The sequence below is a fragment of the Ischnura elegans genome, chromosome 12, assembly GCF_921293095.1.
Source record: "Ischnura elegans chromosome 12, ioIscEleg1.1, whole genome shotgun sequence".
In the NCBI taxonomy this organism is placed as follows: domain Eukaryota; kingdom Metazoa; phylum Arthropoda; class Insecta; order Odonata; family Coenagrionidae; genus Ischnura; species Ischnura elegans.
In genome coordinates this window covers 93,248,775-94,379,361 of record NC_060257.1, presented here as the reverse complement: position 1 = coordinate 94,379,361, position 1,130,587 = coordinate 93,248,775, and the positions used below count along the sequence as shown (strand labels likewise).

General features: G+C 39.6%; 8 protein-coding genes and 11 long non-coding RNA genes across 25 annotated transcripts; 11 read left to right on the top strand and 8 right to left on the bottom strand.

The window, feature by feature from the left end:
* Positions 1-31,704: 31,704 nt before the first annotated feature.
* Positions 31,705-285,286, bottom strand: LOC124169056 (alanine--tRNA ligase, cytoplasmic). 2 transcript variants are annotated; one of them, XM_046547527.1, is made up of 22 exons: positions 285,178-285,286; positions 284,787-284,948; positions 284,519-284,707; positions 281,749-281,894; positions 274,535-274,726; positions 262,252-262,396; positions 242,855-243,000; positions 227,311-227,437; positions 218,401-218,542; positions 196,548-196,672; positions 189,521-189,674; positions 161,349-161,518; positions 137,600-137,860; positions 137,221-137,474; positions 128,630-128,738; positions 123,922-124,080; positions 122,853-123,023; positions 107,510-107,623; positions 74,351-74,543; positions 44,469-44,614; positions 38,348-38,607; positions 31,705-32,202 (listed from the first exon to the last, which is right to left on the bottom strand). In XM_046547527.1, the coding sequence occupies exons 2-22, from the start codon at positions 284,928-284,930 to the stop codon at positions 32,019-32,021; spliced, it is 3,531 nt and encodes a 1,176-aa protein (XP_046403483.1). In that variant the 5' UTR covers positions 284,931-284,948; positions 285,178-285,286; the 3' UTR covers positions 31,705-32,018. The 2 variants fall into 2 exon arrangements, with proteins under 2 accessions (XP_046403483.1, XP_046403482.1); XM_046547526.1 differs by having other exon boundaries at positions 285,171-285,281.
* LOC124169057 lies at positions 63,896-64,693 on the top strand. The gene is made up of 2 exons (XR_006867024.1): positions 63,896-64,411; positions 64,495-64,693. It is a non-coding gene; the product is annotated as an uncharacterized LOC124169057 (long non-coding RNA).
* Positions 285,287-307,437: 22,151 nt separating the features above from the next.
* LOC124169321 lies at positions 307,438-308,737 on the bottom strand. Its single transcript, XR_006867088.1, has 2 exons — positions 308,616-308,737; positions 307,438-307,745 (listed from the first exon to the last, which is right to left on the bottom strand). It is a non-coding gene; the product is annotated as an uncharacterized LOC124169321 (long non-coding RNA).
* A 21,283-nt stretch (positions 308,738-330,020) lies between these two features.
* On the top strand, positions 330,021-345,096 carry LOC124168979. The gene is made up of 4 exons (XM_046547403.1): positions 330,021-330,588; positions 332,545-332,916; positions 338,218-338,651; positions 343,943-345,096. The coding sequence occupies exons 1-4, from the start codon at positions 330,448-330,450 to the stop codon at positions 344,397-344,399; spliced, it is 1,404 nt and encodes a 467-aa protein (XP_046403359.1). The 5' UTR covers positions 330,021-330,447; the 3' UTR covers positions 344,400-345,096.
* Positions 345,097-359,212: 14,116 nt separating this feature from the next.
* On the top strand, positions 359,213-815,423 carry LOC124168753 (inactive dipeptidyl peptidase 10). The gene is made up of 19 exons (XM_046547022.1): positions 359,213-359,912; positions 559,580-559,612; positions 636,249-636,360; positions 747,297-747,455; positions 753,312-753,497; positions 754,114-754,188; positions 755,772-755,824; positions 766,276-766,487; positions 768,285-768,571; positions 771,217-771,320; positions 774,727-774,856; positions 775,983-776,120; positions 776,360-776,532; positions 776,918-777,180; positions 782,510-782,789; positions 793,884-794,078; positions 797,398-797,555; positions 799,095-799,300; positions 808,580-815,423. Exons 3-19 carry the CDS (start codon positions 636,271-636,273, stop codon positions 808,688-808,690), a joined length of 2,820 nt encoding a protein of 939 aa, XP_046402978.1. The 5' UTR covers positions 359,213-359,912; positions 559,580-559,612; positions 636,249-636,270; the 3' UTR covers positions 808,691-815,423.
* An 11,122-nt stretch (positions 815,424-826,545) lies between these two features.
* LOC124168923 (DEAD-box ATP-dependent RNA helicase 42-like) lies at positions 826,546-831,562 on the top strand. 2 transcript variants are annotated; one of them, XM_046547319.1, is made up of 2 exons: positions 826,546-827,039; positions 830,351-831,562. In XM_046547319.1, the coding sequence occupies exon 2, from the start codon at positions 830,356-830,358 to the stop codon at positions 831,472-831,474; it is 1,119 nt and encodes a 372-aa protein (XP_046403275.1). In that variant the 5' UTR covers positions 826,546-827,039; positions 830,351-830,355; the 3' UTR covers positions 831,475-831,562. The 2 variants fall into 2 exon arrangements, with proteins under 2 accessions (XP_046403275.1, XP_046403274.1); XM_046547318.1 differs by having other exon boundaries at positions 830,347-831,562.
* Positions 829,119-960,622, bottom strand: LOC124168921 (meiotic recombination protein SPO11). 5 transcript variants are annotated; one of them, XM_046547314.1, is made up of 8 exons: positions 960,151-960,620; positions 959,915-960,040; positions 959,611-959,748; positions 955,295-955,530; positions 951,159-951,319; positions 920,046-920,183; positions 892,835-893,023; positions 829,119-829,249 (listed from the first exon to the last, which is right to left on the bottom strand). In XM_046547314.1, exons 1-8 carry the CDS (start codon positions 960,288-960,290, stop codon positions 829,190-829,192), a joined length of 1,188 nt encoding a protein of 395 aa, XP_046403270.1. In that variant the 5' UTR covers positions 960,291-960,620; the 3' UTR covers positions 829,119-829,189. The 5 variants fall into 5 exon arrangements, with proteins under 5 accessions (XP_046403270.1, XP_046403273.1, XP_046403269.1 ...); XM_046547313.1 differs by lacking the exon at positions 829,119-829,249 and adding an exon at positions 831,689-832,036 and having other exon boundaries at positions 960,151-960,609; XM_046547315.1 differs by lacking the exon at positions 829,119-829,249 and adding an exon at positions 865,810-866,263 and having other exon boundaries at positions 960,151-960,619.
* LOC124168925 lies at positions 853,572-858,785 on the top strand. Its single transcript, XR_006867013.1, has 2 exons — positions 853,572-853,648; positions 858,455-858,785. It is a non-coding gene; the product is annotated as an uncharacterized LOC124168925 (long non-coding RNA).
* On the top strand, positions 864,014-864,928 carry LOC124168924. The gene is made up of 3 exons (XR_006867012.1): positions 864,014-864,321; positions 864,395-864,621; positions 864,765-864,928. It is a non-coding gene; the product is annotated as an uncharacterized LOC124168924 (long non-coding RNA).
* A 3,253-nt stretch (positions 960,623-963,875) lies between the features above and the next one.
* Positions 963,876-967,039, bottom strand: LOC124169423. The gene is made up of 5 exons (XR_006867126.1): positions 966,926-967,039; positions 966,458-966,658; positions 965,942-966,371; positions 965,491-965,687; positions 963,876-965,351 (listed from the first exon to the last, which is right to left on the bottom strand). It is a non-coding gene; the product is annotated as an uncharacterized LOC124169423 (long non-coding RNA).
* A 2-nt stretch (positions 967,040-967,041) lies between these two features.
* LOC124169424 lies at positions 967,042-968,077 on the bottom strand. Its single transcript, XR_006867127.1, has 3 exons — positions 967,593-968,077; positions 967,385-967,493; positions 967,042-967,143 (listed from the first exon to the last, which is right to left on the bottom strand). It is a non-coding gene; the product is annotated as an uncharacterized LOC124169424 (long non-coding RNA).
* Positions 968,078-995,732: 27,655 nt separating this feature from the next.
* LOC124168752 lies at positions 995,733-998,793 on the bottom strand. The gene is made up of 6 exons (XM_046547021.1): positions 998,766-998,793; positions 997,629-997,790; positions 996,488-997,209; positions 996,168-996,328; positions 995,920-996,020; positions 995,733-995,827 (listed from the first exon to the last, which is right to left on the bottom strand). Exons 1-6 carry the CDS (start codon positions 998,791-998,793, stop codon positions 995,733-995,735), a joined length of 1,269 nt encoding a protein of 422 aa, XP_046402977.1.
* Positions 998,794-999,974: 1,181 nt separating this feature from the next.
* LOC124169518 lies at positions 999,975-1,003,142 on the top strand. Its single transcript, XR_006867146.1, has 2 exons — positions 999,975-1,000,177; positions 1,002,914-1,003,142. It is a non-coding gene; the product is annotated as an uncharacterized LOC124169518 (long non-coding RNA).
* Positions 1,003,143-1,028,484: 25,342 nt separating this feature from the next.
* LOC124169129 lies at positions 1,028,485-1,031,034 on the top strand. The gene is made up of 4 exons (XR_006867034.1): positions 1,028,485-1,029,138; positions 1,029,615-1,029,850; positions 1,030,607-1,030,768; positions 1,030,898-1,031,034. It is a non-coding gene; the product is annotated as an uncharacterized LOC124169129 (long non-coding RNA).
* Positions 1,031,035-1,045,345: 14,311 nt separating this feature from the next.
* On the bottom strand, positions 1,045,346-1,046,810 carry LOC124169152. Its single transcript, XR_006867038.1, has 2 exons — positions 1,046,524-1,046,810; positions 1,045,346-1,045,653 (listed from the first exon to the last, which is right to left on the bottom strand). It is a non-coding gene; the product is annotated as an uncharacterized LOC124169152 (long non-coding RNA).
* A 9,894-nt stretch (positions 1,046,811-1,056,704) lies between these two features.
* Positions 1,056,705-1,057,341, top strand: LOC124169771. Its single transcript, XR_006867231.1, has 3 exons — positions 1,056,705-1,056,803; positions 1,056,912-1,057,008; positions 1,057,301-1,057,341. It is a non-coding gene; the product is annotated as an uncharacterized LOC124169771 (long non-coding RNA).
* A 21,925-nt stretch (positions 1,057,342-1,079,266) lies between these two features.
* On the bottom strand, positions 1,079,267-1,079,593 carry LOC124168751. The gene has a single exon (XM_046547019.1). It carries the CDS (start codon positions 1,079,591-1,079,593, stop codon positions 1,079,267-1,079,269), a length of 327 nt encoding a protein of 108 aa, XP_046402975.1.
* Positions 1,079,594-1,105,031: 25,438 nt separating this feature from the next.
* LOC124169454 lies at positions 1,105,032-1,106,014 on the top strand. Its single transcript, XR_006867135.1, has 2 exons — positions 1,105,032-1,105,450; positions 1,105,906-1,106,014. It is a non-coding gene; the product is annotated as an uncharacterized LOC124169454 (long non-coding RNA).
* Positions 1,106,015-1,120,229: 14,215 nt separating this feature from the next.
* Positions 1,120,230-1,121,905, top strand: LOC124168750 (piggyBac transposable element-derived protein 4-like). The gene is made up of 3 exons (XM_046547018.1): positions 1,120,230-1,120,392; positions 1,120,552-1,121,487; positions 1,121,853-1,121,905. Exons 1-3 carry the CDS (start codon positions 1,120,254-1,120,256, stop codon positions 1,121,903-1,121,905), a joined length of 1,128 nt encoding a protein of 375 aa, XP_046402974.1. The 5' UTR covers positions 1,120,230-1,120,253.
* Positions 1,121,906-1,130,587: the final 8,682 nt, after the last annotated feature.

Genomic DNA, 1,130,587 nt, shown 5'->3' with positions numbered 1-1,130,587 from the left:
TACCCTTCTAAATGAAATTCACTACCCTACAATCCGAAGGAGATAGGTACTCTAGAGCTTACTTACCTTTAACATATTCACTCATTATGGCTAACGACAATTATAAAACATTTATCCATTCCAATTATTTGTATATCCCATTTTTCCTCACATTTTAATTTATGGCATGAGTTGATGTGTCAAAGGATGTTCTTAAAATCGTTTCTTAGATTGCATGCTCCTTTGAAAAACTTTATTGCCGCTTTCTGAACATAAACGCTGCTTCCGGACACATTTGAGCTCCTTTTGGAGGAGATAAAGGCTTCAGGCAAGGAAATTCCAATAGCCACGACAGATCAGTATTATTGCAAGACAATTTATAGGTACCTAAGAGCAGTGGCGCAGCGAGGGGGGTGGGGTTCTTGGGGGGGATGAGCTCAGAGAAATTTTTAAGTTTAAACCATTTTACTTATTTGATTGATTTTAGAATTTACCAATAGAACAGAGTAAGGATGAATAAAATATTCCCCAGAAAGCCGTAAAACTCACCTCTTTGAGCCATTTATTTTAAAAATTCCGCAATTTATTAATCTCGCACCTACCGCTTATCCTGGTGGGTATTCCATACCCCACACACCCCGGTATTAGTTGCACCTAAACCCCCCCCCCCCTTCCCCAGCCTTAATTCTTAGCTGCGCCCCTGCCTAAGAGTCTTTTCACACATCTTACGATTGTCTTCAAAATAACTCACACTTTTAGTTTTGAATTTAAAATAATGCAGAATAGCTTGGACTTTTTCGTCAGGTCCACACGTGGTGTAGAATGATTTAGAGGGAAATAGCGCAGATATAAACTTTTTTTCGTGGTGAAAGTTAACTACGCTCGTTGTCTACCAAGCCGATGATATACACGAGGCACAAAGACGAAAATTGCCATTTTGGCTGTGCATTCTCGCGGAATAATTTTTGTTTTTGGGGTTTATTTTTAGAAATAAACCCCAAATTTTAAATTTTATTTTAAGAGGAACAATATGAAAACTTCGTAAATATTTTTTCCATAAAAAATACGTAACTTCGACATTCATGTTCTTTTCTACGCCTCGGAAATTGAAACCTTTCGGCTGTTTTAAAAAAAATGAAAAACTAGGTACAATTTAATTTAAATAAACTATTTTTACGTTCAATGGTGTCAGGCTCAACTTTGTGGAAGTTGAAGTTCACAAATGAAAAAACGACTTCGTTTTCTTCCACTAATTTATTTTCACGGTACGACATGTTTCGACCTTGAGCGACTCGTAAATGACCGCTCAAGGTCGAAACATGTCGTACCGTGAAAATAAATTAGTGGAAGAAAACGAAGTCGTTTTTTCATTTGTAAACTATTTTTAATGCAAAGATGTTGTCCTCTCTATAAAACAAACAATGAAGTACTCCAATCAAATATTTTCCCCGTGTCGAGATGAAGAAGATGACCTACTCTCCACGATAGTCAATGTGCTTTTGCATTCGATGGAACCAGTCGTTACAACATTTATTCCATTCCGAAGGAGGGGTAGTCAAAATGGCTGTTTTGTAGGCATCAACCGCTTCTTCAGACGTCTGGAAGTGCTTCCCTCGTAGCATATTCTTCATTCTTGGGAATGTGAAAAAATCATTGAGGCTTAAGAATTTCGACGTTTTGCTGTTCCAAAAACGACTTTGTGATTCGAGCTAGCATTGTCATGATGGAGCGTAATGCGTCCATTTGGGCTATCTTTCCGATGCTCGGCGGTCACTTCCAGCAAGCAAATGGTCGTATACCATGCAATCGTCGCTACATGACCTGATTTGGCTACGAACGATGCGACAATTTTCTGGAAACGCTGCGAGAGTGAACAACTTTTGTCGGTTTCAGATCCCTTTGGAAGACCCATACTGAAGATTGGCGTTTTGATTCAGGCTCGTAGCTATAGACCCATGATTCATCGCCACTTAAGATGCTGTGAACGTGCTTTGATGCTCCTGAGTTGAATCGTTGTAGAGTATTCCGACAACATTTGACTCGAGCTGCTTTCTGTTATTCTGTGAGGAGGTGCGGTATCCAGCAGGAAACCAACTTTTGAACACCTAACTCTTCGTTTAAGATCTTATGAACTGAGATCCCTGAGATGTCCAATGATGCCTGAATCTCACGGAATGTAACATGACGATCTTCCATAACCATGTTACGTAGAGCATCCACGTTTACTTGAGTGACAGCAGTTTTTGGTCGCCCTTCACGCGGTTCGTCACTGAGGCTAGAGCGTCCTCGCTGAAACTCTGAAGACTAGTGATAAATGGTTGTCTTTCATGGTGATTCTCCGCCAAAAACGACAAAAGGTTCAGTAACGCATTCTTGCTGAGTGAGGCTACGTCGAAAGTTATAGATAATTACGGTGCAGTACTGTTCATGACTTAATTTCATCTCGTATAGCGACTTGGGAACTTTGACACGCCACCATTTTAAATCTATCAGGCCGATCTAAATGAAACTTTGCATGGGCATTAACTAGTAATGGGTCAATCATGAACGATTCGGTCAAAAAGATTGAATCACTAGGTGAATCAAATGACTCATGATTCATTTCGTTAAACAAGTCGATCATCAATCATCAATCACTCCGACTTCCGGTTTCATATCAATCATCCCGGTTTCCGGTTTATTTCAAACTTTGGACTGATCGATGCTTGATCTCTTTTCGTCAGGGCAGAAATGGTAGTGAGAAAATTAAATACTATGTTATAGAGAACTGTATACTTGTGTAATCTTTTGCTTATATGTTTTCCAGCAGCTATTAGTATTAATAATACAACTACACGTAAAAGAAAAATATTAAGATGACTCTTGTTTGCAACACGATAATTTTATGAACGGCACAATAAAATTCTAACAGCTGCATTTTAAAAACGTTGACGTGGTAATACTGGCTCATCAAATTGGCGGGTGAAATTAAATGCTTAGTTTCCCACACCCATCAATCGCCCAATGTCAGATGCTTCATTTCAGTCCGGGAGTAATACACTGATTCTTTCCAGCAGATGTCCGCACTTGCACACTGGATCCATACATTGGCTACTCTATACTGTAATGGAGTGGAGTTAGGTAATTCGTGCTCAGTTGAAAGCTTCTTATTGATTGAAATTCCTTACGGCAGATCAGATTCATGCATAGTGTGTGGTGCATTTAGTGTAGTTTGAGATATATAGTTTGAAATTATTCTATTAGTGTTAAGAAACTGTGGCAGTTTTGCCTTCCCAGATATTTTCATGACACTACTTTCTTTAGTTTAGCAACCTCTTTACTCTATACTCATCTAGGAATTCACAATCAAAATAGTATATGAAATGATAATATGGATAGCAATCAGCGTTAGCAATGCTCTTCGCAGATGCGGCAGTATTTATTCGATTATTCAAAGTGATTTATTATATCCATTGATTGAGTCTTTCAATCATGATTCCTTTTAGTCTTTTCGATCTTGATTCATTTGAGTCTTTTCGATCATAATGTTTGAATCAATTGATTGAATCATTTTTGTGTCTCGAGTCAAAATGATTGAATCACTAAAATGATAGACTTTGCCCATCACTAGAGATGGGCAAAAATAATCGATTATACGTAATAATCGATTATTTGCTTTCGATTATTGCGATTATTGAATCGATTATGGACATCCGATTATTTTGCATAATCGATTATTTGAATATAATCGGCGGGAATAAGAAGCGTTCTCACTCGCGAGAAACGAGAGCGAGCATAAAAAAATATGGCCGCGTTGAGTAACTACATGATCATATGGAATACAGGGCCTAATTAGTCAGGGGCGAACAATTTTTTTTCACCGCCAATAAGTAATACAGCTAATTGGGCAACTCTTACATAATAATCAATCGTAAATAAATGTATAACACCTCGTAAGTGGAAGAGCCCAGACACCTCATCTGAAGCCGATTCACCCATAAGTCACTAAAATCCTTTGTTCGGTGTAAGCTCAGAAACGAAAGTGATAGGGCACCAGTAAAGAGTCACTTGTGGAAGTACTTCCACAAAAATTTGAGTGAGAGTAAAGAAAAACAATCTCCTAGTCATGTACTATAATGGCATGAAAAACCTATTGACGATATCACCGTCAAGAACAAGACAAAAACTTAGCTACTTTATTACTACCACCTTCTTAAGCTTAAGAAGGCATTGCTACCACTCATCATCCGGATCTAAGATTGTCAGGGATAAAATAACTTAATATTACAAGTTAAAAAACGAACTAAATTATATGACACGCATCATGACACCCACCTTCAAAATACCACCATTACAGCATCCGCACAATCTCAAAATACGACAATAAAACCGATTCTTTGCATTTTATTTTTCACTCAATACAAATGAGACGGTGCGCGCCGATATCTTTAGGTCTTTAGCGTTCCTACGAGACGATTATTCTACCACGCCACAAAAAGAATCGATTCACACTCAAATAATCGGTAGCGCACGGTAGCGATTCAGGACGGAATAACAATCTTCCTAGCTTACGCAGAGAATCGGTGAATAATCGAATACTTAGCCAGCGCACGATTCTTGAGACGATTATGCACCGATTATCATCATACGATTATGGGGCGATTCTTTGGGCAAAATAATCGTGTGCTGAAGGTTAGGCGCTCCCGATTCTTTTGTCCATTATTGCGATTCTGTGGGTGGGTGGGTTCTCCTCACCCACAGAATCGCAGCGTCATTGTTGACGATAATGGACAAAAGAATCGGGAGCGCCTAACCTTCAGCACACGATTATTTTGCCCAAAGAATCGCCCCATAATCGTATGATGATAATCGGTGCATAATCATCTCAAGAATCGTGCGCTGGCTAAGTATTCGATTATTCACCGATTCTCTGCGTAATCGATTATTTCGGCCCGATTTTTTCCCTGAATCGATTATGCTTGAATTTTATCATATGATACGATTAATCGATTACGGAAAGTTTTTCCCCATCACTAACATTAAACAACTCAAAAAGTTGTTTATAAACACCATTTATAGTTGCTAGGTGAAAATGAACATTCTATTCCCGACACTTCAAAGGCTTCCCTCGTAGAAGCTAAACGCTTACGTTAAAACACTGTTTAATGATTCATTGTTGTAGTCGAATAAACAATCAGTAAAACGATTTGCTCACGATTCTATGGAGCTTCGGCAGGATTTTATACAAATGCTTTACGTTCAGAGTTATACCTTTCTGCGTCGATGGCATCGTGCTTGACGTTTAAATTGTGGCTGTTATTATTAAACTTGTTTATTCTATTAACTTAATGAAAATTTGCAACCATAGTTCTTATTTTTCCCTCCTATCAGATATTACTATCCAATTTTCAAGGGAGTCTTACTCTTCGAAAGAGTCGAAGAAATAAGCCCTCGTAAGAAATGAGCACCCCATCGTCTGCGACTTAATAAACTTGGACCAAGAACGAAGGCACCCTTGAAAAAAACATCTCTCCAATTTCTAAGTCCCTCCCTTCGGCTGATCCTTAAAAAAAGGCCTCTTCGTTCCCCCGGAAGCCGATTCAGAGCATTCTCAAACGCGGAGAGGAGCATCGCAGTAGCTATTCGATGCCTTTTAACGAGTAGCGAGCCTCGGGAAAGAACAAATTAAAGCGATCGAATGTCTTTCTCGTGTGCGAATATTACTAATGGGGATCTTCAAATCTGCCCGCAGATAAGCTGTCACCCATCGCGCATTTAAAAAAGGATGACAAAAGTCGCCTTAGGCAGAGGGATCTGATCAGTGGCGTAGCCAGGAGGGGTTCCGGACCCCCCCCCCACCCAGAAATTCACGTACACAATTATTTTCCTACATAATAGAAAACAAAATATTGAAAAATAATGTATTTACTAAATATTTTTTTAAAAAATGAAGTTTTTTCGATTATAAAAAAGTGTTAAAATTAGTTTAAAACCCTTTACAGTATTAGTAGCCTGTTTTTCAAAAATTTTTCCCCTGGTTTTGGACCCCCCCTGGCTACGCCGTTGGATCTGATTTTACAGGCAAATAAGCTAATGGACTGCCAACCGAAATTTATGTTCGGAATGTTCTGATATATTAAATTCTTAACTTTTTAATTCTGTACCTTTCCAATGCAAACACTATACTGCTAAATGTTGGGAAAACGTGGGCTCTTCAGGACGCTGGGGGCATTTTTGAAAACCGATTAACGAGCGATCGAAGCGGCAACATGAATCAATCATCTCTTCTTCTTCTAATGGGTCTCTTGCGCGCGTCCCCTCGCCGCGCCGCCGTTCGCCGCGCACAGAGGCGAATTTTCCGATATTCCTGGCCACAACCCCAAGAGTGAAGAGTGTTTTTAACGTTTTTTAGTTATTGAAACCTAAAGCTGGGTATACAGAGATTGGTTTATTGTGGTTTTCACGTCTATTTATGGTTTCACTGAGTACAGACAGCAACTGCTTTTGAAGAGATTTGACGGCAACGAGTGCTTTGGCAAAAAGCAGAACAAAAAGTTATAGCGATTAACTTTATGGGAAATTGGACACTAAATGAATGTAATCACTATGAATTAAAGTGAATGAAGTTCAGTATTCAATCGTAGAAATGCCCGAAGGGAAGGCGAGGAGACGAAGAAAGGGCCGTCAGAAACCCAAGCACAACGCCAGCGCAGAGTCCAATAGGCACAAACATACATACATCTGGGCAGTCCGGAATGCCGAATCGAGGCACGGAGAGACTCACGCAACGTATTCCACATCTTCATGCTTCTGTCAGTTGTTGCCAGCCAATGGTTGTCGACTGCTTGTTTCAGGTTTCATTTCTAAGTGTGAGTGATGGCATATCCTAGAGTGACCACGGAGAGATGGATTCAGAGGGGTGTCTTTGTCTTTCGGACGCAGCAGGTGCAAACATTTCAAAGGGCTTCCACCACCCCAAGAGAAGCGCTTCTCCTCTCCTTTGCAAAAGATAGAAAATAAACCAAGGCAGTGTGGGCTCTGGGCAAGGTTGTTTTCTCTATGGCCAACACTTCTACCTTGGAGCGACGCACAGTGGGCTTAAATCGAAAACAGCTGGACAAAACCTCCAAAATGTTTTTTTTTTTTGAGGTTGGAATTCGAAACTTTGCACAGATATTGACAACACATTAGAGCATGTTTTGACGCAAACCGTTTTTCATAGGTTACTTTTTTAAACAAATTAAATGGTCTCAAAGTTGAACAAATTTCGCAAAATTGCGCGTATTTAATTTACTTTTTTCGAATTTCAGCATGTTAAATCTAATGCCACATTTTTTATAACTATACAATAGCAACAAACTTTTTTAACATTAAGCGTTTTTTTTATTTTAATATTATTTAGCTTTCAAGACGTAGTTGCAGTACTGATGGATGATAAGATACAAAATGGCGGACCTTGTTTTTCCTCGAAATGTTGTGTTAATTACGTATAAAAAAGTGATCACCGAGTTACCTCGACATATTTACACCACATGTGCAACAAAGCCTGTCGAGTGTGATACAGAATCGTATTCCGCGTGTGTCAGGAGCATGGAAAAATGGCTTTTTCGGCAGAAGTAGTATTCGCTCTCAGGCTGACAATAATTTTTTAGCTACAATGACATCGGAGTATCTTATTTCTATAAAACCGAGTTGAAAACTGCTAATCGCCGAATTTTACCAATGTTAAATTTTTGAATTCGCTCCCAATTTTCCGTTATAATTCCCATTGTCCTAAAAGATTTGGAGTTCAATTCGGTCCCAGACGGCACAGAACCCTCCGTATCTAATTCGTATGTACATAGTACCCATTGACCACGGGGATACTGTGCCGCTCCGTCGCTTTTCGTCAATGGATAATTTCCATTCGCGGCCTGTCGACGAAGCGCGTACGCAGCATGTGAATTTCCGCTACGAAGCACGTACGATTGGATACGAAGCGCGCAGGAACACGGCACTCAGGCTAATCTCAATCGATTAGGTCGAAATTAGATATATCGTAACTCGCACGATCGAAAAATGTATCGAACTCAACACAATCGATAGCTACCGACCGTAGCGAGAACCTTGATACGAATCATTATGAATTGTAAGTTCTCAATAGGTAAATAACACCATATCATGAATTCTAATTACCATGAAAGACTCACGACCGACAAAGTTTTTGTCGGTTGTGAGTTTTTCATGGTAATTAGAATTCATGATATAGTATTATTTACCCATTGAGAACTTACAAAACTTATTCGGCCACTTAAATAACTGCGAAAAATGAGAATCTCAAGGCTAATTCACGCATCCCCAGCATCCAGCATTCTTAAGTGGCTCGTACTTACTTGGAAACCTTGAGATGTTAATAAGAGTAAATTCTTATTAATTTTGACACTAAATAAGACATCACATAGCCCACGAGCATTAAAAAGCTTACCCTAAAGCCTGACGAAATAAAATTTTTAAATAAAAATTGCCGATGAAACAGGATTGCTGACACATCTGCTATTAGTATGATCGAATTCATCAAAATGCAAGCAAAAATTAACGTGTAGTTCAGTCTCAGCTATACTAAAACTTACCCATATCAGGCGCTAAAGTATTTGAAAATTATTTGGGATGAGTAAAAGTCTCTAGGTCACTGCAGTAAATGTATCAGCTTATTAAAAATATGAAAGTCCTGCCAAATCACCAGCATAAACACTTGTAAAATAAAACATGGTATCTCTTAGATCACACCTCCGATTTTATACTTACTTTGCATGAAGTCACCACCACAAGAAATTTTAAAGAGGCAGGAAAGAAAAAACCCACAGAAATACAATACATATATTATGTATTTTCTATTGTCAACCACAATAATATTTCCAATTTTCTCTTCTATCCCACATCTAATTTAGCGAAACATTTACTCGACTTATTCTCTTTCGAATAGAAAATTATTTAAAAGAGGACTGGTCGATACATAAAAACTATCTTCAATACTTTCTCCGATGAACGTCCACTATCACAGCATCAACTTGCACAAATCAAATCCACATCCACAAATATGTCACTTCTGCCACAATGTCTGTCTTCTTGGCGACAGGTAACAGTGAAGCAATGGTACCTTCCTCCAATCTGGGCACCTTCAATTCAGCAAGAGTTCAGAAGAAAGAAGACGGCACAGGAAGTTTTCGTACCTGAATACGAGGGTGGACCATCAAGATACAAAAATCGCGCTTAGGAAGTTACTAAAAAGATTTTGTTTCTTTATTTCCTTTAATGACGAAAAAAGATGCAAGAGGACTGGAAAATTCATATGCATCGATAAAATTGTATCCCATCGATAAAACTGTATTCGGTCTGGGACTATATTTTCTTTCGCGGGTGGTGACATCGTGCCATATCCTCCTAGAAAGATCACATGCCTTCACAAGCCGTTGGAGATCGCATCGTTTACGTCACGTCTCACCACATTTCAGGGATTTTTGTGGTTAAGTTCGTGAAAAATAGAGTGTCTGGTAATGGTGAAGTTTCCCTTATTCTTTAATTTCATTCACTGGGCTTCAGAAACGTGTTTGTGAGATATTTTTGTTAAAAATGCCTTTCGTGTGTGTATTGTCGGGATGTAATGGAAACTCCGGGACATGGTTCAAGTTTTTAGCTTTCCAAAAGATCCTGAGTTGAAGAAGAAGTGCATTTGGGCGATAAGAAGAAAACATTTCACCCCTACGAAAAACTGTGAGGTATGTACTCTTTCTCGCTGTAATTATTTGGATGTAATTTTAAGTTAGAAGTGGCTTCGGGATGTTGATGCATCCCGAACATCAACATCCCGAACTATTCAGTACTGAAGTACTATAGTACTATTCAGTACTAAAAATGGTGATTCAAAATATTGTAGCAGCAATTCTTTTGAAAATTCTTGCATTTCAGTTGTCTTTTTTGTATTAATTCATTCGGTAAACGTAGAGGAGAAACTAGGAATAAGCTGCCAAGTTTATAGGATCGAATATTGTGTCTTAGCGCCCAAATTTTCGGGATGTTGATGTTCGGGATGCATCAACATCCCGAAGCCACTTCTAACTTAAAATTACATCCAAATAATTACAGCGAGAAAGAGTACATACCTCACAGTTTTTCGTAGGGGTGAAATGTTTTCTTCTTATCGCCCAAATGCACTTCTTCTTCAACTCAGGATCTTTTGGAAAGCTAAAAACTTGAACCATGTCCCGGAGTTTCCATTACATCCCGACAATACACACACGAAAGGCATTTTTAACAAAAATATCTCACAAACACGTTTCTGAAGCCCAGTGAATGAAATTAAAGAATAAGGGAAACTTCACCATTACCAGACACTCTATTTTTCACGAACTTAACCACAAAAATCCCTGAAATGTGGTGAGACGTGACGTAAACGATGCGATCTCCAACGGCTTGTGAAGGCATGTGATCTTTCTAGGAGGATATGGCACGATGTCACCACCCGCGAAAGAAAATATAGTCCCAGACCGAATACAGTTTTATCGATGGGATACAATTTTATCGATGCATATGAATTTTCCAGTCCTCTTGCATCTTTTTTCGTCATTAAAGGAAATAAAGAAACAAAATCTTTTTAGTAACTTCCTAAGCGCGATTTTTGTATCTTGATGGTCCACCCTCGTATTCAGGTACGAAAACTTCCTGTGCCGTCTTCTTTCTTCTGAACTCTTGCTGAATTGAAGGTGCCCAGATTGGAGGAAGGTACCATTGCTTCACTGTTACCTGTCGCCAAGAAGACAGACATTGTGGCAGAAGTGACATATTTGTGGATGTGGATTTGATTTGTGCAAGTTGATGCTGTGATAGTGGACGTTCATCGGAGAAAGTATTGAAGATAGTTTTTATGTATCGACCAGTCCTCTTTTAAATAATTTTCTATTCGAAAGAGAATAAGTCGAGTAAATGTTTCGCTAAATTAGATGTGGGATAGAAGAGAAAATTGGAAATATTATTGTGGTCCCCTATGAAAAAATTGTATAAAACCGTATAAAATTTCTATACAGTTTATACAGGTTGTATACAATTTGTATACATTGTATACAAATTGTATAAACTGTATTAATTCACATGCTGTATACAGCATATACAATTTGTATAGAATGTATACAATTTGAATACAATGTATACAATTTGTACACAATGTATACAATTTGTATAATAGTAATTCAAAGTAGGCCTCAAAAACTGAAGTCCAAAAATGAACTTAGTAGGGGACCAAAATAATGTTCCTAATTCAAGAGTTCAATTGCTTCTAAAGATCATGAAACGCGTTTTAAACAAGATTCTTGGAGACCCATCAATGTTAGCCATTCAATGCCACTTGGAAAATTTTCAACCGAGGCGTCAAAATTTTAAGTCCAAAAATCAACTTAGTAGGGGACCAAAATAATGTTCCAAATTCAAGAGTTCAATTGCTTCTAAAAATCATGAAACGCGTTTTAAACAAGATTCTCGGAGATGCATCAACGCTAGTCATTCAATGCCACTTGGAAAATTTTCAACCGAGGCGTCAAAAATATAAGTCCAAAAATCAACTTAGTAGGGGACCAAAATAATGTTCCTAATTCAAGAGTTCAATTGCTTCCAAAGATCATGAAACGCGTTTTAAACAAGATTCTTGGAGACCCATCAATGTTAGCCATTCAATGCCACTTGGAAAATTTTCAACCGAGGCGACACAAATTGAAGTCCAAAAATCAACTTAGAAGGGGACCAAAATAATGTTCCTAATTCAAGAGTTCAATTGCTTCTAAAGATCATGAAACGCGTTTTAAACAAGATTCTTGGAGACCCATCAATGTTAGCCATTCAATGCCACTTGGAAAATTTTCAACCGAGGCGACACAAATTGAAGTCCAAAAATCAACTTAGTAGGGGACCAAAATAATGTTCCAAATTCAAGAGTTCAATTGCTTCTAAAGATCATGAAACGCGTTTTAAACAAGATTCTCGGAGATGCATCAACGCTAGTCATTCAATGCCACTTGGAAAATTTCCCATACCCATAGCTTCCATAGTGTCCCCTTGTCACGTTTGTAGGAAGCGGTACGATGGTTTTACACAGTACACTGGCAAATTCATATGCAGCGATAAAATTGTATCACATACGCCCAAATTTCCTAAAAACTCGTGATTTAATATATGACACAGTAGTCATTTTGTTTCTGGATACTCTGGATAAAAAAAAATCATATCCGTTGTGGGACTATTTTCTTTTGCGGATGGGGCCATAGCCACCGAGAAAGAGAGCCCGCGGAAGGATCGCCCAGGATCGCCGTTGGAGATTACGTGGTTTACGTTGTTTCACCATATTCCTTAGATTTTTGTGGTTAAGTTGGTGAAAATTAGAGTTTTTGTGAATAGTGAAGTTTCCGTTATTCTTTAATTTCATTCGGTGGGCTTCAGAAACTTGTTTGTGAGGCATTTTTGTTAAATATGCCTTTCTCGTGTGTGGTGCCGGTATGCGAAGGAAACACCCAAAGTTCAAGTTTTTACCTTTCCTATAGATCTTCATGGATTGAAGAAGAAGTGTATTTTGGCGATAAGAAGAGACAATTTCACCCCTACGGAAAACATTAAGGTATGTACCCTTTCTCCCTGAAATTCTTTGGACGTAATTTCTAGTTAAAAGTGGCTTCATGATGTTGATGTACAGGACTGAAAGTGGTGATTTAAAATATTGTAGCAGCAATTCATTTGGAAATTCTTGCATTTTAGTTGTGTTCGTTGTATTCGGATCTGTCGTGCAACAATTGCTCTATGAAAAATGTTCTTAATTATAATATATGCATTACTAGTATATTTTATAACTTTCATTTATAAATATATGTCTTAATATTTTTACTTAAAATCTTTTCTTTTTTAAGAAGAAGAAAAATCCAAAGAAAAGTTTCTAAAATGTTTACGGCCTAAAATGGACAGGTTTCCTAATTTTGAAACCTTAAGAATGTTAAACACGAGACTAATAAGACTGTAGTTTCCTGTCTTATGTAATCTGCTTGATACCTACAAGAGACAATTTCTTGCTACAATGAAATTTTTATATACTTCATTACTACAGTAGCAGTGCAGGAGAGCATGTCAGTCCCTGAAAAAGATGTGGAGGTGGCTATCAGAAACTCACTAAGGCACGCCAAGTGACAGCAACAACACGGTTGCAGGGGGAGAAGAAAATTAAGTGCACAAGACTTATGTAGTTTCTTGTGTTGTATTATTTCACCAAAGAAGCCCAATAAATATTGTGTATGGAATTGAAGCCTAATTTATTTAAATTATTGTCTGGACCTATTATTTAGATACTAGTATCGAACGAAATTCAGTCCTAACCTGAACGTGTGTGCTGTGTGGGAAGTACTTTGTAGACGTTTATTTTTTTATGAGTAAGTGATGTTTTACTTTGAATTAATTACATGCTATTCTTAATTTCCACTGCTTAACTTGAGAATCCCCTATTTATCATTTAAAAATCTGGTATTGAATGGTTGGTTAGTTTTCAGTTTAACAATGTTTAAAGGATTATAATGTTATATTTTGGACAGCATTCACTCCATTTTTATCTATGCCTTTGTATGCATGTGGGTTCCTAGAGGAAGTGTGGTAAGGGAAATGGTCTGTTGGAATAATTTTTATGAGTGTTTCTTTATGACCTGAGATGAAATGAGGAAGAAAATGGGTAGTATTACTCCACCTATTTTGGATGAGGTATTCCTAGGTCTTCTTTCATACAGTTCGTTTACAATTCTTATTCAGCCCATATACAGCCCATGTAAAATTCTTATGCTGCCCATGTTTAATTCTTATACAGCCCATGCACAATTCTATTACAGCGTGTATGTAATTTGTGTAAAAATGCATATTTTTATACAAATTGTATATGTACACTCATTTTTGTTTATAACTTGTATACAGACTGTATAACATCTGTATAGAGATTTTATACAATTTTATACAGGTTTTATACAATTTTTTCATAGGGTAGGTCTTCTTTCACACAATCCGTATGCAATTCTTATTCAGCCCGTATAAAATTGTATACAACCCATATACAATTCTTATACAGCCTGTATATAATTTGTATAAAAATGTATATTTTTATACAAATTGTATACACTCATTTTTGTATATAACGTATACAGACTGTATAAAATCTGTATAGAGATTTTATACAATCTGTATAGAGACTGTATACAACTTGTATATAATTCTATACAGAATGTATACAAAATTTTTATACAATTTTATACAGGTTTTATACAATTTTTTCATAGGGGGTTGACAATAGAAAATACATAATATATGTATTGTATTTCTGTGGGTTTTTTCTTTCCTGCCTCTTTAAAATTTCTTGTGGTGGTGACTTCATGCAAAGTAAGTATAAAATCGGAGGTGTGATCTAAGAGATACCATGTTTTATTTTACAAGTGTTTATGCTGGTGATTTGGCAGGACTTTCATATTTTTAATAAGCTGATACATTTACTGCAGTGACCTAGAGACTTTTACTCATCCCAAATAATTTTCAAATACTTTAGCGCCTGATATGGGTAAGTTTTAGTATAGCTGAGACTGAACTACACGTTAATTTTTGCTTGCATTTTGATGAATTCGATCATACTAATAGCAGATGTGTCAGCAATCCTGTTTCATCGGCAATTTTTATTTAAAAATTTTATTTCGTCAGGCTTTAGGGTAAGCTTTTTAATGCTCGTGGGCTATGTGATGTCTTATTTAGTGTCAAAATTAATAAGAATTTACTCTTATTAACATCTCAAGGTTTCCAAGTAAGTACGAGCCACTTAAGAATGCTGGATGCTGGGGATGCGTGAATTAGCCTTGAGATTCTCATTTTTCGCAGTTATTTAAGTGGCCGAATAAGTTTTGTAAGTTCTCAATGGGTAAATAATACTATATCATGAATTCTAATTACCATGAAAAACTCACAACCGACAAAAACCATGTCGGTCGTGAGTCTTTCATGGTAATTAGAATAGACCTCTGGACAAAATTTTAATTTGCCTTCAAATATGTTCTAAAAAATCAATAAGGATAAATATATACGTAAAACGTTTATTATATGTAATAATTTTCCATGGAATGTTTTTTAATCGCAAGAAAAGGAAGCTTTTCTCATCAGCAGACACTCCCACCTCAATACGTATTTCCATTGGCTGACGGAAATATGACGTCAGCTCATGCAACCATGCGGCGGTCCCATGAAATTCATGGGGGTTCGGCGGATTTGCAAGGAGATCTTCATCACGGATCGGCACTTCGTTAGCGTTTCACTTTGAGAAGTGAACATAATATCGCCGTGACGTGCTTTTCCGAAGAGTGAAAAAGTTACTGGGGATATTATTTTGCTTCCGTGGGCATCATGGATCCTGCGTTTTGATAAGGGAGACGCGAGAAACTTGCCTAAATTTTCAACTGCCTCAATGTTTACATTCATAGGTATAAATAGTAACTACTGAATTAATAGTAACTACTGAATTAATAGTAACTACATAAATTCTGAGACCCGGGGAGTGAAGATGGCTAGTTGAGTATATCACCACGAGTGGAAATTGATTTTCTTAGGGTATTAGTTGATGTTAACGTTTCTAAATCCTTTTATTCACATAGAGTCAGACGAGAAGAATACGGCGATGATGCTATAAAGTTTTGTGGTTAAGCGTGATAAAAATGAATGCATCGTCCGTGATCGTATTCGTAGGTTCGGCGTAGAAAAACTATGTTTTTGAAGCCCGTCTTTTGGAGGAGAGCGGCGAAAGCGAAGTTGTGACTCTTTCGTGTAAGGATTGCATAGCCAGTTTGGGTACGTAAGACTTTACTCTAAGTGGTATTGTATCTTTTTTATTTGGCATTTTAAGGAAAACTAAATTTCCCGTTATTTATTGGTGTAGAACAACCTGATGAAATTTTTAAGTGGTGAAATCTCCGATTTAATAGACATAATAATTAGTATTTCCTGAAGTGTGGAAAATATAATATGGAACTTCTTCGAAGTAGCCCACTTGCTCAAAATTTCACTTTTAAGTAGGTAACTTAATGGAATAAAAAATTCCCCTTTTTCTGTTGCTGTTCCTTACATTCTTTACCTACAGCAAAAATATAGGAGATAAAACTATCCGCTTATTATCATTACATTTGTTACCTATCAATGAGCTGTAGGGTTCTACGGTAGTTATTCATTTGGTTTTGTAAGCATATATTCGAGTTACTCTAACATTGTCCAGTCTTTCCCTAGTTTCAAGAAAGAATTACTTCAGTTAATTATATTAGAGTTTTCGTAGTAAGTACCAATAAATCAAGATACTGAAATTCGTCGGCACTTTTTCATCCGAACAGTTCGTCGTTCACCGTCTTGGGGGACCGTGTGAAAATACTTATTTGAGGCATTTCCACTAGTATTACTGCACATAGGCACAATGCAGTACTTATAGCTGCGCTTCGACAAATCGACGAAATACGTACGACAACAGAAACGGCGTAATATCCACAAAATCACTAATTCTTTACCTCCTCTACAGTAGTGCGCACGGACGCGAACAACACTATTGCATGAGCTGACGTCATTCAAGATGGCAGTGGTGCGAATTACGTTCTTCTTGCATGGCAAGTAACAGCTAGGTATTTAAAATGCTCGAAATAAAAAAATGCAAGATTATACGGCCAAAGTGTTACGCCACTTAGATTAATATTTACACGTACTTTTCAGAAAGGTCTTTACCTTGATAGGTGTCCAGAGGTCTATTCATGATATGGTGTTATTTACCTATTGAGAACTTACAATTCATAATGATTCGTATCAAGGTTCTCGCTACGGTCGGTAGCTATCGATTGTGTTGAGTTCGATACATTTTTCGATCGTGCGAGTTACGATATATCTAATTTCGACCTAATCGATTGAGATTAGCCTGAGTGCCGTGTTCCTGCGCGCTTCGTATCCAATCGTACGTGCTTCGTAGCGGAAATTCACATGCTGCGTACGCGCTTCGTCGACAGGCCGCGAATGGAAATTATCCATTGACGAAAAGCGACGGAGCGGCATAGTATCCCCTTAGTCAATGGGTACTATGTACATACGAATTAGATACGGAGGGTTCTGTTCCGTCTGGGATAGTAATTCAGTACTGAATAGTTCGGGATGTTGATGCATCAACATCCCGAAGCCACTTCTAACTTAAAATTACATCCAAATAATTACAGCGAGAAAGAGTACATACCTCACAGTTTTTCGTAGGGGTGAAATGTTTTCTTCTTATCGCCCAAATTCACTTCTTCTTTAACTCAGGATCTTTTGGAAAGCTAAAAACTTGAACCATGTCCCGGAGTTTCCATTACATCCCGACAACCCTGTCGATTTCTGTAACAATAAAGTCTGTTCATTGTCTGTCAGTTGGCTGTTCGCTCCCTGTTCCCTGACCAAGAGAGAACAGGCAGGCGACTGTTCGTAGAATGTAAATTGGAACGCCTTGTCTGTTCCTTGTCTGTGAGGAAAGGGTTACTTGTCTGTTCCCTCCCTGTTAAGAAAGCGGCATTCTCTGTTCCTTACCTGTTGGACCACAGACAATGAACAGGCAGGGGACTGTGCGCTGTCAGTTCATTGCCTGTTTTCTTCGGCTGTTAGTTCCCTGTACCTTGACCAAGAGAGAACAGGCAGGCGACTGTTCGTAGAATGTAAATTGGAACGCCTTGTCTGTTCCTTGTCTGTGAGAAGACTGTTATTTGTCTGTTCTCTCCCTATGCGCATACTTTGTTCCTTAACTGTTCGCTGTTGCTAAGTTGGGCATAATAGACAAGAGATAATTTATGTTAAAATAGAATTAAAAGTTGAAATTCATTTGAATGATTGTAAGAAAAACTTTTATTGTGCTTTTCCACATATTCCATTATAGTTATAAACATCTTGAATAGTTGTAGAAAAGCAAGCTTTGTCATCATTAACAGAACAACCACTACACCAACAAAATATTTCACATGCCTTCATCAAAGAAATATGTACTTCCTTAAATTAATACAACTCGGATTCTGCACTATGTCAACATAATACGTGTGATTTTAAAAGAGAAACACGCCTTTAAAGAATATTTTTGAACACGATGATTTCACTTCTCACAAACAAACCTACAAGAAAGACAGTCCTCTGACAATGTTTGTCGGTTCTTATTGGCGACGTAACGCACATACGCATAATACAAATACAATACAAATCTCAGTACTTGCTCAAAAACTTAAGAGACACAATAAATTATTAAATAAACACACTCAAGAACAAATATCACTTCACGACTTTCACTATCACTGAATGGATGCCCGAATTACTTAATTCGTCACTGCGGGCATTTAGCACAGGTTAAATAATACTCAAATAAATAACTGTTTTCTCCGCAACCAACAACTTCACCACTACACAGTCGACCATGTGCTCGTAAACTGTCCGGATAACGGTATCGGTTATTGGCGTCATTGTTTGCGTTTGCTATCTTCTATAGGTAGGTAGCAGCACCACGCTATCTTTCCGTCCTTGTTGAGAACCTGTTCACTAGCTGTTCACTGTTTTCTGTTCGTACCCTGTACCCCTGTACCGTGAAACGGACAATGAACCGGCCCTTGCCTGTTGACTGTCCGTTCACTGTTGTCTGTTCGTTCCCAGTCCGCTGAAACCACAGAGTACATACTCTTTGGCTGAAACATACGGCCCCTGCCTGTAATTGGCGAAGTAAAGTATTTAACGTGCGTAAGCCGAGCGGATAGGTAATATAATTTGCGTGCTCACTTCAATAACCGTCATCCGTGGTTGATGGTAATCGTGATAATGAATTCAACCGTGTATAATTACTGTTTAAGTAGATATGATATTTTCTTTGGATTCAATCAAACTTCCTTGTACTCAATTAAATTTGGATTAATCCAAATTGTTGTCCAAATTCCGAAACTTGAAACAATTGTTCGTACGTTGTTCATAATCTGTTCTCAAAATCTCCAAAAGGTTCCAAACGACAGCGATCAGGCATTATTTTTACGTAAATCGATAGGGTGTTTAGTGTTTGTTCACTGCAGTTGCAGACAACATGTTGTCTGTTCATTCCCTGTTCGGTGAAACATACTACCAACCGGCCCCTGCCTGTTAAAAGCTTGTTCACTATTGTTCCCGAAATGCTTGTTTCCTGCCTGTTAAGGAACAAGCTGCAAACAGAGTACAAACTGTTGGTAGGCTGTTCGTAAGTTGTTCCTACTTGTGAGTGACCCGAGATTGTTCGTTGGCTGTTTATACCCTGTTCACTAATCTCGAACAGGCTATCAACAGACTTCAAACGGACAGCGAACAGGCATTGTTGTTTCAGAAATCGACAGGGAATACACACACGAAAGGCATTTTTAACAAAAATATCTCACAAACACGTTTCTGAAGCCCAGTGAATGAAATTAAAGAATAAGGGAAACTTCACCATTACCAGACACTCTATTTTTCACAAACTTAACCACAAAAATCCCTGAAATGTGGTGAGACGTGACGTAAACGATGCGATCTCCAACGGCTTGTGAAGGCATGTGATCTTTCTAGGAGGATATGGCACGATGTCACCACCCGCGAAAGAAAATATAGTCCCAGACCGAATACAGTTTTATCGATGAGATACAATTTTATCGATGCATATGAATTTGCCAGTCCTCTTGCATCTTTTTTCGTCATTAAAGGAAATAAAGAAACAAAACCTTTTTAGTAACTTCCTAAGCGCGATTTTTGTATCTTGATGGTCCACCCTCGTATTCAGGTACGAAAACTTCCTGTGCCGTCTGGGGTACGGGTTAGCAGCATCTAAATTAGAAGAATATTTGTTTTTCAGTTTAAATTGCCCAATGAAAAAGTGAGCTGGATTTCAACACATAAATGAGCGCATAAGAATTCAGTAGCCATGCAACATCCTCTGGACCTCGTGCTAGGTTTTGCGAAATTGTAAAGATTAGAAAGAAACGTCGCTATCTACATCTACGTCTGCTTACTACCCCACAAGCCGCTTAAAAAGGCGTGTCGCAGGGGGTGTTAGGACACCTGTCATCTAAATATAAAAAGCAGATACTCAAACAAAATTACGAATAGCATTTATTAAAGTCGTTTATGGTTCGGGGGAAAAACAAATTCCCATATCTATCTGTTCGGAAGAATAATATCTCTCTTAATTTATCGCTTCTGTTGGACCTGGTAATATCGTGGGGCTCTAATATTATGCTCTCCTTGTCACTGCCTAAGATATCTTTCTCAATAGTACAAGCAATCTAAGCCTATGTAAGAGGCGGCCGAAATATTCTCTCTTCATCTCACACAAGCTTAGCGTTTCCTCCTTTCCTATCGTTCCCCACCTCTTCGGCCTCAGGAAGTACTACATGGCCGATAAGACGTGACGTGGAGGGGATCCTGCATCCGAGCCAATAATTGAGGCACAGTCGAGATCAGGGAAACGACGCGGTGCTCAGTCGGCGTGGGTATGCGAAAGGAGTGAAGCGTGCGGCCTAAGTTCTTCCTTTTTTCTGCGCAATTTTTTCTATCGGCGGACGAGAGACGACGATGAGAGATCCACGGCGACTTACACGCACTGCGCAGCCTCCAAGTCTCCAGCGGCTCCCAGTCTAAATCGCTTAACATCTGGGTAACGCTGTGTGTAAGCCCGTAGCACTTTTCAACGAACCGCGCAGCTTTCCTTTGTATTTTATCCAGTTCACGGATTAAGTCTTTCTGAACCGGATCCCATATGTGGATGAAAGCTTCTCGGGTTTCCAACCGGGTCAGGGTCTGCATGTTGTAGGCCGACGTTTCGTTGGGAGACTTTCCCAACATCCTCAGGGCTGATGATGCCGTTGTCGCGGTGTTTCGATATATATACCCTCCTCCTTCACCTAGGTGGTCACTGATTGGTCCGGGATTTTTCCTCCTTCCTCGTCCTATTTAATGCCAGGTTCCAAGCGCTAATAAAAAAATATCTGTGCTGCGACTACTAAAGCTGCACTGTGACTGTGCTAAAGGGACTGTACTGTGACTCTAATTAGACTGCACTTAAATTGAAACGTCACAGTACAGTTATAGCACAGCCACAGTGCAGTCAGTGGCGCCGACTCCATGGGGCCTGAGGGGGCCCGAGCCCCCTTAAAGATTCGTTAGGGGGGGCTGAGCCCCCTCAATAATTCAGGAAAATAATTAAGTTATATTATGCTTTGGAAAACATCACAAAAATATATCGGTATTTTCCCATGTTTGACGATAGATACCTTTTAAAATGCATTCAATAATGTGTTAAAACAAATTATTTTGAGGTAGTAAGCAGGTTAACTGAAAAAAGTGGTATGAATTATGGTAGTGTTACGGCGCAGAGACACACTTTGAATTTAACCTCTTCCCGGGGTAAGACCCCCGATATGGGCCCCCCCAATATTTTTTATAAGTCGGCGCCCCTGAGTGCAGTTGCCATAGCACAGTTACAGTGCAGTTGCCATAGCACGGCCACAGTGCAGCTGCCATAGCAGAGTCGCGGTGAAGTTGCCATAGCACAGTTTTTACTGTAATACTCTTTCCTTGAATCAATAATTGACAACCTAGATGTGGCTATTGTATTCCCTGTAGATCTTATTGAAAACAAGAAGCAGAATTAAATCAAGATAGGCCAATTAGCAAAGATACATAGTTCCCTTTTTGGGTGTTTGTGAAGATATTAGTTGACTGCAGGGGCGTAGCCAGGAATTAAGGCTGGGGGGGGGGGGGGGGGGGGTTAGGTGCAACTAATAGGTGTGTGGTGGTTTGGAATGCCCACCAGGATAAGCGGTGGGTGCGAGATTAATAAATTGCCGAATTTTAAAATAAACGATTGAAAAATTGTGAGTTTTACAGATTTCTGAGGGATATTTTATTAATCCTTACACCATTCTATTAGCAATATCAATCCTATTAAGTAAAATGAATTAAATTTAAATATTTCTCTGAGCTCTGGGGGGGATTTTAACCCCCAAAACCCCCCCTCACTGCGCCAATGGTTGACTGATCCAACCTGAAAACAACATAGATCGAGATATAACTGTGGCCAAAACGACTACACTCATTCGAATGTTGAAAAGTCAAAGAAAAGATAAACAATACTCCTAACACACACTTTCTTAATTTGTTACGTTCCATTTCCTTAATAAAAACAAAGTTGATAATGCTCAAAACATTGATATCAAAGCACTTAGATTCTATGAGAAAAATTGACAAATACTATTCTGCATATCAACTGGCAATTCACATAAAAACCACCAAATTTTACTTTAGTACTATTTGTCAAGTTACCACACATATGCCCACCTCGATAGTTTTTGTTGATGAAGTTTAAGTTCTAACTCCGTGGAGCACAATAAATGACAATTTAAATTTAGATAAAACTTATACGATGTGGAAAGAAATTTAAAAATACAAATATACTCAGGATTACAAACATAAAAATGACTGGAAACTCTTGGTAAGGCATTGCCGCTCAATTCATTTGCCTCTTTTTGGCTTCCTTTCTGAAATGACAAGGAACATACACATTACATACTAACAAAGCTAATACAGTGCACAACCAAAATCTGACTGTTTAAATTTGTGAGATTTATTTTTTGAGAAGTTGAGTACTTACTAAGCAACTGCACACCATCCCAGGTGATAATTCATGTTCAGCATATGCTCCTCACCCCATTTGAGGTCAGTTTTAATAGAATTCCGAAGATCTTTAGATATCGCCGTACTCTTAATAGAGTAAAAATAAAGATATGCCCTTTTTCAACCATCATGTGTTTTGCAAGGAGTACATTACAAGTCGTCGGAATCAATCGTGGAGAGTTGATTCATTGCAAACCACATGGTTTTCAGCAAAATGGACAATATCACTTCACCCACTAGAAAAACTCCCGGCTAAGTAGCTGATTTCGATGTAATTGATGTAACATTCACCTCTTCAGGTTCTTAGCGTCAATCTTATATCGACGTATCCATCATATAGCGTAGAATTCAGAGGATGAGAGCACGTAAACAAGTAATGGAACAACACCAATGCTGTGCAGCGAAGATGACGGAGTATCGGCGAAAGTTGTTCTTTTGACCATAGTTTACCAAAATAATAAGCAAGCTGGGGCTATGCATTGCCGAGGTAATTTCATCATATTTTAAAAATATATTTAATGCATTCATTTTCTCATGGAAATGATAATTGATTGTATTAAGAAGTAATATAGCAAATATTTTCTCCCATCAATGACTAGTGAAAGTTCAGCCCTATCACAATGCAGCATGAACCATAGTACTCCGACAATACTGCAAACTGTTGTGAACAAGGATGGGAGTAGCCTCTGCTTTCCCCTCTTGGCCATGCCATCGTCCTTTGGGGCACAACCACCTAGTTGGGCCTCAGGTCATCCCGCAACCTGAGGATTACACCGTCTTCTCTAGGGACACAGCATCTGTTTATGCCCCAAGCATACCCGGACACCACCTTGGTGCTGACCATAGAGGTTCTGGAGAGGGAATAAGCTATACCTCCCTGCGCTGGCAAGAGAAGCCATGAGGGCGTGGCATTTTATCCCGCCTATGGTTATGGAACCACTATGGTGCTTTGCGGGGTCTTTGAAGAGAGGCTACGACCCCAAGACCTTGGGAGCTCCCCACAACCCATTACCCGAGTGTGTGTCTCCGCAACCAACTTCTCCAGCTCCGTGATGCGTGCCTTGCTCTTGACGTTAGCTATAGAGGGACAGCCAGCCTTTCAATATACACTAAGTCGATAAGCAGGATACAAAGTTTGCGTATGAAGTAGGTAGTTTTTAACAAGTTAGTTAACATGGTTAATAATAATAAAGAAGCTATGGGTCAGTGATGTATTGTGTGTGAAGGGACGAATCATCCATCGCTGAGATTTGATCGATGGAATCTCTGATTCATTATATGATTCTTTGCCCACTACACCCACAACTAGTTCCTGAAGTGGCCACTTTCAGACGCCAATGAGCTTTGCATTTATATTTTCTGCCACTGTACTTCATGAGTTGAAGTGTTTCATTTATCAGTAGCAAAAGGATCGTGTTGTGTGCACTTTGAGTGCTTGAAATCATTGGATTGCAGGTCACAATGAATCATCATCTACGGATTGCACACCAAACAGGAAAGAAATGGACTCTTGATTGATGATTGACAATCAAGACATCTAAAGTACTTTGAAAGAAAATAAATTCCACGAGGTAAGTGAGAGTGAGCCTGATTCTCCTAATTTTATATTTTTGTCCATTTCTTTTGTGTGAATGGGTCACTGGCATAAGCGGAAACTTCATAAACCTGGATGTGTGATTGAGACCTAGGTACCTGAAATTTGTTCCTTAGAGCATATCTGCTAAGTGAGTGAGTGAGCTGTGCGATTGCTTGTTTCATAGGGTTTTAGCTTAATTTTCGTGTATCACCCCACTGTCAGCGTTGTAACTTCCCGTCCCCCCCCAGTTTTTGCCCAGCAAAGAGTACGGTCTTGGGGAATTCGTTCTCTTTCAACTGTTCAACAGCCGTAGATTATTCAATCACCTATATCTGAAGTGCCTGTATCTCCTACAGCAAATCAAAATAAGAGTTCACTTCTCCAAATTTTGTTTTATGGTCAGCTGGGAAAACCATCATCATAAGAGGAAACTGCATCTTAACCTGTCTGAGGATTGCACTGGAGTGCCAGTGGCGATTTCCTCTTAGGTATGGACATCACATTTGGACAGGTTAACCCATTTATGCCTAGTGTTCCATTTTTGGAACACCTGACGCAACTTTCTAATTTAACACCTTGAGTGCGGCATGACGTGATATCACGTCATGGTGCGCTATCCTCTGGTGCTGATGACGTGATATCACGTCATGCATACCCCGAGGGTTCCGGCCCTCTGTAAGAGCTCGGTTCAGTTCTATTATGACATTTTTCGCCTCTAAGTTGAACAAGTAAAGAGAGATGTGAAAGAGAAGAAATACATAGGAGTGAAAAGATTAGCTGATAGGAGAACTGAGTGGAGAGCTGCGTCAAACCAATCCTAGGATTGTTGACCAGTGATGATGATGATGAAGTTGTTCAGCAGGGATCTAGCAGCGCATTTGTGAACGCCGTTTCAAGCAACCTTTCCTAGGAGGATCGGGAGAAATTTTTTCTTTTATCTTAAAGTAAGCCAATTTCCATTCATATTCCCCCTGTATTTTATGCTATTATTTTTATTTATTTCTATTAATGCGTGAATATGACAAATTTTATTTGAGTTTTATTTTACACATAATATGTATTTACCATCTGGAACTTAATTATGTGTGTTTATTAATTGTTTATTACGTTTTTATAATATTTAGCGAAAATATAGATATTTTTTTCCATCCTTCCTTTTTTTAGCTCTCTGCCTTCTCTAGGCGAATGTACACGAAGAAGGAATAGCGGGAGCTCCTGGAAGAGATGGGGATCAGGCATTCTCTGAAGACTCCGAGCTAGAAGTTTAGAGAGGAGGAGGGTGGAGAGGAGGTTGAACCCTCACAGTCAGATACTCCGTTGCCTCCTTCTACGCCCGATCCCTTTATGTCAATCCCTGGCCCATCCCCTTTGTCCTATTCTTTCCCTGAACCCTCTAACAATACCGTCAGTCCTTCTCCATCCCAACGTCCTTTGCGGTGGACCCGTAGTTCAGTGACCCCTCAAAATATCACTTTCATAGAAAACCCAGCTCTCACCATTCCACCCCCTTCCAACGACCCAAGTGTTTTTGCGTCTCCTTTTCCCAGACACCCTCTTTCGTATACATACATACTTTCTAGTAATCTCCGAAAGAATAGGTTAGGAATTGGAAACAATGACCTATGAAGAGATTTACCTTCATAGGCCTAATATTTCACTAGGTAGATATTCATATAACCAATATATCCGACTAATGGAGCATTGCTATCTTGTTTGACCTGGTTTGCTTTCATGAGTCATGATTGATTCTTCAGCATTCTTCAAGCACTTCATTTTTCACCGAACACCGGCCAAAACGATTCAGAGCCTGAGTGTTTCCTCTAAAAAAAAAACTGTCCATTTGGAATCATTTCACTCCTCCATTGATTCCCTAATACTTCCTTCCCGAAACTATGCATGCTTTTTCATGTATCGTGAACCCGCCGGAAATATTTCCCTTTATAAATTCCTGGGAGTCATTAGATCCTTTATTCTTCCATCCTACATTCCTTATCCCAAGCCACTTTTACCATCATTATCTCAATCCCACTTCCCTGAACTCATCCAAGAGGAAGGTGGCAGAAAGAAGTATCGGTGGTGCAAGTATTGCACTATTGCGGTGCAAGCACTCTCGGGCGTAGGAAAGAAACCGCAGATATCTACACTGGCTGCAAGAATTCTCCTCTACTCTGTCCCAAGTTTTTTTCTTTCTTTCATAAGAAGGCATAAATAGTATTATATATTTTTGTATCATATACTGCAAATAGCATTATAGATTAAATATATTGTTATAAAATTTGTGAGAGAGGTATTTCCTTCATTGGTAAAACATACATTACTGTACGTAGTTGTATATAATATATAATTTGAAAATGGTCATCATTTCGATTGTATTGAATTTGTTTTGGGTAAATATAATATTTTTTTCATGTCATGTGATTCCTTTTTTGATAAACTAGGGCTCTTACATAAATAAGAAGTAACTAGAGATTTCCAAGCACGATGGAATTAGTCTTTCCCTCGTGTAATTAGAAGAAAACGCCATCATTGCTTTCGGTAATCGGGTAAGTAATAAGGGGCATAGATGCTGCAAATCTATTCCTAGCAAAACGTATCATTGAATGGTTTACTCGAATTGATATTACTATGCACAAAATGAAAAAATATTATAGCTGTAAAAATTTACATCATTTTCAGATTTTCGCAGAATATTCGTAGTTAGAACCGCGATACGTGGCCTAAATGAAGATTACTTGTAAGATATTTGCTTGCAAATACTAAGAGTTCCAGTTTTTATGTATTAACTTTGAACTCGGTCACATCATGTTGCATAAATATGCTTTTTGCTTGAGTTCAGAAAATAGTAATGAGGAAGTTATGGGTTGATTATTTCTGTTTCCACATCCATTATTATTTCGGCACCGGAATCTCCACCCCAACGATCCAAAAAGGACACGTGTCAGCAAAATCTTTCCTCATACCTTCCTCATTTTTTTGATGTGCTGATGGCACTCCCAAAAAAGCTATTCCTAGTTCTTACAAGCGGACCGACTAAATTTTACTATCACCCCTCGCTTCATCTCCATACCCCCTCCAACCTTAGAACAGCCAGCAGGAGTGGTGCACGTCAAGAGACACCCTAATACACCGATGGAAAATAATCTCGAAAGCGGAGTGCCAACCATCTCAAGCACCTGCAGTGAAGGGACTACATAATGGTATGTGAAAACCATTTTTGTAAAATATCTGATGCTTACCGGTAGTCGTATGTGAAGAAAGGAATTGGAGCTGAAAAGAAGAAACGAGTAAAGGAATTTGTGACGAGAATAGTGGCTTCAGAAGAAAATGTAGAAATTATTCAATATTATAGAACCCTACTCAGATACTTAGGATTACTAGCACAAGAAATACGCCGAAATATCTTGCCCAGAATTACCATCACAATCAAACAGCTGTTCATGGCGACTCCTTGTACTTATAACTTGCAATACATTCATCTAAGCCAAAAATTTCCCTAAGGCAGTGGCAAAATAACAATGGCGATACCAGTAGAACATTACACATTCATTTTCCTCGTATTTTTTTGGATACATAGCGCAGAAAAAAAATTGAAAGAAAACGGTGGCGCGGGGAAGAAGCCGACAGTATGCAACCCGCATCACGTTAATATCCCGCTGTGCTGGTGACGTGATATCACGTCATAAATAAAAAAATTCATAGCTAACAAATTAGGGCCAAGAAAATTTTTTCATTATTTTTCCCAGCTCTTTTGGCACCCATGCATGCGTTTTGCATTAAAAAACGACAGCCGCACCGGGGGTCGATTTTGAGTTTTACATGGTCAGCATTGAAAGTGTTAATGACTACGACTCATTACACACCAATATGCCATGGTTTTTCTTTCTATACCTTTTTGTAAAGGTATATTGTACTACGGGTCGCAAAGAATTAGTCAGTTTTGCCAACCCATCGCATCCAGTGTGTTGAAAAATGTCGGTCTTTTTGTTCAAGGCAGTTTTTCCGAAACCACCTCAAATGTTATATGTATTTACCATTACGCCCGAATGTTGTAAATCTTTCCCTGCATGTTCAGTAATAGTAAATCTATTGTGCTTTAAGAAGACAATTTTGAAAAAATGTATTTTGTTTTAGTTATAAGGGTTTAACAGTTTTCCATTTTTGGAACATTAGGCAAATCCACTACTATTATGCATGCATTCAGGCACTCCGAAATGTTCACTTTAATTTTGAATCAAGTAAGCCATTACATTTGGAACAGCTAATAATCTTCCCGGTTGATTGCTGCATGCTCCTGCTCATCTCATTCATGGTTCTTATGATGATAACTTTGACTATGCTGACCTTTTGCTGATACCAGATGGTGATACTACTGAAAATGACCTTGTATCGGCTTCTGATTCGCCGGAGCCTCTTCTTGCTCAAAGAAAATAGGTAACCAAAGTTGTGCGCAACAGGCATGCAGCTAGGAATAAAGGTTAGGGGGGGGTTAAGGTGCAACTAATTCTGGGGGTATGGAATACGGGAGGTTCGGGTGGCCTCCCCGAGAAAATTTTTATGATAAACGGTTCAAAATTGTGAGTTTTACAGCTTTTGAGGGATATTTTATTAATCCTTGCACTATTGTAGAAGTAATATTTATCCAATGAAGTAAAATGGATTGAATTAAAAAATTTATCTGAGTTTTGGGGGGGTTTTATCCCCCAAAATCCCCCCCTCGCTGCGCCAACGGTGCGCAAATGGAAGAAAGCCAATCCGACTGCTGAGCCAGTAGGATAAGGGCGTAAACCTTGAACTGACTGTCGGTGAGTGTCGTTGTTTTTTGGGAATAATTTTCCTGAGTGGGTATAAATTCTGGTGTGGTGGAGTCTCTGTTCCGTGATGGCATATGTTTTGGGAGTAAAGACCAGATTCCTATAATTCTTTAGTTAGTGGTGCAATGACACGTGATCGATTGGAGACAACATTTTCAAATTTGCATGCTGAAGACAATTCTAGCTTGAACCGCATAGACAAGTTTTCCAAGCTGCGACCTCTCATTGAGCAACTGAATGACATCTGTATGAAATTTGTACCAAATGAAATATAATTCAGCTTTGATTAGGCCATGATTCCTTATTTTGGTCGTCACGGGTGCAAACTGTTCATTTGGGGTAAGCCTATTCGGTTTGGATATATATTCTGGTGTATTCTGGTGTGGTCCAATGCGTCTAGGCTACGTTTCAGCCTTATCAAGGAAAAAACCCGAACACTCAATACCAATAATATGGTGTGGGTGCTTCATTTGTTTTGCAATTTACTGAGGCACTCACAATGCAACATCCTGGTAAATACCATTTTGTGTTTGACAACTTTTTCACAAGTATTTCACTCCCTGATAAACTTCATTCAATGGGCCACCAAGCAACAGGCACAGCGAGAAAAGATCGCGTAGACAAATAGATGGAATGATAACTGTGTTGAGACAGTTGCATCTTCTGGTGTCAGTGTCAATCCTTTGCAACAGGTCAGTTATTTTTCTCAAAAGCAGAAAAAAAGATACAATTTACTCAGCCAAATTTAATCAAGGTCTATAATCAGTATATGGGAGGATTGGACCGAGCTGATGAAAATATTGTCAACTATCAAGCATCAATCCACGGAAAGAAATGGTACTCAAGCCTTCCGTTATTCTGCTTTGAGCTGGTTTTACAAAATCCTTGGCAATTTCTTAAAATAAACGATGTGAAGCCAATTCTTTTTTAATTACGTCGCCGTGTGGTCTGTCACTATATAGAGACATATGGTAATACTACTGAGCCTGGTGGGAAAGGGAGACCATCTATGAATCATAAACTTGACTCATATCATGACGGTATGAATCATACAATTGTAAAGCAAGGAAAGCAAACTCGCTGTGTCCAATGTCAAAAAAAAAAAAACAATTTTCAATGTAAACATGCAATTTATCATTCCATGTTAATTGTTCACCTGGATAGTTAACTCACAGACAGTTATTAACTCACTGGTTAACTGTGAGTTAATTACTGTCTGAAACTAATGTTTTGCTAGTTACCATTGAGTTCCTTATGGTAGTGGATTTGCCTAGTGTTCCATTTTTGGAACACCTCATAATTAATAATTGGCAAAATATACAATATTTTTTCTTTCGGATATTGTTTTCATACATATTTTTATCTACAATACGTAAAAATCAGGGTAAAATTTGCAAATTTCAAACCTTCGGCATAAATGGATTAAGATGCATTCTCCTCCCACATACTGATGGTTACCAAATCAACCAAAAATCCTGTTTTGGAGATATTAATGCCTATTATAATTGGCTAAACTTCTAAATTTCAACTGAGCCAAATTTGCTTTATGTTTGGTAGCCCTCCAAAAGGAAATAATTATGTTCATCTTGACACCATTGATTCCTTGATGGTGACGTTGAGGTAGTCTAATTATAGTCACTAAATTCAAGTGTGGACCCTCAATAGGATAGTTTCCTTCATCAAAGGAAACGAAATGCATTGATTGCGATTCGTTACCCACCATTAGTGTATTCATAATATACATATTATTTGGTTTTAGAAATACCGGTTTGACGAATGGCAATGGTAAATTTTTATCCTCATTTGGAAAAGGCCAGATTGGCACCCATGCGATTCCACTCCACGTGACGTCACAGGGACCCAATTTCTATACGAATAGATAGGAGTTTTACATCGTCTGAGATTACCAATGCATGCACGAGGCGCAGAGCTCAGGGGAACATCTCTTAATTATCACTAATTAAAATTGTCTAAGGTCGGAAAGTTTCCTTCGTTTGAAAAGGTAGTAATAATCCATATTTAAGCCAAGCGCTACCTGCTAGCAGGGTACTTTGCCACATGCTAGCAGCCTGCGTCGTATCAGTGCTCAAGCCTCGCCTCAAGGTCACCTCATAGAGCGGCAATGGGAACCAGAAATACGTCACATGGACTTTTCCCATCATTCCTCGCGTTTTCGCGCTCTTGAAAATTTTCACTGTTCATTTAATCGCGAAAAATAGATATCATAATTCGAAAATCTAAGAGCATGAAATGCGTACTCCAGGAGTAACAATCTTTCGATTTAGGCAATAAAAAAATAATAGGAAACCACCCTATTACATTTCTCTCAGGGATTATGGGCATAGAAGGGGAACTATATTAGGTGAAATGTTATTGAAAAGTATTGAAACTTTTATAGCACACACTTCTTCTCAACATAAGAAATGGCTTAGCTAAATCATAGAAACTGCTTTTGCTCAAAGCATTAAAGTTTTTCAGAAGTAATTTTCTTATGATGAGGGGGGAATTGGCCCGTATTTTGGATAAATGTACATAACAATAAACTTACTCCCAAGGCTTTGTTGAAGAAAATTGACAAGCAATCATGATTGGAATTGATTTGACACATGGCTGATAAGATACTAGAAGGAAAACTGCATTCACAAAAATATTTATTGCAAATCAAACTGAGACACAGATCCCTAAGAACTTACACATACATATTGCTTAAGATCTTAGTCAAACTTTTGCTGCAAGCAGCCAACATTTATTTGTGAAGTCCAAAGAGATATTTTTTCAACTCTCAAGTTTTCCAACTTCACACTGTATAAAATAAAAAGTGGAAACTTCAAGTCAAGAATAAAAACACAACTTTTCATATTTTCCAGCAAACAAGAATGTACAGCCAAACAGAGGAATTCTATGCAATGGTAGCAATTGCATAAGGTATCCAAGGAACAATTCTCCAGTTACAACAACTGGATGACTCTGGCCGTTAGCCTCATATTTCGTATGAGACTAAACCATTTCATCATATTTTTGTAGGGGACAAATTCTGAGACATGCTGCAGATCTGGTGATTTAGCTATGGGAATGATGGCGCTGAAAATGGCCAAATCCGCAAGTGAAACACGGCCACCACAAAAGTACATCCTGCAAAGTAAGAGAGAAATGCATCTTTTATGAGCACTCAATGCTAGACGGGAAAATAGAGGCAGAAAAGACATCCAAAGATGCAGATAGAACAAGCAATACATGATTGTAGCAGCACAATAGGTGAAAATAGATGAGCCTAACTATGAGAATAATTCAATGGTTGAGAAAAAGATTTAAGTAATATGCATCTTTTTAGGAAAAAGATGAATTAACAAGTATACATTCAAACACAATGTGTGTCTCTTTGCAGGAAGAATTTTCAAGTCAGTTGCAGCATCATTCAAAAAAAGTCTCTGATATTAGAGATAGTAATTCATTCTATATGCATATTCATGCTACAGAAAAACTTCGATTTTACGCACTTTGATTTTACATAAAGTCTTATTTTTACGCAGTGACACTCAAGTCCGGCCGGAAAACATAGGAAATTGAAATGGTGAAACTTCGATTTTACGGCTTTTCTTGATTTTACGCAGTTTTTTGATTTTGTGCAGCGTAACCCCAGCCACAAGAGGCTGCTAATTTTGATATTATGCAGTCGTCTTTTGACTTTGGGCAGAACAACCTCAGTATTGAAGATAATTCTGATCTCAAATTCATCTACTTACAGTCTAGTTTCTCAAATAACAAAGCCTGCCTACAATAAAGTTCAATAGACAGAATCAAAAAATAGGTATCGCATTACAATGAGCATTGAACAAAGCTAGACTGATAACAGCGACGGAGCTTAACATTTACAAACCATGTTGCTCCAAATCATGTCCCCACGTAATTACTTCACATGTTCCGTACGGTAATCACGTATGATTGCGTAGCCCCAACGTCATTGGAGCCTCGCGATGATTCATTCGCCGTCCGCTAAATGGTAATGACGTAAGAAGCTTTCGAGGCAATCGAAGGTCAAATTTCGTCCTTGCTGGGAGCGCCTAGGAAAGAATGCGGCTACATATCGTGTTCATTTTCAGCTTTGGAGAATCCCTACTGGAGTAATACGAAGTTACGTTTTTCATTTATCTCAATGAGTTGCAAAAATGAATACAGGAACGGTTGACATGACATCGACTTGCTGTTCTAATTTGATAACAGTGAAGTGTCAACTTGGGCAATCTCCTTAGATCTTTCCGACCATTATCCAATTGTTGTTACTTTGCAATTGAATTTGAACTCCCCTGTTGAGTGTAAGACTTGGTGCTTTCCTGACTCACAATGTGGATGAAGTCTTCACGGGGTTCCCACCAGGTGAGCTGTTCTGTCAGAGCCAACGTTTCAATGGCTCTTACTCTGCCATCATCCTCACTCAACACCCCGATGGCAATGGCAGAGTTTCCCATTGAACGTCGGCTCTGACAGAACAGCTAACCTGGTGGGAATCCCGTGAAGAATTCATCCATCTACTGTTGAGGGTAATGGATCACGATCTTTTATATTAATTTAATATTAATTATTTCATGAATCTCTTTTTAATAGTGTGTCCAAAATTGACAGTTAAGAAATGCTTTCTTATATTCATTGTTTGAATATTTTGTGCCTGCTAAGAGAGCAGTCAATTGTTTCAGTTTTGGAAAGAATTTTTTTTGTCACGTATGAATGATGCAATGAGAGTTGTGTAGTACTGTTGTAGCCTTTATGAAGTATGGAGTAATAAAGGAGAGTAGTTTTCCACTGAAGAGGTCAACGTCATTGTCATTGTGAAAGAACAGGCTGAAAGAAAAAAATATCAACAGGTAATGGGTACAGAAGCACAGTTATTGGAGTATTTTTCTTTAGAGTTAAAGAATGCATGATCGAAAAATATGTCACATTACATCAGTCAGCCACTGGCTCTTTCTCAAGGTTTTTATTTAATAAATTCAACATTTTTACCCTATCTGGGTCTAATCTATTCTTTTTTTGGCAGAAATATTGCCAGGAACAGGCATTCACTGAAAACAGTAGTGATCGATGTTGATTTTGAAGGGTCGCTCTAATGGATCAATAGTGAAACTCCCCCCACATATGACGACATCATCCGTTTATTTGTTGTAATTTGTGAGTAAAAATGCATTACGTATTCTGCGATGTAACTTACATTGTTACTTTAATTGACAACTTATTCGTATGCTTCACTGTCACAGTTCTTATATCCTCAACAATAAACTTCTCAAAATGCTGGTACAGTGACACCATGGACAAACTGAGCGGCTGAGAGCTAACAAAAAAATTATAATGTTGTGCTGCATTCGGTAGGATAACAACACTTTTCGATGACTTGCATAGGTTTATCAACTTACAAACAAGTTCTCGGAATGTATCTTGCTCGTATGGCAAAGAATTACTGTATATGTACATGAGTCAATCGTAAGACCACTTTCATACAAAATGATTTTCCGCCAGCCACCGTTCACGGCACGGCACACGCCGTTGCAGAGTCGTCTCATCTGAAAGCCACCTGAATTTCTCGTGAATGGCAGCCGGCGAAATGTCATTCCATCTGAAAGTGGTATCAATGCAGTATTGAATGTATTTTATGCTGTCGCCGGGCCGGATTGAAATGGCTGCCGTGCTGTCAACAACGCGATTCAACTGGTTTGAAGAGATCCATTGAGATCAATGATAAATTAAAAGAGTGGCGCCGTGCCATGGACGGTGGCAGATGAAAAGTCGGCTCGTTTGGAAGCGGCCGTGGCTACGGAAATGTTGGCGAGGGTGACAAACTGACAAACCATTAAATGCGCATGTTAGCCAGGAACTCTCAAAAGAAAAAAACGTGGACAAAATGCAATCGGAAAGTAATACATGCGTTTTTTAATCTTTCTTCACTGCCTTGAATATGCTGCAGACCATTTTGGCTTTGGGTGCCAAATTCAAATCCTCGCCATCATTCCAAGTCGGTTCCAAAGAACCGACTTTAAGCGACTGGTTCTTGATACTGGTCCCACAGGCCAAGAACCGGCAGTACAAAGAACCAGAACCGACCCGTCTCTAGTAGGAAGTATTGATAATACAAAGGAGATATGGGTTACCTCGGAGGAGATGTGTACTCCGTTTAAAACGCTACACAGCATCATCGTTCTGAAAGTAATTTTAAGAGTCGTAAAAACTGATGACATGACAATGACTTAATATTAAGCCAAAATTTAGAAAGCTAACAGAAACTAGCCTAAGGAGGAATACAGTTTGACGATACTGCAATCGCAATGTTCATTTTGACGGGACTTCCTGTAAACAAATATGAGGGACTCATTAGGTTGGTAGAGAATCAAAACGTAACAACTAAACAAGTGAAGGAGTTCCTTCTCATGGAAGAAAAGAGACAGAAAAGGAATGACGAAATGAAGTTGAAGTGAGGGAGGGATTGGCAGTTATGAGGGGCCAGAATGTCTGAGATTCTAAAAGGAAAGATCTAACAGAAGAAAGAAGGAATGACATGATGACTGGAATAACAAGAAATTAGGACCATTGCTGGAAGGTACACCACAGTCAGAATCAAAGACATTAAAAGTTTGGTAATACAGAAAGTTTGGGCATATTCAGGGCCGGAGCCAGGAGTTTGGTCAGGAGGGGCAAAGATGAGTTTGCCATCCCTCCTCGCTCCCTCCCTTCCCCACCACTAAAATATGATACATACGTAATACTATTTTTTTGATACTATTTTTTTAGATCTGGTGATTGATATTACACACTGTATGTTTGCTAGCTTGCGGCTGAGCTTAAAGCCACAGGGTGCATCCACCAGGTTGCAGATGGTGGGTCGAACTTTAGATATAGAGATCAGCTGCGAGATAGGTGAATTCATTCATCCAATAAGTATTCACTGACAAAAGGCAATGGTGTTCTGAGGGCGTATTGGTCTATCCTTGAATAATGCAGGCCATTTAAGTGATACTGAAACCTGTGAAGACTTAGAGACTGGAGGCCCTCAACAATTGTGCCTCTCATCACAATGGGAGCAGGTGGCTGCTTTTCATCATGGGGGAGACCATCGTGGATGGTCTCCCCCAATAAGCTACCTCCCATTTGAGCTTTGGAGTCACATTAATATGGCTTCATTTAAGAGTAATCCACTCAGGTATTCGAAATCAAAATTTTTTTAACCAATTGCTGAATACCGTATAAGCGCGTGTAAGAGGCGCACCTTTTTTTCCCAGAAATTGCAGCCGAAAATGGGGGTGCGCCTCTTACACAAACGTCTTATCTCCCCCTCCCTTCACTTCCCCGGTCGCAAGTCCAAGGGGAACTGAGTGGCCTTGGTTTTAAGCGTGAGTCAGTCATATGAAACCCTGGGTTAAAAACAAGCGGCAGGCAGGGGAGTTTCTCCCTTGGTGACGTATTTTTAAAATGCTCCTGTTTGAATTTCTTGTAAGCATTACGCCGTCACGTCGGTACCCCAGAGGTGAACACGGAAAAGATCGCGCGGGGTTTTTTGCTCTGGAGGGCGTGCTAAATTTACTGCCACGAGTGGGCATCCCGCGGCATTTATACTGCATTTAGTAATCGGTTATCAAACGTAGAAAAACGCGTAGTTTTGAAGGACATACCTGGTCAATAGTCAACATCTGTCTTGCCGAGCAATTTCCATTACGCTGACGACCTGATTTTTCAAAAATCATCTTCATACGCTAATATGAGGATTTTTGCAACTGAAAATTATTTTGGTATCAAAACCTGCGGTTTAAAAAATTCGAACGAGTGTTTTCATTGTTGGACTAAATTGTGGATATAAGAAATCGGAAATACTTATAAGTGAAGGGCGCTGAAGGAGTGGTCGAGGGGAAGGAGCGAGCTCCCTCCCCTCCGTATTTTAGGCTACGAGGCTATGAGCGAAGGAGCAAGGGAAGAACACGTCCGATCTTGCATGTGACGTCGTTGCCTTCAAAGTGAAGGGGCGACGGCGCAGCAATGTGATATATGCAGTTTGCATCACCTGAAGTTCTCAGTCCGTCTCGTCTTGTTTGAATGCACTAATGCTACGCTTGTTTCTTCCGAAATTGTGCTGTTTGGACTATGTTGAATATTAGCAGTCTTGTTTTAACTATAAATCTCTGTGTCATTCAATTAGAGCAAAAAAAAACTTAAATGATGTCAGATATATGTCGCGTTAGGTCTCATTCTTTTTAGAACCTTGTGCGTGTTATACAATTGTTGAAAGATATCTAGATATCTTCGAGCTCAGCGGGTGACTCACCTAGCATTTGGCCTCCAAAAACTAGGAGAATTGAACCTGAGACCGAAAAAGGTAGGTTGGTGAGATGGGGTAGGGATGAAACACGTTTCTATTGTTCCCCTGTAACTTGATATTTTCCTATTTTCGTGTGGGGTCTCGGAAAGGGAAAAAAACGGCAGAGGCATTGACTTATGGAGGGCCGAGAGTGGTTCCGTTAAATGTACGACGTGGTTATTATCCTACGGCGCTGAGATTGCCCCGATTGTTGTCCAATCTCTTGGGAAGGTTCATGCTATGTGCCTGTCGTGTTTTGCCTTAAAATTTTCCAAGGCTACAATTCTATTGCAATAATCCTGCGAGAGCATTTAAACAAAATTCTTCGTGAATAGGACAAGCATCGTGGAGCAACGGCGTATGCGAAGAGAGGATCGGAACTCTTTCTACTCCCTCTTATGCCGCTATTACCGCCGCAGTTATCAAAATTTCCTTTTTCAATTAATATTGAAAGAGGAAATTTCGATAACTGTCAAAATTCCAGGCATACATCTGCAACTCCATGCGATAGTATAAAAAATATGCCGCAAAATTTTTTTCTTCATAGCTTCGATGCTCAAAATAGGGGTGCGCCTCTTACACGTGTGCGCCTCTTACACACGCTTATACGGTATTTCAATGATGGCTGATATGTTTAACATATGTCTTGTATCCATTGTTTGCATTTTATGATTGTATTTTCTTTCTTTATTCTTGTATTTTTGTATCCTGGCATGTCCTACAGGTTTATCAAGTGTTTACGTGTTATAGCATAATCATATGACAAATAAAATATTATTGTCATTATTACTAGCAGAAAATGAGTAATTGCTTGGCAGGAACTTGCTGATTACATAAATGGCATGAACTCCATTTTCCAGTGAAAAGGAAAAAATCTTTGTGCACTTGGAACATCAGAAAATACAGAAACAATGAACTGATGTGCAATTGTAGGCACCCACCCACCTCCTGTCGAGGGCTTTGGAAAGGCACAGAATGGATTTGTTGAGCGCCTGCTGTGCTCCTTCCTGATGAACTTTGTGGACGATGCACGTGACGTATGGCCTGAGGTGATTGTCAGCAAAGAACACCCATTGGAGGATTTCAGCGTTGACAGGACCAAGTGCTTCACCCAGCAAATAAACAGAGATAGCCACTGAACCACTGAGCAGGGCCACTCCACCCTTCTCCAAAGTAACACTTGGGATCATCCGGCTCTCACTCAACTGAAAATGATGAAAACAGTGACGGGGTGATGATGTTGTGACAAGAGAAGCAAAATCATTAATCAGGGCCCAAAAAATATATCTGCAGAGGCAATCTCCAACAAACACCACGGCCATTAGACATGTCTAGTTCATAGAATTATCATTTTGTCACATTATAATAGGCAGAATACACAGTATAAACTTCTTCAAACATTGATAGAATATGTTCATCATAAATATTCAGCATCTTCGAAATATTTAAATCAAGCATGGTTGTATTTTAAGTAATGAGAATAAATATAGAATAAATAATTTTTTTAGAGGTATCACTACACAATGAAAAAAATGAAAGTTTCCCATGCTTCCTATGCTCCCTTGAAGTGCACAAGCAAAACATTAATTCGAGAATGTGCGCAACCCACCTAGACAGCATCCAGGGTTTATGATTACTACTGAGTACCTGGCCAAAAATGGCATCATAACAATTCCCCAGCAGACACTTTTTTCTCCTTTCCCAAAGTGAAAATCTCCCTCAAAGTCAGAATCAAAGGACGTGGGTTACTGTTAAAGCGGGTTGCAAATGTGCTCTGAAGGATGTTTCCGTTGTCCCGTTGGAGATATGTAGCGTACAAAGCATGGGAAAGTCACCTGCAGAATGGTGTATGAGGCATACTTTGGAGACTATTCATTTACGTAATTTTTTTCACAAACAGCCCACAAATGGCCCTTACAGTGAGGGGAAAACATTCAATTGGCAGACAGATGGGACAAAGCTTGTGTGGTGAATATCTTGCATGGCAGGTAAAAAGGATGGATGCAAGGAGGGAGCGAATTTAGAAGGGAGGAGAGGCAATATAAAGGTGAGCACTTGGTCAGGGATATTCTGGGAATAACACGCAGGCGGAGTGGGGAGGGTGAGAGGGTGCAATTAAGGGATTTGAGGTTAGTTGGGCTGACATGGATGGGCAGATTGGAGAGTAATATAAAACTATGGGAAGGAAAACAGCTGAGAAAAAGGAGTGGAGTGCAGTGGGGTCTTTAATTTCCGTGAAGCGGTAAAGATGGCCCAACAAAAACAGGGCTTTCTTTTTCATGACTTCCAGACCTTGCAGTGATATCTCTCCCAAATTTCTTCAAATGAATTTATTCTCTTCACTATTACACACATCCTGTGATTTACAAGTTCGTGAGAAGAATGCCTTCAATGGTAATGAATTCTGTCGGCTTCCTTGAAACTTATATTTTCAGCTACATAATCACAGAAAAATTAGTGAAAAAAATTTTTGTTTTGCAATAATGAATTATACAATAACAAATTCTCTACTTTTAAAGTTCCTTGGATTTCATTATATTAAGCTACTGAGCGTACCAAATATTTAAAATAAATTTAAAATGCTGAAAATTACTTTGTCTATGATGAGAAAATTGGAGAGTGTAGTACAGTAAAACCTCTATACATCATAATGGAGGGGACCAAAATTTGGGCAATTTGATTATGGAGGCTCACTATAGAGAGGTTTCAGTGATAGGTACCATTTTTTCATATCCTTCGGAAATGAAGGACACTACTGTCTTTTATACAATTGTATTTATGTGTTTCAACAAGAGATGGGTCGAATAGCAGATTTCTTGAATTCAAATATTGAATTCGAATATTAAATTATAGCTCAAATACATATTCGAATATGTATGTGGAATTTCAAATACTAGAATTGTGCAATGTTATTCTTCTATTTCACTTGATGAATGTACAAATAAAAAAGTATACATTAAATACATTTAAAAAATCAACTTTTTTATTTAATAAATATTTAATATAAATATTTATTATTTAATAAATTCCCCACATTGATTGTTGTTGCTTTACATCAGATATTTTCGGTTGAACTTTTCCTAAGGTATCGGTTTTTGTCGGGTGACTTCGTTTAGACAGACTTGTCATCACCAAAGCCAGTTTATTTTTTATCATCTCAACTTTATTTGAATTTTGGAAATCACTGATTTTGAGTCGTACATCAAGATTTGTGGCAAAAGCGAATAATTGTTCTTTTTCCAGATATTCATATAAACTTTCCATGGAAAACAGCAAATCATCGACAAAATCTTGTATGACTATGCGAAAGCTTATTAGTTTCTCGGAAATTAATAATGCTATTCTCAAGGGAGATAGCATAAGAAACTGTGACTGCCCTTCCACTGGCAAGAAATATAGCTCCTTCAAAAACATACAGAACATCAATCAATTACCGCATTTCCCGGCCGATAAGACGCACTTTTTTTCTCCTAAATGTGCTGTAAAATTTGCCTGCGTCTTATGCGCTGATGGTATACAGATATCACGGGTATAACTTCGTCCTATAATAAGCAACCGTTTTGACAGGATAAATAATTACCATTAAGTATTTTTTAGTGTATCAGGCATTGAAAATAGTTCAATTCATTAAAAATTTTGATAATAGCACTCTTTTGAGCAGGTTGTTAGAAATAAAGTTTTAATACGTCGATGTCTAACTCCCTTAAAAAAAATTCCCGGATAAATCAGAAATGCATACAATGTAGCATGTTTAGTTTAATCTTGCAATGGGTGCTGCTGCAAAACTTACATACATTGAGCCAAAGGAGATGTCATCTATATGCTAATACATTGTATCTCTCACGATAAACTCACGAGTCTACCGGCACCACCGGCACTCAACCTTAGGTAACAATGTATGAGCTCGGTGTTCAGTCAGTTCAGGCGTAATACGTATCTTTCTATTTAGTCTGCACATGTGCTTCTAAGCACAGAAACTTGGTAATTTCTGTATAAAAAGTCAAAATTGGAGTAACCTAATGGGATCTAAAGAGAGAAGATTGTCGTACAGTATTGCGTTTAAACTTGAAGTCGTGAAATATGCTTCGGAACACGGCAACCGGGCAGCTGCAAGGCGTTTCGGCCCACCTCCAACCGAGAAGATGATACGAGAATGGCGGAAGCAGAAGGTAGATTTAATGAATGCAAATAAGAGTAAGAACACTTTACGTTCATGTTCTCTGAAATGGCCAAAGCTTGAGGAGCACGTTAAGACCTGGATAATAAATCACAGGAAGAACGGGATCACTGTTTCAACAAAAATGATTTTAATAGAAGCGAGAAAGTTGGCGATAGATATGTCTATTGCTGATTTTTCTGGGACAACGTCGTGGTGTGAAAGATTTATGAAGAGAAATGGTCTGTGCATGCGTACTAAAACCACAATAGCACAAAAACTGCCACCCAAATACGAAAGAAAAATTATCGAATTCCATAAATACGTACTTAACCTGAGAAAAATGAAGTGTTTTGAAATAGGACAGATAGGAAATATGGATGAGGTTCCCTTGACATTTGATGTGCCATCAAATAGAACTGTGGACGTTAAAGGTGCAAAGACAGTTACGATAAAGACTTCCGGCAACGAAAAAACACGCTATACTGTTGTCCTTGCGTGTTGCGCTGATGGTTCAAAACTCCCTCCTTTGTTGATCTTTAAACTAAAAACGCTGCCTAAGTGTACAATTCCACATGGAATTTATATCCATGTTCATCCTAAGGGATGGATGGATGGAGAGGGTATGAAACTGAGGTTGCAGAGGGTGTGGTCCCGGCGTCCAGGTGGACTTCTGAAGAAATCGTCTTTGTTAGTGTGCGATCAGTTTAAGGCCCATATAACGGAGTCCGCAAAAATCCTTGCTACAGAACTGAAGACGCATCTTGCTGTGATTCCTGGTGGATTGACTTCTCAACTGCAGCCTTTGGATGTTTCAATCAATAAACCATTCAAGGGATTTATGCGTGAAGAATGGATAAAGTGGATTGAGGCACCAACTCACGATTTCACACCGACCGGAAGAATGAAACGGCCGTCAATTTCTACCGTTTGTGAGTGGGTGAAAAAGTCCTGGCAGAAAGTAAAAACTGAGACTATCATAAAGTCTTTCAAAAAGTGTGGAATCAGCAATGCGCTAGATGGAAGTGAAGATGACATTTTGTATGAGGAAAGTGACGACTCCCGAGAAAATATCCACGCGAATGATTTTAGCAGCAGTGATGAGGAATTTCTGGGGTTCTATGATGAATAAACTCTGATATATTTGCTCATTAATAATTTTAAAATTTTTTAATATAAGAAGTTCCGTTTTTATGTAAAATGTTATCATTAAAATTCTTTTTTGTATTATCCAAGTATATTAGTTTTTTTCGTAAATTCTAACCTGAAAAGTCCAGGTGCGTCTTATGCGCCGGTGCGTCTTATAGGCTGGGAAATACGGTACTTGATAGCATCGCACTGTGGTGGAGTTATGTCCACATTAAAGCCCAAGTTAGAGGCAGCTAATGTTATTGCTTGCTTCTGTTGCAGAAGACACCTCATCATTTAAAAAAGGGAGTTCCATCTTGTGGGTTCATCTTGGATGAGCTTAGAATGAGAAGTGGTGAAAATATTTTTTTGAATATTGGTGTATTAATGCATTCAGCCAGGGGCCCGCACAAATGCCGAGGGAAGGTAGGTTCAACAAAATCGCTTAGTTTCTTATTACAGCTGTTGGCAATTGGTCAACAAAGGCCATGAAAGAAGGACACATAACTAAACGCAATCGGATTCAAATAAATGAACCAGGGGTGTATTGAAATTATTTTTTTTTCCCATTGAAGCTCAATGGAGCACCGAATATCCGAAGATCCGTCCGCTAATAATTAGCACCCCCTCTCCTTCTATCCTTTCTGTTCCTTCCTTCACTTCCCCCAACTGCTAGCACTTCTTGCTTTCAGGTTACAATGGGTCTTTATGGAAGTCTTCAAACGAGACGAATCAATTTTTGCTCTAGTCTTCCTCACAAAGACAATTAATCAAGTGAAGTGTTCAGGGTGCACCTTTTCTAGCCTGCTCTATGATATTAACGCTTGAACCATTGATATATGTACCTTGAACCATTTACTCTATTTGGTTTTATCAGAAATTTTGTACTGCTGAAATTGTATTTAATGTTATGTACAATGAAAATACAAAAGTATAAGCAATCGTGTAATGTGCACCAAAAAATAATAAAAGACCCAGTAATGTGCAAAATTTTGACATTATAATATCATCACCAAGACACCGAAATACCACACTATATATCCGAACTATATATTTCTGTAACACTGAAATTAAATAGTTTTAAAACGAATTTTAGCAAAAAATAAAACCACTTTCATGGATCTCAACTTAATTGCATTTCCAGTATTTTTTTCAACCAAACATTGTATTTGATTTTCAATAATTTACTCTTCTAAAAGAATTACTAACATTTTTTAAAGCATTGTGGAATTTTAAATGGGTTTCTAGAGTAAATAACAAGAAAGTTAGTAAATACAAGGTAATAATAAGGCTATAAGTCCGGGAGTCTGTTATTTTTAATGCTAAAACTTTGTTTAAAAATTGCTTATGCACTGAACAAAACAAAGAATTCATTCCATAGTAAAAAAAATTTTAGTATGCAACAAAATATATCATTGAAAAAACCTATTGACAATATAACCACTTCGAAACGGATTCCTGTGGTGAGGATGGTCGTAAATGAGTGGGAGGGTCGGGCTTAATTGCTGAGGAGTGGCCCTAAGGTGGCCGGGCCTGAATGCATCCGACAATTGCTACCTCAGTGGTCACTTCCCTTTCCTCGCATTAGCCAGAGCCAACATCCAGTCACTTGCGATGAGAAATCTGTGACAGCTATACCCAACGTGAGGTCTTCTGTGCAATGAAAATGTCCGTTGGCTCCAGCCGACGTCCAGTGCAAAAGGGTTAATAAGTTCTGGAGGAACATTTGTAAACTACATAATACTTATGTAAAATTGCGTGAAAGCCTCAGGCAGCAACTACCTCAAGAGATTTTTCTGAGAAGGATGCTGTGAGCAGAGGCAATAGAGTTTGTGCGCTGAGGTTCTTGGGGAAACGGAGCACCAAAGATGTCAATGGTGGTGTCAACTCTTTAGCAGGAGATGGCAGCTGGGAGATCTGGTCCACAGCTGAAAGAAGAAAAACAAACAATAGAGTCAATTGAAACCATATTTTAAAATGCTGGATGACAATGCAGTGTTCTTACACTTTTACTGCGATCAGAACAGCATCTTGAGTAATATTCAAAAGCAAAAATTAAATATGGAGATCAGTTCCAAAAATGCCATTGCAATAGAGGCACAGCAATCATTACAGGCATAATGAAGTCTGTAAGTCAGGACACGTACGTATGTCTGCCACAGCCCAGTTGTTGCACTGGGTGACCCCTGAGTGACGCACGCTCTCCTGCACCCATTTCTTCCATCATATTTTTGTTGTTACTATTCCTTTGTATGATTTGTCCTGAGAATTGTACGTTGCTCCGTGGAATTTTCAAGCATAACTTCAGCCCTCTCCCTATTAATATCTCTGCAATTGGATGCTTCATTCTATCACCAAAGTTCTACTGTTTATGCTACTTTATACTAACACTTCTTCCCAACTTGAGGAACTTTTCCATCACTCCCCAATGGACTCTTTGTCGATGCCCCCCATATGCTATATTTTTGCAATCATAAGTTGTTGCAGAAAAATGTACCCATGCCAACGAAAAAAATATGTAACAAGGGTTTTCTCATGCAATAAAAAGAAAAAAATACCAAGTTTAATGCATTAAAAAAGAGAAAAGACCTAGACAATGAGAGACAATAGAGACAATGAAGGGCTATTATAATTTTCTTAACATTTTGGTTTCATTCACCTTTTCCATGCTAAAATGTTACAACTTAAATGGCCATGGCTTGCCCCCCCCCCCCCAGTTTTGATCCTGGGTACACCTTTGATCACATGTATAACACTATGATGTTGCAGAGGGGGTACATATTTGTGCCATTGCAGACAGTGTCTCTGAGAGTACATACATAAACACTTGGGCGGGCAAACCAATCGAACCCAATTTGTTTTGGACGTATTTGTCAGGACCTACTTATTGTATCTTAACAACAAATACCCTGCCACACTCAAGAGTACACCAATTTTATTTTCCCCTTCGTCTTTTGGACAAGCTTCTCGCCCATATTGAAACACATCTAAAATTCATCCAAATTTAACAAATGTGTTATATTAACTGAAGTTAGTTATGAATTTGTAATTAATGAGAAATTTTAACAAATAAAAGTTAACTCTTGTACAAAGTAATGATCGAATTAAATAGTTAAGTACATTTATAGCGATTAATTCCAATTGTTTATCTTTTTTAATCGGTAATACCAACCGATGGTGAGTACCCCCACTCCATAGTACGTATTGATTTACTTACAGTATCAGATTGAGTAATCTGGGTACACAGGGTCATGGGGTGGGGGGAGAAGTTTGGTGGGATGGAGGGGCTAGAGGTTCGTTTAGGGGGGCCTGTCTTGTTCTGGGGCCTCCAAATACGGCACTGATCACCAACCACCAAGAGGGACGTGACTTAATAAGCTCACTGCACACTCTCTCACACAATCAACGTGACACGAGCCAATACGTATTATGTAGTCTTTTGAGAGGAACAAGATAAATCATTTAACAGTAAGCAATTAAGATTTATTTGTACAGTAAAATAAAAAAACAGCATATAGCCATGCCAAAAAATGACATCACAGAAATTTTTTAAGCAGTTTCATTCGATTGAAATGCAAGAGGTATTTGTCACAAGTACTACTCCAGTGAAGTAGATGGCACTCAGAGGCTTATTACTACCCTACTACTCCACCAGTGAGTGCAGTCATCTCTCCCACTGAGGAATGGCGGAGCCCCCATTGTTAACACCCCTTAGGCTTATGGAGAAATGGACGTACATATATGTATAACAATCTTGTAAGGTCAATTGAACATGTAGAGATCCTCGGGCATTTATGAAAAATTGAGATGTCTTCTGGAGCCTTTGTGAACCAAACCACATTTAAATTTAAACAAACTTCAATTAGAGTGTGGAAAGAATGGGAATGTTGGATATTAATTAAGACTCTGAAAAATATTTATGGAGTTGGGAATCTTTTTTGCTGAAAAATTGTCCATTTATCTTTAATTTTCAATTGGTAAATTGAAGGTAAACTCCACTCCTCTCAATGCCTGTGATTCAACACAGTCTGCCACCACCCAGATGGCACAAAGGAAGAGAGTTATTCATTCCTTATGGTCTTCTTATGGGAAAACCTGCTAAGCAGCTTATCGTAAGGTAAGGGATTTTTATAAGGCAAGGAAAGGATTTCAGGGAAGAATAGGAAAGGAAAGCCATCAAATATCCTCAGATTAACAAAAGACGCTTCTGTTGGATGAGTGACAAAGGCGGCAGAATTGTGTACTACACATTATAGGGTGGGCGGAAAAAAGGTTTTTTTCCTGATCAAATTTGCCTTGTGTGGGAAAGTTGCGAAATGATATAATGATCTCGCACACAAAATTTTTTTCAAATCAGATGATATTTACCACTGCCGCCTGGGCTCTAAAGTTCATCATTTAATCATCAAATTAAAATCAATCATAGCATCATCATGGTAGACACTTCCTCGTGGTGAGTTCTCGGTAGTTTCTTCACGAAACTAGCAGAGAGCTACTTATTGAAATGATTGGTGTTCAGGTTCTGTTCTTTCTCAGCCTTGGCTGAATTTCTTGTTGAAAATAGCTCCACAGGTATGTTATTCGTCTTTATGATTGATGTTAATTTAAAATAAATTACCTTATTATAACTTTTTGTGGGATTATTTACTTGCTATATGATAAAATATGATGATTTATTTGCTAAAAACTTAAATTCAATCGATATAAATATTATTTTACCTGTGATTTAGCCCCCAAAATGGAATTTTAGAAACGTAGGCAAAAAATCAGTTGTTTTGTGCGGGTGGTCTATACTCTAATTTTGTTGTTAGTTCATTGACATTGTTTGAACCATAGATTTTGTCAAATATACTTCAAATTTCATTTTATAAACTATATACATACCTCCACTCTTTAATACTATCCATTATCCCATATTTTCATAACATTCGTCTTCATATAGCTGTTTGATTCTGAAATCAGCCTGATTTTTCGCAAAATTTAAAACTTTAGAGCCCGGGCGGCAGTGGTTAATATCATCTGATTTGAAAAAAAATTTGAGTATGAGATCCTTATATCATTTTGCAACTTTCCTGCAAAGGGAAAATTTTATCAGGAAAAAGAAACCTTTTTTCGGCCCATCCTACAATGCATGCTATGCTGATAAGAACTCTGTCCGGCATGAATATAAAGCTTGCCAGTGTTAATGTATTCAACGAGTCTTTATAAGAGCTGAAGAACTGGTAACAGATAGGGATGGTCGGATCGGATACCTCGGATCCAAATATCCGCGGATATCCCTATTGGAAATTTCTTATAAGTCTTACAGAATTCTGATAGGATTCTATAAGTCTTACAGAATTCTTATAGGATTCTATAAGTCTTACAGAAATTCTTATAGGATTCTATAAGTCTTACAGAAATTCTTATAAGAACTTTGCATTTCTTATAGCATTCTATAAGAATGTTGCGCAGGTCACATAACTTTCAGGTTTTTATCCGGCATGCATTTAAGTCACCATAACTTATGTTGGCAATTTATAATTATTTAAGAAATTCTTATAAGATTTTTTGGAAATAATGTATAACTCTTTGTTAAGTAATGTTCTGCTAATTTATTGGCGTTTTCAGCATGATATTTGACATAAATGGTTCCAAGAAGTTCCCTATTGGAAATTTCTTATAAGAAAATTTCTTATCAGATATTGGACATATTTCTTATAAGAAAATTTCTTATAAGAATTTTTCTATAAGAAAATTTCTTATCAGAAATTGGGCATATTTCTTATAAGAATTTTTCTATAAGAAAATTTCTTATCAGAAATTGGGCATATTTCTTATAAGAAAATTTCTTATAAGAAAATTTCTTATAAGAAAATTTCTTATAAGAATTTTTCTTATAAGAAAATTTCTTCTAACTATCAGTTACAAAATGTTATTTATAACAAATTTTCTGATGGAAATATTTATTATAAATATCATATCAACATGCTTAAAACACTTGCGCAAACTTCTATAAAAAGCTACATAAGATTTACATCCCTACTGAGAGTACAAAGTTAGCATTATACCTAATTCAATCCATATGTAGACGCCTATATCTTATACAGCAAACCTAATGATTTCCCATGAACCAAATGTAGATGTCTATCATCAGTGTACATCAAAAAGGACATTGAAGCTCTGTAAAGTTCACCTGGCTGGCCAGACAAGGCGAGATACCATAGAAGTCTTTCAGGGCATGGGTTCTGTATAGGGTTAATGTCCCCACATGCTAAAAGAAACTAAAATCAATGAAACCAACGATAGCCTAGAATGATGGAATGATAATTGAATACAACTTTGGCAATCATTACGCAATGAAAGATACAGGAATTGCAATATGGAATATGATTTAACCTGGAAAATTGAAGAAGAAAATGTAATAATTAAATTCAAGTTCCACTGGAGATAGGTACTTTAAGAAATTATATGGGAAGGAAGAGTAAAATTTGATAAATAAAATGCATATGAGCAATGTTTATTTAAGATGCCAGAGAGAATGAGACCTCTACATACAGATTTGGATAGATAATGAAAGAAATAAGCAAAGCAAAATGGAATTTGATGCCATTTTGGAGAAAAGGATACGTAGAATATGGCTAACAATAAGTGCAAGATTTAGGGAAATTAATAGGAATCACAGAAACACTGATTGAGAATAATAGTTGATGTATTTTCCATAAAATAATAACTGTGCAGATGTTGGCATACTCATACAAATTCATTCTCATTCTCTTCAGAGAAGACTAAATCACTCACTTTGTCCATTAAAACACTGTTTTCATTAAAACTTCCTCTTATGTTAGATATGCCACAATCTGAAAAATATACATGTCTATCTAAATTAATGATGAAAAGTTTAAAATTCAACGAAACTATCTGTTTAAGGTAACATAATTTTAGGAATGCCAGTTTTTTAATACTTGCCAAATGAGGTCAATGCCTTATTTTGGTTAGAAGCACACGACTTATTTTATTAAACTGCTATCACAAAGACATAGTGAATGATTAACATATAAAAGCAATCCCTAGCAACCTAACAACCAAACAAGTTTTGGTTGTTAGGTTGCTAGGGAATCATGTGAACAGTATCCTGCAACGTATGCAATCGTAGTATACATCGTGGTTATTCATGGCCCATATCGAACTTCCATCGGTCAAGTAATCTGTAGACTCGAAACAGAGAGATCTTATAAGTCTACAATTTTTCATGTGCTCTCAGCTATATATACTAGCAAGTCGCATTAAAGAAGCCTCCGCTTCTTGGAACCATTTATGTCAAATACCATGCTGAAAAAAACCAGGAAATTAGCAGAACATTACTTAAAAAAGAGTTATATGTACATAATTTCAAAAAATTATCTTATGTAGAATTCCTTAAATAATTATCAATTGCCAACATAAGTTATGGTGACACGCCTGCTGGATAAAAACCTAAAAGGTATGCGACCCGCGCAGCATTATTGTAGAATTCTATAAGAAATGCAGATTTCTTATAAGAATTTTTGTAAGACTTATAAAATCCTATAAGAATTTCCATAAGACTTATAGAATCCTATAAGAAATCTGTAAGACTTATAGAATCCTATAAGAATTTCTATAAGACTTATAGAATCCTATAAGAAATATGTAAGACTTAAAGAATCCTATAAGAATTCTGTAAGACTTATAGAATCCTATAAGTCTTACAGAATTCTTATAAGAATTTCTGTAAGACTTATAAGAAATTTTCAATAGGGTTGAGGCTTCTTCTTATGAGACTTGTTAAAATATATCCCTAAGAGCACACGAAAAATTGTACACTTATAAAATCTGTCTGTTTCGAGTCTATAGATAACTTAACCGATGGAAGTTTGATATGGGCCATCAATAAGCACGATGTATACTACGATTGCATACGGTGCAGGATACGGTTGCCATGGAAACCTTGTTTGGTTGTTAGGTTGCTAGGTATTGCTTTTATATGTTAATCTAGGCATGGGCGGTACTTGAAAAAGTACCGGTATTTTTGTGATGAGTATTAAAAAGCAATAATAGTACTCTCCCGGTAGTACCGGCGAAAAAGTACCGGTATACTGGTACTTTCATAATTGATAAAATATGTTAATAATTCATGATTTATCTCTTGTATTGCCCTAATTATCCGGTATTTCGTCAAATTAGCGTAACATACAGCAAGAATACACTAAACCAATCATTAACTGGATTTTTTTTTCGAAAATTTATCGGAAAAATACATGGAGGATAGATTCTATAATAGTGAGAAGGGTGATAGCGATGAAGTTTTTAAAGGCAATGATTTTGGTGCATACCATTAAATTTTGGTGTTTTCCTGGCATATACGAAGTGTAAAGTTCTCTTGGGAACTCCATCAGATGACTTGTTTTCCTAAAGCCAACGGCTTTTTCGGACTCGAGACCAACATTAGAACGTCTTCTGCCGAGAACTTATAATGAAAAGTCTTCTTATTCACAGAGCTTACGTTTCAGTCTGAGATTACCTATAAAAAGCCCCTATAATGTTAAGACATTTAGTTTTATGATTTTACACTACAAGAATTGGTGTTAGTTATGGCTAAAATACTGCGATCGAATAAAATTTGACGTGTAGGTCGCTGTTCCATTTATTTCAGATAAAGAAATACATATGTGGAGTTCGATATAACTTTGACTTTTCTTATCTTATTTGAGTAAAATGAATACCTTCTATATCAATAATCAGGGGTGGATCCAGGATTTTTTTCTGGGTGGGGCACAAGCAAGGCCGTATCCAGGATTTTGTTCTGGGTGGGGCACAAGGATACCTCGTAATACAAAACGAACGCAATGATAATGGGACCGTATTAATAATCATGCATATTTTTGAGGGTCTGGGGGGGGCACGTGCCCCCGTGCCCCTCCCCCCCCCCTGGATCCGCCTATGTCAATATAATGATAACACTTGTCTCGAACTCACAGTTTTGTAAAAGTACCGTTAAATGACGAGAAAAGAATAAATAAGCTAAGGAAGGAGGACACATCTTCATAATTAAGGAGCATAATTAATTTGGTCTTCTTTTGGTGGTGCACTGGATTGGTTGTATGTAAAAAAAAACGAGAAACGGATGAACATTTTTAATACATTAAAAAAGTTGATGACTATTGTTAATAATCTTAGCCAATATCATGATAGCATCACTATTTTTCAGTCTCTTCCTACGTTGGTTAACTGTATCAGTGCTTATAACATCAGTTTAAATTAAAATAAACGGATGGTATTACTTTTAGTGAGCTTATAATCAAGATGTGCACTTATGGCATAAGTGTGCATCTACATTTTCTTGTCTCTTGTTATAATTTCTTGGGAAATATCCTTGACATTAATTACATAAACACTTCTTGCTCAAATTCATTGTGAATTGGTGTTTATTTCTTGGAAATGGCCTTCTTCGCTTGATATATTATCAGCACTCGATTATTTAAGTAGCTGGGTAGGTAGTTCATTGATAATACATAAGATGGCAGCGCCGTCGAAGTACCGGTATTTCTAGTACCGATACTTCGGTAGTACCGCTAAAAAAATACTGGCCGGTACTACCGAAGTAGAAAAAAAATAATACTCGGTACTACCGAATACCGGTATTTTTTGCCCATGCCTATGTTAATCATTCACCATGTTTTTGTGTGACCTGTTTAATGAAATAAGTCGTGTGTTTCTAACAAAAATAAGGCATTGACCTCATTTGGTAAGTCTTACAAAACTGGCATTCCTAAAATCATGTCACCTTAAACAAACAGTTTCGTGGAATTTTAAACTTTTCATCATTAATTTAGATAGACTTGTATATTTTTCAGATTGTGACATATCTAATATAAGTGGAAGTTTTAATGAAAACAGTGTTTCAATGGACAAAGTGAGTGATTTAGTCGTCTCTGGAGAGAATGAATTTGTATGAGTAAACCTAAATAACATCTGCACAATTATTATTTTATGGAAAATACATCAACTATTATTCTCAATCAGTGTTTCTGGGATTCCTATTAATTTCCTTAAATCTTGCACTAATTGTTAGCCATATTCTACCTATCCTTTTCTCCAAATGGCATCAAATTCCATTTTACTTTATTTATTTCTTTCATTATCTATCCAAATCTGCATGTAGAGGTCATTCTCTCTGGTATCTTAAATAAATATTTCTCCTATATATTCGATTTATCAATTTTTCCTTTTCCTTCCCAAATAATTTCTTGAAGTATCCCAAGTCGAACTTGAATTTTATTTCATTTGCTTCTTCAATTTTCCAGGTTAAATCATTCCATATTGCAATTCCTTTATATTTCATTGCGTAGTGATTGCCAAAGCCATATTCTATTATCAGTCCATCATTCCAAGGATATCGTTGGTTTCATTGCTTTTAGTTTTTTAGTTTTAAAATGTGGGGGGCGTTAACCCTATGCAGAACCCATGACCTGAAGGACCTCTATGGTATCTCGCATTGTCTGGCCAGTCAGGTGAACTTTACAGAACTTGAATGTCCTTGCTTGATGCACACTAAAGATAGACATTACATTTGGTACATGGGCAATCATTAGGTTTGCTGTGTACCAGATATAGGCACCTTCATTTGGAAAAAATTAGGTATAATGCTAACTTTGTACTCTTAGGAGGGATGTAAATCTCATGTAGCTTTTTATAGAAGTTTGCACAAGTGTTTTAAGCATGATGATATGATATTTATAATAAATATTTCCATGAGAAAATTTCTAATAAATAACATTTTGTAATTGATACTTTTGATAAGAAATTTCCTTATAAGAAAAATTCTTATAAGAAATTTTCTTATAAGAAAAATGCCCAATTTCTGATAGGAAATTTCCATTAGGGATTGCCCTACATCTGTTACATTGGATCCAAACTCGCGGAAGACATTGGATCTGGATCCGAAATTTTGAATAATAGCTTCAGTGAATGCGACGCCCCATAATGGTGGAAAGAGTTCCAATTCTCCCTGCAAATGCGCCGTCGGATGTGATTCTTGCGTCCTACTCATGAACCATTTTGTTTGAAAGCTCTTGCAGAGGTTACGTAGGAGAATTTCAGCCGTGGAAAATAAAAAAGGCAAATTACGACTGGCACATAGTGTGACTCTTCCCAAGAGATTGAACGATCATCGCATCGAATCTCAGCGTCAGGAACTTGAAAATGAATTTAGATCCGAAAATATCCGATCCGAAAGATCGGGCTCCGAAAACCAAGGATCCGAACCGAATCCAGATCCGAAAAAAATCCTGGATCCGTCCATCCCTAATAACAGATTTTACTGTAAATAGAAACAAAATTAACAGCTGCAAGGGACTTGCTGGTGAAGATGCAAAGCATGATATACATACGTACTTTTTCCTTATGGTAGAAAGAAAAAAAATTACCAAGAAGAATCAAACTTCCCCTATGAAAAAATTGTATAAAACTGTTTCAAATTTTTATACATTGCCATGGCAATGTATAAGAATGTATAAAAATTCGAAACAGTTTTATACAATTTTTTCATAGGGGTTGTTACCAGTCTCATCAGCTGGGCAGGCTAACCACTGTATTACGTAAGGATATAAGGTGTAGGTATCAATTTAAAATGTAATTATGCACCTATATAGAAAAACTTGGATGCTGTGTGCATGAAGCAAACTGAATTTATTCGAGGTCCACTCAATCTGACATTTTTGAATTTTCATTTTTGTTCAGATGACCTGATTAAAAAAATTATTGATATATATTAGAGTTTTCTTTCCGAAATTTTTATATCCCACGTAGCTATTCATGTACAAACATGTTTCTTTCTTACTACCGTGGTTTCACCATTATATCATAAAAGTGAATGATTTTCAAATTATGGCCGTATGATGCTATTTCTCCTCATTACACAGAAGCACCACGAATGGAAACAATCTTATACATAAATGTCTTAACAAATATGTACTCTAATACGATGGAATAATAACTAAATATAGGGAAAAGCTGAAAGTTAGGCCTCAATTTTGTCATTATTCTGGATGTTTGTGGGCCTGGCTGTAAGAAACCCATAAGAAAGGCCAATCAGCTTACTTTTAAGTGCCTTAAGTGTTTTCATATCGCCAAAACTTATTATGTGCTGGCTGGGTGGTCCCTATTGGAAATTTCTTATAAGAAAATTTCTTATCAGAAATTGGACATATTTCTTATAAGAATATTTCTTATAAGAATTTTTCTAAAAGAAAATTTCTTATCAGAAATTGGGCATATTTCTTATAAGAAAATTTCTTATAAGAATTTTTCTATAAGAAAATTGCTTATCAGAAATTGGGCATATTTCTTATAAGAAAATTTTTTATAAGAACTTTTCTATAAGAAAATTTCTTATCAGAAAATGGGCATATTTCTTATAAGAATTTTTCAATAAGAAAATTTCTTCTAACTATCAGTTACAAAATGTTATTTATAACAAATTTTCTGATGGAAATATTTATTATAAATATCATATCAACATGCTTAAAACACTTGCACAAACTTCTATAAAAAGCTACATAAGATTTACATCCCTACTGAGAGTACAAAGTTAGCATTATACCTAATTCAATCCAAATGTAGACGCCTATATCTGGTATACAGCAAACCTAATGATTTCCCATGAACCAAATGTAGATGTCTATCATCAGTGTACATCAAAAAGGACATTGAAGCTCTGTTAAGTTCACCTGGCTGGCCAGAAAAGGCGAGATACCATAGAGGTCTTTTAAGGCATGGGTTCTGTATAGGGTTAATGTCCCCACATGCTAAAAGAAACTAAAATCAATGAAACCAACCATAGCCTAGAATGATGGACTGATAATTGAATACAACTTTGGCAATCATTACGCAATGAAAGATACAGGAATTGCAATATGGAATATGATTTAACCTTGAAAATTGAAGAAGCAAATGAAATAAAATTCAATTTCCACTGGGGATAGGTACTTCAAGAAATTATATGGGAAGGAAGAGTAAAATTTGATAAATAAAATTCATATGAACAATGTTTATTTAAGATACCAGAGAGAATGAGACCTCTACATGCAGATTTGGATAGATAATGAAAGAAATAAGCAAAGCAAAATGGAATTTGATGCCATTTTAGAGAAAAGGATACGTAGAATATGGCTAACAATAAGTGCAAGATTTAGGGAAATTAATAGGAATCACAGAAACACTGATTGATAATAATAGTTGATATATTTTCCATAAAATAATAACTGTGCAGATGTTGGCATACTCATACAAATTCATTCTCATTCTCTTCAGAGACGACTAAATCACTCTCTTTGTCCATTAAAACACGGTTTTCATTAAAACTTCCTCTTATGTTAGATATGCCACAATCTGAAAAATATACATTTCTATCTAAATTAATGATGAAAAGTTTAAAATTCAACGAAACTATCTGTTTAAGGTAACATAATACTAGGAATGCCAGTTTTTTAATACTTACCGAATGAGGTCAATGCCTTATTTTGGTTAGAAGCACACGACTTATTTTATTAAACTGCTATCACAAAGACATAGTGAATGATTAACATATAAAAGCAATCCCTAGCAACCTAACAACCAAACAAGTTTTGGTTGTTAGGTTGCTAGGGAACCATGTGAACAGTATCCTGCAACGTATGCAATCGTAGTATACATCGTGGTTATTCATGGCCCATATCGAACTTCCATCGGTCAAGTAATCTGTAGACTCGAAAGAGACAGATCTTATAAGTCTAAAATTTTTCATGTGCCCTCAGCTATACCTAACAAGTAGCATTAAAGAAGCCTCCGCTTCTTGGAACCATTTATGTCAAATACCATGCTGAAAAAAACCAGGAAATTAGCAGAACATTACTTAAAAAGAGTTATACATAATTTCCAAAAATTATCATATGTAGAATTCCTTAAATAATTATCAATTGCCAACATAAGTTATGGTGACACGCCTGCTGGATGAAAACATAAAAGGTATGCGACCTGCGCAGCATTATTGTAGAATTCTATAAGAAATGCAGATTTCTTATAAGAATTTTTGTAAGACTTATAGAATCCTATAAGAATTTCTATAAGACTTATAGACTCCTATAAGAAATATGTAAGACTTATAGAATCCTAAAAGAATTTCTATAAGACTTATAGAATCCTATAAGAATTCTGTAAGACTTATAGAATCCTACAAGTCTTACAGAATTCTTATAAGAATTTCTGTAAGACTTATAAGAAATTTTCAATAGGGGTGATGTGCCAAACAATGTGTTAAGATTTCTATCAAATGTATATTTCGTATATTCGTGGACAATGCCGTTTTTTTATCAACAGAAAATAGTATCTATGTACTTTTTTGTAGTCAAGGGTTTGTTGTGTTACTTTGTTGTGACTTTTTAAAAATGGTTGAAGAATAAAACTTGAAGTAGATAGTGGATCCTGTTTTTTCTCCGGACTAACTGTCGAAGCTTTCATAGTGGCACGAAGATTTCGTCCACTGGTTACCGAAACAAATATTTTTTATCAGGTTATGGGCCCAGCAGGCATAAGTGCGGAGAATTAAACGTGTTGGTGAAGAGGACTATCGCTTGAGTAAACGGTGATAAACTTCGAGTACAAATCAACCAGAGTCTGGCTTGTAATAACTCGTCGAACTCGTAACAAGAAAAAAAAAGAGGAACGATGTCCGGACGGCGGCAAAATCAAATGATGGATAGCGAGTCAGCCCAAAGGCAGTTACCTGTGGCGGATAAACTTGAGGGGCCGAACTATTACGAGTGGACACTAAGAATGAAGGGGTTATTCTTAAAAGCTCAATGTATTGAAGCTATCAAAGGTTTTGAAGAGTGGACGATAGAAGAGAACGGTGTGTTAGTCGCGGCAGATCCGCCGGATTATGAGGTGAAACGGAGGAAAAGGCTGGATAACACATGTCTGGGACTCATCTATCGTAACGTTCAGAAGACTTTTCTGGAGCATGTGGACGCCTGCGATAATGCTAAGGCAGCGTGGGAAGCGTTGGAGACCATGTGCACGAGTTACGGCCGCTCTGAGCTATGCAGCTTCAATCGAGCTATGTGGAACACACAGAAGACTAAGGAGATGAGTATTTATCAATATGTTGCCATAATAAACGATTATCGCAGGAAAATCAAGAAATGTGGTATGGAAATTGATGATGATATGCTAGCTAATGTATATCTAAACGGCCTTCCATCTGACTGGAAGTTTTTTGTCCAGAGTTATCGGAAAGGGAAATTAGTCTCAAGAGAAGTATTGGGTGACATGCTTGTGGAAGAGCAGAAGATGCTATGCATGTCAAGAGAAAAGAAAGAGCTCAAATCTGAAGATAATAGCGATGCACATCAAGTTTACAAGGTCACAAAGGAATCAGAGTTTTCTGAGCATGGAGTGAATAGATTTAAAGGGAAAGGAAAGAACAAAGGTAAAGGTGGAAGAAAAAGCCATCCTCCCATCTGTTATGTATGTGGAACAGAGGGACATCTATCTTTCCAGTGCCCCGACAAGAAACAAAATTCTATTGAGAAGAATCAGAATTTTGAATCTGTGAAGAAGGGGCGAGCTTCTGTCATCACAAGAGGATATAAAGCATTGTGTACTCACCAAGAGAAAAGTATAGGAGGTGGGGGATTATGGATACTGGACGGTGGAGCATCAGACCACATGACCAATAGAAAAGATTTATTCATAAATCTTTGTCCCATAACTGGTCAAGTTGTTGTGGGTGATGGATATGCTTTGGAAGTCAAAGGAATTGGCACCATAAAATTGGAGATCTCCACTGAATGTGGTGGATTTACAATAGACTTCTCAGATGTACTGTACATCCCTGATTTGAAAGATAATTTGTTATCACAAGGAGTGTTGGACAAGAAGGGAATGAAGTTCTCATGTTATCAAGGGGTGAACGAGATATCAGATGAAGGAGAAGTTTTCTTAAAGGCATTTCTCGTAAATAATTTATATTACATCACTACAGTGGGAGGAGTCAGCATTGAAGATGTCAAGATTATTTCTGAGACTAAGAAAGCATCCATAGTATCTACCATAATATGGCATGATAGACTGGGGCATCTAAATGAAGATGATATGAAGAGAATTCCTTTGGATAAAAAATGTGGAATTAACAATTTTGATTGTGACACTTGTAATGCTGGGAAAATGAAAAGGTTAAAATTTCCTAACATAGGTGGAGAAGATACATGCAAGGTCTTGGATAGAATCCATTCTGATGTGGCAGGTCAATTTACACCCAAGACTTTCAATGGAGCTAAGTACTTTGTCACATTTATTGATGATTTAACAAGGTATTCTATGGTCTACTTATTGAAAAAGAAGTCAGAAGTATTTGAAAATTTCAAGAAATTTCAACGTAGAGTGGAGTGCCTGCATGATAGGAAAATTAAGGAATTCCAGAGTGACAATGGTGGAGAATACACAGATAAAAAATTCTCAGTACACCTGGAAGAATGTGGAATCTTACATCGTTTCTCAGTGGCATATACTCCACAGCAAAATGGGGTATCTGAGAGGTACAACGAAACTATTCTGAATACAACGAGATGTTTACTGATAAAATCTGGTCTTCATAAAAGATTTTGGGGAGAAGCTCTCATGACTGCTGTACATCTCAGAAATTTGTCTCCTACTTCTGCACGGAATAGCAATATTCCAATGAGTTTGTGGAAAGGACGGGAACTAAAAGAGATAGATTATAACTATCTAAGAGTTTTTGGATGCCAGGCATGGGCATGGCAGACAAGAGAGACAAGGGATGGAAAATTGAGTCCAAGAGGAGAAGAAAGCATCATGTTAGGATATGAAGAGGGCATCAAAGGATATCGACTTTGGAGTCTGAAAAAGAAGAAAGTAATAATCAGCCGAGATGTCAGGTTCAATGAATCAAAAATTTCCTTTCAAGATGAGCCGAGATGATATCAAGATTCCCGATCTAGACAGCGATGGCAAACCTGATCCAGGAGAAGACATTGTGGAACAAGGCTATGTTTTCACAGGCGATGGAAAAGCTGAGGAGACTAAATCAAACCAAATTTCATCACACCTGGAGGTGATCCCAGGTCTGACTCCAGTGGTCCCAGATTCAGTTTCAGGGGGAGCAGTGCCTGAGATACCGGAAGAGACAGCGCCTCGTGTTGCAGTTTTAGAGGATGATGTTGAACAGCCTGTCTTGATTGTCTACCCCACAGTTACTAATTTAGAGGTACCAGTGACAAACCTTGACCCTGGTGAGGTCGCAGGTGAGATACCAAGCCAGTCCATTCCAAGGAGGTCAAAGCGTGTTAGGAAGCCAACATCTTGTCAAAGCTGCAACTATGCTCATGCAAGTATTGAGTGTACTTCCATTCCAGGGACAGTAACAGAGGCTTTAAATAGTAAAGATTCTGAGTTTTGGAAACAGGCAATGCAAGAAGAAGTAAAAGTTTTGTCAGACCAAGGGACATGGGAAATAGTGCCAAGACCAGAGGGATTAAATATTGTAGGTTCAAAATGGGTGTTTGCTTTGAAACGTAATGATAAAGGGGAAATTATAAAGTTCAAGGCAAGATTAGTTGCTCAGGGATATGGTCAAATTCATGGAGTTGATTACCATGACACATTTAGTCCTGTTATTCAAAAGAAAAGTCTGAGGCTTCTGATAGCTATTGCTGTTGAGACAGATTTAGAAATGGATCAGTTGGATATTGTAGGGGCATATTTAAACAGTAAATTAGAAGAGGATGTGTACATGGAGATACCAAAATATCTCGGAGAGAATATAACGGTTGATAGAAAGTTTTATGTATGTAAGTTAAACAAGAGTATATACGGTTTAAAGCAATCAGGTAGAAATTGGTATTTGCATCTAAGCTCAATTTTGTCTGTGTATGGATTAAAACAGTGTTTAAGTGATCCATGTATTTTTAGCATGTCTGAAGTAGGGGTTTATGTTGATGATATGTTGCTTGTCGGAACGAAGGACAAGATCTCACAGTTTAAGAGTTATCTAGGTAAGCATGTAGGAGTCAAGGATCTTGGTTCAGCCCATAATATTTTGTCCATAAGAATACAGAGACCTGGAAGAAGTGTGGTATATATTGATCAAGAGAATTATATAAAATATATGTTGGAAGAATTTGAGATGCAAGATTGTCATGAGGTGAATACTCCTTTACCAGTAGATTTTCAAGAGAGAGATGTTGAGAACCAAATAAGCAATTATTTGTATCGAAAAGCCATAGGTTGTTTGTTGCATTTTTCTGGAAATATAAGAACAGACATTTCCTATGCAGTGTGTATTTTAAGTCAGTATATGGAGGAGCCATGTCAAACTGATTGGAAAAATGTCAAGCATATGTTTAGATTTTTGTCTAAGACTAGAGGTTATGCTTTATGTTATCAAAAATGTCTTGTGTTGTTAGGTTCTCATTCAGAGATTGAAGGTGAAATGATTATTGCATTTTCAAAACAGGTATTGTCCGAGGGGGAGTGTTAAGATTTCTATGAAATGTATATTTCGTATATTCGCGGACAATGCCGTTTTTTTATCAACAGAAAATAGTATCTATGTACTTTTTTGTAGTCAAGGGTTTGTTGTGTTACTTTGTTGTGACTCTTTAAAAATGGTTGAAGAATAAAACTTGAAGTAGATAGTTGATCCTGTTTTTTCTCCGGACTAACTGTCGAAGCTTTCATAGTGGCACGAAGATTTCGTCCACTGGTTACCGAAACAAATATTTTTTATCACAATGGTAGGCTGTGGTCTTTCCACTTTGTCGTTATTATGAGGCAATCTTGATGACTCGGTATGTCTCTTGTGGGGGCAGTGCATGATGGCCCCTAAGAATCTCTGATCCCATGGCACTTCAAAGGCCAAGCAATGATTTTAGTACAGCCCTTCTTGCTTTTGAAAAGTACTTCAATTAATATAAATAGCTGGAATTATTTTTAACCACAGGCTTAACAAGACATTTATAATTTTTTTAACCATATTTCTCTTAGACTTAAAATTTTTCTGTAAAAACACATTTTTAGCAAAACAATTCACAACTTTCTATATCACTAGCAAAATGATATTTCCATAACAACCATAAATAATAACAGTATCTAATTTATTTAGATCATTTTCATGACTGAATGGGTGGAGCTAGGTAGAGGGTTTAGGCAATGATGTTGTTTGTCACCAACTCTGTTCAATATGTATGTTGAAGGCATGATAATTGTGACAGTGGATGAAAGAGAAGAGGGAATAAGAATTGGTGGAGTAAAAATAAGATGCATTAGATTTGCTGATGATATGGTGGTTTTAGCCGAGGACGCAGAGTCATTGCAGATATTGGTAACTGCAATGACTCTGTGTCCTCGGCTAAAACCACCACTGCGTTGGAGGAAGGAATGGAAACATATGCCCTAGGAGGAAGAAAAGTCAAAATGACATCACTTTGACCTCAAAATGACCCACAAAAAGTCACTATTCAGTCAGGACTGTGAAGGTGACTTTTTGAGGGCCATTCTGATGTCAAAGTGACATCATTTTGACTTTGAATTCATTTGTACAAGTTTTCACTAAAAGTGAGAATCTATAAAAAAAAAAAATTGTCAAATATTCTCTACGATACTCACTCTCCCCGCATTCCAACCTGAAGGTTGGTTTGGAAAGGTGAGGGTAGAGCTCACCCCTGACACTTAATCACACAACCACGCATGCGAATACCACACCTTAAGGAGGGGAGCCAGTTCCTTTCCCTGGGCTAGTTCTACAGATAATTATTAATTTTGGGGAGCCCAAAGTTTCCCCCCAGGTTTGAACTCCTGGGACCCATCTGCCAATAGTCAGTGGCTACATCCAATAGGTCACTCAGTGGCATAGCCAGGTTTTAGGCCTAAATTTAAAAGGTGGCGCCCCTTAAGGCGCCTCCCCTCCTTCTCTTCCCCTATTGGTACCCCAAGATGTGACTGCACCACTTGCCCTGGGCGATATATATCGTGAAATATCGCGATAATTAATTGTATTGGGAATACTAATTTGAGTTCTGTACATTATCGATAAATGATTGTCCAATAAATAGGGCCCAATAAAAGTATCGGGACCGATAGAATATTGGAACCGATAAAATAACACGATATATCGTCCAATAAAAATATCTGGTGCGATAAATTAACTGAGCCAATAAAAATATCGGAATCGTTAAAAATAGTCTCCCGATAAAATACTACGGAACGACTATTATGAGGTAGAAATATCCTTTCGATAAAATATAAAGATATATCATCCGATAACAAATATTAGGTCTGATAAAAATCACCGTTTGACTACGCTTGAATATCCGATAAAAAAATCGGCACTGCTAAAATATCACGAAATATCATCCAATAAAAATTGCTGCTTGAATAAAATATCACGATTTATTGTCTCACAAAAGCCGCAGCTGCCATAAAACATCGTGATTTATCAAGGTTCTTAGACTGTGATTTATCACCCGATCGTGTCGTTATGCACGATAAATTATCATGTTTTGGCATCGGGAAATTAGTTTGGGAAAATGTTTAAGGCTGGAATATGTATAGGGTTGGCCTTCGTTTATGCTAGACCATAAATTGGTGCGTTAAAAACTTACTAATGTATGGTACATCGCAATATTAAATAGGAGGTATTTTTTCATCGAATTATATAACGTGATATATTTTATCTGAAGGCAAATTTTTATCGGGCTGGAGATTTTTTTATGAAATGATACATCGTGGTATTTTATCGGTAGGCGATTTTTATGGGCCCCGATATTTGTATCGGATGATATATATCGTGATATTTTAATGGATATCGGATGATATTTATTTTGATTTTTTTGTTCTCGATATTTTTATCGATTTTCGTCCGAGATTTAATGACGTTATATGATCATTGTTCCTTTAAAATGGTCTATTATTCGCTTTTACTGGAAGAAAGTCCCCGGGAACGAACATATTATGCCAAAATATTTCGAAGGAAATCCGTGACGCGCCATATCTAAACTAGAATGCGCCGCGGTTTTTTTAAATAACTCATCATCGCTGATTGCTGCATTTGCGTAAGAAATAATTAAGCCTCTCCTGGTTTTCAATAATATTTCCAGTGAGAGCTCGTACGTGCGTTACCACGGAAATAATAGCCAATAATAAAATTGGTCTTCATTTGAAATCAACAATGGAGCGTTTGTTTCACTGTAATGTGCCATTTCTCGGATTATTTACGCTTGTTTTTACAAACGAGACAAGAGATTGCAACCATACAGGAGAGGAAAAGGGAATGAAAATTTGCTTTATATTGCTCCAGAAGATGAGATGCTTGAAGCAGCTAATATGCCAAAACTTCTCTGGATGACGAGAAGGATTTAAACAACTTTGAAGAGCTCCTATAAACCTCATCTCTCTTCAAATCATTTGTGAGTAAATTGACTGGTATCCGCTCTACATCATCCATCAAATTATCACTTCTATTTTCCCTTCTTGTGCCATATGTTAAACTTAAAATTTATTTTGGTTTCCTTTCTCACAGGTTTAACATCGTAGACAAATTGCAGTTGATCATACTGATGGAGTTTTCAGCCCATGTGACCAGAAATATGAATTTGCTCGCTGCATCAATTGGGATGGAGAGCTTGGAAAAATTATGTTCAACAAACCCTACATCAATAAGGCTATTTGCAGTTAGTATCAATTTTTCTATTTTATGTATCATCAAAATTAGAAACTTTCAGCTTCTTGATGTTATTTTTTCCTTTGTTTGCAGTCCCACGATGGAAGAATTTCCCTCAGGGTAAAGTAATTAAGAAGAAGGCAAAGATCAACAAAATTGCTTAAGCAACTAGAGGCAACTGAAGGGAAAGGAAATGCTACAGAATCAACTGTAATGGCCAATGTAGATAATTTTTCTCGATTTGTATTTGAAGAGGGAGAAAAGGAACATTAAAAGGAAAATTAAAAACAAATCCTGAGGATTTTCTTCTTGTAAAATCTATCTGTTTTTTGTTGCAATAAATCCTAATAAAGGCTGAGTTTCATATCTGAAGTGTTTAATTTATCCCTAAATGACAATCTAAATACAGAAATTATAGTAAGAATTGTCATTAGAAGAACAAATAGGTTTGGTCACAAATAGTCAAAGTGAGGTCAAAATGATAGGTAGTCATTTAAAGTCATATTGACATCATCATGAGTCACGAAGGATGTCATTTCAAGGAAGTCATTTTGAGGTCACCGTGACTACCAAGCCATGACTTGAAAATGACATCAAGATGATGTCATAATGACTTTTCATTCCTTCTTGGGTGGAAAGAAAATAAACGTTAAGAAGACTAAAGTGATAAAAGTAAGAAATGTACATGGTATGAGGGTGAAGACAAAAGAAGGTGAAGTACAGAATATGAGAAGCTACAGCTACTTGGGAACTTTGTTAACTGAAGACTAGAAAAGTATAGGAGAAATAAAAAGAAGGATAGGGATGGCGAAAGAAGTTTTCAAGAAGAAGAAGAAAAGAGCCTTGTGTAACAAGGCACTGTAATTGAAATTGAGGAAGAGATTGGTGAAATGCTATTTGTGGAGTGTGTTTATGTATGGATGTGAGACTTGGACGATGGGGAAGAGAGACAGGGACAGGATTGGGGCGTTGGAGATGTGGGTTTGGAGGAAGATGGAGGGTATACGGCGGACGGATCGAGTTAGGAATGAGCAAGTGTTAAATAGGATAGGTGAGAAGAGAACGTTGATGGACAAAATAAATAAAAGGAAGGGTAACTGGCTGGGACATTTGATGAGAGGGAATGGAATTTTGAAAGTAGCTTTGGAGGGATCGGTGGAAGGGGTCAGAAGGAGGGAAGGGGTCATAAGGGGAAGGAGAAGGCTGAAGTTCATTGAAAACATAAAAATTGGAAGATATGGAGACTTGAAGGAGATGGCCGGAGACAGGAGGGAATGGAGACAGCATTGGCCGCATTGGGGGACCTGCCGGCGGGCAGAACACCACAAGATGATGATGATTTTCATTTGAATTGGTACCGAGTACCAAATGCCTGTAGGAAAAACTTTTCTTATATATGTAATTCTTTTTTTTTAATAAATGCTGAGGTAAAGACATTCATAAATTCAGGCAGATCAAAGTGTGCCAGATGTTGCTTGTTTGAAACAATTTAAAAGTAAAATAAATTGATTTGGGAAAATACATAGATCTCCATGATTTGATAATCATTTAAATAAAGTTTCTCGATCAGCACAAACCGATAATGGAATTATTTTAGCATAATAATGACAGTGTTAAAGTGATCAGATTAATTAAATTAATTTTTTTTTCAAAGCAAGGTTTAGAACAATAAACTTCTTTAAAACGATAACGCAATCATCACTGGGCAAACAAGGGATTTGGTGTAGCTACTTGCATTGATGCACAATATGTTGTTTGGTGTACGAGTGTTCTGTCCATAGAGACGTTATTTTTTGCGTCTACATACTCTTGCCCTGCTCCGCTCTCCACTGAGCAATGACAGTCTCTCATGAAGCGGCCAGGTACTTGAGCACATTGCCAATGACATACATATTCCCCATCATTCCCCACACAAAGCATTTTCATTTTACCTCCAAACTTAATCGAAATCATCTGTTCTTAATGTTTCAATTAATCAGACAAGTCTACATTGTATGTACAAAGTTTAACAACCAGTGCTTTCATCTTTGAAATTCACAAAACATGCACTTGGCAGTCCCATTTGCCTCCAACTGAGTGAGGCATCAGAAGAGATGTTTTCACCCACATTGCTATCTCCTACACATTTCATTTAAAAGGCAGATCATGTGCTTTCCCGAGATCCTCAAAAATCATTGACACTGACTCCCCATATTGTCTACTCATTATTGTTTAGTGATTGGCTACTGAAGCACATTAAATATATTAAAATAGGTCAGATTCCTTTCCGAGAATAACTGGAGTGATTTGTCGGTCCTCTCTTCTTGCACATATGTATATCAAGTGTTGGTATGGTATATGGAGGAGGCAATCGACAGCTGAGGTCATTTGCGCCATGAGGGATTGGTGGGTGAGGAAGGGTGGAGGGAAACCCGGCGTCGGCATTAGCCTGCTCTTAATGAAAGGCACCAAGGGGACCACGGGTTAACGTCCCATGCGACGGACGGAGTGTTGCGCTTGGAATGTCCTCCACACAATATTCAAGCAGGGATCGGGCAGTCTCTGAAAATTCTCTGCTGCTGCCGGGATTTGAACCCGGGCCCACCGGGTGGGAAGCCAACACTCTAGCCACCACACCAACCCAATCCCCTGTATATCAAGTGTTCAGAATTCCCTTTGGATAAGGGGTGCACGTGACATCATGTGCTGGTGAGTTCACAATGAGCAAGAGTTGCCCTCATCCAGTAGAAAGCATGGTTGTGCACATAACACTAAGCTATCCTCCCACTCATGTACAGTAAAAGTTCGATTTTACGCACTTTGATTTTACATCAAGTCTCGTTTTTACGCAGCGGCACTCAAGTCCGGCCGGAAAGCATAGGGAATTGCAATGGTGAAACTTCGAGTTTACATCTTTTCTTGATTTTACGCAGTTTTTCGATTTTGCGCAGCATAACCCCAGCCCCAAAGAGGCCGCTAATCTTGATTTTACGCAGTTGTCCTTCGACTTGTTTTGAAAATCCCGACTGGAGCAATATGAAGTTAGGTTATTTATTCGTCTCAATGAGTTGCAAAAATGAATACAGGAACGGTTGAAATGACGTCACGCTGTTGAGCGTGAAACTAAAAACATCGCGAATCTTATTATTGCTGGGGCCCCTACGCCCTCTCAGTAGTATTTCAGGCTCCTTTACGAATGCGAATATTGCTCTAAGTTCAAATTTGCCGAAGGAGGAAATGTCGAAACTTAAAACATACGGCAATCGCCGTGTATGCGTAGCTACTTTTGATTAAGACAGATGATCGCCGGAGATATTAACATTATCACATTTCGTTTATTATTCGACTTATTGATCGACGCTGTTTATAACATCTTTATTGTAATTACAGTAGATGGTCGTTGATACGGAATTATGTACAACGGAATATCTATCTCTAACGGAAGGTTTTCTAGAATTTTGCCAACGCTACGCTTTTCGTCGCCCCAGCGAAATATAACGGCGAAATGAGCCGTTAAAAATCCTTCCGTGCCAAAATTTTGGCTTCCAAGGGGAATCAAAAAAGATAGTCGTACTTCTAGTATGGACGTAAGTCGATGGTAATTCAACACGATGGTAAAAGCAGTGTTTTCTCATTCCGCGGGCTAACCCCGCATCTAGGGGACGAATGGAGGCGAGGGAAAGTTGCTTGCGCGGCGCGCTTATCAGAACCGACTCAACTTGTATCTCATTGTCAGTGGGTTTTTAAATGAAACATGGTTGGAACTTGAATAGCTATAAGCTAAACTCCGCTAGGAGACAAGCGTTTATTTTTAACGGATCGGGAGTTAATGCCCTCGGAGAATAACTCGCGTCGTCAATCGTCACGTAATCATTGAAGTCAAATTCAAGACGTGAGTGATAAGGCAGTCCCTTTAAACTCAAGAATGGCTTAACACCATTAAATTGAAATACAAGAAGTGTCCGGTGTTGTTATCAGATATGGGGAAGCAAAATATTACGTGAAGATGAGTCACACGGCTTTTGAGTCAAAGGTCCCGGCGCTGAATTCGCGGAAGAATGCCGACAGAGAAGCTATACCCGGTAGATTAAATCTACTAATGCTAAAATTTCGCGGGAAAATGCTTTTTTAATGCGTAAAAATTATAAAGTGGGAAAATTGTTCCGGACTATTAATAATTTTTTTACTCATCACTGGCGGCATGACGTAGTTGCGCGGTTATTTAAATAGCTCACTTAAAAAAAAGTGATCTAAACACCGGAAAAATCTGAATTTCCGAATATCCCGGGTCCTGTGTGCTCCGTATTATCTATGGTATGCTATTTGGAAGGAGGTGACCGACAGCTGGGGTCATTAGCGCCATGAAGTAAGGGCTGGGGGGATAGGAACCCTATGTTGGCATTAGCCAGGTTGTAATGACAGACTCCAAAGGGACCAGGACTTAACGTCCCATCTGCTGGACAGAGTGGTGCACTGGAAGTGCCCTCCACATTACACTCAAGTATGGATAGGGCCATCTCTGATAAGTTTCTGCTACTGCCAGGACTTGAACCTAGGCCCACAGGGTGTAAAGCTTTTGTGATGTATTAGCGAAATTTTGCTCCCTGTTAATGGAGTTAATTTGGATGACTATCCTCAGATATCTCATTTCTTCAATCTCCAATCTTTGTTTGTCTGCAGGTGGTTAAACGGATTTCCTGTAAACTGCTTTTAATGAGAATATTTTCCAAAATTAGCTACTCTGCGAGCATTTAGTAACACCATTCTGGAATTTCTCCTGGGTAAAAGAAGTAATCTTAGCACCAGAAATGCTAGCAATTCAACCATGTTGTTCAACCACGGGAAAAATTGTTCAGGAATGCAACGTTGTTTCTCTAAAGGTAACATGTCATCTGTGGTGTTGCTTGTGAGTAAATAAGATTATTAGGCTTCATTTTCTTGCCTCCAAATGAGTAATAAAATCCGGGAAACGTATTTGACGCAATTGAAAAGGATTTCATTCTCTTTTACCGTAAAACCTCACATATGAGACTTTTTCTGGTTCCGGTTCTGGCTTAAATCAGACCTATACAAAGTGTATGACTGAGTGTTCTAAAAATAATGAGCAAATGTTATCCTGAAATCTATACTCCTCCTCAATACCAACTCTTGATTTTACACACTTTGATTTTACACAGTGCCCATATTTCGGTCCCTCCAACTGCGTAAAATCAAAGTTTTACTGTATATAAAAGATGGTTGATACCACCTTTCTCCACTTCATCAACCTGAAGAAGCCAGTAGGAGCAATGTCGGCAAAACTGTTGCCCACAAAGATGGAAACGCCCCGCACCGCATATCCTGTAAACCTTGTCAGCTCAATCCTCACCACACATCCAGTGCCTACACAAGGACACACTGCATAACCCACATAATGTCCTCAGGCATATTGCTTTAAAAACTATTGCTGTGCTGCACATAACATAACAATGCTTAAGTTTTTGTTTCGTAGTTTACAAAATTGTTTCAGTTTGTAACTTGGTTAGCATTTGCCAAATGATAAAAGCATATTTTTGGAGGGGAATGTAGAGAAGCAAAGCTTGACCGCACCATGGTGCATGGACAGTTAATCACTGGCCACTACACAGTGAGGTAACATCTTCAAAAGTCATAGACATGCATGAGGGCAGTTCAGACTAGCAGGGTACTGTGCTGCAGCTCGCCTGTGTACCCATGCCCCGATAATGCTGTACTTTCATTTTGTTTTGTGTTACAGAGTATGAAGATGAGGAGAGTATTTCATACAGTAATTGCTGCATGTACAGTTGAGGACCTCAAATCCGGAATCCAGAAACCCAGAAATCTGGTTCCTCTGCGTAGTGTATCGACTAGCCACCCGGTGGCACCACTCTCCGAGCATTCCTTGTTTTGGGACGAGTAGGAAGTTAGCACACGCTAAGAACGTACACTAACAATTCCTAGGCAGGGACACGCAGGGATCTCAAATATGGAGCACAAGAGCCTGAGCGCATTTATAAATTAATTAATTAACAAAAAACAGAAGCATTTGCACACATTTACTGTCCGACTATGGAAGGTAACGATATATATCGCAACGTCTGCCGGCGAATGCTATCAACAAAAGCTATTGAGCATGAAGAAAAAGATGTATTTATTGCCTCTTTTCATCCAGTATAAAGCACATATAGTTTATGCAACGGAAGCTACGGTCGTGATTTGACGACTTCTTTGGCAAGTTTTTTGCCTCCTTCAATGCAGCGAACTTAGGCGATGAATGTTCTTCTAAGGGTTGTCTGACAGACAGCTTAATTAGCAAAACTAAAGTTGGGGAAGTAGAGCCAGAGGGGTCTGGAGGCTAATACATAGCGAGGGAAGCAGGTTAGGAGGAGGAAGGGGGTGGGACAAGCACAACAGAGAAACACAAAGCAAAGCTAAGGTAAGGGAGAACAGCAATGTACACCATGTGAGACGTGGGGAAGCAATTTAGTACAAAAGTGGAGGTTACTCGCATATTATGGTGGCATTTTGGAAAAGATCAGGAAACTTTTCCTCAAGGACAAATACTGTGGCCTTCTACAATAAAAGAGGCAATGTGAAAAACCAATTATGTAAAACAAAAATCAGACCCTCAGATAGAAGTGTGTGGATTGGTTCAAGTGTCGTGATTGTGGGACAACATTGGAAGGTGTTTCGAAGTTCAGACTGAAGAACTTAAAAGTTGATATGTCACCCGTAACATATCAGGGTCTCTGTTTGGCAAAAATCTAAGATGGAAAAAGATCAAATGAGTGATTTTGTGCCAACTATTCTCCACCTCAAACCCAAAGGATGCAATATGAAATAAAATAGTAACTGCTAAATGGTCATCTTGCAAATGAAAGCCTCAATCCTCTCCTAGACATCCGCCACGCCTCCTCAGCCACATGAACGCCAAACAATACTACATATGTATGTAGTTGTCGCCTTGTGTTTCTGTCAGCCACCGACCCTCCAACTCCTCCCCTACCCACCATCTCAACCAACCACACTGTAGAAAATTGCTCATCCTGTCCAAGCAGACTGTTAGAGAAAACCATGATCATCAAAATAAATACTCTAGTGGAAATTAAAAAGTGTTGGTGCAGGTTCAACAAGAATTACAGATTCCACAAAGTAATGCCAGATACCATCGTATCATGTATCTATGATTTTGGATTACATACACTAGTGCCTTTTCCGCCAAAATTAGTAAGCTTGATTGAGAATTAACCGCTCTTATTATTATGTATTTCATTAGGTTAATGTAATAGCCTTCCAAGACACCACAAAAGCTTTCCACAGCCATGCTTCTTTCCAGAAAAAATAATATTATTTCTTTGCAATTACATCAAGAACTTAACAGAAAAAAAACTAAGAAAGAAATGTGCTAATAACACAAAAAATATAACACCATTATACATCAAAATTATGAAAGCATAAAAGGAAAAAATAATAAACCAAGCACCCTAAAGGCACAACATTGGTCAAAATGTTTTATTACAACTTAATCAAGGTGTGAACAATTGTTTTGAGCACCTATTCCAGAAACAGACACTATTTGAAATGGATTCACATTTCTCAACACAAAAACATAGATATGCTGTTGTGAAAGACACAGCCCATGGTTTCAGTGATGCTCACATACAGTTGGATTTGGATGGAATGACACAAAGAAGGCAATTAGAGTACAGATTTATACTAGCCGGTAGTAGTATAATGGTAATAGTAGATGATGGAATTATACTAGCTCCTTTGAGCTACACTAGTTCTGGTAATTAGATCCAACAACAACGTTTGTAAGGCATTGGCAGACCCTTCTTTTGGATAAAAACCAGATCTAATACAGTAATAGATTGATAATCCAGAAACTGAAATAACGTTGGCACTGAAGAAAACCGATTGTTTTCCAGAATTTTACTAAGAGTTCATTTTTAAAATTTGAACCCCTGAAAAAAACAGCTAAAAATTAAATAGGAGATTGTCATAGCTAGTTTGTCAGTCAAATTTGAGGCGGCGACACATTTGCCTTTTTCATCTTATTTCTTAGGTTTTATTTCCTGACTTGGAAGATCTGCAATACTAAGAGCACTCAAGGGATGTGCCTTTGCAACTCACGGCCACCCTCTCTCCGCATGCCAATTGCTATTGAAATCACAACGGAACAACTGAAATTTTTCCAAAAGCAAGTTTAGTGAGTATAGACAAGGGTGGCTGCAGAAGTTTAAGTATCACAATGGTTCTCAGTATCACAAAGTAACCAGAGAAAAATTGCCACCAGATCATGATACTGCCAAGAGTAAATCAACAAGATGGGAAAGGTGATATAGAGACATGAGATGAAGAGATAAAAAATTGTTCATTCAAGTATTCATTCATGTACCGTAGTTTTTAATAATAGTTGTATTACCCAAGCCCTTAGGAATCACTTCAAGAATTTTTAAGAATTAAAACTGACATTATTCACAAGTTCTAAGTGGGATTACTAATAATAAAAATCTCACATATGTTTATGCTCATAGACATAAGAATAACGTAAAATTTATTATTGCAACACATTAACAAATATGACCTCGTGAAAATTTGATCTTCCACTTGGCTTGTGAGATAAGGCTCCATCCATTTTGCTTGAATTTAAAAGTGGCCTAGTCTAGATAACCTCCACAAATTCAGGCCACTTAAGAAGAAAGAATTTAATCTAAAGTCTGCCATCATTTATGTCAAGAAAATATTCTTCTTTTTCTCTTTTCTAACCTCCTCACTGATTTTTGCATCACATCTGATGAATCCCTATTCCCATAAAATAAAATTCTGAGTTGCCCCACCATACAGAAACTGAAATGTTAACACTGACAATATCATTTTTCCAGAATGTTGGTCCCAAATATTCCAGAATAACAATCATATACTGTATTACGAATTAATGCCTCCAATATTTTCCAGTGTTGCACAGGATATTTAGAAGAATTTGCTGGAGAAGGAATGAATTCCAGGAATATGAAAAAATCTCTGGCCTTGTGAGCGCTGGTGTGGTAAAGGCTAACTAACTGAAGATCATATCGTAGGTTCAAGTCCATCCTGTGTCAGCTTAAGTGACAGTAAAGAGTTCCCTCACAGACCACTGTTACCTTATTCTCCTGACGTAAAAGGCCGGTTACGGTTGATCTTGGGGCATGTGTAAGCATAAAAGTAGATAAATATGGGCAAAAATGTCATGGATAAAGTGGAATATTTGTCGAACACATAACAATCTATTGGGAATTGACAAATGCATAAGATCTTAAGTCTTATGAAATGAATGGTTCCAGGGAAGATGCAGAGGAAACCACGCATCACGAACTTAGAAAACTACTTTTGCATGCATGCACTAGCTAAGACAAATTATGCATTCAAAAGTTTGTGCTCTTCTACCATCATGATTGAAAAATTCCACCCGAACCTATTGTTTATAAAAATTAACCCAATGAATTTCAATGATGTAAAAATTAGAGTGGGAAGCATAGAACCTCACAGATTCCTGCATGCCAAAATATCTTCATAAGTCAAGTAAAGCAAAATTTTTCACAAGCAGCATAAACCCTATCACGAGGGAGAAACAATGTCAAAAGGAGTTGCAAACAGACTGGATGGGAGGAAGGCTTTTGGGATTTCACCTCTCTCCTACAGGCAAATTGATCCAAAATCAATGCTCCACTGTTCTTCATCAGGCTACGGTGAAATCAACCTGAAGAATAAAACTGCCAAAACAAGTCACTGATTGTGACAGAGAAGTCAGAATACCAGCCGTCTCCCATCCCTTCAGACCAGAACAAAAAAGATATGTCCATTTCTTTGAGTTGATTAAGTGAGCAATAATTAAGTCATAAATACATCATCACAATCAATTAGCGTGCATCCAATGGATCAACGCATTTCTGTTCACAAAGAAAAAGAAGGCATGCATCACGTCTCTAACATGCTTTCTCCGCCTGTGAGCTGGAAGTGTGAGATTTGGCAAACGAGAGGGCCGTTTCCATGGCTTTGGCGAGGGCGTCAACGTTTGGCCCAGACGCCTGCGCAGACTCGGCCTTCCCTCCTCCCCTGCCGCCCAGCAAAGGCGTCACCGAGCCAACCCATTCCGTCGCCTTGAGCCCATTCTTTACCGCACTCTGCAAGCAAAAGAAACACTGCTATTAATAATCCCCTTCCAACAGTCACATTATCTTGAGTTCAGGTACAAAACTATATCTATAAAACCTTGCCAAATTTCACAGATTAATAATAATAATAATAATCTTTATTGGTCAATAGTATTCATTAGATACACAGACCTCGTCACAGATGAAATTCCTGAACATCATTCTTCATGCTTAAATAAAGGATACAAAACTAGGAATATTAACATTACAATCAAAGAAGAAGTCAATATGCAATAACTACTAGATATAGACAGATTCTGGATTTTTTTGGTACTGCGTCTGTTGCAGATATTTTTTAAATGTGCACCCTTGCGGGCTTTTTAGTTCCTGCTCTCGCCGCTAGGGGAACACTACGGCGCAGCCTGTCCGCGCACCTGCTGTAGATGCGGTGAAGGCCTGTTCGCCTGCTCTCTCTCTAGCTCTCTCTCCTGAACCGTAGAGCAGAACAGAACACTTCTCTCCCTAACTTTACTTTGTTCACCGCGATGTCTCGTCCGCCTTACTTTACTATTTGCAGTATTAAATCTGTCTTAGAAGGAGCTAACGTGCCTTTATTTTTTGTAATACGCAACAGCATCCTTAATTTTAGCTGCTGTATCATTGGATATTGGATCCAATAGAACAGGTGGCGGAGTTTTTATAGCACTTAAATCACATTTACACAGCATCGCCCACGAAATAATTGACAATGAAATAGAAAGCGTATGGTGTACAATTAAACAACGAAACAAAAGGAGTATTCATGTTTGCTCTTTTTATAGACCGCCGAACTCCGAAGTCGATATTATGTACCTTCTAGAAAATCAAATAGCCGCATTTACTCAGAGAGACAGTAAAAGTGTAATAGTAATCGGGGGAGAGTTTAATATTCCATGCATAAACTGGGATACTTACACTGTAAAACCTAATTCAAGTAATAGAGAAATCAGCAAAGTATAACTCAACATACTTGTAAATCACTCTCTCACCCAAGTAGTTGACAAGCCTACGAGAGGAAATAAGATATTAGACCTTTTAGCTGTAAGGCATGCTAAGTTGATTAAACAACTCGATATTATTGACGGTATACGCAATCACAGAGTAATCTTTGCAACGTTAAAAATTGATGTAGCGTCAGTCGTAAAACCAAAACGCAATATTTACTTATTTGATAAATACAACTTCACTAAATTTGGCGAGATGCTTAATGACCCCTACAAAAAATTCGTAGTTACATCAAAGGACCAAAGCACAGACGTAACATGGAAACACTTTTTAGAAATTCTGCGCCAAGGAATCAACGAACATATTCCGCAAAAACTGAAATGTGATGATAAGGAACCTCGATGGTACAACAACGACGTAAGAAGGGAACTAAGAAACAGAGAAAACCATACAACTTGTACAGAAAGTCCATTACGATGCGTAATAAATTGAAGGAACTTGGAGCTAAAGAAAATTACGCTGCACAACGCTCAATAACCTAGAAATCAATGCGAAAGTTTAAGAAAAAAGTACTCGGAGAATTATTCGAAGAAAATCCTAAATAATTTTGGTCGTAGGCGAGAGAGCTTCAGGGAAAACATTCAACCGTAGATTCGTTATTTGATAAAGATGGTAAACTTGTCACCGAAAATATTGACAAAGCTAACACTTTAAATTCCCACTTTGAGAGTGTATACACCACTGACGATACTCAATTCAATTTAGACATCCCATATACTGAGGAATTGATGGAAGAAATATCTATAAAACATGATAGGATAACTAAACAACTAGTACACGCACTATTTCTAGATTTTAAGAAAGCTTTCGACACTACCTCACAACAAACCTTTATACAAATTAATGTCATGCGGAATGAACGAAACAGTTGTAAACTGGATACGCGACTTTCTCAGAGATCATAAACAAAAAGTAGTTCTTGACGGAATTAGCTCTGATGTTGTAAAAGTTACATCAGATGTTCCACAAGGAAGCGTAATTGGCCCCCTGTTGCTCGATATATACATTAATGATATCTGCTCCCGCATTAGCAGTAAAATATGCATACACCCATGTCTCGTATAGCGCAAGGGATGCGTTCCTTGGGGTCTTTGCGCTATACGAATTTGCGTTATACGAGAGCGTTTTAACATTGGGAAGATAGGGATGCGTTCCTGGTAGCATAGGTCTTGGGTATTGAATTTCCTCTAAAACATATACATATATTCCCATAAATAGCCTTAGAAAACATTATTTGTATAAATGTTTATAGTTTAAAACATCTTTAAAGATAGTATTCACGCATTCAAAGACTTTTATTCACGTTAAAAAAAATTCTTACGTGCTTTTTAAATTCCCTCCTGTCGTGCGGGTGGGCTAACATCTGCTATCTCAGGGGATCGTAATGCGTTGCCGGCAGTTGACGATTTTTCAAACTTGTCTAAAAACAACTATTATGTCACCCAGGCCCTTTTGTCGCTCATCGAAATGACAGGAAAATGCTACTTTGAATGCCATTTCATAGCTAGCGGAGTTAAAGAATGATAAATCATTTTAATTTGAAGTCCTCCGAGTCATTATAGCAGCTAAGTGAAACAGTCTTTAAATGCCTTGAAACCTAACCCAGGTTTTCCTTCCCTGAAAATGAATGAACGAGATTGCATTCTTTTCCAAAACAACATCGTCTCGTCAACACTAAAAACTGGTTGAGCGGGAAAGGAGCCACTTTCAATCACAGCTTGGAGTTCATCAGAAAATGTTGCGGTGACTGCAGTATCAACACTTGCAGATTCACCTGATATCGCCGCACTGAAAATACCTGCTTGCCGTTTAAATTCTGGAACCAACCGGAGCTTTCACTAAATGTCTCGGAGCGATTACCACTCTCGTCTTTTTGTACTGATTCACTATGAACTTTCCGTATGTGTAGACCGCTTGGCTGAAGTTGGTGCGGCTGAGGTCACTGATGTTTTAACTTCGTCTTTATTCAGAATAAGGCATCGTGCGTTTAAACTTCCGAGCAATATCGCTTTGACGTTCTCCATTTTCAAAGCAATTGACCTCTCTCAAGTCCTCTTCTAGGTTTATGGTTTTTCTTGATAAATTCTTGATTTTTCTACACGCATTCCTATTTTTTGCCATATTCTCTTGGTTTTTACTCTGTATGGCTCTATCTAAATCACCTTCTTCTGCTGAACTGTATTCCTGAGACATAGAAGGCATACGACTGCGGGGAGGGAACAAAGCCGTTGTGTTTGAGACTCTATAGCGGAACCTTTTATGTGTTGATGCTATTCATGCGCCACTCGGCCACCGCTCCATTTCTCCCCCGTGAATACCGATGACCTTGAAGGCTTTAGCGTAGACTCTCTACCTGGAAGTCAATCGCCCGATTACCTATGACGTCTCAAATAATGACGTCTCACGTCTCAAAAATACGTCTCAAACCGTATTGCTGAAAAAAACTCATTTCTACTAGCCCCACGCTTAATTAACGATCTAAATTATTTATTATTATTCTGTTAAGGAGACGAGATAAATTACTTCGGTAGGCCGGCTATCTTGACCCAATGACGAGTAATACCGATACCGAGTTTTAAACCGATGCTTTTCCCTTGGCATTTTTCCACCACAATGGAAAACTGCTAATGTTATCCCCATTCATAAATCCGGGCCAAAAAATGTTGCATCAAACTATTGACCCAGCTCCTTACTTCCAGTTCTCTCTTCTGTTTGTGAAAGAATAATCTTAAATCGACTATACTACTTCACCTCCCCTCATCTCTCTGATAATCAACATGGTTTTCTTCCGGGTCGCTCATGCATGACCAACTTATCCGTCTTTCAGCATAATGCCATTAACTCCATTAATAATAAATCACAGTTAGACACCATTTTCCTGGATTTTTCCAAAGCTTTTGACTCTATCAATCATAGCCTCCTCCTCCACAAATTAGGTGAACGATTTAATATTTCTGGTAATTTCAAAAGTCTCCTAACTAGCTTCCTCAACAATCGAACTCAAAGGGTTGTTCTTTCTGGCTCATCTTCTCCTTGGCCTCCTCTGACATCTGGGGTTCCTCAGGGGAGTGTCCTTGGTCCTTATCTGTTTAACTTGTATATTGATGATCTTGCCTCTTTGCTACCTTCTTCCCAAGCTCAAACTCTCCTTTATGCTGACGATTGTAAATTGTTCAAGGAAATTCAAAAACCATCTGATTGCAAAGACCTACAAGATGCCTTACATCAGACATCGAATTGGTGTAATGTCTGGAATCTTGCATTAAACCCAGATAAATGTAGTGTGATGTCCATTTCCCTAAAGAAGATAACTCATCAATTTGACTACAGTATTTTTAATCACTCGCTGAAACGTGTATCAACATCTAAGAACCTAGGCATTATCACTGATGATAAATTAAATTTTTCTCCACACATACAATCCATCAAGTCTAAAGCAATGTCCCTCTTAGGACTCCTGTTCCGTTTCACTGAAATTAAAGACCCCCAGGCACTTCGAACTTTTTTTTCATCTATCATTCTTCCAATTCTTACCTACTCTTGTCCCATCTGGTCTATCTCTTCACAAACCAACCTCTCATCCCTGGACTGTGTCAGCAATTTCTTTGCCAATATAGTAAAAAATAGAATACAGCATTTACGCAACATGTCCACTAATGCTATTCTCTCCTCTCTCTTCATCCCTAATCTCACTACCCATAGGCTCACAGCAGATTTAAAACTTATTTATAAGATTCTCAATTCCACCATCGACTGCCCTGCATTGCTCTCTTTTATCAATTTTAAAGTTCCACCCCGCCCTACCCGTTCTCATCCCCTAATCCACATGCCCATTCCTAGACTTTCACTCACTAAACGTTCGTTTTTCTACCGCATTACTTCTGTGTTGAACTCACTCCCTCCACACATCGACCCCTTTGCACTTCCATTGAAATCCTTCATAAGCCTTTCCCTATCCTATCTGTCACCGAAGTAGTCTGTCACTGCAGTTTCTTGTTGTCCTTTTGTTTTTGTAAATGTAATTATTGTTTTCTACATGTTATATTGCGTCTTCGTCCTCTAATTTATGTATTGTTACCTGGCCACTATAAAATGGCATATGCTGTATGTGGTTATATTTCTTTAAAATAAAATAAAAAAATAAAATAAAATACTTTTGGCCATTGCACAGCAATGGATTTCGAATAATATATAAACAAAAAAGAAGATTTGAGGCAAGCAATAATATGAATATGCGTAAAATGATAGAAATTTCGTGTATACTTAGTGCAAGTTCACGTTTTATCACGAGAGCGTTTAAGATTTTTGATTAGGCTACACTGCGTTGCAATGTTTCCCCGAGGAACGAATTTGCGCTATATCGAAATTGCGCTAATCGAAATTGCGCTATACGAGACATGGGTGTATTTGCTGATGACGCTGTCATCTATCGCGAAATTAGTGATCACTCTGACTATGAAATTCTATCATCTGACTTAAAAAACGTTCATTTGTGGAGCCAAGAGTGGGGACTCGAACTTAGTATGAGCAAATGCATGTTGGTACTTTTCTTGTGGAATTCGTCCAGCTTTAATCATGCTTATTCTGTGGATGGTATTAACATAAAGGCACCAGACGAAGTGAAGTACCTGGGAGTTACGATAACCTCGAACCTCAAGTGGGGAACACATATAAAGAATACCGTATAAGCGTGCGTAAGAGGCGCACCCCTATTTTGAGCATCGGAGCTATGAAGAAAAACATTTTGCGGCATTTTTTTTTTTTTTTAATACTATCGCGCGGTGTTGCAGACGTACGCCTGGAATTTCGACAGTAATCGAACTTTCCTCTTTCAATTAAAATTGAAAGAGGAAAATTTGATAACTGCAGCGGTAATAGCGGCATAAGAGGGAGTAGAAAGAGTTCCGATCCTCTCTTCGCATACGCCGTTGCTCTACGATGCTTGTCCGATTCACGAAGAATTTTGTTGAAATGCTCTCGCAGGAGTATTGCAATAGAATTGCAGCCGTGGAAAATTTTAAGGCAAAACACGACAGGCATATAGCATGAACCTTCCCAAGAGCTTGGACAACAATCGGTCAATCTCAGCGCCGTAGGATAATAACCACGTCGTAGATTTAACGGAACCAAACTCGGCCCTCCATCAGCCAATGCCTCTGCCATTTTTTTTCCTTTCCGAGACCCCACAGGAAAATAGGAATACATCAAGTTACAGGGGAACAATGGAAACGTGTTTCATCCCTACCCCATCTCACCAACTGACCATGATCGATCTCCCAGTTTATGGAGGCCAAATGCTAGGTGAGTCATCTACTGAGCCCGAAGATATCTCGACAGCTTTCAATAATTGTATGACACGCACGAGGTTAAAAAAAAGAAAGAGATCTAAGGTGACACATATCTGACAGAATTTAAGTTTTTTCAGCTCTAATTGTTTGACACAAAGATTTATAGTTACAAAAAGGCTACTAATATTCAAAATAGTCCAAACAGGACAATTTCGGAAGAAACAAGCGTAGCATAAGCGCATTCAAACAAGACGAGACGGACCGGAAACTTTAGGCAACGCAAACTGGGTATATCACATTGCTGCGCCTTCGCCCCTTCGCTTTGAAGGTAACAACGTTACATGCAAGATCGGACGTGTTCTTCCCGTGCTCCTTCGCTCATAGCCTCGTAGCTTGAAATACGGAGGGGAGGGAGCGTGCTCCTTCCCCTCCGTATTTCGTTGCTTGCTTCGAAGATGGAGGGATCGCGCTCCTTCCCCTGGACCTCTCCTTCCGCACCCTTCACTTCTAAGCATTTCTGATTTCTTCCATCCACAATTTAGTTCAACAATGAACACACTCATTCGAATTTTTAAAGAGCAAGTTTTGATACCAACATAATTTTCAGCTGCAATAATCCTCATATTAGCGTCTGAAGATGATTTTTGGAAAATCAGGTCCTCAGCGTAATGGAAATTACTCTGCAAGACAGATATTGACTATTGACCAGGTATATCATTCAAAACTACGCGTTTCTCTACTTTTGATAACCGATTACTATATGCAGTATAAATGCCGCGGGATGCCCACTCGTGGCAGTAAATTTAGCGTGCCCTCCGGAGCGAAAAACCCCTGCGCGATCTTTTCCACGTTCACTTCTGGGGTACTGACGTGACGGCGCGATGCTTACAAGAAAAGCAAACAGGAGCATTTTAAAAATACGTCACTAAGGGAGAAACTCCCCTGCCTGCCGCTTGTTTTTGACCTAGGATTACAGATGACTGACTCACACTGAAAACCAAGGCCACTCAGTTCCCCTTAGACTTGCGACCGGTGAAGGGGAGGGGGGAAGATGAGAAGTTTGTGTAAGAGGCGCACCCTCATTTTTGGCTGCAATTTCTGGGAAAAAGTTGCGCCTCTTACACACGCTTATACGGTATTTGCGGCATAGCCCTGAAGAACTCGCGGCTGAGCTTTCCGGGTTGCGGATGGTGGGTCGACCTTTAGATATAGAGGTTAGCTGCGAGATAAGCGAGTTCTCTCGTCGAATAAGCAGTCGTGGACAAAAAGCAGTGGTGGTGGGTGGGAGGGCGGGCCAGACAGCCTCTCATGCAGGAGCCATTACACCCCACAAATCGAGAAAGGCCAAGCGAATTTCATTCGCTTCTCTTCGACCTCACCACCTCACCTCAAAACGATAGGTAATCAGATACTTGCTTCGTCTCGGCGCGTCGGCGATACGGGCGGGCGCGAGGTATCACTCCCCATTCCACTTTCTGCGACGTTGCCGTTGTTGGGAGGGCGGAGCGGGGCGAGGGGAGGTAAGAAATTCGAATTGGCCCGAATCACGTCCTTCGTCACCATTTTGGGCCTGCAGTACTCCACGGTGTACCCATTTTAGGCCACGCGAATTGACATAGAACTGTGGGTCTCAAGGTGATTGTGGAAGAAAGGTGCAGCCACAGAATACTCGTTTTAGAAATTTCATGTTTTAGCTTGGAGTCCAGTTATAATTAGCCAAAGTCCAACTTGATTTTCTCGATCACCTGAGGACATATTACTATTTATTTCCTCCCTATATGTGAATACACGTCTCCTAAATACAATAAAGAAAACAGCAAGTCTCTATATCTTCTAGTTTTTCCGCAATTGAGTGGTATGTGAACTCCGGCAGAGGAAAAAACGATCGGCATCGGTCGCCCAGAGCGGCTCCCAGCCGTCACTACCATAACGCCTTAAGTCACGCGGGCGACATATGAATTTCTGTATTTTTGTACGTTATCCTGAGACAAAATACACGACGAAGGATATTATGATAGGGATGACATGTGAGAAAATGCATGGTGGTGCATTCTGTGCTTAGGATGTCCAACTATCCCCAGTTTATGCTATGGATGGTGCTAATCTCTCGCGGCTGAGCTTAAAGCCACCGAGTGCGTCCACCGGGTTGCGGATGGTGGGTCGACCTTTAGATATAAGAGGTTAGCTGCGAGATAAGCGAGTTCTCTCGTCGAATAAGCAGTCGTGGACAAAAAGCGGCGGTATTCTGAGGGGGTATTGGGCTACCCTTGGGTAAGGTAGACCATTTAAAGATACCGAAACCTGTGAAGATACCGTGACTTGGCGACTGGGGGCCGCCAACAATTATGCCTCTCATCACCCGGGGGAGAGGGCAGCAGCTCTTCTTCACATGTGCGAAGGTGGAGACCATACTGGTCGGTACAGCGACACACATTCCACTACGGGCGTGGTAACATTTACTTTAACGGCTGTAGTACTGCGATGTGGAAGGCAAGGGGAAACCACCACATTATCATCCCGAGGAGTCACAGCTACTCCACTCAATTTATATAATGACATGATGGAATTCTCTCGGGTAAAATATTCCGGAGGTAAACTAGTCCCCCATTCGGATCTCCGGGCGGGGACTACTCGAGAGGGTACATCGGTCAAACGAGATAGAATGTTACGGATAGGAACATGGAACGTCAGATCACTTCGTGCCTGCGGTAAGCTAGAGAACTTGAAGGTGGAGATGCGAAGAATGAACCTCGATGTATTAGGCATCAGCGAGATGAAGTGGCCCCAGGAAGGAGACTTTTGGAGTGGAAGCTACAGAATGATACACACGGGATCGCTAAATGGTAATGCTGGAGTAGGCATAATGCTTAGAAAGAGCGCCGGGATGCGTGTTAAAAGCTACCTGCAGTTTAATGAAAGGATAGTAATGGTGAAGATAGATACTAAACCCGTAGCTACTGTAGTGGTACAGGTTTACATGCCTACGTCAGATTATGAAGACGAAGAAGTAGAAGATGTCTACCAAGATATAGCGGAAGTTATCAAGCAGGTAAGAGGGGAAGAAAATCTTATTATTTTAGGTGACTGGAACGCCGTCGTCGGAGAAGGTCAAGGCGGAATAATAACTGGGAAATATGGGTTGGGTAACCGAAATGAAAGAGGAGAAAGGCTACTTGAATTCTGCACGGAGCACAGGCTAGTGGTTGCCAACACTTTATTCAAAAAATCCCCTGCGAAGAAGATACTCGTGGAAGATGCCAGGAGATCGTAGAAGATTCCAAATCGACTACATTCTAGTGAAACAAAGATTCAGGAACCAGGTGAAGGACTGCAAAAGTTATCCAGGGGCAGATATCGATAGTGACCATAATTTAGTTATGATGAAATGCCACCTTAAATTTAAAAAGTTGAAGAAAGCCGTGAAAAACATATGGCAGGTTGAAAAATTGAGGGAGGTTCAGCATCAACTGGCTTTTAAAGAGGCTGTAGAAAATAAAATAGGGGAGGATACGACCAACGAACCAATGGAAGAGAGTTGGAAAACTATTAGAAGTGGTCTGCAGGCGGCCGCTGAGGAAGTTCTTGGTAAAAGAAGAGTCGTTATGAAAAAACCATGGATCACGCAGGAAGTATTAGATCTCATTGAAGAAAGAAGAAAATACAAGGCTGCGAAAACAGAGGAAGGACAGAATCGTTACAAGAGAATAAGGAACGAAATATGTCGTAAAGCGCGGAAGGCTAGAGAAACATGGATAAAAAGCATTTGCGAAGACGTGCAAAACAATCTTAAACATGGAAAAGTAGAGGCCGCTTATAGGATTGTGAGGAACCACTTTAAGGAAAGGGGCGTAAGATGTAATACCCTAAGGGACAAAAACGGAGAACTATTGATTGAAAACGAAGAAAAAGGGAAGATATGGAAGGAATATCTGGAAGATTTGTACAAAGGAAGTCGCCTCAGAACGAATGCTATCGAAAACGAGAGGGAAGTGGATACCGATGACATGGGAGCCCCGATTTTAAGACCGGAATTTGATGCGGCTGTAAGAGACCTCAGGATAAATAAAGCGTCTGGCATTGATGACATTCCTGCAGAGCTAATTAAAAATTCAGGAGAGAAGACGTTGAACCAGCTATACAAAATCATTAGTTAAATGTATACGACAGGTGAGATACCAAAGGACTTCTAGAGGAATATTATAATCCCTATTCCTAAGAAGAAAAGAGCGGAGAAGTGCGAAGATTTTAGGACCATAAGCCTTACTACACATGCATCAAAGATACTGACAAGGATCATCTATAGAAGAATAGAACGAAAAGCAGAAGAGTACTTGGATGAGGACCAATTTGGATTCAGAAAAAACAAAGGCACAAGGGAAGCAATATTGGCCCTAAGACTGCTCATAGAGAAGAGAATGGAAAAGAACAAGCCAACATTCGTTGCGTTTGTGGACTTAGAGAAAGCATTTGACAACGTGGATTGGAGCACAATGCTTGGAATCCTAAAGGAAATTGGGGTTCTTTATAATGACAGAAGAATCATCCACAGTTTATACAAAAACCAAGTAGCCGTGATAAAATCAGGACCCAGCTGTGAAGAAGCAAGAATTAAGAAAGGAGTGCGACAAGGCTGCACATTGTCACCCCTAATTTTCAACGTTTACATTGAGAAAGCCATTAATGAAATCAAAGAAAAGGAATTGGGAGTGAATATCCATGGAGAAAAAATTAGCATGCTAAGATTTGCAGATGACATAGCCGTTATAGCAGAAACAGAGAAGGATTTGAAAAATATTCTGGCTAATATGGGTAGGGTAATGAGTAGATATCAACTGAAAATAAGCATGAAGAAAACCAAGATCTTAGTATGCAGCAGAAGAGAAGAAGTCAAGACCAACATTAAAATAGGGAGGCAAAAACTGATAGAGGTGGATGAATTCTGTTATTTGGGAAGCAAGATAACTAGTGACCGGAGAAGCAAGAAAGAAATTATCAGCAGAATAGCCCAGGCGAAGAGAGCATTCCACCAAAAGAGAGACCTGCTTAACCCTTTCACTCCCAAGCATTTTTCAATATCCATACCCAAAATTCCCAGGGGTTTTTTTATGAAATTATTAGTACTTTTTGTAAAAATTCTTATGGATTTATATTAGGCTTTATAGACATGAAAAAAATCACACATATGTAGCAATAAATGATGTGTTCAGAAATGTTAATTATCATTATATATAATTTTCAGTTTTGCAATAATAAATTTATAAACTTAATACTTTTAAAAATGTTTGCGAAAAGCACAATTTTATGGCTTATTTATTCATAGTATTGTTTTTATTTTGCAATTATTGAAAATTGTATTCTATTAAGAATTTAGTTTTTGACAGATCTACCTAATTTTTTATGTATAAACAGAAAAAATGTTGCCATAAAAATTTAATTGTTTAAATCTGTCTCAATCACTTTTGACCAGTGCCTAAGCCAGTCTTCTGTAAAAAACAATGATATATGTATATACTTATATATCTAGGCCTTAAATAATACAAATTATTGTTAGTTTAAATTATAGCTCAAGGAATTGTTTAAATGTTAACATTGCATTTATTTATACATATGAATTACTTATACTATATGCAACGCTTTTTCTATAAAAACGAAGGCTAACATATATGATGAAAATTGTTTCACGGAGGATTTTTCATTATTTTTTCAAGTTTTTTATGTAATAAGTACATAGGTACACTTTTGATTAGTTTATAAAAATATCACGTAGGAATAAATTTTTCCTTTTGTTCACAGTCACTCTTTCAGCACTTATGCTTATGCAAACGCTCCCCATGCAAACCCCTGTTGCATCTGACGCACACTGTTCTGGATCTTCTTCTTTGTTCCTTTGTGCTGAAGATACAGCATCTGTATTCTAATCTCCCACCCAGTTTCCTTATTCCTTTCATCTAAATATACATAGAGCATCAAGCCTGAAGAGTCTACACCTCCCTGTCTACACCTACTTGTTGTATTCCAAAATTACTTCTGGTTTCACAGTTTTTTTCTCGCAGCCTTGTCTCAATTTTGTCACTTCACTATGCTTTGTAGTCGCCTTGCTTGAAAGAAGGATCGCAGGTCCTCATTGAGAATTTTTTCCCTAAATGCACTGGCTAGAATACACCCGGAACGGCAAAACATTTTTTCCCCGATGGTGAACTTCTTTTTGAAAAATACGGGCAGAAATTTTCGGTTTATAGTGATAGTTCCTGCAATATATGTTCCCATTTGGTAAAGTTTGTTCACGAAGGGAACTGACATTAAAAAATTGTCCACAAAAACATGGTAGCCTTAGTATAAATAATTGTTCATCTGGAGGAGTTTCAATACCACTGTATACCCCAGCCCATGTTCCAGCCATTATGGGTGATATTTTCGGGAAAAATATCACACACCACCCAAGAAAGGCGCTAGACTTTTATGTGCAGATTTCGCAGCAATGATGAACTTTGACGAAAATTCAAATGACTCAATGCACAGAAAACACAACGCGAAGAAACGTATCCGAACCTCTGATATGCGCGAGCTGATGCAAACATAAGCCGTCGGGACTCTGCACGCAAACCATTAGATTAGTAACGCATGACGTTAGATGACGCATTCTCAGGAGTTGCCCACAAAGTAGGTGTTAGCAAAGCAGTGATACAATGAATCACTTACGTAGATAAGGAAGATTAGGATAAAAAACTGTGAAGCCATCACTTTCACGGCGACTATTCGGCGACGTTATCGGCCACTTGCTGAGGTTCGCTGAAAACATTTTATTCCCGCGCTACACACAATAATCTTACTCTTAGTGTACTCTTCCTGTAAACAAGAAGTATTGTTTCTGTGTGAATAAAATTTAGTAATTTGATTCGGATAAGAAGATTCCTTTGAAATGTATGTCGATACCGAAGAAGGATTTGATTGTAATGAGGAGACGCCAAAATATAATTGCAGCGGGGGAGAGACTAGAGGTTGGATAAAATGTTACGTCGTGGAGAGTACGAAGTCATAGGTACCAATGTATTACATGAATAAAGAAGCACGTGATGTAGTCAAGTGAATACAATAAATCACTCGTAAACGCGTGCATAAGCTTGTTGAGAATATCATAAGGTCATAAGTCAGCCACTGCGGCAATTTACGAGAGGAAAAAAAGAAGTTCAATAAGCTGTCAGTGTACATAAAAAATTATAGTCAAACAACATTTAAATTAGAAAATTATTAATATTTATACTCTATATCACTTTTAAACGAAAATTAGCAACAACGACCGACAAATTTTCTAATTTCGCTTAGTTATAAAGTGGCGTAAGAATTTCGAAATATGAGTTAAATTTTACAAAGAGTTGCCGAAATAACGTCCATTAAAATGTTAAAAGTATAAATTAAATTATATAAAAAATACCTAAGGATAGCAAAATATGTATACATTCATTATAAAAATATATTAAATAATTAAACATTATAGTTTATGTGAAATATTGTTCTAAGCAAGCGGCCGATATATCGGCCGCTTGGGCGTATTGGGTAGGAAGGCCGCGGCCGATATATCGACCGCTTGGGAGTGAAAGGGTTAAGAGAAGTCCTAAGAAGGGTAGGAGAGAAGAGAAGCCTCATGAAAACCTTAATAAGAAGAATGAACAACCTTATAGGCCACATCTTGAGACATGATGGCCTGATGAAGACAATCGTCGAAGGGCAAGTGGAAGGCAAGAATGGAAAAGGAAGACCTCGGACAAAATATATGGAACAAGTAAAGAGAGATGTGAAAGAGAAGAATTACGTAGGTGTGAAAAGATAAGCTGATAGGAGAACTGAGTGGAGAGCTGCGTCAAACCAATCCTAGGATTGTTGACCAGTGATGATGAGCCCTGAAGAAATTAGGATTCGTCAAGAGTATTGTGGGAAGATTTTCGGATGAGAAAGTAAAAGAAAGGTGCTATTTCGCTCTCGTCCAACCGCACCTTGAATATGCAGTGAGCATATGGGATAATTCTTCATTTTTTTTTTTTTGCTATAAACGGCTGGTGTCCTAACACCCCCTGCCACACGCCTTTTAGGCGGCTTGCGTGGTATTATGTAGATGTAGATATTTTTGGACACCAGTCAGTGTTTTGTTGCATGCTAGAAAAATAAGGAAAACCACAAGAAGTGAATGAAAAGAATTTCATTAAGGTGCAAATTAGCAGAAAGCTCGGTGAAAAAATCTTAAGATTGTCTCCATAATTTTATTTGCCAAGGAAAAAAATTTAAATAACACGTTGCATAGAAATCCCAGTTTAGAAGAATGTCAATGGTCAATTTTAACATCATTTGAAAAAGGCCAGATTGGTGCCCATGCAATTCCACTCCACGTGACATCACAGGGACCTAGATGCTATACGAATAGCTAGGAGTTTTCCATCGTCTGAGATTACCAATGCATGCATGAGGCACAGAGCTCAGGGAAACATTTCTTAATAATCACCTACTAAAATTGTCTATTGTCGGAAAGTTTCCTTCATTTGATAGGGTATTAATAGAGGTCTGTGAAAGTGGTTTTATTTTTGCTAAAATTCGTTTTAAAACCATGTGATAGAAAATCTTGGCGGCGTTATTTTAATGCAACAATTTTCCCATGTCCCCCTCGCTGGTATCTCTATTGTGTCATGATGAGGGGGCTTGCGTGCCTAAGTGAACCTGAGAGCTATGCCGGCGGGAGTGAAAGCTCGTGGTAGGGCCACCCAAGCCGGACAGGTCAAAGGGGATAGGCCCGACAAAAAGAGATACCCTGGTCCTCCAGGTTGGGGGTTGGGCGTGGGGCTAACAATCCCACACCGTAAAAAATATTCTGTTACGAAACCCATAAAGAAGCCTCGGAATACGGACGGATTTAAGGATAATGACACTGGCAAACGATCAGGAACTCGAAAACGGAATACAACATTGACCTTAGCTACACGGAATGTAAGGACCATGTTGAAGGCTGGAAAAATGGCAGAGATCGCTGAAGAAGTATTGAAATATGGGATAGATGTAGTGGCGTTACAAGAAATAAGATGGAACGGAAATGGAAGAGTGGATAAAAAGGACTACTCAATGTTCTATAGTGGGCCTAAACTGAGAACTGGACAATGTGGAACAGGGTTTATCCTTAATAACAAAATGAAGCAAAGCTGCTAAGGGTATGAACCTCTGAGGGGTAGAATGTGTAAAATAAGGCTCAAAGGACGTTTTAGAAACTTATCTATCATCTCAGCTTATGCACCCACAGAAGATGCTAATGATGATGAGAAGAATGCCTTCTATGATCAACTGGATAGAGAATGCAGCAAGATACCTAAATATGATATGTTGATTCTCCTAGGAGATTTCAATGCAAAAATAGGAAGAGAGGACTTCTTGCAGCATGTGGCTGGAAAACACTCTTTACATACTAAAACAAATGGAAACGGAATGATGCTAAGCCAGCTGGCAGAAGCTAAAGGGCTAATAATCAAAATTATCTGTTTTGCTCACAAAGATATAAGGGAAGATGGAAAATGGCAGGTACAGGAGTGGTCAACCAAATTGATCACGTTCTGGTATCCAGAAGACATGCATCTTCAGTCATTGACATAAGGTCTGCAAGAGGCCCAAACTGTGATTCAGACCATTATTTGGTTAAGGCCAAGCTCAGGGAAAGAATTGTGAATGTGGGACGTATTAAAGGACCCAAGAGGATACAGTGGAGAGTGGAAAAGTTCAGACAACCAGCAGCTGTAGCCCAATACCAGGAAATCCTGGGTAAGAAACTAGAAGAAGGAGCAGAGAACCTGAGTGTAAATGACTCGGTAGAGAGAAAATGGCTTAATATAAAGAAGGCTATGGAAGAGGCTGCAAAGGAGACCATAGGAGGAAGAAAGAGAACAAGGAATGAATAATGGTTTGATAATGAGTGCAGAAAAGCTATATTAAGGAAGAATATAGATCGAAGGAACACCATCCAGAAAGAGACAAGAAAAGAAAGCAGAAGACAAGCAAATAAAATACTACGAAAAAAGAAAAAACAGTACTTGTAAGGGTATGTGGAAAAGATTGAGGAACTGAACACACAAAATGAAAGTAGAAAGTTATACCAGGCAATCAAACGGATGACGAATAAATTTCAACCAAGAACAAACGCATGTAAGGATAAGAATGGGAGGTTGGTTGGAACAGAGGAAGAAGTAATGGGAAGATGGGCCGAGTACTTTAAGAAATTGCTGAATGTCAATGAGATAGATGAGGAAGATGAGGAGGATGGAGAAATGTTGGACATGAGGGTGGACACCAATATTAGCAGGCCATCAATTGAGGAGGTGGAGGAGTCGTTAAAACGGCAGCGGAATGGGAGAGCTCCAGGGGAAGATCAAATTGTACCGGAGTTAATCAAGTATGGAGGAAAAAATTTAACAAAGAACCTACATAGACTGATATGTGAAATATGGGAGAAAGAAGAGATGCCTGAGAAATGGAAGATTGGTTTAATTTTCCCTATATTCAAGAAGGGAGATAAATTGCAATGCAGCAACTATAGGGGAATCACATTACTAAATGTCACTTATAAGATACTTTCTTGTATACTGCAGAGGAGACTTAACATGTATGCTGAAGTAATCCTTGGTGCATACCAATGTGGCTTCAGGCCGGGAAGAGGAACAACCGACCAAATCTTTGTAATTAGACAATGCATGGAGAAATGTTATGAGTACAACATTGACCTACATATGCTTTTCATTGATTTCCAGCAAGCTTTTGATAGTGTCAATAGAAGAAAAATGTTGAAGGCATTGGAGGGATTTGGAATACCAAAAAAACTAATTAAGTTGGTAAATATGACTATGGAAGGATCTCAAGTCAAGGCCTATATCGGGGGCAAGACTAGTGAAGCCTTTAAGATAACAACTGGAGTAAGACAAGGAGATTCTCTATCAGCAGTACTATTTAATCTGTGTCTACATGAAGCCATGAAAGAACTGGGGTTAGAGGGGACAATTGTGCATAAATCTACTCAGGCATGTGCCTATGCCGACGATATAGTTCTAATGGCATGGAATATGGATTCTCTGAAATATTCAAAATCTTAGAACAGAAGAGTAAGAATATAGGGCTCAGAATCAATGAGAGAAAAACGAAATACATGAGAATGTCAACCACGGAAGACTCAAAGCGTTACATTTGGGCAGTACAACTTTGAAAATGTAAAATATTTCAGCTACCTCGGTACTAATTTAAACTGTAAGAACTCAATGACAGAAGAGATCAACAAGAGGATAATGGCTGGAAATAGGGCTTACTTTGCTAATGTTAAGCTCCTGAAGTCAACTCTTCTATCTAAGGAGATGAAATTCAAGATAAGACACTTATCAGACTATAAGACACTTATCAGACCAGTCATGACATATGGAGCAGAAACGTGGAGCATCTCCACTGGAAACGAGCAAGCTCTGCGGATATTTGAACGGAAGGTGATTTTGTGAAAGATATATGGTCCCATGACAGATGGGGTAACTTGGAGGATAAGAACAAACAAGGAAATAGAAAATATTATCCGAGGCGAAGACATAGTGAGGATTGTGAAGACCCAATGGCTAGCTTGGTTAGGTCATGTAAAAAGAATGAGTGAAGAAAGGATTCCTAAGAAGATTATACATGGAAATATGGATGGAAAGAGAAAAAGAGGAAGACCGAGGAAAAGATGGATGCAGGATGTGGAAGAAGACATAAAGGCTATGAGGATTGTCAGATGGTGGGAGAAAGTGCAGAAAAGGAGAGAATGGACAGGCGTCTTGAGGGAGGCCAAAGCCCATACCGGGCTGTAGTGCCAAGGAAGAAGAAGAAGAAGAATTTTCTCATGTTTATAGGCGTTTTATTATTTTAAGCTACACGATTCATGAATACTTATGGCTACTTTTATTAAGCATTTTACATAACTTTTAACACAATTTCGACTGTACAAAATTTCTAACAAAACTAAATGAAAGAAATGGCTCAACTTATATTGGTTGAAGGTATATTAATGGTTCAAGTATGTAGTCTTGGTGAATACGATCGGAAAACAGCAAATTCCCACTACCTTATATACCTTTCTTTCGCACATATATGTGTATCACTACTGATGTGCTTTAACAAAGTGTCACATCTTTCAAATTCAAATCTTTTATTGTAAACTTCTATTTTATTTTATTTATTTTTTTATTTTAATAAAGTGATACACATACAGCAATACTGCCAATTTAAAGTGCACTTATAACAACACATATTAAATAATTAAATAATAATGATTTGATTACAAATTTAAATAGAATAAAAAGAAAAACATTTATCCGGCTATCTAGTCATTTATGTGATAAATATGTTAACGCCCGATGAGTAAAATTTTTAAGTGTCAGACCAAACGGATCAATATCACTGGGCAGAGTATTTATTAAAAGGGAAAGCCTATGGAAAAGAGAGCGCTTAATTACAGATAGCCTGGGTGTAGGAATGTGGAGTAAAGAAGTAGATCGGGTGTGGCGGGAAGGTACTCTAATGTTGAGGAAGGAAACAATGTCAGGACTGTCGAAGTGGGAGTTAAGGGTATTATAAATGAATTTGATGTCTGATTGAAGTCGGAGAAGGGATAAACTAGGGACGGATAAAGAGGATAAAACTGCACTAGTAGGTGACTCGCGGAGATTTGGGTTTCTAAATTTTACAATTTTTGCAAAAAAAGTTGTAACACTGTTAAGGGTGGCAAGATTAGTGGGGGCAGACATTGACCAAATTGGGGAGCAATAGTTGATCACCGGAAGAACTATGGTTGAGAAGTAGGATTGGAGGGCCTTAGTACTGGAGATATCCGTGAACCCGTAGAGTAGTCCTAAGAGTGACATGGCTTTAGATTTGATCGCATGAATGTGTTCAGAGAACAGAAGTTTTTGGTCCACAATAATTCCAAGATCTTTCATGGATGACACACGATTAAGAGGCAAGGAGTTAATTGCATAATCAAAAAGGATAGGATTTTTCTTCGCAGATATTGTCATTGTGGTGCACTTTTTAAAGTTCAATTGCAGCCTCCAGAGAATGCACCACTCTGTGGTCTTTTTTACGGCATCCTGTAGCATATTACAGTCTGCGAGATTATTTATCTTTTTAAATAGTTTGCAGTCATCAGCATAGAGTAATGTATTGACTTGGGAAGAACGGACAATGGGGGCAAGGTCATCAATAAATAGGTTGAAGAGGTAAGGTCCAAGAACGCTACCTTGAGGCACTCCGGAGGTAACGTTAGACCAGGAAGATGAGATACCAGCGAGTATTACTCTTTGGGATCTGTCACGGAGGAAACTGGACAAGAGACTGAGGAAGTTGCCATGGATATTAAAGCGGGAGGCGAGTTTATGCAGGAGAAGTTTATGGTTAAGGGTGTCGAAGGCTTTGGAAAAGTCAAGAAAGATGGCGTCAAGTTGGGACTTTTCGGCCATCGATTGTACGGCATGTTGCTGAAATATGGATAGGTTTGTAAGACAAGAGCGACCCGGAAGAAAGCCGTGCTGATCAGGGGAGAGAAAGGGAGAAGTAGAGTAGTAAAGTCGGTTAAGGATGATCCTTTCACAGACAGAGGAAAGAACGGGAAGTATTGAGATGGGCCGATAATTAGAGACGTCATTTCTAGGGCCAGTTTTATGGATAGGAATAACATTTGCTATTTTCTAGAGATGTGCGAATAGTATCCGCGAATACTCGAATACCTCGAATATTAGAAAGTATTCGATATTCGAGGTTTCGAATAGTTATGCGAAAAGTACCGCCTCGAATACCTCGAATACTTTGAATTTCGCGTCATACACTGTCGCACGCACGTCGTTGGTAGTTGACTCGGAAAAATGTAGAGAACTGTAGTCATTTAGTGCTCGCAGCGCCGTTTTACGCAAGTTGACGAATTACATCAAATTCGTGGATTTTAGCGGTGAAAAGAGTTCGACGAGGGGAACCGAAAATGATCGGGTGAAAAAATCCTAAAATCCCCGATTCCCCCCACCAGGAGAACCTCAGTGCCGTGGGATAGTAACCTTAGGGCATTTCCCACGATCCGCTATCCCCCTCCATTCAGCACTTGCCTCACCCACTCTGAAGCTTTCCTCTTCTCAGAAATCAAACAAAATGTCCCAGATCGCGCAGGGATCGCATTACGAAGACCCCTGCTTCGAAAAAAATATCGAGTTACGAGAACAATAAAAACGTGTTTCACGCCCTCCCCCCTTTTCTCACCCACTGACCTTTTTCTGGCTACCTGCTTCGAAGTTCCCCATTTCTGGAGGTCAACAGCTGTGTGAGTACCGTGGGATACTTACATTAGCGCATTTCCCAAGATCCGATATCCCTCTCCATTCAGCACTAGCCCCCCTCTGAGGCTTTCCTCTTCTTCGAAATAAAAAAAAGGTCACAGCTCGCGCAGGGATCATATTACGAAGACCTTAGCTTCGAAAAAATACCAAGTTACACGAGAACAATAGAAACGTGTTTCGGGCCCTCCCTTTTCTCCCCCACTGACCTTTTTTTTCCTGCCAGCTTCGAAGTTCCCCATTTCTGTGGAGGTCAACTGCTGCATGAGTCATCTATTAACACAAAAGGTGTCTAAGAATGACTTCCGTCAATTGATGTTACACCTTTATTGAATTGAAATATTAGTAATGTGCGCGTAATTTCAAAAAGAATAAGACCAAACACGACGTATTTCTGAGTTTATTTAAGCATTTTACGCAAAGAAATAAATGTCAAAATACGACGGAGACTTAGCATTCTGGCGAAACTCGATATGAGCAGCAGAGCTTCTCGGAAGTTGATGCGGTATTTTTTTCCGAAAACATATATCAAGTTACAATTTATGAGTGGTGCTATAAATCTTTATTGTTACAGTCCCAGACAAAGGGATATTTTCTCCGAATATTTGGTTTCTCCCTGATAGCAATTCCAATTCATCTTCTTATCTCGTGAGAACTCCCAAAGATGGACTGAAAATAATTGAAGAAAATCCGGTGGAAAAGAGCTTGTATTTTGCAAAATGCCTCAGATTGTCAGCTAGCACTTGGCAGCAGGAGTGAGGGTAAAGCGATGTTAGTTGAATTAATTATATGCCCAATTGTTTCCATAAAATTAAAATATTCATTAATCAGCTAAATTCCTGTTCGAATCATTTAAAGGAAATCAAAATTACTCCCCAAAATCTTGTGTTGCCTGCTGCATAGGCAACCGAGTCAAACATACCAGCATTCATCATTTATAGTATTCGAGGTATTCGAAATTCGAGGTATTCGAATATTCGAGCAATGATTTAATATTCGAATTCGATATTCGAATTCGAGAAATCTGCTATTCGACCCATCTCTACTATTTTCCATTGTGAGGGAAATATGCCATAGTGGAAGCAGCGATTTAAAAGGAGGGCAATGGGAATTGAGAGAGTCAGAGCACAGTTGCGAACGAATATAGGACTGAGACCATCAGGGCCAGGTGAGCGGCAGAGGGGAATCTTAGATAGATATTTTGCAACTTCCTTGGGATCTGTCCGAATTTCTGAGAGGCAGTGGCTGTTGACAGGGGAGAGGGAAAAGTCGTCTGTAAGTGTGAAATTTGACGTCGGTGCTTGACTTCCGGTGAAATATTCAAGGAAGAAGTTTGGTCTGTCTGTTCCTACGGCACAGGAATTTTTGAGTGACACAGCATCGGGAATTTGAGGGATATTACGGCGTTTATTGAGAAGGGTCCAGAATTTTTTGGATCTGAGGTTATGGAGGAAGACAGTTAAGAGATATTCTCCTTATAGTCACGGCATATTAGGGATTTAGACAGGCGACGAAGGTCCGAGAACACTTAACACTTTGTAGGTGTTTTCACTGGGGTAGTCTCTATATAGATACCAAGCTCGATTTTTGTTCCCAAGGGTATGAATTGTGTCGGGCTTGAACCACGAAGGGAATCTTTTAGTCCTTGGGGTCACAAAAGGAACAAAGTCTTTTATGGCACTGTCGATAACGGAGTAGAAGAAGTCCACTGCTTCGTCCGGAGACAATGAGCTGAGGATAGACCAAGGGATTAACTCGAGTGCGCGGTTGAGGTCGTTCCAGGAAACCTTCGACCAAGCAGGGAAGGGTTTGTGGGGTCTGGAGGGCGCCCCACGGCGATTCCGAGGGCCTTGGAAGCAAAACGTAGCGTCGAGGGACTCGTGGTCGGAGTCGAAAATGTTTCGGCCAGGGGTGATAGAGATGGGGGGGACTGAGGAAATGAGGAAATCCAATGTTGCCAGGTTTCTGGTGGCATGAAGATTAAACTGCGATAAGCGGAGTGCATTAATGAAGTGATTAATGAAGTAATCATCATGGGAATTGAGCGGAGAGCCTGAGGTGGGTGAGTCCCAGCGAATAGACAAGTTAAAATCACCAATCAGAATCACGTTGCCTATGTTAACAGCTTTTAGCACAGAGTCAAAACACTTTTCTAAAACAATTGAGTCACTTGCTGGAGGGCGATAAAAACAACCAATGAGTGTTTTACTCGACTTACTCTTGGGATATTTATGAGAACAGAGAGACAATTCACTCCAAACTATTTCACATCCTGTCTCTAAATCTCTCCGTCGCTTGGACTGATAAGCTGAATTAATTGCGAGAAGGACTCCTCCCCCTCTCGATGGTCTGTCTCGGCGATATACGGTATGGGTGCTAGAAAAGGACAATTCACTGTCACTAATGGATGAATTTAGCCATGTCTCGGAGAGGGCAATGACATCGAAGGACGACAACTCATGAGCATGTGAATCACACGAGGACAACTTGTTCCTTAGGCTTCTCACATTTTGATAGTAAAAGCTCACTGATGATGCTCTGGTAGGGCCAGGGTTGATGTTTATGTCTCCCGAAAGCAGAGCTAATAAGAGGATAGATAGTCCAGTCCAGGACCGATGTCTCCGCGTCAGGTATGCCCTGGAGGGGCGAAGGACCTGCGGGGAGCGTTGGGAGGGACAGCTCGGGAAGTGGAGGCAACCAAGGGAGAAGTCACAGGAAGCGAAGGCGGAGAAAAAATACCTCCTATAACTGTATCTATGTTGAAGAAAATCCTGGACAATTGGTGAGGAGATCACTGTTGAGTTCACACACACTCTAGTAGCAGGACACACCGAAATGACACAAAACACTGCTAAAAAAACGAAAACCATTGGAGCGCGAGAAACACACGTTCTTTCACTGGCGGCCATATTGATGTTCGCACTGGCGGCCATACTTCGCACAGTAATACTCTGTCTTTCACATAAAATCCTTCCGAGCTGAATTCACTTGCCCTGGTATGAACAGTATCAGCTAGCTTTTGGCATTTTAAATTCCTATCCTTCGTTCGATATTTAAAGATGGAACTACGATAAAAAAAACAGTGCAACCGCAAAACAGAACCTATCACGATGGTGTTTTCAAACTGAGAGCTGGGTAGCTACGGTGTAACCACAATAATGTATAACTTACAAATTGGCAAAAATGTTTCATGTCATGGGTTCCCTTTCGCAGGGTTCCCACTCTACCTGAATAATGAAATTCACGGCTTTTTCCAGGTTTTCACGGTTATTTTTCACGTTTTCACGGTTTTTTCAGGTTTTCACGGTCACAATTTCGCTAATTTCACGGTCCGTTAATAAGCCAACAATAAGAAAATCACTGGCCGTATATCAACAGAAAATTAACGTACGCGGCAAACGCTGTGAATGTTAACGCCGCAATGAAAAGTGATATCTGTTATTACGTGATCTATCGTTTGCAAAATTCAGGGCCGACTAGGGTACCAGCCCAACCGCGCTCTTGCCCAGACGCCGAATACCCTTCGGACCTTCTTCCGTCCGGACACCCGAGGTCCTTTTTCAATTCCTCGCCGAGAGATTGTTTTTTGAGCACGTTGCACAGTAACCGAATTTCCCCCACCCCAATCATTCTATTTAACGGAAAATATTTTATTTAAATTGTTTATAGAATATAATAAATCGAAAATTTTCATACACCGTATTAGCACAAATCTAAGACGAACACGATTCTAAGACTACCCTCCTTTTTTGGAACTCCACTAGGGAAAAATTTTTTTTCCTAATAACGTTACGATTATATAATGAATGCGGAAAAAAGATAAATGCTTTATTTTTTGCTTGGTTGCCTATGTCTCAGGAAACGCAAGATTTTGGCGAGTAATTAAAGGTTTCAAACAATATTTTAGATAATAACAGGAATAGTAGTACTTTATCAAGACACATAGGTCATATTGTTGATTTGACCCATATCTCTTTCAAAATTCTGAAGGAAAACGCCACCTCACTAAAAAAATGTTTGCTCTCCACTCGGAATTTACACTGCTATCATGGATTTCAGTCTGATGTAAAAATTCTTATCCATCAAACACCATTTCCAGTACACGTATTCACGAGAGCAATGTGCATGTTGTGTCTAAAACAACCGCATTCGCCGGCACAGTGACTGGTTGTGAGATGGATGACGAAGGCCAAAAATAGTCTATTACTTGAATTGTTCCTGTCTTATGAATATATTTTTAATATAATTGAGGTAGTGTGTAAAGCGTGAACAATGTTGCGTTAATCGTCAGTGGCACGTTCATCTGGATCTTCGCCTTCATATCTCTACTTGTTTTCTCCAGGTAGCTCACTCTACCCCCACCCCTACCCTCATGTGCTAGCGGACAACCCAAGGCGCTCTGCAATATTCACGCGCATCTAGCCCGGATTCTTTTCTTCGTGTTCAATTATTTTCAGTCCATCTCTTAAAGTTCTCAATAGTTTCTTCGGAGTGGCCAAGGTCCGAAGACGAATAAAATTAAACTAGTGAAAATGAAATCTGACTTTATTAAACCCACATGGAAAACACTCGGTGGTTCGAAGTCCAGCCACCCTGGAAAGTAGGGAACCACTCGTACGAGGTGAAGTTCGGAACTGATGCTATCGCGTACGGGGGTACGCAGAGCATACTGCAGAGGGCGAAGCGTGACCATATGACTGCGCCATCAAATTTTTTACCCTAAAGATACCCATTCTTTTCTAACTATCGTAGCGCCAGATGAGCAGATGAATTCGGATTGTTAGTAGGGAGAAACAAAAATCCTGAGAAGATATCCCTTCGTCAGTAACTCTGACAAGTGAGACTTATAGTATAGCTCGTAAATTGATAACTGATAACAACCTGATATCATGTTTCCGGGACAAAATGCCGAATTAACTGTCGAGAAGCTCAGCTACGAGGATATCGCGTTTCGCCAAAATTCACCATCGTATTTTTTCATCTATTTCCTTGCTTAAAATACATCGCGTTTATTCTCGTTTTTTTTTAATTACGTGCAAATTACTAACATTTTAATCTAATAAAAGCATAATAGCAATTGCTGAATATCATTGTTAGATACCTTTTGGGCTAATAGGGGACTCATGCAGCAGTTGACCTCCAGGAACTGGGAACTTTGAAGGATTTAGGCTGAAAAGGGTCAGTGGGTGAGAAGAGGGGGGAGCGCGAAACACGTTTCTATTGTTCTCGTGTAACTCGATATTTTTTTCGAAGCTAAGGTCTTCGTAATACAATCCCTGCGCGAGCTGGGGCCTTTTTTTATTTTGAAGAAGAGGAAAGCGTCAGAAGGGGGGAGGCGAATGCTGAATGGAGGGGGATAACTGATCTTGGGAAATGCGCTAATGTTACTTTCCCACGGCACTGAGCTTCTCCCAATGGTCTCTTGGGGAAGATTCTAACTATGTGCTATTCGTTATTAGCCAAAAATTACACATTGTATTTATTTCGTCTCATTTTCGTCTAACGATGGATGCGGGAAAATTATGCGTCGGAACCACGATCTTCAAACGATCAATGCGAGAAACGATACTTCGGGGAACGATAGATGCGGGAAAAAATTACATTGTCTATAAGGAACTTTATTTGGGATCAGAAACGGCGAACGATCAATGCGGGAACGATAGATCGAGGTTCCACGGTATAACTTTTCTTTTGAAAGCGGCAGTGTAATGACTTCTCAGCTACCGTAATACTCTGAAACCAAAACTGAATCGATCTCTCCAATCAGAGGCAAATCATGTTCCCTTCATACTGTTGTTCTGGGAAAAATGGAACGACTTTGTAGCAGTTTATATCGCGACGGCATTGAGGCTTTAACGTTACGATCCTAGGCGGATCTAGGGAGGGGCACGGGGGCATATACCCCCCAGACACTTAAAAAATATGCAGGATTTTGAATACGGTCACATTATCATTGCGCTCGTTTTGTATCATGAGGTATCCTTGTGCCCCCCCCCCCCCAGAACAAAATCCTGGATACGGCTTTGCTTGTGCTCCCCACTCCCCAGAAAGAAATCCTGGATCCGCCTCTGGTTAAAATTTAGGTAAATTGTAATCAATCACACAAAAATTTTGTAAGTTGATCAAGCTCTAACTTGAATGGAGCCGAACCCAGGGGGAAAGCAGGCGATCTCGCGGACATGGCAGAAGTGCACCCGGCGATTGATTTGCACGCACGCTTTACCTGCTGCCTAAAATGGCAATAGTTTTTCACTTAAACACAAAATTAAATAAGCTAAATTACTGTTCAGGTATTTTTGACGTTGATTTTTCGTTGTATAGCTATATATATTACGTTGCAACCTCAGGTATCCATCATTTTTTCCGACGAAAATTATGCAACCCGATTGACGTCGAGAATTTTGCATTCGATTGTAAGACGTCTCTTGGATTGGAAGACCCTCTTTTCTGCAGGAGTTAGGAGGAAAAAAAAACTTGTCTTAGATAGGTGCAAATAGGTACATTATAATTCACTTGGTTTGAAATATATATATAAAGACATAATAAATACCTGCTGAAACATGTTATTTTCACTTTCACTTTACTTTATCACTCGTCAAATATTTCCACACAAACTTTCCGGCTGCGACGTAAAACTGGCAAGTCCCAGGTCGACGCATGCGAAGATAGTATAATGCTGTGTTGCCATAACTGGAAATCTTCTCTCGTTTTCAGGCCGCAACGCGCGAGAATTAGTAACGTCGCGTCGAAAGCTCGCTGTCGCCCGGTTCAAACGCAAGGAGCGTAGTGTCCACAGCGCATAGCAGGTTGTCCAGGTTAGCGGTCTTCCAATCACAGGTTTGAGGGTGTTGAATAAACGTTCAAATTTTTCGAAACAAATGCCATCTAGATTTAGTTTTGAAAGTGGTCGCTGCAGCCAGTGGGAAGCCTAATTGGGTGGAAGGGGACTAAGCAGTGACCGAGGGAGGGGAAACCAAGCCAGTCGAGGAAAGTAAACAAGCTGATGAGAAGTGGAGTCATATTTCAGGAGGGGGGAGAGAAAAGGCCTGCGCTGGGAAAAGATGTTTTCTTTTTCTTCAGGCAAAATTCGTTACCACGCTTTTCTGACCCATGCGACGATGCTCGCCACAATGAATAGAAGGGCGCTCGCCACAAACGAAGTTGAAAATTTCTGGGAAGGTATTATTATCAAGATTGAGAGATTTTTAAGGTTTAAGGACGAAATTCACGGCTTTTTCCAGGTTTTTTCACGGTAGACGAAATTCACGGGTAATTCACGGTTTTAAGGTTTTCACGGTTGAGTGGGAACCCTGCTTTCGATACCCCTCACCCAGGTGTTGAGGGAAGGTAGGGCAGCAGCCAGATACAACAAAATTTCTTAGTTTTGATAACAGCTGTTGCCAATCGGTCAGGAAAGGCAGTGAAAGAAGCACACATAACAAAACATAATCGGATTCAAAGAAACATGAAAAATTATTTCCCATTAATCGATCCTGCAACATCTAGAATGAGACGCTTTCTCACCTGAAGAATTAGATATTAGATTTGGCCAATGTCGAAATGATTTTTATTTGCATTTTAGCTCAGTGGAGAGACGAATATTCGACGATCCGTCTGCTAATAAGGAGAACCCCTTCTCCTCCTATCCTTTCTGTTCCTTCCTTCCCTTCCCCAAACTGCTAGCGCTTCATGCTTTCAAATAACCATAAGTGTCTATGGATGTCTTTAAACAAACTGAATCGGGGAGTTGACGGCACAGCGCAGTTGACGGCCGCCATGGTCACCACGGCGCCCATTTCAATCCGGCCCGGCACGGCGTTGCACCGTCTAAGGCGTGAAATACAGTCAGTGCTACATTGCGGCCGCTTTCTGACGAAACGACTTTTTTAGCCGCCCGCCGTTCACGTCACAACGCCGTGAAATTCAGGCCGCTTTCAGTTGAGAGGACTCTCTGCCACTCTGTGGGCCATTCCATGAACGGCGGCCTGGTCCTAGCCAGCGACCGTGTGTAAGTCAACGAAATTGTTACATTAGACCCACACTCAAGGTTTTCCTGCAACAAGTTATCCAATAGCGCTGTCTAATGCATCGCGGTGAGTCACCCGAATTGCTGCTCGGCATTGATGTGTACCGGGCGCGTGAGCTTGTATTTCCGCTCTTCCGCGGCGGCGTACCGTATAAGCGTGTGTAAGAGGCGCACCCCTATTTTGAGCATCGGAGCTATGAAGAAAAAAATTTTGCCGCATATTTTTTATACTATCGCGCGGAGTTGCAGACGTACGCCTGGAATTTCGACAGTTATCGAAATTTCCTCTTTCAATTAATATTGAAAGAGGAAATTTTGATAACTGCAGCGGTAATAGCGGCATAAGAGGGAGTAGAAAGAGTTCCGATCCTCTCTTCACATACGCCGTTGCTCTACGATGCTTGTCCTATTCACGAAGAATTTTGTTTAAATGCTCTCGCAGGAGTATTGCAATAGAATTGTAGCCTTGGAAAATTTTAAGGCAAAACACGACAGGCACATAGCATGAACCTTCCCAAGAGATTGGACAACAATCGGGGCAATCTCAGCGCCGTAGGATAATAACCACATCATAGATTTAACGGATCCACACTCGGCCCTCCATCAGCCAATACCTCTGCCGTTTTTTTCCCTTTCCGAGACCCCACAGGGAAATAGGAAAACAACAAGTTACAGGGGAACAATGGAAACGTGTTTCATCCCTACCCCGTCTCACCAACTGACCTTGATCGATCTCCCAGTTTATGGAGGCCAAATGCTAGGTGAGTCATCTAATGAGCCCAAAGATATCTCGATAGCTTTCAATAATTGTATGACGCGCACGAGGTTCAAAAAAAGAGAGAGATCTAACGCGACGCTTATCTGACAGAATTTAAGTTTTTTCAGCTCTAATTGTTTGACACAAAGATTTATAGTTACAACAAGGCTACTAATATCCAAAAGAGTCCAAACAGGACAATTTCAAAAGAAACAAGTGTAGCATAAGCGCATTCAAATAAGACGAGACGGACTGGAAACTTTAGGCAACGCAAACTGCGTATATCACATTGCTGCGCCTTCGCCCCTTCGCTTTGAAGGCAACGACGTCAAATGCAAGATCGGATGTGTTCTTCCCGTGCTCCTTCGCTCATAGCCTCGTAGCTTGAAATAGCTTCGTAGCTTTCGTTGCTTGCTTCGAAGACGGAGGGATCGCGCTCCTTCTCCTGGACCTCTCCTTCCGCGCCCTTTACTTATAAGCGTTTCTGATTTCTTCCATCCACAATTTAGTCCAACAATGAACACACTCGTTCGAATTTTTTAAAGCGCAGGTTTTGATACCAACATAATTTTCAGCTGCAATAATCCTCATATTAGCGTCTGAAGATGATTTTTGGAAAATCAGGTCCTCAGCGTAATGGAAATTACTCGGCAAGACAGATATTGACTATTGACCAGGTATATCATTCAAAACTACGCGTTTCTCTACGTTTGATAACCGATTAGTATATGCAGTATAAATGCCGCGGGATGCCCACTCGTGGCAGTAAATTTAGCGTGCCCGCCGGAGTGAAAAACCCCCACGCGATCTTTTCCATGTTCACCTTTGGGGTACCGACGTGACGGCGCGATGCTTACAAGAAAAGCAAACAGGAGCATTTTAAAAATACGTCACTAAGGGAGAAACTCCCCTGCCTGCCGCTTGTTTTTGACCTAGGATTACAGATGACTGACTCACACTGTAAACCAAGGCCACTCAGTTCACCTTAGACTTGCGACCGGTGAAGGGGAGGGGGGAAGATAAGAAGTTTGTGTAAGAGGCGCACCCCCATTTTCGGCTGCAATTACTGGGAAAAAAGGTGCGCCTCTTACACGCGCTTATACGGTAAATTTCTTTCCGCACATTTTTAATTCATAATATCTAATTCTTCAGGTGAGAAAGCGCCTCATCCAAAATATTTCAGGATTGATAAATGGGAATCATAGAGAGAGGCTGTGATAAATTTAACCGAAAATTCTGGCAGAGAAATCAGTACAGTGCACGATATTACGCGTATGCCTTATGCGCGAGACTAAATGATCCAATTGACCTTGGAATCCTAATGAGATAGAGCAAATGAACGTCGGCAGCATTAAACAATGGATTATGACTCCTTAGATGTGATTTTTTCGCTAATCCACCAAAAATCGCATATAACACGAAATTTTGTTTTTATTTATCGATTTCACGTTAGTTCATGTTAATTCGCGTTATTTCGCAATATTGCGTCTCATGAAATTCACGGACCTCTAGGTATTAATAATCATTATTTTAGCCAAGCACTACCTGCTAGCAGGGTACTCTACACTAGCATCATGCTCGGCAGAAAGAAGCCTGCATTGCAACTGCATTCAAAGCCTCGCGCTCAGGTGGCCTCACACAGCAGCAGCCAGACATCATATGGGCTTTTCCCAGCATTCATACTTAGCCATCATGGTTTCGTGCGCTTGAAAAATTTCATTTCATTTAATCACGGAAAATAGATATCGTCATTTAAAAAATCTAAAAGCATGAAATATGTACTCCATGAGTAATAATCTTTCGATTAAAGGAATAAAAAAATACAGTAGACTCTCGTTATTACGAAGTTCGCGGGACCGAAAATCTGGAAGTTCGTAATAACGAAGTTCGTATCAACGTTTCTTTTAGGAATCATCGGAAAAAAACCGTATTTAATAAACACGATTAAATTACGCGGAAATTTATTTAAACAGGAAAATTCATTCCAGTTTCTCAGCAGAGGAATGCGGCACGACGCAATCCAGGGTTGATATTTTCCCGAATACAGTAAGCCCGATATACGCACTGGTTGCGTTCCAAGACCTTGTTCCTAAGTTGATAAACCAACAGCACGGCCCCTGTGAGATGTCCGATGACACAGAATGGTCTAGGTTGGGGTAGGGGCAAGGTTTCCAGCTAAGAAAGGGAAACGCCTACAAAGGGTTCCACGAAGAAAGGGTGCGGATGGGACGCCGCGCCTGATGGACCGAAAGAGGAAGAATCACTTGTTTTGGTGATTCGAAGAAAGGTTTCTTTTGATTATCAGCCATATTTTGGTGCGCCTTATGCAGTTGACAACGTTGAGAGACAAGGCGAGGGTGCGTTTGGAGGACAGCGATTGACTGTAAACCGTGCTGGCGTAGGGTTATCTGCACCTCCTATTGTGCCGTCATCGGGCTACTGTCGCCGGCCGGACTGTATGAAATTACATCATGAGAAATACGGTCCTACAAAATGCAACACTGAATCACAATCGTGCTCTAGCTCACGATATTACGAACGATCTAGCTGGGCGTGCGACGCAGCTGGAGCCGAAAAAAATCACTACTTGCAGAAAGGATGAACGGGCGAAACGCTGAACAGTTCCTAAATTCACACCGGATTCAATGATACTTTGTTCAGATTGTGCCCAAAGTGAGAGTTCCTCTACGCCAAGCCAAACCGCGAAGCATCGGCCAAATCGAAAGGTGCCAAATTCGAAATTTGAAAATTTTTGAATGCTCGTATCTCTGAAAATTCGTAAATCCAATGAGCGTAGGAAGAATCGGCACTTACTGTATGTCCAATTTACGAGCGGTTACGAGTGGGTCACCATGGCTCCACAGGAATGAAACTTATTACATGATGTTGCGTGTACTCTGAAGAAAGAGCCATAATTGACGCTCTTGGGCACAGTTCACGAGAAGAACTTAAACGTGGCACGATGATTATAGCTCAGCGTAGTGAATATGCACCTAAATACCGTTGCTTATGCGGGGAACTTCGTAATAAAGTTCATTTTATAGCCACCGGGACCGGGACTGAAGTTCGTAATTTTGTAAAAACGAAAATTTCGCAATAAAGTTTCTTTTACTATGGCTAGCATATGCCTTTTCGTTGGGACCAACGATTTGCTTCGTAATAACGAGAACTTCGTAATAACGTTGTTCGTATTAAGGAGAGTCTACTGTAATAAGAAACCACCCTATTACGATAGTGACCAACAATCAGCCATTCCCAATTGACTCAATTAAGTGAGTGGTGATTGACCACAATGGACTTAACTGAAACCAACTTGGCTCATCGCTCCTTGCAACACAAAAACTCGAATCAATAAGATTAGACTAAAAAATGACACAGTGAATGTATTTTCACAATCTATTGCATCCTTGAATCAGGAAATAATTATTAAATCCAATATGTAACCATAACAGGAGTTGCCTTAAATATTGAACCTTTGGTCATGGAGGCAGTATATGTACAAGCATAGGGAAAGAAAAACATACCTTGGGGACGGCACTAAGGCACATAATTTTTTTAGCATCATGGTCCACAGAGAAGAATAAGGCAGCAGTTTCAGGAGACACAGCTTTCACTTGTTTTAGAGCACCATCGAGAGCCTAGACAAAAAGAAGAGAACTTTATTGCCCGTATGCAAACAAAACATATTTGCATGGAGCCTTCATTTTTAAATAAGTTAAATAACTAGTAACTACACATACACAATGTAGTCATAAAGTAAGCAATGGGGTGGAGGAAACATGGAAATGAATACAACATTTAAGCACTAAAATAAGTACGTCCCTACTTCAAATGCACTCGCCAAAAATTTTGTGGAAGAATAATGTTTTTTAACCGAGATGTGACTTAAGAAATTTTTCTTCATTGGCTGTTTGAAAAGAAGATATCATCGGAGCACCCGCTCGTGACTTCACGGCCTGAATGTACGTATAATGACAGAGCAAGGAAGTGGATGCATAATTGGTCGATGCTGGGGCTCAAATGCAAATTTTAGATTGGGACATCCTTATTACCAGGGATGCCGACTTTCAAAAAATATTGGCGGGGCCCAAACCGGGGATTTTGCCCCGGGAAATTTTATAAGTAGTGAGTTTAAAGTTTTTCAAGCATTTTGAAGAGACATATGATCAACATTAAAACCTAATAACTCAAATCTTGATATCTGGACACTCCGGGGAAAATCGACAAGCCTGTCACATTTTTCCTCATGCATATAGCGAATTTTTGAGGGGGCTCGGGCCCCCTCAGGCCCCATGGAGTCGGCGCCACTGCTTATTACGGCTATATAATTACCATCCGCAATATGCAGCCATATGTAATTTTGTACCTTCAATTTCAATGATACTTTCAGTTATGTAAACATAACATTCACATGCAACAAACTTTGAGATTATTTCCAAGTAGGCTTCCGCGGAGATTATGATGAATTCTGCTGGTTTTTCCGGGTATTCTTCCGCGTTTATCCATTTTGAAGGACGATATTTCGCCAACGTTCCAGTTGGCTCCCTCAGGTCCACTGAAGTGTTGATGCAGAAATTTGTTCATCTTATATACACCCCGTTTGCCGCCTTTTTTCTCGAGGTGTGCCCTGATTGGTCAGGATCTTTGAAGACCCTTTTCCACGCGCTGGCGAGATTGTAGCCGTCTTCACGGTTGAAGTTCTTTGTCGTTTTGGCGATTTCAATTGCCTCCCTGATTATTCTCGGGTAGTAGCTGCCTTCTTTGTTCAGAAGAGAGGCGTTGTCAAAATCAATATTGTGTGTCGGTCCACTCCATTGGTGTTCCGCCACCGCTGACTGGGTGAAATGTCTATTTTTTACTGCCCTTCTGTGCTCTTGGACTCGGCATTTCAGTGCTCGTGATGTTTGGCCGATGTAGGACTCACCGCAGCTGCATTTAATTTGATATACTCCTCCACAGATGTCATTAGGGTGGTGGTCTTTCGTGTTGACGAGGATATTCGACATCTTGGTGACGCATTTGAATCTGGTCATGATGTTGTGTTTCTGGAGAGCTCTCGCGATCTTTTCCGTGGTACCGGCGACGTAAGGTAGGATAGCGTGTGCCCTCGCCTTTTCTGTAGTAGGGCTCTCTTCATTGGTCCTTTTTGGGGCCATCCGCGACTGCTTACGTTCCATTTTGTGGAAAATCTTCAAGATGTTTTCTCGCCGGAAGCCGTTCATCTGGAAAGTTTCCATTAAATGCCGTTTTTCTTTTTCGATGGAGGCAGCGTCTGAGATGGAGCATGCTCGGTGGAATAATGTTTTAATTACTCCGAATTTCTGTTGTGGGTGGTGATGGGAGTCTGCATGGAGATATCGGTCCGTGTGGGTATTTTTACGAAAAACGGAGTGTCCCAAAGTCCCATCTCCTTTCTTCTCGACCAGTACGTCTAGAAAAGGTAGGCGATTGTCCGTTTCCATCTCCATGGTAAATGTTATGGCAGCATTTTGTACGTTCAGGTGGTGCAAGAACTTCTGGAGTTCATCTTTTCCGTGGGGCCATATCACAAATGTGTCATCCACATACCTCACAAAGAGTTTTGGCTTTTTGTTGAAGGACTGCAGGGCTTTCCGTTCAAAATCTTCCATGAAAAGATTGGCGATTACCGGGGAGAGTGGGGACCCCATTGCAGCACCATTTGTTTGCCTGTAGAATTTTCCGTTCCACGTGAAGTAGGAGTTTCTCAGGCAAAATTCCACCATCTTTGGGATGTCTTCTGGGAGGCCGTCACTTGTGAATGTCTTGATAATCTCTACGGCTTCACCAATTGGGATGTTTGTGAAGAGAGACACTACATCGAAACTCACTAAAATATCATCCTTGCTTATTTTGGCCTCTTTTATAATCTCAATGAAGTGAGCGAAAGTGAAATTGGCGAAATATCGTCCTACAAATGGATAAACGCGGAAGAATACCCGGAAAAACCAGCAGAATTCATTTGAGATCATTTCTTTGATTACACCCACATAATAATGAATTATACAAGTTGATTTTGTGGTTCAAAATGCGATGAAAATGGAAACTGATTCATAACACCAAACAAAGTAAACAAAGACTCAAAAGAATAAAGAGTTATGCTACTTTTTCACACAATTTCTTTAAGTTTTAAATAAATTGTGGTAAAAAGTACCATAACTTTTTATTTTTTACAATGGATTTTCACACAGTTAAGCCTGAAACAATCGAGATTAAATACACTAAAGAATACCAGAATGGTATTTGTGTACATGAGCATTTTTCCAGATAGTTATCATTCTTTTGAAAATCAATTGATTTTCTAAATTGCTGGTATTATGGGATGGAGCTTAAAACTATGTAGGCAAGTGGTGAAAAAAGTGATTATCTGCAATTATTCGGATGATCACATCAACAAAACATAAAAGCATAATAGCAGACATATTCACACCAAAAGTAAATACAGCATACTTCCGATTACACTGGTCGGCGTCAAAATCCTCCCACGAGGGTGAAAGGCTGTACCGGATAGATTTCGAGATGTTGACTATGAATATCTCATTGAAAAAGTTCCAGCACGTAAGGTTTTTTTTTGGCAGGGTGCTGTTTCCATAGTTGATTGAAAAATTTTTGACAGACGTATTTTTCGTATTTAATACGTGTTTTCCGTGTTTGTAGTGCATATTTCTGAATTTTTATCTTAATCCAAGAACTCTTAGTAGGCTACATCCCAGGAACATTCTTTTCTCTGGCCCAAGACCCCCGGAAACGTACCCCCTCCCCTTGGGTTGCCAATATTTACTGTCGTACAACACTGCATACACTAAAACCTAGGCGTTATTGACGGATAAAGGTTTCGTAATCCAATTGCAACCATTCGTCGGCTCCCTTTTGCCTAGATCACAGACAAATAAAAAAAGACGCCAAGGCATACACCACATTGTTGCGTGAAACAAATACAGTGGAACTTGTTTAGTACGTTTCTGAAGGGACCACAAAAAATGAACGTACTAACCAGGAAAACGTGCTAACGAGGAAAGTAAAAAATAGCAGTCGGGGTAATTGCAATCTGTGGAAAAGTCGTCATAATAACAATTACTATAGGTAGTTCTCGTAGGATCGCCTTCCTGAACTCTTTTCACCTTTAAAATAAAGAAAATGGGCACTACATTGAAAAACAATACCATGTGAATAAAAATCACAATGTTTTATAGATTTCCTGAAGACAATTACATGAAAACGGCCTCTTTCTCTCGTGATTTATCCTATGTGTATTCATAGAAAGAGGACAAGTAAAGCTAAGTCATTTCTTTTTTGTCACAGCATACTCGGAGAATATAAAAACAACCCTGAGTATGTCAACGTGTTGTTTTTAAACATCATAAAAATTGGACAAAATTATATTAACCTTAAATTACGGCAACAGCCCTACACATTCGCTTCTGGAATAAAGCCATATCGATTGTTATATCGATCGATATCTCGAATAATAACACGCAAGATTATTAGATTACGACGTAATTACAAGAAGATTTTATATTATAGTTGAAATTTACTTTAAAAATTTGTTCAATGTCGTCTGCTTTTGTGCCAAGATCAAGTATTTTTAAGCTAAGCTTCGCGTGGAGATCCAGAGCATCATCTGCTCCTGCAGCAGTAGTCAAATACGCACGTACTCCGTTGCATTGACGTCGTGCAGTACTGCTTTAGATAAAGTGGGAATTGGATAAGACTCATTTCTTCATCATGATAACTCGTGCAATAGCAACAATTGCCCACTCGTGAAATTTGTGCATAGTGGGCACTCCAGAGGCAACAGAAGGTGAGAAGCTCGGGGTGGGGAAAATTGGGGCTTCTCATTCGCTGCAGTTTCGCATAGTCATACATTCCTGATAAATGGCCATACAGTAAAACTTCGATTTTACGCACTTTGATTTTACATCAAGTCTCGTTTTTACGCAGCGACACTCAAGTCCGGCCGGAAAGCATAGGGAATTCCAATGGTGAAACTTCGATTTTACATCTTTTCTTGATTTTACGCAGTTTTTTCGATTTTGCGCAGCATAACCCCAGCCCCAAAGAGGCCGCTAATCTTGATTTTATGCAGTTGTCTTTCGACTTGTTTTGAAAATCCCGACTGGAGCAATATGAAGTTAGGTTATTTATTCGTCTAAATGAGTTACAAAAATTAATACAAGAATGGTTGAAATGACGTCGTGCTGTTGAGCGTGAAACTAAAAACATCGCGAATCTAATTATTGCTTCCCCCTACGACCTCTCAGTAATATTTCAGGCTCCTTCACGAACACGAATATCGCTCTTAGTTAATATTTGCCGTAGAAGGATATCGAAGCCTAAAATATACGGCAATCGCCGTGCATGCGTGATTAAGACAAATGATCGCCGGAGATATTAACATTATCACCTTTCGTTTATTATTCGACTTATTGATCGACGCTATTTATAACATATATATTGTAATTACAGTAGATGGTCGTTAATCCGGAATTATGAACTACGGAATATCTATCCCTAACGGAAGGTTTTCTAGAATTTTGCGAACGCTATGTTTTCCTTCGCCCCAGCGAAATATAACGGTTAAATTAGCTGTTAAAAATCCTCCCGTGCCAACATTTTGGCTTCCATGGTGATCCAAAAAAGATAGTCGTACTTCTAGTATGGACGTAAGTCGATGGTGATTCAACACGATGGTAAAAGCATATGTTGTCTCATTCCGCGGGCTAACCCCACATCTGCGGGACGAATGGAGGCGAGAGAAAGTTGATTGCGCGGCGCGCTTATTAGAGCTGATTCAACTTGTATCTCATTTTCAGTGGGTTTAAATGAAACATGGTTGGAACTTCAATAGCTATTAGCTTAACTCCGCTAGGTGGCAAGCGTTTATTTTTAACGGAACGGGAGTTAATGCCCTCGGAGAATAACTCGCGTCTTCAATCGTCATGCAATCATTGAAGTCAAATCAAGACGTGAGGGATAAGGCAGTCCCTTTAAACTCAGGAATGGCTTAGTGCCATTAAATCGAAACACAAAAAGTGTCCGGTGTTGTTATGAGACATGGGGAAGCAAAATATTACGTTAAGATGAGTCACACGGCTTGTGAGCCGAAGGTCCCGGCGCTGAATTTGCGGAAGAATGACGACAGAGAAGCTATACCCTATATGGTAAATTTTCATGGGAAAATGGTTTTTTAATACGTAAAAATTATAAATAAGGAAGATTGTTCTGACCATTAATAATTTTTGACGGTAGTTGCGCGGTTATTTAAATAGCTCACTTTAAAAAAGTGATCTAAACACCGGAAAAATCTGATTTTCCTATTATCCCGGGTCGTATGTGCTCCGTATTATCTTTGGTATGCTATTTGGAAGGAGGATACTGATAGCTGGGGTCATTAGTGCCATGAAGTAAGGGCTGGGGGGATAGGAACCCTATATTGGCATTAGCCAGGTTGTAATGATAGGCCTTAAAGGGCTTAACGTCCCATCTGCTGGACAGAGTGGTGCACTGGAAGTGTCCTCCACATTACTCTCAAGTAGGGATAGGGCCATCTCTGATAACAATTTCTCCATGTTTCCGGTGCAACCGCGTAGTTTTGTTGGTGATGACAACAGTTTCGCTGGCACTGCTGCCAGTGTCTTCAGGTCAAAGATGAAGATGCCATCTCTGATAAGTTTCTGCTACTGCCAGGACTTGAACCCAGGCCCACAGGGTGTAAAGCCTTTGTGATGTATTAGCAAAATTTTGCTCCCTGTTAATGGGGTTAATTTGGATGACTATCCTCAGATATCTAATTTCTTCAATCTCCAATCTTTGTTTGTCTGCAGGAGGTTAAACGGATTTCCTGAAAACTGCTTTTAATGAGAATATTTTCGAAAATTAGCTCCTCTGCGAGCATTTAGTATCACCATTGCGACATTTCTCCTGGGTAACAGAAGTAATCTTAGTGCCAGAAATGCTAGCAATTCTACCATGTTATTCAACCATGGGAAACATTGTTCAGGAATGCAACGTTGTTTTTCTCAAGGTAACATGTCATCTGTGGTGTTGCTTGTGAGTAAATAAGATTATTAGGCTTCATTTTCTTGCCCCCAAATGAGTAATTGAATCCAGGAAACATATATCTGATACGACTGAAAAGGATTTCATGCTCTTTTACCGTAAAGGCACACATATGAGACTTTTTCTGGATCCGGTTCTGGCTCAAATCAGAACTTTACAAAAGTGTATGACTAAGGGTTCTAAAAATAATGAGCATGAGTTATCCTGAAAACTATACTTCTCCTCAATACCAACTCTTGATTTTACACACTTTAATTTTACACAGTACCCATATTTCGGTCCCTCCAACTGCGTAAAATCAAAGTTTTACTGTATTTTATTATTCATCACGTCATAAGAATTGAGAAATGCATTTGAATAAATCACGGTCGAAGAAAGATATGTGGAATGAATGCAAGAATGTTAATGGCTAGTAATAATAAATTAATTCATGAATTCGGAGCTTTAAAACCCTTAAGAAGATACTGGAGAACGAATTGCGCGTTGCGTCACGGCTAGCAATTGAGCGTACTAACCAGGAAAGCACAATTTTTCAAACGCACTAACCAAATACTTTTGTATGTATTTTGTTCCGATGGTACCGGGACCGAGAGAAATCGTCGTACTAAGGAGGAAAACGTACTAAGGAGGAACGTACTAACCAAGTTCCACTGTATTTCAGTTTCGAGTTTATCATGTGTTAGAATGTGGTGTTACGCTGTGTCATTGTATATTGTGTGAAATGAACATGCCGAGAACTTGCAAAAATTCGATAGATTCATTCTGCTACATATGTGGGGAATTTATTTTCAATGGACAAAGCAGGCCATTGTCACCGTTCCTGAAGACAGCCTACCATCTGTACTTCGGGTGTAAAATTGGCGACCAGGATCATGTTTGGGCTCCGAAACTAAGTTTTACCTCTTGTGCATGTTCTCTCACAGTATGGTTGAAAGGTACACATAAATCGATGCCGTTCGCCGTACCTATGATTTGGCGTGAGCCCCATGATCATGTTTCAGACTGTTACTTCTACCTGACTGATATAAAAGGTTTCTCAAAAAACATGAATCATAAAATACAGTATCCTAACTTGGATTCCGCGAGGAGACCTGTGAAACATGATTTTTGTCAGCCTGTAGTCGTACCACCAGACTCATACACCCTGCGAAGAGTTTCATCCGATAAAGAACCTGCTGCTTGTGAGGATGTCACACAATCTTCGAATGCACAGTCAGACCCCAATTACGCTCCAGTGCCTGACATCAATGAACCACATGTGATAAGACAGGAAGAGCTGAATGATCTGATCAGAGACTTAAGGCCTGGTTACACGGTACATGAGAATGTACAAGAAAATGTGAGAATGTCTGAATCTCAGAATGAACGCGAAAATGCACCGTGTAACCACGCAAAATGTAAGAATGTATGAATTTCTGAACGCCTGCTCTAATTTCATTCAGACAATCATACAATTTGAACTCAGAGTCACCTAGTGGCAGACTACGAAAACGACACATTCATTTCATCTGGCTTGTATAGGCGACTTCTTTGTTTACGTACGGCCCCGATAGTTATTTGGATTTGATATGATCTTGCTTGACTTGGATATCTCACTGATTGGATATGGGTAGCGAAAGAATGGAACACAAGAAAAGGGGATGGGTAAAAGGAAGGATCAGATGGAAAGGTGCTTAATGTATGAACCGCGAGAATTGTCCAAGAATGAGATCCAAATGATCGTTAAAAGGTCATAAAAAAGCATGTGATAGGCAAAGAAATAAGTTTCAAGTACTATTTACGCTGTATTTACTCGAGTTCCTGTTTTTGAATCAAGACCGACTGCAAAACGAGTCGAAATTTTAGGAGTTGCGTTGACATGCAGCGAACGCTATGGGCATCGCAGTAATAAATATTGGATTTACCTAGCCAAAAGCCTCATATTTCTAGTATATTCCTGTAGCGTGCGACCATTCACAGGAGAAGGATGGAGGGAAATCATGACACACTCGCTTTCAAGACTAAAATTCAACTGCCTTTATTATGTCCTGTTTTTTATATCACAAGGCTTAAGGGCATGAGAAAATTTTAAAATATGCTTTTATTATGGAACACTACTATACAACAAAATTTGAACGATATCGGCGAAAGACACTTCATGAACATTCCTTGTTAGGGGCTCCTTCGACGAGAGGCCGGCCGCCCCTTACATTCCTTATTTTTCTCCGTGGTTTAATCGTAATCAGTATTTATTCTCGTAAACAGCCACTTTCCTTATAATTTGATCCTACAATGGGTAGAATGAAAGGAACTCATTTATAGAGTTGTTCACAAAGTGAAATAAGTAACTTGATAAAATCCTGCGGTAACCATGATTTAAGAGTGTACTTACGTTGAGGATATCCCGTTGACAATATAAATAATGTATTTGACTCCATTCTGTGAATCATTAACCACTTATTCCTCTTATTTTTGTCCTTTCGAACACAAGCAAAAAACTTCTCTGGCGAGTAAATAGAGGTACTAGACGACAGAGCACTTAATATGGTTTTATGGGATACACGATTTATATGGTTGTCACACGTTTTTCTATTGAAGGTCCATGCTGCAATACACTTACTGCATTAAGCAAATGATGTAGGTGTATAACGTAGATCACAATCAGCAATCAACTTATTTGAATTTAATCTTTCCAAAGCTCCCCAAACAATCGCCTTTATTTATTTCAACAATGCCTTGGCAACCCAAAATATTCACAATCCGAAGTTTGACATTAAAACAGCAATTATATTCGCCAAATATGCGTTTGAGGCTCCACATATACAGTTTTTCTATCCACTTCCTAGGCCTGTCATCAGTGGATACCGTGCCGTGATGTAATGTGCGCACGCTCCGTCACGTGTTTTCAAACAGTCGATGAAAATTATTTTTAATGACTCATATCTCAGCTATAAAACATTATTCATCCGCGAAATTTTCGGCAAGTACATTTGAGGTAAGTATCTTATTATTCTAGTACTTTAAAAAAAGTTTGCACGTTCCCCATTGGTTTATATTTGAAGTTGAAATAATTTGTTGCGCATTTAAAATGTACGAAAAAATGTCTGAAAAAATGTACCATGTAACCACCTACTCGTGGATCTTGTCCATGAGAATGTACAAGAATCTGTTCAGAAAACCATTCAGAAAAATGTACAGAATCTTGTACATTCTAATGTACCGTGTAACCTTCTCTAGTCTGAGGCTCTGTTGCTTGCATCAGGACTTCAACAATGGAATCTACTAAATCAAAATGTCCATATATCGATGTACAGGAAAAGAGAGGTGAGCCTAGTTCCTAATTTTACAAAGAATGTACTGCAGGAACAAGTGACTTTGTTCGCAGTCACGTGCATGGGTGCAAAGTTAAATACACTAACGGATGAAGTTCGCCAGGACCTAAGTCCATTATTTTTTCATGGCGAACTTCATGCGTTGGTGTATTTACAAAGGATGGTGATTTGGAGTATTGCAGTGACATTCCATCGCTTATGGGACAACTGAAGTTAAACTACAACAATGAAGATTGGAGGCTATTTGTAGATTCCTCTAGGATAAGTCTCAAAGCAGTGTACCTACACAATGGCAATAAAAAGCCATCCATCCCTATCGCTCATGCTGTACATATGAAAGAAACATACAAGAAAATGCGAAACCTATTGCAGGCAATAAAGTACGAACATTCCAGTGGTCTGTATGCGCTGACCTTAAGGTTATTGCCATCCTCATTGGTTTACAAGGAGGTTACACAAAGCGCTGCTGTTTCCTGTGTCACTAGGATAGACAAGCCAAAGATCAGTACACCATCACAAAATGGCCGCCAAGGAAGCAACTGATCCCAGAGGAGATGAACATGGCTGATGAACGTACTTCGGACCTAGAGAAAATATTCTTACCACCCCTTCATATCAAATTAGGGCTCATGAAGGTCTTTGTTAACCCCTTTAATGGGGACCAATTTTTTAGTAGTCACCTACCTGGTGGGGGTTATTTACCTTTCGATAGAAATATTTGAAATTTTCTACAATAATACCTTTTTGCATTTAGAGTACAAATATTGAAAAAAAAAATTGTTTTCAACAACAACAAAAAAGTTTAAACAATTTTTTTGTTTATAACAAATTCCTTTTTTTCATGCAATTTTTTATATAAAAAAAATCACTTACCGACCAGGATGCTTCATTTTTTTACACATTCACACTGGTTTTTAGTTTTACTATTTACACTATATATATATATATACACATTATTTTTTCACTCAATACTCCTTTTTCGTGTGGTACGTTTGGAAACACGGCGCGGCACAGAGAGGTACATTGCAGTCCTTGCAGCTGTATATTGTTTCCCTTCTCTGCTTGTGTGACAAACACACCACACATCTCTTATGGGCATGCTTTTTCGTTGCTGTTGGGGAATTTAGGTGAGGGAAATGCCTTCCTGATAACCGTAAGGGTGGGTCAATTTTTGAGCGGCTTCCAGACGCCTTTGATGTTGCTCCTCCGTATTTGTGTAAAATCTTATGAATAAGATCTAATCTGAATTGGAGATGAGTTTCTTTTCCTCCATTCTTCCTGTATATTACATAAGAGTTGAAGACGCATAAATCAAGAAGATGTCTGAATATCTTTTGACAATATTTCTTCATTCTTTTCCGCGCTGTACTATAGTTGACCATATACTGATCTGAGAGATCAACTCCTCCCATTGACTCATTGTAACCAATAACAGCGAGAGGTTACTGTTTTGAGTTTCCTTTCCTGTCTCCCACAGTCTTTGTACTTGCGTCGTGAACACTGCTCAATATACATACATCTCTCTTATCTTTCCACTTCAGTGCCATCAACTTATTTCTAAAAGCAGCGGCAATTTCACCCGATTTCAATTTTTTATTCATTACCGTTTTTGGCAAGTCCTTTCTATTTACTCTCACGGTTCCTACTGCGTCAGTTCCCAGCGAATTCAAAAAATCAAAGAGCTCAGGACTGCTATAATAATTGTCAAGCCCTAAGAGATAACCCTGGTTCAGTAGTCTCTCTGCAAGGGTTAGAACTACCCGTGATGGTTTCATAAAACTACTCACATCAACTCCTCCGACATCCTTCACAAGTTCTGTGTCCTTTCCAGTGTACATCATCATGTTCCACACATACCCACTTTTTGCCTCACAAAGTTTATAGGATTCCATCCCAAAACGTGACCTTTTTTTTGGAATATATACCTTCCATCCTAGACGGCCTTTCCACAGCAGTAAACTTTCATCAATCGACAGTTCTCCCTCTGGAATATAACTTTCAGCAAATTTCCTGATGCAATGGTCAAAAAAAGGCTTGATTTTGTAGAGTTTAGGAGAAACTCGTTCGGCGTCACTGTATAGCTCATTATCTGCAAAATGCAGAAATCTCAAAAGGAGAAAAAATCTCTTCTCACTCATTATCTCATAAAAGATGGGGGTTGCTAAAAGTCTGTTGCGGGAGTAATAACTTGATAGTGTGGGCTTCTGGATAACTCCCTGCAAAAGCTACACTCCAAGAAACAACTTTATTTCCTCCTTATTGGTATCAACCCAATCCTTATCACGGCTTCTCCTTTTCATTTTCTTATGCAGAACTTTCTCATTTATCATTTGCAGGGCATACAAATTTGTCTGCTCTGCTATATAATTGCAGATCTCTTCATCAATAAAATGTTCGAAAATTTCGAGAGAGTCATCCTTGCCAATCAAGTTTCCTTTTACACCAGCCTCAAATCTAGCCGGGAACCTAGGCCGAGGAAGTCCGCTTTCAACCCACACACTAGAATGTAGCGGAAAATTTTGGTCTTCCTCATCACCTTCTTCAGCTTCACTATCTATTTCACTATCAGAATCAACATGCAGTTCTTGGATTCTGTGAGGAAACCCTGTAGATGTGCCACTAGTGCCAGCGGTCGTTCCCACTGACACATTTGAATATTCTTCCTCCGCGCTACTGTCACTCGTACTCTCTTCTTCTTCACTAAGCTCCAACATTTCATTTATGATATCTTCAGGCAGAGTAGGTGGTCTCTTAGCCATTATGGCAATAACTAAGGCAAATTACCAAAACGATTATAAACTAGACACTGATGAAATATTATATAAAAATGCCAAAAAACAAACACCGAGAATGGGAGCACACGCAAGATGAAAAATTCCTGAGGAGGAAAGTACTCGATGGGATTGTCAAATAATAGATAAAACACGTTTGAAAGCTGTGCAAAAGAAAGAAAACTGAATATAGAAACTTATGAAGCACCAAAAACACTGTAGCAAATTGTAACTGAATTACCACTCACAAAACAAGCGATATTCAAAGAAATTTCAAATGTTCGAAATTTCCTCGTAACTGCGCACGACAAAAATAAAAAAAAAACACTTCTAAATGAAACACGTCTATCCACAAAAACATGCGTGCTAAAACTAAACTTCTCTGTAAGAAATGTGACAAGGGGTAAGTGCAATAAAAAGAACCGTTAGGGGTTCTTTGGACCCAAAAATACCATAAAACCTTTACCCAAATAAAGCATGTTTGTGCCCCTGCAGATATGAACACCGAGTTAAAAAAAATCACGCTAGATGTCAGACCCATGCAGAGTATAGAGGAGAAAGAATTGCGTTTCTAGACGCTCTGCCCAGTGAAGGAAAATTCTTTTTCTATAGCGCGTCTCTAGACGCGCTCCCCGTTTCATGAACGTCCTCGGTGCGCGTCTAGAGACGCGCTCCCCAGTAAAGGGGTTAAAGCCCTGGACCAGAATGGTGAAGCATTTAATCATCTCAGAAAACTATTCCCAAGACTCAGCGAGACCAAGGAGAAAGAAGGTGTTTTTACGGGACCTCAATTCAGAGACGTGTTTAAGGATACCACATTTGCTTCTAAGCTTAATGAAGTGGAAAGTGAGGCTTGGGAGGCCTTTCGAGAAGTGTGCAGTTACTTTCTAGGGAATCATAAGTCACCTGATTACAAAAACATTGTGGACAGGTTAATTACTTCATTTTGTCATATAGGATGTATTATGTCCCTAAAGTTATACTTCTTGCATTGCCACCTGGGCTTCTTCCCTGAAATGTACAGCTTGGGGGAGGACTCTGACGAACACGGAGAAAGGTTTCACCAGCAAATAGCTACCATGGAGAGGTACTACAGTGGTAAATGGAGTGTGAATATGTTGGCTGACTTCTGTTGGAATGTGACATGTGAGACATCCTGTAGTAATTGCAAGGGGAGTAGGAACACCAAGTGACACATAAGTTTTAAACTTCAACTTTTTATGTAATTTTATTTGCACTATTTATATTGATTTTTAATGATAATGTGAAAATTATAATGGATGGAGAATAGCATCTTTGGGCCGATATTGAAACACCCCCCTACCTTCCTCCCTGCAAACTGGTACGTCCTGGAGAAAAACGTGTTACGGATTCGAACTCAGAACTTCAAAACCCATAGGAATCACCTATTTTTGTTCGCGGGAGTGAATAAAAGTTCCATTTTGCCGACCGGTGTTATCCAATGAGAGAGGTGGCAAGAATAATCAGAGAACACCAATAACCGAACTTTCACTTAAATTTGGTGTAATTTTCATAATTCATCTAAATCAAACAATTCATTATTACTCATGCATATTTACTTATGTTATTTTAAGTTGCTCTCCGAAATCATTCACAGCTATCTTTCCCCATTAGCGGTGATATTTGTGATTGCACTCGCATTCCTACTGCCCCATGTCTTGTTTCTAAGAACTGTACACCCATGTCAGCAAGAACGAGGATTCAGAAATTATAGGCTTGCACAAATGCTTAAAAACTGCTGCACAACATTGGAAACTACACTGTCAGGCACCACGCCACCTAGTCGTGCCTCAAGCAAGTTGCAATGGTACGAAACTACTGTGGCACGCAGTTCCGTGATCCCTCAACATGATCTGCACTGTGATGTTTAGATAGCATGAACATGGAGCTTCCGTGAAGGTAATGGGCTCGCGATCACCCCATCCTGCAGATGCAGTCATAGGAAACCAGGATTTTTGGCAATTTGTCTTTGCAGGTGAGTGCCTGTCTACTTCCACTTCCCCTGCTTCCCCTTCTTCACTTCCCTTTCTATTCCCTTCATCTCCAGTTTGACCTCGACTAGTCACGCCTTAAACGTGTCCGAGTGTGACGAAATCTCCTGCTCGTTTGGGCCGTATTCAACCGAATGCGAGGCCACGGTCATAATTGCACACTTGCGATATGACATCTCTAATAGAATCATAGATTTTAGACAACATTCCTCTTAATTTGTGATTGGTTTACCATTGAAAAACCTTCTAAAATTAATTAATCAAGAGTTTTTTTTACTGCCGCTGATAGTCGTCTGCAAGCTAGAGCACACGCCCAAGTAAACTTGAAACATTCCTTGTCAAAAAGTAAATAAAATAATTCCCTTTTACAAAGAGTGTTTTAATGGAAATAATAAGTCCGGTATAGCCTTGCATCAAAATGCAAATATCCTGGTCATTTTGCGTCCAATTAATTTTTTAATAAATCTCGCAGAAAGCATCGAAGAAGAACTCATGACCAGATAATCCACAACACGGATAAACCGCAGCCGGATAATCAGGAGTCTGCAGTAGTCAGAATTGATCAGTGATTAAGCAGGAAGTCTAGCTGATTGATGATCGCCTTTATTTTGCACAATGAATCATGAGTCAGTTGGTGTTTCAATCATTTTGAATGAATTGATCACGAACGATGCATCACTAATGCACACAACCAACCTTTCCGGATGACTTGGCTGGCAACTCTGCCACCAAGAATGGGGCTCCCTTAGCGGACTCTGCAAGCTCTTTGGCCATTGCAGCAACCTTGGAGGCCATTGCAGCCATCGCTGACCTCTCTTGCTCATCCAGCTTACGCTTCAAGTCACCAAGGGCAGTACGCAACTTGTGCTACAAAGAAGAAAAATTATGCAACAGGATCAATAAGTAACACATTAAAATTTATCAACACTTCGATGTATTAAAAGCACTGAGAGTTGAAGAGCTTGATCTTTAGCTAGCAATGGAGCATTGCCTACAGATTGCAAGAATATTTGACTCTTTGGATGGATATCACGACCATACGCTATGGAAAGGGCAACAGAATGGTAGCACTACCAAAGAGTCTGATCTGGAGTTTATATCACAATACGTAGCAGAAATGTGGCCGTTGAGGAAGGAGAACAAGAAGAGACTGGCAGACTTCCAGGTATGGGTGAGGAGGAAAATGGACATGTTGAAGAGGACAAGAGAATTTTTTTTTTATTTGAGAAATTTTAGAGAAAATAAAGGGTGGCCTTTTTTAGTAATAAATTGTTAAATATTGACTAATTTTTATTGTTTAAACAAGTCCTATTTGTTTATTATTGCTTCAAATGACTTTCAAGTTATGCCATAATGTGCATAAATGAATTATCTTCAAAATGAAACAATAACCACTGCATTGCAGACCATGGTTCCTTAGTAATCAGCATTTATGTGAGTTTTCATTTTTTACTCGGAGGCCTGACACTGCAATGTTCAAAGGACGGTAACTCTAAGACGGTTCAGTTCTGAGATGAAATAAAGTCATCATTATTCATCATAAGGATACTGCTTTCACATATATAAATTTCGGAGAAATCGGTGATGGTCACCTGACACCCCTCTGCCTGATTTGAGATGAAATCCCCCGCCTATCACTAAAACCTCTCTAAAGTGAACCCCCATACATCAAATTGCCCAAATTTAGGTCCCCTCCATTTCCATGTAAAGAGGTTTTACTGTAATGATCAAAATGAAAGAGCCACCAGATGAAGAGAGAGCTAACCTTGTCCCAGTGTGGAATGGGAGCCCGGGACACATCTTCATTGAGGTCCACAATGCTCCTCACAATGCTGCCTTCGCCACGACCTCCTTGAGCAATCTCCTCGGCCCTTGCCTCCAACTCCTTCACGGCCACCTCCAGCTGACTGCTCTTCCTCAGCGCCTGAAATGCCACCCAACAAGTACACTCACTCACTACAGTTGCTGGATCATTTTAATGCATCTTGAGGCAATAGAAACTTATCTACAAATGCTACCCTGATTAGATGAGGCTCAGTAAACCATCTTTAACATCTATGAAACTGGTATAGTATGGTATTCAAAGAAGGTGACAGACAGCTAAGGTCACTTGTGCCATGATAGCAAAGGGATAGCAAATGAAGGGTGGAGAGAAACCTGGCATTAGTACATATTAACCTGCTCTTAAGGAAAAGCACCAAGGGGACCATGACTAAACGTCCCATCCAACAGATTAAGCACTGAAGATATGCTACCTTGATGCTAAATGAACGCTAACTTCTTCAGGGCTCTCAACAAATATTTTTATTGGGTGCGCAACTAAGTTCCCGCTGTTTGCTATTACATAGATGGCTCTACCAGTGATTGCAGGTCGATTTCGACTTATTGGAAACATCATGAACCAAGCTTATTGTTAGAGATCTGGTAAACAAACAGCTTCATGACAATGGTGAGTTCCATGGCATCAAATCCTTATTGTTGCATGAAAATGTCAGAGTTAAGTAACCCTCATTTGTGGGAAGAGTTGATTTTCTTCTTTAATTCTAATAAAACGGCGGTCAATGTGCATCAAGGGGATCCAAAAAGTTTTTTGGAGATGCTGCTACAAGTTAAACAACGTGCTGTGATTGGATCCGTCGCTTCAAAGACGGTCATTTCAACGTTGACAACTGTCCGCGTGAAGGAAGACCAAAAACCTTGGAAGACACTGAAATGGAGGCATTGCTCTGTGAAGATCCATGCCAAACTCAAGAAGAGCTTGCTTCAGCATTGGGAGTTACTCGCCCAGCCATTTCCAAGTGGTTGCATGTGATAGGAATGATTCAAAAGTAAGGTACTTGGGTTTCTTGTGATTTGAAGCCAAGGGACATTGAGCAACGTTTTGTCACCTATGAAAAACAGCTCCACCATCAAGGTTTTCTTCATTGCATCATGACTAATGATGAAAAATGGATTTGTTACAGAAACTTAAAGAGAAGAAAGACTCCAGGACTGTGTAGTCATAGCTCTATGTTGACGGCTCGGCCAATATTCACGCTGCAATGGTTATGTTGGGTGTTTAGTGGGATCAGGTCGGTATTATTTACTATGAACTGTCGAAACGAAACAAAACCATTACTGGGGTAAGGTATGGCTTCATGTGCCAACCTTCCAAGTTTTCACCGACCTGGTCCTATCAGTTAAGCGGGTCTCTTGAGCGTCTACATATTATTGAAAATGATATAATATTCGGGTAATACGAAAAAGGACTTGATTGAGCAGAATACCTGCCTGAAATATTTTCCATATTATTTGTGCATTGAGATTTTGGTAAAAATGAATAATGATATCTGTGGAAAACAAAAAATGAATTTTTACCATTAATAATAATAATAATAATTTTATTGGTCCCAGGACTTTACATTGTAAAATATAGGACATGTCATACACAAAAATAAATACATACACAATCAAAGTCAGAATCAGACACTTCTGTGGTAGGCAGATTCCTCTAGAAACTGAGCTGTGCTATAATAGCCTTTGTTGACTAGAAAGAGTTTAAGATTAGATTTGAAAATTGCCCTTGTAGAAGCTTTTTTTATGGTTGACGGCAGAGCATTATAAACCTTGATAGCCATGTGAAAAGGGCTCTTATTGTACATTGCCGTGGCGTGGCAGTACATATGTACATCTCCACTATGGCGAGTGGAGTGTCCGTGCACTTGAGCATTGGTAGTGAGATCTTTTATATTATCTTTGACATGCATACACAAGTGGTATATATACATAGATGGTAACGTTAGGAGTTTTAATTCCCTGAAATAGGGTTTGCAAGATTTCCACGGGGGTATCTTTGCTATATACCTTATACTTTTTCTTTGTGTTGCGAAAACTCTACGAAATCCAGGCGACGATCCCCAGAAAATAATTCCATAGGACAAATGGGATTCAAAATAACCATAATATACCATTTTTAGAACATTTAAATCAACAATATCTACCAGATTTCTCAGAACATATCCACTTTTAGCCAGGGTTGAGCATAGGGCATTGGTATGGGTCTCCCAATTTAGGGAATCATCAATAGCTAGACCTAGAAACTTGGTGCTATTTACCCTCTCTATGGGCTGACCATTTAAGAATACCTCTAACTGAGGCACTTCCCTCTTTTTTTTAAATTGAATGTAATTCGTTTTCTTAACATTTACAGAAAGTTTATTAAGGTTGAACCACTTTTCTAGGAGTAGTAGTGAACTCTCCAGCTTCGTTTGCAGCAGCTTAGGATTCCTGTGGCTCATTGCTAGAGATGTATCATCAGCATATAACACTATATCATTGTTTTTAATAAACCTCGGCAAATCATTGATGTATAGTAAGAATAAGAGGGGCCCCAAAATACTGCCCTGTGGTACCCCTACATTTATTATTTCTATGGGAGATAAGTAGTTTGTAACAATGTTGTTGATGCCTGTACCCTCAACCTCTACCATCTGTTGCCTATCCTCTAGATATGATTGCAACCATTTATGAACGATTCCCCTGATCCCATAGTGCTCACATTTAATGAGAAAGATTTTGTGATCTACTGTGTCAAATGCACGAGAAAGGTCATTGAATATACCCACCGAGAATTCATTCCTGTCCCATGAGGTCATGATTTTTTTCAGAAAGCATGCAATCGCAGCATTGGTGCTTCTCCCCTTTTGGAATCCAAACTGTTCCATGTTTAATAATTTGGATTGGACGACAAAGTTCATAATCCTGTCTCTCATCATTAGCTCAAAAATTTTAGATATATTAGTCAGCAAGGATACTGGCCGGTAATTTCCTATGTTGTCCACATCACCTTTTTTGTGGATCAGTTTTATTTTAGCTATTTTTAAATAGTTTGGAAACTCACCCTTATTAAAGGACTCATTTATTATGAAAGCTAAGGGCTTAATTATAGCTTTAGAGCATTTTTTTAGGATGAAGGAAGGAATATCGTCTATCCCAACTGATGGTTTGTCTTTCAGGCTATTTATGCACTTCAATACCTCATTTTCTGTTACCGGAAAGAGGACCATAGAGGAGCACATGTGTTGACAGTGCCCCGTACTGAATCTGTCACTACTTATTATCGAGCTATGTAATTGTAGGGGTACAGTTGCGAGGTACTTATTGGCAAAAACTGCCACTTGCATAGGATCGGCCAAGTTTATCCCTTCCCCATTTTTTATTGTTAAATTTCCACTCCTGTTTACCTTAGAGTTTGTTGCCTTTCTTACTATTTGCCATGATGTTTTGGCCAAATTTTCAGCTTGACTGATAAGTCTGCTGTAGTAAGCTTTCTTGGTTTGAACTATAAGGTCCCTGTATGCTTTTTTGTAACTCTGAAAGTAGTTACTATTGAGGTCGTAGCCCTTCTGCCCTTTTCTTAATTGACATAATTCCCTAAAATTAACGCTAGCAGCCCTTATTTCATCTGTCACCCAACCCTTGTTACTCTCATGACACTTCATTGGCACTAATTTTCTGGGAAAGAATTCCTCAAAGATGAGCTTTACATTACTTATGAAATACATGTACATGTCCTGTATACACTTCATGTTGAGTAATTTGTCCCAGGAAGTTTCACATAATTTATCACAGAATGCATTTACTCTATCTTTTGGGTAGAACCTTTTGTACCTCTTGTAGATTACATCCTTTTCCTTGGGGATACATATCATTTGAGCATAATGGTCTGAAATTCCTAGATTTATAACCTTTGAGTGTTCATTTTCTGTCAGTTGCAAATTGGTGATAACCAGATCGATATTTTTTGATGTAGTGGCTGTTTCTCTGGTCGGTGAGTTTATCAGAGAATTTAACCCATAAAGACCCATAACTTCTCTGAGTTTGGTGGAATTGGCATTGTGTGAGGACATTTCAATATTAAAATCACCACAAATTAACACTTAATTAACACATTGAAAATTTTATAACAATAGCAGTGTTTAATTAAGTTAATATGCAATGAAGTGCATAAAATATATGTTACTGCCATACTATGTAACTGAAAAAAAAGTCCGGAGAGGTTCGAAGCACCAAATTCGGATTGCTGCCATGGTAACTCTTCTCCTTTACCACAAAAACATCCCACTCATCGACTCCAAAGGCGATTCATTATGAGCTTTGTCATGCAAGGGAATGAACCAGTCTTCTAGTGTCACTAAATCAAACTGCTTTTCCACTATCCATTAGCAAGGAAAATTGGGAGTTGACTGCAGTACAGTAATTTTGTCTACCTAATATCTCACACATTTCTGATCTAAACAAATCACAAACAATCCATACTCTTCGCTAACTCCCCCAAAATGAGTTTGCTTTAAGCGTTCTCAACAAAACAGTTAATGAAACACTACGAAATACCCTGATAGAAACAGCACTCAACCAACTACATATATTGAAATTGACAAATATTGAGTTACCACAGAAAATAAGGAGAAACATTCACAATTCTCACAACTTACCTTGGAGGCCTCCGGTCCCGTGAGAGCCACAATACGACGAATCCCTTTGGCAATGGCCTCTTCGCTCACAATGGCAAAGTCCCCAATGTGGCCCGTGCGGTGGACATGCCTGAAATCAGGCACAACATCAACGATGATGAAGCATCTCCAGCTTTGACAAGTGAATGATGACTTTCCATTTTTTCCAACTACGCCGCATCTAATATTGCTGTTGAATACAGTTTTGCAAGTGATCCTTCTGACCTTCAAGTCAAAATTACTGCTCTGCATTTCTCTTGCACTGATGCAGCCCTACTTAAACACATTATTTGTTTGTCCAATTGCAGCTTGGTTGCCTCGAGCTAGCTAGCTAAACATGAAAGGTGGTAAGGAAAGACTGCATAAGACCAAGTAAAACCAAAGAGCAGCACTTTTGGCCCAAAGATACAAGGAGGATCACGGGCAAAACTGCAGTCAATGACAATACTAGACACGATGTGACCAAAAAAATGGAAAATCATCAACAATTGTGCAATCAGACAATAACAGGCAAGCAAAAGATGGAACAAACACAGAGAGAGAGACTAAAAAACTCCAATGAACGTGGAATAAGGCCAAGCATAGGCTGAAAATCAACAAGAAGAAAAATGAATCGTTAGGCTGCTGCAGAGACAAGTCCATGGATAGCGTTAAACTAAGAAACAAAAAACTTAAATAAGTGAGGGATTTCTACTGCCTGGATAGCACACAGAGACGAAGTAAAATGGAAAGAAGAGAATAGCAAAGAGGGCTTCCAAAAATCAGGGATCCCACTCTATCTAAATTATAAAATTCACCGTTTACTCCAGGTTTTCACAGTCAAAATGCCGTCAAATTCACGGTTTAAAGGTAAGGTTCCATTTTAGGCAGAAATATTGATCGCGTAACGATCATCGGCCGCACGTTAACTAAAAATTAAAAAAACGCGACAGATGCCGTGGATGCAAACGCAGCAGCAATGAAAGTGCTCTCTCTCTCTCTCTCTCTCTCCTCACGTCACATATCGTTTGCAAAATTCAGCTCCGGCTAAAGGTTGTGAGCGGGAAAATGGAGGGACCAGGGTGCCAGGGAAGTTAACAAGTGTCTGAGTTTTTGCAAGTGTTCACGAACACTTTGGTTGCCAGTCTTCTGGCTTTGGTACAGGCTTAAGGCCAATGTGTCATCACGGCATATGGACCAATAATTGCACTTCGATAATACGTGTGCGGATAAATCCGTGGCCATGTCTGCGCGTGACTGACCTTGAAATGTGAGCCAAATATCCATTTTTTTTAAATCTGTCAATCGTAGTTCTACGACCTTAAAATCAAAATTAAAAGATTTTAAAGGTTTTATGACAAAATTCACGGCTATTTCCAGGTTTTTTCATGGTATACGAAATTCACGGCTTATTCACGGTTTTAAGGTTTTCAAGGTGGAGTGGGAGGGCTGAAAAAGAACAGAGGGTTCCTTTCCCAGCTGGGAGTGCAAGCACTGAATAAGGAAGCAATTCATTAGGAATTAAATTTGAAGCAAGCTTATTTGACACACTTAATTCTACTTTAAGCTCAGACTTATAACATAATATTATTTGTCTATTTTAATCTCTATAAGCTGCCTGTACATTGTTTTCAGATGAAAAAATACTGCAAAATATATATAGCACATAGAATTAATTGAGCTAAGGTCTCTAGCCAGCTCTTTGTCCTTACGTAGACATTAAGCCAGAGATTCTGTGTAGTCTGACAGTGGGTAGAGGCTGGATTCTCCAAACTTGGATGGGTAGTTCTCAGGAATATCTAATGCCACTAATCCCGTTGGAAGCTGAGTTGGAAGTTTTCAGCCTATGATATTCCTCACAGAAACTTGCCATGTAAACATCTTACTTTTTCTGTGAATTTCTAGCATTAAAAAGACTGTGAGAAGAATATGCCCACTTTTCTGATATCATTCATCGCCAAAAAAAGTTACAGCTGGTCATTGTCTAACTCACGGTCAACAAATTATATGGAATTATAGCTTTGAAATCATAACTAAGGAAACACTACCTTATTGTAGTTACTTATTCACATAATTACAGTAATTCATACCACAGAATTAGCAGGGTTCCCACTCTACCTGAATAATGAAATTCACGGCTTTTTCCAGGTTTTCACGGTTATTTTTCACGTTTTCACGGTCACAATTTCGCTAAATTCACGGTCCGTTAATAAGCCAACAATAAGAAAATCACTGGCCGTATATCAACAGAAAATAAACGTACGCGGCAAACGCCGAGAATGCTAACGTCGCAATGAAAAGTGATATCTGTTATTACGTGATCTATCGTTTGCAAAATTCAGGGCCGACTAAAGGACCAGCCCAACCGCGCTCTTGCCTGGACGCCGAATATCCTTCGGACCTTCTTCCGTCCGGACACCCGAGGTCCTTTTTTAATTCCTCGCCGAGAGACTGTTTTTTGCGCACGTTGTTATTACTGCACAGTAACCGAATTACCCCCACCCCAATCTTTCTTATTTAACGGAAAATATTATATTTAAATTGTTTACAGAATATAATAAATTGATTCTCTCTTATTTAACGGGAAATATTTTATGAAAATTGTTTATAGAACATAATAAATCGAAAAACAATTTCATACAACGTATTAGCACAAATCTAAGACGAACACGATTCTAAGTCTACCATCCTTTTTTGGAACTCCACTAGGAGAAAAATGTTTTTCCTAATAATGATATGATTATAAAATGAATGCGGAAAAACGATCAATGCTTTATTTTTTGCTAGATTGCCTATGTCCCAGGAAACGCAGGATTTTGGCGAGTAATTCAGATATTCATTAAAGGTTTCACACAATATTTTAGATAATAACAGGAATAGTAGTACTTTATCAAGACACATAGGTCATATTGTTGATTTGACCCATATCTCTTTCAAAATTCTGAAGGAAAACGCCACCTCACTAAAAAAATGTTTGGTCTCCACTCGGCATTTACACTGCTATTATGGATTTCAGTCTGATGTAAAAATTCTTATCCATCAAACACAATTTCCAGTACACGTATTCACGAGAGCAATGTGCATGTTGTGCCTAAAACAACCGCATTCGCCGGCACAGTGACTGGTTGTGAGATGGATGACGAACGCCAAAAATAGTCTATTACTTGAATTGTTCCTTTCCAATGAATATATTTTTAATATAATTGAGGTAGTGTGTAAAGCGTGAACAATGTTGCGTTAATCGTCAGTGGCACGCCCATCTGGATCTTCGCCTTCATATCTCTACTTGTTTTCTCCAGGTAGCTCACACTACCCCCACCCCCACCGTCATGTGCTAGCGGACAACCCCAGGCGCTCCGCAATATTCACGCGCATCTAGCCCTGATTCTTTTTTCGTGTTCAATTATTTTCAGTCCATCTCTTAAAGTTCTCAATAGTTTCTTCGGAGGGGCCATGGTCCGAAGACGAATAAAATTAAACTAGTGAAAATGAAACCAGACTTTATTAAACCCACATGGAAAACACTCGGTGGTTCGAAGTCCAGCCACCCAGGAAAGTAGGGAACCACTCGTACGAGGTGAAGTTCGGAACTGATGCTATCGCGTACGGGGGTACGCAGAGCATACTGCAGAGGTCGAAGCGTGACCATATGACTCCGCCATGAAATTTTTTACCCTTAAGATACCCATTCTTTTCTAACTATCGCAGCGCTAGATGAGCAGATGAATTCGAATTGTTAGTAGGGAGAAACAAAAATCCTGAGAAGATATCCCTTCGTCAGTAACTCTGACAAGTGAGACTTATAGTATAGCTCGTAAATTGATAACTGATAACAACCTGATATCATGTTTTCGGAACAAAATGCCGAATTAACTGCCGAGAAGCTCAGCTACGAGGACATCGAATTTCGCCAGAAATCACCATTGTATTTGTCCAACTATTTCCTTTCTTAAAATGCTTAAATAGCGTTAGAAATACGTCGTGTTTGGTCTCATTCTTTTCTTAATTACGTGCAAATTACTAACATTTCAATCTAATACAAGCATAATAGCAATTGCTGAATATCATTGTTAGATACCTTTTGGGCTAACAGGTGACTCATGCAGCAGTTGATCTCCAGGAACTGGGAACTTTGAAGGAGTTTGGCTGAAAATGGTCAGTGGGTGAAAAGAGGGTGGAGCGCGAAACACGTTTCTATTGTTCTCGTGTAACTCGATATTTTTTTCGAAGCTAAGGTCTACGTAATACAATCCCTGCGCGAGCTGGGACTTTTTTTATTTTGAAGAAGAGGAGATCGTCAGAAGGGGGGAGGCGAATGCTGAATGGAGGGGGATAACGGATCTTGGAAAATGCGCTAATGTTACTTTCCCACGGCACTGAGCTTCTCCCAATGGTAGTTCCATCCCTTGGGAAGATTCTAACTATGTGCTTGTCGTTATTAGCCATAAATGACACATTGTATTTATTTCGTCTCATTTTCGTCAAACGATGGATGCGGGAAAATTATGCGTCGGAACCGCAATCTTCAAACGATCAATGCGAGAAACTATACTTCGGGGAACGATAGATGCGGGAATAAATAACATTGTCTATGAGGAACTTTATTTGGGACCAGAAACGGCGAACGATCAATGCGGGAACGATAGATCGAGGTTACACCGTATAACTTTTCTTTTGAAAGCGGCAGTGTAATGACTTCTTTTCTCTGCTATCGTAATACTCTGAAACCAAAACTGAATCGATTTCTCTAATCAGAGGCAAATCATGTTCCCTTCATACTTTTGCTCTGGAAAAAATGGAATGACTTTTGTAGCAGTTTATATCGCGACGGCATTGAGGCTTTAACGTTACAATCATAGGCGGATCTAGGGAGGGGCACATACCCCCCAGACACTTAAAAAATATGCAAGATTTTGAATACGGTCACATTATCATTGCGCTCGTTTTGTATCATGAGGTATCCTAGTGCCCCCCCCCCCCCAGAACAAAATCCTGGATACGGCTTTGCTTGTGCTCCCCCACTCCCCAGAAAGAAATCCTGGATCCGCCTCTGGTTAAAATTTAGGTAAATTGTAATCAATCACACAAAAATTTTGTAAGTTGATCAAGCTCTAACTTGAATGGAGCCGAATTCAGGGTAAAGCAGGCGATCTCGCGGACACGGCAGAAGTGCACCCGGCGATTGATTGGCACGCACGCTTTACCTGCTGCCTAAAATAGCAATAGTTTTTCACTAAAACACAAAATTAAATAAGCTAAATTACTGTTCAGGTATTTTTGACGTTGATTTTTCGTTGTATAGCTATATATATTAGGTGACAAACTCTGGTATCCATAATTTTTTCTGACGAAAATTATGCAACCCGATTGACGTCGAGAATTTTGCATTCGATTGTAAGTTCTCTTTTCTGCAGGAGTTAGGAGGAAAAAAAACCTTGTCTTAGATAGGTGCAAATAGGTAAATTATAATTCACTTGGTTTGAAATATACAAAGACATAATAAATACCTGCTGAAACATGTTATTTTCACTTTCACTTTATTTTATCACTCGTCAAATATTTCCACACTAACTTTCCGGTTGCGACGTAAAACTGGCAAGTCCCAGGTCGACGCATGCGAAAATCGTGTAATGCTGTGTTGCCATAACTGGAAATCTTCTCTCGTTTTCAGGCCGCAACGCGCGAGAATTAGTAACGTCGCGTCGAAAGCTCGCTGTCGCCCGGTTCAAACTCAGGGAGCGTAGTGTCCACAGCGCATAGCAGGTTGTCAAGGTTAGCGGTCTTCCAATCACAGGATTGAGGGTGTTGAATAAACGTTCAAATTTTTCGACACAAATTCCATCTAGATTTAGTTTCGTAAGTGGTCGCTGCAGCCAGTGGGAAGCCTAATTGGATGGAAGGGGGACTAACCAGTGACCGAGGGAGGGGAAACCAAGCCAGTCGAGGAAAGTAAACAAGCTGATGAGAAGTGGTGTCATATTTCAGGAGGGAGGGAGAGAAAAGGCCTGCCCTGGGGAAAGATGTTTTTTTTTTTCTTCAGGCAACATTCGTTCCCACGCTTTTCTGACCCATGCGACGATGCTCGCCACAATGAATAGAAGTGCGCTCGCCACAAACGAAGTTGAAAATTTCTGGGAAGGTATTATTATCAAGATTGAGAGATTTTTAAGGTTTAAGGACGAAATTCACGGCTTTTTCCAGGTTTTTTCACGGTAGACGAAATTCACGGCTAATTCACGGTTTTAAGGTTTTCACGGTTGAGTGGGAACCCTGATTAGAGACAAATACATCAAAATGCTAAAAAATACAGAAAATACATGAACATTTCCAATTTTCAAGGCTATCAGTAAAGTGATAACACTTAGCTTTAGGAAAAAAGGGTACTTATTCTCCTCTCATTTCAAAAGTATACCAAAGAAAAGAACTGTAAGTTATTCATTAAACAAAAGCTCAACCTTAGCAGAGTGAAGAAATCATTTTGAATTAATTTTATGAAACAAAATTTATTTTAAAGCATCAATTCACTCAAAATAAGACCGTAAACTTTCCAAGTGAGTTGAAGGAATTCTTCTTGGGTTCCCCACCAGTTGAGATTCTCCATGGCGATCTGACGTTTCAATTCATCACTCACGCATTGTCCTAAGGGCAGATGAGTGTTGAGCCGAGGATTAAGGTCGCATTATACATTCTTCAGGCACTATGTGATTGGTTACCACAGTGGACTGCCTTCTTGACAGCCAATTCAGTGAAAGGGGTGATCCTTTAAGTTTTTTAATTTTTTAAAACGTGTTTCCAAGTACACATTGTTAATGGCAAAGCCTGTGTCACGATTGAAATTTCAACCATCCAATTTAATTTCTATGGCTTCTATCATTGAAATGGATGGAGTGGTCATGTTGGATGCTATGTTCAGCAATGGCCGATATAATAAAAGTATCACGGCTGTATCAAGTATATTAGTTAGAGATGGGTCGAATAGCAGATTTTTCAAACTCGAATATCGAATTTGAATATTAAATCATAGCTCGAATATTCGACTACCTCGAATTTTGAATACCTCAAATACTAGAACTGCGCAAAGCATATTAAACGTACGTTTCTTCCTCTATTTCACTTGATGAATGTTTTTTAAGGAAAAAGGTATGCAGTGGAACCTTGATCTATCGTTTTTCAAGGGGATAGATGGGGAAAAAAAAAAAAAAAACACTATGAACGCGGGAATGTTTGACTAGGTTGCCTATGCAGCAGGAAACATAAGATTTTGGCGAGTAATTGTGATTTCCTCTGAAGGATTCAAACAGCTGATTAATGGAATATTTTAAGTTTATGGAAACATTTTGTATGACGGTGGGCACAATATGGTGGAAGTTCTTAATATTATTAAAATATGACAATGCAATATTTCCACTGAGTTTTATTAGTACACTACGCATTTCGTTGTTACAAACAACATTATCAAGTGTAACTGATAATGTTGTTTGTAATGATGAAACACGTAGTGTAATAATAAAACTCAGTGGAAATATTGCAATGTCTTATTGTAATAAAATTATGGAAACAATTTGGGCATATAGTTGATTCAACTAACATCTCTTTGAAATATCCTAAGGTGACACACTGCCTCGCGAAAAAATGATTGCATGCCGTCTCGGTATTTACACTGCTACGATGGATTTCTGTCTGATGTATACATTCTTATCTACCAAACGCCATTTCAGCGGCATGCCCATCTGATACTCGGCTTCATCCAACTTCTTATTTTCAACAGGTAGCTCGCTTTACCCCCACTCCTACTGTCAAGTGCTAGAGGACAATCCGAGGCATTTTGCAAAATACACGTGCTTCTCCGCCGGATATTCTTCTTCTTTAATTATTTTCAGTCCATCTTTGGAAGTTCTCACGAGATAAGCAGATAAATTCGAATTGCTAGCAGGGAGAAACCAAATATTCTGAGAAAATATCCCTTCGTCGGTGACTGTGACAATAGAGATTGATGGAACTCATAAATTTTAACTTGATATATGCTTTTGGAAAATAATTCCGCATCAACTTCCGAGAAGCTCAGCTGCGAGGATATCGAGTTTTGCCAGAATGCTAATTGTAAGTCTCCGTCGTATTTTGACAATAATTTCCTTGCGTAAAATGCTCAAATGAAGTCAGATATATGTCGCGTTTGGTCTTATTCTTTTTTGAATTACGTGCACATCACTAATGTTTCAATCCAATAAAGGTGTAATACCAATTGCTCTAAGTCATTGTTAGATGCCTTTTGGGCTAAAAGATGACTCATGCAGCAGTTGACCTCCAGAAATGGGGAATTTCGAAGCAGGTAGGCAGAAAAAGGTCAGTGGGAAGGGTGAAACAGGATTCTATTATTCTCATGTAACTTGATATTTTCTTTTGAAGCTTTTGATTTATGGTCTTCCTAATACAAATCTCTCGCAATGGCAGGGGCCTACTCCAAAAGGACCACTCATATTAACCGCATGTTTTCATTTGCTGGTCATGGGTATTTAGACGGTGCCTGTCACGCTAGTGGAGGTCTCGTAACAGTCCATACTCATGCACACAGGTGAAGTTCCACCGTAACTCACGTCCCACCACAGAACTCCACCGACGAGTCCTTGGCAGCAGGATTTGAAGGATCTGCAATGAGTCTCTCGACAGGCACGCCAACTGAGACGACTCGCACTGGGTCAGGGTAGGTCTCCCCAAACACAGCACGCAGGCCCTGAACTTCCTTTGCCTTGTACAATGGCGCCTCTCCAAAGTAGACCTCATCATCCGAGGAGATGTCCTTGACACAGCGCGTCTCCACCGCACTCACTTGCTCCGGAGTCATTGCACCCTGAAATTCACCAAGTCAAAATGAAATCAACAAAGAGTGATTACAATAACTTAAATGCAAGAAAACATCAAGGCACAAACAACAATAAACAGGCCACATAGACAAATTATCTACACAATACTCACGGCATTGGAGAAATCAAAGCGCAGCCTGTCAGGGGCCACGAGCGATCCTTTCTGGTCGGCAACCGTGCCGAGGACAGAGCGAAGGGCACAGTTGAGCAGGTGGGTGGCTGTGTGGTTGGACATGATCAGGCGCCTCCTAGCACCATCCACACTTGCCACCACCCGCTCACCAACAGCCAGGGTGCCTTCCGTCGAGATGCAGCCACCGTGAACCACAAAACCACCACGGATCTGCACTCCCCTCACACAGAATTCCACCCCCTGCACCGATTGAATTAATTACATTGAAGGAATTCACTTCATCAACTCACTAATAATAATAATAATAATTATTATTATTATTGTTTTTTACTGGTCAAGCAATCAACATCAATATTGGACAAGTCAAAAAATTAAAATTACACTTTGCACATAACAACCACAAAACACACTTTAAAGCTGTTAAATTCTGCCATTAATAAAATCAGCAACATTATAATACATTTTAAGAAGTGAGAATTAAAGGGGAAATGGGTAGCGACCGCCGCATCCGTCTTTACCGCAACACTACTCAGAACGGCTTGTCTATTTCTCAAATCTCTGTCCCGAAAGTCCACAGGCAATAATTGTACATTTTAAACATGAAAAATGCATTTAATGATCGTAGATACAATTTTCTTAATTTGTGATTGGTCATCCATTAAAGAAATCTTCTTAAATTAATTAAGATTTTTTTTCCACCAATAGGGTAGTTTCCTTCATCAAAGAAAAAGAAATCCATTGATTGTCATTCCTTACCCACCATTAGTGTATTCATAATATACAAATTATTTGGTTTTAGAAATCCCAGTTTAGACAAATGGAAATGGTCAATTTTAACCTCGTTTGAAAAAGGCCAGATTGGTGCCCATGCAATTCCACTCCACATGACATCACAGGGACCTAGATGCTATACGAGTAGATAGGAGTTTTACATCATCTGAGATTACCAATGCATGCATGAGGCACAGAGCTAAGGGAAACATATCTTAATAATCACCTATTAAAACTGCCTAAGGTCGGAAAGTTTCCTTTGTTTGATAGGGTATTAATAATCCTTATTTAAGCAAAGAGCTACCTGCTAGCAGGGTACTCAGCTACCTGCTAGCAGCCTGCGTCATATCAGTGCTCAAGCCTCGCCCCAAGGTCACCTCACATGCCGACAGCTGGAACCAGAAATACGTCACACGGACTTTTCCCATCATTCCTACTTAGCCATCGCGTTTTCGGGCCCTTGAAATTTTTCACTTTTCGTTTAACCGTGAAAAATAGATATCGTCATTCGAAAATCTAAGAGCATGAAATGCGCACTCCAGAAGTAATAATCTTTTGATTCAGGCAATAAAAAGATAATAGAAAACCACCCTATTATCATCTTCTGCTATACTATACCAGTCATCCATGTAAACTTGACACATTCATTGTCAACAAGTAAAGAAATTAATGATGTTTTACAAAGAGAATTCTAAAGAAAATACCATATAAACTCATGTAAGAGACACACCCACTTTCCCTGCAACTGCAGCCGAAAATGGGGGTGCACCTATAACACGGATTTCTTACCTGCCGGCTGGTTGCAAGGAGAACTGAGTGGCCTTGGTTTTCAGCCAAACAGTCTTCTAAAACTCTGGGTCAAAGACAAGCGGGAGTTTCTCCTTTTGTGTTGTATTTTTACAATGCTCCTGTTTGCATTTATTGCTAGTATGCACAGTGCAACCATGTCAATACCTCAGAGGTGAACATGGAAAAGATCACACAGGGTTTTTCACCCCTCTGGTGGACGTGCTAACTTTGCTGCCTTGAGTAGGCATCCCACAGCATTTATACCGCATATAATAATTGCATATCAACGTAGTTCTGAAGAACAATAGCTGGTTAATAGTCAACATAGCTGTGTAATTTCCATTATGCTACGTGCCTGATTTTTCAAAAATCATCTTCAGATGCTATTATGAGGATAATTGAAAATGAAAATTATATTTGTGTTAAAACCTGCAGTTTAAAAAATTCAAATGAGTGAGTACAGTAGAAGCCCGGTTTTACGAGTGCTCATAATTCCTCGGAAATCACTCGTAAAAATGAGAGTTCGTTGCATCCGAAGGTGTTGAATTAACCCACTAAAGTCCCATAATCATAAAAGTATTTACTGTTTTTATTTTGTTTCCATGGCATTTAATGAAGTTAAACAGGTAAAGAGTCATTATCAGGCACATTCTGGTTGAGTTTCAACATATATAAAGAAAGAAACTGGGAATTTTCAATCATATAAAATATTAATTCCTCCTGTTTTCCAGATTTTATTCCCGTTCTTATTTTTTTGATCACCAAATAAATCTGTTGAAACAGCGCAACTAGTCGGAATCAATATATTTGGTATGTGGTGGAAGTTTTTGGGTAATTTTGGGAATATGTTAAGACGGTAATATTAGTTTTGTCCAGTTTTTGAATGTTAAGCAATAAATCCGTCAGTTGGGAAAATTTACCAAAACGTTCTCTGAAATATGGCATGATGCTGTAGTTGAAGATATTTCTTGCAAAGGCACCTATTCCTAGCAATTTCTATTACTCAAATTCAATAACCTACCGCAAAGTAGTGCCGTTAAGTATTCATTTACACAAGTAAATCCCTCAGTGGATTGGGGTGCCTTCACAGCTCTGCGTTGAGTTGATGCCTCCCGCCCCGCCAACAAATTTTGCCCCTTCACAGCTCTGCGTTGCGAAAACAAATGAAAGGCTAACAGCATCAGCTCCTACAAATCAGCCCGGGAGCATATCATCTTATGATTTTGAGCCAAACGCACAATACATATGTTGTTTTGTGCATTTTCACGCAATTTCATTTCTTAAAATATTCTTCTTCACCATTAATAGCTTTGGAAGTTAATTTGGCAACCATAAAAACGCGAATCATGTATGCAGTGATGGCCTGTGCCTTTGAATTATTATGACCTTTAAGTTTTATTTCCTATCTTGGAATATACGAAAAATATCAAATGAAATACGCTCAGTGAACATGACTTATGTGAAAAGTTATCAGGAATATTTATTAATGATAACTGTTGTTCAAACAGACTGTCCCAGGCATGTTATCTAAATAGCTTCAGCTGAGCACATCATGAGGGCAAAATTATAAAAAATAAATTGGAATTTAAACAACCGTAGTAACCAGCAAGGAGCTCTCACACTGTATTTAGCTTCTGATACCATTGACAGGTATGTGTTATGCTAATCTAAGCACCTCAGTGATTGTAACCCAATCTAGGATTAACATTTGTCTTATGTTTCAGAAAGATACGAAATATCTATGCTTAAAACTTCAAAATAATAGTGAATAATGGAAATTAATTGCATTTGTCACACCCTTTAGAGCCATACCCTTGTACACCTAAGTTTCCCATAAAAAAAACACCAATTCGAAGTCCCAGGCATACTGCTGCCTTCACTCAGACACACGGCCAGATTTTTCCGCGACGGCTCAGCGAGGTGGCAACATGACAACATCAATTGTCGAAGACGGGCTCTGATTGACTCACTAGCCATAGCATCAACACAGCCCCGAACTGTGAAGGCATCCTGGGCACCATGACATTTTTCGTGCTATGCTAAAGTACTGCCATCTCCAGGGCCCACATGATATGAATAGCGACAATTACCTGTGAAATTAGGAATCACCAAAGAAAACAAAAACATGGTGAAAGGGATGAATTTTAATTATTAGAGCAGCATAAGGCTTTGTTTTATTTTATACAATGACAAATATATTCAAGCATTAACACACCTCCCTCTGCCACTGTTATCTTCCTCCCATTCCAATCCCATTGATAAAGGCACCCAACAAAAGAAGAACGTAAAATAGGAGTGTGGGGAGCATACTCAAGGCCGTTAATCATATAAATGCTCGAACATAACTGGCTTTAGGTGTTGTAGATCTGACACACATCTTGAATTTTCTGTTTAGTAAACAGATAATACAAAGCATAATGGGTAACGCTGGCTCAGTGGTGTATTGCCCTCGAGAAATATCTGTCGTAAAACTGAGCATACCCAGGGGAAGGAATTTTTTGATCTCGCAAAATCCGGATTTTTTACATGTAAAACACAGGCCATTTGGTGGTACAAAGACTATTACTCACCAAAATGGGATTCTCGTAAAAAGACATACTCGCAAACCTGGCTTTCCACTATACATTGTTGGACAAATTGGAGGATAGAAGAAATCAGATGTGCTTATAATTGAAGAGCGCTTGCAAATTTTCAAATCCAGTGAATAAAACACCAAACCAACAGCAAAGAAACTGAACTTTGAGGCAATTTGCCATGGGCGCTCCGACTACATCACTTCACCCACGCTTCCACTTCCACAGGTGAGGTAGAGGGGAAGGAGAGCGCTCCCACCACCACCACAAGCAACAAGGGATCGAGAGATAGGCGCGTCAAATCTTGCATGTGACGTCGTCGACCTTCCAAGCGAAGGCAGCCGAGTTATGTGATGCACGCAGTTTGCACTGCCAGCAGTGTCCAGTCCGTCTCATCTTGTTTGATCATGCACTCATGCTACGCCTGTTTCTTCCGAAATTGTGCTGTTTGGGCTACGTTGTAGCCTTGTTGTTACTAGAAAGCTTTGTGTCAATCAATTGGAGCTTAAGAAACTTAAATACAGTAAGAAATGAGTCGCATTTAGTATTATTCTTTTTTGGACCTCGTGCGTGTTGTCCAACCGTTGAAAGCTATCGAGACATATCCTGGCCCAGTAGGTGACTCACCTAGCATTTGGACTCCAGAAACTGGGAGATTGAACCTGGAGGACCGAAAAAGATTAGATGGTGAGCTGGGGTAGGGATGAAAAACATTTCCATTGTTCCTACACCATTTGATATTTTCCTTTGAAGCTAATGATTTATGGTCTGTATGGTCTAGTTACCGTACAAGCCCGTGTAAGAGACGCACCCATACTTTGAGCATCAGAGCCAAAGAAAAAAAATTTTGCAGCATTTTTTCTGTCCTATTGTGCAGTGTTGCAGAGGAATGGCTGGACTTTTGACAGTTATCAAAATTTCCACTTTCAATACTAATAATTCACGTGACATTTTTCAGCTAAATTTACACGATGTATATGGTGCTCGTAGATAAGTAGGTATTCACTTGTAGTCTTAAACTTATGATGCTTACTAGAGATGGTCGCATTGGATACCACAGATCCAAATATTCATGGATGATACCCTTAAACTTATACTCCAGATCCAAATTCGTCTAAGAAATTGAATCTGAATCCGAAATTTTAAATCAATGCTTTCGTGAATGCAACGTCCCATAAGATGGAGTAGAAAGAGTTCTGATCCTCTCTTCAGAAATGCCGTTGCACTGCGATGCTTGTTCTACTCATGAACAATTTTGTTTAAAAGCTCTCGTAGGAGTATTTCAGCTATAGAATTTCAGCTGTGGAAAATTTAAAGGCAAATCACGACAGGCACGTAGCGTGAATCTTCCCAAGAGATTGAACAACAAGCGGGGGAATCTCGCACCAAAGGTAATACATAACTGCGTATATTTCATAAAACCACCCTCAGCCCACCATCAACCCTCTTAAGGTTTTTTTCCTTTCCGAGACCACACAGACAAATGAATACTATCTTCTAAGGAAGATATAAAGTTACATGGGAACAATGGAAACGTGTTTCATCCCAACCCCAACTCATCAACTGTCCTTTTTCGGTCTACCAGCTTCAATTCTCCCAGTTTCTGGAGGCCAAATGCTATGTGAGTCACCTACTGAGACCGAAGGTATCTCGATTGCTTTCAGCAATTGTATGACGTGCACGAGGTTCAAAATAGAATGACATCTAACGTGATGCATACCTGACAGCATTTAAGTTTTTTAAGCTCTAATTGATTGACACACAGCTTTATAGTTACAACAAGGCTACTAGTATTCAACATAGTCCAAACAACAAAATTTTGGATCACACAAGTGTAGCATGAGCGCATTCAAACAAGACAAGACAGGCTGGAAACTTCAGGCTACGCTAACTGCGTAATCACAGTGCTGTGCCTTTGTCCTTTCGCTTTGAAGGCCACCACGTCACATGCAAGATTGGACATGTCTTCCCTTGCTCCTTTGCTCATAGCCTCATTGCTTGAAAAATGGAGGGACCATGCTCCTTCCCCTCTACCTCTCCTTCTGCTCTCTTCACTTACAAGCATTTCCGATTTCTTCTATCCACTATTTAGTCCAAAAATGTACACACTCGTTTAGAATTTTTTACACTGCAGGTTTTAACACCAATATAATTATCAATAGCAATAATCCTCATATAGTATCTGAAGATGATTTTAGAAAAATCAGGCCCTTGGCTGATTAAATGGAAATTACTTGAAAAGACAGATGTTGACTATTAACCAGGTATTGTCCTTCAAAACTAGGCCTTTTTCTAAGTGTGATAAGCAATTACTATTTGGGGTATAAATACCGGGATATGCCAACTCATAGCAGTAATCTTAGCTTGCCCTCTGGAGTGAAAAACCCCACGCAATCTTTTCCATGTTCACCACTGAGGTACTAATGCAACCGTGTGATGTTTATGAGTAAGAAACACAAACAGGAGCATAGTAAAAATAAGTAGCTAAGGGAGAAACTCCCCTGCCTGCCACTTGTTTTTGACCTTGGTTTTTAGATGACTGACTAACGCAGAAAACCAAGGCCACTCAGTTCCTCTTGGCCTTGCGACCGGGGGAAGGGAGGAGGGGAAGATAAGAAGTTTGTGTAAGAGGCGCACCCCCATTTTCGGCTGCAACTCCTAGGGAAAAAGGTACATCTCTTACATGTGTATATACAGTACCTTCGAGCAGCATTCATGCCATGTAAAGTTTGATGAAAAATGCTACCCAACTTTTTCATACTGAAAGTAGAACATTGATAATTGTCAAAAGTCCAGGCATACCTCTGCAACACCTCACAATGGGAGAAAGCCAATGCCGCAATTTTCTTTTTATTTTGGCACTCATGTTCAAACTAGGGGTATGTCTCTTACACAAGTTTTTATGGTAATAAGTAGAGGCCCATGAATTTCACGAGATGCCATATCGTGAAATAACATGAAATAACGCGAAATCTGTAAATAAAAATGAAATTTCGCGTTTACTGCGATTTAAGGAGGATTAGCCAAAAACTCAGATCTAATGAGTTATAATCTATTAAAGCCTAAGCCTTTGTTGTTTAACGCTGCCAATGTTCATTTGCTCTATCTCATTACGATTCCAAGGTCAATTGGCTCGTTTAGTCTCGCGCATAACGCATCCGCGTAATATCGCGCACTGTATTGATTTCTCCGCCAGAATTTGCCATTAAATTTATCACAGCCTCTCTCTTCGATTCCCATGCATCAATCCTGAAATATTTAGTATGAGGCACTTTCTCACCTGAAGAATTAGATACTATGAATTTAAATGTCCGGAAAGAAATTTAACGCCGCCGCGGAAGAGCGGAAATACAAGCTCACACGCCCGGTACGCGTCGATGCCGAGCAGTAATTCCGGTGACTCACTGCGATGCATTAGACAGCGCTATTGGATAACTTGTTGCAGGAAAACCTTGAGTGTGGGTCTAATGTAACAATTTCGTTGACTTAAACACGGTCGCTGGCTAGGACCAGGCCGCTGTTCACGGAACGGCCCACAGAGTGGCAGAGAGTCCTCTCAACTGAAAGCGGCCTGAATTTCACGGCGTTGTGACGTGAACGGCGGACGGCTAAAAAAGTCGTTTCGTCAGAAAGCGGCCGCAATGTAGCACTGACTGTATTTCACGCCGTAGATGGCACAACGCCGCGCCAGGCCGGATTGAAATGGGCGCCGTGGTGACCATGGCAGCCGTCAACTGCCCGATTCGATTCGTTTAAAGACATCCATAGACACTTACGGTTATTTGAAAGCATGAAGCCCTAGCATTTTGGGGAAGGGAAGGAAGGAACAGAAAGGATAGGAGGAGAAGGGGTTCTCCTTATTAGCAGACGGATCGTCGAATATTCATCGTCGTCGAAAACAAAAATGGAGAAAACATTTCAAAACTATAATAAATGTCATTTTCAGTTTGGATATCCTAATTGGGTCAATGGAAACAATTTTCTAAATGGGGAATACAAATGAGCACAACGAAAACTTGCCGAATCTCAAATATAATTTCAAACTATTTTCAATATAATCCCTCATTTACATTATTTTCAATATATGTATTCACTTATTTTCTTTGACAATGTCAACGGAGAATTTTGTTGAAACCATCCAAGCACATTGTAGGGTGTCTATCACATTCCTCACAAAATGTGTTCACTTTTTTTTGCCCTCTTGCTTGCCTCTTTCGTTCCCTTTTCTTTACGTATTCTCTCGTAACAATTGAGGCATCTCTTCATACTTATCCTTGCAGTACCTTCGTATTTACTTAGGCTGTGCAAGGACTTCCTCTTCGAAGCTGGAACACTTCCCCCAGTCACATCGCTAAAGATGAAATCTTCTTTCGATAATCCATCAATAACTTTCTCTCGAAAATTCAGCATTTCCCTTTTTTTATTTTGGCCATAATTATTATATAAAACCCATGAAGTCACCATGCATGTCCCAAGAAGCAGTTCTAATGCCAGTTTCTTATACTACTTGAGAGATCGTCTGATGCAACTATAATAAGCAGACATTTGGTCGGAAATGTCTACCCCCTTTTTCGCACTATTGTAAGCTATGATGGCTTTTGGTTTCATTATTACCCCTCCCTTAGATTTCGACGTGGTTTGTTGCAAAATCTCACCAAGGTCGGGATTAGAGGATATCATCATAAGTGGTCTTTTGTCCTGCCATTTCATCATTCTAACACCTTTTCCATTTTGCCTTGCAATAAATTCCCCCTTTTCAACTTTTTTTGGCGAACCTCTGGTGGATTAGGTACCTTTCCGATTCGCCCGCATTGTGCCACAAACATAGGTATCCCTACCCAAAAGGTCTTCAGCTAGGCCCACACTTGTATAAAAATTATCAATGTACAATGTCCGCCCAGCATCAAAAAGTCCCTCCACCAGTTGCAGTACAACTTTGTGTCCATGTCCAACCTTCTCCCTCGTCGTGTTGAATTGAAACTTTTGGGCTATATCGCCGCGTCAGATTTTGGGTGGCCCCAACGTTTCCTGACCGATGCTGGTCGCTTTCTCAAGGGAATCTGAAGAGGTGGGATTTAAAATTGGTATAGATAGGTATACGTGTCAGGTGGTGGGGGGAGGGGAGTGAGAGGTTGGAGGAGTAGGTTGTCGATTGTTTTTGCCGATTACGGGTTGCCAAGTACGGCTGATCCTCTTTAGATATTTCTATTGCTTCTCTTACGAGTCTCTGTTTAAAGCCTTTCACTCTCGCAACAATTTTTGCTTCCTTAAGGTCGATTGTGTGGCCCGAACGAAGAACTTCTCCCTCGTGTTTGGCACTTCACTTTTGCCAGAGTACACTTGAAAATTATGCATGAAGGAGTCAGGGCTACACAGTTTGTAGCATTTTATTCCATATTTATGAGCCTTTCCAGGCAGGTACTGCCTAAAATGTAATCGATCTCTCCAAGGTACCATCTGTACCATTTGTGCAGTCTCCCCATTCATCGGAGCTTGATAACGCTACATGCTCTTCCTTTTCAGGTGAATCTTCTCCAATTTCGTCCTCTGAATATGAAGATTCACTGTCTTCTTCGAAATCGGATGGAATGTATGAATCATCGGAGTCAGAACTAAATTGAGATGCATCTGAGTCAGCCATCTCCTCTAATTTTTCTTTGCCACTAATAACACAAAAATCACTGCTCCACAAAAACAAGGAAATTAGACTCGTATATCTAGTGGCACTCGTTTATTAGCCAAGACTGAAAGTTCTTCTCTCACTGCAAGGAAAATTTTGTCACCATTGTACATGTAAGGCCCTCCGCTCAGCTCAACTAATTTGAAACTCGACATGTGGATTGCATTGTTGCGACAAGGCCACTATGTGAGAAGCGATGCCGCACAAGTTTAGTCAAAAATGAAACTGTCGGGGGATTAGCCTCCTAAGGGTTACCTGCAACACCCAATTGTGGGTAAGATTACGATAATAACTGCACCCACGAGTGGGTCTGCCTGCAATAAAACTGAAAGCAAAGCTTCTACTATGCCAATAATAATTTGGTTTCTTATCCGCAGACTATGGAAATAATAGATTCAAAGGTTCCGCCCCAACCACCACCCCTCTCCTAGGAGGCATGAGGGTGGGTGTGGAATATCCTCAGCCCTAGCCTCTTCTAAGCGCCGGACAAGTGCGGTTAGGCCCGTCTTGAGTCTCTACAAAATCCCATGGAACGTCCACCCCGAAAGGCGAGAGAAGGGGAAAGCTATTGTTTCGTATAGGGTGCTACTGACTAGCGGTCGGTCGCCAGCGTCACAAAGGTAGAGGTTTTCCCGGTTCCTTTTGGGATAATCATTTTCGCGACTTTCAGAAAGTGTAGAACCTCTAACAATGACAGTAGGAACGAGATGTATGATTTCCTCCCGATGTATTTTGTTCCTAAAGCAATAAAACCGAAGCAAGGAATAATAGCGAAATAGAAAGAGTGTAATGAAGGCTCAGAAGTTAAATTCGAAACTGTTGCAAAAGAACTATGAAATATCAAATTTTTTCCGATACTTGTAACTAAATGCTTTCATTCTGGGCTTATAAGAAGAGTAAATAAATTATTTCATCGTTTTCATATCTAAAAGCACGACTTATTTGTACATTTTGAAGGTATTTACGTGACAGTAAATAAATATCGAAGAAAATAAAACGTGTAATATGTTGTTGCATATGCAAAAGGGAATTAATTAATAGCTAAATATTGCATTCTGGGCTTATAATAAGAGTAAGTGGATAAATTATTTCATCGTTTCCATTTTGTACATTTTGAAAGTGTTTTAGGTGACAATAAATAAATACAGAAGAGAATTAAACGTGTAATGCATGGTTGCATACGCAAAAGGGGATTAATTAATTAGTAAATAACGGTGCATAGGTTTTCCAAAATTTATTGCAATTCATCATTTTCAACTATACCAAAGAAGTGTGCATTAATTTTAACATGATTGGATCGATTAAATTTTATGAAAATTGACGCCCACGGGGAAGAAATGGCAAATTTCACGATAGCTGCGAACGTGTTAAATGTTATGTAAAATGCTTAATAAAAGTTTAAGTATTCATAAATTGTGTACCATAAAATAATAAAACGCCTATAAACATGGGAAAATTTTAGCGTCATAATAACACTGCCGAGATTTTCTATAACACCAAAATCACATGGTTTTAAAACGAATTTTAGCAAAAAATAAAACCACTTTCACGGACCTCTAGTAATAAGCCTTGTGTATCCTTAAAATAAAATACAACAATCCAGGTATTCTGTATTGGATTTTATTTCTTTTATATATCACGGAAAACATTGAAAGAGAGTGAAACCCGAATGCACGACGAAGTGCACAGATAATCTGCAACATGGTTATTCCGCGCATAGGTGATCAGAAGTTTACCCTACTCTCTAGCCAACCTAATGAGACATTACTTTTCACCCATCAAGTCTTCTGACAGCTCTTGGGATTTTTGTCCCAAGATGCACAGCAAGCGCCTCCATAAACAAATTCTTGTTTTATGAAATTTCTCTATTCTCACTTGCCATCTGCTCTGCTTTGCTCTCACTATACTCTGCAACTTGGCATCCTTCACTTTTACATACTTTAGCCAATGCCACCTAGGAATAAGGCCTCTTCACTGTCTCTGGAATCGCTCGTGACGTAAGCACTAGGAGTCATAACAATGCGAGTCAAGTACATTGTTGTTTGTTGGTACTTCTGTGTAGTCGTTAGAAGATTGTGATCTGAAATACGCGGAATAAATACGAATCGTTGTTGTTAATACCACTTTAACATTTAAATATGCCACGAAGATGCTGTATGCCTGCTTGTAGAGGCAATTATACTTCTCAAGAAAGAATCAGTACATTCCATTTCCCTCGTGATGAGAACGCAAGAAGGGAATGGATAAGAGCTGTTCATCGAGATAAATTTTCGCCTACAGAACACTCTGTGGTAAGTAAATAAATATTTTATTTAATATTTCTTATTATTTACTCCAGTAAATAAACCTATTAATTATTTTTATTTGGTTTGTGTGGTAATTATAGTTCATAAACGTATCCTGTAACGATACGAAGACAAACTGTTTTGTTGAACTAAACAAATCCATTATTTTCAATAGGTTTGTGAACTGCATTTTCATGCCCATGACATAGAAAGAACAACATCAGCATATGATAGTAAGACTGGAAAATTAATTACAGCACCTCTTGACCGTCCACGCCTAAGGAAAGGTTGGTTGGTTAATTACTGACTTTGAGTGGGGTGATAAAATTATTGAACAAATAAATATACTAATAATATGTAAAAATAATTTACTATTCCATGCTTATTGTAAATCATCAACAATATTTTGAAACAAACTCTTTCAATGGTCTATACATAGAGAACGGTCGTATCATAATAAAGAACAGCACTTCTTGATATGTTGGATATTTACATGAAAGATGTACATGGTCCTCAGACAACTTCTAAACAATACAAAGAGGTTTAGTCCTGTCACCAGACAAAATCATAGCGATATCGCCAGTTCAAAAATTTATATTAATTTCTAAATTATGCACATTAGCAAATCTTTTAGCCTTATGACTTATATTGTAAGGTATTGGGAATTAATTTTTATTATAGGTGCAGTACCATCACTATTGCCTGGATGTCCTGGATATTTATCTAGACCGTCAACATCAAGAGAACATCCTGAGGATCGGAGGCAACGTTTGGAAAATGCTTATGTCAGTTCTGCCCTGAAAGAAAGTTTGAGCAGCCATGAAGAACATATGAAGTCAATATCATTCTCTTCACTGAAGGAATTGTGTGATAAAATCAAAAGTTGTGATTTGAAAGAGTGGACCTTTGTGAGAAAGGAGAATAATGTTTATTTCCTTTTGATTAGTGAAGTGCCATTTCTGAAAGTTCTGTGTTATGTTACAATTGGTGCGAATTTAAGTCTCGGCGTCCATGTTAATGATCTACAGATTGGCCAAATAGGGAACTTGAAGTTTCCAGTAATGGTAAGTAATGTAAAACAGTTAACTAATGTGCTTAATGCTGTCAATTTGAAATTTAGCAAAAGAGAAGATGAGAGTCCCGATGAGAGTATTGATTTGGCACTTACTGCTCTGAACAATTTAGTTGAAAAGTGTCCAGATAAAAATGATGTGATTAAATTTACGATTGAACAGGTTTCATTGCTAAAATTTAAGAAGAATAGAGCTAGATATTCATGGGATAATTTAGTTGTATGGTCATTAGTTCATTCCATTTCTCCTCACTGCTATAAGTTCCTAAGAAGCAGTGGAATTGTAATTATGCCTAGCCCTGCTACTCTGGGTAGAATATGTGGGAGATTTTCTACCAATCCTGTTCTTGAACAAATTCCTGCGCATTTTCTAGGATACATAGCGAAAAAAGTGTCATTTTTAACGGAACAAGACCGAACAGTTCTCCTCTTGATGGACGAAATCCACTTAAAGTCGCAAATGGATTACAAAGGGGGAAACATAGTGGGTCAGGCCTATGACAGTACTGAATGCGCATCTGCAGCCTATGTATTCATGGTTCGTAGTTTGGATACATAATACACTGATGTAGCTCATATTCTGCCTATTAAAGTCATGCAGGCCCCAGCTCTTTTCAAATTCCTTAAAGAAATTGTATTGAAATTGGAGAGCATAGGGTTTGAAGTTGTAGGTATTGTATCCGATAATAATGCCATCAATAAGAAAGCTGTATCCTACTTCAGTGATCCACCGGAACTTAAAATTAAGTACCTGCACCCTTCTCCAGGTGCTGGATGTAGGCCTTTATATTTTCTATTTGACAGTGTGCACCTATTGAAATGTGTACGTAACAACTGGCTTAATCAGAAAGAAGAGGTTATACAATTTCCAGATTTTAGTAATGAGGTAGATGGTGGTTTGGCATGTTTCAAAAGTTTGAAATCTCTGCATTTGCTTGAAAAGGCAAATTAATTGAAATTTGCCAACAAACTGTGTCTTAAATCACTGTATCCATCAACCATAGAAAGGCAGAATGTAAAACTTGCTCTTCATGTTTTTGACCATACAACTGCTATTGCTCTCAAGGAATTTGGTTCTAAACATAATATTGAATACTGGAATGATACTTCACATTTCATTGAGATAATCTGCAAATGGTGGGATTCAGTTAATGTCAAAACGTTGTTAAAAGGTCAAAGATTGTTGAATAGGTTTCAAGAACCAATAACCAGGAACTCTGAACACATACTGGAGTTTATAAATCAGTTTGCAAACTGGTTAATGAAGGAAAATTCTGAGGGAGTTATCGGTCTTAGCAAACAGACTTATTTAGCTCTTAGGCATACCACTCTTGCATTGGTGGATGTAGGTGGATACTGGCTCACTGAGAAAAAGAGGAAGTACTTTCTGACCGGCAAGGTTCAAACAGATGACCTGGAAAGCAGGTTTGGGAAGTATCGTCAGATGAGTGGTGGTAATTACCACGTCTCAATTAGACAGATTTTTGAGACAGAAAGTAAACTGAGGGTACAGAGCTATGTGTCATTAATATTAAAGTCACAAAAATTTGGTGATGTTATAGTTTCCAAGGACGATATTATATTAAATGAATCAGAAGTAAATGACCTTTCAAAAGTTGTATACATGGATGAGTTGAATATAGTTGTGGATGATGTTGATTTGCAGGAGTTAGATGGGGACGTGAGGCCTTTACTTCACTACATAAGTGGTTACTGCTCATATAAATCCATCAAGAAACGTAAATGTGGCTATTGTAAATTGTATCTGACAGGAGATGATGAGGTTGCAAAAGACGATAGAAATCACTTAACAGCTGTTTCCAGTAGAGGTGGACTGTGTTATCCCAGTCAGGATGTTGTAACATGTGTAGCATATGTATATGTTACTGCACAGAAATTGCTGAGTGATAAAGAAGACTTGTTTCTTCGAGAAAGATGCCAAAGAAATGTATTGTTTTGTGTATCATGTAGCAATTTGCCAGACGATATATTTGTTGGGTTTTGTTGTACTGCAAATCACACTGTGTCTGAAATCATTGACAGTATACTTGGTGCTGCAGTCAATATTCTTTTGAATAATTATACTAAGAGAATCAATGACGGAGTAAATACGAAGAATATAACAGCACTAAAAAGAAAAAGATAGATAAAAATGTCGTTCTGTTAAATTTTTCTTGTATTTCTGGGCAAAATAAAAAATAAATATGGCTACAGTGTAAATATAAATACTATTTTGTTTTTACTGAATCGCAGAATCTTACCTTGATTCCTGATATAATTATGTATTTTTTAAATTAAATTATAGTATAATTATCGGTATTGTACATAGTTTATTCCAAATAGTTATTTGTTCAGATAATTCACGATTTCACTTGACTTCAATTTAAGTTTCAAGATGATTTAACGAAAAAAATAGAAGTGTATGATAAAGATATGCGAGGAATAATTCATTATTTAAACCTAAAGAACTTCCTTTTTCTTTTATAAAAGGTAAGTATTAATAATCTCAAAGGTCAATAAAGTGATGCAACTGAAATCGTCTCGAAATTGGTATAGTATTATGACTATGACCCCTACCGCTGACGTCACGCAAGCAGTGCAGCGGCCTTATTCCTAGGTGGCTTTGCTTTACTAGCCATTGATACTACACAAACAACACTCTTTCCACATTAACTGCACTTTTTTCCAGCTCCAGATTTTTCCTTATCATTGGTAATGATAACTAGTGATGGGTCGATTCCAAAATTTTATCAATTCCGATCCCGATTCCGATTCTGACATTTCGATTCCGATTCTACCGATACCGATTCCATCGATTCTGATGCCATAGGCTCCAAGAAAAATATCACTTAATTCCAGGCAACAAGAAAACCACTTAAAAAATATTACTCTGTGAAAGAGTCAGTCAAACAAAAGCATCTTTCATATCATCACTATGTAATCAAAATATAATAGCTAAATTTCAAAACAGAACATTCCTGAAAAGTGATGTTACATGATAGGTATTACTTTAGAAAATTAACACTCATGTTTAAATTTAAAATAAAAGTACAGTAAAACCTCTTTACATCGTAATGGAGGGGACCAAAATTTGGGCATTTTGATGTATGGAGGTTCACTATAGAGAGGTTTTAGTGATAGGCACCATTTTATTGATAAACCATAATATTAATATTTTTAAACATACACGCATGCATTAGTGAACATATATTTACAATTTAATGATTACACAAAGGTAAAAGTAACTTGTTCAAGAGAGCTTTTTAGGAAAGAAATTAGTTATTGGGTTTGCTTTAACCTTTTTAAAACTCTTTCGATATAATGTTTTTAATTCTATTGAATACAATCATATTATGATCGCATTCCTCCATGCTTAATAAAAACAATTTAATTATGTTCAATAATTCCTCAACCTCTGTTTTGGTGGGAACTGAAACTGATTCCTCATTACTAACATCTTCCTCTAAATTCATCTCTTACTGTATCCTGCAAGATATATACATCTCCTTCACCACTATCTTCCAACTCATGTGAGGAACAAATGAATAAATCATTATCAACATTTACAAAGTCTTCAAATGTTGAATTTGTGTCAACTATTTTGTTGATTTTATCGTACTCTGTAGGTTCATTCTCAAATATCTCACTTTCCTCCTGTTTGCTACCACCCATAATCCCAGCCTTGATGAAGCATTTCTCAAAAATTGAGGAAAGGCACAGCCTGTGCATGGACTGAAGGATGTTCCATGAGCACTTTTAATGTCGTTTTCACTATTCACTCTCCATTAAAAATAAATCACTAGCTGTTTTCGATAATGCCTTTTGACCAAAGAAATAATTCCCTGGTCTAAGGGTCGTAATTTACTAGTAGTGTTTGGAGGGAAGTACACAACTTTTATATTTCTTAACATAATTCCTTCATACTCTTATTTTACTGCCCGCGTTTTTTATTTGCTCAGCCTAGATATACAGTTTCTTCTGTTTTTCCTCGGTTGTTTAAAATAGATGGTATTCCAAAGGTCACTGCTACATCTTTCTTCTGCCTGCCCTCGTCGATGGCTTGGAAAAATCCTCGGAATGCGGTAATGTCAAGCAGCCGCCTTGCTTTATTTGTTGAATCCATCATCAACTTATAATTAATTAAGTAATTTTCGTATGTTTTCATATTTTATGGCAAATAATTGAAAATACTCCTTAAAATATATTTTAGAAAATTGATTTATCATTCTTACAACGTATGACATGTTTAAGATTATAAAAAATAAATAAACACGTGACTATTGCAAAAAATAAACAAGAAATTGAGCATTATTTTGAAAATTTTGTTGAATTCCCTCTCTCCAAAATACAATGCACGTAGCGTTCCGAAGAAAAACTCTGTCGAGGGCACACAGTAACGCTAGGTCTGCGAAAGGACGTGATTTCCCGGTGAGAATGCTGGGCGTACTACTGCAGAATGCAGCGGCGACGGTAAAAAATGTCATTACTCTACCGCGTGTCAACTAATTAGCTGTCTCCTTCACCTAACATTGTCGCGCATGGAGTGATGTTCGTCAGTATTGCTAGAAATTGATGTCCCGGACTCCTGATGGAAGAGTCAGATTTCGCGGCATAAATACGCACGCAAGACAGATGACTTTCGCTAAGCGCAATAAATTGTAAACTACGATCGTTCACGAAAGCATCGAAAAATTACCAAGGCGGCAGTGAGAAAGTGCTACACCGGGAAATATGGGAATAAAATAATTGCAAAATTGTATTTGATTTATTTCGAGTCGCAGTAAATTCATGAAATATTTTCATTTTAGAAACGGAAGTAGCAATGCGGTTGAGTAATTCTGTCTCCATAAATGGGAGTGAAGTTAGTTGAAATATTTCCGCCGGCAAGGGATTATAGGCTGCACTGGTCGCCTCTTTTATTAACTGAACATAGTATGTAAGCACTTACAGGAAAATAAAGCCATAAGTAATAGAAAGCGAGTGCTATCGCGCAATTTTTACCATGATTCGAGAGAAAACGATGCGTTCTGTCTTCATTTACTGTCACTTAAAATGATTAGGATAGTTCGTTGCCTTTTTCTTATTTACCGTTAGGTATGCTATCGTATGGGACAAAATGGCCCTAGGTAATGGTTAACATGAAAATTGCAGTAAAGTATAGGTGTAAAAGAGAAGAATAAGCGTGAAACATTTATCGCTGAAAATGTCATTCCATGTTCGTTATCGCGGAGCTGCATTAATGGTCTCTAGTTGTCTCGGTACGAAATGCAGAGGTAGTTAGGCCGTCTCGGGGGTCCCTCGTTGCTATGATATATAGAGGTTTTACGATATAAAGAGGTTCACTATAGAGAGGTTTGCCTATAAATTTACATGTAAATCTGACGGGACCAGAGGGTTGGTACGATGTATAGAGGTTTACGATGTAAAGAGGTTCACTACATAGAGGTTTTACTGTATCTCCTTTAATATCTATCTTTTATTGATAATATCTTATCATTATCAATAATGTCTCACAAATTTAGTCTCCTTTTACAGACTTTAAATTTTTGCTCAGATATAAAAGCATCTTCACTCTGTCAGCTGACAGAGTGAAGATGCTTTGCTTTCTAGGATAGCTTAGGATATCCTAGGATAAAGCCTGTTGCATTTTACATCACATATTTTTCCTGCAGAAATAAATGTCTTTCCCTGAACAGAGTGGATGGCGGTATGGCAAGAAACCTCTTCGCTAACACTTTCAGCCTTGGGTAGGAGATACAAGTCTTTCAGTATTTCCCAGGGAAGGAATTTGGTGGGGCATTCATCTATGATAAATAAGCTCCACTTCAGCTTCAACAGTGTTTGCTATGGTGACTTTGGGTACTTTTCCAAATGCATCACTGTATCTTGACTATATACCTGTCACAGGCTCCCTATTCTGCATTTGCTCCTTTGGAATATAAAAGGGATTTCCAAGTAGCACTTTTTGATCTCGAGTCGAGTTGAAAATTACTCGCAAGTATCGAGTCAAGTATGATAATTTCTGAACCAGGCAATACAGCAATGCATACTACAATATATTCTACTCCAATTTTCTATGATGAATGTTTAGCCTAATGTAAGAAGGAAAATATAATGAGTATTGTGCCCTATAATGAGCCCTGAGTATAGTAATTTTCACAGCTATAATAAAGATTACATACTAAGTATATGAATCATGTAATATTTGGCCCTTTCAAATTCTCAAGCAGAAAATCCAATTATTCTACATGCTCAGCCAGCAGGTTTTGACATCTTCATGTTACAGTATTACTGCCTGCAGAAAATTGGCTTTTGCTACACACTTGTGTGACTGGGCAAATACTTTCCTACCAAAATTGCAAGATTTTGGAGACTTTGGAATTTTTATTAAAAATAATATCAACGATTTATTTGGACCTTGAATCTTCATGGAATTCAAATGGACGAAGCGAACGAACTACAGGCATCCCCCGAGTTACGTAAGAGATGCGTGCCGGCAGACTCTGCGTAAGTCGAAATTTACGTAAGTCGAACCTTTGCGTTAGTGCTTCAGAGATTGCGATCGGCGCGGTGAAATTCTCAGCGGAGAAATGCGCGGTAAATTCTCGGTGAAGTTTCATTCAATTCACTGCGATATTCATGAACTGTACCGCGTATTCTTACGTTATTAGATACAAAATCGATAAACATTAATATAGTCTGGGAGTTGCATCTCGAGCATTGTCAATCAAAATGCGTAATATTATTCCCAGAGTTGACCGATCGCGTGGATTTGGGAAAGTACGGTATCTCAACGCTACATTACTAAACTGAATACTTAAATTGATTCATAATGTTATACTGCGATCTAAGGGCCCAAAGAATGCATCGTCTACCTACCTATAATCACTTTATCTTCTGCCTTTTATATATTACGTTGATCGATGAATCTGGTGGTTTCACTGTCACAGTTAATACACGTAGAAGGGGTGTCGAGGATTACGAGCAAATAACACACAAAAAATACCAGTAACTTACTTTATTCTTAGATACATTCACACGCACATACACTCAATCTTTCACGCACGGAAACATACTTTCATTCTCTCATATCTCAATAAAATAACGTGAAAATATCACCATATGAATATTTACTTCGCTGGAAACATCGAAGAGTATTTCCAAAGCACGAAGCTAATTAAAAGTGAGCTTTTATTCAGCCAACTCCGTCATTAACGTGCAACAAAGTTAGTGGGGAAAAGCTTTCAATGACGCAATATTCATTTACAGTTGCAGACAATACGAGAGAACGAGAAAATGCAGCTTAATAAAATTTTCCGCCAGAAACATGTAAACAATTACGCAATTAATATCGTGTGTCAACTTTTTCTTAACTTTTTCGCGGCGTTCATTGCCAACACTCAAAATTTCAATGCCGTTACGTGGGTAATAAACAATTATTTTCCGCAATAAAGATTTCTGCTTGAACTTTATTTTATTTTAACTCCACAGATGGAAATGTCCAAACTTAAGGATACAATTTTTAAATAGTTGAAAGTCGGAGTTCGGGTGTGCATGCTGTATAACAAGTTGTATCATACAGGAACGAGCGCAGCCACTTCCATCGCTAGAACTGCAAATTTTTACGTTGATTGCTGACTTGGGATTTATAAGCGATTTTTCTACAGAAATTAATGAAAATTCCTTCGAGGAATGACAAAAATGGGTCACTTTGTTATTTTTAACACGTAAAAAACTCGATAATTATTCGATATTTTTTCTATTATAGGTTGTACCAGGTTGTACGAGCGAATATCTGCTTCTTCGCGGTCGCATTCGAAAATTAACGTAATCATTTGAAATACGGTTATCGCTTACGTAAGTACGGATTTACGTAAGTCGAGACATACGTAACTCGGGGGATGCCTGTATATAGAACTAAACTTGAGTTTTGTAGAGCCAAAAAAATTCTATACTTCGCACGTCATTTAATCAGGGTTAAAGTCTCTTGCTTTTTTAAGTTCAAGAAAGAATTGTGCGAAAAATCCACAGAGAAAAAATCATTCGCCTTGACCGGGATTCGAACCCGGATCCCTCGATTTCCGGCCGAGTGCTTTAGCCAGTTAAGCTACCGAGGCGTCATTCTCCCCTGTGGAAATTTGTGGACTATACCGGACAAGGTGGTATGGACTGCTGAGCATATTATGCGACGAGCAGTCCAAATCGTGTGCACGGTGCCACAGCCGGAGAGTAAGAACCCGGGATCCGGGTTCGAATCCCGGTCAAGGCGAATGATTTTTTCTCTGTGGATTTTTCGCACAATTGTGCATTGCGGGTGACTCCCGTAAAAGTTATCACCGTGGCTAGTCCCGGTATACTTAAATTCGTTCAAGAAAGAAACTAAACGCTACAAATGAATATCACATCGGACGGATGCAGTAAAAAAAAAAAGGCTAAAAGATGCCAATTGTGATATGAAAACTCCCACTTCCGCGCGACTCACCTCGGCGATTGTGGAAAGGGAAAAAGGGTATCAGTTGTTGCCTTTCGTGGAAACAGTCATTTTTCTCTCTCTTAAGCATGCTGACTTAATTTCTTCATTTTACTTCAATACCCTAGCCATATTTCTTATGCGTGGGATGGTTCCGCAAAATATCCAGTCCTTAGTATTTTCTTTCGAGTAATGCGATAAATGGCCTATTCGATCTATACATAATCCTTTTTAACATCCTCAGTTTAGTGTTTTCAGTCAATTAAGACGATTATCCATGCTTTACATGACGATTTTCAAGACTAATGTTTCAAAAAACTTGTAAAATCGGCCTCAGTTACAGAGCCTCAGAGGTCCGCGGCGCGTAGGTCAGCCTTGACGCGCGATTAAAAAATCGCTATAATTTCCTTCGTCGCAAACTTTTTTCCAAGATTTCTACTTAGTAATCTTTAGAAATCTCTACTTTATATTGTGGTTCAAATTTTCCGAGTTATATGTTTTGTAAACGAAAGATAATATCTACTTTATGTCAAATTTCACGTGAAAAACAGGTCGGCCATTTTGCGTTGTAAAACCAGACAGATGAGAGCCAAAATCTTCAAAAGTCATTGAAAATATAGGGAAAGCACCAGGTTAAAGGAATATTGCGTTTCTTTATTCCATTAAACTCATACCAACGCAAAACCACCTGGATAAATTCAAAGATTTTTTGAGGAAGAACGATATCTCGCGTGGCATTGAAAAATTGGTCATGTTTGGACTACTGTATCTCAAAAAAGGGTCGTATTTATGTAAAACGGCATATAAATCTATATCTGGTAATAATTTATGAGTATTTACGCTAAGTTTCAAGTCTCTATCCCCAAAAAGGTCATTTTGGACCTCATTCCAGCTTTTTCCGATTTCAGACCAGTGCGCGCCGGGTAGGAAGACGATCAGCCGCCGCGGCTGCCGTAAAGGTATTCGGCGCCCATGTCGACAACTATAGTGTATTCGGCAAGCTGAAACTACCAGGCCAAGGAATTAGGATGACTTATCGGCTTTAAAAACTGCATTATAACACGAGTTTCATGATAGCGCTTCCTGTCGGCAGATCGCTGGACCTACTATACTCGAAAGCTCTATAACCTTAACTACTCGACTCGACATTCGTAATGCTACTCAAAACGCTCGAGTCGAGTACCAACTACTCGACTCGACTTGAATTTTTGAGTACTCGCACATCCCAGAAAGATATGTGTTTTGTTATCACGATTACGAGGCGCGAAAATTCAAATGACTTTTGGGAACGCGGTCGTATATTTTGTGGTTTGAAGTACTACTGGAATCGGAATCGATTTTTCACCTTGGCAAGTACTCGTTTTCGATTCCGGTTCTTGGCCGAGAATCGAGGAATCGAAGAATCGAACCGACCCATCACTAATGATAACCATTACATACCATATTTCTCCGAATATAGTCCCCCTCTGAATTTTGAGGCTTCAGTTTCGGGAATAGTTAAAATAATGCGTTTGAATATTGTCCCCCCCCCCTTTACTTTTACCACGGGCATTTTTAGAAAAAAAAGGGGGGACTATATTCAGACATATACGGTAAATATGAAAAATCATGAGTTTACCTACCATGGTAAATAGGTTTTTCTGATTTATTTTTTCCAACCATTTTCAGCAAATAATGAATTACATCCTTTGGAAGGATTTGGTTGACACCAACCATCCAGGTGACTGTTCCATCACTGTCCCCTTTTACCCACCGTAGGAATTGGAGCCGACGCTTAGGTGCTAAAGACACTCATTTCCCCAACGGTGGCAAGCTGGGGATGACCAGGGGCATAACACTCCTTACCCTGAGAAGGGCGTTTGGGGGACTCAACCAAGGGAGAACTGCAGCCAATGCAGCAACAAATGGAAGCCACCGGTCGCCCCACTCACAAAGCTAGCGAGTCACACATAATCAGTGATTTGTAAATGATGAACACAAAGGAAAACACCACAATTCAATTGACAATTATTCCTTAAATAGCCAATTAGGATGAAGTCGCAGGTTGACAGCCAAGCCAAAGCAACAAAAGAGGGAAGATGTGCTCACCTCGTTGCCTTCCTTCACGAGAAAGCCTTCGTCGTAAATCTGCCCGCCCTGCTCCGCATAGAAGCAAGTCCTGTCGAGGATGACTCCGCACTCCTCGCCAGGGCCCACGCTCTCCAAAAACTTCCCCCCCCTCCAGATTGCGACCACTCGGCCCGTGCACTCCTCAAACACTGAAAAACAAGAGAGCAATAACAACACTGCCAACCGCAGCACTGGACTCATAGCATGCACGTAAACAGGTGCCTCACATAACGCACTCTTCCTTGTTCAGTGGGTGAGTGTAGTGGGGGCAGCTGATGTGCTTTGTGTTTCCTCTTGCATGACATAGCCCCATCAATATGTTTCACTAGACTTAAATTTTAAAATAATATGTAGTACATTATATTTTTCCAATTACAAATTTAAATTAACCAACTTTCAGAGAAAAATACTTTAAGACCTTCAACAGACTTTTTAAAAATAATTACTACTTCAGAGGCAACATTTTTTTAGGCAAAATTAAGGATTTTTTCCAAACTTTACCAATTACATATTCTTCCAAAGAAGTCCATCTGAGGAACATTAAACAGTAGAGGTGAGTTCGTTCTGGTACCCAGTTCTCGGTAATGCCGGGTCTTGTCCGTTAGAATCAGTATCAGGAAACAATCGCATTAAGTCGGTACTTAGGAAACCGTACAGAGCAGTGTTGGCGATTTGAATTTTGAGTCCAAAACCAAAATGCACTCCATAGTGTTCAAGGTCACAGCCAGACTCTTGCATTTTTTAAAAATGTTTCATTCATAACTTAAAATAGCGCATAGTGAAAGGTCATTAGAGACAATTCTTTAAACCTACTTTTAAATCTACTTTTTGTTGTTGCAATCGTTGAAATTCAACAATGTCATCAGATGGCAAAGAAGGCTTCCTCACACCTGAGCAGCTGCGGTATATGGCCAAACATTTGTGTAGCGTTTGGTGAGTCCACATGCACGAGAGCGGCCTTTAAACAAACAAAACCTGGAGAGGCACCAGTGGCTGACTCACACAATGTGGCATATTCGCCAATCATGCATTCTTTAAGAACATGTTAGTTTGACTGTTTATACTTGGCGAATAAAATTATGCAGACTATTTTTACAGAGCTTTCCTGCTTATTTTCCCCATTAGTGAAATTATTTGCATTCAGTTCTTGCAGTTTTTTTCGCTATTTAAAATCGCCATTCATTCAGAAAATAATAATTGATTGTTGGAACTGAGTATCGAGAACCGGGAACCGATATGGAGAACCGGTAAAATTTAAGAGCTGACTCATCCTTATTTAATAATACAGTAAACTCTCGTTAATACGAACAACGTTATTACAAAGTTCTCGTTTTTACGAAGCAAATCGTTGGTCCCGAGGAAAAGGCCCATCTAAGCTATAGGAAAATAAACGTTGTTACGAAATTTTCGTTTTTATGAAATTACGAACCTCAGTCCCGGTCCCGGCGGTGACATAATGAACTTTATTACGAAGTTCCACGCATAAGCAATGGTTTTCAGGTGGATATTCACTGTGCTCAGTTTTGATAATCGTGCCATGTTCACGTCCTCTTCGTGTACTGTGATCAAGAGCGTAAATTATGGTTCTTTCTTCACCATACACGCAACGTCATGCAATAAGCTTTATTCCTGAGGAACCATGGTGACCGACTCATTACAGCTCGTAAATTTGATGTACAGTTAGTCCTCTTCCTATGCACATTTGATTTACGAACTTTCAGAGATAACAGCATTCAAAAGTGTCAAAATTTGAATTTGGCACCTTTTCATTTGGCCGTTCGTCCGCGGTGTGGCGTAGAGGAACTCGCACTCTGGATTTAATCTGAACCATTGAATCCGGTGTGAAGTTAGAAACTGTTCAGCGTTTCGCCTTTCGTTCTTCCTTGCCGAAGAGTGATTTTTCCGGCTCTGGCTCCGTTGCACTCCAAGCTAGATTAGCTCGTCACAATCGTGAGTTTGCGCACGATGGTTATGCAGTGTTGCATTCTGCAGGATAACCGACTCCTTGATGCCTTGCATACAGTCCGGCCGGCGAGAGTTGCTCGATGACGGCATAATAGGAGAGCGGATAACCCTGCGCCTGTTTATGGCCAATTGTTGTCCCCCAAACGCCCCTCACACCATGACCTAATCACACAATGTTGTCAAACGCATAAAGACCAACGAAATAAGCCTAATCCACAGAACATGCCCTTTCTTCGAATCACCAAAAGAAGAGGTTCTTTCTTCCTCTGGGTCCTTCACGCTCGTCTTTCCTTCCGGCTCCTTTCTTCACTGAACTCTTCGTGGGCGTTTCCCTTTCTTACCTGGCAACCTTGCCCCCTTCCCGGCCTAGACCATTCTGCCTGACATCGGACAACTCTCGGTGGCCGGACCGAAGGTTTATAAACTTATGAACAAGGTATTGGAACGCACTAACAAGGGGAATACACGACCTTCAGGTCGCCGATCGAGCTCAAATTTTGCGATTCCGTAGTTTATGGGTACAAATGTAATATGCCGAAGCGAGACGATGCACTTCTCGTAAAATTCCGAGAAAAAAGCAATTAAAAATCGTAAAAAATGAAGCTACGCTATATAATCCGTTTTGAACGCTAATGTTAATTAAGTGGTCGACAGCCCAGTGGTTACGGCATCCGACTGTGGATGTGAAGGTAGCGAGTTCGATGCTTCCTCACAGAACTTTTTTTGTGTTAATTTTTACGATTTTTATTGTTTAAATTTTTAAAGTTCGTATTCTTATCTTTGTTACTACTATGGAATATATGTTTTTAAGAGTTTTATTTTAAATATTTAAATCAGGAATGGATCAGTTTGGGATTAGGAACTGAGGATGAAGGGTGTATAGAAACCCGGTGTCAGTATTAGCCTGCTCTTAATGAAAGGCGCCAAGGGGACCACGGCTTAACGTCCCATCCGACGGACGGTGTACTGCACAACTATTGTAATCCACATTACACGCAGGGATTGAATTTAGGAATGTCCCTTAATTCTTTACCGAGATTGGATGTGGAAGGCCAGTACACTGCCTCACCACTCCAGTTAATCCTTTATTTGCAATTTTCAGGATGGAACTCATCATAAAGACAAGCAAGGCAAAGTGATTTGCGGCACCACAAACAAGCAGAAAAGGCTTTTTTTCCACAATCGCAACGACTGTCCATAATTTTTGAAGGAAAACACACATCATTCACATTTACGAAAAATTGTCTAATGGCAATGGCAATGGCAATGAGCAGGCTAATGCTGACACCGGGTTTCTATACACCCTTCATCCTCAGTTCCTAATCCCAAACTGATCCATTCCTGATTTAAATATTTAAAATAAAACTCTTAAAAACATATATTCCATAGTAGTAACAAAGATAAGAATACGAACTTTAAAAATTTAAACAATAAAAATCGTAAAAATTAACACAAAAAAAGTTCTGTGAGCAAGCATCGAACTCGCTACCTTCACATCCACAGTCGGATGCTGTAACCACTGGGCTGTCGACCACTTAATTATCATTAGCGTTCAAAACGGATTATATAGCGTAGCTTCATTTTTTACGATTTTTAATTGCTTTTTTCTCGGAATTTTACGAGAAGTGCGTCGTCTCGCTTCGGCATATTACATTTGTACCCATAAACTACCGAATCGCAAAATTTGAGCTCGATCGGCGACCCGAAGGTCGTGTATTCCCCTTGTAAGTTCATATATCGGACTTACTGTATTCGGGAAGGTATCAACCCTCAAGCACGTCATACTACATTTTTTCTGTTGAGACAAGGAAACGAATTTTCCTGCTTATAAATATTTCCGAGTAATTCAATCGCGTTTATCATATATGGTTTATTTTCGACGATTTCTAAAAGAAACGTTCATACGAACTTCGTTATTACGAACCTCCGCTTTTATGGTCCTGTGAACTTCGTAATAACAAGAGTCCACTGTAATAAAAAATTCTTAATGTTCGCCTTCTTTACAAGGGGCATAAGTGCTTCTCTTGAGATATGATACCTAATGGAATCAATATTGTTTTCATTTGATCAGAAAGTGTGACAGAGGGGGGGTGATATATCTGCTAATTGCCATAGTGGGCAAGGAGTCCATAGGACAGAGCACTAATGTCCTGTATGCTATATGCTGCCAACTACATAATACCGTATTTGCACGAATCTAAGACGAGGTTTTTTTCCCTCGCAACTCCTGCAGAAAATAGGGTTAGTCATACAATCGGATGCAAAATTCTCGACGTCAATCGGGTTGCATAATTTACTTCGGAAAAAATTATGGATACCTGAGTTTGCCACCTGAAAGCTATACAACGAAAAATCAACGTCCAAAATTGCTGAACAGTAATTCAGCTTATTTAATTTTGCGATTAAGTAAAAAAAAAAACATTTTCCATTTTTAGGCAGCAAGCAAAGATTCGGTGCGTGCCGATCAGTCCCCGGGTGCACTTCTGCCGGGTCCGCAAGATTGCCTGCTTTACCCTGGGTTTGTCTCCATTCAAGTTAAAGCTTGATCAACTCACAAACTGTTCATGTGATTGGTTACAATTTGCCTAAATTGTAAGTTTAAAGCCTAAATGCCATCGCGGAATAAACTGCTACAAAGTCGTTGCATTTTTCTCAGAGCAAGGGTAAGAAGGCAACATGATTTGCCTCTGTGTAGATAGATCGATTCAGTTGTGATTCCGTGCCTTTCAGAGTATTACGATGGCAGAAAAAGAAGTTATTACACTGCCGCTTTCAAAAGAAAAGTTATCCAGTGGAACCCAGATCTATTGTTCCCGCATTCATAGTTCACCGTTTCTGGTCCCAAATAAAGTTCCATATAGACAATGTAATTTTTTCCTGCATCTATTGTTCCCCGAATTATCGTTTTCCCGCATTGATCGTTTGAAGATCGCGGTCCCGTCGTATAATTTTCCCCCATCCATCGTTTGACGAAAATGAGACGTGCTTACAACGAGTTATTTATGGCTAATAACGACAGCCATTTGAATCTTCCCCAGGAGATTGAAATACAATTGGGAGAAGCTGAGTGCTGAGGGATAGTTACATTAGTGCATTTCCCAAGATCCACTATCCCCCTTCATTCAGCACTCGTCTACCCCAGTCTAAAGCTTTCCTCTTCTCCGAAATAAAAAAAAGGTCCCAGCTCGAGCAGGGATAATATTACGAAGACCTTAGCTCTGAAAGAAAATATCAAGTTACTCGAGGACAAAAGAAAACTTTTTCACGCCTCCCCCTTACTTGACCTCTGACTTTTTTAGCAGACTCGCTTCAAAGATCCCCACTTCTGGAGGTCAACTGCTGCATGAATCACCAATTAGCCCAAAAGGTGTCTAAAAATGAATTTCGGCAATTGGTTTAAGTAGATTGAGATATTAGTGATGTGCACTTCATTCAAAAAAGAATAAGACCAAACGCGACATATTTCTGACTTCATTTGAGCATTTTACGCAAGGAAATTAATGTCAAAATACGACGGAGACTTACAATTAGCATTCTGGCAAAACTCGATATTCTTGCAGCTGAGCTTCTTGGAAGTTGATGTGTTATTTTTTTCCGAAAACATATATTGCAAGGGTTCAGACACCATTACGAGGTGCCATTCAATTCGGCGCATTCATTTCCCTACCCGCTCCGTTCCGCTAAACTTCCCTCCCCCCCCCCAGACCACGGCCCGTGGAGGAAAGTGTGTATGTGTAAGTGGGGATGAATGTCGATTATGTAAGATTATGAGTGTTGTGTGAGTGCGTTTGGGATAGGGGTCGACGGGGCCCCGAAATTTTCGGGTCGGGTCGGGTCATCGTCCTGACCCGACCTTCGGGTCGGGCCGTTTCAAATCTCGGGTCAAAATCGGGTCGGGTCGAAAATCGCGAGAATTTTATCCATCGCGAAAAATATTTCACTTTTCTTTTTTATAACTTCTATTGTCCCCAGCAACATTTTAAATTGATTATGGCCATCATTTGTGACAGCGCTCTCAAAATATAACACATTTCATACATTTTATGGCATAAAAAGTCGTAAAATACAAGCCAGCGAATATTTCCTATGTAAATGGCGATCTTAAGAAAACCTAAGTAACGTAAAAGTTAGACATTATTTTATATTAGAATGCAATAATCAGAACTAGCTGACATTAGAAGGCTAGCATCAATTAAGGGCGCTAAAGGCAGAAAGTAGTTTCTAATATCTACGCAGTAGTGAGGAGTGGCGACAGGCAGTCGTGACGACTGCCGGCCCAATTACGTTTCAGTCTGACTCCGTCACTGAACTATGAAATAGTAGGGACTATAAAGAAATATTCACGGGTGATTGGTATTGACTTCCATATTTTCAGCTGAACATTATATATGCGTTATTGGGCTGAAATATTATTTCTTTCCGATCGATAATAACTTGACAAATGGGATACGGCATATATTCCATTTCTTATCCATTTTAGCACCTGCGGTAACGAATAAAACTTCTCGGCTAGGCACCAGGTTAGGCTGAAAAGTTTTTAAAGCCTAACCTCATTAAGGTTTGTGAAGGTAAATGATGATATTTATATCATTCTTTTAGTTTACGGAGACATAGATGAAGGAGACTCCCGACCTGTTCTTAAAAGACCGTTGCAGATGCCAATGCTGTTGTCAATGCGACTACGACTTTATCTCAGCAGCTGTTATCTTAGAAATGTTTAACATTGCTTTAAAAGGATTGTTTTTGGCTGGAGTGGAATCAATATTAACAGCTTTATTTTTAAGTTCATTAAAATTATATATGTGAGGATAAGTTTATAAAAATAGCCATGCTTTCCATTTTTGCCTATTTTAAGCGGCTATCTGCGAAGTCTAGAATACGGAACGAGTATTTTCCTTCCATCTACCCGTTCATATAACAACTCTTGATGTTACCCCTGCCCAAACGCGTTCCACTCCCCTTGTTTACAAAACTCCAGAAGGGTTCGGTGTATTTAATTTTCCATACGGAAAGCATAAAAAACGAAACCAAATTACTGTCGACACGTCGACTTACTGGAAGATTATTTAACCCATTACTTCAATCAGCCAATCATGATCACTGCTAAAATTACTTAAATAAACCCACGTTTATCAATCTTCCAGTTTTTAATTGTCTCGGCCGGTTTTAACGTCATAGTCCAGTCGTTTTAACAGGTCTGGAAAGAAACCTGATGTGCTGCAGTTGTAAATGAAAGGATTTCTTTGAATTAATGGAGAGAACGCTCTGTGGGGTTCTTGGTGCAATTGGAGTGCCCTGGGTGAACAAACTGGAAGAGAAAGGAGAGAGCAAGGAATATTTGCAAGGTTACGGTGCGGGGAATAGAGCGGAAATGGGTGGAGTAGTGTGTGTGGCAGTTAAGATTGGCCTTTACAGAGATTTATGGCCATAAAACCAATCGGAACCATGCGGTGTACATTGGGGTACAGACTTTTTTTTAGCAAATAGGAACCATATTCCTGAATATCCGACTTTCTTTGCCCTTTCTTCCAGTTTACTCTCCCAACGAATCCCAAGTGCACCCTGAACACTTCTAGAACGTTCTCCTTCCCATGTCCCCGCACCCTCAAGAGAATTGTATAGTTAAGACCTTGCTTTACAATTTTTATTGCCAGACGTCCTTAGAATGACGTGAGTGTGGCATCGAAACGGGTTGAGGTTAAGTATATGTATACAGTAAATAAAATAATTAAAATGTGCATTTACAGAACGGTTGTATGAAAATATTTCATGTTGAAATATATGTTAGCAACAATGACACAATATCTATGCTATTACATGAAATTAGTTTTCACTGACCTCAGTACATGCATTCATTTTTATTTGAATCATGCTGAAAAATCCAACGGCAAGCGAAAAATCACGTAATGAATATGAAAGATTAGTACTAGCAACAACACAAAAATTAAGCTCCTTCCATTCTAAGTTTAGATATGTTTCTTAGTGACCATTAGTGTTCTTACACCAAAATTTAAAAAGTTTGGATGCATAATAAACTTTTAGAAGACAGGAATGCTGTTGTTTTTGAAGTGTTAAAACTCAAATTTTTATTTCCGGATTATATTTACACGAAGGACTACTTCATTTGTTCATGTTACTTTCATCCTTTGTATTATTAGTGTAAAAAAATAGGTTAAATATTTTTCACTTCTGGCAAAAAACTAATAATTTATAGATTGTGTAATTAATAGTAAATAACTAGACATAAGTCATTATTATAAGGCAAATATTAATGGATGGTGATAATTGTTATTAGCTTTCATCAGTTATCATTCTATTTTTTAAGAAGGAGTTTTTGGTTTCTTTAACCTTTTGTAATTAAAGAGTAACACATTTATGGAAACAAAATATTTCTTGTGTATATTTGTCATTGATTTTAAACATTTGTAATATGGGCCATTGAGTTTAATAATAGCCTATCTGAAATTGAGTGCACTGGAAGAATTGACTTTGGGATATACAGTAAACTCTTGATTTTACGAAGTCAGTGGGACCGGAAAATTGGCACTTCGTAAAATCGAGTTTCGTAAATTCAAATCTTTTTCATAAGTCACGAAAAAAATGTTCGCTTTTGTTTCTTCCGCCCTATTTTGTCTTTAGTGGTCTTATTTAAATGTTTTCGGTGGTTATTCTCGGTATTATTCTCGGTATGATTCACAGAAAAGGCTTTTTGTTATAGATTTATGCTGTGAAAGATCGTTAAATAATTATACCACCATAAAATTCCCATTTCTCGTTCATACTTCAACATCAACGATCGCTTAAGAAATTCCCGACCATTTTAGAAAACGTAATCAAATAATGAATTGCAAAGTTTATTATAAGAATTTAATGTTATAAATATGTGGTTAGGAGCGAATAACAACTATTAAGTCCGCGTAAGATATATATTTGTTTCCAGCACCCACGGAATTTTAGCGGCAGCCGGCCTAACCGCCATTTATGTCGCCCTCTATCGCTCAGTGACAAGAAAAAAAGAAAAACAAGGGTCTTAGCCCGTTTCCAAAATAACCTTCGTAAGTTAATATTTCGAGTTACTTCGTATTTTCAGCAGAATGTGCTCTATTTTCACTGAGATTCAATTACGATCATAAATAACGTAGGATGTGATTATCTTCTGGCGAATATTTGAAGTAAATTCTGTTTGAGTTCTCCGTCCGACTACTGTGTTCCATCATCTTCGCAGACGTTGCCATAAAAGACTTAATTCTTCATCAGGACTGTATTCTTCATACCGGGTGTGAGGTGATCTGTTCATATAGTATGTTTCTCTCCTTTTATGCCGACAGGAGCAAGGTTCCAACCGGAAAACGACAGGAGAAACATCTTACAGTATCGGAGAAATATAGATAGAAACGTTATTATCCACATTGATTGTTTTCCTACAAGAGACGTTTTATCATTTCTCAACGTGGTTAAGTATTGGTTCACTAGCGTGAATTCCCAAAAAATGACACGCAAAAACCTGTACCGTCACCTCATTTAGTTTTTGTGTTCCTTTCTCCGCCGTATTGAAAGTTATGCAAAGGATCATTGACATAGAGAAAAGATTTTCTTAGTTTTAGCACTAAAAAATAGTCGCGCCATAATCGTAAATAAATATAGTGTGGAAAGAGCAAAGAAAATAATTTCAATTGAAAAGTCAGCTGAGAAGAAGAGAGACAATTATAAGCGCGGCACCATTTTCCCAATAGTGGAAGATACTTCTTCCGCCTCTCTCCGGTGAATAACTTCCCCCCGTTGCAGGTAAAGATGAACCATGCCCTTCTCCACAATCGGGGAACGTTCCCAGTGGGTGGGGTGAATAAGAGTGGGATGGGAATTGCCTGAGGGAAGAAGTGTGGTCATCACAAGGACTGGTGAAGGGGGCAGGACAAAGAAGGGTGGGGAAATGGCCTTCAGCTCTGCCTCAGTCTACTTTTGGGGGCCGTATTTTTTTGCAACGCACACAAGCTCAGTCACCTTAGGGAGGGAGTGAATGGGAAATGCTGGGGAAGGAGGGGTTTGCGATGCGTAAGGTGGGTGTTAGCAAGATCAGCCAAAGGCGGCAGGAGGGAAGGGACAAAGGCTTTTGAAAGACAGAACTCCAGCATGGGAGAACGGGGAAGCGCGTGAGAAGAAAGTTCATGGTTAGACTAGGAAGTGCATCTTCATTACGAGAAGCCTGAAATATAAATTGGCGGTAAATAGAGCCCAATACTTAAGATATTTAAGTTGTTCATTCACAAAGGCCAATATATACACGAAAAGATATTATGGCGCGGATTGCATGTATCAACGTCCATTTCGGGATGTTATTAATTTCTGTTCCCATTTATAAAAGTAGCAAATAGATTTGAAAGAATGATAATCATGAATAAAAATACCTAAATCGATATCCAAACGCACATGAGCAATATAGATGAATGTATACATACCGATCCATCGCAAGTAATACCGCTCAAGCTTCTTCCGGTACAGGACTTTAAAATCTTGGATAATGCCTTGGTCCAAGGGCTGGGACTTGCTAGTCGAGTTCGGGGGTAAAAAGAGGACTCGAACATTAGCCAATTTTAGATCTTCCACGTATTTATGAACGGTGGCATTATCCATTATTAAAACAATTTTGCTGTTCTCTCCAGCAATTTTTCTCTGTAGACGTATAACCGTTTGCTGGAAAATTTCTCGGGTCATCCAGCTGTTTTTATTTGCATGGTAAAAAACGGGGAGGGCTTCCAATTTTACATGTTTTAAGCACCGTGGCCTTTCAAATTTCCCAATGACAACGGGCTTATTTTGTCCGTGCCCGTTTGGTTGACGCACAGCCTCACAGTAACACGCACTTTACTCTTTTTCCCCCCATGGCACCTTTGCCCTTTGAAACCCAGGGTTGCGTCAGGTAATGCATTAAAAAATAGCCCAGTTTCAGGGGCCAGCGAGGGTGAGCTCGTCGAGGAAAGGGTCCCGGATTAGGGATATATATATAGCAATAAATAATATATATATAATATATAATAATATAATAATATATAGCAAAATAAAATATATATTGCTATATATATAGCAATATATATTTTATTTTGTGAAACAGCTAAGTGTTTTCTTAACCTTTGTGCATCATGAAGGAGTTTCACCATGTTACGCCAACCACCATCGCATTTGCCATGTATTTAGCATAGGCTTTTCACCAGGACCGCAATATCACTTCGTATAATCGAAAACTTCGTAAAATCCTGCTTCGTAAAATCAAGAGTTTACTGTATTTACAGGAAATACAGGAAGATGTTTGTTTTACCTTGACCTCATTATCCAACTTAGTATTGTATTTATTTGTGTTATTTTTGTAGTAGTCTGTTTCAGATATGCATTTGCATTTCTGTTTTGAGTGAATACACTTAAACTAATCTACCATTTAGGTATAGATTGTTTATTTTTATTTCCTTTTATTGGCCTTCATAAACATATTTTTTGACATTTCTGCTTCAAGAAAAAAATTATGATCAAATTAATGGATACGACCCGACCCGAGACCCGACCCGACCCGAGGGTCAAAAAAAATACCCGACCCGACCCGAACCTTAAAATTTTGACCCGTCCACCCCTAGTTTGGGAGGACGGGAACTCGGGTTTTTCCTGTGAATAACGTGTTCCTCCTCCCTTTCTTGTGCGTTACTCCACCCCCAGGATGGGGATTATAATAAGGTTGTGTGCGTGAAAGAAAAGAACAATTTTGAAGTGAGTGTCGGGCGGAGCCCATGCCCGAATTTGGGTGCGACACGGCAGAGAAGACGAGGGGCCCACCAAATTACGCAACTGATTGGTTCCAGAAGAACACGGTCTGAAATAAGAGACCCCCCTGTCCGAAGGAGCAAGGACCAGCTAAAGAGGACGCATTCCCTCCGTTCCGAATGCAGCTTCCTCCAACAAGGGAGAAAGAGGAGTGTGCAGTAAAGGGAACGAGAGTTTGCTGGATCCAACCTGGTCTAACCACGGACAACAGTCAAGTAAGATCGCAACTATTCCCCCCAAAAGCCCCCTCTTGTCTTCTGCTCAGTTTCAAGACAGACAGTCACCAAATGCACCCGTTACCCAGTGAAAGTGAAATTAATCACCAAAGTAAAAATAACACTCATTGAGATTGACTTTCATTAACCTCCCCTTTCAAGAAATAATTAAAAAGTGTATCATTATTTACGTGTTCACAACCGAACTATATTTAATAATGATAATAATAATAATTTATTTCACCGATTGGCAAGAGTACAATTGCATGGCTACGTCATAAAAAAGCTAATACAAATATCAAATAAAAATACAATGATGATGTGTCATCAAGATTTACAATTTACATGGAAACAATGAAAATAATTTTTCTAAATACATAAGAATTGATGAAATAAATAAGTACAATACAATAGTATGGACAAAATAAGATGTCACAACTAGCATCATGGAGATTATCATAATTACAAATAATCTTCCATATATTCGGAAATGCTGTAATAGCACTTTTTAGAGAGAAGGAGTTTCAGCTTGTTCTTAAATACATAAATTGAGGTGCATTCTTTTATTTCATCAGGGATTTTGTTAAATATAGCAGTGGCTGAATGCCTGGGACCCTTTAAACAGAGGGAGCTGGAGTACTGCTTATATGGTGTATATGATTACTTGATCTTGTGTGGTGATGGTGGAAGGTGGCATTAGAAGGAAATTTATCAAGGTTTGCTTTAATAAAGTTGGCACATGTCAGGATATAGAGAGAAGGGAGTGTTAGGATTTTTGATGCAGCAAAGAGGGGCTTGCCAGGGGTGCGGATAGGAACTTGATGCATAGTCTTAATTGCCTTTTTCTGAGCAGAAAAGGCTTTTTTGGCAGCAGTTGAATTTCCCCAAAGCAATATTCCATAGGAAATATGAGCATGTACTTTGGCATAATAAACCATTTTCAGGGTTTCAAATGACACAATAGGAGATAATTTCCTGATCATTTAAGTACCCACAGAAATTTTACTGATTATGGCCTGAATATGAGGATACCAATCGAGGCCATCTGAGATTAGGAACCCCAGGAACTTTGTTGAAGTTACATTTGTGGAGTGATTAATATTATTAATATGAGGGAGAAGAACTCTCTTGTTAGAGCTTTAAATGAGGAATTGTATGAAGAGTTTTATCTTCATTAATAATGAGGTTGTTGTTTTTACACCACTGATGCATTTCCTTAATGGTCAAATTAGTGACGTCCACCAAATGTTGAGCACTTTTGGCTGTGACAATGGTGGAGGTGTCATCTGCATAAAGAATGGTTCTACCATGTGACAAGTGATTCGGAAGGTCATTAATAAAAAGTAAAAAAAGCAGTGGACCAAGGAGAGATCCTTGAGGTACACCTCTGGTTAGTTTCAAGGGACCAGATTTTATAGTTGAGGATCCATATGGATAACAAACAACTTGTTGTCTGTCACTTAAGTAGGACATAATCAGGGTTCCCACTCTACCTGAATAATGAAATTCACGGCTTTTTCCAGGTTTTCACGGTTATTTTTCACGTTTTCACGGTTTTCTTTCAGGTTTTCACGGTCACAATTTCGCTAAATTCACGGTCCGTTAATAAGCCAACAATAAGAAAATCACTGGCCGTACATCAACAGAAAATAAACGTACGCGGCAAACGCTGTGAATTGTTAACGCCGCAATGAAAAGTGATATCTGTTATGACGTGATCTATCGTTTGCAAAATTCAGGGCCGACTAAAGGACCAGCCCAACCGCGCTCTTGCCTCGACGCCGAATACCCTTCGGACCTTCTTCCGTCCGGACACCCGAGGTCCTTTTCAATTCCTCGCCGAGAGATTGTTTTTTGCGCACGTTGTTATAACTGCACAGTAACCGAATTTCCCCCACCCCAATCATTCTTATTTAACGGAAAATATTTTATTTAAATTGTTTATAGAATAAAATAAATCGAAAAACAATTTCATACACCGTATTAGCACAAATCTAAGACAAACACGATTCTAAGACTACCCTCCTTTTTTGGAACTCCACTAGGGGAAAATTTTTTTTCCTAATAACGTTACGATTATAAAATGAATGCGGAAAAAAGATCGATGCTATATTTTTTGCTAGGTTGCCTATGTCCCAGGAAACGCAAGATTTTGGCGAGTAATTAAAGGTTTCAAACAATATTTTAGATAATAACAGGAATAGTAGTACTTTATCAAGACACATAGGTCATATTGTTGATTCGACCCATATCTCTTTCAAAATTCTGAAGGAAAACGCCACCTCACTAAAAAAATGTTTGCTCTCCACTCGGAATTTACACTGCTATCATGGATTTCAGTCTGATGTAAAAATTCTTATCCATCAAACACCATTTCCAGTACACGTATTCACGAGAGCAATGTGCATGTTGTGCCTAAAACAACCGCATTCGCCGGCACAGTGACTGGTTGTGAGATGGATGACGAAGGCTAAAAATAGTCTATTACTTGAATTGTTCCTGTCAAATTCTGTATTTTTAATATAATTGAGTAGTGTGTAAAGCGTGAACGATGTTGCGTTAATCGTCAGTGGCACGCTCATCTGGATCTTCGCCTTCATATCTCTACTTGCTTTCTCCAGGTAGCTCACTCTACCCCCACCCCTACCCTCATGTGCTAGCGGACAACCCAAGGCGCTCTGCAATATTCACGCGCATCTACCCCGGATTCCTTTCTTCGTGTTCAATTATTTTCAGTCCATCTCTTAAAGTTCTCAATAGTTTCTTTGGAGTGGCAAAGGTCCGAAGACGAATAAAATTAAACTAGTGAAAATGAAACCTGACTTTATTAAACCCACATGGAAAACACTCGGTGGTTCGAATTCCAGCCACCCTGGAAAGTAGGGTACCACTCGTACGAGGTGAAGATCGGAACTGATGCTATCGCATACGGGGGTACGCAGAGCACACTGCAGAGGGCGAAGCGTGACCATATGACTGCGCCATCAAATTTTTTACCCTAAAGATACCCATTCTTTTCTAACTATCGTAGTGCCAGATGAGCAGATGAATTTGGATTGTTAGTAGGGAGAAACAAAAATCCTGAGAAGATATCCCTTCGTCAGTAACTCTGACAAGTGAGACTTATAGTATAGCTCGTAAATTGATAACTGATAACAACCTGATATCATGTTTCCGGGACAAAATGCCGAATTAACTGCCGAGAAGCTCAGCTACGAGGATATCGCGTTTCGCCAAAAATCACCATCGTATTTTTTCATCTATTTCCTTGCTTAAAATACGTCGCGTTTGGTCTCGTTTTTTTTAATTGCGTGCAAATTACTAACATTTCAATCTAATAAAAGCATAATAGCAATTGCTGAATATCATTGTTAGATACCTTTTGGGCTAATAGGGGACTCATGCAGCAGTTGACCTCCAGGAACTGGGAACTTTGAAGGAGTTAGGCTGAAAAAGGTCATTGGGTGAGAAGAGGGGGGAGCACGAAACACGTTTCTGTTGTCCTCGTGTAACTCGATAATTTTTTCGAAGCTAAGGTCTTCGTAATACAATCCCTGCGCGAGCTGGGGCTTTTTTATTTTGAAGAAGAGGAAAGCGTCAGAAGGGGGGAGGCGAATGCTGAATGGAGGGGGATAACGGATCTTGGGAAATGCGCTAATGTTACTTTCCCACGGCACTGAGCTTCTCCCAATGGTAGTTCCACCTCTTGGGGAAGATTCCAACTATGTGCTATTCGTTATTAGCCAAAAATTACACATTGTATTTATTTCGTCTCATTTTCGTCTAACGATGGATGCGGGAAAATTATGCGTCGGAACCACGATCTTCAAACGATCAATGCGAGAAACGATACTTCGGGGAACGATAGATGCGGGAAAAAATTACATTGTCTATAAGGAACTTTATTTGGGATTAGAAACGGCGAACGATCAATGCGGGAACGATAGATCGAGGTTACACCGTATAACTTTTCTTTTGAAAGCGGCAGTGTAATGACTTCTCTGCTACCGTAATACTCTGAAACCAAAACTGAATCGATCTCTCTAATCAGAGGCAAATCATGTTCCCTTCATACTGTTGTTCTGGGAAAAATGGAACGACTTTGTAGCAGTTTATATCGCGACGGCATTGAGGCTTTAACGTTACGATCCTAGGCGGATCTAGGGAGGGGCACGGGGGCACATACCCCCCAGACACTTAAAAAATATGCAAGATTTTGAATACGGTCACATTATCATTGCGCTCGTTTTCTATCATGAGGTATCCTTGTGCCCCCCCCCCCCCCCCCCAGAACAAAATCCTGGATACGGCTTTGCTTGTGCTCCCCACTCCCCAGAAAGAAATCCTGGATCCGCCTCTGGTTAAAATTTAGGTAAATTGTAATCAATCACAAAAAAATTTTGTAAGTTGATCAAGCTCTAACTTGAATGGAGCCGAACCCAGGGAGAAAGCAGGAGATCTCGCGGACACGGCAGAAGTGCACCAGGCGATTGATTGGCACGCACGCTTTACCTGCTGCCTAAAATGGCAATAGTTTTTCACTTAAACACAAAATTAAATAAGCTAAATTACTGTTCAGGTATTTTTGACGTTGATTTTTCGTTGTATAGCTATATATATTAGGTTGCAACCTCAGGTATCCATAATTTTTTCCGACGAAAATTATGCAACCCGATTGACGTCGAGAATTTTGCATTCGATTGTAAGACGAACCCTCTTTTCTGCAGGAGTCAGGAGGAAAAAAAAACTTGTCTTAGATAGGTGCAAATAGGTGCATTATAATTCACTTGGTTTGAAATACATATATAAAGACATAATAAATACCTGCTGAAACATGGTATTTTCACTTTCACTTTACTTTATCACTCGTCAAATATTTCCACACAAACTTTCCGGTTGCGACATAAAACTGGCAAGGCCCAGGTCGACGCATGCGAAGATCGTGTAATGCTGTGTTGCCATAAGCGGAAATCTTCTCTAGTTTTCAGGCCGCAACGCGCGAGAATTAGTAACCTCGCGCCGAAAGCTCGCTGTCGCCCGGTTCAAACGCAAGGAGCGTAGTGTCCACAGCGCATAGCAGGTTGTCCAGGTTAGCGATCTTCCAATCACAGGTTTGAGGGTGTTGAATAAACGTACAAATTTTTCAAAACAAATGCCATCTAGATTTAGTTTTGAAAGTGGTCGCTGCAGCCAGTGGGAAGCCTAATTGGGTGGAAGGGGACTAAGCAGTGACCGAGGGAGGGGAAACCAAGCCGGTCGAGGAAAGTAAACAAGCTGATGAGAAGTGGTGTCATATTTCAGGAGGGGGGAGAGAAAAGGCCTGCGCTGGGAAAAGATGTTTTTTTTTCAGGCAACATTCGTTCCCACGCTTTTCTGACCCATGAGACGATGCTCGTCACAATGAATAGAAGTGCGCTCGCTACGAACGACGTTGAAAATTTTTGGGAAGGTATCATTATCAAGATTGAGAGATTTTTAAGGTTTAAGGACGAAATTCACGGCTATTTCCAGGTTTTTTCACGGTAGACGAAATTCACGGCTAATTCACGGTTTTAAGGTTTTCACGGTTGAGTGGGAACCCTGATAATCCATTTTAGGGCAGGACCAGTGATGCCAAGAGTGATGAGCTTGTTTTTTAGGATACTATGATCAATTAGGTCAAAGGCCTTAGTTAAGTCAAAGAAAATTCCTACAGTTAGGAGTTTGTCATTTAGGCCAAGTAAGATGTTATCAACTAGCTCAAAAGAGGCAGAGATAGTGGATTTGCCAGGTCTAAAACCATGCTGGTTGTCACAGAGTGAGTTGCAAGATAGTAAATAGCCCAGCAGTCGTGTATAAAATAATTTTTCAAATAGCTTGGAGAAAACTGTCAAAATAGATATTGGTCTGTAGTTATCAGCTTCACTACGAGAGCCTTTTTTGTGAACAGGGAGCACACGAGAACATTTTAGAGCTGATGGGAACTGACCTGAAGAGAAGGATGAGTTGACAATATCAGCCAAGGGCATAGAAATGAGATTGGAGGCAGTTTTTAATACAGGCATAGGGATTTCATCAAGCCCAGCAGAAAATTTATTGTCGAAAGAATTTATTGTTTTTATAATCTCAGAGGAATCAGTTGGATAGAGAAACATTGCATGGAGTGAATGACTTTGGCTAGTGCTGGGTGATGGTATGTTAGCTGTAAGCTGAGAAGCAATATTGCAAAAATAAGTGTTGAACATGTCAGCAATACTCATAGGCTCTGTGGCATTGAAGCCATTGAATTTCATAGAGGTCGGGTGACTTTCCTGAGAGGAAGCTCTTGTCAGATTCCCAAAGACATCCCACGTTGATTTTATTACATTACTAGAGTTCTTTATGTAATTATCTATTAGAGATTTTCTGGTAGCATAGAGTAGGGTCTTGAATTCCTTTCTTGCTTTTAGATATGTTTGATGTGAGGCTGGATCATTCAATTTCCTATGAGAGTGAAGCGTACAAACATGATTGGACATAGCTATGAGCTCTGGAGAGTAAATTTTTAGAGTACAGTCTGTTTTCCTTTGCTTAGTCTTTCTGGGTGGAAATGCATAATAGGGTAGTTTCCATCATCAAAGAAAACGATAGGCATTGATTGCGATTCGTTACCCACCATTAGTGTATTCATAATACACAAATTATTTGGTTTTTGAAATACCGGTTTACGCGAATGGCAAGGGTCAAATTTTATCCTCATTTGAAAAAGGCCAGATTGGCGCCCATGCGATTCCACTCCGCGTGACGTCACAGGGACCTAGTTTCTACACGAGAGGATAGGAGTTATACATCGTCTGAGGTTACCAATGCATGCATGAGGCACAGAGCTCAGGGAAACATGTCTTAATAATCACCTATTAAAACTGGCTAAGGTCGGAAAGTTTTCTTCGTTTGATAAGGTATTAATAAACCTTTTTTAAGCCATGCGCTACCATTCAGCAAGGTACTCAGCTATCCGCTAGCATCCTGCGTCCTATCAGCGCTCAGAGCCTCGATCAAGGTCACTTCACAAGGAGAGAGGGGGAACCAGAAATGCGTCGCCCGGACTTTCTTACTTACGCGTCGCGTTTTTGCGCGCTTGAAATTTTTCACTTTTCATTTAATCGCGAAAAATAGATATCGTCATTTAAAAATCTAAAAGTGCGAAATACGTACTCCAGGAGTAATAATCTTTCGATTTAGGCAATAAAAAAATAATAGGAAACCACCCTATTGAAGTACATTACAAAAACATTATAGAAAGCATTAAATTTACTATCACCATCAGAAGCATCATAAACATTATCCCAGGATTCCTGTGCCAGGTGGACTGTGAATTCAGTCTGTGAGTCATAATGAAAATGTCTTTTAGTTAAATATGTTGGGGAGGGTTTGCATGTGGCTTTACCAAAATCAATATATACATTAAGGCCTAAGTGATCTGAGAGGCCAGTATTAAGAGTCTTACACACCAGCTTGGTTTTGTTGTTATCATTTGCTATTTCAATTATTTCATCTTGAAAATCAAGTTATATTGTTGTGTTTTTTATCATTGATGTGTCATAAATTGTTTTCACCAACTCATACATCACTAGTTTATAAGAGGGTTTCTTTTTTGTTTTGTTAATGCAGTTTTATTGTCTGAATTATATTTTGTTTTGCTGAAAGTGTTGAGTAAGTGTTTTTGTTTTAACTCCTTCACGGGTCATCTTAAGGTAAAATATCCCTCGCCACTCCTTTCCCCCTGGTCATTTTTCTTTCCGTGAATGCGTTGTGGAAGAGTGCATAAGCGTCCGAACGTTACTCATTAGGTCAAATGGGGAACCCCCCAACCCACATTTATTTCCAAAGAAGGGGAATATTTTAAATTTCTGTAAATTGTACGAAGAGAGTGACATAGGTTTGTCCCGTAGGTTCCATACGGGAGGGATCCACGCGGATTTATATATTTTCTTTTGTTTTTGTGAGACATCTCCTCCCGGTTCTATTTTGGTATCCAGGCGAGCCAGGGGTGGGATGCTACAATATCAAGTTACAATTTCTGAGTTATGCTATAAATCTCTATTGTCACAGATGAAGGGTTACTTTCTCAGGATATTTGGTTTCTCCTTGCAAGCAATTCAAATCCATTTGCCCTTCAGGTACTACGCTAACTAGAAAAGAATGGGTATCTTTACGACAACATATTTCATGGTGCAGTCATATGGTCATGCTTCACACTCTGCAGTATCCTCTGCATACGCCATACGTGATAGCATCAGTTCCGAACTTCACCTCGTATGAGTGGTTCCCTACTTTCCAGGGTGGCTTGACTTCAATCCAGGGAGTGTTTTTGGCGTAAGGTTAATAAAGTCAGCTTTCTTTTTATCTAGTTTAATTTTATTTGTCTTCGGAACATGGCCCCTCCAAAGAAACTATTGAGAACTTTAAGTTTTTATTTCAGAGAAGAGGAGAGCTTCAGAGGGGGGAGGCAAGTTCTGAGGGGAGGGGGATAGCGGATCTTGGGAAATGCGCTAATGTTACTATCCCACGGCACTCAGCTTCTCCCCATAGTAATTCAATCTCCTGGGGTGTCTGTCTTTATTAGCCACAAACCACACTTTGTAAACACTTCGTCTCATTTTCGTCAAACGATGGATGCGGGAAAATTAAGCCGATGTCCCACCGTCAAATTTGCATCAAAATTTGATGCAACTGACGCGCACCCTGTCCCACGGTCAAAATTTTAGCCAACTGGCTTTTGGTCCTATCGTTTGCATTAATGGATAGGACAGGTTCTAAATTTTCATCCAATCGGATGAAACCAACCAATCACAGGGCCTCTGACAAAAAAGCATCGTCAAGCGCTGACACACAGGCCACATAGGTTAAACTTATTTATCGTCTGCATGAGTATTTTAATTAATAAATATATATATATTATGGACACAAAAATAAACTTTGTTGTATTCCACACAGTATGCATTAAAAACCCAACCGGTTTCCACCTTTTCAGGTCGTTATCTTAATCATAAACCTCTACGTAAGGACCTGAAAAGATCGAAACCGGTTGAGTTTTTTCATTAGTACTGTATGGAATACTAAAAGGTTTAGTTTTAAATTTATAATATCACCATAACACGTTCGTGATCGTCTATTTCATCGCCTGGTGTGATACTAAAAGTAAATATGAGCAAAAATTGGTCTTGATAGGCGATGGAAGCTCTCAACTAGGAAATCCGTAATAATTAGTTGATCTTTAACCCATTAATCCCCAGCGTTGCGTAAACGCAACATTATAGAATCGTAATTATTAGAAAAAACCTTTGCGTCAGGATATTTTTTTCTCTGGTTTTCTGAATTCCTGAAATACCTTTTGTTCTAATTCAGTTATTTTTGGAAAAATTTTCATTAAAATAATAATTTTTATTTTACTTCGAAATTTGCCTATTTCGAAGAGTTGAAGTACTACATATTGTAAATCATTTTTTACAAAGATTTATTGAGTAATCTTACCATAGGTAATGTTTTCTCTTAGTTCGAAGTTTCTTTATTCATCATGTTTATATTTGTCACAAAATTCCGTCGTTACTGGTTTAAATATGGTTGTTGTAAATAATGTTGCGTTTACGCAACGATGGGAATTCTCTAGTAGACCAGAGGGCTTTTCTCAAAGCATAACGAAACTCGTCAGTATGGCTTTTAATCAACAACTTAGTCTTCTGGAGGTAGTTTAGCTGCATTTTTGGCACTCAAAGGTTGTGAGTTTGCAAACCAAAAGGTGAATGGCATCTTGAATTCCAAAATGGCCATCGGTACGAATTTTACATTGAACACTGGTACTTCGTGGGGTCAAACTTGCGCGCACATGTGGAACCGATACAGGGCAATGTCACTCCCATGTCGTTGAGTGGAAGGATTACTTAGTAGACGTTAAATTCAGCTTCAGATGCATTTAGTTTCGGAGATGGTAGAATGAGAGGGTGAGAAACGTATTAGTTGAAGCAGGATTGTGATGGAAGGTGGAGTGTTCCTCTATTCACTCATCGTAATTTTCTCCATGCAATCCTGAGTTACCTACTTTTTCTTTTATCGCTTAGGTGATGTAAGGCTAATAATCTAGCTTCAGTTGGATTCGTATCAGTTAGATAGTCCTCAGAAATGCATCTTTATCTCTCAACCAGTAATCATACCAATAATACCGCAGTAGTTTTTGCTCGGCGTTTTGCAAAATGATTCATCCAGGTGTTTCATTCAGATTTTAATGTGAAGAAAATGTTACCCGTTATTTCTACGCCTCAGAAGTATACTTTAGAAGAACCGTCAAGAAGGTACCTGAAGAATATAAATTAACAGGAGAGGTGAGGTATAATATTTTCTAAACTTTGGAACTACAATGGGGATTAAATCTTCTCAGTATTTCAAATATGGATGGTTGCAGTAGGCAATTCAAGGCAAATCACAGTTTACTCAAGTAGTATCTAAAGAAAAATTGTCCAGTTAACGCGCACGCCCAGGCAAAAGATGCAGAGAACAAAAGGTTCATCTAAATTTGAAAAAATAGAATCTACATCCGTAGTAGTCCCGAATTTCTGCGTGAAAAAAGTAATAGAAACACTTATTACTAAGTATGGAGGCCACTCACCAATCTGTCACTTATTTCTCAGTCGAAAATTACTTGAAATAATTTTGAGCTACTCAAATAACTACGATGAGGAGATAAATAACCATGCATTTACTCAGAGTAAGGCAAATTAAAAAAATATAATTGGAATCCTAATGTTGTCGGGGTATCATATATTACTGCGCACTAAGTTGTACTGGACAAACTAAGAGGAGACGTCTGTCGCAATTGTGAGGCAATGTATGACGCGGATTCGGTTTGATGAATTACCTAAATAAATATCGACAGCTCTCCGATAATTCTCAACTACACAAAGTGATAAATTTTTGAAAGTCGGATCTATTCTCAACAGACTAAACGAAAATTCCATTCAGTTACGGAATTTTCCTAACAAATGGTTCCATATTTCAGGTGGCACACAGCTAAAATGTTATTCGTTGGGAACAATTCAGAGTAGGTTATACATTGTAGTGTCTGGTCTCTTCTACAGGCTATTTTTATCAATATTTGCCAAATGGAGAGGTGGAACTTGAAAGTGTTATTTCGTGAAAGGTGTTCACGAAGATTCCCGAGGAAAATCGAAATACAGTAAATTCCGGTTATTACGCGCCTCACTTTACCGCGGTTTCGGATATACCGCGGGTCTCACCATGTCCCCCGAGATGATTACATTGACCTTTTTTTTTTGAGGTAGGTAACTTTGTGGCGAATTCTATCTCGGCGTGACTACCGACGCGTCGCAACTTCAAGCGACTGTATTAACGCGGTTGGCGACGTATTCCATACATTGTTTCGTAGCCATAAAAAAAAACTCGGTAATGCCTGATCGGTCATTGTGTCTTGTGAACTCGAGCTGAAAAGTGTGTTGCACGGCTATAATAATTTTCGAGATTCTGGGAGATTGAGATAATTCTCATTCGTACGTTCGCACCGCGGCGCCCAAACCAAGGTAGGTACTCAATGCCCACAGGCTTCGAGTATTTAACAATGAATGGGCTGTTTTACCTTTGTCTTAATATGAATATGAAAATTACTTTTTTACGAAAATTTTCATTGATTTTAGGGTTAAAACGATGTCTGCCAAAAGGAAAACTTACACAATAAAAGAAAAGTTGGGCATAATCGACAGAGTGAAACGCGGTGATTCAAAATCAACTTTATTCAGGGAGTTTGGTGTTCCTGAAGGAACTATTCGTGGTTGGATGAAAGAAGAAGATAAATTACGATCATTTGTTGATCAAGTGGATGACGAAATAGGACTTGATAGAAAAAAGGCTAGATTGAGTGCTGCTGGTGATGTGGATGAATGTTTGTTTACGTGGTTTGTTCAGAAGCGCAGTGAAGGTGTTCCATTATCCGGTCCACTTTTACAAGCACAGGCAATGAAATTAAATAAACAAATTGGTGGTGCTCATGATTTTGTTGCTTCTGCTGGCTGGCTATCGAGGTGGAAAATTCGCCACGGGATAGCGCAAGTTAACATGCAAGGAGAATCTCGTTCCAGTGACAGTGAAGCCGCTAGAGAATTCTGTGGGACTTTACGCAAGATGATTGATGAGGGTGAGTACACTGAAGAGCAATTGTATAACTGCGATGAAACCGCTCTCTTCTACAGATTGCTTCCAACAAAATCACTTGATATTAAGAAGTCGGCAAATAAATCCGGAATAAAAATGAGCAAAGAAAGATCAGTGACTTTATTACTGTGCGCGAACAAATCAGGAAGTCACAAGTTAAAACCCCTGTGTATTGGTAAAAATCGAAGTCCTCGGTGCTTCAAGCACGTTAATATGACAGCACTACCCATAAATTACAAAAACAGTCAGAATGCCTGGATGACTCGAGACATTTTTTTATCTTGGTTCAATGAAGATTTTGTTCCATCGGTTAAGAGCCACTTAAGATCAAAAAAGTTAGAAGAGAAGGCTCTACTTCTGTTAGATAACTGTCCGGCCCATCCGTCTTCTGAGCTCTTGATATCGAGGGATGGCAAAATAGTGGCTTCGTTTTTACCAAAAAATACGACAGCTCTTATTCAGCCCATGGATCAAGGGATAATTAGAGCATTTAAAGCCCATTATCGGCGGGAATTGCTCACTAGTGTAATAAATTCAGAACTGCAGGTACAAGAATATCTGAAAACAGTCACCCTGAAGAATATGGCTTATAATATTGGATTGGCATGGAAGAAAATAACTTCAGCTACAATCCTAAATTGCTGGTCAAAGTGCGAGTATACAGCGGGCGATAGCATGGAAGACGAAGACGAGTTTTTGGGTTTCACGGAAGAGGACGCACGTGAAGCTTCAGATGTTCTTTCTAATAAACTATTTGTGAGTGATCTCGAGGCCTGGGTTCGCGAAGACGAGGAAACTCCTGTATCGTCTTATAAGAGTGACGAAGAAATTGTGGCTGCAGTCCAGAGCCGCGCAAAAACAGCTGCATCATCGGAAGATGAGAGCGAGAATGAAGAAGACGAATGTGAGGTCGAGATGCCAAAAACTGGCCATTTATTACATAATATAAGTGAATTGATGAATTGGTTGGAGGGACAAAGTGATTGCGATAGTATTCATTTGTTGCACTTGCAAAGCATAAAAAATTACGTGACAAAGAAACGCCATCAACTACCGCGACAAAAGAAAATATCAGAGTATTTTAGTAACTCCCGTTAAAGTAGAGCGTCTAAATCATAAAATAAATATTTTAATAATGTATTACGCAAATAAATTGGCTATAAAAATTACCTTTAAGGGTTTTTTATTGCTTCCCACGTATTTTCCCGTTATAACGCGGTTGTCCGTTAACGCGGGTGTAAGCTATGTCCCCCTAGACCCGCGTTATAACCGAATTTTACTGTATCATCAACGATTATAATCAGGGAATGGGAGAGGTAGATTTACTCAATAATTATGTTGCATGTTACCATATCCAAATTTAGGGCAAAAAACCTCTATTCCGAAAAGGGGTTGATAGTCCAAAGTTGATTCCGTGGTGATTTTACGCCAAAGTCACGGGCAAAGAAATTCCTTTGCTAGAATTTCGGTCTGAGATCGTAAAATTTTACTGAGGCAAGTAATCGTTTCCAATACAATGCTGATGAATATGCCGACTTGGCATAAAAATCGGTGCCCGCTGGCGGGACACCTTAGGAAAAATGACATACCAAGAGATGCCCGTGAAGGGAGAATTGGGCATTTCATCCGCAAGCATACTTATAACTCCCGGCAAAGATGTCGAGTGTACAAATCAAAGATAAGTTATGTTGTGAAAAGTGCTACGTTTAATTCCACGCTGAATATTATTGAACATTACATCAGAAAAGACGATAAAAATAAAATACGCAACCTAAGTTTTAAAAAGTTATTTTTTGATTTTATTTACCGGGGTTTTCCCAGCGTTGCGTAAACGCAACATTATGTAAATCATATATTACGATGAATATAATATTTTTTTCTAAAAATTAATCTTAATTAGGCCATAATAAACCATAAAATACGAAATAACCTAAGGTAAAAGCCCTATATGCAGGCTGGGGAATAATGGGTTAATAAGAAGGATGCGATCTTTCGAATCGCAATACAAGGAGGGATGTTTTGGAGAGAAAGCAAAAATTGGTCTTGATAGGTGATGGAAACTCTCAACTAGGAAATCCGTAATAATTAATTGATCTTTAATAAGAAGGATGCGATCTTTCAAATCGCAATACAAGGAGGGATGTTTTAGAAAGAATAAAAGATTTACTTAAGGTAATGAGGCCGAATTCTACAGGTTAGCTTTGTGGAGGGCATACAATGCGATCGAGCAGCTGGAGAAATGACTAATATGAACTGACGATTGTACCTGTGAAACACTACAGCTGCCTGTTTCTATTACTATGATTATAGGATGAGGACCTTATTTTAGCAACTGCTAGATTAGGTGAGAAAATGTGATTTAAATGCACGCTTACAGCACTATTCATAACATCTCCTCAACCACAATGTCCATCATTTATTAATAACATTTTCCTCGCGGGAATAAACTGCCTTAGGTTTGTATCCTGGCGTTTTATTCTGTCCTCAACCTTGCTGATAAGGACATGAAAATATCCTCACTTATCGTCAATTATTATCGATAATATATGGGAACATCGGGGACCAACTCCTTCTCCAACATCTTTAGCATGCTTATTCCAACGCTTTCATACCCCCTTTCCAGCCAAGGCAAAGTTCAGCATTCCTTCTGTTTTCTTTTTTTCGCCTCTTTAATGTTCAAGAGGCTTGTTCAGACAATTTTGCCTGCTAAAAAAGACCGAATCCTTCACCTCCACAAGTTTCCAAATTTGTTTACATAAATATCATCTTTCGTTTGTTTTTTATCAAAATGAGATGCATCGTGGGACACCCCCGTCCAGTTGCTTCAAAATATTTGGACAAAAATTTTGATGCAAATATTTTAAATAGTTTTAGTTGGTCAAATTTTTTATAGTAAATTTGACCCTGGGACACCGGTTTATACGACAGGACCGCAATCTTCAAACGATCCAAATGAGGTGAGCGTAGTCTTTTGAAAGCTATTGCCATAAATCGAAAGCCTATTTGCCGTAGAAATGTTTCCTTTAGTAAAATTCCAATGGCAAACTCATATTTCTAAGCATATGGCATGTGCCCTAATTTCATGTGGGAACCAAACTTCGAGTTACAAATCAGATAATTTTTGTAAACGGTTCATTCTGGGTCCATTAGAAATGCAAGTTATTTCATTCGTCCTTTTTCGAATACAAGTCCATTCCAAGCTATCACTGAAATTGAAACGCTTAGACAAATTAACAGACTTCCGCCATTAAAATGGAAAATATTGGCCATGTGTCGTCATATAGTATGGACCAATTACTACACTTCGAATATTCTTGTGTAGAGAAATGCATAGACTAAGAGTCTGCGAGTGCCTGACCATGAAACATGATTAACATATCGAATTTGATCAGTAAATCGTAGTATTATTATCAAGATTGAGATATTTTAAAGGTTTCATGGCAAAATTCACGGCTTTTTCCTGGTTTTTTCACGGTGGACGAAATTCACGGCTTATTCACGGTTTTAAGGTTTTCACGGTTGAGTGGGGACCCTGTTATCATTCATAAACTCCGCTAGCTATGAAATGGCATTCAAAGTACTCTAATGCCATTCACTGATGGTTCCGTCACAATGTATCTGTCAGAGGGAGTCGAAACTACCAAAGTGCTTTGCTATCCACCCAAACCATCACCAGCACCTCATCTCCTTCCCAAGTATCTTAAATTTTGGCTCTTCTAGACGCACTAACTCATTACTTGATATTTGTACATTGAATTGGGATTTTGAATGGAATAAACTTTGGGTAAAGCCTTTAAATATTCATATGTGATTCTTTGCTTCCTGACACCAAAGGCTAGAAGCCACTTTAACATATGACCCACACTGGGCTGGGAACGTTACAAGTCCTTTTCAGGTATCTTTCATCCATTCCAGTAAAACAATAAAAATGATGAATAACCCAGTAAATACGAGTGTAGAGCAGAGAACAGATTTCTTCTCACTCACCATATTCTGCGTCCTGACCCTTCCCAGTGGCCTTGTAGCTGTACTTGACAGAGTCATCGGTCGGAGGGAGTCCTCTATTTTTCAGCTCCGTGATGGCATGCACGTCCAGGGAGACCACATCCTCCACTCCATAGCCCTTGGCCTGTGACGCCAGCTGCACCATAGAGGGGACACCATCAACAACACACTCATCAACATCTTAAATCTACAATCGAGACTTCCCACAAAATGTATAGAATTTCATTTCAAGAATTGTGAGAGGAAGTATTCCAGATTGATGCAACATGGCTGTTTTGCAGGCAGAAGTCCAATACAATTGAGAACTGAACTTATATAAATACCGATCCATCTGCTTAACCCTTTGAGTGCGGATGGCATAGCATTGATACACTCGTGGTGACTATTCCTCCTTTCGTGTTTCAGTGGACTCTGAAAGTCAAAATATCTTAATGGACCCTGCTTTTTGGCCCAAGAATGTCATGGTTAAGCGTTATTTTTTTCGGAGGGTTCATGTGAACCTGCCGCAGGGATAAAAAAGGTTACCTCATTAAATGCCAAGGCTCTTGCTGTGCTTCATGCCAATGTACAGTGCATTAGCAACAAATTGGGTGAGCTTGAAGTTCTTCTAGCTGAAATGGACCCAACTATTGTGTGTTTATGTGAGCACTGGCTCAAGGAGGATGAGTTAGCCTCTATTGTTGTACCTGGGTACAAAGTTATTGATTCCTTTTGTCGATCATCATTTAAAAACGGTGGTGTCATGATTCTGGGTAAAAATGATCTTGAAGTGGCTGCCTCAAATACTTCCTACAAATATCTATTGATAGAACGGTCATTTGAATTCTCTATGGCCGATGTTATCTTTGGGACCTATTCTATTTGTGTATTGACACTGTATAGGTCTCCTATTGGCTGTTTTCAACTCTTTTTGGAGAAATTTCACTGTTTGTTGGATGAAATAACCCTTACCAGACCTGATCAACTGTTGATTATCTCTGGGGACTTTAATGTAGATATGTCAAAGGACAGCAAGGACCAGCAAGACTTTCTTTGCCTCCTAAAGTCTTTTAATCTTTTTCTTCTCATTGATCAACCTACCCGTGTGACAGACCAATCCTCTACTTTGCTTGACAACATCATTTCTAACTTTGACCCTACATCTACTGTCTCAAAGGTTCTCAAGTGTGACCTGTCTGATCACTATCCTATTGTAGCTTCCTTTGCAATCACAACTGCAGCCCCCATCAAATTTCGTATGGGTCGCTCTTGGTCCCAATCCAATATAGAAACTTTCCTAAGCTTATTGGATAATGAGTCATGGGATGAGGTCTACTCCTCAGTTGATTTTAACACTAGTTTCAATTCATTTTACTATAAATATTTAGCCTTCTTTGAATTTTCATTTCCTGTGACCAAAATTAAGGCTAAACCTTCTCCTTGTAATCCTTGGATCACAGATGACATACGTCACCTTTCTCACATCCTGAAAGACCTTGCATATGCTTGTCACCAGGCTAATAATCCTGAACTTAAGTCTCGACACAAAGAGCTGAAAAAGAAATATAGAAAAATGATCTCTGAAGCTAAACATAACTATAATAACATTCAAATTGCATCTGCTGATAATAAGTCCAAGGCCATTTGGAAGATTATAAATAGTTCAAAACTGAATGTAAATCCTACTCACCTTCAGCTCAAGGATAGCTTTGGCAATTTCATCACTGATTCTCTTCAACTAGCATCTGCCTTCAATGATCACTTCTCTTGCCCCTCTGGCTTATCCCCCCCTCCTGATTTCCTCCCCCTCCAACCTCATCCCTCACCTACCTCCTTCTTCCTTCATCCTTGCTCTGAACGTGAATTGACCTCTATCATCTTCAAGTCTAGCCCTAAGTATTGTGCTGGTCCTGATGATGTCCCCCATTTTCTAATATGTTTATCATATGAATACATTAAATCTCCTCTTCTACTACTCATTAACAACTCTCTCCAGCTAGGAATTTTCCCAGATTCTCTAAAGAGTTCTAAAGTTATCCCACTTTACAAGAAAAAGGGTTCTGCTCATGATTTTAACTCCTTTAGACCAATTTCAATTATCAATCAGCTTGGCAAGGTTTTCGAGCAAATTTTCTACAACAGATTGACCTCTTACCTGGAATCAAATAACTATCTTTCTCCCCATCAATATGGTTTTCGAAAGAAAAGATCAACTTCCCAAGCTATTTCTCAGGCAGTCAATATAATTCTGAATGCTCTAGATAACAAAGCTGAAGTACTTGGCTTGTTCTATGACTTATCTAAGGCCTTTGATAGTGTCAACCATAAAATTCTTATGAATAAGATATCCTATTTTGGTATTAGAGGTATTCCATTTCTCTGGTTGGAATCATACCTCGCCAACAGATCACAGACTGTTGCTGTAGTGTCCAATGGTGTGAAATTTATTTCCCCACCAAAAGTTATTTCCCAAGGTGTCCCCCAAGGATCTGTTCTTGGCCCTATCTTGTTTTTAGTATATGTGAATGATCTCACTAACTTTGTCTCTCGATCCTCTGATATCACCCCAGTGTTATATGCTGATGATGCCAATTTTGTGGTTACTTCATCTCAAGTGAATAGCTTATGTACCTCTGCTAACTCTGTATCCCAGCAGTTGTATAAATGGTGTGTTAAAAATTGTTTGAAGCCTAATGTTTGTAAATCTCAACTTATCTACTTCACAAATATTGGAAAAAATAATAGGCAGATCACTGTGGACCTTAACGGTGCATGTATACCACAAGTTGAGAGTACAAAGTTTTTGGGTGTGACTATTGATTCTAATCTTTCCTGGGCAATGCATATCAGCGAATTGGCACGTAAGCTCAGTTCTGTGTGTTATCTAATCAGGTATATACGCTCCACTGTGTCACTAGATGTTCTGCTACTCTTGTATTATGGTGAATTCCACTCTCATGTTCTGTACAGCATTCTGCATTGGGGTTCATCTCCACATGCCGTTACCATATTCAAAATTCAAAAAAGAGTGGTACGCTTATTGTCCAACAAACCCTATCGGACACCCTGTCGGCCATTGTTTAAAGATCTACGAATATTACCTGTGCCCTGTCTTTATATATTCACCATACTTCTCAAAGTAAAGACTAACTTCCAAGACTTTGTCCCAAACGCCAGCATTCACACTCATTATACGAGGCAGCACAAAGATTTGCATGTCCCCTATGTACGGACTAAAAGTGCTGCCTGTGGTGAACAATTTATGAGTCTACTTTTGTACAATAAGCTCCCTATGGAGCTAAAAGATCCCATGAGTCAAGGGGTATTTAAAAACAAGCTGAAAGACTTTTTACTTTCAGGCTGCTTTTACTCTATATCAGAGTACCTGTCACAGTAATATTATATATGCTCACCTCACTTTGCTGTTTGTGCCTTATATCTTTTATTTGTACCCAACCTGTGTTTTTGATGTGCCTTATACAATTTATGTATTGCATATAATTGTCTTTCCGGCAAATAAAGATTATTATTATTATTATTATTATTGATGCCCAGCGTAGGACCTGCCAACGGGTGGGTGGCATCACATTGATGCCACGCCGGCCTATGTCCTTCAATCGCTCCCCACGCTCCTCTGCTCTGTTCTGTCTACTCTCATGATGGTTTCCCGCACACACACTGGATTAGGCTACCTGGATATGCCTTCCGTTTTTGAAAAAGTTTATATTTTTTGTGAACTTTCTTTTACATTTATGGAGTACTTTTTAATTTGTAAGATTTTTTCCATTACAATAAAATTTAAATGTGATATTTTCTTTACTGTTCTGAATATTTGTACTAAATGTTGCCACATTTGAAATTTGTTATTATCGTTTTAGTCCTATTAAAATTTTTGTGAACAATATTTAGTCATCATCTTTCTTCCATCTCATCGACGAAAAATATTTTCGTATTTCAAAATACGGTCACTATACACACGCTAAACACAGTTGAATAATCTGTTGCTGTTTTTATTATTTTTTAAACTTAATATTTACATTATGCCGTTTTAACTCATAACATTCTTCCATAATATATTTGCAACTCATTTTCTGAATGATCCTTTCAATAGGGGTTTGATTATATTGGTTACGGAAAAAGAAATAGATTTTTTTGAGTTTTTCTCATTTATTTCGTACGAGTTTTTTAAAGTTACTAGGTGGGAATAATTACGACCACCAATTCCTTATTCACGGGAAATAATGAAGGTTCTAGGAAAACTTTTATATTTTTTTCATTTTGAATGAGAAATCATAATTGGGGAAATCCTTGGGGAAAAAATGATTGAATTTCGGGGCTCAAATAAAAGTCGCTTTACGTCACCACGGAATAGACTACAAGTTGCTCTGTGTCGCCTGTTTTCCTATTTTTAGAATTATTTTTGCCATTCTTATTAGAAATGCATGCAAGTATTCTGTTGTGTGCATGTCGTGGAGAAGGTCAGCTCTTCCTTCTCAGTTTTTGCGACTCGCCATTAGTATAATAAATAAATAAACTTTATTGGGTCTAGGATTCCTTTCCTTTGGAGCCGAAATAAATAAATAATCATAAACACTCAGGCTGAGAAGGTTAACATAAAAAAAGAAGAAATCATGAAACACTCAACCAACCAACTCAAACAACCACCTTTATACAGATTTCCAAAAACATGAAACAAAATCAAAAACCTTACAAAAAACATACAAACCCATAAATTGCAAGTTGCGGATGCTTATATAATTCAGGTATCATAAAAAAAAAAGAAAACAAAGACTTTTTGAAATTATTGAATGTTGGGATATTTTTTAACTCTTGAGGAATCGAATTCCATATAGCATGAATTAATATAAAATGAATTTTGGTACATGGTTGTTTTATGAATAGGTACAATTAATTTATTTTTATTTCTTGTAAATCTTGTTTTTTTTTTCATTAGGTTATCTATGTAAGGCTGGAAAATGTAACAAGGAGTTTCAATTTTTAAAAGTTTATACATAAAGAGACCCATTTGAAATTTTCTTCTTTTTTAAATTTTTAAAATTTTTAATTCCTTATAATATGGAGTGAAATGCTCATAATATGCAATGCATAATATGCAACACACATAACGAACACAAGATACAATTTTGTATTTTCTGTAATTTAGATATCTGACATTTATTAATGTTCGACATCACCACAGAACAGTAATCAATATGACGTATCAACAAAGCATTCGCTAGTTTGAGTCTCAATGGTATTGGCATTAGGTTACGGAAGCATTTTAGCTGGTGCAAAGATTTAATTACCTTATTAGAGATGCATACTATGTGTTCGTCCCAAGTTAGTGTTTTATTTAGAATAACGCCTAAATTTTTAACCTTTTCAGAATAATCTATTTCTACGTCATTAGCTTGAATTTTGGGCAGTGAGCCGATGTTTGGAAGACAAGACCATGGCACTGCCTATTATAATGCTCTTTGTTTTCTGTGAGTTTAGTTTCAGACAATTTTTAGACGCCCATTCACATATCATTGAGATATCTTCATTAACTTGAGCAATGGCGCTAGAGATCGCATTGCAATCGCAGTCAATATAGATCTGCAAGTCGTCAGCGTATAGATGGTACTTACAATGATGTATCTTATTTGGGAGGTCCTGAATGTAAATGACAAAGAGCAATGGCCCCAGTATTGACCCTTGGGGGACCCCATGTTCGACAGGTAGTAATTCAGAATGTATATTGTTTTTCCGATCATTCACCCACCTGGAAACGTTGACTCAAGTAAGAACGGAACCATTGTAAAACAGAAGTAGATATTTTCAAATTAGATAGTCTTTTTAAAAGTATACTATGGTTAACACAATCAAAAGCTTTACTAAAGTCGAAGAGTACCAATATTATTTTCTGCTTATCCATTGAAAGTCCTATGTCATCTGTTATTTTAATCAATGCTGTTTGAGGAAAAATGCAGGCATGTGTACATCTACAAATTGCCACTTAAATGGCAGAAAAGAAGTTGGGCATTGGAGTAATTTGACTATTGAGTCCCACCAAGCATTTATTTAACCCCTAATTACTAAATGTTGCTTCTCAACAAAATCAAAAATATACATATTTTCACCTCTATTTAAGAAAGATTTAAACAATATGTTTTTTTGCAGGAAAGTTTAATGATGAAATATGTAGCTTATGTAATAATTGTGATTGAGTTGAAAATTTTCACATTTTTAAAACAAAAATTCTTGAAATTTAATTCCTCCAAGAAGCAGCTCTGAAATAGAAAGGGTAAATCCTAGTTGTTTTGGGGGAGAAGGGGATTCCTATAGCCGTCCATTCAGCAAAATATCCCTCCCATTCCATCATCTCTGTCAGACTTAGAAGCATAACAAAGGCCCAAACATGATGATCTCAGTGTAGCTCTGAAATTTATCTATGTACTCTTATCTCTCAGTCAATGAAAGCTTAGCACGTAACCTCCAAGTCTCTAGTGGCTCCTGGCCTAATCTCCCAGCAGCTTCTGAAGAACCGTGTGACTTTCCTTTGTATTCTAAATTAAGTTCATGAATTAAGTCTCTCTGAGCCGGAGAAAAAAAGTATCCTGAGGAATAGAGTCAAGTACATAGCACCAAGTCAGCACAAACCCATGCCGCCCAGCCACGACCACCACAAAATATTCACCTTTCTGCTCTAAAGCAACAATACTGTCCATATTCCACCATTATTTTTGACTTCTATGAGCCCTGTCCAGCATTATGCTAAATAACCACAATTAAACTTAGGGTTAAAAAAATTCTGGAAAAGCAATAAAAACTAGAGATACATTTGGTAAGATCCATCCAAGATGCATTTCCTCCTTATCTTCCATTAGTCCACCTTGAGTTTTTCAGAATGAAAACACAATGAATTTCCTATGAACGTCTCACACAACAACATACTCATTTTTTCACGACGGAAGAATGATTATTTCAGTGCAACTACCACTATCATGCAAAAAAAAGATATTGGTGTCAATAAAACATTTGCCAGTACCTGGGCTCTCTTCTTGGCTTCTTCATATGCCTCCAAATCTACCCTGAGACCCTTTTCCTCAGCCATCAGCTGCGTCAGATCAACAGGAAACCCATAGGTGTCATACAAACGCCATGCAACGTCACCTAATAGAAAAATGTAAAATTAATGATAAAAATAATGCAGGTTAACCCTCTCCAGTCTAGTATTCTATGATCCGGCAACTATACTATTCAGCACATATGCATTTCTTTGTTCATGGTTTACCACAATGAGGCACTGTTATAAGTTTGACTAGTGAAGGGAAACTGCATCAAAATCATCAAAGCTCAAACCGACTAGCACTTACTCACGCCAACCTTGCAATCGGGTTTTTGTAATTGAGGTTTATCTGCTACTTTACTCGATAATCCCAAATTTTTCAAGATTCCATTGGGATTCCAAACTAAAAAGTGCAAATGTAAATCTATGTCCATAATGGAAAGGTAGCATGAAAAAATTGCATTGGGGAACTTCAATGGGAGCTTTGTGCAAAAGTTATGGGTTTCAGTCTTTGACTTAGCCAAACATGCAGCGCTGGGCCACACAATTGATCTTAAAGAAGCAAAAATTGTAGCCAAAGTGAAAGGTATCAAACAGAGACTCGTCAGAGAAGCCATCAAAATAACAAAAGAGGAGAAGAACAATTTTAACAGGGACACCAGCATAAGTACGTCGTATTTGGCAACCTGTAATCCAAAAAAAAAACACTTAACAACCCACTCCTAAAACCTCCCACTCCCACTCCCTGGCACGGATATCTACATATATGAATAGAAATTCCCACTTCATTAGAATCCCTTGAAAAAGCAATCAGATTTGGTCGGGACACCAAAAATTGATGCAGCAACATAGCTCAAAAGTTTTCATTTAACATGACGAGTACCCGCCAAAGTTTTAACAAAGCGAAATATACATACAACTGAGGAACTCAAATCCAGTAAACCAGAATGTTTGAAAATTCCTCTGCGTAGTGCATCGACTAGCCACCCCATGGCACCACTCTTCGAGCATTCCTTGTTTTGGGACGAGTAGGAAGTTAGCACACACTAAGAACGTACACTAACAATTCCTAGGCAGGGACACGCAGGGATCTCAAATATGGAGCACAAGAGCCTGAGCGCATTTATAAATTAATTAATTAACAAAAAACAGAAGCATTTGCACACATTTACTGTCCGACTATGGAAGGTAACGATAGATATCACAACGTCTGCCGGCGAATGCTATCAACAAAAGCTATTGAGCATGAAGAAAAAGATGTATTTATTGCCTCTTTTCATCCAGTATAAAGCACATATAGTTTATGCAACGGAAGCTACAGTCGTGATTTGACGACTTCTTTGGCAAGTTTTTTTTGCCTCCTTCAATGCAGTGAACTTGAATCCATCTAAGGTGATGAATGTTCTTCTAGGGATTGTGGTGCGTATGGGTTTCCGGGTGCTCCAGCCGCATTCGTCGGTTTTGGGTGACGACGGTTTCGAGAGCCATCCTGCTCCCGTCTTCAGGTCGAAGTGGAGAAGCTTAATTTTCCGCCGAGTTATATAGGCAGGCCCCTGGGCGCTGATTGGCCAGGACCCTCTTCCATGTCTTATCGATCGGGTAGCCGTGGTCTCTATTGAAGTTCTTCGTTTTGTATATCTCCAGGGCTTCTCTTATTTGCTGTGGGTAGTAACGGCTCTCCTTTACCAGTATTCTTGCCTTGTCGAACTCAATGGTATGTCCCGGCTCACTCCATGCGTGTTCTGCGATGGCCGACAAGTTGAACTGCTTCTGTCTCATGGCTCGGGCGTGTTCCTTCATCCTTGTGGCCATCCCTCGACACGTCTCTCCTACATATGATTTCCCACATGAGCAGGGCACTTGGTAGACACCCTCGTATAGCTCCTGTGGGATTTGGTCTTTCGGCCCGGGCACAGCGTCATGGATCTTGGTCACACAGTTGAATCGGGTGACCACGTCATGTTATTTGAGAATTCTGGCGATCCTAAGAGGCGATTAGGAGAGGATCGCCAGAATTCTCAAAAAACATGACGTGGTCACCCGATTCAACCGTGTGACCAAGATCCATGACGCTGTGCCCGGGCCGAAAGACCAAATCCCACAGGAGCTATACGAGGGTGTCTACCAAGTGCCCTGCTCATGTGGGAAATCATATGTAGGAGAGACGTGTCGAGGGATGGCCACAAGGATGAAGGAACACGCCCGAGCCATGAGACAGAAGCAGTTCAACTTGTCGGCCATCGCAGAACACGCATGGAGTGAGCCGGGACATACCATTGAGTTCGACAAGGCAAGAATACTGGTAAAGGAGAGCCGTTACTACCCACAGCAAATAAGAGAAGCCCTGGAGATATACAAAACGAAGAACTTCAATAGAGACCACGGCTACCCGATCGATAAGACATGGAAGAGGGTCCTGGCCAATCAGCGCCCAGGGGCCTGCCTATATAACTCGGCGGAAAATTAAGCTTCTCCACTTCGACCTGAAGACGGGAGCAGGATGGCTCTCGAAACCGTCGTCACCCAAAACCGACGAATGCGGCTGGAGCACCCGGAAACCCATACGCACCATGATCATCGCCGCGGAAACCTACGCAGGAATTTCTTCTAGGGATTGTTCGACAGACCATCCACACATTCACATGTAGCTAGACCTCTGCTCCTTTTACACAGCTGAGAGGATTGAGACTGTATATTTGCTCTCCATCGGCTGCATACTTTAGTTGCGAGGTGTAGAGTAGATATTTGACATGCGGCAGCATCCACATGTCTGAATGACAAGACATGCACTGCAATGCCAATCAATGGTTGATTGCCATTCGTTGAATGACGCATGTTTGGTGCTGGCTTACGAGTGTTGGTTCATTCAAGCATTGGCTCCATTGTCTTAAGCTATGACTGTACATTCTGGCATCAATCAGTGAAGGAATACAGAAGTAAAAAGAATGCTGAGTCTGTGAGCTCAGAGCTTACTATGCTACGTAGATGAGTGACCGCTCACACACATCCATTCACTAAAAATGAAAAATGCAATTGATGAAACAAGTCATCAGCTTCACTCTCCTCGATTGTATGACTGATGAGAAATGGAGAATTCACCCGTCCCACTCTAAATCAAAGAGGAGTTGATAAAAATGGGAAGGCCCTCAAGACCAGAAATCCAGAAAAAACGGAAATCCAGAAACTCTTTGTTCCCAAGCTTTCTGGATTTGAGATCCTCCACTGTGTATGTATGTAAATTCATATGGAACCAATTAGTTGAAAACGTATGCAAGAGGAAATCGAATCTTATGCCATATCAGATTTAGATATGTACTTTGATACCATTATACATATTCTGACTATTTATTTCTGTAAATTTAGAAATGAATTCAATTAGCAGACTGGAAGACTTCAAATCACTAAATTGGAAAAATCAATAAAGGTATTGCTAGTGGACATGATTGAAAAGGTTGTTAAAAACAATTCGTAGTCATTTTTCCAGTATAAAAATACTGAATTAATAATTTGCTGGGAAGCATTTTTAATTACCCAACATGGATAATTAAGTGAGAAAATCGGTTAATATCTGCCGACAAAGACAAATGATAGTGAAGGAGGGAGCATAGATGACAACAGAAGTGATGTAGTGAAAGCTCTCCCCCAGGCAAGGACAATTGTTTTACTGGATAAATCGCTATAAGCGGTCATCAAGAGAGTCAAAGTGGAAAACTTGTACATCCTTTCATTACATCATTACTTAGAAACCTGGTTTGAAGGATTGCATAATATCACTAGGTAAAGATGTTGCGCTTTTTCATTATTGGGCTCAGATTTTTGATTTGCAAATACATTGCAATTGATTTTGCACTAAACAAGCACGGAGCTTCAAGCAATAAGAGAACTATAAAAGGGATAGCAAGCCAGAGCAACAAAGGCTGAAGGCCATTTACCCACCCCTCTTCCTATCCCCAACCGCTGCACCTCTCAATTATCCTGCCCCCACTTCCTCAACCAGGCACCACCCACCCCACCCCACTCTTATTCACCCCACCCCCTTGGAATGCTCTCTCACTGTGGAAGTGCATGGTTCATCTCTATCGGCAGCGGGGGTAAGTTTCTAACTGGAGAGGGGCAGGAGAAGTATTTTTCTTTTTGGGGAAATGAAGAGGAAAACTTTGTTACCCGCATTCATTTTGTTGGCTACGACACGTGTTTTGTCATTTTTTGACATATTTTTAGTCTGATCTTGCTCTCGTGAGACTAGGCGGATTATCATCATAATAATAATAATAATAATAATAATAATAATAATTTTTATTCACCGAACTGGCAATATACATTGCATGGTTTCGTCACAAAAATCACTATGATACAAATTACATAAATAATAATACAAATTACATAGAATCATTTAAATAATCGCTAATATCATAATAGGCTTTACCTGCTAAAAAATTACATAATTTAACTTTGAATAGGGAAGGGGGACAGCTTTTCAGTTCAGATGGAAGTTTATTAAAAATGATGGATGGAGTGTGATGAGGTCCCTTGAGAGCTAGAGATAGATGGTGACTTTTGAGGTGAACGTCACATTTTGAGCGAGTGTGGTAGTCATGCCATTCATGATTCCTAGGAAAATGCTCAGGATGCATTTTAACAAAAGTGGCACAATTCAAGATAAAAATGGAGGGAAGTGTTAATATTTTTAGGTCCAAAAAGATCGGTTTACCAGGAGTCCTCTTAGGCACTCGAACCATAGCTTTCAATGCTTGCTTCTGAAGAGAAAATAATTTTTTTGCATGGTGTGAAATTCCCCAGAACATAATTCCATAAGATATATGAGCATGAACATTAGCATGGTAGATAAGTTTGAGGGTAGAAAGAGATAGAAATGGGGCCAGCCTTCTAAGCATAAAAATACCAGTGCTAACTCGATTCATAATGGCTTCAATGTGTGGTGACCATTTTAGGTCGTCTGAAACCAGAAGACCTAAGAATTTAACACAGTTACTTTGGGTAATGGGCTCATTCATCAGATTAAATTGGTGATTATTTATAGGTGTGACACTCTTAGGGTGGAAATCCAAGAAAACAGTTTTGTTAATGTTAATTGATAAATGGTTGGTATTGCACCACTCAGCCATCCTAGAAATTGAAGTATTGACAAAATTTACCAGATCAGAAATATTTCTAGAATGTGACAGACATGAAGTATCATCAGCATATAACACAACATCCTGTTGAGGAAACAGGTTTGGTAGGTCATTAACAAAAATAATAAATAGGAGGGGGCCAAGTATGGAACCTTGGGGAACCCCAGTATTAATATCTAAAGGAGAAGAGAATGAGACATCATTACTATACTGTGACCGGCACGTATATTTCACAATTTGTTTCCTACCAGTTAAATATGATCTTATCCAGTCCAAGGTTTTTCCTCTTATTCCAATGTTGGCCAGCAGAAACATCATGCCCTACCACTCCGTTCATGCTGTAAGTCCCCATGTCAGCATTCATGTCTCGTCACCTCCCTCCCTTCTTGCCCCACCCACCTTTTTCCTTTCCTCACACTAGAGGAATGTGCTACGAAGTCTGATTGCCAACTTGCAGCAACGGCTCCCCCTCCCTCGCACAGACGCCCCCTCCCCACCCTTTGTGCCATCCACCTTTCCCGGAGGAATGCGAATTACGACAACGGCTGACTGGGGATAAAAGCAAGGTGAAGGAGAAGCAGGGAGAACTCGGGTGGGCGGTCACGATGAAAGTACAGTTTAACAAGGAATAAACTACTTTGCCACCATCTCTGGACCTTCCTTTCTCAAATCCCTGCCAAATTTGCCCGATCGAGCCCGAGGGGGGCTAACAATTGGTGTCTGGAAGTGGGATTTGGCATATTTGGGGAAGTGAATCGAGTTCCAGGATGGCCGGAAGAGTGAGCATTGGAGGGAAGGAGATGGACCTGCAACAGGCCTTAGAACAAATGCACAACAAACTCCGGGAGCTGAGTGAGGAGAACGAGAAGCTCCGGGCTGACAACGGTGCAGCCGCCGCAGATAGAGGACCGACTAAAAATTTTGGTGTTCTTGGATCCGTAGAGGGGTTCTCTGGGAAACCAGGGGAGTCGGTGACTCTCTTCTTTGATAAATTGGAAAGGGCAGCCGAGTTGGGAGGGTTGTCAGATTCAGAGAAGCTACACGTCGCCGTGCTACGGCTAAGCGGGGAAGCCGCCGAGTATTTCCGCAGCAGGGAGGAATGTATACATGCAGCCAACTACGAAGAACTGAAAGAGCTACTCCTCCAGCGATACCGCAGTAAAAGAAGCGCAAGGTTTTACCGGGAAATGCTCATCAACATACGCATGTCACCCGGCGAAGATATCGAGACCTTCGCGGACCGCATCCGAAAAATTAATTCACAAACGTACGAAATAGACGGAGCGGCCGAGCACGTCGCCGCAACACGTTTCGAGGCAGACCAACGTGCTCTCGATACGTTTCTCCGCGGCCTTCCGGGTGAATTGGGGAGGCAGTGCCGCCTGACGGCGCCGAAAATTTTCGACGAAGCGGTCCAAGCGGCGATGCGAATCCAAGAGGTGGAGGGATGCTTCAAGGAGCGGCCACAACCGACCAGACACATCTTCCGCGCACCGAGGGAGATGGCGTGCTTCAATTGCGGGGAAGAGGGCCACTTCGCGAGGGAGTGCAAGACAAGGAGACGCTGTCATTCCTGCGGGAGAGAGGGCCACGTCGCGCGGGTATGCCGGAACCGCCGCCGAGGGGAGGGCAACGGGAATTTAAACGCTGCTGGGGCCGACGTCGCCGCCAACCGCGGCCCCTGGTAAGTGTCCTTCTTCCGAGGGTGGATATGGGGGGAAGGGCACACGATTTAGTGGCGGAAGTTTATATTAAAGAACGCCCGTGTCGGGTACTGATTGACACAGGAGCTCAAATATCATTGGTGACGAGTGCAGCGTGTGGGCTGGGGGGTGTGAAGAATTCTCCTTACAGAGTAAAGGGAATTACGGGAGACGTGATGTGGGTCCACGGAGAAAAACTTATATGCATTTCTGTGGGAAAGGAGCGGTATGACCATGTGATGCAGGTCGTGGACAATTTAGGTGGTTTTGACGGGATTTTGGGACTAGACTTTTTGCAGAAATATAAGGGTGTTATAGATGCTAGCAGAGGGCGCATTACGATAAACGGCCAGGTTTGGGCCTCACAAGACGGCCGTATTGCCAATGCTGGTGAAAGAGAGATGTCGAAAAAGGTCGATGATGAAGCAAAACTATGGGAAAGAAATGTTATTGCGCGACTCGAGAGATCCGAAGTTTTGCCCCCACGTAGTGAAAGAATATTTGAGGTGGCATTGCAAGGAGGGCGGGGGTGGGTTGGTAGCGAAGTCATAGCCGAACCGGCGTTGGAATGTATTGAAGGGTGCTATGTAGCGAGGGCAGTGTGCCGCGTAAGCGAAGATGAACGAATAATACTTCAGGTGGCCAATTTCAACAACGGAGAATTAACGCTGAATAAGGGAACGGTGCTGGCTAGCGTCGCACAGGTCGACATGAGTGGGGAAAAAAGCAAAGGCGGAGGAATGGAGGGGAAGGTGAGAGTTGCGAGACCGGTGGTTGATGAGTTAGATTTCTCCGAAAAGCTGAGTCACTTGAAAGAGTCCGAGAGGAATGTCCTCTTGCCTGTATTCGAAGAGTTCCGAGATTTATTTTCGGAGGACGGAATGCCACCACCAACTGATATAACCGCCCACCACATACCGACGGGAATTCACCCCCCAATTTACAGAAAACCTTATAGAAGCCCCTTCCATCAGAAGGCCATTATCGAAAAATTAGTGCGGGAGCAACTCGACGCAGGGATAATCGTTCCAAGTGAGAGCCCGTGGGCGTCCCCTGTGGTGATCGTGCCGAAAAAATCGCGGGATGGAGAGCAAAAATTTAGATTTTGTGTTGATTTTCGGGCTCTAAATGCCATCACCACGCCAGACGTCTACCCAATACCCAATATTGTAGAGACCCTCGATTACCTAGGGGGCTGTAATTACTTCACAACTTTAGATCTGACAGCTGGCTACCACCAAATTCAGATGCACCCAGATTCGTCAGCTAAGACAGGATTTATCGTCGACAGTGGCCATTATGAGTATAAGAGGATGCCATTCGGCCTCCGAAACGCCCCCGCGACGTTTCAGAGAATGATGGATGGGGTTTTACGAGGATTAAAACCGACCCAGGCCCTCGTTTATCTCGATGATGTAATCATATTCAGTTCCGGTATTGACGAGCATGCAATAAGAGTGAGGAAAGTGTTGGAGAAGTTGAGGTCAGCCAAACTCACACTCAAATTCGAAAAATGTATGATCGCGCAGAGCGAAGTTAAATATCTGGGACACATAATCGGGGAGAGTGGAGTTCGCCCGGACCCCGAGAAAATAGAGGCGGTTAGGAATTTCCCTACGCCCACGAAAACTAAGGAATTGCAGTCCTTTTTGGGGTTGGCCAATTATTATCGGAGATTCGTTGAGAATTATGCGGTGACGGCCAAACCCCTCACACGTCTACTGAAAAAAGGGGCCGCGTTTGTTTGGACCCCAGAGTGCGATATGGCTATGGAGTCCTTGAAAACGGCACTCACGCAAAGTCCAGTTTTAGTGTATCCCGATTTCCATAAGCCTTTTATACTCTCCACCGACGCCAGTAACTTTGCTTTAGGCGCGGTATTGGCCCAAGAAGTTGATGGGAATGAACATCCTATCGCCTATGCGTCCCGGCAGCTTCATACTTCCGAAATAAATTACAGCGCCACGGAAAAGGAATTGGCGGCCCTAGTGTGGGGGGTGAATCATTTCCGATGTTACCTCTATGGCAGGAAATTTCGGGTAGTCACAGATCACGCGGCGCTGAAGTGGCTATTTAGCGTGAAAGACCCCTGCAGCCGGCTGATGCGATGGACCCTTAAACTAAGTGAATACGATTATGACGTTGTCCATAAATCGGGAAAATTACACCTAAACGCGGATGGGCTAAGTCGAAAGGTAGGGCGGGTGGAGGTCTTCCCGATAGAGGATTGGCCGGCGGCGCAAGAGGGGGATGCGGAGTGCGACTTTTGGGGAAAGCGAGCGGGATTTGTAAAGGTGAACGGAATTCTGCTTAAAAGTACTAAAGATGGGGAGAGAGTGGTTGTGCCTAAGAGTTTAAGGGGTGGAGTAATACAGAAATTCCACGATCATCCCTTGTCGGGCCACCTGGGAGTCCGGTCTACCATCCGGCGAATTAGAAATTCTTATTGGTGGCCTGGAATGTTGAAAGACGTAGAAACGGCCGTTAAGGGGTGCATCTCCTGCCAGCAGAGGAGTCCGTACGGGAAAAGTAGAGCCCCCCTCCAAACCCTCCCCGCCACGGACCGCCCTTTCGATTTCATTGCCTTAGATATTGTTGGACCCCTCCCTAAGACCAGTTTGGGAAATCGATACGTGTTGTCCATATTGGACCATTTCTCTAGGTACATAATGTTATTGCCTATCGAGGATCAAACCGCAGAAACAGTTGCGTCGACACTGGTAAAGGAATGGATTCTCAAGTTCGGTGTCCCTCAAAAGTTGTTAACAGATCAGGGGAGTAATTTCACGTCGGAACTATTCCTTCAGGTGGCCAAACTATTGAAAATCGAAAAACTCCGAACATCTCCTTTCCATCCACAATGTAACGGTAGAGTGGACAGGGTTCATAGGACAATCGCGCAAATGTTAAGTCATTATGTAAACAGTGCAAACAATAATTGGGACTTAATCCTACCGTACGTCACGGCAGGGTACAATATGAAAATTCATAGGAGTACAAAGTGTGCTCCACACGAAGTTGTGTTTGGTTACGCAATGAATTCACCTTTCGAATGTATGGAGAGGAAAATAAAAGGGCTGGATGGGACATATGTGTCTACCTTGAGGCGTCGACTTAAAATGATATGGGACAAATGTAGGAAAAATAATAAAAAAGCAGCGGAAAACCAAGTGCGAGCATCTTTAGCGAGGTCAACGAGTCGGCGCTCATACTCAGAGGGCGATTTAGTATACTTGAACGACTTAAGTTTGCGGCCGGGACAAGTGAAAAAATTCCACAAGCCGTGGAAGGGGCCGTTCCGCGTTGTCAGTGTTATTCCACCTTGCAACCTTAAATTGCAACTCGCGCACCGCACGGTCATTGTGCACGAAAACCGAGTGAAACCTCATCACTTCTCCTCCGCCTCCCCTCCCCCCTCCCCCCCAGCCGGCGCAAAAAGAGGGAGGCCAAAAAAAGTGACATCGGCACCCCTAATAAAAGAGGTGGCAGTCGAGTGGGAAATACACGGCAATCGCAGTGCTTCACTCAACGGAGATAGTCGCGAAGAATCCACATCTCCCCTGGAGGAACGGCCATCCCTCAACGACGCGCAACCCCCGGCGGATAACGCACCAGACGGCTTGGCGACGCCAGAGAAAGATAAAGAAGAGGAGGAGTGTCCACCTGCCCCGCCGCAGCCCCCCCTCGCCGGCCCAACGTATGCTCTGCGATCCCTTGGACCACCGCCGACGCTGAGTGAGTCCCCCTGCCTCTCAAGTGAAGAATCCCCTCCCATCCAAGGCAGTGCAAGCCCCCCCCTCACGTGTGGAAACGGTAGCGTAGCCCAGACGCACCAATACAACCTCCGTCCTAGACCAAGGTCGAAAAATGGAGGTAATTAATCTGTGGTGGTGTCTGATACTACTGCTTGTACTGCCGAAGAGCGGTGAGCCAGTGAGAGTGACCCCTCTGATGAATGGGGTGATTTTCGAGAAGCAAAGGGATGTGGTATTCTCAGAGCACACCTGGTCTGTGGTGATGAATTATGACTTATTAGTGCTAAAAAATGAATATAAACAACTGGGGGAGGCAATTGAAAGTGTTTCCGAGAGTGCTAACTTGAAGGGAAAACCCATGAATGAGGGCTATTCAATAGCGATGAATAAGATGCTCATGGAATTTCATGGCATCAGAGATGAACTAGGAATATTTATTGGTTTATTGGGGAATGAGAGATCAAAACGGGGTTGGGTTAACGCTGGGGGAGCCATTTTGAAAACGGTTTTTGGGACCCTTGATTCAGGAGACTTAATTAACATAAATCAACGCATTGCCAATGTTGAAAGAGCCGGGGAAAATACTGACGTAGAGATAAGAAACCAATTGCTTTTTGTAAGGGATTTGGAGGGGAGAATCTCCAATAATACCCGATTCATCCGAAGTATGATCAGCGAAATAACTAAATTTGTGAACGGGTCTAGGGAAGTCAATAAGTGGGGAATGGAATTCAGTCAAAAGCTAAGAGAAGAGGACCGCTTGAGGCAGGTTGGTCATGCATTGGTAAATGCACGAGTGGATTTAATTAATTTCCGACAATCGGTAGAAAGTAGCGTGCATGGCTCCCTTAGCAGTTTACTGGTAACACCATCGGTTCTACTCGAAGTGTTGTTACACATTCAGAGGAGTGTTCGGCTACCATTGTATATGGTATCTCCCGTCGAACCGAGGTGGTTACATGTTTACTATGGGTTGGCTAAGACGGCAGCGGTTGTTATTGGTAGCAAACTGCGGGTAATAGTGACCTTTCCGTTGGGAAATAAAGACAGTGTTCTAGAACATTACCTAGTACATACTTTCCCTATCTTAAACAAAGACATGGGTGTTCACCTTGAATGGAAGCTATCTCATTCCCTCTTAGTTAGTTTCGATAGAAATCATTATGCCATACTAGAAAAGGGTGACTTGGATAAATGCAATAAGGGGCCACTGGTCCTGTGTCACGCCGATTTTGTGTTATTTCACGCTAATGTGGACTCCTGTGAATATAACATGTTTATGGCTCATAACAATAATTGTTTTTCAAACTGTCGGAAAGATGTGTTTAAACTTAAACGCCCCTTTTGGAAAAAAATTGATCAGGGGTGGCTGTTTTCCATTTCTAGTCCCTCTCAAATTACCTTGCTATGCCGCAACGGCACTTCAGTAGAGCGACCAGTCACATTGGAAATTAGTGGGAGTGGTATGTTGTTCAATGTGAGCCATTGCGATATCGCGGCACGGGGATTTCAGTTATTTTCCTCGGTCCATGGGAAATCCGTTGTAAACGGGACACTTCCCAAAATGTTGATACCACAATTCGATTTGTTGACTGGAGAGGGAAACTCCCTCTTGCGAAATGTTTACGGCTTGAATGGAAGTAGCTTGGAGTTGCTGAGGGATGAAGTGGAAAAGAGCCTCTCCGAGGGCGGAGGGAGGAAAGATTTCGAAAGCCTGTTATTGGGAGTCGTAAGTGCACGCACAAATTCTGCGGTCCATACCTATTATGTTGGAGGAGGAACTATATTGGTTATGTTTGTATTATGTATTATTATTTCTCTTTATTATGTAAAAAAGAAAAACTTGATTCCTTGCTGTGGAAGTAAGAGGAAAGAGCCACAGACTCCAATTATTGACGCGACTCATGTGCGCGTCGCTCTTCCCTGCGAAATTCTGGAAACAGAAAATGTGTGATGAAAAAAAAAATATGTGTCTTTATGTTTTAGGGATTAGGATTGTATTCATTACTTGTCAATTGTCTGTTTTAAAGTGACATCTAATTTTGATTTTGTAGTTTAAAAAAAAAATACATGTATATTATTTTTTTTTTCTGTTGAGCGAGGGTGATTGTAAGTCCCCATGTCAGCATTCATGTCTCGTCACCTCCCTCCCTTCTTGCCCCACCCACCTTTTTCCTTTCCTCACACTAGAGGAATGTGCTACGAAGTCTGATTGCCAACTTGCAGCAACGGCTCCCCCTCCCTCGCACAGACGCCCCCTCCCCACCCTTTGTGCCATCCACCTTTCCCGGAGGAATGCGAATTACGACAACGGCTGACTGGGGATAAAAGCAAGGTGAAGGAGAAGCAGGGAGAACTCGGGTGGGCGGTCACGATGAAAGTACAGTTTAACAAGGAATAAACTACTTTGCCACCATCTCTGGACCTTCCTTTCTCAAATCCCTGCCAAATTTGCCCGATCGAGCCCGAGGGGGGCTAACAATGCAAAGATACAGCTGCGCTACCTGCCTTGCCAATTCCATAATTGACCCTAATCATTTTAGCCAAGTTAGGAAGAATCGCGCATAGGGGAAAACTAAATGAAACATCAACTTTTTAAATCCATCATTTTATGTCCATTGAATTAAAAAATTACCAAATCTGCTAAATATTTGAAAAGATTACACCAAAACCTGACGTAAGTCTGAAATTATGAGCTTATATTTTGGTTTTGCTAACCCACAATAAACATGGTCAACAAACTTAAATGACACGTCACGAAATACGTCATGTTTTAGGCTGATTATGTTTCTGAATATTTTAAAGATTTAAAATTTTGCAATGTTGGTTTAGTTTCGTGAACTCTTCAAAATTAAACCCCAATATCTTGCTCTTCTTTAGCTTTCAGGTTTAATTCTTCACCCTTTTTAACACTAGAAGGACAGCAAGGGTCATTTGACCCATTTTCAGAATTCAAATTTATTTTTCTCTGATTAAAATGTTTTTTTTTAATTTGAAACTTTGTCACTTTGTTCATTTTGGTCTATATTTTGATAAATTAGTGAAAATTCAACTATAATATTTTGTTTTAAATTTTTATGACATGTTATACCTAGAAGGACGGCTGGGGGTCATTTGACCCACAACTTGTTTTCGTGCTATTTTCTACTTTTTTCTTGCCCATGGGCTCTTTTGTGCTATTTATAGCATATAATCAGTAAAAGGCTAGTGTGGTAGATGATTTGCTTCATTTTGAACCAGCAAGTACCCGGTTCAATGCCAGTTTCGTTGTAAGGGCTCCTATCTGTATTCCAAAACCTAGGCATAGTGACTTGCTGTGCTCAATCTTTCGATATTTTACGGGCAGCAAAAAAGGATCTCAATCCTTGATTTGCGTGAAATTCATGCAATTATTATATTTTAATTTTGTATTTCTTTAATTGTTCAATGGTCACTGTATTACCCACACTGGAAAATCATCATGCATTCCATGACTGTTTTTTGTCGGCCAAGATTCAGAGCTCTGAGAAACATTTTTCACCATCGCCTCATCAGGTTTACGAATAACTGTTTCATTTTTCTGGCCTGATGGCACTATCACTCGGCCTTGCCCCTTTGCGTGAGCCCAGCCTTAGTGCCGTCGAAGTTTGGGGTAGGTGGACTGCATGCTGCGCCCTGAGGAAAAATCTCCTGTCTCCTTTTGAGAGAGCGGAGGCATTGGGTGGACCCTAAAATTCTACTGTATATCCTACCCTTGGAATATGCACGTAGGATGGAGAAGAAACATTACAGCAAGTTCTTGGAATATACGAATCAGGATACGGTTGGCGTTTAAGTCCCTGTCTTTCAAATGGAAATTATCGTTACTTCTGAAAATTTTGTCCTTTTATATGAATTTCTAATGCTCTCCAGCTCTTTATACCTCCAATGCAACTGGATAAGATTCTTCCATTTTGTGCTTTCGTTTGAAGATTTTTTCGCATACATATCATTAGCGAGTTGAGGAAGAAAGTAAGAAGTCGAGAAATTTATCAAGAGAAGAGAACCGTCACCATTCAAACAGCTGAAGGCAGGGTTCCCACTCTACCTGAACAATGAAATTCACGGCTTTTTCCAGGTTTTCACGGTTATTTTTCACGTTTTCACGGTTTTTTTAAGGTTTTCACGGTCTCAATTTTGCTAAATTCACGGTCCGTTAATAAGCCAACAATAAGAAAATCACTGGCCGTATATCAACAGAAAATTAACGTACGCGAAAAACGCCGTGAATGTTAACGCCGCAATGAAAAGTGATATCTGTTATGACGTGATCTATCGTTTGCAAAATTCAGGGCCGACTAAAGGACCAGCCCAACCGCGCTCTTGCCCAGACGCCGAATACCCTTCGGACCTTCTTCCGTCCGGACACTCGAGGTCCTTTTTTAATTCCTCGCTGAGAGATTGTTTTTTGCGCACGTTGTTCTTACTGCACAGTAACCGAATTTCCCCCACCCCAATATTTCTTATTTAACGGAAAATATTTTATTTAAATTGTTTATAGAATATAATAAATTGATTCTTTCTTATTCAGTGGAAAATATTTTATGAAAATTGTTAATAGAACATAATAAATCGAAAAACAATTTCATACACCGTATTAGCACGAATCTAAGACGAACACGATTCTAAGACTACCCTCCTTTTTTGGAACTCCAATAGGGGACAATTTTTCTTTATTAATAACGATACGATTATAAAATGAATGCGGAAAAACGATCAATTCTTAATTTTTTTGCTAGATTGCCTATGTCCCAGGAAACGCAGGATTTTGGCGTGTAATTAAGAAATTCATTAAAGGTTTCAAAACAATATTTTAGATAATAACAGGAATAGTAGTACTTTATCAAGACACATAGGTCATATTGTTGATTCGACCCATATCTCTTTCAAAATTCTGAAGGAAAACGCCACCTCACTAAAAAAATGTTTGCTCTCCACTCGGAATTTACACTGCTATTATGGATTTCAGTCTGATGTAAAAATTCTTATCCATCAAACACCATTTCCAGTACACGTATTCACGAGAGCAATGTGCATGTTGTGCCTAAAACAACCGCATTCGCCGGTGCAGTGACTGGTTGTGAGATGGATCACGAAGGCCAAAAATAGTCAATTACTTGAATTGTTCCTGTCTAATGAATATATTTTTAATACAATTGAGGTAGTGTGTAAAGCGTGAACAATGTTGCGTTAATCGTCAGCGGCACGCCCACCTGGATCTTCGCCTTCATATCTCTACTTGTTTTCTCCAGGTAGCTCACTCTACCCCCACCCCTACCGTCATGTGCTAGCGGACAACCCAAGGCGCTCTGCAATATTCACGCGCATCTAGCCCGGATTCTTTTCTTCATGTTCAATTATTTTCAGTCCATCTCTTAAAGTTCTCAATAGTTTCTTCGGAGGGGCCATGGTCGGAAGACGACTAAAATTAAACTAGTGAAAATGACTTTATTAAACCGACATGGAAAACACTCGGTGGTTCGAAGTCCAGCCACCCTGGAAAGTAGGGAACCACTCGTACGAGGTGAAGTTCGGAACTGATGCTATCGCGTACGGGGGTACGCAGAGCACACTGCAGAGGGCGAAGCGTGACCATAGGACTGCGCCATGAAATTTTTTACCCTAAAGATGCCCATTCTTTTCTAATTAGCGTAGAGCAAGATGATCAGATGAATTCGGATTGTTAGTAGGGAGAAACAAAAATCCTGAGAAGATATCCCTTCGTCAGTAACTCTGACAAGTGAGACTACTAGTAGTAGTATAGCTCGTAAATTGATAACTGATAACAACCTGGTATCATGTTTTCGGAACAAAATGCCTAATTAACTGCCGTAAGCTCAGCTACGAGGATATCGCGTTTCGCCAAAAACCACCATCGTATTTTTCCATCTATTTCCTTGCTTAAAATACGTCATGTGTGGTCTCGTTTTTTTTAACGTGCAAATTACTAACATTTCAATCTAATAAAAGCATTATAGCAATTACTGAATACCATTGTTAGATACCTTTTGGGCTAATAGGTGATTCATGCAGCAGTTGACCTCCATAAACTGAGAACTTCGAAGCAGTTAGGCTGAAAAAGGTCAGTTGGTGAGAAGAGGGGGGAGCGCGAAACACGTTTCTATTGTTCTCGTGTAACTCGATATTTTTTTCGAAGCTAAGGTCTTCGTAATAAGATCCCTGCGCGAGCTGGGACCTGTTTTTATTTTGAAGAAGAGGAAAGCGTCAGAAGGGGGGAGGCGAATGGTGAATGGAGGGGGATAAGGGTTCTTGGGAAATGCACTAATGTTACTTTCCCACGGCACTGAGCTTCTCCCAATGGTAGTTCCATCTCTTGGAGAGGATTCCAACTACGTGCTTGTCGTTATTAGCCATAAATGACACATTGTATTTATTTCGTCTCATTTTCGTCAAACAATGGATGCGGGAAAATTCTGCGTCGGAACCGCGATCTTCAAACGATCAATGCGAGAAACGATACTTCGGGGAACGATAGATGCGGTAAAAAATTAAATTGTCTATAAGGAACTTTATTTGGGACCAGAAACGGCGAACGATCAATGCGGGAACGATAGATCGAGGTTCCACCGTATAACTTTCTTTTGAAAGCGGCAGTGTAATGACTTCTTTTCTCTGCTATTGTAATACACTGAAACCAAAACTGAATCGATCTCTCTAATCAGAGGCAAATCATGTTCCCTTCTTACCGTTGCTCTGGGAAAAATGGAACGACTATGTAGCATAATTAATCGTAGAGGGCGTAACTTGGTGGAAATCCATAATATCACGAATACAAGGATCAAGGAAATAGCAAAGTTCTTGATCCTTGTATTCGTGAGACTATGTAGCAGTTTATATCGCAACGGCATTGAGGCTTTAACGACACAAACAAACAGCATTACCTTAGATAGCACAAATCGGAGGAACTGGATCACCACCGACAGTAAATAACTCCACACAAACTTTCCGGTTGCGACGTAAAACTGGCAAGTTCCAGGTCGACGCATGCGACAATCGTGTAATGCTGTGTTGCCATAAGCGGAAATCTTCTCTCGTTTTCAGGGCCGCAATGCGCGAGAATTAGTAACGTCACGCCGAAAGCTCGCTGTCTCCCGGTTCAAACGCAGGGAGCGTAGTGTCCACAGCGCATGGCAGGTTGTCAAGGCTAGCGGTCTTCCAGTCATAGGATTGAGGGTGTTGAATAAACGTTCAAATTTTTCGACACAATGACCATCTAGATTTAGTTTCGAAAGTGGTCGCTGCAGCCAGTGGGAAGGCTAATTGGGTGGAAGGGGGACTAAGCAGTGACCGAGGGAGGGGAAACCAAGCCATTTGAGGAAAGTAAGCAAGCTGATGAGAAGTGGTGTCATATTTCAGGAGGGGGAGAGAAAAGGCCTGCGCTGGGGAAAGATGTTTTTTTCTTCAGGCAACATTCGTTCCCACGCTTTTCTGACCCATACGACCGCATGCGACGATGCTCGCCACAATGAATAGAAGTGCGCTAGCTACGAACGAAGATGAAAATTTCTGGGAAGGTATTAAAATCAAGATTGAGATATTTTTCAGGTTTTAAGACGAAATTCACGGCTATTTCCCGGTTTTTTCACGGTAGAGGAAATTCACGGCTAATTCACGGTTTTAAGGTTTTCACGGTTGAGTGGGAACCCTGTGAAGGGAATATAGAAGATCAGTCTGTAAGTGAATCGGAAACATCAGTTCAAGGACATTCTGACCAATCCATCATCATCTGCGTGTGATGGAAGCGACGAAGTCCAAGATATTGAATCCGATGGCGACTTTGGCATAACAGCAAATTCACAGCTCTATCCAATGAAGAGCAGCTGGCCTTTTATAAGGTATATTCCAAATAAACCAGAGAAATTTGGAATCGAGTACTGGGTTTTGACAGATGTGAAATAAAAATAGAGCCTAAATGAATTTCCATGTTTTGGCAAAGATGAAGATTGGCCATTCAATCAAGCGCTGGGGAAATAAATAGTTACTAAATTGACTGTAGCATACAAGAATACAGGAATAAATGTAACTTGTAACTATTATTTTCCATCCATCCAGCTAGCATAAAAATAGAAAAAAAAATGGAAAACTTCTCTTGCAGGGACGACCTGAAAAAAACAGGCATAACGCACGAATATCCATGACCCCTAAAATATCCATGTAATCCATTCAACGAGAGTGCTCAAAAATACCTTAGGCCATACTCTTATGTGGAATCGGGCAAACTAGCACAATAATGTAGGTACTTTTACTCAGCAACATGGTCTCAGACGACACTATTTCTGAAATGAATAAAAGAATACCAGAGACCATACTATTTCATAATAAAAACAAAGTGGGAGTAGATATGATGGATAGCATGTATCAATTTATTTACATGTCTCCAAATCCCACAGCCATATCTCCACGGGCACAAAGAAGAAAAAGGCACCCAATATCACCAAATTGCACCAATTTCCTTTCCATTTTCCAAATTCCTTTTCATGTGCAAATGACTGCAAATGACATGACACGTGTCCTACCACCCCCTGCCACACGCCTTTCAGGCGGCTTGCAGGGTGGCATGTCGATTTAGATGTAGATGACAAAATTGTCCAATGTACGCATTCAGTGCAAAAAAATATTTTGTGGAAACAGCGCTGAAAAAATACTGCCCGAGATTTACAACAAAGTCATAATTTAAAAAAAATTTAATGCAAAATTTGCAAACCTAGTGTGCCTATTGTTTAAAAATAAAACAAAAATTTTGTATTGAGTGCATGTATTTTAATGATCAGATTTGCAATCGACTTCTAAATATGGTTTAATTCCTGATTTTTTAAAATAATTGTTATTAACTTTTGACAATGAAAATAATATTAAATAATGTTAAATATTGTTTTTAATGAACTGATTCAACAACTAATACGATTAAACTGAATAATGGATGATAATGGGGCATTTTATTCCAAAATACATTTTAGGTGTCAAATGACCCCTTGCCGTCCTTCAGGGTAGCGTGGAACTCCCGTCGTCCTAGTGTTAAAATGATGCAAAAAAACGTTTTTCCTTCTAGCGCTAGAAAAGGCATGCCATAAATGGAAATAAATATTAGCGTCAAAGGAAGAAAGAAAAAACTAAATGCTGATCGAATAAAATTCTTCTTGGGTGTCTGAGTGGGCAAGGCGCTCCATCTACCTCTAAGCCGATGATTCAATCGAGATCCTTTGTCTTCAATGCCATTGATACTTGCCAGGTGTGAGGTGCTGCTATTACTATAAAATTGTCTCTCTTCTTCTCTGCAGACTTTCAACAGAGATTAGTTATTTGCTTTGTCCTTTCCACACTACTACTTATTTTACAATAATGGCACAACTTACTTTTAGTGCCAATATAAAAAAATTAGAGAAGTGCAAATAGTATCTGCGAATACTCAAATACCTCAAATACTAGAAAGTATTGGATATTCGAGGTCTCGAATAGTTATGCGAAAAGTACCGCCTCGAATACTTTGAATTTCGCATCGTACACTGTCGCACGCACGTCGTTGGTAGTTGACTCGGAAAAATATAGAGAGCTCTAGTCTTTTAGTGCATGCAGTGCTGTTTTAGGCAAGTTGATGAACTACATCAAATTCGCGGGTTAGAGAGGTGAAAAGAGTTCGTCGTGGGGAACCTAAATTGATCCGGGTGAAAAAATCCGAAAATCCCCGGTTTCCCCCACCAGGAGAATCTCAGTGCCGTGGGATAGTAACTACGTAGCACAGTTCCCAAAATCCGCTCCCCCCTCCATCCATCAGCCCTCGGCCTCTCCTCCGACGCTTTCCTCCTCTTCAAAATCAAACAAAAGGCCCCAGCTCGTGCAGGTTTCGTATAAATGAGACGAAGTGTTTACCATGTGTCATTTATGGCTAATAAAGACAGGCACTTAGTTTGAATCTTTTCCAGGAGATGAAACTACCATAGGGAGAAACTCAGTGCCGTGAGATAGTAACATTTGCGAATTTCCCATGATCTGCTATACCCCTCCATTCAGCACTTGCCTCACCCACTCTGACGCTTTCCTCTTGAATTAATTATACGCCCAATTGTTTCCATAAAATTAAAATATTCCATTAATCAGCTAAATTCCTGTTCGAACCCTTTAAAGGAAATCAAAATTACTCCCCAAAATCCGATGTTGCCTGGTGCATAGGCAACCGAGTCAAACATTCCAGCATTCATCGTTTAGTATTCAAGGTATTCGAAATTCGAATATTTGAGCAATGATTTAATATTCGAGTTCGAGAAATCCGCTATTCGACCCATCTCCAAAAAAAATCTTTTCTCTATATTAAAGATACTTTGCATAGTTTTCAAAACGATGGAGAAAGACAGATGAAAACTAATTGAGGTTAAAGTACACGTTTTGGGGTATCATTTTTGGGAATTCAAGCAAGTGAGCCAATACTTCACCTAAATATGCTGAGAAATGATAAAACGTGTGTTGTATGAAATAAATGAATGTGGATAATAATGTTTCTCTCTTTATTCCCCCCATAATGGAAGATTGTTCTCCAGCTTTTCTCCAGTAGAAACCTTACTCCTGTTGGCATAAAAAAAGAAAGACTTATTATATAATCGTGGCACCTCACTCCTGGCATCAATGGTCTTGATGACGAATAAAAACTATTCCATTTTCACGTCAGCAAAGAAAAACTGAAGAGGGCACACAGAAGCGCTGGGTCTGTGAAATGACACGGTAAGAATGCAGGGCAAACTGCGACGGAATGGGGTGGAGACGGTAAAAGATTCATTGCCCTTCCACGTATCAGCTACTTAGTTGTCTCCCACGCCTAACATTGTTGTGCGTGGATTGATACTCAGTACTCATATTGATACTCATACATTGACTTCCCAGACTCCCAAGGGAAGAGTCAGATTTTGCAGCATGAATACTAGGGATGGTCGGATCGGATACCTCGGATCCAAATATCCGTGGATATTGCCCTTCATCGGACACATCGGATCCAAAGTCAGGGAAGACATCGGATCTGGATCCGAAATTTTAAATACATAGTCATGCAACATCCTCTGGATCTTGTGATAAGTTTTCAAGGTTTTAAGGTCAGAAAAATGTCCGTAGTGTGTGTTGTGTGCAGCATCAAATCACCCATCACTGAGTATTTACTGCAATACTTTAAAATCCAACTGTACATAATAAGCCAATTTACAGCGGGGACACTCACCTGGGAGAACGGATCCACTTGTGGCCCCCGTCAGTTTCTCCACCGTGCGGTTGAGGAGATTTCGACCACGAGAGAGCGTCTTCAAAAACTGCTCCTCTTCCTCGTTGATTATGTCAATGATGCCACTCACGTCTTTCCTCAACTGAAACAGCCAATGCACATTCATCAGAGAACATAGCACGATGTTGCGCTGCCTATTCAGCATGACATGCCAGGAAAACAATCTACACTACTACATAACACTGGAAATAGAATGCCAGAACATTTAAGTACCTATATTGGATGAAACACAAAGCAATGTCTTTAGTAAAACAAATGCAAACACTTCCTGAGAAACGAATGATCCGGCCTCTTCGAAATCACTCAAATTAAATGATGCTTTTCAGAATTTCTATTTATCATGTAATATTCACATGACAATTCTTCTCATCAACTGAATCTGGACAAGTCTTCCCTAAGCTGAAACAATGAACACCCTTGGAATCATGAGAGAAGATATTGAGCCGTCAAGGGAATTTGTTCAGGTTTTAAACCCAGCTGCATCTTAGATCTCTGCGGACTTTTTGATATTTGTGTCATCCATCAGAGCGTGTTGTGATGGTCTGAACTAGTGCACACACACACACACACGCAACGGAGATTCACCCTTTTCCCAAGTTAGGCATTACGTCTCAAGCTAGCAGACAAATAAGAGGGTACACCTATAAGTGTCCCCTAATGTCTAACATCAACTACTGCAAACAGGGTCATTCATCAACATTCACTGAATGACAAACAAGGTACTATAACTATAAGTGGATTTTCAAAAATTTCACTGTGCTTTTTATTAAATATGAGTCTGTTCTTAAATTTTTTCGGTTCTTGGTACCGATCCGGTTCTCCCCAATCTGTTCTCGGTTCTCGATACTTGGTTCCAAGGATGAACTCTTATTATCTGAATTAATGTCAAATTTAAATGAACAACCACAAGAAGTGAAAAAAAATAATTTCACTATAGATGTAAATCAGCAAGAAAACTCAGACAAAAAAACTTAAGATCATATTCATAATTTTATTTGCCAAGTAAAAAAGTTTAAACAACAATTCGTTAAAAAATGCATGATCGAGCAGCATGTCACATTACATCAGGCAGCCACTGGCTCTTTCACAAGGTTTAGATTTTAAAAATTCAACATTTTTACCCTAGCTGAGGCTTATCTACATTGGAACCCCGATCTATCGTTCCCGCATTGATCGTTTTCCCGCATTGATCGTTTGCCATTCCTGGACCCAAATAAAGTTCCATAAAAACAATGTAATTTTTACCCGCATCCATCGCTCCCTGGAGTATCGTTTTTCCGCATTGATTGTTTGAAGATCGCGGTCCCGACGCAAAATTTTCCCGCATCCATCGTTTGACGAAAATGAGACGAAGTGTTTACAATGTGTTATTTGTGGCTAATAACAACAGACACACCAAGGAGATTGAATTACTATAGGGAGAAGCTGAGTATTGTGGGATAGTTACATTAGCGCATTTCCCAAGATCCACTATCCCCCTCCATTCAGGACTAGCCTCCCCCCTCTGAGACTTTCCTCTTCTCCGAAAAAAAAAAATTGTCCCAGCTTGTGCAGGGATCGTATTATGAAGACCTTAGCTTCGAAAAAAATATCGAGTTACCCAAGAACAATAGAAACGTGTTTCGCGCCCCCCCCCCCCCTTTTCTCAACCACTGAACTTTTTCAGCCTGCCTGCTTCAAAGTTGCCAGTTTCTGAAAGTCAACTGCTGCTTGAATCAACTATTAGCTGAAAAGGTGTCTAACAATGAATTTCGACAATTGGCGTTATACTTTTATTATTTTGAAATATTTGTCAAGTTCACATAATTAAAAAAAGAATGAGACCAAAGACGACGCATTTATAACGTATTTCAGAATTTAAAACAAGGAAATAGTTGGAAAAATACAATGGTGATTTCTGGCTAAACTCAATATCCTCGCAGCTTAGCTTCTCGGCAGTTTATGTGGCATTTTTCTGCAAATAGGATATCAGTTTATTATCAGTTGTCAATTTACGAGTTATCCAAAATAAAAAATCCTGCGTTTCCTGGGACATAGGCAACCTAACCAAACATCCCCGCATTGAACGTTTTCCCCTAGAAATTTTTTTTTCCCATAGTGGAGTTCCAAAAAAGGGGGTTCAGGTTATTATCAGTTATCAATCTACTAGTAATACTCTAAGTCTCACTTGTAAGAGTTACTGAGGAAGGCATATCTTCTCAGGATATTTTGTTTCTCCTTACTAACAATCTGAATTCATCCACTCATTTGGCGATACGCCAATTAGAAAAGAATGTGTTAGTTGCCTTCACTTTAGGACAAAAAATTTTATGGCGCAATCATATGTTTATGCTTCACCCTCTGCAGTATGTTCTGTGTAAGACGTACGCAATAGCATCAGTTCCGAACTTCACCTCGCACGAGTGGTTCCGTACTTTCTAGGGTGGGTTGACTTCAAACTAACAAGTGTTTTTCGTGTGGGTTTAATAAAGTAAGGTTTCATTTTTATTAGTTTTATTTTTATCCGTCTTCGGACCATCGCCCTTTCGAAGAAACAAGTGAGTACTTTAAAAGATGGACTGAATATAATTGAATATGAAGAAAAGCATCCGGGATAGAAGCGCGTGAATATTGGAGAATGCCTCGGGCTCTCCGCTAGCACACAACGGTAGGGGTGGGGTAGAGCGAGCTACCTGGTGAGAACAAGAAGTGGGATGAAGCCAAGGCTCAGGCGGCCGTGCCGCTGACGATTAATGCAACATTGTTCACGCTTTACACATTGCATAAGTTACATGAACAATATATTCTTTAGATAGGAACATTACAAATGATTGACTATATTTGGCCTATAAAATCCATCTCACAACCAATCACTGCGCCGGCGAAAGCGGTTGTTTTAGGCATAACATGCACATTGCTCTCATGAATACATGTACTGGAAATGGCGTTTCATGGATTTTTACATCAGAGAGAAATCCATAGTTGCAGGGTTAATACCGAGTGGAGAGCAAACATTTTTAGTGAGGTGGCATGTTCCTTTAGGATATTTGAAAGATATATTATTCGAATCAACAATATGACCTAAGTGTCTCAATAAAGTACTAGTATTCCTGTAATTGGCTAAAATCTTCTTTGAATCCTTTAACAAATATCATAATTACACGCCAAAATCCAACGTTTCCTGGGACATAGGAAGCACAGCCAAACATTCCAGCATCAATCGTTTTCCCGCATTCATCGTTTTTTTTTCGTCCATCCCCCTGAAAAACGACAGATCGAGGTTCCAATGTATTCTTTTTTTCGGCAGAAATATTGCCTGCAGTACTGAGCAGGCATTCACCGAAAACAGTAGTGGTCGATGCTGATTTTGAAGGGCTGCACGAAAGATGCTTGGAGCGAAGTTTACATACTGCATAGCATCAGGATCAATAGTGAAACTTCCCCAACTTCTGTCGACATTATCCGTTAATTTGTTGTAACTTGTGAGTCAGTTCAAAATATATTCTGCATTCTGCGATGTAGCTTAAATTCTTACTTTGATTGACAACTTATTCGCATGCTTCACTGTCACAGCTCTAATAACCTCAATGATAAGCAGCTCAACATGCCGGTACAGCGACACCATGGATAAACTGAGGGGCCGTGAGCGAACGCAAACTTGTAGTGTTGCATTCTGCAGGATAACAACACCTTTCGATGGCTTGCATAGATTAATGAACTTACAAACAAGCTCTTGGAACATATCTTGATCGTATGTCGAAGAATTACTGTATATATTAGGGATGGGTCGAATAGTAGATTACTCGAATTCGAATATCGAATTCGAATATCAAATCATTGCTCGAATATTCGAATACCTCGAATTTCGAATACCTCGAATACTAAACGATGCATGTGAAAATGTTTGACTAGGTCGCCTATGCAGCAGGAAACCCGAGATTTTGGCGAGTAATTGTGATTGCCTTTAAAGGATTCAAAAAGGAATTTAGCTGATTAATGGAATATTTTAATTTTATGTAAACAATAGGGTAGTTTCCTTCATTAAAGAAAACGAAAGGCATTGATTGTGATTCATTAACCACCATTGGTGTATTCATAATATACATATTATTTGGTTCTAGAAATACTGGTTTAGATCAATGGCAATGGTCAATTTTATCCTCATTTGAAAAAGGCCAGATTGGCGCCCATGCGATGCCACTCGTGACATCACAGGGACCTTGTTTTTACACGAGAGGATAAGAGTTTTACATTGTCTGAGGTTACCAATGCATGCATGAGGCACAGAGCTAAGGGAAACATGTCTTAATAATCACTTATTAAAACTGACTAAGTTCGGAAAGTTTTCTTCGTTTGATAAGGTATTAATAATCCTTATTTAAGCCAAGCGCTACCTGCTAGCATGGTACTCGGCTACCTGCTAGCATCCTGCGTCGTATTAGCGCTCATAACCTCGCCCCAAGGTCACCTCACTCGCGGCATCGGGAAGCAGAACGACGTCACGCGGAGTTTTTCCCGGCAATCATACTTACCCGCACGCTTGAAAATTTTCACTTTTAATTTAATCGCGAAAAATAGATATCGTCTTATAAAAATCTAAAAGCGTTAAATACGTACTCCAGGAGTATTAATATTTCGATTTAGCCAATAAAAAATAATAGGAAAGCGCCCTATTTGAGCATTACGCCAAAATGCTAAGCCTCCGTCGTATTTCTTCGTCTTGCCGGCATTTATTTTCTTGCGTAAAATGCTTAAATAAAGTCAGAAATACGTCGTGTTTGGTCTTATTCTTTTTTAAATTACGCGCACATTACTAATATTTCAATCCAATGAAGGTGTAATAATAATTGCCGAAAGTCATTGTTAGACACCTTTCGGGCTAGTAGATGACTCATGCAGCAGTTGACCTCCAGAAACGGGGAAATTCGAAGCAGGTAGGTAGAAAAAGGTCAGTGGATGAGAAAAGGGGGTGGGCGCGAGACCAATTTTATTTTTCTCGCGTAACTTGATATTATTTTCGAAGCTAAGGTCTTCGTAATACTATCCCTGCGCGAGCCGGGACCTTTTGTTTGATTTCGGAGAAGAGGAAATCGTCGGAGGGAGTGGGGCGAACGCTGAATGGAGGGGGATAGCGGATCGTGGGAAATGCGCCGATGTCACTATCCCACGGCACTGAGTTTCTCCCTATGGTGGTTTCATCTCCTGGGGAAGATTCAAAAGTGCCTGTAGGTATTAGCCACAAAGGACACATGGTAAACACCTCGTCTTATTTTTATCAAAAGATGTATGCGGGAAAATGGTCAGTGGGGCAGAAAGAGTGAAGGGTGAAACGCGATTCTATTATTTTCCGGTAACTTGATATTTGTTCGAAGCTAAGGTCTTCGTAATACGATCCCTGCACGAGCTGGGACCTTTTTTTTATTTCGGAGAAGCGGAAATCGTGAGAGTGGCTGAGGCGAATGCTGAATGCAGGGGGATAGCGGATCGTGGGAAATACGCCAATGTTGCTATCCCACGGCACTGTGGTTCTCCTGATGGGGGACAACTGGGATTTTCGGATTTTTTTACCCGATCAATTTCGGTACCCCGCGTCGAAATCTTTTCGCCGCTCTAACCCGCAAATTTGATGTAGATCGTCAACTTGCCTACAACGGCGCTGCATGCACTAAAAGAATAGTGTTCTCTCCATTTTTCCGAGTCAACTACCAACGACGTGCGAGCGACAATGTATGACGCGAAATTCAAAGTATTCGAGGTATTCGAGACGGCACCTTTGGCATAACTATTCGAGATCTCGAATATCGAATACTTTCTAGTATTCGAGGTATTCGAGTATTCGCGGATACTATTCGCACATCTCTAGTATATATACATTAATAAATCGTTTTTTTTCAACCAATCGACCAATTTCAGATGAAACAATTTACCGCCGGCTGCCGTTCACGGCCTTGCAGAGTCGTCTCATCTGAAAGCCGCCTGAATTTCACGAAAACGGCAGCTGCCGAAAAGTCTTTTCATCTGAAATTGGCCTCAATGTAGTATTTTGTGTATTTCATGCCGTAGACGGTGCATTGCCGGGTTGGATTGAAATGGGCGCCATGACATCAACGGCATGATTCAACTTGTTTGAGGATATCCATAGAGACCTTTGGTAAGATGAAAGAATGGCACCATGCCGTGGACAGTGGCAGGCGAAAAGTCAGCTCGTTTTAAAGTGGCCATTTGTAAAGTCATGGCTACGGAAATGTTACAATGCTGGCGAGAGTAAAAAATTGACGAACCTTTAAATGTGCGTGTTAGCTAGCAACTCTCAAAAGAAAAAAACGTGGATGCCATGCAATCGAAAAGTACTACGTGCATTTTTTAACCTTTTATTTTCATTGTCTTGAACACACTGCAGACAATTTCTGCTTTGGGCACCAAATTCAAATCCTTGCCACCGTTTCAAGCCGGTTCCAAAGTACCGACTTTATGCGATCGGTAGAGATCCGTGAATTTCGTGAATCCGCAAAATAATGTGAGATAACACGAAATCGGTAAATAAAAACGAAATTTTGCATTTTTAGGTGGATTAGTGAAAAAATCACATCTAATGAGTCATAATCTATTAATGACTAAGCCTTCATTGTTTTACGCTGCCAACGTTCATTTGCTCTATCTCATTACGATTCCAAGGTCAATTGGCTCGTTTAGTCTCGTGCATAACGCATCCGCGTAATATCGCGCGCTGTAGTGATTTCTCCACCATAATTTGCCGTTAAATTTATCACAGCCTCTCTCTTCGATTCCCATGTATCAATCCTGAAATATTTAGAATGAGGCACTTTTCCACCTGAAGACCTAGATACTATGAATTGAAAATGTGCGGAAAGAAATTTAACGTGACCGTGGAAGAGTGGAAATACTAGCTCACGTGCCCGGTACGCGTCAATGCCGAGCAGTAATTCCTGTGACTCACCACGACGCATTAGACAGCGTTATTGGATAACTTGTTGCAGGAAAACCTTGAGTGTGGGTCTAATGTAACAATTTTGTTGACTTACCAAGGCCACTGGCTGGGACTGGGCCGCCGTTCACGGCACGGCCCACAGCGTGGCAGAGAGTCGTCTCGTCTGAAAGCGGACTGAATTTCACGGCGTCGTGACGTGAACGGCAAAATGTAGCACTACCTGTATTTCATGCCGTAGACGGCGCACCTCCGGGACAGATTGAAATGGGTGCCGTGGTGACCACAGCAGCCGTCAATAGCACCGTACCGTCAACTGCGTGATTCGATTTGTTTAAAGACATCCATAGACACTTATGGTTATTTGAAAGCATGAAGCGCTAGCAGTTTGGGGAAGGGAAGGAAGGAACAGAAAGGATAGGAGGAGAAGGGGTTCTCCTTATTAGCAGACGGATCGTCGAATATTCGTCTCTCCACTGAGCTAAAATGCAAATAAAAATCATTTCGACATTGGCCAAATCTAATATCTAATTCTTCAGGTGAGAAAGCGTCTCATTCTAGATGTTGCAGGATCGATTAATGGGAAATAATTTTTCATGTTTCTTTGAATCCGATTATGTTTTATTAAGTGTGCTTCTTTCACTACATTTCCTGACCAATTGGCAACAGCTGTAATCAAAACTAAGCGATTTTGTAGTATCTAGTTGCCTCCCTCTAGTCTACCTTCTAGTCTACCCTCCCTCAACACCTGGGTGAGGGTTATCGAAAGGGAACCCACAACATTAAACATTTCAGCCAATTTGTAAGTTATACAGTACTATGGTTATACCATAGCTACCCAGCACTTAGTTTGAAAACACCATTGTGATAGGTTGTGTTTTGCGGTTGGACTGTTTTTTATTGTAGTTCCAGCTTTAAATATCGAACAAAGGATAGGAATTTTAAAATGCCAAAAGGTAGTGATACTGTTCATACCAGGGCAAGTGAATTCAGCTGAGAAAGATTTTATATGAACACAGTATTACTGTACAAAGTTTGGGATAAAATATTTTAATTTGAAAGATGTGACACTTTGTTAAAGCGCATCAGTAGTGATACACATAAACGTGCGAAAGAAAGGGGACCCCCAAAACGACAGCTATCATTTGAACACGCAGTCATTCAGTCAAAGAAAGCAAAGGAGGAGCTTGTTGTTGCTACTACAGAAGCATTTTTAAAGGCTTTATTTAGTGTAGAGAAACTTGACAATCCAAAAATTCTGGAATGGCTCCCGAAGTAAACACATGAGGTGGTGGGACTTTGCTCTTAGCTGATCGTATTCGGAAAATTGTTGCATTATAATAACACCGCCAAGATTTATAACACCAAAATCGAATGGTTTTGAAACGAATTTTAGCAAAAAAATAAAACCACTTTCACGGACCTCTAGCGATCGGTTCTCGATACCAGTTCCACAGGCCAAGAACTACCAATACTGAGAACAGGGTACTGGAATCTACCATCTCAACTTTTTATACAGATTAGCATTGGATAGATAATGACGAAGGTTTAATTCCTCAAAAATGGCTACTAAGACATAAAATAGAGTGAGTTTAGTTCCAAACGACTGTAACTTTTCATTTTAGCCATAGAAATGATCCTACTTGGTCTCTTGGAGAAAATTACTCGTTATTGCAGTATTTTTTCAGCAACATCTAAATGTTAAACAATCAACCTGATTTTTTTAGCTATCGATTCTTCTCCCAATAGCATATTATAGAGCATAAGCTACACCCCACAATGTAAAATGAGGTAAAAATGCAGCATCCATTGAAACTGCTACATGGAAGCATATTGGTCAAGTCAAATATTCCAAGGCAAGTCTACAAGAACCTTGTGTACACCAGATGTAAAATAACTAATAAAAATACCACACACAGACTCACCTCAGGGAATGTGTCTCCAAGCAATTCCACTACAGTGTGAACCAGGGTTCCGAAAAACTTTGGCTTGGCATTGAGTTTCTCTGTGGCATATCGAATACCACGCCGCAAAATACGACGCAGAACATACCTAGAGGAAACAAAAATTAATCATCCAATGAAAATAAGAAAGAATTAAGATGAATTGAACAGCTCTGTTGTCTTCCAAATGAAGAAATCATTTTAAACCAAGGACCAGGGATCACCAAGGCACCTCAATGCGAAGGCAATATTTTCTCTGCGATTGTTCTTGTTCTTTTCGCCCCGTCTATCGCTTCAGTTCGGGTAACTTTGTTCTCTTGGCAAAATATTGTGACCTAAGCAATGACGAATTACCCATAAGTCAATTTGCATAGGATAATTTCAGCAATCAACACACTGCCTCCGCCATAGAGGTTCCTGGAGAGGTGAAGCCAGGCCTAACGGTACTCTTTGCGCATTTATCCATCATGCCAGGCCCAGCTTCGTCAATTTGACATAGGGCTATGTGTTAAGAGAATATTAAGTTTTTCTGAAACCAGTGGCTTCAGAGATCATATAAAGGTAAGTAAATACCTCTTAGTGTGAGCATTTTTCTGGAAATTATTATCTATATCTAGAAACATTCCGTTAGGCAGATATATGCTATGTTAAATTTGCATTCACAAACATTTGCTGCTCTGCTAACGGGTGCAGTAATCACACAGATAGAAGGATAACAGGTCTTACCTTCCACTGGTGAGTTAAAAAATGGAATAAAATAGTCAAACCAATGCAATATTGCATGAAATGATAAATATTTCACTACACCTGATAAATATTGAATTTGTTACCTATGACTAGGGACATGCAAAAGGTGGGGTTATTTTTCTACAAAAGCGATGTTATTTTGCCCTGAAATTGGTGTTATTTTAACGGCAAAATAATTGATGTTGATTGAGAGCCATCCTTCCAGTGGCCCACCCATTGCCCTAAATTTAGGATATTATTGACCGGGAATAATTTAAGCAATAATATACATGGAGTATTGACTGAATTCACCTATTTTACATAGGTATTTATCCTTCGCGTATACATATATCTAGCTTACATAGAGAGAAGTTACTTTTAAATGTCTGTAATTTCAAATGAAATATTGCTTTTGTGATCAAGTTTTCATCTTTTACATTTGCTCTCTTATCTGTTAACACAGTGCTATAGCAGGAAAGAAATCTTTCTCAGTCCATGTTTGCTGAAGGGATCCAAATTGCTTAAAGGCACTTAGATGCAAACGATGTCGCAGACATTTGAGCTCCTGGATTGCTTTAATTACATCCACTGATCCCCGGGACTTTAGCTTTTGTAGTAATTTCTGTAATTCTCCCAACCCCAACATCAACTTCTCTGTCTCCATTGATTCCAGGCCATGAATTTTTTGTTTTTAAGTCAGGGTTCATGTCTCTAGATGGAACTTCTTGGGGATCAAAAACTGAGATCTTTTCAAATACCTATTTTTCTGCTTAGGTTTTCTACCATAAGAGAACTAAGTTTGGTTGATGCCTTTTCAGCCATCTGCTTAGGTATTGACTTTATAGCAGCTGCTTAAGAGGTTTTCATGTTTTGCAGATGTAATAAGTGGTTTTATCGAAAAAAGTACTCTTATGAGTATTTTCGAGGCTCATTTTTAACTTCCTTAACCCTTTCAAAAAGGTGGAGTTCTCTCCTTAACATGAAAGCAGGACTGTGCTCCATGAGACTCTTCGGTCCCCTCTGTATGGAGCATTTATGTTGGACATCTGTTAAGAAAGGTCTTGCAGATAATCAAACACTCTCAACACCAACCTTTTCTGATACTTCCTAGTGGGCATTTTGCATTATCTCGGACTCTGAGGGTAGTTGGTCTCCCTCCTTTTGTGGTTTATAACCCTACCAACGGCATTGGTTCGCTGTCAACTCATGCTTTGTTTATGTGAATTAGCTATATGGATGATTGTTGCTTGCACGTAAATTGCAGACTTCCAATTGAATTCCTCGATTTATTCTGAGAATTTTAAAATTTTGAATGAAGATCTACCATCAGCATTAACGGATTTAATGCATTAACAATTTCCAAGTTGATTTTATACTTAAATCGAGATATAAGTTAATATTTATGGTAGAATTTCGTTTAAAAAATTGTAAACGCTGCCAAAAGACAAAGAATTCAATTCTTAGTTTATATTTTTTGAGAAAGAACCATATATTTATTTCGTAAACTAACTGAATGAACAATTGTATGGCTGCAGTCCCTTGCCACAAGGAGGGGTAATAAGAGACGAGGGTCTAGGCTCATGCTTCCGGATATCGGCAGTTACAGATTTTGCCAGTCCATGGTGTTGGCCTGTGTTGGGTCCCGAAACTAAGACTTTGCGAACCCACGAATGTCATAAAAGGAGGAGAGCAAGGAAACATATATTCGGCATTAGGCCTGCGTAAGAAAATCTCAGACGAAAATTTTCGCTTTTCGTCTCCCGGGTCAAGAAACCACCTGCCGCATATTTCCGTCATTAGCAGTGAAAGGGTTAACTCTAAAGAATGTGAGCATTTGGATAGTTTGAACCCTCCAGTAATTTTATTAAGTCAACCATCAGATTCCAATGGCATTTTGACTACTTTGTAGACATCGTGAATGTGGTTTAGACATCCTCCGGACAAACAAATTGCCTTATTTCCTCGAGTGTGCTTATTTGTGGAAATAATGAATTTTCTCCAATTCACCAACTCAGATTTTCACGAACTCAGACGCGATTTTCATCATTTTTTTCCTTCTGCTCGGCTTGAAATTGTTTTTCGAGGCGTATATTTAAGCCGTAATTATTTCACGGCATTGGCCGCTCACCGACGTGACGAATTTCCGCGGCCCGCCGTTCCCGCCACAGCGCCGTGAAATCCAGTCGTCTTGTCGGAAAGTGGCCTGAATTTTACGGCACTGTGCCGGGAACGGCAGCCGGCGATAAATCGTTTCGGCTGAAAGCTGCCACAATGTAGCTCCATGTGTATTTCCCGGAATAGACGGCGCACAGCCACTTTTTGCCGCTTTCAGACTTTTGCTTTGCTCTGGCCGTCGTCAACGGCACTGCACTGTGCTTTTAAATATCCATTGGTCTCAATGCATGTCTTCAAGCGAGTCGAATCGCGTTGACAGTTGATGTCGCGGAGTTGTTGACGGTCAGCAAGGCAAGGTTCAATCCGGCCCGGCGGTGCGCCGTTTATGGCGTGAAATACATACCGTGCTACCTTGAGGCTACTTTCAAACGTGACGACTTTTCGCTGGCAGCCGTTCACGGCACGGTTCCGTGAAATTCAGGCCACTTTAAAACGAGACATCTCTCTCACTTTCAAACGAGACATCTCAAGGCGCTGAGCCGTGAACGGCGGCCCATGGAAATTCGTCGCGTCGGAAGGCGGCCAATGCAGTGAAAAAATTACGGCTTAAATGTACGCCTCGAAAAACAATTTCGTGGGAGAAGCATGAGCAGAAGAAAAATATGGCGAAAATCGTGTCTGAGTTAGTGAAAATTGCCCATGAATTGGAGAAAATCGCGAATAACACAAAATTCGCGTATTCGCGGGAAAACCCCGGAAATCGCGTATTTCGCGGGAAACCCCAGAATTCGCGTTAAAATTCGCATTATCGCATTTGCAACTTTTGCATGTCCCTACCTATGACATTACACTTGTTTCGGGTGCTTAAAGTTAGTAGTTGCAAATGAATTATGTTATAGTGAAATGAATACATATATGAAATATGTTATTAGTCAACTGCTGTAATTATGTATTTTTTTAAAGTAAATACAGTAAAACCTCTTTACATCGTAATGGAGGGGACCAAAATTTGGGCAATTTGATGTATGGAGGTTCACTATAGAGAGGTTTTAGTGGTAGGCACCATTTTTTCATATCCTTGGGAAATGAAAGGTGCTACTGTCTTTTAAGCCATTATATTAATATATTTAAATATATAGGTATGCATAAGTGAACATATATTTACAATTTAATGGTTACACAAAGGTAAAAGTAAATTGTTCAAGAGGCCTTATTAGAAAATAAATTTGTTAATGGGTTTGCTTTAATTTTTTTTCAAACTCTTTCGAAATAATGTTTTCAATTCCACGAGCACTTTTTAATGCCATTTTCACTGTAAATAAATCACTGGCTGTTTTCGTTAATGCCTTTTGACCTAAGAAATAATTCCCTGGTCTAAGGGTTGTAATTTATTAATAGTGTTCGGAGGAAAGAACAATAGTTTTATATTTCTAAACATAATTTCTTCATCCTCGTATTTAACTGCCTGAGTTTTTTTATTTGCGCAGCCTAGCCAGTTTCTTCTGTTTTTCCTCGGCTGTTTAAAATAGATGTGAGGGTGAATGATGGTATTCCAAAGGTCACTGCCTTCTGATGTCCTCGTTGATGGCTAGGAAAATTGCTAATTATGTGGTAATGTCATGCAGTCGCCTTCTTTTATTTCTCGAATCCATCATCAGCCTATGATTAATTAATTAATTTTCATATTTTTTCATATTTATGGCAAATAATTGAAAATACTCATTATATCTTTTAGAATTGATTTATCATTCTTATAACATGTGACTTGTTAAAGATAAAAAAAATAAATAAACACGTGACTACCGCAAAAAAATAGACAAAAAATTGAGCGTAATTTTGAAAATTTTGTTGAATTCCCTCTCTCCAAAATACAATGCATGTAGCGTTCCGAAGAAAAACTCTGTCGAGGGCACACAGAAACGCTAGGTCTGCGAAAGGACGTGATTTCCCGGTGAGAATGCTGGGCGAACTACTTCAGAATGCGGCGGCGACGGTAAAAAATTTCATTGCCCTACCGCCTATCAGCTGCCTCCTTCACCTAAAACTGCCGCGCATGGATTGATGTTCGTTCAGTATTGCTAGAAATTGACGTCCCGGACTTCCGATGGAATAGTCAGATTTCGCGGCATAAATACGCAGGCTAGACATATGACTGTCGCTAAGCGCAATGAATTTTAAACTACGACCGTCCACGAAAGCATGGAAAAAATTACCAAGGCGGTAGTAAGAAAGTGCTACACCGGGAAATATGGGAATAAAATAATTGCGAAACTGTATTTGATTTATTTCAAGTCGCGGAAAATTCTCGAAATATTTTAATTTTAGAAGCGGAAGTAGCAATGCGGTCGAGTAATTCAGTCTCCATGGATGGGAGTGTAGTTAGTTGAAATATTTCCGTCAGCTAGTGATTATAGGCTGCGCTGGTCGCCTCTTTTATTAACTGAACATATTATGTAGGCACTTACAAGAAAATAAAGCCATCAGTAAAAGAAAGCGAGTGTTATCGCGCGATTTTGACCGTGATTCGAGAGAAAACGATGTGTTCTGTCTTCATTTACGTCACCTAATATGATTAGGATAGTTGGATGCCCTAACTAATGGTTAACGTGAAAATTATTTAAGGTGTATAAGAAAAAAATAAGCGTGAAACATTTATCGCTGAAAATGTCATTCCATGTAGGTATTCGCGGCTGCATTAATGGTCTCTAGTTGTCTCGGTACGATTTGCGGAGGTAGTTAGGCCGTCTCGGGGCTGCCTTGTTGGTACGATGTATGGAGGTTTTACGAGATAAAGAGGTTCACTATATAGAGGTTTTCCTATAAATTTACATGTAAATCTGACGGGACCAGAGGGTTGGTACGAAGTATGGAGGTTTACGATGTAAAGAGGTTCACTATATAGAGGTTTTACTGTATCATGTTAACTACCTTTTTCTCTGAGTATAATATTACCAATTGAAAATAATGCGACTAAAACGTGTCACCTACCACAAACCTTTTGGATGGCTTGCAGGGTATTATGCGGAATAAACCGTGCTGTTCCGCAATTTCACAGTTATAATCTTAAAGAAGGTATAGCAGTTATAATTACTTGGAAGTGTGTAATATTATTTATTTCAATGATGGAAAGATCTTGGGAATATGTGGCCTTCACATGCTTTATGCTACGGTATCATCGGTACTTTATGCTTCAAACGTAGAGATGGAAACTTTGACATCAAGGTTACTAAGTTTGTGAATCACGTTCTTGGTACAGAAATATTTGCAGGGAAGTGTGATTATTCAGCAACATAGAATTTCAACTGTAGCTGGTCATTTAATCTTTACCGACCATTACAAATAGTTATGATTAATATATATATATACAGGGTGGTGCGAAAAATCCACAGAGAAAAAATCATTCGCCTTGACCGGGATTCGGACGCGGATCCCTCGATTTGCCGAGTGCTTTAGCCAGTTAAGCTACCGAGGCGTCATTCATCCCTGTGGAAAATTGTGGACTATACCGGACAAGGTGGTATGGACTGCTGAGCATATTATGCGACGAGCAGTCCAAATCGTGCGCACGGCTTTACGGCGAAATGTGCGAAAATGATTTTTTCTCTGTGGATTTTTCGCACAATTGTGCATTGCGGGTGACTCCCGTAAAAGTTATGCGCACGCCGTGCCGTAAGCCGTAAAGCCGTGTGCACGATTTGGGACTGCTCGTCGCATAATATGCTCAGCAGTTCATACCACCTTGTCCGGTATAGTCCACAAATTTCCACAGGGATGAATGACGCCTCGGTAGCTAAACTGGCTAAAGCACTCGGCCGGAAATCGAGGGATCCGGGTTCGAATCCCGGTCAAGGCGAATGATTTTTTCTCTGTGGATTTTTCGCACAATTGTGCATTGCGGGTGACTCCCGTAAAAGTTATCACCGTGGCTAGTCCCGGTATACTTAAATTCGTATATACAGGGTGTTTCAAAAAGGACTTTACAACTTTGAAAATTCATATAAATTTTATTAAACAAGGTAAAGAGCTGATTTTGGTGTTAGTTTAAAGGAAAAAACTTCAAGTTTTTTTACTTTAAACTAAAGATGTTCTATGTGGCTTTCGTTGGTTATTCTGCAGACATCCCATCGGTAGTCGATTTCTTCCCAGACTCTCACTAACATTTCCAGCTCGTGTAACTTGCTCAGCAGCAGCGTATTCTTGCTCTAAGTTCACCTAGAGTGGCCGGCAAAGGAGGTACGTACACCATGTCTTTATTGAAACCCCAGAAGAAAAAATCGAGTGGTACCAGGTCTAGGGAACGGGGGGGGCATGCAATTGGCGCATCACGGCCAATCCATTGACCTGGGAAGCGGTCATTTAGAAAATCCCGGACACTAGCGATTAGGCACTAGCGGACTACGTGAGTCAAAACTTGAACTACAGTAAAACCTCTTTACATCGTAATGGAGGGGACCAAAATTTGGGCAATTTGATGTATGGAGGTTCACTATAGAGAGGTTTTAGTGATAGGCACAATTTTATTAATAAATCATAATGTTAATATATTTAAACATACATGCATGCATTAGTTAACATATATTTACAATTTAATGATTACACAAAGGTAAAAGTAACTTGTTCAAGAGGACTTTTTAGGAAAGAAATTAGTTATTGGGTTTGCTTAAACCTTTTCTAAAACTCTTTCGATATAATGTTTTCAAATCTATTGAATACAATCATATTATGATCGCATTCCTCCATGCTAAATAAAAACCATTCAATTACGTTCAATGAATCCTCAACCTCTTTTTTGGATGGAACTGTAACTGATTCCTCATTACCAACATCTTCCTCTAAATCCATCTCTTCCTGTATCCTGCAATATATAAACATCTCCTTCACCACTATCTTCCAGCTCATGTGAGGAACATATGAATAAATCATTATCAACATTTACAAAGTCTTCAAATGTTGAATTTGTGTCAACTATTTTGTTGATTTTATTGTGCTCTGTAGGTTCATTCTCAAATATCTCACTTTCCTCCTGTTTGCTACCACCCGTAATCCCAGCCTTGATGAAGCATTTCTCAAAAATTGAGGATATTAATTCCTTTCACAGAAGGGACAGCCTGTGCATGGTCTGAAGGATGATCCATAAGCACATTTAATGTCGTTTTCACTGTTCACTCTCCATAAAAAATAAATCACTAGCTGTTTTCGATAATGCCTTTTGACCAAAGAAATAATTCCCTGGTCTAAGGGTTGTAATTTACTATAGTAGTGTTTGGAGGGAAGTACACAAGTGTTATATTTCTTAACATAACTCCTTCATCCTCTTATTTCACTGCCCGCTTTTTTTATTTGTGCAGCCTAGATATACAGTTTCTTCTGTTTCTCCTCGGTTGTTTAAAATAGATGTCAGGGTGAATGATGGTATTCCAAAGGTCAGTGCTACATCTTTCTTCTGCCTGCCCTCGTCGATGCCTCGGAAAATTCCTCAGAATGTGGTAATGTCAAGCAGCCGCCTTGTTTTATTTGTCGAATCCATCATCAGCTTATAATTAATTACGTAATTTTCGTATGTTTTCATATTTTAAGGCAAATAATTGAAAATACTCCTTCTAATATATTTTAGAAAATTCATTTATCATTCTCATTACGATTGACTTGTTAAAGATTATAAAAAAATAAATAAACACGTGACTATTGCGAGAAATAAACAAGAAATTGAGCGTAATTTTGAAAATTTGAGCCCTTTCTCTAAAATACAATGCTCATAGAGTTCCGTAGAAAAACTATGTCGAGGGCACAAAGAAACGCTAGGTCTGCGAAACGACGTGATTTCCCAGTGAGAATGCTGGGCGAACTACTTCAGAATGCCGCGTATCAGCTAATTAGCTGTCTCCTTCACCTAACATTGCCGCGCATGGAGTGATGTTTGTTCAGTATTGCTAGAAATTGACGTCCCGGACTCCCGATGGAAGAGTCCGATTTCGCGGCAAAAATACGCACGCAAGACATATGACTGTCGCTAAGCGCAATAAATTGTAAACTACGATCGTTCACGAAAGCATCGAAAAAAATTATCAAGGCGGTAGTAAGAAAGTGCTACACTGGGAAATATGAGAATAAAATAACTGCAAAACTGTATTTGATTTATTTCGAGTGACAGTAAATTCATGAAATATTTTCATTTTAGAAACGGAAGTAGCAATGCGGTTGAGTAATTCTGTCTCCATGAATGGGAGTGAAGTTAGTTGAAATATTTCCGCCGGCAAGGGATTATAGGCTGCGCTGGTCGCCTCTTTTATTAACTGAACACAGTATGTAAGCACTTACATGAAAATAAAGCCATAAGTAACAGAAAGCGAGTGCTATCGCGCAATTTTTACCATGATTCAAGAGAAAACGATGCGTTCTGTCTTCATTTACTGTCACTTAAAATGATTAGGATAGTTCGTTGCCTTTTTCTTATTTACTGTTAGGTATGCTCTCATTTGGAACAAAATGGCCCTAGCTAATTGTTCGTTATCGCGGCTGCATTAATGGTCTCTAGTTGTCTCGGTACGAAATGCGGAGGTAGTTAGGCCGTCTCGGGGGTGTCTCGTTGCTATGATATATAGAGGATTTACGATGTAAAGAGGTTCACTATAGAGAGGTTTGCCTATAAATTTACATGTAAATCTGACGGGACCAGAGGGTTTGTACGATGTATAGAGGTTTACGATGTAAAGAGGTTCACTACATAGAGGTTTTACTGTATTTTCCTTTAAAACAACACCACAACCAGTGCTGTACCTTGTTTAATAAAATTTATATAAATTTTCAAAGTTGTAAAGTCCTTTTTGAAACACCCTGTATATATATATACACTTTGAAATGTTCCTCGGTGAGGTAAATAACGTAAAAAACCCTAGGATGGGCAGTATCACAGAACACACAAGATTAAGATTAAAAACTCACATTAATAACTTAATTTTCGGTGGCATTACCACCTTCCTCGGAGTTAGGTAAAAGACTGTAGGTAAAGGGTAAAGGATAGCTGAGGGAAGGGGATATAGAGGGGAGGTAGGGTCCAAAGAGGGGGGGAAAAGAGTGAGCAGAGGCAATTAAGGGATTATCGGTGGATGTTTAAGCCGGGAGGAAGAAATGCTTTGAATAGGCATATGTAACTTAATTCAATAGAATTAAGTTTGAGTGGGTGGTCTGTGGGGGGAAGGGAGGCTAAAACTGAAACATTGTAGCAATCATTGAATTGACGCTGATGAGTGGCCGCATGTTTCGCCACCGGGAAGAATGCAAAGTCAGAGGAAGAGCAAGATGCTCTGTGGTTATTGATTCTAAGGTTAAGGGGAGTTGAGGATTTGCCTATATAAAAGGAGGGACAGTGTTTGCATTGAATTAGGTAAACTACATTTTTTTAAGTACAGGAGGCCGCAGGAGGTGGTGGTAGATAGGAGACGAGATGACTAGGGATAGAAGGAGGGGTAAAAATTGGGCAGGTCTTACATCTAGGACGACCACAGGAGCCATGAGGTTGAGTGTCAAAATGAAAACATCCCAGTGATTAATCTATCATCTGCCTCCTTAAACAAAGAAGAACTTTCCCTCCTCAGCAAAGGCCTTTCCTTCTCTCCCACCCCTAAAGTGCGCCATGTCCCCTTAGTCACGGATATTATGCAATTTTGCAGAAATCTAAGGTGGAAAGCCTTTTGGGATACACAGAAAGAACTAAATACTCCAATTCCTCCCCATAGTGCCCTTTCCAGGTTTCGACCATCCTAGGACCATGAACCTAAACCTCTCCCAACCGGCCACCCAATTGAAATTTTTATAGATCTGCTGCTTTCAAAAGTCTGCAACCGTTCTTTCTTAAAATCTCTTCAGCCCAAACCCAACCTTTCTCAATCGGAGAACATTGTCCTCCGAAAACTCATCCACAACCCTGATATAGTCATAACCTCAGCTGACAAAGGATCCACAGTAGTTCTCCTGAACACTTCTGATTACATTAAGGAAGCTGAAAGACAACTGACTGATACCTCCTCATACACACTTATGCCTCATGACCCTAACCCCACCTTCCAGGAAAATATCAAGTCTTTTCTCAAGGAACATGCCCCACTGGAAGGCCTCTCTTCGTCTGACATCTCCATCCTTTCCCCCCCAAACCCACGTCCTCCACATTTTTACATTTTGCCAAAAATACATAAACCCAACCACCCTGGCCGTCCTATTGTCTCATTTTGCCACTCACCCACGGAAAGAATATCCGCATTCATTGACTATTACCTCCAACCACTAGTTTTGTCTCTACCATCCCATATCAAAGATACATATAACTTCCTAGACCGTCTCCAATCCACCCAAATTCCTCCTGACACCCAAATTGCCATGGCCACCATAGATGTCACTCCTCTCTACACATCAATTCCTCATTCTGAAGGTCTTTCCTCCCTCCGCCACTTCCTTTCCCAACGCCCAACTCCTCATACCCCTAGCACCGACTTCCTCTTAGACCTAACTAATATCGTCCTAACGCACAATTCGTTCTCATTTAATAATAAGCATTATTTACAGATCAAAGGTTGCTCAATGGGTAGTAGATTCAGTCCCTCCTACGCAAACCTCTACCTAGGCCACTTTGAACAAATTTTCCTTTCCCAATATCCATTGAAACCCCTCCTTTGGCTCAGATTTATTGATGACATATTCCTCCTATGGCCACATGGTAATGATTCCCTCGAAAATTTTATTGCTACTCTCAATTCCTCATCCTCTCTTTCTTTCACCTCAACCATTTCTAATTCCCAGATTACCTTCCTTGATGTCAATATCTCTCTTGTCAACAACAAATTTCTCACCTCTGTCCATGTAAAACCCAGGAATAAGCAGCAGTACCTTCATTTTAGCAGTTGTCATCCATCCCACACTAAACGCTCCCTTCCCTATTCCCTTTCCATTCGAGGCCACAGTATCTGTAATAATCATGATGCCTTAAATAATTTTCTTCACAACCTTCACCGTTCCCTCCTCCAGAGAGGCTACCCAGAGTCCCTCCTACGTAAAAAAATTCTCAAACACAAATGCCCCCCAGAACCGTGCAATAGAAACAAACCACGAGATCTTTCCCTCTGCACCACTTACTTTCCTGGAATACAATCCCTGCAATCTATCCTTAAAGACCTCTTCCCTATTATAAAAAACCATAAGTCGACAGCCAATCTTTTTGCAAAACCCCCTACTGTCACATTCAGACGACCTGCAAACCTTTCAAATTTATTCCGCTCAACTAACCCCTTACAGAAGTCACCTACTACTCCCAGTAGCACACCTTCGCCCTGCGGTCGTCCTAGATGTAAGACCTGCCCAATTTTTACCCCTCCTTCTATCCCTAGTCATCTCGTCTCCTATCTACCACCACCTCCTGCGGCCTCCTGTACTTAAAAAAATGTAGTTTACCTAATTCAATGCAAACACTGTCCCTCCTTTTATATAGGCAAATCCTCAACTCCCCTTAACCTTAGAATCAATAACCACAGAGCATCTTGCTCTTCCTCTGACTTTGCATTCTTCCCGGTGGCGAAACATGCGGCCACTCATCAGCGTCAATTCAATGATTGCTACAATGTTTCAGTTTTAGCCTCCCTTCCCCCCACAGACCACCCACTCAAACTTAATTCTATTGAATTAAGTTACATATGCCTATTCAAAGCATTTCTTCCTCCCGGCTTAAACATCCACCGATAATCCCTTAATTGCCTCTGCTCACTCTTTTCCCCCCCTCTTTGGACCCTACCTCCCCTCTATATCCCCTTCCCTCAGCTATCCTTTACCCTTTACCTACAGTCTTTTACCTAACTCCGAGGAAGGTGGTAATGCCACCGAAAATTAAGTTATTAATGTGAGTTTTTAATCTTAATCTTGTGTGTTCTGTGATACTGCCCATCCTAGGGTTTTTTAACTTATACAGTAGAACCTCACTTATGAAACTTTCAGCGGAAAACCAAAAAAAGTTTCATAAGTGAGGAAGTTTCATATGTGAGGTTTTTCGGTATTTAGCATGAAATCCTTTCCTATAGGGGCTGGTTTGTTTCCAGGATGCAATTACTCATTTGGAGGCAAGAAATTGAAGCCTAATGATCTTATTTTCTCAAAAGTAACACACCAGATGATATGTTACTTTAAGAGAAATATAATTTTACATTCCTGAAAAACTTAACCGAGGGATGAACGACTAGCATTTCTGGTACTGATCTGCAAGGCTATCACCCTGGAGAGATTTCGGAATGATGACACAAAATGTTCACAGAGAAGCCAATTTTTTAAAAAAAAGTTGACTCATTAAAAGCGGTTTTCAGGAAATTCATTTTATCACCTATAAGCAAACCCCAGATTGGAGATTGAAGAAATGAAATACCTGAGGAAAGTCATTCAAATTAACCCCGTAATTATACCATTTTTCTGAACTGACGGCGGCTGACCTTGAGCGTGCTTGAAACCCACCCACTCTTCTAGCCAATCACAGAAGAGCGACAGGAGAAAGTGAGGATGAGCCCGCAGTCTCTCTCCGAACTCTGAGCAGTGCACATCGCTCTCCAGCTAGCAGTGTTGCCAAGCCGAATCTTTGGAGATCGCACAGCACTCATTCTGCCGCCCCCAAAAGTACCGTTATTCCCAAGGATGGCAACGCCGGTCAGCTGGATGGAGGGGAGCGAAGGGGTGGAAGGAGCAGCGCTTCTCATTGGCTAGTTTCTATTTTCCACCCAGCCGCCGTCAGTTCGGAAAAATGGTATAGGGAGCAAAATTTCACTAATGCATCACGAAGGCTTCACACCCTATGGACCCGGGTTAATAGCAGAGGCAGAAAGTTTTCAGAGATGGCTCTATCCCTGCTTGAGAGTAGTGTGGACGGAACTTCCAGTGCAACACACTGTCCGGCAGATGGGACATTAAGCCCTGGTTAAGCCTATCGTTACAACCTGGCTAATTCCAACACAGGGTTTCTATACTCCCTCTCTTACCTCATGGCGCAAATGACCCCAGCTGTCAGTTTTCTCCCTCTAAATACCATGCCATAGATAATATGGAGCACCTGGCAGTGGCGTAATTATGGTTGAGGGATGAGGGGATAGATCTCTCTCCAAAGCCTCAGAGAAATTTAAAAAAAATTTAAACACAAGTCTAGCTTTGATAAACAGCAACTGCATCTACTTAAAGTTAAATTTTCTGTGCCAAAATGATGTAGAATATATTTACAGGCATGCCATTTTTTTAAATTTTACGGGAATCCCCATTGCCTCGGAGGGGTGGGGGGTGAAGCTGCCCCCCAAGTACTACCGTCACCCCCAAAGCGTATTCCTAGTTACGCCACTGGTACCCCGGATATTCCATGACTAAGTTCACTTTTCTGGTGCTTAGAAAACTTTTAAGTGAGCATTTGAAATAATCGCGCAACTGCTGTCAGTGATGAATGGACAAAAGTAGATTAAGAGCCGGAAAAATCTCCCCTCTCAATTATGTTTACGCACTAAAAAAGAATTTTCCCATGACATTTTAGTAATAATAGAATGAATCTACCGGGTATAGCTTCTCTGCCGGCATTCTTCCGCGAATTCAGCGCCGGGAACTTCGACTCACAAGCCGTGTGACTCATGTTCACGTAATATTTTGCTTCCCCATATCTGAAAACAACACCAGACTGTTTTTGTACTTCGATATAATGGTTATAAGTCATTCCTGAGTCGAAAGGAACTGCCTTATCTCTCGCGTTTTGAATTTGACTTTAATGATTACGTTACCACTGACAACGCGAGTTATTCTCCGAGGGCATTCGTACTAACTCTCGTTCAGTTAAAAAATAAACGCTTGCCACCAGGCAGTCAAGGTCAAACTATATTTCATTTAAACCCGCAGATACAAGTTGGGTCAGTTTTGATCTGCGCGCCGCGTAAGCAACTTTCCTCCGGCTCAATTCGTCCCGCGGATGAGGGATTAGCCCGTGGAAAGAGTCCACGCATGCTGTTTTTGCCATCGTGTTGAATCACCAACGGCTTACGTCTATACTACAAATACGATAATCTTTTTTGGATGACCTTGGAAGCCAAAATTTTGGTACGCGAGGATTTTTAACGGCTCATTTAGGTGTTATTTCGCTGGGCGACGGGAAGCATAACCTTGGAAAATTCTAGACAATCTTCCGTTAGAGATAGATATTCCGGATTAACGATCATCTACTGCAGTTAAAATTAATATCTAATAAACAGCATCGCTCATTATTAAAACTTATTATTCTTCATTGACATATCTATGTAATGAGCGCATACTACCCCCGCTCCTGTGACTAAAATCGGCGCGCCTACCGCAATCTTCTCGTAGATCAGTTCTCTGACAAGTCGTACAAGAGAGGTATTTTATCACATTGGACTGGAAAAATACGTTTCATAACCGAGGTCGTCGTATAGGTGAAGAGTTTCATAACTGAGGTTGGAAAAACATGGGTTCATATGGGGTTATTCACCGGACCAAAAAAAATCGGCGTATAAGTGAGGTCATCGTATAAGTGAGGGTCGTATAACCGAGGTTCTACTGTATATATATATATGTGTGTGTGTGTGTGTGTGCGTGTGTGTGTGTGTGTGTATTTTCCACAACCACCAACAGTCTAATACAGTACAAAAAGTGAGTACGAAATTGCTCCGCTCACCCCCTGCCAGTGTTGTCAGGGCGTCCACCATCCGCAAGGGCAATTGTTAGGGTACGAGCGTGATCTGCAAGAACTCGGTAAGCCATGTCCTTGCCATCCACATCATCTGCTCCAACTCTGCCTGTGTAAGGAGCAGCGTTTGTTCCCTACATATGAGAAAGAGATTGCACACAAATTAACATTAATTACATACTATTATCAACCTACTATTTGATGAAGAATGATCTGCAAGTTCTGCAAAGCTGGGATGAGCCAAAGAGAAAATATTTTATCAACAAGATAAAAAAACAAAAAGGATATCATTAATGTAAACAAGATCGTTAAAAGGGGAGATGGATATTTCTTCCAAATGAAGAAATAAAGAAATCATGATCAACCAGGGACCTGGAGTCCTCTCAGGAGATCTCAGGATCGACATAGTTTTAGTTCTTATAACTAGAGGCAAAGATTATCGGTAAATAAAAACTGTGAATTTCGTCATAAAAATCTGTCAATTTCGGTTTAAAATTTCTTCATAAAATTTCAATTTCGTCACAAAAAATACAGTTTCATCATAAAAATTCACTCATCATAAATATTCCTTTTTTGTCCCCAGAACAATAATTTCAAAAATTAAAATGCTTATTATCATATAAATATATTTTTAATGGTAAAAACCTTGATAAAGAAGGGTCAAAGCAAATGCTAAAGGAATAAGTTAAGCATTTGTTAGATACACATACCATAACACTCTTTATATGTACTATCATTTGCAAAAGTCTTGCAACAAATCGAGCGGTGCCACTTTCGCTCCACAAAGATTGTGCCCGGAAATTGTATGGTTTTCGGGTGCATGCAACAATCCAATACTAGTCTTCATGGTTCAATGCATGGAGAACGGGTCATTGGGTGGGTGAGGTATTTTGTCATCCTTTTCAGTCTCGGGATTTGACCGCTTCCATTTAAGTGAAATTAATGTTCATGATATTCCCCCAAACACGTTGTAGCATTTAATGCAGTAGGAAAGATCGAAGGTAATTCCTCGGAGAGATTTTAAAAAGTTGGTAGCTTGGCTCTTTTTGAGTGATCTCAGCTCTTTTCAGAGAGCTGGAAATCACGAGTCGTTCACTGTGAACATGGCAGACTTGTTTACATCTATCGACTCGGGTTGATGTTTTAATACAATATCTACGACACATGATACGAGGCAGCTTTGAAATTCCCAGTGTTTCATCATATAAATATCTGAGCAAACACGTAAAATATGAATTAGTTAAGCTGATCGGCATTAATCGTTGCATAACTAATAACAGAGTTCTCCGACGTCCGTCAATCGGTAAAGATGTATTCCTTTCCACTTATTCAAAGTATGACGAGGAAAACTTAATTCCAGCTAAAAGTCCCATTTTAAATGATTGTCTGATTTCAACAGGTATTGTTTGATAATATGTTCTACTGCTGAATAAGTGTGAATGCGAATAATAACTCTAAGCTGTTATGTCGTTGATGATTAAGTTATCTTATTTAGATGCAATCATTTACATATACACTGATGAATTCGGAATAATGTAGGATACTTACTTAGCAGTATTAATTGAATTATCTACTTGCATTGAGTAGGTTACATTGTATTAGGAAATGTGTTTGTTGGCAATACGTTTTATGTTTAAGGCATCAGTGGAACTGCAGCTCATTTCATAAAACCTTTCAAGTCGAGTAAGAAGGACGTAAGCAAATCCTAACAGAATTTCTGTTTGTAATGAATGTATACGCTTGCTTCATTAGAAATGCAAATACCGAGCGTGAAACATAATAACAAATAATAATAACTTAAAAAGACGATACCATACCGAAGTCGCAGGCGACAACATCATTATATTCCTATTGTATATACTAACCAGTCGTGTTTTTTTCCAGAAAATTGCCAGTTAATTTTTTTTTATTTATTAATTCTTCTATATCGAACAAATATTTCAACAACTTAATATTAAGTCTCCTGAACGACGCTGAATCCCTAAAAAAAAAGGTTACGAGCGAGTTGATTTCCGTGTTCCTAATGGCAAAATCGTGCCCCCTGCCGGCCTAATGGGGTTTACCATTGGAAGCCAGGGATCATAAGTTCCCGCTCTTTTAACGGGTAAATATTTTCAATTATCTACTCCAGCCAACTACGGGTACAAAAATAATCTCAAACGCCGCGACGACTTAACAACATCTACGCTCGTTTACTCAACTGAACATCGTAATGACTTCCTACGTTTCACTCCCGTGTCACGATGACCCGTTCGTGAGTCGTTCCCGAGCTACCATGAAGATTCATACCTAGATAGTGATCATTCAAACTTAATGGTGGCCAGAAATCGACAATGGAGCGAAAGTGGCGCCGCTGGATTTGTTGCAAGACTTTTGCAAATGATGGTACATATTTCAACCTCATAACACAAGGGAAAGTGGGAGTTGTACAGATGGGGAATATTTTTGATTGGTCTAAATTTCACTGTCTCGATGGCCTGCATGATGTAAAAAACATAGTTTTCACGTAACACATTGATAACAAAAGTCTTTAAGGTATTACACAAAAATTTAATATCAACACTCGCAAATACAGTAGAACCACATATTTGCGTTATCGGAATTTACGTTTTCCCGCAAATTGCAAGTTTTTTTCTGGGTCCCGTCATATTTCCTATCTCTCCAATGTAAATAGAACCCTGTATTTACGCCGTGTTTTTTTCGTTTTCCCGCCATGTGCATTACGACGTGCCGACTAAAAAAAATTATTTGCCTACTAAAACAATAAATCGTGCATATCAGCCCTTAAAAACTATCTTTTGGCTTCCTTTCGCGCATTTGTATTTAAAAATCCAAGAGAAAGAGACGCAATGAGAAGTATTTTCGGGAAGAATTTGAATGTGGCGGGACAGAACGCTCCTAACGTCGGAAAGTTGAACTACGTCATCTCGTTTTCTGTCAGCGGCGGAAAGATTCACGATATGAAAGTAGGTGTTTTGAGCAATCGAGCTATGTAATAATTATAATGCAAGAACTCCTGAAGCAATGTTGACAATAATCATGTAGCCTATAATTTGATACGAGAGTTTGAAAGAAAACCAGACGTGCTGAAACGTGATAAATGCCGGAACTATAAAACTTGTCATCATTTGCGCTGACTTCATTCAACAGTTGCGTAGCGTAGATGGGTTAATTAAATATTTAAAAAAAACTTATTTAAACTTGAATTATCCCATTCACATAGCAGCGTATCGCAAACAACTGTAACTTTAAAAAATTATGAAGTGGCACGACAGTTTGTACTACGCACTTGATCGCCGAGGAGTAGGTCAGACACTCGTGTGTTGGCAAGTTATCCTCAATTAGTACGGGAAATAGAATTTATCCTGCTTGAAAATGGAAATTCGAGGTGAAAAACGGACATTTTTAACTGATGAGAAAATGAAAATTTTAGAGTTAGTTGATTCCCACACCGGAACCCGCATCGATTCAAACAAATTCGTGGTGAAAAATCACGATGCCATTGTAAAATATGCAAACCAGTGCGGACATTTATCAAAAAAGAATATATGTGAAGAATTCCAGGTAAGAAGAAATAGAACGAATTCTAAAAGAGTAGTTTTTAGGTGCAAGATCATCAAATGTTCCTGCAAATGGTGTCATCTAAAGGCCTGTTTACATAGTAAATTAACCCATACAAGTTAACCCATTAAATCCCAAGCATGTTAATAACTTAAAAATTCCAAATATTTTGATGAATTAGCAATAAAATAGACTCAAATAAGGAAAATTATCGATTTTTATATTTTTATTGTTTTTAGTTTGCGGTTGGTGAAACGTTGCGTATACGCAACGTTGGGAGTTCCCCGGGTCAAATAAGCCGCTTTGCTTTTTTTTCGGAACTCTTTTATTTTTGCAAATAATTCGCTTTTATTGTAACCCAAATATATAATTAACCCAAAATATTGCTTAAACTTGGTATTGTTCATGAAATTTAGAGGACCAATCAGGATGTAAATGAATTAGTGATGGGTCGGTTCGATTCCTCGATTCTCGACCAAGAACCGGAATCGAAAACGAGTACTTGCCGAGGTGAAAAATCGATTCTGATTCCAGTAGTAATTCAAACAACAAAATATACGACCGCTTTTCCAACAGTCATTTGAATTTTCGCGCCACGTAATCGTAATGACAAAACAAATCTTCTTGGGATGTGCGAGTACTCGAAAATTCAAGTCGATCGAGTAGTTGGTACTCGACTCGAGCGTTTCGAGTAGCATTACGAATGTCGAGTCGAGTAGTTAAGGTTACAGAGCTTTCGAGGCTAGTAGGTCCAGCAATCTGCCGAAAGGAAGCGCTATCATGAAACTCATGTAATAATGCAGTTTTAAAGCCGATAGGTCATTCTAATGCCTTGGCCAGGTAGTTTCAGCTTGCTGAATACACTATAGTTGTCGACGTGGGCGCCGAATACCTTTACGCGTTTACGCCAGCCGCGGCGGCCGATCGTCTTCCTACCCGGCGCACACTGGTCCGAAATCGGAAAAAGCTGGAATAAAGTTCAAAATGACCTTTTGGGGATAGAGACTTGAAACTTGGCGTAAATAATCATAAATCATTACCAGATATAGATTTATATGCCATTTTACATATATACGAACCTTTAGTGAGATACTGAGGCCCAAACATGACCAATTTTTCGATGCCACGCGAGATATCGTTTTTCCTCAAAAAATCTTTGAATTTATCCAATTGGTTTTGCGTTGGTATGAGTTTTATGGAATAAAAAACGCAATATTCCTTTGATCTGGTTCTTTGCCTATACTTTCAATGACTTTTGAAGATTTTGGCTCTCATCTGTCTGGTTTTACGACGCAAAATGGCCGACCCGTTTTTCACGTGAAATTTGACATAAAGTAGACATTATCTTTCGTTTACGAAAAATATAACTCGGAAAATTTGAACCACAATATAGAGTAGAGATTTCTAAAGAGTACTAATTAGAAATCTAGGAAAAAAAAGTCTGCGACGAAGGAAATAAGAGCGATTTTTCAATCGCGTGTCAAGGCTCAGCTACACGCCGCGGAACTCTAAGGCTCGGTAACTGAGGCCGATTTTTCAAGTTTTTTAAAACATTAGTCTTGAAAATCGTCATTTTAAGCATGGATAATCGTCTTCATTGACTTAAAACACTAAACTGAGGATGTTAAAAAGAATTATGTATAGATCGACTAGAACATTTAGCGCATTACTCAAGTGAAAATACTAAGGATTGGATATTTTTCGAAACTATCCCACGCATAAGAAATATGCCCTGGGTATTGAAGTAAAGTGAAGAGATTAAGTCAGCATGCTTAAGAGAGAGAAAAATGAACTGTTTCGATGAAAGGCAACAACCGATACCCTTTTTCCCTTTCCACCTTCGCCGAGGTGAGTCGTGCGGAAGGGGAAGTTTTGACACCACAAGGCTCTTTTAGCCATTTTTATTACTGCGTCCGTCCGATGTGATATTCATTTGTAGCGTTTAGTTTCTTTCTTGAACTTAAAAAAACAAGAGTTTTTAAGGTTGATTAAACGACGTGAGAAGTATAGATTTTTTGGCTCTACAAAACTAAAGCTAAGTTCTTTAGTCCATTCGCTTAGTCACTTGAGTTCGATGAGGACTCAAGATCCATAAAGATGGATGATATAGTTTTTAATAAAAATTCCAGTTTCCGAAATCTTGCAATTTTGGTAGGAAAGGACTTGCCCAGTCACACAAGTGTGTATCAAAAGGCAATATTCTGCAGGCAGTAATACTGTAACATGGAGACATCAAAACCTGCTGGCTGAGCATGAGCATGCTGGTTTTTCTGCTTGAGAATTTGAAAGGGCCAAATATTACATGATTCATCTACATAGTATTTAATCTTTATTACAGCTATGAAAATTTCTGTACTCAGGGCTCTCCCTTGTAGTTTGGATACATATATATGGTCGACATATTATGAGTGCAATATTTTAAAGTAATACCTATCATGTAATACCACTTTTCAGGTATTTTCTGTTTTGAAATTTAGCTATTATATTTCAATTACATAGTGATGATATGAAAGATGCTTTTGTCAACTGACTCTTTTACAGAGTAATATTTTTTAAAGTGGTTTTCTTGTTTCCTGGAATTTAGTCATATTTTTCTTAGAACCTATGGCATCAGAATCGATGGAATCGGTATCGGTAGAATCGGAATCGAAATGTCAGAATCGGAATCGGGATCGGAATCGATAAAATTTTGGAATCGACCCATCACTAAAATGAATATTGCACTTTTGGTAATCACTTAACATCTGGCTGCTACCAACTCGGCATCTTCGTCGTGAATTTTTTCGTCACGAACAATATTGTGGCCAACCTTGTATTTTCTTACTTAATTTCGCAAACTATTTATTCCGTTATTTCTTATACTATGGCAAGTTTAGTTACAAAAAGTGTAGTTGCTCAATTCGAAACTTGAAGCTTGTACTTGGTAGAAGGTCCATATTATCAATAACAGACACTTTGTGACTTCCACAAAATATTTATAGAAATGTATACTATTTCGCTATTGGGCCATTCCATGAAAATAGGTAACTTTTGGAAATAAAATTATTTTTTTATATTTAACTTATTGTGTCATGATTGTCTTCTCATAAGGTTATATTATGAGTATTTACTAGGAATTTTAGTCAAATATATTTAAATATGTAGGTAACCTAGGTTCAAAGTCGTCTCTTCATCAGCTGTTCAAAAGTTGCCATTTTAATAGGTTGTGTTGCCATTTCAATGCTTGACTAAATGCTATTTTTATGTGTCTTGGTAATTATAATATCAAAATATAGTACAGTATAAGAGTTTCTATCACAAAATTATATTAATTTTGCGATAGTATAATGGTAAAATACAGTGTTTAAAAGTAGATTGTTTCTTTGTCCCGTACGTAACATAAAATATATAAATTTATTTTTTCACAAAGTTTCTTGACAAACAGCTACTCAAAATACAATTTTATAAACTGGTTTTGTGTCAAACTAAATGATTATGATGTTGTGAAAAAATAATAAAATTTAAACATACCCTAATGTTCAATTTCTTTCTGTCCCGTACGGGACACTTCACAACATAATATGCAATATACATAAAAATGAATTCACTATGTCATATCATTACTAAATTTTAATAATATTTAATTCTAAAACATAAAATGAAGCGTTATTTACATTTAGGCCAGAAAAGTCTAGGCCTACAGTAATTTAAATTTAAAATTGTGCTCTGGGCATTCAGGGTTGGGGAGTTTGGCATCGGTTAATAGAAGGGCCAGGTATTAAGTTTATGTCATGAAATGACAAAGTGGCAGAGGAGTAGGTGCTGTGGTTGAAAGTATGCATTGTAGTAAACAGAAGAACAAGTAAAATTTTAGGTGCATAGAGGGCGGGTAGAAAAGGTTAGAAAAAGTAAGGTGAATGAAATGGTAAATCATGACTGTTTAATTCCTGCGTTTCATTTGATTTTGTCACCTCAATAATCTCCAGTTCTTCATGACAAAAAGTGGGGACTTAATTTCTTTTGTCTCAGTGTGTGGTAGATCTCAGATGTGAAATCACTGGGATAGTTGTTCTCGATTAGATGTTTGGTGATACTAGAATTTACAGTCGCCTTTAGCCAACACGTAATACATGTTTCAGTGCGTGAGTGATTATAGCATATGTTATTTTTGTGACTGATTACTAGGAGGGAATCAAGGTCAGAAAATAAACAATGTGGACTACATGAAGTATTTTTATTTAAGTAAGTTTACATAAGCACCACTGAGTAATGCCTGAAACTTTGAAGATAAGAAATTTAATGCTTTTTCAGAATTTAAATGGTGGTGGAAAAACCTTAGGCAACTGCTGTTGCTAGAGTAAAGAAAATGCGAAGTAAACTAAATGCAAGTGATCATGATGGGTTCTTAAAAAGAAGTAAGAGGATAAATTAATTAAGAAAAAAGCGGAGAGAAAATATTACCGACAAAGAAAAAGTATGAAAGGAAAAAATGACAGTGAATAGCAGACAAACTTAAGCTAAAAAATCAAGCTCACATCAGTTCTCCTGAATGCAATTTTAGAGAACTGACTGAATGTTAAGAGTAGTGAGGATGAAAATGATGCTCTATTCAATCTGCCAAGGATTTTGCATCAGAATCTTCAGTAGTTTGTTCAAAGACAAGTTTTATTGTATTGTTGTTCAATATTTGTTTGTTCAAGGCATATTATGCTGGAGAAGATTATATAAATGATACCATCATCAAAGTAAAGCATTGAGACAATGTTCAAGCAGCACCAGATATCCTTAGCTTTCACGTGATATGCAATACAAATGAAAGTTTTTCAGGAGAGAAACATTTTAAAGATATCAACTTGAATTTAGACCTGTTTGTTGAAGTGAAGACAGAATTCAGAGGTCAGTGGGTTCTAGTGCAATATAATGGCAATTTATTTTGAGGCAAAATCACAGAAATTGTCTCACAGAAGCAACTGTAAGTTACAGTCATGGTACCTAATGGTGCAGCGAGGGGGGGGGGGAGGTTTTTGGGGCATAATCACCCCCCAAATCTAAATTAGTTAATTGGATTAATATTACTTATAGAAAAGTTTAAGGATTAATAAAATATCCCTCAGAAAGCTGTAAAACTCCCCATTTTGAACCATTTATCTTAAAAAATTTCTGGGGGAGGGTCCCCGTACCTCCTGCTTGCCCTGGCAGGTATTCCATACCCCCCAGATCCCCACTATTAGTCGCCCCTAAAACCTCCTCTAGCCTTAATTCCTAGCTGTACCCCTGATGGTACCCACCAGTCCCCAGAACATTATAAATGGCCAACGCTGCCCGATTGTATTGTATACAATAGAGAGACAGAGGTGATTAAAGCTATTTCTCCTCCTATAGTGTTGAACAAAAAAAGACGATGGAAAATTTAACCGTAAAGATCTTAAATTATGAACTCTGGTATCTTTCTCCTTGTTTTTTTTTTAATAATACCATGGTAACAAGATTAAAGTAGCTGTATAATTTTTTTATACCTTAATTGTATTATAATTAAGCTAAGCAAATACAAGTTAATTGATCAAGAAAATAATGCTTATAAACATACGATCTTCTTATATTGTAATTGGCTTAACAACCTTTTCTGATAAATGTGTTTTTGACCATGTTAACTCTGCCTGCTTTCAATAACTTTTAGCCTGAAGTGTACAATGTCCCGTACGTAACAAAAGGTGAAAAAATTGCAACTTAGTTGAAAAAAATTTGTTAATAATGTTAAGTATATGTGCTTGAAGCATACTTTTTAAGCTATATGAAAAAAAATACCACAGCATTATGAAAATTCTAATTGAGCTGAAATATCATTTTTCATAACATGAGCCAAACAAGTGGTTGACTCAGCTTGTCCCGTACGTAACAGGCACTTATTTTTTCTTGCAACAGTTACAACAAAGTGCTAAAGCCAAAACTGTTGCTTGAAAAATAGCTTAGGTCTACACCTAACAATTTATAGCTGTTTCAATGAAACACAAAAAATATTAGGAGCAGAAATAATATTTTAAAGCTGTAAAAATTAGTACAAATGTCCCGTACGTAACGGTGGAATGGCCCTATTGCACCATTATAAAGCACAGAAAATTTAAAAAACCGGTGAAATAATTGGAATTTTTATATCGTGGAAGTAAAAAAGTGTCTGCTATTGATAATAAGTAATTGCTCCTTCACTTTTGCCAAAATATGGCATCATCTTCTCGTCAAAAGATAATTTATGAGAAATTGTATCAAACTGTAGAAATATTTGGTTGAGCTCGCAAAGTATGGACGTATCTTAGAAAACGTATCCCCCTGGTCCAAACTTCTGTTACCAGTCAGGCGTAAGAACATTTTAGGTTCAACAAAACACTTCCGGGACATCGTTTGATGCACATTAGGAACGCGTCCTTACTCCAGTAATATTTTTTGCTAAGATGTAATAACCACTAAACATCAGAACGGAAGAAATACCACGCTATTGGAATATTTTCTGAGAATTTCACGCACTATGATCACTGGCGATAGTGAACAACTTAGGCTGCAAATGTGAGTTCAGGTTATTTGGAGGGAACGATTGTTCAACAGACAACCACAGATATAGTAAAAGCAGATGGAACGGAACATCGCCCTTTCTATATACCGTAATACCCAGAAAGCCCTTTACCTGAGTCAGTATACCAAGAAATGTTTTTCTTGGAATCCCTGTGCATTCATAGTCACTCATAGTTCTCAAAAAATTTCTTTCGAAATGACCTGTACCCTCATTTGGAGCCTTACCAGCTCATTATCGTCAGAGGCCAGTGGGCATGAATTTCTCAGAAAATACTGCGATAATGTGATCCCTCTTATCTCTCCATTCATTTTGCTCACTTGCCAACCCCCGCTGTGCACGGAGACCCATTGGTGCCGGGATATCCCCGCCCAGCCTACCTATGCTTTTTACCCTCCCACTACCTTCCCTTTGGATCCTAGTCAACAACACCATGTAAATACGAATTTACGATCTATTTGCTAACCCTCACATACTCACTCGCTTTTTGCATACTTGTCAACTTTGGTAAGCAGATCGTTCTTACCTTAGGATGCCAGTATATCTTGAAATTGCAGATGCCTACAGAAATCATTATATTTTCTGGACAACTCTATAGCAAAGTTTTTATGCATCCTTTGTTTAGGTCACAGTAAGTTTCCACTATAGCACAAGTAAACGCTGATTTAATCTTGCTAGGTACGTGAAGTTAAAAATATCAAACAGTCACAACTCGGTGAAAACTCACCACCTGCCAAACATCCTAGTAAAGACCCTTCAACACTTATGTAGATGTATATTTAGGACTAAAATACTGTACAATTGCCTGAAAATAAAGTGTCACCATAAAAAGGTAACATATTCTTGATAAGCTTTTCATTTTTCAGTCCAAAAAGAAACGCTCTACACGACTACCGCCACGGCGCGCTGTTTCCCTAGATTACCGGGGTCCTCCCAACGTTGCGTGAACGCAACACTTGCTTTATTCTTAAATAATTTGAAAACCACTTACTCAAATTCACCCAATTTGTTGCAATAGCCTGGAGTACAAATGCATCATTGTATTTGCAGAGAGATATAATCATCGAGTGCCTCAGATTTAACACAATATGTAAACTTAGAAGATGACCTAAAATAACGACTTACATATAAATGAAAAGGCCATTGTAAAAACAAAAGTTATTAAATTTCATCCGTGAAAAAATTCACAACATCTTAAAAAGCTTTGAACTACCTATGTTAAAAATATTAACTACTTATCAATGACAAATACGGAGAAAAAAATCGCAAAGTTTGCGTTGCGTTCACGCAACGTTGGGAAGAAATGGGTTAATGTCTAAATTATGAACATGAAAATGCACCGTGTATTCACCCAACTTGTGCCTATGCATGAACAGAAAATAGAACCTGTTAAAATTGGTTCATGCATTCATAGCCGTATTTAGGGGGATGTGCCCCACCCAGATGCTTAAAAAATAGACAAAATTTGAATACGGTTATCACAGGAGGATCTATGGGGGGGCATGTGCCCCCCCAGACACTTAAAAAATATGCAAGATTTTTAATACGGTCCAGTTATCATTGCGTTTGTTTTGTATAACGTGGTATCATTGTGCCCCCCTCCAGAACAAAATCCTGGATATAGCCTTGCTTGTGCCCCCCAGAAAGAAATCCTGGATCCGTCCCTGATGGTCATCATTACGCTCGCTTTATTTTGTGTAATACTCAAGGAGGCTAAATCATTTAATTCAATAAGAATAACTTTGATATAAAAAGAAAGAGAATTTAGTAAAGTCATTGTTATATGTTATATCTTGTTTTTAATCTCACTTAAGACAAGATCTTTTGCCTGTCAGAACCTCTGTGCCCATCCCAGAAAGAAAAATCCTGGATCTGCCCCTGCCTACATTCGTACATTTCCTGTCCCGTTCCGGTCCACAAAAATCATTCATGCAAGCAGACATTAATGTATCGTGTAAACAGGCCCAAAGGCCCTTGAGAAAAAGTTTTTCCCCAGAAGATTGGGAATCGAAGATTCCACGGCATCTATAATGGTTGGTTGGATAGATTCAAAAATAGGTACAGTCTTGTATACAAGATGGTGAGTGGTGAAAGCAAAGATGTTAACATAGAGACAGCAACTCAGTGGAAAGAATCTGAATATATTATACTTCTGGAAGGTTACAGCCCAAAAGATGTTTTTAATGCAGACAAAACAGGATTATTTTTTAATTTTTTTGCCAGCTGTGCTTCAGAGGGAAGCAATGTTATGGAATAATGCTTAGTGAACAATTCAAAAATTAACATTTCCAAAGCCAGTATGTGAATAAAAGAGAAAATTCTCTATTTCCCACAATTTGCATTTTCCCGCAACTTACACTTTTTTTCTTGGGTCCCTAGAAAAGTGTAAATAAGGGGTTTTACTGTATGTATTTATCAACTAATAGGTTGCTTCTATCTATAAAAGCTTTTTTTGGAATATGACATCTGAAATTATTCACACTCTGGAATTTAAAATTGGCTGAATCCTTCTTTTACTGGAATTGAGAACCAATGGTCAAACTTGACTTTAATTCTGCATTTTTTGGAAGTTCAGTGGTTCTTTTATTCATATGTCCGTACATGGAAAAACCTCTTTCTGCATCTACATTTGCCACAGGTATCCACAGGGTTTTCACGCAATTTTCTACAAAATGGGGAAAATCATTTTAAAGAGCAAGAATTAGTGGTCCTGAAAATTCTTTTCCTTCTTCCTGAAATTATCTAACAGAATCCTTCAAAGCAGAATAGCCAAGAAATTCTTGAGTTTCTGTTAATGATAATATGAGGACATTAGCAACAATTGTGCTGAAGTCCTTCACATCAGTTGTCAATGTACACCTTGTGTTGAATATATTTCCCATGGCTGATATAATGTTCCTCCCTGGGTCACTGTGTACAAGGAATGATAACTTCACATTTGTCTTTCCACCTACAGTAAAACTTTGATTTTACGCAGTTGGAGGGACCGAAATATGGGCACTGTGTAAAATCAAAGTGTGTAAAATCAAGAGTTGGTATTGAGGAGAAGTATAGTTTTCAGGATAACTCTTGCTCATTATTTTTAGAACCCTTAGTCATACACTTTTGTATAGTTCTGATTTGAGCCAGAACCGGATCCAGACAATCAAAAAGTCTCATATGTGTGCCTTTACGGTAAAAGGGCATGAAATTCTTTTCAGTCGTATCAGATATATGTTTCCTGGATTCAATTACTCATTTGGGGGCAAGAAAATGATCCCTAATAATCTTATTTACTCACAAGCAACACCACAGATGACGTGTTACCTTGAGAAAAACAACGTTGCATTCCTGAACAATGTTTCCCATGGATGAATAACATGGTAGAATTGCTAGCATTTCTGGCACTAAGATTACTTCTGTTACCCAGGAGAAATGTCGCAATAGTGATACTAAATGCTCGCGGAGCAGAGGAGCTAATTTTCGAAAATATTCTCATTAAAAGCAGTTTTCAGGAAATCCGTTTAACCACCTGCAGACAAACAAAGATTGGAGATTGAAGAAATGAGATATTTGAGGATAGTCATCCAAATTAACCCCATTCACAGGGAGCAAAATTTTGCTAATACATCACAAAGGCTTTACACCCTGTGGGCCTGGGTTCAAGTCCTGACAGTAGCAGAAACTTATCAGAGATGGCACCTTCATCTTCGACCTGAAGACGCTGGCAGCAGTGCCAGCGAAACTATTGTCATCACCAACAAACCTATGCGGTTGCACCGGAAACATGGAGAAATTGTTATCAGAGATGGCCCTATCCCTACTTGAGAGTAATGTGGAGGACACTTCCAGTGCACCAGCAGATGGGACGTTAAGCCCTTTAAGGCCTATCATTACAACCTGGCTAATGCCAATATAGGGTTCCTATCCCCCCAGCCCTTACTTCATGGCACTAATGACCCCAGCTATCAGTATCCTCCTTCCAAATAGCATACCAAAGATAATACGGAGCACATAGGACCCGGGATATTCGGAAAATCAGATTTTTCCGGTGTTTAGATCACTTTTTTAAAGTGAGCTATTTAAATAACCGCGCAACTACCGTTAAAAATTATTAATAGTCGGAACAATCTTTCTTGTTTATAATTTTCACGTATTAAAAAACCATTTTCCCATGAAAATTTAGCATATAGGGTATAGCTTCTCTGTCGGCATTCTTCCGCGAATTCAGCGCCGGGACCTTCGGCTCACAAGCCGTGTGACTAATCTTAACGTAATATTTTGCTTCCCCATGTCTGATAACAACACCGGACACTTTTTGTATTTCGATTTAATTGCACTAAGCCATTCCTGAGTTTAAAGGGACTGCCTTATCACTCACATCTTGATTTGACTTCAATGATTGCATGACGATTGAAGACGCGAGTTATTCTCCGAGGGCATTAACTCCCGTTCCGTTAAAAATAAACGCTTGCCACCTAGCGGAGTTAAGCTAATAGCTATTGAAGTTCCAACCATGTTTCACTTAAACCCACTGAAAATGAGATACAAGTTGAATCAGCTCTAATAAGCGCGCCGCGCAATCAACTTTCCCTCGCCTCCATTCGTCCCGCAGATGTGGGGTTAGCCCGCGGAATGAGACAACATATGCTTTTACCATCGTGTTGAATCACCATCGACTTACGTCCATACTAGAAGTACGACTATCTTTTTTGGATCACCATGGAAGCCAAAATGTTGGCACGGGAGGATTTTTAACGGCTAATTTCGCCGTTATATTTCGCTGGGGCGAAGGAAAACATAGCGTTCGCAAAATTCTAGAAAACCTTCCGTTAGGGATAGATATTCCATAGTTCATAATTCCAGATTAACGACCATCTACTGTAATTACAATATATATAAATAGCGTCGATCAATAAGTCGAATAATAAACGAAAGGTGATAATGTTAATATCTCCGGGGATCATTTGTCTTAATCACGCATGCACGGCGATTGCCGTATATTTTAGGTTTCGATATCCTTTTACGGCAAATATTAACTAAGAGCGATATTCGCGTTCGTAAAGGAGCCTGAAATATTACTGAGAGGTCGTAGGGGGAAGCAATAATTAGATTCGCGATGTTTTTAGTTTCACGCTCAACAGCGCGACGTCATTTCAACCGTTCTTGTATTCATTTTTGTAACTCATTTAGACGAATAAATAACCTAACTTCATATTGCTCCAGTCGGGATTTTCAAAACAAGTCGAAAGACAATTGCGTAAAATCAAGATTAGCGGCCTCTTTGGGGCTGGGGTTATGCTGCGCAAAATCGAAAAAACTGCGTAAAATCAAGAAAAGATGTAAAATCGAAGTTTCACCATTGCAATTCCCTATGCTTTCCGGCCGGACTTGAGTGTCGCTGCGTAAAAACGAGACTTGATGTAAAATCAAAGTGCGTAAAATCGAAGTTTTACTGTATATGTTTCAGGACCTCACACATGGAAAGTCGAGCAGATTTTTTGAGACTATTAAGAGAAGATTCATTTTCTTTTCCAAACTGTGCATTGCTGACTGGGGTAAAGGAATTCAATAAATTAAGGTTGAGTCGGTTCTTAAATTCTTTTGGCTCTCAATAGATACCGGTCTGGTTCTCCCCCACCGGTTCTCAATACTCATTGTCAGTTCCAAGGATGAACTCTAATTATCTGGCAAATTTAAATGAACAACCACAGGAAGTGAATGAAAATAATTTCATGAAAGATGTTAATCAGCAGGAAAGCTCTGTAAAAAAATGTCTCCATAATTTTATTTGCCAAGTAAAAAAGTTAATTAACACGTTGTTAAGAATGCATGATCGACCAATATGTCTCATTACATCAAGCAGCCACTGGTTCTTTCACCAGGTTTTTTGTTGTAACTTGTAAGTCAGATCAACAAACATTCTGTGATGCAGCTAGCTTAAATTGCTGCTTTAATTGACAACTCATTTGCATGCTTCACTGTCACAGTTCTTACAACCTCAACAATAAAGTGCTCACCATGCCGGTGCAGCGACACTGGATAAACTGAGCGGCCACGAATTAACGCAAAATGTAATGCGGTGTTGCATTTTGCAGGATTACCACCCTTCTCCACGCCTTGCATAGATTTATCAAATTACGAATAGGCTCTCGAAACGCATTTTGCTCATATGTCAAAGAATTACTGTTTACACATGAATCAATCTTAAGACCACTCTAGGACGAAACGATTTTCCACGGGCGCCGTCCACGGCACGGCACACGGCATTGCAGAGAATCGTCTTGTCAGAAAGCCACCTGAATTTCACGTGAACGGCGGCCAGCGAAAGGTTGTTTCATCTGAAAGCGGCCTCAATCTAGCATAGTCTATATTGCATTCAACGGACCGCACCCCCCATAGACAGCGTATCACCGAGCCGGATTGAAATGGGCGCCGTTCCGTCAACGGCGCGATTCGACTCGTTTGAAGATATCCATAGAGACCTACACGTATACTACTAGACCTACTCGTAAAGCGCAAGGGATGCGTTCCTTGGGGTCTTTGCGCTATACGAATTTGTGTTATACGAGAGCGTTTTAACATAGGGAAGATAGGGATGCGTTCCTGGTAGCATAGGTCTTTGGTATTGAATTTCCTCTAAAACATCTATATTCCCATAAAAAGCCTTAGAAAACATTATTTCTATAAATATTTATAGTTTAAAACATCTTTAAAGATAGTATTCACGCATTCAAAGACTTTTATTCACGTTAAAAAAAATTCTTACGTGCTTATTCGAAAGTCCATCCTGTAGTGCGGGTGGGCTAACATCTGCTATCTCAGGGGATCGTAATGCGTTGCCGGCAGTTGACGATTTTTCAAACTAGTCTAAAAACAACTGTTGTGTCACCCAGGCCCTTTTGTAGCTCATCGAAATGACAGGAAAATGCTACTTTAAATGCCATTTCATAGCTAGCGGAGTTAATGAATGATAAATCATTTCAATTTGAAGTCCTCCAAGTCATTAGCAGCTACGTGAAACAGTCTTTAAATGCCTTGAAACCTGACCCAGGTTTTCCTTCCCTGAAAATGAATGAACGAGAATGCATTCTTTTCCAAAAGAATATCGTCTCGTCAACACTAGATCTAGTTGAGGGGGAAAGGAGCCACTTTCAATAACAGCTTGGAGTTCATCAGAAAATGTTGTGGTGGCTGCGCTATCAACACTTGCAGATTCACCTGATATCGCCGCACTGAAAATACCTGCTTGCCGTTTAAATTCTGGTACCAACCGCTTTCACTAAATGTCTCGGAGCAATTACCACTCTCGTCTTTTTGTACTGATTCACCATGAACTCTCCGTATGTGTAGACCGCTTGGTTGAAGTTGGTGCGGCTGAGGTCACTGATATTTTAGCTTTGTCTTTATTCAGAATAAGGCATCGTGAGTTTAAACTTCCACGCAATATCGCTTTGACGCTCTCCATTTTCAAATCAATTGACCTCTCTCAAGTCCTCTTCTAGGTTTATGGTTTTTCTTGATAAATTCTTGATTTTTCTACACGCATTCCTATTTTTTGCCATATTCTCTTGGTTTTTACTCTGTATGGCTCTATCTAAATCAGCTTCTTCTGCTGAATTGTATTCTTGAGACGCAGAGGGCCTACGACTGCGGGGAGGGAACGAAGCTATTGTGTTTGAGACTCTGTAGCGGACCCTTTTATGTGCTGATTCTATTCATACGCAACTCGGCCACCGCTCCATTTCTCCCCCGTGAATACCGATGACCTTGAAGGCTTTAGGGTAGACCCTCAACCTGGAAGTCAATCGCCCGCTAACCTACGACGGCAAAAATACGTCTCAAACCGTATTGCTGAAAAAAAACTCATTTCCACGAGCCCCATGCTTAATTAACGATCTAAATTATTTATTATCATTCTGTTAAGGAGACGAGATAAATCTTCGGTAGGCCGGCTATCTGGACCCAATGACGAGTAATACTTTTGGCAATTGCACAGCAATGAATTTCGATTAATATATAAACATAAAAGAAGAATTGAGGCAAGAAATAATATTAATATGCGTAAATTGATAGAAATTACGTGTGTACTTAGCGCAAGTTCACGTTTTATCACGAGAGCGTTTAAAATTTTTGATTAGGCTACACTGCGTTGCAATGTTTCCCCGAGGAACGAATATGCGCTATATCGAAATTGTGCTAATCGAAATTGCGCTATACGAGACATGGGTGTATAGTCAATTGAGAGAACGTCACCGTGATGTGGATGGTGGCAGACAAAAAGTCAGCTTGTTTGAAAGTGGCCTACGTGGCTGCGGCCATGGAAGGAGGAGATAATATCCTCCTCCTTCTTCCATGGCCGCGGCTACAGAATGTTACAATGTCGGCGAGAGCGACAAACTGACGAACCCTTAAATGCACGGTTTTAGCAAGCAGCTCTCAAAAGAAAAAAAACATGGACGCCATGCAATCGGAAAGTAATATATGCGTTTTTTTACTTTTTTTCACTTTTTGGCCATGAATACACAGCAGACCAATCCAGCTTTGGGCGCCAAATTCAAATCCTCGCCACAGTTCCCAGCCGGTTGCAAAGCACAGACTTTAAGCGATCGGTAATTGATACCGGTTTTTAAATAGACCTTGAAGTGACGGGGTATTTTTTATCGGCAATGGTAGAAAATATAGCACCAAATTCGCAGAAAAAGTGCTTAAATGCGAAATTTCGCGGAACCAAGTGAATTTCGCGCAGCCTTGGAAATTTTGTGTTATAATTCGTGTTTCGTGGTTCGCGAAAATTTGGTGCCCCTACTTATATTATAACTAACACCCTTTACAATTGATTTTCCAAAAATATGATCAAACTTGACATACATTTACATAATTAGACAGTCTTCAAATAGTTATGCATGCAGGTAATAGAAAATTGACTTGAGAAGAATAGATTTTTTGGTGGTTCACTTGGATCTGGACACACCCAAGTCTGCCTGTTACAGTCATTTTGAGAGGAGTTAAGACTCCATCAAAACCCTTCCAATGGCCTTGAATGCAAACTATGAACCCTGATTCTGTATAAAGGAAATCGCATGATTCGTATACACTTTGATTGCTTCACCATTTTACCAAAAAGTGGTTTTAATCAAATGATTCCTAAAATCTCTGCTTCATCCTCTCCATAGCACCAAATCAGCTGGTGTACCAATGGTGCTGACACCATGCATGTGCATTGGATATTTGACTACTTTCACCACAACATTTAACTATGACAAGTGAATAAGAATAGAAGAGTGAGAATCAACAAACAAACCTTTTGTATGGCATGAAAAATGGGCATGAAGAGGTCAGTGTCGTAGTTGGACCTCTTGTTCTGAATGACCGAGACCAGCCTCTCCAGTCCCAGCCCACAATCAATGTGTTTGTGAGGCAGCAATTTAAGGCTCCCATCAGACTCCCTGAAAAGAGACAGCCACTCCCAATCAATTTCTTTTGTTTTTTTTTTCATTTACTTAATGATACAAAAACAATCAATATGCCTTTCCATTGAGTATAAAACATAAAATCTTAGTCAGTGAAAATGACGCCACTAATGATTCGCAGGGTGTTCGGGCAAGTTCACAACCTTGAACACACTTTTTATGAAGGCTGAAATGAAGGCAATTTCATATGCAAACTTATTTTCACAGCAATCAATGCATTCAAACATCAGAATCAGAAATTCAATAGTTTTAATTATGGAAAGTACCCAATTGATGTTCAAAAAGATTTTTTTAATTACTCAGTTGCGAATTAAGATATCAAAATAATTTAAAATCATAAAGAAACATTCTTAATATATAACTTTGGCACCCTTCAAAACCTATCGTTTGACACGTTGGTTGTCATGATTGCCCGAGGTTTAACCCTATGACCTTTGACCCCCATTGTGACCCTCGGAGGTCTAAAAATCAACACTACGGATCTATGAACTGCCTAACCGACTATGGCACCCTTCAAAACCTATGGTTTGACACGCTGGTTGTCATGATTTCCCGACGTTTAACCCGATGACCTTTGACCCCCATTGTGACCCTCAGAGGTAAAAAAATCAACATTACGGATCTATGAACTGCCTAACCGACTTTGGCACCCTTCAAAACCCATGGTTTGACACGTTGGTTGTCATGATGGCTCGACGTTTAACTCTATGACCTTTGACCCCCATTGTGACCCTCGGAGGTCAATTAGTGAATAATAAGGGTTTTTGGACTTTACCAATGACTTGGGCACCCTATAAAACCCATGGAACGACACCTTTGTTGGTATACTATTCTTTTTGCCACCTTTATGACCTTGACAGTGACCTAACTGTCACAAAAGTTGAATTTTCGTGAATAAAAGTATTATTTTCGGGTTTCTCGTGTCCGAAAACCTAAGAATAGTCATCTTGGTCAATGAAATTCAGACTTTTTTCTATCTCGATTTTTTAAACATTGAAACCCCATAAGGCAAATTGAAATTTTTGGTTTGGACCCACATTGTGAGGTCAAAAGGTCAAAATTGTAACATTTTTCTTACACTCAACAAAACTTAGGACCTTTTCCCATAAGTACATATGCCAATTTTCATTAACATTGCTTGATGCAAAGTTACTAAATTTACAGGTCAAAAATGACACACGACCCTTGGGACAGTCTGTATTTTCAAAGCCCGGCAAAGAATGAAAACGAGCATAATTTCTATTTAAAAAGTTGCAGAACTGTAATTTTTTGAAGCAACTAATTTGGTTTTTGCGTATTTTCCTCCCAGCCACATTAATCTAAGTTTAAATTATATTGCGGAAGTAGCAAGGAAAACAGTGTTTTGAGAGTTACAGGAAGGAAGTGTGGACACGGAATCAACTCGCACACCTTCCCATTTCATCACTTCATCAGGAAATTATGGCGTCTGAATACACGAATTTATCTTTTTTTAAATCTTATCATCATTATTTTCATAAATCGGCCTTCAATTTCAAATTCGGCTAATAGTGTTCGATAGAGGGTAAATTCAAGAACTCGCTGCGGTAAGCAGTTAGGCCCGTGGAAAAGCTAGAATTTGAAATGGTGCTGGAAGTTGGGTCTACAGTGACGTCAAGCCAATGGGAGCCCGAGTCGCGAATGAGGCAACCTTTACTCTAGGAACCTTGGTAATAGCTTATCAAACGTAAATAAACATGTAGTTTTGAAGGACATACCTGGTTAATAGTCAACATCCATCTTGCCGAGCAATTTCCATTACACTGAGGACCTGATTTAAAAAAAAATCATCTTCAGACGCTAATATGAGGATTTTTGCGACTGAAAATTATATTGGTGTCAAAACCTGCTGTTTAAAAAATTCGTACGAGTGTGTTCATTGTTGGACTACATGGTGGACAGAAGAAATCGGAAATGCTTATAAGTGAAGAGCGCTGAAGGAGTGGTTGAGGAGAAGGAGTGCACTCCCTCCCCTCCGTATTTCAAGCTACGAGGCTATGAGCGAAGAAGCAAGGGAAGAACACGTCCGATCTTGCATGTGACGTCGTTGCCTTCAAAGTGAAGGAGCAAAGGCGCAGCAATGTGATACACGCAGTTTTCGTTGCCTGAAGTTTCCAGTCCGTGTCGTCTTGTTTGAATGCGCTTATGTTACGCTTGTTTCTTCCGAAATTATGCTGTTTGGACTATGTTGAGTATTAGTGGCCTTGTTTTAACGATAAATCTTTGTGTCAATCAATTAGAGCTTAAAAAACTTAAATGCTGTCAGATATACGTCGCATTAGGTCTCATTCTTTTTGGAATCTCGTGCGTGTCATACAATTGCTGAAAGATATTGAGATATCTTCGAGCTCAGTAGGTGACTCATCTAGCATTTGGCCTCCAGAAACTGGGAGAATTGAACCTGTTAGACCGAAAAAGGTCAGTTGGTGAGATGGGGTAGGGATGAAACAAGTTTCCATTGTTCCCCTGTAACTTGATATTTTCCTGTGGGGTCTCGGAAAGGAAAAAAATGGCAGAGGCATTGGCTGAGGGAGGGCCGAGGGTGGTTCCGTTAAATCTACGACGTGGTTATTATCCTACTACGGCCCTGAAATTGCCCCAATTGTGGTCCTATCTCTTGGAAAGGTTCATGCTATGTGCCTGTCGTGTTTTGCCTTAAAATTTTCCACAGCTGCAATTCTATTGTAATACTCCTGCGAGAGCTTTTAAACAAAATTGTTCGTAAGTAGGACTAGCATCGTAGAGCAACGGCGTGTGTGAAGAGAGGATCGGAACTCTTTCTACTCCCTCTTATGCCACTATTACCGCTGCAGTCATCAAAATTTCCTCTTTCAAGTAGGAGGAAGATTTCCTCTTTCAAAGAGGAGATTTCGATAACTGTCGAAATTCCAGGCATACGTCTGCGACACAGCATGATAGGATAAAAAAATGCAGCATATTTCTTTTTTCTTTATAGCTTCGATGCTCAAAATAGAGGTGTGCCTCTAACACACGCTTACACGGTATATTGTAGTTAGAGAACACTGCTGGCTGCCTAACTTGTACAATTTTTGAGGTACCACGTGGGAATCCCATGACCTTTGTGTGCGGGTGTACACCATGGCAAGATGACCAGACATTCACCACCGAATAGTCATTCCATCTAACAACAACAACATTCACGTTTTTCTCCCGTGCGAAAGCATAGGAGCAGCAGGGATGCTAAGCTAGCTAGTTTTTGCTGTCTGCAGACAGCAATAAACACTCACAATAGAAATTAGAATCAGAAACTAAAACTAATGGAGCTTGTAATGGTTGCTTGTTTACTTTCTCCTTGCAACTTACGACCAGGGATTGGACTTGGTTGGAAAATTTGGCCACGAGTTCAATGTGGTCGATGTGATCAAGGTTCGATGTGGTAATTTTGGAGGAGGACCAGTTTTTACTGTATTACTATAGTTTTCATTCACTACTATGACAGCTTGAAGGTATTAGAGTAGTTGTTTAATGTAGAGATGAGTCGATTCCACTTTTTTTCGATTCCGATTCCAATTCCGATTCCTACAAATCGATTCCCGATTCCGATTCCATCGATTCTTATTCCTTCCAACAGGTGGGATTTTAATTTATCTGTAGCATTGCTATCATTACAATTTAAGAATTGAATGGAATAAAATACCGTATAAGCGTGTGTAAGAGGCGCACCCCTATTTTGAGCATTTCTATGAAGAAAAACATTTTTCGGCATTTTTTTAATACTATCGCGCGGTGTTGCAGACGTACGCCTGGAATTTCTACAGTTATCGAACTTTCCTCTTTCAATATTAATTGAAAGAGGAAATTTTGATAACTGCGGCGGTTATAGCAGCATAAGAGGGAGTAGAAAGAGTTCCGATCCTCTCTTCGCATACGCTGTTGCTCTACGATGCTTGTCCTATTCACGAAGAATTTTGTTTAAATGCTCTCGCAGGAGTATTGCAATAGAATTGCAGCCGTGGAAAATTTTAAGGCAAAACACGACCAGCACATAGCATGAACCTTCCCAAGAGCTTGGACAACAATTGGGGCAATCTCAGCGCCGTAGGATAATAACCACGCGTAGATTTAACGGAACCACACTCGGTCCTCCATCAGCCAATGCCTCTGCCGTTTTTTTTCCTTTCTGAGACCCCACAGGAAAATAGGAAAACATCAAATTACAGGGGAACAATGGAAACGTGTTTCATCCCTACCCCGTCTCACCAACTGACCTTGATCAATCTCCCAGTTTCTGGAGGCCAAATGCTAGGTGAGTCATCAACTGAGCCCGAAGATACCTCGATAGCTTTCAATAATTGCATGACACGCACGAGGTTCAAAAAAAAGAAAGAGATCTAACGCGACGCATATCTGAGAGAATTTAAGTTTTTTAAGCTCTAATTGTTTGACACAAAGATTTATAATTACAACAAGGCTACTAATATTCAAAATAGTCCAAACAGGACAATTTCGGAAGAAACAAGCGTAGCATAAGCGCATTCAAACAAGACGAGACGGACTGGAAACTTTAGGCAACGCAAACTGCGTATATCACATTGCTGCGCCTTCGCCCCTTCGCTTTGAAGGCAGCGACGTCACATGCAAGATCGGACGTGTTCTTCCCGTGCTCCTTCGCTCATAGCCTCGTAGCTTGAAATACGGAGGGGAGGGAGCGCGCTCCTTCCCCTCCGTATTTCGTTGCTTGCTTCGAAGACGGAGGGATCGCACTCCTTCCCCTGGACCTCTCCTTCCGCGCTCTTCACTTATAAGCATTTCTGATTTCATCCATCCACAATTTAGTCCAACAGTGAACACACTCGTTCGAATTTTTTAAAGCGCAGGTTTTGATACCAACATAATTTTCAGCTGCAATAATCCTCATATTAGCGTCTGAAGATGATTTTTGGAAAATCAGGTCCTCAGCGTAATGGAAATTACTCGGCAAGACAGATATTGACTATTGACCAGGTATATCATTCAAAAATACGCGTTTCTCTACGTTTGATAACCGATTAGTATATGCAGTATAAATGCCGCGGGATGCCCACTCGCGGCAGTAAATTTAGCGTGCCCTCCGGAGCGAAAAACCCCCGCGCGATCTTTTCCATGTTCACCTCTGGGGTACCGACGTGACGGCGCGATGCTTACAAGAAAAGCAAACAGGAGCATTTTAAAAATATGCCACTAAGGGAGAAATTCCCCTGCCTGCTGCTTATTTTTGACCTAGGATTACAGATGACTGACTCAAACTGAAAACCAAGGCCACTCAGTTCCCCTTAGACTTGCGACCGGTGAAGGGGAGGGGGGGAAGATAAGAAGTTTGTGTAAGAGGCGCACCCTCATTTTCGGCTGCAATTTCTGGGAAAAAAACGCCTCTTACATGCGCTTATACGGTAACTAGGGATGGACGGATCCAGGATTTTTGGAGCCAGATCTTTCGAATCGGATATTTTCGAATCCAAAGGCATTTTCAAATTCCTGTCATTAAACAAAGTCATTATTCAAGTTTATTCTGGGTACATACAATCAATGGAATGATTTTTAGATTTTCATACATATTTTTATATTTTTATAAATTAAAAATAATTTTATGGGCTTTCAAGTTGTTTTTTAAAATCATCTTTACATACTCAGGGCCTAAACTGTTCCACTTGGGTTTGGAAATGAAAATAGGAAAAATCTTAGGATGAACCACTGACCAGTGGCGTAGCGAGAGGATCCCCCAAAATGTAAAAACACAATTACTTTCCTTCATAAAAGGAAAAAAATAATATTTAAAAATCATGAATTTACTAAAACGGAAAATGAAAGAAAAATGTGTCTTTGCAAAATGAATTTTTTTCTTTTATGAAGGGTGTTAAAATTAGTTTGAAACCCTCTCCTTTGTACCCTGTTGTTTAAAAATTTTCCCCCCTGGTTTTGGACCCCCCCTTAAAATTCCTGGCTACCCCCCTGCCATCGACTGAATTCAAATTTTCCTCACGCACGTTTCCCCCGAATTTTACTTTCTCATCGCATACGGACTTGTGTTTCACCCGAAAATGCTTCAGTATGGTGAGGTGGATTTAGCACATCTTCGCAATAATTTACGCCACAGTGCACACACACAGTTCGGTTCGGAGTCAGATTTTGCTTCAGTGACATCATTGCCTTCACAGCTAAGCCGGGCGCACTACGTGATATATGTAGTTGGCGTTTCCAATCCGTCTCTAGTTGTTTGAGGGGTTAATGTTGCGCTTGTTTCTTTGAAAATTGTGCTGTTTGGACAATGCTGCATATCAGTCAAGTCTAATTGTAGATTGTAGATAGAAAACTGAGTGGCATTCAATTAGAGCTGAAAAATAAACAGAAATATCGTCAGGAATGCGTCTCGTTTGGTCTAATTCTTTTTTAAATCTCGTGTATGTCATCTTATTGTCGAAGCTATCAAGATATCTTCGGGCCCAGAAGTCACTCTCCTAGCATTTTTCGTCTAGAAACAGAGAATTGAAGCATGTAGGCCAAAAAAGGTCAGTTGGTAAGACGAGGTAGGGATGAAACACGCTTCAATTGTTTTGGTGTGATTTGATATTTTCCTTAGAAGACAATGATTTATGATCCGTTTGATTTCGGATACGAAAAAACAACAATAGAGGCACGGGCTGTTGGACGGCCGAAGGTGGTTTTCTGAAATCCGCGACTTAGTTACTTTTGACGTGGTTATTATCCTATGGCGCTGAGATTCCCCCGATGATAGTTCAATCTCTTGGGAAGAGTCACACTATGTGCCAGTCGTATTTTGCCTTTTTTATTTTCTGGCTGAAAATCCTGGCCACGGCTGAAATTCTACTTGTAACCTCTGCGACAGCTTTCAAACAAAACGGTTCATGAGTAGGACAAGAATCGCATGCGACGGTGGCTAAACAATAATGTGGCATTCATTGAGTCCATACGTACCAGAGCAGCCTGGCGGGTGTGCGGTGGCGGCCGAAGGCAACCTGTCGAGTCCGCCCGGAGGCCAAGCAAGTATCAACTTTCTCAAGGGTTGCATTGATGAAACTGGGCTATACAAACGCGAATGTGTCTAAATTTTTTATTATTGACGCAGACGCGTGTTAGCCTAAAAAAAGTTACATTTATAAAAAACCCGCTCTCAGCGCGTATTTATAAGAAACTTTTTTCACAGGAAAACTCGCTCTCTGCACGTTTTTATTATCATCAGACTTCCAATACCATTCGAAATTAAAAAAAAAAAAATATTTCGATCTATTATACTTTGAAATTGGTGGTCCAGATGAATTCTCTGAATGTGATTCATAATGCCACTCTTGCCGACATTTTCATGTTTCCGAGGCCTCTTAGGCATGTTCGTCGCAGCACCCGCGTACCGGGCGTATCCTCCGCGCGGGCAAGGCTGACACCGCGGCCGCTTAGGTGTGTGGCAGCCTTTATGCTCCAAACTTATAGTCTATGCTCAAAACATTTATCTTCCTGGAATCGATGGAATCGGAATCGACTTTAGGTGATCGATTCTCGAATCTGATTCTGTTCCCGAGAATAGGTGGAATCGAGAATCGACATTTGGAATCGACTCATCCCTAGTTTAATGTTTGTGGCCGAGGACCACATAAAATATTTTTGAGCCAAATTCTGATTACAATCATTTTTCATACTCCATCGATTAAATTAGGTAGAAAATTTAACAAAAGATATTAATTGAAAAAGAAATATTATCGTCACAATATCTTTGATTCTTTCAGGCTTCAATATGTTGCAGTAGCAAATAGTGTGGAACCCCGATCTATCGTTCCCGCATTGATCGTTTTCCCGCATTCATCGTTCGCCGCTCCTGGTCCTAAATTAAGTTCCATAAAGACAATGTAATTTTTTCCCGCATCTATCGTTCCCCGAAGTATCATTTTCCCGCATTGATCATTTGAAGATCACGGTCCCATCATATAATTTTTCCACATCCATCGTTTGACGAAAATGGGATGAAGTGTTTACAACGTGTTATTTATGGCTAATAATGACAGATACATAGTTTGAATCTTCCCCAGGAGATTGAAATATGATAGGGAGAAGCTGAGTGCCGTGGGATAGTTACATTAGTACATTTCCCAAGATCCGGTATCCCCCTCCATTCAGCACTCGTCTCCCCCTGGTTGAAGCTTTCCTCTTCTCCGAAATAAAAAAAAGGTCCCAGCTTGAGCAGGGATCATATTATGAAGACCTTAGCTTCGAAAGAAAATATCAAGTTACTCGAGGACAAAAGAAACCTTTTTCACGCCTCCCCCTTTCCTGACCACTGACTTTTTTAGCGGACTCGCTTCAAAGATCCCCACTTCTGGGAGTCAACTGCTGCATGAATCACCAACTAGCCCGAAAGGTGTCTAAAAATGAATTTCGGCAATTGGTATTATACTTTAGTTAGATTGAGATATTAGTGATGTGCACATAATTAAAAAAAGAATGATACCAAACACCACGTATTTCTAAAGTTATTTAAGCATTTTAAGCACGGAAATAGTTTGGATTATACGATGGTGATTTCTGGCGAATATCGATATCCTCGCAGCTGATAGTGAGCTTCACGGCAGTTGATGCGGATTTTTTTTCGAAAACAGGGCGTCTGGTTACAATTTACGAGTTATGCTACAAGTCTCACTTGTCTGAGTTGCCAATGAAGCAATGTCTTCTCAGGATATTTTGTTTCTCCCTACTAGCAATCTGAATTCATCTGCTCATCTAGAGCTACGCTACTTATTGTTAGAAATGAGAGGGTGAGTTGCCTTCTCTATAGGATAAAAAATTTCATTGCGCAGTCATATGCTCATGCTTCACCCTCTGCAGTAACCTCTGCTTACGCCGTACGCGATAGCATTAGTGCCAAACTTCACCTCGTACGAGTGGTTCCGTACTTTCCAGGGTGGGTTGACTTAAAACCAGCGAGTGTTTTCTGTATGGGTTCTATAGAGTCCGGTTTCATTTTTATTAGTTTTATTCTTATTCGTCTTCGGACCATGGCCCTTTGGAAGACACAAGTGAGAACTTTAAAAGATGGACTGAAAATAATTGAAGATGAAGAAAAGAATCCGGGCTAGAAATGCGCGAATATTGCAGAACGCCTCGGTATGTCCGCTAGCACATGACGGCAGGGGTGGAGGTAGAGCGAGATCCCTGGTGAAAACGAGAAATGGGATGAAGCCGAGGATCAGGTGGGCATGCCACTGACGATTAACGCCACATTGCCTCAATCATATTAAAAATTTAAATGCTAGAAAGGAACATTTCAAATAATAAACTATTTTTGGCCTTCTTGATCCATCTCATAACCAATCACTGCGACGGCAAAATCAGTTGTTTGAGGCATAATACGCACATTTCTCTCGTAAATACGTGTACCTGAAATGGCATTTGATGGATAAGAATTTTTACAGTGATATAGCAGTGAAAATTCCGTGTGGAGTGCAAACATTGTTTAGCAAGGCCATCCATCAAAACTGGAAAAAATCTACCAAACCTAAGACCTCTCCTCCGCCACTCATCAATTAACTTTCAACTAACCCCGCCTTTCTCTGGTGCAAAGAAATAAAATCTCAGAGCTTGTACAATGGTAAAGAAATAGATGCAAGAAGCACCTTCACTGACTATTCAGGGGGTTAGCTCTCAGAAATGATACTCCGCATTTAGACAGAAGTACTTAGACATAAGATTTAGATATTGAGAATAAACAACTGCTACTAAGCCCATTTTGGTAATAAACAGTGATAAAATAACATTTAAGGTTATATTTACGAAGTTTAAACTTTATCTAAAGAATTTCATGCTTTATGACGAGTGAGAATGATCAACAAAAATTGAGAGTATGCAACCCGCGTGCCACCCAAAGCGTCTGACTGCAGGGGTGGCGCGCATTAACTCTCGGCGCGATATCTCGGAAACCTATGAACAAAAATGAAAGAAATTTGAGGTGATACTCTGCAATTGTCTAACAAGTCGTTGTAGAGGACATAAATGTGATAGAATAATCCGAGAGTGACATCATCTTCACTTATGTCCGCAAAACACCCGAAAATACCAAAATTTCAAAACTTTAAGTGCGATGCGGCACATTTTACCGACATCCGATTGCAAAAAAAATTTTCAAGATTCATTTTCTCACCAAATGGAACAAAAGTGGGGGGCGTCCCAAAAGGAATTCAAAAATAAGGACCACCCTAATGAACGAACATCTCACCAAATGGAACAAAAGTGGGGGGCGTCCCAAAAGGAATTCAAAAATAAGGACCACCCTAATGAACGAACATCTGCCAAAACAGACACCCCCAGCTACCGGCTTGCGTGCCCATACGGGATCACCTAAAAATGAATTCAAATTCCTTGTCTTATGCGAAAGATATCACAATGCTGGCAAAAGAAACCAAAGTTAACAACATTCATTACGAGGATGAGATTAAATACTTAGCGGAGTACCAAAAATAAGAAGGAAAAAAATTGCATTTACTGAAGACACTTTGCCATTTTCCCTCTTTCACCGCCTCAAACCGAGTGAGTAAGAATACCCATTGTGCCACTGTCAACTGCTGAAATAAATGCTGGCCGTAAACACACCAACTGAATTAAGTGATACATATAATTATTTCTGGCGCAGACAGCATGGTCTACAATGTTTGGGTCGGAATTTAAACGTGATTCTTTAAACCATTGCAGCCGTGCCCATATGGGCATGCCGTTTAAGGGTTAACATCTATCGATACATAGTGTATACTCGTCAAGAAAATAGAAATTTCAATGGGATTCTAACCATGCATTTCATTTTGATGATACAAAGTCTGAATGGCATTATATACTCTTTCAAGCAAAACTTCAATGCAAAACTGTCAATCTATATAGACTTAAATTAATGCACTCCATGAATAATATTGATCAGACACTCAGCAAAATTATGGAGCACTTCAATAATTGAAATCCTCAGATATAAATTTTAGTGCACCTTTAATTTTAGAACAAAAGTAGGTAATGCGGCATAGAGCAGAATGGATGAGAAAAGTAATAATTTCAACAGAAAAACACAGATTGAAAGGCATGTGGTGATAGCCACGTTATTAGATGGTATGTAATAAAAATTTTTTATCGTCACTACATGAAAGTTTTTAAGGTGAATTAAGCAAGATTGAGAAATTTACTCAACTTGCACCGTCAAGCACGTGGAACACTCGGATTCCCCTGTCAAGACGCAGCCCCCACATCGCCTCCACACAATGAAACCCCTGCAGCAAAGTCATGGATTTTCCAGTCTCAACAAATTCGTTTTACAGAGGTTTTAGTGTAGTAACAAGCAGTGATGGAGTTTACGAAAAATCTTTGACAATACTTTCTCAGACGGAGAATATATTGCTATACATGACCAAAAGAATAGAATTATAGGGGTGACCTGTAAACTCGAGTGGGGCTATCATGGCCACTGAGGCAAGCCGAGCATTCCATGAGTCGCTACAAAAATATCTGCCACCAAGACAATGGTGATTGAGTAAGTGCCCCGCCAGTAAGTCTCCTGGGTAACGCCAGAGTTTAAACGCACCATAACTTTGGGTAAGAAGATGAATGGAAGGTGTGCACAGGGCTGACTGATGCCTCACTGATGTGAAAACAGAAATTAACGGTGTTGCAATGTTCGGCACCATGACAAGGCATTTCAACGGGTCCACCTCAAACTTGGATGAGTATTTCGAATATCATATCATGAAGTTTGAACATAGATGGGACAGAAGACATTGGAGTCACCCAGACAGTATGTTCTGTGTACTCCATTCTGGTTAGTCACGAGCTGGAATTGGAGTTATTCTTTCTCCCAATAAATTCAATAAGGAAACAATGTCAGCAGAAACAAACCGCAAGAGAAATTTCCAGTTATCAAATTTCAAGTATGATTCCTATGTTTAACATTTTTCAAGGTTCAGTGGACACGCTAATTAATGAAATTGATTTTTTATTCATTCTCCATTAGTCTGACATCACATGTGGGATGAATATTTCTGTCTGCTGCATCGAATGATCTAACAATGAATTCCTGATTGGCTCAAAGACAGAAAATCAAAATGAATAAAAAATCATTACCTGTTAAACTGGATGAAGACCAGATTCCAGATTTCCAGGACATCAGGGTCATCCATGTTGACGAGATGAGCAGCGTCCCTCCCTCCGATGCGGTCGAAATGCAGCTCGGAGCAAGGGCCACACGGCCCTGTCTCGCCCATCTCCCAGAAGTTGTCCTTCATGCTCCCAGGCAGAATATGGGCCTCTGGGATTCTAACAATAAGACCATAGGATTGAAAACAAGGTCACATTTTGCACTAAGCTCTGAGGCCACACCACAAGTTGAATGAAATGAAGAGAATTGGGTGGAGTTGCTCGTTGGCTGAAATGACATTTAGGAATGTATACCCTAAAGCCAATAGTAATAGGAATTAGGCCCATATTCTTAGTCGACTGTGTAGGGCCAACCAACCCTGGATACATCATCAGCCCCTACATAAACCAATTGCGCCCTACATATGCCACATCAAGCCCTACATATGGCCGATTTTGGTACCAAACAGGCCCTACTTGATGTAGGGTACCCGAACCAGCCCTACACCCTGAAAAAACATGGCAGCCAAATACTGCCTGCTGATCACTTTAATTAAAGAATCTACGTTACAATGGATATGAAGGGAGACGAGCTCACACAAACCATTTTAAAATACACAGTAACACAGCGGAAAGGTAATAATACTACCACATTATAGCCACCAAGTCAAATACATAAATTATAAAATTAATTGAACTAATAAGAACAATATAGCGGTATACATGCACAATGTTTCTACGAATATATGATAATATTTTTCACATTTGCCACTTCATATACTTTTCAGAAACCAATACTTCGTTTACGTTAACCATAGGAAACGTTTTTCATGCCACTATTTGCCACATAATAAACTTAACTACGGAAGGTGAAAGCGAATAACGAAATCTTGATGATGCAACGAAGTTCCCATGTCAATGATCATATTTGCTCCGCAATTATTATTACCTTGTACAGACCGCTTTTGAAGTAATTTAAAGACAATAAGGTTCTACTTTTGGCTCATTATGAGAGTATTTGTAGCGATAATTAAGTTACCGACACGACCTGGTGGACGACGCCGATTGTTTATTTATCTTGAGCTGTTTTCCTAACTATAAGCCGAAAATTATCGGATGTCTTTTCTTCGTTTTATAGTTAGTTCCCAATATGCCACCAGAATGGAAAATTGGCGCTGCGCCATCATATACGTCATCTCGGAAAACTTAACGATGGAATCACCCCCCACCACAAACGTAGGGTCAACTGAGAAATGCATGTAGGGGCCTTTTGTTATGTAGGGACGGATATATAGGGTCGACTAAGAATATGGCCCTTAATATCTCCAAAACTGGTTTTTCGGTTGGCTAGTCAACCATCACCAGGGTGGAGAATGTATTGTTTTCTAAACCTGACCACGTACTTGGTAAGAGTGAGAAGTCAAATGAGTGAAAGACTGGTTTTGGATATATTAATGCATATTTTAATTGGCTTCAGGAGATACACTTCTACATTTCATGGAATGAACATTCATTCACACCTAAACTCACAACTCACTATAATAATTCAGTAGATCACACAGACTTTCCAGTTTCAATTTCCCCTAATTTTCCAATCCAAATTTTTAACTTTCCCTTACTGATCTAAATGGCAAAGCACTATTATAAAGGGATTCTATGGAAAAATGCAGTAAAATATACCAAGAAATTCAAGCAGTATTAGTTATAGTAGTAGTAGCCAAAGGAATAAATTCAAGTACATATGTAGTGCCAAGAAGGCACTGTTCCTCCCAGGCAACAAAATGCCCAACAGCTCACAGCTCTTACCTCGCACCAACTCTCAGCATGCATTCAACCACAATATTTGTCTTTTCGCTTCACCTCAAGTGTTTTTCCCTGAATTTTCCATAACATGGTTCACACCAACTTTCCATTGCTAACATCCCTGACTTTAACCTAATTCCCAATCTATTTTTTAATTTCCCTGAATTTAAGCACTTGTAAATAGGGATTTTGCAGAAAAGTGTAACATGACATATGATTCATCAAAAATCAAAACCAAAACAATATGGAGATTTTAGAAACCATTATTGGTCTTAAGGGCTCTTAACTAAGTTCTAACCTCGTCTTTCCCTTCCACCTTCTGAATGGAAACAAAATGCCTCTCACATGCAGCTATTCTCCAACCTCTCAACTACTACTTTCACCTTTATGCAGCTACGTTACCCTGACCCGATTATATTTTCCCTGACATTTCCCCAACTGACATGAACTCCGTACATGGAAGGGAATGATAAGTCACAAAAAAATATTTTCCCGTATCAGCCATCCAACTAACATAAGCCCTGAGTTACTTGTACTAGACTTCATGTAAAATTTTTAGTTGAGGATATGAAAATTTTAACTTTAAATAAATAAGTTCATGATGCATCATTCTGACATATTCATAGTGGCAAACCCTCTTGTGGGTCGGTGCACAAATGTGGATACATTTAATGAGCTGGAATGGAATTTAGAGAGGATATGGTAGCAGCAGTGAGGAGATATTACATTGAATTACCTAAATTCAATGCATCGTTCTGAACTTGATATTAATTTTACCATTAACTATAAAGTATCTCCTTATGTTTTGCTCAAAGCGTTACTCTTCCCAAGCTCCCCAACTCCTGGCATTCTTGAGTAGCATGCACATGACCGGTATGGCCCACGCCGGAGTACATATTTGCAACCACACTGAATAGCAGTGAGCAGTATTGATATATACGTAGTCAATGTTTATCATGACATTATAAAGATTGCTGAGGCTTGGCAGGAGATGACCCAAAGCAGTTTGAGCGGAGTCTGGAAGAAAATTTGCCCTCAGTTTGCACTGGTTTTAAAGGTTTCTAGGAAACCAAAATAAACGAAGTGGTATAAGATAAAATTGAGAAGCTTGCTGCAAAGTTGCACCTGGAACTTAACCACTCAGATGTAGAAGAGTTAATTAGATCCCAATTATTGAATGAAGATTTGACAGAATTAGAAGAACAAATTATGTCAAGGAAAATGCCACAGACATTTCAGGGGAAATAATAAAAGAAGAAAGACAGGGATTCAAGGCAAAAGACCATGTTTTACTTCAATCAATTTTTTATCAAAGAAATACTAAACACGTTTTTAGAAGAAATTTTCATGAACAATCTAGAACAAAAACTTAACAACCGAAGAATCCTCGGCTCAATAATATATGTTATTGGCATTGTAATGTTGATGTTGTTACATGTACAAGGGGGGCCCAAAAATAAATGGACACAATGGACCAAATGAGTTGAAAACATTAGTCACTTTCGAAGTTCCATTTACCCTGATAAATTGGTTAAAATGTTTTTTTTCCATGGAGCGAAACACCTTTGGTACTCATCGTTTCCGATGCCTTAAGATGCTGCCTTTGATTTTCTTTTCACCTTCGTAATGTGACATTATGACAAAATATTTCCCTTTCATCAGCATTTTCATTCGGAGAAACAATAGGAAATCACAGGGTGAGAGATCTGGTGAGTAGGGTGGGTGAGGTAGAAGTGTCATGCAAATTTTTACAAAATACTCAAGCCGTGGTAAGCAGTAACCGCTTTTTCAACCAAGCACGGGATGAATTTTGCCGCGATTTGTTTCATTTCGCGATTTATCTTCAGCTAAAATTCGCAGCAATGAACTCCACGAAAGACTAGATTGTTCAGCAAGTTCGCCAATAATTCGCTACAATCATCTAAAAGCCTTTCGCAGAAAAAGTTCATTTTTCTCTCTCTAAAGCTTTCTGACTTGATCTCTTCACTCTAATTCAATAACAGAGCCATATTTCTCATGCGTGGGATGGTTCCGAAAAATATCCAAATCTTGGTATTTTCACTTGAGTAATGCATTACATGGTCAAGTCGATCTATACTTAACCCTTTTTAACCTCCTCAGTTTAGTGTTTCAGGTCAATGAAGACAGTATTCCAGGCTTTAAGTGATGATTTTCAAGAATTAAGTTTTTAAAAAATTGAAAAATAAGCCTCAGTTACCGAGCCTCAGGGTCCCCCGGGGTGTAGCTCAGCCTTGACGCACAATTGAAAAATCGATTCCTTCCTCCTCTCGCTACGCCACTGGTCAGTGGTTTATCCAAAGATTTTTCCTATTTTCCAAATTTCCAAACCCAAGCGTAACAGTTTAGGTCCTGAGCATGTAAAGATGTTTTTAAAAAACAACTTGAAAGCTATAAAAATGATTTTTAATTTATAAAAATATTACAATGTGTACGAAAATCTAAAAAGCATTCCTTTGATTTTATGTACCCAAAATAAACTTGAGTACACCCATGTCTCGTATAGCGCAATTTCGATATAGCGCAAATTCGTTCCTCGGGGAAACATTGCAACACAGTGTAGCCTAATCAAAAATCTTAAACGCTCTCGCGATAAAACGTGAACTTGCGCTAAGTACACACGAAATTTCTATCATTTTACGCATATTGATATTATTTCTTGCCTCAAATCTTCTTTTTAGTTTATATATTAATCGAATTCCATGCTGTAGTATTACTCGTCGTTGGGTTCAGATAGCCGGCCTACCGAAGTAATTTATCTCGTCTCCTAAACAGAATGAGTTAATTTAGATCATTAATTAAGCGTGGGGCTAGTGGGAATGAGTTTTTTTAAGCAATACTGGTTGAGACGTAATTTTTGCCGTCATAGGTTTTCGGGCGATTGACTTCCAGGTAGAGGGTCTACGCTTAAGCCTTCAAGGTCATCGGTATTCACGGGGGAGAAATGGACGGTGGCCGAGTTGCGTATGAATAGAATCAGCACATAAAAGGGTCCGCTACAGAGTCTCAAACACAATAGCTTCGTTCCCTCCCCGCAGTCGTAGGCCCTCTGCGTCTCAAGAATACAGTTCAGCAGTAGAAAGTGATTTCGATAGAGCCATGCAGAGTAAAAACCAAGAGAAAATGGCAAAAGATAGGAATGCGAGTAGAAAAATCAAGAATTTATCAAGAAAAACCATAAACCTAGAAGAGAAATATAGGTCAATTGCTTTGAAAATGGAGAACATCAAAGCGATATTGCGCGGAAGTTTAAACGCACGATGCCTTATTCTGAATAAAGACGAAGTTAAAACATCAGTGACCTCAGCCGCACCAGCTTCAACCAAGCGGTCTACACATACGGAAAGTTCATAGTGAATCAGTACAAAAAGACGAGAGTGGTAATTGCTCCGAGACATTTAGTGAAAGCTCCGGTTGGTTCCAGAATTTAAACGGCAAGCAGGTATTTTCAGTGCGGCGATATCAGGTGAATCTGCAAGTGTTGATAGCGCAGTCACCACAACATTTTCTGATGAACTCCAAGCTGTGATTGAAAGTGGATCCTTTCCCCCTCAATCAGTTTTTAGTGTTGACGAGACGGTATTCTTTTGGAAAAGAATGCATTCTCGTTCATTCATTTTCAGGGAAGGAAAACCTGGGTCAGGTTTCAAGGCGTTTAAAGACTGTTTCACGTAGCTGCTAATGACTCAGAGGACTTCAAATTAAAATGATTTATCATTCATAAACTCCGCTAGCTATGAAATGGCATTCAAAGTAGCATTTGCCTGTCATTTCGATGAGTGACAAAAGGGCCTGGGTGACCCAATAGTTGTTTTTAGACTGGTTTGAAAAATCGTCAACTGCCGGCAATGCATTAAGAACCCCTGAGATAGCAGATGTTAGCCTACCCGCACGACAGGAGGGAATTTCAAAAGCTCGTAAGAATTTTTTTTAACGTGAATAAGTCTTCAAATGCATGCATACTATCTTTAAATATGTTTTAAACTATAAAAAATTACATAAATAATGTTTTCTAAGGCTATTTATGGGAATATATATGTTTTAGAGGAAATTCAATACCCAAGACCTATGCTACCAGGAACGCATCCTTATCTTCCCAATGTTAAAACGCTCTCGTATAACGCAAATTCGTATAGCGCAAAGACCCCAAGGAACGCATCCCTTGCGCTATACGAGACATGGGTGTAAATACTTCGTTTAATAGGAATTTGAAAATGCATTTGGATCCGAAAACATCCAATCTGAAAGATCCGGCTCCAAAAATCAAGGATCCGATCCAAAAAAAATCCTAGATCCATCCATCCCTATTCTTTATGGTAAGAAGACATGGATGATTACAGCATAAAAGAAATTAAGAATGGAAGCTGAAAATGCTTCACGGAATTTCATCAGCATAATCTCCTCAGTCCTAGTCGCTGCCAATGTTTTGAGGAGGAGATTACCCAGAGGAAATTCCGAGAAGAATTTATAGTCACCATTCCCCGAAAAAAGTGAAGTCCTACATAAGATTGGAAGCTTTCAAAATATGGTGTGAGTTAAGAATGATGAAGATCAAATGAATAGATCAAGTAAGTAATTCAGAAGTTCAAAATGGAGTAGGATCCAAGAGAATGTTTTGAAATCATTGGGCAGAGAAAATTCTATCGGCCACATCTTGAGACACAACAGAATCATGAAAATAGCTGAAGGAAAGCTGGCACGGAAGAATGGGAGTCAGACCTCAGATAAGGTGCACAGAGCTGGATGTGAAGGAATGTAAAGCAGAAGAATTGTGCACAGTAAACTCCCGCTTATCAACGAGTGGATTATTCATGATGCAGTTATCTGCATGACAAATTATTGGTGCATCCGGTTGATCCAAACAGTTTAGTAGTAGACTAGTTTACCTTCATAATATTTCAATCATGGGAATAACATCATGTCTTTTATAGAATAATTATTGGAGTACCTAGCTATGACTCCTCAGGATAGTGATGTGGTGGTTTCCCTTGTCTTTCACATAGAAGTTCTACAGCCTTTAAAGTAAATGTTAACATGCCTCAAAATGAGAGTTACCATACTGACCTGCGTAGACCCCACTTTCACATGAGGAAGAGCTGCTCCCCCTCCCCTGAGTGAATGAGAAGAGTAATTGTTGGCGGTCTCCAATTACCAAGTCATATCACCTTGGAATCTAACCCATGGATACACCCATACTCCCTCACATAGCTATTGCTTGCCCACCTTTTTTTGCTTGACAAGCAAAGTCCCTTATACTACAACCTCATTATCTACAGGTACAACCACCATCTGCAAACTGGTGGATGCTCTTGGTGGCTTTAAGTTTAGTTAGGCCACCAGAACCATTGCAGCAGTCCAAGTGAAACACATTCAGAAATTACCCAAGGTTCTTCCAAATGAGACGACACTCATCATCAGGTTCCAGGCCAGACTTTGCATCACCACCAAAGTACGTGACATACAATCGATCAGCAGGCAGGTGAAGCCTCTCCGTGAGCAATTCCCATGCCCACGAACATATTTCTTTCTGCCAAAGAAGAAGATGAATATGATAAACAAATAGTGCAGAGGATTCTCATAGAGGTCAATTCAATAATAATGCAAGCTTTCCCCTAAATAATGGAAATATGAAATTTAAAAAACTTCATTTTTAATGCCACCTTGCATTACACATATTGCTATTTAAAAAACTTCATTTTTAATGCCACCTTGCATTACACATATTGCTTTCTTAAGTAAGTTCCATTAGTCTAGGTTAAAAGAAGAATAAACTTTGGTTTTAAAAAAATTCTGCTCTAACATATACCATCTATTGATGAGAATGAGAAAAATTAACACATACATACGTAATTTATATACTAATTAATTATAAATATAATATTTTCACCATGTAAATAAGTCTTGCTTTCAAAGAAGGCATACTGATAGGAGTCCCGCTTTTATTATATCACATTGGTCAGTATGGAGGTTGATAAAGGAAGAAGAAAGTGTTGTGATTACATACAAACTTGGAAATTTTCATGGGCACACACATGATAAAATGAATTAGATTAATGTTGCAATAAAGTATGTACCAGATTTCACTCCATACCTAATGAAGAAAAAAAAATTAAAAAAATTGAAAATCTTTAAGAAAATGTCACATACAGAGCTCATTGAAAAAAAATCTCCTGCTCTTCACATGTGGATATCGACAATACTGTGTATAACTGGTTTCCAGCAAAAGAAAACACCGAAATCCCCTTCCCAATCAGCTTTGTGTCGCTTATCCCAAAATCCAAAGAAGGGCTGACTCCTCCATTCAGCCCACTTCTTTCCCCTCCTTGCATAAGTAATTCCCTCCATTTTGTTTATCACACATTCATCATTACTTTAATACATTTAGAATTTAACTCGTACAGGCTAATGTACCACGTAAACAGGCCTTTAGATATGAACAAAAATAGATTATAACATATTAACAAAACAAAAATATGCAGAAACAGTGATCACCCAGCAGCTTAAACATTTAGCTGTGAATTAATTCAACTGTAAAAGGGGAAAAGTGATTGAGATAATTTTCTCGACTCATTAAGCTAATCACCAATTGTTGTTGCCAGTTGATCATCTTACCTGATCTCATGACATGGTGAGCGTATTAATACTCATCTTAAATCAGCCTAAGTTCAGTCATTTTAACCTTTATGCTTATACATGCAATCGATCACTTACTAAGGCAACTTGGTCATCGACACGCATCCACACATTCTCATCACTTGAGTTCAAGCACATTTCCCCATAGTTGAGCGGAAACAGTGAGTGAGTGAGTCTCCTTCCCTTCATATGTGAGGTATCTCGACCAATGCAACCTTAGAGGAGTCCCATCAACTCTTACAATTTGAGTGTGTGTTTCATAAGGGTGATGGGGCAGTGGTTGGTCACTGCTGTGAATTATCCCACCAACCAACACACTCAATTTGTCTGTACTTTTGATGAGGTGAGCTTTTAATCATTCTGGACATTACTTATATTTGCATGAATTGATTTAATGAGCATTTCTTTTCCTAGTACAACCAAAAAATTGGAAATGAGTTTGAAAAATATGATTACAATGAAGTGACAAATAAGGTCAAAAGACATAATTTTTGGTTTTTTCCTGGCTAACAATTGCAGTGAAGTTTTCTCGGGTTTCACACCGGGTCAGGTCCTCCATTTTGCACATTTCCATATCCACACTATTGAGACAAGATTGAATGAACATCGTAGACACCTAGATTAAGACAAATGGAAAAATCGGCAGTGGCTGAGCACAGCATCCTGGAGAATCATATGATTCACTGGGAAGAAGCAATGCTGCTCCATCGATCTCATGGATACTGGGACCGCATAGTGAAAGAATCCATTCAGATTCAAAAAAACAGCAATAACATCAACAGAGACTGCAGCTATAATTTAAGCCATGTATGGGGCTACCTCTTAAGAATACGAGGGGACTGGCAGCCAATCAGGAGACACTGAACCGCCCTCACCCACAGAATTCTCCATGTATACCCTGAGACTTTGAGGAATTGGTATTGGATTCCTGAATCCCTGAAGACGATGGGCGAGTTGTTCATCGAAACGTTGGAAGGAGAAATGGAGGACCTGACCCAGTGTGAAACCCGAGAAAACTTCACTGCAAGGTCAAAAGACATTTTTTCCCAGCAGAATTCATAAAACTGCTGCTATATGCATCCTCTAATTGCTTTAACTTCAATTAGACAACCAAGTTTTAATTTTAGAATTCCAATTAAAAATTGCATGAATACAGAATATGAAAAACAGGGCTGTTTCTCGTTTACACTTTATTGATGATGCATGCATATCACTTCGTACAAACACTGTTACTAATACTATTAGTTTATAACGAATTAATTCTGTTAGAGGTATGGAATTAAAGTGAGACTCCAAAGACAGGGGCTGACATCTCGATAACGTTGGTCTCGACGGTTCGTCAAACTCCATTGCTTGGGCGGTTCCAAACCCCACTTCCCTTAAAGCGAACGTTCGTTTCTATGCAAAGAAACAACTGCGTCGGCTAAAGCCGATGTTAGTCGCGTAAGGTTAATGGTCGATGTGAGCGGACCAATAAACTTTCATACAATTATTGGGGTAAATATGACTAAAATATACCTTGAAGTAGTCCCCAAAGGACCAATTTCCCAGCATTTCAAAAAAAGTGTGATGATAAACATCTTTCCCAACATCGTCCAAATCGTTATGCTTTCCTCCGGCTCTAATACATTTCTGAGTGTTTGTAGTTCTCTTCCAACGTGACATGTCACTTCCTGGATCCACTGTCCCCAGAAAAATTGGCTTGAACTGAAAGAATCGTTTGATGATGAAATACACTAGCTCGACAAATGACTAGGCCACAATTATATGAACTGCAATTACTCACTTGGTTCATCCCAGCATTGGCAAAGAGTAATGTTGGGTCATCATGAGGAATTGTTGACGAGGAATGGACATAAAGATGATCCTTCTCTTCAAAGAAATCTATGAAAGCCTTTCGGATTTCCTTGGCTGTCATTGAGGTATTCATCGTGAGACTTGGGCAATGCTGATAAATAAGCACATGGATTATAGGGTCAATAAGCGTGGTCAATAGGAGAGAAATAAATACACAGAGCATCTTGCAAATCACAATGATGCAAGTTCAAACACAATTTCAGAAACCGTCATCATATGGTTCATTAGACGTGCGAAAATAATGAGGTAAAAACAAATATTTTAGCTAAAATATGAAAAACTACTTGAAGGCAGGTCTCCGTCGAGTCTTTACCACTTACTTCACAAACCCTGCAGAAATATAAAAGTCAACAAATGTCTCTTAAACACACACGTCGACCCTCGTGGAGTGGAGTGGGTGAAGAATTTCGTAATTGTTTTGTTTGTGCATAGAACGTTCTAGCAAAGACATTGGTTGAAAATTGCACGAACTCACCATGAAACAGTTACGTCTGTTTTTTGTTCGAAAAATAATCACTTAAATATAATTTGAGATGCATTAGTTCATAACATACTGTCCCAAACACTCTTTTCCTTTCTATTAACGGCAAACGCTGCAAGCTAAGATATAGAGAAGAAGTGCTATTTACCCTTCGACGCATTCGTTACTAAAGCGACATCTAACAAATCTCGACCCTACTATCTCATTGCTTAGCGCGCGCAATCTCCGAGCGGTTTTAAGTTTAATAATAACATCCTTTATTCCGTAGAGGTCGTTTATACATTGGAATGTATCAATTAAAAAACACAAAAATTTACGGAGCGTGTTGTATAATACCATAAGCGCGAACATACTAAAATATAAATTCATAAAGAGGAGAAGAAAGGGACAGGAACGCATAACAGAAAAAAAACGAGGACAACGGTGATGAGGTAGATGGAAAAAGCCGGAAACCAGTAAAAATGCGACGTTGCTGGAACTCGAACTCAGAATCTCTAAATTTCCGGTCGAGTGCTCTACCAGGTTGTTTACAATTACACGGTATGATTTCGTCGGGGGTTCACACAAATAAAACCCCCTACGGTTTTGCCCAGTGGTCGAGTAAGTGGGGCAGCTTACTACTCACCAGTAGAAGAAAGTGAGACTTTTGAAGCCTTAAGATATGAAGTAAAAATATTCGTTCATGTATAATTTTATGAAAAACTTCCGGTCTAAATAAATGACTTAGAAAATCAATAATTTATAGGTACCTACGTCGATTGTCTTATCCGTGACAGCTCGTAACCCTGCCGGGTCATTACTCTTATATTGGCCCATAGAGAATACATTACAATAGTATGTAAATGTATTTATCACGGATTGGCCATGATCAGTTATATCCGCCTATCTTCCTCCAGTCTCGTCAGTTGCATGTGTATAAGCTCCTCTTTCCCCCCTTCCCTTAATCCTCCCTCCCTTCTCCCTACCCTCTCCTTCACTTTAACCCTCCCCCCCCTCCTCCTTTACCCCAGTACGCCACTAGCCAATCACTTCACTCCCCTCCCCCGTCCCCCCTCGGACCCCCTTTTTTGCCATAGGTTCCCATCTTCCGTTTAACACCCAATACTGTTTTCATCCTCCCCCCTAGCCCTCCATCTTCAACCCTCCCCCCTTCTTATTCTTAGTTATATTTTTTTGTTGTCCTCCCGTCCCCTTCACTTTCAGCCTCGTGTTGTAAGTGAATTTGGTTCTACCTTCAGCACGCTGAAAAGGGCTACTTTGTAGCCGAAATACGTATACGTGTGTTTTCCTCGTCCCCTTGCCGAACCCCCCGACGACGCTCTTTTGGAGCAAACCTTTTTTCTCCCGGAACATTGAAGCCATCTACAGGTGAGTGATTGCTTATTGAGTGAAAGTGTCTCTACGGATCACTGGCTGTCTTTAAGAGGCCCATCCTGGGAAGATTCCCGGTTTTCTGTGGAGCAAGAATCCTTAGCGGAGGTCCCTACAGCCCCACAAAGGTTCTTGTTGTGTATGTTTGTGTGAGTGATTGTGTGAGTGTGTGTATTTTTTGGGCTTTCCGGGTGAGAGGCTGATGTTTGGTCCCTGCGGGGAAGTTCTCCCCCTTCCCGCACACCAACGCAGTAAAATTTTTCAACTTGTAAGGTGGACGAGCAGGGAGAATTATACGGCCAATTGAGAAAAACCTTTTCTTCTTTAATTTGACAACGTGAGAGATCGAAGGCTTTCGTGACGAATACTTTTCAAGATCTTCACGGGTTCCGCACTGGGTTACCCAGTGAGAAATGGTTCATCGAATCTACGTCGAATCTTCGTCGATTCGACGACTATAGATCGATATGTGGTCGACGTCGATTTTATTTGTTCAATCGACGATTTTTCGACGTGTTATTCTCATTGGTCAGCGGGGCCAGCGTGTTGATTGGCTGAGTGATGTTGTGACAAAGTCTTAAATTTAACCTGTGAGACTATTAAAACATATGTGACACAAATCATAAAGCTAAAATTAAATAATTATTTTATTAATTCATACACATTAGTCTTAATCTCGGAGAACAATCTTTGATTCCTTTTCATTCTGCAACTTCACCGGAAGCGCATGTCGTTGAAGCTTGAAGGCAGTCTCCAACAGACTCTACCGGTCCCTACTAATCTTTGGACCATGGAGAATACATTATGTAATGTATTATGTAATGTATTTGTTGTATTTGTGCTGGAAATAAATGAGGCTCGATTGGCTCGACCGGCACGCCGCCTACCCCGGCTTCTCAGCTGCAGTTGTTAGCTCGAGGCCAGTTGCTACCCTACCTGCCGCCGAGCCAGTCGGACTCGCTGAACTGTCAATCACGTGTGTTAAATCATTGAGCCCGGTACACCACAAATGGCGACGAGGATAAACTGTGTGGAAACTAGCGTTATGTAACAGATCGATAACGGCTAGGATAAAGGAAGTAATTCTGTGTGATCCAGTAATTCTGAAATGGCTGGAGTAATAGGATCGGTTGGCGAGTTTGATAGTACGATAGACACGTGGTCGTCGTATGTCGAACGATTTGAATAGGGTTGTTCAAGCCTATCAGAACGGTCTAAAAAAACGAATGTATATCACTTCTGATGTAATTTCATTTCGATTGGGATGAATGACAGATGCGTTGAAAAAGTAATGATGGAATTATTAGCAATCAAAATTCGAACAATTTTAAACGCCGCCAAAAACGGTCGGCCATCTTGAAATAGAGGTGATGACGAAACAAGCCTGTACGGCTGGCCTGTACCCTCGATCGCTCGATGCTAAGCTGAGCACTCTGTGACTACGTAGATTTCCGCGGTGTTCAGGTTCCAGTTTCTCCATATTTCCGGTGCAATCGCGTCGGTTTGTTGGTGATGACAACAGTTTCGCTGGCACTGCTGCCAGCGTCTTCAGGTCGAAGATGATGCCGGTCCACGATTTTCGTCCTCCTTATATAGGGGGTCAGTCCCGCCAGTTGTGGCTGCCGCTCTCTTATTGGTCCGCCTAATGAGCCTCCTCCAATGGGCATCCAGATGGTAGCCGTCGTCTCTGTTAAGGTGTTTACAAGGTCCCTTGCTCGTGTGGAAAGGCATACATCGGTGAGACTTGCCGTATGACATTAAGTTTGACGACGCCAAGGTAATAGTGAAAGAAGGCAGATATTTTCCCAGACTCATCCGCGAATCCATTGAGATAGCCCGGACGGACAATTTTAAGAGCTATTTTCAAGATTTGGACTACCTGTTTCCTTACATTCCGATAATGGTCCACCTTTCACTTCATTAGAATTTAGAAATTTTATGGTATCAAATGGTGTGAAGCAGTCATTTTCGCCGCCATACCACCCTCGATCTAATGGCCAGGCGGAGAGTTCTGTTAAGTATGCTAAGCATAAGTTAAGTTGCGCTTTTGTAGAAAATGCAGATGTAAATATTGCCCTGAGTAATATATTGTTTAGTTACAGAAACTCTATTCATAGTACTACGAATGAAACCCCTGCTAAACTAATGTTTGGCAGACCTTTAAGATCCAGACTAGATCTATTGAGGCCTAATGTGGTCAAGAGAGTGGGACTTAAGCAAGAAAAACAAAAAGAGTATTTTGGTGTTAAGAAAACAAGGATTTTGTTTGAAAATCAACCTGTTCTAATTAGGGATTATCGCTGTAAAGACAAATGGGTTGAAGGGATCGTATTAAAACAATTAAGTGGTGTAATATATTCTGTAATGTTCAAGTCTGGTTTTGTTTGTAACAGACATATTGATCAGCTCATTGGGATGAATTCCAGCTCAGTGTATGCCAATTCTGATAATGTTAAAACGGGTGATTTCAATGTCAATAACGACGCAGTAGCGGAGAGGTTCCCAAACAAAAACAACCTTTCCCCTCACTCCTCACCCACCTCTAGCATTCCCAGTACGCCACGTTTGCCTCACCCATCCCCATCGCTGCAATCCCCGGTTCCTTCTCACTCTGACGCTCAGTCAAATGCAAGTGTTCCATCTCCAAACGAGGGATCAGCTGTTGATAAAAGATACCCTCAGCGCATTAGGAAGCCGGTTGATAGATTTCAATCGCAATGATCTTGTTTATTTAGTTATATTTGAGAGTTTAGTTGGTGTTTATATTAGTTTTTATAGTTTATGCATTGTTACACTGCTATTGTTATTGCTTTATATTTCCAAATATGTGTTTCCAAGAATTGTTAAATTTTTGTTTATTGAAACAAATTTATTTTTTTTGTTATTAACTTTTGTCCTATGATGCAACCATTTTTGAAAGGGAGGAATTGTTGTATTTGTGCTGGAAATAAATGAGGCTCGATTGGCTCGACTGGCACGCCGCCTACCCCGGCTTCTCAGCTGCAGTTGTTAGCTCGAGGCCAGTTGCTACCCTACCTGCCGCCGAGCCAGTCGGACTCGCTGAACTGTCAATCACGTGTGTTAAATCATTGAGCCCGGTAAACCACAGTATTAATCATGCTTTGGACTCTGTCGATCTGATAAACCGGTTGAACCGTGGGAAACCAGTGTCGGTTGCTGTCTGTGTTTCGTTTCGTGTCATTTCGATACCTTTAGCCTCGTGTCATAGATATCAACATCTCACATTTTTTCTCAAGGGTTTCTGATTATTATTAAAGATAAATACGATGGACTTGAGGTTACAATTCACCATAATAAATTTGAAACAGACTAATTATTTCACCCGTCATTTGTTTAGACAATGCGTGCTCGAGTGAAATCCGTCGTTGGGGCAGCAATAGATGCTCCTTATTAGCCGAAAAGATCTATATTTCCGTAATTATTATTAGTAATCGCAGGTAAGAAGACGGTACCACGTCGACATAGAAAACACGTCGATTTTCGGACCATATAGACATCAATCGATGTGTTGCCATCGACGTTTTATCGATGACTACTTCGACGTCGAATCGACGGCGATTCGATGACTCATTTCTCACTGGGTTAGGTTGCGTAAGGCCTTACCCGAAAAAGATTTTATCAATGAATCAAGTAATGATGGCCAACAATTCTTCCTGACGACGTAAACAATGGGAGTCATAAATGTCCACAGAAATCTCGAAAGGATATCCAATGGATGCCTAATGTATATTTATGGTATGTCCAGATAGAGGACATTTGGATATATAATGGATGCCTTGGATATCCAATGGATATCTTTGTGCTGTGTGGGTACATGCTCAAAATGTATTCAACACTTTTGGAAGAAATATATTCTCAAATTATAAAATATAAAATATTTTCTCAAATTATACTCAACATACATATGTTTTTAGCATACGCTCATTATTCTCCAAAAATATGTTCAGCATAGGCTGTGTCCACTCGGGAAAAAAATTTACTTTCCAACTGATTTGGAACCCTTTTGAAAGTCCAAAATCTGTCATGGAACTGCTGTGCATAGGAGCCACCATTCCATGACATTCATTTCCACTCGTACCAAAAATTGGAAGCATGAAGAAATTTGTAACTTATTTGAAATCACCTTTTGAACTCTTTTGTGCAGAGTGTGTTCGTGTGGAACTGCTTTCTACACATTTGGAACTCCATTTGAACGATTCGCCAGCATTTCCAGACGTCATCATGCGTATCGTACCGCTGTGTACAATACGTAGTGCGTAATGAGAAGATTCATGTGCAACTGCTGTGTACTGACAATGAGCAGATTCATGTATAACTGTTTTCCATACTTATGCAATTCCTGTTGCACGACTCCATGCGATTTATAGACGTCATCATTTGTTTTGGAACTGTTTTGTACGCGCCGGCATAACATGGCCAAGTTCTGTCTGATTCGTTTGCACAAGAAAACAAAAATTCTCTAATATATACCATAGAAATGTAAGTGGTTTAAGAAAAAATAGTAAGTCAGTTAATGGAAACGGAACCCACGTTACGGAAGCTGCTGCACTACGGAAGTATTCTTCGCACAGTTGCCGCGTCAAGTGTGATTTATGATTTGTGCCACGCGCGCGAGTATCTTTTTTATTGTGCGCAATAACAAATCTTACTTTAATAACCAAACGGACCTTGGTCCAAAGAAGATGACTGCCCTACCAGTCCTCCTTCCTCTCCCGAGTCAAACCTGCCTTTCTCGCCTGAATCTCCGCCTGCCAGCCCATCCGAACCCATAGCAACCAACCCCGTTCCTGTCAACCCTGTTCCTGCCGCGGTGAGTCCGGGAATTGCACCTTCCTCAAACCTTCCTATTCCTAGCATAGTCCCAGTAATTGAGTCGAATTCAAATATCAATTCAGTAAATTCAGTTAATTCAGTAAATTCAGTTGTTCAACTCACTCTTCCAGTGGCTAAATTGCATGATCCTGCTGTCAGAACATTATTAGGCCTTCCGCTGCTTAAATCTTCCGATGCTCCTGTTGCCCAGGAGCCATTTGTCGAACCGAGAAAACGTAGGCGTCTATTTACCTCGCCACCGCAGTCACCTCAGCCTGTAGCGACTCGCAATATTTAGTTCGCTAACAGTAGACTCTGAAAATGGCCCTATTAAGTCCCCTTCTGTAGAAACTTCTCCGCAATCGTCTGAAAATGTGCATAATTCCCCATCTTCTCCAATGCTTTCCCCCCAAAGTAGCCCTTTTAACCACAGCTCCACTAGTCCCCCGAGTGCCCCTCAGGCGACACGAAAATACAAAATTCCGCCAATTTTTTTGAAAGATCAATCTGATTGGTCAACTAAAACCTGTACTATCATCACCGCCACCAGCCGCCCGCCTGTCTGCAATACTACCGGTTCTCAGATACGCATCCAGTGCCATTCGTCTGACGACTTTCGTCACTTAGTCAAATTATTTACTGAGAAAAAGTGGGACAAAGCCTTGAAGTCGACGACATCGTTCAGATACGCACCACAAGGCCATTGAAATCAGAACGAAACCGCCGCGAGCGTATTCTGCGCGACAATCCTGCTGCTACTTTGCCGCCATTTCCAACCAGGCTCCTACCTTTATTTCAATTGAAGCTCAAATCAACCGCCGACCAAGAAAAAAATCCGCAGAATCTCACACCTCTGTGGATTAGCAGTAAAACTAGAGACCTTCCGACCTTCACCCAGCCCTCCGCAGTGTACCAAATGCCATGGTAGTGTACCAAATAGGCATACCTATAAGTCTTGCGGCATGCAAACTCGCTGCGTTTGTTGCGGGGAAAATCATTCGCACACGGAATGTACTCTTGTTAAACCGAACCCTGAAAAGTGTGCAAATTGCGGCGGTGCTCATCCGGCGAACTACAAGCAATGTCCGCATTACATCTCATTTGCTGAAAAAGTACGCAACAGCCGTCGTCCTCCTGCCAATAAGCCTAACTTTCATGCCGATTCTTTTCCTGCATTGCTGAAATCAACAATTCCCGATCTGCCAATCACAGAAACTCTCAGTCCTCAGCAATCCGACGCTTCTGACTTCAACTTACAATCATTCATCATGTCCTTTTTAACTCCAAACATGAAACAAAAATCTCTTCATGGCTTACCGGCGTAATTAAAAAACTTTAAACGCCATCTGACAAGCTGAAATCCGAAATCATCATAAACGAAGTAAATCAAATTGCCATGTCCTTGCTCAGCGATGTATAAGCGCCCGGCGACTCAATTACATATTTTGCATTTGAATATTGGCGGATTGTATGAGAAACACGAAGAACTTCTGGAATTACAATTAATAGACGATGCTTGTATACAAGAAACCTGGTTGGTTCCGTCAAAATCAATATTTTTCCCGGATTTACGCAGTTTCGTCTGGTCCGCGTCAACGCGAAAGGCGGCTGCGTACTTTTACTCATTAAATCATCCATTACATCGCAGCAACTGCCAATCCCATAGTCAAATTCATCAATAGGGTGGCTTCCTATTATTATTTTTATGCCTAAATCGAAAGATTATTACTACTGGAGTACGTATTTCACGCTTTTAGATTTTTAAATGACGATATCTATTTTTCGCGATTAAATGAAAAGTGAAAATTTTCAATCGCGCGAAAACGCGACGCGTAAGTATGAATGCCGGGAAATCTCTCCGTGAGACGTATTTCTGGTTCCCGCTGCCGCCTTGTGAGGTGACCTTGGGGCGAGGCTTAGCGCTAATACGACGCAGGCTGCTAGCGGGTAGCTGAGTACCCTGATGTCTGGTAGCGCTAGGCTTAAATAAGGATTATTAATACCTTATCAAACGAAGAAAACTTTCCGACCTTAGCCAGTAGTAATAGGTGATTATTAAGACATGTTTCCCTAAGCTCTGTGCTTCATGCGTACATTGGTAATCTCAGACGATGCAAAACTCCTATCTACACGTATAGAAACTAGGTCCCTGTGACGTCACGTGGAGTGGCATCGCATGGGCGCCAATCTGGCCCTTTTCAAATAAGGATAAAAATGGACCATTGCCTTTCGTCTAAACCGGTATTTCTAAAACGAAATAATTTGTCTATTATGAATACACTAGTGGTGGGTAACGAATCGCAATCAATGCCTTTCGTTTTCTTTGATGAAGGAAACTACCCTATTGAAGCCGTCGGCGCCAAGATTCGAACGAGCCTTGGCGACATTCATCTCTGGTCCGCATAGCGACCGCCTAAAACGGCGAAAAAAGAAGACACCGAATTTTTTCAACTCCATCCTGAGAGCCCGGAGCATCATTGCAGGCAACCTGAACGCAAAGTACATGAGCGGGGGATGCAATAAAAATAACAAAGCCGGAAATATGATTCTCCATTTACAGCGGCGTCGCAACCTAGAAACCACTGCCCCGTATTCCCCGTCGCATTTTTCGAATCGAAGTTCTTCCGATATCTTAGATATCGCGCTATCTTCAAACGTTCCTCTGACCGGCCATTCGTCCACAAAAGATTCTTCCCTCTCCGACCATCTTCCGGTGAAATTCTCCATAAACTGCCTACCAGACAGGAAGTCCGTTGTCAGACGCGGAATTAATTACAACAAATTCTCTCGTTTAGTTGGCGACAACTGCTACCTACTCCAATCTGCTCCCGTCATCATCCGGAAAGATGCCGACCAATTCGTCCAACTTCTTACCGCTATTACACAAGACGCTGCGAACGACGCAACTTATGAATTACCTGAAAAATCATTCCCTGACGCTCTTCCGGCCGAAATCATCCAGCTGATCCAGCGACGGAATTCTGCGAGAAAACATTGGTAACATTCCCGGATCGCGAAGACCGCCAGCAGTATAATTCTTTACACAACCGCGTCCAGCGTGCCATTAAAAAACACCGAAGCGACAAATGGATCGAAAAAAATTGAAGCTCTGCGCAGCGCTGATGGCACAATTTGGCCGATCGCTGGAGCATTAAAGAAACCCCGTCGTCAGATGCCTGCCCTGTCATCATCTTCCGGCCGAGCAGTCACCGACGCAGACAAAGCCAACCTTTTTGCGGATTTGTTAGAACACCGTTTCTGCAACGATCTGCCGTCATCGCTGGAAGCAGAATGCACCGCAACTCGGATGAATCTACGCTACCGTTCGATTTCAGCGCCTGAATTTACCAAAGCGGCAGAAATCATTGCCGTCGTCAAGCATCTGAAGAAGAAATCTGCGCCCGGCCCTGACGACATCAACAATCGTCTCCTTCGCAATTTGCCAAACCAAATGTTCAAACTTTTAAGCCGGCTTTCCACAATATTTTTCAAATCTCATATTTTCCGACTGCGTGGAAGTTAGCCAAAGTCATCATGCTTCCAAAACCCAACAAACCTGCGTCCGATCCCAAGTCATACCGTCCAATTAGTTTGCGCAATGTCTTATCTAAACTTTTCAAATCCGTTATTCACGTCAGACTCCGTACATTCCTTCAAGACAACGAAATCATCCGGCCAGAACAAACAGGTTTTCGGCAGCACGCCGCCACCACTCATCAGATACTCCGGCTGGTCGAGGACATAACGAACGGATTCAACAGCAAGCTGATTTCGCACTGCATTTTTCTGGATCTGGAAGCTGCTTTTGTCAGAGTCTGGACCCTAGGCCTAATCCACAAGTTAAATTCCCTTATGCCTTGTAAAATTAATCCTTTTCCTCAGACGGAACCTTTTACGTCCACATTAATTCCTCTGCTTCCCATTTCCATTCCATTCCCTCTGGCGTGCCGCAAGGCGCAATCCTTTCTCCTACCTTATTCAACCTTTTCGTGAACGATACCCCAACCCATCCGCAAACACACCTTTATCAATATGCCGGCGACACCACCATTTTGACCCAGGGTTTAGACCCGCACCGAACCGCCGACATCATACAAGACCACCTTGATGCATACGAAGACTGGGCAGACGACTGAAAACTCAGCGTTAATTCAGGAAAATGCACCCATTTCGTATTCTCCAGACGCCCGAAAGCCGGAGAAGGCCACCAGCTATTTGATGGCAACGTGCGAATCCCAAAATGCCAGACTGCAAAATACTTAGGCGTCATATTGGACAAAAGGTTGACTTGGGCAAGCCACATTAAGTCGCAAACGGAAAAATCTCTTGAAATACACGCAGCGCTATTTCGGCTGATGAAATCAACTTCCCCGTAAGAACTCTAGACCAAATTGCTACTTTACAACACGTCAATCATACCTCTGCTTTCTTACGCCTCACCTGTGTGGCTTCATGCAAGCGCTACACATCTTAAAAAGATTCAGGCCTGCGAAAACAAGATTGTCCGCAAAATTCTAGGCGCCCCCTGGTTTGTTAGTAACAGGCAAATTCGCAACGATCTTCATTCTACTCCGATTTTATTAACTTTGACATCCGCTCTGACAAAATTACAGCATTCTTTTCAGAAAAAATTGATAAGTTATTAACTTATCTTTGGGAATATGCTATTCCTAATACATGTACCCACAGAACCCCTAAATGTGCCCTAAACACTTCACATATTCCCTCACCCACCTACACCCCCGCAATGCCCGGCTTGAAACGTCATGAGAAACTTCATCTATATAGTATTTGAACCAACCCAGATGCAGAAATCCAGAGGAGACAGCTGGTTGGCTGGGAGCTCGGAAGAACAGTATAAAACAAAAATCCGCTTGGCTTGGAAATGGAACTTCAAAATATTGACTCGAATGAGTTTATATAATATTTATTATTGTCAATTTATAGTTTCTATCTTCCTTGTTGCTTAAATAGTATTTTTGGGGCCGTTTTGAAATGCGACATGGCTATCTTCACAACTTACCGAGGATCTTAGTTGCGTAATATAATTGGTATTCAATCGTAACTTCATGACAAACGTCGTTAATAATGGCGTCGTCGTTTTTGGAGTTTCCAAGTAGATTACAATCGTAAAAACTTCAATGTCCATGGTTTCAAAGTATGTTTCGCACATAAATGTTGAATTTAACGGTATTTTTTGCAAAAATTTTTCAACGCTTTTGTACTTTAATATTTTCAGAAAAATAGTATTTTGCACCGATTTCTATGCATAAAATATACCGGTCGATGTATTGTCTTCCCAATACCAGGGAAATGGTTTATGTCCATTTTCATTTCTGTATTTTTGGATTTTTTCCGCCAAAAATGAATCCCTCTTCGAAAATCTGTTTCAATGTCGCGGTATTGAGACAAGTTTAGGTACCCGGGAAGGCCTTTTCTCGTATTTTGCATCAAATTTTCGTCTATTCAACATGACGGTTTTCAAGGAAAAATATCCAGAAACGAAGGCATTTCACTCACAATCAGAAATGGACACTGAATGATCGACTAACGACGAAAGTGGAGTGAAGAAAGAAAAAGGAGTTTCTTTCTTTCCCCCTCCCCTCACGAAATTTCGGCGTTACCAATTACTTAGGTGCAATTGGCGTAAATTTGATCACTTTTCGTCAAATCCTTATTTCTCATCGTAGAACCTCGGTCAAAAGACGCTTTTAATCGCTCAACCGCGAGGAATATGATTAGTGTATTTATTTGCCTCTAAGTATTGAAATTAGCAAAGTAAAAGAATATACTACGAAAGGTGATATCGGTAGGGGTGGGCTCCTGCTGTGACGGTCGTCTCCCGAGGACCCGGAACATCTCGGGGAAGGGTTTGGAAAAGGGTCGCGCTCGAGCATTGCTTGAGTCCAATGGCTGCATCTTGGCTCCACCAACTGCCACTAACCGAGAAATGATCTACTTTTCCCTCGTTAGACCACATTTAGAATACGCTGCCAGTGTTTGGGACCCTCATGTAAAAGGCTAAATAACATTGTTAGGACGCGTGCAAAGAAGAGCTGCCAGGTATGTGAAAGGTCGTTAAAATAGTCTTGTTAGTGTAACTGACCTCTTGGATAAACTCGGATGGGAATCTCTGTCTGAGCGTAGATTGAAAAATGGACTAAACCTTTTAGATAAATTCAAGAACAGTGTCTTTTCTAACCAAGTTATCCATATCTTACGGACGCCAACATACTATGGAAGACCAGATCATGTAAACAAAATACGAGTGATAGACTGTAGAACAGACGGATTCAGAATGTCTTTTTTCCACGATCAATAAGAGATTATAACGGCAGCGTCAGAACTCATAAATAGGCTAGATGACTTGTAGCCTACTAAGTTATGTAAAACTTAATGCACGTTTCTCATTAAAATTATTACTTCTAACAACATATGGTATTACAATGTTTTAGTACGCCAGACGTTTTTTGGACTGTGTGGTGTGCATGTGGGAGTCCAATTGCATGCTGCATGCTGGTGATTGATCGGCCCCTGCCAAACACCCTATGGGAGGCTCGCAGGGTATTATGCAGATGTAGATCATTGATAACTCACGCTCTTTTCCTATCTCCTGTTTCTCCGATAGAGATGGAGAACCCATAATATTTGTTATCACTTTCTCAAGGGCCAAAATACCATATTGCGCGATGCATATCCCGGTGCATTTCATGATGCAACAGAGAGGTTATGATTGAAGGTTTTTGAGTAATCATGTAGCAGCATTTTTACTTTGAGGTCGAGTTTGAAGATAGGAGTATGATGATATGAAAACATCTGGATGTGAACGACTACCCAGCCAGCACAGCCCATAGTGCATCTATACGTGATGTGGATGCAATGAGGATGCAATGAGTGACAGGATGCGCTGGGTACCATATATCCTTTTGCAATCATTTGCTAGCTGCGCCTATGCCATCTTTTTCATGATGTAGTTTAATACTTAAAAGCTGAAACTACCAGATCAGATCTACGGATACTTAAAAGATGAAACTAAAACCAGTATAAAGTTATTTATGACATATTGGTATATGAATTAAAAGAGCTACATAATTGGAAACTGTGGCGCCCCTGTGCCAGTCACCAGCAGACGATTTAAGGGCTCGCCAATAGAGGGACGAGGAGCACCACGTAAGAGGCGCGAAAAAAGACAATTAGTTTTCTGCTCGAGGACTGGCAACAAGTGCCGTGAGTGCGTGCCGCATGCGTGATTATTGGCGGTGTTACGTTGTGCTATGTACATGTTTTTTTTTTCGGAGTCACAATAAGCTCCCATTAAATTACACCGGCGTTTGGAGTCTTGATGTTGCTTAATCACCCGTGCTTCGAGTCTTACAGTGGTGATTCCGACGCGAAGTGATCCCCGATAGAGTTAACGACCACGTGGGCCGTCTTCCTCCCCCTAGTGACCGTGTACGCAGTTTGTGTATGTGTTTGTGTGACCTTTGTTTTCCTCAGTATTTTTGATTTCCCCTTGCAAAAATGGTGGGAGGTTCAGCCGCGTGCGTCGACCGAATCAGCATTCCTGTGCCCCTATTCTGGCCTGAGGACCCCGCTGTATGGTTCGCGCAGGTGGAGGGGCGGTTCCACCTTAACGGAATCGCCAAGGATGCCATAAAATTCTATTACGTTATGTCCCTGTTGGACCAAAAAATGTGCCGCGGAAGTGAGTGACATTATTACTTCTCCACCCGCCCAAGACAAATGCGTCCACCTGAAAGAGGAGCTCATTAGGCTCTTGACGGCATCGCAGGAGCAGCACATCCGACTGCTCCTGGAGCATGAAGAGATGGGAGATCGAAAGCCGTCTCAATTTTTGCACCAACTGCGTAATCTTGCAGGCTGCATCGTTCCGGACGCTTTCCTTCGGACCCTTTGCGTCAATTGCCTTCCCGCCCACATGCACGCCATTTTGTCCGTACAGAGCGGAGCCGTCCTAGACGCGCATTCCGCCTCGACGGATAAGGTCCACCCCCCACCCCCAAGTCGCCAGCGCATCCGTACCCGCCGATAACGACGCCTTCCTCCAGCGGGTAGAGGAACTAACCCGCCAAGTCGCTGCCCTGATGACGCAGATGACGAACATGGCCACCGCCGTCACAGCGCAAATCTCCGGTCCGATGGAAAATCTGTCTCGCCCATGGTCCCGCAGCCGTTCCCGGGGCAACCCTCGCCGCCGCTCCCGTCATATGGAGTCGGACGAAATATGCTGGTACCACTACACATTCGGAGAGAAGGCTCACCGCTGCAAATCCCCATGTTCTTATGCGGCGGCGGGAAACCAACAGGGCCGTCAGTGAACGCGGCCACCAACTACCGCCAGAATGTTAATAACCTCCTTGTCACAGACGCGACCACTAAGCGCCAATTCCTTGTAGACACGGGTTCGGACCTCTGTGTGTACCCTCGCGCACTAGTGAGAGGCCCCCATACGAAGTCCGCTTTTGAACTTTTCGCCGCGAACGAAAAGGTCATCCCGACGTATGGAGCGCTGGAATTATGTCTAAACCTTAGCCTCCGGTGGGACTTCAATTGGCATTTTGAGGTGGCGGACGTGTCCAAACCCATCATCGGTGCGGATTTCCTCCGTTTTTACGGATTAAGAGTGGATATGAGGAACCAACGCCGCATCGACGGCACCGCCCAACTTAAAGCGAGCGGTAAAGCCGTACGGTGACCGTTCCCCCACATAAAAGCGGTAAGCAGTGACAGCAAATTTCACCGTATTCTCGCGTGTTTACCGGATATTACGCGCCCAACTGGCGCCCATAGGGAAACCCTTCATTCCACCGTGCATTACATTCGCACCACCCCGGACCACCCACTTCTCGTCGACCGCGACGACTAGCACCGGATCATCAGCGCGTCGCTAAGCGGGAGCTTGAGGACATGATACGCGCTGGTACGGCGCGTCGACGGCTTAACACCCGGCCTCAAATGGTTTCGTGGAACGCCTTCATCGGCAGCTGAAAGCCGCCATCCGCAGCCATGAGACTGAGGGTTGGGTGGATATTCTTCCGACCATCCTCCTCGGCCTCCGCTCCGCCTGGAAGGAGGACCTGCAGACCACATCAGCAGAGTTGGTATATGGAGATCCGCTTCGCCTACCAGGAGATTTCCTCCCCCCCCCTCGAGAACCACACCATGGATGACCAAACCAACTATGTGGTCCAACTGTGGCAGCATATGCAAAGCCTTAGTCCCCAACCTGCTTCGCACCATGGTGCGCCATCAACAGTTATATTTAAATCTTTGTTTTCTTCTCCTTTTGATTTAGTTAGGTGTGATCTGAACCGCGGAGCCTTAGAGTGGACGTATAAGGGTCCCTTTGAAGTCCTTCGGAGGCATTAAAAATTTTTCATCATGAGGATCCGTGGACGAGAGGCCAATGTTTAAATTGGCCGCCTTAAGCCGGCCTTCATCGCCTCCGATGACCCACAATAGGTCACACGAGCTGCAACCGCAAGTACCATCCTGCGGCCACTACGGCCTAGGCCACCACTGGTACCTCCACAGGGGGTCATAGCGTCAGAGAGACCACAGAGAGAACCCTTCAGAGTGCCCACGGCACCCGAGAAGGAAGAGCAGACGACCCGATCGGGAAGAAGAGTGCGCTTTCCTGAGCACTCATCCCGACAGACGGCATGCATCGAGGCTTTTCTTCTAATTTCCTCCCTGGGAATGCAGACAAAATTTTTTTCTGGGGTGTTATTGCACAGAGGAACAATGCACCACCTGTAATTTTTCCTTATTTCAGCCATGTTCTCCTTTAAACGCAACGTGGCTCTTCCAAACCTGCAGCTACGACGTTACTGGGCTTGGATCTTGGACTCCCACTGAATTATGACGTCACGGCGTGAGATTAGTGGGGGCGGTATTTTTTAGCCCGCGAAACTCGGGAGACTTTAGGGAGTAATTTTCTAGTGTATAAACTGAATTTTGAGCGGAAAAAAGTATATTGCGGTACTAGGTGTTTACTGTAGTATATCAGCATACCGCCTATAAAAAGTATGCAATTTCCCTATTATTATTGCTGAAGTATCATGCTACCGATTGCTAAGGTGGGTTTGCATGGAATATTTACGAAGTATTCCGGCTGTCATTTCATGGCTCCCTACATGTACTTTCCTCTTCAATTCACAGTTAGTCATACTCCCTAGCATTCCACCGAACAATATCATTCGCTTCCTTCCCCTCCCTCGCTTACCCTTATCTGTGTCCACTGTTTTCAACATCCCCTCCCCGTAGAGGTTTGCAATGTGACTACATAGATTTCTGCGGTTTCGAGGATCCAAAATCTCCATTATTACGGAGCTACCGCGTCGGCTGTTTCTTGATCACAACAGTTTCGACCTGAAGACGCTGGCAGCAGCGCCAGCGAAACCGTTGTCAACAAGAAACAGCCGAGGCGGTAGCACCGCAATAATGGAGATTCTGGATCCCCTCCCCGATCAGCACACGCTCCATCCAAACCCTCCGTGAGCTGCCTCTCCTCACCCACCATTTCCAGCCCTCCGTTGTTCCTTTCAGGGATTGCAAAACTAAGATCCGATTGTGAGAGTATACAGTGCTGATAAGGAGATTATTCTTTTCGACAGACCAAGTGCTTAGGCCTGGATTTGTTTCCGTTGCTTGAGGCGCAAATGTGTAGTGGTTGACGACAACATCCCCAGCACCAAAAATCCATCTTGATCGCTTTTGGTCGACATATTATAAGGCTCAAAAACAGTGGTTTTAGGGGAATTCTTTGGTAAAAAGGGCTCTGATGTGCACATGTAGTAGACCATTTTGTAAGTGAAAGGTTTATCGTTCGGAAAAGGGTCGCGCTCGAGCTGTGGCTGGGTTCGGTTTATCACCGAAGTGGCTAGTTCCGGTATACTTAAAACTAGCCAATGATGTAGTTAATGGCTGACTTCTTTTCCTTGTTTCCTGCGATAATATTGATGGAAAAATTTTCCAGCAAAAAGTTGACTACTTTCTGAAGTGTAAATTTTCAGCGCTTTCTTCTGCTATAAAAATGTCTTGGATTACACTCACATATTTGTAAAGTGTTTCCCAGTGGCCCTTGCCATCCTGATTATAGTTTGCATGCTAGCAGTAAACGATGGCTACGTTTCGAATCGCGCAGAGCACATCACTTCTGCGGAAAGACGAATGATAATAGAGTATGTGCGCATTTTTGGGAAGTGATCTTAAAAAAGAATTTACACCTCAATTAGGCTAAATTCCGAGTCTGAGAATAGAGAGGTACTTTTTAAGCGAGATATTAATTATTAAAATTAGCAAAATTAATGATGCGCTGAAACACCAGTCGGCCATATTCTCAAGGCTGTGACGTAATTTTGTTCGACGTGTTCTCAGGCATTCCTTGTTCTTTAGGGTGAGCCCCTCTACAGCGTATACTGAGTTTGGAAAGAAGCCATGGAATGCCTTATGAACTAGATTTAAAGTGTGTACATGCCATCATCTACATCTTTTAGTTAATTTGTTTCTCGGTTACGCTGACGACAAGACTCTATCAACTTCTCTACCTCGAACTACCTAATCGTATTTCTTACTCCTCGGTTCTCGAATTTGCGTTCGTTTGCAGATTTATAGTGACATTAAAATTAAGAGAAACTTAAACAGTGATGATCCTTGAAAATAGTACGACTTAATTCGTGAAAACTAAGTCACTAATTAGTAACTAACTTAGTAACTGTACCCGTACTACTAACTAAAAAACGGAAAATTAATTTTCGATTAAAAGTAATAGTTTGGGTATTCAAAATGTTTGTAATTTAATTCCAAACACAGTGATGCTAATATTTTCCAAATCGGATGTGAAATAAGCTAATTATTACGTATCACAAGTCGGGACTACTTTTTGGAAATGCACCGCGCGCAGGGATTCCTCGATTAATGGATAGTCATAACCGGTCATAACAAGACACTTGTACCTTGAAAACCAATAAACTAATGCTGTGAAGAAATATAAAATGAACCTATTATCAGCTGCACCTATTTTGCTGCACAGTCATGGTTGAGCTTCCACGCGAGACAGACGTGGGCTGGTGCTTCGCTCGAGACAGGCAGGTGCCTTAGTGATGTGTTCAGTTGCGTCCAGAGTATAAGTGCATTCAATTACGAGGATAACTTCCTACTCAATTTAGAAGCTCGAGTTACTAATATTAAGTGGAAACCGCAGTTTAAAATGGCTAATTGCAGTGTATGTAATGTGAATGTTCTTAAGCGCCAGCTAAGGATTACCTGCAGTGAATGTCAAACTCAGTGTCACGCTACTTGTGTTCACTTGTCCAAAGAGGATATCGAGTATATTGGCGCTGAAAAGCAAAGTTGGCGTTGTCCTACCTGTGCTGCGGAAAAACGTAAGAGCATGTCAGTAGTTCCACTGGCGGATACGGACACTGCTAGTATCTCTCATATTATAAACCTTCTAGAAGAAGCTAAAGAGGACAGGAAACGCATGGAATTGGACTTGAACAAGGCTATTGAGTTTGTGCACAATAGATTAGATGAAAATACTAAAGTGCTTCAAGAAAACTCAACGCAGATTGCTGAATATTTAGCGACAATAGACTTACTTAGGCAAGAAAATGTTGGCTTAAAATCTCGAGTGAGTGAATTAGAAAAGAGGTTAGACGACCAAGAGCAATATTCTCGCGTTAATGACCTTGAAATACACGGCATTCCCCAGCAACCAAATGAAAATACCTTAGAAATCGTGAAAAGTGTGGGGTTAAAATAACCGACGATATGGTGAACACATGCCACCGATTGGGAAAGAAGGGACACGAAGGCGGAACGAGAGGTATCATAGTCAAATTCGTCCGTAGGTATACAAAAGAAGAAATTCTTCAAAAGAGGCGAGTGAAAAGGACCTTCTCCACACGGCACCTGGGCTTGGCGACCGATACTCCGGTGTACATAAACGAGAGCCTGAGTCCAGGTCGGAGGAGACTCTTCGCTGCTGCGCGTCTTGCGAAGAAAGAAAAGGGATACAAATATTTATGGCTAAGGCATGGGACAATACTCATGAGGAAGAAGGAGAATGATCAAGTAATCACTCTGAAATCCTCTGATGACCTGGAGAAACTGTAAGCATTCTGTGAGTGAGTTATGTATGTCTTCAACCTATCTTTACTAACAAAATGCAGAGTACTGTTAATGATAGTGAATTTAATGGTGGCAGGTTCCTTGTCTTGCATCAAAATATAAGAAGTCTAAGAGCTAATTTTGATAAATTTGTATTTCAACTAATTAATCTCGATATAAAACCCGCTGTAATTGTTTTGACAGAAATTTGGGTCAATGACACTGAAGTATCTATGTATCAAATAACTGGCTATCGGAGTTTTGATGTGTGTAACAATAACTATAGGGCTGGAGGAGTTATTGCATATGTAGCAGATACTTATGAGTGTTCTTCTATTGATCTGGGTGAATTAAAAACTGCTGATATGGTTAAAATATCAGTAGGGATAAATGATTCTTCTTGGATAAGCATTATTGGTGTATATAGACTTAATTTTAATCCTGTTGAACATTTTTTGAGTGAATTGGAGAATGTATTAACCATCTCTAGTGAGAGGAATTTAATTGTAATTGGTGATATTAATTTATGTATATTACAACCCAACGATATTTCCTTTGAATATCAAACCCTTATGGCTAGTCATGGACTGGACCAGCTCATTCGAGTACCAACTAGAATTAGCAAAACGGGTAGTACATGTATAGATCACATTTTTTGCAGAAGTAGAGATAACTATAAGTATGAGGGAAGAGCGGACGATTGGGGTTTAACAGACCATCATGCTGTATCATGTTCTTTAAACATTAATGTACCCATTAATATATACGAACGAGTTTATCGAAGCCATTGCCGGATAAACTTTAACCATCTAAATAATAGTTTGCTAAGATGTGACTGGAATGATGTTTATTCACAACAAAATGTCAATGAAGCCTATGAAATATTTATAAATAAATTGAAATGCTGCATTGAAAAAGCTGAATACGTGTCAGACAGTAACAGATCGGGAGGAATGAAGAGGCCATGGATGACTTACGCTTTGTGCGGGAGAATTTCTAGGCGAAATTTTCTGTATAAAAAAATGAGGAAACACCCTGAAAATGAAAAGCTAAATAGGTACTACGCATCGTACACGCAAAGATTAGAATATGATATTAAAAAGCGCAAAGAAAAGTATTATAGGGACCTATTTGATAGTAATGTCAATAATACCGCTGCTCAATGGCGCATTTTAGATTCACTCACGGGAGGAAAGCAAGGAAATGAGAATTGTGTAAAAATTAGAACTAGTAATGGTATCGTTGTCACTAAGTGCCAGGACATTGTAAACGAATTTAGTTCACATTATGGTAAAGTAATTCAAGAATTGACCCAGAACAATTATTTTGAAAGTAATACGAATAAATACAAAGAAATATTCCCAACCTCCAATTCAATTGACTCACTATTTTTTGTTCCTACTGATGCGAAAGAAATTAGCAGCATTATTAAGGAATTAAAGTCTAAAAAATCTAAAGGTGTTGATAATATTTCCACACAAGTTATAAAAGAAGTAAATGCAAATATTTCGGAGGTCCTTGCCCATATTGCTAATCTAAGTATGTATACTGGAATATTTCCTAAACAATTAAAAACTGCAACCCTGTTAAAAATTCCCCATTGAAAATACCCATTAAAATTCCTTATAGGGAATTGGCAATGGGGACTACCATTCCCTATAGGGACACCCATTCCCTATAGGGACAGTTATTCCCTATAGGGACTGTAATTCCCCATTGAAAATACCCATTAAAATTCCTTATAGGGAATTGGCAATGGGGACTACCATTTCCTATAGGGACACCCATTCCCTATAGGGACACCCATTCCCTATAGGGACACCCATTCCCTATAGGGACACCCATTCCCTATAGGGACACCTATTCCCTATAGGGATAGATATTCCCTATAGGGACTGTAATTCCCTAATAAAACAGAATGAATAAAAACAATTGTTCCATTGATATGAATTTAATGCTAAATTAAACATTTTTACATTGTATAACATAAATTTGTTGACAGGCTTGCTACTCTTTAACAATACAAAAGGTTAAAGAGGGCAAGATTTGGGGTGAAACTGTACAAATTATGCAATTCCAGCTATGGTTATACACATAACTTTAAAATGTATGTTGGAAATGATGAAGTAAACAATATTCCTGTTAATACAAAGGTAGTATTGGATTTGATGGCCGCGTATAATCTTATAAACAAAGGATATTAATTGTATGTTGATAATTGGTATAATTCGCCAGATTTGTTTCACAAGTTACACACCTTAGGAACTAATGTACTGTACTTTGTGATCTAAATGCAAAAATACGCCTAAAGATAGAGACGAATTAAAACTCCAAAAAGGTGAAGCCATATCATATTGCAGTAATAACATTACTGCAAATGGAAGGACAAGAAGGATATGTTACAATAATGAACACCAGGCATCCCTTGGAGTGTACAGATACCAAAAAAGTAAAGGTAAAAGGATGGCAAAACGTGTAGTGTGCTTGGAGAAAAAGATAAGAAGAGAATCCACATGGTAGTATGATGTGTGCAAAAAGCCACTATGTTTGGAACATTTCAAGCCCTAAAGAATTATCTCCAATTATGTAAAGTATTTAATTTGATTTTGAATGCTTTTATTTTTGCACACAGTAAACCATAGTTGGTAGCATATACTTCAAGCAAATGAAAGAGCAAGTAACTATTAACAAAATATCAAAATTTGGACCGAATTGGTTAACAAATACCACTTCAAATGTCTCATACAAACCAATATTACAATTGTGTTCAAATTCTTTCAAAGTTCGTGGTGTTTGGGGTCGATCAGGGGATTGATGTGAATGGTATGCGAGTATTACAAAGGCTGACAGGGAATGAACAATCAATATCTTAGCTGGTAGCATTTGCATCCATCATCAGTCTGGATAGACATGTGAAGTATTATTTGCTACTTTTCAGTAGCTTCTTCCTTTGGTATTTAACCATGTCACAACTTTTGGTGGCAAATGCCTTTGTGATAACTTGCTTTAGTCTAGTTGGTATATCCCTTTTCAGGTTGTCATCCTGACTCCAGACTCTCTCCATTGTCCCTGCAAATAAATATAGAATATTAGTAATAAAAACAAGGTTATATCATTTGCTATGAACCTATCCTGCAGGAAATCTACCTATTTATTACATTTACACATGGCATCTTGCAAGCATATTTATGCACTCCCACTCTAACGCATTCATATTTATGTTCATGCATCAACGTGGCGAACAAAATGCTAGGCTCAACTTCCTAACAAGTATCTATTCTGTGCTCAACAAACAGGTTATTTTTTTATAAATATTTATATATACCCGTTAACTGCGTAAGGAACACCGGGGTAAGTGGAACCCCTAACATAAATAGTTGACATTTCAATAGAATTGAATTGACATTCAATTTTAGTAACATTCTATAGCAATTGATAATAATATAACTCTTTTAGACTTTCATTGCAATTTAGGCATTTGTGAAAAATGAACTCAAGTACAAATCAATACCTAAATGATAATGATCGGAGAGATTTAAATTGCCATGGCAATGTTTTGAACAGCTTATTAATTACTATAATTCTTCGACATAATATCTTCCCGATGGTTATTCATTTTTCAAGAAAATACCCTTCGTATACGAGCTAATTGTGATTGATAATTTAATGCCATAACGAACTGGATGCCATAATGGACTGCTAACAAAGTGGATTCTTCTGCGAGAACCCTGATATTTCAACTTAATCGGTCTTAATGGATTGTATTTTTACTTTGGCCGAGAAAGGAAAGATCATGCTAAATTGTAATTACACTGTGAACATAGTAATTAATAATCTTAAATACTTATTGAAATGAAATTAGCGGTCCATTAATCGTATCAATACATACAAATGTTCGGTGATTTACTAACGAATAGAAAAAATGTTTCATTTACTTACATGGTCAGCTCAGCGGAGATGTGTTGATGCCTTTTTGCCAGTCTTCACTGCGAAACACGGATTATTTTCCTCTTCCATTGCGTACTTCAACGTAAATTTGCTTGTAAAAGAGGATTCTACAGCACAACTGAATTCGCAAAGTCACAAAACGGTAACAAAATACAGTAACTACGAATGTAAACAATTCATTTGCAATGGCTCTTGAGTCACTGGTATGCAAGATGGCCGCCGGTCGTTGTGGCGCTAGTTTCCATATACGATATTTAATCCGTTATATTAAAAAATAATTTCGTAATATAATGGGCAAAATATGTAACTAAGGTATTTTAAACGCCAAATATATATTTCCCATAGTTACTAAAAGTTGTGAAAATACTTGGCATTCCCCATTGAAAAAACATGAGAGATTTTCATTCCCCATTGAAAACCCATAAGAGATATTCATTCCCCATTGAGTACCCATAGGGACAATATATTCCCCATTGAGTACCCATAGGGACAATATATTCCCCATTGAGTACCCATAGGGACAATATATTCCCCATTGAGTACCCATAGGGACAATATATTCCCCATTGAGTACCCATAGGGACAATATATTCCCCATTGAAATTTAATGGGGAATATCATTCCCTATAGGTTTTTTCAATGGGGACTAATGGGTAATTTTTAACAGGGAATAGTGATACCAATTTTTAAAAAAGGTGATAAAATGAACGTAAATAATTACAGACCAATATCCCTATTATCTGTATTTGCTAAAATAATAGAAAAAGTTGTTAAAGTCAGACTTCTTAAATTTCTAAATCAGCATAGTTTTTTCAATAAAAACCAATTTGGATTTATGAGTGGTAAGAGTACAGAGGATGCATTATTAAAATTCTGTTCAGAGCTGAACGACGGACTGAATAAGAACTGTAGAGTTGCTGGCTTATTTGTAGACATTACCAAAGCCTTCGACTCCATTAATCATAACATACTAATGAATCGATTATGGGAAGCGGGTATACGTGGAACCGCATATGATTGGTTTCAAAGTTATCTTTGTGATCGAGATCAATGTGTGCGTCTCAAAAATTGCTACAGTGAAAAGATTCGACTCACCTGTGGTGTCCCACAGGGTTCTGTGTTGGGACCCATACTGTTTTTAATATATGTAAACAATTTATGTGCTGGCAGGTTTAAAGGTCAATTAACGTCATTCGCAGATGACACTGCACTAAGTTACTCTGTTAATAGTGTTGATGATCTATATGAACACATACAAAGTGATCTATTAACACTCAATATGTGGTTTTCGGCTAATTATATGTTTTTAAGTGAAAAAACGAAATATATTATGTTTAGCATGAGTAAATCTACCTCAAACAAAAGTAAACTATACTATCAATGTGCAAATTGTATAAAAGATAATGTTACTTCCTGTGATAAATGTATTTTGATCGAACAGGTTAGTCACATAAAATATTTAGGTATATATTTTGACCAAAATTGTAAATGGAAGTCTCACATAAATAAATTAAAATCAGAAATGATTACTATTGTAAGAAAATTCTACTTCCTCAGATACATATGCCCTGAATTTATTTAGGTATATATTTTGACCAAAATTGTAAATGGAAGTCTCACATAAATAAATTAAAATCAGAAATGATTACTATTGTAAGAAAATTCTACTTCCTCAGATACATATGCCCTGAATCAGTGTTAAAAATGGTATATTATGCTCTCGTTAATTCAAGATTGCAATACGGAATAGCCTGCTGGGGTGGAGCATATTTTATCAACATTAAACCATTGATAGTGGCGCAAAAAAGGGTTATCAGGGTTATAACACGATCGTATAGGAAAAGCCACTCATTTCCTCTATTCAAAAAATTAGATGTCCTCCCACTAAGGCATTTATTCATTTATAAAGTCCTTAGAATATTCTACAACCGTAGTGGTGAAAAGGCCCGACCACAAAACTATGACATTAGAGCTTGGAGAAACTTCCATATACCTAGGCCGACGACCGAAATTTATCGACAGTCATACAATTACTTAGGGTGCGATTCATAGACGACACTGAAATTGCTCACTTTACAAAGTCTCTCTTTACGGTAAAGTGAGACTTTAGCTAAATTTCGTTTCAGAGTCGTCCCAAGGATCTCACTTTATAAAGTGGAACTTTAGCTCCTAAAGTCTCGATCATGCATTGAAATTTTTGAGTGTTGGCAATGAACGCTGCGAAAAAGTGAAGAAAAAGATGACACACGATATTAAATGCGTACTTGTTTACATGTTTCTGGCGACTGGGTTTTTGTGTTGTGTATTGCTAAGATTTATTAAGCTGTATTTTCTCGTTTTCTCATATTATGAGCAAATGTAAATGAATACTGCGTCATTGAAAGCTTTTCCCCACTAGCTTTTTTGTACGTTAATGACTGAGTTGGCTGAATAAAAGCTCACTTTTAATTAGCTTCGTGTATTGGTAATGCCCTTCGATGTTCCCAGCGAAGTAAATATTCAAATGCTGATATTTTCACGTCATTTTATGATCATTTTCTATGATTAACTGCATACGGTTGTTTGGACTACATGTTAGTCGAAGTTTGATGGTGTACGTTCATTGAAGGTGGGTGAAATTCTCTCGCGTTAACTTGAAACTACTAATTAATTTGAAGATTTACCGATCAGTGGTTGTCTCAGTTGGACGCATATTTTGAATGAGGTGTGGGTGTTTGTTGAATTCTTTTGTGCTTACCAATATTTTAATTCTTGGAATGTTGACCTAAGGGGTTTTATATTCTAGAGAAATGGACGAGAATGTACAGTCAAGAATATCTATATCATCAAAACCAATGAATGAATGGCCACGCAATGAAACATGTTGAATGTGAGAATGGACTTATATCAATAAATATATATTTGTCTACTTTAAAAGATGCCTCGACATATGTGAATACCTAACCCGAGTATCCATTCACGAATTTTGCAGTAGAAAATGTCAGTGAAGTCTGTGATGCTGTGTAAATAACATTTCATAACAATCCTACATCCTCGCGGAAACATTGCTTTGCTGCTGATAATATGGCTATGAAGGAAAGTACGTTTTACTTTTTATTGCTGCCTTTCATGACGAGATCTTATATCATCATTGTAAACATGCATATGCATAGTCGAAAAACGAAACAGAAACTCGACTCTAGTTTCACAATCACAGAAACATGTTAAGCGTGATATGGAGGCATACGGAAAGAGTACATTAAGCAAATATTGAATGAAAACGCTTAAAATGCAATACAAGGTGTAGAAACTAGTATTTGGCTGGCCAAACGATATGAAAATCAAGTCTTTGTTTACGAAGGCCATTGACACCAATATATAAACAGAATTTTGCTATCATATTCAAGTATCTTTAAGGAAAATTCTAGAATATGAACGTATAAGTAACCTAAGAACTAACAATTAACTTGTATATAAAATCAACATAAATTATGCCAACCTGTTCAACCACTTACTGTGTTGTAATTATCACACGACCGATAGAGTTAAACTTCAAAATATAAGAATTGGGTCATCTCCATCAATACCGACTCGATATATATTCAGGGAAAAGACATATATTACTTGTCTGGTTATTTCTTGAAACGCGCCATTTGCTGCTGTGTTCTCACCAAAAAATTAGTTCATATTCATTTCCGTAACCCAAATATCTTCATATTTCAACTTCAATAACAGCCGGTGCAGCCATATTTATTCATCCGTAAAGGACACTTTAGCCCTAAAGTGAGCTCCAGTTGGGCACTTTACGGTAAAGTGACGATTCGGCCATTTTTCCTCTAAAGTGACGTTTATGAAACGGAAAAAGCAGACTTTAGCCCGGCTAAAGTATACTTTAGCCTAAAGTGCCGTCTATGAATCGCACCCTTAGGGCCTAAATTGTTTAGCATGTTGCCGAGTAATGTAGCAAACTCGGAAAAAAGATGGGGATTTAAATCCGCAGTTAAAAAATGGCTTATGATGTGTGAGGAAGTAGAGTTTCTACTAAGAAAGGTGGGTTAAAAAGTTTACAATAAAAGGTATATTGTATATTCTATGTATGTAATTATGCGTTTATATAAGAAAAATAAGAAAAATAGTTATCCTTGTCCAAATATTTGAAATACGTTTTGTAATAATGAATGCAATCGGCAATAGAACAAATAACTGAATACAAAGAAATTTTACTTCTCATGTGTGCTAGCACCAGACCTATGTAAAAAGTTTATGATGGTAGCCCCAAAACTACTAAAAGGGGTACCTATATATTCCAAAATATTTAAGTATGTTCTAAAATGTAATATTTGATTGTAAATGGAATAAATTATATATTATTATATTATTATTATATATTATTAAATTGTGCTAACAAATGCTTCGAGAAGCATATTTAAACCGAATGAATGAAAAGTAATCGTCTGATCTAACTATCAAACATTTGATTTCCAGCCCGAGAGATTTCCGTCATTCATCCGGACCAAGTTTTCAATAACCAATTTTTAGATATACCTCACAAATGCTATTCATAAACCTCAACCAAGCAAATGTACATCTGACTGACATATCTATGTTAGCGAACTGAAAATAACTTGTAGGAACATTGAGATAATCAGAACTCTGCTTTTGAATACATTAATTCTACGAAAGAACAAATACGTCGACTAAAAGTGCGTTTTTTTTAGAAATTAAGATCAGATTACTGCTTAAACTGGACCAAAATGTAACTTCAGTTATTTGTGCTTACGTTTAAAACCTTAAATAGCCCAGAAGAAGAAGAAGAAGAAGAACCCAGCTCAGTAGCGGCAATTTAATAATTAACTGTGGATATTCATCCAGTCACCACGGGCCATAACTGAATATGAAAAATTATTTTTCGCGAGTCAGTAGGTTAAATAATAATAGAATAGAAAATAGTTAAATAGATAAATTAAATTATGATCGGTATTTGAAATAACAATAATACAAATATCGATAGTTATCTACCTACCGGCACTTTTACTTCCGTAAACCTTCGAATCGTGCTAACAAACTTTTGGCCAATTACCTACTGTAAACAATCTTACTTAATTCACTTATGTTAGACCTAATTTCCGATGAGGTTTCCCGTCCATTTCTCTTTATTATGAATGAGACAAGACAACAAAAAAGCTCCAGTTCAACATTAAAACCTCGTGCCGAGGCATGTAGGTATAGTCCAACATAATCAGCACGGTCAATCATTGAAGCATCCACCTTCGGGATATTATTTGAAGAAACCCTCACGAAACCTGATTCCATGATAAGCACTTAAACGTATTTCCCTTTACACAGATCAGATCCACCAACTTTTTCCAATGCACACGTAGTTTATTGAATCATAAACACGATCATAACACGATAAACACCTTGCACGCTGATGAGATAGACCAGAATGACGTCACATACCGAGGAGCCAATAGATGAGCGTTTTCGTCTGCCTAATATCGTTGCGAAAACAATGCATATTAAATAGTAATTATTAAACAAACTAAGCAACAATGAATACTGTTAATCGAAAGTAATGATATTTACGATACACTTTATCGAATAAACTGCATTTCAATCGTATTCCTCCCGAGTGCACATACTCTATTGAAACAACTATGTACTTTGTACTCTCTTCCTGCATCTTCCGAGGTTAGTGGGGATATTTAGCGTAATTCCTCTAAATTATGTTGAGGATGTTAAAATAAAAAAGGATAACTACTATTGGGTTTCCTTTGACTTTAATTTCTTTCATTTGCCTTTAATTTCTTGGCCAAAAATACATTTAATTAAAACATCCATTACGTGATCATCTGACCGGGAATTATTCATCATCCACTTATTTAAACTCTATTCATCATATTTTCTCCATAAACACCTGATCACTATGCCGCTATCTGATCGCCGGGAGGATGTACGAATGTGCTGCCATCTAACGGCCGAAAACTGAACTTGGTGGAAAAATATTTCTATATCACTTTTTTGGTTCTCTTTATCTCATGTTTGTTTAAAACAACTCAGGATTAATCAGAGCACGTTTTAATTCAAATGAATAACTTTAATGACTCAGCATAAAATAAGAGGCAGGGGAACACTGGACTACATATGAGAAATACAGGCGTAGACAAGACAACATATGAGAACTTCAGTACAACATTGCTATCCATGAGCTAAGCAGATACATGATGCCTTCCTCCCACCCCTCCCTGCATCCAGTGAGGAAGAGCTGGGAACTGCAAGCTGGCCGATGCGCCGGTGGGAAGAAGACACGACGTTGGGAGTTGGTTTGTAGACGACTTGCGGAATGGTTTTATCTGAACGCGAATAAAGAGGAGTTATGGAAAGACCGGGAATTGGTTATTAATTCCTTAATGCCCTTCCTCGCGTTCCCTCTGCGGCCTCCGGAGGACCCGAGAGACTTTACAGAACTTCATAAAACCAATCTTCGGTTACGTTACTTCCTTCTATGCCGGCATTATTTCAATTTGGCTCACTAAGATTTTCAAACCTGATTTTTGTTGCATATCACCTTTCCTGATCTGAAGGGCCCAGGGCGGTGACGAAAATTTTCTCCGTGATTATTCTCGTTCTTTTCGCCCCGCCTATCGCTTTAGTTCGGGTACCAAAGTTCTCGTGGCGAAATAATGTGACGTAAGCTATGACGAATTACCCATAAGTCAATGGGCACGAGATAATTATAGCGATCAACAGACTGCCTTCGCAGTCCGAAACAATTGAACAGCGCGAGGCACGTTGGTAAGTTCAAATCATAGATCTAAAATATACTTTGCCATGTTTTGTTTATTGCGTGAAACTATCAAATTGCTACACTCAGTATTGTCGTAGAGTATAACTAATTCATTAGTCGTTTTCCGTTGTTGAAGATAATACCGTTCTCTTTTTTTCATCTTTTACGTAGATGTAAACGACGAGTCCAAAGGTCACTCCAGTGAAACTTATGAGTTGGTATTTCCAATTTCAACCTAACCCAGATGGCACAAAATAATAGAGTTATCCGTTTCTTATGGTTTTATGACGGAAGAAAATGATAAACCAACTTATCGTACGCTAAGGAACTTACGTAAGGCAAGGATAAGATTTTAGGGAAGAATGGGTTAGGAGTGCAGTCAAATATTCTCCTATTAACACCATTTGCTTCTGTTGATGAACACCAAAGGCGACAATACTGGGTACTACACATCCTACGCTGCCTAGAGCTCTGCCGAAAATTAATTTAAAGCCTAATAGTGAAATTCAGTGAGTCTTATTAGGAGCTGAACAACTGATAAGAGATTTTCCTGTAAATAGAAAATATTTGGATAACTTCAAGCGACTTGCTAGTGAAGATGAAAATCATAGTATATTCTTGTGCTGGAGAGAAATAAAGTGACTAAGGGAGGAATCGACCTTAAAACCTTTGAAGTATCAGAAAGCTATGCTGTCCACTACACCACCACATCAAGTCGCATGGAACGCTCTTATATGGCATAACTCCCGTCAGTCTCTTTCTTATTGTTTCCGATGAAACGTTCACGAGCATAAGAACCGAAACAACAAGTATTCTCAAGCAATTAAACACATTTATATGCTCATAATAATAACAGCTCTCCCACGAAAACAATACGCTTATGCAACAAAATTTTCGCGGTTCATTAAAATGCAAACCCACTTTTAATCCCATTTATTTAATTACGCAGAACGACAAGACGACTAAAACAACACACAGGTTGTATGCCACGCATCTTAATAACAATTTAACTCATTGGGATCAGAAATAAAATATAATAATGATGTAAAGCGGTAGTAAAATCACGAGTCTGTATCTCGTCAATCCTTTCGCTAAGCCGCTGGAGCGATTTCATTGTCGTCGCTAGCGAAATTCGCTCTTGGCGAATGTATACGTTCGCTATATGCTCGCCAGACAGAATGAGAATAAGTTTTTCTTCGCCAGAGGGACGAAGCGAAGCATTCCTGGTAAGGGCGCACTCAGGATCAAAAGTGGGGGTGAGGTGTAGGCAAGCCATGGTAGTTTAAGTCTTAACATATATGCATGGAAAAGGTGAATTAAACCAACATTTTAAGAAAATTATGACTGCGCTTAATTTATAAAATTATTTGCTTGAAAAAATATTTTAGTTACGTGTCTTAATCTGACATCATTTTTCATGGCTTAAAAGAAAATTGTTGAAAAATTTCGTTTCAATCCAGTTCTGATTTTCGTTGAAGATGTCTGCAATTATTTCTTCTACGGGGGTAGCTGCCCCATTCTTCCCCCCGCTGGGTACGCCCATGGTTCCTGGTGAAATAGCTTGCGAATTAAAATGAGAATACGAATCCATACACCGTTCGCCAATATTTTCGACAAATCGCGTTGGCTGTAGCCAGAAAGAACCAGAATCAGGCCCAGTTGTAGGATCTGGGCGGGATTTATCTCTAATCGCCTCTCCGGTAGTGTTCATTAAAGTTCGACATGTTTCGTCCATTTCTCTTCCCCTTCAACGTCATCTAAAATATTAAAAGCTGGGATTAAAAGTTAAAAATAAGTTTATTGTGGTTTCAAATGTTATATTAAAAGTTCAAGTATGGAGTTTTAATTTTAGCTTACTTGCTTTCATCACAGTTAAAGTATTGCATTTAAAATCAATTAACAAATACCTTTTCTCTGGCAAAGGAAAACTCGCTTTGAACTGGATACCAGGGGTAAAAAAACCTTTTTGGTTCATTGAAACTGACAAAAGAATTATTTCCTCTGGAGCAGCCAATATAGCATTTTGCTTGAATTTTCATTTTAGATGCGGTAGCTTGACAGATTATTCTAAACTTATTCCTTAAACCACATTTTTTGTGGTATTCTCCCATACGTGAGTTTGCAATTAATTTATTACAGTGTCTATTATATTATCTATTATTATAATTCTGTTAATTTGAAATAAAATTTGTAGGATAAAAGGAATATTATTTATTTTAAAGCAGTTTACCACACAATGATGAGTTAAATATGAATGTTTTAAAAATAGTTCAAAAATAAAAATCAATCACTCAGGCACTGCTTCAACAGTAGGCCGCTTTCAAACGAAACGACTTTCACGGCACAGCACCGTGAAATCCAGAGAACGCGAGCCTCACGAGCAGTGAACCAGTGATCCCTGCTCACCAGATCTCGAGTCGTCAGCATGGGCAGGCGCGAGTAATTATTACATTTGAATTGCCTGTATCTAAAGAAAAAAATGTTTGCGTGTCAGGAAGTGGGTTCATCCTTAAACTATGCAGAGACCATCTAGCGGTTATCTCATTACTTTGCATCAAGAATTGAGGAATGGCGAAGGGAAATATTTTCAACTACATCAGGAAGTCGATCGCCATTTTGGATGAGCTCCTCAATCGGCTGAGTCTTTCACTCCTCAAGCAGAATAGCAAGATGGAAGATGCCATTTCACCAACGGAAAGGCTTGAGGTAAGGTCTTCCATTATCTCAGTATCTACTTGACTTGCTCCTTGAAATTTTGCATGAAACGATAGATTTAAAAATGTTGAAAATCAAATTCTTAATTATTTTTTATGTATATTTAATATATAGGCATTATATTTAATTAATAAAATTCTTGTAAAATGTTTATCTATGCTGCTGATACCTTAGCTTAATTTGAGGACTGTAGCTACTAATATGAATTTTGTAGCTAACCACTAATTGACTCATTTAGTAGGGTATTTTTTTTAGAATTCCTGTTTTACAAATACTTGTCCTTACTAATTATCTTTAGTTAATTGTTAGACGTCAGGAAACATAAAAAATGATTAGTAGAGAACAAAAATTTAATCAATCTTACCACTTTCATGATCATTTCATTCAGACAGAGTTTAGAATTATTTATAATTTACTTATCAAAACATGAATTACCCGCCATTCTTTACAATCTTTTTTAAAAATCAAGTAGCTGCATTAGATACGTATTAATAAAAATCCGGCAGAAATTTAACAAATACAGAATGCACTCAATATTGATAACGTTTTTGAAACCTTCCGCTATATTAGTTGAAGTCAATTATTTCAAGAAACGCAATTGCATTACTGCGTACAAACTTTAGGATAAATCCCAAAAGGTTTGGAAATCATCTCTAGTCACACTTATTAAACAAGTAAAAAACCTATCACTCCTCGGGATTACCGCCAAATCTTTAATCTGTGAACCTTCTCAAAATTCCTTGAAATAATTGTCTCCAAACAGGTCACCAAATACTTAAACCGAAATAACTTGTATGACCCTTACAAATCTGCCTTTCAGAAAAATTTCTCCGCGCAGTCGGCGCTACTAAAAGCCACGGACGACATCTGTCATGCAATTGATCAACAAATGATCACTATCCTTGTCCTATTTGACTTTAAAAATTCTTTCGGTGTTGTGAATCATGCCCGACTTCTCCACAAGAAGAAAAACTTGAATTTTGTCCTGCTTCTCACTGAATTGGTTTCATTTATACCCAACGGTTGAAAACAAACAGTCAAGGAAACTATTGGTAATACATCGAACTAGGCTAGTTTTCACTGTGGAGTGCCTCAGGGATCAGTTCTTGGCCCTCTTTTATTTCCTCTCTACATACGTGGCCTCCCGAGCTGTATTAGACACCGTAAATACATGCTATATACTGATGATTTGCATGTCTACTATCATTTCGTAAGGATGAGTTGATTGATGCAACCACGAAAGTTAATAAAAATGTTAAAGCCATCAGCTCATGGGCTGATGGTAACGACTTTGTTCTAAACTGCAACAAAAAAAATCAATTGTACTTGGTGCCTCAAATTTACTCAGAAAAGTGAATTTAAATGCTATACCAAATATAACAGTTCGTGACACCGATATAAAATCAACAATCATCACTATAAAAGATCTTAGTGCGTCTACTGCGATTGAAAATATTTGCTCAATTAACATGCACATGATTGCTACAAATTTAAATTACGACGTACGATTTTCCGGGATAACTTCTATAGATGGAATAAAATAAAACATTTCATTTTTCTATAGCTAGCAGCCAAAACCAATAAACTTATATTTTATGCAATTTGATAGCTACTTCCTTTCCTTATAAATTGTTTTGAAAACAAATTTCGTTAAATGAGTATTGTAAATTATATAATGCATACTTATAATTGTGAAATTGTATTTAAATCGGTTAAGGGTAAAATGAAATAGCTAACTTGATGTAGAAAAAAATCAATGGCCGAAAAAAATATACTAACAACAAACTCACACTTCACCTCGGTAAATATTTAGTGTCACCTCCATAACAATCAATTACTCTTTGAAGCCTTTGACCCTATTAAGTTTTGAAATATTAATGAGCGTGTACCCAAATATTCCCATATTTCTCGAACGTGAAGTCCCGAAGTCTCTTTGCTCATTTCGCCGGTATTCTCTCATTCCCTGACCATCAGGCCCCAAATATCTCTATAGGGTTGAGGTCCGGAGAATTACATGGCCGGGGTGAGACGTTGATGTGCCGGCGCGATTCAAAAGATTGCACCGTAGCGTGCGCATTGTGCATGGGACAATTTTTCTGCACAAACACAATTTCTTCACTCTCAGGCACTGCCTCCTTCACGTATGGAAGCCAGGAAGATTGCAGAATTTGCACATAATCGCCTGATGCCATGTCCACTTTCATCACTTCTGAATTTCTTTTCGTCACTGAAGATGATGAGATCCCAAAATGTAGGATCCATATACACACGGGCGAACTCCAATCTTGACACCTTCTCCGCTCCACTCATTTTCTTGTTGGCTGGCAATTTCTTAAACCGGCTTCAAGGAGACGGTTTCTCACAGCTCGTACCTTAGACCATATAAGCTAAGTAGCTTATATTGTCTAAAGTTCGTACGCTGCAGTTTAGGTTTAACTGACTCAGTATTGCAGCCGCACCGCCAATGCTTATGGGGTTATCAGTAGCACTCTGATGTCCCCACATCACCATCAACATCCTCCGTCGTACACCTAGGTCTCCCTCCCTCCTCTTTCCTGATTATTATTTAATCCCTCGTCACCCTCCCCGTGGCGTTTCACCCAGTACCGTTCACAGTACTCTTATTGATGTTCACTCCGCTGCTGTTATGCCTGCCTCATTTTCAATGCTGAATTGCTCCGAGATACCCATTTATACGCAATATCATATTGTACTCCAATGTTCTTTAACTTTTACCTTTAAATGCTACCCATCATACTGAGAACAGTCATACGCTTCTAGATCTCCGCATTGTTTTCTCGCAAGATAAACGTTTTCTTTCTTTTAAAATCTCTCAAAAATCTCCTGTTCCATTTCTATCAGCCCATGATAAGATTGCGTTAAATTATAAATTTAACGTATACAAATTCCCAGGCTCCTCTGCTTATTACAAGAAATGAGTATTTTAATGTTAAATCTTTCTAATATGATTTATTGAGCTCTGATTGGAAAAATGTGTTCATTCCTCTAAATGTTGAGATAATGCTACAGAGCTTCAACTCTGTCTTCCACGATTGCCTTGATCGTCATGCTCCGAACCGACTTATCCAGCCTAGACGTCCTCCAACTCCATGGTTCACCCCAGCAATAAAGGCACAAATAAGGGATAGTGCCTTTGTTCGGACGAGGAATCCAGCCTTTCACCAATTATTTGTGAGACAGCTTAATCATGTGAAACGGTTATTGATTCGCTCAAAACGATTATACTATAAAAATACTCTTTCCAAACCAACTTCTGCCAACGAGCTTTGGAAAAAACTAAAGCATTTGGGGCTCATTAGACAGTGAGAAAATTCAATCGCAAACTGGCTCTCTCTTCATGAACTGAACAATTATTTTGCATCAAGTTTCTTCCAATGCCTCTGTTGTACACCTCCAAACTTTCCCTCTATTGATGCTTTTTGGCCTCATAACGATGAAAATTTTTACTTTAATTATGCCACGCCTGATATTCTGCGTAAGGTACTCCTTGCATTGAAATCTAATTCAGTTAGAGTTGATAACATCTCCGCAAAATATTTGAAAGTTGTGTCTGAAGCTTTAACTCATGCTATACTGGAAATATTCAACTCCTCACTTTTTTCCACACTTTGGAAATCGTCCCTAATTCGCCCTATTAAAAGAGTTAAAAGTCCCTCTTCCCCTAGCGATTACCGGCCTATATCAATGCTTTGTGCCACATGTAAATGTCTAGAAAAAAATTTGTATTTCAACAAACTGTTGAGTACCTCACAGCAAAAAAGTTATTTGATCCTTTTCATTCAGGATTTCGCACAAACTTCTCTACTCGATCGGCCTTAATTAAAGTTTATGATGATATAAGATCTGGTATTGACAAAAAAAATGTTGACTACATGGGTGTTGTTTGCCTTCAGTAAAGCCTTTGACTGTGTAAACCATTCTTTGCTCCTACAAAAACTGAGAAACCTAAGTTTTTCCTTCTCCTCATTAAATTGGTTTTATTCATACCTAAACGGACGACGCCAGTCAGTAAAAGGCTTCATGGTAACTCGTCTGAATGAGCGTCTATTTCTAGTGGAGTATCCCAAGGGTCATTCCTCGGACCTTTGCTATTTTCCCTGTATGTTCGACACCTCTCTGCATGCATTAAAAAATATAAATATCTGATGAACGCCGATTATCTTCAAATTTATATACACTGTCACTCGCACGACTTCCTAGAAACCATCTATAAATCTAGAAACCATTAATAAATGATGTACCAGCTACGTAATTATTAATCTGTTGGTAATAAATGATGTATCAGCTACATGGACAAAAGACAACTTATTAAAAATAAATAGTAATAAAACAAAAGCTATGATAATTGGCCACGCTAGAGTTATCTCCAGACCAAAGATTGAAGTCCAAGGAATTTCAATTCCCTACTCTAATAAAGCTAAAAACTTAGGGGTCATCTTTAGCCACACACTCTCTCTTGGAAAGATCATATTTCATTCGTTTCAAATAAAGTTCATGCCATTCTCGATCAATTGAAACTACGTATAAATCAATTGCCTACCCATGGGCGCAGTCAACTTGTCTCCTCATTAGTTTTTCCACGCTTCGATTACTGCTTTCTGGTATTTTATGATCTAACGGCAGAACTTAACATTAAACTCCACGCCTGATGAACTCCTCAATAAGATTCATATATAACTTGCTGAAAGATGAATATATAACGCCTTACTTCAACAAACTCTCCTGGATGGACATCAAAGAGAGAAGAAAATTTAAATTGGCATGTTTCACGTTTTCTTTACTTAAAAAAAATGAACCGCAGTACATCATTGACTTCTTCCCTAAGAGAACAATAACGCCTAATATTACTACGGAGGCTTCCGCGGTTAGTGGATTGGTGATGGTTTAACGCGGTGTAAACCCGGAAAACCATCACCAACGCCTAATATTGTTACGTGAGCGGAACCCGACGAGCATTTCAAAGATGATTGATTGTAGCCGCATCACAAACATGGAACAATCTTCCCAAATTAATCAAAGACTCCTCATCCCTGAAAGTTTTCAGAAAACAATTATACCTATTTATGAATAGCCCAAACTAATTCATATTTTCAATGTTGCACATTCATTAATTTATGTTTTACATTGAGTTGTATATTATCATTTATTGCATATGTTCATTTGTTAACAAGTTTAATTTTTTGTTCTGTGCTTAGACATTAAACTGTGAATGATATAATACTTAAGTTTCGAAAATGCGACAGAATATTAAAAATAAATATGAATTTCATTAGAATGAATCCCATGCACTATGAAAATGTTTGTAAACTCTTTATTATATTTTTGTTTACTTTATTACCATGCTTGAACATAAAAATGATTGCTGAGCTACAAACTGTTCTTTAATAATATGATCAAATCGGATGTAACAATCTGTGAACAATAAATTACATAATAATAATATGAAGCCGCCTACTTTTCCCCTCTCGCCTGGTGACAACGGCATCTCAAATAAAGATAGCAGTATATACTTCTCCATCCAAAGAAAAACGCGCAAAGCCAATGTGCTCGTCGGTCTCTCTATCAAAGCTAAAACTTCTTCAAAATTAACTGCATTCAAACGCGTGGCCAATCAAACATGCTTGTTGACAGTCTTGTTTACATCAGGATAAAGCTTGCTATGGCTCGTGGTGATTTATGTCGTTTCGTTGAGACATGTCAAGGAAAATTCAAAGGAATGGTTGCAATGTGCGCATATGTGCCGTCGAATACGCCTCTATTCCACGGAGTTCATCGTGAATCATGCTCTGGGTTGATGGAGAGTCAGTGGTAGGTCGCGTATTTCGACGACAATGAAAGGATGAGAAGGCCTTGTTTGAATTTCCCACTCCGACCAAAGAATAACAACCCACTGCGAAGGAAACCCGTTTTCCCGCCGAGCGATGGTGGCGGCACAACCTTTGTTGGGAGACTTTTTCCCCATAGTGCATTATGGATTACATTGCTGAACTTATAAAGTATATATAAGTAATTGGAACCTACCATAACCTCAACTGAATGTGAATACCACAATATCAAGTGCACTGCCCCTCAACTGGGCTGACTTCGTTCCCCTTGGGACGACTTTGTCCCACCTCTAGGAGAAGTCATAGAAATTGGTTAAATCTCTATGATGAGGTTATTAGTTGAGCTAAATGTCATGTATTTCGATAAAAAATGTTAAGTTATTTCACAACGGATGGTCAGGGTGAGTCCTTAGACTGAGAATGAGATCTTATTACATCTGAAACTATCACCCTTATCGCGTTGATGAAGTTATTGAAGGATTCAAATCACCTATCAAACCTTCTGTAGCATAATGTGGAGGCATCTTTGGAGGAATGATGGTAAACAGTAAATTTAACAATGAAGAATACTTACTTTTAATATGTGTACCAGTCTTTGATATTTTACGGCCAATATTAAACTAGTATTTTGAAGATACTGCGGAGGCGCAATTTTCATTGCATTTTGAGGTGACTCACCTTCTGCGAACGACATTTTTCTATTTAGGAATTTCATTACAGAATTTCAATTAAATATAATTGAAAATGATGCCAAAATGCTTATTTAGATGGCTATTTGCAAGGTAAGACTAGTTTTATGACCCCTATACGCAACATTTAATAACACATTTGTTATTGATCCCGCTTTATGGAAATTGTTTCCTTCTTTCGAACCGAGAGAAAACTGGCATTTAGAAATATGACTTTATTTCAGCAATAAAAGTTCCTCCTCCATTTATAGTGATCGCTTTACGCTAAAAATGTCGTTAATTTGGCCAAACACTTGTCATAGCCATAAATTAAACGTATTTTTTACTATGAGACAAAGTAAGTCCATGACGAGATGAGATTGTCCCACTCTTTAGTACAAATACACAGAACTTCGAAAAATGGACGAGAATTTATTAAGTGACGAGTATTATTGTATTGATAGATTAAATATTCTGTAACATACATCATCCTTTCCCTGGGGCTACAACCTTGTCGCGGTGGAAAGGCATGCGCGTTCCTATGACCCCTAGAACTGCACTGGCGGGATTAATTCTAAATTACTTCCGGTAGGGCCACCCATGCCAGATAGGTCGAAGAGTAGGAGCCAGACGAAAGGTAGTCCACGTGATGGTGTCACGTAAAAAACACAGTGGGAATGGAAGTGGGAAACCCTACCAACTATATCTTCCCTGAAAACGTGGAGTACAACCAATGAGCCTCGGAAACTCATCGAACGGGACCCATTCGCAAAGGGCGGGTGTCGTTCACGGCTGCAAGGTTGGAAGGTCCTCGGGGTCGTCAACATGCGAAATCCTTGCAGAGACTTCTCATCGTCAGCAGCAATCAATAAAGAAGACGGAGAAGAAGAAGTCAGCTCTAAAAATAGGGACTTAGAATGTGAGGACAATGATGAAGGCGGGGAAATTAGAAAATATTCAAAGGGAAATGGATAAAGGGAGGATAGATATCTTAGGATTATGCGAAGTGAGGTGGAAGGATGGTGGAGACTAATGGCGCGATGGGTTATGTATAGTGGTGGGGAGGAGAGTCAAGGAGGTGTTGCCTTAGTATGAAACGGGAAGATCAGGTAAGTGATATAATTCTCGTGGTAGAAATTGAGGCGCGACCCGCTTTTGGTGGTTCAAGTTTACATGCCCACTAGCAACTAGCAAATGGGGAGGAAGAAATGAATGAGGTGTATAAGCAGCTAGAGGAAATAATTAGAGAAACCCCGGGTAATAATAATCTAGTATTGATGGCGGAATGGAACGGTTTATGGACTGGACATGATGTAGATAGACTACACCATGTTATGAGAGAGGTTTAGGAATGGCGTGAAAAACTCGCGCAACTTCCCTGCAACGGATGTGGATTCAGACCACAACCTGGTACTTACAAAATGCATGATTCAAAAGACTTATGAAAGTAAGGAAGGCAAAGAAATAGAATGCAGAAGCTTTGAAGGGGACTAAGAGGAAAGAATATCAGAAAATAGTGGAAAATTTATCCGGGAGATCGAAAATACACTGATTGTTGAAGAAAGCCGGGAGAAGCGGGAGAAGTCAAAGCGGCAAAAAAGTCAATTGGTTGCGTTGACATTAGAAGGATAAAGTAGCCGTAAATAACGGAAGAAATGATAAAAGAAAGGGAAGAGAGGAGGAAATGGAAGAGCGTGGGCATGTAACAATGTAAAAGATCGCCTAGGTAAATTAATAATCGATTACGGCGTGAAACGAATAGGTCAAGGGAGGCTTGGTGGTAAAGAGGGCAAGGAAAATTTCAGAAGGAAGGAGAGGTAGGTGCATTGTACGCAAAAGCTAAGTCGCTATCTGGCGGCAAAAGAGGAGAAGCCAAGTCCAATATTAAGGCTAAGGATGGGAGGATCCAAACCGAGCGAGATGAGGTACAGAGTAGATGGAAGGAATGCGTGGAGAATCTGCATGACGGAAGGAACAGACCAGAAGGATTGACTTGAAAAGAGGAAAGTGAAGTGGAGGAGGAAATTCTCGGGTCGGGGATGCGGAAAAAGAGAGAGCACTTCGTGATATGAAGGCGGCGAAGTGGGCGCAGACAATACCCCATGTGAGCTCCTGGATAATCTAGGGAGGGATGATAAGAGGAGGTTTTTCGAACTAGTTCGCAGGATCTATGAGGAAGAATGTTGGCCGGAGGTTTTCGCTAAAACGGTTTGATTCCGCTGCCAAGAAAAGAAGAAATCTGCAGAATAAGAAGGTTATAGAATGATCAGCTTAATATCATACGTGGCGGAAGTGGTAGTGTGGATATTAAAGGGACAAATGGAGGCAAGAGCTAAGGAGTATTTGGGAGAAGATCAATTTGGGTTCAGAAAAGGAAAGTCAACACGTGATGCGAAGCGATAGTTAGGTCCCTCGTGGAGTAGAACCGAACCAGGACGTATATGCCTGTTTCGTGGACTTTGAAAAAGCATTTGATAGGATGAACTGGGTAAAGTTAATGGATATTCTCAAGAAAATAGGTGCAGGTAGGAGGGATAGGCGACTGATTCTTAATGGACCAGACTGCGCAAGTGAGGGTGGCGGACGGAGAATCTGGGTGGGCAAGCAATGGCCAACGAGTGAGGTAAGGGTGTCCCCTATCGCTGCTGATTTTTTACGTCTACGCTGAGGAGATGGTAAGAGAAGCGTGGGACGAAATGGAAGCTGGAATGAAAGTGGGAGAGATGATGTTTACATCGATAAGGTTCACGGATGATCAGGCGCTCATCAGCCAGTCAGCGAGGGGACTGCAAGCTCTAGTGGATGCGAAAGACGAGCGGTGCGAGGACTATGGGATGAGGATTAATCACAAGAAGACCAAGGTAATGTGGTTTTGTAAAGCATCACGAGTGAGGAATGTGAGACTCAAGATAATAGCAGGTGGGGAGAAGCTTGAGCAGGTAGAGCAATTCAACTATTTAGGCAGTACGTTAGAGGAAAACGGACACTGTACTAAAGACATAATGCCTTGTCTACACTGCAGACTTAACTTAAGTGACGTCACTTAAATATAATCTTAAATGTGGTGCGGTAGCTACACTTGAGCTTTAAGTCGACTTCAGCACCGTGATTGTCTATATCGGGAAACAGTTATGTTGACAGATGAAGGTCTAGGAGAGCAATTAGTGATTCTTTGATCCAAAGCGAATATTATTTTAAATAAACTTCCAAACTCCGTGAATTAACCATTTTGGATTTAGAAGGTTAAAAGGAAAGACCGATTTCAGTTCCTGAGGGAACGCTATATGGCGAGAGGTGATGGAGCCAGAGGTATTTAGAATTACTAAGCGTGACTTCGTGGAATGACATATTCATAACGTAAACAAAAACACTTATTGCTAGTCAAATTCCACTGCTTTATTAAAACCATTGATGTTAAATTTCAACCATTAATTCCTCCCACGTCCAATGAAATCGCCACATCTTATCTCCCTCGGCATCCCTAGGACTAAAATTAAAGCCCTATGCAATAGTTTCAATAACAGTGTGTGGGAAGTTACTGAGTGAATTCTTTTACGTTATTTTCGATTATGACACCATGGAAAATAAACTGTTTTACCGGATCCTCTGCCGTCGTCTCATTGTCAGTCTTAAAATTCCTTAAAACGTTTCTAAGTTTTATAAATCGAGTTTCACCGTGAGCAACAGGCATAGCAATTAGTTTTCACGGAAATAAAACCAACAATAAGATGAGAAACACCACAAAATAAATTCGTCGAATTAATAACCCCAACACTAGAAATTAACTAACGAAATAGAACGCTCAATAACCACATCATAGAATACAGCACAACTTAGAACATAATCAACGGGATGATTCAGGAGTGATATGGGTATTATGTGCCATTTACAACACTTGAAGAGCTTCAACCGTGCGGAAACAGTTGCCAACGCAATTTAAGTTGGGTTCTAAGATGACTTAAGTGGAGGTGTACTTAAAGGAAGCTGGTGACACCTACACTACCAACTTAAGTACAGAGCCAACTTAAGTAGTCACTTAAGTTACTAGTGTAGACCCGGCATAAGGCAGAGAATTGCATTAGCTAAGGAGGCGTTCATGAGCAGGAAGGAGCTTATGACAGGATCGTTGTGTAAGAGTTTAATGAAAAGGTTAGTGAAGAGTTTGATTTGGATGGTAGCTCTCTACGGTGTGGAAACGTGGACACTGAGGAAAGAAGACGAGAGAAGATTGGAGACATTCGAGTTGTGGGTATTGCGAAGAATGGAAAAGGTGAAGTGGACGGAAAGGAGGAGGAACGACGTAGTGCTGGACATGGTTGGTGAGGAAAGGCAGCTTTTATTTGAGATACGGAGGAGATAGGAAATAAGGATGGAGGGAGTACTTAAAGTGGAGGGAATGTTGAAGACAGTTTTAGAGGGTATAATGTTGGTTAAACGAAGGAAAAAAATGGAATGGAATTTTTAAATAAAATGAACGAGAGAAGGCCTTATTGTGAATGGAAGAGGAAAGTGGTTTAAAGGGAGGGGAGGCTGCTTCTTAAGCACTCCATAAAAGCCTTCCTCAAGCGGTAGAATACTTAAATAATAGTCACCATCATGAGATAGGCACTCGAGACTCAAGCAGGTCACGCGCTGTGGCGTGTAGTGTGCCTTCGACTCGTAAACAAACAAACAAATCGACGGAACGCGTACGCGCGTCTCCCGGAAGAGGAGTGACCTTGGGCGGCCGTGAGTGTTATAAAGTACTTGACGGTATGAGAGGAGACGTTGGGCAATCCTCTCCCAATGGAGCACTCCAGCAATAGGAACGCATTGGAGAGGATAGTGCCTAGTTATTGCGATAATTGGGTTTGCCCTTGGGGGAAGTTTTTATAGCTCTCGCCTTCTTATCTCTCCATGACGTACTGCTTATGCGACAAAGGTGACTCAATACACGCAAACTTCCACAACCATTGCCGTCGAAGATTTGAAAAGAATCTGCGGTTTCAAATGCTTGTGTTAATGCTTAGCCTTAGGTGGGTGTTTTTCATTGGGTATTTTGTATGAAATTGAAAATTGACTATGTGCATAATAGTATGTTTTTTAGCCTGTGGTAATTCTAATCCTGTTTTTGGTTTGTGCTGTTGTTTTCTAATTCATCAGACCTGGAAAAGCTTTAAAAATAAATGGAATTAAAAATAAATATACGAGGGCTGTTCTGAGACGTAATGATAATGTGTACGTCGGGGGAATATGTGCTGCGAAGTGCGGCAGCACACCACCACACATCCTATTTGCTTTCCCCACCATCCTGTTTATTTCAGATTTACCGATTCAGTGAGTGTACGCTGGTGGCGCTTCACTTGTTTTATGTGTGCAGTAAATATTCGCCCACCACAAGGCTTACCATTCGCCCGAAGCACGTCGCTAGCACACCACGGTATTTCTTGAACGCTCGAAATGTCGATACATTTACCTCATCCACCTGAGAGTCCATATTTGGCTCCTAATGACTTCTGGTTGTTTGCTGAGCTCAATCAAGTTTACGCTCAGGATATTGAAGATCAATCAGGTGGTCATCAAAGCTGTGGAAGAGTTTGCAAGGGAAGAGGGCGTGGCGCAAAGGAAAGTGAATTCGAATCGTGGGTACTTCGAAAATGAGAGCGTAAATATGGAAGATGGAATGGGTATATTTTCTGTAGAGCGTTTTCATCGTTACTCTCGAAACAATGTAATCTATGGGAGCAAGCAGTGTCCTAATGTGGCAACGAGTGCGCAGCCGCGTTGATCGTCAGTGGGGAGGAATGCTGGATGCAACGAATGCTAGGTGATGAAACACGTCGCGGATCATGATGGGAGGCGATTGCCATTGGAGCCAGTTACCCCCTCGAGGCCCCACCGATAGCAGCTCACTCTTCATTTACTGCGGCGCCGAAAGGACTCTTGGCCTGCATGCGGAGGAGCTCTTGAGAGAGAAGAGGACGATTCAAGTGAGTGCATCAGCGTATATGTGCTGCAGTTGTTATTAACATGAAGACGAAAGATCAAGTCAAATATCTGGGAGTCACGATGACAATTGCGGGGAACACATGCTAGAAATATTTGTGGCAGACCCCAGAAGAAGCTAGGATTCGTTAAGTGTATTGTGTGAAGGTAATCGGAAGAAAGAGGAAAGGTGCAATTTTCGTCCGACCTAATCTCGAATACGCAGCGAGTACATACGTGGGATCCGGCGCGGAAAAACTTGAACTGAATCACAAGCAAAAGGAAGCTGCGCGATTCGTCAAAGCCTGCAACGAGTGAACAGAGTGCGTTTCATAGCTTTTACATGATTCAGGCAGGGAGCCGCTAGAGACTCGGAGGCTGCACGATAGTCTTATACTGCTTGAGCAATTGAGAAAAGATATGTTTCAGAGCGACGCGAAGAATATGATCTTGGAACCTCACTATATTTCCAGGTCGGACAGAAACGATAAATTATGACAGATATTTTTCCGAACAGATATGAGTAAAAATTCGTTTGTTGCACAAATAATAAGGGATATTTATGCATGTTGGTGGGACTAAGTAGCCAAATTACTCCAACGCACGATTATTATTTATATTATTTGGTTGAAGGCTGTTGTCTTAACACGCTAATTGAGGCGTCTTGCGAGATAATATTCAGACATAGCATAGGTGGGTACATACATATACGGAGACCCAGAAATTTCGGTGAATTCGGAAAATAGTAAATGTAAACGCAGGTTCCCGTAATCTAGTGTCCATTTGACCAGATCCGCACATGCCATTTGCTGTAATGCATTGCATGTCTGTAATAATAATTTCTCACGAGATCCCGCCATTGTCAAGAGGCAGACTAGAGGGGGACTGCTGGCACGAAAGCGACAGGAATAGTGATATATTCACCAACCGCAGCGAGAGAATACCAAGGCACCAATCTCTGAAATTCACCCGATAGATGACACCTCACTACATTCAAGGAACGTGGACTGAAAGTGAAGTAATAACCGTGACTTGAATAATTAATTGAAAACCCTCGTTTTTACTCGATCCAAAAAGAAGATAACGAACCAGCATGCGTTGGTCCAACGTCCCACGTTTCAAATTCACAGATACAACATTACATGTTCAAAAAAAAAAAAAAACGTGGTGCGACTTTGCTTTACATTTGACACTGGAAGGATATAAATTCGTCACCATACATCTGAAATGTTACTTTGATAATTGTAACGAATATTTATAGAGGAAGAACTTTAATTAACATTTTTACATACTAAGATGGCGAAACTGAATTGGAGTCCGGCCTTGATGTGTATTCACCAAATGCACTTGCAAAAGTCTCCACTCGCATCGTCAATAGCAGAGCCATCCGAATTCTAATTTAAAAAACAAACTACAACTAGAGTTTTAAACCGACCGAGATGATATTATGTATGACATTTAGAACTTTTCAATGCGCGAGTGTAAACATGAAGAATAAATGGATCCTTCTAAAGTCATCGCCACGCGGCGGAAATGTTTTAGGTATGGAGGCGACCGACAGCTGAGGTCATTAACGCCATGTGGGAAGGGCATGGAAGGAAAGGTGGAGAGAAACCCGGCGTCGGCATTAGCCTGCTCCTAACGAAAGGTGCCTAAGGGACAACCCCTTAAAGTCCCATCCGACGGACGGAGTGTTGCGCTTGAAATGTCCTCCAAATAGCATTCAAGCAGGGATCGGGCAGTCTCTGAAAATCCTCCGCTACCGTCGAATTCGAACCCGAGCCCTCGGGGTGGGAAGCCAACACTCTAGCCACCACACCAACCCGATCCCCGGAAATGTTTGAAAAACGATAACATTGCTGAAATTAAATTAAGCTTCTACGGTATCCCTGTTCTAGGGCAATTTCCAACGCACCTCACTGCGACATTGGATACGAGGCTGCTCTTTCTTGTCGTTGCAGGGGATGGAGGCGCAGGTGGGTTTGACCGACTGGGAGTGGAGGCAAGTGGTGAGGAAAGCACTCGGCTTGGGCGCCGATGAAGACTTCCGGTTGGAGAAATTGGAGGGGGGAGGGGGGGGAGAGCCGCTGGGCTTCATGGCTCGCCACATAAGCGTCGCGGCGTCTGTGCTGGCCGTCGGCGGGCGCACTTCACGCCTCCCGCTGTTCATCAAGGCGTTGCCCTCGTCCCGTGCTCACCGCGACTTCCTGCGCGAGATGCAGCACTTCGACAAGGAAATGGGCATGTACAAGAGCGCCGTTCCCGCCATGTTGGCAGCCCTGCCCGAGGGCACTGAACCACCGGTGCCCCGGGTGTTCCTCATCAAGAGAGGGCTGAGCTGGGTCAAAGGTCACACAGTCCACTCATTTAAGCTGTTCACCTCCGAAACTCTTATACGTAAATAATTTGTTAACAAAAATTAGTGACAGCGTCGATTGACGCTAACCCCCGGGGATAGGTTGCACCCCTTCTCGGAGGAGAACATTATTTCTCAAAAGGATCCCGAGAATCTATATTTTAAGGGAAAATTTCGATAAAGACGTTTCGATAGACATTTTCAGTTATTCAATATCGAAATTATTAAATTTCTTAGGGAAAACACCGTTTTAAAACGGTTTTTCATGAATAAGAAAAACGAAACGAATTGTAAAATTATTAAACAAAAATGAAGCTCAGACAAAAATCAAAGGTAACAATTTTTTGAAGACCAACCTAAATGGGATAAAAATCAAGATAAGGCTCTTGGAAGGGGTGAGAATTTCCACCACCTGAAAAGGATTTAACGCCACCCCTAGCGCGGAAGTATCCATCATCGCTGTGTCACTAGTATTCGCTCACACGTTCCTTAACTATACACACAGTTTCAATTCAATTGGCTTCGCTTAACTCTTAGCAGCCACACCACAGGCTGACCACATCGCGGCTACACGGGGTAACTCGCTACCTCACGCCGAAAAACCGTGGTTGTGCAAAACATATGGCAGTTTTAGGACTTCTAACCGTGCTAACGATGATTCATGTTTTTGAAGGGTTCTTTATCAATCTCAATGATTTTTATCGGCTAATTTATACATTTCGCTTCAGGAACTGGTCCTATATGTGATAACTCGCTAATTTTTAAGGATTAAAATTTTATGGTTGTACCATAGAGTAAAGATAAATTGAATGGATGAGACAGATACACTGTGGAGATCCATTGTAAGATATGAAGTGAAACCACTTTGTACTTTTCCACTATAAAAAAGGGCAAAGTGATATCAATTCATATCTTAAGGATATATGTATATTTAGTCTATGGTTGTACGCACAAAATATACCAGTACCATAAAATATTACAGTATCCGCCGATATTGACAAAAGTATATATACTGTGCAAAATTAATGTTGGGAAAAGTGGAAAAAAGGACATACAGTAAAAGTTGTTTTATTTTGGATTTTTATTAGCTTATAAATAATTATTTACTTATGAAAAAGTGAAAAATATTTAAAATTCACCAACTCTTGGTTTACTTTATGGTATTACATTTAAAGTTTTTCCTGGATGTACACAATTACTTATACCATCTTTTTCCTCCTTATTACTTACTTATTTGTAATAAGTAATTGAGTATATCCAGGAAAAACTTGAAAAATATTATTTTCGTGATATTTGAACAAAAAAAATTATTGACTGACACACGTCATGCACAAAGGCAACCGATGTTCCTATTCGCAGATATAAGTGTCTCGTAAGGATGTATACCTTTATACTATATTAATTAAAGAATATCTTAGATAGTAATAATTAGTGATGGGTCGATTCCAAAATTTTATCGATTCCGATCCCGATTCCGATTCTGACATTTCGATTCCGATTCTACCGATACCGATTCCATTGATTCTGATGCCATAGTCTTCAAGAAAAATATCACTTAATTCCAGGCAACAAGAAAACCACTTAAAAAAATATTACTCTGTGAAAGAGTCAGTTGACAAAAGCATCTTTCATATCATCACTATGTAATTAAAATATAATAGCTAAATTTCAAAACGGAACATAATACCTGAAAAGTTTTTGTATATGATAGGTATTACTTTAGAATATTAGCACTCATGTTTAAATTTAAAGTAAAAGTATCTCACTTCATATCTATCTTTTATTGATAATATCTTATCATTATCAATAATGTCTCACAAATTTAGTCTCCTTTTACAGACTTTGAATTTTTGCTCAAAAAGCATAGCATCTTCACTCTGTCAGGATAAAGCCTGTTGCATTTTACTTCACATATTTTTCCTGCAGAACTAAATGTCTTTCACTGACTACAGGAGATGGCGGTATGGCAAGAAACCTCTTCGCTAATACTTTCAGCCTTGGGTAGGAGATACAAGTCTTCCAGTATTTCCCAGGGAAGGAATTTGATGGTGCATTCATCTCTGATAAATAAGCTTCCACTTCAGCTTCAATAGTGTTTGCTATGGTGACTTTGGGTACTTTTCCAAATGCATCACTATATCTTGACCATATCCATGTCACAGGCTCCCTAGTCTGCATTGCTCCTTCGGAATATAATAGGGATTTCCAAGTATCACTTTTTGATCTCGAGTCGAGTTGAAAATTACTCGCGAGTATCGAGTCAAGTCGAGTATGATAATTTCTGAACCAGGCATATACAGCAATTCATACTATAATATATTCTACTCCAATTTTCTATGATGAATGTCTAGCCTAATGTAAGAAGGAAAATATAATAAATGAATAAATAAAATAAATAAATAAACTTTATTGGCTCTAGGAATCCTTTCCTTTGGAGCCTAAATTAATACATAATCATAAACACTCAGGCTGAGAAGGTTAACATAAAAAAAGAAGAAATCATGAAACACTCAACCAACCAACTCAAACAACCACCTGTATACAGATTTCCAAAGACATGAAACAAAATCAAAAACCATACAAAAAACATACAAACCCAAAAATTGCAAGTAATAATGAGGATGGTTGATGGTTATTGTCAGAAGTAGGAGGTGAATGAAAATTAATGTCTCTTCAACAGTTCCATAGGGACAATTGAAATTAATTAACCCCAAGTAATATGTCGACCATATATATATATTTTTTCCATTACCCCATAAACAGCACATTTACGGCCTTTACAATGGGGAATTAACGATTAACAATGAAGGTCATTCACACACGCCCACGCCCTGGGTACTTTCCTACCAAAATTGCAAGACTTCAGAGACTTTGGAATTTTTATTAAAAATTATATCAACGATTTTTTTGTATCTTGAATCTTCCTGGAATTCAAGTGGACGAAGCGAACAAACTATAGAACTAAACTTTAGTTTTTTAGAGCCAAAAAAATTCTATACTTCTCACATCATTAAATCAACCGTAAAATCGCTTGCTTTTTTTAAGTTCAAGAAAGAAACTAAACGCTACAAATGAATATCACATCGGACGGTCGCAGTAATAAAAAAGGCTAAAAGAGCCTTGTGGTGTGAAAACTCCCCCTTCCGCGCGTCTCACCTCGGCGAAGGTGGAAAGGGAAAAAGGGTATCGGTTGATGCCCTTCACGAAATAGTTCATTTTTCTCTCTCTTAAGCATGCTGACTTAATCTCATCACTTTACTTCAATACCCGAGCCATATTTCTTATGCGTGGGGCGGTTCCGAAAAATATCCAATCCTTAGTATTTTCACTCGAGTAATGCGCTAAATGGTCTAGTCGATTTATACATAATCCTTTTTATTATCCTCAGTTTAGTGTTTTAAGTCAATGAAGACGATTATCCATTTTTAAATGAAGATTTTCAAGACTAATGTTTTAAAAAACTTGAAAATTCGGCCTCAGTTACCGAGCCTCAGAATTCCGCGGCGTGTAGCTCAGCCTTGACGCGCGATTGAAAAATCGCTCTTATTTCCTTCGTCGCAAACTTTTTTTTTCGAGATTTCTAATTAGTACTCTTTAGAAACCTCTGCTTTATATTGTGATTCTAATTTTCCGAATTATATTTTTCGTAAACGAAAGATAATGTCTACTTTATGTCAAATTTCACGTGAAAAACTGGTCGGCCATTTTGCGTTGTAAAAGCAGACAGATGACAGCAAAAATCTTCAAAAGTCATTGAAAGTATTGGCAAAGCACCAGGTCAATGGAATATTGCGTTTTTATTCCATAAAACTCATACCAACGCAAAACCACCTGGATAAATCAAATACTTTGAAACTAAAATCGGATCTGGATTCGAAATTTAAAATTATTGAATACGTAGAGATGAAGTTACGGAATGCAGACACTGAAAGAGGGAGTAAAAACATCAAGATTCAAGTCGATTATGAACAGCCTATGTCTATACCGTATATGCGACGATTTTTCGCTGTGCCGACAATTTCATGGAAAACGTTTTGGAAAAAAATCGATTCTAATAATATCTGGCTTTAAAAGACTTTTTCTCTTATTTTATTTCGGAGCTAATTGCTATTCTTATGATACCATAAAGACATAATTTTTTCGTCATTTTTATGCTGCCTACCTCGCGAGCTATGCGTGGCAAAAAATCGACGCCCTTGCGCAGTTAAGTTGATGACGTAACGAATTCATTCCATGCTGTTCTCCGCTGCACCTCAGTTTCCATGAACAACGGGTATCACGTGATCCGTTGTTGTTTTCACTGATGTGTGCGATTCATTCCATCAAATAAAGGTTCTCCCTTCAATAGCAAAAGAGCGAAGGCACACTTAAGACACCACCAGCTCACAAAAAGTGGAGAGTGCCATGGCCACCTTTATTACGTTGAACGAACTACTGTCAGAATGGCTGGATGAGGAAGACATTCTTTTTGTCGTTTATTGCCTCTTTACTACATCTCCTTCCAAAGTGTATTTATGACTCGCGATATGAGTTGTGGATGACCCCATATGCAGATTCAAAGACTACTCATAATCCCATAAGGATGCCAAATGCCACACCACATATCACATTCCATTTTCATATTCCCTGACTTTTCTCTAATTATCAGTCCAAAAGTTTTACATTCCCCCTCCTTGCAAATGAAAGAGGAACGTCTACCTCACGCACCAACTCAGCAATGCTCCACGACGTCAACCACTCAAGTCAATTCAATGCTCAGCCTCTCAAGTTTTCCTCTGACCATTATCTGTTTTCCCTGGCCTGTGTAGACCCTGCATTACATTATTATACCTGTCGCTAATTCCACCACAATTCTCAATTATCAATAGTTTTTGGCCCTTCAGTCACTTAATTTCCCATACAAATTACATACATTGTCAGCATACATAAATATGCCCGATTGTGCTACCCAATAAGAAACATTACTTCTTTAATTAAAAAAGCTACTACCTAAATCGAGATTGAAGAAGGAACGAGGGATGATCCCTTTCGGCATGACCTACAGCCATTCTCGTGGCTAGATTTCTCATACGGAAATTATTCAGTCACATAAGCCAAAAGCATTCGATAAATGGTGTCCGCGTTCCTTTAACAATTAGCAACAAGAATGCCGATGAACAAACGACTAGCTATCACCCCTCTCACATAAAGGGATTCTTATCCTATGCATTTCATTGTAAATATTTCATCGTCTCCATTCGCTTCTCATCGGCTGTTGACCATTCTCCGCCGGTCGAAGGACGAGCCCTTGATAGTGATGGAGGACCTGAGAGCGAACGGCTACATCATCTGGGACAAGATGGCCCCAATGGACCGTGCCCACTGCCTCTCCGTGTTGAGCTGCCTGGCCCGCTTCCACGGCGGGGCCCTCCTGGTTCAGGGGGGCAGTGAGGCCATAGCGGAGGGGCCCTTCCACATGGCCACCGACACCATACTACGCGAGGAGCGGGATGGCCCCATGGCGGCCAAGTGGGTCGACTCCTCCGTGCGGACCATGGCCTCTGCGGCTGCGGGGATGTGGCCGGAGCGGTTCGGAGGCGCGGAGGCGCTGCAGAGGGTGCAGCACGAGCTCAGGAAGGCGTGGAGTCGAGTGTCCAAGATGGCCAAGCCGTCGAGAGAGCGCGCCAACGCAGTTTGCCACGGCGACCTCTGGGCCAACAACATCATGTTCAGGTGACAACTCTCAGTCTTCAATTTCTCTGACTGCCATACCAAACTTAACAAATTTCCCCGACTTTTGAATCGACGGCAAACCAGCCATGCTTAGGAAATTTTAGGGTAAATTCAGCAAGGTGTACATCTGCGTACCGACGTAAGGTGAACGTAATGCTGCACAAACCGCGAAGGGTTCATTCGATTTTAGAACAAAGTGCGGCATGTAGGATCTCTTTAATTTTTTTACGCTGTTCAGTTTTATTTAATTGTTTACATGTAATTAAGCCCATCAGTATTGATGTAACTGAAGCAATTTAAGAGTCACTCCGAATTGAAGGAGTGGCATTACCCACTCTTACATCAGTATTAATGCAGCCTAAACAAGTCGATTCTCACCAATCATAATTCCACAATGGGCCCGAAACGGAATCCCACCTCTTTTTCTGGTTGCTCGCACGGATGCTTTGCATTTGCGCCTTTGAAGCAATGAAATGGATCAATATGGCCAAAATCCTTTGATAAGTTGTTGACACAGGCTTTCGGGATATAAAAAGCTAGTTTCGTATCATTAAGCACATCAGTATTGATATAACTGATAAAAATAAAGAGTCGCTCCGAATTGAAGGAGTGACATTACCCACTCAGCACCTCAGGGTTCATGCATCCTGAAAACACGTGGCTTTTGACCCCCTGATATGACCCTTAACTGTGTTGAGACTGAAATCTTAAATTTAGAAGCCCGCATGTAAGGGGTACCGTACCATCGCTTGTGTCCGGGAATTTTCTCCCGAAGTTCAGTCTAATGGGAGAGTGTTGAATGCACGTGTGTGCGTGAGTGAGTGGTGCCTCAACCGAAGCAACATTAGCGAAGCCCCAAGTACCTTGGAAAAGTCACCTCCAAGCTGAGTTAGTGCTTGCAAAGGGTTTCCGAATTTGTTGAAAGGTATTTATTATAGATATCGCAAAAAAAACTCTTTCCTACTTTTTTCCGACGCTTCGCACGCTCCCTAGAAGTAAACAACGAAACATCATTCAGAGCGTGTGTGCAAGCCCATCAAAATGTTCACTCTGATGTGTAAATCGGAACAAGATCGGAGCTGTATGGAGTCTCGGAAATATATTCGATGCCTATTCTTACCAGGTATTCGGTAATCACGAACCCTGGATTCTGCCAAAGCGGCATGCACACACGCTCTGTAGGATGTTTCGCTTGTTCTCTTCTAGGTGCCTCTGCATCAACACTGATGATAACACGGTACTAGATTTAAATTCCGAAAGTGGTCTTCACGAATAGAGAACAACTCGCCCGTAAAGTGCGTTGTTGCAGACGGAACATATTTTAGTGATAACTAAGCAGAAGTGTGAAGCGATGCTATTTTAAATGTTTTTAAACAAATATATATCACCACTTAAAATAGGGTAAATCAGGGAAAGTTGTCACACAATTTGTAAAATGTAACTTCATTTTGTCCTCTTTTGCTTTTTTGATTAAACTAAGTAGTAAATACGGTGGCTAGTCTTAATAATGATGTACACAATAAAACGTATACTTGTATCATTCTTCTCTTAATTGTAAGAATTACTTTTTGTAAAACATTACCTCGCGGCGTGTCACCCGCAACATACGGGACATATTGAGTTTTCCCATAATATGCCGTCTGAGCCTCATTTCTAGCCGAGTGCTCAACATCAGTCTCCCTTCAGTATACCTTGTCGAGGTTTTTGCCGAAGGATATTCACTATGTAGTTGCCCAGTTATGGATATAACGAAATTGAGTGGCCAACATTTACGCATTTTCTATTATGGTCTTGGAAAATAGATAGGGGTCAATGGATCAGAAGAAACCATTCGTGTTAGAGTTTGCACACAAAAAAAAAATTGTTGAGGAGAGGAGAAATTAAGAATTTTCCTTACGGCCTTAATTCAAAAAACGCTTTCGAAATTGGGATGAGTTCTCCAGAGTGAATTTGTTTCTTTTACTTTGTTTGATTTCTGAATTTGAATGAAATTTGGTTAAAAACCAAACAACACATCTTTCACTTTCATCTTTCATCGCATTAACACTTCTTTCCGCTGTTTTAAAATGTCTCAAAAATATCTTCGAGTGGTTAAAATAATAATTGACAACCCCAATTGATTGCCTTTGTAAATTATTTTACAGGAATTTCTGACGACCTAATTGCCAGCTTCTCAGAAATTTTAAGAATTGTATCGGCTGGACTTCAAGTAAATGACACGGTTTTCTCAGCTCACGGTCTTAAAGCAGCTAAACTGTAAGATGCATTGGAAGCACGGCTCAAGAATGCTAGGAGATATCGTGAAAAGCATACCAGAAAAGTGTCTTTGGCCTTTTCCATAGGCTTCCGCTTACATCAGATTCTTTTATTTCTTGTTCTGTGGGGGTTCACTGTGAAGTAAAAACTTACCAGTGGACGTGAAAAATGTTCCGGTGATAGAAGAAAATATTTTGGAATATGAGGATTCTTCATCCTCTGACTAAGCATAGGAGTTTAACCCTTTGTTTGTTGGGTTTGGTTTAAGGCGAAGAAAAATTTGAAGATAAAGCACCAGAGTTATCTTATCACCAGAGTATTTGCGCTTTACAATTTGGAAAACCAACGGAGCACAAACGGGACATCCTCACTTATTCCCTGGCATCTAATCCGCCTCTGCATTGCGCATCTGCACGCAATCTGTGAGGAAACGCCGAGACTAGTGGAGGGGGGTGGCGGGGGTTTTCCGTCTATCCCGTCCCTCCTCGATTTACCCTACACACGCTGTACATTGTATAATGTCTACTATATCTGTTTATGTCTTACATGATTGCCTCTTAGTGTACGCCTTTTCCCCCCTCTCGTTACCATGTGCTGGCAAAGGAACCTCCATTGAAATCATCCGTATGTATATGGCCTCTAGTATCACTCATGGCAAATGTCCTCGCCCTTCTGCTTTTACGTTGACAGCTTCAATTTGCTGTTGTGCATCTATAGGAGATCTAAATTGGATTCTCTTTTCAGTCTTCCCATGCTCCACTTATCCCTGCTCGCATTTCAGTGATTTCCCAACGTGGCTACTCCCAAACCTTCATTTTATCTTGCAGACTCCACTCTTAGAGTGCAAGGGTGCTCTATCTCTCACCTGCACCATAAGGTCCATTGCCTTGTGGACACACGTGAACCTTGCCACTACACTGTGCTGGCCGTAAACGCGGCACGCTGTGTTTTCTTCCCGGGTCTTGATTTCTGGTTCTTGTAAGGCCATCTGCATCTACATAATACCCCGCTAGCAGCCTAAAAGGTGTAGCAGGAGGTGCTAGGACACCAGCCGATTACAAATAAAACGGAAGTGCTCAAACATATTTAAGCCTAGCATTTTTTAGTCTTTTCTTGTTCGGGGGAAAAACGAATTCCCATATCTATCCGTTCGGAAAATAAATCTCTTAGTTTTTCGCTTCTATCGGACCTGGAAATATAGTGTGGCTCTAATATTATGTTCTCTATGTCGCTCTTCAAGATATCTATTCTCAATTATTCAAGAAATCTAAGCCTAGCGAGCAGCCTCCGAGTTTCTAGCTGCTCGCAGCCTAATTTTCTTAACATATGGGTAACGCTGTGTGTACGCCGTGTGAAACGTTGCTCGGCTCCATATCTCCTTGCCCTCTTCTCCACCAAGGAACACCGCCGTACTTCAGAACTCCGTAACAAAGCGGTTCCCGCCCCCCTGGCTGCCTCTCGAAGTTGTATCCCTCGCGACAGCGGGTTCCTTCACGAGCTCGCCAACTGCCGCCCCCCCCCCAGAATTGCCTTCCGACAAAGCCGCGAAGCTTTTGTGAACGGGGATGGGGTAAGCCTCCGCTTTCTCCACTCCCCGACTCGTCCGCGCCATCATCCCCCGCCCTTGGGGTACAACCACCCACTAGGGCGTCAGGATGAGTCATCCCCCGACCCGAAGTCTGCACCGTCCTCTCCAAGGCCTCCGCACAGGCGTTGCCCCCGAGCATGCCCGAGACACCACCTTGGTGCTGCGCAAAGTCTTCAGAGGAGACGCTACGATCCCCGGATCGTGGGGCTTCCCAACAACCTGTTACCCGGGCGTGCATTTCTGCCACCTACTCCTCAAGTTCGGCGATTCGTGCGTCAAGAAGGTCGCTCTTAGCCTTGCTCTTAACTTTAGTGAAAGAAGATTGGCCAATCATACCCTTATAAGGGCTAGAAAAATGCTTTCTAATTACACTAAGTGGATAATAACGATACAAATGTTGCTTAAGAAGTAGGTATTTTTTAACAAGTTATTAAAGGCAGTTAATAATAATAAGAACAAAGGGTAAGTGGTAGAGCTCGCGTCGCACTCACCTGAAGGATCAAATAATTATTACGAATCAATACTATAGCCTAAAATCTATTAATAGGTCTAAGTACTGTACTACTTCTTAACCCCGTAAGTGAGAAATTTAAATTAAATCTGGGCAATCACTACACACTAGTAAGAATTGTTGTAGTAGTTGAATAAAGGAAGAAAATAGAACAATTAAGAGTAAATAAGATGTTCAGCGACTACTTATCCGTTTCCCCGTCCCGTGGCAGACACAGCAACAGCTACAGGACCAGGCTCATTCACTATACTACTTTGCTGCTACACTTTTATTACTATGACAACTTCGCAAAATACGATTAGGAGAAGTACACACTAAAATCACTACACTAAGGAAAACGGAATCAGCGGCGTGAAAGCCTAAGGTAATCGATGTCGGTCAGTAAAGAAACCGGTTTCAGGAGCGCCCTGCACACACAACCTCACCCTTCGAGAGTTGAAGACGGAATTTGAGGGCGAAAAGAACAGAAATGTACAACCTGGCCTGAAAGCGATCCCTGGTTAGCGGTTGAGTTCCGATTGGAGTTCAGATAATAAAGTGACCGTGGTAGGCGCACGAATTGTAAATGTTATGTTTGGCGACACAGCTAATAGACTAATTGCGTTGTGACGACCGAGGCCTGACGTAATGTGGGCTAAATTCCCGAGGCCCCGTTGCCAGCTGAAATCAGATTGATTGAAGGAAAGTCGTCTGCCTCCGCTCACACCTTCCAGTTGCTGTAAGCACAACAAATCACCCGACTAAAGCTGAGAAATTTCCATAATTTATTTTATCTTACAATAACCTTTCACATCCCACGAAATCTGTAGCAGTGACTACCCAGGCTAGAAATGACCCCAGCTCCTTATTACACCTTAATAATTACAGAAATGCTGAAATCGTTGGAAGTATTGTAAGATGGGAATTGCGATAATTCTTCCATTTCAAACTTTGCAGGTACGACTCAGGAGGTGAACCTGTGGATGCCAAGCTGGTCGATCTACAGCTGGTAAGGTACGCTCCTCCGGCCGCAGACATCTTGATGTTCCTGCACCTATCCACGACCAAGGCCTTCAGGGACGAGCACGGAAGAGACCTGCTGCTGGCGTATTATCGATACCTCGAAGAGGCAGTCGGCAAGGCCGCGCTCGAGGGTATTATGACTTTGGAGGCCTTCCTGGAGAGCATAGAAGAGTACGCCCTCTTCGGCAAGTTGGTTGGCGCCGTGTGGATCTCCATAATCCTGGGCAGCGAGGAGCAGAGGGCAGAAGGGGAACCCGTCGACTTCGCCACCATCATCATGCGGGACAGGGGCGAGAAAGTTCTCTCGGATGCCGCAAGGAGCGCTGTCTTCGCTCACAGGGTTGCCGAAAGCTACGAGGAGTGCCTCAGGTTCTTAAGCCTCTGGACGTGACATGCACAAACCTACACTCACCATTTACATATTCAAATATTTCGGGTACTCTCGAGAAAAAGTCTGAACATTGAAGGAGTGTTTTCAAATGCAGGACCTGATAGAAAATTTTACGTTTCAGCGGGAGCGGAGCTACTTCCTGCAGAAGAAACGTGTCCTTTGGAGGTTATCCGCGTGGCGTACAAAGGCATCCTTCGTTTTGGCCACAGTGGAAGCTAATTGAATAAACACTACACAGCGGATATCTAGACTCCATATACAGCAGCTATTTCACGTTTCCCAGATACAACTTTTTTCAATTTTCGTGGTGGCTCATGGAAATTATAAGGGTCCCCGAAAGACCCTCTACAAGGATGGAGACTGCATTCTCGATGGAGATCATATCAACCGCATATCAATTCATTCGTCCAAAAAATTTCAGGCCCTCGCTGAGCCTTGATTAGGAATATTGTGGCGTCGGTGGCAATGCTAAAAAGACTTCCTTCCTTCCGAATGCATTTAGAGAAGATTTTTACTATGCATTAATATCCTCTCTGAGACTCAAACCAGTGATTTAAAACCAGACAAAGATCGACTGCATATTATCGTCTTATTTTATAATAAACAATGTAAACAATTTTCCCTTTCAGTGGAGTATAAAAATGACAAGAGGAAAGGCTAAAATTGGTGGTTCAAATAAATACTTAAAATAAATGTATCTAATCTTTTACTGACTCAGTAAATTTTCCTGCTATATAGGTATTCATAGCGGTAGTAGAAAGGAAGCAGGCATTGAAAATTAAATCTCAGACAATGCACAGATATGGCTGGCAAGTATATCGACCGCACGGACTTTGAAACAATGATTTTGTAAGATGATGCTCTCTGTGTAACTCTGAAAGATCTGTTCTCAATTTCTCATAAAATCTAGGCTAGCGCGTAGCCTACGAGTCTTTAACTGCTCCGAGTCTAATTTTCCATCAGTTTTAGATGAATTAAGAAGCTTTTATTTTGTAACCGTGTAAGGCGAGATGCTGCGAAATATAATGATTTGAAATGAATGGAGAAAAAGATTTGGTTCATATCGAATTTAATGCCGGCTCGTACAACAATGTTCGAAGGATTCACGCGTCATCTTCGGGTACTCAGAGTGAGTGAGTACTCGAGCATGAACGCCGAAAGTAGCTCTACGAGTCAACATTTATGTGGACATATACCACATCATTGGCATATTTCAATCTTTAAGTTGTTTCCGAGTCGGAGAGAATACTGTGGAATGAAGTCAAGTGGTGCATTGGGGCTGACCCGTGTCGCCCTGTCAGGACAGAAACGCAATCAGATTGACTGCTTGCTGACGAGTTCACTTTGTGGAAATTCACCGATAGTAATGATACAAACTGTCGTAGTAATTTTCCAAAATTCTTAATTTGCTCAACCGGTTACAATGTTTTCACACCATTATGAAAGCTGTCTGAATGAAGAGCAGCTAGCCTGTCATTTATATGAGGCTGGGAGGTGTAGGTGGGGTAAAATTTAGAAGTAGGAATTGGGAGATTTCCACTGGGTACTTACTTGGCTAACAGAGGTCGAGTCAGAGTCAGACAAGGTTTTTTAGGGGGACTCTCACCTTAAGGGAAAGTGAGTTCACCGTCGGCACCTTCTCACTAACCAGACTTTCTCCGAACAACTTGGAATACACTCCTTTTGCTAAGTTTTCTACTAAATCCGGTTATTTACCTTTGTCAAATTCATATAAAATGTTCAAGTTAAAATCAGATGATTGGACGCAAGCATTGAAATGTTTTGCAAAGCACAGATTTGTCGTCACAGTTTAAAAAGGTTTTTTATGTTCATAAATTCTTAAATATAATTTCCTCCCATTCTAGCCAACATAACTGTTATTACAATCATTTATGATCTTTAGAATTAAACAACTATTTACTGGAGGTGATGCGATTACAAAAACAGCGCTAAAATTATATTTAGGGAACAATTTTCCAAGTTTATAGAATAGATGACCTAAAAATGGTGATTTTGTCCACTTTTCATTTGACCGTGGAATTAATAATATAATAATTAATAATAATTTATTACTCCTACATTTGTTTTTTACATCTTAATACAATGAAAAAAGAGAAGGAGCTTTAGGTGTTCTCGAAGGTCATAGGACCAGAATTGAGCCACCATCAACTAACAAAATGTATGCCAATAACATAATAATACAGTACATGATACATTAAGTTTTATGTAAATAACATCAAAATAAAATTTTAACTTTTTCTTGCGAGAAGAGCCAGCCTTTAGCAAGTCTCAACATGACATTTGTGGTTTTAATTTTTTTAATTCTGGCGGGCAGTAGATGAAATAATTTTGGCCCCATGTAAATAAAACAGCGTTTATATACCGTTAACTTTGGTCTATTTGCAACTATAAATGACTCATTCCTTAAATTATATTTATATTTGTCACTTACACTCGGCATATTTCCACTTCTGGCAAAAAACAATTTAAGCACTTTGAATAAATACAAATGCCTTAGTGGCAACAAATTTAGGGCCACAAACAACGGAAATGAGTGCTCATAGTAATTTTTAGACAGTATTACCCTAATTATTTTTTTTGCAAAATGAGTGCACACTTTAATGTGTTCATGTATGCACTGCCCCAGCAGATTATACCATAATCGGGGAGAGGTTTGTCATTGACAGCTAAGTTTTCTTTAAATTTTCTTCGAATAGTGAGTCTACCACTTTTTCCTCGTATCCATTCCGGCACGCTACCTCCTTTTCGAAATCAGAGTAAGGGATACACAAAGTAGGCGGTGTATTTACGCATAAAAAGCAAGTATTTTGAGCGAATAAAATGATGGTGATAAATAAAAAAATGGTGATTAGAATTTTTTGAAATAACAACATCTGTGAAAGTACTTTTCCAGAAAATTGATTTATTTCTAAATTTTATTGTCAGTTCTAGGAATTCCAGAATCTTTATCCCCACCTCTGCTGTAAACGTTATTGACGGATGTGAAGAGTTGAGCTTTACCTTAAATTGATTTAGCTGTCCCTTCCAACGGAAAATGATTTCATCAACGTAACGGTAGCAGTGAAAACATTTTTGAGGAGAGGGCCTTCAAAATTGAAAAGTTGTACCTCTAGATTATTCAAAAATACCTCCCCTAAGATCGGGGAAAGGGGTGAACCGATTGCTAATCCATGTGTTTGAGCGTAGCAAACGCCAGAAAAATAAAAGTAATTTAGGGAAATGCACAGATTGCATAGGATAGTAAAGTCTTTAATGACTGCAGCTCTTCTCCTCCAAATGTTGAAAGGGATAGAAACCGCCTCTTTGGCTGGCACTGAAAGAAGCGTGTTTTTAACGTCAAAAGAGATCAATTTTCCATTCGGTGGTGGTGAAATTGACGAAAACTTACACGCCAAATCTGCAGAATTTTTAATGGCATAAGTTGATTTAAAATTCGAAAAATAACCGAATAAGATCTCCACTTTCTGGGCCAAATGATGACTTGGGGCAATATTATGAGAAACCATAGGGCGGATTGGAACACCAGTTAGTTATCTGTAGTCCATTTGACCGACAAATTCGATTGAGATCCCATTTATTTTTACTGCTCAATAAGGAAGAACAGGCTCCTAGGGAAGATGTTAAGTCCTTCTGCAAGCAATTTTTAGGGTCTTTCTCTAAAATACGAAATTTTTATCATCACTTAAATAATCCTTACATTTGTTTACATAATCTACCTAGTGTAAAACCGCTAAACTATTGCCTTTGCCCGCTCTGGTCACCGTCAGAGTGTTATTATTATAGGAGTTATTAATCTTACAAATGACACGGATATGAAGCAATATGTTTCTTTTGCTTCGGTGCGCATGAAAACCAGCACGTCAGCCTTCATAAATGTGCCCTTGGCATGAAAAAACATTGTAGAATAAATAGAATGTGAAGAATTGGGAAGGAAATACCTTGTCAAGAGTGTTATGGACTAGTGTATACTATACTCTTACGGTATATACTATAATACTCTTGACCTGGTATTTACTTCCCAATGCTTCAAATTCCATTTATTCTACAATGAGTTTTTCGTGCCAAGGGCACATTCATGAATGCTGACGTGTACACTGTATACCTTTGCAGTGCAAGTGAAGGAGAATAAGAGGAGAGTGCTTTTAGGTGTCTGATATTTTTACGGTGACGTCAGACTGAGAGCGCGCGTGCCTGTTGCTCGTGCTTTCATCCCAATCGTAACCACGGAGAGGATAGCACGAGCCCTTTTTAAAAATCATAATAAAGCTAGGTTTGGAAGTGGAAATAAAATGGCCTGTTTACTCATGCCAGTGAAAAACTTCTTACCACCTGATATTCACGAGGGTGTGTACGACTTCCAATGTAGCTCATATGTAGGACAAACCAAGAGGGTCATACAATGCAGAATAAAAAGACTGAAGAACAGCAAGAAGAGAAATCATTAATTGCTCAACATGTGTTGCGAGAGCCAGGTCATGCAATGAACTTTGTTAACCCAAAATCCTGACCAAATGTAGTCGCGCAGCTGATTTTATAACTTTTGACCTGAGAGGAATAGCTTTTCGGGTGGTTCTCTGAAAGGTCGCCGTGCCCCAGGGGCTGCACGGGTTCATCCGATTGCAAACATCGACTGGTCGATCGAGAGCCTTCCACGAGGTCCATCTCTCAATGAAGGGGTCACGCCACCCTGTAAGCCAGAGGTTTGGAGGGTCGCGTCTCGGAGGGACAGTGGTAGAGTCACTCTAAGACGAGGTTTGGGGGATACTGAGGCAAGTCGTATAGATAGCAGTTGCTGTCGGAGGGAAACTCAGAGGTATATGCCGTGCCTATTCCTACCCCGACCCCGTCACCTAGGAAGAGGCGTCAGAGTGGAAAGGGGGCATTGTAGTGATAGGGAGTAGTTATGTCCGTCGTGTGATGGTCCGGTGCCTGAAAGGGCAGACCACGAGGGTGTAAGCGACCGTGTGACACCATGGTGCATACTGAGTGGCGGTGTTCCACTGGTGACGCAGGTGGTTGGTGCGGGGTGAGAAGTGCTCTAGATTGTTGCTCGTGACGCATATTGGCATCAACGACGCCGTGGACCGTGGATTCGAGAATATCCTGCATTGCTTCTGGGAGTTGGACTCCGAAGTGAAACGGATAAGTGTTGCCGAGGGGGTCGATTTGTCGCTTGCGATTTGTCTTGTCTTGTCGCAAGCATCGATCGTGGGTCTCTGCTTTGGAGCCGAGTGGAAGGCTGCGTCGTTTCTGCACGGACATCGGAGCCTCCTTCGTGGATCTTAAGCCGGCAATCCGATCCTGTCAAACCAAAGGGGTACCCAGGAGCAAAACTAGAGGGGGGCAAGCCATGGTCGTTTAAGTTGTAGCACAGAAAATTTTATGAAACCAAAATTTCAGGAAAATTACAACCGCACTTAATTGCTTTTTTAAATTGCTCTGCATTTTTAAATTTTAATTTACATGTTTTACACTAATATTACTGTGGTGTACCGCTCAATGACTCAAGACAACGTGGTTTTCAGTTCAGCGAGTCCGACTGGCTCGGCGGCAGGTAGGGTAGCAACTGCTCGAGCTCACAACTGCCGCTGATAAGCCGGGGTAGGCGGCGTGCCGGTCGAGCCAATCGAGCCTCATTTATTTCCAGCACAAATACAACAATTCCTCCCTTTCAAAAATGGTTACATCATAGAACAAAACTTAATAACAAAAAAAATAAATTTGTTTCAATAAACAAAAATTTAACAATTCTTGGAAACACATATTTGGAAATATAAGGCAATAACAATAGCAGTGTAACAATGCATAAACTATAAAAACTAATATAAACACCAACTAAACTCTCAAATATAACCAAATAAACAAGATCATTGCGATTGAAATCTATCAACCGGCTTCCTAATGCGCTGAGGGTATCTTTTATCAACAGCTGATCCCTCGTTTGGAGATGGAACACTTGCATTTGACTGAGTGTCAGAGTGAGAAGGAACCGGGGATTGCAGCGATGGGGATGCGTGAGGCAAACGTGGCGTACTGGGAATGCTAGAGGTGGGTGAGGAGTGAGGGGAAAGGTTGTTTTTGTTTGGGAACCTCTCCGCTACTGCGTCATTATTGACATTGAAATCACCCGTTTTAACATCATCAGAATTGGCATACACTGAGCTGGAATTCATCCCAATGAGCTGATCAATATGTCTGTTACAAACAAAACCAGACTTGAACATTACAGAATACATTACACCACTTAATTGTTTTAATACGATCCCTTCAACCCATTTGTCTTTACAGCGATAATCCCTAATTAGAACAGGTTGATTTTCAAACAAAATCCTTGTTTTCTTAACACCAAAATACTCTTTTTGTTTTTCTTGCTTAAGTCCCACTCTCTTGACCACATTAGGCCTCAATAGATCTAGTCTGGATCTTAAAGGTCTACCAAACATTAGTTTAGCAGGGGTTTCATTCGTAGTACTATGAATAGAGTTTCTGTAACTAAACAATATATTACTCAGGGCAATATTTACATCTGCATTTTCTACAAAAGCGCAACTTAACTTATGCTTAGCATACTTAACAGAACTCTCCGCCTGGCCATTAGATCGAGGGTGGTATGGCGGCGAAAATGAGTGCTTCACACCATTTGATACCATAAAATTTCTAAATTCTAATGAAGTGAAAGGTGGGCCATTATCGGAATGTAAGGAAACAGGTAGTCCAAATCTTGAAAATAGCTCTCTGAGCTTTTCTATGGTTACCTTAGCCGAGGTAGAGCTAACTTCAAATACCTCAAGCCACTTAGTATGAGCATCAATCACCACTAAATACATCTTTCCTTTAAAAGGGCCCAAGTAATCCACATGTAACCTCTCCCAAGGAGAAGCGGGATAATGCCACACATGAAGTTCACTCTTGGGAGGGCTAGAACGTTCTCTAAGGCAAGGCGAGCAATTGTTAGCTAGGTCTTCTATTCGTCTATCAATATTAGGGAACCAAACATAATTTCTAGCCACAGATTTCATCTTTACAATACCTAGATGACCCGAATGCAATTCGTTCAGAACATAGTCACGCAATTTACTTGGAACAACAATTTTGTACCCCCACATAATAATACCATGCTCTACAGTCAGTTCATCTTTCCTTAAGAAATATGGCTGTAACTCACTATTTTCCTCTGAGATAAAGTTAGGCCACCCATTCATTACATAATTATACACCTTCTTTAAGATAGGATCACTCTGTGTTTCTTTTCTTACATGTTCAAAATTTAGTGGTACGGAACTCTCAGCTATACAATGCAAATAAGTTCCTACCAATTTTGTTTCTTCATTAACAGAGTGTAAGTCAGGTAATGGCATACGTGAAAGAGCGTCAGCATTACCATGTTTTTCAGATTTAACGTACTGAACATCAAAATTATACCCTGATAAAAACAAAGCATATCTCTGCAGTCTACTCGCGGCGAAAACAGGTAATCCCCTTTTTGGGCCGAAAATGCTTACTAAGGGTCTGTGATCGGTACATAAAGTAAACTTCCGTCCGTACAAATATTGGTTGAACTTCTTGACGCCAAAAACAACTGCTAATGCCTCCTTATCTATCTGCGAGTACCCACACTCGGCAGGAGATAAGGTTCGCGAATGAAATGCAACTGGCCTTTCGACACCCTCCTGAGTGACTATGCTTAAAACAGCACCAAGTCCGGTGGAGCTGGCGTCAACTGCCAATTTCACGGGCAGTGTTGGATCATAGTGTGCCAACACAGGTGCTTGCGTCAAGATTTTCTTTACTTCATTGAATGCATAAAGACAGTCTTTGCCAAATTTGAACGGAACATCTTTACGTAGAAGTTTATACATCGGATTTAAAATGGTTGACATGTTTTTAATAAACTTAGAATAATAATTCACAAGACCAATAAATGCTCGAACTTCATTGACTGATTTTGGTATGGGTGCATTCACAATCGCAGCTACTTTATCTTGGGATGTGTGCAATCCGTCTTTATCAATTTTAAACCCTAAATATTCAACCTTACTTGCAAAAAATTTACATTTTTCCTTTTTGACTGTTAGACCACATTCACTAAGACGTTTACACACAGCCTCCAATCGCTTATAATGAGTTTTAGTATCCGGTGCACTAACAAAAATGTCATCTAAAAACACAACAGTACCTTCTAACCCTGCTAAGGTTTGTTCAATGGCCTTTTGAAATACTCCTGGAGCACTCGAAATACCATAGGGCACTCTGCAGTAAGAGAAGAGACCCTTGTGTGTGCTAATAGTACAAAGCTTTTGTGACTCAGAATCTAAGGTCAATTGCATAAATGCATTGCTTAAATCAATTTTGCTAAAATGCCTACCTTTATGCATGCTTACAAATAAATCCTCAATGCGAGGTATGGGGTATTTATCAACCTCCAAATACTGGTTTAGTGTGACCTTAAAATCCCCACAGATTCTGATGTCACCATTAGCTTTTAACACGGGCACAATTGGCGTACCCCAATTGCAGCTACGTACAGGCATTAGCACTTTTTCGTCCACTAGACGTTGCAATTCACTCTCAACCTTTGACTTTAAGGAAAAGGGAATGGGTCTTGGCTTGAAATATTTAGGCTTAGCACTCTCTTTCAGAATTAATTCTACTGGTTCGCCTTTGTACTGGCCTAATTTATTGGTAAAAACTTCAGGGAACTTTTTTACTAAATTGTTAACCATTAAATCAAAGTTATCAAATATTTTACTTGAATCGCTAATTCCGTACAGATCGGATTTATTTTTGAAGGAAATGTCTATGCCCAATATTTTAAGCCAATCACGTCCTATTAACGGATGTGATCCCCCTTGGATTACATACATATCAAGAAGTTTATTTACATTCTGATAGCTGACCTTGACTCTAATTTTACCAATTGGAACAATCGGTTGATTGGTATAGGAACATAGCTTTAACTCGCTAGGGTAAAGCGTACAAGAACTTAGATTATTCTTGTAAAATGTATCACTAATAACAGTCACACTTGCTCCTGTGTCTACTTCGAACGTAGTCATTTCACCCTGAACGACAATATCTACCCTTATTGGGTCAACTTTGACTTTCTCGGTATGTTCCTCATACATGACAAACATGTGCTGAATATCTTCGATGTGCAAATCGTCAGCTTGATTTCCCACACAAAAAGCACTTGGCGTATCGGAACATTTTTCCGAACCCACGAAATTGTGTTTTGGCTTTAACATAGACTTATTAAAAGACTTACATTTTGGTGGTCTGGAATGGCCGTAACTATTATTACGCACAGTTGTCGCACTTGTCAACGCACTCGTCGATCGACAAACCTTGGCAATGTGGTTTTTCTTCCCACACTTATGGCAAGTAACACCATACAATTTACACTGATTCTTTACATGCCCAATTTGCCCACAACAGAAACACTTCACACCACTATCCCTGGACACTGAGTTTGACCTGGTTGATGTAGGGTTGTTGATCCTTTGCGTTGCTCTCCACGATGCGATGTGCTGTACTCGGCCGCCGTTGTCGACTCCTTGGACAGCCAAGGCTGCTGCGTTCTTCTCTGCTGCCTCCACTGAGCTGGCAATCTTGACTGCCTGCTCGAAACTCAAGTTGGCCTCTGCAAGTAGTCGCTGTTTCGTCGACTCATTCCTGATGCCACTTACTAGGCGATCCCTTAAATAGTCATTTAAGGAAGACCCGAACTGGCAGTATATTGACAGCTTTTTGAGGTTTGCGATGTAATCAGCTACCGTCTCCCCCTCATTTTGATTTCTCTTGCTGAATTTGTAGCGCTCAGCAATAAATGATGGTGCCGGGTAAAGATGGTCCTCTACCAGCTTTACTAACTCGCCATACGTCTTTGACGATGGTTTGTTCGGCGTGCACAAATCACGAATCAAATTAAATGTTTTAACTCCCACAACGGTTAAGAGAGTACTTACTTTCTTACTCGCATTTATCTCGTTACATTCCACGAACAATTCAAATCGTTCGACAGACGACGACCACGTGTCTATCGTACTATCAAACTCGCCAACCGAGCCTATTACTCCAGCCATTTCAGAATTACTGGATCACACAGAATTACTTCCTTTATCCTAGCCGTTATCGATCTGTTACATAACGCTAGTTTCCACATAGTTTATCCTCGTCGCCATTTGTGGTGTACCGCTCAATGACTCAAGACAACGTGATTTTCAGTTCAGCGAGTCCGACTGGCTCGGCGGCAGGTAGGGTAGCAACTGCTCGAGCTCACAACTGCCGCTGATAAGCCGGGGTAGGCGGCGTGCCGGTCGAGCCAATCGAGCCTCATTTATTTCCAGCACAAATACAACAATTACTTTTCTAGGATTTAAAGAAAATTTGTTCAAAAATTTTGTTTTGAAGTAAATTTAATATTGCATCTAGGAGGGGGGGGGGGCAGCTGCCCTCTCCTGCCCCCGCTGGGTAAGCCCATGTGTCGGACCGCTCTGAACCGTTAGGGATTCTGAAACACGGCCGAGTCAGCTAGATGTGTAACGAGTAGCATATTCGAGCACTGTAGGTCATTTTAGAGTAGAGAGTAGGACAGAGTGTAGATATGACTATGAGTTTATAAACAAAGGGATAGATTGAAAAGTTCTCAGAGACAAAAATTCCTCCGGAAATCAGAATAGAGTATTAAAGAGAAACATCAGCGTTTCAGAATCAGAATGGGGAACTTGCATGATTTTTTTTATTTCATAGGCGGACAGAAAATTATTTTCTGAATACAACAAAGAAAACCGCATGTAAATCTGAGTTTTCCTTCGCGAGATATTTAATGATAAATATAACGAATTTTAAGGCGCGGGAAAAACTCCCTCACCCCCAAAGCCACTGCCGACGAAGCCTCGATGACGTCAAAGGTGCCTAAACATCACGCGAAGCTATTGTTGTGATTGTTTGTAATAGTTGCCAGCAGTTGTGAGAGCTTCGTTTGTTAGACGTGTTGATTATTTTATATTTAAAGATAAATATCTGACGATAGAGGCTTGGAAGCCCTCGTATTTTGCATTATTTATAATATTAATATCTGAGTAAGGGCATAAAATATATAACTGGAGCAGTTAAACCAAAAATTTGATAATACCTAAATAACATCGTTGTAGGAGTCTGAGCCACGGCCATTGGAAGGGGGATACGTTAATTGTAAGTTGATGTTATCGACGGCATATCATTCATTTAAGTATGTAATTAGAACGATTTTGATGTTTACTAATGTCCGCTTAGCTTTTATATACAAAAACTTCATCCGTTTATTCGTAGGTACCGGAGAATTCGTCGTTTAGGACTGTCTGTGCTTGTATTATGGGGTGAATTCCAGTCAATGCAACTTTTGCTCCCTGATTGGAGACATCTAGGAACATTTTTGTGCCAAAATAGTGTTATTTTCAACGTGACATCTCCCGTTAAGCTACTGCTAATAATCACAGTGCCAGTGGTTGTAATGCGCAAAGTTTGACAAGGTTGAAAAATATCGGCCAAGAGTTATCAGTGTTCAATCGTGATTGAATTGTAAAAAGTGCTATTACGCTATCGATAAATGTCTAACAGTAGTGTAAAAATTGTCAGTGGCGTGCTAATCTCCGTTGTTCACCGTAGATATGACATTTCACGATCACGCTTTTGAAATAAAAACTGTGTGTGAAGTTTGTTATTCCATTATTTCAACGAATAGTAGTGAGAAAAGTCACTTGTGTGGGCTAATTTAAGGGTTTAAATCAGTGAATAAATAGTTGTTTTCATCATAACGAGTTCTGTTATTGTAAGTTGTACGTGATGAATATAAGAATGTGATAGTGACATCCAGTTTTTGATAAGAGTATTTGCCTATTTCCCACTATATTTTTATGGTATATGCTAGTATATTGTTTATGGATTTACCTATATTATTGAAATAGGTTGTAGCTTGTGTGTGTGTTGGCAGCGGAACCGATTCGCGATCTCACATGTGGATTGTGTGCAGACTGTTTTGCTGTGAATTCGTACCGTAGGACGGATAGGACTACCTTCTCCGTTAATCCGGCGTTGCCAAATTCAACAGCACAGCTTACTCTAATGTCAACAGCACAGCTTACGATCGTTATCTTTCAGTATTACAAGTTTCTTTTACAACTCGATTTGCCGCTGACGTATAGCAATAATTTGTCTGGCATCAATTTTTGGTGTCCTAAAAAAAGGCTGGTGTCCTAACACCCCATGCCACACGCCTTGTAGGCGGCTTGCGGGGTATTATGTAGACGTAGATGAATTTCAGGTGTACTATTCGAACGAGTGGCAACATTATCATCCATTTTTCTGATAACCAAAACACACGAAGTGAAACGCTTGTACTTCATCATCCCGATGCCGCATTATTAATATCCCAAGTAATAATCTAGGCACAATAGCAATAGGAAAACTTGCCCAAGAATAACAGAACAAAATAAAGTGACGATGAGCGGCTAAATACTCCCTCAAAACAAATTTTACACCATGCGCTCAGCGTATTTCCTTACTCCCTACGGTTGTTTAGGCACCTATGACGTCACGCCTGGCCTCGGCAACGCTCGGGTGTCTTCGCGCAGTGGTCGGCTCAGAGAAATTTTTCTCGATTTTAAATGCAAATTTTTTATTTCTTTTGATGTTGAATGGAGAAACTGAAGGTATTTTTGCGAGCTAATGTATCCATTTGACTTATTCAAAATAGTTTTTTGAGCAATCTACGACCCATGCAAGTTCCTCATTACCAATCTCCAATCATACATGCGGTAACTTTGAAGACGAGAAACGTCAGTCGAGTGATAATTTCAAAGGCAGTAAAGATAGTTGGTCAATTTGGGGTCAAAAAAGAAGCATCAAAAATTTAGACGGTGAGATAAAAAAAATCAGCAGTTCCAGGAAATAGAAACATAGGGTCTAAAATATCTTAATTGACAAGAGGGAATCAGAGACACTCCCGATTTGCGATAATATGTGATACGCAGTAATCATCGTGTTGGTGATTAATTTCCGTATTTTAAGGAATAAGATTCCTGAATTCCACCACATAATTCATAGTACGAAGTGTAACGTCGTTTTAGGAACACAAAGATGGCTAACAGATGAGGATTCAGTCAGAAAAGTCTTCTCAAAATCGTTCACTGTTTATCGGGAACATAGAATTGATCGAGATGGAGGTGGAGTACTAATCGCTGTAAAGAAGTCAATGGTCAGCCAAGCGGAAACAGTAACTAAGACCAGAGTTGAATCTGTGCGGTGTTCAGTTAAATGTTCTAGATCTAAAATGATATCAGTTTGCTCGTATTGTAGACCACCCAACTCAGATGTTTCGTCAGTGTTGGATTTTGAAGCCCAAATAAACAGCATATCATCCTGAAAGAAATTTGATTGTTGGTGGGCATTTCACCGTACCCTCTATAGATTGGGAGACGTACAGGTTCATTCCTGGTGGGAGATATAAAGTGTTTTTCGAGGTGTAACTGCATCAAATCCTTAACTTCAAATGTCATCCGTACCTAACAGAGGAGTTTATTTGTGATGGGTTTAAGAGTCATCTGAATAATGCTTCACCGTTTTTCCGGCTCCAGCCGCGCAGCAAGATCAGTTCGTCACCGTGGTGAGTAAAGCCGAATCGTAATGCAGTGCCGCATGCTGCAGGATAACTACACTTCACGATGCTTTCCATAGTTTTTCAACTTACGAACAAGGTCTCGCATCTTGTTCGTGCGCCGATAACTTACTGTAGAGAAATATCCTGGCCAACTCTTGGCATCAGTTTACTGGGGAACATTTATAAAAATATGTTATAAATTGTAATGTGATATTAAATAATTAAACCTTTAGTATCTTATGTTTCCTTAATTTATAAGCTTATTTTATTTGAAGTTTTATCTTCTTTCCTACCTATCGATTTTACCGATGAGAAAGTATCGTGTAATCGTGTACTTCAGCCCCAGCTTTACAATTGAGATGCTTCTTAGTGGCGATAAGCAGCTTTATATTTCAAGCCGGACTCGGTGGCGGCAGAGTAGTCTTCACCTGCTAATCATCGGATTACGATCCCACGTGGGCGGGTATTTCACCACCCAAGGCCAAGGTCTGTTTGTTAGGTTCCTCGAAAACCTGGTATTAGGTTTAGTCTTTTGCAATTACAGGACTGACGGAGTCGTCCGAAATGCAAAATATATTTTGAGCACCTATTTTAAGAGCCTATTTATGCTGCATATTTCTTAAGTTATGGTGTCTAAATTTCCTCAGCTCAATCATTATGCCCTAGTGACAAAATATTCAAACAAATGGTACATAAAAATTCTTATCAACGTTTTATTGCATTGGATAGCATTGGTATAAATCGCATCATGGGCCAGTGGCGATTGCTTGAAAAGTGTAATAATAACTGTACAGACATTCAAGTTACTACCAAATGTTAGCAGCACGCTAAATATTAGAAATATCCCCACAGTAAGTACACACTCAAAGGCAGGCATACTAATTTCGAGCAGATGGCAATTGAAATTTCGATGTTCGCACGTCTCGACCATAATTACTCTGCACTATAGTAATCCAAAGCCTATGTTCTCGACTCACCCTTCCGCGGAACACGCACCTTTTTTTTCTCTTCAAGCGGTCGCAAGAGGTGTGGGGGAGGAAGGAGAGGTTCGCAGGATCTCCTCCGCGGCGCTGCTGTAGCGGGAGGGGGGGCGGGAGGGGAAGTTGCGGCAGAGGGGGCTGGACTGGCCCCTCGCCGCCCCCAAATACCCAAGGAAGAGCGCTCGCTAGATGGCGGTGGCGTAGAGCGGTGCGGGGGCTGCGTCGAAGCGAGATCCCGGGGAGCTGGTGCTGATTGATGCTAGCGCCCAGCTCTGCACTCGCCAAACACGCCTCTCGCTCGCTGACGGCACGCCGCCGGATGTACTGCGTGAGAGGAGACGTGGTCAGCCAGAGAGACGAAGCGGTGGGTCTAGTGGTTGTGCTCGAGTGTGGCGGAAAGGGCAAAGCGACGTGAAGAGCACAACCACTGACGGTTGTCATAAGAAAAGGGAAGGGGGAGGGCAGTGGTCTAGCATCTGCCGTCGTCCCCGGAGCAGAGCGCGGTCCAGATTGAGGCGGCAGATTGCTTGGTTGATCATCTCACGACCGCAACAATGACTGGAGTCCTTGAGGGATGCTCGCGGTTGGCTAGCGAAGGTCATTGTTGCGAAAAAGGTCTGATGCTTTTGCTAGTATCTTTGGATACCCCCGCCAGAATGAATCTATCTTGAGACAAAGTGTTAGTGGGTAGCGACTGTCTTCAGCGGAGTGCTGTGGAGGACCCCTTGGGCACAGTGGAGAGTGCTACTACAGTGCAGTGAGTGTTGAGTGTGTGGAAGTGGTGCCTTAGGTGGTCATCATCGGAGGGGCGCCACCACCATGCTGCTGCGGCCTCTCCTTGACCACCTCCCTCCGCCGAGAGAGAGCCTCTGACCGGTGAGTGGACGCGCTGCCATCGCTGTCATTTGTTCGTCGCTTTTGGTGCACCAAATGTTGTGACCGATAAAATTAATTTCAAACTACATTTTTCAGGAAGTGGAATGGTATTTCATTCAGGAATATCCTGAATAAAATACCATTAGTACAGAATATTGAAGAACATCAGTATGAATCCTTCGCTACCACCACGTCACTTGACACGGGTAATTATAATGCCGCTGCGAATATTAGAATCGAATTTCAATTCGCAGAAAGGCTGTTAACAATTACAGTATTTCCAGGAAAAAGATTGATTGATTTCAAATAATTTGAAAGTCCAATGACATAGCTATCGCCCCAGATATTTTTCCCGGCTCATTACGCCGCGTTTAATTTTTTAGTTGTCATTCATAAGTGCACAGGCATAATCAGGTCACAACGAATTGCGGAGTCTACGGCGAGCGAAAAAGGTCAAAGGCTGATTTAGTGATTTCAAATTTTTCATTTGTTGGACCGCGTGCGAATTTGCGCTTAACGAAATTACAAGCCCACATGCACCCATTATTTAAACATGAGGTTTGCTTGCCCTGGAAAGAAGACGCGAACGACTTAACACCACCGGAATTTCGGCTGTTAATCAAATAACCAGTCTAATCGCGGTTATTTTATGTCAACCAATGAGATTCTAAACTCGTTTCATGCAGCTTTTGGTTTTCTGAATAATAATAAGTACGTAAGAAAGGACGGCATAAGACAATAAAAAATAGGTTCATTAGCGATAACTATCATGCTGGAATTTTGAGATTTCTTAACCTGAAATCATGCCATACATGATAATGATGACTTTATAGTAGTTGAAACCCAGTTTTGGAATAATAGTTCCGTGGAACATTAAAATGTAGTTTATTTCGCACTATTGATATGTGGTTACTCCAAGTGAAGCATAAATAATTAATATATCAAATACTTGTTGTTAAATTATAAGTTCAAGATTAAATTGCGTAAACCACTCGCCTTTGTATAGTGTAGGTTAACATCTGCATCATGCACGAATTGTATCCCAACTAAATGTGAGACAAATTCCATTGATGTGAGTCATTCTTATATCTGATTGAAATTTAGAAGATAATCCGCGGTAGATTCAGTATCGTGATAGGGAGAATGAGGAGGTAAGTCAATCCAATATCGCGATTCCATTCGAAACTGCAACGTCCCCAGACTCGTACATTTTAGAAATAGCCATGAGTGAATTCAATTTCCAGAAGCAATGAATTGAATTCGAGGTGTACAAGTATTCATTGATTTATTATTGAAATGACGGAGCACCGTATAACAAACCAAGTACCCAAGTGGTCCTAATCACCCCCTACATTATGACGTTACACCCGTACAAGATCGCATATATGTAATCGTTGCGGCACCTTGATAATGGCTAAGTAAATTTGTCACCAATGAAATGCACAATGAAATTGCTGGAGAAATGTTCGAAGTAGACCCGTGATAATGATGTCATCCACCGTTGAATAGATGGGCAAACACTTCCCCCGCCGACACAAGCAAGATCAATGGTCACATCACGGCTGAGTCTAATCAGCTATTTTCTAATTAAATTACTTCCTTGGGTGCAATGAAACTGTGTCATCATTGTCCTGAGTCATTAATCCAGAAGATCGTTTTATCGCAACTATCCAGCCCGCTCTCCTTTCTTCTAACCTTTTCGTATTGATGCATTTCTTCTCGTTTACATGTCCTCTATAACTCATTCTGGGCCACTTGTCCTTCCACGATTGCCTTTGCCACAAGATGAGCTCAGCCAAGTCCTCCCGTTTCCTCCTTAGGGTTTTTAGGCGACTTCTATTTCTCCCACCATTCGCAGCACTTTCTCATTACTCACTCGAGCGATCTAATTTTATCATTCATCCTTATCTGTGGCACCACATTTCGAGTTTCTCTGTCGCTGTTAGACGTCGCGCCCCTATAGGAATATGCTCACTGGATTTCACTGCAGACGCGTTCATTTTTACGAATTGTGTCATTACGTCTATTATTCCATTCTCAGCTGAAAGCTCTCATCTTTATTAGTCAGCAAACCTAAGATTGGCTTTAAGCAGCTCCCTCCCATCCGCTTACCTTTTTATAGCGACGTATCTCTTCTCTTTTACATCCTTTAAAACCCTTTGTCCTATGTAACTCATTCGGGGCCGTGCCTTGCCCTTCTTCCCTTCCACCTGTCCTTCTACGATTGTTTTCATCAGGCCATCATGTCTCATAATGTGGCAAACTAAGTTGTCCCGCCTCCTCTTTAAGGATTTTAAAAAGCTTCTCCTCTCTCCCACTATTCTCTTCTTCGGTGTACTTGTGTTAATTAACTTCAATGAACTAATTCATGTCTATATGTATAATTGTGGCAGTTAAGAAAATAAAAATTATGAGCTCTGATACACGACGGTCGACAGCACAACATGATCAGGCCAGTGAAATATCATATTAAATTAGAACAACATCCGTCGGTCATGGGCTCAGCCACCTAATAATTGTAGGGGTATACTAAATTAAAATATAATCTCATTGTAGGGGAAGATAGGTTGCTGCAATTTAGACGTATAAAATGTCGCAAAGGGCTTCAGCTTAGACCCCTCAATATAAATCATGACCTTAAATGCCTCGTCGTTCTCTAAATATAGCAGCAGGAAAAACAAGTCGCACGGTTGGAAACCAGTGAACTCAACATTGTGTCCTGATGTTAACTTCCAAACATGGACACAGCCGCAACATAATTCATTCGTACAACAACGCCGCAGTGCCTAATCAATTTGGGCTATAGAATAGAATAGATATTTATTCATGCTCTGGGTACACCCTTGAGGCAAAACACAATTTACAATAATTGGCTCATCAAAAGCACAAAGTTCATGAAAATATCAAATAATAACAATAAATAAATCAATTTGGGCTATGAGAAGCTTGAATGGGGCCGCAAACTCACTTTCCAAAGAAAGCTGAAAACTGCCTATTTCTCGGGAAGCTCTAAACATCTTCAGATACAGTGACCATCCAAATCGTTAGGGGAAAAATAAATTAACACGGATTGAAACCCAGTCAAAGGAATTTAATCTTCAAGCCAGCTTGAAAAAACCCTGCTTGCTTGATTAAATGATTGCATGGCCGGTGGAGGCGACTCACTTGGTCAAAGGGTTAGCACCCTCGTGAGCAAACACGTGTGTTCGTAGTGTGTAAAATGTGACGCGAGGAAATTTAAAATCAATGAACACTGGAGGAAAAATCAGGCTCATAGCTAAATTAAATACAATTAGAGTACGTTTTCACTTTACTCAAGCATGAGATGTCGCATAGCTTCGCTTGAATGATACCTACCTCTTGGCACCCCAAATACACAGAAATAACACCGCATTACGCTTAGCGTACGCAAGTCACGTGACCCAATACCCACGTTACCATTGAGTCGCTCGAGGTATACGTTGAGACCAAGGTAATGACGTCACCCGCCCTTACCTTGGTCTTGGTCCTACCTTACGTTCTTACTCTAGCGGTAGCAACCGTCACAGTGTTTTTTTTTCTTATGCATTTAGGGATGATTCTATGGTACCACTAACTCAAGGTATATCGTCCACGTGACCGGAATGAGACCCACTCAGCGCATGACGTCACTGGAGTGCAATTCCTTCAAAATATAATGATTTATAAAATGAAGAACGATGTTCGTGCGACAAGAGCATTGGCGCTGAAGTTGAGGATGAAAGCTCAGATAACTTAGCATCTGATTACGTCAGAATGGTGATTGGTCAGGCACATACATACAATTTAAAATTGAATCAGGAATGACATATTTTTTCACTTTTGATGTGCAAAAATATTCAATTAGCGTATTAAGTACAACAAAAATTGAAATTTTACACTAAGAGAACCGCTACAAGTATGAGCTAACCTCACCGCATAAAAGTTAACAATTAAGCTCAGCAAATCAGAAAGTTTCCTATATTCTCTGTAGACGTATTATTCATCAATATATTATGTAATTAACGAAGCAATTTCTGAATTAATGGTGTTAGTAGCAATAACAGGCTCTGTAGGGAATATTTCATTCATGCATTCTTTTCATCTTTTATCAAGTGGAGACTATCTTGACAATAACATGTTTATATTACGCAGTAACATTATTTTCTTCGTACACATGCCACGGTAGTAATCAACATAGCCTTCACCATTAGTTCTATATCTAAAATATGTAGAAGGCTTGACTTCTTCGTCAGTTCCATTATTTTAGCAGATTGATCCCAGGGATTATAAATAAACCCTCATACTCGTCGTGAAAGTAAACAACACTCCTTGGCTACCAATCCGCTGATATGCACCTGTTGATACAGAATTGTAAAGACCAATGACGTCACCACTCGATACGCAACTATGTCTTAGTAGTACCATGGCTGATTCCTTAACACGCAGAAGCGCATTCAATAACAGCCATAAAAAATATAACAAACTATAATCGAAGCACGTCGCGAAAGATGCAACTGTGATCACTGTATCACATCATTGCGGCTATCAAAGGCTAATTTTGGATAATAACAGCCGCGGAAATAGTATTAATCCATTTTCTATTTTATACGAATGCCATTTGAAAACGGTGGGTCTCACAGTCGCTTCATTTCGAGACTAGGCATGTTACTGGTCATGCATGGACGGACCGGAACGACTATTAATGATTAGTATCTCATTATATGTAAATATGTATCGAATATGTTCACCGAAAACGCCGCGCAATTATTCCTGTGCAAGAATGATTGTATTTCGGAGAATGGAAGTTTTGTAAATGACGTAATTTATGTGACAAATTGAAATTCTGGGCCTACCTTTGTGGAATCCTGCCATACTAGTGGAAATTGTTTGATATGACGTTGTTACAGCACATGTTTGCAGAGAGGGGATGAATGTAATCACTCCAGCAATTGAAGTGCGCCAAGTGCGGCCATTTTAGAGTTAAAGCTTGCGTGTATGTAAGCGTTCGTGGTTGGCAGGTAATTGAATAATTTTAACGTTAAACACATTTATCCATGAGCTCCTAGATCCCTAAAATTAAACTTATTTGCACATGTATGAACTATGTCATAGTGCTACCTAAGCATGAAAAAGATGAATGGATCGACCGAGTAAGTGATAAGGAAATCTACGTAGTCACAAGTGATAAGGAAGTGCTAAAAAGAGTCGAAGAAAAGAGAAGTAGGTATTCTGAAAATTATAAGAAGCTATATATGCACAATGAAGTTGGAAATGATGCGAGTAGCACAAAATAATAGTTCACTATCACTAGCAACAGAAACATATAAAAAGAAAAAAATACTCACACGGGAAAAAATTCTATAGGAGCGTTCGAAGCAGCAGCAGAAGCAGCTTCATTCTCAACATCCAAGATGACACTGGGAGGCAGGGTCAAGGGAAATGTTGACCGAGGTTAGCAGGCCACATTCAACCCACCTTCGTTACATGCCTGTAATAGCCACATGCGCGCTAATTCGAGGAGGATGTGGAGGTTGAGGGTGAAGGCAGCGGAGGGAGGGATGCAGTGACTGAAACTTTGATTAAAGAGGGAATGGAGAGACAAAGGGAGCGAGGGGGAGATGCGTGTGGGACAACAGGAGGTGCGGTGGGGGGAGCGCATTGGCCTACATGGAAAGCGGGGCAGAAGTTGCAATGAAGGAGGTAAATGATATTAGTGAAAGTACAGATGGTGGAGGGAAATATCGGTAGGCATTCTAGTTTGTGGAGGAAAGAGTCTGGGGGTGGAGAGAAAATCTGACAGGTTATTGCATCTGGGACGGTTACGAGGTGGGGTTGTGTTGACTGGCTGGGATTTTTGAAGAGGGCTTTGAAAATGGTGCTTAGATTTGGTGGTCCTTCGTAGGTGAACTGTGGAGTAGTAGAGAAAATCTGGGAGGTAGATTTGTGGTTAGAGAATGGGATAAAAGTCCTTGTGGATATCCTGTAGGCCATGGGCGCCAGGAAAGTAAGTGTTGAGCTGAGAGAGGGAGCAATTTTTATTCGTTCGCGGTTTAATCGGGATATATGTTTTTTTTCTACCCAAGCTTTCTCACAGTGGGCGGAAATCGGAAAAAACCGAATTTTTTACCATTACGAATTGATCCAAAAGCTGCATAGGATTGTTCTAGGATGGCTAAATACCCAAATACGTTAAGTAATTTTTATTTATTTCTGTTCGTTATATGTATGTTAACCTTCAAAAAGTAACAAAAATCGCGGAAGTCCAAACCAACATTTTCTGCAGAATGCGACAATGTTTTATGAAAATTGGAAAAGAAGAAACTTTGTGCTTTCACATGAAACATATATTCACACATTTAAACGACCATGGTTTCAACGTAAGACTGATGATGACGTCTGAAGTTGAAACCATGGTCGTGTTACGCCTCAAACTATCAATATTACCTCAATGTCTGTTGCCCTGGTGTGCAGACTAAACATAATGATTGTTCTATTGGCAAAAAATAACGATAATATATATCTATTACTTACTATCACGTGTGAATTTTGGAAAATATCACTTTCCGAATGACCATAATTCATTAATTAAAAATTATCTGTTTTTCGCTTAAATTTGAACTAAATCAGAGATAAACTTACTTATCTCCGCTTATCTAAGCGGAAATATTTTCACCAACCGTTTGAGTGATGCTATTCTGTGAAAGGGAACAATAAAATCCTACGCAAACTTGCAACTTTCCGATTTTTTCGTGGTAAAGCAAAGTGATGCCGGTGGATTCACGCGCCTCACGCGACCCGCAATGCACGGGGTAGGCACGTGGGAACTTTGCGTGACATGCGTAGCAGTCCGTTTGAGCGAATGGATTATCCCTTGAAACTGAAGATCAGTACACTAAATCTTGAGTGCATTCCACTTAACTACTTATCATTTACGGTGCCTTTGTGGTATATACATCTTCTGACGATCGGGTCTTTGCGCGGAATCCGCGTTCGGACGGCAATTATCCTGACGGTCCACGTTCTATGTCCTCGGCAGCAACCCCTTTATGTAGCCAGGCTTGTTCTTTTACTTTTAAAAATGTACAAATTTCTCTATTCTACAGATAAGGATTTTCCATAAAATGCCGTCTAAGCTGTTGGCTCGCTCATTTCTAGCCGAGTACTCAACATCAGTCTCCCTTCAGTATACCTTGTCGAGGTTTTTGCCGAAGGACATTCACGATATAGTTGCCCAGTTATGGATAAAGCGAAATTGAGTGGCCAACATTTACGCATTTTATATTATGGCCTTGGAAAATAGGTAGGGGTCAATGGATCAGAATAAACCATTCGTGTTACAGTTTGCACACAAAAAAACTTTTGTTGAAGGAGACGAGAAATTAAGAATTTTCCTTGCGGCCTTTATTCAAAAAATGTTTTCGATATTGGGATGAGCTCTCCAGAGTAAATTTGTTTCTTTGACTTTGTTTGATTTCTGAATTTGAATGAAATTTGGTTAAAAAAGGCATTAACACTTCTTTCCGCTGTTTTAAAATATCTCCAAAATATCTTCGAGTGGTTAAAATTATTAATCGACAATACTAATAGAGTGCAATGATTAATTCTTTTAAAGGAATTTCGGACGACCTAATTGCCAGCTTCTCAGTAATTTTAAGAATTGTATGGGCTGGACTTCAAGTAAATGACAAGGTTTCCTCAACTTACTTTCTTAAAACATCTATACTGTACGAAAAACTTTTTCCATAGCATCACATGTCACTAAGTATTCACAAACTTTTCATAGACGGATCGGGAATAGTGAAACAAGCCATTATTTCTCTTGGGAAGATGCATTGAAAGCCCGACACAAGATATAAGAAGATATCGTGAAAATCAAACCAGAAAAGAGTGGGATTTCCACAAACCTTGGCCTTTACCATAGGATTCATCTCACACCAGATTCTTTTATTTCTTGCTATGTGGGGATTCACCGTAAAGTAAAAAATTACCTGTGGACGTGAAAAATCTTCTGGTTAAAGAAGCAACTATTTTGGAATATGTGGAATCTTCGTCCTCTGCCTCAGAATAGTAGTTGAACCTTTTGTTATTGAGCTATTAGCAATAAAAATATTTCTTTACAGGTATGTTTTGTATTGTTAGCTTCAATGATCAAATTTCAAGTTGAAAGACCCAATAGAAATTTTTAATCATCATGTACCCTATGCAGGGCTATTTTGTAGCTTTAATGTTGTTATCAATTGAAGAAATTTTATCTTTCCCATGATATTCCCGTATCAAAAAATTTCGAATTTCCCCTGGAAACTATGCTTCCTGCTTTACTTTATCTTATTTTCATTTTCATCGCCCTTCTAAACATTATTGTGGACTTCATCATCCTAAATAAGTTACGCTGTACCTTTTAAATACAAAATCTGTAAAAATTTCCATTGATCTAGCTATCTATACTTAAGACTACAGCGATTTTTGGCCAGAATTTTTCGATTTCAGCCCACTGTGCTTCTGTATCTCATCTAGAAATTGCGTCGTCTCAACCAACACGTCCACAGACGTTTCTTTTCCTCTCCGTCCACTTCACCTTCTCCACGACAAAGCCTTATCTGCAACGCCTCCACTCCTCTCTCGTCCTCCTCCCAAAGTGTCCAAGTTTCCGCATCCTATAGCGCAATAGATCAGGGGCCGTATTCTGTATTTCATCGGTACCGCACCGATCGGTTTCCCTTTCAAGCCCACCGAGTGGACATCACTCCGTACCGACAATGGTTTCCGTACCGACGACGACACTTTCAGCGATTCTGCAAGGTCGTCGGTTTCAAACCAGTCGGTACGGTTCCCTCTCCTTTCCAAACAGGGAAAATCCGAATATATCCGAAGTTAGAAGTCGTCTAACGTGTCTTCACCAATGAAAGAAGGGTAAAACAAGTGAAGTCTCATTGGCACAGGTTGTTGTTGTCGTTTTAAATCTTTTTATTTGCGGAAATTACGACTTATTGTTAGATTAAGATAATCGATACTGGATAACTTGTTAGCAGTGCTTATATAATGTGTGGTAGTAATGCTGTGCCTACATAATCGAAGGAAACAATATTACAACATCAGAATGTAGTTTGTATGTGATGGAGATTGTTGTTGCTAGAATAAATTATTGAAACTATCCTTGAGATCGTAGTTTCTTTTTTTATACATTGGTTCCGTATATTGCTATGTATTCATTATTTGGTAATATATTTGTCATTAAGTAAGTTCCGTCTAAATGTTATCTACGGCAGGTCATGCCATTGGCACCGTAGCAGACGAAAATCACATACCATGGAACGTGAATGTAGGATTCAAAAGCAAATGTAAATGTTATATTATAGGAACAAGTAAGGAAATTGTTATAAAAATATGGAGCTGGGTGTAATTAAAAGAAGTGTAATGACGAGGAAGTAAAGAAATTGTGATTGGGTGAGATACATATGTATAAGTTGCTCATTCCAAGAGATAGAAAATTATAATATAGCGGCAAACCTCATCCTTATTAACAAATATCTTCTTTTACCGTCAAGGGAATCAATTATTATTATTATAGTATTCTACCGATTAAGGTAGGTTTCCATGGAGTATTCGAGAAGTGATCTGGGAGCCTCCCTTTCCTTCCAGCACTGCCTTCTTTAATTCACTGTAAGGCCTACTCTCTTTCCATCTATCTAAAAATCCTATTCTTTTCCTTCCCCTCCCTCGTTTCCCCAACATTCTACCCTCAACACCATTTTCAGTATCCCCTCACCGCTAAGCATTAACTCCATCCATACCTTCTGTCTCCTGCGTATCTCATCTAAAAGCAGCCTCTCCTCACCAACCATATCCAGCACTTCGTCGTTCCTTTTCCTCTCCGTCCATTTCACCCTCTCCATTCTTCTCCATACCCACATCTCGAATGCCTCCAATCTTCTCTCGTCTTCCTTCCTCAGTGTCCACGTTTCCGCACCGTAGAGAGATACACTCCAAATCAAACTCTTCACTAACCTTTTCTTTAAACTCTTACATAACGATCCTCTCAGAAGCTCCTTCCTGTTCATGAACGCCTCCTTCGCTCATGCTATTCTCTTCCTAATGTCCTTACTACTGTATCCGTTTTCCTCTAACGTACTGCCTAAATAGTTGAATTGCTCAACCTGCTCAAGTTTTTCACCATCCACCTTTATCTTGAGTGTCACATTCCTCGCTCGTGATGCTTTACGAAACCGCTTAACCTTAGTTTTCTTGTGATTAATCCTCATCCCATACTCCTCGCAACGTTCGTATAACGCATCCACTAGAGCCTGAAGCCCCCTCGCCGACTGGCTGATCAGCGCCTGGTCATCCGCGAATCTCACTGATTTGAACATCATTCCTCCCACTTTTATCCCAGCTTCTAACTTATCCCACGCTTCCCTTACCATCTCATCAGCGTACACGTTAAAGAGCAACGGCGACAGAGGACAGCATTGCCTCACACCTCGGCCAATGCTTGCCCACCCAGATTCTCCGTCCGCTACCCTCACTTGCGCAGTCTGGGCCATATACAGATTACGAATCAGTCGTCTATCCCTCCAATCTACACCCATTCTCTTGAGAATATCCATTAACTTCACCCAGTTCACCCTATCAAACGCTTTTTCAAAATCCACGAAACACGCACATACGTCCTGGTCATATTCTAGCCTCCTCTCCACGAGGGACCTCATTATTGCTATTGCATCACGAGTTGACTTCCCTTTTCTGAAACCAAATTGATCTTCGCCCAAATATTCGTTGTCCCTCGCCTCCATCCGTCTGTTCAATATCCTCAGTACCACTTTTGCCGCATGCGATATTAGCCAATTAGTAACTCCACCCAATTTTGTTTAATATGCTTCACAATTAAAACCACGTTATTTTGTCAAAATAAAAAACGTCAGAACGCATAAAACCTCATACGTTTTCTTACAAAAAACTCTTACTCTTTACATAGTTGCCAAGGAGTTTTGAGGTATCCATTGACAAAGTAAAATCAAATCTGGAAACGGCCGCAGTTGTCCAGATACTCCGAAAATAATGCAAAGACCCTAAGATGAACTTTCTGTCCGAACCATTTGGTGTGTGAGGAGTATTATGAAAATCCCTGCTGTTTCTATGAGTGATGGTAACAGGTGAATCCTACCTCATCTGTAAAGGGTTGAATGGGGTCACTATTTGCGTGTGAGGCCATCGTATGCATGTCGGTGGCATTCGTCGCGGAAGAGCGACACATTTGCTTGCTGGCATTAGAATTGTTTCACTTGCGCTATTAACACCCATGTTCTTTTATTGGATAACGAAGCGATAATAGAGACGATAGAAAATCGTTTCAATTAATGGTTAGACAGTGAATTGATATCGAATAAATTAGTTAGGTTACAGTCCCTTTTGTAATTTTCCGAGGCAGTATGCTTTAAGTGACCGATCCGTCGGCTTCACTTTGAGTGACGTCCTCTATGGATGCTGCCGCCTCACCACCCCCAACAGAGAAGTGTTAATAACCATGGCAACGGCACTGGAAGAATAAAGTGACCTGTGGCATCGGGATAGTTGTTTCGAACACAATATCACTAATAGAGACTGTGAGAAGGACTGAAATGTTGAAAAGGGTAATTCACATTGAAATATAACGTCAAAGAATTCCTCTACTACAAAAGGTTTTCTTCAGAGAGACTCAAGAATAGAAAAAAGCATCCGGTGCATAGGCCATGTATTTAGACACGGCAATGACGTAAGGAGTAAATGTACATGTAAGGCTGCTTAGAGATGGGAGAGATGAAGGTAGACAAGAGAAAAGAGACATGGAAGAGGAAGTGGAGGGGAGATGCAGAGCGTGCGTAGCCTCAAGGTACACACACACACGTACGCACCAATCATTCAGGATTGCAGTTGTGGACTGCGAATGAATGAAGAGGCTGCACTAGAACAGGATGGGAATTGGCCGATACTTTTTATCGTAACTAATAGGCTGTTTAAAGTTGCGGATACACGCGCTCGTTCGAATGATGAACTTCCGGACGACGGCCTCCGTAATTACTGTCCTCAAACTAAGTTAACTCGCAAGTAATTGCAAAGCACAACATAGCATGTGCTGGAGCGAGGTATTTCCATAAAATTTATTGGAGATTTTGGTTGGCATGTGGTTTCAAATGTCTCCATAAAATATCGTGATAGTTTTTTGTCTAATAAATTTTTATTTTTATTCGCATTGTTTTCCCACTGTTAGTATTTATACCTGAACGCCCAGCCATAGGTTCTTCGCATCCTGAAATAAACTTGCGCACAACCTAAATGAAAAGTGCGGCAGTTACGCCGAAATGAACGTCACAGCCGCGTCATTTTTGCGGCCCACCATTGATTGTAAATTGAATAATTGAATGATACCATTTGCAGGTGCTCTCCATACTTGGCAATTCATTCATTCATTTCGACTGGCGTGCTATCCAGTCCTAAGCATAAAATTTTTTTGTGAAAAATATTACTCATGAACTGTTACCAAGCACCGAAATGAACAACTTTTAATTCGTCTCTTCCCATTCACGCCACCTCACTATCTTCTATTCGCATGCATACTGAAGACTTCTCTGTCGCCAAAGGAACATGATATTCCATTCTGTGACCCAGAAATAGACTAAGAAATGTAACAAAAATTACCGGGTCTCTAAGTTTATATTGCTGTATGAAAAGTATTCACAAAACTGTGTCACCTATAGATGACGTCGGGCGTTTGCCGAGTAAAGACAGTGAGTACGTGTAGCATCTTGCGACAATAGAAACTTGTCTACAAAATTAGATTAGGTTCAATGAACCGTCTACATATTTCAAAAACCTTGGGCTCAAAATTCACATGAAAACATAGGATAGAGAGAACATACGCATTATACGCACTCATATTTTATAATAAATACATAGTTGACACTCTTCACAATGTCCTCCAAAAGATTAAATGTTTGCTAATAGCCTTAAATGTTTTCTACATGACAGTAAGACTACACAATTAGAAAATAGAAAATACGATGAACTAGATCCGAATCCTACAACACAAGTGGTTCGGTTAAATAGTTTACAAGTATGACCTGTAGGTAAATGAATAAGTAAAGGATATCAAGTAAGCTGATATCAATACATGAAATTCAAGGAGACGAGAGTTACAGGAAGAACAGCTTCTATTCGTACAAGGCATTGAGAGTCTCGAAAATTTTGAGCCAAAATATAATTAAAATCATTTTACTTATTGCTTTGCTTTGGATGCGTCGCGGGAATTCAATGACGCATTGTGCTAGTTTCCACAGAATGCGTCACAAAATAAATTTCCCGTGGCCATTGGCCAAAATACCCGAGAATTCCTAAATGATCCCTGCGTATTCCCGGTTAGTGGACGATACGGTATAGCGCTTAAGCCAGGGTCACTCGTAATGTTCAATCATGATTACGATCCATGTTCCATTAAATCTTCAGGTCATGCAAATCCACATCTGTATTTTTTTACCGAAATCAGCGAACCATGGTGACTTCTCCCGAATTACTGTGATTTCATTTCTATAAAGAAGTGCTAATCGGCCATTATTTCCATTCAAATCCATGCATGAGCTGAGAAGTCTCCATTTGGGATATTTCTTGCATAAATATACTATGTTGTGGACCTTTAGGAATGATTTACACATGCACCATTTTTAATTTCCTGAGATAATTTCGCACGATTATTCCCTGAGTTCCAGCCAAATTCTGCAAGTATTCCAGATTTTATTTTTTGGTCGACGCACCGAAAAACAATGGCATAAAATATGCAAACTACTAGGTAGGCATTCTAAATTTACTGTTGAGGTTCCACATGTAGGGATTTCAGTCACAGGTCATTCGCCACCCCGCGTATCGCATCTTCTTCTCATGAACCACGTGTGACACATTCGGGCGATGAATAGTCTTCACAAGGACAAAAGAATCATCCACGGTTCATGCAAAATCCAAGTAGCGGTGATCAATAGCACTATAGAACCTAACCTAACCGGGGTCCATTTCGGGGACGGGAGAAATCTTCGTGCGTCACGTGCGTGTCTGAATGGCTTCGCGTGCCTCTGAGCCAGCTGCATGACCCCATCGTCCGTGAGTAAAATGTAAAAGTAAGTAAAATGAACTGGGAGAGTGAGTGAGGCCATGGCCGAGACTCAGCCAATCAACGACGACGGAGTTCGAATGCGCCTCATCTCCCTCTGCTGTCTCCGAAGAAATGAGGATGCGTGTGCGCATGGAAACAGTTGCACGCACGCGGAAGTTGAAGTTGATCACGGACGATGGGGTCAAGCAGCTGGCTCGGAGGCACCCGAAGCCATTCAGACACGCTCGTGACGCACGAAGATTTCTCCCGTCCCCGAAAAGGAGCCCGGGGCGCCCCAGGGTGTAGGCACCTGGGATCTACAAGCACACTCCACACACATTCCTTCCTTCCTTAGGCATGCCGACCAACGGTACGTTCAGTTCAGTGCTTCCCAAATCACATTATCGACTAGGTAGCGCACCAGTGCAGTGTCGAGGGGAGTTAACTATTCGTGCTCTATATTCAGCCATGTTGCCTCAACCACGTGAGGCTACGAACGAAAAGTCGGAGTCCATTGTATTTATCTCTTGGGTCTAACAAGCAGTTCTCTAGGTCACAATGAAAGAAAAGGACGAGGAACTTGCCGTAGATAGGGTCCAGATCATATCAAATATTTCTGCGTCACTCTTGTTACGCCAACCATTCATTAGATATGGACCATTTGGTTCGGACGTGTATTGTTATTTGCTTTTCATTCTCTGTGTCTCATCATTCGCCAGCCAATCACTATTCATAGTAACTGGGTATATTGTGGTTTATTTGTGCCAGACATGTGTATCCAGCGAAACGAGAGTCGTTTTACCTCGAGCGCGCCAGGAGGGCGATTCCTATACTATTATTTCAGATCCAACGACGGGCGTGATCGCCTTTAATACTTCAAAATAGTCTGCCAGCGGAATGGTTTGACCGCGGTATTCGTGAGGATTGTTAGACCATGAGAGAGCATTTTTGCTTCAGGTGGGCAGGGGAGGTGAGGGCGCAGAGGGGATTGAAATGATTGAGGCAGACGCAGTGATTTCCCTCCCTTATTTCCTTATCTCAACCGGAGTCAACGTTTTCCACTTTCATATATTTTTCATTACTAGGAGTTGCCTGAAGAATGAGCAGTTGGCCTGATAAGTGTACACGAGGAGCTTCGTGTCCGAATAAGGGTCCAGATCATATATTTCAATTCGTAGAAGGGTAAAGAAGAGGCTCACATGAAAGGACAACGGAGCTGAGGAAGGTATAATAAGCCAGAAATCAGAAAGTAAGTACATATATTGAAAATACTACATTATGTAAACGAAATGAGAGAGTAAGAGCATATATTGACAATACTACATGATGATTAAAAATAAGTCACATACGGGTGTATGCCGCGTGTCGTGATGGAGATAGCCCCGACGTTTCGCGACCGACTGCTGGTCACTTTTTCAAGGGAATAGTGATAGGATTGGGTTTTTGCTGCCTTTTTATATTTCAGGTGGGAGGGTTGGGCGGAGGGTGTGGGGAGTTAGGACTGGAGGGGGAAGATAATGAAATGTTGCGGATGACTGGGTTCCAAGTATTGCTGATTCTTAATCCGGTATCTCTATTGTAGTTGTTCTTGTTTTTATTTATTTCTATGGCCTCGCGGATGAGTCTGGTTTTAAAATGTTTTATCCTCGCGATGACTCTTGATTTTTCGAAGTCGATCGCATGTCCGGTGGCTTCGTGCTCCGCTACGGTTGACTTTGAAGGGTAACCCAGTCGAATGGCCCGCTTGTGTTCTTCTATCCGAGTTTTGACTGTTCGTCCGGTTTCCCCGATGTATTTCTTCTCTCACGATCGGCAGGGGATTTCGTATATTCCTTCAATTTGAAGTGGCGTCCTATCCTTGGCATTTCCGAGGAGGTGTCGTACTTGGGCGTGTGGTTTAAAAATGGCTTTAATGTCAAATTTCCGGAGGATGTTACCGATCTTATCCGTCGTTCCTTTCACGTAGGGGAGGAAGGCTTTCTTTTGGCTAATGATGTCTTCTGCGTCTTGGGAATTGTTCCTGTTGTCCTTGTTGATAATCTTTCTAAAATTTCGGGATATAGCTCCGTTGTCGTAACCATTAAGACGTAGTATGGATTTCAGCTTAATAATTTCTGAAGATAGATTCTTCGGGTCACTCAGCCGGACCGAGCGTTCAATTAGAGAGGTCATCACAGCGTTTAATATAGCAGGGTGGTGGTGAGAACTGGCATGGAGATACCGATTTGTTGATGTCGGTTTTCTATACACGGCGTGGCCTAGGCTTCCGTTGTCATTCTTCTTCACCAAGACGTCGAGAAATGGCAGTTTTCCGGATTCTTCTATCTCCATAGCGAATTCAATGTTGCTGTTAAGGGTATTTGAATGTTCAAAAAATTGTTCTAACTTCTGTCGACCATGCGTCCAAATGATGAAAGTGTCGTCTATATACCGTAACCAAATTTTGGGTTTATGCGTAGCATTTTCGATTGCCACTGTTTCTAAGTGTTCCATGTAAATATTCGCCACTGCTGGAGAGATGGGAGATCCCATCGCCGCCCCTGAAACTTGTTCGTAGAAATTATTTTGCCATCGGAAGAAAGTGCTGTGCAGGCAAATAGATGTCAGAGAAGCGATGTCCTTGTCGAACCTTTCTTCTATTAGTTGGACCGCCTCTTCCCCCGGTATATTCGTGAAAAGTGACGTCACGTCAAAACTGACGAGAATGTCCTACGGGTTCACTCGTACGTCCTTTATGATTTGCAGGAAATGCTGTGAGTTCTTTACGTACGATTTGGCTTCCTCTACTTTAGGTTGCCGAATTTTCGCTAAATATTTCGCTAAATACTTGAAAAAGTGACCAGCAGTCGGTCGCGAAACGTCGGGGCTATCTCCATCACGACACGCGGCATACACCCGTATGTGACTTATTTTTAATCATCATGAGCCGCAAAAGCTTCAACCAAGAAATACTACATGATGTAAATGAAATCAGAGAGTAAGAACATATATTAAAAATACTACATGATGTAAATATTGGTGTACACTGGCACCAATGAAATAAGTCGACTCGAATTGTGGCATCTTAGCGAATGCGACATTTTCCAGCGCACGTCGGCCAACATGTCGACTCGGAGTGATACCCGTAAGAAGTAATCCAAAAACGGCATTCACTTTGGAATTTGGTGATAGTGGGTATACGCAGTTGCAGTTGAGTCCCATTCATGGCTCCGCGCCGCGTGGGGGGTGTGGAGGGGGTGGGGTTGGGAGGGGGGCGGATGGGATCTAGGTGCGAGCGAGGGGGCCAAAGAGGGACAATCGATATTTGTGGGCGGCGGGAGGGAGGGAGGGTGGAAGACGCAGCGGAATGAAAGCCTCGGAGATGTTCAAGCCGGGATATCCGCATTTCGACTGTCATCTGTTTGGAATTAGTACGCCTTTTTGTGCGCACGCCATTATCACTTAATTCTATGAACGTTTGCTTGGATGGTTCCGTAAATTTCTGTTTAACAATTGTACTAGTTATGAAGCAATAGCTACTGATGGTTCATGAACGGTCTTTTGTGGTTATATCTATACTATTCGTAAGAACGACGTCCATAGAAACACGTTGGTCGAAATTATTATTTATTTACCATCGGTATGTGTATTTTTCCTTTGCATACAACATTGCATTGACATTTTAAATGAAAGAGGAGTGGTCCAGTAATTAAGACACACGAATATGTATAATTGTTTATTTTTCTCGAACTCTGCCAGTATAGAATATTGTAGGAAGAGACGATAATTGTTTTCGGGTTACAATCGCTTAATATACCATATTAAATAATACTAATGCTTTCCTTAGTGGATAAATACTTCAAATGAAATTGAATTGGCACATAGAATGAGGCGTGCGACAAGATATCGAAGTAAAACCTCATTAAACTCTGTCATTAAAATGCCTTCGGGAACGCTCAGCTTGGGAGTTGGGTCCTGTATGTAAGTACCTACCTATATATGTACAATATGTCGGCGGCTGCACAGGGATACGGTGAAGGGAATGACTTATTCCGATATGTCAACCACGCTGCGTAGACCATTGGACGAATGTGCTCCCTGACCACCAATTCAATGGATTTGTTTCTAGTTTCTATTGAGGTAGCTTCAGTTTAAGTCATCAGTTCTTTGATAAAAGGTTGAAAAATACATCTCAATTAAATCCATTAAATATTTTTTATCAATTAAAATTTTCACATAAAATGACATGTTTCTAACCGATAACATGGTGTGCATCAATTTCAACATAGTAAATCACATTGTTTGCCGGAAAGTATTAATTTAAATACCGGCACCAAAATCTCAGATGCGTGACGGTGAATTTAATTCCATTCCCTTTACGTTATTTACAATAGCAAATGTATAAAAATCAGTCAAAGGTTGCTTAAGGAAAAATTAATGTGAAAAAAATAATAATGAAAATAATAATGTGAAAATCATTGATGAGTGTAAGAAGTTTTGAGCGGAGAAGAAATTCAGTTCAATCCAATTAAAGTTTAAAGAAAAAAAAATTTCAAAACCAAAAACTTGTAAAAAAAATTTTTTTTCAACTAAAATATGAAATACCCAAGGTCCTGCGTTTAAATAATACAAAAAAATAAGACAACATGTTGCAAATCGAAGACGTGGCGGGCATTACCTTTATATTTTACACTACAGCGATATAATATCATCTTCAAACACTCGACATTTTAGTTGAAATATTGTAATGAATATTAGCAGGGAAAAATTTGATGTAAATTGTTAAAACTGATCCGCACCTCGTTTTTAGTTTTAACATATGAACTATTGTTTAAGATGCAGGGATATTTGTACTTGTATATTCAATGGTTCCCATTTTTATGAATCGTCGACAAGATTCAATTAAGCTTGACTTGTATTTGCGAGCGGGGCAAACCCTGAAAATTATGGAATTCAATCTCGTTTCTATATATTGACCATATGGTTAATTGGTTCTCCATCGAATGTACAATGGATCGACCCACTCTGTTATTAAGGCGCCAAAAAAACCTAAAATTTCGAAAGTACTAACCCTCTCGTCTGCTCGTTGTTTCCGACTCCTAATTTCTTTCCACAATGACTCTTCATAGCCTCACGGCAAAAATTCGGTCCTCAAAGCTCCTTTAAGTTCAGCCTAAGTATTTATTGAACACCTAACTAAACGGTACCACGTAAGAGCTTCCCCAGAAAAAAATCTACGGCTCCTTGCGCTAAACTATCTTGGCCAACGCCTCTGGCTGCAGCTAATTCTTCCACTCTCTCTATAAATTGATTAAAATTTTCGTCCCTTGAACCTGAAAAATTTACATTCCATTTATAATTTTTTTAAAACAGATTGAGCTCCTTCCCTTGGCAATGAATTATCCTCACACACCGATGTGGCGTTCTTACGTCGATCAGGTAATAATGTAACATTTACAAATTGAGAGCTACCTTCCATCACAAGTCCTTTAAATTTAACAGACATTTCCTGCAACCTCATATACAGGACTTTCCCTTTTGTGCTAATGGGATCTATTAACTAAGGGAGGTGCACTGAAATGCGACGCATATAGTGATTCAAGGCGGTCCACAGTGGGCGGAAATCGGAAAAAGCCGGACAAAATTACAAAATGGCTTTTTTTGAGTTATAAACTTGAAACTTTGAATTTATACTCAAAAATGATTGCAATTTATGGATATGTACTTCATTTAACATAGATTCCATCCGTTACTGAAATACAGAGGCTCAAACGTGAACAGATTTCCATAAAAACGTCTTCAATTTTCTCTGAAAATCTTTCAAAGTATGTAGATGGTGAAGTTATGGGTGTATTCTTGCGGAATAAAAAACCACATAATCTGTTGGCATAGGGTTTTTTTCTTTAATTTTCCGTAATCTTAAAGAATATCATCGATAAATTGTTACCGTATAGTTACAAAATGGCGGACACTGTTTTTCGACAAAGTTTTACATTTAGGTAGAGTTTCAAATAAGTTTTCGGTAAAGTCACGCGGAGTAACTTATATGAGAGCATTTCTTGAAGATTTATTGACGTGCGTATGCAGTTATCATTGAAATAAGTTTGCGTCGCCGGAAATTATATCGATTTTTCGATCGCGCGGCAAGGTTCGTCTCCTCGCGTCGGGAGTTGGATTAGCCGCGACGCGGTAAGGTTATTGAAGCTTTATGGGTTATAACGCTCAGCATTCACCATTTTTATGTTTTGCTTCAAGACACAGATTCTCAAATGGTGTATGGTGAAGACGTTGGAGGTTTTTCAGCCGAGGTAAGTGCATGTTTCATTGAAATTCATTTCGTTTTATTTGGATACGATCGAAGAACATGCTTCTATTAACAGCGTTCAAATCTCGAAAAAGTGAGTTGTTTTCCTGGGACTCATACAAAAAGACCTACCAGAGAGATACCAGCTGAGACCCTTATACCTTCTTCACTCTTCGATCCCTGACCCTCAGGATTCTACTTCGAAAACGGTCGTTTTATGACACCGCGGAGCGGAGCCTTTGACCGTCTTAACGGGGGTATTTCCACGGGAACGTCTAGGTTTTTAAAATGTGTATCATACCCTCAGTTCTACTTTTACCGTGGTGAAGAAAAGTTAATTTCTCTTAAGTTCGCAGAATTTGTGAAAATGATTTGAATTGGTTTGTGTATTGTAGAAATTTCAAACTTCCATGTGCCTGTAAGTACGTTTTTTTTAAATCCCTGAAAAACGTTTTCAACATTTTAATTTATATTACTAATTTTAACTGAAAATTTATTATGATTCCTTTCTAAACTAAAACAAATTAAAATGTAAATTATCAAATGCCACTTGTTAAATTCCAATCGATACGATATATCCAATATGCAATCAAAAAATCTTATGTCGCAGTGCAGCGTAGAAAAACCAAAAAAATATTTATCGATATCAGGTGTACGATTCTTGACATCTCCTAAGTTATTCATACCCGACGCTCTTGCTCCACAGATTTAGAACCTCATGATTCAGCTGTCCGTCAGTGTGTTGCAAACTAAAAACAATCGTTTTTCTTGATTTTGAAATGACTGTACTTTTCTGTAGGATAATAAATTATATTGGCATTTAGATTAAGAAAAAATCAGGAAAAAAAGGTTAGCAATATAATTATTACCTTTGCGTTGATCATTGTCAATAGTAAACATAACTTGATCGTGTGAATTCCAGAGTTGAAATCATTAAGGTCAACCACCTGCCTTTCAATATAATGTCTTTCTGATTTTGTAACTTCTTTTGTCTCTTTTTTCTTTTAAAGCAGATGGGACGAAAAAATCGTGTCTACGACGGCCTTGGATTTTTCCAGATTGTGTCATTTAAAATTGTAGCGCCTAGATATGAGAAGTGCCTCCGATGCAAGTTAAATTCTTTATCAAAAGTTTATAGATGAATGTAATTAACCAAGAGAAAGTTGAAATAAAACTTCGGCCGTTACCTATAACGCCGTTAATCAAACAAAGAGGTACAAGGGAACTCATGACTAGGAATTTGTCTTAAGCATCCACTTGTTGCAACATTTCCTTATATTGAGAGAGGCCCGAACTTCCATCAAAACCGTACTTGGAGACTAATATGCATTTCACCTCACATTTTAATTCTTGAGTGGTGGAAGTGGTGGCTAAGCAGGCTATTATTCCCGATATGGTGTGGTTCAGTAGTGCTTGAAGGTTTACTTCGCACATGGTCTCAGTCATTTTAATTCCTTCGTTATAAGCTGCCTTTTTTGGTAGCGCTATTCTGTCATAGCTGGGATACAATTCGTGTCCATGGCTCAGAGTTGTCCCATGGAAAGACCGATATTGACTCTCGGTCAACTCAAAGGCAATTATCAATGACAGTGCCTCTTCCACTGTCACCTCAGTGTGGACCTTTTCACTCGTCCTCCACTTTGAAAGAACTCTCTTAGCCCGAGTAGGGGTCGTAGTTGTTATTTCTGCAATTAGCTGAGCTGCTGCAGTATCTCCCTTCTCTCGCAAACTCACAGATGCTGCGAGAGCAAGCTCAGCAGTAGTAGTAGTAGTAGTTCTAACGTTTAAATGTTTCTTCTAAGTGATCTAACATATGAGGTGAGAAATAATTTTTTGGCCGCCCGGGAGTGCCTGGTAAATAAAATATGAATTTTGTAGCATAAACCTGAAGGGGAATTTTATTTAATCAATCAATTTGAGAGGAACAGATTTTTCCAAAAATACAATACCAACCGACTGTCGTTGAAGTATCGGCAAAGTGATACATAACAAATTCTGGAAATGTTATGGATTCAACAAGTCAATTTTTGTATTGACACAAAAATCGTTCATTGTTTCGAGAACTCACTGCCCATTTCATAAGGTATGGCCATAAGATGAATATTGTAAGGAAGGAAGTATAGTGAGGAAGTCATTGAGAAATTCCAGAGCATCAGGGTTTTGTCTTAAATTCAGCCCCCGCGATTAATTAATGCAGAATATTTTATTTCTGAGTGAATGATTTTTCCCCAATTTAAATATTATTTTATAGATATCAAATCATGTATAATAGAGGAGGCATTTTCATATGAATGGCGGAAGGAGCCTAAGTACAATTGAAAAATAAACAATAGGGTGGTTTCCTATTATTTTTTTATTGCCTAAATCGAAAGATTATTACTCCTGGAGTACGTATTTCATGCTTTTAGATTTTTAAATGACGATATCTATTTTTCGCGATCAAATGAAAAGTGAAAAATTTCAAGCGCGCGAAAATGCGACGCGTAAGTAGGAATGAAGGGAAAAAGTCCGTACGACGCATTTCTGGTTCCCCCTCCCGCCTGGTAGGTGACCTTGATCGAGGCTCTGAGCGCTGATAGGACGCAGGATGCTAACGGGTAGCTGAGTACCTTCCTGTCTGGTAGCGCATGGCTTAAAAAATGTTTATTAATACCTTATCAATCGAAGAAAACTTTCCGACCTTAGCCAGTTTTAATAGGTGATTATTAAGACATGTTTCCCTGAGCTCTGTGACTCATGCATGCATTGGTAGCCTCTGACGATGCATAACTCCTATCCTCTCGTGTAGAAACTAGGCCCCTGTGACGTCACGTGGAGTGGAATCGCATGGGCGCCAATCTGGCCTTTTTCAAATGAGGATAAAATTTGACCCTTGCCATTCGTCTAAACCGGTATTTCAAAAACCAAATAATTTGTGTATTATGAATACACTAATGGTGGGTAACGAATCGCCATCAATGCCTTTTGTTTTCTTTGATGAAGGAAACTACCCTATTAACCCTTTAACAGCGGAGTTTTTTTTCGGAGTTTTATTTTGTTTTTCCGTTATAAACTGCTTAATTACTGCCCAAGCAGTAATTCACGTAAGCACTTTGTTTTAAAATTCTGTTGATTCGTTCTTGCTAGAGGGGGTGTGCCCATATGGGCACGCTAGCCGTTCCAGCCACCGGTCTGCATTCTGCCGAAAAATCGCTTGAACCATCATAGTTCTCATTTTTATTGCGTAATACTGTATATATTGTTGCATTTACCTATGATACCTTTCTATTTGGCAATTTGAAGTAATTTCAAATCATTACACCATATTTTTTCGGTTTAAACATTTATTTTTTTTTGGCCGTCCAAAGAACTTAAACAGTGTAAAACTCAGATTTGAAAACAGTTATCGAATAAAAAAAACATGTTATCAATGAGTTAATTAACAAAATTAGTCCTATATTGCTAGTAAAGTCTTTGAATACTAAAAAATGTGGTTTTCAATTGTCGAGTATGATAGTTAGAATTTCATTGAAGGCAAGGCCTAGGCACTTAGCACATTCTGAGCGCGCATGGGAAGAATATTCTTCATAAGAACGTCGGCGTCTATCAAACGGGACAAATTGGTTATCACTGCCGTCATACCTTATGTCATCAGACTTTCTATGATTGGTTGCACTTGATAGGGAATGTTAAATACGACCGCCACGTCTGGGAAAGGTACATTTTCGTTACAAAAACACTCGTGCAATCTCTCTCCTGAAGGCTTACTGCGGTATATTTGAACCATAACTTTCCGTACAGATCCAGGCATTTACAATGACAGCATCAAGGAGATAGCGTCATGTGGACCATCACCATTTTAACCTCTGATAGCATACCTCTGTACCTGTTGATATTTTGATCCGTGAGATCAGTTCCGGCCATCTAAAAATTGTAGCTAGAGACCACTGCTGGCTGCCTAACTTGTACCATTTTTGAGGTAACACGTGGCAATATCGTGACCTTTGTGAGTGGGTGTACACATTGGCAAGGTGACTTGACAGTCACTACCGAATAGTCCTTCTATCTAACAACAACAATATTCCCTTTTTTCTCCCGTGCGAAAGCATGGGAGCAGCGGGTTCAATGGTTGCTTGTTAACTTTCGCCTAGATTGTCTCCCTGCGACTTACAACCAGGGATTGGACTTAGTTGGAAAAGTTGATAACGAGTTCAATGTGGTCGATGTTATCAAGGTTCAATCTACTTTTTATTGTTTCAAAGTTTTATGCGCGATACAAAGCGCTTCACCATGAGCTTCATCATTGTATTTATCAAACATCCTTTCCCCTTCCACCATGCCCTAGATTGTTGGGTATGTATACCAGTGGTAGAAAATAGCCCTATCATTCTTCATACTAGACAGTTGAGCAAAGTATAACGCAAGGACCATGAATAAAAGTGTTGAATAGTATAAAATGCATTTTTTGTACTAAAAATTAATGGAAATATTACAAAAAAATACAGCAAAAAATACTGAAGTCGTTAAAATCGAATTACATAAGAAAAAATGAAAGATTGACAAAAACTTAGCGTTTTACATCGAAACAATTTGATAACAGACCCAATAACGACGTTTGTAGCGAAGGACACCCGCCAAAAAAGACACCCCCGGCTACCGGCTAGCGTGCCCATATGGGATCACTCAAAAACAAATTCAAGTTCATTGTCTCATTCGAAAGATATCACAAATCTGGCAAAAGAAACCGAAGTTGACTACATTCATTATGAGGATATGATTAAATACTTAGCGGAGTATAAAAAATAAAAAGGAAAAAAGATCGCATTTACTGAAGACACTTCGCCATTTTTTCTCATTTGCCTCCTCGAACAGAGTGAGTAAGAATATCTATCATGCCACAGTCAGCTGCAGGTTCAAATGCTGGACGTAAGCACACGAGCCGAATTAAGTGATACATTGTAATCATTTTTGGCGAAAACAGCATGCTCTATAATGTTTGGGTCGGAATTTATACGAAATTCTTTAGACCACTGCAGCTGTGCCCATATGGGCACGCTAGCCGTTCAAGGGTTAATTTGTAGAACCCATGGTTATCCAATGTCCTAATGAGTATACGGGGAAGAATGTGTGGTAAATATGTAACAGACACGAGTAATCTATAAGTCAAAGTAGAACTGAGGGTATGATACACATTTTAAAAACCTAGACGTTCCCGTGGAAATACCCCCGTTAAGACGGTCAAAGGCTCCGCTCCGCGGTGTCATAAAACGACCGTTTTCGAAGTAGAATCCTGAGGGTCAGGGATCGAAGAGTGAAGAAGGTATAAGGGTCTCCGCTGGTATCTCTCTGGTAGGTCTTTTTGTATGAGTCCAAGGAAAACAACTCACTTTTTTCGAGATTTGAACGCTTTTAATAGAAGCATGGTCTTCGATCGGATCCAAAGAAAACGAAATGAACTTCAATGATACGTGCACTTACCTCGGCTGAAAAACCTCCGACGTCTTCACCGCTGACCATTTGAGAATCTGTGTCTTGAAGCAAAACATAAAAATGGTGAATACTGAGCGTTAAAACTCATAAATCTTCAATAACCTTACCACGTCGCGGCTAATCCAACTCCGACGCGCGGAGACGAGCCCTGCCGCGCGATCGAAAAATCGATATAATTTCCGGTGACGCAAACTTATTTCAATGATAACTGTATAAGCACGTCAAGACATCTTCAAAAAATGCTCTCATATAAGTTACTTCGCGTGACTTTGCCGAAAACTCATTTGAAACTCCACCTAAATGTAAAACTTTGTCAAAAAACAGTGTCCGCCATTTTGTAACTATACGGTAACAATTTATCGATGATATTCTTTAAGATTACGGAAAATTAAAGAAAAAAACCCTATGCCAACAGATTATGTGGTTTTTTATTCCGCAAGAATACACCCATAACTTCACCATCTACATACTTTGAAAGATTTTCAGAGAAAATTGAAGACGTTTTTATGGAAATCTGTTCACGTTTGAGCCTCTGTATTTCAGTAACGGATGGAATCTATGTTAAATGAAGTACATATCCATAAATTGCAATCATTTTTGAGTATAAATTCAAAGTTTCAAGCTTATAACTAAAAAAAAGCCATTTTGTAATTATGTCCGGACTTTTCCGATTTCCGCCCACTGTGCGGTCTTTATTTTGGAGGGATGAACGTTCCTTTCTTCTTTCTCAAAACCCATTCACCCATTCGAAAATCTCAGCAACTGTTGTTTCAATAAGCTTTAATTCAAGATTAAAATTCGAAAGTGGCTGAAGCACTACCCCGTCCCTTTTCTTGTCTAATAATTCTCTCAGTTTCCCCTCAAAATAGCAACGGTTTAGTTATCTAACGGACTACTCCCTCGAAATTTTAGCTCCACCGTCAGTTCCTCATTAGTCAATCCATCCGCATTCACGACAAGCAATGCACTTATAGAAAACTCGGCAAACACCGCAATCCTTCCAAAACTCTAATTTTTCTTGAACACAATCAACAGTTTCCTCTCCCAATTCTCGTGCTCCATCAGTGAAGCAATAAGCAACCCCAAATAAAGAAAATAACACATTAAATTCACGATATAAAATACAACAGAAACGGTATGACCAGAGTGGGCCGTGATTTGAATAGTTGAAACCGTACAATCAAAGTTTTCATGAGTTAACAAATATAAAATAATTCACAATCAATTTTTACCAAAAACATTTGCTACTTTGATTAAATTTACTTCTCCACATTAATGAATAAAGAATGGAATAATAAGCTAAAACCACTGAAATCCCTTGGAAAGGGAGTACGTAACAAATCTGGATTTAATTGACGAAAGGACAAGAATTTTCTGACATATTCATAAAACCGATTCAAAAGTCTACAAATATGAATCATACAAATATTATACCAAAAAATCACAATATGACGCACACGCGCCCAAATAAAAATCAAATGACCAAAATATTCATGATAAACACCTGACAAATCACGAACTGTACTTTCCATAACACTAAAAATTCACCCAAAAATCAACAAGCAGGTTTAAAAAAAACCAATCTTCTTATACTGACGTTGCCCCCCTCTCAATAAAGAGAATTGATTTGCACATGGTACGATAAATTAACCCCAGAGAATTTACAAAAATAAGACCCCAAATATAAATGCGGAAGTATATATGCCAAACTACAAATAGATGAATATTCCCACTAGAGTTACACGTCTCAACTTTTGGCCGGAAAAAGGACTGCAACTTCCCAGACAATAATCTCCTGTCAAAATTTTACGAAATGAAATTGGACTCAAAGTAAGTTCAATTGCACTGCTGAAACAAGTGCCCCACGTTGGGCACCATTTTATGCGACTCCGCATCAACTGCTTCCCACAATGTAGGAAAAGTCGATTGCGAAAATGTCCGGTCCGTTGCCTCCGAGGACAAGTGATCGCACCAGCGCCGATGGTAGAGTTGGGGGTGGATCCCAATAGTTTGGTTGATGAATTTCCTTTCAGAGAGGGCGCCATGTACATAGGCAGGATGCACCACCGAGTACAGGTACGTCATCTTATCTTCTGGCACGTTGGTTTTAAACAGACTCACAATAATTTACATATGGTTTTAACAGCACTTCGAAGACATTTGGAGATTTAAAAATTAGTGGAACCATTCAATACATTGCCGTCTCTAAAGGTGGTTCCTCTTTAATATTACACTAAGGTCACACTCTCCATCACCTTTACCTTACATCACCTGGTAATAGTATAAAACAAATAAAATATGACTACTGTCATAACGAAGACACTGCTGAGGGCACCATTTATTGGGAGAGGAAGAACGCCTCTCTACAGCCACATGGTGGAATACAGCGTTCAAGAAATGAAATTCGTAGCCCGAAATTAGCTCCCGAGATGGAAGGCGAGAGGAGCTTCACAGGTGACGGCTTAAATGCGAAAGAGACCGGTTCCCGGCATACCTCACGGAATACGCCTTTCCGAGAATTCCCAGGGAGAGGAGGGGGAAGTGGAAGCTTCAGTTGATCCACCGAACGTAGCGCTGTTGGACGCCGAGAACCCACGAACTAGAGCTTTCGATCAGCTGTTCGGAGACGTCGCAATGGAGACCGTAACAACACATTTAATATCTAAGTAATCGGCAAAAACAACATTCATATAAGTTGAAACAATGTGTTTTCTACCCAAATTACAGAGTAAGGGTAAACGAGGACCTTAGGAGAACACAATATTAAAATCTTGTGCTGGAAATTTTGCCTGGCGGGCATCTTGAAAATGAGTTAAATGTTTGACAAGTATTAAATAACTGAAACGTCACAGCAACAGAGTAAGTGAATTTACTAAAAGTCATTGCCTTGCCTGACTCAAGATGATTCTTGAGGACTGAACCTTGGTAAGTTTTTACTGAAAAGTGCTCATTAACATGTAAATGGACATAATGTTCACTCAAATAGCCGTCCTTAGTTATCACTCCAGTCATAATCAAAGTTGGCAGTTCACAAGTAAGATAGCCCCTTAAATTGCCGGCCCCTAATCCATTTACGTGCAGTACGCAACCGCACCCCGTACATACACAGCGTTTCAGGAGGAATCTGCAATACTTGAGGAAGTGGTAGGGAACACAATTTTAAGCATTTTTTGTCAAGTAAACATCTTGACTCCTAAGCTACTATGGCGATCTTCACTGCAAAGTGCATCCAACAATTTGTTGAAAGTTGAAATATCTACGAATATTCAATGGACTCCGAATACGACTAATGGTTGGGCGTATTCTGAGTCCATTTTAAAAGTAAGCTACCATTCTTTTTGTGGATAGCATAAAATAAACAACATATTCGAAGCGCAGCCGGAACAAGTTTCAGATCCACAACGGCACATTGCCTTATTCAGCGTTTTTATGGGCAGCGCATAGTACGCAATGTTTGTGTCGCCATAGCTCAGTGACTAAGGAGTTGCGACCCCATGTTTATGGACGAAAAATGCTTAAAATTGTCCCTCCCCACCACCTCCTAAATTATTTCATATTCATCCTGAAGCACCCTGTTTACAAATCAGCTATCATATTCACCTGAATCATAAACAAATTGAAATTGTAGACCCATCTGATCTTGTGATTTTCAGGCACCAGCACAAAAACACCACTACGAAATGTGAACATTTCCGATCAACTTATCATGTGTAAGACTAGCTAGTATTTACGGAAATCGCGCTTGTCTAACTGCATATTTCGGGAAAATGAAAATGGCGAACTTTTCTCTCATCCACCCAGGATTGCAGTTAATTGCAGCGCAACAAAGTCACAACAACACTCCTCTTCCTTTCGTTCTTTTTTCTCCATCGCTGTGCAACCAAGGTCACCGACTATCAACAATTCTTGCAATAATACACAAAAAACGCTATCGTGGGCTTTTTCTCCACTTATCGACCACAATTTACTTGTGTAAAACATGGCCAAATGCGAATCTATAGATTACCTCTTTTAGCGTCATCTATTCTCTGTATTTACTACCACTGGGCCTTAAGACTGTCTCCGGTTTACCATAGACTAGGTACTCCATGATAAGTTTTCGATGAATTTGTTTAAATTATAGGGTTGCAAAGCATCGAATGTGTTACACCATTTTCTCATCTGAGAGTATATCACGAAGGTTATGCCATTCCGTCATCTCTGGATGTAGAAGAATTTGGTGCTTTCCCGGCGAATGCTGTTGATAAATTCTTCACGGGAAATCAGCCGGGTAAGGATAGACATTGCTGCCAACGTATACATGGTGCAATAACCAAGTCCATCATTCACCCTGAAGAGGATGGCAGAGAAGGCCATTGAAATGTTGGCAGCAAAGTCCATCCTTACCCGGCTGATTTCCCGTGAAGAATTTATCAACATCTATGCATGTGTTCGCTTAGCAAAAGATGCAGAAGTATCTCATGCGGAATATCCCCATGAAAGAGGCCTATGAATATCATAAACTTAGTAACAAATGGCGCAACACCTCTTGAAGGGGACGTTATTTGGCCCGTAACAATAGTGGGCACAATGCAGAGATCGCAATGACTCCCCCTACGTCCTCTTTGCATCGCTACTGTCCCGTGAGAGAGGGCTTCCATTGCCGTCAGCAAAACAGTCAACCGCGGAACCGTCCGATTGGAGCGCTCACTTGACGACTGCATGATCGGAAAAAGCTCACAATGAACCATGGAAACCGATTGAGAGAATTATTGACGAAAGTGTGAAGTAACTCAGTGTTTTCAATGTAAGCAAAATTCCAACAAGTAAACTTATCCACTGCATTGTTGGGCCTGACTAAGAGTCGCAAATAGTTAAAAGACTTCAGAGATCGGAAGAGAAAAAATAAGCTATGAGCACCAATGAGTATTCCCATTCCGCCATCGTCTAGTAAGTATTAAACGCGAAAGTTGCCGCGGCCCATATTTCATGAGTTGGTAACATCATAAGACTTCGTGTTCAGTTACTCATTTAAGGAGAACCTTTCGTTGACGGAAGGGTTTGCTCACAAACGTGAAAACGACAGAGAACCACGCGAGAACCAAGAGGAGTTATTAAGAAGCGATGACCTTCTCTAAACGAGTCCGTGGCGTCATCTAATTATTATATACGAAAGATTAGGAGCAATTATTATTCGTCGCGAATAGCTCGAGGAATCGATGATGGTTCGAAAATATGAAACATTAGGAACTCTAATTATTTTAACCTAATTACAATCGAATATTCGAAAAAATTGGTGAAACAGCATATTGATTCCACCAAATATTGTTGGCGTAAGACCGTTAAGAAGACGGCGTGGACGGTTCCTACGCAGGGGGTGTTTCACTCTAGGACAGAGCACGATGACTGATATGATTGGTGGTGGGTCGTTCACGAGCGATCCGTTCAAAATGATCGAAGCACCCAGTGAATCAAAAGTACGTATCATGATTCATTGAAAAAACAAGTCGATCACCGATCATCAAACATTCGGACTCCCGGTATCTGAAATCTATCATTACGGCCATCCATTTAGCAAGAAAGACGTGGCTAACTCCTGGGTGTAGCGATCGACTGTTAAATAGTTAGTTAGCTGTTCGAGCTTCAAATACGCAGTCCAATACATCAACTTTCCTTGGTTCAATAAAAGTATCACCAATAACAAACATATTATCAAAATTGACAAAATACTTCTTAAATAGAACTTTGGTATCCATTGCAGATTCTTCCCTTACCTGAAATGTACCTGCTAATACTTTTAATTAAAATAACGGTTAATCAGTTAATTAGGGCAATCAGACATTACACTTATTTTTTAATATTTACAACCTTAAGGGTATCTTTCGATCTCAAAGTAAAATTTTTTCGCTGAATCATTATTCCACGATTCTTTCGATCCATTCACTCCCTAAGAACCGTGAGGCCGCGTTGATTGGATCACTCTGGTGATTTGATTCATAAAGGTCGAATCTGTGCTAAGAATGCCTTTTCCCATCTCTTGATGTTGTTTCCAGTGGCTGTCGATAGGGAGGGCGTTTATTCGGCGCCACTGTTGCTTGGTGCGGCGTTGCCAGGCAGCGCTTCAACACCCCCCCCCTCCAATCGTGACTTGCACACTAGGCCGCAAAAACAATTCTCCGGTTGCCATGGAGACGCGAGGAGCAGGGCGAGACCCCCAGGGCCGGCACACATTCCAGGGCCTCAGCATTACGTACGCATCCGTCGTCAGCGTTAGCATTAAATAGCGCGTCGCCAACGACGAATACTACGTCCGAATGGAATACATTTTAAGATCGGCGCGTACTCTAGTACGCAAAGCAGAACTTCTCCATTCCTATCCCTCCCTAGCAACCTTCAAATCGACTCGCATCTTTGGTCCCAAAACACGATATCCATAACCTTTCGGTTGATGGAGGTTCGTGGGATTTTTTTGCTGTGCTTGGCGATTTTTTCTAAATTCATTGTTCCTGATTTTTCGGGTGCGTCACTTGGAAAACGTATCTCATCTCCAGCCACGGAGGACATGGAAAATTCTTCCCTTTCCGTCGTCATTAAGGGTGAAGGCGTGTCAAAGGTGAGCCCACGTGGCTATGCCCGCTGTCGCTCCGCAGTTGGCGGGAGTGTGAATTTAGGTGGCCGTGTTTATGAGAGTGCGTCTCATTGCCATAATTATTAGACTCACAGCTCACTCAATGGGCGAACGAGGGATCGTGGAATGAGCGGGAATGGCATGCGATCGGAGAAAACATGCCCCATCATACCTGTGTACCCTGTGAGTATCAATTATTCTTACGCCGGCATTGCGAATAAAAAAGCCAGGGAATATTCACGGAAAGAATGAAATACCATAAAAATAGATATCAAATGCCGATTTTTATGTGGAGAAATGAAAGAAGGATCTCCGATTATGGTTACTTATCGTGTTGGTATTTCAGAGGCTTATCAAGCCATCATGTCTTAATATATGGCAGAAACGTTCGTTCCGTCTTCTATTTAAGCTTTTTCCCAAGATTTGACTTGACTCCTAATTTTCTTAGGTCTTCCTCATTACTTGTTCGGTCAATCCCTTTGATTCTCTGCGGCATCACTTTTCGAAAGCCTTCACCCTTGGTTTCTCCATTGCTATCTTTGTCCATGCCTCACATCCGTATGGAAGCATGCTACACATTTAAGTTGTGATGATTTTATTCCTTGCTTCGATGTTCAAAGAGCCAGCTGTAAGTAAATCTTTCTCTAGGTGGAATACTCTCTTCGGCTGGATTATTTTGCTGATAATTTTTTTCTTGCTTCTCCCATCGCTAGAATCTATCTACCTCATCTAGTTTTTGTTTCCCTATTTTAAGGATAGGGCATTGTTCTCTTCTCATCTGCTACTAATATTTTAGTTTTCTTTGTGCTTGTTTCCAGCTGACATCCACAACTTATTCGACTCATATTTACCGGAATCTTCTTCATATTCTTCTTTCTCAGTTATAATTGCTATACCATCGGCAAATCGTGGCTGGCTATTTTTTCTCCATTCGCTCCAGAAGCCTTACCTGCATTTTTCGCTTTCTCGATGGGAAGGTTGGAAAATATGCTTCCTCACACCATTCTTCTTCTTTCACTGTTGGGTTGTGATTTCACCATCGATACTTGGTTTTTGTGCATACTTTGGATGGTTATCCTACAATTAAAAAGAAATTCAATTTCATCCTGAATTCTAATCATTGAATTCCTATCCACTTTGTCATACATCGTCTCCACAAGTCCACACACGAGGAAAGCGCGCTCGTTTTTTTTTCATTCTCTTCTCGATGAGCCACCTAAGGGACAATATTGCTTCTCAATTGGCATTCTCTGAATCCAAATCAGTCCTCATTCAGAAACCTTTATCCTCTTTGGTCTATTCTTACGTAGATGGTCCTAGCTAGTCCATTCGCCGCATATGTTATCAGGATTTTCATTGCGTTATTTTCATAGTGCTCTGCTCTTTCTCTTTTGAGAATTGGAATGATGATGTTCCTTTCGAATTCCTTTGGTGGCTCACCTGATGAGCACATTTCTCGTAAGACTTTTCTAACAAGAGTCAATTCAGTCAATAATACTAATGTGTCATCTAGTTACATGGTGACGAACATAAAATGAAAGCCAGCGTAATAAAGCCTTTCTAAGTCCCCTCACTGCCTCCGACCCCTATCTAACGATTTGATCGTTGGATCATTCTTCCTCATAGAATGGTCCTCCAAGATTGTTAGAACATTAATTGCGTAAGCTTGGTTTCGTTAGTAGTAGGACCCGCCCGCCTTTGCGACGGTGCGGGGTTCCTCGTCCCTCCCTTCCTTCCCTATCCCCTCCCAGGAGGCGTCGTCGGGCTCCTATCGCGGCGGCGCCCTCTTCCCTTCTCCCTCCTGTCCTCCCCCTTCTGGGTGCAGAGGTAAAAAGCTCGCGCTTAGAGACCCTGCTCCGGGAGTGTATCCTCGCGAGACCACTCTAAGGGTTTCGTTCCATTTGCCTCCGACCCCTGACAACTGTGTTGAAAATGACGCAAGGGTGCTCAATTAACAGTCGCTTTATTAACGTGAAGCTAGAAGTATTTCCACACCAGTAGTGTTGATTCTGGTACCATTGAAATTTGAATTCATGTCAGTTATAAAATGAATGATAGATTATGTCTACTAATACCTACGAGATTTAATGTGGCATTATAAATGGTCTAAATGTTGACGCCATGATAATGAGTATTGAGTTGATATTTATTCCATTACTCGGATGACAAGGCTTCAAGTGTTATTGTACCCATAAAAAACGCCGGAATAGAAAGGATTAATTGTATTTCATGTGGATTATGAATAACATATCATCGATTCTTCGCTAGTATTATCGGCTGAAGGTTTGGATGGCTAAAGCAACGACTAATAAAGATATTTTGCTTTCTCTCCGTAAGCCATCCCATAGACCAATGGCCCATAGACCATAGACCAAGGTGGTGAGCGTGGACCAATGGTAGCACTGTCGTCAGCTCAGATGGGCACTTATTTCAAGAGAGTAGTTGAAGGAAAGGATTCGCAAGGGATTGGCGATTAGTGAAGTCCAACATCACATTCAAATCTCTCTCGACGAAATGCTTCTTAATTGTATGATCGGTTTTTTTTGTGTATTATTAATATATCAGAGAAGGTTCTACAGTGCCCCTTGGGTGGCTCACATATACAAGTCGCAGTCACTTCCGGGAGAGCTATGGAGCTGAGAATTTTCGAGGACACCAAAAACGGTGAAAATGAGGACAATTCGGAAAACGTCGGCCTACCCCATCCTTACCCCACCCTCAAAGTAAAAAATGGCAGAAATTCTGATTTTTCGGAACATTCCGGCTCTCGAACTCTGACTCCGACTCTATTGAACTTTTTATCGAATGCCATTAACCATATGAATACTGGATAACAGCACAATCCGTACGATATGCCACTTATTTCTCAACACCCAACAATAGTTCTGACAAAACCCGCCAGAGTCAAAGTTGCGAACCAAATTTTTCCGGAGACTGCAACGGCTGAACGAGGGTCTCTTGTGTTACGCAACCCGCCACACACATATTTCGCAAAATTTTTCGACCACTTCCAAATGAAATGATGTCTTGAAAATTGATAGGGCTATAGCCAATCAAATGCTATACTCGGCAAAAATTCGAAAAGCAGAGGTACCCGTGATTTACTCATGGAAAATATCCAGAACTCTTAACTTCCAATTCTAAACGAAGAATCCGTGTCCCTCCTTTGGACGGCGCTGCCGACCAGGGGTGCTTGGGGGGCGGGCCCCCTAAAAAGCTGCTGAGGGTAGAATCCGTAAGTACCAAAAGTGATTGGCAGTAATTGAGTTGAGAGGGCGAGGTTTTTTTATACAGGATCGTACTTTTCTCCACATGCTAATAACTTTATAACCTATTACAATTCTCCACCTACTAATTACTCATGAGGAATTTTAGAGGAAAAGTGAAATAATCTGAAAAAGAACGGCAATCGCCCATTGCTAGGTGAATACTTCAAAATTATAATAAATCATTCGATTCCAGCAGACTTTCCATAACTCTTTATTGATGTAAATGCTCGGATATGCTTCCAAAAAATGCAATATGATTAAAAGTGTAAAATGAGTGGGTTGGATGCCTAGGGGTACAATGATTTCTTTTTTTCTATAGAGAGTTAGGTACAGAAATAAGGTATAGAAAACAAACGAGATCAATTAAATACTTAGCAGTGGATTTTATTTTCCACTCGATGTCTAAACAGAACAGAGACTCGCTCGTATCCTTTGACAACCAAGTTTTAGCGCATTTTTTCTAATAATTAAATTTACCTAACTTTCTTGAGAAGAAAATAATTTGTGCCCCTTAGCTTCTCACCCCCTTATTTATGAGATTTGAAAAAAAATGATGTTTGTTTTATAGGGCTTGCATGTGAAAAAAAGCCGGAGAATCTGCCTGTGGCAGGAGGTGAAAGGCAACTGAGCAGGTTTACAGGTCAGATTTAGGTTTATGTGGTAACGGTGTCATTAACAAATCCATCAGTAAAACGAGACGACGCACAGTGGGCGGAAATTGGAAAAAGCCGGACATGATTACAAAATGGCTTTTTTTGAGTTATAATCTTGAAACTTTGCAATTATACTCAAAATAGATTGAAATTTATGGATATGTACTTCATTTGACATCAATCTAATCCGTTACTGAAATACAGAGGCTCAAACGTGAACAGATTTCCATAAAAACGTCTTCAATTTTCTCTGAAAATCTTTCAAAGTATGTAGATGGTGAAGTTATGGGTGTATTCTTGCGGAATAAAAAACCACATAATCTGTTGGCATAGGGTTTTTTTCTTTAATTTTCCGTAATCTTAAAGAATATCATCGATAAATTGTTACCGTATAGTTACAAAATGGCGGACACTGTTTTTCGACAAAGTTTTACATTTAGGTAGAGTTTCAAATAAGTTTTCGGCAAAGTCACGCGGAGTAACTTATATGAGAGCATTTCTTGAAGATTTATTGACGTGCGTATGCAGTTATCATTGAAATAAGTTTGCGTCGCCGGAAATTATATCGATTTTTCGATCGCGCGGCAAGGTTCGTCTCCTCGCGTCGGGAGTTGGATTAGCCGCGACGCGGTAAGGTTATTGAAGCTTTATGGGTTTTAACGCTCAGCATTCACCGTTTTTGTTTTGCTTCAAGACACCGATTCTGAAATGGTGTATGGTGAAGACGTTGGAGGTTTTTCAGCCGAGGTAAGTGCACGTTTCATTGAAATTCATTTCGTTTTCTTTGGATCCGATCGAAGACCATGCTTCTATTAAAAGCGTTCAAATCTCGAAAAAGTGAGTTGTTTTCCTGGGACTCATACAAAAACCTACCAGAAAGACACCAGCTGAGACTCTTATACCTTTTTTACTCTCCGATCCCTGACCCCCAGGATTCTACTGCAAAAAAAAGGTCGTTTTATGACACCGCGGAGCTGAGCCTTTGACCGTCTTAACGGGATATTTCCACGGGAACTTCTAGCTTTTTAAAAATGTGTATTCCACTTTTGCAATTGGTCCGGGAGCGATGCAGATGAACGCTGTTCGTCACGGCACGACCGTCTTTGCATTCTCTGCGAACGTTCTCGTGCAATGATCTGCCCGGGCCTCGCACGGTTGGGAATGAATTTCAACTGGCGCTGTGTTCATTGCACTCAAAACACGAATCGCAGCGCCTTAAGGGAAAGCCACCAGTAAATGGTTTACACACTCATAAACCATTTGATAACCCGTAATGTATACCAGGGTTAAACAAAACTATGAAAAGTGATCAAATATTCAGATCGTTTTGAATGGATTTCTCAGGTTTGTCCATGGTCATTTTCGAATTCCCAGACAACTCCAGCTTTTGCATGTCTTGCTGAGAGTACATCCCGCCCATTTTCAGAAGGAGGAGGTCAGAAGAGGGCGGCTTGCATACAAATTATTCAAGGAATCACAATAGTTGGGTTGCGCCGAGGTTGCTCCTATGATGGTGCTGCGATGGAAGGACATGGCCATTGATATTTCGATCCCATGGCCTGGCAAAACGTTTTCGAAAGGGCTTTGGTGTGTCTGAGTTAAAATCCTCGCTCTCGGGTCCTTTGCCTTCGGATCCCTGGCTACCTAGTTAAGCTACCGAGGCATCATTCTCCCCTGTGAACTGGCTAAAGCACTCAGCCGGAAATCGAAGGATCCGGGTTCGAATCCCGGTGAAGGGTAATGGTTTCTTTCTCTGTGGATTTTTCGCACGATTTTATGCAATGCGGGTAACTCCGTAAAAGTCATCACCGCGGCTAGTCCCGGTAAGTATACTTAAACACCGAGTTTTCTCCAGTTTTACTCTATTTCAAACTTTTAAGAAGCCACCATGTCTGCTCAGAGAGAACAAAAAATATAGAGCACTTGCATTCGTAATTCATAGTTACTTGGGAACCTCAGTTCACAAAAGACAAGGACAAATAGTAAACTTACACTACGGCAGGTGGTAAAGGATCGCGATATACAAATGACACTTGTTACGATAAAACGTGTAACCATTGTCACTTCCAATACGTGGAACAGTCAGCGATTTTGATGGGGTAAACCTTACTCCATAGGCGATGTACGTTTCATAAAACACAATAAAATCAACTACAAATTTGCACAATTCCTACCTTCATGACCGATGACGCTTACATATGCGTTTGATTCTTGTAATTCCGGTCTAGTAACTCCTCCTGAACTTAGTGCAAGGGACATCCAGTACATACCAATCCATGTCGTAATACCTACACATATACATCTACTTGCATCGGCCGCAGAATTGTCGTGAATATTGCTGTTTTCCATTTTAGTGAACGACACGCAGCCTTTATGGAACAGATTAGTTAATTTGTTGCTTCAAATTCTTCGCTTCGTCTGTTCTGATCCTTTCATTCTTCCATTCGGGAATTTCAGAACGATCCTACGACCTAATGACGCGATGCGAATGTTTTTGATCCCTCAGGAAATGGCCCATGATGCGCGTGAACACCATGTTTGTTTGCCCAAATCTCTCCCCAACTGCGAAAAATTCTCGGGATTTCTTCGTATGTCGGCACGGTGGCGCCACGGTTAGTGTCGCCCTGATGGGCAGTCACTTCCTCCTGCTGCCTTCTCTACAGTCCTTCAAATTTACGAACGATCCGGATGATCACCCGAATTGATTTTGAAAACCCTGCGGAAGGGTGGACGAGATCAACCGAAAGAACAAAGGTCCTGGCCTCGTCATCAACATCGGGAAAAATAGCGATTTTTTTGTTTGGCGTCTTCAGAATTTTCGGCCAAATTATTATTTTTTCACTCCTCTTTATTTTTAGGTCCCATTGGGACATCAGCTGTATATTTGGGCATTTAAGTCACATCTAAAAGTCTTAGTAAAATAAAGTCAAGACATTGACAATATAACGCATCATTACGACAAAGGGTCGGAAGTTTTCGGTTCATCGAAACGGAAGCCGTTTTGGTAACCACGTTGGGGACTACGTTTATATGAAGACTCGCCGCGCTGCGCGCGCTTGTTAGGGGGCTACGCCCCCTAAAACTCCCCCGCATCCGGCTTCGCCGGCTGCCCCCCCGGACGGCTTCGCCGTCCCACCCGAGACTCCTCGGAAATAATTTTTTCGCTGGTCTTCTAGGGAGCCACGTCAAATTTCGAGGGGTTATCCTGCATAACATTTGTTTGCCTACCTACAATAAAAATTCCAGCGCTCTTGCTTTAGGGGAACAATGAATTTTGCCCTATTACTCACATATAGATTACAAATTCTGTATTCTCCACATAGCGGTGCATAGGCGCTTTAATAAGGCATTACTCACGCGAATTTCGTGGCCGTACCTTGTTAGGAAGTGATTTTAAAAAATCGCGTTTAGGTGTCCATGCCCCAGGACTAACGAAATAACACTAATATTTCGTTAAGGAATGTGCATTTAAAAATTTGAAGTTTTATTGCGGGTGAGTAAATGGGCATGGATAATTGAACATGGCATGTAAATATAGCCGATACAATTCCCATTCCGAATCAATAAAAACGATACAACTGGGATGAATGGTACACGAAATATACGACTTATTAGGTAATTTTTATTTTTTTGGGGGGTCACAGGGGGTTTTCGGGAGACTTAAAGTGCTTTTCCCGTATAACGCGGCATCGTTTACCTTCGATAAAAATTTCGGCTCTTTAGCTGCAGTGGAAGCATAGTTTTTCGACGGTGTCACCAGTTAAAATTAAATATTCTGCGTTCATCGGGTAGCGGCACGTAGGGGCACGAGATAGACGTCACTCACGTTAATTTGGTGTCCGTACCACGTCGGGAAGTGGCAAAAAAAATTCCGAAAAATTTAAAATCGTGTGTTGAGGGAATCCAAACTTCACGGCGGATGTGTTGTAAGTTACCAAACGTTGTAGGAGTCGCATTTTCAATGGAAATACATGATCGTTAATTACTCAAAATTCGTTGAACTTATGGATATGAAAATATAGCCAAAAAATTGAGAAAAAAGTCTAGTATCTTGCATTAAATGGAATAAGTCCTACAATTATAGCAAATTGGTCAAAAAAATTCCCAAAATGAGCCCATAAGAAAAGCATTGAAAATTTGCTTAAAAAAGGTTAAAAAAAATACTTAGAATCAAAATATTGCAAAGATTACCACACCAAAAAATCAACCAAAAAATTTAGTATTTCCGACGTTAAGGAGTCATTCCTACAATGACTGTAAGTTGGTTTAAAAAAATCCAAAGATAGTCCCGTAAGAAAAGCATTGGAATTTAAAGAAAATTATAAAAAATACTTATTATCAAAATATGGCAAACGTTTTCACATCAAAAAATCGGCCAAAATATCTAGTTTCCGTCAGTGTAATTTCATGTTCCCGTGACATTTGCAAGTAGGCAATGAATGGAAAACGTTTTAGTCCCATAAGGCTCCATTGTTAATTCGGATCGATATATCTCGAAAACCGATCGACTATTTCGAGTTTTCGGATTTTTACCCCCGATCAATATTTTTTCTCCACCCACGGTGAAAATTTTGTCTTCCCAGCACGTCCGGAAGTGGTCGGGAATTTGTATACGTGAATCAGTGAGTGAGTGAATGAATGAATGAGTGAGATATCTGTCACACATCGGAACGGAACTTTCTCCTTTTCGGTTTATTAACAAACTTTCAAAAACCTAATCCCACATTTTCATTGCAAACATGCATCGCAGAATATGAGTAACTTTATTTTTTTGCAAATAATTTGCAATCGAACCATACGTTACTTAGTGAAGATTTCTCGGAATCGCTACCGGGTCAGGAACTGCATAACTGCCGACGTTTCGATGCCCGACTCGGCCATCGTCGGGCATCGGGCTGTGAGTCGAAACGTCGGCAGTTATGCAATTCCTGACCCGGTGGCGATCCCGAGAAATCTTCACCAAGTCTATTCGCCGGGAAAACACGAAATCTTTCTTCACACACCTTACTTCAATTCAGCCCTTCAAACACGGGTCTCTATCTAATGGAGAGTACATTGACCAAGGCCGCAAAGGTGTTAAATAGAACATTTCAAGCATAGAGGTTATCGAATCATTCGGGGTGCATTTGCTTTGCACTTGGGGCTGGCCCACAGTGGGACGTATTTACTCGGACGTACGGCGTATGCCATGAATATTGTACACACTATAGTAACATAAACTATATGGCGTGTGCCGTTAGAAATTGCTCATCCCCAATAGAGGCGTAAGCCGCAAGATGAAAAAATTCAAGGCGCCTACGGAAACAATTGACTTCCGATATTATGTCTCGCACTCGAGGCTAAGTTTGCAGAACTGCATTTGGAAAATGTATGCTTCCACACTTTCAATTTAGGCCCGTATTCTTAGTCGACCCTGTAGGGCCAACCGACCCTGGATACGTCATCAGCCCCTACATAAACCGATCTCACCCTACATACGCCACATCAAGCCCTACATATGGCCGTTTTTGGAACTAAACGGGCCCTACTTGATGTAGGGTACCCGAACCAACCCTACACCCTACAAAAACATGGCGGCCAAATATCGTCTGCTGATCACCTCGATTAAATATTTTACGTTGTAATGCATATTAAGGGAGACGAGCTCGCACAAACCATTTTAAAATGTACAGTAACACAGCGGAAAGGTAATAATACTACCACTTTATAGCCACCAAGTTAAATAAATTATAAAATTGACTGAACTTGTGGCGGCCGCACGTCCTGCCTCGCCGCCACACCGCTTGCCCGGAGGCAACAAAGGCGCTCCATCATCGCTACTCCACAATAGACCAGCTAGCCCCGCGGTAGAGCGGTAGCCTCCCAATAGGGCGGCCCGGGTTCGATTCCCCGTGCCGGAAAGTGTAATTATTTAATTTTTCCTGCCTTCTAGAATTCCTTTCAAGAAATTTCTTTCATGTTCAAGAATAGTAACATAGAATATTCTGGAAGTCCACCAATAGAATAAATACTGCGGCCCTTCGGCCGGCAAGTCAGTCTGAAATATGGAACGGATCAATAAACATCGTCCAAACCATTACAGTGCCTTATCATTGCTAGCAGACAATTCCTACGCCTGCTACAAACTAATAAGAAGAATATAGCGGTATACAAGCATCTGGTTTCTACGAATATATAATATTTTTCACGTTTGGCACTTGGTATACTTTTGGGAAACCAATACTTCGTTTACGTACAACCATAGAAAACGTATTTTCATGCCACTATTTGCCACGTAATAAACTTAACTACGGAAGGTAAAAGCGAATGACGAACCTTGATGATGCAACGTAAGTTCCCACGTCAATGATCATATTTGCTCCGTACTTATTACTATCTTGAACAGACCGCTTTTGAAGTAATTTGAAGACAATAAGGTTCTACTTTTGGCTCGATATGAGTGTATTTGTAGCGATAATTAAGGTACCGACACGACCTGGCGGACGACACCAATTGTTTATTTACCTTGAGCTGTTGCCCTAACAATGCGCCCAAAATTATCGGACGTCTTTCCTTACTTTCATAGTTAGTTCCCATTACGCCACCAGTATGGAAAATTGGCACTGCGCCATCATATACGTCAAGGCCATATATGAGTAAGGTTCTGACAACCTCATCCGGTGGCCATTTTGATTCCTGAAGTGGAAGATGTTTGCATGTAACGTGAACGCATATTACTCGCCAAGGATACGGTTTAATTTCTTTTAGCGATAGAATTAATGACTTTGTACTGTCAATTCTACACCTAATTACGCAAAGTATCGTCTCCCAACATGGAATGTACTTCTGAAGAAAGTAAATAAGGTGTAGGACACTTTAAAATGTTTTGAAAATCTCCGCATTCGTTATTAGAAAATGAGGCAATTCATCTCTTATTTGCGACATCTTTGTATAAAAAACTGATTAAAAAGTAAGGATCATTGCTGGTCCGCAGTGGCGCCGACTCCTTTGGGCCTGAGGGGGCCCGAGACCCCTCAAAAATTCGTTATGGGTGTGAGAAAAAATGTGTCAGGCTTGTCCATTTTCCCCGGAGTGTCCAGATATCGAGATTCAGGTTATCAGGGTTCTAATGTTGACGATAAGATTCTTCTAAAATGTTTAATAAACTTAAAACTCACTACCTATAAAATTCCCGGGGCATGATCCCCGGTTTGGGCCCCCCAATATTTTTTGTAAGTCGACATCCCTGATGGTCCGACGAATCAGGTGAGGACTTAGATTAAATTTGAAAAGGAAGCAAAAGTTCGACTATTTTTAAAGACTAATGCGGGAATAAAGGAGCAGTAATTGCTAAAACTTGATAATGAGAGTTGAAACAATCCAATGTACTAAAAAGATATTCATAGTTCAATATATATACTGTATAAAAAGTAATATATTAAATAGATTATGTAATATGTTCTAAATAAATAGAGCTCCTCAATTAGGCCTGGAAAAAGTATTACTAATGCCCTGTGGTAAGGAAAATTAATATCTAGTAAAATCAATAGCATTGAGCGAGCAAATCATTTCTTTGTATATTTAAACGCAGCTGACGATGAAAATGCTAAAAGAAAGAAAACGCATAGCATATCTGATGTAATGGTCGGATGGAACTGAGAGAAAGATGCACATTTTTAAAAAGCGAGAAGTTCTCCTGGAAAAACCGCGATAAGCCCGTCACAGCCTCCGTTCCGCGGTGCCATAAAACGACCTTTTTCGCTTAGAATCCTGGGTGTTAGGGATTGCAAAGTATAGAGGGTATGTAGATATTAGATGGTATCTTTGTAAGAGGTATTTTTGTATGAGTCTCAGGAAAATAGCTAATTTTTTCGAGGTTTGAACACATTTAATGAAAGCATGGTCCCCCATCGTATCCAAAGAAAACTAAATTAACTCTAATGAAACGTGCACATTTACCTCTTTTATTTTCTTCGCCAGAGACCCTTTGAGGGTCAATGTCTTGAAGAACAGCTTAAAAACGATGAATGCTGAGCATAAAAACCCATACAGTTCGAATAACCTTACCGCGTCGCGGCTAATCCAGCTCCCGACGCGCGGAGACGAACCCTGCCGCGCGATCAAAAAATCAATTGAATATCCGGCGTCGCAAACTTATTTCAAATTAAACTGCATATATACCTAACACCTTATATTTTTCCAATTTCGCCCGCTGTGCAGTGGGTGGAAACCCCAGCCAACATAAACACCAGGGCATGCATAGTCACTGCCTCAGGAGGCAATGTCGTATAACCAAACAAAATTTTGACCTCTTGGCAAACTCCAATCTTTCTTCATTAGCCATTTTATCCATAAAAAGAACGCTTATTCTTTCCTTCTCATTCATGAATTCCACCTTAATTTGGAGGAATTCAAAAATCTCCTTTTGGACTTCAGGATAAAACTTGAAATCCCTTTTCTAATCGCTTATTATATCCAATAGCACTACAGTAGGGCAGTGGCGTACTATGGGAGGGATAAGGGGATACAACTCCCTCCAAAACCTCAGAGAAATTTAAAAATTATTTAAAACTATCATCTAGTTTTGTTATATAATAGCGAAATCTGCTTGAAGTTAAATCTAAGGTGCCAAAATTATGTAAAATGTATTTCCAGGCATGTCATTTTTCAAACATTTTTTCCCGGACCCCGTTGCCTGGTGGGGGAGGGGTCGCCACCCCATCCACCCCAGAGCCTATCCCTAGCTAAGCTACTGCAGCAGGGCATGATTTCACAGTCAAAGAGTATGCCCACGTGGGCGTACCCAGCGAGGGGCAGGAGGGGGCAGCTACCCTCCCCTAGAAGCAAAAATCGATCAAGTCTTCAAGGAAAACCAGACTGGACTGAATTGAAAGTTTTCAACAAATTTTCTTTAATATTAGTTTAAGGAATGTGCAAGGACGTTCCCAGGATCAATACTAGGGGGGGGGGGCAAGCCATAGTTGTTCAAGTAGTAGGTAAGATTTAACCATAGAAAAGGCGAATGAAATCAACATTTTAAGGAAACTGTAACAGATCTTTATTAATTTTAAAAATTACTTGCTTGAAAAAATATTATTTTCCTTAAAAACATTTGCTATTTTTGCTCCTTGGGGGTCAGCTGCCCCCTCCTTTCCCTCGCTGGGTACGCCCATGGGCATGTGACTAAAATGTTTTTTAAGCGAATGATTTTAAAAACTAATAAAGGGATGTTATAATTGTTCTAAAATGTTGGTTTCATTGACCTTTTCCATGCTAAAATGTAAAATGCTACAACTTGAACGACCATGGCTTGTCCACCCCTAGTTTTGATCCTGGGTACGCTCCTGTATGCCTACTGTTAGTATTGTAAAGTACGGAATTCGATCAATATTTAGATCAAAGATAAAAAGTAATGTGAACGCTAGAAATCCTAATAAGATTTCAGAACGGAGCAAAGTGGCCACATAAAACGTTTCCAGAATACATTAGAGTATCGTAAACACCATGTATCAACCCAGTGGCGTAGCGAGGGGGGGGTTTTGGGGGTTAAAACCCCCCCAGAGCTCAGAGAAATTTTTGAGTTTAATCCATTTTACTTCATTGGATTTATATTACTAATAGAATAGAATAGTGTAAGTATTAATAAAATATCCCTCAGAAAGCCGTAAAACTCACCATTTTGAACCATTTATGTTATAATTCCGCAATTTATTAATCTCGCACCTACCGCTTATCCTGGTGGGTATTCCACACCCCAAAACACCCCGGTATTAGTTGCACCTCAACCCCCCCAGCCTTAATTTCTAGCTGCGCCCCTGTATCAACCTGTCGCAAAGGTGTCAGCACATAGAATGAGGAATCAAAATGGCGCGTCTGAGTCACGTGACTCCCTTTATCCCATCGGTGGTCACCGTTGTCTGCAGAGGGCCCAACAATGGTTGTCAGAACCTTTGATATGTATGGCCTTGATCTACGTCATCACAGAGAAGTTGACGACGGAATCACCCATGGCCTCCTTTATAAAGGAGGCCATAAATCACCCCCCACCACTTATGTAGGGTCGACTGAGAAACGCATGTAGGGGCCTTTTGTTATGTAGGAACGGATATGTAGGGTCGACTAAGAATACGGCCCTTACTTATTATAAGCTTCGCACTACTATGTATCATATTTTTCAATTCTTTTAGCCACATACATAGTATTCTTATAACTTTTGTCAGTGTTAACAACTCAGTGCATGGATATTTTTTCTTCATTCTTAGATGCTAATGAACTACTAATTTCAATTAATGTAGTGTGTAATACTTCGCTCAGTGGAATCAAAATATAATAATTCCCATTTACGTTAAATACGCCGTGTTTTCGTCGTAGTTTTCCTTTCTTGGACGTAGGACTGTGGTCAATTGAATTATTGTAACATGCCATCTGGATCAGCTGATTGTGAGTGGCTTACCCACTGGGGCCTGACTCAATTGCCTTGACCAGCCGTTGACCCATTCCACCGCCCCAGGACTACTGAGGCCACAGTAGTCCTATGACAACGATTCCCCCCCCTTTCTTATGTAAGAGAGCGAACTGAGCACGTGCAGGAAGGCAGGTGCGCCGGCCAGCCGTGAGTGCTGGGTAGGAGCTCCACCTAGGCCAGAGGCGAGTATATAGGGAACAGCTGTTCCCTGCGTGTAGGTAGGCGCGGGGGACTTCGACACCGGCAATGAACGAGGCAGGTTGGGAACTGTGAGGTCCAACCACGCTTCCGCCGGTAATCGCACTGCAGGAAGTTCACCCGTATAGGCAGCATGCCGATCTCAATTAAGGTAAGCGAACATACCCTCGCCTCCCTCCATCTACTGATTTTCACATTCCCGGGTTGAGCACTGGACTGAGACGGGTTTCTCAGATTTGATTCCAGGGTTTTTGTTCTGGGGTTTTAGTTTAAATCCCTGATTTCCCGGATCTTGCATAAGTGGCACATGAATCCTCTCCTGTGCCTGTTGGACGAGCATGCCTATGCTCATCAAAGTCACGCTCCGCTGGAGTGTTCTATTGGGACCAGACTGCGTTCAGCAGACGAACGCCAAAGAATGCGGTACTGCCATTCAGTGGTTTAAATGTGCGAGGCATGCGTATGTGTTACTCTAAGTTTCCAAGATTTACTTATGAGTTCTTCTTATGTGTGGTGACTTTCAGATTGAACATTCATATGTTCATTAAGGTTATGCTCAATCGGAGCATACTGTGGAGATTTGCAAGCGTTCATTTGCTTGAACGTTACCAAGGCCATGTTGGCACAGTTGTCTATTGTTTTACGTGTGTGTGTAGATCACATAAGTGACCTTATTTGTTAAGTATAATTAGAGAGTACAAATTAATTGTACACCAAGTTTTGCTACGCTGTTAATCATTTATATGTTACGTAACTATTCTTTTGCTGAATATTTGTTAATTATTACTTTCACTGATTCATTTATTTTGATCTTCATTTGTTCAAGAATTGTAATAAACTTGTCGTATATTGTATGGAGCTTATTTTTCTTCTCACGCAACCCGGCAACTTCGGTGCGAGTTCATGGGACGACAATCGCGAGGTTGTCTGGCGCCCTATAAAAATTCCCCGTGAACGAGCACCCACCCCCTGAGTCTGCCGTGCAGCCGTGGCAATGGTAGGTAATCCCGAAGGGATTACGTCGTGCCATTATCTATCTCAGACTTCCAGTTCAACGAGGCGGTGCACCTATACCAGCCGCGCTCTGATTGGCTAACCGCGTGACATAATGACGAACATTGCCATCTTTCTCACGTCTCATGTCAATCGCAGATAGAATAGCTATTTGGATCCCTAAAGGCATATGTCTGATTGCAGACCACCGCTTTTGCAATCAGTAAAAAGACGATTCGATGTGTATTGAATTGAGTTGAGTTCAGCCGAACCGTGCCATCGGAGAGGATTTTCAAATTTCCTTGCCTCAAAACATGCTTTCAAAATTTCTCCAAATCCCCTTCGTAGGGCGCAGTGAGGACCACGAGAATCCAAAGATACCGAAATTGATATCCAAATACGAGGAAACAGCGCCGAGGCTTCGATACATTAATGCCATTTGAAATCGCAAAGATTCCATGCAAATTGAAACGCGCAGGACTTCAGTTGCTACGCGTTTTCATTCCGTAATGTCAAGACGCTCTAGAGAATACGTAATCTCCGGAGGTCAATGAAGATTCACGCAAGAAAAACAAAATTATTCGCCGATCCCATAATGCTCAGCACGTTCGTTGGCAAAGCTACAAACGAAATAGAGGAGGGAGCGTCAGGAGTTGGAAATTTTCTCTGCACTGCACAGAGTGTGGTGGGCTGGATTCAAGGAAAGACGCCGAGACGCGTGCAAATTGTCTACTTTTCATTTCCCAATTGAAAATTTAGAGAAATGGATAATTTGGGAGCAAAAATAATTCATTCAGCTCCATAAATGAGTTTCAATGGTTCCGCTTTATTTCCTTAGTTCCCACGCTTCAATTGCTTGTTGTTTAGTTCTTGAAGGATAACATCTCAAATCTTCTTGAATGCTTTACGACATTCATACATTCAACAAGTCTTTTAAAAAACACGATGTCTCCATTGGACTCCAGGGGGCGCTTAACCTGGCAGTAGTGAACGCCGCCCTCCCCAGCGTTTCGTGGCATGGGATGCGACGTCATGGCGGAGTGTTAGTGTTCAGGGTGCAATGTAGAGGACTCTCACCCGCATTGGTTTAGGGCGCTTGCAACAATAGACACCAATTGGTTATTGGCGACGAGCTGTTTACATTTTATCCCAGGGCTTGCGATAAATCCAAGTTCGTTTGCAATCGGAAAGCTATGATCTTTCAAGATATCAGCTGCGAATAAGCACGAAGAAAAATAAAATATATTAGTATGCAGCGGAAAAGAATAAGCGGAGGCTAACTTTATAATAAGGGCAAAAAAATGGAAGATGTGAATAGATCCGGCTAATTTGAAAGCCGGATAACTAGCGATGGTAGAAGTGAGAAATAAATTATCAGCAGAATGGCCCAAACGAAGGGATCATTCCACCAAAAGAAAGATCTACTTACAGGGGGAATTTAAAAATAGAAGTAAGGCAAAAATTGACATTTGTAGTGTACTTCTGTACTACGATAGTGAGGCTTGGAAAACGATAGCTGCGGAGAATGCAAGGGTAGAAGATTTCAAAATGTGGTGCTGTAGAAGAACGATGGAAATCAAATGGATCGACCGAGTAAGCGATGGGTAAATCCCAAGAAGATTAGGAGAGAGCCTCATGAAAACCTTAATAAGAAGACGGAACAACCTCATTGGCCTTATCTTCAGACATGAATGCCTGATGAGGGCAAGGGCAAGAACGGAAAAGGAAGATCTCGAATGACATATACTTATGGAACAGGTAGAGAAGGATGAGAGAGAGAAGAAATATGTGAAAAGAAGATTAGCTGAGAGGAGAACAGAGTGGAGAGGTGTCGTCGGCACGAAGAAGATTAACATCACGATCACTGTTCCGGATCTCACTCACTGAGTGCCACTTTACACGTGAATGCTTTCACGCACTGTTTGTTGGCGGAATGGCAGCAGGCCTCTTCACCTAGCGGCCTCTTTATCATGAAAGCAGCCTTTGGTTGGGCTGTTGATGTCTGTCGTTGTATCGGCTACGGAATGAGGCACTGAAGTTACGTCGTAAACACAGTGGAATGAAAAATTGATGGACAAGGGGTCCCCAGGGGGTCGAATACCAATGGGACAGATGAAGGCGGGTGACTGGGGATAATGGAGGTGAGGAAGGAGAAAGTGGAGGGCTACAGTCTGTACAACAATCTTAGGATTGCAATACCATGTATGCATGTACCGACTTCTATTTTCAAAATTTAAGCTGTTGTAACTTAGCTTTGGCTATAATGCTTAAAGTTAACTATTAATCTTGTACCTCATGACATAAAATGTTTAATCTTATACTATGGGAATCCCTTTATCAGCAAAGGTAGTTCTACCGAAACACGAAAAGGAAATGCGGTTTCTTATAAATATTTACTATTGTACTACTCTACGTAGTGCTACTTTAACGATTATTAAATTAGTTTTTTAATCATTATCTTCAGATAACAAAATTAATTAAAAACAAGAATGATTCTGTGCGTTCTTTGTCATTAAGGTAACACTTGTATAGCTGCTGATTTTTAAACTAATATAAATTGATTTGAAAATGACTTTCTAGGAAAATGCCTACGGAGACTACGAAATGGAGGAGCCAGATATGTGTATGTACTTCAAGTAAATTAAGTTTATGCGCATTTAAATTTTTTCAAAAATGCAATTTTGGCGAAAAAACATAAATGGTTCATCACGACCAAATGCTGTCCTTGAAAATAAAACATAATCGTTTCATCCATCTACTATCTGATTTACTGCCAAATGTAACTGAGGATAATAATTATAAGGCTGGATATAAATAAAGCCGAAGTTGTCTCATAATGACTGATCATAGTGCTAACAGGCATAACTTCGATTTTTCACCACTATCACCCATGAGACCAACTTATACTTTTGGATATATGACGTCTCAGTTAGCCCCGCTGATGCCAGCAGCGTCACAGTTCGTAGCGGCGGGAATTCAAACGAACTTCCTCTCAGTTTTATTCCGATAAATAATTCAGTGCCTAAATTTGCAATCGAAGAAAGTAACAAAACTCACCACCAATTGAGCCGTGTGATTTCCATTCAGGTAAACAACAGAATCCCGAAATAGCCACGGGCTTAACAGGTATTTGAAGAACTCTCGCAGTCTCCAAATGACGTTTTAATTCCGGAATAATGTCTCCCTGAGACGGCCAGAGGAAAATGCTGGAAAACGGTGATAATAAGGAATTAGAGCGCGTACGTTTTCGGATTCTCATATTAATTCCAACATTCATGCACGGCGCTGGATTGAGCGGGTGGGATTGTAAGCCCTTTCTTTACAAATTTCAGCAGGAAGCTAAAGTAAATGGATACACCACCTTATAAATAGTTTTTTCAATTACTCTCCACCTCTTAGTTGGGTGCAATGCAGGGCGTATTAAAAATAAATTCCCTGCAAAAAGACTTCATCACTACGTTAGCGTCGTGATGTGTCGCGATAAGTGAACTACTAAAAAACATTGTCACACATTTAGGGCCGTTGACTGACTCTTCACTCCTCTTTTCACCTCAGTGGTGCTGGTGGTGAACTCAAGTTGAGTTAGAGATCGTATTTTAGAAACTAACCTCAAATCAACGAAACGAAGCAAGTTGAACTGTAATAACATTGAAAGAATAATTCGTCTAAATTAGCGAGCACTCGAAAATTCGAGTCGATTAGTTAGTACTTGACTCAAGTGCTTCGAGTACCATTACGAATGTCGGGTCGAGTCGAGTAGTTACGGTTACAGAGCAGGATATAGAGGTGTCGAAGCCAGTAGATTCAGAAATCTGCCGACAGGAGGCGCTGTCGTCAAACTCATGTGAGAATCTCGTTTGTAAAGTCGATAAATTGTATTATTGCATTGGCCTGAGAGTTTCAGCTCGCATTATAGCAGTAGTAGGTAGCAGTTAACTACGATAGCAGTCGGTGTGGAAGCTTAATGCCTTTTCGTCAGCGGCGGCTGATCCGCTTCCGACCCAGCGCACAGTGGGCGGAAATCGGAAAAAGCCGGACAAAATTACAAAATGGCTTTTTTTGTGTTATAAACTTGAAACTTCGCAGGTATACTCAAACATGATTGAAGTTTATTGATATGTACTTCATTTGACATAGATTCTACCCGTTACTGAGGTACAGAGGCTCAAACGTGAGCAAATTTCCATAAAAACGCCCGTCTTCAATTTTCTCTGAAAATCTTCCAAGGTACCTAAGTGAATGGTGAAGTTATGGGTGGATTCTTGCCGAATAAAAAACTACATAATATGTTGGAATGGTGTTTTGTCTTTAGTTTTCCGTAATCTTAAAGAATACAGCCCATAAATTCTTACCGTTCAGTAACAAAATGGCGGATACTGTTTATCGACGAAGTTTTACATTTAGGTAGAGTTTCAAATAGGTTTTCGGCAAGGTCGCGCAGAGTAACTTATATGAGAGCATTGCATGAAGATTTCTTGAGGTCTTTATGCAGTTTTCCTTGAAATAAGTTTGCATCGCCGGAAATTACATTGATTTTTCGGTCGCGCGGCAGGGTTCTTCTCCGCGCGTCGGGAGTTGGATTAGCCGCGCCGCGGTAAGGTTATTGAAGCTGTAAGGGTTTTATAGCTCAACATTCACCGTTTTTATGTTTTTCTTCAAGACACCGATTCTCAAATGGCCTATGGTGAAGACAGTGGAGGTTTTTCATGCGATGTACTTGCACGTTTCATCGAAGTTCATTTCGTTATCTTTGGATACTATCGAAGACCATGCTTCTATTATAAGCGTTCACACCTCGACAAAGTGAGTTGTTTTCCTGGGACTCATACAAAAAGACCTACCAGAAAGATACCAGCTGAAACCCTTATACCTTCTTCAATCACCGATCCCTGACCCTCAGGATTCTAATTTCGAAAACGGTCGTTTTATGACACCTTGGAGCGGAGCCCTTGGCCGTCTTAACGGAGGTATTTCCATGGGAACTTCTAGCTTTTTTAAAATGTGCATCATACCCTCAGTTCTACTTTGGCATACTGATTTTCAGGTCTTTACACGTTTACCATGCGTTCCTCCCCGTGTACGCATTAGGGCATTGGATAACCATAGGTTCGACAAATTTATTATTTCTAAATTTTACATAGGCTCCATCTGCCATTCCATAGAAAATGCCACCTCACATTATTACATTACTTGATATCTACAAGATAATATTGGAATTGGTAAAAAAATCATTCACTCGGTAAAAAATATTTGCTCCATTATTTATCGCGGAGGCTGAATTTAAGACAAGGCCCTGATGCTCTGAAATTTTTCGATGACTTCCTGACAAAACGCATTCTATGGCCATACCTTAAGAAATGGGTAGAGAGTTCTCGATATAAAAGTTGGCTCGCTGACTCTATAACATTTCCAGAATTTGTTATGCATCACTTTCCCGATACTTCAACGACAGCCGGTTGAGTATTGTATTTTTGTAAAAATCTATTGCTCTCAAATTGATTGACTAAATAAAATTCCCCCTGTAGCTTCATGCTACAAAATTCATATTATATTTGCCAGGCATTCCAGGGCGGCCAAAAAAATGTCGCACCTAATGTGTTAGATCACGCAAAAGAAAATTCAAACTTTAAAAACTACTGCTACTACTGCTGAGCTTGCTCTCGCGGGATCTGTGAGTTTGAGAGAGAGAGGGGAGACACTGCAGCAGCTCACCTAATTGCAGAAATAACAACTACGACCCCTACTCGGGCTAAGAGAGTTCTTTCAAAGTGGAGGACGAGTGAAAAGGTCCACCCTGAGATGACAGTGGAAGAGGCACTGTCATTGATGATTTGACCAAGCGTCAACATCGGTCGTTTCGTAGGACAGCTCTGAGCCATGGACACGAATTGTATCCCAGTCATGATATAATAGTGATAGCAAAAAAAGGCAGCTTATAACGAAGGAATTAAAATAACTGAGACCATGTGCGAAGTAAACCTTCAAGCACCACTGAACCACACCATTTTGGTAACAATAGCCTGCTTAGCCACCACTTCCACCTCTTAAGATTTAAAGGGGGTGTTGAACTACAGATTAATCTCTAAGTACGGTTTTGATGGAAGTTCGGGCCACTCTCAATATAAGCAAATGTGGCCACAAGTGGATGCTTCAGATAAATTCCTAGTCATGAGTTCCCTTGTATCTCTTAGTTTGATTAAAAAGCAGCAGGTAACAAAGGCGCTACAGATAACGACTGAAGTTTCCACTTTCTCTTGGTTAAATACATTTATCTCTAAACTTTTGATAAAGAATTTAAATTGCAACGGAGGCACTTCTCACATATAGGCTCTACAATTTCAGATGTCATTATCTGGGAAAATCCACTGCCGACGTCGACACGATTTTGTCATCCCATCGGCTTTAGGTGAAAAAAAGAGACAAAAGAAGTTACAAAATCAGAAAGACATTACCTATATCGAAAGTCAGGTGTATGGCCTTAATGATTTCAACTCTGGATTTTACACGATCAAGTTCTGTTTACTACTGACCATGATCAACGGAAAAGAAATGCTTACATTGCTTACCTTATTTTCCTAATTTTTTCTTAATCTTAAAACCCATATAGTTTATTATCCTACAGGGAAGTATAGTCATTTCGAAATTAAGAAAAACGATAGTCTTTAGTTTGCAACACACTGAAGGACAGCTGAATCATGGGGTTCTAAATCTGCGGTGCAATAGCGTCAGGTATGAATAACTTAGGAGATGTAAAATATCGTTCACCTGATATCGATAAATATTCTGTTGGTTTGTGTACGCTGCACTCCCACATATGATTTTCTGAATGCATATTGGATATGTCGTATCGATTGGAATTTAAACAGTGGCATTTGATAATTTAAATTTTAATTTATTTTAGTTATGAAAGGAATGCTAAGAAAATTTTCAGCTAAAATTGATAATATAAATTAAAATAACTATTTTGAAAAAGATGTTCGGGGATTTGTTCAAAAACGTACTTACAGGCAAGTGGAAGTTTGAAATTTCTACGTACCACAAGCAAATTAAAATCACTATCACAAATTCTGCGCGCTCAAGAGAACTTAACTTTCCTTCAACACAGTCAAAGTAGAAATGAGGGTATGATACACGTTTTAAAATATCTAGAAGTTCCCGTGGAATTGTCTACCTAAGCTACCCTGTCTTCATCGTATCTGCTTCAACAACTTTCTTGTGCTTACTGTAGGTGCAGAACATGAGATTGTCACGCGATCCATAATTTTCGTCCATAAAATTTTGATTATTTAGTTGCCATCAGTAATCTATGTTCATGATTAGTAATGTTAAGTCACTGAACACTGCATTATTAGCCATCTTCTTGAACATTATTCTCTTCATCTCAAGAGTAAAACATTAGATTTAATGACGCTTTTTGTAGTTCGTTATTTGTTCAATTTGCCGACTCGGGTGGCGGCGGGGTAAAATGCTCGCCTGTCAAAGAAGTGTCGGGTTCGAGTCCCGCATGGGTAAGTTTCCTTTATCAAGCGCAACGTTGTCGCAGAATAATTTATTCACGCCATTTATGTCAATATTGATCCGTCAGTACGTATGAATAAAGTATTAATTTTGTAACGTAAAGCTAAATGTGGAATAGTATTTATTCAATAAATTTGAAAGAAATAGATTTTTACAAAAAAACCAACTCCTGTAGAAGTATTGAGAAAGTAATGCAAAGCATATTCCGGAAATGTTATGGATTCAGCGAGCCAATTTTTATAGCGACACAAAAATCGTTCATTTTTTCGTTCCCATGGAAATACCTCCGTTAAGACGGCCAAGGGCTCCGCTCCAAGGTGTCATAAAACGACCGTTTTCGAAATTAGAATCCTGAGGGTCAGGGATCGGTGATTGAAGAAGGTATAAGGGTTTCAGCTGGTATCTTTCTGGTAGGTCTTTTTGTATGAGTCCCAGGAAAACAACTCACTTTGTCGAGGTGTGAACGCTTATAATAGAAGCATGGTCTTCGATAGTATCCAAAGATAACGAAATGAACTTCGATGAAACGTGCAAGTACATCGCATGAAAAACCTCCACTGTCTTCACCATAGGCCATTTGAGAATCGGTGTCTTGAAGAAAAACATAAAAACGGTGAATGTTGAGCTATAAAACCCTTACAGCTTCAATAACCTTACCGCGGCGCGGCTAATCCAACTCCCGACGCGCGGAGAAGAACCCTGCCGCGCGACCGAAAAATCAATGTAATTTCCGGCGATGCAAACTTATTTCAAGGAAAACTGCATAAAGACCTCAAGAAATCTTCATGCAATGCTCTCATATAAGTTACTCTGCGCGACCTTGCCGAAAACCTATTTGAAACTCTACCTAAATGTAAAACTTCGTCGATAAACAGTATCCGCCATTTTGTTACTGAACGGTAAGAATTTATGGGCTGTATTCTTTAAGATTACGGAAAATTAAAGACAAAACACCATTCCAACATATTATGTAGTTTTTTATTCGGCAAGAATCCACCCATAACTTCACCATTCACTTAGGTACCTTGGAAGATTTTCAGAGAAAATTGAAGACGGGCGTTTTTATGGAAATTTGCTCACGTTTGAGCCTCTGTACCTCAGTAACGGGTAGAATCTATGTCAAATGAAGTACATATCAATAAACTTCAATCATGTTTGAGTATACCTGCGAAGTTTCAAGTTTATAACTCAAAAAAAGCCATTTTGTAATTTTGTCCGGCTTTTTCCGATTTCCGCCCACTGTGCAGCGGCGTAATCACGGTGGACCGCTGCATCGCCCATACTTTCTTTTACGGTGCATGTATGCCCTAACCTACTTTCTTTACATAAATGCCTTAAAATGGAAACAATATGTAACTCATAGGATTTTGCGTACAATGCCCGTTTTTCCCGCATTTGAATACACAAGTGGTGCCAGCTTTTCGTCTATTTTAAACTACGTACGTCCAGTGTTAATTTCTTTGTTGGCTTTTAGTTTACGCCTTGGACTTATAAAATAAGAGTCGCTAAGGTTGATTAAACGAATTGAGAAATAAATAATGGTTTATTTTGGTCTACTTAGCTAAGTTCGTTCACTTCGACCACTGAAATTCCATGAAGATTCAGGATCCATAAAAATTGCTGATATAATATTTATTAAAAATTCCCAAGGTTCTTAAATCTTGCTATTTTTGCAAGAAAAAAGTACTTTTTCATTTCAGCCATACAGATTTGTTGCGAAAGGCAATTTTCTGCAGGTAGTGATGCCGTAATACTGTAACATGGAGACGTCAAAACCTGCTGCCTAAACATGTAGAAAAATTAGTTTCTTTTGCATGAGAATTTGAAAATAAAATTTGTTACACGATTAATTGACGGAGAAGGAGTGAACTAATTGGGTGGAAAAAGAGCGTCTTCGCATTGATTGACGATTGTTAGTGATGACCTGAGCTATGTTCATTCAGGGCCTCCTGCTCTTCGAAAACTATCCCCACTGGAGTAGAGTATGGCGCGTGGAAGTGTTATCACGAGAGATATTTCATTTTGCATACGCGAGGCGGCTCACTTTGAGCTGAGACTCGATTGAGTCCTCATGTCAACCGAATCGACCACTTAAGTCAGGAGCAAGACTTGAGATCCCGTTTGGAAAAGGGGCCTCAATGAATATTGACTTGGAATACTCCACCCTTGGGATTTATGTAACTGACCGGTTTCCACATCGAGGGATCTGTGAAAGAATTAGGGCAACGCCCATTTGAAGTGGGGAAAGGTTCAAGTAATATCACGCAGATTATAACTCCATATTTATTTAGTAGTATCTATATATGATCGAGGACAAGGAAGAATGATTGGGTGCGCGGCTGGCCAATCCTCAGAACCTTTTGAGGGCGGTCGACGAGCTGAAAGGAAATGAAATGAGTGAGCCGCGTGGAATTCCCCAATCAGTGAGTGCATGAATGGGAAAGGAGGATTTTCGCGAAATTTGTAGAAATAGCATTGCGAATTGGTGATTTTTTTAAGCCTAAATAAGAGAAATAAAAACGGAAATATACACCTAGTTTTAGCCCAATCTGCACCCTTAACATCATATATACGATATTTAGAAATTACTTTGAATATCAATAATTTATAGCTGCGAAATTCCAAACTGGAAAATCTTATGACCCCAGTCGCCGGGTCATTCCTCATACCTACATACATTCCTAATACATTCCGTCCAAGAAGAGAACGATCCTTTTTTAAACATTGAGAAATAAGCGATATGTTGAATGAAACATCAGAAGAAAGATGAATTTTAGCGTTGCGACGCTACTCTAAGGAAACTGAGGAGTTGTCAGGCGCCTCCGCCACGACAGACAAAGAAAGAAAGAGGGCTGGAGTAGCAGCGCCGCGGGGCGGGAGAAAACAGAAGGAGGAAGAGAGAGATAGATGTCGCCTTTGTCCCCCCCCCCCTCCTTCTAGCAAAAAAACACTTCCTTTAAAAAAAAGAAGATCAACTGCTCGCCATTTTTATTTCACCGATTTTCTGCCGACATAATCTTTTGTTCCCCTCCCACCAAATGCATCGCCATTGTGTGACAAATATATTTTCTTCGGGGAGTTATTTTTGTATATCATCAGACCGTTCATCACGAGCATTGCTATTCTCATTCCCAACAATCTTCTTCTTCTTCCTTCCAGCATTAGGCTACTAAGCCTGTTCCGGCTCCACATTACCATCTTTTCCTTGGTCTTCCTATACTTCTCTTGCCAAGTGGTTGATATTCCATAGCTTGTTTTGGAATTCTTTCATTTGGCATTCGAAGTAAATGTTCCTTCCACCTATGTTTGTAGTCTTTAAGTTATTCAGTGACTGCTTGGACACCCAGTTCATCTCTTATTTGAGTGTTTCTTATTTTATCCAGTATTGTGCAGCCGATTCCGACTGATCTTAAAAATTTCATTTCAGACGATTCTATCTGCCTTAATTCCTTCTTTTTTGTTACCCAACATTCTGATCCGTAGAGTACAGTAGGGACTGCCATCACTTCGTAAAATTTTATTTGTGTTTCTTTTCTTGTTTTGTTCTTTAGAGTTCTTCTAATAATGCCACATATTCTCTGAAAAGTGTTAACCTTATTTATAATATCTTTTTCCTCGTCATATGTTATATCGCATCCTAAGTACTGGAAGTGCGACACTTGTTCCAGGACTTGATCCTCAATAAAAATTTTTGTTCGTATCGGGATGCTTCCTAAAAATGCCATAGTCTTTGTTTTGGTTTTTGAAATTCTCAGGTTGTGTTGGCCTGCTCAACTGGTGTAGTCTGTGTACTGCCATCTGGAGTTTGTACTCTTTATCTTGTATTATAACCTGATCGTCAGCAAACAGCATTGTATTTAAGTATTGAGATGGTCCCATTTCTATGCCTGGTGATACATTATTCTCTGTCCACATTCCCAACAATATTAATTTTTATTCTCGCCCGAAGCAATGCCATCTCCACTTAGACTTGGACAGCCCACGAAACCATTCAAATGAACCGCCATAGGGCTACATCATAGAACGAGGAAAGCAATGACATCTGTCGGAAACCATAGGCGAAAGCTCAACCTGGCCATTTTTGTTTCGCCCTTCCAATTTTCGATAAAACTTGAACCATTATGAAAAGAAATAGTTACGTGATAAATCAAGCCCGTAGATTATAACCATATCCCCCACGGAATTCTGCCGAAATTCAGCTCACATTTGCCCAGACCACGTTGAAGAAAAAGAGTATTCCTCATTAATCCGTCATTTGCCCATAAATTGAAAATGCAAAAGGTGCCGCCCACTTCCATGAGCTACCATTGAGTTCTGATTCATTGAGTCGTTCACAGAGACACAATCTTTGACTGAAAGAATCGCTCATTAAGAAGTATAAACGGCAACGAACAGCATGAGGGGGGTGAGCGAGGCCGAGAAGAAGCGGTCAAGTAGTGAGCCGCTTCGCATGAGTGAGTGACGTCATCCACTTTTCACCTAAGGGTAAAGTTTGTCCACATTTCGCCGCTAATAACTCAAGAAGTAAATAAAGAATCAAAATAACGGAAAAATCCAAGTCTACTCGTCCTGTAAATTTAATCGTAGCGAACTTCAACCGCAGAGAACTGTCACATTGAGTTGAAATCTTGAAAAATATGTCACAGTATTGAGGGTATATGTATGAGGGTAAATACTCACAGGATAAGCCAATAAATATCGTTAAAAAAGGGAAACATATTTTGTTCAATTTCATAGATCCTCTGCACAAACTGGTAATAGACCGCAATACATTAAGCAGAAGGCTTTGAATTACAAAATAACCCACAGTTTTACATAACTCATTCAATCAATACATTGGCATTTAACACTGAAAAAAAGTCATGATCAGATAATGAAGTAAAGATGTAAACAGCTCAGCTCGTCCATGGCAACGGATGCGAAGGAAATAGAGTAGAATGGAAAATGAAATTTATTATTGCGGGTCAAGTGTGTCCCTTCAGAACATACATGATTATAAGTAAATAAGAATCAGAAATACATGCCGTGCGAGGATTTACATGATACTTTGATATCACAGAATGTGACATAACATTTGACAAATTGTAACAAAATATTCAACAAGAAGCCAAGCGTATGAATACTCATAAAAACATTTGATTTTGTAAACTGTAGCACAATATTTAGTTAGTCTATAATATAAAATACACTTGTAGTCATATTTCATGGCATTTCTTTTTAAATTGACTTGCATTTTTAGATTTTTTTAAATATCGTCCGATAATTGATTCCACACTTCACTAGAGGTGAGATAAAAAGACCTAATGTAGACAGATGTTCGATAGTGTGATATATAAAGTTCTTCCTTAAGTATAAATAAAATACTTCCTTAAATAAAGTACTTCTTAAAGGTGTAGGACGTTTATTTGTTCTAGCGTTTTATTGTACATTTGGTGTAAATATTTGGGAAGTTTTTTCGTTATTAACTTGTACATGAATGTTGCCTTATAAAGTCGGCGCCCATTTCGTATTTTTAACCATCCAATTTTTTCAAAATTTGGTGTAACTTGTCCATTATATGTGATGCCAAAGATATAGCTCACACAGGAGTTCTGAATCCTCCTGAGTTTTAGATTTAGCTCATTTGTAAGATCAGAATATACCACACGGCAATAGTCTACGCATGGGAAAACAAGAGTATCAACTAACTTCTGGCGAAGAGAGACGGGGATAAGATGTCTAAATTGTTTTAACTGATATAGAGTCTGAAATATCATTGATGAAATGGATTTTATGCGTTAATTCTATGATAGGTTTTTATATATTGTGACTCCTAAGTTATTATCCTATCAGAATAAAAAATTTGGAAACCTTTTACGTTTATCTTTGGTAGGATATTAAGTATAATTCTATTTAGATAAATAATACAACCAATGATGATACTTTTGGCCTTGTTGGGATATATTTGTTGGCAGTTCTCCAGTGACCACTTTCATACATTTCAAATATCATCATTCACCTTGGCTTTGGCTTCAGTCACGTCAGAAGGGTATTAGTCAATGTAGATCCGAATATAATCAGCGTACATATGATATTTAGAGCTTAAGATAACTTTAGAAAGATCATTGACATAAATGGAAAAGAGAAGGGGTCAAAGGATTGACCACTGTGGCACTTTTTCGGTTACCGGAAAATAGTTTGATAGCTAGCCTTTCGGTCCTCTAACAGCTTGTTTCCTGTATGACTTGAGCCAAAGCATTGGAGAGCTCGGCATCGTTCAAGTGATTTATTAATTTGTTGTGATTCACCGATTCGAAAGCTTTAGTGAAGTCTAATAGAACCAACAAGGTTATCTTTTATTGCTCAATTGAGAGTCTAATATTGTTTGTAACTTTTAAATGGCAGACTGAGTACTACGTCTCTTTGATCCTGACTGATAATGATCTTAAAGACCGTTTCTGGAGAGGAGTTCCAAGGTGGCATCATGTACAAATCGCTCCTAAGTGGTTTTGACTGTGTACTTAGAAGCGCGATTGGCCGAAAATCCTACATTACTTTTGGTTGAGAAATTTTAGGAATCGGCTGAATTTGTGCAGACTTGCAGAGAGTCGGGAAAGTTGAGTGGTTTAACGAGCGGTTGAATATGTCTAGTATCATGGGTATAGCGGTTATATATGGGTATAGTAGTTGAATCTTTAGAATTGTATAATTGATCCCTTCAACACAAACGGCATTAGTTTCAATAATTTTTAAGTGCCGAAGTAATACTTCCGGCGTATAATGTGGTAAGTAGGTACAGTCTATTAAATCCATTTACTGATGTCAATTCTAGTTTATCATGCAAACTTGCCTCTGCATGCAACCTCGTGTTCACAACAGCCCGGTATTCGTCTGCAGGTGTACTTAGGAAAAATGTGTTGCGCTCATCCAGATTAAAGTTTACTTTTTAAGATATTATAATAAGTTATTAATAAGTTATTATAATAATTTTTAAGATAAAGTTCAGTTTTAAAGATATTAAAATCACAAGAGTTTTTCCGGTTTTCGCAAGATAAAGGCGCCTTAGTTCTAGCCAGGTTGACCGAACGTCCCATTTATCCTGAAAACATTCGTGATAGTATTTCTGATTTGCATTCCGCAGCGTTTGTTTCACACGATTTGCAAGTAATTTGTACTGTTCGTGGAGAACAGAAAGATGGGATCTTTGGAAATTCCGCCGCATACGATCCCCTCGCGTCATCGTAAATATATTATTTTCTGTTATCCAGGGCGTCGTAGTGGAGCATGAACATCAAATATCTTATTTACATTTTCGTTGAAAATCTCAACTTTTGAATCAACACAATAAGAATTTAAAAAACTCAGTCCAGTTCAGCATTAGAAAATCTTCTTGAAGTTTACGATGATCAACGTGAAAAATATCTCGTGAACTCAACTCTATAGGAAATTTAACATTCAACTTAAACTGGCGCTTGATTTATATCGAATCATAAACGAAAGGAAGGATATTGGATACTGGCCATATTCTAGGACTTTATGAATATCCTTCGTTAAAACTTTCGCGGGTGCTCGTCATGTTGAATTAAAACTTTTGGGCTATGTCGCCACGTCAGATTTTGGGTGGCCCCAACGTTTCCCGACCGTTGCTGGTCGCTTTCTCAAGGGAATCTTCTTGATTTCTCTCAGATTATCTTGAGAAAGCGACCAGCAACGGTCGGGAAACGTTGGGGCCACCCAAAATCTGACGCGGCCACATAGCCCAAAAGTTTTAATTCAACATTTATGAATATCATCCACAATAAACAGATCGATAAAAGTACTACTTTTTCTAAATTATGACTAGGTTTTAATGGTACCAGCGAAAGGTTACAGGAAAAAATCAGATCATTCATAGAAACACAATGTGTAGAGAAAGACACAAAATGAATAATTGAGGTTGAGATCGTACTCTTCCATCCAAAACTCAGCAGAACCAGCGCAGAAAGACAATCCGTTAACTTAGTATAATACGAAAGGATGCTGCACAGTTCCTGGTGAACTGCTGCTAGCAGAGACCGTTGAACAGTTGCTACACGAGTCTGGCTGAGAGCTGCTAGTGACTGGGATGATGGACTAAGATTGCTCGAGAAATTAAGAGCGGATATCTTTGAAAGCGACACGGAGAATATCACATGTGAAACCCCCTGTGTCCCTAGGTCTGGCATAAACGATAAAATGTGAGAGATATTTTGCCTAAAGGAATTCGTTTTCCACCCGCACAATAATGGACTATAATTAATGCTAGGTGAGACTCAGCAGTCAAATATCACCGACGCGCTATTTTTGTAATTTAAATTTTATTTTCTTAATGGCTCGTGTCCTGACACCCTCCTCACCTTCTGAGAGAAGTATGTCGGTGAATTTTCATGGGTTCCACCATTCGACCAAATTTCCGACACCTGTTCTATAAAATCTCACTACGTAACTTTGCTTGAAAAAAAACGATCGGCTCGCACCGTATGAAATCGACTTCATATTAACTTAATCGTCCATTTCGTAAGACATGCAGGCCTGATGAATGTAATTAATTAGTAAAAGATCGGGAAAAGGGATGGCAAAGTATGACCTCTTCACGAATGATGCAAAGAGGTCTCGCCTGACCCCCTGACACGGGTCCAAGGCCTTGTCCAAATTTTCAAAAAATACAAGTGATTGATTGTAGAACATATTTTACTATTGTGTAATGTATTCATTAAATGTAATTATTTAGACTATAAAAAAACGTTTTTAGCCTTTGTTACGGGAAAATAATGTTATGTATACCTAAAGTATTTGTAGCAAACAAATCTGCCTGCTCTGCTCATTCATAAAAGGTTAATGCAATGAATAAACAATTAGCAAATATATGCTGGAGGGGAAAGGAAATATCTTTCAGAATCGCAGAGCAAAGACTGCTAATGATATGCAATACATCAAGTTTGTAGACTTGGAATTTATAAAATCATCCTCACTATTCCATAGGTAATTCAGTAAATGAGTGATGTTTGTGATACATAGATGCATGCAGTAAAAACAAATGCACGTCAAGGTAAACAAGTGGACTGTATCGACAACGGTTCTGAATCTCTACGCGACAGAGTCAACCGTGTGCTGGCCAATCACAGCGAGGAATTGGCTCACGTTCATTCTATGTTCTTATTCATCCCCTCAACCGGCAGTCATTAGCGCCTTCAAAGTAAAAAAAATTGACATTTGATACTGAAAACGAAAAGGTGTGATCAGAACATGAAGTGAAGATGGAAACGACGAACACCCCAGATGATAAGAGAGAAAATTTGCATAAAATTATGTATATTCTTACGTCTTTATTTCACATATTTTGGCATCGAAAAGAAAAAAAACACTCGCATCGTTATTTCTACAAATTTCGTGAAAATCACAGATCTGTGGCGCTTCCGAGGTCCCTGAAATGGCTGACGGGGGCATTCCATAGGGCTTACTGATTTCATCTCCTCTGAACTCGTCCAGTGCCTCAACATGCCGGCCCTGAGCATCAATGAACCATGGAAGTGTGAAAAGAATAATCGGACGAATCAATCAACCAAAAACCGATGCTGCTGACCTAATACGATACGAAAATCAAGGCGACGACGTACAATGTCGATTTCCACGGTGTCAAAAATACGTCTCTGCAGCTTAAATGAGAATTTTCCCGATAACAACACGTGGAGGTTCATGCGCAGACGTAGATGCGTAGAAGACGACAGGCGACGTGCGTAAGATGGCAGAGGGCATCAACTTCACAGGACTGGACATCGGAGCTTCCGGAAGAGTTCGTATTTGGGGAGAAGGGTGGCGATGGCATTTAGACGCTCCCAAAAAGTGACCTTTAGCTCTGTTTTGGGTCACCCAACGACCCCTTAAATGTCACCCACTGAGTTTCACTGATTCGCTACCATTCAAAAATTTTGATGAATAGCATTAAGAAAGATAATCTCAATCTAATGGGAGATGAACTCCGACGTTCTTTTTGCCTAAAATACAGTCCCGGACGTACAACTCTCACCACGCGTAATCTGCGTACCGAAAGCCGAATTGGTAAAGCCGCTGAACCACGCCTCCACATCGGATAACAACTCAGACAATCATCTACATCTACACACTACCTCGCGAGCCGGCTAAAAAGGCGCGTGGCAGGGGTCATTAGGACACCAGTCGTCAACAGCAAACACCATTAAAAGCAAATGCTCAAACAAAAATACGCCTGGCATTTTTAAAGTCCTTTCTGGTTTGGGGGAAAAATGAATTCGCATATTTAAAGGTGCGGAAATTTATCTCCCTTAATTTATCGCTTTTGTCGGATCTAGAAGTATAGTGGGGCTCTAAGCGGCTTCCGTGTCGCTTCTAAAGACGTCTATTCTCAATTTTTCAAGTAATCTAAGCTTATCGGGCAGCCTCTGAGTCTCCAGCGGCTCCCAGCCTAATTCGCTTAACATCTGGTTAACGCTCTCTGTACGCCTGTACCATTTTTTTCCGAGTCGCACAGCTTTATTTGACTGTTGTTCAGTTCATGGATTAAGTAAGCCTTTCGGCATCGGATCCCACATGCTCGCATGATAGGAGGGATGGAAGGCGTTTACTTCGGTCAAATAGGAGTGTGTCGAGAAAAGGACTTTCAGTTTGAACACATAGTTGATTGTTATGATAGGGTGCGTGCGTTAGACAAGTCTTGACATCCGAGCGAGCTTGAGTTCCTTACGAAGCATTCTGCAGCCATAATTTCCTCCGCGGAATGGTGAGCATTGGTGGGTAGGGCATGTCAGACTGCAATCGAAATGCCGTATTTTCGTTACCATTATATATGTCGTATTACATACTAAGAAATGCATTCGCAATCATTGCTACGTGGCATTTTGGGCTGCTACAATTCATCTTTCACTGAATTGATTTTCATCAAAGGGGCCCCTTTGCCAAGGACTTATGATGAGGTCAAATATGCGTTCCAAAGGTTCGGCTCAGAATTTGCAACTTTTGGAGCAGAATTCTCTAATTTTTATTGGAAAAATATTCTATTATATCGGTTTAAAAATAAAAATGTCGGATACTTAATAATTAAATTTGATCTGGTGGGTGATAAATGCATGTATTAAATCGTGTCATGAAAGACACATCATATTCTAATAATTTTGGTGTTGAGACTATTCTATTAACAAAAATATGCAAAATAACTTCGCAACCTATGAACACCATTGCACATCTCAAAGTCGATACGTCCATACTAATTCTTTGGTTGAAGCTCTCCCGGGTCATTTTAGCTGTTGGAGATGTCTTTCGGGTGTACTCCTCGCATTCAAACGGTTTGTGATCGATGTTTCACGGCAATTTGTAACGGGAAATACATGTGGCTTCCCGAATATGTTTTTCCTTTCCCATTCCACAAAGTGCTGAAATTTCAACTAATAAACCAATCCAATTCGGAAACTATGACTTAATTATAGGAATACAAATCCATATTATAATATTGCCACACGAAAAGAACCCAACTGCACGTGTACAGTAAAAAGGCATCATGTTGTGATAATGACTTAGCAAATTCCGTCCCAATATCATGTAGTGGACACTGGGGCGCAGTGGGACTGTTTTAGTATTTAATTATTATATCAAACAGAATTATTGCTAAATGGGAACTTTTGGAGCCATTGCTTGAAGGATTTATTCAAAATCCTATAACAATTTCGCAAGTAATGCAAATAACTTACAACAGCATAAATTCTAAACTTTTTCTTTGGGACAGGCTTGCAATAGTCAATATAATACAAAATTTTAATTAATTGAGAGTACAAATAAATTAATTCATATTTTTCAATGTATTCTACCGATTTAGGTAGGTTTACATGGAGTACTAAAGAAGTAATCTGGAAGCCTCCCTTTCCTTCCAGCACTGCCTTCTTCAATTCACTGTAAGGCCTAATCCCTTCCAATCTATCTAAAAAATCCTTTTCTTATCCTTCCCCTCCCTCGTTTCCCTAACATTCTACCCTCTAATACCATTTTCAACATCTCCTCCCCGCTAAGTACTCCTCCCATCCATACCTTCTGTCTCCTCCGTATCTCAACTAAAAGGTGCCTCTTCTCACCCACCATGGCCAGCACTTCGTTTTACCTCCTCCCCTCCATTCTTCGCCACACCCATATCTCGAATGCCTCCTTCCTTCGTGTCCACGTTCTAGCACCGTAGAGAGCTACACTCCAGATAAAAATTCTTCACTGACCTTTTCTCTAAATTCTTAAACAGGGAACCTCTTCGAAGCTCCTTCCTGTTCATGAGCGCCTCCTTTGCTAATGCAATTCGCTTCCTGATGGCCTTACTACTTTAACCGTTTTCTTCTAATGTGCTTCCTAAATAGTTGTATTCACCTACCTGCTCAAGCTTCTCCCCACCTACTTTGATCTTGCGTCTCACATTCCTCGCTCGCGATACTTTACAAAACCATACTACCTTGGTCTCCTTGTGATAAATCCTCATCCCATACTCCTCGCACCGCTCATCTAACGCATCCCCTCGCCGGCTGGCTAATCAGCGCCCGATCATCCGCGAACCTAACCGATTTAAACACGATTCTTCCCACTTTAACTCCAGTTTCCACTCGTCCCACGCTTCTCTTACCATCTCCTCAGCGTATACGTTAAATTGCAGCGGAGATAGAGGACAGCATTACCTCACACCTCGGCCAATGCTTGCCCACCCAGATTCTCCGTCCGCTACCCTCACTTGCGCAGTCTGGGCCATGTACAGATTACGAATCAGTCGTATATCCCTCCAATCTACACCTATTCTCTTGAGAATATCCATTAACTTTACCCAGCTCATCCTATCAAATGCTTTTTCTAAGTCCACGAAACAGGCATATACGTCCTGGTCGTATTATAGGTTTAACCCCACGAGGGACCTCATTATCGCTATTGCACCACGAGTTGACTTCCCTTTTCTGAAACCAAATTGATCTTCGCCCAAATACTCGTTTGCCCTCGCCTCCATCCGTCTGTTCAATATCTTCAGTACCACCTTCGCCGCGTGCGATATTAGGCTAATAGTCCTGCAATGTCCGCATTCCACAGCTTTCTTCTTTTTCGGATTAAAACCGTCTTCACGAAATCCTTCGGTCAACACCTCTCCTCAGAGATACTGCGTGCTTGCTCGAAAATCCTTTTCTTACTATCCTTCCCTAGAATCTTCAGGAGGTCATACAGGACAGGCCCACTGCATTCCTAGCCCTCATATCACGAAGTGCTCTCTCTTTTTCCGCATCCCCGACCCGAGAATTTCCTCCTCCACTTCACTTTCCTCTTTTCAAGTCAATCCTTCTGGTCTGTTCCTTCCGTCATGCAGATTCTCCACGTATTCCTTCCATCTACTCTGTACCTCTTCTCGCTCGGTTTGCATCCTCCCATCCTTAATATTGCTTATATTGGACTTGGCTTCTCCTCTTTTGCCGCCCGATAGCGACTTAGCTTTTGCGTGCAATGCACCTACCTCTCCTTCCTTCTGAAACTTTCCTCGCCCTCTTTTCCACCTTGTCCTCTTCGTTTCACGCCGTAATCGATTATTAATTAGTCTATACATTCTCTTGCCCTGCTCTGAGCCCACGTTCTTCCACTTCCTCCTCTCCTCCATTTCCGTTATCACGTTCTCCGTTATGCACGGCTTCTTTCTACTTCTACTTCAAAGTAGCTACTGGACTTCTCAGCCGCATTGACTATTCCTGTTTTTACATTAATCCATCTTTCCTCAACGGCCTTTGTACTTTCGATATCCCGGGTGCTATTTTCAACAAGTTCCTGATATTCTCTCCTCATACTCCGCTTCAGAGCGTCTACATTCCATTTCTTCGCCTTCCTAACTTTCATAAGACTTTTGAATCTTACGTTATATTTCATAGGGTTGTGGTCCGAATCCGCATCCGCTGCTGGGAAGCTGCCTGATTTTTTCACTCTATTCCTAAACCTCTGTCTTACAATGATGTCGTCTTTGTGATATATCCCAATGCCCCCTGGACTTTTCCACTTGTACCTTCGCCCTTTGTGATGATTACACCAATCTCTCTCGATTTCCGAACCTAAGATCCCCGGCCCACCATCGTCCTACTCCACTACACTTTCCTCCCTATAGGCTATCCCTCCGGTCTGTTCCTTCCGTCATATAGATCCTCCACGTATTCCTTCCATGTACTCTGTACCTCTTCTCGCTTTATTTTTTTATTTTATGTATTTCTTTCATTTACAATCTCTTTTTGTAGTCGTTTCCAGTGAAAATCTTTATTTTTATTGACATTTTTACCTAAGGTTCATTTTTTATATTTTCTTATTAACTGTTTTTTTTCCTCCCTTTCCTTTGATGATATTCATTTTTCAGTCTCTTTTTAACTGGTGTATCCATAGGGATCTCCGATCATTTCTTCTGTCCAGTATTCGTATACATTAGGCGGATAGATTTTTGGGAAAGGACGTATTTCCTCAGGGGTGAGAACTTTGGCCACTAAAATATAAAGTTTTCTCCCCGGGATGGTCCTGGACTTTCGAGATTCTCCTAGGTGAAATTCTAAAGGCGAAACAAACTGATCTATGACAGTGGCTTGGGCAATGTGTTTGTCATTAAAAATACTTGGGTAAGTAGGGTATGTTCCGGTTCAACTGATCCCAGAAATGTATTAGAAGATATAAATGCTTTTGTATATGCATCCCCACTAATGCAGCCACGTTTTAAATTGTGAATTTCTATCCTGGGTGGTTTCTAAGCCATTCGCGATCTTTTAGTATTTTTTCAAAGGGCCGAAAACACACCTATCTAATGGCTGCAGTGAGGTGGTAGGGTAAACATTCGTTCATTCATCTTTTCCAACTCAATAGCATCGATATAAATATACGATTCGCGGTTGTGTTAAATTAGCAATGCAGGATTATCTTTAGACTATTTTGTATGATCAACGAACTGTTGTAAAACCAGTAATAATAAACTGAATGTCATGCATTCAGCAGGGTTTGCGGCACCTACCTTTGGGGCACTTCAACAGCAATTTTGGGAGAAATTTTACTGTAGGGAACACAAAAATTGATGAATTAAATTACCCTGGGCAATTACATTGCAAGGCAATGCCATCGTGGATCCTCTTTCAGAGGTGAAACTTCACCTGCTTTTGTCACCTTCGGGGGCTTTCACTTTTCCTTGGAGTTGGTAGTGAAACCACTTTCATCATCGTTGCTGCTTCCAGAGGAAAATGCGTTTGTCGCATACAGATCTGATAGTTCGGAAAAATAATTCCCTTGCAAACGTTTTGTTGAAGCCCATGTCTCTTGCCAGTGAGGTAACCCCTTGGTTTCCGAAGGTTATTCGAAGAATTCCGCTTCATAAAACCGTAAAACCAATCATCACCAGTGATTTTTTCTGATCCCAAGATGGCGGGTATTCTTTTTCATCTCTCTGAGCAAACTCGTATGCAATATTTTTCAAATGCAGAGGAAACAGTCTGTGATTCAGTCGTGCTGCAGCCTTTCAACAATCTGATAGAAGTGTTTCTTTCATCTTCTTCCGCAAAAACTCTGATTGAATCATACTTGGGTCTGAAGAGCGGCTCTCCAGGAGTTCCCGTTCCACATTTTCCCTTGTGTTTTATAATGTATCAGAAATAGTACTAATTCAATTCGCAACAAAAAATAAAATTATTCAATTTTCATGATGACTAGGGCTACACACCTTGATAATGTAGACTTAGGAAATTAAAGCTCCTTAGCAACAGTTCTTAAAAATGTTTTGGTCATAATTCCTTTCTTCATTTCCAGCTCGTTTTTCATTCGAACCGTTCTCCTTCTTTTTCTGTTTTTCTTTTTTTCCCCTACCATTATTAATTTAAAAATCAACAAATTAAATGGGTTTCATTTCACAATTTAATTACCAGTAACTAACCGTTGTAAACTCAACTTTCTTAGGGGAGATGTCTTGGAAAATAGCTAATGATAAACGAAGATCTAGAGTATGCCCACAATTTATTTACAGAGTACTACACGTGTTTCGATTGTTATAGGATTGCCTGAGGATGATTGTTTAATAATCGAAACACTTGTATTACTCTGTTTATAAATTGTGGGCACACATTATATCTTCGTTATTCATAACCGTTGTAAGTCTCAGTTCAGTCTAGTTTATTTTATGAGCTATTAAACTCAAAATTTTAATTTATAAATAATTTGAATCCAATAGATGTTGCGAAATAGATGATCGTTCCAAACTCAAAATTCTATTTAAAAATAAAATTTAATGGTCTATTATTCTCCCTTTCACGCAAATCGCTGGATGTTTTATGAACAGGCCGGTAGAAAGGAGAAATGTCACAGAAACTAATATTTATGACACTCTCTCTCTCTCTCCTTACTGCCTTAATCTCATTTCCGGCCAAGACTGAGCTGACGAGCACATATGTATATATCAGTAGCAGGATTCAGGTAGTTTAGACAAATTTTGGCATACATTTTATTGTAGTTCACACTAATTATTCACTTCGGCTTCACTTTTCTTGTATGCAAAGCTGTTGCCATTTTCTATATTTGTCCTCAACGTGCTACATTGGAATATACTGCTTCAAGTCGTAAAGCATCAATTTGGAACCAAAGTATTACAAAGTAAGCATGACCTGAAATTTGACCGCGTTTAGGCAACAGAGATTGAAATTTCGAAGCACCTGGACTTGGAGACGGCGTCCCACTGTGCCCTAATTTGATTTGTCCCACTGTGCTCTAATTTGAGCTGTCCCACTGTGACCCGCATGTCCTGAAGTCTTGTCATCAAAATTTTTTTGTATGTTGTTTTCGTAAAATATGTTTGTAAAAAGATTACAATGTCTCTAAATAATATATTTGCCAAATCTTTCCTTATGCAGCTGGCTATAATTAGGAAAATTTTATAAATATTCACAATATGAAACTTAAAAAAAATGCAGCAAAAATTTTTATAATATTCACGGAAAGCTACATAAAATAATGGATTTATATTTTTGCGCACCATTTCTCATGATATGACTTCCTCAATTTAAATGCATTTGCTCTTTGGTCAAGTAAATTGTTTCAACAAATCAAATGTCCCCCTGTGCCCCAGTCTCCCCTCCTCACCATTCGTACATCCACTAATCGACATAGGCTCATTCCTAATATTCATAGGGTGCTTTACCTATGGCGGCCCAATCTTCCCGTCCCAAAAAGCCACTTCCTCAACTTCCATCGTGTTCTCTTCCAAGTGTCCATCTGCCGCAACTGCTTAACTTTCGGTCGTCTTCGGGTGACTTCTCCTCCAGTTTTCCCCTCCATTACATTCCCACGAATCATGTTATATTTCTTTACATTTATTTCGAGGGATTTTACATCTCCTTTTGAGCTCTCGGTCACTTGGAATAAAAAAAGAGGGAACGAAAAATATATCCGAAACTCGTGCTTAAAACTGACGTTTTGTTTCTTCGAGAGAAAAAGTTAAGGACCCCATTCCAGAAACTTATTAAATGCTTGATCTCGATTCATACTCGACTCGATACGTTGGAATTACGAGGCATCACTAAAGTCCCAGCTCAAATTGAGTCCCGCTCAAATTGAGTGACCGAGTTCCAGGATGTCCGGTGCCATCGCCTCACGTTTTTAAAATGAAATATCTCTCGTAAAATACCTCCACGTGTGATATTGACATCCGGTAATGGCAGGTTCTTAAGAGCATGAGGCTATGACAGGAAATAGATTAGGTAAAAACTTTTATTACATCCATAGTTAATCTAGCTCAAGTGAGTTGAGTAGAATGAATTTTCTAAAATATGAACTCTAATTGAATCTCAATTTGAGTTTGAGATCTCAACCACAGGGATGGAGTTTAGGACTCAATGTTGAGTCAGATTTCCAAATACGGCCCTAAATTTACTTTCCAACCTTCGGTCTCCTGAAAAAACAGAAACAAATGAAAAATGTATCCCTTAGCAACGTTAATGTTATCGCGGTGAGCCATAGTCACTACCTGCTGTGCAGATACTTCCTCAGTTCCGGCCTTGGCTTATCTTCTCTGGGGATGAGCGTGTCGAGGAATGGTTTTAGCTAACGTCAGGGAGGGAAGGCGAGGCTATATTTAATTGCTGTTTAAGGGCCGATGGGAACTCATGATACCTCCTTATCTCGGCTTCCAACAAATGCCCACGTTGCATGTTCCCGAATACGCCCAGACAGCGGCGCCACAGTCGGTTGCGGGCCCTTCGCTTCCGATCCGTTACTGTTTTTGGAAATGCACTTCCAAGGACGCTTAGGAGGTCCCCGTTTGTCCTTAATTTCTGTTTGGGCACATTTTCGTCGAGTTTCAAAAAGTCCGAGGGCAGAGCTTTGCTTCCCATTGTGCTAAAAATCAGTGCTCGCAATGAAGTGTTTGCTCTTTCGAGGCTGGGCATTGGGAATTCGAAAAATATTCGGATCTGATGGACTGTATATCCCGGTCAGGGCAAATGATTTTTTTTCTGTGGATTTTTCGAACAATTTGTAAATTGCGGGTGATACCCGTGAAAGTCATCACCGTGGCCTGTCCCGGTATACTTAAACCTCGAATGAACATTCTCAAATTGCTTTATTTTTGGCTTATTTCTCCAAAGTGAGATTGGGATCGCTCAGCCGTCAGCGACAGTTGCGGCGAATATTGTTAACACATAAGCAACAGGGGGGGGGGAAGGTTGCCAACTCGACAATCCTCCATTACCGCAATGTTTGATAGCGTATACAGTAGACGCTTAGCTGGCGTAAAATATTGGAAATTCAAAATATTCATTTAAATCCCAGACATTGATTCCCCTGTAGGTAAGAACCCCGTCTGAAGTCGTCTTCCTGTAAAAGGAATGCGGATTACGCGTAGTAATGGCTGGCGAGAATCCTCACAATTGATGGAACGTTTAACTACTCCTAGTGGTTTTTCTCTTTTATAGTATCTGGAAGAGGGCGAGATGCCGCTGCTCGTCAGTCGTCTGTTTTTGCTCACTTGTTGATCATTTGTTCCTTGCGATGTTTTCCAGGCGCCCATACTATCGATTTCTTACAAATAAAGACGTTATGCGCATCCACCCCTCCCCCCCCCAGCCGTCATTATCCCAGGGGGAGCTCCCATCGCCGCCGCATTCCAGAATCACCCTCTCTCCCCGCTTCGGATCTCAAACTCAAGTTGAGTTACACCATAGAGTAAGTATATACTTGCTCTATGGTTACACTCACAGCTCATGTATCACGAAAAAACAAACTTTAACTCTATTCACTTGTGTGAGATTAGCTGCGGTGAAATATACAATATACGTAATGCATTTAACTAAACTAGTTTCATTCATGGTCTTTTTCTCATAGCATATTGGAGTCTGCGTGGAAGTATTTTTACGAGAGAAATTTCATTTCAAAAAAGTTGGTGGCAGACATCTTAGAACTTGGCGACTCAATATGAGATAGGACTCGAGCGAGGTCTCGAAATAACAACGTGACATCCGAGTGGAGTTTGAGTCGAGATCAAGACTGAGTCACGCTCTGGATTACGGGCCTCACAATTGGATTTGATGCTCGTTGATGCGGCACTTTAGGTTTGATTAATCGACAACGGGTGCTTTCCACTCATAGACACGCAAGTCGAGAAACCGAGAACACGAAAGCCGAGACACGAGTCGACTTGTGTCACGGTTTCATCCTGTGTGTGTCGCCGACTGTTTTGACACAAGTTAACAAACGTTTACGCGCAAGACTGAGCGCTATCACCAGTTTCCGTGAGTCGACACAAGTCGACGCGTGGGTCGAATGGATGGAAAGCAACCATTGAGGGAATATTTTGGAAAAAAATCACACTTATTTTTATAAATTACCTACACCGATTTTCTCGTTCATTCAAATTCAATATTTCAACTACTGAACCATAAACATAATAAAACAAACTATGATACTAATGGCCGATAACATAACAGTCTTATAAGCATTGAAAGAACAGAGAGATGGCAACTTTCCACTGGACACTTTTATTTTATAGTAGTCATAGCAGACATTAATTGAAAATTAAAATATATTCAAGAACGATAGTGACTCGACAGAAGCAGAAAATCTATGCAAAGGCAACAGCATTGGTTTCCAATTGAAGCGAAGAGACAAAGAGCATCAAGAAATTAGAAAATTATAAACCTGAGAACGTGAAGGAGTTGTATTCCCCGGGAAGGCAGTAAGTAACGATGGAAGATGGCAATAATGAATAGGATGGGCTATGTGAAGAGTTTCTTAAGAAGGGGACCAATCCCAGCCGAGATGGAGTTTGTCTTTTCGGCCACCAATCCTCCCCATTCCGCCCCTCCACTGTGTCTCGCGTCTCCATTTCCACGTCTTTGGTTCACTATTCGTTTGTCTTTTGTACAACAATTCTCTCACGCGTGAAAAGAAAACAATTTTTACCTAAAGAAATGAAAAACTTCCTAATGAAAAACAATTAGCCTTTTTTCGATAATTTATTTTTCATTTTGTGTAACTGGCAAACTTTGATGTGATGCTGCCCATTCGAATCAGACCAATACATATTTTGAATTTGGTGCGGGCAATGAATTAAAGTAAAGCGTTTTGAGTGCATTTATTTCATCGGCCTGCTTCTTGCTGTGAAACGGAGTCTTGATAATTAGATCCATCCCCCAACCTACGTTCACCCCATCCAAACCTGCATGCATGCCTCAGGCGTACCCACCTGTTACGGAGGACGACAAATGACAGTCACCCTGGCGACATGCACGCCACGGGCGTTATGTGTCCAAATGGACGTAAGTAGCATAGTAATAGTATCGTTTCCCTTTTTTGATGTTTTTGTTTCTCTTCTTTAATTCGCTCGGATTTAATTACACGTGCCCCTATTTGTTCGCAATCTCCACGCTAGGCACCGCCACGGTGCTCTTGGCAAGAGAAACCATGAATGAGAGGGCGGATCTGAAATAATACGTGTGGGTAGGTTTACAACCAACCGGAAGCCCAAATCACATATGTTTTAAAAATGTCTGATTTGCTTTCATCGAATCCGTATTATTGTGAATCATTATTGTACCGCGAATATCAAATGGACATTAATAGATTAGCAATACGAGTAAACGTTAAATATGTATATGAATTTTCGGGAACTCTTATAAATATTTGTGCTACATGTTAAAAATGCTAAACAATGATTTTTAATGGCATTAACCTATCAAATAAAATAATTCAGCGGTCGAAATAATCCTAAGAATGGTTTGACGCCGCTTTCCACTCAATTCTCCATCCAGCTTATCTTTTCCAATCCACGTATCTACTTTCTCTCCCGTCCTTCTTCACTTATTCCACGCATTCCATTCGAGATTCTCTTTTTCAGTTCTTGCAATTTACTGGACGATTGCGTTCATCAGGCCATCATGTCATGGCCGATTCAGTTCATCCGTCTTCTTATCAACGTTCTCCCAAGGCTTCTCTTGTGTTCTCCTACTTTTTTTATCTCACTATTACTCATTGCTCACTCGGTCCATCCACATCACTCTTCTATAGCGCCACATTTCGAAAGCCCATGATTCATCCGTAGCGGTTAATGTCCATGCCTCAATACCGCAGAGAAGCATACTACAAATGTAACTTCTGATAATTATTTTTCCTTACTTCCATGTCTAAATAGCCTGCTGTAAGTAAATCTTTCTTTTGGTGGATTTTTGTTTGCTTGGGGTATCCTACTGATAATTTCAGTCTTGCTTGTCCCGTCGCTAGTTATCGTACTTCCCAAAAAACAGAATTCATCCACATCTAATAGTTTTTGTTTTCCTATTTTACGGTAAGGTGATAATCTTCTTTTCTTCTAATGCATATTGGCATCTTAGTTTTCTTCGGGCTTATTTTCCACTGATATCCACCAATTATTCCACTCATATTTACCAGAAACTTCCTCATATCCTTCTCTGTTACAGTTATGATATCCATGTAATTAGCAGCACGTAGCATGCTTTTTTCCATATTGTCACCGATAAAACTATAAAAATACCGTTAAATAAATAAAAAAGTTAGTATTACATTATTACACATTATTTTGAAAATTACGCAGGAAAAGTATAGCTTCTAGCTGATAGAATTAATTTCGGTGTATTTTCGCCGGAGAGTAAACAAATCAAAGAAACCAGTCCTCAATTCCTTCTTCTTGCTTTCTAAAATAATGCTTTTTTACGTACGGACTTACCTATTGACACAGGTTTGTGAATGCTGCGTGTGTGAGTCCCATAAGGGATTTTGTTCCTCAGAGCAAATCCTCGAGGAGCGTGAGTGTGCATTTCTTAACTGCATTTTTTTCGTGATTGAGACCGACGCGTATCTTTGTTCCCCTGGAAAATCACCTTGGTGAGTGAGTGCGCTTGCAGGAGTGTTTGTTTAATTGTTGTTTCATTTTAAATTGTTGAATCTCTCCCAACTGACATCATGCACAACTTCCCAAACACCCCCTAAGCTTTGTCCAGCTTGAGTACGGCCGTGAGGAATTTAATTTTTTAAACGCATAGCGTAGAGCGTTCATTATTTTATATCGCTATAGGATATTCTCAAGAAAAAAGTTGTAAGTTAGGCGGCTCATTTGGAATCTGTATATGATCCACACTGCGCAAGCGAGGGTAGCGGACGGAGAATCTTGGTGGGGAGGCATTGGCCGAGGAGTGAGGCAAGGCTCTCCTCTGTCGCCGCTGCTACTTTTTAGCGTGCTCGCTGATGACATGGTAAGAAGCGTGGGGTGAGTTGGAAGCTGGAGTGGGAGGAATGATGTTGAAATCGGTAAGGTTCGCGGATGATCTGGCGCTTTTTAGGTAGCCAGCGAGGGGGCTTCAGGCTCTAGTGGATGCGTTAGGTAAACGCTGCGCTGAATATGGGGTGAGGGTAAGTCACTAGAAGACTAAGGAAATACAGCCCATTAAAGCATCGAGATAGAGGAACCTGAGACTAAAGAAAAGAGTGGATGGGGAAAAACTTGAGCAAGTAGAGCAATTTAACTATTCGGGCAGCACATTAGAGGAAAACGGATACAGTAGTAAGGACATATATGGAAGAGAATTGCCTTAGCTGAGGAGGCGTTCATGAACAGGAAGGAGCTTCTGAGAGGATCGTTACGTACGAGTTTAAAGAAAACAATAGTGGAGTGTGTGTTTTACGGTGCGGAACGACTGCCCGTGCTCCCATCTAGCGGATGATCGTTGCAGAGCACTGAAGTTCCCGCGACTGTCCTGTCCTTCGTACCGAAATCCCTGCCCAGCAGCTATTCGACGCTGTGTAAGGTCAACGTAAGTGTAGGAAAAATTATGAATAAATATAAATTTGGATTAGCCATAAGTAGCGTCACACTTTCGGAGCGTTTACAGAAAACAACAGCGACTTGACTCCATATACCATTCTTCTGCAAAACTATAGTAACAAACTGCCGTACATCAGGTGGTATCGAGTTGAGCTATTTCGTAGCCGATTCGATTTTTTTCCTTTACTGAAGTATACTTTCCAAATGCACTCTTTAGGACTAACGAAATATGTTGGCAGACCGCATGGAGAAAATTGAATTCGACACAGCATGTTTCCCATTTATTGAAAATGCACCCTGCATTCCTATTTTCGCACTAATCTCGCCAGCATCGCTATGTTTTTCCGATGAACTCCGCCATTGACGCATCTCTCAAATATCACGCTAAGTACTCCGCTGCGATAATTTATTGCTAATTTTTCCAAAAACCCGTTGTTAATGGTCCGCGAGGAAAGAGCTTATGCATTATCCTGGTAGCACTGAGCAAGAAGCCGATACGTATCAAGGCAACCAGCGTTCCTTCCCTAATTATTCCTCGATGACGTGCAGATGCAGATACGAGAGCAGACATGGAACTTTTTTTACATGCGATATAACGATGGCTTGACCTTTTCGGTCGGTGAATCTCCGGTTGGTAGCTCCCAACGAAATGCAAGCATGTAAATGCTGACGAAGAAGGCGAATATGTATGGCGCATATTTTAAGCCTCGGAGACAGCAGGCGATAAATTACCTCTCCCGTCTCCTCTACTCTCCCGCTGAGTGGCCATATTTCATCCACGTCTCTCGATGATTGATTTTGGGGAATATTTTACCAAATAAGCGTAGCTAGCCTTCTGCATGTATTCTGGGAGTTCTTCTTAAGTGTTTCCCTGGAGGATTAATGATCGCACGGGAGCAATTGAACTAGGAATGTGAAATGACTACGACCCAGTATCGAAAATAGCATTGAAGCTTACAACGGAGTAGGAAATATTAAACAATGCTCAGAATATTTGACATAATGCCCACGTAAACTAGAGGATAATTCCACGGTAGCCTTAACTATCGTGTGTCAGTAGTGCAGTCCGGCTGTCGGCGAACTCAACCATTTCTTCTCAGAAATATAACATTCCTCGAGGATATATTCCAGTTGTGAAGACAAATATGTCAACATCACTTTCCATGTCGTGTAGCTCTCCATCTTCCGGGTTTTTGCCGCGTTGGTTGTCAGAGTTTGATTCCCCAGGATTCCACCAAGCGTCTGAGCTAGCTGAACCAGCCTATACATTTTGACAAAAAAAAACAGAGGAGAAATGCAGCGAATCGTTCTGAAGACAATGTGCAGTCACTTGAAAATGAGGTTCTTCACCGCTTGTGGCCTGAAAATAACAGCAATACTTATGTGGATTGTGTAGGGAGCAACCGTCCAGCGTTATCATATACATGAAGCACCCATACGCTCGAGACGCTGGCGTTGCTCATGGAAAAAATAATGCGGATGTAATTTGGTTGAATGAGCGCGAAAAACAATTTTGAGTTTTTTGAATTAAAGGGAGTAATGGCGTAAAATACTTGGCACGCAAAGTGTCGTTTTCATCTGCTTCGCGCGCTTTTTATCCATGCTTTGTCAACTCTAACCCTGAAACAGGACTAAATACATTTCGGGATGAAAAATAAAATGAAGGATTTGATTCCGAAAAGGACATTGAGACAACTAAGAAATAGCTCAACTCAATTTCAATAGAATTTGCTGCTGTTTTCAACTAGTGCTACAGAAGAATGATAGATGGCGTCGAGTGTACGTTATGTAACCATAAGCGCCCAAAGACCATTAAGAATTTACTTCTTTTGAAATGCCTACTTTAATATTCGTTATCTTTTACTTTAAACCGTCCTTTACATCCATTTGACTAAGTTTTGAGGATATCATCACCTATGGAGCAACTACATAAGTCCCTAAGATTCCCGCTTTCGCTCTGTCTGCCATTGGGGTGCCCTGCAATCCTAAAGATATGCTTATGACTCAAAGTATGGAAATAATTGACCTCAGGAATAAATATAAAGTCATTTATCGATTCGTGTCGCATCATAATATGATGAAATCTACCATTCAAGTTTCCTAATTAGATGGATTTAAAAAAATCGACATATTCTATAAAGCTTCAGCACAAATGCAAACGCGCGAAGAGAAGACAGTCCAGGCATCCTCACATTAACAAATGAAGCACGTAGGGCGACACAGTTTACTGCCCCCTTCATCAAGGTCATCTTCAACCGTCGCGAGACTGGTTAAACGTAACTGCCTCCACCGTTCTTCTATCTGATACCATTTTCACACTCAACAATTTATTTATTCTAAATAATATATTCCTTAATTGTGCACGTGCTCTCTTGCCCTACTTCTTTCCCAGATATTTCTCTTTTAATTTTCCTCAGCATGAAAAACTTGACACAATTAAAAACTGCAGTCAGCCAGAAATGAAGTCCATTGCACAAAAACTTCCGAAAAACAGTTCCCAAATTTGAGCATTAAGTATGTGTATTTGTGAAGAATAACGCGTGAACAAATATCTCTAAGAGGTTTTGATTAATATAGAGAATTAAAGCAGAAAAACTAATTTTTATAATTTTTTTGCTTTGGTTTTGGTGTTTTCTCGGGTTAAGTTTTGAAAATTCTGTTTGACGCCGCTTGAGTTAAATACAGGTTTTCCCACGACACTAGCCATATTTCCTAGGTTTTCCAGTTTTTTTTTTCAGGAGTCGGAAATTTCCTCATTATTTCGGGTTTTTCCGGTTTTCCAGGTTAGCGGACGCCTTGGAATTACACGTAAGTACATGGGATTAAATTCCACCCATTCGAAAGTGAAACATCTATACCATTGAGACAGATTTTCCTTGGCTGGATGGTTCATACAGGGTGTGTATTTTAAATAATGAGAATAAATTAATTTAAAGAAATATTGGTATAGTTAGACACTGATACAAAACTCTAGTAGTCTCCAAAATATTCTCCTTCAGAATCAACGCAAGGCGAGATTGCAACGATTCCCCTATCATCCCTCCGCACCCCCATCCTACCCCATCAGACTTTTTTCTCTTCTCCGAAGTGAAAACAATTCGAAAGTCTCCAACAGAGACCGTGGCTGTTTGCAAGCGTTCCCTGCTGGAGTGTTCCGTTGTGGACTTCAAGGGAATGTGCAAAGCATGGAAAACTTGCGTGCAGAATGGTGTTGACGTTGAAGGAGCTTTGCGCAGAAACTACTACAGTTCTGTAGCGTTATCTCGCATAATTTTCTTTTAAAGAATTTAATCTTATTACCTAAAATACATGCCCCGCATAAAAAAAACCACGATTTATTTTTAAAGAATAAAAAGCTTCTTTAAAAGCGTCTCCTATATGAACGTGCGTGGCTGTCTGTAATAGTGACGCCAAAATTTCAAATTCTTGACAAGAAGACGGCTGGCGTCCGGCGGAAGTAGATAATATGTTTACGTCGAGGAAATGTTTGCGTAGTCTAGAAGGTCAGCTGCCCAAAGTCCACGGGCCTTCAAAAAAAACACAGCATGGGAAGGAACCGACTCTATTTTAGATAGAAAGACGACAGATGATTTGCAGGAATAACAGAAAGCGATAAACTGATTCTTCCAACAAAAGAGTCGACGCAGATCACCATATATCGCTTGTCGTAGGTTAACGTTGTGGCTTGTTTTTGCACCCCAAGCAAATCTTACCCAACATAGGTATGATTCATGACAAATATGAAAATACCCAATTGACAAATGGTTATTTCGAAAACCCTGTTGTTATCCGATAAGCAATCAGAAATGTTGATATTCTATGGGAAATAGTGTGCCTTCGACAGATGCAATCGGGAAAGATGACAAAAATTAACTGATTATTGTAAAAGTTAATTATTACCTTTTCAAAAAATTAACTGACTAAAGTAAAGCTAAAAAAGTAACTTTTACGTTAAAAGTAATCTATTCTGCAACTTAAGAAAAATTATTATAGGGCTATTTTAAAAATGCATTTGTTCACTGTTACGTTGAAATAAACGCGAATAGCATTTAGATTTTCGATGACCCCCTTTCTCATGTTCAACATAATTCCACCCTACTATCGAAACTTAGAAATTCTTTGACGGGATTTAATTCCTGCAAAAGGTATTGAAATTTCCCACAGATACCACGAAATTAATCCAGAATCGTAGATTGAGCGGCGTTTATGAGATAGTTTAGATAACATGTTATTTAACTAACGAATTATTTCATCATCATCCCTTCAACAAATCATAATATATGATCAGAACAATGGCGGTTGCATACAAATGTTATCGGTCGGAAAAGAAAATTGGCGAAAAGGAGTGGATCCAAAGCAAATGATTATTTGTCGAAATGCAGTCACAGAGTGCGCATAAAATAATCATGAATGTGAACTATAGTCCTATGAACGTCGTCTGCAGTACGTTAATATACATCGTAACATTTAAGTGTCCGCATAAAGGCACCGCAAGTAAACGAAGTTGTTATGCATCACATAATAAGGCAGCTATATTTACACTAATTTTTTTTTCTACCAAGAAAGAAAGAAAAATACATATTTATCATGAAAATTATGACGTGATGGAAACTAATTGCGTCACATTTTATTTGCCACCAGCATTAAACGGTTTCACACATGATTGGCTGACTGTTTTTGAAGATCAAAATTAGGGCTTTTGGACCAAGATGGGTATAATGAGGAGAAATTTGAGATTTTGTCTTCAAATGGGTTATTTTCTCACTTTTGGGACATGACATAAAAAAATCTGTTATATCTCCAACTGTTACATTTCAAGACTGTAGGAGAGGTTTATTTCTTATAAATTTCTTAAATTTTGACATTTTAATTGTGCTAAAACGCAGGGCCTTAGGGGTTTTCGATATGTGACATCAACTTGCGCACATAGACATAGAATTAGTTTAGAGCGCTCGTCCTGTCTGCGCAGGTGCGAAATATGAAAGCCAATAAATATCACGCGGCAATTAACAGAAATACTCGCATACGAATTCTAACGTAATCGTGCGCAACTATGAATGGCGGAGAAATAGTGGAAATAAACAAGTCTCGGGAAACCCGGCCACTTGTTATAGTCAATTTATCTGATGTTGGTTTACATCTACATCTACATAATACCCCGCAAGCCGCCTCAACGGCGTATGACAGGGGCTGTTAGGACACCAGCCGTTTACACATACAAAAGACATGCGAAATTACGATTAGCGTTTATCAAATTTCTTTATGGTTCGGGAGAAAAACGAATTCCCACATCTATCCGTTCGGCAATATACAGTATCTCTCTTAACTCATCGCTTTTGTCGGACCTGGAAATATAGTGTGACTCTATTATTATGTTCTCCGTGTCGCTCTTAAAGATATCCATTCTCAATTGTTCAAGCGATCTAAGCCTAGCGCGCAGCCTCCGAGTCTCCAGCGGCTCCCAGTCTAAATCGCTTAACATCTGGGTAACGCTGTCTGTACGCCTGTAGAAGTTTTTGACGACCGGCGCAGCCTTCCTTTGTATTTTGTCCAGTTCGCGGATTAAGTCTTTCTGCACCTGATCCTATACGCTCGCTGCATATTCAAGCTGCGGTCGGACGAGTGCGAAATAGAACCTTTCTTTTACTTTCTCATCCGAAAATTTTCCCACAATACGCTTGACGAATCCTCGTAATTTACTCGGAACCATGCCGCAAATATTCCTTCTATGTTTTCCCCACGAGGGGTTCGAGGTTATCGTAACTCCCAGGTGCTTCACTTCGTCTGTTGCCTTTATTTTTATGCCATCCACAGAAAAAACATGGCTATAGTTGGACAAACTCTGCATAAAATGTTACGCCGTGCATTTTCCCAGATTAAGTTCAACTAGTTCAAGGCTTGTCAACTACTTGGTCAAGAGAATGATTTGTGAATACGTTGAGTAATATCCGATGATTTATCTGAAATCATACTGCGCTGAGACCACAAAAGGCCTCTTCCTCATCTCCATACAAAGCACGGATTTCGACCTTTGGCAAAGTTTTTATTTTTGCAGTTTGATAACTCGCGATTATTGGTTCTCTTTGGAATCCTAAAGAAATTGTTCAATTGGACAATCCGATCAAACGAACTTGTACATAGTAACAGTAATAAAGGAATGGCTAGTTCGAGGAATTCTTTATGATTGAGCAAAGTACTTAATGAGAGGAAATCACGTGCGGTAAGTTTTCATGAGGAAGATGAAGAGAGTGATTTGGTGTCCAACATATGCTTCATCATTTTTTAAATGCTGTCAAATCGATTAACTGCATGAATTCAATAATCGCACCGTTCACACTATCGCGCGTTGTTTCCGCCGTCGCAAAGGAATAACTAGAAGAAGAGGCTGAAATTTCAACGTAGCGAATGTGGTGCCAATTTTAAAGCCTCTTAATGTGAACCATTTTTAAATCCATAATACTTACATAGAATTCGGAGCTCCGTTTATATGGGATAGAGGCGGGGAAAGCAACTGCATCTATGCTGTCCTAAATTGGATCCATTAGATGGTGGCACAGAAGGATATTAAAGGCGAGCAGAGTGCTCGCACATTATAAATGCCCTTGCCTTGTCTTGGCAAGCTCCATCCATTCCCCTCGAGGAAAATAACTATTTGCTTGTCCTCACGCACTACACAGCGGTCCCCTATGGAAAAAAATGAAACCAAATGGTGAGGTTGAAGTTATTCACGGTCACGCCACTAATGGAAATCAGAATGTCCCTTTTAAGAGAGCGGAGAGATACTATGAGGAAAAATAATATAGAAATCCTAAGGTTCTAAAAAGAGAATTATATGTCAAGGCGGTAGAATTAAAATAAAAATCCAGTGAAAAACAAGTGGAGTTGACGCCCGCGTTGATTGCGATAGCATAAGGTTGGCTATCGCCGAGAATGCCCCCCCCCCTTCTTATTTTCACGCTTCAATTGTCTCTTCTGCAATGGCGGTATCCAGAGTGAGTCTGCCCCACAGATATATACAATAGATTGGCAATGGGAGTGGGGGGGGTGAAGCCATGCCTCTCTGCTGGCGGCCATGTTGCTTTCACCGACCTATGCGTTTGCGTAAGTAGGGAACTGGAGGAAAATTACATTGTGAAAGATAATGGCGCATTGATTAAGGCTATGAACTATAGAAAACGTTGTCATTTTCGTTTAAGATGTATCCAATTAAAAAGAAAGGGACCGATCTTGACACTTACGTGGTAAATTAACCCATCTTTGAGCGGAACATAACCGTGACGAAGTTATGAAATTGGTAATATAAGCTGAGCTAAGATTAATACTAATTCGGTTCCTGCTCAATATTATGGAATTGGAATCCATATGCATGAGTTATCTCGAAAAAAAAATATTGTGTCCCAAATGTAGAAGGGGCGTAGCAGATGGGGAAAATGGTTAACTACGTCGTCTGCTAGTGTAGGAAGGTAGCCTACAATCGTGAATACATGGTATTGTTCACCCTTAGATTTACCAGCGACATTGTCACACTATTCAAACAAAATAATTCGAAAATTCCAAAGGTTTGATGCTTCCACTTACTGTATTTTTGTTGTCAAAGAGTTGTTGCTCAGTTAGAGTTGTCAATTAGACGAAAAACGTAGAAGCAATGCTACCTAACCTTTCACTGCCATAAGTAATCGGGCCAAAAATATTACGTAATTAAATTTGATTCAACCTATTTAAACCCATTATGATCTAACTTTCTGAGCAAGGCATGCTGCTTGGTGCTGTAAAATGCTTTTCTGAGGTCGTAAAGAGTCAATGCGATTGAATTCCTATCCTTAAGCATCAGAAATATAATTTACATTATTTTATATAGGCAGTGTTTTGGATTTCCCCTCACGATCACCCAATTGCGAACTTGAAAAGAAGTTATTGGCTTAAAAAACTCAACGATTTGATCCATGATCATCAATAATCAGTTTCATGTTGTTATAATATTCGAAGGGGAAGCAGACTATAATATAAATCTTACATCATGAGGGGGTACGTTTTTAATTAGAATTTCTATCTTACCGGGATAAGTGATTATAACAGACACCATGTTCTATATAGAAGCCACAAAATGATCAAATACCTGATAAGTGCTACATGGAAAGGTTGAATTATAATGAATGTGACCGCGTCATTTCACCGCGAGCACATGCAAACCATTATTTAAGCGATCGGTTTCTCGGAATTTCACTCAATAGATATTAACAAAGTCAAAACTTATGCTTTTGAAAGAAATTCGTTAAGTTTCCAGATAGAGTTAAAGGTGCATAATACACGCTCTACATATCTAAATAAATAATAATACTACAACGGAAATAAAATTCCGATACAATGTAATAATGCAACAGCGGAAAGTATATGACATAATGGAAACTGGAGAAAGTCTTTTCTTGGTAAACACAGAAAACACAACTGAAAACATCATGATGATTCCGTCATCAAAACACAGACACCGAGACAGACAATGCACATGTTATTAACCCCTCAACCATGCCCTCAACGCCGTCATGCGTACCCAGCACTCTTCCTGACCTACTGTATATAATTTTTTTTCTCCGCCAGATATTGTATTTTAGATTAAAACAAATTGCTCTATCTTTTGAAGAAATGCTTTCCCTCTCCAATAAAATATTCATAACGACTTTAGGCCTTCAGAAATTTTTAAAATGATTCGATGAAATTCCGTTTTAAACCAGCACATTGACGACTTCGGTCGAAAAACTCAACGCCTATATTTATTCAAATCGCTTGAAAAATTATTATATTGTAGCGCACTACATTATGCAAGTTTACAAAAAATTTTAATGATAATGATCGTATATTATGAACGATATAAATTATTGAATGATAGTATGCCAATAAGGTGAAGTCTTCTTAATCTCATCCGGCCGCTGGGATGGTATTTAAATAAATGCCCGCCGCGCTTGAGGGGTTAATTACCGATCCTAGAGATATGAAGCTACTGCATTTGAAATGATATCGCTTTCAGAAACTCCGGTAAATATCCGCTTCCGTCACACACCTTTAGAATTTGTTTTCGAGAGCAATTTGCATTTCAGCAAAAATAACGTGTCACAGTTTCATGATGCTATTTCTACAACTATGTGAATTTTGTCAACAATAAATTTAAAAAGGTAGAGCATAACCTGCACTTCACGTGATATAAATTTCGTGGCGATACGTACAAAAAAAAGGCTTTGGAAAATATTTTCATGCTCTGTGAGATGGAAGCGGAGACATTACTGAACGCAAACCATGCTTTCCTTATATCTATTATTTACGCGTGTAGAGACACATTTTCGCCCCCAGGAAAATTTCCCCTCGTAGTATACTTAAATGTGCACCCCCACATAACGCAGTGGTTCACCATTCTTCTTTTAAAAAGCTCCAAAAGCAGGAAAAGTAGCCTCTCAAATACACGTATGTTAATGGCACATGAGCAACGGTCGGTGAAAGCAAGATGGCTAGTTGCGCAAAATTCTTCTGCCGGCCGGCTTCAGCGCCACCGTGAGGAAAACATAGGCACTGCCAATCTATTGTATATATCTGTGGTCTGCCCCATTAGGACGATTAAAAATGGCGGACGCCCTCTGCAGTCCAAAATGGCGCCTGTTTGCTCACCTTTGCCGCCAACAGCGCCTCTTCGCCGCGTCACAGCTTCTCTCCACTCCTCCATTATAATTTTTTTCCTCATGATTAATTTATGCATTTCTTTTATTAGGATCCCTCCACCGCCCGCTTTCAACAGTATGAAATACGACTCCGTCTTTTGCAGGAGTTTCGATTCATTTGAGCGGCTTCGCAGTTTCTTCCACTTCTTGTTCAGAAGGCAATATGATTTTTATCTAACACTACATCGCCATTTTTGTATTTAACGCCAAAGTTTCTTGAAGACAAACCAGCTTCGAATAATCGAATTGACCTATAAATATTTCTGTTTTTGTTTTTTGTACTGTTTCTCAGCCCTTGTCAATGCTTCGTCGAGGAAATCTCTTTTACAGCTTCTCAATATTTGTCTCGTATTTCTGATAGCTTCAAAATATTTTCCCATCATTTGCTCTGACCTTCTCTTCCACTCTTTGCCACTCCTGCCTGCCAAACATTTGTGCTTAAATTTCTCTCATTTTGTCCATCACTATTCGACATTCTTCAGAACACCTTCTTCTTCACCAGGATTCTTTTTATATTTTGATTCCTACCACATGCCATCTTCCCTATGTTGTTAACGACTACTTTTAAAGCGTTCCTATGTTTTTTAATTATCGTTTGGTCTGACCTTGGGGTTCCCACGCTAACACCCTCCACCACTCGGAATCGATTTGTCAACTAAATTCTAAACTCTTCTTGGCCTTCTGGTAACTTTTTTAACGGAATTATTTTCAAGCAGCTTTCTTCCTTTTTCACCACTTTGTCTTAACATCAAGAGAATGCGGTAATGATCAAAGTCATGACGGTGCGTGCATTCGTGACACTGTTGGAATGTCTGTTGTCCATCAGCACTTGGTTTATTTGATTTGTGAATCCGCGGAAGTCCGCGTGCCTTTGTGTATTTCTTTTCCGGGAAACATTGTGCGAAATACTTCCATGCTTCACTAGCAAAAGTCAAAAGTCTGGGATCGTTTTCTTTTGCTGCTTCATGCATTTGCAATTCATGTGGGCACAAGGTAATTTCAGCGATCAACACACCGCCTCCGAGTGCAATTGAAGAGCGCAAAGCTCGTTTGTAAGTTCAAATAATATTTATAAAATATATTATGCCATGTTTGGTTTATTCCGCGAGACTATCAAATTGCTAAATCAAGTATTTTTGTATTATTGCTGATTCATTAGCCGTTTTCCGTTGTTGAACTTAATACTGACCTCTTTGTTTTTCATATTATTCGTAGATGTAACCGATGAGTCCTAAAGTCACTCTGGCGAAACTTATGGGTTAATATTTTCAATTTTAACCTAACCCAGTACTAGGATACACAAACTTAACAAAGGCAACTTAAGTAGCAGAGAATAAGGAACGAAATAAATAGAAAATCAAGGAAAGCCCAAGTGAAAAATGGATGAAGAATATCAACTGTCGAACTTTTTATTATCCCTCGGGTTGTGCAAGTGAGATTTGCATACACTAATTGATGTATTTGCATTTTGTGTCACTTGAAAAGAAGAGTTTGTCGCGACACAGGCGAAGAACACGGCGTACAGCGTGCGACGTTTCACATCCGCAACATTAGCATTTTCAACGAGGAGTCATCCACGTCGCCACGGCTAACACATTCCGTGCTGACCGTTTTTTGAAGAAAATGCCCTGTGGCTGACTTTTTGGCAAAAATTTGTATTTTTTTATTATTATTTTAACGACGTGATCTTATGATTTGTGATGCCTGCTACATGTTTTCGCACTTTTTTTAAAAAAATAACCCTTCATTTGATAAAAATTTGAAATTTAAATTTTCTAAGTATCCTGTCAAACTTTTGATACCGTCCCGCAACACACCTACATGTTTCCCACATTTCTTTGCTCTTTGTCAGTACTGTAGCGAAAACCCGTTCAGACTTTATCACTTTCTGGAAAAAAATAATGGAAATAGTAATGCAGCAAACATTATTTTTATAATCTGGAAATGATACATTTAAATACGATTTTAAATGTTTTATTGCTCAAAAGAAAATATTGCGAGTATTACCAATATTTCCAGCAAAAGTGTTGCTCCCTATGGTGGAAAAATTATTATGAACGATATGATATCCACTGGATAAGATTTTATAATTATATACATTGGTTTATAAATGAAAGGGAAAATTTGTATAAACTAAGAATTGTTGCAATGAAACATATTGTTTTACAAATAAAAAATTGACCAGCATTTTTAGAATAATTTCTCAGTTACTAAATACTTCACATAAAATAATATCTTTTTAAATAAATATTGAAATAGAAAATATAAAAGGTAAACATTAAAAAATAATTTTTCCCGCTGGGTAAATAATTTTCCGCATCACAAATTCTTGTGACACTTCTGGAAACAGTCAAGACACAATCGAGGATCAGATAGGCAGGTGGGGCTATAATATGATGTATCCTGGTGGACATTATTCTTGAAGCACTGCCTACATCTCTTCTGTTTTCGTCTTTTCTGTCTATCGTGTTTTTCATATAATCGGGGAAATCCTATATAAGTCCTAATAAGCCCTTGGTTTTGGTTGAGGCAGACTAGGATGACTATCTCCTCAAAGGGATCGAAGGTACAGATATTGTCATAAGAGATTCTATAACTGGAATTAGAAAGTCGATGAGAGGAATTTTTAAAAACTTTTCTTTGAATAAAAATTACGTTTCAGCAACAGTGATTTCAGTAGGTGGATTCCCAATTTTTAGTACCATTAGATGAATTTTCTTTCAATGGGAAAGTCAGACATCATTTGATCCCAATGATCGATGCCACAATTATAATTGCTGTATTCAACCACCGCCTGTGGCTTTCTTGGCGTGCACCCTCGCCTTTTCGTAGATTCGTTCATTTTTTGCACTGAATTCAGCGATGATCATCCGCACTTCCCTCTTATCCGTCCACCTTAGGATACCGATTTTATACTCATGAAAGGCCTCCACCACCTCACCTTTCTTTAATTCGTAGCAGAACACCAAAAGAGGAATAACTTTCTTGCCTCTCCTCAGTGTCCCCGTCAAGTTAGGTTTCCCATTCGGATGGAATCTAGAACTGGCTACACTGTTATAAAAGTTATCAATATGAAAGGATTAGCCTCAGTCTAAATGATCCTCCATCATTTCTTTACCATTTTCTCCGAATGCTCTTTTCCAGACACTTCTGAGTTGGAGGACCTGCAGTGCCAAACCCTTTGCTTCCGTCAACATATACAACTTCATTGCGTACCTGTAGCGCTTTCCCCTCATATATTCACTATATCCCAGCCTAGCTCTCCATGGAATCATAGACTCTTCCAAACTTAGGTCACGTGAGCGGTTCACTACTTTTTCCACTGTTTCCTTGAATGCGTCTATATGGGGCTAATTTTGAATAATCAGTGGGCCAGAGGAGTGTTAGAGTCAGAGAACGTAGATAGGTTCTTGTTGATTTGAACGGCTTGGAGAATAGACATGAATTGATCAAGCGACTTCTCTCTCCTGAACCAATGCAAGTCATATAAAGATCAAGCTTTTCAATTATAGGAGATACGGGAGATTAGGATAATTCTAGCACGAAAAATAAGGCCAAAAAGTGGGGAAATTCTTCTATGGTTTCCTTCAGGACACGTATTGCCCATTTTATATCCTCGGATGTATATATCCTCGGGCCGGATCAGTTTCTCCGAGTTCGGCGGTATGTGACTGGGTTAGTGGAAATTGTTCTCTTAGGCATTTTTTTGTTGGGGAGGATGCCAAATAGAATGCTTGTAAGTATTTCGGATATTATGGAAAAAATCAAGTAATGAGTCTCTAATTCAAATGCTAGTGAACATAAGGATGGGGAAGTCTGGCTATTGTGCAGGAAATGTAAATAGTAAAAATAAATTGCAATGTGGAACCAGGACTTTACTGAAGTTATTGTAAAAGTTATGGAAATATATTATTTCATGCATAGCAGCAAATAAACAGGGATAACAACAAATTTTGCCATGATGAAATCATAGCAAATAAAATTCACTCTGAAACTTAAAAAGTATAAGAACGGAAGCATTTATTGTTATCGTAAGGATAAAAATACACATACCTGGAGTATGTCCGAAATTAGGCAACCAGCTAAGCAATCTACCACGATAGCGTTAATTGACGTTAAAAATGAAAATAGCAACAAGGGAAAAATATCTGTATTCCTTCTTGTAAAAACCAATTAAATAAACACAATCTAATCATTGCGTTAAAAGTCACAAAGAAAGATAAAATACCTTGTAATAAAGTAATTACCTATCCTCGTCAAATGTAAAAGCTTCTTTTTATTATTTCATTTTGAATATTTGCAAAAGTTTTTTTTTAAGGTATAAGAACAATTATGAGAATATACAACTGTTTTTTACATTATAAAATTAAAGTAATCAAAAAATACACTGTAAAAAGCCACCCCCAAAGACGTCCTTGCAGAGCAAAACCGGGTAAAATAGAAAAACACAGAAAAAATCGAAAAAAAAATTTTTCGGAGCTTTCCGCACGGCAAACAGGCGAAGAGTGACTGACCCTCTGACATACCCTAACAGCGGTGGCTGGCGCTCAGGGCGGAATATAACGCAAAAGGAAATCATGACGTAGCGTCTACGTCATCAGTCACTGGGTAGTGACTGCCATGACGTAGACGCTACGTCATGAGCACGGAACGTGCTAAGCGGAGTCACGTCTGCGAGTGTAAAATAGAAGAAGGTTGCCAGAGATAAGCCCCTCTCATGCATGCTCACGCCGAATTGTGACATCAGAATGAGGATTTTTCAAACTCTGCCGCGTGAGCGGCACACAGTGGTCCAGACTGATAAAATTTTTATTTATTCAATGTTCATTGGTGATAAAAACTTCTTGGGCTATTTCGCTGCGTCAGTATGGAGGCCGGTCATGTTGCCTCCAGTTTTTCCCGACCGATGCTAATCGCTTTCTCAAATGAATAAATCTCTAGAGAAAGAATCAGATTCCGCGGACCAGCATCGGTCGGGGCCACACATACAATGACGCAGCGAAATAGCCCAAAGAGCGTTAATCACCATGGCGACCATATGGGAAATTTCTATCAGAGAAATGTTCGTTGCTTGAAATGATTTAAAAAGGAGAAGCAAGGATATGAGAATTCTTGAGTCGAGGTCCACTCCCACCATGCATTTGAATGGGTTCTGTGAAGGCGCCACTCGCGTCCCTTACGGGCACAGCAATCTGAATCTAATGAATAAATTAGCCACGATTAGGGTCGTTAATCGAAATTTACATTTGTGAGACTGTGATATGTTGAATTCAACGATATCTCTCGCGATGGAAAGCATCGCATTGAAAATAAATCGATTGCTCTTGACTTGTGGCCGCACTGCGAAAGCGATCAAAATGCTCAGGGCCTGGGGCAAGGAAAATCAAAATTAAGCGGGATGTCTTCCTCTATACAATCCGTTTGCGGAGAAATTAAAGATCGTGGAAATAATTTGAATGGCGGACCTCGGCTGCGAGAGAAGGAAAGTGATTGGTTCATCACAGAGGCAAATGAGCCACGGCGGGGAATCCGGCGAACGTGAGGTGTAGTCTTCGTCAAAGCTCGACGCAAGAAATCAATTCTTGACACTCTTTTGAATATCTTGAAAACCTGCGAAGTGTGTAGCATTGTGAGAGCCGGGCGGATGTCTGTATGCTTTGGTTTATTGCAGGTAAGGAATAAAGTTCTGTCAGCTGTAAATTCAATGCATTCAATGATTTAAAGATATCCACTAATCTCCATTAAGCCCTGACTCCCAATGCTTATGAAATGTATCGCGAAAACGCAAAACGAAATCATGAGTTTTTTTTCAATGCTAGAATATTCATCGATAACATCATTAGCAGCAATAATTTAGTTGAACCACTAATTTGATTAAGTGAATATGTGCGTTCACAGGCCCATAGCCAATTACATTTAGAGGGAAATATATTCGAAAGCGATTTTGTTATTGCCTCAGGCAATCATCAACAGGCTGTAGAGCCAGGAGCCTAAGACTAGGTTAGACTAGGTCGTAGATTAGGACACTCTAAGTGTCCAAGTGTCTAAGTGTCCTCGGCGTCCAATGATGATTGCATAAGACAATCGAATGACCACTTTTCCATTAATGTTACATCCTCGGCGAGGTAACACCTCTTTTGCTCCCCTTTGATGATTGCCCACGACAATCTAAGAACTGGTTTCCGAGACACTTTTACTGCTAACCTTAACTGGCAATAAGTTCTCCTGTCCGTGTACATATTCATCAACGGTCGGCAATTTGAAGGTGCTAGTCTACACCCACAATCAGCAAACGGAGTATTCGTAAAGTTTATGGAAACAAAGGAAAGAAATATTTGAGACAATAAAACTCGATGCATAAGTTTCTATCAATAAACACGGACACAATCCGCCATTTAAAATTCGGTTTTTGCATCAGTTAGATGATTCAATCATTTTAACACCAGGAGTAAGAGAAAAAAAAACACATAGTGGCTTTCATTCAGAAGATTAGGATAAAAATAAGAGTAGTTTAATTTGATTTTGATGCGAGTTTGAGTCACAGTGATTCATCCCCTCCCTCCAAAGTGCGTCGATTCTACGGAAAGTCCTAGGAAGCATTCATCAAAAATTGGGTCTTTATGGTAAAAGAAAATAGCTCAAAAATGAAAAGGAGACTTCGTTGATTTCCACTGATTTATTTCGTCCGTAAATCAGTGGAAATCAACGAAATCTCCTTTCCATTTTCAGGTATTAACAATTGAATAATACAATTGAACGAAAATAGCTCAAACCAGCTGAACCGTTTCGTCAACACGCCTTTGTTATTGCCGTCGCCGTCGTCATTTGTAGACATAAGCAGGTTCTGTGACGCTTTGGGCCCAGGATCTCATTCCGGCGCTGGTAGAGATTTTTAAGGGACTGCCCGATCCCGGCAAGAGAGCTGTGTGGAGAACACGTTAAGTGCAACACTCCGTCCGTCGGGTGGGGCGTTAAGCCGTTGTCCCCTTGGTGCCTTTCGTTAAGAGCAAGACACCGCATTTCTCTGCACGTTCCCTGCTTTCCTTTCGGCTCAAATTACCTCCTCCTTCCACCAAAGTCCCTCCACAGAGCAAATCCTACCTCTGCAAATGCTAGGCCACACCGAAGCAGTCAAATAATTTCAAATGGAATTCTTCTCGCTTATTTTGTGCATTCTCTTGTTCGGGCGGTGACAAAAAAACCTCACCACAACCTCATTGAGGCGGCTTATTGCGGTTTAGCATGCAGCATGTCGTGGCTAAAAAGCTACATTTCAGACAGAATTCTCACAGTAAAGATTTGTAACTCACAATCTTTTGATTTCGTTGCAACTTCGGGTATACCTCAAGGATCCAACCTTGGACCATTACTTTTTCTCTTATTTATTAACGATGTTTGTCCTTTTATTCACCCGGCAAAATGTCTGTTGTATGCTGACAATCTTAAAATTTGCCACCCTATTCATTGCACTGAGAATGTCAAGGAGCTACAACACTCCCTCAACAATTTACACATTTGGTGTGGTTCTAACCATATGCAATTGAATTTTAATAAGTGCAAGACCTTTTGCAAAAACAATGCCCCTTTTCTATGTAATTATATTTCAGCTGGTACCCCGTTGAAGAGAGTAAATTGCTTCTCTGACTTAGGAATATTATTTGAAAATAATTTAAGCTTTAGAATGCATATTGAACATATAACTATGTATTAAGGCATACAAAATGTTGGGGTTTATCAACCGAATTTGTAGGGACCTTAAAAATGTAAATTGCTTCTTACTACTTTATACTACCCTAGTGAGATCTATTCTGGAATATGGCACTGTGATATGGAATCCATATTATGAGAAACATATTAATGCTCTGGAAGGGATTCAGAAGAAATTTCTCAAGTTACTTGAATATAATCTTAAGAAAAAGTCACATAATGACCCTGGAATTGAAATTACCAAGCATTTGAATTTGCAATCTCTCTCACTTCGTAGAAGACATATTGGTATGTTCTTCCTTAATAATATTCTGAATAATAAGATTAAATCCCCTGATTAATTGTCCTTAGTAACTTTCCGAATCCCAAACATCCATACGAGAAATTCATCTAATTTCTGTGTTCCTTTTCTACCATCCAATTATACGAAAAACTTGATTATTTTCAGAGCAATGTCAGAAATTAACTTATATTGTGATAACTTCGATTTATTCCATTCTTCCTATACTTGTTTTAAGAAATATGTAACAAATAACGTAACAATGTGATACCGTTACATATATATACTTTGTTATTATATTTTATATATTTAAAAAAAAGTTCTCTGTATACTTATGTAATTTATGTATGTATCTTTTCAATTTTTTCTTTCTTAGTAAAACTTTCTGTAAACTTGAAAAAGGGAGTAATCCCGTTGAATAAATATTATAAAATGGACAATTGTAAATAAAGGAATAAAACTTTGTCAGGTTCACTATTATATTAAAAAAGGGGTCGACCCGGGTTTCGCGGATCGCCTTCACCCCGCCCTCCCCTTCCCTCGCTGGTCAGATCCGAACGGGAAAAACCCTCGTCCCAAAGCAACCTCTCCTTCCCTGCTTAACCCCCACCCCCCACTCACCCAATCAACTCCCTTCCGATAGATGTCCTTACTGTCGTATTCAATATGTAGGTAAGCATAACTTTAAGATGCATGTAACATCAGTCACCTGAAGATGTAACAACGTTACGAAACCCGGGTCGTGCCCATATTAATATAATAGTGAACCTTACAAAGTTTTACTCCTTTATTTCCAATATGGAGAGGTTTTACAAAGTCAAGCTTGAAGTTATCAGTTACATTAGATGGATAAGGATAGTGCGTTCTTCTTCATTCGGATAGAGTTTGTCTGGGGTTCGATATCATCACTGCTTAAGCAATGGGTCGCGCAAGGAATAGCAGGGCCAATGAAAAGCATTACCTTTCAATGAGATATTCGATTGCAGCTGGTGAGGAATGCCCTTGTGGCAAGGGAATTCAACGAGCTATGTATTCGGGTATCTAGCACATAGTTGGGATTAGCGACTAAAAAGATTAACGAACATGATTTATCGTTAAAAATGCACTTAAAAATTAATTCAATCGTTACTTTCTATGTTTCATAACTTTTTTAATTCGATAAAATTTTTAAATATCTGATTCGAAATTGATTTCAGTTCATTTTATTCGTTAATTTTTGGTGAAATCACGTTTTTTTCGCATGATTCTTAACTTTGCAGAGCTGTATTTGCTAAATGTGGTCTTCAACACTCTCAATCCACTTGTTATAAAATCCGCAATACTATTTGCCTAATGTTTTAACCTTTTTAACCATCTTAAGCAAACTCATACTAGTGCCGTCGGTGTTAAATACCCAGAATATTGATGTCTTTCCTTCATCCTCAGGTGCTAGTTAGCACCAAGTTACTTATATCCCTAACATTATTTCTCAGTGGAGTCATAATATTCACTCTAATATTTGTTTATTTACGTTATACACGCCGTGGTATTCGCGTTGCTCTCATTTCTTGGGCATTCGGTCAATTGAATTATCTACCACTTGTGAAGAGTCGTGAGCGAACAGCATTCGTGATCGATTGATGAACGGATCACTTCGACGAACGGCTCATTCTTTTTGGCCGCTCGAGTCGTTCGTCAGTTACTCGCGATTTAGGTCGATCGGGTTAAAGTCTAAAGCCGTGTCTCAACTCGTTAGGGAGTATTCATTAGGGTGGCTAAATTTTGGGTATCCAATCCAAAAGATTTGTGACATCCCAGCGCAGGTGTTGCCATCTACTGGGCACGAAACCAAAGAAAAACAAGAGAAATTCGGAACGAATTAAACAAATGATAAACGAAGCCCTTCACATTCCATATTTTTAACATTATTTTTATTTACTTATTTTAATGTTTTCCCAATAACCATGGGAAGAGTACGCAAGTCGATCGAAGGTAATCCGTGAGTGGAGTCGAAGTGAATGCAAACAAAACACTCTCACCCGCAGGTGGCCGTCGTGTGATGACACGACGCATGCTTTCGAAAACACATCGACGCAGCATCTCCGAACGCAGATTTCATGCGTGGTCCCAACGCAGTGGCTCGACATTGCGAAAAGTTGTGAGCGAAGACGAGCCAAAACAGCCTGCCCACAACACGGGAGACAAACAGCGGCAAGTTGATGGCTGTCTCCACACTGCAGCGGTTCTCCCTGGCAAAACTATAGCAACAGGTGCAACAGTATGACAGGATACCTCGCCAAGGCGACGAGGCAAGTAGCGCAGAGCCTGGCTTTGGAACACGCAGGTTCACACAGCTAGCCTCATCCTTTCGTTATTTTAGGCAACCGTTTCGTTTTAGTAATAGATGAATTTGGGGTATTTTTATTCGTAGATATGGGTCTACACTTAGTTCTTCACGTTTCTTTGTAGGTACTTCCTCTTATTGTTGCGCGATTTTAATATCAATTCCTTCTTGTCTAGTTGATGGTATTTTAAATGTTCTCTTTACTAAGTACACTAATATTCATTTCCTAATTTTTTTTAGTTATTTACCTTCTAGTTTGGTATTTTTAAAGTCTCATTTATTCTTTTCTAATTCTAACTTTTTTCTCGAATTTCTCGGTTATGCCATTACTCCCGATAACAATTTTTCGTTGTTACAAATGATAAAAAAATAACAAGTGCTCCAATTAGTCTAAAAATTTCAATATTACTAGTAAACAAAATGCTTTCCTTCCTTGGCAGCCATGTTGCACTCCCTCCGGCTCTTTCCCAAAGACGCTTCCCACTTTTCTTTGAATTATGGGAGAAGGATGCACTCGTCGAGCCCAAATCTGGCGGCTGAGAAAGGTACCTAAATTCGCTCCCTAATGCCGTCAAACGTCACCCTTCCAAGATGGCATCCTGCCCAAATCTTGGGATTTAGGTTCCTAACTGGAGAATCGGGATAGAGCTAAACATTTTGTCTTTGATTATTAATTGCACTATGCACTACAAATCATGGCTTCAATTGCTGTTTTCTCTAATAGTAAGATAACATATGAGGTGATCAGGACATTGTTAGTAATTGATATTCCTATTCTTCAGCTGCTCTTAGAAGGTGCATATTTTGCCGCTTTAAGATCTATCGGTCGCCATTGAACTCAGTCTTGGCCGTTCGTTCGCTCACTCACTTCAATCGAGATTGATATCGGCCACGGCGAATGGCATCACCAATCAACATCCGATTTTACCCACTTCCGAGACACTCTACGGCCAACAGTCGTGCTCTCGGCGCTCTACGATTGGCTGCCCGTAAGGATGACCGCCTTTCTTGCGTCCCATTGTAGACATAAACGAAGCCGTGGGCGCATCGCGTGAAGCAAAAGAAGAGCGCAGAGCGAGTGGGAGAAGCCAAGGCCTCGACTTCAGCTCATTTCACGGCTATAATTACCTCTTCCTTCCTGCTATTCTGGAGCTCCCTGCCAGGAATGATAGTGAATCGGGCGGGACAAGCAAGGACAGCCACAGAAAAAGCACAACGGCAACACAAAGAAGAAGAAGGGGTGTCCCTGTCGCGACTCGGAATAGCGACAGCAGTCGGTTGGCTGAAATCACACGGCTTACAATGGCGCACGTTGGAAATATTACATTTAAAAACTGTGAATAATGGACACCACTGGGATAGCTAATGATAAATGCATGATAAGAAATATTATTAGATAATCAGAACAGTATGAAGTCATCCGTCGCAGAACAAACGACATTAGCACTTCACTGGATGGATTCATCGCGTGCAACACATTTGGGATCCACTCTGCCCCGTCTGTTAACTCTTCTATGAGGCCATCCTATGCATCTTCTCCTTCAAATATTAGGCTTGTTGAACTAAAAAATGATCTTGAGAGAAAATAACAATATTTTTGAACTAAAAATAAAAAAGGAGAAAAAATTCCAGTTTGCATTAAATAAAAACGGATGAAAATGTTTTATATTAAATTGAAAATATATAGATATTTCTATGTAAAAACAATAAAATTCCATCATGAATGTTTTAGTCAAATAACGCAATGATAAATTGTTAAAAAATGTCCTAGTTTTTTTATATGTGGTTTCATTTTCTCAAAAATAGTCATAATTTGCCCAAAAACCCAAACGAATCCATCCAAAACTATTAAAAACTGTAAATTGAATGTGTTGGGGTGAGTTTGTGAGATTGTACAAGAGAGAGAAGGCATCCAGGCGTCTTCGGGATGACCAATCGAGTGTTGCTGGCCCTCAATGTTTTGGCAACGGTTGAAATTAGTTGAAACCATCGTTAACAAACAAAGTGGAAATTGTTAAAGTTCACCTTCTATATATGTATCTTCTATAGGCCTTAAAAAAAAGACGGGACAACTAAATCGGCCTAATCTTATGACATTATGGATGTTTCACAATCTAATACGTATAATACATTTTTTTCTCTTGGAATTCATTTTCGGGTGTTCTTCCGCGTGGAATGAACTATTCTTTTATCGTTTCGTTCCTGCTGCTGGCATCATAATCTGGAGACTCACTCAACGACAGTTATTCGTTTTCAGTCATTCGCTGGAATCGCGGACATTGCTATCTTTGATTTATTTGTAACTTCACAGTATGTGGAATTGAGCTATGTACATGTTACCAGTACAAAAGGTATGCAAGAGAAAATAACGCCTAAAGAATTAATCACAATAATTGTTTGAAGACTATTTGTGCCACATAATTTGCACATACAATATTAATTAAAGAATGGAATGTAGAGCGTCTACGACAAGCTTTCAGCATATACAGCCATTAACCATTCATTAATCAAACCTATTTATTTATTAAAAGATGAAGATTCTTTGGTTAATATTCACAGGCAATTGTACAGTTTCGGTACTATGCAAAAAAACAACTTTAATGCATCGTTGAATTCGGTTTTGGTAAAGACACTTAGATACCTATGCGAAAACTATACATTGTATTACCTCCATAAAAGTTTGAACTATATCCGCAACCAAGTTAAAATATTTTTCGGCAAAAGATGAAACTCTTCACGAACCTTTCCTTTAAATTCTTACATGGCGATGCTCTCATGAGCTCCTTCCTGTTCGTGAACGCCTCCTTTGCTAAGGAAATTCTCTTCCTGAAGTCCTTACTACTGTATCCGTTTTTCTCTAATGTGCTGCCCGAATAGTTAAATTGCTCTACTTGCTCTAGTTTTCCCCACATACTTTTATCTCGATATTATGCCTCAAAAGTGATCCAGATTGGTATCAGTGAAAAAAATCTAGATATGGTACCAGTGCCAAATTGTACCATACTGTAAGCTATGAAAATGGTGGATAATTACAATATCTACTATTTATATATTTTGAATCGATCATTTATTTTTTCAGATTACCATTTTTGCACATTTATATTAGTGTCCCATTCCTCCCACTTAACCGTCCCACTCATCCCGGAATGAGGGAGGCCTGGGACAAATACCATGTGTTCAGAAAATGTAAATTTCCACAGTCCTCACCCATTATAATTTCTCAAGAAATTTTCTAAGGAAATGTGTCAAGGCTACTAAGGATTACAAAAAATTGAATAAGGCCGCTAATATTTTTACAAAAAATTGTATTCTAAAATGTGTCCCAGTCCTTTCTAGTCTCCCCTACTCCTCGCACCACTCGTCTAACGCATCCACTAGAGCCTGCAGTCCCCTCGCTGACTGGCTAATCGTTCGCGAACCATCGCTTATTTCAACATACATCATTCCCCCTACTTTCTCGCCTCCTCATTCCACAGCTCTCTTATCATCTCCTCGGTGTATATGCCAAAAAGCAAAAGCGATAGAGAAGGCTGCGGCTCCTTCTCAAGGGTTCCCAGATCAAGCATTGTTGCTCGCTGATTGGGTTCTTTGCAGAAAGAAGGGTTTGCAAAGCATAATGACCGTTCAGTTGCTTCAAAGGCCCTCAAAATCCATTCAAATGGGAAACATTTGGTTTAAGTCACTTTACACGATCATTTCAACGTTTTTAAGATAGATAAGTCTAATTTTCGTCTTACTTATCGATATTATCATCTCTGTGACCCTCTGAGACAATGTTCATCTACAACTTCGTACTATCCATCATATGACCTCAATGTGCGTGTGGCAGGGGTGTTAGCCGCTGTTAAATAAAAATGAAATGCTCGAACGAAGTTCCATTTAAAAATTACATAAGCCTTTTTTTGTTCGGAGAAAAACAAATTCCTATACCCATCCGTTCAGCAAAATTTCTCAAATGATTTTTCGCTTCTATTGGACCTGGAAACGTAGTTGGGCTCTAATATGATGTTATCGGAGTCGCCCTTAAAGATATTTATTCTCAATTGCTGACGCAATATAATCCTAGTGCGCAGCCTCTGAATATGAAGCGGCTCCCAGCATCATTCATTTAAAATCTGTATAACACTTTCTGTACGCCCGTACAGCTTTTGACGAACAGCGGAACTTTCCTTCGTATAATATTAACCTCATAGGTTAAGTCTTTCTGCGCCGCATCCCCTATTGCTCCGCTGTGTATTCAAGATGTGCTGCAAGAGTGCGAAATATATTTTACTTTTTCATTCGAATTCATTCTTCCCAGAATACTCTTCATGAATCTTACATTCATCAGATTTCTACCACAAATATTTCTTATAGTGGTCCACAAGACAGGTTCAAAGTTAGCGTAACTTCTTGATATTTCAACTCGCCTGTCGCCTTTATTTTAACAACATCCATAATATATACTTTGGAATGGACCCACGCAAGAATCGCATCGCCGAGCATTGCAGAAAAAAGGAGGTTCTCCTCCCCACTCCTGGCTCTACGCGTGAGCGTTATTCAGAATCACGAATTGCGCATCCGCGTGCATTTTACTGAAACAAATGCCCGGTCATCACGTGATCAGTTGGAGAAGTGTGGCGAAGTTCTCGGGCATCAGACGGACGGCATCTTCCAAGATGGATAGACAGTCTCACCGACATTTTGTATCATTTAATCACTAAAATGATTACATTTCCTTCCGATTGATACGACGGACTTCGTGTTATGATATGTACGTCAAAATTTTAATCGCGAAAAAAGTAGTGCAGTAATCGCCACAGGATTGGACAGTTTAATCATTTTATGTGTAAAAGGGTCGTAGGATTTCTTGAAATAAATGTTCGCGTTTGGTTGGCGTCCTCCGCATATTGTAAGCCCTCTCTCTCTCTCTCTCTCTCTCGAAGTGTGTGCGTGCGTGCGAATGTGAGTGTTTACTGTGTCCTCATCGATTTTCCTGCACCCCCGGGGACCGCCATCCTACGAGAAGCGCCACCCCCCGGCGCCACCCCCTCCCTTCTCCAGTGGACGTCCCAACTCAGCTCACCTCTTACGAGCAATCCTCCATGAAAATTCAGATTTCACTCTATTGCTATATGAAACTGCAAGTTTACTAATGCAGGAACACCTAACAATCCCCACTTATGAAGGGCTCTGCAATGATCGGAAAATTGTGCGCACTATCTATAAAAACCGAGTAGCTGTGATGAAATATGGGCCCAATGGCGAGGAACCAAGAACAGGAAAAAAAGTGGGACAAGGGTGTGCACTGACCCCCTTCATTTATTATCATCTTATCGAGAAAGCTGTCAATGAAATCAAAGGGAAGGCTTAATGGGTCGAAATTCACGGAGAAATAACAATTTAAACTATTGCTGGCGACATATAAGTCGAGACAGATAAGGATTTGAAGAAGACTTTCCACTTCAGAGCAACATCTTTCTCATTCTACAGATTTTATCGTGGTAGAATATACGACCCAGTCTGTCTTTGTAATTTTATTTTTTTAAACTTTATATTGTTCTTTTTTCACTCTCTGCTTCTCTCTAATTCTCCAAATACGGAAAAGTTTCGATTCCTATCAGTCTTATACAGTATTTATTTGGTTAATATTTAATTAATTTAAAATCAAATCTATTTGAAATCGCTGAATTATTTTTTGACAACATTTTTTGCTTCTAAATTATAAAATTATTATGTCCAATTCCACTCATATTTAAGTGAAAAATCAGCTAAAAAGTTTTTCTTCCAGAAATTATGATTATTTTCAGCGATTGCAGCGGCTTATTTAGAGGCCATTTTTTATAATCTCCATATTCAATTTTTATTCCTGAATCTTAAACGGGATAGTGTTCTAAATATTTTAAAAAGTTAAGTAAATTGTATCTTTATTCGGTTTTGAGCAATTCTAAAAATTGAAGCGCTTTACCTGATCGCGAAGTGGTCGAAAAATCGATTGCAAACTTTTGACTGGATCGAGCGATAGGAAGAAGGGAAGCCAAGGAAAGCGGTGCTAAAAAAGGAGGCAAAGTGAACGCCGCAAAGACGTAAATATTCGATAGCGCTGAATTGGATCACATAACGCGTACAAGGCGTATAACTGTCACGAAGTGGACAACACGTTCTTAATATAAATTTCACGAGAGCAATACACATGAAGTAGACATTCGTAACGTATCACGATACTCACCAAAAGAAGACTCGTGTTCAATGTAAATTTTGTGAAGGAGGAAACGAGATCACAAATATGTGTGTTTCATATCCTTTGATCCATTTGTCTCCAAAAAAAAGTTTTCAAATTGGTACTATAAAATTTAAACTCAAGAAAATTAGCAATCCAAAGCAAGTTTTTAGTAGATTTAAGCCCCATAGACTGATAGCCCTTTCATGATTCATCGTTCATGACTTTTCCCTGATTTCCACTCTAATTTTAATTTTTTTCTTTCCCTGACAGCAATGCAGTCTTACTTAGGGATTATATGGTAAATGCAGCGAGTGATATGGAAGGATCTTCTTCGAGGCGTTTCCTGCTACAAATTATAGCTCTAGGCTCAGCTTTGTGGAACTGTAGCATAGGAAAATTGCTATTCAGTGCGTTGTTATATATCACTGCCGTTGCTAATGACAACGTATTCATCATAATCAACGCCTAATATAAGAAGTGCAAGGAAAATATTTTAGCAATTTTCTACTTAAATTGGCCGAAATTAACCAAAAAATTTCTTTTATTGTTCTAAGTGAAGTGCGGATTGGATCACGTTAATTATATCTTCATAATAATAATAATAATTCTATAGAAATTTAATGAACGCAAAAAGTAAAACGCAAACCGAATATCCCCCCATAGCACACTTAACAGAATATTGGTCTAATTTATGGGAAAAAACAGAGACACACGACAACAGCACCGAGACACTCTGTGAAGAACGAAACAGGCTCGCTGATGTAAAAGATATGCCATCAGTCAGAATAACAGAACACGACGTTCAGGAGGCCATTAGCAAAACACTAAACTGGAAATCACCTGGCCCGGACAAACTTCAGAACTTCTGGATTAAAAAATTCACTGCTTTGCATGCCACCATAGCAAGAATATTTTGCCATATATTACAGAAACCAATAGATACTCCTGAGTTTTTGGTTAGAGGATGCACTTTTCTCCTTCCCAAAAACGATGCAAATACAGATCCTGCAAACTACCGACCAATAACCTGCCTACCAACCATGTACAAACTACTTACTTCAATACTCACCAATAAAATCCAAGCTCACCTCGATGCGCAAAAAATAATGACAGAAGAGCAAAAAGGCTGCTACAAATTTTCAAAAGGATGCAAAGACCAATTAATAATAGACTCCATAGTAACGCAACAGGCCCTGAAGAAACAGCGAAACTTAAGCATAACTTACATAGACTATAAAAAAGCTTTTGACTCGATACCTCACTCTTACTTACTGGAGGTACTTAAAATATATAAAATTGCCCCAAATATATTAGCCTTCCTTGAACTGATAATGCAAAAATGGTCAACAACAATTAAATTGAACACAACAAATGAAACGCAGCAGTCTAGAACAATATACTTCCGCAAAGGGATATTCCAAGGCGACTCCCTCAGTGCTCTATGGTTTTGTATGTGTCTAAACCCTCTAAGTAAAACACTGAACCATACAGGTTATGGGTTTAAGATAGCCACAAGCCGGAAAAACAACAACTACACCCTAAATCATCTGTTATACATGGATGACTTGAAGCTGTACGGGAACTCGCCCATACAGTTACAAAAACTGCTAACCATAACTAACAATTTTACTAAAGGCGTCAGAATGGAATTCGGTATAGACAAATGCAAATCCATTCATCTACAGAGGGGAAAACTAACAGCCACACATGGTTATACCCTCGATGAAAATACTTTAATAGAAAACCTTAAAGAAACCGAAAGTTACCGATATCTAGGCATTGCCCAACTAATGGGTATACCCCATACACAGTTAAAAGACAACATAAAGAAAGAACTTAGCAGCAGAATAGAAAATATCCTGAAAACGGAACTTCACGGGCGGAATAAAGTAAAAGTCATCAATACTTTTGCAATACCAATCCTTCTCCTACCTTTGGAATTATCAATACCTATTATCAATACCTATACAATTATCAATATCTATAATACCTTTGGAATTATCAAATGGACCTTGACCGATCTTAATGAAATAAACAGAATTGTGAGAACCCTTCTTACAAAACACCGTTTACACCACCCAAAGAGCTCCACAGAAAGAGTAATACTTCCCACATATGAAGGACTTGGTATTCTTGATGCTGTACAGCTTCACTATAAGCAAATTGCTGATCTAAGACAATACTTCTATGGCAAAGGAGTCAAATGCAAACTTTTCGAAATAGTATGTAAAACAGACACTCACTACACACCACTACATCTAAGCAACCGTGAACTAGACATCCCGAATCAAACTACAGAACAACTAATCAGTCAAAGGAAAAGTAAAGAGCTTCATGGGCACCATCCTCATCAGTTAAACATGCCACACATAGATAAAGAGGCTTCAAATATATGGTTGAAACAAGGGAATATATATGGGGAAACAATCGGATTTATGAGGGCCATTCAAGATCGCATAATATTGACGAGGAACTACAGAAAGTTCATATTAAAAGAAAACATAAACAGCGATCAGTACAGAAGATGCAAGAACCAATCTGAGACAATAGAGCATATTATGGGAAGTTGCATGGCTCTAGCAACAAATGAATATACCAGTAGACATGACAATGTAGCTAAAATCATGCACCAAGAACTGGCAAGAAAAAATAGAATCCTGGACACCGATGAACCATACTACAAATACCATCCACCTGATGTTATGGAAAACAATGAGTGCAAACTATACTGGAATGCAGAAATAAAAACTGACCGAGCAATTAAAAACAATAGACCGGACATAGTTATAATAGACAAAATAAAACGGCACACTACCCTCATAGACGTGACAATTCCCTTAAACCATAAAGTACAGAAAGCACAATCCACCAAAATTAACAAATATGCAGAACTTGCAGCAGAGATCAAAGCCTTGTGGAAGATGCAGTCAGTAGATATATGCCCAATAGTGATAACAACAACAGGAATCACACCGTGCGAAGTTCTACACCAGCTAAAAAAGCTAAACTTGGAGAAAACTCTACCAAAAATACAAAAGTCAGTCATCCTGGACACCTGTCATATTGTCCGACGGTTCCTTTCAATAGAATAATTACGGAAGTAATAACAAAACACAGCTGAACTTGACTTGGTCCGTTCACTGTGAAAAATCCTTGTAAGATAGCAAGAGGGAAAAATGAAAATAATAACGCCCATCCACCCGCCGTACTAGAGACAGATACACACATTTTATACTGGGATAGACCGATACTTACAGATAAAACCATAGATTACAATAGGTCTGATATTTTATTGATCCACAAATTACAGCAAAGAGCAAACATAGTTGATGTAGCAGTGCCACTAAATCACAATGTTGAGTCTACGGAAAGAGAGAAAATACAAAAATATCAGAATTTGGCCGGTGAAATAAAAAATATTTGGAAGTTGAAAGACGTCAGTATACACCCACTGATAATCTCTGCGGAGGGAGTCTTGTCTAAAAGATTCAAAAAAGAAGTCGAAGACCTGGGAATTAAAAAACAACCGATTAACCTCGGGCAAAAAGCTGTTTTCTATAGACCTGCCAGATCGTGAGAAGATTCCTGGGTCGGGCATGATCGGACAGTGTAGGATAGGGTGAATTCTCTTCCTTAGCATCCGAGCCTAATCCTAAATTGACCTTGGGATAGGTGAATATTTCCAGCTGGTTTTAATCAGCTGAGAAAGTGCATAAACTCAAATAATAATAATAATTTTATTGTCGTTAAGCCAATTTAGGCAATAGACAACGTTAAACATATACATATACCAATATTAAATACAATTATCACATTAATGACATTAAAACAGTATTCATTGTAACCTCATAAAATTTTAGACAATAATATCATACTAGATACAATTTCTTTTACAATTTGCTTGTTGCAAGCAATCACAATATTTTTGATTCAAAAAATTCCTGCAAGGAATAAAATGGTCTTGCAACAAGCCATTCCACTTATTTCTTTTTGAAATTAACAGCAGGTATATCTACTATAATACAAGGTAACTTATTGTATATTCTTATCCCTATGCTCTTGTAGTTGTTAAATGATGTGGATAACCTGTAGTATGGTAAATTTAATTTGTTTTTGTTCCTTGTGTTGTGACAGTAAATATTTTGTCTCTGAAGTAGATGAGGTAAATTATTCTTTGTGTGTAATAAAATGGAGTAAATATATAAGTTTACAACTGTCAGTATTTTAAGTTTGATGAACAATGGCTTACAGTGAGCTAATTTATCAGCATTCAGCATTGTGCGAATTACTTTCTTCTGCAATAGTAGGATATCATTAATGCGACTACAGTTACCCCAGAGAACAATTCCATAGGTAATTATACTTTGAAAGAATGCAAAATAAGCAGTCCGAACATAATGATCTGAGACATGATTTTTTAACTGTTTAATTAAAAAAATAACTCTAGAGAGTTTTCCAGTCAATAACTCAATGTGATACTCCCAGGAGAGTTTAATATCTATTAATACTCCTAAAAATTTAATGTGAGTCATACCAATATCATCATTCTTAGACTAAAGTACAGCTCTTGGGTCTTACTTTCATTTAACTTAAACCTATTGGCTTGAAACCATAAAGCAGCTTGTGTCATAGTATTTTCTGTGGTATTTTTAAGATTTTGTACATTAGAACCATTACAAAAAAGGCAGTGTCGTCAGCATATAAAATGGAGTGAGAATTAATAGAATAAGACAAGTCATTAATCATTACCACAAATAAGAGGGGGCCCAACACTGAGCCTTGAGGCACACCAAAATCAACATTAGCGAAACTAGAGTTAACTTTATTCACATAGACCACTTGCTTACGGTTTTCCAAATACGAGCTTAACAGTTTCCAGCTAGTACCCTTTACACCATAGTGAGTTAATTTGTCTAAAAGAATAGAGTGTTCCACACAATCAAATGTTTTGCTCAGGTCACAAAATGTGGCCTGAGCAAACTCTTTATTTTCAAAAGAGTTGATAATGTTATCAATTAATGAGACCATTGCACCTGTTGTTGATCTGCCCTTAACAAACCCAAATTGAGAATCGCTGATTAAATTCCTTCTGTCAAGGTAGTCATTAAACTGCTCTTGTATAATGGTCTCTAGGATTTTGGCAAAGACTGGAACTAGAGAGATGGGACGATAACTTTCTGGGCAATCTCTAGGTCCCTTTTTATACACTGGAACTACTTTAGAAACTTTCAGTACATCAGGAAAATGTCCTTCAACTAAACATCTATTCAAACAGTGTCAGTGGACAGACAATACAATCAATGATATTTTTAATTAAATTTGTAGATAAATCGTAGATATCTTTACCATGTGATGCCTTAAGTTTACGTACAATTTTTACAACATCCTGAGGGAAGACTTCCTTGAATAAGAAACCATTTTTTGGAGGTTCAACACATTTCTCAAGTAAACTATGAGCACTTATGTTTGTTTTAATAATGTTACTGTGAACTTCGTTAACTGATTGCACAAAGAGTATCTGGTGGGACGGTATTAGTCTTTTGCCTAGTTTTATTGACTGATGAGATTATATTCCATGCCTTTTTGCATTTGTTGTTTGCAGATTCAATTTGTGATATATTGAATGCCCTTTTAGCTTCATTTACAGCATTTTTGTACAGTTTTCTTATATTAAGATAGGCTAACTTCGAAGCTTCTGATTTATCCCTTCTGGATAAATCTCTAAAATGCAACACTCTGATTTTCAAATTAGCAAGTTGGGGTGTGTACCAGTTCACAAAATTACTTCTTGTCTGTGACTTAGATTTTGCTCTAGGGTTGTTAATCAGGCACTTTCTTTATGGAATACATATGTTAAAGTTATGGGTAAAGACATTGAAGAAATGATTAAATATTGTATCAGCATGATCAGATTCAATTAGGTATTTAGACCAGTCAATACCATTGAGTGTATCCCTCATATCCTTTCATGTGTGATTGGTCTGGATATACATACCTTTCCAACTTCAGTTAGAGGCCCACTATTAGTGGCTAAATTGCATAAGCTAACCCAAACACAGTCATGATCAGAAAAAGGAAAATTAGATACATTGCAACAAACATTGGCTAAATTTACATTGCTAAATATGTTGTCAAGACATGCTAATCCTCTGGTTGGTGTTTGATTATAAGTACTGAGATTGAATTGCCTTAAGATATTCCTAAACTCAAGCACTGAGGACTTCGCCGTTTTAACAACAAAATCAAAGTTTAAATCACCACCAAGAACTAAACTATAATTTTTAAAACATGGTTTGCTGAATATACCCAACCATCATATGTTTTCCGCTTGTAATTACTCTTATAGAACGGTAGACAATATTTGTGACGCGAGGAAGAAAATCTGTGTTGCGCAATTCATAACACACATAATGTCAACAGCTGATACCTTGGTGCTAGATTTCAATTTCATAATCTCTATTTCAAACTATTTCGTCAATTAACATATAATATATGAATACCCTGTGAAGGATTTAATTACTTAAATGGATATATACATGCATGAATAACAAAGGATTTTTGTTATCAGCCAATGATCCAACAATGCTAACTCCGGATACGAAAACTAGTTTCAACAACACTCTCGTTAAGCATAGGTTTAGCATAGGTTAAGTATAGATGAGCAAATTTAAGTACAATGAAATTTTTTATGCAGATTTTAGAGGCACTCCAGACTAAAATATGAAGAAGATACTGATTAAGGCTATTCTTGGTTGTAGCAAAATGGTTTAAAAAAAAACAAAACTTACTTAAGCTAAAATGAAATGCAGCCCTAGGATGTCGAATCTTCCAGTCTAAAAGTTAAATACTACGAAAAAGCTCTACTCTCTGTTAAAACGAAGACCGTAAGGCATGACTTTTCAGAGTTACTTTGAAAAATTCTACGATGGCTTTAGACTTGATATTGATTTAGTTATAATGCACTACCATTAAAAGTGAGGCAGAGGGAAAGAAATAGGAGACAATTTAAAATAATTAATCATTTGACGGCAGAATAACAAAGATATTTTTATATGAATACATAATAACATATACATAATAAAGTTATTTAACATATATGAATAACATATTTCAAACCCTGCCGCGTGAACGGCGGTGAAATATACAAGAATTGCCATGAGAAAAAATTTCCCTGGACCGGGAATGGAACCACGAACCTTTGGCTTTCCGGGCCACTGCGCAGACCACTACGCTATCCAGGTTCTTCATTTCTCATGGCAATTATACCTTGGTACTAGGTGTTAGGCCCTCGCGGTCCATCAAGGATGGAAATGACTTCCAAGAAGCCACAACCGGTTGAGAGCCTCAAACCTGCGCTAAAGCCGCGCAAAGCGGTACGTGTAATATTTCAAACACTGCCGCGTGAACGGCGGTGAAATATACAAGAATTGCCATGAGAAAAAATTTCCCTGGACCGGGAATCGAACCACGGTCCTTTGGCTTTCCGGGCCACTGCGCAGACCACTACGCTATCCAGGTTCTTCAATTCTCATGGCAATTATACCGAGGCTCTTGGTACAAGGGTCCGTGGTTCGATTCCCGGTCCAGGGGAATTTTTTCTCATGGCAATTCTTGTATATAACGAAGATGAGTTTTGATAAAATCTATTTCAAAAACGGTGCCATAAACTCCGATCCACAAAGTATAGCGGAGTTTAAGTCTCAGACAGGGAATATTTCCGGAATCACTTAAATTGAGCATTGCTATGCAAAACTCTTTACTCCTAAATAATATGAAACCTAATAGCCTCCTTTCCATATGTTCAAAATTACCGGAAAATTATTATAATAAGGCTTGGGAGATATTAAAGCAGAATTAATTTTTTTTCTATTTAAAACCCGATTTCGTTTTTAGAGAAGTCATAAAAAAATGATCCGATTAAATTAGCAACATGATTTACTTAATTCGAATAAACATTAATTCGAATGCCAAAATCACTGATATTTTTATATGTTGCTATATAAAATGAAAGCAGCTGAAATAAGATGTGTGGCATTCGACGTTTTTCGAGGCTTCCTGATCGAGCAGCGGGTGAGTGTCGGGTCCAGCAGGACGACCATCGTATGCCGCAAGGGTCGCTCTTGGACGCAGCATCATTCTTGACTGCAGAGTCATTGACTTATCGCAAAAAGGTTTTAATAGACAAATTCTGGTGGTCGTCCACAATATTGGGTTCTTCAATCAAATGATTTATCTTCCTTGGCCTTTACTTTTGAATGCTTTGCTTTCCCAATACCAATCACTCCAAAATGTGCAACTAAAGGAACTCAAACGGTCAATGCGAGAAAATTAAATAAGTCTAAGAACACCAGCATGTATAGTAATCACTTTTGATCATTATGATTATGACCTGGGGAAAACAGAACCTACTTTTGCATCCTAAAATGAGGCAATCTATAAGAAAATTTCATTTTTTAAGAAATGTAGCATATAAAAATCTCTTAAGATCCTTATATTTTGCTTGTATGCATTCAATTCTAAGAGTGTGGTTTATTTTTCTGAGGAAATACCAAAAAGGTACCAATAAAAAACTGAAAAACACCCCGGATCATTTTCTGAGAGCAACGCAGCGGAAATGAATAAGAGAAAGATTGCTCACCCTGTATAGCGAATTAAAAATTTAACCTTTCATACATATATTTGTTTTCGAAATTCCAAGATTGATTTACATTGGATACTATCAGAAATAGTGGAAATGAAAGTTTATTTTATAAAACAAGAAGTAAAGTCGAAGTCATTAAATTTTACTAAGGTAAATAGCTCAATGTTAAAAAACTCATTTTTGTTTTTAGATCCAATGATGTTCAGCATATTACCTATTGAAATAAAAATATAAACGGCTACAATAATGTAGTTATGGAAAAAAAATTGGGTAGCACAAGTAAAAGATGCAAATCCATAAAAATATTTAATTTAATAAGATAAAGGTAAAGATTAAAAGTAAACATAATACAAGTAAGGATTATAGCAAACAGTTTACTGCATTTTCACTAATAATTACAATCGTAAATTTCAAGTCTCTAATCTCAACAATATACTTGATTCGCGAATATATTGCAAATGACTTCATTAGGAATAACGTAAGGATGCATTGTCATCTGGATATGATGTGAGCCGAAAATTTTAAGATGGTATCTAATTGGGAACTGGGTTAAATATAGCAAGCGAAGCATCACTATTTCTCCCGGAAGCGCAAACACAATCAATCAGATAAGAAAGAGACTGCATACAAACTTGAAAAAATAAGACCTTTCTGCATCGCCGCCATTAATCAACTAAAGTATTCTTTTTCTTCTCATCGTTCCTAGGTGAGTGCGGATATCTTTCACGATGAGACATCGTCGTCGGTCTGGTAAGACGCAGCCAGCGCATGGGATACCGAATTTTGAGTGCAGTGAGGATCTGCCGAGGATATCGGTCAAATCTATGTCTTGCTCGAAATTTAAAACCATAGCCGAGGTAATTTTTAAAATTGCAATCGCAACGGCACTCATAAACTTCTATTATTCGATGATCGTACGGAGACGCGTGTAACCAATCATCTAGGATCATTTTCCACGCTAGAAGAACGATATGAATTGGGCTTAGTTTTCCAACATGGCCGAAGTTTGCAAAACTCCTTCTTCGGATCGAGCTCCTACATATTCAAAACAAAATAATTTAACAATAAATAACTTCTCAGTGCTCATATTTTTTATTTTTTTTGTTATGTAAATATCTGAGTAAATGTACGGCCTAAGTAAGCGGATCAGCCGCGACGCCAATGTATCGTAAATAACATCACTCCTATAGCCTGACCGGTAGCCATCGTTTCAAGCAGAAATCAGCTTCACGAAGTCCTGCTGAAGACCACTGCTGGCGCTGCAATCGGTAATTGCGATGAGCCTAGCAGAATATAAAAAATTGGGCGCTGGATCCCCACTATATGCTTCTCTAACTCGTTGTCTGTTGTCTTCGCAATCCAGTCTTCACGGGACATTCACAGTGACGCCGTCCGCTGCGAACTCAAGTTTGGTGCTCACTGGATCCTTCCATCTGGAATATCGCAAAACGCGGGTGGCTATGCAATCAGTGTGATGTTCTTGGGATACTTCACACGCATTTCAAGGAATTATTTCCATGCGCCAATGGTTGCTGTGCGGACTAAAAAATAAATCACGTGCTTATATTTTCTCGTTACAATTATTTGCTTCAATTACATCGGATGTAAGGATATTGTAACGTAAGACGATTAATTTTCATAACCTTTTTTATTTACTTCAATTCTCTCCACAATACTCCACAAAACCTCTCCTTTTCACATCCCTCTCAACAATCCCCTCTCCCAAACAAACCCTTCACAACCAAAATAACAACTTCAAAAAATCAGACGTTACTGTCTTTCCTCCACCCTTTCAAGAAATTTGTCCACAAATGTTTTAATGCTTCAATCACTGGACAAAATTTTATTGCGATGCCGTTGGAGTACCCCTTGCCAGATGGTGCCACACCCGAACACGTACCGACTTCCAATCTATTTGATGTCGCCCATCGCCCTGCTTAGCGCATCCGCGTTCTTGTGAGCTGACCCCGGCCGATGAACGATCTCAAAATCGTATTGTTGAAGCATCAATGACCATCTCAACAGCCTTAGATTACTTCCTGACGTTCTATCTAGCCATCGTAAAGGATTGTGATCTGACACTACCTTAAAAGGTCTGTGGCCATCTAGATAAACGTGGAGTTTTTTTACCCCCCAAACTATTGCCGCACATTCTTTTTCGACGGTGCTAAACTTACGTTCGGTTTCATTGAACTTCTTACTCAAGTATACAATTGGGTGTTCATGTCCTTGATTATCTGCTTGACTAAGAACTACGCCAATTCCCAAATCCGAAGCATCCGTTTGCAACACAAACTCTTTGGAAAAATCTGGTGCACTAAGCACCGGTTCCGCCACCAGCATCTTCTTCAACTTATTGAATGCATGATTGCATTCCTCAGTCCATTCTCTCTTGCCTTTCTTGGATTTCCTTTTAATCCATCTGTTAAAGGTGCTGCTATACGAGAAAAATCAGGAACGTATCTTCGATAATATTCTGCCAATCCCAAGAAACTTCTTACCTCTGTTTTGGACTTCGGTGTCGGGTACTGTCTCACAGCCTGAATCTTCGTGCCTACCGGAGACAGTTTACCTTGTCCTACCATGTGACCAAGATACTTCACTGAATGCTGAGCGAGTCTACATTTTCCTGGTTTTATTGTTAAATTTGCAGCTTTGATTCTAGTCATTACTGCTTCAAGATGTTTCAAATGTTCATCCCAAGTTTCTGAAAATACAGCTACATCATCAATATATGGCACAGCAAATTTCTCTAATCCTCTAAGTACTTCAGTCATTAAACGGCAAAAGTCATGCGGAGCATTTTTCAATCCAAAGGTCATTCGTAATGGTCTAAAAGTTCCAAAACTGGTTATAAATGCAGCGTAAATACTTGCTCGCTCAATCATGGGAATCTGCCAGTAACCCTTAGTTAAATCAAACAAGGTTATGTACTTAGCTCGAGCTACTCGCTCCACGCATTCCTCTACGTTAGGTACCGGAAAATACTGTGTTTTAATTATTTTGTTCAATCTTCGATAATCCACACATGGTCTTGGGTCTTTCCCCGGAACTTCCACCAAAATCATTGGAGATGTGTATTCGGAAGGGCTCTCTGTGACTATTCCCATATCCACCATCTTTTTCACCTCCTTCTCCAAAATCTCCGTTTGCCGTGATGACAAACGATATGGCTTGATTTGCACCTTCTCTGAATCGACTAACTCGATGTCATGCTGTATTATATCTGTAATACCGGGTTTATCCGTAAATATTTCTGCATACATCTTCAACGATTCCCTAAGACTACTAATTTGAGAAAAATTTAAACGATCAGGTAATGAGCTTGCTTTGATCCATTCTAGATCTTTGGGGTTGTTGTCCTGAACAATCTTCGTTTCACTGTCAGGGACTTGTGATAAAAAATTTACTATCACCTCCATCGTTTCTCTTTTATGGTATTTTTTTTATCATATTCACGTGGAATACTTGAGATTTTGCCCGTCGCCCAGGCAAACTGACCACGTAGTTTGTGTCGGAGAGCTTCTTCTCAATAACACCAGGACCCATCCATTGTACAGATAATTTGTTCTTCCTTCCCGGCATTAATACTAGAATTGAATCCCCCGTTTCAAAACTTCTGTGAGTTGCATGACGGTCGTAATATATTTTCCTTTTAAGCTTCTCCTCCTCCATTTTCTCCACTGCCAGTTCACGTGTAACTCTGAGTTTATTCAACAAATTAAACACATACTCCACCACTGATTGTTCCTCCGGATTCTCTTCCAACCATTTTTCTTGTATCAACGTTAATGGGGTACGTAAGTTTTTTCCGTATACCAATTCGGCTGGTGCAAATCCAAGACTTTCATGTGTAGTGGTCCTCAATGCAAATAAGGCAGCCGGCAGATATTTGTCCCATTCGTTTCCGAAATCTACACTCATAGCTCTTAAAACCTTTTTGAGTGTTCGGTGCATTCTTTCAACCGGATTAGACTCAGGATGTTGAATAGATGAATATACAATACTAATACCACACTTGTTAAAGAAACTTGTAGTCAGCTCACTGGTAAAAGACGTTCCACGGTCCGACTGAACTTCATGTGGGAAGCCTATTCGACAAAATAAGTCAATTAATACCTCCACCATCGTTGGTGAAGAAATATCCTCAATCGCTATTGCTTCGGGAAATCTCGAAGACACGCATATCGCCGACAAAATATACCTCTTTCCTGAACTAGTTTCTGGTAGTGGTCCACAAGTATCGATGTTAAATCGATAGAAAACTTCTGACATAGATGGAACAATGGTTAAAGGAGCTTTCTTTCTGTCACCTCCCTTCCCAGCCTTTTGACATGCATCGCACGTTCGTATGTAATTTTCCAGGTCAACATACCACTTTGGCCAATAAAAATAACGCGCTAGTTGACTTATTGATTTTGTAACACCTAAATGGGCTAGCGTTGTCTCATGGCATAGTTGTAAAATCTGAAATCTATACTGCGTTGGTATTACAACTAAATTCTTCATTTCGTTTAACTTATCCTTTCTTCTCAGAACAAGCACTTTGTTTCTAAGAAAAAATCCTTCTTCATTCTTGCTCTCTGCCCCTGCGGGTTTTAATTCCCGAAAACATTCCTGTAGCGATGAGTCATTTTGCTGTGCTTCAAGTAATTCATCTTGTCTTATTGAGATCACGCTATTCGCCTCTTTCGGCGTTCTGCCGACTTCAAACCGGCATCCTCCTTCTTGATTTGAGTCTCTATCGCCTATTTCCTCTGAAGATTCCTTATTTTTCCCTTCTTCCATATGTTTTATTCGTTCCGCTTCTAATTCACCTCTTCTCTTTGCCGCTCGAGTCTGCACCGTATTTATCCAATGTTTTTCTTGTTGCTCTAATTGACATTTTTCAATTAGTTCTGCGGTGGTATTTCCCAAAATATATACACCGCGATCCAAATCATTCTGTACTACCACAGCCTTCCCAAATACTCGACCGAACTCTCCAATTACTTCTACTTCTGCTATAGGAAGAAAACGATCGCGTACTTCTAAAGCTTGCTGTATCCAAACAGTTTCTCCTGTATACATGTGTGGGGCAACATATTTCTGAGCCACTACATCGATTGTTGCACCTGTATCTCGTAATATCTTCATTGAATACCCATTTACCATTCCCTCTGTCAAGTATTTGCCAAACATATTTTTATTATTTTCATTTTTTAAAGAACCAACGAATTCTTTTTCTTCGTTATCCTTCGTTTTTTTCTTTGGGCAATTTGCGAGAAAATGTTGAGTGGAACCACACCCGTAGCACTTGGGTTGAAACCTCTTTTCGAAATTAAGTCCCGAAGACGATGATTTAGGCATCTTTTCCATAGCCAAGTCACGCCTTTCTTCATCAGAATTTACAGAAACAGTCTTCGGCTTTGTAAACTGGATCCTTTTATTTTGTTGATCCTTAATGTAATGATCCGTGGTTTTCCGTCCCATGCTTTCTCTAATAGCATCAAAACTATCCAATTTCTCAGCCAATACATTTGGATCCTTAAAATTTGGCCATTCGTCTATCAAGAGATCTCGCACCTCTATGGGTACTTTTCTTTTCATCTGATCAGTCACCATCAGTCCTTTTAACTCCTCAAAAGAAATTATATCCATCCCGTCAATCCATCCTTGGAAATAATTAGTCATTTTATATACTACATCACTCCACGCCATACCATTTGATTTGGACTGCTAGTAAAATAACTGTCTGAACATTTCTGAGCTCAATTTGTATTTCTTAAGCAGTAAATTTTTCACAAATTCATAACTATCAGTTTTTTCCCTAGGTTCTCGAGAAATTATATCATTAATCTCGTTTGATAGTAATCCCGTCAAGTAAAATACTAATTGGTGTTCCGGAATACCGGCCCTATCTGCCTGCCTTTCAAAACGTTCAAGATATAAACTAATATGTTTTCCCCGTGAGGATCAAATTTATCCATATGCCGAGTTATATCTATTTTCGGCAGTGTCCTCTGAGCGGTCTCCGTCTCCAATCCATCACACTCGCGGTTTAAATTGGTTTATGAAAATTTTAGTTTCTCCATTTCTAACTGAAAACTTCTCTGTCTTTCAGCGTCTTCTCGTTCCAATCTTCTCTCTTCCGCTTCCCGTTCTAATCTTCTCTCTTCTGCCTCTCGTTCCCGTTCCAATCTTCTCTCTTCCGCTTCCCGTTCTAATCTTCTCTCTTCTGCCTCTCGTTCCCGTTCCAATCTTTTCTCTTCAGTCAAAAACTTCAGCATCTCTTTAACAAATTCCTCACCATAATCTTTACTTTTTAGTATCGCTTGTTTGTACTCTACGACTCTAGCTTCCCTCCCCACGTCAGCTCCTACTTCATATGCGATTTTGTACAAAACATCTTTAGGGACTCAAGCCAAATACGACATTGTTTAAGTTTTTCCGCAAATCTATCACCTAAACAACTCACTAAAATGAGGAAGTCAGAAACAGCACCCAGTATGCTCACACCATCCGGCAAAAAGGGTACTCACCTTTCCCGAAGCAAAAACGCCACACCAGCGAATTAAACTTCCACTTCTTCCGAAAAACACCAAGTCGTCTTTGCTTGCAGCTCCAACTTCTCAATGTGCGTCCTTCCTTGAAGCAAATACCATCCGCTTCCTCGAACCAGCAACCGTTCCAACGCTCAACCCGGCCGCTGCGTCTTCTCAATTTCACTCAGGCTAATTTTTCCAAACCTGTGTCAAACATCCCATCCTCGTCGCCAGAAAAACGTGAGCTCACACTTACGTCTGTAACGTAAGACGATTAATTTGCATAACCTTTTTTATTTACTTCAATTCTCTCCACAATACTCCACAAAACCTCTCCTTTTCACATCCCTCTCAACAATCCCCTCTCCCAAACAAACCCTTCACAACCAAAATAACAACTTCAAAAAATCAGACGTTACAATATTATATCTGTTTTCAGTTAAAACGATCGATAATTAAAATCAGAGAGAAGAACTGGGCATACATGTTACAAGGCAAGGCTAGAAAATGCACCTACACGTAAGTAGGTAATTGATTGCGATACATACCAACTGACTGAAGTAAAAGTGAATGTGAAAAGCAAAGTGGACTATGAGACTGCATAAGGATAGGAAATGCATACGCACTGCAATGAGGAGAATTTACGCATAGTACCCACGACTATAGATGCTCATTACTCTTCGGAGCACTGCATGTAACCAGTGAATCAAGCACCCCTGAACAATGACAGTTTAACCCAGGGAAATTTTGTCACGAAAAATTCATTTGACTTGGACGCAGACGCGGTTTCGAACGCAGCTCCCCTAAATTGCGACCAAAGAAGCCACAATTTACCCCTCCAAGCCATTTTATTACTTGACGGATTTCAGATTGCGATTGGCGAACAATACGTTTGCGACAGAATAAGGCCCCATAGAGTCTTATTCTTTCGCATATCTCTGCAGGAATAGATGAAATTCCAGCAGGGCTAATCAAAACTGCATGAGAAAAGGTCTTATCCCAACTGTATAAAACTATCTGCGATATGTACTCAATTGGAGATTTATCTAGTGACTTCGAGAAGAATATAATCATTACCATACCCGAGAAAAAGATAGCAGAGAAGAACGAAGAATTTAGGACCATAATCATTTACAGGAGAATAGAACGAAGACGAGAAGAATTCCTGGATGAGGACCAATTTGGATTCAAGAAAAGCAAGGGCACAAGAGAAAAGTAATTTTGGCTCTTATGCCTTGTTCACACTAAACTCTTTTTACGCCGGTTAATCACGACCATGGTTACAAAACGAGGTGTGAATGCAAGTTACCGTTTACCGTGGTTGGGATTCTGACTACCGTTTTCCAACCATGGTTGGCGGTTATTTATGCGTGTGTGAACGCAAGTTGGTTAAAAGCTGGTTAGAAAAAGAAGAAGGCGAGGCAGCAACAAGGTGGGATAAGAGGAAAGAAAACAGAAAGTAAAGCATTCGAAGAGGAGACAGCCGTTCTTATTGAACTATATTCGTCAGAATTAATAAAAAAAGTGCTATAGATTCATTCCGTAATTTGTTGAATATAAATAAAATTTAAATTTAATGAAAGTTATGCGATATAACATAGTTCATAGTGAATTAGCCATTGACTGACATTGTATTTTGACGGATATATTTAATAATCTAGACAATGAATATTTTGCTTGAATGATGTAAAATGTGTGAAACTACCTCATTCAAAATCCGACGGTCACAATTATTTAAATGTTTTGGTGAGGGTACTTTGGCGCAGTTCACAAAAGACTGCTTATGCTCATCCTTGTACAAATTTTTCTCCCTTGTTAATATAAAATATCTGGCTAACTGCTAGTCACATAATTCTAGATAATAAAGTTAGAAACGTCGAGTGATGTTGAGTAGAACAAAAAATTACCTCGTTCTCTCTCTTACTTCATAAGATTAATTTCTACAGTGTTCGAGTCAATTTTCTAAAAGTTAATTCATTAACCATTGAACTGAAGTAAAATAAAGCTTTAATTTATGGTATTGCATCAGATTGGATCATGTCCTCTGTCAAAATCGGATAGCAATAATTACTAGGACTGCAATACAGCGACAAGTGTATCTCAATCCCAAATCACCACAGTTGGATGCCTCAATTGAGGCTCAGGACTACGATGTCCTCTTTTCATCACTTACATCAGTGATGCGTCAGCACATCCGAATCAAGGTCAAGTAGTAATAAATGTTAATGATACCAGCCAAATTATTACTAATAGCCACTTTAAATGGGATTCAATGGAGCAGTAGAAAAATGCAAACCACGCAATCGATGAAATTATTAGTTGGACAAAAACATCTTAATTAACTTGTATGTAGCAAAAATGGTGCAAGGAACAATGCTCGACGAAGCTGGAGAACAAATACTTCATTCCTAAGCAGCAAATTCTATGCGTATACGTTGAAAATCATTGCAATCAACACAAACTTTTTCCTGCACATTCTGTATTTCCTTCAAGCATGGTTTTTGCTCTCGTCAATTCATTTTTAACTCGGACTTAATTTACCATTCATCAGATGTTGCCAGTGTCTAACCATGGTATATGTGAACGCACGCTGGTTATAACGTCATCTTTACGCTGGTTGGGAATGATGGTAGTGTGAACGGGGCATTAGGCTGCTCATAGATAATAAGATAAAGATATTTATTTCACTGCCCTAAAATATTACAACATATGCATACATTAACAGTGAAATTAGACACCCCTTAAGATAAGTCTTGATTAGGGGTTGCCATTACATACAAATAAGGCAATGCTCGGCAGTACATTTTATAATAACCTTTAAACAAAAGTGGCTCTTCTATGAGTCCTTCATAGAAACATTTGTCCATGTGCCTGTAAACAATCTTGAAAACATACAAAATACGATTAGAATACAGTAATAGGAAAATTAACATGAAATGAAATTATAATGAATTTTGTAAGAAAATAAGTTTAAGCAATTAAACGAACAGATTATTTAATTGTCTCAAATAAAAATTCAATATTTTTATGACTAAACAACCAGTCTCTCAGTTTTTTTACAAATTCAGATTCGCTATCACAACCTTGTAATTTTTGCCAAAGATTTACATACAATTTTGGTGCTAAATAATTAAAGAAAATTTTATGAGCTTCAATTTTTGGTTTAGGAATACAAGTAGTTTCGTGGAATCTTAATTTTTTTGTGCAGGGACAAGGTTTATTTTTATGTCCATCACGATTGTAAAAAATTCTTAATGTTTTATATACAAACAAATGTCTAACTGGGAGGATTTTTAACCTTACATACAGTGGGAAGGATGATGTTAAAGTGCGTAATGAAAAATTGATGTTAGCGACAAGCGCTTTTCATTTTTTTTTGTAATGATCAGATGTAAGTGAACTGTCATGGCGGTGTGATGTTAAGTTAATAAAAACTTGTAAAACTGATACCATGGACCTCTTCAGGTTATGGGCCCAGGGACGTGTGTAAAAAAATAAGGAGATAATATTTCTATAACATTTAGAAAATTAAAAGTCATCGTTATACAGTTCAACTGAAAAATGTCGCTCCCAACATCGGAAGATACCGCACATGTGCAGACATTGAAAGCGGCCGACTCGTATCCTATGTGGACTTTCCAGCTCAAAATTCTGTTAAGTGCGAAAGATTTAATGAATATAGTTGATGGTAGTGAAACGTTAAGTGATCAGGGTTCTGATGCAATTACAATTTAGAAATGGAAAACCAAAGACGCGTTGGCACAACACTTTATCGTGTCCACGATAGATAGACAAGTAGTGTCACACATCCTAACGTATACGTCTTCGAAAGAAATGTTTGACACTCTAAAAAGGATCTACCAGAGGGAAACCGGGCAACAAAAGTGTCTCCTTCTTGAAGAGTTCTACAACTTTCGCTACGACAAAACGAAAGACATGATGACCAACATAAGCCATCTGCAGAACATCGCATTCAAGTTGAACCGCATGGATCAACCCATAGACGACACCACGATCATCACGAAGATTATGACGATCCTGCCTGAAGAGTACAAACACTTCGGCAGTGCCTGGGATTCAACGAGTGGCGCCGACCAGACGTTACAGAACTTGTGCGCGAGGCTGCAACTTGAAGAGAACAAGCTCAACTTGGAGTCTAAAGATGCAAAAGTATCCTTTAAAGCTGAAATAAAAGGTAACCTGAGTAAGTACTCTCCTAAGTGCTACCAGTGTAACGAAAAAGGACACATTAAGAAAAATTGTCCACTAACTAGAAGATGTGGTATTTGTAAGAAAAATAACCATGCTGAAAAAGACTGCTACTTTAGAAATAAACGTAGTTCTTTTTGTGGTAAAACGAATCATAAATCAGTGGACTGTTTTTTCAGGGACAATAAGAACAAATTTAAAAGTGATAATAAATTGTGTTTTCAAACAGAAGAATGTTAAAGCTAACTTGAATACCGATTTTGATTTTGTAGTTGACAGTGGCTCCTCAAGTCACATGGTGATTGAAAAAGAACTGTTAACCAATGCAGAATCATGTACAGAAAACATTAAGGTAGCAAAGAAAAACCAAAGCATGAATTCAGAAATAGTTGGAACATTTATTGGTGATAAATGTGATTTACAGAAAGTTTACTATGTGCCGGATCTTTCTAGAAATCTTCTGTCAGTGAGTGCAATTACCGAAAATGATGGTGTTGTGGTATTTACCAAGGAAAGAGTTGAAGTCTTTAAGAACGATTCATTGGTACTTGAGGGTAATAAAAATGACAATGGATTGTATGTTATAAAATTGAAGTCTCAGATTGAAGCCTTAGCAATACAATGCAATAATCCAATCATAGAATGGCATAGAAAATTAGGGCATATAAGCTTCAAAAATTTGATGAAAATACCTCATTTGTGTGATGGAATTTCGAAAACTCTTGTCAGTTCAGAAAATAATATTGTTTGTTCTGTATGTATGCAAGCAAAACAGGTAAGACAACCTTTTGTAAAACACAGGGTAAGAGCTGATAGACCGTTACAATTGATACATTCAGATGTTTGTGGACCTATAGATCCTCCAACACATGATGGAAAAAGGTATTTTGTAACATTTGTAGACGATTATACACATTTCTGTGTGGTGTATCTTTTAACTCATAAGAGTGAAGTACCAATGTATTTGAAACAGTATGTAAATGAAGCAGAAACCCATTTTAACCACAAAATTTCCAAAATTAGGTGTGATAACGGTGGGGAATACCAAAATCTTGCCTTGTAACAGTGGTGTAGAGTGAAGGGCATAGTGTTAGACTTTACAATCCCCTATTCTCCTCAATTAAATGGGACTGCTGAGAGATTCAATCGTACTTTGATGGAAAAAGCGAGAGCATTAATATTTGACTCCAAACTGGGAAAGGAAATGTGGGGAGAAGCTGTGTATACCTCAGCCTATTTATTGAATAGAAGTCCTACGACAGCAGTTCAAACCACTCCTGCGGAAAAATGGTTTAACAAAAGACCCGACTTGTCCAACCTCCAGATTTTTGGCTGTGTCGGCTATGCCAAGACTCTTGGACATCTAAAAAAGTTAGACAGTAGAATTAAAAGGTATATTTTCATGGGTTATGCAACAAATGGTTATCGCCTTTGGGATCCAAATGAAAGAACAATTGTTGTATTAAGAGATGTGGTTTTTACTGATCAGTCAATGGAACTTGATCTCCAAACGTACCACAGGAGGGCACATCAAGAAATTGCAGTAGAAGAAGAAGAAAATACCGAAAATACTCCTTTTCAAGAGCTACATGGAGAAGATGAAGAAAGAAGTGACATATACTGTTTAAGGCCTAAGAGTGCAATAAAAATACCACAGAGATTTGAAAATTTGGTCTCTGACTATGACCAGGAAGGAATTCTGACCTACAGTGAATCCATAAAAGGAAAAGACCAAGATCGATGGCAGAAAGCAATAAATGAAGAAAAGGAATCATTAAAAAGAAATAGAACGTGGGAATTAGTTGACCCCAGAGAAGCAGAAGGAAAAGGTATCCTTACTAGTAGATGGATTCTCAAAATTAAAGACAATGGAAGATACAAGGCGAGACTTGTCGTTAGGGGCTGTGAACAGAAATCCAACAGCATAGACTTTGAAGAAATATTTAGTCATGTAGTAGAAACAAGCTCCCTGAGAATTCTTTTTGCTATTTCTGCCAGGAATAATTTGTCTATTAAAACATTTGACATTAAAACAGCCTTTTTGTATCGAGAACTGGAAGAAGAGATTTTCATGAGAATACCTTAAGGTTTCCAAGATGCTGGAAAAATCTGCAAATTAAAAAAGGCGCTTTATGGACTTAAGCAAGCTCCAGCAAGATGGAACAGCACACTGACAACCTTTCTCAAAGAAGAAGGGCTGATTCAACTCAAGACAGATCAGTGTATTTTTAAAACCTCTGACAATAGCCTATATTTAGCTATCCATGTGGATGATGGAATTCTTCTGGGCAAAAACTCAGTGAAGATGAATGAGTTGTTGTTGAAGATGAAAGAAAAGTTTGACATGACAATTTCTGAAAATCCTAAAACATACTTAGGCATGGAAATCAGAAGAATAAATGATGGTCGGTACATAACACAGGAAAACTATGCTAATCAGGTTCTGAAGCGTTTCAACATGATAAACTGCAAACCAATGACTACGCCTATATTGCCTGCTGTTGACGAAAACAAAGATGAAATGGAATCACCCTTTCCATACAGAGAAGCCATTGGAAGTCTGCTCTACCTGAGTTGCAAAACGAGACCGGATATGGCATATAGTGTTAATCTTGAGAGTAGATCAATGGAAAGGCATACCGAACGAAATGTTCAAAATGTGAAACGGACGCTTAGATATTTAAAAGGGACAATGAAATTGGGAATTCGTTACTTCTCTAAAGATAACATGTGTATAGAAGCATTCTGTGATTCAGATTTTGCGGGTGACAATAAAGACAGGAAAAGTACGACAGGTTATGTGATAATGTTTGCTGGTGCTCCCATTTCTTGGTGCTCCCGTAAGCAAAAAATTGTTGCTTTATCTTCTACAGAAGCAGATTACATAGCTGCGGCAGATTGCTGTAAAGAAATTGAATTTATGAAAACTATGATAGAGGAATTGATTGATGAAACTGTACCTGTTACTCTCAATATAGACAACCAAAGTGCTCTTAAGATGATAAAATCAGGTCAAATGACGAGAAATAGTAAACACATACAAGTGCGCTATCATTCACTAAGTGATCAATACAAAAGCGGTTTATTCTCTCTGAAATATTGCCCATCGAATGAACAGGTAGCGGACATTCTTACTAAACTCCTTTTGTCAATAAAATTCATGAAATTTAGAGATGTAATACTTTCTGAAATTTAATTTGAATGTATATTGTTATTGTAAACATGCACCAATTGCTGTGATATTGCTGATGAAAATATTTTTTTGTTGTTTCTTGTATTGAGGGTACATAACATTTTTTTCATTAAGGGGAGATGTTAAAGTGCGTAATGAAAAATTGATTTTGGCGAAAAGCGCTTTTCATTTTTTTTTGTAATGATCAGATTTAAGTGAACTGTCATGGCGGTGTGATGTTAAGTTAATAAAAACTTGTAAAACTGATACCATGGACCTCTTCAGATGATTCATTCCTGGAGGTTCTTAAGATAACCCTTAGGATTTTATTTTGAATAATTTAAATTGGTTTAACATTAGAGTAATATGTGCCTCCCCAACAAGATAATAATAATAATAATAATTTATTCTTCCATGCATACATATTTTTTACAGACTATTACACCCATTCAAGGAAGTAAGGTAGCCCATAAGGCAATAAGCCTGTGTTTGGGCTAACTTCAAATTTCATAAATTGCGGAAATGATAACACATACAACCAAAATACACAATACCTTGAGAAAAAAAAACATGTGCGTAATAATATAATAACAGAGCTGACCTTAAGATGAGATACAACTTATAATGTACAACACATATGATGCCTAGGGTATTTTCTGCAATATCGACCCTTTACCATAGCTTTTCGATGTCTTCAAAAGTCATTATCCATTTCTGTATCAACCTTTTGTATTTACCAAAACAATTTGTCTCTTTAATTTTATTTGGTAGCATATTATACAATTTTGGTCCCATATACAAAAAACTCCTTTTATACATCGTTAAATTAGGCTTGTGCATAGGGATCGAGAAACCTCTGCGAGAATTAAACACCACATAGCTCCCAAAAATTTTTGGGCTATATCCACTACGCAAAAAAATTTTTTTTAACACTTTATAACAATACATATATCTTAGCGGGAGTATGTTAAGTTCAATGAATAAAGGACGGGAATGTTCGTAACGCTTTTTAAGTAATAATAGTCTAACAATTTTTTTCTGCACGAAGTAGGCTGATTTTAAGGTGTTATAAGCTCCACCCCAACAAGTAAGCCCATAATCCAACTTGGAGTGTACCAAAGCATGGTTAATCATTTTTCGGGCAAAGAGAGGGCATTTATTACGGATAAAATAAAATTTGGTGAGACTACGCTTTAAAACAGCACTTACATTTGCGATTTGCTTATCCCATTTCAGGCGATAATCTAATGTTACTCCCAGATACTTCACTTCTTTTGTCATTTTAATAACAGGGCAAGTACAAGAGTGCATTGAACAGTCTAAGGTGTGATACTGTAATTTGACATCAAGATTATAATAGTCACAAATATCATAGAACATACATTGTGTTTTTCTTTCGCTTAGTTCCAAGCCGTTATATTGAAACCAGTGTCGTAGACAGGATAAGTCATGCTGCATGGCATTAACAACTTCATCCCAAGTAGAATACACATAATTTAAGGCCACATCATCTGCGAAAGTTGTTATCTTACCATTTAATTCAAGGTTACATAAATCATTAATATAAGTTAAGAAGAGAATAGGGCCCAATACAGAACCCTGAGGTACACCAGTATTGATACTGCTAAAGGCACTAAACGAGTTTTTTACCTTTACACATTGTGAACGATTAGTTAAGTAGCTCCGAAACCAGTTAAGAGCTATACCTCTTACGCCAGCCATTTCTAATTTCTGTAACAGTATTTTGTGGTCTAATGAATCGAATGCTTTTTTGATGTCAATAAAAATAGTCCCAACTCGTTTCTTGGCATTAATACCTTCAAAAACATCAGTCATATAATTCATTAATGCGTGTTCAGTACTTTTACCACTTAAAAAACCAAACTGATTAACACTAAAGAATTTTACTTTATGGAGATAGCTAAGGAGTCTTTTTTTCATCAACTTCTCAACTATTTTAGATAGTATGGAAAGTAGTGAAATAGGCCTATAATTTTCAATATTGAGCCGTTCCCCTTTTTTAAATACTGGAATGACTACTGCCTTTTTCAATGGATTAGGAAATTCACCTTTCTCGAAGCTCAAATTGCAGATATGGGCAAAAACAGGTGCTATATTTGTGATTACACTTTTCAATGTGCAGCAGTCTATTTCATCTATCCCTGGAGTTTTTCCTAAAGGAAGGGCATTTACGATTGTAGTTATTTCATAAGCTGTCACTGGTTCAACGAAGAAAGAGTTCAACACGTTATTCTATGCACTAGGGTTTTTTAAGTGTATGTTATGACGAGTATCGTGGAATAATTGAGCAGAATCAAAAACACTCATAAAATATTTGTTAAATTCATGTGCTAGAGTAGAGGGATCATTTATTAATTCTCCATCAATTTTTAGCTCCAGGTCCTGTTTGACAGCTTTGTCTTCTCCAGTTAATTCATTTAACAACTTCCATTTTTCTTTTATATTTGAATTGAGTACTTGGAACTTGTTAACATAGTACTGATTTAAGGCTATCTTAGTTTCCTTTCGTAATTTATTTCTAAATTTAAGGAAATGTTTCCTCAAACTTTCATTGTTAGGGTGGCATTTAGTCTTAATGAATAGTAGTTCTTTTCTTTTAGCTTTTTTAACAAGTTCCTGGGTCATCCATGGTTTTAATATTGGTGAACGTTTAGCATCAGAATTCACTGAATACCTGGATAAGTTAATGCAACGCTGAAATGTATCATTAAACATGGAGCACGCTGTAGAAGTAACTTCTTCTGCCAATACAGATGCCCAGTTTGTATCCTTAATTAGCCCTTTTAATTTACACTGATCAATACGTAGGTTGTGATCGTTCTTTTGTTTGTCGGTACCCGAACTTATGATCAGATTTTTACGGCTAATTTTTATCGTTGTCAATGAATGGTCAGTTATGGCCATATGCATTACGTTACTTATGCAAGTGTATTTATGCGAATTTAATAGTCTCACAAAAATATGGTCAATACAGGTGGATGACGATTTTGTTATGCGCGTTGGTTCAACAATGAGGCCCGTTAGCCCATACATGCACATAAGATTACTGTAAGATTCTGAATCTCCATTAGAGACAAGAATATTTATGTTTAGGTCTCCAACTACTACTAAGTTACCTTTTACACTTTTCAGAATAGGTTCAATTTCACTTACAAATATTGATACAGGGAAATTAAGATATCTATATAAACTCAAAACATTAATTTCTATAAAGCTAAGTTTTATATTTAACAATAAACAGTCAGCAGTATTTAAATCAATAGTGCATTCTGAGCATATTTGATTTTCTTCGACAAATGCAATTATACCTTTTGAGCAAGCATTATTATTACATTTGACAAATGATTTATACCCGGGAATGGTGTACAGGTTAGCTTCAGAATCATGAATCCACGTTTCTGTTAGAATTATAACATTTGGTACAAAGGTCAGAGTATTCAAATGTAGCAGAAAAACGTCAAAGTTGCTCCTCAAACTGCGGATATTTTGCTGAATTATAGTTATATTATCAAGTTCATTGAATGTGGTAATATTTGGTATATTCATTAAGATAGGAGGAAAATTATAGCTTACTGATGTCGTCCATGCATAAAACCAGTTTCGCAGGATGTTTTTCTGCCTTTCTCAGATATATTTTACCCCCACGTATCCACAAGAAGTCGTAATTTTTTGTCTTCTTTGCCTCCCTCGCTGCACTGAAGAGTCTTCTCCGACCGGGGCAAAGTGACTCATTTATGTATATCGGTGAGTCTGTCGGTGGAGTTCCTTCCAGAGTCAAATGTCTGGTGGAGAAGTTCCTCTTGACTCTCCGCTTTAGAAGTATGTTCTCTTTAGTGAATCCATACTGAATTCTTGAATTTACCAGAGCAAAATACACCGTCCTCAAAATGGATACTGGGCATTTATACGTGAGAAGATAAAATTTTCTCAAGGAAATAATCAGCTCAGATTTCAATTTGTTAATGTGCATTTTCCAGTTACAATGGTTATCTAATATTAAACCGAGGTACTTTATATGATTTACATGATCAATTTTTATGCAATTGTTACAAGCTCTACCTTTTGAAGTCAAGCAATGAGAACATCTATAGAAAACGTCATCAGATGGCACCAGTATACTTTTCAAGCCAAACAACATAAACTTTGATTTTACACTCAGAACAAAATTATTGCACAAGAACCAATAATTAATTCTATTCAAATCATTTTGCATTTGTGATACAACATCGGAGACATTAAATGACGAATAACATAATGCCGTGTCATCGGCAAAAGAAGTAAGTTTTCCATGAAATGCCCCGTTGCAAAGATTATTGACATAAATTAAAAACAAAATTGGTCCCAAGACGGAACCTTGAGGGACACCACATGTGAAGGACACCTCCTCACTAGTACAATCGTTAATTATTACCCTTTGCGACCTTCCCAACAGGTAACTCTTGAACCAATCGTTTGCAACACCTCTAATTCCAGCCTCCGACAGTCTTGATAGCAATATCTCGTGATTAACAGAGTCAAAGGCTTTTGTTATATCAATGAATAAGCCACCAGTCTTATTATTTCTGTTTAAGCTCTCATATAGATCAGAGCAGAATTCCTATAGGGCGTCCTCAGTAGATTTGCTTTTCAGAAAACCGAATTGCGCTTTACTGAAATAATTATTTTTTTGTAAAAAACTTAATAACCTAGATTTAACTATTTTTTCCAGAATTTTAGAAAAAACCGGAAGAAGAGAAATAGGACGATACTGCTTAATATCCTTTCGATCTCCATTTTTTAAAATTGGTACAATAAGTGCGTATTTTATTTTATCAGGAAACACGCCCTTCTGCAGGCTTAAATTAACAATATAAGTTAAGATGGGTGCCACGTTTTCGTTAATAGCCTTAGCAGTATTGGTTGAAATGTTATCTAACCCCTTAGACTTATTGGAATTTAAACTTTTGATTATATTCTGCACCTCTTCAATAGATGTCGGAGCAAAGAAGATAGAGTGCTGAGAGCAGTTTTTAGGAAACCAACTATTATAATCAGGAGGAAGAGTATAATTGACTGCATTGATACGGGCCGTATTTTGCTCTATGATCTGATTGAAAAATTTGCTAAACTCATTGGCAATACCTTGCGAATTCGTTATAAGTTCACCTTTTTCCAAGGATTTGATATTTTCTACATTATTTCTCGACGATTTTGCACCTATAATATCATCCACGACTCTCCATTGCTTGGCTATATTGTTACGATTGGCTTCAAAAGTGCGCAGGAAATAATTTTCTTTCCTTTTGCGAATATCAGCATCTAATCTCGTTTTATAGGATTTGTAGTAATGCACCAATTTATCATTATACTGTTGTTTCTTAATTTTTTTTATATAAGAAATTTCTTTTCGAAATACGTGCACAAAGATCATTAGTTATCCACGGTTTCATTTCCCTATGATTCTTTTTTAGTTTAAATTTTACTGTGGAAGTATTAATATGAAAAGTGAGTTGATGAAGAAATATCTCGTAAGCTAGTGAAGCATCGTTTTGACGGTATACGGCAGACCAATCTGTGTCTTGCAGTAGACTATTGAGAGTGTTAAAGTCGATTTTAGATGTGATTGTTTCGTGTTTACTCGAAAAAAGTTTAAGGCTTATTTCCATGGAACAAATTGTTAAGTGATGGTCAGTAGGTCCCAGATCAAACGCATCGCAGTGCATAGGGAAATTATCTCTTGATCGAGCAAAAATATGATCAATACAAGATTTACTAGCAGAAGTTATTCTAGTTGGAGTGTTTATCATTTGTTCCATCCCATGACTAGCCATTAAAATTAAATAATCATATGCCAATCCTGCCTGCTGTAAAATTCATAAGTTCATGTCACCGATGATTAATAAATTCTTTTCCGTCGACCTATCTAATAAGATCTTTAGCTCTTCTAAAAATATTGCCACACGCTGGGCAAGCAGTCTATAAACGGCAACTAATGTCAATTTCGTTTTTGGATCAATATCAATAGTAAGAGAAGCAACATCAGCACTCGTGAAATGAGTCCATTTATTAGAACAATGAGAAATATTTTCCATGATGTAGATTATCACTCTACCAGCTCTGTAGGAATTATTGCAAGAAGCAATAGATATATATCCCGGGAGGTGGAAAGCATTTACTTCACTGTCACCTACCCAAATTTCGGAAAGTATTATCACGTGTGGTTTGACATCCAAATTTTGAAATTCGATTGTAAAACTATCGAAATTGGCCCGAAGACTTCTTATATTTTGATGCACAACAATGAATTCATTATCATGTTTTACTAAAAAATCATTGAATGCATAGCCAACACTGGAATCAAGCATATTTAACATAAAATGAGGATTTACTGAATGTAACATGTGCGCCTTTGAACATCCTGTACTTTATGATTAAATCAAAGAAGAACAGACTGCGGGCAAGAAGCGGGCAAACAAAATTATAACCCATCAAAGTATAAATCAAACCTTGACAATAGTAAGACAATGAACATAAAAAACAGAAATCTGAGTTCTGGCCAACGAAAACTGATTTCGTAACAATATAATTACAATAAGTCATCAGAAGAATTAATACGTAACACAGGATCATTATCATTTTTACGCAGTAAAATTTTTCCATTGCGTATCCAAAGGTATCCAATTTATAGCCATTTGTCTTTTTGTACTCACGCGCTGTCGCAAAGAGTTTCTTCCTTCCTGGAGATAAGCTGTCATTAATGTAAACAGGTGCGTCGAGCTTCAAACCCATATGGCGGGTTGAAAAATTCCTCTTCAACCTTCTCTTCCTCATTAGTTCTTCTTTGTCAATTTTGCGAACAAATTTGACCACAATGCCCGGCACTCTATTTGGGTCACCTCTATTCCCCATCCGATGACATGAGTCAATAAGCTCACTTGATATAGGGAAGTCAAGGGCAGCCCCAACTTTTTGTACTACGTCAAGGACATTTTCATTTATCTCTTGAGGTATTCCAAAAATTTCAATGACGTTAGCATGAGCACTTTGTTCGTTGTCCTCCAAACGACTTTCTAGTAATGAAACACGATTTTTTAGCATCGTATTTTCTGCACTTAACCTGTCAATAATTTCCAGGTATTGATTAATTCTCGCATACTGATCCTCTAGTAATTTTTTGTTATCGTCAATCTTATGGTGCACAAACTCAAAGGATTTGTTAAGGTCAGCTTCAATCCTTTCACGGTCTTTTTTGGCCTCCTCCAGCATAGTAATGACCTGAGAAAGCTCATATGATTCCGTCGACACAGCTGACATGGACTGTCGTCGCAATGCACTACACGGTTGACAGCGCCATATTTGCTTTTCTTCATTAATATAATCCAGGTCATCCTTGGAGATGTTCACACAATTAGTGTGGAAGGTCTTCTTGCATTCGTGACACACAATTTTAGGCTGGCGACCTGTAATGGCTTTACAACAAGTGCCACACTCTGCCATGATGGAAATTGGAGTAACTGGACTAATTTACGAGTAATAATTTATGCACAACAGAAATAAATTGCCACTAGAAGGAATAAATGATAACCCAACATAGGTAGAACACTTCAGGGAACACACGGACACAACGTACAATAAACTGAGCCCATTCCTATGGGACTCGCCCTTCGCTGCTCTGGTAGCACGTCCGTCCCACTCAGTGACTGAACCATGACTGAGAATGGAGAAAAACAAACAGACTTTCATAGAATTGTCAATTTAGATAAGCCATTCGATAACGTGGAATAGAATTCAATGCTTAGAATTCTGAAAGAAATCGGAGTGCTCCACAATGATCGTAGAATTGTCCATAGCTTGTATAAAAAAACAAGTAGCTGTAATCAAATGTTGACCCGACAGGGCAAAAGCAAGAATAAGAAAAGGTGCGAGACAAGTATGTTCACTTCCCCCTTAATTTTAAATGTTTACATAGAGAAAGGCATCAATGAAATCAAAGAGAAAGATTCGGGTGTCAATATCCATGGAGAAAAAATTAGTATGCTGCGATTTGCTGACGACATAGCAGTCATAATCGTGTCAGAGAAGGATATGAAGTAGGCCTTTGCAAATATGAAAAGGACAATGGCCAGATATCAGCTGACAATTAGCAAAAAGAAGACTAACATATTAGTTTGCAGCAAAAAAGTGGAGGCTAAGACAAAGGTTATCCTAAAAAAGTATAAGCTTGAAGAAGTGAAAGAGTTTTCTTGCCTGGGAGGCCGAATTACCAACGATGGACGACGCAAAAAAGAAATAGTAGAATAGCGCATGCGAAGAGGGCTTTCTACAAAAAGAAGAATCTCCTTACAGCTGAGAGTACAAACATAGAAAACAATTCATCAGATACTACATATGGAGCATATTTCTCTATGGAAGCGAGGCTTGGACGTTGACAGCAGCAGAGAAGTCTAGAGTGGAAGCATTCGAAATGTGGTGCTACCGGAGAATGACGAGGATAAAATGGATTGACCGTTTAAAAGATAAGGAAGGGCTAATGATGAAGACAATCGTATAGAGCGTTCCACATTTAGTTGACAGTACGGGCCTTATGGATAACAGTGTTGCCAAGATTCCACTCCGCCGGCAGGCATCCTAAATGCGTATGCAACCGCACATAATATGGCGCCAAAATGGTTTAGTTCAAAAAGGAGTTACGGATCGCACGAAAGACGGCGTAAATTAAGGAATTTTTTAGCGTAAATTACAATACTTTTGCTGCAATATAAAATGAAAAATCTTTTGTTATTTTATGTATGTACTTATTCAATGCACAAGCTGAATAATGAATAATCTGCAATGTAAAAAATAACAATAAATTGAAGGATAATAAAAATTATCGCCACTCCTGAATGAGAGAAAAATTTCTATTCCTTCCATATTATGCAATATTTTTGGCTCTGGCTAGTATTACATGAAAGGCGATGTTGTATAAGACATCATCAATCTTTTTCAATTTTCCCGTACTTGGTTTATTGTAAATTAAAGATCTCTTTTCAAGCTGACATCTTCAAAGCTAATTTCCTTAATGTTCTTTTTTCTCCACCTTGTAGTAGGCAAGGATTCCAATTTCCTTGAGTAATAAGATGCATTATTTACCACTATAATTGATCCTTCGGGTAAGTTTGCAAGAAGTGAGTGCTCAAACCATCTCTCGTAACACTTGCCACCCACTTCTTCGTGCACATCCATTGAGTTCTTTTTGTACAGAAACACATGCGATGCTCCCTTTATGAACCCATTTTCCGTTCCTGCGTGTATCATTGCAAATCGTCCTCCTCGGGAAGTGGGGGCCAAGCCCAGTATTTAGTCCAGCAAGGAAAGCTTGACGCGGATTTTCTAATTGTTTGTTTCGCAAACTAATGTTCACTATTTGTCCAACATTAATCCAACTTTCGCCTGTGAATACACTCGTCCTGTGTTCACGACGATATTTTTTAGCTGCCTTAAATCATTAATTGTGCCACCAACGAATAATATCATCCCTTTCGATAAGGATGATTCTTTTCCCCCTGCGTTCGTACACGAAGCCTATGTTCAAAAGAAGACGATATAATGTTGTCCTTTCGTAATCTGGGAGAATACTATCCATATTTACCGAGATGGATTTTAAAGTCGGAGTAATATTTTTCACGAAGGATTCTTGTACTTTCCTTCTAATTTTCCCGATCTCACAAAATCGTCGAAAATCACTGCTCTCGAATTTTTGTAAGGCTGTTTAATTTCTTTAGTTTTTGAAGGAGTTACCAATGGACAACGGGAGCTTTCCTTTCTCATTCTGTAAATAGTGGACTCCTAGCACCCAGTAGCCTTCGAATCTTCTCGGTAAGCCTCACTAATGATGAGAGATTTCCTTAAGTACGAGAAGACTTTGAGCACCAACTGTCTTTCGCGGCTTAAAAGCTTCTCACCTTTTCTCCTCTTCTTTGTATCGGACATATTTATTGGGCGTGTTACAGCAGAGATAAGTGTAAAACACACTTCACAATTCTCAAATTCAGCAGACCACACAACACTTGTACACTCCAAAAAAATGCAATGACAAACTGAACGCCTTCGTAAATTCTTCCCACGGCCCCTTCGGCTAGGGTCGATTCTGGTGCAGGTTTTATGGTACCCTATGAAATAAACTCAGAAAAAACCCAATCCCCCTTTTGTAAAAGGCGTGCACTGGATGGGGTAGTGTTTCGCACACATTATGAGATATTCTCTTTCTTGGTTTCCGCGATGGGACCGAAACACCAAAGGCGAAAGCGTCTTATTTCCAAGCCGCTTGCTTACTTTCGTGTATCAATGTATTCAGATAAAAAAACTGCTGTTACGACGTATGAGTATTCTCTGTTTAGGATATCAAACGAATAGATAAATACATTTCATAGTATGCATTGACAAAAAACTCCTTTTCCGCCCGAAAATTCCCTCTGCGCGAAAGAAAAAGCAAGAAGTCCGGCCCAGCGGCGCCGTAATATTTTTTCTTAAGATCAAAACCTTGTAACTCGCTTCAGAACTGATGTAAGTTAATTATTATTTCACCAAAAATAACTTTGTAGTTTTCTTCACATTTGATACGCAGCATATAGGGACCTACGACGTAAAAAACGTAAGTTAGTAAGCGACTACTTTTTACCTTGCAAAAATCAAAATTTTCTTGTCCTAAAGGGTGTTACTTCGGCATAACAACATTTTAACTCAATATTTGTACAATTGGTGAAGACCTTCATAAAGAAAATAGTGTGAAGACTTTTGTACAGAAGATTCAATTCAATACAGACAACGGTCAGGTAGAAGTTGCGAGAAGAAGATAAAGTAAAAAAATACACGTTTCTGACGGAAATTTAAGGAAATGTTTTTTTATAGCTTTTGTTATAATTGTTATCGAAAAACTATTGGCACCGATGAATTCAGCATCTCTTTTTACATTAGAATGCAATTTTTTATCAGTGCATAACGCAACATTAATTTTCGTGCTGTTATTGACAACACCGCGCTCCTGGCCTTATGGAGATTAACATGGGAAATGATTCTCCATAAGAGCCCATACTGTCAACTAAATGTGGAACGCTCTACAGGTGGAAGGGAAGAAGGGCAAGGGACGGCCCCGAATGAGTTACATTGGACACGTTATAAAGGATGTAAAAGAGAAGAAATGCGTCGCTATAAAAATTTTTTGGCATAGGAGAGAGAAATAGAGAGCTGCGTAAAGTCATTCTAAGGATGGTCGACTAATGATGATGATTACTATGAGGGAAAAGCACTCGCCGAGAGCACTATTGTGGGAGGCGGTGTGTTGGGGAACAGGCTCAAAGGCATGGAGGGGACTTGGTGAAGTGGCATTCGGCTAGAGACTGGCGAGGTGCATTCTCCAATGTAGGAGGCAGGGCAGAAATTGCAGGATAGTCGGATGACGGCATTAAAGGACGTGCAGCAGGGAGAGGAGGAGGATTTTTCGATGAGTGGTGTGGAGGTGGAGCGGAATAAGAAGTGGCACTTGCATCTCGGGCGGTTGCTCGGCGAGGAGGGAGGAGGAGGAGGGGGGAAAGAGCGCAGGTTGGGTGCCTTTCTGTATGCGATAGAAGGGCTGGAAGAGAGGAGACTGGAAGTACTGTGGTTTGTGCTGAAGATTGAGTAGATGTCTAACAGGATATTATTTCAATTTTTTGAGCGCCAGGAAAGAATTTGCTGGAGAGGTTGAGTCGGCTGCATTGGTTTGTTCGATGTTAAGAAAGTTGAATTTGCACTGCTCGCACCAAACACTATTCCCCTCTCACTCCACTTGCCACAGTTGCTACGCAACGCCTTCACCAAGCACTCGTGCGGCGCAGCTACTCACAGCCTCTCTCTCTCTCTCTTCTAAAAGAACATTCTTCTCACTCACGCATCCAGGTTACTACTTTTTCTTCGATAGCGCATGGCTGTTATTTGGACATATGCTTTATACCTGTGCACAGTTGTGAAAAGAGAATTCAAAACACTGTAATTCAGCGACGGAATCACTCATGTTGCCTTTGGTGTATCATGTGGATAAATGGTCTCCCGTTCTCTGCACTCTAGAACTTACTAGCCAGACCTGATCATAACTCAAACACGACTCGTTTGCCTTGTAGATATTTAAAGATCTCACTCTAGTGTCAACTCAAACTGAGTTAAGTTCCAAGATGCTGTCTTACATTTTTTTAATGGAATAGCTCTCGTAAAATAGCTCCATAGAAGATATTGTATTCCAGTGATTGTAATGTTTTAACAAGACTATGAATGGAAATAATTCTGACAAATGAATTATTTTGTATATTTCACCAAAATTAATCCACGTCAAGTGAGTTATGTTGAAATTAGTTTCTAAAATACGAACTCTGACTCAAGATCGAGTCAGGGTGTGTCCAGACCTAAACCTTATCCTGCGATAGAATCATTGCCCTCATCGCATTAAACGGAGCCTCCATTTGACTCACGCCTTGGGCTGCCTCGCCTGCTGTGTTTCCCCACAGGTCCATCGCCTCAGCGTAATGACGAGGGGCACTCGGCAAAGGACGCGCTTCTGCCAACAACAGGTTGGGAAGGGACGATTGCGGCGTGAAGTGCAGCAGCATTCGCATGCGTCTCCTTGGCTACAGGCGCCACCCCTTCGGCGCCGAGCGAGCAAAGACGGGCGCATCGATCCCGCGAAAAAGCGGAGCGCACCTCTGGCTGTGGCGTGGAGTCCAGCTGGAGGGATACCCACCAATCAGAGTGGCCACCTCTAGCGTCACTTCCGGTGGTCGACAGCCTCTTTGTGAGGGCCGCACTGGAAGAGGTAGACCAAGAAAACAACGCCAACAGGAGGAGTTACAAGCGGGAAAAAAATGTATAATGACTGGCTACGGAAGGAAGAAATCTGGACGCCTACTAAACTCAGGGTATGGAATAAAAGAGGAATATTTTTTTCAATCGTAGTCGTGTGTCACGAACAAAATATGGGGGGGTTCATACATAAGAAAACGGACACAGAGAAGCTGGAGCAATTAAACTATTTGGGCAGCACATTAGAGGAAAACGGATACACTTCATGAAGAGAATTGTATTAGAAAAGGAGGCGTTCATGAACAGGAAGGAGCTTCTGAGAGGGTCGTTATGTAAGAGTTTAAAGAAAAGGTTAGTGAAGAGTTTGATCTGGAGTGTAGCTCTTTACAGTGCGGAAACGTGGGCACGTAGGAAGGAGGACGAGAGAAGACTGGAGGCATTCGAGATTTGGGTGTGATGATGAATGGAGGGGAGGGGGTGGATGGAAGGGAAGAGGTAAAACGAAGTGCTGGCCTTGGTGGGTGAAAAGAGGCAGCTTGTAGGTGAGACACGGAGGAGACAGAGGGTGTGGATGGAAGGGCTGTTGAAAACAGTGCTATAGGGGAGAATAGGATAGGAGGCTGCCAGAATACTTCGTAAATACTCCATGCAAACTCAATCGGTAGAATGCAGGAAAAAACTTTATTATTATAATTATTACTATCATTATTATTACTATGGTTATCTTTTTTATTAAATTATCTTCAGTTGCCACTTAGATTTTTAAAGTAAATGGAACGGGTTCACACCAAAGTAACTCTTCACTGTTTTCTTCAGAGTTTTTCTCGTGATATTTGAAATTATTATTGCCTATTGAAGTTTGACGTAAGGACTTGGGCTTAGGGTTGAGTAGTGTAAAAGTATTTCGCATGTGTTTTGGGATTTTACGGGCAGTGGAGACGACAAAGATGCAATAAAAACTGTTCTATATTTTATATTCTTTTTATTTCTATTGTCAATTCTTGGTACTTATTTATTTTTCCGGTTATTGTCTTTTGAATGTTACGTGAGATTGGTACCGCAATATCAATTGTAAAGCAATTTTTTTTTGTTTTTGTAAAGCAAAAAATTTTGATGTTAACCAAAATAATATCTGGCCTATTATTGACCACGGTTTTATCTGTTTGCATCGGGAAATCGTAATAAAGTTTATATGGACTGTTTTCAAGCACATTTTCGGGGCAGTATCCAAAATAAGGGGTCTTGTTATCTACTATGTAATTTGTGCTGAGGGCCAGTTCACAATGAATAAATTTTGAGACCTGCTTATACCTATTTAGATATTCTGTTTTGTCTAACATCATGGAACTAAATGTGATGTGTTGATTTTTTTCTGAAAACATCTACATTCATCGTCCCTTCAGCCGGTAATATTCAGTATTTATTTTGCACAATTTTTAGAGCGGAAAACGTGGTCTTGTAAAACTGGCAGGATCCCTGCAGGCCTGCATGAACCATGAAGGACAACCATTTTTTGTCTCATTAAGGGTCTCAAAAGGCCGTTTTACACGGGGAATTTTCATTCGAATAATCTTGCGAATGACCATTATTCACTGTGTAAAACGGAACTTTCCAGCATTCAAATGAAATTTTAAGCTCGTTCTAATTTGCTTGAATGATTTCCGTGAATGGTATGAGCGCACGGCGTCCATCTTGCCATTGGCATCCACCTCGGAATTTTAAGAGCATATATAAAAACTTTGGAAGCACATTAACCCATGCGATATCTCAAATAATTAATATTTACTTTGAAAGAAAGTAAATTCACAAACATCAATTCCCTAAAGTGGGTAATTAAGAAATACCATTCGGGATATTTAATAAATAAAAACGTGATTTTTCTTCTATGTTGTGTCGAAATTTTGGTAAATTTACAATTATTAAACTATATTTCATGATTTGAGCGCCAAGATTTGGGGTGAGAGTCCCAATTAATGACAAAATCTCCGTTTACTCGGTGAACACAGCAGAACGAAAACGAGCCGTTTTATCATATTGGCCCACTTAGGAAGTCACACACTCATGGTGTTGCCTATAAGTCAAGAGGCAAACCCAATTAACTCGCCCATGAATGTCTCAGTCCACTTTATTCTCCTGCATCGATATTTAAAGAAAATTGAATTCCCTGTGGTGATTAATTTCGGCACTTAAAAACCTTTAACTGTAATTACGCGCAATATTCCTCAAGATATCTTGAGAGCATTCGTAGCTTGCGGTAATTCGGAAGTAGCAAGCATTAAATAGAATTCAGCCAACTTAATGGTTGAAAGTATGAGGATGCTGAAGCGCATTCCTTCGACAATAGAGCAGGTCCCTTCCTGTTTTCTCTTCCCGGTAACTTTCTTTTCTCGCACAGGAGTGACCTTTGTTCGACTGCATTGTGAAGGTTGCGCACCCGTCGTGACTCCAAACATAGAAACTCATTGTCGACCAGCCTTCACCCTTGCCGATCCTTTGCTCTAAGATGTTTTGATTGGAGCTGGACTCTGTGGCGTCAATACGGGACTCGTCTCCATGAGCTAGGAGTTTTCTGAGCAAGAAACTACTAACAGTTCTGCCCCAAATTATTTTTTCACTTACTTTCTAATTTACTGAATCGGAAGGGAAGAGACTTCGGATAACCATTTAAAGAGTGAAATCCTTCATATCATTTTCTAGAGCGCACTATCTTGACGAATAATCATGGTTAAACTGCAGCGAAAACAACTTATTACATCGTTACGGGATCACAAAACGTACGATTTACTAAAGTAGTTTTCCGTAACCAATTACCTACCGTTTTAATCCCTCTCATTACTTAGTACGTCATGCACTGCCGAAAGCCAAAGCAATAGAGAAACATGATTCGTAGTTTTCCGCGGCGTTGTCTAGATGATGTCTCCATGTTTCTGGGTTTCACCGCGTGGATTTTCTATGTGACGACAGTTTCTCCGGTATTCCAACCGGCGTCTTCAGGTCGATGCCGGGATTCAATTTTTGGAGCGAACCCGGACAGCAGATATTGTTTGACGAAGCAACAGTTGTTACATAAGAAAATAGATATTTCCCAGGCTAATAAAGGAGGCTATCGAAATATTCAAGACACCGGAAAACATGAATATAGAAGACGGCTACCCTCTCCACAGCTCGTGGAAGAGGGTCATACGAGAGAAAAAGAAGGTGGACCAATCAGCATCCAGCATGAAAAATTGGCGCCAAAAATGAACTATATAAGTCACCAAAAATTAAATCCCGACATCGACCTGAAGATCCCGGTTGGAATACCGGAGAAACTGTCGTCACAAAGAAAATCCACGCGGTGAAACCCAGAAACATGGAGACAATAGAGAAACATATTGAAGCGCACATGTAAACGAAGCTTTCCGTCGTCGGAGAATTCCAAAATAAATCACGTGGTCGTAAATGTTCGAAAATATCGTCAGAATCAGAATGCATTATCAATAGTCGGACCAGTGCGCATCATTTATGCGCAGAAAATTCGCCGAAATCAATCACCGTGTAAAGCAGTGACGGCGAATAAATTTAATTTGAATGATCATTCACCGTGTAAAAAAGCCCTAATTGTCACAAGTTCCTCACTAATGTCTTTAATTTCTCGAATTTCAGATAGCATTTCATCATAGCTTGATAATGACTATTGTCGATAGTTGTCCGTGGGTAGCTTTTGCAGACCTTCCTCAAGATCCTAAAGCTCTGCTTCAACCATTTCTAAAAGTAGTGGAAAGCAAACTAGGATTGGACCAATCCAAGAATCAATGGAGAATTGCTAGAAATATATAAAAAATGGGCTTCAGGAGGCGGCTAGAGAAGCTCTTGGGAGAAGAAAATTTGTCAAGAAAAAGCAAAAAAAGTCACGGATGAGGTTCTAGACCTCGTTATTATTATTATAGTATTCTACCGCTTAAGGTAGGATTTCATGGAGTGCTAAAGATGTGATCTGGGAGCCTCCCTTTCCTTCCAGCGCTGCCTTCTTCAATTCACTGTTAGGCCTACTCCCTTTCAATCTTACTAAAAATCCTATTCTTTACAATCCCCTCCCTCGTTTCCCTTACATTCTAGCCTCTAATACCATTTTCAACATCCCCTCCCCGCTAAGTACTCCTCCCATTCACACCTTCTGTCTCCTCCGTGTCTCATCTACAAGCTGCCTCTTTTAACCCACCATGTCCAGCACTTCGTTTTACCTCTTCCCTTCCATCCACCTCCACCCCTCCATTCTTCTCCACACCCACATCTCGAATGACTCCACGTTTCCGTACCGTAGAGAGCTACTCTCAGATCAAACTCTTCTCTCACCTTTTCTTTAAATTCTTACACAGGGAACCTCTCAGAAGCTCCTTCCTGTTCATGAACGCCTCCTTTGCTAATGCATTTCGCTTCCTGATGTCCTTACTACTGTATCCGTTTTCCTCCAACGTGCTGCTTAAATAGCTGAATTGCTCTTACCTGCTCAAACTTCTCCCCACCTGCTATTATCTTGAGTCTCACATTCCTCACTCGTGATGCTATACAAAACAGCATTACTTTAGTTTTCTTGTGATTAATATTCATCCCATTCTCCTCACACCGCTCGTCTAACACATCCACTAGAGCTTGCACTCCCCTCGCTCACTGCCTAATCAGCCCCTGATCATCCGCGAACCTTACCGATTTTAACATCATTCCTCCCACTTACCTCACTTCTCTGCCAATGCCTGCCCACCAAGATTCACGGTCCGCTACCCTCACTTGCGCAGGCTGGGCCATGTACAGATTACGGAATAGTCGTATATCCCTCCAATCTACACCTTTTCTCTTGAGAATATCCATTAACTTACCCAGCTCATCCTATCAAATGCTTTTCAAAGTCCACGAAACAGGCAAACACGCCCTGGTCGTATCTCCACGAAGCACCTCATTACCGCTAATGCACCACGAGTTGACTTCCCTTTTCTGAAACCAAATTGATCTTCGCCCAAATATTCGTTTGCCCTTGCCTCCATTCGTGTATTCAATATCCTCAGTGCCAATTTCTCCGCATGCGAAATTAGGCTGATAGTCCTATAATCGCCGCAATCCTCCGCTCTCTTCTTTTTTGGTAGCGGAATTATAACCGTATTCACGAAATCCTCCGTCCAACATCCCTCCTCATTAAAGAACGGAAAATATATAGGAGATGTGTACCACATGAAGAATCATCTTACTTCTGAGAATAAAAATATAGAAGTAAGGAAACAATTCATCAGATGCTATGTGCGGTTAACATCTTGTACCATGAGCCTCGGTACAACTATCATAGTAAATCAGGAACTTCCATAGCGTAGTATTCTGCGCAGCAGTGGCCCGGAAATCCAAAAGTCCGTAGCTCGAGACTCGGTCCGGGGGAATTTTTTCTCGTGGCAATTCATACGCATCAGTTAGCGGTCCCTCATTGTATCAGGCTTCATATCAACATTCCATTATCAGTTGACTTTTCCGTTAGTCCAAATAATTAAATTTCCCTGAATTTATTTCAATGGCAATGCAGTAGTGCATAAAGTGTAAGTAAACATGCTGCAAGCCTTTTCATTGGCTTGTGGGGGGGTTTGTCAGGACACTAACCCTTTTCAAAGAAATAAAAACTAAAGAAAATGCACAATGGAGTATTTAGAGTACTGAGTCCACCTAGCGTCCATTTACTGTTTGGGGAGGATACAAATTCCTTCGATAATCCGTTTGGGAAAATATTTCTCTCATTTTATTGTTTCTGTCGATCTTAGCAACATCATGGGATTCTAACATGATGTTCTCTGGAAAGCTCTAAAAGATATCCCGTTCTCAATAGTTCATGCGATCAAAGCCTACCGCGTAGTCTCCGTGCATCTAGTTCTCAGACTGATTTAACAGCAGTTTTATAAGTAGTGCGTGGCTTTCCTTTGTTTTGATTTAAGTTCAATGATTAAGCATTTCTTAGTCGGAGAAGAAACTGTGAAATGAAGTCAAGTAGTGCCAGGTCGGCGCTGACAAGTGCCATCCAGGCAAAAATGGCAACAAAATTGCCCATCTCCCTATTCTATCGCAACAATACATTCATCCACGATTCTCGTCTTTTTGCTGATTCTCGAGATTTTTTCCCAGGCCAATGATCGGATTTCTATTCCCGATTCACATTTCCCTGACTGGCATTAATCCTGTGCAGGAATCAACACGGCGCAAAGTGGGCAGAAGTCGAAAAAAGTTATCCAAAAATGATTTTTTTTTTCACTTTTAAATTTGGAAAAAAGCCTTTACATTTTAAAATAATAGAATAATCAGTGACCACAGTAATGAAATATTTTATTTCTAAGTGATTTTTTAAATGCAGGAGACATCTGTCGATTTAATATAAAATGATTTTAAAATATTTTTTGAAAAAATTGACTTAAGTTTTTTGCTACTTTTGCGTGTTTCTAATTGCCTAAATATGATCATTTCATTACAAAACATTTTTAGAATGCATTTTAGTGAAATTTTTAATTTTAATGATAATTTTTATTACTTTAAATTGAACGATTAAAATGTCCTATTTTTCACGTGTTTTTAACATAGTGCAGAGGAAAACTTTATTTTTTTCACATTGCTTTACAGAGTGTTTTGTACGACATTAAATTAAATTCAAAGTATCAAACTTAATTCTTAAATGAAAACTCTTGCCCCAATTTGCCACCCCGCCTCTCCTATGAAGTTATGCGCGTGAATGTCCAACCACCCGATGCGGTGGTTAGATGCGGACATTTGTTCAGACTTAGTTGTAGTCGAGGATAATTCGCAAAAAGTGAGACGAAATTACAATTTTCCACACTTGAATATCTTTAACATTCCTAACATCACAGTCTTATCGTTAAAATTTTTCAACGGGCACATTACGATTTCCATCACAAGACACATATAATGGACTCTGCGATTGCGCCGGCAAGTTGGAAGCTTGTCTCGGGAAGCGGGCGGTTGCAATATTCCAATTCTGGAAAACCTCAATTCTAACCACTATGCACTCGCATATTCTGCTATCCTCACTCTCTTTATAGCTCCCATTGAAAGCCTTGAAAGGGTAAATGAGGAGCGGAGCGTCGCCGCGGCAGCGGGCACTACCCTGCCGACCGCGGCAATCCCGTTATTGTGTACGTAAGCACAACCTCCGTGTCATGATTCTTATCTAGCGTTTAAGAAGTTCTGTAATCGATGCTGTTATACAAATCCTTTCTGTTTGTAGAAATGCCGTTTATTGCTCCATTGCCTCGGTCTATGAATGGGTTTCTGCACTTTTGAGGATCTTCGACATCCGCGCAAGCGATTTCCACGAAGTAGCTCGCACGAGATTTTCCACAAATGCTTCTTTCCAATTGGTTTAAAATTATTCGCTTTCAACGTTTTTACCGAGAAAATTAGTCAGTTTATTTTCGTGAGTGCGCTAGGACCACGGTGCATTTGCTGCGGGAGCGAAGAACCAAGGTTGATTTTTCGTAGATCGTGAAATTTCAGTGGGGAGGCCGAACTATCATTACTAGTGGTGAAGGGTATGTCGGAGCGAGAAAAAGGTATGTTTTTCAAGTTAAGTATCTCAGTGGAAGTGTGTGTATCATTCAGAGAATTTTATTCTAATTTTGATTTCCATGTCAGGTGATTTAGACTGTTGATATTTTGGATGAGAAAAAATGGGGCACGTAGCAGTAACCCGCAAGAAAATATATAACACTATTGCTAATGGAAGTGGAAATTCGTTGCCTTTAAAACGCGAATTGGCCCTTCAATATCTTCATCATAAGTTAAACTTGGGTAAAGATTTGAAGATAAAGGAAATGTCGAAGAACGTCATGAACAAATACTTTTTCAATTCGTATTTTCAGAAAGAAGAGGAATGCAAGAGAAGTAGCGACAGTATGATTTTACACTTTCCCGGCGAATAACTTTAGAAAAATCTTCTCGGGATTGCGCGCGGGTTAGATTATTTAAGAGCGCCAAAAATATATTGTATTGTATTTGTATATTTAAATAATCTAACCCGCGCGCAATCCCGAGAAGATTTTTCTAAAGTAGCGACAGGTTTGAAATAAAATGTCGATGTTGGTTAGAGAAGGATATACCGTTCCCAGCAGGCATGCATAAATCTCTTATTGAGACTCCTTGCTCAGGTTGGTTGCTGTATTGTTTAGCGTATTCCTATTGGCTTTACCAAATGCGAAAGATTTTGCGCTTCGCTAAATTGGGAGATCTTTTCCGAAGGCTCCTCCTACTTGGGATCCCTCTTACATCAATAGAGATGAATGCGGAATCGTCAATACGAATGTTTTTCCAAGGATATACGAAACTTTCCTTTACTGGAGGAGCCAACTTCTCATGAGGACAGTGACGAATCCGGTGAAAACTGGTAGGGGCTGGTAAATTTATTCTTTATATTTTTTATGTCTTATGTATTTATGCTAATTTATTACGGTTCATACATAATTTGATATGGAATTTTTTCGATTGCATTTTTATATAAATTGTTTGCCAGGTGTTTTCTTACGTGGCTTCTCTCAGAAAAAGTGCTGACATAAAGTTTAACTGTTAATTGATCATATAATTAATAATGTTTAAAAAATAATTTTATTTGCGGTGGCATTAGCAGAGGAGAAAGTGAATGAGTGTATCCCTTGATGCCAATGCTTCCGACTATTCGTTCGGGAATGTCTCTCTCTCATGTGATTGTTGGTCGGCGACGAGGCTGGCGGATGACAAACGCACCGCTGTCCGCTCCTCTATTTCGGGACGGGATATTAAAAGGAAAGAGTCTCGGCAAGCGCATTCTATTTATTCGTCCGCTTTACTGAGCGCTCCCAAGACGCGCTGACGTCTCATTCGCTTCACTCACTTCATGAAAGCAAATTCAACCACTTATCAGAGGTTTGGGAATCTTTTGAGGAACCACGAAATATCGCGAATGTAACAGCAGCGCCGAATTCTACAGATGGCTCCAAGATGCGATATCACTCACCGCGAATTAAAATGAGTTAATGAGGTCGTCATTGACGGACACAGCAATTTCACAGAGAAACAAGCTACATTCAGGGCTGTTTACCAATATTCGCGATCCATCGAATCCATACATTTTCATTACTATTCCTCTGGTGCGATTGCACGCGAGGACTAAACGAATAGCATCGCCACGATGCGGGCATTTTTGAATTTGGGTTAAAAGTCGCCCGTAGTGTAGAGTAGCGGGACGTGTGCTGGTGGTATTGCAAGTGAAGGTTCCTTTGGGTGGCCGGACATCGTTTGTATTGACCACAGATTGTAATATTCCGACGCAAGTTGCGTCAAACTACGTCATTCGCGAGTTAGGAGCACACATGGTGGGAGCAAATTCATTCAGCTGTTTCGGAGGTGTTTGGGGGAGGGGGGGGGAGTATCGGTCGACTTTCTCGTGGGCATAGAGCTGACTTGTTTGGAGACGCAATGGAGGGCGAAGGTGAAGGGAAAGGTCATTCACAGCACGTTCATTTTTGTTCTGACAGGCGAGAGAAATTGCATACAGCGTCAAAAAGGCCAACTTATTCCTTTTGATGAGTTTGCGGCATTAAAACAACAGGTGCGCGAGGTTTGAGTCTAGCAAATGCTTCGCAAAATTTAGGCCCGTATCATAAAAGTCCCCTCGAAGCCGGCCTCCACCTCATTGTCGTCAGGAGGAGGAGATGCGATATCATAAAACCGACCTCAACCTCAAAAACGTCGAATTTTGAAGCCAGCCTCGACTCAAACTTTGAGGTTAGATTGTTGACGGCTCAAAGCGTTTGAGGTGCCTTCCGCCATTGCGAGAAGATGGATGCTTTCCCGAATGTGAAGGATTAATATGATCTGGAAAAGTTTTTGGGTCATATTGAGGAAGATGCCTTCGTGTATGCACCCAGAATCCGTCTAGCGGATGGAGACAATCCACTAGATTGGTACACGAACGAGGAATTCTTCGTCAGGTACAGGTTTCAAAAAGTAAATATAACCGACGTGTTACTTCCGATGTTACGGCCGGGATAACGCCGACTTGAGAGGCGTTCCTGACCCAAGGTTATTATAATTGCTTGCTTTCCTAAGGTTTTATTCCACGGACAGTTTTCAGGTGAGTGATTTAAATACTTTTCCTTACATATTTGTAGTGGTGTAGTAGTGCATTGATATTTTTTGTTACGTACATCATTGCTTTTATTCTTCTCGCGGTCACTGTATAACTAATAATCATGAAACACCAGGCGTAAATTATATTAGTTGACGAAAGCATTTATATATTAACTTATTATAAGCTAAAGGTGTTACATACGTGCAACGCTCTACGAATTTCAGATAAATGTTTACATAGTATATCATTTATATTCTTCGAAACGCCATAGATAATTATCATGTGTTTCTGTCATTGTTGTAGATAGTCTCTGGCGATTTCCACGAACTGGCTCAGTCGACAATGTCGAAGTTAATTAAGGCATGCGGTTTTGTTTATTTAAGCTCAATCATGGGCGTACCCAGCGAGGGGCAGCTGCCCCCCCCCCCCCCCCCAGAAGAAAAAATCGCAAGTCTTTTAACAAAATCTATTCTGAATTTAAACGAAAGCATTCAACAAATTTTATTTAAACCGGTGAAAAATTATACGCACAATACATGTAACTAAAGTAAAACTATTTTTTCATGGAAATAATCTCATACACTAATATTGCATCTTGGTTCCCCCCCATTTAGACCATGGCTTGCCCCCCTAGTCATTATCCTGGGTACGCCCTTGTGCACAAATCTGAATTATCTCTCTACATTTATCTTTTGCCTTGGTCAAAGAGAACAATAGAGTTGGAAACCTACTTAAATTTAACTTGTGTTACTACGTCGTAAATGTAATGATTAATACTTCTTTAAAAATATACAATACATTGGTTTGATGATTTGACCCAATTAAATTGCAGGTTATTAGTACAGAAATTACAGGGAAGCTGCCAAAGGTAGTGAAGATTCTTCAATCACACGAGGAATTAGCCACTGCAAGAAGACTTGTATCGAGTGGCACACTTTCCTGGGGTTGATTTGATATGATTATTTACCTTAGTATTAGAACAAATACAAGTGATATTTGCTTTGCTCTGCATGTAACAGGTGGTTGCTGGTCCCAGGCTGGAGATTTTGGATATTGTTTGTCAATGGCCTGGGTCTACACACGATGCTGGGATCTTCCACAACAGCTGACTGTGTCTCCGCTTCGACAGAGATGAAGTCAATGGCTTATTGCTGGGAGATAGCATAGCTAAGATACCTTTACACACCAGTGCGCAACCCAGCCACACCAGCTGAGCATAGGTTGGTTAGAGGAAAAAATAAATTGTCTAACTTTTATTGAAAAGGGTGTTGTGCAGTGACAAAATGATTTCATGGAAATGATAGTGGTTGCATACATATTATTTATTTTTTTCAGGTACAATGCATCACACATTGCAACCAGATCTGCAGTGGAGAGGGCATTTGGGATATGGAAGAGGCGATTTCCCTGCCTCTCAATGAAAATGAGAACAGCCACTCAAACATCAGCTAAAATAATACTGGCTTGAGCTGTGCTCCACAACGTGGCCATCAGTCAGAGGGAGCCAGTTCCAGATCACATACAATTGCAAGATCCCCATGCTGATGTTCCAATACCTGCCGTGCAAAATAGAAATCTCAGTGCCATAGTTGAAAGAAGGGCTTTCACTAATCGCTACTTTACCTTCATCCAAGGATAACTGCATGCTGTAAGGTGAAAGAGGGAGGTGGGGAAACTTCTCACAACATGATTGAAAATAGGAGAATGGGATGTCTGGGCTCTGAATAGGAAATGAAATTGTCAGGAGGGTAATGAAGCAATGCAATGTATGCAAGACATCAAGAGGCCGCAAACGCATAGCATAGAGTGCACAATGTCACGCCATGATCATTTTGTTACATACATACAAGAAAACAGAGATAAATCAGGTTTTAAATTATGACAAATAATGGTTGGCTGCTGATAGTGGTAAATGATATTTTTGAGGGGTTAAACAATATTAGCATGTCTATATTGTGGTGCATGTAAACTTTTGAGATCCAGTTTCAAATTAAATTGGCTTTTGGTAGCATAAGCCCTGATATACTATATCATCTTCCACAAAACCTTATAACAGTCTGACCTAGGTTTCGACTTGGTACAATATGTCATTCTCAAAAGATAAAATACATGTTTTATGTTCTTATACTGTTTTGGAAAGGTGAAGGGGGGGTAAAGACAAGTCATTTGAAGGTATAAGATCAAACAGTATAAGGTATAAGAAAACAGTATAAGATCACCAAACATGTATTTTAACTTTTGAGAATGACATATTGTACCAAGTCGAAACCTAGGTCAGATTATTAAAAGGTTTTGTGGAACATGAAATAGTGTATCAGTGATTATGTTTCAGCTGTCAAACACCTCCACCACCCACCAATATCACCACCCACCCTTGGATTTGAAATTGGTTTTTACTTAAAATACTCCCAAGTACAGTGTTTGTTTAAATAAATGTTGTGACTAATTACAGCTTTTCTTATTATAACTAGGTGATGCTGCCTTTGACATTAGTGGACATGCTGCACCGTCTGCTCCTTGGCTCATAATAATTATCACTGGATATTAACTGATTAGATTATGTAATTATTTTAACAAAAGAAAATTCTCTAAAATCATATGCTTTCCTACTACCTGTAACTGTGTATTACATCATATTACATTATTTTCTTTTCCAGATAATATGTTATTGTTAACTTGTTATACCTGCTAAAGTATATGATTACTGAGGTTTCTGCCAAAATTTATGTATTTTATCCCTGCTCTTGCAATTATTAAAAAAATATCAAGCAACTGATGCCTTTTTTTTCTAATATATTATTGAATAAAATCTTAGGTGATTACTTTCCAGATAAATTTAAATTCTAACCAAAAAATAATTTTATTACTAACTATATTGTAAAAATCAAAGAGTGCAGATAGTGATGCAAGCAATGATTTAGTTAGATAATGATTCAAAATTTCCTATTTAGCTTTGCATGAAAATGTATATTTTTTCCAAGGTCACTACTTGACAATGTTTATTGTGGTTTTTACCAACTAATGACAAATCAATTGATTGAATGACCCAGAGGAAAATTCTGCAAATTCCATACCCCCGAAATTAATAACTTTCTTAAATAAATACAGTTAAAAGAAGCAACACCAATTGACCAGCATGCATATTAAGGGATAAACAGGCATTGTAAAGAAAACAATTTCATGCCATATCAGATAAATATATTTCAGGCCATGCAGGCAGAAGCAGATTATTTTGTGCAATTTGGTAGTACAAGGACATAATTGAGTGTATGCAGTCCGTCATAAGCAATGCAAGATATTGGCAGAAATAATCATGGACATGCAGCAATTGAGGAAGGCGTTGGAGTGAGGAAAAGGGTGCTTGGAGCGAAAGCAAGCGACAAGCACCACCCAGAGCTATAGGCACATGGAGTGAATCACAGCAGTGGAGGCAAACCAACAGCACCAAGGGCACTCAGGAGAGATGGATGCAAGGTTGTAGCACTCGAGGAATTGCAAGTAGAATATAAGCAGCACCTTTCACTTACTATATTGTTGCTAGAAAGAAAAGAAAATTAACAATTAATCATCTAAAATTCCAAGGCACTCTTCCACTATGCCCCTGCAAGTACAAATTTTCATTATTAAATGTAACTAAAAATGCAGCTCCTGTTATTTATATTATTCAAGTATTATCATGAATTTGTGTAGGTACATGAATGCCATTTTATGAATTATAAGTTACTCAGGAATCAGTCAAATCCACATGGAAGACAGGAGAGATAAAAAACATACTATTATTTAAATGATGCAAGTAAGATATAAAAACAATAAGCATACATTAACATAAGAGTTCCTAAAGTGACTAAGTTATATAAGGATCTACAAACAGAGATACCATACCCGCTTATGTTCTACTTCCATTGCATGCAATGTTCTTTGATGATCCAATTCCTCGAGTGCTGCCTGAATCCTTATCTGCCGCAGAAGAGCTTCATCCTCTGCGGCAGCCTGCCTCATCTTCGCTTCATCATCTGAGGCAGTCTGGATTCTGGCTAACCTTGCATCCAACTCCCTTCGATGAGCTTCAGCTCTTGTGAGAGCCCTTGGTGCTGTGGTGTTTCTGGTTCCCCCCACACAGTCTGTTGGCTGCTGTGGAGAGGGACCAGGTCCCATAGGGGACTGTAGGGTATCCACAGCCTGCCTTGGCTCCGAAGCAGAGCCAGAGACAACAGCTGTGGATCCCACAGCTTCCACTATGGGTGTCTCCTCCAACTGGTGGGGTTCACTCCATGACCCAGCGGCATCTTCATTTTGAAAAATAAAATGGATAAACGAATTTAATTTTTAGTGGTGAATACTTCTGATGAATATTTCTCGGGCTTGCAACCAGGTTAAATCTTGAAATTGGACTTCCATTAAATAACACAGCCTTGAGGATGGGAGACAAATAGTCTTCCGAAACGTTGGCTTGCATAAAAGCTTTAACCTGGTTGCAAACATGAGAAATAATTGTCATAAAATGGATACTTTCAGATATGACTACATGGAATTATTACTTATGAAAGTTATGTTACAAGTTTCATAGTATCATGGAAAATCTTTGAAAATCAATAACTGATTATTTTAAAGGCCATTGCACAGCACAACACCCAAGATCCCCGGCAAAAATATCCATTGACCTAGGCAGTGGCAGCCTGTGACTTAGCCAGTGATTATTGATTTTAAAACAAATCACTGGTCATGTTGAAATATGGCGAGATAAACTATTCTTAAATTGACTGATTTGTTCAATTTTTGACTTAATATATCTATGTTTTAACTTAAAATATCAATTACATATTGATCACTGTCAAGCCCACTGGCCCAATGTCACTGGGCAAATCACGGTCTCACTGAGTAGTCACTGAATTCACTGTGTACATCACTGAAAAGTCACTGTATATTTTTGCCAGGGATAAGAAAAATAGTGCATGGGTATTTAGGTATCCTTGAACATTACTTCCACTCATTAGTGCAATCTAATTATGTCTTGATAAACTTTGAGGTGTACAGTTGACAGAATTTTGTTCGACAAAAATATTAAATAAGTAATCAACATTATTAATGAATACATTTCAATGACAAGTTGAACTTACCTTCTCCTCCGAGGTCTCCATCAATGATAACAAAGTCTTCAGGGCCGCTGGGTGCTTCCATCAATCGATCACTATCCCCAACTGACAACAGATGGTGATCGATCGATGGAATTGCCACTTCCAACTCTGGGATGGTGCTGTCTTTCGACGTGGATGGGCAAGGTCCTCCGCCTGTACCCATCCGACGTCGTGCTTCCTCTGCTAGCACCCTTTTCCTCCTCATTTTTATATTATCCCACGCCTTCCTCAATTGTCTACAGTTTCGCTAAATAAATGGAAAACAAAGAAACATTTCGTGAAAGATATAACGGCTAAGTAATAACAAATTATAAGTTACACGAATAAAATAAAACCGAAATACATCATAAGATAAGCACAGTTGAACTGATTTACATATATATTCCAGAACCGATCTCGAAAGCGTTATATATCAAAAACTATTTGATTATTAGATCATTCTATATGATGTCGACTTACCTGTCTTACACATCCGTGATTATTAAATTCTTCAGTTAATTTCTGCCAACATCTTGCCTTGCTCAAAACGGACTCCGCATCCGAGCGCTTGCACTCAATTACGTCCTTGTACTTGACCACCAAATTGCACAAAATTTCCTGCTCCTGCCTGGCCATCCGCTCCGACTTAGCCATTTCTATTTATATTGTTGATATTGGCGGGTATATTCCCGGTCGCATTCGGTGTATCGCTACTGCGCATGTCTGCGAAATTACGATTCGAAAAATTTAACGTGGAACAATACTGGAAGACTGTCAACTCTGAAACCCGAAACATCGTCGACAACAATGCGTCATTTCCGCTGGCTCAAACCCCCTCCTCCTATGAGCCGAGCTGGAGGAGGGTTTTATGATATGATGCGATCGAGGGATCTCCTCGTCGAGCTAGGCCGGCTTCAAACGAGGCCCTCCTCAGCTCAAACTTCGAGGGGACTTTTATGATACGGGCCTTAAAGTTGGATCACTACTGTTTAATGATGTTTTAATTGTACGCCCAGTTTGACCCGAATTGCATTTGGATGTGTCGCAGAACCGCTTGTGCACCCTGCTTGTGTCTGTCATTTAATATATGAGTTTAGTGTTAAAAAACATATTACCAACTATATCAGTAGTGTAAAATAACAGATTTACTTCAGTTTGAAGAAAGCAAATTTCTCTTAAAACAGTGCGGATTTTTAATTTGGTATTTAAATTGCAAAAATCGACCTCAAATAATGCTCATTTCTACTTAAGTAAGTTAAAATTTTCGAATTAGTAAAAATATTTTTCGTTGAAGCGACATTCATTTACTTCCGATTTTCTTCCCCTTGTGACACCTGAAATGTATTTCAGAAGCTTATGCGGAAAATTCCACACAATAATCAGTATTTGGGGATTTATTTCTTGATTTTTGAATTATTCTAAGTTAGCAATGCTTTTCCTGCCTTTCAGATTGCATACATTTCGATAGAATTCCAAAATTCTGATACCACAGCATATAATGCTTTCTTGTTCATTCGTTACAATCAATGTCATTGCAGGTCATCTTCACGATAACACAGCGAAGCAATTCCATAAGTTAAGACATGAATAACTTCTTAATCCTCTTCCTGTTATCTTTAACATACGAGGGAAAGGTTGTTCTTCTCTTTGTGAGTGCATTTGCAGCATCACTTTTGATTTTGTAACGTAATCTTTTTCATTTTTCTACCATTAATGTAGGTTTCCACGGGGTATTATGAATCAATGAGGTATTCTGCCAGTCTGCCATCCCTTCCTGAACTTCCCCCTTCAATTCACATTATCGTCTACTTCCTTTCATTCCATCCAAGAGTTCTTAATCTCTTCCATCCTCTCCGCCCTTTCCCTAACATTCTACCCTCCAACACTGTTTCAATTTCACGAGTAATTGAAACGCGATGAAAAATCCACCATCAAATCTCTACAAGTAGGTATAGTTAAACTAGCTATTGAATGATTAGCCACTACACCGACCCAATCCTCCTCCAACCGCCCGCAAGAGCGTTGCATTCCCACCTTCTACCGCGGAGATTTTTCAGAGAAATTAATCAACTCTCCGTCCTCCCGTCGGATATTTACGCTTTGTACGCTCAGGTTAGAGAGGAATTTTTTTGTCGACACCGGTTATCTTTTGGCCTCAAAAAGTTTTAGCTAGATGGTGTGAAGTCTGGTGTTGCTCACTTTTAGCAAAATGAATCACGAAAGTTTATAAATGAACCCACCCAGAGAAAGAATCAGATCCGCCTCGCGGAGCACGTGTGCTCGTAACCTGGCACTTCAATTGGACTTCGAGAAGTCTATCGTCATCTGCAATGAAAGCCGCTCCAGCATAATCCAAGAGGCAATAGAAATAACGAATCAGACAGAAAATTACAATAGAGAAGACGGATTGACATTAGCTAACGCTTGGAAAAGGGTCTTTGGAACGGAGGACCAATGAGAATCCACCTGTGACCACGCGACCAATCAGAGCTGACCTATGACACTTCTAACCTGAAGACGACTGTTGGAGGAACTGTCGTCGCCGTTAGACTACGAGGAAGAACATCGGAATGCCGTCACCAATGCGGAGAAACGCCGCGGAATCCTCACATCCCAGCTGAAACTCATCGCAGCACTGCATAATAGCCTGCGAGCCAGAGTGTTTGACGGGAGGTAATAAATGGTGATTGTCGATATATTTTCTTCAAATTAAAAATGCCCAAGTTGCTTGGAAGTGCATGTGGTGGCAATCGAATAATGCGTGAAATTGCAATGGAAAACAAGTCATGCAGTGAGGATTAGCGCCGCACAGCGGTCAGAATCATCAACACGGGCTCACCCTTCCCTGTTCCAAGTGCCTATTTCAAGCGACTTCTAATCCACACCGCCAATGAGCACTTTCACCTGCTCCACTCAGCCTTCACTTCGGACAGATAGTATTCAGCTCAGACATACGGCGATCCACGGCCTACTCGCAGTGGGAAGATATCCATCAATTATAGGTATGTTATGGTATTTAGAAGAAGCAATCGACAAGATTAAAACCTAGGACAACTGTAATAGTTGACCAGAAAACTGTCTGGCGTCGCTCACTCCCGTAAGGCTCTGCATATAGCATAGCTTTTGGCCCTCTCTCTTTCGACGGTAGAGACATCTGGCTCGGACTTATTTGGCAGCTATCGATAATAGGTCTCACGATCGATTGTGGCTCTCACATTCGATAGTGGTTCACATTATCGATAGAGATGGTCACCGATTAGGATCGAAATGCCGTTGCCCGGATGAATTCCATTGCTTGTTTTGGAAACGCTGGAGCGTGTGCGGCGTTATTTTGATGGCATTACGCGCTGCTATTCAAATCTTGCTTATTTTTGTGTATGTATCTGTACTCCGGAGTGTTTTCTCGCTAGTAGGGAGTGATGTCGAGATTTTACATTATGAATAGCGGACTTTGAAGGAGATAATCAGGTGATTACACCACGGACATGTGAAGGTGAAGTTATGTGCCTGCGAATCCCATTAGGGCATACAATAATAAGATGAAGGGCAGAAGAAGAAATGGTGACTTCTTCAATAAAACTACATTTTTTAACCTTGGCTTGTTAAATGATGCTATAATTTTCGCATGTTCAGTGAGTAACGTCATTGGTAATGTTGTTGTAGAAAAATCATTCACTTTCTCAAATTAGTGAACTTAAGAATTAGGGGGGAAGCATCGCTATGCTGAGGAGCGGGTATAATCTTTCTTGTGGAGCAGTGGAAGTGGACCCATGCATTTGGATGAGCGGAGAAATGAAGGCAGTGGGAGTGTAATTTGCTATTCAGCAAGTACACAGACTAGCCTTGCACAACGTTTCGGATCTGTTATTTATTTATGAGGGTTAATGTTAATGTAATACATAAGCGATAAGATAGGAGAGATGTTTCGCCGAACGGATGAGTACAGAATAAGAAGAATTTATTATATTATTAATGTATAAGAATTTATTTCTCTATCGAACAATGAAGACCAGTATTGCTAAGTGGGATTCTTTCATATTTCCAAATCGCATCATTTTGTATTTAATGTGATTCTTTACATTTTTTTGTATAAACAGCTGGTGTCCCATCATCCTAATGTTCAATTTAGACCGAGAATATCGCTACAGTGACTTGATGAAATATAACTATTTATAACTATAAATAGGTAAGAAATTTTTACTGGGTGATTGAAATATTTGCGTGATGATTACAAGGAAAATAATAAAAAATACAGAAAATAGAGACTTGAGGTTTACAAAATGACGCACAAGGGCTTGATCACGTAGCTGTGGCTGGGAATCACTCCTTTTAAAGTAGCTGTAACCAGAATGATAGTTTTCGATCGCGTCCACTAAGCGTTTGAAGTGTTTTCATAAGCAGTTAAAGTACAAATACGAGGGATGTGGTTGTTAAAGGAGAAATATTTCGTTAATAAATGTTTGACTATTCTTCGTGTAGGGTTCCCGGGTATTATTTCCACGTATGGGATAATTGAGAATGAATTAGAAAATGCCTTCCACTCTCTCCTTGCTTCCATTCGGAGGCGCACCGCAAAGCAGGGGGAAGCGTGGCTGCTTCCCGTAAATTCATCACGACAAAAAGAAAACCAAAGGCTGCACACAACGCCCCTTGAGCGAACCATTTCCGGCGCACATAATTCCCTCCCTTCAGGGTGAAGAGGGCGCAAAGGGAGAGAAGAGAGCGGTGGCGTGGCGTGCCAACCCAAAGGAATTAATAGCGATGGAGGGCGGAAAGAGCGAGTTAACATGAAATACCTGATAGGAGATAGGAAAACTTCGAACCTTCTCACGAGACATATTTGTGGCCGAAGAGCATGGATGGCACGAAGAAGCTAGGATAGGTAAAAGCGTGTCGTGGGAATGTTCTTGAATGAATGAGTGAAAGGTAAGGCGCTATTTCGCATTCGCCAGGTCACACCTTGAGTATGCAGCGAGTACATATGCGGCGTAGGAAGAGAGCTCAGTAAAATCCAAAGCAAAGCCGCGGTATTCGTTAAAAATTTCTACGAGCGAACAGAAGGCGTTACACAGCTTTTACACAAATTAGGCTGGGAGCCGCAAGAGATTCGGAAGTTACGCGCTAAGCTTGTTTTGCATAAGCAGTTTGAGAGCGACATGGAGAACAGCATATCAAGTTCACTCTATTTTTAGGGATATTTGGAGAGATATTTTAGCGGAAAACAAAATGGGATCGCTCGTCTTATGTGTATTCGCAGTTCATCAAAATAATTCGCGAGTAAATGGCAACTCGGTAAAAAAAAACATGTTGTAACGAACAAAAAGACAAATATTCCGCATCAGCCACAATTCTAAGTATGAAAACATGAAAATAGCCGTCAACTCTTCATAGGGTGATGAAATCATTTGAATATTGGCCATGGGTTAACATGGTAAGTATTGCACACTAGTGGAGACTCGTATGCGCCTTGATGTCGCCTCTGCCACGATTGCCCGCTTGTAAGCAGAACGGACAGTCATCATGGTGAAGCACATTGGAATTCAACAGAAAAATACGTATTTTTCCAATTTATTTTCCATTTCAGGCGAGAAACGAATAGCACACACTTATTTATGCTTTGCCTTGCTACTGTAATAATTTCAAAGACAACTTCAATACCCAAGTTATTTCACACCTTCCGTAACCCAGGTGGAGAATTCGAACATTCCAATGCATTTTCGGAGCTTACGGAATGTGGGAAAACGGGTTACATCCATTGAACACATAACTTCGGGGTGCTCAGCTCTTGCTGGTAATAACTATCTCAAAAGCCACAACCAGTTGGCCAAATTTATCCACCAAAACCTAGCTACTACCTATGTACTTTTAAAAAATACTCCACCATATTACAAATACCATCCACCCGCCGTACTAGAGACAGATACACACATTTTATACTGGGATAGACCGATACTTACAGATAAAACCATAAATTACAATAGGCCTGATATTTTAATGATCCACAAATTACAGCAAAGAGCAAACATAGTCGATGTAGCAGTGCCACTAAATCACAATGTTGAGTCTACGGAAAGAGAGAAAATACAAAAATATCAGAATTTGGCCGGTGAAATAAAAAATATTTGGAAGTTGAAAGACGTCAGTATACACCCACTGATAATCTCTGCGGAGGGAGTCTTGTCTAAAAGATTCAAAAAAGAAGTCGAAGACCTGGGAATTAAAAAACAACTGATTAACCTCGGGCAAAACGCTGTTTTACTACAGACCTGCCAGATCGTGAGAAGATTCCTGGGTCGGGCATGATCGGACAGTGTAGGATAGGGTGAATTCTCTTCCTTAGCTTCCGAGCCTAATCCTAAATTGACCTTGGGATAGGTGAATGTTTCCAGCTGGTTTTAATCAGCTGAGAAAGTGCATAAACTCAAATAATAATAATAATAATAAGTGCAATAACAATAAAAAATAACAATAATAATAATAGCAAAAATAATAATAATATCACGCTGAAATCAGTACTAATGGCAGGAAATACTTTCATGTACAAGGTAACAAAATTTTAGTTGTTCACTATTTTTTTACCCAAGTTTGTGCTATGTTTGTGGAGTAACTGTCTCCCAAATATGTGCGCCGCACCATGGCCTTTGTCTTGGCTTTGACAGGATGGACTTGTGCTTTTCACTATGGGAAGAGGAGCTAGGATATGCTCAGGGAAGAGGACGAGGAAAGACAGGAGGCTTTCGAGATGTGGGTGTGGAGAAGACTTGGGATGGTGGAGTGGATGGGAAGGAGTGGAAACGACGAAGTGCTGAACATGGTGGGTGACGAGAGGCAGCTTCTAAATGAGATACGGAGCAGACTGAAGGTGTGGATGGATTAGGTACTTAGCGGGGAGGGGACGTTGAAAACAGTGTTAGATAAGTGAAGGAGAGGAATAAAGAGAATAGATGGAATGAAAGGGAGTTGGCCATATTGTGAGTGGAAATGCATGCTGGGATGGGAGACAATCTGTAAAATTCTCCCCGTAAACACGGCTTAACCGGTACAATACCTCAATAATATAAATGCATTCTGATACGTTCTGGATCAAGGAAATTGCGCTAATATGTGACACCGGCAATTACTGCGTCACGGAGCGAGTCTTTGCCAAGATATCTCAAACGGAGCGAGAACTAATAAATATACGTGGATAGAACGTTCATGTGTAACATGAGATCACGGCCAGGGAGGAATATTGCGGAGAAGAAAGAGATGAGACAGGGGAAGTCGCAGTTGAGAGAGCCAACGTTCTCAAAGACTTCTTCTGTGTCCACTGGTGCCAACTACGAGAGCCAAATTAATTTCACGCCGAAATCGTTTCCTGTCTGCTTCCCAATGGGGCGTGCTCAGAGAAAATGCTCCCACGATCGCTACTAAGTCATGATTTATGGTTGAATATTTTTATATTTCATTTTTATGCATGGTTCTTTATACATCAACTGTACTGTACTCACCGAACATGCGAAAATTATAGCATCATTTAACAAGCCAACGTTAACAAATTTAGTTTTATTGAAGAAGTCACCATTTCTTCTTCTGCCCTTCATCTTATTATTGTATGCCCTAATGGGATTCGCAGGCACATAACTTCACCTTCACATGTCCGTGGTGCAATCGCCTGATTTATCTCCTTCAAAGTCCGCTATTCATAATGTAAAGTCTCGGCATCACTCCCTACTAGCAAGAAAACACTCCGGAGTACAGAGTATTAAGTAAGAATATTATTTGAACTATTTGTGACAGGTTGGTGTCGAACAATTCTTTACAATAATAATAATATCGTAGTTATCAAGGAATCGCCAGAGATAGTTCACTATATGATTTGGTCCAATGTTCTTAAAGCCTTCTTCTGCGGCCGTGGCACAGCCATTGTTGCCAACGACACATCGTTCGAAAATACACTTCGATTGGAATCATTTTTTATTACCATTTTTCCCAATAATAATACAATATTGCATTTATTTTTAAATGAAAGACCAGTGGGCCATAAAAAAAGCCGTGCAAGTCAGGGGCGCAGCTAGGAATTAAAGCTGGGGAAGGGGGGGGGGGGGTTTATGTGCTACTAATATGTACCGGGGTGTGTGTGGGTATAGAATACCCACCAGGATAAGCGGTAGGTGCGAAATTAATAAATTGCGGAATTTTAAAGATAAATGGTTCAAAGTGGTGAGTTTTACGGCGTTGTGAGGGATATTTTATTAATACTTACACTATTCTATTAGTAATAAAAATGGATTACACTTAAAATCTTAAAAGATCTGAGCTCTGGAGGGGGGTTTATCCCCAAACCCCCTCGCTGCGCCATTGGTGCAAGTATATATCATTGTTCATGCTGCTCGAAAGATTCCGTAAAATATTTTACGAAGCGAAGAAACATTTTAATCCCTTCTGGTAATAATAGTGTAAAATAATATCTTAGGTCATACTAATGCTTTCCTATGGTATAAAATATTTTAAACGAAATTGAATTTGCTCATAAATGGACGCGTGCGACACGATATGAAAGTTAAACTTCATTGAACTTTGCCATTAGAATATAAATTAGAATTAGCGCATCGCTTCGCGTAGTCCCGCCGTTGTCTAAATTGAAGTGTGGGGTGCTTAAGTGGCACTTGCTTGCACGATCAGTTCGTAATTGTGACATCATTCGAGAACAGTTGATGCGGAAGCAGTGAGGACATTAATAAGTGCGAATTCTACCAAAATTTACATTCATGATGATGCTATCTATCAAATTCACTCACAAAATCTTTAATGCTATTCCTCGCAATCACGAACGTTGTGCTGCAAAACATTGGAAAAAAGTGGATTCCATTGCATCGCGATGAGGATATTTTTGAGAAAGCCGATTAAAATGCGACCGAAGTGGCAACACAAGTCAACCGTCTGCGGAAAAGGCATCGGCAATCCTCCTCTATGGAATCGCCTCGCTAATAAGAAAACAAATGCTGTTTCCACGACGCACTTTTTCCATCAATCAATTTTGGGATGTTAACAGATGTCATCATTATTCATCATCATCCCCATTCGGATTGGTTTGACGCAACTCTGCCCTCCGCTCGCCTATCACCAAACCGTTTCATATTTATCTCTTCATTCTCTTTCACATGCTTAATAAACAGCGCCATGAAAGTTATCTGGGGCCGTAATTTACCTTTCTTCTCCTCCACTCGTCCTATGACAGTGGTCGGCAAAGTGCGGCTCCGTAGTCGCAAGTGGCTCTTTTAAGTGCCTCAAGTGCGGCTCTGGCACTAATGTCCACGGAAGGCACAATAATATTTTCATTAAAAAAATTACATCTTATTTTGATAAATTAAAATTCTTCAATAAATCGAAAACATGTATAAATTTTTGTTTGAGTTAAAAGAGAGATAGATAATTAAAATTGTACATTTTTGTAAAAACACGTATTGAACATCAAGTTTTATTTTACTAGTTTTCGTAAACGTAAACACCAACCATTTATAAGTTACCGGTTGAAATTATTCATATTTTTTCGGCGTACTCCGGTGTGATACAATGGTACCACAAGCATGTGCGCGCATACTTTTTTCTGAAGTAATGGGGGTACAAAATGGCATCACTGACCAGCGGCTGCAGTGTGAACAGTTGTGTCTTATCTACTATGTCCGCCGTTGTCCTATTTTATTTAAAACTTGTTGTATTTTTCAAACTAGCTTCACCTCTGACAGTTATTTTTATACGATTTTATTACACCTGCTTATGACGTTTGTGGTTCCGGTACAAAATTTGTAATCGATTTTTCGATTGCTTCTATAGGCACTATAATCAACATGGTTAACAAAAAAAGCAAAGAAAAACAGAAGATGTAAACCGCGAATTTAAATTTGAGTGGACCGAGAATATTGCGTTTATTCAAAACTTGAATGTGCTTCCCAGATGTCTTATTTGTAAAGAGAAATTCGCGCATAATTAGAAGTCAAATTAGAGAGATACTTTGCAAAAAAGCACACGTCATTTAGGACTAAATATCCTACCGGTGATGCATGGAAGAAAGCAGTTGAGAAACTTCAGAAGAGTCAAGAGTCGCCAACTTCTGTGTTTAATAACTGGATGCAATCTTTCAGCAATATTAATATGGTAAGTTTTATTTTTAGCCGAGAGATTGCTAAGAGAGGGAAACCGAATGCCATTTAGAAATAAAAAATAAATCACGAGAAACTTGTTTACCATTGTATCATTCACCAAGAAGCGCTTTCTACGCAAACATTTCCGGATCAAAGTTGTAATGTTATGGAATTAGTGATTACTATTATAAACTTCATTTTAGCTAAAGCTCTAAATCATCGCCAATTTAAATAATTTTCGTTTGTAAGTATGCTGATTTTCTGCTTCATAAAAAGATGCGTTGGTAGTCAATAGGGAACGTTTTAAAACGCTTAGCGTCCCTTTATCAGGAAATTAAAGCATTTCTTCGGCGTTCACTATCCAGAACTAACAGCCGATCCAAAACTTAAATTTCGTGGTAGACGTTGCATCCCATCTAAATAAGCTTAATCTTAAACTACAAGGGAAAGGAAACTTTAATTTTTTCGACGTTAGGAGAAGTAATAACATTCGAAAACGAAGTGTCAATTTTTACTCAGGATTTTGAACATTGATTCACTTTACGAGCCTGCCGAAGCATCGCCGAGAATATAATTCCGCTATTGGAAAACACCATTTTAAAACAATCATTTAAAATATGAGGGAAGTGTTTCTCAGCAGGTTTCAGGAATTTAAAAACAGCAGAGCATTAGCATTTGTCAAAAATCCTCTTAATGCTACGATAACCGAGTTGAAATTTTCTCATTTTGAAATTGGCATTCACAACACAATTGATCTGCTTTGAATGACCTGGAGAAGGAGGACATTATCATTTTCAACGCCTGGAGTAGTATTCCTGACTCTTACGATCCGCTCGCGTTGTCTGTTCTTTCCCTTTTCGGCTCCAATTACATATGCAAGCAATCATCTTCAAGCATGAACATTATCAAGAATAAACTGAGAAGTTGTCTTATTCATGAGAACATGGAATCATGCCTAAAATTTAAAACAACAACATACAAACCTGACTTTTTTCAAAGGAGATGCAAGTACATTGTTCGTATTAATAAATATTTATTAAGTATGAAATTTAGTTTCATTTAGTGTTCTACTGATTAAATTTAATAAATGTTGAGTTGAGTTTAAAAAAGAAAAAGGTTTGAAAAAAGGAGATTTGGCTCCCATTTTTTTAATGGCTGAAATATTCATATTTGGCTCTTTAGATGATAACTTTGCCGACCACGGCCCTATGACAATGTTCATCTGGCTTCTGAATTGAGTGATTGACCTTACTGTTTAAATCCCCGATTACATGTGTCCAGGAATTTTGATGCTAGAGGGAACTCAAAAGCTTTCGCGGAATGGGAAATTCATACAGAGGAGTATGATGTAAGTTTTGATGAATGTATTCAATTATCATGCGTAGGTGAAGAAAGGCTGATATTGAAATGGTTTGCACGCATCCCTATCACTCACTGCCTAATCCTTTCCAGCCTTGGAGGCTAATCAGTTAATTAAGGTCATCACACTACGAAAGAATATACGTACTAAAATAGTTGGAAATATAAGGAAAAATAAAGGGTTCGCGCCCAAAATAGATTAATTAAAATTAACTGCGGAAACTTATGAAATAACAATGTTCTTTGCATTAATTATTTGCGCGTGTACATTATTACCTCATATACTTTGTCCACAATCGAAAATCGTGTTTTATTTGCCATCAGTGCGATGAAGAAAAGATATTTCTCGGTTACGCACCCGAGATTAAGACATTGATTAGCCAGTCAGCGAGAGGGCTGTCGGCTGTTGGGAACACCCTAGACAAGCGTAGCGAGGAGTATGGGATGAGGATTAATCACAATAAGTCTAAAGTTATGCGATTATGTAATATGTACAGAGCGAACAAGAATTAATAATGTGTATTGAAGTACTAGTATTGAAATAAGAGTAATTGCTATATTTATGCCTCAATGGGTTGAAATTAGGACTATATCATCAGAATAAATTAATATTTGACAGAGATTTATTGCATTCAAAATATCATTCATGCATTTACCATTTATAATCATTCAGGGAGAGATGCCGCACATTTTTTAAAACTACTATATTCTGTCCTATTTAGCTTTTTCGATTAACCTAAGTACTAAATATCTTGTTTCTGACGCACACACAAAAATGCATACTTTTATCATTCTTCTCATCATAAGAATTATTTTAGTAAAACATTACCTCTATCCCGTGTGTTGCGGGTGACACGCCGCACCCATAAGTGTGACACGCCATTAAAACCCACTGAAACTGATCTCTGTATTCTGCAGCTCCATTAAAAAAGAAAAATTGTCGCGTTATTGAAGTTTTGTGGAAAATAATATATGTAAATACTTTTGGCATGCATTTACTATTTTCCTGACTAATAGCACCTGTCTACGAATTTAATTCAACCGAAATGCAGGTCGTAAAACTAGAACTATGTTTATGTTATTCTATATTAAACGAGTCGATGGTCGCTTTATTTCATCAAGCGGGTTTTGGAGGGCGTTGGGAACATATTTGTGTCACGTGTGTTCGAGTATTGGGTCCATAAGTTGCTTAAAAAGCGAAAAAAAAACACTCACAATATCGTTTAAATGGGCGGAATAGACGGACAACACGCATATTCTCCCTCAACAATACTTAAGGTCGTCTTAGTAACCACGGTGAATTAAACATTAGGAGAACGTTTTGAACTGAATATTTACGTGATCGAGAGAAATTTAAATTTAATGACGGATGAACTTGTGAAATATAGCCGATTTTCGTATTTTAGCCCTTACCCTAGGATTGTAGGTCCTCCCTTTCTCAATTTGAGGGTTTAAACGCAACGAACTTAAACAAATTCAAACTTGATTTTTTTTAAATATATGGACTGAGACTAATTATTACCAATACCTAGCTCAACTGCTCAAGTTAATTTCGAAGACATAATCCCAAAAATCGAGGATCTAGTATATGTTATCGCATATCAAGCTAGAGAGGCCGCCACCAACGCTCTGTCCCAAAAAATCCAGCATTCGCATATTCCTTGAGGTATATTTATAAATATTGTTGTGCTCATCTATTCACAACTATCTATTCTTAACTATAAAGAAAGATGAACGCGGAATAACGTAACAGATAGCTATCACCTGCCCTGTAATTTAATTTCAAAAATAGCCATGAAATTAGCTATTCCAAAACCTTTTCCTCTTCGTGAGGCGTGAGATGGCAATAAGAAGGCGAAATATCGATACAAAAATATCACCAGACACTCAAGTTATTTTCATTGACAATATACATAGGAGTAGTTAAAATATGTTTATATTGTTGCCGTTACTACGAACGCAAATCAGAGTAAGACGGTTTTTACAAACGGAAGCGCGAGATATTTTCATAATCATTACACATTCAAAGCAAATTGTCTTCGCCGGAATTATTCAATTTTTGGCTATGGCATTCATTTATTGTGCCGCCTTACGCGACCTTCATTAGATATCGAATTCCGAATGCTTGAATCCCATACAATTGCTGAGTAAAACATTTTCAAAACATGAATTACGTGTGGAAATGGATACAGTTATAGTAAACGGTCAGCGTCGTTATACAAATTAAAAACAGCATTAGGTGAATTGGAGTTGGATAACCAGACTTCAACAATCACATTCTGCCTTAGCAACCACATCGAAAATTTGAATGAAATCGTTCGTAAAATGATCACAGCATTATTTCCATTTACTTCACACTGAAAATAGATATCTTTATTATAGGAATACAGATAGGGGCCAATTATATTATGGACGATTATTTATGAAACATTGAGACCCTCTAAATTATCTGTTAATTAAGGATACGTGCCTATAAAACTATAGGAGATATTTGATGGTATCGATATATATTTTAATCAATATATGTTAACACTAAATCAATATGGGTAATAATAAATGATATGTATCATTAATATATTGCTGTCCAAGTGCACTGTATGAATTCAATTTCCGTAGCCATAATACTGATGCTTCTGTGTGCAACTATCAAGTGTACCATTTTATCACCCATAAATTTAATAGCTTCAACGATCATTTTAAGATTTAACATTAATTTGATTAAGTAGCATAATATTAACAATCTTAGTGAGTTTCAGCCTGTATCTCATGATATGAAAAAATTATTAGCGAAAAGTTGAATCCAAGGAAAGTCGATCCCTTCTTACTCGTAAAAAAATTGATTATTTGGAGCGCCCATCATTCACAAATGTAACCTCCGTGATAAGAATTGTACTTGTAACGCCACCTTTGCTAATATCACTCTTTTATTTCATATATCTTTTTAACGCCACACAATCTCTTCCTTTTTTACAGTCAACAACCACTACAACCAACATCCCCGTAGCAACCATTTTATCAATAACATCAAGTAAATAAACACAAATATAGCAACAATTTTATCAATAACATCAAGTAAATAAACACAAATATGACGGCGTTACATACTATATAATTTCGTTCATCTCCCATTCATAGAATCGTATTGAGAATGATTAGAGTTTTTTTCCCGTTTACTTTGAATTAATAATAGATATCGATATAAAATGAAAACGATGGTTGGCAAGGAGACTAAATATTCCTGAATAACCATATTGTCAATAATGTATGACGCTGAAAATTTCGGACAGGTAAGTTCAATAATGTATGGGAGAATGAAACCTATCGATTTATCTTCATATCGATATATATTCATAAGGTAACGTAGCAAATCAAAATAATTTATATTTATATTTATGTGTACATTGCTTTTTTAACATCTTGGTAAAGGACGAATCTCAATTACAAAAATAATTTTCCTGTAAAAGGTATCTATCGAATGCAAACTTGTATCGATTATAACTTCGACTGTAAATACTGCATAAGTTTACTTCAACTTTTATCTTATTTTGTTTTCTTAATTTTACCTTTCAGCATAAGTTTCAGTCCCTTGCTTTAAAAAATAAAAAAAATAGATTTGGGAAAAATCTAATTTCAGGATTTTCCATATAATTTTTCTTGCTGGTTAATTTATTAAGCGGAATATCCATTATTGCTAATTGTGACCTCTGCGATAAGGATTATACCCTTAAATATTTGTTCATATCGCAAAAGAGAAAACGTATGTAGAACGATTTGAGTTTAGCCCTTTTACTTTACATTGAAATTAATTATCGATGTGTAAACCGTGGTTCCCATGGAGCCTATAATATAACTAAAAATTGACATTACCGATCGTGCACTACCCTGAAAATGTCGGTTAGGTACGGTCAATAGCAAAGAAGAAAATGAGACATATCGATATAAATTCATGTCAATATAAATTCATTAGGAATCATTACCCATCAAAATGATTTTACGTGTGAGCATAGAGCTTTTTTGTCTCAGCAAATTGTTAAAATTTATATCCCCGTAACTATATAAATAAGCCTGAAAAAGGGCTCTATTGAATCCACACTTTGATCGATCATAAATACGGTTCTAATCATTCGATTCGCTTGATTTAACTTTTGTCGGATAAAACACATTAGTAGTCGTATTAAATATGATTTTCATATTCAAAACTTGCTTAACAACAAAGTTATTAGCGAATAAAGCCAATGACCAAAATACCCACGCCTATCACAGTTTGGGCTGCGAATTTGTATCAATTAGTCAGTCAGTCAATCGAATTGCCGCTATATTATGGTTTAACATATGCATGTAAAACAAAGAAATTTAACTGACATGGCTGTATTTATTCAATTTTTACCGAACAATACAAGTTAAACCGAATACATTCGGTTAATAGAGACTTAATTAATAAGTTTTTTTTAGAACTTCTAAATTGAAATTGAAAAATAAAAAAAGGCAATTAATTTAAATTATACCTTGCTTGAGCCAAAATTTGCAGTTGCCTAAAAACTTTGCATAGTATTGTTCAAAATATGCGTAGAAATATTAAAATACCATATGACACAAAAAAATTTTAGTTTAAGTACACACACTAAAACAGTTATCTCGCTGTTAAAAACGTGTTATAATTCATTTCAAATAATTTCTCATTCCGTGCGGCGCCTAAGAGAAATGCGTGGCGAAGTTTAGTTTCTCCCTTTCTCTACGGATGAGACGCAGCACCTCGGGGCTCCACGGCTTCTAGGGCCAATGAGTCTTAACTAGTCTGAAAACATTCCGAAGAGAACATGCTGTCCTCAAAACCTCAAAAAATCGTAGTATAGCAGTAGTTTAACGTCCGATACAAATTTAGTACCTACAGGGCGACAAAAATTTTGAAGGTAAAATACCAGACTTATTTCAGTACTTAAGTTTTAAAATCTATAAAACAAATGAAAAACAAACGGGGCATCCTCACTTATTCCCTGGCATCTACTACGTCTCTGCATTGGGCATTTTCCCGCAATCTGTGAGGAAACGCCGAAACTAAACCAACGCGGGTGCGCAGTCCTGTAAGCGACCTCTCTTCCCGATTTACCCTAAAAGAAAAAGCGTATGTCCACGAATGTACCCTTCGGTTATCTATTACTCAAAACCTCCCGTTTTTCCTATTTGTTTTTCGACTTGAAAGATATTTCTCTGTTCTCAACACAACTTCTGAACCACTTTAATGTTACGCCTCGTTACCCAATATATACCCAATAATAATAATAATATACCCAATTTTTGCAAATCATCCACATATCTACATAATACCCCGGGGAAAAATACATGATTAACAGTATCAAATGCATATTTAAAGTCAATGAATATAATTACCACCCTGTTGTTATTATTATCTAAATTAGCATTGGCAATATCTGCAAAATTATTAAAATCTATTAAGTTACTTTATTTTCTTGAAAGTCATATTGCTATTGAGATATAGTTTTGTGTTTTTATGTGAATTTTGTGAGATTACAGGCAACATAATTATCTAAAAGTTTGCTTTAAGCAGGTAGCATTGAAAGAGACCCTATTTATTATTATTTAAGTCTGTGAATTGGTTTAATTATTGCTATTTTTATTGCGTCAGGTACTGGGCATACAAAGATATGTACAATTATTAATCAAAGTAGTAGCCAACGTCCATTGGTTGCTATTTCCCTTAATGCTATTTCCCATTCTTATTCCATCATATCATTTTCACTTATTATTTTAACGTTTGATAATTTTGACTGCCTTCAATACTGGGCACAGATATGTAAAGGATGTCAAAACAAGTCTATGAGTTAGATATTCCTGGCTTGTCGCGGAATTACAATTTTATATGTTCTATATCGTCAGTGAAAGGAGAAGATAAATACTTTACGAATCCGACAAACATCCTTATCCTTGACGAGAATTTTTATTATCAGCACATCTTCATTTTTTCCATAACCCCTCACGTTGTTTCTTATATTCCACGTTCCTCTAATATCTTTATTTTTATCACACATATCCTGGAAAACTTTATTTCCGCTTTATTGATTTGTTCATTCGCTCAATTTCTCAATTTTATACGCCTTCATATGATCAATTCTACTATATTTTCCAATTCTTGAATGCAATATCTCTAAGAGAAAATTATATAGTAACTCTTTTGTGACTCATGTGTTTTTCGGCTTTCTACAAAGATATTTTTCTTAAGTTGTGATCTTTAAATATGTTCTTAAATATTTCAAAAAGTTCACTGCATAAGTTATCTGAGTATTCATTCAAAATATCCCAATTTTGTTTTATAATTTTAAAGAATATACCTTCTTGCCATTTATGCAACACTCAAATGAAGCAAAACTATTCCTTACGATATCACCACCCGTGTGGTGCTTTGAGTCTATGCCAACCAATGAGTGATCAGATAATTATAATTTTTACGAGGATACCCCGAACCTCTTCGATATAACCGGTTTAAAACTGTGATCAATACAACTTTATGGCATCATCCCTTGCTTTTTATCCCTTCCCATGTGAATTTAACTCTTTCCTGAGATTAATTATTCTCTCTAATTCCTCAAAAATTATATTAACTGAAACTGGGTGCACTGAAAAAAAAAGTTTAGCTAGAACTATCAAATTCTGATGAAATTTATTAAACTTTTCGGTTCAGATGGAACATTGAAAAATTCGGTAACAATTACTGATTTTTTGGTTCCGAATTACTGGTTACCGAACTGGCCAGAGCAGCTCGATAAAAACTACTAAAATCATACGGATAATAAAACTGACGTAGTGAGCACATACGAAATATTTTCCACCCAGAAAAACATTGATTGATTGAAAAATATAAATTTACGAGCTTAACGTAAATTTCTGCAAAACAAATACAAAAAAGTGGAGAAAATATACGTCTGAAGAAAGCATTGAACGTGGGCCCCCCGCGTGGTTGCAACAGACTTTAACAGCTTGTCTACATCGGTTACCATAGTAATTACCCACACAAACGCCCTAATATTTTATTATTGTAAATAATTATCCTTTGTTTTTGAAATGTGGATAAGGTGTGACTACTCTTTCCCTTTGTAGGCTTAAGAGGAATACTTTATGCACAAAATTGCATTACGTTCTTGCTCAATATCTAATGGAGATGGGCAAGAAAGTTTATTTGCAGGCTTTTTACGTCGATGTAGGTTGACATGCTCGGTGAGAGCCTTAGCATGATATTGGTCTAGTATGACGGCTTTTATCATATGATTATGCAACATGATCGCGAATGATTATACCTCAGAAATACCTATAATTAAAGTTTTAATGTGTCGAAATACTCAAACATCTACTTAAAGCTTTAATATTCTTGATGACGCGCTATTAAATCATCTTGTGAGTAGGAGATTACAACCTTTGATAAGCAAGATACTACTAAATTTATGTTTCTTAAGATGTTAAAAGCTAAAGAACTTAGTCACTTCATGAAACGTGATCTTCGTAATACAAACAATTGAAAATGAAATGTCCATAATTGCATTTATCCCACGTATTCTAGTGATTGTTGTCTTTGATGCACCAGCTTATGGATAAAATTGCACATCGAAGCAGAAATAAACAGAATAATGAACGTAAACAAAATTAAAACGTTATCGCCATCACAAATAATGAAAACAAAATCATTTCTACCAACGTATTTTTAAGCAAGGTCTGTTTAGGAATCTTTCAACTGCAAAATTTATTGGTATAAACAAAAAAGGAACGGCATTCCGTTCTTTTGATTAAGAAACACGATTTTTAAATTCTATCAAACCAAGTTTTTTTTAACAAAATAGAGTTTGATAATTTTTACCAAGCAAGCAAGCACTTTCGTAAAATTAGTCATAACGTCGATGAAAGTTACCAAACTCAGAAGCGTATCGAATTTCTGCAGTCATTTTTACCAAACTCTTTCGTTACGACCAAATTGAGAAATATCGAAATTTTCGATGAAAATTATCAAGATCGTTTGATAAAATAAATTACGCATTAAAATAATTTACATTAAATTTTAAATATATTTAACAAAAATACTCCCTATCACACCAGTTGATAGTTTTAATCAATTTTTTTCCGTGTGGTATGTATAAAGTAATAACCCTAATGATATTGGCTAATAATATTTTATTGAATTCCAGTGGTTGAAAGCCTACAGTTTCTCTGAATTACCTCACCGAGAAAATGTCTCCCCTAAGAACAATCATGGTATCACTACTTCATCTAAAATCCCTCAAATGGAGTGATTAGTGTCCTCCACTTACATAATGCTAGCACCATCTGAGTTTATGTTCACTTCTGTATGGATGAATCCTTTATATTCATTTACTTTCAAAATAGGTATTAAATACATTATAGGTATTAAATAGGTAGGTATTAAATACATTATAGGTATTAAATACATCCTAGTTTCTTCTAATGGAATTTATGTTATGATGCAAATTGCACCAAATTGGTATTTTTTTAAAGAAAATTCATCCGTTTTTGTATTTTCAACACAATTACCAAGGAAATCAGATTAATTATGAACAAGCGTTTAGAAAAAAATTATTTGAAAAATCCATCCAAAGCTTATCCGTTAGATAATCTAAATGGGGAAGAGTTGTCGTAATCGTAGTAGTTGAAGCGCGAGGGGCTAAAATATGTTTGAATATCAGCCAAGACTTATCATTATCTTTTATCTATTTTCTTTTAATATTTACGTCTACTAACGCTACTCTAAATGTTAGTGCGAGTTATTGAATTAGAGATTGAATTCGAGTTATTGAATTCGAGTTATTGAATTAGAGATTAGAGAGTGACTCTTTTATCTGATCCAATAATTTATAAAAACATATTCTCGATTCAGGGTAGGATAACTATTAATAATGATGCATTCCGCAACTAAATAATAATAAACCTTGGTTTAAAGTACGCATTACTCACCACGTCTGTATCATCTTTTATACGGCATCCTCTTTTATCACTGAGTATTAATAAAATCATCGATTTTGCAGTTGGATGTGTTAAGTGACCAATTTCGTATTATTTTTATATTTTCACTACTTACATTAGTGTTTCAAGTGAGCCGATTCAGTGACGAAAGCAGAACAACGACTTTTGCAAAGCATTGAACTTTTTCTCGAGGCCGCTTCTCAATTTTTTATTAGGTAGACTATCAAATTGATTTCATTTAAGATACGTATACACATTCTTTCTCTAAAAACGCTCTGACTTAGAGTTCTTTTCTGTCTTACAACTCCACAAAGGAGAGCCTAGAACTTTGGTAGGTATGTTATTACAGATATAACGTTTTACAAGAACCTTTTTTCGGATCACAATCTTCCTATCAATTTGATCCCCGCGGCCTTTTAACGTAAATGCGATCCATATTCCATACAGTGCAATTAAGCCTGAATCACACGATCACTCGCAAATGATCGTCGCCGGCAATTGTTTTTCGCGAGGATTCCCATTTTTCATCACTCGTCTGGTCGCTTTTTTCGTCGCTGAAACCGTCACTGAAACACCATATTAGCCAATCAGAACGCATGCCCGTATGAAGAGATTGCAGCGCAACGTTTGGCAATCGTGGGAACGACATAGATAAACATAAACACGCTATACATTTTCGTGATGCGGGTCCTATGACAACGAGCTGAGATATCGGAAATAATGCAAAAGGTGACGGGGGGAGGGACGACCGTGTGATTCAGAAAACGAAGTGATCAGCGATCGAGCGGCGATCACTTTTCCGGTCTGGGAGAGACATCGTTCGAGTGATCACTTTTCGCTTCGAAAGAAATGTTCGTGTGATTCAGGCTTAATAGTTGATGGTTGTGCTTGTTAATGTGGTTGTAGGGAATGAAAAACGATAAAAAGTCACCGAATAAATTGACAGTCTCAGCCAACGTTTCCATGTGTAGCATTGATCTCAAATCGAAAATGTATTAAATTGATCCGGCCCCTGGTCGTTCTGATGTTCACGTCCCCTTTTACTGCCGACTGCAATAGATTTTGAGAAACAAAGGAAGAGGTTTTTTGTACTTTTCGATCTTTCACCTGCTTCTAGAGCTATTCGCGCGTAAAAATCAATGCGCTTAACCATTTCGCAGACTGGTGACATATTCTCCTGTAAAGATCAAATGAACTTTTACTACTCTAGTGACGTCACCAACTCCTGAAAAGTGGGCGGAAACCTTCTTATTTTAATCTTTATAGAGAAGCCTGCTGATTGGGAAAGATATTTATCCCGTTTCATTTGTCTCTCTTTCTACCTCCCTCTTTGTATGTATGTACTTAGCGATCCCTGAATTCTCAATTGAATGGAATCTGGCTGGATGGTACGGCTCCCTTTTACAATATCAGACACCATCAAATTACTAATGCAACTAATTACAGGATAAATATCCATTCCTTACATGTAAACAGGTCCCAAACGCAAGCCCTATGGTTCCCCGGAGGGTTCCACACAAATTGGCGAAAAATAAAATATGATGTACAAAAAAAAAACGTTAAAAACGTTGCATCAATATATATATAATATTGTGACTTGATTATATTAAACATAGCAAACGCAAATAAACATTCCAGATTTTTAAAAACAGAGGCATACATTCCAAATGCGTGTATTGAGTTCACATCCAGTTAAAAAAAATTTAATTTCCTCGATTGAGCATACAAGTGCCTCACCCTTTACGCCTTTGCACCTCTTTAGATCAACTAGGCAATGCAACTGATGCAGTGGGTATGGTACATGGTGCTTGGCTATTCCTTTACCACATACATTGCAATATTCCTATTTTACCAAAACTGCGGAAAATCTTTTCGGCATCGAATGCATGTTTATCCAAGGAATTTTATGCTCCTTTTGTAATAATTTTCCGTTGTTAGTATCCAATTTGTTTATAGGTTAGTATTACTGGTTTATCTTTGGGCCTTCATCAACCTATTCTGTCCCGATTCCGAATTATTGAGTTCAGCGGAGTATCAAAACCCCTGCCCCAAACAGAGGCATTACTCTAAACCTCAAAATACTTTGGACAGTTGGGTTATGCATAAAAAGCTTTAGGGATGGAGGTAATGTATTTTTGATCGTGTAAATTTGATGCGCAACATGCCTCATTTTTAAATAATCAGTATGAAGCCATAACCACGGTATATTTAAATTTATTTCGAACTGAACTAAAATAGGTAAATAGACACATACTTAAGAGTCATCTCTTTCCATCCCCCGTCCTTCCTACCGTTCTCCCCCCCCCCCCCAGCCCCCCTCCCCCGGTCAGCATGATCAATATTGGACATGCTGAACCTCATAAGCTTCCCGCTGTTGCCTAGCAACGGCGCAGCCACATTCGCAAAGTTGCGCACTGTAATAACATACAGGCCACTTGATTCAATTCCAACAGTCGTCAATTTTTTTCTGATAGGTAAACAACTAGTCCACTGAATCCAGTACTGCATTTATTAATTTCCATTATTTTACGGGGAAAAATTCCTTTCCGTTCGGCAAAATTCTTTATTTAATAATTTATCCCGTCCGCCGGGCGTAGAAATATGGCGTCGTTCTCAGGTGATGCCCTGCGGGTATGTGTGAAAGAAGTCAATCGTTTAAGCTACAGCCGTATTTAGCGACTCTCGGCCGAACTGATGAGAAAACCGTATCACGCCCGCTCGAATTACTTGTCTTTGGCGGATAGCGCTGCCTTTCCTTCAGTCCACGGATAACGTCTTCCCGCAACGGATACCTTCCGCGTGTAGCCGGACGAGTGCCTAGTTCCTTTTAGAATGCCTCGACTTTAGCAATGCCTTATTTCCGGTTCAATTGGATATCCCTCACTCCACTTCAATCCACTAGAAAAAATCCACTAGTGCGACATGTGATTCATTGATTAATCCTTATCTCTAACCCCTTCCTTCTCCGGTGAAAAGCAGACCTTAAAACAAAGGATAGACAAGCATCAAATCACAAACGAGCAATTACATTCAATGATTTTTATTCCAAATGTTTTCAAGTGCGCCTGCATGCAGACCCGTCAGTGGTATCAAATTTTCTGTCAGTCTTGAAAAATAACGAAAATGGTGGAGTTTCCTCCAGCATTTATGTTAAGCATCAATGCGATTATTATGAGGACCTTATCTTGGGAATAATTTTTTACGAGTCCGTTGCATCAGTGTTCGAATGTCAATGAATGTCAATGGAGAAGATACAGATAAAATAACGTTCAGTGAATGCACCGTTTTCCGATGTCAGAAACCGTAGATTTTTCGTATCAAGCCGAAAAGGTGGTTTTTTTTTTGTAAGGATACATTTCTAATTCTAATGGTTAAGAACCGTAAAAAGAAATTTCCCCTTCATTACGAGTTGATTTCAGTGCAGCCGATTACATACCTACCGAGATACATTTCAAAATCGGGTTTGTCGACTTTTTGCTGAGACTGTTGGCTAGATAGTACGTGGTGTAAGATTTACGACCGCTACTGGTCCGTCAGAGGAAGTACAGGGAACAGAATTGAAAGATTTTGTGAGATTACGACCATTCTTTTATTGATCCCCAAGTAGATGTTGCTCTCTCTACATCCCGCGATCGACTCCCTGCTGCCAAGCTGCTTACTCTCCCAAGTCCACCTTAGGCGTCCCCACGTGATCGGCATTCACCTCTCCGATTCGTTGCCATCGCCGTGGCGTGTGAGGCTCGTAGGTCGCTGATGTTGCAGTACCTATTGGTGGGAAAGGAGCGACCGGAAACCAGAGGGATGTGCAGGTAAGGTGCAAGCAGAGGAAAAGAACGGAGAGAGCGTGGGATGCTTAGGTAGGTGCTTTCGAACATGACGAGCCAGCATCCGCCCTTTTACAGTGGTTAAAAATGTTTCACATGGTAAAATACACTCAGCAATTTTCCACGATCATTTCATTGCGAAACCGGCTTGAACGCTTCTTTGTAGTTTTCAAGGGACTACTTTGAGTGAATCTGAACGTTGGACCTTATGTAAGGGGCGGCGAAACGGGAGTCAAACAAAAAAGTCATTCAGAATCGCAAAAGGTTGACATAAAAGGTGAAATCATACGTCAACGTCATAGTTAAATGTGTGCAGTGAAATTTAAGATAAATGACCGATGGGAGTATCAAAAAGGGATTAACAAGGATAAAAGTGTTGCCGATGACATAGCGATCGCATCGGAGACAGACACAGACCAAAAGAAGATTCAATTAACTGTCCAATCTAAAATGAAAAGCTGAAGAAGAAGCTGAAACAAATGCAAAGAAAAAAATAAGCATTGTTTTGCAGCAGTAGAGAAGAGGTGAAGACGGATCTGAAAGTGGGAGGCAATGAGGAGGAGGGGAAGTACGGAGGAGGGGAGTCAAAGGGAAGGAAGTGGAGAGTGATCGAGCAGCTAAAAAGAAGAAGACATTCCTCAAAAAGGGAGGTCTCTTTGTAGCTGAAGACACAAGTGCAGATGTAAGGAAGTAATTCATCCACACTTATATCGGACATGTATTGATTGTAGTGAGGCGTGAACAACGATAGCAGCACGTAAATCAAGGTTGGATGCTTTCGGAATTTGGTGCAAAAAAAATAATGAATAAAATCAAATTTTCTCTGTATTTTTTTAATAGCCTTCAACTTTTTTAAAGTTAAAAAATAAATTTCTTGGCAACTAAGTGGGGTGATAAATTTAAAAATTCAATTTTGTGCACTTACAAAAAGCATTCAATGGATTAGTTTTTCATCTATTCATAGTTTCATATGTAATTGTGCACTAACTGACAACGTGCCGGTATTTTCCCATTCTTCAATCATTACTTTTTTGAAACTAATAAAAAAACTGTTGAAACAGATGAAAACATGGTCAATGAGAGACGTATACATTCATGCTGTTCAGTAATTAACATGTTTCAATTGCATACAAGTTGGAGAAACCTAAGTTAGGGAAACTGTGATCACCCCATGGACACCTACTTAGGAGGAATTATTACAATCTTGAGGAGATGTCTCTCTATTGCTGTCGCAACCTTGACAGAATTCAAAAATAGCAATAGATAGATACTTCAGCAGAATGTGGACGGAGGTAAGGAGGAACGACGAAGTGCTGGTCATGGAGGGTGAGAAGAGGCAGATTCTAGATGGGACAGAAGGCATGGATGGAGGGAGTACTGAGCGGGGAGGGGATTTTGAGAGCGGTGTCAGAGGGTAGAAGGCTGGGAGGGAATAGATGTAGGGGGAGGGCGGGCTAATCTGCAAAATGCTCACCCACCGCAACCGCCAGAATACTCCTTATCAGCTATTTAGTTGGCCCTGGTCAACATTTGCCGGTATCTCAAATTTGAAAAATTTTCCTCAGTATTCTCCCAGATCACGTTTTTATATCTCAGAAAAAGGCAAAGGTTTGTTGACAAAAGTGTCCTCTTTATGCTCAGAAATGTCTAGGGATTGAATAGGTTTTCTTGCGGGTAAGCTTTAAACCAGCGAGTGCGTCCACCGGGGTCGATGCGACGATACGACCGCTTCACCACTGGTCGACCTCCCGTCTCGGCCCTTACGATGCTGAGAATGGAACCTTACTTCCCCAAAAATGCCGTGCAGGCATAATATGCCATTTGGGATCGGTTTTTTGATACAATGAAAGTAAAAGTGATTTATAATCAAGTTATAGTTAAGGACGCCACTCAATACTCGCGTGCTAGCCTCAGTCGGCAAGAACAAGGACGTTCCAATGTGTGTCAGGGGTCGATCCTGGAACAAGGGGCGGGCGGTGTGAAAAACGACGCCGGGATGGAATGACAGATAACCAAAGGAGAAGCTTCGGGAGGCTTAAGAATGATCGGTTGATCTACTTTCGAAAAACAGCTGGCATTTATTACTCTTGAGACACATTGAACACGTGAAAAACGCAATGATACACCGTTAGGATGATTGCGACACAAAACACAAAGAACAATAGATAGCACAGAAAAATACATTACCCAAGGGAAATAAGAACTAATGACGGGCGAATGACCATGTATGTTATGAAACATACATGAAAAATATAAATGAGCATGATATGAATCGGCAAAATCATGTAATCAAAGGTAATGAGGAACTTGCATGGGTCGTAGATTGCTCAAAAAACTATTTTGAATAAGTCAAATGGATACATTAGCTCGCAAAAATCCTTCAGTTTCTCCATTCAACATCAAAAGAAATAAAAAAATTGCATTTAAAATCGAGAAAAATTTCTCTGAGCCGACCACTACGCGAAGACACCCGAGCGTTGCCGAGGCCAGGCGTGACGTCAAAGGTGCCTAAACAACCGTAGGGAGTAGGGAAATACGCTGAGCGCTTGGTGTAAAATTTGTTTTGAGGGAGTATTTAGCCACTCATCGTCACTTTATTTTGTTCTGTTATTCTTGGGCAAGTTTTCCTATTGCTATTGTGCCTAGAATATTACTTGGGATATTAATAACGCGGCATCGGGATGATGAAGTACAAGCGTTTCACTTCGTGTGTTTTAGTTATCAGAAAAATAGATGATAACGTTGCCACTCGTTCGAATAGTACACCTGAAATTCATCTACATCTACATAATACCCCGCAAGCCGCCTATAAGGCGTGTGGCATGGGATGTTAGGACACCAGCCTTTTTTTAGGTCACCAAAAATTGATGCCATGACCCTCATGGAATTTGTTAAGACAAATTATTGCTATACGTTGGCGCCAAATCGAGTTGTAAAAGAAACTTGTAATACTGGAGGATAACGATCGTAAGCTGTGCTGTTGACATTAGAGTAAGCTGTGCTGTTGAATTTGGCAACGCCGGATTAGCGGAGAAGGTAGTCCTATCCGTCCTACGGTACGAATTCACAGCAAAACAATCTGCACACAATCCACATGTGAGATCGCGATCGGTTCCGCTGCCAACACACGCACAAGCTACAACCTATTTCAATGATATAGGTAAATCCATAAAAAATATACTAGCATATACCATAAAAATATAGCGGGAAATAGGCAAATACTCTTATCAAAAACTGGATGTCACTGTCACATTCTTATATTCATGACGTACAACTTACAATAACAGAACTCGTTATGATGAGTACAACTATTTATTCACAGATTTAAACCCTTAAATTAGCCCACACAAGTGACACAGGTGACATTTCTCACTACTATTCGTTGAAATAATGGAATAAAAAACTTCACACACAGTTTTTATTTCAATAGCTTGATCGTGAAATGTCATATCTACGGTGAACAATGGAGATTAGCACGCCAATGACAATTTTTACACTACTCTTAGACATTTATCGATAGCGTAGTAGCACTTTTTACAATTCAATCACGATGGAACACTGATAACTCTTGGCCGATATTTTTCAACCTTGTCAAACTTTGTGCATTACAACCACTGGCACTGTGATTATTAGCAGTAGCTTAACGGGAGATGTCACGTTGAAAATAACACTATTTTGGCACAAAAATGTTCCTAGATGTCTCCAATCAGCGAGCAAAAGTTGCATTGACTGGAACTCACCCCATAATACAAGCACAGACAGTCCTAAACGACGAATTCTCCGGTACCTACGAATAAACGGATGAAGTTATTGTATATAAAAGCTAAGCGGACATCATTAAACATCAAAATCGTTCTAATTGCATACTTAAATGAATGATATGCCGTCGATAACATCAACTTACAATTAACGTATCCCCCTTCTAATGGCCGTGGCTCAGACTCCTACAACGATGTTATTTAGGTATTATATAATTTTTGGTTTAACTGCTCCAGTTTTATATTTTATGCCCTTACTCAGATATTAATATTATAAATAATGCAAAATATGAGGGCTTCCAAGCCTCTATCGTCGGATATTTATCTTTAAATATAAAACGAGTCGATTGGGCGCTTGAATTCATCAAGCGGGTAATTAATGGGGGGTGGGAACATAGTTGTGTCACATGTTTCCGAGTCTTGTGCCCATAAGTGGTTCAAAAAGCGAAAGAAACACCCCAAATATCGTTTAAATGAGTGAAATATGCGGGCAATACGCTCATTCACTGTCAACAATACTTAAGACCGTCTTAGTAACCACGGTGATCAATGCTTCGGGAAACCGTTTTGATATGAATGATTTACGCAATGTAGAAAAATATATAGTGTACGATAGATGAACTTAGGAAATGTAGCCGATTTTTCTTATTTTAGCCCTTACCCTAGAATTGTATCACCTCCATTTTTGATTTTTAACGTTTGAATACAGCAGACTTAATTAAATTAAATACATCATTATTAGAAAATAAACAAACAGATACTAATGAAATGATTATCCGAATAAATATGTCTAGAATGATGAAGTAATGTTTGGATTTCTCTGACGATGTATGTCTCTCAATGCTGTCATTTTTTTATATCTAAGGAAGGTTTATAACAACAAAACGCATTGATTACAATAAATATATTAATACGGTTACGAAACTTGAATTGGAGAAAGAACCGAAGAATGTTCAACTGTCCCCGTTGATGTTATATTCGGTAAGTAATAGCAGTTCGATATATTTTACAAAAACGTAGATTCGATATGTGTCGAATGGGAGCATAAAAAACGAATATATTTCATTGGTGCAGCATGAACACTGCTTTAATAAACATATTCATAAAATTTCTTCGGTCTAACATCAATAGTAATAAATATACGCAAATTAGCATATTTGCTACCATATTCATAACGAATTGTCAAGAATACTCACATGTGAAAATATAAATTCGCAATCCTGTTGATTTATCTTCCCGTTAGGTCATCTACCCTATATTTCATGGTCAAATACGCCCGCGGATGTAAAATCCTGCATGTTATAGCAATTCGATATATTTTAAGAAAACGCTGAATCGATATATATCTAATGAGACACTACATGCATAACATATTTCCGTTGGGCTTTGTGAAGAATACCATGATGTACACATTCACCAAATTTCATTGGTCCAAAGGATATACGAATCAAGTTATGCCAATTTGCGTATTTTCTATAATAATCGATTCGATCATTCGATTATACTGCATCTGTAATGTAAAATTCGCAATGCTTTTGATTTTAATTCCAGTCCATGGCCATTTACCATATAATTCCTTGTCAACTTTGCCCATTGATGTAAATTCCGATGTGTTATAAGAATTCCAATATTTTAAGAAAAAACAGATTCGATATATATCAAATGAGACACTACATACAAAAAATGTTCCCATTGGGCATTGTGAGGAATACCAATGTGTACCCATTCACCAAATTTCATTGGTCCAACGCATATACTATTCAAGTTATGCCAATTTGCATATTTGCTACAATAATCGATTCGATCTTTCGATTAAACTGCCATCTGCACTGTAAAATCCGCAATGCTGTATATTATAATTGCAGTTAATAGTCATCTACTCTATAATTCCTGGTCAACTATGCCTGTGGATGTAAAATCCTAAATGTTAAGGCAAATCGATATAATTTGGAAAATGAAGATTCGATATATATCGAATATGAGACCATATACAAAACATATTTCTATTTGGCATTGTGAGAAATATCATGATATACCCATTCCCAAAATTTCTTTGGTCCAACTTAAATAGCAATCAAGTTATGTCAATTTGCGTATTTGCTATAATTATCGTATCGAACTTTCGATTATACTGACATCTGTACTTAATAATCCTCAATACTATTGGTTTGACTTCCAGTCTGCGGGTATTTTCTATTTGATTCCTGGTCAACTATGTCCTTGGATTTAAAATCCTATATGTTATAGCAATTCGATATATTTTAAGAAAAGGTAGATTCGATATATATCGAACGTGAGACTACATACAAAACATATTTTCATTGGGCATTGTGAGGAATACCAGGATTTACCCATTCACGAAATTTCATTGATCCAGCGGATACAGTATTGAAGTTATGCCAATTTACGTATTTGCTATAATAATCGAATCGATTTTTCGGTCATACTGACATCTGTACTGTAAAATCCGAAATGCTATTGGTTTAACTTAAAGTCTATAGGTATCTACTATATAATACGTGGTCAACTATGCCCTTGGATGTAAAATCCTATTTCTTATAGCAGTTCGATATATTTGAAGAAAAAGCATATTCGATATATATCGCACGTTAGACTACATACGAAACATATTTCTATTGGACATTGTGAGGAATACCAAGATGTGCGCCTTCACCAAATTTCATTGGTCCAACGGGTATACTTTTCAAGTTATACCAATTTGTGTATTTGCTATAATAATTGAATCGATTTTTCGATCATACTGACATCTGTACCGTAAATTCCGCAATGCTATTGGTTTAAAATCCAGTCTATAGGTATCTATTATTTAATCCCTTGTAAACTATGTCCTTGGATGTAAAATCCTACACGTTATAGCAATACGATATATTTTAAGAAGAAGTAGATTCGATATATATCGAACGTGAGACTTTATACAAAACATATTACCATTGAGCATTGTGAAGAATACCAAGATGTACCCGTTCACCAAGTTTCATTGGTCTAACGTATACACTAATCAAGTTATGCCAATTTGCATATTTGCTATACTAATCGAATCGTACTTTAGACAATAGTGACATCTGTACTGTAAAATCCGCAATCCTATTGATATCCCTTCCATTCTATGGTCACTCCGTTATCCCTACCTACTCAACTCTCCCCGCTTTCAAAATTTAGCCTATGTTCTTATATTGGTGACGTAGATAGACGGGATGCGTGCATTTCTTACGGGGGCCTAATACAAAAAGGTATAAATTCATATCGATGTATCTTCATTAGGAAACATAATTCATCAAAATAATTTATGTGTACGCATATATCATTCCTTCCCTTACGTATTGTTAAATTTTTTATCCCCGTAACTATGTAAATAGGTCTGAAAAATGGCTCCATCGAATGCAACCTTGTATCGATCATAACTTCGATTTTAATCATTCGATCCGTTTGATTTAACTTTTGTCGGATGAAACACATTATCAGTTGTATTGTGTATGACTTTCATGTTCAAATCATGATTAACAAAAAAGTTATTAGCGATTAAAGCGTATCCAAGGAGATTGGTATCGATATAACTCGCACGTGAATCGATCGAGCGGAATGGCAATCATTGAAAAAGTTGACCTTTTTAATAAACCTATTACCCTGAAAATTTCATTCATCTAGCTGAAATGGTTGCTAAGATATTTAAGGTTGTATGCTCCACAAAAAAAATTGCGACAATGATTTTTCGCGTGCAGGACATTTTTCGGAATTTAATTATTAATTAACCAAGAGGGATACGGAGAAAGTGAGCTCAAACGTAAAGGTTCGGAGAACCCTTTACGGTTTTTCTAGGAGATTCCAAATTTTCACATGGCACCTGTCTCAACGCCGAAATCCAAGATTGAAAATTCGACCACCTCTACAATGGAAAGTCGAAATCGTTTATTCCTCGGAATTGTTTCGACATATGAAAATTCCAAGATTGCCAAAAAATCAACCAAAAAATCTAGTATCTTGCGTTTCAAGGAATTTGTCCTGCGATGATTGCAAGTTGGTCAAAAAAATTCTTTACGTAGTGCCATAAGAAAAGCATGGGGCACTTTCAAAAAATCATAAAAAATACTAAATATCAATTCATCGAAATGACAACCATATAAAAAAATCAACCAAAAAATCTAGTTTATGTCAAGAGAATGTCATGTTCCTGACGCATTTGCAAATACCGAAAAATACGTAAAACGTTTTAGTCCCATAAGGCTCTCATGTTAATTCAAGTCGATACATCTCGAAAACTAATCGACTTTTTTAAGATTTCAGATTTTTCCTCCCGATGAATTTTTTTTTACTTTTACGTTCAATAACCCAAATATCCACACCTATCACAGTTTGGGCTACTAATTTGTATCAATCACCCAATCAGTGAATTAGTTTCCCACTTTAAATATGCGCAGCATACGCAATAATCAACACATCTAACAAACGAAGCTCTCACAACCGCTGGCAACTATTACAAACAATCACAACAATAGCTTCGCGTGATGTTTAGGCACCTTTGACGTTATCAAGGCTTCGTCGGCAGTGGCTTGGGAGATGAGGTAGTTTTTCCCGCGCTTTAAAATTCGTTATATTTATCATTAAATATCTCGCGAAGGAAAACTCAGATAAACATGCGGTTTTCTTTGTTGTATTCAGAAAATAATTTTCTGTCCGCCTGTGAAATAAAAAAAATTCATGCAAGTTCCCCATTGCACACAACAGTTACAGGTCCCACGCTCACTCTCTCAGCTGCAAATATATTGGACGGGCAATTATGATACATAAGTTAAATACGTTCCCGATGCGGGACGTGATTGACGACAGCACTTCAACAAGTCTGAGATTTTCTCTATTAGACTTAACGCAATTGTTTCGTTTCAAACCACTTGTTTAAACATTTGATTAGCGGAATGAATGAATTAACTTCATTGGTGGCAAAACGTGAATAACTTAAGTTCACTGGACACTTAATAAATCACTTTTGGGAAAGGCAGAACGCGATTATATTGACAGAATCTTAAACATTTCTGTGATTCACTGGGGAAACACTACTTTTTGGGAGGAAATGATTGGAAAATGATACTTAGTGTAGCAATGCAGGCTGAGAGAACACGACGAATGTCTCGCCGTCAGTGAAACGGAGATGATGACGTCATTCTGTTGAAAACTCAGTCGATGCGACATGGCGAATGGCATGTAAGTCACCCAACAACGTCGAGACTGAATCCGCGGACGGGAACAGCGTCGACAGTCTTTCCGACAGCAATTCTTCCGGCAGCCACCAGACTCCTCCTCCAGGCTGAAAATTCCCTCCCCTCCATAGTCGTCAGCAAAAAGCTGGCCGTCTCCTTCGCAGACAAGTCACTAGCATAGCGTTCGCCTGGGACTGACTGTCCCCAGTGAAGACTGCCTGAATCCGATCAGCGCGATGACTCCCCTCCTTCCCTCGAGTCTACCATGCGAGTCCACTGGCGAGAGAGCATATCTCTCCACCAATCGCTGTTCAACTTACATCACACGTTTAATCAATCGTATACCATATTACAAGTGGCGTGATGCCCCTGCGACAGTGGCGTGATTTTCACTCTATACCATTTAACTTAAAACTAAGTTCGTCCAATTTCCCTATGTGATTCCAGTGAAGGTCACCGTACACTCCCTTACCTCGCGAGCAACCGCTCCCAAAATGGATACCTGGCAAGACGCCCTTATTTTTTAAAAGAAAAAAGCTGGGGAAAGGCCTGTTCGTTACAATATATTGAGGGTAATCCCCTCTCGGATATTCATTTAAAATTTTTTCCATTTCCTATCAGAGCAATCGACAATTCCGTGTCACCGAAGGATCGACTTTGTCATCCCTTAGGCCCATGGTAGTAGGGGTTCCGTAGGGCTCCTTGCTAAGTCCGTTACTCTTCACACTAATTGCTAACGACATGCCATCCACACATCATACTACACTACACATTTACGCTGACGACACTGTCATCGTAGCTACATCACTGAAGGGCAACACAAACATAAACAAACTCAAACACTCACTTAAAACTATTACATAAATGGACACTCACATGGAAGATACATATACACGCAGCTAAAAGCACACACGCATGCTTCTTTTTTCGCAGAAAAAACAACCCATGCACATCACCACACATTAATAAGCAAGTGATACCAAGAGCAACCATGCATGAGTTCCTAGGTGTCTTCCTCGACAGCAAACTCAGTTTTATTCCTCATCCAAAACAGTGCACCGGCAAAGCTATAGCAGTCCGTCTCTCCTCCCCTTCCTCTCTACTTTCCCACAGCTCCCGAATGCGGCTTTACCCAAGCATCACACAGCCGGTGGTACTCTGCACGTGCGAGATTTGTGCCGAAACTAGAAATATTTCAAAATAAATCCATCCGTTCTCTCCTTCACATTAGTAGCGTAGGAAAAATTGCAGATGTTCTTTCAATTCACAAACTCCCCACAATGGATAACTCTATTTCCCACCTTGTTCTCAACTTTAAGTCCAGGCTGAAGAGTACCAATTATACACTCATTACAGACATACAGGATTACGATCCAAGTATCCCAATGACACATACGCTGCCTCATCAAGTCGCTCTTCTATGGGTCTTTTTTTCTGTTTCTTAACCTCCTGCTAATCAAAGGTTTTTATGGTTCAATTCTTTGTATAGTAAAAAAAATCATCAAAAACAAAATATAAAAAAGAATATCAATACTATCAATGAAAAAATTGGAAAAAGGAAAAAAATTGATAATTCTATGAATCAAAAAGAGAAAAAAATATTATAAAAGAAAAATTGCTTATTACCAGAATTGTAATTAAAATAATCCAACAACAAGAAAAAAATAATATTTATATACTGTCTGCTGTTCTGAACTTCTATTGTTACATGTCAAAAATTCTAGTTTTAAGTTTCTGCTTCACACAGACAACACTTTTCACCAAAAATGATGCACACGCGCAATTCGTTAATTCTTTACTGTGAACTGCCTGATTTGGATGAGCCAAGGCTCACTGGTTCAGCACAATATTAGTGCCGTCGCGACGGCGCGCAGTTATCCCGCGAATGTTTAGCCCTAATTATAGTTTATTTCTCCGTGAATTTGGAATTGTTCTCCCGTTAGCAACTCTTGCCAACGTGTTTTAATGCGCAGTATTCCATCACTGGAATATCCATCCGTGCCTTTAGCAGTCAACCCTGATTTTAAAAGCACGATTTTCATGACCCGTGCGTGAAAAACAGGAACGCTGATTAGAGATTGAGTGCGTGCAGTGGAGAGACGGCCCTTTTCGAACACCTGTTGCTCCCCCGCTCCCGCTTCTCCCCTCAACTCCCCCACCCCCACCCCGTCGTCGTTCATTTCACGTGCAATCGATGATGCGTCGCAGGCGAGGGAGAATAACTCTCTCTCTCTCTCTCTCTCTGCATGTGTGTTGGGTAGAGCTATGCGGTTCATGAACTAAGGGTTTAAAATGAACGACTTGTTGCGATTAAGGGAATGAATTGAATCATGATTCTCTGGCGAAATCGTTCAAAATGAGCGATTCATTCAAATCCAGTTGGGTTGGTTGCGTTGCGTTGGTTGGATCGAGTGATTCAGTTGTTTGCCGAATCCAACGAACGTAACTCGTTCTCAATGATCGACTTATTTTCAAAGGATTAGATTGTAGAAGATTTTGATTTTGAGGACAGGAATCCGGGCTTGGGGCATTAGAGGTCCATATTGGTTCAGCATCGTTGCAAGGCGGGTCGGATGTCGGCAATCCAGGTTGATTGCTGATAGGATTGAAGATTCGTCGCTGTGAATTGATTTTGATATAGTTTGGGATACATTCGACCTAGCTCGTAATAGAACATGCTGTTTTTCGCGAGCGTCCAACTACTTTGAAATAAAAACCATTTCAATGGACTGCGCATGTCTCAAGGTGAGTCTCGCTGTTGACCTATTTCCTTCCAAGCCGGCCCTTTTATAAACGCTTTGTAGACGCCATATAACATATTTATAGTTCTCCTTTATTCCAATGGTGTCCCTCCCAAGCTCTCTAGCATAGCTGCAACACTGACCTCCATTTCACCCCTCCACTGAGTATTCCTAGCTGCCTTTCTTGGAACTTTATCAAGCTTTGACATACCTGTTTTACTGCTAGGATCCTGCTGTAAAACACTGAAGTAGCATACTCTAGTACAATCATGGGCCATTTCTTTATGTACCCTCTTTAATATTTCTCATGATTCAATGAAGCGCTTTTCATGATTTATCAATCACCTAATCAATACCTATCTATTCCCCATTCTAGTCTAGAGGTGACATAATTTAAATCTTTACATCCACAGAGAAAAGATTCATTCACCTTGGCTGGGATTCGAACCCGGATCCCCCGACTTCAGGTCGTGTGCTTCAGTTAGTTAAGCTACCGAAACGTCAATCATCCCTACGGAGATTTGAAGACTGTACCCGACAAGATGGTTTTTATTTTATTTGGTTACGAGGTTACTTTGAAGGATTATTTTTAAAGGTTATTTTGGTACGAGGTTATTTTGCCGGGCACCCCGCTCTTCACTGTTTTCGATCCGGCTGCACATAGTTTATGCAATCATCCGCAAAAAGGGGTTTTTGCAGTCAACTCCCACATGTATGTTATTAATGAATATAAAAAACCAATATTAGACCCAATACGTTTCCTTGCGGGACACGGCTATCTCCACAGAATACCCTTCAACTACTCTTCCTCTGCGCGATCTCCCTTTTGAAAAATTCTCAAATACATGATTAAATCCTAGCATCTACCTGCAGCCTATTTATTTTCTCTGCCAATTTAATGTGGGGCACTTTGTCAAAAGCTTTTTTGAAATCAACCATCACAGCATCAATTTCACCTCCTTGATCCTGGACTTCAGCATTATCTTGCAATACCCCAGTAACTGGGTCAAAAAAGAAAAATCATCACTGAAACCATTTTGGTATAAAATAAAAATGCAAAATAAAACAAATTCATATAAAATCTTTTTAATCACGAACTAAAATGAATACGAGTAAAGAAGGTCTCCATCATTCTCGTTCCGTTAAAGGATCGCAACGCCAGCATCGGATTTTGGTGGCCAATTTTTAAATTAATCTCTACATTTATTTTAAATTCTTAATAATAATCGAGATAAAGTTAAAGTAATAAAGTAAAGTCTTAGAATATGGCATTGGCATCTGATTCTGAGTTATCCTAAAAATTTCAGCTTGATAGATAATCAGAAAGTGGGTTAATATTGAGCTGCAAGTTTTGACCAACAGGACAAAATGAAAAGCAACATGGCGTGCCAATAAAAACGTTATCATAAATAGCTAGTTATTTTCATCCCAGAATTCTCGTCAGCTTCTGAGGACATTTTCAATTAATTTACACGCTACAGACGGCAGGGCCTACCGATCGATAATTATCAACTTTAGTTTATCTCCTTTTTTTTAAATGGGCATTGATGATTGGGGTATGTCATTATGGGTAATGAAATATGCCTATTTCCAGTCGTGAGGCATTTCGACATAATTTACAGCAACGAAGAAAAGCCTTTCCATGCATGTTCTAAGAAACTTTCTTTTTCTTCATCACCTAGTTTCAAGGACATGGAAAAACTGTCAGATCCCATTGATGTATTTCTTTACTTATTAGTTTTCATACTTCAGAATCTGATGAACTAACAGAGTCGAATTTTCTATCCCAACGGCTTGATAATGAATGATGAGGGTTCACAAGATCGCTGCTGGAAGCTACAACGAAATTTCCATCCTTATCCTTAAAGGTTCTGGTGTGGCAATTATTTACTTCGTTTGCATTTTTTCGCGCAAAATAACTTTTCCACCTTCAGTAACAATCTTAGAGATATTATCATTAGTTTCTTATCCCATTTAATATATTTTAGGAATTTATTAGGTTATTTGTGGATTTCTCCGCCTTGGCATATTCATATTCCAGGCTTCCTGTTTTTCAATATTTAAGCAATAACTTACATTTATTATATTCACATTCACACCAGGGCTTGAATTTCTCTATTTAGACGCACGCATTACATTTCTGTCTTCTTTAATTAGCATTATTATACTCCGAATTTCTCTTCTGTGTAAGCCTCCTACTCGGAACGAATTTATCTATCCATTGACCAACACGTTCCAAAATATCCCAAATTTCATCCAGGGTGGCACCATTTTGGAAAAATTCTCCCAGAATGATTTTGAAACCCATCACATTCCAGGTGAATATTCCAATTTTTTTTCAATCACATGAATCGAATTCTCAAAAGAATCCACAGTTGCAGCTGTGATATGGGTCATGAGATGTGCATCACACAGTAAATCCTCGATCCAAGTGGAACCCAAGAATTGAACACAAATGCGTCCCCGCTAAAATATGCACATTGTACAAAAAATTGTACAATCGGCGGTTCGGGGTTACCTCTTCCAACGCAACGTAGCGCTAACCGGGAGAGAATGGATCAAATCCATTTTACACACCGCAGAATTGTGCGCATTACACCAGCCTACAAGTTTACACACCAATATTAGTGCCACTATGTTAGAGTAACTGTGCTCGTAAGCATTGCAACGCAAGGACGACACTTTCCTAACGGGGACGTTAGTGCTGAAGAGAGGGTGGGAATACAAATGCCAGCACAGAATTCGTCCACCGGCAGAAGGCAGTAGCACCCGGCAAAGTAGAAGACAGCGCGCCCCCGTGGCATTTCACTTTCTTGAGAGAATTCCCTTCAAGATTTCCCGCTGACCTTATTGAGGGCGGGAAAATAGCTTCGGCAAATTGAAAGGATTTTACCGCGAGGTGTCCCTCCCGACGTGCTCAATTCACGCCGTGGCATTAAGGAAAAAAGGACCCTTCCAGCGGAACAAAAACATTAAAAAGACAAATGACAATCGCGAGGACTCTCCGTTACTTCAGTGGCCACGCCACATTAATATTCCATGGTGTCATCATCTGAATCGATTCCAAGGTTTTTTAGTGCTAGTAAAGCCATTATTGTACTGTACCAGCATTTTTAGTTTAGCTATTAATTTTAGATTAGCTATTTATCCGTCATAAATACTTATCTTTTCTGGTCTCTACAGCAAACTTTGTATGCACTAACATTAGTTTATACGCATAAGCGATTCAATTAAATAGCAAGCGTGTTAGAACTGAATTGTGTGTTAATATATTAAGCGATAAGTTTTTACTAGCAATAAGCATATGTTTTGCATTTTTCGCCTACATTTTACAGGATACAATGCATAAAAATACTTGAAATGAAAAAAATTAATAATTTAGAATAAATTGATAGTTCAAGGCGTCTATTTGTGGAACAAAGAAAACCAAAGATAATATTTTGTGCATACTTGGTGGGCATTTTTTTGTATTAAAGCACCATCAGGATAACAGCCTGAGAATTTTTCTCGAAGCCACATAAAACTGATTGTGATAATTAATCATTAAAATGTCCTCGACGCCATCCCCTCTTGTTGGTTTTTACTTTTATCGCTGAAGTTCAAACAATGCTATCCGGTATTTACGCAGATGGAGTTATGTTTTCACCCAAGAGCACACTGCTCTATTCCTTTCGTAATAAGTGCCACTCGTAACAAATGTCAATTAAATAATGTAATTCAAAAGATTAACGCTTTTTCCAACAATGATAAGCACTGGCTAACATTAAATCAATTGCTAATCTTAAAAATATCCAATCGTATAAAAAAATTAGACCAGCAAGTAAATATCGCTGCAAATTACTAAAACCGTCCCGAGAAATAAATCACGAGTCGGAATCACGTGAATCGATCACGCTAATGCTCTGGAAATCCTACATTACACGAAGGACATGAACGAGAGTTATTTAAATTACAAGCCTAAATGAGAGGTAAGTAAAAAATCGAAAGGCATGAGCTGAATGACCTGCTAAGTCCATAAAATGTCATTTCAAATAGTAAACTATCGCCGAACAAGCATTAATATATATATTGTAACGGTTCAAACCGCGAGAGCCGCCCGCTCGCCTCCCGTTCGATATCTCCCCGTACATGTGATTGTAAACTCTCCACTCCCCCAAAATAGAAAATTGCCCCTACGGAGACTTACCGTATCCGGGCTTAAAATCAAGTTCCCCAATTGTTCGTGCCTGCACGCACACTCACTTACAACAGGATCTAAGGAAATCGTGGCAATAGCAAAACAAATAACTTCAATGATATCCCTTTTACAATTGATTTTAATAATTGAACTACCAAAGGTTCCAAAATTTACACTTACACTAAAGCATTCCCAACACACACAATAAATCCCCGTTCCAAAATCCATCGGCGTCACCTCCAACATGAAATATTTACCTTCGGCTTCTCCTTCCAAAATATGACAATAGCACTTTCTCAATGATTATAAAAAAATTGATGTTTCAACAACAAAACGTACCCACGCTCTTTAGCGAATAAGCAACGTAACAAATAGTGACATCAAACTTACAAAAAGAACTTTCAGTGCAAAGCAATTATTAATTGGGCGTTACTGTTCAAAGGGCCACCCGTTTTAACTCGGGCTCAATGATCCGCCAAGTGACACTAACATTCAGAAAGTATGCTCAAACTTCACCACGTGCCGCACTTAAGTCTTGCAGGGCCGTGACTAAAACCAGCCAACAGTAAATTCACTAGGGCCTTATTGTGGGGAGCACACTTGGGACTTTCAAAGGGGGGAACCATCTGGACACCAAAGGATCTATTTGGGCTTTGGTAATTTCCAAGCTTACTTCCTTTATCCGATGTTCTCGCCACCCCTGAAGAGCTGTCCGCGTATCGGCCTCCACCACGTGCCGTAGCTTCTCTGCTGCTGTTTGCCACCGCACGCCACTATGACTTATCTTCGTGTCACACCGTGAGAGAGAGAGAGAGCTATCCTTCTCGTCCCTCTCTTTTATAAACTCGGCACTACCCACAATCACCTCGGGTGCACATCAACGCCCTCTTTTTTCCCCGGCCGTAAGGCGGGTTTTCAAACGTATTCCGGGAGAGAACCACTGCGTCGCCTCTCCCGGAAATCCACTCTCACACCATGTCACATCCATAAAACAAAATATACTACAATGGAAAAACAAAATAAACCCTTTACATATATTCAGGATAGAACTCCGTGAAAAAAATGCTAAAAATGCGAGTGTGCGCGCAGACGTAACCCCCCCAGTCGCGATGTTTTATATGATGCGTCGGGCCGGCTCCGGTCCGTACCGCTACAATATATATATATATATATATATATTTAATCCAGTTTATAGAGTGCGAAAGATCCACAGAGAAAAAAAATCATTCGCCTTGACCGGGATTCGAACCCGGATCCCCCCATTTCCGTTCCAGTGCTTTAGCCAGTTAAGCTATGGATATTTTCGGACACTACCGTAAAAGTAGTGCTGGACTGAGTTTAGGGATGAGTCAGTGATGTAGAGATGAAAAAAATTCGAGTTTCACTATACTACATAAAATTCAGTTACGAGAAGTCGCCGAATGGCATTGTAAAATATTTACGATGCTTTGCTGACACTAGAATCATCATTATCCATAGTCATCATTTCTAAATTAGTTTGAAGCGACTCTCCTCTCAATAAGCTAATCTTTGAACACATAATCGAATAATCCCTCAGCTTTGCGACCTATCTCTATCGCTCCTCGCATCTCATACGTGGCCATCCTTCTAAGGCAAATAATTGTCATTCCATCGTGCTCCAAGAAGAGCCCGCACTCTGGCGGAGCAATCGGTAAGCTGCGGCCGAGTGAAACTACGCTCGACAACGACTACTCGAGCGAACTCATACTTTTTTGAATATCGGGGAAGCGATTAGCAATTTTACATTGTATAAGTATCTTCACTTCGGACTTTTTGAATATTGTCTCTTAAAACGGTGCGATCTGTGGAGGTAACTCCTTGAGAAAACGCGCGGGTATTCCCTCCGGACCCGGAGATTTGTTATTTTTTATCGATTGTAGCTGTTTAGTTATCCCATCACGTTGAATAGTGATTTCTTTCATCTTCTCTTCAGGGAATGGAATGCCTAAATTACGTGATTCTGCATGTCTGTTGTATATACACATTTGAATTATGAGTTTAACGTGTACACGCAGTCGATATTTTCGGTGAGAAGTACAGTTACCATGTTTATCAAGTAACGTATCTACGGTTGAAGATTTTCACTGAAGTTCTTCCGCATGTGCCAAAAAATCTGGTTCCCTTCGAAAAATTCTCCGTGCATTTTTTTTTTTTTTTAATAAGGCAGGGCAGTACGCATTGATTCGTTGATTGTTTTTAGCGTTGCGTAGTTAAGCTTCATAGTTCAAAGTTCCTTCGATTTTTCACCAAAAGGAATGTACTTTTTGAGAAAGTATCACAGTTTTCTCTGTTTCCTTAAGTCCCTCCTCGTAGCCGTACATTCAACTTTCTTCACTATCACATTTTAGATTTTGTGGAATTTGTTTGCTGATTCCATGCCGTAAAAATCAATCGCTCGCTGACCATGTGACTCTGAAAATTGCCAACTCACTCATGTTAACCTGTTGAAGGTATATAAGGTTAAAACTCATTTCATCGAATTTTTACTTGTGAGTTCTTTGCGTCCAACTGTTTTTAAACGATTTTATGAACATGGTTTTTGTTACGAATGGCTATTGTTGCGAATAATATTTACCCAATTTTTTCACGGTGCATTTCAAACGTTAGCACTGCATAATCGTTGGTTTAAGATTCCCAGTATTTGTATTTTACTTATGTATTTAAAATAAATAAAATAAAAAAGGTTTCAAATACACGCCTTTTTCAAAATCCGTACGTAATGCACTGAAAGAAAAAAAACGTTTTTCATCACTCGGTCAATAAAGTGGGAGTGCTGAAAAGACTCGTTGGAAATGTGTGTGTTGGAGGAAGAGCCGAATGAGAGAGCCTAAAAGAAGAATGGCACGCAATATTTTAATGCTTTAAAGTGCTAATAAGCTCCCATAGTTTATTTTCCCAGTGGTGAAAAGCTGAATTTCTAATTTTAGTGTATTTTATATTGTTTTTGGAAAAAAGTGTTTTTTTATCTTTTATTTTTATTTTCTACATTATTGGTGAATCATGTGACCGATTAAACCAAGACTGATAAAGGAATTTCTTCCTAAAAATTTAAGACTAACACCATCTATTTAAAATATTTAAAACTATAATTCCGTAAGAAAATTTAGTGAATTCATTACAGCAAGAGAAAGAAGATTTCTCATTAATTGAATATTGTTTTGTCATTAGAAGTAACTTTCAAGCTGTTCCGACAATGGGTCAAAAATAAATTATTAGACTGCGTAGTTGAAAATTCATTACAGGAAATACTGGTATTCATGGAGGCACGGCTGTGCAATCGATTTTCAACAAGTACTATCCCCGGCAATTTATTCCTAATCTGAGTGGGGGTAAGAATTCATGTGATAAAAAATCTCATTTGTATTACGGATTGATAGGCATGTAAGGCATCGAAGTAACTACTTACGCATTTCCAATCAGACACTCGAAATTTCAAGTTTTCCAGCACCAGCCGCAATAGATATTTCAAATTATTAACCATTAAATCATGTACAAATGTTTCATATAAAAAACATGATCTATTAAAATAACCACTGCCGGTAATTTCATTCTTTTTAATAACTGCTTGAGGCGAGCGTGGAAAGATAAAATGTATAAATCACAAATGTGCATTGATACTTCTGGAAAAAAAAACAAACAAAATGTTACAGCGGCACATGACGAGGGTGAAAAGGGAGCAATGGAGTGAGTTGCAATAGTTCCGATCCCATTCTGACGCTTTGTAAATGTTGTAAGCATAGAAATGCATAGAATATTGAACTTACAGTACATATTAATGACCATATTATTTCTTATCTTTTCCAGGGGAGTTGACGGATTGTCCTTACCGGATTGGTTGTAAGTACAACCCTTAGGTACTTGACGATTGAAATAATTGTCTTGAAAAATGGGTCTCATATTAACCATGTACACAACGAAGGCAAGTTCCCAGAAAGCTTTCACGGAGAATACAGCATTACAATTATTATGTACCTGTGTACGTATCTGCCATGGTGTACAGTTGAGTGGCGGGAGTGAATGTTGATATCGTGGACTTCATTTGAATTTAAATAATTGATAATTGACATTTCCGATGCCTGACTTTTCTACCGCCGTTTATTCTTCCAAGGCCAGGCTCATTTGCATTGTAATTCGAACATCGCTTTTTGGTCGAGATGGAATGGAATGGCAAAATGGGAAAATGTCCGTTTGAAATCTATCGCGTGGTGCAATCAACGTCAGGCGATGGAATGGCACTGTCTCCTAGGTCTATTTCACTGTTCTCGGAGGAAAAAGTGAGCTCTTGAAGGAAATGGGAAAAGTAATGGGTAAACTCTTGTCACCATATTTCCCTGCTACACAAACAAACTCATCGAAAACCCGATGGGAAAATGAATCTGAAGGGTTCAATAGGAGAGAGCAAATTGATTACAAACACATTTTCCACACACTATGAGTTACGGTTTAGTGGATTAACTTGATTATTGGATATATTTCATTGTTCGCAATCTGAAAAGGTGGAGCTCTTCACAAGTGTAAGCGCTGAGCTAAATAGTAAGGGCCGGGTTGGGAGGAGGCACACTGAGATGACAAGTAGATGCCAGGTTTAAAACCTTTTAATTTGCGCACAGCACCAGTACATCCAACACCCAGCGCGAGTGACACCCAGTAACCTTTGCTCTCCACCCGCCGCGCCGGCCGCACCCGCACTGGACCTCTCGTAATACTCTCCCCGTTTACACAACGTTCGTAGCGACCTCAATCCGTACCCGCGTAACCTCAAAACGTCGCGTCGTGTAAACGCGCAGAGTTACCATGGTAGGCCTTCGTACCTAACCCTGCCGAACTTACCATGGCTAGCGCTAGAAATGAAGATCGATGCATATGCAATTCTTTCGCGCCGTTGCAATGTTGATACGATAATTGATATTTCATAAATAACTCTAATACATCAAAAATATATGCCAACATTTGAAGACATTATTGAGCAGGTAATGGCAGGACATAAGGGTAAAGTGTTTTCTGATGTTCTATTTAGCAAATGCTATCGGACATTCTATACTGAACCAGTTTTATGTATTTCTTTACTTATAGGTTTGCCCCTAACCATATATCATTATATTTTACTTCACAGATGACGGAAAATAACAAAAATAAACAAAACATTAACCAATTAAAATCGTTCTATACAAGATTTCACGATAAAATTCGTCACAGGCATTTAGATGAAGACATGGAAAAATCAACACTTGTGCCGAGTTAAAGAAATCTAAGCGTTTTCTAGTTAAAACGTCTGAGCAATATGTATTTCCTTTAATTCGTGAATATTCTTTATTTTTTTGACGTATTCTCTCCATTATGATTCCTAGATTCTTAAAGGCTTCACGGACTGTTATGGCTAGTTTTAGTTATTCCTCATCATTCTGGATAGCTGGGAGTTGAAGGCATAATTTTCTCTAAGGTAACTAAAAACAAGCAGGTGATTGTGTAGTTATGACAGGATCCATTAAAATTTACTAATAAAGGAGATAGGATCAATCTAAATAGGAATTGTTCATTTTGTAGAGGAATAGGGCATTGTTGGAGGATCGTCTGTCGTGCAAGGGTTTTCAAATTGACAAGGGATTGAAGATCTGAAGTGTTGTAATCAGACAGTGAGATTTGTAAATCGTAATTATTTAATTTGAGAAATTTATTTTGGACACGTTCAAGTCGGATCAAGTCGATATTATAATAAGGTGACCAGTTAGCAATATATTCTAATTAGGAACGTAGCAAAGCGATATATCTACTGTCCTTATCGAATGAATATTGTTCAATTTTGGACAAATTCTCATAATGAATCCTACATTCTTTAAAGTTTACCAATAGTTCTGTCTAGCTTTAGTTTTAGCGCATGAAAACATCGATTTTCTTTTGCTTCTTAATTTCTTGTTTCAATTTCCTCACGCAGTCACGTCGTCAGTTGTTATCTGACATAATTCCAAAACGAGGGCAGCACTGAGTTACGATGGTAACTTTTAGACGTGTTAATGCGCCGTGGTTCCGATCGGGGTCGGTACGTGCGTAATTTAAACGGGGTAAGACTCTCTCGGCGTCTTCCTATAGGCCGGAGACAACCGCGGGATCTTGCTTTACATGCATCTTCCCACGACGATCCCGTCCCGAGCCAATTATTATGTTGCAACGTGTTAAACGGCGTGGGGTGTTTCGGCCATACCCGAACACGGACACTGGCCCCACGCCAGAGAGAGGCTGCAAGGTATAAGGGGTGACAGACCCTCGTCTTAACGTGAATCGGTCTCCGTATATAGTGATACCGCGAGAGCGAAACCGAGCCGACGCGAGAACGGGAAGCGAGCACTCTTACTCGTGGTTAAACAAATATTTTGTCGACTTGTCTTTTCCAAACTCTTCACCCGGTGCCACCTCGACCGCTGTCAACACTCTCTATGCGTCTATTTATTTCTTTATTTATTTCTGTTGCACTGATTACAGCTCCTTGCCCAACACTCTTCAACACACGAGTTTTCCACACTTCATACTCACTGTGAGTCAGCAACCTAAACATGCTTCAGGGAATGCGTGCGTCCACGCTGCTTTGGCAGTGGTCAAGGTTACCGGTCATCTGACAAAAAGAGGCGATGACAAGGATCTCATACAGCTCCAATCTTGACGCACGAGACTCTTCTCTCTTCCCCAAACTGAAGTTTGCCCGCACAGGAATCGAACTCGGGACCCATGATTCTATATAAGAGGCTTGCATGCATGCTGTGAAGGACATTTCCGTCGTTCACTTACAGGGTTGAAAAACATGAAAACTCTCTCGCAGAAGGTTGTGGATGCTGAAGAGGCATATTTCGGAGAATACTGATGTTTTGTCGCGCCATCTCTAATTGACATCTTTGAATAAATTTATTTTCATTGATCAAATACACAGCCTGTACAGTAGATATGATTGTCCCATTCAATTTGTGGATAATAAATAACGCAGCTTGGGTGTCATTAGTTCGCGACGTCTCTCTGAAAACGTGGAAACTCAGTGTAAGGACGAAATGGTCTCGAAGCCCAAGCGCCGCATTCCCGAACAGAGTCACGCCCCAGGGGACACCTCGAGGAGCGGGGGTGGCAGGGAAGTACAAATTGCGAGCGAGAAAATGAGGTGACCAGGGTTTTTCCTTTTCATTTTCCTGATGTTGCATTCCATTCCTTCGGGCGACATTCTCGAATGGAGAGAGAATTTCTCCGTGGAATTTCTTCGCAAATGAGAAACTTTTGCAGGAGCACATTTATTCGGGGAAGAAGAAATTTTCCCGTATATTAAGAGCAGCCATTTTCGTCGCCATGGCATTCCCAATCCATTCACGCCGTTTCTTCCACTGTCGTCTCATTGTTAGAGGCAAAAATAAAAGGATCCCTTTGCAAGAGGCTAGAGAAGGTGTTGGTGAAGAGCATGATCTGGAGTTCAGCGCTTTACGTTGCAGAGAGAGGACGAGGAAATGCAAGAAGTGTTCCAAACATGGGTGTGGATGAGGGTGGAGAGAAAATGGAGGGGGGAGGAACGACGAAGTGCTGGACATGGTGGGTGAGGAGAAACAGCTTCCAGATGAGATGAGGAGAAAGAAGTGACGGAGTGAAAGGTATGATTTATTGTGAATGGAAAAAGGAAGTCCAAGTTGAAAGGCCGAGTTAATCCGCAAATTGCTCTATACAAATTTTCCTTCACCAGTTGTCTGTATAAATGATACACTGTGGCACAGTGTAAAGTAACCTGACTGGCTTATTCGCTCATTCATCACAGCAAAGCCGAAACCGCTTGAAAAACAAAAAGCCATGCATATAATCCGCTTTTTGATCGGTCGCCTACTTTTCCATCGATTCACGACTAAAGACCGATGGCCAACAAACCTTTCGCAGATGAGTGGATGACGTCATTCATGCACTCTTCTACTCCTTGCGCATTGTCCTCGCATGGTTCACACACTTGCGAGCGATTTTTCCCCTCAATCAAATGTTCTCCACGAACGAGAACGGGAAGCAGGTCTTCAACTCTTTGAATGACGTCACTTACTCTTGAAAAGTGGGCGCTGTCCAATCTGGCCGTTTATAACTCAATAGAATGAGTGGAGGATGCCATGCGTCCGCAAAGAAATGATAGGAGGAAGAGTTGTCTGGTTTCCCCCCGGGTTGATTTCTTCTGATGTTACGAGGATGTCTGTCATTGTCTTCAGGGAGAAGACTTCACAAAGAACGTCGCACAGCGGTCCAGAATGCTAAGAAGTACCGTACGGAAACCTATGGAGACCGAAATAGAGAATTCTTAGGTTTCTGAGGTAGCTGATAACGACTTTTTCGCGTAATTTAAATATAATCACAATCCTCACAAATACGAGAAAATCTGAAATTTTATTTGAGGAATTCTGAAAAATTGACTCGTGGAATATCAACGAAGCAGGGATGAATTTTGTACTAAATCGTGTTGCGCAAACAACTTAAACTTAATGAATGTCAAGCACAATATTTATGATCTGCGGAACAGGGGATATCAGCTATATACGATATTGCTAAGTTCCTTTTTCCCTGATATTCGTAATGCGTATACTCAAGGTACAGAAGAAACATGAGCAGGGCTGGAGGTGAACTTCACATCATTTTACATATTTTTTCGCATCTGCAAACCTTTGCACAGTATCAAACATACACTTGAAATCTTAAAATTTGAAAAATAACCTGAATCAGGCATTTTAGCAAATGAAGGCGAGGGTGCAACCGTTTGGGGCTTTCCAAACTGATTTCAATTATTTATCGCTACTATGCGTTCTCATTTTGCGTAAAAAGTTAATTGTTATCGAAAATAACCCATGTTTCAATTAAGGTTTAAAAAGTGCTAATTTATTTCTTAAGTTGGCAAGAATTCAGAAGCAGAGAAGGTGTAGCTTCGACATCATCACGCACTACTTCTGGACTCCCCTCCCTCTATCCCTCCCTTTCAGCCGGGAGCTCTCATTTGGCTGCGCAATAGGAATGCACCGCCGTCTCGAGTGCACTCCATCTCATACTGGCCTGTGCCGACGGTTATGTGCCCAGGCATTACTAAAAAGCTGTAGCCGGGATATCTGTAGCAGGGATTTTCCTCATACCCCTTACCCGTCAGTTTGTTCGCCGATAAAGTTCATTTCCGGGCCTATGCCGTATTTTTTAGTGCCTACGTGGGCCACTCGGGTGGGGTCGGGAGAATTGAGCGCTTGGATGAGGTTGGTGCGGCGCAGTCCTCAATTGAATTCTCCCACCCGATGCGATGCTCTCTAAACACCTATTGACACTCCGTCTGCCCTCTATTCTTCATCACTTGCTTCGTCCGTGGCCTATCTCTACCATTATTCCCTGCCACCTGTTCGTCATCGATATATTTTTTCACTATTGCATATAGTCCCATGATGTGGCCCATTCAATCGCCCCAACTTCTACCCGAAATCTTTAAAAGGCTTCTCTGCTACATTTCTTTGAACCTGCGCATTACTAATCACACCATCTATCCATTTGATATTCGTATTTCTTCCAAAGCACCACATTTCGAAATCATCGAACCATTATTTCCCCGCTACTGTCGTCCTCACTACCAAATGGTACTTCTAATACTTCCTGCCTCCTCACTTCCACGCCAATATTTTCAGCTGCGGGGGAGACTCTCCTCTTTTTTAATTAATGCCCTCTTCGCTTGGTCTAGTCTCCTCACTATTTCATTCTTGTTTCGTCCGTCACTCTGCTATCCAAGCAGCAGAATTCCCCCACACCCTCACGCTTATCGCTTCCCACTTTCACTTTGGCCTCTTTTCTTCTACTGCAGACCATAATTTTGTATTCCATTCTTTGATTTGCAGCTTCTATCTAATCATTATGTTTTAATAGCTGCTAAAATTTTCTTCAGGAATGTCTCTTCTGTAACTGCAATGCCACCTGCAAATCTCAGCATGGTTATTATTTGGCGATTTCTATTTTATTTCATAGATAAAAATCTCTTGGAACATGTTGAAGAAACTGGGGAGAGATCACAACCTAGTCTCAGGCCTCTCCTTTTTCTTGTTCCTTCGCTGCTGGGTCCAGATTCAGTCACAGCTGCTTGGTTTTCACACGTGCATGTGCGAAAAGGGGAGAAATCAGTTATTGTAGACATGACCACCACACGTGCATCCAACTAGAGGTCGTGTCTCTCTATTCGTGGAGGACAGAGCAGTGACTCTTTTGTTCTGAAATTTGCACGATTGGTTCCCATGGGTTGTCACAAGGATATGGAATGAAAAATTCGTAGAGATGTTACGATCAGCGTATCGTACAGATGAAACCACTCCATTCTCCGTCTCACCATAACAATAGTTATCGCTCCACTCTGGTCGCCTAGCAATGAGAGCGCCTCTCCCTCCAATGCCGACGGGTGAAGTGCGCTGCGCGGGCATCTGGTGGATGGCCGGAGGGAATTAATTCGCCTGGTTGCAATGAATTCATGCAAGCACATCAATCATCTCCATCTCTCTTCTAACTCCATTTTTTGTATCTTCATTAAAAAACGACGTCTGCCCTACTTAGCATACCCCAATGTCATCTTTTCTTACTCTTCCGCGAAGTGGAGTTTTCTCCCCGCGGAGGTCTTCGATAATAATTCGCCCCACTTGTGCGCCGCCTCCGCCTCGGCGCATTATAACCGATGGGGAATCTTGGTTGGTTGGGGAGCACGGCCATTGAGAATGATGCACACTGACATCGCCCACTCGAAAATATGTTCACCGCATTCCAAGGGATCCATCCATAGATCAAATATTTAATAAATTAAAATTAATTTCAGCGAATCAACTACTATCATTGTTTAGGAAGCCCATCGAAGAATGGACGTGGACTAGACGCCATCTACGGTTCTTCAGCAGAACTATTACTGCACTCTGCCTCACATAAGGCAATGCCATTGAGCCGAGCTCTTTCTATTTATGTCGCATCGATTTATTTTTCACTGAGTTTCTTTCTCAATTCCATTCTATAATATCCGCGTTATTCTTCATTCCGAAGAGTATTCTTCCACGAGTGGTCACGGTTAGAATTAACAAAGCCCGGTTGAAAAGCGAAGCGCGAAGAATTGAATAAGATGGTGCGCGTCCCAAAGTATCGCGCTTATTTTCTCTTTGATTCAAAATCTGACCGAATACCTTCACGCTGTTTTTTTGTTCTTTTACAAACGCCACCATCGATGTACGCACAGGAAATGGAATCTCACGTAAATTGCTCAGTGATGACGGATGATTTTATTCTAATGTTTTCTATTCCTAAGAAAACAGCGTAGAAAGCAAGTGTTCCGGCATTCGAAGCGAACTGCCGTAAAAAAGGATGGAAATGAAATGGATGGACAGTGTGGAGAATGAGGAAGCACTGATGAGAAGAGGCGAGTGAGGAGAGAAGTTTTATGAAGAAGGAGGAGCAACACAGACGAAGCATTTGTAATGGCAATGCAATGGTATTCGCATAACCTAGATCACGCAATTCGAAGGTTTGTGTTATTATGAGAGGAAAAAGATTGATATACTTCCTTATAAAACGGTACTTGGAATTCAATACAGCATGGTGGCTATGAATATGCCCCTGCGAATACATGCAAACAAGATCGGCGTTGAGTGAAGCGCACCCTACGAGGTACGGAGACTAAGAGACGAGACTAAGAGACTAGACTAAGATACGAGACTAAGGCACTTGCACGGTTGTGGCGCTGTGACGAACTCCCAAGCTACATTCGGAAAGCATTTTTTTATGCATTGTAATACTGGTATTCTTTCGTCAACACAATGTGAATGGATGCTGCAGAACTTCTTTTTTCAGACAGGAGAGGTCGGATGTCTGATATCAATTGTGAAATGAGTATTTCATTTAAGTTAAATGAATCTCCAAGTTATGGGTATATAATTATTCTTGCACTTAAATTTTGTATTTATTTTATCATAATCGCGGAAAAAATAATTTAAAAAGGTTTCTTTATTTTTTTTAATAATTGAAAAAATTAATTTTAATGCACACGTTAGCTTTTTGAATTTTACTCTAATCAGTAACATTTTCCAAAAAGTGCCTGTTAACTTTGACTCGTTAGTTTGTGCGGGGATTGATTTTAAATTTAATCAGCTAATTTTTGTGAGTGACTTCCCGAACTATTTCCTGCATTCACCATTCTTTAGCCACGAAGTCATTTTCCGCCGCTCATTCCAAGTCAACTCGTTGTTGGCATGGCGTCTCCTCCCATCGACCTATATACGCCGTCCACCCGCTTGGCTCCAACATAAACAACATCCAAGCACTATACTCCGAAGCCAACGCTGAAGGATTCATTTAACGGTTTGCACGTCGATATCTGCGATGGGCAGTGGAGATATTGGCAAACGAGAGGATTTCGGAGTAGGCCGGAGGGATTTTTCAGCCAAGCAAGGGCTCAAATAACCAAAAAGTGACCAAAATCAATGCGTTCTACTGTTCACTTATTGATGATCATCTACGATCATCAACACTAAGATTGGTTTGACACAGCCGTTCACTCAATTCGGCTAATCTTTTGACACCTAAATAATTCTTCTGATTTACGTCATTCATCACTTGCTCTATCCGTGGCCTACATTTGTCCTCCTTCCCTAGTACCACAGATAGTTCGAACATTCCGTCGCGTCTAATGATGTGACCGACTCAATCCCCCCATCTCCTACCCAAGGTGTCCAAAGGACTTTTCTTTTGCACTTCTTGGGAATTACGCGTCACCCAATCACACGATCTATGCATTTGATCCTCGTCTTTACTCTATAACACCACATCTCCGACCTAGATTGTTTTCGTCCATTTCTTATTCCCATCATGAATTGCGTTCCAAAGGCAATTCAACATATTGCTTCCCAGCTTCAACGCCTATAATTTCGACTGTAAAGCGACTCCTCTCTTTGGTTCCTCTTCGCTCGGGCGATCGTACGGAGTATTTACATCCTGCTTCGTCCATCGTTAGTATCTCTCGTACCCAAGTTGCGCAACTAAAAAACTACCTCCAGTTTATGATGAATTAATTATTGTCAGAGATTAAAAAAAAACAGGAAATGACACTTATATCCAGAGCGTTCAACGCGTATCATTTCAAAAACTATCTGATGAGGATTCTAAGTTTTATCCTCCGAATTTATCCACAGAACTTGTACCGCTTCCTGTAAGGACTTTCCGCTCTAAGGACCTTTGACTCAAAAGCTCAGAGACTAAGTCTCGGAACTATGTCTCCGAACTCTGCCATCCGAACTCTTCCGTCTGAACCTGTCATACCAGGAGGTCAAGACTTCAATAGCAGTAGTGCGGACGAATACCTGGGTCTGGAAATGCAAGGGAAAGTTGGTGCTGAGGCCTAATCTTCAGTTTGGAGTGACAAGTAGTCCGCTTTTCACTTATCAAAACTCTCTCTCCCTCCAAGACCTCATCCTACCATGTATTTCCCCTCCTTGACTTCCAATGGCATGGCCGAATTTCAATCACCCCACCCGGCAGTGGTCACCACCCAGAAGATTGAGGAGAAGGAGCTCCCCTGCACTCTGACCCCCCCCCAAATCCCTGCCTGGACTATGAGCACCGTTCTGGAGTTTCCTGTTAACAGGGTCCGTGCCAGGAAAATTGTATTATTGGAGCTGACCGGCGTCATGGGCCTGATGTTTCCCTACCCCTGAAATAAACTCCCCTTCGTTGCCGATGGATTTCCTCTCCTTGGTGCAGGGTGCGTTTGGTCCTGCCCTATCTCTCTCTCTCTCTCTCTCTCCGTTGAATAGACTCTCGTTGCACTTACATCGCTTGAACTCTGATAGAGATCCTCAACTTAGTTTTTGGTGATGGCACACTCCCTATTAGTACTTAGTTTTTCGAATTGGTTAAGGTTCGTTTTGAGAATATTAGTTCATTTATGGTTATTATTAAAATACTTCTATATATTGAATATAAATCTAGTTAAATGAACACGACACATAAATTTCATACAATTGTTTCTCTCGCTGGCTATTATTCATGTCTTTGTGGAGTTATTCCCTCAACTAATGAGTGACAGATCAAAGGAGTTCCCTGTCTCGGATTACGCCATGAACTGTCAAGATTTGGCAACGAAATTACTGGTGATTCATCGTCCGCGATTGAATCGTTCTCGGTAACCAGATCACCAAGTGAATCAAATGACTCATGAGCATAAGCAATTTGGCGAAAAATCGGCTGGACTCCCGATTTCATCAAATTGATCATTACAACTGCTAGTTACGGTCTCAAGTTAAACACCTGGGTTTGCTGATTGATTACATTTTGAAGTAGTTGAACTTTGTCTTCAAATTAAATGGAGCTATTTGCTCGTAACGATGCCATAATGGAATATATACTTGCAAAATTATTCAATTTGTTTGAGTTTTTTAACCCATTGAACTACATTATGTAAAGGTTTCGTTTGTTGGAGGGTTATTAAAAAAAAGGCACTCAAAAGATGTAACAGATCTCAATGATGATATTTGCCTACAGCAGAGCCGTAAGGAAAGAATCGCTTTGACGATAATAGTTTATAACTATATAACTAAACTTCATACGACCCCATAAGTAAGGTTGCCTTTTAAATTTAATTCGTTAAAATTTTACATTTCATGACTCAGCACTAACTTCAGTTAGTTTATTTGTTAGATTAGGGTGAATGTCAATCTATTCGAATAAGGGAGCGGAGCTTTTCCAACAGACAAGGGGGAAAATAAAACGGTGTCCCATGCATTCCGTAGAGCAGGGTAGTTGTGATTGGAATGCCATGAATAGGCCCAGGCGAATACATCCACTCGAAAGAGGGGTTGAGAGGGCAACAAGTATCGGAGACGACTAAATACACGAGACCTTTAAATAGACAATGCGCACGGCACGACTGCGTCCTCGGCGACATCGTACTATTATGAATGTATTACATAGTGTGGAACGTGAGGCCAAGGGATCGCAGAAACCCTATGGCTGTTGACGAGGGGAATGGGCATATTCAAAGTACACACCCTGATGCGTACAATGCCTGCGTCGTTGAGTGGAGCGACCGTGAACATACACACGGACACGCACTCCCAGACGAAGAGGCTCGACTCCACGCGAAGATATTGAATCCTAGAGGACTCATGGAACGTAGTCTGATGCAGCAGTCAGAAATATTCGAAGAGATGAGGGATCAAAATTTTTTTGAACGCTATCAGTGATCGGTTAATTTTCAGAAAAGAAACTTTTGACCTAAAGTAGTAACTTTTTGCCGAGATAAACTTCGAACAGTTAATTTTTTTGAAAAAATTCCCATTCCATTTGGATAGCGGTGAGTAAATGCAGAAAAGGTGACTCCCAAGGTGGAAAGTGGTTCCCGTGCCATCATCCCCAATTCCGATGAGCAAACTTGCAGATCATAATAAATAGTTCCCTCGGTTGCATATTTAAATTTTAAATTAAATGATTCAAAACCTACTTCATTTAACATTATTTGTTAAATTTCGGTGAATGTCAAATCGTTGGACTTGGGACCCAAGCTTTTCCGACAGACAAAGGAGTAATTGAAACGGTATCTATGACTGTAAATACGAGTTTCGTTCATTTTGTTGGCTGCTATGGACACAGATGGGCGCCCAAGTGTTGGAACGCGCCCTCGCCGTCAGACGAAAATCAAATAATATAATATATTAGACGACATTGTGTTATATAGTTCATACGTATGTCAGGGTTGCTGGAGTTCTTATTTCGAACGGGAGGGACCGGATGCCCAATTTTGAAATGAGAGCGTCAATAAAGAGTTTTGACTTGCTGAGCTGAATTTCAATCAACAATTCGTGAATTTGAAGTTAACATTTATTTTATCGTGTCGTAAAAACGATTTAATGAATATGTGTTCATGTTGTGACTTGCTCATTTTTGAGTTATAAGAAAATGTCTGACAATGAGTGAGAATGTCTATTTTTCCCCGCAACTCTTCCTCCTAGCGGATAATATCAATTGGTCGGAGAGAACTTTTCTTCTGTTGCAAAGAAGAATAGTTGAGTACGTGACGTAAGAGCGGTTCCCCCATCCCCTTTTTCTATCAGATTTCAATCCTAAGAATGGTCCATTCAGCTCACATCAGAATGATGGGGAGAAAAGGCGGCATCTGCGACGTCCACCCTTCCCTTCAAGCAAAGAGGTTTAGGGCGTACAACGGCTTCACCCGGCGCACCAATCGACGCCGTTTTCTGCGCGGTTCATAATAACAGAGATAAGACTTTTAAAGTTTTATTTCAAAGTGTTAAATAAATCACCCAAGATCGCTACCCGGGAACTTTCAAATTTTTCTCTTTGATAGGTTGCATCAAACGAGAAATGGTAAACAATTAGTTGGTATAATACAAATTCCCTCCCAGAAACATTTACGTTGAATGAATGCAATGATGCGGCAACACGGCCACGGGATTTCTCTCTACTACCGAATGAAAATGACATCTTCAACTGAGAACTCTTGGATCTTCAAATGAATCGTACAAAGTGCCATTCATTGATCGTGGCAACGGCGATGGCGCTATAAAAAGGAATCGTTCTCGAGGAACGATACGTTCGAGTGAGCCGTTACTCGCGCGCCGTCAACTTATGATCTTCCTAAGAATGTCCGTTTAAATCATAATGATTAAACCCATGACGTCATCCTAATTCGAGGACAAATTATGAAGTAGAGAATGACCGCCCAGAAGTGGCCTTGCCATAAGATGCGCTCACGATTCACGTTCACACACTTGCGGTCGAAAGCGGAAATCGGATTGAGTGTGACAGTCACAATGCGTAGCAGTTCACAGCATTTCCGCTTCACGATGACGAGACGGCGCCGGAAGTGGAAGAGAATAGCGCAATTATTCCGAAACAGCTACTCGAGAGAACAAGCCACAGCAGAATACTTATTCCAGTGAAAAAAAAATACAAATGCATAATTACGGGGTGACTGACGCCATTGTGATGCATGATGCTTTACTTAATCCACAGTTGAAACAATATAGAGCTAAGCCTGAAGGCAGTACCGCTATTATCATCTTAGGATGAATGTGTGTATGATTCCAAAATCGTGCTGGCGGTAGAAATAGGAACTAGACTATGGATGGAGATAGCGCTGCAAATTTTAATATTGCTTCTCACTCTACTTGCGATTGCTTATCAATCCGCTGGCGCATCTGCATCCACAAAAGACGCGATGTGTCTCAATGGGGAAGGCCTCACTCAATGCTAAGCCCGATTCGTCAAAAAATAGCAAATGAAATAAATTACGATCAACGAAATAATCAGCTTCACAGCTTTAGGAAGTACATGGGAAAAGCATGCGTGGGCTGAATGCCATCTATCAATCCTCTGCAGAAATAAGACAACAACAGCCGCATAAAGGACATTGAAATGGAGTTAAGCAGCTTATTGGCCTCATCGATTTCTTTTCCGGAGTCCACTTCTCAATCTCTTCACTTCTCAATGTCTACGTTAATCTTCATTGCGATGTGTTTCCTCGTAAAACCCACGGTTGGAACTAGCAAAACACGCACGTAAAGCGCATGCAAAGAAAGGAACAACACACTGCGCGTTTCAAATTACTTCGTGAATAATTCCGTTGAATCAAATTCACCAGGTGGAGATACACACGCTAATTTTTTCTAGGAATGCCTCGCTTAAAGTATTGGTTTTGGATTAATCTCACGCTAAGTGTTCCGAACGGACGACGCACTGCTTATTTGTCCCGTAAATCAAACGCGTTCCTTCAGTTATCGCTCGAATATCGGCACTTCCCCTCCCCTCCCCCCCCCCCGAGTCCACCCGCCTCCATTCTGTCGTATTGCGGAAGGCCGTGTATCACTTCCGTGCACTGCCATGCGTCACGCGCAGCACGAAAGCCTTCTCCACAAAAATTACGACACGGCCAAAGTGACTTAAAGAAATTGATTCGACAAAAAGTTTCGACTCGAAATGAACACGCAACCTATGGATTCTATTGCATATCGTAGATGACTGTTTCTCACGATCAATTTTCATTCTATATCTATACTTGAAAATGCAAGGCTCTACTAAGTATATGAAATTGAGACTGGTTCTTATGAAAGATTTCAAAATTTTAAGTGTTTTTATTTTTCCATATGACCCATCTCTGAAAATGGTTATAAACTTTCCAATGATCAGCAATCATCGGCTTTCCTGACGCAAATGAACAAGCAGAGAGAGAAATAATTCTTCTGGGAAGATATTGGCTGAACCGCCAAGACCCACATTGCCCCATCAGCTCCCCTGAGCCTTTATCTATACATCCTATCCTTCCTTCATCGAGAGACAGTGTACACATGCATTTTCTTCCTCAATGGCGGGAACCTTGCCTAAGGCATCACTTGGCCTAGACACATTGGGATACATCGGGGGGAAACAGCTGCATACCCCCCGAAAACCCACCTAATTAAAGTAACTTCGGTAGCTCGGTGTTCTGAGCATCTGCCTGGAGAGTGGAAGGTCCGTGGTTTGGTTCCTAGTAGAGGTGAAATATTTTCAGCGTGTTATTGTTCCATCTCCTAGCAACCGCTATGCTAATGCCAGGTGTGTGCGTTACTGAAATTAGCATTCACAGAGGTCGCTTTAGGCGAAAATGCGCAAATAAATACATGTTAAAGATGAAAGAAAGAGATGAGGGCACATGACGCTGACACTGTGTCGGCTTGGAGAAGGGAAGAGGTACGAGCCATCTCACGCAAATAAATAATAAAAGCTAAAAGGGTAGGAAACAGTCACAAGTTTTCTAGATATTTCTGCGGGATGATCCACTGTTTACAATGAGAGAGAATATACCTCGTTACATTATTTACTTCCGCAGGACCCCTCAAGACGCCACTGCGGGCGCCGAAGGAGCTTTTATCAATATTAAGGCGACCGCACCCTTTACCCTGATTAGGGGAGCCCTAACTGACCCCCTCAGTGAGCAGAGAGGAGACGAGGAGGTGCTGAGGACAAACATTGGGCCATGTCATGCAATACTCTCCAGACGAAACTTAAATGATGAAACTTAATAAATTGTGATTACAAGTGAATATGTGGTTGGTAGGACTTAAGGTAGGATCATTCGCAAATTAGTTTAAAATAAAAGACTCCTGTTATTTTCCGCTTCCGATCTGTCTAGGTGATAGTTTCCACTCAATCGCAGGGAAAATTCAACGGCCAAAACCCTTTCACAGATCAGTTGATGACGTAATGAGTTCACATCCTGCGGTTCAACTCATCTCATCGCGTATTGGCCGCACCTGGCTCCTTTGTTGTTGTTGTTGTTTAAGCCATTTTGAGAAATCATTCAAAATTTCAAATTTTGCTCCCATAAAGAGTACATTAGCAAGATGTCTCATGACATTACCAGCTCATCAAAAGTGAGCTGTGACAACTTTCTAGTGGATAGCGATTTCCGCTTAGAACGAACAACAGAATTACTCATAGTTGCAAGATGAATTATTAAAACAGAACAGCATCCTTATTTTAAGAATTTTCATCCAGCATTTCAATACAAATAGGTGAGGAGGGTAAGTGCTGTTTCAGCAGCATTCTACTGATAAAAGTAGGCTTGCACGGAGTATTTACGGAGCTCATCGGCAGCCTCCCTTTTCCTCATGAACTCCCCTCGTCAATTCTTTATAACACCTCCCTCTCATACTATCTATCTCTGAATCCTATTCTCTTCCTTCCTCTGCATGGATTACTCAACATTCTTCCATTATCTAACAATGTATTTAACATCCCCTCCCTGCTAAGTATTCCCTTCATCCATACCTTCTATCTCCTCCGTATCTCATCTAGAGGCTGCCTCTCCTCACCCACTATGTCCAGCACTTCGTCGTACCTCCTCCTCTCCGTTCACTTTTCTCCTCCACAATAACATCTCGAATATCCTTCTCTCCCTTCCCAAATGATTCGGCACCGTGAAGCGCTACACTCCAGATCAGACAATTCCACAACCATTTCTTTAATCTCTTCATTATTGCTCCTTTCATTATTGCTCCTTTCATTATTGCTCCTTTCATTATTGCTCCTTTCCCTCCATGAACTCCTCCTTTCCCAACAGAATTCTCGTCTCTTATGTCCTCACTGCTGTATCCGTTTTACTCTACGTTCCGCTCAAATCACTGATGTGCTCCACTAACCCAAATTTTGCTCACCTGCCTTTGCAGTCTCTGAGGCGGGCGATGCAGTGCAATGACATCCTGAGTAATTAGCGAGAGAGAGAGAGAGAGATGGCAATTTTCCACAAATCTATTAAACAAAGGGCGACGCGTTTCGACCCTAAGGTCATTCTCAAGTACATATTGTATTTGCCACCTTTCTTTTCATTAATCACTTACCTTTAGATACCTTAAGCCCCACATTAATTTCATGCATTATAAAACCGCAAAGCTACGGAATTCAAATGATTAATCCTTATTCTATATTCCTCGCAACTCGTCTAATACATAACGCAAGGAGAATAATGTGAAGAAAATATTCTCAAGGTTTGCCTTCGTCGATATTATGTTTTTAATGGCATAAGTTTGAGGGAGCTGGCAATATCACGGGCCAATTACTGATGACCGAGTTGAAGATGACATTTTTGTCAGGAAAAGTCCAACTCTGAGCTAAAAACCTTACGCGTGTGCGCCTACGCCAAACTTATCAGGCGCTAAACCGCTTTTCCGGGATAAAAACACAAGCCTTCAGTGCACATTCACGCTTAGGAATTTATTAATTAAATTGTTGGTGATAGTAGCATTATGCTATCGGTGCGACAGCAATCTCTTTAAATGCTTTTCATGAGTTTCTCCCTTGATAGTCCTAATTTCAGGTGGGCCTCTAAATTCCCCGACAGGCTTCCGACTACTTTTCATTTTCGATTTCATTGACTTTTCCCTGATATCCAGCTCAAATATTTTAAATATCCCTGATTTTACATTCATAACAAAGCAGTTATTTTTAGGGATTTAAGGAAAAATGCATCGACGTACATTAAGAAATAAATTTATTTATTCAAAATTAGTCACGCGCTCCAATCGGAATCCAAGTACAATACAAAATGCAATGTCTGACCAGCCTTTGTTTGAAAATATCGCACATTATTTAAAATCACACAAATAACACTTTGCAGTACAGAAGATATTATCTTTCTTACAGACCTCGGCCTATACTACGCAATCATTGTTATCCATTACAGACTCCCATATTAACCAAGGGTGGCAAACGAAACCGTTTCGTTTCGACCCGAAGAACTCCCGCGAACGGAGAATCGATATTAATCGAAACTCTGCTGCTGCTCATAGTTAATGTTCGATCCCAGAAGCAGAGTGGAGGGGGTAAAGAAGGAATAGCATCGACCCATTTCATGAGAGAATTAAGAAAGGTTGAAACAACTTGACTTAAAATTTGACTCATCTTCGTCGTATTGCGACTGATTATTACGTAGCGCTTCCATTGTGACGTCATCGTGGTGTATTTACCATTTTTTTAACAACAGGAGCATATGTAAGGCTTAATACCCAAGGAGTGTTGTTTATTATCACTAGGAAAAAGGGCGTTTATTGAGCTTATGATAGGGCCGTTATGTAAAAGTTTAAGGAAAAGATTAGCGAAGAGTCTGATCTGAAGTGTATCTCTTTACGGCCGTCTTCTTCATCTCGTCACGGCTAAAATATTTAATTGGTGTATTTCATTATATTTTTTATGAAGAGAGCGACGTCTTCGAATTACAAATAGCTTTTTAAAAAGTAAATTTTACCCATTCCTTGATTTATTAAATGGACTAAAGGTAGATCTTGATTTCCAAGGTGTGAAAATTTTATGAACATCGAAATTACAAATGGCGTATGGGAAAAATATTTCCAAACTCTATATTTAAGGAAACGTTGATATTTTTCTTCTTACTTAACATAAACCAAAAATACGAAAATCATCGCGCGGCAATGCACACTGTCAAAATGGCTTTTTTTCGTCTTCGTGGTTTATTTTAAGAGAGAGGAAAAATATCAACGTATCCTTGCATGAAAAGTATGGAAATTGAAATTTAACTTTCGGCCATTTAAAAAATCAAACGTTGGGTAAAACTGAATTTTAAAAATCTATTTGTAATTCGAAGATGTCGTCCTCTCTATAAAAAAATATTTAAGTGCATCGATCAAATATTCTGCCGTTTCGACGACCTTTTCGCCATTCTCATAGTTTTCGCATTGTGTTCCTCTTCACTCTTTCCATCGTAGAAGTTAAAAGTTTAAGTTTAAACAATGTTTAATGTTCCATTGTGGTGTTCGAATAAACAATGGGTAAAATTATATTTGACACGACCGTCTGGAGATTCGGCGGAATTTTATACAAATGCTCTTAAGTTCAGCGTTATGCGTTTTTTGCGCCGATCATAGTCGAAATTCGAATTTCTGGGCGGGGACTACTCCAGAGGGTACATCGGTCAATTGTGATAGAATGTTACTATGAATAGGAACATGGAATGTTAGCTCGCTTCTTGCCCGCAGTCGGCTAGAAACCTTGAAGGTAGAGGCGCGAAGAATGCGTACACGTCGGCGTATTGGGCATCAGCGAAACGAAGTGTCAAGAAGAGTGAGAGAACTGAGACTTTGGAGTGGAAACTATCTAATGATAGACACAGGGTCTGTCGATGCTCGAGTGTGGATAATTCTCAAACAGAACTCCTGAATGTGTGTGAAAAACTACCTGCAGTTAATTGAAAGGATAGTAAGTGATGGTGAAGATATGAACCAACCCCTCCGCTAATGAAGCGGTGCAAGTCTACACAGGCTACTGTTTCCCACCACATTATTAAAAAATCCCATATGGAGAAAATACACGTGGAAAATGCCGGGAGACCTTAGAAAAGTCCAAATCGGCCACATCCTAGTGAAACAAAGATTCGGGGACTAGGTGGAGGAATGCAAAACGTACCCAGGGGCAGATGTAGACGTAACCATAGCTTAGTTATAATTAAATGCCATTTAGAATTTAATAAAACATGAAGAAAGCTGTGAAAAACATATGGCAGTTTGAACGGTTGAGATTGGCTCAACATCAGTTGGCTTCTGAAAAAGCTGTAGAAAAAAAGGAGGGATGTGACCAAGAAATCAGTGGATCAGGAGTTGGAAAGGCTTTAAAAGTGGTCCACAGGCGGCAGCTGAACACGTTTCGGTAGAAGAAAAGTTGTTTTGAAAAAAACAAGGATCACACGGGAAGTATTTGATATCATTGAAGAAAAATGAAAGTACATGACTGCGAAAGAAGAGGAAGAGCAGAATTAATGGAAGAGAATAAGGAACGAGATAAAGATCGTAAAGCGAGGAAGACCAATGAAGAGCGGATGAAAAACATCTTTGAAGACGTACGAAAGGGATGTCGATAAAGATGGCATGGGAGCCCCAATTTTACGATCAGAGTTTTATGGGGTGGAAAGAGACCTGAGGGTGAATGAAGCATCTAGATGACGATATTCCAGTACATCTAATTCAAAATAGAGGAGAGAATACGTGTAAGCATCTGCATGAAATCATGAGTGAAATATATTGAACAGGTGAGGTACCAAATAACTTCGAAAGAAACATTATAATCCCGAATCCCAAGAGGAAAAGAGCGGAGAAATGTGAAGATTTTAGGACCGTAAGCCTGACTACACATCCATCGAAGAACTGACAAGGATCATCCATAGAAGAGCAGAACGAAGGGCAGAAGAGTGTTTGGGTGAGGACAAATTCGAATGCAGAAAAAGAAAAGACACAAGGCAAGCAATCTTGGCGGTTAGGCTACTTATAGAGAAAAGAATGGAAAAGAAAAAAAACAACATTCGTTGAATTAATGGAAATCATTTGATTACGTGGATTGGAAGAAAATGCTGGGAATCCTAAAAAATTGGAGTTCTTTTTAATTACCAGAGAATCATCCAGAGTTTATACAAAAACCAAGTAGCGGTGATAAGATCAGGATCCGAGTGTTAAGAAACAAGAATTTAGAAAGGAGAGTGGCAAAGCTGTGCGTGTACATCGAGAGCGCCTTCAGTTAAATCAAAGACCTCGATTGGAATATCCATGGGGAAAAAGTTAGCATGCCGATGACATAGCAGAGAAAGAGAAGGATTTGAAAGATTCTGGTTAAGAAGCGTAGGGTCATGCGTAAAGCGTATCAGCTGAAAATGAGCACAAAGAAAGTCAAGACTAAAAGCATGCAGCAGAAGGGAAGTCGAGAATAGCAATAAAATTGGGAAACAAAAACTAGTGGATGTGGATGAATTCGGAAGCAGGATAACTAGTTATGGGAGAAACAATAAAGAAACTATGAGCAGAATAGTCCAAGCGAAATTAGCATTCCACAAAAGGAAATATCTACTAACAGTGGGAAATTTAAACTTAGACGTAAGGAAACAATTCATTAGAACTTACATTATCTAGAGACATGATAGCCTGGTGAAGACGCGTCGCTATTAGACGGCGAGAACGGAAGAGGAAGACCAAGATCAAAATACAAATTAAGAGACGGAATGGGTGCGAGTGAAAAGATGAGCTGATTGGAGCATTGGGTGGAGAGAGATGCGTGAATCTGAGAATTGTTGATCAGTGATGATTTACATTGCCATATTTATCTTTATGATTACTAATCCTTTGTAAAATTCATGTTAAAATAGTTCTTGGAGAGTAGGTCAATGTAAAATTGTGAGTAAATTTTCGATAATTTAATTTCCAAGGGCATATTGTTTCCCTAATTATCACCATCAACTTTCAATTGCAGTAGAAAGAATGCAGGTACTAGTTATTTCATGTTCTTTCAATGAAGAGCTCAACAGGTGCATGGAAATTGAAAGAATACGCAGTGTCTACCGTGCAGCGATTTAAAAATTCCATGATTGATTTTCTGGTGCTATCCACAGCAACTGCTTTCTTCGCGTTGAGACGCTATCCAATCCTAAACATTGGAATTTTTCGGATAGACACTGCTCATGGGGTGAAATCACTGACTATAAATATTGTTTTTGAGTCGTTCAAATGCAGTTAACATCTTGACACGTTAAAAAATTATCCACAGATTCAAGTTACCCGGATTAAAAGAGGTCGATAAACTTCAGCTCGAACGTTAACACGCGAAAAAACAAACAGCATGCGCATTTCCCTGATCTCTCCGAATAATCCGATGCCGTTCACGTTTTCATAACTCCTCCAAAATTACGTTTGCCTCAACTGTGCACAATATAACAATGAACTTCCCAGCAGGACAAACCCAAGACAAGACATGCAGAGACCCGATATCCAGGGCACAAACAGTTTTGCTAACCAGTTGCCAAAAAAGTGATCTAAATAAGTGATTGAGTGAGTAAAATCAAGAAAGCAACTAGTCTAAGGTAACATTTTTCACCTCAAGTTATTTCAAGAGGACATATGAGTAAAGGGATTTGGATTTCTCGGAAAACTTGAACCAAAATTCAATTAAAATTATTTCATTTACGACTTTGCTTTGGGTGCGTCGCGGGAATTCAATGACGCATTTAGCTAGTTTTCGCAAAATGCGTCACAAAACATATTTCCCGTGGCCATTTGCCAAAATCCCCGAGTATTTCTAAATGATCAATATTCCCTGCGTATTCCGGGTTAGTGGACGATACGGTATAGCGCTTAAGCAAGGGTCACTCGTAATGTTTAAACATAATAACGACACATGTTCCATTATATCTCCAGCTAATGCAAATCCACATCTTTGTTTTCTACCAAAATCAGAAGTGATGTCTTCTCCCGAATTACTGTGATTTCATTACTTTAAAGAAGTGCAAATGGTCCACTATTTCCATTAAAATGCATGCATGAGCTGCGGAGTGTCCATCTGGGATATTTATTGTAAATATATGTGTTGTAGACCTACATGAATGATTACACACAACTTAGAATGTTAAAATTTGGTAAATTTAACTATTCCAAGTTAATATTTTCAATGAAGGTGGAAAATGAAGGCTGATTATTTAAATAATTACTACAAACTATTATTTATAAACTGAAGTATATTCAGGAAGATATTCAGTCTGTCAGCATCAAATCACATATACATTGCTCACATCTAAGCGTAAATCCAAATTCTTTTTCACTTCGCAACAATCAGAAAATAGATATAAGTAACCAATCCCAAATAAAGAACTTTTCGACATTCTAGTCTTTTTCTTGTGAAATCTATACACATTTGGAAATCAACTGTTTTCCGCATGTGCCAGAACGATCACATTTCTTTTTTTTTAACGACCGCAGCAGTGTAGCCTTAGCCTTGTGGAAATTGATTTTAGAAAATTAATAGTAGTTTAAATTTTTAATCCGTTAATGTGTCTGAATCATTTGCCTTTCGTTGAGAAAGATCCCGAAGAGAGCACAGGGGCCTGCGCAGAATTGAACGGAACGGCCCTTACTCATTCACTCTCGACGCGGGAAAGGCTTCGAATGGTAAAATCAGGGGTTATCAGTTACTTGGGCAAGTTTAGTTTATAGCTGTGATTGATGGAGGGCAGCGTTGTCGAGGGGTCAAAGGGCACAGTGATCTCGCCAACCCACTCACCCGGCGCCCACAACAGCAGATGGCGCCAAAATAACTGCCAAGCGCACGCGATGGCCACAACGCACGCACGCGCCCAGCTGAGAAGAAGGCATCGCGTCCATCTAGATTGGACGGAGAGGAGAGGCAGAGCACACACCCACCACGCAACGAAACGTATTCTCGCGGTAAAAAAGTCCATCTCGCCTTCATTGCTTCAATTGAATTCTTGGAAAATCTACATCTACATAATACTCCGCAAGCCGCCTAAAAGGCGTGTGGCAGGGGGTGTTAGGACACCAGCCGTTTACAGCTAAAAAAAATAAAGGGCTCTAACGAGGTTGGGACTAGCGTTTATTAAATTCCTTTATGGTTCGGGGGAAAAACGAATTTCCATACCTATCCGTTCGGCAAAACATCTCTCTTAATTTATCGCTTCTATCAGACCTGGAAATATAGTTTGGCTCTAATATTATATTCTCCGTGTCTTTTTTATTATTTATTACGTGACGTAATGGACTTTCTGTACAAGTTGTATAGTTTTCTCTGTTTCCTAAGTTCCCTTCTGACATCGTTGTTGTACCAGCGAGGTTCCTTAATATCACAATCCGGTTTTTGCGGAACATGTTCGTTGATTCCTTGGCGCAGAATTTCTAAGAAGTGTTTCCATGTTACATCTGTGTTTTGGTCCTTTGATGTAACTACGAATTTCTGTAGGGGTCATTAAGCATCTCGCCAAATTTAGTAAAGTTGCATTTATCGAATAAGTAAATATTGCGTTTTGGTTTTACGGCTGACACTACATCAATTTTAAACGTTGCAGAGATTACTCTGTGATCGCATATACCGTCAATAATATCGACTTACTTTATCAACTTACTTCTAAATGGATGGCTTACTGCTAAAAGGTCTAATATCTTATTTCCTCTCGTAGGCTTGTCAACTACTTGGGCGAGAGAGTGATTTGCAAGTATCTTGAGTAATACCTCGCTGATTTCTCTATTCCTTGAATTCGGCTTTACAGTGTAAGTATCCCAGTTTATGGATGGAAGATTAAAATACTTATGGGTGCGGAATAGTCGAGCCTATGAGCGTGTTCGCGACGATGGTGAGCGTATCTTAATTGCCAGGGATGAACACCTTAGAAATCTATATTAACATCCCAAATGACCTGTTTGAGTGAAATTACAGTCAGCCTCGTCAATTGCCAGTCAGTGATGTGTCATATTGAAGAATTTCGGGACCCCATCAATCGTAATTGAGCAGGTATTATTTATTTGACTGAAACGTAGTTGAAGCCAAGTGTTTCTGACGAAATGGTGGGACTGACTGAACAACTATCACCTCATCCGTCACGACAGAATTGGCAAAGTTGGTGGTGGAGACGGTGCCTACATACATCACAACCAGTCCACAAAGGTCCTAGATAAATCGCCTCCAATCTACGAGAAACGGTCTCAAGTCCTGGTCATCGAAATAGCTGGGGTAACACTTTCGAAACTTTTATAAGTTTCGAAAGTGTTACCCCAGTTGTTAAAAACTTTCAATACCCTACTCCAATAAAGATAAAAACCTACGGGTCATCTTCAGCAATACACTCTCTTGGAAAGATCATATTTTATTGGTTGCAAATAAAGTTCACACTTCTCTCTATCAATTGAAACTAAATATAACTCTATATCAATTGAAACTAAATATAAATCTATATCAATTGAAACTAAATATAAATCTATTGCCATTGCATGAGCGTAGTCAACTTGTCTCCTCATTAATTTTTCCACACTTTGATTACTGCTTCCTGGTATTTTATGATCTTACGGCTGAACTTAATATTAAGCTCCAACGCCTGATGAACTCCTTGGTCGTACATAACTTGCAGAGAGATGATCATATAATTTCTCCCTCAGCAATATCCCTCCCATTAAATCCCTCAATAGTGCTCTCGGCGAGTGCTTTTCCCTCATAGTAATCATCGTCATTAGTCGATCATCCCTAGAATGACTTTACGCAGCTCTCCATTTCTCTCTCCTATGCGATAACCTTTTATAGCGACGCATTTCTTCTCTTTTACATCCTTTAAAACCCTTTGTCCTATTTTAATTCATTCGGAGCCGTCCCTTGCCCTTTTTCCCTTCCATCTGTCCCCCTGCGATTGTCTTCATCAGGCCATCGTGCCTCAATATGTAGCCAACTACGTTGTCCCTTCTTCTGCTTAAGGTTTTTACAAGACTTATCTCTTTTCTCCCGCTCTCCTTATCATTTCCTCATCCCTTACACGGTCGAACCATTTCATCTCCATCATTCGTCTGCAATACCACATTTCGAATGCTTCCACTCTTGACTTCTCTGCTGCTGTTAACGTCCAAGCCTCGCTCCCATAGAGAAACATGCTCCATATGTAGTATCTGACAAATTGTTTCATTACTTCTATGCTTGTATTCTCAGCTGTGAGGAGATTCTTCTTTTGTAGAAAGCCCTCTTCGCCTGCGCTACTCCACTGACTACAGGCATTCTTCTGTTCTCAGCTCAATTCTCCTGTAGTTTTAAATGATTCTTGTGAGTATTTACGATAATGTGTCGTCAGGATGATTGTACGAACATCTTCGCACTTCTCTGCCCTCTTCATATAGGGAATAGGAATTATGATGCTCCTTTTGAAGTCATTTGGTACGTATCCAGTTGACTGCATATCGCAGATGGATTTGTAACGCTGAGTGAAAGCCTCCTCTCCAGCATTATTGATAAGCTCTGCTGGAATACCATCTATTCCTGAGGCCTTATTATTTCGCAGTTCTCTCATTGCAGCATCAAAGTCCGATATTAAGGTGCTTGTTCCCCTCTCATCCTATTCTACTCCACTTTCCTACTTGATCATTTTTGAGCTGAGTTTGCTTCCGTGGTATAACTCCTTCAGTTATTTTTTCCATCTCTTCATTTTGCCTTCGTTTACAATTTTAAAGTATTTCCAAACTTGTCCCTTACGGTATTACATCTGTTATTCCCTTCCTGGAATTAGTTCCTCACAATTCTATCGGCCGCTTTCACTTTCCGTAGTAAACATTCAGTTTACTATGGAAAAAGAAATAAACGGCAAGATTCCTTTCCTCGATATCTTGATCCACCGGAAGAGTAATGGTTGCCTGGGACATAGCGTGTATCGCAAGCCGACGCACACGGATCTGTATCTGAATGCTCGCAGCCATCACCACCCTTCTCACAGAGCGGCGGTACTTTCTACCTTAGTACATCGTGCCAAAGCCATCGCGGACACGGAAAGTCTTCCAGATGAGATGAGATATTTGAAGAGAACATTCCGGCAAAATGGATACAGTGACCGACAGATCACTTTGGCCATGAAAAGAACCTTTAACGAAAATTTGTCGGGTGGGAAAGAAGAGTCTAAGCCTGTAGCCAGGGCTGTTCTGCCATATATGTCGACAGTATCTACTAAGATCTCGAACATTCTCAAAAGATACAATATAGAGACAATACATAAACCTATTAGTAAACTAAGGGACCAATTAGTGAAGGCAAAAGACCCCGTTGGCCTAATGACACCTGGCGTCTACCAGATTTCCTGTGAATGTGGCCAAATCTACGTGGGGGAAACTGGTAGAACGATAGCCACCAGGATTAAGGAGCATCGGAGGCATTTCAGACTTGGACAGCCTGATAAGTCTGCTGTGGCTGAACATAGCATTAATAGGGATCACCAAATTAAATGGGATAGCGCCAAATTAATCTGCCGTTCCAACAACTTCTGGGACAGGCTCGCTAAGGAGGCCATTGAAATTAGGCTTAATAAAAATAATTTCAATAGGGACACTGGATACAAAATTAGCAATGCGTGGAATCCCATTTTAAAGAAAATTAAAAATCATAGAACCCCACCGTTTCATAAAAATTCAGATTTTTCCGGCCGATCAGGGGTAACTTAATTGTTGCAATTTGTTTATAGTTACTTATAAACATTCTTTAATCAGTAAAAATTTATTATTCACCCTGAGGACGATGAACGAGGGGTTCATTGAAAAGTTGGTGCCTATAAATCAAATCAACCGGTGGAAATCCCGAGAGGACTTCACTCAAGAGGATATTTTCGCTGCGGGCCCTCAAAGTCGAAGGCCCCGAAGAGCTTTAGGAAGCCTGTGCTTATTTCAGCACCTTCCGCTTTCCTGCGAGGACGTGAACTGTAAAATGAAAAGACATGCGATGCTCCTGCACTGGTTATGGCCATGCATTTATCTGTCCTCTCGCACTCGTCAATGTTGTAATTATCAGGATGTATAGGGAGCCCATCCATCTCCCTCCCTCTTCCTTCATTTTTTAATTCTAACTCCGGGTGTTTTGCTGCTTCATACACTTTTTTGCCTAATCTCTAAAAAATTGTACTCTAAATATGGTGGTATAAAAACTTGACTTTCCACAATTTAAAAAAATAATTTTGTAGTAAAAGATTAATTAATTAATGCCCAGTGCATAAGTGCCGACAATTATCTCTATGATTTACGGGAATGTAAAAAATAATGTCTGCTAGCAGAAATGAACGAATTTGAATGCTGTTTAAGAAAGATGAATTGACGGATTTTTTTCTATAAAAGTATGATACATGTAGTTCATTATTAGCCATGCCAGGCAATCCAGTGAATTTGTCAAAGACTTTGTAATTGATTGTAAATATTAAGATGAGGCAAGGTGTAATTCGCGTACAATCGTAATCATGGCTATCTTACGCTAAGTTATTGGAATTGTTACTGCTTAGCAGAGATCTAGCCACAGAAAACTCGAAAACGGGCATCTCATTTCAACGTGTAACTTTTATTGCACGTCATGCCATTTGGTCCACGCGAAGTCAAGGACCGCCTGTTTCCACACGCGGAACGTCGGTCACCCGAAAGTTTGAAAAGAAGCAAAGTCAGGATGGAGAGAGTGTCTTAGCACACCGAAGTGAACACTTGAGGTCTGTATTGGTCCTGTTCCTCTGAGCCGGCGACGGCCTTCTCCGCATCGCTAACCCGTGCCAAGTGTGGACCGTGCCTGACGGACAGCGGCCGAACGAGCAGAGTCCTCGATGACTATGATCGTGGCCTCCCTTCCTCAGCTCCGCGGCCGTTCTGAGTGGACGGGAGATTGGTTGTGGAATGCCGCCAATAGAAATTATCCAACCCATGGCTTTCGTTCGATATTTTCACATTGAATTATGCTCTGTATTGTATCATCGGCAAAAAAACGGAACAACTTTGGTCGTATCATTATTTTAAATCGTTTCCTGACATACTCTTCTTCTCAATATCCTTCATATTGGTCCAGTCGTCGGCAAATCCAGAGATGATCGAACACTTCGCCTCCAGTGAATAAGCAGGTAACCGAGTCATCGAACTGCGATCTATCGAAAGATCGAGCACCCGAATGGCGCGCACGCTTTTTACAGAAAGATCTCACGTGGAAAATCCCCTTATTGGATCATCACCGTACGTTATTTCGTCTCTAATCTTTATCCTCGCTATCCGGTCTCTTTCCACTCGGCTGGTGAGAATGCATTCGCTCGTGCGCGCCGATCGTGTTCACGGGTTTCACTGGCCGCATTTCAATATTCCAGCCAACCAGACGACGGCAATTCCAATCGGAATGCATTCCCAAAACATTCCGAGCAGAAACACACAGCCCGTGCTCATGGCGAATCGGTCATCACTCGGCTCAATTCGGTTTCATTCGCAATAGGAACGAATCCGGTGACAACGATCAATGATTAACTCCGGATAGAAGTCGCTCACTTTAATTTTATTTCAATTAGTGACCATTCGAGATTCAAATCGACTCTAAAGTTTTTAAGTGTCGGGGAAATCGAAATGAGGAATAAAATACTTGGAGCAAATATAGCTTTCAACGGTGCAAGAAAACTCTTCGCTTCCGACGCTGTCAAAATGTCACTGATGAAAAAGTTGGTTAAGGCCTTTGCGCGGAGAGTTTTGCTGAATGGAAGCGAAAAACGGACCGTGAGGCTAGCAAGGAAAAAATGCTACAGGCCTCTGAAGCAGGGTCTTAAATGGGCATGTGCAAAATACATTTCAGGGAGGAAGTGACCAGTGAAGAAATAATTCAACGGAGGAGCGGAAGAGGTGGAGAAATTAAAACGAAGCCGTGACGGAAGGATTGATGAAGAAAACCGCTGAAGAAGGGGTGGCAAAAGGCAGGGGGGCAGTGTGGTGTGGACAATGGAGTATGTGGATTGAAATGAAGAGAGAGGCGTGGAGAGCTGTCGCCTACCAATCTTGAAAAAGGATTTGCAACTAAAGGAGAATTAGAGAAGTCGTGAAGCAAATATGTTAAAGCGCAAACTTAAAATTAACATGAAAAAGTCCGCGAAGGACTAAAATAAGTCCGTTTGTGGCGAGTCTTCCTTCTTATCCACAAATGCCTCATAAGCCTGAAGAAAGCGGAAGGGACCTGAGGAAACCTTAATGTTAAAAAAATGCGTAATTCATCGCACGTATTCACTCAAATATAATGGCTGCATTCTGAAAACACCCACATGAGATCATTGAAAGAGTCAATTGCGTCACCATGTCGCCAAGGGTTACGAAAAACCATCAATTGCGTGGTGGATGAACGAAACCCCTCAGCGTATGTGATCGTAAATAACAGCTGAAGAATCGAATCGTGGCGGAATTGGAGGAATTAAGTATTATCATCATCATCATCACTGGTCACAAACACTGAGATTGGTTTGACTCAGCTCTTCACTCAATTCTCCATTCAGGCGACACCAACGCCAGTCTGCTTCACGTCCTCCACCTCGTGATCCTCATCTCGTCCGCCTCTGCCCTTCTCTCCTGCAACCTGTGCTCTCTTCAACGACAATTTTCACTATTCTGTCGTGTCCCGTGGTGTGGCCCATCAATTTATAATCAGTAATATTAAGTAAATATTATTTATTCCAAATAAAAATATGAGAAACTGCAAGGAAAAGCAGCCAGGAAGGACGCTACGGAGATATAGGGAAACGAAAAGTGTAGCAACAATGATCTTACCTGTCTGGAAGGGGATAACTTAAAGAAAAGGACGAAATGTAAGTGGGATTTAGAGAATAGATGACAAAGATAATGGGAAGAATGGGGGAAGAAAGCATTGCAGCCAAACTTAGTGGGAAAAAAATGATCACTTGGGTAAGATTAAGTGCCGATCACAAAGAGCCAATGTGAAGAAGCTATTGTACCTCAACAGACCAAAAGTTGACTAGAAGGATCTATCAGCGAACATTCTCGAAGGGATCCCAAAAAACTTTGTTGTTATTACCATTCCATAGTATGATGTTATTGACGCGGGCAAAGATGTATATTGCTGTACATATACACACCTATGTTACCAATTACTCACTGGCAACATTTAAAAATAATAAGGACGCAGTGTAATAAACAATTAATGTGAGCGCATTATGGTGCTGATTACCCAGTTAAGGATCCGTTCTTTGCTCAATTCGATGCATTCCAAAGGAACGATTCCAGCACGAACGACTCACCGCTTCAAAACCCGCATGCCACACACACCAACACAAACGCATTTTGATTCTCAGTCTGCAACTCCCCCCCCCCCCCGCTAATCCCATTATTCCCGACCCTATCTCCTTGGAAACCCAACACAATCTGGTAATTCCTCACCCCACCAATTTCCTCCTTATAGATACATGCCAGGCCATTCCATACAAAATCAACCAGAGATGTTTCGTGGCGAGCTACTGTCGTATCCCGCTCGTCTTCGAACGAGATATTAGCGACAGTACGAACGTCTCTCGAATGGAAGGATCTGGTGCCGGAAATAAAAGGAGTCACTCTGAATAAAAAGGCAGTGACTTTATTCCCTTTTCTTATGAACAAATATGTCCCCAGCCTCCTGGCCGTTCCAGCTCAGCCAGTCGCCACGCCACAACTCAGCCCCGAGCCAAGCTAGGCATACCCTTTTAATCTTCCCCACGGGAAGGTCCAAAAAAACCCTCTTATCTACCCCTGGACCGACATCCGCCGATCACGAGCGGGTCCTCTCGTAGACTTGCACTTTGGACTTATAGCATGCCTACGTGCCGACTCACGCGTAGCAATGGCTGCTGGATAGTACACCTCCCCCTTAGAAAGAGAAACACGACAAGTTGTTTCTCTCGAACCCATAATATGTAAAATAACTGCAAGTACACCATACACCACAAATTATACCCTTTTTAAAAAATGCGTAAACGAACAATGACCAATAATATAAAGGTCATTTAGAAGTTTGGATTACATCACAATATTTAACAATGCAAAAACACTTTGGCAACTAATTGTCTTTCTAAGCATTTCACTACCAACAGTTTGAATTGCTTAATTACCACTATTATTTATAAAGCATCAGATAGCAATCTGGTGTTTATCTCTTATTAAGTGAAGGCTCTACAGACTCATAACCTTGCATTTTTAATTTCTTTTGACTCAGGGTCATCATTTTGGCACTTTCACCACTAACACATTCTTTAGCCCTATTTGAGGTTGTGATCTGTTCCACTGACCCCCGAATGTTACTCACAATCTTGGGTTTGAAAATTATGCACAAGTCCTTGCAACTTTCACCTCTTCGTCCTCTTGCGTGTGGACAACATATTTCATGCAACATTTACATAAACAGCAATACACAGTTAAGAAAAATATGAATCCCAAACACAGATAGATCAGTACTGACATATTAAAGTGATATTTTACGTTACTTCTTTCACGACTCTCATTCTCAATTATTTTTTCAAGGTCCCTTACTTTAGTAATAGCATAGTCTAAATCATCCACATGTTGTACTAAATTAATAAGGGGCAAATGATCATGTATTTTATCCAAAGAATACCCGTGCTCTGGATTGCAGCAATCAAATGTTAAGGAGAGTGGGGGAATGAAATCGTTCTTAGTGCGATTCATTGTAGCTATCATTTCTCCTTGAAGGACAGTCCCCGTCCCATAACCCTTGCAGTATTTAAGAAAAGTTAACCTTCCCGTTCCGTTCACCACCACGTCATACGGATCATGTTGATTGCACAATGTAGTCACACTCTCCGGCTTTGGAGCCGTGTACAACCACTCATTTGCGTCTACTTGTACCCATAAAGTTTGGTTTAACCCAACAAGTCGACGCTCACAAAGAGAAGGAATCTCATTAATAAACTGCATCATTTTAGCTTCGCAATCTTCGTGAAGCTGTAATAATTGCGATGGATATAATTGCTTGCAAACTCTCCAATTTGTTGCAACTTTCTTGCACCTAGAGAATTCCTCCCTTGAAAACTTAACATAATATCTATTCATTTTATCAATTAACAAATATTCCTTATGGGGCTTGATATAAATAAACTTATTAGAAGTTCCATTTACCAAAGTGGGTAAGGGTAAAACACGATATACATTAAATCTCAATGAATTGTAAAGAGGTAAATACAGCACATACCCTAAAACTTCCTTAGACAAAAATACATCTAAAGTTAACAATTTTAACATAGCGTTACTGTAAGCCACACTTGGCGGGAAGGGAAGGGACAGTTCCTTGGGCAACTTCGTCTCTTCCTTCTTGAACACACTGAAGATCTCTCCTGGACTAAATATCTGTGGCTGTAACACTCCTTGTCGCGCGTTGATTATAGCGTCGAGTATAATCTCGTAATTACGGGTCACTTCCTCTATTACAAACGCAAGTTCTCTCACATGTTCCTGACCCGTTAGTGCCAGCTTTAAGTAGTTAGTCTCGTTTAATAATTCTCCAGTCGCTTCATTCACGTATCCCTTCAGTTCGTTCAAACCTTTCGATAATCTTTCTTCATTGGTCTGCACGGCTGCAAGTGTGCTATTCACAGCGCCTATAGTCGCCTTTATTAGGGTCACATGTTGCTGCGCAAAAGTCAGAAATCTGACTGATCCTTCTCTAATTGACTAATTTTGTCCATATAATATGATGCGTCAATATCATCTAAGGTGCCAAATAATACCTTACTCACTTCACTCAAAATTGAAGAATCCTCTCCTCTTTCTCGCATTGCTCCCAGCTAACTGCGAAATAAACCCCTTTAGTCTATTCACATTTAACACTTATCTTTTTCCAGCGTCGGCATAGCCCTAGAGTTCGTCCATATTTCTCTAGGAGATAATCTACTGTAATCGCCCGTCACCACACACAAAAACAGGAAGGGTAAGATGGTCATCTCCTCTTGCCCTGCGAAGAGTTAGAAGAACAACTTCAGACGATTAGAATAAACCTTAACCTCCTTTCCTTTTGCCTTTTTTATGTTCACATTTACTCCGTCAACACCCACAACCGAGAAGGGTCCTACCCATTGAGAGGAAAGCTTCTTCGACCGCCCCCTCCTCACCGTCTCGTCGAACAGTAAGACTTTATCACCCTCAAAAAACAGTTGCGGATTGGAATTCTTATCATACTCCGTCTTGTTCCTCTCCTTTGCTTCCATCAATAATTTTCTGGCCTTAGAATGACTTTCCTGCATTCTCGATTTCAACTCCTTCACGAATTCATCGTAGCAATATCGGTTTTCATCCGTTTGCTTTTGTAGCATCCCCGGTATGTTTGCCTTTCTACCGAATAACAACTCAAAAGGTGTAAAGGTGGTAGCCGAATGGGGTGTCGTGTTAAAGACAAATATAGCATATGGCAACCAGATATCCCAGTTCTCTTGGTCCTCCGCGATGAAATGTCGCAAAAATTCCACTAGCGTTTGGTGGCTTCTTTCTAAGGCTCCGTTGGATTGGGGATGATAAGCTGTGGTTTTTATCTTTTTAATACCCAGGAGACGGCATGTATCCCTAAATACTTCGCTCAGGAAATTACTGCCTTGGTCAGTCAATACCGATTGGGGCGTCCCATACTTCAGAATTATTTTCTCAACGAACGCCCTTGCCACCGTTGATGCTACTTGGTTTGGTATCGGGATGGCTTCGGTATACTTGGATAGATCATCCTGGAACGTCAAGAGATACTTGTTTTCTTGCGACGTCACTGGAAATGGCTCCACTATATCCAAATTACATTTTTCGAAGACTGTCTCTGGCGTTTGAGTAATTACCATCGGCATCTTGGTTTTTGGTTTAGTAAGTTTATTCTTTTGGCACTTATCGCACGAGCGTATGTATTTCTCCACATCGCTCTTCATCCCTGGCCACTTATGATACAATTTCACTCTTTAATAGGTTCGATTCATTCCTTGGTGGCCGCCCACGGGTGAATCGTGTATTTCTCGCAGAATTTCTTCCTTCCTCTTCTTGCTGATCTGCTCACGAGTCTCGACCTCCGATGACTCGTTCTCTGAGGCTTCTATCGCCCATATGCGACTTAGTGCATCCGCATTTGAGTTTAGCTTCCCTTTCTTGTGTATGATTTCATAATCATACTCCTCCATCTTAATTCGCCATCGCATTAACATCGAACTTGGATCCTTCACATTAAAAATCCAGGTCAACGGCTTGTGATCAGTTATTATTGTAAACTTTCTGCCGTATAAGTATGGCCGAAAGTATTGTGTTCCCCAAACAATAGCTAGTAACTCCTTCTCAATGGTGGAGTAGCATTTCTCTGCCTTGTTTAATGCTCTTGATGCGTATGCAATCGGCAGGTCTTTTCCCGGCGTACCTTGTGATAAAATGGTTCCTAATGCCTTATTGCTGGCATCCGTAGTCAAGAGAAAAGGGCGAGAGAAATCCGGATTCTGCAATATCGGTTCCGTCAACAAAATTTCCTTTAAATTCTGGAAAGCTTCTTCTTGCTCCCCTTCCCACTCGAACTCCGCGTTCTCTTTCAGCAACTCATGCAAAGGCCTCGCAATTTGACTGAAATTGTGGATGAATCGCCTGTGGTAACCGGCTAATCCCAGGAAACTCTGCAACTGCTTAGTATTTTTTGGCCGTGGAAACTTATGAATCATTTCCACCTTTCCAGGATCGGGTTTCACGCCTTCTTCCGAAATTACGTGCCCCAGATAATTAACTTCAGTTCTTAAAAACTCACATTTCTCAGGCTGCAATTTAAGTCCATATTCCCTCAATCTCCCAAAGACTTCTTTTAATCTGTCATTATGGGAGTGAAAATCATTGCCAAAGATCACAATATCGTCCAAATGCACGAAACATCGTAAGCCTTAAAAGCCACTTAGGACGGTGTTCATTAATCTTTGAAAAGTAGCAGGCGCTCCCTTTAATCCGAATGGCATCCTCTTAAACTGATAGTGACTTTGAAACGTACTGAAAGCCGTCTTGTGTTGATCATCTTTTGCCATAGGGATTTGGTGGTAACCACTAGCAAGGTCCAATGTACTAAAATACCTGGCTTTTCCCAATTGATCCAATATTTCCGTAATGAGGGACAACGGAAATGCATCTCCCACCGTCACATCATTTAATTTGCGGTAATCCACCACAATTCTCCATTTCTGCTTGCCGGAGGCATCCTCCTTCTTAGGAATTACCAGAATAGGTGAATTCCAGGCGCTCTTACTGGGTTCAATTTTTACATCTCGCAGCATGCCTTGTATTTGCCGGCTAACCTCCCTTTTGTGAACCTCGGGGATGCGGTAGGGGCGTGTATTAATGGCATTATTTCCTTCTCGCGATAGTGTAGGAATTTCATGGGCCACTGCCGTAGTAGCGGTTAGTTTATCGCCCGGCAAGAAAAATACATCACTGTAATTATGACATAAATCCTAAAAATCTTCCAATTCCTTTCCACAAAGGTGGCTTAATCGCAATTTTCTCTTTAAAATTTCATTTCTCTTGGCGCCTCCCTCTTTTAGCTTTGATGAAGCGTCTTGGGAAGTTATTTCAATTTTTGCAATACCCTGGGAGACAATTTACACTCTACGTCCTTATCGGTCGTGTTCATTACGCTGGCCGTACATTCTCCGTCCACCCCAATGGTCAAAACTTCAGCCAGATACACACCATCTTCTAACTTCTCCTTTGCTAATACTCCTTCTCCTTGGAAAGTAGTAGGTACTTTTACTATGCATTCACAGCGAGCGGGGATTCTAATCCTTCGCTCCACGACGGGATCACATTCCAATTTCTTTTTCTTATCCATCTCAAGTTGCAACCCTCTCATGAAAACCTTTCTTTGCTCAACGTAGATTACAGTTCCTAATTCTCTCAGTAAATCTCTTCCAATAATTCCATCAAAACTCAGAGAGAAACGGGAGCCATCAATGAGTTGAAAGTCTAAAATGGCCTCTTTATTTTGGTGTTCTAGCGTTCGGGTCACTCTTCCTTCTGTGGCAATGAGATCCTCTGTGATGCCTTTCACCCTCACTTTCTCAGCGGGATAATAATTAGTCCCTCTTTTCAATACTGAAGATTTTATTAAACTTATGTCAGCACCTGTGTCCAGCAAAAGACACAGCTTTCCGCTTTTACTTTCAGGATAGTGCAGTGTTATCGAATCTCCATCGCCGACTCCAGATATACTGCCGACGTGTATCTGCTTAGGCTTTTTCGGGTTGAAACCTCTCTGGCCCTCTTTTATCTCTTGCGGAGAAGGACCCTTGCGTGCTCTCTTTATAACGGCACTCTCTCGCCATATGCCCCTGTTTCCCGCACCGAAAGCATTTGATTCCCTCTATTTTCCTTATCCCCTTTTCTTCGCAGGGCTTCTTATTTTTATAATAGCACTTGCTAGCTAGGTGGCCCCGCTTTCCGCAATTATCGCAGTGTAACTGACTTCGAGCATCAGATGATTTTCCTCTCTCAATGGCAGATAGTATAGCGCTTTCTTCCTCTAGAGCTACTTCTACAGCTGTTGGCAATAGCAGCGCCTCCCCTTTACTTCGCACTATGGTTTGGATCCGCTCATTCTCCAGCCCTTGAATGAAGCAGGCCTTGGCTAAGTGATTCACCAATGCTACGGCACCAGCCTCTTCGCTCTCATTCGACACACGGCGAGCCGCATCACGCAATTCCGTTTGCATAGCATCAATGCGCGAGCCCCAAGACGCAATACTCTCCCCCTTGTGCTGCTTTGCTTTAAACATGGCACAAGCATAAAAGTCAAGCGCCCGCCAAACTGCATAATTCTCTTCTAAAATCGCCTTAACTTGCGCCCATGTATGAGTAAGGTCTCGCACCATTAACTTTGATCTCGCGTCACCGGTTATTCTCGCCTTGACAGATTTTAAAAGTCTATCATGCTGAGAGGGATTTACTAATTCAAATACTACATCCACATTTTCCACGAACTCCTGTAATTTACTTTTATTTCCATCAAAGGGTTGACTAACAATTTTCATCGCTTCTGCGATACTGCAATAATCGCCATTTTCAGAAGACTGCACCGCGTTGGCCATCTTAACACTCTTATTTACTTCACTTTACACAATGGAGGGAATTGGGGGGAATAAGAGGACCAAGTGTGGCTTACTCACAATTTTTCTCTTCTGGTGAGTCCGGCTCTTTCTGATGGTCCCCTCGGCGACACAGGTAACGCTCCCTCCTGGCTGATAGCGGGCGACTCCTGTTGATACTTCCGTGTTCTCCAAAGACGACAGCTCTCAGGGAGTGATGGAGTCCTCGACTGCGACGCCAATTAAGACTGCCAATCAATCCGCGTACCCGAACACCTGACACCAGTTTTATTATGTCGTATCCCGCTCGTCTTCGAACGAGATATTAGCGACAGTACGAACGTCTCTCGAATGGAAGGATCTGGGGGCCGATTGTGTAACTTGGCTACCTTTCGATCGTTAGAGATCCGTTCACTCTCGATTGAGTTCCCGGTATTCGAACGTTAGCTGTAAGTGCGATTGTGTATGGACGATCGTCAACAAGCAATCGAAAGTTACGACGTTGTCATATTTACTTGGAATTGGGAATAAGTTTCGCGATTGTTTTCCTTGAGCGCATGCGCAGTAAGGCCGAGAGTGGCTGTGTTTGTTTTGAAAAGCGAAACTATGTTAACAATATTGGTTTCAGATACAATCGGCCAATTAAGTTTATATTATTGAAAGAATTTAACTTTGCGTATAAATCAATCTTTCTAAATTCAGTATTAAATACCTTCCTTTCCGTTGGAGCGTAGCTGATATTTGGGACAAGTAGTTTTTACTCAGATATCGCTGACTATTTAGAAATGCCGCGGTAAGTCTCCATTTCGTTACTTTTGCAATTCGCTAAATAATAACTTGTATCATTTGTAATTGACTTAACTCCTTTAGAGGAAATATATGAGCGGATATTCGATATTGATAGGCTCTCGTCTTCGCCTTTGTGTGTCTGCAAGGAGCAATGCCGCAGAATATTGAATATTTGCAAGAAATAAAAACTGACGAGTGTGAATTAGTACGACGTCTTAATAATAGTCGTAAGGTAAACAGTTAAAAAAGCACGTAACTCATGAAATAAATAAGTACGTTAATATTCTCAATCAAAAACATTCTCATCATCACAAACCTTTCACCTATTACTTGAAAGAAAAAGCAAATATGCAGAGTCATGTTTGATATCTCCTCTCGTCTCAAACACCCGAATATCACTTCAAAAAATTTACCCTTTCTGAGGAAACCATATCGCATCAGAGACATTAATTGAAGTACATAAACCATATAAATTCAACTTAATTTAAGACGTCATTGAGAAGTTAAAATAAACTATTTGAATACATAAATTAAATCATTTACTTGTCAATAACTGCCCGATGATCCGAATTAAATTAAACATTGTAGAGAATATAATTTTGGCAATGTATTATAGCACAACTATAATTTACCTAATATACTATAGTGGAACCACGTTTAAATCAAGCATACAAAAAGGATAATTTCATTTGAATTGCACACACATTACATAGCGAAGCAATTGTAAACGTCCTCATCTTTGTATCGAATAGTAAACTAACACGTACAAATTGTATTTATCGATGTAATTTCACTACTTATTCACGTTATTAAAAACATAACACAATGATGTATAAATTAAATAGAATGTTTAATTCACTTAATTCCACATGAGTTAATTTCATTTCAAATGCACACACATTACACAGCGAAGCAAATGTAAACTTGCTCATCTTTATACCATAGTGAACTAATACGCACAAATTGCAATTATTCATGTCAATTCACTTCAAATTCACGTAATCAACAACATAACACTGCGATTGATGAATATAATTGATTGCATAATTCACTTAATCCCAAAAAAGGACATACAACGTGGCCATGAAAGATAATAAACATTTAAATTCCATCCCAAACCTCACCTGCGAACGATTCGATAGCCTTATCGTCAAGTGATGTGTTGACGAAGAGATGCTTTCGATCGAGAGCCGGAATACTTTCGAACGTAAAGTTACACAATCGCTCCTTCAATTGTTTTCGAGTTGTTGATCTAAATTCCACGGGAACCGGATCGTTACGTTCGAACGTAAAGTTACACAATCGGCCCCCTGGTGCCGGAAATAAAAGGAGTCACTCTGAATAAAAAGGCAGTGACTTTATTCCCTTTTCTTATGAACAAATATGTCCCCAGCCCCCTGGCCGTTCCAGCTCAGCCAGTCGCCACGCCACAACTTAGCCCTGAGCCAAGCTAGGCATACCCTTTTAATCTTCCCCACGGGAAGGTCCAAAAAACTATCTTATCTACCCCTGGACCGACATCCGCCGATCACGAGCGGGTCCTCTCGTAGACTTGCACTTTGGACTAGCATGCCTACGTGCCGACTCACGCGTAGCAATGGCTGCTGGATAGTACACTACAACTTCCCGATGAATCATTTTGCTGCTTACGCTACTTATGTAAGGACCTCATGCAACATTTAAGCTGATGGTTCACATAATCTGTGCAAAAATAAAAGAATAAAGTTGTTTTCAGCAGAGGAGTAGAGGAGAAGACAGGAGTGAAGGTATGGAACGATGAAATTGTGGAGATGAAGTAGATCCGCTTCTTAAGTACTCCCCTCGGTCACCCAGCTGGGAGAGAAACAGCCCAATGTCCAAGAGTAGAATAAACCAAGCGAAGTGGACATTCCTTAAGAAGAGCAGTCTCTACTAAGTATATTATATGCGATTAGGATACCAATAGGATAATGCATTTGGCCATTCCACGACGTTGATCGACAAAATCCATAGGAATGCGTTTTTAGTAAAATAGAATAGATACCCGCAGAGCCATGACTAGTGATGGGCCAAATCGGTTTTCTCGGTCATGTCGGTCACCGTTCACCATTCAATTGAATGAGTCAGTCGCGAATGGATGATCGTCGGTCTCACTACAGGAAAAACACCAACTGAACTCATACTTTATAGTTATTAGTGTGATTAATAAGTGACGGCATAACTTAAGACGAGTGACCGACGAAAGAATTAGGTCGCGAATGGCCAAAAAGAATGAGTCGTTGGTCGAAATGATTCCATTCATCAATCGATCACACAAAAGATCTAGATCGTTCACCACGAGCGACCCATCAGTAGTCACGACCCCTACGAATGGCCACGAACACTTTAAGAATTTCTTTAAGTTGATTTTTCAATGAAATTTCCTTGAGTCAATAGCGCTAATGGCCATCTCCTCCACATGAGAAGTATTAAAAGCATAGGAGGCTAATTTTTTCCGCTGAATGCGTAATGCACGCATTTTTGGAGCTGTATCGCGCTTTACAATCAAGCCGTATGATATTAACTCGCGAACTTAAACTCGCAACTCGCTTAAAAGTCGCAAAAATACGAAAAACTGAACCCAAAAACGCGAGGTTTTATTTCATTCATTGAGTTAAAAATCCGCAATTTCACGTTATAGTTATTAAAGACCGTTCAGTGGCAATCCTGCGCCATTTGAATCCCGTGGACAATTTAAAATTACTATAAGATTGTGCGTTTTAACGAACTTAAGAGTAAATAGCGATATTTTGTAAGGTAACATAAGTAATGACAAAAAAAAGTTTGTATGGTTCACAAAATGTTATTTTTAATCGAGATAAATTTCGACAAATTATGATATTTTTCAAGGTGACACAAAAAATTACGCAAGCACATTTATACAATTTTTTGAAGGTGGGGTTTAGAAGGTTGGTTGCTCGCTCATATTCACAGAATCACAATTTGCTTAAAATATATCCGCAACGGAAGGGAAAGATAAAAGCCGATGCGGAATGAAATCCCACTTTCTTCACAAAGTATCTTCTCTCGCAAGATAAAATCACGCGACAGCTGCCACTGTCCAATTTTCATAAGTTGATGACGTCATTGAAGTTCTGCTACTTTTACTCATTGAAGGAGAATCGCTCACTGAGGGAAGGAATCGTTCGGAAGAGAGTGAACGACAGAGACCGGACGCAGAAGGCTGAACGGAGGCGACCCACTGGGATTGAGCTCGTGACGTCATCCACTCATCTGTGAAGGGATTGAGGTCATAGTCGCGAACACATCGAGAAGTCGGCGGCAGCGATCGAAAATTGTTAAAGGAGGGGTGGGTGGTGGTAATGGATGGCTTCATAGAGATCAGATTCATTCACTCGTTCAAAGTGAACTTTTCATCGAGGAGGAAAGTAATGGCTCACAACATGAGTTTAAACAACAACGAATGACAAGAGGTCCAATCCCAAAGAGGCCGAGAAGTAGCGAAGAGAAACGATCCACATGACGTCATCTGCAAAGGGACTGAGGCCGTCGTCGAAAATATCTATGGAGAAAAAGAGGTTCAAACAGAGGTCCCTAGATTATCCATCCAGGCCGTATCGTGATCGAGAGTAAAATACGAGGTGTGTTAGAAAATTAATGAGACTGATTTTGTTCTAACTAAAGTTCTTATTTTTTCGAACAGTAATGCTATCCCCTTAAAACTATTTCCCTTAGGCAGCTGTATACCGGCGGAGTCGTTGGTCCCACTCTTGGTAGCAGCGCTGGAAGTCTTGAAATGGCATGGCTTTTAACAGGTCGGCCACAGTATTTTTAATGTTCTCCAGAGTTCCAAAATGTTTTCCTTTGAGGACACGTTCCAATATTGGGAAAAATAAAAAGTCCCAAGGACTTAAATCAGGTAAATAGGGGGGTTTAGGAACAACAGCAATCGCTTTTGAGGCCAAAAATTCGCCAATGGAAATGGCCGCGTGACACGGGGCATTGTCATGGTGAAGCATCCTCATGTCTGCTCATGAATGAATGCTCTTGGCAGTAATTTTTTGAATGTTCAAATCGTCCGTCAAAATTTGATGCGCGGTTTAAGTGTTTAAATTAAACTGTTCACTCATCACTCTTCATGTTAAACGACGGTATGAGCTCACAATAGCCCTCATAATTTATACGCTTTCGTTAGTTTTTGAAAATGAAGTTCTTCCTGACCGAGGTTCATCTTCAACGTGTTCTCGGCCCTCCAAAACTAATTAGTCCTAGCGGAAAACTTGTGCTCTTGATTAGCTATGTGTCCCGTAGGCCAGTTTCAAAAGTCACACTTGCGGATTCACCAAGTTTAACACAATACTTCATTGCACAACGTTGCTCTAAATTCCGATGCTCCATTTTTGCAACATACAACAAAAACACAACTTCACTGATGGCTCTGTCAAAAATATTGTGTTGGCTGTATGGAGTTGAAACTCGCACTGAGGAAGTGGAAGAGATGTACAAATCGGTCCATTGCAGGATGGTAGACACACCGATGCCAGTTTGCGCACAGTTTTGCCAGTCTCATTACTTTTCTCACACACCTCGTACCATCGACGGAAAATACACCCAACCCGCAGCAAGTGGCCTCAATCATGCATGACATTGTGCATGGGAAATGTGACGTCGCTGATATACCCCTCGCCAGGACTTCATGACGACATAAACTCATCTATCTTCGACGATTTTTCGTCGCGAATATTTAATTATTTATTTAATCCTAGTTTTTTGGGAAAACTTTGCCTATAAAATTTTTTTTACCTTGTTTTGGAAATTACCCACAGCAACACAGCAAACAACAATAATAATCCCCCAAACAAAAAATACACATTTAATAAACAATTGACATTAGCACAGATAACCCAAGTAATTATTTTAAACGAATTAGGCTGGTAGCCTCTGGAGACTAGGAGGATGCGCGCTAGGTATAGATTACTTCGGCAATTAATAATAGATAGCCTTCAAAGTGACAAGGGAACACGATATTATAACCTCACTATAATGCCAGGTTCGACAGACACTATCTTTCCGAGCAAATATGCATGAGAATTCGTTTTTTTTCCGAACTAAAAGGGACTTTAATAAATGCTTGTCGGAAATTCGTATATGTTTATTTTTGACATAACGGCTGGTGTCCTAACACCCAGCACCATACATCCAGAAATGCGACTTGTGGGATAAATTAAAGACGTAGATCAAATCAATTATAGCACATTTTTTTAAACACAAAACATAAATTTAAAGACAAAGAAATTCAGAAAACTATATTGAAATATACGGAATTTTTTTATAAACATTAATGCATTCTCGAGAAAGAGGCAACAAATAGAAAAAAAGTCTCTTAATTTTTCGAGTTGTATCGTAATCGAGGATAAATTGCGCCTGTACGCAGGCAGCCCGCCTGCATATGATATCGATCGAGACGCGTGACAATGGCCCCTGATTACTCTGCCGGCCCTTAAAACTCTTCAATCCAGTCTGCACCTCTTCCTCGGGTCGATTTCCGCAAAATCAGCGTTTCATTCATTCAGTCACCACCGACACCACGAGCACATCCAGCGCCAGCTTAAGCCATAGCAACGCACGCACACGTCTCCTAACACACCATGCACACTCTAATATTACTCACACTCTTCCCCAATTACTTCCCTCTAATACTATGCGGTATTTCTTCACCTACAGATATTGAATTTTTTTCCACTTTTCTCAATAAACTTTTGAAGAATAATTTCTTCAATGCAAGCAATAGTTTAAGGCGTGACTTGATTAAATTGATTTCATTTGGAATATACACAAGAGACAGGAATACATACTTTATTGCATATATTATTGGAAACACCAAATACTCTGAAATGGACACTGTGTGAGTGGGGGACGGTGGATAATACGAAATGTTGTACGAGAGGCGGTAAAAATATAAATTACTAAAGCATTCGCGGCCCAATATACACGTATATGTTTATATATGGAATTTGGATGTAGCCCGCATCAGCGTTGAGTTGAGTGAGTGGTGAGTGGGTTTGAGTGAGCGTCGCAGACGGATGGAGGCGGTGTGGGTGTAGATGTCGCCAGGGGGGAGGAGAGGGTGAAAATCCTTGCAATTGTGGTTTGATAGTTTGAGAATTTCCATGGTCGCTAGGCTTCCCACGCCCTTAACTGATGCAGTGGATATTTAAGAGTTAGTATCTCCTGTATCTATACCAAAAAATGTCGCACTACGACTAAACCGGTCGTCCAAATTCATATTCTTTCACGTCGCCACAGGCGAGTGTACAAACATAGTCACAAATAGAAGTTGAAACAAAGAGACAGGAATGCATGAGAACGTGCACATGAAGATGACACAGCGATGGCGTGAAGATAGGATGTTGACCGAAAACACATGGAAGATATTTATCATGAACGGGAATCGAACCGAAGATGCTCAGCTAGAGAAGTTACGCTATTCTCGAGTCTTTTGGGCGGGGGGTTTTTTAAGCGACCAATGCTTCCCAGATTTAGGCCAATGGGTTGTCCAAGAGATGGCTCTGGGTACGGTTCCCGCCACCAAGGAAGAATGGAACGCGCAGAAGATGAAATGGAATGAAAGAAGATCACATTCACACAAATAGTTGGACATACAAGAGACTATCCTCACAATGGCGCTCGATAAATAAAAAAAAAACTCTTGTTTAACAGTATCTCTAAGAACGTAGCGTTAACGTAACGTAGCGTTAACGGGTTTATTGCAACACTGAAGATCCTGCTGCTTTCACAAACATATTTCCCTTCTATGTCTAAATAGTAATTTACTAGAATGGGCGGGCTCCTTTAGAGTTTGTGTCTAACAGAGTAGGGAAAGTTAACAAAAAAATTTACCGATTAAAGCAAAAGCAAATAACGGGAAAAATGAACTAGTTAAAGCTAAAAAAGAAAACTTCACGATAAAAAATATTTATTCTGTTAACTTAAATATTATCACAACATAACGTATAAAATCCTCTTATTTGCAATTACGATTAAATAAATGCGAACTTGAAGTTCAACAATACTGATGTATTCAGGTGTTACTCATAGAGTCATAAAACTTAAATAATATTCTCATTTAAAAATTGATATCGGACATTCGTTCCCTGCTATCTGTAAAAAAGAAGTTCCGCGGCAAATGAGCTGGATTTCAGAATTACAAATGGCAAAGATAATTCTAACAAATATCGACGGTTCGTTAATAGCCAATGTCAAATTTTATAAAAAGTAGGGACAAAACGAATCAGTGAACCACATTTTCAACTATTAACTTTACGAATTATTTTTTGAAAACATTAATCCCAACTAAGGTGCACAATAAAATAAGAGATTAGATTAGAAATTAGAGATTAGAAAATAGAGATTAGAGATTATAGAAATTAGAGATTAGAAATTTCAATGCAAAAAACACAACACATGGAAAAATGTTCTTGAAAATACGATAAAGCACGGCGTGTAGTTGACAGTAGAAATAATTCTGAAAACAAAGTTTCCAAAACTCACCAGAAGCAAACGAGGTAGCCACTTACCAACAAGAATTGTATCTTTCCGGAAAGGTTCAATTAGCATTCCGAGGTAAGATTATCTTCTCAAACTGCGTTCTTCCTTAAATATAAAGAGAAAAGGTTAGTGTTACAATTGCTGAATTCCATAAATTGTTATTTTTCTGGGAGGAATTGTCTCACTCTTTTAAGTAAAACCAGTGATAAATTAGATCTCCCATAATTCAATAGTCAGTGAGATGGTTATGGAAGTGAAACGTTCATGGAGAATTTCGAATAAGATTGGTCCTAAGCTTCGCCATCAAAGTTTCCTCCAACCCATGGGTCATTCCACGCCAACTCTCAGAGTATTAGAGCTGTGTCGTTCATGAGTGAATATCTTTAAGAGGAACGGTTTGTTGGAATTGATCAAATGAATTCAATCGTGATTCTCTGGTGAAAGGCGATAGTTCAAAAAGAACAAGAGCGTTCATACTGAACGGTTCATCCAATTTGAATTGGCTGTGGTTGATTGTGTTGCTAAAAGATCCACCAATTCAGCTGGTAGAGAACCGGCAAACGTAAGTCGTTCTAATGAACGATTTAATTTCAGCGTATTCAAATAGTAGCAGATTTGGATTTAATGAAAACATTAAACAGAGCACTTCTGGAGGTTTGTGCTATATCATCTTTGACACGGGTGTTGGATATGCAGGCTGGTTGCCGAAAAGAATCAATTTTAATCACCGTGAGCTGATTTTGACGTATAATTTAGCATACAATCGACGCTGATTGCAAATAATACACTGATTTCCATGATCTTTCATGTACGATGACGTAAAAAATCACTTGGAACCACCACACATGCGTCATGAATTCGGTTTAATCAAAATAACACCGAATTTTTTTAATGATTTTGTTCATCATGAAGAAATGAATCATTGCTGTGTAAGCCTATTTCCATGCACGGTGGGTGCCGGCACATTTTTTGGCAGGCTGGGAAGTCCTCTATTAGTTTTCGTGACTTATTGATCAGACTTCGAAACCAGTTGAACCAATTAAGTTCGTTTGCATGGAATTCTAATGTGTAAACTATCAAACTAAAAATCCAGTGCTGTCCGTATGTTACCCAATCACTCTGATAGTGTATTTTATTGTAAGGTCATTCATTTACCGTCGTATGCATGATATTAAAAGCAATTCACTGATCGAAAACATTTATTTCTTCGGTTTTAAATTCCAAAATATTTAAGCAACCATGTGCATTTCGTTTGTTAGTCTCACTTTTTGTAATTATCGACGGACAGCTGGTTGCAAATAAGGTTGCGGTTTTAAAATTATTTGAATGCATACATAAATGCATTCTGCAAACCATACATTATCGAGGAGTTATATGTATTTAAATAGCCTATTTTACGTTTTTAATGACCAAGCTTAGTGAAAATTAAATAAGAAAATCTTGTAAATTAGGAAAATAGGTACATTTTCTGATTCCAGTATCACACAGAGCGTATTAAAGGTGTAAATTTTTGCCGTCTTTACACAGAGAGCAATAATAAATAAGCACCGTAATTGTTTAATGAGAAAAGGTCCATTTATGCAAAAATAAAAGGGTAGGTATGTAAAATACAATCTTTTGAGCTATGTTGCCCTATGGGCTTTTGGGCAATGCTGTTAATTTTCGGGTGGCCCCAATGTTTCCTGAACGATGCTAGCCATTTTTTCAAGGGAAAACAGATTCCCATGTAAAAGCGGTCAGCATTGGCCGGGAAATGCTGGGGCCATCCAAAAATTGACGCGGCGACATAGCCCAAAAGTTTTTATTTAACATGACTAGTGCCCGCGAAAGTTTTAACGAAGAATTAAATTCATAGGTATCTCGCGGAATCAATTTTTTCTAGGGAAGTGAAAAACGAGGTTTGCCGAACTCGATGCATGTATTTCGTACGCATGTTAATCTCGTATCATTACGGATAAGTGTAATGACTTAAGTGACTAAGGTATTTAAGCTGTGATCTACTAAATCTCTGGCGGTTCATTATTAAACAGCAGTTGATAAGGGATTCATTTTCTTATTTTTTCATGATTCGTTTTTCTTCAATTCTTCTAGAATCTGGACGGGTACCCACGATAAATAATTTATTTTTCCACCATTTCGCTGCTTCGAATGCTGCGCTATACATTTATAGCTTAGGCGTCCTTGAACTCATTACAGAGTCCAATTCGCTTCCAGTGCACTTTCCGCGGTTGGGTCAAGTGATAATGATTTCCTCCCAATGGACACGTTTGCTCCTCGATCAAATCGTCCCTTGGCGTAATTCAATTCTCCGGGAGTGAGCGCCGCCAAGCGTCATTTCGAGGTACTTCGTAGCAGCGACATTCGATGCTGCTGCCAGCCGCATCGACCCCAAATTCATTCGCGCCTTCACTTTCTTTCTCCCGACAGCTCCCGCGATCCCTCCAATGATGATCGGCCTTTTTCACGCGGCAATATTCCAGGCAGGGGTAGAAATCCCATATGGGCCTTATTCTCCATCTGGAATCTCGCTGCTGGCGAACATTGTCTTTCAGCCAATGGATATGAAGATAAGGTCAACAAAATCACCAACAAGCGAGCTGAATTTCACGAAGAAATAGGCTAGTATAATTAGGGATATTAACCAAAATTTATCTACATCTACTTAATACCCCGCAAGCCGCCTAAAAGGCGTGTGGCAGGGGGTGTTAGGACACCAGCCGTTTACAGCTAAAAAAAATGAAGTGCTCTAACGAAGTTGGGACTAGCGTTTACGAAAGTCCTTTATGGTTCGGGGGAAAAACGAATTCCCATATCTATCCGGAATGTTTTTTATTTCGATTATGTGTATCTATATGTATTTGTATTTATAGTATGTATATGTATTTATGTTCGAGTTAGTGGGAATTATCACATTCGTAATTTCCCAATACAATTCCAATGATTGAAACTATAACTTTGCAAAGTTTATAATAAAGGGATCGCTAAGCACTCATCTCTGCCACTTTTTGAAAGTAATGAAAATGCACCCGTAGTGGCTACTGAAAGACATTTTCTAAAGAAGCATGGAACATGGCCTCCTGAGTGCATTCACCTTTTTTCAGCCAATCAGAACGTACGGCCGCAAACAGCGATTGTAACGCCGCGATTGACTTTTGATAAAATGACAGTGCGACGGTGACGATGATGCGAAATGATGAGCGCATAATGAGCGACAATTTTTTGGTCCCTGAATGTCCATCATTCCAGCTATGAGTCACAAGGGACGAAATTAACTATCGTATGAGTTTTTTCAAGAGTTCCTGAGAATTTCTCTCAAATTAATTAACTAACGGATATCCAACGGTATTAAGAAAACACCTATAAAATGATAAAAAGTAAACATACCATCAAAAATAAGCATTCCATTCCATTTAAAATCATGCAGGAGGTTCAGGGTCACCATCTGGGATATCCATCGTAAAATATATTTTGTAGATACATTGAACACTTTTAATTTTATGAAAAATTCATTCATCAAGCTACGGCTCTGCAAAATAGTGCATAAGAGACCTTCCTGTGAGCTAGTCGAATGAAGTAAATTTTCAAGTTTCTATAATTTGAACATAAAAATGCCTAGAGCGTTAAAAATTAGATTTTTGAGTGTTTTCTCATAATTTTTAGTTTATAACGAGCAAATGTATTAAATGGAAGGGAAGCGTAATCTAAATATTGCTTTTGTTTAAAAATCATAAGAGTGAATCAAATTTGAAAATTATTTTCGGCCATGAAAAGTGCGACAAAAAAAGGCTAACTTGGTGCGTGGGCCATACACATTTTAATGGCAACGTTATTTTAAGTACCATCGATATTGTTGAATCAATTAATCAAAATATATTACTGTAGTTACCCTCGATCTCCGCTTGGAGATGAGGAACCGATGGAAGAAATCGCTATGCAACTCGATGGTATAACTAAACAACTTCAATCGATAAAGAATAGCAAATCTCAGGGTCCGGAGGGAGTACCTGCGCGTGTCCTCAAGGAGTTAGCTCAACAGATCGCACCTTACTTAGAGATCATTTTCAAGAAGTCACTCTCCGAAGGGAAGTTACCGCTAGACTGGAAAATTGCAAGCGTTACACCTTTATACAAAAAAAGGAAAACAGGCATGACCCAGGCAACTACCGTCCGATTTCATTAACATCGATTATAGGCAAGATACTTGAGCTTATCGTCGTAAGCAATATCATGACTTTCTTGGACAGTCGTAACTTCCTACATGGCTGTCAGCACGGATTCCGAAAAGGTAGATAATTCATCAAAGCTCGCGATCTTTCTTCACGACGTCCTCAAATCTGTGGAATCGTAAAGACAAGTTGACGCATTATGTATAGATTTTGAGAAAGCTTTCGACACGGCACCTCCCAAAAACCCTTTATACAAATTACAGTCAATAGAATTAAACGAAACAGTGGTAAACTGGATACGCGACTTTCTGAATGAGCGTAAACAAAAATTAGTTATTGACGGAGTTAGCTCTGATGTAGTTCAAGTGATATCAGGTGTTCCACTAGGAAGCGTGATCGGCCCCCTTTTGTTCATTGCATACATCAATGATCTCTGCCCCCGCGTCAGCAGTAAAATACGTTTATTTGCTGACGACACTGCCATCTATCGCGAAATTAGTGATCACTCTGACTAAGAAATTGTATGATCGGATTTAAACAACGTTCATTTGTGGAGCCAAGAGTGGGGACTCGAACTTAATCTGAGAAAATGCGTTTTGGTATATTTTTTGCAGAGTTCATCCAACTTTAACGATGTTTATGCTGTGGATGGTATTGACATAAAGGTAACAGACGAAGTGAAGTACCTGGGAGTTACGACAACCTCTCCTGGGAACACTTATAAGGAATATTTACGGTACAGCCCTGAGGAAATTAGGATTCGTAAAGCGTATTATGGGAGGATTTTCGTATGAGAAAATGAAAGACAGGTGCTATTTCGCACTCGTCCGTCCGCACCTTGAATATGCAGCGAGCGTATAGAGCGGTACAGAAAGACTAAATCCACGAACTGAACAAAATACATAGGAAGGCTGCGCGTTTCGCCAAAAACGGATACGGGCATACAGACAGTGTTACCCAGATGTTAAGCGAATTTGGCTGGGAGCCATTGGAGACTCGGAGGCTGCGCGCTAGGCTTAGATTGCTTGAACAATTGAGAATGGATACCTTTAAGAGCGACACGGAGAACATAACATTAGGGCCGCACTATATTTCCAGGTCCGATAGAAGAGAGAAGACAGGTGTGCCAGAAGCGATCAATTAAGAGAAATATTTTGCCGAACGGATAGATATGAGAATGCTAATCGTAATTTCGCTAAAGCATATCCTTTTACGCGCAAATGGCTGGTGTCCTAACACCCCCTGCCACACGCCTGTTAGGCGGCTTGCGGGGTAGTATGTAGATGTAGATGAGCCTGCTAACTCCTGCACAGTAAGGGTCCCACTCGTCGCGAATGCCATGGCTATAGTCTGGGTTTTAGCCATACCACCCCATTATCGTTTTGGAGGAGATATTGGGTTTTAAAAATGTGCTCACTCCACATTTATGGCCCTACTACTACACGTGGTTATTATTTTAATGATGTCATCGTTGTTTCACGCCGTTTTAGCGTTGTTGGAGAGGAAGGAGGAGAACAGTATTTATGGACAGAATGATAGGGAGTAGGCATTTTTGTTAATTGAAGATGGGATTCCATGAAGAATGGCCAGGCAGTCTGGGGTAGTATGCAAAATGCTACATACACAACTACCTTAATCAATGTAATACTATTCATACATAGTGCATCTTTTAACCCATATCCGACTAAAAAACTTTCTGCTTGCGCACGTGAAGATATTCAGGCACCAGCTCCAATGGTCGTCTTTAATTACCTAGTGAAATCTTTTGGAGATACATGAACTTGTTTCTTCAGAGTGAACCGAAGCCATATAGCAACATGGATGGTAACGAGTTCTGAATCTAATGTTGTTCAAATTCTACGAGTGACCTTTATAGAAATGTTAAATACACCAAAAGATGAAGTTCGCCATGAAAAAATATTTGACGGGATTCGAACCCGGATCTCCCGATTGCCGGTCAGGCGTGCTACCAGTTACACCACCAAGCCATCTTCTCAGAGCGAACTTCGGGATGGGTTTTACCGAACAAGATGTTGACGTCACAAGTCCACACTGTGGCACATGTGGCGAGGGTCGTGCTTACTAAGCCACTGTCGGGGAGAAATACCCTTCCGCCGGGTTCGAATCCCGGCTAAGTCAAATATTTTTTCATGGCGAACTTCATCCTTTGGTGTATTTAACTTTGCACCCGTGCGCGTGACTGCGTACAAAGTCACTTGTTCCTTCAGTGCTTTGAAAATCGTCGCCGCAGACCAGCGGAAAATAAGGGTTTTTCTCCCCGACAGTGGCTTAGTAAGCACGACCCTCGCCACATGTGCCACAGTGTGGACTTGTGACGTCAACATCTTGTTCGGTAAAACCCATCCCGAAGTTCGCTCTGAGAAGATGGCTTGGTGGTGTAACTGGTAGCACGCCTGACCGGCAATCGGGAGATCCGGGTTCGAATCCCGGCTAAGTCAAATATTTTTTCATGGCGAACTTCATCCTTTGGTGTATTTAACTTTGCACCCGTGCGCGTGACTGCGTACAAAGTCACTTGTTCCTTCAGTGCTTTATAGAAAGGATTAAAATGCAGGGAAAGCATGCTTTTTGATGAAGGAAAGTTAAAATAATCTATGCAACGTCATCTCCTATTCACCTTAATGAAAATTCACTGATAGTCGGCATCCATAATGAATTTCAGATTCGCACCTGTCTCTTTCCGATCGTGGGCTGATTTCGAAGGGCTTCTTCATAAGTAAAACAATAATTGGATTAAGTTATTGCAAGAGTCAACAACATATTTGTGAAACATCGACAGCAAAAGGTAGATCGGGTTTTCTTTAAGGGCATCACGTGCTCATTATGATAGGATATGGCTGCGGTGGGCTGAAATGGCTTTATAAATAGTTTACTGCCATTTTAGGTCCCAATATACGTCGAACCGCATCCATGCGTGCGCGAAGCCGTTCATTGTAACGTTTTTGGGAAGTTGTTTGGCTTGAGGAGAAAATAGCTCCACTTTAAATCCGAAATTAATTTTGAAATTAAATTAATTTGGAAACAAATAACTCTGTAATAACGAATAAAAATACGCTGTACAGTTCAGTTTCTTTTTAACCACGCGAGTACGTTCAAGTGAGCGAAAATGCGGATGGATGCAAAGTGAATAAGGGTGAAAGAAACAGGAGGAAAATGTTTTCAGAAGTCTTCTGCGAATACCCTTCCAACTGTAAGCTTAAGTTTCTGACTGGTGAATCGTGAGGAAGCGGAGGAAAAGTTCGTCAGTTGGGTAGCAGGACCCGACATCCAAAGTCAGTCTTTTCTCTATAGTTATTCCATTTCCTTTAAATGTCTTTTTTTTTAAGACGAGAGCATCAGTTAAATTCCACCCTCGGACACCACCAAATACAAATCCTCTAGGTGCACGACATAGCCAAAGGGAGAGGAACAGCCCCTAAAATCAATGCGTGATATTGCGATGATACCTACTCTCACTTATCGAAGCCAACCTTCTGGTCGACTCGATGGGTGAGTGAACGAGTGTCAGCTGAGAGTGAGTCTCGGAAGAGGAGGGAGATATCGTTCGTGTTTAGCATATCGAGAGGAGAATTCCTCGCGGGCCACCTTCATTTAAACGCAATAAGCGAGGTAATTGAAATGGCGGCCGTCCCAGCAGAGTGTCAATGCAGGCGACGACGACAGACCGAGAGACGGATCAGACACCAAACGCCGGCAAATAACGCCGGCACAGCGCGGTCGAAATCAAAGCAGCGGCAATGCAGGGCGTTCCTCGGGGGCGATTTACAGCGAGCGAATACATTTATTGGCTCTCTCCGTGATGGAATGCGGCGAAGGAATTCCCAGAATGCCATTCGTCGCGGCGCATTTGTTTTATTTCTTCCGGGAAATTCCACCGCGCCCCCATTGTGCTGCCCCTACGAGGAGAAAGGATTGGAATGGCGGCCATCTTCACTGCAACGGAGAATAATGCCGAAAAACAAGAGGAAACGAGCGGTGCAACGGAGGAATCACGAATATAACAAAAGAGGATCAAGGGCCGTATCCAGAAACCATGCTTCAACATGTACCAGCGCGCTCTGCTGAATGCTATATCCTGAACCCTCACTACTCCAAATCGCTCCAAACTGGTGGGGGGCAGTGTTGCCACATTTATTTTGGGCTAGATTGATGACGTAGACGAATGTAGCGACATTGTGTGCCCCTAGATGCGGACATCGAGAGGAACTAAGGGCAATAATTGAATAACGAATGTCTCAACGTGACTTTGTTTGTAAGCAAAATGGAAACCGGATGGAAGTAGAATTTCGGCGTAGGAGAAGAATTTGATTTTAAAACTAATTATTGATAGGAAACTTGTATTGGAGTGCAATAAAACCGATGCTTTGGGTCTTTCTTTAAATATTATGGCATGGAAGAAGGTGGAGTTCGAATTTAATCGGCACGATGGCGTAACGAAGGTAAGCACATTAGTAGGTCATTATTTGTAAAATGTCTGCAGAAAATCCTTTGTCTTGTTCTTCAAACCTGAATGTAAATTATTGATAAAATTTCTCTTTTTTAGTGGCATTCATGGAAATATGGTGTCTTTGGAGATGCGGTATCTCACACGGAATTTATTCTCCGTTCCATGGGATTTTCCTGGTCCTTCAAGTTTCTTCTGTGAATCTGGTTCCGTTCATTGTGTAAAAAGTGTCCCTTTAAATCGGCAAAGCTATCATTGAGCACCTGCTGGTAGATGGTGATGAATCTGAAATGCTCAGAAATCCGGCGACGTGTACCAAGTGTCTCGACTAATGTCGATCGCCAATGATTGCCGGCTGGCCTCGGCTCTGCCGCCGGGGAAAGCCGGCCGATGCCCCAGGCCCCGCACGCCGAAAATGCACCAAGCTGGGTGGAAAAGAGTAACCTCATCAAGTTTTGTTCAGGACACCCAAGTTTCGGTGCTGACTTTGTGGATGATTTTTTAAATAAAATGTTGTCATCTGTTACAATTATTGTTGAAGACGCGAAATGAACGGAAAGGGATTATTGTAAAAAAATAGTGCCGTTATTAAGTTGTGTCGCTGCCGATGTTTCGCTCTAATTATTTATTTCTTGTGTTCGCAATGTGTGTATAATTTGATTTGTGAATTTACAGTTAGTGTATTCGCTCCCGATTTTCTTCGTGTGTACATTTCCTGGACAATTTTATTTGCAATTAGTGTTAATTAGACTTGTGAAGTAACAGTACGTACGTGTCGTGTTGCTCTCGATTTTCTTCGTGAGTACTTTTCTTGTAAAATGTGTTAATTTTATTTGTTGAATTGAAAGTGAAAGTTACGATGGTAATAAAGAAAAGTTTGTGTACTCATTATTTCTTGTGACGGTATTTATTGCTGAATAATCCTTGGCGTCACTAGCGCAATTCGTCATTGTAGTTGATAAATATACTCGTACAACTGACGATTGTATTGGTGCAGTTGGATGTATTAGACATTGCCGTTGTATAATAGATATATGTGTTTTATTTTAACGTCGAAGGATATACGTGACAACATTATGTGATGAATAACATATGTTATTGTTAAGGGACTGAGAAGCAATATGCCATTTCCATTGACCCTTCTCTTAAACTTTAACTCATCATTTTAGTGACAGCATAAATCATTATTGGTAAGTTTTCACGTTATTGAACATGATTTTCAATGGCTCGGAACTGACATTACTTAAACTAGCAGTAACTGAGTATGGATGTAGCTGACTGGAAGACGGCTTTGTTGCTTTGGGTATTTTACGCGAATTGTGGATGTCAGAGGCACAAAGCTGGTGATTGCAACTTTATTTCGGCTCTTATATATATAATTAATGGTTTTCAAGGCAAGCCACGGTTTATACCAAAGTTAATAGCTATTAGAATGGCAAAGCCGAAGAGGTTTCAGAATAGTTGTGTTGACAGTAGTTATTTTACGTAAAAAAGTATTTCACAAGCATCAAGGCGAGACATTACTATGTCCCGAATTTGTTTTTCTTTAATTACAAATCGTTTTCAAGGCATGACAGGACCCGTTCAGAAGTTAATTGTAATTAACACGGTGAAGCCGAAGAGGTTTCATCTCGGTATTGCTGACAGTATTTATTGGTAGTTAAATTAGGTAAAATATTTACTCATTAGCATAAAAGCCGGTTATTGAAGCATTCCTACTATATTTTTATGTAAAAATAAATAGTTATCATGAGCTTATAGCCCTTTGAAAATCAATAATTATTAATAATAAATGCGAGACGATAAGCAGACGAAACCCGGCGGCCATATTACTTGTAGCGAGTAGCATGCCGTGAACCTCACTAGACTTTGCAGCGGGTGATAGTAGCGGTGCTCGGCCGCTATAGCAGATACGTCATCATCTGATGACGCATCTAGCAGTAGTGAGGTTTCTGGATACGGCCCCAAGTCGCCCTTTGAATGCGTTGTCGCCCACCGCGCATTTAAATAGGTTTACAGAAGTCGCCACTCGCGTCGCTGACGGACAAACTGATCCGAGTGTCATGGAAAAACGAGGTTTAATTAGGGTTGCCAATTTAAATTTACATTCATGACGATGTATTCTATCAAATGCGTTAATTTTCAATGCTTTTCCTCGCAATTGCAGCTATTATTCTGAAAAATATTGGAAAAAAGTGGATCGCATTGCTTTCATTACCGCGCCGCAGATATTTTGTTATCGCCGATTAAAATGCGTCCGAAGTGGCGAGAATAGAAATTAGCCTAGTATATTGGATGTAATTGGGCCTCCCCTATGCAGTAGTCTCCTCGGCAGGAATGATGCAGATGGAATGCATCGACGTGGCCTCCGAGAACGCACAGGCCGGACAGCACTATATACCCGTTTCAGTCGGCCTACGCGATGAGCGGACAATGCCTTTATTATAGCATAGGTTCATAAAGATCAAATTTTACATCTTCAGTCACTCCTCATTTTCTGCGCCAATTCAATTTCATTAAAAATATTAGTAAATAGGGTAGTTTCCTTCATCAAAGAAAACAAAAGGAATTGATTGCGATTCCTTACCCACCATTAGTGTATACATTATATACAAATTATTTGGTTTTAGAAATACCGGTTTAGACGAATGGCAAGGGTCCGTTTTTATCCTCATTTGAAAACGGCCAGATTGGCGCCCATGCAATGCCACTCCACGTGACGTGACAGGGACCTAGTTTCTGTACGTGTAGATAGGAGTTTTACATCGTCTGAGATTACCAATGTACGCATGAAGCACAGAACTTAGGGAAACATGTCTTAATAATCACCTATTACTACTGCCTATGGTAGGAAAGTTTTCTTCGTTTGGTAAGGTATTAATAATCCTTATCTAAGCCAAGCGCTACCAGCTATCAGGATACTCGGCTACCTGCTAGCATCCTGCGTCGTATCAGCGCTCAAAGCCTCGCCCCAAAGTCACCTCACTTGCGGCAGCGGGAACCAGAATGACGTCACACGGGCTTTTCCCAGCATTCATACTTAGCCGTCGCGTTTTCGCGCGCTTGAAATTTTTCGCTTTCATTCAATCGCGAAAAATAGATATTGTCGCGTCACGGGGTCGTTGCGTCCCGCCCGAAATGCAAGTCATGCAGGGCCGGAACTTGGTCTTTACGTTTACGACGAAAATAATTAGAAAGAGGAATGAGGGACTGGAAACCAAAGAATTAAATAAAGTGAACGGAAGAAATGACGGGGGTGGAAAAGAAAATAAGAATCCCGCCTTACCTTGGCGTCCGCTGATCACTCGCTCCTCGCCCGAGCTTCGGCGAGATAAAAGCCGTCCCCTTTCGCCTTGACATCAGGCGAAAGAAGATGCGTCCCTTTCGTCTGGACACAGATGAACGACTACTGGTGCCAGGCCTGCACGATCCTTCCTGGGCTTCTCGAGCCCTCTTTAGGCGAAAAGAACGGCAAACAACAAAAACCAAGGCAGGCGGGAAAAAAGAATCAAGGAGGGAATTTCAAATGAAACGAAAAGAAAAACATAAGGCTGTTCCGGCCCGAACAGATATCGTCATTTAAAAATCTAAAATCGTGATACGTACTCCAGGAGTAAAAATCCTTCGATTTAGGCAATAAATAGTCTCGTTTCTCCGCTCTCCCTTACAAATTATTCTTACTTCATTATTTATCCTCGTTATTACTCTTATTTCTAGCTCATTCCTCAATTTCAATGTTTATCTCTCGTTTCCCTAATGGCAGAAACGTTGAAGATTCTGCCAGATAGATGTTAATATGCCATTGTTACATCTGCACCAATCACAATCAGTTAAATAAACTGAAATAAATGATTAATTGTAAAATTGTAGCCAGGAATGAATCACGAAATTTAATTATTATAAATGTGCAGTTTTATATTACAATTTCTTTACCAATGTGACTATAATGTACTAATGAAAACACCATTTTAAAAACTAATTTCAGCGAAATTAAACCAAAATACCCTGGAGTGATATTATTGGTAGACAAACGATGAAGGCATAATATCTCTCTGTCTTCATAGTCTTTAAGCTGCCAAATACGGAGAATGCGCCCATAGGATTGATATTGCTACTTAACACTCAACGACGAATTGATGAAACGACTAGCGCGGACCTTCGGCACAACATGTTTACTGACACGAATGGCGATGAAGAAAGAGCGGTGCGAAGCAGTCTCAGCGAAGGACTCTTGCATTTGTTGGGCTCGATGTTTAACTGTCCTCATCTTACATAATAATGATATATAATTTATTGTTTAAAGATTGTAACATTCGATTTGAGGAGTTTGTATAAAGTTTACAGCTCAGCCATCATTTAAATGTGTTAACGTAGTCATGGGCGCAGCTAGGAATTAAGGCTAGGGGGGGTTTTAGGCGCAACTAATACTTTGGGGTGTTGGGGTATTGCATATCGGCCAAGGTAAGTGGGAGCTGCGGGGGCCCTCCTCCAGAATATTTTTAAGATTAATTTTCCAAATGGCGAGTTTTACGGCTTTCTGCGGGATATTTGATTAATCCTAAGACTTCTATAAAAGTAATACTAATCCATTAAGTAAATGGATTACATTTAAAAAAATTTCTGAGCTCTGGAAGGGGGGTTTTTAACCCCCAAACCCCCCCCCTCGCTGCGCCACTGAACGTAGTAATAAATTGAAATCGATAAACAAATGAAAATAAACAACAAAAAGATAGCAAATATTTTCCATTTAGGAGTGAAACTCATCGCATTTGTTTATACATCCTCTCTCATATTAGGAAAAAAGTTTCTATTTTATTACAGTTTAATATCTAATTGTAAGTTAGAAATAAGTTGGAAAGCATTAAAAAATGAAAATATACAGGATAGAAAAATATAAAATCAAAATCCGGTACATACGTAAATGAACATAAAGCATTGAAAATATCATGTAGTTTTGGCTAGTTAGAAGTAGATATAATTGTTTTCTGAACTTTAGCACGGACGGCGAGTCTTTGATTAGTTCGGTAGTGCTGTTCCGTGTTTGTGAGGAGGCAACGACAAATGATTTTTGAAAAAAAGTGGACCGATAATGGGATACATGAAGATACTTTGTTCAGCTCTGGTAATAATATCATGCAATGTTGTCCTCTTGGGAAAGCAGTGAATAATGTACTGAGGTTCATGGTTTTTAAGCATGGAATTCATGAAACAGGCCAATTTAAAAGTTTTTCTCGTTTTGATTACCGTCCAGCAGAGTTTGTTAAAGTAGGGCGTTATTTTCTCATCTTTCTGCGAGTACTGTATGAATCTTATCGAGAAATTCATCAGGCTTCGAAGATTAATATTAAGCTCTGCTGTATGGTTGTAAAATACCAGGCAGCATTAGTCAAAGTGTGGAAAAATTAATTAGGAGACAAGTTCATTTTGTGCATGGCTAGGAATAGATTTTATGCAGTTTCAATTGATGAAGAGTAGCAATAATTTTATTTGAGAATTACAAGAAACGTGATCTTTTTAGGACAGACTACACATTGCTGAAGGTGGCCCCTAAGTTAGGGTGTTGCTTATTTTTTATTTTTTCTCGGATTTTTGATTTATACCTCTTAAAATATGCTATGTGGTGTAGAATGGATATCCTAAAAATTTCAGCTAAATTGTTTAACATTTAGAGGTCGCTCAAAGAGCATAAATGCAATAACATTTAATTTTCCCAATTTTTTTAAGTAACTCCATTTTCAGGGGTAACGCACAATTTTACTGCCCTTTCGGGCCAAAATTCGCCCCATTTTAACGTCCGATCAACAGTTTTTCAGTAATACAATACTTTTCCGCGAGCTACAGCCGCGCGTCACACCCCTGACGCCGAGCTGGTCGCTCGCAGGCCGCATCACGGTCAACTGATAGGTCCTGCGCCCCTCACTGCCTTACGCCCCCCTCGCGCCTTCCCTAGCAAAAGTCGGCGAAAGAAAGGAGGAGTCAAATACGAGAACTATGTTGGCGTTTTTCATATCGAGTGTTTTCTGTAGTCCTTCAAAATAACTACAGCACTGTTCTTCGAACCTAATAAATGATAAAAAAAGAAATTTTTATGTTAAGAATCCAAAAACTTATGATAGACTGATAGCCTAAGATATGAAAACAGTTAGTTAACTATATTTGCGCTTGTCGAGTCAATTGAAGATGCTTTATTATGTTCGCTAATCTCCACTCTTAAACGCAGTTATAAACAATCTCAGCAGTAGCCCGCCCACTGGCAGTTCCGGTGAGTTATATAACCTTTAATGTTGTTTTTATTTCATCAATCGGCCATGAGATTTATCGAACCATTTAATGACGTAATATGCAAAATAATATTTACTTACTTGATTCAACGAATTAGTAAATATTTCCTTTAGTAGACAGTAACCCCTGTTACATTGTAGCAACAAGAACCGTTGCCGCTATATTGTCATTATATGAAAAGGGAGTCGATAGAGATTTTTTAAGTTTTACAAGGCCTACTTAGTTTTCTGTGTACTCTTTAATCCAGACTTGCTACGAAATTCGTCATATCTTCTCTTCCTCTCCACTCGACGAGCCGACTTCTCTGACTCCTCTCTCTCTATTAAGTGGTAGGTTAAGGATCTCATTATGTGGCAAGGTAAAGGCGCGTTATAGCTGTCCCGGTAAACCAAGTCCACCCCAACCAGCCAGTTTACGACGCATTTCATATAATGTGAATTTGTCTATGATCAAGGTGATTAGTTTTGTTGGTGCTAGCAGCAACTTAAAACTAATAATTTTATAGAAGCTTTTCAGAAAGAAAAATATTTTGAAAACTCTCTCTCTCTGTAAGTGCTAGCTTAGGATATATTGAAGTAGATGTCCCGGTCGCCTCTGTATTTTCAAGAGCACTTTATCCACATCATTTGGAATAACTTCCAGAGCGTTTAGAGCGGCAACATCAATCAACTGATCCAATTTTTCATTCAATTCCATGCCATTATTTAGCTGTTGCATAGGTTGCCGTTAAAAATAAATCTTGAATTTTAACAGCTCACTGCACAGTGCCTCTATTTTATATATTTCACGTATTTCTTGAAATATTTGAATTATCGACATAATAGTCCGGAATGGGACCACGGACCTCATTGTTAGTCTCGTATTGGCGCACACTCCTTGTTTCAGGGTTAAGTGGTGGTGATAGAACACCTGCAGCACTTCGCGAATCAAAAAAAGCTTATTTTTCGCGAAAGAAGCGGCTATAGCTTCTGGGACGCCGATTAGGAATACTTCAATAGACTTGCGTGCGATGAACGACATTGTTTTTGTCAATAGTGTCTCGACTCCGAAAATTTACTCTACGCCATTCAAAATCCGACTGCGATGAGGCTAAAGGGTGTGTGAAACACGCATACTCGGGTAAGAAAACATACATAGTCTCTAAACATCATTATTAATGGTTCCATCTATTCTACTTAATCTCAACGAGAGTCTCATGAATTTATAACAATGAAAAACAATACAGGTCTTTAAGTAACTCCTCCCGTCTTCCACCGACTCTCGTTAGGGAAGGCGCGAGGGGGGCGTAAGGCAGTGAGGGGCGCAGGACCTATCAGTTGACCGTGATGCGGCCTGCGAGCGACCAGCTCGGCGTCAGGGGTGTGACGCGCGGCTGTAGCTCGCGGAAAAGTATTGTATTACTGAAAAACTGTTGATCGGACGTTAAAATGGGGCGAATTTTGGTCCTAGAGGGCAGTAAAATTGTGCGTTACCCCTGAAAATGGAGTTACTTAAAAAAATTGGGAAAATTAAATGTTATTGCATTTATGCTCTTTGAGCGACCTCTAAATGTTAAACAATTTAGCTGAAATTTTTAGGATATCCATTCTACACCCCATAGCATATTTTAAGAGGTAGAAATCAAAAATCCGAGAAAAAATAAAAAATAAGCAACACCCTACCCTAAGTTCTTTGCAGTATTGGAGTGCGATATAAAAATTCCTTGGACTTCAATTATTGGCACGACGGCAGTATTTAGTCTAGAATAACCCTATAGTAGCCAATTTTAATTGATTTTTTTATTACTATTTGTTTTTCAATATTTGTCTTTTGCCCATGATGCAATAGCAAATACATCATCATTTACTAATCTAATAGTGTTTGGGAAATGACGCGTGTGATAGTGTGTGTAAATTAGGAGATCATCGGCGTAAATCATACATTTACAGTTTTTATTGTGCATGCTGAGAAGTCTCCCACATGCAACGAAAATAATAATGGCCCGAGTACTGACCCTGACTTGACGTACTCCACTAGAGATGGACACCTATTCAGACGAGTTACCATTGCAGTATTTTACTGGCCTGCGGCGCACAGTGGGTGGAGATAAAAAAAAGCTTGACAAAACTTATATCTCCGTTATTATTTAACGTATATCCACGATTTTTCCATTTCTAATGGTTATTAATTCCTAAATCCGAATCTAATGTTACTTTTGCTGTAGACTAATCAGTGGTCTCTCTAAAACAATATTTCGGACACAATAAAATACCCTTATTTAAATATTAAAAGCGCTGAATTTAAGACAGTAATAATTAGTATTATATTCGTACAAGGAATATCAGTGAGTTAAAAACATCGACACATAATCCTGAAAAACTTTCCGAAATACTTATTTCGGGTCGCGGTATCGATACAATATCTCATAAAGTATGTCTAGGAGTTTTGTCAATGTATTCCATTGAAATTATATAAGTATTTTTTATTTTTTTCATTGTGAATTAAATCCATTTAAATAACATATATACGAACAGATAAAGATCATCGTCATCTGAATCAATATCATCCCTGCATCGATCGACTCTCATCAATGAGAAGGAGATTCTTCTTCGGGTACTTTCACAATTACCTGGTTTGAATATGTAAATTATGATCATATATCAGATTCAAAGATAGAAAAATTCTTCGAAAAATATCCTCGAATGACACCATTCTTGAATATTTTCTGGAATATTGCTTCCGGAACCTCCGAATATCCTTATTTCTCGATTCAAGGGCCTCCTCCGACAATTGTCCATTGCTGCTTTTTTTAATAGACACACCATGTTTAAGAATCTTATGTACAGTTGGGGCATAAAATACCATGAATAGTGCTCCATATAAAGGACAGCAGTGCAAGAGAAGAAAAATCATACATCAATCGGAAGTCCACTAGAAAAGGCTTTCAGAATGGTCGAAAACCTCTCGATAAGCCCCTCATTAATACCTAGAAAAATATGACGACCCGATGTTATTTCTACGTAACTTTTCACTATGCACACTGACTTTAATCCAAGATCATGAAACAAAAACAAATACAAGTAATTGGTTTTTTACGAACCAGAAATTTCCGCTGACAGCTTTGGTTTAGAGAAGAAGCGTCTCGCATTATTTCCGTAATTTGTCGCGCCACTACCCGTTCATGGAACCTCTATGAAAAGTCCCATTCTGTCTTGAAAGGCAGTTGCAATTGTCTCTTCATCCTTTCAACTTCGTCTTTATTGCCATCAGCTTTCTTTGTATTAATATGAAAAACGATATTGTCGTATGATAAAGTGTTATTGATACCATCTGTCTAGGTAATCGATGTAGGATAATAGGATGCAAAATAAATTTTAAAAACGTACATTCATTCCATTTATTGATGATTAGCCGGGGAGCAATCCGCAATAGACACTAAAAAACGAAAGTAGTGATGAAGAAGGGATGACCCAAAAGAATAGTTTTTCGTCTTTAAGCTTCTCATTCATCCGTTCATACTGGTAAATTTCTGGTATTTTAGAACCACAAACGTTTCAAACCACAAACTAGAACCACAAATATTTCATGGAGCTTGAGTCCGTTTGAGGACTGCATTTATAAAGCTGGAACATGAATGATCATTTATGTTCTAATTGAACGCCACAAACTCCATGACATCACGAGAGGTGTAACTCAGTAAACAACTATTAGTGGACGCGAATTACGGACCGGATGATTTGAAGGTATTTGCGGGCGGGAAATTTCTTGTATCCATGTGAGAATAAGTATCTACGAATAAGGGAACAAAACACACTACAGACAATTGGCCCATCGGGCTCACGGGTTGCCTGCGGCGGCGGTGAATTTTCCACTTTTAATGTGCTACAGGAGATTGTGAAAGTTTTATTGGACAAAAATTGCCTTTAATTTAAAAGCTAGCATCTCTCCTAACAATTGGGGTAAAAATGATAGTGGTGGAAACATTATTAGCTTTATATTGGAGCAACGACCAAATCAGGAAATTCCGCGGTCGTGCCGGGCGGCTCTGCCCGGAAAGCAGAAGGTCCGTGGTTCGATTCCCGGTTCAGGTGAACTTTTTTCCATGTGTTTTCGGCCTTCATTCCATCTCCACGCCACAGTGTGTCATCGTCCTGCATTAATGCTTCTGTCTCTTTGTTTCAACTTCTATTATATGTGATTATGATGATATAAATATATTTTTTTTTTTCGATCTAGTCTCGTCACCCTTATGAAGATTTTTTCCACTTAATGTCAAAAATAGTCCAAAAACAATACCACTTTTTAATGCTAAATTATTTTACGAAAAACTGATACTAATAAATAAAATGTTCCGTATAATTATTAGGAAAAGTTTACTTTTTCAGAAAAAATGCTTAAAAATTTATGAAAAACAAGGTTAACGACTCAAGAGCGAAAGTAAAAACTCAATTTTTGCTAAAATTCCTATTTGAAATTTTTTACTATTTTTTATCATTTCTAACGGCTTCTGGTGACTTTATGGATAAACCAAATTGTTAAATAGCTACAGTTCCTTGATCCTCAGACATCATACTATGAGACTACACCATTTTTGTTTTCCAAAAAAATAGTCAAAATTTAGGGTTTTGTCAAGCTTTTTTCGATTTCCGCCCACTGTGCGTCGCTCCTTTAGGTATGAATAAAACCAATTTAATGAGGTGCAGGAAAAATGTAGGTTTCTAAATTTCTGTAGGAGAAAATAAGGCTTACGCAGGCAAAGGCTTAGTGCTAAAGTCAATCACCACCAATAAAGTCAACAACAGTTTGTCAATGGCAGATCTTATATAATCAGAAAATTTAATTAAGTCCTATTGAGCAGAGAAGGTTTTGCGAAATCCGGACTTAAAATGATCAAATACTTTATTTGATGTGAGGTACTCAACAGTTTGTTGAAATACTGATTTTCTAGACATTTAGAAGTGGCAATACGACCATGAACGATCATATTCTAAGAACGAGACACTCGCGGAGATATCCGTCCGCCTAATTGTGGCCTTGGTCGTTCGCCAGATGGCAGCATGGCACGGTGTTCCGTGTTAAGGACATAAATCCTCCATATAATATACTATGTAAGATCTATGCTTGAGCATCGCAGGTACAGAAATTCAACTCGGGGAAGTGAGTATTTTTCCTATTCATTTACTACATTCATGAGCGAATTTATTTTCTATTTCCGTTCCAATGCCATATTCTTCCTCATACGTCGCCTCCTTGCTGTAGCAATTTCAAATACGACTTCCGTGCCCAGCTTATTTCACACATTCCGTTACCCCAGCGGAGATTTCGAGTGCACCAATGAAGTTTACGAAGTTAATACGCTCGGGGAATGAGTTACTACCAAACTATCATGGTTAATTAATAATATTAGAAAGTACAATTGATCAATAATCATGCAATTAGTGAACATAACTGAATTTTATACTCCAATTCTGGCAGCAACACTCACCGGTGCTATGAGAAAGTTCATCCTCTCCATGGATATTTGCTGAGTTCTGGATTTATAGCGGACCAACCCCGCTTCGCTGACTTTCTATTACTTATTCTTAATTCTGCATGTACACCTGATGTCGCCAATAGACTCGCTCATCCTCAATGCTCCGACGATTGGAGTCAAGGGTGAAGTGTCACTCAGATGACTCATGAGTAGTAGGCCCTCAACAGGTGAAGATGTAATAAACAATCCCAATTATATGTCATTCATCCGCGCGTCATTTATAACGCGCCACACTTATGACTCATGGCGGTTTATGACGATGGCATTATATATTTTCAATTGATTTTGAAATCTTAAATACAAAAACATCATGCTGACACGTATTCACATATTCTGTATAGCAGTGAGACATGGACGATGACAGGTGCGGAGAATTCAGGGTTGCAATCTCTGGAAATGTAAGGTAGATAGTGTGAGTGAGGAATGCGTAATTCCCAAGGAGTGCAGGAGATAAATCGTTGGTTGGGGGACGGGGGAATTGAATCGACCAAATCATATATAATGGAAAGAATAATAGAAACGGTCTTTGAGGGTGAAGTGGAAGCGAAGGACGGCAGATGCAGGCCATGGGTCAGGCCAGGCGATAAAGGATTTGAAGCAGGCAGATTGTGAATGACTTTTAAAGGATTAGCCGGCGGGAAGATTTGAGTGGAGAGCTGCGTCAATAACCAATCTTAGGATATATGACACTTGATGATGACGATGTCATATTTTCCATTGATTTTGAAATCTGCCCGAATGGCTGCCTTTCTCACATCTCTTGCAAGGAACGAGCGTATCTTTTGCGCACCTCTTTTATAGCTAGTTGAAGCGCTGATGAATTGTACAGAAAAATAGCAGCATGTACCGCGAATGCATTGAATTCAATTACGGACGTTGCAAAGATTAATAATGAATATTTTGCGTGGTGGGACAAAAATGGTGGGCGTAAACTTAATTCACGTACACAAGACTGTTTATGCATACTTTATTAATACCGTATTGTGACGTCACGCCCCGATGACGTCTTGTTTTCAAGTAGCCGATGAAGATTAATTTTCAAAGACTCATGACTCAGCTAAAAACCATTATTCATCCGTGAAAATTCCGACAAGTACATTTGAGGTAGGGGCATTCTTATTCTGGTACCTACAATCCCAATAGGAAATCCTAATAGGAAAATCGTTTTACGGGGCAATGACCTTCCGCCTTAAATTAGATACAATGGTATAATGTAGCTGAAACATGTACCATTGGAAAGAATAATAAATACATATTCTTATTCTTGCTATCAATTTTCGTTTTCCACGCGATTTATGGTGAATTTTGAAATGACAATCATAAACATGCTGAAATTTTAGCGTCTTCGACTTACTATTCCCGTGACGACCATCAGTATTGTAAATGTAGTTTGATATCTCTTTCTAAGTTTATTCACAAAATAAATACTTTGATTTAGTCATTAAAAAGTTTCTATGTCATTATTACATAATACAGCGGCATATCACCTGGATTATATTTTGTTGGTGGAAAACTAAAATTACCACAATTGGTGCCTCCACCCGTTACACTGATTCGTTTTTGGGATGGGATGTGATTCTACACACCTTTTGATCAACATTCTAAAATATTATTTGTTTTCAAATGATGTCTATATTACCTAGTGAACTTCTTATCACCATCGTATCAAGCAAAGCATCGTATACAAAAAACAAATGCAGTTATTTCTTATCGCTAAAACACGAAAATGGGTAAGACGATTTGGCTTATTTTTGTAATGAAATAATTGTGGAAGTCCACTTTACGTGCTAACCGGTGAGAGACAGATAATAATAAATTCACATGAGAATAACAAAATTAGGCTCTAGAGTGACTGGAAATAAAGTGGATAGGCTTAGAATGCTACGAGTTTGTGCACGTCAAGCAAAACAACAGCGAGCACGACACAAAGAAAAAATAGCGATTCCGCAGACGAGACGTGATCCTGCAGCGAGTAGCATTTGAGAGATACGTTCTGGAAGTATTGTGTCGACAAATCACTTTGTTCGTCAAATTTAAGTGCAGCGGGACTAGCCACGGTGATATCTTTACAGACTCACCCGCCATACACAAATTGCACGAAAAATCCACAGAGAAAAAAATCATTCGCCATGACCAGGATTCGAACCCGGATCCCCCGATTTCCGGTCGAGTGCTTAGCCACTACCAGATGCAGATTATCAGTTCTTAAAAATTTCTTTTATGGGCAATCCAGATCCGAAAGTTGATAGGCGTTTTTCTCAAAATCCAATAGTGAAGCGAACTATTGCCCAATAACTAAAAACGCTTCTATATTAGAAAAACGGTTTAAAGGAAAATCATAGAGTAAGTATGCATATGTTTTATTGAAGAGCCGCATTTAATGGTGATAGGACACAAGCGGTACTGTCCAGAAAAATTGTAGGTAGGCTCTTATTCGTTGACATAATTTTCTGTAACTCAATGATTAGGTAATTGTTGACGTAGATGAAAGATGAGACGAACATCAAGTTTTGGACTTGCATAAATATTTTGAAACCAAAATAAGCCACATCGCATCGGTTCAGCCGTTTTCGAGTGATAGCGAGACGAACAGATAGCAGTTGATTTTTGCATTCCCCGAAACGCATGTTCCTGTCTCTTTCTTGCTATCGTGTGTATCTTTCCTTTCATCCTTGCGCCCTTGTCCATTTCTTCCGTTGGTGACTGGAGAGCTGTCCCAGTGCCATCTATTGGTTACTCTTGTGGGCCAAAGCAAAGGGAGTTTTCTGTGTCCGTTTTTTCTGTGTTTCTAATCCCCCGCTGAAATCATGGCATATCTAAGCGTCAAATACAGTTCATTTCTGCCTCGTTACGGCTCCTGTCTTCCGCTCCCTTGTCTCACTTTACGGTTTTTTCCTTTTCCTCTACGCCCCTTTTACGCTCCGCTATCGCTTGGTTTCCGTTCCATTAACCGTTCCGTCCGCTACGTTATACGTTTTGTTTACGCTTCCATTTTCACCATAGACAGACTGAAACAAATTGCTACACCAGTTATTGTAACATCAGCAAACTTGTTATCTCACTATCACTCGTACCATAACCAAAACAAAAACAACAGCGCAACGAAATACGTGAAATGAAAACACTAGCGAAAGGTCACGATGAAGTGACCAGAAAAGGAAATTAAATTAAACAGAACTTATAACTATACAAACAAATGAAAATGAATACACGTTTGCTGTATCCCTTAAGAACAACTATTACTTCAAATAAGAAACATACCCCCTTCGCAACAGTTAGATACCTTTGATGGAAAAGTATACGGTTGATCAAACCAGTATGGAAGAAATAAATACTTTTATCGAGGCTGATACTCTCACTAATCACTTCACTTGTAGCTTCACTCTTTGCTTCATTTTCTATATGCAATCAATTCGCATAAACTTAGTATCCCTGAGTAACGATCTATGAATACCATTGTGCTAGTATACTACTACTTAGAACGTTACATACTCAGTCGTTTGTAGCTTTCTAATGCCTCGTTCACATTACTATTGTCCGAGCGATCGTCCTAACGATAGTTCGCCGAACTAGTAGTGTGAATGCATGTCCTGACAATAGTTGCTGTAGCTCCGAACGTTGCCACTTTAGGATGGTTAGGCGCTGGGAGACCGGAAGAGGAAGCGACAAGAGAAAGCTTGTTCGTTTGTTCGTGAAGCTCCCTTCGCTCTATTTTTTCATGAATTTGTCCAAGCAAGGAAGAATATGGGCGGAAGAAATTATTTGTTAAATACACGTTGAACACAGTAATATCTTGACCCTGCATACCTTAACAGCTTTGCTAACCGTCAATTCCTCGTTCACTTTAGATGTCAGCACTAGAGGGCAACACAGGTTTTAACCGGCGTTGTGTGAATGCGCGGTAGTTACAACGATCGCTGGAACAATCGTAATCTCTGAATGAGGCATAAGGAAACCATGAAGACGGCCGTAAGGGTCGTCAAGGGGATATCAATCCAAAAACGCTAAAATTTCAGCATTTTTATGATTTTTTAAAAAGCACCGTTTAACACATGAAAAACGAAAATTGATTGCAAGAATAAGAATTTGTATTTATTATTCTTTACGATGACGTATTTTTCAACTGTATGTGATCATTGTCACTAGTTTAAATGTGCAAAAGATAAAAGATCTGCAGGCATTAATAACTAACATTACATGTATTTCTTATGGAAATTGGTCTTCCCGGGCCCTGCAGAATAACATTCCTACCATTCAAACATTTCTTTAACTTTTAAGAATAATTTAAAACCAAAGTTAGCAAAATTGCTTCGACCGTTCTCGAGTTTTTTGCGAGACTTACGCAGAGGAATTCATTTTTAATGCATAGATAGAAGATTTCCGATGAGCACAAATGGCATCTAAATTTTTCGTACGAAATGAAAACGATGAACGTGAAGATAAGGGCTCCCCCTATGCAACGCAGGTCGCTCTATAGAAACAAATAGCAACATATTAACTTTAAATGAAACTTGGTGCTAGATTCCAGCATAACAGGTCAAATTCCGCGTTCGTTCTATTTGAGGAACATTAACGGAAAAATGAACGGTGGGTTGAGTAGATTTTGAATCAGCTTCACATTTTGGAACGCGCAGCGTCGTAGTCATTTGTTTGTCGTGATATTCTCGTAATTTGTGTTAGGCCAAGCATTGAGTCATGGAGAATGGAAACCGAAATGCCGAAGTAAAAATGGGAAAGTGATCTGGTCGGCTGACGAACATATCGACTCAATTTCAATAAAGCGCGTACCACACAGCGTTTGATGCGAGTTCTTCAGACGAATGATTGATAGATAGTGACCAAAATATCATTAAGGCCGGTTGAGCGAGGGACTAAAGGAAAACGTTCTCACTTGGAACTGAAAAAGATACAATATCATGAAGACTTTCAACGCACATCTGCGAAGTGGCGATAAAGTTTGGACTCCTACAATATCCGCCATATTCAATAGACTCGGCCCTTACTGACTTTCTCCCGTTTCACAATTTGAATAATTGGCTTAGCGGACAAGGTTTACGGTCTAACGAGGTCATCGCTCAAACAAATGCCTTTTTGAGGGGCTTCCAAAAAGAAACTACTGTTTACACGGCCGAAATGACTTGGAGAAACGTTTGGAAAATGCATAGAGATGAAAGTAGATTATATCATTGACCCAAAATTTATCGATATTCTACCATTTTGTAAAGACTTATTGAACGACCCTCATTTGACCTGATTTATCTCTCATCATACCATTTATCACTCATCCGTTAACCAGACTTTTGCAAAAAGAATAAACAATTGCAAAGGCGATTTTCGTGAAATGAAATGGGATTTAATGGACTTGAGGCATTCACTTTCACAAAGAGATCCCTGCTCCTCCACCAAAGCGAGTCTTTTTTCTCAACGAGTGCGGTCCGTTCGAGAGTGACCTCAATTTTCCTTAAGATTTATTTTAAGTAGCATGCCCTTCGCCGATTTTTGCTGCTACGGAAATCGAAGCAAAAATATCTTTTTCTCCGCAATCAGTCAACTTCAAAGCTTCGTTTTCAAAGATTTATTCGGGAAATGTGACAACAAGATTAAAGGATAAGCCTATTTTTTGCTGAGCAGGGTCTAAGAGCATTAACCCTTCAATGCCTTTCATTAAATTGAGCCGGTAGCTTCACCATTTATTTTTAATCTGGTTCTAGCAGCATCACAAAAAACACAGAGCAATATTATCACTGTGATACTATGGCACTAGAAATGTGATAAGATATATGTAAAGTATGAAAACGTATATTCGCATTTTGAAAGTTATGTGATCTGATATATGGAAGTAGAAATTCGAATTCAAATTGATAAATGGAAATTCATTAAACATTTTATCTGCGCAATTGCCCGCCGATAGCTAAAGATGCCATAGAAGTAAAAACCTGCGTTCATCATAAGTGTGTGTTCATCTGAGACGCAGTCCATTGGTTTTACGCAGCTCTCCATTTTGCCCTTCGGTCTGCTACACTTTTCATACATCATACCTTTTAGATCCTTAATAACGTGTCATTTGGGGATAGTCCTGTTCCCGTCCTCCTCTTCTTCGACGACTGTCTTCATCAAGTGTCATAATGCGACCGATAAAGCTGTCCCGCACCTCCTTTGAGTTTTTAGAAGACTTCTCTTTTCTCCCACTCTGCTCAGCACATTGTTTAATTGGTCTTTTCATGTTATCCTAATCCCCCCTCAGTACCTCCACATTACGAATGCTCCCCCTCTTGATTCCTCAGCTACTGCCAGCGCCCACACCTTCCTTCCATAGAGAAACGCCGGATAAACTGTTCCCTTACTTCTATGCTTGTATTCTCAGCTGTAAGAAGATTCTTTGCTTTGCAGAAAGCCCTCTTCACTTACGTTATTCCACTGACTATTTATTTCTTGCTTCGTCCACCATTGGTTTTTCGGTTCTTAGGGAACAAGAATCTTTCACCTCCTCGATTTATGTTTTCCTAATGCAAGCTGTCTTTAGCTTCCACACTCTTTAGCTTAATACTAACACCATAGATTTCTTTTTTGCCAATTTGTGGCTTATATCTGTCCACTTTCCGTTCTATACTTATCAGAGTCTTCTTCAAATCTTTGTACACCTCGAAACAACACCCCAACTAAAATTATTTGACCCGCAGGTTTTGCTACAAGAATTAGCAATGAGGTCACACGCCGCCAAAGTTAAACCTTAGGCCGCGGAGTCAAAAGACCTTTGAGCACTTCCGATAATATTAGCGCAAAAACTTTTACTAAGATTACAAATAAATTTTGACTCCAAGTACCACACATATTACGCAACAAGCTTTCTCTTGCTGCATGTTGTGCCTTCATGCCACGATTTGCAACTCAGATAGACGCTGGTATTCCGAGACCTCACTTGAGTCTCAACTCAAATTGAGTCGCCAAGTTCCATGATGTCCTTCGCCGTCGCCACACGTTTTTAAAACGAAAATCTCACTCACGTAAGAATCTGTTCTCTTGTCATGTTGCACTCCAGTAAGGCTTGTTTTTGACGAGAACGAGACCGTGAATGGAAACAGGGTACGAAAATGATTTATTTTGTCAATTTAAACACAGTTAATCTAACCCAAATTACTATAGTTGTTGTTTGTTTCTTAAATACAAACTTTAACCACCTGAACCATCTAGTTTGAGCAGGGATTGTCGATTCAATACAGAAAAACGAAAAATAAAATAAAAGTGAGGAACTTACGGGGAAAGGTTGTTTTTACAAATTTTCGATGGGACGCAGCCCATCTTTCTCAAGTGAGGAGAGGAGGGAAAGTGAGGAAAGGGCATAAGGAAGGGTGCAAGGCAGAGGGCAAAGATGGAGGGAGGAAAAACGGTGGACGGGGATTGGTGGTGTTCTTTCTAATGGGCGCGGTTGATTCCTGGTCCAGAAAACGCACGGAAAGCCCATATGCATGCCTGTTCCAAGTCTGTTCAGCTCTAGGGGGGTGGTAGACGGGGGGAGGGAGGCCAATATTCCCACTTTATAGCAATGGTCAAACAGAGCTTTGTGGGAGGAAGCATGAACGGCGACTGGAAGGGAGGCAGAAACAGAATAAACGCTATTGCAAGAAGAGCGATGCCCGTTCATACGTATGCACAGGGGAGTGGTGGATAAGCCGATATAAAAATTCCTTGCCTTCCCTCTCCCCTCAGTGTCGGACATTTCCTGCACAACAAAAAACAATGTATATATACTGTTGTGCCAGAAATGCCCGGCTCTTAATATCGGCCGAGGAAGAGATCTCTTCCTCGGCCTGTTCGAAGAAAATGTCCTATCAAATTACCCTCCAAAACATCTCCTTTGGCTCAGATACATTGACGACATATTTATTCTCTGGTCGCATGACATCAATTCCCTTAACACCTTTATCTCTTCACTTAACTCTTCCTCCTCAGTTTCTTTCACTTCTTCCATCTCTAACACCAACATCACTTTCCTAGATGTGGACATTCTTCTTTCCGAAAATAACAAATTCAAGACATCTGTCCACATCAAAGCCACCAACAGACAGCAATACCTCCACTATGACAGTTGCCACCCACCACATACCAAACGTTCAATCTCTTTTTCTCTCTCCGTCCGTGGTCACAAAATCTGCAACAACCCCGAAGACCTTGAGAAGTTCCTTTCCAATCTACACACTTCTCTTCTACGCCGCGGGTATCCCGATAAACTGTTAATTAACAAAATTAGAAAAAAACCCTACAGGTCCAATAAACCCCGTGCCGAAAAGAATTGCTCTCCATCTCTTCTCACCACTTACTTCCCCGGTGCTCATGCCTTACAAGACATCCTGAAGGACTTGTACCCCATTCTCTCCAACCACAAATCCACCTCACAAATTTTCCCCTCTCTTCCACGGATCACGTATAAGAGACCACCTAACCTCAGCACCATCTTCAAAGACACCCGCCCCCTTCAAAAATTGAACTCAGTCCCCACTACCCCACCCTCGCCGTGCAACCGTCCTAGATGTAAAACATGTAAAATTTTCTCTCCACCCCCAGCCTCTTTCCTCTCCAAACTTAAATTCCTCCCGATATCTCCTTCCACCACCTGTACCTCCACCAATATCATATACCTCCTTCAATGCAACTTCTGCCCCGCTTTTTATACATATAGGCCAATGCTCCACCCCCCTCAACCTCAGAATAAATAATCACCGCGCCTCCTGTTGTCCGTCGTCTCCACACGCATCTCTCCCGGTCCCCACACATTGTTTATCGCATGATTCCATCTTCAATCTATGTTTCAAAGTTTCTATCATAAACTGTTAAACCATATAAACAACCCCATACACCCTCCCCTCTTCCCCCCACCTTTTCCCCTTTTTCCAACACACTCCTTTTTCCAGTCAAGGAGAGAATGAGTGGGGAAGGAGTGTGTTGGAAAAAGGGAAAAGGTGGGGGGAAGAGCACTTCAGGCTTCTTCCTCAGCTGAAGTATGAATGGTGAGGAAAGGAGAGGGTTGGAAAAGGGAAAAGAGGGGTAAGGGGAGAGGTGTATGGGGAGGGGGAGTTAGGAATAGAAGTTAGGATGCGACGTTCAGACCCGGAAAGCTATTGGCTTGAAAGTGCCAAATGCAAGCCAATTCAAGGGTGTGGAGGTTGAGGGCGGAGTCGGTGGGTGGGAGGGAGGCAATAATGGATACTTTGTAGCATTGATTGAAAATGGAATCATGTGAAAGACAATGTGTAGAAACTGGTAGAGAGGAGTGGGGGGACGATGGACAACAGGAGGCGCGATGATTGTTAATTCCGAGATTGAGAGGGGTAGTGCATTGGCCAATATAGAAAGCAGGGCAGAAATTACAATGAAGAAGGTAAATGATGTTGGTGGAAGTACAAGTAGTGGAGGGGAAAATCGGTAGGCATTTAAGCTTGGGGAGGAAAGAGGCAGGGGGTGGAGAGAATATCTTGCAGGTTTTACACCTGGGACGATTGCAAGGTGAGGGTGTGGATATAGTGACTGACTGCGACTTTTGGAGAGGGCGGGTGGCTTTAAATATGGTGTTTAAATTCGGTGGTCTCTTAAATGTTATGCGAGGATTGGAAGGGAAAATCTGAGAGGTGGACTTGTGTTTGGAAAGGATGGGGTACAAGTCCTTCAATATATTTTGTAGCAAATGAGCCCCAGGAAAGTAGGTTGTGAGCAGAGAAGGAGAGTAATGTTTGTCTGCGCGGGGTTTATTGTGAATAACCGGTTTTTTTCTTATTTTGTTAATCAAGAGTTTTTCGGGGTAGCCACGGTGAAGAAGAGAGTTGTGGAGTTTGGAGAGGAATTTTTGAAGGTCTTCGGGGTTATTACAGATTCTGTGTCCCCGGACAGAGAGGGAATAAGGGATGGAACGTTTGGTGTGTGGTGGATGGCAACTGCTGTAGTGAAGGTATTGTTGTTTGTTAGTAGCTTTGATGTGAACCGATGTTTTGAATTTGTTATTATCTAAAAGGTGTATGTCCACATCTAAGAAGTTGATATTGGTTTTGGAGATGGAAGAGGTGAAAGAGACTGAGGCAGAAGCGTTAAGTGAAGAAACAAAGGTATTGAGAGAGTCGATGTCATGAGGCCAGAGAATGAAAATGTCATCAATGTATCTGAGCCAAAGAAGAGGTTTTAGAGGGTGATTGGTGAGGAAATTTTCTTCAAACAGGCCAAGGAAAAGATTTGCATAAGAAGGGCTAAACCTACTTCCCATGGCGCAGCCGGATATTTGCAGATAGTAGTTATTGTTAAAAGAGAAGGCATTGTGGGTGAGAATGAAATGGGAAAGATCAAGAAGAAAGTCAGTGCTAGGGTTTTGAGGAGTGGGTCGTAATGAAAGATAGTGGCGGAGAGCAGCGAGTCCCTTAGAATGAGGGATTGAAGTGTAAAGTGAGGTTACATCAATAGTGGCCATGATAATGGGCTGATTGGGGGGGAGGGAAAAGGAATTGAGTTTAGAAAGGAAGTCATGAGAATCTTTGATGTATGATGGAAGGGACTGAACGAAGGGTTGGAGATAGAAATCAACGAAGGCCGAGATGCGCTCCGTAGGAGAGTTTCGAGAGGAAACTATGGGGCGGCCTGGGTTATTAGCTTTATGAATTTTTGGAAGGATGTAGAAAGATGGCGAAGTGGGGTGAGCTGGTAAGAGAAGGGAAATGTCTGACTGGCTTAGGCCCTCGGAGGGAGCTTTTGTTTTTAGTAGGGCATTCAATTCTGTGGGATGTGCTACGTTGCATCCCGTTTCTACAAAACTTTGAATATATGTACTTATTCTTATTTTCTCTGTCTGTTTGTAGATGTGGTTGGTGAGTGGCAGCCATGCACACCAACGTGAACATAGAGAGGAACTCGTGGCGCCTTCCGCCAGATGAAACGGTGCAGGTGGCGGACCCGCGGAGCAAGAAAGAGGTGAGTGCAAGAGCGCTGCGCTGCCTTCGACTCTCGCATGCATTTGCAGCCGAGGAGCCACGCATCGTCACCCAGTGAATAAACACGGATCCTGCGTGATTCCACCTTCGAAACCGCATTCTAAATACCGTCGCTCTATTCAATAAAACGGAGTGCATTTACCAATTAATAGTATTTTTAGGACTAAAACATTTACGATAAAACAACAAAACTCGGTAGGACCTGTCCTTGGAGCGATTTATACTTTACAGTTTTGTAAATTCAGAACAAAACACAAATCGGAATAATCGGAAGAGGTGTAGTGATTCATATCGAACCAAATCCAAAATACCCCGGCCAAATTTTGCAACGATTTTTTTCTGCTAGAGACAACAACGGAGACACGATGGAAATGAACTGCTCACGCAGAAGTGAGCTGTGTAAGTGAGCCGGATACTCACTGCACTTCTTAAAGACGAAATGCATTCATTTGACAATCAGCGTATCGAGCCAATCTCTTGTCTTTCATTCATGGAAACTCTTTCGACTCGCACATTTTTTTCTCTGTGGATGAAGACGAGGGCAACGTGGCTGCAAAATTAGAAGCGGTGGGAGGGGGCGCCTCTAAATCGATGTCCATGATGTGTGCTGGGCGCCGGCGTCTCACAGGGGAAGGGGGGGGGGGGTTCGGTGCAGCAATCGCCGTATTGGTGACGTCACACGTTGCCGGGATACCACACACACTCGAGACAAGGAAAAACCAACTTCCGTTGACGTCACGGAGGGTAGAATACGCCAATGAGCGCTGTGGAAAAGTGATGCGCTGTGAATGAATTAACTCGAGGAGGAAGTTGCATCCACAACGTATTATACATAAACAAATCAAAGAGGTAGATACATCGCAAAATTGCATTTGAAAACTTTTAGTAGTGGTGAACTTTATTAAATTGTTTAAACTGATTTGCTTTGAAGACCTTTTACTTGAGCATGACATGCTCTTCCTCATAACGTGCAATGCAAAGGTGAGTGCGTAAAATTTATTTTACAGCATTGCAATGTCTTTCAGACCGTAGTACCATGCTTTACGAAATCATTAAAAGGATTTTGTTTCCAAATCAGGTGAAGACGATATTATGAATTTGTTAGAAATCGGTGACCCAATGGGCAATCACGTGGTCTAATATCGGTGAAATGAGCTGCTCCCATGCAAGTGCAGTTATTCGGAACCACGCCTTTTAATTTCACTTGAGGCAACCGCATCGTAAACTCAATCAGACTATCAGCTTGGAGGTTGGCAGGGTTATGCGTAAGTAGAGATCACCCCAGACAAAGCCAAAGACTAGTGAAATTTAACACATCATTTCGGGGTGCAGTTCCTGTCATTGGGCCAGAAGGCGAGTTCTTGTTTGTGACGTCAACCGGGGTCTGAACCTGGGGCCCTTTGATCAACAGCCCAGCGCCCTAAAAATCAGTCCTCTTCTGGTCGGAAAAATAGATGTTCAGCGGCACTAAGCATCCCCTCTCGTTGTGCTGATAAAGGTATACCACTATTATACTTCATAAAGATATTTCTAATACCTACACCTTGAGTGTTCACTAACAGTGCTACACTCATTCAAATATCTTACTCTAACTGTATTCCATACAAATTCTCTGCTATATACCATTCTTGAATACCCTTTTATTTCCCCCTTTGTCCATTGGACAAACTTCGAACCCAAATACGAACACATCACTTAAATTTAACGAATAATGTCAGCTGAAATAATTGTTTATTAGTTATTATAGAATGCTTGAAAATAAAAGTTACCTTTTGAAAATAGCGATTACATTTAATAGTTAACCACATTTTTAACGAATAATTTTAATGGTTACATAATGTTTCTAAGTTTTTGCCAACTAATCTGGCGTTAAAACTCACCTCAAATGCCCAACACATCAGCTGCACGAGGCTATACATTATCAGCAACATCCTATGAGCCACTCCGAAATACCTGCCATACACCACTCCATTGACTCGTTACAAAACCAATAATTGCGCTATTTATGTGCACCTGCACCCTTTATCTCATAACGCTCAAATCTCTCCCCTGACACATTACCCTCGACCTACATCCAACAATATCATTTCAATCTACAACATTGCAACCTCTGCATTCCATTACGTGTTGGCCACGCCCCTCATATAACCTGAGAACCCTGTGCCACGTACCCCTCCTCATGCACTGCTCTCAACAACGATCACTTCAATTTTATATTTCTAATTACGTTGTTCTCTGATCTAAATAGCAAATTATTACGCCAGGGGAATCCCTCCGCAAGACAGATTGTACTTCGAAGAATGTAATTTTCTTGAGTGACGTAATTACCTTTAAAAATTAATGTTCCATGCTGTCTTTTATGGAATGCTACTGGAGGAAAATAATTGCTGCTCAGCAGCTTCTTGCATTATTCTAACTTAGAGGAATGAATTTGTGCAATGTTTTAAATCCTGCCGCATGAACGGCGATGAAATATACAAGAGTTATCATGAGAAAAAATTGCCTGAACCGGGACTCGCACCACGGACCTTTGGCCATAAACACTCCACACAAGATTCTCCACTTGCATGGTTCCATTGACTCTCACCGGTCGCAAGAAATAGCGGCGCTCCAGTCGCTACAATACAAGTCCACATACGTATTGGTCAGCAAGAGATACGCTACGCGTTGAATGTAATCGTTTATTGCTCAAATTCTAGCTCAGTTAATTGATATAAAGCTCAATTCATATCTAATAATTAAAAAAAGAAATGAAACACAAGTAAGTGTACTCCCTTGAAAACGATATATAAGTACTTGCAACATGTTTAGACCCTCAAACCTGCGCTAAAGCTGCACAAAGCGGTATGTGTAACATTTCAAATCCTGCCGCGTGAACGATGATGAAATACATTATACATGACATTTTTCTCATGGCAATCCATTTATATTTCCCCACTGCTCACGCAGAAGAATTTGAAAGCCAAACATCCGTGGTTCGATTCCCGGTCCAGAAATGAATTTGATTTCCTCCGCCTTTGAAGGGTGCGGACCGAGTCCGATCGTTACCCCCAAATTTAAATCACTCTACGTAAGATCGTGCGGGATACATTTCGTCGCGAAATGACGCGACGTGTCGACGTCGCGATGTCTCTATTCCACACGTCATAATCCGCTTAATGCCCATCAAGCGTATTCGGAGATAAAGAGGTAATGAGGCTCCCTATCACGATCAGTGAATGAGAGGGGCGAGATAGAATATTGTCCGTGAGGCGACCGATTGTGCAGTCAGCGTGATATTCCATGGAAAGAGGAACAAGACGGCATGAGCGATACATTCGCTGACGAGCGAAAAAGAATCGCCCTAAGATAGTGGTTCCCGTTGGAATCGTCAGGGGCGCAACATCTGCGACAGATGACGACTTCTCTGTGTGCACATTTCTCTTTAGGCTATATAGTTCAACATAGGTAGCGTGACGTATTCTGAGTGGAGCCAGGTTGACAAGTTTTTCACCGTATTCAGTGTCCGTGGAAATCCTGTTTTCCTGGAGAGAAAGTGAGACGGGACTACATGTATTTACGGAGATCTCTGCAGTTTCCTTGCTTAACATTAAGTAATTAAGGTCACAACCTGTTATTAGTGGAAATATGACACACAATGTGCATTTACTGTGGTACTTTCATTAGCATAAAGAACTAATAGAAATAGGTGGTTGTTGGTAGTTAATTACGCTAAATTATTTAAGGATGGAGCTGTGGGGAGTTCTCAATAGTAAACTGATGTTAATAGTTTTCAATAGTGGACTTCTGAGTTGTCATCTCCTGGGATTGGGTATTTGGCTAATCAGCATGCAGCAGTATTTCTAAGGGTGATTTATTTATTGGACTTGTTCCGTAAATTACCTATTCAGGAGGCAATACTTTGAAATTGAAAGTGGTACCTGATGAATATTTTAAAATATAAAAGATATACCACAGATTTATTTCGTCTGTACGGCATGTTTCGACCATAGAGGTCATTGACCTCTATTAGGAGGAATTGGAGGAATTATTGAGGAGGAATGGTTGAGGAGGAACTACCGACCCGGTTTCGACACGTAGTTTTTTAATAAAAAAGTGTGTGGAAGTTAACCATTTTATTTTATCCTTACTTTCTCGCGGTGAAATAACACGTACTTACATCAGGAAGTCTCCCTCTTTTCATTAGAAGTTTCGCTCGTTCCTTCATTCTCGCTTTTGCCTTCCGATAAGTGAATTTAACAATAAATAAATACTTATCTGAATTGATATGCACCTTAAATCCTTCATTCATTCATTTAAATTTATAAGGCCCCTTCTGTGATACGTCAGATAAGACGAAAATGTACCACATTATCCATAATATCCACGTCCATCATTATCTCGACATGGTATGAACAGAAAAATTGTGTTAAGACAGCTTATGGCGTATTACGGCACTGGAAAACCACTCACATATGGCGAACCAAATGTGGCGGAGGGTTACGCCTACTCGGGTACGCCCTCGCTTACTGCGGAGCGTAGACAGCGCCATCTCTAATGCTTTAATCACTCTATGCTTTTCTCACATTCAGGATTCTCCAGTCGGCAAAAAATACGACGTTACATACCGCTCATTCAAATGGGTTGACAAAAGACACCACACGGCTAGGCGATCCGAATTTCACGCGGAGATGAGCAAACGTTTGAGGTATTTTTTCCAAAAAATTTAGAGGTAATCATTTCTCCCATCTGATTCTCAAATTTTGAATGTTTCTAATTTCCTCAGTGTAAATATTGTATTGCGAACATTGAGTAATAGTAAATGGTTCGCTCTGCTCGAACCGCCGCCGCTCTGCGAACAACGCCGGATAACATGCGCCCCATGTAAGAACATACATCAAGGGAACGGTCTATGACCACTCATCTACGAGGTGCTTTCGCGCACAAAAAAATCGATCGTAAAAATGGTACCCAATGGCAGCGCTAGGGGCGCACCTTCTGCGACAAATGACGGCTGCGAGCGCATTTCAATTCCACGACAATCCCGCTCGTAGCGCCTTTGTTTCTTCACTCTCCCGCTGTCCTATTTCAAGGTACTCTCCAAAAACGGCAGAAAAAAAAACAAAATATAAGGGCTAAAATGCGTACTCCTACTCGCCAAATCACCTCTGGAAAGCAAACAAAAATCAGTCGGCGAATTAGTAATTCCGCAGAAAGGACTCGTCATCTGCATTTTTGAAAGGATTTTGTCCGCTCGCGATTCCTACGACGACAAAAGATGACGAGACAGAAGAAAAGAATAGATAGGCTAGACGAAAGGAAATGACAGCGGAATATAGAGCCACATATATCTCTCCTTGGCTCTTCTGCTCACCTGGCAGGGAGTGTTGCCGGCAGAAAATGCACCGCGAAACCTTTCGAAGTGGAGCCACTCGAGATGAGGTGTTTGCGAAGAAAGACGAAAATCAAATGGATTGGAAACATTGAGCGACGGGCAAGTCAAACGCCGAAATCACACGATCATTTTGCCCTTCCCTGGTGAATGATAGCCCCAGCGATAGCTTTTCAGAGCGATAATTCGACCCATCATTTTCTCAACCATACTCTCATTCGGCCATTCATTCTTTCATCGCTTCGTCTTTATTTTCAACAGCCATTTCACGAATATTACAATGGAGGAGGCGGCCTATAAATGTGTTCTCAACCCCCAAGCATTTAAATGGGTTTACAAAAGTCGCCACTCGTGTCGCTGACGGACAAGTTGATCCGAGTGTCAATAGAGGGGAATAGATGTGTAATTATAGATGTCAACCGAAATTTAGACTCACGATGGTGTTATTTGTCAAATTCATAACTTTTCGATGCTATTCCTTGCAATGACATACAATATACCGCAAGATATTGGAAAAAAGTGGATCGCATTGCACTCATCACCGCGCCGTGGAGATTTTTGAAAGCCGATTAAAATGCGAGCGAAGTGGCGAGAACAGAAATCAGTTTTCCATGGAATGGAATTGTCTCTCGTCTATGCCGTCCCCTTGAGCCATTCCATTGAAAGGCAAGCGAGGCGGTAAAATTACTTCCATCGACCGATTGGCTGTTAGAAATTTCGGCGATGGTTTGATTGGCAGACAAAGATACGTACTGCGGCGTGCAAAAAGGGAGAGAGATGAGACTGCGTTCCGTGATTGCGTGAATCGGCCATTTCTCCGCTGCCGTTGGGTCCATCGCTTGGAGGAGACGGAAAAAGTGACCGCGTGATTCAGGAGGAGCCTCATAGAAAAACAGTTTTGTGGAAAATGTAAAGGGGTTGTGTATTGGGATATGTGGGCATTGGGAGGAAGGACAAGTAGTACCTGGCGAAGTAGTACACAGTAAGTTACGATTATTTTCAGACGACGCTGTAGTTTACAGAGAAATCCGTTCCAGCAAAGATATTGATGAACTAACGAATGACCTTGCTGCTATCCAAGCGTGGTGCGATGCTTGGAAGTTAGAATTAAATTTGAAAAAATGCGTCGTAATGAATATCTGGAAGAAAAACAACTCCCTACAACGTAGCTATATAATTCGGGGTACCCAATTAGAGACTGTTGAATCCGTGAAATATCTAGGAGTTAGACTCAATAATGATCTATCGTGGAAAAAACATATTCGAGAAATAACCGGTCAAGCTAATCGTAAAATGGGTTTTGTTAAAAGAATATTAGGAAAGTGCGATGACAATGTGAGAGAAATTAGCTACTTTTCCCTCGTTAGACCACATTTGGAATACGCTGCCAGTGTTTGGGACCCTCATGAAAAAGGCTTAATAACAGAGTTAGAACGCGTGCAAAGAAGAGCTGCCAGGTATGTGAAAGGTCGTTACGATAGTCTTGTTAGTGTAACTGACCTCTTAGATAAACTCGGATGGGAATCTCTGTAGATTGAAAAATAGGCTAAACCTTTTAGATAAATTCAAGAGCAGTGTCTTTTCTGACGAATTTAACCATATCTTGCGGACGCCAACGTACTACGGAAGATCAGATCATATAAATAAAATAAGAGAGATAGATTGTAGAACAGACAGATTCCGAATGTCATTTTTCCACGATCAATAAGAGATTATAACGGCAGCAATAGAACTCGTAAATAGGTTGCATGACTTGTAGTGTAGCCTACTAACCTATGTAATAATTAATGCATGTTTCTGAATTCAATTATTATTTCTAACAGTATGTAGCAGTATAGTTTGTTAGTATTAGGGACGTTTTTTGGACGGTAAGGTGTGCATGTGGGAGTCCAAATGCATGCTGCATGCTGGTGATTGATCACCCACTGCCAAACACCCTAGAGGTGGCTCGCAGGGTATTATGTAGATGTAGATGTAGACAAATGGATCGAGGGACAAGGCAGTAATGGAAAAGGAAGGCCTCGAATGAAATATATGGAACAGGTCAATAAAGATGTAAATGAGATGAAATCCGTATTTTTTAATAGATTTGCTGAGAGTAGAATTGAGTGGAGAGCCGAACACATCTTAGGATTAAAATCAATCATATTTAAAACGTTATCCTACCGATTCTATTAAGGTAGTTTTGCAAGGAGTTTTTGCAAAGATTTCTGGCCTAACACCCCATGCAAGTAATTTTGATCGAAATACTGTCGCGTCAATTAATTTCAGAGAGTCAACATTATAATTCCTGGTTTGCAAGCGAATTTTTATCATGCTCTGCTATGCTTTGTTAGTTAAGCATTGTACCGATTGAGGTAGGTTTGCATGCGAAGTATTCCGACAGTCTCCCTCAACTTGAAGCTGCCTCTCCTCGTCCACCATGCCCAGCACTTCATCGTTTCTCCGCCTTTCTGTCCACTTTACCTCCTCCATTCTTCTATATAACCACACCTCAACAACCTCCAGTCTTTTCTCGTTCCCCTTACTAATTTTCCGCACCGCAAAGCGCCATACTCCAGATCAAGCTCTAATCTTTCCTTAAATTTCTCCTATAACGACCCTCTCATCACCTACCTCCTGTTCACGAACGCCTCCTTTGACGGCGCAGTTGTCGCCCTTGCGTGTCCTTACTGCTGCATCCATTTTCCTCCAGTATTCTCCCCAAAACGTAGAATGGCTCTACATGCTCAAGCTTTTCCCCACCTACTTTTATCTTGAGCCTCACATTCCTTTTTTATTAAAAACATTAAACTCAGGTTTTGTTCGGTAAGATATCTCAGACAAGACGATGGAGAACACACAAAATTATAAAAAAGACTACATTTTGTGTGTTCTCCCATCATTGATCTCAGGATCGTTTGCTATTGGTGATTCATGAAGTACTTATGCTTTCTTATGAACGGAATTTAATTTCACAACTAATCACGAAGTCATACCGTCCGATTGGTACATTTCCATATTGTCCTACTCAAGGGCATCACACGGATATGAAGCATTCCATCCCGCACAAACTTCTCCAATACTACCACTGCACGCTCTTACTGATTGCTTCTCAAAATTATCCATTTTCAAAACGAAAATGCGGGCTGCAGATGAGGTAAGTACGTGAGGAGGCAAAGAAAGAGCAGAGGGAGAGGATGCCGAAAAGCAGCAAGGCCATGTATTCTCAATAAGCATATAACTATGCTAAAAACGACCTCTACAGCAAAGAATGTTCACCACAACAGTTGCGACTGTATGGATGGAGAGGATAGGTGTCCTCTATCGCCGTATTCACGCGCCGGACACTGAGAAAGGAAAAGGTGACCTTCCCATAAATAGCCAGAAGACTAGCACTATTCTCATTTTTTTATTTAAAACGAATAACATGGTTTAAATTAATTTGAAACATTGCTGTATCAGAATTTTCATCTGCGCACTACCTTTCTCATAATCAGAAAGTTGTCCAAAGACTACCAGCACTTATTATATTTACACGGTACTAATGATGTTTACTCGAAGACAAATTTCCATTGACATATGTAAACAAATTGTGGCTTTCCAGCGTGAAACTTAAGCAACAAAATTGAAAAGCAGATGAAGTTTGCATAACAAAGGTTCCTTATGCTACCTTGTATGTAACTAAAAAGAAATGAACCAGGAATATGTAAATTTAAAAAGTCAATTTCATCCAATGAGCCCAAAATTCATTTCCTAGTACCTGAAATTCGCTTGAATTTAAGATGAAAAACTTACTTATCTTTAAAATGTTCTTTTCAATCACATGCAATCAAGGCGGTGGCTTGGTAACCGTTTTCTACCTATTCATATGAACATTTGCGACCAGTTCATTCGAAAATCTCCATTTATTTTCACCCTTCTTCACATTCGAAATGAGCGCCCAGAGGAGGCAGTGAAAGTGGAGATCGTATCCACGTAATATTCCAGCTGGAGGGGGACTTGACGGTATTCTCGGGGAAGGCAAGGTGCTGCCGCTGAGATGCATAGCGGACATATAGAAAAGCTTCTGCGTCGGTCTCTTTTATCGGCGCCGCAGGGAACGTGAGAAAGTCGAAACAAAAAACAGCTGGCTCATGCCTCATTTTTCTACTTTTTCCCAACCCATCCAAAACAGGTTTATTATTATTCTAGAATTTAAAGACTCCCAAATACAGAGCTGTAGTGATCATTACTTCTATTGATTTTAATTCAGGTACGCTCTCTGCATTGAGTCCACCAACAGAACGTTGCCTTTGCCGACTATCCTAACATTGACTTGACGCAGCTCTCCACTCATTCTCCAATCAGCTAATCTTTTCACACCTACGTGTTTCTTCTTTATCTCTCTCGTCCTTCGTTACCTGTTTCTTATATTTCATTCGACGTCTTCCTGTCCCGTTCTTGCCATCCACTTGTCCCTCGGCGATTGTCTTCATCAGGCCATCATGTCCCTAAACAAAAACTTTCATTGAATTGATTCGGATGCGTCGGCGGTCACTTCGGTGGCGATCGCATGTATTTCTTCTCTTCGTGTTTTTCCGCGTCTATTCATTGCGGGCGGAGATCGGATTCGTATGCCTTCCACGTGGCGTCACAACTTCTAAGAAAGCGACAGAAGAGCAGTATTTTCTCCATTCTGCAGTCGAACACGAACGATTTTCACACCCTCGTACGTTTTTAATTTAAACGGTTGTATCATTATGGCCCTGCACCTTTCCCTTGGGATACAACGTTGTCGCGGTGGAAAGGCTTGCGCGTTCCTATGACCCTTAGAGCTGCGCTGGCGGGATTAATTCGCAATTATTCCCGGTAGGGCCACCCATGCCAGATAGGTCGAAGGGTAGGAGCCAGACGAAAGGTAGTCCACGTGATAGTGTCACGTGAAAAACACTGTTGGAATGGAAGTGGGAAACCCCACAAACTATATCTTCCCTGAAAACCTGGAGTTTGATCGAACGAGCCTCGTATGGAATCGCAGGACCCCGCGCTTTGGGGAGGGGAGGTCGGCAAGGTACTCGGGGTCCTAATCATGCGAAATCCTAGCAGAGACATATCATCATCATCTTTTTCAGCATCAGCGGCAGCATCCAAGGAGGGGGACAAGAAGACCAAGAGGATGGAGAGGAAGAATGGAGGCATCGATGAATGTGGGGACGTGGAATGTGAGGACAATGATGAGGGCGGGTAAACTAGAAAATATAAAAAGGGAAATGCAGAAAGGGAAGATGTATATCTTGGGTCTATCCGAAGATAGGTGGAAGGGCAGTGGGGACTACTGGAGTGACGGTTACAGGGTTATATATAGTGGTGGGGAGGAAAGTCAACGAAGGGTAGCTTTAGTATTAAACGGGAAGATGGGTAAGCGTGTAGTAGGTATATATCAGGTATGCGATAGAATTCTTGTGATAGAAATTGAGGCGCAACCCACCAACCTAGTGGTGGTTTAAGTTTATATGCCCACTAGCAATAATAGGGAGGAAGAAATAGATGAGGTGTATGAACAGTATCGGTTTTAATTCCACAACTGAAAAAGAAGAAAGCTGTGGAATTCAGAAATTATAGAACTAATATTAGCTTAATGTCGCACGCGACGAAATAGGTACTGAGGATATTGTACTGTCGTATTATACTATTGTATTGTCGTAATCTGTACATGGCCCATTCTGCGTAAGTGAGGGTAGCGGACGGAGAATCTGGCTGGGAAAGCATTGGCCGGGGAATGAGACAAGGTCTCCTTGATCTCCGCTGCAATTTAACGTATACGCTGAGGAGATGGTAAGAGAAGCGTGGGACGAGTTGGAAGCTGGGGTGAAAGTGGGAGGAATGATGTTGGAATCGGTAAGGTTCGCGGATGATTAGGCGCTGATTAGCCAGTCAGCGAGGGGAGTGCAGGCTATAGTGGATGCGTTAGATGAGCGGTGCGAGGAGTATGGGATGAGGATTTATCACAAGAGGACCAAGGTAATGCGGTTTGGTAAAGTATCGCGAGCGAGGAATGTGAGACTCAAGATAAAAGTAGGGGGGGAGAAGCTTGAGCAGGTAGAGCAATTCAACTATTTAGGCAGCACGTTAGAGGAAAACGGATTCAGTAGTAAGGACATCAGGAAGCGAATTGCATTAGCTAAGGAGGCTTCCATGAACAGGAAGGAGCTTCTAAGAGGTTCCCTGAGTAAGAATTGAAAGAAAAGGTTAGTGAAGAGTCTGATCTGGAGTGTAGCGCTTTACGGTGCAGAAACGTGGACACTTAGGGAAGGAGGACGAGAGAAGACTCGAGGCATTCGAGTTGTGGGTATGGCGAAGAATGGAGAAGGTGAAGTGGACGGAGAGGAGGAGGAACGACGAAGTGCTGGACATGGTGGGTGAGGAGAGGCAGCTTCTAGATGAGATACAGAGGAGACAGAAGAATTGGATGGAGTTAGTGCTTAGCGGGGAGGAGATGTTGAAAATGGCATTAGAGGGTAGAATGTTAGGTCAACGATGGAGAGGAAGGAAAATTGCAGGATTTTTAGATGGAATGAAAGGCAGAAAGGTCTTATTGTGAATTGAAGAGGGAAGTGGTTGAAAGGGAGAGAGGAATTCTCCTGAAGTACTCCATTGGAGACCTACCTTAATTGGTAGAATACTTTAATAATAATAATCATTATAGCCAAGGATAATAAGCATTTCCCTCGGCTAATAAGGGAAGCTATCGAAATTGCGGAAAACTCGGTGATCTAGAAGGTGGTCATCCGCTAGATTCAACGTTTAAACACTTGAGCCAGCAGGAAGGCAGATAAAACCGCTGTTCCTCTATGAATTAATCAACGCGGTAAAAACCTGAAGAGAACCCAGTAGTTAAATAATTAAATAATATAAACATTTACCAGCTAAAGAGTGAAATTAAAACTTCGATGGAATTTCTGGTCATGAGCAATTTGAGGAATGTACAGTATTCAGGATAAAATATTTGAAAGCTGATTAAGGAGGCCCTTTTGTGTATTTCAGCCTTTGATGTGCAAAATCTGATTATAAAACGCGAGCGACGATGCCGGCATGGTATTTGGAGGAAGCGACCGACAGCTGAAGTTATTCGCGCCATGAGGTACGAAAGGGTGGAGAGAAACCCGGCGTCGGCGTTTGCCAATTCCTAACGAAAGGCGCCGACGAGGCGACGGATTGATGCCCCACATCAGACGGATGCGCATGCAGCGCCTCCCACAAATCACGAAAGCAGCCATCTGCTACACAGGTTAATCCCCGAATTTGGCTCACGTGCGGATGACGTCACGGATCGGTTTGAAGTAAGTCCAATGATTGACCGCCTCTGGCGCGCGAGTTGCAGCTCAGTGAAAGGGCTCATTCCAACGAAAACGGTCAATTTCTATCGTATGTTCGCTATTGCCTTGAGCAATGAATGGTTAACTGAACGATTCATTTCAAGAAAACTCTCCGAATGTTATCATTTTCAGTCTACGATACAGGGTAACCCTCAGGAAAATCCGATAAATCTGTGACACTTCCGGGAGATGAAGTGGAGCCCATGGGATGACAATCCAACATTCATGTCACTATACCAACCGGATACATCCATTGGTAAAATAAAAAATGCATCGGATTGGATTGGGGCGGGGGAAGGCTTTTGAATCAGTCGGGAGGGGTGTGAGTGAAACTGGGTCAAATGGGGCTGGACCCGAGGGGTTGACCCCATTCGCGAAGGAAGGGGGAAGGCTCAAAGGAGAGGGGGGGGGCGACGCTCACGTTGGAGGGGTTGCCATTGGAAACGTATCTCGACACAAAACTTTAGAGGCTATCACCACAACACTCCCTCGTCCAATGCGACATCTGCTTAGAAACGAATGCATTGCACGCAGCAAGTTGAAAAACCTTTTTCATGCCCAGCTTTTAAGACTCTCAATTTCCCTGACTACTCCCCGATTTCCAGTCAGAACTTTCGGAAATTTCCTTGACATCTGCATCTAAGCACAACCCTGTAAGCCGCATCCAAAGGCGTGTGCCGCGAGGCGCTAGGATGTGAGCAATAATAAGGAAGTTCTGCAGAGCATTCACTAAATTCCACCTTCGTTTGGGGGATAATCAAATGCCTATCCGATCGGCAACATATCTCTCTTGATTTATCATTTTCGCAGCACCTGTTAATAAAGAGGGCTTCTCCTCTGGTGCTCTCCGAGTCGCTCTGAAAGATATCTACCTTATCGATCTAACTTAAGCCTTGCGCGTTTCTTTAGAGTCTGCAGCGGCAACCAGAATTATATTCAATGTCAAACCTTTATCGGTATTTTAAATAAAAATGCATCAAAGTGCATTGCGAACTAAAATCAAGCGGAAGTGATGGGGATGCCCCATGCAGACAGGCTCTGATCCATATGCTTCGCAGCCATAACAAGATGCCAATCCCCGCTCTGACACACTCCACGCCCTTAACCATCTTCGCTCGCTTCTTAATTCTGCTCTTCTCGAATGTATCCCCAATGACCCCAATCCAATTTTCCTGGCCCTTCACAGTCCCTTTTCTTATTTTTCCCGACTTTCCCTGACTTCTCCGACTGGTGCGAACCCAGAAAATGCCGGCGGTAGCATTTAAGCAAATTAACAGATATCTAATTTTATAGATTGATTGGTTAAAACACACAAAACATTTGTAACATCAACGTAAAAATTTTTCTCAATTGGTTATTTAATGAACGCTTACTTCAAATTTCATCATCATGCGACGACACAGCTGAAGAGTTTTATTTGGAGTGGGACGTTGCAATGTGAAAGCAAGGATGCCGAGGGAAGCGGAAGAGAAAATTGCTCGGTGGAATTTGCAAAATCGAATGTAATGCAAGAGCGAAATTATTTACCAATGATAGAATTATATTGAGCAAATTTGATTACGTGCGTCAGTTTAACTACTCGGGTAGCACACTAAATGAAACGTACACAGCAGGGAGGACATCCGGATTTGCGTTAAAAAGAAAGGAAGCGTTCATGAATAGGAAAGAGCTGATGAGAGGATTATTGTGTACGAGTAGAAATAAAAGACTCGTGAATAGCTTAATCTGGAGTGTAGCCTTCATGGCGCGAAAATATTTAGGTTGGAAAATGAGAAAAGACTGGAGGCTTTCGAGATGTGGTTGCAGAGAAGAATGGAGAAGGTGAAGTGGACGGAGAGGAGGAGGAACGTCGAAGTGCTGGACATGGTGGGTGAGGGAGGCAGCTTTTAGATGAGGTACGGATGAGACAGAAGGTATGGATGGAGCGAGTCGAGAGGTGATTGGATGTTAACAACAGTGTTAGATCAGGGAAAAATATTGGGTAGCGACGAAGGGGAAGAAAGAGAATTGAAATTATATACAGAAAGAAAGGGAGTAGGCTATATTGTTCATTAAATAGGGAAATTCAGCGTAAGAGAGGCTTTTTTTGCAATCATTTATGTAATCTACAAACAATTTAAAAAGTTAGTGAGCGATCGGAGATTTCGATTCAGTCAAAGATCGTCCCCGCGTGAGCATGAAGGGGACTCAAGGGGTGATCGTAAATCACCGGCGGCCGTGAATTGATCAAGGGGCGTGGCGTGAATAAATTCGCACGCCCCGTGCATCAGGGCCGGCAGGTACAAACCACCACGGCGCAGGCGGCGAGACTTCTCCTCGTGTCGAGGGCTCCTCGCGGGAAATGTCGGAACAATGCGCCACCCACGAGATTTCTCACTTTATAAGATTAAATTCCCCTCCCTGTTCTTCTTCTGGTCCTCAGCTTCGCGGCGGCAAAACAAAGCAAACGACGGCCCCGCAGTGACGAACAGTTCGCAGCTGTTAAACCTGGAGGGCAGATGGCGCCACTACCTTGGTCTCAATATAACGTCTCAATGGAAACGCGCGTAACATGTGGGGAATGCATAGGATTAAATAGGACATGATCAATTTAGGTTTGTATTTGGGTGCCAAGAAAAATGGTTCAACGGAAGCTCGGTAAATTTTTATTGGTGAATATTTTAATAAATTCTATTTTACGTACTTTGATACGTGCCTCATTTGACCTTTCGTGACCACAGGTAAGGAAATATGCCAGGTCTCGTGATGCATGCGATGTTTGCGCGAGTTCATTGAAGTGAGTGCTAGCCACGCTTCCGCCACCTCTACTGAAATCCTTACCCTATGGTTGGCGTGTATAACACCCCGGGTAACCGAATCGCTGAAGATTTACACAATTTCAACTTCCTAAGAAAAATATTTCCTTAAACTGGCGGATTCACACGATTTATGATTTTAAATGCTTATAAAAACATTTAATATGATTAATTAACGCGAAAAATAACAATTAGGTAACAGCCGTTATTAAGAGTAATTTTCCCAATCTCATGCACGTATTTTTTTCACTAATTTCACTTTAAATCTCTATTATTTTTATTTGTACTGGTTTCCGCCGTAAACATCGGGCAAATATCAATTTATCAACAATATTTATTGTAGAGTTACAGATAATGTTAAATATTTTAATCGTCATAAGCCATGATAATATATTCCACAATTTGGAAATACAGTATAGTAACACTTGCTGTATATGCAGTAAGTAATTGCGTGCATCAAATACTGCATTTCAAACAAAGAACTGATTCAGACAAGGTTTTTTTCGTGGCAAATAGTTTCAGGGTAAAAACTCTGCTCGGGTTACCGCGCGGGTTAGATTATATAAGAGCGCCGACGTTTCGGGTACCGACACGGCTATCGTGAGAATGGGTAGCGAGTCGGTACCCGAAACGTCGGCGCTCTCATATAATCTAACCCGCGCGGTATCCCGAGAAGAGTTTTTACATGTTGTTCACCGGGAAAGTGTTAAATCTTACATAGTTTCAGTGTGTTCTTATGTGGGTGGAGGTCGGTGTTATGACAGCAGTTGACGAGGCTTTTGACATCCCAAACACCTCTAATGGTTCCCACTCAATAAATACTGTCTTTTATTTTATACCAGAACATTTTTCATTTGTCTTTACTATTTTTTAAGTTATTTTTACTCATATACTCTTTATAAAAATTCTATACGCTGTATATGCGGTTGGCAGAGAATCGTGTGAGATCCATAACTATAAATTATTCTCCCATGGCCGTAGATTTGGCGCCACCACAAGAAGGAAAAACGGCCACCGTGTTGGTTAGTGGGATTCCACGACCACAGGGACAGAATACTGCCTCCCGTGGCAGTTGACGGCAATGTTCGGGACCACCACAGTCACGCACGCGCACTCAGCCAAGAGAAGGATCCTTTGTGAGGCTAATAGGAAGTGGATAAGGACGCCTGGGTGAACCTGGACGCAGAACTCATGGGATCCAACCAAGGATTCCAGATTGTTAACGCTATCAAACTAGCAAACGCAGAAAGGCCCGACATGTCTGACAAGAGAACCGATCAAAAAGAGCGTGGTCAATGAAAAGAAGGGATTCGCGTATTTTCTTGAAGGGAACACAACTTTTCAAACGGAGGCTATAATTCCCCATTCCCGCAGACCAACAAAGTAAATGTTATCATCTCTTATGTGTAGCGAGTGGGGCCAAATATTGCAGCCGTTGGAGACGCTTTCGTGGGTGCAGACCAACTAGAGGGCGTAGAGCTCAATTCCATTTCTCTTACTTCGGGAACTTTTTTTCCATTTTCCATCGATGGAAGTGTCAATCTTAAACCAACTCATAAAACCATAAATATGCCACATACACCATTTTATCTGCGTGGGTACCGCGTGTGCTTGGCAAGAAAATTCCGAATACACAACTCAATGCAAGGGCTAGATGAGTCCCAGAGCAGAGTGAGCGTGCGGACAGAGAGATTAGTGCGGAGTACGCTAATCACGAAAAAAAGAAGGTTAAATGACGCCCACGTTGAGGTGGCCTTGCCAACCACCACACAGCGACTCGTAAATAAAATTGCCCCAGAGTATGGCGATAAGTGGCTGCAATTAGCAAAGGAAAAGAACTTTGAGCTCATTAACACGAACGCAAAAGATAAGGGTTGAGGATTAGTGTGGGAAATGCATTGTAATGACGCCGAGGCTTATAGATAAACAAAGACAGTGAAAAGAAGTCAAATAATGATGGAAACTTAATAGATTGTATTCGACGAACCTATGTCTAGGTTACCTTCAATTTGAGTCTTTTGCATGGAGGAGTTTCGCAGCCACTCTTCATCCATAATCAGTGACGAAGCGTTTTCCTCAGGGAAAATAAATGATCAACTTGAGTGACCAGCCATATATTGGAACATTAAGAACGAAGAGGATAATCAGCATCATTATCAAATTCGATCCCTGCCATCAATGGACGCCGCTCTCCGACCACTTCTTCTCCATCCACTTGACACCTTCTTACATCACTCTTCCGCTTTGCATTCTTCATCAAAAACATACCGAAAGATTAACGGGGGCTATAACAGTGGCTTTTTTTTCGAATAATGACATTTGTCGGTGGGCCGCTTGTTGGAAGGAAGGAATATTGGAAAAGCTACGTAAGATTTTGGGAAGCGGCGAGCACAAGACACATTTGGTGTAAATGTTGCTTTTAACCCTCTAGCGAGCGCGACTGTTTTTTTTTACACGACCGGGTGAATGGCGTACTTTGCCCATGATATGTGCATTAATATAGCACTAGACGTTTGTTAAAATTAATCTTTATTCATAGAAATTAGTTCATCCTGTACATTTATAGGTGATACAGATATAAAGGTTCACAGGTGGTACACTCCCGGTCGCGTGGCGTAATTTATAATCCACGCGTGACGGGTTCCTCTTGCTGATCTAAAAACATTAGCTACAATACCTCCAACTTTGAACACTCGCAATATAGACAGTCAAAATACATTGTAGGAATATACGAGACCATTCTAGCCAAGAATGTACGTACGATGTTAAAATCCTTGGTTTTCGAAGATTGACGTATTTTATACGCCAGCACGCCCGGTCCAGGGTCATCAACTTTTATCTCATCCTATTTATTAATTGAAATTATATTTCGGAATGGTTCTTTTAGCAAATAGGTACTGAGTAAGTAAACTGCCTTTGGAGTAAAGTGAATTACAAGTGTTCGAGAGATGCGGCATTTTATATTCGTTTTGTGTTCTTATTAATCATGTCTGTACGCATATTGTTGCTTGCCACCTTTAATGGTATGTGCTCTCGCAAGAGTGGTTTTCATTTTTAATGTGGGAGGTGATAAGCATATGCAAAGAAAACATTAACATTTTAGCGCACACCAACCCTTGCTAGTGTGGTCGTCGTATCTCCACGTTTGAAATGACACTGCTTAAATACGTAAACGCCATTATGATGATAAAAAATTGTCTCATGTCTATTCTTGCTGCAATTAAAATTATTTAAAAACTTGACGTCGTATGATCACAATGAAGACAGCAAAATATACTGCCAAGAATGAGCCGCGAACCCAAGCCCCCTGGATAGGAGTCATTTACGCTACCATAACCCCACCTGACCCATCTGATTACAGCCGAACTAAGGCCCAGGTAACGGAACCACTACTAGTTCAGGGATGTGTTCACCATTCTGAAGGCCATAAAAATTACGGCATTGAAAAAGGCGGCGCAAGGTACGTGATCTCCCATTGTAAGAGCTACATAGCATTAGTTCAATTACTGTTTATAAACTAGTAAGATTTCCAGCTAACAAAAAAATAAGATGATCATCTTGTTTTTAGCCCTCTGTGGTTCTTAGATCCCGTATCATTTGCCGCTTTAAACAATATCGTTCACGATTAATATCGGCCTTGGCCTATCACACACTCTCATTGATCGAGATTGACGTTTGAAATAGGTAATGACCGACGATCAACCATTCGCGACTGACTCATTCAATTGAATGGTGAACGGTGATCCACATGACCGAGACAAAACCGATTTCGCCCATTACCAGTCATGGCTCTGAGGGTACCTATTCTATTTTACTAAAAACGCATTCCTAAGGATATTTTCGATCAACGTCGTGGAATGGCCAATTGCATTATCCTATTGGTTCTCCTAATCGCATATAATGACCACGTGAAAGCTTTGAGTTCAAAAATCGAATTTGTCTTCATACCAGAGGCGATCAGGAGGAAGTGGAAATCACTTTATTCCCCAGTGGCCTCTTTAGATATCACGTAAAACCAGTCTAGGAACTCTACTCTAACATAGGAAAAACTGGACGGAATTTCAACATCCGGGCCAAGGAACATCGTTCATGTTTTATTAACAACAAAGAAACCTCACACTTTGCCAAACACCTCTTGGATTCCGACCACACAAGCGATTTCGAACCGATAATCCTACATAAAGAAAACAACGGCCCAAGGCTTGACGCACTCGAGCAGTTGGAAATTTTAGTGGGCCAAACCTCACCCAACATAACATTAGTTAACGAGCAGTTGTATTCTCACCATTCACCACTTTTCAATGTTTTTTCTGAGAAACCATTACGGATGACACTCACCACTCCATAACACCCCTCCCCGTATTTCGTCATCATACACCAACCCTCGGCTACACCGTGCAGTGACCCATCAGCGACGTACTTCCCAAACCTACCTTCCCTTCCCTTACCCCCTCCACCAAATAATACACCGCAATTCAAGACACCACTTCTCTCACAAACTATCAGCAATACATTGTATGCTTCACAGATTATGATTGATTCCATTGTCGAATTACAACAGGATGAAGGAGCTAAACACAATCAAACTAATTGCATCCAATAATGGGTACTCCGAAGTTCCCCCCTTTCTCCACCTCCACTCTACCTCCCCTCTAACGCCTTCAAGGGTATAAATTCTGTGTACTGAGACTTGTAATTGCCAGATGATGATACGCTGTATCGAAACCGGTCGCAATATATATTTTATTTTGTGAAACAGCTAAGTGTTTTCTTAACCTTTGTGCATCGTATTAAATCAGATAAAAGTTAAAACAAACGAATCCAATGGTAACAGTCGAAGTTATGATGGATACAAATACACGCTCGATAGATACTTTTAGAAGCGAAATTATTATATTTGGAAAAATAACAACTACATGAAATTTTAGGACAGTAACATACCATATGCTCGTACAAATCATAATTGAAATCAATCCTTACTTCAGAAATTATGAGCGTTTCTACGTAACTGTCATACTAGGGTTCAAAAATTCAATTTGAGGTAAATGGACCGTTCAAAGACCTGACATGGTGTAAATATTCCAAATTTTAATAATCCGTACCTGCTTCTCCCCATACTCCAACCATTTTTTACGAAAACGCCGTGGAATTGAGCTCTCGTATCACATGAGCAAATGATTCCGTTTACAGAGCCATTATATTACTGAAGATTTCGCAACTAAGATAAGATTTTTCTATGAAAATTTAAAGTTAACCATTCTCCCCAATCATGACTGTGTCTTACCAATCCATTTCATCAATACTTGAAAGTCACATGGTCATGCAGAGGAATGTAACGCAACAGTGCGTCGTTTTGGTGTCAGTCAGTGACGATTGACATACATTTTTTTCCGCTGACCAAAATCGAGGGATGCGGGAGATAAATCGTTTCGTATCCAAATCAAGTCCATCCCAAGGATGAAAGATCAGAATAAAAAAATTCCCCAGCATTCACCATTTTTGTTCCTGTGGGCCGTCACTGACTGACATTTTAACCTGTGGTATTGCTCAAGTTTCAAATTTTGGTGCGTGCGCTTCATTGGCCCCGACTGGTAATAAAGAATAAAGAAATATTTATTGTTCTTGGACCTTTATGGTCCACTAAGAACATACAAGGGCTTACATTCATATTAGAGCTCAGTGCACAGAAGAATAAGATACATGCAAAAAAAAATAGAAAATTAATTGTAACAGAATATAGTGGCATATTGGTACAATTACATTTTTTCTTGTAATAGCATTTTAGTGAACATTAGATTTTTAAAAGACATCAGTGATTTTGCGGTTTTGATTGGTTCAGGAATACCATTCCATAGCCTTGACCCAACAACTGAAAATGAATTATCAAATGCAGTGGTTCGATGTTGAGGAACAATTAAAAAATCAGCTGATAATCTGGTTACAACATTGCGATATTTCTCTTAACTCTGAAAAAATTGCATAATGTATTCTGACTGTTTGCAATTAAAAAGTTTGTATAAAAAAGAGGCAAGCATGTATTGCCTCCTTGTTTTTGCTTTAAGCCATTCTAATTTAGAGAAATAAGGGGATATATGTTCATCTTTTTTAAGATCATAAATGAACCTAACACACATATTTAATTGCCGTTGAATCAGGGTGTTAATCTTTTCTGTTAGGTCATTATATACAAGGCAACAGTAATCAATATGGGGGAATATTAACGAGGATACAAGTTGCTTGCGTGTATGAGAGGGCATAAGGTTTTTATGAATTTTTAGCTGAAACAAGATCATGTTGATCTTATTGCTGATGGCTTTAACATGGTTTTGCCAAGACAAATTAGGCATCAATAAGACTCCAAGATTTTTAACGGAGTTTGCATATGATATTTCGGCATCACCAACAAAAATCTTGGGCAGAACATCAAAGTCGACATGTTTGAGTAGTTTTGAGGTACCAAATAACATAGATTTTGTTTTCCTAGGGTTAAGCACAAAGTTATTGTCTGCAGCCCATGAAGTGATGGCCTGAACGTCCTGATTTACTTTGGAAATTGCATCATTCAGCTCATACAAATGACAGTGAAAATAAATCTGTAGGTCGTCGGCATATAAGAGATATTTACAGTTTAGAATACACCTGGGCAGATCAAGGACATACAGGGAAAATAGGAGAGGACCAAGAACTGACCCTTGGGGGACCCCGCAATGGACAGTAGTCCATTGCGATGTATTCCCATTCGCGTCCTTGACTGCCTGTTGACGATCTTTTAGATAGGAGTAAAACCAGTTAAGTGAGGAGCAGGAAAAATTAAGGTTTTTCAACTTGTGGAGAAGTTTGGCGTGATTAACAAGACCAAAAGCATTGGTGAAATCAAATAGTACCAGAATTGTAACCATCCGTTTATCAATTCCTGGACGTATATCATCCGTTAATTTGAGTAGCGCTGTTTGGGTAGAGAAGTTTTTCCGAAATCCAGATTGATATGGATCATGCAAGTTGCATTGGTCCAGATAATTCGTTACCTGCTGAAAAACAATTCTTTCTAAGCATTTAGAAAGAGAGTACAGAATAGAGATTGGCCGATAATCACTGGGAGAAGTTGGTTTTTTAACTTTTTGTATTGGTGTGATTAGTGAATATTTCCATACATTCGGAAATTCAGATGACGATAAGGAAAAATTATAGATATCAAGTATTACAGGTAGAAGTACAGTTGACGCGGCCTTTATAAATTTAACTGAGATTCCATCGACCCCAGTTGAGTTCGATTTAGAGAGAGATAACGTTTTACGTAGGTTGTGTGGGGTTACGTGTTGGAAGAAGAAATTTCTCTCGTTATAGGGTACAAGTGGATCAAGGTTAGAGAGACTGAATATGTCAGCAATGTTATTTGCCTCGAAGGTAAAGGCGGGAGTGAAGTGCTTGTTTAGATCATCGATAGATAATTCATGTAAGGGCTGCTTGTTTCGTCGCTGCACGAGTCCAAGAATTCTAAGTTCCCTCCAGACCTTGTTTGGTTCTGTCAAATTGGAGAAGGTGGTTGCACAATATTTTTTCTTGGCTTCCGTGACGAGATGCTTTACCTGATTACGCAAGACGATAAACTCAGTGTAAGCAGTCTGGCTTTTTGTTCGTGTGAAAATTCTACGTGAAATATCACGTTCCTTCATTTTTTGCTTAATGTCACTAGTCAGCCAGGGGGCTGAAGGCCGTCTAGGTGCGCATGTTCGCAGGGGGGCATGACAATTTATGCACTCTAAGAATTTCTGATTAAAGAGTTCTAATTTTGAATCAATGGACGAGGAGCTAAATATGTTGTTCCAGTCAAAGGTGAGCAGATCGTCCTGAAACTTTGCTGTATCGAAATTTTTAAGATCACGATAGAGAATTTTAGGTATAGGAAGACGAGGGGAATTGAATGAATAAGAGAGTAAAATTTTGTCATGTGCGGAGAGGAAAGGCACAGGGAATTGTGAGAATGAAGAGAGTTTTTCAGGGGAATCAACTATACAGAGATCAAGGAGAGTATGACTATGTTCTGTATGATGCGTGGGCTGCGTTGAGGCCAGATGAAGATTATAATTAAAAATGAAATTCCTGATGAAGGAAGAATGACAGCTGTCCCGTAGCAAATCGGCGTTAAAGTCACCTACAATTACAATGTTTTTATAGTTTGGACTAAAAGTTGTATATGCTTCTTCAATATCAGTCAAGGACCCAACATTTGGAGGTCTGTAAACAACAAATAGAAGAAGTTTAGAAAGGTTTATACCATGCACTTCAATAACTATGAACTCGGGTCGGCATTCATAGGTCGCGGAAGAGGTCGCCAGCACCGACGAACTCAGTCGATGATGAATGAAGGCACCAACCCCGCCACCGCCTTTCCCGATCCGATCATGTCTCAGCAAGTAATGTTCACTAAGATCAACCATGCTATCAGGAATATTTGGTTTTAACCATGTTTCGGTTAAACAGATTATATCACTTACACAGGAAGAAAAATGAACCCGAAATTCGTCGATATGACACAGTAAAGATTGACAATTGACGAGGGAAATGTTGATTTCATTAGCAATTGGTAGGCCTGCGGGAAGAGAACAGGCCCCCGTATGTTATTTTAAGCAGTCAAGGTCAGTTTCAACTAGGATAGAAAGGCGTTCACCACCATCATGGACCCGAGCAAACACACGGCCATTACGAATCCACACGTATTTGATTTTACCTTCTTTCTTAAGTCCCCTGGCCATTGCATATAGCTTTCGGTTTAAGGATGTCAAGGATTCATTAATGTAGACAGGAGGGTTGGTAGGGTTCTGGTCGGCGACGATGTCGTTGAGTTTCAGGTTCCGTTTTGTGCGTCTACCATTTAAAAATGCAGCAGCAGTGCTAGATCGTAGAAAACGGACAATAATAGGGGCAGGTCTAGGTGAAGGGTGAGAGGTTGCAGAACGGTTGGAACCACCCCTGTAGGCGTAATCGATTTCACTTGTATCCACTTTAATTCCCACAGCGATTCCAACTTGACAAATCAGGGCCCCAGCTACCTCCCCTTCGGAGTAAGGAATGCCGTGGATCTCAATTACATTCCGGAGTTGCTCTTGCTCAACGCGATTAAGGCGAGCTTCCGTATCACTTAGTTGTTTCTTTAGGCTGATGTTTTCACTTAATAGGTGATTCAGGGAATCAGTTATTTTCACAAGGGAGGCATTGAGGAGCTCGAGAGACTTTGCTTGACCCCCGAACGACTCCTCCCAGCGAGATATTGATTTGCGAATTTCACTTTGATCCGACCGGATATCAGCAAGATTAGCAGAAAAATCTTTCAAGATATCACTCACACGATCAGGAGACAAACTGGAACTTGCGGACTCGTTCTCAGGAGCTTTTCTGATTTGCTCTCCATCACTGCCACAGCCGATCTTAGCCCGACAAACGTCGCAATACCATGGTCTACGTTTGTCACTAAGCTCCTTAAATTCCACTTCAGGTATTGAAAGGCACAGTGGATGGTAATGGTCCTTACACTCACAGCAAGAGAGCGACTTCTGCTCGCGCTTGATCGATTTAACACATGCACTGCAGTTAGGCATTGCGTAGCACAGGAGAGAACCGGAGAGAACGATCCGAACCACACGAAGGCTGAGCTCGAACTGGTACACTAAATTCGTGGCATAATATGTTCCTCGAGTAATAATGTTACATCAGTTTTATTTTTCTTGGTAAATTGTTTGTTTATGCAGCGGAATATTTTATTTTTTTGCCAATTGTTGACGTCGGCATGCCGCGTATCACCGTCACCTTCATTGTCGTCGCGTCGCTTCGGTACGTTTCTTGTGAAAGCGGGACATAGGAGCAGAATGATTGTTGAGATCTGAAATCCTTAATTGTAACATATGTCAGCATTTATTAAGATGGCAAAGACGGGAGCAGAGAGACAGCGCGAGCATCGTGAGAGGAAAAAGTAAAGAGGTGAACGCGAGGAATTAAACAGGAAGAATAGAGAGCGGCAATGAAGTCGTAACAGATCATGGAAAGGGTGGTGTTGATGTAGTTGGGGGCAAAGGCAGAAACATGACCTGGGAAGCTTTTAAGTCGGGTTCTCCTGTAATAAATGCAGTATGAGTGTGTAATTAAAACAACATGAAAATAAAATTTGCAGAGATCCCTGTACACGGCATTTCAGCCTCCAATGAAATGCTGGACTAATAGTGGCACGGCATTTCACCCATTCGGAACACACTCTTTGTTCACCATGTGGAGTTAGTTGCTATAAATATAATTAAGATGTCTCCTTACGCAATAGATCATAGTGCTAGGAGTACTCACCATTTTAAGCGAGAATATAGAAATCGAAGCAAAATTACTGGATAAAATACATACTATGTGCTTTTGTTTCAGTGGGGTAGCCAGGAATTTCGTTCAGGGGGGGTCTAACACAGGGGGAAAATGTTTTAAAAACAGGGTACTAGGTACAGGGTTCTAAACTAATTTTAACACTTTTTTCTGAAGGAAAATAATTGTGTTTTTCTTTTGTGAAAATAATTTCGGGGGGGGTCCGGACCCCCTGGACATACCCCTGGCTATGCAACTGTATTGTTTCTTTTAAATAAATTTCTGTGTTCAATATACATATATTTTGCAATGCTCATTCCATGAAAAAGAAAAGTTATCACGCATCAAATCACATGTGTCAGTCAGTGACAATTCCCGTCAGTCAGTGACGCTCCATTTTTATGGCCAAAGAGAGGAAACCATTACTTACACAAAGTCACGATTTTGCATACGTTTGGGCAACACTTAGAACTATTTTACGTATTTCGTGGATTTTCTTTATCTTGCATAATTTCAGAGCAATGCGAAGAAATGTGACAACGTCACAAAACGGAGTTTCATTTTTGTCAGTCAGTGACGACGACTTTGAAGTTTAAAATCTCTGGTTCTACTGGGGTCACAGGGTGGTACCATAGCCAGTGTATGCTTTCTTTAACTTGTTTTTGGTGTAATCCTCCAGAAAGTTCCTAAATTGATTTGTATTAAGTCAAAGGGGAAATACATGGACAAAAACAGGGTGTAACGGTCAGTCAGTGACGCGTAGAAACGCTCTTATAGCGTTTTAAATTCATATCAACAATTGCAGTTTTATCCTATGCTATTGAACGTAGATGGCCAATATTTTGAGTGTATTTCTTGGTTGGTAATGTACGTATTTGGTTATATTTATGTTTCCGTGCTAACCTTAGTTTTAATTTTATATCCCTATCTATTTTCAATGCAAAGTAATGTGAAATATAACTCAAATACCTTTTCCTACGATTCCGTTTCAAGGAGATCAATGAAATTACAAGGCTATAATCCTTATCAAGAAGGTTACATGTGACCATGATCAAAAGTCCATTCGATCGATTTTTCTGCGAGTATTGTCAAATCGATTACCTCAAATTCGACTTTTCGCAAGTAAAATTTTCATTTGAATAGTTACTTGACCCAAACAATTTTCACTTTGACCTAAAAATAAAACCACACCCTTCCTATTAACACCACCCTTTTTTTAGGACTTGCGGGCCTATACCAACTTTGGTATGTTAAGAAGGAGCAAGCAAGTGAGATCATGAAACGAAGTAAGAAGGAGCACAAAGGAACGTGTTCATGCGCTAAAGGAGCATTCAAGCAGGCACTTTTCACCTAAGATCATTTTCTTTGACAAACCCCATCCCCGCGCACCGCAGTCAAAAGTAAGAAATTTCCAAGCCTTCACTTTCTTACGTAAAATATTCCTTCCTCAAATTTTTCAACGCCCTCAAAAATGCTAGTGACGGAGGTGGCGGAGTTTTTTATAGCAGTTAAGTAGCATTTACACAGCGCTGCCCACAAAATAACTGACAACGAAATAGAAATCGGATGGTGTACAATGAAACAACGAAACGAAAGGTTTATTTATTTTTGCTCTTTTTATATACCTCCCAACTCCGAAGTTGATATTATTTCCCAAATATAAAATCAAAAATTCGCATATAATCTGACAGACAGTAAAAGTGTAATAGTTATTGAGGGAGATTTTAATCTTCGACCTATGAATTGGGACACTTACACTGAAAATCTCGCCCAAATAGTTGCCAATCCTACGAGAGGAAATAGCATACTAGATATTTTAGGAGTATGCCGTCCAGAGTAGATAAAAGAAATATATTGTTGACGGTATAAGTGATCACAGAGTAATTTTTGCAACGTTAAAAATTGATTTAGTGTCAACTATAAAACCAAAACGCAATTTTGCTTATTTGATGACTTCAAATTCACTAAATTTGGCGAGATGCTTAACGACTGCTACACAAAATCCATCGCTGAAAAGAGAATAAAAGCACAGAAGGCGAGATGATCGAAAAGACAAGTTGACGCATTATTTCTAGATTTTGAGAAAGCTTTAGACACGGTACCTCAAAAAAAACTTTTATACAAATTACAGTCATGCGGATTAAAGGAAACAGTGGTAAAAAGATACGCGATTTCCTGGATGATCGTAAACAATAAGTATTTCTTGACGGAACTAGCGTCGCGACGCTGTCATCTATTATGAAATTAGTGATCACTCTGACCATGAAATTGTATCATCGGATTTAAACAACGTTCATTTGTGGAGCCAAGAGTGGGGACTCGAACGTAATCTGAGAAAATGTATGTCGGTACATTTTTTGCGGAATTCGTCCAACTATAACCATGTTTACGCTGTGGATGGTATTAACATAAAGGCAACAGACGAAGTGAAGTACCTGGGAGTTATGATAACCTCAAACCTCTCGTGGGGAACACATATATAAGGAAAATTTGCGGCATAGCCCTGAAGAAGTTAGGATTCGTCAAGCGTATCGTGGGAAGATTTTCGGATGAGAATGTAAAAGAAAGGTGCTATTTCGCACTCGTCCAACCGCACCTTGAATATGCAGCGAGCGTATGGGATCCGGAAATACTAAATCCCCAGCCTCAATAAAATACAAAGGAAGGCTACTCATTTCGTCAAAAACTGCTACGGGCGTACAGACTGCGTTACCCAAATGTGGAGCAAATTAGGCTGGGAGCCGTTGGAGACTCGGAGGCTGCGCGCTAGGCTTAGATTGCTTGAACAATTGAGAAAGGATATCTTTAAATGCGACACGGAAAATATCATATTTGAGCCGCACTATATTTCCAGGTACGATTGAAGCGATAAATAAGAGAGATATTTTGCCAAACTGTTAGATATGCAAATTCGTTTTCCCCTGAACCATAAAGGACTTTAATAAATGCTAGTCGTATTTCACTAAGAACACTTCCTTTTATGTAAGAGCGGCTGGTGTCCGAACACCTCCTGCCACACGCCTTTCCGACAGCTTGATGGGTATTACGTAGATGTATAAAATACAAATATAAATTAATCACAACATAGGCGCGTATCGCTTTAAAATATCCCAAAGCTCTGTGCTGCGAAAATATATTCACTTCGAGAGAGAAGTCAATGGAAGACTCCACTTGACCAATCCTCCTTTCTCTTCACAATAAAAAGCCGCAGCGGTCATTTTGACCTGTCGACGCTTTAAACAGTTGCCGATTAAGTATAAACACGAATATTATTTTCTTCCATCAGTGACTGTGGGTTTAAGAAATTTTCTCATATGCAGAGCCCCTCGTTTACTCGAATGTATTGTTATTTATCATTGTTAAATTTATTATATTTGATTGTGCTTGTGATTTTTATGTTTGTTATACTGTGCCACTATAAAATGGCAAACTATGCTGTATGTGGGCAGTTTGATAAATGAAATAAATAAATAAATTTCTCGTTAAACCGCCGACCGATCAAAATGACCGCTATACATTTCGGCCCTATACTTACATGTCATTGCTCATTGCATAAGATCTTCGATTTTGTCATTTCGATTCGATTTAAGACATTTGTTTTCCTTTTTCTGGAACCCATAATACAAATTTTACAGATCATACAATTTTCCCGTTCCAAAATACCAGGAGTAGAATTCATATTTATTTAAGTTGGGTAAGTAAGAGCTCTCTACAGCACACCTTGCAACTTTGAGTTTTCCGCTCTGTGATTCCGCCTGCATAGCATTAAACTCTACCTATTTTTAATGAGGCAGCACATTTGAATAAGTACAAGATAAAATAAGGTGGCTAATGTGTCCGGAAAATGAGACTCTTTCTTCCCATACAAAGTTTTTCATAGCAGCCCTGATTAGACTTTGTCATCATTTCATTGTTGTGGATAAAATTGAGGCAAACGCTCATTCTCATAAGGATTCTTTGAGCGTCACTTTTTATTTATTCAGTGTATCAGTAATTGCCGTCATTATATACGAGTGCGCAAAGCTTCATTCCTAAACCGGCGAGGGTCCTCTTCCTAGGAAATTTTGTGAATTGCAGCGAGAGCAGAGAGTTAACTACAACAATATTGAGTTGAAACGGCAACCACTCTAGTCTCACCATACTTTGACTTCCAATACTCCGGCTCAGAGAGATGCTTTCATAGTCGGCCATAAATTAAAAAGGGGAGGATGGGCGAGCAGAAAGTACTATGCAAGTTCTTTCCACTCATAATATATGCAGCAACCCGCAACAAAATTTACTTAAGGTCTCTTACCCACTAACTGAAGACCTATCTCCTTAAACCGAGCGATTTATCTGTAAGGAAAGTCACAGCAGTGCTTGGCGGCTACTTTTCGATGAGGGAATGTTTAACACATGCCTTATTAGACAACCGAATACATACTCTATACCCTTCAATTGACATTATTTCAGGAGGGAGGAAACTCCTCAAGTCGGTAAAGTTTTACAGCGCAACAAAATGTGATGTTGATGTTATGGACAATATGGCACGGAAATACTCAACAGGATCTGCTAGAGGGCATTGGTCATCGTATGTTTTTAAAAATATTCGAGATATCGAGACATTAAAGCTTAGGTTCTCAATAATGAAGTTAAAAAAGAGAAAATTTCAAGACTAAACTTCCTACTCAAAAGGAATAAAACTTCGTATGGTTAACTATTATTTTAATATTACTTAACAGTAGTGAACCTTACAAAGTTTTATTCCTTTATTTCCAATACGGAGAGTTTTCACAAAGTAAAGCCTGAAGTTATCAGTTATATTCGTACTTAAAGCATGGAGATGAACTGAGATCTGATCACACAACATCTTGTCCAAGTACCCAGGTCCTTAATAGTGATTCAGAAGACAATTTAGAGGTAAAGGAATTACAGAAACGTAGGCAGTTTCATTTAAAAAAAATGAAGCAATAAAAAAACAGCTCTGTAAACGGTGCGACAAGCCCGTATTAAGCAAACACAGCACAAACGTTAATCCTAAATAACAACAGTGTTATTCAAGATAAACAATAAATTTGATTACTTAAGTGTATCGTAAATGTTACTACGGGTTAGACAAAGACATTATTTTTTGAAATAGTGAAGCCAATGCAACATAAATCCATAATAGGAACAGCTACTGGTCTTTAATACCCTATTATTCAATGAAAAATCAAGCCTGATCATAAACTTGGCAGCGGTCAAAATGACCGCGATGGCAGTATTGGTTCTGTGCGGTGGTTCTAGTGTTAAGGCCAAGATCTTCGCGTGACTTACGTACGCAATGCTTCTACAACATCCCCATTCCAATCTTCACAAAAATCCCCAATCACTCCTCAATGGGTGCCTGCTTCCTGGGGAGTGGCACTCCAACTACATGTGCACACTAACCCCAAAGGCGTGTGGCGGGGATGTAAGGACACAAACAAAGGAAGTATGCCCACGATTACACATTATTAGCTCCTATTTAAGTCCTTTATTGTCAATTGGGGAGAAATAAATTCCCAAGCCTATTAGTTCGCCAAAATCTCACTCTTCTTTTGCCGTTTCTTTCAAAGCTGAAAATATAGTGAGATTATAAAATGTTGTTTTCTGTGTCATTGTGAAAGTGGCTCCGTGTTGCAATTCTAAATTGCTTCAGCAGCCTAAGCCTAGCGCGCAGCCTCCGAGCCTCTAGCGGCTCCCAGTCTAATTAATTAAAAATCAGCTTCCTGTGCGCCCGTCGCAGTTTTTGACGAAATGCTCATTCTTTTTTTTTTTCTTTGAATTTTTTGAGTTCACAGATTAAGTCTTTCTGTGCTGGATGTATTCGCTGCGCATTCAATGTGTGGTAGGACTAACGCGAAATAGCACCTCTCTATCACTTTTTATGCAAAGATCTTTCCACAACACCCTTCGCGAATCTTAGCTTCTTTAGGGCCCTTCCACAAATATTTCTCACATTTTTGTTCCCCTTGATATTTTCGAATCTATCGTAACTCCCACATATTTCATTCACCTCTGGTCATTAGATTAGCACCATCATCATCACTGGTCAACAATCCTAGGATTGGTTTGACGCAGCTCTCCACTCAGTTCTCCTATCAGCTAATCTTTTCACACCTACGTAATTCTTCTCTTTCACATCTCTCTTTACTTGTTCCATTTATTTTGTCCGAGGTCTTCCTTTTCCATTCTTGCCTTCCACTTGCCCTTCGACGATTGTCTTCATCAGGCCATCATGTCTTAAGATGTGGCCTATAAGGTTGTTCCGTCCTCTTGTTAAGGTTTTCGTGAGGCTTCTCTTCTCTCCTACCCTTCTTAGCACTTCCTCGTTACTAACTCGGTCAATCCATTTGATTTTCATCATTCTTCTGTTGCACCACATTTCAAAGGCCTCTATCCTTGCTTTCTCCGCTGCGGTCATTGTCCATGCCTCACTTCCGTATAGGAGCATACTCCAGATGTAGGTTCTTATGAATTGTTTCTTTACTTCCTCATATTTAAGTTTCCCGCTGTAAGCAGGTCTCTCTTTGGGTGGAATGCTCTCTTCGCCTGGGATATTCTGCTGATAATTTCTTTCTTGCTTCTCCCGTCACTAGTTATCTTGCTTCCCAAATAACAGAATTCATCCACCTCTATCAGTTTTTGCCTCCCTATTTTAATGTTGGTCTTGACTTCTTCTCTTCTGCTGCATACTAAGATCTTGGTTTTCTTCGTGCTTATTTTCAGTTGATATCTACTCATTACCCTACCCATATTAGCCAGAATATTTTTCAAATCCTTCTCTGTTTCTGCTATAACGGCTATGTCATCGGCAAATCTTAGCATGCTAATTTTTTCTCCATGGATATTCACTCCCAATTCCTTTTCTTTGATTTCATTAATGGCTTTCTCAATGTAAACGTTGAAAATTACGGGTGACAATGTACAGCCTTGTCGCACTCCTTTCTTAATTCGTGCTTCTTCACAGCTGGGCCCTGATTTTATCACGGCTATTTGGTTTTTGTATAAACTGTGGATGATTCTTCTGTCATTATAAAGAACCCCAATTTCCTTTAGGATTCCAAGCATTGTGCTCCAATCCACGTTGTCAAATGCTTTCTCTAAGTCCACAAACGCAACGAATGTCGGCTTGCTCTTTTCCATTCTCTTCTCTATGAGCAGTCTTAGGGCCAATATTGCTTCCCTTGTGCCTTTGTTTTTTCTGAATCCAAATTGGTCCTCATCCAAGTACTCTTCTGCTTTTCGTTCTATTCTTCTATAGATGATCCTTGTCAGTATCTTTGACGCATGTGTAGTAAGGCTTATGGTCCTAAAATCTTCGCACTTCTCCGCTCTTTTCTTCTTAGGAATAGGGATTATAATATTCCTCTCGAAATCCTTTGGTATCTCACCTGTCGTATACATTTCACTAATGATTTTGTATAGCTGGTTCAACGTCTTCTCTCCTGAATTTTTAATTAGCTCTGCAGGAATGTCATCAATGCCAGACGCTTTATTTATCCTGAGGTCTCTTACAGCCGCATCAAATTCCGGTCTTAAAATTGGGGCTCCCATGTCATCGGTATCCACTTCCCTCTCGTTTTCGATAGCATTCGTTCTGAGGCGACTTCCTTTGTACAAATCTTCCAGATATTCCTTCCATATCTTCCCTTTTTCTTCGTTTTCAATCAATAGTTCTCCGTTTTTGTCCCTTAGGGTATTACATCTTACATCTTTACTTAAAGTGGTTCCTCACAATCCTATAAGCGGCCTCTACTTTTCCATGTTTAAGATTGTTTTGCACGTCTTCGCAAATGCTTTTTATCCATGTTTCTCTAGCCTTCCGCGCTTTACGACATATTTCGTTCCTTATTCTCTTGTAACGATTCTGTCCTTCCTCTGTTTTCGCAGCCTTGTATTTTCTTCTTTCTTCAATGAGATCTAATACTTCCTGCGTGATCCATGGTTTTTTCATAACGACTCTTCTTTTACCAAGAACTTCCTCAGCGGCCGCCTGCAGACCACTTCTAATAGTTTTCCAACTCTCTTCCATTGGTTTGTTGGTCGTATCCTCCCCTATTTTATTTTCTACAGCCTCTTTAAAAGCCAGTTGATGCTGAACCTCCCTCAATTTTTCAACCTGCCATATGTTTTTCACGGCTTTCTTCAACTTTTTAAATTTAAGGTGGCATTTCATCATAACTAAATTATGGTCACTATCGATATCTGCCCCTGGATAACTTTTGCAGTCCTTCACCTGGTTCCTGAATCTTTGTTTCACTAGAATGTAGTCGATTTGGAATCTTCTACGGTCTCCTGGCATCTTCCACGAGTATCTTCTTCGCAGGGGATTTTTTGAATAAAGTGTTGGCAACCACTAGCCTGTGCTCCGTGCAGAATTCAAGTAGCCTTTCTCCTCTTTCATTTCGGTTACCCAACCCATATTTCCCAGTTATTATTCCGTCTTGACCTTCTCCGACGACGGCGTTCCAGTCACCTAAAATAATAAGATTTTCTTCCCCTCTTACCTGCTTGATAACTTCCGCTATATCTTGGTAGACATCTTCTACTTCTTCGTCTTCATAATCTGACGTAGGCATGTAAACCTGTATCACTACAGTAGCTACGGGTTTAGTATCTATCTTCACCATTACTATCCTTTCATTAAACTGCAGGTAGCTTTTAACACGCATCCCGGCGCTCTTTCTAAGCATTATGCCTACTCCAGCATTACCATTTAGCGATCCCGTGTGTATCATTCTGTAGCTTCCACTCCAAAAGTCTCCTTCCTGGGGCCACTTCATCTCGCTGATGCCTAATACATCGAGGTTCATTCTTCGCATCTCCACCTTCAAGTTCTCTAGCTTACCGCAGGCACGAAGTGATCTGACGTTCCATGTTCCTATCCGTAACATTCTATCTCGTTTGACCGATGTACCCTCTCGAGTAGTCCCCGCCCGGAGATCCGAATGGGGGACTAGTTTACCTCCGGAATATTTTACCCGAGAGAATTCCATCATGTCATTATATAAATTGAGTGGAGTAGCTGTGACTCCTCGGGATGATAATGTGGTGGTTTCCCCTTGCCTTCCACATCGCAGTACTACAGCCGTTAAAGTAAATGTGACCACGCCCGTAGTCGAATGTGTGTCGCTGTACCGACCAGTATGGTCTCCACCTTCGCACATGTGAAGAAGAGCTGCTGCCCTCTCCCCCGGGTGATGAGAGGCATAATTATTGGCGGCCCGCAGTCGCCAAGTCATGGTATCTTCACAGGTTTTGGTATCTTTAAATGGTCTACCTTACCCAAGGGTAGCCCAATACCCCCTCAGAATACCGCCGCTTTTTGTCCACGACTGCTTATTCGACGAGAGAACTCGCTTATCTCGCAGCTAACCTCTATATCTAAAGGTCGACCCACCATCCGCAACCCGGTGGACGCACTCGGTGGCTTTAAGCTCAGCCGCGAGAGATTAGCACCATCCATAGCATAAACTGGGGATAGTTGGACATCCTAAGCACAGAATGCACCACCATGCATTTTCTCACATGTCATCCCTATCATAATATCCTTCGTCGTGTATTTTGTCTCAGGATAACGTACAAAAATACAGAAATTCATATGTCGCCCGCGTGACTTAAGTGACAGCACTCCACTTAGCATCTAGGAATCAAATTTGGCCGACGGTAACCGGGGGGGGGGGGGGAATAGAGCAAAGGAATGAAGTTGCAAGGGAAGGCCTTCGACCGTGAACACACCCTCCGTGATGAAGCCATTGTCTGGGCAAGCCGATCACTCACCATGACTACCTTTCCCTCGACAATGCACCACTCGAGGAAGCGCTCCCGGCAACAGTTGAGGTCACAGTTTCCAGGAAAAGCCATTAGGCACCGCCACTGCCGCATTAATTGTCCCGCAGCGATTGCCCCAGCGTGAGATATCCGTGGAAGGAGCGCGAAGGAAGAGATTAGGCCAAACGGTGGGTGGAAAGCAGCGCATCGAAAGGCCGAACAAAGAGCGGAAGGAATGGAGGAGCTTGGGTGGACAGTCGTGTACATTGCCTCATGGCAACTGCGAAATGGAGTTGTCGCAGCTCACTCCTCTTTGGCAAATCACTAATGGCCAACTGCAGCGTCAAGACGTGTGAAGTTCATTTTTAATATTCCAACTGAAAATCAAAAGAAATGGACAATTGGGAAACAAAAAATATATCTTCACAACATATCCATATATGAGTATCAGGGTTTTCACTTTATTTCCAAAGTTTCCATTGTTGTCACGCTTAAAATCCTAGATGGCCTATGGAAAACATTTCAACTCTTCATAAATGCCCGAAGATCTTCACACGCCCAATGAAAATATGAAAAAAACAAGACACGTGACCATTTCCAAATAGGACTCGAAGAGGGCGTGTGGCCAAGCAGAAAAAGTGGCGGAAAATTGGCCTCTCCCTTTTGTGGAAGCGGACCCGACGCGATCACGGAGTGCTAGTGTTGAGTGCGCAATGTAGAGGACTCTGTACCACTCTGTACTGTTGTACCACGGATACAAATCCACAAAAAGGGATGTAGTTTCTGAGCAGAACTCGATGAAATTGGTGTAATCTATCTCAAGTCCAGATGTCAGAGCTTTTAAAATTGAGGCAAACCTTGAGATGATTTTCCCCGTTACTGCCTATTTAAAAATGAAAAAAAGTCCTCACCAAATCCTTCTTCCAAAAAATTCTAACCATTTATAACAAATTTTGGAATTAATAAATAAAAATCTATATAATGTGATGGTAAACATGCCGGCAATTTCTGATGTTAGCTTAGGTTCAGAAAAAAACGTCGGGCAGTGTTTCCATCATTAGTCGTGCTTTGACCATGCTTTAAAAAGGAGTCTCAAGAAGAGATTAATGCATATCTGTTGGGATCTCGGTATATCCTTCTCTAACCAACATCGAAATTTTACTACAAACCTGACACTGGCTCCCTTGCATTCTTTCCATTTCTGGATATACCTATTGAAAAAGTATTTATTCATGACGTTCTTCAACATTTCCTTTGTCTTCTCGTCTTTCCCCAAGTTAAACGTATCATAAAGATATTGAAGGGCCAATTTACGTTTTGACGACAGCGAATTTCCACTTTCTTTAACAATAACGTCATGTATTTCTTTGCGGGTTACTTTCATGCGCTCCATTTTCTCTCATCCGAAATATCAACAATCTAAGTGACGGGACGAGGAAAGCGAAATTAGAACACAATTCCCTGAATAATAAACACGATCACTGAGATATTTTTACGAGGAAAATGTACCTAATTATCGTTCCGAGATATCCTTCACTAGTGGTAGTTCGGCCTCATCGCTGAAATTTCACGATATAGGGAAAATAAACCCTGGTTCTTCGCTTCCGTAGCACACGCACTGAGATCCTTTCGCTCTCAAGAAGACAAACTGACTAATTTTTTCGGTAAAATCGTGAAAAAGAATATTTTTCAGCCAATTGCAAAGAAGCATTTGTGGAAAACCCCGTGCGAGCTACTTCGTAGAAACCGTTTGCGCGGATTTTGAAGGTACAACAGTGCAAAAACCCCTTCATACAACGAGGCAATAGGGCAATAAGCGGCATTTCTACAAAGGGACAGGTATGAATCGAGTACAGAACTTCTTATACGCTAAATAAGAATCATAACACGGTGGTTGTGTTTTCGGGTTCAATAGGGATTAACGCGGTCGGCAGGGTAGTGCCCGCCGCCACGGAAGCGCCCCGCCACACGTGTCCCCTTTCCAGTGTTTGGGCTGATGGGAGTTGTAAAAGGCCTAGGAGGGCGTGGAGAGCAAAGTATGTGAGTGCATAGTGTTACGAATTGGGTTTTCCAAGAACTAATATATAATTCTGTGCAGCCGCCCGCTTCCTAAGACAAGAATCTGACTTGCTGGCGCAATCGTTGAGTCCAATATATGACTTATGAAGGAAATCGTAATGTGCCCGTGGTAAAATTGGAACAATAAGACTAATATGGCATGCTAAATGTATGCAGAGTATATAATAATAATAATAATAATAAACGTCTTTATTGGGCGAGATTGGGACTAGAAAGTCCCATCTTCCATCTAATCCCTCGTCAAACATGAAATATATGCAGTTAAATACATTGTCAAGTTGCTCATGAAATTACATGCAGAGAAATTGCATAATAATAAATAGAAGTTCCATTTTCAATCGACAAATAAAATTATAAATTAACAAAGTTACTATTGACCAAGTGTAAAAAGATGTTAGTGAACGTGGGAAAAACCTAAGGATATTGACTGTCGTCCTTAATGGAAAAACTGCAGAAAAACGCCCACACAAGAAGGGGGGCGTGAAAAACCTACGAAAACATACTGAGAAAGCTTATTTAAACCTGAGTATCCACAAATACAATGAATTACATGGAAAATGTCACCCAGTACCTGTAAAGAAAAAGAAAATTAGATGAAGCCGGAGGAGATAAGTGATATATAAGTATAAAAAACTGTAATTTCGTCTCACTTTTGGCGAATTATCGTCGACTACAACTAATTGTAAGTCTGAACAAAGGTTAGCATCTAACCACCGCGTCGAGCGGTTGAACATTCACGCACATAACTTGATAGGAGAGGCGGGGTGGGAAATTGGGGCAGGATTTTTCTATTGATAACTAAATTTGACACTTTATTTTAATATGTAGTGCTCATCACTTGGTGAATCAAAATGAAAAACATAAAGTTTTTCTCTACATTATGTTAAAAATACGTGAAAATTACTACATTTTAATTGCTTTAATAAAAGTAATAAAAATTATCGTTAGAATAAAACTTTCAATACAACGGATTCTAATTATGTTCATTTTTACTATGTAATGATTTAAATTTAGGCATGTTAAAATATAACGCAGCAGTGGCAAAAACTTCAGTTATTTTTTTTTTTAAATGGGAAAAACATTTGAGGCATTATTTTTGTTAAATTTATAGACGTCTCCTGTTTTAAAAAAATGAGCTATAAATAATATTATTATATAAATTTGGACACTGATTATTATATAATTTGAAAATAAAATAGTTTCTCCAGATTAAAAAGTGAAAAAAATCATTTTTGGCCAGCATTTTTCGATTTCAGCCCTCTGTGCGCTTTACCTTACAGGGAAATCCGATCCAATAAAGATAGGGATTAACTGACGAATGTCCTCGCTACCAACCAAGCGTGGTGCGATACATGGCAGTTAGAATTAAATTTGAAAAAAAATGCGTGGTAATGAATTTCTGGAAAAGAATAACTCCCATCAACATAGCTGTATCATGCGGGGTATCCAAATAGAGATTGTTTACACGTGAAATATCTAGGAGTTAATTATGATCTATCTTGGAATAAACATATTCGGGAAATGACAGGTCAAGCTAATCGTAAAATGGGACTTGTCAAAAGAATATTAGGAAAGTGCGACGACGAAGTGAGAAAAATTAGCTACTTCTCCCTCGTTAGACCCCATTTAGAAAACGCTACCAGGGCTCGGGAGCATGGCGGCATATTCTTAAGTTTGCCATATGCCACACTTCAATATCCATAATTTCATACATAATCATTTTCCCTTGGTTCAGCCAATCACGGCCTACTTGGCCTGAGATTCGATAGCTGAAAGAACCGCATCAGACTAGTTTTTGTGGGTACTTGGAGAGATGGGCGCGGTCGAATGTATTAATAAGGAGGCGATGGAAAATTGGTATGATCGATCGTTCCATCCACAAGTCCACTCCAAAGCCAAGCAATTTCATTAATTTCCTTCGCCAAATTCACCGCAGGTACGGAAAAAAAAGCCCACTGGCCTGAAGGCGTGGAAGGAACAAAATAAGCAAACAAACGAAGGGCAAGCTGCGTGGCGGGAAAGAAAGAAAAGAGCAAGCACGAAATAAATGAGAAACGCCAACAATGAGGCGTCACGCTGGCATCAGAGGGGTGGGGTGCGGGGGAGTGCAGCAACGCCATCTGCGTTTGCGGTGAAAAATTTCGCTGGTATAGCGATCGTAATCCAGTTTCGTAAAAGACAAGCACGAGAAACCATGTAAAAATGCTGCTTGCGCAAATGAAAGCAACGCCTTCGAGTCGTGAGCAAACTAAGTGAATCTTAAACAGCATTACTGAGTAACATGCATCGTATTTGGCACTATATGTCGAAGAAAAGCTGATTTAAAAACGGATTAGCGACATGTTTACTATATAATTGATTCTTGTAAATGTCGTATGGCCTGAAAAATGAAAAGAGTAATTAAGTCTGCATATTCCGAATTTTAATCATGCACAATCTTAAGAGCGGCATACCAAAGCATAATGCTGTAATTATCTGTCCCATCCCTCCTTATCCATCCTCCTATCGACTAATCCACCTTCGGTTAACTACACAAGGCTTCAACTTTACATGCGTCAACACCTATCCCATGAATCTCATCTACATTTGCCTTTCTTCCCATCATACAACGACCATTTGGATTATTCCATCGCGACTCGTGATATATCTAATCACCGATTCCATTCCACCCAAGGTTTTCAAAAGACTTCCCTCATCTCCTGCCCTTCTGAGAGCATCCGCATTACTTACACGATCAATCTATTAGATCTCTATCATTCTTCAATGACACCACATGTTGAAAGCTTCCACCTCCGCTATTGTCGCCGTCCATGCTTCGGTGGCATAGACAAACATGCTCCATGAGTAACTCCGATGTCGTTACGTCATTATCAAATGATTATCTTTTCAGCTGTAAGAGGACTACCCTTTTCAAGGAAGTTCGTCTGTGCTTTGGCTATTCTACTCACTATTTCCTCATTGCATCCACCGTTGATCATTCGGCTACACAAGTAGCAAAACTCTTTCACCCCCTCATTTGAATGGTTTCCTCATTTGAGGTTGGTCGTAGCCTTTTCTGGCAGCGTGGAACTGAAAAATAAAAAGCATTATGCAATCCCAAAACTCGATGACATTGGGTTCACAATGTGCATGTACAGCACGCACAATCACTAATAAATATCTTACAATGCATATCAACGTATCTATGGCATAATGTATATCACCAGCATCTGGGCCACGATTTAATGTTTTTATACATATAGTTTCTTATACAGAACGCGCCCACTGGCGCCTACAATGCATACTTCGAGCAAAACGCAACTGTGAAGTAACTGCCAACATTCAAGGATACACCACCATCGTATAGCTGATTTTCATGAGAGAAGAATTATATCGATTAAGGTGGACTTCCATGTAGTATTTAGGAAGTATCATGGCAGTCCCACCTCCCTTCACCGATTTTCCTCCTCCAATCACAACGAGGCCTATTACGATAACTTTCACTTTATCTGTTAAGCCTTTTCTCTTCCTTCCCTGCAAACCCAACAATATTCCCCAATCTAACAATATTTCTAACATCCCCTCCTCGATAAGTACTCTTGTAATCTTGAAATTTTCAGCGTCTGTGTATGCATTTCATCGGAAAAATTGAGCAAATGATTGTGGGAACAGAATTTCAGGCGTGCGCTTAAATATTCCGACCGAATGCGCGTTACTCATTAGCAGTATTTTAAGTGTTCCATGTTTATTAAGCAACTAACTCTATTTAGAAGTCTTACATACTTTTCCCTACGCGTTTTCTGCTGTACATTTTCTCCTCACTTTTATACTGTTACTAGCTGACCCGGCGAACTTCGTACCGCCTAACATTCAATGAACTTATAGTTTAGTTGCACCATTTATAAATAAAGAGCGGCTGTATCGTTTTAATCATATTTGATTTATTATAAATTAAATGAGAAAATATTGATGAAATAAAAATTATACGCATTCAGTTGTTGGCTAGTTGTGTTATTAACCGTAAAAAATGTTCAGTTGTTGGCTATTTGTGTTATTAACCGTAAAATAATGTTCAGTTGTTGGCTATTTGTGTTATTAACCGTAAAAAAATGTTTTTAGGTCTAAGTCCGTAGCGTAATCTTGGCTCGTTCACGGAGCAGGTTAACGCAACGCTAGATCGACGCTTGACTGATGCTCAAAATAGTGTAAGAAAAGCCCCTATGAAGCAGCATTCGTGTCAAATGACTTTAGGCGCGCCAGTTATAGTATCTCTGTTTGGACTGCGTAAACGTGCTGCATGCGTAAACGCACCACGGTGTGCCCTACTCATTCGGATTTAATGTCTTGCGTCAAGCGCCTTCTGATAAACAACAGTTTTTGATTTGTTATCAGGCGCAAGATAAAGCGAATGAAGCTAAATAAAAATAGCGAAGCAAAGCAGGGACGCAGCGAGGGGGGTTTTTGGGGGGTAAACCCCCCCCCCAAAAGCTCAGAGAATCTTTTTATAAAACATTTGGTTATTAATATTAGGGGGACGGATGAGTCACAAAATATTTAACTGTTCACACAGCCGCAAAACCTACCATTTTGTACCTTTTATCCTAAAAAATGTCTGGAAGGGCCCCCACACCTCTCGCTTACCTTGGCGACCTTTCTCTACCCTACAGACCCGCCAGTATTAGCTGCGCCTATCCTTAATTAGCTAGCTACCCCCTTGAAGCGAAGGAAGAAATACAGCGGATGGTTTACCGACTCGTAATCATACCACATATTATTTACCATGAGAAAATCATGGGTTTTCACTGACACATGAGAACAAACATCACAAAAACTGAAACACTGACCATGCGAATTGTTAATCGTTTCCACGAATACAACACGAATTGGAAATTGAATACGTTTAAGCTCAAAAGAGCATATAAGTTGGGATCATGGAATCTTCGGATTGAGAACTTCCTCATCTTTGAATTTTCCTTTGAGTATAGAGGCGTGAATCACTTTCATTATCAGTTTTTTTAAATAACCAAACACGTTCCGTTGGATAGTTTTGGTTGGTTTAGGTTTCGAAAGATCATGAACACAGAGCCTACCTTTAGCTGTAAATCGTGCCGTGATAAGCCAGGTGCGTCCAAGGACTTTAAATATTCAGATAGATAGTTGGTGACTTCATCTTCGTTTATTACAAAGTTAAAAGATTTGAATTCATGCAGAGTACACGGACATTAGTGATAATCAACAATTCCTTGGAGATTTGTTTACACACACGGTAGTTATGTGTTTGTTGACAACTCAATTCGAGCTGATCTTACCTCTGATTCAATTATTTTAATACTATTTTAATATTAATTTAATATTTTTAACATGCTTGAATATTTAAATTTTTTGAAATTGTTAAAAAGATCAGTCAATACATTAGTAAAAACGAAAAAAACTTATTTTTTTTAACCGTCTTAACAATCAACTCCTAAAAACATATCTCTAAGATAAAGTTGAATTTTTTTTGTGAATTTTTCCTATTTTTTAATGTCCTATATGTTATCCAGGGCTGATAGGAATCCAAAGAGCCTAATGCCACTAAAATCGGTGCAGCCGTTCTCGAGTTATAAGTGTTCTAACTAACACGATTTTCGACTTTCTTTTATATATATATATATATATAAGATTTGTAACATTCGACCTAGTTTATGCGTGGAAATTTCACTTCAATTATGTGGTTATAAAACAAGTACGCCAATTTGCATACCGATTTATCACATATATTTCTCTGCAATCCGTATTTTGGTCGCTTTTAAAGACTTGGTTACCAACCACAACTTTCCAAATAAAAACTGAGAAACTCTTTACCTTCATCTATCAATGACGACATTTTATTCTTATGATTCGACAAATGACCTGTAATCGCCACCATTCTGGCTCAATTTCTAATAGTCCCCATTCAATGAAGAGGGGCGGTTATTGTTTTCACCAGCCCGTGAGTTATGCTGTGTGGTCGAATACTGCCACTGTATTTGCAAAGAAATTCCCGCTAAGCCGCCGAATGTTTACTAAACAATTCGCGTCATAAATAGAAGAATATATCTCCACCAAACTCTTTCGAGGCATTTACCATCACGTTCGCTGCTTAGCAAAAATGAGCATTGATGATGGACTGGTGGACACACTACGTAGATAGAAAATAAAAGTAAATAAATTTAGTTGTGGCTATAAATGAATACTTTCCACCAAACGTCTCAGATTGCTTGTTTTGATTGTTGGGATGTCAAATAATTGATAGTCGGCCATTGTTGCCCACGATCCGTTGATTCCAGGAGGGGGTGGTGCCCTGGATGTCCAATGAGCATGAGTAGGGCTCGCGAGTTGAGCCACCAGGGGGCGGGGGGGGGGGGGGGGGCGCTCGGTAATAAGAGCGCGAGCTACTATCGGAAGATAAAATAGTTTATTCCTTGAAAACGGTTCCCCGGAAAATTCGAAGAAAAATTAATTTTTAATGCATCTTTGGCTCTCGAGTGACCTCTAAGTGATAATAAATCGGCCTGATTCTTCAAGCACATTGATTTTACTCCCCAAAAGGCATTTGAAGAGGTCATGGAAAATGAGAGAATCCCTTACTCTAGGTGGTCGTGGTGGCCCTTGATTTATCTTCGTGGACTCGGGTCTGCACCAGAGCCACACCGCACACCACTGAACACTACCCACTCCCCCTTAGTCCGCGCATGCGCTGTCCCCCTTTCCCCCCCCCCCTCCCAATATCGCCCGCCGCAGCTCCACTTCCGCACCCGGACGGATGGCTCCTGGAGTGGGAGCAGAGCGCCGTGCCGCACCCGGGCAGGCGAAGACGGCGCACGATCCCCGGGACACAACACCCAACGCACGCACCACACACACACGCACGCACGCACAAGCAATGAAAGTTCCAACAGTCAGTTGGATATCCAGTAACAACTCAATGGGAATCTGGGAACGCAGAACGCAGATAAGCCCAAAAATATACATTTACCTCTATTTCTTATCGAAACTTTTCCCGCTGCCAGTTTTAGTGGACAGTACAGTCATTCTTTCTCCATCTGACGCGTATCCATTGCCAATTCTCTCCCTCTGTCGACAGAAAGTCATCAGACCGAAGATTGGGAAAAAAGAAAAGATCTTAAGAGAACGGCGGTTGTCTAATTACAAACTTTATCTATTTTCACATTCACTTTGCCTTTGATCAATGAACAATGATAATAGTGACGTTATATAAGAGCAAAGAGAGACAGGAAGACAACCTCACGATTGAGTGACTTAATAAGGGAGTGAAATTTGTTTTTAAGATTAATTTTGAACATTAAGCGTAAACCCCTTTAGGAAATGGGAAATAAATCGATCAAACATTTAGGCTTTTTGATTTTTAAAAACGTAGTATACATGAAGCAAACCGTCATGGATAAAAGTATAGTTTTAAGTCAATCCGAGGGAGCTAGTCCAGGTACTGAAAGATAGAAAGAAAAGTGGAGTCATGACAATCTGATGAAAACAATCGTTCCGGAAATGGGAAGAACGACATTAGTTGGTGGGCCTCGTATAATTTGCATGGAGTGTGAAATGAATTATGTGAAAGAGCAAAAATACTTTTGTTAAAAATAAATACGCCCATAATAAGGGAAACAAAAGGAGAAATGCGTCTATCTCATTGTACAAAAATTGACCAAACGCGATGACGCAAAAAATTCACATAGTTTGTTCGTCTCCAAAAGGAACGGATATTCATCATGAAGATAGACTGGATGGAAATTAAGATGCCAACTAGAAACTCTTTAAATAAATGAAGACTTGGAAACTTTAAAAATAAGATGTTACGGCCAATAATCAAATGAATCGATCGTGTGAATTATGAGGTATTTTTCAGAAAAGTAAGTAGGAGAGAAGCCTTTTGAAAACCTTGGATAGAGAATGAGACAATTTAATCATCATCACATCAGAGGCATCAGCAGCTAGAAAGAATATTTACGAATTAATTATTAATGACAATTTTTTCCAGACGAGCAGACTGGAGAGTTGACATACATCATGAGTTAACACGTATGATGCATACGTGACTTCAGAAGCGATTGATTAAGGCGATCAGGTGGGGGGCAATTTAAAGTGAACTCTAACCTCTCGTACCCATTTTCAAGAAAAACTGGCACTCTGACGTAGATTAAACTTCCCTAGCTGACCATCCAATCAGCCAACCTCTATATTTTATGAAGTTTCTCTTTCGATGTGATTTGAGCTGATTAATCTACCACACTCCTTGTGTTTGTACGAGAAACGACGCATGGATTAAAATCATCATGAGACGTTTATTACGAGCGGAGCTTGCATTGCTTGAGCGATTAAGAATAGATCTTTTTCAGAGCGACACGAATTGTCAACTTAGAACCTCACTGCAATCCAGGCACGATTGAAACGATTAATTAACACAGATATTTTGGCGAACGTATAAAGGCAGATAAATCCGTTGTTTCTCTAAACAATTGACAGCTTAAATAAATTCCACTCAGAACTCACAGTCAGTAGTCAAATTAATCCAACGCGCAACTACAATTTATATTATTTTGCCGACGGCTGTAGTCTTAACATATTTTCTGAGGTGCATTGCAATATAGTATGTAGATGATTACCTACATATACAGAGACCCAGAAATTTCTATAAATACAAAGATTGGTCATTATAAACGTGGCTTCCCCTAAGCTACTCTCTAGCTGACATAACTTGATTTTTTTGCATGAATCTGAAGCAGTCAAGTCACACTGACTTGCGGTCTATTTCACTTCCTTTTTATTTGTCAACGGCTTTCTCGCAGCACCTGCCACACTCCTCCTGAGGCGGCTTGCAGAGTAGCATGTAGTCGTAACACATCTTCTGAGGTGTATTGCGGAGTAGCATGTAGAGTACGATTTGGTAAGCTGTCCGTCGTAAAACGAGGCCATCATATTCCATAGCGAGTTTCGATGTGGTCAACTGAAGACACTATCATCATCGCCAAAGGCGAGGGCTTAAGAGAAATAACCTTTCAGGGAGCGAGGCATCCAGTCTATTTCGTCGTGAGTCATACGGTTAGAACACCAACGGTCACCAATGCTCTGAGAAGTGGATGCCAGATTCTTTGGGCTGTACGCCGTCACCTCGTATTTGTATTTCACAAAAGAGAGAGAGAGACTTGGTATGGGCACCACACGAATAATTCTAATGAAGTTCCATAAAGAAAAATTCAGAAACGCGAGAGGAGTCATATTGGCATTATGGCGGAAGAAGAGGTGTCGAGTTAACTTCAGTGGTGTTTGTCTAAACCGTCAACTGCTCAGCATTACGTAATGGCACATAACACGAATTAATCTGTGATTTCATTTGATAATGTACGCAAAGTGCTTGAGCAACTGTCCCGGAATAAGGTGCCCAAATAAGAAATACGAGAGTAGCCTTTTAAGTGCTGGGAATGAAGAAAGCTATAAGAGGTACAATAACGCAATTTCTAAATTGTTTTTCAAAGTACTCTCCACGATAGTCAAAGCACTTTTGCATTCGATGGAGCCAGTCGTTATAAAATTTATTCCATTCCGAAGGAGAGGTGGTCAAAATGGCTGTTTTGTGGGCATCAACCGCTTCTTCAGACGTCGGGGAGCGCTTTCATCGAAGCATACTCTTTATTCTGGGGAATGTGAAAAATATTTGGGGTTAAGTCCGGGCTGCATGGAGGATGATGATCAAGAATTTCGACGTTTTGCTGCTCCAAAAATGACTTTGTGACTCGAGCGGTGTGTGAGCTTGCATTGCCATGATGGAGCGTAATGCGTCGATTTTTTTGGTTTATCTTTCCGAAGCTCGGCGATCACTTCCGGCAAGAAAATGGTCGTATACCATTGAGAATTAACTGTTCTTTTGTTTTCAAGAGCAATCATCTCTACTTGCCCTGATTTGGCTGCGAACGATACGACCATTTTCTTGGAAACGCTGCGAGAGCGAACAACTTTTGTCGATATGAGCTCACTTTGGAAGACCCATATTGAAGATTGGCGTTTTGACTCAGGCTCGCAGCTATATATCCATGATTCATCACTACTTATGATGTTGTGAACGTGCTTTGATGCTCCTGAGTTGAATCGTTTTAGAGTATTCCGACAACATTTGACTCGAGCTTCTTATATTAATTGAAGTCTCTAAATTACGAAACCAATCACTTCCATAATAGCCATGAGGGATTTTCAACCTCCTTACGGACTAAGGGTACGCGCAATTTCGGAAGAACAGGATTAGAGAGACATTGATTCTAAAATAAGCACGCACACTCATCCCTAGAAAGGAAATAAATCATCTTATGTTACATTCTTCGTGAAATCACCGTAATATTTCCTCGAGACACCTCTCGAATTCGCAGCGAAAGAAACCTTCTGGTCAAATTTGCAGAGAATTCTAAGCAGGAAAAAGAATAGAAAATCCTAACGAAGGCTTCCTCAGGTCCACATGACTGAAGATGCAGCAATCCCGGGCTATACTCCGCGTCGGCCCATATTCTTTTTCCGGATGATTTTTCGCCAATATGCAACCGGCTTTCTCTGGTCACTGCAATGAAGTAGCCAATCACGAGCACCTTAACCGACGGCTTGGATATATAAGGCACAAAAAATGCTGAATCGTATCTTCACTGACCTGAAGAAGACGGATGTAATGTCGAAGAAAACGTCGCCCGGATGAAATATGGTCCGACGCGGAGTAAAGCTCGGGAGGGCCACATCTTCAACGGAGGGATTGGAAGAGATTAATAGTATCATACATATTCGCGATAATCAGAATGTACCGGTTGTTATCACTAGATCCAAAGTATTTTTAGGATAGGTAAGGGAAGAGCTCGGCCCAGAATAGCATTAGCAAGTGCGACTTTGAGACGTGAGATCAGGAATTGCGAGGGTTCAAGGCGAACCCTCTTGGGGTTACAACCACCGGGGCCGGGACCCAAGCCCGTGGCTTATTCGCCCGATCACCCGGGGAGGGGCTGGACGGGAAGGAAAAAGGATGGAGACGCCGTCGCGATCGGAGCCCGCCGACGCCTCCAGGGAAGGGAAAGGGCTGGAAGGAAATGGGAGTAGGGATAAAAACACCCCAGTGCTATGGAAGCAAAAGGGGCCCTACCTAGCGAAACCATGTGTACACAATTAATATTCTACCAATTCTAGTAGATTTTCCTATGAGGAAGAAAAATCTATCGATCGAATCGGTAGATAAGTGACGTGAGATCAGTGATCGGCCGACCGACGTGAGATCAGTGGGATAGGTGAGTCGTGGTCAGCTGAGCCAACCGCAATATTCAATCGAAGTTCTGAATCTCTCCGGAAGGAAAGCGTGGCTGGCCGATGACATCATCTGCAATGAACCCAGCGACCGCCTTACCCTACCGTCAGTCAACTTCCTAAACGAGGGAAGCGGTGATATATGGGCCGCCGGCGTGGAGAAAATAACAAAATGTCATCCGTCAGTAGCACATAGCTTGTGCCAATGGCGGCGTTCGCACGAAACATGAGCGCGGATATTATTACCACCTGAAATGAAATTAGCTTGAAAGTCGGTTCTGAATTAACGGGAAATTCCGCGAGAACCTTTGGAGCACGCAGTGTGCTAGTCACATGCACTTTGCAACCGTGTTCTGTTCGGTCTAACCGTGAATTGTGGATAAGGACACCCCGCAATGAAACGCAACGTGCATTCCATATGGAATTGAGAAGTAAATTCAGTAAAAAAGGAATCCATGCGACTAATAATTCAATTGGCTCAATTCAACCCAGTGTTCTATGTGTGGCAGTCTACTATTACTGTAAGAGAACGACAGAAAGCGTTCATTCCACACTAATTTTTTTCCAATGAAGCTGTAAAACTAATTCTTCCTTTATTCCTAACTTATATTTGTAGCTATTTTTTCTATGAACTTGTCCTATGCCGTCAGCAGTAAAGAGATCACTGCCCATGCTCTGAGCAGGTGTATATTAGGTTGTATATTGTTGGCAGGCATGGATTACCTCAATACGTTAGTTTAATGTATAAAAATAAACGACGATGCATACCTTGTGGATAGAAACATGATGGAAAGTAATTACAAAAAACAATTGACACTAAAATTTTGTTAGTCAACGCTTCGAACGTCGTCAGGAGACTGATTAAAGGCTTGCCACTCCACTTCACTAAAATTACGCCAGATGATATTTATATTAACGACGCATAGCCAATATTATCTGCAGATCTTTGATAATTTAGCAAATATTACTGGTCATAAATCCATTAAAAATCGATGAAATTATATTCTGCGCTTCACAAAATACTCAGGAAAGCGAATTCCTTGGGACCCCTATGAAAGAAACTGCCTTCGTGAAAACTCCCTATTTGCTATCAGACGTACGATAATTACCATTAAACTATGTTACGAAAGTCCTTATTCATTTAAACTTCATAGTTGAAGAGTTGAGGGAGCACTGCTGATTGGGTAGTCGAGCGACCGACCTCGGACTAAAGGAAATTGCCAAGACGAAGACCGCATTTCTGAAAACAATTCTCCTTATAAATAATGATATAATATATAATAATATATAATTTATTCCATTTACAATCAAATATTGCTTTTTAGAACATACTTAAATAACTTTAAAATGGAAAGACGCGTTAAAGGAGAGAAGCCTTCTCTTCTTTACTTACTTACATTTGGAGAATGCTTCTTCATGATAATGAAGGATGTACGACGACGGCAGCGGAGAAATCAATTTCGGGAGCTTTGGAAATGTTATATTGCTAGAGACGACTGATGATGGATGGATTGCGTGAGTAATGCGGAAGATGGAGAGAAGAAGAGTCTTTGAAAACATTGGATTGAAGATGGTCGCATGCACCACGAGACACCAGGATGAAGAACATATTAATTGGAGGACAGGTGGAAGGGACGGAACGAAGAGGTAGGCCTCGGATGGCATCACTATTTCAGGTTCAATGTCAGACTTGAAAATTTAGAGATTAAAAAGCGAGTGAAGAATATATAGCGAGCGAAATATCGAGTCAATATACGACGGACCGTTTGTTGCCTCGGATACCCTTATGCACATCTAGCAATGCATTGCATTCCGAAATCAAAGGCAGTGACATGGAAGTTTAAGAATGAGCGGAAGCTCTTCATTTGGAAATAATGACTCAGACAAATTCAGTACTGTTCGGTGGCGAATTATAAAATAAAAAATAAAATGATACGTACACATCTTAAGTGATGTTAAAATATCAGTCAAAATGTCGTAAAATTGGTACTGACTAGACGCCATCTATCTTTTTAGAGCAGAACGCTGATTATTGAAATTCACGTGAGCTTATTCTCAGTCGCATCGGAATTCACTTCTCAATTACGTCATTTGTCATTCACATTCTTCCACACTTAACGATTATTAACAAAACATCATGGTTGCAAAGCGCAATAAAAATTTAGATACGAAACTGCGTGTTCAAACTTCCACGCTGATTTTTCCTTTCATTCGAAATCGATTAAACCCCTTCACGCTTACTTCACCGGGGTCACGCTACTATTTTATGCGAATGCCAACGTAGGAATACCGGAATCTCACGGTAAAAACTCCGTTGAGATAATTTATCGCTATATTTCCATCTCAAGGCCATCATATCGACTGTAGTGAGTGCATTGAGGGTGGCCAACGCGGGCGGAGGCAGCGCACTGATTTCATCGCTATCGAAGAGACAGACAGACGCTCTCTCTCTCTCTCTCTCTCTCTCTCTCTCGTGCACCTGCGACTAATAAAAAACGACAATGGAAGAAGGGGTGGCGGAACACGCGTGCGCGGCGTCGCAGGTGAGGAGAGGGGTGAGGAGGGGCGGTTTCAGGGGCGGCAGGGGCGCGCGCAGCACAAGGGCCGGCGACGCGAGCCCACACTAGAGTCCTCAGCGACGAGACGAAGGGAGGCTGCACGAGAAACAGCCGCTGTGCAGGGACATTCATTCGGGGGTGGCTTCGAGGAGGGAACGCCAGTGGGCAGCACGCGACCGAAACAAGTGAAGTGAGACGAGCGCCGCGAGATGGCGGACGAGGAGGAGGAGAGCAGCGCAGACGAGGATGAGGTGAGGAGGACGACGCGCTTTCGACCTTCATCTTTTTTTCTCCCCCTCCCCCCCCCCCCCTCCGGACCCGTAGACACTGTCTTGGCCAATCGTCCATAGAGTGAGAGCGATCGTCAACCCACTCCCCTTCCCGCCCCCTCCCCTCATCTCATCTCTGAAGTATTCGGCACAACGCACGGCAGGAGACACTTGCAAGTGGCCGCGGGGCGCTCAACGCGAAGCGCGAATGTGTTACACCTCAAATTCACTCGGCGGGTGTGTCGTTCAAGTTTCTCCTCGCTCGCAAGCACACCTATATTACTAAATACCGCGGTGAATGGGAACGATTTTGTTTTCATTATATCTTCGGCACCAATCTTAAAGTTGCCAAATGGCCTAAAAATGATATTGGCTACGTTTCAACTCAACGTGGTGACGTTACCCTGCCTATTGGTGTAGTTTGCAAAAATACGTGTTTTTGGCTAACAATTGAAGTTTTTCCTCCATATAATGAAAATCATTTGCCGTAGAAACTTAACTCACAAGCCATAAAGCTGCAAATATATTGTCTTTCATTTCTGCTTGATCCTTCTTCTTGATAAAACTGATAGATCGGTCCGTATTCATCATTTTTTAATACAAGATCCTCGTTCGTGCGCTGAAAGCCTTCCAGGATGACTTAAAATTCTCGCGACAGAGACATCTTAATTTGGTGCACAACTTCCTTGCAGTCAAAGCAGGATTCGCCTTCATGGGGAAATTTCGTTGCATTTAAATGTATTTGCTTTATTCACCACTCACGTCGCTGGTGGGCAGCGCCATCTGTATTTCACGGTGGAAATAAACTGTGACTAGGCCAGTAAACCAAAATTGAAAGTCGAGATGATACGATTTATTGAATTCGAAACTTGACGAGTCCAATTTGCGTGCGAGTGCAAATCCTCTCTTGCCAATGTTACGAACAAATGAATCGCTCTTCGGCGCACAGCGAGAATTGACGAAAACCGAGTTCTCATAGCTAATGCAGATAGAGCCTTATCACTGATGTTTTACCATCTCTTCTTAAATGCTGTCACCGTGAGTTTGAATACATCTATTGCACGTTTTCAAGAGCACGAAGCAGGAGATGACAGCATAATTTCAGGTGCAATGGGACCGGTTTTACTTATGCAGCGAAAGTGAAGGAAAAGTTGGGAATGACCACCACATGTAGTGAGCACTTGCAATGCATCCTCAAGAATTACGAGCTAAGTGGTGACTTAACGCCAAAATTGGCCATTCAACGGCTCACATAGCATTTCATACTTTGAATTATATTACATTATATACTTTACATTGAATATTTTAACTACCTTGATTTTTTTACTTTTTTATGTTTTTCAATGCATTTTAATTTTATTTGTCGAGAGGAGTGGAAAGTCACAAGGTCAAAGCTTCAACGGGAGTGCTTTCTCCTTGTAAGCAGACCCCTTTGCACACGGGCTGAGGTCAATTACACTCAGAAATCGAAGGCGCTCAAGTAAAAGCGGAGCTGTAATTTCGATTGCGCTGCGAAGAAGCGGAAGGATAATAACATATCATCCATTCTCTGGACTATGGAAAGTAAAATGCCGACGAATAATATTGACATCTATCTAAGTCTACATACTACACCGCAAGCCGTGTCTACATGCGTATGACAGTGGGTGATAGAGCATTCATCACACGTGAATAACAAAAAAAGGAAATGGGCGTACCAAGTAGCATTTTTAAAGTCCTCCTATACCTGTCTGTTCGGCGAAATATCCATCATAATTAATCGTTTATGTCGGACCTGGAAACACAGTCTGGTTCTAAAATTAGATTCTCCATATCGCTCTAAAATAAACCTATTATTGATCATCATTAACAGTGATCCTGAGATTATCTCGATGCAACTCAATTCTCTTTTGTCAACTAAATTATTCTTATGCTTTACGTTCAGCGATGGCTAAGACAACGAATTTTCACAATTACGTGCGTCTTTTTTTGAGTCCATATACCTACAGTGGAATGAAAACAGGTAAAAATGGATGTACTCTTTGGCTTCTCAATTCCACTTAACATTAAATTACCAAATCAGCGGGTATGACTAGGCGAAGAAACGGTTTGATGTTGCGTCATTACAAAAATGAAACATATGAAAGACGTCTTCAAATCAACTGGCTGCCGATGGTTGGGGCGCAACCTCAGAGATGTGCAGGCTAGATCCTCATTTCGTTTGTCATTTGTTTAAAATTTGAAGGCCTTTTCTTGTGCACACACTAATAGGGATACTAGATAAAATTTCTTATACACCGTTATTTGGGCTGCTAATCTTCGCTTAGTACCGCAAATTAATATGAAATAATTATCATACCTATCACATCACTGCTACGGAGTTAAAAAGCATTATATGCCATTCTAACCGATACACATGAGCCCGTCGTTTTTAGAAACATATCGTCAGGAATTACTTTTATTTTTCATCTGTCTGATTTTTTTAATCTCAGGATTACAACAATGCATTTATATTTCAAATGCATAGAAATCTCCCTTATAAAATTCTTTCGAATATATAGAATTGTTCATGCTTTTCGAACTGTACTGTAGGAATACTGCATGAAACGACGCGACGGCTCTCTTTATTGGCTCAAGTAAATAATTTCCTAACTTTCCGCCTAAAATATTACGAATACTTTTCATGGTGCATAAATATTTTTAATTAAATAGAATTGTCTCATAAAATACGGCGTGTGATAAGACATGAAAGCTAAACTTCGTTGAACTCTCCCTTAGGAATATATAATGGAATAATTGAATTTCCCGCGCTTTGCGTAAGCCGTAGTCCAACAATGCAGTGGGGGGGAGTAATGAACGTCCCGGACTGCATTGAACTGCATCTCGCCTGATCTAGGCTGCGGTGGTCCGTAGTATTGTTCACCACTTGAGTCACGGATTCTAATGTGACGGAAAATTAGAGGAGAGAAGGAACGACTCGATTGGTGAATGGGCTCGTGAAAACATGTATTTCATAATTACCGATTATTTGAAAAATGAAGAGAACCGCATTAACCCTTTCTTCGATTCTACATTCGACCTTTCTTGAGCTATTCCACGCGAAAAATCGACGATCTCTACCCTTCTTTGATGACGTCATGACCTTATGTCATGATGACGTTGACACCTTAGGGTTCTAGAGTGGGAGAACCTTCAATTAACGCCCATCGTATGCGTCACGTGACGTGGGAAATTTACGTATCAAAGAGGCCTGGAGGAAAAATTGAACACGTATCAAAATGGAATATAATATATCATTAAAATATTTTAAATTAACTCATCTATGAAAGAAACCGGGCTTCATTCGAACGATTGTTCTTGGCACCCAAAAGCACAGTAAAGACCCAAATGGCCTTTGAGACGCTGGAGTTACGTACGGACAAAGGTAGTGACGTCACCTGCCCCCACTCCAACTTCTACTCCGAGATTCAGGCCACTTGTCCTTGGTGTTTTTGCGAATGCGCCTTGCGATTCGTTCGTTGTTGTTCATGACGTCATTGCGAGTTATTACTACCCCTCCATGAACGAGTAAGTGAACCGTAGCTCTGATGACGTCACCAACTCATGAATAGAGAACTATTTTTATTTTAAATTTATGACAGAATGGTTGAGCGAGGAGGATTAGTTTATCGAGGCAATTAACATCCATGCCGTGAGTCCATTCAATGAAATGCAATTTGTCGTCTGCCCCCATCGGAGATTTTGACGAGTGTAACGCAACGTGTAATTTATGCATCGGAGAGGAAAATATCGAATATGACTATTGGAAAATATCCGGAGAATTGGTAAAAGTATTTACACAGTGCTATGTTATGTGCTGAGCACAAGGATTTCCCAATGTTTACAATCCACCGCTCCGTAATCACACGCGCGCACAGTATTCATAGAACCAAATACCCCATCGACGAACCACCTTTCTCTCTGGACGAACCGTCGCGTCGCACGGACATAATTCACTGTATTTTCAACATTCCTCCGTCGCACTCAAACCTCGACTTTCTTTTTTTGTGCGCTGATGCCATTGGCCATGTTTGCCCTCCCTACTATTGCCTTCTGTATGCAAAAAACCAATTACCTTCATCAGAGTGATAATTCCTCATTTTATTGCTGGGCAAACCCCTCTCTTCTTGATAGAAACTTTTTTGCCCGTAAATAATGTCTGATGCTTTCCGGGAGAACTATATTGGGTAAGATCTCTCCAATTTCCCCCGGGTGAGGCTGCTTCCAGTAGTTTCGGAGGCTTTCGCCAGCAGCTTTGCACTTCACATTATCAAGCGAGCCTTCGCGGGCATTTCAGGGTGCATCATCAGGCGATTAATAAAAATTGGAAGGTGGATGTCGTAAATATACTGATGTACCACTCTGCGAATTCCAATAAAATTGCCGAAGGAATCAAAGAACTTGGACAGCGTTGCGGTCTTCGTGGCTCGACCCCTGGATCAAGAGAATTTCTCCCTTACTCACGTGCTATTCATGAATGTACATTAGTATGTATATCCACATTATGTATATTATTTTAATGCTGAGGATTTTTACGTTCGGATGCGCAGTATCAATAAAATTATTATCTTCCGTGCACACAAAAATTTAAAATCGCAAAATTCGGCAGAATTACATATTATTAAAAATAATTTCATTTGCATTATGCTCCCCAGTAGGGAGTATACATTCGTTAGTTAATGGTATCTTGGGTTCGAAGCCAGCATCAGACTTTTTTTAAATACCTCTTTATCATCCTTATTTACACCTCATGAACAGCATTTTTTTAAAATAGCGTATCAATGCACCGTCGTGTTTTACTCAGAGGATAATTTAAATGTACAGCCTGCATTTTCTGTACCAAAAGGTGTTTGAAATAGCGCATTTTACCATTCCCGATAAACTCTCATTTTTATCTCATGAACACTGTGCATGTAAACTAAGCGCACGTTCCCCACCAAACAATTGCGTTCATTACTGATTCCGGAAGTTAGTGAAATACTAGAGCCGTATATATCCATTTTCAATACGAGCACCTTCCAAGTAAGCTAACATTGGAATTCAGTTAGCATGAAAAGGAAAACCACTACCCTCCATATTATCCTCCTGGAAAACAAAATATAATGAAGACGCCATTAAGATTTTTAGCGGACGATAATTTTCACACAAAATTTCGTCGAGTAATTCAATGCCGCACCAAAAAAAATTGAATAATTTATGGCAAAATGGCTGAACTTGTAGAGGCGAAGACAGTGCTGCCGCCAGTGGAATTCTGTGATTTAGGAATAAAAATCGGCCCCTGGACCACGCTTCATTTCCGACGACGTTTCGGAAAACGATTTGATTCCCATTTAAGGCGTGTTCGTCTAACTGAGTCAGATTTCAATCTGCCTTTAAGTGAGCGCTGGTTTGGCACAAACAATCACCCGTACACCAATCTTAAGATAACGGTATTTATTTTTTATGTGCGTTACATGGAAGGATAAATTGATGGACAGGTCCCCCAGAGGAAGAATAAGGGACAGATACTAATAAAACATTATAAAATAAAATGAATTAACTTTGTTTTATTCCACACTTTATTTTAAATAGCACGACCCGGGTTTCAGCATCTAGTGCTATTATCAGGTGATCATTGGATAGCACTGCCCTGATGATAGCACTAGATGCTGAAACCCGGGTCGTGCTATTTAATAAAGTGTGGAATAAAACAAAGTTATTTTATTTTATTCTATAATGAAGCAAGACCGTGTCTTATACTAATAAAACAGATGAAAACGGATCACGGGGAAGCCTGAGGGAGGTGGAGGAACTAGCAAGGGACAGATCGGGAAAGAGGTGTACACACAGCCCAGGAAAGCTCTTTGCATCGGTTCTCAGTGGATTCGGCAGCTGATCCACGAGGTCCGGAATTATGACTAAAATAATTGTAATTGTTCTCCATTTAATAATTGTAATTGCCAGCATAGACATACGAGCGGTTTCGTGCCGACTTGAAGTTATGCGGGAGAGTGGGAGGGCAGCGAGAAAGAGGAATTGTTCAAGAGTTGGAGCACACCTGGTGCAGGCCCTCGTCCAGGAATAAAAAACAAAAGAAACGCGTAAAATGGATGGAGAGCGCTTCCAGCCGCGGAGGGAGAGACGCTCCAGTTGGCCTCGATTTCTCTGGGAGAGCTATTTAAGTGCGGCCGGCTCTGTTGCCAAATGTCTCGCCCCGCCACCAAAGGCGCTTGCTCAAAACACCACTCTGTCACTTCCGCGTCCGTAAATGTGGCAGCAAAGGCGTGCCCAACCCTCGATTAGAGTTACCGTATGTAATGGAAAGTGCGTCTGCAAACGAAAAATGTGTACTTTCATAAAGTACTCGTCTAATTTTTCCATCATTTTCTCAAAATATTGAGGTCAAAGATAAAAAGTGCATGTTTTTCGAGAAAAACGGAAACTTCTGCGTATTCTTGTGAAAAAAAGATGAATTATGAAGTCATGAATGACATTCTCACATCCTAACACCATGAAAACTTAATTTCAATAAAAAATCAATTGTGCGTCTTGCTCTCATAACTCGTACCGCAAAACTATCAAAAAGAGTGCCTTTAACAGTCCCAGCAAGTGGAGGTAAAGAGCCAAAGAAAGGAAGAAAGGAAGCAGAAATTAATGAAGTGAAAGAAACGGATGAGGTGGAGTTGAGGGATGTAGTGAATTTGTCTAGGGAATCACGCCCATGGGCCCATAGTAAAAAAAAGTCGTGGAAGAAGCGGACCTACAGGAGAGGTTTATGAGTTTGAGAATTCAAAAAAGAGTTTTTCAGGTGACCCATGTAGAGGTTTGCGTAGGCTGGGGCCATTCTGCCATCGGGACTCCTCGCTTTTGTAGGTAGATGGTGTCGTTGAAATTGAAGGCGTTTTTGTTAAGAATTAGTTCAGTTAATTGGATGATGAAGTTGGTGGAGGGAGAGTGAGGCTGAGGGCGTTGGGCAAGAAAATAGTTGAGGGCATTGAGGCCTTCGTGGTGGGGAATAGAAGTATATAGTGAAACGACGTCAATTGTCGCTATTAGGAGATTGATACCGGTAGGGATAGGGGTTGAGTTAAGTATGCTTAGGAAATGATAGGAGTCTTTTATGAAAGATGGAAGGGTGATGAGAAGAAGTTGCAAGTAGTGATCTAGAAGGGCTGATATTCTTTCGGTTGGGGAATTGCGGCTAGACACAATGGGACGGCCTGGGTTATTGAGTTATGTATTTTGGGGAGAAGATAGAATTGTGGAGTGTTGAAATCGGCAGGTGAAAGAAGATTAATGTCGGAGGGGCTGAGTCCTTCTGCGGGGCCAATTTTTTTAAGAAAGAAGAGGATTTCTTTTTGAAATTGCGGATTGGCATGATGGGGGAGGGGAAAATAGGAAGTGGGGTCGATCAGTTGACTTAAACCTTTCGCCACACATTTCTCTTTGTCGAGAACGACTACCGTTGAGCCTTTGCCCGCTTAGTTGGTGAGATTTTGTTGGAGAGATGGTGTCTTTATTGGAGAGATTTCTTAAGGCACGAAATTCTTGGCGTGTAAGATTTTTAGGTGGGGTGAGAGAATGGAGGAAAAAACTTCTTCCTGCCTCACTTTTCTTCCTATTCTCACTTGAGAAAGATGGTCTGCGTCCCATCGAAAATTCTAAAGAAATGACTATTCCACATTAAGTTCCCTCCTTTTATTTTTCGTTCATAACTAAGGGTTTCTATCATCCCACCCTAGGGCAGGAAGAAGTTTAATTAATTTTTAATCCTCGTATGAGTATATTTCAAACATGTGAATGTATATTATTTTTTATATATTTAAAATTCACATTCCTGCAAGTCGCCACACGCGAATATACGAACTAATAATTATGTACATAAAATATATTCATAGTGAAGGAAAGAAAGGGATAGGAACATATAATAGAAAAAGGACGAGGATAACGGTGCTGTGATAGATGGAAAAAGCCACAAAATCAGAGGGTAAAAATGTGGCCTGTCTGGGGCAAGGAAATAAATCGTTAAGCTCATCAAATGCTGGAAGCTGAATTACCTCATGAAAAACACTACTTGTGCATATTAATGAAAAATGTTTTAAATCTTCATTAGCTGAATTGTCATCCAAATCATATCCGCTCTTCGTCTATTCGTCTATTATATTTATAACCATATACGTTCCTAAGGGACAAACTTGTCCAGGAATAATAAATTTCATATTCTATTCTATTCTATTCAGAAAATTCTGATTCAACCATTTGCAACACTCAATTATTTTAGTCCCATGCCGTGAAAGTTCTGCAAACAAATAAATTATCAAGAGAAATGTTTTTTCTTAACATTCCCCTCCAATATCGACCAATCTTCGTGTGTATTTCTTCATTTCCTTTATTCAAAAATAAAATGTACGATCCTTAGATGGCTATTGTCTGCAATTATCATCGTGATTCCTCATTCCACTATTATTAACCGCCATTGCTTAAGCCCCGTATGGCCGAGTCAATATGGATATTCAGTGAGATCGCCCCAGACATTAATGCCTACGAGAGTCAAAGAGGCATTGACTCATTTTCGGAACCCAGCAGCACTGGGAAAGTAGGGCAGACGACTAGGGGCCTTGACGATGCAAGGGGGCCAGGTGACGCAGCGCATGCAGGTATCAACATTTCCTTCGTATTTACCATAGCTTGCAAATGGATTATACGAAGTTTCAAGATGATATGCATTTAGCTCAAAGACGAATATGTAAAGTACCGTTATTTTCGGATCCGAGAATCGCCTTTTGAATATGAATGAAATTGAATGAATGAAAAATGTATTGATTGCTCTACGGCTATAACCCCTATTTTTTTTAAATGTGGAATTGTCAGCAAGCAATAAAAAGAGAAAAAATGAAACAATTCACAAAATAGCAGTGACAAATTTAATATTAATTAATACATAACGCAAAATTAAAAAAAACTGAATACGAAGTAGTGTGGACACAAAATACATATGCATACATTTTATCTTAAAATAAACAAAAGGTTAATATGATTTTTAGGTTCTATAGATCTATTTGGTACAGTAAAGTAGTGGAAATGTAAATCACTCTAATTTTCAAAATGAAAAGACTAGAGCACGAGGGCGTGACTTTGTGCGCATTCACGCGCACGGCTACAGGAAGATCTAGGTGAGAAGTATGACTTACAACGTATAAAAAATATGCTTTAGGTTTACGTAAAATGAATGCGACATTTGTACCGTCTTCTTGCTCTAGAGTTGGTCATTACGAATCTATGAATGAAATGCTTTGAGTGATTCGATATCGGTTCTTTTGACGCTCGTGGAATGCGCGGCGAAGGTGGCTGGGATCGTCTTCAAGGGAGGCGAGGTTAGACTTCCGGGAACGGGCGAGGTCAAGGCGACCAGGCGCGCGCATGCGCACAACCACCTCCAGCACACAGTGTGAGGGGGAGGGGAGGCCAGGGATGGGGCACAGTGGCGCCAGTCCACGGGTGACCGGGCAGAGCAGGAAACCAGCGCGACATCACCTTCGAGAGTGGTGCTTGCCCAATGACAGTCGTGTAACTGGACGCCGCGCCAGGAGGAAATGAACAGTGGCGGTGGGGTTAAGGCCTCGCCTGCCAAACCGAGGAAGGTTGGTTCGAGTCCCGCCTGCGATGGTGGACCCAATAAACGGCCATTTAAGTGCTGAAATACCCAGTGTATAGGCCCGTTATGTGCTCTTCATGGGAAAATTGGAATTGAATTTTTTAAATAAAAATATAATATAATAAAAATTGAGGTTAACGGCAGTGTTAAAACTCCAAAAATGATTAGATGACTTGTATTGTTGCTTATGTAGAGCGATGGCTAGGTTCTAAAAACAATTATCTCAAAAATAGCAACCTTTCGGGAGAGCATAAGAAACTATTCATATTTTTAATTGTACACTGAAATTCAAAATCAAAAATACATTTATTAAATAATAAATTCAACAACGATTTCAGAAGGGAAGTTAGGAAGCAGAGCAATTTATACAACGTGTACAGAAAGTCCATTACGTCATGTAATAAATTGAAGGAACTTGAAGCTAAAGAAAATTACGCTCCACAACGCTCAATAACTAAGGAGTAAGCTCCACAGATCACTCCTTACTAAGAGATAATATTTAGAAGTCACTATCAGAAGGAAAGTTATCGCTAGACTGGAACATTGCAAGCGTTAAACCCATATTTAAAAAGGGAAACAGACATGACCCAGGCAACTACCGTCCAATTTCAATAACATCGATCACAGGCAAGATACTTGAGCATAGCGTCGTTAGCAATATCATGACTTTCTTGGACAGATGAAATATAAATGCCCACATATACTACTCAGTCCTCTTTCAGCCATTGCAGCAAAGGTTTTTGTAGATATGGACTCTAAAGCGATAAAAAAAAATGCACCCCATTAATGACCATCCAAAATGTAGTGCAATTTGCATTATACATGGAGGGTAGCAGGAATGAAGGCGATGTCGGAAATTCCGATCTGGACTCTCAGCCTAATGAAAGTCGGTCAAGACTACCTTGGGTTTCGAGCAGGTAGCAAAAAATTAGCTAAACTAGTCTAAAGGATAACTCCAAAACAAACATAATTTTTCCATGGGCATATGAGACAGCAATTCATACAATGAACTTAATCCGTCTTTGCCGAAATTCTGAGCATTAATCGGAACAGTACAATAGTATCAATACTGTACATTGATACTAACCAATGTTGCCCGGATCTTGGTAAGATTTCGATCGAATAAAAATCTAGCTGGAGGAATCGAGCTGGAGGTGGAGTATTTATAGCTGTAAAGAATTCAATCGTCAGCCAAGCGGTAACCGTAACAGAGACCAGGGTTGAATCTTGAATCGTTGAGTTAATAAATGAACAATATAGTTGTCCCAAGCCGCCACGAAGGAAGCGTTCAGGAATGCATTCACGAATTTTAAAAGAAAAACACCAGTAGAGCAGTTACGGAATAACTCAAGAGCATCATGGTCTTATGTCCGGGAAGTTGAAGGTAAAACGATCGATTTTTTCCACGATCAATAAGAAATTATAACGGTAGCGATAGACGCATAAGTAGATTAAATTACTTTTAGTGTAACCTACTAACCTTTGTAAAACTTAATGCGTGCTGCATGCTGGTGATTTATCACCCCCTGCCAAACACCCTAGAGGGGGCTCGCAGGTTATTATGTAGATGTAGATGAACACACCGTATTCAGCTTATTAATTAAACACCTAGACGCGCAAAACTTTAATGAGAGGTCAACATGGATTCAGGAAGCGCAGATCATGTGAAACCTCAAAAATCATCTATCGTGGAATAAAATATATTCGGGAAATAACAGGTATTAAGTAAATTGGGTTTTGTAAAAAAAATACTAGGAAAGGGCGACGACAAAGTGAGATACGACGGCCATTCAGTAAGTTTTTAGAAAAGGTAATAAAATCAAATTATACTGGGTCAATTGTTTTACATTGTTCATTATAGTCTTCTTTTATCAATATAAATTTGTCAAGCATTTTTTCAAGCATTATGAGCCGTCGTGAAAATTTAGAAACATGCATTAATGTTTAAGTAAGTTATAAGCTACAATATAACTCATGTAATCTATTTGTGAGTTCTAATGCTGTCTGTACAGTCTCTTATAAATTGTGGAAAAAATTCTGAATCTGTCTGTTCCACAGTCTATCTCTCATATATTTTTTTTATGATTCGATCTACGTGGTATGCTGGCGTTGGTAAGATATGTCTACCTTCGCCAGAAAATACATGTCTCTTGAATTTATCAATTAGGCTAAGTTTATTTTTCAGTCTGCGGTCTTATAGAGATTTCCATTCGAGTTTATCGATGAGGTATTAACACTAACAAGATTAACAAGAAGTAAAGAATTTTACCGTACCTGGCAGCGCCTCTTTGAATGAATGATCATTAATGGGGTGAATTTTTGTCAGCAGTTAAGATTCCTTATATACAAAGAACTTTGCCGCAATTTTATTTCATTTCTCTGGAGAAAATACGTAAAGGGACTCGCAGTCACCGTCTAAAACTCACACAACCTATCCACCTTTCGGGTGTTTTTTGACTTTTTGAAGCAGTTCGACTGCTTTAACCCTTCAATATCCGTCTTAGGGAATAATTGACCCTTTATCTCGACGCAGGTTATCTAATCGGAGACTATGTGGAACTGAAGGTAAATTAACTGAAGCCTTGGCGTGCAAATGAGCGGTACCAGATGGCAAAATCATGCTCGTAACTCATTCAAACAGCCCGCTACTTTGCCCATTCCAAAGCGCTGTTGCCATTTTCCGGTGGTCCACAGCCACGTGTTTAGCAAAGTTAACAAAATCGTTATTTTTCATCGCAGAATCACGCTTCAAAGACGTACTTGATCGCACGATTGACAGGAGTACTATGCAAACAGTCATTTTTTGATTATTGGATCGATTGATTGATTTCCAAATTGCAGTCATAGCGGTCACTTTTCGGGAGGGAGGCCCCCCCCCTGGGAGGGTCCAAGACACGGGCCAGCGAGGGCGAACGCGTCGAGGAAAGGGTTGAGGATTAAGGACCCTACGGAGGGTGTACCACGCCCATCTTCGGACTACCTGCTCCATGTCCCCACCAAACGCACCTTAACCAAAATTAAATATCGAGGGAACACCGCGCATCGAAAACAGGGGCACCAAATTCATATCGCCACGCAATTTGAGTGGGTTGTATCATAACAACGGATAACGTACAGCTGACCGTTACCGACAGGAAATGTATCATATGCATCTCCGCTTCCATCATCACTCCCACCTTCTCCCAAGTGAATTAATCCCCAAATTCGATCCTCCCCACATTACTACCACGTTTCCCAAACCACCTCAGTCCCACCTCCTTCCCGACCATAAAAAACAAAAAAAACAACAGTGAATTGGCGGCGCGACTTCCTGAGTGATCGCAAGAGAAAGGTTCTTGACAGCATTACCTTAACTGAAATGCAAGAGACACCTCGTGTCCAATAAGGAAGCGTCATTGAACCCGATGCACTGAATTTGTTAGTAAAATGCATTAATTTGTTAAATTGCAGTCAAAAATGTGAAATTAGAGAAGGTCTGAATTTGAAATCCAAACATCGAATCTGAAAAACGATCGAGATCGAAGCCAACGGTGGAGATGACAACTAAATCCGAGGAAATGGACATCTGTGAGTTGGTCGTCCTGCAATTCACACGCATATGTTGTGGATAGTGTTTACATAGAGGCGTCAGATGTCAAACATCTGAGAGATACGATATGGAACGAAGCAGCCATGGGCAACGCATATGCGAAATATTGGTAGCAGAGCTCCGAAGAAACGAGAATTCGTTAATCGTTTGAGGGATAGTTTCTGGATGTCAATGGGAAAGGTATCACATTCGTCCGGCCACACATTGAACACAAGGCAAGTATGTGAAATCTGACCCAGAAATAATTAATCCGTGAACTTAATAAAATACACACGACACGTTCCAAATCCGCCAAAAACTGTGTCTGGCGAACAGGGAGAGAGGAAGAGAGAACAGAGAGAGATATACATAGCTTTGCTAGAATTAGACTTGGAGCCGATAGAGACTCGGAGGTCACGTGCTACGCTTAGATTGTTTGATCCATTATGGGCAGACATCTTCAAGAGCGAAAAAGAGAACATCGTCCAAAACAACCTCAATATCTTTCCAGGTCCGACAGAAACAATGAATAAAGAGAGATATTTCTCCGAATGGATAAATTTAGGAATTCATTTATCCCTCTCATAGGAATTGAATAAATGGTAGGTGTGGCTCACAAGTAACGTACCTCTAAAAGGTATCTCCTAACATCGCCTGCCACCTGCCTATTTAAGCGTCTTGAAGGATGGAATGTAGATGTAGACGTCAACCCCGCCGTCTCCACATCACGAAGAAGGCATTTTCCCAGCTCAATATCCATCTTTAGACCCATTTTGTGCTGTTTTATTTGTCAGACCCTTCGTTAGCCTTCCATTTGCGCCATCCAACCGTAATTTTTTCGTTCTTTCCATAAAAACTACAAATTTTCCTGAATTTTTGACCACGTTTCATTCAACTCGTCGTTCCCTCGTCCTTGTCACGGTTTGGCACCCTAACTGGAGCTGGAGTGGGAGCCGCTAACCTAGGAGAAGGTGACTCCGAGCAAAAACGTCTCCTGCAGGACCACGAGTTTTCGATCGCCTGGTCATAAACCTGGTCCCGCCTGGTCCTCCAGTTGCAGGGGCTGGTCGCTAGTCTGACAACCGCCCCCGTAAACACACATTGTTACGTATCGCCAAAATATTGCCTCGGAGCAGGACTGGAATTAACGGAAAAAGGATCGGCCTAATAGAAAGGAATTAGGATTTGGAACATTGAACGTTCGAAGCTTAGCTACACCTGGGAAAATAGATGTCCTATCAAAGGCACTTGAGGAGGAAAATATGGACATTGTAGCTCTTCAAGAAACAAGGTGGCCCCTGGGTCGAAAATTTATTAGCAAATAAATGTGACATACTTTAGTGGCAGAGATAATAATAGATATTATGGAGGAACAGGATTTGCGGTGAGAAGAAAGTGGAGTACGTCAGTATTGTCTTTCAATCCCTGTAATGAGAGTTTATGTAACTTACAAATTAAAGGAATGTTTAGGAATATATCATTAGTTAGTATAAATGCCCGCACAGAGGATGCAGAGGAAGATAAAAAAGATAGATTTTATGAACTTCTTGTAGAAATAACAAATGGCCTGTCCCAATATGATCTGAGACTCATTTTAGGAGATGCAAATGCTAAGTTCGGGAAGGAAGACATGTGGATGCCAGTTGCTGGCAAAGAAAGCCTCCATGAAATAAGTAATGACAATGTAATCAGGCTTTTAAGTTTCTGTGATTCCCTTGGATTTAAGGTTATGAGTGCAGCGTTTCCTCAGAAGAAAATCCACAAAGAAACCTGGACCTCACCAAATGGTAATTTTAAAAACCAAATAGACTTCGTCCTTGTTGACCACAGACACAATACTAGTGTCCTTGATGTAGTGCATAGCTTGAGAGGAGCCGAGTGTGGATCGGACCATAACCTAGTTCTTGTGAAAATGTTTCAAGGAATAGCGGTTGAGATGAAGAAGAAAGAATCAATACCCGCAGATCAACTTGAAGTAGAGGAGGTAACGAACAAAAAAGTAACAGAAGAGTTTAGTTTAAATCTCAAAAATAGATTAGAAGTAACTTGCGGAACTGTAAGAAGATAACTCTGTATAACAACGGTGTAACAACCATAGATAAAAGATGGGCCATTACAGAAAAGAATGTTCTGGAGATAACTGAAGCGATCTGTGGAAAAAGGATGAAGAAAAGAAAAAAAAACTGTTTGATGAAGGGTGTGAGGTAGAAGAAAGAAAATCTTCAAAAATGAGATGGCTCCGAGAGCAGCCCGAGGAAGCCAAACAACTATTCAGGAAAAAACAAAATGAGACTCAAAAACTACTTACAATTAGAAAAAAATATGACTTTGTACTAGAGAAGGCAGTAAACGAAAACGTGTAAAATTCCAAATACATTTATAAAACACACTAAATATGTTCAAAGAAAGGTTCATACCATGTTCATTTGGAGTTGAATAGTATGGAAAAGTTGTAACAGAAAAGGCTGTAGTTTTAGAGACTTGGAGGAAATATTTTTATGAATTACTTAATGACGGAGGTAACTGCTTAGACAATTCAGAAGGAAGTATTTTCCAAAATACACAGCCAAAAGTAGAAGAACCAAGGTTAGAGAAAGTGGAAAACGCAATTAAAAATCTGAAAAATAATAAAGCCCCAGGAATAGGTGGTACAAATTCAGAAATAATTAATGCAGGAGGTAAAGATCTGGCAATACAAATACATAAATTGATGTTACAAACCTGTGAAGAGGAAAAAATTCCTAATTATTGGGAAGAAGCAGTTATTGTCCCGTTACACAAAAAGGGTGACAAACAAGACACTACAAACTATGGAGGAATATCTCTTTTAAACACCACTTCCAAATATCTTTATTGTGTTACATAGATTAGAAGTTTTTACAAATGAGACTGTGGAAGAACACCAAGCAGGATTCATAATAGGCAGATCTACTAATGACCAGATATTTTTACTATCCATTATATATTATATTTATACAGGCCGTTTCAAAATACTAAAAATTTAATACACACTTCTTTAGATAATTTGTCAATTTTAGCTAAGCTTATGATAGTTTTAACCGGGAAAAAGTGAGAGAGAAAATTAAAAGCTTTGGAATTCCAAGGAAATTAATTTAGTTAGCAGACTCAGTGTCAAAAAAGCAAATGTAAGGTAAATTTTGAAAAGAAATACTCCACAAGCTTTGAAGTAAAGACTGAGTGAGACAAGGAGATGGTCTATCACCTATGCTCTTCAATTTGGCATTGGAAAAGTCACTAAAATAAATCAGGAAAACTAACTAACATAGGGAATAAGAATAGGGAAAAACATATCAGTGCTCGCCTTTGAAGATGACTTAGTTTTGCTATCGGAAAATAAGGAAGACTTATGAAGCATGAAAGGAATTCTGAAAAAAGAAACCCAAGAAGTTGGACTGAAAATCAATGCCAATAGGACCAAAGGATGTATGTCCTTCGCTCGAAACCCTGGCAACTCCAAAAACATAACGATTGAGGATCATAATTTTGAAAGAGTAAATGGATTTAAATACCTTGGTGCCATAATTAGCTCAAACAATAGTGAATCATATGATATACAAAAAAGAATAAACTCAGCCAATAGAAGAATGTATGCCCTAGACAAACTGCTAATATCAAAAATGTTATCCATCAGAACCAAACTCAGAATTTATAAAACCATAATTAGACCTATCCTTCTATACGGAGCTGAATCATTGGTTATCGACAAAAGAACGAAAAAGTTAAGCTAAGAGCCGCAGATTGCGATGGGCAGGGCACTTAATACGAAGAGAGCAAGAGGCCCTATGAAAATAAGTCTGGGCAGAAAACCCTGATGGGAGACGACCTCCAGGAAGACCAAGAAATAGATGGAAGGATGAGGTGATGATTGATATGGGGAAAATGGGAGTCAGCGAGGAGGATACAGTAATAGTTAGAAAGAATTGGAGACAGACAAATGGCGAGGCTAAATAAATGGTATAAATGGCCATGGGAGTGAGTAAGTGAGGGCCATGGATGGCAGATAGGTCGAAGGGTAGGAGCCAGACGAAAGGCAGTCACGTGATGCGATGCAGTCACGTTAAAAAAACAGTTGGAGTGGAATTGGGAAACCCTACCACGTATCTCTTCCTTGGAAACATGAGAGTGATGGGGCGAGCTCAAAAGGAATCGCGGGACCCGGTCCTTTAGGGCGGCGATGCTTTTCAAACACTTCTCACCGTCAGCAGTAGCATCTGAGAGGGAAGAAAAGAGACCAAGAAGATAAGGTATCAATGAGGTTGAATGTGAGGACAAAGATGAGGGCGAGGGAGGTGGCAAATATTAAACGAGAAATGGAGAAAGGGGGGACTATTGGAGTGATAGTTATAGCGTTATATATAGTGGTGAAGAGGATAGTCAACGAGGGGTAGCTTCACTATTAAACGGGATGATGGGTAAGCGTGTCTTGTAGGTGTAAATCAGGTAAGCGATGGGATTCTGGTGGTAGAAATTGAGGCGCGACCCACCAGCCATGCTGTGGTTCAAATAAAAAATTCAAAGTCCTGAATCCCGCAAGCCACCCCCTAATTCAACGACAAATACCTGGAAAACCACTTGCACCGGAGTGGACATAAGCGGAGGAAAGTGCAGTGGAGGATAATCTTGGGCCGGGGACATTAGATTCGGAAACCGAGAGAGCACTTCGGGATATGAAGGCTAGGAAAGCAATAGGCGTGGACAATATCCCGAGTGAGCTTGCGAAGAGTCTAGGGAGGGATGGTAAGAGGAAGTTTTTCGAGCAAGTACGCAGGATCTATGAGGAGGAATGTTGCCCGAAGGATTTCGCTAAAACGGTTCCGATTCCGCTACCGAAAACGAAGAAAGCTGCAGAATGCGAAGATTATAGGACGATTTACCTAATATCGCTCGCGGCGAAAGTGGTAATGAGGATATTAAGGAGACAAATGGAGGCAAGAGCTAACGAATATTTGTGCGGAGATCAACTCGTAATGCAATAGCGATAATGGCATCCTCGTGGTGTGGAACCTAGAATATGACCAGGACGTAGAATGTACCTGCTTTTGTGGATTTTGAAAAAGTATTTGATAGAGTGGACAGGGTAAAGTTAATGAATATTCTCAAGAGAATATGTGTAGATTGGTGGGATAGGCGACTGATTCGTAATCTTTATATCGCCCATTCTGCGCAAGTGAGGGCAATGGACGGAGAATGTGGGTGAGCAAGTATTGGCCGAGGAGTGAGGCAAGGCTGTCCTCTATCACCACTGCTTTTAACGTGCACGCTTATGACATGATAAGAGAAGCGTGGGACGAGTTGGAAGCTGGAGTGAAAGTGGGAGGAATGATGTTTAAATCGGTAAGGTTCGCGGATGATCAGGCGTTGATTAGCCAGGCCGCAAGGGGACTGCAAGTTCTAGTGGATGCGTTATAGGAGCGTTGCAAGGAGTATGGGATGAGGATCAATCATAGGAAGGCCAAGGTTATGTGGTTTCATATAGCATCGCGAGCGAGGATTGTGAGATCCAAGATGAAATTCGGTGGGGATAAACTTGAGCAGGTAGAGCAATTCAACTGTTTGAGCAGCTTGTTAGAGGAAAACGAATACAGCAGTAGGGACATCGGGAAGAGAATTGCGTTAGAAAAGTATGCATTCATGAACAGGAAGGAGCTTATTAAGGAATTTTATGTAAGAGTTTAAAGAAAACGTTAGTTAAGAGTCTGGAGTGGGTCTATCATTGGAGTGTATATCTTCACGGTACTGAAACGTGGACACTTAAGGAGTAGGATGAGAGAATACTTTTGGAGATTTGAGGTATTGGTGCGGAGAAGAATGGATAAGGCAAAGTGGACTGATAGGTGGAGAAAAATCAAAGTGCTGGGCATGGCGGGTGAGGAGAGGCACCTTTTAGATGAGATACGGAGGAGACAGAGGGTATGAATGTCATGGCATGAATCTCCGCCACAGCCCACTTGTTACAGGGGGCGACTCCCGAGCTGGGAAGGCTCTCCTGTAGCCATTTATTCCATCACATATTTGTTGTTACCATTCCTTTTCATGATTTGCCCTGAGAATTGTATTTTGCTGCATGGAATGTTCGCAAATAACTTCAGCCCTCTGGCATATTCCTCTTCCTTATATCTCTGCAATCCAACGCTTCTTTCTCTCCCCAATTTTATCCATTCATCCTTAATCCTCAATGACCCAAGGCTTAATGAATTTTTTACACAATCAGTCTATAATGCAAAGCCATAGCTTCAAATGAAGCCATGAATCATGGATTTTGCGACTATTAGGAAGTGAAAGAGAAGGGTTTATACGATTCAAGGAATGTTATTTTGACAAAAATGCAAAACATTAACATATGCACACACAAAATGCACGTTTTTTTTCGCAAAATGGTCTCGGTGTATTTAGTTTTAGGTGAATGTAGGCACATTAAAAATAATTATCGAAATATGAGGCCATAAGGGAGAAAAGTTCGTTGAATTGAGGTAGAATGACCCAAAAAGAAGGATTTGCTTCGATAGGGCGCCGTGCTTCCCCGGTATTATAAGGGATGAAGTCTCAAACAGAATGTAATTATTTAAATCTCTCCATCAGCTGCGACTTAGATTCAAATGACGATGACATCGAATGGGGCCAGGGTGTAAATCACTACGACACTATTTTCAACCTAAAACCTGCCCTGCAACCAAGCAATTTGAGAATATATCATTGTGAGAGTAGGACGGTGGGTTGAATAATACTCGGCTGGCAATGTGCCCCCACAGAGAGGGAGGGGAGGGGAGGCACCATTCGCCCGAATTTTCCCGGGCCGCCCTCTCGGTGGTGCTGCCGCCGGGTGAGAGCGAGCGGAAACTTCCTCCCGTGCCTCGAAGAGTGAGCACTGGTCCAAAAATTCAAAGTCCTGAATCTCGCAAGCCACTCCCGACGAATTCAACGACAAATAGCTGGAAAACCACTTTTGAAAAATTTAAAGGTGGGTGCGGCCATTAGAAGCCGAGTCCCGCACGTCTTTTTGTTTTGGATTGTACGGACTTTGACTTCTGATGGGATCTCACCCCTCCTCCGAATCAGTTAACGTACAAAAAAAAAACGTTTCATTCGGGAAGGCGTTTTAGAACGTGGATTCAAAAACATTTCTTTCCAACCTTGGATTAAGCCTTTACCTTCAAGATTTTTTTCATTTTTTGTAGGTGAACAGCGTGGTTTAAACTATCGAAAGTTTTAATGAAGTCAAGCAGGACAATACGGTTACCATCCACCACAGTTTCGCCAGCTATCCAGCGGGTGTCCTAAGGTGAAGGATGGCAACAAGCTCGTGAATATCCCTCATAGAGGGAATAATTCTTTTCCAAGCGCTGTAGAGTCTTCCCTGTTGAAGTCGTATTGTCTTTTCACGATCTCAATGGCATCTCTCATTATTTTGGGGAAATGCCTTTCGCCTTCCGCTAATGTTTTGGCGCCGTCGCATAATATTGAACGTCCGTGTGCACTCGAGGCGAAGGCTTTAAACCGCTTCTTTCTGTTCGCTCTCCACTCTTCACACAGCCGTGTTTCCGGCGCTCTGCATATTTCACCCTAAATTTACCATTTACCGCAAAATCATGGCACTTGGCACACACCTTTGGGAAGTAACGGTGAAAGTTTATCTTTGGGCTCGGTTAGGATGTCATACGACGCGCAAATTTGAGCATGTTCCTTGATATGCAATTCATCGTACCGCCCATTCTCATTATTCCCTTTCATTCTATCCATATATGTACATCCTTACTTTCATCCTTCCCCTCCCCCCCCTTAACTCAAATCTCTCCACTGTGGAATGCACTTCTTCATTTCTTTTCCTCTCCTCCTCCTTCCATCTCACCTTTTCCGTTCTTTTCACACTCACATCTCGAATGCCTTCATTCTTTTCTTGTCCCTCTTTCGTCCTCCGCACGGCAAAGTGCTTCATCCCAAGCAGTGTATTTGGTATAGCTAATAAATATAGTTTGTATTAATTATGCAGAAACAGTCATCAGGTACCCAAAACAGTATATTTTTATCGGATGAAAATTATGCATGCATAGTTTTGAGTTAGTAGGAATACGGTCTGTATTTGTTCACCCGTAAGACTGACTCAAGGTATTCACTACATGCAAGTGTAAGTTCTATTATTGCTGTGAAACCACTTACATATAATAATGTGGAGGACATTGATATTCATGATATCACCAGGCGCCAATTATGACTGATTCTAGTAGAAAAAAGAAACGAAAAAGGGGAAAGACTTGCTTTGACCTCTTGATGAAAGGGGCAAAGATAAAAGATGCAATAAATGTGCCTTAACATGATAATAAATAGGTAAACAAGTCATGTAATTATTGCTTCCGGTGGTTTTCTAACTATCAACAATATATTTATAACAACTATTAAGACATTAAAACTTTCCATGAACATGAGATGTGGGTTAATTACTTACTAATACCTGCGCTGATTATATTATATATTAAGCAATATTTAAATACTTATTTAGGGAAATGTTAGCAATGACTAAAATAAATATCATACCAACGCTAACACAATAATTTAGTGCGCATTAGTATTTTTAATTTCTCATGTGATGAGACATGTAGAAAACAGTAGTAAATATTGTATCCTACGAAAATGCTAACAAATAATGAATGCGCATATCAAACTGTCCAAAGTACTTAAAAATAGAGCAATCTAATTGATAGCGCTTGGTAACAATGTGTTAAAGTCATAATCCAGAAGGATATTTTGTAGGCAACTTTTGGAATACTCTTTTAGATTTAAATTCCAAGTTTCGTTTTTTCCCTAGATGTGCGTTGCGAAGTGGATACGTCACGGTATTTTCCAGAACAAAACAGACTACTCAGACCACCTAATAGAAAAAACCAGAATAATATCAGGGTGAGAATCGCGTGACCGAGAACTTATGCTTCTCCTTGTGTTCTTGCACCAGGAGTCGGGGAAGACGCGAAGAATTTAGGAATAGTGAAGATGCCTCGGTAAGACTTTCGGGGACGGTGAGAGTAAGTCGAACTGGCCCTTTTAATGCACAGAAGGCATAGGCAATACCCGAGGTTTGAGCTCGGCGGAAAACGTAGTTTCTGGCGGTGGCCGTGGGGACCGACTTTGGAAATTGACTGAACAGAAGGCTGTGAAAGAGAATAAATGCGGCCGTGTGAAAAGGTTAGTTGAGAGGAGAATTGAGTGGAGAGCAGAGTCAAACCAACCATTGGGTTATTATGGATTGGTGAGCGTTACGAATGAATGTAAGCATCACTCTGTGTATTAATGCCTCGGAATGCCGGTCGTTAACTCTCGCGGGACTAGGCTCTCCTGAAGTTGAACCGACCGTCTTAGGATGGGTGAGTTTTGCTGTGAATTTGGTGGTGTAGCAATATGGATGGCTGTTACAATTAAAATAGGAACGCAATCGACATAACTTACGGTTAGGGTGACCAAAAACACGATTTTTTAAATTTAACGGGTGAATTTGTTAATTTAGTTTCAATAGGCAACCGACCACTTTGGATTTTCCAGTTTTCTACGGCATTATTGCTGCCATTACTGACAAAAACAATTTGCACAAAGTGAGTCTAGATAGTATTTTAGGTACTCCCAGCATGCGCCGGTATATTTATATCAAAAAGAGACAGAAAACACGAATTTATAATTTCTGTAGCGGCCAGATTTTGAGGCAATATAGGCGATGAGTAGCTTATTCTCCGGGGAGGATTTGCAATCTTTTGCAAATAACTCACATCTGACCAAGCGATTTTTGACCAGCATTCGTCGGCATTGCCGATATTAACCAAACCTATTTTCAAAGGATTATCAGTCCTGTTCCGAAGCTAAGGAACTAACTTGAGTGATCGAAAATTTATTTTTTCACGGTTATACTTTTACACGGTCATATTTTGTACAAGGTCATTTCTCGTGTTAGCGGCTCTATTTTGAAGATAGCACCAAATAATAATGAACGTAAACGGTAATTGGCAATTATACCCCGTCCTATGAAATTTCATCGTAACAAAGAGAATATACGATTCAGGTGACGCTTAAGACTCTATGAACAGTTTTTCACCAATTTAAAATAATTAAAAATACTCGCACGCAAATGTATCTTTTCTTGATCTATTCTTGTCACAAACAGAAAAAAAAATTGTAAGGCTGGAAGCTTTCGAAATTTGGCGTAACGGAAGAATGACGAAAATCAAATGGATACATTGTGTGAATTTCTACGAAAAGTAAGAGAGGAGTCTTTTGAAAACCTTAGGTGGAAGACAGGTCAGTTTAATGGTTTATATCATGAGATACGATGGAAGTATTCGTTGAAGCAATTATGCAAGGGAAGAAAGGCAGAGGTGGAGCGCGGATGATATAGAGCAGGCGATTAAGAATGTATGGCAAAAGTACTATCATGTAAAAGATGCTAAAGGATTGGCCAATGGGATGATTGGGTAGAGAGCTGCGTCAAACCATTCTTTGGATTGATGATAACGAGCTGTTTTTGTCACAATTTCAGTCAAAGAAACACCGTAAACCGGTTCTTCCCTGAAAAAATGAAATATCAAGGGAAAAGTAGGATATATTATTTTAGGAGAAAGGACTATGCAATTTTCACACGCGGATCGGCAGTGTCTAATGTTGTGCGATGAAGCGGATGCCTGGTGGCTCGTAAAGTAGTGCAATAAAATCCAGACAGTGCAATCGCAACTTTTGATTAAACGATTGTTTTAGCCATGTCCTAGCCTTATTGATGGTCCAAGCGTCACTTAAAAATTGCAGGAGATGTTAACATCTAATTGGCGACGCACCCTCCCATCAAATCCGAAAGAATAATGTAGCAAGAGTGCCGCTGAAACCCAGATAGCTTCCTCTTCACAAAATTTTAACTGCCGGCGTGAAAATGTGGCCGTGGAGAGGAATGGATAAGGTGAAGGAGGAAAGACGAAGAAAGGCGGTCGGGTTGGAGTGAAGAATTGAGTGTTGGCTTCCCACGCCGTGGGTCCGCGTTCTAATCTCGGAGGCTGCAGAGAGTTATCAGAGACTGTCCGATCCCTTCTTGGGTGCTCTTAGAATGATGGCGCTTCAAGTGCACCGCTCCTGTCGTTATACAGAAACAAGCTGTTTCCGACACCGGGTTTCTCTCCATCCTGTGGATCACGTGACCTTAAATGTCGGTCGCCTCCTCCAAATGTGCGCGACGTAGTGCTGGACGTGGTGGGTGTAGAGGAGGCAGCTCCCTAATGGGATGCATAGGAGACAAAGGGTTTGGATGAAGCGAGTCTTGAGCGGAAAAGGGTGTTTAACGCAGGGACAGATAAGGGAAGAGTGTTGGGTAAGGAGAGGGAAGAGAACGGGATTAGTTGACGAAAAAGTAACAGGGAGAAGTCGTGAATTTAAGATGGGATCGGAGACAGGCTGAGGTAATCTGCAAAATCCTCCCTGCAAACCCACCTTAACCGCTAAAATATAGTTTAATAATAACAATTTTGATGAATCGTGCGCAAGTTGTGGTTGATAGCAGGTGACAAAAAGTAATGATGAACTAAAGAGTGATAAAAGGGAGGGATGAAAGCGAAGCGCACTCTTAGCTAACGGCGGAAGAATTAAAGTAAGTGATTGCGAGGTGGCGTAAATATGAATTTCTCTTTGGCTCAAGTGCTCTCATTGCTTGGAGATGCCGTGTCGAGTAGAATTCCAGGCCGTAGGAGAGGGAGGCATGAAAAAAACAAAGGAAGTGCTTTCGAAAAGAAAAGCGTAAAAAAAAAAAGGAGAGAGATTCTCGCGCGACGAGAGTGAATTAGGTGGAGGGGTGGGGGGGGGGAGGGGAAGGGGGGGGGAGGGGGATGCTTGGAGAGCGCGGTCGATATGGAGACGGGGAGGGGAGGAATGGGGGGGGGGGATGTGTGTCTCTTTCCAGGAGAGACAGCCGCTGGATCGCGATATTTATGGTCAAAACTCAAAAATAAATGAAACTTATTTCTACGTGCAAAGCGACACGAAGATGATCTCCGGATCCCGTTTGTCGAGAATGTAGCGGAGGTACGTAATTGAACAGGCTGAAGGGGAATGTAATCTTATCACCCAAGAAGATTGGAAAGCGAAGTTATCAAAGAAGGTCGAGATACAAGAATAATCAGACAATATGGAAAATGTAAATGAAATGAATGAGGAGATGGAATGTTCGAATTCTGCACGGGACACAGGCTAGTGAAAAAAAAAGCTTTTAGAAACCTCGGTTCAAAAGAAAAAGCCTATCAGCAGCAGCAGCTCACATTGGGAGCATGCGTCTCTATAGCGATGAGGCTTGAACGACGACCACAGCGGAGAAATGAGGGTCGGAAGCTTGAGGTGCTTCAGGAGAATTACGAAGACCAAATGGACAGGTCGTGTGATTAGTTATGCGGAAGTTCAAAGAAAGGAGGAGAGAAATATTTTGAAAGCCTTGGATGGGGCAATTCGCTCGGCCACTTCAAGAAACGCAATGGAATAATAATGAAAGTAATCGTGAAATGAGAGGCGGAAGGGAAGATAGACCACGGACAACGTGAACGTGTAAAGCAGGAGAGTTGTCAGTTTTAAAAGACTATTTGGTGTGAGAATTGAGTGAACGGGCTCGCCAATCTAATTTGCGGATTGATGACTGCTGATGACGACGGAATTGTAAAATGGTCGCTTCAGCGTGGAATTGCTCGTTTTACACGTTAATTCACTCATGTAGGAGCATACTCTACTATTTAGTCTTCAGCGTATTTTAAGGGTTCATTGGATTATGTTCATTGCGCATACTCTTTTATTTTTTAATTTTATTTGATTACAATTTTTACTTGATAATTATTTCCTAATATTGTACTCCGATTGTATTTTGTTTTGATGGTTTTTTGTTCTCATGCGTTTTATTCATTTCATTATTGTAGAAGGACAGTTGTTTTGATAATAAATGACAGGTGAGTACTTATTTATTAAACTATTTTTTTAATGCACTGCCGAGTACCCATTTTAGTTGAATAGCAAGCCCTTAAATAGAAAATCTTCTGGGGTGCCCAATTTCACTGCTTATCAATGCATTTGAATGTAATTTTGGGAATAGAAATAATTATCAATCTATCTATTCCGAGAGGAAGGTTGCTCCAAACATAGCGGCCCTTTTCTGTTTGAGCGGATAACTCGCTTAAAACTTGCGCTATTGCTGTATTGAAATTTTTAGGTAGTTTAGGGTAGATAGATGCCAATATTTTCGAGTATCTCAGATTTGAAAATTTTACTTTAAACTTGGCTAATAGATTTTAACTACAACCTACGGTTACAGACGGTTACCACGTGCTTGGGCTGCGGGCTATGCTGAATGCTTGGGCTGACGATCATAATATCCGATGGCAGGTTTCGGATACATTCGGAAAGAATTAAACGGTCTCGTGAGCACGACCAAAACATGCTTTCTCCGCGAAGCCCATGACTTAAGACATGGTTATATGGTGGTGGTGTGAAAGCTTTGAACTACTGACATGCTATTTTCTTTGTTCGGCTAATGATGCAGTCCATTTGACTCCAAAGACTTGACAAAGAATGCTTTTTGGTTAAACTGAGCAACATTAATTATTTCGCATTGGATTTAGAAGGCAGGGGCTGGCATAAGAGTACTGGATGCTTTTGCAGATTGGCTACCCTTTGGGAGTCGCTAGCTTTCGTATTCCGCCCTGAGAATGCCATCGCGGCCTCTGCTTCACCTCTGACCCCAGCGACAGATACCGTGTGATGTGATTAAGACCCAAAAGGTCGACCTGAAGACGCCGGTTGGAATACCGGAGAAACTGTCGTCACAAAGAAAATCCACGCGGTGAAACCCAGAAACATGGAGACATCATCTAGACAACGCCGCGGAAAACTACGCATCAACCCCAAAAGTTCACGTTTAATTAACAGAAGGCACCACTTGAAATCGCATGTACCAGGGGTAATAAATTTTATCCCGGCGTTACATTTTACACGGCGCCATTAAGTTTTTATTAACAATACACCAAAAATATATCAGCGTAGATCTCTTGCACAGAAGCCTCGAAAGGTGTCGCGTCCTTCAGTTTGTCTCCAACATTTATTGTGCTCGGCAACAGCATGCCTGGAGCGGCCCATCCAAGTAGCTTTGACCGTAAAACACAAGCGAGTAAGGTCGCACAGTGGTCCCAAATCGAAAAAAGCTGGCCAAAATTAATTACGCCGTTGTTATTATGTATATATTTTACCTAAAGGTCTATTCCTATTGTTTTTGACCCGCTTATTCTGAATTTATAACTATTTTTTATCTATTTGCAATACTTTTGTTATTATTTCACATTTTGTTTAAACAATTAATTTTTTTAACATTGGAATTTGAGATTATCCAGGCGATAGTGAATACAAATTATACATATCATAAAACTGAATTAGTTATTTAAAACATATACATGTATGCATATAAAATGACTGCAATGTTTATTTTTGGACAATCTTTGAACAACTGATTTTGAATGAACCAAGAGAACATTTTCTACTTTCTCATATGTTTGATCGTATTTGATACGAAAAATAAGTTAATATTAATTGGAAATTTATATTATAAGTCTATTATTTATATTATTGTACTGCATTAATTGTTTAAAAAATTATAACATCTAATATTCTCATTAAGTAGACAATTATATAGTTCCTTGAAACGTGCCAATGGATTTGGAAGAAATTTTAAACGGGGCTCCTTATTTCACAAATTTCAAGGGAGGCATTATAACAATAGTTGAAATGTTATAAACAATATTTCATAGCTCCTATAACTCAAGTTAAACGCCAAATCTATTGATACGCTTGCGATAAGCTCTTTATGCGGTAGGGCATCAATTTAACGGGCACATGATTTGGTACGAATAATTAAATGAGATTTTCCATTCATTTAGGCTTTTTTAATTATCAAAAAAATAAGTTAACATTTCTCCTTATCTTTCTCAGCCATTGCTCGGCCATTCCAAAAAACATCAACTAAAATCATAAACATTATTTTTAACTCGTACACTTTTATTGGATCAGAGAAGGTAGTTCATAAGATGTATTTCATTACTAACGGCCGTATTCATAGTTTCCTTAGTAAGCTACTAACGCCCAAGTAGCGTTCTAAGTAGTAGCATACTAGCAAAATGGTATTCATAGATCGTTAGTACGGGCTACTAAGCTTAGTATGCTACTATCTTAGTAGCCGGTTCTTAGTCGCCCTCCGGCCTTGTTTAAGGGAGCTACTAAATATGGCGGACCGTTGTGGATGATCGAACTCCGGTTTTATTTGTATACTGTTATAGAGTTTTTATGCATTTGTGCCAAAATGGAATACGAGAATCCATTCTTCAAGTAAGGCAGGCAACGTATATAGTGTAATTGTTGGCAGGAATTGAAAGTTTTTCGTAGCTGCGAGGAAGCTACGACTTGCAGTGAGCTTGTACCTCTAGTGTAAGTGAACACAATTTGTACATTCAATGCGCCCCTAAGTGAATTGATTGCATATAGACGATGAAGTAAAGAGTGAAGCGACAAGTGAAGTGATTTGTGAGTGTATGAGCGTCGACAAAATTATTTATTTATTTCATACTGGTTTAACCATTTCGATCAAAGGTATCTACTAGCTGTTGCGAAGGGGATATGTTTCATATTTGAAGCAGTTGTTCTTTAGGGATACAGCAAACGCTTATAAATTTTCATTCGTTTGTACGCTTATAATTTGTGTTTGATTATATTACTTATTCTAGTCACTTTATCGTGAGCTTTCGGCAGTGTTTACATTTCGCGTATTTCGTTGCGCTGTTGTTTTTGTTTTGGTTACGGTACGAGTGATAGTGGAGAGTGAGATTGGAAGTTTGTTGATGTTACAATTTCTGGTTTAAAAATTTGTTTCAGCCTATTTATTTCATTGTCTACGTAATGGTAATTTTAAATAACATCAACTGATTCTAAATCATTAGTGATGAGTGGGAAGTGAGATGTGAAGAATTCTTTCGAACGTCAACGAGTGCAAATTCTTTTGGTGTGTGCAGAGTGATTGGAAAACTGATTATCATTGTTTACTAGAGTTACGTTATAGTGTTTTAAATTAAGTGTGAGTCAAGCTTTTCATTGAACCAGTTGATTCAGAATGTACGGATTATAAGTGTCATAAAGACAGCTCGTGAAATGTGATGTGAAATGTTGTGTGTGTTGTAGTGCTATTTGTGATATGATCAGCAATAAATAAGTAAAACAAGTTACGTTAATTATGCTTTGTTTTTTACATTAACCACCTCTAGTAAACTATATGCCGTATATTTCCGCACGCTGTCAATATTTGAAATATTTAAATGTAGCGAAGCAGATTGTTGTTTCCTTGACTAACATTTTAGGAGTTGCAAACATATGTTACTAATTGCTCGCACGTAGGTGTTTGTAACGTAATAAATGTGTATCATTCACACATTTATCTCAACGTTGTTTTCTTAACGATTCATTTCTGCATTGCAAAAGTTTTCGTTTCCACTCCGACATTGAGGTGTATTTCTGCTTTCCGAATACATATATGTATAGTACTGACGTTGCTAGTTATGTTTTTCCATACTAATCACGCATACACTAATAGAAACAAATATCAGAAGTGCAAACAATACGCAATGTATATGATCAATAAATATACGGCCGTTTGTAAAGCAATAACAGCATCTCAAACATACAAATGCTTCGATATTACTCATAAATCTACCCTTTCCCAAAGGTATTGCATAATTTTTGTGTACAGCAATCAAAAAATATGTCTGAGATGCGATATCACATCGAATTATCCATTATGAAGTAAAAATTGCAATGCATTTTGCTGAATCAATTTCTTTTGTTTGATAGTGTTACGAATTTTCCGCGCCGCGGAGGAGTCAGATGCAGTGTTGTCAAGCGTAGCCTAGCGGGTTGAACCCAAATCGCTACCGAGTATCGGCTGCCGAGCTGGCTAGTAGCATACTAAGTTAGTAGCTCTTATTAGCTCACGTAATATAATCCATGAATACCATATCTTAGTAGGCGACTAAAAGGTCTTAGTAGCCGACTAAGTTAGTCGCCCTACTAACGTGTTTTAGCGGAAATCTATGAATACGGCCGTAAGTATTTATTTTTGTAATTAAAATTCATTTCAATGATTTTTCACATGATGAACCACTTTGAGTCTGCCTCTGAACAGTTGTGTATATTTTATGCTATTTCATCCATAATTGTCTTCTGCTACAGTCAGTTGGACAGTTGCAATGGTGTTATGTTAATGAAGAGCACATTTCCAACTATCTGTTCATGACTTTGTAAGCAAAAAGGTTAGTTAATTGATTACTTTTTATAGAATTACGTGCAGCAATTACACATGTAATCTACGTTACTAAAATTATATAAAACTTAGCTCACCATGTTTGATAAAAAACAATTTCAATAGTACTTCCAGATCAAAGGTAATTTTAGATTAATGTTATGTCACACTATTCAATTATTTTCTTAATATTTGTTTTTAAGTGCTAGTGGTAATCTATGTTACACCTTTTGGGCAGCTATTGTGGTACCTATCAAATATGAGAGAGAAAAGGTTTTAATTGTTCAACATGCTATTACAACTTTTAAGGTTATTAGGTCTTTCAAACCATTAGCAATTATACAAAAAAACTTGCATGATTAGATCTGGAGTTGAATTTTAACGCCAAGGAAGTTAATCAATTACGTTGATTTCAATACCGAATGTGGTATATTAAAATATTTATTGATGGGCCTACCGGTATCTAACAAAATATTTGCCTATAAGGAAAACATTATATGGTCTTACTAAACTATTGCAGCTAAGCCTTCTCAACGTAAGTATTTTCATGAAAGCCAGTATTTTTTATATATCAGCCTATTTTATTCCCCTGCATTTTTTACATCGCCCGTACATGACGCTTATATGTTTCCCTTTCTTAGAGATCATGGCACCAATACCTAAGAAGATATTAATGGCACAAATGAGAAAGAAAAAGAAAGAAGATAAAGAAAAATGGGAAGAACACCTCACAAAAGAAAGAGAGCGAAAGAAAACAAATCTATCAATGCAAAAAATAGCAATGAAAGAAGAAGAGCTGAAGATTTTACGGGTAAAGACAGCGGCCAAAGTCCAGAAGCACCGGATAAAGAAAAAGCATAGTAATCTTAATCCATCTCCTAGTCCAAAAAAAGGAACTTATAAATCTCCCCAATTATTTGGTAAGGCTGTTCCTAAGGTGTACAGTTTACTGCCAAAATGCCCTTGCAATAGGAAGGCTGTGTTAAAAGAAATCGTTAGAAGGACGGCAGTTCCACTAAAAAGATTTTAACAAATACTTAAAGATTTAGTGAAAACAAAATAGAAAAAGCCGCAGCTGTAGCCTTTTACTGCAATGATGACATTAGTAGGCAAGCACCAGGAAAGTGAGATGTCAAGACAGTATGAAACAAAGCTACTGGAAAAAAGGAAAAAGGTACCGGTACGTCATATGCTTATGAATGTATCTGATGCCTACTATGAGTTAAAAAAAAATAACCCTTACATCAAAATGAGTTTGTCTTCATTTTTTTGCTTGCAGGCCAGCTTATGTCTTACCGGCAAGTAAGACTCCACACAATTTATATGTTTGAAAAAAGCATTTAAATTTTTCTTTCATTGCAGAGGGTTTACATAAAACAATACCAGAATTTCCAGAATCATACAAGACTCTTCTGAGCAAGATATGCTTCGATTTGTCCAGTGAAAATTGCATGCTTAATAAATGCAAAAATTGAAAGTTTGATTCAGAAATATTCATTCCCGAAGGATTTGATATGACAACAAATGTTAAATGGAAAAAATTGGAGGAAGTTAATGATTTTTTTCAGGTCTCTACTAAAGATGGGTCTATTAAATTCTAGTTAGAAGAATTAAACAAACAGCTTCCAGCTTTAAAAAAGCATCGATACATAAAAGACGTTCAGTACAAGTACTTTGGCAGAGTTAAAGGTGAAAAGGATAAAACAAAAGCTATCATTCAGGTGGATTTTGCTGAATATGCTTAACGGACCAAAATCAGATCCAAAGTGCCCATTGGAAGCAGCGTCAGATAACTATTTTTACATACGTTATTTGGAGTGCCGACAAGGTGAAATCACTTGCAATTTTGAGTGATGATCTGAATCATAGTAAATTTGCTGCTTTCCTTAAATTTGTAGCGAATTTTGTGAAGGAAGAATTTACTTTTGTAGCGCAGCTGATATTTTTCCCTGATAACGCTGCTAGTCAGTTTAGAAGTAAATTTACAATACCAAATCTATGTTATCTAGAGGACGACTTGAATTTTTGGTGAATTGAATGGGTCACATTTGCTGCCCCACATGGAAAAGGAGGATTGTGTGGGTGCTGCACTAAAGAACATGATGTGGAATAAGGTTAAGTCTGAAAATCTAGCAATAAACTCAGCAAAAGATTACTACAATGAAGCAATAAAATCTTGCAAGAATGTTCAACTTTTTTGTGTCAAAGGATGAAATCAAGGAAAATGAAAATATACTGAAAGAAAGGTGGGAAGAAGTAGTAGATAAAATAAAAATTTCTACAAAAAAATAACAAATAAAGAAATAAGAAGCATAAAAAGAGTGGAGAAAAAGAGGGAAAGAAGAGCGAGCTGGGCCTTCAGTCCATTAATTTTTTTCAGAAGAGTACACTCGATGGTGTATATGCTTCTCAAACTGCACAGTCTGAAATTTATGAAATTCAAGTTTTAGATAAAAAAAAAGCCCAGAAATAGTTTAACTCTAATGAGCGCTGGCATTTTTCTGAAATTTATTCAAACTCAAGCGATGATGGAAATACGATTCGTACATCACAAGCAGGTGCTTCAGATCCATCATCGAGTTCTCAATTATCACACTATCTGCACTAGGGTTAGGGCTTTTTTGTAACCCTATGCTCCAGTGCTATAAATTTATGAAAATTTGTTCAAAAATAAAGAAAAAGACATTATTTCTATTCAGTATTTGAAAAAGGTAACCCCCAAACCAAAGAAACTATTTTTACCTAGTAACTCATCTTAAAATACATAAATATAGTTGAATATTATTAATGGTGTTGTATTTTACTAATTCCTGTACTTTAGTGTTCGATTTATCAATAACTTTACTAAATAACCTTATAAATAAATAAAAACTGGTAACCTACGTTACCTGACGCATCTGAGGATTTAACAATACAAACTATGATAAACATGTTATATTTTTGTTCACTTTCAACAGGTGAACCTCCATGTGTATTGTGAGCATTCTCAAGTTATTAGAGCTTTATACCTCACCTAGATTCACGGAGTTTGTTGATTACATATTCAATACTTAAAATGTGTACTCTGTCCGAGTAACCTACGTTACCTCCTTCAATTGTAAATATAAAAACACCCAGGAAAGATAAAAATGAATGAAGTCATGCAAGGTTTTAGCATTTTTAAATATATTTTTAAGATTATTGAAATTTAACTCAGTAAATTGTGTTTAGCTAAAGTTGTGGTTTTCGTCTCAGTGACTGTAACCTACGTTACTTTGGAATGGTCGTGTTACGAAAAAAAATTAAATACATTCATAATCACTATCCGACAAATCCTCATCACTGTCGTCATCACTCTGCTCACTCAATTCTTCCAGGATTAATAAACTCTTTACCTCGACTGGTAATTGAAGTAATTTCCTTCTTTGAACCTTAGAAATACTTGACATCATTGCATCAGAAGTTATCAGTAACCTTTGAAACAGGTCTTCATTCGTTGCTATCCAGGAAAATTTCCTTGCATGGTGCTCCCTGAATCTTCTTATGTCCTTATTCCTCGCCTACATTGCCTCCTCGGACGAGTGGCCAATAGGAAGGGCAGCTTCTTTAGATGTCCGTCGGAGGAGCAAGTACTGATGTTTCGTGAAATTACCAGAAACGATTATGGAAAGGGCTTCTTCCTGGGAGATTTTACTTTGCCTCACCTCCTTGGCTCTCCATTTCGATAACACTCGCCACGGTCTTGAGAGAGTGGTTGTTGTCACCTCTTGTTATTTTCGCCACGAACTCATCACCTTTGCTTCGATAACTCATGGATGCTCTGCTGGCGATGTGCTGGCTCTAAGATTGCCTTCTCTCGGCCCTTTCACTGGGCTTCTCAATTTTTTTTTGGGTTGACCAATTTCAATAAACCTGATGAACCTTCAAAAGTATGATTAACATATTGAATTAAGTAGAATGAATACCACTCTAAATTCATCACAAATTCCACATTAAGTACTTACTGGATGTAATGGGTTGACGTTTAAATAAAGGCGGAGGAAATTTAAACTTCTCATTTAGGCAATCAGCGAACTATCTTCTAAAAAAAACCTGTCATTTCTTTTGCTTTCCTTCCACCGGCGAAGATAATTTGTGAAAAAAAAATACTTCTACGCAATTTTGTTTTAGGATGACTTTTGAATTAACGTCCTCATCTAACTCTAACTTGTTGCTCCAGCAATCTAATAAGTATTGGTTTTTAAACGATACGGACCCTTTTCCACTTTCAAGAAATTTTTCATGCAATTCAAGACGCGTGAAAATTTTCATATCCACTGAGGTCTAAGCCGAAGGCACTAACAACGGCAGCCAAATCAAATACCCTTATTGCACCAAAAGTAATAACAGAAGTTTTTGGCAGGGGTTTTCGTACTAAAACACTATGGGCACTCTTCTTTAACCCTACAAGACTTCTTTACAAAAGTTCGAGGATACTCGACTTTTTCAAGACTCGATCTTCACGCTTGAGGAAACTCACTTTCACGACTTTCGTTTGGCAAAGTCTGAGTAAAACTGAGTTTTTGGCGAGAAAATTTCGGGCCAGCGATGTCTAGAAGTAATTTGGGTTTTCCACAGTGTGAGGTTCGCGATGCTATTATCTCCATTTTCTAGGAAAATTCACATTGGAAGGCTGAAAAGGCTTACTCCGTTCATCCCCGGTGGCCAAAGTGCAATTCATAACAAGTGTACGGAGAGCGGTGGTTGTGTTTTCCCGATGGGCGCAATAAATAGCCTAGGCCTTTTCGGCAGTCGTTTGCCCTGCATGTGGTTGAGGAGGCCGCTAAGGAGGCGACAGAGGGACAATGTGCCGCGTGAGGGCGAAAACTAATCCGTCTAACGGAAGGAAAGGGTGGAGTAGCATTTGAGGGATTCCTTTTTGTTTTGAATGCATTCAAGTTTTTGAGGATTAATATAAGCACAGCTGCGAACTTTCGTTCCATAAATATATCCTTCCACTCGAGTCTTTAAGCAATTTTTATGAGAGCATGGGTACGCGTAAATAAAAGGTAAGGTCAACTGGAAACTATTAATGATAAAATGTTCTACGTATGACAAGAGAATATTTGTTATAGAAATAAAATATCCAACAATGTTGAATAACACTCATAAATGTTGGATTTCCTCGAGCCCTACCACGCGCCAGCCAGGCCGTCGCCCGCGTCAACGCATTGCATCATTATAGTTAAATCAATCCTGAGGTCGGAGTAGCAACTAGTACCAAAACTTTTCTTTACTACCACGTTGCATATACTTTTCCCTTTGCATTGGTGCAAAAGACACCGCGTCGGAATGTAGCGCTCTAAACGATATTGTATATTTTATTTGAAAATTCGGGCAAAAAAACTAAAAGTTGCAAAATATATATAAAATAGTAAACATAGTAAAATCCGAAGAAATTTTATATCCCACAATGTAATAATGTTTATGTTTGTAGTTAAAAATGCTTTTTGGCTAAATATATCCCGTAAAGGTTGTCCTGCATGACGCTGAACTTCTTCAAAATCGACCGATTTCACGCAACTGTCATTTTTGAGGTGAATGCTCCATGTTTGACGGATCACCTCAGCCACTCTGATGAACAAAAATACTAACTTAGTAATGTATTTTGTAGACCATATCCTGTAGAATCCGAATATAAGGTCCAAAATTTCCTTGAAAAATTTCAAAAAAACGACTTTTGACCAGCTTTTTTCGATTTGGGACCACTGTTGGTCGTGTGAATAAGCTTCACAGGGTCAGTATTTAAATTACTGGATAGCAGGCGAATTTTTATCACACTCTGCAATGCTTTATTAATTAAGTATTCAACCAAATACGGTTGGACTCTATTCCTATCTTCAACTCATAATAAGGCCTTCTGCCTTTCATTCAATCTAAAAATCCTATTCTCTACCTTCCTCACCTTCGCATACCCAACATTCTACCCTCAATATTTAGCCAAACATACGGGAAACGCAACGGGGCGGTGGATGGATTTCTCGTCGTCGGCGGCGGCGGCGTTGTCCTCAAGCACGTCAATAGGTGGATTGCGCCTCACTCCTTGGTTGGAGGGTCTCCTCCTACTTTGAAGCGCTCGTAGGTCGCGTTTGCCGGGAACTCTACAGGAGGAGGAAGACATTTTGGACTGGAGGCAAAGACCCCGGATATGCAAATGCAAACGATGACCGTACCATCACTACCCCGAATGCCATCTCAATAGGTGTATGGCGGGGGGTGTTAGAATAAGAACCGCTTGCAAATTAATGGGGAAGGCGCGTTCGATTTTCGTCTTAAAGCCCTTGTGATTAGTAGGGGGGAACAACGGATTTCTATATCTGTCGCTTCATCAAAATATATCTCTTTATGTATCGTTTCTGTCGGATCTGGAAATATAGTAAGATCTTAAGATGATTTTCCCCTTGTCACTCTAAATATATCTATTCTAAATGGAGCTCGAGCAATGAAAGCCAAGGTGTAGCTTCCGAGCCTCTAGTGGTCCTAGCCTAATTCGTTTAACATCTCTGTAACGCTTTACGTAATCCCGTAGCAGTTTCTGACGAAGCAAGCGGCTTTCCATTGTATTTCATTAAGATCATAGATCTTAATCTATGATCTTAATGAAAATCTTTCTGCACCGGAACCCATATGCTTCAAGGCGAGGCCGGACGAGTGCAAATTAGCACATCTCCTTTAATTTTAAATCCGAAAATCTATCCTCATTCGCTTGACTAACTCCTAACTCCTTCTCCAGGACTCCGCCACAAATGTGTGTACAAGGGGACAAAACGAGACCGATCAAGTACGAATTATTTGTCGCAAAAGTGAGATTCCACAAAGTTGAGCCGGAAACCATTGAAGGATTAGCCAGCTCAGAATCGCACTGCGCGTGCCTGGGGAGAATGGAGCGGATAGGAGCACTTGGATGATGCTAATTGTGAAGGAGAGGCACAGCGGCCAAAGGATCGGATAGAAGCAGCCATGCGAAGTGAATCACAGCCAAGGAAGACAGTTCAATGCCATTCCATAAAAAACGGTGTCTTTGCGTGAAGAGAATTTGATGTTCGGAGTCATCAGTGACGGGAGGGTCAGTCCTCTCTCTGCGCCATTGGTACTCTTTCGAGAGGCCGGGCAAGGGAACAAAGGAAGAGGCAGCACAGAGAGGACATTCCAGAGAAAGAAAAACACTATGCCGACACCTGAGAAGATTAGCTGAAAATCTATTAGATTTGATGTCACGAGTTTCGTCTATAAATGGCAACACGGCATCGATGGAAAAGCAGAACAGATAAGTTATAAAGCAATCGAAGAGAAGGCAGCATGGATAGAGTTGAAAACTTCATCGCACGCGACACATTCGCAAAAGAGTTTAAAGTAAAAGCTGGAAAAGCAGACGACGATGGACAGAAAAACGGATAAAGTAAAATTCTGTTCTTTTTCAACATTTGTCGCGATCGACAAAAATTCATAATGCTTTAATTGAGCCAATCATCAACAGCCACAAATCGTACGATTGCTTTGACTCAGCTCTCCGCTCCACTCTTTCAACGCCTAAACAATTCTTCTGCTTCACACCACGTGCTCTATGCATCTCTTCCTCTGACATGCTTCCCTTCAACATGTCCTTCAACGATTCCTTTCATCAGACCCTCGAGATGCGGACGATTAAATCGACTAATAACAAGGCGCATCGTCTTCTACCCCAGTTTTTTTTTTAATTTCCCTCTTCTTCTTCATTGAACTACCGCGTTGCTAATCACACGATCCACCCATTTGATTTCATATTTTTCCACCACAGCACATTTCGAAAACCTCCTACCTTCATTTCCTCCTTTGTCGCTCGGATACCCAAGTGCTAGTATCCCTCCTTGCACTGTGAATTGTGCACAGAGCAGTTTCCATCCGAGGGTCACTCACACTTGCGCTCCACATCAAGGGCCCTCCCCATCATTATTATAATTATTCGCGCATGCGCGCCCCCCCCCCCCCCACTCCTTGACCACGTGCTTCTACTCCTCTCCATAACTTGCTTCATTTTCCTCTTCGCTTCACAATCCAAAGATTCCTCATTTGACTCAGCTTCTCACTCCCCTCTCCTATCTGCTAAACTTTTCGTAGTTGCATATTTCTTCAATTTTACATCATGATATCCTCTTTAACTCATTCAGTCCGCGCCTAATTCTTCATCCCCCACCTTTGACCTGTCATTTCATAGTTGTTTTCATCAGGGCGTCGTGTATCACGACGTGGCCTACTAAGTTGTCGCGTCTTCTGCTTTTAGAAGACTTCTCTTTTCTCCCATTCTTCTTAATATCCCTTCCTCGTTATTCGATCCATTACATCTTCATCATTCTTCGCTATCTCTCCATTTCGAATGCTTCCAGTCTTGACTTCTCCACAGCCGCGAACGTACAAGCCTCGCTCTCGCACAGAAACGTGCTCCATTGCATCCCATGATGCACATCTCCCCGATTCCGCGCTTGCTTCACCGCACCGGAGGTGGATTATGCGCCGTGCGCCCTCCCCCCTTCGACCGTTTCCTCCTTCTCTCGAGGGTCACGCCGCCGCCCTTGGTCAGCTTTTCCCCGGGCCGCCCGACGACACGCGTGCGCCAAAACACTCCCCCCTCCCCACCACCCAACTCCTCTCCCGTGACCACAACCTCTCCACCAGTATTCGAAGAGTACGTATGAACCCACTTTTTGCAGCGCACTGTGAGAAATATATGGGGCAAAAGTCAGGAATCGTCAAAATTTGCTAAACTGCGAAATAAACTTCAATTGAGACAGCAATTTGGCCAAGCTCAGCCGAGACTTCCATTTTCCGATAGAGTGAGTGCGTGTGTTATGTTCCAGTAGTAGTCTCGCCGAATAATCCTCAGTGATTCGTGGTTCTCTTTCCGCATTCCATCATATTGTAAACCAGTGACGGAGGTTTACGGAGAGAGATATCACTATGAAAACAATTTACTAACGATCCGCATATGTCCTCATCAATGGTGACCGTTAACAATTTAACTCAGACTTAAATAAGATTTCTAACTATGACCTCGAATTCGGTCCAGGAAGTTGTGCATATTGGCGAAAAAATAATATCTCCAGGTATAATAAAAAATATATCGTTAATATCAACATTCCGTAATATTGATTAAATTCAGAACATTTCTCATTAAACCACAAATAGCATTATTTTTCAAACTTTATTCTATTTACTGATATGATTAGTTCATTTCAAATCTAACTTACACTGCAATACACGCTATTAATTTCCACTGATTCCACATTAATTTGCGTTCAACATCATATATTTTTCGTAATATCCATGATAAAAACACAAATGGTTATTTCCACACTCTTTAAGTTAACACTTAACGAGCGACCATGGTATAGACACTTTGTGCCATTTTCAAGCAAATTCAACCAGCACTCTCTCAGTATTCATACTCAGAGTAGAGGTAGGAGGTGGGGGCGTATGAAATTGGAGTGAGGGGAATGGGAGGAGGAAGAGTTTAGGTGAACAAATGAATGAAGGCCGAAACCAAAAGACATACAACAAGAGGAGCGTGAGTGAAGGCCAGGGTTTTGACGTCATGGGGAAACTTAACTTAAACAAAGGTGAGTCAGTACAAAATAAAACATCATTACTAAGTCCATCCGGGCAATTGGCAATTTCAAATTTTTCCATAAAACATAGTTGCTGAGATTTAAAGTCTGAGTTGTTAAGTGCTGAGATTTTGAAAGCTTTTTAATTTATGGAGGTTGGAGATATTTATACCAAATTTTTCTACAAAATTTTCTAATTGCGGAAATATCTACTTTTTCTCTACGTCGATGTTAATAATTGGCTGAAAGCAGGCTCCACCATTTTGTTATATATCTATGGTTAATGATGTAACACAATCTTTGAAAACCCTCCAAATGGAAGAAAAAGAAGTGTTAATTAAGATGGTATAACATATTTGTCGATAAAACTATACATGAAACCACTGCACGAGAATAAATTTGGCAATTTTCAGAAAAATCGAGGGTGGTCCTTTTTTGCTAAATTTTACTCAAGTTTGGCCTCAAATATATTGTTAACGTGAGCGAACAAGAAAGAAACAATCTGGGTAGTTATGCACAATTTATTTGAAAATATGCATGCGAAGTTTCAACTTCCTTGCTCAAAAAATCGTTTTTGAGGTTTTGGCCAGCTTTTTTTTCGATTATAGCCCACTGTTGCGGCGGCACCGGCCCTGAGACGTTGGGGGAGGAGGACGAGAAGAGCCTGAGAACGTTTGAAAAGTGGGTGTGGAAAATAATAGGGAAGACGAAGTGGACGGAGAAGAGGAGGAACGACGAAGTGCTGGATATGGTGGGTGAGGAGAGGCAGTTTTTAGATGAGATACGGAGGAGACAGGGTTGGGATGGGTGGGATTACCGAGCGGTGAGTAGATGTTTAAAACAGTGCACACCAGATAAGGGAAGAATGTAAAGAGGTAATTGATGGAGAGGAAGGAAGAGAATAGGATTTTTAGATAGAATGAAAGGGAGTGGGTCTTTTTTGTCAACGGAAGATGGAAATCCATGAAGAAAGGGCACACATACCAGGGTTATATGAAAAATGCTACACGCATACCTACCTTAATTGGTAAAATAATATATTTTATTAAAGCTAATAACTATTTTTCCTCTACCAACTGCAGTTCAATAAATCATTTCTCAGGATAACAGGCCTAAAATTTAGCTGCTCAATTTTTCCAGCAGTCAGAGGCAACTTGGCAGCGAGGCAGGAACGATCTAGACATCCCAATGAGGACGGAGGAAAGCAAATAAGAAAACAAAAGCGAGGCGAGACGTCGTCGTGTGGAGCAGCGTATCCACTCGGGACAGAATATTAAGCATTCGAGGCTGCAACTCCGCGAGGATTAGCAGAAGAAGGCCTTTGCCACGAGAACGCGGGAACTATGGACTAATTAATTCCGCCCCACATATCGCATTCCGGATAATGATTCCACAAACGTGGGATTTCTCGTCGACCACGCAAGCCTCCACTCACCAACGAAAGACACTCGCGCGAGGTGAAGGTAGCAATGATGTTGCGAGGCCCACAATAAAAGCAGAATCACGGCAGATAGTCACACATGGTTTCACATGCAGTTTATCACAATGGACCAGTCAGACCATTTGTTTCAGCAGAGGGGATTTACACGTCTCAAGTGATCAAGCGGAAATACTGGAGTGAGTAATTTTTCACCTTAAAAATTGGTAAATGGCCCTTCAATCATCATTTCCAGCCCTGATTATTAAATTCATTAATAAGAAGTAAGTTAAGAAAATAGTTTCCATGGTGATCCTAGTCTAATAATTGCAAAATTCCATGCAGGTTGTCCTCTGACTTCCATCAGATTGTTATCCAATGCTTAGTATGAGCATTTTTGATAAATCTTGAGCATTGGGAAGAAATTAATGGCCGAATAATTAGGAAAAGGTCGAGAGGTCACAGTTACGACCCTACCACCATGCACCATATGAAACAAAGGAGCGAATTTTCCGTGATCATATTATTTCGTAATTACCGTGGTGAGAATTCCAGTTCGAGTGCTGTGGAATTTACCGAATTAGCAATCGCGTGCGATTAATTGAAGCAGAGTGAAAAATAGACTTGAAAGAGATTTTGGCTTTCATTGATGGGCTTATGATAATTAACCATAAATGGACTTTGGAAGTGCTCAGATTATGGGATTGAGTAGTAATACGTGTATAATCAATTTTGCTAAAACTTTTAAAACGAAGGACTGGCGCCAACAGAAGATATAATTATACAATGAGTGACCTCATCTCCCTCCACACATTCAGCCGCCTTCATAGGCGCGTGGCAGGGGATGTTACGATACCAGCAGGTAACAAACAAAGTTAATACGCGAACCAAGCTCCTCATATCATTTGCTTGAGTCCTCATTGTTCGGGAGAAAAAAACCCTCTTCCTATTTTTATCCGTTCGGTAAATATCTCTCTTAATTTATCGTTTTTTTGGGTGTTTAAATGTAGTGGGTTTCTAATATGATGTTCTCATTGTCACTCTGAAAGACATTAATGCTGATTTACCCAGGCGATCTAAGCCTTGCGCGTAGCCTCCGATTCCCGATTGGCTCCCAGCCTAATTCCTTTCTAAACTCTGTGTTCCTATACGCCTGCAGGATTTTTTGAAGAATCGCAGAGCCTCCAATTGTATTTTATTAAGATCATGGATTAAGCGCCTTTTTTGCGATAAATTACTAAGCATTATTTTGCGCCATAAGCTTGCTGCGTCCGAAAGTTTTGACCGGACGGGAGCTAATCACACTCTAAGGTTCCTTTTACTTGTTCTGCCATTTATCCTTTTCGTGCGTCGTAATCATTACCACTGCAGAGGTGATGTGTATATAAAGCCAACCGCTGCCAGGTGTAAATACCGCGAGGATCCATTATATGTACATCGCTCCCTAGGAATTGTTCTATGGAGGACAAAATATCCCCTGAACATGTTTCCGCTACCATCGCTGAGCGGTATTTTTTTAAAGGGTCTCCTTTACAATTGGTTGTAATTCTCCGGTCGACGAGAGAAATCCATGCGAGGAGAAATCCATCTCCATTCATTGGTCGTCGTCGTGGCGGTTAAGCGGGAGTCCCGAGTGTGTCTCGTCTCGGCCCTAATACCACTGAATGCGCATGATTACATGCATTAAATGCGCTCCCTCGAATGCTCCTTCGTACGTCTTTACGACACGACAACACCAAACGCATTTCCTCATCAAAATAGCCGACGGAATGCCAATGAATGCTTTAAAGGGAATGTCTAAATTCTGCTGCGTTAAAAAATACTGCTTCCGTGATGAGTCAAAATTGTTATTTTAACGCTTCTACTAACACATGCACAGCTCTACACCCACAACGCTGGCAAATGCGCAAAATAATAATTGAATGGTGAACTGGCTGATTGGGGTGACCTTGGTTTATTTGGACAGATGCAATGCGCATGCAAATAAAATTACGAGAGTCGCCCTCTTTGGGTGAGAGAGGGGCTATGAAGTCCATTTTACCCAAGATGCACTTGGTATAATTTTTATTTGCGAAGATCCGACGGTTTAACCTGAGATTTGAACCTTTTGATAAGCACCCAAGAGCTCAAGCCACCTGGATACCCTCCCGAAAAGATAGCAATTGAGATTCACCGATCATCTCTTGAAGATGCCTCTACAGTTTCCAAGGCAATAGAAACACATGCTTCGCTCTTATGATTGACAAAAAATGTTTACAGAGCACTGATATCATGCATAACGATCTTCTATCACAAAAATATACCGGATCTGGGGCAATGCCCGATAAGAATTTATCCTTGTGTGTAAAAAAAAGCGACATACCCGAGTTAGAGGAGCTCTGCCGTCTCAACGAAGCAATCAATTTCAGTGCATCAAAAACCATACAAAAGAGAATCAATTCCTAATTTTTATCATATGCTTTTTACATAAAGTATTTCTAAGGCAGAAGGGACACAGTGAAGTAAAGTGCGCTAACCAATTCCACCCAGCCAACGATGGCAACGAAATACGCATATACCTACTCTAACGTATCCATCTGTAGTGATCCGGAAATGTAAGATTTCGATTTCCAAAAAATGTGCCTAAAAGTGTTGTTGTGTGTTGTCTAATAATAGCTGCTAAACTATGCCTTAGGATTTGCACCTTTCACTTTCAAAACGCAGTAAACCTACCTCGTCCTTTTTGTCGAAAACATCCTCGTTTCACCTCCCCTATGTATACAACGGCACTGTCTCTCACTTCACTCGGTCACTAGTAGACTCGCCAGTGGTCAGTCACAATGTTGACGTAGTTGGAGTCGAAGTGAGTGCCGTGCGACCTAAGCACTTCGGCTATCCACCAGTGACATCACCAGCAGCTTCTCTCCTTCCCGAGACTTTAATAATATCCTAACTTTTGGCTATTCTAGACGCACAAATCCATCATTACTTAATGTCTTTTCATTGAACTGATATGGTAATTGGAATTTTACTTGGAAATAAACTTTGGGTTAAATACTTGAAATACTTGCGTGTGATTATTCGCTTCCCGACACCAAGGGCAAGAACACACACACCAATAAAGCGTGCGACCCGGGACGTTATACATCCACGATTCTCGTCGTTTTACATATCGTGCCAAAGGTCCGGCTGCAAGAGTGTAATTGAACCACCTCTTCCGCTTGGTTACTCACAACGTGGTCAAGGAGACAAATGGCACAACGATTGCAAAGGGACCAGCGTAGCCTCTCTAACCAGTGTAGATGAAGGAGAATATGAGGAGGAAAGACTAGCAGGGAATTTCCCTGACTTCTGGTCTCAATTAGAATTTCGCTTACTATTCCTTCATTTCCCCTACGGGTATGAAGCCTATATCACAGATTTGAATACCTACTACGACTTTTATTTATTGAAATTAATTTTCTTTGATGTAAAGTAAAATCCAGGCAGCACTTTTAGAAAAGGGTCTTAGCGAGATGCTGCTTCGAATTCAGATTAAGCGAAGATTCAGATTAGGGATACCTAACTTGATTATAATTTCGTCGGCATTGCAATTATCACTCAAGTGGACAAGGCAGACCGTATGTTTGCTGCTCCGACCACGCAATAGTGATTGCCAAGTAGGAGAAAGACTATCCACGCAGCATTTGGGTAGCGATTATGAAATTATTATTATAAAAACAGAGATTATGAAATCCAAGACAACCTTACACAGGGAAGCCACCCAATGGGTGGAACAGATTTCTCCATAAAAACCTGGCAGGGAGAAATCGAAAATTCCAGGGAAGGCGCACCAATGAGAGGACTCCTGCCGAAGGGCGATACCTGCACTTTATCAACCTGGAGATGCCACCCGCAATAGCGGCGGAACTGTCGTCGACAACACGCGCGGTGATCACCCCGAAAACCACCCCGCTGAACCTTCGATCCACCTCGTAAGCCCAAGCAAAGATTTCCTCACATGTTTCTGTTTAACCGGCGTTGATTTAATTTCGCTTCGCAAATGACTGTATGATCGCGCCATGGCAACGAAATAACTTGATTGGAGTGGATGGAGAGAGTGATAACAATTGCCCCCAACCGTCGCGTCGTAACTGCGCAGCTTCGCGAAACCAACAATTGAGTCGTAAAACGTATGGTTTCAGGAACGAGGCTAGATGCAGACAAAATGAGATGGAAATTGGTGTGGCTGACAATATACATTATGATATCAATTGTCTATTTATTGTAATAGTCATTTAAGATTTTGAAAAATTAAGAGACAGGAATATATTTGCGTTTCTCCATCCGTCGCTCACCCCTTCACCTCAAACGTAAAATCGACGAACCTAAAACTTTGGCTAATTAGGATTACAGTTTGTAGGATAACTTTCATTTATATCTTTGTTAACAATTTCGGCTTGTGGTAAAAATGGATAATATAAATTATGAACTTAGATATTTATTAAAAGCGTGTTTGTTAATTAATATAATATTTGAATATTAACTAAGATACGAATTTTGGCGAACATATATGTATAGCATTCCGTTTTTCCGCCGAAAAATAAAGCACTCTATTGAATGCTAAGCTGAACTTCGTACGGACATTTCTTTGTTGTCTAAGGCTGTTGTCCTAATCCCCCGTCACATGTTTTAGGCGTCTTTTAGGGTTGCATGAGTATGTAGATGAATTCTCTAAGTCTATGATTCCACATTTTTTTCATAATAGTCGTTAAAATTTTAAGTAAAATGATGCTCCATCACGTTCTTCCACCGCCCACCATTATCATTCGCCCATTTGAAGCACAAAAAACCCTTTCGAGTCTAGAATTCACTCTGCTCCAATTAGCAGAGCGGGAATGCTAATTAGGTAAATTCCACTTTACATGGGCTGTAATTCTCATCGTCCTAATTAGGAAGTAATTTCATCACGGAAAATTGGCTTAGTGGTGGGTGTGTAATTGTGGCTGCTGTTCGTTTTCCCATTTATTGAACTTCTGATTGCGTTTGAGTCCAGCACAGCCTACGCAGTACAGTATATCGCATAGCCGTACCCAAGGCCCTTATATACAGGGCCATGGCCGTACCATAGATTGAGGTGCACATGCCCCCTGACGACATTCTGGCGCTATTCTAATCTCAATTATCCCAGCTTTTATCCGCCACTCCAGTGCCAATGCTCTAGTCGTTTGTGCCCCGTCGTTTACTTAATCACATTTCCATTTACATTTTGAACATATTGTACTCCAGCGACGTCATGCGCAGAACAGATTCATTTCGGTCGCGAAAATCACTCACCTTTTATTAACAGCTCACTCAACGCTGAAAACGACGCAGAGTGCGTAGACATTGTACACATCCGGATAAGTATGAACTTTGAATGAACACGTCGACAGCCAAAAGGTTTCCGTGACTCTCACTACGAAACGCTTATGCGATGACTCCGAGGAGGCATTCCTGTCACCGCGGACATTGTCTTCGAGTGCCCCCGTGGATTCAGTCGTCTCTGAGGGTGTCATCCGAAACTAGGTATCCACTCAACCTCGCTTTTCCTTGGATGCATTCGAATTGATTGTATTCCTGCGCAAAAACAACCACGCTTTATTGATATTTTTTTTTAAATAGTCAATTCCAACTAAGGTGCAGAGCGAACCATTTATTTGCTACATTATTCTTGCAATCGCGAGGAACAACTTTGAAAATAATTTTATGTTTAAAAAATCCAGAAAAAATGTTTTAGTACGGATAAAAAAATCATTGATGCTTACTTATCGAAAAATGACAAAAGGCTGAAAAACGCTCCAGACATCTAAATTCGAACCTGAGTCGTACCATCCCCACCCATGCGTGACACAACAGTCGTCCCGAACACATTAGCGCAAAAAGGCAGCCTTTAATATGATCGCAGTGAGGGAGGAACAGTCGCGTTCCGGAGGGCGCAACACAAATTTTCGACCGCACTACGGGCGTAAATTTTGTTCACATCCCTTCGAAACGAAGCAGAAATTTTCCGAAACAAATCCCTCCGAATATAGCCAAAAATCACAAAACTAATCTTCATTGCCACCCATTAACCTTTCGAAGCAATGCAATCGATCATCCTATTAACTTCTAAGTCCAGACTCGAGAAAAATCTGTTCCAGCGAGGGACACAGTTCTTGTTCATTGAGTGCGAAGTCTCGTGAGAAGGTTCCCCGGAATTCGCCAATTCATTCAACTGGTCACTCGATCAAACGCAGACAGACTGAAGAAAGTGACACCATACCACACAAAGACAGACAGAGGAGACATCGCCTCGCCAGTTGTTGAAATCGTAGGTCATGCGCACGACCACTCCAGGCAAGACCCAGTCGAGAAAGATTCAACATGGAGACGCGAAACCCTTTGTGAAAAATTACCATCATCATGGACGATTAACTTAACGATACCTTGACCTCAAGAAGCTAGTACTTGGACGTATTGAAATCCACGGCAAATAGTATTACGGCTTAAAATAAATTACAAAAAAATGAAATGACAGGCCAACTAATGTGCATTGAAAGGGACATCCGGCGTTATTGTTTCCAAGGAAAGTGAATGAAGCTGCTATCGAAACTTCATAATGTAATGGACGAGAGGTTACTCCCCGCAAAATGCATTCATTTCCCTCGAATAAGACAATATGAACCTAGAAGTGTTCGGTGGAAGAATTTTCTTCGGTATTTACGAAGGAATACTATAAATTACTCATTTATTTCAATTTCATAGGGAGTAATTGTATGTTTTTCAGCTGTTACCGCCATGAAAAGGAAAGGAGCCTAAGTACAGAAAATACACCTACTTTCTAGCGTAAATAATGAATGGTCGACACGCGATCAGAGTGAAGTAAGGGAGGTTCCGAACTCTGATTGGTCACATCATAAGAAATGCAAGCTGAAAAGCAGTCGCCTGCATTTCCAACGCGTAAATACATCTTAACGTTTAAGCAGTCATATAAAGGCGACTTATGAATCCAATGTTGCTTCTCAATATGAATACTAAGATACAATTTGCGCAAATATTTTTTTCTACAGAAAGTAAGGGAAACGATGTAATTTGGACCCAATGTGAATAATATGAGATTTGTACCCGTCAGCTCATAACTGCAATACGCAGTACAGCAAAACTATAATTTACGTTATTCAACCGCGTCACTCATTTGCGTCGCGAGAATTCTTTAATAACTAGGAGGGCATGAGTCATTCGGAGCCGAGACGAAGGCTGAGATGATATAACGGCCGCATGATATGGCGATTGGAGGCGGCGAGCGAAAGCTATGGTGGTCAGCGCCATGGCAGGGTAGAAAGGGTGGAGAGAAACCCGGCGTCGGCATAACCTTACTCTAAACGAAAGGCAGCGTGGGGACCACGGCTTAACGTCCCATCCGACGGATGCAGTGCTGCGCTTGAAATGCTCCCCACAAAGCACATCGGATATCGTCTCTATGAAAAATCTCGGCCATCGCCGTGCTTTGAACCCATTCCCTTAGGGTAGGCAGCCACCACTGACCATCATACTGACCCGACCGTCATCGTTGAGCGAGATATGAGAGCAGGAATTTGATCAAAATATGTGTAGGGGAAGCAATGCAAGTTCGAAGTGTCCTAGGAGAACTACAACATCCCCACACGCATACCACAAGGCCAAAGAATTATTTTCCTCTTAATAACAGGAAAACACGTGCAGATTCTTGCAAAGGCAAAACTTCCCATTGTTTAGTAATTCCTACAGTGCTCGAACCCATGCAATGATCGAAAAATGGAAAAAGATAAACGTGCCATGAGTCATCCTAGCGAGTAATGTTATTAATCAAGACACAGTTGATATCCATGATCGTGCGAGAAAATTAAGCAAATTTTTCCGTTTTGCAGTCCTCTCCATTTTTTCCTTTATTGTCTTCTCGTGACCACGTCTCTCGTAGCACGGCGGTAAACAAAGGATATGCTCCAGGTCGCGTGAGAAAAGCTCCTCTCCGCATTTATTAAATAAATTTTTGAACAAGTACGTTCTCCTATTTCACCGCCTCTAACTCCAACGCGCGGATCTGCACGTTTTAAAGAAGAGCAAAGTATTTTTTTCAGCGCATTGTTTCGTGCACAGATACTGAGAAGTGGCAATCACGACCAGTGGCTAATTATTTGAAATCACTGTCATTACGTTCCGAAGGCGACCACATGCAGCGATTGTACCACATCTACTTATTCAGTGTGTCTCGGCGATTTCTCTGCGCTAACTGGAGAAATTCGATATAAGGTGCAAACATTATTCGTAATATCCTTAAAATTTCACAGAAGACATAACAATTCAGTTAATGGCTCTTATGAATTAAAATTTTTTACGCAGGGTACATTCATGTAACTGGAATATGGTGGATTAACTTTTTATTTTTTCAAATAAATTTTTAAAAAATACAGTAATTAATGAGAATTGTCCAAGCAATGTCCTTATTTGAAAATAAAATCGAGCTCGCAAAAGCCAACTCATCATAAATGCGTGTCACACTTGATTCCACGCGGTGCTTGAGACAAATGTTTCCAGCCAAAGGGAGCCACTGCACATCTGACATCACAATCCACAAGTACAGGCAATGAGTACTAGCAGTCCCTGTGAAGGAAATGACAGACAGGGCGCGGAAGGAAGGAAACGAGGGAGTGGAAAGAGCCTTGCTGCACCCACTTCCACAGGAATATTCCTCCAGAGGTCCTCAGCGTGGCTTGCGGCATTCCATTTCTCAATTCCCTGATTGGTCAATAAAGCATCGCATAACATCTCATATTTGAACACCAAGAGAATAAAATATTACCCACCTCTTTAGTCAAACTGTATCCCCCCTCCCTTGCTATCCTTTCCACCCCACCCTTCTCTTGCTGGCCGGTATATATAGAACGAGGAAGGCCAAATTTACAAACCAACGTAAACTCATTCCAATTGCTGAAATAAGACGCGCTCAAAATGTACCCAAAATACACGAGTTCATCAAGTCACAAGCTGTGAGACTTCAGAACTCCCTTTCACGTAACACGCTTACAAAAACACTATGGGATTACCCTGTACATTTTAAACGCTTCAAAAGCTACAGAATTCCAAAAGAAATATTAATTCGCTAATACCGAATTCTTTCCTATGTCTTTCCTTTCAAAAATTTAAAATTGTCATTGTAAATAATATTTGTGGTTTGAAAAAAGAGAAAAATGAAAATACTTAAACAAAAAATATATAAAAATGTTCAAAATCAAGAAAAAAATTATAAAACTTGATAAAATATGCAAAAAAATATAAAATGAACAAAACGCATTGTAATGCAACAAAAAAAAATTATATAACTACGTAAAACTCAAAAATAATTGTAAAAATTGAAGTGTCATTTGGGGCCAATCAGGGCCGTTTCCGGCTTCAGTTGCCGTTAGTTTGTAGTCTTGTAAAATTTAGAGTGCTTTTGCACATGCTCACTAGAAGCCTATCTTTCCAATTCTCCTTCACTAACACTGGAAAGGTTAAACTGGTCCCCTTACACTTGTATCGTCATTTTCCCCTTCTTACGCACTCAGCGTAAATTCATCGCCGCCGAAGAGGTGGTATATATACACACCGGAGGCTGGACTGATTTCGGGTATATAAGCCCGTCAAAATTGAGAGGATGGATGGATGGAATTTGTACCTTGATAATGACACTACGTGTCGAAACCGGGTCGGTGCTTGAATAAAATTGTGTGGAATTGTACCATTTTATTCATTCTCAAGGAGATCAAACATTTTCACAAAATATCGCCGAACACCGTTCATTAACATATCATATCGCTGGATAATTTTATTCTTACTTAATGAAATTTTTGTAACGCTTAGAAAATAGTAAAAGGCGAAACCAGGGTAAATCCCAACGGAAAATAAAATATATCTTCATTGATTCAAATTATCATCCAAAAAATCATACCTACTTAACACCCTCAATTACATAGTGTTTGGCAAAACAATTATGATAATGATAAACCATCATAAATACAGAGAAATTTATAGATGTTATATGAATCAATCAACGTGGCTAAAATTAAAATTAATATTTGATCGTTTAATGACAAGGCTTCTCCAAAACTTGAAAATATGTTTTGTAACTTATTTTCAACTTTTCAAATTTTGTAACTTATTAATATAGTTTCCATGGTGAAATAAACGGGGAGAGACACACGAATATAAACTTACTATAATTTAAGTAAAGAAAACTTCACATCCAAGTTTCTGCCTGAGTTTCATAAGACTTCCCAGCCTTATTCAGAATTTCTAAACTCCCTGACAACAGCGGGTTTCCCGGTTTTCCCTGACGTCCATCGCCCTATTTTCAGTTTAATAACGATCTATTGGCCTCTCGCAAATTATAATTGTGGAATATAATTTGAGGGACTTCACTTCAGGGAAGCTGATTTTACCTCTCGGTGGTACACTATGTAAAATACTGTGTTCCATAAGAATAGAACCTTGAAAATACCAAATTAGTCTTTTTTCGCGTCAAAACTCGTTGCCACATTAGATCGCTTGGCAATCCGGTAAAGTTTCTACCCATTCCTACTTCAGATTTGTTACAAGGAAGCTATATTTATGCCTAAACGCTAGCTGAAGACAAATTTTATGTAACACTAACATTGAGTAAGTTCATATTAGCACCGCACACATCAGCAAACTGCGAAAATAAGGATGAAATGGAAAATGGTACCGCATTACGCTTCGGAATTTGCACAACGCAGGCACTTACTAGATACTAGAAGCCGTATTAATTCCGACTGAACATATCGCTGATCTCGGGTCCGACTACATAATGATGGCAAAGTACTCGCAGGTACTACAGACAGACTTTGCAGCAAGGTACGATATGACATAAAATATATATATGTTCCTGGAGTGAAACGCACTCCACTCAAAAATCAAAACCAAAAGAAAATGCAAAATTTGTCTTTTGTTCTCGGGTTCTCAGCCAAGTTAACTCAGTCGTATTGGCCGACGTTTCGGAAGTCGACTTGTGTTCGAATTTCAAGGCGTGTTTCTGAATGAAAGTCCAATTTCGCATTAATGAATTCAATGTGTGAAATTGGACTTACATTGAGAGACAGACCTTAAAAATGGAAGACAAATCGACCTCCGAAACGTCGGCCAATACGTTGAGTTAACTTGGTTGAGGAATCGAGAAGAATTCATAAATATAATTCACCAGGGGAAATTAAAATCGTTCAAATCGCCTTGTCTCCCTTCATTTGTCTCCAAAGTGAATTTTGCGCCACTTCGCCATCTTCCTCCTCTCTCAACGAAAACAATTCGCTCACCTCAACACGCCAATGCTGCGCGCGGTCCAACAACTTTTTCGCCTTTTTGCAGCGCACTGCAGTTTTCGCTGGCCATAACTCACTTTTCATGACGTTACCCTGATTAGTTTGAACCCAGGTAAGGACCGAAATTGACGAAAATTCCCGAAATGTCCTGATAGACGTGATTGCAAATCGCCACCGAGGTCATGATCTGCATACGGTCAATATGAATGTTTAGATTACATGCAGCTAATGAAAGACACCCTTGCTGCCACTCCCACCCGGAGTTATGAATAAACACCGATAACAAGGATTAAAATTTTCGCGGAAGCGACTTACCCGAACGATATTTTGACTCCCAAGGCACCAATTCCATCCGTTCCAGGCTTGTCCAATTGCGTTTCCATCCAAATCCCATTTCACAATGGGTATCGCACGCGCAGTAAGTCGATCAGACAACTATTATGTCCTCAGAGAATATTCCGGAGCAGCAATTACCGAGTCTTCGCCGTAGTTGGCTGAATGCGCATGTTGCTAGAACAGTTTTCTCAAGTGGAGTCGAAGAGACAGGAACGGACACGACGCTTGTGGCTCCCCCACCGCAAGTTGACGAGGGAAACTTTTCCTCGAAGAATTTCAGGCGTTCATGGCGATTGTCTCGCAGCTGAAACGCACGTGCTACAGCTCCAATCTGGACTCTTTGGAGGACCCATCGCATGGATCGCATCAACAGCAAGACGACGCGAGGGCGACCAAACCGCGGAAACGGCGCACGAAAACAGAAATGAGAATGCTCTCGCTCAAATCGAACGATCTCCATCCAATGGGAGAGGCCCATTTGGACGCCAAAGCCAACGAATGAAGTGGATATCAGCCAATGGAGGAATCGAACGACGGGATCTAACTAAAGCCGTCTTCGTTGGAGTGAGGCATCGAAAAAGTACGCGATGGAAAAAAATCCGAAAAATGTGTTAGTGAGGAGATTAAAATCATCAATTCTTATGTAGTCATTGAAGAATAAAAAAAATTATATAAAAATTTCTCCTTCCATAAGGACTGCACCCGATTCACATTAATTTTAAACCTGTTCACGTCACAAAGTCGACGGAAAGAAAGCCTAGACTCGGGATGTGAGGAGGGTTCGAATGATAAAACTGCGAATATACGGATTTAAACTGCACGGATTATGAATTTTTATAATGAACGGCAAAATAGTAGACATGGATTTAAAATGAGTGTCGAAGTTTTATATGTATTTTTGAAAATTGCAAAGGCTAATAGGATGCCGAGAATATTTCTGCGCTCATCATTATCAGTCAGCAATTCGAAGGTTGATGATATCTCCGTGTTTTTGGGCTACACTGCGTGGATTTTCTTTGTGATGACAGGTTCTCCGGTATTCCAACCGGCGTCTTCAGGTTGATGTCGGAATTCAATTTTTGGTGACTTATATAGTTCATTTTTGGCGCCAATTTTTCATGCTGGATGCTGATTGGTCCACCTTCTTTTTCTCTCGTATGACCCTCTTCCACGAGCTGTGGAGAGGGTAGCCGTCTTCTCTATTCATGTTTTCCGGTGTCTTGAATATTTCGATAGCCTCCTTTAGTAGCCTGGGATAATATCTATTTTCTTTTGCAACAACTGTTGCTTCGTCAAACAGTATCTGGTGTCCGGGTTCGCTCCATGCATGCTCCGCAATGGCGGAGAGCTGAAATTGCTTATTTCTTGTGGCTCTTCTGTGTTCCTGGATGCGCACTTTCATTGATCTACACGTCTCTCCTATGTAGTCTTTGCCGCATGAACATGGCACATTATAGACACCTTCTTGAATGTCGTGCGGCAAAACGTCTTTTGGACCCGGTAGCACATCGCCAGTCTTGGTGACACAAGTGAATCTTGTTACGACGTTGTGCTGTCGTAGAATCCTAGAAATCTTCTCTGAGGTGCCAGATACAAACGGAATTACTGCGTGTGCCCTTGCTTCCGTCTGATCCTCCTTCTCATTGGTGTTTTGATTAGATGTTAAAACGTCTTCGTTTAACTCCTTCTTTCTTTGATGTTCCGCTTCAGCGGCCCTTTTCAGGACCAGTTGTCCACTGTAGCCATTTCGTCTCAGTGTTTTTACGAGTAGATTTTTCTCCGATGATATGGACTCGGCGTCGGAGATATCGTAGGCCCGTCGCATTAGTGAGGAAATCACTGAGTGTTTCTCAGCTGGATGATGATGGGAGGCTGCGTGAAGATAGCGATGAGTGTGCGTCTTCTTCCTAAAGACAGCGTGTCCCAGTTTTCCGTTTTTCCTCTTTTTGACTAGGACGTCCAAAAATGGGAGCTGGTTGTTGTCCTCTACTTCCATCGTAAACTTGATAGCAGGATGTTGGGCGTTTGGATGTCGGAGGTAGTCTTGTAGGTATTTCTCTCCATGCGGCCATATATCGAAGGTGTCATCCACATATCTTAGCCACAGTTTAGGTTTCTTACTGTAGCTGTCCATGGCTTCCGCTTCAAATTTCTCCAAAAATAAATTAGCCACCACTGGTGATAGTGGAGAACCCATGCTCGCCCCCTCCGCTTGTTCGTATATTTGTCCGTTCCAGGTGAAGTAAGTTTTTCTTAGGCAGAACTCCACTAAGTTGGCGTAGTCTTCCGGGAACCCTTTTGTTTGTAGTCCTCGTATTATTTCCAACGAATCGTTTATGGGCACGTTTGTAAAGAGAGATTCAACGTCGAAGCTGACCATGATGTCTTTGTCCTCCATCGTCACTCCTTGAAGTATTTAGACGAAATGCGCTGAATTCTTCACGTGCGATGACGTCTTCCCCACGTGTGGCTGTAGATGCCTAGAGAGATATCTGGCGAGATGATATGTAGGTTCGTCTATTTGACTCACAATGGGTCTTAACGGGATGCCTTCTGCCTTCTTTGTGGACTGTAGGTAACCCGTACAACCTTGGTGGTTTCGGAGCGGTCGGAGGAAGGGCACGTAGTTCCTCACGGGGGATGGAAGATTTCTTGATAATTTCTTTCTCCTCCCGAATCGTTTTAGCCGTCGGGTCCGTCCTCAGCACTGTATATGTTGTTTCCTGGAGGAGGGCTCTGACTTTACTGTCGTATTCTTCTCTCTTCATGACGACTGTGGCATTCCCCTTGTCTGCGGGTAATACCAGAATGTTGGTGTTTTCTTTCAGTTTCCTCCATGCCATCCTTTCGGCTCCCGTCGTGTTCTGTTTGGGCGGTCGAGCTTTCCGCAAAGTGCGAATATATACGTTTAGTATACGAACGTAATAATTGGCGCCAAAAATGAACTATATAAGTCACCAAAAATTGAATCCCGACATCGACCTGAAGACGCCGTTTGGAATACCGGAGAAACTGTCGTCACAAAGAAAAATCCACGCGGTGAAGCCCAGAAACATGGAGACATCATCTAGACAACGCCGCGGAAAACTACGCATCAAATTCGAAGGTTGGTTTGACCAGCCCTCCATTCCTCTCTCCTATCCGCTATCCTTTTCACAGCGACATATTTATTCTCTTTTATATCCTCCAAATTCTGTACTAAGTAACTCATCCTGGGCCGTCCCTTGCCCTCCTTCTCTTGTGGCTTTCCTCAACGTAATCCTTCAGCTAGGGCTTCCGTCCACTCAGTTCGACTCCCGTTCTGCCCGTCCGGTCGACGCCCCGTCCGTCCTTGTCGGTTCATGGTGGCGTAAAAGCGAGCTATACCGCTTGCCACATATGCCGACCTTCCGAGTTTTCACCGAATCGCCGTCATCAGTGAAATAGGACGCGTGGGAGTTATTTTTGAAAAAAAGTGCAGTCCTGGACATAAAAATGGCACCACCTGTGAGTCCCGAATTGACGCCGATGGCGCATTGCCACTGAATCACGCCTTCACTGCAGAGAGCAAGAAGGCCTTCCCTGCATGCTCAAAAACAGATCCCTCGGAGAAAGAGCCGCGATCTCTGTGAATTGCTCAAATTCTCAGCAGTCTTAGAGCGAGAGGAGTGTTTATTCTTCACGCGGCCGAGAAAAGAAGCCTCATCATCCTCTGGGATCATTTTTGAGCGCGTGTAATTCCTTAGCCTAATATGTCGGAATGAAAAGGCTATTTTTGCGTAGCTATTAAACGAGTGGCATTAAATATTTTCAAATCCCTAATCGATTATGGATAGCTGGGATGCCTGACAAAATTGTGGTGTTTCCTCTCTTGCAGTCCGTTATTCACCATGGATGCAACCTATTGGTAAGCATCGTTTGACTTGTTTGTGAGAGATTTTCTTCGCAGCTAGATTCATTGCTTCCCTGATGAGCACGATGAAATCAAGTGCTTCGCTTTCACTTCGCGGAAAAATAATAAGCGAAGAGCGATGTATATAATTCCCGTATGCATTCTTCACCAGTAAATTCCAACGAATTTTTTCTAATACTTGTTAGAAAGTTTTTAATCTGGTGAGAGAGCTGGTTTGGGTAGTGATGGAACTTCCCCAGGCTAAAAAAAACCTAAAACATAAAAATCATCGAAGTGTGCAGTGAGCAAGTGGAAGAAACCGCCCCCCACCCACACGCACTTCGTGATATTCGTGTGTCTTGGAGCTCAATTCGCACTTATCCCAACTAACCTTTGACTTGAAGCACGGAGTGGATGAATGTCTTAGGATATTCTTGGAGGGCGAAAGTATTGCTGAAGCTTCCATAAAACCAGCTTCACATTATTATGTTTACGTTTCCCAAGTGCTTTTATGATGGACTTAAATACACTAAAATTTCACTCTTCTTTAGCTCTTGGTGAAGTTTACGGGGCTTGCAGTTAATGAAATCATTGCAATCATTTGAGGTTATTTATACACTCAGATATAAAACAGCATATTTTCGTTTGTTGTAACGCATGAATTACTCGTGTAGCCGTCGCTTTGTGATCTAATGCATTTATCCAATTCGGCCTCGTCTAATCCAAAGAATGGCACTCTCCTATAATCGCCTTTCATCACATTTTTATAAAAGGGAAAGCTTTCAAAAAACTTCCCACCATTCGTTCATTTTGGGTTTTTTCGTTATTTTTGACAAAACTCACTGAATTTTTGTGACCAAGGAAAAGGATTGAACCATTTATTGATGCAAACATGATACTGGATTACCTTTTATTGCCTGGCGATTTAAATTAACTGTAGTAGATAATGCAAAATCACCTAGATGGTAAGAAAAGTTTGTATTATAAGAGGAGGCTTCGGAAAGGTCCGACGACATGGAGGGAGTACTGTACCCTTCGAAAATACCTCCGAATTTCGCCCACTGACCTTTTATCCTTCAATCTCCATTTGCACTGGCCCACTCGTCGTCCAAAGCAACACGGTGTTATTCACCACTCGTGCTGTTTCTTTTTTTTTCGAATTGACAAGTACATGTTGTGAAATATTATCCCTTACCATTCAGCAAGTTTGTTATGGTACCCCACAATATAATGTTATCATGAGTAAATACTCTTAGCGTAAAATCTACCAGATGGTCCTCTCGTGGTGAGCATGTCTTTGCTTTAAGACTCGTGACATGCATTCAAGTTCATACATAAGAAAGTCATGCTAGGCTCTCTATTACTGCAGCAATGTGGTCATCGTCCACAGCCTTCTTAGTTGCTGAGTCGGCTCCCTTGGCCTGCAGGCCAGCCAACCGTTTACCCCAATGGCCTCGCCTCTTTCTCTGAACCCAAGCAAAACAACACGCCTCACCACCCTCACCATTTTCCAATGTCCCCTTTTTGACGCCCCGATCAACGTTTCCCTGACCGATTTGAACCCAACTCTCATGTCCAGCACCAAGGGTAGGTACCAACTATTAGTTACATTTAGATAGTGGAGGCCCACCCTGTTGAATCCCATTGCCTCTTGCCGCGCACTCCAATCACTTCTCTAAAATACGGCGATGAGTGCAGACTGATCCATTTAATCGAAATATTCACAGAAGATTACTTGAAACTGCGAGGAGTGGTAATAGGTTTTATAATTCACACTATGACGAATATGAATTTAGGCTACCCGCCATACTTAAGGGAATATTTATTCGTCGTGTGACATTCAGATCGCTTTGCTCGTCAGCGACGCGGGTGGCGACTGCTATAAATCCATTTGAGTAACCGAGTGTGTGAATGTCTATAAATCCTCCATTGCTGTGAAGTCCGCGCCTGCCCCACTGCCAATGTCACTCAGTGCCTTCTTCTCTTCCCCAGGATCTGTCCTATGGGCCTGGCGAGGGTCGCAATTGGCGGTCCGTGCTGCTCTCGCTGCTGGTCATCGGCTTGGTGGTCGCGGGCGTCGGGGTGGCCATCCACACTCTCGGATACGTCGACGAACTGCTCTACTGGAGCGGGAGGCGCATGAGGCTACAGGCGAGTACACACGCTCATCAAATTGCAGCAGTCAAATCGCTCGTGATGCACGGGTATTTGTGGAATGAAATCGACAACTTTCATATTCCATTCAGTAGAATTCATTTGTGGCAAATATTTATGGATTCAAATGAGGGGGTTTGGGAATCCGATTTTTCCTAAATGATATGTTTCCCATCCCCACCTGTACATTTGTGAGTTACAAATGCATTTCACGTCGGATCTATCTGGGTAAGGTCTAAATGGACAATACGAACCCATAAGTTTCACCAGAGTGACTTTTGGACTCATCGCGTACATCTACGTAAAGGATGAAAAACAAAGGGAATGGTTTTATGTTCAACTACGGAAAGAAAGTATAGATTAGCAATATTTTACAACAATAATGACTAAATGTGATAATTTCACGCAGTAAATAAAACATGGCATAATATATTTTAGAGATATGATTTGAACTCACCAACGTGCCTCGCATTATTCAATTGTTTCAGACTGCGATGACATGGTGTGACGATCGCTGAAATTATCTTACAATCTGCTGGGTTTTCAGTGCAAGTTTTCATAGCTGCCCGTAAATATTCATTATGCCCATTGACTTATGGGTAATTAATAAGATGGCCATTGCTTACGTCAAAATATTTCGTATATTTAATAAAAATTTCGATTCTGAGAAGGGGACATATCGCTCCAGACACTTTTGAGGGCCTTGTAATGCAGTCACTTAGAAGTTGTCTTCAAGCATTAAGTATGTCCGGACTGACGTTTTGGTGTGTCTAAAATTTTAACATTTCTTTTCAGTATTTTTTTCAGACATTTTTAAACATATATTCGAGAATCGTACAAATGACAACAAAGTTGGACCCAAAATAGGTACTCTAAAATTTCAACATGATTTGCTCGCAGCATGTTTAATATCACCGATGATGAGGAATGCTAAACCCATTTATGGTGAGAATTCATGAGGAAATAATTAGCGATCGGTGCGATAACGTAGCATCCACGTGACATGGCAGAGACAGAGAGAGTCCCAAACGCAATTGCAAACATAATGACCAGATTTAAGCTGAAAATCAATGCAAAGAAAACAATACTGGTCTGAAGATGAAGAGAAGAGGCCAGAGAAGACCAGCCTGAGACTAGGAAACCGTAAGGTCAAGGATGTGAAGGAAATGCGCTTATTACTTATTGGGTAGCCGAGTGAGCAGCAATGGTCGAAGGAAATGGTGAGTAGAATAGCCAAAGCGAAGAGAGGATCACTCAAAAAGATGAGCCTCAGAATGTAAGAGTTGAAGCAATTGATGTATTAAAACGGCAAAAGGAATTTGCGAATATCTGCAGGCGCTGCATTCGAGTTTTAAGCGTGGTCACAATTCCGCCATTTTGGTTTGACAATTTTAGGACTTAATCTCAAACAGTGTATACGCACACTCAAGTATTCTATTCCTTATATCGCCTATGATTTATAAAATCAAAATGCAGCAATTACTTCTTCGATCGTCATACTACTGTGTATTCTATTCTATTCTATATTAAGCTGTCCGTATAGTCATATCGTGGTGATAATATATCGTCGCGAGCACACTTTCGCACTATTATTGCGACCGGTCCGCTATCGTAAGATTTCCATTGGCTGGAATTAATTACCAGTGGAAGTGCATGGGAATGGATATTTTACACTTATTAAATGGTATTATCGGCTAAGCTAGTTACACAGCGGAATCGTGGTGATTGACAATAATTTTTCCTTGGAAAAAGATATTTCACGAAACCTTCCCATAATGACAGAAAAAAGGTTTACTTTGTTCGTATGCGATAGTTTATTTTAACGTAACAACGATCACGACCGACCGATTTCTCCAAATAGTTATCAATGACTCTTATGGGATTATCAATGTTTTGGTCAAAGTAGGCGTAATGGCTTTCCTACTTACCCAAGCACCCCCATTCCTGCCACACTGCGCTCAACGCTCAGAACCAGTGGTGCCCCCTCCACTGTATTTACAACCTCTTTGTAAAACTGGAATTTGGAGCATGCATCTCTATGGTGATGGTGAGTAGGGCGGATCGCAAAAATAGATTTTTTTTCAAATCCATCTGGCTCAATGAAAAAAAAGTTGTGGGACCGATCAAAAATAAGACCTGAAAAATTTGAGACCTCTACGTGAACCCCTGACCCTCGCTCAAATGCAATTTAGGGGGGGAGGGTCAAAATTCGAAAAATATAATATTTTATGGTCATTCTCTATAGATTTTGCCGAGTTACTGATCTACAGCAAAATTCATCCCGCGTGTGCTGCTAGGAGGGCGTTTATCTTTGATAATATAAATCGGAAGATGGTAGAAGGTAAAAAAGGATGCGTTGTGAGACGACTTGTCCCTTATTTGGCGCCTCGACGGCGTTAAACAAATCGATGTTACCAACTTTTAGAGAAGTGATGAAATATTTTTAGATCCGAGAACGCAGGACAGGAGCCTACGGTCTGTGAAGACGCCTTTCGAGTGGCTATGGAGGTGTGGGAACTTAGGATATGCACTTCTATTCCGGTATTTCCCGACAGCTAAGGGTGATTCAATGGACAGTGTGACTAAATGGATGAATAAGGGTGAAGGACGCTCGCGTCCCCTCCCCGCTCGCCTCTCCCACGCCACAAATGCACCAAAATTCACACCAACTGCGTCTTTCTTCGTTAGTCTTACTGATATTTGATGTTTCAGCATCTTCCGGTGAGGAACAATCACGAAAGAATTACTCAATGTTCTGCTTTCCAGTCTGTATTTCTTATGTCAGTGCCATTCCTCGTCTTTCGCTGCTGTCAAGAAAGTTTTGGTAAATTCTTTCGCGAATCTCTCGTCCGCATGTATAATAAAAGAAATATTTAAATTCCAATTTGAACGTTCATCAATAGATTTTTAATATCCACAGTGCTAAGCTCAGATATAGCCGAAGGAACCGGAGTCTCTCTCCAAAATATCATCAGCGGGTAGTCCTTTACGTCGATATTAAAATCCAGCAATTAAAAAAATCTCGGATTGGTCGCCAAAAGCATCCTTGCAGCAACGGAAATTGGGTCCCTACATTACCCTTCTGCTGTGTATGTCGCAAATCCAAGTCAACATAGTGCAATTAGCAAATAGACCGCTGTAAGGGATGAAATACGATTTGATGCTTTCCCGGCGAATGATGTGGGTAAACTCTTTTCGGGGTTCAAAAAAATGTATCCCTTAGGATGAGCCCCGAGTCGGAACTTAAAATGTTGGCTATTATGGAAAAATTAACCTGGTGGGAATTCCGAGAAGAGTTTACCCACATTGCAAGGGATGTTGGAATTATGCTTATAGCAAAGGAATGATGCCTCCTTTTTGGGCGGTATTCGCTTGGTACCATCATAATCTAATCCTTTTTAATTTTTTGTATCTCATTTTCACTCGGAAAGGAATCGATAATCGCAGATTTTATAACTTTTGCTAATCATCTGACGGTGTTTGCAAACCTCCAAAAGTGGGACCCTGTTTCTTCAACTAACACCTCTCATTCCCCTCTAAACTTGGATTGATAAGTCCACTTGCCTTTTATCATCAGACAAGAGTATAGTCTTTCATTCCAATAAAATGGAGCCCTTTGATGACACCTCTCTTTTCTTATTCACAGTAATTAGCATCTTTTTCTGTCCACATAAGTGATTCTGGTACACTAGCTTTGATGCATCCTACGAAGTTATGACTTTTGCGTCAGCTAAAGTTACGGGAACGATCATTGCTGTTGCTTGGTTCTTGGATATAATAATAATAATATAATAATAATAATTTTATTACTCCACACACAAATTACATGACAATAACAAATTTGAGTAATTTTAGGTAGCCGCGAAGGATAACCTGTTTGAGGCTACCATCCAAAATAATAATATTTATGCTTTACATATAGTGTAGTTCATTTTGTGTTACCTTGATAATCTATACAACCAAAGCTTAAGTGCGTACATGAAAAAAAACAACTAAAGTACTATTTATAATTCATTTGCAACAATATTTGTTCTACACTTTCTTTAGTGAGAAGCCAAGAAAGTGTAGAACAAATATTGTTGTAAATGAATTATAAATAGTACTTTAGTTGTTTTTTTTTCATGTACGCACTTAAGCTTTGGTTGTATAGATTATCAAGTTGGAACCTATATATACTCACGGACTCGAACCTATATATATATGGAACTCATATATACCTCTATCACAGTTGGCAGACGCATTATCCCCGAAAAAGTTCCAATTTAAGTTTATAGCCCTTAATTTTATGAGGAAAGTAGAAATAAATATCAGATAATTTCTCGCCAGTTTAATTTTCTTCGGATGAATTGATGAAGAAAATTTTTGATACTATTTTCCCGTGCAAGAATTGACGATGTGGGTAAACTCTTTTCGGGGTTCAAAAAAATGTATCCCTTAGGATGAGCCCGAAGGGGGGGGATGAATTGACGATGTTGACTCATCGCACTCCGATGACTCCCTTTTTTCCCTCAGTTGTCGAGTTTCTATAGGATTCAATCCAGCAGCCATCATCTTCAGCTTGTCTCCCAAAATACTTCTTCATTGGGGGAAACTTATGCTCCTCCTTGCACTTAAACGCAAAAATATCGCATAATTTATAGTGTTCCTTTAAAATTGTTTGAGTTTTATACTTCAATAAAACCCTACTTTTGGCCTATTCTAATTTTCCGTAAGTTATAGTACTTCCTGTGGTACCGCTAAATCCATTCAGTCACATTCATAATGGAAGAGAAGCGCGTCACCATAGTTCGCACACCTTTATAGCCACTCGAGAGGCGTCTTCATAGACCGTAGGCTCCTTTCCTACGTTCGCACATCTAAAAATATTTCATCACTTTTCTAAAAGTTGGTAACATCGATTTGTTTAACGCCGTCGAGGCGCCGAATAAGGGACAAGTCGTCTCACAACGCATCCTTTTTTACCTTCTACCATCTTCCGATTTATATTATCAAAGATAAACGCCCTCCTAGCAGCACACACGGGATGAATTTTTCTGCATTCGAGGCGTGGGAGGGGGAGAAGCGAGCGGGGAGGGGACGGGGTCGGCTTGCTGCTCTTGTATCCGCGACGCGTATCGCGACGCTGCGTGGGCGTTGGAATATTTTCTTCGCGGGCGCGGACTCAAATTAGGCATTTTGTGGCTAAACGGTGGCAGATACGTCAAAATGCACGAAATTTTTCTCCTGCAGGTCAGTAACTCGGCAAAATCTGTAGAGAATGACCATAAAATATTATATTTTTCGAATTTTGACCATTCCCCCCTAAATTGCATTTGAGCGAGGGTCAGGGGTTCACATAGTGGGCTCAAATTTTTCAGGTCTTATTTTTGATCGGTCCCACAACTTTTTTTCATTGGGCCAGATGGATTTGAAAAATATCGATTTTTGCGATCCGCCCTAATGGTGAGGCGTGGATGACGACAGAAGCGGAGATGGCGAGGCTGGAAGCTTAAGAAAGTGGTGCTATGGAAGAATTGCATAGATCAAATGGATAGACTGCCTGAGTAGTGTGGAAGGTGTAAAAAGATCAGGAGAGAAGTGTTTTAAAAACTTTGGATAGAAGACGGGACAGTTTACATGATGTGCAGATTAAGGCGCGTTGACGATTATCTTCGAGGGACAGGTGGAAGGGGAGAATGGCAAAGTGATGAGATACAGGAAAAGATGAAGGACGCAAAGTAGAAGAATCATTTAGGTATTCAAACATTGGCCGATGGGAGAACTGAATGCCTCTAGCCATCCTCCATGACATAGATGACACCAAATGGAAGAGGCGGTTCTCACATGAACGCTTACTATCTTCTCTCCCTGCAGGAGCTGTTGGGTGGTGAGTTGACCCCGCGCCGCCTGCCGCTGACTTGGGTGCTTCCTCCCCTGGCCGTCGGGCGCGTGGATGGCGCCTCGGACGCTAGACTCGTCTTCCACGACGACTTCGGCGGACTATCAACGTTCGACACCCGGTCGGGGGCCGTCGCGCCCCTCGTGTCCAACCACACTCTGGTAAGTCACAGCCCACCTAAAGGATTTCACCAATCTCCTCAAACCAAGGCTTCATTCTCGAGTACACCTTATCGTCGAAACGCATCGTACCACATAAAAAAATCTATAAAAATTTACAAAGGTTGTATATCTTCATTCAGCAGGAACTTTGACCAAGTGAAAGCCGAATGAATCGATTCCTAATAAAGAGATATTTAAATAATGTCATTCAAACATCACTTTGAATAATAATATTTGATAATGCAACAAATGATAAAAAAGAGCGGTTAAAAATAGCACAACATATCACAATTTGTTATGACCGCCAAATGAGACCAATAAAATATAACCTGGTAGAGTAATTCTAGTATCTGGCCACGCTTGGTCTTCTGCTCCCTACGAAAGGCTCCTACTTATTTAATAGGTACCGAAATTCGTACGAAAGCAGTTCTCAGCAATTGATGTCAAAATGATTCCTTATTTATGGCATGAAAACGACACCTTAATTTTGATCAAAAGTAGATATCAGTAATAGACACTTATTTTAAGTATGGTAAATATCTCTTTGCTGATGAAAATGTTATCATTATCGAGGCATTAAAGGTGTACCTGAAGGCTGTTCTTTTTTCCTCCACAGAGGCAGCTAGACGTGCAAGGATACTATCCCTCAGCAGACTTACGCTACGTCCTCTTCAGGCATAACGTGAAAACGGTGAGTACCTCTCTCCCATATAATTGGCATTCAATGAAATCATTTGCCTCCTCTGCATAAAAGTCTATCAGTCTTAAATTTGAAGTCCACATTGAAGTGGCCCATATGTAATTTTCACACAATATATTTCAAGCACTCAATCGACCAAGGTTTCACCACGAATGCCGTCATCAACGTACACCTGATGCACACATGTTTTTAAAAACTCCTCGCCATCCTTTATTATATTCCTGGGGAAGTAAGGAAGGGAGTAAGCGGCTAGTAAGTGAGAGGGGAGGGGGAAGTAGTGCAACAGAGCTAGATAAGCAGCAGGGGTTGGTGGTGGTGATGGTCACGTGGTCGTGGGAGGGAGGAAAAGGTACAAGAAGGGGATCGATTATTAGAAGGATCTCCCATGCATAGCTAACGCCGGCCTGTGAGCAATTCCATATTACTCATCTAGCTTTGTCAAAATGGTTTAAGACCTCTGTGCAAAATTACTAAAATGATCAAAGTCACGTATATTTAAGCAAAACAAGAATTATCGTCAAAATTAAGGAAACTTTACCTGTTTTCCTTAAATATGCCCTCAAATCTTCGGCCATTTTGGTCAATATTAAATATCACAGTCATTGCACTTAAATTTGTAAAAAAAACATCTCTGTTCATGGACATATCGGTATTTATAACTGAATAATATTCTTTATTGTCACAGGATTATGAAGCAATACAATGCAATTATCGGAAGACACAAATTTCATTACTATGTGAAGAATTGTTAGTGTTGTGGATGCAACAGAGAGGACTCTAGTGTAACTAGACGTGGCACTGCCCACTCTGCGGCCATTCCCTTGAATAAGAGCGGGCGGGAAGGGAGAAGTCTCGCCCATTACGGAAGCGAGCGGTGACATTTCCCAGACTCCCTGACGAGCAAGAAGACGAGTGGGGCTTCGTCTACTCTCCAGCGCACAATGCAGGAATGCTTCGACAGCCTCCAGTGCGCTCGCTTTCGCACGCCTGTGCCGCCGACTAGAGTATTCCCGAGCACCTGTCACCGTCACCATCAGAAGGAGCAGGGACTGATTGCCTTGACACACCCCTTTCCCGCAAAATCTTTCAGACGGGTCCGTTTTACCGGGGTGTCTGGACCACTTACAATAAGCGCCGTGCCATTGCAGCCTACATTCAACCAGTGGCGTAACTATGGGGGGATGAGGGGACAGATTCCCACCCCCTAAGACTCAAAGAAATAAGAAAGTTACTTAAAAATATTGTTCAGTTTTAAAATTCAATAAGTGAACCTGCTTAAAGTTAAATTTTTAGTGCCAAATGATGTGAAATGTATATCCATGCATAAAATTTTTTTCCCGGATCCCCTGCAAGGGGTGAGGGTCGCCACCCCAGCCCATCCCCTCCCCACAAAACATATTCCTCGTTACGCCACAGCCTCCAGCGGGTGGGATACGAACACTCGCGCTCCCATACGATCCACCGAAATTCTCACCGAGTGTCACTCTATAGAGCGAATGAAAAATATGACTGTGTAACATTAATGTACAGCTGACAATGAATTCTAATTCGATGCGTTTGTTTCTCGTTTGCAGGTTTTTAGGAATACCTTCACCGCCCATTACACCGTGTATGATGTACAAAACGAGTAAGTACAAGAGTTGCTACAATTTCACTTCCTTGCTCCTAAATTACTCCCAATTTCATATTTTTCCCCATGACAAATATTTACTATCCTAGGAATTTCAACCGTTTCTCTGTGATTTATTGAACAAGCATGCGATGATGTAGATTTTTGGTAATTATCAAGTGTTTTCCCAATCCATTTTCTGCACTATATCCGAAAATGACCGCTATCTTCTTCCATCAAGTCATATATTTGGAAGATTGCACATTTAAAAAATGATAATCCAATCGACTATTGATCAAAATTACGCAGTACTTGATCTCTGACGAATCGCGTTCGACAATTTATGGAGCATGTGCATAAGAAGCGGTGACATCGGTGTTTCCTCTTTCTAAGCATACACTACGGACATCGCTTACGGAAACCTTTTTTTGCGATTAATTTACCTTTCCCAGAAACACGATTAAAATTCTTTGGCAAAAACTGTTAAAAGTAAATTTAACCTCGCCTTAACTAATATCTTCCCATAGTTGAGAAATATTCCCGTTCGAGTGAGTGCCGCTGAATTGTCTCTCACTCCCCCCTCCCATTCTGTCAATGGATTGCGATTTCGTCTGCTCCCGTTGATATTTCCAAGCAAATCTAAGCCTAATTACACTTCGGTGGTGACATTACTCGAGCTATGCAACAAACATTGGACGATCGGAGAGCGATGGGTCCGAAATGAACGCCAATCAACGACGGACATTAAACCTCGAGGTCGGAGCTTCCGAGCCCTACCACTGTGTTGCTAAAATTCCAGATATTTCATTGGCATTCGACACGTCAACGATAGACATAGCCGGTTTCCGGCCCTACATTGTCTACTTAATAATGGTGTTTCGTGAGTAACAGTCAGACTCTTGCTTTCAAATGACGAGAGAATGGCGATATGAAGATGATCTTGTGTTCGCCGTCCTCCCATTCTATCCGTCAATCAGAAATTCTTTCGAATGATTGCGATGACGCGGACATTGACATTGGGGACGTAATGGAATTTCCGATCCGCATCCTTTCTCACCCAATGAGTGTCAGCTCCATTCGCTCTTCCGGAATGTTTAGGTAGCATCAATGATAAAAAATAGTCTATCAAAATAATCGCTTAAAATCTAGTTCACCATTCAATTTAATAGTGATCCTTTACGAAAATCAACTTTTATTCGTTTGAAAATTTAAAAGTGCTCATCCTAAACTCGCTTCATTTTTCGGTAAATTTTGAAAAATGTCGATCTGTTTGATTTTGGGCGGGAAACTTGTGCAATAGGAAAATTAAAACGATATCAACAAATGGAAATGGCAGGGTAGTTGTGGTTGGAATGTAATGAACAGGCCCAGGCGAATGCATCCACTCGAAAGAGGGGTTGAGAGGACAACAGGTATCGGAGACGACTAAATACACGAGACCTTTAAATAGACAATGCGCACGGAACGACTGCGTCCTCGGCGACATTGTACTATTATGAATATATTACATAGTGTCGAATATGAGGCCAAGGGATCAGAGAAAGGACATATGGCTGTTGACGAGGGGAATGGGCTTATTCAAAGTACACACCCTGATGCGTACAATGCCTGCGTCGTTGAGTGGAGCGACCGTGAACATACACACGGACACGCACTCCCAGACGAAGAGGCTCGACTCCACGCGAAGATATTAAATCCTGGAGGACTCATGGAACGTAGTCTGATGCAGCAGTCAGAAATAATCGAAGAGGATTAACGATTTGTTTATCTTTAAGTAGTCACTTTTTCACAAAAGAACATTTTAATTTCAATTGGTCACCTTTAATCGAGAATAACTTTAATCAGTTAATTTTGAGGTAACTTTCCAAACTCTGGCAGAGACGGATTCGTTTGTCAATAAGGGAGGGGGTGGTCACGTGATGACGTCAGGTGATGTGGCTCAGAAGAATAGAGATTTGATCGACACCCGCTGACAGTTAGGAGCTGCTTCTCTGCGATAGTGATCTCTATCCACCTCCTCACTCACCCAGTCACGTGGCTGGTCACGTGGGTTGGGGCAAAGTGGGTTAGCGGGAGAGGGATGTGGACCCAGAGTGAGGGAAGAATTTCGCGGGGTCACCGCCAGGGGGTGGGCCGAGGAGAGGCATTCGTAGGATAGGCACTTTGGATGATAAAGCGAGACGCATGACGGTGGTCGGGAAAATTTTATGTAACTGAACTTAGTAAAGGCCGATTTATGGAAAAAAATTAACAACATAAATAAATTAGTTTTAATGCAGGCATTAGCTCCACAGCTTTGGGGCGTTTAAAGAACAAATTGGCGCCCATCTGTCTTTCTTCTACAGGATTATAACAGCAAAATGCCATTTGCACATAAGGAAATACTGAAATCAAGTTGAGCTGTTCTAAGCCGCATCGATTACTTTTCCGGAGTTTACTTCTTAATTCCATATTACAACCAAGTTATTTTTTACATTCCGAAGTGTCGTGGTCTTCCTCTGTCCGTAGGTAAAAAGGAGCAAAAAAAAATGGCAACAAAGCGCATGAAAAAATCGAAAGCGACACTGCGTGTTCCAAAGTTTCAGGCTACTTTCTCCGTTCATTCAAAATCCTCAAAAGGTTCATGCTAATTTCACCAGATGGTAATTAATATCCGCGCTAATACTTTCATTGAGCGCTGCGATTGAATTAGATAAGGGAACTCAATCAATGCCCCGATATGGGCTTCGTTCGGATGTTTCATTGTAACTTCCTCTATGAACCGGCTACATGAGTAGTAGGTACCTACGTGAACACAGAGAGTGACGGCGGCAAAAGCTGTAATCATACGATGCGCATTTTACCATGTTCTAAACAAGTAAACTGTGGTCGCAAGTTGTGAAAAAGCACAAGATATTTATGCTGGCTTTGTTTTGTGCATTGCTGTACGATAGTGGGTGATCCTGGTGGAGCTCCGGGGAAACGGAGGAAAAAAAGAAAGGAAGAGAAGTGTTGTTGTAGATTTGTTGCGCTGCAGATATGTATCTGCAAGGATAACTCCCGGATGTATGAAATAAAAGACGCCATTTTCATTTTCCCGAAATATAAAGTTAGGCAAGCGTGTTTCCGTAAATACTGGCTGATCATACACATGATAAGTTGATCGGAAAATTTCACATTTCGTAGCGGTGTTTTTGTGCTGGTGCTTGGATATGACAAGATCAGAAGCGTTACAATTTCAATGTTCTTATTATTCAGGTGAAAATGATTGGCGATTCGTTGCCGTATGTACAGAGATGGGTTGCTTGGATGGATTAGTTGCCGGTGAAATAGGGCGCTATCTTACTTGTGAACTGCTAGCGTTGATATTGACATGAGGGATAACTAAGCAGGGTTAATTAAGTGTAAATAATCTCCAATTACAGCTTAATGAGCTCTTTACAACAAAATCTTACTAAGTTTTACCCCAGGAAATGATCTTGATTCAGGCAAGGTGATCACTCAGATTTTTTTATTTCACTCAAATTCATTTACTGTTTCAGTTATTTCAAATTTGATGCACATTTAACTTATGCTCAAGATGGTCGCCAGGCGAAAGTGTCATTAGAAGATTATAATTGTGTATCCTTATAGTGTCCTCTCTGTACTACACTTAACCTGTGAACCGGCGGCATATCCTAATCACGACGCCGAAACAATTAAATGAAGAAAATCTCGGACCGGGGAATCGACTGTTTGGAGCGGGGCTCATTGTCAGTGGTCAGTCTGAATGCTTTCAGGGAGTATCAAATCTAAAGAAGGGAGGAACCAATGAGGGTGGCATCTGGCTGGCAAAAACCTCGATTATCGTATTTATTGGTGTGCAATTAAAATTTTTAATGCTGGATACTTACGTAAGGTGATTTTGGATATAAAGCCTCAATCACATGATAACTTTTTATCTAAAAGCCCAGTGATCACTTCAGCTATGCCTTCAAATGACAGGGAAAATTAGTGATTAAGCTGTCATTTTCTACATAAAAAAGTCATTGGTGGCGTCCTTGATATTTACTGTGTTCTTTATCATCAAGGCCAATGGCGAACGCGAGGCCAACTACTGAATGGAAAGAGGGACGATGGCGATCTTTGGCCATTCATGAAAATGACCGCCTCAAAGAGTCATCGTATGCGCTCTCACCCATAATGCCATCCTTGAACTTGTGCGTGAAAAAACCGTCGTTAAATTCAGGTTTAATGTAAGAATGGAAGGAAAAATGTTGTTGCATAGACTTGGGTCTCATAAATTCATTGGACAAGCTAAAATATTCAACCCAGAAAATTACATCTATGGTTTCTACAAATTGTACATAAAAAGCTATTGTTTAAAGTTTCTTCATAACTAATTCTATCTATTATTCGTATGGTTTAATTTAAGCTGTTCCTTTTATAGAGTGGACGAGGTAAAGTTAATGAATATTCTCAAGAAAATAGGTGTAGAATGAAGGGAAAGGCAACTCATTCGCAATCTGCATATGGCCCAGACTGCGCAACAGAGAGTAGCGGACGGAGGATCAGGGAGGGAAAGCATTGGCCGAGGAGTGAGGCAAGGCGCCGCTGCTTTTTAACGTATTCGCTGAGGAGATGGTAAGAGAAGCGTGGGACGAGTTGGAAGCTGGAGTGAAATTGGGAGGAATGATGCTCAAATCAGTGAGGTTTGCGGGTGATCAGGCGTTGATCAGCCAGTCAGCGAATGCGCTTCAGGCTCTAGTGGATGTGAAAGACGAGCACTGCGAAGAGTATGGGATAAGGATGAATCGCTAGAAGACCAAGATTATGCAATTTTGGAAAGCATCACGAGCAAGGGATGTGATATTCAAGATAAAAGTAGGTTGGGTAAAAGTAGTAATTACAGGAAAATGGATACAGCAGTAAGCGCATCGGGAAGACAATTACGTTAGCATATGAGGCGTTAATGAACTGGAAACGGCTCATGAGAGGATCATCGTTATACAAGAGTTTAAAGAGAAGGTTAGTGAAGAGTCAGATCTGGTGCGTGGTGTTATACTGTACGGAAACGTGGACGCTTAGGAGGGAGAAAGAGAGGAGACTGGAGACGTTTGAGATGTGGGCGTGGCGAAGAATGGAGACGGTGAAGTGGACGGAGAGGAGGAGGAACGAGGGAGTGCTGGACATGGTGGGTGAGGAGAGGCAGCTTTTAGATGAGATACGGAGGAGACAGAAGGTATGGATGGATTGAGTACTTAGCGGGGAGGGGATGTTGAAAACAGTGTTTAAGGGTTGAATGTTGGGTAAAAAAGAGAAAAGAAGAAAGAGAATAGGATTTTTAGATAGATTGAAAGGGAGAGTCTTAGTAGTGAATTGAAAAGGGAAGTGCATGATTGAAGGGGAGGTTCCCAAAATGCTTCTGAAGTACTCCATAGAAACCAACCTTAATCGAAAGAATACTTTAATAAAAATTAAAAAATATTCCACGGGTATATGCACAGATACATGGAATTTTTCAGTTGTCATCGTATTCTGAAGCATGTTTTGCATTCACTCGAGTACAAACTTTCTCTTCCAGCTGCGTATTTTAGCAAACTCAATGAAATTTCCTCGGAATGCGCCAACCAGTGGCCGTGACACTTAAAGAGCGAAGGCTAGTACCGCTACAGCCGAAAGGTATAAATAACACTTTATGGATCATACGCACCAAATTTGAAGTTGATGAGGGTTTTTATCTTTAGCTCGTCTGCTTGCCAGAAAAAAAAACATATTTGGTATGGAGGATGGTATGGAGGCTTTCGCGGTCATTGATCCTTTTCATTCCATTCAGTTTTGATCCATTTTTAGGGAGGGACAGCAATTTCCTCTGTCTTCCAGGTGGCGTCATCATCTCCTCAATGGAACGCACATCTTTTCCTTGTTCGGTTTTATTTATACCCGCATTGTTCATTGGCCGGATGGGAATTCGAGCTCGATTGTTGGGAGAAATATTTAAACGTTGAATCTAGCGGGTGACCACCTTCTAGATCTCCGAGTTCCGCTATTTCGATAGCATCGATTATTAGCCAAGGGAAATGCTTATTTTTTTTTGCTAGTATGATATACCCGTTAAAATTAAAAGCGTGACCGGGGTCTGAAAATGCGTGCTTGTCGACTGCGTAAGGGCGAAATTTTTCCATCTGGTTGCTTTTAGATGTTCTTCCAACTAACATTCCAGGACTTGACAACGCCTGCTGGAGGTCAGGCGAAACTGCTGTCTTGCAAAATGAATCAACGCAGCAAAAACTCGAAGACAACATCTACATCTACATAATACCCTGTGAGCCACCTCTAGGGTGTTTGGCAGGGGGTGATCAATCACCAGCATGCAGCATGTATTTGGACTCCCACATGCACACCTTACCGTCCAAAAAACGTCCCGTATAATAACAAACTATACGACTATATGCTGTTAGAAATAGAATATAGAATAGAAATTCAGAAACATGCTTTAAGTTTTACATAGGTTAGTAGGCTACACTACAAGTCATGCAATCTATTTACGAGGTCTATTGCTGCCGTTATAATCTCTTATTGATCGAGGAAAAAATGACATTCGGAATCTGTCTGTTCTACAATCTATCTCTCTTATTTTATTTATATGATCTGATCTTCCGTAGTACGTTGGCGTCCGCAAGATATGGTTAACTTCGTCAGAAAAGACACTGCTCTTGAATTTATCTATAAGGTTTAGTCTATTTTTCAATCTACAGAGATTCCCATCCGAGTTTATCTAAGAGGTCAGTTACACTAACAAGACTATCGTAACGACCTTTCACATACCTGGCAGCTCTTCTTTGCACGCGTTCTAACTCTGTTATTAAGCCTTTTTCATGAGGTTCCCAAACACTGGCAGCGTATTCCAAATGTGGTCTAACGAGGGAAAAGTAGCTAATTTCTCTCACTTTGTCGTCGCACTTTCCTAATATTCTTTTAACAAAACCCATTTTACGATTAGCTTGACCGGTTATTTCTCGAATATGTTTATTCCACGATAGATCATTATTGAGTCTAACCCCTAGATATTTCACGGATTCAACTGCCTTTAACTGGGTGCCCCGAATGATATAGTTACGCTGTAGGGATTTATTCTTCTTCCAGAAATTCATTACGACGCATTTTTCCAAATTTAATTCTAACTGCCAAGCATCGCACCAAGCTTGGATAGCAGCAAGGTCATTCGTTAGTTCATCTATATCTTTGCTGGAACGGATTTCTCTGTAAACTACAGCGTCGTCTGCAAATAATCGTAACTTACTCTGCACTACTTCGCCAATGTCGTTTATATAAAGAAGGAATAGGAGTGGGCCAATGACACTACCCTGAGGAACGCCAGAAGTGACTCTAACCTCATTGGAGACTGCACCGTCTAATACTACTTTTTGGACGCGGTCGCTCAAAAATTCTCTAATCCAGGAAATGACATCTTCGTCTAGACCATAAGAATTCAGTTTTATCGTTAACTTTCCGTGGGATACTTTATCAAATGCCTTTTCGAAATCAAGAAAAATCGCGTCTACTGGAATGTTTTCTTCCCCGGAGACTAAAATATCGTGGGCGAAAAGCGCTAACTGAGTTTCGCACGATCTGCTTTTCCTGAATCCATTTTGAGTTCCCATTAATAAGTTTTGCGCGTCTAGGTGTTTCATTACCGAGCTGACTACGATGTGTTCAAGGACTTTGCATGAGATGGACGTTAAAGATATCGGCCTGTAATTAGATGGCTGTTCCTTGTCTCCACTTTTAAATATTGGCGTTACATTACCGATTTTCCAGTCATTAGGTACTTCGTGTTGCTTGATGGATTTACTGAATATCTGCAAGTAATGGGCAATTTCTGAGGCTAGTTCTTTATATACGCGAGAAGGGATTTCGTCTGAACCAGGTGATTTATTTGGACTAAGCGATTTCAATATATTTTCTATTCCGAGCGTACTAATGTCAATAGCTGACATCTTATGTATACAGGGATTGTCATCGGTCTCGGGTGAGTTTTCGGAAGGCTCCGTGAACACGCTCTTAAAGTAGGAATTTAATAAATTGGCTTTATCGTAACTGCTTGTCAACACATCTCCATTGTCGTTTCTCAGCGAACATACGGTAGATCGTTTACCTTGAACTTCCCTAACATATGACCAAAATGCATTTGGGTTATCCTGTAACTGCTCTACTAGTGTTTTTCTTTTAAAATTCGTGAACGCATTCCTGAACGCTTCCTTCGTGGCGGCTTTAGTCATCCTATATTTTTTTATTATTAGCTCGCGTTCATTAGCGGATAAATCCGTGCTGACTTTTTTCATTTTAGCATGACACGCTCTCTGTCGCCTCAATGATTTTCTCACTTCCGCGTCGTACCATCTCGGTTCGCTGCCTTCTTTTACTATTCTACTAGGGATGTAGCTATTTATTCCCGAAGTTACGAGCGAAAGAAAAGCTTTCCAAGTATTCTCTACATTTAACTTTAATACTGATTCTTGAAACTCGGGGAAAGCATTTTTCAGATGACTCTTAAACCCATCAAAATCAGCTCTTTTAAAAATGAGAACTTTACGCTCTTTTTTTAAGTCTACAGCGGTATTTAGAGAAAACTTTGCAGTTACTACATTATGGTCACTTATTCCTTCGACAGTGCCAACGTTTATTACCTGATGTGGTATATTTGTCGCTAATAAATCAAGAATATTTTCTCCTCTGTTTGGTGCGGATGCTATTTGAAACAATGAATTAGATGTAAAAGTGTGTAATAAAGCCTCGCAGATCACTTTATCCCTCCCACCAGGAATGAAGCTATAAGTCTCCCAATCTATAGAAGGTACGTTGAAATCTCCACTTACAATCAAGTTTCTTTCAGGATACTTGGATGCTACGCTGTTTATTTGATTTTGAAAATCCAACATTGACGTTATATCTGAGTTAGGTGGTCTTTAATACGAACATAATAAAATAGTTTTGAATTTTGGACATTTAATTAAACTCCACACAGATTCAACGCTGGTCTCAGTTACGGTTATCGCTTGGCTGACGATTGAATTCTTTACAGCTATAAAAACTCCGCCCCCAACTCGATTAATTCTATCTTTCCGATAAACAGTGAACGATTTTGGGAAGATCTCATTGTCTAAATCATCATCTGTTAGCCAACTTTCTGTTCCAAAAATGACGTTACACTTCGTACTATGAATTAAATGGTGGAATTCGGGAATCTTATTTCTTAAACTACGGCAATTAACCACAGCCGCGATTAAAACTTCGGAAGTAGTATTATTGCGATTCGGGAATAATTCTGATTTGCTTTTGTCGAATAGACTATTCACAGGCTCTATACCGCTGATAAATGGAAATGCATGTCTTATTGTCTCACTATCAAAATGACTTGAGCCTTGACTGGCTTTGAACGTATTGCTCGACTGACGCTTCTCATGCTTAAATGTAATACCTGAAACGCTGATTTTTCTTTCTACTTCTCTATTCTCATTTCTGGAAGAATTTTTGTCTGTGAAAAGTTTTGAGCTTACCCCTTTATTTTTCAACCCACTAATATATCTACACTCTGCCCTACTCTCTACTCTAAAAAAGACCTACAGTGCTCAAATATGCTACTCGCTACACGACTAGCCGACTCGGCCGTGTAATGGACTCCCGAACGGTTCAGAGGGATCCGACACTATCGGATTGCCGGCCTAAGGTCCACGAAGGAGGCTCCGATGTCCGTGCAGAAACGACGCAGCCTCTGGTTTATGCCTTCCACTCGGCTCCAAACCAGAGAACCACGATCGATCCTCGGGACAAGACTACAAATCGAAAGCTCTATGCCGACCCCAATGGTCCCACCCACCCGCTTCACTTCGGCATTCAGATCCCGGAGGGAATCTAGAATTTCCTCAGATCCACGGAAGGTGGCATCATTGACGCCGACATGAGCCACAACCCGCAGTCTGGAGCACTTCGTGCCCCGTACCGCCGCACCAACCGCCTGCGTCACCTGAGGAACACCGCCACCAGGGATGCACCATGATGTTACACGGTCTCTTACACCCTCGCGGTCTGCCCTCTCCCGTAACGGGACCATCACGCGACGGACATTGCTACTCCTTAGCACTATGATCCCCCCCTTCCCACTCTGACGCCCCTTCCTAGGTGCCGGTTTCGGGGTAGGAGTCACGTCAGGCACCTCGGAGTTTCCATCCGACAGAAACTGGTACCTGTTCGAGACGGGGACGGGATTTGCCTCAGCATCCCCCAAACCCCGTCTTAGAGTGACACTACCACCGTCCCTCCGAGACACGACCCTCCAAAACTCAGATTTACGGGGTGACGTGACCCCGTCATCGAGAGATGGACCTCGAGGAAGGCTCTCGATCGACCAGCCGCTATTTGCAATCGGGCGAACCCGTGCAGCCAAAACAAGAATGCGGTTATAAGACGATTAATGATGGTTCTCGTTCCCTCCCGTCCTTTCTCAACAGCCACCATTTGCCGGTGCGTCTGAATCGGTCCAAGGTGCGAGCCGCTCGTCTGCAGTATGCTGGGTGGATGGGTCAGACGGAGGCGCTCGTCTTCGTCTCAGCCAACGACATCTACCTGCGACAGTCACCACTCAGCGATCGCGAAACGAGACTCACGCACTCCGGGCGACCAGGCATCGTCTACAACGGGGTCCCGGACTGGCTCTATCAAGGTAAAGTATCCACTACTCATGCACAACGTGTATTGCATTTCTGAGATTGTTATTCGTGGTGAAAACACTCCATTTCTCCTTATTCTAATTCTTCCACCTCTCTCCCTGAGGCTCCTTCCCCCTTAATCCTTCTTGATCTGTGCTATTGGTACTTTTCCCTTGTTACTTGTCCCTGGGGACTTTTTCATCAATTTTTCTTTCCATCATGTTTCCCAGGTGACTGCTGTGTCTCATTACGTAGCCAATCTAGCATGTTCTCCTTTGCTGTATAGTGAGTGATCCAGTGTCTTCTCTCATCATCATCTTCTTCTCTATACCTCCTCCTCATTCCTCTCCCCGTTGTTCGTTCATTTTATCTTCAGCAACATGTTGTTGATGAGTCCCCGAAAGTGCACACTAGTCCCCGAATAGCCTCTCCATAAGCAGACGAAAATTCAGTTCAATCAAAATAATTACTTCTTGAGTATTTAATGGAAGCCTGCACATTCAAAACGTGCTGATGACAATTATCGAAATCTTTAAATCGGACAATGCCAAGAAATCACGAAAACGGCACTGCTTCATACGAGCCATCATCCTTCCAAAGCTTCAAAATTTGGCCGCAAGGTGTCAGACCCTTTGTTTTCATTCTATCAATGAATCCTTACCTCTTCCTTCCTCTCCACTGCTTACCCAATACTCTTCCCTAGTCTGACACTGTATTCAACATATCCTCTCAGCAGAGTACTTGCTCCATCCAAATCCTGTCTCCTACGTATCTTCTCAAATATAGATGAAGAATTACACAATGGTCGGTTGAAGACACCCGCTTGCGGCTCATCACTTTTTTCAAGAAAAACTTTCAAGTAAAAAAGGTATCGCGGTTGTGCAGTAACGTCGGATTCGAACTTAACTAATCCCCTGCCCGCTTTGTGCTCGCTCCATCCATACTTTCTGTCTCCACCGTATCTCATATAAAAGCTGCCTCTCCTCGCCCACCATATATGCACTTCGTCGTCCACCCTCCTCTCAGTCCACTTCACTTTCTCCATCCTTCGCCACGCCCATATATCGAATGCCTCCAGTCTTCCCTCGCCCTCCTTCCTAAGTGTCCTCAGATCCGTGTAACCGTATAACACGACGCACTAGACTGGACTATCACAAGCCTTTTCTTTACATTCTTACGTCCACTCATCAGCCTCCTCCTTTTCACTGACGCCTCCTTTGCCAACGCGATTCTCTTCTGCATGTCAATTAACTTTCATTGCTTCCAACATCGTATGCCAAAATTAAAAAAAAACGAAACAATATGTAAAACCTAAGCAGACTTTGATTAAAAATCTGAGACCATAAAAATAAAAAACGACACTTATCTTCGTCTTGTAGCATCCATTGCAGCAATATGGCCATCGTTTATTGCACTTCATTCTTGGTGAGAACTCACACCGCCTACAGGCATGTGCATGTAATCTGGGTTTTGGCCTTTTTTTCGATGACCACGAAGACGTAGCTTATTGCATGCTGGTGGGCACTCACCCCCTGCCGGACTCCCTAAAGGTGGCTGGCAGGGTTTATGTAGATGTTTCCCGCAGATTTGTCAGCCCTCTTGACCTTCATGTCAATCTAATCTAGTGCCAATCATCTTCTCCCTCTCCTTCTGAATCAAAATGGCTGCCTCGTCTCTCGTATTTCTCGGACTTCCACATTTAATTCCCCGACTGCTACTCGTCACCGCTACTTCTCGGTCTTTCTACTTCGCCATCCCAATTCCTTTCGTGATATGAGATGAGATGAGTGAACTGTCCCTGTCTCTCCCAGAGGATCTGTTTGCGGATGGGGGCGAGGCGCGGATGGACGGCGTGTCTGGTGGCGGCGGTTGGGCTGGCGGGTGCGGGGGCTGGGCGCGGGAGGCGCTGTGGCCTTCGAGGAGCGGCAAGCGGCTCCTCTACGCCTCCTTCGACGACTCTTCCGTCGGCCAGCTGGCCTTCCCCTGGTTCTCATCGCCCGCACCCTCTGCACCCGACGCACCCGAAGCAGCGACCGCGCCCGCCGCCTCTTCCCTGCCGCGCCACTTTCCAGACGAGAGGACGGTACGGTACCCCACGGTAAGTCCACACTCTGACACACTAAGATCATCACTTTCTTTTGATTAAAACAGGAATCTGAATTAAACTCAAACTAACTCGAAGAAAGCAAGAAAAAAAACAAATTTAAATCAATGAGAAAACCGTACATGGTTGTACACTTCAATAAGAACCTCTGTCAACACCTAATTGGAAAACGAATAAATATCACCGAAAAGTCAAACGACACGATCAATGTGACAAAAGCATGAAAGTTTCGGGAATCAATGCGTTGTTGCATCATAGGGACAAAGATTACAAGACTTATGGTATACATAAAACTTTCCGATTGATTCATCAACGCACTGATGCTTGAAATTAAAGGGAATTAGGCGTAATGAAAATGGTGCAAATATGTATGATTTTATATTTTTCTATAATTCTATACAAAGAATACAATAGGAAGCGACGTAACTGTTTATTGTTTTCGGGTAATATTTGCCTAAAATTCGGTCTTGGATAATATAAATGCTGCCTCTGCAGTAAAAATATTTAAAACAGAATTCTCACATAAAGTGAGGCGTGCGACAACATATGCAATTAAAACGTGATTGAAACGTGCCACACGAATGCAGAATGGAAAAAGCGCTTTTGGTGCGTCTCGCATCGGAGGCTCTCCCCTGAATTGGGGGAAGGTCAAGTGTTTCTCTCTCTGATGAAGAATGACGCACTCACTCGCTCACTATGAGCCTCAGGGAAGGCCTCTTCCATTGCACTCCTCTGCACCCGGCGGACGCATTTCCAATTTCCCAACCTTCAAAACTCAAGCAACATTTCTAATAGGATGGTATTCGCTGATATGAGGCATCTAATGTACCAAATAAGACTTGGTTACTTCAAGACGCACTCTTCACGGGTATTACACCGGTTCTGGTGGTTCATGTTGGCCGAAGTTTAGCTGGAATTCTTTTTTAGCACCCCCAGGTTCTGTATTTCCATGTATATGAACTATTCTGCATCAACTGTTTCGTCGCTGATTGGTGGAGTCTCGGCCAATGAGTGCTGTCCTTTTTGTAATTGGGTCAGCATGATTTGGATCAAATTTTACCAGAACTGTGGCATCTTACGGCAGGAAAAACAGAGCTGCGGCATCTTACCACAGCCCTGAGGATGCTGGAAGAAGAATCGTAGCGAAACGTCGGCCGGCATGGACCATCCGACTCGGTGAAACATCCGAGAAGAATGAATGCATTTTTCTAGATTGTAACGATTCGCCGGGAAATACTGATAACTTTAAATAAGGAGTTCAGCATCACAAAAAGAGACTCACGCATTACTCGTGGCATTAAATATTTGACAAAACTCCACTTATTTCATGCCTTACAATACTGAAAGAGAAAATAACATTCCTGATAATATAAATCGGTTGATATTGATGATTCTTACTTTTCCCTTTGAAATGTGATTTTCTACCAGTTCAGAGTAAAAATAATAATTTTGAAGCAGCTTGCCGAGGGCAATAACACCTTCTCATTGAAAAAACACCTCGGCAAGTAAGTGTGATAGGTGGCGTGTGGAAAAAGTTAGAAAAGATACTGTGAACAAAAAATAAAAATAGAGATGGATAAATGTTGATTTCAAGCCATTGCTGCCAGTTAGGTGAAGTTTAGAGTGCCCTCGTGTACGCTGCTACAAAATGGACAACAATTCCAAGCGGAGAGAAATGAATGTTAATGACTGCAAAGTGACCAATCGCAAAGGAATTCATTTCACTTAAGCCAATCTCGCCATCTTGGGTGTCATTGTCTCGTGAGGAGAGCCAGAATCAGATCTCGCAGGTAAAAGTTTTACGTAAGCAAATGCAATATCCTGGTCTGGGACTAAAGGTGGTCACTTAGGTTGAAGAGGTCCCTTTAATATATCCCACATAACTCGTATTCATGTTCTCACCACTTGGCACGCATTTCAATCGGTTTCCAAAGATGTCCATAGCGCGGCGCTAAATGCTGAGCGATATTCATTTATTCCAACTATTTGCGATAGCATTGCCAATGAGAAACATGGACATTATGAATTTGATGGATCACCGCGAACATCAATTGCTGTTAACAAACAGCAATTGTAAAACAATTTCTCCGTGAAATCCGGATCGCTTTGCCCGTCTGAGGCGCGAGTGGGGACTTGTGCAAGCACATTCGAATGCGCGGGTCGTTGGGTCGTTGCAGCGATCGAATCGATCCCCCATGGAATGTAATATTCGTGGTGAACACATCTGCATGCTCAAATTCTATCACAAGAGAGGCAACGCGGCAATTATCCACTCCATTTCTCTTCATACTCACCCGGATTCGACATATCTTCAGGAGATATCTCAACAAGAGTTGAACGAGTTGAATCCTCTCTTAAATGCGACAGGTGACACAGCGAAATCGGTTGATTTTTTATTTTTTTTAAATAGAGTGGGAAATGCCCAAGTTGCTCTCCTACTTAAACACAAGTAAATGAAATTTCGCCATTCACTGGACATGCTTCTACTCTTCGACGCACGCACACGTTCGTATGTAATTAGCAGTGGTCTTCGCTTTCCTTTCTTCTCTTGTTTTCTCTCTCCTCTCACGCGCCTCTCTCTTTCTCTTGTTTTCCCCTCCCTCCTCCACATCTTAACCCTCCCCCCCTGCCTGACGCAGCCTGGGACCCCCAACCCGGAAGTGACGCTATGGGTGATGGATCTCGGTGACCCCGTGGCCCCACAGCGATCCGAGGTCAAGCCACCAGCAGTCTTCCAAGGACAGTGAGTAGCCTCCACCACCTCTCTCGCCAATGGTCAGCGCTCCGCTTGTGTCCTCTTTTGTTCTTGCTGTTTTTCCACCGCTCCAGTGGCGACTCCGAAAGCTCTCTCTCTCCCCACCTTCAAAGCCAATCGAAAACTACTAGAGTAGCAGAGAAAGGCAAACATGCCGGAAGACTGATCGAGATATTATTCATTGTTTTCTTTCACATTGAAAGTCTTTGAATTAAAAAAGAGTTGGATATTTGGGTTTGCTTGGATGGGTTCACGATAGCTAGAAACCATCAACCGCCAACTCCAACCGTCAGACAAGCTGAACTTTGACGTAAGCGGTTGGCAGTTTCACTCTAGCGCATGCGCAGTATGCATTGCGGACATTGGATTTCATTCGCTTCCCCTTGGGTTGGCGCATGGAATTCGATATCGCCATACTAGGCTTCCCAACTGGATAATATCTTCGCTGAAATATTTCCCTTATTTTATTTCTGATAAGGAATTGTTGAGCTGCCGACAGAGAGTTTCCCGACCGCGATAACCGATAGGTCGACCTGCGAGCGCTCTTTCCGAATTCGAAAATCGAAAATTATACGCCCTATACAATTAAAAAACTCAGTGGCTTACAAGCTGAGCTCCAGTCTCTAAGTAAACGTTCGGCGGAAGGCACGCGGAAGTTGATCGGCAACTGTCAGGGAGCATTCCCGTTGACGGCAATCGAAAAATGCCTCGCGGAAATAGAAATAAAACCACGGTTAACGATTGAAGTTTACGCAAATTTCAAATTAGGCTTCAGATTGCCCAATGCAGGGAAAATCACTCGAGTGCGATAGTTGCATCAGTGTGATGCGTCCGTTCACCTATTTAGTATCGTTAATAGTGTTCAAGAGAGTTTGTAAAAATACTCTATTGACCTTACTAACTCATGAAAAGTGACGGTCACTTTTTTATGTTAAAATTACGAGATAATGGCACAAATATGAAGACTAGCTTTTTGTATTAATTTTTATTTCCCTTTCACTCGCATCCCCTGGCACATGAAATATTTTGGGAAAAGATTGCCAAACCTCTGATCGCAACAAATTGCTCAGTACAAGGGGCTTGGGGAAAATTCCCATGGAACTGAATCGACCCAAGGACTTCTGAGTCGCGGCGCAGCATCTAGCCGTGTGGGCCTCTTTCAATCTGCCATCGGATGACAAGCAAGCAGGAAAGGGTGGTACTGTGCGCTGTTGCCCGACAGCCGAAGCTCCGCGCTTCAATTCCCGGTCTAGTGACATGTCAATGGATTTTTTAATCCCGGCAATGGATGTGAATTCCGCGGCCGTTCTGGCGACATGTTTGAAATATTTGCGACTGAGTCCCGAAGATGCGAGGATTCGTGAAGCGTGCTGTGGGAAGGCTGGAAAAGTAAAAGTGAATCACTATTTCACTCCGTTCGTCCACACCATGACTATGGTATGCGGCGCAGAGAGAATCAATTAATCCGAGAACATAAGTTGTAAAATACAAAGGGCTTGATAAAAACAAAAAAAACATAACTACGTGATTCGTGGAAAACCCGAGGAGCGAGCAGAAAGCGTCATGCAGATTTTAAGCGAATTAGGCTCAGAGCAGATAGAGACTCGGAGCTTAGATTGCTTTGGTAATTACGAATCTTTCAGTGCGATACATAGAACATCACATTATAGCCCACTATATTTCCAGGTCCGACAGGAACGATAAATTTAGAGGGATGTGAATTTCTTTTTTCCTCCAAAGATGAAAGGGGTTTAATAAATACTAGACATATCGTGAGAGCATTCCCGTTTTTATTTGTAATCGGCCAGCGCACTAACCCCCCCCCCCCCCCCCCGGCCACACGGCCATTGAGGTGTCTTGCATTGTGGTAGTGTGTCCATGTTGATGAATGCACGCGACCAAAAAGTCACCAGAGAAAGTATTAAATGATTAGCTAATCACCGAACCAGCATGAAGAGAGAGGGGGGGGGGGAGAAATCGATTTGACAAACGATAAATCACAACACCTGGCAACTTGCTGCCCCAGCGGCGGTGGCACCACTCTCAATCAACCGGTGTTCCAATGGCTTTCAATTCCAACAATGGGAGTTTCGACAATGATTCCATTCTTCAAATTTTTCATTGCGAACGAAATAATTGAAATCCACGATTCTCTTGATTGAACCAGTGGCGCCGACTCCACGGGGTCTGGGGGGGCCCGAGCCCCCTCAAAATTTTGTTATGGGTGAGAGGAAAAAATGCGTCAGGCTTGTCGATTTTCCGCGGAGTGTCCAGATATCGAGATTCGAGTTATCAGGGTTCCAATGTTGATCATATGACTCTTCTGAAAGCTTATAAAACTTACTACTTATAAAATTTCCCGGCGCAAGATCACCGGTTTGGCCCCCCCAATATTTTTTGTAAGTCGGCATCCCTGCTACGAACCCATGATATTTGCGAATTGGATTCAAATGATTATATTTTATCATAAATGAGCGCTCAAGGAAATCAGCGTATTTTATTTCAATGAACGTCGAATGCATAGCGAACTAAAAAGTGAAAGTCAGTTCACAGCGATGATTCCTATCAGCAATCAACCTGAATTGCCTACATCCAACCCGCCTTCCAACGATTATAAACAAATATAAACCTCTAATCCCTCAAGTCATTTCCTTTTCTCAGATTTACAAAATCCAAATTTTTACAATCTGAATCCGGTGGAATCAAGCCGATCATTGAGAACTAGTTAAATTCAATGGATTCGGAACCCAGATGAATCAGTTGATCCTATAGCAACGCAACCAACTTTACTGGTTTTGAACGCACCGTTCGTTTTGAACTATCTCACCAGAGAATCGTGATTCGAATCATTCCATTCACTACAATGAGTCATTCGGTTTAAACGATTCTTTGATGGACGACGCTTTCTACACTTACTTCCGGAACACCTCTAAATGGGTTGCAATAGCTGCCACGCAGTTCTCGATATTTGAGAGTTCATTTGGATCGCCTCCTGACAACATTGCGAGCGTTGAGTCGCCACCCTTGTCTCCACTTGACTTCCACTATCCTATCTCTGTCTAAGTTCTATCTCTCTCACGAAGCTCGTTTTATTTTCAAATCCCCAAGGCCTGGTGACACGGCACCTTGGATAACCCGTCCGAGTTCATGTCTAGAAATGATTTTGGTGGACATGCACGAACCGTATTCGAACTACGTCTATTTTCCATTCGCACGAGTAGGTTGTTCCCACGGTTCATTTTTGCGTTCATTCCCGCGTCCATGCATCTAGACATGAACTCGCACGAATTAAAAGGTATGGTGGGGCGGGACCTGCATGCGCATCGAGTGTAATAGCGAGTGTCCCATGCAATTTCACACCCAATCTATTCTTTCCTCTTGTCCCCTCTAATAGGGAGTACTACCTCATGTCCGCTCAGTGGGTTGGAGGCAGTCACAGCATCGTCTCAGCCGTCTGGATGAATCGAGCGCAGAACCTCAGCGTGGCCGCCACCTGCGTCGAACCCGAATGGACATGCGTCGAGGTAAGAGCGTCCGTAATTCCGATGCATATCGACATAGATCTCGGCTCACTGAACACAAACCAGAGGGTTAAACGTATAGGAGTCACCAGTTTGTCTCGTTCATTTTCGTAACTCCTTTGTTTGAGCGTCTATTCGCTTTCAAAAATGTCCACAGAGCGGCGATGAGTGCATATATTTTTCTCGATATTTACTTTATAACTTAATGATCACGAGGAACATCCCCAAAGAATCGTGAATCTGATGGATCACATTAAATCGAATATAGAATTTTATTTACAGCTCGATTTCTGGATTATTTCCCAGTAAAATACGGAGTGCACATCAGCGACGCAGAATGCCCACTTTGGTGAACCCATTTTAAATCGCGTCGAGAGAAAATAGATCTAGAGGTCATAGAATAAAATAAAATTACTTTGTTCTATTTCACACTTTATTTTAAATAGCACGACCCGGGTTTCAGCATCTAATGCTATCATCAGTAATTTTGAAATGAAAATACACAACTTGCGATACATATTACCAATGCTACCTTTTATTTTACTAATGTCAGATAAAAAATTGATGCAATATAATATCAATGAGATGTCGCTATGTTGCTAGGGTAGTTTTGAGTTAAGTGAGGGGCCCACGAGCTGAACTGAAAGCGATGAAATGCATCATATTGCATCAATTTTTTGTCTGAAATTAGTAAAAAAAGATAGCATTGGTAATATCATTCTAGCTAGGAAAGTTATAAATTTCTCATTGCCAAAATGTTATTTAGAAGTTAATTATGATCTAAAATAGGTATTAACATTGCTATGCCACTTTAGTACGAAAAAATAAATCATTTTCAACTTTTCAACAAAATATTTCTTATTCAAGTTATGAAAACTGCTACGAAATGGCTACATTTAGACCAATTATTATTTTTTGAAGTCACTTCACCAGGAATTAATTTATCCGCATGACTTTCTTATAAATAGCGGTGATATCAATCAGTGAAAAATTTGTGATCATACGTGGTGTGTTAAAAAATTTCACCATCTAAAGCTACAATAAAGTAATATCACTTTTACCTCACGCGAGGGATGTGGACGAAAACTGGTATTCAACTGATATAATTTTTATATAAAAATGACTGCAGACGCACGCGGAGAGGGCGCTGGAGGAGGCGTGGGTGGAAGTTCGCCCGCCCCCCGTCTTCCCCGCCACGGTGACCTTCGGACGAGCTGACCCCACCAAAGCGTCCGTGGAGAGCTTCCTGGTCCTCGCACCTGTGCAGGTCAGTGAGCATCACGCGAAAGTTTGACTAGGGGCCGCAGACATTCTATTGAGGGCGAGATAATTAGAGTCGAATGCCATAAGGTTTGATTCATGAAATTAAAATACGTGTGGCATTGATCAGGGCCCTCTGTTGACAAAGCCCTCGCACTCAGCCGCCGTCGCATTCAGGGGGAAATTGCGCAGCTGTTCATCCCACTCAATGCGCCCCAATTCATTGTTTTGTTTTTGTGTGCGCAGGAGGGCACTGCGGACCACTTCACTCACATCAAGCACGTGTCGTTGGCGCCTTCGGAGGGCGATCTTCACTTATCTCCGTCCGCAGCGCCCGTGGAGCAGCGGATTTCGGTGCTGAGTCACGGCCGATACGAAGTCGTGCGCATCGTGGGCTGGGACGACGCCCGGCACCTCGTGTGAGTGAACACAAGTGCATTCTCTGGCATCATCCTCTGATGATGGATCAGCCAAGCCATGATAATATTAGTATTCTAGGGCGGAGGTGACGTCAAGGTTGCGTTCCTCACCTACGAGCATCCTCTCCTCACCCACCATGCTCGACACTTCGTCTTCTCTCTTCCTCTCCGTCCACTTCACCTTCTCCTTTCTCCTCCAGAGCCACATCCCGAAGGCTTCATCATCAGACCCTTCGAAAGCCTTTTCTTCAAGTTCTTACACAGTCAGCCAGCTTAACCGTAGCTATTTTAATTGCATTACTGAAGGAGTCAATTAGGTTAAGATGTTTATGACGACCACTATCAAGTTCTCCTACTGATTCTTATTGCGGTCTCTCTCTTTCAGCTACTACCTGGCGACGCACGACAGCCAGCCGGGCCAGCGTCACGTGTACGTGGTTCGAGACCCGGGGGGGTCGGACGACGCGTGGCCGGGCACGGAGAACCGCAACCCGCGCTGTCTCACATGTCACTCCTCCGCCAAGTCGGACTTCTACAAGGCGTGCGCGTTCTTCGAGGCGCACGTCAGCCCCGGAGACAAACCATCGCACATTGCCCTCGAGTGCCTCGGGCCTGGCCTCCCCCGATCCGGAGTCCACGCCCTCAAAGGTCAAATTAATTCAACACGTCTGTCTCCACCCTCACTCACTCATACCGCGTGTTCCCAATATGCTTCCGATACATCCCGCCGTCAAAGTCAGCGTTTCCATAGCAATTATGAGGACTTCAACGACCGAAATAGGGATTTCCACCCGCTTCACAGCAATTTCGAAATTGTTTTCGAACACTTATGATGAAGGTCCACGCCTTAAAATTGGTTTGATTGCGGTGCCTTACCCGTTAGAACAAAAAACAGGAGGTTCCATTGAATTACCCCTGGAGAGTACTCCAAACTCAAAACACTAAACAGCGAAGTCGTTTCCTCACGTGGGACGGCATTGGGTCTGACAGGAAACATAATGAAGATACACTTTTGTATGTTCCACAAGAGTTTTAATACCGACCCAGGTTTCGACAGTACACTTACGTCATTATCAAGGTGAAGATACAAAAATTTGCGAGCTTATATATACCTTAGGGAGAGGGGGGTTAAGACAGGGAGGAGGTGGTGATGGTGGGAGGGGAAAAGCTGACGAGGAATAGTTTCCTCGAGGTCAGTGGGTTTACTTGCCGAGTCCAGCAGAACTGATAATAAAGGGGAGGAGTGTGAGGGGTACAAAAGGTCGTTAACCACCCTTACATTTTTATTGCGACATGCTCTTAAAATTTCTAACTGCTCAAGAAAATCCAACTTTTTACCTTTACACAGATTGTGGAGAACCTTGACATTGAAATCACTGCTATGGTTGCAGTCTAACAAATGTTTAGCAAAATTAGAGGTTGAATCGCCTCTTACCCAACACTTCATATGTTCATTTGCCCTAGTTTTTATGGCACGTCCAGTTCCACCAAGTATCGCCTTCCAACCTTAAGCTGATTGGGTCTGACAGCGGAAGATTTTAGGGGTCGAAGAGCATCGAGTATTTTTAATGGTTATATGTTTTTTTAATGAAGATTTGGATCTGAGGTGAAAAAATTTCCACCAATTGTGACAGCCATAATCTAGAACTACCGCACATGCACCATGCAGAGTGCTCATGTCTCTATTGGCTACCATTAAAAAATCAAAAAACATACATATTTCCATGAAATTACTATTTTCCCTTAGTATAACCTAAATAATAAATGCCAATTTTAAATATAGGCCATTGATATTTTTAGGGAAGGTAGTAGCCATATTTAACGTTAGTAAACCAGCAAAAACCTCACTCTAATGGGTGAAACCGAAATAAATAAAATGTTGGACCACACACACATTTTCATAAAAATACCGTACATGTAGCCATGCAACTCAAATACTAATTATGAGATTCGAAATGTTTGTAATTCTTTGGATAACCAATGAACTTAGGTATTTTATTTAGTGCTGTTGTTGACCACTGTATATATTATGCACTACAAATAAAGGCGCATATTGAAATTGCTATGGAGAAACCCACTATTTTTAGTGTAAAAAGTGTATTTCAATAGCCAATGAACCGGAGAACTCTGTGCACATATCTATTTCTTCTTTTTGTCTCCATGATTACACCTATATAAATAGCAACCTTTAGATTTGTCAGAGAATAGCAGTTTTCGAGAATTAAAAGTAATATTTTTACGTACTTAACCTTGACTATAATTTTGTAGGTATGCACGCGACCATCATTGACATTCGAAAATCTAAACAAATTCCTACTTGTTCCATCCAAACACAAGATTTCAACAATAATGGCAGAGACGTAAACGTAATAATCTTCTACATAATATTTTATAACCTCCTAACTATGCATGCGATCGTTATTTTTCTGATTCCCAATGAATGTGGCTTTGTTAATTTGCATTGTCTCGTGTTTCCCGAGATGCACTGGGAAATAGTCGATGAATTAGAAATTTAGGGATAAATTCCACATTTTCGTTCCATTTGCCACGAACCCCGGAAACATTGAAAGATAAGAATATTAAATAACATGTGTTTTAATAGAGTACGATATGGATAACCATGTAAGGGCGATTTTTATTCTTTTACTCCAATGGTTACTGTGAAATAACTAAGCAATCTTTAGGTTTCCATTAAATTACACATTACTAAATCTAAAGTTATCATTTCGTTGACTGATCTTTGACACATATCGTGCATATTTTTAGTATTATTCGTACCACATTCGATGCTGTAAGCAAGATCCTAATTTTGTTCTCCATACCTAAGATATGAACCAATATGTCATCCGATATTAGGCCTTCTTTCGCGCTTTTTTATTCACTGCAGATAGATACGTTGGATACATTGTAATGGGGTAAAATTATAGTCCATCGACTTTCCCAAACGTCATTAATAGAGGTACGCTATGGCTGTAACATTGACAGTCACTATTATATTTGAAATTAGTTTTTGTTGTAATTTAAAATTAATTAGCTTGGGATTATGTTACGACCAAAGGGCACCTCTGGGATGACCTCGGGGATAGGCCATGGATCACAATATTACCCCATTAAAATGCATTCAAGGCATATTTCTATAAATAATAAGAAAGAGTGAAGGCCGAAAACACTGGACGGCAAAAAAATATATGACAGCAATTCCTCGACATGAACGAAATAAACATCCATTTTTTTTGGTTACCCAAAAGTTCTCGCACACGTTCCGGAATCCAGGCCAAGCTCGTTTTCCTTCAGGTTTTTATCATCATTCAGGTTTTCCATAAACGTCTTCTAATCTTGGAATTTTTTTCTAATCTGGGGGGCCACGAATACTCCTTCCTTGAATATAGATTCACTAAGTCAAGGGTATTGAATTTTTGAAATTGAAATGCATCACGTCTTGTGTAGAGCTCCCCCAAACTGTTTCACCAGTCCGAGTTTGATGTGCGATTGTGGTGAGTATTTTATTTCGAATCAATGAGAGAGGAGGATTTTGAGAGCCTCGGGATCTTCATCGACATTTTTATAACCAGGAGTCTTCTTGATGAGGCCAATTTCATACGACATAATGTTTTTTTTCTAGGGCTCGGCTGTCCCATTCCCAAAGGAAGCAGCAGTATTTTGTGAAGCCTGATTGCAGTTGCGTTTGTAAAGCGACAACTTTCAGGTCAGAGCAAAATTTCCAATTATAATCACGATAATTGATTTTTTCAAGGATTCGGCTGATATTTCTATACGTCTGCCTTATATCAACAGAGTACACCACCGCGACTGAAGGTAACTCATTCCCACTGGCCTACAGGATCACTTGAAATCTTGTCATCGGCGAATCTATAAACAGTCTTTTTTTTCTGGATCACATGACATCATCAGTTGTATCACCAATGCATTTGAATTAGATCAAAACACCAAGTCTTCGTTTCCTGTAAAAAGTATTAATTTCAGTGCTGTCTGGTCCTTGAAAAGGAGATTTTTACACATTTCTCAAAGAGATACCAGTAATAAAGTCGAGATTCAAGAAGTTGAGGTATCCTTTAGGCAACTCCAAATCCCTAACCAGAAAATTCAATTCTGGCTGTGTTATGAGTTGAGGTTGTCGATCAGCTGAATCATCGGAGCACTCTTTATCATCGGTGCGAGTATCACCTGGTCCCGGCTGTGGTTCAAAGTCTCTCAAATCAATGTCTAACTCTAGAGTATAGTTAATTGTTTGAGGCGTAACTTGGTGAAAGCGATTCATAATTAAATTAAGAAAGAAGAACTTTGTACTTTCACATTAATATTTATTCACGACCATGGTTTCAACGTTAGACGTCATCCTCAGGTGAACTCTACAGAGGTCCATCACATCCTTTTATACCAGGCAAGGAGGGGTAGGGAGGAAGGTAATACCTTCCTCCTTACCCCTTCCTTACCTTCCTCCCTACCCCTCCTTGCCTGGTATAAAAGGATGTGATGGACCTCTGTAGAGTTCACCTGAGGATGACGTCTAACGTTGAAACCATGGTCGTGAATAAATATTAATGTGAAAGTACAAAGTTCTTCTTTCTTAATTTAATCTAGAGTATAGGTTTTTGGTATTGCTGAAGGTATTTTAGGATAATGAATTATATGCTTACTTCTGCAGGGGAACCCGACGGTAGAAGTCATACAAAATTAACAATCCATGAGAAGACAGCGAGAATCACGCCAAACCATGGTGACCGCAAATGGTAATGATTTACGGGTACTTTTGAGCCGTTTGGTCGAACGACTGTGACAAGTAGTGCAGTAAACCCTTTGAATCCAATTCTTTTCCTGATTGCCGAATTAAAATTTATAAATTATATCCAAACCTGAGCGGGGAAGTGAATGCGAGCTCCAGCATAGTAAAGCGAATCTTACGAACTATTGCTACATATTTTTTAATTATTGTTGCAACATTAAGCAGTAAAATATCTTATTATTACTACTATTTTTTGTTAATAAATATTTTCATCATTCGAGGAAGGATGAGGTAAAATGGAAGCTGTAAATTTAGAAAATTCGTGAAAAATTGTAAAAAAAAAAGGCAAAATCGATCATTTTTAATGCATTTTTCTAAATTTTTCGGGGGCTACTGCCCCCTAAATCTACTTCCTTCCCATAAATGTTCATGCTTTAGAATTTTTCAACCCTTTAAACCCTTAGAAACTATTTAAATGCGAAAATAATCCTTTTCATTACGCAAAATTATCGAAAAGAGATAAAAATATGAGGGGGTGTCCCCCGAAAATGATGGGTGATGGGGAAAAACGGAGGTGATAATCAGATTCTGGAGGTCACTTTCCAAAAGAATTCTCAGGAATGGTATCAGGGCCGATTTTCATGCCGTCCAGTGAAATCGGATGAACGCTTAAAATTTAACAAAATTCTTCAATGTTCAATTGGGAAAAACGAATTTCTATACCTATCCATCCGTTCGGTAAAACACTTCCCTTAATTTATCGTTTCTGTCGAACTTGCAAATAAAGTGTTTCTTGGATGATTTTCTGTTTGTCGCGCTGGAAGATATTCTTAATTTCTCAAGTACTTTATTCCACCTAGCTGGCAGCCTCCGAATCTCTAGCGGCTCTCAACCTAGCTCGTTTAGCACGCAGCTGTGTGACGCTCTATGTACTCTCGCAGCAGTTTATGAAGAGTCGCGCAGCCTTCCTTTGTATTTTATTCAGTTGGCGGATTAAGTCTCTCTGCACCAGATTCCATGCTCTCGCTGCATACTCAATGTGTGGACGGACGAGAGCAAAATATCGCCTCTCGCTCACTTTCTCATCCGACCATCTCCCCACAACACGCTTGACGAGTCCTAGCCTGCCTCTCGAGGGCTCTGCCTCAAACATTCCTTGTATGTGTTCTCCACAAGTGACAAGTGCTGATGTTCCGCTGCGCTGACACGCCCCTTCGTTCCATCTTCTTGCAGACCCTCCAGAGGATCTGCTCACCCCCATCGTGTCCGTGTACAGCGAGCATCAGCGCCGGCGGCTGCACAAAGGGGCGGGCGGGGGCGGCGGGGGCGGGGCGGGGGCGGTCGGGGGCGGAGGCGCCCAGATCACCGAGAGCCACGTGGAACTGGCCCTGCCCACCTCGCGCACCTACGAGGTCACGCTGTCCCAGGGCGCGAGGGCACAAGTGCAGCTGCTCCTGCCGCCCAGCTGGAGGGAAGAACTGCGGGACGCCGCGTTCCCCGTCCTCGTCGAAGTGTGAGTCACCATGCATGCTAGAATAATAAACGGACGAATGACGATAGCAAAAAAAAAGCGCTAACTGCTCACTTTTCCATTAATTTATTTCCAAACGATTTTAATTTGAGACTGGCCAATCATTCAGAAACACGCCTTGACGATGGAGGACGAGTCGCCTTCCGAAACGTCGTCCAATACGACTGAAATAACCTGGTTGAGAACCCGAGAAAAATTCTTGCGTTTATATTTTTTTAATTTTATTCCCAAACCACATAATACAATTCACATGGGAAATTATATATATATTCAGCAAATGCTGTATTGAAAGACTGACTTCCGAATCGTTGCGCATTGATGGAGTGGCAACATTTTAAGGCTATTCAGCAAATTTAACAATTACACGTACACAAACGATCATGACAAAAATTTTCCTCAATTGATACGTTGAGTTACCCTCCACGAAACGAAGCGATACTTCCACGAAATGCCGCTCGCAATCGATTCGGCGCTTTAGAAACTGCCGAACGGGATATCGTATAACTCATGACGATGAAAAATTTTTCAATTTAATAACAGCGTGGTTTCTATCTGGAGAGAATGTTATGAAGTGAATTTGTGATACAAATCCATTTTAAAATACCATTTAAAAAAATTTGAGTTGAATTTATTACACTCGAGTTATGATGAATTGGGAATTAATGATAAATCACGTGACTGTGATGCATGGATAACCTAGCAATCAATATATCAAACCTCAAGAGAGAATGACGCTACCTAGAATTTTCACTGCAGTCACGACACCCCCGCTATCCATCTCACCCTGGTGCGTACACTAATGGATCCAGAACAGTACACCACGCAACAAAATGCAAAGTCACAAAAACCGTTTCCAAAATACTAGAAGAGACTACTCTAATTGTACTGCGAATACTGGAATGGTGTTCAAAACATCATTTCACCCTGTGTTGCACAAATCGCACACATATGAATTTAATTAAAACGCAAAACATTATTGAGATAACACATTTCTGTAAACTCTACAAACAGTTTCATTGTTCATCAGCTCAAGTTTGCACCCACCTCTTTTGTCTTGAGCCTCTCATTCCTCGCTCGTGATGCTTTACAAAACCGCATAAACTTGTTCCTCTACTGATTTATCCTCATCCCATATTCCTCGCAAGACTTGACAGAACTGCGCTCACCGTAGCATTCGTTTGGCGCAGCCATTAGAGCTTGGATTCCCCTCGCTGACTGGCTAATCAACGCCTCCTCATTCGCGAATCTCATAGATTTAAGCATCATTCCATCCACTTTCACATCTGCTCCCAACTAACCTCTAAATTTTCCAAATATCTCCTCAGTACACGTCTCATCTTTGATACGGATGAAAAAACCTCGCCTCTACACTCTTTCAACCTAATTGGACCGGGTTAAGTCGAATTTAATGGCCATTCTCCAGAAGATAGGCGAAGATTGCAACTCACTCCCAATATGTTTACAGTCCAGTGAGGGAGGCAGAAAAAGAATCACGGTGGGCAAGCATCGGCAGAGGAAAGAGGCTAGGCTGTCCTCTATCGCCGTTACTTTTCAACTTGTACTCTAAGAAGATGGCTATGATGGTAGGAGAGGCTGAGGATGAGTTGGAAGCCAGAGTTGAAGTGTGGTAATAATATTTAAATCGGTGAGGTTCGCGGATGATCAGGATTTCACTAGCCAGTCAGCGAGAGGGTTGCAGGCTCTAGTGGATGCGTTGGAAAGCGTTGCAAAGAGTACAGGATGTGGAATTATCACAAGAAGACCAAGGTTATGATGTTTTGTAAAGCACCGAGGTAAAGGAATGTGAGACTCAAGATTAAAGTACGTTTAATTCGTTGACCGGGGATGGACTTAACAGAATATACTTTTAAAAAATGAAAAGGTATAATTATGTTTTACTTTTCATTGTACAAAAGTAGGTGGGGAGAAATAGGTAGATCAATTTAAGCATTGGGGAAGCACTGGAGGAAAACGGATACAGCAGTAAGGACATCGGGAAGAGAGCTGTGCTAGCAAAGGAGGCGTTCACGAACAGGAAGGGGCTTATGAGAAGAACGTCATGTAAGAGTTTAAAGAAAACCTTAGTTAAGAGTCTAGAGTGGGCCTATCATTGGAGTACTCATCATAACATTGGAGTCTTCACGGTACTGAAACGTGGACACAGGAAGGAGGACGATAGAAGACTGGAGGTATTTGAGGTATTGGTACGGAGAAGAATGAGAAGGCAAAGTGGGCTGATAGGTGGAGGAACAGCGAAGTGCTGGCCATGGTGGGTGAGGAGAGGCACCTTTTAGAGGAGATACGGAGGAGACAAAGGGTATAGATGGAGCGAGTATTGAGCGGGGAGAGGTCGTTGGAAACATTGATGGATAAGAGAAGAATGTTATGTAAACGAGGAAGAGCAAGAAAAGTAATAGGATTTTTAGACTAAATAGTGGAGTAGGTCTATTTGCGAATTGAAGAGGGAAGTTGGTGTAAAGGCCAGGCACAACTTACCCGAAAACAAACAACAGATTTAAATAGGAACTCATAAGATTTCATGCTGCAACAAATTTTAATGAAGTAATATTTTTCCTAAGAGTGAAAGTCAGTGATAGAATTTTTGTGTCAATTTCTTCTTTAAGGGAACATCTTCCTTTTTTAGGAAATTTGTTTATTTAGGCCGTGGTTGATGTGGGCATTTTGTGTCAGTGGTATACGTGTATATTTTGCTTCGGTGGCATGTATGTTTATTTCTTCCGTGGGTAAGGATGATTAGTTTATCGCGTCAAACAATCTTTCCATTAGCTTTTCTTATTCGCTGCTTAATACTTGCCACCAGGTCATTGGCCTACGAACTACGTCACAATTGCATATGCATACCTTGACCGGTAGTGTACTATAGTAATAGTTACATTCTGAGCAGTGCTGTGCGAGAGTCTCGTCCCGACGTTCGAGACGAGACTTTCATTTCTCGCCTCGATAAGTCTCGCCCCTTCGAGACTTATCGACACCCGTCGAGACTCCTGGGAATTTCCTATAACTGCCGACCGCAATCAGTCGAAAATAGAGTTTACTGAGGCATCCCTTACGACTCTTACGGATTTATTTACACTATAAAAATATTTTATTTAATCGTTTACCCTCTGCATCCATTTTTGAATGTGAGCGCATGATGCTAATAAGAGTTCCCAACAAGAGATTTGGAAATCTTTTTTTTCCTTTCCCTGACCTCTATATTTTACATTATATTAGAATCTTGGAGTTTAGGTCTTTAAATTGAAAATTTTCCAACGTTTCCATTCATTTACAAATAATTATCAGGGCTTAATAATGAAAATGAGCATATGATTTTGATGCAAAGGCATATTAAAGGGTTACATCAATGTTTCCTATTATAGTAGAATAATATGATAAAAACAAAATTTCAGTTGTAAATAAACAAAAAAGGTAATGTAGTATAATTATGTATAATTTATATTTGCCTTTTTGTTAGGTTTATTTATGGTAACTAAGGATCATAGTTACTCGTCAATTATGGTTAATTAAATAATAATAAATTCTTAAATTGCCGATATCGATCTATTATTACAACTAGTTTTGGTTTTGCGAATATATGCCATGTCTTATAATATTTTTGTTGAATTATTTTTCAGTGTCTTTCATAGTAAATGTTTGATTTTTTCGAGGACCCCAGAGTCTCGACAGGTGTCGAGAAACCTGGAAGGGGCGAGACTTCTCGAGTCTCATCAGGACTCTCGACCCAGGCGAGACTCTCACCGCGCCGAGAGTCTCGTCACAGCCACCTAGAGATAAGGCCCATTCACAGGCGTGTGACGTCACTCATTGAAGTGCTACCGCCAGAGCATGGCAGAACAGAAGTAGTTGTGGTGCTGTCTGCGACGGTAGTTTAGCCGCCGAAGTGAAAAGATAATTGATACCTAATTTACTCAGTCAATAAGAAAGTAGTCAGCGGGTTCCGAGAAAATACTGAAACGCATCAACAAAAATATTTTTCAATCTCAAAGTTATTCGTAAATATTACGTCTTATGGCAGGTAACATATAACTTCGCCGTTCTCAAGAAAAAACTTTTTATAACTAATTCATAAATTGTCGTTGTGAACTAGAAGTACTACATAACAATATTAAAATCTGAAATAACTATGTAGAGAAGGCTCTTTGCATCCAAAGAGCATTTATTATTCAACATAAAAGCGTCTCGAAATTGTGGCGCAGCGAGGGGGGTATTGGGGGATAATATTCCCCCCCCCCCTCCAGAGCCCACAGAACTTTTATGTTAAATCTTTTTTACTTAATTGGATTAATATTGCTTATAAAATAGTGTGATAATTGAGAAAATATCCTTCAGAAGGCCGTAAAAATCACCATTTCCAACCATTTATCTTTTTTTTCGGCATAGGCGGCCGGAAGGCCTCCGCAACTCCTGCGTAGCCTTTTCTAATTTTGTTCCGACCGGAATAACTGCCTATTTATTGCACGCAATACTACATAACAGAAAGTCCAAACGTTCAATTTGGACCACAATAATCCGTGTAACGGTGATGAAAATTGTTTTGAATTAAAATTGTTATGGTTAATGTATTAGAAAAAATAGCCCTCCTGGTTGTCATGTTTTGGAATTTAAATTTTTATGGATAATGATAGTGACAACAACGCCGAACAACCAAAGTGGACCACAATATTTCGAAATACGGTGATGAAAATGGTTTTCAATTAAAACTTTTAAGCTTTAAATGGCAGAAAAAAATTGCCCTTCCGGTTGTCGCATCCATACACTTCGCTTTGCGTTTCTGGTAGTCTCCCGCGTAACAGTGATGAATGTGGTTTTAAAAATAAAATCATGTGGAAAACTTTCATGCTAAAATCTTTAATGAGTCGTTGCGGGTATAGTCTAACACTGCTTTTCCTTAATGGCGCCATCTCTCGCGTAACATTGATGAACATGTTTTGTAATTGAAATCTTTATGGATAAAGATTATTTAAATATTTTTCGCAACTAGTTGCGACTGCCGTCTATCCCGTAACAATAAAACATGCTTAGAATAGCTGTTCTCATGTATAACGCTAACGAAAATAACTTACACAGCAACGTACTATACATGATTGTAAATTATTCCGATGAGTAATGATTTCTTATGAAGATAATTTGATATGAATTCATAGCCATAGGTCACATCCTCTCCTTTGAAATTGATCGTTCCTGTCCGAGATTTTTAGAGTATTACCTGATTGGTAAAAATAAACATATGCTCTTTATTTTCTGCTTTCTCCTGATCACTTCCCCCAACTTACGTTTGCTTAACTGAAAATATACCATATGGATGGACCGTAATTTATTCCGCCACTCAAACCAGACCATTCGTGGGATTAAATATTATCATTACGTATTTCGCGACTCTAGATTGCGGTCGCGACAATGTATCAATCAGTCTCTCGGTTTCGTCAGTTACGCGACCGATGCAATTCATCCGCCTGCTTGCTTTCTCATAATCGTGCGCAAAGGGTAACACTTAAAATCCACTTGCGCTAAATTATATTGTATAGTAAATAACTTCTTTTCATTAGCTGTGACGTGAACACTATGCCTTCGATATTTTATGCTGTATTCAACAATTAGACAATAATGAAAGCTCCGCATTACGCTTTTCTATTCCACGAACGGTTTTATTAAATATTTTTCGTTTATAAATATTAGACGCAAGAATGTAAGTTAAGTGGAAGGTAACCTTAAGAGCAATTCAAAAATGGATATTCGCAATCGTCCAACACGCTATTCATCTTACCTACGGATATTATTCATCCTACACACGGATACGGATGGATTCACGGTATATTTTGTAGATTTTAGGAATGTTTTTGTAACCATCGGCGACCTATTAATATCAAGACAAAGAAGAAAAAATAACTCAATCCTAAAATGTTCCCGACATAATGTTGGCAACAGTTTCTTTATCATCACCGTTGGTATGCGTGATTTAAATTAAACATCCCCAGAAAGTCAATTTTTTTGTGAGCGTCGCCTTGTTTTCAATTTAACACTCCCCTGCTTTGGAAGCTACCTATCAAATTACCCTGTCGATCATAGCATGTGAAACAGTTTTGATAATGACCTCATAAACCCACTAAGGTAATTTAGGCAATCTCTTGCGCGGTGTTTCCCTTACAATGTATTGAATCCACTACCGTCAGAGGCTACGCCAACAAAGCACATCGCATTGCAGGAAATCGTTGAACTTCTCTTCACTCTACTATCAGAGCTCATGCTTGCCAGGTGTTCTTTTTGCCTATGTGAGATCCGGGGTCATCACTGTGGTTTTTCAGCCTGTTTATACTGTGACATACGGAGTGACGTATAAATAATAATCCATCGTGTAAGCGAGGAAATCGTGGGAGACCGCGACTCCAGGTAAACCATTTCAACCCATCATTAATTTTAAATATTTGCGCCAATACATATTTAACGATTAACTCCACTAAGATGTTGATTTTTTTAACATGCACGCCTTCATTACGACTGTCCCCATTATCTTTCTTACTTATCCTTCAAAGCGTCCTTATTTTTCCTGAACTTCTTTCATTTAATTCGATGTTCACTTCCTAATATTCCAATTAAAAAAAGAGCTTTCAATGCAATATATTCAATATTAGTGCGTTCAAGCAAATTATAATATGTTTTTGCTCATCATTATGTAATCGTTTTCTGCGTTACGTTGTAAAGTGCTTCATAGAAATCGCATAAAAATATTAGACGCATTCATATTAGTTTACTAGTAAGTAAGATTAACAACTTAATAACGTCCGATGTTGACAGTCGTCCACCACGCCATTAATTTTACTGTTCGCGATTGTCCTGTCTCCTTTACTCCGGGGAAACTTCCATCTACTTATCAGTAACGTCAATTAATATTTTGCAGATGACATTGTCATTCCAAAATGATCGGATAAAGTGGGAAATATATTTCAAATAATATCATATAGTAATTAACCCCTTCTCCTTATCTGTGACGTAAACACTATGACTGGGATATTTTATGCAATATTCAACATTTAGAAACTAATGAAAACTCATAGAAAATCGCATCGCATTTCCAAAGTCAGCGTGTCTTTATCAAATATTTATCGTGGATAAATAATAGACGCAATAATATAAGTTAAGTGTAGAGTAAGCTGAAGAATTTTTTTATCATTGGATGTTTACAATCGTTCATTGCGCGATTCATCCTACTATTCGAAACTGCGCTTTCACACTCAGTTCTTGTGCAATTTATTAATTAGATAATTCATAATAACTCCATAACAATGCTGGTTTGTTAACGTACACCTCATCATTTGGCCTGCCCCTCCCTGCCGTTCCTTCGAAGTGCACTATCTCACTCCCACTCATTCTTCCGATTTTCCCGGTCATACGTTTGCTATTTATTGTAATACTCTTGGAATTTGGATGCCATAGGGATGCTTTGTAACACTTATGCAAGGAAATGGCTTTAACCAGTTCATATTGCCCCTTTTCAAAAGCATTTTCACGTGTTTCCTACGTAAAATTCCGTCCGAATATATATTTAACGGAAACAGTTGCATTTGTTCCCTATACTTTCTGCTGCAATCGACATATGTCTGATACGTGGACCAAACTAATGATTATTTTAAATTATCAAAGTACCTTTAAGTGTACGTATGCAACAGAATTTATTGTCACCCTTGGTTGCCCAGTTAAAAATAAAATTCTGATAGTCACAGAAAACTATGTCTTTCGAAGGATAACAAAATTATTACGTTAAAATTTACTGGATCAATTTACATTAACCTTCAAATTTACGTTCAGCACCCTTTAAGTCTGCAGGAAAAATACAGCTTTCTTATAGCCTTTGCCTCTATAACACATAGAGAAATTTCAAAGGGCTGAAACACTGCATTTCTTCCAGAAGGATGTTTACGTACTCCCTAATTTTGCATGCGATACGGATTGTTTCCGCTATATTGACGAAGTAAATAAATTAGAACTCCTTATCTTCCATTTTTTAATAATATATTTCAAATTAACGATCGTTGCCAAGAGACGTCGGAGGTAATGTAATATGACGCAGGCACGGAGCCGTATATGTAGTTCGGTGTGATGTTGGGTGGTGTGGGAAGAATTTCTATAGAGACATTTCCTTGAACGTCCGCAAGAATCGATAAATCATACATTTTGTTGAATCGACTGTACATTTCCTTTCCTAAATTTTTGAACGGGATTCAATTTCTGCTGACTTATATAGTTCATTTTTGGCACCAATTTTTCATGCTGGATGCTGATTGGTCCACCTTCTTTTCTCTCGTATGACCCTCTTCCACGAACTGTGGAGAGGGTAGCCGTCTTCTCTATTCATGTTTTCCGGTGTCTTGAATATTTCGATAGCCTCCTTTAGTAGCCTGGGATAATATCTATTTTCTTTTGCAACAACTGTTGCTTCGTCAAACAGTATCTGGTGTCCGGGTTCGCTCCATGCATGCTCCGCAATGGCAGAGAGCTGAAATTGCTTATTTTTTTTGTGGCCCTTCTGTGTTCCTGGATACGCACTTTCATTGATCTACACGTCTCTCCTATGTAGTCTTTGCCGCATGAACATGGTACCTTATAGACACCTTCTTGAATGTCGTGCGGCAAAACGTCTTTTGGACCCGGTAGCACATCGCCAGTCTTGGTGACACAAGTGAATCTTGTTACGACGTTGTGCTGTCGTAGAATCCTAGAAATCTTCTCTGAGGTGCCAGATACAAACGGAATTACTGCGTGTGCCCTTGCTTCCGTCTGATCCTCCTTCTCATTGGTGTTTTGATTAGATGTTAAAACGTCTTCGTTTAACTCCTTCTTTCTTTGATGTTCCGCTTCAGCGGCCCTTTTCAGGACCAGTTGTCCACTGTAGCCATTTCGTCTCAGTGTTTTTACGAGTAGATTTTTCTCCGATGATATGGACTCGGCGTCGGAGATATCGTAGGCCCGTCGCATTAGTGAGGAAATCACTGAGTGTTTCTGAGCTGGATGATGATGGGAGGCTGCGTGAAGATAGCGATGAGTGTGCGTCTTCTTCCGAAAGACAGCGTGTCCCAGTTTTCCGTTTTTCTTCTTTTTGACTAGGACGTCCAAAAATGGGAGCTGGTTGTTGTCCTCTACTTCCATCGTAAACTTGATAGCAGGATGTTGGGCGTTTAGATGCCGGAGGTAGTCTTGTAGGCATTTCTCTCCATGCGGCCAAATAACGAAGGTGTCATCCACATATCTTAGCCACAGTTTAGGTTTCATACTGTAGCTGTCCATGGCTTCCGCTTCAAATTTCTCCATAAATAAATTAGCCACCACTGGTGATAGTGGAGAACCCATGCTCGCCCCCTCCGTTTGTTCGTACATTTGTCCGTTCCAGGTGAAGTAAGTTTTCCTTAGGCAGAACTCCACTAAGTTGGCGTAGTCTTCCGGGAACCCTTTTGTTTGTAGTCCTCGTATTATTTCCAACGAATCGTCTATGGGCACGTTTGTAAAGAGAGATTCAACGTCGAAGCTGACCATGATGTCTTTGTCCTCCATCGTCACTCCTTGAAGTATTTCGACGAAATGCGCTGAATTCTTCACGTGCGATGACGTCTTCCCCACGTGTGGCTGTAGATGCCTAGCGAGATATCTGGCGAGATGATATGTAGGTGCGTCTAAGATTTTTTAAAATTTCAAACTAGACCATAAGATAATTTCAGATGATGAAAGCCGGGCATAGATAAATTACGGTTCATTGCACCAATTGTAAGAGAAAAACGCAAATTTTCATTCACGGTTGTTCAGACACACCAATAACATAGTATAGCATAGTATAGAAACATACGTTTCTGACGCGACTTATGCTTTTCTCATGATTAGATGCTATCCATGCAATTTATCAAGTAAATATCGTTGCTCTTACGGAATTATATATAAGCTGAAATTAATTGGAACCCAAGAAATTTATGTGCTTTACCCCCTAATATAAGTTACTACGCCAAAAATAAGACTGGTAGTTTCATGGAAAATACCTAAGCACATAAATTATCGCGTAGATAATTCAAATGCTTTTCAACTATGAGTAACAAAAGGGTAGTTAAATAAGGACTGTTTTTCTGACTTTTAGACGCATAACACAGCAGAGGGCAAGATAATAAAGAATATTCGATGATATAAACTTGGCAGCTATATTATAATTCCCAAGAAACTCCTTCAGCCTCACGTTTACTGAACGAAATAATACAAAAAATTCAGCTAAAATACAAGGATTTCCAATTGAAATGCCGCTTCTGTATTTAAATCACCACTTTTAGTACTGTCAACATCCCCAAGACACATCTAGCTAGAAATTACATCCAAATAATTACAGCTAGAAAGAGTACATACCTTAATGTTTTCCGTCGAGGTGAAAATGTCTCTTTTTATCCCCCAAATACACTTCTTCTTCAGCTCAGGATCTTTTGGAAAGTTAAAAACTTGAACCACGGGTCCACTCCTGTGGAGTTTTCTTCGCATACCGGCACTACACACGTGAAAGGAACTTTTTAACAAAAAGGCCTCACAAATACACGTTTATGAAGTCCAGCGAATGAAATTCAATAATAAAGGAAACTTCACTACCCTCAGAAACTTAAATTTTCACCAACTAACACCACAAAAGTCCCTAAAATGTGGTAAAACGTAACGTAAATACACTCGTAAACAAAGTGGTCTCCAACGGCAGCCGGAACAACACAGCACCTCTCGTGGTGACGTCAGAGCCTCAGCCGTCGCTTGTGACGGGGCCTTTTCTCTAGGTGGTTATGGTCTCGTCCCGAGAAATGAAAGTCTCGTCTCGACCGTTGAGACTCTCGGGTGGTCGAGAGTCTCGTACAGCCCAGAGTCCTCTGGATGGCAGTCCTCTACACTACTGCCTCATAGGGTCAACTTTGTAGTGTATTATCAACAATGCGGAGTACTCTGGCACAGCCTGGCGTCTTCATTAAGGCGAACGTCTTTTTCTGAGTCCCCTCCTTTGCCGAAACTGTCAATTACCTACTGTTTATTATTCGTGTGCTGTTTCCACAGCAACGGTCGCCCTGGCGTGCAGTCCGTTAGCGAGCGGTGGCGCGTGGACTGGGGCAACTACATGTCCAGCCGCAACGACGTCGTCTACATCCGGTTGGACGTTCGAGGGGCGGCTGGGCAGGGCCGGCGCGCCCTGCGTCCTCTCTACAGGCGACTCGGTGGCATCGAAGTCCAGGACCAGGTGACCGCTTTGAGGTGAGCACACATACTCCGCGTCAATTTGATATTTGGAATCGAATGCATTCATGGTACTGCTTTCCCAGTGTTGTGGCACTCCATCTCTCCCACACTAGCTCATTTACCTCCTTGAGGTTCTTCTTCCCCGTTATCCTTCTTCATCTATCCTCTAAATATACTATAAATCCCTTAGCCATCCTCCTTCTTGGACTTTTCCACCAATTTTTCCTTCAATTACGTCACCCACACATAAACTGCGGCCTCTCATCACGTGACCAATCGAATTGCAGTGCCCTTCTCTGGATTCACAGTATCCTCTCTTATCCCATTCCTATATATTTCACCTCATTTCTCTATCTATCCTTCCATTTTTGGCCTCAGAATCCTCATCCAGTACCACCTCTCTTCTTTTCTAATCACTTTGTCCGATGGTCTAATATCAGGGAATTGAACCATATGTTGCCACTGCCCTCTCGAACGTCTTCACGCATGTTCTTTATCCTTATGCTCTTGGAGTATGAAGGCATCCCCTTAAATGCATTCACGCTGTCTTAGCTTGGGCAATTCGACGTTGGCTGTATATCATGGTGTTATATATCGTCCCATATTATGGTGTTCCCATGCTAACATGAATGACTCCAATCTCTCTCCTCATTAAGGCGAACGACGGCCATAGTTCTCTCTCCCCCGAGCTTTGTTTTTTTCCCTATTCATTTTCATATTTTATTCCTGAAACTTTCAATTTGAAGCTTATAGTATTTCAACAAGGGAGACAGAAAAGATTAATAGCACCAGGACGTTCACCGCTTTACATTAATTTAATGATTCAGTTGTTATGGGGCTTCCCCACGAGCGTATCCCACCGACTGTGACCGGAAAGGCACGAACGCAAATGCATAAGCCACGCCCACACGGACGCAAAGATATAGAGAACCGGATGTAAACGATCGAAACACCACTGAGAGGAAAAATCATTCGCCATGAGTCGGATATGAACCCCGACCTCCCAAATGCGTGCTAGGTGTTGAACTGCAAAGATGTCTTCTTCCTCGTATCCTTCAACCCTCCCCTCCCACTCTAAGAAAAAACACGCTACAGTTCTAATCCCCAGCATCTCCCGGACTTTCTCACATTACGTTTTACGATTTCTATAAGTAGTTGCTGTTTATTTAAAGATAGCTAAATTATACTTGTACAATATTTTTATGAGTGCCTTTAGCAATGCCAAATGAGTCCATCGAAAACGGTACCATGACTGAATGGCTAGTGATAACCAATTTTTAAAGTTCCCGACTTTTCCCAGACAATTTACAGATTGCCATTAACAATCACCAGGGGATCAACAAATTATTGGAATACTTAATTTCTCCTTGGTAAAATTTTCGTAAAACTAATAAAATTTAAAAGTTGAAAAGAATGCATTGAGAAATAGGCGTACATGCTAATAAAAAAGTATGAGAACTTTTCAAAATCACATATATACAACATTTCATTACAACACTCAATCACATACGTACTGTTGGGACAACTAAGTCGTTTCAGTGATGTCGACCACCGTTGGCTCGCCCAAGCAATTCATATCGTTTTAATCGTTCTCTCGATCGATCACAACAAAAATCCTGATCGCGAAAGTCGATCGCTCAACCACCTGTACTCTCTCTTTTGAAAGGACTTGTTCCTCTTCCCACTTGAGAAATATGGGCTCCGTCCCATTGAAAATTCGAAGTAACTATTCACTTTAAATTCCCTCTTTTTATTTTTTGTTCATTTTTCCTGTATAACTAAGTGTTCTGAGTGCCCACCCTAGGACAAGAAGAAAGGTTTAATTAATTTTTATGCTAGTGTAGATTCTAGTCTACATACATTCACGCAAGTCGCCACAGGCGAATATACAATCATAATAACAGATAACAGAAATTGAAACAAAGAGACAGAAACATATATATAGGACGATGACACAGTGTGGCGTGGAGATGGAATGAAGGTCGAAAACACATTGAAAAAGTTCACCTTGACCAGGAATCGAACCACGGCCCTTCTGCTATCCCAGCAGATGCTCAGACCACCGAGCTATCCAGGCTAATCTTATCTGCAGCGTTTTCGGCGGTGCGTTTATGCCACCAATTCCCCCCACATGTAGCCCAATGTGTTGGCCAAAAGATGGCTCTGCGCGTAGGTCCCACCACGAAGGAAGAATTCAACGCACACAGAAGAAGAAATGGAATTAAAGGCGGTCACAGTCACACAAACAGTACGATACACATAAAACATGCGTTTCGAGGAACGCTGATCACAACAAGAATAAACTAGCCAGAAAGGTTACAAAAAATACAAATTCACATTCGCACAAGTCCCCACAGGTGCATATACAAACATAATTGCCAAACGAAATCGAAACGAAGAGACAGAAACATAAACATAGGACGTGGCTAAGTGCGTCTTGTGTTGCCCTGGGGTGGGCACACACAAACACTTACAATTAGCTATACAGGAAGAATGAACGAAAAATAAAAAGAGGGAACGGGAATTACGGGGAATAGTGACTTGGAAGGTTAGAACCATACTGATAGAAATTGATTACGTTTTCTTTTCCCCTTTGTTTGTTGGACTGACTTCGTGCCAAAATCCAAACAGATAGAAATTTCATGATCGGGTTGGTGTGGTGGCTAGAGTGTTGGCTTCTCACCCCGTGGGCTCGGGCTCAAATCCCGGCGGTGGCAGAAAGTTTTCATGGACTGCCCAATCCCTGCTTGAATGTTATGCGGAGAGCATTCCAAGAGCATTTAAGTCGTTCAGCCGTAGTCCCTGTGGCGCCTTTCGTTAAGAGCAGGCGCCGGATTTCTCTCCACCCTCCCTTCCTCCCATATCCTTCCCTCATGGCGCAAATGACCTGACGACCAGCTCTCGTCAGCATAGGTACTCCAAATACATACCATCTAGATGGAAAATTTACCCAAATTTTTACGAATAAAATAATTCAATTATGTTCTTTTTTAATCATTCAATTTACTTTTAGATATTCCATGCTTTGATATCGTTTTATTTCATCTTTTACCTGCTGCACAAGCTTCACGCCCGAATTCGAACAGATGGACATTCCCCAAAATTTAACGGATAACATTAATTGAAGTTAGTTTTGAATCAGGCAATGCAAAATGTTACGAATAAAAGTTAACTTTCACAAAATTTGATAGTTACTTACACTTTAAACGATTACTTCTAATAGTATTTTTTTTTCATCGCTAAGCCCAGCTATTCCTCTTGTCAGCTGTAGTAAAGCGAACTCGTGACCCCCTGATTCAATGCAGCGAACCTGGCTTCTCTTCTTTCTTCGCAGGCACCTGCTGGACAACCTCAAGTACCTGGACGAGACGCGTGTGGGCCTTTGGGGCTGGGGCTACGGAGGATACGTGACCACCATGGTGCTCGGGTCCCAGCAGAATGTGTTCAAGTGTGGAGTGGCCGTCTCTCCTATTGCTGACTGGCTGCACTACAGTAAGGCTCACCCACTGCCATCTACACTCTTTCACTCCAACTATTGCTTACCAATTGAAACCATTTCTCGCGTAATAATTTCTTTGGCCTTGAAAGAGCTGTTAATACTCTCCGTTCCGCAAAGTGTTAAAATTCTTGGACCCAATCAAATTCAATTGGCGTGGAAGGAAACTTACTAGCCTTCCATCAAATTTCAAATAACCACACAGCGTTACTAATCTTTGAGAGTTATATCAGCAGTTTTAAAAGCCAACTGTGATTTCTAGTAATGTGTATCTGTACTGAGTCTACTCATCTAATTAAGAGACTGAGAGACAGACGAAGTAAAATTATTAAAAACACTTTAAAGTACCTTAATAAATCGATTAAGTTAAAAGACGAGTGGAAAAAAACTAATTAATAATTTAATCCCGTCTTCGAGGGTGGAAAAACGATTTTGATGCGGTGGCGCTGATAACCGACTCATTTATCGAAAAGTAGCAACAAACGGCCATCGCGTCATTTTGCAATGCATGATGAGAACAAGAAAGACCGGAAATAAACGAACGATTTTGCAAAATCGAGTTTTGGCCGCGAAACTGGCTCCCCAGACCTGACTGTGTGCGTCGTCTTAAGAGACTCAATGATATTGGACCGTAGTGATCTGGACGGAGTTAATTGTTGTCTTGGATTCCAAACGTACGTTTAAAAAAAATAAAACACGGAATATAAAAGTCGAATGTAAAGAGGAAAACAGAAAATATGTGTAAAATGGTGATTGTCAGATCAATATATCGGGAATCTAGTCCATTCCACTCAGTGCTAAGTTGATAGCCCTATTAATCGATCCCTATTCATTTCCACAGGCCAATCATGAATATTGACTGTGTCTGTAACTAGCTGTTGATATATAATAGGCAGATGTTCTTGCAGCGACTTTGGCCTCATCATCATAATTATTCCACACCACAGTAAACACGAAAAACGGACTTTCGCCTATGCATACCGTCGCTGCGAAAATCTGAAAACAAGAACTTCTTTTATTATTAATTTTTATTGAAATAAAATATAACATTTAAATACCGTTCGAATGCCAAAAAGGAGGAATTTGTGTCACCAATTTCTGAAAACTGATTTCATGCGCTGCAGGAAAATAATAAGAATATGTCCAAAGTTTGTCAAGTTACCATCACTTCCACACCGCTGTGACATTGTATTGGCACCGATCACTTTTTTCATCAATGACAGTGATATAAAATATACGTTTTACATATCACTTTTACATAGCATGAAGGTTTTTCAGAGTTTGAACTCCATTGCGATGTATTCTCTTCGGGGATTACGCCGGGTCAGATGGTTCATGCTGGCCCTCTGCGATAACCGAGAGGAAATCATCCGAGATCCCAGAAAGGCTGAAATGTTTCATTCTCCAAAGTGGCATTTGAATGGAATCGCTTTTGCATGGGTATCACCAGAGGGACAAACAGGGCGAGATGGCTTTGACGGGCATATTATACATGCATGCATGTTAAGTGAATTTCTTTCTCTCCCGCCCCTCAGATTCTGCTTTCACGGAGCGCGTGCTGGGAGCGCCGAGTGACAACTACAAGGGCTACGTGGAGGCGGATGCGACGCGGCGCGCGGCTCACGTCCCGCACCACGCCCTCTTCCTGCTCCACGGCCTCGCGGACGACTCGGCGCCGTTTGCGCACGGCGTCGCCCTGGCACGCTCGCTCGCCGACGCGGGCGTCCTCTTCAGGTACCAGGTGAGAAGCGATCCCTCATCGGGATGGTTCGGAAAGGATGAAACTGCTCCTTGCCGAACACAATTCGAGCACATCCCCAAGCTATTCGCCAAAAACTGCTACAGGCAGAGTTAAACCAATTATAAACGAATGAGGAGAGGATAAGCTAAGGTAAGCTGATGTACGTCTGGAGGCTGCGATCCCAGCTTACATTGCTAAGGTAATTAAGAATAGAAATCTTTCAGGGTGATACCGAGACAACATAGGCCGATTTAGGGAGGAGGGCACGTGCCCCTCCCCCCCCCCCCCCCCCGCCCCAGACGCTTAAAAAACAGACAAAATGTTTAATGCGGTAATCATTAAGTTCGTTTTTTTGTGCATTACGGAGCCTCAATAATTTAATTTCATATTAATAACTCTAATATTAAAATAGAGAATATTCCGTACAGTAATCGTTGCATCTTGTTTTTAATCTCGAGTAAGAGTAGATCGTTTGCCTGTCAGACCCTTGTGCCCCCCTCCCACAAAAAATCCAGGATCCGCCCTTAACCGAGAACATCACATTATAACCCCAACATATTTCTTGGTTCAGCAGAAACGATAAATTTAGAGAGACATTCTGTCGAACGCCTAGGAATAATTTTTTACCTCCAACAAGAAATTCTCGCGGCTAAGGTTTCCGCCACCGAGTGCGTCCACCGGGTTGCGGATGGTGGGTCAACCTCTACATATAACGGTTAGCTGCGATATTAGCTAGATTACTTGTCGAATAAAAATTCGTGGACATAAATCGGCGATATTCCGTGGGGGTATGAGTCTATCCCTGAGTAAGATAGGCTATTTAAATGATACATTGAGTCTGTGAAGATGCCGTGACTTGGAGATGGGAGGCCGCCAACAATTATGCCTCAAATCATTCGGGGGAGAGGGCAGCAGCTCTCCTTCAAATGAGTGAAGGTGGAGACCACGGTGGTTAGTACAACGACACTCATTTTACTGCAAGCGTGGTAACATTTATTTAACGGCTGTAGTACTGCGATGTGAAGGGCAGAGGGAAACCACCACATTATTATCCCGAGAAGTCGCACCTACACCACTCACTTCATATCATGACATGATGGAGTTCTCTCTTGTAAAATATTCTGGAGGTAAACTTGTCCCCCATTCGAATCTCCGGGCGGGGACTACACGAGAGGGTGAATCGGTCAATTTTGATAAAGTAATGAGTACATAGAATATGAGATCACATAGGACTTGCGGTAAGCTAGAAAACCTTAAGGTGGAAATGCAAAGATTAAATATCAATGTTCTTGGAATCAGGGAAATGAAGTGGCCTGAGGAGGGAGACTGTTATAGTGGAAGCTATAGGATTATACACACAGGATCTGTAAACGGTAATGCTGGGGTTGGGATAATGCCCAGGAAGAGCGTCGGAATGCGTGTGGAAAGCTTCCAACAGTACATTGAAAAGGTAGTTATGGTAAAGTTAGAGACTAAGCCTTTAGATACCGTAGTGGTACAGGTTTAGATGCCTAAAACAGACTACGAGGATGAAGAACTGGAAGACGTATACGATGATATCAGGGAAGTAAACAAACAGATACGAGTTAAAGAAAACTTTATTGTTTTAGGTGATTGGGACACTTTCGTCGGCGAAGGTCAGGATGGAAGAATAACGGAAAGGGTTGATTACGTAATCGGAATGAAAGAGGAGAAAGGTTCCTGGAATTCTGCACAGAACACAAATTAGTAGTTGCAAACACGCTATTTAGAATCACATGCGAACATGATTTACAAGGAAAATGGCAAGAGACAAAATAAGATTTCAACTAGACTATATTTTAGCGAAGCATAGGTTTAGGAACCAGATAAAGGACTGTAAAAGGTACCCAGAGGCAAATATCATAATCTAATGATATCGAAATGCCATCTGAAATCCAAGAAATTAAAGAAATCAGCGAAGAACACTTGACAATTAGAAAAACAAAAGGAGCCAAAAAATCAACAGTCGTTTCAAGAAATAGTGGAGAGGAAGATAGCATTAGATCGGAATGAGAAATCAGTGGAGAATAGCTGGACAATTATAAAAATTGGGATTCAAGAGACGTTCTAGAGAGAAGAAAATTTGTTAAGAAAAAGCGATGGATCACGGATGAAGTCCTAGACCTCATTGAAGAACGGAGAAAGTATACGAATGCGAATACTGACGAAAGACGGGCTTCCTACAAGAGAATAAAGAACGGACTTTGCCGCAAAGTGAGGAAGGCTGAGAAGCGTGGAGGAGGAACATATGCGAGGACGTGCAAAATAACCTCGTACAAGGGAATGTGGAAGCGGCCTATACCAAAGTGAGGAACCATTTCAAGGAACGAAGCACAAGATCTAATACCATAAGGAACAAGAATGGAAACATTCTAATTGAAAACGAAGACAAAGCCGAGAGATGGAAGGAATACCTGGAGGAATTACACAACGGATGCAAACTTAGCTAAAAAATTATCGAAGAGGAAAATGAAGTAGAAAAGGATGACATCGGAGCAAGCATCTTAAGATCGGAATTTGACGCTTCAATAAAGGACCCGCGAAAGAATAAGTCCCCAGGAATAGATTATATGCCAGCAGAGCTAATCAAAAATGCAGGAGAAAAGGTCTTAGCTCAACTGCATAAAACTATTTGCGATATGTACTGAACCAGAGATTTACCTAGTGACTTCGAGAAAAAGAACATCATTCCCATACCCAAAAATAAGAGAGCAAAGAAGTGCGAAGACTTTACGACCATTGGCCTGACGACACATGCGTCTGATTCTGACAGGAATCACTTAAAGGAGAATAGAACGAGGAGCAGAATATTTCCTGGATGAGGAGAAATTCGGATTTAGGAAAAGCAAGGGTACAAGAGAAGCCATTTTGGCTCTTAGGCTGCTCATAGAGAAGAGAATGGAGAAAAACAAACCGACTTTCATAGCATTTGCCGTTTAAGATAAGGATTTGATAACATGGAATTTAATACTTAGAATTGTGAAAGAAATCAGAGTGCTCTATAATGCTCGTAGAATTGTTCATAGTCTTTATAAAAACCAAGTAGCTGTTATCAAATGTGGACCCAACGGTGCATAAGCAAGAATAAGAAAAGGTGTGAGACAAGGGTGTGACTTTTCCTCCTTAATTTTTAATGTTTACATCGAGACAGCCGTCAATGAAATCAATGAGGAACTTAGGGTGTCAATATCCACGGAGAAAAAAATAGTATGCTGCGATTTGCTGTCGACATAGCACTCATGGCCAAGACAGAGATAGATTTTAAGAAGACTTTGACAAATATGGAAAGAACAGTGGCCAGATATCAGCTGAAAACCAACAGAAAAAAGACTAAGATATTACTGTGCAGCAAAAGAGAGGAAGCTAACACAAACATTAACCTAGAAAAGCTTAAGCTTGAAGAGGTGAAAGAGTTTTCTTACCTGGGAGGCCGAATTAGCAACGATGGACGAAGCAAAAAAGAAATTATTATTAATATAGTATTCTACCGATTAAGGTAGGTTTTCATGGAGTATCTCCCTTTCCTTACAGCACTGCCTTCTTTAATTCACTGTAAGGCCTACTCTCCTTCAATCTATCCAAAAATCCTATTCTTTTCCTCCCCCCCCCCTCGTTTACCTAACATTCTACCCTCTAACACCATTTTCAACATCCCCTCACCGCTAAGCACTAGCTCCATCCAAACCTTCTGTCTCCTGCGTATCTCATCTAAAAGCTGCCTCTCCTCGCCAACCATATCCAGCACTTCGTCGTTCCTTTTCCTCTCCGTCCATTTCACCCTCTCCATTCTTCTCCATACCCACAACTCGAATGCCTCCAATCTTCTCTCGTCTTCTTTCCTCAGTGTCCACGTTTCCGCACCGTTGAGAGCTACGCTCCAAATCAAACTCTTCACTAACCTTTTCTGTAAACTCTTACACAACGATCCTCTTCGAAGCTCCTTTCTGTTCATAAACGCCTCCTTCGCTAATGCTACTCTCTTCCTGATGTCCTTACTACTGTATCCGTTTTCCTCTAACGTACTGCCTAAATAGTTGAATTGCTCAACCTGCTCAAGTTTTTCACCACCCACCTTTATCATGAGTCTCACATTCCTCGCTCGTGATGCTTTACAAAACCGCATTACCTTAGTTTTCTGGTGATTAATCCTCATCCCATATTCCTCGCAACGCTCGTATAACGCATCCACTAGAGCCTGAAGCCCCCTTGCTGACTGGCTAATCAGCGCCTGATCATCCGCGAATCTCACTGATTTGAACATCATTCGTCCCACTTTTATCCCAGCTTCTAACTCATCCCACGCTTCCCTTACCATCTCGTCAGCGTACACGTTAAAGAGCAGCGGCGATAGAGGACAGCCTTGCCTCACACCTCGGCCAATGCTTGCCCACCCAGATTCTCCGTCCGCTACCCTCACTTGCGCCGTCTGGGCCATATAAAGATAACGAATCAGTCGTCTATCCCTCCAATCTATACCTATTCTCTTCAGAATATCCATCAACTTTACCCAGTTCACCCTATCAAACGCTTTCTCAAAATCCACGAAACACGCATATACGTCCTGGTCATATTCTAGGTTCCTCTCCACGAGGGACCTCATTATTGCTATTGCATCACGAGTTGACTTCCCTTTTCTGAAACCAAATTGATCTTCGCCCAAATACTCGTTTGCCCTCGCCTCCATTCGTCTGTTCAATATCCTCAGCACCACTTTCGCCGCATGCGATATTAAGCTGATAGTCCTATAATATCCGCATTCCACAGCTTTCTTCTTTTTCGGAAGCGGAATTAAAACCGTCTTCACGAAATCTTCCGGCCAACATCCCTCCTCATAGATCCTGCGCACTAGTTCGAAAAACCTTTTCTTACTATCCTTCCCTAGATTCTTCAGAAGCTCTCACGGGATATTGTCCACGCCTACTGATTTCCTAGCCTTCATATCACGGAGTGCTCTCCCTATTTCCGAATCTAATCTCTCCGGCCCAAGATTATCCTCCTCCACTGCACTTTCCTCCTCTAGAGTAAATATCTCTGGTCTGTTCATTCCGTCATACAGGTCCTTCACGTATTCCTTCCATCTACTCTGTACCTCTTCTCGCTCAGTTAGCATCCTCCCATCTTTAGCCTTAATTTTAGACATGGCTTGTCCTCTTTTGCCGCCCGATAGCGATTTAACTTTGGCGTACAACGCGCCTACTTCTCCATCCTTCTGGAACTTTTCCATTTCCTCACACTGTCCTTTCCACCAAGCCTCCCTTGCCCTCTTAGTTTCACGTCGTAATCGATTATTCAGTTCCCTGTACATTCTTTTTCCCTGTTCTGTGTCCACGTTCTTCCACTTCCTCCTCTCCTCCATTTCCCTTATCATGTTCTCCGTTATCCACGGCTTCTTTATCCTCTTACTGTCAACGTAACCAATTGACTTCTCCGCCGCTTTGACTATTCCCGTTTTAAATTTATCCCATCTTTCCTCAACAGTCTTAGTACTTTCAATCTCTCGTATACTAATGTCCACTAGTTCCTGATATTCTCTCCTCATACTCCCCTTCAGAGCTTCTACGTTCCATTTCTTCGCCTTCCTAACTTTCATAAGTCTTTTGAATCTTACGTTGCATTTCATGAGCACTAGATTGTGGTCCGAATCTGCATCCGCTGCGGGGAAGCTGCGCGAGTTTTTCACACTATTCCTAAACCTCTGTCTTACCATAATGTAGTCTATTTTATATCTCCCCACATCCCCTGGACTTTTCCATGTGTACCTTCGCCCTTAATGATGATTGAACCATGTGTTTGTGATGAATAATTTGTTTCTCCTACAAAATTCTGCTGCTTTCTCACCCCTGTCGTTTCGTGTTCCTAGACCAAAATCTCCTATTTCGTGCCCATCCCTCCCTTACTCCACTGAGGCATTCCAGTACCCCATCACTACCAGATTTTTTTTACCCGGCGTGTCTCTAATTATTTCCTCGAGCTGCTCATACACCTCATCTACTTCTTCTTCCCTATGATTGCTAGTGGGCATGTAAACTTGGACCACCACAAGGTTGGTGGGCCGCGCCTCAATTTCTACCACCAGAATCCTATCGCTTACCTGGTCTATACCTACCACACGCTTACCCATCTTCCCGTTTAATACTAAAGCTACCCGTCGCTGGCTCTCTTCCCCTCCACTATATATAACCCTATACCCATCACTCCAATAGTCCCCCCCATCCCTCCACCTCACCTCGCATAATCCTAAGACATCTATCCTCCCTTTATCCATTTCCCTTTTGATATTTTCTAACTACCCCGCCCTCATCATAGTCCTCACATTCCATGTCCCTATATTCATCGATGCCTTCTTCTTCTCCATCCTCTTGGTCTTCTTGTCCTGCTCCTGGGATGCTACTGCTGATGCTGAAAAAGATGATGATGATGATGAGAAAAAAGAAATAGTCAGTGCAATAGCGCAGGCGAAGAGGGCTCTTTAAAAAAGAAGAACCTTCTTACAGCTGAAAATACAAGCATAGAAGTAAGGAAACAATTCATCAGATGCTACATATGGAGTATGTTACCCTATGGAAGCGAGGCTTGGACGTTGACAGCAGCAGAGAAGTCAACAGTGGAAGCATTCGAAATGTAGCGCTACCGAAGAATGATGAAGATAAAATGGATTGGCCGTTTAAGTGATGAGGAAGTGATAAGAAGAGTGGGAGAAAAGAGAAGCCTCCTTAAGTCGATGTCAGCCAGCCACACTATATTCATAGCCAGAAATATAGAGTTCGTACCAACTTTTCAATTTCAATATCCTAGAATTGCAAGTTCAACAGATTCAGGCTTCAATTGGTGGAAGTTATACATATTTTAATAAATAAAAGATCGTAGCACTTTTCCACAAAAGTTTTTACTGCGTGCAACGAGTTTCGGCTCACAGAGCCTTCATCTGGTACAAGACCAAATGAGTACCAGATAATGGCTCCATCATCTGGTACTCCTTGGATGATGATACCAGTCTTGTACCAGATGATAGCTCTGTGAACCGAAACGCGTTGTACGCAGTAAAATATTTTGTGGGATAGTAATACGAACTTTTGTTTATTCATATAAAGATCCTAGACATGTCACTGATACCAAATTCTAATTCCTTTTATTTTCCCGGCCTTTGTAACAATGGATAAGCACCCGTTGGGGCTGTAGGGACTTCGTAGAAAATTGCATCAAGTAACACAAAGAACCATAATGTATTTATTCAAAGATTTCAACATATTCCATTCGATATTCATAAACACAAAAGTAAAATATAAGAATTATTTGCTTCAAATACGAAATTATTAATAGTGGCATTAATCGGCACAAAAAGACGTATTTCCGAGGGGGTACCGAGCACCTGGCAATAAATGGCCATCCTAATGGATTGACCAGCCTCCCTCATCTCAACAGCCGTGGCCTTGCCTCAGCAGACCTAATTTCCTCTTCCCCAAAGTGAAAACCGCTCTCTAAGGACAACAACGTTAGACACACCATGGATGCATGTAATCTGCCATGGACATAAATTCGACTTATGTTAGCCGGAATTCGAACCCGGATCTCCCGATTGGCGGTCAGGTATGCTAACAGGTGCACCCTCTTCGGTTGTTCACTTAGGGGACAACTCGCCTGCAGGAGTGTGCTGTGGAAACATACATTTATCACCACCATACTTTCGTCGCTACATCACTAATAAATTTTTATAAATCCTCACTCGTGCAGTGTAGAAATGGGAGTGGCCAAAGAGCGGCTCTCGTTATGTTCCTCAGCGCAATGTCACAAACACGGGCAGCACCGCAGTGAGAGTGCAATTGTTAGGTGGCAGGTTGCTTGGCCAACATGTGGAGCGAATGTAAGTATTGAGAAAATAAATAAGTCTATCGGGAGCGAAAACATTTGAGTGTTTGGCAGTGAAGATTTCTTGGGTTTCACTTCGGGTAAGATTCTCCATATTTACTTCAAACGTTTTCGGGTATGCTGCCAGATTCTAATCTACTCTGCTTTAATGCACCGAAGTTTTGTTGTATCACAGCTTCATAGAAATTCCTCACCTAAAAATGAGTGAACATTACCCAAACTGGTATTTGGTACTGGTATTCTTCCCTAATCTAGAACTATTTTCAGCATCCCCTCCCCGCTAAGTACTCCCAAATCTTCACCCTCTGTTTCCTCCGTATCTCATCTAGAAGCTTCCTCTTCTTACCCACCATGTCCAGCACTTCGTAGATCTTCCTCCTCTCCGTCCACTTTACCTTCTCCATTCTCCACATTCACACCTCGAAACCCTCCAATCTTTTCTCGTCCTCATTCCTGAGTGCCCATGTAGAGAACACAAAAAAGTGCAGTCTATTGAGACCAGGTGACTATGCAAATCATCATGTCACTCAATCATCATGGCGCGTACATTTAACACTGTACCGGTGGGTCAACCTCAACTCAACCAGTCCAAATCACAAAGAATAAACGATTGACTGAATGCCAATATATATTCTTACGGTATTGGAACAAACTTACAACTTGTTAGTCGAAAGTGGATCTCTGATTGGTCCTGAAATTTGGATACAGTTACATCTTTCGTCGTCTTCGGTCTGAATCACACAATCATTTTTTCCGTCCCTTTCAATCAACCGATCGACTGATTCCTCCAAATGTGGCGGAAAAGTGACCGTTTCAAGCGACCATTTTCCGCTATGGCTCCAGGGAACCATGGAAACCACTTCCATTTTCCATCACTCGGCGCCGTCTTTCCGCCAATCATACCGCTCGGTCGCTAACAGCAACTGCAATGCCACGTGCGGCTTTCAATGGAATTACAGATTGAAATGCGGAAAGCGACGGAGAAAGGTAGCTACGGCAGATCGACCGCGAGGTTCAGAAAATGAGCGATCACTTCTATCACTGCCACTTAAGCTATCACTCACTCAGTGGGCATGGAAAAAATGATCGTGTGATTGAGGATTAAGCCACTTGGCCGCTCCGGCCCACCCTAATACATAATATGACGTAAGTAGGACATATTATGACCTATTCGCGGCTCTGAGCAGTCGCCATTTTAATGAACGCAGAAACACGCGAGTCGTGCCGGGCAAAGTACCCACGCTCTCTCTCTCTCTCAGAGCTCAGACCATGACGTCATCAGTGCGCTAAGTGCGGCTGAATGAACCCGATGGCTATTGTGTTTTATTTTGTAGCATTGTGCCTACACCAGCCCATACTTATTCCCTTTCCTTGGCTTTCTCGTTTGGACAGAGTTACGCGGACGAGGGTCACGCATTGAGTGGGGTGCTGGAGCACGCCTACGGATCCATGGAGGACTTCCTCAAGGGCTGCCTCAGTCTGGACGAGGAGGAGTCGCCTTAGTCACGTGGCCGACAGGATCACGTGATCGACAATCATCACGAGGAGGAGCAGGGGTCCGCGCGCTGGAAGACGAGGGGGAATGATTCAAGGGGCACCCACCAGATGCCTCCCTGTGTCACGCAGAGCGATAGATGAGAGGTCGAAAGGGCAAGAAATGATTTGGGAGCGGTTGAAGAGAGGCACTGAGGTCAGCCACGGGGTGGTGGGGAGAGAGCGCATTTGCAATTGGCTAGTGCGAAGCAGTGATCGACGAACCACGTGACTCATTCCTTTTCGTGACGATAATTGACTGCTTCCATCGACGTCATGTTTGACTTGAAGCAGTGAGTTTGTCAACATCGAATGAATTGGTTCTTTGTTTCGATTAATATAGGTTTAATTAGAAATAGAATGCGAGGAAGGCTTCCAATGAAAGCTATTCATACGGTTCTAATTTATTTGTTGATTTTCAACTATTCATAATTGCATCGCCATATTCCTTGAGTCACGTGGTTTCAATGGTGGTTTTGCGGCTGCTACTTACCCCAAGCCATTTATTTAGCGAACTACCCTGAGGAGCAGAGTATAGGTATTGGCCCCGAGGTCCTTGAGCGAAAGAATTGGGCTGGGTCAATGATAGAAGAGAAGGTTATGGTGAAGCAGTCCAGAGGCGGTGAAAACCTCACGACGACGCTTAGCAGAGGACAACAAAAGACACGAGGACCGCGCGCTCGGGAAGTATACATTATACAAAATGGAGGGAGATGAGTCACTATTGCTGCCTTTTACAAATACCAACTGAATATAGTGATTAATTACACTTAAACGGAGAGAGAGAGACAGCACACGTGCTACACGCGTGCATTTATATTAAAGTAGAAAAAGATATTACTATGGTTAATTAATAAATCCCGTGCCTCTACGAATCTATTACCGGGACGAAAAGGTCACGTGTGAGAACAATTCTTTTGTTTTTTTAATGTATAATAGTATCCAGTAGCATTTTCCGAAGAGATTAATATCGAAGTAAGTCAGTTACAAATGTTGTCGCATTCAACGCATTGAGATTTTTAAAAACAGATTTTTCGTGTTACGCATGAGTTAAAAAGAAATGTGGGATGTGAGGCGATTCCACCAGTAATAAGACGGTACTTTTATTTAAACGCAAAGATATAATTAAAGTCATTAGAAAATTAAGCAATTCCGAGGCGGTCAGATGCGGCTGCGGCGGTCTGAAGGTTACGATATTTCCCATTTGACGGATTCGCCAGAAAATTTAGCCAGAGTATGTGGCCTTCCCTTTCGTTATCGACAGCTTTCAGTTGTAAGAGTTACATCTCGTGGATCGCGAGGCATTGTCCCATAAAAAAAACTATCGACATCTTGAAAAACATACAAAGAGAACCAAGGCGATCAATGGGAAGGCAGTCTACACTAACTAAAAGACGAGGGGGGCGGGCTGGGTGACGTCAGCAGGTTCCTTGGCTCGTCTGGAAGTGCTTGTGTTGACAACGTTGAAGAAACCTTCCAATAAATTGCTCGTGCTTTTGTGGCTTATTGAACTCGTTTCGCTGGATCAATGACACGCCATTAAGGCAGAGGCTGCCTTTCCGTTATGCCTCTTTCCCATTACTATCGTCATCACGATCATAGAGACCATGCACGCATTAACACTAGGATGATAACAAATAACTGTGCTGCCCTCAAGCACATAACCGCTGAACTCAATGGTGCTCTAAAGGATAATGGAAATGTCTCACAAGTCACTACCCTCTCATTCCACTTTCTTTTCCAGTCAAGTCGCCTGTATGTGACGTAACAACCCAAGTGAGGCAATAATTGCCATCCATTCGGCATCAAACTGGAAAGTAATCCTATGCCTTTCTAGTTTCCTTGCAATTCAGTGCATGTGAATTATTACGCCTCACAGGAATGGAATTAACTAAAAGAGAAAAGCAACGATTGTAACTAATGGCGTCAGTGACACTTTAATCGTTTAATACTATTTTTATTTAAAAATTTCAATGAAAACATGATTCTCTTTCTCGCAAGTAGCTGCCACGGCAAAATTTCGCTTCTCTCTTTTCAATGCCACAGTACCGTATAATCCTAGAGTGGCAGCGTTTTAAACTACGTTTTACATATATCAGGACATGCATACACCCCACGATTTCCGCTAGCAAACGGACGTCCGGTCGTGAGCACGATGGTAATGGGAACAGGTTGTTAGAGTTTACCCGAGAGGGCCGCCGCTCGCAAAGATATAATATGTAGTAGATAACAAACAGTGCCTGAGTGAGAAGAGAAATCGTAGAGACATGCCTCTTCTTCGCTTCGCAAAGCAGCAAAACGACGAATACTTCATCGTTTGATGCATCGGTTGAGGATAGAATCCAAGCGATCAGAACATCACAAAAAGACATTTTCAGTTCTCAGAAGAATAAAACCTGGATCGCTTTATCGTAATACAGCTGTTCATCTTAATTTTATATTACGAAAAATTCTGCAATTTGAAGCCATGATATGAATATATTCTTTCTGTAAAACAGATTGAATCTTTGCATTGATTCCAAATCCTCCACTACTCTGTGGCCTCCGCGGCCGTTGCTGTATGGTAAAAGACAACAGTTTCCCTGATACTACTGCCAGCATCTTCAGTTCGTAGATGTAGATTAACGATCTTGGCCCTCCTCACATGCAGGCTTTTTCCCGCCATTTATCGCTGCCGCTTTCCCATTGGCCCGCTTAAATAGCCTCCTCCAACTAGGATGTAGGGGCTATCCATCGCCTCCGTTGAAATTGTCCGTCCGGGCTATCATAATCGATTCCCTGATTTGAAAGTATAGCATACCTACATAACACATTCCTGCCATTTTCACTATAACTGTGAGATAGTGAAAGTAAATCGGAGGGTAGCGAAAGAAGACGGATATTATCCCAGACTTACCAAAGCATCGATTGAGGGAGCCTTTTCATGCCCAATTCCAACAGACACGATGTGTACTACCAACGCCCTAGCTTGGAAGAGGATAATTAAACGGACCATTGACAGAGAGTGGCAACGAGAAATCGCGGGAAAGGCCATCGATAACTCAACTGCACAAACGCTCAACAATCGCCCAATAAATCAAATCCGCTCGTCTAGTGCTAGCCCTAGCAGTAATCAATGAGCGGATTTGATTCGGTGGGCGTTTGTGCAGTGGGGGTATCGTCATGCGCATAAGCACGGACAAGATGGTGGACATTCGGCATTTGCGACCTGAAGACGCTGTCAACGAAACTGTTTTCTATTACTACACAGCAACCGACGAGGTGTTAACCGAAAAATGAAGAATCTGGTCTCATAGTACCGCGGAAACCTTTTCTGTCATATCTTTGCTCTGATAATTTGGGCAGCAAATGGCAAAAAATTAAACAGTTCAAGGTTGGTCAGTTTCCTTCATTTTTTCCACCATGCTCGCTAGATTAATTTCAAAAGCTCACATTTAAATTTCGTACGTGTTTTGGTCCGCGAGATAAAAGCGAAGAACGGCGAGCGGGTTACGAAAAGGTTGGGCATCGCTGCTCCTGCGGTATCTTTTATTCTTCTATGTGGCTTCAGAGAATGAAAAACTAGAGTAATGAGAATCTAAATGATATCAGGAAATGCGCGCGTGTGATTTGATTTTAGTCTACGAAACATGACGCGTTGGGCAGACGAACCAGTGTACTCGCAAGAAAATAGGACGGCAAAGCCAGAAATATGGATCCTTAATACCGGTTTTTAGAACTCATTTGCGCAAAATTAAGTTGAACACTTCACGAAACTTAATGGCTTAGGGTCGTTTGAAACAAAAAATTACGGGAACGTCATCTATCATTCATCCGAGTAACCAACAGGAAATTGCTGCACACGTTTCATAAGAATTAATTTGAGTTGCCTCGAACACTTTTAATTCTCCATCGCATTGTCCTATCCGCGATATTTTCCTCCCGAGATGTCTTTTTACGTGATTCACGGTTTGGGTGACAAAACGCGGCAGAAAATTATCAGACTTTATAATGTCCGCGATATACCGCGTTCCAATATTATCACTTTTGCTAAAACTCGACTAAAACCCTTCTTAACTCTTGCGTCTGAGTAACCGGGCTCCACGCAATTTGTTTCTATGAACACGCCAATGAGCATGGCTTATGGAATCCCATGCTTCCCTCTTTTAATTTGGCGCTACCTTCGCCGAGAAACCGGCTTTTGCCTTTAAATGACTCGCGGAAGACGAAACTATTCTCCCGAGCAGCTATTCTTTGTTCCAGCAACCCCACAAAAGAGCATTAGCGGTGGATGACGTAGCATCACCAGATTCCATCTATCCAAACGCAATGAGTTAATGGCTCACCACTGATGCCCGGGCAATAGATGCAGTAGGGAAGTTTTCAGTTTATCGCCGCCATCTGTATGTATTCATCCAGCAACTTCGAGGAGTCTGATTTTATATCATCGTACCATGGCAAGCAATCATCATCGGATCATCACCATAATCGTGCAGTTATTTATGGGGAGATAATCAAATCCCATTCGATTGGTCTATCGGACTTCATCACCTAAAACCATTGTAAAATTGTTGCTTAATGTAATTCCATCATCACTAAAACTCAATTGTACTGGGGTCATGAGTTCACGATCGTGGATGCCCAGATTGCCTTTGCATACGTAAAGAAACATTACTTTTCGCCTTCATTTATTTCAATTTCTCCCACGCGAAATTATAGTTAAGGAAGGAAGTTCTGGATAGAAGCCTAACCTCAACAGAAGTCGAATTCCAAGGGAAGTCTTTTAATAAACATTGTCAAGAATATTCTAATCTACTGTTTCTTTTCTAATAATTAAATAGGAGCACTATTCTTTCTAGCCATCTATCTTATCCTAGTGAACATGAGGGAAATAATAAAAGCATACCGAATTCGCGCAAGTGTAGTGGAAAGGCAAGGAAATTTCCAGGAATTCAGAAAAGGCCGCTCATTAAATCAGTACGCACTAAATTAGCACTTATCCTTGCGGATAAACGGTTTAGAACTAGATTAATTACCCATGAAATTCCTCAAACGTTTGGTCCCTGTAAATTGTGCAGGGCACTTCCACGGCCTAGGTCACGTCAACGTCCGTCCTGGAACAGAGGAGCATCTCTAACAGAAATTGGGAGAGGGAAGGCAATAATGAACGATAGAGCAGTTGGAAACCTCCAATGGACTTCAGGCGCGCACGCCGTAGTCAAGCAATAATTTAAGAATAAAGCTTTCAAATGTCAGTGTATAATCTTTGAGATTGAAAAAATAGTTACGCAAATATAATTTTGAGGATGAGAAGGTAATTCACGCTACAGGAGACACGGACGTTGTTCGTGGTTTGAGTGGCGTTGAGGCAGCAATGTGGAGAAGTAATTGAGGCACCGCAAGTGATCCTGTAATCTAGCGACAATCTGAGCGTGTGTTTTGTCAAATTCCGAAGCTGTTTCGCTTCCTCATCAAGTTGAAAATGTACAATATTTTAAGGTCATAGAATGACGGTTGTAAATTTTAATAATACACCAATTCACGCGTAAAGGTGCTTACAACAAGTTGGTACAGCTTTGTGAAATTATGCTTTCATTAGTATGTATATACATCTACATATATATTGAATACTGACATATTTATAAATTTATTTTACATTAAAGAAAAAAATCGAAATAAATGCTAAAAAAGAGCAATACTACTGTTAGAGTAAAATGCGGTAACTTATCTCCGACGCGTGCGCCGCAGCTTGGGCAGATGAAGAAACAAAAGTTCATCGAGGTGCCGACGAGCGTCGCTATTAGCAAACACGACTGATCATTATTTTACTGCTGACGCTAAACACACTCTCAAAGAAGACTGCCTTGGTTTTTAGCGTTTTGCAGGCACAAAATAATAAAAATAATCGCCACAGAGAGTGAAAGACAACCTTCGTTGAGCAATCCAAATCCTGCCCCTGCTAATCAACCCACCGCAACTAACGAGCAAAATATAGCAATGCAATAGCCCAATGATAGGGGGTTATTCTGTATTCCCGCATAGAAATTCGACTCATTCGGAAAGCTGTTGGGTCTTCACATGAACCGTTCAACGAGTTCATTTGTCCACGCAATAACAATGATACAATGAAAATAAACGGTTCCCGGGGAAGTGAGCCTTTACTCGTGCGCCGTTGGCGGTCACTTATTGAACTTCCAAGCAATGCCCGAAATAAGAAAAATCTGTAACGTCATCCCCTTTTGAGCCCTGATTCGGAAATACAGGATAACCCACCTAAAGTCTTCCAACACTGGAATTTCAAAAAGCTTCTCAAAATGCTGTGTACTATAAGTTTTCCTGTAGCTGGAGCTACGTAAATGGATTTGGTGATTTAGGTTCCATTAATTCCTTTAGCGCACCGAAGGTTGAATCGACAATCATCGTTAGATTTAGCAGTGCAGGGAGCCCCACAATCGAACAGCCGAGGCTACGTCAGAACCCCATCAGCATTATTACGCAGCAACAGGCCAGGAAGACAATTCCCCACAATTTCACGAGCAGATTTCCACGTTTGGCCTGAGAGAAGGAAGGAACAACTGTTACTGTGCTGTCCGCTGTGAATTAAACCATCAAAATCCCTTCTTATTCCCTAATTGTTCTGAAAGAAGTTGTTACAGTGGCATCATACCATGGTGCGCACTTAAGTTTTGTAAATAAAGATTGCAATAAACATTTTATACTAACAGTCTCATGTGATTTCTAATACAAATACTGGCACAACCTGAATAGTACTTACCGCTTTTCTAAGGAATCGCCCGAGGAAAACTTAATAAAATTGAGGTAAATTAATAAAGCAATAAATTTCAGCTTCTGTTTGGCAGACAGTGTCAAGGCTTTATCCCGACTCAAAAAACACTTGAAGTCAAAGATCTCCCACAAAATATATTCCCTATTTCATCATTTCATCCGTTAGCGGACAGATACGTGGGGCATTCAATTACTCACAGTCAAAATTAGAAAGTATAAAGAGTAACAAATGTTATTTTTACCAATACTAATTCTGGTCCCTCTGTAAACCAGATTAATTTATTCTTCGGCCGTTTTTGGAACTAAACGGGCCCTACTTGATGTAGGGTACCCAACCAAGCCCTACACCCTACAAAAACATGGCGGCCAAATATCGTCTGCTGATCACTTCGATTAAAGAATCTACGTTGTAATTAATATTAAAACTTTCACGGGTACTCGTCATGTTGAATAAAAACTTTTGGGCTATGTCGCCGCGTCAATTCTTGGGTGGCCCCAATATTTCCCTACCGATGCTGGTCGCTTTCTCAAGGGATTATGAAGAGTTGGGAATTTTAATTCTTACATCTAGGTGCCTGTGTCAGGTGGTGGGGGGTGGGTATCAACGACAACATAAAGTTTACAATGGAGGTGGAGGAAGACGGGAAACTTCCATTCTTGGACGTTCTCGTGGAAAAGAAGACATTGGAACATTGGGGCACAGTGTATCGAAAACCAACAGCAACAAATCGGTACCCGCACGCTTTGTCTCACCATCACCCAACCCAAATACATGGAGAGGCCAACACCTTGATTCACCGCTCCTACACGATAAGTGACCAGAACAACTTTGCCGAAGAGAGACAGAAGCTTGAGGCCATTCTACGGGGAAATGGATTCGACGACAGAGTTATCTCTCGCACATTTAATAAATTCATCAAAAAGAAAAAGATCAAAAACAACACCGCAGAAGCCGCGAACTCATCCACAAATGACCTCAGCGACCAGCAGAAAGCCTTCCTGCCATACATAAAGGGGACGACTGACATGATAGGAAATATCCTACGAAAATTCCAGATAAGGACATTCTTCTCTCCTCACCTGCAAATAAAACATCTCCTAAAAACCGTCAAGGATAGAACTCCACTACAAGTGGAAGGTGTCTACCGAATTCCTTGCCAGACCTGTGGGGAGAATTAGATCGGCGAAACAGGCAGATCAGTCAAAACACGCCTAGAGAGAGCGATTCGACTGGGGCAGTCAATAAAGTCTGCGGTAGCCGAACACGCAGCACTGGGCCACACAATCGACCTTAAGGAAGCAAAAATCATTGCCAAAGTAAAAGGTTTTAAACAGAGACTTGTCAGAGAAGCCATTGAAATATCTAAAGAAGAGAAGAACAATTTCAACAGGGACACCGGCATTAAAATTAGCCGTACTTGGCAACCCCAAGTGCGAATAAATAATCAACAACCCACTCCTCCAACCTCCCGCTCCCATCCCCCCACCACCTACAGATACCTATTTAAAATAATTTAAAGTCCCAACTCTTCAGAATCCCTTGAGAAAGCGACCAGCATCGGTCGGGAAACGTTGGGGCCACCCAAGAATTGACGAGGCGACATAGCCCAAAAGTTTTTATTCAACACATCAATTTACTTAAATATAATTTAATTGTGACACACATTATATTTAGGCGCTTGAATTTGCGATCATTTAAAAGTAACTTATAATTTTAAGAAATACATTTAATTGTTTAATAATGTATTATTACAAGAAACATCATTTTATGTCAATCTACTGGTTCTATGAATTTCTCCTCTGTAATATACATATTTTTAAAAAGGGGATGACACACGAGGACTAAGACGGCATTACATACATTTGAAATTGTAAATTTGCAAACTTAACTTACGACATTATGATGAATTTAATGAAGTATTTTTATTCAACGGTGTCTGGCGAGATGTTGTGGAACATATTGCAGTTATAAATGAAAGTGAAAAAACTTTGTGAATGTCCACAGTATTTATTCAAGTACGGAATTCACGTATGAAGAAGGCCATCAAAGAAATCACAGACCTTAAGCCGACCTCAAATATCAAGAAGTGGGTGAAACTACCATATGTAGGCAAAGAGTCCTACAAAGTCTCTAAGTGCTTCCCGAGTGACCGATTCAAATTTTGTTTTTGTTCCCCAGTGACACTTAAAATATTATTCGACAAATCGTTAGATATATTGGGCCCTCTTTCAAGATCCGGCATTTATGAAATCAGCTGTGACTCGTGTGACGCAAAATATATAGGTCAAACAGGCCGCAATTTCAAAGTACGGGCAGCAGAACATAGAAGATGTCATGAAAAGAAAGACACTAAATCCCAGGTAGCCGCTCATCAACGAGGGCCATTCGTGCAATTTCAACCCAAAAATATTTGCCTTCGAGAATAAAGGACGTCGGCTCGACGCACTTGAGCAGTGGGAGATCACCAGGAGAAAGAAACGCAAAATAAATCTCATGAACGACATTGAGTTCCTTAGTCATTTCCCGCTGTTCGCCCTGCCCCCGCTAAAACCTTCAACCGAACCCCAATTCCTTACGTATCCTAACCGAGTCGCATCCCGAGTCATGGGGGAAAGGAGTGGGGAGGCGGTTAGGATTCCTCCTTTACCCCCCAACCCCTCTCCCACTTCCACCAGCTCATAACCATACCCCCCTCCTTTCCGCATGTACATATATAAGACTTCTTGACGTAGACCATGCACTTGTGCAGCTCCAAACAGCCCTCAACACCGCAGCGACATGGTGTGCATCATGGCGGACAGCGCTTAATCCCGAGAAGACACAAGCAGTACCAGGGTTCCCACTCTACCTGAATAATGAAATTCACGGCTTTTTCCAGGTTTTCACGGTTATTTTTCAGGTTTTCACGGTTATTTTTCCGGTTTTCACGGTTATTTTTCAGGTATTCACGGTCTCAATTTCGCTAAATTCACGGTCCGTTAATAAGCCAATAATAAGAAAATCACTGGCCGTATATCAACAGAAAATTAACGTACGCGACAAACGCCGTGAATGTTAACGCCGCAATGAAAAGTGATATCTGTTATGACGTGATCTATCGTTTACGAAATTCAGGGCCGACTAAAGGACCAGCCCAACTGCGCTCTTGCCTCGACGCCGAATACCCTTCGGACCTTCTTCCGTCCGGACACCCGAGGTCCTTTTTTAATTCCTCGCCGAGAGATTGTTTTTTGCGCACGTTGCACAGTAACCGAATTTCCCCCACCCCAATCATTCTATTTAACGGAAAATATTTTATTTAAATTGTTTATAGAATATAATAAATCGAAAATTTTCATACGCCGTATTAGCACAAATCTAAGACGAACACGATTCTAAGATACCCTCCTTTTTTGGAACTCCACTAGGGAAAAATTTTTTTTCCTAATAACGTTACGATTATATAATGAATGCGGAAAAAAGATCAATGCTTAATTTTTTGCTTGGTTGCCTATGTCTCAGGAAACGCAAGATTTTGGCGAGTAATTAAAGGTTTCAAACAATATTTTAGATAATAACAGGAATAGTAGTACTTTATCAAGACACATAGGTCATATTGTTGATTCGACCCATATCTCTTTCAAAATCCTGAAGGAAAACGCCACCTCACTAAAAAAATGTTTGCTCTCCACTCGGAATTTACACTGCTATCATGGATTTCAGTCTGATGTAAAAATTCTTATCCATCAAACACCATTTCCAGTACACGTATTCACGAGAGCAATGTGCATGTTGTGCCTGAAACAACCGCATTCGCCGGCACAGTGACTGGTTGTGAGATGGATGACGAAGGCCAAAAATAGTCTATTACTTGAATTGTTCCTGTCTTATGAATATATTTTTAATATAATTGAGGTAGTGTGTAAAGCGTGAACAATGTTGCGTTAATCGTCAGTGGCACGTTCATCTGGATCTTTGCCTTCATATCTCTTGTTTTCTCCAGGTAGCTCACTCTACCCCCACCCCTACCCTCATGTGCTAGCGGACAACCCAAGGCGCTCTGCAATATTCACGCGCATCTAGCCCGGATTCTTTTCTTCGTGTTCAATTATTTTCAGTCCATCTCTTAAAGTTCTCAATAGTTTCTTCGGAGTGGCCAAGGTCCGAAGACGAATAAAATTAAACTAGTGAAAATGAAACCTGACTTTATTAAACCCACATGGAAAACACTCGGTGGTTAGAAGTCCAGCCACCCTGGAAAGTAGGGAACCACTCGTACGAGGTGAAGTTTGGAACTGATGCTATCGCGTACGGGGGTACGCAGAGCATACTGCAGAGGGCGAAGCGTGACCATATGACTGCGCCATCAAATTTTTTACCCTAAAGATACCCATTCTTTTCTAACTATCGTAGCGCCAGATGAGCAGATGAATTCGGATTGTTAGTAGGGAGAAACAAAAATCCTGAGAAGATATCCCTTCGTCAGTAACTCTGACAAGTGAGACTTATAGTATAGCTCGTAAATTGATAACTGATAACAACCTGATATCATGTTTCCGGGACAAAATGCCGAATTAACTGTCGAGAAGCTCAGCTACGAGGATATCGCGTTTCGCCAAAATTCACCATCGTATTTTTTCATCTATTTCCTTGCTTAAAATACATCGCGTTTATTCTCGTTTTTTTTAATTACGTGCAAATTACTAACATTTTAATCTAATAAAAGCATAATAGCAATTGCTGAATATCATTGTTAGATACCTTTTGGGCTAATAGGGGACTCATGCAGCAGTTGACCTCCAGGAACTGGGAACTTTGAAGGATTTAGGCTGAAAAGGGTCAGTGGGTGAGAAGAGGGGGGAGCGCGAAACACGTTTCTATTGTTCTCGTGTAACTCGATATTTTTTTCGAAGCTAAGGTCTTCGTAATACAATCCCTGCGCAAGCTGGGGCCTTTTTTTATTTTGAAGAAGAGGAAAGCGTCAGAAGGGGGGAGGCGAATGCTGAATGGAGGGGGATAACTGATCTTGGGAAATGCGCTAATGTTACTTTCCCACGGCACTGAGCTTCTCCCAATGGTCTCTTGGGGAAGATTCTAACTATGTGCTATTCGTTATTAGCCAAAAATTACACATTGTATTTATTTCGTCTCATTTTCGTCTAACGATGGATGCGGGAAAATTATGCGTCGGAACCACGATCTTCAAACGATCAATGCGAGAAACGATACTTCGGGGAACGATAGATGCGGGAAAAAATTACATTGTCTATAAGGAACTTTATTTGGGATCAGAAACGGCGAACGATCAATGCGGGAACGATAGATCGAGGTTCCACGGTATAACTTTTCTTTTGAAAGCGGCAGTGTAATGACTTCTCAGCTACCGCAATACTCTGAAACCAAAACTGAATCGATCTCTCTAATCAGAGGCAAATCATGTTCCCTTCATACTGTTGTTCTGGGAAAAATGGAACGACTTTGTAGCAGTATATATCGCGACGGCATTGAGGCTTTAACGTTACGATCCTAGGCGGATCTAGGGAGGGGCACGGGGGCATATACCCCCCAGACACTTAAAAAATATGCAAGATTTTGAATACGGTCACATTATCATTGCGCTCGTTTTGTATCATGAGGTATCCTTGTGCCCCCCCCCCCCAGAACAAAATCCTGGATACGGCTTTGCTTGTGCTCCCCACTCCCCAGAAAGAAATCCTGGATCCGCCTCTGGTTAAAATTTAGGTAAATTGTAATCAATCACACAAAAATTTTGTAAGTTGATCAAGCTCTAACTTGAATGGAGCCGAACCCAGGGGGAAAGCAGGCGATCTCGCGGACATGGCAGAAGTGCACCCGGCGATTGATTTGCACGCACGCTTTACCTGCTGCCTAAAATGGCAATAGTTTTTCACTTAAACACAAAATTAAATAAGCTAAATTACTGTTCAGGTATTTTTGACGTTGATTTTTCGTTGTATAGCTATATATATTACGTTGCAACCTCAGGTATCCATATTTTTTTCCGACGAAAATTATGCAACCCGATTGAAGTCGAGAATTTTGCATTCGATTGTAAGACGAACCCTCTTTTCTGCAGGAGTTAGGAGGAAAAAAAATTGTCTTAGATAGGTGCAAATAGGTACATTATAATTCACTTGGTTTGAAATACATATATAAAGACATAATAAATACCTGCTGAAACATGTTATTTTCACTTTCACTTTACTTTATCACTCGTCAAATATTTCCACACAAACTTTCCGGCTGCGACGTAAAACTGGCAAGGCCCTGGTCGACGCATGCGAAGATAGTGTAATGCTGTGTTGCCATAAGCGGAAATCTTCTCTCGTTTTCAGGCCGCAACGCGCGAGAATTAGTAACCACGCGCCGAAAGCTCGCTGTCGCCCGGTTCACACTCAGGGAGCGTAGTGTCCACAGCGCATAGCAGGTTGTCCAGGTTAGCGGTCTTCCAATCACAGGTTTGAGGGTGTTGAATAAACGTTCAAATTTTTCGAAACAAATGCCATCTAGATTTAGTTTCGAAAGTGGTCGCTGCAGCCAGTGGGAAGCCTAATTGGGTGGAAGGGGACTAAGCAGTGACCGAGGGAGGGGAAACCAAGCCAGTCGAGGAAAGTAAACAAGCTGATGAGAAGTGGTGCAGTGGCGCCGACTCCATGGGGCCTGAGGGGGCCCGAGCCCCCTCAAAGATTCGTTTGGGGGGGCGGAGCCCCCTCAATAATTCAAGAGAATAATTAAGTTATATTATGCTTTGTGAAATCACAAAAATATATTGGTAATTTTTATTTCCCATGTTTGACGATAGTTACTTTTTAAATAAATTTAACAATGAGTGTTGTAACAAATAATTACAAGGTTAAGCAGGTTAACTGAATGAAGTGGTGTGAATCATGGTAGTGTTTCGGTGCTGCGACACACTTTGAATTTAACCTCTTCCCGGGGCAAGACCATCCGATATGGGCCCCCCATATATTTTTTATAAGTCGGCGCCCCTGAAGTGGTGTCATATTTCAGGAGGGGGGATAGAAAAGGCCTGCGCTGGGAAAAGATGTTTTCTTTTTCTTCAGGCAAAATTCGTTACCACGCTTTTCTGACCCATGCGACGATGCTCGCCACAATGAATAGAAGGGCGCTCGCCACAAACGAAGTTGAAAATTTCTGGGAAGGTATTATTATCAAGATTGAGAGATTTTTAAGGTTTTAGGACGAAATTCACGGCTTTTTCCAGGTTTTTTCACGGTTGACGAAATTCACGGCTAATTCACGGTTTTAAGGTTTTCACGGTTGAGTGGGAACCCTGGTACAGTACTCTTCCGCAGACGTAAAAAAATGTCTATGCCACCGGATCTACGCCTCATGAGGAGAAACATCTCCTGGTCAAACAATGCAACATACCTTGGAATCCAGCTGGACGTAAAACTTCGATACAAGCGCCATATCCAAAGCACGCTGAGGAAACTGAAAACAACATTCGGCCTCCTATGTCCACTCCTACGATCCTCAGATATCAAGGTTACTGATCGTCTAAAGATTCTAAGGGCAGTCATTGTCCCTAAAATCCTTTACGCATCCCCAGTTTGGTCCGGCTCCATCTCGAGCAGTTGGAAATCGGCATTCGAAAAATACTACGCCTAATCAACAAGACTCCAAGATGGGTCCCCAAGGAGATCGTCTACGAGATCGCCAATGAACCAACAGTGCGAAGAAGGCTGACAGAATCGGCGAGAAAATTCTTCGAAAAGGCAGAAGAAAGCGGGAACCCAACCATAAAATCCTTCGCTACCGACGTCCCCATGTGGTGGGACACCTACAAAAGACCAATCGCCTCAACGGGTTTGGCCGAGCACCAGCCTCATTAAGATCCATAGATCACCAGCGTGGGAAGTCATGCAAGAGACGCAACAACAGCTGTGAGCCCGAAAGGGGCGGAAAGCTGACCTGGATCCTAAGAGACCAGGAAATCATCAACTGCAGTCATGCACTTGTGCCTGATGATAACGATGAGTCGCTGAAACGCGTCGTACTTGAATAAATACTGTGGACATTCAAAAAGTTTTTTTCACTTTCATTTATAAATGAAGTATTTTTATTTTATTTAAGTGTGTGCTGATAAATAATTATAACAAGGGCGTACCCAGGATCAAAACTAGGGGGGAAGCCACGGTTCTCCAAGTTGTAGGTAAGATTTAAGCATGGAAAAAGTGAATGAAATCAACATTTAAGGAAACTGCAACAGCTCTTTATTAGTTTTTAAAATTATTAGCTTGAAAAATATTATTTTCGTTAAAGATATTTGCGAATTTTCCTTCTGGGAAAGGGGCAACTGACCTCTTCTGCCCCTCGCTGGGTACGCCCATGAATTTTAGCCTTAAGTGGGTGGCGACATTACATGGTTCCATCATTACCCCCAACGTAAGATGAACAGACAGTTTTCACACTGGAACCCTTCAGTTCAAAAATTTTCCAGCCGTGGGAAGAACTGCTATCACGTCCAAAAACTGCTTATAGTGACAGTCTGGTAAGGGATGACAAAGGGAGAATCCATGATGGGTAAGTCGACGTCGGCGATGACGAACTTCCAGAATACACTTCGCCCAAGTCCTAAAGTCATAGTTAAAGTCAGTAATCCATCGGTCTTCATCGAACTATTATTGGCGGTACAAAGATTTAACGTTGTTGCGTCATGGCGATCCAACGGCTTTTTGGAACGATTTATTAAAGAGTCCATTGAAATTTGAATGGCCGAGGCTCTAGCGATTTGATCGTTGGATTATTCTTCCTCATAGGATAATCCTCTAAAATCGCTGGCACAGTAATGGTTTTTCCAGGTTTCGCTATCTAGTTGGGCCCTTTTCGCTTCTGTAGCGTTAAGGTGTTTTTCCCCGTCCCACCCCTTCCAACCCCAGAGGCGTCGTCGGGCTCCTATCGCGGCGGCGCCTCTTTCCTTTCTGTCCTACCCCTCCCCGGGTGATCGGGCGTATCAGCAAGATTGCCGAGTCCCGGCCGCGGTGTGTTGTATCCTCGAAGACCTCCTCCCCAGAAGACCTCATTCTCTGGCCGAGGACACACTCAATGCAGATGACGGCTATGCGTTGAGCAATACTTAGGAAACCCGTGCTAAAAATCATTAAAATGCTAGGCTAAATCATCACGCCAGCCAATCAGCAGTCACATGACCACCAGAGTGACTTTATATAAGCAAGGGAAAATTGTCACTCGACACTCATAGCCCTGAGGACGATGGCCGAGTCGCGCATCGGAATATGGTTGGCAGTAATGCAGATCGAAGAGAAGGCATTGGACACGGCCCCACTCCGCCAAAAACATTTTTTCCGGTATGTAGATGACACCCTCATTGTGTGGCCACATGGCCTGGAAACGTTGCCTCGATTCCTAGAGCACATGAATGGCATACTATACAATATAATCCACGCCTCCCATTCTTGAACATCGAACGAAAAGAAAATGGGATAATAAGACACAACGTACCCAGGATGCCATCACGCAAGGAACTGCACCTAAATGCAGCCATCATCACCCGGCACAAAAGACAATCGTCCTCAAAGGCGTTTAGTTATTTTCCGCATTGAAAAATAAGTAACCAAATGAAATACTAAGCATTTACACAATATTTATCTTTAGTTACCGTTTTTGCATTATTTACAATACGATTAAACATTTGACCTTACTCAAATTAAGTGCAATTTGCTATAACAGGTTTTGTGCTGCCAAAACTTGATAACAAAGTTGATTGACTGCGTTCTAATTTGACTTGCGACCTAATCAGACACGTACATCGGCGATGCTGGGATACTAAAAAAATCAGCCTACGGAAGTGAGTAGTGTTGCCACCCTCAAGGATTTCCGCGATTCTGAAATTTTAACTTTTCCATAAAAATTTATCGAAATACTGACAATGAGAGCAGATAGACCGAAAGCGAAATGTGGTCATTGGTCAGGAAAAATCTCTTCGGTTTTGCCAAAATATTTCTTTACGAAAACATGTGATTTAGGTAATTTTCCACATTTTAAGCTTAATAATTCATGTTTGATACCGAGAAAATTTTTTCAGGAACTCAATTAATGCTCGAATAATGAAGGTAACCTTCACGCCAACTCCTGCTCATTCTGTATCTTGCCTGCAGCCATTAAAAGTAACTTAGAACAAGGACAGTATATGGTTGATGGCTTGTTTTCAGGAAATCATAAATATTGAGCTTGACTTCCATAAAACTTCATTTTTTTGCCACAGCAAGAATTTATCGAACAAATTTTCGATACTGGACAGATTCCACGGCGACAAGATTTCCCGAACACAATTTAACATTTTTAGTGCTAGCAAGCGTTTTGACCTGTTAAAATAAATAAATTTTACTTAAGGGTAAAATTCGTAATCAGATACCTCAAAAACGAAAAAATATTCTATTTTGGTAACGATAGGTTATCGGAGCTTTGGTGTCATTTATCGCATGCGTGGTGTAAAATGAGGCGGCGTATTGCGGGAAGCCTACCCCACAAAACTGCTTTCGGGGACACGATAAAAGGTCATTTTCTCGATGGTTAAAAGAAATATAGCTTACGTCTATGGCCTTAAACATTAATCAAAGCCCAGAATTATACCTCAATGTAAAAATGAGTGCTAGCTTAAACCAAATTCAAATTAATTACATTTTATATTAATTATTATAAAAATAATATATATCATAAAAATTAATATATATATTAATTGCATTAAATATTTTTCGTTAAAAATTACGAAATTGCAAAGCAAAATGGCGAACAGAAGATTTCAAACTATTAGGAAAAAAGTTTTCTACATCTGTAATACCTATCCAGGTACGCAACTTTTGCCGGGTATTAGAATTCGCTCCTAAAAAATGTGGCAAAACGTGACACTAGTTTATACTCTCTTCAAATAAAAAAATATTGGGACGAAAATCACGCAAAAATAAAGAAGCATCGAGAAAAATACGGCAGCGATATAAAAACGTAGACCCTCCCGTATCCATTCACAACGCCATGAACATACATACACAACGCTATATATCTGCTGGTAGCATTCCACTCCACCGTGGACCAAACCTCAAATCTTTGATTATAATATTAGTATCTTATATTATACTATATATATAGTTTCTTGAATTATATTCCGGCGGGGATGCGCACCGCCACCTACGTACATTTATTCATAAAATCGGGATTCATTACGAAAAATTATTATATCAGTATCAAGTCACGATCCAAGTAAAAGTACGGGAACCAAGAGGGGCATATAGTAGCACTTAGTAGATGGTGAAGTAAATGCAAGGGATTGGTTTCTTCGACTGAAAAGGAGAATTTGTTCACCGACGCTAATACAGCCATAACCAAACATACCTCATTCACGGGAAATACGCATCTATGGAAGAATTTTGAGACTCAAAGCGCTCACCGCAAAGACTGTCAATAATATATTATTTTCATAACAGCAACCGTATTGTTACAGAGACCAGTTGAAATGTAAACAAGATGCCAATGAATGAACCGAGGAAATTTGTAGGAACCTTTTAACAAGATGTAAGTAAATTCAATTTCTTAGTCTTTTCGCTTTCGCTTATTTTTTCTCTTGGATACTTTTAAGTACGCATAATTTCCCAAATAGTGATAAAATACATCTCTGTCATCTTTATTGAACAAGTGTACTCGCATACAATTTTACTTCTTTTGCACTAGTTGGCACTTTTCTTTATCGGACTAAAAGGCGACAGAGCAAGAAATCAAAAGACCGGTCGTCGATGATTATTACCGCCATTTCTCCTCGTATTATGCCGTAAAGTTGGGTCATGATAGTTTTGTCCGGCAAGAAGTATTTAGCCAGACGAGAAGTGACTATTGCGTTAACGCACAAATGATAAATTCTATGGACAACAAGACATTTCAATTAACTGTTACATACAATTAGTTAAACAAAATCGTAGAACAACATAAATTAATTTAAGAATACCGGCACTAGCCACAGTGATAACTTTACGGAGTCGCTCGCAATGCACAAATTTTGCGAAAATCCACAGAGAGAAAATCCTTCGCCTTGGACGGGATTCGAACCCGGACCCCCCAATTTCCGGTTGAGTACTTTAGCTACCGAGATGCCATTCTCCCAATTAGTCCACAGATTTCCACATAGGAGTTTTATTTATTTATTTATCAACGGCAGCAGCCAATTTACAGGTAAAATAAAATATAAGATGATATTATGTTAGTAAAATATTAAAGGGGAGTGTGACTACGAAGAAGGTTAGACAATGTAAAGTGAAAAAGAAAAAGTCGACAAATGAAGGAACTCTTAAATTAATTCTAAAGTTACTGCTCTAGTAAAAAGTACAAAGTCAATTTAATTTGTAGGATCTGATGCCAGGAGAAGGGAGGCACGCCTGCGGATTTGATGGAAGCTGTCAAAGAAGAGGTCACAGAGTATACTGTGACCTCTTCTTTGAGTGAGTATACTCTGTGAAGAGGTCGTACACTCGGTCGCAACTTGATTACCAAGGCGGGTAAATCTCGCAAGAGGACTGCTGAAGTCAAAGTTGGTTGAGTGGTATCTGCTGCTCAAAGTTTCGCGGGATCTTGTATTTGTTGGGATTCTGAAGTACATTTCAGGTAGGAGTTCCGGACAGTTCACTTAGCCATAAACAACTTTCACCAGCAGGACTACATCGTCTACATCACACCGCAGGGCAAGAGATGGAAGATTGAGATCCTTTGATAGGTCTTCCACAGGAACATCCACGTAGCTGAAACCCATTTGCACACCAACCAGAAGAATAAAATGTCTCTGCAGGGCCTCCAGTCTTATCTTGTTACCAAGTGTGTGTGGGGACCACACAGGACTTGCGTACTCCACCTGTTGTCTTATAAGGGAGCAGTAAAGAAAACGTAGAGCAGAAGGGTTGTTAATGCCTCTAGAAAACCTTGATACAAAGTTGAGCCTTTTGCTTGACTTGTTGCAGATGTAGTCAATATGTTCATGAAATCCCATGTCACTGGAAAACATGACACCAAGATCTTTCATGCTCTGGGAACATGAGATTTCACTGCCAGAAATAGAGTACCAATGTATGGTTGGAGATTTGATTCTATGAAAAGTGATGCAAGAACATTTACTGGGGTTAACAGATATGTTGTTTCTGGCACACCAATTTTCTATTACAGATAAGCTGTCTTGTATATTTTGAAGGAGTTCATTTATAGGAGGAACATTTACTATAATACAGTTCATAACCACTTGGAGAAAGGGTTGCTCTAAATTTGCTGAATATTTGGAATGTGTAGGATGATAAATTTAAATAGAATTTATTTTTAGCAATAAATAGAAAAACACCTACCATGAAGAGGAACTTTACACTTAAGACATATGTTTTCATAAGTCTTATTCTGACACTCTGCACTCCATCCTCTACCCTGACCACAATTAAACACCCTCCATGACCTGCTCTTGCTCTGTGTTGAATTTAAGAGGAGAAATTCTAAGCATCTGGTGTTTTAGTTGCCACACCTTATTTCTGCAAGAGAGCTTGTACTACTGCTTGGTGGAATCCAAGAGTGTCTAGTGTTAGCTCTTTCTCCCAACATAAAATCCAAGCATTACTGATACAAACGTCAAATAGCAGCATTTTTATTGGAATATAAAATTTTTCCCCAATTCTCATCCAGTAGAATTAGAAAGGTTGTTATCCATTAGACAAAACAAGAAACATCCATCCCAACACCTCCCACGTTCTTCTTACAGTCTGAAATAAACAAGAAATTTTTACTAAGCTTTTCATCCAAACAAGAGTAACGCTGAGCTTGCTGAAGAGCTTAGCACTCTTAAGAAATTTTCAAAAAAGAAAGAAAAGGATATCCAGGAAAAAATTTTCTGTAATACACCAGCAAGCTGGTACACCTTTGATTCACCAGACCCATATCCACAGGCCTCACAGAAGGCTCCTTGCACTGGCAACCCAGATATAAATTTGTGTGAAGACATGAATAGCCTTGACGCTGGCCAAGCGTTGTATCTGAAGTGGATAGTTTTACTGCAGATGAACAGCTTGGATCCATGTCGGTCAATATAAGGAGTTATCAATTTATTGACGGAAACGAGGATCCAATCCGAATCTGGATCTGAGAAAAAACCTGGATCCATCCATCCCTAGTAAGGAGTCAAGAGGAACTAGCTCTAAACCACTAGCGTCACATGCCTCATAGTGCTGAGCAGAGGTTTTCAGAGTGAGTGTTTGCTGCGCTTTCAATCCAAGCTATCAATTACTCATGATTGTTGAGGGATTTTTGAAGCATTCTTTTTTCTTCTCATGTCTCCAGTGAACCATATAATCCAATAGGAATCTATCATTTCAAATATGCAGGAATTTCATCACACCACATATTCCAACCCTGCTTACCAAACACACTCATAAAATTTGAAGTCACCGGACTTTCAAAATAGGACAATAAAAGACAAGGTAGAGGTCATATTTATTCAGTCAAGCACACTGTGATAGAAATACTGCAGGTAAAGCACCTGACGGGTAATGACATGACCTTTCATTCAGGTATAAGGACATCACATTGATAGCAATGGTACCTATTCAATGTTTCTAATCCAACAATATCGGTAAGTAATAGTGCTAGCCACTCTGCTGCCCTCTGGTGAGATGAGGTGGTAAAGAAAGTGGCAGGCACAGTGGAAAATAATCATTTTTCATAATACACAACTTGTTTCCACTGGTAAGATTGATCAAAACTACTGTAGGTGCATGGGATGCCCTTGGGGCAAAGCAACCAAGAGTACTGCTATATGTTTAAGGATTGAAGTACTGTTTACAATATTTACCCTTTCATTCAGACAGAAATAATGCCAGCAGAAAATAAAAATGGAAAAGGATCTTCACAGAAAAGGAGCCGGTCTAGAGCACTAACGCCTGAAAGGTCCACGCGGAGGAGAAGTCGGGATCATCCACCAGCAAAGAGAAGAGGCCTCCGGTCAAGCGACATTCAAGACGAAAGGTCTAGGAGAAGTGAGTTCATTCATGACAGATCTAAAGGTGCATCAACATCTAGACCAGGAAGACAGACAAGGAACAGCAGGGGTATAAAGAGGAAAGTGTGCTCACTCGAGCCAAGGGATGATGAGGACATTGAGCAACCACAAGCGAAAAGACAGCGCACCATAAAAGAGGGCAACAGCTCACAGTCACTGAGCAAATCCAAGGAGCAAGAGTCAAGGAGGAATAGCGTGAGCAGTAAGGATGGAGAGGAAGAGGGGAAGACAAATGCGGCCCAGGAAGAGAGGGAGAGAGAGGAGAATGAGGCCCAGCAGAAGAGGAAAGAGGAGGGAGGGAAGGCAAGGAAGCAGAGTGTGGAAGATAGCAAAGGCCAGGGCAAGAGTGATGCCGAGGAAGACGATGCTGACAAGGAGGAGGAGGGGGAGAAGGGCAGAGAGGGCAAAGACAAGGATGAGGACGAGGAGGATGACAATGGCGACACAATTGCCAAGGAGCGAGGGGGCGAGTGCACTTCCACGACGTCAGTGGAAGCGTCCAAGGCGGATGGCGCTGCTGAGGGCTCTTCAGGTGCAGATGGGGGAGGAGCTAAGAGCACCAAGAGAGAGAGGAGTTCGTGCATGGGGTGCTGCAACTACAGGGAGGAAGAGGACAAGCAGATTCATGAGCAGTTGAGGATGCCGCCCAAAGGTGCACCGAACGTCATGCCCAGCGGCATGCTGCCCGGCGTGGGCCTCTCTAGTTTGGATGAGCTCATGCCCCTGCCCCAACATCAACAGGACAATGATGACTTGATCATGGACAGCCTCGTGGAGTTCTTGGCAAGCTCGGGTAGCTGTGTCTCGCCACCACTGCCCCCTCGAGTGAACTCTGATGGACAGTTGGACTTAGAGTGGCTGTTGGACATGTATGACATTGACATGTCCCAAGAGTACCATACCAACATTGCGGGAGCTGAAGATGCATTGTAAACTAATTAGGATGCAATCATCATAACCTTTTCATTTTTGCTTGCATATTAAATTTCATGAATCTTGTATCAAAAGGAATGAGACAATACTTACATTTTTATTTCCTAAAATATACCAACGTAAATAAGCCTTTACATTTTTCATAAAAAGGAGTATAAAGAAACTTCTAAATTGAATAGTATAAATTGCTGATTTAACATTTAAAGTACAAATGTCATGAGAATATTTATTTATTTACTGAAACCCTAAAGAAATAATAACACCCTCAGTACATCCCCTTTTAATAGTTATCTCTTACAAGAAACAAAATAAGTGATTAAGTAATCTTCCATTCACAAAGTAAGAATTCGATGGTAACAATTCGTAACTATCACCAAGAAATCCTCTCATCAACCATATTTCCAAATGGCATGTTTCAATGCTCAGGTCTTCACTGCAATAACTATATTGCTTTGTTGGCAGCAATTTTTCCAGGAATATAGACATCAGTGATGTATGTTGAGGAGATCGAATGAAAAGCTTCAATCTCAGCTTTGCATTGATATTTCAGCATTTTTTCAACCTTTATGAAGCAAATTAAATATCAATATGAAATTCTCAACTTACATCCTTTTACTTCGGAAAAGTACCATAAAATATAGAAATTATGACATATTTTACTAGCAACACTTTAAAACCTACAAATGACGTAGATTCCTTCACGGAAAAGTGTAAAATTTTCAATAATAATTATCTAAATAATTTTTCAAAAAATTAAGCAAAAATTATTAATAGATACATTAGAAGTAAAAGTAAGCTGAATCACTTAACTGCCAAACAAGTTGTTTTTCTAACAGATTTGCCATCATATTGACATAAATATTTACTTCAGAGAAAAATTTTAATCAAGTTACACATCTTCAAACCTATATGTACTTCATTTGACGTAATAATTAATATTTCATTAGTCTCTTAGCATAATGCCAATCAATGAAAAGGAGAAAATATGAGTTTGAGGCAATATGTTCCAAATAGGTGATGAAATGTGTGCAAAAAATTTTAGTCAAGGTCATAGGTCACAAAACAAGTTTTTTGCATTTTTTGGCCAAACGGTTAGTTTTATGGTAAAAATTGCTCAAATAAAAATTGTAGATCAGAAAAGTTATCTACAAAATTGTCATTTTACTTTTTTCTCTAAGATTTACCATTTCTGAGAAAAAGCCATTCGAAAGTTAGCTGGAGCAGTATTCTCCGTAATATGCATGACTATATTATTGCGCTCTCCGAACATTATTGGACGCATAACACGCATATTGGTTACTAGCTCTCACCTGTCCCTCCGCCAACAATCGGGACAAAGTGTTTAGTTTTGATTATTCCCTCTTAGTGAAAACATGTGTTCATTGCTAGAATTGTAGCTTAAAATTTGTGCTATATTTAGTTCTTAGCAAATTTCGGGCATGACTTCATCTGTAAAATAACCTTTGCCTGCAAGTAAAATAGCTACTGTTGATCAAGGCTCAAAGACGTTGATTGATGCATGTGCTGAAAGGGGTAATGAATTCATTAACTACCAAAAAAGCCGAAAATCAGTGGCAAAACATGTGCAATGTCAGAAAAACTAAAAAAATGTCACTTTGAGCAGTACTATTGCTTAAGTGGAAAGACATCATGAATAGGATCAATCCAGTACATCGAAAGTAAGTCCTCCTCAAACAATAGCACACATAAATGACTCAGATTTTTGTTTTAAAAAGCATTCCTTCTTTTGTGGCGATGAACGGAGTGAAGAATAGAAAGGAAACGAGCTGAGAAATATCGGCTTAGAATTTGTAAAGTTACTACACTTTCATTCAAAGAATCTGTTCTGTTAATAGCTCATAATAATTTGTTCTAATAATAATTTTAAAAATACTATCGCTCGCATAAGGCTTAAACATAATCTAGTAGCTGCTGAGGCTAGTTATCGTCATGATTGCAGTTTCTTTTTTAAAACAGCCCACTGGAAGTAAAACTGGTCGTCCCCGAGATGAAGCATTGATTCTGGCCATGGAATAAATATTTGCCTACATTGAGAGTAGAGACAACTGTAGTCTACACAAGAAGAATTACAAATGTTTGCGAAAATTCATATCTTCATAATTGAAGTGTTACACTGCGATTGATATTAAATATGGTACATAATAAGGTTATTATCACTGAGAAACTTGGAAAATTAACATTTATATGCTTAATTGATAATTATCATAATCAATTAATTCAAGAAAAGAAGAGTGACTTAAGGTCCTCGAATCTGTGGCAGCAATCATTTGAGATGATATTCAATAGGTAGCCATCAATAATTCTCATTATCCTCCACCAGGTTGAATGTTTGTAGATATAAAAAATCTTAGTCCGTAGTCATTGACACATGTTTTAGAGCAAATTAATCTAAAAGATAAACGGTTAAATTTAGGAAATACGAAATCAGTATGTACAAACATTTGTCCTAGTATTATGACTGCTGTTATGCCTCGGTCTTCCAAGTCCCAGCTAGAATTGGGTGTTGCAGTTTTTTTCATCGACAGTTTGCCTCAAAATGACTCATACAAATTTTTTAATACTCCAATCACTCACAGAATTTGCTTTCTTCTTTCAGTCTATGGAGCTTCAGCAAAAATCACCTGCACTTATTCTTTGCTAAACAATTACGTAATTAAAAATGTGTGCAATTTGCTTATCTTCCTTCAACATAGGCTTCTGCACAGCAAAATTTTTATCGATTGTATTAACAGGTTCAAGTGTGACTTGGCAAAACACTGGATACAGAAGAATGGGGTTGGAAGTTAATTCACAATGTAGCCAATCCATACTCTACGCCTGTCTCCTTAATGCCTTTATTAATTTTTTTGCAACTGCAAGAAAGGGTGTTGCTCAAAATTTAGTAGTAAAAAGTGGGCTTATTTTGTTCAACGGCAAGCATCCGTTGTCAAGCCCAGTCGTGTTCAAACGTTGAACTTTCAACAGAAGAAGATACCGACATCAACGACGAAACAGATGATGTATTGTTGTTACAACAATTTACATCGACTCACGGGAATGTAGAGGAAGAAGAAATAAATAAGAAGAAGCTCAATAAGACCTGATTTACGATTAAAACAGACCGTGGAGTAGACCTACTGGGGAAACTACACCTAAAAAAATGTGCCTTGTACACTACCACATAGGTGGCGAGGAAATGCGAGCATATTATGGAGAATACTAAACCCTCTCTCCCCATTGTTGGCGGAGGGACAGGTGAGAGCTAGTAACCAATATGCATGTTATGTGTCCAATAATGTTTGGAGAGCACAAAAATATAGTCATGCATATTATGGAGAATACTGCTCCAGCTAACTTTCGAGTGGCTTTTTCTCAGAAACGGCAAATATTAGAGAAAAAAGTAAAACGACAATTTAGTAGATAATTTTCTGATCTACAATTATGTTCAGAGCAATTTTTATCATAAAACTAACCATTTGGCCAAAAAATTCAAAAAACCAGTTTTTGTGACCTTTGACCTTGAATAAAATTTTTTCCACACACAGGATCGAAGGGGACCTTTCAGTATTTCATCAGAGGTATCCCTAAGGTTCATGCAAATTTTCAGCTTGTTGGGAATTTACGCAAGGGTCAATGTCTATTTGACCGGGCTAATGTTGCTCTGCATAAAAATACTTTGCGGTGCACCAAGACCATAAGAAGAACAAAAGATTAATGGAATGAGCCTTGGCAATGGGGAACTTGCATGGGTCGTCGATTGGTCTAAAAGCTATTTTGAATAAGTTAAATGGATATATTAGCTCGCATAAATACCTTAAGTTTCTCCATTCAATATCAAAAGAAATAAAAAAATTGCATTTAAAATCGAGAAAAATTTCTCTGTGCCGACCACTGCGCGAAGACACCCGAGCGTTGCCTAGGCCACGTGTGACGTCATAGGTGCCTAAACAACCGTAGGGAGTTGGGAAATACGCTGAGTGCATGCTGCAAAATTTGTTTTGAGGGAGTATTTAGCCACTCATCGTCGCTTTATTTTGTTCTGTTATTCTTGGGCAAGTTTTCCTAATGCTATTGTGCCACGATTATTACTTGGGATATTAATAACGCGGCATCGGGATGATGAAGTACAAGCATTTCACTTTGTATGTTTTAGTTATCAGAAAAATGGATGATAACATTGCCGCTTTTTCGAATAGTACACCTGAAATTCATCTACATCTACATAATACCCTGCAAGCCACCTAAAAGGCATTGGCATGGGGTGTTAGGACTCCAGCCCTTTTTTAGGACACTAAAAATTGATGCCACGACCCTCATGGAATTTGTTAAAACAAATCATTACTATACGTCGGCGGCAAATCGAGATGTAAAAGAAACTTGTAATACTGGAGGATAACGATCGTAAGCTGTGCTGTTGAATTCGGCAATGCAGTATTAGCGGAGAAGGTAGTCCTATCCGTCCTACGGTACAAATTCACAGCAAAACAGTCTGCACACAATCCACATGTGAGATCGCGAATCACACACAAGCTACAACCTATTTGAATAATATAGGAAAATCCATTAACAATATATGTACTAGTGTTACGCGAAAATGTTGGCCGCCGTGTACCCGTGGAATGGTCCGTAAGGTGATGGAGGGAGAGAGGGGAGTGACAAGTGGACTTGAGGGGAAGGACTGTGATGGAGGGGAAGGACTGTGATGGAGGGGAGTGACAAGTGGACTTGAGGGGAGTGACTGTGGACACGAGGGGACGGATGGGGGTGGGAAGAGGGGAAGGGCAGTGGGGAGGGACAGGAACCGGACGATCCTGACAGCAGTAACAACAATGACTACTCGTGATGATGGGAAAGATAGGGACAAGAAAATAAGGGAAATACAATGGGCGCTCAATAGCCTTGAGAGCGAGACCACTAAAAGTACACCGCACGAGCTATTGTTCGGTTTCCAACCTCGGACGGCCCTTAAAAATAAGCTCACCTTAGAAATACAGAATCAGAGAGATCCTGAAGTCAAGGGGCAGGTACAGGAAAAAAGACTTCAAGCACTTGGAGAGATAGAAAGGAGTCAAGCTGCGCAAAAACATAGGTATGATAGCAGGCATAAACCACCTCGGACGTAAAGGTTGGGGATATGGTATTGGTTTTTAGGGAAACAGCAAGCTGTGGGCAGACTCGAAAGTTACCCGCCAAATACAAGGGTCCGTATCAGGTGAAGGCAGTATTGGGAAATGACCGGTATTTTTTGGGTGACATTGCGGGGGCAGAGAGGACGCAGCGGGCATTCCACTCCGCGTTTGCAGCCGACCGGATGAAGCACTGGTGCGAAGAAAACGAGGAGCCGAGCAGTTCCGAAGAGGACGAAGACGCCAGAGTCGAGGGCGACTCGGCGGTCAGGATGGCCGAGCTGTTACGCGAAAATGTTGGCCGAGGAATGGTCCGTAAGGTGATGGAGGGAGAGAGGGGAATGACAAGTGGACTTGAGGGGAAGGACTGTGATGGAGGGGAAGGAGGGGAGTGACTGTGGACACGAGGGGATGGATGGGGGCGGGAAGAGGGGAAGGGCAGTGAGAGAGAGAGAGAGTGTGCTGGTGTACGAATGTAAAAAGGAAGTCTGAATATTAAATGGGTGAAAAAGTGTTTCTGGGAGTCATTTCATAACACTAGCATATACCATAAAAATATAGTGGGAAATAGGCAAATACTCTTATCAAAAACTGGAAGTCACTGTCACATTCTTATATTCATCACTTACAACTTACAATAACAGAGCTCGTTATGATGAAAACAACTATTTATTCACTGATTTAAAGCCTTAAATTAGCCCACACAAGTGACACAGGTGACTTTCCTCACTACTATTCGTTGAAATAATGGAATAACAAGCTTCACACACAGTTTTGATCTTGATAGCTTGATCGTGAAATGTCAATTCTACCGTAAACAAAGGAGGTAACCATGCCACTGACAATTTTTACACTTCTGTTAGACATTTATCGCTAGCATAATAGCACTTTTTACAATTCAATCACGATGGAACACTGATAACTCTTGGCCAATATTTTTCAACCTTGTCAAACTTTGTGCAGCCACTGGCACTGTTATTATCAGTAGCTATACGGGAGATGTCACGTTGAAAATAGCACTATTTTGGCACAAAAATGTTCCTAGATGTCTCCAATCAGCAAGCAAAAGTTGCATTGACTGGAATTCACCTCATAATACAAGCACAGGCAGTCCTAAATGACGCATTCTCCAGTACCTACGAATAAACGGATGAAAGTTATTGTATATAAAAGCTAAGCGGACATTAGTAAACATCAAAATTTTTCCGATTATGAAAAGTGTTGAAATTGGTTTAAAACCTATTACTTAGTGCCCGGTTTTTCAAAAATTTTCCCCCCTCCCCGAACGAAATTCCTGGCTTTGCCACTGTCGTTAGGCATCGTTCGACGCATCGCAAAATTTTTCAAGTCCGCCATCGCTCGAGTAAGGAACCAAAAAATTTGTCTCTTCATCAAATATTATATCGCTTCCATAGCTCATGAATCGTGTTTATTGATGTCTAATAGGCATCTATTAGATATATATCTATTCATAGATGAAAATAGACAATACATAAATAGCTATTTTCCGTGTGGGCTATTATTGATCAGTTTCTAATACTATTGATTAAAAATAAACATTAACATAAACAATGCCTATCACACTTAGATTAATCGTAATTATTGTTTATAACCATAGTGTTAAGCTTTAACCTTCCGTCGGGAGCAATGGATCTGACAGGGCTCAGCACTTTTCTTGCCAATGGGTGTCATAGACCCTTTATACTCATAGTATCTGTTAGCTTTTGCACACTATATGCAGCCTTTTGGTTTCCGCATTTATGCCAGCAGATCAATGGCGGATTATTTAGCATAATAAAGCAAAATAACGGTAAAATAAAGCAAAATAAAAGCATTATTGGATATATAATATAGCAAAATAAAAAAACCGTAATCATAGAGTTCACATGTTAAATAAATTATATGTAATAACATTTAATAGCCTAAAGAGCAGGTTAAATCGCACCTAGCTGTATTGGTCCGGGACATGATGACGGTGTGTATAAAGGAAATATACCATTTATATATCCCTTATATGAAATAGCAAATAAGAAATAATTTATGTTTTAGACTAGGACTCCGGGGATGAAGATGGTGGAACAATTAATAATCTACCCGGTTCATTGCTGCGCGCTCCTGCTCATCTCATTCATGGTTCTTCTGAGGAGAACTTTGACCATGCTGACCTTTTGCTGATACCGGATGGTGATACTACTGAAAATGACGGCGCATCGGCTTCTGCTTTGCCTCAACCTCTTCTTGCTCATAGAAAAAAGGTAACCAAAGTTGTGCGCAAATGGAAGAAAGCCGATCTGACCGTCCAGCCAGTAGGAGGTAGAGTTTCAGAGGAACAAATCACGAAAATGAAAACCCCTACTGAATAATTAGAATTCTTTCTGGATATTGAAGTGATTGATATGATTGTCAAATATTCCAATTTATACGCTGCAAGTAAGAGCGTAAACCTTCAACTGACTGTCGGTGAGTGTCGGTGTTTTTTGGGAATAATTTTTCTCAGTGGTTACGTTTCTGTTCCGAGACGGCGTATGTTTTGGGAGCAATGACCAGATTCACATAATTCTCTAGTTAGTGGTGCAATGAGACATGACCGATTTGAGACAATATTTTCAAATTTCCATGTTGCTGACAATTCTAACTTGAACCACATGGACAAGTTCTCCAAGCTGCGACCCCTCATAGAGCAACTGAATGACAGATGTATGAAATTTGTGCCAAATGAAATATACTTCAGCTTTGATGAGGCAATGGTTCCCTATTTCGGTCGTCATGGGTGCAAACAGTTCATTCGGGGTAAGCCTATTCGGTTTGGGTATAAATTCTGGTGTGGTGCAACGCGTCTATGCTACATTTGCTGGTTTCAGCCTTATCAAGGGAAAAACCCGAACAACCAATACCAATAATATGGCGTAGGTGCTTCAGTTGTTTCGCAAGTTACTGAGGCACTCACAACGCAGCATCCTGGTAAATACCATTTTGTGTTCGACAACTTTTTCACAAGCATTGCACTCCTTGATAAACTTCATTCAATGGGCCATCAAGCAACAGGCACAGCGAGAAAAGATCACGTAGACAAACCACCTTTACTATCTGATGCTATCCTAAAGAAAAAAGATAGGGGCACATTTGATTACCGAATTGATGGGAAAGGTAATATTGTTTGTAGATGGAATGATAACAGTGTTGTGACTGTTGCATCTTCTGGTGACAGTGTCAATCCTTTGCAACAGGTCAGTCGTTATTCTCAATAGCAGAAAAAAAAGATGCAAGTTACTAAATTTAATCAAGGTCTATAATCAGTATAGGGGAGGAGTGGACCGAGCTGATGAAAATATTGATAAGTATCGAGCATCAATCCGTGGAAAGAAATGGTACTCAAGCCTTCCGTTATTCTGCTTTGAGGTGGTTTTACAAAATGCTAGGCATTTGCATAAAATAAACGATGTAAAACCAATGGATCTTCTTGAATTCCGTCACCGTGTGGCCTGTCATTATGTAGAGACATATGGTAACACTGCTGAGCCTAGTAGGAAAGGGAAACCATCTATGAAGCGTAACCTTGAATCACGTCATGATGGCATGAATCATACGATTGTAAAGCAAGGAAAGCAATCTCGCTGTGTCCACTGTCACAAAAATACCACTTTTCAATGTAAAAAATGCAATGTATCCTTGCATGTTAAGTGTTCACCTGTATATCACTCTTAATAGTGAGTTAATAAATGTCTGAATCAAATGATTTGCTTGTTATCATTGAGTACGTCATGGTAGTGGATTTGCCTAGTGTTCCATTTTTGGAACACCTCGTAATTATGAATTGGCAAGAGATAAATTGTTTTTTCTTTCGGATATTGTATTCATACGTATTTTTTTCTAATATGTGTAAAAATCAGGGCAAAATTCGCATTTTTCAAACCTTTGGCATAACTGGGTTAAGCATGTACGAAAGCAGAATCAAAATTACTTCGTGCAAAGCGGTAAATTGCTACAACGCATGAGAGGATGCACTGCTGCTAGAGGGGAAAATAGGCCCTCTAATTGCAGGTACGGATTCTCGCAATTTCAAACAAATGTTTTCAATACTAACCTGCGCAATGATATATTCTGTGATATGATCTGGCCTTTCTGCATATTCAAAAAGACGATATATGTACCAATTATCACCGCTTCTGCCATATGCGCACAGTAATTAGGAAATTAAAGCTTAACAGTATGGTTAAAAAACAATAATTACGATTAATCTAAGCGTGATAGGCATTGTTTATGTTAATGTTTATTCTTAATCAATAATATTGGAAACTGATCAATAATAGTTGCTCTCAACAATCAAATCAAATATCCTCCTGGAATGCGTAGATGCAAATGGTGCAAAGCAGTTATGTATTTGCGTTTTTGACCGTGTTCAACCAATTTTAAAAATATGAAAAAAATTAGAAATATACTTTAGAGTAGGAGCAACAACATATTTTTTTTTTTTGACGGGTCCATTGTTTCCAAAAATTTTTAATTTAATTTTGAAAACTTCAAACTTATGTAAAAGTTTAGTTTTCGGTTAGAAAATTTTGAAAAAAATTCAGGATGGTAGAATGTAATTGTATTTACATTGTAAAATCAAGAAAGCGATTTAACAAAAATAAAAACCGGAGATACGTTAAAAAACTAAAAATTGTGTTTCAATTTTTTTTTGAGGTTATCATCCATTTTTGAGGCCTGAAACTTTGGGGAAATGCATAATTTTTAATTCATTTTAAGTGTATATTATTTATTTTTCAAAATATCTGGGGGCACTTTTCACCATATTAACCTGCTAGACCCTTTGGTACAGTTTATATGCTTTACGTTGGCCAATGTTTTAAGTTGAGATTTACTTAAAAAAGGCTTAAAAAACTAGAAAAATGTTTTAGTACATGCACTAATTTAACTAGTCTTGCAGATGTAAGTACTGCCAATTGTGAAATAAATTTCAAATTTATTATAATAGGGTTAGTATTCCCTGCTGTTTCTTTCTCTGCAGCGAGAAATTCAATGATGGCATGATGCTTGTAGTTCACAGTCACTTTCAAAAGTCGGCCCACATACCCAGTGCAGCCGTTTCAGTTATTCTCCAAAGTCGACCTTCGTGCACTGCTTAAGCCTCCCTTGTCCACTAGGGGTCCATTTGCCTAGATCGATTTGTGCAAACAGTGGAACTTCACAACTTTAACTCTCCCCAAGACTCCAAGCACAATTTCAGAGGTAGGAAGGCCCAGTGAACCCTACCTCCCACACAGCCAAACAATTCCACCATCAAAGAAAGCAGAGGAGAATTTTCAGATTTTTCCGGCGAGTAACCCATTGCACAAGGAAGGGATAGGTACATATCAGTCCTTTGGTAACCTTATACAGCATATCACAGTACAAATAAAATTTTTGGATTATTTCGAGCATAATACTCCAACATTTTTTTCTCTACATCCTCTTGTGAAAAATATGTAAATACTATATCCGCCATTTGTCAATATTCATCCTTCCATGCTCGCATTCATTTGTGTCAGTTGCGAAGGATTTTCAGTCATTTATCAACATTTACAAGTGAAATAGCAGTTACTCCCCATTTAAGTTTATTCGGAATGCAAATAGTGTCTATATTTTGAATACCGCAACTTATTTGCATCCTGTAAATAGTAAATAAGAAGAAGTATTATAACTTTTTTATCTGGCAAAAACTATGGGGTTAGGAAATTGTTTCATGAGAGAAGATAATTTTTGTATTATTATTTTTTAATTGAGCTGTCGGATTGCCTTAAATTGCTATAAGATAAATATAATTTTTCACTGCATGAGGTAGCGAGATATTTATGGGCATTGATTAAATGACCGGCTTTTTGAACCACAATGTGTCATATATTCTTTTATTTTTTTTTCTTTATATTCCCAGGAAATACTCTTACATTAGCAATGTTTAGGGCTTTTTAGAAAAATAGTGCGAGTAAAATCAGAAATCATCATTATAATTGTGAGTCAACCATTAGTGGTCATGGAAAAACATGATTTGCCCGCAGTTCTAAAACAAAAAAGAGAGTACAGGCATCCCCCGAGTTACGTATGTCTCGACTTACGTAAATCCGTACTTACGTAAGCGATAGCCGTATTTCAAATGTTTACGTTAATTTTCGAATGCGAGCGCGAAGAAGTAGATATTCGCTCGTACAACCTATGGTAGAAAAAATATCGAATAGTTATAGTTTTTTACGTGCTAAAAATAACAAAGTGACCCATTTTTGTCATTCCTCGAAGGAAATTTCATTAATTTCTGTAGAAAAATCGCTTATAAATCCCAAGTCAGCAATCAACGTGAAAATTTGCAGTTCTAGCGATGGATGTGGTGGCGTATGTGGTTGCGCTCATTCCTGTACGATACAACTTGTTATACAGCAATCTCTGAAGCTCCAACGCAAAGGTTCGACTTACGTAAATTTCGACTTACGCATAGTCTGCCGGAACGCATCTCTTACGTAACTCGGGGGATGCCTGTATACATATATGATTAATATTAAAGGTATCCTGACTATGTTGGATAAAAGGGAAGATTTTACGAATCACCCCACCTACGCCCCTCCCAACTCAAACTTACCTCTTCAATTCATCGTACCACCCATTCTCATTATTCCCTTTCATTCTATCCATATATGTACATCCTTACTTTCATCCTTCCCCTCCCCCCCCTTAACTCAAATCTCTCCACTGTGGAATGCACTTCTTCATTTCTTTTCCTCTCCTCCTTCCATCTCACCTTTTCCGTTCTTTTCATACTCACATCTCGAATGCCTTCATTCTTTTCTTGTCCCTCTTTCGTCCTCTTAAGTTTCCGATGGTTTTCTAACTATCAACAATATATTTATAATAACCATTAAGACATTAAAACTTTTGATGAACATGAGATGTGGGTTAATTACTTACTGATACCTGTGCTGATTACGAATATATTATGCAATATTTAAATACTTGTTTAGGGATATGCTAGCAATGACTAAAATAAATATGATACCAACATTAACACAATAATTTAGTGCGCATTAGTATTTTTAATTTCTCATGTGATGAGAAATGTATAAAACAGTAGTACATATTATATCCTATGAAAATGATTAGAAATAATGAATGCGCACATCAGTGTGTCTAAAGTACTTAAAAATAGAGCAATCTAGTTGATAGCGCTTGGTAATAATGTGTTAAGTCATAATCCAGAGGGATATTTTGAAGGCAACTATTGGAATACTCTTTTAGACTTAAATGCCGATTTTTCGTTTTTTCCTTACCTGTGTGTTGTGAAGTGGATACATCTCGGTATTTTCTAGAACAAGACAGACTACTCAGACCACCTAATAGAAAAAACTAGAATAATATCAGGGTGAGAATCGCGTGACCGAGAACTTATGCTTCTCCTTGTGTTCTGGCACAGGGAGTCGGGGAAGTCGCGAAGAATTTTAGGTATAGAGAAGATGCCTCGGTAAGATTTTGCGGACGGTGAGAGTAAGTCAAACTGGTCCTTTCAAATCACAGAAGGCACAGGCAATACATGAAGTTCGAGCTCGGCGGAAAACGTAGTTGGTCGCACTGGCCCTCGGGACTGACTTTTGAAAGTGACAGTACATATGTCAATTACAGGCGCCATTTTGAAAAGGTCCTGCCGCTACACTATCTGTCAGAAGAGCCAGAAATTATGAGAGTGCACATGTAACATTTTGCATTCATAACATAATTGTTGGTTGAGAAATAAATTTTTGAGCATTACTTTCCAGGGTGACCCTTGCAAATACAAAAGAAAAGGTCCATCATCTCAGACGTAATCACAAAATACTGACAAATCTGGAAAAACCATTTCATTAGGTTATAAGAAGAACACATTCCATACATTTTATGCTACTTCATATTCATCAAATATAAAATAAACTCTAAAATACGTTGACAATGTGTTCAGGCATGTGAGGCTTAGATATGAATATTTCTTGAGAAGAGCTCGTTACCTCACAAGTGATCTAATGCTACTGACATGTTTACAAAAATCAAAGCATGAGTCAATAAAAATATGACATAAAATCTCATAGAAACCATTATTATTTAAAATTATGCACAGTAGAACCTCACTTATGAAACTTTCAGCAGAGAACCAAAAAAAGTTTCATAAGTTAGAAAGTTTCATATGCAAGGTTTTCCGGTATTTAGCATGAAATCCTTCTCAATAGGGGCCAGATTTTTTCCACAGTGTAATTACTCATTTGGAGGCAAAAAATTGAAGCTTAATAATAACATTTACTCACAAGCAACACCACAGATGATGTGTTACTTTAAGAGAAACAGAACTTTGCATTCCTGAACAACATTACCCACGCTTGAATATCTTGTTCGAATTGCTACCATTCCTGGCACTAAGCTGCAAGGCTATCATACTAGAGATATTTTGGCATGGTGATACTTAATGTTCACAGAGAAGAAAATTTTCAAAAAAAGTTGGCTCATTAACAGCAGTTTTCAGGAAATTCATTGTACTTACCACCTAAAGACAAACCCAATATTGGAGATAGAAGAAATGAGAAACCTCACAAAAGTCATCCAAATTAACCCCATAATTACGGAGCAAAATTTCACTAATGCATCACGAAGGCTTCACGCCCTGTGGGTCCGGGTTCAAGTCCTGGCAGAGGCAAAAACTTTTCAGAGATGGATGTATCCCTGCTTAAGAGTAGTGCAGAGGGCACTTTCAGCGCAGCACACTGTCCAGCAGAACCAGTTAAGCCCTGGTTAAGCCTATCATTACAACTTGGCTAATTACAACACACCGTTTCTATCCTCCCAACCCTCACCTCATGGCACAAATGACCCCAGCTGTCAGTTACTTCCCTCTAAATACCATACCATAGATAACAAGAAGCACACGGCACCCGGCAGTGGCGTAAGTATAGGAGGGGATAATGGGATAGATCCCCCCTTTAGACTTAGAGAAATGAAAAAAATATTTAAACAATACACTAGTTCCGATATACAGTAACTGCATCTGCTTAAAGTTAAATTTTAAGAGCCAAAAATGATGTGAAATAAATTTACAGGCATGTCATTTTTTTTTAATTTTCAAGAATCCCTACTGCCTCAGGTCCAACTATGTTTCATTTAAACCCACTGAGTAACAAGTTGGGTAATTATTGATCTGCACGCCGCGTAAGCAACTTTCCCCTGGCACAATTCGTCCTGCAGATATGGGATTAGCCCGTGGAATGAGACGACACATGCTGTTTTTGCCATCGTGTTGAATGACCATCAACTTACATCCATACTGCAAATACTGTTATCTTTTTTGAATGACCTTGGAAGCCAAAATTTTGGTACGAGGGGATTTTTAACAGCTCATTTGGGTGTTATATCGTTGGGGCGATGGAAAACATAACCTTGGAAAAATTCTAGAAAATCTTTGATAATCATTCGAATCAACCATAATGAAAAAAAACATTTAATCAGGCAAAAATACCTAGTGGGGGAAATTTATTTATGACCTTAAATGCGGAAAAACGTAGGATGCGGAAACACTTAATAAGGATAATTTTTACATTGCTCGCATATGGAATGAATCGGGACCCAAAAAGTAAACTCTACCATGCTTTATTAACACCTTGAGTGTGGCATGACGTGATATCACGTCATGGTGCGCTATCCCCTGGTGCTGATGACGTGATACCACGTCATGCGTACTCCGAGGGTTCCGGCCCTCCGTAAGAGCTTGGTTCAGTTCTATTATGACATTTTGCCCCTCTAAGTTGCTCAGCAGGGATCTAGCAGCGCATTTGTGAACGCTGTTTCAAGCAACCTTTCCTGGGAGGATCGGGAGAAATTTTTTCTTTTATCTTAAGGTAAGCCAATTTCCATTCATTTTCCCCCCTGTATTTTATGCTATTATTTTTATTTCTTTCTATTAATGCACGAGTATGACAAATTTTATTTGAGTTTTATTTTACAAATCATAAGTATTTACTATCTGGAACTTAATTATGTGTATTTATTAATTTTTTATTCTGTTTTAATAATGCTTAGCAAGAATATAGATATTTTTTTCCATCCTTCCTTTTTTTCTTCTTGAGAGCCTAGTATTTTTCGAACCTTTATTGTCTGATGCTAATAAGTTTTATTCAATTAATACATGAAGTGCTGTGATTAGTGAAACTTTAACGTAAATTTGAAAATGCCATTACATTTTATTTATGCAACATAACATATCTCTAACTTTTGCACCCTTCCTTTGTTGGTGCAACTCCTAAGCGAGGAAGAGATCGACAAGCGGCAATATTACGAGAGGGAAGGAAGTTATTTACGGAAAAAGTGTAAGTTATTCATAATATTTATTGTTGATACATGTATATTATGCACCTATAAACATTCTTATTAAAATTGCAAATAACTGTTTGCACATTATCCCATGGATTGGCGAAGAAGAGCTAAGGAGTTGCTTTATAAAAATGCTTTTATTTTCTTGACAACTGTGAAATCAATGGCTTATGGGTGCTCTCAATTCTTTGTCTCGCCATTGTGAGTATTTAGTTTCTAAACATAGTTTTACATTAGCAAAGCTGTTTGTAGCATTTCAGCTTTGGCCTATTTCACCGAGTGTTTATTTTGTTTTGTTTGTTTTTTTTTTTTTTTTTTTTGCCCCGTTGGTTTGGATTACAAACATAAGGCAGGTCAAATTATAAATTAAGATACATACTTCAAAGGTAAATTGGGTAAATAATCATGTATAAATTTACAGAAAAAAAAGAAATAACACGGGTTTTGTACAAAATCCATTAAGGAGATAGTTTACTTACAATAAATATTCTTCTAAAGAGTAGTAGGGGTGTTGCAATAGGTGTTTTTTTACTCTAATTTTGAAAATGTTTAAGTTGTTAATATTTTTAAATCCGATGGCAATTTGTTATAAATGGACATGATTGTATGGTATGGACTATGATCTGAAAGATACAGGTTATTTCTTTTGTAGTGTATATCAGTGTTTTGACGGGTGTAATGATTATGCTCTTGATTATTAAGGGTAAATAATTTAGGATGTGATTTAGTAAACGTGACAGATTCTAAAATTAATATACAGGAAAAAGTCAATATTTTAAATTTCTTAAAGTATGGTATGCAGGAGGTTTTGTTAGAGACTCTGGCTATGGTTCTCACTGCCCTTTTTTGCAGCTTAAAGATTCTGTCACTGTGACAAGATGTCCCCCAAATTAGAATGCCGTACTTTATCCTTGAATATTTAAATGCATTATATACTGCTAGTAAAATATTGGGAGATACTGTTTCACATAGATTTTTTAATAAGTAGATGTGTGAATGCAACTGCTTGGATAGGGTTTCGACATAATTTGACCAGTCAAGGATTTCTGTTATGGTTAAACCAAGGAATTTTATCTCTTTGCTGTGTCTGATCCGTGAATTATTTAACTGGATTGATGGATATTCGACCCTTTTTTGATAAGGATGGAAAATTACATACGAAGTTTTAGTGAGATTGAGTAGAAGGTTGTTTTGGGATGTCCAGTTGAACATTTCGGTTGTAGCCTGATCAGCTGCAGATTCAATTTGCTTTAGAGAGGAGGCACTGAGTATATGATTAGTGTCATCTGCATAGGTAACTAACTTGCCTATATTTTGATCCTGTTATTTATCAGAATTAAAAAAAAAAATTCAATGTATTTATTGCAGATGGTACGGATGCGAGGAGTAAAACGGAAAATTTTTCATGCTGGCCAGTAGTCGATGCCGCCTGAAAGAGGTGAAATTCTCTATTATTAGCTTTTGCAGATGATCAGCAGTCTTCGACCTTCCGTCAAACCTCCGCAAGGACACAAACATTTCCTTCTTAGCTCTCTGCCTTCTCTAGACGAATGTACACAAAGGAGGAATAGTGGGAGCTCCTGGAAGAGAGTGGGATCAGGCATTCTCTGAAGACTCCGAACTATAAATTAGAGAGGAGGAGGGTGGGGAGGAGGTTGAACCCTCACAGTCAGGTACTCAGTTGCCTCCTTCTACGCCAGATCCCTTTATGTCAATCCCTGGCCCATCCCCTTTGTCCTATTCTTTCCCAGAACCCTCTAACTATACCCTCAGTCCTTCTCCATCCGAACGTCCTTTGCAGTGGACCCATAGTTCAGTGACCCCTCAAAATATCACTTTCATAGAAAACCCAGCTCTTACCACTCCACCCCCTTCCAACGACCCAAGTGTTTTTTGCGTCTCCTTTTCCCAGACACCCTCTTTCGTATACAGATATACTTTCTTATAATCTCCGAAAGAATAGGTTAGGAATTGGAAACAATTGACCTATGACGAGTTTTACCTTCATAGGCCTAATATTTCACAAGGTAGGTATTCCTATAACCAATATATCCGACTAATGGAGCATTGCTATCTTGTTTGACCTGCTTTGCTTTCGAAAATACATGAGTCGTGATTGATTCTTTAGCATTCTTCAAGCCCTTCATTTTTCACCGAACACCGGCCCAAACGATTCAGAGCCTGAGTATTTCCTCTAAAAAATCCGTCCCTTTTAGATTCATTTCACTCCTCCATTGATTCCCTAATAATTCCTTCCCAAAAGCTATGCACGCTTTTTCATTTATCGTGAACCCGCCGGAAAGATTTCCCTTTATAAATTCCGTCTTTCTGTCATTAGATCCTTTATTCTTCCATCCTACATTCCTTATCCCAAGCCACTTTTAACATCAATATCTCAATCTCACTTCCCTGAACTCATCCAAGAGGAAGGAGGCAGAAAGAAGAATCGATGGTGCAAGCACTCTTGGGCGTAGGAAAGAGACCGCAGATATCTACATAGGCTGCTTGGTCTCCTCTACTCTGTCCCGAGCTTTTTTCTTTCTTTCATAAGAAGGCGTAAATAGTATTATACATTTTTGTATCATATATTGCAATAATATTACATATAGGTTAAATATATTGTTATAAAATTTGTGAGAGAGGTATTTCCTACATTGGTAAAACATACATGACTGTACGTAGTTTTATATAATATATAATTTGAAAATGGTCATCATTTCGATTGTATTGTATTTGTTTTGGGTAAATATAATATTTTTTTCATGTCATGTGATTCCTTTTTTGATAGACTAGGGCTCTTACATAAATAAGAAGTAACTAGAGATTTCCAAGCACGATGGAATTAGTCTTTCCCTCGTGTAATTAGAAGAAAACGCCATCATTGCTTTCGGTAATCGGGTAAGTAATAAGGGGCATAGATGCTGCAAATCTATTCCTAGCAAAACGTATTATTGAATGGTTTACTCGAATTGATATTACATATTATGCACCAAATGAAAAAATATTACTGCGGTAAAAATTTACATCATTTTCAGATTTTCCCGGAATATTCGTAGTAAGAACCGCGATACGTGGCCTAAATGAAGATTACTTGTAAGATGTTTGCTTGCAAATACTATTAGTTCCAATTTTTATGCATTAATTTCTAGCTCGGTAACATCATATTGCAAAAATATGTTATTGGCTTGAGTTCAGAAGATAGTAATGAGGAAGTTATGGGTTGATTATTTCTGTTTCCACATCCATTTTTATTTCGGCAACGGAGTCTATATATACCCCAATGACCCAAAAAGGACATGTATCAGCAAAATCTTTCCCCATACCTTCCCCATCTTTTTGATGTGCCGGTGGCACTTCCAAAAAAGTTATTCCTAGTTCTTACAAGTGGACCGACTAAATCTTACTATCACCCCTCGCTTCATCTCCGTACCCCCTCGAACCTTAGAACAGCCGGCAGGATTGGTGCACGTCAAGAGATACCCTAATACACCGTCGGAAAATAATCTCGAAAGTGGAGTGCCAGCCATCTCAAGCACCTGCAGTGAAGGGAATACATAATGGTATGTGAAAACCATTTTTGTTAAATATCTGATGCTTACCGGTAGTCGTATGTGAAGAAAGGAATTGGAGCTGAAAAGAAGAAACGAGTAAAGTAATTTGTGACGAGAATAGTGGCTTCAGAAGAAAATGTAGAAATTATTCAATATTATAGAACCCTACCCCGATGCTTAGGATTACTAGTACAAGGAATACGCCGAAATATCTTGAGCAGAATTACCATCACAATCAAACAGCTGTTCACGGCGACTCCTTGTACTTATAACTTGTATTACATCCATCTAAGCCAAAAATTCCCCTATGGCATTGGCAAAATACCAATGGCGATAACAGTAGAACATTAGAAATTCATTTTCCTCGTATTTTTTTTGGATACGTAGCACAGAAAAAAAATTGAAAGTAAACGGTGGCGCGGGGAAAAAGCCGACAGTATGCAACCCGCATCACGTTTCTATCCCGCTTTGCGAGTGACCTGATATCATGTCATAAATAAAAAAATTCACAGCTAACAAATTAGGGCCAAGAATTATTTTTCCCAGCTCTTTTGGCACCCATGCATGCGTTTTGCAATTAACAAACGAAAGCTGCACCCGGGGTCGATTTTGAGTTTTACATGGTCAGCATTGAAAGTGTTAATAGCTGGCAAGAAACAAGGTGATCAGCACGCAGCATAAGCAACTTCTCAAAATAAGATTCTCCTATTATGGATGATCTCCGAATCCAATATGTGCAAAATGTGAGGATTTTTAATGGCTCATTTGGCCCTCATTCGCTGAGGCAACACAATACATTAAGTTGGCAAAATTCCAGATAACCTTCCGTTAAATAGATATTCCGTAGTGTAGAATTACAGATTAAGGATCTTCTCTCTTTATTTCACCTGTCGATAATGATGCAATGAGGAGGATTTTTTGGGCAATAATACATATTCATACACAGTGGAACCTCGTTAAAGCGAGTACGGGCTACTGCGAGACCCCCGCCATTACGAGAGATAGCCGAGCCACCATCAATTGACCCTATAATAAGGGTGTAAAAAAATTTCGTTTTTACGAGGCCCTTTCAGTATTGGCACTCCCCATAGCGAGTTTCCATCGCTGGAATACCTTCACTAAGAGTAACTAATCTCTGTAATTTCTGGCAATCTGTTAGAAATGAAATTAACATGGAGTGCTCAGTCTTAAATTCATGTAGTAAACTGTAGTTCATTAATAAGTAGTTCATTTTGGTGAAAATATTGCGGCATTAACATTTGCGAATGCTTGATCTTCTTTTGTTCCTAGGGCGGCAGAAAGCAGTTGGAAGCATACCTGCACGTCCGTGAGTTGCATGAATAGAAAGCATTTGATGGTAGACACCAAGGCCTAAAACCCCCAACCACATCGAAGCAAGAAAATAAAACTAATAGAGTAATATGAGAGTGGCGTAATTAATTTATCTTCCTATTCGCTCTACACAATTAAAAAAAAAAGTGCCCAAGGAATGCAGACCAAGAAGAGTTAGAAGAATCTTTGCTCGGGTGGTTTTGCCCAATTCAATCTGCGGGAACTTCTGAGAAAGGGGCTAAGCCTAAGCCTAAAGCGGAGTATTTCAGGGATAAATTGCAAATCGAGGACTTCAAGAGTTCGGAAGGTTGGCTATACTAATTCAAAGCACCAAAGTGTTATATCCCGTCATAATAGGGTGGTTTCCTATTATTTTTTTATTGCCTGAATCGAAAGATCATTAATCCTGGAATACGTATTTCACGATTTTATATTTTTAAATGACGATATCTATTTTTTACGATTAAATGAAAAGTGAAAATTTTCAAGAGCCCGAAAACGCGATGGCAAAGTATGAATGCTGGGAAAAACCCGTTGTACGTCGTTCTGGTTCCCACTGCCGCAAGTGAGGTGACCTTGGGGCGAGGCTTTGAGCGCTGATACGACGCAGAATGCTAGCAGGTAGCAGAGTACCCGGCTAGCTGGTAGCGCTTGGCTTAAATAAGGATTATTAATGCCTTATCAGACAAAGGAAACTTTCCGACCCTAGGCAGTTTTAATAGGTGATTATTAAGACATGTTTCCCTGAGCTCTGTGCCTCATGCATGCATTGGTAATCTCAGAAGATGTAAAACTCCTATCTACTCGTATAGAAACTGGGTCCCTGTGACGTCACGTGGAGTGGCATCGCATGGGCGCCAATCTGGCCTTTTTCAAATGAGGATAAAATTGACCATTCCCATTCGTCTAAACTGGGATTTCTAAAACCAAATAATTTGTATATTATGAATACACTAACGAATCGCAATCAATGCCTTTCGTTTTCTTTGATGAAGGAAACTACCCTATTGCTGGCGATGCCTACGGTGTAAACCTGAAGTTTTGGAAGAAAGGACTCCGATCCTAAGTACCTCAAGAAGTATTTCCCGCGTGATATAGACGAAACAGAACTCTTTTAAAACCTATTCCCTGACAAAACCCTTGCAGCACGAGGTATTTCTTGCAATGATGCTTCTAGAGATAGGTAGTGTGCCTTAGCCATAGTGTTGGATGTACGAGGGGGTACCTCCTTCACTGTATCTTTCCTCTCTTGACCCATCACAATCAAAATAGAAAAGAATTTTTTTCATTTCAGCCATAGTTATGTTCGACCACTTCCCTGTTTTTGGCGATTCTTTGTATTTATGCTTGTTTTGACAGTAATATAAATTGGATTGATGGCACACCATTTCAAAAAAATCATTGCCAAGAAATAGTGAGACTATATTGTGACCAATCCGGTGTTCGCTCCGGCACTGCTAGCGCCAGCGGTCGGAATAGGAACAAGGAGCAGTTCACGAAACCTGGGGAAGACGAACGGCGGACAGAGAGGCAGACGGAGAAGGTGCACGCGGACGGACGGAGGAGAGGTTATTCACGGAGGAGTCGGGCACCTGAACGCCTCCCGGGATTTTGTTCTTTCCTTCTGTTGTTCAGGCTTATAAGAGTCTGGTTGCTTGTATTTAGTGTGGAATTTAATATAACCAAATTGAAAAGTGGAGTCTCTTTCATTCCACTATCTTTCTCACCAACGACCGCAGGCAACCCACGAACCCAACCCGAGAGAGAGAGAGAGGAGTCTGGTTACATTTGGCGCCCAACTCGCGGCCGAAACCGGTACGTTTCTAAATCTTTATTTTGTGAAATCTTCTTTAATTTACTGTGAAAACGGCACGAAATTTTGGCTCATCGGTGGTGTAGGCACCAATTAGCATAGGATTTGAATGTCCCATCCAAATGCTACCTTTTTCCACGGCCCAAACCCATAACCTGTAGTGAAGTCTCCCTGACGGGCCTCTGGGAGTGAAGTAATTGTTTTACCTATCCTTTTTATTTTGGTGGGGTAAATTAGATTAGGCTGAGATTCGTGCGTAGTCGTGCCGTTCCGTTAGTGTTATTCAGTGCTGGCAATGGCCACGTATCGGGGAAGAAGGGAGGAATCATCGGACGATGATACTTTTAGTTCACCGCACCAAATCAGTACGGCGTTAAAAAAGATGTCACTTGAAGACCACGTGTCTACCCCCGTGGTCACGGGCACGCGCGTCGAGGACGGGCAACAGGCCATCCACGCACAAGGCGTAGACCGCGAACTAAAAGATTTACTCGTAAGTGTATTGAATAATCAGACCACATTAATCCGGGGTATCAGGGATAAAGTGATAAGAAGTTCTGATAGAGTCACGTCCGAAATGGTCTCGCAAAGTGAGAGGTTGCACGGTATTAGCATGCGATTGAATGAGACGGACCGTGGGAATGTAGTAGAGGGAGAGAATAGGAACGAGATAGGACGGAATTTGAATCAGCCCTTATTTGTGCCTCCACCGAACTGTCTCTCTAGACCCACGTTTCGAGCCCGGCATTTTGAGCATCCCGTAAGTTTTATTCGCAAAGTTGAGGAATATATATGTTTTTATTCCATTCCTACGCGGCAAAGTGTGATTCTGGCAACAAATATGCTTGAGGGAGCCGCGAAAGACTGGGTAGATACGCTATATCCTCCGCTAGAAGATTTTCATGATTTCAAAACGAGGTTTTTGGAACGATTTTGGAATCGGGAAGCTCAATTTCAGCATAAATTAAAGCTGTTAACTGGATCATTCGACATACATCGACATGGCCGAATGTCTGATTATTTTATGGAACAGGTTAGAGCTGCTAAACTTTGTGAACCGCCGATGGAGGACGACGAAATCATTTATTCTGTCGCAAGGCATTTCCACCCCACAATTCAAAATTTGATATACACGGCAGGAGAGTTGACCATTAATAAAATGAGGGATCTCTTAAGCTATTATGATACCACAAGTGCAATGCATCGCGAGGGGCCACGTGGGTCGGACGGCCATCAGCCATATCGTGGATCACTTCAAACGAGCGAAGCTCATTCAAATCCATCCCGCAATTGGTATAATACGCGAATGGGCGAGGGTGCGAGGGGAAACAACCGTTTCACCGCTCGCGAGGACGCCCCAAACCGCCCGCGCAGTGAAACTGGGTGTGTTCCTCGGCAGAATGACATTTCAACACGGGGTAGGGGCGTGAGGGACCCTGTAGATTTAAACTAAACCCGTTTGGATTGCCCAGATCCCCAATGCCAAACGATGACTTAAAGGCGGATCTACCAACCGTGCTATCTTTTCAGCTGGAGGGAGACCCTTACGATGATTTAATATGGGAGAGAGAACGCGAACCTGAAGTGCTTAAATGTCCTACGATGGAAGTTGAATGCTATGGAACGAACGTAGAAGCTTTGTTAGACACGGGTAGTTCGATCTCCGCAATATCAGAGGAGTTATGGGTGGAACTCTCGTCAAAAAGAAACGACATTCCTCTCTTTCCCATGTGTAAGTCGCACATAATTTGCGCGAACGGTAAAAAATCGATGCCGATTCGAAAACAGGTGTTACTCCCATTGCGGATTGAAAACCGAGAAATCGAAGTTGTTTGTTTAGTAATCAATCACTTGATACGACCTTTAATTTTGGGAGTAGATTTTTTGTCCAAGTTTCGCGTTGGAATTGATTTCCAGGATAATGGGGTAGACATTAAAATCCCGTCTGACGAGTTCGCAGAAGCATGCGCCGTAAAAACTGTCGAATCATTTAAGGAAAAGCTCAACGTCATCCAAGACGAAGGGATGCCGTTGAATACAAAAAATCCGAAGCCTAGCGGGGACGGCCGTGTTGAAGGAACGCTCAATGAACTCCTCGAGGAGTTCGAAAATCTATTTTCAGAAAAACCGGGGTTGGTTCCCAATTTCTTCCACAGGATCCGAGTGCGGGACCAAACTCCCTTTCGTTGCAAGGGGTATCCGATCCCTTATCGCTATCGCGAAGCTGTGGATGAACAGATCAGAAATATGCTTAAGGGAGGGATAATAGAAAGAGCTCAGAGCCCGTATTCAAATCCCCTAATGATCGTGAAAAAGAAGGACGGTGGCGTGCGGCTCTGCCTCGACGCTCGATTACTAAACAGCAAGACAATTCCAGATCGGGACGAACCTCCTAACATTGAAGAGTTATTGTTAAAATTTAATGGCATTAAATATTTTTCATGTATTGATTTTACCTCAGCATATTGGCAGCTCCAGCTTCACCCCGATGATCGTAAATACACCGCGTTTCTATACAACTCGTGCACTTACGTGTTTTGTCGCGTGCCGTTTGGACTAAAAAATAGTGGCGCGGCATTGATAAGGTGCATAAATGAAATTTTGCATCCAGACTTGTCGGGGTTTGTAACACCTTATATAGACGATTTGTTGATTGCCTCGCCGGATTTAGAATCTCATGTCGATCACGTACGGCGAGTTTTTGAGCGTCTTCAGAGCTTTAATATGACATTGAATCAAAATAAATCTAGATTTTTTTGTGACGAGATTCCTTTCTTGGGGTTTATATTATCCTCAAAAGGGGTTAGACCCGACCCGTGTAAGATTCAAGCCATTCAGATGTACGAGGCACCGAGAAACGTTAAGCAGTTGAAAGGATTTCTAGGATTATGCAATTGGTACAACAGGTTTTGCGACCATTATGCCTTTCTGGTACAACCCTTGTTGGAACTATTAAAAAGGGACAGTAAGTGGCGATGGGACGCGAAAATGCAAGCTAATTTTGATCAAGTGAAGAAGAGATTTCTTGAATATGTGATTTTAAAATATCCTGATTTAAATAAGCCAATGCTTTTAAGAACAGACAGTAGTGGGTACGGAGTTGGAGCAGTTCTTTCGCAAATAGACGAAGTCGGAGAGGAAAAAGTAATCTCGTTTATCAGTCGCACATTGAAGGGGGCAGAGTTAGTCTACTCAACTACTGAAAAAGAGGCTTTGGCAGTCGTTTGGTCTCTCAGAAAGTTGCGATTTATTGTCGCGGGGGCCCAACTGACAATCATTACTGACCACCGAGCTTTAATTTTCCTCCTGAAATGCCATTTGGGCAACAATAGACTAGCTCGGTGGGCTTTGGCGATCCAAGAGTTTGACCTACAGATAGAATATCAGGCGGGTAAGCAGAACTTTGTTGCCGACTGGTTAAGTAGGCAGCCCATATGTAAGAATTCGGTGGTGGAACACGAGACGAATCGGTATTTTGTGGCGGTATTAGAAATGAAAATTTCTGAATCACCCGAGAGGGATTTGAAAAATGTTGCAGAAAATCAGAGGGTCGACGTCGAAACTCAGGCAGTTTACTTATACCTGAGCCATGGAATTATCAACCCAGATGTAAATGCGCAAGGGATTGTGAGGGAAGCCAAATTGTGTAAATTAGTTAACGGCGTATTATTGCGTGTAGTCGAAAAAAGACGAGATTTGTGGAAGATATGGCTACCCCGCTGTATACAGAATAAGTTTGTATGGTTTTTGCATACCACGTACGGGCATTTTGGCGCATCTAAAGTACTATCCCTAGCGCAGGAGCGGTGCTTTTGGAAAGACATGCGAAGAAAAATAAGTAAATTACTTTCAAGTTGTGACCTTTGTCAAAGGGTCAAACACCCGAATAGAAATTATGCAGGAAAAATGATTAATATAATACCTGAAGGCCCTCGAGAGTTATATGCAGTCGACTTGTACGGCCCATTGCCAAAGGGTAAACGTGGAAATAAATTTGCATTTGTGGTAGTTGATGTTTTTTCGAAATATGTTCAGGTGTATCCCATCAACAAGCCCAATACCAACTCTTGTTTAAGGTGCTTTAAAGATAAGTACTTTGCATTGTGTGGTCGGCCTAAGTGTGTTCTCAGCGACCATGGGACGCAGTTCACAAGTGCCAAATGGAAGGACGAGTTGAAGGTCTTGGGAGTAGATGTTGCCTTTTCGTCTATACGCCACCCGCAATCGAACCCGTGTGAGCGGATAATGAGGGAGCTTTCAAGAGTTTTCAGAACGTATTGCAGTGATAATCATGTGAATTGGCAAGCAGTGGTCCCGTTCATAAACAAATGGTTTAATGAAGTAACTCATGAGAGCACGGGTACGACCCCGTTTGCCTTGCATTTTGGCAGGCAACCGCGGCGCGATTTCAGCGAACTGTTAGTCATTCCAGAAACAAATGTTTTTACCCACGAGGCATTAGTCGCGTGTGCATTCCGAAAATTGAAGGCCGCCGGTTCGAAAAGGAGAAACGCTCAAAGAGGGAGGACACACCGTTTTCGTGAGGGTGATCGCGTTTTATTGCGATGCCCAAGAGCCTCTGACACGAAGTTGAAGCTGTTTCACAAGTTCTTTCACCTATACACTGGGCCATACAGAATTGCGCGCATTGTTGGTGGGAACGCAAGTGAACTTACAAATGAAGAAGGGGATAAAATAGGGATTTTTCATTTCTACAATTTGAAACCGTACATCGTCGAGGAAAAATAAAACGAGAATATTATTTTTTTGCTATTACCCTCATGTTAAAGCATTTTCTTTAATTCTAGTGATCAACAAAAGAGTAAATTTATTATGGTCCAGAAATTTCCCTTTTGTTGAGGGAGCCATGTGACCAATCCGGTGTTCGCTCCGGCACTGCTAGCGCCAGCGGTCGGAATAGGAACAAGGAGCAGTTCACGAAACCTGGGGAAGACGAACGGCGGACAGAGAGGCAGACGGAGAAGGTGCACGCGGACGGACGGAGGAGAGGTTATTCACGGAGGAGTCGGGCACCTGAACGCCTCCCGGGATTTTGTTCTTTCCTTCTGTTGTTCAGGCTTATAAGAGTCTGGTTGCTTGTATTTAGTGTGGAATTTAATATAACCAAATTGAAAAGTGGAGTCTCTTTCATTCCACAATCTTTCTCACCAACGACCGCAGGCAACCCACGAACCCAACCCGAGAGAGAGAGAGAGGAGTCTGGTTACAATATCAAGGATAATAGTGGAATTTTCTGGTAATCGCTTCACTCCAGGTTGGCCCAAAAATTGCTCTAAATGTCTCTCAAAATCTATTTTTTCCCATGAAGTAGAACTTCCAGCCAAAGTATTGTCTTCAATTTCACTCGCATCGGAGTCACTTTTACTAATAACTAGAGGAATAGGTTTTCCAGTTTTCATATTCACCACAACATCAGAATCACTTTCACTTTCGTCGCTATCTTCGTCATACCCTAATGGTACATCTGACGAATCATCAGCACACAACTCCTTCATCCAAAGTGTTGTCCTTCCGATGTGATGCCATAATGTGGAATATTCTTATGAGTGGTTTTTAGAGCACAAATGCAAGCATACCTTCAGGCGAGAAAAACTTGACACCAAATGCACTATTCACTGGGACTCGGGGAAAAACCAACTGCTCTAAACACATTGGGAGAGGAAACTAACCCAGAGGCAAGAAACAAGTAAGAGAGCATCAACTTCCTCCATGGCATGGACCAAAAGAACTGGGGGCCTCATTGTGAGTCCCCCAGTTCCTTTTGTCGAAAATGTTTATGTTGACAGAGCAGAGCAAGCCACTTGCTGAGAGTGCATCTCGAAGAAGCAGTGATGCAGATAAGGGTCAAACTCGCTAGATAAAACAAGGCCATGTGGATAAACTCTTTGGAAATAATGAGCCAAGTGTGTGGGGTAACTCAAGGAAAAGATAAATAAGATGCCAACGCTGGTAAGAAGAGGAACACCGATTCTGGGTGGAAGTATTGAGAATGGAAAGATGTGCCTATTCGGGTGTAATGCCTTTGGTTTAAATATGGTTAAAAAGCTAATGTTTACAATATAACTTTACCCAATCAAACGTTATGATGCATCAATTCATTATGAATAACGAGCAACAACTGAAAACGTACTAACGAATACATATTGTACGCTTTAAAGTTGTTTAGGTTGACGCGCCTAAATGACGAGAATCTTCGTCATCTGTCCCGAACGTTCGGGAAAAAAATGATGAGAATTCTCGCCTCCCGTACGCAACGTGTTAAAAAAAATTCTGCATTCCTATTTTCAAGTTTCTCAGTCATTATTGAGAATTTTAAATCAATAAATTCATGCTAGCAAGTTTTTTTTGGCCTTAAGGTCATTGAGATGCGTATGCCTTTCCGTTTCTTCGTCGCAAATATTACCAATGTGAGTTATATTCGTTGCAGTTTCTTGGAGCTTGCTTTTGTTTTACTTAAGTGACATCAGCATAATATCTGCGTTATATTTTTTCGTGGAATAATGTCGCGTTAATACCTTTATACATCGCTAGCGTAACACTTAAAAAGGAACTTTAAAAAAAAAAAGATTTGCAATTTTAATCACATCATTTTGCATGCTTAGCAAACTTTTTTACCATATAATATATAATAGATAATGAAGATATAACATTAGATGATGGAAAAAGTCTTCTGAGGCAGGATCGTTCAACAACCTTCTAACGTTTTTGTCTGCAGAAACAAATGCAATACGTTATTTCACTCGACTGCTGCTTAACGTACAGAACAAGAAACATACACCAATGGAAGCATTTGTGGCATTAAATAACCACGATATAGTTTTATCGTTTTTTTTTATTTTTTTTATTCATATGAATTTTCAGTGGATGATACCAAAATAACAGAATGATCACGTAAATGCACTAAGTACATTGATAAATGGCTTCGTCGGTTGTGCATCGGCATAATGATTGCCAAAGCAAAGCTTTGCAAGATTTTTATTCAGTACGGCGCTTATAAAGTATTAGAATAGTTTGTTGTTATTCAAGTGAGGAAATTTGGTGATGCAAAATAACATCGCCTTTCGTCTGGATTTATGCTTACGTTTACCGGATAGAAATTTCTCTGTTGCCGCACCACTCCTGTTCCTGTATAACTGTTAGCAATAGGTATATTGGCTATTGTTTGCTCCACCTCCGGTAAAGCAACAATTCACTAAAGCGAGTGTTTGTTTGAGCACCGTGGGGTCTCGTTTAATCGAGGTTGCACTGTAATTTTAGACTTACTATAGTCAGCAATATGTCAATCTTACACATGGAATAAGTTTTTTTTTTTAATTCATCAAGACCACTGAACAATGAGTAAAAATAGAATCAACATAATATTGAGTGTGGGAATGCTTTTTAAGTTAATGTATATTATAATTTTCTTAACTGTAATCCACTCATTGCTTTATTTTACTTCCCAATTTTTTTAGCTCTTTCCTGAAAATTGTTATGAAACTGTATTAGTGGGATAAGAACATTTAATAAATGAACTTTTGCCGCATATGGCACCAGTGGCACAGCGAGAGGGTGGGGTCTGGAATAACCCCCCCTCAAATGTGAAAACTCAATTACTTTGCTTCTTCATTAAAGAAAACAATATGTTGAAAGTACATTTATTTATAAAAGATTTATTTGAAAAATATAGTAGTTTCCATTATAAAAGGTGTTAAAATAAGTTAAAAAAACCTCTACAGTAAACTCTCGATTATACGAAGCAGGATTTTACGAAGTTTTTGATTATACGAAGTGATATTGCGGTCCCGGCGAAAAGCCTACGCTAAATACATTGCGCTATTCAATTATACGAAGTTTTGATTATACGAAATGTTTTGAAATTACAAACCTCGGCTTGGTCCCCGGAGCAAATGGCATTCGTTTATACAAACTACGGCAAAATATTTGTCAATAAAACTAGTTACGCCGGCGTAAGTAGCTTAAAAAATCAGCGCTTCCGACTGTGGTCCATCAAAAGTGTGAAATCGTAAATGATAGTCCAACTTTGGAGAGAAAGGGTTCGCCTAAAACCCCACGGAAGGAATTTAAGGGAATAGGAGTTCAGTAAAAATATAGCGACTGACATAATGTCCCTATTTACGTGCCTATTCGTAAACATCGCATCGACAATACTTCGTAGTTTAACATGTCAGGAAGGTCGCGCGGGGTATTTTGCACACTCCTACTTAACCCTTTGCACTGCTGTGAACGTACCTGGTACGTTCGCAAGGCAGGCTGCTGTGAACGTACTTCGAAGACTACTTGACTACTTTTCGCTGAAGCACTTCGAAGGGTCCCTAATCCGCAACCCTTTCCTCGAGCTCTCCCTCGCTGGCCCCTCTCTTCGACCCTCCGAACGGGGGCCTCCCTCCCCAAAAGTGACCGCTCTGACTGCATTTTGAAAATCTATCAATCAATGCCATTATCAAAAAATGATTGTTTGCATTGCACTCCTGCCAATCAGGCATTAAAGTACATCTCTGAACCGTGTTTCTGCGATGAGAAATAACGATTTTGTTAACTTTGCTAAAATGGCCAAGTTAATAAAAATTTTCATCGCAGAAACACGGTTCAAAGACGTACTTTATTTCCTCCACTACAATCGCAAATTGCTGGAAATCGGCCAGATTCCCTTTGATAGCGCATTATGAGGATGTTCTCGAGGTTGGTAATTGATACAACTAGCCTACTAGTAATTCTACTGCTATAATATCACGGCTATAGTTGATTCGTTACGTTATACCTTCAGGAAGCTGCAGCGGATAAAATCGCGGAGGAGATTAGAGGCTTAAAAGATGATTTTGAAAAATTCTTGGAAAAAGCAGGAAGAGCACAGCGCGCAACATCGAACGATTATATTGCCCTTGACGATGATCTCCTGCCCCCTTCTTTCCTCAGACAATCCCCATCCCACTCTTATTCACCCCACCCACTGGGAACTTTCTCCAAACTGTGGAGAAGGGCATGGCTCATCTTTACCGGCAACGGTGGTAAGTTTTTAACTGGAGAGAGGCTGGAGAAGTATCTTCCACTATCGGGGAAACGATGCCGTGCTTATAATTGTCTCTCTTCTACTCTGCTGAGTTTTCAATTTAAATTATTTTCTTTGCTCTTTCCACACTATATTTATTTACGATTATGGCGCTACTATTTTATAGTGCTAAAACTAAGAAAATCTTTTCTCTATGTCGATGATCCTTTGCATAACTTTCAATTTGGCGGAGAAAGGAACACAAAAACTAAATGAGGTGACGGTACAGGTTTTTGCAAGTCATTTTTGGGAATTCATGCAAGTGAACCAATACTTCACACACGTTGGGATATGATGAAACGTCTCTTGTAGGAAAACAATCAATGTGGATAATGATGTTTCTCTCTTTACTTCTCCGATAATGGAAGATGTTTCTCCTGTCGTTTTCCGGTTGGAACCTTGCTCCTGTCGGCATAAAAGAAGAGAGACATACTATATGAACATAGCACCTCACACCCGGTATGAAGAATAAGGTCCTGATGAAGAATAAAGTCTTTCATAGCAACATCTGCAAAGATGATGGAGCACAGTAGCCGGATGGAGAACTCAAAATGAATTTACTTCAAATATTCACCAGAAGATAATCATACCCTACGTAATTAATGATCGTAACTGAATCTCTTTGAAGATAACTAATTGAAAAGATAGCACATTCAGCTGAAAATACGGAGTAACTCTAAATATTAACTTACGAAGGTTATATTGGAAATGGGTTAAGGCCCTCGTTTTTCTTTTTTTCTCATCACTGAGTTATAGAGGGCAACATAAATGGCGGTTAGGCCCTAACAGTATGGTTAGGCCGGCTGGCTCTAAAATTCCGTGGGTGTTGGAAACAAATATATATCTTACGCGTACTTAATAGTTGCTATAATAATAAACTTTGCAATTCATTATTTCATATTATGTTTTCTAAACTGGTCGGGAATTTCTTAAGCGATCATTGATATTGAAGTATGTACAGGAAATGGGAATTCAATGGTGGTATAGTTATTTAACGATCTTTCACAGCATAAATCGATAACAAAAAGTAGATGTCTTAGGTAGTTGTTCACCGTAAAATTCTAAGAATTCTACAGTGAACAACTACCTAAAACATTTAAATAAGGCCACTAAAGACAAAAAAGGGCGGAGGAAACGAAAGCGAACATTTTTTCGTGACTTATGAAAAAGGTTTGAAATTACGAAACTCGATTTTACGAAGTGCCAATTTTCCGGTCCCACTGACTTCGTATAATCGTGAGTTTACTGTATTTTCTAACCGTGTTTTTAATTTTCCTCCCACACCCACCTGGGGGGGTGTGCTTGAATCGCTCGGGATTAATTCCGGCACGGAATAATCCCGATCTCTCATTCCGTGTCGGAATCTTTTTGCTCGGGATTTGGTGTGCTTGAAATTTTCTAGCCGATTGTCGGTTTCGAGTGTTGCTATCTAGATTCAACCCGAGCGATAGACGTGGCAACGTCGGGTTGAGGACGTAAATACGACCGTTGTTAACGCCGAGCCTACAATTATTTACAAAACAATCGACAGCAGAAATTCAGATACCGCTGATATAAATTAATACAACTAATCAACATAAGAAAATACTTCTTCAATTTGTGAAGGTAAGTAACTGGAACCAATTTTGATTCTATTGTTTGTAATATATAATGTTTTATATCAGTGTTTACTTTTCAGAAAATGAAAGCATAAACAACGGAAAACTAAAAAATAATTTTACTGCCAAAGATGGAGCAATGCATTGGCAGGAGGTGACGCTGAAACCAGCTGAAACTTGAAGAATGTATGAGGTTATGGAAATAGTGGAGAAAGGAAAGAATGAAAATTGAATGAATGTATGTATCGCGAAGTAAATACTTATCATTTTCAACCACGAATCATCGGCATGGCTCCTCACAATTTTGGTAAGTGCTATAACTTTTTCGCCGCATAAATAATAAAATAAATTCGGTTAATGAAGCATTACGCATGTTTTTGTTTGGCGATAATTTTAATAGCTATGAATGGAACAATGTATCGGTACCATGAGTGATATATCTCTTTACAGTCTTTGCAAGATATATGTAAATATGCAAAGCAGCCGCCCTATCAAAAGATGTAATCCACACTGCGAGTGGGGCTCCAGTAGCTCAATATATCCAGAGGCGGGTGGCTGACATAATAAGTGCAAATGCAATACTTGGCTATTTCAATGTTAATGAGTCGGTGATTTTTTTTGGTGAGGTGAGGTTTTTTTAAAGTTGTCCTTTGAATAATAATTCACTATACACAATGTTATTACTTTAATACTTTTCTAAAATTGCTATTAATAGTGTAAAATCATATTATACTATGTAATTTAATAATTTAAATACTGTAAATATTAACATTATGAACTTAAAAACCCTCATTGCCCTTTTTAAAAATATTATATTATTTACAAAATATTTTATTTCAGATACCAACCACAGTGTAGAGTAATCGAAAGAATTCCAGAGAAGCCACTGTTACTACAGGAAAAAAGTATTCTACCCGAAGTGAAGCAATTAGAGGAAACAAAAAAAAAAGTATTGCGAAATTGCTTCGATTGGAAAGGGAGGAACTAAAACTAGTAAACATTGAGGCCAAGATCGACAAAATTAATTTTTAGTTGTCAAACTTTGTATTTGATTATTTGTGTTTAATATAATAATTGAATCCTACCATTGAAATATTTCATATGAATACCTCTCCTATAACCAATAACTAAATTGATGAATTCTTCTCGGATTCTCCGAGAGACGACTTGTCTCCCAACTTCAAGGTCGTGTTACTCTTTGAAAGTCCAATTTCACAAAATTTCACCTGGCTGAGAACCCGAGATGAATTCATCAAAGAATCATCAATATCAAAGAATTCATCAATAGTATTCACCCGGAGAAATTAAAATCGTTTAATAACTAATTTGTTTACCTCCATCGAAATTGCATTCTCATGATAATCATAAATATTAACCTTAGTAACTTTTCCCCTATTAATATTCTTTAAAATTAGTATATTCATACTAGCAGGGTTAAAAAGAGTAAAAATAAATTAGGAGTACTACTAGGGAAGGTGAAATTAAATGAAATCTCTAGATTAAATAAGATTTTTTTATTTGAACCACTTGAAATACAGTATGCAATAGCATTTTATTAATTAATCTAGACTCCTTGAACCCAAAAAAGGCATTTTGTCACAACTTTCAGTGAATATTAGGCTTCAGTCCATTATAGATACGTTATTTTGTTTCAATCCACATTTGTTAACTTTGAAGGTAAGCATAAATAACGAGAACTCTTCCAAGTAACTTTCGGCGTCCAAAAATTACTAAATGCACCTTCAAGTACATCCTTTGATTTCGTTCAGCAGCAACAGGAAACATAGTTAACCACAGCATACACAGCACACAGACATTCGATATTCGTGCCGGGTTCTTCAACGCGTACAGTGGTACATTCGAGCATGTTAATTTGTATGGTCTTCGAAAATTAACATAATGTTTCTGGATGTACATCACACGCGCAGCCGCGTATGTAGTGCAAACATCTGAAATTGCATCATAATCTGAAGTTATGGCAATGAATATGCTTTTAAAATTTAGGAAACTCAAAATATTCAAGATGAAGGGACTTAATTACGTAAATAAAATTTACTCATAGGCACATTACCCTGATACGATTTCAGCAAAAATGTTACTCGCCTTAGTTTCTACCGAAAGCGATGAGGATATTCCTCCGGAATGACATCTGTGAGAGATTCAATCAAATCTCTTGTCAATACATTTGAGAGACAAAAAGGGCTCTTGAATTCGCCGTCGCTCACATTGAAGGAATCCTCTGTTTCCCTGAAGTATCTCCTTCTTCCAAAAACTTCACGTTCTTCCTATTCTAATTCTCTCATTAACCGCAAATAAACCATAACATCTGCCATATTGTTCAAGATTTCGACACGGAATTATAATCGCACCTAACTACGACCACTCGACTTTCATTCCGGCACGGAATCAGCAGATCCCGAGCATAATCTCATCTCGAGCGTTTCAAGCACACCAAATCACATTCCGTATCGAAATTTTCCGGGCGAGTCCTTGGTTACGTATCGGAATTAATCTCGAGCGATTCAAGCACACCCCCCCTGGTTTTGGACCCCCCCAACGACATTCCTGGCTACTCCACTGTGTGGCATCTTTTAGTACTTAAAAATATATGCATTATTTATTAATAGAAAGCCATTCCAATCATCACACACCTTAAAACCTGAAGAAAAGATGGCTGGTCCTCATCTAGTGTTTTTCTGCATTTAGTGTTTTAAAATTGTGTCCCCCCACAAAAATACTAAATCAGGATTCTACTGTATTCATAATTATAAAATTCAAGCAATTTTTTATAGTATATATTTTTTGGATAGTGATGACGATGCAAAAATTATTTTACTTAATGTCTGCACTAAATCCTCAGCGCCTCCAAATCAGCACCCTGGGCGATTTAAATGCCTATGGTTAACGCACCGCATATAGGAAGGGAAAAGCAAGGGTGCATATCGATGGCTAAGTCCTAATAACACGTATGTATCTGAAAAAAAGCAATTTTTTAGGAGAGCAAAAAAAATGATCAATATTTTTAATTGTACACTGAAATTAAAAACCAAAAATTCATAAAACTGAAAAAGAAACATACATTTGCAAACAAATACCTAGTTATTTTTTGCTTGAATTTTATTTTTTAAATGTCATTACACTTTGTTTAAGATAACTGTTTCGAGCACGCCAAATTTTGAGATACGTGTTGTTATAACTTAGCCATCGATATGCTGCGTCGCACACGCTTGAGAGGTTAATTAATTTATTACCACTGTGTGGATTTAGACTATTGAGATTATTCTAAGTCCGTGATTGAGACTTACCGTATTTGCACGAATCTAAGACGAACACGATTCTAAGACGACCCCCCCTTCTTTGGAACTCCACTATGGGAAAAAAAATTTTCTAGAGGAAAACGTTCAATGCGGGGATGTTTGGCTAGGTTGCCTGTGTCCCAGGAAACGCAGGATTTTTGGCGCGTAATGACAGGAATAGTAGTACTTTATCGAGACACTTAGGTCTTATTGTTGATTCGACTAATAGTTTCTTCGGAGGGGCCATGGTCCGAAGACGAATAAAATTATACTGGTGAAAATGAAACCTGACTTCATTAAACACACACGGAAAACACTTGGTGGTATGAAGGCAAGCCACCCTGGAAAGTACGGAACCACTCGTACGAGCTATGCTATCGCGTTCGGCTTATGCAGAGCATACTGCAGAGGGTGAAGCATGACCATATGACTGCGCCATGAAATTTTTTGTCCCAAAGATACCTATTCTTTTCTAATTAGTGTAGCGCCAGATGGGCGGATGAATTCGGATTGTTAGTAGGGAGGAACAAAATATCCTGAGAAGATATCCCTTCGTCAATAACTCTGACAAGTAAGACTTATGGTATAACTCGTAAATTGACAACTCATAAAAACCTGATATCCTGTTTTCGGAAAAAAATGCCGCATTAACTGCCGAGAAGCTCAGCTACGTGGATATAGTTTCCCCAAAAATCACAATCATATTTTTCCAAGTAGTTCCTTGCTTAAAAATACTTAAATAACGTTAGAAATACGTCGTGTTTGGTCTCGTTCATTTTTGAATTACGAGCACATTGCAAATATTCCAGCCTAATAAAAGTATTATACCAATTGCCGAAATTCATTGTTAGACACCTTTTGAGCTAATAGGTGATTCATGCAGCCGTTGAACTCCAGAAACTGGGAACTTTGAAGCAGGTAGGCTGAAAAAGGTCAGTGGGTGAGAAAAGGGGGGGCGTGAAAGGCGTTCCTATTGTTCTCGCGTAACTTGATATTTATTTCGAAGCTAAGGTCTTCGTAATACGATCCTTGCGCTAGCTGGGACCTTTTGTTTGATTTTGGAGAAGAGGAAAGCGTCAGAGGGGGGAGGCTGAATGGAGGGGGATAGCAGATCTTGGGAAATGTGCTTATGTTATTATCCCATGGCTTTGAGCTTCTCCCAATGGTAGTTTCATTTCGTGGGGAAGATTTAATCTATGTGCCTGTCGTTATTAGCCATAAATGACACATTGTATTTATATCGTCTCATTTTCGTCAAAAGATGGATGCGGGAAAATTATACGTCCGGACCACGATCTTCAAACGATCAATGCAGGAAAACGATACTTCGGAGATGTGAGAAAAAATTACATTGCCTATTTGGGACCAGAAACAGCGAACGATGAATGCATTGAGGCTTTAACGTTACAATTTAGGTAAATTGTGACCAATCACACGAACATTTTGTGAGTTGATCGAGCTTTAACTTGAATGGAGCCGAACCCAGGGTAAAGTAGGCAATCTCGCGAACACGGCAGAAGTGCACCCGGCGGCTGATCGGAACGCACCGAATCTTTGCCTGCTGCCCAAAAATGGAAAATATTTTTTTTTTACTTGAACGCAAAATTAAACATGCTAAATTACTGTTAAGCTATTTTTGACGTTGATTTTTCGTTGTATAGCTATCAGGTGGCAAACTCGGGTGTTCACAATTTTTCCGACGTAAATTATGCAACCCGAGAATTTTGCATCCAATTGTATGACGAACCCTCTTTTCCGCAGGAGTTAGGAAGGAAAAAAACCTCGTCTTAGATTCGTGCAAATACGGTATTATAGCGCATACTTAGGCCAATCTTTGTTCTGATTTCCCAGGTGAGAATATATGAATATGTATCATGTTATCACTCACAGATTTACATAGCGATTGAAGTAATCAATGCCTAGACTTGCTCCGTATGCCTGCAGCTCTGGAAGACTGAAACCATATCTTAAGTATTTCCTCGAGATAATTTTATGTACTTCCACTATTTTACGTATTTCCATTAATTACCGTTAGGGCTGCTTTCCTTAGAACTATTCTCAATACTTTCATGGGTTTCTATAACAGTGTTTAAGGTTGCAATCAGAATACATAATAAGTTAATTCACCTGGGGCATGCAAGCACCCATATTCGAGTCAGCTCTTTGAAAAATGTGGATTAATTTTCCTTGCATAGGTGGACATTTTCTTAGATTGCTGCTTGCCACCAGTAATTACACACTAAATAAATAATTATTATTGTAATCCTATCTATATACAGCCCTTGAGGTAACTGACTCACTCATGGATACAAATTCCCGACCACTTCCAGAAGTGCTGGAGAGCTGAAATTTGGCACGCGTGCGGGGAATCCAAAATGATTCGGAGGAAAAATCCGAAAACCGGAAGTTTCCGCCACTTGTCGTCGCCAGGACGACAAAATGGCCGAAATCGGGCTTTTTCCGGGGACCGTCTATCGGTTTTTATTTTACTGCGCGCGAACGGTACGTGCTATGTGAATGTTTTATGCACGCATTGAAAGGTTATAAACGTGGCCATGTGACTGTGTAATGCTCTTAGTTTCATTTTAAGAACATTGCAGCCAAAATGGCGTCCAAAAAGTGTTTTTTCGAAAATATTTTCATAACTTCCGCTCCCCTAGACTTAATTTCAGGTGTAAGATAACGAAAATGATTATTATATATGCTCATAACATTGTTTACGAAATGATGGTAACAATTTGTTTTCATCCTCCTTGCTTACTGAGAAAAAAATTAAAATATTCCGAAAATCACCGAAAATTACGATTTCTAAAAGATCAACACAAGATTTTGTCTATTTCAACCTAACCGATTTCTTTCAAACTTTGTAGTTACATACAACTATGCATTGTCTTTCAGAAAACATAAACATTTGATAAATAATTTAATGGATTTAACCGCGAAAAAATAAAAATGGCGGGCACTACTCACTTTTTTCAGGGACTGGTTTGCTTTTTATTGTATTACTCTCGAAATATGGTTGTCATAGGGCACACTTCTTTTAGACATGACAGTAAATGAATGTCACCATATAGTATCGTCATCTTTAAACCCCCTGAAACCCCCTAAAAAATTAAAATTTCCATATAAGTAGCCTTTTCGGGACTCTTCGTCCCAATTCCGCCGCTTTTCCAATCCTTACCACTCATCGCTACGGAATTGATGTGGACGATTGATGACCGCTGGCAGTAAACACCTATAAACCCCCGGTAAACCCACATACACCCCCCATCCCCAAAAAATAAAATTTTGCATATAAGTCTACTTTTTGGGTACTTTTCGTGACTATTCCACCGCCCCCAACGACTCATCCCCACGGAACTTATGTGAACGGATGGTGACCGCCAGGAGTACACACTTTAAAACCCCCGGTATCCCCCTGAAATCCCCCCCCAATGTAAAATGTGTCATTTAGCCTCCTATTGCGGAACTTCTCTAAAACATTACGCCGCACTACCCGTCCCCTCTGAACTCTAGATCCGGAATATTTGGTGTGGGCAAGCCACCGTAAACCATTCAGGAAAAAATACCAGAAAACCCCCGATCACCTCCTGGAACATCGCCGAAAAAAAATAAAAAAATTTTAAATGTCACGGGAATATGAAATTTCACTGGTGGAAACTAGATTTTTCGGCCGATTTTTTGATGCGAAACATTTTGCCATATTTTGTTTATAAGTATTTTTTATAATTTTTTTTAAATTTCCAATGCTTTTCTTATGGGCCTATCTTTGGATTTTTTTTAAACCAACTTTAAATAGTTGTAGGAATAGGTCCTTAACGTATGAGATACTAGATGGTTTTTTGGTGTGCTTGTTTTTCATATATTTTGATTTAAAGTATTTTTTTTTACTTTTTAAAATTTTCAATGCTTTTCATATGGGACGAATTTCGGATTTTTTTTCACCAATTTGCAATAATCGTAGGACAAATTCAATTTAATGCAAGATACTAGATTTTTTTCTTCATTTTTTGGGCATCTTTTCATATCCATAAATTCAACCAATTTCGAGTAATTAACGATTATGTATTTCCATTGAATTTGCAACTCCTACAACGTTTGGTAACTTACAACACATCCGCCGTGAAGTTTGCATTCCATCAACACACGATTTTAAATTTTTCGGAATTTTTTTTTACCACTTCCCGACGTGGTACGGACACCAAATTCAGGTGATTGACGTCTTTCTCGTGCCCCTACGCGCCGCTACCAGGAGGACGCAGAATATTTAATTTTAACGGGTGACACCGTCGAAAAAGCATGCAAACACTACAGCTACAGAGCCGAAATTTTTATCCAAGGTAAACGATGCCGCGTTATACAGAACAAGCACTTTAGGTCCCCCGAAAACCCCCTGTGACCCCCCCAAAAAAATAAAAATTACTTAATAAGTCGTATATTTCGTGTACCATTCATCCCAGTTGTATCGTTTTTATTTATTCGGACTTGGAATTGTGTCGGCTATATTTATGCGTCATGTTAATTTATCCTGCCCCATTTACACACCCGCAATAAAACTTCAAATTTTTAAATGTACATTTCTTAACAAAATAGTAGAGGTAAAAAAGGGCTTCCAGGACAAGGACACCTAAAAGCGATTCTTTTAAACCACTTCCCCATAAAGTACGGCTACGAAATTCACACGAGTAATGCCTTATTACAGCGCCTATGCACCGCTATGTGGAGAACACAGAATTGGTAATATAAATGTGAGCACTACGGGAAAATTAATTGTTCCCCTAAAGCTAGATCGCTGGAATTTCTACTGTAGGTAAACAAAGACCTTTTATGCAAGAAAACCCCTCGAAATTTCAAGTGGCTTCCTATAACACCGGGGAAAAAATTCTTTTTTTTCTGTAAATAGCGTGTTCTTCGGTGTTTTCGCATATTTTAGCAGTAATTCCCTTCTCCTATGACTCATCGCTAAGGAATTTATTTCGATGATTTTGACCGTTGTCAGTACACTCAAAAAAACCTGTTAACCCCCGGACCGCCTTCAAAACATCGTCATAAGCTAAAATGCCACAATCACGGCTAGCATGCGTCAAGATTCTGCCTCATTATCCCCCGGTAGCATTTGTAAACGATGGGGGATAGCTGGTAGCACGCATTGCTCTGTGAGGAGTGAAAACCCTGGCGGCGAAGCTGCCCCCGCCCCAGGAACGACGGAGCCATTCCGAGGAGTCAGAGGCGCGGAAAACCTCCGAGAACCCTCGGGCGGCAAATCCGCTCCAACACGTGGTGCAGCCGAATGGGTGTCTTACGAGGGGGGAGGGCGCCGGTAACCCTTGGGCGGCAAAGCCGCCCACAGGCGAGGAACGGCGAAGCCGTTCCGAGGAGTCGACGTCACGGGGGGACACATGTAAACCTTGGGCGGCGAAGCCGCCCAGAGGCAAGGAACAGCGAAGCCGTTCCGAGGAGTCGACGTCCCGGGGGGACACATGTAAACCATGGGCGGCGAAGCCGCCCCATAACCAGGAAGCTTACGGGAGGAAGGCGCCGATAACCCTTGGGCGGCAAAGCCGCCCACAGACGAGGAACGGCGAAGCCGTTCCGAGGAGTCGACGGCTCGGGGGGACACAGTAAACCTTGGGCGGCGAAGCCGCCCAGAGGCAAGGACCGGCGAAGCCGTTCCGAGGAGTCGACGTCCCGGGGGGACATATGTTAATTTGGGCGGCGAAGCCGCCCCATCACCAGAGAGCTTACGGGGGGAGGGCGCCGATAACCCTTGGGCGGCGAAGCCGCCCACAGACGAGGAACGGCGAAGCCGTTCCGAGGAGTCGACGGCTCGGGGGGACCCAGGTGAACCTTGGGCGGCGAAGCCGCCCCAACACGAGGAAGGGCGATGCCGTTCCCAGGAGTCGACCCCTCGGGGGGACTCGGGTGACCCTTGGGCGGCGAAGCCGCCCTCCCACGATGAACGGCGAAGCCGTTCCGAGGAACTAGCGGGTCTCCGTCAGAGGGCTACCTCGATATCTGGGCGGCGAAGCCGACACCGGACGAGGAACGGCGGAGCCGTTCCGAGGAGTCGCGGGCGGGACGGCGAAGCCGTCCGGTGGGGGCAGCCGGCAAAGCCGGGTGCGGGGGGTTTTAGGGGGCGTAGCCTCCTAACGAGCGCGCGCAGCGCGGCGAGTCTATATTATATACAACCCGATGTGTGACAGATAGCTCACTCACTCATTGACCACTCACTGATTCACGTATACAAATTCCCGACCACTTCCGGACGTGCTGGGAAGACGAAATTTTCACCGTTGGTGGAGCAAAAATATTGATCAGGGGGAAAAATCTGAAAACTCTAAAAAGTCGATCGGTTTTCGAGATATATCGATCCGAATTAACATTGGAGCCTTATGGGATTAAAACTTTTTCCATTCATTGCCTACTTTTAAATGTCACGGGAATATGAAATTTCACTGGTGGAAACTAGATTTTTCGGCCGATTTTTTGATGCGAAACATTTTGCCATATTTTGTTTATAAGTATTTTTTATAATTTTTTTTAAATTTCCAATGCTTTTCTTATGGGCCTATCTTTGGATTTTTTTAAAACCAACTTTAAATAGTTGTAGGAATAGGTCCTTAACGTATGAGATACTAGATGGTTTTTTGGTGTGCTTGTTTTTCATATATTTTGATTTAAAGTATTTTTTTTTACTTTTTAAAATTTTCAATGCTTTTCATATGGGACGAATTTCGGATTTTTTTTCACCAATTTGCAATAATCGTAGGACAAATTCAATTTAATGCAAGATACTAGATTTTTTTCTTCATTTTTTGGGCATCTTTTCATATCCATAAATTCAACCAATTTCGAGTAATTAACGATTATGTATTTCCATTGAATTTGCAACTCCTACAACGTTTGGTAACTTACAACACATCCGCCGTGAAGTTTGCATTCCATCAACACACGATTTTAAATTTTTCGGAATTTTTTTTTGCCACTTCCCGACGTGGTATGGACACCAAATTCAGGTGAGTGACGTCTTCCTCGTGCCCCTACGTCCCGCATCCAGGAGAACGCAGAATATTTCATTTAAACGGGTGACACCGTCGAAAAAGCATGCTTGCACTACAGCTACAGAGCCGAAATTTTTATAGAAGGTAAACGATGCCGCGTTATACGGAACAAGCACTTTAAGTCCCCCGAAAACCCCCTGTGACCCACCTAAAAAAATTAAAATTTCCTAATAAGTCGTATATTTCGTGTACCATCCATCCCAGTTGTATCGTTTTCATTGATTCCTAATGGGAATTGTGTCGGCTATATTTACCCGTTATGTTTAATTAGCCATGCGCATTTACACACCCGCAGTAAAACTACAAATTTTTAAATGTATATTTCTTAACAAAATAGTAGTGGCATTTTGATAGTCCTGGCGCATGGACACCTAAACGCGATTTTTTAAAACCACTTCCTCATAAGGTACGGCCACGAAATTCGCGGGAGTAATGCCTTATTACAGCGCCTATTCATGCTATGTGGAGAACACAGAATTTGTAATCTATATGTGAGTAATAGGGAAAAATTCATTGTTCCCCTAAAGGTAGAGCACTGGAATTTTTATTGTAAGTGGACAAACAAATGTTATGCAGGAAAACTCCTCGAAATTTCACATGGTTTCCTAGAAGACCAGCGAAAAAATTATTTTTCTCCGTAAATAGCATGTTTTTATGTTGTCTTAACATATTTTAGCAGTTTTCCGTTCTCCTATGACTCATCGATAAGGAATTTATTTGGATGATTGTGATCGTAGTCAGTACACTCATCAAAACCCTTGGAAACCCCCCGGACCATAAGGTAAAATGACACAATCACGGCTAGCATGCGTCTACATTCTGCCACATAATCCCCCGGCAGCCTTTGTAAACGATGGAGGTTAGCTGGTAGTACGCATTGCTCTGTGAGGTGTGAAAACCTTGGCGGCGAAGCTTCCCCCGCTCCAGGAACGACGGAGGCACTCCGAGGAGTCAGAGGCACGGAAAAACTCCGAGAACCCTCGGGCGGCGAATCCGCTCCAACACTTGGAGCAGCCGAATGGGTGTCTTACGAGGGGGGAGGGCGCCGACAACCCTTGGGCGGCGAAGCTGCCCACAGGCGAGGAACGGCGTAGCCGTTCCGAGAAGTCGACGGCTCGGGGGCACACAGGTAAACCTTGGGCGGCGAAGCTGCCCCATCAAGAGGAATGGCGATGCCGTTCCCAGGAGTCGACGGCCCGGGGGGACATGGGTAAACCTTAGGCGGCGAAGCCGCCCCATCACGAGGAAGGGCGATGCCGTTCCCAGGAGTTGACGCCTCAGGGGGACTCGGGTAACCCTTGGGCGGCAAAGCCGCCCTTCCACGATGAACGGCGAAGCCGTTCCGAGGAACTAGCGGGTCTCTGTCAGAGGGCTACCTCAACATCTGGGCAGCGAAGCCGACCCCTGACGAGGAACGGCGAAGACGTTCCGAGGAGTCGCGGGTGGGACGGCGAAGCCGTCCGGAGGGGGCAGATGGCGAAGCCGGGTGCGGGGGGGTTTTAGGGGGCTTAGCCCCCTAACGAGCGCGCGCAGCGCGGCGAGTCTTTACCATAATATATACAGCCCTTGTGGTGACTGACTCATGGATATAAATTCCCGACCACTTCTAGAAGTGCTGGAGAGCTGAAATTTTGCACGCGTGCGGGGAACCCGAAATAATCCGGAGGAAAAATCTGAAAACCGGAAGTTTCCGCCACGTCTCGTCGCTAGGACGACAAAATGGCCGAAATCGTGTCCGGGGACCGTTATTCGGTTTTTATTTTACTGCGCGCGAATGGTGTTTGCCCCACGGATTGCTAATGCATTTCCTGAAAGCTGATAAACGTGTGCACGTGATTATGTAACGTTTATTGTTTATTTTTAAGTTTATTGCTACAAAAATGGCGTCCGAAATTTAGTTTTTCGAAACACATTTCATACCTTTTGCTCCCCTAAACTTAATTTAAGGCTCCCGGATACCTAGTCCAAAAACTACGCTGCAGACGTCTGGGCAGATTCGTCTGACGCCTGTTATTCTATGCACATAACATTTGAATGCATATTTACGAAGAAGAAAGATCGATATTTGAAAAGATCATCGTAATTTTTCATTTCTCGTTTTTCACGCTGCAATATTGACCACGGAAAAACACGAAATTCGGTAAAATTGGCTGCCTGCTACGGCGTGTATAATGACGGAACCCAAAATTTTTTACAGTCTTTATAAACTTTAATCCTTTATCTTCATATTAATCCATACCATTTCAATGCAGTCCTCATAGAAGCGGCAATAAATCAATCTATGCGAACCTTTGCACGCTATTTTTGCGCTCTCCACGGCGGCGACATTCTCCCGTTCACATCGCCCTCAGCCACTGAGCGAGTCTCATCGTGGCAGTGGAAGGGGACAACGCTTGCATGGAGTCTCTTGCCTTCAGTTCGCCGGCAGCCTCCGAGCTGCCGGGTATGGCGGGAGAGAATGTTGTGTCATTGCTCTTTGCCGCGTGAGGGTCGCTCTTGTACGTGTGATGCGTGCTTCGGAGCCGAATTTTAATCTTGTCCAACAACACGCTCAAGGACATGAATTGTTTCACGGTAGGAGCGCAGAACGCCACGTACTATTTAACAGTACATGACCTTATTGCCAAAATACTGTCTTACCATGATGATTTTTCCCTGAATCTTTTGTTCAGATGTAATTACAAAAAAAAACATATCAATACAACCAAGATGCATTTCCCACATTGCATGCGAGGAGATATACTTCGTACATTTGCTATCGGTAATGCCGGTTTATTCTCAGAGAGGAGGATTGCTACAAATGACCCTGGTCAGTTTATATCCGCTTCAGTACTGCATTTTACCCTGATATCATTTCGATATTAAAAGTTTCCTCTCATCGGTGCAACCTTCCTTGCCATAATTTTATACGAAAAATAAGATAAATTACATTAATTCTGCTAAAAATGAAAGATTAGCTTTATATTTATGAGTCTCGAATGTTTATTTTTAAGAAATTCATTAGTTTAAATGCCTAAAATTATGTAACAAATATAATTCTTGATAGCTCGATTCACGTCATAGATTACGCATCGTGTACCAGCGTGCAGATTTACATCCGTGTGTTCTATCACCGAAATTTTCAATTTTTTGTAATTGAAGTTTTTTATAACGTGCAAGTCAAGAACTCATGGACAAATTGTACTATGCATGATGCATGGAAACATGTTTGCTTAATTCATAAAAAAACTTGCTAATTCTAAATTGGTAATTGTAATAAAAAATACTAATTCTGCGGTGCATGCATTTGTCAATTGCCAGGAAAATATGTAAGACATCGGTCTCTTACAACCCACGCTTGCACTCTACGGTCCCTAAAATAGAATTTTTCTTGGCTTCTTTTTTGTCTATTTGATCAATTGAGACGGAAACTTAGATGAGTAAGTTATAATGCAAAAGATATGGCAGCATTTTCGAATTCGTAATTCCTACATACAGGGTAATGGTCTAATTTTTCTGTGGAATGAGTGTCGTTTTTTGGAAACTTAAAAATAGATAAAATATTTTAGGACTAGTTTTGGGTCTCTCATTATTTTAAACTTAAACAGAATATCATATCGCACACTATTTAATTGATTCAGGGATCCATAATTTTTTAAAGAGGTAACAGGATGCACGAATGAGGAAAGGATTCCGCACTCGCGTCATCGCAATCCACGCAACACCGCATATTTTGATATTTTGCAGCATAAAAATGAGATAATTTGATTATCACTGTCTTATTCGTCTCTCGTCAATCCTTAGACCCTTGGTTATTACTACTATTGGAAACTATTGAACCGCTCGTTCACATCACTGGGCCTTAGGTCGTAGGCGGCGGAAGACTGACTTGATGTTTGTGTGTTCATTGATGTTGCCACTTGCACCTTCCCATACACAATTTCGTCGATTTACCTGCGAAGCCAATATTTGCAGTAAATACGCCGCAAAAAGCATCTTTTTTAACGCTATATTTTTTTTACTCACGTCTCGAACTGAAAGCTTTGGTTGAATAAGTAATCGTCTCCAGAATCTCCCGAAGAACAAAGGAACATATTCACCAATAAAATAACTTTTTAACAATTTTATCAATTTACTTTTCATGCGTGAATAGATTATGTGAACATTCACGCCCATTCTAACATTGGCAACAACGTCCTCCAACGATACACCGCCTGAAAATAGCCAAAATGATTGAGTCCGTCGTGCATCGATACTTATTAGTCAATTTATCTGTAGCATTTTATAAAAGTAAAATAGTAAAAAAAATTATAAAATTAATTTTTTGCGATAGATATGTTATGCTTCGTTAGTTTTTACCAGAAAGACTTATGCCGGGAATTGCATTCGAAAAGGGATTTAAAAGTTTTCTTTACAGAGTAGCGCCATGCAAATTGCATTAACATATGAAAAAATATGATATAAAAGTGAAAAGCAAAGAAAAGAAAGCATAATTTTTTCATGAAGAAAGCATTGGTGAAGTGGTATAGCACCCTTGTCCGAAACTTATTTTATTGCTGGCACTGATAACTCAACATTTTTATATATCTCACAGCGAGCATAATTGTAATATATGGTAATGAACAAATTGATAATATTAACAGTGACTCCACAGATGCTACAAATACAGATCCAGAAGATACTCCGCAAACCAACAAAACAAAATCTGACGCAGAAATTGCCCATATGGTGCTGGTAGAATTTATGCCACCTCCCATCCAACATAAATATTGTGGTGGGTATATGTAATGGTAGAGAGAAAATATAACTTCAAAAGTAGCTTCAGTATTAATTGGGAAGCTGAGTAAGACAACGGTAAATCCGGTAAGCGGTATGGATTCTGGTTGTAGAGTTTGAGGAACGACCCACCGACTTAGTAGCAGTTCAAGTCTACAAGTCCGCTATCATTCGTATGGAGATAGAAGTAGACGAGGTAATAATAAGTGAAATGCCTGGTTTAAAAAAACCAAGTAATGATGGGGAAGTATAACGCCTCAGTCGGGGAGGGAGGAAGGGCTGGGAAATAGGAGATTTTGGGTTAGGAAACACGAAACGAGCGGGAAGAGAAATCAAAAAAATATCGTAGGAGAAACAAGTTATTCGTCACAAAGACCTAGTCCAATTATCCTAAAGTGCAAAAGTCCACCAGTAAGAGTCCAAGGGATACGGAGATACATCAGAAAGACCACATAATAGTAAAACAGATGTAAAGGAATGGCGAAAAATATATCGCATTCTCCCTAAGGTGAACGAAACGAAACGTAATATTCAAAAGACTCGTAAAATAATAAAGGTGAGGAAATAGAACGTTGAAACTTTAATGGGAATGTGAGGATAGATTACTAGAAATCTCTGGAGATTCGTATGACAAAGAAAACTTGGATAACGAAGGAAATTAAAAAAGAAATGGTGGTGATAAGGAAGTGGAAGAACGTAGACACAGTACAGGGAAAATTCTAAGTAAAAATAATCATCTATTATGGTGAGAAACTAAGAAGGGAGAAAGAATTGGTGGAAAACAAGGAGAGACACTGCGAGGAAATGGAAAAGATTCGGAAGTAACGAGAGGTAAACGCGTTGTACGTCAAGGTGAAGTCGCTATCTGGCGGCAAAAGAGGACAAGCCATGTCAAAAATTAATGCTAAAAATGGAAGAATGCTAACTGAGCAAATCGAAGTTCAGAGTAGATGGATGGGGAAAGAGGAGAATCTGCATGGCATCGGAAACAGGCAGGAAAGATTTAACATGTAGAAGAAGCAGTGGTGTGGCATAATCTTGAGCCAAGGAAGAGGCCGCTTCTAAGACATGGAAATCAAGGGAGCTCTCCCTGATATGGCCTTCGTCTCCCTGATTTCGCGACAATGGAAAATAAGGCAAAGTGGTAATGAGAATATTAAAGAGAAGAATAGAGAAAAGGACTATCGATTACTTGGGCGAAGATCAGTTTGTATTCAGAAAAGGTAAGTAAAGATGTTGTTGAAGTTTATTCGGGATTGCCACCGGATAAGGTTCTCCATCTCTGCCGACGTTTCGATGGCCGGGTCGTCCATCGTCATCAAGCCCTGATGACGATGGACGACTCGGCCATCGAAACGTCGGCAGAGATGGAGAACCTTATCCGGTGGCAATCCCGAATAAACTTCAACAACATCATACGCCGGGAAAACCTCAGATCTTTCTTCGGTATGTAAAGATGCTATTGCGGTTATGAGGTCGCTCGTGAAGAGGAACCTAAGCTATAATCAGGTTGTGTTTGCCTTATTCGTGGATTTTGAAAAAGTATTTCATAGAGTGGACTGTACAAAATTATGGATATTCTCAAGAAAATAGGCGTCAATTGGAGGGATAGGCGACTCATTTGTAATCTTCATTTGGCCAATACTGCGCAAGTGAAGGTAGCGGACGGAGAAACTGGGAGGGCAAGCTTTGCCCGAGTAGCCTTGGAGATAGTGAACAGTCTTGCCTAGTAAGGCAAGACTGTTCACTATCTCCATTGTTTTCTGGAGTATATGCTGAGGTGATGGCAAGAGAAGCGTGGGATGAGGTGGGAACTGAAGTAAAAGTGGGAGGAATGATGTAAAATCAGTAAGGTTCACGGACGATCAGGCGTTGATTAGCCAGTCAGCGAGAGGGCTGAAGAGTATAGTGGATGCATTACACAAGAAATGCGATGAATATGGCATGAGGATTACTCACAAGAAGACTAAAGTCATAATTAAGTTAACCAAATTTCCAGGAAATATAAAATTATCCACGCAACGCTTTACTCCCTCCGAAGTAAATGTTACCATAGAGTAAGAATATATACTTACTCTATGATGTTACCCAAAATTTATTAAAACAATTAATAATGTATTAGTACAATCATAATTAAACTACTTGATAACCTTTTGGGAGGGGTATTAAAGTTCGAGCAATTGGTTGCTGATTCTCCAAAAAGCAATAGATTGATTGCTATAAAATATAATTTGAACCGTCCTTCCCTATATTTGTAGATTTACAGTTCTCCCTTTACGTCATCATTACCTTTTCTAAGTATTCAAAATTTTCTACCCCATAAGAAGATATAAACCTAAAGAAGAAGCTGAAACCAATGCATTAAATTTAAATCTACAAAAATTTATATTTTTCCGACGCGTAATTTTTCCGTTCAAACGCTCATTTATCTATGTAAGACGAAATTGTTTTCTTGATGGTCAGAAATTATAAGAGGATCAAATAGTTTAACATATTTTTTAAAGATTAAATAAGTCGTAACTTATTGTAGAAAATCCAAATAAATTAATTTGTTGATAGTGCGTTTAATGCTCAATATATTTTTTTTGCACGGCAGGCTGAGATTTAACAAAAATTGCTATTTTTTCGAGCATTAATTATGTTTCGTATCTGGTCTCAGCTTACTAATTTTTTCAATTCGTATTGTCATTTGTCTTGAGGTATCCTACAGGCAAGACCTAAATGGGATTCCTACTTTATCCTAATTTATTTTAAATGTGCTTTTAATGATGATTCCACGGATAAATAAAAATAAATTGGTCAATTTATTATTTATGCGGTTCGTAAAGATTCACGAGCTACGATTGAGACACAAGATAAAAGTAAATGGACAAGAACGGAGAAAGTGAAGCGGACGGAGACGAGGAAGAACGACGAAGTGTAGGACATAGCAAGGGAGGAGAGAAAACTGTGTTACAGGAAAGAATGTTGGGTAAGTGAGAGATAGAAAGGAAATAAGAGATTTGATGGAAAGGAAGTTCATAGTGAATTGAAGAGGAAATCCATGATAGGAGGAAGTACAGCCAGAATGTTTAGTAAATACTCATTACAAACCTACCTTAATCGGTAGGTTACTTTAGTAATTATATATAAATTTTGACACATTTTTGTACGGATTATATTTATGAAATTTTTATAAGTGCCTAAAATACCATAGCATGCGTCTTCGTCATCCCTTACGTCCAGTTGCAGCCTTCAGGAAGAAGAAATTTCCTCCCGAGATTCTACACTTGATGATTACTGTGAAATCCGATAAGGAAATATTTATCTGAAGCGAAGATCAAAAGTTTCTTTGAAATCCAGGGGAAACAGAATACTCCACGAAATATACGAAATAATATATAAACGCATTGTATATTTTTCTTTTGTACTCCACATGGATTTAAGAAAAAAATTAGATGGACAAGGCTTTATGGGAAAACCTCATGGACGAGAAGTTAAAAACATTTTACCTTCTTCCAGAAATACTTAAATTGGAAAAACTAAGAAATTAATATTTTTATGTATCGGGAGTTACGTTTTTCATTGAAAACGAAATCTCTAAAACATTTTGACGGGTTGAAACACCATGAAGAACAAACGATATTCTCAAAAATGTCAAGGAATAATAAAACTGTACCTTTCAATTCTTATTTGCCGGATTTTCTCGCTACTACATGAGATTGCTTTAATTAGTAACCAAATCAATTATTCAAAAATTTTTGAATACTTCCGGGTTTTTGGAGACGAAATCTCACCAATATCTGTGCTCTACACTTCCATAAATAATATCCATTTCCCAATCTCGAAGACCACCGTGTTACCTTGAGATTCGTCTACTTCCATGCGGCGCAGAGGCTGAGCACGGTGACACTCAGCTGTTCAACAGTCGCAAACCCGAGCGAGAAGGTTCCCAAAATTTCAGTCATCTAAACCCCATCCCCTCCACATCGCCTCCCCTCCCTTCCCTAAGCACTGCCCCCCTATGTTCCCTGCCTCGGGTCCAAGGCCACTTGCTAGTCGGCTAGGCTCGCTAGCCACTAGGCCGAGTTTTTGAGGGGTGGGGGGAAAGATCCACAACTCGAAAGTGGCCGATGTACCCGGGAGCCTTAAGGTGTAGGATAACGAAAATGATTATTATATATGCTCATAGCATGTTCTACGAAATGTATGTAACAATTTTCTTTCGTCATCCTAGGTTACTCAGAAAAAAATTAAAAATTTCCGAAAATCACCGAAAATTACGATTTCCAAAAGATTAAAAAAGGATTTTGCCAATTTTAACCTGACCGATTTCTTTCAAACTTTGTAGTTACATACAGCTATGCATTATCTTTCAGAAAACATAAACATTTAATAAATGATTTAATCGATATAACCGCGAAAAAATAAAAATGGCGCGCACTACTAATTTTTTCCGGGGAGAGATCTACTTTTTATTGTATTACTCTCGAAATATGGATTTCATAGGGGCAACTTCTCTTAGATATGATAGTAAATGGATGTGACCATATAACATTGTCATCTTTAAATCCCCCGAAACCCCCTAAAAAAATTAAAATTTGCATATAAGTAGCCTTTTCGGGTACTTATCGTCACAATTCTGCCGCTTTTCCGAGCCTTACCATTCATCGCTACGGAATTGATGCGGACGATTGATGATACCTGGCAGTACAAACCTGCAAACCCCCGGTAAACCCACATACATCCCCCAAAAAATTAAATTTTGCATATAAGTCTACTTTTTGGGTACTTTTTGTGACTATTCCACCGCCCCCAACGACTCATCCCCACGGAATTTATGTGAACGGATGGTGACCGACAGGAGTACACACATATAAACCCCCGGTATCCCCCTGAAATCCCCCCCAAATGTAAAATGTGCCATTAAGTCTCCAATTTGGGAATTTCTCGCGAGCATTATGGTGCACAACCCGTCCCCTCTGAGCTCTAGATCCGGTGTATTTGGTGAGGGCGATCCACAGTAAACCATGCGGGAAAAAATACCAGAAAACCCCCGATCACCTCCTGGAATTTCGCCAAAAAAATGAAAAAATTTTAAGTCGCCTTTCCGAGTAGTTTTCGTCACAATTTAACCGTTGCCCCTACAACTTATTAAAACCCCCGATAACCCCGTGAAACCTCCCAAAAAAAATTCTAATAAATTGCCTCTCCAGGTAAAATAATCCTCAGACCACTGTTCCGGACCACTAGGACTTATCGGCACGGAGTGTATGAGAACGATTTGTGACCACTGGTTTAACACAAGTATAAAACCCCCGTTATTCCGTTCGAACCCGCCGCAAAAAAATGAAAAACTTGCCATTAAGTCTTCTTTTATGGGTACTTATAGCCCCTATTACTCCGCATTGCACTACCCTTAACAATCATCGCTACATGATCACTGTAGAAGATTGGTGACAGCATGCATAACACATTAAAACCCCCGGATCCCCCTGGGTACCCCTCTCGGTGGAGAAGACCATTTATGAGGACTAAGCGGAGCAGCCGCGGGGGGGCTCCTCCACCCCAAGGCGGCGAAGCCGCCCCACAACGAGGAACGGCGAAGCCGTTCCGAGGAATAACTGGTATAGGCGAGGGGTAGCTTCAGTAACCCCCCGGGTGGCGAAGCCGCCCCGATGTTCAAGTGGCGCAGCCGCTGTGAGTTCCCCCCACCTCTGGGCGGCGAAGCCGCCCCTTAAACGAATAACGGTGAAACAGTACCGAATTGTCCTCGCCCTCTGGGTGGCTATGGCGACCCCAGACAAGGAACGGCGAAGCCGTTCCGAGGAATGAGTGCGGGGCCTCCCTACCCCCTGGCCGTTGAAGCCGGCCCCTAGCTGAGGCGTGATTATTCGAACTTCAAAAGTCTTCGAACGACTACAAATGTAGACGGTGAAGCCGGAACCGGGGTTGTTAAGGGGCGGAGCCCCTTAACCCCTCAAGCGTGACTTTAAATGCCCGGGGTCGTTCTCTGAGCGTGTGCGACACAGCGTTTGTGTCGTCCGATTGCCATGCTTCAAGCGTGCGCGACGCACCCTATGCGTTTGAATGTTTCATTAGGTATTTCTATCTCTTAAGCTTCCATATATGTATTTTCGTCTGAAGACTTTCACAGCTTCTTTTATCTATGTTGCTGGTGGTTTTCGGGTATTGCTGTGTAGAAAACATTTTAACTCGACGTTTCACTCCTCCTACTGGGAGCGTTATCAAGAGAATGGAAGGAATTTATACTCGTCCCGAGCTTATATATGTATGTTTTTCGCTACCCATTGTTGTGCCGGATTTGAATTTTAGCCGATAGCCGTTGGCCATTATATTGTGCTAGGAACCCTCTCCATATACGGCTGAGGTTATACTCATCCTCCCTATTAAAGTTATTAGGTCTTTTCGCAATCTCGATGGATTCACGTATAAGACGCGGATGGTATTCTTCCGTCTTCGCTAACACCCGTGTAGCGTCAAACATTATTCTATGCCCAGGGCTGGAGGAAAAAAGGTTCAGCAACAGCTGATGCGTCCCACTGATGTAATTTTAACGCCCTTTCGTGCTCCTTAAGCCTTTGGGAGATAGAACGCTTGCTCTGTCCCACGTAGCTTCTGCCGCAGCAGCAGGGAACCTCATACACTCCCATAGATTGAAGGGGAGGATGGCTATCCTTCGGTGAAGGTAGGATATTCTGAATCTTCTTCACGGTGCAGAAGCGAGTCTTAATGTTGCCTTTATGGAGGATTCTGGCGATTCTATCGGTGACCCCGGAGATGTATGGAATTTTAGCGTATGTAAGTGGCTTCTTCCCCTTGTGGCCGTCATCTTGAGGAGGGTGTTTTTCTTTCATTGCTCTTTTAATGAAAGAGACACTATAACCATGGCCTTTCAGTGCCCACATAAGGTGTTGCATTTCATCACTGATATGCTCAGCATCACACACGATTTTGGCTCGGTGGGTTAGCGTTTTAATGACGCAGGCCTTTTGTTGTGGGTGGTGATGCGATAATGAATTCAGATACCTGTCTGTGTGGGTCTTCTTTCTGTACACTGAATGGCCTAGGCTTCCATCCATTTTTCTTTTTACCAGTACATCTAAGAAGGGAAGACAACCTCCTTCTTCGAGTTCTTTTGTGAATTTTATGTCTGGATGTACTGTATTTAGATGTATGTGGAAATCCTCAAGTTTTTCTTTTCCATGTGGCCAGATCACAAAGGTATCATCCACATATCTCAACCAGCATGATGGTTTCTTCTCGCTCGTCTCAAGTGCCTTCTTCTCGAAGTCATGTGTCACCTTATGTGGGCACTGAAAGGCAATGGTTATAGTGTCTCTTTCATTAAAAGAGCAATGAAAGAAAAACACCCTCCTCGAGATGACGGCCACAAGGGGAAGAAGCCACTTACATACGCTAAAATTCCATACATCTCCGGGGTCACCGATAGAATCGCCAGAATCCTCCATAAAGGCAACATTAAGACTCGCTTCTGCACCGTGAAGAAGATTCAGAATATCCTACCTTCACCGAAGGATAGCCATCCTCCCCTTCAATCTATGGGAGTGTATGAGGTTCCCTGCTGCTGCGGCAGAAGCTACGTGGGACAGAGCAAGCGTTCTATCTCCCAAAGGCTTAAGGAGCACGAAAGGGCGTTAAAATTACATCAGTGGGACGCATCAGCTGTTGCTGAACATTTTGCCTCCAGCCCTGGGCATAGAATAATGTTTGACGCTACACGGGTGTTAGCGAAGACGGAAGAATACCATCCGCGTCTTATACGTGAATCCATCGAGATTGCGAAAAGACCTAATAACTTTAATAGGGAGGATGGGTATAACCTCAGCCGTATATGGAGAGGGTTCCTAGCACAATATAATGGCCAACGGCTATCGGCTAAAATTCAAATCCGGCACAACAATGGGTAGCGAAAAACATATATAAGCTCGGGACAAGTATAAATTCCTTCCATTCTCTTGATAACGCTCCCAGTAGGAGGAGTGAAACGTCGAGTTAAAATGTTTTCTACACAGCAATACCCGAAAACCACCAGCAACATAGATTCCATATATGTACTTTTAGTGAGTATATATGTGAGACACATCTGCCTGCTATCGTTCTGTGCCCCTGTGTGGTCTGTGTTTGCGTTCTCGTATTTTTTAGAATATTTTTTTCTAGCTGATGTCAGGAAAGAAATGCTTCCTCTAGGGTCAGCGTCTGGTAGATGCTAATGAAAGATATCCTTCCACTCAAGCTCTGGTTATTTGCTTTCTTAGCGATTGTGTGTGACGTGTGGGGATGCTGAATGCTTTCATCTCTGGTTCATTATCATCTGCTTCTCTGCCTCATCGTTTCCTTTCTCTTTCATCGAGGCAATGATAGTGAAGGCATGGTCTGTCCAGTCATTGTCACTCAACGCCTCACGGAGCCTCGAAGACCGGCCAGCATCCCCGCATCTTGGTATCTTATTCACGACGTTTGAGGCTAAGGGCTGGGGTTTTTTCATCCCTACGCTTGCTTTGGTGATTTTTTTATTTTTTTTCGGCCTTGAAACCACTCCATATCTGTTACCCCTCTTTGGTTGACCATGGCTTCTAGCTCGCTTGAGTTGTGCGATGACCAAGTGCTTGACGCTTTGGAAGAGGAGAGCGCAGGATGCTCAGATACTACTTCGGAAATTTCAATTGGATACTCTCAGGATTCCAGTTCCGAAGAGAGCGAAGGACCTTCTCATTTTTCTGTGAATCGTCAAGAAAATAATTGGCAAGAGATCGACAGTGCTGACCCTCCTCAACCTTTTGCGTGTGAATTAGTGGGAAAACAAATACATATTTCCCGTTCCGTATATAGATGATCCCTTGGCATATTTTGAGTTATTTTTTGATGATGAAATAATTTCAATTATAGTGACTGAGACAAACCGCTACGCAGCACAGTTTCTTGCTCGTGAGAAAGAGAAAATTACGAAACAAAAAAAATCGCACTTCCAAAAGTGGGTCCCCACAACTCTGGGGGAAATAAGGGTGTATTTAGGTTTACTGATGTTGATGGGAATAATTCAGAAACCAAGCCTCAGAATGTATTTTAGCAGAAAGCATTTATTAGAGACTCCATTTTTTCCCAATATAATGAGTGAGCAAAGATTTTCATTGCTCACCAAATTTCTCCATTTTGTAGATAATACCGATGAGGAATTGGTAAAAAAGGATCCAAAACTGTATAAAATTTTACCAATTAGTGAATATTTGAAAAATAAGTTCCAAAAAGTGTATATACCCGGTAAGGAAATCAGTGTAGATGAGTCTTTGTTGTTGTGGAAAGGTAGACTGTCATGGAAACAGTATATTCCCATGAAAGCTTCCCAGTTTGGGATAAAATTGTTTGAACTTTGTGACTCCGCAGGGTATTTATGGAATTTTATTATTTACTGTGGCTCAGGGACAAAATTGGGCTGTGAAATCACAAAGGACACAGATCTTTTTTCAACTAAAGTTGTTCTAAGTTTGTGTGAGAAACTATTAGACTCTGGTAGATGTGTTTATATGGACAATTTTTACAGTAGTCCCGATCTTTTCCATAGGTTAGTTCAGAGGACAACAGATGCTGTTGGAACCGTGAAAATCACGCGGAAAGGTATGCCAGTAAACCTCAAAAAGAAACTAAAGAAAGGAGAAGTTGTTAGTGCAAAGTGTGGGAAATTGGTTGCTTTGAAGTGGAAGGATAAACGCGATGTTGCATTGCTGACTACAAAGCATTCAGACCAAATGCAACCCGTAAGTCGAAAGGGCGGGCTAATATGTGTAAACAAACCTTTGTGTGTAACAGAATATAATAAATATATGGGCGGTGTAGATTTAAAAGATCAACTTTTAGAATCTTTCCTGCTGGAAAGAAAAAGGACAAAAGTGTGGTACAAGAAATTATTCAATCACTTAGTTAATACGGCAGTGTTAAACGCGTACATTTTATACCATAAGGCTGGTAATAACACAGATCACCTAGCGTTCAGAATGAGCTTAGTGAACAAAATAATTGCTAAGTATCACGGACAGAATTTAGAACAGCGCAAAGGACGGCCCTCTGATATCGATACGGAATGTACGCGATTGACCGGGCAGCATTTTGTTCAACAAAACCCGAAAACAGAGACATTTAAGGTTGGAAGAAGAAAGTGTGTTGTGTGCACAAAAAACGGAAAGAGAAAAGAGACAAGATATAGATGCAAAAACTGCCCAGGAACACCCTCACTCTGCTTAGAACCCTGTTTTGAGCAGTATCACACACAGGTCAACTATTAACCATCGGATAAGAGGAGCAGGAAAAAGTTAATGGAACTGAAAATTGTAAGTACGTATTCATAATTATAAAATTTAAACAATTGTTTATATAATATATTTTTTTGGATTTTTTTTGCATAGTGATAAGATTCAAAAAAATATTTTACTTCATGTCTGCACAAAATCTGAAGTGCCTCTAAATTAAAGCACCCTGCGTGGTTTAAATGCCTACGATTAAAGCACCGTATAGGGACGGAATAGCGAGGACGCATATGCTGTGTCGCACACGCTTGAGGGGTTAACGAGCGCGCGGAGTGCAGCGAGTTTATTTAGTATATAATAAATACATTATAAGTATCAGTAAGTGAGCTATGAGAAATAGGAAAAATATCACAGCTTGAAGGATGACTGCAAAGTTAACAATTAACCCATTTATGCCGAAGGTTTGAAAAATGCGAATTTTACCCTGATTTTTACGTATTGTAGATAAAGATACGTATGAAAACAATATCCGAAAGAAAAAACAATGTATCTCTTGCCAGTTATTAATTACGAGGTGTTCCAAAAATGGAACACTAGGCAAATCCGCTACTATGACGTACTCATTGACAGCAAGCAAAAAATTTGATTCAGACTTTTATTAACTCACTGTTAAGAATGATATCCAGGTTAACACTTAACATGGAAGGATACATTGCAATTTTTACATTGAAAAGTGGTATCTTTGTGGCTTTGGACATAGCGAGTTTGCTTTCCCTGCGTTACATTCTGATGATTCATGAGGTCATGACGTGAGTCAAGTTTACGATTCATAGATTTCATGATTTCACGGTCTCCCTTTCCCACCAGGCTCAATAGAATTACCGTATGTCTCTATATATTGACAGGTCAAACGGCGACGAAATTCAAGAAGATCCATTGGCTTCACATCGTCTTTATGCAATTACCAAGCATTTTGTAAAGCCAGCTCAAAGCAGAATAACCGGAGGGCTCGAGTACCATTTCTTTCCACGGTTTGATGCTTGAAACTTGACAATATTTTCATCAGCTTGGCCCACTCCTCCCATATACTGATTATAGACCTTGATTGAATTAGGCTGAGTAACTTGCATCTTTCTTCTTCTTTCTGCTTTTGAGAATAACGACTGACTGTTACAAAGGATTGACACTGGCACCAGAAGATGCAACAGTTACAACACTTGTATCATTCCATCCACGAACAATATTGTCTTTCCCATCAATTCGGTAATCGAATGTGCCCCAATATTTTTTATTCAGGGTAGCATCAAATAGTAAAGGAGGTTTGTCTACGCGATCTTTTCTCGCTATGCTAGTTGCTTGGTGGACCACTGAATGAAGTTTATCAAGGAGTGCAATGTTTGTAAACAAGTTGTCGAACACAAAATGGTATTTACCGGGATGCTGCGTTGTGAGTACCTCAGTGAATTGCAAAACAATTGAAGCACTTACCCCATATTATTGGTATTGAGTGTTCGGGTTTTTCCCTTGATAAGGCTGAAACCAGCAAATGTAGCCTAGACGCACCAGAATTTATACCCAAACCGAATAGGCTTACCCCGAATGAACTGTTAGCACCCATCACGACCGAATAGGGAATCATGGCCTCATCAAAACTGATGAAGTATATTTCATTTCGCAAAAATTTCATACACCTGTCATTCAGACGCTCAGTTAGAGGCCGCAACTTGGAGAACTTGTCCATGTGGTTCAAGTTAGAGTTGTCAGCAAAATGCAAATTTGAAAATATTGTTTCAAATCGGTCACGTCTCATTGCACCACTAACTAAAGAATTACGTGAATCTGGTCTTTGCTCCCAAAGCATACTTCGTCTCAGAACAGAGACGTAAACACTCAGGAAAATTATACCCAAAAAACACCGACAGCCAGTTCACGGTACACTTCAATGTCCAGAAAGAGTTCTAAATATTCTGTAGGGGTTTTCATTTTCGTGATTTGTTCTTCTGAAACTCTAACTTCTACTGGCTGGGCAGTCAGATAGGCTTTCTTTCATTTGCGTACAACTTTGGTTACGTTTTTTCTTTGAGTAATAAGAGGTTGAGGCGGAGCAGAAGCCGATGCACCACCATTTTCAATAGTATCACCATCCGGTATCAGAAAAAGGTAAAACTTCTCGTCAGAAGAACCATGAATGTGATGATCAGAAGCACGCAGCAATGAACCAGGAAGATAATTAATTGTTACACACCTAATTACTTACTTGATTTAAAATTAAAGTGAATTTTTCAGTGTGCATGAATGCACGCATAATAGTAGTGGATTTGTTTAGTGTTCCAAAAATGGAACACTGTTAAATAAAAGCTTATAACTAAAACTAAATACGCTGATTCAAAAATTTCTTCAGAAAGCACTGTAGGTTAACTATTACTGAACATGCAGGGAAAAATTTACAACACTTGCCTGTAATGGCAAATAGTTATTAATATAACATTAGAGATGGTCACAGAAAAACTGCCTTGAAAAAAAAGACCGATATTTCTCAACGCACTGGCTGCGATGGGTTGGCAAAATGACTAAATCTTTCCGCCCCATAATGCAATATATCTTTATAAAGAGGTACAGAAAGAAAAACCGTGGCATATTTGTATATAATGAGTCGTAGTCATTAAATAAAAATGCTAAAAGAAATATTGAAATAACTAATAATCTTTTATGCTATGGCACATTTAATGCCATAACTCCCTCCAATCAACTCAACCCAAAGCATTACAAATTTCAGCATGCATGCTTTTCAGTCATGCTATCTATCTATTACCTCAAGATCAACAAAAAAATCCTTCAGTGCTCTTATAAAAAAAATACATAAGTAAAATCAGCATTCATATGCAAGGTTTAAGACTGTATCTCATTGATATTCAACATTTAATCACATCCAAAGAGTCACCAGTATATGCAATTTAGGGAGGCAGCCGCCATCTTTTTCACCTTCAATTGTTGTCTGTATGTGGTAGGACTTAAAAGTGTGAAAATAGCAGGATGTGAATTCCTTAAGGAGGATGCAGATATTTTTGGGCCCAGAAAAAATATAAATCAGGGGAAAGTGTGAATTCCAGGAAAGTTTCATTGTCCACATGGGAGAACACACTTACCTCATTGTATATTTGAGGATGGGCTTGGACATATGGCCGTGTGAGCAAAGCCTCAGCTTTTGCATTCCCTTCTCTTCCAAGCGGTAGCAATGAATGAGCCGACAAGCCTAGATTTGGAATGTCCGAAGGATGCACTCCTAGCCAACGCACCGCAGGCACCGCAAGCTCCTCGGCATCTTTCGACATGGCCTCAAATAAAATTAACTATCAGTAGAGTGCAGAAAAAGTCTTAAAACATTTTGTAAAAGTAGGAATTTTGCGCTTTTAAATATTAATCAATTTTATCAAAATTACACATTTTTTTTTTAACTTTTGTAAGACTTTTTTTTTAGGTTTTTCATCTTTCTGATGCAAAAGACTATTTTGGATTATTTTATTTTTTCACCATGCCTAAGTCAATATGTGACGTGATGACCACTTTCCATCAAAACAGAACTCACCCACCAAACCAATCACTTCATGTGAAATGGACCTAGATGTGATGGTGAACAAGGAAATGGTCATTCATCACTTGTTTCAGAATCTTGACAAAATGTTCTTACCTTTTTCCACAGTTAAATCTGCAGCTAAAAGAATGAGAAAAATTTAATGCGATTTTGCCATGCAAGGTGATAAATGAGATTGATGAGAAAACCTCTAGTATTTGTTCATCCTCAATGGGTGTCTCACAAGGGTCTATTCTTGGACCTTTTCTATTCTTGATATACATTAACGATTTACCTACAACTTTATCATACACAGATAATATTACACCAATCCTATACGTGGATGACACAAATGTGATCATCTCCTCTTCTTCACGTAGCTACCTGATTGATAAAGCTAGGCAAGTTACAGAAATACTTGGTTAGTGGGCTAATGAAAACCATTTAATTGTAAACGCTGAAAAAAGCAAATTGATTCATTTCTTCACAAAGAAAAACCTCTCATCAAGCCTACTCATTAAGAGTAATCACAAATCAATTGAGCAAGTGTCTTCTCTTCAGTTTCTGGGTGTATGTTTGAGTTCAAATCCTTCTTGGACCCAACATACTGATCTCTTGAGTCATAAACTAAGTTCCACATGTTACTTACTGAGACAACTAACAAGGGGAATACACGACCTTCGTATCGCTGATTGAGCTCAAATTTTGCGATTCGGTAGTTTATGGGTACAAATGTAATATGCCGAAGTGAGAGGACGCACTTCTCGTAAATTTCCGAGAAAAAAGCAATTAAAAATCGTAAAAAATGAAGCCAAGCGATATAGATTGTTTTGAACGCCTCTGTTAATCAAGTGAGCGACAGCCCAGTGGATACGGTACCCAGCTGTGGTGGTGAAGGTACCCAGTTCGATGCTCGCTCAGGGGACTTCTTTTGTGTTGATTTTTAAGAATTTTATTGTTTAAATTTTTAAAGTTCGTTTTCTTATCTTCGTTACTACTATGGGATATATTTTTGAAAGAGTTTTTTTTAATATTTAAATCAGGAATGGATCAGCTTGGGATTAGGAACTGAGGATGAATGGTGGATAGAAACCCGGCATAGGCATTAGCCTGCTCTTAACGAAAGGCGCCGAGGGGACCACGGTTTAACGTCCCATCCAACGGACGGTGTACTGCACAACTAGTGTAATCCACATTACACGCAGGGATTGAATTTAGGAATGCCCCTTAAATCTTTTCCGAGATTTGGATGTGGAAGGCCAGTACACTGCCTCACCACTCCAGTTAATCCATTATTTGCAATTTTCAGGATGGAACTCATCATAAAGACATGCAAAGCAAAGCAAAGGTTAATCAAGTACCCACATAACATTGTATGTTTCCAGGAAAATTATTGAACATGCATGGTTGCTTCGAAGCTCGCTGACGTGTGTTTTCCTTCAAAAACTATGGACAGTCGTGGCGGTTGTGGAAAAAACACCTTTTCTGCTTGTGCGTGGTGCCGCAAATCACTTTGCTTTGCATGTCTTTATGATGAGTTAAATCCTGAAAATTGCAAATAAAGGATTAACTAGAGTGGTGAGGCAGTGAACGGGCCTTCCACATCCAAATCTCGGTAAAGAATTAAGGGGCATTCCTAAATTCAATCCCTGCGTGTAGTGTGGATTACACTAGTTGTGCAGTACACCATCCGTCGGATGGGACGTTAAACCGTGGTCCCCTCGGCGCCTTTCGTTAAGAGCAGGCTAATGCCGACGCCGGGTTTCTATCCACCCTTCATCCTCAGTTCCTAATCCCAAGCTGATCCATTCCTGATTTAAATATTTAAAAAAAACTTTCAAAAATATATCCCATAGTAGTAACGAAGATAAGAAAACGAACTTTAAAAATTTAAACAATAAAATTCTTAAAAATTAACACAAAAAAAGTCCACTGAGCGAGCATCGAACTCGCCACCTTCACCTCCACAGTCAGGTACCCTACCCACTGGACTGTCGCTCACCTGAATATTAAATATTAATAATAGTAGTAGTAGTAGTAACCTTTATTTGCCCAGAGGACACTGAACACAGTAAAAAATACATGAGTTGAGTGTATAGGACACGTCATATACATATAAATGTTGCAAACAATAATAAAATAAAATACACAAGTGTATGGCACCATAATTTGACCAAAAGAAGTTCATAAAGTACATAAAATTTATTCCATATTCAATATGATTATTTTTTCCCCAAAAATTCCTTTACGGAATAAAACTATTCTTTCTTTAAAAACGTTATTAATTTCCTTTTGAACAGGACTGGGTCCTTTTCGTACTTAAAATCAGTAGGGAGCCTGTTCAGTACAAGAAGGCCCATGGATTTAGGCCCCAAGGATGCATTTAAAGTCCTGCAATATGTTTGATGCAGATCTCTAAAGGCTCTAGTTTGGTGGGAATGAACATTGTCATTAGACATATAATTAAATAAATTTCTTTTAGCAAACATGCTTACATCATAAATGTAAATGCATGGAACTGTCAAAATATTTAACCTTTTGAAAAAGGAAAGACAAGGTGCATTAAAAGGAGCATTACATATTAATCGTATTATACATTTTTGAGCTTTGAAAATTGAATCAGAATGGGTGGAAGAACCCCAGAACAGAATACTATAGATAATTAAAGAAAAAAATTCTCCGTAATAAATTGAGAGTAAAATATCAAGGCTTACAGTATTCCTGATACTTCTGATGAGGAAGCAAATAGAGTTCAACCTACTACGAAGATTGCATATATGTTCGTCCCATGACACATTTTTATTTAAAACCACTCCCAGAAACTTGGAACTAGAAATCTGGGGTATGCGTGATCCCCCAAGATCAATGGTCAATATAGCAGGGGGTTTATTTTTATTGGAAAAGTATATAAGTCCAGACTTGTCAGGATTGAGTTTCAAAAGATTTTGTGAACACCATTCACACAGAAGTTCAGAAACTCTAGATGCCCTCAAGGACAAATTGTTTAACGATGGTGCTGATACAATTACATTAGTATCATCAGCATATAAAATTGGCTCAACTCCTTGAACCGTCTGCAAAATTTTTGGCAGATCATTAATGTAAAGTAAAAATAGGATAGGGCCCAGGACTGAGCCTTGGGGTACGCCAAATGTAACTTCTTTACTGGGAGAAATAAAATTAGTGCCATTCTTTGATAAAATAACCTGTTGATGTCTTGTACTGAGGTAAGATTTTATCCAGTTATAAGGGATACCTCGAATACCATAGTGTCCTAATTTGGACAAGAGTAACTGATGATTGACTAGGTCAAAAGCCTTGGAAAAATCAAAAAATAGCCCCAAGGTTTCGATTCTACTATCAAGATTTGAAAGTATTAAATTTACCAAATGATAGGTGGCTGTAGATGTAGATCTGCATTTCCTAAAACCATTCTGTGAGCCAGACAAAAGGTTAGAAAATTCAAGAAATGATACAAGTCGATTATGGAAGACCTTTTCAAATAGTTTCCCTATCTGATTTAGTAAGGATATTGGACGATAAGAATTCATATCCTGTTCGCTACCTTTGCCTTTATATAGTGGTACAACTTTGGCAGATTTAATGGCATCAGGAAAAACTCCAAGTTGTAAGGATTTGTTCATTAAAAAAAGTATATGTTCCTTGATAGAATTAGCTGATTTTTTTATCACAATGCCTGGGATGCCATCTATACCAGGACTACTTTTGTTAGGAATTTTTTTAATGATGTTCATCAGTTCCAATTCAGAGCAAGGGAACAGGTACAATGAATTAGGCAGACTTGTGTTTAAAGAATGATTGACAGGAATTAAAGTATTTGTAGTAGTCTGGTGGGACAAATAAAACTCATTTAAGTTAGATGCCATTTGAAAATAGTCAGAAATAACATTACCAGTGGAGTCCAGTAATTTGAAATCATGATGATCATTAATAGAACTCTTAGCTTCCTTTATGATCTTCCAAATTTCTTTAGATTTATTATCGGCATTAAGAATTCTACAGTTGTTAAATGTTTTCTTAGCCAATTGTAACTTTTGACGGTACATTTTTTTAAATGTTCTATACTCCAGGCTATCAATTGAGTTATATTTATTTTTATAAGAAATAGCTAGTTCCTTCATTTTCCGAGAGAGGTATCGTATTTCATCAGTAACCCAATGGTTTCTATTACTTAATTACTTAATAATAATAATAATTTTTATTGGTCAATAGTATTGAGAAATACATGGACCTCGTCAGATAAAAGTAGTACAAAAATATACAAGAGAAATGACATACAATCAAATATATATGGGTTACATCAGAATACAATTTCATCAGTACTATAAAGTAAAAAATTCATCAATAGAATATAAAGGATGAGTGACAAGCCATGCATGGGTCACCCTCTTGAATGTAGATAAACTGGTCATTCTAGCTGTAATGGGTAGGTGGTTAAAAAACCTAATGCTTTGATTAGGAAGGGAAGATTTGGTTTTCGTTAATCGACACTGGTTTATGGATAAGAAGTCCTTATTTCTCGTACTATAAGTGTGCATTTCACATCTTTTAGGGAAGATATCAAGATTTTCTTTCACAAATATCAGAGCTTTATACACATACATACTATAAACAGTTAAAATTTTCAATTTCATAAAAAGAGGACGACAGTGATCCTTAGACAGGGATTTGGTGAGTATTCTAATGGCCTTTTTTTGTAGCAGAAATACAGATTTTATGTCAGGGGCATTCCCCCATATTTCCAGACCATAGTCTAAATGGCTGTTAAAAAATGAAAAATATATACAACGCATGAAATCAGAAGGGATTGTCAAGCTTAGCTTTCTTAGGATAAAGAGAGCTTTGGATAGCTTTTTGTTTACTTCAGTGATGTGATAGCTCCAGCTAAGTTTAGCATCGAGGTAAAACCCAAGTAACTTAGTAGGCTTCAGGTTACCTGAGGTAGGCTTCAGGCTACATATAAGCTTTTGCGTTTTTTCCTTGTTTAGTAGAAAGCCATTTACTCTAAACCAATCATCAGCTATAGCTAGATGATTTTCTGCTCTTTCTACAGCAGAGGCAGTACTTTTACAAACATCCATTAGGGTTGTATCATCTGCGTAGAGAATGCAATTAGAGGGATTACTATGCGGTAAGTCATTGATCATTACTATGAACAAGATGGGACCCAGGACAGACCCCTGAGGAACACCAAATTGAGTAAAGACGTTCAAAACAACCTATATCGCTTAGCTTCATTTTTTACGATTTTTAATTGCTTTTTTCTCGGAAATTTACGAGAAGTGCGTCCTCTCGCTTCGACATATTACATTTGTACCCCTAAACTACCGAATCGCAAAATTTGAGCTCGATCGGCGACGCGAAGGTCGTGTATTCCCCTTGTAAGTAGTTCAGTAAGAAGGGATACACTCCTTACTCTGTACTATGGGGAGTTTTATTCCCATATCCTACACAGTATAATTTTTTGGGGTTCCTCTCATCTCAACTCATTGCGCATTTTCCGACTTCAAAAAAAGGCTGTTAGAATCATAGCCCAGAAACCATCCAAATACTCATGCAGACCCTTATTCAAGGAGCTAGGCCTTCTGCCACTGCCTTGAATTTATATAATGATTACTGTGTTTTACATCAAATCTAATATCATAAGCTTTCCCCTTAATAGTGACCATCACTCCCATCACACGAGATGCATGCATAACATACATTACACTACTACAAGGACAAAATTAAACAAACTTGGCCCGAGGGAAATGGGGGTACGACTATACAATAAACTCCCTGCTGATGTGAAAAATATTAAAAAATTTAATGCATTTAAAATGCAATTAAAAAGGTTCCTTCTTTCAGGTTCATATTACTCTTTGGAGGAATACTTACATGAGCAAAGGGCTTGATGGAATTATACACAATGTGATTTTTTTCCTTCTTTGTTATGAGTGATTATTATACGTGATATATATGTACACTGATTTTATGCTTTGTGAAGTAACTCATGTTTTTGATGGACGTGCCTCATACCTTGACAAATGTACCTTGGTCTTTTGAGCAAATAAAACATACTGTTATTATTATTGATCAGAAAGCTGATGACCAGTGGCAGACCTCAGCAAAACCAATTCTAGGAGGCAGGGCTCCTAGATTATGGTAAATAAAATCTGCACTAAACAGTACAAAAATGGACCAAAAGTCAGTACACAAAGTTGGTAAAACATCTATTTTCAGATAAAAGCAGAAAAAAAGTCGTCAAATAAAACATCCTTTTCCAAGAAAAAATTTAAACTTTCATCGAGCCAAATGCTCTTAAGCAGCACATATTGAAGGGTGAAATACTGAACAAAAGGTTATGCACAATATTGATGCTTAGACTATCACATCAACAGAAAAATATTAGCGAAATCTTTAAGCTTAACTTTGCAACTTCCTAACATAAAAAATAATGAACAGTCTTCTTATGCACGCAAATTTATAGAATAAAACTCATCTTCTCTAATATAATAAACTCTTCATCCAAAGTTGACCAAAATTCTTAACTTCCCACAATATTATTTAAATGTGTTCCGCTGACCTCGGTAGCTTTTCCACCTTGTTAGCACAGAAATAGGGAACAAGTTGGCACATTTTTCTCCATTAGGGCACTTGTTCCTTATGTGTGACAGGTATCGATGCTTTCTTCAAGAACAAAATTTAGCATAGTGTAACACGTGCTGAGCTCCTGAAGTTACGTAAACATATATGTATGCTGGCTACCAAGTTGAGCTCTTAGGCCCAACACTGTATACGCACCATGTCTTCATTAAATGGTACCATTAACACTCTGAAGCTCAAGCCTAAATATTCCTCGGCATGTATACTTTCTGTCATGGATCCGAGCCTGAGTAGAGCTCAGGCTTTCGTATTTCATTCCGGGGAAAAATATTCTGCGTGTATTTCCCGGGCCTGAACTACCGTATAAGCGTGTGTAAGAGGTGCACCTTTTTTCCCAGAAATTGCAGCTGAAAATGAGGGTGCGCCTCTTACACAAACTTCTTATCTTCCCCCCTCCCCTTCACTGGTCGCAAGTCTAAGGGGAACTGAGTGGCCTTGGTTTTCAGTAGTGATGGGCAAAGTCGATCATTTTAGTGATTCAATCATTTTGACTCGAGTCACATAAGTGATTCAATCAATTGATTCAATCACTATGATCGAAAAGACTCAAATCAAGATTCAATCACTATGATCGAAAAGACTCAAAGGAGTCATGATTGAAAAGACTCAAAAGGAATCATGATCGAAAAGACTCAAAAGGAATCAAGATCGAAAAGACTCAATCAATGGATGTAATAAATCACTTTGAATAATCGAATAAATACTGCCTCATCTGCGAAGAGCATTGGTAACGCTGATTGCTATCCATATTATCATTTCATATACTATTTTAATTGTGAATTCCTAGATGAGTAAATTAGATTGCAAAAATGAAGGAAGCAGTGTCATGAAAATATTTGGGAAGGCGAAACTGCCACAGTTTCTTAACACTAATAAAATAATTTCAAACTATAGTTGATCAAAATATAACACAAAATACACCACACACTATGCATGAATCTGATCTGCAGGATAATTTTATGAACGGCACAATAAAATATAACCAGCTTTAACTTCTACTTCTTAACGTTCTCCTACAGGAGTCATCTTAATATTTTCCTTTTACGTGTATTGGTGTTATTAATACTGATAACTGCTGGAAAACATTTAAGAAAAAGATTACACAAGTATTCAGTTCTTCATAACATAGTATTTAATTTTATCACAACTATTTCTGCCCTGACGAAAAGAGATTAAGCATCGGTCGTTCCAAATTTTGAATCAAACCGGAAACCGAGATGATTGATATGAAACCGGAAGTCGGAGTGATTGATGATTGATGATCGACTTGTTTAACGAAATGAATCATGAGTCATTTGATTCACCTAGTGATTCAATCTTTTTGATCGAATCGTTCATGATCGACCCATCACTAGTTTTCAGTGTGAGTCAGTCATCTGTAATCCTAGGTCAAAAACAAGCGGCAGACAGGGGAGTTTCTCCCTTAGTGACGTATTTTTAAAATGCTCCTGTTTGCTTTTCTTGTAAGCATCGCACCGTCACGTCGGTACCCCAGAGGTGAACATGGAAGATCGCACAGGGTTTTTCGCTCCGGAGGGCGCGCTAAATTTACTGCCACGAGTGGGCATCTTGCGGCATTTATACTGCATATAGTAATCGGTTATCAAAAGTAGAGAAACGCGTATTTTTGAAGGACATACCTGGTTAATAGTGAATATCTGTCTTGATGAGTAATTTCCATTACGCTGAGGACCTGATTTTACAAAAATCATCTTCAGACGCTAATATGAGGATTATTGCAACTGAAAATTATATTGGTATCAAAACTTGCGCTTTAAAAATTCAAACGAGTGTGCTCATTGTTGAACTAAATTGTGGATGGAAGAAATCAGAAATGCTTATGAGTGAAGAGCGCGGAAGGAGAGGTCCAGGGGAAGGAGCGCGATCCCTCCGTCTTCAAAGCAAGCAACGAAATACGGAGGGGAAGGAGCGTGCTCCCTCCCCTCAAGCTACGAGGCTATGAGCGAAGGAGCACGGGAAGAACACGTCCGATCTTGCATGTGACGTCGTTGCCTCCAAAGCGAAGGGGCGAAGGCGCAGTAATGTGATATACGCAGTTTGCGTTGCCTTAAGTTTCCAGTCCGTCTCGTCTTGTTTGAATGCGCTTATGCTACGCTTGTTTCTTCCAAAATTGTCCTGTTTGGATTATTATTTTGAATATTAGTAGCCTTGTTTTAACCATAAATCTTTGTGTCAAACAATTAGAGCTTAAAAACTTAAATTCTGTCAGATATGCGTCGCGTTAGATCTCTTTCTTTTTTTGAACCTCGTGCATGTCATACAATTATTGAAAGCTATCGAGATATCTTCGGGCTCACATCAGTAGATGACTCACCTAGCATTTGGCCTCCATAAACTGGGAGATCGATCAAGGTCACTTGGTGAGACGGGGTAGGGATGAAACACGTTTCCATTGTTCCCCTGTAACTTGATGTTTTCCTATTTTCCTGTGGGGTCTCGGAAAGGAAAAAAACGGCAGAGGCATAGGCTGATGTAGGGCCGAGTGTGGTTCCGTTAAATCTACGACGTGGTTATTATGCTACGGTGCTGAGACTGCCCCGATTGTTGTCCAAGCTCTTGGGAAGGTTCATGCTATGTGCCTGTCGTGTTTTGCCTTAAAAATTTCCACGGCTGCAATTCTATTGCAATACTCCTGCGAGAGCATTTAAACAAAATTGTTCGTGAATAGGACAAGCATCGTAGAGCAACGGCATATGCGAAGAGAGGATCAGAACTCTTTCTACTCCCTCTTATGCCGCTATTACCGCTAATTAATATTGAAAGAGAAAAGTTCGATAACTGTCGAAATTCCAGGCATACGTCTGCAACACTGCGCGATAGTATTTAACCCTCTCCTTCCTAAACCGCCCGAAACCGGCCGTAAACATTTCCCCGTCATGCACGAAGTTTAAATACCCATTTGCCCCACTGGTAGACCTATTTTTCTCGGCGATGAGGAATTTACGCAGGTTACTTCAATTAACTTACAATAACTTGAAATATATTTAAGTGTTTTGTTTCAAATTTTGTATACGTTTTAAGAATATATTAATTTATTGAAAGAAGTTGGCCTTACCTTATATTGAATTTAATTCCCTCCTTCAACTCCATTTTCTTGGTGATATTGATGATAACATCCTATTTTGCAAAGAGGTAAATCGCATCCGATGCATTTCCATGACGTTTCTATGCTCCGACCAGCGGGAGTTTTTCTTTTCTTAGAGCTGTAATAGGCACACACTTTTTTTCTACCCACGAACTTTACAAGAGAGTGTTGCTGTCTCTGTGAAAATGTGCCCATCGGAAGGATTCTTTTACGTCCCACTACTTTACGCGAGGAGAATTTCCCTATCATCTGCCTGTAAAGTGCTAAACGAAAATTCTTCTGTGTTACTCCATGCCTAGTATTTGAGGGTGAATTGGTTTCTTTGTACAAAATAAAACTGTTCACTATAGCCGTGTTTACGACGAAGGCAAATAAATATTTCCACCACTTTTTTGTTTTCCTACCTAAGCCATAGTAGCACCTTCTTTGATCAGCTCTGTCAACACCACCCATGTATTTGGTGTACAATGCAACTGAATTTGGACAGGATACCATAGTTTGTTTGTTCCCTTTTCCTGTTTTTCTTTGCACATAGACTTTGTTATTGAGATCGCAATTGGTTTGAAGGATACAGATATCCCGATTATCATGCCAAACCGTTGCAGTAACTTTTCCGCTCTGTAAATTTCTACTCTCTCCTCTTTGGAGTCTAAGTTTTTTTGGATATTTAAATTCCGCAGGCCATTCTTTACGAGATGATCTTGTAGTAGCGCATGCGTATGTGTTATTCATAAGTAGTAATTTCATGAGAGACACACTCGAAAAAAAGCTATCAAAGTACACATGATGATTTTTCCCTAAATAGTTTTTCATTAAATTCATTACAACTTGCGCCCCAAGAAGCATTTCACGATTTCTTTTATCTTTTTTCCCTAAGTACACATTTCCTTGCAGAACGTAGCCATGGGAGCTTGCTAAAACCCAAACTTTAAATCCCCACTTCGTTGGCTTTCCTTGGATGTATTGTTTGATGTAATGACGTCCTTTAAAAGCAACCATCGCCTCGTCAACACTTAATTCCCTACCTGGTTTATACTTTTGCTGAAAAGTTTCCATTACATCAAGAACCGGCCTAATTTTATGCAATACATCAAAACCCTCCTCTACCTTTTTTTTCCCGAGTTATATCACTAATATGGAAATATTTTGAAATTTTTGTGTATCTTCCAAAGGTCATACAATCATGAACAATTGAGCAGTCAATATTTTGGCTATGCCAGTAATCCCTGCTTTCAGGCAAATCGAATATTCCCAAGTATACAAGCACTCCAATGTATGCCACCATTTTATCGCACGTAACATCTACCCAGTCTTTTTCAGCCTTTCCTGAGGAATGTTGAAGATGTTCTGCATATTTGTTTGTGTTCTTGACAATGTTGTAAAAAAAATCTTCGCCCCCTAGCATATATTTTAGGAAGGAAAATTCATTGTCACCTATCGCCAAATTATGAATAGGCCCTCTCTCTTCTTTGAACTCCGACGGTTCTTCAAAAATCAGGGTGTCCCTCCAAGAGTCATGCACCTGATCATCACCTTTTAAATCACTCGTGCTTGGGGTAACGTCATCCTCCAATTCTACTTCACTTGATCTGTCACTATCACTGTATCCTTCTTCTCCATTCAAACAACTAGAACTATCTGAATCACTCGAAAATTCACTTCTGTTCACTTCTTCTGCGATAGCATCCTCACTTAAAGAAGCCATGGTCATAACTGAGGGGCATTAGGTTTCTTTTCATTTGAGCTGAGCTTCGCCTCCTTGCCATATGAGATAGGAAAAGTGTGAGAGTGCGTGTGACCACCCACAAACAGAACTGAGGGGGATTAATTTTCTTTTCATTTGAGCTGAGCTTCGCCTCCTTGCCATGTGAGATAGGAAAAGCGTGAGCTTGTGTGTGTCCACACAGAAAGAAATATCGCCATAAGATGTGACAGTCACTCTAAATAACACAGGGCAGGCCTAGGTTTTCGTATCACATCATTTCAAAACTGGCCCTAATAAAAATCCCTTTGTAACGGCTTAAGAATCTTCTCTCCTTACTTCCCAGTTAATATACCACGCTGGAACAAAGCACCTTATTGTCTCGGGATTTTAGCTTATGGTGACGACGTTCTGCTTCTTCTTAATGAAACGAGAGATAGGAAGGATGCTTGTGCTAGCATAGATAAACACTCTCAAGATAAAACGATGCCTATGAAGCTCAAAAGGCTGCCCAAAGTATAGCAGGCCAGGCCGGGCGGATTCGGCCGGTTTATGAAGGAGCGACTTAAATGGTGGCGGCCGGTTTCGGCCGGGTTATGACGGAGCGGAGAATGAGGCATTTAAACTTCAATAGGGAGAGGGTTAAAAAAATGCCGCAAAATTTTTTTCTTCATAGCTCCGATGCTCAAAATAGGGGTGCGCCTCTTACACATGCTTATACGGTATTTAGCCTATTTCTATAGCTATCTGGTCTTCTTGTATGGTAGGTGCTGTCATTTAATGGCAACTAAATGTACTTTCTCCCTATAAAATTTTATAAAAACACAATTAAAGCCCTCGGTTTCTCACAACCTGCACATAAAAATGCCATGGGCTTCAAAGTGTTAAAGAGTCGACACATGTAAGCAAATACCTAGCAGAATATGTAGCTATTGCTACCACATTTTCAAGCTAAATGTCTCAGTCTTAGTAACCTCAGTAACCACTTTCAGTATTGCTCTGGAATATATTGCACTACTTGCATTCGCCAAAACCCTAACTTCACCTACGTAAATACACCGCTTACTTGAGCAATGAAGTGGCTTCATAATAACAATGAAGATCCATTTCCCAGTTTGATCAATAGTTTCGTCGCACAATATTCTAACTGGCTTATCTTTTACTGCCTCTTTCAACTCCTAAGAAAAACTAACCGGCAGTTTTTGTTGAGGAAACCTCTTAGAGTAAGATTTTCTATTTTTTTAAGTGGTGTAACAGCCTTTATAAATGCTTCTGTTAAATCCTAGCTGAACTGCTGTTTATCTAGCTTGGTTGTCCAATGATTTATCTAAAGAGTCTTTCAGTGAAACCTGTCATGCCAATGGTCCTTGCTTCCTGCCTCCTGGGACTCCTTGCTTTTCTGAAGAACTGTGTGGTGCTAGGTGCTTCAATGCTCATGATCCAATCAGTTCTTGCATTGCAAAATTTGCACATGACATTCGAGTTTACCCATCTTGATTTTTGTTAACGATCAAGAGGTTAATACGTGGGTTAAAAGTGAAATTCATATCGCTAAGGGTGATTTTTTGCTATTTGGAATGCTGAAATTTGTTATTGTGTTCACGAGTATGCTGGCGAAGGATTTTATGTTTTTTGACAGACAAAACCAAATTTGTTAAAAAAAGCAAGCGCTTTTTGGCTGTTTGAAATTTAAAAAGTAGCAAAATGATCAAAAATCCTTTCAAAATAGAGAAAAATTCGCAAAAAAGTAAAAAAAATTAAGATTCGCGTAAAAACTGAAAATATGCCAAAATGCACGACAAGCTACAAAATTTTGCATTTGCAAACATCAAGTAGCCATACTAATAGGCAAAAATTAGGTTGCATAATAATGCAGGCCTCAATGTCTGTTTGAATTTCAAATTCTTATAGACTCATTTTCCATGATTTATGAGTGGTAAAATGAGATCCCAAGAAATATATTGTGTATTCACTAAGTTCTGTTGCTAGGGAAGCAAAATAACTAGCAAGAAAGAAATTATCAATTAAATAACTCAATTCCACCAAAAGAAATACATATGTTCTTATAAATGGAATTCTAAGCATGGAAGTAAGGAAACAGTTTATCTTTACTTAAAATTGATGGTTTGAGTGACTTGGTGAAATTTCTTCATTTTAAATGAAAAACTTTGTAAATTTCACACATGACTTTACTAATGACCAATTTCGCTGTGCGACGTCATCATCACCTGAAATTTACAAAGTTTTTTATTTAAAATATCACTACCAATTTGGAGTATGCCTTTCTATGGAGGGCAAGTATGGATGATGGCCTCAGCAGAGATACCAAGTGTGAAGGCTTTTGAAATGTGGTGCAACAGAGGGATGACGAGGATCAAATGGATTGACTGAGTATGCAATGAGGAAGCTCTAACAAGAGTAGGAGAGAGGAACAACTTTGTGAAAACCTGGATGAGGGCGGGCGTTGGAAAGTGGGGAGGTAGGGTCGTTATTTTAGGGTGGGGACAGAGGGAGGGTTCCAGCTGGTGTGAGCATACGCCTCTGTCAATGTCCTCTTATTCACAAGTCAGCTGAAATTTCTATTCCAAGGTAGCATTTACACTGGAAAAAATATCAGCTAATCTTTAAAATTTATTTGTGAAAAGATGCCTACAAGATGCGGTAAAAGTTAGCATCTTTGATTATATCAGGCAAGGTCAGAAATGCTGTAAACCCTTGTGATATTGTAAATCACGCTCTGGTCACTCTAAATCTCTGGCCATGAGCATTAGGAAATACACAATATATGTATTTCTTGGAATCTCATTTTGCCGCTCATAAATCATGGAAAATGAGTCTATAACAATGGTTGGAAAGGAATTGCCGTGATCTTCAATTCTCTTACCACTATGAAATTCAATGTCAAATCGTTACTTAGTGCACATTACCTTCATTGCTGGTAACAGGAGGTCATCCCTTGGCACCAAATCTGGGCTGTTCGGTGTATAATTGAAAACTTCCCACCCAAAATAACTAGTGATGGGTCGATTCCAAAATTTTATCGATTCCGATCCCGATTCCGATTCTGACATTTCGATTCCGATTCTACCGATACCGATTCCATCGATTCTGATGCCATAGGCTCCAAGAAAAATATCACTTAATTCCAGGCAACAAGAAAACCACTTTGAAAAATATTACTCTGTGAAGGAGTCAGTTGACAAAAGCATCTTTCACATAATCACTATGTAATTAAAATATAATAGCTTAATTTCAAAACAGAACATACCTGAGTACAGAAATTTTCATAGCTGTAATAAAGATTACATACTACGTATATGAATCATGTAATATTTGGCCCTTTCAAATTCTCAAGCAGAAAAACCAATTATTCTACATGCTCAGCCAGCAGGTTTTGACGTCTCCATGTTACAGTATTACTGCCTGCCTGAAAATTGCCTTTTGCTACACATGTGTGTTATAGGGCAAGTACTTTCCTACCAAAATTGCAAGATTTCGGAGACTTTGGAATTTTTATTAAAAATTATATCAATGATTTTTTGGATCTTGAATCTTCATGGAATTCAAGTGGACGAAGCGAACAACTATATAGAACTAAACTTTAGTTTTGTAGAGCCAAAAAAAATGCTATACTTCTCACGTCATTTAATCAACCTTAAAATCTCTTGCTTTTTTTAAGTTCAAGAAAGAAACTAAACGCTACAAATGAATATCACATCGGACGGTCGCAGTAATAAAAAAGACTAAAAGAGCCTTGTGGTGTGAAAACTCCCCCTACCGCGCGACTCACCTCGGCGAAGGTGGAAAGGGAAAAAGGGTATCGGTTGTTGCCTTTCACGGAAATAGTTCTTTTTTCTCTATCTTAAGCATGCTGACTTAATCTCTTCACTTTACTTCAATACCCGAGGCATATTTCTTATGCGTGGGATGGTTACAAAAAAACCCAATCCTTAGTATTTTCACTCGAGTAATGCGCTAAATGGTCAAGTCGATCTATATATAATCCTTTTTAACATCCTCAGTTTAGTGTTATAAGTCTATAAAGACGATTATCTATGCTTTAAATGACGATTTTCAAGACTAATGTTTTAAAAAACTTGAAAAATCGGCCTCAGTTACCAACCCAGCCGGCACAGCCCATACTGCATCTATATGTGAAGTGGATGCAATGTGTGACAGGATGCGTTAGAGTACCAAATATCCTTCTGTCATCCTTTGCTAGTTGCGCCTATGTATGCCATATTTTTCATGATGTGGTTTAATACTTAAAAATATCTGCAAATCCTCGCATTAATTATTATAAAATTTCAAGAACTATTATTATTATAATTATTCATTGTACAGTGAGTCCTCGTTTAACATCACTTACCGTTCCTGAAAAATGTGACGATAAACGAAATGACGTTAATCGAAGCACAATATCCCATAAGAAACAATGTAAAAAGTGAATATCGGCTCCTAGACCTCACAATTCCCACGCGAAAAAATTTTAGCGTATAATATTTGGGCCATTTATTACGATAGGAATGCCAAACTATGGCATAAACACGAGTCCCTGTCTTCATTGACAGCAATACCAGGGGCCTAAGTCTGTAACTTCGTTTTCTCCCGAGTTGGGAGAAAAGAGACTCGTGAAGCTCCAGTTTCATCCAACTGAAGTCTGTAACTCGTTTTTCCCGGTAACGGAGAAAACTTTCTCCCAGTAACGGAGAAACTGTTTCTCCTGGAGAGTATCTTTCTCCCGACTGAAGTCTGTAACGCGATTTGGAGAAACTGACGCGCCCTGGACAGGAGCTTCGGAGTCACCCGCCCGGGACCCGGCGATTCATTTTCTCCATAGGAGAAACGAGGAAAATACCAATGGCGGACCGTTGTGGGCGATCGTACTGCGGTTCTAATTGTATTCTAATATGGTTTTTTACGTATTTGTGACAAAATAGAACACGAAAATGCATTCTTCTAGTTAGGCAGGCAACGTTTGTAGTGTAATTAGTGGCAAGGATAGAAATTTTTGTATGGCTGCATTTGCAAGGAAACTATGTGCAGTGAACTTTCATTGTGCCTCTAGTATAAGTGAACAAAATTTGTGTCCTTAGTGAACCCCTTAGTGAATTGATTGCACATAGACAATGAAGTAAAGAGTGAAGTGTGTTGTGAATGTAACATCTTCGACGAAATTATTTCGCACGTACAGTAGAACCTCACTTATGAAACTTTCAGCGGAAAACCAAAAAAAGTTTCATAAGTGAGGAAGTTTCATATGTGAGGTTTTTCGGTATTCAGCATGAAATCCTTTCCTATAGGGGCCGGTTTGTTTCCAGGATGTAATTACTCATTTGGAGGCAAGAAATTGAAGCCTAATAATCTTATTTTCACACAAGCAACACCACAGATTATGTGTTACTTTAAGAGAAATATAATTCTACATTCCTGAACAACATTATCCGCGGTTGAACATCTAGCATTTCTGGTACTCATCTGCAAGGCTATCATACTGGAGAGATTTCGGAATGATGACACTAAATGTTCACAGAGAAGCCAATTTTTTAAAAAAGTTGACTCATTAAAAGCAGTTTCAGGAAATTCATTTCACCACCTATAGGCAAACCCATGATTGTAGATTAAAGAAATGAAATACCTAAGGAAAGTCATCCAAATTAACCCCATAACTAGGGAGCAAAATTTCACTAATGTATCACGAAGGCTTCCCACCCTATGGACCAGGGTTCATGTCATGGCTGAGGCAGAAAGTTTTCAGAGATGGCTGTATCCCTGCTTGAAAGTAGTGTGGACGGAACTTCCAGTGCAACACCATGTCCGGCAGATGGAACATTAAGCCCTGGTTAAGCCTATTGTTACAACCTGGCTAATTCCAACACAGGGTTTCTATACTCCCTCCCTTACCTCATGTCGAAAATGACCCCAGCTGTCGGTTTCTTCCCTCTAAATACCATGCCATAGATAATATGGAGCACCCGGCAGTGGCGTAATTATGGTGGGTCGATGAGGGGATAGATCCCCCTCCAAAGCCGCAGAGAATTTAAAAAAAAAAAATTTAAAACAAAAGTCTAGCTTTGATAAACAACAACTGCATCTACTCAAAGTTAAATTTTAGGAGCCAAAATGATGTAAAACATATTTACAGGCATGCTCTTTTTTTAAATTTTCCGGGAATCCCCGATGCCTCGGGGGGGAGCGCCCCTCAGGTACTACCATCACCCCCAAAGCATATTCCTAGTTGCGCCACTGGTATCCGGGATATTCCGTGACTAATAGGGTGGTTTCCTATTATTTTTTTATTGCCTAAATCGAAAGATTATTACTCCTGGAGTAAGTATTTCACGCTTCTAGATTTTTAAATGACGATATCTATTTTTCGCGATTAAATGAAAAGTGAAAATTTTCAAGCGCGCGAAAACGCGACGCTTAAGTATGAATGTCGGGAAGTCTCTCCGCGTGACGTATTTCTGGTTCCCCCTCCCGCCCTGCGAGGTGACCTTGAGGCGAGGCTTAGCGTTGATACGACGCAGGCTGCTAGCGGCTAGCCTAGTACCCTGCTGGCTGGTAGCGCTTGGCTTAAATAAGAATTATTAATAACTTATCAAACGAGGAAAACTTTCCGACCTTAGCCAGTTTTAATAAGTGATTGTTAAGACATGTTTCCCTGAGCTCTGCGCCTCATGCATGCAATGGTAACCTCAGACGACGTATAACTCCTATCTTCTCGTATAGAAACTAGGTCCCTGTGACGTCACGTGGAGTGGCATCGCATGGGCGCCAATCTGGCCCTTTTCAAATGAGGATAAAAATGGACCATTGCCATTCGTCTAACCCGGTATTTCTAAAACAAAATAATTTGTATATTATGAATACACTAATGGTGGGTAACGAATCGCAATCAATGCCTTTCGTTTTCTTTGATGAAGGAAACCACCCTATTGTAAGACTTTTCCGGTGCTTAGATCACTTTTTTTAAGTGAGCATTTGAAATAACCGCACAACTGCCGTCAGTGATGATTGAACAAAAATATATTAAGAGCTCGAAAAAATCTCCCCTCTCAAAAATGTTTACGCACTAAAAAAGAATTTTTCCGTGAAATTTTAGCAATAGTAGATTGAATCTACCGGGTATAGCTTCTCTGTCGGCATTCTTACGCGAATTCAGCGCCGGGAACTTCGACTCACAAGCCGTGTGACTCATCTTCACGTAATATTTTGCTTCCCCATATCTGATCACAACACCAGACTGTTTTTGTACTTCGGTATAATGGTTATAAGTCATTCCAGAGTCGAAAGGAACTGCCTTATCTTTCGCGTTTTGAATTTGACTTTAATGATTACGTTACGACTGACGACGCGAGTTATTCTCAGAGGACATTCGTACTAACTCTCGTTCAGTTAAAAAATAAACGCTTGCCAGCAGGCAGACTCAAGCTAATAGCTACTCAAGGTCCAACTTTGTTTGATTTAAACCCACTGAGATACAAGTTAGGTCAATTTTGATCGGCGCGCCGCGTAAGCAACTTTCCCCCGGCTCAATTCGTCCCGCGGATGCGGGATTAGCCCGCGGAATGAGACCATGCATGCTGTTTTTACCATCGTGTTGAATCACCATCGACTTACATCTATACTGCAAACACGATAATCTCTTTTGGATGACCATGGAAGCCAAATTTTTGGTACGGGAGGATTTTTAACGGCTCATTTAGGTGTTATTTCGCTGGGGCGACGGAAAACATAACCTTGGAAAATTCTAGACAATCTTCCGTTAGAGATAGATATTCCGAATTAACGATCATCTACTGCAGTTAAAATTAATACCTAATAAACAGCATCGCTCATTATTAAAACTTAGTATTCTTCATTGACATATCTATGTGATGAGCACATACTACCCCTGCTCCTGTGACTAAAATCGGCGCGCGTACCGCAATCTTCTCGTAGAGCAGTTATCTGAAAAGTCGTATAAGTGAGGTATTTTATCTCATTGGACTGGGAAAATACGTTTCGTAACCGAGTTTGTCGTATAAGTGAAAAGTTTCATAACTGAGGTAGGAAATACATGGGTTCATATGGGGTTATTCACCGGACCAAAAAAAATCGGCGTATAAGTGAGGTCATCGCATAACTGAGGGTCGTATAACCGAGGTTCTACTGTATATAACTTAGGCTACAAATCAACTGTGTACATTACGATGAAAGGTATCTAACTATTGCGAAGGGGATATGTTTCATATTTGAACTAGTCTTACTTTAGGGATACATCGAACGCCTGTTAATGTTCATTCGTTTGTTCGCTTCTAAGTTCTGTTTGATTTTATTACGTATTGCATCTATTACCAATTCCCAATTCGTTGTGAGATGTGAGCTTGGCAATGTTTACATTTCACGCATTTCGTTGTGTTGTTGTTTGTTTTTGTTTTGGTCATGTTACGGTGAGAGTGATAGTGAAATTCGAAGTTTGTTGGTGTTACAATAACTGGTTTAGCAATTTGTTTCAACCTATTCATTTAATTGTCTTCGCAATGTTAATGTGAAATAACGTAATCTGATTATAAGTCGTTAGTGATGAGTAGGATGTGAGGTGTAAAGAATCCTTTCGAACTTCAAGGAGTGCAAATTCTTTTAGTGTGTGCAAAGTGATTGGAAAGCCGATTATCATGTTTTATTAGTGTTACATAATAGTGTTTTATATTTATTGTGAGCCAAGATATTTATTGAAACAGTTGATTCCGAATATAATGATTATAAGTATTAAAAAGATAGAAATGTGTGCGTTGTAGTGCTGTATGTGATATGATGAGCAATAAATATGTACAAGTAAGGGTAATTTTGCTTTGTTTTCTCTATATATACCTCTAGTAAACCATTTTCCCCATGTTTTCGCTATTCTACGCTGTCAGTATTTGAAATTTTTAAAATTAGCGAGGCAGGTTGTTGTGTTTCCTAAACTATAACATTTTGGGAGATTGTAACATATGTTACTAATTGCTGGCACGTAGGTATTTGCAAGAATAAATATGTACCATTCACACATTTATCTTAACGTTATTTTCTTTACGAATTTTTTCTGCATAGTAAAGTTTTTCAATTTTCTTTTTCCACTCCCACATTGTGTATTTCAGCTTTTCGAGGATAAATGCATGTAATACTGACGTTGATAGTTATGTTTTTCCATACTCATCATGCATTCACCAATGAAAGTAAGCATCCGAAGTGCAAAAAAATATGCCATATATATCATCAATGAATACAGTGGCCGTTTGTATACAAGATTACCTACATCTAAAACATAAAAATGCTTTGGTGTTACGCATTAGTCTCTCCTTTTTCAATGGTATAATATACTCTTTTGTGTGTACTAATGAATCTGTGTAATATATCTGCGATGGATTTAAATCGATTTATCCACTATCAATTATAATTTCGATGCATCAATTTCTTTTATTTGAAAGTTTAACTTTAATGATGAACGAGTAGCCCTTCCCTAGTAGAAAAAAATGTGTTCTTTTGGTGTTCTTTATATGTTCATTCAGTGTTCAAGTGTTCTTTTGATGTTCTTTTGGTGTTCTTTTATGTTCACCAATTTCTTGGTGTGTTCTTTTGATGTTCAATTTATGTTCTTTTTATGTTCATCTCAGTGAACACAAAATGAACATTTTTCTTTATGTTCATTTTGTGTTCCCTTTGAGTTCATTTTATGTTCACCATGGTGAACACAATATGAACATTTTTTTATGCGTTCATTTTATGTTCACTTTGTGTTCATTTTATGTTCACCATGGTGAACACAAATTGAACATTTTTTTATATGTTCATTTTATGTTCACTATGTTGAACACAAAATGAACATTTTTCTTTATGTTCATTTTGTGTTCCCTTTGAGTTCATTTTATGTTCACCATGGTGAACACAATATGAACATTTTTTTATGTGTTCATTTTATGTTCACTTTGTGTTCATTTTATGTTCACCATGGTGAACACAAATTGAACATTTTTTTATATGTTCATTTTATGTTCACTATGTTGAACACAAAATGAACATTTTTCTTTATGTTCATTTTGTGTTCCCTTTGAGTTCATTTTATGTTCACCATGGTGAACACAATATGAACATTTTTTTATGTGTTCATTTTATGTTCACTTTGTGTTCATTTTATGTTCACCATGGTGAACACAAATTGAACATTTTTTTATATGTTCATTTTATGTTCACTATGTTGAACACAAAATGAACATTTTTCTTTGTTGTTCTTTAAAATAAACCAGTATAAAAATTCTCATTCCTTGGAGGTGATTGTGGATAACTGCAGTTCATGTGTCATGACAAGTAGCTTTACATAAAACAAGTAATACAGATGATTTTGGAGACTTTGTCTACCAAAAATGAGTTTGAATTTCGCCATCTTGAAATCCACAAAACTGTATTTTTTAGCAGTTTTCCATAATATTTCTAGAAATTTAAAATAATGAATTTCCGGGAAAATTATCCCAAAATGAAGGCATATCATCAAAAAATGGACATTGAACGATCCGAGAATGCAATCAAGGAACACCTGAAAACACTCTCAATATGTACTTTATTGCATACTAAACAGGGATAAGGCCTGAGCATTTGGCTTCTACTATTAAGTTAGTTTCTAATAAATAAAGCTGGAAATAAAATAATTTGAAACATATCCAAACACTGACATCTGATTCGCAAAGATGTGAAAGTGTTCATGGTAATGATGGGACTTTCGTGAAAGCTTTTTCTTTGTTGTTCAACAAAATGTTCTTTTTATGTTCATTTTGTGTTCTTTTGATGTTCAAAAAAGTGTTCATTTTGTGTTCAAATTATGTTCTTTTAATGTTCACAGACGAGTGTTCATTTTGTGTTCTTTTTATGTTCACAGACGAGTGTTCATTTTGTGTTCTTTTTATGTTCTTTCTGTCACAAAACACATAAAAAGAACATAAAGTGAACATTCGGTGAACATAGAAGGAACACAATTTGAACATTAAATGAACATAAAAAGAACACTGAATGAACACACTTTTTTCTACTAGGGTTATTACAGGTGAGAATCGTTTGATTTCCCTCTCGTTTTTTTATTTGAAACAAAGCTTTTCTATTGGTTCTTCACGGTATCGCCGGCTTCGGATTCAATATTTTTCATACCTATCTGCTCTTCCTATCCGATACCGAGAATTAGAGTTTTCTCCGGTAGCGGCCAGGAACTGATGTTTTCTCCGCCGAGTTACGGACTACAGTCGGGAGAAAACTACGGGAGAGTACACTTTCTCCGGAGAAAGGAGAATTCAAGTTACGGACTTAGGCCCCAGCAGCGACGTACATCCTTCTCCATTTTTGTATCTTCCCGCGTTTGTTTTTTCGGCTTCGCTATGGTGGTCACCTGGGCATCATCATCGCTGAAACATCGTCGCAGTTACAGGAAACAAGATTAATTGAGAACACGGCGAAAAAGTGACGACAAATACTCCGAGTTCTAAACGGAAAAATTCCTAGAAATCGCTTTTCAGGTTCCAGAAAACCGTTATGTCAAGTAAAATTTGCTAAAACTTTACTTGACATTTACGCACTTAACATTTGCGCACCTACCTAAGAATTCATTTTGCATAAAATTTGCTATAAAAGTAATCGAAATTGACAATAAACACACCGTTTTACACTTCGTTTAGACTGACTGCATTACCGCCCACAAAACGAACAACCTGCAACGCCCGCCGCTTCGCATTATTTCTCGCGCGAAATTTAAAAGACCTGACCAGACCTGACGTTATCGCGAAGCAAAGGTGCGATAAACGAATGACGGTCTCAAAATTTTCGTGACGTTATCGCGAAACGACGTTAACGGGGTGACGTAGAACGAGGACTCACTGTATTCAAGATTTTCACGAACATACGGTACTACCAATGACTACAGCAGTAGGTATGGACTTGTTGTCTGGTAGCCATCTTTCCCTATCTCGACGTGTTGGAGCCTCGTAGATTGAGTGTTGTGTTGGGCGTGTTTTATAGTGATATTTTATAATTCTGACCATTGCAGCAATTTTGACTAATCTCCCGGTGTCGACCCTCGCTCACTCATTGGCCTCTACTCTCCTGGATTTGAAATCTGCGTTTGTTTTGGATTCCGATGGATAGCTATGTTGTACCTCGTAGATTGAGTGTTGTGTTGGGCGTGTTTTATAGTGATATTTTTTAATTCTGACCATTGCAGCAATTTTGCCTAATCTCCCGGTATCGACCCTCGCGCACTCATTGGCCTCTACTCTCCTGGATTTGAACTCATGCGTTTGTTTTGGACTCCGATGGATAGCAATGTTGTACTTAAGTTCTCATATGTTGTCTTGTGTACACCTGTATTCCTTTATTCTCCTGTCTCTTGTTTTATGCTGAGTCATTAAAGTTATACTCTTGAAATAAAACGTGCTCTGATTTATCCCGAGTGGTGTAAAACAATCATGAGATACAGAGAACCACACAAGCAATATCGGAAATTAGTTCGACCGAGTTCAATTTTCGACAGTTAGATGGCAGCACTTTCGTGCATCCTCATCCTCACGGCATCTCTCTAAGTGCGGCGGTCTCTCTCTTCCGCATCCCCTCGGCAGCGGACCGGCAAATGGATGGCATCTATATGAAAGGATACGCTCATACTCTTTGCATCTGGATGACATCCAGCTGCCAAAAAGAAATTTGATGGTTTGTGCCGGCTGGGGAGCCTTAAAGTTCCGCAACGTGTAGCTCAGCCTTGACGCGCGATTGAAAAATCGCTCTTATTTCCTTCGTCGCAAACTTTTTTTTCAAGATTTCTTATTAGTACTCTTTAGAAATCTCTACTTTATATTGTGGTTCAAATTTTCCGAGTTATATTTTTCGTAAACGAAAGATAATGTCTACTTTATGTCAAATTTCACGTGAAAAACGGGTCGGCCATTTTGCATTGTAAAACCCGACAGATGAGAGCCAAAATCTTCTAAAGTCATTGAAAGTATAGGCAAAGCACCAGATCAAAGGAATATTGCGTTTTATATTCCATAAAACTCACACCAACGCAAAACCACTTGGATAAATTCAAAGATTTTTTGAGGAAAAACGATATCTCGCGTGGCATTGAAAAATTGGTCATGCTTGGGCCTCTGTATCTCACTAAAGGTTCGTATTTATGTGAAATGGCATATAAAGCAATATTTGGTAATGATTTATGAGTATTTACGCTGAGTTTCAAGTCTCTATCCCCAAAAAGGTCATTTTGGACTTTATTCCAGCTTTTTCCGATTTCAGACCAGTGTGCGCCGGGTAGGAAGACGATCGGCCGCTGCGGCTGACGTAAAGGTATTCGGCGCCCACGTCGACAACTATATAGTGTATTCGGCAAGCTGAAACTACCAGGCCAAGGCATTAGAATGACTTATCGGCTTTAAAAACTGCATTATTACATGAGTTTCATGATAGCGCTTCCTGTCGGCAGATTGCTGGACCTACTAGCCTCGAAAGCACTGTAAACTTAACTACTCGACTCGACATTCGTAATGCGACTCGAAACGCTCGAGTCGAGTACCAACTACTCGATCGACTTGAATTTTTGAGTACTCGCACATCCCAAGAAGATATGTGTTTTGTTATTACGATTACGTGGAGCGAAAATTCAAATGACTGTTGGAAACGCGGTCGTTTATTTTGTTGTTTGAAGTAATACTGGAATCGGAATCGATTTTTCGCCTTGGCAAGTACTCGTTTTCGATTCCGGTTCTTGGCCGAGAATCGAGGAATCAAACCGACCCATCACTAAAAATAGCCCAAGAGCTCTCACGTACGGCTGGCCATGTGAGCACAAGCGTTGTCAAAACTTTCTCACCGAGTTTTCCCAGACACTTGTTTTGTTTCGAATACCTTAATTTTCTTCATAATCAAACCTTGTATTCAACGGTGTTCGGCGAGATGTTGTGGAACATTATGATACAATGATAAATGAAGAGCATTCCACTCTATGATTAATAGACTCATGAATATTCCACTTTCACGGGAGTCCTTTGCCAAAGAACTAAACCACAATCATCACATTGCTTCTGTTAACGGCTACGATGGGTATCTAATTGAGAGGATATTGCAGAATTCACGCAGGAAAAAAGCCATTAAAGAAATCACAGATCTTAAGCGGACCTCAAACACAAAGAAGTGGGTGAAGCTACCATACGTAGGTAAAGAGTCATACAAAGTTTCCAAGTGCTTCCCGAGAGACCGTTTTAAATTCTGCTTTTATTCCCTAGTGACGCTTAAAAAATTATTTGACAAATCATTCGATAAATTGGACCCTCTTTTAAGATCCGGCATTTATGCAATTAGCTGCGACTCATGTGATTCAACATATGTAGGACAAACTGGTCAGAATTTCAAAGTGAGGACAGCAGAGCACAAAAGATGCTTTGATAAGAAAGACACCAAATCCCAGCTAGCCACTCACCTTATCAACGAGAACCATTCATGCAGTTTCCAACCTAAAATACTGGCCTTCGAAGGAAAAGGACGCCAGCTCGACGCACTCGAGCAATGGGAAATCACCAGGAGGAGAAAACGCAAGGAAAATCTTTTGAATGACATTGAGTTCCTGAGTCATTCCCCGTTGTTAGCCCTCCCCCCTCTCAAACCTTCAACCGAATCCCAAATCCTTACGTATCCCAACCACCTCCCCACCCCCTTCCCCCATCCTTTACCCCCCAACCCCTCTCCCACTTCCGCCGACTCATAAATATACCCCTCCCATTTGCATGATTGTATATATATATATATGACTTCTTGACAAAAATATGGCATTTTGTACCTGATGATAGCGAAGTAAGGTCGCTGAAACGCATCGTACCAAATAAAATTACTGTGGACATGCACTAAGTTTGCACTAAGTTTAATCAAACCTTGACCGTACACATCACAAATCTGGCAATAAATTTCAAATGGTTAGTGATTTTTTGCCAAGAAAAACCTTATCACTGCTAACACTTTACAGCTGACGGGACTTTCAATTGCAGCACTCATTTTAGCCCTCCACTATTTACAAAGTACGATACACAGATACAATGCTCAAGCTTCCACGGCTAGTTGCGTGCGGAGTACAGCAACACTCTGATGGTGGTGCAAAGTCCACCCACTGCCATGCTACGCCAAAATATCTGTTACTTAATTACTGGACAGCCTTTGTAATAATAACCACTCCAACTCTCAAAAATGTATCAGCAAAAAGGGTGACTACGCGCATCAATGTGAAAATAGATGAATAATGCTGGCATAATGCAAACGAGGGCTTACCAGGGATCCAAATCTGTAGATGAGCATTATTTCAACTCCATGAGGGTCGGCATCAACGAGGGCCAAAAGAGGAAGGTTCAGCTGCTTCCATATCGAGTGAACGAGCCGCCGAGTGCACACGTCTGGATATCCTCTGCCCTGGGGGAAAAACATAGATGTAAGCACTTGATTGAAGCTATACAATCTTGTTTTGTGTTTCAGCATTTCAATTAATAGTCAGGGTTTTGATTCTTCAGACATGGCTGAAAATGAAATAATAATAATAATAGCTTAGTTTTTCCACATGTTTAATGCACAACTACACTGACACCAATATACCAAAGAGGATCTTAATCATGAGGGGCATTGGTCACAGAAGGCAGCATTTATAGTTACACCAGCTTGGGGGAGGAAGGAAGGGAAGAGGAGTTGGGTTGTGGAAATGGAGTGGGCATTGAGAAGCATGACGGACACGTTGGGACGAATGGGGAGGAGAAGCAAGTGTAATAGGGTGGGCCAAAAAAACTCAATTTTTTATTTCCAAGTTGTATTAGGGTGGAAAGTAGCGAATCGTATAGACAAATCAAAAGAACAAAAAATTTTCAAAATGGCTAGCAGCGGGAGACATAATGGGAGATAACATTAATAACGGGCATGGTTCTTTTTGACTTGCTACACCTTTAAAAAGCTTAAATATTTAAGTTACAGTATATTTTTTAACAATGAACATGCTTTTATAAAAATAAATCAGCCTTGACTCAAGATTACAAGAAACAAGAGAGCTCGGACTTTTAATAATTCTGAAGGCAAGGCAGATAGATGCAAGAAGGAAAAAAAGTAAGAATATTCACACCACTAAAAATCAATTTCAATGAGCAAGAATATTCAGAACTGATACATGGTGATGGACCGAGAATTATCTTTTCCACCACTGTTGGTAAAAATCATTGATGACGAGATCGAAGCGTACTTCGACAGTCACTCAATCCCTGACTGAAACTTTATTTCCAGGCAATTCCCAGGTCACACCCACACTATTGAACGTTGTGTAAAACTCGTCATGGAAGCCTCAAAAAAAGTTTACGGAAATGAATCTCGAGACGGATTCATAAGAACCCCTCTGCTATCCAGATCATTAATGCCTAACTTAACAATCAAATCAGTCTTCTAAGTATCTTTGGTTACATAATACATAGCAATATTAATGGACAGGTTCAATTCAATTGACCTTAAGGTTCAACCAATATGGCCTATTTAAAGAACTCTGTTTTTTATTTTTTTGTAAAAGTAAGTTGGCCTAAAAACTATACTGTAACTTAAATATTTAAGCTTTTTAAGTATGAAGCAAATCAGAAAGTACAATGGCTGCTATTACTGTTATCACCCATCATGTCTTAGGCCTAACCATCTTTTTTCGGGTACTGTTTATCTAAAGCATTGGAGTCATTACAAGACCAAAAGTTGTTCATTTATTCACACCATAGTAAATCACAGTGCTCTGCACAGTGTTCTTAAAAACAAAAGAATATTAGAGTGAAACACCTAATTTTGAGTGGTTTGTTTTGGTTTTGGTGTGACGTAATTCAAGCAATAATAAGCAGCAGAGGTGGAGTGAGGTAATTGTTGTGATTGTTGACGGCGCGGGAGGAGATGAAAAGAGGGGGGTCGGATTGTGATACAGTGGAAGCCCCTTATAACGAGTACGGGATATAGCGACAAGCTCGAATTAGCGACAGCTACCCAAGGAACCATTTTAAACCCTATGATTTAAATGTAAAATAAATTCGTATTAGCGATAATGGCTCGATTCCACTCTTGCGCCATTCGTAATTACGACAGGTTGACTTTTTGACCACGTGCCACATCTCTGGAATTCAATGCTTTTAAAACGGCATTTTTTCCGCCAACTTCGACGTCTACATGTTCCGTATTCTCCTATTCTTCTTTCCTTAATAAATTTCTCGAGTACACATTTCATTGCTCTTTTGTCATCTCCCTCCCGCGCCTCCGCAGTGAGGTTAAAAATTATTCCGCCCGTCTGCTAGCACCATGGCTGGTAAACGAAAGTCCTTGGATTTAAAAACCAAAATGAGAATTATTGCAGATTGTGTAAGTGGAGAGTGTTCAAAGAGTGAAATAGCGAGGCCATTTGGAATTAATACATCGACATTGTTCACTATTTTAAAGAAAAAAGAATAAATTTGTTCGGCAGTGCTTAAAGAAGGGCGTCCAAGCACTCAAATACACCTGCGGCCCGGAGAGCATCCGCAGCTAGAAACTGCTCTTTTTTCGTGGTTTTGCCAGCAAAGAGCCGCAGGGATTCCTATCACCGGCCCAATGATGAAGGCTAAAGCTGAGTATTTGTGTGAGAGGCTTGGTGAAGACAATTTTAAGTGCTCGGATGGATGGTTTGCACGATTTAAAGATAGGAAGGGGATATCCCTTCACAAACTATCCCGTGAATCATCAAGTGTTGACGTTAATCCTGTGGAAGGCTAGGCTCCGGTCCTTAAAGACTATTTGGACAATTACAGCCCCTGCGATATTTACAACGCGGACGATGAGACGGGCATATATTTTAACCTTCTCCCGGACAAAACTCTCGCCACTCGAACGGACCCCTGCAAAGGAGGGAAGAAAAGTAAAGACCGCGTAACTGTTCTTTTATGCGCCAATATGGATGGTTCTGATAAGTTAAAACCGTTCGTGGTGGGGAAATCCGCCCATCCCCGATGTTTTAAGGGAGTTAAAACTCTCCCTTGCACTTACGAAGCAAATAAAAATGCTTGGATGACGGCTGCTATCTTCACGCAGTGGTTACGAGCGTTTGATGCCAGGATTGGTGGAAGGAATAAAAAAGTACTATTATTCATTGACAATTGCCCAGCCTACCCACCAACAGAACTAAGAAACGTTAAAATTGTGTTATTGCCGCCTCACACTACGAGCGTTCTTCAGTTCCAGTCAGCATTCCTATCAAAAAGTGTGCGCCACTGCCGCTAGAGGTCTCTACGTCCGCTGATATTGCGTCTGATTGCGTGAATCTCTACGAAGCATAAATATTGCTAACAGACAGACAAAGAGTGGACTTCATTTATCATTTGTCCCTCTATTTATTTGAAACAGTTTTTCACCCTTTCCACCGAAGATAATTGATATGACTAATATGCTTTTAGATGCCGTAATGCTGTTCGGTTTCATGATTCCGATAGCATTTGAGTCGGCTGTTTTGAAACACGATAGTAAACCATTCATACCGGCAGACTTGAAGCATAAGAAGATTACTTCCACCTTCATTCCGCCGTTAACCTGAAAAAGATAAAATTGCAATGCTCATGTGGAACCCTAAAATTTTATCACGCTCCTTTCGTCACCCAATTGCAGCAGCCACCCATCATTTTCATTACTACTCGGAAAGATAGAAGGTATGAATTTTTGAACAGATTCCGAAGTTTTAGCATTTAATAGTCTGATGCATAGCCATAACTGGTAGTTATGACATGTATATTTGGAGCATACAAGAAATAAGGATAATAACAGCTCATAATGCACAGTTCAGTACGAGTGAGGCTGAAGCTGGGACTTTTAAAATCGACTTCTTAATGCCTCGGCATATAGCATCCTGCATAATTACATATGATTTGATCATAGATTGCAAGTGAATATGATCATTAGTGAATTAAATGTTCAAAATAATGATTTAAAACGGCTATCATGCTGCAATTTTCGCCTCTCGGCAGAAACAAGGAAGGTGAGGCCTGATGAGTGATTTTTTTGTGACAATGTAATTGCATTCGGTAACAACGACAACTCACTATAGCGACAGATTTCTCTGTGCCCAACAGCTGTCGTTATAAGGGGCTTCCACTGTAGTTATGGCGGACGGGTGTTCCCTTGCTCCCGAGTTTGTATTATTTAAAAGTGCAATGAAATGTTTGTATGTGACGTGAAATTAAGAGTAATTAAAAGAAAACGTTACATTTTGGCGCCGCAACGTGTGGGGCACGACTTCTCGAGAGGATCGAGACCACGGAACGCCTGAGGAACGAGTCGCGTCGTAGAGAGCGGGAATTCAAGATGGCGGGAGTGAAAAAATTTTACGAACTGAAAAAGGTGGATTTACAAAGTTTGTTGAGAAATCGGGGATCGACGACCCAAGGGGCGAAATTTGAGCTGCAGGAGCGTTTAAAACCGCTTTTGATAAAAGAAGGGGTAGATATAGAGACACATGAGTTTGAGATGGAGACGCAGGACCAAGGATACAGTGACCTACGGGTGCTACTAAGACAGATGCTGGAAGAAGAGAAGAGTCGAAATAGAAAATGGGAAGAAGAACGGGAGAGTCGAGATAGAAAATGGGAAGAAGAACGGGAGAGTCGAGATAGAAAATGGGAAGAAGAACGGGAGAGGCGAGATAGCAAACAAGAAGAAAGAGACAAAAAGTTGGAGGAGACAATGAAAAGCATCAACGAAGGGCTAGCGGCGTTTCGGAGAGAATGTAAGGGGAGAAAGGAAAAACAAGTGGAGGAAGTGCCCGGGAAGATGGTGGACGAGATAGGACAAGAATCCACCTCAAAGGCAGCTGGGCTGGATGAGGAGGCGGTCCAACGCATCGTGCGTGAGAGGGACGCGAGACCCAGCATCGCAGTGGCATCCGCGGTGCAATTGAGGGTCCCGACGTTCGATGGGGGGCATACATCGGGACCCCGTGAGGAGCGTGCGTGGAGGACGTCGGGAGGCGCGTTCCAGCCCAACCAGCAGCACGGATGGGACTCGAAGAAATCACAGCAACGGCAAGCGTCGAGCCAGCAGAGAGAGGGACGACGAGACAATAACTTTTTCGGCGATGGATACGTTCACCGGCCGGGCGAGAGATCAGCTGATCAGCGGCCTGCACTAAACAATGTAGCGGAGGCGCGCCAACCGGAGCGACAGCACCTTGTCAATTCCATGATGGCGGAAGGAAACAATCACATAACCGAGCTTAGATCAGCAGGAGAAAGTGACTCTGAGAAGATCGCGAGAATATTTAAGATACGTGAAAATAACGTAAGAAAGGACGAAAATCGGGTGGAGAGAAGAAGGAGGAAAGAGAAAAGGAAGAGAGTAAAATTTAAAATAGGGCAATTAGATAAGTGGCGAAAGTAATTACACCCTAGAGAGACGGTGGAAGGGTGATATGACAAAAAAAAATGAGGGTAAATACATGTGTAATAATTTGATATGGATGATTACAAAAGTGTTTGTTGATTATTTATTAAGTACATAGTTAATATTTATATGCTTGGAATGAATGATGACAATGATGAATGAATGAGTAAAGTGAACAAAGAAGGGGAGTGATAAGTAAAAGAAGTGTGACAAATAGAATAATAAAATGCCAGTGTGTGAAGTGGAGTGAACTGTGTTTATGTGATGGAAAGGGGGAAGTTCAAAACTGAAGGCGTTGGGGCCACGCCCGTAACCCATAATACTTTGTTTTTGAAGGCTTTGAAAAAGAAAATTGCATGTCATTCCATTTTCTTTTCCAATGGGGCAAATGTAACACCTAATTTTGAGTGGTTTGTTTTGGTTTTGGTGTGACGTAATTCAAGCAATAATAAGCAGCAGAGGTGGAGTGAGGTAATTGTTGTGATTGTTGACGGCACGGGAGGAGATGAAAAGAGGGGAGTCGGATTGTGATAGTTATGGCGGACGGGTGTTCCCTTGCTCCCGAGTTTGTATTATTTAAAGTGAAATAAAATATTTGTAAGTGACGTGTGGAACTAAGTGAAATTAATTGAAACTTTACAAGAGGTATAAAAAGATAACTGATAACTTCAGGCTTGACTTACAAGGGGAGACCACATACCTTGCTCCGCCTTTTTCAATGCCGTATGTATTATTTATGGCATTCGGAATGGCGAACACATCTCTGAACTGGTAGTGGTTCCATTGAATGGGCCTTAGTTTGGTTGTAATTAATTAATTTCCGAGCGGTATTTTAACAAGCATTATATAATCCCAAAATAGCATCACTCTTTCAACAGGGTCAGTTGGTCTAGTGGTGGGCGTGTCTGCCTCTCATCCAGGTTTGAAACTTTGTCACGGCAATGTTTTGTATTTTTCATTTTGATCGTACGGCGACAAGTTTTTCACTAATGTTAATTGCAGCATTTAGGTATTTAAGGAGTGTCATTTTGAGCGTGGAGATATGAGGACTACACTAGTAAGGTTTGGTGTGCAAAAAATTTTAATTTTTTGTATTGCTTATATTGCTTACAAACATTTTGTCAAGCAATGCAAGAAAATAATCCATCGTGCAAAATCTTCTTACAACGATAAATGGATAGAAATTTCAGGAAATGCTTCAAAGGCATCCAGGTCAATTATTAAAAAGGAGAGCAATAACAATCCCGCCTCTTTACCAGAAGTGTTATACAATCTGGCACATTAGTGACAAACCCATTAACTGCAGCTAATGTTTTTAATGATTACTTTATTGAAACTCCAGAGAAAATACGCAAGCTATTCAGCAACACTTATTCTACCAAAGATCCTCAAAACAAGTTATCTATACAAGCTAATTTAAAGAGTGCACCTTTTATTTACCCTGCCACCCCAAGGGAAATTTTAAAAATCGGCCTCTCCCTCCAAAACAAAATGTCATCAGGCTTTGATGGCATTCCAGATAAGATAATTAAATACTCCATTCCTTTCATTGTCAACCCACTTACCTATCTGTGTTATTTATCAATATCAGAAGGTACCTTCCCTCGGCAATTAAAAATTTGCTAAGTTTACCCTCTCTTCAAAAAAGGAGATAAAAAGGATTGTAATAAATATAGGCCTATAAGCTTACTTTCAGGTTTTTCCAAGATAATTGAAAAGGTCATGTACAATCGCCTTATAGGTTTCTTATATAAAAATAATAGTTTGTCCAAATACCAATTTGGCTTCCGGCACAATAAATCAACAGCCGATGCTTTTTTTGAATTTGTTAATGAGGCAACTAATGCTCTTGACAAAAATAATCTTGCTGTGGGGTTGTTTATCGATCTCAAAAAAGCTTTTGATACTGTTAGCCATGACATAATGTTACGGTGCCTTTCAAATTATGGTATCACTGGAGTAGCTTATTCTTGGTTAAAATCTTATCTGACAAACAGGTACCAATTTGTCCAAATATCTTACCTGGATTCAGATACAAAATACATATATAATTTCTCTTCAACCATGAGAAAAGTTAAATTTGGAGTACCCCAAGGCTCAATATTAGGGCCATTATTGTTCGCATTATACATAAATGACCTTCCTGCATACCTACAGGAAGTAAAAACCATTTTATTTGCTGATGATACTAGTATACAGGTGCAAGCCCCTAACTCACAAGAACTGCAAGAAAAGATAAACTCCACAGTTCAACGTATACAGCTATGGCTGAGAAGTAGTATGCTAGCTCTCAACCTGGAAAAAACTGTCTGTGTGAACTTCAACTGTAAACAGCCACCAAAAGTTGAACTATTCAACACTGAAATCTCTTATGTAAATAACATTTCCTTCCTTGGAATTACTTTAGAAAAATCCTTGAAGTGGTGTAAACATATCGAAACCTTAACCACCAAATTGTCACGTACTATTTATCAACTGCGTCACTTACGATCAAGCGTTTCTTTGAGTGTTTTAAAACATGTGTACAATGCTAACTTTCAATCCTTAATTTCCTACGGTATTATTTTCTGGGGTGACAGTTGCAATAGCACTGAGATATTTATTCTACAAAAGAAAGCTTTGAGAATTATGTTAAATTTAAAGTATAAAGAATCTTGTCGGCCTCACTTTGAGACACATAAAATTTTGACTGTAACATCCCTTAACATTCTGAATTGAATGGTATTCTTAGACCATATACCAAGTAGACGCGAGATTCCCCACCCCTACCCATGGTTCGCCATGTGGCCAACATCTCCCCTCCGCTCCCTTCCTTCCCCACCCACTTTTAAAGCGGCGTGACGTCACAGTTGGGAAGCACACCGTTGTAGTGCATGGCTAAGAATGGGGATTCGCTGTATCACTGCGGTATTTTGACCATTTTCTTCGCGATTTTTCAATTAAAAGTACTAATATTTATTGTGTTATGTACTAGAAGTATTCTTTCAACCATGGTAGGATTGGTGAACTTACAATTAATGAAAAGTGGCATTTTTCGGCATTTGTAGCGACGTAAACATATTGTGGCAGTAAAATGAAGAGAAAGCCCTTTGAACACTTCTGCAGATTTTTTTCTTATCTCGTTAGCGATCTAGCATCATTCGGAACATCGTTATAAAAGTATCTTACAAACCAATTGGGAACGGGGGGAATTTTAGAGAGTAAAAGGGTCATGGTGTAAAGAATTTGCCGGTCATCCACAAATCGTAACGCGGCAACGCCTTTTCATATAATACGGTCACTTATGCAATGCAAATTGAACTGCGCAGTAGTGCTATTAAAAAAGGGATGTCAACGAATCAGCATTCAGATGATTTAGGTAAGTAATTTAGTTATTTCATAAATGCATATTTTTTTATTTAGCAGACAGCTATTTGTGATGTTGGAAAAAGGTTTAGCGCCGGCCTTGCAAGTGACACCTACGATTTACGTACGCTATGGAAAATTCTGGGAATAAATAATACCTATTATAACATATTTATAATTAGAGAGAAAGAGAGGATTGGATTTAAATAATTTTTAAAATATATTTTCTTTATAACAATCAATTATATTTAATTCATTGAATAACTTAATAAATATTTTCATGTCATTTTGTACGTATATGTACTAACTGAGTTTTCAATTAATTTTTTTTAAACAATTTATGACATAATTTAATATTTTAGATTTTTGTCATAATGCACAACAAAAGAGGATGTGAATTCAAAGATCATCTAAGAAGTGAATCTCACTTTATAACAAAAATCGAGAAGCGAGTACTTTGTCAAATGTGTGAAATGTAACGGATAATTTTCTATTTTTCACGGCAGTAGGAATGATATGATATGCAGCTTTATCAATGCCGTATCATTTATGGCATTCGGAATGGCAAACACATCTCTGAACTGGTAGTGGTAATGGGCCTTAGTCTGGTTGTAATTAATTAATTTCCGAGCGGTATTTTAACAAGCGTTATATAATCCCAAAATAGCATCACTCTTTCAACAAGGTCAGTTGGTCTAGTGGTGGGCGTGTCCGGCTCTCAGCTGGGGGGCCCAGGTTTGAAACTTTAGTGCGAAAAATTAGTGTGGTGCAGACTGTCAGATCACGCCCCTCTTGAAGGAGAATACATTACAGAGCCAGAGGTGATAACGGACGCACACAGTTGTGCTGTAGCACGGGGTGTATTAAGTTTGAGAGAGGATGGGAGGTTATAGTAAAATTAGGGAATTTCGGGCTGGATGAGGTTGCTTTGAGTCGGGGAACAAAAGTGGCAACTCTCCATAAAGTGGAGAAAAATTTTAAAGGTAACTTTGCAGGCATAAGGCATGTCCGAGCAACAACTACCGAAGAGGGGAAGATAGATTTCTGGGAGAAGTTAGTGGATCTGGATGAACCGGAAAGAAAGGCGTTGTTATCCCTGTTGAATGATTACCAGAGTTAATTCATTGAAGGAAAACTACCTCCGGCCACAACAATTAGGTACTTCTCACAGAATCCCCACGGGCAATTCTCCACCCATTTATCGCCGCCCCTATAGAGTGCCATATCACCAGAAGGAAGTGATTCAAACCCTTGTGGACGATCAGTTACGGGCCGGGATAATTGTCCCTAGCAGTAGCCCCTGGGCTTCACCAGTCATCATTGTGCCAAAAAATCAGCTGACGGCACACCTTACAGATTTTGTGTTGACTTCCGTGGCCTTAATGCAGTGACTACCCCAGACATGTATCCCCTGCCCAATATAACAGAAACGTTAGACTATTTAGGGAGGAGCCGTTACTTTTCCACGTTAGATCTAACGAGTGGTTATTATCAGATCCCTATGCATTCTGACTCCAGAGAGAAGACTGCCTTTAATGTAGAGGGCGGACATTTTGAATACAACCACATGCCTTTCGGATTACGCAACGCCCCTAGCACGCTTCAACGCATGATGAACGGGGTTTTGAGAGGACTGAAGCCCACACAGTGTCTCGTCTATTTGGATGACGTCATTGTATTTAGTTCCTCCATAGAAGAGCACGTTGAAAGGCTGAGAAGCGTGTTCGATCGGCTGCAAGACTCAGGTTTGTCGTTAAAAATTGAAAAATGTCACTTTGCTAGAGAAAGGGTAAGGTATTTGGGACATGGGATCGGCCGGGAGGGAGTTCGTCCGGATCCTGAGAAAATAAATGCAGTTATGAATTTTCCTTCACCTAGTAACACCAAAGAAGTGCAATCGTTTTTGGGACTTGTCAATTATTATAGGCACTTCATAAATAATTACGCAGTGGTTGCAAGACAGCTGACGCGGCTCCTCAAGAAGGGAACTAAATTCATATGGACACCTGACTGTGACCCGGCGATGGAATCCTTGAAGGCGGCCTTGGTAAGCACTCCGGTGCTCACCCATCCCGACTTCGCAAGGCCACTCATTATCTCCACTGACGCCAGCAACTTTGCAGTGGGAGCAGTGTTGTCGCAAGAGATAGACGGTGAGGAGCATCCCATCACGTATGCATCTTCAAGCAGCGGAAATAAACTACACGACCACGGGGAAGGAGCTGTGCGCGGTCGTATTCACGGTTCAGTATTTTTGCCCTTATGTGTGGGGTCGCCCATTCAAAATAATCACGGATCACGCCGCCCTCCGATGGCTTTTCAGTCTCCGCGATCCCAGTAGTAGATTAACCAGATGGGCGCTGAAGTTAGCCGAATATGAGTATGAGGTTATTCACAAGCCAGGAAAACTCCACCTTAACGCCGATGGGTTAAGCCGAAAGATACAAGTGGTGGAGGTAATGGATGACGAAGATTGGAAGAGGTAACAAGCCAAGGATATTGAATGCCAGGTGTGGAAGTCGTGTGAGAGTTTTGAGAGAAAAATGGACTGCTGTTCAGATCGACAAGTGAGGGATTAAAGGTGGTGGTTCCTGTGAGCCGACGGGAAACTGTGTTCCGCCAACATCACGACCACGCTCTGTCAGGACACCTAGGAGCAGGGTTCCCACTCTACCTGAATAATGAAATTCACGGCTTTTTCCAGGTTTTCACGGTTATTTTTCAGGTTTTCACGTTTTTTTTCAGGTTTTCACGGTCTCAATTTCGCTAAATTCACGGTCCGTTAATAAGCCAATAATAAGAAAATCACTGGCTGTATATCAACAGAAAATTAACGTACGCGACAAACGCCGTGAATGTTAACGCCGCGACGAAACGTGATATCTGTTATGACGTGATCTATCGTTTGCAAAATTCAGGGCCGACTAAAGGACCAGCCCAACCGCGCTCTTGTCTGGACGCCGAATACCCTTCGGACCTTCTTCCGTCCGGACACCCGAGGTCCTTTTTTAATTCCTCGCCGAGAGATTGTATTTTGCGCACGTTGTTATTACTGCACAGTAACCGAATTTCCCCCACCCCAATCTTTCTTATTTAACGGAAAATATTTTATTTAAATTGTTTATAGAACATAATAAATCGAAAAACAATATCATACACCGTATTAGCACGAATCTAAGACGAACACGATTCTAAGACTACCCTCCTTTTTTGGAACTCCACTAGGGGAAAAATTTTTTTTCCTAATAACGATACGATCATAAAATGAATGCAGAAAAACGATCAATGCTATATTTTTGTGCTAGGTTGCCTATGTCCCAGGAAACGCAGGATTATTGCGAGTAATTAAGATATTCATTAAAGGTTTCAAACAATATTTTAGATAATAACAGGAATAGTAGTACTTTATCAAGACACATAGGTCATATTGTTGATTCGACCCATATCTCTTTCAAAATTCTGAAGGAAAACGCCACCTCACTAAAAAAATATTTGCTCTCCACTCGGCATTTACACTGCTATTATGGATTTCAGTCTGATGTAAAAATTCTAATCCATCAAACACCATTTCCAGTACACGTATTCACAAGAGCAATGTGCATGTTGTGCCTAAAACAACCGCATTCGCCGGCGCAGTGACTGGTTGTGAGATGGATCACGAAGGCCAAAAATAGTCTATTACTTGAATTGTTCCTGTCTAATGAATATATTTTTGGTAGCTCACTCTACCCCCACCCCTACCGTCATGTGCTAGCGGACAACCCAAGGCGCTCTGCAATATTCACGCGCATCTAGCCTGGATTCTTTTCTTCATGTTCAATTATTTTCAGTCCATCTCTCTAAGTTCTCAATGGTTTCTTCGGAGGGGCCATGGTCCGAAGACGAATAAAATTAAACTAGTGAAAATGAAACCTGACTTTATTAAACCTACATGGAAAACACTTGGTGGTTCGAAGTCCAGCCACCCTGGAAAGTAGGGAACCACTCGTAGGAGGTGAAGTTCGGAACTAATGCTATCGCGTACGGGGGTACGCAGAGCATACTGCAGAGGGCGAAGCGTGACTATATGACTGCGCCATGAAATTTTTTACTCTAAAGATACCCATTCTTTTCTAATTAGCGTAGCGCCAGATGAGCAGATGAATTCGGATTGTTAGTAGGGAGAAACAAAAATCCTGAGAAGATATCCCTTCGTCAGTAACTCTGACAAGTGAGACTTATAGTATAGCTCGTAAATTGATAACTGATAACGACCTGAAATCATGTTTTCCGAACAAAATGCCGAATTAACTGCCGAGAAACTCAGTTACGAGGATATCGCGTTTCGCCAAAAATCACCATCATATTTTTCCATCTATTTCCTTGCTTAAAATACGTCGTGTTTGGTCTCGTTTTTTTAAATTCCGTGCAAATTAGTAACATTTAAATCTGATAAAAGCATAATAGCAATTGCTGAATATCATTGTTAGATACTTTTGGGGCTAATAGGTGACTCATGCAGCAGTTGACCTCCAGGAACTGGGAACTTTGAAGGAGTTAGGCTGAAAAAGGTCAGTGGGTGAGAAGAGGGAGGAGCGCGAAACACGTTTCTATTGTTCTCGTGTAACTTGATATTTTTTTCGAAGCTAAGGTCTTTGCAATACGATCCCTGCGCAAGCTGGGACCTCTTTTTTATTTTGAAGAAGAGGAAAGCGTCAGAAGGGGGGAGGCGAATGCTGAATGGAGGGGGATAACGGACCTTGGGAAATGGTTCAAACGCAGGGAGTGTAGTGTCCACAGCGCATAGCAGGTTGTCAAGGCTAGCGGTCTTCCAATCACAGGATTGAGGGTGTTGAATAAACGTTCAAATTTTTCGACACAAAGGCCATCTAGATTTGGTTCCGAAAGTGGTCGCTGCAGCCAGTGGGAAGCCTAATTGGGTGGAAGGGGGACTCAGCAGTGACCTAGGGAGGGGAAACCAACCCAGTCGAGGAAAGTAAACAAGCTGATGAGAAGCGGTGTCATATTTCAGGAGGGGGAGAGAAAAGGCCTGCGCTGGGGAAAGATGTTTTTTTTCTTCAGGCAACATTTGTTCCCACGCTTTTCTGACCCATGCGACGATGCTCGCCACAATGAATAGAAGTACGCTCACTACGAACGAAGTTGAAAATTTCTGGGAAGGTATTATTATCAAGATTGAAAGATTTTTAAGGTTTTAGGATGAAATTCACGGCTTTTTCCAGGTTTTTTCACGGTAGACGAAATTCACGGCTAATTCACGGTTTTAAGGTTTTCACGGTTGAGTGGGAACCCTGTAGGAGTAGAGCCGACTATTAGACGAATACGACAGATGTACTGGTGGCCCTCCCTTGATAAAGATGTGAGAGAGATGATTGCTAGATGTGTTCCTTGTAATCAACACAGCCCTTACGAAAAGACGAGGGCACCCTTGAAGAAACTTCCAGTAAGTACCTCCAAATTTTCCTTCATCAGCATAGATATTGTTGGGCCTCTACCCCGCACCTCGAATGGCAACCGGTTTATACTTACCATTCTCGATCATTTTTCACGGTATTTTAGAGATGGTGGCTATTCCATCACAGACAGTGGAGGTAGTGGCCGACGCTCCACTTAGGCGGTGGATTTCGAAATTCGGTGTTCCTGATTATATACTGTCGGATCAGGGCCCCAACTTTGAGTCTGCTTTATTCCAGAATTTGTGCAACTTTCTAGGGGTATTGGCTTTATTCCAGAATTTGTGTAAATTTCTAGGGGCATCTAAATTACGTACCTCACCCTTTCATCCCAGCTGTAACGGAAGGTGTGAGAGAGTGCATCGAACCATCTCGCAAATGCTAAGCCACTGTGTTAATGGAAGAGACAATAGCTGGGATGTGTGGTTGGCATTTTCGGTGGCAGGATATAATTCAACCAATCATAGTAGCACGCGAGTGACTCCGTTCAAGGTGATTTTTGGTCGCGAAATGAAGACGCCCTTCCATTGCTTAGAGACCATAGGGACTGGTACGAGAGATTCTTATGTAGACGAACTAAGTGATCAACTCAAGCAAATTTGGAAAGAATGTTTGGGGAACAGTAAGAGGGCCCTTGAGTCGCAGGCAAGGCAATACAACAAGAGGAGTAGGGATGTGAACTACCAGCCGGGTCAATAGGTTTACCTAAACGACCCCTGTATAAAGCCCGGCAGAATCTGCAAGTTCCACAAACCATTCTCGGGGCCTTATAAAATCCTTGAAGAGCTCAATGACTCTAGTCTACGTTTGCAGCTACGTTTTAGGAATATGGTGGTGCATAAAGACCGTGTTTAAGTAAATAGGGGTGTGAGAAATATGGAACATGAATTCGCAGACGCCATCAGGGGCGAGAAAAGGCGTGGGCGTCCGAGATTACCGATGGCAAGTGGGAAAGGAGTTGAGGAAGCATCAACGTCTCCGGAAATCATTTCCACCTCCCCTTCTACCACTCCAAATGCAACAACGAGGAAGAAAGAAATAGTGACAGTTTCCCCCCTTTTCCTTCTTTGGAAGTTGATGCCATTTCCGATTTGGAGAGCGAGGCATCTTGGTCCGATCATTCGGAGGACGAGCGCGGAGACGAATGGAAGGCTGACCGACCACGCCCACTTCGAGCAGAGCAGCCGTTACCTCAGCGTTCGCCGTACCCGTTGCGAAGTAGGCGGCGAGCTACTGATAAGAACAAGAAAGACAAGGAAACAAGAAAAGGTTATTGTTGACACGTCAACGGCGACCTTGCCCGATACAACCTTGCCTCCCACCCTGTCCCCACCCCCTTTTGAAGATAGCACGGACCGCGCGAAGATAACGGAGCCGGCAGCGGAGACTCCTTTGACCAACATGCCCCCTGAAGCCCTCCCATCAATCAGTGCAAATGCCCCCAATGTGTGTGTCCGGTGCATATGATGAGCAAATCAGCGAGATTAATAGTGAAAGTACGACGCTAGCCGCTTGCCCATATAATTTGAGGCCACGGCAATGTTAAAAAGTGAGTGACGAGACCATTATGGCCGCGTGTTTGCCCGAGGGGCGATGAGTGTTCTTGAGTGTATGTTAATCTACGTATGTAGCATCTATGTAAGTGCAACGGGACCGAGTGTTTTCCATTTGGATAATGGAGTACTGGTTGAGAAACATCTTTAAGAGTTGTGATTGCATTATGTCTTTTCATGAAACGAACAGTGATTTAGTATCCTTATGCAGGCTTCCGCGGGTCGATGAGTATGAAGATACGTCTCTTTCGGGTAAAACACCGCGTGGGTCCATTGTTCTCGGACGACAGTTTCGCCGGCGTTACAGTCGGCTTCTTCAGGTCAGTGAAGTAATGATGCAGTGAATTGGCCGCCTTATATATCTGTCCGTAGAGGCTAGGTCATCTGTGATTGGCTGTCGCTGCTGTGTCTTTTTCCACGCAAAACTCGTTTCCAGGCATGCGGAAGGGGATAGCCGTCTTCCCTATTGAAATTATCTTGAGTCTTGCTTATTTCGATGGCTTCCCGTATCCTTTTTTTTTGTTCATAAAATTTCCCATTCCAAAGGAAATATGAGTTCTTTAAACAAACATTTTTATGAACAAAAGAAAGGTGCGGCCATGGGATCTCCTCTCTCGCCAGTCATCGCCAACCTTTATATGGAAAAGTTCGAGGAGCAGGCGCTGAGTACCTATAGGGTTGTACCTAAACTCTTCCTAAGATACGTAGACGACACTTTCGTCATTTGGCAGCACGGAGAGAAAGAGCTGTATCTATTCCTACAGCATTTAAACCAGCAAGACGACTCCATCAAGTTTACGATGGAGATAGAAAAAGACGCCTACCATTCTTAGACGTCCTCGTGAAGAAGAATACCGACGGGAGACTAGGCCATGAGGTCTACAGGAAAAAGACCCACACGGAGCGGTACCTACAATATTCTTCACACCACCATCCACTGCAGAAGAGCTCTGTAATCAGGACCCTATTCCACCGAGCCCTAACTATTTGTGACGACAATTCCCTAGATAAGGAGAAAAAACACCTGAGGAAAGTAATGGAGAAAAATGGATACCACCGAGACATCATCCGGAGGGAAGAAAGGAAAGCGAATATGGCCCTTTTAAAGACCGGTGACCAACCTGCAGAAGAAAAATCGAAACCTGCCGCCTTCGCAATGATCCCCTATGTTGCAGGAACCACAGAGAGGATTTCACGCGTTCTCGGCAAATGCAATGTAATCACAAGGTTCAATTGCGTCTCCAAGACCAGAAGCCTTCTCGTCAAAGTAAAAGACCGAGTTCCTACGCAGTCGAAGAGCGGAGTGTATGAAGTCAAGTGCAGCTGTGGGAGTAGCTACATAGGCCAGACCTCCAGAACCCTCAAGTGCCGCCTAATGGAGCATCAAAGGGCAACTAAAAACAGACAATTTCGACTTTCAGCCATAGCAGAGCACATATGGACAGGCCCTACCCATAACATCAATTTTGACGAAGCGAAGCTTATTTCCGAAGAAAGGAGATATTTTCCACGCCTGATACGGGAAGCCATCGAAATAAGCAAGACTCAAGATAATTTCAATAGGGAAGACGGCTATCCCCTTCCGCATGCCTGGAAACGAGTTTTGCGTGGAAAAAGACACAGCAGCGACAGCCAATCACAGATGACCTAGCCTCTACGGACAGATATATAAGGCGGCCAATTCACTGCATCATTACTTCACTGACCTGAAGAAGCCGACTGTAACGCCGGCGAAACTGTCGTCCGAGAACAATGGACCCACGCGGTGTTTTACCCGAAAGAGACGTATCTTCAGTGATTTAGTATGTTACGGAATTTTGAGTTTGTAATGGTATCCTCTTTGCCCAGTTGATTATATGAAAAGTACAGTGTTTATGTTGATACAAGGGGAGTTATTGGGTTTACTACGAGGCACGCATATTGTTTAAATTTCTTTCTAAATGACATGTGCTGACTTTGAAGGGGTTACAATAACCATGTATTGTGGGATTGTGGTATTGCATTCTTGTCCTGTTGTTTCAACATTTTATCCTGTTCTCCTATCGGTGGTGACCAATGTCTTATTTTTTTAAATTGTCCACTATAAGTCCATTTTTGTTGTTGTTTAATTCTAAAGATGAATGCATGTTTTTTTCTTTTCAATGTGTGGCAAGTGTGTCATTTAAAGGACACTTTATTTTGACTTTTCAGTATAATTGATTGTTTGTAATTTTTATGGAGTTGTCGAATGTTAAGTGGTATAAATCTCTTTGTTGTGTGGGAATACAAGTGGTCCGCTGACAGTTAGAAAAATTTCACTAAGTTCAATTTTTCCTTTGGGGGGGGGATAATGTAAGTGTCATACTGACTTGCATTCCCACCATTGTTAGCAGTAGAGCAAGCAGATAAATGTTGAGGAAAAGCTGGGAACTGCAAGCTGGCAGATGCATTGGTGGGAAGAAGACACGACGTTGGGAGTTGGTTTGGGGACGACTTGCGGAATGGTTGTATCTGAACGCGAATAAAGAGGAGTTATGGAAAAGACCGGAAATTGGTTATTCATTCCTTAATTCCCTTCCTCGCATTCCCTCAGCAGCCTCCGGCAAACCCGAGAGACTTACAACTGCTTAAATAAATAAAAAACGCTGTTAGGATGATAAAAATTTTTTCTCATGCCCATATTTGCTGCAAATAACATTCGTGAAAAACTTGTCGCCGTACGATCAAAATGAAAACTATAAAACATACTACTGTTACAAAGTAACATACCCAGGCTCCCCCAGGTGAGAGCCAGACGCACTCACCACTAGACCAACTGACCCTGTGAAAGGGGTGGTGCTATTTTGGGATTATATAACGCTTGATAACAATACCGCTCGGAAATTAATTAATTATAGCCAAACTAAGGCCCATTCAATGGAACCACTACCATTTCAGAGATGTGTTCGCCATTCCGAAGGCCATAAAAAATACGGCATTGAAAAAGGTGGAGCAAGGTACTTGGTCTCCCCTTGCTAGTGAAACATCTCCATTTAGGAAAAAAAGGAATAAAACTTTGTAAGGTTCTTTATTACATTAATATGGCCATGACCCAGGTTTCGTAATGTACTTACATCTTCAGGTGACTGATGTTACATGCATCTTATAATTACGCATATTTGAATGCAACAGTAAGGACATCTATCGGAAGGGAGTTGATTGGGTGAATGGGGGGTGGGGGTTAACACTAGAATGCCGGGAAATTGGCATACCCCAAGAATGCCGGGAGGGTGTCATTTTGACACCCATGTTCTTATAACCTTGATATGCTGCAGATAATTTTTTTATTAGTCTCTAGTGTTAAAGCGTCATCTTCGTTGCAATATTTGTTTTCGGTTCCTTAATATTTTCAAAAAATAATGTTTTTTAAGAGATTTCCATTGAAGTAAAAAAATAATATACAAAAAATTCTGTTCTCCTTGACCGCGGCATCTTTTTTTTGCATCTGGTTTTCGTCTTCGAATGTGGAAATTTGCTTTTAAACATGAACATTTTGAAAACAATAAAATAAATTACGAATATTTAACTTCAAAATTGTATAGGAGAAAACAAAAACACTGTATAAAACACAAAAAAATCGAATACTTTTTTGTACAGACTTCCAAAAAACATCTAAATTGCTGATTCTTTACATTTGTGGCACTTTCGCACTATTTTGGCCATGCTGACTTTTTACACAGCTTACAAAAACCAAAATTTCTGTTTTTATTGCATTTTATCTTTACTTGACAGTTTCTAGTCCCTTTTGGTTCAGTTTCGGGCGATTTATTAGAGTTGTCACTAATGACAACATGATGGCGAAGAAGGCTTACACCAAGAACACATTTTGTCGGTTTGCCCTGATAAACGGTAAGTGTAACGTAACCATTTTTGAACAATTTACTTGAATGCAACTATTCCTGAGAAGCTTTTATTCCAGCAGAGATTCCTTCTTTACCTTATTTACGGTACCCAAAAGGGTTGTGCCCTTTTTTAAGAGCAAAACAAAGCAAAGTGATGTGAAATTGGCCAGTAGTGATATTTTTGCCTTTGGTCAATTAGGGCTGCATAAGTTTCAATACAGCATGATCCGTAAAGCAATCGCCAGCTTGACGAGAGTCGTCCTTGCCAAGGTAATCAAATCCGCTTATCAAATAATTATTATCCTTATCCACTAGAAGGCAGTATTTTTGCCCATATATTTATGAGGCTTTGATGCCATGAACTGCGTGAATGGGCATCTGGCTTTGTTTGGAAACAGCAGTTAGTCTAAGGTTATTTGTGGCCCAGGCTATGATTCCACAGCCTCATGGTCATCTCCTTCTCACGTAGAATCTTGAACGAGAAGGTGTCGTCACTTTGAAGTCTGGCCAGCACCCCCTTCCAGGTCAGCACACAGCCTCACGACTAAGCATAAATTTCTTTTGTCCGATGGCGCTGATCCAGGTTCGTCTAAAACACAATGATGAACACATCGCTAATACCGTACGTAGCAGGTACAAATACTCAATCGTGTGTAGGTACATACTAAGATGTTTATCTTTCGTAACTGAAGTACTACAATGCCTTAACCATAGCCTGGACCACACATAACCTTTGACGAACAGCTCTTTCCAAACAAATTTAGATGTCCATTCACTGCAATTCATGGTTTCAAAGACAGGAATATCATTTAGTTTTGCAATAATTTTCTCTCGTGTAACACATCTATACAGTACCAATATCAAGACCAAACTGCCGATGCTAATCGAAAAGCACGTCTCGACTAGTCATGACACGCAAGTGTGTCAAACTCCACACTAGGAAGCTGAACACAAACTCTCGGAACAAACCAACTGCATTGTTGCCCGCGTCACTACACTTATGTTTCATGGCAAATAAGTGTCATTGCGGAAAAATTTGGTAGGTTTCAAGGAAAATCATTCGCAAATAGAGCAATGAAAAATCGTGCAAAAGAACCACAGAGAAAAAATCATTCGCCTTGACCGGGATTCAAACCCGGATCCCCCGATTTCCGGTCGAGTGCTTTAGCCAGTTAGGCTACCGAGGCATCATTCTTCCCTGTGGATATTTTCGGACACTACCAGACAAGATGGTGCTGGACTGCAGAGCATATTATGCCACAAGCAGTCCAAATCGTGCGCACAGCGCCACAGCCAGAGAGCAGGCCCGGACATAGAACACAAGGGGTGTTCGCTCTAGACTAGTTTAAAGTATACCGGGACTAGCCGCGGTGATAACTTTTACGGGAGTCATCCGCAATGCACAATCGTGCGAAAGACCCACAGAGAAAAAATCATTCACCTTGACCGGGATTCGAACCCGGATCCCCCGATTTCCGGTCGAGTGCTTTAGCCAGTTAGGCTACCGAGGCGTCATTCTTCCCTGTGGATATTTTCGGACACTACCAGACAAGATGGTGCTGGACTGCAGAGCATATTATGCCACAAGCAGTCCAAATCGTGTGCACAGCGCCACAGCCGGAGAGCAGGCCCGGACATAGAACACAAGGGGTGTTCGCTCTCGACTAGTTTTAAGTATACCAGGACTAGCCGCGGTGATAACTTTTACGGGAGTTACCCGCAATGCACAATCGTGCGAAAGATCCACAGAGAAAAAATCATTCGCCTTGACCGGGATTCGAACCCGGATCCCCCGATTTCCGGTCGAGTGCTTTAGTCTCGAGACTAATTAGACTGTAGCTTCCTGTCTTATGTAATCTGCTTTTTTCCTACAAGAGACGATTTCTTGCTACAATTAAATGTTTATACACTTCACTATTACAGGAGCAGTGCAGGAGAGCATGTCAGCCCCTGCATAAGATGTGGAGATGGCTATCAGAAACTGGCCAAGGCACGCCAAGGAGCGGTTGCAGGGGAAGAAGAGAATTAAGTGATACATACATAGTTTTTTGTGTTATACTACTTTACCTAAGAAGCCAAATAAATATTGTGCATGAAATTGATGCCTTATTTATTTAAATTCTTTTCTGGACCTATTATTTATTAGCATCGAACAAAATTCAGTCCTAACCTAAACGTGTCCTGAAGGTGTTCGAAGCGGACACTTTCAGGGCGTCCGTAGGCAACCTTTTTTACTGACATGTGGACGTGCAGCGGACAACCTTTGGCATGAATTCGGGAGGCCTACAGACATCCGTAGGCCAATTGGCAGACAGTCGCCGGACTTCCTATAAGTATCCGTGTGCTGTGTGGGTAGGCAATATATTCCACTTCTTTTTTCTGGTGGGAAACCATCTTGGCAGTTGGGTGACAATGTTTTGAGAGTTGAGGGGGTGTAATATGCAATTCGGTATTTTTCTCTCGGGAAGTAGGAGGAAAGGGAATGGGAATTTTTCCCCAGGAAGGGAATGCTTCACCACTTTTTTGGAGTGTTGATAGGCGAGAGCGAAGACGCCATTGATAAGGCATGTTTATTTCGGACTTTATTGAGGATGTTATCAATGATTGCTGGTTGCTAGCCATTAACCTTTGCAATGAGCTGAATGGTTTTCCATTCCTTATTGTAATTCTGTGCACTCAGAGGAATTTTTATGAGTCACATTGACAGATGTGTTCCTCCTTTTATTTACCCAACGAAAGTATTACATTGGGCTCTGCTGATCAACCACAACACAACTTTTCTGTCCACTTCATAGATATGCCTCCAAGAATTCCAAATTAGTTCAAATCTGTTCCTGCTAAGCAAATCACTGAAAATAGGGGTAACGATAAATTCATCTGTTCTCCAATATTCCTTGATTAAATCTTTCCTGACTTTTCCCATCAAAATTATAACTGCGGTAATTAATCTGTCATCTCTCCCACCACTACATTTTTTTATTTCCTTTTTCTGCAATTAAATACATATATGCACTTATATCTGCCTTCATTCTGCATGTTATACAAATCGAACTCATGGTACATCATCTCAAAAAGATCATTCCCAAAACACAATTTTTCTACCTCTAAAATACATTCACAACTACCAGGTGCATTGACGATTCCTGCCACTGCCTGAAAATTTTACAAACTTCTTGGAAGTTCAATTTTATTCCATGCCATGTAAGTGTCCTTCACTAAGCTACCATCGCTGTCACTTCAGAATCCCTTTCATCACTGTTATCAAGCAAATCAGCTTTTTGTCTTCCGTGAATATCATAACCAATTTCACTATCTGAGCACCAACACTCATCTACACAATCATCTGGCACGTCTGGTAATACATCAACACCAAGTTCTTCGTACACATCCTTCTCAATCATTACACACCACTAGTTGACACCATCATTATGGATAAGGGCTAAATATTACTTGAGTAATTTTCCAGTAGGCAAGATATACAGGATAAGACTAGAGATGTGCGAATAGTATCCGCGAATACACGAATACTAGAAAGTATTTGATATTCGAGGTCTCGAATAGTTATGCGAAAAGTACCGCCTCGAATACCTTGAATACTTTGAATTTCGCGTCGTACACTGTCGCACGCGCGTCGTTGGTAGTTGACTCGGAAAAACGTACAGAACTCTAGTCTTTTAGTACATGCAGCGCCGTTATAGGGAAGTTGACGAACTACATCAAATTCGCAGGTCAGAGCGGTGAAAAGAGGTCGACGTGGGGAACCTTAATTGATCCAGGTGAAAAAATCCGAAAATCCCCGGTTTCCCCCACCAGGAAACTCCAGTGCCGTGGGATAGTAACATCGCCGCATTTCCCACGATCTGCTATCCCCCTCCATTCAGCATTCGCCTCACCCACTCTGACGCTTTCATCTTCTCCGAAATCAAACAAAAGGTCCTCGCTCGGGCAGGGGTCGTATTACGAAGACCTTAGCTTCGAAAAAAATATCAATTGTTACACGAGAACAATAAAGACGTGTCTCACGCCCCCCTTTTCTAACCCACTGACCTTTTTCTGCCTACCTGCTTCGAAGTTCCCCATTTCTGGAGCTCAACTTCTGCATGAGTAACATGGGATAGTAACATTAGCGCATTTCCCAAGATCCGCTATCCCCCTCTGAGGCTTTCCTCTTCTCCGAAATAAAAAAAGGTCCCAGCTCGCGCAGGGATCATATTACGAAGACCTTAGCTTCGAAAAAAATATCAAGTTACACGAGAAAAATAAAAATGTGTCTCGCGCCCACCCCCTTTTCTCACCCACTGACCTTTTTCTACCTACCTGCTTCGAATTTCCCCCTTTCTGGAGGTCAACTGCTGCATGAGTCATCTACTAGCCCGAAAGGTGTCTAACAATGACTTTCGGAAATTATTATTACACCTTTATTGGATTGAAATGTTAGTAATGTGCTCGTAATTTAAAAAAGAACAAGACCAAACGCGAAGCATTTCTGACTTTATTTAACCATTTTACGCAAAGAAATAAATGTCAAAATAGGACGGAGGCTTGGCATTCTGGCGAGACTCGATATGAGCAACAGAGCTTCTCGGAAGTTGATGTGGTATTTTTTTCTGAAAACATATATCAAGTTACAATTTATGAGTGGTGCTATAAATCTTTATTGTTACAGTCCCAGACTAAGGGATATTTCCTCAGAATATTTGGTTTCTCCCTGATAGCAATTCAAATTCATCTTCTTATCTCCTGAGAACTCCCAAAGATGGACTGAAAATAATTGAAGAAAATCCGGTGGAGAAGAGCTTGTATTTTGCAAAATGCCTCAGATTGTCAGCTAGCACTTGGCAGCAGGAGTGGGGGTAAAGCGATGTTAGTTGAATTAATTATATGCCCAATTGTTTCCATAAAATTAAAATATTCCATTAATCAGCTAAATTCCTGTTCGAATCCTTTAAAGGGTATCAAAATTACACCCCAAAATCTTGTGTTGCCTGCTGCATAGGCAACTGAGTCAAACATTCCAGCATTCATCATTTAGTGTTCGAGGTATTCGAATATTCGAGCAATGATTTAATATTCGAATTCGATATTCGAGTTCGAGAAATCTGCTATTCGACCCATCTCTAGATAAGACATATATTTGAAATATACGTAGACTACAGATGTATGAACTTTCATAGAGTTAATGCACAAAACATTCCATCTAAGGAAATGATTCCTTAGTTAACTACATTAATTCATATCGCTAATGAAGAGAGCAAAGACCACAAAAATGTACGTACAATGTTGAAATCCTTAGTTTTCGAAGATTGGCTTATTTAATACGCCACCGGGCCCTCTCGAGGGATAAATAAACTAATAATAAAGGACGTTTTTTCTTCTTTAGGTTTTTATGGAATTAGGAATGGATCCTAAACAATCAACTTCTGGTATGAGTCGCAAGAGAAAGATGAGTGCAATAATTAAGGATGATGAAATGGAAAAAGCTTTGATTAGAGGAAAGTGAAAGTGACTTACAATCGGAAAATTCAGAGGAGGATATTCTCGAGGAGGAGGAGGTAATCAGAAATATAGATCTATCCGACGAAGACTCGGAAATACCCTAATTGAGGGGGATAAGGGTATTGTTTGGTTCGTGGATCAGCAAAAAACAAGCAGTGATATTACTTTTACTGGCAATACTGGACTAAAGGTTCCCAGCCCTGGCAACAATCCCTTTGCCTATTTTACTCACTTGGCGGATGATTTGATGCTCAATTTTATTCTAAGAGAGACAAACATCTATGGGAAGGAAAAATTGAAGACGAAGCGGGTTGATATGAGCATGGAAGAATTCCACACATTTTAAGGGTTGTTTACCTGATGGGAATTGTGAGGCTTCCGAAAATTGCTCACAAGGAGAGGTCGCCAAAGTGATGTTCAGGATCTGGATGCGGATGTTATTTTCTTAAACTATATAGGTAAGGTAGAAAAAGTGTCACGGCTTTCTTCCACATAGGCCCGGGTTCGAGAGATATGCGCATGTAAATATTTCGCGCAGCATCAGGTCCCTTGAGTAAGCGCTTCCTCTAAACTACGGCCGTGGCGGTGCGGTCTAGGGCATTAGTCCTGTGAGCTTTAGTATGTAAGTAAGTTGGTGTCCCGGGTTCGAGACCCAGCGCCGTCAATATTTTTTCTCTCTTCCAATTTTTGAAATCACTGTTACATTTTACCCCAATTCGTTTTAATTAGTTACTTCGCGATTTTTTAAATTTAATATCAATTTATGGATTTTAAACAAAACTCCGAATTGTGCTTTACCTTGCGAATTGGAGGACGTATATAAATACTTACGCGTGAATGTCCGTGTAATGTTCTCATCATGTGCACCGATGCACACCTCTGCCTCGCATCAATTAACCGATTGTACATCCATTCGTGAATCGTACCCCGGTTTTTGACGCGTGTGCCTCCACTTTCAATGCCTTTTTTACATTCCTGAAGCACCAGTATTTTCCAGCTTAAACGTTTTTTATTCAAAATTTCATTTCCACCGGGCATTCCCTCCATTAGATATCTAACCGCCCACGCACTTTCTTCCCAACGAATCTCGATCTTTACAACAAAATGTCCTTCCACTCACCATACGTCCCTTATGACCTGCCTTCTAGCGTCCTTCAAAGACATTCCGTCCCAACAACCCTGCGTCCACAACTGACCCTCGATAATCCCTGAATGAGTCGCCGAGGCCCAATTGTTCGAAAGCGGGTGCGAAAGGTATACAAAGAAGGCCTCGAAAACGGCTTGGGTAGGCTGCTGGAAAGCAGGATCATTGTGCTGGATGGGTGGAAGAGGAAACTAGCTAGGGTCAGTAACTGAATGTGAGGATAGGCAATGGTGTTTATTTGTTGATAAGAAAGACTTGAGATTACGAATATATGAAGAGGCTATGGGAGCAATGGCTAGGGCGAGGATGATTAAATTCCCCGGAAATTCACGCGTAAGTATTTATATACCTCCTCTTATTCGCGTGGTAAGGCACAATTCGGAGTTTCGTTTAAAATCCATAAATTGATATTAAATTTAAAAAATCGCGAAGTAACTAATTAAAACGAATTGGGGTAAAATGTAACAGTGATTTCAAAAATTGGAAGAGAGAAAAAATATTGCCGGCGCTGGGTCTCGAACCCGGGACACCAACTTACTTACATACTAAAGCTCACAGGACTAACGCCATAGACCGCACCGCCACGGCCGTAGTTTAGAGGAAGCGCTTACTCAAGGGACCTGATGCTGCGCGAAATATTTACATGCGCATATCTCTCGAACCCGGGCCTATGTGGAAGAAAGCCGTGACACTTTTTCTACCTTACCTATATAGTTTAAGAAAATAACATCCGCATCCAGATCCTGAACATCACTTTGGCGACCTCTCCTTGTCAGTATTGGAGCAAAAATGATCTTTACGATTTCCCTGTTTTCACTGAAGCTATGTCTAGGGATAGGTTTTTGGTAATATTGCGGGCTCTTCATTTTGGTAGGAATCCTCTTCCTGGTGAGCCAAAACCAGAATATCCTCTTTGTAAGGTGAGGAATATTGTTGACACTTTTCGCCATGACATGAAAAAAATTTACTATCCAAAAAAAGAACTTAGCCTGGACGAGTCAATGGTTATGTGGAGGGGAAGGCTTTATTTTCGCCAATACATTCAAGGAAAAAGCCACAAATATGGGATCAAAATTTATATGCTGTCGGAGCCAGGTTGTCTTGCCATAAATAATTTGATCTATACAGGATCCCGAGACAAAGAAGTAGGGGGAATGGAGCACACAGAAAAAGTGGTAAAGAAACTTCTTTCAGGCTACGAGAATGTCGGACATGCAATATACATGGACAATTTCTACAATAGCCCAAACCTTTCCCTAGAATTACTAAAAAAAAAGATTTTCTCTGCTGGAACATTGCGCCCATCTAGAAAGGGAGTTCCTAAGGATATAACGGAAAAAAAACTAAAAAAGGGGGAATTTATTAGCCGCTACAGTGAGGAGGGTCTTTGCGTTACCAAATGGAAGGACAGAAGGGAAGTAATGACCTTATCAACGGAATTTGGTGGTGATATGGTGAACGTTACCAGTAAGAGGGGGAATGAAGAAGTGAAACCAGAGCAAGTGGTGCATTACAACATGCACATGGGCGGAATAGATAGAGCAGACCAACTACTATCCTATTATTACGTTGAAAGACGAACTCTTAGATGGAACATTAGGGTGGGCCTTCACTTTCTAGAACCTTCCCTGGTAAATGCATACCTTCTGTTCAACAGATTTAGTGGAAGCAAGTTGTCCTTAATACAGTTTAGGGAATCCATCGTGAGAAAATTGATGAAAACCGAATACTTGGCGAAAAAAAAAACTTATTAGAAAATCGACGGAGAAAGTACATTTGCCGACATATATAAAAGGTGATTCCAAGGAAAAAACTAAAAGGAGAAAGTGTAGGCTCAGTCTGCAAAATAAGAAAAGAAAAGAAGTTTCTTTTCATTGTGCCACTTGCCCTGATGAACCTGCTCTATGTTTGGAGCCATGTTTCCGATTGAACCATAAATACTGATAAACATTCTTGTGGTTGTTTTTTATGTTATGATGTATTATAATTTATGAAAATTAATATTTTGGGTATAATTTTCATACATTATATTTTAATTTTGTTCACCCCAATGTTAGCGTGAAGATAATGATGTTACAAATGTACACAAATTCGTAATAAGCACTTGATGCATAATAATTGTATTGATACCAATGCTTAAAAGATTGTTTTTGTAATATTGTGAATTGCTCTATTCATTGCAGAAGTCGTACCTGATCAAACATAATTTTTGGGGTAAAAATTAGTTTTATTTTTAACGTGCTCAGTTTTGAAGAACGCTTGACGTGTCCTCGTATCCCACAGCCTGCAATGATTTATCTCTTTTTGCATTTACGGTTTGTTTTATTGCTCATAGCCGGCCCCGTCTTTTGATCCTCCAATTTCTCCTTAGCCGTCAACGGGAGAAAACTCACTACGGGCATCGTTGACCCATCTATCAATGGCCTATTAGAAGATGCCTGAGTGGTCGGAAATATCCGAAGTATTTTTTTAGTTTGGACACCAAAAAAGACTCGTAAATGTTGAAAGTGTGGGAACAAGTTACTTCGATAAAATTTATTTCTTCAATACTTTAGGCAATGGTGCCACCCTAATATCTCTTTATACAAATGTACCCTAATCGAATTCTTATATTTTTCTCAGAATGGGATTGCATGGTGGAAGAAATAAATCTGCCTGCACAGAGTAAGGATTTTTGGTTGGTCGAAAATTCTTTTTACCCGACATATGGCCATTCACCGTACGGGACGCTAGAATTGAAGACCTCTTAGTGTCTTCTAAAAGTGTCCTAAGGCTATTTCACTCGGTGAAGGACCCTCCTAATTACAAAGAACTTACTGTGATCAACCCCATGCGGAAAATCAGAGAGAGTAAGGGTCTCCCCCTCTACGTGGCATGGGAAAGGGGGCACAAGGGTATTTATTGCGTGGGCCACGGCTTTTCAGTCTAATGCCTGAAGTTGATCATGTCACAGTGTTGTCACACTTCAGCATTTAGGGACATTTCAAGAAAGCCTTCGCCTCCTAGGTGGAACATTTCTGAATGGTTGTATTTTTAGTCTCACATTGATAAGAAACAGATCAATTCATCCGAAAATAAAAGCATGGTCATTAGTGCAACTTATGGTCTCCACTCCCACCCACCGCTGAAAAAGTGTGGAATATTGCTGGTGGAATTAAGAGACCCTAACATTTTCACAGTAAACTCATTCGTTTATACCTTAGCACGTAGATTGTAAGGTAAACAATAATAATCTTGAGAATCATAATCTTTTCACAAAGCATGTGAAATAGATTTGGTCATAAAAACAGAACAACAGAATTAAATACTTTAGCGTAAACATACCAGAAGACGTGGAAAACTGAGATAACAAAAATGCAAGAAAAAGACTCTGATGTACGATTTTAAAGCCTTTAAAAGTTAGAATCGTTAAATCTTTAGGGTGTAATGCGGGATTGCATAATCTCCATACCTAGCCATAAAGCCGGAGGACGCGAATGCGCGTCCTAATTAATTAACGGGTTTTTAATACAGAAAAAGAAAATTGAATAAAACTCCATTATATCGAATAAATTTTGCAAAAAAACCATCAGTCTTTTTAAAAAATATAGTAAAAAATACTCTGGGTTGAATGTGTTAAAGCATTTAGCAGAAGAAATGGAAAGGTAAGTTGAACAAAAAAATCATTCCCAAGCAGTCATTATAATGCAATTTTATAATAAGAAAACACAAAAGCTTCCGACCACTTATATGTATAGATGTATGATCTTAGGATTTCCCGGCATATACGGCGAAGAAAAGTTTCTCAGGTTTTCCACCAGTTGATGTCGTCCATGTCTCCCGACGTTTCAAGCAGCGACTTGCTGATCATCCTCAGGGGATCATAGAGAATGATCAGCAAGTCACTGCTCAAAACGCCAGGAGATATGGACAACATCAACTGGTGAAAAACCCGAGAAACTTTTCTGCACTTAAAATGAGTTGACATGGGTTTGATTATTGCTGTACAACTGTCTTCGGGCCATGTCACATACTGCTCAGCGGCAGAGAGACCTGACCATCACTACTCACTCTGACTCACACGCTTACTATCGCTCCAGGTGAAATGTTGGGGGAGCAAACTCCTACAGAGAAGGCATCAATACCATTGTGTATTCAAATCCTGACTCATTCCTTTAGTGTGTTTTGTCAATTTGTATCATATGACTGCGAATACAGTTGTTTTAGTTAAGATGAACGACAAATTTCATTGCAATTAACTCAACCACAGAACGCTCATCATCCTTAAATCAATTCTGGCGCCAATCGAGATATTGGACCCATTACATAGTTGAATTTCAGAATCGATGTACATGGCATGTCATGAGAGTTCTGATTCATTTGCTGATTCAGTGAGCCCTTTGAGTGAGGAAGGACTCTCACCAGAGTGAAAATGACAACAAACCATAAGGGACAAATGCAGAGCACACCTAAATATCTGAGCAGCAGCGACACGCTCTCAGCATGGCTACATACATAACATCATCAACTTATCTGTGAATGGCTGCCAAGGCTTCACCACTTCGAAGACAATAGATTCCAAAACAATAGTGTACCTATTTTTCACACCCAATCAAAATTAGAACCCTGCAAAAAGAGCTTCTGCACTCAGCCACAATTGGTCCTCTGCTAGTCAAACACTTTACATTCCACGTACACACTTTGATGGAGATGTGGGCAAAATCCCTGCACTCTGAAGAAGTAATAAAGACCCTGCATCCAATGACGGTTACACCCAATGAGGAATCATCCACTGCAGTCATACCTACCTGCCAGCCCAACAAATCGAGCCACATTTCACGAAGCTCTTTAGAATGTCCCAACTAGCGACAGATTAAAGCTAAGAAAATTAGTAATTGAACACCCAAGCAGCAGCTAAAACGTCCAAATCCATTCATACTCAGGGTTCACGCCACACTCGGTTAATGCAAGGCTATAGTATATGAATACATTCAATTTCACCAACAGCCGAGTGAAAGTTAGGAAGTTTGGGAGCTGGCATTATATGGGGCTCTGATAACAATTATTGATTAATCAACAAATAAAAGTGACAAATGAGCCCATAGTAAAATGATTCCACTTTGTAGCGGATTTGCAAAAGATGAGGAGCTTACCGTTATCAAAAGACATGGCTTCAACTGCTCTAAAATTCCGTCATCAAGGAGCTTCTGGAAACAGGCATCTTTTTCAATAATGAGGACCAGCTTAGCAGATGATTGAATGGCAAAATCCTCATTTGACATGGATGCAATATCACCAGGGATTGCACAGCACTCTGAAAAAATAAATGTCTAATGTACCCCATCCTTATCTCAAAGAGTGAGGAATAAATATTGACTTTTTTGGTATGCCTTATATACTTAGAAAGTATAAGGGTGAGAACAACATATACGTGAACAGAATCAATGTCGCTATGAAAAATCTCCACACTAAAATTCCACAGCAGCCCTAAATCACAAAATAGCTGCAAACGAGGAAAGGCATTTTTTTCAAGGACCAAAAGAATGAGTAGGTGTGCCAACCTGATAAACTTAAAATTACCATAAATACGCAAATAATCTACCCATGCCCCAGTTACCCCGAAGTTTTTTATCCCTACATTTTTTGCATTTCGTCACTTTCTTCTTTTCTTGCATAGGAGGCCATTTGCTTCCTGCCTTCTCAAATGCTTATATCTGATATAACCATTGGTATTAACCCTTTCGAGACCGCGGAGTTTTCGTCTTAGCTTGACTGCTGTACCGCTCCCCAAGAGACTCTTCTTTCTCGTGGTACGGAGCATTTTTGGAGGACATTCGTTAAGAAGGGTCTCGCTGAACCTTTTTCGACCCCTCCACGGTGGGACTCCGTATTATCTCGGACTCCAAGAGTAGTTGTGCTCCCTCCTTTCCGGGTTTACGACCATACCTGCGGCATTGGTTCGCGGTCAACTTATGTATTGCTTATATGTATTTAGCAAATGGATGATTGTTGCTTGCACGTAAATTACAGACATTGAATATAATTCCTCATTTTTATCTGAGCATTGTCAAATTTTAAACGAAGTTCTAAGGCCATTATCAAAGCATTTAACGCAGCAACAATTTCCATGTTGATGTTTATACATTACTCGAGATATAAGTTAATATTTGTCGTAGAATTTCGTTTAAAAATTGTAAACGCTGCTCAAAAGACAAACAATTCAATTCTTAGTTTATATTTCTAGAGAAATGAACAAATATTTATTTCGAAAATTGACTCTATAAACAATTGTATGACCGCTGTCCCTTACCGCTGAGAGAGGTTAAAAAAGACGAAGGGTCCGGGTACCTGCTCCCGGATTCGGAGGGTTAATCCTAAACCCCGAAGCGTTGGGTCCCGAGACAAAGGCGACCTAAACCCACGACCGTCCTGAAAGGGGGAGAGCTCGAAAACTTATATATACGGGTTTCGTTTTCTTGACCGGGAAAATCTCACACGTATATATACGCCCGTGGTCTCCCGGGTCAGGAAACGTCCACACGTATATATACGTGTATGGTAGGGAAAAGGTTAATGATATATGTGGCAAATTAATTTTTATTATTATAAGTAGTAAAGTTAAAAAGTCATTTAATGTAATGAAAGGTCAATTTCAAAAAGCGCTGGATACTGTCGAATATATTAAATAATTACTAGCAAGACCCCTATAGGAGTAGCAAATTCCAGCTGCAGCTAGTAAAAAGTAAATAAACTTAGTAAAATACAACTTGTGAAAGGCGTTAATTCACTCTAGCTATAGAGGAATATAAATAAAAACTTGTTTTTTCATAGAAAAGAATTATTTTTACACACCTTACTTAATGGATAACCATGAAGGCAATAGCGCAAAACAAAATCAAAGGCACCACGCTAAAAATACGAAAGCACTTTCAAAAGATAGAATCAGAACCATCATTTACACGCGAATAGAATCGCTTTAAATATTGTCGTCACAAAAACGTTCTTAGGGTACGACTGGGACATTTCCCAACGCCCAGGATACGACAAAGTCTATCTTTACGAAGGGAGCAAACTGGTAAAATGCCGTCGACGCTGATATGCCAATGCACACAGCCATTGGAATAGCTATCTGTGCACATGAAATTATAGGAATCAGCTAGCAAAATGAGCGACATGTGAAATTTGCTTTCATTTAAATGTAATAGGATATTTAATTAAATTTTAATAATAATAATTTAATACTTATGCCTCTATGCTAGCGAATATGCATCGTTCAAGATCGTGAAGCCATTATTTTACTCGGGGTATGATCAACCTGTCAGAAGGCTGCTATCAACATTCTTCTTTCTTGATAGCTTTCACTTACTCCGATGACACTCCAAAAATTGAAATTCAATACTCAACAGGTAATATCGGAGACCACATGAAAAACGAACATCTCCGAATTTAAAACTATGCTTAATTAATAATACTCCTTCACGCATTCCAAAACCAAAGATTTAACTGCATTACTTCCCTAGAGGGGAAATGACGAAACACTTCCACTATATAATTTCCATCCAAGAGAGAGGTATGAAATGGTTAGAGAATGGGTAAGAGGTTGCAAAAAAACAAAAAAAGGAATGGAAGGGAAAACCTCTGGAGACTAAGGTAGCATTGCTGAAGAATAATCTGACAGAAGGGGTAAACATCTGGAGGAATTGATATAGCCTTAAGTTATCGTGAGAAATCACTGAATCTTTGGAACCAACTTCGCATAAGTACACTCATTAATACAGTAATTCCATTGAAAATGAAGTTCAATCGACACTGCACTCATTTTAGCCTCACATATTCACAATTCACTCATTATCTGGAGATTACTCTCGCAATTTCCTTAGATTTCCTTATTCAAGCATTCAAATGGAATTCTTGTTCAGTTGATATATAATTAGTAATCGACAATACTAACACAGACTCATGTAAAATCCCTTTTCAGGAATTTCTGAGGACCTAACTACCCCCTTTTCAGTAATTTTGAGGACCGTATCGACTGGGCTTAAAGTAAATGATACGGTTTTCTCAGCTTGTTGTCTGAAAACAGCTACATTCTAAGCTAAAATTCTATTTTTCCCTTAATATTTGCATGTCTATGTGTCCCTGGGTAGTTTGCTTCCCGCATCACTTTTGTCTATTTTTAATTGATATTGCCCTTCTAAACAAGATTGTGGCATAGATCATCCTAAATAAGTTTGATTGCCTCTTTACAACACACCGTTGATAAAAACTTTCCTTAATTTACTAATACTTAAGACTGTACCGATTTTTGGCCAGCTTTTTTCGATTTTATCCCACTGTGCGTTGTGTCCTTGGCTTTATAAAATCGAAGGGTTTTGATATGCTTCTTCCAAAATGGAGTTTAATTAACTCATTTACTGCCTAATTTTGGCTAACTTTTAAAATCCTAGTTTCACGAAGTTCACTCCTATGATGACTTTAATCTTTTTTTACAGTGATACGTTTTTACGTTCAGTTAACAGTAGTTAATAGTTAATTGGAATTAATTCACCCATTTCATGCAATAGCAGCTATATACTGCAAAAATAACAAGCAAGAGTGAGGTTTCTAAGGTAGATATATTTGGCAACAGCGCAGGAAGCCAAAAAGATACCGTAGTGGTGGTAAATATATAAAAAAATGGATTTCAAAATGATGATCAAATGTAAAAAATATACTCCGGACGCCATAATGATTGGATATGAAATGAAAATATTTTATATATATTTTGACATACCGACCATATGTCCGGTATTTCTTTCGCTGAGCAATAACCCGAGCAGGGGATGATCGCATATGTGTGTGTGGATAGATTGTAATGCCCCGGGCATGAGGTATATGTGATTCACGAGTGTTTTGTGTTTGCATGGCTTGCCCCCCCTAGCTATGATTCTGGGTACGCCCTCTGTACGAGGTAAGGAAAGACAGTTCTCATTGAATATTTTAACCATACTTTTTAAAATGAGCAAAATAAATTTTGTTCTCCCACTTGGAAATACTTAAATACTGGGTGGCCAGTCCTCAGCACTCAGTTTCAAAGCGTTCTCAAAGTTCAGACACAGATAGCCCCGAGATCAGTCAGCAAGGTGTTAAACTTTTTACCCAATTGCGAGCCAAAGAAAAATTCAAGAAAACAATTCACTAGGTACATGTAAAATCATGCATAAAAATTGCTGCTCATCAATGCCCTTCCTAAAATCACACCAAAGTGGATATCACAATGTTGGCATTGGCATCAAACAGTTCATCTCACCATTCCCCATTGATTTGGTGTCCAAAATCACAGACGATGCACCCAAGTCAGCACTGTGTGATGACAACAACTGCAGGTCTCCAGCTATGAGTCCTCGTGATGACGAAAGAACACCAAGATGCCGAAGAGGAAGGCTGAGGAGGGCACCCACATCACTCATCACACTGTCCACAATGCTTTGCGAAGAAGGGTAACCCAGGCTCTTGAGTATGCCCAAAGACTTATAGAAGATCTCCCTGAAAAAGCAACGACAAGAAAGGACTTGCCTTTTTCTAAACTGCAGTTTCAACACAATTGTGAGCCATACACACGAGGGTTAACAAACCACAGTGAATAAGCGAGGAGGGAGGACGTCTTACAAATTTCATGAAAACTCTAATATGTGATAAAACAGTGAAGTTACACATTGTCTTAAGGTAAGAAGCGGTATCCATTTTCCCAAAGTAAGGTTTCAACTTGTGTGATTTGTCCATTTCCTCATTTGAGGGATAATGTTCTTAGCTATAGCAATACTCTCATAAAATTACCAATATCCAAACATGAGACCACTTTCACTAAATATACAACAGATAAACTTTTAATAGCTACTTTAACACGTTGCGTACGGATGGCGAGAATTCTCGTCATTTTTTTCCCGAACGTTCCGGACGGATGACGAAGATTCTCGTCATTTAGGCGCGTCAACCTAAACAATTTTAAAGCGTACAATACGTATTCGTTAGAACGTTTTCAGTTGTTGTTCGTTATTAATAATGAATTGATACATCATAACGTTTGATTGGGTAAAGTTATATTCTAAACATTAGCTTTTTAACCATGTTTAAACCAAAGGCATTACGCCCGAATGGGCACATATTTTCATTCTCAACACCTCCACCCAGAATCGGCGTTCCTCTCCTTACCAGCGTTGGCATCTTATTTATCTTTTTCCTTGAGTTACCCCACACACTTGGCTCATTATTTCCAAAGAGTTTATCCACATGGCCTTGTTTTATTTAGCGAGTTTGACCCTTATCTTCATCGCCGCTTCTTCGAGATGCACTCTCAGCAAGTGGACTGCTCTGCTCCGTCAACATAAACATTCTCGACAAAAGGAACTGGGGGACTCACAATGAGGCCCCCAGTTCTTTTGGTCCATGCCATGGAGGAAGATGATGCTCTCTTACTTATTTCCTGCCTCTGGGTTAGTTTCCTCTCCTAATGTGTCAAGAGCAGTTGGTGTTTCCCTGAGTCCAAGTGAAGAGAACATTTGGTGTCAAGTTTTTCTCGCTTGAAGGTTTGCTCGCATATGTGCTCTAAAAACCACTCATAAGAATATTCCATATTATGGCATCACATCGGAAGGACAACACTTTGGATGAAGAAGAAATTTTGTTAGACTTGTGTGCTGATGATTTGTCAGATGTACCATTAGGGTATGACGAAGATAACGACGAAAGTGAAAGCGATTCTGATGTTGCGGTGAATATGAAAACTAGAAAACGTATTCCTCTAGTTATCAGTGAAAGTGACTCCGATGCGAGTGAAAATGAAGACAATTCTTTGGCAGGAAGTTCTACTTCATGGGAATAAATAGATTTTGAGAGACATTTAGAGCAATTTTTGGGCCAACCTGGAGTGAAGCGATTACCAGAAAATTCCCATAACATCCTTGACGTAGTCTCACTATTTCTTGGTAATGATTTTTTTGAAATGATGTGCCATCAATCCAATTTGTATTACTGACAAAATAAGCATAAATACAAAGAATCGCCAAAAACAGGGAAGTGGTCAAACATAACCATGGCTGAAATGAAAAAATTCTTTTCTATTTTGATTCTGATGGGTCAAGTGAGGAAAGATACACTTAAGGAGTATTGGAGTACAGATCCTTTCATCGAAACAAAAATATTTAGAGAGCTACTGACGCGAAACAGATTTGAGCAGATATGGAAAGCGTGGCATTTTAGTGATAACGAAGCATTCATAGATACTGCGGATAGACTATATAAAATAAGACCCACCGTGGAATACATAGTTGACAAATTTCAAAATGTGTACAAACCAAAGCAGGAATTGTCACTTGATAAAGCCATGATTCCATGGAGAGGAAGATTGAAAATCAAGACCTATAATCCTGCAGAAATAGTAAAATATGGGTTACTAGTGCAAATGGTTTGTGAAAGTGATTCTGGCTACATTAGTAATTTAGAAATTTATTCAGCCAAGGGGAAAAAATTAGAACAAACCATCTTGTCTCTTTTGAAGCCACATCTCAATCTTTGGCATCATGTCTATCAAGACAACTATTATAATAGTGTGAAAATTGCAGAACTGCTCATATATAACAAAGTAAGTGTGTGTGGAACCATAAGACCAAATTGGGGACTCCCTCCCACGTTGAAGAGCCAGGCAAAAACTTTGAAAAAGGGACAGAGCACATTCTCTCGTAAAGGTGAGGTGTTACTAGTGGTTTGGAAAGACAAGAGGGAAGTAAGAATGATTAGCACTGTTCATAATGCCAGCATGGGTAACTCAAAGGTAAGATTTGGTTACAGGACAAGCAATCAAAAAACCCACTTGTATTCTAAAATACAATGAGTGCATAAAAGGTGTTGACAGGGCGGATATGTACTTATCCTATTACTCCATCATGAGGAAAACAATGAAATGGTCGAAGAAAGTCGTGCTTTGGCTAATAAATTGCACTCTTTTATAAAACTCTAAACAAAAATAATGGCATTCGATTCAAAGGCTTTTTGCTCCAGACCGCCAAAGAGTGGGCAGCGAGTAGGCAGGAGTCGAGTGAATCATTCTCGGACGATGACTGCGATGATAAACCAACAGGACGGGCCCCTTCAAGAGATCACCCACAGTGCTTATCGAGAGACCTTAGCAAACACCATCTCGTTCCTATTGTGGGGAAGGGGACGAAAAAATATCACACAAGAAGATGCAAAATGTGCGCTACGAGAAAAATTAGAAAAAAAACAAGGTATGTGTGCTCAACTTGCGGCATTCCACTCCACAAGGGAAAGTGTTTCATGGAGTATCACACCAGAAAAAGATTCTGAAATTATTTGTGAGTATTGCATTCTAAATTGCATGAAAAAGTTTAATTTTTAAATACGTAATGGCATTTTTTCGAATGGAAGGTTTGCTCAGTGAGTGATGTTTAAAAAACCGCCGGAACAGAGGGTTAAAAGGAATTTAAATACCCCGGTACACAACGTGTTAAATACAGGTTTACAAAATTTTTTTCAATATTTTCAACTCACAACACCTTATGTACATTGTTCCTGACAATATAAGACCCACATAGCAGCAAATCGTCTCGGATACGTCTCTGAGACGTCTCGAATATCACATGTTACATCTCAGAGACATCTCTGAGAGCTTCAGAGGCATCTCTGACAGCTTCAGAGACATCTCTGAGACTTCTCTGAGATGTCACTATAACCAAAAAAATGGGGTCTGAGATGTCTCATGAGACGTCTCAGATAAGTTTCTGAGATATCTCATGAGACTTTGTACTATGTTATGCTTTTAATTTAGGCAACAAAAATAATTAAATGTAAATTATATAGTTATTGCCTACTTTTCTCGATCACTTTTTGGTGACAATTTTTTGATGGATGACCTTTTGAAAATAAGAAACCCATATTAAATGTCGCGATTTTAATAATCAACTCCATAATTGCACCGAAAAATAAATATGGAATGCATTGATGGCGTTTAAATACGTTTTTTTTTAATTCCCGAATGTCTCACGACTACATCTCTAAGACATCTCTGAAACATTCGCGATATTCGAGACCATAGTGAGACGTCTCTGAGAGGTTCATTGCTATGTGGGGAGTAGTAACCATATTAAAATCTTCACATTTATGTAATTGTACAAGATTTAATTTCCAACTAAAATGGAACTGATAACCAAATGAGAACTTATGCATCATAAACTTATTGTGCATTTTTGCTGCGCAGATACACAGTTATACACCATGTGTTGTCTGGGCCAAATAGAATGTTATTCAGCTATATTACTTCAAAAAAACTAAAAAAACACATGAAAAATACATGCTTTACTCTACAATTTGTTCTATGTAGGAAGGCAGCATACATGAGCACACAGTATCAGCAAATTATAAATATACCAAGCAAATGAAAAAATTCTGAACCAGAATATTGTAAACAAATTAATATACTCCAAAGCAACTATATATGTATTTTAATAAATATATGAGGTCAGTGAAACGCAAAATTGATGTTCTACTGTCAAAATTTTACAAAATTCTGTCATTCACAAAATATGTTTAAAAATAAGTTCAGAAACATACCTTTTTAATGATGAAGACCCAGATATCATTTGATGATGAAGGTTTGAGAGCAGCCAAAACATAAGTGCCAAATGCGCCCGAGACTGAGGATTCGCGAAGTCAACGGTGACACAAGAATCCCCAGTTCCCTTCATAATCCTGTTAACGTGAAAAATAAAATCACTAATTTAACGTGTCACAGCGTACGATAACGCAATCACCATCGAGTCGGCCATCAATAACAGCTAACAACTCGATCCAGAATAGGGATACGAAACATCATACAGCACATCCTTTCTTCATTCTTTAAACTCGTAACTCTTACATGTTCTCTAAAGATGTATTCTCCCAGATGTGACGGTTGAAAAAGCATACCCTTGGCGGTATGCCGTTTTTCAACGCCACCAGCACATCCAAAACAATGTCTTCTATCTTATTCGAGATTACTGAGCTGAAAGTTTAAAGTATGTAGACATGTAGATTAAAATAAACCACTGATATCATAAAATAAGTACGAATGACAAGCAAAGATCAACACAAAATAAATTTATCATCTCATACCTCCTACCGCCTGCGTCCATGCATGGTTGACTTCGAGAGATTGTGGGCTTCTGAGAACGCATTTCGGATTTACCGGCAGAAGAGCAACATTTTTCCTCCCCTTTAACACCCAAAAATTTGAAGAAAGGGTCAGAAGACATTCTTCCGCGGTAATTTATAATCGCAATCAGCAATCGTTGATGCCGCCCACATTCAAGTGCGCACCAAGGAGAATGAACAATAGGATGGGAACCTATCTGATCCCTTCATGCTATTACCAACATAATTCTTTAAGTGTACACTACTTTTCATAGGCAAAATATATAGTAATGCAGCGGAAGAAACGCGGTGAAAACCCGAATAGAATGGAAAGATTATATTTTAAAATTGTGTAATGTTATATCGGATAAGGTGCTGAACTAAATTACAACTCAATGGCGCCACCGAGTCTTCACCATAGATCTTTTATAAGATCTATGGTCTTCACCCGCTTTCTTTCCCTCAACATTAGGGGTCAAAGATTATATCATAGAGTTATCATTACTAAGGAGACCCCACTTTATTAGTGGTGGCACTATATATTATATAGAGGCATTAGCAGTCATAATTTGAACTCGGGTCCCGCGCAATAATTCAAACTCCAACTTTTGCCACTTGTGGCGCGACCGACACTACTATCCCCTTCATTTGGCTTGATGTCAGAGGCGGCTTATGAGTGATCGGCTGTTATCATCCTCTGTGAGCCGAGAATTTCACCGATTTTGGTGTTTTTTTTAGTATTTCTCCACCAGTAAGATATTTACGAAATATCATGGGTAAATCTCGGTGTTTTGTGCCCAGATGCAGCTCCGGCTACGATTGGGAGCTGAGGGAAAATAAGCGGTTGGGGATACAGGACCATAGCAAGAATTTTTATCATACAGACTGTCCCAAGGGTCGTGTGTCATTTTTGACCTGTAATTTTAGTAACTTTGCATGGAGCAATATTCATGAAAATTGGCACACTCATGGGGAAAGGTCCTAAGTTTTGTTGAGTGTAAGCAAAATTTTACAATTTTGACCTTTTGACCTCACAAAGTGGGTCCAAACCAAAAATTTGAATTTGCCTTATGGGGTTTCAATGTTAAAAAAATCGAGATAGACAAAAGTGTGAATTTCATTGACCAATATGTCAATTCTTAGGTTTTCGGACACGAGAAATCCGAAAATAACACTTTTATTTACGAATATTCAACCGTTGACCCAGTAAGGTCACCGTCAAGGTCATAAGGGTGGCAAAAGGAATAGCATACCAACAAAGGTGTCGATCCATGGGTTTTGTAGGGTGCCCAAGTCATTGGTATTGTCCAAATACCCGTATTATTCACTAATTGACCTCCGAGGGTCGCCACGGGGGTCAAAGGTCATAGAGTTAAAAGTCGGGCAATCATAAAAACCAAGGGGTCAAACCATAGGTTTTGAAGGGTGCCAAAGTCGGTTAGGCTGTTCGTAGATCCGTATTGTTGATTTTTTGACCTCCGAAGGTCACAATTGGGGTCAAAGGTCATAGAGTCAAACGTCGAGCCATCATGACAACCAAGGTGTCAAACCATAGGTTTTGAGGCATATTCAAATTTTTGGTTTGGACCCACTTCGTGAGGTCAAAAGGTCAAAATTGTAAAATTTTGCTTACACTCAACAAAACTTAGGACCTTTCCCCATGAGTGTGCCAATTTTCATGAATATTGCTCCATGCAAAGTTACCAAAAATACAGGTCAAAAATGACACACGACCCTTGGGACAGTCTGTGTCCTTAAGCCCGTATGACACTTGCCAATTTATTGGCCAATATATTGGCCAATAAATTGGCCCAATATTGGTAAAAATATTGGGCTTTACGCATCGTATGACACGTACCAATATTTACACCAATATTGGCCGTTATAGTGTTCTAATACCCCACTAGAGAACGCCACATAACACAAAATGACAAAAGAGCATCTCAAAACGCAGGTTCATTGCCAATGAGCTACAGAATGGGAGGTGGCATAATAATTGTAAATTTAATAACTATTTCGAGGGGCTGCAAAGATATTCTCGAATTGCTCGAAATTTCATTCGGGTGAGTTCCTTGAATGATGAGAGATAGGCAATATGGTGATCTCATAGGTGAGCCAAGATAACGTAGGGGCTTGTTTTGGCTGGAATATGTTCATCGAATAAACAGAGATTGTGTCATCAATTGGGACTTTCACCCGAAACTTTAGCGCTCAAATCATGAAAAATAGTTCAATAATTGTAAAATAAACAAAATATAGACGCTATCGAGGAGAAACACGACGTTTTCATTCATTAAATATCCGAAATGTTATTTCCGAATTACCCACTTTAGACAGTTGATGTTTGTGAATTTATATTCTCTCAAAGTACACATTAATTATTTGAGCTATTTCATGGGTTGCTATGCTTGTAAAGTTTTTATATATGGTATTAAAATTCCGAGGTGAAATGTTTTGCAAAGAGCTTCTAGTTTTGGCCACTAGGAGTCGACAAGACTGAGTTCTGATTGGAGATTGGCCTCGAGAAAATAGAACCTGTTCTAAATTGTAGATTGGCCAAGAAATTGTGCCCAATATTGTGAAACTGAGATTGGGCTAGAAATTGGCGTGTGTCAGTGGGTACACAATCCAATATCCAATGGATTGGCCAATAAATTGGCAAGTGTCATACGGGCTTTAGTAATGTAAACTCTATGGTCCTTATGCAGGGTTCTTGGCTCGGACGATCGTAATGTGAATGAGCATGGCCACCTATAATACAGGCCGGAACATGGAATTTTGGCAACGCTGTGCCGGGGTGCGATTGTGTTTGCTTAACACCTTGAGTGCGGCATGACGTGATATCACGTCATGATGCGCTATCCCCTGGTGCTGATGACGTGATATCACGTCATGTGTACCCCGAGGGTTCCGGCCCTCCGTAAGAGCTCGGTTCAGTTCTATTATGACATTTTGCCCCCCTAAGTTGCTCAGCAGGGATCTAGCAGCGCATTTGTGAACGCCGTTTCAAGCAACCTTTCCTGGGAGGATCGGGAGAAATTTTTTCTTTTATCTTAAGGTAAGCCAATTTCCATTCATTTTCCCCCTGTATTTTATGCTATTATTTTTATTTGTTTCTATTAATGCGTGAATATGACAATATTTATTTGAGTTTTATTTTACAAATCATAACTATTTACTATCTGCAGCTCGATTCTGTAAATGTGATATGGCCGTCACAAGCGGATTTCGTCAATGTATTCACGGCTTTGACGCTGGAGCGATTCTGAAACTTTTTAGTGACGTCACTCTCACAGCCGCGTCCGTGAAAGTATTCACGCCCAAGAGGGCCCGTGGTAGCTTCGTCGCGGCAACCCAGCCAGCACAGAACAGGACGTTGCCCCTTAAATTACGGCAACTTTCCATCAACGATAAAGAAACGGCCGAATACGTTGCTATAAACATGACGGCAACGAGGCAGCAACGAAGGGGCAAAAATGCCGTTAAATGTCGCCAACGATAAAGCAACAGTTTCTTTTCGGTGACGTCACATACACAAGGGACACCTACCGGCACTTTCGAGAACTAACTGGGCAGCATCGCGACTGTGGCGCCATCTAGCGGGATTTTTTGATACCACGTTGATACTGCTACCATGGCGGGGTATTCCAATAAATTCAAATAATAATTGATAGGTCTGGGTTTAATAGAGAAATCAATCATTGACAGAATTTTGAAAATAAACTTTTATTTTCGCTGCAAACATTAAAATCCATTAGATATTCAAGCAAACGGTATTAAGAGGTCACAACAGCAATGATATCAAAAGCACCTAACACACCACAGAGCAACTGATTTTGTAATCAGAGCAGCCCCACCTGGGGAAATGACAGTTGGAAAAAACAATGAGCTACAGGGTAGTTCATAACCGAAAATGGAAAGAAATAGGTCTCCATCAATACAAAACAAAATATAATGCTAACCAAAAGATAGCATGATCATTTTCAAGTGGAAATTATAGAATTACAGCAATATTTATGTTAAAACCTCAAGCACAATAGATCCCCCACGAGGAACAGTACGAAAAATACCAATCTCACACATGACTCCAATATCAAAATAGGAGAATAAACAAATTATAGTTTTACATCATTAATTACATAGTAAGGGTTGAGGTCTTAACAGAAACTTGCATTCAATTTTTTGGAGTCTAGATTTAATTTACTTTCAAATTTTCTGTTGCAGCAGATCCTAACAGGCAGGGGATTGTTTTGTAAAGTTATATTTGACATAACATATTGAAGTCTTATTCCGAACATCGAGGCATGAAATGCAATAGCAACACCAGTGTGCACTATTTAATGTGGCCTCTCATTTTAGTGGTCAACTACTTAATTACCATGGAACACAGCCATTTCATACAAGGACATACACATTCAAGGTTGTGGTGACAGGGAACATTAGCATGTGGTAATTAGGAAATGTTATTTTTAAAGAAGTTTTCTTCATACAATGTACACATTCAGTTGTTCACTGCCATAGCAAGCACGATGCCCTATTACGAATGCCCTATTATTAAATTGCTGTGTTCTATGACAATAAGGAAGCTGATCACCACAAGCTAACACACCCTAGCGTTCCTGCAGCATTTTATGCCTCCATATATGGAATAAGACGTAAGCTTCACCACTCCATGGAGCTGTTTAAGGGTAGGGCATTCTATAGCATTTGAGCTAGGTTCACAGGAAAGAAATGAAGTAAAATTAATTTATTTCAGCTATACGAAAGGCTATTCAACCAAACTTGGACCTATTCCTAGCAGCATTTGGCATTTTGAAAAATCATAAAAAATAGGGCATTTAAGAAGGTGAAGAAACATTCCTTCTCCCTTGTCAGGCAAAAATCAAGGAGCATTAATGACATAGCTGTGTCTGTCGTAACAGTGATCAGTCGCTGACCTCACCTTATCCCACAATCATGTTATGAGACTACAAACAAAACTGCCTTTCCACACTGACAGGTTCTGAGATAGGCAAATTGGAAGAATCATGTTTCTTCGAGATCCCCTTTGAGTTGCCTTTCAGAACACTTTCTCGTTTCTTATTCCCTTTCTCTGCTCTGTATTTTGAGGCCTGGGATCATTCCCTGATGCTTCTTTTCACACTGATAGTATCAAATCAGGCTTATTTTGGCTTTTACACTCCCTGCAAGGTAATCATAATTGGATTAGATATTATGCTGAATATGAAATATAAACATATGCTGAAAACCTCTTTTCATTCCACTGTATTCCAAGATAAGGGAAGAGTAAATCGAAAGCACCAATGATTAAAAAATACTTACCAAATGAGACATTTATAATGGAGCTAAAATGCACTTCTTGTTTTCTGAGTGTCCCTTCAAACAGAAAGACACAGCTAACTCATTCTATGTTAGGGTAGAACACTTGTTTTTGACTTTCGTTAAGCCCAGTCCTCATTTGATTGTTCTGACTGCTCTTAAACATGATGTTCGAAGATCTTTCCTTCATGAAATAAAATCTGAAAAATGAGATGACCAGATAATTAATTATCTATGGTAATTGCTGAGAACCATTGAACATAGTGGGACAGCATTTTTAATTTCTAAGTACATCCCAGAGTTATCATAAAATTAAATATCAACAAGGAGGTGATGATGGTACCATAACTTAAGTTTAAGACTCAAAGTGATAATCTATACAAAGTACCATGAGCATATTAACACTTAGGAGGCTATGAAGTCAAACAGTTGACAATGTAAATGAAATACCAACCAAATACTCCTCTTTCAGGTTCTTTCCCAGCAAACAATAGCAGTGAAGATTTCTCATGATTTGCACTGGATAAGGTCCTCCAGATCTCATTCAAACGTTTCGACAAGCAACTTACCCATCGTCTTCAGGATTTCAAGAACCAAACGATTTAGGAATCCAACCTTGGATTCCAGAATCCCTGGAGACGATTGGTGAGTTGCTTGCGGAAACATTGGAAGGAGAAATGGAGGACCTTACCTGGGGCAAATCCTGAGAAATCTTCCCCGATACCTCTGACCTCATTGGGTGCACCAAGTGCTAACAATTGGACTTCACTGATTCTTCAGAAATAACACTCCAATTCTATAGAAAAGTTTAAGGCTCCTTCACTCCAACATTGTTTGAGGAATCTTTAAGTGCAACCTTTCCTTCTTAGGAGGCACTCATGCAACTGAAAACAGAATAGATAAGCTTTACACTTACATTTGCACATGATAAAGCACTCAAAAAAGCAAATTCTTATATGCAAACATTTACCAGGTGATGGTGGTTTCAGTATTCTGTCATCATCAGTCTCCATAGATGAAGAATTACTTACATCAGGATACTTTTAATTCTTTTTTGTCCTTTTCCTTTCCCAGTATTTTTTGATTTCAGTGACTAAAATGCCTCCATGTCTGTTCTCAGTCTTCACAAGTAGCCATCTCTGTTCAATAGCGACAGCTGCCACTACAGTCTCTGGAAGATGATTATTATAAAATGCCACCATTAGCCACACATTTCAAAGCATGAAGTCAATGTCAAAATTAACTAAAATAAAAATATTTAATACTTGGCTTAGAGAACTAGTTTAACATGTACAACCAAGTCAGTGCTCTCACACACACACACACCATGAAACAACCCCTTTGAATACATTTAAAAGGCACCCTGCCCTTGCAAGTCAAAGATGTTAACCCTCCCTTTAATCAAAACAAATGCTCACAAATATTGTTGCAAACTCACCAAATGGAGGCATGCAGAACTTCACGCCCAAGATACCCCATTCCTCACTGAGTCGAGAGCCATTTTATGACCTGTGACACTGAAGACCAGTTATAGCCTAGGGTAATATTCAATAATCTTCTCTCCATCCAATTTTACCCATGACTATGCAAAAGCCTGCACTGTGAGGCCAGTAAATTTTTTTATGTGGAAGAAATATTAACACTTGCCAAGGCATCCTGAAAAAAAGAGGAAAAAAAATCATGACTATGAGGCGTTCACTCTTCAGTTACTTAAAAACATGAGATCATAAAATTCCATTGAAAGTAAAGTTAATTATTGTATATGAAGACTATAGTTAATAGTGATGCATTAAATGATTGCACACTCCAGTAATTGAGGAAATATCTCTGCGATTATGCTAAATTTTACTGCTCAACTCAATATTTCAAGAGTGTTTGGTAGGGGGTGAGTTCTCACCAACGTGCAGTACTGAACGTTGCACTCCATTGAATGAAAAACTTAAGCGTTCCATCGTGCACCCACAAACTCGCAGTATGAGCACCCACCAGACATACATCGATCCATACTATAGAAACACAACAGAACTAACTCAATGGTAATGAAAACTTAAGTGTACTGTTAATGAATTTCATAATGAACGACGGTAAACAGAGTCTAGACTTACCTTTCACGAATCCTTGCGGAATACGGTGGTTGAACCCTCGAAGAGGCTTCTAACTTGCACTGCCCTAGCCAAAGCCAAAAAAACTTGTAACCACTGAACACTTTTTCTCACTAAGAACACGATTTAACAAGAGTTAAAATCACTCGCGAAAACTTAAGTTAGTGAAAATTACAAACGAAAATTCACGTCAGTGAAAATTAGGAATACAATAAGGTCAGAGTACGACGGGTGGACATGATAATCGGATATGAAGGTGAAATGAAATGAAAAGTGAAAATGGAGAAGCTGAAACCACGTTAAGTTTGACGGATGAAGTAAATGAACAATTTAAGTAAAATTAAAGTTCTTGAAAAAATCTATTTACTAAAGGTTTGGTGAACGAAAACCGTCCCTCGACCATTCAAAAAGGAGAAAAGCATCACGACGAACACAAAGCATGAATTCACATATCAACAAAGCTATGTACCAAAGTTACTATGGCTACCGGCAACCCCGGCAACGGCGGATAACGGGTTCTTCCCAAAGTGCATTTCGCGCACGATGGTTTCGCATGGCCTCGCTGTCGTGAGCAGACGATATGATCGAGCGTAAAATTTCATGCGAAGGAGGAAATCGTAATGGTACAGCCTTTAATTATCAATGGTATTTTAGTAATTTCACTTCGCCGATAATAAATATCCAGAGAATCGTCAACCTTGAGAGACGCTTATTATATTATCTCAATTTTTTTCCATCGCCACCGAGTGACTTGGAGACATATTAATTTATAAATCCACAAAATAGTCGAATAAATACCACTTATCCCATAAAACACATTATGCAAAGTTAATTGCGTAAGTCGTGAAACCTTTTATTTCTAGCAGATCGTTAATTAGAGCGAATGCATTCACATAAAATAGGATATGAAGCAGCCGTCCAAACTGAGCAACTTCACGGCAACGCGTTGCCGTCATGTTGATATCATCCACGGCGCAACGTCAAAGGATAAACTGTTGCCGCTTCGTTGTCTTGGACGTTTACATAAACGTCGGCGAGTGTGCTGGCTGGGAATGCGCTCTAATTTTTCATTATGAATTTACGCTGTGATTGATAATTAATAGCACATTATTCATTAATTACGATGGTGGCTATTTCATATTGTCACTTCCCATAAGTAATATGTATTAAAAACAAATAAAAGAAATGCGTAAAGTTAAATTTACATTCGCGTCCTATTTAAATTGATTGGCCTTCATTGCGATTGAAGTTGGTGGGAAGTTAAACCTTGCGCTGAGGGTTTGACAATTATCTTATATTTGTGCATCTTCTAGAATGTACAATTAAAATACTGACAACTTAATTTTCATAATAATTTGGAGTAGAACCAACGGTAAAAGTATTGTGCGGTATTGAATGTTAACAGGTTTATTTAATATTTATTTCGTAAGTTCAAGCCTTCGATTTGTTTTTATTAACGAGAATGGAGGCTCTTTACATACCTCCGCTACTTTTGCATGAGCATCAATGTCGACGGAGGCAATAGATGCACATACTTCGACGGCAGATACGCAATATCAACATTCCCTTCGAGACGCGAGATTGGCGATGGATCACTGAGTTCACACCACGATTAATTCGTAGACGTTTAGATGGCTTGCCGGGGCATACTTTAGTACGTTAAGATAAACATTGATCATCTATTCCATCTCTTCCATGCATTATTGCTTCCGTTCAGTAACACGACCAACATGATTCGTTTTTCTGTTGACATAATAGAAATACTAAGACATGTAAACATCTCGTCCTCTAGCAGAAACTGTTAATAATCTACTCGTATTCGCGCCAGAAACATTTTCATCAGTATAAATCGTGAATAGTGGCATGTGCTTGCACAATCAGACATATCCCTGTAAACACAATGAGTTGCAGCAACGTTGCAGTCAGGTTGCACGAGGTTGCAGAGGTTGCAGGGCTGTTGAGGTCTCTTTGCAACGTCCTGGCAACGTTGCAGACAGGTTGCACGAGGTTGCAGAGCTACTTAGGTCTCTTTGCAACGTTGCAGACAGGTTGCTTTGCAACGTCCTTACAACAATTTTCCCTCATTCATTAAAATATGAAAATATTGAGCTAAAAGAATAAGTACCCACACAGCAGAGGATATTCCTGGAATATCCTATTTTGATCCCTTATATTCATATTTCGTCCCAGAGACATTGCGAACCATTGTGGGATATTCGCGGTATATATTTTGACAGTAGGCTTTTGTGTATGTAATAACTGAGTCACAGTTGTTACAGTGTGTTTCATCATTCTTTTCGGAACACCCAAGAACGCCGTCCACCTGGGGTGCTACGAAATGCAGATTAATTAAAAAATCAATCAATTCCCTTAAGATGTAAAAAAAATCCTGCCATGATAAGTTTTCCTCGTTTCATAAAGAAGAATGTTCTTCGAAATGTGATTTCACTCGTGCTTTTTAATCTACTAAGGCGATGATACAAAAAAGATATATTTCCCAGTGGGATTTATTCCTCAAGTCATAAGGCGAAACTTAATTTTTCGGATACCAAGATTTAGACTCCCGCCCGCGATGTCGAGCTATCGATTGTGGATACCATCGATGGTCGATTCCACCAATAGTCGATTTCCATCGAGAGAAAAACAAAACATACGCACATGCGCATTACCACTTTCAAATCCAACCGAATCCAACGGCCACAACGGCCATGGCCGTTGTCGTATTCATGTGCACATTAATAATGTTACGTGAACTGTGTTGTGTTCTTCGTGAGCGGAATTGATCCTGCCGAAGCATATCAGCCTCTTAAGTTCTTCTTTTACTTGTTTCACCAGCACCTAGGCAATCATCTACTGTTACTACGTAATTTTGTAGTGTTATGTTTGCGAAACTTCTCCAACAAAAGTTTATCAACCGCTGAAGTTCTACTTTTGCTTCCTTCATCAGAATCTGGGTAAGTAGAAGTGTTGCTTATTGCAACATTTTTATTTTAAATGAAGCATATTCTTAATATTTTCAACCTTCTCACACTTCCTGAGACAGCTCAGTCAATCCATCTTCTGTGGATTGAAAAACATTGCATATGCATAAACTTAAATTTATTTTAATGCTTGACGCATTGCATCACCGTAGTGTGGGAGGATTATGAAGAAAAACTTCTCGGCTTTACTATTTATTGAGTCATTTAAAGTTCACAAAGGTTAAGAAAACACTTAGCTGTTTCACAAAATAAAATATATTGCGACCGGTTTCGATACAGCGTATCATCATCAGGCCAGATGATGATACGCTGTATCGAAACCGGTCGCAATATATTTTATTTTGTGAAACAGCTAAGTGTTTTCTTAACCTTTGTGCATCATGAAGGAGTTTCACCATGTTACGCCAACCACCATCGCATTCATTTAAAGTTATTTACATTTTTTATAGTGTTTAATTTTCATTTAGGTGTAGTGGGTTTAAGTGTAGCTTCATGTCAAAAACATCTTCATGATGATGTAAAAAGTTTTGGATCAAAGTTCCAATCAGGTAATTGCTATTAAAAGAAAACATTTCAATCAATTTTGTGTCTCATTTTTGATAATTTTTTGTAGTTAAAGATGTCACTGTGATTTTGTTAAAGAGGGGATAAGTAATGGGATTTGATTTGTTGGAGGCAAGTCTATTTGTGCACATTACTCAGGGATAAAACCATTGGGCCATAATGATAAAGTGAATATCAGTTTATCTGTGGTAATATTATTAATACCCAGCCCAGTATAGGAAATGGTTTCGATTCATCTTCCTTTATGTTTGCTTGAAGCACTTTTCAATAGAGTGATCAAAGACTTTGAGATGCGTTGGCTCCCTAATATTGTTTTCTTCTAAGCAAGCAGACTGTTTGATCTTGATTCCAATTATGCAGGGTATCCCATTTATCTTGACCACCCGAAATAACTTTTTGTTCAGATGGAAGTTCAAAAATGTGTCAAGCAAATGTTCATAAGCCCTCAGGGGGACATTAATCAGCATGACTGCCTTCCTTGTATCTTTGTTTCTACAAAGATTTGAAGAGTGGTATGTCTTTTTTAAATGACACCCTATATTTTTTATGAATGACTGGTGGAGTAGTTCCAATACCCGCCTACCTGCACTAAGTGCTATTGAGTCAGACATTTTTCATAACACTGTGTTTATGTTAATGGTCCACTGTGCTACATTTTTGAATAAGTCTTTAGGAGAGGAAATGAACTGCCAAATAAAAAATATAGGGTGCCATTTTAAAAAGACATACCGCTGTTCATATCTTTGTAAATAATAAAGCTACAAGGAAGTCAATCATGCTAATTAATGTCCCCCTGACGGCTAATGAACATTTGCTTGACACATTTTTGAATTTCCATCTGGACAAAAAGTTATTTCGGGTGATCAAGATAAATGGGACACCCAGTATTCTTCATGTAAAATTGTCATAGTGGATGTGTACAGCCTTTGGTTCAATGAATTATCCCTAATATAATAATTTTTATTTCAGATTGATTTTTTGAAAAGAGTTGGGGGTTCTACTCCACCAGATGCAACAAGGCGTGGGTTGAGAGCATCATTCTTAGATGATATTGCAAAATATTATTTATTGGAAGGCCTTAAAGGGAACATAAAGTTTGGACAGACACACATTCATTTGGCTCTAAGCTGTAAGTAAAGTTTTCAAATTTCTATTAATTAAATACTTCAATGAGACCAACATATGTCAGTAGCTTAGGTATTTTCCTTGAGAGCTATCAGCAATCCATCCTTGCATTTTGTTGAAATTCTTGCAAGGACATTACTTTTGTTATTTTGTGCTGTCCAGCGCCCAGAATTGAATTATGCTCTCTAGTCTCTTGGGTTGTATTCAAAGTTAGTACTCTCCCTTTCAATACAACCCTAGCATTCGATTATTTTTATTACCATTCCTATGATTTTCAAGATTGGCTGTTCTAAAAAATATCATGAGATAATTTCTGTTTTCTTTGAATGACATTCAATTATTGTTGTGCTTGCTTATTTCATTAACATTTGGACTAAACTTTTATTTCTCTAAAGTAAAGAAACCACTCTCCAGCCTTAAATTTATCAGGTGGATTTTGTGGGAAAATTAACTGCTTACGCCTTAATTATCGAGGTCATTTCAAGATCTCATGTAATGACAGTAATGATAATAGAATCGCTCAAGAAAATGACTAAGTATATGCAGCCAAGCTCGTGTCTCAAACCCTTGTTTGTCATTTCATATGAAGTAATTTGCCAACTTTTGCCTCATAGAAAGTCCAAATTTGTGGGCTCTGGCCTAGGTGGCAAGTGCAATACTAATCCTGCTGATTTCATCAGCTGACCATCACATCTTATTGGTTATGTGCATCTATTTAAAAATGGCCCTATAAAAACTACTGTCTTAATTATATTATAGTCAATTTACTTCTCACCTTTATAATAAGATGAAAAGTACATTATACATATTTTTTAGTAATGTGAACTTCTTCTGGTCCCATAGTTATTTCTGAAGACCTTCTTCAGTATTTAAAGAGAATTGAGAAGACGCAGCTGGAAATTTTAAAGGAAATTCGGGCTTTGAAAAGAGCTAAGTCGAACTGCCAGATGCCAGATGAAAGTGACAACGACTTATTATTGACCTGGAAATTCCCCATGGATACAATGGAAGAATTTGATGCCCTGGAGGTGGAACTCCTCAAAAAGCCATTCCACGCAGCTCTGGTAAAATAAAACTTTTGAGTGTCATTTGTTTGATGGGCTTTTATAAGTAGCTATTTGTGAGTTTTTTTGTGTTGTAAAAATTCCTCTGATTTTTCAGACTGTAGAGTTATGCAGACGAGGTCGGAATAACATTACTGAGGGTGTTTTCGGCATGTTATACCACCTATTTACCAATAACCTTGGTCGGAGATTTTCATTTTTCGGCCATTCCAAAATGAACACTAAAAAAATCCAGTTCTGTGCCACCAGAACGTGTGCCTGTATTATTGGTATGTTGTGCTTATAAAATTATTTCAAAATGGGAACTGTTCAATAAAACTACTTGTGTCTAAAATCCTTACTAAAATTTAATTTCAGATGCTTTCCGTTGCAAGCCCACATTAAAGGAATATGGCCATAAGCACATAAAGGAGAAGGCAATTGACTGGTTCAGGCACGCTGAGTCAAGGCATCAGAGGGTGGAGGAAAGGAAAACAAATTGTAAATAAGGAATAATAAAAAAATTTCCTTTGAAACGACACAATTTAAAGTATTATTTATTAAAGGTTGCATCACGTTACGCTTCTGGTGGTGAAGATTTGTGAAAATGTAGTAAGGATTAAATTTTGGCAGTAAATTGGTTGACGTGAGACGTAGCTGCAACGTTGTGGCAACCTATATGGTTTACAGAAGGTTGCAGGCAGGTTGCAATCATGTTACGTGTCATGTTGCAAAGATGTTGTGAAGACGTTGTGAAAACGTAGTACGGAGGACGTTTGGCAGTAAATAAGACGTTGTCACAACGTTGCATGGAACTCCCAGTTGGTTGCCGTGAGACGTTGCTGCAACGTTGTGGCAACCATTATGGTTTACAGGGATATGTATACGCACCACAGCGCATTTAAAATTATGTACTGAAATGATGAGAACAGCTCAAACGCATACGAGAATGAACCATTATTAAATAATAAAATAACACTTGTTATCATTCCGCGTAAGCATTAGCTCCATACAATGAGGAAATAAGAGCTAATTGTGCAATTACGAGCCCGCTACGTGATAACTGACTTCGATACGCAGCACTTGACAACATATAAAAGAGGTAATATACAGTTTACAGCTACAAACTAATTAAGCAACCGTAAATTATCATTAATAGGTACTTTTAAAAGAAAAGACCTCACTCAAAATTGAGTAAAGAAGTATTATTTACTTTGGGAGTGAATATTCCACGGCATTGTATATGTTTCTCTATGGTAACTGAAGTTGCAGTTGGCCGCTGAAGTAAGTTTGTATCGGAGATTCTGATTCGTTCCTCGCGTCCGCACAGCTACCAACATAAGAAACTGAAGTGATCGTTCGCAATCCGTCAAACATCTCACGACACAGGCTTACAGGATCGCTTGAACGTCTTTCACGGTGAGAGGCGTGAGAACTCCACTGTGGTTCGAACCACGCGAAGCACAGGTATGACATTTACAGAATCGAGCTGCTGGAACTTAATTATGTGTGTTTATTAATTTTCTATTCTGTTTTAATAATGTTTAGCGAGAATATAGATATTTTTTTCCATCCTTCTTTTTTTCTTCTTGCGAGCCTAGTATTTTTCGAACCTTTGTTGTCTGATTTTAATAAGTTTTATTCAATTAATACATGAAGTATTGTGATTAGTTAAACTTTAATGTAAATTTGAAAATGCCATTATATTTTATTTATGCAACGTAACATATCTCTAGCTTTTGCACCCTTCCTTTGTTTGTCAGTGCAACTCCTAAGCAGGGAGGGGATCGACAAGCGGCAATATTACGAGAGTGAAGAAAGTTATTTACGGAAAAAGTGTAAGTTTTTTATAACCTTTATTGTTGATATACGTATATCATGCACCTATAAACATTCTTATCATAATTACAAATAACTGTTTGCACATTATCCCATGGATTTGTGATGAAGTGCTAAGGAGTTGCTATATAAAAAAGCTTTTATTTTCTCGTTAACTTTGAAATCAATGGCTTATGGGTGCTCTCAATTATTTTTCTCGCCATTGTGAATATTAAGTTCCTAAACATATTTTTACATTAGTAAAGCTGTTTGTAGTATTTCAGGTTTGGCCTATTTCACCGAGAGTGTGTATTTTGATCCTGTTATTTGTCGGAATTTTTACAAAAAAATACAATGTATTTATTGCAGATGGTACAGAAGCGAGGAGTAAAACGGAAAATTTTTCATGCTGGCCGGTAGTCGATGCCGCCAGAAAGAGGTGAAATTCTCTATTCATCAGCTTTTGCAGATGATCAGCAGTCTTCGACCTTCCATCACGACCTGCAGCCATCGACGTCGAGGGAGGAAACCTCCGCATGGACACAAACATTTCCTTCTTAGCTCTCTGCCTTCTCTAGACGAATGTACACGAAGAAGGAATAGTGGGAGCTCCTGGAAGAGAGCGGGATCAGGCATTCTCTAAAGACTCAGAGCTAGAAATTAGGGAGGAGGAGGGTGGGGAGAACCCTCACAGTCAGGTACTCCGTTGCCTCCTTCTACGCTAGATCCCTTTATGTCAATCACTGGCCCATCCCCTTTGTCCTATTCTTTCCCTGAACCCTCCAACAATACCGTCAGTCCTTCTCCATCCGAACGTCCTTTGCGGTGGACCCGTAATTCAGTGACCCCTCAAAATATCACTTCCATAGAAAACCCAGCTCTCACCACTCCACCCCCTTCCAACGATCCAAGTGTTTTTTGCGTTTCCTTTTTCCAGACACCCTCTTTCGTATACAGACATACTTTCTTATAATCTCCGTAATAGGTTAGGAATTGGAAGCAATTGACCTATGAAGAGTTTTACCTTCATAGGCCTAATATTTCTCAAGGTAGGTATTCCTATAACCAATATCTCCGACTAATGGAGCATCACTGTCTTATTTGACCTGCTTTGCTTTCGGAAATACATGAGTCGTGACTGATTATTTAGCATTCTTCAAGCCCTTCATTTTTCACCGACGCAAACGATTCAGAGCCTGAGTATTTCCTCTAAAAAATCCGTCCCTTTTAGATTCATTTCACTCCTCCATTGATTCCCTAATAATTCCTTCCCGAAAGCTATGCACGCTTTTCCATTTATCGTGAACCCGCCGGAAAGATTTCCCTTTATAAATTCCGTCTTTCTGTCATTAGATCCTTTATTATTCCATCCTACATTCCTCATCCCAAACCACCTTTACCATCAATATCTCAATCTCACTTCCCTGAACTCATCGAAGAGGAAGGTGGCAGAAAGAAGAATCGATGGTGCAAGCATTGCACTATTGCGGTGCAAGCATTCTTGGGCGTAGGAAAAAGACCGAAGATATCTACATTGGTTGCTAGGTGTCCTCTACTCTGTCCCGAGCTTTTTTCTTTCTTTCATGAGAAGGCATAAATAGTATTATATATTTTTGTATCATATATTGCAATAGTATTATAGGTTAAATATATTGCTATAAAATTTGTGAGAGAGGTATTTCCTACATTGGTAAAACATACATGACTGTACTTAGTTGTATATAAGATGTAATTTGAAAATGGTCATCATTTCAATTGTAATGAATTTATTTTGGGTAAATATAATACTTTTTTCATGCCATGTGATTCCTTTTTTCAATAGACTACGGCTCTTAGATAAATAAGAAGTAACTAGAGATTTCCAAGCACGATGGAATTAGTCTTTCCCTCGCGTAATTAGAAAGAAAATGCCATTGTTGCTTTCGGTAATCGGGTAAGTAATAAGGGGCATAGATGCTGCAAATCTATTCCTAGCAATACGTATTATTGAATAGTTTACTCGAATTGATATTATTATTCAGCAAATGAAAAAATATTATTGCGGTAAAAATTTACATCATTTTCAGATTTCCGCAGAATAATCGTAGTAAGAACCGCGATACGTGGCCTAAATGAAGAATACTTGTAAGATGTTTGCTTGCAAATACTATTAGTTCCAGTTTTTATGCATTGATTTCTAACTCGGTAACATCATATTGCAAAAATATGTTATTGGCTTGAGTTCAGAAGATAGTAATGAGGAAGTTATGGGTTGATTATTTCTGTTTCCACATCCATTTTTATTTCGGCAACGGAGTCTATACCCCAATGACCCAAAAAGGAGACGTATCAGCAAAATCTTTTCCCATCTTTTTGATGTGCCGATGGCACTTCCAAAAAAGTTATTCCTAGTTCTTACAAGTGGACCGACTAAATCTTACTCTCACCCCTCGCTTCATCTCCGTACCTCCTTCAACCTTAGAACAGCCGGCAGGAGTGGTGCACGTCAAGAAGCACCCTAATACACCGTCGGAAAATAATCTCGAAAGCGGAGTGCCACCCATCTCAACAATAGATTTTTACCTGCAGTAAAGGGAATACATAATGGCATGTGAAAACCATTGTTGTTAAATATCTGATGCTTACGGGTGGTCGTATGGGAAGAAAGGAATTGGAGCCGAAAACATGAAACGAGTGAAGGAATTTGTGACGAGAATAGTGGCTTCAGAAGAAAATGTAGAAATTATTCAATATGATTGAACCCTACCCCGATACTTAGGATTACTAGTACAAGGAATACGCGGAAATATCTTGCATAGAATTACCATGACAATCAAACAGCAGTTCACGGCGATTCCTTGTACTTATAACTTGCATTACATCCATCTAAGCCAAAAATTTCCATAAGACAGTGGCAAAATACCAATGGCGATACCAGTAGAACATAACAAATTCATTTTCCTCGTATTTTTTGGGATACATAGCGCAGAAAAAAAATTGAAAGAATACGGTGGCGCGGGGAAAAAGCCGACCGTATGCAACCCGCATTACGTTAATATCCCGCTGTGCGGGTGACCTGATATCACGTCATAAATAAAAAAATTCATAGCTAACAAATTAGGGCCAAGAAAATTTTTTCATTATTTTTCCCAGCTCTTTTGGCACCCATGCATGCGTTTTGCATTAAAAAACGACAGCCGCACCGGGGGTCGATTTTGAGTTTTACATGGTCAGCATTGAAAGTGTTAAGAGCATGGCAATGCGTGAAGAGTGTCCGTGTGACCTAAGAAGCATTAAATCTCTTGTTAAAAAGGCAGAACTGGACTTATTTTGTGGATATCCCATTGGCTAAAGGTACGTACAATAGTTTAAAGATATTTTTTGGGAGCTGAAGGAGGAAAATCACGTTTATTACTTCAAAAGTATTGTGATCACATGCCGGCCGGCCATTAATGGAGGGTAATTGAGAGTGCAACAATACTGGTTTTAAATGGGGAAAAAGAATTATTTTTCTGTACTGTGTTTGGCCTTACGGCAAGTAAAATAGTTAAAAGATATTCTCAGTGTATTGTGAGTGGATATTCAGCAGTATTTCATCCAAAGCATTGCGTCTCTTGGCGGCCGGCCACGAAGGAACATTAAGAGAACACAAATGAAACGAAGTGTATTTGTCGGGTATTTAAATGCTGCGTTGTTTTTTATAATATTATTATTCTTGAGTTAACAGTGATTGCTATATTTGGTTGCCTTATGAATAACTATGTGTAGCTGTATCTATAATAACGTCGTATATTATTGAAGGAAGAATGGCTACTCATTAACTCTATTAATGTTTCTAGGTACTAATGTCATTCATATTTTCCAAACTAATCATGAATGCACTCCTTTTTTTCTGTAATCAGCGAAACTATTTTTATTCATGCAACTTTCCATTGTTTTCATTTAAGGTGCCCAAACGTTATCGTGTGCCATATTGCAGAAGCAACTACCTATCCACCAAGAACAAGGGGTATGTGACTGTGTTCCAGTTCACCAAAGATGAACGCAATTGACAGAAGTGGCTGAAGAATATCCCTCGGAAGGATTGGAATCTTTCTTCAAGCGCAATAGTTTGCGTCAAGCATTTTGCTGAGCAGGATATCCTACACCGTGTAACTTACATGAATAAGAACGTTGAAGTGAAAAGTTACGAGTTAGATCGCCTAAAGTTGTCCCCTGGTGCTACTCCCACAGTGTTTCAGGCCCTCTCCTCTTCTTAAAACTTCTTATTGTGATCAGTGAACCATGAAAATCTGTGAAAATAAGTAGATGAGTTGTACTTCTAAGAAATGAAATCAGGAAATATTGTATGAATCAGTGGAACAGGAAAAGACTGCTGATGAAATGATAATATTTATCATTATTTCCGAAATACATGCTAATTTGACATCTGGCCGCCTTCTACTACTGAAGGTACATTGGAAAATCAATTGCTACTAAGTGATACGGAATATATAAGTGGTATTTTGAACTAATTCATCTTTCCCTTGCAGGTAGAACTTCTTGTTGTGATCAGTGAACTATGAAAACCTGTGAACATAAGTAGATGTAAATCTTGGAAATGAGATCAACAAATATTTTATGAATCGGTGGAACATGAAAGAACATTGATGAAATGTCAATATTTGTTCTCTTATCGATAAGGGCACCTTAATTGATAATTATCCGCATTACAATATTCTAGGTATATTGAAAATCCAAGGGTACTGAGTGATATATCTATACGTGGTATTTTTGAACTAATCCATCTTTCTCTTGCAGGTAAAACTCCTTATTGTGATCAGTGAAGCATGAAAATCTGTGGAAATAATTAAAGATGAAATGAACGAATATTGTATGAATTAGTGGAACATGAAAGAACTTCTGAGGAAATGACTATATAAGTTTTCATATTGAAAATACTTAGTAAATTGACGTCTAGCCGCCTTCCAATACAGTAGGTATATTGGAAAATCCATGAGTGCTGAGTGAAATTACATATATGTATGTAGTATTTAGAACAATATAATAATTTTCTCTGCAGCTAAAACTCCCTTTTGAGTGAACGTTTGTTAGTGAACCTTGAAAATTTGGCCATATAATCAATTATGAAGAACCTGTTGTGGCTACCATTATCGAGATTAATTCAATAATTTCCTCTCGTTTGTAAAATTTGATTTTCTTTTAATAAGTATTGAGTTAAATGTTATTATAATGTTATTTGTTGAGATATTTTTCCAATTCGGAAGTCGCTAATATTTCATTATACTGATCTTGTTGTTAAGAAATATTAGATTGAATATATATTTATCTTCCTTGTGGCTTCATATTTTTTAAACGTTGTCCAATTTATATAATGCTAAGACTAGTTTTTTTTATATCACATAGTTTTCTAATTAGCCCTAACATTTGTACTGATCATTTTTTTCCATCAGGTAATGTGGTGCCTGTGAAACTGATAGCTGTTGCTGGTGACGGTTCATCGGTGAACTTCAAATGGCAAGATCTATGGAGGTTGTTTCCAGCTGAAATTGAAATTAAGAACCTGTGGCAGCTTTTATTTATTCCACTTTCTGGAGTAATATTTATGCTTTTATGGCCATGTCTTGTGACATTGTGAGGTTGTTTGACCTCTTCAATATGAAATGTTTACCGGAAAATGTATATATCTGATTTTTAGTTTAAATAAATGTTGTTGAACTTCATAAATTATTTTTCTCTCCTGAAATACCGCGACGAAAGGTGCTAGAAAATAACGAATTACTTTTTAACATGTTAATTTTTTAGGTTATGCAGGGAGGTGAAATGATGTTTATTTAAAAGCCGCTCTTTATTTCTAAGTCAATAAATTTTATAGGGTGTTCTTCCATATTAACAACCAATGGGTTAAGTAGTAAACTAAACGGTATTTCCTTCTTGGTCTGAACTTCTGGGACGTCGATCGCAGTACTTAAATATATTTCCGTGAATAATCTCTCGTATCCCTTGGCTTGTTATTAGTTCTCACGATTACTTTTAATAAATAGCTGTTAAAATACGAAATATAACTACTCGAATAACTCAACCCTACCGTAATTTTTAGCTTAACTTTAGGGAAGGTGAACGGAGGTCCAACCCAAGGTGATAGAAACTTGGGTCCAACCGTATTAACGTCAACAGCTGAGAGGCCGATCCACCGCACCCCAGGCGATGTGCAGAGTAGCACCCCTGACGTCACGTAAAGCGCTGTCGCCAAATTGCATGTTCCGGCCTGTATTATAGGTGGCCATGGAATGAGGCATTATGGATAGCGATTTTCGGGTTCTGCGCATGCGCCGCCATTTACGATCTTCACTGGGTGCTTTCCATTCGTCGACGCAAGTTGACTTGCGTCGACACAAGTCGTGTGCCCCGTTTACACAACGATCGTCGGGACGTTGATCCGTACGATCGTAACCTCAAAACGTCGTGTAGACGCGCAGAGTTACCATCGTAGGCCTTAGTACCTAACACTGCCGAACTCACGATGGTTATGCCTTGTTTCCACTACGCCCTTCTTACGCGGGTTAGCGCTGACCCGGGTTACATATCGTTGTGGAAACGGCAGTTAGCGCCAACCCCGGTCAGAATTGTAACCCGGGTTGGCTGACGCGGGTTAGCAGGTAACGCGGGTTAGAAATCGTAGTGGGAACGCTAGTTTCCTGATCTAGTGAGCAATTGACGAACGTATTTCGTCTAACAACCACGAGATCAGGCAGGATTGAAGGCAGGAAAAACGTTGCGAGTAGTTATTTTTTTTAAATAAGAGCGGGGATGGCCAATCCTGAGAGAAAGAATTTTTTAGACGACGAGACGGAGATCTTGCTCTCGATTTATGAAGAGGAAAATATCCAACGGACGTTTCGGGGTACATTTAAAGGCCACAAACAGGTGTGGGCAGACTTAGCTGCTCGGGTATAAAAGCGGCCTATGTTGACATATTTTATTTATCTGCTATGCTCGTGAAATAAACAATTTTTGAACTTGAACATCGCAGAATACCTCCACCACTGCAAGATCTTACCCAAACTTGAGGTAGTACAGTGCAATCGCTATCCTTTAGGGACGAGAATAGCTTCTCGAGTGCGCGTACTTATTTTAACGATGCTAGTCCCTATTCCATCGCACAGCATTTGAAATGTATCCCGCTGGATACGATATGTTTTTTGAAAAGCATCGGGTCATTTGGGAACATCTCTATCCCAAATCCCCTGACTGCTAACAAACCGTCAACTTCTTCTTATGTCATGCCGGGGTTTTCTTCGTAACCTATTTATAATATATGCCCTCAGGTTCCTCCTCCGTCGCATTTCTTCTTCCATTTGTTCCGGAGGTGGATCCAATTTCGCCAGAGCATTAAATAAATGTTGATCAAAGGCAACAATCTATAGCTACTTGAACCTCCGTTTTCATCACAAGCTTTTTCGTAACTCAACTATTTACCTCCCCCAAACTTCTGTTCCCGGCAGGGAACTTCCCGTTGGAACGCTGGTCAGGTTACCCATCATCCCCTAACCGCTGTAGACCCTTCGTAGTGGAAACAAGGCATTAGCGCTAGTGTGCCAAGAAAAAAGAGTTAGGAAATGAAGATCGATGCATATACGATTCTTTCGCGCCGTTGCAATCTTGATACAATAATTGATATTTCATAAATAACTCTAATATATATAAGATATATGGCAACGATTGAAGACATTATTGAGCAGGTAATGGAAGGACGTGATGGGAAAGTTTTTTCTGATGTTCTATTTACCAAATGATATCGGATATTCTATACTATACCAGTTTTATGCATTTCTTTATTTACAGGTTAACCCATAACCATGTATCCTTACATTATACTTCACAGATGATGGAAAATAACAAACATGCACAAAATTTTAACCAATTAAATCATTGTGTACAGGATTTCACAATAAAATTCGCCAGAAATAACCATAACATTTAGATGAGGACATGGAGATATCAATACTTGTGCCGAATCAAGCCGAAATCTAAGCCTTTTCTAGTTAAATTATAACGGCAATATGTACTGTCTTTAATGCGTGAATATTCTTGAATGTTTTGACATATTCTCTCGAAGAATCTAGTTTCTTAAAGACTTCGCGGACTGTTATGACTTAAAGTTTTAGTTTTATCTCATCATAGCTGGGAGTTGAAGACATAATTTGCTCTATGGTAATTAAAAACATGCAGGTGAGGATTTATATAGCTATGACGGGATACATTAAAAGTTACTAATAAAGGAGATAGGAACAATCTAAATATTAATTGATAATTTTGCAGAGGAATACGCCTTTTTTGGAGGATCCTTGGTCGTGTAAGAGTTTTCAAATTAACTAGGGAAAGAATATATGAAGTGTTGTAATCAGACAAAGAGATTAATAAATCGTAATTAATTAATCTGAAAATTTTATTTTGGACACGTTCAATCCGGATTGAGTCGATATTATAATAAAGTGACCAGTTAGCAAAATATTCCAATTTGGAACGTAGCAAGGAGACATATCTACTGTCTTTACCGCATGAATATTGCTAAACTTTGGACAGATTCCCATAAAGAAACCTACATTCTTCAACGTTTTACCGACAGTTCGGTCTAGCTTCAGTTTTAGCACATGAAAACATTAATATTCTTTTGCTTCTTAATTTCCAGGATTTCAATTTTCTCACGCAGTGTTGTCGTCAGTTGTTAAATGACACAATTCCACAACGAGGGCAGCACTGAGTTACGATGGTAACTTTTAGACGTGTAAACGTGCAGTAGTCGCGATCAACGTCGCGACGATCGTGGTGTAAACGGGGCATTTTCTGCTTTCCATTCGTTGGAGTTGCCGACACAGGCAGACTCACACCGACTCTGACGAAAAGCTGAGTTTGAGACAGCGGACAGACGAATTGCGCCTGCATAGTTGTTTTGGCGCCTTTCACCTGCATTGGAACTGGAGTTGAAACATTTTTTAAATTAGTTATTGGCAAGTGTGCGATATGTTCAAGGTATGACGTTTTAAATAAATAGCTTAAATGCAGAGATAATAATGCATTTTTGTAAAATTTGCAGTAGTTATTATACAATTCTGAGATGATTCTTATTGATATTTAAAATTTTGTGATTTTGAGTGATATTATTTTTAAATATACCTGCCATGCCTATAACTAAGTCGAATTATTTGCGTACAGTGCATCATTATTTTCACCGTAAAACGGTCTCGAGAACAATCCAAATGACCAATGACCATAATCCAACATTGGTCAATAATATAAACAAAAAACATTCCAGATCTTCACTCTGAATCACTTACATCGTTCTCTTAGGATAAATTTCCCGGTTTTCTAAACTCGTGTTCTACGCGCATCAACCACTGCGCATACGGTGCTTTCCATTCGTGGCTGGCTCGGAGTTGACTAGAGTTAACACAAGGTGACACGAGAGTCGCCTGAATGGAAAGCACCCACTTACTCTCCCTTTACTTTACGCACTTCACCTTCTGCGCATGCGCAAACATTACCATGCCGCCAAATTTAAAGTTTACCCACTGAGGAAGACCTGCCTGGGACATCTGGGCAACCATAAGCACTGGAAGGTAAGCACATATTACCCACTTCTACCTCCCACCCTACCAACTGGACCAGCTCGAAGGATATTTTTTTCTAGTTGACCAACTCGTACATGTGCCCGGAAAGTGATTTACCCACTTTACCAACTGGACCAGCTCGAAGGATATTTTTTCCAGAGTCCTCTATATTGCCATATAATAACTACAAAGTTGAGTCGTCGCAATCCGCCATTGTTGGTCAAAACATCAATGGCGGGCTGTGTTGTAGCATAGGCGTAACGTCAAGTAGGTGCAGTTTTTTCCATTTTTGTAATTGATTAATAAGAGAGATGGGTGGTTCTTCTGCACCAAGCTGTTCCATTAGTTGCAGGGATAGGTTCCGTGTTTTTGTTTTTCCTTGTAATCCTGAGGTAAGGGCGAAATGGTTACAAATTTGCGGGATGGATAAGTGGCAACCATAGCAGTCTTCCACAATTTGTGAGGTGAGTTAGAAGTTGATTTAATTCAGTGTATTGGATAAGTATTCATATGAAGATCAAGTTTTTACTTAGTTTCGGCTTAAGATGATGAAAGGCTGTGATTTATTTCAAAGTTTAATACCTTTGGTACTCAGTTTTACGTTGTACGTAATGTAAAAAGAAAAGAGTGCATAATAATTCCTGCTATTGTTCAGAGTTTTTCATGTTTATAAGGTTATTTGTGGCAATAGTGTGTTTTAAAACGTTCATAGTGTCGTAAAACTAATACAAGTAGCCCGAGATACATTCAAGTGATTAATTCAAACAATAAACATCAGAATACGCAACCTATTCACATGATGGAATGTGGTTAGTTGTTATTATTTCGTCGCGTGAAAGTTATACTTGTAAGTGTCCTTGAAAGTTAAACTTGTAACCATATAAAAGCTTTCACGTTTGAAATACCATGAGGAACTTTTACGTGCAATGGAATCAATGATACCAGTTTTTATGAAAGACTTACTGAAATAATGTAATATTTAAGTATGTCCCTTTTGGAACTACGTTATTGGTAACGAATGTTTGCAGATAATTGGAATTCATGCTGGATTTTACACCTTGTAATTACATGCGATTTATAAACAGCGAAACCTTCCTTAACTAATATAATAGTCAACATAGAGTTTATAATTATTAAGATTAAGGTAGGTTTCCATGGAGTACTAATGAAGTGATTTGGGAGACTCCCAATCCTTCCAGCGCTGCCTTCTTCAATTCACTCTAAGGCCTACTTCCTTTCAATTTTTCTAAAAACCCTATTCTTTTCCTTCCCCTACCTCGTTTCCCCAACATTCTACCCTCTAACACCATTTTCAACATCCCCTCTCCGCTAATTATTCGCTCCATCCATAAATTCCGTACCGTAAAGCGCAACACTCCAGATCAAACTCTTCACTAACCTTTTCTTTAAACTCTTATATAACAATCCTCTTAGAATTTCCTTCCTGTTCACGAACGCCTCCTTTGCTAATGCAATTATCTTCCTAATGTCCTGACTACCGTATCCGTTCACCTCTAACGTACTGCCTAAACAGTTGAACTGCTCAACCTGCTCAAATTATTCACCACCCACATTTATCTTAAGTCTCACATTCCTCGGTCGTGATGCTTTACAAAACCGCATAAACTTAGTTTTCTTGTGATTAATCCTCATCCCATACTCCTCGCAACGCTCGTATAACGCATTCACTAGAGCCTGAAGCCTCCTCGCTGACTGGCTAACCAACGCCTGATCATCCGCGAATCTCACTTATTTGAACATCATTCCTCCCACTTTTACTCCAGCTTCTAACTCATCCCTCGCTTCTCTTACCATCTCCTCAGCGCATACGATAAAAAGTAGGCATACGCGGCGATAGAGGACAGCCTTGCCTCACACCTCGGCCAATGCTTACCCACCCAGGTTCTCCGTCCGCTACCCACACTTGCGCAGTCTGGGCCATATACAGATTACAAATTAGTCGTCTATCCCTCCAATATACACTTATTCTCTTGAGGATTTCCATTAACTCTAACCAGTTCAAGCTATCTAACGCTTATTCAAAATCCACGGAACAGACATATATGTCCTGGTCATATTCTAGGTTCCTCTCCACCAGGGACCTCATTATCGCTATTGCATCACGAGTTGACTTCCCTTTCCTAAAACCAAACTGATCTTCGCCCAAATAGTCGTTTGCCCTCGCCTCCATTCGTCTGTTCAATATCCTCAGCACCACTTTCGTCGCATGCGATATTAGGGTGGTAGTCCTGTAATCTCCGCATTCCACAGCTTTCTTCTTTTTCGGTAGCGGAGTTAAAACCGTCGTCACGAAATCCTACGGCCAACATCCCTCCTCATATATCCTGCGTACTAGGTTGAAAAACCTTTTCTTACCTTCCTTCCCTAGATTCTCCAGAAGCTCACACGGGATATTGTCCACGCCCACTGCTTTACTAGCCTTCATATCACGAAGTGATTTCTCTATTTCCGAATCTAATATCCCCGGCCCAAAATTATCCTCCCCCACTTCACTTTCATCCTCTAAAGTCAATCTCTCCGGTCTGTTCCTTCCTTCATAGAGATCCTCCACGTATTCTTTCCATCTACTCTGTACATCTTCTCGCTCGGTTAGCATCCTTCCATCTTTAGCCTTACTTTTAGACATGGCTTCTCCTGTTTTGCCGTCCGATAGCGACTTAACTTTGGCGTACAACTTACTTACGCCTACTTCTCCATCCCTCAACTTTTCCATTTCCTCAAACTGTTTTTTCCACCAATCCTCCCTTGCCCTCTTAGTTTCACGTAGTAATCGATTATTTAGTTCCCTATACAGTCTTTTGCCCTGATCTGTGTCCACGTTCTTCCACTTCTTCATTCCTCCATTTCTTTTACCATTCCTTCCGTAACCCAAGGCTTCTTTATCCTTCTGCTGTCAACGTAGCCAATTGACTTCTCCGCCGCATTGACTATTCCCGTTTTAATATTATCCCACCCTTCCTCTTCAGTCTGTGTACTTCCAGTCTCCCGTATACTAATGTACACTTGTTCCTGATATCCTCCACCTCAGGTGTTCTACGTTCCATTTCTTCGCCTTCCTAACTTTAGTATATAATTCTTTTGAATCTTACGTTACATTTTATAAGTACTAGGTTGTGGTCTTAATCTGCATCTGCTGCTGGGAAGCTACGCGAGTTTTTCACACTATTCATAAACCTCTGTCTTACCATAATGTAGTGTATTTGATATCTCCCAACATCCCTTGGACTTTTCCATGTGTACCTTCGCCCTTTATGATGATTGAACCACGTGTTTGTGATGAATAACTTGTTTCTCCTGCAAAATTCTGCTGCATTCTCTCCCCATGCGTACCGTATTCCCAATCCAAATTCTCCTACTTCGCTTCCATCCCTCCCTTCCCCAACTAAAGCGTTCCAGTCCCCCATCACTACCAAATTTTTCTTACCCGGGGTTTCTCTAATTATTTCCTCCAGCTTTTCATACACCTCATCTACTTCTTCCTCCCTATGATTGCTAGTGGGCATGTAAACTTGGACCACCACAAGGTCGGTGGGCCGCGCCTCAATTTCTATCACCAGAATCCTATCGCCTACCTGATCTATACCTACCATACGCTTAGCCATCTTCCTGTTTAATACTAATAAGGCTACCCCTCGCTGGCTCTCTTCCCCTCCACTATATATAACCCTATACCCATCACTCCAATAGTCCCCCCATCCCTCCACCTCACCTCGCATAATCCTAAGATATCTATCCTCCCTTTATCCATTTCCCTTTTCATATTTTCTAACTTCCATGCCCTCATGATTGTCCTCACATTCCACGTCCCTACATTTATAGCCGAATTCTTCTCCTCCATCTTCTTGGCCTTCTTATCTCTTCATTGCTGCTGCTGCTGGTGATGATGATAAGTCTCTGCAAGGATTTCGCATGTTGACGACCCCGAGGACCTTGCCGACCTCGCTGCCGTGCCCGACACCCGCCCTTTGCGGACGGGTCCCGGGCGATGAGATTCCGAGGCTCATTTGGTTGTACTCCATGTTTTCAGGGAAGAGATAGCTGGTAGGGTTTCCCACTTCCATTCCAACAGTGTTTTTCACGTGACACCATCACGTGGACTACCTTTCGTCTGGCTCCTACCCTTCGACCTATCTGGCATGGGTGGCCCTACCGGGAATAATTTAGAATTAATCCCGCCAGTGCAGCTCTAGGGGTATTAGGAACGCGCAAGCCTTTCCACCGCGACAAGGTTGTAGCCCAAGGGAAAGGCAACATACAGTACATGCACGTAATTATTTAGCCATTTAATCATTATGAAAACATTTTCGTGCGAGTTATCTTCGTTTTCCTTGCCACAGGTGAACTTATACGAATCAAAATTTGAATCCGCTCGGAAGGAAGGCTGGAATAAATTAAAAGCCTACTGATGTTCCGACGATTTTCGACGTCGCGAATTATCCTAAGCCTATTACACCAAAGAGGAAACCTCTCATATTCTATTTATCGTATATCGTTTCATACAAATTTTTTGCATGAAACCAAAATCATTGACGTGTGGTATCTCGATAGTGTTCCTTGGAAAAAATCCCCTGTGTGTAATTCATGTTTAGCATAGTCGATGGCTGGATGATTCCAAGGTTTCGTTTCTTGGAGGGGTTGAGTGTTTTTGATGGCTACATGCAGTCATAGGAGCTGGAGATACTGAGCATGTCTTTATTTGTGCTTTTATTCATGTCATAAGCACCTATTACCCTGAGTTATGGACTCCTAAAATCTCTTGTAGTTTGTCTTTTTCTATTATGCCTCATGATAGTGTCTTTAGGTAGTGTAAGTCATTTCTCATCTTCCATACGTGTCACCTGCGCTTGGTATTTTGCTGAGATATGACTACATATGTATATTTTTAAATGAAGTAATTGTTAGCATTATCATTCATCTATAATTTTTTGAGAAATCAGCATAGTTGTTGAAAAATAGGCACGCAGTCTTTGTTAATGCTTATCATCTATCAAATGAGGTAGCTTCTCAAATTGACGTGTTTGTTTGAATGTAAGATTGAACTATACATTACAAGTTCTTTTCTTTCACATTGCCTTTGTTTATATTCTGACAATTTTTCAGTTATGCCATTTTTCATTACTTCTATAGCATCAGCCTTGCTACTTTACATTGAAAAATGGTTTTCAAAATACTTCTAGAGTAATTAAACAGAGTCACTAGTTGCTCTTGTGTTAAGCTGTTTTGATGGTCCATGATTGTCAATATACAATAGTATTTTCAGTGATTATTAAGCGCAATCGATTGTCAACCCATTAAAAGAAGGGTTCTATCAGGTCGTAATACGTTTAGTCTTTGCCGCGGTTTTATCTTTATTTTCACCGTTTCCATTGTTGTCATGCCTAGAAAATTTGTATTTATGTTACCGAAGGTTTCGGGAATTAGTATCAACTATCCGAAAATTACCAACACTCTTTGCATACCAAACAAACGAAGAAATCTGCCCACATCTCCTTATGGGTAAATGGGCTGCTAGGACTAACAATGGCGGACGTCGTCATTCCCATAGTGGAAGCCTATGCGACGACTCGACATGATGAGAGAGTAGTGTTGAGAGAGCAATCTAGAGGACTCTGATTTTTTCTAGTTGACCAGTCCGTACATGTGCCCAGAAAGTGATTTACCCACTTTACCAACTGGACCAGCTCGAAGGATATTTTTTTCTAGTTGACCAGCCCGTACATGTGCCCAGAAAGTGATTTATCCACTTCTACCTCCCACTTTGTTATGTATTGGACCATCACTAGGGATATTTTTCTCTTGTTTACAATTTCAAACATGTTCCGTGAAACTCATTTACCGCCATTCCAATATGGCCGCGCATGCGCAGAACCCGAAAATCGCTATCCATAAAAGTTAAAATATCTCGAAAACTATTAATTTCCGCCAGGAATGAATGTCACCACGTTAATCAGGAGGCCAAAATACTACAGGAAAGTGAAGGTTTGAAGGCGAAATCCGGATTGTACCTCGTGTAAAATAATACCGTTTAAAATACCTTAGATACATATTTTGCCCATTATATTACGAAATTATTTTTTAATATAACGGATTAAATATCGTATTTGGAAACTAGCGCCACAACGACCGGCGGCCATCTTGCATACCAGTGACCCAAGAGCCATTCCCTGACAAAAATAAACTCCACCATGGTGGGTACAGGAAGGGTGGCATCCTTCATGGGGTGCGGTCCAATGAATGCTACTTTCGCTACCAGACGCTACAGACGGAAGTGCTCCGGAGCACCGGTCCATAGGCGCTACGTTCGCTACGAGAATTTCTTTTCGGACCGGTCAGGAGCGAAGTCAAGATGGCGGAAATGAACGAGGGTGGGCAAACTGGGATTATGAAATCGAAGATGTGGTTTTAATTGCGAATTGAGGTGACTATGATCATTGAATATTAATAAATATGTTTGAATATCATTAAAATGAATTTTATTTTTCAATATCGAGGCTCCACATAGTAAAGGAAGAAACTTTGGACTGTATTTCTCACACCAACCCTCGCCTACCCTTCTCAATGAAACTCATTACCCTAGTAAAGGAAAAAGTAGGTACTCTACCGTTTTCCCAGTTGAAACATATTAACTTATAATGGTTAACGACTATTAAAAAACATTAATCTATTTCATGTATATCCTATTTTTCTTCAGATTTTAATTTATGGCATGAGTAAATTTGTCGATATATGTTCTTACAATCCTTTCTTTATATTACATGCCCCTTTTAATAATTTTTGTTGACTTTTGTATGTAAAGGCTGCTTCCAAAGACATTTGAGTTCATTTTGGGGGAGATACGAGAATGTTTGTCGATATTTAGTTCTTGCTATATATTTATTTAAATCACAATTAAATTTACATCTATTTACTAAGTGCGTCTACTCCGTTACTTCGTAGTCACTTATATAGGAGAAAGGCGTCCACATTCAGCGTCCATCATCTGCAACGTGAGTAAACTCTCCATTGCCTCAGTGCATTCCCTTCGAATTTCCGCCAAAAATTGACTCGCTCCTCCGCTGACCCAAGTTTTCAGGGGTGCGTCTGGTGCTGGTCCGGAGCGAGGCGGGAAACGGGTGTATGACGTTTTCCGTGACGTCACAGCCTAACCTGTAGCGCTCCGTAGCGAATAACGGACCGCTTGGTGGCGCTCCGAAGCATTGGTAGCGTTCAACGGACCGCACCCATGGTGGGTAGTTACCCTTGCACAACCCACGCCCTACCCACCATTAAGGGTAAGGGAAGGAGAGAAAAATCCTTCGTGTACCCTTCCTTGGAACTCCTTCCCTTACCATCCGTCAACCCTTCCTCTACCCACCATTAAGGGTAAGGGAAGGATAGAAAAATCCTTCGTGTACCCTTCGTTGGAACTCCTTCCCTTACCATCCGTCAAGCCTTCCTCTACCCACCATTAAGGGTAAGGGAAGGAGAGAAAAATCCTTCGTGTACCCTTCCTTGGAACTTCTTCCCTTACCATCCGTGTACCCTTCCTCTACCCACCATTAAGGGTAAGGGAAGGAGAGAAAAATCCTTCGTGTACCCTTCCTTGGAACTCCTTCCCTTACCATCCGTCAAACCTTCCTCTACCCACCATTAAGGGTAAGGGAAGGAGAGAAAAATCCTTCGTGTACCCTTCTTTGGAACTCTTTCGCTTACCATCCATGTACCCTTCCTCTACCCACCATTAAGGGTAAGGGAAGGATAGAAAAATCCTTCGTGTAACCTTCCTTGGGACTTAGCATTTATAACTGAAGAAAACATATCCTGAAAGAGTCTCCTTAGCTACTTTCACCTGCTAAAGAGTATTGAGTTCCGTACAAGAACGTAAGCAGTCTTTGAAAGCAAAGATAGACGGGCTACACAACTAATCTTTAAAATTTCCTTAAGGAAAACAATAATATACATATCCAGTGGCGTAGCCAGGGGTGGGGTCCGGAGGGTTCGGACCCTCCGCCCCCCGGAGTATAAAAACACAATCATTTTCCTTCATAATAGAAATCAAAATATTGAAAAATAATGAATTTTAAAAATATTTCTTTGACTATTGAAGTTTTTTCGATTATGAAAAGTGTTTGAATAAGTTGAATTCCAATACTTACTATCCTGTTTTTCAAAACTTTTCCCACCTGGTTTTGGACCCCCCCCCCAAACGAAATTCCTGACTACGCCACTGTACACAATAGTTTCTGTAATTGTGTGAAAAAAGCTCATTTAGAAGTTCTTCCATTCACGTTTTAGGATGTAACCTATTTGTGTAGCTGACAATGAGACATCGCTAGAGTGATGTTCAGTATTTGAATGCCGATCTTATTTTCTGAAACGAAATAGGTGTGGTAGAAAAAAGTCACAGCTTTCTTCCACATAGGCCCGGGTGCGATTCTCATCTTAAGATTTTGTAGTATAAGTACCATTGAGAAACATCTTCTGACAAGTACCTCGATAGCCGAGTGTTAAATCTCTAGATCGTGATCCTGTAATATGTAGGTCCTGGGTTCAAAACCACGTGAAGGCTAATTTTTTTTATGCCCTATAACTTTAGAAATCACTGTTGCAACTCATCCCCATTCGTTTAATTTAGTTTATTAGCGATTTTTTAAATTTTTATGTTAATTTATGGATTTTTAGTTTTTATTTTATCCTACCCTTCCTGTACCCTTCATTGAGGCTGGCCAAACCCTTCCCGTACCCTTCAGGAAGGAGAGGGCGTACCCACCAATGTTCTAAAATACCCTTCGTGTACCCTTGCTGATGGGTACAGGAAGGGTACACCTATCCTTCCTGTACCCTCAATGGAGGGTAAACCTCTCCTTAATGGAGGAGTTTATTTTTATCAGGGGGTCTCCTCGACGAACATGGAAATAAATCACTATCTCTACTGTGGTCACTGGCAGTACAAGTACTCATGGTCAATAACAACACGTATTTCGAGGAAATAGATTTTATTGTCAAAAGAAACATTTCACAAAGAAAAAAATCTGGATGATTCAAAAGCCACACAAATGACAAAAACTGAAAGATAAAGCATGTACAGGGAAGTCATTGACAAGGCAACTTTATAATTTAAACAGAGTAACATTGGTAAAACAACAGACTAGACACTGGATTACTCTATAAATTCATCTACTGAATTGAGTGTCTACTAATGAGATAAGCCTATATTTTAATAATATCATCCCAGAGGGTGGAATTGGAACAATCAAACTAAGACAAGTAAAAAATTTAAATCATCAAAGCCCTGCCCATTTATGCTATCCTCACAATATACTTCCAAGCACCCTAAATTACAAAACAATCCATCTAAACCAAGAGAAAATTCATTAAAATAATGACAAAAGATATTCCAGATGACCCATTAATTTCAACCACACAACTTAATAACAACCATAGTCATGACATAAGCCCATTCATCCAATTTTATCCCAAGCACCCTAAATTACAAAACAATCCATCTAAACCAAGAGAAAATTCATTAAAATAATGACAAAAGATATTCCAGATGACCCATTAATTTCAACCACACAACTGAATGACAACCATAGTCATGACATAAGCCCATTAATCCTATTTTATCCCAAGCACCCTAAATTACAAAACAATCCATCTAAACCAAGAGAAAATTCATTAAATTAATGACAAAAGATATTCCAGATGACCCATTAATTTCAACCACACAGCTGAATGACAACCATAGTCATGAGAGCAGCTCATTTATGCAATTCCATCCCAAGCACCCTAAATTACAAGACAATCCATCTAAATCAAGAAATACATTAAAATATTGACAAAAGATATTCCAGATGACCCATTAATTTCAACCACACAACTGAATGACAACCATAGTCATGACATAAGCCCATTCATCCAATTTTATCCCGAGAACCCTAAATTACAAAACAATCCATCTAAACCAAGAGAAAATTCATTAAAATAATGACAAAATATATTCCAGATGACCCATTACAATCTATCTAAACCATGAGACAATCAATTTAGATAAACATAAGACAATGCAGACTACCCAGTATTTTCACCCACTGAACTGAATGGCAACCATAGACATGAGATCAGCCCATTAATGCAATTCCATCCCAAGCTCCCTAAATTACAACAATCTAAGTCAAGTAGCATTTAAATCAGCAAAAGAGACATATCAGACTACCCATTAATTCTATCTACTGAACTAAGTAACTAACTAAGATACTAGGTACTACAGATACTAACTACTACACATATGGGAACTAATTATCTAATATACATCAATTGGAAATACAATTGTAACAACTAAACATTTAAATAAATTTTTTACAACTTCTAAATGCCGACAAACCTCACCTTTCCTGGTTGAGGAAGTGAACTCCCCAAAAGATTCTTATTTTGACATATATTTGCAGTAGCAACTCCTTTGCCTTTTCACAAGGGAGGGAAAACGAATGATACCTTTCGCTGGAATTTTCAATTACGGCCCTGATTGAGGCCCCTACATTTGGATGATGGGCTTGTTCAATAAAAATTGGCTGAAATATGGCCTCCCATTCCTTTATCAGCAAAAATATATCGTCAGTGACTGAAATTAATTTTCCACCAACCTCAGCCCTGCCCTTCAAATGCATGAAAACCTCATGGCCCGATGGAAACCCTACAGAAGGACTTTTAACCATGGCTTCCCTGCAAGGTGAACAATCATGGCGCTTCATGAACACCTTACAGATGAAGCCTGACACATAGTATATAACATTTAATTCATCTATATCTAACTCTTTACTAACTCTAAGATCACTAAAGTCTACCTCCACTTCTACTGGCTGGGACTCAGTGCTACCATTAGCAATATTTTTAAAGTCACTAATCTTAACAAGGAAATTCTCTACATCTAACTCACAGTTACTAAAACTAGACAGTTTGGAAATTGATGTCAGCAAGAGGTGCTTATACCCCTTGCCAAACTGCATTACTGTTGGGTTGTCATTACACCCATGTTGTTGTCGGACCACAGAAAACAAGTTTTCCAAGGCATCCTGGTTCAGAACTCTTGTACATAGTTTTGGGATGCCGCAATGATCCTTCAAGTCATGAAATAGATTAATCAAACAACTAATGGTAAGGATCCACCCAGCTAAGCATGGTGGCTGCCGCATGCAGCCAACGAATTTACTCCTCTCCAGCTTATGCTTAGCATCCTGCAGGAACTGGATGTGGGGTGTGTCACAGCCCATAGCATACCTCATTTTAAAAGGATGGAATGCAATTTGGTTGCTGTTGAAGGAATCAAACAGCTTGTCCATTAACTCAAAAAAATCAGCTGTGTGTACAGCATGATCTGGCAACTTACCCATTGCAATGAAAGCAGAAATGGCTACACTAACACTATTACTAAACACTTGAGATGCCAACTTAACTTACATTTTCTTGAAAGCCTTGACAGTCACGTGGAACTTTGTGATCTTTGGAATCATCTTCAGCTTGAGAGGATCACTCATGTCAAACAAGCTCCTTAGATGACACCATTGGACTACATTGCCATTAAAACTAAAGTCATAACGTGCGAGATTGTTCCTCATAGACTTCAATAAATTAGGGGGGTCAAACATGAAAAAGATCTTTTGCCCTTCAAAGTCAAAAAAGGGTGCCTGTTTAGTGACCCCAAGATTTCTCTTCAACTTTAAATTATGAGGCCCCTGGTCACACAAAATTACCTTAACCTTAAAACCTATTGCACTAACCCAATGAATACAATCCAATACTATACTACGTAACACATCAGCATCAGTACTGTTATGAGTTATCCAGTAACCAATGCACTGTTTCCACTTTTTTGTAATACCTTTAACCATTACAACTAGGCACTGATTCCCAACCGTGGAGTTCACACAATTCCCATAATCACAATAACCTAAAATTCTATCTACACTAGGGTCATAAAACAAATTCTCTCTAATAGCTACTTCATCAAATATGATGGATACAATTAAATCAGGCCCTGTAAGGTTTTTGGCATGTTCCTCTAGTGCCACCATGGCATTATTGTCAATGCCTGGCATCACTACAACCTTCTTCTGCCAGGAGATCAATGACCGTACTGACGGAAGACAAAGGGTTTTCCGTAGGAACCTATATGCTCTAGGTCCATGATAATATAAGCTAAGTGCAAAGTCCTTCATGTAGGATGACCATCGCCTACCATACTTACGTGCTTGGCTTAATTTTAATTGGGCCATCAAAAGTTTGTGAGCTGAGGTTGGAAGGTATTTCTGGCTTATTTCAGCCAGTTGTCTCCTCTCACATTTTTTCTGGACAGCCTTCCTCTTCCTTTCCCTGAAGAGATTTGTCCGTAGACGATCAATGGACTGCCTATAACATACAATCCTCTTTGAAGTCCGTGGAGTTGGCTGGCTGCGACTACTCCATTGCCTCCGAGGAGTAGAGCGAATGCCTGTACCATGGGCTGCAATAGTACCGAGAAGATTTAAGAAAAATCTAAATTAATTCAATGACTTTTTCAAGCACTTTATTAGAAATCATTGATACATGTAAAGATAAACAATGGCTCAGGGAACTACGGTGGGAGCCACAATAGATTGACAAAACTGAAAGTAAATAAATTACTTCTCTTAGAAGAAATGCACAAAAAAATTATAAAAGGATGAAAAAAGGGCTAATTCTACCCCAAAAATGACTAGGCAGCTCCGAAATAGCACCAAGTCCTTGGATTAAAATATCCAGAGAAATTAATCAGTCACAGAATGCAAGAAAGAAATAGTTGCTATCTCAATAATAATAAAATATCACCTAAATCAAACTGTAATACACCGTGGAAGGAAATTCTTGGGTATATGCATTGTACAGAAATTAGAAGGAACTTACCCGGTGTATTCGTATGTGGTGTTTCAGCTCCAGGAACGATGCCACCTTGTACAAAATCTCCTGGCTCCTGAGATGGCGATGAAGGTCTCAACGTGGACGTCCGCGTTTCTGAGGCATCACTGCCTCGATCCTCATCTCTGAATTCGGGAGCCACAATTTCAGCTCCAATTAAAACAAATTAAATGAGACAAAAGTATTAACCCGGAAAACGTACAATATCGGACTATATAATTAAAAGTATAAACTCACCGTGGTTTAGGTACGGGCTCCTGCGCGCACACTTCTTCCTGCGTCTGAGGGCCTGCTGGACGGAATTTAATTAATTATTCACACTATTTCCACAATTAAGGTCATTAATTAAGGATATTTAAAAAAATGCCAGTATTTTCGGATGGCTAACGACTTTAGGCAGACTTAGGGGGTGAACAATTAAAAGCTATAATTAACATATATCGTTTCGTAATATATCTCAGGAATTTTTTGAACCACTAGTTATTGCTTAACGGACTGGTTATTAATTTACGGAAAAACTACATAAAAACATTAAAATATGCATCAGTATCATAGATGCCGTAGGATATCTTCTTACAATCTCTCCACTCTAGCTGCGACGGCATGGCGTCCTTCGTCAGAAGCACACGTGGCGTTAACGAACGAAAATCGGCCCTGGTGAAATGCTCGCTGCAGAGACGCAACTTGGAGACATCCTTCTCCATCAAATCCTCCCGAAGAGAAAATTTTAGCCATTCCATTGCCCTGTAAAACCAGAACCGCAAGATCACACGTCTAGTAATCGAATATTCCGTAGCATTAAATAGTTGAAAATTAAAAGCAATTACCTTATTTTATCCTTCGGGAACGTAAAAAAAGATAACGGCTGATCGACTCTGCAGCCAGAAAAATTATTGCACCAAGCAGCGGCACAATAAGTGCCACCACGCTTCCGCTTGAAGCAATTCCGCTCATGGACCGCCATGCTGGAATAGGGACGCTTTCCCTTAACACTTTATGCGCAGAGGACACCTTTCCGGTACGGCTCTCAGAAGGAAACTGATCTTGGGTCTACTCTGACCGCTAGGAGCGCTTCGTTCGCGGTACACTCAGAGACGCCTGGCGCTATAACAAAAAAGTTCTAACCTTCAGAGGCCTGGTGACCTGGTGACATTTCTTTGGTGTGCCGCCAACCACCTGACCGTATTTAGCACCACCTACTGTCCATTCTCCTAATTAGGGGTTGCGTCCGATTGAGAAAAAGATTGAGATTGGGTGTGTTTGTCATAATCAGAGTCCTCTATATTGCCATATAATAACTACGAAGTTGAGTCGTCGCAACCTGCCATGTTTAGTCATATCATTAATGGCGGGCTGTGTTGTTGCATAGGAGGAACGTCGAGTTGGTGCAGTTTTTTCCATTTTTGTAATTGATAAATAAGAGAGATGGGCGGTTCTTCTGCACCAAACTCTTCCATTAGTTGTGGGGATGTGTATCGCGCTTTTGTTTTTCCTTGTAATCCTCAGGTAAGGGCTAAATGGCTACAAATGTGGGGGATGGATGAGTGGCAACCGTAGTCGTCTTCCACTATTTGTGAGGTGAGTTAGAAGATGATGTAATTCAATGTATTGGGTAAGTATTCATATGAAGATCAAGTTCTTACTTAGTTTCGGCTTAATTTGATGAAAGGCTGTGATTTACTTCAAAGATTAATACCTTTGCCAATCAGTTTTACGTTGTACGTAGTGTAAACAGAAGAGTGCATAATAATTCCTGCTATTGTTGAGAGTTTTTCATGTATAGGTATAAGGTTATTTGTGTCAATGGTTTTTAAACTTTGATAGTGCCGTAATACTGATATAAGTAACCCGTGCTACATTCAATTGATTAATTTAAACTATAAACTAGAATACGCAACTTATTTACATGATGGAATGTGGTAAGTTGTTATTATTTCGTCACGTGAAAGTTATACTTGTAAATGTCCTTGAAAGTTATACCTGTAACATATAAGTACTTTCACGTTTGAAATATCATGAGGAACTTCACGTGTGATACAATCAATGATACCAGTTTTTATTAAAGACTTGCTGAAATCATGTAATATTCATGTCCTTTTTGTAACTATGTTGTTGTTAACGAATGCTTGTAGGCAATTGAACTCGAATCCATGTCGGATTTTACACCTTGTAATTTCATGCGATTTAGAAGCCGCAAAATCTTCCTTGATTAATATTATAGTCAACATACATTACATAATGCATGCACGTAATTATTTAGCCATTTAAGCATTATTAAAACATATTCCTGCGAGTTATCTTCGTTTTCCTTGCCACAGGTGCACGTATACGAATCAAAATTTGAATCCACTCGGAAGGAAGGCTGGAAAATATTAAAAGCCCAATGATGTTCCGACGATTTTCGACGTCGCAAATTGTCCTAAGCCTATTACGCCAAAGAGGAGGCGTCTAATATTCGATTACCGGCTGATGAGGACATGCCACTGGTGTCGCCTGAAGTCTTTTCCTTTGCTGAAGTTGAAGAGCCATCGAGTGTGGTATGTACGTATTAAGGTTGTACTGTTATTCAAACCATTCTTGGCATTTGCTGAGAGAGTGTGTTTATGTTGTTATCAGTGTCAGTGCATTTTGAGTGCAAGGTATTACTATTGGTGATAACGAAGTATTGTGTCACCGTTCTATTGGGTTACTGTCTTTCAGTCATCTGGTTGTTGGACTTTGTTTTCTTTTGTTCATCTTGAGTAGCATTTTCAATTCCATCATCCTTTGCTTTCACCAACATACCTTCGCTCAACAGGTAGCACTTTTTTAACACAAGTTTACTGCCCACTTATCTCTTCTTATGATGACTAAATTTTGAAATTATTCAATAGTAGCACTAGCGGTTGTCCTGTTTAGATTATTAACCAGCCTGAGAAACAATTACCTATTAGATCTAGGCTTTACAAATATGATTGTACAAGTAATATCGATCCCTTTATAAATGGGTTTATTGGAAATGTTTCTTACAAATAACTGGTGGATTGATAAAGTGATTCCAGGGCATTTATTAGGGAATTGCATCAACAAAGCATTCATGTATCCTTATCGTCCATTCAATAGTATAGGTTCTCAATGTCAGGCACTGCCTGAAGTATAATTATTAAAATAAAGTGGTAATTAAACATACTCTTTAATTATTGGTTCACATTTGTACTAATTGTAAGTAAAAAGTGGCAAGCATGCATAAGCAAGTGATATCTCTACTTTCCCTTCATAGCTTCATTGTATTCTTGGGGTCTGTGAACTAATTTACAAATCAAAAACATTGCTGATATTGACAATTTTTCAGTTATACCATTGTGACGTTACGTCGTAAAATCTGGTTGATTTTTCACGTAAGTCCAGACAAGGGAAATACTCCAACCGTCGGTCACAAGCTGGATCAGGGAAAGACTCCACAAACAAGAAAAACAGCTCACAAGAAAAAGGTAGCAAAAAATAATTTACGAGTTATTACCGTACGATATCTATTCAAAGTAGAGTATTCAAAAAATCAGAAGTATTACAGAAAACAATGATAGTAATTCATGATCCCAGAGGAAACATTACCAGCTAAATACCAGCAGAATAATTGCTCAAAATTTGCCATGTCTCACTAGACATGTGTCTCCGAGCAGTCCACGACCAAAAAGAGCTTGGCTATACAGGACAAGACAGCATGTGAGGGGAGGGATTCTTCCAGGGAGTGGAGGGGTAGCCAGGCGAATTCAACTACTGCGCCACTGATGCGTCACTGCTCCTGCAGAAACGGCCGCTCCGCAAAACACCATTCCCTGGTTTTGAGACAACAGCATACCCGCCAGAATTTTCCCCTCAACTTCTGGGTTGGAGACATTAGATGAATCAGAGGGATATTCATTGGAACACATGGAGGGGAGGGAGATACTGGGGTGAGGTGTTGGAGGGAGAGAGAGTTGTGATAGGACAATGGTAAAACTTCTCACTCCAAGTGCAATACTAAGGCCTTAGCACCGATTTCCCCTTGCTTGCCAAGGAGTAAGTATTCCTCCGCAGTAGTCCTATATAAGTCTTGGATTGCAGGTAGGCTGGGTTCGGTGCTGGCTTTCGGATGCTGCTTTCCGGAGGCAGCATTTTCCGGAGACAGGATTTTGCGAGACAGGGTTTTGCGACAGGCCTTTTGCGCGAAAAATCCTTTTCGCGCTAAGTTCGGAGGAAGTTCGAGGAAGTTCGAAGAATTTCTGGGGGGGAGGGGTACCAGAAATTTTTGGGGGGGGGAACACTAAAAAATGCCACATCCTCTGTGGGAAAATGACCACAAAAATTGCTTGAACTTGTGGACAAAGACACGTCCACCAAGAACTGATTAATGCCAGGAAAACTTATCGAGGCATCACAGGTCCACTGGTTTTCACTGGATGAACCCCCACTGTTTAACCCCCCATGAAATTCACAAAAAACCATTATTCAGTGGTTAGAATTGAACTGAATATTGAAAAAAGTTTATTGATTGAGACAATAGTTTTCAAGAAATATCACTCAAAAATAGTTTTAACAAGAACATACATTTTATCACTCTGTAAATGATAACTTCAAGAGTGATGTTTGGAATTCAACAGAATTCTTGAGTAACATGACATAATTACAAGAGTGAGACAAGAAATAATTAATAATAAATACCATTTTTCATTACGTCATAGCATCCACATTGGTACTTTATATTGAAAAAGTGTTTTCAAAATCCTTCTGGAGTAATTAAATTGAGTCACTGGTTACTCTTATGTTAAGCTGTTTTGGTGGCCCATGACTGTGTCGGATTTGAGAACTACCATCGTGTTTGCTAAATTCATTCTGACACTTTGATATTCAGTATCCTTTCTTGATTAATATACTTTGGATTCAATTATAATTATGCTTCTACTGCATTAAACTTGAGTGTCTTATTCAATAATGTGCTTAAATGTTTCTTCATATCTTGGCTCATCATCTGGGTGCATCAGTTAGAGGAACAGGGTGGGCAATATCTTGAATTCAGGTCCTCCTAAATTGAGTGCCTAAGAATATTTTGGTACTAAATTCCACCCTTAATATTGTATGGATGAGTTTTATTTATTTTCTAAGTGGATAGTCCTTTTACCAAGGTATTCTGCAGTACATATATTTTGCATTAAATTGTAGTACATGTTATGTGAATGCCAGTGGTGATTGTTTTATTCTCATATTTTACTCAAGTTCACTCAGTTAATGTCACCAAGATTATCCCTTTGTTCCAGATTCATCGCTGCCTGTTGCATCAGGTTTTTCTGAATTGATGGCTGTATAATGGAACAATTGCTACAACGATAAGATACAATTATTGCATTTCAAGTCCAAATAACCTAAGCAGGAGAAGCATGTGCACTGTGCAGCATTATATTCCCAGCAATCATCTTCTGCATTGGCTTTGTGGTGTCACCTTGTATTTTGCCTAATGAGAGAATATATCAGGAGTAGCAAAATGTATTTTTTTCTTAAATTTTCTAGCTTGTTGTCTGTTTTTCTATATTCATTTTCAAAGGCCAGACTGAATGATATTGAACTTATATATGTTAAAACTGATTCCATGGGTTGTCATCCGGACTATTATTTATAGCAAGTGTTTGATGTTGCTCCACATAGCTAGTTATAACAGAGTCACATCTGTTAGTGTTTACCTGTCCTTGATGTATTTTATTCAAAAGTAATTTTTTAAATGATTACCTCTTAACTACCTATTCCGTTGCTTTAATCTGGTAATTCACATATGTGGGTATATTTTTGTGCTCTTTACATCAAATGTGATGGTGAGTTGCTGATATGGAATTCTCAATCTATTCAATAGCATGGAAGCTCCTTTATTCTAATGCTCTAGAGCAGCTGACATATATTTGGCCTGGTTAACTAGTTTTTCCCTCTTTGCTTGTTGTGTGTTGATACGATGACTCTAATGAGTTCTTAATGCATGTATCCCTCTTTGGCATATACACATTTCATCATTACCAATATACATATTGGTAATGATGTGCAACTTTTATGCCATGAGTGATTGGTTATCTACCAGTTGAGTAGTGGTTAATGTGGATTGTTGACGGCTTTACACATTCTAGTGAAACATGATTGCCTTAAGTTGTCTGATAGAGGTATACAAGCAACTGTTAAATCAGATATTTCATTATTTTGGCATAAAAAGAGTAAAATTTTACTGTAATTACGACCTAGTGTCAGAGCTTTCTTGTTTAAATATCCTTAGAAGTCCTTAATTTGCGGGAATGATTTCCAAGAACACTCCTTACCTAAGATTTTAATGAATGTTCAAGTCTGAGAAAGATTCTTACATCACTTTTAAAAGGTGCATGGTATGTTCTTTTAAAATATTATTTACCTTCTGTTTAATATCTTGTCAAAAGTATGAGCCATTTTTCTCATTTATTACCATACAATACTGCTACCAGTCCACTTGTTTAGAGAGAACACATCAAAGGACTTGTGAATAAACTTAGGTGATTCATGCATGCTAAATTTTTGTAACTATTATTCAGATGTATGGCAATCATTCTATAATTATGTTAATTTCCCAAGTATATGATGAGGTAGTAAAAAATAACAACTAAGCTATTTATGTCATTCACATTTATCTCCAATTTAAGGATATTGATACCTAAGTGTGTGGAAATTGTAAGTTTATTCCATGGCATATTTCAGTTAGGCTAACAGAGATGTCATGTAGTAAATCTTTCACGGAATTGCATTGAGACAAAAGTGGACTGAATGAAGAGCCTGCTGTTGACAAAAGTCATATCAATATCTAGCTGACTTGAAGCTAACTAAGAAGGAAGATTTATTTTCATATCTTATCATACACTTTTGAGTGTTTTGTTGCAAAATACATGGGCATGCCATTACAGGAGTTGTGCCCTATAGTCCAGGAAATGAAGCATTTTGGCTTGCAATTTTTTCAAACTGAATCGATTTTCTTGAAATTTTCATAATAAGTAGGGAATATACCAAGAATCAAAATCTATATCATGCCGACGGGCGCTTTTACCCTGGGGGTGGTTTCCACCCCATCTCGGGGGTGGAAATTTTTAATTATATTTTGACCACAGGAATCGATAGAAAAATACATTCTAAGAATAAAATGTTCTTTCAATTTTTTGCGTAAAATTAATATTTTTCAAGTTATTTGCGATTGAAAGTAACAGTTTTTTGACGAAAAAATCAACGATTTTAATCGATTATAGGCAAATAACTTGAAAAGTATTTATTTTATTAGGAAATTGTGAATTACAAAACTGTAGCTTGTAAAAAATTTAATAAAAATCTTATTTTAGATTTCCTTTATGACCAATTCAGACCGAGCTACAACTTGTTGATGGCTATCTATTGTTTGTCATACGCTAAATTTGAAAGATTCAATACTAAATAGCGGGAAAAATGTAATTTTCGAGGAAAAATTATGTAATATGTTTTAAAGTGTTTTAAAAAACTTTCTTATAATGAGAAAAAATATTTTTTATCATGAAATTTGAGCGAGTTATGATTAAAAATAAGATCAGTCTCTACTTTTTTGTACGAAAAAATCAGTGAAAACAACTCCTTATTACCACGCTAGACAAAATTGATCAATGCCCTTCAGTATTTCTCTTTATTTAAGTATTGTTAATTGATCCTAGAAGTTTTTTTAATTTACAACTCTAAATTTTGAAAAAATTGAAGGAAAAAGTGAAAAGTCATTTTTTACAATTTCGTTAAAAATGTTCTTTTTTTCTCCTCAAAAAAGCTGGAGATATAAAAAAAATGCACGAGTGATAAATTGTAGCTCCTTTATTTTCAAATATTTTGGTGTGTTTAAATTTTCTATATAATAAATATTTGGTGAGATATTGATAATTAAAACTTCTATTTCCAAGGAAGCTCCACCCTATTTAAACCCTTAAATCCCTCCCCTTTCAAAATTAATGACTCGAAAAAAATTTAATTCGCATGACCTTGTAGTCAGTAAAAACCCTACAAAATACAATTTAAATGAACTTTCTATCATAAAAAATAAAGGAGCTATGTTTGAAATACCAATCAAATTTATTTTCGAAAAATTCGAAATCCACAATTCAGAGCATAATATTCCTCATAATCAGCATATTCTTCGTGTCTTTTACGTTATAAGCTAACGATACACTCAAATTTGCTACAAAATAAACACACATACCCATAAGATGTATATATACATACACATATGTGAGTATGTGTGCTCTCGCTCACAGTGACCTGTGAGCATGCATGTGGTGGGAAGACTGGAAGCCATACAGTCTCCGTTTGATTGTGTTTCATGTAATGTCTACATAAATGTACATTTATTTGTTTATGTTACCATTACGAAGTTTGTTCTGTTTATCCTATTGTTATTGTGTTGGTATTGTTATTCTGTGCTGTGATTAAAATCATGAGAGAAAAAAGTGAATACATAATGAAAGGAGTAAGAAAGTGAATAACAAGATACAATGTGATACATAATTTTTATTTTTAGGGTAAATAATTTTTTTTGCATTAACCCCCAGTAAGGGTTGATGATTATGGGTTGAAACGCCTTAAAATTCTTTTCCAAACAAAAAAAATAATTATACATATAATTTGAACTAAATTTTACACGTATTTAGCATTAAAAAATAACTTTTTAAGTTTCAGCTTTTAGGGGTAGTTTTCACCCCTAAAAATAAAACGCGCCCTTCAGCATTATATAGATTTTGAAGAACGGGGTATGATTAGTCTAATCCGAAATATTTTTGCAAATCGATTCGGTTTGAAAAACATTTTTAAAGGAGGTATGATTAGTATAAACACAAATCTTTATGCAAATCGATTCAGTTTGAAAATTCTTTTTTACATTAACCCTTTGAGTGCCACGCAACGATATATCGTCGTTTGCAGAATGCGCCAGAAGTGCCAACGACGATATATCGTCGTCTATTATGAAGCCCGCTAAAACAATATTTTTTTCATACAATCAATATTTTTTATTGTGTATAATACCAGAATGGTTTCTTTTTTATCGCGTTGCATTGAAACGTTACGTCGTAAAATCTGGTTGAATTTACACGTAAGTCCAGACAAGGGAAATACTCCAACCGTCGGTCACATGCTGGATCAGGGAAAAAGACTCCACAAACAAGAAAAACAGCTCACAAGAAAAAGGTAGCCAAAAACAATTTACGAGTTATTACCGTACGATATCTATTCAAAGTAGAGTATTCAAAAAATCAGAAGTATTACAGAAAACAATGATAGTAAATTCATGATCCCAAAGGAAACATTACCAGCTAAATACCAGCAGAAAATTGCTCTAAAAAATCTCATGCCTCACAAGACATGTGACTCCCAGCAGGTCACGATCAGAAAAAGAGCCTTGCCTAAGCAGGACAAGACAGGATGAGAGGGGAGGGATTCTTCCAGGGAGTGGAGGGGTAGGCAGGCGAATTCAACTACGGCGCCACTCTGCATAGCACGGCCGCTCCACAAAATCAGCCTTCCCTGGTTTTGAGACAACCGCACAGCACCCAGAATTTTCCCCTCAACTTCTGGGTTGGAGACATCAGAGGAATCAGTTCATTGGAACACATGGAGGGGAGGGAGATACTGGGGTGAGGTGTTGGAGGGAGAGAGAGTTTTGATAGGACAATGGTAAAACTTCTCACTCCAAGTACAATACTAAGGCCTTAGCACCGATTTCCCCTTGCTTGCCAAGGAGAAGTATTTCTCCGCAGTAGTCCTATATAAGTCTTGCATTGCAGGTAGGCTGGTTCGGAGGCTGTTTCGGAGGCTGTTTCAGAGGCTGTTTCCAGAGGCTGAGTTTCCAGAGGCAGGGTTTCCAGAGACAGGATTTTCAGAGACAGGATTTTCCAGAGACAGGAATTTGCGCGAAAATCCTTTGCGCGAAAAACCTTAGCGCGAAAAATCCTTAGCGGGAAAAGTTCTGCGGATAAGTTCGGAGGAAGTTCGAGGAAGTTCGAGGAATTTCTGGGGGGGGGGGGGTACCAGAAATTTTGGGGGGGGGGACACTAAAAAATGCCACATCCTCTGTGGGAAAATGACCACAAAAATTGCTTGAACTTGGGGACCAAGACACGTCCACCAAGAACTGATTAATGCCTAGAAAACTTATCGAGGCATCACAGGTCCACTGGTTTTCACTGGATGAACCCCCACTGTTTAACCCCCATGAATTTCACAAAAACCATTATTCAGTGGTTAGAATTGAACTGAATATTGAAAAGTTTATTGATTGAGATAACAGTTTTCAAGAAATATCACTCAAAAATAGTTTTAACAAGAACATACATTTTATCACTCTGTAAATGATAACTTCAAGAGTGATGTTTGGAATTCAACAGAATTCTTGAGTGAGTAACATGACATAATTACAAGAGTGAGACAAGAAATAATGCTGAATGATATAGAGTAAATTATTTAGTATTACATAGCAAGAAAATAAAATTAATAATCAACATGTCATAATGTGATGCTTGTTTCGGTGTACAGTGAATCAAAATTACAAATAATTATCATCAGCGACTAGAAGGAACTGGGAAGATTTTTATTGGTATAACACCAGGATATCTTTACCAAACTCAAATGTTCCTTCTCTCATCAGAGATATTTTGTGGTTTTAAAACCAAGTAAGGCAATACAATAACCAACCACTTAGTAAATGGGCAAGATTGGGTTGGTAAAGCAGTTGGGTTCATGAGAACCCTGGGTTGTCCCATTAGTTGGGTTCAACCACCTTATCAAAAATCAACGATTGACAAAAATGGGTTTTAACTTCTACCCAAAATTCATATTGCAACCCAAGAGAAAGTTAGGGTCGACCAACAAAATATATATCCCATATTATTTAATCACTCGCCGCGCTGCGCGCGCTCGTTAGGGGGCTACGCCCCCTAAAACCCCCCGCATCCGGCTTCGCCGGCTGCCCCCGCCGGACGGCTTCGCCGTCCACCCCGCGACTACTCAAAACGGCTTCGCCGTTCCTCGCCAAGGGGTCGTCTTCGCCGCCCATATATTTAGGCAGCCCTCCGACAGACAGCAGCTGGTTCCTCGGAACGGCTTCGGCGTTCATCGTGTGAGGGCGGCTTCGCCGCACAAATGTTACCCGAGTCCCACCTAGGCGTGGACTCCTGGGAACGGCATCGCCCTTCCTCGTGCCGGGGCGGCTTCGCCACCCAAGGTTTACCGGTGTTCCCCCGAGACTGCGACAACTCGGAACGGCTGCGCCGTTCCTCGCCGCCCCCACCGGACGGCTTCGCCGTCCCACCCGGGACTCCTCGGAACGTCTTCGCCGTTTCTCGTTGTGGGTCGGCTTCGCCACCCATATATTGAGGCAGCCCTCCAACAGACACCAGCTAGCACCTCGGAACGGCTTCGCCGTTTATCGTGTTAGGGCGGCTTCGCCGCCCAAGGGTTACCCGAGTCCCCCAGAGGCGTGGACTCCTGGGAACGGCATCGCCCTTCCTCGAGGCGGGGCGGCTTCGCCGCCCAAGGTTTACCGGTGTTCCCCCGCGCCTTCGACAACTCGGAACGGCTGTGCCGTTCCTCGCCTGTGGGCGGCTTCACCGCCCAAGGGTTATCTCGTCGTAATGGGGCGGCTTCGCCTCCCAAGGTTTACCTATTTCCCCGAGCCATCGCCTCCTCGGAACGGCTGAGCCGTTCCTCGCGTGGGGGCGGCTTCGCCGCCCAAGGGTTATCGGCGCCCTCCCTCGTAAGCTTCCTCGTAATGGGGCGGGTTCGCCGCCCAGGGTTTACCCGTGTTCCCCCGAGGCGTCGACTCCTCGGAACGGCTTCGCCGGTCCTTGCCTCTGGGCGGCTTCGCCGCCCAAGGTTTACTGTGTCCCCCCGAGCCGTCGACTCCTCGGGACGGCTTCGCCGTTCCTCGTCTGTTGGCGGCTTCGCCGCCAAAGGGTTATCGGCGCCCTCCCCCCGTAAGCTTCCTGGTGATGGGGCGTCTTCGCCGCCCAATGTTTACCCGTGTCTCCCCGAGGCGTCGACTCCTTGGAACGGCATCGCCCATCCGCGTGATGGGGCGGCTTCGCCGCCCAAGTTTTACTGTGTCCCCCCGAACCGTCGACTCCTCGGAACGCATTCGCCGTTCCTCGTCTTTGGGCGGCTTCGCCGCCCAAGGGTTATCGGCGCCCTCCCCCCTCGTAAGACACCCATTCGGCTGCTCCACGTGTTGGAGCGGATTTGCCGCCCGAGGGTTCTCGGAGGTTTTCCGCGCCTCTGACTCCTTGGAATGTCTCCGTCGTTCCTGGGGCGGGGGCAGCTTCGCCGCCAGGGTTTTCACTCCTCACAGAGCAATGCGTACTACCAGCTAACCCCCATCGTTTACAAAGGCTACCGGGGGATAATGAGGCAGAATGTAGACGCATGCTAGCCGTGATTGTGGCATTTTAGCTAATGACGATGTTTCGAAGGCGGTCCGGGGGGTTGCCAGGGTTTTTTTATGAGTGTACTGACAACGGTCACAATCATCCAAATGAATTGCTTAGCGATGAGTCATAGGAGAAGGGAAATACTGCTAAAATATGCGAAAACACCGAAGAACATGCTATTAACAGAAAAAGAAGAATTTTTTCCCCGGTCTTATAGGAAGCCACGTGAAATTTCGAGGGGTTTTCTTGCATAAAAGGTCTTTGTCTACCTACAGTAAAAATTCCAGCGATCTAACTGTAGGGGAACAATGAATTTTCCCGTATTACTCACATTTAGATTACCAATTCTGTGATCTCCACATAGCGGTGCATAGGAGCTGTAATAAGGCATAACTAATGTGAATTTCGTAGCCGTACCTTATGGGGAAGTGGTTAAAAAAAAATCGGTTTTAGGTGTCCTTGTCCTGGAAGCCCTTTTATTACTCTACTATTTTGTTAAGAAATGTACATTTAAAAATTTGAATTTTATTGCGGGTGTGTAATTGCGGCAGGATAATTGAACATGACGCGTAAATATAGCCGACACAATTCCCATTCGGAATCAATAAAAACGATACAACTGAGATGAATGGTACACGAAATATACGACTTATTATGTAATTTTTTTTTTTTTGGGGGGTCACAGGGGGTTTTCGGGGGACCTAAAGTGCTTGTTCTGTATAACGCGGCATCGTTTACCTTGGATAAACATTTCGGCTCTGTTGCTGTAGTGTAAGTATGCTTTTTCGACGGTGTCACCCGTTAAAATTAAATATTCTGCGTTCTCCTGGTAGCGGCGCGTAGGGGCACGACGAAGACGTCAATCACCTGAATTTGGTGTCCGTACCACGTCGGGAAGTGGTAAAAAAAAATTCGGAAAAATTTAAAATCGTGTGTTGAGGGAATGCAAACTTCACGGCGGATGTGTTGTAAGTTACCAAACGTTGTAGGAGTCGCAATTTCAATGGAAATACATAATCGTTAATAACTCGAAATTCTTTCGTCCTTTGGATACATGAAGATAGCCGAAAAATTGAATAAAAAATCTAGTATCTTGCATTTAAGTGAATTTGTCCTACGATTATTGCAAATTGGTGAAAAAAATTCCGAAATTCGGCGCTCGTTAGGGGGCTACGCCCCCTAAAACCCCCCCGCATCCGGCTTCGCCGGCTGCCCCCACCGGACGGCTTCGCCGTCCCACCCGCGGCGTCTCGGAACGGCTTCGCCGTTCCTCGTCAGGGGTCGGCTTCGCCGCCCAGATATCGAGGTAGCCCTGTGACGGAGACCCGCTTGTTCCTCGGAACGGCTTCGCCGTTCATCGTGGGAGGGCGGCTTCGCCGCACATGGGTTACCCGAGTCCCCCCGAGGCGTCGACTCCTGGTAACGGCATCGCCCTTCCTCTTGATGGGGCGGCTTCGCCGCCCGAGGTTTTCCTATGTCCCCCCGAGCCATCGACTTCTCGGAACGGCTTCGCCGTTCCTCGCCCGTGGTCGGCTTCGCCGCCCAAGGTTTACCTGTGTCCCCCCGAGCCGTCGCCTCCACCGGACGGCTTCGCCGTCCCACCCGTGGCGTCTCGGAACGGCTTCGCCGTTCCTCGTCAGGGGTCGGCTTCGCCGCCCAGATATCGAGGTAGCCCTGTGACGGAGACCCTCTTGTACCTCGGAACGGCTTCGCCGGTCATCGTGGGAGGGCGGCTTCGCCGTTACTCACTCACGTTAATTTCGTGGCCGTATGTCGTCGGGAAGTGGCAGAAAAAAATTCCGAAAAATTTAAAATCGTGTGTTGAGGGAATGCAAACTTCACGGCGGATGTATTGTAAGTTACCAAACGTTGTAGGAGTCGCAATTTCAATGGAAATACATAATCGTTAATAACTCGAAATTCGTTCGTCTTAAGGATACATGAAGATAGCCGAAAAATTGAATAAAAAATCTAGTATCTTGCATTTAAGTGAATTTGTCCTACGATTATTGCAAATTGGTGAAAAAAATTCCGAAATTCGGCCCATAAGAAAAGCATTGAAAATTTGAAAAAGTTAAAAAAAATACTTTAAATCAAAATATTGCAAAGGAAACGACACTAAAAAATCAACCAAAAAATCTAGTATCTCATACGTTAAGGAATTTTTCCTACAACGATTATAAGTTGGTTTTAAAAAAATCCAAAGATAGGCCCATAAGAAAAGCATTGGAAATTTAAAAAAATTATAAAAAATACTTTCAATCAAAATATGGCAAAAATGTTTCACATCAAAAAATCAACAAAAAATCTAGTTTCCGTCAGTGAAATTTCATGTTCCCGTGACATTTTTAAGTAGGCAAAAAATGGAATATGTTTTAGTCCCATAAGGCCCCAATGTTAATTCGGATCGATATATCTCGAAAACCGATCGACTTTTTCGAGTTTTCGGACTTTTCCCCCCGATGAATATTTTTTCTCCACGACCTGTAAAAATTTCGTCTTCCCAGCACGTCCGGAAGTGGTCGGGAATTTGTATACGTGAATGAGTGAATGAATGAGTGAGCTATCTGTCACACATCGGGTTGTATATAATATAGAAGACTCGCCGCGCTGCGCGCGCTCGTTAGGAGGCTACGCCCCCTAAAACCCCCCGCACCCGGCTTTGCCGGCTGCCCCCACCGGACGGCTTCGCCGTCCCGCCCGCGACTCCTCGGAACGGCTCCGCCGTTCCTCGTCCGGTGTCGGCTTCGCCGCCCAGATATCGAGGTAGCCCTCTGACGGAGACCCGCTAGTTCCTCGGAACGGCTTCGCCGTTCATCGTGGGAGGGCGGCTTCGCCGCCCAAGGGTCACCCGAGTCCCCCCGAGGGGTCGACTCCTGGGAACGGCATCGCCCTTCCTCGTGTTGGGGCGGCTTCGCCGCCCAAGGTTCACCTGGGTCCCCCCGAGCCGTCGACTCCTCGGAACGGCTTCGCCGTTCCTCGTCTGTGGGCGGCTTCGCCGCCCAAGGGTTATCGGCGCCCTCCCCCCGTAAGCTCTCTGGTGATGGGGCGGCTTCGCCGCCCAAATTAACATATGTCCCCCCGGGACGTCGACTCCTCGGAACGGCTTCGCCGGTCCTTGCCTCTGGGCGGCTTCGCCGCCCAAGGTTTACTGTGTCCCCCCGAGCCGTCGACTCCTCGGAACGGCTTCGCCGTTCCTCGTCTGTGGGCGGCTTTGCCGCCCAAGGGTTATCGGCGCCTTCCTCCCGTAAGCTTCCTGGTTATGGGGCGGCTTCGCCGCCCATGGTTTACATGTGTCCCCCCGGGACGTCGACTCCTCGGAACGGCTTCGCTGTTCCTTGCCTCTGGGCGGCTTCGCCGCCCAAGGTTTACATGTGTCCCCCCGTGACGTCGACTCCTCGGAACGGCTTCGCCGTTCCTCGCCTGTGGGCGGCTTTGCCGCCCAAGGGTTACCGGCGCCCTCCCCCCTCGTAAGACACCCATTCGGCTGCACCACGTGTTGGAGCGGATTTGCCGCCCGAGGGTTCTCGGAGGTTTTCCGCGCCTCTGACTCCTCGGAATGGCTCCGTCGTTCCTGGGGCGGGGGCAGCTTCGCCGCCAGGGTTTTCACTCCTCACAGAGCAATGCGTGCTACCAGCTATCCCCCATCGTTTACAAATGCTACCGGGGGATAATGAGGCAGAATCTTGACGCATGCTAGCCGTGATTGTGGCATTTTAGCTTATGACGATGTTTTGAAGGCGGTCCGGGGGTTAACAGGTTTTTTTGAGTGTACTGACAACGGTCAAAATCATCGAAATAAATTCCTTAGCGATGAGTCATAGGAGAAGGGAATTACTGCTAAAATATGCGAAAACACCGAAGAACACGCTATTTACAGAAAAAAAAGAATTTTTTCCCCGGTGTTATAGGAAGCCACTTGAAATTTCGAGGGGTTTTCTTGCATAAAAGGTCTTTGTTTACCTACAGTAGAAATTCCAGCGATCTAGCTTTAGGGGAACAATTAATTTTCCCGTAGTGCTCACATTTATATTACCAATTCTGTGTTCTCCACATAGCGGTGCATAGGCGCTGTAATAAGGCATTACTCGTGTGAATTTCGTAGCCGTACTTTATGGGGAAGTGGTTTAAAAGAATCGCTTTTAGGTGTCCTTGTCCTGGAAGCCCTTTTTTACCTCTACTATTTTGTTAAGAAATGTACATTTAAAAATTTGAAGTTTTATTGCGGGTGTGTAAATGGGGCAGGATAAATTAACATGACGCATAAATATAGCCGACACAATTCCAAGTCCGAATAAATAAAAACGATACAACTGGGATGAATGGTACACGAAATATACGACTTATTAAGTAATTTTTATTTTTTTGGGGGGGTCACAGGGGGTTTTCGGGGGACCTAAAGTGCTTGTTCTGTATAACGCGGCATCGTTTACCTTGGATAAAAATTTCGGCTCTGTAGCTGTAGTGTTTGCATGCTTTTTCGACGGTGTCACCCGTTAAAATTAAATATTCTGCGTCCTCCTGGTAGCGGCGCGTAGGGGCACGAGAAAGACGTCAATCACCTGAATTTGGTGTCCGTACCACGTCGGGAAGTGGTAAAAAAAAATTCCGAAAAATTTAAAATCGTGTGTTGAGGGAATGCAAACTTCACGGCGGATGTGTTGTAAGTTACCAAACGTTGTAGGAGTCGCAAATTCAATGAAAATACATAATCGTTAATTACTCGAAGTTTGATTAACATGTGGATATCAAAGGATAGCCAAAAAATTAAGAAAAAAATCTAGTGTCTTGCATTAAATTGAATTGGTCCTACGATTATTGCAAATCGGTCAAAAAAATTCCCAAAGTGAGCCCATAAGAAAAGCATTGGAAATTTGAAATTGTTAAAAAAAATACTTTTAAACAAAAAATTGCAAAGGCAACCACACCAAAAAATCAACCAAAAAATCTTGTATCTCACAAGTTAAGGACTTATTCCTACAACGATTATAAGTTGGCTTTTAAAAAATCCAAAGATAGGCCCATAAGAAAAGCATTGGAAATTTTAAAAAATTATAAAAAATACTTATAAACAAAATATGGCAAAATGTTTCACATCAAAAAATCGGCCAAAAAATCTTGTTTCCGTCAGTGAAATTTCACGTTCCCGTGACATTTACAAGTAGGCGATGAAAGGAAAAAGTTTTAGTCCCATAAGGCTCCAATGTTAATTCGAATCGATATATCTCGAAAACCGATCGACATTTTCGAGTTTTCGGACTTTTCCCCCCGATGAATATTTTTTCTCCACGACCTGTAAAAATTTCGTCTTCCCAGCACGCCCGGAAGTGGTCGGGAATTTGTATACGTGAATCAGTCAGTGGTCAATGAGTGAGGTATCTGTCACACATCGGGTTGTATATAATATAGATTAAGTACAAGTTTATTCAAAAATACGGTTATTCACTAAATAATTATTAGTTATCAAAATAGCAGCAAAAATATTCAGCATAATATGTGTCTCACTTAATTGATATACTTTGGCATTATTAATTCTCCCTTTAAACCCTCCATGTTTGTAAATATTATCAGTCCATAATTAATCATCAAATAAAGAATCCTCCAAAATTCAACAAGATTTACATAAACAACAATAGATTGCACTAAAGTCCTCGATTTTCCAATAATTATTAACAATTTACAAGGCATATGGTATTCATGTCAGCTATTGATCAAGTACTGACTAAATTTAATCAAGATGTGTATATATATCTCTCAGTATTAATTAAAAAAGTCAAAAAAAATCATAGGCGATGCTAACAAAATGAGAACTGCATATTGCATCAACAAAAGAAATCACTCTAAATTTCACTCTTCAATTAACAATAGAAATGAGAGCTACATGCTGGTTGCGACAAGATGAAAGTTCATACTTGTCGGGCGATGAAGGTCGCAACTCAACGCCAAAGCCACACTAAAACACAGTAGGCAGTCTTAAGATCAGCTGATCAATTCAATCACTCAGCCATCGATAGAATATCGAACACTGTAAAATCACGACACTTATCACTGTCAAAAATCACCAATTGTGAGAAAGTCCATAAAGTCTTGGTGGAGGAAAGGTGACACAAAACACAATTGAATCTTAATAACTGGGGCCACCTCCACAGCTTATCTGGAAACGAGCCATCTCGGGGATTTATCCCCAAGTTATTCTCCCGTCCTCTCCCTCCAAGCACCCATAATCCTCCACCTTACCCCATCTCACAACCACGGTAGACCGACACTAAATAACATGAGTGATTTAAAAGTGAGAATAAGCATGTACAATACAATATTTCAGAACAATTTCAATTACAAGCATAGAAATAGACTTATTATTCATTATTCAAAACAATATTATTAGGAATCAAGAGAAATTCAACACCGAAATCAAGCATCAAATAGTATTTGAGAAAGCAAACATTAGCATTCATTGAGAAAAATAAAAAAAAATTTTAAAAAAATCAATGATATTTCTCTCCTTTTAATTACTGGAATTAGCAATGCCACCATGATATGCCTTTAAATGAGAAACATGACAAATTTTCTCTTTCCCAGGAGAAACTTCCAGAATAACTGTTACAGGAGAGAGATACTTTTTAAGGACGAAAGGTCCGTTCCACAGAGGTTCCAGTTTTGCCATTTTCTGTTCACCTTTAGAACTGACAGGATGGTTCTTGCAGAGAACAAGATCTCCCACACAGAAAGTGATTTGGGAGTGAGATTTATTATAGGATTCTTTATACCTGTTTCTGGCCTTTTTTAAATTAGCAATAACATGATTCAGGCAGGCTTGTCTGTCATTATCGCTGAGATCATTCTCGAATAAAGATTTTGGAATGTCCCACTGATTAATTAAAGGATGCTTAAGTTCTCTGCCGAAAATTATTTTGGCAGGAGAATATCCACTGCTCTCATGTAAGGCAGTGTTCAGGGCAAAATTTAAGTCAGCCAGCATAGTGTCCCACATATGGTGAGCATTATTGCACAAAATAGCAAGTGCAGATTTTAGATTTCTATGCAATCTCTCTACCTGATTAGAACAGGGATAGTATGGAGAAACAAAAATTTGCTTAACCCCCAGTTGCAAACACATCTCCTTAACGGCATGAGATTTGAAAACTTGTGCATTATCAGAAACCAAATATTTAGGAAAACCGAATTTTGGAAACACTCTTTGAGTGAGTATTGAAACAACCGAACCGGCCGTAGCCTTGCGAACTGGCTCAAGAAAACAAAACTTAGAAAATCCATCAATAAGAGAAAGTACATATTGGTGTCCACCTTTAGTCAGAGGTAAAGGACCCACAAAGTCAATATAAAGTCTTTCCCAAACTTCAGAAGGATTGTGCGACGATAGCATGCCAGGAGGTGGAGCATTTCTGGGTTTACAAGTTTGACACAGATGGCATTTTCTGACCATGTCATAAACCTCTCTTTTCATATCCTTCCACCAAAAGTGTCTGCTAATCTTATCATAAGTTTTAGCCATGCCCAAGTGAGCAGACATACTAGAGCAGTGAAAATATTGAAAAATCATAGGCCTCAAGACCGTAGGCAAAACAGCTCTTCCTCGCTTAATTTTAGAATTCCCATAACATAATAGCCGTCCCTTCAGAAAATAGTTTTTGTCGTTCAAGGAATTATTATTAATCTGATTGAAAATATCCTTTAGAACGAGATCAGTTTCTTGGTGTTTTCGAATGTCGACAAATGACAAAGGCAATTTATGTAACACACAAGAATAAGGAACAGCTGACTCCTTATGAGTGATTGATTCCACATCTAAATGACTATTTGTAGATGAGGATGGCTCAATGCGAGAAGGACAATCTGCAACAGAATTAGATGATCCTCGAACATGATGCACAGTGAATTTATAAGAGGATAATTTAAGAACCATCCTCCCTAATTTGCCCAACTGCTTAGGATGAGAGAAAAGCCATGTCAAGGCACCATTATCAGTGTACAAGTGAAATGGTTTTACTTGTAAGTAAACACTGAATTTTTGAATTCCAAAATGAATTGCGTGACACTCCAATTCATAAGAAGAAAATTTACGTTCATGTTCCAAGAGTGCCTTACTAGCGAAAGCCACAGGGACAAAATCACCATTTACTTTGTGATTCAGAACGGCACCAACCGCCAAATTACTGGCATCGACAAATAAATGAAATTCCTCGTCAAATCGAGGGAAAGATAATACTGGTGGATTGGTGAGAGCTTTCTTCAACTGGCAGAAAGCCTCATTTTCAACGGCTGTCCATTGAAAAGGAACATTTTTACGTTTCAAGCGATTCAGTGGCATAGAAATTTCAGAATACCTTGGAATAAACTTGCAGTAAAACCCACAAAGTCCAATGAATCTGGCCACTTCCTTCACGTTTCTGGGAACTGGGAATTGTTCAATTGGTCTCACTCTCTCAGGATCAACTTGCAAGGTTCCATTTGTGATGAGATGGCCCAGAAAAGTGAGTGATTCCACACCAAGCTTAACCTTGTCCTCGCACACCGTCAAACCGGCACTGCGTAGTTTGTTGAGGACAGCATTAACATGAGATACATGGTCTTCAGCAGACTTGGAATAGATACACAAGTCATCAATATATGGATAGACACATGAATATTTCAAATCGCCCAATACTTCATTAATGAGACGAGTGAATATTTGAGGAGAATTTACAAAACCAAATGGCAATCTATTATACTGGTACACTCCGAACGGCGTCACAAAAGCAGTTAATTTCTTAGAATTCTCAGATAATGGTATTTGATGAAAGGCAGAATTGAGATCAAGAACAGTGAAATATTTTGCATCAGCAAGATATTGGAATGCATGTTCAACAGAAGGTGTTGGATAACCGTCTGATTTAACAACTTTGTTCAACTTACGGTAATCAACCACTAATCTTTCAGATCCATCCTTTTTAGGCACTAGAAAAGCTGGCGAACACCAGTTTGAATTGGAAACCTCAATCACTTTCTTATCAAGTAAAGATTGGATGTGCTTCTTCATTAAATTAGCCTTTGGAGGTGACAACGAATAAGGATGGGATCGAATCGGAGTTGAATCTAGCAGTTCAATTTCGTATGTCATAACAGATGTGACCCCCAATTCTTGAGAAATCACATCAGGAAATTTTGACAATAAGCCCTTCAACTTATCACACAACGTGATTTTAGTGGACGACAGAACATGTGATTCGGACGAGTTACTAACTGGCGCCGATTTAAACGCTTCGCAATTGTCCGTAAAAGAAAAAAGAGAATTCGGGGCAATTTCAAAACTGACGTTCGCCGGACGAATAATCATCTTTGAATTACAAATGAAATCCACACCCAGTAACACGGGAAACGGGATTTTAGCTAGATAAAACACGTGGTTCCAAGAAAACTTGCCTATTTGAACCTTGAGTGAGACAGAGGAATTAATATGAAAAGGCTGCCCCGACACAGTGATTAAATCGACGTCAACATTCTTACGAATAACCTTTCTCCGGCAACATTTCAGAGAAGCAAAGAAATCTTCATCACACAGTGAAACTGAACACCCAGTGTCAATTAAAGCCTGGCATGGCATAGAATGAAGATTAATAGATAATATTGGCAATCGAGTCGAACACTTGTCACGGACACTCATCAAACTCACGGCAGGCTGAGTAAATCGTCGTCTTTTGCGACACTCGTTCACTTTGTGGCCAGGTTTATGACAGTAAGAACAATTAATAGGAAAAGAAACTTCCCTAGGCGCACTGGAAGAGGCAACAGAAGACGTATTCCTAGAGATACGATGGAAAGTGTTGGAATATTCAGCACAATCCATTAAATGTTTAGAAGCCTGCGTGATAACAGAGTCCAATTCTACAAATGTGTTAGGCTGATTTGAGAACATAATTGCAGATTTTGTTAAAGGATTTAACCCTTGAATAATGAGTCGCACAATAGAAGACTCGGAATACTGCAAACCCAGCACCTGAGTGGCATTACGCACAGAACACACGAAATCGTGGGGCGTTTCGCGAGGGAACTGAAATCTCTTAACTTTCGTAGTGATCAAGCGATCAAACTCTCTGTCACTAACAATTCTAGCCCAAACTTTTTCTGTGATTTGAGACCATGCGAGATTCAAGTTTAACATAGACAACCAAAAATGACGAGAGCTGGCAGGTAGTTTAGATACTACAAGGTACAATAACGTTGACAGAGGAACCAAAGACAAAGAAACGATTTCATTAACTTTTAACATGAAATTAAACCAATTCTCACTGTTTGACACTTCAAATGGCGGAAAATCACTGAGTAATTGTTTGACAATTACTAACCCTTCAGAAACTGGCAATGTCTGAGAAGCAGACATTTCGTGAGAGACGTGAACATCACTGCTTTCCTCGTGCGTTGGGCGAGGTGGAACCACTTCTAAAGAAGATTCCCGTTCATTATTAGAAACTTCACTTCCTACGGACACATTAGCCGTACCCCTGGCCTTACGATCCTCGCCCGTGGTTAAATAAGTTTTTTCGTACGGGTTGTCAGTACCTCCAGGCATTTTGAAAAGTGAAGTGACGACAACGAGAAAAAGAGAGAGAAAAAGCGAGAAATAAAACTATCTCTCATTACTGGAAGAATCCAATAGGAAAAGAGGGGTGCGAGAATAACTAGCTGCTATCCAAATTATCAAGAACATTACGAGCATTACGAACATTAATGTCAAATGGCATAGGACCACGAGGAAAAGTCGGCAACACTAGTCACGTAATCCCACACGAACCAAAAAGCACTTAATGGAACATAAAATAACTCACTTTTAAGAGGAGAAACAACCAGAAACTGCAAAAAGTGGAGAAATAGTGGAGAATTGTCACCATTGTCCAGTACTCGGAGACCTCGACGAAAGGACAGGAAATCGAACCTCAACTCTGCTACCAATATGAAACGTTACGTCGTAAAATCTGGTTGAATTTACACGTAAGTCCAGACAAGGGAAATACTCCAACCGTCGGTCACATGCTGGATCAGGGAAAAAGACTCCACAAACAAGAAAAACAGCTCACAAGAAACCCACACAGCACACGGACACCTTTCGGACATCCGGTGATTGTCCGCCAAGTGGCCTATGGACATCCTACGGACAGCCGAATTCATACAAAATGATGTCCGCTGCAAGTCCGCATGTCAGTAAAAAAGTGGCCTATGGACGACCTGAAATTGTCCGCTCTGGACACCTTCAGGACACGTTTAGGTTAGGATTGCATTTTGTTCGATACTAATAAATAATAGGTCCAGACAAGAATTTAAATAAATAAGGCATCAATTTCATGCACAATATTTATTTGGCTTCTTAAAACAGTACAATGCCAGAAACTACATACGATTTATTTAACTTTCTTCTTCCCCTGTAACCTCTCCTTGGCGTGCCTTAGCCAGCTTTGGATGGCAACCTCCACATCCTTTTCAGGGGCTGTCTTGCTCTCCTGCACTGCTCCTGTAATAATGAAGTATATAAACATTTCATTGTAGCAAGAAATTGTATCTTGTACGTAACAAGCAGATTACATAAGACAGGACGCTACAGTCTTATTAGTCACATGTTTAACATTCTTAGGGCCGGTTTTATAATGTCTGGTTAAACTGGAGTTTAAGCTAAGCGTCGGTTAAGTCCCAGAATTCTGTTTTATAATCGATGGTTAAGCCAAATCTGAGCGTTAAAGTGGTAGTCAAGCTAAACCATGGATTTCCCTCGGGTAAAAAGTTAACGTGAAGTTTAAATTGTTGAAAATGGCGGATGTTTTGAAATGCTGAAGAACCCTACGATAATATACGGAAGAAATAATCGACCAAGCGCAGCATCCTCCGTTTTTATCCGTATCTACGATATCAGCAATCAATTTCCAATATTTTTAGCACCACAATAGCAATGTAATACGTGAAATATTTCCATAAGACCGGTGATATATCCGGAACGGACCACTATTCTACGGTATTCGCTACGAAATCCTTACAAACATCTCAAGTTTGATAATAATCACCATCCAATAAATAATATTGTCTATTCTATGGACTGCAGTAGGAGATCGTGTGCTTAACCCCTGAAAATGTTGAAGTTATGCAATATTTGTGCCGGCGTAGGAGTTTGTTATGATTTGTGCCAGCCGAGTGAGTTGATGAAAAATACTAGAATTACATATCGGAGGGAAGGAAGGAGGTGTAACAGGAGTGTAGGTATAGAAATCTGTTATTACCTGGTTTTGCTGACTTCATCAACGATTTCAAAATGTGTCTGTGTTTACAAAGACAGTTTGAATTAGAAGAACAGCCAAGTTTCCCTGTAAACCATAATGGTTGCCACAACGTTGCAGCAACGTCTCACGGCAACCAACTGGGAGTTCCATGCAACGTTGTGACAACGTCTTATTTACTGCCAAACGTCCTCCGTACTACGTTTTCACAACGTCTTCACAACATCTTTGCAACGTGACACGTAACATGATTGCAACCTGCCTGCAACCTTCTGTAAACCATATAGGTTGCCACAACGTTGCAGCTACGTCTCACGTCAACCAATTTACTGCCAAAATTTAATCCTTACTACATTTTCACAAATCTTCGCCACCAGAAGCGTAACGTGATGCAACCTTTAATAAATAATACTTTAAATTGTGTCGTTTCAAAGGAAATTTTTTTATTATTCCTTATTTACAATTTGTTTTCCTTTCCTCCACCCCCTGATGCCTTGACTCAGCGTGCCTGAACCAGTCAATTGCCTTCTCCTTTATGTGCTTATGGCCATATTCCTTTAATGTGGGCTTGCAACGGAAAGCATCTGAAATTAAATTTTAGTAAGGATTTTAGACACAAGTAGTTTTATTGAACAGTTCCCATTTTGAAATAATTTTATAAGCACAACATACCAATAATACAGGCACACGTTCTGGTGGCACAGAACTGGATTTTTTTAGTGTTCATTTTGGAATGGCCGAAAAATGAAAATCTCCGACCAAGGTTATTGGTAAATAGGTGGTATAACATGCCGAAAACACCCTCAGTAATGTTATTCCGACCTCGTCTGCATAACTCTACAGTCTGAAAAATCAGAGGAATTTTTACAACACAAAAAAACTCACAAATAGCTACTTATAAAAGCCCATCAAACAAATGACACTCAAAAGTATTATTTTACCAGAGCTGCGTGGAATGGCTTTTTGAGGAGTTCCACCTCCAGGGCATCAAATTCTTCCATTGTATCCATGGGGAATTTCCAGGTCAATAATAAGTCGTTGTCACTTTCATCTGGCATCTGGCAGTTCGACTTAGCTCTTTTCAAAGCCCGAATTTCCTTTAAAATTTCCAGCTGCGTCTTCTCAATTCTCTTTAAATACTGAAGAAGGTCTTCAGAAATAACTATGGGACCAGAAGAAGTTTACATTACTAAAAAATATGTATAATGTACTTTTCATCTTATTATAAAGGTGAGAAGTAAATTGACTATAATATAATTAAGACAGTAGTTTTTATAGGGCCATTTTTAAATAGATGCACATAACCAATAAGATGTGATGGTCAGCTGATGAAATCAGCAGGATTAGTATTGCACTTGCCACCTAGGTCAGAGCCCACAAATTTGGACTTTCTATGAGGCAAGAGTTGGCAAATTACTTCATATGAAATGACAAACAAGGGTTTGAGACACGAGCTTGGCTGCATATACTTAGTCATTTTCTTGAGCGATTCTATTATCATTACTGTCATTACATGAGATCTTGAAATGACCTCGATAATTAAGGCGTAAGCAGTTAATTTTCCCACAAAATCCACCTGATAAATTTAAGGCTGGAGAGTGGTTTCTTTACTTTAGAGAAATAAAAGTTTAGTCCAAATGTTAATGAAATAAGCAAGCACAACAATAATTGAATGTCATTCAAAGAAAACAGAAATTATCTCATGATATTTTTTAGAACAGCCAATCTTGAAAATCATAGGAATGGTAATAAAAATAATCGAATGCTAGGGTTGTATTGAAAGGGAGAGTACTAACTTTGAATACAACCCAAGAGACTAGAGAGCATAATTCAATTCTGGGCGCTGGACAGCACAAAATAACAAAAGTAATGTCCTTGCAAGAATTTCAACAAAATGCAAGGATGGATTGCTGATAGCTCTCAAGGAAAATACCTAAGCTACTGACATATGTTGGTCTCATTGAAGTATTTAATTAATAGAAATTTGAAAACTTTACTTACAGCTTAGAGCCAAATGAATGTGTGTCTGTCCAAACTTTATGTTCCCTTTAAGGCCTTCCAATAAATAATATTTTGCAATATCATCTAAGAATGATGCTCTCAACCCACGCCTTGTTGCATCTGGTGGAGTAGAACCCCCAACTCTTTTCAAAAAATCAATCTGAAATAAAAATTATTATATTAGGGATAATTCATTGAACCAAAGGCTGTACACATCCACTATGACAATTTTACATGAAGAATACTGGGTGTCCCATTTATCTTGATCACCCGAAATAACTTTTTGTCCAGATGGAAATTCAAAAATGTGTCAAGCAAATGTTCATTAGCCGTCAGGGGGACATTAATTAGCATGATTGACTTCCTTGTAGCTTTATTATTTACAAAGATATGAACAGCGGTATGTCTTTTTAAAATGGCACCCTATATTTTTTATTTGGCAGTTCATTTCCTCTCCTAAAGACTTATTCAAAAATGTAGCACAGTGGACCATTAACATAAACACAGTGCTATGAAAAATGTCTGACTCAATAGCACTTAGTGCAGGAAGGCGGGTATTGGAACTACTCCACCAGTCATTCATAAAAAATATAGGGTGTCATTTAAAAAAGACATACCACTCTTCAAATCTTTGTAGAAACAAAGATACAAGGAAGGCAGTCATGCTGATTAATGTCCCCCTGAGGGCTTATGAACATTTGCTTGACACATTTTTGAACTTCCATCTGAACAAAAAGTTATTTCGGGTGGTCAAGATAAATGGGATACCCTGCATAATTGGAATCAAGATCAAACAGTCTGCTTGCTTAGAAGAAAACAATATTAGGGAGCCAACGCATCTCAAAGTCTTTGATCACTCTATTGAAAAGTGCTTCAAGCAAACATAAAGGAAGATGAATCGAAACCATTTCCTATACTGGGCTGGGTATTAATAATATTACCACAGATAAACTGATATTCACTTTATCATTATGGCCCAATGGTTTTATCCCTGAGTAATGTGCACAAATAGACTTGCCTCCAACAAATCAAATCCCATTACTTATCCCCTCTTTAACAAAATCACAGTGACATCTTTAACTACAAAAAATTATCAAAAATAAGACACAAAATTGATTGAAATGTTTTCTTTTAATAACAATTACCTGATTGGAACTTTGATCCAAAACTTTTTACATCATCATGAAGATGTTTTTGACATGAAGCTACACTTAAACCCACTACACCTAAATGAAAAATAAACACTATAAAAAATGTAAATAACTTTAAATGACTCAATAAATAGTAAAGCCGAGAAGTTTTTCTTCATAATCCTCCCACACTACGGTGATGCAATGCGTCAAGCATTAAAATAAATTTAAGTTTATGCATATGCAATGTTTTTCAATCCACAGAAGATGGATTGACTGAGCTGTCTCAGGAAGTGTGAGAAGGTTGAAAATATTAAGAATATGCTTCATTTAAAATAAAAAATGTTGCAATAAGCAACACTTCTACTTACCCAGATTCTGATGAAGGAAGCAAAAGTAGAACTTCAGCGGTTGATAAACTTTTGTTGGAGAAGTTTCGCAAACATAACACTACAAAATTACGTAGTAACAGTATATGATTGCCTAGGTGCTGGTGAAACAAGTAAAAGAAGAACTTAAGAGGCTGATATGCTTCGGCAGGATCAATTCCGCTCACGAAGAACACAACACAGTTCACGTAACATTATTAATGTGCACATGAATACGACAACGGCCATCAAACGGCCATGGCTGTTGGCATGTTGTTTTTCTCTCGATGGAAATCGACTATTGGTGGAATCGACCATCGATGGTATCCACAATCGATAGCTCGACATCGCGGGCGGGAGTCTAAATCTTGGTAGGCGAAAAATTAAGTTTCGCCTTATGACTTGAGGAATAAATCCCACTGGGAAATATATCTTTTTTGTATCATCACCTTAGTAGATTAAAAAGCACGAGTGAAATCACATTTCGAAGAACATTCTTCTTTATGAAACGAGGAAAACTTATCATGGCAGGATTTTTTTTACATCTTAAGGGAATTGATTGATTTTTTAATTAATCTGCATTTCGTAGCACCCCAGGTGGACGGCGTTCTTGGGTGTTCCGAAAAGAAATGATGAAACACACTGTAACAACTGTGACTCAGTTATTACATACACAAAAGCCTAATGTCAAAATATATACCGCGAATATCCCACAATGGTTCGCAATGTCTCTGGGACGAAATAGGAATATAAGGGATCAAAATAGGATATTCCAGGAATATCCTCTGCTGTGTGGGTACCTATTCTTTTAGCTCAATATTTTCATATTTTAATGAATGAGGGAAAATTGTTGTAAGGACGTTGCAAAGCAACCTGTCTGCAACGTTGCAAAGAGACCTAAGTAGCTCTGCAACCTCGTGCAACCTGTCTGCAACGTTGCCAGGACGTTGCAAAGAGACCTCAACAGCCCTGCAACCTCTGCAACCTCGTGCAACCTGACTGCAACGTTGCTGCAACTCATTGTGTTTACAGGGTTCGTATTTGGCAATCGAAAGAGAGAAAAGGATCGTATTTACTGATTGCATTCTGATTTACTAGCATGTGATGTCACTATAGAATTCATAATTACTTCTGAGGATATATGTTATGAGGTGAAAGTATTTTCGTATTTCCTTTTCCAAAGGATGTTTGTCAAAGTACTACTATAAAAATTGTAGGTAAGTCCATTAACAATATTTGGTGTACGGCTTGGTATTTCTTGGAGATAAATATATAGGAATAAGTGAGGCAAGTGAAATATTGCGTGAAAAAGAAAGTATTTAGCACGTTTCGTACGTAATGTATACAAGATACTGTTTGAGTTTTCTTTGGAAGCTGAGAAAGGCAAATTGATACAACCAATACAGCTCGTGTGGGTAAAAAAGTAAGAATGACTGATTTGCTCATAAGATGGTATGATATATCAATGAATTTGTAAGGCGAATGAGCCTTTGGAGTGTGGAAGTTTACTAATTATTGTACGTTTTGTGACTAAAGTAATGACCTCGTATCCTTTTGATAGAAAAAGATTTGGAAAGGCACCTTAAGCAAGGAAAGTCTTCTCTTCTCTGATCGTTCTAATGTGTAGCCTTCAACGGAAAAAATTGCGACTTTATTGCCTAAGTGCTGTTCGTAGCCAAACACAGGTTATGTACTATTAAAACCTCCTAGCAAATTATCTACCATCGAAAGTAGCTGCAGAGCTATAGAATCAGTGGTGCATCTGCCATCAAAATTAGCTTCAGAGCCATAGAATCAGTGGTGCCCATCTAGATATCTCATGTTAAAATATAAGAGTGCCAATTTGGTTACCAATACTTATCTTATTTCAGGCTTGAATGTTTTAATATGGTGAAAATAAACAATTCGATACTTATCCTGAAAAAGTTTAATTTTATTCCATACATTTGAGCCTTAATTCAAGAGAATTTGGACCCTTGTACCTGAAGACTCATGGAAAATATGGAATATATGATATCAAAGCCAGATCAATCAAATAAATATTATTTTACGGTTCTTAAGCATTGTCTGCTAAGGGAATGTTTGAAACAATCAGAGTCAGTTGTATTTCTTACAATATTGAGCCAGCTGGGCTACTCTTGCTTGCTCCCACGTAAGACACTGCCTCCAAAAGGCGCCTTTAGGATGCCTTTTAGGTGCCTATAGGAGGCGCTAGTGCCTTATGCCTTTTTCAAGGCGCTTTAAAGGCGCCTTTCAGTTGCCTTTAGCAGGCACCCCAATGAAAAATTTGTACATAGTTTCTATACAGGGTATAAAAATGTACACGTTTTATATACACATGTATATAGTTGTATAGAACGTATAAAATATGTAAATTCTACAGAAAGTACACAATTTCCATACAGAATGCGTACAACGTACACATTTTGCGCAAATTTGTGTGCAGTTGTATTGCCTGTATAAAAATTGTGCATTATATATACAATGTAAACATTTTATATAAATTTTTAGAGCCTGTATAGCAACATATACATTGTGTACACGGTATACAATTTACACAAGTGAATACTATATACAAAAGTTTATGTGTAAGGGTCCGTTTAAAATCTGTACTAAAACAGTTACTTCCATTATCACAATAAAACTGGAAGCTTGGTTATAAGGTGTTAATAATATACACTTAATCAGCATCCATCAATATAATCGCGTTTGACGTAATTCTCTTCATATGTGATCCACCACAGTAAATCCAACAAATTATTTTAGGCAAAAATTTGTGCAAACCAGGACAAGAAAGTATTTGCACAACTTTTCATATCTACGGAAAATATATATTTGGCATATAAAAAACTCAAGTTACAAATATTTGCCCACTACGAACTTATTTTAATATTTCGGATTTAAAATCGTACTTTGAAACCAGCGCCAAAACGACCGGCGGCCATCTTGAGTACCCAAACGGCCATTGCTACTCTTTTGTTTACTTGTGTTTACTTCCGTAACTTCCGAAGCTGCTCTATTTAGTGACTTAGCGAGTTTAGCTGTGCTATAAAAACTTGTTATGCTAGCAAATTTACGTTGAAGTACGCTGTAGAAGAGGAAAATAATCCGTATTTCGAAGTGAAATCTGGCGAAAAGGGATATGAAGAATATTGTTTCCTGCACAAGTAATAAAATCTACGTCGGAACAGGTTTCTGTGAACAGAATTCCCTGAAACAGTGGCTCTTAGTGGGACGAAGACATATAAGGAGATGCTTCTGTCAGCATCAACCCATCTCTGCGGTGCTGATCATGTATACATGTAAGTAAATGGAATATTTTTTTGTAAATCACCGAACTTTGAATGTACCCTTGTGTTCTAATACGATTGTGTAGTATATACTATGTATGGCCAAAGAGCCTCTAATTACATTCTTATAATTATATAAGGTTATTCATAATTATATTATCAGTGTAATTACAATTTGGCATGATCTTTGCTTTCGCTGGCCTACTAAAAATACAATCCAGTCAGACCGACTAAGTGGAAATATCAGGGTTCTCGCTGTAGAGTCCACTTTGATAGTAGTTCTTTATGACATTAAAGCATTAGTCTCATTCTCAATTAGCTCGTGTGTGAAGGGTTTTTATTGAAAATGAATAACCATTGGGAATATGTCGAATAATCATGGTAATTAATAAGGTGTTCAAAACAGAGCCATCAATTTAACTCTCTCCGATCATTATCATTTAGGTATCCATTTGTGCTTGTGTTCATTTTTCACAAATGCCTTTCAGTTGGAAGAGGATGCAGAAAACTACATAAACTTGGAAAATGATGCGTGGCCCTTTGAGAATAAAGGGAACTCATATACTATAATGCCAGCATTATGACATCGCAGCCTCTCCAGATCGCCCCCTAATTAGGAAAAGAAAATTTCTCGAGGTCCTGCAGGAGCATGAAGAACCCGAGGAGGTGAAAAAGGACCATGCTATCCCTGGAAGAGATAACGAGGAAAGTGATGAAGATACCGGTCAGTTAATACTTTAATAGGGAACTTATGTCAGCCACCTAATGCTATGTTGCAAGTACTGTCTTTCTTTTACTGTACTGGCTTTCAGAAATCAGCCCACTTCATAGGCGTAGCCTTGCCCATTCTTTCTGTAAAACGACCTTTGAGCGTTGCTTTTGCATTCCATGTGTACCAAGGGACAATTCGACTTAAATGGCCTATGCATGTTTTGCCACATGGCTATTTTTCCTATGCCTAAAGATCCAAGCATGATTTCTGAACTAGAAAACCATTGTAACCCCCATCCCACAGCCAAACTTGTTCCACTATTATGATTTTTAAGTTATTGGCTAAATAATCTTCACAGGGTGTCAAATAGATAATGAAAATAGCAATATAGTCTGTTAAAACAGCTAGGAAGAGGGTTTAACTAAAATAGAGATTCATTGACGTATTTGCATGTTATGTATGCGAATTTTTCAGTTCAATATTGGAGTACATCATCAATGAATGAGGTATTTTTAATCAGTCAATCTTTAAACTTAATTCAACCAAATATTTGACTGGTTATCAACAGTCCCATGGCTCAAATTCACTCATTTTAAGGTTGTTTAAGGCAATTATAATGGCACGTTTTTGCCTAACCTTAAAAATCCAGATTACTAAATAACATGTCAAAAAGGATGGATAAGCAATAAAAACAGTTTTAATGGTGTTTAACTGTGCCCTCTATTCCTATTTATTAATGTCAAATGCTGGTATGTATTTTCAATGCAGGTGGATCATTTCAGCAGAGTTGGAGGTGACAACTGCAGTGAAATGTGTTCGTCCCTAGCGAGGAAAGTGTTCACTGTAAGACTTTCTGTTAATAAACATTCAGTCAACAAAAGGGCAAATAAAAAGGCTTGAAATCTACAGAAACTTTAAATTTCATTTAAGGTAAGTCTTTCTATTTAATACTACTTGGGCTAGTTTTTTAATTTTCATATTCACTATTGAAGTTTCATGTTAATTTTTGAAATAAACATTCAAAGTTGTTATTTAGAAATTTCATTCTTTATCCCCTAGGTGCATGGTGCAGATATTTTCAAGATTTTCACTTTGCTACAATCGATAAAGAAGCTGTTTGTAAATGCAATTGGGAAATGGCTGAGAAATCAATGTCCAAAGAAATCTTGTCTTGAATAAATGCAATTTGTTATTTGGATAATTTTTTAATTTGCTTATGTCTGTGACTGCATATAGAACCATATTATAGTAGATATAATGGTGATATATTGCATAATTGTTTCAGAGTCAAGGGGTCAATGAAGGGGTAAGTGCTCCACCAGGGAGCAAGATTGAGAGCTAGCATCAGTGAAATTACCCGATTAATTAATTTTTCAGGCATGTCCTTTGGGGAAAATAGATTTTTGAATGAAAGAAAACATTTTCTTATTTAATTTTTATTGGGAATGAGTCCTTGAAAAAATACTCACACTTTGGAATTGCAACTAGTGTAGCTGATATGTCCTGATAATTGAGTTTGTCATTTTTTATATTTTGCTGCATTAATATCCTAAGTGTGAAAGCAGGTAATATTATTTTTTTAAGTTATGCTTGAGAACCCTGTATTTATATAAATTGAAAAAATTGTTACTGGGGTAGCCGATATTTGTACTGGAAATTGGTTCATAAATGCAATTCCATTGTACAACCTTTATAGGCATAGTAAACGTAAAATTTTATATGTGCCTTCAAGTAGCCTTTTTGAGGTGCCTTTCCAAGGCGCCTAAAAGGCGCATTTAAGCTAGAAGATGATAGGCACCTTATAGGCGCCTTGTGTGTGCCTTTTGAAGGCAGTGCCTTGCCTTAAAAAAGGCACCTTTAAGGCGCCTTTTGGAGGCAGTGTCTTACGTGGGCTATTGGGGAAAGCTGTTGTCTGTGTACATATGTATTTGCTCATGAGGATGAATTTACAGGAAATGACTGCATTCACCACCATTCCATTCATTATTTTCTATGCTTATCAGTGGCCACTGAAATTTTTTCATCGATAAGCTCTTTCAAAGTACCTTGTATGATATTGAGCGAGATAGGGTGGAAGTTCTTCATATTAGTAAAATAAAACATTGCAGTATTTCCACTGATTTTTATTATAATAAAATCAGTGGAAGTATTGCAATGTCTAATTTTACTAATGACTCTATCAAAGTCTTAAGTGGGATCCTTGGTATGGTTTCTTCCTAAAATATTAACCCTTACTACTACTTGTCGACGTTTAACTAACTAATATGTTTAATAAGTCTTCAAAGGATAAGTGAAGACATATTCCTATAACAGCCAATTTACATCACATATCTGGTACACTCGTTAGTTTCTTGGGATTTCAATCCCATACGTAGCTTTTATTAATTTTTTCATGCTCCATCCATTGAACTGTCACTAATGAGTACATACGTTCAAAAAATCGATTAGGTATAACATCATCAACACTTATAATCATGCATGACTTGATATCTCATTCCATTCCTTACTGTTATAAGTGATTTACTCATTAAGGTTGACATATTTCTTAGTAACATACATGGTTATTCCATTTATTCCAGAACCATTGTCTCCCTGCCCTTGCTTGTTACTCAAAATCCTTACCTTAATCCCTGTTGTCAGCATTTCAAGCTTGATGAACACTTCACATTCATCTCCTGCATTAATTCCCTTGCCTCATTTATCTCGTCTAGCACTTCCTACTTCCTTTTCCTCTGTCAATCTTATCTATACATTCCTGTATCTATACATTCTTATCCTCCTTCTGGGTCAAAAATACCAGTTCCATAGCAAACCTTACTCCATATATCTTAACCAGACTTCTATTTGCACTTTGGTCCTGTGATTTTCCCTTTAATTCTCCTCTTTTTATTTATTCCAAGGATTATCTCTGTCTCATCTGTCTCGCTGCGATCTGCATCACTAAAGATATATTTTAACATGCATAGCTGCAACGTATATAATGAGAAACAGTCTATGTTCATGTCACATAGGCAAATTTTCTTAATAGATTTATGGAAGTGGAGTGGATGTAAGGGAAATTGCTTCTATGATCACTTCATAAATAGAACATGGTACGGTAAAATTCTGTGAGGAAGTCATACTATTGCATTTATGATAGTGGAAGCACATACATTAATTATAAGTGAGTGATGTCAGTGTGGTGCATTCAGAGATGACTTGGTACAGCATTCAAAAGGATTACCCCAGAAGTAGGTAGTAAAAAAAATTACTTACTGTGACTACATGTAACAACATAATTCTATTGAAAACTCCTATCCCAATAAAGACAGTTGCAATGAAGGAGTCATCATGATGGAGTCCTTATGCTTTGCATTTGATACAAATAAATTCTTTAAATGCTGTATAAATAACTGTATCTTTGTACCGTGACGGATCCATGGAGGGGGGGGGGGCTAAGGAGGGTATCCAATTTACTCCCCTTGGGTATCCACTTTACACTAGATAGAATGGTGGTTTATTTCCGACTCCCACTACAGCTGGAATTTTAACCTCACCTAGCCCACCCCCTTGTCCCTATCCTGGATCCACTACTGTCTTTGTATAATTTAGTAATCTGCTAAATATTTAAAACATGTTCAATGAAAGCTTCATATTTTGTGGGCTGAGAATAAAAGAAAATATCTATCACATATATAGTATAGTATTCATAAACACCACTGAGAGTTGAAAATTAATGCTTTCATTCTGATTAGATATTTTTTTGACAGATTTTTTATAAATTGAACCCAGAAACTTTAATATCTTTGCACCCCATCTCTTTCCCTTGAATCTTAAATACAACACAAGCCTTTGCTGTTGATTAGATATGAAGTTTGTAACGTTAGCACTTAAAACTTATTCTTACACAAGGTTTGCAAAAATAAAATTTACATAAAGAAATGAGCCAAGCTATGAGCCAAAAAGAGTTGTAATATTTTGTTACAGATGCATATTGTCATAACAACATGCAGCCTACTTGTAAAGTATGAAAGGTTTGCTGCAAAGTGTACATTTATTCAATAATTGGATGGCATGAGCCCTTGAAGTAACTGTGGTAGGGTTATGCATAAGTTATTCAAACTTTATTCATTCTTCTCTAATTCTAATTTTAGACTGTGAAGCTATGTTCATAATCAGTGATTTCTGAACATCCATTATATTTTATGTTGGCAATGAGTACATTCTCAATGGCATTACCATAAAGACTCACAGTCATCCCTATTACAGTATCAACTACAGTATTGACAGCCAGTATCAAAGTATGTTTAACTTTATACTTCAATGGTAAGGGCTACTTGGTGTCATGCAATAGGTTTTGATCTCTCTAATGAAGAAATTTAAACTTAGTTCTGTCCCTTATTGAAAATTTATATGCCAGAGATTATGGATTTCATGAAACATATTGCTTCTCAACAGTATATATATATATAGTCATAAATAAGATGAGATAATTTAAAGTTATGAAATATCTGCTGCTAGCTAACAATTATATGGCTCAAATATTTTCGTGTCTGTTACACGAGTGGCACATGGATGAATATACCTCCTTATTGTGAACATTTTTATAAAACTGAAAATGCTTCTATAAAAACACAAAAATCATCAAAGGAATCACCATGAATTAATCATAACAATGACATCATTGTGACAGGAGCGTTATCGTTTTAATGAACACTGATGAATTTTTCTATTAGACGGTGGTTGGTTATAAATTTTGTTATTTAAATTATGGCCATGGTGAGTACTTTGAAAACGGGAAAGGCTTTGATTATTCACAACTAACAAGTTGTTCCTAATTCCGTAGGGAACGCAGAGATGATGATAAATTAGCGTAGGGGCCATCCTAACGCTAAGAAGATATATCTTACTGCAAAAGTATGATTAAAATTTATCGCCATTATGTTTACATTGTAGCCTCAAAACGTTCCTAAAATCGCTCCTACCGGTGGCCTACTCAATAGAAAACCATTTCGATTGGTTTCACAATACAAATGAGAATCTTCGTTCTCGTGTAATAAGCACAAACAAGGTTAATTTACCACTATTTCTTGCAAAGGGACTCCACCTTGATTCAATCCATTCACAAATAGTCATTCATTATCTCCGTGTAATTTATGGTTTACACGAATAGCAGGGGCCTAAGTCTGTAACTTCGTTTTCTCCCGAGTTGGGAGAAAAGAGACTCGTGAAGCTCCAGTTTCATCCAACTGAAGTCTGTAACGGTAACGGAGAAAACTTTCTCCCAGTAACGGAGACTCTGACTCTCCTGGAGAGTATCTTTCTCCCGACTGAAGTCCGTAACGCGATTTGGAGACTCTGACGCGCCCTGGACGGGAGCTTGGGAGTCACCCGCCCGGGACCCGGCGATTCATTTTCTCCATAGGAGAAACGAGGAAAATACCAATGGCGGACCGTTGTGGGCGATCGTACTGCAGTTCTAATTGTATTCTAATATGGTTTTTTACGTATTTGTGACAAAATAGAACACGAAAATGCATTCTTCAAGTTAGGCAGGCAACTTATGTAGTGTAATTTGTGACAAGAATAGAAATTTTTGTATGGCTGCATTTGCAAGGAAACTACGTGCAGTGAACTTTCATTGTGCCTCTAGTATAAGTGAACAAAATTTGTGTCCTTAGTGTACCCCTTAGTGAATTGATTGCACATAGACGATGAAGTAAAGAGTGAAGTGTGTTGTGAATGTAACATCTTCGACGAAATTATTTCGCACGTATATAATTTAGGCTACGAATCAACTGTATACATTACGATGAAAGGTATCTAACTATGTATTGCGAAGAGGATATGTTTCATATTTGAACTAGTCTTACTTTAGGGATACATCGAACGCCTGTTAATTTTCATTCGTTTGTTCGCTTCTAAGTTCTGTTTGATTTTATTACGTATTGCATCTATTTCCAATTCCCGTTGTGAGATGTGTGGTTTTGGCAATGTTTACATTTCACGCATTTCGTTGTGTTGTTGTTTGTTTTGGTCATGTTACGGTGAGAGTGATAGTGAAATTCGAAGTTTGTTGGTGTTACAATAACTGGTTTAGCAATTTGTTTCAACCTATTCATTTAATTGTCTTCGCAATGTTAATGTGAAATAACGTAATCTGATTCTAAGTCGTTAGTGATGAGTAGGAAGTGAGGTGTAAAGAATCCTTTCGAACTTCAAGGAGTGCAAATTCTTTTAGTGTGTGCAAAGTGATTGGAAAACCGATTATCATGTTTCATTAGTGTTACATAATGGTGTTTTATATTTATTTGAGCCAAGATATTTATTGAAACAGTTGATTCCGAATATAATGATTATAAGTATTAAAAAGATAGAAATGTGTGCGTTGTAGTGCTGTATGTGATATGATGAGCAATAAATATGTACAAGTAAGGGTAATTTTGCTTTGTTTTCTCTATATATACCTCAAGTAAACCATTTTCCCCATGTTTTCGCTATTCTACGCTGTCAGTCTTTGAAATTTTTAAAAGTAGCGAGGCAGGTTGTTGTGTTTCCTAAACTATAACATTTTGGGAGATTGTAACATATGTTACTAATTGCTGGCACGTAGGTATTTGCAAGAATAAATATGTACCATTCACACATTTATCTTAACGTTATTTTCTTTACGATTCTTTTCTGCATAGTAAAGTTTTTCAATTTTCTTTTTCCACTCCCACATTGTGTATTTCAGCTTTTCGAGGATAAATGCATGTAATACTGACGTTGATAGTTATGTTTTTCCATACTCATCATGCATTCACCAATGAAAGTAAGCATCCGAAGTGCAAAAAAATATGCCATATATATCATCAATGAATACAGCGGCCGTTTGTATACAAGATTACCTACATCTAAAACATAAAAATGCTTTGGTGTTACGCATTAGTCTCTCCTTTTTCAATGGTATAATATACTCTTTTGTGTGTACTAATGAACAAATATATCTGCGATGGATTTAAATCGATTTATCCACTATCAATTATAATTTCGATGCATCAATTTCTTTTATTTGAAAGTTTAACTTTAATGATGAACGAGTAGCCCTTATTACAGGTGAGAATCGTTTGATTTCCCTCTCGTTTTTTTATTTGAAACAAAGCTTTTCTATTGGTTCTTCACGGTATCGCCGGCTTCGGATTCAATATTTTTCATACCTACCTGCCGTTCCTGTCCGATACCGAGAATTAGAGTTTTCTCCGGTAGCGGCCAGGAACTGATGTTCTCTCCGCCAAGTTACGGACTACAGTCGGGAGAAAACTACGGGAGAGTACAGAGTCTCCGGAGAAAGGAGAATTCAAGTTACGGACTTAGGCCCCTGGACTCATACAATTAACACTTTCACTAGCCAAATATTCACAATTCGAGGCGAGTATTTTTATTTTAACGACACACTGATGATTGACCATAAGATCGTCAACGATTGAAACCGAAAATATTGGCGTCATCTTCGTTTTCAAAGCTAACCATCACTTCAAAACAAACGTAAACAATTCTTTCACCACTCTCCAACTCGATTTTTTTCAATTTTGACATTCGTCTGTTTCACTTTTCGCGATCAATTGTTGGTATGAGAATTACAGTAGCTACGCTTTCCTCTCGTTAAAGTTCCCATCAGCCAACTGGCGGTAGGATTTGCTTTATAAAACCCAACCTCTCGTTAAACTCCACGTTACCGTTATCTCCACGTTAAATTAACGTGAGGTTTAACCAGACATTATAAAACCGGCCCTTAAGGTTTCAAAATTAGGAAACCTGTCCATTACAGGCTGAATACATTTTACAAACTTTTCTTTGACTTTTTCTTGTTCTTAAATAAGAAAAGATTTTGAGTAAAATTATTAATGTGTTAGTAATGTATATATTATGATTAAGAACATTTTTCATAGAACAATTGTTGAACTAGATTTTAATCCCAAATATGAGAAGACTGTTGCCTGTTAGACCCTGGTGCACCATCTAGAAAAAAATTCTTTGATCCATCCTTGCCAGACAGCTTAGTAGAGGTCTCGAAAAAGATATTGGAAAAAGCGTTCAAATGGAGGATAATATTTCTGAACAATTGGTCTCCCCTTGAAGATTATGACTACACTAGAGTGAATTGTGGAGGTGAAGAAAAGTGTTACATACGCTGGAGCTAAGGAAGACTAATGCAGAAGAGCTGAATATGATATAGGAGTAAAGGAAACTAGAAAATTTAAAGGAGGAAGTTTAAGTGAACTAGATCTCTTGGGATTAGTGTGAAAACAGCCACACTGATTTGGCACACAAACCACTTAGCTGCATTGGCCGAGATGCAACTTAAAAAAATAGAAACTTTGAAAAACTAGCAAAAACTTGCTGTAGTTAAGGCCATTCCATGATTTAGATCTCCGAATTCTTCCAATCTTAATAATTAAAATAGATCTTCTAATGTAGTCTGGTATCAAGGCAAAAGTGACAACCTAGCTCACTGGCAATATTCACATTTCGACAGAGACATAACAGGGGAATAGCAGCTAAGGCCTGCTGTGAGCTACTGAAATTTCTATAGCTCCTACAAAAACACCTACTTCAAAACATCTTAGTTAGCTAGAGCTACTAGAAAATAGTAGCTTCTGTAGTACTGTGCAACTACCATCCCTGTTGAATAAGTTATCCCATTCTTAAGTTCTACAGGTGCTATACATCGAACTTTTATAGAGCATGAGATCCTTTTCAACCACGTTTTTGGTAATTATACCTCCCATATGCTGAACAAAAATTGTTTTCAAATGTTTGAATTACTTGGTAGTGGAATCTGCACCTGAAAATAATACATAACAATACTATTTTCTCTACCTTTAGCATGGAAGGGTGAACCTTGTATTACAAGATGTTTAATAATTATTTAAATTTACTTTATATGAGCTCCCTTTACAGGAGCAACTTGTCAAAAAAGTATCCAGACCAAAATTATTCCTCCTTGCTCAAACCTATATAATAATCAAACGAATACTTACACCTCTCTCACATGCCTCGCTTTAGCATGTTCCAGCCAACTCTTCACTGTAACTTCCACACTAGAATTGGTGGCTGTATCGTCCTGGTTAAATGCAACATCTGTAAAGAATGAAGACAAATAAGTATACAGACAATTATAAGAAGAGAGACATACAAACTTATAAATAGAGATAGGAAATAAATAAAAATACAGATGAACTATTTTTATTCAACTCCACTACATGAAAGCTATAGTCAGTAAATGCCTCCAGGTAAATATATCAGGTTCACGATACTCTACACCAAAATGTGTACCGATGGCTGTACGAAAAGATGCACAAGTTCTATTTTCTGGGTATAAGATTTCATGCAGCAGTTTGAGCAAATAAATGAACCATAAAACATAGCCTTAAGGTTTGTTTACACAATATATCACTTACAATTAGACCTTGTTTAGATTCATCCCGAGTTTCTTACAGTCGTCCTATAGTTTCCACTAAATTAAATGCATGGATGACTAATAGCACAGTTACTTAGTTTGTAGTTAAATTAGTTTATATTTTATTAGGTTAGCAAAGTTTGGCAGAAAAAATATAATAAACGCTATAAAAGTTACGTCGGCATTGTAATTTTTCAGTCCCTAAGCCTTATCTTTACTGACATAATAGATCATTTATTTATTTAGGACCTAAAATTTTTAATTATTAACCTAGTTCCATCAAACAGATAAAGAGTATAAAAACTTTTTGTAAAAAGGCTAAACATTGGTGGTTATCCCATCATAACATTATTGTTCTTTTTCGATGCGTGCGTAACTATACATATCGAAAGAAATCACACGGTGTAGTCCGATTTCAAAGAATTAATAATTTACGTGAAACCTATTAATCATACATGCGTGTTGCAAAATCCCCCGGTTACACGTAAGTACAATTCCTAGTTATATTTATTGCCAAGAACCCTACTTGATTTGATTTAGGAACGGAACCAAACGGACCGTTGGGACTTCCAACAAATTCAGCCGTAGCCTACGCTATCAAAACAACAGGTTCTATTTTATGCGCAAGCACTTACATTATTTCTTATACGTTCTCGCGTACAGAGACTATAGTACAAGAACTTCCACTTTAAATTATATCATGTAAACAAGGAACAAAAGCGAACATTTCACCATGAACAACGGAAAAAGACGCTACCTTTAGTTGCCAAGTAACGGTTTTACCAAGACGGTAATGTTGTTCCAAGCAGAGCCATATTTTTCCTCGAGATGTTACAGGCTGAGTTATAAGAAATATAAGGAGCATGCGGAAACACTATACTGCCGCCAGTGAACGCCAAGAAAAAATTATTTAGAAGTCACATCAAACTTACTTGCAGCAGCATCTTTGTAACCGCCAAACCACCATGCTGTCTCCGGTGTTCCGTTCCGGTTCCTCTGTTGCAAAGGAGGAACGGAGGAATGTGGAGAACCATGGTAGAACACCTTCCTGAATCGCGGAGTAGCGGTAGATTCAAAATTCGTTCGCCACCAAAAAAACTAGAATTTCGATATAAAGTAAAGGTACGGCAGTACTTACCTTCTATCTTCTACTACTTCTTCTACTTGCCTATCCTTAAATTGGACAATTACAATTTCTAATCTGGGAATGAGGCCATCGATGCCGTGATAATTTTAGGAGAATTCTTACCATTAAAAATTAAAATGAATTTAAAGCGTTATGTTTCATTAAAATACTTTCCAATCAATCGCCTCTGAGATTTTTTAATCCCTAGAGAGTAAATATTAATTAATCAATAAGTTGAAAGAGTTCATTTAACCTGTAGGAATGGAATGTCCCCGAGACGGCTACACGACGTCCGCAGGACATTGGTACATAATATAAAATTTCAGTAAAAATCGATAAATTCCATTATTCCTGTTAATTTTTGTAAAAGTTGCTAAATTTGTTTAAATTTAAGTAATTTTTATAATCATGAAAAGTACGGGTTTATTGTTCATCCAACGCTTCTCAACCGTACAACATGCGGGAATTTTTAATTTTTTGAAAGTTTCTAAAATTGTTGCTAAATTTATTTAAACTTTAAAAATTGTTATAAATAATGTAGAGAGTCATAAGTTCGTTCAATTGTTGTTGTTTAACCCGTGAGGCATGTAGAAATTTTTAACGCTCGTAAATGTTACTTAAATTGTTGCTAACTTTGTTTAAACTTAATTAATTGTTATAAACAATATAAAACTTAAAAATAGCGTACACTTGTTGTTCTTAAACTATAGAAGCGGTAAAAATGTCAATTTTTTTTCGTTAAATAGTTTATAATTTCCTCCGAGTCCACACTCCAACAAGAGGATTACATTTGGTTACCTAAAATAATCCTCAAAATATCTCTTCCTCCACGAAAAATTTCCTCTTCCTCGATCGGGAGGAAGTATTCTGGGTTCAGAAACGAGAGAGTTTTTTTTCTTTCTCCCTTCTCCTATACTCCCTACTCGGAGGAGGATCACGAGACTTTCTCTCGGAGTTCCTCCTTGAGGAGGTGAGTGTTTTAAGAGGAAACCAAAACTCCCAAACCCTGCGTAATGGGACACTAGCTGGACGTCCGCTGGACATCCGAGATAGGACAGTGTACGGACGGATGGCCAGGACAGCCGGCGGATGTCCTCTGGCTGTCTTGAAAATCCGCGGACACTGAGAGGACGCGACGGACGCGCAGCGGACGTCCTCTGGCAACGATGTGCTGTGTGGGAAAAGGTAGCCAAAAACAATTTACGAGTTATTACCGTACGATATCTATTCAAAGTAGAGTATTCAAAAAATCAGAAGTATTACAGAAAACAATGATAGTAAATTCATGATCCCAAAGGAAACATTACCAGCTAAATACCAGCAGAAAATTGCTCTAAAAAATCTCATGCCTCACAAGACATGTGACTCCCAGCAGGTCACGATCAGAAAAAGAGCCTTGCCTAAGCAGGACAAGACAGGATGAGAGGGGAGGGATTCTTCCAGGGAGTGGAGGGGTAGGCAGGCAAATTCAACTACGGCGCCACTCTGCATAGCACGGCCGCTCCACAAAATCAGCCTTCCCTGGTTTTGAGACAACCGCACAGCACCCAGAATTTTCCCCTCAACTTCTGGGTTGGAGACATCAGAGGAATCAGTTCATTGGAACACATGGAGGGGAGGGAGATACTGGGGTGAGGTGTTGGAGGGAGAGAGAGTTTTGATAGGACAATGGTAAAACTTCTCACTCCAAGTACAATACTAAGGCCTTAGCACCGATTTCCCCTTGCTTGCCAAGGAGAAGTATTTCTCCGCAGTAGTCCTATATAAGTCTTGCATTGCAGGTAGACTGGTTCGGAGGCTGTTTCGGAGGCTGTTTCGGAGGCTGTTTCGGAGGCTGTTTCGGAGGCTGTTTCCGAGGCTGTTTCCAGAGGCTGAGTTTCCAGAGGCAGGGTTTTCAGAGACAGGATTTTCCAGAGACAGGATTTTGCGCGAAAAACCTTAGCGCGAAAAATCCTTAGCGGGAAAAGTTCTGCGGATAAGTTCGGAGGAAGTTCGAGGAAGTTCGAGGAATTTCTGGGGGGGGGGGGGGTACCAGAAATTTTTTTGGGGGGGGGGGACACTAAAAAATGCCACAGCATTATAATTTGAATTGTTAATTGCAACGATCAACATATTTTTTAATTTATATGACGATATGACGGATGGAAATTTCCGAGGACCATTTTAGGTCTTTACGAAACAGCTTCTTGATGTTGTACTTCATAAGCCACATTGTTTGGTCACCTAAAATCAATTGACTACCATCTTATACACCCTATTTTGTAGTTCTACCAGTTGTATTATTTTTTGCGAACACCTATTTCTTTTTAACTTATTTGAAAAATGTTCTCCCCTGCGAAGCGCGTCGCATTCTTTTTCACATCGCGACGATATATGATCGTTACAGGAAGACACGAGGTTTATATCTCTGCTCAGTTACTTCCAAACAGGTCATTTGTAACTCAATATGCCATTTCAATCGTGTTTTTGATATTTAGCACCGAAAGAGAGAAGAGAAGATACTATGTAATTGATACCGTGCTATCTCTCGCAGCATGTGTATCGGTCAGCTGGAGCGCTGAGTCGACTATGTGACTCCGATTTCCAACCTCGTTTTCATGGCATCTAAGACAGTAGTAATTGAAATATGATGATGGCGAGCATAAAACAATACATTGTGTGCCGTCTTTTGCTATCTTCTACACAATGACATTTCCCCACCTATATAAAGCTCACAGTTCTGTTTGCGTAGCCAGTATTCTTCTGCGACGAGCGGGTTTGTAATCGCATTTTGCCTCCTCGAAATTGAAGAAGCCCATTGATTCAGTAAATGGCGTCAACGTCGAGAAATGAATTTACGCTTGGTGTCGATGATGACCGACTAGTTGAATATATAAATTCGCTAAGTGATGGTGACGACAACTCTGTGCTAAGGGAGGACAGCGCCCATTCTCGTCGAAACAAGAGTGAAGAGGAACTGACATCAGACTCAGATGAAAGTGTGATATTATTTGCTAAGAAGAGACCGGCAAGAATTGATTATAGTGATGATAGTGACAGTTCTGATGAACTTGAAAGTGGAAGTGGAAGCAGTGATCGTTCTCCTGAATTTGTTGCAGTTCAGGACAATTGTGATTTACCCCAGGCAAGGGGGCGACAGAACTGCGATATATCGTATAGAAAACCTCTTTCGATTCGATTTTTCCGGAGCCCCAGTGGTCCAACGGCCTACCCAACATAGAGGCGCTGGTGTAGCCTGTTTTTCTGAGCAGTAATGAACAGGGGGCTGCCATATTGAATCTCGATGTAAACAAACGTGATATTGAGGCTTATTGATAGTCATTAGTGTTAACTGCAGACTTTTTTTTATTGATTACAGTGTCCCTTACGATTTTGGAATGTGCTCGATGAAGGATACGAGTCTCAATGATCTTGGTTATTGCTAAATTGCGTGGGTATGAAATGTATTTGGTGATGAAAATGTGAGTAATTCTGTTTCCTTCATTATTCCATTTTGATTTCAACCTGTGATTAGCTAACCTTTTCTCATGTTTTCAAAATTTTATGGTGTCTTGTATTCCTTATATTTCAATGTGTTTTTCATTGTACTTGCAGTTTTTCTAGTGTTCAAACTACTCATTTATCGCTAGTGCTATGCTTTCGTTTGTTTAATGCTAATCATTTTGTTGGTTATGTATGTAATTTGCTATTTCAACTCTGTCCTTTCAACTGTTTAATTGTCATTAATTGAGCATTATTCATTAAGTGTTCTACGATGTTTACATTTCTTAAAACTTTAATCTCTTTCATTTTGAAGTAAGAACTCAATTTCTACTACATAGGTATAAAATATTCTTCACTTTTCTCGTTTTCTACTTTTGGAATACTTTCTTTCGTATAAGTGATGGATATTAACTTATAAGAACCTTTCATTCCCTGTTAAAAATTCCCCATTGAAAATACCCATTAAAATTCCTTATAGGGAATTGGCAATGGGGACTACCATTCCCTATAGGGACACCCATTCCCTATAGGGACACCCATTCCCTATAGGGACACCCATTCCCTATAGGGACACCTATTCCCTATAGGGATAGATATTCCCTATAGGGACTGTAATTCCCTACTAAAACAGAATGAATAAAAACAATTGTTCCATTGATATGAATTTAATGCTAAATTTAACATTTTTACATTGTATAACATAAATTTGTTGACAGGCTTGCTACTCTTTAACAATACAAAAGGTTAAAGAGGGCAAGATTTGGGGTAAAACTGTACAAATTATCCAATTCCAGCTATGGTTATACACATAACTTTAAAATGTATGTTGGAAATGATGAAGTAAACAATATTCCTGTTAATACAAAGGTAGTATTGGATTTGACGGCCGCGTATAATCTTATAAACAAAGGATATTAATTGTATGTTGATAATTGGTATAATTTGCCAGATTTGTTTCACAAGTTACACACCTTAGGAACTAATGTACTGTACTTTGTGATCTAAATGCAAAAATATGCCTAAAGATAGAGACGAATTAAAACTCCAAAAAGGTGAAGCCATATCATATTGCAGTAATAACATTACTGCAAATGAAAGGACAAGAAGGATATGTTACAATAATGAACACCAGGCATTCCTTGGAGTGTACAGATACCAAAAAAGTAAAGGTAAAAGGATGGCAAAACGTGTAGTGTGCTTGGAGAAAAAGATAAGAAGAGAATCCACATGGTAGTATGATGTGTGCAAAAAGCCACTATGTTTGGAACATTTCAAGCCCTGAAGAATTATCTCCAATTATGTAAAGTATTTAATTTAATTTTGAATGCTTTTATTTTTGCACACAGTAAACCATATAGTTGGTAGCATATACTTCAAGCAAATGAAAGAGCAAGTAACTATTAACAAAATATCAAAATTTGGACCGAATTGGTTAACAAATACCACTTCAAATGTCTCATACAAACCAATATTATAATTGTGTTCAAATTCTTTCAAAGTTCGTGGTGTTTGGGGTCGATCAGGGGATTGATGTGAATGGTATGCGAGTATTACAAAGGCTGACAGGGAATGAACAATCAATATCTTAGCTGGTAGCATTTGCATCCATCATCAGTCTGGATAGACATGTGAAGTATTATTTGCTACTTTTCAGTAGCTTCTTCCTTTGGTATTTAACCATGTCACAACTTTTGGTGGCAAATGCCTTTGTGATAACTTGCTTTAGTCTAGTTGGTATATCCCTTTTCAGGTTGTCATCCTGACTCCAGACTCTCTCCATTGTCCCTGCAATTAAATATAGAATATTAGTAATAAAAACAAGGTTATATCATTTGCTATGAACCTATCCTGCAGGAAATCTACCTATTTATTACATTTACACATGGCATCTTGCAAGCATATTTATGCACTCCCACTCTAACGCATTCATATTTATGTGCATGCATCAACGTGGCGAACAAAATGCTAGGCTCAACTTCCTAACAAGTATCTATTCTGTGCTCAACAAACAGGTTATTTTTCTATAAATATTTATGTATACCCGTTAACTGCGTAAGGAACACCGGGGTAAGTGGAACCCCTAACATAAATAGTTGACATTTCAATAGAATTGAATTGACATTCAATTTTAGTAACATTCTATAGCAATTGATAACAATATAACTCTTTAAGACTTTCATTGCAATTTAGGCATTTGTGAAAAATGTACTCAAGTACAAATCAATACCTAAATGATAATGATCGGAGAGATTTAAATTGCGATGGCAATGTTTTGAACAGCTTATTAATTACTATAATTCTTCGACATAATATCTTCCCGATGGTTATTCATTTTTCAAGAAAATACCCTTCGTATACGAGCTAATTGTGATTGATAATTTAATGCCATAACGAACTGGATGCCATAATGGACTGCTAACAAAGTGGATTCTTCTGCGAGAACCCTGATATTTCAACTTAATCGGTCTTAATGGATTGTATTTTTACTATGGCCGAGAAAGGAAAGATCATGCTAAATTGTAATTACACTGTGAACATAGTAATTAATAATCTTAAATACTTATTGAAATGAAATTAGCGGTCCATTAATCGTATCAATACATACAAATGTTCGGTGATTTACTAACGAATAGAAAAAATGTTTCATTTACGTACATGGTCAGCTCAGCGGAGATGTGTTGATGCCTTTTTGCCAGTCTTCACTGCGAAACACGGATTATTTTCCTCTTCCATTGCGTACTTCAACGTAAATTTGCTTGTAAAAGAGGATTCTACAGCACAACTAAATTCGCAAAGTCACAAAACGGTCACAAAATACAGTAACTACGAATGTAAACAATTCATTTGCAATGGCTCTTGGGTCACTGGTATGCAAGATGGCCGCCGGTCGTTGTGGCGCTAGTTTCCAAATACGATATTTAATCCGTTATATTAAAAAATAATTTCGTAATATAATGGGCAAAATATGTAACTAAGGTATTTTAAACGCCAAATATATATTTCCCATAGTTACTAAAAATTGTGAAAATACTTGGCATTCCCCATTGAAATAACATGAGAGATTTTCATTCCCCATTGAAAACCCATAAGAGATATTCATTCCCCATTGAGTACCCATAGGGACAATATATTCCCCATTGAGTACCCATAGGGACAATATATTCCCCATTGAAATTTAATGGGGAATATCATTCCCTATAGGTTTTTTCAATGGGGACTAATGGGTAATTTTTAACAGGGTTTTAAGACTCCTCTGCCAAAATATGTTGTATATCTTAATGGGTACTCATCGCATGAACAACTTCCTACGAAATAATGTCCTCCTTTCATAATTAAATAATTATCTTCCATGAAATGATATCCAAACTTGCATGCTTATTTCTAGTGAAGTATTGTTATGGTCTATGGTTTCAGGATTAGCATTATTTTCCCTGTACCAGAGCTATTGCAAGATACATCTACCTCAAGGAAAATTGGGTCACCCTCTTTGTCTGTGGAGTGTTTACTTAAGTAATGGAATCTTTCTCCTATTACGCAAAGGCTGCTCATCTCATGTTGTCATTGATATTTGTTGCTTGTGCATCTCATGTGATTGTAGAATGGTTAACTTCGTCAGATGTCATCTCTAGTATGTCATATTGAAATTGTTATTGTTGTATTTCTTTTGTCAGTTATTGTATCAATAAATACTAATGTCCACTGAAGTAAGTTTCCGAGATCATTATTCTTACCAACCACCAGATCGCCAGTTGACTTTGTACATTCCTTGTTTTAATGCTACATTGCTACATTAATCTTGTATTATGGTTACTGCTTTAGTAACCTGGGGAAGTTCTTCAGGAATATTTTCCTACATTCACTGCTTTTAAGTTTCTCGCAATTGCAGTATCATTATTAGGCCTGAATAGCACGCTCTAGCGTGACGCGTAAAAAAATTGAAACACGCGCCGAGATGTGCATTCAAACTTCGCGGCAGCATTTGACCACTGGCATAGATGGCACTGATGTATCAAAACCTATACGCATTATCCTTATGGGTATGTCGCCCCCTTGCCCCAGGCTCCAGGTTTTGAATTTTTGGAAACTCCTGGGCCCAAACGTCTTCCGCCTCAAAATTCTCCTCCAATCGCATACTTCGACCTCTTCTTTACAAGAGCATTCTGGAACTTGGTTGTGAAGGAGACTAACAGGTACGCTGAACAGTTTTTGGCTTCACATGATGGACTGTCACCAAATTCGAGAATGCAGAAATGGCGTCCAGTCACAGTGGAGGAAATGAGGGCTTTTATAGCGGTGTTCATGGAAATGGGTATCACGAGAAGAACATCCATTTTTTCCTACTGGTCTACTAACTCTCGCTTTATCCCTTGGTTTGGAAAGATGTTTTCCAGAAATAGGTTTCAACTGATTCTGAATTTTTTCCATTTGACAGACAATACGAAACTATTTCCACCTGGTCATAAACTCTACGATCCCTGTGCTAAATTTCTTCCCATTGTTGATCATGCTAACTATGTTTTTCGCCACCATTTTACCCCTCATCAGTACCTAAGTATAGATGAGTCATTAGTAGGCGCTAAAAATCACTCCCAGCTATTGCAGTATTTGCCTAACAAGCACCATCATAAATGGGGAATAAAATTCTGGATGCTATGCGATTCTGTGGTGAATTATTGTCTGGCATTTTATTGTTATAAAGGGGCAAAAACCAAAGAAGACAGCGAAAAAATAAAAAAAACACGGTTTAGGGCATGTAGTAGTAAACAATTTACTGATTGCTGGAAACTATTTTTTGAAAGGGTATCATGTTGTAGTGGACAATTTTTTCACAAGTATAGATTTAGCTCGTGATTTGTTCAAAAAAAGAACATTTTTAACTGGTACGTTGAGACGTAATAGGAAAGGAATTCCTCAACCCCTCAAAGAAAAATTCAGCGTGGTTGAAAAAAAGTACGTTAGATGGGAAGAGCTTCTCCTCCTTGGATACCGAGAAAAAAAATCACAGAAAAATCCAGTGTTATTACTTTCAACTAACTCGATAGCCAAAAGCAATTACGTTGTTCGAAAGGGTCAAACATTGCCTAAGGAAAGGCCACAAATCATTGAGCAGTACAATCGGTATATGGGTGGGATTGATACTTCGGATATGATCCTTTATGGTTATTTAGATGAGAGAAGATCGATGAAATACTGGAAGAAAGTAGTTTTCAATGTAGTTTCTAGAATGGTACTGAATGCCTATATCATCTATAAATCAAGCAATCCTGGAAAAAAAATTCAAGATTGCAATTTATGTCTGAAATAATAAACAGTATTGAGGGTGAATGGTTTCTCACAAAGAATAATCTGTCAACTCCCAGCGCAGTGTCAACGGGAATATGCGGGATAAGGAAATTGCCAGGGAGGAGGGAAAAAGTTTGTGTAGTATGCAGTAGGAAAGATGGCGGCCCCGTCCACAGATCTAGAACAGTTTGTGTTAAATGTGGAAAAGGTCTACATGGACTGTGTGTTTCCTATCATATTTGTGAATAACGTTACATTCATTTATTTCATTTGGAAGTAAGTTTGAAATGTTGCAATTTTTTGTATGAATGTCAACTAACATACGTTTAATAACTTTTAGTGTAACTGTGAATAATTTTTTTGTAATAATTACCGCAAAGTTTTGCTATTTTTATCCAGATATCTCTGTCATACAGTTTTCACATGTTTAAGACTCATGGGTGAGAAAATATTCGTATTATAATTTTCTTGATATCTCCTGAATTTTATGCAACTGTCATTGCAAGAATAAAATGTAAAAAAAACTAAAAATTTGTGCAATTTTCTTTGCGATTATGTGATAATTTTCTAAAAAAACAATGAAATTTTATGTCTACTCTTGTTTTGTTGATGTAGAAAGGATTTTACGTCTCGATTTTTGGGTCAAAAGTGAAAAATTAAATAATTCAATCTCGTAAAATCAAGATTAAGCTACAACAATTGCGTTTTACCAAGAAAAAACGGGCAATATTTTTTAATTTTTATTTGTAAGAAAGAATTTACTCCTAAATACAAAAAGAATTAAGCAAAAACAGCTATAAATAAGCAAATTATTAAGTTTTGAAAAAAGGCCTACAAAATTAGCAAAATACCCATGGCACTTCTGGAAGTACCCACCAAAAAGCCGGTGGCACTCAAAGGGTTAACCCCCAATAAGGGTTGATTATTATGGGTTGAAACACCTTAAAATTATTTTTCAAACATAAAAAAATAATTATACATATAATTTGAACTAAATTTTACACGTATTTAGCTTTAAAAAATAATTTTTTAAGTTCCAGCTTTTAGGGGTAGTTTTCACCCCTAAAAAATAAATAGCGCCCTTCGGCATAATATAGATTTTGAAGTAGGGGGTATAATTAGTCTAATCCCAAATTTTGGTGCAAATCGATTCAGTTTGAAAAAATTGCAAGGTTTTTCACTTTTATGAGCTTCATTTCCTGGACTACTAGTCATAAAAAACTTCAGTGATCTTTTTTGGATTAATAATAAAATAGTTCATGTCATTTATAGATTGACTTTTATTCCTGCATTAGTGCCCTGGTATATGTTATAATTTTGGCCTTAATATGTGCACTTTGGTTCTCCTTTATTTATCTTATGTTTCACTTGTTTCACCTTAAGCAGAGATGGGAATTGCTTATACATAATTACAAATATATTACCCGGGATTGGGGTATTGTGGGAGGAATGATCTATTTTTCAGTCATAGATAATTTTTTGCCAAATGCATCTGCTTGGAATTTAAAAGTTAGTACCCTTGTGTCAACTCAGATTATAGAAGTTAATATCTTTTGTCTAGTTAAGTATTACCTACTTTTGTTATAAATCACAACTCACTAGTTCACAGGGTTATGATGTGTTATTACCCAGATAGCATGCAAGCTTGCAGCAAACTTGTCATAGGCTTGTCATTGGCTTGTCACGACAAACCTTGTCGTGGCAAGTTTGCAGCAAACTTGCTGTGACAAACCTATTCTGGCTTGAAAGCTATGTACAGGGGCGGAAAAAATTAACGCAAAGCTCGTTGGCGTCTGAGAGCGGCCAGTTCAGGAACTACTTGTCTTCCAAAATTTTGCCCTCGTAATGCTCTCATACAACCGGGAGTTTTAAAAGCAATATATCTCATATGCCGCGAAAATAATCATGCCCGTCGCATTATGACTAGGCGCAAAAGATCCAGCTACGAATTCTTCGCAATATTCTCCGAAGTATGCTTCGCCCTCGACTCACCTGGAATGGAGTTTACTCTCGTCTGGACATCAGTGGGCAAAGCCGACGTATTGGTCATTGAGACTGCTTTAGCACCTAATCGTTCCGGTGGTGTAGTGGGTAAAGTATCGTGCTACGAATCAGAGGTTCCACGGATCAGGTCCCAGTGACGGATGACTTGATGCTGCACACACATACTTTAAAGATTTTTCTGATCTTAAAACTTCGCAATGCCTATCACAAGATCCATAGGATGTTGCATGGCTATTGAATTCTTACGTGCTCATTTATTTGTTGAAATTCAACTACTATATTGCATAACCATTGGGGCAGTTGACTGTGGAGTGACTTTTGACTACCATTTCCGCGTCGTCCAACCCAGCTTCAAGGCCCCTAACATTAGCTGTATGTGCAATGTGTCACGGCCTCCTTCCTTCTTCCTTCCTTCCTCCTTCCTTCCTACTCCTTCCACATTTCAAGGGAAAATTCCTCGGAAGTTCTATACAGCTGAGCGAAGGCAGAACATCGAGCCGCCCAAACTCAGTATTTCTCAATCGGGAAATTTTGGGCGTCTGCGTATGTATTAAATCAGAAACATTGAGCAAATGATTAAGTTAACATAGGTTAGACTTACCCTTAAATTTTCCAACAAAATGAGCATTACGCATACATTTAAAAACTATTTCATCATTACCATAGAACTAATGTTATTTCGAATTCATAGAAACAATGGACTGTTCGCGTTTTCCGCTGTTTATTTAGTCCCTACTTTGAACTTTTCATTACTTTTAGCACTCAACATCGGTTTTGGAATAGAATACATCTCACAATCAATTATTCGAGGTAATTTCGCGTCAGAAATGCGGTTGTAAGACATTTATGTTAATTTGCATACTAATTTTTAAAATTCCTTAATCCGATATCGATTTTTGTCTCTCTAAGTTCAAAAGACTTATTAACCAAAATGTAGCAAATAAAAAATGAGTAGCTCATTACCTTTATCTATCAATGGAGAAATTTTATTCTTGTAATTACATGAACTACCATTTATAGCGACATCTTCATTTTCTGGCCGATTTTCCAATATTCCCTATTCAATGAAGAGGAGCGATAGAGTTTTTTCACCATACCGTGAATTATAGTATCTGGTCGAATTTTACAATTGTCTTAGCAAAAAATATGTTTCCAGTTAGCAACCTAATGCTTACAAAAAATTTACCTCACATACAGCAGACATTTTCTTTTCACTTTCTTACGAAGGATTTACTCCCGTGATTGTTGCATAATTAAAATGTGCATCAAAGATGGACTTCTGAAGCAGTCTACGTATCAAGATAAAAGTGAATTAGTTTAATTGTGGACATTAAACACTTTGCAGAAAACGATTCGGACACAAAAACGGAGTATACAGGCATATGACTGCATGATACAGCATGTGTGTTGGAAAGAAGAGGAGAATTATGCAGGAATTGATAAATAAAGCTAGCATCAAAGATCGGAATTGAACAAAAGAAGCATTCGCTAGAATTAGCAGACATAAATTCGAGAATCAATTGATTGAATATGCCTGAAGGAGAAATTCACGAGGAAAAATATATCAGTCCATGATATGTATCAACTTGTAGCTAGGAAAAAATTAATAATAATTCGATTACCAGGGAAAAAATTCTAGAAAAAAATTCATCCTCTTCTTTTTACTCAAAAATGTAGTCGAATTCCTTTAAGTTCCTTTCCACTCATTCACATATCCGTAACCTTTCCAGTTTCCTAAATAACTTTCAATTAGTAAAAATCATAATACATTTCTGGTTCTCATTTTATGCCAGTTTATAGAATTGAAAAACATTTAACGCGTAGTTCTGATAGATCTATTTTAACAAAGATCTAATGTTTAATTAATGTTGTTAATCAAATATGCGTTCGTATGGATCAACTTTGTGATTAAAAATCAAGTTTTAAAGAAATTATGAAGTTCAAATACTGTATTTACACCTCTCATTTCACTATAAAAGAAATCGTTTACTGACCAAATTAATCAATTTCTTCGGATAACTTTACGAAAGAAATGATTGAACCTTATGGCCATCACATATGCCGTTGCCTAGATAAATTCGGCTTCGCATTTCTCTTCAATTGCAGATGTTACCTGAATTGCAGAAGTTGTTCCAATATAATCCTCGGGAAACTATTATTGGGCATAGAATATTGAGCAAAGCATTGCAATACTGAGCTAAAAACAGACAACTGATTTCTCGGAAGTGGCTCAAAAAAGTAATTTCATTCTGCTGTGAGGAACTCTATAGGAGTTTTTCCTTGAAGCGTAGACCGTGACACATCGCTCATGCAGCTAATGGTTAGGGGCCTTGAAGCTGGGTTGGACGACGCGGAAATGGTAGTCAAAAGTCACTCCACAGTCAACTGCCCCAATGGTTATGCAATATAGTAGTTGAATTTCAACAAATAATTGAGTGCGTAAGAATTCAATAGCCATGCAACATCCTATGGACCTTGTGATAGACATTGAGAAGTTTTAAGATCAGAAAAATCTTTAAAGTATGTGTGTGCAGCATCAAGTCATCCGTCACTGGGACCTGATCCGTGGAACCTCTGATTCGTAGCACGATACTTTACCCACTACACCACCGGAACGATTAGGTGCTAAAGCAGTCTCAATGACCAATACGTCGGCTTTGCCCACTGATGTCCAGACGAGAGTAAACTCCATTCCAGGTGAGTCGAGGGCGAAGCATACTTCGGAGAATATGGCGAAGAATTCGTAGCTGGATCTTTTGCGCCTAGTCATAATGCGACGGGCATGATTATTTTCGCGGCATATGAGATATATTGCTTTTAAAACTCCCGGTTGTATGAGAGCATTACGAGGGCAAAATTTTGGAAGACAAGTAGTTCCTGAACTGGCCGCTCTCAGACGCCAACGAGCTTTGCGTTAATTTTTTCCGCCACTGTACATAGCTTTCAAAAAGTTATGTACAAGCTTGAATAAAGCTTACAAGTTATGTGAACACATACAAGCCGTAGAATAGTACATTACACCTGCAGAATACATGCCATATTGCACCCATAGCAGATTTGTCATATCATTCCTGCTGCAGACTTGCCATATCAAACTTGCTGCAAACTTGCCATATCAAACCTGCAGCAAACTTGCCATATCACACCTGCAGCAAACTTGCCATATCAAACCTGCTACTACCCACATAGCATGTAAGCTTACGTCAAGCTTGACTTTTCCTTGCCTATGTCAAGCTACCATATTGATTTTCCATTGCCATGTCAAGGTGGAAATATTTTCTGGTCAGAAAACTCAGTCATGAGATCATCTCAAGCAGGGATGAGAATTGCTTAGATTTACAAATACATTTTCTTGTATTAATATCCCACTTAAGAAACTGCCTCCAAAAGGCGCCTTGAGGGTGCCTTTCAGGTGATATGGCGAAATATTTTTTTTACACAATTTGTATACGGGATGTGAACAATTTACACATTTTATGTATATTTTTACAGCCTATATAGTACTTTATACAGTGTGTACACGGTATAAAATGTACACAAGTGAATACAGTGTACATACAAAAATGTATGCGAAAGGGTCCATTTGAAATCTATGCTAAAAACAATTACTTCCATTATAACGATAAAACTGGAAGCTTGGTTGTAAGGTTTTAATAATATTTACTTAATGAGAATTATAGTAATATAACAATATAATGTTATTTGATACAATTATCTTCATATTCATAAAAAACTCAAGTTAAAAAAAATTTCCCATTATATTACGAACTTATTTTAATATTTTGGATTAAAAATCGTATTTTGAACTCGCGCCAAAACGCCCGGCGGCCGTCTTGTGTACCACGTGACCTAACTGGAACTAACGGTTACTGATATTTTGTGATTGTGCATGGCTGTGCTTACAAGCGTAGGCTACGTTACAAGCAAATTTACGTTGAAGTATGCTATGGAAGAAGAAAATAATCCGTGCTTCGTAGCGAATACTGGCAAAAAGGGATTGGAAGTATGCTGTTTCATGCAACAAATCAACGCCTGAATAAGTTTTTGAATTCCCGGAAACAGTGGCTTTTAGCGTCACGAAGAGATTCTCTGCTGTGCTGACCGTGTATGTAAATGTAAGTAAATGGAACATTTTTTTTCCATTCGATACTTATGTATGATTAATGAACCGCCAATTACTATCCAATAATTATTTAAGATTATTCATTATTTTATTCTCAGGGTAATTACAATTTAGCATGGTCTTTGCTTTCGCTGGCATAGTGAAAAGAATCCATTCAGACGGTTAAAGTTGAAATATCAGGGTTCTCGCAGTAGAAACCACTTTGTTAACAGTTCTTTATGACATTAAAACATTAGTCTCAACCTCAATTAACTCGTATATGAATGATTTTTCTTGAAAATGAGTAACTATTGGGAATATGTCGAAGAATAATAGCAATTAATAAGCTGTTCTAAACATAGCCATCAGTTGAACTCTCTCCGATCATTATAATTTAGGTATTGATTTGTGCTTTAGTACATTTTTTTACAAATGCCCATGTATATATCGTACATTTCTGCCAGTACATTTTTAACAGACATGTTGCACTCAAGGGCATAAGTAACACGTTTATAAGCTGTTTCTGTGCAATAAGATTGCAATCCTTAAAATTTTTGTTATGTAATCAATTACTCGTGTTTGTTGATAGAAAAATTAGTGGTATATTAAAATCTATGGTTAGCACCTGTTTGATAAGCATGTAGGCAGGATTTATGATGATTAAGTACCAAGTCTGCTAAGGTAGTAAGCAAATCAATTGGTATTAGTGTATTTATAACAATTTTATATTTACAGGCTACAGTAAATTAAAACTACAGAATAGCCAGCTCCTCATGTGGATGGGAGAAATGGCCCCTGGGTTTTCACACTTGGAGAGGAAAGTAGATGCTTTATTGGCTTGTGACCCAAAGCGAAAGGATGCTGCTGTGGAGGAGATGAATTTCAGCCAATTGCCATTGACAGCAGATGAGGATTTCATCAAACTCTGCCATAGGATAAGTGAAGATCCCTCATTTGAGCCAAAGTTGGTAAGTGAATAATGATAATTTGTGTGCTGCCATCCTGATTCAAACATTGTATGATTTTTTTAATGAAAGAACAATTAAGTTTTTGTAAGAAAGTTTCAAAATCGATGTAAATTTGGAGCTCGCCAGACATTCGTAGGTGTTTGGAATTCAAAGTGCTATAAAAATACTCAAGTAAAACATAATTTTGAAGTGCATATGGATTAATGTCCAATGAAATATTAAACAATTATGGTATGATTGGATTTTTGTTATTTCATATGCACTTGTGCACACATACTACATGTGCATAATAACCATGACAATTGTGTTAAGTATTTTGGTGAATTTTTCTTCTGGCTGTAAACATGATTTTTTTATTCTTGTATTAGCTGTTAACTCTTAATTGATCTGATCTTTTTAATCTCTAGATTCAATGTTTGGTAGCAGTTGGTAGAAGAAATGAATGAGCACTTCTACAAAATATGTTGCGTCGTCTTAGAATGACAATGTAGCAGAGCTGTATTCCCTAACAGGCAAACTTCAGAAGAATTCGGTTAAGAAATCATTTTATAGCTCTTCAGTGTGTCCTATTATTTTTCGTGAGTACATCCAATAAGATATTCTAAGATTATTATAATAATTGATCATTGAAATGAACTTTTAACATATTACATTAAATGACATCTAAGTTTTATATAATTTCATAGGTGTATGCAGAAGGGTCTACCGTGATGCATCTGATGTGGTGCTGAAAGGGTGTCTGATTAATTGGCTCAACCAGGCTAAAGTCAGGAAAATAAGAAAGTAAGTAGTCGCTTCTCATTTCTCTGCCACATTAATTCGATCATCCCAGACATTTTCTTCATATTTTCCATTCCCTCTTACAATAGGTATACACTATAATGTTCCATGGAAGTTGATTTATTTACCGCCATTATGAGAATGTGGGGGTACAATATGGACATCTCATTTATTAAATCTGATTGCTTATTCTTTTTGGAATATTAGTTAATAATTTCTCAATTTACCTCCCTGATTTAAGTAAATGATACATGATATATCATTTCACATGGAGTAATTACTATTTTCTCTTCAGGGATTGGCAGGATAAACAGACTGAGGATCAGGCTGATGAAGACAATAATTTTGCTTAATAAGTTCATCAGTAACGATCTATAAGTATGCAACCATGTAAGTTCCATGCACAACCTTGTTCTCCCATAACTAAACAAGAATTCAAAAGAATGAAGTTTTAATTTTACATCCTCAAAGCCAATCAGCATACTTGTGAATGTTTTGATAAAATTTGAGCAATATGTTTTTACCTTTTGAAGATTTCTGGATTTTAGTTATTACCATGTGTGACCTAGGGGGTCATAAATTTTTTAAAGTGTTTCTGTCTTTGATGTTTCCTATTCAGTTTGTAAGTATTTCACTCACTTCATTAATAATGATTAACTATCGATGACTAGATATCTATCTTCGGTATGTCCACCGCTGCCTCAACATGTACATAATTAATGAGAAAAATAAACTCTTCAGCATTTATTTGTTGCCCATTTTATTAAATAAATTTAGCAGGCAAATTCTGTGCATGTGAAATGACTAACAATTGATAGAGTGGAAAATTTTCAATTTTGTTGTTGTAAATTGATCATTATTTAGGAGAGCATTTTATTTAGCAGAAATTTTAAGCCAGTTTTTCCTCAGCAAGTGTCACTAAATGGTAGGTGTGGAACTAGTTTTCCTAGTATGTAGCAGGTGTGACACTACACGTTTTCAGTAGGTGTGATGTGACAAGTTTGCAGCAGGTTTGATGCGACAAGTTTGCCGCAAGTTTGTTGCGACAAGTTTGCTGCAAGTTTGAAAAAGCGTAACTAGGAGGTTTGATTCAAGCTTGCCGCAAGCCTGCAGGCTTGTCATGACAAGTTTGCTGCAGGTTTGATGCGACAAGTTTGCCGCAGGTTTGTTGCGACAAGTTTGCCGCAGGTTTGAGGCGACAAGTTTGCTGCAAGTTTGAAAAAGCGTAACTAGGAGGTTTGATTCAAGCTTGTCGCAAGCTTGCAGGCTTGTCATGACAAGCTTGCTTCAAACTTGCAACTTTGTCATGACGAGCTTGCAGCAAGCTTGCTGCAAGTTTAGCATGCTATCTGGGTAGGTGTTCATTTATTGTATCCCACAAGTTTTTATGTTGATTTAATTGCAAGAGTACCTCTTTCTGTACCTACTAGGCTTTTTGAGAATGGTCTGACATGATTCCTGTTAGATTATTTTCTGTTTTTACTTCTCAAGGTATTGTACAAATGTTTTAGAATTGTTTTCTTTTGTTATTGTTTCTCTATTCCAAGTACATATTTCCCAGGAAATTACCCGAGTGGTTCACCTAGGCTTGTATTTATTAAATTTTATTTCCATTAGAAATGCACTAAACAATGGAAGGGCTTGCATTGGTGTGTTAATAAGCAAGGCGTCTAAACCGTGATTCAGGTTTGTTTTTTCTAGGTTGCTGCAAGCTTGATTCTGGCTTGCATTGCTATATGGGTACAAGCATAGGCGGATCCAGGGGGGGGCACGGGGGCACGTGCCCCCCCCAGACCCTTAAAAATATGCTAGATTTTTAAAACGGTCCCATTATCATTTCGTTCGTTTTGTATGGCGAGGTTTCCTTGTGCCCCCCCTGAAAAAAAATCCTGGATACGGCCTTGCTTGTGCCCCTCCCAGAAAGAAATCCTGGATCCGCCCCTGGGTACAAGGGTGGACTGGCCAGGTTGGCAATCTCTGAGGCACCCAAGGTTAGGGGGGCCCTGCTGCATCTTGAAGGGATATTAAAGGTGTAATTAAAAAAGATATTCATTACTTAGATTACTTGAACCAATGTTTTTTGTAATTATAAAATTTTTCGTATTCATTTGTTGCTTTCTTAACTGCATACTCATTGTAAAAAAATGAAGTGATTTAGGTGTCCCGAAGACAAAAAAGAAACTGCAAGTGCTTATTTGGTAGGGTTATTCGAAAAGATTGTATTTAGTTTCTTTTTTTAGATTTCATTGCCGTTTATGGGGCAAATTCACGAAAGAGATATCAGCGATCCCTAATACATTAATAATTTTCTCACTTTTCATAGTATTTTTTCATGCTAAACTTCTTTTTTATTAACTTTATCTACTATTTAAGAGTGAAAATAGTGTCAAAGTCCATTTTCGGGCATGCAGTTTCCTAAAATTTTCCAAGAAGGACCTCCGAATTCCCCCATCAGGACCCAAATCACCCCAGACTGCTAAATACTACCATCATTGGAACAGATATACCCTCTGTCTGTTTCTATCATTCACGTTTGGTATTGAGCACATCTATTCATGTGAGTACCCAGTAGGGATGCAGCTAGGAACTAAGGCTGGGGAGGGGGGGGGGGTTTAGGTGCAACTAATACATGTGTGTGTGGGGGTATAGAATACCCTCCAGGATTAGTGATAGGTGCGAGATTAGTAAATTGGCGAATTTTAAGATAAATGGTGAGTTTTACTGCTTTCTGAGGGATATTTTATTAGTCCTTACACTATTCTCTTGGTAATATTAATCCAATTAAGTAAAATGGATTAAACTTAAAAATTTCTCTTGAGCTCTGGGGGGGGGGGGGGAGGGGAGAATTTATCCCCCAAAACCCCCCTCGCTGCTCCACTGGTACCCAGGATCAAAAAAAGGAGGGCATGTCGTGGTCTTTCAATTAGTAACATTTTTGCAAATAAAGAAGAAACCAAAATTGTAAGTAAATTATGACAGCGTTTCATTGGCCTATACAATGACGAGAATGATTTTTAAATTTGTTCCATGCCTTATGCGAGTATAATTTTAAAAATAATTTCTTTAAAATTTTCGTTACGAGCTTAATTTATTTTCGCTTCTAAGGGGGGGGGGGGCGTAGCCAGGAATTTCGTTCGGGTTAATGATCGAAAAAACTTTATTTGTCAAAGAAATCTTTTGTAAACTCGTCATTTCTCAATATTTTGTTTTTTATATTAATCAAAGTAACTGTGTTTTCATATTGTCGGGGGGGAGGGGGCAGGGGGGGTCCGATCCCACCGCGCTACGCCGCTGAAGGGCTGTTTCCAGCTGGTTACGCCCATTCATGTACCCGCTGTCCTACTATCTGATTTCAGTCATTAAACTCGCGGCGGAATTGCTTGTGTCAGTACATATTTTGCAAAGAGCCTTTTTACTGAGGGTAAGAGTTTCCGTTAATAGTACTTTCAGTGATTATTTAGCGCAATTGGGTGTCAACCCATTAAAATAAGGGTTCAATCAGGTCGTAATACGCTTAGTCTTTGCCGTGGTTTTATTTTTATTATCGTCGTTTCCATTGTTGTCATGCCTAGAAAATTTGTATTTATGTTACTGAAGGTTTCGAGAATCAATATCAACTATCCGAAAATTACCAACATTCTTCGCTTACCAAAAAAACGAAGAAATTTTACCACATCTCCTTATGGGAAAACGGGGTGTTTGTACTAACAATGGCGGACGTCGTGAATCCCATAGTGGAAGCCTATGCGACGACTCGACATGATGAGAGAGTAGTGTTGAGAGAGGAATCTAGAGGACTCTGGTCATAATATCTCTTTTGAGCCATCTGGCGTCGAGACCATTTACTTAAAGCATGACTTAAAGTATCACTGGTCACACAAGGTTTTAAATTGGCATTATGAGTATAGGTATTCTTGACCGCAACTGCCGTGAAAATAGCATTTGTGCAGGGGAAGGCAGGTATGGCTTCGGGGTGTTCCTGTACTCCAGCAAACCCAAATAAATATCACCACCTGATTCGGCAGATTTTTTAAAAATACTAACAATTTTCACTCCACTTTCCGCCTGACCATTCGATTGAGACCATTTGGAGCTCACAATTACATGTTCAAATTCATATTGTGACGCAAATCTCTTAAAATCTTTACAAGAAAATTGAGTACCATTGTCAGTTATCAAAATAGCAGGTATTCCAAACCTTGAAAAAATGCATTTGCAATGGTTGATAATCGACTGACTTGTCTCATTACTAAGTTTAGCAACTTGAATATATTTTGAGTAGTAATCCATTACCACCAAATACATTTTACCATTCCATTGAAATAAATCAGCACCTAGTTTATACCAAGGAATACCAGGGACTTTATGCCATAACAATGGTTCTTTCGGATTAACAGGTTTAAACTGTAAACAAGTTGTACATTTACTAATTACATTACACAAATCATTATTAATCCCCGGCCAAAACAATGCACTTCTTGCTCTAATTTTTGCTGTTACAAGTCCTACATGGCCTTCATGAAGCCTTTCAATCATATCCCTTTGCAGGGCTTAAGGAACAACAATACTATTATTTTTTTAAATTACATCATTAATCACAGTCAATTCATCCCTGAAATTCCAAAATGGCCTTACTACAAGACTAACTTCATTTTTACTTCTCGGCCACCCATTAATGATGTACCTTTTCACCTCAGATAAGCATTTGTCCTGCTCCGTTTCCAATTTAAATTTTTCCCACAAGGGTTTTGACATAGGTAGGTTTTCAGTTACCAGTTTGGCTTGACATATTACTTCCTCATTGAGACTTTCTAAATTTGCATCCACGCCATCGGAAATAGAAGCTCTGGAAAGTGTATCTGCAATGTACAGTTCTTTCCCAGGCTTATACATGACTTGTAAATTATAAGCTTGAATTGCTAACATCATACGTTGCAAGCGTGCAGGGACTTTATTTAATGGCTTTTTAAATAGCGTCTCCAAAGGACGATGATCAGTTTCCACAAGAACTTGCCTACCATACACATACTGTCTAAAACGAAGGCACCCAAACACAATACCTAACATTTCCTTTTCAAGCTGACAATAACGAACTTCTGTGGAAGTAAGTGCTCTTGATGCAAATGCTACTGGTTTTCCTTCCTGTAAAACCACTGCACCAAGGCCTGTGGAAGAACTATCCACTGAGAGAATAACATCCTTATTTGCATCAAAGTACTGTAATACAGGGGCAGTGATTAGCTTTTGCTTTAGTTTTTAAAAAGCCTGCTCTTGACGATCTGTCCACAAAAACATAACATTCTTTTTCAGCAACTCTCTTAATGGTTCTGTTAGGGTGGAATAGTTATTTATATGCATTGAAACATAGTTGGTCATACCCAGAAATCTTTCAATTCCTTTTTTATCAGTGGGAGGATTCATTTCAGTGATGGATCTCACACGCGAGGGATCTAGACTTACACCCTTTTCGGAAAAAATATGGCCTAAAAAGGAAGCTTCATTTGTGAAAAACTGGCATTTATCTAAATTAAATTTTATTCCATTTTTCTGGGCAACTTGAAGAACTTTTATCACTCTTAGGTAAAGTTCGTCTACACTAGAACCCCAAATACAAATGTCATCTAAATAAGTACAAGTACCTTCCATATTTTCAAATATTTGTGCCATTAATCGATGAAACAATTCAGAGGCACTGGAAACACCAAATGGCATTCTGCGAAAGACAAAACGCCCAAATGGGGTAATAATGGTGCACAACTCACTACTTCTTTCATCCAGCTTCATCATCCAAAACCCACTTGAAGCATCAAGAATAGTGAAAACCTTAGCACCACACATTCTATATTTTATTGCATCAAATGTTGGCAATTGAAATTTAGGAACAATTATACTTTCATTTAATTCACCAGGGTCAATGCAAATTCTAATTTTATTACTCCTTTTCCTCACAATGACAATATTGTTGACCCATTTAGTCGGCTTGGTAATTGGTTAAATCACTCCTGCCGTTACCATGCGCTGGAGTTCATTTTTTAATTCTGAGTGGAGACTTAAAGGAATCCTACGGGCTGCTTGAACAACAGGTCTACTATTTTCCTTAACTTCAATCGACACGACACCAGGCAGAGTGCCTACACTACCATCAAACAATTCTGAAAACTGGGAATTAATTTTAGAGATGAGTGTCTGTTGAACATCTTCACTTACAACAGTACATACCACACTCGACTCAGGGAAAATTTTCTGCTGTGTGAGTCATTTGGAACTGTCATCTATTTGCTTTGTACCACTGATCTGTATGTGCTTTCGAACTGCTGTGGAATTGAAACACGGCACACAGCAGTTAATGACTTCATAGCGTCCTAGCATGTCATCAACTCATTTGTATCACATTTTGAACTGCTTTGGATTTCCATTGGAAACTGCTATGGGACTCATTTGGATTTAAATTTGGAACTCGTTTGTACCACCCGTTCATCCGTTTTGAAACTGATTTGTACCAGTTGGACATTCATTTGTAACTCATTTGTACCTACACCATGCTACCTGCTTTGTAGCAGTTCAAGATGGCGTATTCAATTTCCTTGAAGTTTATTTTAGTCTGTTTCGGACATTTAGGCAAGATGAATATTGCGAATTGAAGTGCGGCAGTGTCACCATCTTGCATTAATTCCATTGCTTTCCAAAGCATTAGTCATAAGCGAAGGACTTTCAAGCTCGACAAGGTTAAAACAAGTTTCATAATTTTATGTTGCGGAGTGAGGGGTAAGTGACTTTGGTGGCCAAGAAAGTCCTTACCGAGAGCTTAATTCCGATCTTACGTGGTTGATGTGGATCATTCAGTGTCCATTTTTGAGTGGAATGCCTTCGTTTCTGGATGTTTTTTCTTGAAAACAGTCATGTTATATATCTGAAAATTCAATGGAAAATGCGAAAAAAGGCCTTTCGGGGTAATTGAACTTGTCTACCGCGACATTGAAATATATTTTCGAAGGAGGGGTTCATGGCGAAAAAATTCAGTCCTAAAATACGGATGCAAATGTGGACATAATTATTTCCTAGGGATCGCGGAGACAATACATCGGTATGTTTTATGTATATTAATCTATGCAAAATACTACTTTTCCGGTAATATTAAAGAACGGAAGCAATGAAAAAAAAGGTTGCAAAAATGCCGTAAAATTCAATATTTATATGTGCGAAGTATATATACTTTGAAAGTATAGACATTTATGTTTTTGAGATAATAATATACTTGGAAACGCAAAAAAACGCGAGCGCTATGAAGTTGTTATTGAATACCTTTATTATACACAACCAAGATTCTCGGTACGCAGTGAAGATAATCTTGTCGCATTTCAAATCGGACCCAAAAATACGATTTAAGCAACAAGGAAAATAGAATAATTTTTAAACTCATTCGAGTGAATATTTGGGAGTTCCGTTTCTATTAACCGACTTCCGACTATTTCTTATTAAACCACTTATGCATTTTTATTGCATATATATTAAAGAATTTTCGTTTACCGACCAAACGTATCAGGCTGAACCTGGCCATGGCATGTTGGCGCGTAGAAGACAGTTCCAAAACAAATGATGACGTATATAAATCGCATGGATTTGTTCACAAAGAATTGCAAACGTATGGAAAGCAGTAACACATGAATCGTCTCCGTATACAGCAGTTACAATACGAATTATGACGTCTGGAAATCCTATCGAATCGTTCAACAAAGAATTGTAAACGTATGGAAAGCCTTAGAAAAATCTTCTCGGGATACCGCGCGGGTAAGATTATTTGAGAGCGCCAAAATAATAATATACCAACAACTCATTCTCCATATGTTGTTGATTATTCGGGCGCTCTCAAATAATCTTACCCGCGCGGTATCCCGAGAAGATTTTTCTAAAGTTGTTCGCCGGGAAAGTGTAAAATCATATGTATGGAAAGCCGTTACACATGAATCTTCTCAGTACACAACAGTTACAATACGAATGATGACGACCGGAAATCCTGTCGTCTCGTTCAAAAGGAGTTCCAAATGAATCTTTTCCGTACACAGCAGTTACAATACGAATGATGACGTCTGGAAATCCTGCCGAATCGTTCAAAAGGAGTTCCAAATGTGTAGAAAGCAGTTCCACACGAACACACTCTGTACAAAGGAGTTCGAAAGGGGATCACAAATGAGTTACAAACGTCTTCATATTTCTAATTTTTGGTACAAATGAGTGGAAATGAGTTTCACAGCAGTTCCAATGCAGATTTTGGTGTTCCAAAGCAGTTTCAAAAGGGTTCCAAAGCAGTTTCAAAGCAAAACTTTTTCCCTGAGGAGTCACCTTCAATTGACGAATTATTTACTTGAATTAGATTTAATTTTATGCTGGATTTCAGACCAATTATTGGAACACAATCAATACCAAGAATTACAAACTGTAATGTATTTATAACACCAGTCATATCCCTTAAATTTATAGGAATCCAACCAACAACTGGTACACTTGAGTGATCTAATTGTAATATCTTTTTAGTACAAGGTTTAATTATTTTCTCATTCAACCCAACTCTTCTAAAATCTTTTATACTCAAAATGTTACATTGAGCTCCAGAATCAATTTTAAACTTAACCTCTTCTTGATGTACAATGTAACTTTTCAAAAGTTCATTTTTGAATGGACAATTACTTCCATCCTCAGCCACAAGAGCAATTCCCAAGAAAAACTCATCACTTTCATGAGCTTCATGAACTCTACTCACACAATTATTAGACGAATTACAATTTTTCATTTTAAAATTTAAGTTATCATTCTTCCTTGATCTGTTCTTTAAACACTTATTGGCAAAATGATTCAACTTTGAACACAATCGACACCGTTTTCCATATGCTGGACATTTATTTATTCCGTGCGAACCGCCACAGTACTTACAGTTCACTATCCTTTTAGCACCAGGATTACCGGCAATTAGCATTCTGCGATTCCTCACAGCCAACAAGACTTCTTCCCCTTTGTCCACTTGATCCATGGTCACCACGTCCAGTCTGGAGGCCTCGACGTTCTTGAGGAACTTCATCACGTAATCTAGAGTAAGACGCTTGTCGTCCTCTGAAATTAATTTGGTCTTCAGGTCGAAATATTTGGAATCCAACCCAGAAATTATCTTACTCTTAGTCAGCTCCTCACGTAGCGATCCTAATTCGCATTGCAGACTAATGTTAATTACTGCCGTGAAATAGTCCTCGAACCTCTCATCTGGCATCTGCTTTCGGCAGAAGAAATTGTGCCGCAGCACCGTCAGGCTCTTTTTTGGAGAGAAGTACTCTTCAAGCGACTTATGACTACGTCCACTTTCGTACTCTCGCTGGCAGTCAAATTGAACGAGTTGAAAACCGAGATGCACTTTTCACCGATGTAGTTCAACAAAATGTTTACTTGACGTTCCTCACTTTCTTTGTCAAGTGCATGCGCTTTTAAATAGATTTTAAATCTTTGTATCCAGAGTTGGAAATTATTTCCTACGTTCCCTTCTAAATTCAAAGGTTTTAACTCGGACATTTTTGCGTCCATTTTACGGTGACGTTCCACGAATTACGCACACGCGACGAAATTAATTATGCATGAACTCGCACTAACACTTCTGACACCATGTCGTTGTTGATCGGGTTCGATCATGAGCAATTAAAAGAATGCAATTATCCATAGATGTTTATTCGGCGAGCTCATACAATAGACTGCACAGAATAAGTGTGTGTGGCCAAACCACAGGTGAATAGTGAGGTGGCGCTGATGCCATCTCACGGCCAATTTGGCAACTACATCAACATTAATTAATTACAAAAATCACCATTTCCACTCACCTGTAGCACGCACTCAACGATAAGGAAATGAACTTACCCGCTAATGCTTGCCCTCCAGAATACGTGGCGCCGCCCCGGCAAACGTGCGGCAGGTTGAGGAAACGACTTCACCCTTTGCCCTCGGAATTTTTCAGCTCCTATACCAGTAGTCTACTCCCTATTAGGGAAATTGCATACTTTTTATAAACAGTATGCTGATATATACATGTATATATATATACAGTAAACACTTAGTACCGCAATATACTTTTTTCCGCTGAAAATTCAGTTTGTACACTATAAAATGACTCCCAAAAGTCTCCCGAGTTTCGCGGGCTAAAAAATACCCCCCCACTAATCTTTGGCCGTGACGTCATAGTTCAGTGGGAGTCCAGATCCAAGCCCAGTAACTGCAGGTTTGGAAGAGCCACGTTGCGTTTAAAGGAGAACATGGGTGAAATAAGGAAAAATTACAAGTGGTGCAATGTTCGTCTGTGCAATAACACCCCAGAAAAAATTTTCGTCTGCATTCCCACGGAGGAAATTAGAAGAAAAGCCTCGATGCATGCCGTCTGTCGGGATGAGCGTTACGGAAAATTAAGAGTATAATATACGAAATGATAAACCCGTGAGCTATGTGAACGAAGATAACTTTAATATAAATAATATTTCCATATTTCATTGACTGAATAACTTGAAACTGAGATTTTTCGATAATTCGGCCGCCGTAGAATAAAAACTCAACTTCCGAACAAAAATCGAGATAGGTGTTTCTCGATGGTTACGATGGACTCAAATTATTTATGGCACTTGCTCAATTTCAGTTACGGAAGGACATAGAAAATTCCATGATGTTTAAAATCAAGGGAGGAAATATAAAAATATAGAGCAACGTTGATCCTCATGCATTCGAGTGCCAGCCAAGAAGACAGCGTTTTCTTCTACTGTCGGCGTCAAAATGATGTGCCGCTGTACTTTGCAAATTTATATCCTGCTTCACTTCATGCTATAATAATGAACTATACGTCATTTTAAAGTAAATTTTATCCTAAATTCTGATTTATTTTCTTACAAAAAAAAATTCAAAAATGTAGACACGGCCAGTGCAATAAATGACTCGAGTGCGCGGATCCGCGCACCGAAAAATTAGCCGTTTTGTCAACTTCATGAATTTTGCAACTCAACCGAGAGAAAACTACTACGTCTACAGCATTCATCTTCCACATTAATTTACACTCATCAGTGCGGATTAATAAAATGGCTTTTGGGTATTTTTAGAACTTATATTTTGTTATAAATTAATGAAAATATTTAAACATTACCTTGTCCCATAGTTTACCCCGAAAGATAAAGGAAGTTGTAGATGGAAAAAGAATGGAATCCAGAGGTGGTCACAAAAAAGTATCGCAGCATTATTTGATTTTATTCTACGCCGTTGCTTGCTTTTCAGAAAAAGTTGAGTCACAAGAGGAATGTTCCGCGGCCCTTGATTTGGAAACTGTGGAGATAGAGGAAGACGTGTGGATCAGCAATTTCTATTTAGTTGGTTGTCAGGATAAACCAAGGATCCATTTAAAGGTTGTCAGGCCATCGTATAAAGATAGGACTGATGTGCACCACAGGAGAAATGGGGTGTTTGAGGGAAAGTCAAACCCAAAGTTGCCCAAAGAATGTGCAGTTCTATGTTGCTCTTTCCCCAGTTAAAACCAAATAGGAATTGGATTGGGATAATATTTTCACCACGGGTTCCAGTGATAGTGAGAGTGCAGGTGATCACGGTCATCGTCGAAGGTGATCCCTCTAGGATTTCCGATACGGAATTTTTAAGTGACAACCGATCGCAATGACGATGAGCACGCCTTTAGAGTAGGTTTCAGATATATCGTGAGAAAAGCTCCCAAATGTATTAAAGACTGTTTGGAAAATATTCACATTTTAATGCTACTTTAGGAAGGCTTTCATTAATATTGCTCGTGCGTATTCTCGTTTATCGTCTCTATCCATTTTGCTGTGGTGTATTTTTTTCTTGAGGTCATTGTGAGTTATTTTAATTGTAAAATTTGAACTAGTCTTTCTCCGTGAGCATTCTAAATATATACTGTATTCATGAATGTAGTTTTCGCGACGAATTTGGAGATCTCAGTCTATTATTAGTCTACTTCCGGTTCCGGTTTCCTTTAAGTAGAACGTGCTCTTGTGAGTCTCCAATTTTTTCTGAAATTTCATTGATTTAGATAAAAATGGGAAGTGATTCTCCTCAAAATTGTGTTCACTGTCACCAGATAGTAAAAAACGAGAAGGAGATAGCTTGTGATAAGTGTAATTTGCCGGTACACGTTCTGTGTTCAGGCCTCTCGCGTGCCGACGCCGACAAGATATCGGCTAAGACGGTCAAAGATAGGCGCCTCAAATTTCTATGTGATCGCTGTGAACAATTTTTAAATTATAGCACGAACCTTGATGAGATGGTGGAGTCAGTTAGACGTGATTTGTTGTCTCTTTTTAAAACTGAGTTTGATGTGATGAAGCGTGACATTGAAAATTTAAAGGATCAGATTGTCTCGGGAACGAATGTATCATCGAATGAAGACGTCTTGGATGATATTGCTCAGGAACTTGAAGATAGAAGACGCCGTGAGTGCAATATTATCATATATAATATGCCGGAGTCAAAATGCGACAACATTGACAGTAGGATCGCGGAGGATAAAAGTAGTGTTGGTCAACTCCTGACAAAGGCTGGTGAAGTTTGTGTCAATGACATTAAGGTTGTGAGGCTGGGTAAAAATTCAAATGGTGATAAACCCAGGCCGGTGAAAGTGATTTTGAATTCAGTGAGGGAAGTTGCACAAATTTTGAAATTAAAGAGCAAGGTAACAGCAGGATCGAAGTTGTCTATTAGCTCTGATAAGACTCCGGCGCAACGTAAATTTTTGGATAAACTTAGATTGGAACTGGAAACTCGGAAGGCCAATGGTGAGGATGACACTATTAGGTATGTCACTGGAAACCCAAAAATCGTTCCGGTCTTGTCAAAAAACTATTGAAACCAAAAGTGCACACATGTATGATGTATTATCAAAAATGCCGGGGATTACGTAGTAAACTAGATGATTTTCGCTGCAGTGTTCCTTTGTTTAACAGTTATGATATTCTTGTTTTAACTGAGACGTGGTTAGTGGATAGTATATCTGACAAGGAGCTGGGTTTGCAAGATTATGTGATATTTCGCTGTGATAGGTCTGTGAGTGCAACGGGTAAAGGAAGAGGTGGTGGTGTGCTCCTAGCGGTAAAGAATACCTTTTGTGTCAAACAAATAATTTTACCTGTGAACAACTTGGAGATAGTTATTTTGAGTGTTACTTTTGGCTGTAGTCAAGTGATTTTGTGCAATGCCTATATTCCCCCTGGATCTACGTTGGATACATATAGACAATATTGTGAAACAGTGGAGAATGTAGTGTACATGTATCCTAATTGTCAATTTTTATTTATTGGTGATTTTAATTTGCCCGACTACATATCCATGGTAAACGGTGCTGAATCTTCTAAGGTACATAACTCAAGTGCATGTGAGCTAGTCTATGATACTTTCTTATCTTTAAATTTAAGACAAATTAACTACGTGTGCAACAAGAATAATAGACTGCTTGACTTATGTTTTAGCTCATTTGATAAAATCACTGTGGATAAATGTGAGGACCATTTGGTTGAACCGGATTTACACCACCCGCCTTTACTAACTACATTCATCCAATCCCCCAATGAACAGGTGGAATTTACTCATCAAGTGCTTAATTTTAAGAAGTGTGATTTTAAGGGTCTATCTGCTCATCTTTCGAATATTGACTGGCCTTCGCTTATGGTATTACCTTTCAACTGCTTGGTGGATAAATTTTACGAATATTTATTAAATTCCATCAAATTACATGTACCCATTGTAAATGTTAGAAAAAGGAAATTTCCTGTTTGGTATTCCGAGGAGGTCCGGAATCTTATAACTGAAAAGAAGATTGCGCATAAGCATTATAAGGAGACTGGTTTATTAACTCACTATAACAATTTTTCAAAACTTAGGGCCAGTGTCAAGAATCTACTCAGAGACTGCTACATGGATCATATTAAAAATATTGAACTAAGTCTGTCACGAAATCCTAAGTATTTCTGGAATTACATTAAAACTCTAAGATCTTCAAATGGTTGGTCGAAAACAATGGGTCTTGATAACCTGCAAGCAGATAATCCTTTTGATATTTCTAACTTGTTTGCTAAACATTTCTCAAGTGTGTATTCTTCAGGTAATGTATACTCTTATGTCGATAAGTATTTCAACCAAATGAATTTACCAGAGTTGTCAATCCATGTTATGGAAGTTGATTCTGCTCTTAAGTCTCTTGATTGCAACAAAAGTGTTGGCCCTGATGGAATTCCAGCATCTATACTGAAAGAGTGCCACATGATTTTGGCTTACCCATTGACTATGATTTTCAATAAGTCACTCGGCTCTGGTATTTATCATCACATGTGGAAGCTAAGCTACATTGTTCCTATTTATAAGTCTGGTGACATAGGAGATGTTAAAAACTACAGGCCAGTGGTCATACAATCATCCATACCCAAGGTGTTCGAAAAATTGGTGGTAAGCAAGCTGACCCCTCTTTTTAAAAACTTTATCAGTGATTCACAGCATGGATTTATGAGGGGTCGATCAACTACTACTAATTTACTAGAATATCGTAAGTTTATTGAAGTGAATCTTGAATATGGGCATCAAGTAGATGCAATATATACTGACCTAAGTAAGGCTTTTGACTCAGTCAACATTCCATTACTATTATTAAAACTGAAGGGTATTGGGTTTTCTGGCAGTTTATTATCCTGGTTGGAAAATTATCTTTCAAATCGAAGGCTCTCGGTGAAAATCAATCACCAGATATCCAATGAAATTATTGCCTTATCTGGTGTTCCTCAAGGCTCTCACTTGGGTCCATTGCTATTTTTGCTTTTTGTGAACGATGTGTCATTTATTTTTTCCGGTGTTAAATTTTTAATGTTTGCCGATGACTTAAAGATTTTTTCTGTTGCTGATAGCAAGAATGATGTCAATAATCTACAAGAAAATTTGGACAGATTCTCACTTTGGTGTCAACAAAATGGTTTGTGCATCAATGTTTCAAAGTGCAATTGTATTTCATTTGGCAAATCGATGTCACCTAATATCAATTATTATACTCTTGATAATATGGTATTAACTAATGTAGAAAAAATTAAAGACCTTGGAGTCTTATTTGATAATAAGCTTAGTTTTAACTTTCATCTTGACTATGTCGTAAAGAAATCAATGAAAAGCCTTGGTTTTGTGATTAGGAATGCAAGGAATTTTCACATTGACATTTTAGGGCATTTGTACACTACTTTAATACGTCCGATAACTGAATATGCTTCTATTGTGTGGTGGCCATACAAGAGTACACAACTCAAACGTATTGAGAGAATTCAGCACAAATTACTTAGGTATGTTCATTTCAAAATCATTAGAGTATGTGCACATTTTTGGGAAGTGATCTTAAAAAAGAATTTACACCTCAATTAGGCTAAATTCCGAGTCTGAGAATAGAGAGGTACTTTTTAAGCAAGATATTAATTATTAAAATTTGCAAAATTAATGATGCGCTGAAACACCAGTCGGCCATATTTTCAAGGCTGTGACGTCATTTTGTTCGACGTGTTCTCAGGCATTCCTTGTTCTTTAGGGTGAGCCCCTCTACAGCGTATACAGAGTTTTGAAAGAAGCCATGGAATGCCTTATGAACTAGATTTAAAGTGTGTACATGCCATCATCTACATCTTTTAATTCATTGGTTTCTCGGTTACGCTGATGACAAGACTCTTATCAACTTTTCTACCTCGAACTACCTAATCGTATTTCTTACTCCTCGGTTCTCGCATTTGCGTTCGTTTGAAGATTTATAGTGACATTGAAATTAAGAGACACTTAAACAGTGATGATCTTTGAAATAGTACGACTTAATTCGTGAAAACTAAGTCACTAATTAGTAACTAACTTAGTAACTGTACCCGTACTACTAACTAAAAAACGGGAATTTAATTTTCGATAAAAAGTGATAGTTTGGGTATTCAAAATGTTTGTAATTTAATTCCAAACACAGTGATGCTAATATTTTCTAAATCGGGTGTGAAATAAGCTCATTATTACGTATCACAAGTCGGGACTACTTTTTGGAAATGCACCGCGCGCAGGGATTCCTCGCTTAATGGGTAGTCATAACAAGACACTTGTACCTTGAAAACCAATAAACTTATGCTGTGAAGAAATATAAAATGAACCAATTATTAAATTGTGCTAACAAATGCTTCGAGAAGCATATTGAAACCGAATGAATGAAAAGTAATCGTCTCATCTAACTATCAAACATTTGATTTCCAGCCCGAGAGATTTCCGTCATTCATCCGGACCAAGTTTTCAATAACCAATTTTTAGATATACCTCACAAATGCTATTCATAAACCTCAACCAAACAAATGTACATCTGACTGACATATCTATGTTAGCGAACTGAAAATAACTTGTAGAAACATTGAGATAATCAGAACTCTGCTTTTGAATACATTAATTCTACGAAAGAACAAATACGTCGACTAAAAGTGCGTTTTTTTTAAAAGAAATTAAGATCAGATTACTGCTTAAACTGGACCAAAATGTAACTTCAGTTATTTGTGCTTACGTTTAAAACCTTAAATAGCCCAGAAGAAGAAGAACCCAGCTCAGTAACGGCAATTTAATAATTAACTATGGATATTCATCCAGTCACCACGGGCCATAAATGAATATGAAAAATTATTTTTCGCGAGTCAGTAGGTTAAATAATAATAGAATAGAAAATAGTTAAATAGGTAAATTAAATTATGATCGGTATTTGAAATGACAATAATACAAATATCGATAGATATCTACCTACCGGCACTTTTACTTCCGTAAACCTTCGAATCGTGCTAACAAACTTTTGGCCAATTACCTACTGTAAACAATCTTACTTAATTCACTTATGTTAGACCTAATTTCCGATGAGGTTTCCCGTCCATTTCTCTTTATTATGAATGAGACAAGACAACAAAAAAGCTCCAGTTCAACATTAAAACTTCGTGCCGAGGCATGTAGGTATAGTCCAACATAATCAGCACGGTCAATCATTGAAGCATCCACCTTCAGGATATTATCTGAAGAAACCCTCACGAAACCTGATTCATGATAAGCACTTAAACGTATTTCCCTTTACACAGATCAGATCCACCAACTTTTTCCAATGCACACATAGTTTATTGAATCATAAACACGATCATAACACGATAAACACATTGCACGCTGATGAGATAGACCCATAAGATCTATGGATAGACCAGAATGACGTCACATACCGAGGAGCCAATAGATGAGCATTTTCGTCTGCCTAATATCGTTGCGAAAACAATGCATATTAAATAGTAATTATTAAACAAACTAAGCAACAATTAATGCTGTTAATCGAAAGTAATGATATTTACGATACACTTTATCGAATAAACTGCATTTCAATCGTATTCCTCCCGAGTGCACATACTCTATTATGGGGTAATACTTTCTATGCTTCAATTAGACACTTTTTGCCATAGAAGAGTTAAGGCAGATTTAATATTTTTGTATAAAGTTTTAAATAATAGAACTGTGTCTCCAGATCTTCTTGGTGCTGTCAATCTAAGAGTTCCATCTCACAATACAAGGACTAACCTAGTGTTTTCGAACAACTACCACAGGACTTCTTATGGTCATGGTGCCCCAATTGAAAGAATATTGAGGAATTTTAATCTCTTTGGAAGTTCACTGGATGTATTTAACTCTTCAATTACCCAAATTAGGAATTTAAAGATTGTTTGCTATAAAGAATGTGACATCTGTGAATGATTTTTTTTTGTTTCTATGCATTTTATTGTGATATACATGTTGTATTTTATATTGTATTTTATTGTGATATACATACTCTATTTTATATTGAGAATGTTTAGATAATTGTATTTTATAATGTGTTTATGTGATGTTCTACTGTGTCTTATAACATCTGTTGATGCTATGGTACTGATTTGTTTATTATTTTGATAATGTGTTTATATGGTAATATGGGCATTTTGCCTGTTAAAGCAATTAAATTAAATTATATTAAATTACAAAAGTAACTTCTTAACACCTGAAGACGTTGTGTTTATTATATTGATCGAAGTTCGATTGACCGATTCTTTCTGCAGAATAGGAAGTGGCTTCAGGGTTTTTGAGTCACAAGATGGTAGATTGTGTTGGAAGTTCGTCTATATTATCGCTACTAAATTGAAACATTGATAGCCTGGCTTCCTCAGAGCTTCCTGTCGCCCTCCAGGCAAGGTATTTTTAAGTTGAAAGTATCATCGACAGCTTCGAGGTGGAAATAAGTTCACCATAAGACTCTCTACCGGACTGCCAAAAGAATACACATTTCACATGAGTATACGCTTTCGCCAATAATATACACAAGTCTTGCGAATTGGAAAACGGCCTATGTTATGAACTATAAAACATTTCAGATGCACATCAGCTACCTTTCCATTTCTCGGCATCGACTTTCGGCGCCGACGAAGTCTACAGTTTCACTAAAATACCCTGTTATCATGATGGAATCAGTAACAGCCCAGTCAGCACACGAGGTATAATATACATATTTTTTAAGTCAATCTTGGTAAACTATGTAAAGTATATTGAAATATGTAAAATTTACATATCATATACTCGGAAATATTTACATAGAAAATGTTGTTAACTTTTATTTTAGGTCAACATAAAATGCTGTCTTATTTAATACGTGATTGATTTAAACCTATTTTCTGGCCCATTTATCGATACATTTAATGTTAACTGAATGTAAATTATTTACATTCCATATACTTTTAGAATTGACGTAAAATATACATATATTTACGTCCAATATACATAAACCATTTTCATGGATTCATGCCAGATAGTTCATTTACTGGACCACCCACACAGCAGAGGATATTCCAGGAATATCCCATTTTGATCCCCAATATTCCTATTTCGTCCCAGGGTTATTGCGAGCCATTACGGGATATTCCTGGAATATCCTATTTTGATCCCCTATATTCCTATTTCGCCCCACGGACATTGGCAACCATTGTGGGATATTCGCGGACTATTTTTTGACAACAGGCTTTTTTGTATGTAATAACTGAGTCACAGGTGTTACTAAATGATATTGTAACAAAATAAGAATAACTACCTGACCCTTTCGAGACGGGGGAGTTTTCTGTTGGCTGATTGGCAGTGGAACTTGTGTAGGCAATAATAGGTACACATAAGTTGAGAGCAAATAAATTTTATGACTGTCACCTTCTTACATCTCTCGCGCGACTGCACGACCAGTACCAACTGGTACAACATAAAAAAATGAGCAGCGCCTCCCCACGCCTGCCAACCCTGCTGGCTGATAGCCGACACAACATTGAAAACCCCAACACTTCCCCTTGTCGGATATCAGACACAAAACGAACATAACTACATCAACAAAAAAAAATAAATGTGCTTCTCACAAACAGAATTATCTTAGTCCCAACTTGGACACAAAATCGTTAGTTTTAACACCAGTTACAGATTTAGTAAACAAGTCGGCCAAGTTATTTTTACTTTGAACATACTCAAAATACACCTTCCCCTTTTCTACACAATCTCTTACAAAATTGTACTTGACCTCCAAATGTTTTAATTTCTCTGAAGCAATTCTATTTTTACTGAAAGAAATAGCTCCCTGATTATCAGCAAATATTTTACAAGGGGTTCCAGCAAATCTGGATTGTCCCAATTCATCAAGGATTGATGTCAACCACAGTGCCTCCTTCGTCGCCTCACACATTGCAATATACTCAGCTTCGACAGTAGATAATGCTACCACACTTTGTTTACGAGTCTGCCAACAAATTGCAGCTCCAGCAAGCAACACTACATATCCACTGATAGATTTTCTACAATCCTTGTCATTTGCCCAATCAGAATCACAATAAATCTCAATGGGTGCATTTTTCTTTTCATAGTTCAACTTTAAGTCACAGGTATGCTTAAGGTATCTCAATATATGTTTAACATCGTTCCAGTCCTTCTTTGTTGGGTCATTACACTTTTGACTGATTTTACACACAGCATAACACAAATCAGGTCTGCTAGATCCGGATAGGTACAACAAATTACCAACTGCCTTGCGATACAGATATTGGTCAAATTTATCACTGTCTCTTTCTGATTCTCCCTCTCCATTTACTTCGAGGGGTGACACACGACCTTTGCAATCTGACATACCATATTCACACAGAACTTGTTTTACATAATGGTGTTGATCAATAATTATTTCTATATCATTAGGTCTCACAACATGCAAGGATAACATCTGGTACATATTACCCAATGCTCTGACTTCCAATACACTAGATAATTGTTGTTTGGCCCACTCAACTTTACATTTCTTTCCCCACAATGCCAAATCATCTACATATACTCCTATTATGAGTTTCTTCTCCTCATCACAATACACACATGGATCACTTGTAAGTCTCTTAAGTTTTAGGTCACAGAGTACTTTATCAATATGTTCATACCACTCTCTCCCACTTTGTTTAAGACCATAGATACACTTATTTAGTTTACACACATAATTTTGACCTCCCTCCTCAAAGTATTTCGGTTGTTTCATATATACTTCCTCATGCAATGGACTGTTCAGATATGCTGAGAGAACGTCCACATGCTCTTGAACCCACCCATTTTCCACTGCTAAAGCCATTAACAATCTAATGCTTTTACGTTTAATCACAGGGGAATAAGTCTCTTTGAAATCTATACCAGGTATTTGGGAGAAACCTTGAGCTACTAATCGAGCTTTATATCGTTCAACGGTACCGTCAGGCTTTTGCTTAACCTTCAAAACTCATTTACAACCCAGACCATTCTTACCTGCGGGTTTCTTCACAATTTCATAGGTACCCTTCCTCTTGAGATTTTCTAGCTCTTCCATCATAGCAGCTCGCCAGTGTTCAGCTTCCCCTCCACTCAGTGCCTCTTCCACGTTGCTAGGCTCCATGCAGCTGGGCTCACAGCACGGTAGGGTTTTGCTGAATATTGTCATTTTGCAACAGGGACAATGCACTGGTTTTGGGATTCTGCTGCTATGCCTGAGAGTCACTTCAGGTTGCTGTACGTCCACTTGTTCTATCTCATCATTCTCCCATTCTATCAACTCACCATGTTCCCTTTCCACTCCCACCAGATTCACTTCCTTAGACTCATTCTCTTCTAAATCTTCTTCTTCCCACTCAAAGTCCTCATCATTCAGACCATCTACTCTGATTCGACCCTCCGCTTCCTCTCTCATCTGGTCCCTTACATTTTCCTTAAATGGAAACTTGTTTTCCTCAAATTCCACATTATGCCCAATTACCACCTTTTTCCTTTTCAAGTGCCAAAGCCTGTATCCCTTCACATGCTGCTCAAAACCTAAGAAAACACATTCTTCTGCTCTAGATCCGAATTTTCCCTCGCTTTCTACAGCTAGCCAAGCTCTGCAACCAAAAACTTTCAATCGCTTTAAATCATCCTCTTTCAGGCTTTCACCAGTCCACAGCTCGAAGGGGCTTCGGTCTCCTATCGCTCTAGATGGACATAGATTGCGGATGTAACAAGCAGTATTCGCGGCCTCTGCCCAGAAGTTTGCCGGTACTCCTGATTGAATAATCAAACAACGAATCATGTCTGCCAGTGTCCTATTCTGTCTCTCGGATACTCCATTCTGCTGAGGACAATAAGGAACAGTTTTCCTGTGCACGATACCATTTTGTTTCAAGAAACTCTCAAATTTGTCACTGCAATATTCTCCTCCACCGTCTGTCTGAATGGACTTCAGCTTGGTCCCTTGAAAATTCTCATATTCAGCCTTAAACTGTAAAAATTTATCAAAGGTTTCACTCTTCTTGGCAAGAAAATATACTCTCAAATATCTTGAAAAATCATCTGTGAAAGTCAATATGTACTGCGCACCGCCATTTGATGTAGGACAGATTTTTCCCATGAGGTCACTATGTACCATGTCTAATGGACATTCCAACTTTCTATCACTTTGTTTTGGGTATCCTTTTCTAGTCATCTTTCCTTGTATGCATACTGTGCACTTCTCCTTTCCGTCTTCCTTCACCTCCTTCAGACCAGGTATCTTATTAATTGCTGCCTCATGAAGGTGCCCAAGACGTTGGTGCCACGTTTTCGCAGTCCTCAATGCAATAGCTTCCACATCTTCATCAGGATCTTGTGATGTGGTCTCGCTCTCACTTACCGCCACTGCCCCTCATGATTCCTCTTTGCAGTCTAGTAAATACAGACCACCTGACTCACGAGCAGTAAATAGAGGTACGCCATCGTCGGAACCAATAGCGCTGTTCTTATCAAACGTAACTCTAATTCCATTGTCAGCTAGGCGCTTCAAAGAGATCAGGTTGCACTCCAGTTCGGGTACATACAGCACTCTGGTCAATCCCAATGTCCAACCTCCACATGCTTCTGTCAAATTGACGTTAACAGTTCCAACTCCTTTAACGTCCGCTCTCCCCTTGCCCAAAGCTACAGACCCACGCAGTTCCTTGAAGGTGTTGAAAAATTCACGATGCGGCGTCATGTAATCTGAAGCTCCCTAGTCCACGACCCACGAAGATTTGCCGTAGTTAGAAGTAGGAGTCCTTAGAATACATGCTCTGAATCGGTCTGTGGCCACTTCACTCTTGTTTTCATTTTCTCCTCGGTTCCTGTTTATTTCAGCCCTCTTTTGATCGCACTCTCTCACTACATGACCACGGTTGCCACAAGCATAGCATCTAGGATTGTCACAGTTTCTGGCAACGTGTCCCCATTTTCCGCATTCAAAGCACTTAGACTCACTTGCGTTTATCATCTTATTTCCGTTTATGCCACTTCCCCGCATCTTACTGTTTCCTCCGTAATGGTTTTTCTTCTCGCCCCTGTTATTAGGCTGATTTCTGCTGAATGGATGGCCTTTCGTCGATGTCAATGCTGTCGGTCCTTCCTCTCTCTCTTTCCGATCATTTTCTCTCTGAACCCTCTTCTCTTCCACAAGTAATCTTGCTTTCACAGCTCTAGTTGTAAGGTTCCCCTCCTGCTCCATCGAACGAATTAGCCCTTCGTATTTACTCAGAGGCAATCCCATTAGGAAGATCATAGCAATTTGCTTATCGGTAAAAGTTATTCCACCTTGGCTCACCTTTCGATAGATATCCTGAATTCTCGACATATACACCTGCATACTTATATTTTCAGTCTTCTCCACGTTCACCATCTCTTTCATTAGCATGACAGTGTGAAGTAGGGTAAATGTTGCATGGATTTCCTCAAGGGTCTTCCAAGCCTCTCTTGCTCGTTCACAATCACCTATGTCTTGCAGATATTCATCATTAACATGTCTGAAAATATGCGCCAAGGCTCTCCTGTTTGTTCGCGCTTGCTCTGCATTCAGCTCTTCCACGTCGTCGAATCCGGGGTCAACCGCATTCCAACAGTTCTTCTCCACTAGTCCCGCTTGTGTACGAATAGCCCACACATAGTAATTATGTTGATTTAACCTCAAGTAATTATCGTCTTCGCGCGCTTTCCCTTCGTCCGCCATTTTCACTCGCTTAATGCCGGCAGCACGAATTATTCTTCTCAACGTTATATTCTCTCGACTTAGACTAACACTTGTCCCTCCTCGTCCGTTTAAGGTTGATAGATACACTGGACTTCCATAACCTGTTGGCTGATTGGCAGTGGAACTTGTGTAGGCAATAATAGGTACACATAAGTTGAGAGCAAATAAATTTTATGACTGTCACCTTCTTACATCACTCGCGCGACTGCACGACCAGTACCAACTGGTACAACATAAAAAATGAGCGGCGCCTCCCCACGCCTGCCAACCCTGCTGGCTGATAGCCGACACAACATTGAAAACCCCAACATTTTCGTCTTACAATTAGTATGACTGCTGTTCTGAGCCCCAAGAGAGACTTCTTTCTAGTGGTACGGAGCAGGGGGTTCCTCTTTTTTTGCACGTTCGCAAACGCTGTTCCAGAAATGCACTATAGGAACGCAGTAGAACACCTACCTATGGTGTTTGCGCCTTTCTGTTCTGGAACACTTATGAGCGCTATCCAACTAGGTTGCGTTGGAACGCAGGTGAACGACCGAGAAAATGCCTACCACGTTTGTTTTATCATTTCTGTTCGGAACATCCAAGAACGCTGTCCGCCTGGGTTGCTATGAAATGCAGATTTATTCAAAAATCAATCAATACCCTTAAGATGTAAAAAAAATCCTGCCATGAAAAGTTTTCCTCGTTTCATAAAGAAGAATGCTTTTCAAAATGTGATTTCATTCGTGCTTTTTAATCTAGTGAGGCGATGACACAAAAAAGATATATTTCTCAGTGGGATTTATTCCTCAAGTCATAAGGCGAAACTTAATTTTTTGAATGCCAAGATTGACTCCCGCCCGCGATTTCGACCTATCGATTGTGGATACCATCGATGGTCGATTCCACCAATAGTCGATTTCCGTCGATACACACATGGCGCACATGCGTCCCATCACTACTTTCTCTTCCTCCTGCTGCAACGATTGATGTTACGTTAACTGTGTTGTGTTCGTCGTAAGCGAAATTGATCCTGCCGAAGTTTATCAGCCTCTAAAGCTCTTCTTTTACCTGTTTCACCAGCACCTACGTAATCATCTACCGTTACAACGAAATTTGTAGTGTTGTTTTTTTCGAAACTTCTCCAACAAAAGTTTATCAACCGCTGAAGTTCTCCTTTTTCTTCCTTCATCAGAATCTGGGTAAGTAGAAGTGTTGCTCATTGCAACCATTTTTATTTTAAGTGAAGCGTTTTCTTAATATTTTCAACCTTCTTACACTTCCTGAGACAGCTCAGTCAATCATCTTTTCAATCCATCTTCTGTGGATTGAAAAACGTTGCATATGCTTCAACTTAATTTTATTTTTATGCTTGAGGCATTTTATCACTGTATGGTGGGAGGATTATGAAGAAAAACTTCCCGGCTTAACTATTTATTTAGTCATTAAAAGTTATTTCCATTTTTTAAATTCGCTGTCGAGTCATAAGTTTAGCTTCCTTCAAAATGTAATCATATTTGTTGAAGATCAGAGGGTATTTTAGTCTTTAGGTTTGTACACATTGGGTTTAAGTTATTGGGAATTAAATTCTCAAATCAAATTAGTACTTCGAATTTTCAATGTGAATAACTTGTCAATTTTAACACTTAGAACTGATTTTTTCGAAATTTCCTTTGTTGACTGTTGGGGGATTTCATCTCAAATCAGGCAGAGGGGCGTCAGGTGACCATCACCGATTTCTCTGAAATTTATATATGTGAAAGCAGTATCCTTATGATGAATAATGATGCCTTTATCTCAGCTCAGAACCGAACCGTCATAAAGTTACCTTCCTTTGAACATTGCAGTGTCAGGCCTCAGAGTAAAAAATGAAAAATCACATAAATGCTGATTACTAAGGAACCATGGCCTGTAATGCAGTGGTAATTGTTTCATTTTGAAGAAAATTCATTTATGCACATTATGGCATAACTTGAAAGTCATTTGAAGCAATAATAAACAAATAGGACTTGTTTAAACAATAAAAATTAGTCATTATTTAACAATTTATTACTAAAAAAAGACCACCTTTTATTTTCTTTAAAATTTCTCAGCGGGTAGTTCAAATGCTCTGCTTTCAATTAAAAAAATAAAAAAAGGTAATATTTTTATACTTTTTGTTTTAAGGCATGTCAAAGTTAGGCATGTTTTCGACTCTTTTACACCAAGATTGCATACCTTCATGGGGATAAAAAATGAAGTTCCATTCTACTTAGCATTCATAACAGTGAAAAGTTCATATCTGAATGATTGGTTACATATATTGAGTGAAAGCAAGTTCAATCTTGTTTACTTCCACGGCATCCAATGTGTGCAAACACCCACTGCTAATGGCTGGAAACGGTGAATGAGTCGCAATTTGCATAGAGTATTTTTCAATGGCACTTCACATAAGTCTCCTACTTTGGGCCATGTGAAACAATTCGATGGACCTTGTGGATGTATACGCAAGACACTAATGTCATTCCCTTCTAAACACACTGCAGTAATTTTAGAAATTCACCATGTTTTTCGGAAGCACACGATGAAGTCATTCATGGTGAGATTTTGAGTACTGTATGTCTTTATATCTGATTTTGTTAGTGTCACAGCCTGTTGGATTGTGTGGATTACAGAGAGAGCTGTAGTTGTCCCATGTCTGTTAACTACCAAGACATGAAAGTGTTGATGCCATGTACAGGTGCTCCTTTCACCTAATTATTTTTTGTCTAAATTGAGCTAATTAGAATGTTTAAAATGCAAGTTTCATAGTAGGCAAGAATTTACTTACTTAAAGAAAGTGATAAATATCAAACATGTACTTCATGGGAAAATAATGTCTCAGCAGCTTTTGAAGAAGTGAGAGTGAAATGTGTATGAGTGGCCATGTTCAAATTTTATCATTCTTTACACAAGTTAATCTAAACAACATAATATGGCTGATTTTCCAGTTTCAACCAAACATACAATTGACATATAATGCAGAGCTAAAAAAAACTAGGACTAAGGGCCTACTTCGAAATAGAAGAAAATAAAAGGTGGCCTTTTTTTAGTAATAAATTGTTAAATAATGACTAATTTTTATTGTTTAAACAAGTCCTATTTGTTTATTATTGCTTCAAATGACTTTCAAGTTATGCCATAATGTGCATAAATGAATTTTCTTCAAAATGAAACAATTACCACTGCATTACAGGCCATGGTTCCTTAGTAATCAGCATTTATGTGATTTTTCATTTTTTTACTCTGAGGCCTGACACTGCAATGTTCAAAGGAAGGTAACTTTATGACGGTTCGGTTCTGAGCTGAGATAAAGGCATCATTATTCATCATAAGGATACTGCTTTCACATATATAAATTTCAGAGAAATCGGTGATGGTCACCTGACATGATTTTGCGCAATCTGCCTGATTTGAGATGAAATGGCCCTGTTGGCATTTATATAGCTTTAGGGAAAATCCCATTAATAGAGATTACTTTAATTAGACAAATTAGATGTATCACTAATAGATTTTAATAAAGTGTTTATCTAATATTGTTCACAGGTGTAGTAAGGAAGAATTTTCCAAATGCCAATTATGAAGAAATACGAGGAAAAGTGAGCTGGTTCTTCATGGATTCTTTTGACCTTAAGGAAGGATGATCAGGCAAAAACATTGATCCTATTAGCCTTTATTTTCGTATATGTTGAACAAGGGCATTTCTTACGGTATCTGCTATTTATCAACACTTATCAAAGTATTCAGAAAATATTTGGCTGGTTTTATTTGTAATCGAAATTCTGACTACTTCTTGAACTGACTTTTAACTTACTATGCTTATTGAATTTACTCATGCAATACGATCGTTTTTTTACATTTGATGGATAGACTGATTAAATAATTCCATGAGAGGATCCGCTAAAACCTCTTGACAATAATTAAGCACCAGAGGTGGAATACCATCTGGGCCTGGCCCCTTTGTTGTGTCTAATGAATTCAATTTCTTATATATTTCTGAGATTGTGTGGTATATTTGTAAAAATATGTGTAATATTTAGTTAAATAAAATTGTTTTTTCAAAGCAGCACTCTATGTGATTTCTATTTTCTCCGTAGACCATGTTAATCCAGATCTCACTGACGAGACCAGAATCCAGAATCTCACTGATTTTATTCTTTATTCAATTATTTGTCAGGTAGAAGTCTAAAACAAACTGGTAAGTGTTCCCACAGTGTTCCAGAACAATGCGAAACAAATTAGCATGTTATATTATGTTGATGAAGGCTCTCTACTTCCTAGACAGGATGTTCTCAAATGCATGTAAACGCCTCAAAATGCTGAAGCTGTCCCTCACACTAAATGACACAATGGATTCACTAGTACTTACATGATTGCACTAAATACATACTGCCACCAGAACAGAGTTTTTAGTTTTTGTTTTGCTAATTTCGATACTTTTTGGATATTCATGCAATATTATTGGATGAAAATTGGATATTAGGTAATATAAAAAAGGATATTACATAGATGGCATTTGGCGGCAACTTCGGATATTATGTGGAGATCTAGGCAATGTTGTTGGATGAAAATTTACATTCCAGATACATATATCATTGACGTATTATTTATGTATATCATTTACGTAAATTGACGTATTAGTAATACGTATTATTTACAAAATAAAGTGGGACATATAGACGTATTATTGATGTATTCAATATTAAAGCAATACGTATCATTTACTTAAGATTCACTTTGTCTCAAAGTAAATAATACATATTATATACTTTGTGTGCTGACTAGGAAGCTTGCTAGGATCAGCCTAGGAATAACCATATTCCTTCATCTTTAAGCAATCTATCGCTTTCAATGGAGAAGAAATAGATCAAATAATAGCCCTGAAGTCACAATGAACTACTCCGATACGTCTGCACTTCAATTAATGAAACATAACCACGCCGTCGCTTGTATTCAAGTATGCAACCTCTAGACCTCTACCAAGGTTCTTAGACTATACTTACTCTAAGAACCTTGGACCTCTACTACGGCCGTGCCGCCGTGCCTCCTCGTACTGAACTATGACGTCACTTTTCTACCAGCCAATCATCGGGCGTTTTCGATTCCCACTTGCATTTGAAAATTCTCGTGAACTTTGATGCATTAAATATCGCAAACCACGTCATAAATAATAATAAAAAAACTTTCACCGAGGTATGCAAACATTTATTTTTATATAATTTTGGGGCTATTGATCATATCTGAAATATATGCAAGTTCCCTATTATATTGTTAAAAGCCCCTGAATTTGAGGATGAGAATATCTTATGAAATGAAGTTTTATATTTCTCTAAAATGAAGTGTTTATTAGACAAATTAGGCTTTCAGATATAGTAATAAGCATCAAATATTCATTAATCTCTAAATTTTTCCAATAGTGATACCTTCTAACATTGGCGGATCCAGGGGGGGGCACGGGGGCACGTGCCCCCCCCCGCCCCCCCCCCCAAGACCCTAAAGGCCTGTTTACACGATACATTAACACGTACGAGTTAATGTACGTTTGCGTGAAATTTTGGTGGACCGGAACGGAACATGTACGAATGCATGAACCAAACAAGAACAGGTTTTATTTTCTGTGCATGCATTCGCACAAGTTGGGTGCATTTTGGCGTTCATTTTCGCATTCATACATTCAGACATTAACCCGTACGTGTTAATGTACCGTGTGAACAGGCTTTTAAAATATGCAAGATTTTTAATACGGTCCCATTATCATTGCGTTCGTTTTGTATTATGAAATATCCTTGTGCCCCCCCCCCCCCCCCCAGAACAAAATCCTGGATACGGTTTTGCTTGTGCCCCCTCCAGAAAGAAATCCTGGATCCGCCCCTGCCTTCTAAAACATTCCCCCACATGAAGCCCTAGGTGGTTTTCACATGTTTCGCAAAAGTAAATTGTCTCTCTTCTTCCTCCTCTAACGTTTCTTTTTGAACAAACTACACAGTCCTTGTGTTTTCTTTCAGAATATGGCATGATGATATGGTGTTTTCTATTCAACCTTTGTAGAGGGTCTGATGGTTTTGGTCAGCCCCAGGGAGTTGTACCACCCATCCTGTAATCTCCAACAAGTTCTTCAACTAACTCCCTAATGAATTTCACATGCGAAATACACTTTTCACCTTTCATTTTTTTGCACTCTTTGTATAAAATGTACGAATTTACTGCACTAACTTCTAAGCCCCAGAAAAATAGCTTTCGCCACCATTTCAATGTCTTTCCTATGAAACAATAGGTACTTGTATAGTGATCAGCAGTGCCCACGCCACCCATAAATTTGGTGTAGTTCACAACGACTTTCGGCTTGACTACTCTCTGAATTTCAGCACTACCTCGAACCCTCCTTTCCACTACCTCCGTTTCAGAAGTGTCCCAGGTGCTTAGTAATGTAACCACTCTTTTGTCCTTCCATGAGAGGAGTAATGTGTCCCTGTCGCTATAGGCAACCAACTCTCCTTTTTTCATCCTGGGATTTTTTATTAGGGCTAGGTTGTCTTTCCTGTTGGGCATCAGAGTTCCTGTCAAGTGGCACTTATATTTAGCAACTCCTTAGCAAGTGTTGCACTTGTGTAGAACCTATCAGTAAATACACATTAAATCCCTGAGCTTCAGGAAGAGATTGCTTCAATCTGCCATAAAGTTCTAGTACAATTTTTGAAGTAAATGGTAGATCAGATCTAGCAAGGGAGTCAGATGTTACAGAACCGAAGTAAGGAACAAAAGAATAGATGTAACCACATCGGGAATCTGCGAGGACATGGATACGAATTCCCCATTTGGTGGGTTTTTTGGGGTTGTACATGAAGCGCACCTTGCCCTTGAAACCCACAACAGACTCATCAATGGCTATCTCGCGCCCTGGACAGAATTTCTCTCTGAACTTCATATCTAAATAATTCAAAAACGAGCTGGCCTTCTCTTTTCTGGTTCTTGTATCATTTATCCCCGCTTTTTCATTTTTTAGATGTAGCATTCAAAAATTTGCAAAAACCTTTCCCTTGTGAAGATTGCACGAAAAAATGGTACATGAGAGACAAACTCTAACGACCAATAATCCTGTATATTTGGTTGATGAATAATGCCCATGTTCAATATAATGCCGAGAAATGCCTTTATTTCCTTAGCGGTGACGTCAGTCCAACTATTCCAAGTTGATCTCTTGGCTAGTATCCTATGGTGAAGTTTACTCTTAGCATAGATATTTGTTTCACAGGCTATGCTTTCTATCAAGGCGTCTGTAAAAAACAACTGAAAAAATTCAACGGGCTTCACATAGTCACCGGGAACCTGTGGACCAACGCACACTTGTCCAGTGGAGAAGGGATACCTTTTCGGAGATTGGTCATTCACACTGACATCAATCCATTTTGGCGTTAGTTTTTCACTTTGAATGCCAACGTCATCGCTTTCGGACTCATCTGCACTGTCACTAAAATAAACAATTCTTTGTAGTTTTTTACCTTTTTTATGTGCAACTTGGGTGTCACTTTCACTGTCACTTTTTGTCAGTTCCTGCTGATGAAATCGGCAATTCCTCCTTTTTGCAGGTTTACTAGGACCGGCTACAGGTTCAACTTGTGTAGATTTATGACTGTTGGATAATCCACCTTCATCACTAGAACTACTGTTTAAACTTATATTTGGTGGTGCCCAGACCATAACTAAACACATAGGTTCAAGACAATTGGGAATAGAACAAGTATGTGGCAATAACACGAACGATCTATGGAAACTTCTCAAACCGCCATCTTTATTCGGCGTACCACTTGTACCACCTTAACCAAATTACATATTCATACATAACCACCCAGACAGCACACTGGTAACGGTATACATATACCGTAAGTATACCAGGTGTATACTGTTTCCTTGAGAAACTGTATACATGTTTTAGATTCTAAGTATACATAAACAGTATCCTGAAGCGTATACGTATACAGTATACGAAAGGTATCTGTATACCTTTCATATACTGTATACGTATGTGCTACATATGGAAACAGTATCTGAGAGGTATATGTATACCTTTCATATACTGTTTCCATATGTAATCTCAGTGGCGGATGCATATGGGAGGCGCGCCCCCCAACCCTTTCCTGGCCGCCCGCATAACCAAACATTGCAGGAGTACAATTTTAACTTTTTTATGTCATAAGATGGCTTTGTATTTCATGTGCGTATAATCAGTTCAAATAACACTTTCTTAAACTTTGCATGTGACTTGATTATTTTTTTAGGATATAAGTAAAGGTTGGTCAAGATATCTTTTGCGCCCCCCTCTAGAGTTTTTTTCTGTATCCGCTACTGTGTAGCCATTAATAAACAATTAGTGCCCTTTAAAGGTTACTCTGTCCGTATATTATTTCCATATGTAGCCTTCAGTATACACAGCGTCCTTTCCAATGGGCTATAACCTTTCCGTTACTTGCGTGCTCCTATGACCCCAAGAGCTACACTGACAGGAATAAATCTAAACTACCTCAGGAAGGGCCACTCACGCCAAATATGTGGAAGGGTAGGAGCCAGACGAATGGTAGTCCACGTGATGGTGTCACGTGAAAAACACTGTTGGAATTTAGTTGGAAAACCTTACCAGCTAACTCTTCCCTGAAAACATGGAGTGGGACCTGTTCGCAAAGGGCAGGTGTCATTCACGGCAGCGAGGTTGGCAAAGCAAATAATTACGTTTGTACATGTATCTTCATTCTTTGTAAAGGTATCGGCTCGAGCCGCTACTCTCTTCTTATTCTCCTTCTGGTTTCATTGGATAAAGACGTCGTCTCATTTAATGTCTTTAAACTGATTCATCAGTGAATTTATTTTCCCCGGTTGGCTTCAGGCAGCCCTGGCAAAAATGAAGGAGGCTGATAACGGTGCTGGAGAGTATTTTATCATTTCTGTTCGGAACACCCAAGAACGCCGTCCGCCTGGGTTATTGAGAAATGCAGATTAATTTAAAAAATCAATGAACTGCCTTAAGATGTAAAAAATCCTGCCATGAAAAGTCCCTATTTTCATGAAGAAAAATGCTCTTCGAAATGTGATTTCAATCGTGCTTTTTTATCTACTGAGGCGATGAAACAAAAAAGATATTTTTCAGTGGAATTTATTCCTCAAGTCATAACGCGAAACTTAATTTTTTTGAATGCCAAGATTTGGACTCCCGCCCGTGATTTCGACCTATCGATAGTGGATTCCGTCGATAGTCGATTTCCACAGATACAAACATATGCAAACGTAAATGCGTCCATAACCGCTTTCACAATCAAAGACCACGCGAATAATGTTGCGTTCACTGTGTTGTGTTCGTCGTTTGCGAAATTGATCCTGCCGAAGTTTATCAGCCTCTTAATGTTCTTCATTTACTTGTTTCACCTGCACCTAGGCAATCAATTACCGTTATAACTTAACTTTGTAGTGTTGTGTTTGCTGTTTGCGAAACTTGTCCAATGAAAGTTTATCAACCGCTCAAGTGCTACTTTCGCTTCCTTCATCAGAATCTGGGTAAGTAGAAGTGTTGCCATTGCCACATTTTTTATTTTAAATGACGCAAACTCTTAATATTTTCAACCTTCTCACACATTCTGAGACTGAGGGATCCATCTTCTATTGATTGAAAAACTTTGCATTTGCGTAAACTTTAATTTATTTATGTGCTTGACGCATTTAATCACCGTAGTGTGGGAGGAATGTGAACAAACATTTCTCGAATTTACTATTTATTAAGTCATTTAAAGTTCTTTACATTTTTTTAATTGGCTGTTGTGCCATTAGTGTTGCTTCCTTTAAAATGTAATCATATTTGTTGGAGATCAGAGGGTATTTCACTCTTTAGGTTTAGACAAATTGGTTTTAAATTGTTAAGAATTAAATTCTCAAATCAATTTAGTACTTCGATTATTCAAGGTGAATAACTTATCGTTTTTTACATATAGAACTGATGGGGAATTTTTCGAAATATCCTTTGTTGAAAGTTGGTATTTATATAGCTTAAGGGAAAATCCCATGAATAGAGATTACTTTTTAACAAAGTGACTTACTTTAACTACCTAGACAAATTAGATGTATCACTAATAGATTCTAATAAAGTTTATGTGATATTATTTACAGGTGTAGTAAGGAAGAATTTTCCAAATTGCCAATGATGAAGAAATACGAGGAAAAGTGAGCTTGTTCTTCATGGATTCTTGTGACCTTAAGGAAGGATAATCAGGCAAAAACATTGATATTGATCCTATTGGTCTTTATTTTCGTTTGCATTGAATAAAGGCATTTCTAACGGTATTTGTTATTTATCAACACTCATCAAAATATTCAGAAAATATTTGTCCTGTTATATTTGACATCTAAATTCTTACTACTTCTTAAATTGACTTTTAACTTACTATGCTTAGTGAATTTACTCATACGATAAGATGTTTTTTTTTACATTGGATGAATAGACTGATTAAATAATACTGTGAGAGGATCCACTAAAACCTCTTGACGATAATTAAGCACAAAATGTGGTTTACCATCCGGGCTTGGCCCCTTTATTGTGTCTAATGAATTCAATATCTTATGTATTTCTGAGATTGTGTGGTATATTAGTAAAAATATGTGTAATATTTAGTTAAATATAATTATTTTGTTTTAACAGCACACATGTGTTTTCCATTTCCTCTGTAGACCCTGTAAGACCTGAATCTCACAGATATTTTTCTCTATTCAATTTATTGTCAGCAAGAAGTCTCAAACAAACTGGTAAGTGTTCCCACAGAACAATGCAAAACACACTAGCGTGTTACATTATGTTTATGAACGCTCTCTGCTGCTTAGGCAGGATGTTCTCAACTGTACGTAAACACTCTGAAATGCTGGAGATATCACTCACACAAATGACAAAATGGATGTACTAGTACTTCCACGCTTGCACTAAATACACACTGGCACCAGAACAGAGATTTAATTTTTGTTTTGCTACTTTAATTTCAGTTTTAATACAGCAGTGCATGTCAACAACTGCATTCAGGTTTTTGCTCAATCAAGAAAAATATACTCAGGGTGTTCAGTGATTGGGAATCTGGAAATATGCATGATTTTTGGTCACTCAAAATATCAATGAATTTTTGCTCCTGCTTGGAATTTAAAATCTTTTATTTCAAACTCGTTTCACACGAAATTTGTCAGTGCAAGGCCAATTTTCAGGCCTATTATATATACTTACATGTATGCTTCAAAGTGCATTGATTGAATTTTAAATTGCACTTAATGAGTGCAAACACTGATTAGATAACTTTTTCAATTTTGGCAAATTTGTTGATATTCCAAGTGTTGCATTCATAAAATAAGTGAATAACTTCTTTTAAAAATGTAGGAATTTTAACTAGGATAATATATAATTATAGAATTAATTAAAAGTATTAAGTAAATGTAGTGTTGTAAAATTCGTATACATAGCTTTTATCTCGTAAGATTGACCTGGAATTTAGTAAAATTTCCCTAGAAAACCTGGAATTCTGCAGGAATTTTTCTGCTTTCATACATATATACGTCTTGTATACTGTATATATATATGTCTTGTATACTGTATACGTATACTGTATATGCGTGGTAGGAGGACATTTGCTGCGTTATATACATTTGGTAGATGGTGGGTAGAAGGTTTTTATACGTATACAGTATACGTGTATCTTCTACTGTATACGCATGTTATACACTACGTATACGTATATTTAATGTATACTGTAGCATGTGTGCTGTCTGGGCAATGACACACCTCCCTCCGAAATCTTTCACACCTTTAAGCCGATGTCCCACGGTCAAATTTGCGACAAAATATTTTGATCAAAATTTTTGTCCAAAAATTTTGATGCAAATATTTTGATACAACTGGACTGGGGGTGTCCCACGATGCATCTCATTTTGATCAAAAACAAACGAAAGACGATATTTATGTAAACAACTAGGAAACTTGTGGAGGTGGAGGATTCTTTCTTTTTAAGCAGGCGAAATTGTTTGAACAGGCCTCTTGAACATTAAAGATGCGAAAAAAAGAAAACAGAAGGAATGCTGAACTTGGCCTTGGCTGGAAAAGGGGTATGAAAGCGTTGGAATAAGCATGCTAAACATGTTGGAGAAGGAGTTGGTCGCCGATGTTCCCGTTTATTATCGATAATAATTGACGACAAGTCAGGATATTTCATGTCCCTTATCAGCAAGGTTGAGGGCAGAATAAAACGCCAGGATACAAACGTGAGGCAGTTTATTCCCGCGAGGAAAATGCTATTAATAAATGATGAACATTGTGGTTGAGGAGATGTTATGAATAGTGCTGTAAGCGTGCATTTAAATCACATTTTCCTCTCCTAATCTAGCAGTTTCTAAAATAAGATCCTTGTCCTATAATCATAGTAATAGAAACGGGCAGCTGTAGTGTTTCACAGGTACAATCGTCAGTTCATATTATTCATTTCTCCAGCTGCTCGCTCGCATTGTATGCCTTCCATAAAGCGTAAAATTCGGCCTCGATACCTTAAGTAAATCTTTTATTATTTCCAAAACATCCCTCCTGGTATTGCGATTCTAAAGATCGCATCCTTTCTATTTAAGATCAACTGATTATTACGGATTTCCTAGTTGAGAGCTTCCATCGCCTATCACTAAGACAAATATTTGCTCATATTTACCTTTAGGGCCACACCAGGCGATGAAATAGACGATCACGAACATATATATATATATATTTGAAATAATGTTTTGTGAATTCACTTCGTGGTATCGTGATATTATAAATTTAAAACTAAACCTTTTAGTATTCCATACAATACTAATGAAAAAACTCAACCGGTTTCGATCTTTTCAGGTCCTTATCTAGAGGTTTACGATTAAGATAACGACCTGAAAAGGTGGAAACCGGTTGGGTTTTTAATGCATACTGTGTGGAATACAACAAAGTTTATTTTTGTGTCCATAATATACATCATTATAAATTAAAATACTCATGCAGACGATAAATAAGTTTAACGTATTTGGCCTGTGTGTCAGCGCTTGGCGATGCTTTTTTGTCAAAGGCCCTGTTCCCCAACAACACACATTTGGATATACATATGTATATATATTGTATATTCATGGGTCACATACATATATATTTTTGTTATGTATTACATCTGTAGTACATATGTATTATTGAATGCATTTCCTTTGTATTCATACATATGTAAAAGTGGCACATGTTACACGATAAATACATTTGTATTTTTTGTGTATTTTTGAAATTTGGATACTTATGTAAATGTGGTCATAAATAAACAAAAATACAAATGTATTTATCGTGTAACACGTACCACTTTTACATATGTATGAATACAGAGGAAATACATATGTAAATGTGGTCAAAAATACACAAAATATACATTATGTATATTTCCTGTAATACTTGGGAGGTAGATTTTCGTAGCGTCTTGCGAAATGTTCATAAACATTTTTTCCAGAAATAATATGTTCACAGCAAACGCCAGATTTCCCTATTTTAATGATCATTCATCCATTCGAATTTATACCCAGAAAGCTTAAAAATAAATCATATACTAGTCGATGTGAGCAAGGGTAGTAAAGATGGCGGCTATTTATGTTAATTTGTAAATGCATGCGAAATACAGACGTCCATTACATATGTAAAATTCAGTTTCTATCCGCGAAATATACACATGGAAAAATGGTTCACAATACATGAAAAATACAAAACATAGTACTTGCACAGATCAAAAGTAAAAGCGAAGTTTGATTTTTTAAACAATATTTTAATGTAACTGTTTAGACAAAAAATTAAATTCTCAATTCCGCGGCTAACTGTCGCTAGGGAAAAGAGTGGGAGTGATACAGTTATAATCTCGTTGACAGTAAACCTCGGCATTTCGTTCGAGACTACGAGAACGTGCTGTCGGAGGAACTCCGGCATCTACGCTTATAAACAAAAGGAAATCCGTTATTAACTAGCTAGGTACTGATGTATAGTTAATTTTATATTTGTTTGTATTATTATACTTATTGGAAGAATTGACATAGTGTTTTAATCCTCAATAACCGGTGCGTGTGGATGGTGTGCTCAACCCGAAGCCAAGCTATGTTTTGCTGGAAATGTGCTTCAATCCCACACGTTATTGCGATTCGTGCAAGCCAGCTCCAGCAGCTCCCTGTCACTGGATTATTAAGGTGAGGTATGATTTATCTTTTATTGTATTGTACGCCTACATAGACTACATTAATTATGTTATTTGAGTATATTTGGATACAACTATTGGCGCAATGTGTTGACCACATTGCGCCAATAGAGGTAATTATTTTGTTTATGTTTGGCTATTGTTTTCCTTTTTTGTTGAGTTATGTATCAAGGAGACTGGTGTCCATTGAAGTTATATGGTAAAACATAGTAATGTCAATCTTGTACGTATAAATTAATAGATTATGCGTCGTATAGTAATTCCGTGCTTCGCGGCTGAAGTTACATTTTTTCTTCTCTTAATTAAGAGCAGAAAAAACTGTTTAAAGGAATGTTTTCGTTCACGTGTAAGTTGTTTTATCGCTGTTAATTACCACAAACTACTATATTGTAGTTCTTGCATTCCTAGTTATCCTATGCTTTAGTCATAACATCTTTGACCTTAGACTTATCAGCGTAGCCTTGTCACTAATAGCATAGAGTAAGTATATACTTACTTTATCCTAATAGATTCCTCGAGGTTCCGAGTGGTTTTGCCCTCTACTTCTAATTATTTAACGAACAAGAAGTATTGGTCGTGTAATATCGGTTCCCTTAAAGCAAAATGTAATATTTCTTTCATCTTGAAATGTAGTCAATCAAGGTGCATTTCGTCATTATTATTAACACAAGATAAATACGTAATTTTCATGCGAAAGTTTGTCATTATATGTAAGAAAAAGGTGCGTACGGGCCAAATTAATTAATTGTAATTTCCTTTTCATGCTCTTTCGCGCATACCCAGCAGGCGACGATGTAAATAGCTTGGCCTGGACAAGAGGAGAATGGATTACGGAAAAGACGACGAAGCAAAGCCAGAAGACCAGGTGGAATTGTTAATACCGAGGTAAGCTTTGAGGGAAAAATTTTTTTTAACCATAATGGAGAGGTTTCTTAAAGTTAAGCCTGAAATTATCTATTATGTATGAAATTTATTTGTTTGAAAATTTGATATCACAAGTTTATATTTTTTCTGTGTGAGTCATCCGCTACTAAATCATGGTACTAATAAATTAGTATCATGTACTAAATAAGCATACCAATGGATTCTAGTTTTCCTAGTTAATTTATATTTAAAAGTAGTTATATGATCATTTCTCATATTTCTCATTCTTCTTAAGAGAAAGGCTATTAATTTTGTAAAATGAAAGCATTTCCCCAAAATATATGATTTCTCAAAGGACAAGGTCAAATCTGTGCTAGCTGGGACCTCGACATAATTGGTAAATGAAAAAATTTAAAACTTATGTCTGGAATCTAGCAGAGAAGCCAAACTTTCATTTGCATTCAGAATACAGAATTAGTACTAAAATTACAGACTTCACAGAATACTGACTGCCTATATGAATTGAAAAAAAATAAAATTGAAAGGCCTTGAGCTCCTATATTCAGATCTTACAAAAAGATATATTTTTGCATGACTTTTAAACTTGACTTCTTTTTTTCTCCTTTCAGAAAGTGGCTAATTGTGCAGAGTTGGTTTCCTGAATTCAGGTTTCTTCTTGTGCAATGGGTTACAACGCTTGTTCCGTGCTAACATTTTTTTCTATTTTCCAACTCAAACCATTGTTTGTACTTGATTTATCTTTGTGCCATTTGTTTTAACTAAGTTTCACCTACTGTTTGCTGGCCCTTAATGCTTGTTAGCAATATTCATGGCCACACTTGTTATTTGTGTGTATTATTTTATTTTTCTCTTTGAATAAATGTTTTATTATATGTACGTTCTGGTTTCCTTATTCATCCGTTTGATCCATATTGATATTAAGTGGATGTGGGTCAGAAAATCAATATGTATAATTCGTGTACGAGGGCCTGCAGATACATATGTATATTACATGTAAGGATATTCAGATTTCCAATTTGTAATACGCATGTATACATACATCCTGAGGGACTTTTGAGCCACTTTTACGTGAAATATACAGACGTAATACGACTGTATTCCTTTGTATACATATGTATGATTCATGTATGGGTATTCAGATTTCCAATTTGTAATACGCACGAATACATACATCCATAGGGACTTTTGAACCACTTCTATGTGAAATATACTGATGTAATACGATGGTATTCCATCTTATACATATGTATTTGGGCACGTATTTTTTGTGTATTATTGATGTAATACAGATGTAATACAAATGCCGTGTTATCTGGGTGATTGGTTGGTTTCATCCAATTGGATGAAAATTTAGAACCTGTCCTATCCATTTGTACAAATCGGTGATTTGTACAAACGATCCCATCTATTAGATATATTATTGTCAAAATAGCAGCAGTTCTAATAGATATCTACTGTAGATGTCTATTAGACGTCTACTGTAGATGTCTATTAGATGTCTACTGTAGTTGTCTATTAGATGCCTACTGTAGTTGTCTATTAGATATTTAATTATCTGTTTTATACTTATCTATATCTATAAAAAATTTTCTCATGCCTAGGCTTGATGCAATTAACATTAATGAAAAAATTGTCGCCGTATGATCAAAATGAAAACTACAAAAAAAATACCGCGACATGGCATTGAACTTGTGTTCCCCACTCCGTAGCCAAACGCGCTCACCACTACACCAGTAGATCTTGTTGAGGAAATTGTGCTTTTTTGAAATATTATAACAATTGTTAAAATAACACTCGGAAATAAATTAATTACAGCCAAACTAAGGCCCATTCAATGGAATCATACATCTATTCATAGATGAAAATAGACAATATATAGGTAGATACAGTTGGCATAGTCGCCACGCATCGTTCTACGCGTCGCAAAAATTTTTAAGTCCGTAATCACTCGAGTAAGGGACCAAAAAATTTGTCCCTAAATCAAATGTTATATCGCTTCCATAGCTCATGAATCGCGTTTTAAAACACACTTTCGGAGATGTATCCAAAATCGCCCCTTGTCACCTGCACATCTAATAGATGTCTAATAGATATCTATTAGATATACGTCTATTCATAGATGAAAATAGACAATATATAGATATCTATAGATATCTATTTTCCGTGTGGGAGATGTCTAATAGGCAACTATTATATATACATCTACCCGTAGATAAAAATAGACAAAATATAGATACAGTTGGCATAGTCGCCAGGCATGGTTCTACGCGTCGCAAAATTTTTTAAGTCCGTAATCACTCGAGTAAGGGACCAAAAAAAATGTCCCTTAATCAAATGTTTAATCGCTTCCATAGCTCAAGAATCGCGTTTTAAAACACACTTTCGGAGATGGATCCAAAACCAGCCATTGTCACCTGCACATCTAATAGATGTCTAATAGGTAGGCAACTATTAGATATACATCTATCCGTAGATGAAAATAGACAAAATATAGATACCCCAACAACACACATTTGGATATACATATGTATATATATTGTATTTTCATGGGTCACATACATATATATTTTTGTTATGTATTACATCTGTAGTACATATGTATTATTGAATGTATTTCCTTTGTATTCATACATATGTAAAAGAGGCACTTGTTACACGATAAATACATTTGTATTTTTTGTGTATTTTGAAATTTGGATACTTATGTAAATGTGGTCAAAAATACACAAAAATACAAATGTATTTATCGTGTAACACGTACCACTTTTACATATGTATAAATACAGAGGAAATACATATGTAAATGTGGTCAAAAATACACAAAATATACATTATGTATATTTCCTGTTATACTTGGGAGGTAGATTTTCGTGGCGTCTTGCGAAATGTTCATAAACATTTTTTCCAGAAATAATGTGTTCACAGCAAACGCCAGATTTCCCTATTTTTATGATCATTCATCCATTCGAATTTATACCCAGAAAGCTTAAAAATAAATCATATACTGGTCGATGTGAGCAAGGGTAGTAAATCCCCAACAACACACATTTGGATATACATATGTATATATATTGTATATTCATGGGTCACATACATATATATTTTTGTTATGTATTACATCTGTAGTACATATGTATTATTGAATGTATTTCCTTTGTATTCATACATATGTAAAAGAGGCACTTGTTACACGATAAATACATTTGTATTTTTTGTGTATTTTGAAATTTGGATACTTATGTAAATGTGGTCAAAAATACACAAAAATACAAATGTATTTATCGTGTAACACGTACCACTTTTACATATGTATGAATACAGAGGAAATACATATGTAAATGTGGTCAAAAATACACAAAATATACATTATGTATATTTCCTGTTATACTTGGGAGGTAGATTTTCGTGGCGTCTTGCGAAATGTTCATAAACATTTTTTCCAGAAATAATATGTTCACAGCAAACGCCAGATTACCCTATTTTAATGATCATTCATCCATTCGAATTTACACCCAGAAAGCTTAAAAATAAATCATATACTGGTCGATGTGAGCAAGGGTAGTAAATATGGCGGCTATTTATGTTAATTTGTAAATGCACGCGAAATACAGACGTATTACATATGTAAAATTCAGTTTCTATCCGCGAAATATACACATGGAAAAATGGTTCACAATACATGAAAAATATAAAACATAGTACTTGCACAGATCAAAAGTAAAAGCGAAGTTTGATTTTTTAAACAATATTTTAATGTAACTGTTTAGACAAAAAATTAAATTCTCAATTCCGCGGCTCACTGTCGCTAGGGAAGTGAGTGGGAGTGATGCGGTGGCTACAGTGATACAGTTATAATCTCGTTGACAGTAAACCTCGGCATTTCGTTCGAGACTACGAGAACGTGCTGCAGGAGGAACTCCGGCATCTACGCTAATAAACAAAAGGAAATCTGTTATAAACTAGCTACTGATGTATAGTTAATTTTATATTTGTTTGTATTATTATACTTATTAGAAGAATTGACATAGTGTTTTAATCCTCGATAACCGGTGCGTGTGGATGGTGTGCTCAACCCGAAGCTATGTTTTGCTGGAAATGTGCTTCAATCCCACACGTTATTGCGATTCGTGCAAGCCAGCTCCAGCAGTTTCCTGTCACTGGATTATTAAGGTAAGGTATGATTTATCTTTTATTGTATTGTACGCCTATATAGACTACATTAATTATGTTATTTGAGTATATTTGGATACAACTATTGGCGCAATGTGGTCAACACATTGCGCCAATAGAGGTAATTATTTTGTTTATGTTTGGCTATTGTTTTCCTTTTTTGTTGAGTTATGTATCGAGAGACTGGTCTCCGTTGAAGTTATATGGTAAAACATAGTAATGTCAATCTTGTACGTATAAATTAATAGATTATGCGTCGTATAGTAATTCCGTGCTTCGCGGCTGAAGTTACATTTTTTCTTCTCTTAATTAAGAGCAGAAAAAATTGTTTAAAGGAATGTTTTCGTTCACGTGTAAGTTGTTTTATCGCTGTTTATTACCACAACCTACTGTATTGTAGTTCTTGCATTCCTAGTTATCCTATGCTTTAGTCATAACATATCTTTGACCGTAGACTTATCAGCGTAGCCTTGTCACTAATAGATTCCTCGAGGTTCCGAGCGGTTTTGCCCTCTACTTCTAATTATTTAACGAACAAGAAGTATTGGTCGTGTAATATCGGTTCCCTTAAAGCAAAATGTAATATTTCTTTCATCTTGAAATGCAGTCAATCAAGGTGCATTTCGTCATTATTACCCTGTCGATTTCTGTAACAATAAAGTCTGTTCATTGTCTGTCAGTTGGCTGTTCGTTCCCTGTTCCCTGACCAAGAGAGAACAGGCAGGCGACTGTTCGTAGAATGTAAATTGGAACGCCTTGTCTGTTCCTTGTCTGTGAGAAAAGGGTTACTTGTCTGTTCCCTCCCTGTTAAGAAAGCGGCATTCTCTGTTCCTTACCTGTTGGACCACAGACAATGAACAGGCAGGGGACTGTGCGCTGTCAGTTCATTGCCTGTTTTCTTAGGTTGTTTGTTCCCTGTTCCTTGACCAAGAGAGAACAGGCAGGCGACTGTTCGTAGAATGTAAATTGGAACGCCTTGTCTGTTCCTTGTTTGTGACAATGTGGGAAGATGGTTATTTGTCTGTTCTCTCCCTATGCGCATACTTTGTTCCTTAACTGTTCGCTGTTGCTAAGTTGGACATAATAGACAAGAGATAATTTATGTTAAAATAGAATTAAAAGTTGAAATTCATTTGAATGATTGTAAGAAAAACTTTTATTGTGCTTTTCCACATATTCCATTAGTTATAAAAATCTTTAATAGTTGCAGAAAAGCAAGCTTTGTCATCATTAACAGAACAACCACTACATCAACAAATATTTCACATGCCTTCATCAAAGAAATATGTACTTCCTTAAATTAATACAACTCGGATTCTGCACTATGTCAATATAATACGAGTGATTTTAAAAGAGAAACACGCCTTTAAAGAATATTTATGAACACGATGATTTCACTTCTCACAAACAAACCTACAAGAAAGACAGTCCTCTGACAATGTTTGTTGGTTCTTATTGGCGACGTAACGCACATACGCATAATACAAATACAATACAAATCTCAGTACTTGCTCAAAAACTTAAGAGACACAATAAATTATTAAATAAACACACTCAAGAACAAATATCACTTCACGACTTTCACTATCACTGAATGGATGCACGAATTACTTAATTCGTCACTGCGGGCATTTAGCACAGGTTAAATAATAATCAAATAAATAACTGTTTTCTCCGCAACCAACAACTTCACCACAACACAGTCGACCATGTGCTCGTAAACTGTCCGGATAACGGTATCGGTTATTGGCGTCATTGTTTGCGTTTGCTATCTTCTATAGGTAGGTAGCAGCACCACGCTATCTTTCCGTCCTTGTTGAGAACCTGTTCACTAGCTGTTCACTGTTTTCTGTTCGTACCCTGTACCGTGAAACGGACTATGAACCGGCCCTTGCCTGTTGACTGTCCGTTCACTGTTGTCTGTTCGTTCACTGTTGTCTGTTCGTTCCCAGTCCGCTGAAACCACAGAGTACATACTCTTTGGCTGAAACATACGGCCCCTGCCTGTAATTGGCGAAGTAAAGTATTTAACGTGCGTAAGCCGAGCAGATAGCTAATATAATTTGCGTGCTCACTTCAACAACCGTCATCCGTGGTTGATGGTAATCGTGATAATGAATTCAACCGTATATAATTACTGTTTAAGTAGATGATATTTTCTTTGGATTCAATCAAACTTCCTTGTACTCAATTAAATTTGGATTAATCCAAATTGTTGTCCAAATTCCGAAACTTAAAACAATTGTTCGTACGTTGTTCATAATCTGTTCTCAAAATCTCCAAAAGGTTCCAAACTGACAGCGAACAGGCATCATTTTTACGTAAATCGATAGGGTGTTTAGTGTTTGTTCACTGTTGTCTGTTCATTCCCTGTTCGGTGAAACATACTACCAACCGGCCCCTGCCTGTTAAAAGCTTGTTCACTATTGTTCCCGAAATGCTTGTTGCCTGCCTGTTAAGGAACAAGCTGCAAACAGAGTACAAACTGTTGGTAGGCTGTTCGTAAGTTGTTCCTACTTGTGAGTGACCCGAGATTGTTCGTTGGCTGTTTATACTCTGTTCACTAATCTCCAACAGGCTATCAACAGACTTCAAACGGACAGCGAACAGGCATTGTTGTTTCAGAAATCGACAGGGTATTAACACAAGATAAATACGTAATTTTCATGCGAAAGTTTGTCATTATATGTAAGAAAAAGGTGCGTACGGGCCAAATTAATTAGGTAATTGTAATTTTCTTTTCATGCTCTTTCGCGCTTACCCAGCAGGCGACGATGTAAATAGCTTGGCCTGGACAAGAGGAGAATGGATTACGGAAAAGACGACGAAGCAAAGCCAGAAGACCAGGTGGAATTGTTAATACCGAGGTAAGGTATGAGGGAAAATTTTTTTTTAACCATAATCGAGAGGTTTCTTAAAGTTAAGCCTGAAATTATCTATTATGTATGAAATATATTTGTTTGAAAATTTGATATCACAAGTTTATATTTTTTCTGTGTGAGTCATCCGCTACTTAATCATGGTACTAATATATTAGTATCATGTACTAAATAAGCATACCAATGGATTCACGTTTTCCTAGTTAGTTTATATTTAAAAGTAGTCATATGATCTTTTCTCATATTTCTCATTCTTCTCAAGAGAAAGGCTATTAATTTTGTAAAATGAAAGCATTTCCCCAAAATATATGATTTCTCAAAGGACAAGGTCAAATCTGCTCTAGCTGGGACCTCGACATAATTGGTAAATGAAAAAATTTAAAACTTATGTCTGGAATCTAGCAGAGAAGCCAAACTTTCATTTGCATTCAGAATACAGAATTAGTACTAAAATTACAGACTTCACAGAATACTGACTGCCTATATGAATTGAAAAAAAATAAAATTGAAAGGCCTTGAGCTCCTATTCAGATCTTACAAAAAGATATATTTTTGCATGACTTTTAAACTTGACTTCTTCTTTTCTCGTTTCAGAAAGTGGTTAATTGTGCAGAGTTGGTTTCCTGAATTCAGGTTTCTTCTTGTGCAATGGGTTACAACGCTTGTTCCGTGCTAACATTTTTTTCTATTTTCCAATTCAAACCATTGTTTGTACTTGATTTATCTTTGTGCCATTTTTTTAAACTAACCCAGGTAAAAATATTTGGTCTGTAACTAATCTGGATCTGGTCTGTAACTGGTCTGAAAGGCTAAATTTTGTTCTGTAACTGGTCTGTAACAGAACTGGACTGGTCTGGATTTCAGAGAGGCAAAGGAAAATGGTCTGTAACTAGTCTGGAATTCTGGTCTGTAACTGTGCTGTAATATTCGATGGTGTGTAACTGATCTGGATCAACTGTCTGTAACTGTACTGTAATTTTCGATGGTCTGCATCTAGTCTGGATCTATTCTTTAACTATTCTGAAATATTCTATGAGTTTCAACTGGTCTGGAACTATTCTGGAAAAATTCCAAGTGAGTCAACTGGTCTGGATTCTGATGTGACATGAGATCTGATATTTTATTTGGTCATCTGCAATTGCTCTTAAATTTATTTGTAACAGTGAAATTATTATAATGTATATCAGGTATTGCTACTTAATGGAATTAGGAATCCTGGGCTATGGAGTGGTCAATTTTTAATGTCCATTAATTTTTTTTCAAGAAGGGTTACCATTTTATATTTGTTATTTCATAGATGAATTTCACATGGGTTCAAAGGTACCCACTGCCCACAATCATGGCTTGTGGAGAGTTGCGTTATTTGGATGGCATTAGAAAGGGCTGCATCATAAATTGAGACTAATATCAGAAGTACGTCTGATATTAGTCTCAATTTAAGATGCAAACTTTAAGCAATGAAGGTTGAAATGTCAAATAGGGTTTTGGAAAGTAGTTAGCAGTCAATAAAATAGTTTGCAATGGTTTATTCTAATTCCAATGTATTTACCAATTTCAGGCAAAACTTTTTGCCCGCAACTTCCACTGTAATAAAAATGAACTCCTCCATGGTGGGTAGACATAGGGTAAATGAAGGGTAGTACCCTCCATGGTGTGTAGTTAACCCTCCATCAACCCATGCTCTACATTCCAGGGAGGGTAAGGCAAGGGTAGCACTACCGCATGGAAGAAGGATTCTTCCATGGCACTACCTTTCCTAAGATCTCCTTCACTCACCAAACATCTACACTTACATGTTACATACTAACATACCTACTTCTTTCAAAAAATTGCATTGCATTTCTGTAGGGAAGAGGTGCAGTTAATGAGCTGATTGTAAGAAAAATTTAATATCTTCCAGCTAGTAGGGCTAACACACTTTATTTGGGCTATGGAAGCATAAAATAATATACTTAAGTATCTATTTGCCCCCTCAAATGCAAATGGATCTTAATTCAGAACACCGTGTATAAAATGGTAATAAGGTGAACGTAATGCATCATTTCAGTAACCCATTAAAATTAAAGCATTTGTTGAAGAGGAAAATATCTGAAAAGTCCCTCAGGTACCTTCGTGAAGGTACACCTCGCACCTATAAGAAGCAGGTGCACCTGCTCCAGAGAAATTTAGTTCTGTAAAAGAATGTAGTAACTGCGTTAGATACATATTTTGCGGATTAAAAATTTGAGTTACAATTTTTTCCCATTATATAACGTATTAAAAATCGTATTTTGAAACTTGCGCCAAAACAACCAGCGGCCATCTTCTATACCACGTGACCTAACAGCCATTGGCACTGGAATTTTGTTTACACTCGTAGATACAGTAGTTTCCGACTTTGTGAATTAATCTGTGCCTTAAAACCGTATTTTACAAGCAACTGTATGTTTAAGAACGTATGGATGAGGAAAATATAACGTTTTTCAAAGTGAAAACTTCCTAAAAGGAATCGAAAAAAATACTGTTTCATGCCAATTGCATACTATCACAATGAAATCAACGCCGGATAAAGTTTTTATTTACCGGGTTTGCGGAAAAAGTGGCTCCTTGCAGCACGTAGAGATTTAAAGAAGATGCCTTGGTCAGCATCAACCCATCTCTGCTGCACTGACTATTTTAATGTAAGTACATGGAACATATTTTTACAATCCATAGTAAATCAACGAACTTGAGTATCAACAATTTTTAGGACTAATGCAATTAATGAACTACTTCTTTCAACCCAATAGTTGTAAAAGATTATTTATTACTACGTTCTCACTGTGATTACAATTTAGGTTGATCTTTGGCTTAACTTTTATATTAAAAATACAATTCATTCAGATCGATTAAGTTGAAATATTTCAAGTTACTTTTCTCGCGTTAGAAACCACATTGTTAGCAGTTTTTCATGGCATAATAAAGTATTAGCCACACTTTCTAAGACCGTGGCCACACTATAAATTCATTCGTGCATGAAAGGTTTTTCTTGAAATTGAATAACCATATTAGAGAATATGTGGAACAATTTTAAGTTACTTTGAGTACCTACTTATTACTTAGCTGGTTATTAAATGTTACAATTCTCATTTTCCAGGATTGATGGCGATGGACACTAGACGTTTTCTCTACTACAATACATGTTAACTGTGTTACTATAACTAGAGAATGTTTTGAGTACATCAATAAATGTTAAATTGCCTGTATAGATTTATTTTATTGCATAGAAAATCATCCACCTCTATACGAATCCAAAATTTCCTGTTGCAGGGGATATGTTATTGATGGTTTGTCAAAAGTCATATGCTAACATGTTTTATCAACTTAGAACTTTGATGGGAGTTGACAGCTGAAATGCAGTTGCCATGTGTGAGTACAATGAATATCTTACGATCGGATTGACATTTGTTAAATTCTGAATTCCATTTGCACTCATACTGGCATAATCGGGAGATACATCAACTCTGAGCTTTTGATTGTTGTAAGAATTACTAAACTTTCTTGCCCCTTATAGCTGAAGACATCCATAGAGATGTATCATCGCTTTTCAAAATTAACAATTTATTAAATTGATTATGTAGGAATGCTATTGTAACAATAGAAGATTACAGCTTTGAGAGTATGCCTTTATCTCTGTCATATTTGGCTGGCTGGGAAATGCCTTCAGTATGCTTCTCAGATTTATTTGTTTAGGCTGTTCCCTTTTCCTTACTAGCTGAACTGAACCAGTCAGATCAATGAGATTGACTGATCTTTTAGTTATCCTGAGTCTCAGGTTAAGTAGTATAAACCAACTAGTCACTAGAACAGATTAGTTCCAGACCACATAGTCCCCCTGAGAACAGACCAGTTCCAGAGCAGTACAGATCAGTTACAGACCTGGGTCCAGACCAGTTTACCCACCCGTTGTCCAGACCAGTTGCAGACCAAACTGGTCTGGAGCAATGTTTCAATTTCTTCCCAGTTCCAGACCAGCTGCGGACCTTTAGCTCCACCCCCGTTCCAGACCTGTTCCAGCTCAGTTACAGACCAAATATTTTTACCTGGGAAGTTTCACCTACTGTTTGCTGGCCCTTAATGCTTGTTAGCAATATTCATGGCCACACTTGTTATTTGTGTGTATTATTTTATTTTTCTCTTTGAATAAATGTTTTATTATCTGTATGTTCTGGTTTCCTTATATTTATTCATCCGTTTGATCCATATTGATATTAAGTGGATGTGGGTCAGAAAATCAATATGTATAATTCGTGTACGAGGGCCTGCAGATACATATGTATATTACATGTAAGGATATTCAGATTTCCAATTTGTAATACGCATGTATACATACATCCTGAGGGACTTTTGAGCCACTTTTACGTGAAATATACAGACGTAATACGACTGTATTCCTTTGTATACATATGTATGATTCATGTATGGGTATTCAGATTTCCAATTTGTAATACGCACGAATACATACATCCATAGGGACTTTTGAACCACTTCTACGTGAAATATACCGATATAATACGATCGTATTCCATCTTATACATATGTATTTGGGCACGTATTTTTTGTGTATTATTTATGTAATACAAATGCCGTGTTATCTGGGTATTGGTCGTGTAATATCGGTTCCCTTAAAGCAAAATGTAATATTTCTTTCATCTTGAAATGCAGTCAATCAAGGTGCATTTCGTCATTATTATTAACACAAGATAAATACGTAATTTTCATGCGAAAGTTTGTCATTATATGTAAGAAAAAGGTGCGTACGGGCCAAATTAATTAATTATAATTTTCTTTTCATGCTCTTTCGCGCATACCCAGCAGGCGACGATGTAAATAGCTTGGCCTGGACAAGAGGAGAATGGATTACGGAAAAGACGACGAAGCAAAGCCAGAAGACCAGGTGGAATTGTTAATACCGAGGTAAGCTTTGAGGGAAATTTTTTTTTACCATAATGGAGAGGGTTCTTAAAGTTAAGCCTGAAATTATCTATTATGTATGAAATTTATTTGTTTGAAAATTTGATATCACAAGTTTATATTTTTTCTGTGTGAGTCATCCGCTACTAAATCATGGTACTAATATATTAGTATCATGTACTAAATAAGCATACCAATGGATTCACGTTTTCCTAGTTAATTTATATTTAAAAGTAGTCATATGATCTTTTCTCATATTTCTCATTCTTATTAAGAGAAAGGCTATTAATTTTGTAAAATGAAAGCATATCCCCAAAATATATGATTTCTCAAAGGACAAGGTCAAATCTGTGCTAGCTGGGACCTCGACATAATTGGTAAATGAAAAAATTTAAAACTTATGTCTGGAATCTAGCAGAGAAGCCAAACTTTCATTTGCATTCAGAATACAGAATTAGTACTAAAATTACAGACTTCACAGAATACTGACTGCCTATATGAATTGAAAAAAATAAAATTGAAAGGCCTTGAGCTCCTATATTCAGATCTTACAAAAAGATATATTTTTGCATTAATTTTAAACTTGACTTCTTCTTTTCTCCTTTCAGGAAGTGGCTAATGGTGCAGAGTTGGTTTCCTGAATTCAGGTTTCTTCTTGTGCAATGGGTTACAACGCTTGTTCCGTGCTAACATTTTTTTCTATTTTCCAACTCAAACCATTGTTTGTACTTGATTTATCTTTGTGCCATTTTTTTAAACTAAGTTTCACCTACTGTTTGCTGGCCCTTAATGCTTGTTAGCAATATTCATGGCCACACTTGTTATTTGTGTGTATTATTTTATTTTTCTCTTTGAATAAATGTTTTATTATCTGTATGTTCTGGTTTCCTTATATTTATTCATCTGTTTGATCCATATTGATATTAAGCGGATGTGGGTCAGAAAATCAATATGTATAATTCGTGTACGAGGGCCTGCAGATACACATGTATATTACATGTAAGGATATTCAGATTTCCAATTTGTAATACGCATGTATACATACATCCTGAGGGACTTTTGAGCCACTTTTACGTGAAATATACAGACGTAATACGATTGTATTCCATTGTATACATATGTATAATTCATGTATGGGTATTCAGATTTCCAATTTGTAATACGCACGAATACATACATCCATAGGGACTTTTGAACCACTTCTACGTGAAATATACCGATGTAATACGATCGTATTCCATCTTATACATATGTATTTGGTCACGTATTTTTTGTGTATTATTGATGTAATAAAAATGCCGTGTTATCTGGGATGGAGCAAATAGTCCCTCAAATGAAATCGTGAGTCAGAACCGACACGTTATGGATATTGTTAGGCGCTGGAATGTGAAGTTTTCTGGGGTAAAAGGGGATAGTGTTGGAAACTTTGTTATCAGAGTGCAAGAATTGCGGGAAGGTTATGGAGTATCGCAGGATCAGTTATTGAGGGGTTTACCAGAACTTTTGAAAGATACGGCTCTTTATTGGTTTCGTTTGAATAGATCCAAATTCACTTCCTGGTCCGAGTTTGAGTTCGCGTTGGAAGATCGGTTTACCGATTATGATTTCCAAGAGCAGTTAGAACGCGAGATAAGGGAAAGGACTCAGGGGCCAAGTGAAGCGTTAGCAGATTATTTGACAGGGCTTTGTACACTGTTAAATAGGTTGGAGCACACGCCCAGCGAGGCGGAGCAGTTGAGGTGGGCGTATCGTAATATGAAACCCGAGTATAAGCTATTCATAAGGCGGGGTGACTTCAATACACTAGAGGAGCTATCTTGTTTGGGGAAGGAATATGAATACATTCAGAAGTTGAAAAGCACTTTTCGTTCCCCACCGAATGCTTCTCAGTCTGTGGTTCCGGAGGCCGCTTATAAACCTCCCACTGTGAGGAAAAGTGCTTCGTCGGTGCGAGAGGTCGAGAAAACCTTTCAGAGTAAGCATGATAGCCATGCTATTGAGGCAGTCGCTTTGAATAGGGCAAGTCCGGCCGTGAATCAGGATTTGACCAGGCAGCGATCGCTAGTGAGGGCTAACTCCACGGAGGGGTTAGGAGGCTCGACGTCTTCGGCCACATTAGAGTCTAACCGGCTGCTATGTTGGAACTGCGGTCGAGTTGGTCATAGATTTTCTCGGTGTTCTTTACCTCTCAATCGTTTCTGTTTTGGTTGCGGTCGTCGCGACGTGACGAAAGCTTCTTGTAGAGATTGTCAGTCGGGAAACGGGAAAGGAGTTTCGATAGGAAGGGAATTAGGAGCTCCAACCCGTGGTGTCCCTTCACGTCATTACAAAGAAAACAAATAATTAATACCGACTTTCGCAAGGCTCGTCAATTTTCCAATTCGTCTGTTTCGAGTGATGGTAGATGGTACCTGGATTTAGTTATTGGATCCAATAGGTTAAGGGCCTTGGTAGATACGGGTTCCGGAAAAACGTATTTGGGTCTTGGAGGTTTGAGTCTAGTGAAAATTTTGTGGTTATCAATCAACTTGGTGCATGATACGAAGGTAACAGTAGCGAATGGCACTACCCCAGATAACACGGCATTTGTATTAATTACATCAATAATACACAAAAAATACGTGACCAAATACATATGTATAAGATGGAATACGATCGTATTACATTGGTATATTTCACGTAGAAGTGGTTCAAAAGTCCCTATGGATGTATGTATTCGTGTGTATTACAAATTGGAAATCTGAATACCCATACATGAATCATACATATGTATACAATAGAATACAATCGTATTACGTCTGTATATTTCACGTAAAAGTGGCTCAAAAGTCCCTCAGGATGTATGTATACATGCGTATTACAAATTGGAAATCTGAATATCCTTACATGTAATATACATGTGTATCTGCAGGCCCTCGTACACGAATTATACATATTGATTTTCTGACCCACATCCGCTTAATATCAATATGGATCAAACGGATGAATAAATATAAGGAAACCAGAACATACAGATAATAAAACATTTATTCAAAGAGAAAAAAAAAATAATACACACAAATAACAAGTGTGGCCATGAATATTGCTAACAAGCATTAAGGGCCAGCAAACAGTAGGTGAAACTTAGTTTAAAAAAATTGCACAAAGATAAATCAAGTACAAACAATGGTTTGAGTTGGAAAGTAGTAAAACATATTAGCACGGAACAAGCGTTGTAACCCATTGCACAAGAAGAAACCTGGATTCAGGAAACCAACTCTGCACAATTAGCCACTTTCTGAAACGAGAAAAGAAGAAGTCAAGTTTAAAAGTCATGCAAAAATATATCTTTTTGTAAGATCTGAATATAGGAGCTCAAGGCCTTTCAATTTTATTTTTTTTCAATTCATATAGGCAGTCAGTATTCTGTGAAGTCTGTAATTTTAGTACTAATTCTGTATTCTGAAAGCAAATGAAAGTTTGGCTTCTCTGCTAGATTCCAGACATAAGTTTTAAATTTTTTCATTTACCAATTATGTCGAGGTCCCAGCTAGCACAGATTTGACCTTGTCCTTTGAGAAATCATATATTTTGGGGATATGCTTTCATTTTACAAAATTAATAGCCTTTCTCTTAATAAGAATGAGAAATATGAGAAAAGATCATATGACTACTTTTAAATATAAATTAACTAGGAAAAAGTGAATCCATGCGTATGCTTATTTATTACATGATACTAATATATATTAGTACCATGATTTAGTAGCGGATGACTCACACAGAAAAAATATAAACTTGTGATATCAAATTTTCAAACAAATAAATTTCATACATAACCGATAATTTCAGGCTTAACTTTAAGAACCCTCTCCATTATGGTAAAAAAAAATTTCCCTCAAAGCTTACCTCGGTATTAACAATTCCACCTGGTCTTCTGGCTTTGCTTCGTCGTCTTTTCCGTAATCCATTCTCCTCTTGTCCAGGCCAAGCTATTTACATCGTCGCCTGCTGGGTATGTGCGAAAGAGCATGAAAAGAAAATTATAATTAATTAATTTGGCCCGTACGCACCTTTTTCTTACATATAATGACAAACTTTCGCATGAAAATTACGTATTTATCTTGTGTTAATAATAATGACGAAATGCACCTTGATTGACTGCATTTCAAGATGAAAGAAATATTACATTTTGCTTTAAGGGAACCGATATTACACGACCAATACTTCTTGTTCGTTAAATAATTAGAAGTAGAGGGAAAAACCGCTCGGAACCTCGAGGAATCTATTAGTGACAAGGCTACGCTGATAAGTCTACGGTCAAAGATATGTTATGACTAAAGCATAGGATAACTAGGAATGCAAGAACTACAATACAGTAGGTTGTGGTAATAAACAGCGATAAAACAACTTACACGTGAACGAAAACATTCCTCCAGTCTCCTCGATACATAACTCAACAAAAAAGGAAAACAATAGCCAAACATAAACAAAATAATTACCTCTATTGGCGCAATGTGTTGACCACATTGCGCCAATAGTTGTATCCAAATATACTCAAATAACATAATTAATGTAGTCTATGTAGGCGTACAATACAATAAAAGATAAATCATACCTTACCTTAATAATCCAGTGACAGGAAACTGCTGGAGCTGGCTTGCACGAATCGCAATAACGTGTGGGAGTGAAGCACATTTCCAGCAAAACATAGCTTCGGGTTGAGCACACCATCCACACGCAACGGTTATCGAGGATTAAAACACTAAGTCAATTCTTCCAATAAGTATAATAATACAAACAAATATAAAATTAACTACATATCAGTAGCTAGTTAATAACGGATTTCCTTTTGTTTATTAGCGTAGATGCCGGAGTTCCTCCTGCAGCACGTTCTCGTAGTCTCGAACGAAATGCCGAGGTTTACTGTCAACGAGATTATAACTGTATCACTGTAGCCACCGCATCACTCCCACTCACTTCCCTAGCGACAGTGAGCCGCGGAATTGAGAATTTAATTTTTTGTCTAAACAGTTACATTAAAATATTGTTTAAAAAATCAAACTTCGCTTTTACTTTTGATCTGTGCAAGTACTATGTTTTGTATTTTTCATGCATTGTGAACCATTTTTCCATGTGTATATTTCGCGGATAGAAACTGAATTTTACATATGTAATACGTCTGTATTTCGCGTGCATTTACAAATTAACATAAATAGCCGCCATATTTACTACCCTTGCTCTCATCGACCAGTATATGATTTATTTTTAAGTTTTCTGGGTATAAATTCGAATGGATGAATGATCATTAAAATAGGGAAATCTGGCGTTTGCTGTGAACATATTATTTCTGGAAAAAATGTTTATGAACATTTCGCAAGACGCCACGAAAATCTACCTCCCAAGTATTACAGGAAATATACATAATGTATATTTTGTGTATTTTTGACCACATTTACATATGTATTTCCTCTATATTCATACATATGTAAAAGTGGTACGTGTTACACTATAAATACATTTGTATTTTTGTGTATTTTTGACCACATTTACATAAGTATCCAAATTTCAAAAATACACAAAAAATACAAATGTATTATCGTGTAACAAGTGCCACTTTTACATATGTATGAATACAAAGGAAATACATTCAATGATACATATGTACTACAGATGTAATACATAACAAAAATATATATGTATGTGACCCATGAAAATACAATATATATACATATGTATATCCAAATGTGTGTTGTTGGGGTACAGCGCGTGTTCTAGGGTCAGTGGACTTGGCTATTAATTTAAAAGGAAAGACGAAGGTGATGAAAGTCTATATTTTGCCATGTTTATCGGTGCCGTGCATAGCTGGCAAGGATTTTCTTACGCGATTTGCTCTTCTGATAGATACGAGAGATAACGCGTGGAGTTTTAGTTCAGATCCTGGCGTGCGTTATACCTTTGAAAGGGAGAGTAAAATGACGGAGCGAATTCAGGGGGTATTTGCATTGAATGAATGGGAAAAGGAAATATTAAAACAATTTTTGGATAAGGAATTCAAGTCGTTTGATCCAATTTTAGGTTGCACTAATTTGGTATCACATCATATTGATGTTGGCACTAATATTCCGATAAAGCAAAGGTATTATCCCGTTAATCCCCGAATGCAGGAAGTAATAAATCAGGAGGTTGACCGATTGTTGAGGGAAGACATTATTGAACCTTCGCAAAGTTCTTGGTCTAGTCCCGTAGTAGTAGTACGCAAGGGAGACGGGAAGTATCGTTTTTACCTTGATTTTAGAAAAGTGAATGCGGTTTCAAAAAAAGATGCCTATCCCTTACCTTATATGTCAGCTATTCTAGATAAATTGCGAAGTGCGAAATATCTCACGAAAATTGATTTGCATCAGGCTTACTTTCAAATTCCCTTGGATGAGGCAAGTAAAGAGATTACAGCGTTTACCGTTCCGGGAAGAGGGTTGTTCCAATTTAAACGGATGCCTTTTGGTCTTACGGGTGCACCGGCAACCTTTCAAAGACTATTAGACAGACTAATAGGTCCGGAGATGGAACCCCATTGTTTTGCATATTTAGATGACATAATATTAGTCACGGAAACTTTCGAACATCACCTTAGGTTGTTAAGCGAAGTTTTTCAGAAATTGAGGAGCGCGGGATTGCAGATAAATAGGGACAAATGCGAATGGTGCTGTCCACAAATTAGATATTTAGGCTTCATCATCAATGAACATGGTTTGTCCGTTGATCCGGAAAAGGTGGGTCCGGTGATAAATTATCCCGTCCCGCGAAATATACAACTGTTGCGCAGATTTTTAGGAATGGCTTCATGGTATCGGCGCTTTGTGGGTAACTTTTCTTCGATAATCGCGCCATTGCGTCAATTACTGAAGAAGGGAGTGAAGTGGAGGTGGGGTCAGGAACAGCAACGTTCATTTGAGAAAATAAAAGAGTACCTGACTACCACGCCTGTTTTGGCTAGTCCAGACTTTAAAGAAACCTTTTATTTGCAAACAGATGCCAGCTCTGTTGGTTTAGGGGCTGTGTTAACCCAATTTTTAGATGGAGCCGAGCGGGTTATCGCGTACGCGAGTCGCTCATTGTCAGCGCAGGAGCAAAAATATTCGGTGACAGAGAAAGAATGTTTAAGCGTTCTATGGAGCATAGAAAAATTTCGTGTGTATCTGGAAGGATATCATTTTGTGGTTATAACGGATCATAGTAGCTTAAGGTGGCTACATAAGTTGAATAATCCCAATGGCCGTCTTGCGCGCTGGTCATTATCTCTTCAGGGGTATGACTTTGAGGTCCGACATAGAAAAGGATCCGAGCATGTGGTACCGGATGCGTTATCGCGCATACCGGAGTGAATCGATTTAGTTAATTCAGGGGCTGTGGAGTCACTTGGTGCGGACCCATGGTATAATAAGCGTTTTAGGCAAGTGCAGAATAATCCAGCCAATTATCCCGACTGGAAAATTGAAAACGGGGAGTTATATGTCCACCGTGCACAGGCTATAGATCATTTGTTAGAGGGAAGTAGTTGTCCGTGGAAATTGTGTATTCCAAAAGAGAATGTCGGAGGAGTATTGAAAGAAAATCACGATACAACGCAAGCAGGTCATCAAGGGGTAGAAAAGACTTGTTCACGGATTAAACAACTTTATTACTGGCCCGGGTTGGTGTTGGATGTTGCTCGTTATGTCCGTAGGTGTGACATATGTCAAAGATGCAAGGTGGAACAACGAAGACCCGCGGGTAAGATGGGAACCAGAGAGGTTCAGGAACCTTGGCTAGTGGTAGCTACAGATATTATGGGGCCTTTAGTTCGTTCGTCAAAGGGAAATAAGTATATTATCGTTTTTCATGATTTATTTACTAAGTGGGTGGAGTTAAGGGCAGTTAGGCATGCTACGGCTGAAACAGTCAAGGCTGCGTTTCGAGAGTTAGTGATTTTGCGTTGGGGAGCACCCAAATTTTTAGTTTCGGACAATGGTCCGCAATATGTTAATCGTATTATGTCGCAGCTGGCGGAAGATCATGGCATTTTATTATAATTTACTCCCCCATATCACCCGCAAGCCAACCCCGTTGAGCGGGTTAATAGAGTTTTAAAAACGATGATATCGTCTTTTGTTAAAGAAAATCACAAGAAGTGGGATATACATTTGAATGATTTTTGTTATGCAATGAATTCGGCGGTTCATTCTTCCACAGGATATTCCCCCGCATTATTAAATTTTGGGCGAGGATTGCACATTTGCAGGTCGGAAAGGAGTACCCGAGAAGTAACGGATGCTGTTGTAGTACGTCCAGTTAAAGAGTGGGTTGGGCGTTTAAGGAATTTAAAGGAGTTGCACGATTTGGTGCAGAGTAATCTAACGGAGGCCTACTGTCGGCAGGGTAAATATTATAATTTACGCCGTAGAGATCGCGAATATTTCCCTGGTGATTTAGTACTGAAGCGAAACTTCTTTTTGTCTTCAGCCGCACAAAACTTTTCGTCTAAATTGTCGCCTAAGTTTGTGGGACCCTATCGCATTTTACGATCAATCTCTCGCAATGTGTATGAATTGGAGACAGATCAACGTCAAAGTATTGGAAAATGGCATGTAAAAGATTTGAAGCCATACCTGAGCCCTAACACATAATTTTTTTTTTTTGTTAAGTAAGGGGGGATTTGAAATGTGTAAAGTGCGTCCGGGAAGGTTGGAGGTCGAAGAGCAGGTGGGAGAAGTTAATGTATAAAAAAATATGTATATATTATGTATGGAAATAATGTAAAGAGATTATTAATTGAAACTATGAATATGTATGTTCTTTTTGGGACTTCAATCCACTTTACTTTCATTGTGTAATTAATCATTACACTTGTTTCTTTTGTTCTTCGGTATCGTCTCGCGTGTCCCAAAAGGGGGGAGCATTGAGGCCAGATAGCCACTTACGTTACGTGTGTGATGTGTGTTAATGTGTTTTCTTTGTTTTCTTTTATGTGTTTGTGGAGCATGAATGTTGAGAGGAGAGGGAGATAAATTGGAAGTTTACAGGCATGCCGCAGGACTGCAGCGAAGAGATTGGTCCTCTCTGAGGGCAGTTTTGAAGAAGATCGCCACTTTACTTCCGCGGCTGACCACGGCGGAGTAACTTGGGCGACGGGCGGCCAGCGGTCCAACTGCGATGCCAGTTTAAAGACCTGCGCGTAAGGAGAAGAGCGCGCGCGGGCCGAACAGATGACAAATTGTGTCGTCTGCTACGCGGTGTTGGGAAAAACGGCAACACTGTGGGTGCTAGGTAGTCAGCGTGGCGAAGGAAACCGTTCTCTCGGCCTGCAACCTTCCCGCTGGACGCACCTAACTTGAACTCTCCTGACTTGAAGTAATTCTCAGTGATGAAGCATGGACTTCGGAGTATGTGGGTTGTATGATTGTGTGTGTTAGCGTAAGGTATGTGGCTGTTGGTTTCATTTTGGTTTAAAGGGAAAGATCAATTTATTGTTGTAATTTTGGGGGAACCCATATTTGGGACTATTCAGTGGACATTTGTCTCCAATTTATTTATTCATGTGTGTGAGGTTCGTCGAGTGCAGGGGTAATTGTGATGTCGGTGGATTGGAGTCGTTAGTGTGGATCAGGGAAAATCTTATTTTGTTTAATGGAATTGTCATTTTGTAGAAAACTCAAAAGGTGCAATTGTTAAATAAATGCCCAAGTTGTGGTACGATTTGTTTTATAGAAGTGATTCTCTTTTCTTTTGGTTTATTGATCCCTTGCGTGAGGTGTCCCGGACGAATCCTCGTGGTTCTTTTAGTTTTAATTAAATGAATTCTCCACTGCTAGCTATAGCACTCGGCAGCTACCATGATGCTACCAATAGTAATATAAGGATGTCTTATTCATATTTTATCATAAATAAGACATTCTGTACTAAATATCTGTAGGAAATATACAGCTAAAGTTTTGATTTATGATGGTTTGATTAAAAATATGTTTAAAAAATGATTGCCTCTTATTTTTTCTTTTACCCCATCAAATTGACTTAATTATTGAAAATAAACTCGGAATCAGAACTATTCCCTTAAAAAAATATTTCGCCTATTCTTCTGCAATTTTCTATAAGTTTATTTGTTTCTATTGAGGAGATCTCACTCCTTGGAATTGGACAAAGTAGCAGGAATAGCAGCGCCACAAATCACCGCTGGCTGTAATAGTGAAAGTGAAATTCGAAGCTTTTTGATGTTATAATAACTGGTTTAGCTAGTTTAATAATTTGTTTCAGCCTATTCATTTCATTGTCTTCGTAATGTCAATGTAAAATAACGTAAACTGATTCTAAGTCGTTAGTGATGAGTGGTAAGTGAGGTGTGGAGAATCCTTACGAACTTCAAGGAGTGCAAATTCTTTTGTGTGTGCAGAGTGATTGGAAAACCGATTGTCATGTTTTATTAGTGTTACATAATAGTGTTTTATATTTATTGTGAGCCAAGTTTTTTATTGAATCAGTTGATTTGGAATATACTTATTATACGTATCAAAAAGACAGCTCGTGAAATCCCCAGTGAAAATTTTGTATACAATTTCTATACAGGATGTATACAATGTACACATTTTGTATGCAATTGTATACAGCTGTATAGAATGTATATAATGTGTAAATTGTACACAATGTATACAATTTTATACAGAATGTGTACAGTGTGCACATTTTGTATACAATTGTATACAGCTGTATAGAATGCATAAAACGTGTAAATTGTATACTATGTATACAATTTTATACAGAATGTGTACAATGTGCAAATTTTGTATGAATTTGTATAAAGCTGTATAAAATGTTTACATTGTATAAATTTTATACATTTTATGAAAATTTATACAGTTGTGTAGGCTGTATAAAATTTGTACTTTTTATACAATGTAAAGGTATGCTTACATCAATGAGTTATCAATGAGATATCAGGCTTTGGGAGTTAAAGCACCACAACTATGCTCTTTTTCTATTCTTTACACCGTAACGCATTTTTACTTTAAAAAATGGTGTTAAAATTGTTGCTAATTATTTTTAAACTTAAGAAATTATTATAAACACTATAGAGTTCCAATAAACCATTCCTTTACTGTTGGTTAAGATTTTGAAAATGTTTCTAAAATTGTTGCTAACTTGGTTTAAACATTAGTAATCGTTATAAACATAATAGAATAAGAGTATCATTCATTCCACGTTTTTCAACCGTATAAAATGTGGGAATTCTTAATTTTTGTAAAAGTTGCTAAATTTGTTTACATTTTAGTAATTGTTATAATCAACAAAGAGTAAAGGTATAAGGCTCAGCCAACTCTTCTCAACCGTACAACATGCGGAAATTGTTAAATTTTTAAAAGTTGCTTTATTGCATTATTGAAACTTTACATTTTCTTATGAACAATGTAGACAGATGTAACAATAAGTCATTAATTCGTTGTTGTTTAACCCGTAAGGTATGTAGAAATCGTTAATGCTGGTAAATGTTTTTAGTATTGTTGCTAACTTTGTTTAAACTTAGTTAATTGTTATAAACAATAGTAAACTTCAAAATAGCATTCATTTGTTGTTCTGAAACTATAGAAGGGGTGAAAATTTCTCGCAAAAAAAATTTCTCGCAAAAAATCTCGCAAGTGAGCACGCTTCTTATTCCCGCCGATTATATTCAAACAATCGATTATGCAAAATAATCGGATGTTCATAATCGATTCAATAATCGCAATAATCGAAAGCAAATAATCGATTATTACGTATAATCGATTTTTTTGCCCATCTCTAGTTACCGTTATTTTGTGATGGCGAATTTAGCTGTGATGAAAAATCTCGTTTTACTAGCAAATTTACGTTGAAGTATGCTATGGAAGAAGAAAATAATCCGTCTTCGTAGTGAATACTGACAAAAAGGGATTGAAAGAATACTGTTTCATGCACAATTGAATCAACGCCTGAATAAGTTTTTGAATTCCCGGAAACAGTGGCTTTTAGCGTCACGAAGAGATTTAAGAAGTTGCCATTGTCAGCATCAATCCATCTCTGCTGTGCTGACCGTGTGAATGTAAGTAAATGAAACATTTTTTTCCATTCGATACTTATGTATGATTAATGAACCGCCAATTACTATCCAATAATTATTTAAGATTACTCATTATTTTATTCTCAGGGTAATGACAATTTAGCATGGTCTTTACTTTCGCTGGCATAGTGAAAAGAATCCATTGAGGCGGTTAAAGTTGAAATATCAGGGTTCTCGCAGTAGAATCCACTTTGTTAACACTTAGCGTGCCGATCACGTCAATTGACGGAATGATGAGACAACTCAAAAACTGCTTTTCACGTCAATTGACGGAATGCTCATTTCAACACCATTTAAATTAGTTATTCCGTCACTAGACGTGATCCGTGTGTCTCTGTTCATTCCTTGGTGTAGTTAGTTCCATTTGAAGCCGATAGATAGCATAAGCATGCAGAAATATTATGCTTTCTAGCCACCTTCTCGTCTGTTGTCATTTCGACATTCACAGCATGCAAATGGATTCACGCCAGTTGAAGGACTGTGATATTCAAGCCTTATTAGAAGGTGATAATAGTGATGAAGATATTATTTGTGACAATTCTGATGATGATCCTGACTATGTTCTGCAGGAATTTCAAAATAATGAAGGTTAGTAGAGCAATTTGCCGTCATAAATTCCTAACCTATATACGTGAAACATATATGTTTGGTCAGTTGGATTTGTTTACAATTTTTTATGTTTGTGTCCATACGTTTTTTGTCACTATTTTCCTCATTTACCGATACATTTACTCATTTTTGGTTCAGATTCGGAATCAGAAAATGAGGACATGGACCAAACAGTAATCACCAACAACATACCGGCAAATCTTGCTGGTGCTTCTAAAAGCAGAAACAGACTCCAGCAACCTGATCCTAGAGCATTATGGAATGAGGTGGATGCTATACCGACTTTGGATGTTTTCAATGATATAAGTGGAGTGACAGATGATTTCCAACTAGATGTAAATAGTTCTGTGCTGGACTTTTTTTCGTATTTTGTTGACAATGAACTTATTGATATGTTCAAACAACAGACTAATTTATATGCACGTCAAAAGTTGAGAAAAATGAGAAGTTCTGAGTCTTTGACAGTCAAATCTAGAATGAATGAGTGGAAAACTGTTACTCTAGTAGAGATAAAATTTTTTTTAGCTATAATATTCCACCAAAGTATCAGCCAGAGACCTCAACTAATCGATCACTGGAGTAAAGACCCTACTGTTGCATGTAACTATTGCCCAAATGTCATGAGCAGGAACCGATTCCTACTCATTCTTTCCAACTTTCACTTGAATGATAATTATTTGTTCAAGAAGAGAGGGGAGCCAGGTCATGATCCTCTCCATAAAGTTCGACCTCTGATTGATAATATTCAGCGTCGTTTTCAGCAGGCCTATCTGCCTGGAGAAAAAATAACTATAGATGAGGGTATGTGCGCATTTAGAGGTAGGCTGCAATTCAAGCAATACATGCCTCAAAAGCCCAATAAATATGGGATAAAATTGTATATGCTTTCGGAAGCCGACTCTGGTTACGTCTGGAATTTTAGTGTATTTTGTGGCCAGAGCAATGTTGTAATCAATATTGTTACTAATTTATTAGGCAGCTTATCTGGAGCTGGCCGTACCTTGTACACTGACAGATTCTATACAAGTCCTGAACTAGCAAGAGAATTTGAAAAAATTGGCACAGCTCTTGTAGGTACAGTAATGAAGAATAGGAGGGGTTTGCCAAGAGAATGGAAAAATCTAATTCTTCAAAAAGGGGAACAAATTTTTCGTAGGTCTGAAAATCTTCTAGCCATATGCTGGAAAGACAAACGCCCAGTGTACATGCTGAGTACAAGGCACACTGCTCAAATGATAACATATCAAACAAAAAGGGGCACTGAAAAAACAAAGCCTGCTTGTGTTCTAGATTATAACCAAAATAAGGCTGGTGTTGACCTAACATACCAGTTGATGTCATATGGGGTATTTGACCACAAAACTGTGAAGTGGTGGAAGAAACTCACTTTTCATTGTCTTCTCATGAGTGTAGTGAATGCATGTATTCTGCATAATAAGGTAAAGGGAAAGAAGATGTCAGTAACTCAGTTCATGAAACTTCTTTGTACTGAGCTGCCAATTTGTGAGGGGGATTCTCCACGACAGGGTTCTAGTGGAGGCCAGCTCGGTAGGCTTTCTACTGGGAATCACTTCCTAGAAAAAATTCCAATCCCTCCAGGAAAGACAAGAATACAGAAAATGTGCAAAGTTTGCTCTGCTAGAGGTAAAAAAGAAAGTGGAAAAGCGAAAAGAAAAGACACTTCTTACTGGTGTTCAGAGTGCAAACTAGCTCTGTGTGTGGAGCCATGCTTCAAAATTTTTCACTCTAAAATATTTTTTTCTGCTCCACTTTGAGTAGTTTCAAATGTACTTTTTGGGAAAATGATATTTTAATTGTGTTTTTTATTGTTGTATAAAGCTTTTTTTCAATGCTGAACCTTAAAAATAAATCATATGAGCATACTAGTATTTGGTCAAATTTTTGGAAAACTCAAAAACAGTTCTTTTTCCAACAACAACATAAAAAATATATTGAAAAGTAAAAGCTAAAAAATGCAATATTTTTGAAATAAGAAATCAAGAGCTTTCAAATGAGGTAAGTAACATTATCATGAGTTGAGTGCTTACTTTGTAATAGATTTTTGAAAAATAGCAAAAACGGCCGGCACACAGGGAATGACCTGCAGTTTTTGGGCCGGCATGCTAAGTGTTAACAGTTCTTTATGACATTAAAACATTAGTCTCAACCTCAATTAACTCGTTTATGAATGATTTTTCTTGAAAATGAGTAACTATTGGGAATATGTCGAAGAATAATAGCAATTAATAAGCTGTTCTAAACATAGCCATCAGTTGAACTCTCTCCGATCATTATAATTTAGGCATTGATTTGTGCTTTAGTACATTTTATCAGACATATTGCACTCAAGGGCATAAGTAACACGTTTCTAAGTTGTTTCTGTACAATAAGATTGCAATCCTTAAAATTTTTGTTATGTAATCAATTACTCGTGTTTGTTGATAGAAAAATTAGTGGTATATTAAAATCTATGGTTTTCACCTGTTTGATAAGCATGTAGGCAGGATTTATGATGATTAAGTATCAAGTCTGCTAAGGAAGTATAATGTAAGCAAATCAATTGGTATTAGTGTATTTATAACATTTTTATATTTACAGGCTGCAGTAAATTAAAACTACAGAATAGCCAGCTCCTCATGTGGATGGGAGGAATGGCACCTGGGTTTTCTCACTTGGAGAGGAAAGTAGATGCTTTATTGGCTTGTGACCCAAAGCGAAAGGATGCTGATGTGGAGGAGATGAATTTCAGCCAATTGCCATTGACAGCAGATGAGGATTTCATCAAACTCTGCCGTAGGATAAGTGAAGATCCCTCATTTGAGCCAAAGGTGGTAAGTGAATAATGATAATTTGTGTGCTGCCATCCTGATTCAAACAATGTATGATTTTTTAAATGAAAGAACAATTAAGTTTTTGTAAGAAAGTTTCATAAGAGTTTCATTTGTAAAAAAGTTTCAGAAGTATATCTTGAGCTCGCCAGACATTCGTAGGTGCTTGGAATTCAAAGTGCTATAAAAATACTCAAGTACAACATAATTTTGAAGTGCGTATGGATTAATGTCCAATGAAATATTAAAAAATTATGGTATGATTGGATTTTTGTTATTTCATATGCACTTGTGCACTCATACTACATGTGCATACTAAACATGATAATTGTGTTAATTTCTTTGGTGAATTTTTCTTCTGGCTGTCTACATGATTTTTGTTATTCTTGTATTAGCTGTTAACTCTTCATTGATCTGGTATTTTTTTATCTCTAGATGCAATGTTTGGTAGCAGTTGGTAGAAGAAATGAATGAGAATGAATTTCTACAAAATATGTTGTGTCGTCTTAGGATGACAATGTACCAGAGCTGTAAGCCCTTACAGGCAAACTTAAGAAGAATTCGATTAAGAAATCATTTTATAGCACTCCAGTGTGTCCTGTTACTTTTCGTGAGTGCATCCAATAAGATATTCTAAGACTCGCACGCTCCGCGCGCTCGTTAAGGGGCTCCGCCCCTTAAAAACCCCGGTTCCGGCTTCGCCGTCTACATTTGTGGTCGCTCGAAGACTTTTAAAGTTCGAATAATCTCACCTCAGCTAGGGGCCGGCTTCGCCGGCCAGGGGGTAGGGAGGCGCCCCACTCATTCCTCGAAACGGCTTCGCCGTTCCTTGCTGGAGGGCGGCTTCGCCGCCCAGGGGTTGAGTGTGAGTTGAGATGGGTGGAGTCTACAGCGGCTGCGCCGCTTGAACATCGGGGCTTCGCCGCCCGAGGGTTACTGAAGCTCCCCCTCGCCTACGCCAGTCACACCTCGGAACGCCTTCGCCGTTCCTCGTTGTGGGGTGGCTTCGCCGCCTTGGGGTCGAGGAGCCCCCCCGCGGCTGCTCCCCTTAGTCATAATTAATGCTCTTCTCCACCGAGAGGGGTGCCCAGGGGGATTCGGGGGTTTTAATGTGTCATGCATGCGGTCACTAATCATCCACAGTGATCACGTAGCGATGATTGTAAAGGGTAGTGCAATGCGGAGTAATAGTGGCGACAAGTACCCATAAAAGAAGGCTTAATGGCACGTTTTTCATTTTTTGCGGGGGTTCCAACGGAATACCGGGGGGTTTATACTTGTGTTAAACCAGTGGTCACAAATCGTTCTCATAAATTCCGTGCCGATAAGTCCTAGGGGTCCGGAACAGTGGTCTGACGATTCTTTTACCTGGAGAGGCAATTTATTAGAAATATTTTGGGATGTTTCACGGGGTTATCGGGGGTTTTAATAAGTGGTAGGGGCACCGGTTTAATTGTGACTAAAACTACTCTGAAAGGCGACTTTAAAATTCATTAATTTTTTTTTCAGCGATGTTCCAGGAGGTGATCGGGGGTTTCTGGTATTTTTTCCCGTATGGTTTACGGTTGCTCGCCCTCACCAAATATTCCGGATCTAGAGCTCAGAGGGGACGGGTAGTGTGGCGTAATGTTTGCGAGAAGTACCCAAATGGGAGACTAAATGACACATTTTACATTTGGGAGGGATTTCAGGGGGATACCGGGGGTTTAAATGTGTGTACTCCTGGCGGTCACCATCCATTCACATAAATTCCGTGGGGATGCGTCGTTGGGGGCGGTGGAATAGGCACGAAAAGTACCCAAAAAGTAGACTTATATGCAAAATTTTATTTTTGGGGGGTGTATGTGGGTTTACCGGGGGTTTATAGATTTTTAATGCCAGCGGTCATCAATCGTCCACATCAATTCCGTAGCGATGAGTGGTAAGGATTGGAAAAGCGGCGGAATTGTGACGAAAAGTACCCAAAAAGGCTACTTATATGCACATTTTAATTTTTTTGGGTTTCGGGGGGTTTAAAGATGACGATACTATATGGTCACATTCATTTACTGTCATACATAAAAGAAGTAGGCCCTATGACATTCATAGTCCTATGACATCCATGACATTTCGAGAGTAATACAATAAAAAGTAAATCTCTCCCCGGAAAAATTAGTAGTTCCCGCCATTTTTATTTTTTCGCGGTTATATCGATGAAACTATGTATTGAATATTTATGTTTTCTGAAAGAAAATGCATAGTTCTATGTAACTACAATGTTTGAAAGAAATTGGTCGGGTTAAAATTGACAAAACCTTGTGTTAATCGTTTGGAAATCGTAATTTTTGGTGATTTTCGGAATATTTTAATTTTTTTCCGAGTAACCAAGGACGACGAAATAAAATTATTACCTACATTTCGTAGACAATGTTATGAGCATATATAATAATCATTTTCGTTGTCCTACTCACAAAATAAGGCCAACGGCAGTGGAAAATATGAAATATTTTCCGAGAAATCGATTTTTGGACGCCATATTGAAAGCGTTTTACATATAAATTAACTTCAAAAATTACATAAGTAGGTGGCGACATTTATAAGCTTTCTATATATATGACAACGTTCCGTGTTACGGAAATGTTTCGCCTGTGTAACGATAAATAGTAAACAAACTCCCGGGAGAAATGGGAAGTGTCCGCCATTTTTAATTTTTTACTGGTTTATTGATGGCAATATTGTAAAAATGTTTACATTTTCTGAAAGAAAATGCAAAGCTTTATGTATATAGTAAGTCTAAACGAAATCGGTAGTGTAAAACTGGACGAAATCTTGTGTTAATCTTTCGGAAATTGTACTTTTTGGTGATTTTTGGCATATTTTAATTTTTTTCTCGAAAACCAAAGGTGACAAAGACAAATTGTTGCCTAGGTTAAATGGAAAATTATGTAAGCATATATAATAATCATTTTTGTTATCATTCACCTAATAATAAGTCGACGGGAGCGGAAGGAATGAAATTATTTTAGAAAAACCAATTTTTGGACGCTATTTTGGCAGTCTAATTCTTTAAAAGATACTAAAAACATTATATAATTACGTGCTCACGTTTATAACCTTTCAAAGCGTGCATACAACATTCACATAGCACGTACCGTTCGCGCGCAGTAAAATAAAAACCGAAAGACGGTCCCCGGAAAAAGCGCGATTTCGGCCATTTTGTCGTCCTAGCGACGACACGTGGCGGAAACTTCCGGTTTTCGGATTTTTTCTCCGAATCATTTCGGGTTCCCCGCACGCGTGCCAAATTTCAGCTCTCCAGCACTTCTAGAAGTGGTCGGGAATTTGTATCCATCAGTGAGTCAGTCACCACGAGGGCTGTATATAGATAGGATTATTATAATAATTGATCATTGAAATGAACTTCTAACATATTACATTAAGTGACATTAACTATGTTTTGTATAATTTCATAGGTGTATGCAGAAGGGTCTACCATGATGCATCAGATGTGGAGCTGGAAGGGTGTCTGAGTAATTGGCTCAACCAGGCTGAGGTCGGGAAAATAAGAAAGTAAGTAGTCACTTCTCATTTCTCTGCCACACTAATTCGATCATCCCAGACATTTTCTTCATATTTTCCATTCCCTCTTACAATAGGTATACACTATAATGTTCCATGATACATGATATATCATTTCACAAGGAGTAATTACTATTTTCTCTTCAGGGATTGGCAGAATAAACAGACCGAGGATCAGGCTGATGAGGACAATAATTTTGCTTAATAAGTTCATCAGTAACGATCTATAAGTATGTAACCATGTAAGTTCCATGCACCACCTTGTACTCCCATAACTAAACAAGAATTCAAAAGAATGAAGTTTTAATTTTACATCCTCAAAGCCAATCAGCATACTTGTGAATGTTTTGATAAAATTCGAGCAATATGTTTTTACCTTTTGAAGATTTCTGTATTTTAGTTATTACCATGTGTGGCCTAGGGGGTCATAAATTTTTTAAAGTGTTTCTGTCTTTGATGTTTCCTATTCAGTTTGTAAGTATTTCACTCACTTCATTAATAATGATTAACTATCGATGACTCCACCGCTGCCTCAGCTTGTACATAATTAATGAGAAAAATAAATTCTTCAGCATTTATTTGTTGCCCATTTTATTGAATAAATTTAGCTCCCAAATTCTGTGCATGTGAAATGACTAACAATTGATAGAGTGGAAAATTTTAAATTTTGTTGTTGTAAATTGATCATTATTTAGGAGAGCATTTTATTTAGCAGAAATTTTAAGCCAGTTTTTCCTCAGCAAGTGTCACTACAGAAATGGTAGGTGTGGAACTAGTTTTCCTAGTATCTAGCAGGTGTGACACTACACATTTTCAGCAGGTGTGATGTGACAAGTTTGCTGCACGTTTGAAAAAGCGTAACTAGGAGGTTTGATTCAAGCTTGCAGGCTTGTCATGACAAGCTTGGTGCAAACTTGCAACTTTGTCGTGACAAGCTTGCAGCAAGTTTAGCATGCTATCTGGGATCAATGTTAACATACATAAAGAACTCAGAACAATATTTCAATTGCCAGATCACTGAAGAGTTGATGAACTAATATTGTCCACCAACAAGAAGGTAAAGTTAGCACCAATTATCAATGGGAACACAAATTAAGAACTCAAAAGAGTCATCTAATTGCCAGCTCACTGAATAGTCCATCAGTTAACATTGTTCACACACAGGAAGGTAAAGTTCACAACAATAACTTGTATTATAATTCTAATTCACAACTTGCGGCAGCGGGAAGCAGAACGACGTCACGCGAAGTTTTTCCTGGCATTCACACTTACCCCTCGCACTTTCGAGCGCTTGAAAATTTTCCCTTTTCATTTAATCGCGAAAAATGGTTCTCAACAAAAAGCGTGAACTACGTACTCCAGAAGTAATAATGTTTTGATTCAGGTGATAAAAATATTAGGAAATCACCTTATTATATCCATTTTATACAATTGTATACATGTTATACAATTTTATACATTTCTTACAATTGTGTACATTTCAAAAAATCTTCGCGTGACGAAAATTTTGTATACAATTGTATACAATTTTATACAGGATTTCCTGTATACACCTGTACACAATTGTATACAAAATGTGTACATTGTATACAAATTTGGCTTCATACAATTGTATACAGTGTATACAATTTACACATTTTCATACACTGTATACAATTGTATGAAATGTATACAGTTGTATACATTTCATGCAATTGTATACATTTCATACAATTGTATACATTTCATACAATTGTATACATTTCATGCAATTGTATACATTTCATACAATTGTATACATTTCATACAATTGTATACATTTCATACAATTGTATACATTTCATACAATTGTATACAGTGTATGAAAATGTGTAAATTGTATACACTGTATACAATTGTATGAAGCCAAATTTGTATACAATGTACACATTTTGTATACAATTGTGTACAGGTTTATACAGGAAATCCTGTATAAAATTGCATACAATTGTATACAAAATTTTCACTGGGGATGTGTGCGTTGTAGTGCTATTTGTGATATGATGGGCAATAAATATGTACAAGTAAGGGTAATTTTGCTTATTATTACTCTTATTAAAGGATAAATTTGGATTTTCTTTAAACACTGATCTGGCGGCAGACGCTGGAGATCTTTAACAAAAAGTGGAATAACCCTGCTGAGCCACTTCAAACACTGCAGTAGGGCATCTACAGGCTTGTGACGTCACACACCAATTCAAGATGGAAGTAGGGCTTTTTGGCGTAACGTAAAATTTGTCACTGTTTAAAGCCTTCTCTAAACATGTACAATGAAGAAAATAGCATAATATTATTGTCATTGCTCCTTCTGAAGCACGATCTTTCGATTTCTTAAATAAAAAAAATATGGTGAACAACCCTATTAAGAGCAGAAAAAATTGTTTAAAGGAATGTTTTCGTTCACGTGTAAGTTGCTTTATCGCTGTTTATTACCACAACCTACTGTATTGTAGTTCTTGCATTCCTAGTTATCCTATGCTTTAGTCATAACATCTTTGACCGTAGACTTATATCAGCGTAGCCTTGTCAAATAGATTCCTCGAGGTTCCGAGCGGTTTTGCCCTCTACTTCTAATTATTTAACGAACAAGAAGTATCCCCAACAGCACACATTTGGATATACATAATGTATTTATATTGTATTTTCATGGGTCACATACATATGTATTTTTGTTATGTATAACATGTGTAATACATATGTATTATTGGATGTAATTCCTTTGTATTCATACATATGTAAAAGTGGTACGTGTTTACACGATAAATACATTTGTATTTTTGAAATTTGAATACTTATGTAAATGTGGTCAAAAATACAAATGTAAATATCGTGTAACACTTGTTACTTTTACATATGTATGAATACAGAGGAAATACATATGTAAATGTGGTCAAAAATACACAAAATATACATTATGTATATTTTCTGTAATTTTTGAGAGGTGGATTTTCGTGGCGTCTAGTGAAATGTTCAGAAACATTTTTGCAGAAATAATATGTTCACTGCAAACGCCAGATTTCCTCATTTCAATGATCATTCATCCATTCGAATTTATACCCAGGAAGCTTAAAAATAAATCATATACTGATCGATGTGAGCAAGGGTAGTATGGCGACCATATTTATGTTAATTTGTAAATGCACGCGAAATACAGACGTAATACATATGTAAAATTCAGTTTCCAACCGCGAAATATACACATGGAAAATGGTTCACAATACATGAAAAATACAAAAAATAGTTCTTGCACAGCGCAAAAGTAAAAGCGAAGTTTAATTTTTTAAACAATATTTTAAATTAACTGTTTAAACAAAAAAATTAAATTCTCAATTCTGTCGCAACAAGCTAGGGAAGTGAGTGGGAGTGATAATCTCGTTAACAGTTAGCTCGGCATTTCGTTCGAGACTACGAGAACGTCAAGAACGTGCTGTAGAAGGAACTCCGGCTACTGATGTATAGTTAATTTTATATTTGTTTGTATTATTATACGTATTGGAAGAATTGACATAGTGTTTTAATCCTCGATAACCGGTGCGTGTGGATGGTGTGCTCAAACCGAAGCTATGTTTTGCTGGAAATGTGCTTCAATCCCGCACGTTATTGCGATTCGTGCAAGCCAGCTCCAACAGTTTCCTGTCACTGGATAATTAAGGTAAGGTATGATTTATCTTTTATTATATTGTACGCATACATAGACTACATTAATTATGTTATTTGAGTATATTTGGACACAACTATTGGCGCAATGTGTTGACCACATTGCGCCAATA

Coding starts and splice junctions, on each gene's coding strand:
- LOC124169056 (XM_046547527.1), bottom strand. CDS start 284,930: ATGAATACCTCAATGACAGCCAAGGAAATCCGAAAGGCTTTCATAGAT. Junction 128,739..137,220: donor GTGGAGTTCTGTGGTGGGAC/GTGAGTTACGGT, acceptor GCCTGATTTCAG/GCATGTCCACCGCACGGGCC. Junction 123,024..123,921: donor CCATTCCACACTGGGACAAG/GTTAGCTCTCTC, acceptor TCTTCTTTGTAG/CACAAGTTGCGTACTGCCCT.
- LOC124168979 (XM_046547403.1), top strand. CDS start 330,448: ATGATGGGAGGCGATTGCCATTGGAGCCAGTTACCCCCTCGAGGCCCC. Junction 332,917..338,217: donor TGTTCCTCATCAAGAGAGGG/CTGAGCTGGGTC, acceptor CGCCGGTCGAAG/GACGAGCCCTTGATAGTGAT. Junction 338,652..343,942: donor GCCAACAACATCATGTTCAG/GTGACAACTCTC, acceptor CAAACTTTGCAG/GTACGACTCAGGAGGTGAAC.
- LOC124168753 (XM_046547022.1), top strand. CDS start 636,271: ATGCACACCAACGTGAACATAGAGAGGAACTCGTGGCGCCTTCCGCCA. Junction 636,361..747,296: donor ACCCGCGGAGCAAGAAAGAG/GTGAGTGCAAGA, acceptor TCTCTTCCCCAG/GATCTGTCCTATGGGCCTGG. Junction 754,189..755,771: donor TCAGGCATAACGTGAAAACG/GTGAGTACCTCT, acceptor TCTCGTTTGCAG/GTTTTTAGGAATACCTTCAC.
- LOC124168923 (XM_046547319.1), top strand. CDS start 830,356: ATGCCAGCAGAAAATAAAAATGGAAAAGGATCTTCACAGAAAAGGAGC.
- LOC124168921 (XM_046547313.1), bottom strand. CDS start 960,290: ATGTCTTCTGACCCTTTCTTCAAATTTTTGGGTGTTAAAGGGGAGGAA. Junction 951,320..955,294: donor CACCAAATCAATGGGGAATG/GTGAGATGAACT, acceptor TTATTTTTTCAG/AGTGCTGTGCAATCCCTGGT. Junction 832,037..892,834: donor ATCCTCAAATATACAATGAG/GTAAGTGTGTTC, acceptor TGCTTCATAAAG/GTTGAAAAAATGCTGAAATA.
- LOC124168752 (XM_046547021.1), bottom strand. CDS start 998,793: ATGTCACCAGGTCACCAGGCCTCTGAAG. Junction 997,791..998,765: donor AGGTCACCAGGCCTCTGAAG/GTTAGAACTTTT, acceptor TTTTAATTGGAG/CTGAAATTGTGGCTCCCGAA. Junction 996,021..996,167: donor GTCAAGGCTTTCAAGAAAAT/GTAAGTTAAGTT, acceptor TTCCTTCAACAG/CAACCAAATTGCATTCCATC.
- LOC124168751 (XM_046547019.1), bottom strand. CDS start 1,079,593: ATGACGCCGCATCGTGAATTTTTCAACACCTTCAAGGAACTGCGTGGG.
- LOC124168750 (XM_046547018.1), top strand. CDS start 1,120,254: ATGCAAATGGATTCACGCCAGTTGAAGGACTGTGATATTCAAGCCTTA. Junction 1,120,393..1,120,551: donor GGAATTTCAAAATAATGAAG/GTTAGTAGAGCA, acceptor TTTTTGGTTCAG/ATTCGGAATCAGAAAATGAG. Junction 1,121,488..1,121,852: donor AATTGGCACAGCTCTTGTAG/GTACAGTAATGA, acceptor CTGCATAATAAG/GTAAAGGGAAAGAAGATGTC.